A 1,153,433-nucleotide genomic window follows, 5' to 3' on the forward strand; every position below is an offset into this window, starting at 1 on the left:
TCCTTGTTTTTCTTCATTGTTGTTTTGAGCCAGAACTTTGAATTAACCAGTGAGAAGTGGGTTAAACCACTGAACTGTTGAACATGCTAACCAAAAGGTTGCAAGTTCAAATCTGGGCAGCAGCGTGAGCTCCCATTGTTAGCCCCAGCTTCCGCCAACCTAGCAGTTTGGAAACATGCAAATGTGAGTAGATCAATAGGTACCACTCCCGTGGGAAGGTAACAGCACTCCATGCAGACATGCTAGCCACATGACCTTGGAGGTGTCTACGGACAACACCAGCTCTTTGGCTTAGAAATGGAGATGAGCACCAACCTGCAGAGTCAGATGCAACTGGACTTAATGTCAGGGGGAAACCTGTATGTAATAGTTATTTGATTTACACAATAATTAAGGTAGAAATAATAATAATAATAAAAATAAAATAATAATAAGAATAAGAATAAGAATAATCTTTTATTTATACCTCGCTACCCTCTTCCCAAAAGGCCTCAGGGCGGCTCACAAAAGCACTAATTAGTGCGAACTCACAAATACAACAAGTGCATAAACAATGGCACAATAGCAATAACAAATGACATAGCATCATTAATCAACTATATCAAAACTAACTTTTCATAATCAGTAAGTTTCATGATCATTAAAGTCCAAGTCACACTGTAATTTTAAGTCAGCATATGATAATGTCTTCTCCTTTGTAATGCACCTATAATTTGTGTAGGTAAGGCAATCCAGCCTCATTAAATGATAGTGAAGCAGAATCACACAGTTCATGCTGAAGGAGGACTATTCCATGACACAAGGTCTGTTTTGTGTGATGTGTTATGCTACTGCTTAATGGCTTGTTTGAGCTATTAAGATAACATCAAGGTAGATGTTGTTGTTGTTCATTCGTTCAGTCGTCTCCGACTCTTCGTGACCTCATGGACCAGCCCACGCCAGAGCTCCCTGTCGGCCGTTACCACCCCCAGCTCCCTCAAGGTCAGTCCAGTCACTTCAAGGATGCCATCCATCCATCTTGCCCTTGGTCGGCCCCTCTTCCTTTTGCCTTCCACTTTCCCCAGCATAATTGTCTTCTCCAGGCTTTGCTGTCTCCTCATGATGTGGCCAAAGTACTTCAACTTTGTCTCTAGTATCTTTCCCTCCAGTGAGCAGTCGGGCTTTATTTCCTGGAGGATGGACTGGTTGGATCTTCTCGCAGTCCAAGTCACTCTCAGCACTTTCCTCCAACACCACAGCTCAAAAGCATCGATCTTCCTTCGCTCAGCCTTCCCTAAGGTCCAGCTCTCACATCCGTAGGTGACTACAAGGTAGATGCAATGGCAGTATTTTTCATAACAGAACTCCAATTTTTTTTACTAATTGAAAATACTTATTTTCATACATTCAAAAATAGGAAATAAAAAGCTGAGCCAGCATGCTGTACTAGTTTGAGTGCTGGACTACAGCTCTGGAGGCTAGTGTTCAAATCCCTGATTAACCATGGAAATTCTCTGGGTGAATTTGGTAAATCACAGTCTCTCAGCCTTAAAAGGAGGTGAAAGGAAATGACTTGAAAGTGAACAAAACTAACAAATCTCCTCCAGCTAGGGATGATATTACACTACTAGCACAACAGTTGTCAGGACATAGACGCCTTAAAGGGCCAGACTCAGAATTAGTTTCAAAGTAAAGTTTATTAAACAAAGAAAAAGGGCTCAGAGACACTTAACTCGGTGTCCCTGGCCAAACTCAAAGCAGAAACCAGTCCTGGTTCAAAAGAGATAACTGAAGCAATAATCCAGATTATCCAGAGAAAAGAAGCAGATTTAAACAAAGTGCTCTGAGAGTCCCCCAAAATAGCACAGCAAGTAAACAATTAATAAACAAAAGGGCCGCAGGGAAGAAAGCGTAGTCAAACGAAGTCCGAGGTCAAAGCAAGCCAAATTCAAAGTAGCGAAGTTCCAAAGTCCACGTAGTCAGCATTGTAGTCAAACCGGTCTAAAGTCAGGAAGGGGGAAATCCGCACTCACAGGAATCCAAGCCGAGTCGAAAACACACACGAATGGAAGCAGTAACCTGCAGATCCAGGACCTAATGCGAACACAAAATAGGCAGCGACAAGAACCCAATGCACGAACCAACGCCTTGCCTTCTGCAAAGATTCCCCATTTCAGAGCCTCCTTTTATCTTACACATCATCATCAGAAGATGAGCTGACCTCCACCCTGTCATTATCCCTTGCAGCTGTTCTTGATTCCACACTTGAACTCCTACTCCCATCCCTCCAACTTCTTCATCTTCTGTCAAGACTTAGGTCCCCCCCCCCCAAAGATTCAGCCATATTCCCCAATTGCCAATCCTCATTACCAGAGAACCCTACAAATGTATCACTGGACATTGGCTCTGCACATACAGCTTGTACCTCTTTTACCTTAGTCCAGTCCAATGTGTCATCTCCATCTTCATCACTCTCTAACCCATCACCCCCAGAGAAACCCAAGAATGACTCCTCATCTGTGGGTGCATTAAGTATATCCCAGATCCTCTTCCTTTGTTGCTCCTCATCAGACTCCTGCTCCTGAGTAACCCGTTTTCCCCTTCTAGTGTCCAAACTACTGTTAGCATCATTACTCGCAGGCTCCACTACAACAACAGTAGTCTATAACAAAGGTAGTGTTAAATAATTATTGAAACTCTTAGATCAATGTATGCAGAGTTTGCTCACCTCAAAACTGGTCATTTTGATCCATCAAGGTGATGGTCTAAGCTGATGTTTCTCAACCTGTGGGTCCCCAGGAGTTTTGGCCTACAATTCCCAGAAATCCCAGGCAGTTTACCACCTGCTAGGCCAAAACATCCGGGGACCCACAGGTTGAGAACCACTGGTCTAAGCTAAGGCCCCCAACATTTCACAGACAACATGTTGGACACTAAGGACATTATCTCACAGGTGAGAGAAAAGCAGTGGGAAATGGGGAAAGCATTTAGTACAGTGGGGACCCAGCAAGGTCCATATTTAGGGAACCCATGTCCTTTCCCCATATTCTTCCTTTTTTCCCCTGCTTCTCCCCTCTTTCTTCCATCAGGGGTCAGGTAACACTGAAAACTGAGCCTTCACTGCATTTTCGCACACTGCCAAGATGGCAAGTTGCCTTGATGTTGTGATGTTTTACTATCCTTATGGGAGGCTTCTCTCATGCCCCCACATGGGGAGCTGGAGGTGACAGAGGGAGCTCTTCCACACTCTCCCCAGATTTGAAGCTTTAATCTTCAGTACTGCCGGCAATTTACTAAAAGTAAAACATAGAAATGCAAAGCAAATAAGCAATCTCACAATTCAGGTTGCAGGATATGACTGATGAGAGGCACTAGAGTTCTGTGGTGGGGAATTCTAAGTACTCCTCAGAAATTGCAAATGCCAAGATTCTATAGGATGCTACTAGGGCAGTAAAAGGGGCATATAGTTATATAATTATGCAATGTAAAGAAACCCTTGTACTGCATACTGTAGGTAAGTAGTAGTTACCAGATTTCCAGCTGAATTGAATTCACTAGACCTTACTTTTGAGTGTCTACATTCAACTTGTAACATCTATTAAGCTGTAACAAAAGATCTGCAGATGGGTGAAATACAACCTTTAGCTGTTAATTAGAAATACAAGCACTCTTGAAAAGAAGTGTCACCATTTAAACTACTGGCCTGAAGTATAAACCCCATTACAGGAAACCAAAGTAGGAGCCAGCTCTTCCTCATTTGTTTTCCACATTCACTGATTCCTTCTTTATCAATCTGCTGCAAATAATAGTGGCACTTCAAAGCCTCACTCAATTCCTCAAAGTGAATGCATTTCCTAATATTCCAGTCAAATGTATGATCGCCCCTTTTCAGAGGTGGGAATGGGGGATCCCATAGTGTCGTTCCCTTGGTTCTTCCTTAACGATATTACTGATAGATTTGATAAATTAATCATCTTAGTTTTACAGAATGAAAGCCACCCCCCATCCCACCCCAAGACTCCAAAGTCACTTTTATATTTAGCATTAGTATGCAAACTCTTAGGACTTTTTGTACAATTCTAGCCATGCAGGTCTTTAATTGTCCTAAACATAAAAGAACAACTGTTTAACATTATTTCCCAGTTCTTTTTTATTCCTTACCAGCTACTAAATGTGACTGTGAAAACCACAGAAACAAAAAAAATATCTTCAGTGTCTGTATAAGTGTATTTTAAAGTATGTGGTTAAATTAGAAGATTCAATTTCCTTTTTCAAAAAATATGGTAACATGATGCCAATAATCCTGAACCCAAATTTGCATAATCTAAGTATAATGCTGTTGAAAAGGGCTTTAAATCAAAGGATGGTACAAAGCAAACAGGCCAAATAGGCAGCAGTATGGTACAATCAATTGCCCTTTAATACGCTCCAGAGAAACTGACATGTCAAAGTGTGGCCAGTTTGATTTGTTGTGACTGGGGCTGCTTTGTCAGAAATCCAAAGCAGAAAAGAAGCTGAGAAACCAAACAAACAGTTACACTTCAGAGAACAGGCATAGCAGGAAACCGGATTATACCCAGCAGATTTCCTACCATGTGCTCAGTCAGTTCCCTTGGCATTAACACTGTCGTTTGCACTTTGCTGTCTTCCACTGTTTTTTGTGAGTTTGTTTTTGAGCTAGACATAAGAAAGCTAAAGAATTGAATGTTTTATCATGTCACTTTAATTTGTTTTGAGTTCTGGCGTGTTCTGCAGCCAAACACTTCTTTGTACAAATTCCATTCCTTACTTCTTCCTTGGGATTCAAACGTGTTCAGATTTTCCTCCATTCTTGTTGTGAAATGTGTATTTCACTTGTCTCAAAAAGAATATTAGATGGTTAGATTGACAGCTCATTTTCTTTCCCCAACTCATCCTCATTTGGACCACCAGAATCAGAAATGTGCTGTGTCCACATTTAAGGCATTCTTAGTGCACAATAATACATTGAGAAGTGTGTGGTATTTGAAGTTGCCACATGCTGTATTAGACCATTGGCCCAAATGTGTCTAAACTGACTGATGAGATCCTTTGAAGTAATAATGCCAAAGATTGAACCTGGAAACCTCTTTCAGATAAGGATCTGTTTCAACACAAGATCACCTTCCTCAGCATATTAGAGTCAAGGATAGAGATATGGCTTTAATTTGGACTTTTACAGGAGAAAATAAGAGAAAGATGCCCCTCCCCCCCTCCCGGCCTGTGTCATAATATTAGAACCTGTGTTACCTGAAGACGCTAGGCAATGAAACTGAGTCATAAGTCAACAAGTGACATCAAGGCACATATACACACACAAAAACAGAAAAAAGCATAAATGTCAAGGTTTTTGCAAATTCTTATACCAATTGTTTCCACCAGGGGGACTCAAAGTGATTCACAAAATGAAAATCTTAAAAGAACAAGATCATCAGCCCAAAAGATATATATCTGGGAAAAATAAATAGAAAATGTCTCATAAAATACACATAGATGAAATAATATCTATATCAGAGGAACATATAGGGAAATAGTATTTAAGAAACACCTTCATGAGCATCACATTTTATTCAGTCATTTCTATTAATACAATGTTGGGATGTGATGAAAGGATGTTCCTCAAGTCTAGAATCATAATGGAAAAGATACTTGTCCTAGTAGCAGCCCACCATCCAACCAACTAAGGAATATGAAACAGATCTTAGATTTTGATCCAACATCTGGGGAAGAACCTTTGAAAGACTGAAGCCTAATTTCATACAAGAATGAAATATGAAGCAAAAATCAACAGTAATGAACTGCCATAAACTCTAGCAAAGAATCCTGAAAGCTGAACACCAAAAATTACTAGACAGATGCCATTTTAGCACTTTGCCAGGTTTATATCAACCAGTGTAGAAGTGGGCATGATAAGAATTCTCTCTCCTATTAGGGATGTGTCAGGGGGCAAACAAAATCCAAAGGTTTCCTCAGTCCACAACTCAGCATGATTCCACAATGTCTTGAGTGAGGAGCAAGGAGGATAGTGGAAATCTCTATAGGTGTGTGTAGACCTCTTTCTCTGGCTAGCTTCCTGATGGTGCAATACACAGGTATAATGGCAAAGGATTATGTGTCTATGTGTACTTTTCAGATCTAAAGAAGATAATAGGTATCCCAGTATTTCTTTCATTGTGATGTGACCTTCTTATAGTAACACCAGAGGCACTCCAAGTGGCCAGCTACTGGTCAAAGGACATTTCATCAACTACCAAGCTTGCAAACTTTGTGTTTTGTTTGTTTGTTTGTTAAAAATGCAATACAACTATTTGGCTTACTCCTGACACGATAAATAAATCCTGAAAGCTGAACACCAAAAATTACTAGTAATTACTATTACTAGTTTGGCTTACTCCTGACACAATAAATAAATTTCATTGTGATCCCCACTCCGGTGTGCAACAACATATCAAGGGCCAAGAAGTGTAGCTCTATCTCCCTAGCCATGCATCAACTATAGGGGTAGGCTCAGGATCAATTTATGAGCTCTGGAGAACCAAGGGAAATTTTTCTTCAGTCCATCCTCTTTGGCATCAGAATGAGCCCAGACATATCATAAGAGTCAATGAGTGTCTGGGCCAAAGAATTATGTCTGAAGAGATCAAAGGGTGATGTCTAAAATTATCCTTTGCCCCTGGAATACCCTCTTAGATACTGCAGGACCGCGGTATCTCAGAGTTTTTGTTTTATTGAATTTTAAGGGTAAGTAGCCAAGGAAAATGGAACAGAGACAATGTATTTCCATATTGCTCTGTGGTTTCACATATGGGTTGCAATGCATTCTCCAGTTACCTGGTTGAGAAGCTCTGGTTTATTCAAAACAAGATAATTAGGGTTTCTTGGTGTGCTTTTATGAGCTGATACTTCTAGGATTGTAATGAACATCACAACGGGGAGCACTCTTCAAGCAGTCATCTTCATTGGGATATCTGTGTCTTATCTACCAGAGTATAAGATAAAATAAAAGTCAAGCAAATATCTGCAGTGGAGTCCTTTTGATTTCATAATGGTACTCAAATGCCAAAAGTGTGTTTTCATTTGAAAGTTGTTATTGGCAAGGGAAAAAAATAAGCAATAAACAATGAAAGCAGTATTTTTATGTCATTGTAAGTTAACTGCTGCTTCAGAAAATAAAACATAATGTGAATGAAAGACATAATGCAAAAAGCTGTAACAAAAACAAATGTAGCCAGCAATTTCACTTTTCCCGCCTCTTTTGAGAAGAAAACAGCTATTCCACAGATTTCACAGATATAATTTTGGAATAAAACAGCAAAGTAGCCTTATCCAGCAGTCTGCGTAGCCATGTACTTTCTGTCATCTGATCAGTTGAACATGGACAGTATTTTAACACATACACTCCTCCAAAGGGGAAATGTATTGTTGTAGGGAAAGCATTCTAAGTAACTTTTTTGTTTCATAGATGCTTATAAAATGAAACCTGCCACATGATTGATACACTATATCATCTGAAAATTGGGAAACATAGACAGGTTAGAATCCTTTAAACAAAACACTTGGAATCAGAAGTGTTCTGTATTTTAATGTTTTAAAATTTTGGAATACTTGCATATATGTAGTGAAATACCTTGGAGATGGGACCCAACAAAATTAATCAATATTTGACATACACATTAAACATATAGCTTAGACATAGCCTGGATGCCTCAGGGTGTTCATCAGAGTGGCATATCTTCTTCTTACCCTGACTTCTTACATCACTCTCCATCAACTGTGACAGTAAAATGTAAAATCAACTGCTGTACAGTGTGGTGCAGTCTAACAAGCCAAGGCCAGAGTATCCACTAGAGTGAAAGACCATACCTTAAGTATTTATACTACACATAGATGATTTTGGCACTGTATGCTGGTATTTCACTGTATGCTCTAAAACAGTGATTCTCAGCCTATGGGTTATGACCCATATGAGGGTAAAAGACCATTTCACAGGGGGTCACCGCTTTGGCTCCTTTGGGGCTGCTCCTCCTCCTCCTCTTCCTCTAACAGTGCAGAGTAGAGAGGATTCACAAAGAGCTGCTTGGAGGTAGAGGTGCGCATGTGTGGGAGGAGGTGGGCCCTCATGCTCTCCCTCTCTCTTTTTCACCCTTTTCTTCTTTCTCTTTCTCTTGTCCCCCTCTTTATCTTTCTTTCCCCTTCTCTTTTCTATCCCTTTCCTTTCTTTCCATCTTCCTCCCACCTCCTTTATCTTCCTTTTTTTCTACCCCTTCTCTCCTTCCCTTGTTGTCTCTTCTCTCTCTCCCCTCACTTTTCTATTGATAATTCTCTTTTAGAGGTGAGCGGGTCCCTCTAGGAGGCGCCCTGTGCACTGCGGGGTAGAAGCAGGTGCAGGGAGAAGTAGAGAGAGGGAGCTGCTGCTGGATGGTAGAGTATTGCCTTTGTTCACCCAGGTAGAATTCATTTGGAGGGGAGACCTTTGGAAGGTCTCTTTTACTCAGAGGAGGGGAGGGGAGGAGAACCATACTGAAATAGTTGAAAGGATGTCACATTGAGGAGGTGAGGGGGCTTGCTTTGTGCTGCTCTGGAGACTAGAATGGGTTTTGAGGTTCTGCCCAAAATTAGGAAGAATGTCCTGATCCAAAGTGAAAACAGAGCGCTGTCATTTGTCTAGTCATTCCAAGAGTTTCAGACAGCTTGCCTAGGGCCTTTGGGTGTGAAGATATATGACCAATCAGTGGCTGGTGGGGACCCAGCTCCTCAAGTCAATGGGGTTGCCACTACTAAGGAAGGAGCACTAGTTGTCTGTCCACCTACAATGATAATTCTCTTATCCTTCTCTTTCTTTTTCCTCCTCTATTTCCCTCACCTTCTCACCTCCCTTTCTTTCTATCCATCCCTTTTTCTCTTGCTTTCTCTCATCCTCACTTTTCCCCTCACCTTCTCTCTCCCTTTTTTCCCCCTCTTTCTCTCCCCTCCCCCATCTTTCCTATCTTCCTTTCTCAGCCTCAGAGGAAGGCAATAATGACAATGCAATCTGCCAAGAAAACCCTTATAGTTTTGGCCTACGATTTCCGAAAGCCACGTTTGGTTTGAAGTCACATCAGAGCAGCCTCTCCCTAAAAAAGAGACCTTCTCATCCACATTCCTTAAGGGACCTGACCTCTTGCAGAGATTCTGGGCACCCATGGGGAAGAAGCTAAGACACATACATAAGGAGCCTTGGATACTGAGGGAACTCAATGACCTAGGTAGAAGGCAACCCACGGGAAGCAAAAAGGTCCACAAAGGCCCCATGGATACAAGGGTCCCAAACGGGTTTCGGTGTCCACAGAGGTAAGATTTGATGTGGATTATGGAACTGTGAATGACATGCATGCAAAGGAATTGTGGGGAGGAGAGTGTATAGGCAAAAAGGAAAAAGTAAAGATTGGCAGATATTGAGGCTTCCAGGAGAACCAGTGCACTATGGAGGAGGGAGCTGGGTGAAGGGGTTCAGTGCTCAAAGAGGAAGCATAGGGCATTGATTCATGGATACCAAGGGAGAAATGACAGATCTTGGTATCTGTGGGGAAGGTTTGCACAGATTCTGGGTTAGTGGGACAAAGGTTAGATCAATTGAGCACGAGCAAAATGGGAGGGGGAGGTAAAAGGGAAAAATAAAGGGAAATGTGTTTTTGGAGTGCATTGGGGCTTTTATGGAAGCTGGATGGGGGTGAAGGGGTCCTGAAAGACTGGTGGGGGTTAGTTTTGAAAAGAGGCAAAAGTTGTGTCGCATTGTGAGGGCTGTGGAGGGTCATGGAGGACCCAGGCTACTGCTGGCCCTGTCAGGAAATGCAGAAGTGAGAGAAAAAGGACTCAGAGAGGCAAAAGAAGATACATCGGAGGACAAGTTAAGGATAACTTAGTTTATTAAAGGAATTAATGTAAAAAGGGGAAATTGAGGTAAAAGTATCCTGAATGCTGTTAGCTGCTGCTGAGCTCCTCTGAGCCTCCAGACATTTGCACAATTCATTGGTATAAAAATAAAAAGGTGCAGTTACCTGTGGAACGCTCCGCCACAGTTCTGACTTTATCAATTTAATAATTAGACCTGGGGAGGGGGGGGGGGATCTGTGCTTAATGTTCTGGCAATGGCAATGTTCACAAATCTAAAACAATAACAACAATGAAAATGAAAAAGAAAAAAGAATAACTAAAACCAAAACTTTTCCAAAAAAATTAACCAGGTTAAATCTGTATAAAAAAATAAGAGTTACCAATAGAATGCAAACAGGAAAGATATTTAAAAATCAAAAGTTAAATGTTTATTTGAAGACGAATGCCTTAATCTGGCATCAATATGCTATAGATAAGGGTATCTGATATTGCAGTGTGTACCTCTATGTTAACTTAAATGTTTTGCTGCTTCCTGTGTTTCCTGTGCATTTTCTTAAGTTATAAAATTTCTGACTCATTGGGTTGCTGTGAGTTTTCCAGGCTGTATGGTCATGTTCCAGAAGCATTGTCTCCTGTCTTTTCATCCACATTTATGGCAAGCATCCTCAGAAGTTGTCAGATCAGGACAGAATGCTTCTGAAATATGGTCATACAGCCCGGAAAAACCACAGCAACCCAGTGATTCCAGCCATGAAAGCCTTCAACAACACATTTTGACTCATATTATTTCAATAGATGTGACAATCTTTTCAATTCAGTGTTTTCAGGTGGTGCCAAAAAAAGGGTCTGTGTGTGTGTGTGGGGGGGGGGGGGGGGTGTTAAATTTAATTCACTAAACTCCTAGAAAGCCAGTAGAGTTGATCTTCAAATATGCTATAATATAATGTATCGGGGTGGGGTGGGGGCAGCATAACATATAAACAAGTATAATAAATCTATGAAATAATTTGTTGTTCAGATTGAGACTAGAGTCTAAATTTAGGAACAGCAATATAAGAGAGGTTTCAATTTATCAGTTTTATCAATTGCTTATTTAATAGATTTATTATATGTTTTAATAATTGTTATACTCTCTTTTCTACTTAGCTATAGATAAATATATTGTAGATATATCAACTTATTGTTTGCTTGTTAAAAATGGTTTGATTTATTGATATTCTTAATTGCAATTTCACTCTTGTAAATACATATCTCAATGCATATTCAAATGCAATTTTTTCTGCAATCCCCAAAGAATGAAGGAATAGGTGGATGTAGCATAAAACAGACAAGTGCATGGTTATGAATTGCCCAGAAATGGCACAGAGAAGAAAAAGTCTGATTAATCCTCTGCCCCCATGAAAATTAGCAAGATTTCTCAATGAAGGAAGCAGCAATCCCATCAAAAGAAAGATAATTTATTTTTTTCCTAATTTTAAGAAAGCTATTTCATTTGCTTAAAACATTTATACTCCTATATTTAATCAATCACTCCAATTGGCTCACAACATAATTAAAACGATTTATTACATGCAGTGCAAACCTGGGATCTGCAGTTAAAAAAAGGGACCATATACAGTTTTTAAAATCTGTCTTTCCCATCTAAATAACTGTCAAGACTTCAGACTCCAAAAGAAGCAGATCTGCTTCTGACCCATTCCACCAGGCAGTCGACCTTTGTTGTCATGGAAATTCTTAATGTATTGGGGGGGGGGGGGGGTGATATTTTCTCAGCCTTTGCTCATCTAAGAAGAGAAGAAGAATCTAAATGTCTTTTTAAATGGATTTTGCATAGAAATGACAATGTTTACTTGTTGAAAAAAAATGGGAGTGATGTGTATGTGTAAAACCTTTATTTTCTAGTTGACCAACTCTCCAGCTCAGCAGAGCATGTAGTCCATCAGTAGAATATTATTTTTCCCCATACTCTTAGAAAATCTCTAGAAAAACAACTGTTTGAAATCACAACATAGATTGTTAACTCAGAGACAACGTTTATAGAGCAACTACTATGGATACAAGAGTACATTTTCACCCCTGCAGATGCCCACAGTTTGATGCACTATGTTGCTGCAATTGAAGGTTACCCATGGCTGGGACTTTAGGTTTCATTGAGCTGTTCCTGGATCTGGAAGCTTCAAAGCTAAACCAAAACTCATAAATGCTTCTAGGACTGCCAATAATAATATGTAGAAAAATACTTTCTCTGTTTTTGTTTTCTCCTTACAAAGTACATAGTATGTTCTGTATAGAAAAACCATTTCTATACAGAATACAGTTTCCTGCACAGAAAACAACATTTTTGCACAGCAAACAAGTTTCCTACACAGAAACAGATGTTCTCTTAGAAAAACACCAAAACCTTTTTTGCACATGCACACACATCACATTACATTTTTACTACGGTATAAGTTTGGCAATAGCTATATCCATTGATTTTGGCTTGAACAAGTAAGTGAAGATTTAATTACAGGTTTTCCTTGACTTGGCTTATTTTACTATCAAAAGTTTCAAATGGTGTAATTAGAATAGGATATGAAGATATGCATCACTACTTCCCTGTTCCAGTCTTAATTCACTAGCAGCGGCCTAGAGTTTTTCCTGCAAAATCCTGCATATGTTCACTTATTTCATAAGACATGCTCCTGTAAATACAGAACTTAACAGACCATGATGAAATATTTCATGTTAAAACTGAAGGGCTTTAGCGCAACAGGTTAACCACCAGCTGCAGCAAATCTTGACAATCGAAAGGTTGACAGTTCGAAGCCCGGGTCGGGGTGAGCTCCTGGCTTTAAGCCCAGCTTCAGCCTACCTAGCAGTTCTTTAGCAGGGAAGATGGAGCGACAGCCAACCCCCATGTGGCTGGAAACAAGCACAGCCTCCAAGATGCCAAAGATCAGAAAAACCTATATACATATACCTCTATCTCTGTACAATTCTCTGTCCTGTCAGTGTATAACAGCATTGAATGTTTGTCGTACATGTGTTCTGTGAACCACCCTGCACCCAACAATGGAAATTTACTATCTCTATGTTTCTCTCTACAGCTGAGTTTCAGTACCAGGTTGCTGATGGTGGGATAATGTTTGAGATAGAGGCCATGGGAATTGCAGTGGCTGGTGCAAGGATGAGTTTATTTTCTTTATTTGTACATCCCTTTTAGACCACACCTGTTTTTTATGCATTTGAGACATATCTAGACTTAAACAAACAAATCTATTTCAGCTACATCTAGGTTTTTTTCCTGGAGGATGATGGGGGTAGGGGGCGGGGGGGGGGAAGCTGTAAGACTATATTTGTTGTTATTTCTTTGCTTAATTCCCAATTACATTTTTCATTGCAAAAATATTTGCATAGCCTATTTTGCCTTTGCCTTAAAAAAATTCATTTGTGATTAGACTAGTTGGAACAGTGCCCTGCTTGTGTTCTTCAGTGAAAGGGTCTGGTTTGGAATTCTTATCATTTCATTCATGGTTATTTGTTCTTGCATTTTGTACACATCCCATCTGTGTGCTGTTCAGCTTCCTAATGAGAACATTATAAATGCCTGCAGGCTCATTAACTACTTAGCTTTTCCCCCCTCTGGGTTGTGGGGGAGAATTGAATATGAGCCACATTTTAAATATTTAATGTTTCTCATTCATCTGGAGGAAGAACCAAATGTTTTCTGACTCTCATAGAATAGAAAACATTTCTGATGTACTCAGAGCCTTCTGTCCCATTAGTTAGTTGTCTCATGAAACCAATTTTTCAGGTGGTAATTGGTTTGGGATGGTGGATTATATCCCCTCCACAATTCATTGCCAGATGGGCTGTCCGTTGCCACCACATCTGCATATATTTCCCAGTTAGGTTCTCCAAAACACTTCCTTAATGGCTCACTCTAAGAGAGAGCCTTTCAGGGTACATCTACACTGTTGAATGAATGAAGTTTGCCATCTTTAACTACTATGGCTCAATGCTTAACTACTGTAGTGAAGCTCCAGCAGTCTTTGGAAAGGAAGGCTAAAGGCTACAAGTCCCATGACTCTATAGCATTGAGCCATGGCAGTTAAAATGACATCAAATTTCATTAATTCTACAGTGTAGATGCACCCTAAGAGTGGAATACTGGGTGGTTCAATTGGAGATTCTATGGGAGTTGTTGTTTTCCTTCTAAAGAGAAGAACCTCTCTGAGCAAAATATCTCATGGTGACTTTTCTGACTACACATGCCATAACAGGAAATGGACTGTGATGGTCTCAAGGATTTTTTTTTTAACCAGTGATCTGCTTCAGAGTATCCTTCCTCAGAGGAAGACATTGTGAGCAAGGTCAGAAAATCTCTGAAGCCCACCAGGCTTAGTGTCTTGCTTAGAAGGAAGACCTTTTCATAGTATAACATTCAATGATTCCTTTTGCAAACCTCAGGTTGCTAGGTCCAGAATGAAATATATATATAAAGTCGCCCAAGTTGTTGCCTGTGCCACAGTGATACAAGGTAGAGCAGACAAACCTTGCCTACAACAATTTCTTCTGAAGATGAATCCTCCAAAGTAAGATATTGGATGGATAGGATCACTAGTCCTGTCACTAGAATAGGTGAATAAGCAACCAAAGTACAACACCTTCTCTCAGATGGAAAAATAGCTTGCACTATGCCTGTTTGAATTCCAGTAACATTTCTGCAAGCAGAGTGTCCTACTTAAATCTTAGGTAGCATTCCCCAAAGGATATATTATATACATAATATATATTTATAACGATATACGTAATATAAATTTATCTATAAATTCTCTTCTGTGTATTCCTTCTGTGTATTCCTCCCTAACCCCGACTTGCTTCATCTTGCCAATGTCATAGGGTATTGTGGGAGTCATTAGGCATTTTTCCTTATCCAGTAAATGCTACCAGGGTTCAAATTTAGCACCAATGATATTGCATGATGTGGTGGTTGAGTACTGAATATTAACCTAGGATTGGGGAAACCAGAGTTCAAATTTCACTCATGCCCTTTCCACAGAGCAGAATAAAATCCCACATTTTCTCCTTTGAACTGGAATATATGGCAGTGTGGACCCAGATAAACTAGTTCAAAGCAGATACTGTGGGATTTTCTGCCTTGATATTCTCAGTTATATGGCTGTGTGGAAGGGCCTTCAGAGGAAGCGAGTGGCAGTGAATCTCTGTCTATTTAACCATGTCAATGTTAAATTCATCTTGCTACCTGGAGTCTCCTCATCTTTATACTATTGTACAAGGCTGGCAATAGCTATATCTATCAATTTTAGCTTGAGCAAATGAGTGAAAATTTAGGCCCCTTCTACATGGTCATATAAACTCCAGATGATCTGCATTGAACTGGATTATATGGAAGTGTAGACTCAGAGAATTCAGTTCAAAACAGATAATGTGGATTATCTGGTTTGATAATCTGGATTATATGGCAGTATAGAGTGAACCTCAGGTTCACATTTAGCTTTATTTGATTTGGCTTGTCAAAATTTCAAATTGTGTAATTAAAATAGGAAAAGGGAAATGTATGCATTTTCCTATCACTTGTTGCAAATTGGTATGTTTTAATTGTTCCAGAAAGCTATTCACTTGCATTCTTATAATATAAGTAAGTCACTGGCTGAAATTGTTTGTCTAGAGCCCATTCTACACTGCCATATCATCCAAATCATCAAAACAGATAATCTGTATTTTATATGGCAAATGTATAAGGGGCTTAGGGGCCTTCCACACAGCCATATAACCCAGAATATCAAGCTAGATAATCCACAATATCTGCTTTGAATGGGGTTATCTGAGTCCACACTGCTAAATAATTTAGTTCAATGTGGATTTTATATAGCTGTGTGGAATGGACCTCAGAAAGCCAAACGATGGTTTAAATTACTGTCCATTTTTAAAAGTTGGTTTGGGCCTCTGATTTCAAATGTATTAATGTACTAATTTTATAATTAATCTTATTAGATGTGTGTACTGGTTTTTAAATATTATATTTAATGTAATTTTTCTATTCTAACACTTTCTTAATAGTTTTTATTTTTGATTTAAAAAACTGTATGCACTGCTTCAAGGTATCATTTAGTATGGAAATCAGTATGGATTCATGAGATGATGATGATGACGGAGGTGGTGACGAAGTAAATGCAGAGTAGATTAAAACAAAAAAGGTACAGCCTGGTCCTAGGTATGCATGAGGTCTCTTAAAACAAAAATGTTCATAAACATAGACTGCATTGGCTGTGTCTGTTATTTTATGTGTTTGGTGAGGGTACTGTTTCACACCAACCCTTAATGTCCAGATGTAGTTTCTGACACATTGACATTCCATTTGTTTGAAGGTCATTTATGTCTACTCAGAAGTTTCACTTGGCATTATACTGGGGCAATGAGAGGCTTGCTTGGGTGGCCAACAAAACTGGACCTTGCCAGCCAAGCTACATCTGTTCTACCAGATGAACACCTCTGATCATTTGATATGGCAGTTCAACCACCACAAGCTTCTGTTTTCTATCACATCTGCTGACACCATCAGCCAAAATTCAAATATATCTCAAAGTGGGGGGGGGGGGGCATGCTTAATATTTTTGTATGACTATCACTGCTTTTTGGAACTATGCTGTGATTATTTTATTAACATTGACAGAAACAGTGTAATTCAAAACAGAAATGATGAAAAGGCAAAAATGTAAATAAAAAGTACAAAGAAACTCTGTATACTAGATATGCATGTGTGTATAATTAAGGCTAAAACTAAGCTAAATTAAACTAGAACTAATACAGACTACCAAATCCCTAATTTAACTAACCTAAAACACCAAACCGAAAGCAACACACTAAAGGACTTTGAACTCCCAATCCAAACTGTAATGAAAAAAAGGAAAAATCAAAAGAAAATGTGCCCTAGTTGTACCATTAAGCATCCAACTAAAAAATCTAATGGCCACACCATAGCCACAAATTATTACATTGTTAGATTTCTTATTGCTGAAGATCCCCCCCCCCCCCAGGAAGACAGTGGCGCAAGTTGGGAGGAATAATTCTGATGTGGTAATTCTGATGTCCATTAGATAAGGAAAGGAAACAAATGTGGGAGATGGAGTGAGAAGGCACCCAGTCCTCATCTAGCATTTTAAAACAATGGTTGCCTATTTAAAAATGTGTTTTCTGAGGTGTGTGCAATAAGATCCTTAATGAAGAATGACATCCATACTCACATCACTTCCGGTTTCATTTTTGTATGCCATGGGTAAGGGGAATTTGAGAAGTGTGAGGATTGTGACAGTAAAACCATCGTTTTTGGCTGCAGGTTTGAATTGCTGTAATATAATGAATCATGAAAAATAGATTCAGAATTTCTTTGGGCTATGAAGACTTTGGAAGGCTCACAAAAAGGTGTTATTGTAGTGTGAATCTTTTAGTGCCTACTCAGACATCAGGCTCATTGTGGTAAATGTGCTCCACATTTCTACTCTAAAGATTCCATTTTGTCATGGTGTATTTTGGCAGCCTTTAGATTTCAAAAGAAATCTCAAATATCAGAATTTTTCACTTTTTGTACCAACTGGGAAAACGGCTTACATAGGAAATGTTGAAGGGGAAGACTTGGATGGATCAAAACAAAACTGTAAACTACAAAAATGGAAACAGTTCCATAGACTCTTGAAGATCACTTTACGCATATTTGTTTATGCCTTGATTCTACAAACTCGAGCGATGATTTATAGGTTTGAAAGAAATACCACAGATAAACAATCTTAGGCAGAGTTTTCATATCACTTGACACTACCTGAAACATGATGATTTTCAACCGAGGCCATTATTGTCAGCCCTGACAAATGACTACCTAATATTGTCATGTCATGTCCTACATAAAGCAAATACAGTACACAATATATTATTTTCAATTTTCTCCTTTTCTTTCTGTGTGCATCCTATCATGGAAGGATAGTAGATGAATATTGCTCATTACAGGCAGTGTGTCGCATTTATTTACAGATTGCTGGGGTGAAATATTCACATCAGGAAATATCCAACAAATGCATGATATCAGGCAATAGTATTTGTTTTTGTTTGCGAATGCAATTGAGTAATACTACAAACACTAAAGGAAATATTCAAGGTACTGAACCACATCCAGAGAAAATGTTCATCAGCATGCATAGCAGATTTAAGGTTGTAGTAAAACAGAACAAATCAAATGTCCCACTGGAATGAAGGTCACCTGATGTCACTAAGCTCAGGTTGAACGAGCATAGCTAACCATTTCGAATAACAGTGACTAGAGATGTCCAACATTTTTTTAAAAAAAATGGGTTCATTCTTTCAGATTTAGAAGTATATGAATCGATGGAAACTAGATAAAAAATAATGAAATTACTAGACAGATTCAGTTTTAAAAAACTCAACTTTCCCCCATCAAATTTATGAAAAAGATTTATAAAATGTGTGATACGCAGTTAAGAAGAGACAAAATAGAGCAAGTCAAGAGGAATACAGCCAGGTCCGCAAATCACCAATGTGAAACAGTTGAAGGAACTGAGTGGCTTAAGCAACCCTCTGGAATCTGATGAATCTGACACAAAAGGATTGGATTACAAGTAGTTTCTGATTTCAGTTGATGTCTGCCTATCTAAATCTGAGCAGCTTGTGTCTGAAGTGGCTGAGGGTCTCTTACCTTAGCAGGATGTGGTAAATGTTCAAGAGACATCCGTGTACTTTGAATTTTAGCAAAGGACCCATCTACATGGATCATTTAATGCAGTTCAAATCTAGCTTCAGATTGCAGTAGCAAGACAGCAAACTCTCACAAAAGCACATGAAAGAAAGCAGTTAATGTGCATCATTGTTCTGTGGCTTGTGTAATCACCATCTAGGCTGGGATTTCCTATGTAATCACCTGCACAGTTAAACTACTTTCTTCAATACCAGTTTAAAATTGATTAAATGGGCAGTTTAGATGAGGTCAAAGAGAGAGCAATGTGTTTAGATGAGATCAAAGGTAGTAAGCCAGAAATGTAGATACAACAAATCAATAGAAAAAGCAGTTCAATACACAGTAACGTTATGTAGTAATTACTGTATTTACAAATTTAGCACTAAAACATCACAATGTATTGAAACGGATGGCAGCCAGATTGCTAACAGGAGCAGTGCTCAGGGAGCACACAACTCCTCTGTTGCGCCAGCTCCACTGGCTGCCAGTCTGCTACCAGGCACAATTCAAAGTGCTGGCTTTTGCCTATAAAACTCTAAACGATTCTGGCCCAACTTAGCTGTCTGAACGCATCTCCTCCTATGAACCAGCTAGGACATTGATATCGTCTGGGGAGGCCCTGCTCTCAATCCCACCTTTGCCACAAGTACATTTGGCAGGGATGAGAGACAGGGCCTTCTGAGTGGTGGCCCCTCAACTATGGAACGCCCTCTCTAGAGATATTAGATCAGCACCTTCCCTTTTATCATTCCGAAAGAAAGCCAAAACTTGGCTCTTTGAGCAGGCATTTGCAGATGCAATATAACAGACATAGAAAAAAAAGAAATGGAATGACTGGATGACGCTATTGAATAATGCTTTTAATTATGAGACTCAAACTAATATATGTTTGTTTATTTATTTATTTATTTACAGTATTTATATTCTGCCCTTCTCACCCCGCAGGGGACTCACGGTGGATTACAATGTACACATACATGGCAAACATTCAATGCCATAGCCACACAACACATATAGACAGACAGTCAGAGGCTATTTAACATTCCAATTTCCTGGCCACCAGGGGAGGTGTCGCTTCACCATCCATCTGCGACACTGATGAAGTACTTTCCACATTCCCTGCGTGCTTTTGCTGGAGATTTTTTATGGCCTCGTAAATTTGTTAAATTAGCCTCCCCACACGTAGGTGGTACGTAAATTTCCTACTTGACAGATGCAACTGTCTTTCAGGTTGCAAAGATTGACAACAAGCTACTAGGGCTGGGCGGTTTTGTTTCGTTAATTCGTAATTCGTTAAAAATTCGTTATTTTTTTTGTTAACGAAGCAATAACGAACCATTCTGGAGCAACTTAAAAACGAAACGAATTTTTCAATTCGTTTCGTAAATGCTTCGTATTTCGTTATGTATTCGTTTCGTTATTGGTTTGAGGTCGTTTCGTTATTATTTCCGCATGTCTGGGGCAAGTTTTATAGTTGTTTTTCGTTTAATTAGTGAAAAAAAATTATAATATCACACCAACAGTCAACAACAGACGGAGAGGGAAACTTTAGAAATTTTTTTAGCGTATTACGCGATCGCGGCCGCCATTAACAAATCGATTCGTTATTGTTTCGTTATTGTTTTGTAATTTTTTTTACCATTTACGAAATTTCGTAAATATTGAACTTTTTTTAAGGAAAATTTCGGAATTCTTTTAAATATCGAAATGCAAAAAACCCCAAAAAACGAATCGATTTTAGAAACAAATTTTCCATTGTTACCCAGGCCTACAAGCTACACATATTGGCCAGAAGCTCACTCCAACCCGGGCTGGCTTCGAACTCATGACCTTTCAGTCAATAGTGATCTTAATGCAGCTGGCACTAGCCAGCTGCGCCACAATCCCGGTTTTTATTGATAATGATTGTTTTATCTGGTTTTATATTTGAATTAACTGTTTTAATTGTATTTTATGTTTTTGGTGTTGACTGTAATCTGCCCTGAGTAGCCTGCAGGCTGAGAATGGTGGTATAAAATATAGCAAACAAATACATAACTAAATATATAAACAACTGTGGATCCGGGCAGGAGACAGGCTGCATTAGATAATACAAAACGTAGGATGAGTGAAGGTTGGATAAGCAAGATCCTACTGTAAAACAAGCTCTTGGTGTCCAGAAGCAGGCATCTATATAAATCCCCCAACAGGTTCTGGGAGATTGCCTAGCTTAAAGCCATTCCACCACTTTCAGTATTCTGGGTATTCATGTGTTTGCTTAAATATTTGACTTCTGGACTATGTTTAATAAATTCTTTTCTTATCCCTTCTCTTTGTTTATCTGGACTACTAGCTCTGAGAAACCACTTTTAGACTGTCCAAGACCTTGTCCTATAGCTCCTTTCAACTTTTTGGATTGCCTGGTTCAACTTTTCTGTAACCCCTTCCCTTCAAATAAGCTGTCTTTTTGGACACTAGCTGCCCATAGACAAAGGATACTGGATATAGTTATCTTGGAGGAGATTATGATGCCATCTTTAAATATCTGAATGGAAATCACATAGAAGATGGATTAACTTTTTATCTTGTCCAGAGGATATGATTTTGTAAACCGCCATGAGTCGCCCTCGGGCTGAGAATAGCGGTATAGAAGCATAGTAAATAAATAAATAAATTTAAACCAATGGATTTAAATTCCAGGAAAGGTTATTTTAACTAAATATTATAGATTTCCTAAATGAAAGAACTGCTTGATAGTAGAATTGACTACCTGAGAGGATGGTAAAATCTTCTTTATTGGTTGTTTTTCAACAGATGCTAAATGACAACCTTTCAAGGCTGATTTAGCAGTAGATTCCTAGATTCATAGTGACAAGACTATATACACCCCCTCCAAAGGTATGGTTCTAAGAGTTACTCAGTCATTTGTTCATTCCAAATGAAGCAAATGAAATTGTGCTCGTGGACACTAAAAGAGAGCTATGATCAGTGAAATGAAGAACTACTTTTTAAAGTCAAAGAGAATGATTGGTGTTTTGTCTAGAAGAGCAAATGCTTCTTTGACAGCTGCATTGGTGCCTTGAGCCTTGTATGTGGATCCCACCAGTGTATGCCATAAAGAAATGTCTGAACTAATATGCTAACAGAAGATAAAGAGGAGTCACACATTTACCCCTAGAGTGTATTCATTCCCCTCTGGATTGCTCATTCTATGCCATTCCTCCTTTATTATTCCTCCAGTCACTTCCCATGTGCTGTTTCTGTCGACTTTGTCAAGATTCATCCAACTTCCTAGCCTCCTATGACAAAAGTAGTTTGCTGGTGTTGGAGAAAATGATTGCTCTTGGCATTTCTCTTCCTTTCTCTGTCTTTCCCATTGTCATATTTATCTTACTGATCTTCTTCACATTATAGAATTTCTGCACCATCATTTTCAGTACTGGTAGGCTTTAGATTTCACCCACTAGACTATCAGGTGAAAGCAATGCTTAGATAGTAGGCTCGTTTGATCAAAAAAATGGTTCAAAACTCATTTCACGTGTAGGGGGCGCTGGAGTTCGGATCTAAAGTCAATTCCAATTTTCACAGAAAAAAAGTTCAAAACTTCTCAAAACTTCAGAGACTTCCAAATCCTTCATTAATGGTTTCAAAGTGTTATTTCCTGTTTCATTGGGTGGTCTTTACTTTGAAAGTAGTTGTTTTACTCCAGAAAGGGGGGGGGGGAAGGGAAGAAATTCATCCACTCTGGTTAAAATTGACACCGGAAAGAAAGGAGAGAAAAGAAACTGATGCAGATCCATCCCATCCACAGTGGTTTAAACTGACGTGGGAGAGGAAAGAGAGGAAAGGAATCCATCCACACTGGTTTAAACTGATGCCGATCCATCCCATCCACATTAGTTTAAACTGACATGGGAGAGAAAGGAGAGGAAAAGAATCCATCCACACTAGTTTAAACTGATGCAGATCCATCCCATCCACACTGGTTTAAACTGACATGGGAGGGAAAGGAAAGAAATCCATCCACACTGGTTTAAACTGTTGTTTTTCCTGCTGTTTCTCTCCCTTCCCTTCTCCTCTTTCCTTATCTCTCTTCCTTTCCCCTTTCCTTTTCTCCTCCAAATCCCTGCCCATTCAGGAAAACACAGAATTTTCTCTCCCAGAAAACTCAAGTTGCCAAGTGAGTTTCCAAAGACACTGTACTTCTCTTCCCCCCCCCCCTTTTTTTAATATACAGGGGGGATTTACACTGTATGTCCTACAAAACTCACTCGGCCACATCGCCTTCATTTCAGTTGATTTTGTCAGTTTCCAGAAAAAAAAGGATGCCACTTTAAACATACCTGGGGAAGCTAGTAAAATGCCCCCCCCCCCCTCACTGTTTTCCTGAAAGGGCTGGATTAGTGGATTTGGAAGAGAAAAGGAAAGGGGAAAGGAAGAGAGATAAGGAAGGAGGAATAACAGACAGGCAAGAACAGTGCATGATCCATCGAAGTGTATGATTTTCCTTTCTGCTTTTTCTTGGAGAAATGGAGATGCGCGGCTGCAGGGAAGCTTCACTAGATTAGGAAATTTCTAGTTTCCAAAAGAACAACGTGTAACCCCAAGGTATAGAAAGGAGGGCTGCAAACTTTTATGGTCTGGTTCCCCAAGGAAAGTAGTTGTTCTCAAACCTGTTGTTCCCTTGCTAAGCAGTGGCGTGGCACCTTTCCCACCCAAGCAGCCTGCCCTAGTCCTTTTTGCTTCATGTCCTGGCTCGAGCCTTGCCGAAACCCTGCCCCTCCCCACATGGTTTCCCCTCATTGGCTGGAGGCAAGCATCCCAGCATGCAGCTGGGTCTTTTCCAAATCACTTCCTGAGTCATGGCGACAGTGGCTTCGAAATAGCAAGGATACTTCTGGGTACCAAAATCACTTCACAATCGCTTCAAAAAGGAATTTGATCCAAATTTAATCCGAATTACAAAGATTCAGGCTGGACCTAACTATCTCTACTAGATAGCACTATTTGTCCACAGGCATTTTTTTCCCTGTAGCTATTGTAGTTTGCCAATTAATATAACTTTCTTCAAAATAGAGAGAGGAAGAGAATACCATTATAATATTCATTCACTAGATAATCCAGGATAACTTCAGCCAATTCTCATAATTGGTTTATTCTTGTATGCACTTCACTTTTTTGATTGCTGTATGCAAGATGATAGATAACCTAATGTGCAAACTTTCTCTAACAAAAGCAAAGAAGCCAGTCATGCATTTTCCATCATTGGTTCTGCTACAAAAGACCATTTTCTGTCCACAGTAGAGAGAGGAACAACATTTGATCTTAACTTTTTATCACAGGTGCTGTCATAGAAACTGACAACAGCAAAGGAAATGAGCAACAGAACCCTTCATGTTTGCATCAGAAATTACCATGCGTATGATGACAAATGATCTCTTATGTAAAGAATAAGTGCAAATTATCTTGCCCTCAAATAGACACCACATCAAGAAAATGATGAAACGTTTTCAGCATCTCAGGAGGTTTTCTCATTAAAGGAGTTGTGTACAAAATGTATGAGCTGGCATCCTCTTCAGTAATTACAGTGTTGTATACCCCTGACTACCAGCATCATAATTACACAAATTCACTTTTAAAGTCATTGCTCTATAACATGGTTGAAGATCCCCTCCCCATTTATATTTTAACCTGTGCAGTTCCTGGATTGAGGAAGATCTGAAGTTTTAGAGAGTTGTTGTTGTTGTTGTTGTTTCTGACTTACAACAGCCCTAAGGTGAACCTAAGGTTTCTAGGATGGTGAGTGTGTGACTCAGCTAGGACCACACATTAGGTTTTCATAGGAGAGCAGGGAACTGAAACTCGGTTGTCACAGTCAAAACCCAGTGCTCATACCACTACATTGGATCTAACATTGGATCATATCTTATTTTGGAAAATTCTGGATGACATACCAGCAATGAATACCTGATGCTTTAGGCTATATTTCAGAGGAAGGAACTGGCAAAACTACCTCCAAGTTGTCCTTGCGTAAGAAAATTTCATGACATTCACAAGGTCACCATAAGTTGACAGGTGACTTGAAGGCACATACAAATAGAGACAGAATGTGGTGCTGCAATAGACCTCGTAACAGGATGCTGCAGAAGTTCCAATTGCTTCTTTTTGCAGCACACTTCAATGCCAGGAGAAGGATGGAGAGGTCATCACTTACTGTCCATTCTCCAGCATCTGTTGGGTATAGGTGAATGCCTTAGGATCTCTTCACATGGCCCTTTTGGACCATGCCATTGCACTGGGGGTGGCTCATGGCACCTGGCATGCCCTCCCTCCTCCCTTCATCACACCGAGAGTGGGAGAGGGTGTTTTGGCACCCATAGGAGCTACTTGAACAATACTTTCATCCCTGTGGTGGAGGACACAGCACCTTTCAGTGATTCACCTCTACTTTGGGAGGAAAGTGGGCAGGGCCTGCCATGCATCATATGATGGCAAACAGCAGGCCCCATTCAAACCATGAAATAAAGCAGCAAAACAGGGCATTTTTGCCCCATGTGAAGAGGTCCTTAAAGTAGGAATACGTTAGGACTGGTAGAGTTAGTTATGACTTTGTAGCTACTTCATTGTACCATGTCTTTGTGTGTGGGTATACATATAATTTATATTCCATTTTTCCAAAGAAGCTTACTCTAAACAGTAAAACAATACAGCAAAAACAGTGTGGAATACAAAAATTAAATAAAGCATTAAACACAACCCTCTTAAAAGCATTTAAAGTTAACAGTGTGTCAGTTTGTGGTAATCTAGAGAGTTGTGTTCACATAGACTGGTCATTAGATCTTTTTAGCAAGGCGGATTCTATAAGGGTATCCTGTTAAAGGGTTGGGATTTTTTAAAAATATCTTCGCTCTTATTTTAGTGTCTGTGATGCAGAGCATCTTCCCCCCCAAGTATTTGTAGTTCGCCAAGGGCCGGACAATGGATTCTCTGGCTTGTGCACTGGACCCTGGCCCCTGATCGGGGAAATGTAGTTTCCCAAAGGACATTGCCCCACTCTCCACCATTTGTGAATTCCTTGCGGACCTCTTTGCCCTCACTGATTGACTTGATGCCCTATCGTCATGAACTTCCTCCACGGACTCTGAACCAGGCCTCTTGGGGAGGATGGCCCCCGTCTGTGTGTGTGCCCTTGCCAAGAAGATCATACCTCAGGGACTCTGATGGATTTCTTTTATCAATTGTTGTTACTTCTAATAAACTTTGCTGGGATGGGGATGAGATGGGGACCCCTTTATGAAATCTATGAGTTTATGAAAGTCTATGAAGAATATATATATGAAATATATGAGATGAAATGAGTTTATGATGTACCCTCACCCTCTTTCCTTACTTTTCCCCTTTTGAACTTTACCCTACTAAAGTATGTGACCTGGGGATTACAGCTAAGGAATCCAATTTCCTTAGAAGAAACTCCATTCATATTGACATTTGCATGGATCAGGGCTGGCAATATCTTAAGGCTTTGTTTTCAGAGTCAGACAAACAGGGCCAAAGATTTGTCAGCCGAAACCCCGGAAAACGGACTGATTAAATCAATCATGGCATTTGTGTACGCTCCTTTGTGCTGAGGGACCCCCTTTGTCCACAAGGTTGAGATCCAAATGCCACCCATAGCCCTCCCTTTATGCCTATACACATCTGTTATCGGAACTCAGGAAATCCTTTGTTTCTCCTGTCTGCCACCCTGCCGTGTACAAACAAAAGGCTCTCAATCAGCTGGCGGACGCCTCCCAGGCGTTCCGCCCCTCTGAGCTGTCAAACCACGTCCCGCCTCCTGGCTGCTGATTGGACAATCTTCGGAGGCGCTCCAAGGACTCGGATTGGCCCCCTGGAAGCAACAGCGCCCTGCGATTGGAGGGGAGGCGGGACAAGCGGCCAAACCTCCTCCCAGCTGTTCCAGAGCCAGCCAATCAGAGCGAAGGGAACTGACAGAAGGCGGGCGGGAGATTCAAACTGGGTTTTCTTTGTTTTTCCTGTATAAATATGCCTGAAAATCACTGTACTGTATGCTTATGGAGGAAAGATCCCTGTAACGCATCCTTTTCAGCTGAATCGCAGAATAAACGCTTCGGTCGCATACCTCTTCAGCCTGGTGAGATTGATTTTTAATATTTTTGCGTCTTTTTGGATTGGCGTTCGCTGGCTGCTCACCAAGGCCAAGGACTCCATTTGCGGTCCTTAGGGATCTCCCCCGCTGGGAAGACCCTCCCAAAAGAGCTCGATATCATCTGGTTCTTTCAAGCTTGTAATTTGTTAGATCTGATGTCTGATTCCATATTGTAGTCTTGGTTCCCTTTCTGTGCCTGGCTACTTCCTGGCTATAACTAGGGAGATGCAGTTTCTATTTGGACAGTCTCATTTCCTGCTCTCTACTGCTCACCTGCTACTGAAGAAAATGAAGATAATGGCTCCATCAGATAGCAGGGGAAAGAAGGATGGATAACAAGATGAGAAAAGTACTGTGGAATGAGCACCCATAGTGGCATCAAGTTTTGCAGTTGCTGAAACCTAGCAAGATTAGCAGGGAATGTTCCAACCCCCATAAATAACATGAGTAATATTTTTAGTTGTATCACATCACTTTTGTGACCATCATAAATGAGGCAAGCAATGCTGAAGAGAACCTTTTCTTGCTGAAGATAAAATTAGCAATATTATTTTTTTGAATTGATTTGCATGCATGATGAAATTCATCGGCAAGTAACCATATCCTACAGTGGCATGCCTTTAAAATTAATTTATGGATTTTCTAATATGAACATGTTATTAGATATTCTCTGCTTTGCAAGCATCAAATGAGCTCACTGTGGTAAGGAAAACTAAAGAAATATCCCATTGTGATTTTCTTTACAAATCCTGTAAAATATCTGATTGACATATATTTTGAAATCTATTAATTGGAATTATTTAAAATGAAATTGTATTGTTTGTTTTAATTACCTTCTTGATCCTTAAAAGCACGGCTAAATATTAATTGAACAATGTAACTGGGGAAGGGGGGAGAGAGATTTTCCCCTCCCAAATTTTCTAATCATCTATGCTTGAAAATAAAAGTTTATAACAAGGCATCTTGAATTTAGCACTGCCTGCTGTAGTTTACCTAAACTGGTGTTCCCCACCAGCTACAAACAGTAATCCAAGTAGTTTTTTCTTGTCCACACAGGTGTCCTTCTAGACCCCCTACTAAAGCCACCATGTTTGTAAAATTTGCCTCAAAACCACCTCTGAAAGTGCTACATGGCCTGAAGACACTTCTTAAGGGTTACGCAAATTCCAGAGCATAAGAACACAACAAATAAAAACATCCAAGTAATATTCAACTCTGTTTTCAGAGTTTATTTTGGGAAGGAGAGTAGCTTACTGTAAAGAGGCAAAGGGGCAAATAAACATACCAGAGTTTTGCAGTCATTTAGGCCAAATCCTGAATTCAGATCAGGTCTAACTGATTTCTAGAATGGGTTGTCCTGGTCTGAAGCTATCTGGCATGTCTCGGTGTTTTGAAAGCTAAGGCATTAAAATGAGAGAGGAAAATGCCCAAACATTGTGTTTCCAATGTGACTTTATTCAGGAATGCCAGAGTTGTATGACTGGGAGGGGACGGAGAGGACTGTACTTAGGTAATTGACAGCTCTAGTTGGAACAAGTACTGCGCCGGCATGTGGTTGAGGTCACTTATGTTTTCTATTCCATTCTCTTTTGCTATTTCTCATTCTTTCCTTAGGGTCAGCTCTAATAGCGGTACTAGCCTCTGATCGTTACAGCTAGTAGATGTTAGAGCTGAACATTTCTGAAAGGTGGTGAACATTGATATGATTTGATGTGCCGCTCTCTGTTAGACTCAGAGCCTTAGTCTGTGTTTCCTTTTGCCTGTTAACCTAGGACAGGTGGGTTTTTTTTTTGTATAATTGTTGATTTCATTATTTAGTTTATTATTCAACCCACATCTCGTAGCATAAACCTATTTTTTGGGAGGGGCATCATTTTAAAAATAAAACATTTTAATTTACGACTGTGTATACAGTACACACAGTTGATTTTATCAAACAACTTTTGATTTTAACAACTTCCTATTAGCCCTAGTATGTTGGTGTTCATTGCTTTTTTAAAAAAAGAAAAAGAAACAAGTTTTTGCCCCTTTATCTTTCTGTATTTATCAGTACAATATGATTCTGTGTCTAATAGTAATACAGTTTGTGGTGAGATTAAATAAATACTAATAAGCTGAAAGTATATGACTAATTGTACACCCATGGATTTTTATGGGTGTGTTTATTTAATAATGTAATATAATCAGGAGGTTCTGGCTATTGCCATGGTTTTCTCTGTGTGTGCGAACACAGCCATTTACATTTTTCTTCACTTAAACAGTCAATATTTATGTTGTTGTTGGTGGTGGTGATGCTGCTGTTGTTGACGCTGATGCCACTGCATTTATTATGAAGTTAAAGCATTACTCTTTTATTGGCCTCTTGATTCTTATGTTTCAGTTGAGAAGACACGCCATTTATTTCCTTTTTGCCTCTTTATTAGTTAAATTTGTTATTATTAACTACTCCTCTTCCTCTTACTCTGAACCATTAATTTAATTAAGCTATGATGCATCATCTCAGCATTACTACTTGTATTTATACCCCATGAGGTTCTACTAGAGTCAGAAAGAGCAAACCAGTTTTTCTTCTTTATCCTCATGGGGCCCAACAGTATTCTGGTATGAATATTTATTTGTCGTGTCAGGGCAACCAGTCAATTATATTACATTTCTGACAGAACAAAGCAAACAAACAGACAAAATACAAAATTTGTGAGTTTGGTAGTTGATTAAATGTCCTTTGACCAGTAGCTGGCCACTTGGAGTGCTTCTGGTGTTGCTGCAAGAAGATCCTCCATTGTGCATGTGGCAGGGCTCAGGTTGCATTGCAGCAAGTGGTCAGTGGTTTGCTCCTCTCCACACTCACATGTCATGGATTCCACTTTGTAGCCCCATTTCTTGAGGTTGGCTCTGCATCTTATGGTGGAGCGCAGTCTGTTCAGCGCCTTCCAAGTTGCCCAGCTTTCTGTGTGCCCAGGGGGGAGTCTCTCATTTGATATCAGCCATTGGTTGAGGTTCTGGGTTTGAGTCTGCCACTTTTGGACTCTCGCTTGCTGAGGTGTTCCAGCGAGTGTCTCTGTAGATCTTAGAAAACTATTTCTAGATTTAAGTCGTTGACGTGCTGGCTGATACCCAAACAGGGGATGAGCTGGAGATGTCTCTGCCTTGATCCTTTCACTACTGGCTGCTACTTCCCAGTGGATGTCAGGTGGTGCAATACCGGCTAAGCAGTGTAATTTCTTCAGTGGTGTGGGGCACAGACACCCCGTGATAATGCCGCATGTCTCATTAAGAGCCACATCCACTGTTTTAGTGTGGTGAGATGTGTTCCACACTGGGCATGCGTACTCAGCAGCAGAGTAGCACAGCGCAAGGGCAGATGTCTTCACTGTGTCTGGTTGTGATCCCCAGTTTGTTCCAGTCAGCTTTCGTATGATATTGTTTCTAGCACCCACTTTTTGCTTGATGTTCAGGCAGTGCTTCTTGTAGGTAAGAGCATGGTCCAGAGTGACTCCCAGGTATTTGGGTGCACTGCATTGCTCCAGTGGGATTCCTTCCCAGGTAATCCTCAGAGCTCAGGATGCTTGTCTGTTCTTAAGGTGAAAGACACATGTCTGTGTTTTAGATGGGTTGGGGATCAGCTGGTTTTCCCTGTAATAGGCAGTAAGAGCACCTAGAGCTTCGGAGAGCTTCTGTTCTACCATCTCAAAGCTCCCTGCTTGGGCGGTGATGGCATGATCATCAGCATAGATGAAACTCTCTGTCCCTTCTGGCAGTGGCTGGTCATTTGTGTAGATGTTGAACATGGATGGAGCAAGCACGCTCCCCTGAGGTAGGTCTTTCTTCTGTTTTCGCCATCTGCTTCTCTGGCCCTGGAACTCAACAAAAAAGCTCCTGTTTTGTAGCAGGTTTCCTATGAGAGGGGTGAGGTGGTAGTCCTTTGTGATATACATTTTTCTCAGGAGGGAGGCAGTGGCTCACAGTATCATAGGCTGCTGACAGGTCTATGAAGAAAGCTCCTGTGATCTGCTGCCTTTCAAAGCCATCTTCTATGTGCTGAGTCAGGTTCAACACTTGTGATGTGCAGCTTTTGCCTTTCCTGAAGCCAGCTTGCTGTGGAATCAGACAGGGGTCTTTTTCCCCATAATTCTATGCAAAATAAGTCTCTCCAGAACTTTGTAAAGGTGGCACAACAGGGAGATTGGTCTGTAGCTTTTTGGATCATTACGGTCTTTGCCTGGCTTCAAGATGGCGATGACTCTTGCTTTCCTCCAGATTTTGGGGATCTGACAGGATGCAGTGCAGTTGTTCTGGTATGAATGAACTGACCCAGGATGGTGGGGGGTCATCTTATCCCATATGATCTCCATGTATTATATGGCAAACCATGTTGGTCTTTAAAGGTAGAGCCCAACACTTTGTTCTTAGCCCAGAAACAAATTGACAACCAGTGGGGTGATTTTAGTACAGGTGAAACATGCTTACTCCTAGATGTGCATGTAACTGATCTGGCAGCCATGTTTTGAATGAAATGACATTTCCAAACCTGGTACAGAGGTACAGCACAATGGAGAATTCCAACCTTGAGATTACTAACACGTGCACTACTATCTTTAGGTTTTCTGATTCTAGGAAAGGGCACAACTGGTAGTTAGCACCTCTGACCTTCCCAACTGTTTGGACTGACATTTGGGAAGACAAATCTGGGAACATTCTCAAGCTGCAAACACAATATTTCGGGGGGAGTATGCCCCAAAGTTTCTATTTCTTTAAGTCCATGCATTAAAGGAGAAGCTATCACTATTTAGCTAAGATGTCTATGCTATTTATGCAATTTACATTTTATGCAGTTAGTACCATTTGCACAGCAATCATTCATTCACATGTACAAACTCACAGCAAATCTAGCAGAAAATATCTTGCTCTCTATCAGTTTAAGAGAATATTCTTCTTGTTTGATATTCTTGTATGTAAGAACATGATGGAAGAGCATTAACACTTGCTATTGGCAAATCCTAACTAAAATGTATGGGCATTATCTAACCATATCAATTTGCATGCATTGGACATTTTGATTTAAATGGAAAGGTATTAAGAAGGTACTTATACCTGCCATTGAAATTGTTACAGATTTGAAGTTCATGACTCTTCTTGGATCATGTCCAATGAGATAGAATATAAAAGCTCAGAACTATGTGGAGACATGGCTTAGTGGCCTTTGAAGTCACCACTGAGGAATTCAGAATCACTATAATATTTAGACTTCTAGACATTGTGCTCCTATTAAATGCTACACCTATGCTACTGAGCAAAGAATACATCTCAAACCAAACACTATGCACCAATTTTCTATCAAATGAATACATTTCAAATGATAATACATTAAAAGAAGCTATATACGGGGGGGGGGGGGGGGTTACAATATTAGTAAGGTCTGAGTGATGGGGACCAATGGATATGCCTGGGAATTCAGTTTCAAATGCTGCTGAATGTCACAAAAGGGGTCTTTATTAATGCAGGTGCCTCTTACTTACTCCTTAGTCTGCAACACCTTAATTCATTACTAGAAAGTTATTGAGTGACCAAATCATCAAGACCTCGGAGGACTAACTGAGAGGGTAATTCTAAGGATTACTCAGAGCTCTGCAAAAAGACAGAAGGAAAAGAAGGACATTTCGTTAATGCATTCTTCTAGCAAACAATATTAACCCAACAGTGCAAATGGTAAAGTCCGCTTACCCTTTGCTATCTACATTCAAGATTTTTCTAGTCTTTATAGTTGAGATACTGACTCAATAATAATAGCTGGGTCTTTATCAAGATTGTTCAGAATAATCAGGACAGGATCAGAAATCAAAATGACCTTGATGGATTAGATTAGAGAACTGGATCAAAACTAACAAAATGAATTTCAACAAGGAAAAATGTAAGATATTTCACTCAGGCAGAAAAAATGAAATGCACAGATACAGAATGGATGACACCTGGCTCAACAACAGTCCATGTGAAAAGTATCCTGTAATCTTAGTGAACAACAAGTTGAACATGAGTCAACAATGTGATGCAGCAGCTTTAAAATCCAATGCAATTTTGGGCTAAATCAAAAGTGGTATAGTGTCTAGATCAAGGGAAGTAATGGTGCCTGGCCTCTATTCTGCTTTGGTCAGACCTCACCTGGAATACCATGTCAAATTCTGAGCACCATAGCTTAGACATTGACAAGCTGGAACATATCCAAAGGAGGGTGACTCAAATGATCAAAGTTTGGAGATCATACCCTATGAGGAGCATCTTAACAGCAGGGTATATTTAGCCTGCAGAAGAGAAGGCTGAGAGGAGACATGATAGCCATGTTTAAATATTTGAAAGGACGTCATAAAGAAGAGGGAGTAGGCTTGTTTTATGTTGCCCTGGGGACTAGTGATCTCATCATCTGGGGTAAAATCAGTGTCCTAGGATGCTTTTACCCTATCTGGGGGATGGAGGGCAACGTTGGACATCACACAACATCATGTGACTTCTGGCGTTGGCCGCACTCCCAATATCACTGTACACTTTCATCCCAACACGGGAGGCTTCCCATATTATGCTGGCTCCAATAGTACCAGCGTGGGGCCTCCCCACAAGGGTGACACTTTCCCCATGTGATGGGGAAAGCATGGCAAGAGGGAGCAGCACATGGGGCAGAATATTTGCTCATCTCCCCCCTCTTTCCTCTCCAGAAGTCAGCTGAAGCTGGACACTTCACCTGGCTTTTCTGATAAGATTGTAGGAGCAATGGGTTCAAATTCAGGAAAGCAGATTCCACCTGAACATTAGGAAGAACTTCTTAACTTTAAGAGCTCTTCAGAAGTGGAGCTCTCTGCCTTGAAGTGTGGTGGCACTCCTTCCTTGAATGCTTTTAAACAAAGGCTGGATGGCCACCTGTCAGAGTTGCTTTGATTGTGATTTTCCTTCAAAGCAGGGGGTTGAACTAGATGGCCCATTTGGTATCGTTCAACTCTATGATTCTATAATTCTCTGAATCAGATGTTTCCTCAACCACAATGAGATAAGGGTTTCTTTCATACTGCATTGCTCTAGCACTTTGAAACCACTTTGTCTTGACTCCCTCCTATGTAATCCTAGGATTTTCAGCATCATGATATATTTATAATTATCTCCATGAGGAGACACATGCACATCATTACATTATTATTGTGGGTATACACCCCAAGTGTTTTTTAATCACTTAAACACGATTTTTGTGGGTTTCCCCCCCACATTGCTCTATCATTATGATTAGCAATATTCATGGGTGGAATGATTAATGAACCTTTTTCTCATCTCTCTTGTACAGGTGACTACAGTCTGTGTTTTTAGGTTGGTATTCTGCCTTCAGTTGTATTATCTGATAATTATTTTTAGTGCACTCCCTTCTATTTGTTTCAGGGTGTTTTGGTAGGCAAGTGCAGTTAGTTTAAATGTACAAAGGACAAAAAGGAAGCAAAATAGTGTTTTCCTGAATGGGCAGGGATTTGGAGGAGAAAAGGAAAGGGAAAGGAATAGTTTGAAATCATGTTTGAAAATGTAAATTTTCTACAAATTTCACTCCACTGAAGGTTTTTTTTGTCTAGCCTGCACAAATGCATTTTGATACATTATTTTTCACAGAAATATTTGTGGGGTGTTTTGGGTGCAAAAACTATGGGTTTTGTAAAAAAAAAAGCACAAAAACAACACCCTCACATTTTTTCACACTTAGGCCTCACAGTGAGCCTTCTGCAAAATTACTATTTAATGCAAAATTTGTGGATTTTACCCAAAAAGTCACCCATTTGAGCAAAAGAGTGTTTCTTAAAACTGTATTTCTTTGTGCAAAAATTTCAAAAAGCTTTGCAACCCCCTTCCCCAATTTGCAATATATTTTGTTCAAAACTGGCCCAAAATGCATGCTTATATGTTATTCTTTCTGATCCCAATTGTCCTAAGTGACAGCAAACCCATTTTCACCTGGAAATGAGTAGAAACAGTTTTTAATTTTATCCCTTGTGGAAACTTGCTGATAGGGCTCAAGATTCACTATCTTAATATTGTGAGAGTCAATTCAGATTAGCTATTTTCTGTTCTCTTTCATTACATTTTAGTTTTATGTCTTGTCTCAAACATTTTTTTCAATATTGAAATAAATGTTGTGTACAGCATTTTTTAAAAGAGTGGAGTGTAGCATTTTTGTTATTCTTATCACTTTTCTTACATTCAAGAAAACTCCTTGTTGTGGTTGTTTTTGAAGGAGATTAACCTTAAACCTAAACTAGATATTTGTGACAATCAATTCTTCCCTACACTGGAGAATGTTTTCCAGTTTAACCCTTCTTCACAACTGACTACTGGATTGTCTCAAGGGAAATAAGGCAACTGTAAAATATAACTGCAAATGTGTTTCCCAAGTGTACATATATGCAAGGCCAGAAATCCATGTCTCTAGTACAAAAAGGAAAAGTTTATATTTCAAGTCTTCTTTTCAAATGCATTACAATGCCAGGGAGGCACGCCTTTGCTGCTTCCTCAGATATATTCCAATCGCTCTCCAACCTTTCCCTGAACTCAGAGCCTCTCTACTACCATCTTTCCTCCAGCTTGCCAAAATCCCATTGTACTGTTTAAAACTGACAATGGTTTTTCAGCCTCTACCTTCATTCCACCCCAATTTCTCAATTTTTTTATATGATCTTACAGCTTGAACTCAGAAGAGGAAAGACTTCTGTCCATCCAAAACTGTTATAGATCTGGAAAGGGAAGACAAGCTCTGAGCCAGTTCATTACTTGAGGAAATAATGTGATATGAATAGAAGAGCATAGTTGAATACCCTGTCCAGTTCGGATGGGATTTGAATCTTACTATTATATGAATTCCCTCCTCAAATGAATGGCAGGCTTGCACAATCAGGTTGCCCCAGCAGTCTCTCTGCTATAGCTGAGATTATAGCTTCTGCTGTTTGTTAATTTGCAGAGACAGGGCTGAATTTTTCTTCTTCCCTCACTCATTAGCTTCAGACATAATGCATAAGAGTGATCTGTGGCAAACAGAAAATGCCTTGGACCATGGCAACCGAAAATAAGCATGTAAATAACGAACAAAGAGTACATTGTTCCTTTTCCATATTCAGAAATTTTGAATTGGACTATATCAATGTGTAGGCTGCCAATTAAGGATTGGATAATAATAACAATAACAATAATAATAATAATAGACAAAGTAAATGTCATAATGCTAATTATTTTGAGAGATATAAAAAGCTATAGCACTGAATGCATGTGTGTGTATAAACATCAAAAATTTAAACAAGGCTCATAGAAATATTCCATTTGAACACAACAGGGGGCAAAGATAGTTGGTGAACATTATCTTTTCTTTTTCACATAGGTATATTAATGTTTGGACATGATCAGAACTGATCAGACCAGGAGGAAATGAGAACATAAGAGGGGTTTCAGTGGACACTTGTCTCAAATCATAAGGACTGAACTTGGGATTATATAATAGAGAGGAAAAAAACATAGGTTCCTAAATTGTTCTTGGTTGTGTTGGACCACATGTTCCAGTTTAAATAATGGAACAGAAGACAACACAGAGAATTTCAGGGATCCTTAACATGGAAGTATGCCTTTTGAATAAAAACAGAAAGCACTTTATTTTTTGATGTTATTAATTTTAGCTCTGTGGATAATTTCCCTATCAGTGTCTAAGTGGAAAAGCAGAAACAGAAGGCATTCATTATTTTAGACATGTATCAGTTGCACAACATTTTGTACTTAGCAGTTTATCCATCAACATTGCACTTTCATTTTAAAACGGCCTTCAAATGCTTGAATATGAGTTTCAGACCAACTGAGAAGGGCAAAATGGTGGTGGTGGTAAGGCTTTACTCCCACATTATTTCTTTCCCTTTTATTATTTTTTACTCTTGCTTTTCTTCCCCTATCCTCCCTGTGATTTGATTTGATGAACTGAGTCTTTACAATATAAGGGAAAACTAAAAGAGCAAGAGGAATTTTTTTAACTTCAAGGACATCGAAGACAGAAGACACCAGGGAACTGTGAATGAGAAGGAATGAGTAGGAGGATTTTACACACAAAGGTTAGAAAAAACATAAATGCCAGCTGTTGTTTGTGGTCTGATAATTTAAAACCTTAACAAGGAAGGCTGAATAAGAAAATAAGATAAGACATGGTACTGAATAGAAAGTGCTATAAAATTCTCAGTCTTAACCCTCTGCAATGAATCTGCCTTTAAAGAAAGATAGAGTTGAAATACAATTTACTCAGTTTTATACAAGCAGGAAGTGTGAAAAGGTGATTGAGGCACTGCACATACTACCATGAAATGAGACCTTGACCTTAAAGTGTTTCTCTGTATTTATGATGACAATCATAAAGAATGTATCATCTGGAGCTGGACCTACGCTGCCATATAATGCAGTTTGAAACTTCATTAGTCAGTGTAGACCCATATAAAGCAAATCAATACAGTTAAACTGAATTATATGGTTCTGCCATATGATGCAATTTCAAACTGCATTATATAGCTGTGTAGATCCAGCCTGAGTTGTCTCTTCCAGATCTCAGCACCTCAGAGGTATACCCAATCTAGCCAAATGGAGAACCTACTGTTAAGACAAGGTTATGTCACGACTAGACAGGAGGCCTGATTTTTTTTTGGGGGGGGGGCTTTTTGAAGCCTGCGCAATGCAGACCAGTCCTGTGTCTCATCATGCTGGTGTGAGTCCAGCCTCCACTTGCATGAGGGGCATGGCTCAAGCTACGTAAAGCAGCCAGCCCCTTACCATAGCCTCAAGATGTAAAATTTGGCATTCATTCTTTTTGGATCAGTGCTGCCTCCATACCTCTCACCATGGGATTTGGGCCTCATGACATGTACCACATAGGGAGATGGTGATCTCAAACCTTATTTTCCGTTATTTTCACCATTTATCTCCATATGGGACACTTATTAACACATCTCTTTTAGCTACCCTAGGTAGGCCCCCTGTTGTGAGGCAGAGGGTCCTGATTTCTGGCCATAGTATGATCTACTTGACTGCAAGGCACATTCACCTGGACCACATGGGCACTCATCTTGACTTAAGCCACATTTCTATCATCATTAAGTAGACCTGAAGGGGTCTACATTGGTGAGGAATCTTGCCCCTACTTCCTGATAGCTGCAGAGCCACTGCCCCAAAATTCTTATTATCCATTTGGAGGTAATGATCTAGGTTTACTGAAAGGAAAAGCATTGTGTTCACAGGCCACAGGTGATTTGCGTTACGTCCAAGCCTGATGGCCTGGGTTTATTATACCTTGGTTCCATATTTTACCAAGATAGATCCAGAAGGCAAGACTGACTCTCTTTATTGATCAGGTACAGAGCAAAGTCAGATGTGTCATGAGGAAGGCCATGGTATCCATGTGAGGTCATTACACTGCACACCCAATATAGTTTTCACACAGCTGGAGCTTTACAGTCCCAATGATGTTCATTTATCCAAGGAAGGCAATTCCATCTTCCCAGATGACCTACAGTGAGGTCTGGGGACCATCTTGACTGATTCTGTGGGGAAAAGATACTACATGTATTTTCATTGGCTGCCTCAAGTCGGTGGAATAGAATCATAGAACCATAGAGTTGGAAGAGACCACATGAGCCATCCGGTCCCACCCTCTGCTATGCAGAAAAAGCACAAAGTACCCCCAACAGATGGCCATTCAGTCACAGTTTAAAACCCCCCAAAGAAGAAGCTTGCACCACACTTCAAAGCAGAGAGTTCCACTGCTGAACTGCTCTTATGGTCAATACGTTCTTCCTAATGTTCAAGTAGAATCTCCTTTCCTGTCATTTGAATACATTGCTCCAAATCCTAGTGTCCAGGGCAGCAGAAAACAATCCTGCTCCCTCTTCCTTATGGCATCCTTTCAAATACTGGCATATCTTCTCTCAACCTTCTCTTTAAGCCAAGCCTCATAAGATATGGTATTCAGATCTTTGATCATTTCATCATACTCCTCTGAACATGTTCCAGTCTGTTAATATCTTGAATTGTGGTTCCCAGAATTGGACACAGCATTCCAGGTGAGGTCTGGCCAAAGCAGACCATTATTTTCCTTAATATAGATACTATACTCCTTTTGATGTAGCCCAAAGTCCCATTGCCTTTTTAGCTGTTGCATCACATTGTTGATTCATGTTCAACTTGTCATTTACTAAGACTCCAAGGACTTTCCCACATGTACTCTTCTCAAGCCAGATGTCATCCTGTATCTGTGTGTTTCATTTTTTTTCCTGTCTGGGTGTAGTACCCTACATTTCCCTTGTTGAAATAAATTTTGTTAGTTTTGGCCAAGCTCTCTAAACTGTTAAAGTCATTTTGAATGACATACTAGAAGAGATTAACATTTAAACCAGTAACATTTTGGCTCCTGCTTCACATCAAGGGAGGGACCCTAGAAAGGTCCCACGTGATTGTATGTTCTGGGAGCTGGAAAAGTGGCTATTAACCTTGGGGCTTGAATGAGTGGTTGGCTCCCTCTTCTAAACTTGTACAGGCTAGGGGAGGTAAACTCCCAGAGGGGCCTTCAGGCATGATCATGCAAAAGTTTACAACCCATATAAGTAATTAACCAAAGAAGATGTTCATAGGGTTGAGTTTTTATTTTTTTTTAAAGTTCCCAACTTTATCTAGAATGATTTTCCTGAAATGCCTTCCCAAACTCAACTTCCCCATGCTTCCACCTTTTATGTCATTGCCACCATCACCTCCCACTGATGCCTCAGACACAGATAATTTCTCTCTTTCTCTCTCTACATATCCTGCTTACTGGCATTGGAAGCAGAGGCCAGTGGTGAGAGAGATGAAGGGAACAATGGGGAGCTGCTATTGACTTACACTTCTTAGAGGTAGATTTTTCTCACTTCATGTTGTCTCACTCCCATCATAAATATGAGTAATTTGTAAGTCAGATGTTTGTAACTCTGGGACTGTCTGTAGTAAGCTTCAGCCATTTAAAGTAGGGCTTAACTGCATTGTATCTACAGTGTTGATGCACCCAGACTGACAGTAAGAGTAAACTTTAGATGCTTCGTGGTCTTCATGGACTTAAACACTGGCATTGGCCTAGCTTATTCCATTCTTGAAACTTCAATCACTGAAAAAGCCAGTCTTTTTCCAGTCACCCATTTCTCCACAGCCACCCTGGATCACCAGGTGAATTTCTCAGTTTAATGTAAGTATATTCAGAATTCCAGTTGTAGTGGACTGAGAGCAAACATATCTATCAGACTGAGGATAAATAGCAAGTGTCAAAAGAGAGAAACACAAAAATATATTTGAGTTTATTCATTTCATATTATTTGCTTAAGTCCTGTGAAAATGAAGCATCCACAGTGATGTTCTTTGTAATCTTTCTCCTTGCTTGAATTTATGGGCTGCCACTGCAGCTGTAAGTGAGCTGTCATTGTTCTTTTGTTGATCAGTTTGATTAAGCTGAGTAGCATATACTGCACAGCTGAATTAAAACCAGGGCATTGAGTGATCATTAACAGAAGGCCTCAAGGAGACTGCCTGTATCATTACAGGCTCTCCCTGTGTTATGAACAAGATAGGTTCTGTAAGTTTGTTCTTAAATTCAATTTGTATGTAAGTTGGAACAGGTAGATTTTTAAGTGTAACTCCAGTTATTTTTTAAAAAGTTTTGGATAGCATAGGGAAGGGATAGCCCCCTTGTAACACTTGTTTTGTTGTTTGTGCATGTTCAGAAGATTTCATTTTACTTTATGTTTCTCTGAAAATTGGGTTTTGAAATTTTTGGGTTGTCGTGGAAACAAGAATTTGTCATAAAGCTTCAGTAGATGCCTTTTCCACATGATAACTCCTACAATGGTGAATTTCCTTTCCAAGGAGTGGGTTTCCTCTCTCTGCATTTGTGCCTTTTTGTAGCTAGGAGTCATATTTAAGTTGAATGTTTGTAACTTGGGGACTGTACTTGGCTTTTGTTCTTACCTCCATTTGAAATCAAATGCATTTTCAGTTTGTTCCTACAAAATTACTGTACCCGTTGCATTCCTGTAATCTTGATGTAGATGTCATTTCAAGAAGAAAAAAAAACCTTAATGGCCATACAGACCATCATCATCAATGGCAATGTCTGAGTATGATTGCCTTCCAAGTGTAGAGTCTTGAAGGTGGGTCCGCAGGTGACTGTAGAGTATTCTTCATTCTTCTTCAGCTAGTCCCTTCCAGAAGAAGGTGTTGCCTCCTTTTTCTTCCCACAGCTGTCCTTCTCCTGCTCTCCGGGTTTCTTGAAGTGCTACTATGTCACTATTAAAGTGTCTCAGCTCCCTTGCAATTATAGCACTCCTGCATTCAGGGCATTCACTGTCTGTATTGTCCAACAATGTCCATACATTCCATGTTCCAAAGTTCATCTTACTTTTTGGCTATGAGGTGGTGACCCCTCTAGGTGCGACAGTCTAGTCAGCGATAAGGGAGGCAGACTATGTTTAGGGTACCTTTTCTACACCCCCTACCCATATGGGGTGAGCAGAGTGAATCCTAAAAAGAGGTGCTCAATGCATTGAAGAACTGGATTTCATGTGCCAGTCTGTGACTAGAGCTTCCAGATTTCACAGTTCTGCCCCTGTTGCTACTTGCTGATTGCCATGGTACTTTTTTGGTTCTATTTTTCTTGGAAGTTGTCTATGCATGAATTTGATTTATGTGTGGAGGACAGTGCACAGTCAATCAATACACAGTCTTCACAGAATGAGGGTCCCATCCAATGGCATGATAAACACAATGATGGTGGCTTCTCATCTGTTGCAGCCTTCCTCCTCCTTTATAGCCATTGTAACATGTGCCATGTTATTGTTGCCTGCTCCTCTGTTGAGTACTTCAGATTGTGCTTGGTCTGATTCTTCTCCTATGGCTCTTCTGCCCAGGGTAACCCTTCTGGTTCATTGGGATAGGCAATCCCCCTCACCATGATAAGGCTACAATCCATTGATGGGCCATATAGATCAAAGTTAAGCTGAACTAAATCCTATTTTCCTTTGTTTGTACACAAATGGAGCACAATTTAGAACCACTTAATGCGCCCAAAGAGCCTTTGACCTAAGATATCAAAAGTTGTGTATGAAATGAAAATGGGAGATTAGTTAACAGGGCAACCCCCCACCCCACCCCAAGACATGTCCATGTATGAATAATGTAATAGCAGCCTCAATTCTGTATCTATTTTACATAGGCTTGCAGTCTTAATAGCTCCTTTGTATCAATCCGCTAGTTCCCTAGTTCTTCAAATACCTAGCACTGACATTACTTATAAATGCAATTGGACCACGATTTTAGTTAGGAGATGTATTGGATTGTGATTTTGTGTAATATTGTGTATTATGTTTTTTATGGTTTTAATTGTATACTGTGCACTGTATATTTTGTTGTAAACCGCGTTGAGTCGCCAATTAGGCTGAGAAACGGCGGTATACAAGGACAGTAAATAAAATAAATAAATAAATAAATAAATGATATTATTCACCCATTTACACTTTCTTTTTTCTTACCCAACCAGTTCAGGTGCTTGGATTTCTGTCACAATCCCATGAATACAGAAAGCTGCTTTATACCAAAACAAACTACTTGTTTACCATTTCAGTACTGCTGATACTGACTAGTAGCACCTCTTCAGATTTGGGGCTAGAATTTTTCCAGCACACTCTGGAGATGTCAGGATGTGAACCAGGACTTTTTCCATGCAAGATATGCACTGCACTTCTGAGACATAGCAGTTGAAGATGGAATTCAATCTCAGACCATCACATTTTTCAGGGAACTTGAGATGGAATATGCAGTTACACATATTTTCAGCTTGTATAGACATAATGTTGGTTTTAGTTAAACATTTTTATTCTCTTACATTATTAATTTGGGTTCAGAGAGTGTTTAAAACCTCTAACTTAAAACACAGCCTTTAAAATAGATTTTCGCAAGATTAACAAATGCTAGTGGTTCCATAAAACTAAAGCGAACTAAAGGGAAAGGTAACTGAGAATGATGGGGAAAGAAAACTAGGCTGACTTAAAACTGGGCTTAGAAAACTAAAGTATTTCTTTCAAAGTTCTGAAAACAACTTCAATGAAGTCCAACTGGACCCCAATGAGTTTTTCAATTATGTCATTTATGATATGATGTGTGTAGCAAATCTTCTTTTACATTCAAGAATTAGCTTCCAAATGCCTTTCCTTCCTCTTCCATGTCAGAAATCCATTTGGTTCTTTATTTTCAGCCCCTTTATTCATGAGACATGCTGCTCTTTTAGACTATGTATTAGGATAAAAGAGTGAGAAAGGCTGCATCTACAGCGCTATGTAATCCTGATTATCAAATCAGATAATCCACATTATCTAATTTGAACTGGATAATATGAATCTACACTGCCATATAATCCACTTCAAAGAAGATAATCTGGATTTTATACGGCAGTGTAGATCCAACCTTAGGCTCATTCTGGTTAGTAGATTCAGATAAACCAATTCAAAGCAGATAATATGGATTTTCTGCTTTGATAATCTGGATTATATGGCAATGTAGAAGAGGCCAGAGTTTCCATCTTGTTTCTTCCCTTCAACACAGCCCTATGTCCCAGAATATTAAGGCGGAACATCCTACAACATCTGCTTTGAACTAGAATATATGGCAGTGTGGGGTTTTCTGCTTTCATATATTGGGTTATAAGGCTGTGTGGAAGGGCCCACAGAATGCTGTTGTGTCTGCAAGCTAATGGCCACAGTTGTTGTGAAATGTATTTCTCCATATACTACCAATTGATGCAAAAACCTCGAGGACATTTGTGGCTTTAATGGCTACTTTATACTGGAAAATAATTCTACAGTAACTTTCATATTACCAAAGCAGTTAGAGTTGGACATTTTGCTAGTTGGTAGTCAAGTATCCCAAAAGCACTACTTGCCTCTCTGCAGCATAAGACACCCTGTTAAGAACACACATTTTGCAACAACCTAAAACCAAAATCCTCTGTATAGTACTTTATATTAATTCCTGAAATTACATTGGCAAATCAGGTACAACTTTAGTAAATCTGATGGATTAGAAACTCAGAATGAATTCCAACAAATCCTAGGAGAAACAGAAGTTTTGGTAAAACTAAAAAAAGCACAGAGAACGTACATCCCTTGAGACTTAATGGCTTTTTAAAATTCATTTCTTACCTATCCTAGGGAGATGTTAATATTAATAATGATTATTAAATGCTCTGAACTGAGTACTGGTACAAATTTTCATTGATTGACAAATTGCAGAGAGGTTATTATTGGAAGCAACACCGCCAAATGAGAAGAACCTTCTTTCCCACTGGGATTTGTAGTTACAATAGCGCACCAAGCTAGGACAGACATTCTTCCATGTTAAATAATAGGTTGGTTGTATCACATTTTGTGAGAAATCATGGAACTAGAAAGCTGTCAGCTCTATTGGAATGTTAAGTGAAAGCTGATTAAAATATATGTAGGTACAAAAAGACCATAATGATCCCTTGCTGGTCCAAGTCTGATTATCCACATGCCAAGCTTGTCTGAGTAAGGGCTTGACATCTTAAGGAGTGGGAACAATCAAAACTCCAAACTCTGTGCAGAGCTAAATAGGCTTTCACCGAATGGTGCCAGAGTTTACAATGCATTAATGAGAAAAGTCAAGTTCCTTGTCCCAATGCCTGGTTGTTATTATTCCCCCAAACCTTCCAGGTACACAAGGAATCTAGAAGCGATGTGTCTTAAGCTTAGTTGCATCATTATCCAAATCAGAACTGACTTGCTTAAAGAAATATATAACCCTATGCTTGTTTTCTTATTTTTAAGCACTCTGTTAAGATTTAGTACAATCTTATCCAGGAATATTCAGAGCTATATTCAACCCTCCTCCCCTCCAACAATGTACTTTATTTGGGCTGCACTATGTATGTGGGTTTTTTTTTTTCACCACTTAAATGATGAGGGTCAGGCTAGGCTGCCAGATAATAACCTCCCAAGATGATAGCTACATTATTCTTTTAGCCTTTGATATTTCTATTTGTGGAAATGGGCTACTTTTTCCCTGGTGAAATCTAGCTACAAACCTATGCTCCTGCAGTGACAAAATCAAAATCACAAATAACAACATTAAAAAAGAGTAAACACTGCTACTGAGAGAAATGAGTTTGTAGCCTAAGCTTTCACAGACATTTTTTTCATAGGCATCTCCATTGAGTTCCTGGCAGCTATATCCTCATCCACCAGCCACTTGACTATCAATACTCTCATATTAACAGTGGGTGGAAAGGACTGATTATCTACTGGCAATAGCACAATATGATAACTTAACTTATATTCACAATGCACAAGCATGATCCCATCTTGATTAGATTATGTCACATTCTCCATCCATATCCCAATAGCTAAGGCTGCACATACATTCTTCTCTGGAGAAAAATTTGAAACATGTTGCTATACCACCATACCAAATATTATTCATTGTGTTATGTGCCCTTTGAGGTTTGTCTCATTCATGTTCACCTGCTCACTTGTCTATATCCACTGATTTATTTTTCTTGTAGCTTTCATTATGTGTCGTATCTCTTGGCAGCAATGCAGCTTCGTTTATCATGCCAGAAGTAATTACAACAATTACAATAGCATTGAATTACTGGAACATAGCTACTGCCTTTGGTGGTAGAAACCTATAAACCTATTGACTCTGATAGGTACATATAATATCAAATTCAAAATTCAGTGGTTAGCTGGGTCACCTGCTGCCCAATCCTGGTTACTTTTAGTTAGAAGCCGCTTTTCTTCATTCAAAGGTGATTGTTCACAGAGCTGCTGTAGTCTTTTACTCATGAATGTCTTTGAACAATAACCAAAAAAAAGAAAAGAAAAAGGTTCTCCCCCAGGAGAACCTTTGATTAGACTCCATGGGACTGTGGAGTGTCCTATTTTTTATTTATTTATTTTATTTTTTGTATCTTTTTTGCCTTCCTAGTCCCACCCTTCCCTCTCCCCAATCCCCACTTTCATTTCCAACTTTTCTATTTCCTTCACAATATTCCCCCACTTTCCATGTAATCACACTATATTTCAATAAAAATGATTTTTTTTAAAAAAAGAATGTCTTTGAACAAATATAGCTGTGTTAGTCAAGATTAATATGCAAAAAAGACCTCTGAGACTGACAATCTCACCAGATGGGTTTTTTTCCCTGTCCTAGTGTGCCCATCGTCTGACGCAGGGCTACTTCCAGCGGGGCTCCATTGGGCTCCATCCTGCCTGCCAGAAGTACACTAAGAGGAGCTGTGAGGATATGGGTGGTTACCTGGATCCTCATTGAAGAAGCTGGAGACAGCAGAGGTGGAAGTCAGGAACAGCCAGAAAACATCATGGGATGGCAACCATGGATGCTCAATCATGAAAAGGGGACTAAATTGGGCACTGCCTCATAGTTTCCTCCACTGTTGCCAGGCTTCTGGACTTCCATGTGATGAGGTCCTGAGAGAAAAAGGTTCGTAGCATAACCTTTTATAGACTAATCTGCTTCATCAGATGCATGGAAGACTAATGTCTGAAAAGATATTCATACCAAGAATGAGCAGGTAAATGTGTGAATAGGAATGGTAATGCAAAACCTCATCACCATACCCCAAAGTTTTTGCATTTCCATTCCCCTGGTGGAACAGTAGGTTAAGGCACTGAGCTGCTGAACTTGTTGATGAAAAGTTTGCAAGTTCAAATCTGAGGAGTGGTGTAAGTTCTCACTGTCAGCCCCAACTTCTGGCAACCTAGCAGTTCAAAAACATGCAAATGTGAGTAGATCAATAGGTATCACTCCAGTGGGAAGGTTACGGTGATCTATGTAGTCATACCAGCCACATGACCTTGGAGGTGTCTACGGACAATGCCGGTTCTTCGGCTTAGAAATGGAGATGAGCACCAACCCGCAGAGTCGGATGCAACTGGACTTAATGTCAGAGGGAAACCTTTATGTAATAGTTAATTGATATGATAATAATTAAGGTAGAACAAATATAATAATAATAATAATAATAATAATAATAATCTTTTATTTATACCTGGCTACCATCTTCCCAAAAGGCCTCGGGGCAGCTCACAAAAGCACTCATTAGTGCGAACATGACTGGACTTAATGTCAGGGGAAAACTTTTACCTTTACCTATTACTATTCATACAACCCCTTGCTCATACATGGCTATAAGTATCTGCCATTACATCTGTAATCACTTCATGCATCTGATGAAGTAGACTGAAACCCCATTTATACTGACCATTTAATGCAGATTCAAGCTGACTTGAAACTGTGGCATCTATAAAATGCATGCCATCAATGCATGCTGCAACAACAATTAAGACTAGTAATCAACATTAAGCAAAGTCACAGGAAAGTCTGAATTAAGCCCCTTAATGCACACCAACGAGCTCAAAATGTAAACTACATCCCAAGGTGAAATGGGAATATTGTGAACATTGTAGAAACCTGCCCCTGCTGGAGCGCATCATGCAATCCAGAACAGGGACTTCTGCAAACTGTCCCAAGGGCATGGATGGCTAACAGGGAGCTAATTGTACCCCTGGGAGAGGTACAAGAGTACATTTACTCCTACTTTTCACTTTCACTTTTTCCTCACCTTTTATGACTCCAGAGCACTAGTGTGAATCTCTCCCAGACATGGGGGGGGGGGGGCTGCAAAGCAGTTTGAGGCCATGTTCTGTGTTTAATGCAATTGTTTTCCTGGCCTCAAACCAGTTCCAGGCAAGGCAATCTAATCATTATTATCATTATTATTAGGACCACCCTACCTGCGTGACCGCATCACAGTCTACGAACCCACACGCTCACTCCGGTCATCAGGAGAGGCCCTGCTCGTGATCCCGCCCGCGTCGCAGGCGCGTTTGGTGGGTACGCGGGACAGGGCCTTCTCTGTGGTGGTCCCCCGCCTCTGGAATGCCCTCCCGAAAGATCTCAGACAGGCCCCTACTTTGGCGGTTTTCAGAAAGAACCTGAAAACCTGGCTGTTCCAACGTGCCTTCTCAGATTAGGAACCCCACTACCAAAGCCCAGAAGCACTTTAGTAGAGTCAAGATCACCCTTACCGCACACTGCACTTATATTTTAATCCTATATCCCTCCGACACTTCAGCACTTTTTAATCCTGTACCCTACTCCGGCCGGCTCAGTTTTTAATAATGTCCTGTTGTACTGCTTTGTTATTGTTTTCTGCTTTAACTGTTTATTTGCTATGTATTGTATTGTTGTATTGTGTTGGGCTCCGGCCTGTTGTAAGCCACATCGAATCCCTTGGGAGATGCTAGCGGGGTACAAATAAAGTTATAATAATAATAATAATAATAATAATAATAATAATAATAATAATAATCTAATCATCTGCACTGTGAAATTGGTTTATCCCAAACCATTTACAAGCTGGCTTAAATTGTTAAGGTAGAAGTGCCCTTGGTGTACAAAGACTTAGGCTACCATCATTGAACTTGGTTGTGCTTACTTTTGAGAAGATTTATATACACTTGGGACCCTACATCACAATTGCCCTAATATGGTGTAGTGGTTTGAGCGCTGGACTATGGCTCTGGGGACCTGCATTCAGTTTCTGACTTGGCCATGGAAACCTAATGGATGACCTTGGGCAAGTCAAGCACTCAGTCCTAGAAAACTCTCAAAGTTGGAAATGATTTAAAGGCACACAACAGCAGTAGCAACAACAACAACAACAACAACTTACCAACTGCCTACTCTGTGGGACTTACTTCTAAATAGCCATGTACATAATTGTAGTGTTAATCCTACAGAATTATCCCACCAACTAAATTTATTTTTCCTCTACATTTTCTTCTGCAATCTAACTTCCTCTCAATCAACATATAATCAATTCAAAGCAGAAAGCTTTAATGACATTCTAATCAGAGATGTTTGATGAGGAAATTAGACTACTCACTTTATTATTCTTGATTAGCAGCAAATTATTCCTGCTCACTCTTGCCATTCACTTTCTTTATTAGGAAATGATTAGAAACAAATAACTATTAAAACAGCAAGGTTTTAATAATAGTTTTATTTGTACCTATAATTACGTGTATAGTATATCTTCAATCAGGTAATAAACCTCCTTCACCTGCTTCCATTTTACACAGTTCCAATTAAACAAACAAAGTAATTCCATGAAACACTACAGTAATTCAAGAAATGAAATTAAACCGACTTTCAAATTTCATCTTGGAATTAATTTGTCCTTGTGTATTTATTAAAATATGTATACCTCACTCTAAATCAAACAATCTCAGGGGGAAGCTCCATAAACAAACTGAAACAATTCAAAATGGTAAAATATAATTTAAATGGTTTCAAACCAGATTAAACAATACGACACTCAAAATAAATTCAAACATTGGAAAAAAACGTGTATTGTCAAACTGGATAAAATTATTAGAAATTCTGACTCTCTAGCTTTTAATCAATATTTTTATTTACATTGATGGTGCCTATCAAGCATCCAAGGAAAGATAATTCACAGCAGAAAAGTCCATCTCTCCCATGTTCTTACTATGTATTACTCTCTCTGGTGGAAAGCTGAGGAAAACCTCTCCAGTGCACCTCGGTTTATACAGTTTGAAAAATCATGTTTGCATCCAGGTTACCTTACAGCAGTGTTCTCAACCTATGGGTCCCCAAGTGTTTTGGCCTACAGTTTATCAGCTGCTAGGATCTCTGGGAGTAGAAGGCCAAAACACCTGGGGATCCACAGGTTGAGGACCACTGCCCCACAACATCACCTTCTCCCATATAATCTATCCCATATTCTCAGATCCTCTGGGAGACACTAGCTTCAGTCAGCCAATGGTAAAGTGACTGCTACCCAGAGGACTTTTTTTCATCACCTCCAGCCTGTGGAATGACCTGCCAGAAAAGAAAATTGCCAGCTCAATAGATTATCTGAGTTTAATACAGCAGTAATGACCAGTCTCTTCTGACAGGTATATCCAGATTATTTTTAAATTATTTTTTTAAAAGTTTTTAATGAGGTGTTTTCATATATATTGGTTGTATTTGATCTTTTAACTGATGTGTTATGTTATTTGTTGAAGCTCCCACTGCTTCATCCTTTCTAATTAATATTTGTATGGGCTGAAAGAAATCAAATATTAGTTAAATGTCATCACATTCGGGCTAACAGGATATCTTAATTTTCCTGGAATCTATTATGATTTCAGCAAGATGAAATATTGATCTGAAAATCAAGCATCACACTAAACAGACTTTGTAATATTCCTAATTACAAATGCCAGAGTGATATAAAGTCAGAGCACACTTATTTTCTCTTCCTAAGCTAAGAAGATGGATATTGGTCTATTATGATGGTCTATGATACATTGAAGGATTAAAATATAAGTGGATCTCTGGCTTCCTGGGTGATGTTATTAGCTCTTGTAATGCCACTGCCAGAGTAGATGTAGGATAGAGTTGACATCTAATTTGTGGCAGGGTCTTGTCCCTGTATTGACATTTCTATTAAGTATCCTCTGGTACTTGATTAGATGTTTAAAGCTGGGAGGTTGTCTAAAAGGCCAATAAAGGTCTTCCACCCAGAAAGTCTATTTTTTCAAAATCTCTTATGTTTCTGTTGGGGCATGAGTTCTGGGTAATATGAGAGTTTTAGTGAATCTCTCTAGCAGAGCACTTGATTCAGTAAATGGGCACTTGAACAGTCCACCAGCCCACCACATCCACCATACACAGTATCTAGCAGAGAAAGCAATCAAAGCTCAGTTTCCTTCTTATAGTATATAAAAGTAGTTTTATTTACTATACTTATGCATAATCAACACAAGTTAAAAAATTTTCCAGAAAAGGCACAAAAAAGAGTACTACACGGAATTAGGAAACGAACAGTATGTCAGCCAGAGAAGCTGCTACCACAACTGCATCATGAAGGCAAGCAGGAATAAAAAGGATGACAAGTCATGGACAACAAGTTAAACATGAGCCAACAATATGATGTGGCGGCAAAAAAAGCCAATGGGATTTTGGCCTGCATCAATAGGAGCATAGTGTCTAGATCTAAGGAAGTAATGCTACCCCTCTATTCTGCTTTGGTTAGACCACATCTGGAATATTGTGTCCAATTCTGGGCACCACAATTCAAGAGAGATATTGACAAGCTGGAATGTGTCCAGAGGAGGGCGACTAAAATGATTAAGGGTCTGGAGAACAAGCCCTATGAGGAGCGGCTTAGGGAACTGGGCATGTTTAGCCTGAAGAAGAGAAGGCTGAGAGGAGATATGATAGCCATGTATAAATATGTGAGAGGAAGCCACAGGGAGGAGGGAGCAAGCTTGTTTTCTGCTTCCTTGGAGACTAGGAAGCGGAACAATGGCTTCAAACTACAAGAGAGGAGATTCCATCTGAACATTAGGAAGAACTTCCTGACTGTGAGAGCCGTTCAGCAGTGGACCTCTCTGCCCCGGAGTGTGGTGGAGGCTCCTTCTTTGGAAGCTTTTAAGCAGAGGCTGGATGGCCATCTGTCAGGGGTGATTTGAATGCAATATTCCTGCTTCTTGGCAGGGGGTTGGACTGGATGGCCCATGAGGTCTCTTCCAACTCTTTGATTCTATGATTCTATTGATTCTATGTGACTCCAGGAGAACAGAGAAATACATGAAGAGAAGAGCCAAAAACCCTTTAGAGTAGAATCTTCTATTGTGGTATACAACCAGATATAATTATGCAAAACAATTGTTTCAGTTGTTAGACTGAATAACCTGTTAGGAATTACTGATCTGTTAGGAAAACAGAGATTTGCCAGTGCATAAAAACAGCAGAGCTTTAGAAATGTTTTTTTCAGTGCCACACACACACACACACACACACAATCCCTTAAAACAACTTGTTTTATATCATGCACCCAAGAGACAAAAATGAAGTAGAGTTTGATTTAAAAAATAACATATTTGTTTTACTCACAACCTTCATGTGTTTAGCTTACACAGGTACAAAATTTACCAGTCCAGTTTCCAATAAGTTTGAGATAATTCTCTGTGCCATCCAGCTGGGGCATCTCTCCTGTAACAAAATAGCTATCAACAGGTCACATAAGCAAAAGGAGAGAGAGAGCATGTGATCTGCAACTTATAACTTCTATGGAACCTTTGAGTAAAGGAAGCTGCATAGCAGAACATACATGCAGAAAACAGTAAGCAACAGGATCATAGATCAGTGATTCCCAAACTTTGGTCCTCCAGGTGTTTTGGACTTCAGCTCCCACAATTCCAGTTGCTAAGATGACTGGGATTTCTGGGAGTTGAAGTCCAAAACACCTGGAGGACCAAAGGTTGGGAACCACTGTCATAGATAAATATTATTAGAGAAGGCTTGAAGAAGGTTGTTATTTCCAACAGTGCAAGCACTCAATTTGTGGGTTATTGAATGCTTTTGCTATCAACAAAAGGCTGTACTGCTAACAGCAACCTTCTATCTTCTCAATCTTACTATATTACCCTTTCCATTGTAGCCCCCGGTGGTACAATGGGTTTAACCCTCGTGCCAGAAGGACTGCTAACTGACAGGTCAGCGGTTCAGATCTGGGGAGAGCAGATTGAGCTTCCTCTGTCAGCTCCAGTTCCCCATGGGAGAAACCTCCTACAAAGATGGTAAAACATCAAACATCTGGCCATCTCCTGGACAACATCCTTGCAGCCAGCCAATTCTCTGATACCAGAAGCAACTTGCAGTTTCTCGAGTGGCTCCTGACACACACACAAAAAAACTCTTTCCGGTTGCTTCAGTGGGTGAAAAAAAGACATGTTTCTGCAGCATCAGCTTTTCTTGCTGAAGTTTGTGCAGTCAAGAAGTTTAAAAAAGCTGCACTAGAGTTGAAAGGTGTAAATATTTAAGCTATTAGAGTCTCAGAAATCTGTGGAATATATCAGACATTTAGGACAGGTGGCTTTTGTGCCAAAGGGTCAGCACTATTTATTTCTTTAAGAGACTTCTGGCTCCATTAGACACCAGTAACTACTAATCAGTTGATTCAAGTGGCCATGACAGCTTGCTGCTAAATGAAGATAAAATGTGGCAGAATTTTAAATTCTCCAAAAGCTAAATGAATACCACTTCCCACATTCAGGTGTAGATAAACAAGTGGTCAACAAACTTTTAAGATCAAATTTCTCTATCCATTGCTGGGCATCTACTATCCCTCATTTTGTGAATGCAACAGGAAAAAGAAGTACATTTAGTGTTATTTATTTATCGTGTCTGAAGTGAGTTGAGGGTACAGTTATTTCATGACTACTCATGAAATAAAAAGACCGGAATATAGAAGTGTGGTAAAACAGGGGCAACTTTATCTGACCTACTGCCTATTTGTGCCTATTTGTGCCTAGAATTGAGCAGTTGGCAGGGAGGGCAGGCAACTGATGTAGTTCTAGCTCAGTGGTTCTCAACCTGTGGGTCCCCAGATGTTTTGGCCTTCAACTCCCAGAAATCCTGACAGCTGGTAAACTGGCTAGGATTTCTGGGAGTTGTAGGCCAAAACACCTGGAGACCCACACGTTGAGAACCACTATTCTAGCTGAAGCTAGGTGTCACGGAAGCAGATCCTCAGCCTTTCCTTGGGAGAAACACATCACCCTCAAGGGCAATCATCTGTTGTTCACTTTAGCTAAAAGGCAAGCCCAGGGCTTTCCCTCTCAAATCCCAAACTTCCAGATTAGCCCCAAGGACAAATTCTTTCACAACTCTCTCAGTCTCAAGACCTAAAGAGGTTGTTCCAGACTACATTCCCCCTTCATGAAAAGGAGGTGACAAGGTGTACACCAAACTTTAATGTTCTTCCCCTGATACCTGCCAATTTCCTGCCATTTTTGGGGGGGGGGGGGACGGACTAGCATCACATGTCATATTAAACTCTGAAACAAAAAAAATATCAAAAGGTAGGGAGGATGAATCCTGATGATTCCACCCCATCCTGATAGCAACAACCTGGCTAAGCAACAAGTGCCATAGCCTGAAAAAATAGCCATGTGCAGTGAGAGCAAGCCCCCCCCCAAAAAAGGGGGGGGCTCAACAATGCAGGCAGTTCAACATTCAGTCAAATTTCCTCACATATTAAAAAAACAAGCGGGTTTCTACAAGTAAGACTGTCCTTAAATAATCTTCAACTCTACCCTCTGTGCATGCCAAAATGTGAAGTGTCATGGAAAACAGTACTTTACTTCTGGTCTCCATCCACAGAGGCCATCAAATAGCCCCCTCATTCACAGCACAGTTCATTGCATGTTCTCAGGAAAGTAATATCCACAGATGCTGATTATTGATGTAATTTATTTCTATCTGTTACAGACACAAGAAGCACTGAATAAAGTAACCCAGTGCTCTGGCTTTCTTTTTCTTTTCATCTTTCAAATTCTGGCCATTTCCAGTGACAAGCAATGTGATCACAGGCAAACGGATGAAAGAAAGCTTCAGGTCACTTTGAGTGTACTAAACAGCTGGAGTCAGAGTTCTTAGACATATATACAGCTACTGGAGAGTCACTTCTGTTTAGTTCATTTACTTTTGAGAAAACATGATAGGAGGTGCACTGTTTAGAAGAAAATTCCACTATCTTTGCTGGAATGTAGTTCTAAAAATGTCTAAGACTATTCTGTTTCTTTATAACCTGGAACTTAAATAAAAAGGGTAAAATCTGGTGGATTTTTTTTAAAAAGGAAGATAAATATGTGAATAATACAGCATCCTCCAGTCAATCTGCTCATGCTATATGGGATGGACTGGGCTGTGCTTCTGTCATAACAGGGTTGTCAGCCTCCTCCAGCTGAGACTTCCCTACTCCATCTTTATCTAAGGAGGCCTCCTTCATGGCAACTTAGGGCCATTCCAACTGCCCCTTTATCCCAGAATCTGACCCCAGATTATCCGTTTATCTCAATTATCTGGCAGTTGGGACTCATATATTCCAGTTTAAAGCAGATAATCTGGGATCAGATCCTGAGATAAAGGGCAGTGTGGAAGGGCGTTAGGTAAGCATAAGATGGCTTTTCATTGTGACAAGTCTTACAACTCAAGAGGATCATCTGATGAGCCTCTTGGAGCAGTTGAAATGTGAAAGGTTGGATAGTCAGCCAATTTTCCATTATCAGCCATTTAGAGAACATGTGGAAAAGGAGCAGATCTGGGACCACGTGTGCTTAGATTACAGATCTAACAAAAAGTCTATTGTTGAAAAAGAGAGCTTCCTCAACTCACATTTAAGCTAAAAAAGATTAAATTGTCTTAATGTATTCCATTGCACATTAAGAAACACATGTTTGTATCAATTTAACACTTTGGTACTTGTTGTAAGTCCTTGTTATCAATAAATATGTGACCCATAAATATATGGTGTGCCTTCATTCAGAGGGAGTAAAGGAGATGATATGTATATTCCACAATCCTAATATATTATATGAAAATAATAATAATAATAATAATAATAACAATAATAATAATAATAATCCTTTATTTGTACCCTGCTACCATCTCCCGAAGGACTCGGTGCGGCTTACAAGAGACCGATCCCAAATACAACAATAAAAACAGCAGCAACAACAACACCTTGCGATGCAGGTGGGATCGTGAGCAGGTCCTCTCCAGATGAACGAAGTAAGAATTACTTCATAGGACTGCGACATTATTGAGATAATGTATAAAGCTAATTTATTCTTATCTTTTTCCTGATATTCAATAATTAATTAATAGTATGTAGATATTTGAATGTTGTAATTATGTTACGTATATACATAAAGTGATGGCAAGCGGATAAGCTATAGCTAGGGGCTGCAGGACAATTCTTGTTTAAAATGTCTTCTTGAACAAGATCTACTCATATTTTATCTTAGACCTTCAATAATGCTGTCATTCAGAGACAAAATGAATGATTATGGACCCTACAAAGCTATTCTTTCCTTTAGTCAGAATAAGGTTGATGCAGAGTGAGTTGCAAGCTTATGAAAATGTGAACTATATGTGAGATGGCAGACTGTTATGCACTGCCTGCTGTCATGTGCTGCATTGGGCTTTTACTGGAAGCCACTGGACCTCTACATGTGTTAAAGTTAAATTCAATAGTAATTTGAGAAGATAGTACCATCATGCAAAATGATTCAGGTAGAAAAATATATCTGGTGCCTGTCCTGTTTCCAAGTATTGCATTTAACTTCATTTTGAAATATTTTGTTTTTCTACTTCTGCACTCACATGTTATTTTTTATGCATTCCCACTCCAAGTTTTGATGAAGTGGTTACATCTCTTTCTTAGTTGTTTGTGTCATCAAATCACCTGAAAACATATGGCATCTCCATAAGTTCCATAGGACTTCTTTAGGAAAGAAATATTTAGAGTGTGATTTTGCCATATTCTTCCCTACAGTTTTTGGTGCTTCTTGTTAGTCTTCCATCCAAGTACTCGCCAAAGCTTACCCTGCTTAACTTCCAAGATAATTACCCAGTCACGAAAACTGTAATTTCAATGGCTTCTCTGTGTAGTCTGACATGGTGGTTGTGGACCACTCCAACAACCACCATGTCAGACTACACAGAGAAGCCATTGAAATCCACAAGCATTTGGACAATTTCAACAGAAAGGAGGAGACCATGAAAATGAACAAAATCTGGGTACCAGCATTAAAAAACTCTAAAATTACAACAGCAAAACAGCAGAGAGGAAACAACCAGGCACATCTTAACACCTCTCAACAGAACATTTTCCCAGGCTCAGCCAGGCCTTCAAATGCTAATGAAGGTGGTCAGCTGAAACATCCACACCTAGCTTCAGCAGAGAGCTCTTTGCCCCACCCCAGTCATTCCACAGATATATAAACCCATTTTCCTATTTCCAACAGACCTCACTACCTCTGAGGATGCTTGCCATAGATGCAGGCGAAACATCAGGAGAAATGCCTCTAGAACATGGCCTTATAGCCCGAAAAAACCTACAAGAACCTAACTTTACATTTTATTTATATAGATATGAGAGAGAGAGATGTGAAGAAAATATATTGGGAAACTTCTTTTTTGTCTCTCATACTATGACACCTGATCATATACCAAAGCTAAATAAGTAGGACTCTTAAAAAGATAAAGGAAGTACTTCTTCCCATAGTGTATTTTACAGATAAACTATATTCTATAACAGTACGTGGGGAAGGCCATCAATTTTGATGGCTTTACAAGTAAATTACATCAACTTGAATGTAGTTGAGCATTAACAGTTACTGGTCAAGGTGGCAGTACATCTCATGCCCTATAAAGGTAATGTGTTTCTCTAAATAGGTTTTTAGGGGAATGTGGGAGAAAGAATGCAGTTGCAGTCAGTCTTGATAGTATGCCCATCCACCCACAGGCAAATGTTTGGTACTGTATGAAGAAAATCCAACACCTGTTATAAAAGTCACTGATAGAAATGGCTGAAAATGCAGATCACTTGCCATCCTGGAAGAAGGAGAGATTATCAAAAGTGTCATGAAACTAAGCAAACACAACACAGAGGAGGGAGAGACAGATTGATATGGTATAAAATCCAACTTCCCCTCTCCTTCCTTTTTTTCACTGTTGTTCAGAGAGAGAAGGGACACTGAGTAGGAGGAGCTGAGGAGGCCATATTTTGTGGCTAGTTTTCAATGACTTGTAGCTCGCTCCTTTTAGTTTTAGATCTGGTGGTGTGTGTGTGAAATTTTCAGGTTAAAAAAACCTTGGTTTTCTCATGAATTTTAACTGGTTAACCAAATCCCCATGCTGCTAAGTCTATGAGAAGCAAAAATTAAACAAGTGCCTCCAGAACTGCAAGCACTATTGCAAGTAAATGTTGACAATTTATTCAGTCATTACTTGCAGCAATAGCTTATATAGTGAAAGCAACCAAGTTGGGCCACCCGCAACTGGCAGACAAAGCCGAAGGCATGGGAGGGATTTGAAGCCCCCCCATGAAGGAGATGAGAAAATTGATTTAATTAAGTCTACATTAAATAAAGAATGAAGCATACTATTTACATTTTGTGTTATGGAACTACTCATGATTCGCTAAAAAAAAAAAATCACCCCCCCCCCCCCATTTTTTTCTGTCTACAGACCTGGTGGATAATTTAGATAAAAATACAGCACACGTAAACAATTAAAACCCTGTAATCATTGATGTCTGTTTAAATGAATAGGTCTTCACCTGCTGGCAGAAAGGAAGCCAACAAGTGCATCTAAGCTTCCCATGAGATGGGAGCTCCAAAGCCTAGGAGAAGTCACTGAAAAGGCCTTCTTATATGTTCTTACAAGATGTCCTGTGATAGATGTGTGACCTTGAAAAAGCCCTTTCCTGTGATTTTGAAATCTTGGCTCATACAGGGAGATTTAAACTGAAACCCTATTGAAAATCCCTACTGCATCAGATCTGTTGAATCTATTAAGTTTGCCTACATATTGGTTCAAAATTCAACAACTGAATCATTGGATCTACTGTAGCTGAAACTAACCAACAGGCAATGTCATTCAGATAATCTTAATCTATATAAGCTTTTATAGTGTTGTGGCTGAGGTTTATCACTCAGAGTAGGCTGTATGTCTTTCAGGGATTGTGGGTGTGACAATGGCATTTGTCCGCCAACCCACGAAGTGACACACACAAAATAAAGACATAACACCAATGCTTGGATTCAAATTGGGCAACTTTTATTTAACGTAACCTATTTAAGTTCTTAACCTAACTCAAGGGTGCAAGGAACTGGTGTAACCTAACCCAGGTAGTATCTCTACCCGATAACAACAATTTCCGGGCGAAACACCTGGGTTACGGTAATCAAACCGTATCACCCTCAAGGGAAAGGAATAAGGAGTCTCTTCCAGAGCTCTTGTATCGAGACTCCTTCCAATTAAAGGCCATTTAACTACACCTCCCCCTTTGAACTGGAGGTGAGTGTTTAACTTAACGGCCTTTCACCCCTTAAAGGGGTGCCCTAGGTGCACACCGACTAGAGGAATTTTTCTATTTACGCCTGGCCTATTTAAGAATAGCCGACCTACTCCATCTAGCCCCTAAACAGTATAGGGTAGGCAAAAAACCTCCCCAATGAAACAGGAAGAGGAAAAAATTCCTACCCGGTTCCACAGGCAACCGTGAGATATACTGTTACTGGGCGGGAGTGGTGGGCCAGCTTCCAGGCGCGAATGAGCCTGGGAGGGCATGGCCTGTGCTCACAGGCCACGCCCCCAGATGTTCTGGAGGGTTCCTTGCGAACTCCTCCCTGCCTCGTGTGAGGCAGACAAATGTTTTTTCTCTCCCCATTTCATGGGGAGAGGAAAACTATTGTCCGCCAACCCACGAAGTGACACACACAAAATAAAGACATAACACCAATGCTTGGATTCAAATTGGGCAACTTTTATTTAACGTAACCTATTTAAGTTCTTAACCTAACTCAAGGGTGCAAGGAACTGGTGTAACCTAACCCAGGTAGTATCTCTACCCGATAACAACAATTTCCGGGCGAAACACCTGGGTTACGGTAATCAAACCGTATCACCCTCAAGGGAAAGGAATAAGGAGTCTCTTCCAGAGCTCTTGTATCGAGACTCCTTCCAATTAAAGGCCATTTAACTACACCTCCCCCTTTGAACTGGAGGTGAGTGTTTAACTTAACGGCCTTTCACCCCTTAAAGGGGTGCCCTAGGTGCACACCGACTAGAGGAATTTTTCTATCTATTGACGCCACGGATTAGGGGCAAATGTCCATTTTGCCCCTATCCCCCACCAATTCCTCTAACACCCTCCTAATACCTTCCTGTAAATTTAGCAAAAATCGTTGGTTGCCCAATTCCGACAGGTGCACACCATCACCACGATATAGCCTCTCGTCATCTCGTGTGATATTTGGATGCGCAATGTAATGACCCCTCTGATGGACCATAAACACCCGCATGGCCCGGTTCCCCCTTTTTTCCTGGCTTTTTCGAGCCTTCCCACGTCGCCTCCTCCGAGCCACCTGCGACGAGGTATGATAGCGGACCAAACGACGTGCACCCCGGGTCATGTCCACCAAATTTTCCGGATGTCTGCCCGTGCTTGTAAAAAGAGGGCTTTGCCTGTTAACAGGCCCAAATCGTTACCACCGAGGTGGATAACCAACACATCGGGAGGCAGAACACTCCCGGCATTAAACAACAAGGGGCACAAACCGTCCCAACGCAGGCCTCTCCTTCCTCTCCATTCCACCGCTGCCGTGGAAGCGAGACCCAAATGCTGACCATAGGCAGTCCTGTGGGCCTCTCTCCCTGCCCAAAAGACATAACTGTGTCCGCAGACCAGGACCCGTCTTCTATGTGCCAGCCCGGAGAGACCTGCAACGATAACAACATCTAGGATGAAACTGACCGTACGTAACCTCTGAACGCGCCGGACCTCCACCTGCCTATGGCTTTTATCTCATCATTGTCATATCCCATTGCTGATGCTGCCGTGGCAGCACCAATCCTAAAGGAGTGGGTCCCAAATTTAAGGTGTCCCACTCCCAGCAGGTCCAGCGCCTTAGCTGTGATGGTCCAGAATTGGTACCTGGTCAGCGGCCTTCCATCTTGATGGGAAAAGAGGTAACCTTTCTCCGTGCCCCTGAGTGCCGTAAACTGCGTCATGGCCACAACGGGGCAAAGGTCCTCTTCGCTGCACTTTAGCAGCCTGATCACCTGACCCTTAGACTCCTGGTCAGTTTTGGAAGCTCTAACTCTGATTTCCATGCTGTCCTGAAAAACCTTAATGTCGGAAGACAGCAATGCACGGTGTGAGGTATCGCTCTTGGATAATGCCACCAATTCACTCACCCGAAGAGCTCCAAAAAATGCAGTCAAAGCCGCAGCATGGTATAAAACCTGTTCGTAATATGAAGTGCACAATCTGGGCCATAGTTGCTTGAGACCTCGCATAATTGCGGGCGTCATTGGCTGCCGGTCATCCCTGGGATGCCCACGCTGCCTGGACCATCCCGTTAAGAATTTATGTATTCTAAAGTCATCAGTGGGGTCGCTAAGGCCCTGGGCCTTGAACCAATACGCAAGCGCTGACAACTTCGATCTAATGGACTGGGGTGCTAAGCCTTTCCTCCTGAGGAATACACAAAACTGCGCAAGTTGCTCGTAAGGCACCGGCGTAGCTTCGGGCAGGTTATATTGCTGTCTAAAATCCAGAAATTCTTGTACCGCCCTAGTGTATGATTTTCTGGAGCTGGGTGCAAGAGCCAGACTCATACCTAGCGCCGTCTCGTCACTCCAGCCTTCCAGAGATGGTCCGGCATGCGCTCTGGATCTACCTCCGCATCGGGTGCCAGCTGCCTGAATCGCTCCATCTGGAAACGAGACAAAGCGTCAGCCAAGGCATTGTCGAGACCCGCGACGTGGAATGCCCGAAACAATATATTGAATTTTAAACAGTGTAAGACAAATTGTCGGATGGCGCCCATAACCCTGCGTGATTTAGATGTCAGTGCATTAATGACCTGAACTGTGGCCATATTATCGCACCAGAAATGAACCATGGAATTGGCAAACCTGTCAGCCCAGAGGGTGACTGCCACCAAGATAGGAAAAAATTCCAAAAAGGTTAAGTCAGCAGTTATTCCCAATGTATGCCAGTGGTCTGGCCACCTTTCTGCGCACCAGTGTCCTTTAAAGTATACTCCAAATCCAACTGACCCCGAAGCGTCCGAAGACACTTGTAATGCATTTTTAACCATCAATTCCTGCCGCCAAAACGAGATTCCGTTAAACTGGCGCAGGAATTGTAGCCAAACGAACAAATCTGCCCTAATCTCACTTGTCAACCTAATGTGATAGTGTGGCAAACTTACTCCAGTGACAGCGTCACACAATCTGCGCAAAAAGGCTCGTCCGGGCGCTATAACCTTACATGCGAAATTTAGATGACCAATTATTTGCTGGAATTCCCTTAAGGTCGCCTTACGCCGAGGCAAGAATTGACTTATCCTATCAATCAGGGCCACGACCTTTTCTTCCGGTAGCCTCGAATATTGGTTGACTGTGTCCAACTCTATCCCTAAGAATGTCAAAACAGTGAGGGGGCCCTCCGTTTTTTCCTCAGCTAAAGGCACCCCTAAGCACCCCACTAGCTGCTGAAAAGCGCCTAGCAGGGCACCACAGTCCCCTGATCCGCTCCTACCTACAAAAAGAAAGTCATCGAGATAATGCGCGACTCCTCCGAGGCCTGATTCTTCTTTTATCGCCCATTCAAGGAATGTGCTAAAAGTCTCAAAAGCGGCGCAAGAAACTGCGCATCCCATGGGCAAAGCCCGATCGCAATAAAAAAAGGCCCTGAAACTGGAATCCCAATAACTCAAAATCAGCCGGATGCACCGGGAGCAGCCTGAAGGCAGATTTAATATCGCACTTCGCCAGCTCTGCTCCCAACCCATACCGCCGCACTAACCTTACCGCTGCGTCAAATGATGTGTAGCTGACTGAACATTGCTCGTCGGGAATGGCGTCATTCACCGATCCCCCTCTCAGGTAGGACAGATGATGAATGAGGCGATATTCACCGATGGCTTTTTTGGGCACTATTCCTAAAGGGGAAACCCTAAACTGAGGCGTGGGAGGTGCGACAAATGGACCCAAAACCCTGCCTTCTTTAACCTCTTTGTTTATCTTTTGTTGAACTATGTTCTCAAGGCCTTTAACCGATTTTAAATTGGGAGCTAGACAAGGGGAACGTGGCCCGAGGGCCGGGATCCGAAAGCCCTCTCTAAAGCCGCCGAGCAGATATTCTGCTGCCGCTCTGTCAGGGTATCTTTCTAGCCAATGACTAAGCGGGCCCACCCTGATTGGGCTGGGACCCTTTTGAAACATTTCCTTGACCTGGGTTCTTTCTGTTGAACTGCATGGCCCTTGGCCCAGTCCTTCCTGGCTTTGCCTTGTAACAGCTCTTGGTTGAGTGGTTACCTTGGCATATCGCACAGGCATGCTGGTATTTGCAATCTTTGCGTGCACAAACTCCGTGAGCCGCGTATTCCCAGCACATCCCTTTTTGTCTTTGCGGCTGCTGTGCTGGGTTTCCCTGTCGAAAGGGCTGAATCCCTTTTGCGTTCTGTATAGTGTGACCACTATCAGCTTTCTCACCAGAGACTGCTCTGGTTGTATTCATCACCTCCATCCACAATTGACTGTCGATGAGGTCCCATCTCTTATTGGGCTTTGTGGCGGCTTCAGACCGAAAGCGGCTATCATAAACCAGCCACGCCTGGCCCGTGTAGTTTACATATGCCCCATAAATAATGTTTTGATACTTAAATAGGGACTTGGCCCTATACGGGTGAGCTTCCACTAGCAGGGATGCATATATCGTATAGCACGCTATCCAATTTTTCCAATTCTGCTCAACTTGCCTTTTCTTCAGTTTCTCTTTTCGTTCTTCATCCATATCCTCTTTTTCCTTCTTTTCTAACTCCCTGAAATATAATGAAAACATATCTATATACTCGTTCCTGAGTATCTTGTCTATGGTTTTCTGCGATAAATGCGCCCCCAAAGAGGCTGAGGCTGCAGTGGCCACTATCGGCAAAACCCATTTATCAGTACCCCAATACTGATTGTCATCTCCTGATCTAGCCATTTCCAAGGTTATAGGGGCAACTGTTGGCACTTGAGGACCAGCCTTAATGACTGAAGGTCCTGCTACCATTAGAGTCGAACTTTGAGGTGTGAGTGTAGTGCTTTGCGCCTGGCTCGGGCCCCAAGGCCAGACCAGTGTATTGTTATTACCTGTGGATGTCGACGGCCCATCTATAACACTGGCTTGCGCGACAGACTGCCCCACCGCTGCCGGCTCTGGCACAACCGGTGTCGCCGAAGGAGATGCTCTGACCGGACAGGCCAGGGCGGCTGCCGATGGTACTGCCACTATCGCAGGCTGAACTTCTGTTGATTTCGACAGAATTGTTGATGCTGCTTGAGGTTGATCAACAGCCGGGGCAGGGGAACCTTGCTCATTCGGGCTGAGCTCCGCTTGGCCGGGCCCCTCTCCATCCTGCGTCGCAGTTGCACGGCTGGCCTCTAAAGCAGACATGCGAGAGAGAAGGTTTTTAAAAATCAGCTTTCTGCTGGCCCGCCGCGCCGGGCGCGGCCCCAACTCCCTTGATGACAACCCTCTCTCTCTTTCAAATCTCTCCATCCTGGCCATCAGGGCATTCAAATCTTCGGCCGAAACGTCCTCCTCCTCCGATGATGATTCGTTGGGAGGGAGGGGACGTTTCGCCGACGTCTTCTTGGCAGGTCCCTTTCCTTTGGGACCGCCCACATTCTTCTTTGGCGCCATCCTGAAAGAAAATCAACGGTAAATGTGTCACTAAATATATAACACCAATAAAACGGCTTGAACTTCAGGCGTCCTTTAGTGGTGGCAGGGCCCCCGTGAACGCGTGTTCACTCTGGCCAGTGGTATTGATCTACTCCCATTCGCCTGTCATCTAATTAACAGGACCACCTGAGATGCTACTTAATATGGTGGAGTTAAATGGGAACTCACCCTTTATACAAGGCCCAAACTGGTGGCTGGGCTCATTTACTCTTGTCTCCCCGTATGATTAACTCAAACTGTAGCCTACCACCAGCTCACATCTCGCTGGGAGGCTATCACCAGTTGGAGCTGACACTGGGAGCTCTCCCTCACCCAAGTAATCAGAGCCTATCGTCAAGCCTATTGACCTATTCACATTTGCATTGAAACTTCAAGTGGAGCTATAACAAGTTGAGGCTGACATCAGGAGCTCTCCTGTATCAAGCAGCGAGAACCTGTCGTTGAGCCTATTGATCTGTTCACATTTGCATTAATCGCTTGATGCGAGGCCATCACATGGTGAGGCTCTATCAGTCTACATATATATATATATATATATATATATATATATATATATATTCCTTTTTTTTTATACTTTTAAATGGCGGCCCCACCTAGCCAAGATGGCGCCGCGTTTGCGCCATAGCGCCGCGTTCGCGCCAAAAACGGCAAAATTAGCGGCCGCTAATATCAGGGCCCAGTGCCCGATTAAAAAGGAAAAAACCCGGCTGGGTATATAAGCCCGCAATCCCTTTGGCTTTTATTTCCCATTTGTCTGTAGCCAACCATATTTCTATAAGATATTTTAATACTATTAACCCTTCTTATATCAAATGTGGCGATCCCTTTCAAAAGATGGCGCCCGCATCCGCCCAAACTTGCTACTCCTACAGGGCCCCGCCCTAGGCCAAGCACGCCGAAAAACAGCGGCATCGAAGCTAGGCCCCGCGCCAGGCCCCGCGAGCAGTACCACAAAAGACCTCCACCAAGAGACCACATTGTACTGTATCAGAGCCATAACCTCTAATCATCGCCACAATAGTAAGGGATTTTCGGGCCGTAGCCCGCCCCCACCGCCGCCACGAGCGTGTGCGCGCGCAGGCCGACGGCAAGCGGCGCCGCTGCCGCCATGTGGCGAGGGGAGAGGGGGGGAATGTCCGCAAAAAGGGAAAGCACCCCAGTGCGAACGGCCCCCAGTCCCGCCGCAGCGCACGCGGCAGCGCCCGCCCGCACGCTCCAGCAAGGAATACCAGGCTCGACCGGGACGCAGGCGCGAACTAAAAAGCGCACACCGGGGGGGGGGGCGCGGCGCAAAAGAACCAGGCCCTCCCCCCGTAAACAGCGGCATCACCCCGTTCCACTCCGGGCAAAGGTGGCAAGTGCGCGGGGCCAACTCATAAACAAGGGGGGGGGGAGGGAAAAAACCAGCGAGGGCGCCTGTCCATCGTCCCCGGTGTGTTTCCCCACAGGAAGAAAAACGGGGGGGGGGAGGAGTGCAGGCCTCCCAAACCCCAGGGCCCTCTTAACAGACCTGACGCTGCTTTCCAAGCCCGTCTCCCTCAGTTCTGTAGTCTTCCTTCTTCAGCCTTTGTTCTTCTTATCTTCCTCCCTCTTCTCTTTCTTCAACTCTCAGGTTCGTCCCTCTTCGCTCCTGGCGTGCGTCCTTCTTCCCCAGCTTCCAGGCGCGAATGAGCCTGGGAGGGCATGGCCTGTGCTCACAGGCCACGCCCCCGGATGTTCTGGAGGGTTCCTTGCGAACTCCTCCCTGCCTCGTGTGAGGCAGACAAATGTTTTTTCTCTCCCCATTTCATGGGGAGAGGAAAACTATTCAGGTTTTACATGTGTGGAAAGGGGTACACGAATTCAGTTAACAATAGAAAATAGTTTGGCAAACCCGAGTGTCAGCTAAGACCCACTTGAGCAACTGGGAATGTTTTAACAAGCTCATAGGCTGATAGGACAAAAAGCCTCATAATTATAACAGCCAGTAAGCTATGTTTCCTCAATTGAGTAATTAGTACTAATTGACCTAATCATTAGAAAATAGGCTCATTCCAGGGTGCCATTTATTAAGACATTGACCCAGATACTTAGCCTTTAAAAATAATCCTTAATACCCCACAAGGTTTTCCCTCACTAATTCCCTCCTGGATTGAGCATAACAATATTTGCATCTTGCTTTAGTCGGTAGCAAACTCATTTCTTCTGAGAAAAAATTATTTCAACCTTTTAATCCCAAAGTCCAAATGTCACTGTTATCATCTCAGAGAATAATCGCTTTGAGTACTCATTTATTAAAGTTTCAGAGGAATTGGTTTTTAAAAGAATAGTGTGAGAGCAGAAAGAGGGAAAATGATGGGAGTGTTGTGAAGGAAGCAATACATGGCCTTTATTTTGCACTTCATTATCTGGCTGAACCTTCTCAGCTACTTAACTTCATGATATTTTATGCATGTACAATTTTGGGTTCCTACATAAATTGAGAGATTAATTTAAGTGATTATCCAAGGCCTCTAAAAAGGTTTTCAGTATGTATGTAAATGCAGATGGATAATGTGACTCTGCCCATTTGTTACATGCTTTGCTCCACATTTTATATTAAGTGGGAAAGAGCTAGCAGTACAATAGGTAAATTTCCATCACACAATAGTAGTATTTGGAATAAAGATGGGATCCTCCATATCAATTCATAATGCAGCATTTTTGTATGCACAGAGAAAGGCTGCAGATAGAGCTGTTTGGGCTACACTTTCCAAAACATTAAAGCAATAAGACAATGCTTTCACTGCTTACCTTATATTATTGTGACAAAACAAATTATTCTGTAGGGTTTGGGCTGCATTTCATGACAACAGATGAGAAGGATAGACCCTTTAACCATCCAAGCAAAGTATAAAAAGTGAAATAAATAGACCGAGTACACTAGGACCTTCAGTGGTTCATGTGGACACATCTACATGGATCACTTAATGTGGAGTGAAGACAGAAAAAGTGGGACGATTTACAAGGTGAGTCAGCATAACTTCCTTTTTTAAAATGTGCGCCATTCAGTCAGTTGAAGACGTAGCGGAGCGCAAGTGGTCTTGTTCGAGAGGCGGGAGTATAAAGTTTTGTCCTGACATATTCAGACATCATCATGCATTGGAAGAGTGAGGAGCATGCTTTTGCCGTTGAGGCCTACTTTTCGAGCAGATTTGGAGTGGCCGACCCATTCCCCAGATTTGGCCCTTTGTGATTTTTTTCTATGGGCTTTTTTGAAATCCCGTGTTTATGTGAACTGTCCAAGAAGCCTACAAAATTTGAAGACCAACATCCAGGAAGAAATTGCCAACATAACGCCTGCTGTGCTGGCAAGAGTCATGACAAACGCATAGATAGAGGAGCCCCAGAAAAAAATGGTGGTCAGTGAAGCACCATCCGCCTCGACATCCCTGCCCAGTAAATCAGGCAGGGCATTTGCTATGTACATTTGCACTAGATGTCAATTAAACACTGCATTTTCAAGTTGTGTTCAATCTAGTGGTCAATGTAGAGGTGCCCACTGAGTCTTCCACTCCATTTGTATATATGTATGTACTTATTTATTTATTTCTTGCCTTTCTCTCAGCACAAGATCCAAGTCAGCATAAAGCCTTTCAAAAACATATCTAGACTCCTGTATCCACAATTTAACTAAGAATACAAAGTAAGTGGTTGATACCAAATTATGTTCATCGTGTATATTTACTTTAAGAATAATTCAAATACATAGCCATATTAATCTAGAATATGAATATTCAAAGAGATTTTGCAGCACCTTAAAAGAGAAGGAAATTGATAGTCTATGTTTTTGTACACTGATAAAGATGGGGGAGGAGATCTGATCTATAAGTGCTTATACTATCAACTTAATTCCCTCAGTTAGTTTTTAAGATGCTACAAAATCCCTTTGCATACTGAAGATGTATACACTGTAGCTCCAATGCAGTTTGACACCATTGTGATTAGAAGATAAAACTGCTAATCACAACATTCCTTTCCTTCACTTTTAGATTTTCTAACAAGTATTTTTGCAGCTCAGTATATTTGTTTCTGTATTCTTCTAAATCGCTATTTGATCTTGCAGGATGTTACCAGAAGGCCTACTCTGTTCTGAATCAGGATATGTCCTGGCCGGGTGATCTTTACAACATTATAGGTCCCTTAGGGCAAAAGCAGTGCACTGGGCCCTAGCTACACAACCACACACAGTGGCCACTACTGTGATTATAGTTGAGTTCTCACTGGCGGCCTCCCCTTTTACTCTGGGCACTGTTTCCTGCCACCTACTGAGTCAAGTAATATTAAAAAGAAGTTGTGTTCCTCTGAGAAAGAAAGAAAGAAAGAAAGAAAGAAAGGGAGGGAGGGAGGGAGGGAGGGAGGGATGAGACAAACCAATGAGATGAACACAGACATGTCAACTCTCTGCTAAAATTCATATTGTTTTCTCCTACTGAGTTGAACATTGAGGGAGTGGATGGAAAAAATAGTTTAAAATTTTGGTCTGTGCATAGATTAGCATGAGGGTCTCTACAGGCACCTACGGACCCACTGCCAAGACCTTACACTTGGAAGGCAATACTTGGCCATGAGGGATTGCCTATGATGATGATGATGATGATGTGAATTAATTTTGAAGTCTAAGTTTATCTGAATCCAAAGGTTGAAGCAAACCTTTGAGTTCCCATTCTATTTTGTAAGCACCTAGATCTGTGTGTGTATGTATGTTTTTCAACACTTTCTTGTAATGTAAGGAAATATCACTTTGGTAGACATCTTGGAGGGAAAGCAATGGAGCCCACTTTATTTCAAAAGTTGTAGGATGCAGTGCATCAGCCAATTAAGGACTTGGCTTCACTATCCTGCTAGCTGAAAAGAAAACAGACAACTTGCCCCAAATTAACTTATTTTTAAGGGGAAAGTTAGTTTTGCTGTTGTGCCTGTGCTTCTAATGTGTAAGAAATAAATAAAATCAAATCATGAGTAGGCCTATGCTGACCCTGGCCTTCCAGTGAATCTTTGGCTTTGTTGTTGTTCCTTTCTGTTTTTGCTGTGACAGTTAGCATAACCAAAATAAATTGTGAATAATCCTGATCATGGCAATGATTTCACATTTCCCTTTGGTCTCATCTTTGGTAAGTGGTGTGTGACTATTAATGAGCCTAAATGCAGGCTAGGACAAGATTCAGGGAAGGATAATAGGTAGCTTTAGTGTGAAGATTATACCTTGCTTTTCCATGATATTACGAAAGCCTTAATTGCTCATCAGTTCTGAGGACTGTTTGGAAAAGAGAGCCTTTTGAGATGAGGATTTTGTTTAAAAAATGTATAGCTGCCTGCAAGAACTTTTGGAAGATGAAACATCACAGTTTCAAAGCACAGCATGGGAACTTGCCTATGTAGTTGTATTTAAAGACATATGTACAATGATCCATTTGAATTTTATAAAATCCACTTACATTTTAAGGTTCAGTGTGGAAGCATCCATTTGGGGGGCCTTCCCCCACAGTGGTAGCCCTCATAGCTGCATTTTGTGCCTGTCTGGCATGACTACGTGGATAGTGGCAATCCCAATAGGTCCAATTCTTCTGACTGTGTCCCTGTAATATTCACACAGATTTCCCAATCTCATTGAAGATTGAAGTTCTTATTTATGTTTTTATTATCTATGTCCCTTAAGAAATATGTTAATACTTCATAAATACTACCTCATCAGACAGTCTGATTTGCCCATTATACGCTACTTCCTTTCCACTTTCAGCACAGAACCCATTCAATCAGTGGTTCTCAACCTGTTTTATTTATTTATTGACAATATTTCTACCCCATCTTTCTCAAACTGGAAGGAGACTCAAGGTGGCTTACAACCAAGCAGCCATTTGATGCATTAACAATATATAATTTAAACCCACAGGGTGAGAACCACTGCAGTGGATGATGCACAGGCACCAAGACAGGCTCTGTGCTGAAAGAGGAGAGGAAGCGACACATGCCACCACCGTGGCAACATAGGAGCCTTCCCATGTTGCCTTACCAGAAATGGGAGGAGGGTGATGAAGATTTTTTTAAAAAAATTATGTATAAGCTGAATAGTGCTATACGTGAAAGCTGGAGTCTGTGACATTGGGTGATACACGAGTAGTGGAAATAATAGTAAATAAGATGGAACAAAAGCTTTAATGAAGGGAGAGTACAAAAATTAATATTTCAGTACTGATACGTTTCTGCTTGCTTAAAAAACTTGATGATTGTCATAAAACAGTCTTGTGTGATAAAGTCCTATATATCGGTTACCCTCTTCTGATTATGTTTGTGTTCACTGCTCTTACTTCAGGGAAGCCTTTATTTAGAGTTAGCTAGAGGAAGAGAAATTAACCAATGCTAAATGAAATAAATGTCCCTTGACAAGCTAATTACTATTTGTATACAATCAAGTCAAAGTAAAGTCAAGTAAAAGATACAGTCATAGCAAATGGGAAAGGATCAACATTGAAAGCATGGAGGAGCCCGTGTTTGCCTTTTAGTATATTGTTAACATTTTTAAAAACTTTGAATTAGTGGAGACTATATTATTGAATAAAATACAAAGCCACTCCAGCTCAGTACTTTTAATATAGTGTCCCACTATAAATAAAAGTGATTTCTTTTAATAATCTGATGGGGTTGAGTATGTGTATTTTAAGTTGGAAGTGTAGAACCACCTTTGTCAGTTGGCTGTAAAGCAGCAGAACTCCAACAATTTTAGAGGATTTTAAAGAGTTTTTAAGAATTTAATTTGTTGAAAATGTATGAATGTCTTGTGTCATATTTTTTGCTATTTTTATAATTTATAATTTTTATTGAGTTTGTTCTTGATTTGTTATATGTTATTCTTGGCATTGAATGTTTCCCATTGTGTTTTATTTTGTTATTAGCCACTCTGAGTTCCTCCGGGGAGATAGGGCAGGCTATAAATAAAGCATTGATGTTGTTGTTGCTGTTGCTGTTGTTGTTGCTGTGGTCTTCTTCATTTGTTGCACTAAAGAACCTCAATATTCATGCAGACACTTCTCTGTCAAGAACACTCAAGAGTTAATGCCCTTCATGACAACCATGGAACTATTCCAAATATTACCACTCATATCTTAGGACATATTTTGGGTATAGTTTTCTGACCAGCATAGCATGGTTAGTTACCTGGGCGTAGAGGAGCTTTCCATAGTTCTGTTATCACGGGCAGTTCACTCCCTGATGAGGTTTGGACTCACTGGGGCTTGAATCCTCTGTAGGGGTAGGGAAGCTAGACAAGATGGTCCAACCCTCTAGAGATCTGAATCTAGATGGATTCCTGATGATTGGTGAGTTTTCTTTTGCTTTGTTTGGTAATTCTGTTGATACCTTGGCTGACCTCTGGAATGGAGAAATGACCAGAACATGGACATAATCACTGTTATGCATGCCTTTCTTTAAATCACACACATTTATTTCACTGTATTGTTTTAAAATTAATTTGTTTCAATGTGCCTTTTTTCAAAACCAAGAGGAACTCAAGATAAGCTTTTAAAAAGTCTCACAAAGAGCAGAAAATACGAATAACTGATCAAATATAAACAAAAATCACAAATGGATGAATATTGATCAAAATGCTTCCAAAATTGAAAAATGCAAATTAACCTCTGGCTTTCTGTTAGTTTGTTGGGGGTTTTCCCCCCTCTGGGAAGTTAGAATACAGGGAAATGTTTTTGCCAAGACTGGTCCAATTTGAGGAAGGATTATTACCAATTTCTAGTAAGGACTAAAGAACCCTATTTTTTCAATAGTTTCCCTGCCAGACCATCTTCTCTTTATTAATATTTATTTATTTGCTACATTTATATACTGCCCCTCTCATCCCGCAAGCGACTCAGGGCAGTTAATAGCCTCTTTTAGCTCTATTCCCTATATGAAACATTTCACAAATATTAATTCTCCTTGACTTCTTTCTTCAACTACATACTTCCACTATGTAGCCTTTATTATTCTTTTCATGTTATCTCCTGTCACCCAGTATGGGCCACTTCTGTTTTCTAGTTATCTTCCCCAGCACACTTTCCATCTAGCAGGGACCATAGACTGCACAAATCTCCTTAAAAGATAGATGCTTATTGGCTCCAATCCCTGTCTGTTTTGATTTTTTATTCTATTTTTTTTCTCCTAAACCTCAAATCCCGTATGTATATCTTCTATATACACTTTTCTTTCACCAGTCTCCCACCTCTGTTTTTTAGATTCCTTTCATCTCAGGAACTATTCTCAGTCTTAATTTTACCCTGATAACCGAGTTCTTACACTCTGTCTGAGGTTTTCAATCCAAAGTCACAACTTTTTCTGTATTCCTGAAATAGCTGGAATATTGTGGACATTTAACTTTATCGTTGTCAAATGACAATGTCTTCGCTGATGTAAATTCTTTTGTTCAATGTGTTATTGTTATTTATGTGTGGAAGACAATATGTCTTTCATATATTTTTTCCATCCTTACAATGATGTAATCCATTAAATTACAGCAGTGCTTATCTTGCCTAATGTGAAGTAAGACATTTCCCAGTCAATGTACAGGAAGAGTAGAGTATATGTTGCATGAAGAAATGTTTCTTTTTTGTTCATCGTACTTTGAAATCCTGCAAGCAGCTGAAAGAGATATAGCAGTTTCCCACAATGACCGATGGGGATATGGCACTGTAATTTATGCAGAATTAGTTATCTAGAGGATAATGAAACATTTTGTTAACTGATGGCAAAGAGTTCTGTATTATTCTTTCTTTCACAGCCTAGTAAATCAAAATGAATCAAAATCAGTATCTATGAATGCATCTGATTTATCTCATGGTTACTGCCTACATCATTTTTCCATGTGTTCTGAAGCTTGCTAGAGAATAATTTGATAAAATAGGACCAGTTTGTCCAGGATTTTCTTACTATGAAGAATAGGTGGCTTTATACTATTAGTTATGCCAGGATAGGCATGACATGAGTCTTGTGTTAATGTTTGATCAGGTAATCACTGTGTGATTCATCACTTTTGTACAATACAAAAGAATTCTTCCAGTATAACCCAAAAATCAAGATCTCAGATTTGCCATATCCTGAAAATCCATTGAAGGAAGGTACTAAAGAAAGGATAGTAAATTTCAGACTACACAACAATGGTGCATTCAAACTTTGAGATCAATCATCACATGGTGATGATTCTCATGAAAGCTAAACATTTTAGTTGGTCATGCTGGCCAAAGCAAAAATTGTAGTTGTTAGTTTTCCTCTTTCTAGGCAATACCTCTTCATGATCTTTCCCAACAGAATGGTTAAGGGGAGCATCAAGGCATCCTATCCAAGCAATAAATTCTATTCTCTTACTCCAAAGGCAGGACCAGTGAGATAATATTTGGTTGGATCCCTTTTCCTTGAAGAGCTTTGAGAAGCAACATTCAAAATGCCCTCCTCATGTGTTATGCTCCAAAACTGCAAATGTAAGTTGTGAAGGTGAATGGGATAAAAGTTTTCCAGAAGATTTCACCTCACTTTCTGTCCCTATGATAATTGGCTTGTTGTGGAAACAAGGGTTGGTGAGAAAGCTTCAGTGGAGACACCTTTCCCAAGATAACATTTTCAGGACTGAATTTCCCTTCCTAGGGGTCGATTTCTCTCTTAACTATGAGTCATTTGTAAGTTGGATGTTTGTAACTAGGGACTGCTTGTATTGACTTATTGAATTCTCATTAATCCACCAGGTCCACTCTAGTTAAAACAGTTGGATGTAAAGCTATAGTTTTCAGTTATTTAAATCTGGAACTCATACTGAAACCCAAAGATTTTCACTATATGTCACTACATTCTTCATTTCCCCTCACCATCCAACATATTTCTCCTTGTCCCCTCCCATGCTTTGCACTCCCATTTTGTTTTATCCTGTTTCCTTCCCATTCTGCTGGTGGAGGGGGTCACTTAAAAAAAAAAGAAAGTGGTGATTCTGCCCCAGATATGAAATATCTTATAGAGCCTCCCGCTCCACTGAAAATTTTGCTTTAGTTGTACTGAACCCTGTGTGCAATTTTAAAACAAAATAAAATCCATCGGATGGTTTTTGTTGCATTTAAATCTTGATCATGATGTTTAGTTTATGAAATACATTGTTTAATGTACAACCAAATGTATATGTATTCATGTCGCATAAATAATGCATCTGTGATTCATGTTTTAGTGCCATTGTATATATAGCAGAAACCCTTGGAGTCAGGGGAAAAAAACTAGCGCTATTTATTTTCTGTTGGTAGACCTACATGATAAGTTCTTCATTTTTTATTTTACTTTGCTCAAGGGCCTTACAAATCTCCAGCTTCAAAAATTGTTGCTGCAGTCTAGGTTTGAGGAATACCCATTCAGTCCTGCTCTGAGGACTTGCAAAATCAAGCACAGCGAAGACTAACTTCAGCTCTATATTCTCACTAACTCACTGTTGCAATACCACCATGGAAAGGGAGCAAGAAGATACCTCTGGGAAACTAAACAATATTTCTTACCCAGTGCTCTTGAAGTCCATTTAACACTAAGCTTTTAGGAATAGACCTGACTAGTGTTTAGTCTTTATGAATTTTTTTTTATCCATGGGCCAAATGTTTTCTATAAGATTTCTGTCTATCCTGAAATCTCTCTTATTCTGGTCTACTTATTACCATTTTCTCCTGTGTCTTTAACTTGTAACTTTCTCCTGCTACAGAGGAGTACAGCCATGATAGCATTAGAGAGACATAAACCAGAATCCTATTGCTGAACTTTGTTAATGACTGCATTTTTTTTTCTGAGCCATGCAGGAAAATGAAGAGAAGGCAAACAATATCCAAGCAGCTTATTTCTTCAGTGCCTTCCTTTCCTTGACTGCTGCATTCATAGTACACTTTCTACCAATTCTATAGCTACACCAGCATAGTGTGAAAACTGTTGTATCTTTTGTTGGTCTCACTTGAGCTGCTTTCAAGCAGAAAATTTTGGTTTGTTGAACTCAATTCTGAATTATGTGAAAGGCAGTTGGTCATTGCTAATATCATGTCACAGAGCAAGGAAATCCCTTTGTTGGGGATTTCTGAAAATTTCTGCCAGAATAGATTGCTATTATGAGAGTATATGGTTTTATTCTAGAAGGGTCAACTCCATTTGAGGCAACTCTTTCAATCCTTCCACATTAGGATTCGATTATAAGCTACCATCTGTCATATCCTCTGGATGTTGAAAACACTTCACAATAACTCCAGTATTGTAATCTCAAAATGATGTGCTGTGGCTATTGATTTACAAAGAAATAACACAACTTCAATTTCTGTTGGATACAATGTGTATGCAGTTAAGAGGGGGAGAGCCAAGTAGCCTGTGGTGAAAAAAATACTTAGGATAAATGAGAGGAAAACTACCTAATAGCACTTATCTCTTAAAACGTTCTTCTTCACTCCATAAATTTAACAACAATACAGAGGAAGGAATTACAATGCCTTCTTCAGCATTTGAGATCAAATTTAACAACGTTTTGGAAATGGAAGTGTGTGGGGATAAATCTAGTGCCCAGTCACTATCAATTTAATTTTGTTGCAACTAATTAAATAAAACTCAATTAAACATCTTTGTACCATAACCTTGGCACTCTTTTTGATGCTGTTATTATTTTACAAGGAAATACAATTGTCCTCCTTTTAATATCCTGTCAGACCCTTCAGTTTTATTGGATTCTATATTTATGCATTGCTGAAACTGGATTTATCTTTGTCTACACAGAGGGTAATTGTAGAAACCAAATTCAGGGCACATTGCATATTAATTATGCATCAAATGTGTTAAAATGGCAATTAAAACAATTAACTCTCACATTGATTTTGTCTTCTCTTACATTTTGCCCTGTTGCTTCTGCATCTTGTCCAAATTGGCAAGGCTGGCTGTCATTTTGTTTGTAATTGCGAACCCAATGCTCTAAACACATGCAGTTCTGCTCTTTGCCCTATCATGGACACCCACAAAATGAAGAGATGTTGAATTTGGAGCATATGGCTGCTTAGTTGGATCCCTGCGTAGACAAAGATTTATTTTCACTTGTCATCAGCAGCTGCAAAATATGCTAAAGCAGTTGGCAAACAGCAAGTCTCAAGTTTACTTACAAGCTCCATTAAGCCTGTCTTGGCCTGTTTTGGAAATGATAAGGTAAAAAACCGAGAGTTTCTCATGCTTTTAAAATTGCCGTGCTGATACTTATCACTACACAACAGCCTTGAATCCTCATTAGGAAATGTTTCTACCTTGGGAGGGAGAGGCATCCCATTTTATTAGTTAACATTGCAATTAGCTGGGAAAATCTTAACTTTAAATGGTTTCCTATTAAAAGATAATTAATTGATAGCATGTTAATTGTGGAAAAACTAAATTCAGCTTCCAGTATAAAAGGAATAAAATGAATATCCCTGAAAATAGAAAGAACATTCTTACACCAGAAGCCTATATATTAGGCATAAGGGTTTTTCAGCCTGGGAGTCAATGTAGCTCTAGGCAAGTTATGATCTGTCAACACTGAGTGGGGTGAACCGCCTGAACCCAAAGTGGGCTGGCTCATTTTGCTGGTATACAATCCATAAATATGTTTGCTTGGTTACATTTCTCTCACGCAAACACACTTCTTAATGCATGTGAATCAACACACATACACACACACACACACACACACTGACTTGATATCTTCATTTGGCATTCACTTTTCCCAACAGAAATGGTGAAGTAGATTAAAAAGTATACTAAAGTACCACCATAAGGAATGTGCCCTCAAGCCTTAGTAGTAATGGGAGAAACCTTGCTTCATCCCAGTAATATTTGTAAAAGCACAAGCTAGTGGTAGTTGGAAGAAATAAGCTCTCTTTTTCGTTAGAAGGGCTCTATTTGAGTCTGATAACTACAAGCATTTATAAAAGATTTAAAACATTTCACAATGATATTGAAGGCATGCAATTTAAGAAAATGGGCAGCAGGACAGAAAATGTAGAATATTGTCTGATAGTATCTTAAAGTAGGAATGGATCCCAAAAATTATACATGTCTTTACTGTAGTCAGAAAATCATTCGAGGTAAATTATGAAGGTGTTACAGCACCAGAAGTCTGCATTTTAAGAAGTACAAAGTGCTTGTCCTCAGAACAAAGGCATAAAAGTCCCAACAGCCAGGCAGTGGAGCAAGACGGATAGAACAAAGACTCCTGGAACCATCTCCTCTTCACTAAGGTCCCTTCTGTACTGCCAGATAATCCAGGCTATCCAAACAGAAAATCCACATTATCCAATTTGAACTGGACAGCAAATGAAAACTTTGGCTGAAAACTTTGCTGAAGCACTGCCATGGGACTGCTTTCAGTCCAACATACTTACAGTACTAGTCAAGATAGTTACAGTTTATTTTAAGCAACAGCTGTAATATTTGGGAGGGTTTCACTCATTTACTTTTGTGGCATGTCTATTCTGCAGTAGTAAGCCCTCAGATCTTACTCAGAATTTAATGCCCTCTTCAGTACAACCAGAGCAAAGTCTGGATTTTTGGAAAGCTGAAACCCCTATTATCATAATATTTATTTATTTATTTATTTATTTGCTTTACTTCTATACCGCCTTTCTCAGCCGAAATGGTGACTCAAGGCGGTTTACATAGTAAAGGATTAACACAGCAACATCAAAAGGCAGTTAAAAACACATTATACAAAACATATAAAGTCAAAAAACAATCATTATCAAAGACGTGCACCTCAACAAACAAATCAGAATCAGAATCCGCAATCATAATCCGTTATACCAGTTCCTATGTTCAGTTGTACCATCTTACTGTGTTTCATTGCACTATTTAGCCAAACGCTTGTTCGTAAAGCCAAGTCTTGACCTTCCTCCGAAATGCCAGCAGTGAAGGGGCCTGTCTGATGTCCACAGGTAGGGCGTTCCACAGCCGAGGGGCCACCACCGAGAAGGCCCTGTCTCTCGTCCCCGCCAGCCGTGCCTGAGATGCGGGCGGGGCCGAGAGCAGGGCCTCCCCAGACGATCTTAACGTCCTAGTGTAAGTAAATTGAGATAATAGTGTAAGTAAATTGAGATAATAAGACTGTAGAATTTTTGCATGATACCAATAAATATCAAGTCCAGCCCAGAAGTCTCTTACTTCATTATATAAGCATTGGAAAACATTGTGAAGGAACATTATCATGTTGATACCCTGACAACTGGGTGATTTGAATTATTTATTTATTTATTATTTATTTATTTATTTGCTTTATTTGTATACCGCTCTTCTCAGCCCTTAGGCGACTCAGAACGGTTTACAACAATTTAGGTATACACAATACAAAATCATTAAGCATTTAAAAGCAATAGCATCACAAATCATTAAACATCACTACTTATTTATGTATTGTATTTATACCCCGCCCTTCTCAACCCTGTAGGGGCCTCATACTAACAGCAAGAAAAGATAACTTGTTGGTGAGACTATACTTCATCACTGATATCCATTTGGGCTGCTTAGAATAAAGCAACACTATGCTTTCCTCCAGGCCTATAGCAAGGGGGTGGTTTTTAGGGGTTCAACCCCCCCCCTGAAATGTTTCACATTTTTTTAAAAAAAACCTGCTTTACTCATGAATTTTAACTGGTTAACCAAATCCCCATGCTAAGTCTATGAGATGCAAAAAACTAAGAGTCCCTCCAGAACTGCAAGCACTATCTCAAGCAAATATTGACAATTTATTCACACTGTCATTACTTGCAGCAATAGCAGATGTAGCGAAGCAACCAAGTTGGGGGGAGGGTGTTGAATGCTCTCATTAAGGAGGCCAGACTTGGTGGAGGTGGTTGACAGGGGTGGAGCTGCAGGCTATTGAAGGTTGCTCTGCCCCCTGCTGTGCTCTTTGCTTCAGCGTGAGCTAGGAGGCAGGCTTCAAGCCCCCACCCCCACCCCCACCCCCCCGCACGAAATTTTCACCTTCCTCCGAAAATTTCAACCCCTCCCGAAAAATTTTTCTGGCTACGGCCCTGCTTTCCTCATTTCAGCTGTCTTTTCATTATGATTGTGATTACGTGTGCGATTTTGATATAATTATCTGGCTGAAAATCTTGCCATTCTGACACATATAGTGTCTGAAGATGGAAGCTCTTCTCTTGATCTACCAGTCTGCCTACATGTCTGTTCCTTTGGAGTTCTGGTGTCTTCATGCCTGATGTCTTCATGCCTGAATAGGGACTGTCATTGCCCTTAATGGATGCAGGTCTTCAAGAATAGAGACTGAAGGACTTTTACGTGCTGAAGGAATGTTACAAGCTAAATCAGATGCTACCAGGACAAAAGCAACATGGCTGAGTTGTTAACGGCATTTTAAAAAGTGTCTTTATTTATTTTGTTGGGAGGTCTGCTAACTGATTGGAGCCCCCAGTGGCAAAGTGGGTTAAACTGCTGAGCTGCTGAACCTGCTTACCGAAAAGCTGCATGTTCAAATCCAGGGAGCGGGGTGAGCTCCCACTGTTAGCCTCAGCTTCTGCTAACCTAGCAGTTCAAAAATATGCAAATGTGAGTCGATGATTCACTACTGCTCTGGTTGGAAGGTAACGGCACTCCATGCAGTCATGCTGGCCACATGTCCTTCGAGGAGTCTATGGACAATGCTGGCTCTTCGGCTTAGAAATGGAGATGAGCACAAGTGGACTTAATGTCAGGGGAAACCTTTACCTTACTACTAACTGAATGGGTGCCTAAAACACATGTGGCTGTGCCGATGCCTTCTTTATGATCTTTCATGTTTTCAAATATCATGTAGATGGATGACTATTTAGTTGTTTCAATATGATTGACCCAATTTCAAAAGAGTGTATGCTTCAAATTGGATCCATATTTTTGAAACACCCCATGTGTGTCTCTCTGTATCTGTGTCTGGGATAACATACATAGTCCTAATTTCAAGACATGGCAACTTTGGCATCATAATCATGTTCACTCGAGGAATGTTCATTGAGATCATCTAATTATTGCCAGCAACATGTTTTGAGGACAGAGATGGCTAGATTGATTTTATTTTGTCCTCTAATCAATTGTTGTTTAAAATGTCAGGTTCTTTTCATGAAAAAAATGTGACAATTTTCATAAGATTTTAAAGGACACATTGACAGACTCCTAAAAATGACATTGTAGCAGATTCCTAGTTATGAGACAATTAGTTAACGACTCATCAGTGTGGAGGAAGCGAACTATAATAGAAGTGTGAATTATATGACCACTTGGCACCAAATTAGAGTTCAGGCACATATTCTCTCCCACACATTTTAACCCCTGCAATCCTCCAGAACTTCCAGTTTGGTGCTAAAAGATCTGGAGAAAGCACACTTGCCATGCCATGCCTATCTGTGTTATGTAAACCATGATGCTGAAATGCAAAATGAACTATCATAACTGATTTCGACATTTATAAATTTGACATTCAGAATTCATCTCTCTCACACCAGAACCTTATGCTCTGGCTTTGATGCCAATATAAATGGTTTCTGTGGCCCTGGAAGATTCTTTAGTGTTTTGTGAATATGGATCAGCTCAACAAATGCATTCTGAAGCTGGGCCTTTCAATCTTTTCCTTTCGTGTCTCATCCTGTGGGCATTTTCATTGTATCATCAGCTAATTAGCACTGTGGGGAATAGGTTCTGCCATTAATTAACCTCAAGATCCTCTTCAGTGAGGTCAGCAGAGGAAATACACTGGCCAGGGTAAATTGGCACCACCAAACCTTCTATCACTGATGAAGAGAACTACTGCATTCTTAATCTCATCTCATTATCTAAGATAAAAAAGTTACCACATGGCAGGAAGTCCCCTGCTGTAATACATGCACAGCTTTTATCAGAAGCTAATCCTATTATGCTAACAATCCCTGGTCTTGCTGCTGGTGCTCAGATCACACTGGATAATACTTTTATCTAGATTATTAATTTAACAGCTTTCCCATATGATGGGAAATATGATGGGGATGCACTGGGAAGCGGGGAGATTATTCCACAATTTAACAGTTCTGCTACTTCCATCAGATGAACAACCCTATTGTATATCAGTTTATCAACTGTCCCATTTGTTGTTATTGTCATTGTTTCACATCTATACTTTCCATTGAATCCAATTACTTGTTTAACACACTATTTTGAAATATTGAGGAATCAAACTAGAACCTAGTGTCAAGTCCTTTGACTAGTTGTAACTATTCAATTGTTAATCGGTGCTGTTTAGGGAAAAGTGCTTGCAAAATAGTCCCAATTTCAAAATCATAGAATTATAGAGTTGGAAGAGACGTTGTGGGCCATCCTGCCAAGAATCCGGAAATTGCATTCAAAGCACCCCCAACAGATGGCCATCCAACCTCTGTTTAAAAGCTTCCAAAGAAGGAGCCTCCACTACACTCTGGGGCAGAGAGTTCCACTGCTGAACAGCTCCCACAGTCAGGAAGTTGCTCAATAATCCACAAAAGTCCAAGTTCTTCCTAATGTTCAAGTGGAATCTCCTTTGCTGTAGTTTGAAGCCATTGTTCCACATTAGCCTCCAGGGCAGCAGAAAACAAGCTTGCTCCCTCCTCCCTATGACTTCCTCTCACAGATTTATACATGGCCATCATGTCTCCTCTCAGCCTTCTCTTCTAAAGGCTAAACATGCCCAGCTCTTTAAGCCGCTCCTCATAGGGCTTGTTCTCCAGACCCTTGATCATTTCAGTTGCCCTCCTCTGGATACATTCCAGTTTGTCAACATCTCCCTTCAATTGTGGTACCCAGAATTGGACACAGTATTCCAGATGTGGTCTGGCCAAGACAGAATAGAGGGGTAGCATGACTTCCCTGGATCTAGACACTATACTCCTATTTATGCAGGCCAAAATACCATTGGCTTTTTTGGCCACCACATGACATTGTTGGCTCATGATTAACTTGTTGTTCACGAGGACTCCAAAATCTTTTGCACATGTACTGTTGTTGAGACAGACATCCCCCATTCTGTATCTTTGCATTTCATTTTTTTGCCTAAGTGGAGTATCTTGCATTTGTCACTGTCAAACTTCATTTTGTTAGTTTTGGCCAATCTCTCTAATCTGTTCAGATCATCTTGAATTCTGCTCCTGTCTTCTGGAGTATTGGCTATCCCTCCCAATTTGGTGTCATCTGCAAACTGTACTGAGCAGGTGCAATACAGGCCTTATTTGTCACACTCTGTCTGGACCCTATTTGTTGTAATTTCTAAAATGACAGAGAACTTTTCCTTGATTTGAGTCCACTGGAAGGAGGTTGGTAACCATGCAGAGGATGGCTTTCACCATGTTCAACCTTATTTCTCTTGTAATTGGCAGCAACCAGAGTCTATCAACAGGTGTAGGTTTAAGACATCCTGTGATTATTCTGCATGTCTCATTCAGTGCTATATTCACCTGTTGAGTCAGCCACAATATATGTTGGACTAACCATATGAGTCTTTCTCAGAACTTGCAGCTGTGTTTTCAATCTATTTGATGGGGTCATTTTTCACAGACTCCAGCTATGTGAGACTGGCTAATAAATAAATGTGTCCTACCAACTGCTGCCATTGAAATCAATTGAACTTTCATATTTGGGTGGCTAATTGAAATAACTATGCAGACCTTACTTTGTCCAATTGTCCAATCCTTCTCATCTAAATATCCTTTTCTCAAATTCTTCTTTTAGGTCTTTCCTATTCCCATCATTCTGAACTATCAACCTTTTCCATCTCTTCTCCTAGGACCCTCCATATTTTGATGCTGTTTAATGCAACTGGGTTCATGCTCACTCCTTTATTGACAGATTCTTCTGCCTTCCCTAGATTCTTGTGTAATGTCTCTTTCAGGCTGATCTCCTTTCATCACGCCTGAAGTGTATTTAATGGGCTGAGGGTCCTTTATTAGTTAGAGCACTCATTTGCTGTTGCTGGAGTTTGTTGTGCCTCCTAAACAATTTCATCCCTAAATTTCTGGGCTATTGGAGTAATTGATGGTAGTCATCACTTGAAGCTTTATCACCATTCGCATCAGTACCAACAAATCCTGTTTCTTTTAGTGTTGATGGTGCTTACAAGCTCAGCCTTTATGGGAGAAAGTTGTCTAGAAAACACTATGTATCCATCTGCACTTATGTCCCCACAGGCATCTCTGTTCCTTGCATTACTTTCTTCTCCATCTTGAAATTTTGCTTGCGGAAATGAGAATTGTAAGAAACTCCTATAATAGTGGGTTTATATAGCAGTGAATTACAATCTGCAGACTGCCTTGTGCAGCACATCCCATATTGAGTTCTCATTTAGTCTGCAGGCAGGAAAGTCAACACAAGCTGAGAATTTTTATTTTATTTTATCTTTTGCTGGGACAAATTCTTCTCCTAGTTAGAGTTCAGTATAATCAGAGCAGAAATATCACCTTGGGAACAGGAGGGAGGACCCTCTGCACCCCTAATGAGAAGGTCTAATAGGAAAAAAGTTGGGAAAAGCTGAGAAGACGTGGGCAGCAGTTCAGTTTCAGAGAGCATATGCTTCATTAGTTCCCCTGTTTTGTTACACAACCGATCTATAAACTGCATTTTCAGCAAACATTGAATATGCCTGCTTCCTGGATACTGATATCTCACAAAAACAAGCAAAGAGGCATGCAAAGCTACCTGCAAATCTGCCCTTAATGATCGCTTCAGTGGAGAGAATCTGCACTATATTTTGCTGCAACCCAGTTTAGTTAACCTTTTGCTCAGCTGGAGTGTAAGACATTTTTCCTATAGCCACAAATCAACATACTGTTTTTCTACTCTCTTTAGTAATTTATCAATCTAAAGAAGGTTAAATGAAGATGGAAGGGTGATTTGTCTATAATATTTCCAAACAAGTCCTAGCATGGAAGTATCACTTTTTTGACCCCAACAAGGCTAATATTGTATTGTCGAAGGCTTTCATGGCTGGAATCACTAGGTTCTTGTGGGTTTTTTCGGGCTATAGAGCCATGTTCTAGAGGCATTTCTCCTGACGTTTCGCCTGCATCTATGGCAAGCATCCTCAGAGGTGTGAGGTCTGTTGGAAGTAGGAAAAATGGGTTTATATATCTGTGGAATGGCTGGGGTGGGGCAAGGAGCTCTTCCCTGCTGCAGTTAGGTGTGAATGTTTAGCTGATCACCTTCATTAGTATTTGAAGGCCTGCCTGAGCCTGGGAAAATCTGTTGCTGGGAGGTGTTAATCTGTGCCTGGTTTTTTCCTCTCTGTTGTTTAGCTGTTATAATTTTAGAGTTTTTTAATACTGGTAGCCAGATTTTGTTCATTTTCATGGTCTCTTCCTTTCTGTTGAAATCCACAAGCATGTGGACAATTTCAACAGAAAGGAAGAGACCATGAAAATGAACAAAATCTGGCTACCAGTATTAAAAAACTCTAAAATTATAACAGCTAAACAACAGAGAGGAAAAATAACAGGCACAGATTAACACTTCCCAGGCAGGCCTTCAAATGCTAATGAAGGTGATCAGCTAAACATTCACACCTAACTGCAGCAGGGAAGAGCTCCTTGCCCCACCCCAGCCATTCCACAGATATATAAACCCATTTTTCCTACTTCCAACAGACCTCACACCTCTGAGGATGCTTGCCATAGATGCAGGCGAAACGTCAGGAGAAATGCCTCTAGAACATGGCTCTATAGCCCGAAAAAACCCACAAGAACCTAAGGCTAATATTATTCAATGAAAATGAGTCTGGTTTATATAGTCATGAGAGTGCAGAGATCCCCAGTAGACTACCAAGCAAATGATAGTTAATCTAATCACCTGTTGAGGCGAAAATCCAAAGAGTAATTCTCCCCATTCTAGTCCTTACACCACCCTTAACCAGCGGTCCTGCTGCAAGTTTGGAAGTTTAGGGATAAGAAAATCTTGGCTTGGGTCGCAATGCCTTCTTTATCTGTTGAAATAATGATAATCAATATGAGTATTGTAGTTCTGAGACAAATGTGAAAAGAAATTAGTGAGGCTCCAGTAGGCAGTTGTTTGAATATAATCAAATTATCCCAGGATGTGCTGAATGAATATGCATCATCAGTAGAGATATGTTTTAAATAGAGAGCTAGCAAGGGGTAGTGGTTTGAGTATTGGACTCTGGAGACCAAAGTTCAAATTCTCACTTAGCCATGGAAACCCCTGGCCAGAAAAAAAGGACATGACAAAACCATTCAGAGGGCCCTTCCAGACAGACCCTATATCCCAGGATTGAATCATGTTTCTGTTTATCCCTGATTATCTGGCAGTGCAGACTCGTATAATCCAATTTAAAGCAGAAAACCTGGAATCAGATCCTGGGATATAGGGCCTATCTGAAAGGGCCCTGAATGCATATTGCCAAGAAAACCCATGATAGGTTTGCTTTAAGGTTGCCAGAAATAGGTAGTGACTTTAAGACACATAGCAACAATGTTTTAAATGTAAAAACCTAAATACCTTGAAGTCATGAAAACCTGTCTGATTTTGGAGGAAAAGCAGGATCTAAACTGGTTGGTACTTAGATGGGGGACTACTATGGAGATCTAGATGTTGTAAATTATATTTCAGAGGAAAGCAATGGGTTGGCAAATGTTGACAGACAATTATTATGGGTTGTTATAGGTTTTTTTCGGGCTATATGGCCATGTTCTAGAGGCATTCTCTCCTGACGTTTTGCCTGCATCTATGGCAAGCATCCTCAGAGGTAGTGAGGTCTGTTTGAATTAGGAAAATAGGTTTATATATCTGTGAAATGACCAGGGTGGGCCAGACTATTATTATTATTATTATTATTATTATTATTATTATTATTATGCAAGTCACTTCTGGACATCTGGTCACTTCTGGTGTGAAAGAATCAGCCATCTACAAACACATTGCCCCCAGGGGACACCCGGATGTGTTGTAATCGTGCAGGGAGGCTTCTCTCATGCACAATGGAGGACCTTCTTATAGCAACACCAGAGGCACTCCAAGTGGCCAGCTACTGGTCATAGGGCATTTAATACAATCTCAGGTTTTTAAACTTTGTGTTTTCTCAAATACATTGGTTCGCTCCTAATACGATAAATAAATAAAGTATCATCATCATCATCATTTTTGGGTTGCTGTGAATTTTTCAGGCTGTATGGCCATATTCTAATCGCATGCTGTCCTGACTTGTGTTATGTTGGCAGTGAAGCAGGTGGAGTGTAGAGATATCTGTGGAATGTCCAGGGTGGGAGTCATCTCACTTGGATGGAAATGCTACAACCGAGGGAAAAATTTAATGGTTAGAATATCCACTGCAATTGCGTTTCTTGCAAATTCTGAGGTAAATTCTTCAAGGATCAGCTTTGAAAAAAAAAGCATGTTGAGCTTGATGCACTATATATTTCCTGTTTATTTATTTCGTATCAAAAGCATTGCATAAATTAGTATAAAGCTGATAAAAATTGAAGGAGCGCAGGCGGCTAAATATCTTTTGACCAAAAACAGGCAACAGTCTGTATCCTCCAACATTTCTTTCTCTGTACATGAGGCAGGGCATAGTGGACAAGCCTACAGATGCAAAGTTTGTTCTGCTCCATAGTCACACAAGTGTGGGATTCTTTTATTCCTGTTATGAACATTATTGTTTGTTCTGCAGGTGCTTGCAGGAAGGAGGATCAGTAGGTTCCCACCGTCTTTGTTTCCAATTTCATGCATATGGAGTTACAATCCCTCCACCTCCTCCCCACACCTTTTACAGCTATTTAGCAAAACATCATTGTGTAATAAAGCTGCCGGTAATTGCAATTATTTAGCAAGTATTATGAATAGGCAGAAAGATTTGCAAAAGTCAATTGGGATACAATTCGTCTATAAATGCATGGATTAGGAAGCCTAATGAAATCTAGCTTGCATTAGAAACTCGCCCTCTTGTTTTCTCATCAAAGTCTTTTGTAGCAGTGCAGATCTTGATAAATTATCCCTGTCTGTGGCAACATGAAAACAAAAGGAGCACTGTACCATACCTAACAACATGGCAGTGACTACAGAGAATGTCTGTAACAATGCTTCTGGAAAGGGTAGAGAGGGATTATTTCCCTGAATCTTTCATATTCCAGAGAACTGAATTTAAACACTTCGGGTTTCCTTTTAGTTATCTTATGAAAGAGATGGGGCCTTTCTGTTGAAAGTGACAAGCCTATATGACAAGGTTCAGTAACAAAGAGCTTTGATACTGTTCAAAAAATTCACCTGGGAGATTATTACAGTAGTGGTAGGGGATTGTTTCTGAATGATAATGAGTTTGAGACCAAGAAGAGTGAGTGGTCCTAATAAGAAATGTAACATGGTGATCATAAGAGGGCTTTCAAAACCATTAAACTAATATTTTTTAAAGTGGTATATGCCTCTTATAGTGCTTCTGAGCTTTTTTTAAGCATGTGTGGAAAAAAGACTTTCAATATCCATTTATAGCCTCTTTCCTAAATGTGAATTTAAAATTGTAGTTCAGCTTCCCACTATTTAATGTGCTCTAGATTGCTCTCCCTTTAGAAATCCAATTGGTGGAATAATGAGACCAGACACAAAGATTGGGTTGAACAACGTTCAGCTAATTTGCCTGTTGTTGTTTATTTGTTCAGTCGCTTCCGACTCTTCGTGACCTCATAGACCAGCCCATATCAGTGCTCCCTGTCGGCCGTGGCCACCCCCAGCTCCTTCAAAGTCAAGCCAGTCACTTCAAGGTTACCATCCATCCATCTTGCCCTTGGTTAGCCCCTTTTCCTTTTTCCTTCCATTTCCCCCAGCATAATTGTCATCTCCAAGTTTTCCTGTCTCCTCATTATGTGACCAAAGTACTTCATCTTTGCCTCTAATATCCTTCCCTCCAGTGAACAGTCGGGCTTTATTTCCTGAAGTATGGACTGGTTGGATCTTCTGGTGGTCCAAGGCACTCTCAGAACTTTCCTCCAACACCACAGTTAAAAAGCATCTGTCTTCCTTCGCTCAGCCTTCCCTATGGTCCAGCTCTCACATCCGTAGGTTACTATGGGGAATACCATTGCTTTAACTATGTGGATCTTCGTTGCCAGTGTGATGTCTCTACTCTTCACTATTTTATCTTACTTAAAGATATCTTACTTATCTTAACTTACTCCTCCCTATATTAAGGTATATACTGAAGTCAGTGTATTCTCAACCTGTGGGTCCTTAGATGCTTTGGCATTCAATTCCCAGAAATCTTAACAGTTGGTAAGCTGGCTGGGATTTCTAGGAGTTGTAGGCCAAAACACCTGGGAACTCACAGGTTGAGAACTACTTCTCTACAGCCTTCCCTTGGGTGAATCACCTAAGCCATGAAGGCAATTCAAATATTTAGGTTGCTTCCCAGATACTTGAGTAGTCTCTCTGGATTCTCCAAGCAAGAGATAAATCCCAAGGCTTCCCTTACGGGTCTCCTTCTCAAATCCCCCATGCTACATGGCCTGCAAAGGCTGTTCCAAAGCCATACCCTACACCACAATGTGTCCCAAGGTAAACACCAAAATCTTATATTCTCCTACCATTACCTGCCAGATGAGCTATTTTATGCTGAGTATAAGCATTTTTACAACAAGAAGTAACCTGGAATAAACCTCCAGTTGTCTTCATACCATAAAGAAGTTCTACCCTGTGACTAAAATTCTTCTTAGATAGTATTTTCTATGGCATTTCAGGTCAAAACTGATATGAATTGCTCTTTTTAAGAATTTGAGTTAGAGTGCACAGAAATGGCCCTGGAAGAACATTTCACCTTTGCTCCATGGAAAGGACCATCAACTTCTATTGATCAAACCCTACAATGACATATGAACTGACTATCTTCTACTGTTATAACATGATGGAATCCTAGCAGCCCACCTTTTCACAGAAATATACTATTTTCACTTCAAATGTCATTTTAGGAGATTTTCGACATTAAAATGAGATATGCATTTGCTGAACTTTTTTATAGTTCAAGTAAAAGGACTTGCTCCACACTACCAACATTTTACTCTTTAGTAGAGGTTTGGTATTGTAGTGGTAAATTCAACAGCGAGTCCACAACAACTAGAGGAGGCTTCCGGAACATGTAAGGTTTCATATTGCCTACTTTTACACTAAGTAAATTTCCCTTTCTCCAAAAAAGAAACCCTATTCTCATAAGAGGGTACCTTTCTCAATTTTCAGTTCATATGATAAATTCCTGTACCAGCCATCCTCTGCCTCTGAGCTCTGCAGTATGCCAACAGCTAACTGAGCCACAAGGGAAAACAGCAGAAAAATGAGCAAGTCATTATTTCTTTGTTTGCCCAAGGTATTTAGGGAGCTGGTGACATATCTCAGTGCAAAACATTATTTCAGCTGGTGACAGTGCAGCAGCTGAGGCTGTAATCTAAAGTGATGTAATTTGAGCTGGAAGCAAAACTAAACAAGAAACACAAGAAGCTTCTTGAGACAAGAAGAGAGAAGGTGAAGAGAAGGAAGTGCGGAGAAGAGTGAGAAAACAGGATTTAGTCTGTGCTTACCAAAGGCAAATGTTACTAAAGGTGAGCTTAATGTAAAAGCATTTTATAAGGAGCTCTGTTCCACGTACTGCCCTGAAGGTCCTACATTATTTCTCCTACAAAATTGTGTGCTGAAGTTACATTGCTTATCCATACCAGACAAGGAATGAACAAATGAAGTTTTATAAGTAGGCTTTTAAAAATCTGAGTCAGTCTTTTCCAACTGAATTGTTACTCCCACATACACATGCACTTAGTTCGACTATAATTACAGTAAAGGAAATGAACTTTACTTTTAGAATTTAAAAGAATAAACCCTGTGGATACAAAAGCCATTGGGTACATATCAGACATGAATAAATATAGGTTAGAAATCAAAAGAAATCTTTTATAGGATCATACTTCCTCATTTCACTCTAGCAAGCCATGACAGAACCCCAAATCTGATTAAATGTGCAATTTTTGTTATGTTCAGAAACACCATCACCAGTTTTGTGATGGCTTATTGCATTCATTTTTTGTTACCTCTATGTCTGATCTGAGTATCCCCAATCTGTTGGTCAAAGTTTCCTCAGGTTGGATTTAAGAGGTTTTTCTGCAGGATTGCCAAAAGTTGACACTCTTTATACATTAGAAGCATCTGTGGTAATTTCAGCAGCCAGCCCACCGCACCCCCAAATCTGATGAGGCACACGTGCAGCCTAGGATTGCAACTCTCATCACCCATACCAGTGAACCTATCACACAGTCATTTATTATTATTCCATCTCTTATCCAAATTTGACATTCTTTGCATACTGGGGCCTTTGGGTCCTATTACATGATGCAAGATCCATTTCATAGGTAATCCATGCATACCCATAGGGAAAATATATGCTGCACAGACCATTTTTAAAATGGAAAACAATTTACTTCAATCGTTCTTTATTTTTCCATGTGCCTCAGAGGCACATTTTTGATGTGTGATGGTACCCATTGACTAAGCACTTTGCTTCTGAAACATAAAAAACTTTTTTTGGTACTTGGCATCTCTGAAAGCTTAAGAAGCTGCAGTCATCTGCTAGGCAATTTTGGACATCACACTTCATACAAATCTTACTTGAGGAGCCTGTCAACAGTCCCCCCCCCCCCCCAGCGTCCTCCCAAGGGAAAACCTGGGGTTTTGGTTGGGGACAAAATCTCAGGAGGAATTGGGTTAAAATAACCCAGTTCCCCCTGAAAATTTTGGCAGTGTAGAAGGGTCCTAAGGGGAATAGATGAACAGTTAATTATTGCTTCATTGAGTAGTGTAGGGGCACTCTGGTAGCTTCCCAATACGTAGTGATTTCTTTGCCTATATATATATATATATATAGTAGAGCCCCTTCCACAAAGCTGCATAAATTCCACATTGAATTGTGTGTTGGAGGCCCAAACAACTGGAGGGCTACAGTTTGAGGATGTCTGATGTAGAAGAAAGAGATTTAAAAACAAACAAAACAAAACAGAAGTTTTTGTATTCTAGGTCAGTCAACTCTCTTTCTATGGAGAGTCAGTTGATGGACTTTAAAACTCCAAATGATAACTTATGTAATGCTGAAAGGAAAGAGTACTGAGGAAAAACAATATGAAAAAATAACAGATTCCAATATCAAATCACCTCAGAGAGAGAATGAGAGAGAGAACTCATCCCAGGTTTATTTAAAGACATTTGATTTCTGTGGATTCTGGGATTTCTGATTATTGCCAATGTATGTGCATGTATAATACATTTGAGTGAATTGAAATGCACTTCCATTTGCCGCCAAGTGAAGGAAAATGTTAAACAGAAGCCCATTGCCTTGCATGTGGGAAAGAAAGGAGAAAAGAAAATCAGTGCTGCTAGCTATGGGGCAATATGTGTTGCTCAAGATGCTCTTTTTGTATATAAATGTCTGTTTAAAGTAGTGCTATAGAGACTTCCAGCTGGGTTTTGGAAAGAACTATTATAAAATGCAAAGTATTGCAGCACAGTTGTGCAGGCTCCATGGACCTAATCGTAGCTTTGAATATGAAACTCAGGTAATGCCCATTTATAACCATGCTATTCAAGATTTCAGATGATGACTCAATGTCCATAGTTTATAGTTCATACCATGATATTTTTATGCTAAATTTTCTGAATGTTGCTTAATATATATATATATATATATATATATATATATATATATTAGGGCTGGGCGGTTTCGTTTCGTTAATTCGTAATTCGTTAAAAAATTCATTAATTTTTCAATTACAAAACGATAACAAACCAGTCTGGAGCAATTTTTTTTAAAAAACGAATTTTTAAATCGTTTCGTAAATGTTTTGTATTTCGTTATTGTATTCGTTTCGTTATCGTTTTGAGGTCGTTTCGTTATTATTTCCGCATGTCTGGGGCAAGTTTTATAGTTGTTTTTGGTTTTCTAAGGGTTTTTATAGTTGTTTTTGGTTTAATTAAGCTTCAGAAGTTCCCCCTGTCCCATTTGGAGGTTTTTTTAGCGTATTGCGCGGTCGCGTCCGCCATTAACGAATCGATTCGTTATTGTTTCGGAAATTGATTCATTATTGTTTTGTAATTTTTTCACATTTACGAAATTTCGTAAATATCGAACTTTTTTAAAGGAAAATTTTGTAATTATTTTAAATAACGAAACGCAAAAACCCCCAAAAAACGAATCGATTTTAGAAACAAATTTTTCCGTTGTTACCCAGGCCTAATATATATATATATATATATATATATATATATATATTGATGATAGGAAATTATCAGTGATTGTTAACAGTCTTAAAAACTTGATGCACTATTACAGTGAGCCACCACCATGTAGTGGCTTGTGTCTTAGGCCCCATTGACACTGTCATATAATGGTCATATAATGAAGTTTGAAACTACATTATATGGTCAATGTAGACTTATATAGTGCAATTTGAACTAGACTGAATTGCATTATATGAGTCCGTACTGACCATATTATGCAATTCAACCTGCAGATTCAGCCTTAGATTAGGAGGATAGGAGAGCAGGGTTAAAATCACCGTTTGGCTATGGAAACCTACTGGATGACCTTCAAGAAATCACACACTGAGTTTTAAGAGGAAAACAATGGTAAACTTTCTCTGAACAAATGAAAGGCTTGAATTCACAACAACAACAACAACAACAACAACCTTTTGACACTAGAAGTATTTTTTTCTTTAACTTCATGACCAAACTTCTGAGTATTGATCCATTAATTGCACTATCCTCTTGTTTTGTTTTTGTTTTTGCTAAATTAAGTCTCTCAATTTCACAGAGTATTGCCATGCTCTATAGCAGCCATTCTCAAAGTGTACTCCGCAAAGCGTACAAGTGGTTCTCTCCTCTTCTGCCAAACTTCCCTCTTTCCAGCTCCTCACCATCCCCAAAAGCCCCTTTTCCTCATTTTCCTTGCCACCCAGATCCTTTCCCCTTCATCTTGCTCGCTTCCAAACAACTATTTTCTTCCTGTCACTCAGGGGGTGCTTTGATTGTCCTTTTTCTGCATGGCAGAAGGAAGTTAAATTGGATGGCCTCTGAAAATTCTATGATGATGATGATGATGATGATGATTGCAAAGGCTGGGCTGTCCATCTATTGGTGGTGCTTGATTGTGCTTTTCCTGTATAGCGGAAGGGGGTATAGAGCAGGTGTATAGCAGGTTTGGGAGGGACAATAGCTTTATAAACAAGCACCTTGGTATCCCTATGGATGGCCCTGTCCTCAAACACTCTCTGCTTCATTCGGAAGAATGCTGCACTCGCAGATCTCAGGCGGTGTTGTATTTCAGTGTCAATTTTGACTTTTGTGGAGAGGTGGCTGCCAAGGGAGTGGAAATGGTCAACACTTTCTAATGTTATACAATTACAGCTTAATTCAGTTGGCTATAGTCGAGACAATAAGTGATAAACTTTACTCCTTGGCTGTATTTTCATTTCACATTACTAAAAATGACACATTGCTATTAAAGATTTCTGATACAAACCTTATGCCTTTATTTGTTGTATTGCAAGCGGGAACAAATAAGAGAATATTTTACCAGGGACAATAAATGATGAGGAGAACCATTATCTTCTCATCTTTGTTCCTTGTGCAGATTTTACGGAATCTTTTTTTTTTGTCAAAACCTAGTTATTGTTAATGATGCATGTACGTATGAGCTTGTGTACATGGAAAGGCAAGAAGTGCATAGACCCTTAGCCACTGAGGTGGAAGCTACTAAAACTATCTAATGGCTGTAGAATAATTTCCTTGAAAAGAAAGGCCAACATCTTTATTTGCAAGAAAAAAATATAGCCAACAGAAAATTATGTGAAGATGAAAAACAGCATTTTTCCTTCCATACAACTCATGTCTACAGTCATATACTCAACCCAGTGTTACAATCACATTAAAACACTGGAACAGGGAAAGCAAAATCCATTGAGATCAGCTTAACCAGTATAATCTTTATGCTAACAGTTATCATATGTATGTTTCAAAGATAGAAGCACAATAGGAAAGAGAAAGGAAAACATCGGTTTGAGGTAACTGTAGTTTTCAGAAGAAAAAAAACTTGGAGCACTATGAAAGAAGAATAAAAGACATGTAGTTTAAAGGGAAAGGGGTTTTCATGTTTTACTTTACCGAGGTTGTTAGAACAGATGAGGCTTCAGTTAGCAAGGCATATATTAGAGATTGTATTTTATCCTTTCCACTTCCATTGTTGTTCATGAGATCATGATGAAATTGCTCTTCGTATCTGTTTTAAAAAATAGTCCATTCTTTACAATTTTGGTCTGGGCAAAATCTCACAGGAAGGACCCATCATCTCATTATACCACAAACACGTGAAACTGTGGCTAAAGTCTGTGATTCTACCCCACTTAAAGCATTGTTAACCATAGTTTAAAACTGGGTATCCTCATAAATAAATGGAGAGGTCAAATTATTGTACTATGAATACATATATTAGAATTTTATTATTCATGCTGAAGAATAAGTGGTAGGTGGTCACATATTTAAAAAGATATACTGTACACAAAACACTTGCATATATGTACATAATGATGTAACGGCACTCCATGCAGTCAGGCCAGCCACATGACCTTGGAGGTGTCTATGGACAACACTGGCTCTTTGACTTATAAATGAAGATGAGCACCATTCCCCAGAGTTGAACATGACAAGACTTAATGTCAAGGGGAAACCTTTACTTTTACATTACATAATGATGTATCTTGGAGATGGGGCCCAAGTCTAAGTACAAAATTCATGTATGGTTAATACCCTGGTGGTGCAATGGGTTAAACCCTTGTGCCAGTTAGGACTGCTCAGTGGTTTAAATCCGGGAGAGCGGGTTGAGTCTGTCAGCTCCAGCTCCCCATGTGGCTGCATGAGAGAAGCCTCCCATAAGAACACACTTGATCTTAGCCAAAAGGCCGAGAAGCTATATTATCGTGCCTCCCATAAGGATGGTAGAACATCAAACATCTGTGTGTCCCCTGGGCAACATCCTTGCAGACGGACAATTTTCTCACACCAGAAGCAGCTTGCAGTTTCTCAAGTCACTCCTGACATGAAAAAAATATCGATTATATATATATATGTGTGTGTGTGTGTTTGTGTGTAAATATAGCCTGATTATTTATATATATATATATATATATATATATATATATATATATATCGATGCTTTTGAGCTGTGGTGTTGGAGGAAAGTTCTGAGAGTGCCTTGGACTGTGAGAAGATCCAACCAGTCCATCCTCCAGGAAATAAAGCCCGACTGCTCACTGGAGGGAAAGATACTAGAGACAAAGTTGAAGTACTTTGGCCACATCATGAGGAGACAGGAAAGCCTAGAGAAGACAATTATGCTGGGGAAAGTGGAAGGCAAAAGGAAGAGGGGCCGACCAAGGGCAAGATGGATGGATGGCATCCTTGAAGTGACTGGACTGACCTTGAAGGAGCTAGGGGTGGTGACGGCCGACAGGGAGCTCTGGCGTGGGCTGGTCCATGAGGTCACAAAGAGTCGGAGACGACTGAACGAATGAACAACAACATATAATATTGTATAGGAAACAAAATTAGTGTGCACCAAATCATAGTCACCTATGAGGACAATTATGGATTTTGGAATGTTTTGGATTTTGAAATTCTGGATAAGGTGTTGAGTCTTTGCATGTAAAGAAATCTCCTTAGAAAAGGTTCTGACTCCAAGGAAATTGACTTTTAGCCAGCAGATTTATTACTTTCATTTGTGAATAGCCAGCCATTTGAAAGACTTTCAACATCTTACAAGAATTTTTGAAGATCTTTGTTCAGGATCACAATTTATATCTTTCTGTATTCTATTTCATTCTATTCCACACTCATAATAGTGTAAATGTGCCTAAATTACTGTGCTTTAATGGCACTCCACCAGTGCATTCGAAGAAATGGGCTAAAATCTACAGAAGCTCATGCTAAAAAGTATTGATACACTTTCAAGACAGGTCACCATTTCAGGAAGCATTTTTTCATTAGGGATCATTCCTGATGAAAAATGTTATCTCTCAATTCAGCCTGTCCAAAAAAGTGCCCTAATGCAAAGTTTTCACTTTTGTGTGAGCGTGAAAAACAAGTACTTTTCTTGGTCAGAAGCAGCAGTAGTCCTTGCAGCCACTGTGATATTTTCCAAAAATTATGTATTTTACCTGCATTGTATATTTACAAGCTATTGTATATACAAGCTATTGTATATTTTTGTACAAGAAACTATATTTGTACAAAAACATCACACTTTTCAAATTTTAAAATATTTACTTTTTTGTTCAAATGGAACAATCTTTGAGAAAAATGTGCAGAAATCCCAAGTTCAACATATCACAGAGGTTTCTTGGCAAAATTTGTTCAAAGGGGCTTGGCATTGCCTTCCTCTGAGGCTGAGAGAGTGTGAATAACCCAAGGTCTCCCAGTGGGTTCTATGATTAAGCAGGGATTCAAACCCTGATCTCCAGAGTCATAGTCCAATGCTCCAACCACTACACCATGTTGACTATACATTGATCTAGTATAAGAGAAAAAATTCTGCACTATATCAGTTGCTGGGCTCTTTAACAGCTGGGTGTTACTACCTTCATATCCAGCCTGTGATTGGCCACAATGTGAACAAAATGCTGGGCTAAATAAGCCTTTCATCATAGCTCTTCTTATGGTAATAAATGCCTATGTCAAATCTTTTATTATCAAGAGTTAGCGGAACCGGTTTAGCCTGCCCAAAATATTCTGATATCTTGTAAAGGTGTGAAAAAGCAGGGCCTTTGTGTGAATGTTTTAATGTTAGCCTGCCAACTAATGCACACCTTCCTGGATACCACTCTGCATTGTGATAATCCATTTAGCAAGGGATTTCATGCAACTTTCAGACATTGATAAGAGAAGTATCTCTAGCTCTTTTGCTAGCTTATGTCGGCAGAACACCTTGTTAAAGACACGCGATTACCAATAAGCAAGGTGTAATTCCATCGCTCTTTCAAATCCCTCAAGGGATGTTACATGGCAAGGCAGGATTTTCATTTCACCTTGCTCCTTTTTGTGTGTGAAAGCAATCTTGTTTCTTATGCAAATCTCATTTTCTTCCCTTTGAAATTCTTTCTTGAATTAGAAACTGTTTCGCTATCAGTTTCTGAAAAAAGAAGATGACCTGGAATCTTGCTGAAATAATAGATTCCCGGCATAGTTACTATAAAAGGTGTACATTTCATGAAATGGAGTGTAAAAATAATCCAGGAAATATCCTTGGCAGCTACTATACAGTGACTTCTTGCAACTGCACATATGTATTTTTCATGACACTAATGGTAAAACAGCAGTAGCTGTCAGCCTCCTGCCACTCTCATTCTCTCACAAACCACAGGTAATACACTAAACACCCCTTAGGCCACTAAACTACCATATTTCCACATTTTCAACACCCCTTCTCCCAACCCAAATGCATCCCTACCATTATAATTTGGTGTATTGTTACAAAATGGGCATGAAAACTACCATTGGAGATGAAAGATTTCTTTTCCTCCACTGAAAGAAGACAATTTTATCCATTTCTTAGAAGCAAACCCATGGTTGCCACTGTTTCTACAGTGAAAAAGAGACTATAGACAACCCTGTGGGTAGGTGCATAAATGATAAAATCTTGTATATGAAATCTCTCCTCCCCCTTTCCCTAATGATCCTTGTTCATTGAAAATGAATATCTCAGGAAGAAAGCTGCATCAAAGCCCTTCTCCCTAGCATTTTAAAAGATAAATTCCTTTTCTAAACGTTTGTCTAAGATAAAAGGCTTACTCTAAGAATATTCATAAAAACTGCCCAAATCATATCAGCTACTCATATGATCTGATAGCATTAGTATGACTATTCATATCAACGGTATAATGACTTCAGATTCATGTCCTATTAATATGATTGATATATTAGGAAATAAAAACAACCAAACACCAGAATACTGGCAACGTGCCTATACCAGTGTTTCTCAATCAGGAGATTGGGACCCCTGGGAGGGACACAAGAAGCTTTCAAAGGGGTCACCAAAGACTATCAGAAAACATATTTCTGATGGTCTTAGCAACCCTTTTGGCAGAGAAGACTGAAGATCTCTCTGCCTATCATTCTCTTCCTTTTTGAAACAGAGGGTAAATCCTCCCATCAAAAAAGCCCTTCTCCTGCTGTGATTGGCTGGCCTCTCAGCTGGCCTCTCAGCTAGCCAAGGGGAGGGCTATTTCTGAGACTCCAAGTGGGGAGGGGAGAGCAGGTGTGCTCTCCCTTAAATCATTGTCATTTCCTCCCAAATCCCTCCAGTATTTTCTGCTGGTCATGGGTGTTCTGTGTGGGAAGTTTGGCCCAATTCTATCATTGGTGGGGTTCAAGGGGCTCTTTGATTTTATAAATCCCAGCAACTACAACTCTCAGATGTCAAAATCTATTTTCCCCAAACTCCACCAGTGTTCATATTAGGGCATATTGGGTTTTTGTGCCAAGTGTGGTCCAGATCCATCACTGTTTAAGTTCATAGTGCTCTCTAGATGTAGGTGAACCACAACTTCAAAACTCAAGATCAATGCCCATCACACCTTTCCAGTAATTGTTGTTGGTCATGGGAGTTCTGTGTGCCAAGTTTGGTTCAATTCCATCATTGATGGAGTTCAGAATGCTCCAAGATGACAAAAACAATCCCCCACAACCCCACCAAGTATTCAGATTTAGGTGTATCAGATATTTGTGCCAAATTTGGTCCAGTGAATAAAAATACATCCTGCATATCAGATATCTACATTACGATTCATAACAGTAGCAAAATTACAGTTATGAAGTAGCAATGAAAATAATTTTATGGTTGGTGGTCACCACAACATGAAGAACTGTGTTAAGGAGTTGTGGCATTAGGAAGGTTGAGAACCACTGATCTAGACTGGCTAGAGGATTTAGTGCATTATAATTAAAAGAAAGTAATATTTTGAAGCTCCAAAACTCTGGCTTATTTAGAAAGTCTTTTGATTGTGTGCTGCTAGAGTCCTGAAGTGACTCTAACTCACGAACAAGGACACTTTCCCACTAAAAAGGTACAGAGCTATGATTCTAGTAACTGTCATGGCAGTACTTTATGGAATTCTGAAATTTATAGTTTGGGAGAACACTAGTGTACTCTTGATGAAAATTGTAATATCCCTTCTTTAACGTCCAATCCTAGAATTCCACAGGATGGAACCACAGCTTTTAAATGGAACCACTGTGTTGTTTAGAGACCTAGATTGCAAATTGCTGTTCTTTCTCCTTTGATAATGCCATTTGTATATCTAAAATGACAGCATCCTTCTCTGACTCCTACTTGACTAAGAAGGATGACTGCCCAGACTGTGATCTCTCAGTGAAGTTTGAAAATAGGATATTGTGTGCTCCAAAAATGTTCAAAAATTATCTTAATCTGAGATTTCACTGTGCCTCTTTCAAAGTGTAACTCATAGCATAGTCTCTGAAGTCGGTATATTTGTTCACTATGTGCAAAAGACTGGAAACTGACACAGTCCTCTCAGCACAATGTTCATTAACACAATCACAGTCTCAAATCCCATTCTGCTGGTGGCTGCCTAAACATAAAAACAAAATGTATTTTTTATGATTGTATGTTCAGTACAGGTCACTAGGGGCTAAGCTGTGATGGCATGCAATCTGACAAGCCATTCCTGTTCCAGAATGTATTTCAGAGTACAGTCTGGAAAGAAAAGCAAATCTACTTTAAACATTTAGACCTCTTCGGGTTCTGATCAGACACCCAAGTTTCTGAGGTGGGTTTTTTTTTTCAGCATCAGCAGCGGACTGGGCCAAACTGTCAAGGCATGCACTAGTTAAATCTTCAGACAATAGCTGATCAAGTTGTTTTGACACCTGTGGCCACACAGATTTATTTCACTGCCTAGCAGTAAAGCTACACTAGTAACCAATAAGCGACCTCATCAAATGGTCAAAATTGTCTTTCCCACCTGCTTCCACCCATTTTCAGCCATAGAGCCCACTGGCTCTCATTGCACAACATAGATCAACTTCCATTGGGGCTCCGTGGCACAAATGGAGAGGAACCGGTGTACGCTGATGCTGTGGCAACAGCTTCCCATGTTGAATAGAGGTCTCTGTTGTGGGTCCTGCTTCTCCCCCCAAAGGTCTGGTTTTGCCTGGCTGGATGGCTGGGCAAGGAAGAAGCCCTTCTGGCACATGGCTGTTCCAGAGAGAGACAAGCAAAGACCATCACATTGAGACTTTAACATGAGAAGCGAGCAGAATTCTGGGAAATGTAGTTTAGGGTGGGGTTTTTGTTTTCTCCTCTACAGGGGTACTTGCTTTCCCAAACTACATTTCCCAGAATTCCGCTTACCTCCTTGTGCCTCCTCCTCCTCCCTGAAAGTTTTAGTGCTTATTCTCTAAAGCGGTTTTGAGAAAAAGGGTAATTGTTGGGAGCTGAATCAACCCTGTGAGGTAGGCAAAGTTGAGAGGCAATAACTCCAAAGTTTACCTAGTAGGCTTCCTGTTGTTGTTGTTGTTGTTGTTGTTGTTGTTGTTGTTGTTATTTTAAAGGCTGGATGAGCATCTGTTGGGGTTGCTTTGACTCTGCTTTTCTTGCCTGGCAGTAGGGGGTTGGACTGAGTAAAATAATACTGTTAAGTTTATGTCAGTTTAAATCCCTAAACATCAGTGGATGTGCATTTTTTTCTGAAACTTGGGGAAAATGATGACTAGGTTATGTTGTATCATTGAAAATAGAAATTCAAGGAGGTAGCTCTTGTAGTTTTTTAAAAAATAAATGCTGCTCATAAAAACTTTTTAAAATTCCCAAAAATCAGTGGATGTGTGAAAAATTTTGAAACTTGGGGGAGGGGTCACAGTGTTAAATGTATTCTACCATTGTAGCAAGTGTCATCCCAATAGCTCTAAAATGAGGGAGAAGGGAGCTCTGGAAGTTTCTCCACTTGTGCAATTACATAACGAAAAGCAAACAATTTTTTGTTATATTGTTATAGTTACGACACGGACCCCTTATGATATTTTATAAAGACTTTAGAAATCCCCCCCCCCCCAAATTTAGTAATGAGTATTGAAACATTTTTTTTCATTGATAACACAGGCCTATTATCTATACTATAGGAAATCCCAATGAGTTCAATGGGGCATATTCCCAGGTTGCTTTATGAAGCATTGGAGACTAATATGTGTGAGGGCTCTTCTACACAGGCAACAAAATTCAATTCCTAGCTGGCTCAAAATTGGGATGGCCGCAAAACATACATCCCCAGTGCACACCCAGCCTTACACTGTGTGTTACAAAACCTTATTGGAAATTCTAGTTCAAGTCATAAAATCCCATGCAGAGCATACAATGCACAGTGAAAGGGGCTTGGCTTCCCCTCGTTTCTTGTATATCGCTCAATGCCGTATTATATAAGTTGGATACACGTCTAATTATTGTATTATATAAGCTGCAAAAAAACATTTGCCTTTGTGATTTATGTACAACAGCTTGTAGTGGATTTGTGGGGTGTGGGGGGGGGGGGTGGGGGGGTTGTAATGTTAAGCCCTTACCACTTTGCCAACTCCAATTGCAACCTTCATCCAAACTCTTAATGCATTGGAATTCCTTTTGAAATAAAAAACAAGCAAACAAATTTCACTGTAATGCCTAATCTGGATAATGAATACAACTGGGAGATGAAGTGTTCTGTTGATAGTAAGAGAAAGTTGTCTTGTACTGTCTGCTACATATTTCTTACTGTTATCTTGCAGCAGACTGAATCAATCTGTCTTTAAATGCAGGCTTCCATCATCAGACATACCACTGCAAAAATGAAAAGAAAATAATGGTACTGGTGATGTATTCTACGGTGCCACTATCCCTCTCTTGTCTCTGCTACATTCTGTCTGGTGCACTCATAAAGATGTTCAGGCAAGCCAGGTTTATTTCTTCACACAGGAAGCTGGCAAGGGAACTATGAAGTCAGGGGAGATGGCAACCTTCTGTTTTTAATTGGACTGCCACTGGAGAGGTTCCTAAATCCCACATGACAAGCCATGGTAGAAATTAATTCATATTGAGCTGCAGGGATACTGTTATATTGTATTTGAGACGTATGTGGGACTCTCTTATATTAGGTATTTGTACAGCTCCAGTTAGAAAAAAATACATAGCTGCCAGCTTTTTGTGAAGAAAAATATGTGTTCCACTCCTCTTTTGAATATGGTAGTGGCATTTCCCCTCACTATTATTTTTAGAGAATAACACTAGCTAGGAATAAACAAACAAGGTATTTAGTAGTAAAATATTTTTACTACAATGCCAAGGCTTCCACAATTGATTAGACCAGGGGTCCCCAAACTAAGGCCTGGGGGCCGGATGCGGCCCCCCGAGGGCATTTATCCGGCCCGCGGGGTGTGGAGAAGGGGTGGGGAGGCGGCGGGCGAAGCAGCTTCGGGGCCGCTTCCTCCTCCTCTTCCCTGGGCCCAGCCGGCTCTTCTCCTGCCTTCAGGAAGGGGCCTGGCCTCATCCCGACGGCAGGAGAAGGGGGGGGAGGTGGCGGGCAAAGCAGCTTTGGGGCTGCTTCGTCCTCTGCCTCCCTAGGCCCAGCCGGCTCTTCTGCCTTCGGGAAGGGGCCACGAGCTGCATGCTTCCGCAGAGCAGAGCCAGGCAGAGCAGCAGCAGCATCCCAGACATGGTGCGCCTCCCGAGCCTCTGCCTGTCAGGGCGGGGATTCCATGGGCTTCCCTGCAAGGCAAGGTGCAGAGGGAGGGGGGTCAGTGCGGAGGGAGAGAGGGAGGGGTCTCCTTCCACCAGGAAAGCACCCGCCAAGACCCTCCTCCTCCTCCTCCTCCTCTGCTGGGCAAGAACCCCCTCCCTTCACACACACACACACAGGCATCATCTGGGTTGTAGATTTTGGGCTGTATGGCTGTGTTCCAGAAGCATTCTCTCCTGATGTTCTCTCTTTGGTTCCATCCTTCCTTGTCTCTTTCCTTCCTCCCCTCCCTCTTTCTCTTTTTCGTTCCCTCTTCTTCTTTCCCTCTTTCACTTTTTTATTTCCTTCTCTCCTTCCTTCTCTACCTTTCTTTCTTTCCTTTTCTCCTCCCCTCCTTCTTTCCCTCTTTCTCTCCCTCCTTCCCTCCTTCCTTCTGTCTCTACCCTTCTTTCTTTCTTTCTTTCTTTCTTTCTTTCTTTCTTTCCTTCTTTCTCTCCTTCCCTCTTCCCCCTTCTTCTTTCCCTTTCTTTCTCTCTTTCTCTCCCTCCTTCTCTCCTTCCTTCCTTCCTTCTCTACCCTTCTTTCTTTCCTTCTTTCTCCCCTTCCCTCCTTCTTTCCCTTCTTCTTTCCATCTTTCTTTCTCTCTTTCCCTCCTTCTCTCCTTCCTTCATTCTCTACTCTTCTTTCTTTCCTTCCCTTCTTCTTTCCCTCTTTCTTTCTCTCCTTCCTTCCTTCTCTGCCCTTCTTTCTTTCCTTCCCCCTTCTTTCTTTTCCTCTTTCCCTTTTTCTTTCTCTCTTTCTCTCCCCCTTCTCTCCTTCCTTCATTCTCTACCCTTCTTTTTTTCCTTCCCTCCTTCTTTCCCTCTTTATTTCTCTCCTTCCTTCCTTCTCTACCCATCTTTCTTTCCTTCTTTCTCTCCTTCCCTCCTTCTTTGCCTCCTTCTCTCCCTCCTTCTCTCTTTCCTTCCTTCTTTCCCCCTTTTTGTGTATGTGTTTTGTGTGTGTATATACATAGATGTGTGTGTTTGTGTATATATATGTGTGTGGTTTTGTGCATGCATTGTAATGTATTTGGGGGGGGGTTGCTTTTTAAGTCTCTTCCACTGTGTTTTTCAGTGTTTTTGGGAGTGATGTTCACTCGTTGGCCTGATAGATATATTTTGTCCAAATTTGGTGTCAATTCATCCAGTGGTTTTTGAGTTATGTTAATCCCACAAACGAACATTACATTTTTATTTATATAGATTTTCCAAATTATAATCCGGCCCTCCAACAGTTTGAGGGACTGTGACCTGGCCCTCTGTTTAAAAAGTTTGAGGACCCTGGATTAGACCAATAACTAGGCTAGTTGTGGGATTCCTTCATAAGTAGTTTAAAAACTCCTGAGTCCTATCCCAAAAGAAAGACAAGCTAATCATTAATTATATATAAAAATACAAAAAGCATGCTCTCTCAAGTTCACTTTATTTACTCTAAGGTAATGAGGGATCAGCCAATGTTTGGGGGTGGTAGTATGTTTAGTCCACATACCTCAAGATGAAGTTTAAAATATATATATATTTCAACCAAAAAGGAACAGTGGCCTTCTGCGCCCCACTTGCTTAAATTAAAAGGCTTAAAACTGTCTGGGTAACTAGAATTATAGTTTCTATCATAGAGTTGAATGAGACCACAAAGACCACCCAGTTTCAATCTGGTGAAATTTCAAATTCTGGATTTCCTTATGGAGAATAGAATAAATCAGGTAACATAAGAGCAGAGTGTACATCACTGACATGAACCCATTTATCATGCATTTCTAGCTGTCTTGCTGCTACCTCCTCTATCAAACAGTGCTCTCAGTTTGATAGAGGAGGTAGTGATGTGTAGTGTATTTTGTACCCTCTCTACAAAGTGAGACTGAAACACCAAGACCAGGTGTAATTAGTGGATGGATGTATAGCTCCTTCTTTCTGTGTAATCTAAGATAACCAGCCATTCTTTTTTCTCATCGGAGACTCCTTTATTTGAAAAGCTATCAAGACATTGTCTCTTCAAAGAACTGTCTTGTCAAAAAATTTCAGTGGTGGATGATTAGAAGAGGGGGAAGGTGTTCACATCCATAGTTCTCATCCATAGTGAACTTTTTTCCAAAATGGAACCACTTATAGGTTCATTTAAAAAAGGACTTACTGGGATTCTCAGAAGAAGGCGCAGGAATACTGAACCTAAGTGATCCGGAGGAGGAGGAAGAAAGCATAGAAGAAGAGGAAGAAACAGGAGAAGAAGAAGAAATAGAAGAAGGACAAGTGGAAGGAGAAGGGAGAGAACAGACTACAAGAGAAGTAGAAGAAGAAAAAGAAATATGCTGAAGAATCTAAGAATTTACTCGAATAATGTGAATGGGATGAACTCCCCAAATAAAAGAAATAAAATATTTAATGGATTAAAGAAAAAGAATTATCATGTTATTGCGTTGCAAGAAACACACATCATGGGCAGGCACACAAAACATCTAGAAAACAAAAAACTGGGACAAACATTTCACGCATCGATACAAGAAAAAAAAAGAGGCTTAGTGACATATATAGATAAGAATATAACAGCCAACTTAGCATTTAAGGATGAAGAAGGAAGACTTCTAGGGGTGTCAATTTGGCTGCAAAATAAAAAAATACTCATATGTAACATTTATGCGCCGAATCATGCCAAGACAAAATTTGTGGAAAGGTTGAAGAAAAATATAGAAGAACAAGAATTCGAGCAGATAATAATGTTAGGAGATTTTAATGGGGTATTAAATAGAGAATTGGACAGAAGTGGGACAAAAAGAAAGGTAGGAAAGAAGGAAGAAGAGAAGGGAGATTTACCAAAATCATTGACAAAAATGATGCAAGAATTATGCTTGGTAGATATCTGGAGAGTGAGGAATGAAAGGAAAAGAGATTACACATATTATTCGGCAAGACACAAAAAATGGTCAAGAATAGATATGATGTGGATAACAGCATCTCTACAAATAAATGTATCAAAAGTACTAATTTTGCCCAGGATAAATTCAGACCATTGTGCAATGGAATTGGAAATAAGATTGATGGAAAAAATGAGAAGATGGAGATTGGACGAAAACCTACTGAAAAGGGAAGAGGACATAGAACGGAATAGGAAATTATTAAAAGAATATTTCGAAATGAATGAAGATCCAGAAACACAAATATTTACATTATGGGAGGCGAGTAAGGCCGTTATGAGAGGTAATTTCATACAACAAAAGAGCAGAAAGAATAAAGAAAAGAGGGAAAAAACGAAGAAGATATGGGAAGGAATTGAAGAAGAGGAAGGAAGGTTGAAAATAAACCCATTAAATAAGGAAGCAAAGAAAAATCTAGAACATCTACATAAACAAAGAGAACTGCTAGAAACGGAAGAAAGGGAAAAGGAATTAAAATATATTAAACAGAATCATTTTATGAATGCGAATAAACCTGGCCGCTGGTTGGCAAACAAAATAAGGAAGAAAAAGGAGGCAACAGTCATTACCAAATTAATGGATAAGGAAAAAAGCATAATTAAAGAAGAAGAGATTCGGAAACAATTTTATGAATTCTACAAGAAACTGTATCAGGAGGAGAACATAGAAGAAGAGGAGATATATCAATATTTATCCAAACATAAAATCCAAAGAATCTCGGATGGACAAAGAGAAAATCTGAATAAAGAAATATCAGAGAAAGAAATCAAAGAAGCAATAAATAAATTGAAACCGAATAAGACCCCAGGCCCAGATGGGATATCAGCAATATATTATAAAACACTACAGCAGGAGCTGATGCCATACTTAAAGGTAATGCTGAATAGAATAAGAATTTATAAAGAGATCCCAGAGTCTTGGAAGCAAGCAAATATCTGCCTGATACATAAAGAAAATTCGGACAAAGAACAAGTTAAAAATTACAGGCCAATTTCGTTATTGAATGTTGATTACAAAATTTTTAGTTTGATAATGGCAGAAAGACTAAAACAATTGTTGGATGAATATATAAAAGAAGATCAGGCCGGCTTTCTGCCTAACAGATACCAAAGTGAAAATGTAAGGACGATCATAGATCTAATAGAATATTATGAAAATAAACATCAAAATAAAGTAATGTTTCTAGCTTTAGATGCGGAAAAAGCATTCGACAATGTAAATTGGAAGTTTTTCAAAATTATAATGAGAGAGATGGATTTGGGATTTTATTTTCAGAATGCAATCGAGGCGATTTATGAGAAACAGGAGGCAAAAGTATTAGTAAATGGCAGAGAGACAGAAAATATTGGAATTAGAAAAGGAACAAGGCAGGGATGTCCTCTATCGCCATTAATCTTTATTCTTACATTAGAAGTGTTGCTAAATAAAATAAGAGAGGAAAAAAAATTGGCAGGCGCAAAGATACAAGGACAAGAATACAAGATTCGAGCATATGCAGATGACGTGATTTGTGTTATCGAAGACCCGAAAAATAACTTAGAGGAATGGATAAAAACAATAAAGGACTTCGGGAAGGTCTCAGGTTTCAAAATTAATATGGAAAAAACAAAGGCAATAACTAAAAACATCGAGAAAAAAGAACAAGAAGAAATAAGAAACAGGTGGAGCATCCAGATAGTTAAGAAGTTGAAATATCTGGGAATAATACTAACATCAAAAAACCTACAGTTATTACAAAACAATTATATAGAAAAATGGAAAGAGATAAGAAAAGATCTGGAAAGATGGAAAAATTTAAACTTATCATTACTAGGGCGAATCGCAATAGTGAAGATGAATATTTTGCCAAAACTCTTATTTTTATTTCAAAACATACCAATTATTCGGAATAAAAAAATATTAAAAGATTGGAATAAGGACATTAAAAAATTTATTTGGAAAAATAAAAAACCGAGAATTGGCTATGACAACATGACAGAAAGAAAAGAAAAAGGTGGTTTTGCAGTGCCAGACCTGGAACTCTATTTAGAAACAATTGCACTGCTTTGGGCTAAAGACTGGGCGAAATTGGAAAAGAAAAAAATATTAATATTAGAAGGTGCAGATCTAAGAGAAGGATGGCACACCTATATATGGTATAAAGGGAAAAAAAATGAGAAGAATTTTGGAAACCATTTCATAAGGTCAACTGTATTAAACGTATGGGAAAAATACAAGCATAAATTATATAATACAACCCCCATGTGGGTCTCCCCCCTGGAGGCAGGGCAGAGGCGATGCACAGGATGGCATGAATGGATGAAATATAAAGATCTATTAAAAAAAGAAGGAGAGGATGTAATACTAAAGTCGCAGGAAGAATTGAACACAGTGAATAAAAAAGTCTCATGGCTAGAATACTGGACTATAAAAGAGAAGTACAAAAACGATAAAAAGATTGGATTTAATCAGGAAAAAAACTTTTGGGACAACATAATGGATTCAAGAAAGAAATTAATAACAAAGGTGTATAAAAAATTATTGGAGTGGAAATTGGAAAATAAAGAAGAAAAAAATTATAAAAAGAGATGGAATGAAAATATTAGAAGGAACATTAAACAAGAAGAATGGGAAAAAATTTGGAAAGAAAAATTAAAATACTGTTACGCTACTGATTTAAAAGAAAATTGGTTAAAGATAGCCCATCGTTGGTATATAACACCGAAAAAATTGGGGAATTGTAGCAGAAACTATAACACGGCATGCTGGAAATGCAAGGAAGAAGAGGGGTCATATTTCCATCTCTGGTGGACATGCAAGAAGGCAAAACAATACTGGAGAGAGGTACAAAAAGAATTACAAGATATACTAAAAATCAAAATTCCATGGAAAGCAGAATTTTTTCTATTGGGGATGCACGATTTAAAGATTGATAGAAATATAGACAAGATCCTCTTTTTGATGACAACAGCAGCAAGAATCTGCTACGCCAGGAGATGGAAAAAGATGGAAATTCCAGATGAAGATGAAAGACTAACCAAAATCTTAGAAATTCAAAATATGGACAGACTTACCTTTTTAATCGCAAAGAGTAAAGGGATAAACATGAAAGAAACGAACTGGCAAGTAGTGATGGACTATTTCAGACATAAAAACAAGAAGATTCTAATTTAACTGACAAAAAGAAGGATGTAAGAAGGAAAATGAAGTTGAAGAGAAATAAGTGAGATAAGAAAAGGAAGAAAGAAAGGAGAACAGACCTCGGGAGGACCCTAGGAAGTCAATAACATCTATCACTCTATCTTTCTTTTAACTAGGCTTTGGGCTATGCTATACCTCTACTCTCTTTCTTTCCCTTTACTATGATCTTATCTCTCGGCTCACTATTAGAGCTATCTATCTCTTATCTTGGCATCTGGCCAACACAATTTTTTCTTTTCGGGCTTTTCACTATATATTGGATCACAACTATTTTAATATAGGAGTTTAAACTCTTTAAACTCTTTATATTTTAAATGTTAACTTGAAAACTTAATAAAGATTAAAAAAAAAAGGACTTACTGGGCTTAATAGCTCAAAAGGAGGACTCAATTTGTGTCAAGATAAAGAGAACGAAGGATCAGTTCTGAGAAGGGAGTGGGCTTGTTTTCTGCTGCTCTGGGATGTGGAACAATGGCTACAAACTACAGGAAAAAAGATTCCACCTGAACATTAGGAAGAACTTCCTAATTGTGAGAGCTGTTCAGAGTGGAACTCTCTGCCCCGGAGTGTGGTGGAGGCTCCTTCTTTGGAGGCTTTTAAACAGAGGCTGGCCATCTGTCAGGGGGTGCTTTGAATGTGATTTTTCTGCTTCTTGGCAGGGGGTTGGACTGGTTGGTCCACAAGGGGGGTTGGTCCACAAGGTCTCTTCCAACTCTATAATTGTATAACAAGTTACAGGTTGCTTTTATTCCTGCCAACTCAACTATAAGCTGCTAGCTACTCAAGAGAAGGTTCAGCATTCAGTTGAAAGGGAAGGATGGGAGCAACTATTTTAACAGTTTTCCACTTTGTGACATGTTAGCTATACAATCAGGATGATATTCCAGCATAAGAGAGCACAATACTAAACTACATATGGAACTGAAATTATCTGAAATGCCTCTGTAAGGCATCTCGGCCCATTTCAGTTTTGTGGATTCTAATCAGAGTAAAACATTATTTAATTGATTATTACACTTATCAAAACAAGCTGTACATTTGAAACTGATGATATAATGACTCCCCTCTTCTAAAATCAGTATAAAAAAGGGATTCCTTTAACTGTTCAAGTTAATGGAACTTTGCAAATTGACAGTCATTGTAATGAAAAGATTTCTTAAATTAAGAATGGTAAAATATCCCCATTTTTAAAATACTTCATTATGAATGCAACAAAGCAAGATTCATAATTTGCCCAGAAATGAGAGTGAGTTTTAATTTGGCTTGGCACACACAAGCATGGATACCCTTCCAAATAATAATGGATATAACGAAGAGATTTACAGTGCGTGTAAACAATCAAGGGAACTTTGGCTGTCATCCACAGTTCTCAAAATGTTTATTATTCTTTTCTCACAGGCACTGACTTGTCTGAACACAGACACACTGCAGGACAAATGAGCAAAAAAGAAACCTACAACACTTCAACATCTTCACTCCCCCGCCTACATGATGGTGTCTAGCTGACCACATTTGATGCTTCTCAACTCATGTGGTGTCTGATATAGCTGTAGCCTGAGGGTAGATGGTTTTCTCTTTGATAGTTTTCTAATGCCAGACATAAATATTTTACTGCAATCTATTAAATTATATGGAGATTCCTAATACTTTTGTAATAACTAAACTCATGCATGAAAAGAGGCCTCTAAAATCCTTTTTAACAATACATACCTCTCATTAATCAGCTTTATGACAGCATGTTTAAAGTGTTACCTGTTGAAGAATATTAGGCTTTTTATGATGCAACTGTTACATAGTAAAACATTATAGAAATGATGGCATTTTGTGCTCTTATTTGAAAAGCTGGAATTTGAAGAATACTGGCTGGTGTTGTGATGCTAAGGCACAGCCCTAATAGATTGCCTTAAGAAAAACACTGTACCACAAGCAGAGAGGATGATAGATTAAACTGTCCTGCAGCTCAAGTTTTGTAGGTAACCAATAACCTTAATTAAACAATTCTTGCTACTATACTAGAAGAAAACTGCAACGAGATGTCTTTCAGGCAGTAGGGATGGGTAGGAAATTCATTGGGTTCATGATGTAATGTAAGACTATCTAATTCAGTGGTCTTTAAACTTGTTTTCAAGTTTCAATTAAAATCCATATTTTGCAAGCTTGTGGCATAATTCACAAAATCTACAAAATGTGCTTTCTTTTGCAAAAAAAAAACTCCTACATTTGGTTTAGTCAACAGAGAGAAAACGTTCAAATAATGTGTTCTGTTTATTCTGGTCTTCTTGCTTGGAACTTGTGCACCCTTAACTTTATTTACATCCTGACTTTCAATCCCTAACCCCAGCAGCAAACCAGGGGACCATTCATGGCATTTAGTAAAATCAACATTTCTACACATTAAAGAAGTGTCTACTGACAGAGCTCATCACATGATGCAAACTCATACAGTGGGTTCTATGTATTTAGCCATTTCTAAAGTATGGCTTTTCTTATGCTTTCTAAGTTGATTGGCAATTAACTTCTTTTTCCATTCCCCATGTAGATATGTGTAAAATGCCCAATTTTGATGTGTGATGGGAATTCCCCCTTGCCCACTTGTAAACATAATGATGACATCATGGAGGGAGGTTCCAAGATGGGCAGTATTGATTCCTTTCTTCCACTATTACCATTTTGGGACCATTTAATTTCAAAATGGGGCTTTGCGAAGCTTAAGAGAAAAACAACAATCCCAAGCATTTTACTTATTCCATGAGTTGACGTCTTTAAGAAATTCAATGATCTGGAGTTTGGAGAAGGGCATTTAGTATTCTCAGTCAAGAAGCTCTAGTGCTGCAGCAAGCCACAACCCCCTGGATTTCAGAGAATATTGCCATGATAACTAAAGTGCAATAGATTAGTACAGTGGTGCAGTGTGAATGGTACTCGTGTAACCCCTTCTGCAAGTTTTCCAAGTTTATTGTGAGCTGATAGGGTTTGACACTGGCAGAACGCCTGCTCTATTATTATTATTATTATTATTATTATTATTATTATTATCTTTATTTATAGCCCGCAAAATCTCCCGTAGGACTCAATGCGGCTTACAAAGGCCAAGGCCGCCAACAATCAACAACATACAATACACAATAAACTCAAAAGCAAATAATAAACATCAAGCAAAACAATAAAACAGTGAAACAATGACACCGTGACATAATTAAAACCAAAGGTCGGGCCAAATGTAATGGACAAAAATTAAAATGCTGAACTTGACAGGTAATATGTAGAAGTATATGGAGGTAGGTGCAATGTGCAGATAATCCTGAGTCTCAAGCAAAGTGCAATTGGGACTTGAAACCAGGAGTTTCCAATTCTGGAAAGGCACACTGGAACAGCCAGGTCTTCAGGCTCTTCCTAAAGACAGCCAGTGTTGGGGCTTGTCTGATGTCCTTGGGGAGAGAGTTCCAGAGTTGGGGGGCCACCACAGAGAAGGCCCTATCCCTCGTCACCACCAAACGTGCCTGCGATACAGGTGGGATCAAGAGCAGGGCCTCTCTATGCAAAAGCCATTGTGTAATGACCAGAAATAAAATTCAAAGTGAATTGGTTACCTTGTAGCAACAGATGTACTTGCTGCCCCTGTTACTTAGGCAAGAAGGGCTGTAGTACAAATGTGTGGGTCGACATCTTAGGAGCACTATTAGATGAAATAGGCAAAAGAAATGCATTTGTAATAAAATTAAAACTAAGGACATATTTTACTGAATCTAAAGCACAGCACATATCTAAACATCTCTCTTGCCCTAACTTGCACACAATCACTTTCTTTTTCACACAAGCATACCCATAACCTGACTCAGAAAGCAGTAAAATTAGAACAAAGGTGTGTGGGATTGATGGTGGAAGGGAGGGAACATCAGATGTTACCAGTCAGATTGTTGGGGAGTCTATCATCAAGGTTTAGCCTCTTAAGAAGAACCCATTTTTATCCCTTTCTACCTGAAGATCACTCATCTCCAGACCTGGTTCTCTTACACTGCCAAGTTTCAGATCTATGTATTGAGCCATTTTCTGAGCATAAGCATAAAATGAACCCCTCAATTATATTGGTCTAATTATAACGGCAGAACTCAGTTCCTCTGACTCACCCTTAATATAGGCCTGCATACCAAACCCTATAATAACTAAAATCACATGCAAATTTATTCCTGCTATTAAATAGAAGACAGATCTTCAAAAAGTTTTCCTTTGAGCAATGTACTCCTCAATGCTATAAAAGTTGTTATCTCCCAATGTCTTCTTTTACAATGTTCCTTCGTGAAACACTACATGCTATAAACTAAAGATTGGAAAGCTATGTGTCTGTAAAAATGTTTTTGAATTTCAGTTTTTTTTAGCCCCAGCTGGCACAGTCTAAGATATGTTCTCCTGTAGTACAAAAATATGTGGACTGGCAGTCCATTTTTGCTAAAACCATGCAACAGGAACATCCTACACATATCTACTCAGAAATAAATTCCACTGACTTAAATCTTCCTTTAAGTTGAGCATCATGGAAGATTTTCCTGATGCTTAACTGGACCTAGATTATTAGAGAGTTGTCACCGTGCATAGAGAAATTAACCCTACCACAACACCCAGTTTGCCACAGTCCTCATATTATATGGCTGTGAACAGGAATGATTGGTTGATCAACCTCTGCAGAGGAGACAAATTCACTATTTACTTTATTACCACTCTTCCTGAAGCTGCTTTGAGTTATTTGGGAGCTCCTGTGGTAATTGAACCAGCTTTAGGAGAAGCAACACATGTACACATATACATCAACTGTGTATCCATCACCTATCAAGCTGAGAAAGAAAAGGAAGTATTTTTCTGAAGTAGATCTCTGTATGATTGTATTGTTAATATAAACTGAATATTTCTCTTACTCAGAAAAAAAACTTTCTCAACTAAGCAAACAGTAATATTCCCATTGTGTTGGACTTATAGGTAAAATATCCTTTCTTGTGACACTGTATATTCATGTGTACCTAAACACACATATGCATACACACACATTCAAATAGGATTAATAAATCAAAAGGAAGAGGTGGGGAAAGCCTTTAAATTGCAGGTTTGTGCATATCACAAAAAGAAACAAAAATCAGAAAGGAAGGAAGGACCACTTCCTTGCAGTGTTCATCCCTTGCATGGGAAATCTATAATCCTTTAAGTAAAGAGGAAATTTGTATATCTGTGAGATAAAGCCTTCATTCTGATGATACAAAGTGTCTTTTCTAAATGAAAGTACAGTAAAGTCTTGCTTGCCCAACCTTCACTCATCCAACGTTTTGTATTATCCAACTCAGTCTGTCTCCCGCCCAGAATAATGTCCAGGGTGAGAGAAAGAAAGAACCCTTGTCTGTTTTGGTGCTAAGTTCATAAATACAATAATTACTACATAATGTTACTGTGTATTGAACTGCTTTTTCTATCAATTTGTTGTAAAACATGATGTTTTGGTGCTTAATTTGTAAAAATCATAACATAATTTGACATTTAATAGGCTATTTCTTAATCCCCATCATTCAACATTTTTGCTTATCCAACATTCTGTTTATGTTGGATAAGCGAGACTCTACTGTATATTCTAATAATCACAGCTCCAAACCTTCCTGTGGTTTGTACGATTTGTGTATGTTCTTTCGGCTTGTCATAAAAAGATGCTTGTGGTCACATAACAGCAGTTTCTTTTTCCTGGTTTACCTCTCTCTGTTTGTGATCCTGCTTTTATCTTTGTCTGCTCTCTCTCTTTTCTATGTCTGCCTACTCACTCCTTCCTGGCTCCTTCTAATCCTTCTCTCCTGCCCATTCCGACTCCCTTGGGTCCTCAATTAATTAGAGCATTATATGCAATGCTTTTACAGGGGAAAACGAGGTTGGGTAACTATTCTTCAAAAACTATACTCCTATTTTTCATTCTGCCCCTCAACATGTGGTAGGATCAATTTACTCCTTTCTGTATGTATTTTTCACATCTTTGTACCATAACAAGCATTGCCACCCAACTTTGAAAAACAACCGGTTAGAGGCATAAATCTATTTAAATGCAAACTACAAAATTGGCTCTGTATTAAAACCAGTGCCACCTTCATAATAATGCAGGAGCCATGGAATAAACATGGTACTTTTCACTTTTATTTCATTTAGTTTCATTTAAAACAAAGTTTGTTGAAAAGAAGCCAATGCTATAAGCACACACCTTTGTCTAGGTAGGAAATGCAATACGCAACCATGAAACCCAGATAAAGGTATTATTTTAAAAGTTAATAGTACACAGTAAAAGAAAATGTCTCCTGTCCTTATTTAAACTGCCTTGTTGGAACCCATTGCCCTGTCTCAGCTTCCCAAAGCTATGAGTAAAGACAGAAGCAACCTTGCCATCTAATCATTGTCCTCTCCCAGATCCCATCACAGCAGTTGAAATCAACAGCTTATTGTCAGGCATCAAGATTAAAGGGATCTGACATTTGATTTGTTTGGCTTGTTATGAATCCCCTGATGTGAAAGTGTCACCAATTTAAGCAGTAAACACAGTGCTGGAAAGAAGCAAAGTGAACCAGCACTACCCCCTCACCCCCCTTGCGATCTGTTTCATAGCCATCATAGCTCCTTGGAATGATTCGATTTGACATCAATTAGTCAGCATTCACAGGGGGAAAGTCCTTTTTTTCAGCAAGCCCATACCTATCAATGTCATTTTCCTCTTAAAACATGACAAAAAGCAGAAGGGATATCTTTAAATACAGTACTGCAGGCCTGAAGCAGGAGTCAGGGAGAGAGAAGATGCTGAAAATATTTTAGATTTACAAATGTTGACTGAAGTTTTTTTTTAAAAAAAAAAAAAAGCATAGAAAACGGTGCTTCAATTTCTCTGTGGAAATAAAATGTCAATTTTTATTCACTTACAATTTTGCTTGACCTTTAGTGACATTGTACGAATTTAGCATCATCACTTTCAGGATAACTGACTTTTTTTTTCAAAAAACGAAGAAAGGATAGATAATAAAAATAGAACATTGCATTGAGTGAATTGGTGAAGAACTGTGTTATCCAGCCCAGAGAATATGGATGTAAATTTTGACTTTATGTAATTCTAATACAACAAAGGAATTATTTTAAACAATTAATGATATTTTTGCAAGTCATTTTACACATAGCAACGTTGTCTCCCCCCCCCCCCCAAGCCAAAATTTAGTGCAGAAAACCTTATTCTAAAATATATATATATGTTTTTCCTCAAACATGGCCTGAAATAGAAAAAAAAGTCTGGTGATATTTATTTATTTATTTATTTACAATATGTATATACCTTTTTTCCACCCCTGGAGGGACTCAAAGTGATTTACACATAAATAGTGGCAGAATTCAATGCCTTACAAACGTACACCAAATTACAATCAACACCATAACAAAGTATAAAATCAATGGGACAACTCACCATAAGATACAATAAAAAGACATTTAAAACATGAAATATAAAAATTAAACTACCTACTAAAAAGATTAAAATCACGTGATCAAGTACGTAGACTGGGCCATTCCAAATGTCGACTGCACATATTCCATATTTGCTTCTTGTAATGTGTTACTTCACTATATGACCTTTTCCTTGAGAAGAGGTCTTAATCTCTTAAAATACTTCAAGCACCCTTGTCAAGAATAAGAAAATACTCTTATCAAAAGCAAGAAAAGAATTAAAGTAGCCATGGAGGAATAGCACTAGCATTCAAAGCACTAAAATAATTCAAAGTGAAGGAAGTTCAAATAACATATAATAACCCCATGCTTGTTGGGGTTTGGAATCAACATAAATTCAGCTAGTTTAACTTTGGTTCAGATGGCCCTAAGGCCATCTTGGATAGCTAACTGTGCACAGTCATCAATGCATATGATAGTACTGTAGCTAGCTGTGATTGAAATGAGTCCTAAGAGTGAATATATAAAAAATTAAAAAATATATAAAAATCAAAAAGGGAAAAAATGACTTCCCTTTCATCTTCTTGGTTAATATCTTTGTAATATCAAAAAAAAAGTTAAGTTAAAAATTGTCTTCTATTTTTTTCAAATCTTCCAGATAGCTGTGGAGAGGGTCCCAATTTGTTCTTTTAAAGGTATTACCAGTATTTTTCTTAAACAAAAAAGTCAATTCATCCATGTCCTTTATTTCCCTGATTTTATCTAACCACCCTTCTATGGGTGGATTTAATTCTTGTTTTCATTCTCTTGCGAAAATAATTCTGGCGGCAGTCGTAATAAATGTAAAAAGTTTATCTTCTTGTTCATTTAATTTTAGATATAAGTCTGTAAATCCTAGTAGGTAATATTCTGGGTTTTTTTGCAAAGTTTATTTTTACAATCTTTTGTGTTTCTTCGTGTATTTCCGTCCAATACTTGGATGCTACTCTACATGTCCACCACATATGATAAAAGGAGCCAAGCTGATCATGGCATTTCCAACACTTGTCCAAAACAGTTTTATACATTTTGGCTAATTGCTTAGGTGTAGTATACCACCTGTGGAACATTTTTATCCAATTTTCTTTTAAGTCCATTGCATACGTATATTTTATTTTTTTATTCCACATTTGCTCCCATTCTCTCATTTGAATTGGTCTTCTTAAATTTTGGACCCATTTTATCATACAACTTTTAACCTGTTCCTTTTCAGTTTACCAGGTAAGTAATATATTATAAATATTTGATATTTCTTTTTCAGCTTTAAAATCCTGTCCCAGGCCACTTCTTCCCAATTGAAGCCCAACTTTTTATCTTGGTTATAATAATTTTTAATCTGCATATAATGTAGCCATGTAATATTAGAGAATATCTGTTTTAACTCCTCATAAGATTTAATATCTTTTGTATTTTTATTTAACAAATCTCTATAGGTTGGCCATCTTCGCCATCCCAAAAGTCTTCTTTGATGTGCTTCCATTGGAGAGACCCATAGAGGTGTTTTACAATAAAGATATCTTTTATATTTCTGCCAGACTCTCAATAGAGATGCTCTGACAAAATGATTTCCAAAATTCTTTTCCTTCATTTCTCTCTCATACCACAAGTAAGTATGCCAGCCTACTCTTAAATCATTCCCTTCTCTAAGTTTAAGAAGCCTTCTTTATTCAATAATATCCAATCCTTAATCCATAGCAAAGCGCATGCATCATGATAAGCTTTAAAGTCAGGAAGTCCCAGACCGCCTCTGGTTTTCTTATCAATTAAGTTACCATATTTTATTATTGGTCTCTTCCCGGCCCATATAAATTTTAGTATCTCTTTCTTCCATTTCAAAAAAAAATGTTTGGCTACTAATTACTGGTAGGCTTTGAAAGAAGAACATTAGTTTTGGTAATATTTTGGCACCCAGTGAAATAAAATTTGTTGCAAAGGAGTTCCTGAATATGTGTTAACCCCAATGAGGATCCATTGATGTATGGGTCAAGGTTGCATGTAGGCTGTCTTAATTCTTATACACTTATATTTCCTGTCTCTATTGCAAATTCCAGCATCCATTGGATCATGCTCTCTTAAAAAAGTAAGTATTTTTCCCAATTTTTCCCAATTTGTCACATTGCCTGAAGCAAACACAGTACCTTAATGGCCAAAAGTAATAAATTTGTTGTCATTTTTTCCAGATGTTTTTGAATTGAATACTGGAATAATATCTGGAGAAATATTTTCCAGCTGTTCAGCTGACAAAGCCCAAAAATTTCTATGTTATCGATCTAGTGCAAATTTTGCACAGAATAAATACCAAAGTGTTAATATCTTCAAAACCTGGATTCCATTCCCATAATGACAAACACTTTTCAATTGATCAATCGGCATACAGTGCATTGTATGTAAGGATATACCTCCCATATGTCTACAAGAGCTAAATAAAACATGCTCATCTCAAACTTGCTGCAAGCAGTCCACATGATGTCCAGTTTTGCATCAGAGGTGCTTCTTCCAGCCTTTAATTCATTGCTCCAGAATTTCCATCCCTTATATATTTGATGTATGGACAACTGGGTTGAGCAATCCATTATCTACACATTTAAAAGACCCATTTTATTTCATTGGTCAGAATTCTTGCTGGTGACATAACTTCTGCTTATCACACAGCTGGGCAACATATTGTGGCCTCACCAAATGTGTCATCACCATCAGGAATCTGACAGAAAGCTGATTCTATCTGGCAAAGCATTGATAGCAGCCCGTAAGAGAACAGGACACCAGTGCTAATGTATTGTCAGCTTGACCAGCCATATGGACTGCAAACTGGCTTCAGGGTGCTACCGCATCAGTATGTGTGGACATCCCATCTGGGGCAGTTCCTGTAGAGTAGATGCAGCCTTCCTAAATGATAGATAATAGTGAAATGCTTGGTTTCAAGTGCATTTTCTAAAGTTGATTCCTTGTATGGCACTTAAGCAAGACCTAGACATTGCTATCTAAAGACTTCAATGAAACATTTCATTTGCTTCAACATCTGTCTCACCACAACTTATAAAACCCATCCTACTTATTGTGTCTGTTATTTATTTTTTTCCTTTTTACAGACAAGCAATGAAATTTGCCTTCCGGATTCCTCAGCCAATTGTTGCTAATTTCTAGTCTTGATACACCGAAATAATTCCTTAATCCTTGCTTAATTGCTTCATTCATGTTTCCTGGGTTCCCACCAGATGTACTGGAAATTTGGAGAACAGCATTTTCACTTGTAAAATAAAGCAAGGATCAAGATAACTATAACTACAGGGGGAATTGCTCACGCAGATTTATGTATGTGGGAGTGATAGTGTCTTCCCATCTGTCCGTCCCTCTTTCTCCATCTCCTTCTCTTCTGCACGCAACTGCTTACAGAAAAGTTACATAGAGATGCATCATTCCAAGTACATTTGCCCTAGGGATGTAATGATGTGCCTGTGAGTGAAGAAATAGAGAAAGATGGAACATGAGAAATGTAGCAGCCATGAAATACATTCTACGTATGCTGTACTTTTGCAGCTATAATAATCTTCTCTTCATATTCATGATTTACCAGTTCTCCACTTTGGGGAAAAAGCCAAACTTTTTCATTAAAATATATTCAAATAAGTGCTTTCACTCCTTTTATCCCCTGTTTCCCCCTGTTGGATCACATAATTTTTCAACACTTTTTGTATTGTTTTGCCATGCCACTCAGGTTTTTATCTTTGCTTTCTATTCTGATAACTATATCATCTCCAGGTAAGCAACTCAGCAGTATCATGTCAAATATTAGTAGATATAGCCCCAAGTGAGCAGGGACATCTTCACTGCAGATTTCCAGCTTCCAACATACTTCCCTGCAGACATACTTCAAACAGGAGCTTTTTTGTTGAGTTCCAGGGCCAGAGAAGCAGATGGCGGAAACAGAAGAATGGCCTGCTTCAGGGGAGCGTGCTTGCTCCATCTACACAAATGACCAGCCACTGACAGAAGGGACAGAGAGTTTCATCTATGCTGATGATCGTGCCATTACTGTTCAAGCAGGGAGCTTTGAGACGGTAGAACAGAAGCTCTCCGAAGCTCTAGGTGCTCTTACTGCCTACTACAGGGAAAACCAGCTGATCCCTAACCCATCTAAAACACAGACATGTGCATATCATCTCAAGAACAGAGAAGCATCCCGAGCTCTGAAGATCACCTGGGAAGGAATCCCACTGGAGCATTGCAGTGCACCCAAATACCTGGGAGTCACTCTGGACTGTGCTCTTACCTACAAGAAGCACTGCCTGAATATCAAGCAAAAAGTGGGTGCCAGAAACAATATAATACAAAAGCTGACTGGCACAACCTGGGGATCACAACCAGATACAGTGAAGACATCTGCCCTTGTGCTGTGCTACTCTGCTGCTGAGTATGCATGCCCAGTGTTGAACACATCTCACCACACTAAAACAGTGGATGTGGCTCTGAATGAGACATGCCGCATTATCATGGGGTGTCTGCACCCTACACCACTGGAGAAATTACACTGCTTAGCCGGTATTGCACCACCTGACATCCGCCGGGAAGTAGCAGCCAATAGTGAAAGGACTAAGGCAGAGACATCTCTAGCTCATCCCCTGTTTGGGTATCAGCCAGCACGTCAACAACTTAAATCTAGAAATAGTTTTCTAAGATCTACAGAGACACTCGCTGGAACACCTCAGCAAGTGAGAGTCCAAAAGTGGCAGGCTCAAACCCAGCACCTCAACCAATGGCTGATACCAAATGAGAGACTCCCTTCTGGGCACACAGAAGACTGGGCGACTTGGAAGGCACTGAACAGACTGCGCTCTGGCACCACGAGATGCAGAGCCAACCTTCAGAAATGGGGCTACAAAGTGGAATCCTCGACATGCGAGTGTGGAGAAGAGCAAACCACTAACCACCTGCTGCAATGCAACCTGAGCCCTGCTACATGCACAATGGAGGACCTACTTTCAGCAACACCGGAAGCACTCCAAGTGGCCAGATACTGGTCAAAGGACATTTAACCAACTACCAAACTCACAAGTCTTGTATTTGTCTGTTCGTTTGCTTTGTTCTGTTAGAAATGTAATATAATGGACTGGTTGCTCTGACACGACAAATAAATTTTGTTATTGGTTGTTGGTTGATCATTGGTTTATATTTTGTTATAATGTTGTTGTTCTTATTTTGTTTTATTTTACATTTATTTTACATTTTAATGTGTTATGTTTTAACTGTATTATTGGACCAGGCCCCATGTAAGCTGCCCCTTCAGGGAGATGGAGGCAGGGTATAAAATTATTATTATTATTATTATTATTATTATTATTATTATTATTAATATATACGCTCATGCACACGCACATACAGTACATACACACTGCATTAGCTCATACACAACCCATTCTTTTTTCCATTTCTCTTATACACAAAGCACAATACCTAAAAGGTAGCACAATACAGAGAAATTATTGTCTTCTTTTATAGATAGTATTCACCTTTCTGTGCTACACAATACGCATTTGCTTTTGTCACTGTTGACTATGGAAAAACATCAGGAAATGAGGAGTAGTATAGAGGAGATGTGACCTGGGCAATGACTTTCACAATGTATCTAAGTATCCCTATGTTAGTACTAAATCATAGTACTAAAATAACACCCTAATACATATAGATGAAGCACATTTCCTGAAATCACTCCCTATTGATCAATATTTATACCCTGTCTTCCCTTTTCTAAAGTGAAAACTTCAACTCCTGAGCTTCCAAGTATCCAGACAAAGCAATATCACAAGGAAAATTAGTATTCTGGAAGCTGTTGTGGTCTGTATAATGCAGTCTGTATCTCTGTGTGTATGTATATGTGTGTGTGTGTGTGTGTGCACAGGTTAGGTCCAGGCTATTTGGCTGACCACATCCCCCTGTACAAGCCTGCCTGGGCCTTGAGATCTTCAGGACAGATCCTTCTACCAATCCCATCACCATGTCAAGCCCTGTGGGTGAGAACGAGAAAGTGAGCCTTCCTTCTCGGTGGCTGCCCCTCGACGCTGGAATTCCCTGCCCAGGGAAATCAGAATGGCTCCCTCCCTGCTGTCCTTTAGTGGCAGGCTAAATCTTTTTTATTCAAGCAGGCTTTTAACGAAGAAGGTTTTTAAGATCAGTTCAGGAAGTGCTGTGGTTTTTAATTCAGGGGGTGCTTTGGGTGGGATAAAATACTGTATTTTATTTTTATTTTTGCCACCCTTAATACTATGTAATTGCTTTTTAATTAACCCAGTTGTGGAACTCCCACCAAAGAGAAGCCATCACTTTTGGGTATCTTATCTAACAGGCAATCAAGATGGTACTGTTTTCCATGATTTTTGGTCCATGATTTTTCTAGTGTTTTAAATATGTGACTTAAATTACTATAAAGGAGCATTTATAGTGTCCTTTACAATTTGGGTTGTTTTCAGTTACAAGAGGATAGACTTTGATTGAATATGAAAAGGAATGTCTTAATAATGATAGTGGTTTGGCCTGACATCTTCAAAATGATGAAGCTCTAGCTGGAGATCTTGCATGGAGTAGAGTGTTGAACTTGGTGATTCATAGGTATTGGAGATCAACCACATTCTGCAAAGTTCATAGCCCTCATCAAGGAAATAGAGAGGCAGAAAACAGGTTCGTATAGGAAAGCTCTTTCCCTATTATCACCTCTGAATGATTGTTGTCTTTCTCTTCCTGTCTGTTTCTCTATTCTGTCCTCCCATCTCATTATGATGTCTCAGGATGCCTTTGTGTTAAGTTCCCCCTACCTTGTGGCCAGTCTACTATGACTTAGCCCAGTATGTGAGAGTTGAATGCAGAATGCAGGGTTTTTATTTTATTTTTTGTTTGGTCTTAAATAGAAGTGGAGATCATATCAATTTTCAACATAGAATTACTTAGATAGTTTAGTCCCTGACTTTCCTGTCTAGAAGATGTAATTCTTTTAATAAACATTTTAAATGTTAAGGTTGACTCTGCTGCTCATTGTTTATTATCAATGTTACTTCCACACATGGATGCCTCCTGCTGTGCATGAGTAATCTGCTGTCTTTGTCTTTTTAGATGCTTTTGATGTCCTTAACAATAGGACCCCTCCCATCTGCCCTCTATGATTTTAAGATATTGAATACTTCCTTCCACAGCATCCTTCAAATGTAATATGTAAGCCCAGATTATGCCAGTATATGTTACAAACAAGATTCCAACAAAGAAAAACAGGACCAATTCCCTTTTGTATATGATTTATTTCAAGTTACAAACTTTTAGATAGGCACAGTCCGTTGATGTTTTTCAGCTCTCAACTGTACACACGCTTTAATAAATAACTAATCTGTGATGGGGAAGGATATTTCAACAAAGACTAAACTGCAAACAGCCCACAAGTCACTTTTTGTGTAGGCTGACAAGGGTGGAAGTGATGTAGTATCCTAAAAGAAGACATGGCTGACTGGAAACCTGTGATGGAGCACTTAGCATCGTAGCATTCTTAATGACTACATCAGCTGCATTAAAGTTAACCATTTTAGCATATTAATCCCATCCACAAAAATAGCAACACTGAGATTGAAAAAATAATAATTCACCAAGATTTGTGTTGACATTCAAATGGAAAAGAAGGAATAATTGTTTCATTCAATTATCAAATCTGAATAAAGCATACCCATTAAGCACGACTTGATCCTTCCATTTGCTCTCCTGTTATTTGAATTGTGGTGCAAAGGGAGGGGAAGATGGAAAGGAGGTGAAAGAGAGAAAGAAGAAGAAACATTGCAATCTTGATTCAAGTACGCTCATGTCCTGCAAATAATTTGGAGTACCAGGAAATAGAATAGCTCTGTTCCTTTTTTGAATATTTGCATTTTATAATTGTTTCTCTAAAGAGCAGGCTGGACTGAACTGAGCTAGAGTGGCTGCCTCCTCCCTTTGGCTGGCTCAGAGGAAGGCCACAGAATGTTAACAAGCTCCATGTTGTGCCATAGCAGCAGCTCCATTTGCACATTAGCTCCTTATCTATATATATTCTGACAAAACTGCTTATTTGCATGTAGAAGTTCAACAGTTGCAGGGAACATAGTTAGATTTCCAAAATCAAAAGGGAAATCAGAGGAACCTGTTATAGGAGATCTCTACCTACTCCAAGTTTAGATTGCACACTGACAGGGAGAGCCTGACAGGCAGCTGGAAGGTGACAACAGTAGATTGCATTTGCAACTATTCCACATTCTGAGATTTCAGAGCCAAAATATGAGATCGATGAGGTCCTAGATCTCATAGGGCTTCTTTGTCGAATTTGGGGGCAGTGGGGCAATCTCCATGCCCATGTGGGTAAGCATTGCCATGCAGCTTCCCATAGGACTAGCCTCGTTGTTTCATATGGAACACAGAGACTACTGTGTTGGTAGCATGGAGCACAACCAGAAGTGAGACTATGTCGTGTGATGGACATTGTGGGGCTCTGTGAGTCAACTGGGGCAAAAGCATCCTAGGACACTGAATTTCCATCGTGTGATGTGATCTCTAGAAATAGCACCTTGTGATGTCAAAAAATGTGGAACTTCATTATGTAAACATCAAGGATCCTCATTTGATAGGCAAAGTCTTGATTAATCCTCTTTTGTACCCCCTCCCTTTCAGTTGCTTTTCACAGAATCATAGAATCATATAATTGGAAGAGGCATTGTGGGCCATCCACTCCAACCCCCTGTCAATACGCAGTATAATCATGCTCAAAGCACCCCCAACAGATGGCCATCCAGCTTCTGTTTAAAAGTTTCCATAGAAGGAGCCTCCACTACAATTTGGAGTAGAGAGTTCCACTGCTGAACAGCTCTCGCAGTTAGGAAGTTCTTCCTAATGTTCAGGTGGACTCTCCTTTCCTCCACGCCCTAGTCTCCAGGGCAGCAGAAAACAAGCTTGCCCCCTCCTCCCTATGACTTATACTCACATATTTATACATGACTAGCATGTCTCTCCTCAGTCTTCTCTTCTGCAGGCTAAACATGCCCAGCTCTCTAAGCATTCCTCATAGGGCTTATTCTCCAGACCCTTGATCATTTTAGTCACCCTCCTCTGGACACATTCCAGCTTGTCAATATCTCTCTTCAATTGTGGTGCCCAGAATTGGACACAGTATTCCAGGTGTGGTCTAACCAAAGCAGAATAGAGGGGTAGTATGACTTCCCTGGATCAAGACACTATACTACTATTTATGCAAGCCAAAATCCCATTGGCTTTTTCAGCTGCAGCATCACATTGTTGGCTCATGTTTAATTTGTTGTCCACAAGGACTCAAAGATCTTTTTCACATGTGTGAGCCAGGAATACCTCATTCTGTATCTTTGCATTTCATTTTTTTCCTGTCTAAGTGGAGTATCTTGCATATCTTTTAAAGTGTTCAGATTTCTCTGTCTTCCATCTACATTTCCTCAACTGCACTTTGCAGTGGATGAGGAGGAGAAGAGAAATTTTGTCCTTTCCAGTAGGTTCAGGCAATAGCAAACTGCTGTAACCTCACCCAGCTTGCGTGTTCTTCCACATTAATAACATTTGTCATATTGACCACACTCTAATTGGCCACATACATCTCAGTTTTCCTTTGTGAAAAGTTGAAGGGAATGTGCTAATGGCCTTAAGTTTGATACATTCAGTATCACCCACAGCTCCTCTGTTTTTTGTTTTGGGAATTTGTAAATCACCATACAGAACACTAGTGAGGGTAGATTTAACTCTAAAGAAACTATGAGTTTGAAGCTGAGTAAATTCCTTGATAATAGAAACTGTTGATGCTGGGGAAAATAGCACAAGGGTGGAGACTGAATGTGTGACCAAAAGCATGAAGGTGAATCCCATTAGGTGTGATGCTTACATCTATTACAAAACTGTCCTCAGATCATCTACCAGTCACTTCTGAAAGCTCTTCTGCTGCCTTAAAACTTGCAGAAGTGAAATTACAGAATATATTACTTTTTTAATATTAAGTTTCCACCTCCATCTGTGTGTCTGTGAAACGTGTTATCTTCCATTTTCTATTGAATTTTTCCACATTCCCTTATTTTTTATCTGTTTCCATCCCTATATATGAGAAATTCATTTATGACAATTTCTGAAAAGAAGTCACTGAAATGTGTACATTCTTTCATGTTCACGAAGAAAAGCATTTGGTATATTTTGGGTTTTACTATGTTTTATTTTAATCATGTGTTTTGTTTTAATGGATTGTTTTGCTTTGATGTTTTGTGGACATTTTGTCCCATGTGTAAACCACCCTGAGTCCCTTCAGTAAGATGGAGGTTGGGTATAAAAAGTAAGTTAATTTTTAACAATAAAATTATATGAATTTATCCCAGTTTAGTTCTTTGGGTGCTTCCATTTTGGGTTTCCTACCCACTATATTCAACTGTGGGACAAACTGCGGGAAATATACATTTAGCATATTCTTTGTACTAGCATCTCTGGTGCTGAAAGACATCTGTTTTTTCATAGAACATTACTTTCCTCATTGATGTGTTTTGCACTGAGTATGCTTTATTTTGTGACCGGTCATTGGAAAGTAGATAATGGCTCAATTTCCAAAGCTGATTGCTGAGCCACATATTTCTGGAGAAATTTAGCAGTGGGAGAGAAAAATGTTTTAATTACAAATTGTGTGTACAGGGTGAAACTACTCCACCACCTGAAATAAACCACACACAGAGAGATTATCTATCTATCTATCTATCTATCTATCTATCTATCTATCTACCTATCTATGAACAACAAAAGGCCACAATACACAACACCTGGATCTCAGCATTAACCAATCTGCTGGTGGGATGATAAGCCTGATGCTCCAGACTGAAGCTGAAGTTCATGTGATGACTTAGGGAGCATTCTACATGTGCATTCTGCCTGGTTGGCCTTTTCCCCTGCCACTAGGATGTGCCATAAGGGAATCCATCCTGCTACTGAAATGACAAGCCTTCCTTTAAATATATTCCTGGCCTTGTTTCCCAATTAAGATTAGGAATGAAGAAATTATAAACATAGAAACTTTATTTCTGCAAAAGCAAAATCCCCGGTTGGCTCTGTAATGCTAGGATGCCACACCCTGAGCTTACAAAATTGATCCTCTCTTGTACAAGTTTCTCTTGGTCACACATTGCACACTAACATTGCTCACTCCATCCCATGCTTCTCTCAGCCCCACCTCTTGTCCACCCCCAGCTCCACCCAGTTCCATCTCTTGCTCTTGTCCCTCCTTCAGCCCCACTTCCTTTTTGTTCATACTCTGTACATATTCATGTTTATGAATAGAGAAATTGTTTTCCAGTTCCCACTATCTTATCTCCTGGGTTGGTGCCTGGAGTCTTGAGGGTCAGCATGTTGCCAGTTGCTATGGAAAACCCAGTCTGCTCTTAGCAAACTTCCCACTCCCATCTCTGCTGTTCTACTGAACCAACATTTCAAAATGACGATTTAATTCAGAAATTATTATTCTAACAATTATTAAAATTATATTTCAGTCAGATGTGTCTTTACTACTAGTTAGAACCTACCTCAACAGCACAGTATCCTAGTCCCTGTAAGGGACCTCTTTTCCTGTGATCAATGTTGCGTGGCACTTATCCTCTGAATCATAGATAGAAGGCCCATATCAGCTCACTGCTCCCTCTCCCATGTTGTTATAAGGGTAAAGCAACAGAACACATTTAAACAGAATACTGCCTTAGAGAGTGGGTGGCCCAACTAGCCTATGAGAAGGACCCATTAGCATTACTTGGCATCTTCCAGGATGGAGCATGTTGAGAGAGGGAGAGTCCAACCACCAGAAAGAAATGTCAATCCCATACTCCCATGTTTTATGAAAGATTTATGTCTATTTCCTCTCACCTGTCAGATATGGGTCATTTCACACATCATGCAGAGATAGTCAGATGTATAGGTTGGACAAGTTGCATCAGTCATTCTCATCAAGAATGAGCATCTTTACAGTACATATTTTTCAGATATAAGCTTGTTGCAGTCTTGCTCTTGACTTTATATGCATTAGGTTTAGTAAAAAAAAGTGTAATAATAATAAGTAAAACATAAAGGTTTTTCCTGGTATTAAGTCCAGTCGTGTCTGGCTCTAGGGGTTGGTGCTCATCTCCATTTCTAAGCCGAAGAGCCAGCGTTGTCCATAGACACCTCCAAGGTCATGTGGCCGGCATGACTGCATGGGGCGCAATTACCTTCCCACCAGGGCTGTATCTATTTATCTACTCACATTTGCATGGTTTCAAACTGCTAGGTTGGCTGAAGCTGGGGCTGACAGTGGAAGCTCATGCCACTCCCCGGAATCAAACTTGTGACCTTTTGGTCAACAAGCTCAGCAGCTCAGTGGTTTAACCCACTGCACCACCAGGGGCTCCGTAATAATAATTAACTTTATTTCTATACTGCCCTGTCCCTCAAAAGGGACAGGGTGGTGAACAATTAAAAAATGGCAAACATTCAATGCTTGAGAAACATGACATAAAACAAGTTCAAATAATAAACAAATTTGCATATTATTTCTGTGAATTCTCATCCACCTGATCAAAAACTAGGTAGAAACTTGTCAAAGCTCATATTGTTTCCAAGGCATTTTCTGGTAGGAAGCACAGCAGTAAACATGACAAAAATTTTCCAGTTGATCAACTTTGGAAGCATCTCTTCTACAAAATACAAAAACTTCCATTTCACCTTTTGGTCTGTAATTTGGCAATCATCGTCCATTGAAATTTTGTCCAGTGGTATCAGTCCCATAATTATGGTTCAGTCTGAAATATGCAGAACAATAAGAAGAGATTAATTCCACATTTGACTAACATACAGATGAGTAACTATCCAAGAAATCCACAGTCATTGCCTAGAAAACTAATTGGAAAGGAGATTACCAGCTTACTGGCAAGAGAAGCCAACTGTATGATCTTGATTCATTTGAAGCCATCAGGACAGATATTACTCTGTCATTCAGATCTGTGCTTCTGACATCAGCTGTGCTGCTGACAAATAACTTTAATGACAGTGTAAATGTTCCTACAGCAGTGAAGGTCAAAGAATGCTTTAAAAAATGTCAAAGAAGATATTATAAAACCTGGAATAACTGAAATTCCTTTTTTTAAAAAAAAAAACTGGGAGAAACTAAAATTGACTTGGCATACATGAGAAAACAGGAGTATGATAAAATAGCCAGCATGAACAGAAATAATAGAAAAGCACAGACTAGGGTTGTGGAGGCCTAGGAAAAGACCTTTTCATTTTTTTTCTCTGAAAACCCCTTCTTCTTTTTTAGAAAAGGAAAATATGAAAATATGAATTATTGTTTTTTATAAAATGGTAAATCACATGTTTGGAGCAAGATGTTTTCTCTCCGCCAAAAATATATTTAAATTATGTGTATGATTTTGTGCAGGATCAGATCACTCCAACTTCTGGTCTTATTTCTTTTTCTCAGAATTGCACCAAACATACAATGCAGTTTTAAACTGCAATATATTAAATTTTAGATGGAGCCTCAGCAGACATGGTCATTCTCTTATTTTCATTGATTGCCAAGGTGGTTCATTAACACTAGGAGTCAAGATCTAATTAGAAGAGAATGAATTATTTTCAGCCCTTGGAAAAAAAATTGGCCATATTTGGAGAGCTGGGAAGTCAGAAGTTTGGGCCAGGCACTTTAATTCCTCTTTCTCTCTTTCTCTTGACATCTTTGTGTGAAGTATTCTGGAGTCAGCCATTCTAGATCTAATGAAGATACATGTCACCATGTCTGCGGTCTTTTCAGGAACAGACATCATTAATGTGCAAACATAGGCTGAATAAAATACGCAATTCCTAATTATAGTTTCTACTGCCTTTAGTTATGAACTGATTGGAAAATGTCATCACTATAATCTTGTAGGCAACAAGATTGAGTTATAACCTAGTGTCATGAATCCATAACTACTACATATTCCTTTATATTTTTTATGCACAATCATGATACTGTTGCCCTGTAAATGACCCCTGAGTTCCACTTTAACTTCCAGGGAGTTGGTCTGAGTCTTGCACATGGGTTCCTCTGGTGACTAGGGTGCAACAAGATGACTTTTCCAGCCCCTTCCTGCCAGCAAGCAAGTCTGTGACAACCAGAAGCAAGACCTCTGTAGCAATTCCTTATTGGAGGGATAACTAGGAGGTGGGAGCTAGAAACATCTTTTTGCTGCAACCTGATCACCAGCAGACTGAACCTCAATTATACAAAGCTTTTAACATAGATTTAGTATCAAGTCAGTTGATGATACTTAGTTATGTGTTCATAACTAACTGGGCAATGTAGTGTCCCATCCAACATAAAATGTGTGGGAATCAGATAACTCTCCAGATATTCAATTCCCAAAATTCTTCACCATTGACTACACTACCTAGGACTCTTGGAATGTATATTGTCCATGTCCGCATCTTATCTCATCCCTCGGGTGGAAGCATTTGCCACTTGCCTTCCCCCGTTGATCTCTATGCAACACAGGAAGCCGCCTGCATTGCCGCTGTGGCAGCATACACCGGTTCCGCTTCCCTTTTTTTTCATGAATCCCCACTGGAATAGCTGTGCATCATGGTACGGAAGCCAGCAGGCTCCTAGGCAAAAGGGAAGGGGAACCAGGGTACATTGCCAAATTCAGCCTTGTGTGATGTGGTTGGGCTATGGACTTAAATCCAGTGTTCTGAATCACCTGAGACTTAAACATTTCAGTGTGTATATTAAATTTCAGCTCATTGACTGGATTGGAAGAAGCTCTGAATGCTGGCAAATCAAAGACAAGAATTTAAGCTAATTCCAAAATCTTAAAGCAAATGCGTTATCTGCATTTCTCATTCTAATCTGCTAAGCAGGTTCAAATAATTTACCACTGCACTTGTCTGAGAGATTTCTGTGCTCTCATTCATCTTTTTTTAAATAAGTGTGATATATGTTTAGTCAAAAAGCTGCTAACTTGTCATTATAGTAGAAAACATTGCCAAATATTCCACTAATATTCTTACTGGAAACAATTTGCAAGGTGTAAATTGATTTCCTTGTAGCTTACCTTTACTACTTGCTTAATGTCAATTTATTTTTATAGAAAAAAAATATTATTCCCATAATATCACATATTCTATTTCATCCACATTCTACAGATGCTGAGCCAAAGCATTGTATGAACTGATTTAAAGTTACCAGAAGCAAGATACTTGTGTGCTGAGCCAGCACTTTCTTTTATGTAGTTATGTTACTTAAACATAATATCAGCCTGTTCTGGATTAAAAGTGGTCCCCTTTGGGGAAAAAAACCTATTTAAAACATGTACAATGTGTTGCTTGTACAGGGCAACAACCCACATCCCCTAACAAAAACAAGCCACACAGGAAAGTTTTTGGGATAACAAGGTCACACCTTATTTATTGGTAAAAGTAGTAAATAGGGTTGGAAGCCACACCGGGATCCTGGATCACAGCATCAGAAAACCCACCGGCTAGTTTGACACTATCACAGAAAGGGGTGTGGCCCAGGTGCCTATCCAATGCCTCTCCTGGCTCCCTTACTGCCATGCCTCCGAAACACCAAAGACCAGTGCCTGATCCAGGACCCATGCCACCCTCCCCAAGTTGTGACAGAAAACATAACAACAGACAAAGCTGAGGGTGGGTGGGAGGAGAGAGTTCAAAGACAACTGAATAATAATAAAACTTTAATTCCACCCTCCCCAATGGGGACTCAACTGAAGGCGGAGGAGCAGTCATGTCCAGATAAATACCCTTAGTTTCACCCTTGCTGGCCAATCAGAGAGAGTCACATAGCCCACTCCAATTAGCTAGCTGGCCTCAGCGTGCACCAGGGGTCATGTGTAGCCCAGAGCATCCTGGAAGCAAAAAGACTGGGCAGAAGATGACGGGCAGAGAGAGCACCCACTGCCACAACTACCCTACCCATTCAGTCAGGGGACTTATATAGAAAACTAGGAAAGTAACTTGGTCTTGTCTGAGATTGCATAGCTAATACCCTTAAATGGAGAGCAAAGAAGCAAAAGTCTAAAATGATATATCTGAAATTATATTTCATCAACAAATATCTAAAACTGAAACTTCAATTTTGCTTTGTAAAGTACCTGCATGGAACCATCAAAGAAGTGCTTGACCATAGGCCAAAACAAGTTGTAGTCACATAATAGTTGATCAAATGAGTGAGTCTCATCCTCAATGAATATGAACTGGAGCTTCTGATAAAGCTCAGTTCTCCACTACTTTATCCTAAGATAATGAAACTAAATTATACCCCCATGGAATTGATTTTGAGAGTTCTCAGAAGTCAAGACAACCAATAGCAGAATCACTGAGAAAAATGTTGTATGAAGATTTATTAGCATCTTTTAACTTTAGGGACGTGCACTACAATGCACTTCAATATCATTGTCATCTATCCCTCTATTTTCCAACACAGTGAATGTCCAGGAATGTTGGGGTCACATGCTTGTAACTTCTAATAAAAGAATGAATGAGGAAATGATTGACAGCAGGGGACTGTGGTAGAATGGTGGGTGGAGGTATAGTAAGAGGCAGATGTAGAAAGTTCTTCTGATCTTAACAATATCTATCAGAAATAAATACAGAGGCAAGTGGTAGAAGCCTAAATTATTGTCCATCATGGATTAAAATCCAACTTTGACAAGAAACATCAATTACCCCTTTCATTCAAAGCACTCAAATAGTTTTCTCTGCAATATGATGCTACATATTGGTTGTTTCCAAAGTCAGACAAACTCCTTCCTGATTTATAGGGGGATGGCATGGCTCATTTTCAAGTGAAGCTGATTGGAGTTGTTGCTCATCTTTAATTTTATCATTCTCAGTTATTAAATGTTGATAATTTATCCTATATGCCTATATATTTGAAAAATTTCATTCAACAATCAAACCAAAAACTCAGGTCAACTTATTATAGGTCAATGTAAGTATTGTACTTTAGCTCTTATTTTAAAAAAAGATTTTTAAATTCCCCATATCTGAGTAGAGTAGTCCCCTGCTGTCAATCACTACTCTACTCAGATATGGGGAATTTAAAAATCTTTTTTGTTTAGTTTGTCCTAGGGAAGTCTCAATGATGGACGAACCCTCTTTTCTCTCAACTACAGCGGCACCTTAGGCCTTCTTGAATGCCTAAGTGGGGAAATGGTGATGGCGAACAGAGGCTGCTGGTCCCAACACAATGCTAGTGCTTTCCCCTCTACATACAACAATACTCAACTTATTCACAGATCATATCAAAATCTATAATTTTGTCCTCCAAACCTGCTCTCTCACTTTTATATGAGCTCTACTTAGACATGAGTATATATGTTATCCCCCCCCCACCACCACCACATACACACATAGATTTATCTGCTACTTCAGTTCATCCTGCTATTTCACTTAAATTTGTTAAAGTCATTTTAGTCATTGTTCCTTGTTTCCAAGTTAAGTATTGTATTTCTGGTTTTGCATGTTGCCATTTCCCTTATTTTTATCCTAAATGCAAATATGCTTATCTTTCTGTACGAATGAATTTCTTTTCATTCACAACCTTTTTGTATTCCTCTTCAATTTTAGATTCTTTACTTTCAGATGGTTTCATTCTTACCACCAGCTCATTCCCTATCTCCGATTTTACTTGCACAGTCTCTTCCTCGGCTTTTGTATTCTTCTGTTTCTTTGTTACTTGTTAAATCATATATCTTTTTCACATCTTCATGTGTTTTTCTTTATAAAACTCTTTATCAGCAGATATTCATTTCATTCAATCTCATGCCCTGCTTTAAAAATTGACTTAAAACTCATTAATTTCAACTATGCCATGTGTAATTGTTTTGTTGGGGGGGGGGGGGTTGTTGCACAGGTTTTATCTACTAATGTTATTTCTGTCTAAACTAGAGCACAAACACACTGGTGACTGTTTTTATTATTTTGCTTACCAGCTATTTTTTGATATGCTTCACATTCAATAAAAGCTATTATTGCTTATGACTTATAGCTCTGAGCCAAGCTACATCTCCTTTTATAAAATGTTCCATTTGGAAAAGACTGTCACTAGAAGCAAATAAAACTTTCATTCCAATATGCATCACTTTTGTTCTTCCTCCAATGTCCTCTTTCCTTTTCTGTATAGAAAAGATTGCAAGATTCAGATTGCATTTTCTCTGCTTTTGAAGTTGACTTTTCAAGCATAAAGTCACTTCTAACCTTGGCTTCAAAATCTGGTTTGATGTTCACCATGGTCAGTATTAAAATCAGGACAGAGATAATACATCATCTGTGACGACCTACAGGAAAGTATCAAAATTGACTCTGAAATACAATCTTTGAAGTTAGCATTCACCTCTATTAAACACATATGTGGAAGGCAACATTCAGAGAAGGATCTGTAACTATCAAAGAATGAATTTTCTTTTTATATATAGTCTTAATAGAGAAACCTAAAGAAAGCCCTCATTTTTTGACCAGATACATTTATGGAGGAAATGATCATTTTGCTTATCAATGCTCTTTTGACTTTTGTCCCATAGCAAAATGTGTTCTATATAACCTTTAATTTAGGACACAGAATCACATACAAGCTAATTGCAGATCCTCCATAGGCCTGTGTTCATGGAAAATATGTCCCCTGTTTTTACAGGAAAATGCATTGATTGCGGATATCTGCAAATGTCTTGTCACAGAAGCTAGAAACTTTGAGCTGCTTACAATTTGATCACAGCCCTTATTTCTAAGCTATTGATTTCTGATAACTGAAAATCACTTTCACAAAGGTAAGGTGAAATATGTGAGGAGGAACTAAGAAGCTATGCATGGTTTTTTTGAAATATTTATGAACATATAACCTTAGGTAGTGATGTTATATTTAACTTCTTACATTGCTGTGTATATCTACTTTTTCAAGTTTGTAATTATGGCTTCATCAAGCCATAATTACAAATAAGGATCCCTTAATTTTTATTTTATTTCTGTGAAGCTTTCTGTGTTAAGTCATTTTAATTGCAAAATTCAGTCTATAGTCCTTGACATTGGTTACACATTACCATCATCTCCCGCCTGAACAATTGATTTCTAAAAGTACACATTTAAAATCAGATTAGATTACCAATTTAACAGAGAACAAATACTAAAATTGTCAGTTTGTGGATTTGTAAATGTGATGCTTACTAACATCATCTGATAGTGGTCTCCCCCTCGATGGACTGTCACCTTGTCGTGGTGAGGGGGCTTGCGCGTTCCAATGAACCTGTAGGCACAACAACTGGAGTCGTGAACTCCCAGGAGTGGCCGCGGGGGAGGTTCCAGAGCAAGCACAGTCCGAAGACCCAAAGACCTCAACGGCGGAGCAGGCGGAGGATAACATGGCACATGTTACAACGGCTGCGAAGGCAGAAGAAGGCTGCAACAGACTGAGAAGCCACAGTCATTGTGTTAAACTACATCACCAGTGGAACCTCACTCTGTGAAGTCTGTGTGTTGATCAGTTGTGCACTGACCTCCACACATTAAAAAATCCCACGCACAGGCATCTTCCAAAGAAAACAAAAACCAAGCAACCAAAGTCCCATGGCGATCAGCGAGTGGCGACGGGGGCAGGACTGTGAAATCTGGAAGCCCCTAGTCACAGACTGGCACATGGGCGGTGGGTACGGACTCAGTCGTTCTACTTCAAGGTCCAAGGCAGTTGAGTAGTTCGGCAGCTGTATCCGCAACTGAGCAGCCCTATTGAGGACCCACTCTGCTCACCCCACATGGGGAGGGGGCTAGAAAAGGTGCCCTAAACATAGCCTGCCTCACTTATCCCTGACTGGACTGCCGCGTCCAGTGGGGTCACCACCCTGCGGCCAAGCCCTTCAGGAGCCCTCCAGACGAGCCCATCTCCAAACAGCACTCAAGGACCATCTACCCACAGTACACCCCGAAAATGTCGAGGAACATTGGAACAAACTGAAGACCTCCATCATCCAAGCCTGCGAAGAAACTATTGGATACCAAGCCAAGAAACATCGACTGGTTTGATGAAAATGACATCGAGATCCAACAGCTAATTGACAAGAAAAGGAAAGCCTTCCAAGCATGGCAGAGAGACATCAACTGTGTTGCTAAGAAAAAGATCTATGCCAGTGCAAAAGCTGAGGTCCAAAGAAGGACAAGAGAACTCAAGAACATCTGGTGGACAAAGAAGGCTGAAGAAATCCAACACCTGGCAGATACCCATGATGCTCAGGGATTCTTCAAAGCCACAAAGGTCATCTATGGACCAAGAAACCATGGGATACAGCCTCTACGCTCATCAGACGGAACCAAACTCTTGAAGGACCAAAACTCAATTGCACTATGTTGGAAAGAACACTACCAAAGCCTCCTGAACCGCAGCTCCAATGTGGCCGAAGAGGTCCTCTCACAAATCCCGCAACAACAAACCAGGGACGAGCTTGCAGCACTGCCTAGTTTGGAAGAAGTCAGCAATGCCATCAGCCAACAGAAGAATAACAAAGCCAGTGGACCAGATGAGATCCCTGCTGAAATCTTTAAAGAGGGAGGACCTGAGCTGACACACCAACTCCACCAGCTCATAGAAAAAGTGTGGGTGACCAAGAAAATCCCAGCAGATTTCAAGGACGCCACCATCATCACCCTCTTCAAAAAAGGGGGAAGAACAGACTGCGGAAACTATCGAGGTATCTCCCTTCTAACCTCCGCTGGGAAAATCCTCGCAAGAATCCTTGCAAACCGCCTTCTGCCCCTCTCAGAAGACACCCTCCCAGAATCCCAGAATGGCATCCGCCCCTCCAGAGGAACAGTGGACATGATCTTCACTGCAAAACAGCTCCAAGAAAAATGCAGAGAACAAAACCAACCTCTGTACATGGCATTCATCGACCTTGCAAAGGCATTCGACACAGTGAATCGCAGCGCTCTCTGGACCATCCTCCACAAAATCGGGTGCCCAAACAAATTTGTGAACATCCTGCGGCTCCTCCACGATGACATGATGGCAACAGTCTTGAACAGCAGTGGCTCCCAAAGTGACCCATTTAAGGTGGAATCAGGTGTCAAACAGGGATGTGTTATTGCCCCAACTCTATTCTCCATCTTCATCGCTATGATACTTCACCTTGTTGATGGGAAGCTTCCCACCGGAGTGGAAATAATCTATCGGACAGATGGCAAGCTATTCAACCTCACCAGCCTGAAAGCCAAAACCAAGGTTACAACAACAGCTGTTATAGAACTCCAGTATGCTGATGACAATGTCGTCTGTGTGCATTCAGAAGAAGATCTACAAGCCACTCTAAACACCTTCGCAGAAGCATATGAGAAGCTCGGTCTGTCACTGAACATTGAGAAAACTAAGGTGCTGTTCCAGCAGTCGCCAGCCAATCCCTCTCCAATGCCAGTAATACAGCTTAATGGTGTCACATTAGAAAATGTGGACCATTTCCGCTACCTTGGCGGCCACCTCTCCACCAAAGTCAACATCGACGCCGAAATACAACACCGCCTGAGCTCTGCAAGTGCAGCATTTTCCAGAATGAAGCAGAGAGTGTTTGAGGACCGGGACATCCGTAGGGATACCAAGGTGCTTGTTTATAAAGCTATTGTCCTCCCAACCCTGCTATATGCCTGTGAGACGTGGACTGTCTACAGACGTCACATGCAGCTCCTGGAACGTTTCCATCAGCGCTGTTTCCGGAAATCTCCTGGGAAGACAAGCGGACAAACGTCAGTGTGCTGGAAGAAGCAAAGACCACCAGCATTGAAGCAATGGTCCCCCAACATCAACTCCGCTGGGCCGGCCACATTGTCCGGATGCCTGACCACCGTCTCCCAAAGCAGTTGCTCTACTCCGAACTTAAGAATGGAAAACGGAACTTTGGTGGACAGGAAAAGAGATTTAAAGATGGGCTCAAAGCCAACCTTAAAAACTCTGGCATAGACACTGAGAACTGGGAAGCCCTGGCCCTTGAGCGCTCCAGCTGGAGGACAGCTGTGACCAGCAGTGCTGCAGAATTTGAGGAGGCACGAGTGGAGGGTGAAAGAGAGAAACGTGCCAGGAGGAAGGCGCGTCAAGCCAACCCCGACCGGGACCGCCTTCCACCTGGAAACCAATGCCCCCACTGCGGAAGAAGATGCAGAGCAAGAATAGGGCTCCACAGCCACATACGGACCCACAAGGAAATCCATAATGGAAGACCATCTTACTCGTCCAACGAGGGATCGCCTAAGGTGATAGTGGTCTACAATTAAAAAGTAATCTTTCTTTTAATAACAGTATTCAGGTTTATGAATGCTTCTTCCACTTCACTCATGATCCTTTTTTAAAAAATAGCTTAAACTTCAAGGGTAACTATTTATACCTGACCTAAACCTGGAAGTAACAATGGATTGCAAAACACCATTACTTCGAGTAGATAATGAGGGTGCAAAGAAAAGAACTCATCACATGAAGTTTTGTCTCTGTCCTAGGACACTTCCAGGATGAAGCCAGAATGAAGTCCGCCAGAGCCCATCACATGACACAGGGCTACTTCCATCACGGCTCTATCCTGGCTGCATCCTAGTATGGGTCCAGAGAACACAGGAAGCTTCATGTGTTCTCATTAGGTAAGCTGGGGAAAGCACGGGGGAAGCCCAGCAGCGATGGTTTCCCCCATGGGATGGGGAAGAGGGCAATGCGGGGCACTGGATGATGGTTCCCCCCCCCCACCCGCCCTCCCTCCCTCCCTCCCTCCCTCCCTCCCTCTCTCTGGATTTGCCCCACTGCCCCATGGATGCCCTCACTGTTTCCTGGCTTGAGAACCTCAATCTGATAAGGTCCAAAGTCTCATTACAAAAGTAACATTAAGACTAAGAGTAAACTTCACTGGTTTAAGAGCTAACTGTTTCTTGTTACTGCACTTTCAAATGATACTTTCTAAGAACATTTGAGAGATACATTGATAGGACTCATTCAAATGTTATTGGACTCTTTTTTCAATTATAAAGTGTCGGAATCATAGATGCCTTAAAGGGCCAGACTCAGAGTTAGTTCCAAAACAGAGTTTATTGAAGTAAAGGAAAAAGACTCAGATACACTTAACTCAATGCCTCTGGTCAAAACTCAAAGGTAAAACCAGTCCTGGTTCAGAAAGGTAAACAAAAGGATAATCCGGATTAGCCAGATAAAAGAACCGAATGAAACACAGTTCTCCGAAATCACACAAAGAGAACACAGCATGCAACTGGTAAACAAAAGCAGAGAAGCCGCAGGGAGAGAAGCGTAGTCAAGTGAAGTCCAGGGTCGTAGCAAGAGAAATCCGAAGTAATGGAGTTCCAAAGTCCACAGAAGCAGCATCGTAGTCAGGCCGGTCCAAGGTCAAGGAAGGGGGAAATCCACACTCACGAGAATCCAATCTGAGTCGAAAGCACACACGAACAGGAGCAGCAACCTGCAGATCCCAAACCCAATGCCAAACACGAAACAGGCAGCAACAAGTCCAGACAGTACTCAATGCACAAACATATATCAACACCTGCCCTTCTGCAAAGATCCCCCATTCATGAACTCACTTTTATTACACATCATCATCATCATAAGATGAACTGACCACCGCCCCATGATTTTCCCTTGCAGCTGCTCTCAACTCTGCACGTGAAGCCCTACGCCCATCCCTCCATCTTCTCCATCTCCTGTCAAGAATTAGATCCCCCCAAGCAGGCATGTAGCCAGGGGAGGGGGGCTTGAGGGGCTTCAGCCCCCCCCCCCGAAATTCTCATGGTGGTTCATGAAAAGGCCTTACTGGTGCATTATTTAAACTGTTATGTTTATTCATATCATGATCTGATCACCATACTCAATATATCCCATATGCATGGGGGTATTGGGGTAATGATACAAAAGGTTTGCTAGGCTAGACCCTCTTTCACTCAGACTCAGCCCCCCCCCGAAACTCAGCCCCCTGAAACACAGCCCCCCAAAAAACCCCTGAAAAAATTCAGCCCCCCCCCCCCGAAACGAAATCCTGGCTACGGGCCTGCCCCCAAGACTCAGTTGTATTCCCCAATTGCCAGTCTTCACTTCCAGAGAATCCCATAAATGTATCACTAGATGTTGGCTCTGCACAAATAGCTTGCACTTCCTTTACCTTAGTCCAATCCACAGTGTCATCCCCATTTCCCCCACTCTGTGACCCTTCATCCCCAGAGAACCCCTCAAATGAGTCCTCATCTGTAGGTGCCATAGGTATATCCCGAATCCTTTTCCTCTGTTGTTCTTCATCTGACTCCTGCTCACGAGTAACCCATTTCCCCCTTCTAGCACCCATAGTACTGCTTGCAACGTTACTTACAAGCTCTACTACAACATAAAGTTTACTTCTTTCAAAAAAAGTAACAGAAAATAATGGAAAAGTAACAAGGAGGTAGTAAGCAACATGCTATAAACTGTCATGAGACATAGTTTTCCAAAACTTTAAGAATTGTACTAAATTATTTTTCAAAAACTATAGCAAGGAATGAAAATTAAATACTTTTCAAATACAACTTTCCAAACTCTGTCCAACAGATACAAACAGGCCTCCCCCTCCCTTATAGATTACTTGTTGAAGCATGATTTAAAAGAAATAATCTAAAAAGTGTAGACACTGTGTTGCCCTCAGGAGGGAAATTACACATCCCCATCCACATGTCAAAGCAACTATTCTTACATAAGGTTAGCATTTGTTTCAAAAATATAGATAGATTTCAAATGCACAGCTAATCTTGTCCTGAGCATATATTGATCAGAATTCTAGCAAACCAGTATTAATCAACACCTATAACACCTTTTCTCCCAATTCATGCAAACATCTGCACTTGGTTTTTTGTTTTATTCTGTTTTGCAAGAACTTTGCCATTTCTCCCCTATTCTTTGTATTCTAAAAAGAAAAAAACTATTCTTATGATAATAATATGTGCTGTACATGTCATCACCTTTAAATTAGCAAAATTTAAAGGTATGGTTTAAGAGGAGGGAAATGAAGAAATAAGAGACATAAAAAATTAATGTGGCCTTTTCAGTATGAAAACATGGCATTTGTTGCAGAAAGTATTGATTGCTTTTACTCCTTGGCTCTTCTGCCCACTTACATTCTCCATTTCAGTGGTGCTAGGAAAGAGGTAGGATTGATGCCCAGCAAAATAGTGATGCATATTTCCACTACTAATCTTATTATACAGCCATTCCGCAAGCCTTGCTACACCCCAGTGAAGGATGGGAGGGGCTTAAGTGCTAATGGAATCTTCAAGTTATAAGTTATGCTCAATGAAAATGAATTGCAAGGAGGCTTTGATGAATTGGGCAGGGATTTGCCTTTTGCCAGAGTTTGTATGCACTGGAAGAGACATGCTGGAATGGTAAGGTTGTGAGAGCCAGGATCCCTGTCCATCTTGGAGCAGTCATGCATGTTTTGAAATTTCCCTTCAAAACCCACTCTCACTGGTAAGGAAATGACCTCATTGATATGCTTAAAAATGGAGATCCTGCCAAACTGGTACATGCTCTGTTGTAAAGTATTGGGTAGCTTCCAAAGATGTTGAACCATCTTATTTGATTTTGAAAGAGGGCATATGCTTAAACTTGGCTGGCTTTATACTGTGCATGCAACATTGGTTTCATCTCCTCATATTCTAAAAGCCATTATCAGTGCCCAGGGAGTGACAAGCAAATATTACATTCACATCTATCACATGCACACAGATCAAAACCTTTGTACATGAAGTGTAGCTTTGCACTTAACACTTTAAGAATAAAAGGGGTCATTTTTAAAATAATAATTGTCTATAGAATAACTGAGATAATGTTTCACCCCACCCACTCCAAGTGGTTTCCTTCACTCCAAGTGAAACCCCCCATTAGGAAAGGATTAAATATAGGCAAAAGGGTGAAACTATTGAGAGTCACAAGAGAGAGAAAGAGAGACAGAAAGAGACTCTCCAAAAATCTCCTTCATTTTGACATCTCCACGGTCGCCTTCAACCTGAGCTTCATCTTACGCATTTAAGGATTTTTTGAGATTTGTGACTTCAAAACCCTTGAAAGGGTGTATGCTAGGTTGCCTGCTATGCTGGGTTGTGATTCCTGAACTTTGTGGATCTTCTTGGGACTTTGCTACTGCTTTGGCTTGGACCTTGGATCGCTTCCGGACATCGCTTTTGCTCTCTTGCTCTGACCGTGGATTGGACGTTTGACGCTGCTGCTGTATCTTGTTTGCTGTGGATGACCCCTGGACTGGCTTGACTGCGACTTTGCTACACCCTGGAATGTGCTCGCTGAAACGATAGCGGGTGTCTTTTCCTTTGCCGTGTATTTTGGTTGGTGGGTTGGGATTTTTAGGACTGTGGTAATCGCTGTTTTGCCTCCTTTTTGACTGGTTGGTCTGTGTTTTGTTTTGGAACATTATTTTGCTGCTGTTAAGCATTTTTGATTCTTTTGAGCGGTGCCTTCAATAAACTGTTCATGGTGGATCATGGTTTAGCCGAATTGCAAAAGCCCAGTCCATATCCATATATATATATATATCACAATAAATCTAAAAGAAGATTAAAAGGAAGCTTAGACAGAATAGTTTACATATTAACAATTTCTATTAGAAGTTTAAAAGAATCAAAAATGTAAAAGTAAACAAAAAATAAATCCACGGGTCTGTTGAAATTTGGATAACAGAAACAGATCATGGTTCCTTTTAATCTTCATATATATATATATATGGACTCGGCTTTTGCAATTCAGCTAAACCATTATCTGTTTCTGTTATCCAAATTTCAGCAGACCCGTGGATTCATTTTTTTGTGAAACTCCTAAAAACAGCCAACAACCAAAAAGCTGTTTTTGATCAGCAGCTGAAAAAGGCAGCAAGATCCGGTCCATTGGTAGCAGTGGGGGAGGGGGGGTTTACTGGCTCCCCTTCCTATCATTTTTAGGGATATTGAGATAACAGTGGCCACACTTGGAGGACACATCTACCCCTGTTAGCCCACCAGTTTAAGAAACTCGGGGTTAAAGCCCTGTGTGGAACCGTCTTGTATAGGAGTTATTCTGTGAAGAATAACACATGCTTTTGTGGCACATGGATTTTAGTAATTGTTGTTCAGTCATTTAGACTCCATTGCTATCCAACTCAGAAAGGGAATTTTGAGAGTTTGCTTGAATTGCCCTGTCCAGTTCAACTGTCTTAAAGCAACTATTCATATAGACATCAGTCCTAATTGACCAGGACTCTTCACACTGATGGGATTACATGTTGCTGGAATTATATCGCTGGCACATTGGAATGGTGGTGGAGGCTAACTTCTCAAATTCAGTGCCCAAAAATATTGAATGACTGAAAGGGGAACAGGAATTGATCTAGACATATAACTATCTGATGCTATAGTTTCTCTTGGTAGCAATATATAGAACACAGATATCTATTACTAAGGTACACAATATTATGTTATTGTTGTTGAAACAACATAGTAGTTTCTCTTGGACCTGGGTTTTATTTCCATTTTTCCTACAACTCTACTCTATTAAAATCAGTTTCTCCCCTTCTATCAATTTGCCCTCCCTGTGACTTTTTGCACATTACAGAAACTACTTATTCTGTTTTCCTCCAATGTGTCTCATTTTGCTTCTCCAAACCTCTGCTGAACCTCCTGGGCCTTGCTTGTCTTGATGCCTGTTTTCTTCACCTTTATGCTCCATTGACTTTGGTCTGCCTTTCAAACTACTATCCTCATTCAACCCTTGCATTTGGATTTATTAGCTTAACACCTTCACTATCTCCTGTTTCCCCAGCATGTGACCATTTGTGGATGAATCTTTAAGAAGCTACATAGCCTGTTCTCTGTATCCTGCCTTTTATCTTCTGCTTCAATTGCCTTCAGTTGGAACACTCCCAAGTGTACTCATTTGTGGATCAGGATGTAAAGAACCTACCCCTACTGCAACTGTGTCAAAGTTACTTTTTTGTCGGCTTTGCTCACAGTTCATTTTCTGCAGCTCCTTCTTACTTCCTTTGTAATTTCCAGATGTTCACATTGGGGGAAGCTGATGCTTCCCTCAATGTGCCCAATATATAGGTTTACTAGGGAAAGAATGCTTCTTGAAATTTACTGTGTGGAAAGTTATAGGAATGGGGAAAAGTAGGCTGGGAAATGGTTAAGTATCTCTTTGCACCGATATATCTTCTCTACCCAAACCTACCTGCTTTCCAAACCTGAATATCTTGCCAGCTTGTGAGCCATTAATTGTCTCAGTTAGTAATCAAACTGTAAGGGATCTGAATAATTATCTTGTGTCACATTAAGTCTATCCTTGATCTAACATTCTCATTCAAAGAGGAGAAGTGAAAACCATGCTGGCTCATCTTCTCCATACCTGTATACCTGTATTGGGCAGACTTTAGTATCCATGAAGACCTCCCATGTAATTTTAAAATCTTGATGTTCTATAGTTCTAAATCTCATCTCTTGATTTAGCATAATTTTGATCTCTCTGTCTGCTGATACAATTGTTTAATGACCACTAAATGGGGCATTGCCAATATCTCAGTTACGTTTGTGGCAGATTGATAGAAAAAGGATTCTCAAGCCACTCCAAGAAAGTCCACTTCCTGAAAAGAGTGAGTCATTAAGCAGTTTATCATCATTTTTTGCACAATTTATGCAAAATTGTCTCTAGTGATTTCTTCCTTCGTGAACCTAAAAGGGGGGGTGGGGCTGAGAAAGACAGAATAAGCAAAAATGAACAAGGCTCATTGCCCATGAGAGGTTTTTTTAGTAGTCTATGCAAGCAAAATTATCATAATTTAAAATATGACAGATTTAAAGAAACAAAAATTGGTTTTAAAATGCAAGCTCTCCTTGAGATTGACAAAAATAATACTGCTCTCTTGTAATAATAACATTTCTTTTGCTTTCTTAATAGTGTGCAGTGAGAGATCAGATCAAGATGTTAGAACATTTAGCTAGCCACAATTTTTAGACTACAACTCCCATAAACTTTCACAATTGACCAGGGAAGCTGAATTTTTGGGTTGTTCAAAACATCTGAAGATGGAAATATTCCCTACATCTTCCATAGAAGAATATGTTTTTGTATGGTGGAATGTACATCTGTGCTATTATTCTAGTAATAGACATAGTCTGCATTTATTTGACTTTTAGATCAACCTTATGCATGTTTACACTTCAGAATCCATTGAGACATAGGTAAGTAGAGCATAGCAAGGTTTAGGCTATCTCTATTTCTTCAGAATACAATGTTGTGCCTTTTATTTAGTTGGACTATAGTTCTTACACAAACTCAATGTTGTCTGACAAATGTTGACATTTTGGGTCAAACATGTCTGGAGAAAATGAAGTTACCTATCTCTTTGCTAATCCGCCATGATTCATACCGATCAAAACAAAGTACTCCAGTAAATCCTTTGGCTAAACCAGATGTTGCCTAAGTAGAGGACTCTTTGGTTATTCAGTTTTTATTGCATACTGTTTCTTAAGGCACTTCCAGACATGGGAAAAAACCCACTTCGGTATGGGCTTTTGTCCCCATGAGCACCCCAAAAAATGCTCCCAGTAATTTCTGGGAGGACATGGAGCCACCCAATCCCCCCCCCCCAAAAAAAGCCTTAAAATTAAGTGAAAACTTACTAGGCCGCCATGATGCTTCTCTGGAGGCCTCCTGGCATGTAGAAATAGCATGCCAGGAGATGGGGGGGGGGGGATGAAACAGGAGTACTTTGGCCACCAGGGAGGCATTATAGCAGCCCAGTAAGTTTTCTTTTAATTTAAAGTTTTGGAGAGTTGGGAAGGGGGTGAGTCCCCTCCTCGGTTCTCGAGGATCATGGGGCCCAAAAAACTGAGGTGGGCTGTGGGGACTGACGCCTGGGTAATTGTGAGATGACCCAGAAGACAGTCCGCACAGAACCCATACCCTTTAGACCCAGACCTTTCAGGAAGGCCTGGTTCTAATGGGGCATCAAATCAGGGTTTACCCCTTTTGGGTTGCTGTGAGTTTTCTTGGCTGTATGTCCATGTTCCAGAAGTATTATCTCCTGACGTTTCGCCCATATCTATGGCAGGCATCCTTAAAAGTTGTGAAGCCTGTTGGAGACTAAGCAGGGAGGTTTATATACATGGAATGTCCAGGGTGGGAGAAAGAACTCTTGACTGTTTGAGGCAAGTGTGAATGTTGCAATTGGCAACCTTGATTAGCAGTGAATGGCACTGCAGCTTCAAAGCCTGGTTGCTTCCTACCCGGGGGGTCCTTTGTTGGGAGCTGTTAGCTGACTCTGATCATCCAAGCATGTGGACAATTTTAAAAGAACGGAGCAAACCAAGGAAATGAACAAAATTTGGCGATCAGTATTAAAATTTCTAATATCAAGACAGTGAACAAAGAACAACACTCAAAAAACAGGAGAATTCCAGACAGGAAACAATCAGGGCCAGCTCACAGTTCCCAACAAAAGATTCCTCCCAGGCAGTAAGCAGGAAGACTTTGAAGCTGCAAGGCTATTCATTGTTAATCAAGATGGTCAATTGCAACATTCGCACCATTCACAGACAAGAGTTCTTTCTCCCACCCTGGACATTTTATATATATATAAACCTCACTTGTCTAGTTTCCAGCAGACCTTACAACCTCTGAGGATGTCTGCTATAGATGTGGGTGAAATTTCAGGAATGAACGCTTCTGGAACATGGCCATACAGCCTGGAAAACTCATTGCAACCCATTGATTCCGGCCATGGAAGCATTTGATAATCCTCTTTCACTTGAGGCATCATTTGGACACCACAGGTAAAATGCGAGCCCTTTCTGGAAGGGCCCTCAGACATCTCCTTCTGTCTCTTTCACTCACATTCTATCTTCTATAGCTCATTTCAAATCTTTTAAATGCTACAAATGAGAGAATCTATTCCACTATCTCTTGCTGCTTTCAGTTCAAGTAATTTCTATGGAAGTTTCTTGATTATTATTTTTTAAATCTGCCTCAGCTCATTCTAAGCCATGCTCCATCATTCTAATTATGTTCAATTACTATACTGGTTTATCATTTTGATCCTTTACTTAAAGTGCCAACCATTGCCATGCAAGACCTATCTGTATTTATGGATGAAATTAATGAGTCACTTTATTACAGACAGTGATCAAATGAAAAGGTGGAAAAGAAATATGAGTTAGCTGTGGAAGGAAAGAGACAAAAGCAAATAAATTGGGTGCCAACTAGAAATGTGTCTTAATGTGTCTGAATACTTTCATTAAATGAATTGGTTTGCTTTAATTTAAGAGTTTTTTATTCTACAAAGGGTCAGATTTTCAAATGTGTGGCTTTCTTGATTTATTGTGTGTGTGTGTTTTAGAGAAAGGGACTCTTGCGTGTGTCTAATGAACTGTCTTGTGGTCAGAACGTCTAAATGTTCAGTAAAGAACATGCTGCCTTTTGATAATTTAGCTTTGATGCTGAGCAATAAATTATGCTGAATATCATAACTAAAAGGCATAAAATCATGCTGGGGTGGGTTGGAAAATGCCAGCTTAGATTTCTGGAATCATCATTGATCAAAAATACCTGCACTCTTATATTTACACAGCATAGGGCCCTCTTAGCAACATTCCAGCATGGCACTCTAGTCCTTATTTTGAAGTAGCTGCTGGTGAGAAAACAAACACCTTGATTATTTGATATGCACTCAGAAAACTCCCACATAGAAAAAGATATGCCAATATTCACCTTAATTAATGGAGAAGTTTAGCTGCTTCAGGTATTCATCTCAATTCTTCAGTCAGCTGTTTATTTTAAACAATTTTTAACATTTCTTAATACAACGGCACTCTGTGCAGTCATGCTGGCCACATGACTTTGGAGGTGTCTATGGACAGCGCTGACTCTTCGGCTTAGAAATTGAGATGAGCACCAACCCCCAGAGTCGGACACAACTGGACTTAATGTCATGGGAAAACCTTTACCTTTACCTAATACAAAGAACAAATTCCAAAGTACCTTCACCATGGAATGTCATTAGCAATACAATGTATCAAAACCCATAAAAAGATAAGACTTTGTATACTCAAAGATGGCTTTGCAAGAGGGTGAATTTCTGATTATCAGTGTTGTCATACTAATTATTCCAATTGTTTTTTTAATAACCGAGGAAAAATTAAGTGCCACCACAGAAAAGTCCTGTTTCCCTTTGGCCATTTCAAACTTCCCACAGATGGTGTCAAAATCTGCACATAAACCCCTCTCTCTTAAGGTCTAAATGATCTTTGTCTAGTGGCACAATGAGTTAAACTCTTGTGCCGACAGGACTGCTGACCAATAGGTCAGCGGTTTAAATCCAAGGACAGCAGCTTGAGCTCCCTCTGTTAGCTCCAGCTCCCCATGCGGAACATGAGAGGAACCACCCACAAGGATGATAAAACATCCAACATCCGTGCATCCCATGGGCAATGTCCTTGCAGACTGTCAATTCTCTCACACCAAAAGTGACTTGCAGTTTCTCAAGTCGCTCCTGACACACACAAACAAAATGATCAACAGATTCTGGACAGAGGAAAATGGGTCTTTGATTAACCTGGGCCTTGTGGTTTAGGAAATATTAGCAACATATAGTTCATTGACTTCATGCACTCCCAGCTGTTTTTATGGTTTTGGAGTCCTTCACTTTCAAATCCATAAGTTTGGGTCCAAAATCTGCTATCAATTATTTCTATGGTAGACCTATATATCAGTATATACTGTTGCATAGCTCTCTGAACTTCTATAATAACAGGCTTGGTTCTAAGAGTCATATCTTTACCAGGCTAAAATGGGTCAAGAAAATTATTTGTTTCTAAGATTATCTGTAGTTTCAAGTAATGCCACTTACTACAACAGCTTTTCCTGAAAGATAAATAATAGTTATTGAAGGAGCCCCCAGTGGCACAGTGGGTTAAACTACTGAGCTGCTGAACTTGCTGACTGAAGGTCACCAGTTCGAATCCAGGGCATGGGGTGAACTCCCACTGTTAGCCCCACCTTCTGCCAAACTAGCAGTTCACAAACATGCAAATGTGAGTAGATCAATAGGTACCACTCTGGTGGAATGGTAACAGTACTACATCCAGTCATTCTGGCCATATGGCCTTGGAGGTGTCTATGGAAAATGCCAGCTCTTCAGCTTAGAAATGGAGATGAGCACCAACCCCCAGAGTTGGATATGACTAGACTTCATGTCAGGGGAAAACCTTTACGTTTCCTTAATAGTTATTGTAAACCTTTCAGTCCAAGGGGGCATGTTGAAAACAAAAAAAGATGCTGCTTGATCAAAACTATTGGGTACAATTTAGGGCTGGGCGGTTTCGTTCGTTAATTTCGTAATTCGTTATTAATTCGGGTTTTTTTATAATGAAGCGATATTGAACCATTTGTTTTGTAATTGTTTCGAAATTGTTTCTTTATTATTTCGTTATTATTTCCGTATGTCTGGTGCAAGTTTTATAGTCGTTGTTTGTTTTATCAGTGATAAAAAAAATTATCACACCAACAGTCAACAACAGAGGGAGAGGGAAGCTTCAGAAGTTCCCCCTGTCCCATTTGGAGGGTTTTTTAGCGTATTGCGCAATCGCGTCCGCCATTAACGAATCAATTCGTTATTGTTTCGTAATTTCCGAAATTTCGTAAATGTCGAACTTTTTAAAAGAAAAATTTCGGAATTCTTTTAAATAACGAAACGCAAAAAACCCCTAAAAATGAATCAAATTTAGAAACATTTTTTTCCGTGGTTGGACAGCCCTAGTACAATTCCATTATGTCAAAATGTATTCCCTGAGCCAAACAAGTTAACGATTGTACTGTGATCTAACCTGAATTCCTATATTACATCATTATTCATATATGTATGTTAAACTGAGATGATCCTGTTCCTGTTTAATTGCTCTGTTTCCATGATATCTCCTGTGCCATTTATGTTTCTATCCGACTTATTGAACTACTTACCTTTTAATCGATTCGTATGTTGGCCTCCTTCCCCCCTCCAAAATTGGGTTGCTGTTGCTTGATGCTTGTTTATTACTGTTATGCTGTTTTGTGTCTTTTAAATTTGTAACTTGCTGTTGTTTTGCTTTTAATTGTATGTTGCCTGGGCTTGGCCCCATGTAAGCCGCCCCGAGTCCCCTTGGGGAGATGGAGGCAGGGTAGAAAAATAAACTTCTTCTTCTTCTTCTTCTTCTTCTTCTTCTTCTTCTTGCCAATTGACTAGGCCACAAAATTAACATAGAACATATATTATGAATACCTGCAAGCATCTTGCTCTCATCTTTATTCCACAAAAAGTTAAAGCTAGTGCCAAATAACAGGATGCAACCATGTAATGTACATCTCATGTGGCACAGACTGTACTAACAGCAGAATTTAAGTCAGCAGAGAGGTGAGTGATTTTATCTTCAAAGTACCTTGCAAAATTGTCACAGCTGGCCTCCTAGAGCTTTAACATAACATTCACCCAGGCAGATGTCAACACACACTGCACCACTCAGAATACCTCTGCTTGATGTTTGCTTGAGAAAATGATAAAATAGATCTTTGTTGTTCTCATCACCATGCAATAGGCAAAATTACGTATTCCAGTACATGTCTGGCTTGACTTCACACATGTTTTAAGTTACTTGTACTCTAGTCATCTTCTGCCTTCTTTCATTTCTCAAAACTCTCTACAAAACCAGGGAACACTTCAAACTCTGCAAAATCAAAGAGGTCAATAGTCTGTTGTATTCATAGTGAGGCTAGGGCCTTTTCAAAGTCGCAAGCTCTAACTACTGAAAAATCCAAGCAGGTATTACTTGTACAAAACTGTTCCCTCTTCTAAGTGAATGATTTAATCCATAGAGAAAGAGGAGTTCCATTTAGGATTTCATTTTTCATTCTATTTTTCATAATTATCTTAACCCACATTTAAGGCTTTTGAATAGAAAGGATCATCTAATAAAATCATAGAGTTAGTTGGAAGAGACACCAAGGACCACCTAGTCAAACCCTTTGCAATGCAGGAATATATAATCAGAGCATTCCAGTCTTGAGAGCTGGCTAGGCATTTGTTTTTGTTTTTTTTACTAAGGTCCCTTCCAGACAGGGTGCATGTCCTGGACCCTGTTGGATTTTTACCTGAGTCATCCAAACATTGCCTCAGGTAAAAGCAAAGTAATTCAAAAGCAGATAAATCTTGTATTGTTGCAAATTATGTAGATACTCTATTAAATCCCTGTGGGGACTCAGTCCCGGATAATCCTGGGACTACCCAGGGGTCCATCCCCACAGCCCACCTCTGTTCTTCAGGCTTCCAAAAACCTGGAGAACTAAGGAGGGCACTCCCAAACCTTCTCCCCAAAAGCCTTTAAAATAAGGGAAAACTTACAGGGTTGCTATTAGACCTCTCTGCAGGCTTCCTGGAGCATACCAATGATGCACCAGAAAGGGGGGGGGGGATCACTTCTCCCCATCCTGAAAGTTTGTGGGATGGCATGGGGATGGCCTACAGGCAAAGCCCATGGGGGGGGGGGGGCTGAATTCCAGACTATACTTAAACCCAAAGCGGGTTTACGTATAGTTTGGAAGAGCCCTGTGATTTGGTGAAGGAACAAGAGACCCTTTAAAATCAGGTAAAATCACTTCCATGAAAGGAGTACTTCCACCATAAGAAGATTCATCTTAATCCTTAACCCAAATCTTTATCATGCAGCATGTCACAACCTACTACTGTACATAGGGTCTTTACACTCATATACAGATGAGAATTAAACTGGGGAGAAAGATGCCTATTGAGATTCTGTCAGAGACAAAAAAAAATGAAATAATACATTCCTGATCAGAGGTGGCCTAATATATTTTTTTCTGTTTGAAACAATGAATCAGTAGACTAACTTCCTTATTTCACATAAAGGTTATAGAGATGACAATCTTCCTACATTACATTTACAGAGCCAAGTATAAATATAATGTTATCACTTTTCTCCTTGCTGCATAAATGTTTTCAAAGACTGTCTGCAGTTCAAGATTTATTCTGTGGTGAGTTTTTTTCTCAGAGCATTATCTATGTACACACCCATGACTTCTGGGCAAAAAAAAAATTCTGCACAACCTGTAACATTCCTCTACAGAAAACTGCATTTTTTTTGTGTGCAGGGGTTTTCTTTTTAGTATTTGAAGTACTGCTTTCTGCACATAAAATGTGTCGATTCCTCCCTCCCACACACACATACACATACACAATAGACATCTAAGTGTGAAGATTCTCATCAAGTATCTTTCTGGAAAACTCAAGAAACACATTTTTCAGCTATTTTTACAATATTTTTGAATATTGAAGGAAGATGAAGAAGCACCTGAGTCTTATTTCAACGCAAACGAGAGAAGAGTATTAAGTGCTATTCTTTGCAAAATACAAAAAAAGAGCCTATGGCAACCTGACCTCTACTTACTCCAGTAGTGGGAAACCATGAGAAAACTTGGAGAGAATGGCTGCTTTGGGAAATAAGCTGTTATTTAGTAGTAGTAGTAGTAGTAGTAGTAGTAGTAGTAATTGTGTTTCTTATTCACCTTTCCTGGTGGCACGAGGCAGATTACATCAACTTGTAACTTGTAATCTAACTTGTAACTTTTTGAGGAGCTTGCTTAACTTTCCCTAATAGCAGGTTACAATGTGAAAGTTACAAGTCATAATTAACATTGCTGCCTGCCATGATTTATTGGTGTTGATTCTAACAAGCTACTTTGAAACGTCTTCTAAGTACTTTGAAGTGTTATTGTTGAAGAACCATTTTAGTGGCCTTTTGGGAGCAATTTTCAAAATATGATGTTGATCCTAAGGGTTCTCCCAACCCACTCAAAAAAGTAACCAAAGGTAATGGAAAAATATTGAGAAGTACAATCGGCAATATATCAAGTTCACTCTTTCTACCATTATGATAAATAATAGGAATGGGTTATTTTTAGAGACTGTAAGAAGTAATGGAATAAATTACCTTTGAAAACTAATTTTCAAAGATCTGTAGTAGATGTAATCATTTTCTTGGTTCAGTCATAGCTCAATCTTTTAGCCACAATATTCAACAGAAGATGTAACTGTGATTCCACATGAATGCAGCATGTCAGAGAGGATGGAGGCAAATCAGGAATCTCTCAAACACCTGTAGTGCTTTGTTTGCTAGTGACATTTTTTGAAAATCTCAGGGGGCATAACAATATGTGAACAGATAAATGTCAGGGTATAGAACTGAGAGCCAATAATTATGCCAGACAGGTCCCCCTGATAAGCAGATGATCAAAATGCACAATGCAACACAGTGAACTAGAATTATTACATCTGTCAGATGCAAAATAAAAGTTCAGTTTCCTCCTGAACCAACTCTGAACTGTTTTCCAAATACAGAAGGTTGGAATATTTCATGATTTCATCTGCCTCTGAAATGATGAAAAGCCTTGCCTGCACTTCTGTTATTTAAATGGCATTAAGTCTAGGGACCTTGTTACGGGCGTGCATTTCTCTCTGCAATACTGGCACTTAAACATAATTGTAAAAAATTTATTATTTATACAGCTCTGAGGGTGTGTGAAGCATGAAATATTTTGTTCAATTGCATCAGATCTAAAAAGGTCACTTGAAATTTCTGTGTTTAATAAATGATGGTAGCTTTTCTTCCTTACTATTTTTCACAACTGAATCATAGATGCATGAAACAAACATATTTTCATTCTGCTGCTTTAGTATTTCCTCCAAAGTCCAAACAGACAGACAGGATTTTTCCAAACCACACTCTGCTGTATTCTCTGGAATGAAAACATGATTATCAAAAAGAGCTACTTTAGAAGAAGAGCAGGTTTCTGTATTACACTTGTTCAAAACATCTCTGGATATGTCTGTAGACAATTTCTCTGTCTTAAGAGAAAATAAACCATTGCAGACTAGGGGATTTTAGTTCAAATTGGTTGGTGCACTAAGGGAATTCCTATATTTACTACTATGAATCCTGTATTTGTTTTATTGGAGAATAGTTGCTGTTAGTCTTATAAAACAAAGTATTTGGAAATATTGAAGAATATATTTCACTTCAGTCAAAAAAAAAAAAAAGGACTGGGACATTAATGGGTATGGAGGCATGCAGAGAGACTGTGAACATGAAGCAAGGCTCATAAGTCCCTATTAAACATAATGGCAAGCAGAAATGAATATGATAGCATGCCCCAGGTCCCAGATATGCCTCATTCTTTGGGGTCCCCAATCTCCAAGGTTCATGGAAGTAACTAGTTAGGAGAATTAGAAGGAAAATGTCTGGTGGCATGCATGGCAGATGGGCCTTTCCACTAGTTACAATGCTACCCACCACCAGTTTTAAGCTTGTGATTGATTGATTGATTGATTGCATCTGCAGGGGCCTTGAAACCAATCACTCATGGATACCAAGACCTCTCTACACATTTTAAAATATATTAAAATTTAAATGTGAAATGAATTTTAAAGCAAAATGGTTCTAGAAATAGGAAATGTTTTCTGGCTCAACAATGAAACCCACAATAGGCATATAGTATTGCCTTTGATGTTGAAACACACACACGCACACACACACAAATTAAATTACCAGTTTTGTACCCAGGTATTGGTATTGCTGTAATGTATTGATACCAATTTGCTAAGCTTACACAAGTGTGGTATAGTGGCCTAAGTGTTGCCACAAGGTTCTGGGAGACCTAGGTTCATATCCACTTGACCATGGATGCCCACTGAGTGACCTCAGGCGAATAGAAGGCAATGATCATCCCCCACTAAACAAGTATTGCCAAGAAAACCGACTTACAGGTAAATCATAGGGCCACATAAGTCACAAATGACTTGAAGGCACACAACAATTCTAAGCTCAAGATGCCTTCACTATTTGTCATATGAGCTGAGTATAAGCAGAGAGATATTAATGTTAGCAGAGATACTTGAATTCCAAGAAAAAAGTTTAAACTTCACATTTGCTTATTGTTCTTGATGTTGTGTGCCTTCATGTTATTTCCAGCGTATGGCACTCATAATATGAACCTATCACATTTTTTTCTCAGAATGATTTGTTTGTAGGACTGCTTTTGTATCTTTCTGAGTCTACAAGAGTGTGAGTTGTCTACATTTGTTTCTATGGCTGAGTCGGATTTCAAACCCTGGTCTCCAGTCATAGTCCATTGCTGAAAGCACTACATCACACTGACTCCTAATATTTACACTCCATTAAATTCTGAGCCAGATTTTGAACACATACTTTTCTACAGCATTGATTTTATATTTGAAACGATACTTGGCTGTAGGGTTTGACCAGGAAATTGCTGGTATGTTGACTCCTCTTCATTTTTTGGTTCATTTTCATATTCATTGATGATGTGTTTCCCTTTTCCTCTCCCTCTTTCTAATATCTATCTCATTCACAGCTTTTTTTTAAAAAAAAGGAGAAAATGCCCCATCACATTGTTCTCAGAATTCATTATTTTTCCTATCAAAAAGGCATTATTCGCAAGAAGGTGTTATTTACCATGCAAAACTGTAGCTCTCACATGGCATTTCCTCCTCCTGCTAGTTACAAGTATCAGGAATTATGTATATTCACACTGTCAAACACTTCTTTATGATAAGCATGCAGCATATGTCCTCTCATCCCTTCAGTAATTCGAACACTAACCTTTCAATGCTGTCAGTTTGTTCCCTTCAGCAAACTGGCAGTACCTTCTTCCACGTCCTCTGACCTTTCCTCGACGTCTCTTTGTTTGCTGCTTTTGTCCTTTTTAAAAAGCTCCTTATTGATGTTTTAATGTAATGGGAGAACATAAACAAGTAATAAAGAAAGGTTAACAATACTAAATCGATGCCATGGGGGAAGGGATCAAAAGGCAAAGCAGGAAGTGCAAGGAAAACGCAAAGGCCAAATTTAATCAGCGCCCTATTGACAATCTAATTGGGTTTATACACTTTTTTTTCCTTTTTAAGAAATACCTAATAAAAGGTCTGCCTGATGCCCTGCTGCTCCAGCTACTAAAATAAATCTTCACACATGAGAGGAAACAGCCTAAATGATGCCCTTTTTTGGTTCTCATGTATTGATTTCTACTGCAAAATAAATAAAATTAGATCTTCCACATTTTCCTATGGTTAGCTACAGGCTGAGGGTGCCTGTTAACATTACCGCAGATGAATGGGAATAGCAGGAGACTTTCTCATTATTTTCTTATTGGAGACTCAGTATAAGTAGGATTGAAGCACTCTTTTGCAAGACATTTTTTATTCAAACCTGGATTTTTAGAGCAATATTTTTCAGCTGTCTACTGTGGGGGACTGGCAGAGTTTTTCCTATCTCAGAAACCAGCACCACATTTGTTTGGCTACCATTGTTTCTTTCCTGTAAATTTTCCAGGGATTGTTTTGTTGACACTGATTCATGGACCACTACTTTGAGTTGCACTGTTTTGGAGCAAAAGGCCACAGGAATTTGTGGAAGAACCAAAGCCTAGTAGCAGAGCACATTCTTTGTTTACAGGAAGTCCCTGATAACAATGGGAAAATTTGTCAATTTATTCTCCCTCACATTTCAAACTTTGCATGATTTATAAATTTGATAAAATCACATTGAATTAAAATACCCACCCATCCAAAGGGACTAGGAAAATCAATCAGGTTTGCTTTATACAACATTCTCAAAAGTTTTGCTTCCATCCTTCTTATGAAAAAATGTAAAATTTTGATGAGTTCCTTACCAATATGACTTGAACAAAATTCTCATCCATGTGAGCCAATCAAATAAATCAGATTCAGTTATCCTGGCCATGGGAGATCAATGTATTACTTGCCTACTATTTAACTATTAAGGATTCCACACAAAAATGTCAATCCTAAATCAGCATTAGAAGCAGAATCAATACATATGGATTCAATACCAACCCTTTAAGAGCTAACGCCTCATAGGGCGGGTGGATTAAATTCTCAATTTTGCTTCCTCTGATACAGCACAGCACCTTTGCACACAGATTCAATATCCATGGTTTAATTTACTTGTGCTTCAGAAAATATCCCTCCTCCTTGAAAGGTTTGTGAGACTTTGTGCCCTCCAATGTGATTTTATGGTATACGTCTAGCCCAAGTATAGTCAAAATATAAGGTCTGCTATTATCCATAGTTTCAAGTATCCTCTGTGGCATCTGGGACATATCCCCTGTGAAAACAGCCATTGTAAAGTATTTGAATTTTCTTTCCTACTAGTTTATGAAGAAATGTGTGGTGCTCAAGAAGTGCTATTCTATCAGAATTGAATTTTTTTCACAGCTGGAGGGGGTCATCTTTTTTGTAACTTAGCCTTACTTAACACATTTCCTCTTCCTTCTCAATTTAGGAGATGCCAACCATAACATAGCTCATGAAAACTCAATTCTATTTTCAGTAAGATCCATACCAGAGTCAAGACAATTATTGTTGTGATGGGACTTAATATCTTGGCAAGTCTTGTTTGCTTGACTCGGGAAGAGCATGGCTGTGAAGAAAGTTTGACTGGAGTATTTGCTGGGTATTTGATTGTATTTCTTCCCTGCTAGAAACATATACAATTTTGCAAAAATCTACTGGAAACTTCATAAATCTTCAAATTTCCAGCATTCATTCTATTTAGCATTGAATTGGAGAAACGCAATCCTCTCTCACTAGTGGTAGTCACTATGCTTTTCTATGCCAATAAAAATGAAAAAGGATCAGAAAAACAAACAGTAGAGTGCTTATATAGCCCAGGCCTCCTTTTGTTGCCATTGTTCTACATTTGTTAATAATTTATTTTCCCTTTCACACTTCCACTTAATGTGCTTATAACATGAAAAAGAAAATCCATCTGGCCATATTTCTCTGATACTTGTGTGATGTTGTGATTTGCACTGAAATAAGGAACATAAAACATTGATCCAATTTGGTTCTTCATATATTTTTAATCTATTCTTTCCTGTCACAGCATTTATAAATGCACCGTGTTTGAGCTCTTTGCGTGTGCATGGGTGATACACCTCCCTCCAGTTAACCAAAGCTGAAGCAGGCCCAGTGCCTGCTGGAGGCCTCAGGCAGCCTTAAGTAGGCTGCCCGGGCAGAAGAGAGGGCCGGCCGCAGCCAGGCCCAAGACGGGATGGTGCCAGCCCATCCATTGGCTAGCTGGCCCCAACTGGCGGGAAAACTTCCCACCACCCGTGACTTCCAGGGGGCTTCTGGGAAGGAGAAGCCCCCAGGTAAGATGGCGGCAAGGACACCCTGCACCGCAACCTGCTCGGCCCAGTAAGTCAGGCCAAGCCTTTAATATATGAGAAGTGGTCATGTATATTTTTATAAGTAGAATGCATGGGAAAACAATGGAATAATTAAAAGCACTTGAATGAATTCAGAATGAATGAATGATATATGTTTTATTGCTGCCATGTTCCCTGGCATGTTAACAAGCAAGTGATCTCTAATAACATTGCAATTAGTTTGCAAAAGGTCTAGAGGACTTTGGTGGAATAATTTCCTGTGTTGCTACTATATACTGAAATCTATACCCTTCAAAATTTCTGCACCTGAGCAATGGCAGCTGGAGATTCCCATACTAGTAGAAGAATGGATCCATTTAAGATTTTGGCTAGTTTTTATGGAGCCATTCAGTAATAGTTTAAAATACAGTATGAACCCCTTATATTTAGATTCAATATATACAGTTTTACTTATACTCTAAAACAGTGTTTCTCAACCTGGGGGTCGGGACCCCTGTGGGGGTCGCGAGGGGGTGTCGGAGGGGTCACCACAGATCATCAGAAAGCATAGTATTTTCTGTTGGTCATGGGTTCTGTGTGGGAAGTTTGGTCCAATTCTATCGTTGGTGCGGTTCAGAATGTTATTTCGTTATAGGTGAACTATAAATCCCAGCAACTACAACTCCAAAATGTTAAGGTCTATTTTTCTCAAACTCCTCCAGTGTTCACATTTCAGCATATTGAGTATTTGTGCCAAGTTTGGTCCAGATCCATCATTGTTTGAGTCCACAGTGCTCTCTGGATGTAGGTGAACTACAACTCCAAAAATTCAAGGTCAATGTCCACCAGATCCTCCCAGTATTTTCTCTTGGTCAAGGGAGTCCTGTGTACCAAGTTTGGTTCAATTTCACCATTGGTGGTGTTCAGAATGCTCTTTGATTGTAGGTGAACTATAAATCCCAGCAACTACAGCTCCCAAATGACAAAATCAATCCCCCAACCCCACCAGTATTCAAATTTGGGCATATTGGGTATTTGGGAATTGAAAATACATCCTGCATATCAGATATTTACATTACAATTCACAACAGTAGCAAAATTACAGTTACGAAGTAGCAATGCAAATGTTATGGTTGGGGGTCACCACAACGTGAGGAACTGTACTAAGGGGTCGCGGCATTAGGAAGGTTGAGAACCACTGCTCTAAAAGATACACATAGACACCAATTGCATTTGCAGGCCTATTTAGATTTTCCAATGCACTTCTATGGTATGCTTCCAGCCTTAGTATAGTAGAAAAAGTAGTTTGCTAGTATCCAATTTTTCAGGCATTCATAGTCTCTCTGTGTGTCCTGAGATGTATCCTGTGTGGCTACAGGGATTGTGCTGTATGCGTTAAAATGTGGATTGCATTAACATTCTCATTGCACACAAATATTTATTACAAACCAATTTATGGGGCATAACCAATATTTTGTTCCTATGCCAAAAAGTAAGGGAGGGAAGTAAGGTTGTGGGTTTGCTTTGTATATTGCATGTGACTTAAGATATTAATGCCTCTTTTGTGCTTTAATAATGTTCTAGGGCTATTTTTTCAGTGCTCAGTTTATTTATTTTTTAATTTGTTGATTTTTGCCAGTAAGCAACCAGTTAATTTTTGGTTTTGTAATGACAACAGGCTGCGAGCTGCTGGAAAAGTGATGGTGAAACCCCTGGTCCTGGTGTAAATATCTATGTTTTTGTCAAAAAAAATGTAGTAAAATGCAAAGACAAACACATCAGCTCTGTAAACTCTGAAAGCACCGACTTTGTGAAATAGGAAGATATGCTTTCACACTTTTCCTGAATGCAAAAAAAAAAGCATGAAGAATTTCTGAAAAATCCTCATGCATAAAGTACTTGAATATACTTGTTTATTTAAATGTGAGAAGGACATTAATTTTTGTTAAACAATCTTTTGCATCCTGTTCTCAGGGCGGATATGAAAACAAATTTCCTTTCAACAAACTAGTGTAACAGTGTAAAAGGTAAGAGGCAAGTTAAAATGATAAAGGGATCAAATAAAATATAATCCCCTGGAAAGCATCTGTTAGGATGATTGCAATGTGTTGTTGAATCTGATTTTACAGTGTTTACTTCATGCTGTATTTTGATTTTCCAAGTTTCAGCTGAAAGACAAAACTTTTCTTTAGGAGTGAAAGCCACAAGCTGTAAACATTTAGCTTTGTTTCAGCAAACCTCCTCCATCATCCTTACATTTTGGCTGTTAAGCTTTCATTTTATATTGCAAGCAAAAGAAGCCTATCATTTTGAACTTGCGGATGCTGCAATGAAATTTAATTTAGGATCCCTGTTATGATGGAGATAAGAAGTGCCAAGCCTGAATATGTGGGTACAGTTTTTTGGCTTGAAACCAGTATCTACTGTACCTGCACAACCTGTGCTCCTAGAGTTCCTGATCATTGGGCAAGCTGGCTATGGCTTCTGGGAGTCCCAAAAACCTGGAGAGCAGCAGGTTATGCCAGCCTGACCTAGATCAATGATCCATGTCAATTTGGGGTTTGGTGGTCATGTGAGATAATGTCTGTATCAGCATTGACAAGTTGTGAAGGGACTGATTAAAGCCTGAAGGAAGAATGGAACTCCATCCCTAGGGATCGGCCCCCTCCCTCCTGACTTTCTGGGGGGGGGGGGAACTGGCTCTTCAAACAAGTTTTTGGAAATGCAGCATAACAGATAAACATGGAACTATGAAAGAGTGAACATGGAACGGCTAGACGATACTACTGGAAAAATGAGTTTAACAAGAAGTCACTGGTGATTATATGTTTTTAATGGTATTTTGGTATGGATTTTTACAATGTTGTGCTAAATGTTTTTAATTGTATTTTATGACTGTTGTGGCATCAATTGCTGCCAATTTGTAAGCTGCCTAGAGACACCTTTGGGCTGAGATAGAAATACCATAAGTAAGTAAGTAAGTAAGTAAGTAAATGGTGTTTCTTCATATCTCAAGGTATCCAACAAATCTCAGTGTGAGTGGCACTAGAAGAGGGAAAATGGGTATTTTTATATAAGTTGTATTTTAAACCTGGGGACTATATAGTGAAAAGTTGTTTGTATGTGTGCACTAAAGACACTGAAGAAAAGGGAACCAAGGAGAGAAACAGTTGGTGCACATATAACCCCTATGCACAATGTTCCCAAGGGTGACACCTAAGAAGGCATGTTCCCCCATCCTCCAAAATTCACTTCCCCATGATTGTTTTTCTTCATCCCTCAAATTCCTAGCACTGTAGTCCATCATTTAACAAAGACAGCTTAGGGGCATACAACGAAAGTGGGGAAGCATAATCATCAATTGAATGGACACACAATAATATGAATGTGTTTTGCTGTCTCAATTTATACAGTGTTAGGGATTTGGAAACACAAGACAAATGTCCCTGGTTGACAAAAAAAAATCATTTGTGAGGGAACATTTCATTTTGCCCCTCTCCCAGCAAAATCCATCGGGCAATACTTGTTCATTAACCACTTCACCACATTAGTTAAAATCCATTGAATTCTACAGTTAAAATCCAGGCATCCACTGGGGCTACTACATTAGTTTTGGTCAAAGTGTGGTTTTTCAGTCTTTTAAATGTAGGGGGCAGCAGTCTCTTTCAATGTCTCAGGAAGAGGTGAGGAAATTGATTTTTTTTTCAATTCTCTGTGGGTTTTTTGCCAGATTTCGAATGAAGTAGCATTTGTTGGTCCCAGTTGAAAAAAAAACAGAGAGAGAAGAGGAGAGATGAAAAGAGGAGAGGAGTTGAGTTGTGTTTTCCAAGGATATGATTTAAGCATAAGAAGTGAGATGTTCAAAATCAATGGAATGGTAAATAACTCCGCAGACAAGCATGGTCTTACAATAGAGTGCTGTTTTCTAGGCCAAGTCCAAGAAACCTGTATTAAATTTTAAAATCCTAAAGAGTCGGAGTCAAAACTTTTAAGAGAATGGAATGTCAGACTTAGATTAGGGAGGCCTGTGTTGTTCCACTACCAAACTGCTCTTATCATCAGGAAGTTATTTAATGTTTAGATAAAATCTATTTTCCTGCAATTTGAATTCATTCTTCCATGTCCTAATCTCCTCCAGAGCAGCAAAACACACACACACAAAGAAAGAAGGAAAGAAAGAAAGAAAGAAAGAAAGACAAGCTCCCCTCTCCTTAAAATGAAGAATTTGTCAAAACTCTTATAATCTTAACCAGCAATGCCTACACATGAAACCAAAAGAAATGGAATGTACATTCTCTGCTAGAGCGTTCTACTGTATAGTATTGAACTAGGGCACTAGAGCATTTGATCAGAAAGGTGTAAGTACTTCACCAAATAATTCCCATGATTCAAAAGAAAGGGAGTATGATAAGTGAACTGAAATCATATTGCAAAGGGATCTTACAGCACCTTTGAGACAGAGAGAAAGAAATTGGTAGCATATGTCTACTTCATCAGACAATTGCATTGAATGGTACCATACTGTGTGGTGTAGATAGTAGATAGTAGATAGGCCTGGGTAACAACGGAAAAATTTGTTTCTAAAATCGATTCGTTTTTGGGGTTTTTTGTGTTTCGATATTTAAAAGAATTCCGAAATTTTTCTTTTAAAAAGTTCGATATTTACGAAATTTCATAAATGTTAAAAAAATTACAAAACATTAGCGAAACAAATACGAAACAATAACGAATCGATTCGTTAATGGCGGATGCAACCGCGCAATACGCTAAAAAACCTCCAAATGGGACAGGGGGAACTTCTGAAGCTTCCCTCTCCCTCTGTTGTTGACTGTTGGTGTGATATTATATATTTTTTTCACTAATTAAACAAAAAACAACTATAAAACTTGCCCCAGACATGCAGAAATAATAACGAAATGACCTCAAACCGATAACGTAACGAATACATAACGAATCCGAAGCATTTATGAAACGAATTTAAAAATTCGTTTCGTTTTTAAGTTGCTCCAGAATGGTTCGTTATCGCTTCGTTATCAAAAAAATAACGAATTTTTAACGAATTACAAATTAACGAAACGAAACCGCCCAGCCCTAGTAGATACATTCTTGTTATTAACTAGTTTTTTATTTCTTTCAGATGATCCTAAAATTATCTGATCAAAAAGAATAATCAAATTGTCTTCAAATAGACTTTTAAAATGAATATTTACAGAATATAGGCATGATTCATAGTTCCAATGGAAAGGGTTCTGTGCTTGGGGAAGCTACTGCAAGAAAATTGGGAAGTCACTTTTACTTAATTCCTTTTCCTCTTGTGCCTACCTCTCGTGATAAGAAAGGGATCCCCTAAACCTACATATAGTTTTTGGGGAAAGGCATAAAGATCAAAAGGTGATATCTACATACAGACCAAAATTTGGTGTAGGTAAAGATGGTTTTTCCTATGTGCTTGAATCAATGCAGAAAAGGAGTTGGAACAGGATTATGAAGGAAGACATATCAAAGTGCCCGATATCATAAACAGCCTGGGTTGCTCATACCTAAATTCAGACTTTTGGCAATGTGTTGGCATGTTAAAATTGTCTGCATAAATATGTAGCAATAGTATAGATCATGGTTCTGTTGGACTTTGAAAATCTTAGTTGCCCTTCAGTTTATACATTCTTTTAATAATGTATATTTTATTAACAACTTGTATAGTATAATAGTAAATTATACAATGGAACAGTTCTTGGCAAAGAGCTGGAGGTACTTGTCAGGCAATGAAGGATTGAAAATGCTGAGGGGAAGGGTTGAGATGGAGATGGGAGGGAAGAGAGGAGAAGAGGGCTAGTCAGGCAACTTTGACACAAATATAATTCAGAGGAAGGAACTAGCATAATTACTTCTGAGTATACTTTGCCTATGAAAACCCTTTGAATTTCATGGTTGACAGGCAACTTGAAGGAGTATAGCCACATACATAGACATTGTTCAAACTTTGCTCATTTTTAATATATCTGTTTATGTTTTTCACATAATTGATCTTCCATGTTCATGGATTCTGCAACCATGGCTTCAACTATCCATGGCTTCAAGTATTTCTTCCCTCTCCCAAAAATGAAAATTAAAAAAAATCTTGATTTTACCACTTTACATAAGGGGCAGCATTTTTACTGTGCCATTGTATATCATTAAACTTGAAAATACACAGAATTTGGCATCCACAAAGTGGGGTGTGGGAGCTGGGACCAAACCATTGCAAATACAAAGGTCCCATTGTGTTCAGAAAAAAGACCATTATCTAATGTATAGTGTGTGCACACACATGCTCAATCATGTGTATCTATGTGTTTATGTGTGTATATCATAAGAGTGTAAGTGTGTGTTACATAACATTCATATCTGTTGCGTTTGCTCACTTCCATGGGAAAAATCATCACTAAATATTGTAGCCATCAAATGATTCACAACACACTTGTGAGAACCACTTTTTAAGAAATCCCACAGCTGACAGGTCGATTCAGAGCAGTCTAACATGTTCATAGCCAAGGAGATTGCTAGTGGTCTTACATGTAAGCATCTGGATAGTGAAGTGATATGCAAAAGGAGATAACGGAGGTAGTCAGGCATGATGATTTTCCCTTTGATCCTTTTCAAAAGGGAAATGCTCGTCTTTCAAGTCAGGCATCATCCTTCACCACCTTGCATCTCTATGACATGGCAGATTTATGCAACTCCTTGAAATATTTATCACTATAATTCATGTCATAAAGATGCATTATTACTTTTTAACCAACATTAAAGATTAAAAGCAGAATAAAAGTTCTGCTTTGCTGCCAGGAGAAATTGTCCTTCAAAGAGAGAGAGAGGGAGAGACAAAATGACTAGCTCTACTGCCCTCCACCAAACTAGAATTCTCAGGATACTGCAACAGTTGTGTAGTGTAGATAATGGAAACATACTGTACTGTGTTGAGCATCTTCAATATCACACCTTCTTCATCGGTGCAAGTAAGCTGTTTCACTCATCTGTGTTCTCATGATCAGTCTTCCAAACATTCTCCCTAACTCCCTAATTCCCTTGTGGTTCATTTGATTTTTTAAAAATGTTTTTAGCACAACTTCACAAATTTTTTACATTGAAAAAAAGGTAATCAAAGATATATATTTTTAAAAAGCAAAGTAACCATCTTAGGAATAGTGAGGAGGAGAATTCTGACCACTTATGTCATATAATAATAATAATAATAATAATAATAATAATAACAACAACAACAACAACAACAACAACAACAACACCAACAAAACTTTATTTATATTCTGTCCTATCTTCCTGGAGGTACTCAGGGTGGATTCCAAACATAAAAGGCAAGCATTCAATACCCAAATACAACAACAATACATCCATAATAACAACATTTAGCAACCCTACAGATAAACACAAACTATGACTTAACAACTAAAATTAAATAATCATTTGACTCACATGCTGACACAAAAGTGGAAGGGACAATTGTAGTAAGGTAGGTAGTAAAATGTTGTGGGATAGGGAGCTGATGATAGGTTTGACCATGAGGAGAGGGGAGGCAAAATGGTAGGATGATCATGTTATCATGTTATAGCTACAGGCACCAAAGAAGATGGTCTACTCTACCTGCAATACCAGTTTGCCTTCCTAGTGTGATTAAGTCCAAAGGGTATGAAAGTGTTTAAAGACTGTGAACCTATAGCCAGGACAAGGGGTGTTGGGCAAGGCGATATCGAATACCTCCTTCCACAATGCTTCCAAAAGTACATAGGCTAGCATAACTGTGGGCTACAGTATTATATGTCACCTACACCTATCTAGCCTATTTATCAGGCATGGGCAAACTTCAGTCTTCCAGGTGTCTCGGACTTCAACTACCAGAAATCCCAGCCAGCTTACGAGCTGTTCGTAATTGTGGGAAAGCCAAAATACCCAGAGGGCTGAAGTTTGCCCATGCCTGCCAAATATGTTTTTATGTCTTTTGTGCCCTTTCATGTTAGCAGTATTGATAAGTATTTGATTTCTGGGGTATGGGGCAGAGGTCTACAATGTGAAGCCACAGAATGATATTCACCGATGAAAAAGTCTATTATAAACACAGCGTATGATGCATGACAGCTCTTCTTTGGGAGAGAGAAAAAGCCGATTCCATCCAATTAAAGAGGTCAGGTTTCATCACATGAATCAACTGAATGGCAAATTCTAATTTGAAAACTCTATGTGCAAAAGCCAATACAGTATTTATTAATTGCTATGACTAAATATCGTTGAAAAAGTTGCTAAATATTGTAGGAGAGAGTGTTTCTTGGCTACCTCAAGGAGACATTCTTAAAGAATAATGTTGAGTTTATTTTTAGAAAGGAGCAGAAAGACAGTATCCATACATTACACCATTACCATATAAATGGAGATGTTAATAGCCATATACATAAAAGACAAGACCATTGGGGAAGATGATCAGGAAGCAAAACGTGCTTCATTACCATGGATTTTCACATGTATTGAATATTTCCTAATGTATGTTTCCAGTGATGCTCTTTCCCATGTTCTTATTCATACTGATTTTCAGACATATCAACAGTTAACAAAGTCTCTGAGGGGAAAAAAAACCCCTTCTTTTTAAAGTCTTTTAACAGCTGCTTCTTTTCCTCTAGCATTTGTAAACATTGTCAGTATTAAGAGGATGGTGAAGGAAGACTTCCAAAAACACAAGTTTTTGCTGTTGGATTACAGGCACATATCTGTAATAATTCAATACAAACTGAGTGAGCAAAAGGAAGGATTCTACTTTAGCTGAGAACTATAGGCACGTATGCCTGCTTACAATGGGCAAGGTAAGCAGGAACTGTCTTTGCATTTGTGTACATCCAAATAGAAAAGGAGAGAGCAGATAAATCTTATCAACTCCCCCCCCCCCCCCCCACACACACACACAACCAGACACCTCAGAATGTTAAAAACGCATAGATCTATAGTTTCGGTGACAAATGAAAATAATTAGTAAATGGATACAGATAAAAGAAAGAAATTATCCCTAAGTGCATTTTGTAAAAAAACAAACAAACCAACAACAACTTTGAAGTGGTCTCTAAAAAATTCTGAGTGCTATTGTTTATTCATATGAGGCTTCCCTGACCTTGTTGCTTCCTTCCACATGTGCGTATTTTTAGTTCTAAATAAAAGGTTTGCTCAAAAATGTTCAGGTTGCTTTTCTCTTTTGTAGTGTAAGAGTTCTTCCAATGTTATTTCTATCTCTGGTGCCAAAGATTCTGCTAAAGAAGTAATGCAGATGTGTGTGTGTGTGTGTGTGTGTGTGGCACATTTTAGCCATAACAGATTAACAAGACAGTTTACATAATTTAAAAAAACATGTTTTGTTTTGTTTTTTAAAAAAGAAAAACAATATATTAAAAGAGAGTAAAAAAAATCATAAGTAGTAATATGGTCAGAGTAATCTTGCCAGAACATTTTTCATGTGGAGAGGGGAGAAACTACAGCACTTCCAATGTTCCATTACTTACTACATCCTAGACTGAAGGATGGGAGTTCTCTGCACAAAAAACTGTTGCTCTTGAAATTAGCTATGGGCATATCTACAGTGACTTATTATCTCGAAGGTGTGTGTGAACCAGCTCTGTGCTGACTGCACAACACATGGAGCTGATTCAGATTAATGCTAGCAAAATAATAATAATAATAATAATAATAATAATAATAATAGGATTCTTGATTATTATCTGGATTATTGATGTCGCCATACCAGGTGACAGCCACATTGAGGAAAAACAACAGGAAAAACTCAGCCGCTATCAAGATGTCAAAATCTGCAAAGGCTCTGGCATAAACCAGTACAGGTGGTCCCAGTGGTCGTTGGCGCACTGGGTGCTGTGCCAAAAGATTTCAGGTGACATTTGGAAACAATAAACATCAACAAAATTATGATCTGTCAACTGAAAAAGGCCACCTTACTTGGATCTGTGTGCATCATTTGAAAATACATCACACAGTTCTAGACGCTTTGAAAGTGTTCGACTTTTTTGATATGAAATCCAGCAGATAGATCTTGTTTGCTGTGACATACTGTGTTTTTGTGTCAGAATAATAATAATAATAATAATAATAATAATAATAATAATAATAATAATAATCACTCTATTTATATTCCATCCTATCACCCCGAAGGGACTTAGGACAGCTTCCAACAAAAAATGGCAAACATTCAGTGCCCTAATACATTAAACAAATACAAAATAAACAACCCCTCCTAGTCCTAAAAGTAAAGTAAACTAAAATTAATTTTTTTAAAATAATAACATAACCGGACAACCACAACCGTTAATTGCATTAACAAAAACTTGCTGATTGCACTGAAGTATCTCCAACAATCTAGTTCAAACTACAACTTCTGGCCTGTGTCAATTGACAATTTTCAGAGCCATCCCATATTCCCCAGGCTCAGGTAGCCGAGAGACATGGTACACCATTCACAGTCCCCTTCCCATTTTCACTGTTTTGGTGGGTAGTAGGCATGACATAGCTAGTGTCTATCACTCATCGCCTGGGTTGAAATCAGCCAGGGTTCCAGGTCGGTCGCAGAAGAGAAGGAAAAAAGAGAGGGTGATTCCTCCTCTCTCCTTCTCATCTCTTGTGTTCCTCTGGCACCCTGGCCAATACCATTCCAGGAAATGATTAACAGACACTACCATATCCCTGCTGCTGGCCATCACTATGATGAGAATGAGAGGGAGACATTAAAAATATCCCTTCCATTGTCATCATAGAACATTTAAGCCCAGAGACTGACTAAAGACCATTCAGTATTCAGAGTCATGTATCATTGGGGGATCTTCTATGAGACATTAAGCCCTGAGGAACTCTCCACTGATTTGCTGGTGACTTCTCTGGGGTGCTAAGTGCCACACTGCTGATAAAGCATCTCTACAAAGAGATCAACTCTTTCACTGTATATAAACTTGAGAACGTCCATTTTCTGTTTTTTAAAAAAATACTTTGATTTAACTTTACTAAGTTGTAACAGTACAATTGTAAATTATACATGTTCTTGTTTTTCTTTAATAGACTTAGAAGTTCATTACATTGTCAATCTACAGCAATTATCGATTCTTCTAGATTTTGTTTGTTTGTTTGTTTGTTTTTGTCGTGTCAGGAGCAACCGCTCCTGTTGTGAGAGAATTGGCCGTCTGCAAGGACGTTGCCCAGGGGACGCTTGGATGATTTTTGATCTTTTATCATCCTTCTGGGAGGCTTCTCTCATGTCCCCACATGAGGAGCTGGAGCTAATAGAGGGAGCTCATCCGCCTCTCCCCGGATTTGAACCTGTGACCTGTCGGTCTTCAGTCCTGCTGGCACAGTGCTTTAACCCACTGCGCCACCGGGGGCTCCATAATTCTTCTAGATTTTGTAGTAGTATTCCACAAGCCCACATCCATCTCCTAGAATGCCCTAGATACCATGGCCAACATCCTACAGCTCATTATAAGCCAGACAGACTATGGGAATATACTATGTTTTTTTATCATTATTTAATGATCTTTTAAACTGGTTTTCAGGATAAATTATCCTCTTCAGGCAGTTTATAGTACTCCATAAAACAACATAATAATACCATACAAAAGTATTAAAATATACTTAGCAAAGAAAAATGACAGTAACATATACTGTATTTAGTATGGGTACATTTTCACAACATCCTCTCCAGCTTTGATTTTTGAACTGAGAAGCGTCCTTTCTAAGTGGTAGAAATATTCCTCTCATGGACACAAGTTTGAAACCCAATATACTTGAAACATCTGAGTAAATGAATAGAGTTGTCTCCATGATGAAAATAGACATTCTTAGCAACGATCAACGTGTAAGGGAAGGAAATTCATGGAGTACAACTGACAAAATCCTGTCTCATCGTCCACAACATTTCAGAAGATGGCAGGGATCAGAGGAAGGGCTTAGTGGTCAATATCAATAGCCAGGAAGATTCATGTAAGGGCATATAATAACGTTTCCCTTTGAATTTTATTCTGTTTGCCACCATTGCTTCCACATCTGCTATTCTTTCAGCACTATTTTTATTGTTGCTTTTAATCATTATGACTTTTCTTCTTCTTCTTTTGGAGCAATCCAACACAAAAGGGAAACAGAATGTCCTCCTTCTACTATATAGCCCATCTTATTTGCTATATAATGCCATTGCTAAAGACAAATAATTCAATTCAGAGGAAAGATCATTTTCTTAGAGTGGACAAACATTCTGCACTAGAGTTAAACAACAAGATGCTTTGGACTATAACTCCCTCATCATTCAGTGTGATTGGTAGGATTGATGGGATTTAGAGTCAATGGCATCTGGATGTTAGATGGGTAATGGTAAAGAGGCCAGGAAGTATTTTTCCACCCTGGAACATTCTGGCAAGCCATATCAGCATATTTCAGCATTTGGTGAACTTGGGGGCTGATTTCTCTCCTTTTTTGAAGAGCTTTGGTGGGTGACTTGTGCATTAGTTGAAGCAAACATTCTGCTTTTGGCACATTTTGATCAATTGTGGGCAAAACAATTCTTGAAAATAGCCTCCTCCCATTTAAAAACATTTTGACAGACCAGGAGGCTTTGGGGAGCTTCTAAGGAACTTAAAGAGTCATTTTTAGGACCCCAAGGGCTGAATACAGCTAGAGGTCTCATTTTGCCCAAACTTGCTCTACACAGTTTGAGTCACAGCTTCCCAGAAGTATCTGGAAGAGAACGTATATTTCAGTGTTACCCCATATTCTCATGTATACACATACACAATTGTGTATAATCAATTAATGGGCATTGATGACTGGAGAAAGTGTTTGCTCCCCTATTTTTTCTTGTGAAATGACTTTAGCCAATTGAAAAGTAATTGCGTCTCTACTCCCTTGGCACATACATACACACTTTTATCATCAGTATGAATGCAAGTTCATCTACTAGCTCTTCCTATGCATTTAACTATCATATAGAGTCATGTATTTTATATAATGTTCAGAGTGTGGGGGAAAATTAGAAAAAGTGCAATCATATCAGTAAGCAAGGAAGACGAGCACAATGTCCATTCTTCCCAAGCTCAAACAAATGCATTGTCTCATCTTTCTTGCTAAATGTTGGAATTTTGATGCATATTTCTGTGATTTCTAGTTTGCATTGCTGCTGTCATTAAAATTCAAAAGAAATGTCATATGGGTAATTTTATGTTTCTTTTTACTATTATTTAACAGCAGAGTCTAGTAAAAGATTGGATGTTATTGTATTTTCAGTTTAGGATGTGCTAATGCATGGACATTATAAATGTTTTATGACCTTTTTACTTCTGAATGCAGATGAAGCCTTTCAAGCTGCTCTGGCTTTAATGAAGTTCTAAATCCTCCCTTAATTCAAAAGGGAACAAAGTTGATTTACCTCATAAAACTGGTGAGGATCTTGATGTGAATGTGGTGTTTTCTCAACCAGCACACCCTTAGAGAGAGAGAAATATAACAGCATATAACTACACAGGGTGAAAAATTCTTTGGGATATCATTTTGAGCAGGGAGGCACCCTTCTTAATCTACTGCAGTTAGTAAAAATAGAAAACAAAAAACAAAACCTGAAACAAAGATCTCTGTGGCACATTAAAGACTAGGATGTTGTATTAAGAACAACCTTTCAGTGGGCTTTTCTAGAAGTTGCTTGTGGAAATCCAAACAATGCCCAGAGACTTGTGCCTCTTAACACAAAGTAAAACTGGAGTGAATTGGTTTAGCACTGAAAAAATTCCAGAATAATCTTGAACTTTGGGCACAGACCTTCTCCAATATAAATCAGTCTGCTGTCCACAGGGGCTGGTGCTGCCATTTTTTTCCCTGAGCTTACCGCCCCGCCCCCCTTTCTCACTGGTCATGTGAACACTTTGCTGAAGTAGGTAGGTGTATATAAGCCCATACACTCGTCCTTTTTGTGCATGATAAAGAATATTAGAGTCCAAGTCCACAAAAACTTAATGCAAGTCAAACCAGTGAGTGTTTCAGGCGCCACAAGGGCCCTTGTTGTTTTGGAAGAATATAAAACAATATGTGGGGAGGGAAATATATTTTGGATAATAAATTAACTAGCTCTACTTAAACTTTGTGACATGGATATTTGAAATTAACTCAGTGCATCAATCATGTGGGGAAGAATTTCATTGGATCGTCTGCATTTAGAAGAACTAATGTTGGAAAAAGGTAGCCAGATGCTATGCATAGGGAATGATGCGTACAATATTCTTTCTGTGAGACACACATTTTCAACATGAACTCATGCATCTTCACCAAGAAATTAAAATAGATTTTGCTGTTTAAATCTATGCATTTCTGAAGCTTTTTAAAAAATGAATTTCCAAGCTCTGCTCTTTTAGATCAATTTATTGGAACTGAACGTGTCTCTACTTAATGTTTACCTGGAGATCTTGTGAGAGCTGGTTCATGTGTGTCTGTTTGCCAATCCGCAACAGGTCCCTCAATCCCCAACCTAGCCACACATATTACAAGAAATGTGTCTGTTAATTCCTCTCCAAATTCACAGGTAAGGTAAGGACACATTAAATTCTACATTAGGGACATGGGTGTAAGATGGCTGACTGCACTGTGTGACAATTAAGTAATTTAATAAAAACTAAAGGGAATGCCATTTATGAACTTAGTCTAACACGATTTAAGTGTAGTGAAAAGCTGTCTTTTTGTTTTTACTTCAAATACACTGATGTGTAAGGTCAACATTGATTCAAGAACACAAAATCAAACATGGTCTTTTCATCATTTAATTAAATTTCAAGCTATTAATAAAAAGTAAACATTTTATACTGACGTTAAACATTTCAAGGAGTATGCAGTTAAGCATTTTCAAAAATGAGACTGAGGATAATGGTTATCTTAGATTTAAAGTCCATGCATGAGTCATCAGAATAGATAATACAGTACATAAGAAAATAACTTTCTTGTGCAGGAAACAGAATTTTCTGCTCAGAAAATGACATTTCTGAACAAGAAAAGAAGTCTCCTATCCAAAAATGATGTTTTCTGCATATAAGATGCTATACACAAAATTACATTGCATTTGCTTGCATATAATAAGTCCTGAACTATAAACAGCCTTCTAAATCTGTGCAGTTTTCCTCAAATTCCTTATAAGTAGAATTTTAAAATGGCAACATTATTTGTTCATCTGCAAGAATAACATTTTCAAAGGTTTAAATCTCTAATTAAGACATGATGTTATTTACAGTTTCAAAGGTTGAAGACATTTCAAATGTTACTGTTTCAGAGGTCGAAGTGATTACTGCAATTTAAATTGAAACATGGTATATTTTATCACACTGACCATAGTGATCAAAAGAGGTGATAAATCTGCAGTCAAGGATTTAAGATTGGTAAACATGTCCCAAGTTCCCAATCTTTTAAAAATGGCATTTTGTACATAAAGGAATCTTGGACTAAGTAGCCTTTCAATCTGAGGACACTTTCAAAACAGACTATTATCTTCTGTGAAGTTTGACACGTGGTCACTCTACTTTCTAATAATATTAGCTGAAGTAGGACATCTGGAAGTCACATATGGGAAGATCCATAAGTCATTTTAAAATGTAACCCATGAGGCTCATTACATTTTGCAGCAGAAAGAAGGGCCAGAAGAAGAAGAAGAAGAAGAAGAAGAAAACAGACTCACATGCTTTTCATTTTCCAACTTCCAGAATTTAATGCTTGGTAATGATAATGATTAATAAGCATAGAAATACAGAATCATAAAATCTTAGTGCTGAAAAGGAGAAGATAGTCAATCTAGTTTAACCCCTGCCATGCAGGAATACATACATAACTGAAGCACTCCTGAAAAACAACCATCCAACCTCTGTTTAAAGACCTTCAAAGATGGAAATGCCACCACCCACTAAGACAATCTGTTATGCCGCAGACAAATAATACAGTAAAAAGGTTATTCCTAATTTTTTGGCGGAAACCCTTTTCTTTTAATTTGAATGAATTAATCCATGTTCTAGAACAGGGGTCCTCAAACTTTTTAAACAGAGGGCCAGGTCACAGTTCGTCAAACTATTGGAGGGCCGGATTATAATTTTAAAAAAATATGAATGAATTCCTATGCACACTGCACATATCTTATTTGTATTGCAAAAAACACTTAAAACAAAACGCTTTTTGAACAATTTTAACAAATATAAACTTATTAGCATTTCAATGGGAAGTGTGGGCCTTCTTTTGGCTGATGAGATAGGACTGTTGTTGTTGTGTGCTTTCAAGTCGTTTCAAACTTAGGTTGACCATGAGCAAGGGCTGGGTAAATTACCTTGGAGGGCCGCATCTGGCCCCTGGGCCTTAGTTTGAGGACCCCTGTTCTAGAACAACAAAATACATACTTGTTTCATCATTTGCATGACATCCCTTCTAATATTTAAAGATAGCTATCAAATCAGCTCTCAGTTTTATCCTCTCTAAGTTAAACATATTCAGTTACCTAAGTTGGTCTTCATAACACTTGGTTTCCAGATCTTTAATCATTTACTTTCTAAGAACGTTCCAGCTTATTGATATCCTTTTGGAAGTGTGGTGACCAGAAATGAACATAGCATTTCATGTAAGTTCCAATCAAAGCAGAATAAAGTAGCACTATTACTTCCCTCCATCTGGACTATTGAGATTATAAGATTGGCATTAATCAGGTGACATAGAATCCTGAATGACATAATTATAACTCAGTTGTATGTCACAAGCTAGATTAATTTAGACTTTGTCATAGAACAGACCCATTAGAATTAGTTGAACATGTTCGCTGAGACTCACTGAAATTTCTGTGATTTCAATGAGTGTTCTAAGCATGAGTAAATTAACTTATATTTATTCATACTTCTGCATTCAAGTTAAGGTTGTCTGCAGATACAAAAGAACTATGTATTTGTGATCTGGAAAAATGTTGATACAGCTAAACAAAACTAAATCATCTTGCCATTTGCTCACCTCTACAATATCCTTGTGTATCCAGAAGGCAAAAATCAACCCATTATTTTTAACAAAGAAGCTAGCCATCATTACTGAAAAAGTTCTTATTCAGAAAATGTTATCAGAAAGAACTTCCTCAATCTTAACAAGCAAAAAGTTCAATAAATGTTGACTTTCAACCGAAAAGAGAATGTCTATAGATTGCTTCTGCTAATAGCATGGTATTGAGAGCAATTTCCTACTGATCTATTTTAAATTCCCAAAAGATATGGAAAGGAGAAAGGAGTCTCTCAAATTCTAAGGCCTTCATGTGTGAAGCTCTTCCGTTATGGTTAATAATGAAACTCATCCCATGAACATGCTTTCTATAACAGAAGCTGATGGAGTGGCCAGAATGCAAACCACTAAGAATTCATAAATAAGGCCTGTAGTCTTAGACCAGGAATCAGTTGGTCTTATGAATCAGAGCTTGCCTGATTTGATACTTGAAAGAAAAAATGTCTTGTATCCAGAAGGTAAATAAACTAACAATAGATGCGGGGATATTGCATTGGAAAATGTATGTTTTTCAGTAGTAATTTACTTTTAACTCTTTATAGAGATCCAGTGTGATTTAGTGGTCTGAGTTCTGTATTAGGATCAAATGAGAGACCAGAGTTCAAATCCTGGCTTATCCATGAAAATGTGTTCGGTTACCGTGAGCATTGCATACCCAACCTCAGAGGAAGGAAATGTCAAGACTCCTCTGAACAAATTTTGCCCAGGCAACACCTCAGAGGAGGTTCATTTTAGAACCACCACATGTTGGAAACATCTTGAAGGATTACAGCAATGAAGAGCTGTACCAAAAAACACTAACCTGAGTCAGATATATACATTTCATTATTTTATTGCTACATTACACTTTGACATAAGAAATAGTATAGAGGCAATATGGTGTTAGCAATCTGATACCAAGGATAGTGAGTTGTTTTCTTCCTGTCATTTCATAATGTATTTAAAACATATGATTCAGAAATGATTCTAATATTTCCTGTTCACTGAATCCCTTCCACAAAACTAGTACTGACCGTTGAAAAGATAAAAGGATATGAAAAATGGCTTCAATAAAACATGGCAAACCTTTGAAAAATGATCAGAAATATGTTTCCCTTAAAATGTAGGAACAGAAAAGCACAAAATGGTTAGGCATAAAACTTTTTATTGGTGGGTTAGCATTATGAATGAGCTAATAAATAGTAAACAGAACACACATGAGTAAATGAAGTTTACATTACTTGCAGTTGAATACAACAGTTTGGCTGGACAGGAAGGCACAAACTTTTATATCTGATTGGATAAATACTCATAGTAAAGGTGGGGTTGGATATCATCTGCAAAAAAAAAAAATCTTAAGGAGGAATTGGAACAACAATGAGTGCAGTATTGGCCTGGGATCTGCATACAGAGTTCCCTGGGGTTTTTAATTGTCCAAAATAGTGCTCTGCAATTATGGAAATATGCCAGAGATTGCATCTTTTTAGGTCCAGGAAAGTACCATGCATACTCATGTATAAGCAGTCCCGTAGCTAGAAAAAAATTGGGGGGGATTTTAATATTTTTAGCAAATCATGAAGAGTAAGTCTGTAGCACAAATTTATCTTTATATAGACTTAATTAAATCAAATTTCTATTTTAGATACAAAGTTCCAAATTTTAAAACCCCCTGAAAATGACTCTTAATTGGTTGTTTAGTGGTTACAAAAGCATACTACAGTGCCTGTTGGAAACACTTGAAAATTGTTTGAATACACTTTGACAGAAATCAGGCTCCATCAATAAACCTCAGTGGACACTCAAGAGTGCAAGTCCAGTCAGCCTTTCTTGCCCTATTAGACTTCTTCTGTATGTTTTCAAATGTATAAGAGTTGAAAATGATCTTTCATTTGTAGTGTTGACACTGGCAATGTTGCAGAAATCTGAAGAAATTTCTTCACATTTGGAAAAAAAACTGTCTTTCACAGACAATATATGTTTCCAGTGCATTTGATAGTTTTTTTTTTCCTGCAGGTGCAATCTTTTTCTATTTTCTACATCACAGGTCAAATTCTTCCATCAGTGTGTCAGTATTCATTGTAAAGTTCTGTTCTTTTAGTTCTTCAAGTGTTCTCACCATCACACTGTACAGTTCAACAAAATGTAAAATGCATCATGTCGCTCACCCCAATGGCCACAGGCTGTCTATTTGTGATTCAGAGAAACAGTCTTTTATATTTTCCAACAGTCTCAGTCTGATGGATAATGCTCTGAAAAAATTGTATCCAGACAATTTTGTTCCTTGAAAGTTTCTGACAGGTGGGATACTAAGGAATACTATACTTATCCTAAGGCTAGAATGAGCACTGCAGTGAATGTAGACAGTCATTTGATACTTCTGTGATATAATTGCCCATGCAGCACTAATATGGCCACTCATATTAGCAGCTCCATTATAACCTTGTCCACACAAGTATTGCAAGTTCAGCCAAATTTTTCCCAATATTTTTAAAATAATGCCTCAAGTCCTGCACTTGTCATATCACTTATCTTCACACACTTATTCCTGCACCTTCAATATTAACATACCTTACCAAGAGCTATAACTGTTTGAAGTACTCACATCCAACATTTCATCTACCAAAACAGACAAACACAGATCTCATCTGGCATGAGATCTCAACAAGGCTCTGAAATTTCCATCATTGAGCAAAGGTTCTTCACAGGCAATAGACCCCGAATCATTGCTCCCTCTAAAAGCCAGATCTTATTGGAGACAAGGACAATAGTTTCCACAATTGGCAGAAGTTTCTTTCTGTTTTTTTCTGCTTTTTTTCCTATTTTCTTTATCATGACAACAAATCACATCAAGACATTTGTCACTGTGAATTAGCAAGAAGTTTTCAGGCAAGCAGAAGTTGTTCTGATGGTATTTTTTTTGTGTGTTCATTGAAGACTTGTATTGCATCTTTTCATCACACAAATGGTTTAGCAACCAATGCACCAAGCTTCTAATGACCACCTTTATCCCCAATTTCTCCTCCAAATACTACACAGTATTTACAGAGTGCACCTTGTATATGAAATGAATAGACTAATCAGGGAAATCTGTTGAATCATTTGGCTGAAAATTTATCTTCTTATCCACAGGGAATACATATCCTGGCAATGAAGTCCATGGGTTTTGCATTCATAGAGCTTCCACTTGGCCATCAGAAACAGTCTTGTTTATATAAAGTCTAACAATCACACAGATTCTTGTATTTACTTCTGGTCTATGGTTTCTTTGGCATGGCTTGGATTAGATGAACTAGTGGTAGACACCTCAATTTCCACAGTTTCCTCAGTGTTCACCTGCAACAAGGTGTGCATGTTTTGAGGTCTTCGTGAGTACCAGCTTCTGCAATGGTTCTAAATGTGCTGCCTTCTTGGTCTTCGATATTTGCCTTTTTCTTTTCCCTCCCATGAATTCAAAAATGTTCAGTTGCTTTGATAGATCTTTAGGCATCTTCTGGAGACAAGAGGATGAAAAGAAACACTAAAAGAAACTATCATGGCTTTAAGTCTCAGAATGGCAACTCAAGTTTGCAGACAATTGCATAGTAAGATAGCTCTGTTCAGTGGGAGGAGCAAGAAGGTGGATATATGGGAATGCTCTGAAAGGGGGAAGAGTAAGAGAACAGTGACACGACTACTTTCAGGTATTCTTTATAATATTTTAAAAACTATTAAAGATAATTACATGGGATAAAAGCGAAATGGAACTACATAATAAAATCTACAATTGTGTTCAAATTTCACAAAAATGTTAATTAGAATCAGAGATACAGCATTTTGAAAAAATATATACATATATATTCATTTTAAATTGGAATATCTAAAATCAAGATCTATGACCTACACATACTATTAGATTTTTAGAACCTACATAAAATATCTTTAATCTGGTACCTAGTTATTAAAAATACTCGATAGTTTAGGAGAAATTAAAGTATAAACTTTTAAAGCAAGCAGAAATTATCATAGTTTTTCTATACCTGGTAACATCATAAATTGTATTTAAACATAAGTTTTTCTTATGGAGTCTGATTCTGATGTCAGTGGATTATGTCGTCTTCACATTGAAAATGGGATTAAACATCTGTGATGTCAAAACTTGATTGCTTCCATTACGTCAGCTATTGTTGCTGTTGCAATGTAAATTGGCAGAAAGATAGGTAATGAAAGTGTGAATAGATTATCTAAATTTGGTTGAGATAGTGCATGCAGTTCTGGAGGAACTCTGAGTTTTGCTTTTCATGGACTTAGCTTGGATTTGGTTAACCAGTTAAAATGTATGAGTTAAAAGGTTTTTTAAAAACCTGAAAATTTTCAGATGTGGGAGTGTTAAACTCATAACACACACAACCCCCATTGTCTATGGGTTTGCTTGAAAGCTGGGAAGTAGAACATGTGGGCAATTGCTTTCTTCTGCTATTCATTCTCAATCACTTTTATTCAAGCTATGAGCCTTCTGATCCAGAAAGTCCCATATAACTATTGTGAAAAGGGAGCTCGTTAAACTATTGTTATGGTTTTGGAAATTTGGATGAAAACAATTGTGTTTGTTACAACCTATAATGGATCCTCCAATTCTTACCTTGAACATGAACCAAAATCTGAAGTGCTTTTTTGTGTGCATTATCTTGCATTTCCATGAAGGTTTTTCCCCCCTTTGTGAAGTAAGCATAAATATTGAACAAGCAGAAAAGGACAGGTTGATTGATCACAAAAACATAAGTACCCCATCCAGCACTACTGCTTTTATTAATCCATGCAACAAAGTGACAGTTGTCATTTTTCCAGTTTTCACAATTCAGAGAAATGTATCATATTTATCCAAAACTGACAATAAATAAATAAGTTTCCCAGAAAGACTGTTTTACATTGCCTCCTTTACTATGCATTTATACACCAGGCGAGGATTTACATTCATACCTGGTGCATGTAAGTCAATCTCAGGTCTAAATTGAGGGCAGGTTTAACAGCCAAAAATATGGATTTTTGTATAGTTCATGGATAAGTTTAGGATCATTCTGGAGAATGCATCAATGCCTCTTCATGAGCTAGCCACTCCAGGACTCCACTGCCATTTTCCCACTCAGGCATTTTAAAAGGTCAGTAGTAGCATCATGGCAGAGAAAGCAGGTGTTGATATTACTTTCAGGTTCTCATGGGAAGGACCAAGCTCTTGTCTTTCATCACTCTACTCAGAGAATGTGATGGTTTATTTCTTTTTTAGAGATAATAGTAGTCACATTGATCCATACATAAGTTTATCCAGGTTTTTTGGGCTGGTTTTTTGAGGAAGATTTTTAGACTTATATATGTCAGCGTGGGTTGGCTTCATCAGAAGTTACCCACAACCCCGTAAGATAGGCCAGTAATTTACAACTCCCAAATTCCTGCCTCCTCAATGCTGCTCTTGAACAGAATGCTCAAGGCAAGCGAAAATATCCAGCCTGATTCCAACACAGTCCTTATCTGAAACTTTGCATATTATAAGCAGAGTGGTAAAAATAACAGTTTGGCTCCTTGAACCTTATCTCCATTAAATAGACTCTGGAACTTTGAGATTCATTCAGATAACTTGACAGTTTTATTTACTGACTTGTTCCTTATGTACATTTCATTATACAACCACAATCTTACTCACAATCCCATCATGGTGACAGAGTGGAGATCACAATGTGTTTCTCATTTTCTTTCTCAGCCAATCGGAAGCCTGGTTGATTGTGTCCATCCATTCTCCTCCCCTCTTATTTTATTTATTTATTTACTTTACTTGTATACCGCAGTTTCTCAGCCTAACAGGTGACTCAACGCGGTTTACAACAAAGGTACAACAGTCAACAATATACAATTTAAAACCATAAAAGCATAATACACAATATTGACACAACAATAACAACCCAATGCTTCTCATGACTAAAATCGTGATCCAGTTTCGTCGTCCATATTACCATTCCTGTAATCATCACATTCATTGCACCGATTAACCAAATGCCTGTTCGAACATCCAGGTTTTTAATCTTCTTCGGAACACCATCAGCGAGGGGGCTGATCTTACCTCCATGGGAAGGGTGTTCCATAGCCGAGGGGCCACCACAGAAAAGGCCCTGTCTCTCGTCCCCGCCAGCTGCACCTGTGAAACAGGCGGGATAGAGAGCAGGGCCTCCTCAGAAGATCTTAGGGTCCTGGTGGGCTGATAGGCCGAGATACGTTCGGATAGGTAGGTTGGGCCAGAACCGTTTAGGGCGTTAAAGGCCAACGCCAGCACTTTGAATTGAGCCCGGTAGCAAATCGGCAACCAGTGGAGCTGGTGCAGCAGAGGAGTTGTATGCTCCCTGCGCTCCGCTCCTGTTAGTATCATGGCTGCCGAACGTTGTGGCATGCACTTGGGACTCCCAATTCCCAGAACACCCCATTGTGATTTTTTTTTAAAAAAAATGTTATGATAAAAACTTTCGAAATTCTGAAACACTAGTGGACTGGTGAAAGATTCCAAAACTTGGCAAGCTTGCAGTAGAAAATCTGAACTATAAGTGAGGTGAGTTTCATTCTGATAAACATAAAATTTACAGAGAAATTAGCCTCTAAATGTTACCTGTTGGCACCAATGAACAAATCTTTCCTGCATAAAAACAGAAACTCCTCCTGAATTTGCAAAGTTCCCTAAAAATGGAGCAGGAGGGCAGCCAAAAACCAGCCACTGAAAATGGCATGGGTTTTGGCTGAATTGCCCACCCCTAATAGATATATAGCAAAGTATAGCATAATGTAGTATAAAATATATACTACATACACATACAAATTTATTGTTGAACTATAATTTTAGTTAAACTAAAATTTCCCTTTCTAGTGTGTCCCTGAAATATGCTCTTTCTATATATTTGCACGCATGCATACACACACACACATTTTGATTCAGCAAAAAGCAATGAAATCAAAACTTTGTATATTGCCTCACTTTTGGTTTATAACAATATAGTCCAGGAACCAATATAAAAAAACAATAAAGTGAATACAGATATTATTTAGGATGTAGTGTGAGAGGTTAAGTTTAAAGGGAATAGTTGGTTGCAAATGGAACTTCTCATATTGTTATATAGATAATCAATAGAGAAAAACACATTTTCAAGACAGCTAGGTTTTCTGGAAAAAAGAAAGAAAGCAACCCACACAATCTGATATATTATACATGTAACAGTTATGCTGCTGAAGCTTTATTAACTAGTGTTGTCAGTGTTAATACCAGTTTAATGGGAGAATTGTAATTTCTGTGTGAGAGACTTATTAAGAAAATAAATGCCGGGACTCAAGATGCAATTTTTATTGCACATCTAACACTGCATGGCTGCCATAATTGTTCAAGGCTACAATAAAAATACATTTATGGAAAACAAAGTAAAACTGCCTGAGATATGAGGGATAGTTTTTGTTTTTAGTAACATGGGGGGGGGGGGGGTCAAGGTTTAGCCAAACAGCCAATCATTATGGCTTCAGTAGAAGACGTAGGAAGAATAAATAATAAAGGAAATAAAAACAATTGTGAGTGTATGATGTAATGATAGATTTTGAAGCTTTCAGAGAAGCAAAAAAGAGAGGTGAAGGGAAGAAAACCAGGCATCAAGGCAAATCCAGTTTAGATTCAAAAGTCTCATAATTAAATTCTAGTTTTTAGAAGGAAAAATGTGAGTCAACAGAAATCTACATTGTAAAAAATGGCTTATTTAATTCTGCTTTCATTGTATCATTTTGAAGACATGACCCATAGATTCAATTGCTTCGCAAAATTATAGGCATTCTGCCTTCATCAAACAGATGTAAAACATTAAGCACATTCATAATTGTAAGTGAATGAATGGCCTGTAAGTCATTTGTTACTTCTTTGAAGGTCTCTTTAAGTTTTAGTGAATTATCACCAAATCACTGCTACATATGTGTATGGCAGCTGTTATCCAGCTGCACTAACTGGTTTTGTCAAATGGAGATATGGATGCTCAATTCTTCCCTAGTTGAATGCACCAAAGTATAATGCACCAAAGATCAGGGCCTTTCAAGTCATCTGAACTTTAAAACATTCTATCTCTTCTAGTGAAATAAATGAGAAGTCCTCCATTTATGTGAGAATTTTAAGGCTGTAATCTTATTTATAATATATCTAAGGAAAAACTCCATAGAAATGCATGAAATACACCACTTTTACTATCTTCCAGAAGAGAACTTTTAAAATATTGAGTTCATTTCATCTTGAATATAAAGAAATTTATGAAGAAATTGCTTACTGATTTCTTTCCATAATTGATTATATATTTGCATTATATTATTTAATTTTTCGGGATGTAAACTCCCAAGTATGTAAGCTTCTTTCCCCCCAGTCTTATCCCCAAGATTGTTTAATTTCTTTTAACTCTTGCCAGGAAAGGGGTTCTATACAATTGGTTATATATTATATAGTATAAATTTATGAATATAAAGAAATTTATGCATACATCAGACAGGCGCCCTCCCTCATGTCCTTTCGAAAAGGCCTTAAGACATGGCTGTTCGAGAGGGCATTTAATTAAGTGCTAAACAACAAAACAATACGGTAATGAGAACTGGAATGGAACAAGGAATATGAGACTGGCTATGATTCTACTAAGAGACGAAGCGGATTTTTAGTGTAGTTTGTAATTTGTTGTATTGTTTATATGTTGTTGAAACTGGCTTTTGTAATTGTCTTTTATGTGTACTGTACACCGCCATGAGTCACCCTTATGGGCTGAGAATGGCGGTTAATAAGTGCATCAAATAAATAAATAAATAAATAAATAAATAGCTGAATCAAATTAACTTTGTGCACTTGAAAATGTGACTTCCCCTTTGTGAAGTCATATTTTGCGTTTGATTCCAAACACACCAAATTTGATTCCAAACATAACATTCACATATGTTTCATATATACACACATCATACACATAGCTGGAAGGTAATTTTATACAGCATACTGTGCCTGAAACAATGCATGTTGTGCATGAAATGAAAAGTGTGCCTACACTGTATAATTAATGCACTGTAGAACTGGCCATACTTTAATTGTCATCGTTTATTTGGGACAAACAAGTATAGTATCTAGGCATGTGCAATCAATTAAAAAAACTCCTCAGATTTTGTGAGGTCTGTTGGAAACGAGGCAAGTGGGGTTTATACATCTGTGGAATGTCCAAGGTGGGATAAAGAACTGTTTGCTAGAGGCAGGTGTGAATGTTGCAATTGGCAACCTTGATTAGTACTGAAAGGCCTTGCAGCCTCAAAGCCTGGCTGATTCCTACCTGGGGAATCCTTTGTTGGGAGGTATTAGCTGGCTCTGATTGTTTCATGTCTGGAATTCCTGTTTTCAGTGTGTTGTTCTTTATTTACTGTCCTGATTTTAAAGGTTTTTTTTTTCAAATACTGGTAGCCAGATTTTGTTAGTTTTCATGGTTCCAGACAGGAAACAATTAGGGTAAGTGAACACTTCCCAAACTACATTTCCCAGAGTTCTGTACTTTCTTTCACATTGAACTCTGCTTTCTCGACCATTAATTTACCGAAGAATGGGAGCCTTTTTGACTGCTTGCCATGAATATAAAAATGAGTTTTGGAAATTTCTGAGCATTACAAAATTAAAATGAAAAAGGATTGGGTAAGTTTTAATTCTTTTAGGCACAGTTCATGCCCATATGTTGGATATCACTTTGGAAGTACAGATTTAACTAATTTTGATATGACTTACAAAACTTCTGAAATTTTTTGTTCAAGCCTAATGACCACTTTACTTCATGAGGAAGTTTAGAAGATAATATAGGTAATTTTAACAGAACATATATTTTAACAATTTAACAAACATTTAACAAACATTTTTGTATATCACATTTTTATGTTATTTCCATCCCAGGGCAACCGTAGCTTGGGCTGCAGATAGCATATATTTAGTCATTTTGCTCTAATCTTTACTGCTGCTTTTCCCTTCCAGTTTCAGAGTAAAAAAACCTGTTTCTTATTCTACCCCATTTTTGCTCTAATAATTCCTCCATTTGTTCCTTTATTTTTCTATAGAATTCTTGCATTTTGGCACAGTCCCATGTCATATGGAGAATTCTTCCAATTTTCCCACATTCATATCAAGAGATTTTAGATGTTCTTTTTGTAATATGAGTTATTTGCTGGGGGGGGGGGGGGGGGTTCTATACAATTGGTTATATATTAATTTGTTATATATTATTCCTTTCCCTTTCTCAGTTTTCCAAATGTACTAATCCTTTTAAATGACATAATGATACACAAAATAATCCCTGAAACATGGAAAAGATTAGAAATAACAACAATATTAATACCAAATAAGGAGCCAGATAACCCCAAATCATACAAACTAATTACCTTGTGCAATATAGATTTTTTAAAAAATCACAAAAATATGAGCTAAATTTGAAAGAGATTATTCTAAAATTAATTGGAGAAGGTCAATATGGATTAATTTTTAAAAGATGCTGGCTGACCCAATTAGGAACATAATAAATGTAATCAACCAAGTAACATTAAAGAAAGAGAAATTATTGATATTAAAATTGGATGTCTATGAGGCCTTCAACTCTGTTAATCATCAGTATTTATCCTAAGTCTGTGAAAACTTCAAATTGGGAAATAGATTTTGTGAGTTAATAACAAAATTATATAAAAATAATCAGACAGAAATAATTGTCTATGGATCCAATGAAGAACTATCAAGACCAAAAGTGGAACAAAACAAAGTTGTCCTCTCTCCCCTAGTTTATTTGCCATGTCAATAGAACCTTGCTAATTTAATTAGAAAATAAAAAGAATGAAATGATTTAAATTATGCAGGGAAGAAATCAAAGTTAATTTATTTGCTGATGACACCATGATAATATTAGAGTCATCAGGGGAATCTGTAAGATAAGTTGTAAATATTATTTTAAAAAATTGAAAAATTATCAGGTTTTGCAATAAATCTTCAAAAATCAGAGATTATACTTTAAAAAAAACCCCTTTCCTGGCAAGAGTTAAAAGAAATTAAACAATCTTGGGGATAAGACTGGGGGGAAAGAAGCTTACATACTTGGGAGTTTACATCCCAAAAATTAAATAATATAATGCAAATATATAATCAATTATGGAAAGAAATCAGTAAGCAAATTTGAAATTGGAATAAATGGAATTGGGACCTAACAAATTGGATCAAAATAGTCAAGATGATAATTCTTCCAAATTTTTTATTTTGCTTCAAGATGTTACCATTCATTATACCAAATCAATTAATAAAAAATGGGTAATCTCAATAAAAACCTGGGTGGTAGGAGCCAATAAAAGTAGAATATCCTTTAATTGTCTTGGCTCAATAATATGGAATCCGGAATTTGTAGTTTGTGAGGAATCAAGTTAAAGATGTGTAAGCCCTTCTGGTAAACCATGGCAAAAATGGTGTCAAATTAAATAAACTCTACAATGCAGTATAAACCCAAAGTTTGTGATTCTACTATCAGAAAGCAAAAGTGTCACTATCTCAGCCACACATTTAGATTTTGGGATATCTTGGATTTTAGATGCTCAACCTGTAGTTGGAACTAGCATTGTTGTTCCCCACAGTTCTCCTTGAATTCATCAAATGTCTGGTGTCCTTGATGTGTCATAGCTGTGCCTTGGTAAAAATTTCTGCTGCCCATTTTCTCATCACTTGCAAGTTGCCGAAGATTGATGGACAACTTGGCTATGATCATCAAACATTCTGCACACTATTGAGTGAAAGCTAGAGTGATGTGTGACCCAGGTGGCTGTTCTTAAGCTCATGACACAAAAGCTCTTAGGAGGGGTTATTAATGAAGCTTCTGGGGAAACCAGCATGTGAGAGAAATTGCCTCCAAGCGCTTGATTTCACTGAAAGAAAAATAATAGTATTTATCCATTAAACTTTTATATTCAGGGAACAAAACTTCTATTTTTATATAGATTCTTTTCTTAACAGGATGAAAAATCAAGTGTAGATGTATCATTTTGAAAAACCAGGACAGGTTAGAACTGCTAGAAATGTAGCTCTTTGCAATTATATTTAAAACAAAGCAGTTGAATAGATAATATGCTGAAATACATATGGATAAATGGTAGGCCTGTTTGATCAAGAAAAAATTTGTTTCTAAAATCGATTTGTAATTGGGGTGTTTTTTTGTTTCGATATTTAAAATATTTACAAAACTTTCCAAAAAAATGTTTTGTTATTTACGAAATTTCGTAAATATTTACAAAACATTTTAGAAACAAATTTTTTCTTGATCAAACAGGCCTAATAGATAAACTGAAACTCCATTTGCCTAGTTTCCAACAGACCTCTGAGGATGCCTGCCATAGATGTGGGCAAAATGTCAGGAGAGAATGCTTCTGGAACATGGCTAGCCGGCTGCTCCGAGCGCTGCTTGCCCCTCAGCAGCGCCGCCGACCGCCGCGACGCCCCCGACTCCCAACACAGCCCCTCAGACCGGCCGCCATCTTAGCCATTCCCTCCCCCGTCCCCCGCCCCTCCCTCCAGAGAATTGTTGGAGCGGTGCCTTGTGGGAAACGTAGTTCCAAGGGGCACGGGGAGGCTAAAAAGGCAGCTCCGAGGCACCAGAGACAACCCAGCCTCTTTTCCACTGAGCTACTCAAGCGGTGCCCTAAAGCATCATGGGAGACGTAGTTCTAAGGCGCTGTTTGGGTTGCTAGGGAGGAAAGGGAGTGAGAGGAATTATTGGGAAGTGGAAGCTAATGGTGCAGTAGCAGATAAACTGAAACTCCATTTGCCTAGTTTCCAACAGACCTCTGAGGATGCCTGCCATAGATGTGGGCAAAATGTCAGGAGAGAATGCTTCTGGAACATGGTCATACATACAGCCCTGAAAACTCACAGCAAAAGAAGAGCCTGAAAACTCACAGCAAGAGCGCCATCCGATCGGTTCCGGCTGCTGCGCCCTCCTCCTCCTCCTCCTCCTCCTGGCACTTCCTGCAACACAGCTGGGAGGAGGAGGAGGAGGAGGGCGCAGCAGCCGGAGCCGATCGGATGGCGCGCGCGCTCCTGCGCCCTCCTCCTCCTCCTCCTCCTCCTCCTGGCACTTCCTGCAACACAGCTGGGAGGAGGAGGAGGAGGAGGAGGGCGCAGGAGCGCGCGCGCCATCCGATCGGCTCCGGCTGCTGCGCCCTCCTCCTCCTCCTCCTCCTCCTCCCAGCTGTGTTGCTCGCGCCGCCCCTTCGCGCCGCCCGCCCCATTTACTGCTGGGGTGCTTGGGAGCGCCGGATTGGCTCCCAGGCACCAGCAGCACAACAGCCTCCATCCCATTAACGAGACGAGCTGAAGCTCGTAAAAAAAATGGGGCTGCTGTTTCGATATTTTTAAACCCTTCCGGGTTTGAAAATATGTTTTGAAATCGCGTCGGATATGCTAAAAATAACGAATAAATTACGAAAAAACGAATTAACGAACTAAAACCGACAGGCCTAATAAATGGACTTAAACCTCATTTCAGATCCTGTAGCATTCTTGACTGAAATACTTTCCATCTGCTAATACAGTAGTAATAAATAATAAAAACTTTATTTATAGACCACCCTTTCTCCCCAAAGGGATTCAAGGCGGTTTCCAATGAATATGGTAACCATTCAATGCTAAAATGAAAACCACACAAACAGTTTACATCAAAACAAAGCACATTAGACAATATAGAATAACCTAACTGTAACTTAATAAACAAAAAGGCAGAAAATAAAGTGTGAATTCAACCAAACTTACACTGAAGCATTGAGGCTCTTATATCTTTAGCCTTCAGGATAACATGATTTTTGATTGACCTATGCATTTTTTATCAGACAGGATACTGCTGCAGATCTGAAATACAAAACTGAAGCCTTCCCATACAGACAGTTTACAGTATCCCTCCTCTTTCATGGTTTTCACACTCATGGTTTGGCTTATTCGTGAGGTTGTACCATTGCTTTCATCTTCAGGAGGAGGCATAGCCCATACTGCACTCAGCTTCCAAATACAGGGCTACCATGTAAATGTTCACAAGGCTACTCTGTCTTCAGGAAATAAGTGGAAAGAGCTGTTCAAGAGGCAGATCTGCTACTTTTTTCCATTTTCCTTAGAATCTCCCTTCTCGTGCTCAGGGAAAACAGTCATTTGCAGCATGAAGGAAGAGAAGAGTCAGCCCACATGTTATTTCACTTACCCCATGGATCTAACTCCTGCAGATTTGACTTTCCCCTTCTTGTCTGCTACAAATGTCTGCTTTGCTCTAGCAAAGAAAGGGGGCTACTGGGAGGAAGAAAAACAACTGGTAGACATGTTAAGAGGAGCCAAAACCCCAGGATAGGTGATATTGCGGGTACATTCTTGTCTGGTTCCTTCTCCTCTTTTGGTTTGCCGCATGTTTCGGATTCCCCAAGGAACTGCTCCCTTTCTTTTCCTAGGTCAGTGTTTCTCAAACTCTGCTTCTCTAGGTGTTTTGGACTTCAGTTCCCAGAAACCCAGCCAGTTTACCAGCTTTGTGTGTGTGTGTGTGTGTGTGTGTTAGGAGTGTCTTGAGAAGCTGCAAGTCGCTTCCAATGTGAGAGAATTGTCTCCAAGGACATTACCCAGCGTATGCCCAGATGACTGATGTTTTACCATCCTTGTGGGAGACTGACAGAGGAAGCCCAATCCACTCTCCCCAGATTTGAACCACTGACCTTTTGGTCAGCAGTCCTGCTGGCACAAGAGTTTAACCCATTGTGCCACCAGGGGCTACTAGAAATTGTGGGAGCTGAAGTCCAAAATACCTGGAGGAGCAGAGTTTGAGAAACACTGCCCTAGGTCAAGAGACACCCAGAGCATGCAAAGAAAGGAAAATAAACTAGTTAAGAATAGTGAAGTGGAATACACTAGGAACATGACCCAGAAAGCAGTGGTGGTGTTCAATTTGTCTGAGATATTCATGTTTTTCCACTTTGGGGGAGAGGATGCATGTCTCACCAAATAAACAGAGGTATAACTGTAGTACCATTTCAACTTTACAGGTGTCTGCCTTCTGCCTCAAAATGTCCCTGTGTCCCTAACTCTTTTTAGCAAATGTGCACATTATTTTTAGCTGAAAGAAACATAGCAGTTTTTTGTTTAAATGGAGATACTTTACTCCTATGCTTTCCAAACAGTACTGTGTGAATATATACTCCACAAGCACCTATTTCAAACTTTATTTGTCCTTTATTTTTATTGGGATAGGGTGTGTGAAATTATGCTCTATGGGTGTATCCGCACTGTTGAGTTATAGCTGTTCAAAATCCCTTGAATTGCCATGCATCCTTCTTATGGAATCCTGAGGTCTCCATTTTGATGCAGGATTAGAATCTTGCAATAGTGAGTTCTAAATACTTCAGAAAACTACACACCCCAAGATACAAATTAAAGTGCTGTTAGGCTACTATATTTGTATAGTGTAGATACAAACAATGTAGTTTATGAAGTGATTCTACACTACACACTTAACAGCTGTTGACAGTTACAGTGATTTGCTACCACTGTAACTGTTGTGGTGTGATCTTACAAACATTGAGACTCATCGAAAGAAGTACTCAGAATTCTGTGCTGAAAAGCATTGCTACGTAGAAGCACTCGAGTTATGTAGCAGAAACATCTAAATAACTTATAAAACTAATAAGGACCTAATCAGATGGGGCAAATTTAGTTTCCTAGGATGCTTTCACCCCATCTAATGGCTGGAGCCCCAGCCATCACATGATATTGTGTGACTTCTGGTGGCGACCTCACCCCCAACCAGTGTGAAAGTGTTGCCAGACACTTTCCCCATAGCACGAGAGGGCCAATAGAGCCAGCACTGCCTTGCCAGGTGGGTGATGCTTCCCCCATGTGATGGGGAAAGTATCACTGAGAGTGAGTTGCACTTGAGGCAACAGGATGTTTTGCCTGATGTTAGTGATGAGCCCCTAAGTCCAGGATTCAAAAGGATAGAGCTATGACAGTTACAGTAGAGGGTAGATATACACATAATCCTTAATTTTAAACAACTTTAGTCCACACACTTCAGATGAATTAATCTGGAAGCAAGTCACTCATTTTTAAACAACCCTTGCCCAGAGTTTGCCTTTTTTGCCTCTGTTGTATGTGCTCTTAGGAACATGTCCTCTCACCTATGCAAGGGGCCTAGCTAGGAGAACTTTCTGGCCTGGGGCAGAAAGAAAGGCTGTTGAGAATTTAGTGCTGAAAACAGTCTCTGAAATCTCATGGGTAATGTTCTTGGATGACAAAGCTACTCTCTTTTTAAGCAAAGGTCTTTTATCAAATGATATAGCACTGCATTTTCAATCATCTTCGTAGCACAATGAAGAGACAAACCCTGTTAGCATTGTTCTCTGGGGGGGAAACCATAAAATTCACTGACTCGGTACACCTAGGGACTAACCCTGGCTTTGAGCTCCCATGTATTTTAGCAGCAGCAAGAGAAATATAATTCAATCTTTTTCAACTTGGGTGATATGTATTCATGTCAGTGGCTTTAAGATAAGGAAAAGACTTTAGCTGAAGAATGAAACTTTTGATGAATAACCCAGAATGCAATGAATAATGTACAAATATTTCTTTCCTCTCAGTCAAAATGATTCTAGATCCTTTTTCATTTTAATCCTTGTCCTCTTCTGCAGATTCTTTATGGTTTAAAAAGAGAAGAATTGAAAAAGAACACTTGGGGAGAAAAAAAAAGGTTTGGCTTCTATAGAAATGCACCCAGCACTCAAGTATGTTACCATGTTTTCTTCTCTATTATATATATTTAAAATGTTTAAAGTTGTGTCACAGAGTTGGAAGGGTCATCTACTTCGACCTACAACTATTGTAGGAAATCTGTTGTGACAACACTAGGTCTTATTTCAAAGCCTCTAACAAAGGATTAAATCATGTTTCGCATAAAAACAGATTCTAGCTGGTACCTGTAAATAGCATATATGAACTCATTCAATATTAACCTTGCTTATTTTTTTCCCTTTTGTCATTCTGATCAGGTTTAGACTTGCTGCAGCCTTGAAGCTCTGCAAGGGTGGGGGACCCATTAAGATAGTCCATCCCAGAAGACTTATGGATCCAGATGGATTCCTGACATCTCTTGGGGAGTTTCCTGTCATGGCGGAAGATGATCCTGTTGAAGCTCTGATCAACCTCTGGAATATGGAGGCATCTAGGGCAGTGGACACAATAACTGCTGAATGTCCCCTCTTGTGCAGTAGAGCCAACTCAAATCCTTGGTTTACCAGTGTGCTAACAGTGGTGAAGCAAGCAATGTCAAGAGTACATCAGGCGGGAATCTCGAGACGAATCCAACCAAACATGGGCTAGATCCTCACTTAGGGCCTACTCTGCAGCAATGAGGGCAGCCAGGGTGTTCTCAACTGCCCACATTGCATCTGCAACAAATAGACCAGCTGTGTTGTTCTGAACCTGATACATCTGTCTGCTCTATTTTGTGGAGTTGTGAGAGCAACCACTTGTGCTCTAGATCCTTGCCCTTCCTGACTTATCAAACTTGCCAGCGGGGGATTGACTGAGTGGTTTACAAGGATCATCAATGCATCTTTGGAGCAGGGATAAATACCATCTAGCTTGAAAAAAGCAATTGTAAAACCAATTCTGAATAAGTCGTCCCTGGACTCCTTTATATTAAACAACTACCAGCCTATTTTAAATCTCCCTTTTCTGGGCAAGGTTCTAGAGTGGGTGTTGGCTTCTCAACTTCAGGGATTCTTGGATGAAAACAATTATCTTGATCCCTCATGGCCTGGTTTTAGGCCTGGTCACAGAACAGAGACAGCTTGGGTCACCTTGGTGAATGACCTCCACAGAGAGCTAGACAGGAGGAGTGTGTCCCTGCTGGTTCTCTTGGACATTTCAATGACTTTTGATACCATTGATCATGGTATCCTTCTGGGTCAGCTCTTCAGAATAGATTTTGGGGGCACTATTTTGCAATGACTCTGCTCCTTCCTGGAGGATTGTACCCAGATAGTGATGCTGGGGCACACCTTCTCAGATCTCTGGTCATTGTCCTGTTGGTCCTGCAAGGTTCTATTCTTTCCCACTTGCTTTGCAACATCAACATGAAACCACTGATTGAGATCATCCAGAGTTTTGGAGTTAGGTGCTATCTCTATGCAGATGACACACAACTCTACTACTCTTTTCCACCTCATTCCATGGAAGTTCCCCGGATCGTGGACTGGAGCCTAGCAGCTGTGATGGACTGGATAAGGGCCAACAAACAGAGGCTTAATCCAGACAAGGCAAAGGTCCTCCTGATCAATCATGAGGCTAATCGGAGTATAGGGTGGCAACCTGTGCTTGATAGGATTACACTCCCCCTGAGGACACAGGTCCGTAGTCTGGGGGTTCTCCTGGATTCATCGCTGACGTTTGAAGCTCAGGTGTTGGCAGTTACTGTTAGGAGCTTTGCACAGTTAAAACTTGTGCACCAGCTGCAACCATGCCTAAAAAAGCATGACTTGACCATGGTGGTCTACACCTTAGTTACATCCAGAATGGACTATTGAAATGCACTCCATGTGGGGCTGCCTTTGAAGACGGCTCAGAAACTGCAGTTAATGCAAAAGGTCAGCAGCCAGATTATTCATCATCATTTATTTATTTACGATATTTCTTTCCCACCTTTCTTGAACCCGAAGGTGACTCAGGGCAGCTTACAACCAGGCAGTAATTTGATGCCTAACAATATGCAATTAACAGAATTAAAATACATAAAACCTTTACAAACATATAAAACCAATGCCTTCATTGTTTGTCTCATTGTCCATAAATCATTGCCTGAGCTGTTCCAGTGTTCACTTTCGTCTAATACCTTATTTGACTGCTGCATTAGATTCTAAAGGCTTCTGATAGATTACTATCTGGGGCTAATTATAGGGAACATACCACGCCCCATTAAGACAGCTCCACTGGCTTCTGGCAAATTTCAAAGTGCAGGTTATCACTTATAAAGCCCTATATGCTTTGGGGCCAACCTATCTTGGAGACCGCATCTCATCCTATGAACCAGCACAGACTCTGAGATCTGCCGGGGAAGCCCTTCCCTTGGTCCCACTACTGTTCCAAGTATAGTTGGCGGGGATGAGAGAGGGGGCTTTCTCTGGAATGTCCTCCCTAGAGAAATTAGGTTAGTCCCCACTCTCTAAACCTTTCAGTTTAGCCTAAAAACATGGCTTTTAAAATGGTTCTTTGACTTTGAGTAGACTTCAGTGGTTTGAGTCTGCTGGAAACTAGCCAAGTGAGATTTATATATCTGTGGAATGTTGTGAAGAACCCTTACCTTTAGCAGCCAAAATGTGGGCCTAGCAAAGCCTGTCGGCCTGAACAGTTAGAATATGGGCCTAGCAAAGCCCTGGCGGCCATTTTAGATTAGGGAAATAGGGAGACGCCATCTTAGGTCAGGTTTTCTTAGAGGGGGCATGTCCTAGTCCAATAAGCAAAGAGTAGGTGGCCAGGATTGGTTAGGAATAGGGGGTGGAGCCTAATATTCAAATAGAGGAAACAAGTGTACTTTTTGAATTTGAGGCTTGAGTTTTGGCAGTTGGGATTTGTCAGTTGGGAGTTAGGTAGTCGGTTGGTGTTCACAGTTGGATAGTGCTAGATAGGAGAATTGGGTTAATATTTTGTAGTATTCAAGGGCTAGAGGAATTAGCCAGGAATACTGACAGTAGGAACAGGACCTTATGGTTTGTTTCTTTTATTCCTGAGGAAGGCTAGGCCAAGGTTGTTTGGCTAAATTCCAGAAAGTGGAAATTTTGTTTGGAATTATTATCAGCAATTAATTTCCTGAGATAATTTTCATTCTTAGGTTTAAAATGTCATTACTTAATTGGTTCTATTGTAAAAACATGGAGAAGTTTATTAAACTGCAAAAACTTTGTTTTTGCAGGACGTCCTGCAGCACATTTTGCTATAGTTTTTTCAATGATTATCTCTCACTAAGTCTCAACCAATTCAACAAGTTTGTGGTAGCCACTTTCAAAGTAAGTACCATGGAATTAAACTGGAATGACATTTTCAAACCAGGAACAGATTTTGTTTTCTTTCAAATTTGGGGGTGTTGTGTGGGTCCTCTGTAGATGCCAGCCACAGATGCAGGCAAAACATCAGGTGAAACATCAGTAGAAAAAGTTGCTAGAACACGACCATGCAGCTCGGAAACCATACAACACCCCAATGGTTCCTGTCATGAAAGCTTTAGACAATACATTTTCAAACTTTGTTACATTGTGTTATCAGGTGCAGATCCTTCTCTGTTTGTGTTCCAAGAGTTAGAGGAAGTGTAAGAAAGTGAAGTGAGGAAAAAGTACTTGTAGACTTATTATGTCATACCTGCCAGAGTTTGTTTAATACTCTGGTAATCTTAGATGGTGAATTGAAGCCTAGCAAGGCCTAGCAACCATATGTACAGTGCTGATTCACAATGCAACCAGAGGTGATTCTGGGGGAAGGAATAAAAAGGAAACCATGAAAATGAACAAAATCTGGCTACCACTATAAAAAAACTTGAAAATCAGAGCAGTAAATAAAGAGGAACACTCAATCAACAGGGGAATTCCTGACATGAAACAATCAGGGCCAGCTAACACCTTCCAAAAAAGGATTCTCCCAGGGTGGAAGCAGCCAGACCTTGAAAACTGCTAGACCATAAATGCTAATCAGGATAGCCAATTGCTACATCCACACCTACCTCAAACAGACAAGAGATCTTTCTCCCACCGTGGACATTTATAAAGATAATCCCAAGAAGGATCACACCGCACTGTCACTCATTATAAGGTATATCACACTAAAGGAGGATGGAAGGTTGAGTAGTAGAGAAGATTTTAAATAATTTGAATTTATCAGACAGGGAAAGATATAACTGTGTATAGCTATATTTGAATGACGGCTGAACTGAGAGGTTTTGTAACTGTTTCTTCAATTGGGGTACGCTGCCACCTTTTCTTAGTATTCAGGCTGAGTTATATGTGTGGAGAGGATACTTAGTAACACCCTTCTGTGTTACTATGGTGTTTATTTTCCTCAGAGGGTTTAAACACCAATGACGTTCACACACAGGCTGTTGTAATGTGTTAACTATAACAAAACATTTATTTAACAGGCTTAAACTCTTCTGGAACAAATGCATAATGGTTTCTGTAAGTGAATGGCACAAAAGCTTTTGGTTACATTTGATGTACAATTCTTAGATGGGTACTGGGTTCAAATCTAGAGTTAACAAACAGGAGATTATGCTACATTGTGTAATCAAAATACACACTGTCAGCAATTGTTGTCTCCAACCATTAATTTCCTTTCGTTTGAACCATTACAATAGTCTGCTTCCATAACATTGCAAACAATTAAACTGGTAAAAATATTCCGGAAATGCAGACAGGACCTCTCCAGTACAAGTCATAGTTTTTTTTTCCTTCTCCCAAGTTAGTGGGATATTTGAATGTTGAGGCGGGTGATCAGAAAGTTTGTGTTAAATTCTGTTCTGTGTATAGATTAGCATGGGACCTCTACATTCTTGGGGCTCCTTGGCTCCATGCATTAAGTTGGTACTGTGGTGTCCCTGTCGATATCAGAGCCCTTGTTCTTGCTGGTCATATGCGTGTCCTATTCTGATATCAGCAAATGTGTCTGCGTTGACCAGGAGCTCAAGTGGAAATCCAGGAGCTAGTGGTGGTGGCAACAAGGAATGAGTTACAGGGTGATAGTACTGTGCCTTTCTGGACAGCAAATTGGACCAAATTAGAACCAATTCAGCTGTCCTGATTACTGTCAGTCCCAGGATGCTCCAGAGATTTCAGCAAGTTTTTGAATATCCTCCAAATTTACCTCCAGTTTAGTAAAGTCGGAGTATATCAAGAAAACCCACACTGTACACTGGAAGTTGACAGCCAGCCAGCAGTAGATTTGAGGTGAGTCCTCTTTTTTTTGCCAATGTAAAGTCACCCCTACTACCTCGTCAGATGGGCTGATTTGCCTGCCATATGCCACTTGCTTTCCACTTTTGACACAGAGCCCATTACACAACACACAACAACTTCCGGCCAGGCTCCATGCTAAAAGGGGAGAGCAAGCAGTGTATGCCGCCACGGCAGCAACATGAGAGGCTTCCCATGTTGCCTTTGGATCAATGGGCTTAATACAGGTGATGACGCTCCCCCCTGTAGGATGGGGGTTGATTTAAGTCAGCTGATGCAGGCCATGGAGTGACGGGTTCTCCAGACTCCCCACTGGGATCTCACTGCCATTTGTGATGAGGACCCTAGACTCTCATAATCATTATGATAAGAATCTGGTGTCATTCAAGCTACCTCTTGTCATCAAGAATATACTCTTATATGGCATAAGAAATATTGTCTCCTATTTCTAAATATCATAATTGACTATGCTAGTTGAAAGTTTTGGCAACTGAGTCTAAAAAAACAACTTTTTCCAGGCTCTTCATTTTTTCCTGCTTGAAAACCATCCTGTTTCTTCAAAAGCTATTCAGGTTTTTCTCTCACACTGGTACAACGTGTAGTTTGATCCTATATTCTCACTTACAAAGGCGTCAGTCGGCCTCTTGGTGTGATTGAGCCTTTCATAACAAACAGATGGAGAGAAATTAATCAATCTCTGTCAGTTTACACCGCTTCACCCTGCATGGGTCCTCATTTCCAGCCTGTCAAATTCATCTGCTTTGCAAAGGTGGGGGAAAGTAATGGCTTTGTGTTCAGTGGTTCATTGTGTTGCACTTCATGAGATGGCTAACTTTGTTATGCTCTGAGATTTCTAATTAGAGATTTCATAAAGCTCAGGAAACCTGTATTGAGTAAAACATAGATAAAAGTGCTGTACCTTTAAGTGCTTAAATATAAGTGCTTAATGTTCTTTCAATGACTTTGCATGCTTTCAGAAGCTTCCTAAGTGCAGCCAGAACTTAAGTAAGTGCAGAAATAGCCTTGTTGGTTTATATGGTTTGAAAAGATTGGTGTCATTAGACTCCATTTGCAGAGATAGTATCCTTTAGTGTTCTATGATAAATAAACTATAGAAAATGCTTGGGTATAAAACATATCATTAGATTCCAAAATAAGATGAAGAGCAGTGGACAGATCTACTGTAGTCAAATACAGTATCAGGCTATCATTATGTTAGTAGTGATTGTGGATACAAAACAATTACCTAGCTTTACTCATCAGTAACTGTTTCATATTCACAATGTGTACTTAGTTGTTATTGTGACACCATTGCCATGACAAAAACTATCCCTACAATTTTACTGGGCATTGAGTGCATGGGGAGAAGGAGAGTCCGTCTACCAGTGACTGGAATGTGAGTGAATGAATTATCTGCTTTGTGGAGGTCAGACCTGGAGATGCTACTTAGGTGAGTACAGGGTGTAGTAGTAAATGCCTGTTATGTCGGGGTCCATCATCTCCCAAAGAAGATCTCTTTAGACACAGAGATTTATGAAAACAACCACCCAATTGCATATATTCCTTCTTTCTTTTTTGGGGTAAGATGCTTAAGCATGTGGTAGCTAGGCAACTTCAGGTGTTCTTGCAGGAAACAAGTCACGTGGACCTGTTTAAACCTGGTTTCAGGTCAAGGTACAGCACTGAAGTGCCCTTAGTGTCATTGACAATTTACTCTGATGGAGGGACAGGGGAGTTGCTATGTTGTAGATCTCCCTGAATGTCTTACCAGTTTGAAATGCCATTTAAATACAAGGAATAGAACTGTGGCAAGAAATAGATCTGTGGTATTGTTCAGCCATGGGTCCTATCCTATACTCCAGTCAACAAGTGACCCCGTAACCAGGAGGCTTTGCACAGCTTCGGTTTGGTCAGTTTCCTTTGGCCAATCAGGCTTGTTCATCTTGATCAGATGGCCATAACAGTAAGGGCTCAACCATCATGTTTTTCAACTGTAACGGGGCCATGTGGCAGCCAATTGCAGTTCCTCCTCCCCTATTCAGCACCATGTGTGCACAGAGAGGCTGCTGCGTGCTGCTCACATGAGGTTTCCCTATGAGCCCTGCCTGTTGGACCAATCAGAATAGAAGAATGCTTTGACATGTCTTACACACTGCTTCCTTAACCCCAGTGCTCAAATCCAGACTTGCTTGAAAGGAAGAAAGAAAAGGTTCCCAGGAAGGATGCTTCCTTAACCCCATTCTTCAAACCCAGACTCCTTTGAAAGGAAGATAGGAAAAGGTCCCAGGAGGGGTGCTTCCTTAACCCCATTCTTCAAACGCAGGCTCCCTTGAAAGGAAGAAAGAAAAGGTTCCCAGGAAGGATGCTTCCTTAACCTCATTGCTCAAACCCAGACTTCTCTGAAAGGAAAGGATCCCAGGAATGGAAAGGGGAGCCTTGTAAGTTCCCCATTCTCAACAATGGGCCAGAACTTCTTACATCTTTTGGCTGCCTAGCAAAAAACAGACTTTTCCATTAGTTGATTTTTGGGAGATTCCCAAAAATGGATCTGGGTACCCATCAAAATTTGAATACCAAACACGGATTGTCTCCCAGCACAAGCCTAGTAATTGGCAAGGTGTTGTCAAGGAGTTAATTCAGTCTATATCACTCACAGGGTATCCAGATAATGGGAAGAAAAGCAACAAAGTGGTCATAAGCTAGTGCAGGAATCTTTTAGCAAGTCAGTACTCCAGAACGAATTCAGGAAGAAGTAAAACAGAGTCACAAACGTAGTCAGTTATAGGTCAGAAAAAGAACTGTCAGGGGGAGAAAAGGTGATTTAGCCCTATATCAGTTTCTCAATACTTTGTTGTTGTTGTTGTTCATTCGTTCAGTCGTCTCCGACTGTTCGTGACCTCATGGACCAGTCCACACCAGAGCTCCCTGTCGGCCGTCACCACCCCCAGCTCCTTCAAGGTCAGTCCAGTCACTTCAAGGATGCCATCCATCCATCTTGCCCTTGGTCGGCCCCTCTTCCTTTTGCCTTCCACTTTCCCCAGCATAATTGTCTTCTCTAGGCTTTGCTGTCTCCTCATGATGTGGCCAAAGTACTTCAACTTTGTCTCTAGTATCCTTCCCTCCAATGAGCAGTCGGGCTTTATTTCCTGGAGGATGGACTGGTTGGATCTTCTCACAGTCCAAGGCACTCTCAGAACTTTCCTCCAACACCACAGCTCAAAAGCATCGATCTTCCTTCGCTCAGCCTTCCCTAAGGTCCAGCTCTCACATCCGTAGGTTACTACAGGGAATACCATGGCTTTGACTAGGCGGATCTTTGTTGCTAGTCTGATGTCTCTACTCTTTATTATTTTATCGAGATTGGACATTGCTCTCCTCCCAAGGAGTAAGCGTCTTCTGATTTCCTGGCCACAGTCTGCATCTGCAGTAATCTCAATACTTACCAAATAATATTAGTGCAGTTATATGCAAAAACCAAGATGAGGTCAAAAGAATCCATGAGCAGGACCTTTCTCTCTCTCTCTCTCTCTCTCTCTCTCTCTCTCTCTCTCTCACACACACACACACACACACACCCTCCCCACATGGTCACATAATGGTTTTGTAGTCCATGACTTTCAGCCAGGGACTGTAATGTGGCCTCCTAAGAGATTTGGTCTAAACTAGCACTGTGACTTGATTTGTTCTAGGCAAGATCTTCATGTATAAAGATATTTCTGAATAGCAAAGTCAAGAATCTCTGTGTCATCATATTTCCACTTGCAGAAAACAGTTGTGAAAGCTGGAAAATAAAGGAAGCTGATAGGAGGAAAATCAACTAATTAAAAGCATGGTGTTGAAGGAGAGCTCTGCAGATAGCATGGATTCCCCAAAAGACAAATGGATTTTAGAGCAAATCAAGTCAGGACTCTCCTTCAAAACCAATATGACTAAACTGAGACTGTTGTACTTTTGACATATAATGAAAAGACATGATTCATTTAAAAAATGACAATAGTACTTAATGACTTTGAAGGTGGTAGTTAAAGTAGGAGACCACATTACAGGTGGAAAGACTAAATCGAGGAAGCCAAAGCCCATAATCTGCTGCTGATAACAGGGTGACTTGGAAGTCTCTCTCACTCATTGGGTCATCTTCAAAGTTGATGAACAACATTTTCCAGGAACAAACTCATGCCAGATACTGGTGTTGAATTAAAATCAAAATGATAATATTTGAGGGATAAAGCTGATTAAAATTACAAGTGAAGTCCCTTTCCATAGCAATCCACCTTAAACTTTAAAGATTTGCTGGAAAATGTCCCTGCCTCCTTATAGTAACATAACAAAGTCAAAGTGGATAAGAGCTTAATTGCATGCGGGTGCATGTGTTTTAGTTTTAATTTAAGAGACAAAAGCCAGTAGCATGAAAATGAGGCAATCATGTTGCTAAATTTCAAAATGGCTGTAATTAAAACAGTTGAAACCAAGATTCAGAATTTATTCATAGGGCTATCGATAGATTAAATGGTTTTGAGTCTATTAAGCACCTTGCTTTTCAGCTGAGTAATTGATTCATTAAGCAATTAAATAATTATAGTGTTTTTCATCACATACAAGCCATTGATTGTGTTTTATAACAGTAACTGTCCCTCATCCAAGGAAAGAAAATGGGTGAGAAAATTATCTTCAGTTTCTCGATGCTTCCCTTCCTATCAGCTCCACTGATGAACTAATATATGGATATATTTTGGTTCCTCCACTACAGCTGTAACTGCAATCCACACATAATTTATTGCAGGGTTATGCCACCTTCTGAGGTGTAGGGATAGTGTTAGTGATGTCATGGATGCAGATCATAGAATCATAGAATCAAAGAGTTGGAAGAGACCTCGTGGGCCATCCAATCCAACCCCCTGCCAAGAAGTAGGAATATTGCATTCAAATCACCCCTGACAGATGGCCATCCAGCCTCTGTTTAAAAGCTTCCAAAGAAGGAGCCTCCACCAAACTCTGGGGCAGAGAGTTCCACTGCTGAACAGCTCTCACAGTCAGGAAGTTCTTCCTCATGTTCAGATGGAATCTCCTTTCTTGTAGTTTGAAGCCATTGTTTCGCGTCCTAGTCTTCAGGGAAGCAGAAAACAAGCTTGCTCCCTCCTCCCTGTGGCTTCCTCTCACATTTATACATGGCTATCATATCTCCTCTCAGCCTTCTCTTCTTCAGGCTAAACATGCCCAGCTCATTAAGCCGCTCCTCATAGGGCTTGTTCTCCAGACCCTTGATCATTTTAGTCGCTCTCCTCTGGACACATCCCAGCTTGTCAATATCTCTCTTGAATTGTGGTGCCCAGAATTGGACACAATATTCCAGGTGTGGTCTAACCAAAGCAGAATAGAGGGGTAGCATTACTTCCCTAGATCTAGACACTATGCTCCTATTGATGCAGGCCAAAATCCCATTGGCTTTTTTTGCCGCCACATCATATTGTTGGCTCATGTTTAACTTGTTGTCCACGAGGACTCCAAGATCTTTTTCACACGTACTGCTCTCGAGCAAGGCATCCCCCATTTTGTATCTTTGCATTTTGTTTTTCCTGCCAAAGTGGAGTATCTTGCATTTGTCACTGTTGAACTTCATTTTGTTAGTTTTGGCCCATCTCTCTAATCTGTCAAGATCGTTTTGAATTCTGCTCCTGTTCTCTGGAGTATTGGCTATCCCTCCAAATTTGGTGTCATCTGCAAACTTGATGATCATGCCTTCTAACCCTTCATCTAAGTAATTAATAAAGATGTTGATCAGGACCGGGCCCAGGACGGAACCCTGCGGCACTCCACTTGTCACTTCTTTCCAAGATGATGAGGAAGCATTGGTGAGCACCCTCTGGGTTCGTCCATTTAACCAATTACTGATCCACCTCACCGTAGTTTTGCCTAACCCACATTGGACTAGTTTGTTTGCCAGAAGGTCGTGGGGCATATTATTCCTGTGAATAATATGCCATTCATAGGGCCCTTCCACATAGCCCTATATTCCAGAATATCAAGGCAGAAAATCGCACAATATCTGATAATGTGGGATTTTCTGCCTTGATATCCTGGAATATAGGGCTGTGTGGAAGGGCCCTGAGAGGCATTGACTGACCTAAAGTTTTATGGGAAATCTTCCATGTCCCATATGTTTTCATCAGTACACTACATTTTCACAAACTATAAAAACTGCTGCAAATTCTGGCTGAAACAGTGGGTTTTGTTTTTGTCCCCTTTTCTTCTTTAAAGGTGGTACACGTAGTGATCTGGGCTATTTTCTCTCTATTCCCTTCTTCTTTGTCTCCTCTTCAATCTCCTACAAATGAAGGTGAAAGTATGTACCCATGTTACCAAGAGAAGGTTCAAGTAGTCGCCTTTGGTAAGCTATCCTGCCGCATGTGCATAGCAGGAAAGAGGAGGAGGGTTAGGGGAGTGTACTTGCTCCTTTCTTTTCTCCTCTGCGAAAACTGGACCTATGAAAGTGCAGTGTTTTTTTTTTTTGATAACAATAACAATAATTGCCACCATTTTATATTTTAATGTGCATATTACAATGACTATGAGTCATGAACGTGTATGCAATGCCATCTAGGTTAAATGTGCCCTGTGTTAAAATGTTTGGAATGAGAATAACAGAGAATAACAGTGTATAATGAATAAGATAAATAAAGATTTGCCTTCTGTCAGTAACTAAAGACTTCATCACATGCAACCCTCCCCTTTCCTAAACATTTAAAAAACAGTTCCCTGACAAAGCATCACAGAGCCCATAAAATGATGCAAACAGCTTCCACTTGTCATCCATGATGCTTCGTCAGGTAACTATTTTAGATGTGTTAAGAAATGGGGAGAGAGGAGCAGAAGATGGAGATAAATCATCTTCTGAGTTCATGATTCATGTGGAAATGGGAGAAAGTGGGAGAAAACACACGGGGTGGAATTTGTCAAATTTGCCCATGTTGAATCACTTCCGTGAGTAATGGGTGGTCTCCTACCAAACATTGACATTTTTCTCCCAAAATCCAATTTCATAAGTTTGGTATGGTCATTTATTTTAAATAAATTACACATTAGGAATTACACATTGTTTTTCCTGTCATTTCTCCTACATAATCTTGAGTTTTGAAATTGTACAAGTGCTAGCTTTTAAAATTTGTTTCCCTTTTTTTTACCAACTACAGTAAGTTCTCATGCATAGTAGGTTTTGGATTTTCACAACTGAAAATGAGATTGAGAGGGGAAGGACAAGAGCCCAGAGAAGGGGTGTCTGCTTTAAGAATCAGACCTTCTGTCTCCTCTAAGCAGATGGCTGAGCTGGGAGGATCCTATGTGAAAAAGGTAAGACAAAATGCCATGCAAAGAATACAATTCCAGACACAAACAAGATGATTTCCCCCACTTTCCCATTTTCCCCAACTCTGTTTGATGAATAGTGACATAACTGTAAGTCTCATTTATTTAATTTTTGAGTTCATTACAGAGGATAAAATTCATCACCTTTTTTTACTATTGTTATTAACTGCCTTCAAGTCAACTGTGACTTATGGTGATCTCATGAATTAGAGACATCCAAGTCACCCTATCATCAGGAGCCCTGCCTCATGCCCTTGACTGAATCGATCCATGTGCAAGGCGGACTTCCTCTATTCCATTCTACCTTTTACTTTACCAGGAAGAACTTCCTGACTGTGAGAGCCATTCAGCAGTGGAACTCTCTGCCCCGGAGTGTGGTGGAGGCTCCTTCTTTCGAAGCTTTTAAGCAGAGGCTGGATGGCCATTTGTCAGGGGTGATTTGAATGCAATATTCCTGCTTCTTGGCAGGGGGTTGGACTGGATGGCCCATGAGGTCTCTTCCAACTCTTTGATTCTATGATTCTATGATTCTATACCAAGCATTATTGTCTTTTTTTGACATAGCCAAAATACAGGTGCTTCAGCTTAGTCGTCTTGGTCCAAATCCCAGTAAGGATCACCTTTATCCTGCAGAGATCTGTACCCATTGCCACTTACTTGCAAGTGGGAACCAGGGGTGTTTGATAAGCTTCTGGCTATGTCCCTATAACTAGATGTAAAATGAAAATACTATCCTCCAGATTAACCCTTATAAGGATATTCCAAAAATCATGGAGTTACTGTTGTTGCTGTGCACATGAGTTTGCAAGGAGTTTCTCCAATACCCCACACTCTAAATGGGGGGTGGGGGGAGGCTTCAAGAGGATAGGAATTGCAGTTCAATTGCAGTTAAAATGTATTACTTTTTAATAATTCTCCCAGTACGGGATCTCATCCAAAGGAAAGACATATCCCTGAATACCTGACATATACATATTTTACAATAGCTTGGAATCATGTAAAGGGCTAGTGTGTTAGAATTAGCTATTACTCTCTTATAGTTCACTAGCTTTAATATAAGCAATGGGTTTGGGGCAAAATACTAAATTAGCATTATTTTATTTTGTTTCATTTTTCAACATCTCGCCTCCCACAAATTTACAAGTAGAAAAATGAACAAAATAGCAAGGGAAAAAAACCAGTAACACCAAATACACTCTCAAAATAGCATTTGAGTAATAATTATTAATTATTCATTCACCTATCACTACCACAGTAGCGTTAGCAAAAGAAAAACATGAATGTCATTGTCATTTATTACTCTAAAAACAATATTACAGAAAATGTCAGCTAACAACCTGTTAGTGAATTACAGTGTCTTAAGTTGGATATTTATGGTCACTCACTTTTATGGTTGTTGCATAGTTTGGAATTCTATTCCAACCATACAATAACTAACCCTTTTCTCTAAAATACTCCAAAAAATGTCCACAACTGTCTCCATGTTCTCTGAGACCAAAGGGATCAAGTGGAGATGCAACCAGCTCTTTTCTTGTATGTGGACATGTTCTGACATACACCTTCGGGGACTTCTGCAGGGTCTTGCAACCATTCTTCAAACATTTCAATTGTAGCATGTCCAACTGCAAGAAAATGTATCTCAACTCATCTCTTGCTCTCTGTTAACATGGAAATGGATTATATTTAGGGGTGGGGGTGGGATTCCAATGGGAAACATAACTCCTTCCAATGGGGGACACCAATGGGAAACATAACTATGGAGAAGTAGCTACTTGTATCAAAAATATTTTCCAATGCAGAATCTCAGGCATTGTTTCTTGTCATGTTCTGAATTTAGACTTGAACTGTTTTCCATATGGAAATTTAGGAAAGGTAATTAGTCTGTTTTCTTCCACCAGACAGTTGGTGAAAAGTAACAGATTTTGTTGTCACTGTCGACTTTCACTTCTTGATGTTTATTATAGGGCTGATGTTTTCCTTCCTTGTAGCTTTTCCTCTATTATACTGTAAACATCCTTATGCAGTATTGTGATTGAAAGATGAGTTAGACATTTGAAAGCACACAAAATAAAAATGAAGTCATAGAAAATGATGACTGCAGAAAGTTCCACAACCTGGGTATAAAATTAGGGTCAATAAGTTTCTAATATATTCTAGACATCTGGCTAAAATTTCTACAGCCTGATTCTCACCTTTAAATTTTAATTCTAAATGGACAATCCCTTAAAATATTTCCACTTTTCACTGTTTTCAAACAAACATCTGGGCTCTAGATTTGGCTGTTTTATTCTTTCTTAGCCTTTCCTCTACTTCTAGATTATAGGAACACTATTGTACTAGAAAATTGCAGTGCATTCAACTTCATAGCTTCTTTATCTTTAAGTCACTAGCAAAGCAAGTACATTTCTTTTCACCTTTTACTTCCCACAGGATTCTTCATACAATGTACCAGGTGAAAAAAAGAATAGCACTTCCATTTTCTACCAAACATTTGACTTCTGTATCAATAGCAAACCTCCATTTATCCTTTTGAGAGAGCTGATAACCAGTGTTCTGAATTCAAAAGCTCTGAGGTTATCATTTCATGGACTACAAATAAAAACACTAAATTTGAACTGGTGTAGTGTGGAATCCATTAGGTCATATCAGCTGCACTGTTACTGATCTTACCAAGGTCAAGTAGGCATTTACAAGAAAGAAAATATTAAAGATCACTGTGTTGTCTGGCTATATTCTTTTTCACTGACCACTTTGTTCACTGAAATCTTCAGTGATTTAACAAATTGCAGTAGTAAAGACATTTGTATCTGTGTAGACTGCCATATGTGTTAGGAATATTTCATAGGATTTCCTCCAAACTCAACTTTCATATTTAATTTAGTTGGTTTCTGAATGAGTTCTGAGAAAATATTAACCTGAATCCTGTTGGTGAGCCCCAAATAGAAAATAGACCCAATGAATCAACTATAAATCAGTACATAGGCAAATCCCACTTATTCAGTAGTACTACTCTAGTTGGGATTAATAGGAAGATGCAAGCGATATATTCAAGTGATAGCCACCAGCCAAAACAATGGGGTACACTGAGCTGACTTCCCATGTTTCTCTGCAAAAACTAGAGGGAAGAGTGTTGGAGGCAGACAAAATCTGCTTCAATATTATTGAAACATGAGACTGCTGGCATAATATATGGGTTTGTGTTGATAGTTACCGCTCACATCAGAGAGGTCTCTGATCCAATTAGCAACTGATGATTGCATGATGCTGGCTAAAGCAATACTGCTTCATGGAATTCCGTACCTTAAAGAATAAATTCTCCTATTGTTAGTGGTTTTAAACATTATGGCCTATATTCTCCATTGTGTACTTAGTGACAAACACATAATTAAGTATTTGTAGGGGTCCTGGCATGACCCCTACAAATCTACTTTATATAGAATTGTGACAAGGATCCTACTTCTGATAGGCCCAGCCTCATTCACTGGTGGGAAGGGATGAAAATGTCTTCCTTCTTTATCCCGATTGCCAATTGCTACAATGGTGCCACAACAGTGTTAGTAAATGTAGAGTACTTATACATCTGTAATGTATCTCTCCCTGTGGACCATTTAGGAGTTTAAGATCATCTGGGGAGGTCTTGCTCTCTGTCCTGCCTTTCTTTGCAGGTGCAACCGGTGGGGACGAAAGACAGGGCCTTCTCAGTGGTGGCCCCTCAGCTGTGGAACTCGCCCCCTAGGAATATTAGATTAGCCCCTTCCCTTCTGACCTTCTGCAGAAAAGTGAAAACATGGCTTTTTGAACAATGCTTTGGAAACTTAGTGCAATAGATAAACACAAAACTATGTGAATTCAAATACTGGAATCACTTAAATAATGTTTTTGGATGACGAGGCTAATAGTGAAGGTAGTGGTTTTGTATGTTTTAAAAGGTTTTAATGTATGTATTTTATAATTCTGTTTTAAATATTTATTGTAATTTTTTCATTGTTTTAATGGCATCGAATAGCTGCCTATGTTGTAAAGCCACCTTGAGTCATCTTCGGATTCGAGAAAGGCGGGGTAGAAATATCATAAATGAATAAATGAATAAATAAATAAATAATGCTAGATGACAAATCTGTAAATTCAATACAGAATTCCAGCCAGGTATATCTCATCTGTACTTGAAACTCAGAAATGTTAAATTATGTTCTTTATCCTTTCTATGTCACCGAGACCAACACATTTTTTTCTTGATAAGATGGTGTCACTTTCTCCTATCCATGTAGTGAAGCTGATTGAACACTAAGCAGAATCCTACTTTTTCTGTTAATAGCTTTATTTACAACTGTTAACAGAACTATTGTTTCTTCCAGAGCAATGAACCATAGGGTAATACACATAATCAGGTGAAGCAGCAAGTGCTTACACATCAGTGGACATGCCTACTGCTATAGCAACCCATAAGCTTGGATTGGATCTCCATTCTGCTGCAAGGAGCCTTCTTTTCTTGTGTTACTGCCATGTAAAACCAAGATCTAAAAATGTTGTAGAACATATATCCATGGGCTATAAGGGATTACTGTTGTTCTCATCTCTTGACGTTCCTCATAATGTTAACATCCACCCACCCCTCACCCCACCCCTGAGAAAGCCAGTATTGTAAAATGTCAAACTGAGCAGACTTGTTTCCACACCTTATGCTTCCTGTCAGCCATCAGTCAGGGGATGTAATACCAAGATACAGAGAATAGCATTTGGCTGATGTATTGCAATAATATGTCGGCAGTGCAGTGGTGCTTTGATAATGCTTAATCGTTGTACTACTGCACTGGGGAGAATGCCAAGAAAAATAATGAGAGAACAGGAGTTAGCTTGTGTATAATCCTTGTATCGTATCTGAATTTCACAGGATTTTCTACCTGGTGGTCTTTGGACATAACACCTTGTAGCAGGAGATTAAATGGGGTAACCAACCAGCAGGTTTTCCAATATGCCCATATTGAGACATTATAAGGTTCAGAAGGGTATAACTTTTTACAAGTGAAGGAAATTGTTAGAACATTGCTGTTTGTTTTCAAGAAAGAAAAAATTTAAAACCTCTTTTCAAAACATTTGTATATTCAAATTATTTTTATTGTAAAAAGACCTTTGCAGAATCTGCATTTGAATGTGCTGGATTTTTGTAAATACAGAATTACCCATTACGTTTGACTGAGAAATTCAGAGGTGAGCTGAGTTCCACTCACAGAATGGATCACTTTAGGTTCATGCAAATGAAAAGAAAGGATAATATTTTGCCACTTACCTCCCCACAAGCACTTCCAATCCCAATGGGCATTGGAAGTAAGGAACCATCCTAAACATGAAAGAAGATGGCACTGGACCATTCAAGGGAAATCAGCAAAAACCAAGTTATACAGAAGTCCAAATGGAGAAGCCCAAATTCATGGAATATCCAGCTTTTTAGTATAACCATTTTCTGACATAGTAGGGATGTTGCATGCTGAGTGCTGACTTTAATTGTATTGTGCATGTTTAAGCCCATGAAACTTGAATAGCAATGCATTAAGACAGTTTGTTAAGTGCATCAGGAATGTTAGTGAAACACCCAAGGTTTAGGCACTGATCAATTCCAGGCAGACAACCTAACTGTGAACAAGTTGATAAAAAGAGGAATGTTCTGAAAGAAAATTTAATTAAATGATTGACTTGAAATGCACTCAAGGGTTACTAGAGTCACATGGCCGATATAAGCAGGTGAAAAGCAGACACGACACACTGCTGTGTGATATGAAGTAAGTCCAGTAAGATATTTCATCTAATTGGAGGAGAATAATTATTTGTATAAATGGATTAACTTTGTTTAAATTAATGAAAGTTAGTCAGGATCTGCAATTGAATGGATAGTGAGTGAAGCTACTATAAAACCAGTTTTGGAGAAACAAATTTGTGGGTTTCTGTTGCAATTCTATTGCACCATTGCTTTCTGGTGGGCCGTAACTGGTCATGTCATGTTTTGGTACCCCAATCACCAGCAATGCAGATCTCCATCACTAGGGACAGGCACCTGGCTTTTAATGTGGGTTTCAGGGTTCAGCTCTGATACATTGTGTCTATCATTTGTTTGAGTTGATAAGATTATTTTTGTGGTCCTGTCTGCTAGTGAGAATTTTCTGTTTTCATTTCCTTTTGAGGTGCATGGTTCACAGTTCCTTGGGATCCTGGAAATGTAGCATTGCTTCGGTTTGAACATATTTGGTGCCATGATTGGCTGCTGTTTCATATTTAACTTGACGCCTTTCCTAGCAATACCTAGATTAGTGAATTGATACTGGTTCATTCAAATTTAATGCATAACCCAACTTAAATTCTATATAAGTGAGCCTACTAGGCCTTTCTAAAAGCATGTGAATTAAGAAGGATCTGCTTCCTGGTTTATAACTAAATTTGTCATTACACATGAACAGGTGTATGAAATTTATTAAGTCTCAAAATCTTCTTGGCTATGAACTTGGGGGTGATTCAGTACATCCTGTACACTATGGCACTACATAAAATAACAGAAACATCTACTCTTCAAGGTAAACTACATACCTTGCAATTGTCATGATTTGGTAGTGACAGACTTCATTATTTTTCTGACACCCTACCTTTTCAGCTGCTTTTAAAATGTCCCACTTTTTCTCTTCACCCACTTTTCTCTTCTTCCTTGGTTTGTTTCCATTGGAGCAAATCAAATGCAAAAGTAACTTGCACTCAATTCAGTCAGCAGTGTGAGACAGGAGATTTGGGGTGTGTGCGTGTGTGTGATTTTGCATTTCCCTGTTGATTTAGCAAAAGTAAACTTTATAACCACAGTCTGATGGTCCTGGACTACTTGTGCCCCCATTTTTGCACCCCACCATTGAAATAATGAGACCACACAACCATATGGGATAACTATGGGCAACTTTATTAATGTTACCTATTTAACTTTCTTATGACCTGAAAACCAAAATTTAAAGGGTGTGAACTTGGTGTGGAAGAAGCAGAGGCAGTGGCCATCTAAGAGCTCCGCAGCTAACTTGGGCAAGACACCTGGGTCCCCTATGTGCAACCTTACCTGAGCAGCTTCCAGGGCAATCTCTTAGGGAAGCTGCAGAAAAAAATATGGACCCCAAGTCATGAGCCCCAAATTCCCGCCACTCCAAGGCCTTCACCAAAATGGGTGCCTTAGGTGCACACCGAGATGTAAAACCCATCCCAGTTTCCTGCATGACCACCTATTTAAGATATACCAAAACCAATTAGCCTCTAAAGAAACAGTGTAGAGGAGGCGACCCGCCCCCATTTTTGAGGGGAGGGAATTCTTACCTGGCCCCAAAGCAACAACTAAGTATACTGCTCAAGGGCCGGAGAGCAGGTCTGTGCTTGCCCAGAAGTGAAATACAGAGCCAGGGCTGCAAGGTTAAAAGACTGTCCCACCCACAAAAGTAATCCTAGTCGAGACTGTTTAACAATTGATCTCACTGGGTAATAATGGGGGATATAAAACCATTGCCACCTGTAAGGAGGCACCACAAATAATGCACAGTGGCAGCTTTGATGTACAAAAATACATTTATTTTCAACAATTTCAAAACCACTGCCTTTTTTTAAAGTAGAAATATTCAAATGGAACAATAAAACCAAGAACAGTATATAGGTACTTTTATGTATATATATGATTCATGCATTTGTCATACTTCATTTAAAATAAGTATCACAGTTGTCTGTCTTATTTAAGCTTAATACAAATAAAAGCAAAATATGCCACTTTGCCAGTTTGCAAAAGTAATCCATTTGGATTTCTGCTCTCTCAGTCAAAAGAAGTTGTACTCAGTGGAGACTATGGGGCCAATATCCAGGGCTCCTAAGACAAGCACAGCCCAGAAGACAATCCAGAGATCAGCAGATGATGGGGGCAGCACCACAGAGGGTTAGAGCACTTTGGTCCTGATCAATACCAGCTGATGTACTATCTTTTTATCCTTTCAATCTATCCTAGTTAAGGTACAGCAGCCCATCAGGCATCATGATTATAGAGACTTCATTGCTTTTGAAATGTATTATCCCCTTATAGATAATGCTTATTTACAGGTAAAAGAAACAGGAAGTCAAAGTGAGTAGGTTTATTGGAAAATTGAGGTGGTAGTTGTTTTTTTAATTTGGGTTGTTGATGCACTGTTTGTTTTCTGGTCTAGCATGTTTTTATTTTGGGGTGGGGTTTGTTTTGGCTTTAATTAGAGTTGCTGAACCAAAAACTGGAGAGGGCTTCCGTATCTTTAATATTTCAGCTGGTGTTGCTTTCTCATGTTAACCACGTAACAAACAACATTTGTGGAAGTATTTTCTTCTATACAACCATTAAAGCTATGAGAGCCCTCTTGTAACAGAAATCCTATCCATAATTCTCTAAAGGGGGAAGCATGGGTCTTTAGTCTGAAAGCTCCCAGTCTAGCAAAGCTAGGAATGAGAGTCTGATGAACTGGGTTGGTATTGTATAGGAAACCATGTTGAAAAGTTACTTTTTGAACTGCATAGCAGTGGATTCAAAGAGTTGTAGTCTAAGGTAATATTTTCCCTCCTAGGGCTGAATTTAATATTTTGACATTTTTGCCATAATTACAGTTCAAGTTCAAGAAATAGAAACAGCTGTTGATTTAATCTGCTAGAACATATGACCTCTGTTAGAGAAGAAAAATCTTGTTGATTATGTCTTCAGTATCTGATTCTAATGAGACCTTTGTACTTTACAGTCTTTTTCCCTTCCATGTGAGGCTCTTTTAATGTCTTGGAAGCCGTATCATCATTATTCTCTCAAAAATATCTTGATGGAACACTTAACTGTAATGGCAATTTCCTATAAAGTAGTGTTATTGACTTGAAGCAAATCAGGTGTTTGGGGATGGGCTGAATATTTCTGAATTGTTTCTGTTCTTTCCACTTATATTTGAGCTATTTGATCTATGGTGTTGGAGACTTCCTGGGAGTGAAATTGCTGTAGGGCATTTGCTTTATTATACTGCTGGTAACAATCATGAACTCATATCTGTCCATGGCTTAAATTCAGTATGGATACTTCCACTGTGCACACATGAATTCAAATAATCCAGTAATAAAACATGCTATTGTTCAGCTAACAGCTTCACCATCAATGAAATGGCAGAGCTGAAATCCCTCATCTACATTTCCTAGTTAGTTTATCCCATTATTTCTCATGACCGGTCAGATTTCTTTACTGTTGTGAGAATAACACCATGCTGGTTTGTAACATCTGGTGTTTCTGATCTCAGATAATCTTCACTGGAGAGCTGCTCAGCACCACAAAGCCTGAGCACAAAGACAATCACACAGAGACATCAGCATGCCCACTTGCATCTTCATCTTCATCATCATCATCATCATCATCATCATCATCATCATCTGCTGAATTTGAAAATCAGAAGTACTGTGAAGCTACTACACAGTGCGCTAAAGGTGACTATGACTAGGTAGAACAAATTGTGAATGATTCATAGGTTTAAGGACTGAACATGGCAGAGAAGGAACAATTCAATTTGTTGTGGTAGCCGATAGCTTAGGTTAAAAATTAAAAACTATTGATGCCTCAGATTCATTATTCTCTTGCTTTCTTGATCAAGCATATTTTCCTGTCCAACCCTCTGATTCAAATGAGTAATTCATGAATTGAATGGAATGTTTTTGAGACTTCATCATATTAATTAAAGATGTGGCTCAGGGCCTTTTCCCATACACTCAGACTGACCATATCCATCGATTCTGGTATCCACAAGGTGTTCTGGGACCAATGTCAGTGGATGCTGAACACCCACTGTTTCCAAAGAAGATCAAATACCTTAGGTGTGTTTTTAATTCCCAAAGTATCCATTACCCAATATCTTAAAATCACTGAAATGTATTTCCTTCTTTATCTTATTTCCCTTTGCAACATTGATTAAGAGTTAAATATGACAGGCAACCGATACGTATTTAGACCCCACATGTGATTCAGCTGCTCACTGCAGGATCTCGGTGAACTGTTTTGCTTCTTATGTAGGTGTGAAGGGGGTGTGCATGTGTGTGGTTTGATCATTTTAAATTTATCTTTTACTAAACATTAAATTATTTCTCAGGAAATAAAAAGATATTTACATGGTCATTATCTACAGTTTGCCATCAGTATCTTCAGTATTAACATGCACCAGGGAGGGCCTCATTCATAAACTTGGTCAGGCTTGTTAGTGGCCATTTTGTGCATCCTGCCCACCCTCATGAGAACCCAGACAGTTAACCATGGAAGGCTTATTTCCCCATTTTTAAGATATACAATATAATATATATATACTCAGTGGACTGGATCCAATAGGCTGCTAAGTGGGGGGAGAACCCTATACTCTATAAGAACAAGCCTGGATCTGAACAATCCAATTGTCTTCTGAATCCGCCACTAGCAAAGTAGGCCAATTATTTTTGTTACACAAGAAAATAGAAAATGTACCCCAAAATGTAAGTTCAGGGTCTTACTCCTGCTTTCCATGAAGCTTGTATTTTTCTATGATACAGTTTTTCAAATATTAAATTTATGAATGTGGCCCCAGGGAAGAAAACTTTTTTAAAAACCAGAACTTAAAAAAATCCCATACCCTGCACCCAATAATAATAATAATGATAATAATAATTATAATAATGACATAGAATTTTCCCTTTGTAATAATAATATTATTAATTAAAAATAAAAACTCAGAAATGTCACTGTCAGAGTTGATTCCTGGTATCAAACACTAGTGCAGTTGGGTATTTCTTTTGTGCTTTCACTGTTGGAGATCGTTGAAATACTTCCTAGGGAAAAGGAGAAAGACAGTCAGTGGAATGGCCTGTTGTGAGTCTGACCTCATTGTAGGTAAGATATTGTTCATGTATCAACCACTGAAAAATATATACTATATATTTCCTTTCCAGCTTTAGTGAAGGGTTGGGGAACTTGCGACCATAACAATATGATTGGACTCTAATTCCCATTAACCAACCTGACCCAGGGTGAGGGATAATACAAGTATCCCTCAGTAACATCTGCAGGGCCACTAGTTCTCAAGTTCTGTATTGCTTTTATAGATAATGAAGTTTCTTTATCTAGTCTTGTGGTGTTCACTGGTCTGACTACTGTTGACGGATATTTTTAACAGCCAAGATATTAAGTATTGATCATAAAACAGAAGTGATACTGTCCCTGCTCAGAAAGCAGAGGATGGAAACAGACATCAAGGAGTAATGGGAATACAGAATGGATAATACGGATTGTAAGTGAGGAAGAGATAGCCTGAGACTTGGGAAATTGAGTTGAATGCAAAAAAAAAAAAAAAAAACCTTGATGCTTACAGTACACTCTCCTTCAATGACTCTTTGTGTTTCCTCCTACTAGTAGTAAAAATATTATACTACCTTGAGATTAGAGTTTTGAAAAAGATTTGGAAGAACTATATGTAAAATGTTGGTAGGCAAGGCTGCTATGGGATTCTTGGAGATGTATCCCAAAAAGGTTCTAAGCTTTGTTTAAGGTACAAAGCATCATAGTCCAAGAAATCATTCTAACATTCTATCAGTTTCTCAGTGACTTCTCCAAGGCTCTGGAACTCTTTTTACATTTGTCTAGATTTTGAAAACTCAAGAGTTTTAAAGGGTTTTAGGGAGGGTACTATTCCATTCTTACTGTTTTAACGTCATAATTTTCTAAGTCAATGTTCTTGGTATTAACTATGTTTTAAATTGTTTTTAAATGTTGTTGGTAGTTTAATGTTGTTGTGGGAGGTTTTTTCTCATTATGTTTTAATTGTGTTGCATGTTATTAGCAAACTGTCTAGAGTGAGGTCAGGGCATAGATAGTTCAACAACATCCTTCATAGAGCTGGATAAAGCTGTTCAATTATTTGTCCACAAATGTTTCTCATCTCTGAAATGATACACCAATAAGATCTCTAGGAAGAGTAACATTTTGACATTGGTCCATGAATTAAGCTATTTCTCATAACGGAAATCCCACTGTTGTCAGCATTATGCATACAATCAGGGAAGCAGAATATATTCATTTTGTCCATGATATACTGAGAAGACTTGAATAGGAATGCAAATTGTTGCTTACCTCATTCTCATGCATGAGAATGGAAAATTAAAAATACTTATCTTCACTGGATGAGACAGTGAACTATTTTTGTGCATTTTCAAATACAGTGTTTGCCTTTCTGACACTTTCTTTTTGCACATATTATGCCAATGACTTTATGTAAGCTGCTACCTTGTTGCATGAACTTTTAAAAAATAGAATTACTGGACAGAAGCTGGTTTTGCTGAGGGGCTTTCTTTGAAAATAACAGAAACTTCAAAGGATTAAAACTGCACTTAATGTTTCACTCTTGTGCAGACAGCTCCTGAAGTGGCTCTTAAGGTTTCAATAAGGAATTTCAACATGGGGAAAATCAGAAATTTGGTGACTATTCCTTACATCCCCTATTTAGGTGAATTGTAGTCCTGCCATGTACCTATAACTCGTGTGTCCAGCTCTTTGTCCATGAGTTCTTCAGGGTCTGTGAATTCACTCAGAGAGATTTTGGGAGCATTTTCACTTTGGCTGACGGAACCAATCATTTCTTGTTCCTTGTCATGCTGGACCTGAGCATATATATTAATCCAAGGGATTTTCCTGTGTTAAGAAGAAGAAGAAAAGAAACCTTCCATTAGTTGTTTGGCCTCTCTGAGCTTCAGAGTAGCAGTTGTCTCATCAGCAGTGATAACAATTTATAATTTATCTATATTAAATTACAAAAAGAAGAAAAAGCATGAAAGAAGTATAATGGTAAAAAAAAAACAATGACAATATCATTTCTATTGAATATACATGCAGTGGAATCAATTTAACACACAAAAGAGAACATATACATCATAGTCAGATCTGGTAAGCTACAAGCTTAAGCTTTTGTTCCACCAGTCCTAATACGTTTCCCATTTAGAAGATGTTAATCCATTTGTTGAATCTTACAGTAATAAAAATCCAACCCCACTTAATATGTTTACAATGAAAAACAGACAGAGGTAGACAGAGGATAGATAAGCCAAGATATTGCATCACGAGATATAACGCTGCTGCTGCTTCTGTTTCTTTATGTCCCACTTTTTCTCTATGCAATAAGACTATTTCTGTATTTCTAGGGTGAAAAAGGATGAACAAGGATACATCTAGATATTTTTCTTCAGCTAGATGCTCTGCAACAGGCAGATACAGGGCCATACCCTATCTGTTGAAGCACATCCAGCTACAGGAGCTGGACGTATCACCCTGCTCTCTATCAACACAAAAACACATTGTATTGGGATACAGTTAAAAGGTAGGTTGGAGAAAATCCTCACAAGAATCCTTGCAAACCACCTTCTACCCCTCTCAGAAGACATCCTCCCAGAATCCCAGAATGGCTTCCGCCCCTCCAGAGGAACAGTGGACATGATCTTCACTGCACGACAGCTCCAAAAAAAATGCAGGGAACAAAATCAACTTCTTTACATGGCATTCATTGACCTTGCAAAGGCATTCGACACAATGAATCACAGTGCTCCCTGGACCATCCTCCAAAGAATTGGGTGCCCTAACAAATTTGTGAACATCCTGCGGCTCCTCCATGATGACATGATGGCAACAGTCTTGAACAGCAATGGCTCCCAAAGTGACCCATTTAAGGTGGAATCAGGTGTCAAACAGGGATGTGTTATTGCCCCAACCTTATTCTCCATCTTCATCGCTATGATATTTCATCTTGTTGATGAGAAGCTTCCCACCAAAAAGAGATTTAAAGATGGAGTCAAAGCCAACCTTTAAAACTCTGGCATAGACACTGAGAACTGGGAAGCCCTGGCCCTTGAGCGCTCCAGCTGGAGGTCAGCTGTGACCAGCAGTGCTGCAGAATTTGAAGAGGCATGAATGGAAAGTGAAAGAGAGAAACGTGCCAAGAGGAAGGCACATCAAGCCAACCTCGACAGAGACTGCCTTCCACCTGGAAACCAATGCCCTCACTGTGGGAGAAGATGCAAATCAAGAATAGGGCTCCACAGTCACCTACGGACCCACCAGAATACTGATCCTGGAAGACCATCCAACCTGCACAGTGGCCATAAAAGTTATTTTTCCCGGCATGAGTCAGACTTAAATTCATGAAAAGGATGCCAGTTGAAACACCAGGAAGGTTAATTCTACACACAGATATAATAATATCATATAGAAGACTTAAAACCAATAATTGAATCCTTAAACCCCTGGGTTGGTATCTGGTGAGCAACAGGATATATCATCTCCCCATCTGAGAGTAGAGAGACAAGTCTACTTTTGGAGGAGAGGCATCCTTAAGAGTTATGTAACTCTTACCTCTTCAATCCTCTAAGCCCAAATGAGAGAGGGATAGAAAAAAAAAAAAAGGATTGCTGGAACAGTATTGGAATATCAAAGGAGGCTTTGAACCTGCAGGAACAAAAACCTTCCCATTCCCTAGTTCCAGGGAGAAAATGTTGCAGCAACATCTATACCATTGAAGGAGATATAAAGAATTTGTCTCACACTGCTTGCAATGGAAAATAAATTGTTCTGTTTTTGGGGAGAAAGGAAGGATAAAAGCAAACACTCCTCTCACTGTACCATCAGAAACCAAGTAGGTGTTAGATAAGTCAGAGACTCCAGTCTTCGAGTATTCTGATTTTAGAGGTAGACTTGTTTCAGTTCAAGCACTTTAATCACATCACTTCTCTTTTCCATGGTTCACATCTCTGCTTAGTTTATCAGCCTGGAATTCGATTTGAAATAAGATTTTGCTCACTGATTCCAGTGACTGAAGGTGACACTGCAGGATCACAGAAATAAAGAGAAGCAAGAGGTGATGGAATCAATCCACACCTTCAAAATACTTTAAAGAGACATTTTTCCACTTTGTGAGAAGAGAGGAGATCCACAATCATTTATGGCAATTTATTAAACTATCTATATTAATAGACAAAAGCCAAGGAACAAATAAAGCCAAAAACAATGGAGGTGAAGTTAGAGTTGAATGTAAAAAATGACACGATTAAGCAGAAACAGAGGTCAGTGAAATGGAAAGGCAATGGATAGTGTTTTATTATAATATGAAATGAAACATAAAATATTCAATCCTCTGGTCATGGGGTAGATTGGTTACATTTCATATGGTCAACAGGAAAAGAACTTTGAAAAGCGAATACAACTGGCAGCTCAAGTGGGATAGCTGGTTCTCCAAGATTGTAACTTGGTCTCTGCTTACTTAATGTCTGAAGGAAACAGCAAGTTGAAATGTTAATACTGAATTAAAACTCCCAGAAATCACCAGGAAGATTCTGGGAGTTGTAATCTTAAAAAAATATATAGTTTTCAAGCTCTGCTATGACTCCACCTTTATTCTGAGCGGACAGCAAAAGGTCACTTCTTCTGGCACCCCTTCTGCCCCATCTTACCTGTTCAAATGAACCACCTCAGAGATTAAAATTGTCTGGGGAGGCCCTGCTCTAGATCCTATCTTCTTCGCAGGCACGACTGGTGGGGATGAGAGACAGGGCCTTCTCAGTGGTAGCCCTTCGGCTGTGGAACTCCCTCCCCAGTGACATTAGATCAGCTCCCTCCCTCCTGGCCTTCAGAAGGAAAGTGAAAATGTAGCTTTGTGATCAGGCTTTTGGTCAGTAAAGGGAGCAGTGCAATTTTTTGTGTGTGTCAGGAGTGACTTGAGAAACTTCAAGTTGTTTCTGCTTTAAGAGAATTAGCTGTCTGCAAGGATGTTGCCCAGGGGACACCCAGATGTTCTGATGTTTTGCCATCCTTGTGGGAGGCTTCTCTCATGTGCTTGCATGGGGAGCTGGAGCTGACACCGGGAGATTGTCTACATTCTCCCTGGATTCAAACGTCTTGCCTGTCGGTCTTCACTCCTGCCAGCACAAGGGTTTAACCCATTGTGCCACTGGGGGCTCCAATTTCCCCTGTGCAATAAGAGACTATGAATTAACATTGATGGCTTGGATTGGCCCTGGATGATGACTTGAATCATGTGATTTTAAATTGTTGCTTAATGTGATGTTTTTAATTGGTTGGTTTTTTATGTATTAAAGTGTTGTTTATTTATCGATATGTGAACACATGCATTGAATTGTTGCCTTTGTAAGGCTGCCCTGAGTCCCCTTCGGGGTTGAGAAGAGCAGGATATAAGTGTGGCAAATAAATAAATAAATTTCAAGAAGAATACTCAACATTCCTACTTTTATCTTAATTGGGGCAAATATATCTGTTGGCTTTGATTTTTCTGCATTATTTTAAGCCCTTTAACATTCTCTCAGGGCTCTTGGATACTGATGGCCAAGCTTGTTTAGTTTTGGTATGTGCTTGCCTGGTTTTCTACATCTCAATTAGGTCAGTAATAGCTCACATAATGTGTCATCATTGGAGCTTGGAGTGCTTGTCTGGGTTCTCCTTTGTTTCTTCTCTCACCTTCTGTTTTGACTTCTATCCTTTTTGAATTTACATAGAATTCACAGGCAGCATCTTTCTTTGCTGCGCTGAAAAAGCCAGATAAAAGGAGATCCATTTCAGAATGAAGCTCTGAGATCCTAGTTTAGACTTTGATCAATGCAACATCCAGTGATACTTCAGCAGGCACCTTTTCAACCCAATGCATGGAAAAAAGGTGCATGTCCAGTGCCTGTTAGAGGTACTTGAATGTATGTGATTCCCTCCTGCGAGTAGACTATATGAGCCTACCCACATATATTGTTCCCCTTTCATATCTAATAAAGGACCTCATGAAATTCATGGTGAGCTATCCGAATGAAATAAAACCCCACTGTACCATTCTCTGTGCATGACAGAGGAGAATGGGATCAAAAGGAGATTCTGCAATAGTTGCATCTGACATTGATTTCATTATTGCTCAATAAATGAGCATAAATTTTGGATGAAATAAAACACTGCACTCCATTAAAATTTTATGTTTTCTGCTTCCATTTAACATATACCTGTGCCTTAGACCAACTGTGAAGAATTCATGATTTCTAAGATACCCCTCTTCCATTTTAATAGTTATTTACTAATAGGTGAACTAGGAACCTTCCACGAGCTTCATATTTTTAGAAAGTTCAAAAGCTTTAGAAATTGATTCAGACATGATGTGAGATATCTTCACAATGAAAATACAGTTGAATCCAGAGCTATCCTTACTGGAAATAATCAAACCAAAGGGCTGAACTATATCTGTGGATATATATATAGTGTCTGTCATCATCCCAAAATACCCTGTTTTGTTTGAGATCAGTTTCTTTCCTTAGCTCAATGGATTAGAAACATAAAATGCAATCAATGTGTCTCCTTATGCCGTTATCTGTTCACAGCAAGATACTTTAAAAAAAACTTTTAAATAATTTTTCTCCTTGCACATATGTGGCTCACACAGCTAAGCATAAAGAACTTGAAGAATAGTGGTATAGTACAATATAGTAATATATAATACTAATATTGTGCTATGCTATGCTAATAATATAATATATTATATGTATATATAATTTGTAAGCTGCTTCGGGGTGAGAGGGGTGGGATATAAATGTCAATAAATAATTAAATAAATAAATAAATAAATGTTTGTAACATAAATGCCTAATAAGGCACCTGAACACTTTCCTTCATTCACCTCACTAATAAACAGTGTGTGCATTTGTGTTTTTTCCAGAAGAGTGTCAATTGCAGCAATCTACAAAATAAAAAATTCATGAAGGCATATGTTTTGCCTACCTTAGCTAAGCTGAAATTCAGTATTCCAGCTGGCATTCCACCTAATTGCAAAAATACACATTGCTAATGGAATTAGCCTAAGCTATGACTATAAAGCAAAATGTTCTCTTCAGTCCCTGCAGGGGTTATAAACTGTAAGTCTCATTGTTACTGACTATTGGTCATGTTGGCTGAAACAGATAGGAGTTGTGGTTGAAAGGGCACCAGATTGACAAATGCTGCTATGAATCAGGGGTGGGCAGTGTTCGGGCAAATTTTAAAAAGGGGAAAGCATTTAAAAATATAAATCATCAGCAGCAATTTAGCAGATCAGAATCTTCTTCAGTATAGCCAACCAGGATCTTTAGTATATAAGGCTAAGGTTGCCCCCATGCTCTTATATGGAGCTGAAGTTTGAGGCCTAAACCAGGTACCTTTATTAGAACAATTGCAATGCCTGTGAAGTTTTCTGGGAGAGGACAAAAGGATCCCAGCTGCTACAGTAGGAACAGAACTGGGAGTCTATACAATTGATGGCTTTTTCAAGATTAGGGCTACTGGGTACAATTGAACGCCGTAGCAAATGATAGACTACCAAAACTGTGCCTATTAGAGCAGACAATTTTTTTAAAAAAAAATCAGACCTCTTGGATAGTTCAACTGACAAAACACATAAGGAGTTGTGAACTTCCGATTCTGTATCCAAATCTCTTAGAAGAACTAGATCCAAAAATGGTTGCACTATAGATACTGGCTATAGAACCTCAGGAAGACATTTCCATCCTCAGGAAAGCTGGTTCATTGAAATTGCTAAGTTGTTTTAAACATATTTCTCAAACAGCCCAATATCTAAAGACAGAAATGCCTAAACACCTCAGGAGGTATGTACCAGAACTAAATTTGAACAGCTGGATACAATGATCAAACATGGAAAGTTTAACCAGGTTTCATATAATGAACAATTTTGTGTTTGTGGAGCGTCAGAGATAGAAGATATCGTACATGTACTGTTTAGTTGTTACTTGTACAAGGCAGAGACAAACCAATGCCTTGGGCCATACATTATACAAAAAACACACTGGGATCCATATATTACAACTACATTTCATTGGCTGGCCAAAGGCTAAAATAACATATAAAATTGCCCTTTTTTATTTAAAGCAACACAGCTGAGAACTGCATATTTAGAGTCGATTGGGGTAAACTATAGAGTTGATGCAGACATTTGATCTGCTTTGGGACCTTGTCAACAGCTTGCTTATTTTAACTTATGTTGTACTGTGAGTTGTATGCTGTATGTGTGTGTGTGTATGACAAATGTTTTTGATATGGTATGGCCAATAGGCTAATTAATAAAATGCACGACTACTTCTTGAGTACAGCAGTAAAGCAAATGACCTTCAGCAATCCAGGAGCAGAGTCAAGCATTAAAAGTTATAAAAGAAATTATTCCAAGAACTACATTACTAAATAGGAAAGCAAAGGGACTAGCTATCTAACACCCTGAAGCAGACATCTTGTCTCTCTCCATGCTCACAGAAGAACAAAAATGGAGGACTCAGGGGCTTGCCATGTGGCTGAAACACTTTATATAGAAAGAGGAGTGTCTCTGAGAAGTATCAGTCTAACAAGCAGGGGATAGAAACAGAGGACAAAGTAACAGGCAGACAAAGAGAGAGAAAAAAAGGGGGGGGGCTTTCCCTGCCAGCTAACTCATCTATTTCCTTGATGAGAACTATAAACATATGCAGAATGTGGTTGAGTTCCAGTAGGCTGAAGGCCTACAAGAGTTTCTGATTTCTTCTTCTATTTGGAAAATTGTAAAACAAGAACAAAATTTTTCTAATCTGTAAATTAAGCTGTTGAATTTAAGAAAACTGTCATGGTGGGTAAAGAACCTGTAATCCAGTTTTGTATGAAATGAAACTATGAAGTCAGTTCTGATAAAGGTCTAATTTTAACCACATGCTTTCATTCTACCAAGTGAAATTAGAGTTTATACATTGTTTCATGTCTCCTTTTAGCTGGTGGAATCCAGGGTTCAGTGAGAAAAGGTAGCAGAGAATCCTTATGTCTATCCACTCATTGCTCCTGCTGTGGATTATTGTTGCTTGATCCCTACTTCTCTGAATGGTGACAAGCTGGTGAGAGCATAAGAAAAATGGCTTTCTTTGTAACATTTGCCTGATTTGCTAAAATACTGAAGGAGCTAGCCAAGGCGCTGAAGCATTGCATACTGTATTTTAAAGTTTGGACTAAAACCCAGAGTATATTTACTGACACCAGAAACCCCAATGACTATTATTTGCCACTAGGCATGTGGAGCATACAGCTAGCATGGTGTAGCGATTTGAGTACTGCACTAGAATTCCAGGAAACCAGGCTTCAAAGTCCCACTTGGGCAAGTTGCACTTTCTTGTTCTAAAAGGAAGGCAATACAAAACCCTCTCTGAACAAATCTTGCAACAAAATCCATGGGATGGCATGCCTTAAATTAGAAAGAATTTGAAGGCACTCAACAAGTGAAACATAAGCAGGAAGAAATTGAAAGCTTGCCTATAAAATAGCAAATCTGTACCCCTACATCGGATTCTCAGGAAGGAAGGGAGGGAGGAAGGAAAGGGCCTTCATCTTAAGGTACCTTCACCAAACTTATACCTGTTCCTCTCTTCCACGTGGACACATACTTGAGCCTTTCCCTTAACTGAAGGAAGGCAAAGGAAATTCATTGTAAAATGACATTTATAGATCCTCTACCCCTGAGTATAAACAGGCAAGGTGGGTCAGCACATGCAGAAATGTTGAGCATTGTAGCTCATTTACATGTTTTCATCCCAATTGTCTTTTAACTTGGACATATGCAGGATATTTGAGAAAAAAAGAGAATAAGGCTCTTTGAGAAACACACACTTATAGCTAAGTACCAAAGGGATGGAACAACTATTGGTAAAATTCAAGCAATTGTCCAAGGTGAAAGATGTTGCAAGGTGGCAGAAATATTTTGGAACAAAGAACTTTGTGCTACATAACCTGCACTGTGTCCCCTTTTAAGAACTCTGATATCTAATGTTGTCCTTTTACTAATTATATACAGATTGTCAGAATTAGCAGACTAGTCAGCCTGTGATGTAATTCACCTCAATCTTTGGCCTAGCTAACCAAAGATTGGCTTGTAGCTGTAACACTATTCATGTTACTCGTTTCAATCCATGGCCTAAATATGATAGTCTCATATGTATTTATTTATTTATTTATTTATTTGCTATACTTGTATACCGCCGTTTCTCAGCTTAGCCGGCGACTCAACGCGGTTTACAACAACTTATAACAAACAACAGTATACAGTTTAAAAACATAAAAACACAATCCACAATACATATATCAATAAACAATCCAATTCATCTCTTGACTAAAATCGCGATCCAGTTTCGTCGTCCAAATTGCCAGTCCTTCAATCATTACACTTATTGCACTGAGTTAACCGAACGCCTGCTCGAACATCCAGGTTTTTAGTCTTTTCCGGAACACCATCAATGAGGGGGCTGATCTTACCTCCATGGGGAGGGCGTTCCATAGCCCCGGGGCCACCACAGAAAAGGCCCTGTCTCTCGTCCCCGCCAGCCGCACCTGTGAAGCAGGCGGGATAGAGAGCAGGGCCCCCCCCCCCAGAAGATCTTAGGGTCCTGGTGGGCTGATAGGCCGAGATACGTTCGGATAGGTAAGTTGGGCCAGAACCATTTAGGGCTTTAAAGGCCAACGCCAGCACTTTGAATTGAGCCCGGTAGCAGATCGGCAGCCAGTGGAGCTGGTGCAGCAGAGGAGTTGTATGCTCCCTGCGCTACGCTCCAGTTAGTATCATGGCTGCCGAGCGTTGGACTAATTGGAGCTTCCGGGCTGTCTTCAAAGGCAACCCCACGTAGAGAGCGTTGCAGTAGTCTAAACGGGATGTAACCAGAGCGTGGACTACCGTGGCCAAGTCAGACTTCCCAAGGTACGGGCGCAGTTGGCGCACGAGTTTTAACTGTGTGAATGCTCCCCTGGTCACCGCTGAAACCTGGGGTTCCAGGCTCAACTATGAGTCCAGGATCACACCCAAACTGCGAACCTGTGTCTTCAGGGGGAGTGCGACCCCATCCAACACAGGCTGTAACCCTATACCCTGTTCGGCCTTACGACTGACCAGGAGTACATCTGTCTTGTCTGGATTCAATTTCAATTTGTTCGCCCCCATCCAGACCGTTACAGCGGCCAAGCACCAGTTCAGGACCTCAACAGCCTCCTTAGTAGCAGGTGGAAAGGAGTGACAGAGTTGGACATCATCCGCGTACAGATGACATCGCACTCCAAAACTCCGGATGATCTCACCCAGCGGCTTCATGTAGATGTTAAACAACATGGGAGACAGTATTGGGATTGCACCGGGATTGTGGCGCAGCTGGCTGAGTGTCAGCTGCATTAAGATCACTCTGACCAAAAGGTCATGAGTTCGAAGCCAGCCCGGGCTGGAGTGGGTGTCCAGCCATTGTGTAGCCCGTTGTCGACCTTTGCAACCCGAAAGACAGTTGCATCTGTCAAGTAGGAAAATAAGGCACCACCTTGTGTGGGAGGCTAAATTTAACTAATTTATGAGGCCATAAAGAAAGAAGACTCCGGGGAATGTGGAATGCGGAAGAACTTCATCGGTGTCGTTGATGGACGATGAAAAGCAGCAGCTCCCCTGGCGGCCAGAAAAAAAAGTTAAATAGCCTTTGTCTGTTAAATGTTGTTTGTCAAACTGGCATTGAATGTTTGCCATATATGTGTTTACTGTAATCCGTCCTGAGTCCCCTGCGGGGTGAGAAGGGCGGAATATAAGAACTTTAAATAAATAAATAAATAAATAAATAAATATTGAACCCTGAGGAACCCCACAAGACAAAGGTTGTGGGGTTGAACAGGAGTCTCCCAGTAACACCTTCTGAGACCGGCCCTCGAGGAATGAGCGGAGCCACTGTAAAACAGTCCCTCCGAGACCCATTACCACGAGGCGTCCCAGAAGGATACCGTGGTCGATGGTATCGAAGGCCGCTGAGAAGTCCAGCAGCACCAACAGGGACACACTCCCCCTGTCGAGCTCCCGGCGCAGATCATCCACTAAGGCGACCAAGGCTGTCTCGGTACCATGCCCTGGCCTAAAGCCAGACTGTGCCGGATCCAGATAATCCGTGTCTACCAAGAATGCCTGGAGTTGTGAGGCCACCACACGTTCCAAGACTTTGCCCAAAAAGGGGAGATTGGAAACAGGCCGAAAGTTGACGAATTGAGTGGGGTCCAGTGATGGTTTTTTCAACAGCGGTTTTATTACAGCTTGCTTTAAGCTGGCTGGAATTTTGCCTTCCCGGAGGGAGGCATTAACCACCACCTTCACCCACTCGGCCAATCCCCCTCTGGCCTCTTTCAGAAGCCAGGATGGGCAGGGGTCTAGGATGCATGTGGTAGCTCTCATTCCTCCAAGCACCTTGTCCACATCCTCGGATTGAACCAATTGAAATGAATCCATCAAAACCGGACAAGCGGATGCTCGTGTTACATCCTCAGAGACTGCAGTTAATATGGTGTCCAGACCAGAGCGGATCAAAGCGACTTTGTCTGCAAAGAACTGAGCAAAGGCTTCACAGTGAACTGCCGAGTCATCAGGGCACCCATCCTGGATGGTGGGTTTTAAAAGGCCTCTGACAACTCGGAACAGTTCTGCCGGACGGTTCTTTGCAGATGCAATAGTAGCCGCAAAGAAAGTCTTCTTTGCGGCTTTTATTGCCGCGGCATATGCCCTTAAAAAGGACACAAACCGAATTCAGAAAATAAAGGTGCCATCTCAGGGCAGGAAGAAGGACAATGGACTGCAATATTAAGTTCTCATCCTCCAAGATTTGATTCATCTCAAAAGCTGCATAGTTTTTATAACAAAGTGACTATAATGGGGGTCATTTCTCTTTCTTTGGGGCTTGTTTGCAAACTTAAAGGGTGGGAGGGACAACTACTGCTATATATCTACTGCTTGCTGTAATATGTGTATGCAATGAGAGAAAATTGAGTCACATATATTTCAGGGCACATCTTACTTTCCTTTGATGGAGTAACAAATCAACCATACACATCTAACTCATCCCTTTTGCCTCTGTCTGAATTCTGATCTTGAATGATAGATTATGGCTCTACCATGAAGTTTGGTTAGGCAGTCACTTCAGATATGGCAAATGCACATCACATCCCCTCTAGACAGCAGGAGGGTCATGTTATTATGATATGCTGCTATTATGGGCATCTCTCCAAGTTGATTAGGCATCGATGAAACTGACAACTGATGCCACAGCCTTCACCTCATCCCATCTCTTCTGCTCTATGTTCATCATATGGCTTAAGGGTCAAGAGTGGTTTTTTTAGTGTTTTGATACTCACAAACATGAATGCATCAAAAGCTCATAACACAAAAGTCAGCCCAATTTTTGTTTTTAAAATTTTCTTTAAATGGTCAGAACTATATAGCTTTAAAAACCTCTTTCAAGTTTTTACCTTGAAAGCTGCAAGAAAGTTTTCAAAAGAGCAACACATGAAAAACAACAGAAACCTATCGGAATTCAAAGGGATTGTGTTCTCTTATATTGCAAGTCCTTGAAGCATCCTGGCCATTAAAACTTCCTGGCCAAATTGGATAATCTAAACTAGCTATAAGATATACACTGCTGACAAATTGAATTTAAAACCTTCTAATGGCAGCTGTTCCATCTTCATCCACTACACCCAGTTCCATGCGTAGATGTCTGTTGCCCCATGATGTAGCATGGAATTCTACCAGCCTTGGTCCACATTAGCCTAATAGACAATAATAGATAGATACATTCTTCTATCCAACTTCCCCATCACATTTTACAAGCTTGCCTTGTCTCCCTCTGTGAGTACCTCCTATATGCTGTAAGCGGTGGGATTTTGTCCTGTGTACCAGCAGCTGTAAAATGTGGTTGAGGTAAAGATGTGATAAATGGGTGCAAGAGAGACATTTTGTGAATGTGCTGCCTTTGGAGGCCATAAAAGTTAACAGAGCTCTACTGGGTTTGTACATGGCTTCTAGGGCTGTGCAAAACTTGGTTTGGATTTCATTTTTCGGATCTAATTCAATAGATTCATACATACAAAGTGATATTAAGAAACAGGAGGAGTGGCCACACAAAAAACTTAAGATTCAAAACACTGACCTACGATTTTCAAATGTCATGGGTGCTGATTTTCCCCCAAAAGTGCTGGGTTTGGTTCCCACAAAGGGCCCTGAGGAGGCTGGTGAGGCTGGAATGGAGGAAAAAGCTCTGTTTTCCCCCGAAAGTGGGCAGTGGGGGGGGGGGATGCCTGATTGGATGGCTGGGCAAGGAAGAAGCCCTTCCACACATGGCTGGCTCAGAGAGATGCAGAGACCACACTCACACTGAGGCTTTAACATGGGAAGTGAGCAGAATTCTGTGAAATGTAGTCTACGGCACAGCCTTTTGAATTCTCTGGTGCTGCTGATCTGGAGGCAATGCAGCACCTCTGTTTGAAAAGTAACTTCTCCAACTTGGAGATGGAAAAGCTAGGCACTTTAATGTGGGAAGCACTGAAAACCACTAGTTTTAGGAATTGGAAAAAATCTTACAAAGTACTCACAGACACACACAGACTTTCAAACATATGCTAAAATCTCCCAACTCCACCACATTTTGTAGTAGAAACCTACCAAGTGACATGAAAAATGACAAAAAGCCCAGTGTCAATACTTCATTCAACATGGAAATATGGGGGTGCACTAAAGTCAGTGTGGCTCATTGCAGCATCCTTTCATCTTCTTTTTTAAAAAATAGTCAGAGTCAGATGTTTGTTTTATAACAACTGTAAAGGAAAGAATGGCAGATGTGGGGGAGATGATCATGAGCATCAAAAGTAATGCAGCATAGCCATCTAAAGGAGGGCTTCTGTATGGCAATTGTTTCCAGGACCTAGCTACACCCTTGTATGCTATCAACATTCTCTAAATGTCAGAAATGTTCTGAAATATGACCTTTGAGAAATTATATCTATATCTTTGTCTTGTGATCTACAGAACATCATGTTGAAATGATACAAGGGCAGAACTTAGGAAAAGTTACATTCTTGGACCACTATGACCAGAATCTCCCAGCAATAAAATGTTCAATTCTTTAAAAGACAAAGCTTTCTAACTCAAAGATTTGAATTGCTTACATTGTAGAGCATCCATTGAATTAAAAAGTTCAGAATTAGTTCAGAATTGGAGAAAATTCTAATGATTTACTTTCAAGACTTGCTGACAGAATTTAAAAAGTGTTACTAAGCAAATGTATAAAATGCTATCTGATCCTGGTATAAAACCAAATAGTCCCCACATAATACACAGGGAGTATGGAAGACTCTCTTATTATCTTCTTTGTTGAGGCCTCTTGTTTATGACATTAATCAGAATAATCAAGATAAGAAATTGTAACTGGGTCTATGATGAGTAACCTCATTCCTTCAAATAGGCAGAATCTTGTGGAGTTGTATGCTTGAGAAGCTGCCAGGTTTTGACAGAGTTATTCCATGTTTGCATTTTTCAAGGAAATAGTTGCTCTTATGCATCAGTGTCTTTGGAAGTATTGAAAAGATAAACCTTTCATGCATAGGGATACTGGGATTTGGAATAATTATATGCTTCATTTACTGTGGAAAAAAAACAACAACATAGAGCCACTGAACAGGGGGAAAGACAAGTATATTCAAGAATCAATACCAAAATGGCAGTCTACGTAAATTTGCCAATACATACAAAATAGTGCTGGGCTCAATGTGTTTCCACTATTGGTAGGTATCAGATTTGCAAGTGCAATGATTACCTTCTGTGAAGGCACAAAGAACTCATCACTTATCTGAATGAATAATTAACTTGTGGATTCTCTTTGCACAATCTGCAATATTTTGGTTCTTGGAATAACACGCCTGAAATAATTCAACCATTTCTTCAGAAAGCCAAAATGGTATATCTTTAAATACTGCAGAGAACTGAGTGATCCCCATGATGCACATCTCAATGGAGAAAATAGCACACTGCATTGACCCTAGTATCACTTCAGAAGAAGGCCATAGAATGCAGACAGATATAACTAATATCATTGATGGGACTATAAGAGGATACGTGTTCTTACAATCACTGGGCTGGAACCAACTATCTGACATACTGGATATAAATACATCTTGCCAGGCACTCTAGATGACAACTTGACATGAATGGAAATCCTGGAGGATTAGAAGGGTAGGTGGCAACTGAGGAAAAATTCTACTGTACAAATCCCCATGTTTGTTGACAGAGTTTTTAAACTTGTGTGAAACCAGAATTATTATTATTGAAGGTCTTTCTTTAGATGTGATTTATCAATTGCTTTGGGTACTTGCTCAATAAAAATTTCACAGTCCTTTATTTTCATTTTTTTAATGGATGTAACGTAAATAATAAGGATTTATTGTCAGCCTAAGGAATGGCTGTTCTGCTTATTCAGAAATCCAGTTGGGAAGAATAATGGAGCACTGTGGACTTAGCACAACGTGTTGTAAAGGAATTACCTGCAGAAAAGCCCCCCACCTCTTTGTGCACAAACCTTGTATGTTTTTACTCTGAATACTTGGGATTCTGGAGAGTTATGCATGTAAAGCATATCTAAAGCAGACATTTCCTTCCCTACTTGGAGAAGTATTCTATCCTCTCCTTCTCTTCTATTCCTTTCCACTATACTCTGAAAACAAAATCTATATGAAAACAAAATTCATTTCTAACTTTTTGGCCATATTTTCTTTGAAACAGAGAGAAGTAGCAACATACCTTTTAAACTTGTAGATTAAAAAAACAGCCAAGCCGACAAAGACCACGGACAACAGCATCAACATTGCTGAACTACTGTGCCCAGCACCTGAGTCCACAAGAGGTGCTAGAAGATAGAAGAACATCACGTTAGACTAGGAAGTCATTAACAGCAGGGGTGGATGGGGAACTGAAAAGAAGCTTGCTCATTTTCTTTGGAGTCTCCAGTTTATTATCACTGACATGTAACTTGTGCTGTCTTAAAAAAAAGGCATCTCACATGGAAAAAAAATTGATCCCCCTCTTTCTTTGAACTCAAGGCTGCAATTTTTAGACAGCATCATAATGAAAAGGAAGCTGTGGAGAATGTAAAGACAAACTGTGTGCAGGAACAGCCCACCTTGGTCTGCTTTGGTCAGTTTTTGATTCAATCTTTTTTCTGAGCCTGAGTACAGAGGCTTTGTTTAATGGGGAAACAGCAAAAGCAAGGGAGGAAAAGAGTGCCTTTTCTTGTGCTTTTTGATGTTTAATCAGGATAAAGATAAGGTAAAGTTCAATTTTTTTTCATAGCCCTTTTATGTAACTCTTAAGTCACCTGAAATTGGTCCTAAATGGATGACATCTTCCTCCTTGCCTACTGAAGCTTTTACTCTCCATTCCTCATTCTGAGTTTAATGACACAGCTTGTCTTTAACCCTTAATGTTTACTAAAAATTTCACTGAAGTAATTTCAATGTATTCTATAAGGGTTGGTATTATCGGCCTGCCATTTTCCATATACAACATTAATAATATTAATATTAATAATAATAATAATAATAATCTTTATTTATACCCCACTTTATTTATATCCCACTGACATAACCCAGAGGGACTCGGGGCAGCTTACAAAGTACTCAAAGCTGCAAATACATAAAACACAAAAATTGCAGAAACAATAACAGAAACAATAACAACCAACATAAATAACTCACTGCACAAACCCTCCCGGTTAAAATCAGTCAAACACAGCAATAGCTGCAGGTATAAAACAGCAATAATAAATCTCAGGCATGTAAAATGCTAGGTGAAGTCTATGGGTCCTCGTGTATATTCATTAAAAGAATCGAAATATGGCCAAAGGCTTGTAAAAAAACATGTCTTCAATTGTGTACAGAAGGCTTGAAGAATGCTTTCATTCTTTATAACTCAGATGAAACTTTTGATTTTACTTGGCTAGAATGGGAAAGAATATTCAAGTTTTTCTGTTATTTTACCACTTCCATAATAAAATACAACCTTCAGCACTCTTCTGTGTGAGAGAAACAAAAACTCCCAAATGAGGTTAGCAATTGCCAGACTATTGAGATACAGAGATTGGACTTTGGTTTAGGAAGGAATTTTGAATGTAAGAGGAAAATCTTCTTACCTGATTATTCACAATCTTATAAAACTCAATTATTTTTCTGGTATTAAGTCATCATTTTAAGAGCTTAATAGTTTTTATTCCCTCCTTATGGGATCCAGCCATTAATAATTTCAGCAGCTTTTTCCTATAAACTTTTTCATTTTTACAGGATTTTTTTTAAAAAAAATAAGCCACTCATATGATCTACAAATTATTAACGACCACTACATAAAAAATCGGTCATTCAGCCTTTTGGGTCTTCCCATCTGTGATAACGTAATTCTAGATAATTGACATTTTTCAGTGCCAGAAAGAGGGAGCAGATTACATTGGGGAAAGATGAGCAGTATTGCTGGCCAACCAAGCCACAGATGAAGAGAAAAGAAAATTAAGAATAAGGAAAACAAAACCCTCCAATTAGAAAGTCACTTTGGCTGGAGAAGAAGAAAGAATTTCAGACTCCAAATAAAGTCAATTGAAATTATGAACAAGGTTCACCTCTTAAATACCAATTATCATGATATTCATAAAGCACTGAATGTTACACATGATTGGCATATATTCATGAATGACAGTGTTAAATTTGCTCATAACCTGATTTGGAATGTAAATGTAGGGCTGAGTTGGCCAAGTACAATGTCCACGGATCAAAAATGAACATTTACAATGGTACTTATCTTTTGCTTTCTTCTCTGAAGATATTACTTTAACTATAGACATATTTGAATCCATTAGGTTAACTGTAAAATTATATTACATTTCATAGGCCTTTTTTCTCTGTAAGCTTACCTAATGTCAATTGAGTGACATACACTATGACTTCCACGCCAGGCTTCAATTCAAACTGGACCAGGTTCTGATTCAATGCATTGAAGAGGATTTCAACAGTCTGGAAAAAAAATATGTCTAAATAGTAGCACTTGGGAAGAATATTAACTGATATCTCAGACATAGTAACAGCAACATAGTCTCATATTCTCAGGTTGAAGAACCCCAAGATTTACAGAGGTATAAAACAAGACTTCTTAAACTTTCCCACTTGTGACCCCTTTTGGCCAGAGAAATTTTTGCATGACCCTGAGTATAGTGTTATATAAAGTAAGTATAAAAATGAAACATTTGCTTATAATAAATGAGCATTTGCAATGCTTGCTAAATAGGCTGATTTTCTTTTTTTATGAAGACACTCATTGGAGGGAAGGATATTAGAGGCAAAGATGAAGTACTTTGGCCACATCATGAGAAGACAGGAAAGCTTAGAAAAGACAATGATGCTGGGGAAAATGGAAGGAAAAGGGAAGAGGGGCCGACCAAGGGATGGATGATATCCTTGAAGTGACTGGCCTGACTCTGAAGGTGCTGAGGGTGGTGACGGCTGACAGGGAGCTCTGGCGTGGGCAGGTCAAATAAACAACAAACAGCTGAAGCATCTTCTACAGAGTCTACTGTAAACACCGCACAACAGATTTGTGTAAATGTTTAAAACAGTCATTAAGTGACATTCAGAAACCTTTACTGCTGCCAAATCTTTGCAACTTCAACATTGAGCTAAGGCATGCATGCACAAATTTTGGCCCTTCAGGTGTTTTGGACTTCAACTCTCACAATCCCTAACAACCTACTGGCTGTTAGGAATTGTGGGAATTGAAGTCCAAAACATCTAGGGGGCTGAAGTTTGTTCATGGCTGAGCTAAGGGGACCCAATTTCAGGCCAGAACCCACAGTTTAAGAAACAGTTGCATGAAACAAAGTTCAGTACAAAACCTCTCCTTTTCAGATCTACTGTACCAAGTGCAAATAATGTTCTTGGTCTGTTATAAGAACATATCTCTGTGTGATGGGGATAATTGGTCAAAAACATAGTAGAAGGAGGCAGAGGCAAAGCATATTGATTTAAATGACTTTCTGAACTTCTGAATAAAGTTACTATGTTGTGTTAAAATGGAAAACTAGTGAAAGAGGAAAAAGAAGCAGAGTAGCTGGAATCATGAACTAGCTATTTACAACATTTTGCTATAGCACCCATTTGTTTGCAAATTACAGATCCTATTCTTCCCGAAATTATTCCCACCACACAGAGATATGTTCTTATAACAGACCAAGAACATTATTTGCATTTGGTACAGCCAAATGTGGAGGCACATCCAAACAAAACTGGTATACAATATTTAGGTTGACCTTATTTTTTTTCTTATTTTTGTTTAGGTTTTGGATCAAATATGCCAACAAGCAACTGAAGAGTTCAGTGTCACTCAAAACCTTTGTATCCCTTATAGATTCCCTCATGATATATTTTTCCATCTGCTGTAAGGCAAATCCCCCTTCTAACTGCAGCTCTCACACCATATCTAACTTTGACCAGGAAGATTTCCCAAATCCCCCAGACAGATTTGGAAGTTCTGCAAGAGGAAGAAAGGGACAAAAAGCCCTGCTGTGGTTATCACAATTTCAGCCAGCCTTCTTATTCTTTAATGTTTACAACATACATACATCAAGAAAAAATCTGCTTGTTGAAGCCTACTTCCACATTCAGAGCACTAATGTTGGTCTGAGAAAAAGAAACTAATCTCTCCACTACCTACCTGTTTCAAGTCTAAATCTACATCTAGAAGGAACATAAATATCCTTTTTTAACCTTCAAAGCTAAACTTCTAATGATTCTGCACCCAAAATATCTAAATAAGCATGCATTACAAGTGTAACTGTGGCACACATTTTACAAAGTGGATGATTTCACAACAAGCAGCTAGCTCCATCTTGGGGTATTAAATCATTTTTCACATTCCCGTGTTCTTTAATTACTTGTCCTCTGGAATCAAGATACTCTGATTTGTTTTCAAAAATCATGTTAGTGCAGTGGCTAAAAGTGAACTATCCCTAGTTCATATGTCACTTGCATGACGAACTTCATTAGGCAAACAACATACACTATATGGTTATTGTAATGATGACTAAGCTACTGTTGAAAAATAATGCACACTCTCCACCACAATTTGCTATGTGCTTTTCAAATGAAGTGATAGGAAGTTGTTTTGGTGAAACTACATCCTACATCCTACATTAAGCAATTGGAACTTATGACTTTGCCCACTTCTTCAATTGATGCAGCTGCTGGGCTTCTAAGAAAGGAACATTTGAGATTAATGATGCCATGAATACCAAAACTTCAGCTTACAATATCAAAAATAAATACCAAACAGATGCTAGCCATCTTCTTTTGTTATGTGGCATTGCATAATTTTTGTCTCTGCAAGAAGCACCCCCCATCTCATTTTTCTATATAATAACTCCCCCATAACATTTCAGAACATTTTAATAATGGGGAATACTGCAGATGAATATTCATTTTCCTCTGAATATGACTAGAACTACCTTAATTATTAATATAATCAATAATTGCATCATTATGTTATGTTACAATTGTATAATACAATTATGTAATTAATTAAATTGTAATATAAATGCTCAAAGATTTAAATCAGTAGGGGAGGCAATTCAGAAACTAAATAGACAGCTAGTTACTGCTCAAGCGTGGGGGAAGAAACAATGGTGCACCCACAGATGGAGCGCACCCTCCCTTTACTTTTCCTGGGAGACTGGAATAGCTGTAACTTTATCTTCTGAATTGTCTTTCTCTCCTTCCCTTTCCTACATGTAAGCAGCCTAGTCCTTTCTGCGGCTTCTAAAGAAGGGATATTCTGGATGGGGTCAAAGAAGAACATAATAGTTCACTGTGAAAAAAAGAGACATATATGACATAGTTACACATGTGTATGACACTAAGAGATTACTTTCCATTAACTACTATTTCCCTGATAATCCATATCTATACCCCCTCTCAAAGCAACATAATATTGACCTTAAAATATTATGGTCTATATGTGGGATAGTCTAGAGTGTTTTCATCTTGTGGGTCCCCAGATGTTTTGGCCTTCAACTTTCAGAAATCATAATAGGTGGTAAACTGGCTGGGATTTTTGGGAGTTATAGGCCAAAACACCTGTAGACCCACAGGTTGAGAACCTCTGATGTAGAGAAAAGGGAAGAAGAGCTCATATCAATTGGCTACCTTCTACACCAGGCTTGGGCAAACTTGTTTTGGACTTTAACTTCCACAATTCCTAACAGCTGGTAAGAGTTGAAGTCCAAAACACCTGGAGGGACCAAGTTTGCCCATGCCTGGTCTACACTGTCATTGCTGCCTTTAGTGATGGAAATGCTATAGTTACAATTTTTTTAAAAAATGGCTTCACTTCTCTGAAATCACCTCTTTTCATTTCACCCCCTTCTTGTGCACGAAGCCCTAAACGGTTTGGGACCATCCTACCTGCGTGAACGCATCCCCGTTTATGAACCCACACGCTCACTTCGTTCATCCGGAGAGGCCCTGCTCGTGATTCCGCCTGCGTTGCAGGCGCGGTTGGTGGGGACACGAGACAGGGCCTTTTCTGTGGTGTCTCCCCGACTCTGGAACACCCTTCCAAAAGATCTTAGACAGGCCCCTACATTGACAGTCTTTAGAAAGAACTTGAAGACCTGGCTGTTCCGATGTGCCTTTCCAGAATAGGAAACTCCAGTAACAAGTCCCAGAAGCACTTTATTAAGATTGCTGCACACTGCACACTGCACTTACCCTATAATCCTTACATATCACCTGTCACATCAGCACTTTTAATCCTGTACCCATTACTCTGGCCCGGCCCAGTTTTATAGTGTCTTGATGTATTGTGAATTGCTTGTTGTTTAATATTGCTTTAACTTTTTTTAATTTGCTTTAGGTTTTGTATTGTTATGTTGTGTTTTGAGGCCTCGGCCTTTGTAAGCTGCATCGAGTCCTTCGGGAGATGCTAGCGGGGTACAAATAAAGTTAATAATAATAATAATAATAATAATAATACCAAGTTTTCCCTTCAGAACATTTAGCTCTTCACCAAAGAGAACATCTGTGAGCATTTTAAAAGACTACAAAAATGTCAATGGTTGTTATAGATTATCAATCTGAAATTTATTCCTATATGGCAAGCCATCGACAATAGTAACTAAATCTGCTGGAAAGTCTTGTGATACTTCTTGCTCTTCACAAAGTTCCCAATAGAGATTTGGCTGATTTATTCACTAGTTATTTTTGCAGACACATTTTAGGAAGCTTATGCTTTTGTTCATGACTCTAATCTCACCTCGGTATAACAGTATTCATCACTGTAATTACCTATTTATTTAAGTAAATGGGCACGGCAAGTTCCAAATGCAGTTTGTTCTCTGTATCTTAACTGGTTTTACAAATGGGACATTATAGGGAGCTGCAGCCAATTATTTTTCTTTAAGGAGAGCACACTGAATCACAGAATTGTCAGACTGGAAGATACTGCAAAGGCCATCTAGTTTAGCTGCCTAAGAAGGCAGGGATATAGCCAAAGCATACCTGCTGCCACCCAACTTTTGTTTAAAAAACTCCAAGAAGACCATCACCTTCCTAGGTATTTTATTGTCTTGCAGTCAGAAAGTTCTAACATTTAGTCATTTAAGGTCTTAACCTGGAACAACAGAAAACAAGAATGTACCATCTTCCTCATGACAACCCTTCAGATATTAAATGATGGTTGTAATACAAACTATTTCCTTTACTTTTAGTTACTTCTATGGTAATACCAGAATGGTGCAAGCTGCTGGTCTACAATACAGAATGTACCTGTGTAGCTAGACCAAATTATAACCCATATCAGTGACAGCAACTAGTTCAAAAGGAGTGAAAGTTGATCTGACATTAGACCAACTATAGCAGCACTAAATTGACTCCTCTCCATTTTAGGAGTATTGAAAATTACAAAAATACTGCTGTTTGGGGCTAAGTTTGTGCCAACAAAGTTGCCATCTAGAATAATTTAGCTCCTTTCTAAACCTATTTCTTCTCTACAACTTTTTAAAGCCATTTTTTCTGGCCTATTCTTGCCACAAAATTTATCTTGCAAGAAATCTCTGAGAATAGAAGAAGAATGCTCTCTTGTAACTGAAAATAATATGCAAGTGACATTTTATTTGTGACTAGCTGTACCTGCCACACGTTGCTGTGGCCAACCTTCCCTCCCTCTTTGTCTCTTTTCTTTGGGGGGGGAGATATAGTGCATGCACACACACACACACACACATATACATATGGGTGTGGATAATATGGCAATGTCTATGTTGAAAGGAAGTTGTGGAGAATACCTACATGGATGTTAGTTTTACTATATTTCCTCAACTCTCCCCTCATATACACACAGTCACGTGGGAAATAAGTGGCTCTGCTGGAGTGCATGTCTTGAGGGGTTATTGTGGGGATGATCTTGCATGTGCATTAATTCCACTATATTTTCACAACTCCACACACCCATACACACACACTGTTGCTCTGCCAACATGTGTATGTTGCCAAGTTGTAAAAGATAGATAGAATGATTTTCAATTCATATAGCAGTTCAAAAACATGCAAATGTGAGTAGAGCAATAGGTACCACTCTGGCAGGAAGGTAAGGGCACTCCATGCAGTCATACCAGTGGCCACATGACTTTGGAGGTGTCTATGGACAATGCCGGCTCTCTCTCTCTACCTCTCTACCTCTCTCTCTACCTCTCTCTCTGCCTCTCTCTCTCTCTAGCTCTCTCTTTCTCCAGCTCTCTCTCTCTCTAGCTCTCTCTTTCTCCAGCTCTCTCTCTCTCTAGCTCTCTCGCTCTCTACCTCTCTCTCACTCTCTCTCTACCTCTCTACCTCCCTCTCTCTCTCTCTCTACCTCTCTCTCCCTCTACCTCTCTCTCTCTCTACCTCTCTCTACCTCTCTACCTCTCTCTACCTCTCTCTACCTCTCTCTTTACCTCTCTCTCTCTCTCTACCTCCTCGGGCTGTGCAAGGCGTGCTCTCCCCTCTTTCCCATGCTTCCTTCTTTCTTTCCTCCCTTCTTCCTTTCTCCCTTTCCTCCGTTGCCACAGCATGCATGGAGGAAGGTGAAGAGGAAGGGGTCATGGCACCATGGAGATTGCCTGGGAAGTTCAATGGGAAGGAGCGAGGGAGAGAAGGAAAGAGGCAGGAGGAGGAATGAGAAGGAGAGGAAGCGGCCCGAAGGGAGAAAGGAGGAGGGCTTGCAAGCCTTGCGGGGAGATTCCTTCCCCCCTCTCTCTCATTCACACACAATCGTCAGGGTGAAATGCCTCTTTTTTGCCTGCTTGCCTCACCTTTAAAAGAGAAAGCAAAGGGCAAGGGGAAGGAGAAGTTGTGTGTGTGTGTGTGCGGGATAGGCTCCCGAGTATGCTGCCGTGAGGGAGGGAGCTCAGTGCCACTCACTGTGTCAGTTCTGTTTGTATGGCCGTGCGTGCGCACGTGCTTGGCTCTCAATGCTGTAACGGTAGCTTTTCCCTTGTGTGGGTTTTTGGGGTTTCTGCTGTTTCTTTGTGGGTTTTTTGAATGGAGAACATACATTGGGTTGTTAGGTGTCTTGTGTCCAAATTTGGTGTCAATTGGTCCAGCGGTTTTTGAGTTCTGATGGTATCACAAACGAACATTACATTTTTATTTATATAGACAAGGGATGGAAGGAATATTTGAAAATATTCAAAACAGCATGTTTCTTGAGCCTTGGGAATTCCTGATAAGGAGAATCCTGGGCAGTTCATGAAACTTGCATTACATGGCCGTGTAGATGACGTCTTGGGCCATCCCACATTTCCCAAATTTCTCTCCAGGAAGTAGCATTTTCTTCACAATGTGCAGAATAAATTTGAATGGCAAAGATTCTCCAGTCCACATTCTTCAGAGTGCCACCAAACTTGAGAAAAAAACACTCTTTTGATCCTTTACTTTAACATGTTTAATATCCTTCCTATCCTTTTTCATAAGATATTAAAATCTTGATAAATATGCATTGTGACAAGTGATTTATTTATTTTACTTATTTACTGTAGCTTTACTCTGCTCTATCTCAACCCCAAAGGGACTCAGAGGGGCTTCCAAATTGGCAATAATCCAATGCCACAATAAACATACCAACACAATATGCATTATACATTGATCCTTCTTTGTCCAACAAGTGATCCTTCTTTAGTTCAACACACAAGGGCTTTAAAAGTCACAACCAGAACTGAATTAACTTCAATAGAAGCTGATAGAATCATAGAATAATAATGATAGTGAATGAAACTGCCCGATCCTCAGTATGATTCTGTCACACTATTTAAAATAACCTGAAAGACAGATGGATGTATTGGAATAAAGGTGATCAAATGCAAAAGAGAGCAAATGAATTTTAAAATATATATTTAAAAGTTCAAGAAAAGAGGCTTTTTTGACAGATGTCAGCTAAGATGATCATGTAGATATATTCAAAAAACTGCACATAGTGAAAACCCCTGTTGTATACATCTGTTAAAAATACAATGTCCCTGAATTAAATATGGTCATTCTAATTATAGTAATAGCCTGGAACTGAAAGAGAATATTGATATAATGGCTATGTCTGAAATGTGTTGGAACAGTGAAAATCAATGGGGTACAGTTACCCTTGAATATGCAATCTATAACAGGGACATATGAGGTCATACTTGGGAGGCAGAGGCATTGTATCTTTCAGAGAAAGAACAGAGGCAAAAATGGATGATACTCGATGGTGGCAGAGAGGAAAATTCAGGAAGGCAGCTAAAGTAACTTCAGCTACACTCAACTTGTAATCAATAAACATCAAAGTTGGGCTTGCCTTAGTAACAAATACCAAGAATAAAGGAAACACATTATTTCATTGTAGATGGGGGTCAACATTTATTGTTGATGACGTGAAAGGCAATTCTTACACTTTGGATGGCTGCTTAGAAAAAGGATTTTCATCAGACATAGCTGAGATGAGAAACTAGTGATGGATGGCGGGGTCTAATTCTGTTTTGTGTCACTTTTGCACATGTGTTCACTATAAAGTCCATTCTGTACCATTTTAAGGCTATGATGAAGTGATTCAAGGCCTTTTAGAATCTTTTCTTGTTTCCTTTAATATTAAATAATATTAATGTCAAACAGACTGAATGCGTCTAGCTGCTAAAAGGACTCTGGTTAAAAATCAAGCTTGAGATACCCTAGGGCTAATAAAGTGTGACAACATAGGTGCCCTTCCAGGGTTATTGCATAGGAAGTGAGTGATTTCTACATATGACTAGCCTTTCTTGACTTTCACATAGGACTTTCACATGACTTGACATAGGAAGCATGTTATCATATCCTGTTTTGACCAGTGTCACCCGAAGTCCCATTTTCAGCTCATGTTTAACAACTACAAATGTCTTGGTTCTGTTTTTAGTGATTTTCTCTTAACCCCATCAGCAGTTTCTCTGAACCACATAACAAGACTTTGTGTTTTCTTCCTGCACTGAAATGTCTTTGCATTTGAATGCATTATTCCTGATATATGAGTCCTTATTTATGTAATTCACCCAATTTTACTCTACTTTCCCCCACTGACTAAATAGTCAGTGTTTATTATTTTTGTAATTATGCACATTTTGGCGCTCACATTTTAAACGTGGGCATTCATTTCAGCATACCTTACTCAAGACATGCCATGTAAACCTCATAAATGCTTAAGGCATTCCCATAGCAAGTTTTGAGAAATACGCAAATATTATTTTTGGATTGGCTGTTGAGTTTAGTCAATTCCTTTCTAATCCTAGTAAAAATCATGTCAATTGATATAGGGTGGCATTATTTTTTTTTAAGCAGCAGAAGACTATAACATTGCCAAAGGTATTACCAATAGCTAAGGTGTTGACCCTAAATCTCAGGGCCTTGGAGAAGAACAACGCTATCCCTAATTTACAGTAAAACTGAAATCTTTGTTTACAATCTGGAAACCATCGTGTCAAATTAACCTACCTGTATTTACCCGGGTTAATGTGCCATCGAACCTAATATTGTGTAATATACAATATTATACAAATCTAATGCACACTCTCATTTTGGGAAAGTAATTTATTGAATAAAAGGTGAGCATTAGAATTGACTAAATACAGTACTTTTAATGCTATTATACAGTTGAGAGATTATAGCTCCAAGGCTGGGCACACCTACAAAGAAGTGTCTTGTTTATCTGATCTTCTGTGCTGTGTTTAATTACATGAGAGTATATTCACATGGCAAAGATTTTACTTACCTGCTCCAGGTCACTTTCGCTGCCTTTCCTTCTGTCTGATATGTTTTGATGGGGCAAGATGAAGAGTTCAGCAGATGTGGGCAAACCAGGGAATAATGCCACCAGAACCTGTTCTTCAGGAATGCCAGTAACCTGAAACAGAGGACAAGTAGGGGAATGGGTAGCATTCATAATTGCATTTGGATCAGTTATTCAGTATCTTGTAGGAGCTTTAATATGCAAAAAGTACTAGGTTTAATCACACACTCAGAAAAGTCCTTAAAATGACAGAGAAAGTTGAACTAGCATCCTACTACACAAGCGAGTGGATCTGCATGAAGTCTACATTCTACAACATCCAAATCATGTGTGTGTGTGTGTGTGTTATCAACTTTGACCATGAACAACACTGGCCAATGAATATTTTAGTGCCTCAAATGTAAGCCCTGTTTTGAGTATATTTCACCTGCTGATTCTAAAATTGGCACCAATTTTCCCCTATCAGCTCTAGTTTTTGACTATAAGTCAACTACGTTGCTATCTCCTCATCCATAGAAAACCATGAAAACCATACCTGGTGCTGCAGCTATACTGCCATATAATCCAGTTTCAGAATGTGCATTGACAACTTTGAACTGGATCATATAAGTCTAAACTATATGAAATAGTTCAACAGAGTTAATCGAAATTCAGAAACTAGATTATACAGCAATGTATATGGGGCATAAGAAATGAGAGCTGATACAGTGTATCCAATGCAATTTTCTGTATCAGGGCCCGAAATAACCCTAACAGCAAGCTAAAATCAAGACACCAAGAACTTGTTTTGGTGGGCCTATGAATAGAATCATAGAGTTGGAATAGACCACAAGGACCATCAAGTCCAACCCCCTGCCATGCAGGGCACCAAGGCCCATGTCATTAAATTTACTTAACTCCTTTTAACTTATCTCTCAGCTTATTACTCATTTATATAGATGAGGATGTGGGCTTGCTATATCATTGTCACTAATGAGCTCTCATTAGACAAATTGTATTTAGATGACCTGCAAAGGAACAATTAATGGCAGTTTGGTGTCAAAACTGAAAGACACTCTGAATGGCAGTGCGCTCTCTATTGAGAGACAATACATTTGTGCTTTATAGAAATATTATGTTGCTCTTTGCCTCTATTTATACTCATCATGTATATTTGTAAATAAAACCAATGCTATTACAAAAATGCCTGCTCATGACTCCAAAACAAAGCAACAGGTGTTACCTGGGAGTCACTCATCCTAGAATCTGATTCACCAGGAGGTTGCTTCTGGCAACCTTTGCAGCATGCAAGTGAATTTGTTGCACAAGGTAATATTGCGCACTCTGCTCTACAATTATCAGAAAGCTACATACACTGGCATAATGGGAGGCTAGGCCTGGATATGTCACCCACACAATTCCCAACATTTTGTGCATTTTTGAAACTCGTTTTTGCTATGATTTGTTATTGTTTTCTTCAAAATGGGGCAGGGAGTTCTGAAAATTGTTTTCTTGTTGCATAGACTTGTAAAAATACTGTACTGGATGAGTTGCGTACATCTTTGTGATTTATCAGCCTGTCCTTTGGGACTTGCTGTTTTTGTCTGTCTGTGCTTTCCTGAGAAAAAGAGAGAGAGAAATGACACTAGTTTTGCAAAAAGACTTTTTATGCAAAATGCAAAAAAAAAATGACCTCCCTCTTTTAAAAAGTCACTTGGCATCTTTCTCTCATGCTGGAAGACAATACTCTCATGGGAGCAAAAGAATTCTTGACAAGCTGTCTCAACATCCCAGCAATTTAACACTTACTTTGGGATGCCAGCATAAATATACTTATTTGAGGATGCCAGCTCTTCGCATGTGGAAAAAGAGGGTGTAATCAGGCTAGAGCAGACCAGATGTTGTTTTCAACAGGTGTGTTTCAACAGTATGCTATTTGATTCTCAGGATGCTAAAAATCCAGTCTCTGCCCATGTATTTATATACTCATGAGAAGATGGAATGCAATTGGTCAAAGAGAACAAAGTTAGAATTAAATCATGCCAAGGAATTATTTTTCCTCAGTGGAGATAACAAGTAGACAAAACTGCCAATCTTCACTGAGGGCAAGAATTCAGTACATCAAGAAAATCTCAAAAGGAAGCATGGACAAAGAGAGCTGCAATAAAAAAAACTACAAAGAATAATAAATTATTGTATGTATGTGTATATACTTTCAATTTGAGTCTTGGTTTATGGTGACTGCAGGAATTTCACAGGATTTTCTCAGGCGAGAAATACTCAGAAGTGGTTCACCATTGCTTCCCTTTGAAATGTAGCACCTGGTATTATTTGGTATTCATTCTTTCAAGTACTAGTCAAGCTTGACTCTGCTTAGCTTTCAAGCAAATATGGGATCTAATGCCTTTAGTGTACAAAACCAAATAGGTCAGAATAGATCATTATATTCCACTCTAGCTTATTTCTCCCTATTTTGCAGCTCTATGCTTATATATCAAAGCAGCATCAATTTAACAAGGAGGAAGCAACCAGCAGACTTGGATGATAGGAAGAAACCCCCCTCCTTGCCCATGCGTGCAGATTATCCTTCATTTTGGTAAATGGAAGCAAGAAGGCACATTTGCATTGGGAATTTAATGTTGTTTCAAATTGGTATTGAAGAAAATGGTTTTGCTGTGCAAATGATTACACAGGAAATCCTGAAACCAGTTTGAGGCCTAAATGGTGATTAAAGAACCACAGAGAACTGATGTGAATTAAGGGCTTTCTTTTGCACACATTTGTGGGAAGTTACTATCTGGCCACCAGAATTTGATCAGTGTGGATGGAATCAGAGAAGAAAAAGAATAGATTTGTGCAAAGTTTTTAAGAACTCATCACATGGAAGTCCCAAATGCAAGTGACAGTGAGAAAATTTTCTGGGCAGCGGGGAAAACCATCACCCCATGTCCCACATTGCTGCTTTTCCCATCACACGGGTAAAGGCATTGCTACCCGGCTTCTCCCCCATGCTGGCCCCATTCTAAGCAATCAGAACACAGGAAGCCTCTGGTATTCTCTGGGCTCCATCTTAGGATGCTTTCAGGACAGAGCCAGAATGGAGCCCCGCCAGAAGGAGCCCTGTGTCATGTGAAAGGCTCCAGTGGTCTCCATCCTGGCTCAGTCTTGGAAGTGCACTAGGACAAAGCCAGAAGACAATGTGATCAAATCCTAAGTGTTAAATTTCCGTTGTCTACTTTTTCCACACAAAAAGGTCACCAATTTGTTTAAAATCCTCTCATTTGCATTCACTTCAGATCACACTTGGAATAATTGTTGATATAGAAACTGTGCATGCCATGCCTTTCCCCTCAAACTCCTTTCTTCCTTCATTTCATAATTCATCCAAGTGCACAAAATCTGAGGTGAGTAAGTGGAAATAACAAAATGGACAAATGGTAACAGAAAGTATGTAAATCTTGGCCGAGTTCATGTTTTTACACATTCTGATTTTTTTTCCACATTTTAAGCCTTTGTGGCAAACATTTTGCACAAAAGAGTGTTTTATACAGTAAAAGCTGAACACAAAAATGTAGTTTCCCACAAAGACATTTTGTGGGGGAAATGGTTTTGACAACACTATGTAAAAATCTTTGCAAAATTCTCCAAATGCACTTTTGTGAAACCTTGATATGTGTCAAATCACACTTCTGCATTGAGGATAAGAACATTCAGAAATATTATTTATGTTCCTATGTTTCAGTTGCCTGATGTGGAACTTTCACTCACAGTTTAACCTCAGTGTCCATTCCCATGATAATACTGGATGCAATGCAGAGAATACAGTTCTCCCTGTAGGAGTCTACCCAGGGCCTAAGATTGTCAGGAGAGGCTCTGACACAGTCTTACTAGCATAATGGGCAAGGTTGGTAGAAACACAAAAAAGAGCCTTCTCAGTGTCTGCCTCTAGACCTGGCATGGGCAAACTCTGGCCCTCTAGGTGTTTCAACTCCCACAATTCATAACAGCCAGTAAACTGGCTGGGATTTCTAGGAGTTGAAGTCCAAAACACTTGGAAGGCCAAAATTTGCCCATGCCTGCTCTAGACTCTGATACTCCCTTCCAAGGAAGTCTTCTCCTTGCTGTCCTCTAAATTCAACAGACACACAAAAAAGTAATGCCTTGGGGCCTCTTTAACTTGGTATAGCTTTGGGCAAAGGTAGGTAACTGAGGTCTTCTAGAAATTTTTGTCCAATAATTCCTGTAAGCGTTCTACACTGATTATGCTGACAAGGCACTCACGTTAATATGACCTGAAGTCCAATGTTTACAGAGCTATTGTTGTCCATCCCTGTCTTAGGAGCTCATCATATGGATAGGGGGGAAAGCAGAGATATAGAGGAAACCATCTTACCCTATTTTCTCCCATCTTTCCCTGTCTTTTGGGGTGGTCAGCCATCCAATGTGCTTACTAGGCTTGGGTAACTATGGAAAAATTTGGTTCTAAACTCATTTCGTTTTTAGGGGGGGCATTGTGTTTCGTTTTTTTAAAGAATTCCAAAATTTTCCTTTTAAAAAGTTTGAAATATACGAAATTTCGTAAAATTACGAATTGATTCGTTAATGGCGGACGCGATTGCGCAATATGCTAAAAAACCCTCCAAATGGGACAGGGGGAACTTCTGAAGCTTCCCTCTCCCTCTGTTGTTGACTGTTGGTGTGATAATTTATTTTTTATCACTGATAAAACAAACAACAACTATAAAATGTGCACCAGACATACGGAAATAATTACAAAACAATTACGAAACGATTACGAAACAATTTTGAACCAATTATGAAACAATTACGAAACAATACGAAATAAATTGGAAAAATTGTTTCGATTTTTAATTACTCCTCACAGTAGTCCTGCATGGCTCAATACTGGATCGTAAGCTAATTTAGATACGAATTAATAACGAATTACGAAATTAACGAATGAAACCGCCCAAGCCTAGTGCTTACCACACCTTTCCCCATCTTTGCCTCACATTCTGCTGCTTAGTCAGGTAACACCCAACTCTGATGATGGTATTTGGGCTCCATTTCTATGCGCTTAGGAAATGGAGCACCACAGAGTCCCACTAGAAGTGCCCTTACATCATGTGATGGCCTCAGATGGGACCCAGTTTCTTAACCACAAGGATATGGAGCCCGAAGATCATCTGATGAGGTCCTTAGTCTCAAGGCATGCGTTACTTCTATTTCCAGGAGTTAGAGGGATAGTTACATGATTGCAAATGAAGACTCACACAGTACCATGTTGTGACTAATTGTGAACTATCTACTTCCTTCCCTAAACTGTCCTCCATCATCCTCATTAGTCATGGATATTTACCTGTACCAGGGCTCTCTTGATGACCCTGCCGATATCTTCTCTCCACTCAGGGATGTCTGGATTGTGATAATCCAAATTTGGGGAGAATGATAACAACTGAGATTGGAAATATTCTGCAAAGACAGAGATAATTTACCATCAAAATACACTTTAAATTATTCAGCCCATTTTAGTTTACCAGTTTCTCTATGTAGCTTCAGACAGATCAAAAGCAAATATGCTTAGAAATGCAAAATCCCCCACACATCAGGTATATCAAAATCATTTTTCATTTTGCTAATTCACATGGGAACAATTCCAAGTTATTACTCCCCTCACAAAAAAACCCCAAATAAATGAATTTAACAATGGATTTTTTTTCAGATGTTGAAAATAATAGTTTTAGAGGAACTGTAATACAACAAGTTTAAAATATCATCTTTCCTAAATCTGTCTAATGAAAATGTATCTAGTACGTACAACTAAAGTCCTATTGTATATTGGAAATTGAATAAATTATTTTATAAAAGCCCTCCATATTTGCAGGGTTAACTTTTGCAGATTTCAGTAATTTCTCTGACTTGATTAATATGGTTTCTTTAGGACTCTCTGGGTTCAGCTAGTGCAACTCTATGGTCAACTTTCATCAGGTGCTGACCACAGAGTTGTGCTAGAGTACCCAGAGATTATGAGGAAAAAAAAACCTTTTATGTTCCACTTTTGGCAGGAGTTGACACTGGAGGACTTAGAGTTTCTTGGAGTTTTTACTCTCTCAAGTTAAAAAAAAATAGCAGTTTTGTTGGAGGTTGCCCCACCAACTACAGTAATTGTGAAGGACTGACTGTATAGTTTGATGCAGTTCTATCTAGTAAAAGAATACGTGAAACTTGAGACCACACCTTTCAGATTCAATTCCAAAACCCACACAAAGAATGTCCATAAAAAGATCTTTTCCTGAGAGAAAACCTGTCCATGGAAGTTTAATACCTAGGAGCAGCCACCAAGAGTCCTCTCTTATCTGCAGTTAACACTTCATATTATGGATTATGAACCCACAGATTCAACCATTCATGGCTTGAAAATATTCCAATTTTTCCCCCAAAGCAAATCTTGATTTTGACATTTTATATAAGGAACACAATTTCATTACAACTTTACATATAATAAGATTCAAGCATCCACAGGTTTTGGCATCCATGAGAGATCCAGAAACTAAACCCCAGGGTTTATACTTGGTGGTAAGACCAAAAGAAAATCTACACATCATATGAGGAAAGACAGTCTTTCAGACAGCCTGTGCTCAAGCAATACAGGGCTTTTAAAATCAAAACAGAACTTTGCAAAAGGTACCAGTCAATTTTTTACTGGCTTTTAAGGTACATAACCCCATAGGCTTTTGCTTAAAATCCCACTGAATCCAATGTTGCATGTAAGTGTATTCATGATTGCAGCCTAAATCCTAGGTGAAGTCTGAGATGAGCCCAATTGAAAAAGGCAGGGAAGAAAAGAAGCAGTATAACATATTGTGTGAGACAAGCAAGGAGACAGAAGACTAGATTGCTTTTTATAAAGTAATTTTTATCCCATCCTAAAGCATTTTGTATAAGAAAGTAAAATGAAGGAAGACAGAAAGAGAAAGTGAAAACAGGAAGCATGCCAGATGAGCCTATAAATCTTCCTTCTTGGTGTGAGATCTGTAGCTTGCTTGGCAGTCTGACCTTAGACCCTCCTGCATTCAGCAGAGGTGTCCAGCAATCAAACCTTGCCAACAAGGAAATGGGAGCCAATGTTCCTAAAGTGGTTTGTTTTTCTGTTGCACTTGGCATGCTTTGCGCTCCACTGAGCAAATCCTCACTGTAAGTAATCTGTTTTCCAAAAGCACGAATTATCTGTTTGCTAGTCCTATGTGCAGCCATGAGTAGTTAATGCATAACAAATCAGATACCATTCGTGCTAATGACAAGCGAATCAGGGTATTGCAATTCATGAGGCACTAAGAAATTACTTTCTAATTAACAGACTGCGGGAGAGCAAGGCTAATTTTCATGGCAACCAAGTTTATGAGTGCACAGAGCTAGACCTGTTCTCTAACCCATTCCAGAGTCTGCCTGTTACAGATCTGGAGCCCCCCCCCCCCCCTTTATCACAAGCTGCACAGAAAACGGAGTCCCAATTCTTCTTTTCTGATGCTCTCCTCTCCATTTTTCTCACCCTTGCATTACCTCCTTTGAGTGATGTGCTTTTCAGGGCAAGCCTAAGATATTTTGCTGCCTGAGGCAACGGTGCAGGAGGTGGTCCCTAGTGTTCTACATTAAAGTGACTGCCAGTGAACTCTTTCTTCAAGACAGACAATAGGATAGCAACTTTCATTGTGTCTGAAGTCACCAGTCTAGCTCAGGAAACACATAGGAAACTGAAAGGCATATAGCTCCCATTCTCTTTGAATATTTTTGGTTTTCCATCCACAACATCTCCCTAGCATCACCCCTGCACTGTGGGCTGCAGGAGACCGCATTAGACACCAGGAAACTTTTGACAGAGCCCTGCACCTTCTGTAAAGAATTGTCCCCAAGTAGCCTCTAAAGGGTGTCAAGAGCATTTTCACCTTATGGGCCATTTTAGACCAAGAGAAGACTTTATTTTAATCAAAGGGACCTCACCCCCAATCAGATGAAGATGACCCAAAGGACACTGAAGACAAAACAATTGTTTACAAAAGAATTTTTTTCATTTTTTATAATTCATTAGGAGTTCACCATGTCTACCCCTGCCCGAAAGGTATGGATGGTCTGATCTCAATCTATGACAATTATCTTGACTCTATTAGGTCACCTAAGCACATACAAGAAGTTCTGAAGTAGGAAAATAATTGCCCTTTATGATTGATTATACCTATAGAACTATAACACTACTCATATACACAACCCTTAAGTAGATGATTAGATTAGATGATGATGATGATGATGATGATGATTATATTTGTATACCTCTTTATCTCTGTGATTGAGACGCAATGTGGCTCAATACTGTAATCTGATAAAAATATAGCAGTGCACCATTTAAGAAAGTATACTACATTTCTTCCAATAAACTATGTAAAATTATATATATATGTGCATTTTATTGATGTCATTGGCAAGATACGCAGAAAACTCAGGGAATCTGCAGAACTCAGCCCAACAATGCTGACCACTTATGGAGAAGATGACTCAATCTTAATTACAAGGTCCTCAAGCATTTTTATTAAAGTAGACTCTTCTATATTTGCCCAGAAAGATGGAGAAAAGAAATTATTATGTCATAAAAGCTGGTCAATGAAGTCTGCTTTTAGACATTGTGTTCTAGCCATTTTTGACACCTGATTACCTGAATATCTGATTTTACACCTTCTAGTTTTCTGCACATTGACAATGTCCAACTTTCTGGAGTGGTTTGGCAGAATAAAAACAGTGAAATATAAATTTTGCATGACACCCAGTACATGTATGCATTGACATGGAGTAAAAACAAGTCTGGGTCACAACAAACAAGTCCCAGAAGAGATTTGAAGAAGAGAAATGTGCTATTCTTCTAGTCCATCGGCTAGGACAAACATTCTTTCTACCACATCCCCTCCATACCCTTTTTCCACCCCAGATCCCGTACATTCCCTCCCCTATCTTTTACAACCCCCTTGTAGTCAACACCCCCTTTCCTCCCTCCCAACTCACCTATTCCCGACCCTTTCCCTACCCTCAATCCCAATATTTCCAACCCCCAACTTTTGCCTATATATCTGTAAGAATACATCTCAATAAAAATTATATATATAAAAAATTCTTTCTACACATGATGAATAATGAAGGATGTGATTTTTAGCAAGGTCCATAATTAAAAGAAATTAAGTGGAAGACCTTAAGCAAGTGGATAGTTTGTGTAATTTTAGCTAGGACTAGCCTTATTATGCAGCAAAATGAAGCAACTTAATCAAGCAACTAAGCAGGACGTGTGTGTTCACGAGAGAAGCAAAATGAGGCATTGCAAAGAGTGATAGATGGAAACGTACACATCTCTAACACAACTATATTGGCATTGTTCACATTCACTTGATAACTTTATTTGTCCCTTTTCTTTGAATGCTGAAGCTAAATACTCAACTGAAGTTATAAGTGAACTGCAGTGTTAGAAATTTGGAAACCAAAGGAAAATTTCCTGGAAGTTCACAGAATTCTAACCAGAGAAGGGAATGTCCTCCTTCCCTCCTCCATCATAGCTGCATCCCTTCTACTTAGGCTGCCCCAGATGATATAAAGTGAATATGAGGTGATAATTCAAGACCCAAAGAGCATTGTGCAGTCCGCCAGATATTTAATATAATGCCCTCAATGCATAGTCATATCACCTCTTTGTTTTGGCAACTTTTTTCTGTTTGATGCCAGATTAATTTTGCATCACTTAGCCTTGGACCACTCTAAACTATGCATTCATACATTAATAGCCAAAACATGTGCATGGTCTTTGCAGATTGGAATGTCATTGCTTTTAGTCCCAAACTGTGTTTGGATTCCAGATATACAAGCATACATAATAGGACAAAGACAATAATAAAAAATATGTAAATATGTCAATTTGTAGGCTGCTAAGATTTAACACCAAGTTAAAGATTTTATAAAAGAATAAAATTAATATTGGCTTATCCGCAATACCAAAATACAAATATGGTAGAAGAGGCAAGTGGAAAAGACCTAATAATTTTTTTCTGATCTTTAAGAATACTCAGACCAATATTGTATCACTGCAATTGTATGATAACACGCCCACACTGCCTACATTAATATATCAAATACCAATTAGTCAATAACTATTTTATCTTTACCTACCATGCTTAAAAACCACAATTAATATAGCCACACATTCAAGTTCTGATTCACCAAATGCTTTACTACTTATTCCTGTGATATGACTAATTGAAATTGTAGTAAATCAAGGAAAACAATTACTGATATTGATCTATAAATTGGACAAGCTACAGTATGATTGAGTACTGACACTATATTATTTGTCCATTCAAATTCTTCCTTCTTAAAAGAAACATTCAAATATTATAGTCTTTATACACACACAAAAACCCACCAGCCACCAAAACAAAGTTTAGGATTAATATTCTCATTATGTCTTAATAATTATATTGTGGTTTATTCAATGATGTCTGAAGTAACAAACTGTGGTTACTTCAAGAATAGAAACAGGTTGTGCCTATTGCTCATGAGCATTCATTCACAGTTTGAAGGAGTGGGAATGTGATATCTGAATATGACCAATGTTACTGTGATTGCTAAGAATACATACAGAGACATTACAGAGGCTCTTTAATGACTATGTTTGCTTACCATGAACAGCAATATCCTTTGTGTCCTGGATGAGAATACTGCCAGCTGAGACTTGTACTGTGATGGTATTCATTCCTTCAGAAGTGAAAGTATAAGAAATGCTGCTGTCCAGGGTTATGAATGGCTGCAAAAGTCACATGAAATCAATATCTGATTATTCACTAACCATAATTTCAGGTTTTGATAACATTTCAAATGTAGACAAGTCATTCATACTAGTTTTACACATAAATACATCAGATTTATCTGTGCATTTGAGGTTCAGAAATAAGTCTATGAAATCAGTTTCTAGTAATCTTTAGAAGCTGTGCAGGCTACCTTCAATCTCGCATTTATTTCATAAGAGGACACAGAAGTGGAAAGTAAGTAGTAAAGTTCATTTGAGAAGCAACAGGCATAATCATCGCAAGAAGCAAATACAGACTACTGTCCTAAAGAAGCCAGGCACACCTTATAGATTTCTCTTGCTCTCAAATATATGTGGCTTGCTTTAGAAAGAATACCTCATGTTCTACCAGTATACCACATTTTCTACCAGTATTAAAAGCAAATAGTATAATAGCATGGTGAATATCTATTGCTTCTTCCATGTCAGCTTGGTGTATTCTGCTGATGAATTGTTTCCTATGCTGTGTGATGGAAAGACATGGAGAAGATCTGACACTACAGAAACTTGTATCAAATTTTGATGGATTTATCCACTTTGCACTAGGAATAGAATAGGTATTTGACAATTTCCTGATGTGTCTGGAATTTGGTGTGCCTGACCACTTCAGATACACTGGCGGAAAGAAAATCAGTATTTGGAAAGTCCCTACACTGTGCAGGAGCTTTGTTTGGTTTGGTTTTTTGTTTTTGGCTTTAGCACAATAAAAGAGTGCAACTTTGTCAACTATGCATAACTTGAAAAGCTGTACAGCTGGAATATAGAACAATTCTCCAAGGAAAGTTGCACACTTATACTAATTAAAACCATGCAATTTTTATAACTATTGAATGCTACAATACTGAAAAGAGGGCAAAGGAGTAGAACATTAATTGAATATTAAGCCCTAAAGTTGTGCACCTGAGCTGTGGAAACTATGACTATTTTGTCCTCTAATTTCATTTATCTCCACCAAGGGTAAGGGTGTTCTTCTCCCATGAACATCTCATAATTCTTTTTCATTTGTTGTTGTTGTTACTGCTGCTGCTGCTGTTTATGCAGCTTGCTTCCTAAATAATCTAGGCTCTGAGTCTGCATTCCCCTTCTTTCTTGGCCTGCATGACTACTCCAATTCTGTAGTCATGCAGGACAGGATCAGCCTTTGTGAGAATGAAATCAGCAGAGATGCGAAGGAATTGGAGAATCAGAATAGACAAACAGGCAGATCAAGAAAAAAGAGGACTGTAGACTTATTGCCAAGAGAATCCACTGTTTGGGGTTCCTTAGGCAAGAGACTGAAAGGGCATTGGTGGCGATTTTACTTGCACACCTAGAAAACCAGACCCAAAATTGCAATATACACTACACTTCATTTATTAATTCCTGGTACCATTTCTATGTAATGTTGTCTCTTTTGCTCAAAGGCAGTATTAGAACTACAACTACATAATTGCTTTAAGAAAGTTGCCCAATTCCAAACAAAACTGCAGTCCTTGAAAAATGTGTTGGTTTTAAACACTGTGCTGAGTTTTTGGTTCTCTGTGGGAAATAAACATCCCTATTGTTTCGACACGACAGGAAGAAATAAAGATTCCCTTTGCTCAACATCTGTTGAGAAGTGGGAAAATTATGAATTTCCATTCTTAATTCACATCTTCTATCTGAATCAGGAAAATTTGCATTCCAAAATTTGTAAAAAAAAATTCTATGAAATTTGTCTCAGGGGAAATGCACACAAGAGTGTGCATGGCAAAGGAAATTACACAGAAATGTGTGTATAAAAATGAGCACTAAAATGAATGCTATTATTGTAATGTGATTAGGGAAAGGTGTGCATTAAAAATATGCTTACAGAAAGGCATACCCATGCGCGCACAGAAAACCCCACCCTCCACCAAAACAAAGTTTAGGATTAATGTATTATAGTTATTGATGTTACTACTAGCATGTTAAGTGGGGGGGGGGGGGGAGAGTCCCTTTTCTCAATAATGTAACAACTAGTTAGGTTCTTTTCCTTTGTCATTATTAATGTGTAATTTTCTTGCCACTTCTCTTCTTATCAAATTTCTATCATTTTGGTGGAACATTTGAGTGGATTTCCTACCAATATTTTGCTTTCTTGATGGGTGCCTCCAAAAGCAATAGAAATTTAACAGACAAAGGGGCATGTTACCAAATTATAACAAGATTTTACTTAGGAAGCTTTATTATGAGTTATATGCCAATTACTTCTGAGAACCGTTTATTCCTATGAAACAAGAAAACATGAGCTTCTTCTTGAAAATGTGGCAATATTGGGAAAACTCACAGATGCATCTATTATTAATCATTTCAAAGTTAGATTTCTTTATGCATATTTGAACGAAATTATAGACTGTAGCCTTGCATTCTAATTTTTACTCCAAGTTTTGGTCCAACTTAGCTATCCAAAGTATCCTTCCCTATGAATCTGTTAGAGCATTAAGATCCTCTGGAGAGGTCCTGCTCTTGGTCCTATCTTCTTCTTAGGCACAATTGGTGGGAACGAGAGACAGGGCCTTCTCAGTGGTGACCCCTCAGCTGTGGAACTCCTTCCTCAATGAGATTAGTTTGGGCCCCTCCCTCCTGGTGTTAGGAAAAAAGGTGAAAACTTGGCTATGCAATCAGCCATTTGGGTAGTGCAATACGGATTTGGCATAATATAGCAACACAAATGACGGCTGCAGGACTAGCCATCATGTTTTAAAGTTCTGATATTATATGTTTTTATCTGTTTTATTGTTTATTAATGTATTGTTTTGTATATCGCTGAATTGTGGCATCAAATTAAGTCAAATTATGTAAGTCACTCTGAGTCCCCTTCAGGATAGAAATGTAATAAATAATAAGTAAATAAATAAATTCTCTTAGAGGAAAGATATAAAGTTGGGGAAGAGGGACATAAGTCTTGAAGTATTTTGATGGTATTTCTGGTAACAGCAAGTGAAATGAGAAATTATTTGCCATCTCTGTTCAATATCTAAACATTTATTTGGTGTTATTTAAGACAAATACATATCACAATATTTGTTACTCAGTGCCAGTCTTTTTTAGACATAGTTGTTCTTCTTTTGTGTTTTTCTCAACCTTCCAATAATTTCTAGCTTATAAAAATCCTAAAAAGAAAACCCGTCATATGGTTTTCTGGGCAAGATATTTCAAAGGGAGTTTGCTATTGCCTTTTTATGAGATTAAGACATGTCACTTGCCCAAGGTTTCATAGGCTGATCTTCCAGAATCATACTCCAGTACTAAAACCACTGAACAGACTTGGCTATTTGGATATCATTGCATGCTTCTGGGCTACTCGCATGCGGTTTCACTTTGCTATTTTGTATCCTGATACATTTTGTGTATGTGTGGGAATGAGGTGATAATTTCTTCTCAAATTCTACTTACAACCTTTGCAGAGGGAACCCATGTTGGGGACTGAAGTACTCCTCCGAAGCCAATGGAGGCTAGAGAGTACAAATTTGCTTTAAAAATTGCCTGCTTTTTTGATGGATGTTCCTTAGATATGGCTGGTTTCATTTCCATCACAGAGTTTTAACATCCCAGCAGTTTCTTAGATTTAATTCAAGCATTGAGATCTGGGAAACTAACTCTAAATTAAATCAAGGAGTTTAAGGTTCATTTGCTCAAAATCTATTAGACAGCTAGACACATTTATTAAACTAGACCTGTGTTAATCCAAGCAAATTGGCCTTTTGGTATATGGCTAAAGCAGTGGACCAGCACTTAACTACAATGGCTCTATCTAAAAAAGGAAATTAGAGCCTTATTTGGGATGTGTATAAAATGATGTTGTATACTGCAGTAGTACACCTCAAGAAGAAAAATGTAATAGCTGTGAGATTCAATGAAGTCTAAACATTTATTGCTGCCTAACTCATTCCTGTCATGGAGTTCACTACTTCAGAAGATGGCTGATTCAAACAAACAAAAATCAATTTCTACTGCACAGTCTGTTTAACAACTAGCAGGGAAATGAATATGGAAATAAATTGCATTCTTACAGATGATAAAAAATAAACATTTTCTCAATGGTCAGTGATATTACAGAAGTTTTTGCATGCTTCATTTTTTTGGTAATGTAGAATGTTTTGAGACAATTTTATGGTGGCTGTTTTTGTACAGGAAACGTGTTGTCTTATACCAAACATCATGGAAAATAAGCAACTTTATCCCAAAATATGGGCTTTTTTGCATGAAGTATTGTGAGAAATGAAAATTTTTGCATAAAACCATGGCCAAGATCCTACATCAGATATATAATTATGAATATATAACAAATATATCTTCTCCTGATCCACTCCGAAGCAATGGGGATCAGCTCTGTTAGTAGTCAAGGAGCAACATTTCCATTCAACTCTGACTGACATGTTTACAACAATTTACAATTGTGACAGCTTCTGATTTGTTGCACTAAAACTTGAAGGAAGGAGGGAACTGGAAACACTATCTTGCTGCACTCCAAATTGACAGCAGAAAAGACTTCAGGTTTGTCTACACCAGTGGTTCTCAATCTGTGAGTCTCAGGGTGCTTTAGCCCACAACTCCCAGAAATCCCAGCCAGTTTACCAGCTGTTAGGATTTCTGGGAGTTGAAGGCTAAAACATCTGGGGACCCACAGGTTGAGAAATACTGCTCTACATAAAAAAAATAGATTCATCTGGCTATCTTCACTTCTAGGGAGTTTTCTGCCCTTAATTCAATTTGCTTCAGTTTAGGCAAAGCAGGGGAATACTGGACCACTCTCACAACCACCATGTCAGACTACACAGAGAAGCCATTGAAATCCACAAGCATGTGGACAATTTCAACAGAAAGGAGGAAACCATGAAAATGAACAAAATCTGGCTACCAGTATTTAAAAACTCTAAAATTACAACAGCACAACAAGAGAGAGGAAACAAACAAGGACATCTAATCACCTCTTAACAAAAGTTTGCTCCAGGCACTGTCAGGCCATAATCAAGGTGGTTAGTTGAAACATTCACACCTAGCTCCAGCAGACAAGAGTCCTTTGTCCCACCCTGGTCATTCCACAGATATATAAACCCTTTTTCCTAGTTCCAACAGACTTCACTACCTCTGAGGATGCTTGCCATAGATACAGGTGAAACGTCAGGAGAGAATGCCTCTAGACCATGGCCATATAGCCCGAAAAACCCTACAACAACCAGGGGAATACTCCTGAGTATGCAGGAACTCTGAAGTATCCACAGGTTTCACAGACATGTGAACAGTTGGACTGGTCCATTTTTGGCCCAGTCCACCATTCAGATGGACACTAATTCTTCACCCCTTTCTCCAGTTGGCCATCCTCTGGGCAACATTTCTCATAAACGGCTAATTTTTCCAACCCAAAAGCATTGCTTTACAACATTCCATGCAATGCTTTTGACATGGAATAAATAAAAACTCTTTCCCTGTCCTGATCAATGCAGAGAAAGGGGGTGACTCATCCCTCTCACTTTTTGCTGGTTACAGAGATCCCTTCAAGTGCCTGGCTGCCTTGGCCACATGGCTAGCAAGAAGGAGAGAGTTGATCTATCCCCCTCCTTGCTGATCATGTGGAATTCTGACATCCTTGCGGATGTCAGAATTCAACAGGTGATTGCCAGATATAAGGACAGATTGGGCTGCCTGGACACTGCCCTGGATCTAGCAGGTATGTGATGGATCTGGAGTTGCTCCAGGTCAGAAATACCCAGGAGTAACCTGCCTGATGTAAACACAGCCTTCCTACATTCCATATGGCTGCTGGCTGATAAAGTAGGCCTTTTAGAAGGTGAAATTCTGACAATAGTGCCATTAATACCATGAGCAAGAATACCATACAAATGAGCAAGTCTAGCATTCACATCACGACTGCTCAATAGGAGGCCACCAAATGTATTTTACATGCAATCAAAGGTGTTTTTTCAAAGCCCTGCTTTCTTTGCTTATATATGGGGTGAGGGAATCTTATAGTGGCAGATATTTTCCATGGGAAGCCTCAACCTGTCAATATACCCATCTCACTAATCATGAGGAAATTTGGAGATCGATTTTGAATCTCTATCAGTAGAGCACTGTGGCATTTTCCTCCAATCCATTAATGCTCTGTTTGTTTAGTGTGTAAATGTTGCTTGGAAAGTAGAAAAAGAAGGAAGGGGGGGGGAGAATAAAAAGATAAACCTAGCATCACCTTTTTAACGGATTTTTATTTTAGCATGTGCTTACATGGATATCAAACTATTTCTTCAGATATTATGCAGAGTGATATTAAAGCCTCTGATTATAAAGCATTTTTATTCAGTTTGGCAAGTAGGGTAGAGAGAATTCAGAAAGGTGCAAATGGTAACTATCATCCTAATTGTTCAAGAGGATGTAAAGACTAGAAAGAAAAAAGCTGAATTGAATTGTATTTTCAAATTCCAACCCATTAGCAGATGTATGAAAAAAGATAATGGTGTCATGGCATGCTATATATGTGAATATATGAATCCTCACTACTTACACTTCAATATAAAAAGGAATCTTTTGAAAAAATTGACCTCAAGGGAACCGACTTTTCATTAGCATATTCATTGTTTTAACACATCAATAGTAACTGAGTACAGTAAAGAATTGAAAGATCTATATCATCTTAGATAGCCTTTGCAGATTTAGGGTGAAGATCACATTTTGCATCTTTATAATTGTATTCCATTCTGTCCCATTTCCACAACTGTACAAATATGTTGAATAACACAAGGCTTTTGAAATAACCATGTTAAAACAAGAATCAATCTTAAAGGTGTTGCCAGATTTCCCTTTCTTTCCTCCTTCACTTTCTCCTGTTTATGCTGCAACAGACTAACATGGCAATTTCTCTGAAAACTATTTAAAATGTGTTAGTTATTATGCACTGAGAAATCCACCTGGCTATGCAAGAAAAGAGTCTGACAACATGCTGACCACATGGTAATATGAATTTAGCTTGCTGTTGGGACCTAGTTGATTTTCTCACATGTGAGTTGGCCCTTTATGCAGAATTTGATGGAATATGAGTTGCTGTGCATTTTTCGGGCTGCATGGCCATGTTCCAGAACCTGACATTTCGTCCACATCTATGGCAGGCATCCTCAGAGATTGAGGGTTCTGTTGGAAACTAACTAAGTGATGTTTATATATCTGTGGAATGTCCAGGGTGGGAGAAAGAACTCTTGTCTACAAGGCCATGTTAATCAAGGTGACAAATTGCAACATTCACACTTGTCTGAAGCAGACAAGAGTTCTTTCTCCCACCCTGGACTTCCCACAGATAAATAAACCTCACTTACTTAGTTTCCAACAGACCTTTCAACCTCTGAGGATGCCTGCTACAGATGTGGTTGAAGCAGGAGAAAATGCTTCTGGAACATGGCCATACAGTCTGAAAAACACATAGCAACCCAGTGATTCCGGACATGAAAGCCTTCAACCACACTTTGATGAACTAGTTCTCACAATCTTCCATGACAGTGGGTAAAATAGGAGATTGCTTTGCTGGCCATGCATAGCCACCTTTACATCCCACAATCGATCAGTCTTTTCTGCTCAAAACAGAAATGCAGTGTTTTGGCAGTACTAATAGCAAAATCGACAAACTCAACAGGTTCATGCATATTTTAAAGCTATATGAGCAGCACTACGTTTCCTGAGGTTTTCAGATCATGATTTATTGGGTTCAGTTTGGATTTGCAGAATGCAGTGCTTGATTAGTTGCATTACTATGGGGCTTCATCTACAAAGTTCTCGAGTCTGGCAATCAAGCTTTCTAAACTGCATATTTATGGAAGAACAGATTTAAAAGGTATGCATTGCATGACGATGTTGAGGAGGGAGAGACTGCAGATAGTGTATGGGATTTCCACCCTTTTTACTTTTGTTCATTAAAGGATTTGGAAAGCTTTAGTGCAGATTTTTAGACTTTATGCTTGCTTACAAATCAGTGCACGTATAAAGAGTTCTAGGATTGCTCCTCAAGCCACATGGACTCATACTGTTCAAGGAAATGATTCCTAGAGTTCTTTGCTTTTGGAGAGGACATAAATTGAGTTCAGAGAATAATAGCTGCTTTGACCTCTAGTGCAGCCTTCAGGAGACAATGGAGGCAGAGATCCTGAATGAACAGTGGTTCTTCAGTAGCTGTTTCAGCTACTGTTGCAATTCTATGGAATTTGTCAGAAAATCCTCAAGCAAGCTGTCAGAATGGCAGAATTACTTAGCATTCAGTTCCATCATCTCATGATTACTATCATCTTGCAAAGCCAGTTTTAACCTGTCCTCTATTCTGGTGCCACTTAGCCTTGCAGTTTGAAGAATTCATATTATGGTTATTGTACCCAAGATTCAGAAGTATAGAGAAGATCTTAATTGGTGGGACAAAACTGTAACTGCAATTACTCTAATTTGAAAAGTGTATAAAGAAAAATCTTTGCATGCTTGAAGCTGTCATCCTATGGAAATACCTATCTTAGGTTCAAGCAAATTTCAAAATCAGGTCTAAGATCCAATATTAAGCAAGGAACTTCCATATTCATCCTTCCTCTTCCTCAGGTTATTATGTGTTCATAGCACTATGATTATAACACTATGCCTCCTAAGAAATGTGTGTCATGGAAAATACTAAACTAAAATGTATAGATAGCTTTCCTATGCCCCTGGGGCCTGTACTGTGGGCACTATAAGAGAATAATTTATTATCTGATTCTCACAAAAGGAGTAGAGATGCAAAAGAGGTTCCAAACAACATTTAAAGGACTTTTCAAGTACTCTGCTCTCATAAGTTAGAAAAAAAATATGCTCAACTGCAATTCCAAATAGTTCTTATTTCTTTCTTTCTGAACCACTAGTGCACAGCTTGTAGGTAGAATATAATTGCTCATTTATGGATTAGCCAAATTGTCCAAGTTATATAATGCAACTGCCAAAAATGAAGAAGGGACATACATAGTTTGGTAACACAGCACTAATGCAGAAGCTTAGCCAAAAAGAAAGTATCATAGCTAGAAAAAAAATCTTGTCTGCTTCCCTAGAGAGCTGTTAGTCAGCATAAACAGCATTGAGCAAATGGACCAATGGTTTGTCTCAGTATAAGGAAGCTTCTATAAGTTGCTAGTCACAATTATACTATAATGGCATCGTTTTCAGGCTTTCTAGCTTGAGGGGATCCTTTCTGCATTGATCTATCTGTAAAGGAAGTATTGATTATCTGTCATGGGAGGCCTGCATGTCTCAGATGATTCAGGGTAGTGCTCTAGGGCTCAAATTCATTCTGTACTGAGCATTGACCAAATTTATAGGATTTTAGTCTTAGTACATATAAATTCAGAGTATGTCCTAGAATATATACAATATCTCCAGAGTGGTTGCTCATTGTAAGGGAAAATATGTGAGTTGAAATATACTGTATTTTATGAAAATTTATTGACTAAGTCATATTTTCTCACTTGGAGCATCAGATAGGCATCTGAGGAAATTCAGCACACTGTTTAAACAACATGAGTTCTGACCTCATCTTAAATAAGAGACCTACTTAAATTGCCCTATATACTCATATGGACCCTCTGGTGGCACAGCAAATTAAATCACTGAGCTGGGGAACTTGCTGACTGAAAGATTGGCATTTTGAATCTGGGGAGAAAGGTGAGCTCCTGCTCTTAGGTCCAGCTTCTGCCAACCTAGCAGTTCGAAAACATGCAAATATGAGTAGATCAATAGGTACCACTTATGCGGAAAAGTAACAGTGCTCCATGCAGTCATGCTGGCCACATGGCCTTGGACAACATTGGCTCTTTGGCTTAGAAACAGAGATGAGCACCACCCCCCGGATTTGGACACAATTAGACTTAATGTTAGGGGGAAACTTTACCTTTACTCATGTATACATCCAGAAACTTCAATTTTTAAAAAGGGAAATCCAAAAAATGTGGTTCATCTTATCTATGGGTCAATGTGAGTACTAACACTAACTGTTATCAAGAAAGAATGATCCCCATCTCTGAATACAATGGCAAAGGCAAGAACTTAGTCCATCTTGGGAGAAAGACTTCTGGCCTTTAATACTGCCCCGAGTAACAAAACAACATTGAAGCCAGGAATGGATGGCCTCCTGAGGCAGAACTGGTGCTTTCCCCTCTTTGTAGAATGATCCTCAGTTTATCCATGAGTCCTAACAAAATACATTATTTTGACCCCCAAATCTGCACTTAATGTATACATGAAGTTGACTTATACAGGAGTACATATGGTAAGTAATAGCTGAAACTTTCTTTTAGAAGAAGAAGAAGTCCATAGTATCAGGAAAAAAAATGTTATCAGGAGTCTAAAGAATGGGTGACTTAATGTTGTTGAACATTCAACAACAGTTTTGCTTGTATTTCTCTGATAAATTCCCCAAAGGCAGGGACAAGAAGCACAGAAAGACAAGGAAGGGGCTGTTTGTGATCTTCTTGAATTCACAGATGTCAGAAGTTATTTGGTCCCTCGTGAATTCAGAAAGCTGCAATGTTGGATTCTAACATTCTAAGGGCTGGAACTCATATTGGGAATACTGTTTATAAATGCTATTACTCAGTAAAAGTGTGTAATTTTGAATTCCAGTAAATAACATTGGTTTCAAAACACAACATTTCAATTATAACCAACTACATACTGTAAGGAGTACAGCAAATAACAAATGCCAGGAGGGAAAAAAAGAAAGAAAGGTAGAGAGGTATAATGTCTAGAAATTAAAGAAACTCTTAGGGCAGCAAACGAAAATTACACCATATTTATTGAATTTCAGTATAAGACTGTTTGCTCTGAATCCAACTGAATCAAGTGAACTTGGAAATTCAATAATGATGTGGAATTGGTTGATTCAGTGGGTCTTTGGGTGCATCTCCAATCAAGAATTAATGCAGTTTGGCACTTCATTAATTGCAATGATTCCATGCTATAGAATGCTTGGTTTTATGGTTTGGTATGCATCAGTGGCCTCTGGCAGAGAAGGCTGTTGGTGCACAATTCCTAGGATTAAATGATAGGATTGAATCATGGCAGTTAAAGTGGTGTCAAACTGTATTAATTCTGCAGTGTAGATGAACCCTTATTCTAGTTTGAACTGCTAGCAGGATTCAGGTGTTAATGTGGACTAAATAAAACAAATGTCATGTTGCAATATGTTATAGTATCAAACCTTTGTATTGTTTCCAAACCACCAGAAGTAGGTGAGGGTTCCCGATTGGCTGGGCCAAACCACAGCAGTGAGATTGACTTCCTTATTTCTGATGGCCACAAATGGGACTCTCAAATCAACACGTTCTACTGGACCTGTGGGGAGACAATGGTTGGTGTCATTTACAGATTTCTTCCATAACAAAAAGATATAAAGCAATTGTGAAGCACCTTTGAGATTGGAAATAAAATTTCTAGCAAAAGCTTTTATGTACTGCTGTCCACTTTGCTGCATTGTGCTCCATTGACAGATGCATACTCCAAGGGGTGGATACCATGAATTGCACAAGAAATGCAAAATGTTTCTTTGAAAACTACTTTTAAGTAATGTGCTGTTAACAAGGAATACTTGTAGCAACTTAAAATAGATACACAACATGAAGAACGCAACTAATTTCCCCTGTTTAATAGAGGCGCAAAATGTACTATGCCATATGATCTGCCTCCTAATTTTCCCTATTTTTAGAAAGCTAAAAGTAGACTGCAATTTTGCAAAGTTCTCATAATATGATCAAGATTCTCAGATAATGATGTAGTTAGTGTGCAATTCATTTATCACTGTTTAGTTTAGCTCCCAACTATTCCCACAGTTATGGTCTGTGATAGCAATTTCAACCAAACATTTTACACAGTAATATTTGTAATCAAGAGGTATGAAATATGAGTCATTATAAAATAGAACTTCAGTCATTTTGCTGAAATATCCAGCACACTAGTAACAAGATTGTTGCCCACTTCCAGAGTGTTTAAGGCTCATTTAACTCATAAATTAATAGGCAAACTGTATGACACCTTAATCCTATTAGCAGTTCGAACTAGAATAAGGGTGCATCTGCACTGCAGAATTAATATAGTTTGACATGAGGAAGGACAACGACTAGAGCACAGATGGTAGAAAACCCGACTTTTGTGTGACAAGACATGGTAAAGAAGACACCTTTGCTCCTATAAGATGGCAATACGTGCAGCAAAGAAAGCTTTCCTGTCTGCAAGCTTTGTGTCTGAGGATTTACATCCAGCTGAGTTGTTCAAAGTGGTGAGAGACTTAACCTAAGTGCCCTTCCCTCTGAACCCATTGCTAGATCCTTCAGTAGCTCACTGTGATGCTTTTAACAACCATTTTGCAGATAAAATCTCTCACATAAGAGCTGACTTAGATACAGTCATTGGAGGCTAACAATAAGGTATCCAGCAACTCTGTAAGGGGGGTTACACTGGATCAGTTTCAATTGGTGAATACTGTTGATGTGGACAAGCTGTTGGGACAAGTAAGGAGGACAACCTGCCTTCTTGATCCCTGTCCATCATGGCTTGTTGTCCAGGGAGGAGATTCAATCTCTAATACAACAAATTCTAATGCATCTTTCAGGGAGGGGAATTTTTCATCCTGTTTAAAAGAAGTAGGAGTTAGACCACTGCTGAAAGAGCTCTCCTTGGTTCCCCTGGACCTAAATAATTACAGACCAGTGCCTAACCTTCATTTTTTGGGCAAGATGATTGAGAATGCCATTGCCCCCCAACTCCAGACAGTTTTGGATGACACATACTACCTTGACCCATTTCAAACCAGCTTCAGAGTAGAGACTGCTATGTATGGTGGATGATCTCTGTCTCAACATTGACAGGGGGAGTGTGTCCCTGTTGGTACCTCTAGACTGCTCAGTGGCTGTTAATACCATCGGCCATGGTATCCTTCTGGAACGCTTGGAGGGGCTGAGAATCAGAGGCACAGTGCTGCAGTGGCTCTGGTAATACCTTTCAGGCAGGTTCCAGATGGTGGTGCTGGGGGATAGCTGCTCCTTTTATGTAGTGTCCCACAAGGTGCCATTCTATCCCCAATGCTCTTTAATATTTACATGAAGCCACTGGGAGAGATTACCTGTAGGCATGGAGAAGGGTGTTATCAGTATGCTGATGACACACAAATATATTTCTCCATGCCTTCCAAAACAGCTTCAGCTAAGGATAGTGTGTCTCCTCTGAATGAATGCCTGGAGGAGGTAATTAGCTCATTACCTTCTCCAGGCATTCATTCAGGGGAGACAGATGAGAGAAAACAAATTGAAACTGAATCCAGGCAAAACAGAGGTCTTTTCCATCAAGAGTCCTAATTTGGGAATGGAAGTGTGTCAGCTACTCCTGGATGAGGTTACCCCCCCCCCCCACACACACACACAGAAAGACAGTGTACGCAGCTTGGGAGTACTTCTGGATCTGTCTTTACAAATGTCAGCCAAGTTGGATGTGATAGTCAGGACTGCTTACTATCACCTTTGGCAGATCTGCCAACTGTACCCCTTCCTAGATTTGGAGGACCCGAAAATGATAGTGCACACAATGGTAACCTCAAGGTTGGACTTCTGCAATGCACTTTACATTGGTCTAACCTTGTACCAAGTTCGGAAACTCCAAATGGTTCAAAATATGACAGCCAGATTGGTTACAGTAACATCTAGGAGTGAGCATATTACACCTATCCTAAAGTCACTCCACTAGTTACCAATTAGTTTCTAGGCAAAGTACGAAGTGTTGATTTTGACCTTTAAAGCCCTATATGATTTGGGTCCAGGTTACCTAAAGGATTTCATTCTCCCATACATTTCACCCTGAACGCTGAGGTTCTCAGAGGGGCAGCTACTCCAACCAGCCAGAACCCGACTGGCAACCACCACCCAGAGGACCTTTTTATTGACTGTGGAATGACCTGCCACAACAACTCTGACAGCTAAATGAGCTGTCAGTATTTTAAAACCATGTAAAGACCTATCTCTTCTAGCGGGCCTATCAAGACAGTCATTAAGCATGAATTTTAAATGTGTGCCCTTTGCTTAATCTTTGTGAATTATAATATGCATTTGGTGTGATTCATGTTTTGGTGTGTAGCTTTTATATAGGTACACTTTATTATGTGTATTTGAGGGGTTTTTTTGCAGTACTTTTGTATTTTAATTGTTCTGTAACCTGCCTTGAGCCATGAGGAGGTGGGCAAGAAAGAAAATTATTATTATTATTTTACTGACACAAAAACACAGTATGTCACAGCAAACGAGATCTATATGCTGGATTTCCTATCACAAAATCACAAGTCGAACACTTCCCAAGCGTCTAGGACTCTGTGATGTATTTTCAAATAATGCATGCAGATCCAAGTAAGGTGGCCTTTTGACAAATTGTGATTTGTCAATGTTTATTGTTTCCAAATGCTGGCTGAGATCTTTTGGCATGGCACCCAGTGCGCCAATGACCACTGGGACCACCTGTACTGGTTTATGCCAGAGTCTTTGCAGGTCAATTTTGAGGTCTTGATAACAGCTGAGTTTTTCCTGTTGTTTTTCCTCAATAATAATAATAATAATAATAATAATAATAATAATAATAATAATATCATCATCATCGTCGTCATCATCGCCATCATTGTAAAATCACAGTTATAAAATATCAGCACCATAAAGTGAATTTCTCTGTCTTTTCCGGAATTTTTTTTTAAGTCAAAGATATTTTGGGGGGAGGAAAAGACACATTTCCTGGCAAGGCAAGAAAAGCCTGACTTATAGACAAGCAATGTACTCCAGTGACCTCAGAGTAAGGTGGCAGATGGCTAGGGATGCTTTCATATCAAGAAATCAGGCAGTTAGTTTGTCACTAAGAGGGGACAAAAAAGAGAGAGGAAAGAATGAAAACAGATGGAAAAATCCAAAGTTTTAAACTGAAACCTCGGCTTTCTTTCCATCTGTTATTCCCTCCATTGTTTTTGTTAATGCAATGTGTGGAACTGAATTTTAATTTGTCATTGTTGTGCAGGGAGCATATTTAGAATAACTGATTATTTCTTGCAGTTGCTCAAATATTACAATCAGGTAAATTTCTCTAATTGCAAGCAGGTGGGAGAGCATTCACTCATTCTTACTGTCTGGACCAGTTTCTAATACCATATTTTGCATTCCTAAGGTGACTTTCAGAATTATTCTTCAGTGCATACACATTATAAACAATACATCTGCAAGTACAAACTGAGCTAGAAAAGAGATCTCTACTGCAAGAAAAAATATTTGTGTTCTTAAGGTCCCAAGATGTTCTGTTTGTCTGACTTTGAGAACTTCTGTAAAACATTTTACAACCACCACCATCACTACTGCCAATAACATTAATGTATTTGACTGAAAGTGGCATTATCTGAGGAAAAATGTAGTTATTGTGTATGGAATATTTGCACTTATTTACTATATATTTACAAACTACCCAGATGAGTAAGTTCACAAAGTAGATTAAAATACAATCCATCAGCCATGTTAAAAAAAAAAAACTAACTACAGTTCATACAGAAAATACAGTTGAGCAAACCATATATGGTATGCTGTAGGTGTGGACTTATTCTATGCAAAATTTGTATGTAGCTATTTTTTCATGCAGTAGAAAGGATAGGAAAATTATATTTTCTATGCAGAAAATGATCTAAAATAGTATTTGAAAAGTTTTGAAATATTTATACCAGCAGGAACAACATAACTAAATGTACTGGGAACTTCATTTGAAAAGACAATTATTGAAATATTCTTTCCCTGAATTTTTTGGTGGGGGGTGATTTGTATTTTCTGATGACTATAAAATGGTGTAACTCTTCACTCCAACCCCTCCCCACCTTTTAGCTGCTACAAACTCTCCTGGTCATTTACTGGCCCCTCCGGGGCTGACCCTGAGGTTATGCCACAATATGGGTGCCTCTGTGCATCCATTTAGGGCAACGTGGCTGAATGTTTCTTTCCAAGCCACCTTCCCACTGGGCAGAAAGCAGTCATGTTGTCAGAAGGCAGAGGGGTAAGGGGAGATATTCAATTTTCCTGCTATTGTAAACTTCATCTGAATGCTTCTCTTTGTGCGAACAGGAGAAAATTACAAGATGGGTGGACTGTGGGTGGTAATGGTATATTTGGTCCTTTAATCTCCTTTCCCAGATCAAGTGTTGGTGTTATCATCAATCATCAGAATGATGGGCATCTGGTGGAACTCTATAGTAGACATAGTACAGAGTTTGTAGAAACTTTGTAGAATTTTCAAATATACTGTCCACCTGAAATTCTAGCTGACACTCTAGACAAAACAAAAAAAATGACCTGTCACATTTGCTCACTCTGATATCAAGGATGAACAGAATGCAAAATACCATATGTAATTATATTAAAAGTTAATCATAACTGGGTAACTTCATAGCATAAATCATAGATACTGTCAAATATTCCAACAATATGAAAACAGAAACCACATTATGATTCACCAATTCTTTAAAAGGCCATAGATGCGATGGAGACAATTAAGGCAACAATACACAAACCAGGAAATGCTGAAGTTTATGCATCTGTAAAGAACACTGATCAAGCTACTGTATTTCAATATGAAGTCAGTCTACCATTTCTTTGGTATATGCTTTAATCATGAAGCTGCAAGAATCCCAGACAAACTATAAATGCTTACAAACCAGTTATAAAAAGTACAAGATGTCCCAGTGACTATAAAAGGTACATGCTATACAAAAGTCATAGCTAAATTTCTATTTCCAGTGACAGTTTATGTTCTTGGAAAATATTAGACAGTGTTTAATTTGATAATTAAAATGTTTCACATGGGTTGAAGGGGAGAGACATTTTTCTGAACATATGTTGTTTCTATTTAACATGATACAAAAGTGGGAGGTTTTTGGAAATAAAAAACAAATCTGACACAAAACAAAATGAAACTAAAATGTTTGAAGAAATAAAAGTAATGTAAATGAATCAGGGAAAACAACCCACGTTTTTCAAATATATAATATAATATAATTCAGCTATATTGTAACAGTCAACACAATCAATTAATCGCTTTGATTACATAGTAGGATATGGCTATTGACTCCAGCTTAGAATCATACTTTATCTTGGATTTATTTTTACAAGGACACCAAAATTTGTTGCACATTAATGCAACCAATGAATGTAGGCTCCCAGTCCCTTTTGTAATAGCTAAGGAACAGTTTTAGCAAAATATAATTATTTACTACCCATAAAGCATTGTCTAGCAAAACGTTTTCAGTCCCTAAGACAAAATAAAATGCAATGCTATAAATATTTCAGTGCTTTGTGAAAAGGTAGGTATATTGTTTTTTTTATCTGTATATAAAACAGATAGGCAGAAAACAGAATTTCATGCACAGTCCATTGAATTAGACTCCCCAGGTAAATGTAAAAACAGATCACTGGATTAGGTTGGGTGTAAATTAAAAACATTTAGATCCCACATATATCAATGTAAAAAGTTAGTCATGATACTTCAATCCCATACGTACTTACTTGGGAACTAGCTTCATTTAACTCAGTGGAATGATCGAAGAAAACACCAATTGATTTCATTGGGAATAGAGTTTGGCTAACTTAATAAAGAACCAGGATCCAGCCCACTGCCTTTCAGTCTTTCATTACCATGCATTACCATGCATAAACCACCTATGCAGGGTCTGATCTGGAGCACCACATTCTGAATCAGTCCCAGGTAAATCTGCACAGCCAGCCTCCAAGTTGACCCGGCAGTCAGAAGTTGTCTTCAGAGCACAGCACAAGGCTACTCCGATATTGGGAGGGAGTTCACATGGTCCAAATGTTGCCAAATCCAGTCTGGTGCTCCTAAACAGCCACCCTTACCATCACCATTCTGCCCCTGCCACAGCAATGATTCAGAGTGTAAAAGGAGAAAAGAGGGATCCTCCTCCTCCTTCCCTCCCCTTTCCAATAACTCTGGCACTTCAACAAACATCAGCACTTGCGATGAGTGGTGACCACCAACAATTTTATGCTCCATCATTCCCACTACAATGGGGATAGGTAATAAAGTAAAGATAAAGGTTTCCCCTTGACATGAAGTCTAGTCATGTCCGACTCTGCGGGGTAGTGCTCATCTTCATTTCTAAGCCAAAGAGCCAGCATTGTCCGTAGATGCCTCGAAGGTCATTTGACCAGCATGATTGCATGGAGTGTTGGTACCTTCTTGCCAGAGCGGTACCTATTGATCTACTCACATTTACAAGTTTTTGAACTGCTAGGTTGGCAGAAGCTGGGGCTAACATCAAGAGCTCACCAGATCCCATGGATTTGAACTGCCGACCTTCTGGTCAGCAAGTTCTGTAGCTTAGCGGTTTAACCTGCTGAGACACTGTGACCCCAATGGGGTGGGACATGATGGTAAGTGCTATGGTCTGTACTCAGGTCACTCAAGCCTAGGAAAAGTGAATGACCATGTAGTGGTCAGTTCAGAATTAAACACTGGCACAACTGTTTACATATTCCCAAAGTGCAGGTGAACTCCAGTGCATCCTCTGACTTTTGCTAACTCAGGGAATAGCCACATGAAGTGGCCTTGTTAGACATGTAGGGCAAATCAGTTCCAAGTGCCACATGGACACCATGGAGTCCATTCACTTCCATCCTGCCTCATGTAGACTGAGAGCTGTGGTGCTATAAGAAGCTACAATTCCTAAGATTCTGTAAATTGGAGCTATGGTAGTTAAAAGGGTGTTAATATGTTCTAATTCTGGAATGTGTCTGGGAAGTGAGGTACCTAAGCCAAACAAAGTAAACCTGGCCTCTGAGGAGGAATGCAGGAGAATATTTTCATTTTTTCTGATCTCACTGAAAATACAGACAAATACCACATTTTTACTTTTTCAGAACCGCCCCCCCCCCCCAAAAAAAGTGTGTACACTAAATATGCAGGGTAATAGTTTTTGTCCAGAAAGGTATTTGTTGTGTAGAAAACAATTCAAAATACATTATTTTGTACAAAAAACAATTCTGTGCAATTTTTATGGAAAAAAGTGTCTGTATGTGGGGAAAAAAATCAAAATCTGTGCAAAGTAGTTTGTAAGCCTATCTGGGCAAGGGGGGAGGAATTTATTCATATGCATGCAGGTGTGAACTAAACAAAGCTTACACTGCACCTGAACCAGAAAATCCCATAAGCACCTCCTTCGCATCTTCTATGTACAGTATAAATACAAGAATAAATCAGTAAGTAACAATTTCCTGGCTATCTATCTATCTATCTATCTATCTATCTATCTATCTATCACATACATCTGTTGCCTGAAATCACTGCTTTACTTTTTCTGATACCAAGGTTAAACAGTGACTATGCATGCCAACAATTGAGGGAACATTCAGAGTTAACTTTGATATTTACTTACAGACCACATGCAAAAAGAGTGCTGCCAGATCAGAACCCAAGTTGTTTTCAGCATAGGCAGTCACTTGGAATATCCCGGTGCTCTTATAAATGTGTCGGATGCCATCTTCTATAGGACTGAAATTAGCATAGGACACAGCAGTGCCATCTCCAAAATCTAGCTGGATATTTGTCCTTTGGAGATCACCCTGTAGGAGGCAACACTATTGTTTAGGAATACAGCTGATAAGGGATGATTTATGTTATACTGTGCATTGCCACCTAAAACAAACTCATTAGCATGAACGTTACTGAAGTGCTCTGCAGTCCTTTATGCTACATTCCAAGGTGTGCCGGTCTTCACGAAAAACAAAGTCAAGGTAGACTGACTTAATTTAAATATTGCACCAATATGGTTTCAGTATGTTTCATATTTTTTCATATATGTAAGTCCATTGGTGAATGACTTGGATCTAGATGTGGGTCTTTATATTAGGGGCCAGAATCTGTACACACAATTGAATGATGTGGCTGAAATCTATATGCACATGATAGGCGAATAATTATTAATTTTAACAATAATGATGATGGTAAATCATAACAATATGGTAAATTATAACAACACATTTCCAACTATAACTTTTACATTCAGTAAAATTCCCTTGCAAAAATTATGTGTATGAGGGGTTTTTGTATGAAAATAGTTGGGACTTCTGCTACATTTATCACTCAAAAAGCCTATTTCCAGAAATCAGCATATTTTTAATACAAAATTGGCCCCAAACTAAACCTTACAGGTTTCTGAACACAGGACTCTTTGTTTGCATTTAAATTCTGGAATTTATACCCAATTCTCCCATTATGTTTTGGCTGAAAATATACAGAATAATTTCCCCAAAGACTTTAGAATATGCAAACATCAAGTAAAATTTTTACAAACTCATTGTCTGTGTTATTCTTCCCTACTGGTTTTCCCCAGGTGCCAGGAAACCTATTTTTTTAAATCACAGAACAGTGAGTATTCTTTCTATTTTACTCATTACACAAGTAACACAATTTTTCTATTATGAAACACTTTGTGATGTGTGAATATCTATGAAAACTGCAGAGAAATATCAATTTTCTCCCACAGAAGTGAGAAAACTAATGAAATTATTTGCTCACAGATGTGGGAGCAAATTATTAGACAAATTAGCCAAATATTTATATCTCTACTAATGCATAATAATTCATCATTACTCTTAAATGTTACTTTCAAAGGATGTGTTTATGTGCATTTTGACGGAAATGTTTCCATTCAAGGTTTTTCCCCTTAAAAACAAAACAAAAAAGTAAAGTTCTAGCAATAAGCAGCACAAGAAATGTAATGAGGCATTTGTTTTTCCACTGCGATGAGAAGAGGTTACGCCTAAAGCAATGAAGACTGAGTTCCTTTTTGAAAATTTATCTGTTTCTTCAGTATTTCCCTTTGGCCAAGGTATATGGCTTGAAAGTGGACTCTGCAGCATGCAATAGGAAAAATTTGATTTGTGAAAAAGTCAAGCCTCCAATTCTAATTTAAGGAACCTTACTAAATGTTGGGGTGAAAGTGGAAGGAATGAACACTTTCACCCCAACAGAAGCAATACATGGACTTCTCTAACAAGACAGGCAGTGGGTGAATCAATGAGTGTGTCTCCATATTGCTCTTCCTATGATTCTGCTCATGTCAAAATTGAAATTGCAATCCAAAGAGGGAAAATAGATCTAATGATATCTAGAAAATGCAATGTTGTAGATAGACTGGCCCATAAATTGGATATAAAATTTACAAGTCTTAGGGACAAGTTAAACTTAAGTGTTCAAGGTCCCTTCCACACAGCTCAATAAAATATCACATTATCTGCTTTGAACTAGAATATATAGCATTGTGGACTCAGATAATCCAGTTCAAAGCAGATATTGTGGGATTTTCTTTTGCCTTGATACTCTGGGTTATATGGCTGTGTGGAAGGGCCCTTGGGGTAAACAAATGAGACTCATCGATTTTGATGTATTATAGTTAATCCAAATTGTCAGATTAGCTGAAAGGATCAAAGTCTCTGCATGTGGTCCTTTTAAAGGTCCCCCTTTCTTTAAAATTGTCTTTACAAGTCCTTAAACAAAATGATGCTTCAGTGCTGGAAGTTTGCCATCATGCATCCTTCAAGAAGGAAATAGAGCAGTGAACAAGATAGTAATGTTATAAATGTTGCAAGACTAGAAAGGCCCAAGTTCAACATTTGATAGGAGTACAGAGTAAGTACTTTCACAGTAGGTTACCATAGTGCTGGCTCACAGTCATCTGTTGAGAGAAAGAATGTCCAGTGGAGCCAATCCAGGCACCTCCTTTTATTGACTAATAGACTATTGGAGTTCTGGGGGAAATCCAAGTTTTAGAAAAGGGTCTAATCAGTGCTGTGTGATAGAATAAAAAAGGTAATTGAGCTTTTCCTCATAGTTGTTTCCTACATCTAGACTGACCACTGCACTTTTGGGGACAGTAAATGTCCCAGAGTAAAGCATAAATGATACATTTTCTCGGAACAGGAGGCAGACTTTAGGCACTTAGAGCTGAGTACAATAGGCAAGATGAAAAATGTCACAAAACTACATTTTAGTATGCACACTGTGAGAGGTAAAGAAATAATATTGTGTTAGCACTATTTATTTTAAAATCCAGACCCCCTCTCCAAATAGCGTGTAGCTCACTAGGGGAGCATCTACACTATGGAATTAACACAGTTTGACATGACATTAACTGCCATGGCTCGGTGCTATGGAATTACAGGAGTTGTAGTTTTGCAAGGTCTTTAGCCTTCTCTGCCAAATTAAACCACAATTACCTGGATTCCATAGCATTGAGCCCTGGCAGTTAACTTGGTATCAAAATGTATTTATTTTGCAGTGTATGCACCCTAGATGTTTGTGAATAACATCTCCCATCATTCACCAATGGAGAGCTGTGACTAAAAGGAACTTGAATCTAACATATGAATGCAGAGAATTTCCCTAGCCATTTTAAAGAAAAATCAAATGAATCTCTTCTTTTTCAGTCCCAGTCTGCTTCTCTATTTTGAGTGCCCTAGCCAGTATAGCGAGATGTTGAAAACTGTAGCACAACAACATCGTAAGGGCTATACATTTATCATCCTCTCAAAGCAACCTGCCTCTTTCTGGCTTCAATTAAAAGAAAATACTGAGGTAGTCACCATTTTTCAAATTAGCTTTGGAGCCTAGTCCAGCATTACAACAGAGACATCATTTATAAGAGCTGTACTTTGAGAGGGCTATAGCTTCTTGGTTCATAAGGAGTTTTGCTAGATTAATTCACTATTCAGCATGCTAATGTTCTGGCCACAATTTCATATCCATCCTCATCGTTCTTTATTTGTTGTGTCGAGAAGAAAGGGGAGAGAGTTCTCATACCAAAACAGCCGCAAATCCTATTTCCAGTCTTTTAGTAGCTTGCTCTGCATTGCAGCGATTTGCTAATCCCTTCCCTTTAACTATGTTCCCAGTGTATGAAATAGTGAAAGGTGTATCATCTGCCACACATGCAATGTCAGCTATCCCCTAGTTTATGAATATAAATTAAAGTGGAAATGAAGTGGAGGCATTTCGAACGGATAACAATCATGGTTCTCTGGATATATTCAAGAGGCACTTTTTATAGTGCGAGTCCTGTAAAGAATCAAATGGAAATGTGATAATGGTGTGCTGTAAAGCTCACAAGTCTGTAAACTTCGAGTGCAGTTGACAAGTGATGGGAACTGGGTGAGAAAGTTAAGTTATTTATAAGGCACCTTGGAAAGCCCTGTGAATGGCAGCTTTTGTAAATAGCACATGGGTATTTCCGAGTTTAACTACAAGCAGGAAGTCAGTAGTATACCTCAAAACAACAGGCATTCTCTATAAGGGCCAGTATTTTTAAATAATTGCATAGTCGCCTAATTAGGCTGAAAAACGCGGTATAGAAATAAAGCAAATAAACTAACAAGCAACTCATAATATTGAAAATGAGAGTGATTTATGTGTCAGATTGAAAAAGCCATTATTCTGATACATTCAGAGAAGTATTCCAAGTAGAATAGAACATATTTTCAATAGCAAGTTCTGCATTTAAACATTCGAGAGATTATGTAAATAGCAGAAATGTATATTTTGAAATCTATTTATTTCCAACAATACAAACACTAAAGTCAGACTTTGCATGAAGCTTTGCAGTTTCAATCACATTGAATCTGACTGGGTGGATGATGGAGATCAGTGTGGGGAACTGGCCCAGACATTTTAGGACCATGGGTCAAAGGTTTATTATACTTGATGTTGAAAATGGTGTGATTAATAAAATATCAAAATTTGTTGCATTGCTTCTCACAACCCAATTCTGATAACCAAATCTTCTCTCCTCTGACCTCAATCATATCAACTGGATGTGGTACATTGTTTTTGCTGGATAATTTTAGCTGGATGTGGCACTAATGCACATAAAGTGTAGTGTCCCAATATTTTTAGCTGGATGTGGCATAGACACACATAAAGCACAGTGTTCCTTACTTGTGTCAGGAATTGTGGGACTAGTATTACCCTATTTTATGCAGCTTCTAAAGCTCTCTGCCAATTTACTAGGGGTGTGCAATTCGGTTAAACTCTGTTCTGTTTTCCGTATCAGGATTTCAGTGGACCCCCAGATCCATTTTTTTGGGATCTCCCAAATTTGGTTGGGAAAAAACCCCTTTTTAAATCCAACAACCAAAAGATCAGGGAAGATCCAGACTATTTGTGGCAACCGGGAACTTACAAGGTTCCCCTTTCTGTCATTTTTGGGCCATCAGTCTTAAGAAACCATCCTTTCTTGGGACTGTTTCTCCTTATATCCTGCAATGACCTGGAATAAAGGCATCAGACTTAAGAAATCACCCTTTTAGGGATTGTTTCTCCTTGGGCCCATCCAGGCAGTACCTTTATTGCGGTAACTCCTGCAATAAACAAGGGGCTGTCCAGACAACGTTCTGGACAGTCCCAAATTAATTTGCTACAAACCAGGAAAATCCTGATTTGTAGCATATAAATTAGATAGTGGATTTATTCTGTGCCTTCTTGGAAGGCACGGGATAAACCCACTATTTCCGGTGTCTGGACTGTAGTCCAGACATCATTCCCACAGTTTTCCAGACTAAATTACTCCAGAAAACTATGGAAATATCCACCCCTCCCCCAAAGCCCCCAAACCCCTTTGAAGTGTCAAGAAACTTACCTTGTCTCCAGTACACTCTCAGAGCAGTTCTCTTGGCATGTAGAAATGACACGCCAGGAGAGTGGGGGGAAGGAGGAAAATCACTCCCCCCACCCCTCCGCTCTCCTTGTGTGTAATTTCTAAGCACCAGGAGAGCTGCTCATTTTTAAAACATAGATTCTCCTGGGATAAAGGCCTGTCTGGATCCACCACACTCCTCTAATAAGACCTGGGTTAAAAGCATCATGCTTAGGACACCTTATTAAATCTTTCAAAAATCAAGACAAGCCATGAAGAACTGCGAGCAGCACTGAGAATTTAGAGCACGGATCCGTCTCTCTCAGAAGCGTGCTTGCAACAGAAAAATGGAAGCCCAGCTTGCCTAAAAGACAACTCATGGCTTTCTTCTGTTCTGATTGACTATATATGGGCTTGTATGCTTCATATACCTCTTACATACATAGGCTGAATATACACTATTATACACTATTATTAATTATTTTGTGTGTGAAACACTGAGCCATCAGAAAGGAAAAGTATCGCTATCTCAGCTACTCATGTGGACAATTCTGAATTTTAGAGTATGTAGATCTTCTTGGCAAGATTTATTATCCTCCTGCCATGCAGGGAAGTGCATTCAAATTACTCCCAACAGATGGGAATTCAGCCTCTGCTTAAAACCCTACAAAGAAGAGGTTTGTTATATGCTTTCATGTTGACTCTGACATGGCAGCTCTATTAGAAGTTGGGGTAAGAGGGAGGCAATCAGGACTAGGGACTTTATCACATGGGGGACTGCAAGCATCATAGGACAGAGCCCCACCAGACGTTAGTATGTGACATGTATTGGGCAGCATAGGGCTCTGTGTGTCAACTGGGGTGCAAGCATCCTAAGACACTTGCAGTCCTCCATGTGATAAAGTCCCTAGTCCTGATTGCCTCCCTCCTGTCCAAACCCAACCAGCATGGTTCCTATATTGGAAGGATAAAAACAATCACACAAAACCAAACAATACACTTGATGCAATATGTTGTTTGTGCCCCTAAAGTTGAAACTGATTACCGATGAAGTGAGTAGGACAGAATTCACTGTTGTTTTAAAATCAATATGAATTTGTCATGTTCAGTGGAGCTTTGTGGTGGTCTCTAACAATCACTGGGTTTGCTCTTATAAAACATTAAAAAGCCTATTTCCAAAAATAAAAAGCTAACAAAATAAAAGAGACTGTACAGTTACAATGTGATCAATACAGCACAGAGAAAAAGCAGAGGTAGGAATAAAATTGAAGGGATGTACAGAAGATAGGAAGAGACATTAATATAGTTGTGAGGGTTGTTCATGGCACGGCACGCCATAGTGGAAGTCAATATTCCTGCCCCCAATTTCGAAACCTTAATCCCACAGAGCTTCTTTTCCCCATGAAACCTCTCAGTCCCTTCGCTTTCTGCTCAAGAAGCTGCCTCTTCAATTTACCTCACCTACTATGTTATTGCCTCTTGTGTATTGTGCTTCATGTGAGGAAATTCTGCTCAGGTTCTGTAATAAATTGTTACTGGCTTCCTAATTTTTAGTTTATGACTGTTGTTTCCTCCCACACACAACTTTCTGCACAGTGCTCTGCATCATGTTGAGTAGTAATAGAAAGGGGACTCTCCAAGGTAAAAAAGAAACACAGTGTTCAACAATATGGGAGACATTTGTTCTCTTCATTGATAAAAATGCTGCTGAAATCTGAACCAAGGACTAAAATTAGACACAGAGAGGTAGAAGATGAAGCTGGATATTGGGCAGGGGGATCAATGTATTAGAAGGCAGAGCTGTGTATGGCATGTGGGCTGATCATTGCCACTTTGGCTGGACTGTGACATCTGTAGGGAAACCAAGGTGCTTGTTTATAAAGCTATTGTCCTCCCAACACTGCTATATGCCTTTGAAACATGGACTGTCTATAGACTTCACACTCAACTCCTGGAACTATTCCATCCACGTTGCCTTCGAAAAATCCTGCAAATCTCTTGGGAAGACAGATGGGCAAATGTCAGCATGCTGGATGAAGCAAAGGCCACCAGTATTGAAGCAATGCTCCTACACCATCAACTCCGCTGGTCTAGCCATGTTGTCCAAATGCCCGATCATCATCTCCCAAAGCAATTACTATACTCGGAACTCAAGAATGGGAAACATAATGCTGGTGGACAGGAAAAGGGATTTAAAGATGGGCTTAAAACCAACCTTTAAAACTGTGGCATAGACACCGAAAACTGGAAAGCCCTGGTCCTTGAGTGTTCTAACTGGAAGTCAGCTGTGACCAGTAGTTCTGCAGAATTCAAAGAGGCATGAATGTAAGGTGAAAGGGAGAAACGTGCCAAGAGGAAGGCAAGTCAAGCCAACCCTGACCGGGGAAACCTTCCACCTGGAAACCGATGTCCTCATTGCAGGAGAACATGTGGATCAAGAATAGGACTCCACAATCACCTACAGACCCACCACCAAGACACTACACTTGGAGAACCGTCATCCTCAGGCTATGAGGGATCGCCTAAGTAAAGGCTGGACTGCAACCTTCATATGAAGATGAAGATGTCTCATATCTGGTATTAAACCAAGAATCAATTGTGTCATTATCGTTCATGCACAGAATGAAAGAAGCATCATTTCATCCTTACTGCAGGCCACAAAAAGTCATGTTAAATCCATGTTGAATCTGATTTCTTTCTTGGTTTTTCAAGATTCAAAAATTTTGTTGAAAGTTTAGCAGAAATTGGATTAATACGTTTAGTTAATCAGCAAGGAACTAATTCAATCAGATTCATGCTAAAATTGAGGATGTGCTGTTTTTAACTATTCATTCCAGCAAGGGAAGACTGCAAATTTCATGACACCCCCCCCCCCCCCCCCCGCAATGCCCGATGACTTGTCAGGGGGCAGGCAAGGAATAGCAGGCAATACACTTGGCAAATTTTCTCCTGCCTCTGGGCAAAATCAGAAGAGCTGCACAGGTAAGGATTAACAGGTCCCAGCCATAAACATGGCAGCAAATAGGTGAGGGTCAGTAGTGGAATGGGATTAAAAATATTGGTTGTTAGGAGACAAAGGAGACCCATCCATAAAAGATTGAAGTGTATATAATGTATGTGTTGGCCCCACATAACCTGAATCAGAATTATTTTTTTCTGGGTTATTTATTATATTCTTAAATATAAAGCATTCTCAAAATGTTTTTATTATTATTTATCAAAATAGTAATGTGAGGTAAGTTTTAGCTGCATGCATTAATAGTATTGAAACTTCTATCATATTGTCAAGCTACTAAAAGATCATTAATATGTTTAACATATTGTCTGATGTTTATGGAGGTCCACTTCTCATCAAGGATCCACTTACCGTTGGGCAAGCTGACACCCTGGCCAGTCCACCACTGGTAAACATGAGGTGGAGTGGGGGCTGTATTCATTTCTTAGGCTTGCCAAGGGCTGAAGGGGCAACTGAGAAAGTTACTTGATGAGAACTATCTTTTTCAGGGTTTTCAGACACTAAAACCCCCCTTTCTCAGTTTGTCCCTTGAATATTCAAATATTCTTTCCATCTCAAGCTAAAATGCGGGGAAATAATCATTATTTTTCTGCTTAATTTCCATTTAAGTTTTAAATTAAAAGTCTCTTTTAGAAGTGGGTTGCTGTGAGTTTTCAGGGCTGTATGGACATGTTCCAGAAGCATTATCTCCTGACATTTCGCCCACATCTCTGGCAGGCATCCTCAGAGACTGAGAGGTCTGTTGGAAACTAAACAAGTGAGATTTATATGTCTGTGGAATGTCCAGAGTGTAAGAAAGAACTCTCGCCCGCTTGAGGCAAGTGTGAATGTTGCAAATGGCCACCTTGATTAGCATTTAATTGTCTTGCAGCTTCAAAGCTTGGCTCTTTGCTGTTTGGGGGAATCCTTTGTTTGGGACATGTTAGCTGGCCCTGATTGATTCTTGTCTGGAATTTCTTTCCTTTTTGAACGTTGCTCTTTATTTACTGTCCTGATTTTAGAGTTTTTTAAAAAATACCAATAGCCAGATTTTGTTCATTTTCATGGTTTCCTCCTTTCTGTTGAAATTGTCCACATGCTTGTGGATTTCAGAGGTTTCTCTGTATAGTCTGACATGGTGGTTGTTAGTGTGGTCCAGCATTTTTGTGTTCTCAAATAATATGCTTGTCCAGGTTGGTTCATCAGGTGCTCTGCTATGGATGACCTTCTCAGGTTGAAATAATCTGCAGTGCCTTTAATGCCCTTTGACTCATGTTTGGACAATGCTGCATGGTATACGGTAGACTCCTGCAGAGGTGAGAGAATACCTTGACAGACCCACCAAGAAAATCCAACAAATCCCTCTAGCATTTGTTGGATTTTCTTGGTGGGTCTGTCAATAGTTTTTAGGTTGTGTTGCTTCAACAGCTTCCTTATGCAATCCGTTGTTCCCCTTGATGTATGGTAAGAACACTTTTCCTCTGGGTGGATCTTTGTCTTTACTCTTGTGTCTTGTTCTTGGACTTGCAGATCTTTTGATGTTTGTGGCGGAGTATCCATTGGTCTGTAGAGCCCAGTTTAGGTGCTCCTGTTCACCTTGGACGAGGTGGAGTTTGCAGATTCTTTTTGCACAATGCATCAGTGCCCCTTTTTTGACTTGTGTGATAGTTGGATTTTTATGTAAGTATCTATCTGTGTGTGTGTGTGTAGGTTTTTTTGTAAACTGTGTGGCATGATTCTCTTTCAGAGGCCTTGCCAGAATGAAACAAATGCCATTGAAGAACCACTTTACTAGAGACTTAAGATTGTCCACACATTGTACTTACCCAAAAATCCTTATATTTCAACTGTCATAATCAGCACTTTTAATCTGTACCCATTTACACTTGGCCTGGCCTTAGTTTTATTGTGCTATGGTGTACTGTTTTTATTGTTTACTGTTATTGCTTTAATGTTTTGATTTGCTTTATGGTTTATGTGTATTGTTGTATTGTTGTTTTATTGAGGCCTTGGCCTTTGTAAGCCACATCGAGTCCTTTGGGAGTTGTTAGCGGGGTACAAATAAAGTTAATAATAATAATAATAATCGAGGATCTTACCCTAACTCCCTAATCTCCATAATCTTTTTAATGGAGAGAGAAGAAAATGGCTACATTATGTTTGGTAAACACTCTTTTTTACACACTCCATTAAAAGTCCTTTTTCTTTCATTTTCTCGTTTCCTTACCATCTTAGCTGGAACTCAACACATACAATTAGCTATCTACTGTGTGTTTCACCTTTGCTGTCAATATGCTTATGTTAGTGAATAAAACATCAGAAAAATGGGAGAGGGGGTTGTATCTTGAGACACCTGCATTCTGAAACTGCATGATGAATCTTTCTATACAAACTGTATGGAGATGTTTTTTTTGCAATTATATATTTCTAAACATTAAAAACACCACATAAACAGAGTTTTAGGAAGATTGCTATGTGTAATGCTTTATCAATCTGAGCATTGAGTATATGGATCAATAACACTGCACTAAAAGACTTTGGGGACAATCATAAATACAATTGTGTCTAGCTTGTATTTTTCCTCATTGTTTTATACCATACTGTTGTGGATTTTTAATAGATCGGTGGTAAGGTATGCCAATGGCTGAAAGGACACTTAAAGCTGAGGCAAACTCTGTCTATCTGATTCTTAAATTGCTTTTAAACAGTTTTCCTAGTTAAACCAAACCTCAGGAGAATGGAATCCAGGGCGAAACAATCCAGAGAAATAATAACAGAAGACAACAATGGACATTTTCCAGTCCCCAAGGCAGTGGAGACTTTAAAGCATTTATAGGAAGATTTAAAGAAGTTCCATATTTTGTCTGTCTTTATTGAAACACCTGGAGGGACATTTAAAAGGCATATATTTCAGTCCAAGCTGTACTTTCAATGGTATGGAACTGCCTGGTTTGCTTTTTGCATAACACTTATGGTTGCAGAATATCTCACATCCTCATAAGATGAAGACAAAATTTATTGTTTCCATTCACCAACCAGAGAACAAGCTAAAAAAAAGGTTCCACAAAATACATGCTTTGCATTCACAAGTCCTATCTTCAGTTCCCAGCAACTCAGTTAAAGTATTTTAGCCAGTAGGGCTCAGGACAGAAACCCAACTTATAAAAATTTGAGACAATAAGACAATGAAGCAGAATACCACGTGAGCTTTTTATTTATTGATCTGCCCTTCTTCCAATTTGCTTGCCAAAAATCATAGAAAACATTCCCAGGTGGACCACTTAGGCAGCTGAAAAGAATGGCTCTTGAACAAAGTTATGGAACCTCTTGAACATCTTTTATTATACATATCTTGATTATGATTTTTGGGAAGGGGGTATTTTTAAAAATCCACCTGCTTGAAGCAAGAAACAAACTCCTGGTAAAAATCATTTTTAAACTCTGGGATGTTGGGGAATTTAAAGTGAACATCACTAAAGAATACCAAAAAAATCTTAACAATTTGAGATCTGATATTTATCTACAGTACTAACTTCATATCCATAGGGAATACACTCCAAGACTCCAGTGGTTATTTTGATTTTACTTCTCAACATATTGCTGTTGTTCATATTTCTGTTTGTGTTGCACTGGAGGATCTAGAGAGGCCTTCAAATACTTCCAGGGTGATTCTTTTTGGGAGCCTGAGTAAGTGAAATCATGGAGAAAGGACCCGTCCATGGATAAAGGGTTGTGATATACTTTAATCATCTGTAATGATTAAAGCGAATCAAGTATAAAGCCACAAGGCAAGAAGAAATATGGGAAGAAATATTTGTAAAGCAAATGGAAATATTGCATGAGATGATGTCTCACTTATCACTGTATGTCTGAGACAGAATTAGTGCATGGTATGAGAAGTCTAAATGCATAATGGAAGTGCTTGTTCAATGGCTCCCACAACTGCTTGAAGATGTGGGGTCATAATTTACTGCCACAGTTAGAAGATCACAGCTTGATTGAGTCAGAATTGATGTTTTTATATGTGTATGTATTTTATTTTATTGTATTCTACATTGTGTTCACTTTTATGTTTGTTTTTAGCCACTTTGTGCAGAGATGGTGGTGGGATATAATAATAAAGTTATTATTATTAATTATTATTATTATTATTATTATTATTATTATTATTAGATTTGATATTTGCAAACAGTTGAAGTTTTGCAGCTATGATGCTACTGATTACAACTCATTGTGTTATTAACATTGATATTAAGGTGGTGACCTTACCTCCTCCATGCGTATTATGAAAGTAGTGTTGTATCCTTGTTCTGCTACCAATTTCCCAGTTGATGTAAGGATATGCAGACCCCGAGGAGCTTTGCCCGGACATTGTTCAGATCTGGCTGCATATTTTTCCTGCAGCCCATCTGTGCAATTATTAGAAACAATCCTACGATACCTGTAAAATAACATAGGTCATGTTAGGTTGAGTTGGTAATTTCAGATGTTCTGTTTCAAGCATGAAACCACATTTGGTGTCATACACATTCTGACTGCAAAAAGGAAACAGAAGCAAATAAACCCAAGAGTTTGTAATTTGCAAGAACCTTCTGCCAAGAACCTTAGGAAATGTCAACACATTGCTAAACTGAAGAATATAGAGGAAAATCCTTCTGTGATTTTTTTGTCTACTTCCATGCCCCTTACTATAGTGAAATTTGGCATACACCCTTGACTTTGCATCATTGTGCCTAAAAAAGATAGACATACTATATGACATTGCCTCACTAGTTTACAAAAATAATTTATATTTCTTTATAATTTGAGCACTTTTGGGGTCAAATGTTGGAGGCAGTAATGTTATTAAGCCTTAGTTTGAGTGTGTGTGCACGCGTGTGCGTGTGTTTTAACTTTCAAGTAATTTTAAAACCCATTCAGCGTTTCTAAAATAAACAGCTGACCTATGGAGATAAATATTTCTTTGAGTCTCAGGCATCATCTACACTGCCATATAATGCAGTGTGAGGCTGCATTATATGATCCATGTAGAATTGTATAGTGCAGTTTAACCACCTTAAACTGCATAATATGAGTCTACACTGACCATATAATGCAGCTCCATCTGTTCCACTCCTGTTTCAATATTATATTTATGAGTTAGAAGAAACAGTAAATTTTTAAATATTTCATTGAGATAAGGTTTATGCACATGCAAGTTGTGTTTGCTCTGTGCCTTCAAGTTGATTTATGGCAATTCTATCACAGGGTTTTCTTAAAGGGGAGATTTATTGTTGCCTTCCTCTAAGGACTTTACCACATTAAGCTTTTTGACCATCCTAGGACAGTGCTAAGACTCAACCTGCCAGAGCCCATCACATGACACAGGGCTACTTCTGGCAAGGCTCTGCATGCTGCATCTCAGCAACATGCTAAGAGGCAGCCCTTAGGACACAAGTGAGTTCCCATATTCTCATAGACCAGTGGTTCTCAAGCTGTGGGTCCCCACATGTTTTGGCCTACAACTCCCAGAAATTCCAACCAGTTTAATAGGTGTTAGGATCTGGAGACCCACAGGTTGGGAACCACTGTCATAGAGTAAGCCAGGGACAGCACAGGACCAAGTCGAGGACAGACAGGAAATTGCATGGGATGGCAAGGGAGTGACTTAATGATTTTAAGTCAAAGTTAAATGTAGTAGTTAGTTATTATGATTTATTTGTGTTACTATACGTTGGCATTGAATTTTTGCCATTAATATCTTGTAAACTGCCTTGGGTCCCTCCCAGGGGTGAGAAATGTGGTATATAAATACAGTATATAATAATAAAATGTGAGATGCTGCCCAATGGTTTCCCATGCTGCCCCATGGATTTGCCCCCTTGCCTGACAGAGTCCTCAGAACATGGACCTCCATGTGATAAGGCCTTTAGGCCCCATCTACACTGCTACTTAATCCAGTTTTTGAATCCAGATTATCTGCTTTGAACTGGATTATATAGCAGTGCAGATCTATATAATCCAGTTTAAAGCAGATAATCCAGGTTCAGAAACTGTGTAGGTCCACCCTGAGAGAATATGATTTATCTCAGACTTTAACACCCATCACCTCTAAATATGATAGCCAGTGGTAAATAATTATGAAAGCACTAGTAGAATAATATCTCGGGAATCACAAATTCCCCATCCCATTTTTAAAACAAACAGAGCTCATTTTAAATGCTCTGCAAACAGACTATTCTTGCCTCTATTTTAATTTGGTCAGCAAAGCTGGTTGTCTGGGGAGCATTTATCCCTATATACAAGTACAGTCCCTAGGTATCATTTATGTTAACGATTTCCTAAGAATCATTTCTAGCTAGAATGTTACAAAAGCAAGGCTGAAACCTCCAGCTAATGGCTTAGCCTTGGAACAAGACAGAGATAACCGAGGATCTCTGAGGAATCCACTCCAGTTGGCTTTTTGTGCAAACTTTGCTTAGTCTGCACTCCATGAACTATCTCTGCATCAAGTACAATTTGCCCTCTGAAATTCAGATGTTCAGAGAGAGTTGTAGATATGTGGGAAAAATATGTATTTTAAATATAAATGTGGAAAATTTATATACTTGAATGCACTAAAATTCTGCTTGATGATATCTTAGGGGGTACATTCAAGTAGTGAGAACAATTTAAAACATATATGCACATTAAATTAGCAAAGGAGCATTAGATTTCATCACATGAAAAAAGAAACAATGGTCGCTTGTAAAGAAGTGGTAAAGAGAGGGAGTCCATGGATAATCTCATTATAGGTAAGATCATTCCTAGATTTGAAAAAGTGACATTACAAAGTAGGTTGACTTACCCTGTGCTGTTCAAGTAGCTCTGTCCAAGGCTGCATTCTTTCAACTGGGAAGATGGGTTGAACCAGAAAGCTGGGATGCATTGATTATTGCTGTGCCTTTCATAACCATAGTCACTAGAGGAATTTTGAAAATTAAGCCATTTGCATTAATACATAGAGTAGTACTGATTACATTTTTATCATAACATTCTTCTCAGCAAATCAGAGTAGATTTAATTCTCTGAATAAGCCTATATTATAAATTTGGTAGAGAGATATTGGTCTACTGAAGGGTACACAGTGACTTTCATTTTTACTTGATGTTTCTTGTGAGATCTCACTGGTCCAAGTTTAGTCTTTTTTTAATGTCTGTGTATCAGATGTTCAAGAAATAGGAAGCCAAGAGAGGAAGGCAGAAAAGGATAGAAGTTCCACCAGCTTATATCCTATTACCTCTCATTTATACATTGGCTACACAAGTCATCTTGTCTCTGTTTCCTAATGGTTAGAGTTTCTGGCAGGGGACTGGAAGGGAAATTGAGCCATCAAAGTACTTCCAAGGAAATCTAGCCATGAAAATCATCAGCTCTCCAGAACTGCTTTTTTTTCTTTTTCTTTTTTTGACAGAAGTCCTTCCCAGGCTGTGGTATTTGCTATCACTTTAACAATTAGCAAGAAAGTCATTCTTTTTGTAACTAAGTGAAACTTAGTGCCTCTTTGCAATATGCCAAAGCAAGCCAAAAGCCAAAGAGCAGAAAAATGCTCATTTAAGAAAGCAAGGATAATGAGCCATGGCACATCTTTTCTGCAAGACAGCAAATTTTAGTGGAGTAAATATAATGTTTTGCACGATTTTTAAAATCTTTTCCTTATGAACTGGTTGCATACTGTATGCATTCGGATGCGTACTCTCCCCATCATACTCAGTTACTATGATTTGAAAATACGGTGCTTTGACTTCTCATACAACAGAAGGCCTCTCTATGTCACTATATATCTATATCTATTCTAATATTGTGCAGTGACATAGCCTCGAAGTCTCAAACTACTGTTCTTGCCAGATTTTAGCATTCTGATTTTATGAACACACATAAAAAAGCACCTCAGCACCATATTCAATTGTGGTAAATCCAAAAACACAATTTGAATCCCATGTGCAATTACTCCATTTCTGCAATGTTTTGCAGATTGAATCTGAAATAATACTAATGGAAAGAGACAAACATCATGTGATAAGACCTATTCAGAATCAGGTTCAAAGAGTCTCAGAAACAAAGTATATCCCAATGTGACAATGCCCTCAGTGCTGATGAAGGATCAGGAGCTGTGTGGGATCAGAAGGAGAAAACATCTGACTAGTGCAGAAGGTAGTGCTAGCATCTAGTGTTGTCTCATGAGGTGCTGGAGCTTAGGCACTTGGCCTCATACTCAAATTCTTCTCAACGATGAGAAATTGAAGATAATGGCGTACCCAAATTGGACTAGAATACTTCAGCATGATTTAATCCATTGCTTTTAGATTATATTCATTATCATGCATTGAAGCTATTGCAAAAGGGTCAGGGGGTTAATATCTAAACAAACAAACAAATCCCAGGAAATACAGTAGTGTAAAATCAGGTTGAATTTGAAGTTTGTAACATGGATTCAACACTGCTACTGAAAAGAGCATGAATCTTAATTAGAGGTATTATGTGTAGTCTATACTCTTTATAGGCATTTTATTTATGTAAATAAAAATAAATATTTCAAAATCTCAGCAAAATATAAAATGACAAAAGTACTCCCCAAATAAATCATATAGCAATAAATTACCGGTACCTGATTAAATAGTACATCAATAGCCCTATTCAGGTGTTCAAAGGGGATGCATCAATAAGGCTAATAGGTTTGTGAGTGCAAGGACATCTAGAAAGCTGCAAATGGTTTTATTGAAGCATATTTAGAATTTCATTAGTGGAGAAAGGGACTACTGGAGTTGTGTCTTACATGTACAAATATGAGTGTGTGTACACATGTCTAAATAGTTATCACAACATTTTCATATGTTCAAAATCCCAATGGCTCAATGCAAATGGAGGAGGAGCAGTGGCTCTTTTGTGGTTTCTTTTCTCCTTCTTGTATTTTCACACTCATTGACATATGTAAAATTCCCAGGTTTTTTACTTCAGAACGTAACCATGAAAGGTCAAGTTCTTGGGCATGTCAGGGAATCAAGAGACTTTTCAACTAAGAGGATTCAAGACCACCCTAGGCTTGGCCTGTTTGAGCACCTATATCAGAAGTATACCTAGAATACTTTTACTAAGGGCCCATCTAAACAGCAACCAAAATCTTCAGGGAAGCTCTGAAGGATTCCCCAACTTCTGCTAACATAGGGTAAAATCTGGTTGATCGGTTTTACCCTCTGTTAGATGCCAGAAGTCCGTGGATGTTGTCTGGATACCCAGGAGTGACATCTAGCCTGGTTCAAGGTATGTGGCCAGTGCAGACAGGTCCTCACTCTAGGACCCTCTGGGATGGAAGTACCATCTCGTTGACCACACTGTTCTTCAATGACTGAGCAGAGGCTCTTTTTCCATGTGTTCACTCCTGCTGCCACATCTAGTCTTAAATACAATATTAGAATTATTCCATAAATCATCCTTCTAAGGTGAAAACTTGGAACTCCCTCCCTATGGAGGCTAGGATGTCTCCTTCTTTGTTGTCCTACTCTGGTTACACTTTGGAAATGTATTTTGATACGTAAATGCATCTTATCATGTTTTAATGTAAGATTTCAAATGGTTTAAATTATGATGTTAATGCTGTTTTAGTCTTAATTCTATACGTTTTTAATACATGTTTTTATTGTGCTTTTCCATCTTGTAAGCTTTGAGTCCTATCTACACTGACCCAGTTTTCAAGCTTGATCTGGATGGCAGATCAGCTGATAGGAGTCTGAACAGACTCTTCAGGCTTCTCCAAAGGTAAGTTAGAGGAGTCTCCACTACCCAATGGAACCTAACACAGTTCATTACCATGTGGTGGTCATCCTAAATTTCCCTCCACTGCTTCCCTCCCCCCCCCCATGCCATGTCACATCCCTGGCAGCAACATGGCACCAATCTTCTCCCTATCATTTGCCCTGGCACCAGCCAAAGTGATGGAAGACCAAAGGAGGAAGAGGAAGAAATCCCCCCTCCTGTCCCCATCCTGTCCCCCTCCCTTCCCAGCACTCACTGTCATTCATTGATATCAAAGCAAGCAATGTGGGGAAAATAAGGGTCATGTTGTGGCTGAGGACCAATGTGATATGGGGGGAGGGCAGGGGACTGCCATCCCATGTCATCAGACCACCCAAGTGTGAGGAACATAGGATGGTGGCCAGTGTTTACACATTCTCATGTGAATTGTTTACACATCCACAACTGCCACCACTTCTGTGATTTTAGCTGCCCCTTTTCAAGACCTCATTTTTACAGGTTTAGCCATAGCCAAGAAAGAGGTCCACATTGTTTCTTACAAAACTGCATAATGAAAATATTGTGTGAAATGGCTGTAGGAAGAAATAGTTTCTATGAATGAATAGTTTTCCAAAGATCCCTGAATTACACTAATATAAATCTAGCATCCAATTAGACAAGATGTTTGGACATGGCTGAAGTCATTGCTGCACTTTGTGGCTGCCGAGTCATTACTGCAAATATAATGTTAGGAAGAGTTTTCCTTCATTTAATTTATGTTGAAGGCAACTGGAAATAATAAGGGCTCCTGGAGTCACTCACATAGCAATGTCAGACATGATGTCATGACAGTGAATATAACAAAGCCTACTGACTATTGTTTATAGGCTTTCTAGGTCTCCAGAGGATTAAGAAGAGTGGCATAATTTGTGTGTCCCATGATCCTGCATGAATCCCCTTATTCTATAGAGACTAAACATTTTTGAACTGCTTAAAGCAGATCAAAGATTCCCTAATGCTTTTTGTCTTCATGCTCAAATTTAATCATGCTCAGCAGGGCAACCCTGCATATTTAAAATATGCCTGCTAGTGGTTGGTAATTAAAAATGTTCAGGAGGAGCCACATGTTGCCTGAAAGAAAGAAAGCGCTGCATTAATATTAAATAATATTAAAGACAACATTGCTGTGTGCCCCAAAGGCCACAGCCTCGTTCATTAACTTCTGGTAAATGTATATTAAAAATACACATGCTGCCCACCTTCCAATTCAAAAGCCCTAGGGTTTGTATGTTAGAAAAATTACCAAGTCCAGCTGCTGCTCTAGCTTGCTTGGAAAAAACTTACTTGACAAGGGTAAATAAAGAACAAAGGCATAGAAACTTCAAGCAAACATTTTAATGAGATTATTTTCTGCTAGCCTATTATTACATGTCCATTCTGTTCTTAGGAGTTGTCTGGGTTTTAGTCCGTGTACCAAAATTTGGGGAAAAAATGGATTAGACAGAATGGCTGTAATCTACAGATTTGCAGTTCCACTTTTCCCTGAAGGTCAACCCTCATCCAGTAGCTACAAGCACTTGCAAGTTTGTGTCCACAAAAGACAAAGGAAGTAGAGATGAAGAACTAGCAACTTTTGTAGCTACTAGAGGGGGTTTAATGAAGACATTAGCTCCTTATATAGAGTCTGCCTCACAAAATGATTTTTTTTCTTCAAGCCCAAATTCTATCTTTGCAGACTTTGACTTGAGTATCGCTCATTCCTAGAATTTCTCCTTTGAGTTCATATTCCTTTAGTAGTTTTGCCTGCCTATTTTTTTCTGAATGATTACACTGTGTTTCTAAATGCTAAAACAACATTCTAAATTACTGCAATGCTAGAAATTTGAAAACTTGAGCAAAATTTCTTTGGGGGGGGGGGGGTGGTATTTTGACTTCTCCCTCAAATAGCTACATCCATGACTTGGAATGGTGAACATTATTTTTTCCAAATACACATGTAATTACTTTAATATAAATGTCTAATCTGTAAATAATTTATTTGCACACCTGTTCATATACCTATATACCCAAAATGTCTTGGGTAAACTGAGGTCACACATGGAAAAAGTTTAAGAAGCCCTGATCTAGACAGCATCATAGAAAGTGTAAGAAGTGGAGTCAGTAACAGTGGTGCAAATCAATACCATTCACTTGGGGAAATGTAGCTGTACAGGCCTGAGAAACAAATTTAGTTTGTCAGATAAGTGGCTGATTGCCAAAATTTCCAATATAGCTACTTCGCATGTAGGATGAACTAGGGAGAAGAGTCTCAATATGTGATGAAAGAAAGTGGTGGATTGGGGGTAGATTTGTTAAGTGTTAAAGACAATTTCGGAACAAGTCTATAAACAGAAATGGCTTCTCCGGGACCCAGAATGCAGCCAACCTACTTGCACTTAAAAGTTAATAGCATTCAAAATCACCCTCAAGGAAACCTGAAATGAACTGTGAAGCACCCTGTTGGAGATCAATCATCTGCAAGGGATGAAGGTAAAAATATGTTCATTTGACAAGGGGAATGTTAAAAATATAAGCATAAAGAATATGACAGTCAGTCAATGATGAAAGGACTACAGCAGGGAAGGCACACAAAAGGAACACTTGTAGAGAAACATCATGTATAAATGTTTTGTGCATATTTTTAAAAGTTCTGGAACAAAGATGAGAAGTGAGGCAACCACCTTTACTGTATTATTCAAATTATTCAGGGTGCAAAAACAAGTGTGGATAGTCCAGAGGTCTAAATATATACTTTCACACGAGATGAAATGGATTGAAAATGGAAAACACAGTCCAGTGTAAATAACTCTAAATCAATTGACATGAAGACAAAAGATGTGTATTTCACGCATTTAGTGATGGCTGAGAAGTAGAGGGGGCTTAGGGCTGCAGTGACTGCTCAGTGGGTGGGGGGGGGGGGGGGAGAATCAGCCCGGTGTGCAACTAGGATGAAAAGTCTGGGATGCAATAGGCAATGTATGAAGTCATCCTCACATTCCATATTGGTGAGCATTAGGGTAGGAGGTGAAAATAAAACAGCCCCCTTAAACACACGAATGAGGCAATCACATGAAATACTGTGTGCACCTTTGATCATTGCAACTTTAAAATAAGAACTAGAAAAAGATCAGAAAAGGGAAAACAAAATGAACAAGCTGCTAAAACACTTCCTTCTCCCCAGCAGGAAATATGTGATTCTTTTTAGTTCAGAAAAAAAGGCTCACTGAGGCATATAAAATTATACATGATATGGAGAAAGTGGATATGAAGGGTTTTGTTTCCTTCCTCTTACATACCAAGAGGAAGATTCATGTAGTGAAGTAGTACAGTAGGGAATTCAGGAAAGACAGTGTCTTACACACAATAGAAAGCAGAATTCACATCCATAAGTCTGTGCTGAGGTAATGTTTTGAAAGATAGTCAGATATAGTGGCAAAAAGAAATAACTGATTAATATTCATGATTATTATATTCTGTTCCTAGTAACAAGCAACATAACTCTGGAATCAAGTTAATAAAGACTACCAGCAAAAGGGTGCTTTTGCACTCATGACCTGTGTTTGTGGCAATTCAATAGACCAGCAGTTCTCAAAGCGTGTTCCACAGAGCCCTTGAAGCCTCACAAAACATACTGAGGGGCTCCGCAGTTCCCTCCTCCTCCCTCCTCCACCTCCCTCTCCAAGCTTTCCTTCCTCTTTCCAGGTCCTCCCCCTCTGCCATCTCTTTCCGTGCAAAAAGCTTTTCAACCTGCTTGCTTGTTGCCAAAAGCCTTTTTTTCCCTCACCTTCCTCGCTTCCCAGATCCTTTTCCTCTCACCTTGCTTGCTTTCAAAATCATATTTCCCTCCTACCACTCAGGGGTGCTTTGTTTGTGCTTTTTCTACATGGCAGAAGGGAGTTGAACCGGATGGCCCCTGGGGTTTCTATTATTATTACTAGCTTCAGTATCTGGCCTTGCCCAGGTTAAATTTTAATTGTACAAAATTCATAAGTTTGTGGGTGAACTACAACTCACATCATGCCAGGTTAACCTTAAAAATCCCCAACAGCACTTAAATTGTGTTATGTTGGGCAAGTCTGCTCTAGATGCATCATCAGTGGGGTTCAGTGTGCTCTCTGGCTGTAGGGTAAACTTCAACTCCCACTATGGTGAATCAGTCCCCTCAAAACCCTCCAGTGGGTTGAGTTAGTCATGGGGGTTCTGTGTGCCATGTTTGGTCCAGGTCCATCATCGGTGGAGATCACAGCTTCTCTGGTTATGGGTGAATTACAACTTCCAGAAAAGAAGGTCAGTTCCTCTCAAGCCCCCCCCCCCCCCCCCCCCCCCGTAATCACCTTTTGGCATATCAGGTATGTGTGCCATATGCTCCTATTGATGCAGGCCAAAATCCCATTGGCTTTTTTTGCCGCCACATCACATTATTGGCTCATGTTTAACTTGTTGTCCACAAGGACTCCAAGATCTTTTTCACACGTACTGCTCTTGAGCCAGGCGTCCCCCATTCTGTATCTTTGCATTTCGTTTTTCCTGCCTAAGTGGAGTATCTTGCATTTGTCCCCGTTGAACTTCATTTTGTTAGTTTTGGCCCATCTCTCTAATCTGTCAAAATCATTTTGAATTCTGCTCCTGTCCTCTGGAGTATTGGCTATCCCTCCCAATTTGGTGTCGTCTGCAAACTTGATGATCATGCCTTCTAGCCCTTCATCTAAGTCATTAATAAAGATGTTGAGCAGGACCGGGCCCAGGACAGAACCCTGCAGCACTCCGCTCGTCACTTCTTTCCAAGATGAAGAGGAAGCATTGGTGAGCACCCTCTGGGTTCGTCCATTTAACCAATTACAAATCAATACATACATTCTGCATTTTAAAATAAAAAAATCAGTCAAATATATGTATATAGTGCAGAGTCAAGCCAGGTAAATGTTTGAATATATAGTGAATCTGTATTATTAAAGAGGTATTGTGTGGAGAGAATCTGTCCATCACTCTCACTGCATAATACTTTGATGGTAGAATGGTAAATAGGGTACAACAACAACATGTTATTATGTGTCAGCTTTGGAACTGAGTGCACAAAGCACAAAAAGAATTCTCAGAAAATGCTGCAAAGGACAACTTGACTTACCATTCAAAGTCCCATTCAGCGCAGATGCAGGGTTCGGAAACAACTGTTCTTGAATACTCTCTAGTCAGTGAGCACCATGCCCCTGCCTTTCGCTTCTTATAGATTTTCCTTTCTCCCATGACACAAGGTTCACCCTTTGATGCAGAAGAAGGATGAGCCAGAGTGAAGAAGTGAAAACCAATGAACTCTGTACACCTCTCTTTGTAAGAGAGGTGCAGGGTGTTAATCTCTACAGATAACCTTACTATGAGATCAATTAAAAAGTAAGGACTCTATCATTATATTCCTTTTGATCATTTATTTGTAGGAAAAAAGTGGCAACAAAACACAAGCAGAAAAGCTAGAATAAAACATTTGAAGTTCTAAATAGCATTTCTAAACCTTTATGGGCAAAACAAAATAAATAAATTATAAAGTCTACATATACTACGGAAAAAGACATTCTGTATATTTTCTGATTCAATCTTTTTTTCAAGACACCTTGAAGGAATGAAGAAAAACAACCCCAGGAAATCCTCAGTGACAGATTTTGCAGCCTGATATGGACTTTTAAACTTCAGCTTCTGTGTTTAAACACCACACCTTCACTCAGATTAAAACATATCTCTGTGCCTTAATTATAACAAATTTCCAATCATTAATTAAGTCATAGGTAGCCATACTGTGGTTAATTAAAATTAGTCTTTATACAAATGGTGACTGCAAATATTTCTAGAATTCTTTCTTCTTTAGCTCCTTCTTGTTCAACCTTAACAGAGCTGCATTTAACTCTCTGTCACTTAACTTTTCTCCTCAGAACAACATCATGGCAATCTTGAAGATTAAAGTTCTGCTTCTCTTTCAATATTGCTGTGCTTAGTACCTGTCTGTATTTTTTTTATTAGTGTTTGTTTACAGTTCCTTCTCTTCAGATTTTCCTACAACCCATCTTTCAGTGTGATTAAATCAAATGATTAACAACACTCAGACTAGAAACGTAGATGTAATTTAACCATTATTTTGGAATAAAGTCAATTGTACAATCAGCCAAAAGGAAGCAACTGCTTTAGGTTACAAATGCTAAGGGGTAGTACAGGCAGTCTCATGGTTTTCACAGTTAGAGAAAATAGCTGAGTACACAAAATTAGGCTTGGGCCTGGGTCAGTTTTACAAAAAGTTATTTGTAATATTCGGTGGTTCACTTCATTCAATCCCCAAAAACAGAACAGGGAGGAGGGAACTTGAAAGCTGGACAAAAGTGATCACGAGAGCCAGATTTATTGGCTACTGGAGAGGATGGAGTTAAGTCTGCAATATACCGGAGGCAGGGGTCTGCTGCGCAGGCTCCTAGATAAGATGTGATTAACTGTAGCATCTTTTCTCCCTCCCTGGCAGCGGAAAAGTTCCCAAGGCTCCTCCTCCAGAGAGGGCTCTGCTGGGAACTCGCTATTCCAACAGCACTTGCATGGGGCAGGCATTGAAAAGTCTCTGAGTTTTTTCTTCTCTCTCTGTTTCTCAGCCAAGAAAAGGCCTGGCTGTGTCCATGCTGGAAGCCACTCTGAATCCTCTTCGGGGTAAGATACAGTGGGAGAAAAAATATAGTAAATAAAAAAAATAAATGCTCTGATTGGCTGAGAATGGACACAACCAGCGACTACAATTCCTAGAACCCTCTCTTATGGTTTGTCTTATTTTAAAAAACATTATGCTAAACACTATGGAGCCCCCGGTGGCGCAGTGGGTTAAACCCCTGTGCCAGCAGGACTGAAGACCGACAGGTCGCAGATTCGAATCCAGGGAGAGGCGGATGAGCTCCCTCTATCAGCTCCAGCTCCTCATGTGGGGACATGAGAGAAGCCTCCCACAAGGATGATAAAAACATCAAATCATCCAGGTGTCCCCTGGGCAAAGTCCTCGCAGACGGCCAATTCTCACACAGGAAGCGACTTGCAGTTTCTCAAGTCACTCTTGACACGACAAAAAAAAATGGTAGACACTTAAAATAATTCTACAAAATGAATATTGGTGAATTGTTCTGAACTTGGCAGGCCAGCAGTTATAAATGGGGTCTAAAAATGAGGTAGGTTTCATGCAGAAAGGCCTTAAAATGGCTGAGGGTTGAGCCTTTAAAGTTTCCCATTGTAGCCAAGGGGTCAAATCTTTGCCAATTGAAAAAGGCAACACTCCTCCTGATTCAGGTAACTTCTCGGTAAACAGAATAAGGGGCTAGCCAAAAAAGACCCTGAAACAGCATGCCTTTAGGCTGAATTGCATAAGTCTACACAAAACAATGTCCTTGCTTCTCTAAACTGCCTCTGGTGTGGTTGAAGACTGTTCTCCATTTGCCAGAGTTGTCAGCTATCATGACAATCAGCTTTTGTGTGACAATTGGGCTGGAATTCAAGGTCTGGTCCTGATGGGGAAGAAGAATGAAAAAAAACAACATTCCACTCAGTAATACCTGGTTGTGAAGATGCCATGTCTGGAAGTCATCCTTGGTACACCTCCGGCTAAAGATGGATTTATAATCCACTTTTATGAGTTGCCACTCAGAACGGAGACTGAGATGGCCAAAGATCCTGAACATGGATGGGGAAAAGGGGAATAAGGGAGGGAGAGAGGAGAGGGAGAGAGCTGCAATTAATCTGTCTGGAAAATATTCCTTTTAGACTACATGTATAGGAATCATCTGGTCCCAAAAACCATGAAAGGAAATTGCATTGCTTCTCAGCACCTCCACACCTTGAAAAAGAAAAGAGGTAAGCTTTCCCAACATAAGTTTGCTTTGTCATTATTGCTGAGAACCTTGATACTTGATTTCTCCAACATTGTAATGCTCAAGTGGCTGACATTTTTTAAAAGGTATTTATTTATTATTTATTTATTTAGACCATTTCTACCCCGCCCTTCTCACCCCGAGGGGGGACTCAGGGCGGCTAACACAGGCAACAATTCAATGCCAACAGTATCAAAACAATATAAAACAGCAATATAAAATCCATTACATAACAATTAAACAGTGATATTAAACCAATGACAACTAAAAACATGATGGTTGGATTCTAAGACAAGTTTCAGAAGTTTCTGGAAGTAATGTTGCTCATTAATTCTTCCACCCTGAAGCAATCTATGCCTGTGCTCCAAAAGCTATCAACAGGGTCAGGGCTCCTTCCTGAGCAGGAACTGGACATATGGAGTTGCAGGGGGAAGAAGGGGTTCCTTTTATAAATAGCCACATGAAACATTTTTGATTTGAAGTGTGATTTGAAAGATTTCTTTCCCTTTCTCAGTACCAACATACAGTCTATACAGTTCAAAGGAGTCACAAAGACTGCTGACAGACTTTTAGAGTGGTACAGGTGGTGCTAGGAGAGAAAACAAATCTTTCCATTAAATCTCTTTGGGTAATTATCATTTCAAGTGACATCTTAAGATCCATGCCATTAGAAATGAATTATAAAAACCACAGACTCCAAATTCTAATTACACATTCAAAATGTAGTATTTTTCAGTACACAAACCCTGCAACTAAGAATTCTTCACAATTTTCATTTCATTATTTTTCCAAATATGAGCATATCATATTCTTTGCAACTTATATTCTTTCACAGATTCTGTCAAAGCTTTGGGTTGTCTGGATTTCATGACTGCATAAGGTATCCCTTGGCTGGATCTTGAAAGTACAGATTGGGGAAATCTATAACATGAATATGTGAATACACACATAAAGAGGCACACTTCTCAGAATGAATTTCTTACCCATCCCTAAATCCCTCAGACATTCTCAGAAATTTCAGGACATAGAGGAGTATCTCAGAGGCCTCCTTGTGTCTGGGAGACTCAAATCTGAGAAGGCAGTTTCATGTATTCAATAGTACATTTGGGTCATGATTTAGTTTAGGAACAGACTAGTAACTAAAGAGACAGAATAGTGGCCAATGTAGCAGTCTAGTTAAAGCTTTTTGAACTTGCTACAATAAACAAGTTTTACTATGCTTTTCAAAGGCAGGTAAACACAGATTATACTGTACTGCTTCAAATGACAGAAAAATATGATATATGTCCCCATGTTTTCAAGACAGGGATATAACACAGTGGGCCCTTGGTATCAGTTGGGATTTGGTTCCAGGGCTCCATATGGATACTGAAATCTGTGAATGCTCAAATCCCATTATATATAAGGTTCCTTATATAAAATGGTTTGCTTTTGGGATTTAAAAAATATTTTCAGGCCATGGATAGTTGAGTCCTTGGATGCACTGGGATTGTGGCGCAGCTGGCTGGGAGTCAACGACATTAAGATCACTACTGACTGAAAGATCATGAGTTCGAAGCCAGTCCAGGTCGAAGTGAGCTTCCAGCCAATTTGTGTAGCTTGTTGTCGACCTTTGCAGCCCGAAAGAGAGTTGCATCTGTCAAATAGGAAAATTAGGTATCACTTATGTGGGGAGGCTAATTTAACTAATTTACGAGGCCATAAAAATCTCCAGCAAGCACGCGGGAATGAGGAAGTACTTCATTAGTGTCGCAGATGGGCAGTGAAGTGACAGCTCCCCTGGTGGCCAGAAAAAGTTGGAATGTTAGATAGACTCTGACTGTTTGTCTATATGTGTCGTGTGTCTATGGCATTGAATGAGAATACATTTGCCATAATGTAATAGATATTTTTCTAATTTAAAGTCTTCAGTCCTATGGTCTAAACCTGGGCTTTCAGGTAGAACTGAATCCACACTCTTGATAATCCAGTGCAGAAGTACACTTTGGCTGATGGTTATATGGCTGACAGTAAAATTCTCAGAATGAATAGTGTTGCCTGTCAGAAAATGCCTGAATGAGGTTCTGGGTTTTTAACAAATTCCTAAGATAAGAAGAAACCCTTTCAGATATACATTTTTCAGAAGGTACCCAAGGTAGAATATGGAGAACATAAAGTGGAAGGGGAACAAAGCAATTTTTTTTTTGTTATTGTTGTTATTTTGCTAACATTCCCTTCCTTGCCTTTTTGATATATACTTCTATAGTGGATTTGAACCTCAAAAAGAATTCAGAACAAGGGAACATGCAGTAAAATTTAAAGTACACAAATACAAACTGGTGCTTATCTGCTCAGAAGTGAGTTCACCAGGTTCAAAGGTGCACTGCTGCCTGAAGCATTTGTGTGACTTTAAAAATCTCACTGGACAAAAAGCAGAAGCCTTTGAAAAAGAAGGGGGGATACAACAAAAATCTTTTAATTAATAAATATCCGCAGGCATCCAGAGAAAAAATTCCGTTCATTGGTCTATCTGTGGGGGGTCTGTTTTTGATCAAGAAACTGTCCTTTGTACAACATATTGGTAGTGTTTTCTCAGTAAGGAAGAGTTCTTCAATCAGCTAGAACCCCGATTCCAAAGGAGTTGGTGGCAGGAACAGATGATGACACCAGTGGACATTTTAGTATGTAAGCAAAGCTTGACTATCTCTCCTAATTTTTGTCACTGCTAGTCACTGTGCAGGAGACTATTCTGGAGCTGACAATCTCAGTTGAGAAGATATCAATAAGATAGGTTAAAATAGCTTTTTGAGGAAGTGTGTTCATTTTTTAATGTCAAACTAGCCAAGTAAAGAACCCTACAGTGTGATATTTATTTGTTCGTTGGGAAGAAAAAGAGGATCATTATTTTTTCCCTGTGTGTTAAATCATGTGGTCAGCTAAAAAAAGCTCATTTTCTTCATGTTGTTTTTAAAGGAAGAAGAAGTAGAAAATGAAACATTTGCACTGCCACATAGGCATTAATTTATACCAGCATGCTATAGTATGCCTTCACTGTGAAATCATGGTAGGACCATAATCACACAACACAATCAAATTATACAACTGCTAGTCAATTTTTGTGATAGAGAGGAAGGCAATTTATGGTGATCTCAGGCACTGCTGACTAAAAACTCCATCTGTTTAACAGTAGCCATTGTTGCTAATGGTGGGGCATGATAGAAGCTGCAAATGCAGAGCACTAAAAATGTATCATCTTTGATGTATCACACATGAAATCTGTCCTATGTTTCAGGAATCATGTGATTAGGATACAAGAACAACTGGCCAGTCACTGTGCTGAAGGCTGAAACAGGACCGTGCTTGTCAGCTGGTCCAAGAGTTGTCATAAGTCAGTAGATACAAGAAAACTAGCAAATGAGTAAATGAAACTATTAAAGTATAGCCAGTCAACAGTGAAGAAAAGTTGAATGCCAAAGAGTACTGACAGATAAGGTGGTTGTGAGTAACAGGGAAGATGGGGAGCTGCTGGGAGATAAATAGCCAGATATCTCCAAAACACCAGGTGCCTTATTATTCAGCATCTCCCATTTAAATGTCCACTGGGTTTGCCATGAACTCTCTCTTTCTCTTCATCATTCAAAAATAATGGTGACTTGTCTTCAATGCTCTCAGTATGCACCACATATGAACAGCCTTACACACTCCTGCCCCCACTGTCTCTGTCACCAGCTTCCTGGACTTAAAGAAACCACTATCACATTCCTGGACATCCAATTCTCACCATAGCTGAATTGCCAGATTCCAAAGAGTGAGTTACAATACTAATGTTGGTTCTGAGAACAGATCTCCCCCTCTATTACTCACTATATGAAGCAGCTACTTCAGTGTGGACTTCTTCACATAGTATCATAGAATCACAGAATAGGAAGAGACCACAAGGGCCATCCAAGTACAACTCCTGCCATACAGGAATATGCAATCACAGAACTACAAAGAGATGGCCATCCAGCTTCTATTTAAAAACCTCCAGAGAAGGAGACTTCATAACATTCTGAGGCATGGATGAGCAACTCTTATCATTAGGAAGTTCTTTGAAATCTTTAGGTGGAATTTCTTTTGTTGCTTAAATCTACTGCTTCATTGCCTAGTCTCTGTAGCAACAGAAAATAAGTTTGCTCAATTTTTAGTAAAGCCACATGTACATCAACCACACTTTTGGAGAAAGAGTAGATCTCTCTCCCCCCCCCCCCCCCCAAATACATACCAACATCCTTATTGTAGATTTTCAGCATTGAAAACTATTGCTTGCACATTTACCCATGACCAAATTTGTCATTTAAAAATCCCAATGTTTTCAAAATATATCAGAGATCGGGGGACGGGGGGAACAGAGACTGATAATCTTAGGTAGATTGCGGGTGGAAAAAAGTTGTCTGAGGAAAAGTGAATACATTAGCATTCAAAAAGGCACAAAGTGCTAGCTACTCTTTAATTAAATGATTTCAAAGAGGACTTGTGTATTTAATTACTATAATTTAGATAGAAACAATAGTATAATAAATGTAATTAGAACAGCGGGAGTTGCAAAGGATGTTTTCTTTCTAGCTACAGAAATAGTTCTAGGTCAAATTGCTTGTATAATAAGAGGCCAGTCTTCTCTCTCTCTCTCTCTCTCGCTGTAAAATTAGAGGTAATGCAAATTTCCAGTTTTAATTCTGGAATTTAGATTTCATGTAGAGCAGGAGTCTCCAATCTGCAGCCCATGGATTATATGCAGCCCAGGATGCCTATGAATGTGACCCCACAGAAAAACATGAACTTACTTTAAAATTAAGATTTTTTTTTTGGTAATTTGATTGCATGGTTCTTGAGTGCAAACTTTGTAGATGACAATTAAATGGAATAATCAGAGTATGTTACATCCACCATGGATCCCACCTCCTTCACAGGTGTAACTGGTAGAGACGAGAGACAAAACCTTCTCAGTGGTGGTCCCTCAGCTATAGAACTCCCTCCCCAGTGAAATTAGATCAGCTCCCTCCCTCATGACCTTCAGAAATAAAGTGAAGATGTGGATGTGGGACCAAGCCTTTGGACAGTAATTCTCAGTGCCATAAATGGTACTAGTGCAATTTATAAATGGAATAGCTCCTGGACTATACCTTTGGATTGCATGGTTTACATTAATTGCTTTTAAGATTTAGATGTTTTAACTTTCTGGGAAGTGAGTTCCAGAGTCGGGGGACCACCACCGAGAAGGCCCTCTCCCTCATCCCCATCAATCATGCCTGCGAGGGCGGCGGGAGTGAGAGCAAGTCCTCTCCAGATGAACAAAGAGACCACATGGGTTTATACACGGAAATGCGGTCACACAGGTAGGCAGGTCCCAAATCGTTCAGGGCTTTGTAGGTAAGAACCTGCACCTTGAATTGGGAACGGAAAATGAATGGCAGCCAGTGTAGCTCCTTAAACAGGGGGGTTTACTGGGATTCTATGTGCCACTTTCAACAGATGTTGACCATACAGTCATGTGAGAAAATTAGAAATTCCTAGAGATGATTTCTCTCAGTAAAGAAAATAGCCGTTTATTTATTTTCAGTTTTTCTACAACTCCAAATGGTCAAGGTCTATTTTCCCCAGACTCCACCAGTGTTCACATTTGGGCATATTGAGTATTCGTGCCAAGTTTGGTCCAGATCCATCATTGCATGAATCCACAGCACTCCTCTGGATATAGGTAAACTACAACTCCCAATCTCAAGGTCAATGCCCACAAAACCCTTCCAATGTTTTCTAATCATCGTGGGAGTTCTGTGTGCCAAGTTTGGTTTAAATCCATCGCTGGTGGAGTTCAGAATGCTCTTTGATTATAGGTGAACTATAAATCCCAGCAACTACAACTCCCAAATTACAAAATCAATCCTCCCCCAACCCCACTAGCATTCACATTTGGACATATTTGGTATTTGTGCTCAATTTAGTCCAGTGAATGAAAAAACATCCTGCATATCGGATATTTACATTACGATTTATAAAGTAGTAAAACAACAGGTATCAAGCAGCAACAAAAACAATATTATGGTTGGGGGTCACCATAGCATATGGAACTGCATTAAGGGGTCACGGCATTAGCAAGGTTGATAACCACTGAGTTAAGTGTTCAGGTAAAGATTTGAACAAGTTGAGGAATTTTTCATGGATTCCATATGTATGTTCAAAAGCCATGGTTAATGGTTTGCTGCCCCTCTTGCCTTCCCTATGAATCCTACACTCACACTACCATCTCTATGTAAAAATCACAGACAAACAAACAAAAAGTAGCTTGGGAAAAGGAAGAAGTTAAAATGCAAATGGCACAGAGATCACTTCCAGACAAGATCACTTAGCAGCTATAGTGACTGGACCAGCAAACTGACTAGATTTTCATCCAAACTTAAACCACCAGCCACCACTGCTTAGCTTGAAACAACATATCAAGGATCACATGTTCTTTGTTGGAGACAATTATAGAGCTAATGAAAGAAATAGACTGCTAAAAACCTGTTTCCTTATAAACTGGTCTACAATGGATCACATCATTAATCCTGTGTGTCTATCAAGAAAATGACTACCTAACCAGTGTTAACAGAAATTACAACCATTTTTGTCATTACATGAGGCATGGTTACCACATCAGGGAAAAGATGCTATGGGTCACTGTGGACATGTTAGTCTTCCCTATGCTCCTAAAACCCAGATCAGCTCAATGCATTGTGGAGCCAACATGGAGCTAATTCGCCTACCCTTTGGAATAAGTGATCATTGTAGATGTGTCCTTTGATTACATGAGCTTAATTGTAGCTTGTCAAAATAGACTAGATTAAGACACTCCTGCGACCATGTCTTTTGTGAATATAATCAAACACAGGTAAGATATGACATCACAACACAATTTCATTGGAATACTAAGTGGAATGTTTACATTTGGCCTGAAGTTAGCAGTGTAATAGGCAATCATTATCTTAACGCATGTCACTGAAATTCTTGTATTAACTAATAGTATTCATTGGAATACTAATAGGAATGTTTACATTTGGCCTGAAGTTAGCAGTGTAGTAGGCAATCATTATCTTAACGCATGTCACTGAAATTCTTGTATTAACTGGATCAGAAACATTCATGACTCCAGAAAATGCATTTACCAGTGACTTGCTAAAATGCTGCAGTATGTTTCCTCAATTGTGCAGGCACTTCCCCCAAGATCTGAGTGCCAACTTATAAGGGCTTTTCTGTCATTGATGAAAGAATGCAGCCACATTTTCAAGCCAGTAGTCTGAAAAGTCAATAGGAGAAGTCTCTACTCAATTTCTCATCTGAGCAGGAGTGAATTGGAAACCATTGAGAAACAATAAATATGGAAGCCTAGATGGCATTTGGGACAGAGTCACCTTCCAGAAATGTGTACTTTTAGCAAATATTCCCCACTCTGGGCCGTAAAACAATATTTTACAGCACAAGAAGCTGCCAGTTTTTACATTCCTCAAACGAAACTGTTAAACCCCATGAGCATCTCAAATAAATTATGAGAACTTCTCAGTCACCTCAGCAGAAAGTCTAAACTTTCAGGCTTTTACAAAAATGAGTCAAGGGTGCATGCCATTAATTTATGAGCAATTTTTAAAACACAAACCTGGGAAAGTATGTTGAATCGTCTGTGGATTTATGAGAGAGCAATTTCAGAAAGGTCAGTGGCACCACTGCTATAATTAAATCTTTCATTAATGTTTAAAATACACAATAACTTATAAATGCAATATAAAATTTGACCAGAAGACCCTGTTGGGAATTATTTAGTGTGTGGTATTAGCTACTACTATAATCGAATCGTTATTGAGAAATGCCTTTTTCCTTCTTTTTTATTTCCTATTTGGAAAAGGGTTTTGTTTTTGTTTTTGTTTTTTAAAAAAGTTAATTAATCACAGATTAACTAAAAAGCTTGAATAGACAGTTATTTGTGAATTGTTACATTAAATTAATTTCACACAAAAATACTCAATGTCAAACCACTGGTTTTAACTGAAACTGGTTTTCATCCAAGACATTTTCAAACAAAAGGCATTCTGTAACATTTCCAAGCTATTTACTTCATTCCAATGAATAAAACTACAGAATTTTGTGAAGAACACACATCCCTCCCACAAACAAATAATAAAATATTCATTTCATATTATCATTTATGGAAACCCTTCATTTATGTTAACATAGGCCAGCCAAGGTTATCATTAGACTGGGTAAGACTGTTTGACTCAGATTCTGTATTTTTGTGGTAATACTAAATGGCATCAAATTGTCACTTTTTGTATTATTAATGTATATGTCCTATTAGGATTTTCTGCTTCAGGCATTGCAGCTACAACATGAGCTTTTAAAAAGTTAGTAAAATGTCTAATTTTAGGAAAGTCATTTATCATGTATAGATAGACAGAAATATCACCTTTGGGGAAAATGTTAAATATAGTTTTTCTCATTTTTCCATAGTCATTTCAAATCAATTAAATATTTGATCATCAACATGGAATCTATGGCTGATATCCAATTCCAAGTCCCAATGATACCCAGGATTAATATTCATCATTACATGAAAGAGGATTTCCTGTTTGGGATAAGCAGTTGGATTTTCAGCAATAAACGCAATTAAATGTCACTGCTGATAATTGTATTTCCTTTACCTATTATCATCTAAGTAGAGTAAAAGCCATAATCAAAGAAGTTACATTCCAAGACTGGAAATGAATACCTGAAACCATGGATAATAATGAGCCCTATACAGTGTGAGGCAGCATAACTTCCTTTTTTCAAATGTAGCTGCAGGCATTGTCTCCTACATGTAGGAGACAATGTAGGCGCATACCTAAAGTTTTGTTTTACGTGGTTTTGAAGATCAAATTAGGTAGGTGACGTCCCTCATTCTCCATACACTGAGTAAACTGATTTCTGGCGTTTGTCATTACTCTTGCCAGCAAAGCAGGCATTATTTTGGCAATTTCTTCCTGGATGTTGGTCTTCAAATCTTGTAGGGTCCTTGGACAGTTCACATAAACACTGGATTTTAAAAAAACCCCATAGAAAAAAATCACACGGGGCTAAATCTGGAAGTAGGCCTCAGCGGAAAAGCACACTCCTCACTGTTCAGAACAAAACTTTATACTCCCACCTCTCGAACGAGACCACTAGTGCTCTGCTATGTCCTCAACCAACTGAATGGCGCACATTTTAAAAAAGGAAGTTATGCTGCCTCACCCGGTATTTTTACTATACTTGCATGGCATAAAATTGCACTGGAGGATCTTCCAAAGGGGAGCATTTTTGTATCATGTACTGTATATGTGAAACCATGAAAACTGAACCTGTGGATAAAGGGGCCATACAGCAATGTTTGAAGCATTAGTATCAATTAAACTGGATTACATTTTCAGAGTATAGTGAGATGTAGTATAATAAGTCTAGATTGTGAATACAATGAATATGTTGATGGTTGATGCATTTCTATATAGAGGAATGGCTATATAATATTTATTAAGTTAAGCATATATAGACCATATTTCATGTATACCACCTGTAAGACTTTTAACAACTTCAACAAAAATACAGCTGCTTTCCCCAACTCAGTGTCCTCCATATTTTTGGTTTATAGCTTTTATCAGCCCCACCTACACAGACAGTGAACAGGAATGACAGCAGTCACGATCCAAAGCAATCGGACCACAACAGTTTGGGAAAGGCTATCTTAAAGGAACCATACAAATTAATAAAACTAAATAAAGTAAGATATTTTAAAACATCTGCTATTCTAGTCTCACAGTTTATTAGATACTACTGGCTGGAGTTTGTGGGGTTTGCAAGACACCAGCCCTTTGGATGATTCATCCAGGATCCCTGGAACAACAGATATCCAAACATTTCTGGTCCAACTTTTACTTTGTTGGGCAAGTGCACGCAAATAAGTAGGACAAGATCAACTGGCAGCACATGCAATTGACACTGTATTTGAAATGGGAGTTTGCAACCTGAAATAAATTTCCCAGTTTCATCTGTAGACACAGTAGGAGCTAAGTAATCCCAGCAGGAATTAAATGGCTCAATCTCCAAACAGATGTAATCCTGGTTTATGAGATCATTAACCACCTGGAATACAAATTATAGAAGTAATGGCAACAAAAGAAACAAATTTCTTTCTTGCTGCCATTGACTGGCAGAATATATTTTAAAAAAATGCTTTGTGATGCAATCCATCAGCTTTTTTGAAAGCCATACACCATCTGTGTTCTAGTCATCTCCATGCCAAGTTGAATCAATGGTGCTGACAAAGCAGTAGGAGACAATGCCTGAAGCTACTCTGTAGAAGGACAGTTAGCCTTTTATTTTATGAATCTACAAGGCCATCAGTCTAGTAATCACTAAGTTCAATGGGAAATTCCTAAGAATTTGAACAGAGAAGATAAACGCTGGTGTAGCATTGTCAAAGAAAGAGATGAGGGATAAATTATTTCTCTCTAAACTGCGACATTTCTAAATCACTGGAGTTACAGTACCATTGGCACTTTTTCTTGGGTGAATATAAGTGTTACTATTCTTGTACCAAATTACAAAGCACAATATATAGAACCCAATAACACAGTTATTAACAATACTGAATAATATTTTGAATCTGCATGTGGCTATCTTACCAATGCATACTTAACTCCTATAATTTCAGCAGAAGGATAAAGATCAATCTTCGCCTAACAAGAAGTTAAATGCAACTACTGAGACCAAATGAAATACATCTTTTAAATCAAATGAAATACAATTTTAAACCAATAAGGTTTTATATGTTTTATGTAAGAGTTGTGTAAATTTATATTGTTATTGTTTTATATGCTTATGTATTTCATGTGTCAACACACATGAGTGCTTTTGTGAGCTGCCCCAAGTCCCTTCGGGGATATAAATAATTTTTTATTATTTATTATCTCTAACTAGAAAGTGGAATCTATCGATACACAAAGTGTCAGTTCTTTAGGAAGTAGGTGATGTCTAACAGTACAGAGTAAGAACAGACATGTGAGATACAATTATTCAGGGCATAGCCCTACATAGCCCCCTGTGTTTGCATTTTTGTTATGTTGTTTTGCACTGCTTATTTTACTTGAATTTTTTTTTATTCCACTGTGATGTTATTTCTTGTTGATCTGTATTTTATTTTGCTGTAATTTATCGTCAGGCTTGGCCTCATGTAAGCCCCTCCAAATCCTCTTTGGGGGAGATGGTGGCGGGGTATAAATAAAGATGATGATGATGATGATGGTGATGATGGTGATTATTACATGGCCACCATAGTTCCAGTTTCATCTGCTATGTATAAATCTAGGATAAATTATAGCAATGCAAACTAATTCAGAATGGTAAACAAGAAACAAATCCTGGACCATATAAATCCCGGTTGAATATTAAGAAGCTAGGTCTGGTTAAAAATTATTCACACAAATTTGGACTTGACCAAAGAACACCTCAGCAATATATTAAGCAAATGTCACCATGTACAGAAAATATCCTATGTTATTTGGGAAGGGGAGGAGGGCAGCTGCATTTTGTTTCTTGAAACTTCTAGCATCTGGTCTAGTGAAAGTATTGAGTACTCTCTAATCTAGCGAAGCAAAGTTTATTTCATTCTCAGATATGAGAGCAAAGAAATTTGGAAAAATATTCCCATACTAGGTAAGCATTTTTTGTACTTTCCACATTTAGAATTTTCTGCACAAAACACACCATGTGTTGCCTATAAAACAATGCATTGCATAGAAAATGTATTTTGTGTTCAGTACCTTTTTTTTACATCATATCACATCAAAACATTTCAGATCAGTGTGCAAGACAAATTAAACTATAAATGTAACATTTTAAAGCAATAAAATAATTTGAGCAGTTTGAAAACACATTAAGCCATATAAAGCAAGTAAAGCCATGTAAAAACAGAACAGCTACAAGAAACCATTCAAGGCTACAATAAAAAACATCAGCTGGAATGCACAACAGCAGTTATGAATATGCAACTTAGAGTTATGTATTCCTAACTTGTCCTCAAAAATTCATAATATCAACAATAGTGTAAAGATTAGACAGGGAAGATTAAAGTCTATTCAGTCTAGGAGACACTGTAAGTTGGGTATCCCTTTTCTGAAATGTATAAGACCAGAAGTGATTTAGATTTTATTTTTTTAGAAATACACGTATTTGATTATACATACATAATGAGATATCCTGAAAATGCGACCCAACTCTAAACACAGAATTCATTTATGCCTCATATACACCTTATACATATACCATTAAAATAATTTAATGAAGAGTGTTAATTTTATGACAAGGCCACTGTGGAATAGCATCAACCCCTGGGCAGCCACACAGTGCATGTAGCTAATTTGTCTGAACCTTGGGAAAGCCATTTATTAGAGCTTTCACCTCAGGTTCAACTAACTCAGGACCCTTATACACATGCACGAAAACTTGGAAAAATGGGATTTAAAGGGTGGGGGGCTAAATGACATTTCATGAAAGTGCAGGCTGAATTGAGTTAACAGTTGAAAAGTGTGTGTTTAAAAGGTGCACTTAAAACCCAGTTCTGTCCAAAATATGCACATTTGAATGACTGTCAATCCCTGTAGTCATGGAAAACATGTAACTTCCCTCCTATACCCTGGTGTGGAATGCTCCAGCACATGTACATGTTTTAAAAGCCCGAAACAGCTGATCAGGGCTGTTAAAAAATGGCGCCACAGACACTCAGATGGCTAAACATAAGCAATTGAAAGCAATTTACAATTAGAACTCTCTGCATTCCTTTGTTCTGATCTTTATGGTATTAAATAGAGCTGGAATTTATAGTTTGGTGAGGAGAGAGATAAGAAATCTGCTTGTGTGTACATTGAGATATTCATATGAGTGGATATAAGATTCAGCACATCTTGGAAAGAATAAAAAAACTTCCACTGGAAGTCTCTTGTTCATTGTATGGACTTGTAAAATCCACCATAAAGGAAGGTGTCAGGATGATGGGGGACCATTTCACAGGACTGACAAGTCTGTGACTAGACTTGCTATCAGGTCCCATGATTTTTAAACCCACTTATTTAATCCAAATTTTGACACTATCTAGAAGTGCCCTAAGAGGAAAACCTGACTCCTGAAGCAGGGGTTTGCTTCTCCTCCAAGTTAGGGAGGAACTATACAGAACTGGCTACAGTTGTCTCAAAGGCCATCCTCTGCTCTCTGGGGTCAGGTGGTCTGGGGACATGAGATGGACCTCCACCATATTACCCTGCCTACAGCAGTGACACAACCATATACCTGATACTGGTGGGATTTTTCTTCCTACTATGGGATCATGTTAACTGCAATGGAGAATGGGTCATATTATCCCATTGTAGGAAGAACAGCCCGCATTATCAGATTGGTGTGCAGATTGGTAGCCAGTAGTGACATGGGGGGAAGGTCGATGTTAAGTGGCTAGGCAGTGATGACTCCCTGATGCCACCGAGGTAGCTAAGCAAGTCTCTGAAAGCAGGCTGGAATTAGTGTCTTGGGTGCTGTTTCTAATCCATTTTACTTTTCAGTGTAGAGCCATCTTAAGTAATTGATACAAGAATCTTGACTGCATATTTATTAAATGCCAGAGTCAAGTCATCATGTATGACATCTGAGTAGGGCATTCCACAATACATCTTTTTGTGCTAAAAACAATCTTTTCTATACCCAAATGTAAGCATCTGGACATATGGCATCATTCAAAGAAAAGAAAAATACTGGTTTGCGAAGTGTATTAAAAGAAGAAACTCATGATGGAAACAATTTTTCAGTGGCTACATCAAGACTCACTTTGTCAATGAGAACATTTGCAAATGTTCTTTATATGCTTATTCTAATCATAGTGCTTGGGGAAGGCAGGAATGGTGTGAAGTCACTGAACTCTATATATTCAATTATTTTTTACAGGATTATACTTCTTGGTAGATTTAACAGGAAGTAGCAATTATTTAGAAGAGAGCAGCAGTTATTGCCTGCCTGTCAGCCTGTCCAACTCTGCCAGGTTTTAACATTGCTTGTCCACCCAGTGGCCATAGCACTAGTTTTTTGTGCAGCTCTCTAAGTTTGTCTACTGCTTCTGATCTTTTGATGCACTCTTCTCTGCAGTCACGCCTGAATTCTGATGACTGGAAATACTCTTAGGGGATCTAGCATGATCCCCTAATACTATGGGAATGTGGTCACTTGGAAAGTACATATTTATTTTTAAAACAACCAGTCCACAATTAGAAGGGATCATCTGCCTAGAAAAGCCTACTTTTTCAAATTTTATGCACTTGTGTAAAAAGAAAACAAAAAAATGTATGGCTAATTCAGTTTTGTAATTTCTGGTTTCTGGGTCTCAATCAATTTAACAGTGGTAGTGCCAGTGTCAAGTTCTGGCATCACAGTGCAGCAGGTGAACCTCCCAAGATGGTCCTAAAATGGCTTAGTGTAAGGCATTCTCGTTGCTACAGTATGGACCTCCTGGGTGACATTTGAGATCTTATCATGTATATTTACATTATGATATCACTTTCTCATTGTGTTTTCTATCTTTTTCTATATAATGCCAGAGGGCTCACCCACCCCCTTTTATGATTAGAGTGGGGCCATGAGGCTGTAAGGAGAGAGATGAAGTTAAGAACAAAACCATGAAGAGGCCCTGTTTTTCTGTCTGATTGAAGGCAGCAGCATCAGTAGTGGTTCTCAACCTTTGGTTTTCCAAGTAATTTAGTGGAGATGAAGGTCACACTTGAGGATGATTTATTGGTTGCACAAGTCAACTCTCCTAATTTAGAAATTATTTTGGTGATTATGAAGAGTTCTCAAGCCATACTGGCCAAGGCATGGGAAACCTATTGTACACAAAGTCCTTTCCAGCATTATAGAAGATGTTTATAGCATTTAATGATTTCCCTTTTCAATGCAAGAAAGAACAAAACAGCACAACCCATGGTGCTTCCAGACAGCATCAAAATGTGAGTTTTAAAAGTGGGGCAAAAAATCCCAGGATCCGACAGCAAGTCCACACACAGACCTGCCAGTCCTAGGGAAATTGTGCCTCACCATTCTCATGCCTTCCTTTGAAGTGGATCAAGGCAGAGGGCATATGGACCTCATATGCACACATGCAGAGATCGAAATGTACACACAAGCAGACTTCTTATCTCTCTCTACACCCAACTGTTATTATAAAAAATAAAGGAGGGGTTGCAAAGAGTTATAACTGTTTCCAACTGTGCTTCCCCATGGCTCCATTTTTGAGAGCCCAATCAGCTGTTTGAGGCTTTTAAGATGTACATGTGCGCTGGACCAGTTCACACAGGAGGATGGGAAGGAAGTGATGTGTTTTGCATGCCTACAGGGATATATAATCATGTGAAGGTGAACATTTTTTGGGTGGAATTGGGTTTTAAGCACGGGTGGATTGGTGGGGAAACCAAGGGTCCAAAAGTTTCCAGGTCAAAGCGCCCTGTTCTCGATTGAGCTTTCAGGAGCCAGTACCGTTTCTCAAGATCAATGATATCAGATTCTTCCAGGTGTGTGATGCCAGCAAGCATTTGATAGAAGGTGGGGGTGTCGCTGTCATCCGTGAGGGTAACATACACCCCGCTGGACAGCAACCAGCGGGAAAACGTGAAGGCCTCTTTGTTGCACAACAGCCAGCTTCAGAACTTCTTGTGGTTTACCTTTTCGCCCTCAGAGAAACATTTCTTGAGAGACTCTGGGACCCCCTCGTCAACCATAAGGAGCATACTCTCCATCTCTTCGTAGACAACATAGCCCCCAGATTCATTGGAGAACAAGCTGAAAATTTATTTTGCTTTCTCTTCATCTCGACCCCTTGTCAGGAAGACTAAGCCCACAATCAAGTTATTGAAGTGTAGGCCTTTGGACATGCCGCCAAAAGAGCAGTAGATGACCTCTGCCACTTTTGGAGGAACTCCATCTCCAAGTACATCACGAATGAAGCACTGCTGGCTCATGTAGCAGGAGAGGCCGCAGGTCCTCTTGAAAGCATCTTTCAGCCATTTCAATTCTAGGTCCGTCACCCTTCGCAAGGCCTCGTTGTAACTGAGGAAGCTGATGTGGGACTCCTTGTTGCCCATGGCACCGCTCCCCTCAGTCCATGGCCAGCCGGCGGGCAGGCCTTGTCTTTGGCGTCCCTCTTCCAGCCTCTGCTTAAGGCCGCTCCACTTGTTGCCGCCGCGGCCGAGCTCGGCTCCTCAGGAGGAAGAAGGGGCCCTTTGCCTCAGCTGCCTCCATGCCGTGTCATGTGATGCCCCTCGGGTTTTAAGTGCACCTTTTAAACACGTGCTTTTCAGCTGTTAGCCATTTCCACTTGCACTTTCTCCAAATGTTGTTTAGCCACCCCACTTTTATCCTGGTTATTTCCAGGTTTTACTGCATGTGTAGAAGGTCCCACGGGGAGGGGGGGAGGGGACACAAGAACAAGATTTTCGGCTGGCCAGTGACCTGTGCAAAGTGAGTACTGTAGGTGCCGCTATGAACTAAACAAAGTCTTTGATACTATCCAGATTCATCTCCTTATTCTGAAAATGAACAAAGAGCTTCTGATAACAGTTCCTGCCCTGCTGATAAATCACCCTTGGAAAGAATAATTAATCAGCATGCCTTTACCAGATCCAGATATTCCTGGTGGTAGCTCTACATAAAAAGGAAAAAAAATCTCTTTGAGACACAAAATAAGAAAATTCAAAGTCATGTGGCCAGTCACCCCTGAATAACATACTATAAGACATTAGTATCCATGGTTTTCATACTTCTACTTTCATACATGTGCTAAGATGTTTCACAAGAATGGCAGACATGCATAGGTATTATCTCTTTGCTTTGAACTATTTATTTGGGTTGTATTTTCATGGTTGATTCCAGGTTGCACTTAATATGAAACAGCTGAACACATTGCAAGAGGGTACAACAACAACAACAACAACAACAACAACACTTTATTAATATCCCATCATCTCCCCAAGGGGACTCAGGGTGGCTAAAAATTATAACAAAGCAAAAAATACAATATACAATAATACATCAACAAAAATATAATAAAATATAACAAAAAGAAAAAATGCAAAATAAACACAGGAAATGATATAAAATAACAGAAAAATTGAACAGAGTGAGCAGAGATGCTGATAGTAACTAACAAAAAAGCACAAGCACATTTACTTTAGTCAGTAAACCTAGATCTATGAATGGCGTGTGAAAACTAGAGCATGAATAAAACATGAATTACAATTTTTCAGTGAGTCTAATGGGCTGTGTAACCTCTTGATTGTTTCTTATTAGAGTTTAGATGGAATTAGTGTTTAGAGGGGTCACTGGTTACAAAGAAATTTGGTGGCAAGGAAGTGAGTCAAAGAGCCAAGCCCTAATTGAGGTAGACAGAGATCGCGAATTGGAGAGAATGAAAAAGGAGCTGGACTAAAATTATCTAATCATTGGCAAGATGATGCACGGGGAAGGGGAGGATGGAAACAAAGGGGAGATAACAGCTGAAAATGACAGTTTAAACAAAGATCTGCTAAACAACCAGTCCATAATTCTTTTTCCAAACAATGAACAGAGGGTTGGAAGAGCTACTTGGAGGCTTTTCAAGTAATTTCATGCAGTCTATCTGTGGTCTAGAGACTGAGATTATAGAACAATGCTTTGTAACTGCCTATTAGGCATGGTTAGGTTCGGTCAGAATCTTCGTAATTTGGAATAAATTCAGAAAGATTTGCTTTTTGAAGCGATTTTAAGTTTTTAAGGAAACCGGAAGTCCCTTTGCCCTTCCAAAGCTCCCCCCCCCCCATTTCTGTTATGAAGCTGTAAGTGAAATGAGTCAGAAATGATTCAATTCAAGGTTTCTCCGCTTCTCTTCCCTGGCCTCGGCACAAGCCTGGGAAGCCATGTTAAAAAAGCAGCCTGAGCGAATGTCCCCCCTTCTTTTCCCCTGGAAAGCCGTGTTAAAGAAGCAGCCTGGGTGAATGTTCCCCTTTCCTTTCCCCTGGAAAGCTGCTTTAAAGAAGCAGCCTTGGCGAATGTCCCCCCTTTTTTTCCCCTGGAAAGCCATGTTAAAGAAGCAGTCTGGGCGAATGTCCTTCTTCCTACTCTTTTCCTCCTCTTCTTCCCCTTAAGCGGCTGAGGGGGGAAAGGAAAGGTCCTGAGGATGTTAGGAATGGTGGGAGTTGAAGTCCAAAACACCTGGAAGGAATACCTGATTTGCTCTCAGGCCCCATATACATTGCCATGTAATGCATCTTGAAACTGCATTATGTATATACTCAGTGATGTAGACTTCTATCATGCAGTTTAGTTACTTTCTATGAGTCTCTATAATGCATAATGTAATAGGTCCGCAGTTTGAATCCGGTTTTGCAGTTTGAATCCGGTTTTGCAGTTTGAGGCACCAGTGGGAAGGTAATGGCACTTCATACAGTTATGCTGGTGACATGACCTTGGAGGTGTCTATGGACGTGTCTCTTTGGCTTAGAAATGGAGATGAGCATCACTCCCCAGAGTAAGACAGGACTAGACTGAATGTCAAGGGGAAACCTTTACTTCTACTTTGATAATCTGAATTATGTGACAGGAGGAGGAGGATTGCCTCCTCCTCCTCCTCTGCACTGACAGCCAAGGCAGGCCTGGAGTGTAAGAGCCCCTCGGTTAGGTGTGGAAGAGCCCCTGAAGTTTTCCCAGTGCCAGTGCTGTTTTCTTCCCACTGTGCATGTGTGTCTGCCATTAACGAAGCTGTTTCAGAAGTCTCTGAAGTTTCAAAAAGTTTTGAATATTTTTTTCTATGAAAATTAGAATTGATTTCCAAATCGAACCAGCACCCCCTACATCAGAAATGAGTTTTGAACCATTTTTTTTTATCAAACATGCCTACTGCCTATATAACACTGATATAGGTTACAGAGCTGATTCCACCCCCACCCCCCTTGTTTTGGCTGAAATACATAGGATGATACATGGATATATTCAGATAAGTAAACTGTAGACCCAAGATTCCATGAGAGTTAAAAATGTGAGAAACTGCATTCATTCTACAATGAAGATACACCTATAGTTATATCCAATTTAAAGGAAATGAGTGTTATATGGTTATATGCATACCTGCAAAAATGTGGGATGGTACCTCACCACTCTAGAACTGAATGTGCGTGTGCATGTGTGTGTGTGTGTGGGGGGGGGGGCAGGGACCATTCACTGGCCCTAAGGCTGGATCTACACTGCCATGTAATCCAATGTATTAATCCAGATTATTTGCCTTGAACTTGATTATATGAGTCTACACTGCCATATAGTCAGAAACTGGATTCAGAAACTGGATTATATGACAGTTTAGATGGGGCCATAGTTGAAGGAAATCCCAAATTCTGTTTCAGGATTTCCTCTAATTTAAGTCTAGAAAAAGCCCAAATCCTGAACCAGAATTCAGGTGTTCCTTTGGCTTAGGGTGCACTGTGCAGTTCACTGTCTTCACTGCTATCCTGCATTCCATGCATTCAAGCAACCCAGGAAGATGAGAAGGCAATCCCCTGTCATTGTCCTCCCCATGTTTCAGCCTTCCCCAGCCACAGCATGCCATCTACCTTTTCCTCAGTGTTCTTCTTGTCATCAGACAGAGCACCGGTGCATGAGGACTGATGAGAGATGAGAGAAGGAAGCGTGCCTACTCCCTTAGTATGATGACACTCTGACTGATTGCAAGAAGAGCACCAAGAAGAAGAGAGTGCTGTGTCACAGGTGTGGATAGTTGCAACATGAGGGGAAGACTCCTAGGGTTTTTGCTCTGTTGCACCAAACTGTGTTCGGCATGGTTAGACAGTACAGACTCCCTGCCACCTCTGACACAGCTGAGGAAGTCTATATAAGAACACTGCGCAGGCCCAATATGGTACCCAGGATTCCAGAACAGGCCCATTTTGAGGTCAGTGTAGAAGGGCCCATGCATACTGTGGTCTCTTTGGTTGCTTGAATAATATGTCTGTGGTGAGCAAACTCTTGGCCTTACAAAATTCAATCATTTCTCTGCTTCATTTCTTGATTGTAAACCATTTTTTCCTACAATCTTTTATGTTGCTCTGTTTTCTACTTTTACATTCCAAGTGCTTATGATTAACAAGTTCTGCTTGGGTGTGTGATCAATTTCCTCCTGAATTCCAGCACAGAATCTTTCAATTTCTTCTTCCTCTGTAGTTGGAGCATAAATTTCAGTTATGGTTATATAGATGCGTTTTCCTTGAAGTCATATTGATATTATTCAGTCAGACCTTGCATTATATGCTTTCATGCCTATGCTAGTTCTCTCCTCATCATTAATGCCATTTCCTTTATTTTCATTTCCATTTCCTGAATAAAACATGGTGTAATTATCTGACTCAAAATGTCCCATTCCTGTCCACTTTAGCTCACTCACCTGAAGTGTTAGAATGTTCAGTATTCCAGTTCTTATATTACTATATCTAACTTCCCTTTAGTTCATGTTTCTTTCATTCCATGTCTTTGTATTATCTATTGTGCAGCTTCATATTTTTCATCCCTCAGTATGTCAACAACTGGGATATCCCTTTGGCCTGAGTCCAGTTGCATTATTAGTCACAATGCTACTTTTAGTTGTCCTCTGCTGTATTCCAGTAGTTGGATGAATGCCTTCTGACTTTGTAGTGTCCTCTTATGGCACTATTTCTTGTTTCATTTTGGATTGTGTCATCAAAAGGTTTTATTCTGTCTCCTTTTGCACAGTACTAACAAATGATAGCTATGATGCCACTGCTCTTGACTCTGAGAGGTCCTCTGCCAGTGCCATCCTCCATTACTGCTGTTGTGCAATTTGTCACATTTAGTCTTGCTCCTCAGCAAAAGCCTATCTGACATGGGAGACCCTACCAGCAGCGATGATGCCATCAGCATAGCCTCTTGCCTCACAGAAACAGTGAATCCTACCACCATGAACAAGTGGTTCCACAGTAGGTGGAGATGCTGCAAAGACTATTCGGTTAAATAGCATCAATGTCCAAAACAATTTCAGTAATTTTCAGCCATACCAGGGAAAACAACAGGTAAACCATATACTAAATGCTTATCTACACTGGCAAAAAACAACCACAACCACCACCACAACAACAACAGCAACAACAGCAGCCCTGGACTCATCCTGAGTAGATCACTGGCTGTCCCCAAGACACACTGCTGCTTGCAATGAGTATTATGGGAGCTTTTTGGTTTAAACCACCTATAATCTGATTTGGACAGAGTTGGGAGATACTTTCTGGAAATTCAGGGGTATCCCACATATTTGGGGCAGTATGGGCAGTGGGATTGGATACAATTCAGCATGACTCACTGTCTAGAGTAGACATCAATATTATTTCCCTGTGCCCATGTTGCCACCACCAGAGTGGATGTCCCTCTCCATCTTACTGGTTGCATATTTATTTATTCTTTCCAGTATTTCTACCCCGTCCTTCTCAACCCCCGAAGGGGGACTCAGGATGGCTTACATTTGGCCATTAAATATAACAAAGCAATATAGCAACAATTAAAACAATAAATAGAACATTAATTAAAACAATAAAAAACAGCATTAACTGCCGTATCACCATTCCAGTCAAATTCCATATCCAAAGCACTATTTATACCTGCTGTCCAAAAGCCTGGTCCCAGAATCATGACTTCAATTTCTTCCTAAAAAAACAGGAGGGATGAAGCCAGTCTTACCTCGTTGGGAAGCGAGTTCGGCTACAGCCGAGAAGGCCCTGTCTCTCGTCCCTGCCAGACTTATTTACAACGCTGGCGGGAGCAAGAGCAGGGTCTCCCCGGATGATCTTAGACTGCAAGGCGGGACGTAGAGAGAGATGCATTGAGACAGGTAAGCTGGGTCAGAGCTTTATAGAGCTTTATAGGTCAAAACCAGCACTTTGAATTGAGTTCGGAAGTGGATTAGCAGCCAGTAGAGTTGACACAAGGGGGTGGTGTGCTCCCTGTATGTTGCTCCAGTTAGTAATCTGGCTGCAGCCCGTTGGACTAGTTGAAGTTTCTGAACAGTCTTCAAAGGCAGCCCCATGTAAAGTGCATTGCAGCAATCTATTTGGGATGTAACAAGAGTGTGGACCACTGTTGCCAGATCAGACTTCCCAAGGTACGGGTGCAGCTGGCACACAAGCTTTAACTGTGCAAAATCTCCCCTGGCCACTGCCGAAACCTGGGGTTCCAGGCTCAGCAATGAATCCAGGATTACTCCCAAGCTGCGAACCTGCGTCTTCAGGGAGAGTGTAATCCCATCCAACACAGGCTGTAACCCTATGCCCTGTTCGGCTTTTCAACTGACCAGGAGGACCTCTGTCTCGTCTGGATTCAATTTCAATTTGTTCGCCCTCATCCAGTCTGACACAGTGACCAAAAACTGGTTCAAGGTCTGAACAGCCTCTTTAGTAACGGGTGGGAAGGAGTGACAGATTTAGACATCATGTGCATACAGATAACATTGCACTCCTAAATTCCGGATGATCTCCCTCAGCGGCTTCATGTAGATGTTAAACAACATCGGGGACAGTACTGAACCCTGAGGAACTCCACAAGACAATGGTTGTGGATTCGAACAGGTGTCACCCAATAACACTTTCAGGGACCATACATAGGCATCAGCAGAGATGTTTGTACCAGCAGCAGCACAGATGGAGATGTATGGCTGGCTAGGAATGGCAAATTGGTGACATGGAGGAAGTGAGAGATGTGCCACCCCAGTACATGCACTCCTATGCTGTCTCGACAATGGTTCCAGATTCAGGATGGATATGCTGAATCAAGGCCTGCTCTGGGGCAGATTTATACTGGGCTAAACTGCCTGGGGAGATAAGTCCTGAGACACGATCTAATAAATGTGTATCATAGAGAGAAAGAATCACATGAAAACCCCCAATGAAAATACATCTTTGGTTATGCGACAGTGTGATAGAATGTTAAGGGCAAATGTGACAGGAGGAAATCTTGGACCTGGCACATATATATTGTATATAGACATAATTAAGAAATTCCCTTGTCAACTGTCTCAATGAAATACCTACAAATGCAGAAAAAGTCTTACTCAACAACGGCTGTGGCCTCTTAGAATTAAGCAGCAAAAACTGAATGGATAGGAGAATACCAACCACTGAACGCTTATCACTTTAAGTAGCTACAAAGAGACGCTTAATATCTCCTCCGTCTGGCAGTTATAATAGGCGCTGGAGACCTTTTAGAAAATGGTCAGTTCAATTGCTTGACAATACAGCATGCACTTTCTTTAAAGGGCTGGCAGCACTGTGCCAAAGCAGCAAATGACATGCCAAGGAACAATCTCCAAGCTACCAAATGACGCCAAGAGCAATTAGTGAAGTAATCTGCTGAACATATAATTATGCAGGGAGTTCTATTCAGGGCGGATTTACAGATTAGTCAGTTGGTTACCCCTTGAAGAAGAAGGGAAGAGACATTAATGGGATATCAAAATATGCGTTCTCTGAATGACAAATCAAGGCTTTAGAAATCTGGTTCTTTAAGGGGGGTAGTATTTTTGATGTTTCCAAATAGCTTTGTGTGACATTTGCTTCAAAGAATTCCTGGTTACATGAAAAATAGCTCTGAACAAGTGGAAGGAGGAAGAAACTGTGGATTAATATTTAATAGCATTTTCCCCAAAGCATTTTTCCTTTTTTTATACTTATTCTTGTTCATGAAAGACTGACAGACTCTCAGCCTTGAGAAGGGAAGTTTTCATTTTGATCAAAACCAGGTATGGTGCTGATAGTTGAACAAAATATCCCTGAACACTTAACAACATGTTATTATGTCTGCTTGCGTAAAGTTTTTGTTTCTGTCTCAAGGCCAGAACCAGACTCCATGGTAGGATATACAAAGAGGACATGGGAAAGTATTTAGGAGTTTAATAAAGTTTCTGAATTCCAGGTCAAGTATTGGTTCTATGAGTCCAACCTCTTATTCCTTAAAACCTAACTGTAAACTGAAACTAAAGCTTCTCAATCACTCAGTTTCTAGACTTTTACCAGCAATTTACATTCTAGCCTCTAACATTTGAGGCTGAATATGTTTTCATCCTCAAATAGCTTGTCATCAGAACGACAGACACCCCCTTTAAGACTGTTTTTCAGCTTGGAGACTAAGCATTTGGAGCAGAGCTAGCCAAGTTGATTGTTCTACATCGTTAGTAAGAAACTCAAGATAATTAGGCATTGAAAGAAATAATTGGGTAATTACATGAGCAATTAATTGTATGATTGGCTGCCTAATTATCTATCTACATATATTTGGGTTTAAAAGAAGCTATAATGGTTTGACATGTTTTAATATTTCATTGCACTGTCTTGAATGCCATTGCGTAGGAGGATCATATTATTTATAAAAAAGAAATAAATAAATCTGGGGTGTCAATCCATAAAGGGGTGAGCTATAATTAGCACTTGCTGCTATCTCCTTATAGCACTTGTATGTGCGATTCTAAAGGGTAAGTCATAATGCCATTGATAAAAACAGCAACTCGCTTTATTAAGAGAACTGGAAAAAAGGCAAACTTGATTACAAACATGGCAGGTCAGCATTTTAATGATTCCCTCTGTGGAGCATTCCATAATTCAGGGTTACTATAAAAATGTTTATTCTCTTGTTAGCACCCTCTGAGCATATCTTGAAAGCTCTTAGATGCCAATCTTAAGATCAAGATGTGGGAGAGGTGGTCTTTGAGATATCCTTAGCTGTGCAACACTTTGAAGGTTAATGCCAGCAGTTTCAATTTGATTTAGAAACACGTTAGTAGCCAATACAGAGACGTTAATGCTGGGATTATGTTTTTGGACTGCTTTGGTGGTTGCATTAGGCACTGGAGGCAATGGAACCATCTTCAAAGACTGCTCAACATATAACTGCCTGCAATAATTTACAACCTCATCAGACATGCTCCTTTCACTGTCGTACACCACTTCCTTTCCTATTTCCCAGTGCCCATTACACAATGCAAACCAACTTCTGGCAGGGCTCTGTTGCGAACAACAGAGGTTTCCCATGTTACCTTCAGGACAATGGGGGGGGGGGTCAGGCGGTGACGCTCCCACCCCATGGGATAGGGTTCCTGGTAAGTCATGTGATGTGGGGCATGCAGTGACAGGTTCTCCACACACCCCACCAGAACCCCCATGGATTCACCACAATGTTTGGCAAATCCATGGACATTTGTGATAAGGTCCATAGACTACAAATTATCACACAGACCATAAAATACAGACTATGTATTTCCACATATGTTTGCAGTTTGCCCATGCTGGTGCAAGGTGATCCATGCCATAGGGGCCACTTTTACTTCCAGTAACAATGACAAATACAATAATATATCCATGTGGGAAACCTGCCACATCACATGAAGTGTGATGTCTCCAATTAGAAATGATTACACTCTATAACTTCAAGTACAATAAGTGGATCTCTGACGGTGCTTTGGTTTTCTGACCATTGTTTAATCTATCATTGAGTTTAGGAATTAATTCTCCACATGTATGATCATACCACTCCGAATGATCCCATTCAGTGTTTTTTAAAAAATAAATAAATGTGGGGATGTTGCAGAACTTCAAATGGGAGACTCAGTGAGTCCATAAGATAACTCTGACTCATCACACTCTGGGCCCAGCTTTCCACAGAAAGATTGTGTTCCTCATTCTCAGCTCAGAGGCAAAGCTGAAGTCAGTACAAAAACCAGAATCTCAGATGAATACTCTAAAGCCACCAAATCTTTTCTGATTTTGGAAGCTAAATAAAGTCAGCCCTGGTTTAGATGGGATACTGCCAATGAATACTGGGTGCTGTAAGCTATATTTCTTGACTAAAAAACCCCTATAAAATTCATGTATTTGCCTTAAGTTACAGATGACTTGGAGGCACATGAACAGAAAAGTTAGTCTCATTCAAAAGTTCCCGCGGCTTTGGTCCACGTTCATGGGGAACATTCTGCCACATTCAGGAGTAACAATAACTTGTGGAGATTCTGTTCATTTCCTACTTTTAAAAAGGTTAGATCTACTTAAATTGCTAAAAAATATTAGATGAATAGTCTCAAGCCTTCTGGACAATTAAAAAAGAAGGATTTGGCAATTTTTTTGAAGTCAAATAGAATCTTCTTTTAATAGGCACTGACTTTCTCTAAAATATGCTGTAGTGTATAATTTCATATTTTGCTGTTCCATGTGCCTTCACTTTTCCCCTGGTTTACAGAAACCCTTAAAGTAGTGGTTCTCAACCTGTGGGCCCCTGGGTGATGTGACCTATAACTCCCAGAAATCCTAACCAGTTTATCAGCTGTTAAGATTTCTGGGAGTATGAAGACCAAAATATCTGGGGACCCACAGGTTGAGAACCACAGCCTTAAGGTAAACCTATCACCCATCTTGGCAAGATTTATTCAAACAAGGTTTCCTTTTTCCTTTTTCTAAGACTGAGAAAGGGTTCAGATCCCAGTTCTGCAGAATCTAGACCACCCTCACTAGTACACCATACAGGCTCCTTGGACTACATATTTCTTGCTTTTTTAAAAGATATTAAGTTGTTGTTGTTCATTCGTTCAGTCGTCTCCGACTCTTCGTGACCTCATGGACCAGCCCACGCCAGAGCTCCCTGTCGGCCGTTACCACCCTCAGCTCCCTCAAGGTCAGTCCAGTCACTTCAAGGATGCCATCCATCCATCTTGCCCTTGGTCGGCCCCTCTTCCTTTTGCCTTCCACTTTCCCCAGCATAATTGTCTTCTCTAGGCTTTCCTGTCTCCTCATGATGTGGCCAAAGTACTTCAACTTTGTCTCTAGTATCTTTCCCTCCAGTGAGCAGTCGGGCTTTATTTCCTGGAGGATGGACTGGTTGGATCTTCTCGCAGTCCAAGGCACTCTCAGCACTTTCCTCCAACACCACAGCTCAAAAGCATCGATCTTCCTTCGCTCAGCCTTCCCTAAGGTCCAGCTCTCACATCCGTAGGTTACTACAGGGAATACCATGGCTTTGACTAGGCGGATCTTTGTTGCCAGTCTGATGTCTCTACTCTTCACTATTTTATCGAGACTGGACATTGCTCTCCTCCCAAGAAGTAAGCGTCTTCTGATTTCCTGGCTACAGTCTGCATCTGCAGTAATCTTTGCACCTAGAAATACAAAGTCTGTCACGGCCTCCAAGGTTTCTCCCTCTATTTTCCAGTTGTCTATCATTCTTGTTGCCATAATCTTGGTTTTTTTGACATTTAGCTGCAACCCGGCTTTTGCGCTTTCTTCTTTCACCTTGATTAGAAGGCTCCTCAGCTCCTCCTCGCTTTCGGCCATCAGAGTGGTGTCATCTGCATATCTGAGGTTGTTAATGTTTCTTCCAGCAATTTTCACCCCAGCTTTGCATTCATCCAGCCCCGCACATCGCATGATGTGTTCTGCATACACGTTAAAAAGGTTGGGTGAGAGGATGCAGCCTTGCCGTACGCCTTTCCCAATCTTGAACCAGTCTGTTGTTCCGTGGTCAGTTCTGACTGTTGCTACTTGGTCCTTGTACAGATTCCTTAGGAGAGAGACAAGGTGGCTTGGGATGCCCATCCCACCAAGAACTTGCCACAATTTATTATGATCCACACAGTCAAAGGCTTTAGAATAGTCAATGAAGCAGAAGTAGATGTTTTTCTGAAACTCCCTGCCTTTCTCCATTATCCAGCGGATATTGGCAATCTGGTCTCTGGTTCCTCTGCCTTTTCTAAACCCAGCTTGAACATCTGGCAACTCTCGCTCCATGTATTGCTGGAGTCTTCCTTGCAGGATCTTGAGCATTACCTTACTGGCATGAGAAATAAGGGCCACTGTACGGAAGTTTGAGCAGTCTTTCGCATTTCCCTTTTTTGGTATGGGGATATAAGTTGATTTTTTCCAGTCTGATGGCCATTCTTGTGTTTTCCATATTTGCTGGCATATGGCATGCATCACCTTGACAGTATCGTCTTTTAAGATTTTAAACAGTTCAGCTGGGATCCCGTCGTCTCCTGCTGCCTTGTTGTTAGCAATGCTTCTTAAGGCCCATTCAACCTCACTCCTCAGGATGTCTGGTTCTAATTCATTCACCACACCGTTAAAACTATCCTCAATATTATTATCCTTTCTATACAGATCTTCTGTATAGTCTCGCCACCTTCTCTTGATCTCTTCAGCTTCTGTTAGGTCCCTGCCATCTTTGTTTCTTATCATACCAATTTTTGCCTGAAATTTACCTCCAATGTTTCTAATTATTAAGTACAAATCATTTTTAAACGTTATGTACAAAACCAAGTCTATACTACTGCTACATGATTAGGGTTGCCAGATTTCAGATTCTGACTCCATGTCTCTAGTTTTGGTGGAGATGCAAATCTCCAGCTCAGCTAAATAGAAAAGCAGCTTGCTATAAGCTGCAAAGATCATTTCCTGCTGCAACGTGCAAAGGTTCTCTGGGAGCCTATTTTCCATAAATTTGTCTAATCTTATTTTAAAGCTATTGACTGCTAATTCCTATGGCTTTGTGTGTGCCTTAAATTCCATGTTTCCTAAAGGTGTGTGTGTATGTGTATGTGTGTGTTGCCTGAATTGACTACTTCCAGTTAAAAAAAATCAGAGACTGGATCTCTTTTTTAATTTAATTCTAAATACTCAATTTCAGTGCTGATAACTAGCACAATATATGTACATTCAGGAACTTTTATTTGTTTCCACTGGACCTAATTCTAAACTCTGGAGGTGCCATTCTAAAGCAATAGAATGAATACTTCTACCCTTAGAGACTCCATCAGAAGGAGGTCTTTTATCCTTTCATTCTTTTGTTAGCACAATATGAGTCTAACCAGGTGTAAGAAGATCAGCTTAGTAAAAATTCCATGGAGAGAAATACAAGCTCCATAGTAACCACTTATAGACGCTATAAAAGTGTGGAACTTATTCTTTAGCTCCTGTGAAAATGCATGTAAATCTTGCCATTAAAAATCCTTTCTCAGCAAAGACTGCCCTTAAAAACGTATTATTGTTTTTGTGAATCCCCCCCCTTTTTTTTAAAAAAGGATAATAAATTCTTCATACCTATAGCCTTGAATTCCTCATAAAAATTCTAGAACCTAAGCACATTGCTTAAGTAGTAAAACAGAACACATAACAACCTATTAAATGAAATCTTCTGATTTCTTACTGTCTCATAAGACAGAGCAATTGTGCCATTCTCTGCTTAAGGTGAGTATTGACTTCAATATATAATCACACTGAGGTCTCATTACAGCAATACATAAGATAGCATCTGTCTCACGTCTCCTTCTCTTTCTCTCACTCACTCTCTTTCACACACACTTGCCCCCCCCCTTACAAGCACACACAGAGTGAAACATTACATTCATCAGCAAGAAGTAACAACAACAACAACAACAACACCAACAACATTATTTTTGTACCCTGTCTCCATTTCCTGAAGGGAATCAAGTTGGCTTATATTGGGATGAGCTTGATCAACATGGTTAAAATATAGCACATTAAAATATCTAAACAACAACAGAAAACAGAAGAACAACATTATAACAAGATATAAAACAAAACATCAGATCGGATGGATAAAGTGCATAGGTCATATGACAAAATAGGGATAGAGGGCAGCATAAAATAGAGCATTATAACTTTGGGTACAGAGCAATAGTAAAGTACAAGGATAAGATTTTGGGTCCTAGTTGCAATACTCAACTTAAAAGCATGTCCATCTGTGCATATCTTTATTGTAAAGGAAGTATGCAATAAAAATGTGATATGTCCAATGTATTACTAATTTTATTTCTCTCAAGCACTGCTCATGTGAAGGACTGGTTTATTACATGAGTAAATGGAGAAGTGTATGTTCCTGAATTTTCATTCCGAATAAGACATGTTTGCTGCCTAGTTGTTTTTGTATTGTCAATTTCTTTTGAAACCATTTTCATTACATAGTTATACCTACTGTCATCCACATGCTAACATTGTAATCTGAAGTATCTGTCTGAGTAGCTACTCATATGTTGGCTTCCACATAACACTAGTGTGATCATGTGTCCAAATAGCATGGAAGTCTACATGCAATTAGATGTTCATGTGAACTAGTTTCCACTCAAGGTCAACATTTACAGCCAGGTTCAGGTAATATTCTGGATATTAGGAGGGGTGAGTCCAAAAGTCTTGGGTCCATTTTACACTGCAATCTAATCCAGATTAACTAAGCAGATAATCCACATTATCTGCTTTGAACTGGATTATATGAGTCTTCACTGTCATAAACTCCAGTTCAAATAATATAATCTGGATTTTATATGGCAGTGTAGAAAGGGGCCTTGGTCTTCTTAAAGTACTCACATGATTTCCCTTTCATGCTAGCATCACACAAAAGAGGTACAATTGAGGCTACATGGTTGCTTGTGTCTTTCAGTACTGATGACATATTTGAAAAATACTTCCAAGTGTATGTTTGGAAAGGAGAATTAGGCAAAAAGTTTGAATATTCTTGCCATGGGGCCATTAACCTAATACCACCACTACAACCATACTTTCTAATGTTAGTATGATCAAAATCAACAGCCAGTTCGACACATGCATCATAGCACTTCCCATGACATGATGATTTCTCATATTTGCTGTTTGCAAATTCAGAATACATTAAGAAACTATCCATGCACATTACCCTAATTCTTACATTTGATAGCTAGCCAGACTTACCTGCCGTGTTTTACACTTCCTTAATATCAGCTTTCATTTGGTGTCTTCTTAACAAAAAAGTTTTATAAGTGCCAAATCAAACTCCCATCCACTCCATGTTGTCACAAACAAAACACGTGCTTATGTTTCTAATGTAGCTTCAATGGAGAAGAAAATCCTGACATTTTTCCAGAATGATGCTTAGAACTCTTGCTTTAATAAATAAAAAATCCTTCCATCACATTGTGAAACCATAGCTCTGCTTCCCACTGATACATCATTATCCAGTGGACAAAACTATAAGACACTGTTGCTTACAGCATAATGAGAAATCTATCCTCACTGCATTCTTTGTTGTCATAAAGCAACCAAACCGAGATGAAGCTTAATGGGTTGTCACATTAAAATAAATTGTTTGCTTTTACAAAACGTAATAGGAGATATTTTTATTTTCCATTTGAGAGAAAATTGCTAAGTAGTAGGGTACTTGTAAGGAAAGTAAATGCTTCCACAGTTTCCATGTGATGCCAGAGAAGTTTTGAAGGGGAAATTGATATTTCTCAATCTGTGCATGACGTACAACCAGGTTAGTATCATAAAACCTCCAGATGAACTTCAGATTCCCATTGTAAATAACTGGTAAAAAATCAGCAAGAGATGTATCTTTATCTTCTGTGACTTGAACAGGAATGAAGATATTTATATCTATATGTACAAACCAGCGTATCTGTACAAGGAAGGGTATATTGCCATTCAACTACTGCTTATTAATTAGATTAAAGGATCTAGTGGCTCCTTAAAGAATATCCAATGTCATTTGATATAGTTTTTCATGGACCAGAGCCCACTTCATCAAATACAATGAAATGGCCTGTGAAAGGGTATGCTAAATAATATTTGACAGTTTTTAAGGTACTAAAACAGTAACATGACTATTCCCCTGGAATTTTCGATGCTCCACCTTCTCACTAGAGATACAGATTTGGATACAGGTTTGCTTTCACCAATTTTCATGAAAGTAGTAATAAATGACTATTATACTGGACAGGAAAGAGGCTTTGAAAAAACATGTAGCAGTTGCAACTGCAAACTAATAAAATTATTTACAAAGGAAACCTGGTAAATGTTATCTAGAAGTTGATTGTAGTTCCAGGGAAGCAGGAGGCTTAATGGCAAATACCATAACTGATATTCAGATGCAGGAATGAGATGTTTGGGAGCAGGAATGGGGATGAAGGGGATGTGTTGCATTTATAACAGATCTTACATTTCAAACGCAATATCAATCTATGAGCAAATTTATTCAGTTCAAAAGGGACTCCACTGTGACTCCATTTGCAGACATTCTACCATAATTCCACCTGCAAATGAATGCCTGTACTTCCTGGCCTAGAGATGGAAAGAATACTCAAAACATAGTTGCAAAAGCGAATCTTGGATCTGCAAGAAGCTTTGTAGCTTGTGACTGTGCAAACCTCACACATGGATGCTTTATGCAGAAAACAAGATTTTCCTTTCAATAAGGACCTATTATTTCCTGTCCAGCAAATTTTGTTTTCTGTGCATAAAATGCTTTAAGTGGGGATTTGTTCTATGAAAAATTTTCACAGCCATATTTGCACAGAACATACATTTTTTGTGGTAGGAACAGTATCGTGTGTGAACACGATGTTTACTACATCAAAACTGCTGGTTCAGCACAAAACCATTCAATGTGAATTTTGCACAGAATAATTGCTAAATTGTGGATAGACTTCAAAACCTACACAGGTTTTGTAAACTTTCTGGCAATTGGGAGAAAATTATCAAAATTACTTGTTGCTTCCCTCAAAAAGAAATTTAATGAAGAATTACATCCCTAGTGTGGCCACAAATGAAATCTCAAATCCTCCACCCATGTACATGATGCCCCATTTCATTTATTCAAGCAAAAGGTTGCATTTGTAGCCCAGTCAACTTACCAAGGTAGCTGTAAAAATGGTATTGTATTCCTAAAATTGTTCAGAATTGCTCAAATTTGCCACTGCTTGAAAAGTAGCACATACTTAGCCCACCATATTCTGATTAGAATAAATATTTTAGAATGCACACACACACACACACAATTAACTTCAATTGTATCTCCAAATAGATATACCCAGTTCACAATTCTCTTTTAACATTTAGCCATATAGCTACATGGACAAGGTAACATGGACAAACTTAGCAATGCAGGCTTCCTTGTGTATGTTTAAATTAACAATACATTTTAACAAACATCTTCTAAACTATTTATGTATTAAAAATGTTTGTGAGGGGGGGGCAAAGCTTTTATTTCATTCCTGATGTTTCCTTACCCTCCTCATTGCTATGATTGGCAATAGAGGAACAAGAGACAGCTGAGCAAGCAGCTGAGAAAAGAGAACTATCAATGGCCATTGTAGTCAGTGTCAGATTGGCCTTCTCCACCTAACCCTGCCCCTCTAGTGGGCATGGCTATGCAGTTGACAGGGTAGTAGTGGGCAGAGGACAGTCCCTCCCACTGACCACTATATAGCTATCTTGTTGAGAAAGGACAGGGAATGACTAAGAGTATTCACCTATCGTGAGCTGTTATAATTTTTGCTAGGTGACTTTCCTCACCATCTTGTTCTCTCACTTATCTCACAACATGACTGTGCTGATGGGAGGAACTGGGAAGATAACTGTGCAAGGCTAACCTGTCAATGATAGTGGCAGATAAGCCTTGTGCAGTTATGTTCCCAATTCCTCCCATGAGCACAGTCATGTTGTGAGATAAGTGAGAGAACAGGATGGTGAGGAAAGTCACCTAGCAAAAATTATTACAGCTCATGATAGGTGAATACTCTTAGTCATTCCCTGTCTTTTCTCAACAAGATAGCTATATTGTGGTCAGTAGGAGGGATAGGTGACAACTTAACAATGGTATCATTACTGGTAACATGAGTCAAAGTTGGATGTCCTCCCTCCATTCCTTTCATTAAAATGACAATGTTATACCCAGTGGGAGGAGATGGGAGCAAGCAAGTGAACAGCCATGCAATGAGAATCATTTATTCACAGTTATAATAGTTTGAACATGATGAGGTATACATATTCTGGGACCTAACAGGGTAGAGGTCTTGGAGGATGACATCATAAATTTGTGCTTGGAAGTTAGTGGTGATCCCCCTTGCTCATCTGCCCCCACCCTCTTGGCATTCTCCACATTGGCATGTATAGGGAATATTGTGATCTGGCTTGTGGGTGTGTAGTCTTCAAGTATATTTCATGATCTGGGGGAGCGGTGGGGGGGGGGGATGGAATTTTAGCAGGACTCCAATCAGAAGTTTCTTATTCTAAAGGCCATTTGTCATCCTCCCTCATAATCATTTAATCTTCTTTCCACCCCAGTGCAACCTCATTAGATCTGTATATGTGGTGGTTTAACCATAGAATTGGTACCATTGCTATTTCTCAGTTCTGCAGATATTTGTATTATGTATTATTGTTATGTACATTTAAATAAAGCAGCCATAGAAATGCTGTATTGCATAGACACTACTATACCAGCAGACTTGTGAAAATGCAGCTGCTGAATAAGCAAAGAGCCTTCCTGCAAACCTCCTGACTCCAGAGGGCAACACAGACATCCTGGAACAAATGTGACATTCATTTTGATGGATGGCTAACATGGCACATCTCCACTGACTCCCAAGACAGCTTGATTAACTTGGCAACTTACGTCATTATCTGTGTTTCGATGCCTGGCTCCACTAGGGAGCCATCCACAAAGAGCGGTGCTGATGTGAAACCATATTTATTCCAGGTTCTTCCTTCATCGAAACTCACCCTGTGATGGAAACAGATGAGATAAATACACATAAAAGGGTTTCAGTGGAACCATTTCGAAAGTAATTAAGCACCTCCTTAGGCTGGTGAGTGACAGTAGCTGGATTTATAAACAGGCATCAATCTTTTCAATTGTGTCTTGTTATTAATTAATGCTCTGCTTCGCAGTGCTCTGGAGAAGTAATGCACCATGAACAGTTATCAAAGTCAATGAGGGGCAGCATTGCCTGCATCAAACTACAGCTTAGCTCTGATTGGGGGACACTGAAGCATCTGGCAAAAGAAGGATTCACTTCAGCCGGTGCAGTGAACTCTTCTCCCTTATTTTGCTGAGAGGGTGAAGAAATTTCTTCAATCAAGAGAGTTGCAAAAATCTTCACAAGATTGTAGTTATTTTGAATCCAATCTATACATTTCTTCTTATGTCAACCAAGTAATTAATTAAACATAAGGAATCATGTTGAGTGTTACAGTTGTGGAATCAGCCGGTTATGGAACCAGTGTAGCCGCTTTGAGTCTCCTTGTGGAGAGAATAATCAGGGTACAAATAAACAACAATGTAAACAAAACAAGAATGAGTAGTTAGACTTTTTTTACCAGCTGATGGAAAGAGGCACCTGAGAACTTTTTAAAGAGAACTGTTTGCCTGGGTTGCTCCACATTTTATTGCATTGCTTGGATGGCTACTTGAGTTCTCCCTAAAATCCCTCAGCATAGCATGGCTACAAAAACAGGGTCTCAGCTAATATTAAACCAAACATTTTAAATACAGGAAGAACATGTTGCAATTCTACCATAAAGTAAGCACATTATTTTGTAAATGTATGCAAGGAAGTGACTTATTTAATCAAATGATCACATACAATCAGTCATCCACATCCATGGATTCTGCACCTGTGATTTCCACTATTCATGGCTTCAAAATATCCCACTTCCCTCCATCCCACCCCAACCTCAATAAAGAAAACCTTGGGTTTGCCATTTTGCAGAAGTGACATCATTTTACTATGCCATTGAATATAATGGAACTTGAGCATCCATGATACCCACGAGGGGTGGTGGAACCAAACCCTCTGTATTTGTTAGTTGCAGTCCACATAATTTCGAGATGAATTTGAATTTTGTTATTTCCAATGGGAGGCAAATTTAATTTGAATTTCTCTCACTAATGTGCAAATTGAACTATTGCTAATTTTGCTTAGGTTTTAATATTTCACAAAAATAAATGACAAAGTATGTATTTGTGAGATACATGCCTGTAAGTATACATAGTTTGACAGAAAATACTTTCAAAATAGATGTTTATATTTTTATACCTATATCTCCGTTAGCTTTTAAATATTCCACAAAGAATGACTGATAAAACATGCATTTTGTAGATATGTATATTTAGGAATGCATCATTTGAGAGAAAATCATTTAAAATAAATGTTTATTTTTCTTAAAATGGAGATGAATACAGATATTTGATACACAAAGTGGGAAATATTATTTGAGATAGACCAATTCATGGACCCCTGCAGTGAACTTAATATTATTAAATCTTCCTCAAACATTTAAAGTAGCTGCATTATTTTTAGAAGCCCCCCAGTCTTTCCTTGTTAGGCTGTGAAAATGCTAGAAAATCACTTTAGTCCTCTTTCATCAATTTTATTTTAAAACTGTATTTGGTCTGCAACACACAAGGATTTTCCTACAGAAATTAAGAAAATGTTGATTTTTTACAAAACACTAACTTTTTGCCAACATATCCACTGTGGAATATTTAATTCTGCTGCATTTGCCAATTTTGAATCACACCACAGTTTCCCATCTCAATTACTCCATGAATTTTGGACTTCTGAGTGACCCCGTCTTGTCTGTGAATCACATTAATAATTCTTTGTTTGCTTAGAATGGAGAATTCTTAATGTGATTCACTAGCATTTCAGAGGTCCAACTTTGGGGCAGAATCTGGAGTATTGTTGTGGTTCAGCCAGGTGAAGATGAGGGATTTGGGGGTTCAGGGCATGATAATTCTCTAGCTGAGCAAACAGAGGGGGGTTAAGAGCAGGATGGTTCTTCAGCTGAGAGAATGGAGGGGGATTTGGAGCAAGATGCTGTTGCTGAGACCAAGTGTGAGATTGAAACTGTTTTGGAAGCCAACAGGCAGGGGAGGATACATTAGCTCATCTGAAGAAGCAGCTCTCTTAGACAGAGATACCAGGCTGCTTCTGAGAAGATAGAGATTCAGATGCAAGAAAACCCATGAGAAAGAGAGACTGAAGCAGGCCTCCCAAGGTCAAAGGAATGAGTTCATGTTTTGCAGTCCTTAATTAGGGAGAGAGCTTTTAGGATTTTAGATCAAGCAACATCACTACTGGAGTGTGGAACTCCTGTCTCGTTCCTGGTTCATGCCTTAGTTCAAGACCCAAAATTCATGGTCAAGTTTTACTCCTGGTTTTATGGATTTAACTTTGGATTCATGCTCATTTTCTGCTTCTTGTTTCCTGGATTAATGTTCATGTTTTAATCATTGTTTTCTGGATTTATCTATTGCTTTTGGGACTTGCTTCCTTTATTAACTCTTGGATTTTTACTCTTCTATTTGCTTAAGGTGCCTTTGGCCCTTTTTATATAAGTTGTATCAATAAACTGTTTATTATCACATTTGTTTTTTTGGTGAGTGCTGTGAGCAAGGTGAACTGCTGATGTGCAACAAGTATATATATATACTAATAAAATAGAACATTATAACCCAAGTGATTGAACCTTCTTCCCTTCTTACATTCCCACCACAGATATATCCACATGTTTTGACATTCTGTTCTGCAGGCTTTCTCATCCACCTGAACCCAATTTCTATACTGTAGAATGGTCTGCAGAGGAGAGAAGAGAATAGATTCCCCGTGATAGAAGGAAATCTCCTTGAGTCCTCTCCGGGATGCGAGAGGTGGGGTATAAATAAAGCAAATAAATAATAAATAAATATAGATTTGGGCAGCACAAATATAGTAGATTCTTATCAAAATGTTAACTAAAAAAATCCCCATCTTGCACAGAGTTCAAGAGCAAAGGTGCACATCAAAAATCATATTGCAAAATTATATTATTAAAGATGACCCTTCTGCCATTCCTAATCAATCATGCATGCCAATAACATACAAGAGAATAGAGTACATTGAAAATTTAGGTATCTACTTTAATTCAAAAATTATATTTTAAGGTGTCCTAGCTCATAGAAGGACTGATAGAAAGTACAGAACAAACCCACAGGAGGGGAAATACTGGTTGTTTTTTTTTTTCTTGTGTGTTGTCAAGTTGACAAATCTCACTTATAGCAACTCTGGCTTATGGAAAAAGTATGGTATCCTTTGAAAGATTTATTCAGAAGATATTTGCCATTGCTTTCCTCTAAGCCTGACTTGTCCAAGGCTTCCCAATGGGTTTCCATGGCTGATGAAGGATTTGAATCCCGGTCTGCCAGAGTCCTAGTTTAACAAAATTTGCAGAACAGAGAAGAAATAAAAATGGGAAATATGCTAATTTCTCTATTGTGGACTTTAAGAAAAATCCACAGAATAGTCACTATTGTGGAGTGAAACATGGACAGTAGAGTTTAGTATTGGTTTATCAATAGTGTCATTAATGAGTTGGGTATACCTCTGGAAGTACTAACCTCAGCAATACAAAGACCTTTATTGCTTACAAGGCTCATGGAAGAACAAGGTCTCTAACTGACTCTTCTAGGTAGGACTAATCTATACCTTATTTCATATTTATGACAAAACTATACAAAAAACACATAATTAAGTATACATTTTATACCAAGTATAGGTCCAGAGTCCATAATTCAGACAGGAAGATGAGTGCAAAAGAAAAACACAGCTCAACACACACACTTTTGTATGGACACTTTTTATAAGGGAAACTGAAGCAGAGGGGTTAAAGGTCCTTTGCTCTCCACAACTATCTTTTCCCCCAGATTGTTGTCTTCACAACTTCATTAGATCAAAAAGGAAACACACATGATTGTTGTCTTTAATATTGCCATCATTCACACGTTTTACTCCATTTATTCTACTGGAGATACCTTTTGAATCAGACTTTTCAACAGAACATGCCATAGTGATTACTAGTTTTAGAAAGGAAACAACTATAAAGTCTACATTACGCAATGTAATCACAGAAGAGCTTTAGTCAAAGCCTGAAACTCTTCACAATAGTTTCATGGCACCTGGGGCTGGGAAGATATAGCAGTTTACATTCTGTGGCCTAAATCCAATTGCTCCAGAAAGCATAGTTGAATAAGTAGGATTTACATAAGTGTCGATTTATCGCTCAACAGTTGATTCAATGAGTCTACTTGAGTTGCTAGCAGTAATTGGATTTTGATCTGTTTTTCTTTGTGAACATACTGGTAAATAAAGAGGTCAGAAAAAGTGAATTGGATGAAATGGGGCCACTTTCATTTAAGAAAACAGCAAGAATTGATTGTGTAGGAACCTAACTATTTCATGGTCATGCAGGGCAAGCAACTAAACTGAATTATTTGTGCAAGCCAAAGTTTAGTAGGAGTGGAAATTATAAACAGACATATTTTTCAATTTTTCCAAATATAAATGTATGTTTTGATTAGTGATGATTTGTCTCATTCCCATTAGTGGAAGGAGAAACGTTAACAATTTTCTCTTCATCTGCATGAAAGCAAGGTATTTTTTGGCACTCTAAAGAAGAGTGTTCACATTTTCGAGAATGATTTCTTTGTCATGAATTAAAAGAGCAATTTCTGCAGAACCTATGGTAGTTACTGCCTGGCTACATGTACTTTTAAAATCAGTAATTCTGTATGTGTGTGTGTGTGTGTATTCCTTTATTCAGACTATTCTTTTGTGTGTTTGTGTGAGTTGCTTTGAAAAGAAAAGATAGATGATTTTTACAGATATTGTGGGTGCCAATTACAGAAACATTCACAGAAAAAGATTTTCCCTGCCTTGTAATCTCACTGTTTGAGGGAAAAATCCAAATATTTGTCACATTTTACTATGGGTAGTCCCTGGGATATGAACAAGATAAGTTCTGTAGTTTTTTTTCTTAAGTTGAATTTGTATGTAAGTCAGTACATGAACATTTTTAAATGTAACTCCAGTCATCAACTCCCTCCCCCCCCCCCCTTATATATATATATAGAGAGAGATTTGGACAGCATAGGGATTAACGCCCCTGTAACATTTGTACTGTTGTTTGTGCCAACAATTGGATTTTGAAAATTTTGGATAGGAAACAAGGATTGTTATAATGCTTCAGTGGAGACAACCTTTTTCCACAATAACTTACAGGAGTGAATTTCCCTTCCTAGGGGTACATTTCCTCTCACTTCCTGTTGTCTCACCTCGTTTGCTACTAGAACTTGGACATTGGTAACTTAGGAACTGCTTGTATGCCTCTTTTATTCCAAAGAATTTCTTTGTAAGAGAAATTCCTTGTACCGTGTGTGTGTGTGTGAAAAACATGTTTTGTGCACAAGCAGAATTTCTTTTTAGAACAATTATCCCAAACTTTTGTATAGGGTTGAGACATGTCAGTATATAATTTCATATAAGCATATGAAATTTTGCAACAAAAAAAATTACAGCAATGTCACAAAATTGCCCCTACTTCACCGTGTAAGGGAAAGTGCTTTTAAATATTTTGTTGCCTTTAAATCTTTAAGAGGAGATTTGTCGCCAAACAAATTTTTGGTTTAGTGGAACCTTCCCTAAATTTCCCAAGAGGTTGGGTTGCTTCGCCAGTTCTCTCCTGACAGTTTGGTCAATAGTTTTATTGGTGAGATACAATGATGACAGCTGTATTTGAACACCTTGGGAAGACCAACTATATTAAGAGAAAGCCACTTTAATGAAATAACCTTTTAATTAGGGATGTCTGACTCTATCAACTTTGTGCATTTCTAATCCATAATCCCATTCTATTTTTAATCAATATGTATTTTTCCACAAAGTACTTATTCAAATGCATATATGAATATGTGACAAGCATTGAATATCAAAATACATGCTAAGAACCAGAAAACTGCATTAATTCTTACTGGGGAAATAATTTTGTAGTTGGGTGAAGGAGCACCTTGTTTTTTGATTTCATTAATTTATTGTCAGAACCATCACAAGGTTCCTGCAGTTGGGAATGTGCCTGGAAAGGGGCAACCAATGACAGTTTGCCTGATTGTCTGGGGGGGGGGGGGCTTGAGCAGTACTGGGGGAAGATTTCACTCTGGTCCACTCCTCAGATCTAAAGCAAGTTATTCTATGCTCCCCAAACCAGTAGGTTTTTTTTTTCTTTTTGCATGGAATCCACATTTATTTGGGGAATAACAGGCAGGTCCTGTCATAGGCAGTTGGAAGTCTTTGAACACAAAGAATAAAGTCTTGTCCAATTTGATGGCAATTGACTTTTCACTATTCCCCAGATGATAGGGGAGCCATATGGAGACATCTGCCAACCTGGCCATCCAATTTATGTCCTGGGCTGGGCATGTGTGTGTTACCATCAGTTGACAATTATTATCTGATGTGTGAGTCTCATGCTGAGATCAAGCGTAAGAAGCTATAATCAATAAAAGTTGTGGCCTTATTTATTCCAATTATTATCATATTTTGAGTTATTTTGGGGCAAGCCCTTTCCATTCACTGCTGAATCCCCAATTGAAAATTGAGTAGATAAGTCTCAACTGCATATTAGTTTGAGAGATGCAGCTTAGATCTATTCGTATAGGAATTTGCAAACACAAAATTGTATCTCCAGCAATAATGAGTATCCCACTGGGACAGGCTGTAGATGTTGAGAAATGATACCTGTTACATCTTGAATATGTGAAATTGCCTCTGAATGTTACTATGTGAAAGGAGAAGTTTCTGGTTTCACTTTATTAGCATCTAATTCCAATTATTAAGTACAGGAGATAGTTGTGGATTATAACAACTGTTGAACTCTGTTATTATCTGACTGAAAACCATAGTGGCTCACATTATATAGAAAGTCACAAGTGTCCATCTGCAAAATTATTTTGTTTCACGTGCACAGGGTGTTTCTGGATGTCAGCTCCTGAAAGCTGTTTCCCTGTTATTTTTGCCATTAACAGTTCCAGAAGCTACAATAGGTCAACCCATTAAAAGAAACTCAACACCCAATCCATTTACAGGGCTAACTAATAAATGCCAGTGGAAATTCCAGTTTTTGAATTATTTTGCATGAAATTAAGTAAAGAGAAAAGGCAGAACTACACAAATAAAAGGCAGCCACGTTGTTTTTTTTTTGAACCAGTCCATGCTTTGAGACCTGCTTGAGAATCAATTCTCTCTTTCCTGCCACAGGTATATCTGGTGGGAAAACAGGAGAGGGCCTTCTCAATAGTTGTCACCTGATTCTGCAACTCTCTTCTCAAATAAGTTTATTGGCACTCTCTGGTTTTTTCCTCTAAAATAAAGATATTTCTTTTTTGAAGGGCAATAAATGATTAAGTGGATAATTCCCTTCCCAGCTAAACAGTGTGCTAGATTTTCCTAATTACTGTGCTAGTGTGAAGGAATGCATATGATGTGTGTTTTAATCTTATATATATATATATATATAGAGAGAGAGAGAGAGAGAGAGAGAGAGAGTTTAACTTCTTTTTAACTTTTGCATTTTGCAAAATTTAGAGTTTAGGCAGCATTGCTGATATGGCAAGTTAGGGACTCGACCATTGCCAAAAATAAAATCAGTTGAAAACTACAACCCATATTTAAAATTTTCCAAATGTAAGATGAAACATTAGATGAAGCCAAGTTGATTGAGAGAAAACAAATCAGTGTGCAAAAATACCCAGTGTTTAAAAGTCCAGAAAATGGCTAAATTTTAGATATGTCGAAAAAGCAGAACTAAAAATGAGTTGTTGAATAGAAAATACCTATATGTGGTAGGTATGTGTGTATGTTCAAGCTTTGAGTTCCATATTGGAGGAAAGGTGGGAAACAACTAACATAAAAACAACAATAATAAATACCAGGTAGAATACTTGGTCCATTTAGATCATTAGTGTCTACTCCAGTTGGCAGCACTTCTGCAGGAAATGTTCTCCAGGTTTTAGGAAAATTGAAGGGAGATGTTAACAAGCTGGAATGTGTCCAGAGGAGGGTGACTAAAATGATCAAGGGTCTGAAGAACAAGCCCTATGAGGAGCAGCCTAAAGAGCTGGGCATGTTTAGCCCGCAGAAGAGAAGGCTGAGAGGGGACACGATGGCCATGTATGAATATGTGAGGGTAAGTCATAGGAAGGAGGGATAAACTTGTTTTCTGCTGCCCTGGAGACTAGGATGGAGAACAAAGGCTTCAAACTACAGGAAAAGAGATTCCACCTGAACATTAGGAAGAACTTCCTGTGAGAGCTGTTCAGCACTGGAACTCTCTGCCCCAGAGTATGGTGGAGGCTCCTTCTTTGGAGGCTTTTAAACAGAGGCTGGATGGCCATCTGTCAGGGGTGTTTTTAATGCAATATTCCTGCTCCTTGGCAGGAGGTTGGATTGGATGATCCACAAGATCTCATCCAATTCTGTGATTCTAGGGCATTCTAGAGTCCAGGGACCTTCCATAATGCAAAGTGATATATAGAATGTGCCACTGCTTATCTGAGCATGGAAAGATTACTTTTTGAACAACTATTCTCAGCATATTCAAGCTAAAGACTTATTGGGGGTGCAATATGTCCAGGCAACATATGTATTGCTATTTCTGTTTGAATTTTTGGTTCCCTGGAATATTTGCAAGCTGCCCTGGGGAGTCTGTTGAAGAGTGAATGCAAATCTAATAAATGAATTCAGAGCACAGGAACTTGCTGCATGTTGTTCTTTTTTTGGTTACATTATGTTTTGGTTGTTTTAGCATGCATTTGGATTTCAGCTCTGCTAGAAGGCTTGCAGGTCCTTATTGTTTCAAAATGTTCAATGTAAATATTGTAATAGTAGAAAAAAGATAATAAGATAGCCTTAAGCAAGTCAGCATCATTTTTTCCCAGATTGGTTTTTTTTTCCAGGCATTTGCCAGGAAAAGAATGTCTTTTACATATTGCGTTTGTAAGACTTTAGAATGAGGTATGCATTCTCTAAATCAGAAGATAACAATTCTCAATTATCAAGGCACAGACACACAAGCTTACATATTTCAGGAAGAATTGTTCACCTGTACATTGTGAAAATAGCAAGATGCCAATGAAATCAGGAAGGTGACCGTGAAAGGATTTTTTTTCCTGTTGTGGCACCACACTTATGGAATCTGCTCCCAGGAAAGCTTGCCTGGCATATACTGTGATATCTCTCAGGCACTGGGTGAAAATATTCTTATTTATACTTTCTAGTCTTTCATGTGAGCTTGTTTCAATGACAACTTCAGCAACATACCTGAATTTTACTGCTGTAAAGATTCTCTTTGGCAGTGGTAGGCTTTAAATGTGCCTTGAAATATATGCTAGTGCTTATCACTTTTACTGAATATTGACCTTGGAATATTTTCCAAAAGGACAGTGTATAAAATGAACAAATGATTGTTTTCTTTAAAAAATTGATTAAGATAAAATAAGGACTTTCTTTTTCAATTTGCGTATTCATTTCCAGATGTCCTCTCATAGACTTGATCTGGATTGTGTTGATGATGTCTGAAATTTTTTAGCTGGAACAGCTATACAAGTGCAAAACACACACTGCTATAGAACCTGCATATATTGTCTGAATATAATAATCTGCAAAAGAGAACCATGCAAGTTTAAGTCTGCCAACAGAAGAAGCAAGGATTGGAAATGTTACTTTTTTTGCACACATCTCCCAAAATACCTCAGACACAGCATGGACAAGGCAGGAAAATTCTGGGATTTGCAATCCATAAAGGCAATTTGTTTTGGATTTGTAAAGGAGCAACTTATCCCCTTAAAGAAGGCTTCCTTACCACACATGACGAATGGGCATTGATGTGTGTTTCATGGCTACAAGTGCTCCACCCCAGTCAAGGAACCATACACTGTATTCTTCTTCGAAGATCTGCAGACATGAAAGAGACGGCATGACTTGTACACTACTCCAAAGATTCATGAAGCATGTGATAACTGTTTTGAGAAAACTCAAGTGTTTCTTGAACTTGTTGGTTCTACAAGACTTACCTGTCTCCAAGAATTTCCAGCATCAGAAGAAACAAACATTCCAACTTCAGTATATGATAATTCTGGACCTACATTGCCTGAAAAATAACAAGACACAAAATAAACACCTGTACAGTTGAAGAGGAATTACAGGTTCATATATGCAAAGTCAACTCTTGAAAACTATTCACTGAGTATTCAGTGTAGAGAAAATTGAAGGCTAGTATGGGCTGATGAAAGGACTGAGTGAAGAAAACCTTCAAATATATGTAATTAATAACTGAAACACATGAATTAATGAATTTGTGTTTACATGAAGTCATGCTGTGATTTATGTGCAATACACCAATATATAAAAGGGCACAGATTCCTGCTTAAGCCATCCATTCAATTAGGGTTATTTCCTTTTGGTGTTTGTTAACATTTAATTGTTAGGACACCATACAAAGTCATAAATAGCATGCACATGAACCAGACTTTAATGCTTTTAAATAAAAACCCAACTTGCCACTTGAACCAATTAATTTGCATTTCTGGTATGTGAGCAGAGCTCAAGTAATTGAAATAGTTGGATGCTGAAAAATTAATTATTCCCTGTTTCCCATTTTATATTTTTACACAAATTCAAAAGGTTAGAACAATGAACACAAACCAAACCAATAACCCCCCCCCCCCAAACTCATTTGAAAAACAGATTATTAATTCCCTTTAGGGCACATCTAATTCTGTACCATGTTTCTCCAGGTCTTAGAAACATTTGTTTCTAAAAGAAAACCTTCCTTTTAGGCAAAGTAAGGCAGCTGCTTCAAGCAGAAGATTTGGCTGCTGTTAAATTATTATTATTGTATTCTTTGATTGTCAGGGAGATGGAGACATGCTTGTGAAACTTGCTGCCTCGTATGTCACAGTAATTTGCCAAAATAACTTCCAGTACTATTCAACCTGACATGAATGAGTCATAGAACTGTAGACAGAAAGAACCTGAGGTTATTTCCCCCCCAATCCCCTATCAATGTAGGAAACACATAACTATACAGAGTCCATGACATAATGGCTATCTAGAAAGAGCCCATCTGTCTGTTGCAGGCAAATTGTCTTGAATCAGCTCCCTATAAACCACATAATACCCAATCTCATGTCCCTGGTTCAAGATTCCTTCTGTTTCTCAACTATTGCAACCACATCCTAAATTTGTGTTAAAATCTCAATGTGACTAGCATGGAAGCAACTGTGTCCTGTGTTTTATATCTTCTAGGTACTCTAAGGACATGCTAGTCACATTGAAATATAGACTAGGAAATCTACATTTCAATCCACTGCTTAATCTCGAAATGATTATGACTGTAGAAAATAGAAGTATAGCTATCCCGCATCCTTGATTTGGTTAGCAGATATTAGTGAATCTGGCATGAAAATTCAGTGCTGGCACCAGTTAAAGTACTATCCCTCTTTTCTTTTCTTTTTTCCTTTTGGAAATTGTATTAATTTTTTTTATATATTTGGAGGCAAATCTCATTTTAGCAGCAGTGGATATGCCTGTGAGACCTGCTGCAACATGACAAGAAAAAACATTATGTCAATATTCCACTGGCGCTGATTAAAATTTCAAGATAAAACTTTAAAGGCTGAGAAGCCACTTTGATTTTGTTGGCTATTACTGAGTCATTTGTCATGAAGTTTGCCAAGAGGAAAAGAGCTAAAAGTTGGCTTTGTGGACTATCACCTGTTTGCCCATAGGTGAACTTCAATAAGCCACATTGTCCCATAACTGCCAAAATACATTCGGAAGGCAGTTTTATCAATTTTGTTTAGGGCATATCTAATTTGAAAGCTTTAGAACTAGCAATGATTTAAGCTGGATCTATGTTGTCAAATAATGAAGTTTGAACTGTATTACATGGTCACTGTAGAGACCTATAATGCAGTTTGAACTGCACTCAACTGCATTATATGGGAGTGCTTCTACTCTGTCACAAAATATGTCTCAAATCAGCATTAAAATGCCAGCTCAGAGCAACATTGTGGTCACACGTGCCTACCAAATGCTGCCCCAGTGGTGGATCAGCCACACAGCTCTGCTGTGCCAACACTGGTTTGGCATGGCTGGGCATGAATAGTGCCTCCCGGGGCCCCAATTCCTAGCAAAATGATGAGAAATCATCCTTATCATAACTACAGGCTGATCTCTTCCTAGGACTGTCTCACTAAGGATGCAATGAAGTTTTGGAGTCAGAAGTCCCCCTCCCTGCTCCAAACCTCCGTCACATCCCAAATAATGCAGATCCAGGAAGAGAATGACCTGCACCAATGTCAAGGGCAATCCCCCATAACTTTTGTGGGGAATCGGGGTGCAGGGAGGTTTGGGGAGACTGCCATGGAATGACATTTGGGATTGTGCGGGGCAAATCCAGGTGACAGTATCCACTGTCACAGCACCCACAAAGATTAAGATTTTCCTGGAAGATCCAGATTTTTGCTGGGTGTTTTTTTTTTTTCTTTGCCTGGGATAAAATATGGATTAAAAGGCTTACCCTGGATTAAAACACATTTTTGGATTCTTACACTGAATTATCTGCCAGTGCCGATGGGCCCTGTGTCTACACTGATAATATAATGCAGTTCAAAGTCCATTAACTGGCCATGTTGAATTGACAGCCCCTGAAATAACTGATTCCATGTCTATAGTTTTCTAACTTATATGCCCTACAAGCATATCGACTACTGGAACAGACATTTATTTCATCCTGTAAAACTTGATGTGTTTCATTTTACTTTTTAAAATGTAACACAATACATTTTACATTTGAAAAATATCAGGATAGGAAGAATCAGTCCTAAACTTCTGTAGCTTTGAGAGGAACAAAATAAATACACGCTAATGAAAATGTTAATTGAACTCCTGACATTTAATATTTGAAAATGAAAAATTAGAGCCCAGATGCAACTTGACACATTCCTACCACTGAGTAAAACATGCAGCTTGTGAACTTCTAATGGTGTTTATGTTGCTGAAAATAAAACCAGAGGCTAAAGGGATTGTGATTTATATAAAGCAACACATGTGAGGTTTCCTCAACACTGCTGGAGTTATAGGAATATTATACTGCTTAAGATGGCATCCAAGAGCAATTTCAGGGATTACAGTCATGTCACAAAATGTAGGAAGCTGCTTTATATTGAATAGAATCAGTAATTCATCTAGGTCAGTATTTAACCATGACTGGTTTTCAGGCAACATTCTCCATTGCCTTACCTGGAAATATCAAGGATAGCAACTATGACATCCTCTACATGGAGTAAGCATTTATCCCAGTGGCAATGAATGGCTTTGATGTCAGTAGGAGTAGTAATCCCATTTTTATGCTTCAGTATAAACTTCAACAGAACAATCCAATATACTGAACATTATTTCATAAAGAGTTTTAGTACCTTCCATGACTCCACAAAAGTTGAGGCTGATCCAGAGTTGATATAGCATCCCATAGGCTACAGGCCCGTCCACTTAGACTAGCTGTATCATTGAGTTAAAGGCTCTCCTGCTTTTTCTGTAACTACAGTCTCTTGCTTGAGCAATATCCTCAAGGAAACCAATTTTCAACTAAATATTAGGAAGAACTTCCTGATGGTAAGAGCTGTTCAGCAGTGGAACATGCTGCCTTGGAATATGATAGTGTTTCCTTTGGAGATTTATAAATAAAGTCTGGAGTGCTTTGATTGTGTCTGCCTGCATGGCAGAGGGTTGGACTGGATGACACTTGTCTCTTCCAACTCTATGATTCTGAGATGTCAGCACAGACTAAAATAGAGCTGCTTACCCACTTCTTTGTTCCACTTGGTCCCCCTCTATGCTACAAAGACACGAGACCACTACAAACAGTAGAACATCAATTACAGTAGTAATAGTTTTTTACAACTTATATGCTATAATAATTGACTTATACAGTGAACGTAAAACTGTTGTACACACAGAGTCTTACAACAATGATTCCCTTCTGGAGAGGAGTGTAAGATCATTCAATAAGAGTCCCAAGTTAGTAACCATATATCCTTTGCAAGAAGACTTCTCCTTGAGGGTGTACAATCCTTATTTTCTTGTAAGTTGAAGTTTGTAAATCCAAAAATCTATAAACAGGTAGATGGAGCTTCCACTTCCTAGTAGAGGATTTCCATGTAGAGGATTACCAATTCCCAAACCGGTTTCGACTATATTATTAATTGTTCCTCAAGTGGAAAAATATGAAATTCACAGAATGCAATGGAAATCAAGTTCTCCAAAGTTAAATATTCCTCAGGTGGAAAAGTATGAAATAACAACAATGAAGTAGATCTACAGGGAATATACACAAGTGGTCTCATGTCTTTGTACTTTAGGGAATTCATTTTCAGTTTAGTTATCCCCCTCTATGCCACCCTACACCTAGCTTTCAGCCTATCGTATTGTCTCCTTGAGTAATCCCAGGTTTTTTTCTTGAATTTTGGATCAGCACCCGAGTAACTGGAGGAAATCACAATAATCTTCTGTGATCAGGAATATGCCAGCATCCTGGCATAATTACAGAATACCCTCCTTGTTACGCATACACATTATCCACAGTGACAACCACTCAACAAGCTTTTTTGTTATATTGGACAACTCCCACCAGGCTAAGCACTGTGGGAGCTGTTTATAAGACTGGGTGAAGATGGCCATCCTGATGAGGGAACCTACTGTGAGCAAGAAGCTGCAGACATAAAGGGGCTGTGATGGCTGTCAGATTAATTACCAGGGTCTGGGCATCGCTGGCATGTAACATTGTAACAGGCTGTCATTAGAATCCTACAATCTGCTAAAGACAGGTTTCACCAACAAGCAGAGAACATCAATGCGCTGAGAGCAAAGTGTTCTCGAGGTTTTTTTTTCTTCTTCTTATGGGATAAACAGCCCATAAATTATGAGTCTTAGTGATTCCCACTACTGTTGTATATGCCTCTACAACTAATTCTTTGGCAGCAACTCCATGAAAGTCTAAAGCCCAGAAATGACCCATGAGCATTATACCCCCCCCCCCCATTAAAGAGTTGCTGCCAGTTGCTAAAAGGGTGTCCTGAATTAGCATTAAAAATTCCCAGCAGCAAACAACTACACTGGAAAGCTTCAAGGAACTAATGCTTAAGGATAGGGACACATTATTCCATAGCAACCAACTTTAGATTCAGCAGAGCATAAAATGGCAATGCTTCAAAGGAACTGTGTCACTGTATGCCAGCTAGAGATCCAATTGTGAAAGTGTTTTCTTCCCACATTTTATAATTTCACAGGTATTAAGGAAGCAGGATTGATTGCCTCTTATAGCCACCATGACAATCCAGAGGATGGTCAAATTTGTAACAGTCTTTTTAAAGTATTCCCAGTTTAATAAATAATGTCATTCCGGGTACACACATACTAAGTTTGTTTTCTGTGTCTTATAACTGAGACCTACCCAACTCTTTCCCAAGATTCTACCTCTCTGTTTTAATATGAGTCTGGAATTCAGTATGCTTTTGAAGAGAGGAGGTTCATGGGCCAATAGGCTAACCCGCCAGCAAATAAGTATCTACAATTGGGTGAAGGTTTCACTGTGAGGCAGAGCAGCATGGATCAATGCTATTTCACAGACAATTGCCTCTGACACTAGAAACAGCACAGTGACGGCATGCAAAGACCTCACATATGCCAAGCATGGATAGAAAGATGGTGAAGCAGAAAGAAAAGGGGGGAAAGGATGGAGGAAATGTCTCTTTGAACTGAAATTTTATGAGAGCCATTTACAATCAATGTTGTAAGGAAAGCCTAACAAGGAAAATGTCACTCTCAAATTTCAGAGATTGACAGCTTTCATAAGCTTAATTTCCTTTGATCATTTTGAGAGGTGCTGAATGAACTGAATGGGGGGGGGGGGGGAGAGAATGCAGACCCGTAATGGTGTTCTTTTCTTTATGTAATTTCACATTATTGTTTGCATAACAATATCTCCACATTATACAACAAGCCTTGCTTTTGCTTAAAGATGGAAGGAACTTCTGCACATAAGCAGTAATCCCAATGCAAGAATAATGGCTGATGAAGATCCGTGAAAAAACAAAAATTGACAAATGTATGAAGATAATTAAGAAGCAATCTTTGGTCGACTTTAAGAAAAATTGGTACCTATTCACAATGATGTACAGGGACCTTTATCAACTTTCGGTATTCATGAATTAGTAGGGTTAGGTGTGGTTGCATCATTGTTTTAAAAAGTGGTTCCCAACCTTTTTTTTTTTTTTTACCAGGGAGCACTTTGACCACTTACCACTCTCCAACATTAGTACCAAAAGGGTTACGAATCGGTTTTTGGTCAACGTTAGATTTGGTTTGGTTATTTGAGGTGCTGATTCAGAAAACTGCATTGGATAGGCCACATCAGCTCTAGTTTCTGATACATAACATATGCCATCTAGTAGTTTCTATCTGCTCACCCAAATAAAATTATATTTAATAATCTAGAGCTGGCATGGTCTATCCAAGGGGTCGGGGCTGATCAGCAACAGGGAAGGAGTGGCAGGTTGCATGAAAGGAGAAGAAATAAAAGAAAATAAAATAAAGAGGGAGGAGGCTCTCAGACCAGATTTTCATCCTTGTGGTCCACTGGTAGTCTACAGCCTACAGGTTAAGAACCACTGGTTTAAAGGGAGGAAAATGTAATGTATAGTTGTGTCATTGTGTAGTTTTACATATTTTAAATTTCTGTCTGTGTTTTTTTTCTTGAATAGAATATTTATTTAAAGCCTAGAAGGTTATGACTGCATAATATAAACTAAATTTCTCTTATAGCTCAGTTTAGCTTGAATTTCTGTTTGTTGATGAGTGAAGCTACATTATTATTTCCAACATAATTACATCTAACCCTATGTGCCTAACATATTGTACTAAACAATTATAGATAAATTCCAGCTACAAGTTTTGTATTAGGATGAACCACTTGAACAGTTTATTTTTTACCTTCTCCACACTGCAGTTTGCTATACATGTTAAACAGAAACATTTCCAAATATGGCTTCTTTATGTATTAATGTAAATCACATATGAAATTGGCACAATGTTATCATTTTGACCTTTTGTTTAAAAATACAGATTCTTTTATTTATCACTTTGTTTACTTTAAACATTTGTATACCATCCTTCATTCATTAGATTCCACAGCAGTGAACAGAACATTGTATCATAGTACATTAACATTGCAGAAGAAATGAAAAATGAGGCAGCAACTAAAAATATACTGGAGACCTTTCTCAAATTAAACTGCCAGGAAAAACAAAAATATCATTTAAGTTAGTAAAGAAAGGGAAATGCAAGCCAACATTTTCTCATTAAGAGAGGGCATTCCTGAAAGAGGGGAGGGGTGGAAGGGACATTAGCACAAATTTTGCTGCTTATGTTGTAGTATAGTATAATTTTGATAAACAAGGCATTTGGAGAAGAGATTCAGGAGAAGATCACAGTCAGTCTGGTATGGAAAGATGTATCCTTGCATATACTTGGGTCTAGGGCCATCTAGAAGCAAATAGACCCTTCTTTTAAAGTTTGCATAATGTGAACAGGCCTGGTTGTACCAATTACACTTCTGTCAACTGCATTTTTCTGTAGCTGAAGCTTCTAAGACATTTTCAAAGGCAGCATCATGAATAACGCATAAATTCACACTATCTAATCAGGAACCAGGATTTGGGCGGGAGGGGGGGATTGCATTATGAGGCAAAGAACAAGATGGAATCATCTCCTATTCCATATACAATAACTGAATGCAAGGGATGTTGAATGTCTTTCCCACTCTGGCAATGGTCCAGCATCCTCCATTGCAACTGAAAGTAACAAGCTATCTTAGGAGGTGGAGGAGAGGCTGTACAATTGTACTCCCATGTATTTTTACCATATTCCTGGTACTAAAAGGGGCAATATCAATCTGCCTAATGGCACACCAGCTGTAACTGGGTAAAGTTGCAACTAGTATACCAATAAAAGCTGCCAAAAAGGCACTTCATGCCCTGAGGTCAAATCTAAAGCCACAAGTCTACTCTTGTGCAGCAGATTGAAACCCAGAAACAAACCACACATAGCTTAACTATCTTGTTGTAATTTGGCTTTAGTTTGTTGTGTATCATAGACTTGCTTACCAAATTCAGGCACAAGGCCAGCTTCTGCAAAGATTTTCCTGACCCTCATGGCAAAGATAAATCAGCATAACTCCTCACTCAAAAACCTTGGATGACTCTGTCCTTTACTTCATACAGAAGTTTTAAAATGTGGTAGATTGGATGGATCTCAAGTTACAAATATTATCAGATCAGACAGAAATTTCCAATTGTCATCTTTTGAAATGACTCTAAAAGAATATTTCCCACATCTACTGTCTGACAATTCAACAATTCACTTGAAAGCCATAAGTATGTCATAAAGCCAAACAAAATCATCCAGAAAGGTGTTGTGGACAGCTTGGAAAACAAGGATGAGAAGATGCTGGTGCTCAGCAATTGAGCTGGAGTCCAGCCATGCCCAGCAACTCCCTCAACCAAACTTTAAAACAGCACACATGGAAGGAGCTATTACATCTCAGCCTGCAGAACAAATGCAAGCAAGTTCCTCTGAGCAGGCTGAAGATGAGTTAGTTGTTCCAGGTTACAGGTCCTTGAGCTTAGCTGAGAAGAGAGCCAGCAATGGGTAACATCTGTAAATTTAGGAGTTCGTGGGTGGCACCTTGTTGCTGGTGCAATGTCAGCTCCAGAAGCTACGACTTTAGAATATTCCTATCTTATGAGCCCTGGACTTACCTTGAACCTCAGCTTATGGATTCTAATTCAGCCTTGCACTCTGGGCATTCTGGTATTCGGCTTACAACAACAACCACCACAACAATAATCTTTATTTATATCCTGCACCCATCTCCCTGAAAGGACTCAGGACGGACATTTGACTTCTATATTTGTGTTATCCTGTGAACGTTGCCACCTCTGTTGGACTATTGGTTTGACTTGGACTATTGATGAACATTGTGCTAGTTTTTGGCATTGAGGCTTCTGACAAAAGGGCAGTCTCCTTTCTATCTATTCTATATATTTTTCTATTGGTCCAATACATGCACTGTCAAAGACCCACTGCCTCGGAAGTTGGCAAACAATGCATGACAGTTTTAAGTATGGACAACCCAAGCTCTTCTAACTGGGCTGATCTTCTCTTCATTGCCTTCATATGACAAGATCCGTAACAACAGCATCTTGTGAATCATCAGCAAAACACCTAAAATATCGGAGGCTAGGTTTTAAGTCTCAGAATAAAATGTAAAGCTTAAGAAGATGTTTTTTACAGAACGCTCTCAAAACAATCAATCTCCCAGCTCCAGAGGGCACGTTTCCCAAAATGCATGCCCTTCACACACTTTGTTTAACTTACAAATGATAATCTGAACTGTAATACAGTAATATGAACACCCTAGATCTATGCATTTTTTTTTTGCCCCAGGAAAATGAGTAAGAAAAGTAAGAAATCAGTAAGAATAACTGGAGAGACCAATTTTTACCTGTAGCAACAAGTAATCCAGGAACTGTTTCTTTGCTTGAGATACTGCCTGATGTGTAAGGATTTTCAGAGATTTGAAGGTGCAAGTGCAAAGAACAGAAGGGCTAAAAGGAATGAGAAATAATGTAAACACAAATTGATACAAGAATGTTGAATTTATAAAATAATCTCATCTCTAGGTATCATAGTTCACTTTTTTTAGTTTGTAGAGACCATGGAATGAGCTTCATAAAAGGAACCAATGTCACCATCAACACCATGCCACCAAAATCACATTCTTCCCTACTTTTCCTGCAATTGTGGAATCTATCTTTGCTGGAAATTAGATAAAAGTCAGAGTCTGAGCATTTTCTGAAGCCCTGTAAGGGTTTTTTCAGTCTGAATGACAGCTATAGTTATGTTTTTTCACACAGTATGGTATCATCCATTTCAATTATTATTGTTTTTTTCTGTTATTTATATGTATATTAAGGCCTTTAGATATCTTTATAGCCACACTACACCGCCTGGAATGTCTAGGATATAAATATGCAAATCAATAATATTGATCCCAAGCTATCAATCTGCAGAACATTTCAAATTGGGCACAATTCTATAGTCAACATTTTCATTTCCATAATGATTCCTTCCGGCCTGAAAAGTCTGTGACACCAGATGTTGATAAGTTATTCACTTGTCAAACAAAAGATGAAATAACTGATGCAAATTAAGGGACTAACTATGGTCTTAGGGAGGCAACCCATGGATTTCAATTGAATTCCTTTTCTATTAGCGAATGAAAACCCACTAAATATAGCTTAGAAAATTTCACCACTGACCAGCAGACAATGTATGGGGTCTCCTCTCAAATCTGAATCTGGAGCCTGTAGCAAGCGCCAGTCTCTCCCTTTGTTGTAGGTAATGAACGTCTTAATTTGGTCCTCCACTTTCTTGTTAGCCAGGAATATGCCTTTGATCCCTGCTACCTAGGAAAAATGATGAGAGATGAAAAACCTCATCGGGCACCCAGGCATGCGCAAGGCACAGTCAATAGAGCACACATGCAGCTAAATATGCTGAAAATTGGCAGCTACTATTAAGTTGTTTACACCAAAACCAATAACACAGTAGGAACCAAGTTATGCCTCTCTGTTTTCTTTCTTTCATGGTCACTTTTAGCTCTTCACATTGCATAAGACCAGTAGCACCAAAGGATTCAAAATGTTATGAAAACAGAGGTCCTTTGTCATGATAGCTAAAAATGAATACAGTTTCTCAATAATTTAAGTGGCTGCAATTTCTTTGTCCACCAGTTTTGACACCAATGATATCAATTCCATCACCAGATAGTCCAATCGCAAATGTCTAAGTATGACATGAAAGGTTTCAGATAATTTGAAGCCTTAAGTATGCAAATTACTCATTACAGAGTTAGTGTAGAAACTACAATCCTTTTAAAAAAGGACTAGATGGGAAGTAAGATTTTACAAATCAAGGTATTTCACATGCACACTTGTATTGTTAGTTTTCGATGAAAAGTGTGTTGTTGGACTACTCTTTTTTGGCAGTGCAGGAACCATATTCCTATTCTTTCAATGTTATTTTTGCCTCTGGTACAAAACTTGATGTTAGTGAAGTAGTGTCCCGAAACATATATTTCATTAACTCAGTGTTTCTCAACCTAGGGGTCAGGATCCCGGGGGGGGGGGGGGTGCAGAGGGATCGCCAAAGACCACCAGAAAGCACAATATTTTCTGTTGGTCATGGGGGTTCTGTGTGGGAAGTGTTGTCCAATTCTATCGTTGGTGGGGTTCAGAATGCTCTTTGATTATAGGTGAACGATAAATCCCAGCAACTACAACTCCCAAATGTCAAGTCTATTTTCTCTAAACTCCACCAGTATTCACATTTGGGAATATTCAGTATTTGTGCCAAGTTTGATCCAGATCCATCATTGTTTGAGTCCACAGTGCTCTCTGGATGTAGGTGAACTACAACTCCAAAACTCAAAGTCAATGCCCACCAAACCCTTCTAGTATTTTATCTTGATCATGGGAGTTCTGTGCATCAGGTTTGGTTGAATGCCATCGCTGGTGGAGTTCAGAATGCTTTTTAATTGTTGGGTATTTGTGCCAAATTTGGTCCAGTGAATGAATATACATCCTGCACATTACGTTTCATAACAGTAGCAAAAATACAGTTATGGATTATGAAAATAATTTTATGCACACACATATTAATTTACTTTTGGTGCTTGATAACATAGTGATTCATTTACAACTTCTACTTTACTTACAACTTCTACTTTACTCAACACACTCCCCAATGTATTTCCTTCTCCTTTCAAATGACAGCATCTTCTCCCAAGACTGTCATTCTTTGTGATTGCAGGCAAGCTATCAAGCTGGGATTGGAATAACACTATAACATCTTCAAGAGTCATGCTCACTAATCTCTTTGATTTTCTCACCTATTCTCAGTGAGTGACCTTACTCTTAAGGAAAGGAACTTTCTCACTACATTGCATGATTTCTTTTTAACAGGCAAATAGCCATGCATATGGCACTCTGTATAAATACACCAAATAGCCACCACAACCTAGTGTCTTTCAACCTTCATATTTCTTTTTATATTTTATTATACTTTTAAATGTATCTCATGGTTGATTAGGTTGCCAAAGATACTCTGCTAGCAAAAAGTATAGAAAGACTGTTCTCCACCATCCTTTCTCTGTTACAAAACTCACATAGGTGCTCAACTCGTGTGGGTATGTTTTGACACTGGTTTAGGACAGTTCATCATTAGCAACTTCTTGTACTCAGGTTAACATGCATGTTCTCAATTCTGTGGCTTTGCCATCCCCTGCAAAGTTACAATGGGTATAAGAATGTTTCCTTGAATTAATTCAGAAAAGCATTCTTATTTTATGAAATGGCTTAAAATTGACTAGGGCCTGGATCTTGCTGTTAAAACACTTAACACAAAAGGTGAAAGGCCATCTCTGTGCCTGCTATTCTGATTCTTTTTTCTAAAGCCTGCACCAGCTTGATTTGTTGCACAGCATAGAAATATAAGTTATACCATAATCATCTTGCTGAATTACTTATCAACTGGCTCTCTTTACCAGCAGAAAAAAAGCAAAGGCATCTCAGAGAAAGGTAGAGGAAAAATGAGTGTAATTTCAAATACAGAAAGAATTTCTTACAAAGGCTTCTGACACTGCCCAAGCAAAGATAGAGACCTATTTTTGAAATCCACAGGGGAAGTGAGCACAAAATATCCTATCAAAAAACAAATTGCTTCTTAAGAACGCAGTAAGAGGACTTTAATCTCATCTCCAGAGGAATTCCTCTTTGGCAGCAGAACTCCTCAAACTATTGCTTTTGCCATTTTCTGCATAATAGCAACTTAGCAGGCCACATTCTGGTTTTCTTTATTCATAGACATTACTCACTTGTGCTTCAGCTCTGATTCTGAACTGTGCTCCTGCATAGAAAGGAAGTGGGGGGCATAACTATCCACGCCAAACACTGGAAAGCTAGATTAGGCCACAGTACACATGCACACACACACATACACACACACACACTTTTGTGTACTTCAACAATTAGTGAAAATATTTCCTTTAAAATGAAATATAACAATCCACTGGGTTGCTGACAAAATTGTGTTATTGTTTTTTTATTCCTTTTTAGCACTCTCTCTTTCTACACTTTCCTTTATGTTGCTGCACTCCAAGAAACATGGTATATGGATGACCAGAACCTGCCTACTAATCAACTTCTTAGAAAGAGGAACACAAAATGTGCAAATACATAGGTGATTAATACAAAAATCACGGCACTCAAATCAAATGGTTTGGGATAGTTGGTCTATCCCAGGGTTTCTCAAACCTTTTCAACTGCAGAGTCGTTTTTTAATTTTTGTGGAGCCCCAAGAAATATTATATTATCATCTATCTATCTATCTATCTATCTATCTATCTATCTATCTATCACAGTTATGGTCCAGGTCAATTTGCGTGTTTGTGAAATAATTACACAGTGTAAAAATAAAATGAAGAACACTTTTTACCAACATAAACTTAACAGTATTTCAGTGGAAGACCCCAGGGGCCATCCAATCCAACCCCCTTCTGTCATGCAGGAAAAACACAATGAAACCATCCCAAGTGATGTAAGGGAAATAGGGTTTTGGAAGCAAAGAAATGGGGGGGGGGGTCTGGATGGAGAGAAAATGAGTGTGGACAGTGAGGGAGGCAAGAGAGAAAGGGTCTGTGCCCTGAGAGGATGCTGCTGTTTCCAGCAACTGAAAACTTTAATTTACCTGCATTTCTCAGGAAGAGGAAAGAGGAGGCAGGGAGCAGCATGAGGCTGCAGAGCCCCTCACTATCACTTCTGCTTGTGTTTCATTTCATTTTGGTTTTGTTGTTTTTCCCAGGGGTGAAAAACATATTAGGAGAACTTAATAGCTAACCTCTAGTGAATTGTTATTGAGACAGATAATGGATTTACTAACAGTTAACTAAAGTCTTAACTCCTTCCTACCAACTTTCCCATCTCTGATTTCATTTTAATAGAACTCAGGTCTGTGAACCAGGTGCACAACTTTCACTTGGAATAAAACAGTTTTGAGCCCTGGAATTTCTTTTGGTTGTCAAAACTGAATGTTCAGATTCCTCCATTCAAAATCTAGTCTGGGATGCTTTCTTCATTTCAGCTTAAGGGAATTTGTGGGGTTGGGGGGGATAATTGATGGCATTTCTAGAATATCATGACTCAGAAATCATTGCCTATTGCAAATTAACAAGATCAACAAAATTAACAAAATTAACAAGATCAGTAGTTTCTGTTCTACCTTCTGCTCATCGCTATGACTGTTAACCCAACTGGCCAGTGATATTTATCCCTTCAAAAGGAAGAGTTCACTTCAAGGTGACTTTGGATGCATACCTCATACAGATCAATAATGACATTCCCCTCAAGTCCTCGGTTGCTCTTGACATTCTCCAAGGCTAAGGTGAAGTAGACCCCTCGGGTATCGGAGATGTAAAGGTTGTATGTGTCATTCTGGTTCCATTCCTGAACTGCTGCAAACACCTGATTCTCATCTGTGCTGATAATATGCATGTCCTGTTAGGGAAGATAAAAGACTTATTATCTTCAGTCTTTATATTTTTTGCCCTTTGGGACATAAAGCAATTACCATGACTTATGTCACAGCAGAGAAGGGCCATGAGATATGAGTTATGTTAAACAATTTTCTATTAGACCAAGCTAATAAATTACCATATTCATGCTTCTCTTATTTGTGTGTGTGTGGTGTTTAATTTTAAAATGGCTACAGGGTAGATTAAAGGAAAGGAGGATCCCAGAGTCATTGAAGGAGCTTCAATCTTTCCCATTTTTATTTATACATTCTCACAAGCTATTGCTCCTCCAAGATTCAATACCTCAGAACCTAAAGGGTTTTCTTCTGCACCCAGAAGATAAAGACAACATAGCTGTCAAGATAATCAGGAACACAGAGCTTTCAATAAGGAAAACTCAGCACCAGCAATAGGGAAAAGGCAGAAGTGTCCAACCATCCCATTATTACATTCAGAATAACTGCTAAATGAAAAAAGTAGCGCTCATTCCACAGCAATATCTGTCTTCCTGATCTTGGACCTATTTTGTTCTTAGAAAACAAGAGCAATGTATTCATTAAACTTCTATTCTGGCACTATCTGATGTTCATCAGCACAACAGCTTGAGGTTATGAGCCTGCTGTTTAGCACCTGCTACCTGGCAAAATGAAATGAAAAGAATTTTTTCAGTTACCCTATCTTTCAATAAACCAGCTGTATTCTTTTTTTTTCACCAGATGAAAGCTGAAAGGGTCTCTAGCAGGCTTAAGTATAAAGTGAGACAGTAGAATATATTATGCTCCAAGCTAAACACTGCTCACCAACCAAGAATGCGATCTCCCAATAAGAGCTTCCTATCTTTCTTCATTCTATTCCCTGGAACACAGGGGGTGGCAAGGATATTCCCAAGCATTGTACTCATATGGCTGGTGGGTTGTATTTCGTTTTTGGGTCATAAGGACTTTGAAAAATAAGAGTCATGCTCAATTTTGGATTTGGTCCCTACAACTTATGGGAATATTACAACTTGCACATGATGCAATAGCAGCCTCCACAGGATGTGCCCCAACAACTGAAAATACAAGCATGCTGCTTCTTGAAATAGAGGGAATATATTCACATTATCAAGTCTCATGACTAGTTACAAGCTTTGTGGGCATAAAGCAAGTATATTATTAGACAAAAATATAATACGGAAAGGTATTTCTACATGAACAGAAATATAAGGAACAAACTCAAATCCCCTCTTTTTTAATCAAAATCTTTCTAGTTATCCAGATTACGTGCACATTTACCTTTGGCAGTGAGTACTTGGGCAATTTTATCTGCATGAAGGGTTCCCTTTTGTAGGACACATAGTAATTTGCTCTTCCGCCATCAGTCACCTATAGAAATACCAAAGAAAGGTGCAGTGAATGTCTATTAATCACATAACATTCTATTACTCCCTGGCAAATCTGAATGAATCATATAATTGATGATCATGGCTGAAAGAAGTCAGCCAAACCTAAAATTAAACTTTGCAGGCTTGAGACAGTCAAAATATAATCTACAATCACATTATTCAAAATTTTATCTCACTTTCTGTTACTTGTTGAATTCATAACCACGTGCTACAATTTTAACATGATTTTTCTACTGCTTTTCAAGAAAAGGGCTGCAACTTAGGGTCACTTGTTCTGAAGCATGCTTTTCACTCGACAAACAACCCTTTCTTTTCTCTTTGAGGTCTTCCCGGACAGATTGGTATATAATTTGTTTTAACAATTTCCTGAGCATCAAAGCCAGGCTAACCTGGGGAACTATAGTCTCATTAGTCTGACTTCAACACATGGAAAATTGTTAGAACAAATTGTAAGGCAATCAATTTATAACCTTGGAAATTGCTAGCTGCCTGCATGGATTTCTTAAGAACAAGGCAGGTTAAACCAATCTAATCTCTCCTTTTGAGAAAAGTTGGTTTCGTGGACAAAGAAAGTATAGTTGGCATAACCCTACTCTACTTCCAAAACAGTATTAGAGGATAGAGTCAGAATAGATCCAAGGAACACTGTCAAAGGTGAATTTAAAAGGGAAAATAATCCATTCAACATGTTCCATAAGGGGACACTTCATAGCCAGTTATTTCTCTTGTTGACTACCGATTACAAGTGGTAATTGAAAAAACATTTTCTTCACTTTATGCAGACAACTGTATTTAAATTAAATATGCCAAGGCAGAAATGGAAAACAAGAGAGGAAAAGTGAGTAGATAATTGTTCTCTTTTTCATACTGAAGCACCCTGACTGTTTTCATTCTGTATATCAAATAGATGTATAACAATGTAAATTATTAATTGTGAAGTATGAACAAAGACATTGACAAACAACAAATTGAAATTTAATGAAGAAACTGTCACCCTGAGAAAATATAGCTGCACAATTAATTCATGAAATCCAAAATACAAAACAATTTCCAACAGAAAGTTTAAATACAAGACATCTCCTGATTTCTGATTTTCTTTGGATTTCTGATTTTCTTAGAAGCTCCACATAAAAAACATTAACTATTTATTGATGATTTTTTTTAAAAAAAAAAACCTTATTGGCGAAGATTAAAATGCAACATATTAAGTAAGCATTCTCTCTCTCTCTCTCTCTCTCTCTCTCTCTCTATATATATATATATATATATATATATATATATATATATATAGTATGCAGTCCCCTTTTGAAAGGTTTCTGGAAGCTATACTGATCCAGGAAAGGGAAGTGATTGAGGAAGACAGGAAGACAAAAAAGCTCATTGCAATCATAGAATATATGTAAAACCTTGATATCGTACCTCATGCCACTTTCTGTGCTGCTTTTAAAAGGTCATCATTTCTTTCTCCTCCCATCTTCCCCCATTTGCCTTTTGTTTATTTCAATAACTTCAAATTGAACCCAAACTGAAAAACTGTTTGCTTTAGAGGATGGGAGAAGAGATGAGAGGAAGGGTAGACTCAGGAAAAGCAAACTTCTGCAACTTCTTCTAGCTTATATGTTATTTGCCATTAATAACCCTTGCCATTGTGACCATATTCTGTTATCTCTTGACCACATGTGTCATTTATGAAAAATTGGAGGATATAACACCATATCAAAATTTTCAATTTTGATAATATGAGCAACATGACAGCATAGAATCTTTATTTCTATCCATGAGGTACACTGTTGATAGACAGACAGATAATTAGAGAAATAGATAATATACTTTTTTAAAAGAAAAAAGGATATCACAAAATGTAAAGGTATAAATGAAATAAACAGAGCACGGACATCCACTCTGTTTGACCTGAAGATATTTTAATGCACTCATTTAACCTCTCTGAACTTCACCAGTAAGTCCAATAGATATTTCTTCCTGCATATGAACTTCATAAATTCACCCAGATCTTCCCTTGCCTGAAATTCATTAGCAACATGCAAATGTTGAAAACTCCTTTAAGAAATATAATTAGACTTGTGGCAACTGCTCTGAGTTAGTGGTACTGCTGGGAAAGCTGAGAGATGAACTTTGATTTGTGTCCAGATCTCAGCACTGCCTCAAAATATGTTTCCTGCTTGCTCCACAGTTATTTAGATCATACTGCTCTCTGTTCCCAGCAAAAAGAAAACTCTTATTTGAGAAATAAGAGTGGCAATAGGCAGCAGTAAGGGCTCATGTCACTAGATCAGTGGTTCTCAACCTGTGGGTCCCCAGATTTTTTGGCCTTCAACTCCCAGAAATCTCAACAGCTGGTAAACTGGCTGGGATTTCTGGGAGTTGTAGGCCAAAACACCTGGGGACCCACATGTTGAGAACCACTGATAGTGACTTGAGCCCTTACTGCTGTCTATTGTTACTCGTATTCCTCAAAGAAGAGTTGAGACACTGCACTAGATACAGGAGAGGCCTTTCGGTTGTCTCCATAGATATAAACAATAGCATGTGTTGGGGATGAGTTGCATCCACATGATAAACCCATAGACTAGACAGACACTCAGGAATGGGAAGCTCAGAGACAACCGGCTCTCTGGATGCCTGACCCTTGTCTAAATACAGTACCAACCAACCAGAATGAAGCCTGCACATCCGGGACACTCTGGCCATGGTCTGGGAAGCCATCTGTTAATGAGGGCCAAGCAGGTTTGCATTTATTCATCCAGAGCACATTCCTGAGCTGAGAGCTGTTCGAGAAAAAGATGGAGCAGGGGGTGGCTACTTATTATTTATTTATTTATTTCACAGTTTTGTATACCGAGCTTCTCAACCTCGTTGAGGGACTCAGCCCGGTTTACAGCCATAAAAACATATACATTCATTAAAATATCATATATCAAAAATTACACATCAACTTTAAAATACACTAAATATAAAACTACAGTGGTCAGTCGTCCTATTAAGATGGATCTATATCCACTTCCACCCAGAGTCCTATGGTGTTGTCTCATTCCTCGAAGGCCTGACTCCACAGCCACGTCTTCACCCGTTTCCTAAATGTTAGGATGGATGGGGCGGTTCTGGCCTCCAGAGGGAGAGAGTTCCAGAGTTGCGGGGCCACCACCGAGAAGGCCCTGTCCCTTGTCCCCACCAGGCGCGCTTGCGAGGCTGGTGGGACCGAGAGCAGGGCCTCTCCAGATGATCTTAGTAATCTTGATGGTTCGTAGGGGAGAATACGTTCGGAGAGGTAAACAGGGCCGGAGTCGTTTAGGGCTTTATAAGTCAACACCAGCACTTTGAATTGTGCTCGGAAGCTAATTGGCAGCCAGTGGAGCTGTCGTAACAGTGGAGTGGTGTGCTCCCTGTACCCAGCCCCCGTTAGTAATCTGGCTGCCGCGCGTTGGACTTGCTGCAGCTTCCGGGCAGTCTTCAGAGGCAACCCCACGTAGAGAGCGTTGCAGTAATCTAAGCGGGATGTAACCAAAGCGTGTACTACTGTGGCCAAGTCAGCCCTCCCAAGGTACGGCCATAGCTGGCGCACAAGTTTTAATTGTGCGAAAGCTCCCCTGACCACCGCTGAGACCTGGGGTTCCAGGCTCAGCGATGAATCCAGGAGAACTCCCAGACTGCGTACCTGAGCTTTTAGGGGGAGTGTGACCCCGTCTAGCACAGGCTGTAACCAGCCAGGAAGGGCAGGGGTCTAGGATGCATGTGGTAGGTCTTGCCTCTCCCAGAACCCTGATGACCTCATCGAGTTGAACAGATTGAAACGAATCCAACAAAACTGGACAAGCAGATGCTTGAGTTACATCCTCAGAGACCGCAGTTAATGTGGTGTCAAAGCCCACGCGGATCAAAGCGACTTTGTCCGCAAAGTACTGACAAATGCTTCACAGCGCACTGCCGAGTCGTCAGGGGACCCACTCGAGGTGGGGTTCAACAACCCTCTGACTACTCGAAACAGTTCTGCTGGACAGTTCCTTGCGGACGCAATATTGGCCGAATAGAAAGCATTTTGCACGGCCTCTATTGCCGCACCATACGCCCTTAGATAAAGGTGTAGATGTGTTCGGTTTGGCTCGCTGGGCTCTTTCCTCCACACGCTCTCTAGCCATCTCTTTGTTCGCTTTAGCTCCACCAGCTCCTCATTGAACCAAGGGGCAGGTTTCGCTCGGCGACTTAAGAGAGGGCGCTCCGGAGCAATCGTGTTTATTGCCCTAGTCAGCTCCCTATTCCAGTGAGCGACCAGGGCATCGACAGAATCACCATCCAAGGCAGCGGAAACATCCCCAAGAGCCATCAGGAATCCTTCTGGATCCATAAGCCTCCTGGGGCGGACCATCTTAATGGGTCCACCACCCCTGCGGAGGTTAGATGTTGCAACAAGTCTAAACCTGATCAGATGGTGGTCGGTCCATGGCAAAGGAGAGATTGACAGCTCCTCCACACCGCCACCTTCTTCCCAGCCCTGACAGAAGACCAGGTCAAGTGTGTGTCCAGCACCATGGGTAGGGCCAGATACTAGTTGGGACAGCCCCATAGTTGCCATGGTGGCCAAGAAGTCCTGAGCCGCTCCTGAAAGAGTGGACTCTGCATGTACATTGAAGTCCCCCAGCACCACAAGCCGCTGGGACTCCAATGTCAGGCCTGAGACCAACTCTGCAAGCTCAGGTAGGGCTGTTGAGGTGCAGCGGGGTGGTCGGTACACCAACAACAGCCCTATTCTGTCCCGGTCCCCTAGCCTCAGGTGGACACATTCAAACAAGGTCGACTGTAAGGCTGGGCCTCTGATCAAGGAGATGGAATCTTTACAGACTATTGCAACTCAGCCTCCCTGCCCCCCGGATCTCGGTTGGTGTTGCACAGCATAACCTGGTGGGCAAAGCTGGCTGAGATTTACCCCTCCAGCCTCGTCCAACCAGGTCTCCGTGATGCACGCCAGATCTGCCTTTTCCTCCAGTATCAAATCCTGGATAGTTGATGTTTTCCCATTGACAGATCTGGCATTCAACAGCACCACCTTCAATCCCGGAGGACCGTCTACCTTGGAACCCATGTTTACCAAGTCAGGAGCACATTTTGGAATTTTCCTCAGCGTTTGTTCACGAATTGGCCAAATTAGTTTTTTATCTCCCCCTTTCCCGTATCTCCCCCTCCCCATCATAACTTTTATGGGGTCCCCCCGAGGACTGGAACTCTCCCCCTCCCCACCTCCCCCTTTCTACTGTGGCTCCTATCCTATTCTGCCACAATCCCCTACTATCTGGTAAAGCTGGGCATCATGTTTTTCCTGAGTAAGCCTTGTGGGAACTAAAGATGCAATTTACCTGTCTTCCAGTTCAACTTGGGAAGCAGAGCAAAAAAAGATGCTATTCAAAGAGTCTAGCATGGCATCTATTGCTTAGTCTCTTCCCTACTTAAAAACAAATGAACATACACTGGAAATGAGAAAACCTGTTAGGTTAGGTGGTAATTATTTCACTAATGAAGATTTCCTTCTTTTACCATTCCCCACTAGAGGATTTTCAAGAAATGCTAGAAAAAGTAGGTCAGAAAAGTTGCTTTTGCTGTTTAACTTGAAACCACTGAGATGTTCTGTCAAAGCTGGAAATGTCACATTTGGCTAAAAAAATTATTTAGGAGAAATCTAATGGTCATTTTTTTTGTCTTAAGAATCAGGAGTTGATTGCCTGATCTTTCACCATGCATTCATGTTCCAAATATAAAACATGGTATTTGAATAGCAGTTGTCCTGAAATATGGCAAGATGTATGCAAAGAAACAAGGATAATGTGATTACAAAGTTTACAAACTAATTCATGGCTCATGTATAATATTCATAATCTGCAATACTTTTGTCATATCCTGGTAATGACAAAATTCTGCAGTATTTATGGCAACCATGCAAGTTTGAAATAACAGCTAAAAAATATAAATAACGCCTAAATAATACCCAAAACATCTTTATTATATAGAATATATCATGGCTTTTAAGATTTCCAATACAACACAGAAAACTCCCTTTGTAGATACAGTTTTTTGTTACCTACTTTGAAATTACAGCATGTTATATTATTTGACTCCCCCAGCAATCATGCCATCTCAAGATAGTGACATATTTATTCTGGTGAATCTGTCATTCAAAGATGGCACTCAGACTGGCATATGCACTGAGATTTTGTATCTGATCCTCTCTAGAAGGTCTGCCTTTGACAGAGAAGGAGAAAAAAAGAGTCCTGTTCTTACAGCAACAGAATATTTTCAGAATACAATTCTATTCTGAATGTAGGCTGTTATCATTAATTCTTCAGTACCTCATTCTTAAGTCAGGCATGCGAGGCTGAAATCATTTTCTCTGGAGTTGGTAAGAGCACTGAAAGAAGTCCAATTGTAGGACTTATTCGCAGACACTTCACTTGATGCACAACTAAATCTTTTTCAGCACAGTGTTACAAAACATGACATTGCTTCCATTTCAAGGACTCGAGGAATGACAGTAACTGGCACTTATTGGGCACACTCACTAGAATGCATTTAATACAGTTGCAATGCTGGGGTTCATATCTTTTAGAATATCAGAAGAATTGGCAATCCAAAATTCTACTTAATCCAGCATATTGGACCCCTATACAATAACTATTTGCAGACCATAAGGAAAATGCATATGACAACACCATCCAGTACTAAGGTAATAACTATAGGCAGTCCCCGAGTTACAACCATCTGACTTACAAATGAATGAGGGTGAGACAACATGAAGTGAGAGAAATCTGCCCCTCAGAAGAGAGATTCACTCCTGAAAGAGGTATCACAGGGAAAGGGAGTCTCCACTGAAGTTTGATCTCCAATCCTTGTTTCCACAGAAAGACTCATTTTTCAAAACCAATTATCACAAGGGGGGGGGGGAGGCGCGACACCTTCCCTATTCTGTCCAAAGCTTGCATATCTATATCTACACACACACACAGCTGGAGTTACACTGAAAAATGTATGTGTTTCGACTTACAAACAAATTCAGCTTAAGTACAAACTAACAGACCTATCCTGTTTGTAACTTGGAAACTGCCTATACTCACAATTTTGCATCCATGATGAGAGATCCTATGGTCAACAATGATTTGACTTGATATTTTTTGAAATATTTGTTTACAATATTTATCTGAGGAAAACTGTATTTTGCATAAATGGTATTGATACAAAATACACTGTTTCCTGGGGAAAATGTTTAAGCAAAAAACAATGCTTTACATATGAAAGCTTCTTTTTCTTTACAAACCTAGTCTCAAAATGTGAAAAAAAGAAATATGGATGGAAACACAAGTGGGGAGAAAGTTTCTGAAAGCATTTGGAAGAATGAAATAAAGTAAGATTTATACCCTGCTTTTGCTCTCTATTTGCCCAATGACATATTGTAAAGACAACTATATACGTGTCCACAAATGCAGGTTCTTTTTCTTCTATATATATATATATATATATATAAAATCTTCAAGTGGTGAAATTAATTAAAAAAGAGAACAAAATCTTATATTGGTTCCAGATTCCAAATAGAAACAATCTCACACAATGATTATGAAAACCAACATTTACTTTAATCATGCCATATCTTAAAAACCCATGCCATTCAAACTTTAGATCAAATCCTTCTAACTGCAGTAATCTATTTTCCTTCCAAACTCTCCAGTCTTTTATCCAAACTAGGCAGTATGCTGAAAAGTATCATTTCAATTCTGGTAATCCCAGTTCACCTCTTGGTTTTGGCATACTATACAAGTTTAAATTTAATTCTATGTTCCTTCACTTGATACATATAATTTTAAAGATCTTTTTGCCATTATTTAAAAGGTGCATTATTAGTCAAGACTGCAAAAGTTTAAAACAGAAACAATCTCTTTGACAAAACATTCATTTTCATGGCTAAGATAAACCTGGCCTTTTTATGCACTTTACCCACTTCCCCGGCCCTTATGTTCACCTGTTGGCCAGGCCCTCTTGTGCTTACACAGCAGACCTTGGAATTAAATAGTGCCAGGTCCCACCCTGACTATCAGACAGGCAATGCTTGCACTTTACCCACCCCGGGTCCTAGTCTACCTCATCGTACAGCCCAGTCCTCTCATAGTTGTCGAGGTCCACTTTGGAATCTTGGCCACTGGAAACTGAGCTGCCTGATATAATTAGTACCGAACCATTCTTTTTAATTTTTTAATATGTATGACTGTTATAGAGTAGTATGTTTATACTTTTATGATGATTTTTTGTATGTTCTTATGTCGGTAATTGCAATGCTTTACCATGCTGGAAACTGTCCTGAGTCCCCTTGGGGAGATAGAGTGGTATACAAATAAAGGTTGTTGTTGTTGTTGTTGTTGTTGTTGTTATTCATAAGGGTAAGACATAAATTAAAAAAATCTTATTTAATATTATTCTAATTTTACATAGTTATTCTGAAATAATTTAGAATGTCTATTTATCAAATTAATACCTAAGTATTTTCTCTTTTCACATTATTAAACCCAGTCTTTTCAGATAATAATGTCCTGTATTCCTTTCTAATATTTTAGCCAATATCACCATTTTATCCTTGTTGATTTTAAAACCCACGAAACCTCCATAGTCTCTTAACACAATCAAGAGTTCAATAATTGCCAAGGGATATTCCAATATAATCACCAAGTCATCTGTAAAAGTCTTAATTTAAACATTTCCCTCTAATATTCAATCCCTTAATTCCCTTTCATTTCTTATAACTGTTTTAAGAACCTCCAGAGCTAATATAAAAAGTAGAGGAGATAGAGGGCAACCTTTTCTTGATTCTCTTTTATCATTTTCCCATTAATTAACATCTGTGCTTTTTGGACATGATATATCGCTTTAATCCACATAATAAATTCTTTCCCAAAATCTTTTTTCCAAAACTTGAAACAGGAAATACCAGTTCAAATTAACAAGACCTAGAAAAATTGCATTTCTTCTTTTATTATTTCCTGCACAGCAAAATGAGTGTTCAGTGATCATAGAATGATAGAGTTGGCTGTCCTGTCCAGCCCCTTGTAGTGCAGGAAAACACAAAGCACTCCTGACAGATGGCCGTTTGGCCTCTGTTTAAACACCTCCAGAGAAAGAAACTCCCACCACACTCTGAGACAGCATATTCCACTGCTGAACAGCTCTTACCATCAGGAAGTTCTTCCTTACATTAAATTGAATCTTTTGTCCTGCAATCTGAATCCATTGCTCCTTGTCCTTGTCTCCAGAGCAGCAGAAATCAAACTTACCCTCTTTCAAATATTTAAACATAACTACCATAGTCTTCTTTTCTCCCAAGTCTCTAGCTGTTTCTTATAAGAGTGGCTTCCAAACCTTTGATCATTTCTCTGGATACAGTCTAGCTTGCCAAACACATTATTCCAAATTCTTAATAGAAACCAGATCAGATCAGGGGGTTTTTCTGTGCAGAAAATAATATTTCCATGCAGAAAATGCAATTTTCTTTGCAAAACAACTATATGGTAATGTAGTGCAAAATAAGTCCTGAGCTGCAAATATTCCAGTCACTCCAGGATTTATCAAGGTCTTTCAATACTCAAAAATGTTTTTCATCATTTCTTGAATAACTAAAAATACTGGTTCCACCCATATTCAGGTTTTAAAGAAACTATGCTAATTAGATAATAGTGCAACAGAAATGTAGTATTTATTCTGGCAAACAGGGTTGGGATGGGTGGGGTGGGATGGGGATACAATACTTTGAGGAGCACTTTCTTTAACTGTCCAAATGGTTTTGGAAAGTATGGGGGAAAGTCCTGCTCCTCCTGTTTCAAGAGATGGTGATCTCTACTGTCCTCAGAAACCACTACCTCCCCTCCCATTTAGGAACAGTAGCTACCATATGCAGATGGTAGCTACTGTCCCTAAATTATTATTATATGATGGAGTGGACAACTACCCAGGATTGGGATCCTGCAGTGTGTCCCATAAAAACCCTGGGTTTTGACTCTAATTCCAATTCTCATACACATGAGAAAACACTAAGGTTCAAACATTTTTTACCTTTACAGGATGTTTTCACAAACTACTAAGAGATCACATTGGAATGAACTTTTTACCACTTTTACAGTCATTTGGGGAGGGGGGGGGGCATTCACCTAATCATATACATTGATATTTTAAAACTTAGTTGTTTATGTTTCTAGATTTACCAAGGCATGCCTTTGATAGTGCCAAGACGAACCACTGGATTATTAGGATCCACAATATGTGAAAAGTCAGTTGACACAGAGGGATCCATAAAATTAGGGTCAAGATGACAAGTATCCATGGATTCCCTATCCGTGGAGCCATCCATTCACTCTTTGAATATAGTGTTTATAACAATAAACAAAAAGCAAACATTTATTTTGTCATTTTATACAACATGCACAATTTTTTTTATGCCACTGTATCGAACTTGAGCATCCATGGATTTTGATATCCACAGGGACTCTGATACCAAACCCCAGTAGATACCAAGGCCCAACTGTATTTCACCATACCTTCAGAATATTCAAGTAGAATGTCTTCATTTTACAGCTGACTTGTATTTTTAATTTACATTTCTCAGGGCCATTTACATTATAGAGCAAAACTTTCATTACTGGAAGAGTGCAAGTATTATCACAAAGATAAAGAAATAGATTATCTCAGCTATTTACTGAATTGGCAGCAGTTCCTCTGAGGGAATGAACGGAAACTTTCAGTTGCTAAGACCAAAGTTATGCTTACCTCAACAGGGATGTGGCCTTTCCATGATTTACACCTAGAGTAATAAAACTTGTACGCGGTTATCACACGTTTATTACCATTTGTGAAATTCTCTAGTCAGAAATGAAGTTCAGCAGTCCCTTTTCATTTATTTTGGTGAACTTTTCCTATAAGCAAACTTGCGTACATTGAATCCCAGAGATTATTACAGCTCCCCCCTTCCTGACTTCACCTTTTATTTCATATTTGATTAATGTCATCCAATTATTTCTCCTACACTCATCCATCATGCTTAGAATTAGCTGGATTTGTCTTTTTCTCCTCCTCCTTTGCTTAATGATAGGTTTGTTAATCTGTGAGGCATTTTGGCTTTCCATTTTATGAGTCTAATTGGGAAGCTGGCCAATGGAAATTATTCCTTCAGACAAATGTGTTTGTCATGAAACACATCTGTCTTTCCTGATCTCAAGCCTGACTTCCATCTCCAAGATTTGGCTCCACCTCCTTCCATTATTTCATATTTAAACACTACTTGCCAAAGTCTTTTGAAACCATGCATTGGGTAATAAATGAATGCATCTCTATATCAAATTAATCTAACACAATGCCCATTTTTCATTTTTCAAAAAGTATGCTCCTTGGACAGGACACAGGGAAACTCAACTGGCCATTAATTAAGAATCTAGTATGTGAACACCTAAGGGACAATCTACGCAGGCCAAATGAATTGGCTTGGGACATGATGCACAGTGTCAATGAAAAAAAACGGAGGATGGACTAGTGTAAACAGTGGACTAGCCATCACCACTCCACTTTACAGGGATTCAGGCAGCCCAGAGACAGAGGTTATCACTTACCTTTCCCCTGTCAATTTGGCCTTAGTGGCAACCACCAGACACCAAACTGGCCATGATATTAGCCAGACTCACAAAACAATTGAAAAAGGGAGGGAAAAAGAAAGGAGTAATTTCCTTTCCCTCTCCTTGCTCTCGTATTACTTTGTTGCTCCATTTAGCATTACTACCAGTTTTGTGCCAATGGATCTAAGGCCCTATTGGCAGGGGAAGGGTAAGAGTGCTGCTTCAGTGACACAAATCCAGTCCTAATGCTGCTGGGCTATGTAGATGGCATCCAGTCGCCAGGGTAGTTAAGTGCCACACAGAATGGGCACCAACCAGTCCCCAAGCTTGGCTCTGTGGCTGGCTGTGCAGATTTCAGAGACGCTGATCTGGAGGAACCTCTATCAGTTTGGCATAGCCATTTAGGGACCATGTACATGGTCTCTAAAAGAACCTGGACAATTTACAACATTTCTACTATGATCCAAAGCATAGGAAGTGGATCGAAGAGACAATTTCTATTTTTATTTGCAGTGATTCTCATTTGATTTGACTGTATAGATTTTATTGATAGACTAAAGAGATTTTAGGCTGAGAGAGGAGAAAATCCTGTTTGAGACAATTGAAAGTCACTGCTGACCAACATTTGACTGTACTAGACTAGATACATTACTGAAAATATTTCATTCCAAATACAACTTTTCAACTCCAGGCGTTTCTGGATGGGATAGATTATCTAGATCAATTTCTATTTGACTTCAGGGCCGGTGATGAAACAAAGAACTTGAGTTGCCACTCTATTTAAGATAATCTCTAATAGTAGACCATAGTCAACAATTGCAGTTCACATACTTTCAAAATATGTTGGCAGGATTGGCACCATCAAGCACAGATCCTCAAATCTGTGAGGTCTGCAGGCCCTAGAAGTGTTCCTTAGGACCTTTGCCACCTGTTTCTTGCATTCTTAGAAAGGAGCATCAATAATCCAGGTTTGGTCCCCTTCTCTCTTAGGTGATAATGGCTCAGTAAGATACAGAAGTAAAGCTAATCATAGTTTTTACAAATGGAAAAAGGAGAGGCCTTAAAACCTTAAGTTGTACTAGTTTTGGAGCAATAGTTTGCAGCAGGTTCACATTCCCAGGACAGAACTGAAAAGGGAATGAGAGAATATTTAACTATGTATATCTGCCCAAGGAGCTCTCCTCTGAGTCCCACCAACAGGGATAATTCATGTGGGAGAATGTGGCAGTGGGTCTTTGCTGCAGCACTCCCACTCAAAGTCCTGATGTGGTAACAACAGTGTTATTATGGCATCAAGTGAAAACAAGATGGACAGTTGATTTCATCCAAATTTCAAATATATGCATGGTTTTAAATTGTCTTAAGATGTTTTAACCAATTTCTTTTAAATCTGTCAGACTGATTAATAAGTCCTTAGTGTATTTAAATTATTAAATTATTAGTGTATTTAAATGATCTCTCAACATAGAACACAGTTAAAATTTAATCAGCCTTCCACATCCATGGGCTCTTCATCCATTGATTCAACCCAGCCATGGCTCAAAAATATTCAGAAAACACAATCCAAAAAGCAAACCTTGATTTGCCATGCACCAAGCACTGCCTCTTTGTAACCTCCTGACAGTTGACAAATATTTGGGCCCTCTCTAGCAGCCACTGGTTTGTTTTTTTTAAAAAAACAAAACAAACAAACAACATTTTATATAAGGGATGCTCTTTTACTATGTCATTGTATATAATACAGTTTGAGCTGTCATAGATGTTGGTATCCACAGGATAAAAGTAACATCACAAAACATACAGAATAAAACAACATAACCATAAGATTAAGAAAACAATATAAGCATAAAAATTGTCACCATAACACACGTATATTAAAAGTAATCTTGCCTGTTCACAGCAGTATGAAAAAAGCAACAAACTTTGTTGTCTCTGATTATAAATCAGGTTTTTCAGATTTTTCTTTTTAAAAATCCAGAAAGCAATTGGAGTTTTTTTCAAAATTGACACAATTGTTTCTTTAAAGTCTACCCAGGGCTAGGCTTTAGCACAGCTGGTAAATCACCAGAAATGATAAGATCTACCAACCAAAAGATTGCCAGTTCAAAGGCCCAGGTTGGTGTGAGCTCCCAACTGTCAGCCCAGCTCACTGTTTACCTAAGCAGTTTGAAAACAGCTTGAGCTGTAAGTGGAGAAATTAGGTACTACTAAAACAACTGGGGGAGGTAAGTTAAGTCACCATAAAGAAAAAGATCTGAAAATGCCCGGCGATCAAAAGGAAGGAAGAAGTCCTGATGGCTCTTTGTCATAGAAAATGGCGCTACATTACCCCCATTCTGGATTCGAGCACAACCTCCAAGGTGCCAAAAAAGAAAGAAAGAAAGAAAGAAAGAAAGAAAGAAAGCTAGACGTCAACACAACATACCTACTTTCTGTTCTGTCTGTCTCTGTCCTGTCTGTCTAAAATGAATGTTTGCCATGTATTAGTACTGTGATCCACCCTGAGTCCCCTTGGGGAGATAGGGCAAAATATAAATAAAGTGTTGTTGCTGTTGTTGTTGTCATTATGTTGCACTGAAATCTTTAAATTTCTGTTATTTGTGTTGTGAGACAGAGTAAAGCAAAATGACACATATAGCTGTGCAAAACGTCTTAAACAACAATAATCACTAGTCCATGATTTGTGAGATTTGATTTTTCTGTAACTATGACACCCAGCATAGATCTGTTTCCTTTTCAGTGAAGATGCTTATGATCCCTCCTCCCTGCCATGGCAAGAACTGCCCAAACCAGTTGTACACAACCATATATAGACTTTGGAAATGAAGCATCCTCAAACAACATATTTTTCTCTTCACATGAAGTTTTTTTGATGCACACAGCTGCTTATATTTAATCATCTTTATAGGGAACCAGGAGAAAAACAGTTAAGGCTGTTTAGGTGAGTCTTATATCCTCTTGTGCAGATGTTTTTCATACATCAGACAAAACAGGACACGAGGCAAGAGAGAAAAAAGTGACAGATTAAAAGGATTGACGGAATAAAAAAGCCCCTGGAAACAAAAGAAGGAGAGTAATGTTAATCAGTTCTTGCCAGCAGATGTTTTGCTTCAAGTTCCAAATCCAATAATAGTGTTGATGAAAGAATGACAGAAATTCGAGAGTGCAAACACAGGCAAGAAAACGCTTGATTGATTATTGTTCATATATCTTTTTAGTGGTGTTATTCTTTTTTTTTTAAAAAAAACTTTGGTTAGTATGGTTTTACTTTCTAGCCTTCTTGGATTTTCTTTTGGCAATAGAACATTTCTTCATCCTTTCCTTTTTATACCTTGGTTTTTTGTTTGTTTTTTTAAAAAAAGGATATTAAAGAAGTCAACAGTGTCAGTCGCCATTCAACAACAAAACAGCTGCAGTCATGTTCATCCCAGAAATGTTTTCATCCTATTAGTTTTATAATAAGCTTGTAATGATTGGTTCAATAGAAGCCACAAGGCGCTGACCCCTGCAGTCTTGCCAAAAGCTTTCTTGTCACCATTGATCAGAAAGATAAAAATCAATTGGAGCTAAAGAGGGAGAAGTTAAAAATAAATTGTGCAGATCAATTTTTGTTAAAACCAAATAGATCCCAGTTAAGAGGTGGAGGGGAAAATATGTTTATATTTCATCCCTTCCATGAATAAATTTATTAGAGCTGAACATCATGGCCCTGGTCAAAACATTTTAACCACCTTTAAAACAGGTGGGTGGCTTCACAGAAGAAGGACAGTTACATTTCCTGTCTAAATATTTGTTAATGTGATTCAATATGTGCATTAGAACTACGGAGAATTGGATATAAACAATAACATTTACATCTAAAATGTTTCAGGAGATTTGTGACCTTTCCCCTCTTATTTCTAAGTATACCATAATGAATTGTTTTTGATAGTACCCATCACTATAAACTGTTATTAATTATCAATAAGTAATAACAGTCCATGTCAGTTGGCATTTACAATTTGTTGGCAGTAAAATTAGCAAGTATTATTAGATGGTCAAATATGAGGAAAACAATATGTTATGTGTGAGAAGAATATACCATCTCAGTGGGTGCAGATTCCAGATACACACTACCTGATTTCATTGAAGCCTTAAATTATACGGAAAGAGAATCCAATTTTCTATTTCACCTCTGCAAAGGATGTAGCAAAGGTCCAGATAAGAGAGATATAACTGCTATTGTTGAAAGAAATCTAATTTACCCTTTATAAAAATTGCTGGACTACTCCAGAAACACTAGAGGCACCTTTAAAAATCAGGAGGCATCAGTGTCACTGCTTGAAGAACAATTATGGTATCATTGCCTGGTCTCTAATATTAGCAAGAAGTACAGAACCCAACCGTGTAATCTCTTTCATCAAGCTCAAATTCCCATAGCCACACCCTTCACCAGATGAAATCAAAAGGTCTCCTTCTAGCATTATCCAAATTCCCTCTTAGTATCATCAGCAATAAGAGCAGGCATTAAGATTACAATCTGCTAATATTGATGTAGCTGGGATCCTTCATTATCAGTACAGACTGATTTAAGGAAGCTGCTGATGAGAAGGGGATGCCTTTGGCTGTCACACTATTTGGCAAAATGAGATCAGATGAGAAAGGCTTCCCAATATTTGAGTAGGCAGAAAATTGGATAACAAATGAAAGTGAAACACAGGAAAAACCAAGATGTGAGGAGCAAATGCAGAGCAGATAGAGAGAGAGAGAGACACTATGTAAATAACCAACACAGCACAGACTTCACTCCATGGCCCTTATTTGCATTTCTTCTTGTGTACTTCAGGAGTCTGAGCAAATATCTTGTATAAGGCAAAGACAAAGGACATGTTTGTGGCCCATGTCCCTGGATAATATAGTGCCTCCTCATTACATCTCTCTTTGGTTAATGGTGCAATGATCTCCTAATTTAAAACAAAAATGGAATGCATCCAGTTGCAAAGGCAAAACCAAGCTCCAATTGAGAATAGGGGCAGCTATTACTAACTAACACAGATTCATATTGCTCCAGGGTAAAAACTAGTTTATAACATGTAAGTCATCTAGAAATGTTAAAGGCTCAATTGGGGGAAAGGATTCAAGAGCACAGCAAAAGCTAGTGTGGTGTACTATGCTGGACTGGGACTTGGGAGATTAATGACTCATATACATCTGGCAGGATAGCATGGTATCAATATGCTTCAGACCCGTGTTATATCAATTATGTTCATGTCAAAGCCAGGACCATTGCTCAGATCAGTGGTTCTTAATCTGTGGGTCCCCAGGTGTTTTGGCCTACAACTCCCAGAAATCCCAGCCAGTTTACCAGCTGTTAGGATTTCTGGGAGTTGTGGGGCAAAACATCTGGGGACCACATGTTGAGAACCACTGGCTCAGATGATCTGGGAACACATCATTTTTATGGGGCAGCTACATTTCACCTCCTCCTTGTTGCTGCTGCCACCACTCTTAGCATAAGTTGCCTCTGTTAATCAGAATGTGACAGCCACATGAACAGGAAGAAAGAAGGAGTGATTTCTCTTCTTTCTGGGAACGTCTGCTGATATCAGAACAGTCAAATTGACACTTTTGATAATGTCAGATTGGGCTCCTTGACTAACTAGGAATGATGGCAGTGTCATAGGCAAAATTCATTTTCCTGCACTTATGAGTGCAGTGGAAAGGTGCTGGTGTCCAATCTGTGCAATTGATTAGTCCTAACAGGATGCATATCTGATGTTCAGGCTGCCCCAAAGCTGTGGGGTATTCCAAAATTACCAGCAAACTCTGGAGTAAGTAAGGTAATACAAGTTTTAGTTATAGTATGCTGGTCAGACAAGTTAGGAATGGCTTAGATCCCTTGCCTACAAGGCCAAAGAGCTTCCCACTGTTGCGTTCTATGCCATTAGCTCATTAACTGCTCATAGCTCCTTTGAGACTTTACAGTGAACCTTTGGGAGCTTTTGCCTAGCTCTTTTTTGAACTATAATTAGTGTGCAAGTCTTTGAAGAAAAAATAAATGAATTTTTGAGAGGCCTTTGAATATACAGAAGGGAAAAAAATCTCATTTTACATTCTAAGTCATGAAAAAATTTTCTGGAAATAACTGATTCAAAATATATCCCATTAACAAGAACCACCACCATTCATCAGTGTGGGCATTATAAACTTGGGGAAAACATATTCTAACTGAGATAACTCCAAATATTGACAATGTCGCTACCTCCAACTGAGGTTTTAACTTTCTGTACAATATCCTGGGACTAATCCTCATTTGGGACTTACCTCCAATTAATCATGCCTAGGATTTCAATTTAATTATGCCAACTCCCCAACTTTTTTAAAAAATTCTAGGGCCTTTCTGTAGAAGAGCATGCCAGCTTTTGCCGGGTTGAACAAATCAATGAGTAGTCATTTACCTTAACCGTCCCATATTTTCAACTTCTTCCCTCCACAAGAACATAGGAAGACACCTTACTTTGAGGAAAATATTTGTCAATCTAGCACACTGCTGTCAATTCGGATTGTGGACATTACGTCTAGAATCTTAACTTTCCCTATTGGCATATCCCCAGTATTCCATGATAGTCTCTAAATCTTATAAAATTTCAATCTTATTTAGCTTCCAAATTAAAATAATATTAGGTGTGTTCTGGGTGGGTTGGAGTTGTTTAGAAAATATTCCGAAACTGCAATAGGTGCTTGTAAAACCCCATGCACCCATCAATTTCACTTGATACCAGGGCTGTAGCCAAGGGGGGGGGGAGGTTAGGGGTTCAACTCCCCCTCTGAAATTATTCAGGTTAAAAAAACTGGTTTACTCATGAATTTTAACTGGTTAACCAAATTCCCCTGCTAAGTCTATGAGAAGCAAAAATTAGACAAGTCCCTCCAGAACTGCAAGCGCTATCTCAAGCAAATTTTGACAATTTATTCACAGTCATTACTTGCAGCAATAGCTGATATAGTGGAAGCAACCAAGTTTGCCCACGCACAACTGGTAGGCAAAGCTTAAGGCATGGGAAGGATTCGAAGCCCCCCATGAAGGAGATGAGAAAATTGATTTAATGAAGTTTGTAAAAAATATAGAATGAATTTAAATTATCTATTTAAATTATCTTGTGTTATGGAAATACTTATCATGATTCACTAAAAAAAAAATTAACCCCCCCCCCCCCTCCTACTTGATACACTTGTAGAATTTTGACTGATACTTTGACTGGATACTTGGAAAATATCTCATTCTTGACCCAAAAAAGTGCAGCAGAAAACTGAGATACTACTTGAACTACCCCCCACCACACACACAGAGAGAGATCTTGTGACTTCTATGCAGAAAAAAATCACTTGCACAAAAACATTGTTTTATGCAAAACCTGTAAAACTAACAATTTAATGCAAAAACACTTATGAGAATGTCAAGATGGAGTAGACTGCTTTGTTTCAGGCAGCTGAAGTAGTCAGCATTTCATGAATCATTCATACAATCATGTTATGGCGATATTTGAGTTTTTACTTTAGTTTGCACTTTGTATATAGAGATAAAAAAGACACAATGATTTTTTATTTGTTACTCCAGACCAATGCTACTCAAAGTGAATCCAAACATGCTATTTGCCCCTGGCACATTAGGAAGATGGTTTTCCTACAATTCAGAAGTGTGGACAGCTATAGGGACAAGTTTGTTCCAGTGAACTTCTCTATCACAGAAGATTCCATCTGCTATAGCTTTTGAGAGTGCAATATGCTCTTCTTTCCTTTTTTTTTTTTAACATTCAAAATAGGAACCATGAAAAATGGATATTTGCCATTAATTTGAAATGAATGGCAGAAGAAAATAAAAATACATCAGACACCTCATTTGCAGTGTTGATTTTTAAAAACCCAGATAAATTAGCAACAATTAATTCCAGTCCCAAGTGTTCTTTTTCCAGTAGATGCCAACTGAAGGCAGATGACTGATCACCCTGCAAGGAACATTTCATCAGTCGTGTAAACAGACTGACATTCTTTGATTGGTTTCAGATTTAAATATCTAGAAGCCCTTTTTAAACATGAATGGGGCCCATAGCTGAAAGGGGAAGCTCTGTTTTTTCTTCCACCAACTTATATCATTCACTTGTAACATAGGTTTGGCATTTCCTAAGAAATGTAATGTGTAAATCAGATGATGGTTGTAGATAAAATAACAACAGATGTAATGGGGAGACAAAAAACTATGGTGCATACACATTTGTCCCATTATGAAACATATCAGCTCCAGGGTAGTTACAATTTCTGGGTCTCAACATAGAAAATATGTCTGTTATTCCAAAAGTAGAGTGCTCGTACTTTCTCACTCACATGCATGCTGTAACATCAGCAGCTATCAAGATGGAAAATCAAATTCTTCTATAGAAACAATATCTACTTCAAATAAGAGAAGTGACTCCCTCCCAGCTATACTTCACCTGCTGTCACAGCATTCTCAGTTTTCAAGCAACAGATCAGCTTTGCTTTCACATCTAACTCTTTAACTCATTACTTCCACCACATGCTACTTCTCCAGCTCTTTGGTTTTTTATTGTTCTGTCCTACTTCTTTCCACTCCATTGACTCTCAGTCAGGCTCCCATCTACCCTGCACTCTTCATGCTCATGCATACATATACAAGCAAACAGATTCACCTCCTTTACAAAATGTGGTAATTTGGACTACAATTTCTTTTCTTAATCTTTTCTGAGACAGAATAACAGATGCACACAAAAATGAAGATGAAGAGTTATTAGTTACATGGTAATAATCAAAGATTGCAGCAAAGAAGTAATGAATATAAAAAGGATCTGAACCCTATATTCTTAATGGAATAAAGGTATACAACAAGCTGCATATCAAAGGGGCAGTCAAATTAATAACTCAATTTCCTTAGATTGTTTTCTCTAGAAGTTTAAAAAAACTCACAATAGAAAATGAATGTGATTATAATCAACACACAATGCTTGTATCAGTTTATAGTACTGATAGCACTAAAACCTTTCCCTCAAAGGCTAAATTGTTTGTTGGAGGTGACAGGTCAGCAGTTAATAGGAAAAAAATCTTGTGAGGACAGATGTATATGTGGACTAAAAGTCTCCAATGATGTCCATCTCCAAGGCCTATACAAATAATGAAGTCGGTCAGATAATGCAATACAATATGACCCACATATCCATAGGGGATACATTCTCAGAGTATGTATTTGCCATTTTATACAAGGGGCACCATTTTACTACACTATTCTAGACAATGTGACTTGAGTATCCATGGAATTAGATATGCTCAGACAAGCCTGGTATCAAACTCTGCTCCTCCAGATGTTTTGGACTTCAGCTCCCACAATTCCTAACAGCTGGTAAGCTGGCAGGGATTTCTGGGAGCTGAAGTCACATTTATTTATTTATTTCAAAGTTTTATATACCGAGCTTCTCACCTCATAAGAGGGACTCAGCCCGGTTTCCAACCATAAAAACACATACAATCGGTAAAATATCAAAATACACATTACAAAACATTAAAAAGCACATATATTTATATTCAAAAACACCTGGAGAAGCAGAACTTGAGAAACACTGCTCTAGTGATTACCCAGGGCCTAATATACTACAAATATATTAAATGTATGATGCTATATATATATATATATATATATATATATATATATATAGCTAGCCCTTCATATTTGCAAGTTTGCAGATTGGATTATTCACTTAATTATTACAGGGATTAAATAGTCGTGGTCAATGTATTCTCTCTAGGAATCTCTAAATACTCCAGTTTGATTTTATGGTCATCTTCACACCAGAGGACCTAAAATTCTAGAGGAAACACTTGTCTAGGAGTTCCCAGGCCCTTCAGTTTGTTTCTATGATCAGCTTCTAGTGGAGCTTGACCATAAAGTCATGTGGGAAGACTTAAACATTCATAGAGGGGTGTAGTCTTAGGCAAATTATAGCTTTTTAAAATTCAGGTGTTTTTGGTTTTTTTTTTTTTTACTTTTGTGGGAGTTCTGTACGCCTAACCCCAGTGAATGTGGAGAGCTGGCTGTACTAAAATTTTACTACAAAAACAGTAATCTCCCTCATTGGATTTATATCTTTTATATACATATTTCAAGGCTATTGTCCTTATCATAGGGGAAACATATTTGGTGTTGTTTTGACGCAGATATGATGAGGTCAATAATGAAATATGATGACAACCCTGAATAGACCAAATTTTGAACCTTAAATAACACAACAAAAATTTAAATTGTTCATGCTAGTAAGCTTCTGTCTCATCTGCAAACAGCTCCTTGAGTTATGCATTGCTTTCTGATTGGTGCACATGGGATGCAAATATAGCAAAAGAAGACTACATGTCACCATACCAAACATTGCTATCAACATACCTGAATGAAAATATACTCATCCTGGACGACAAGTGAGCTAACGTCAATATAGTGCAAAAAAGGTCCATTTCTGGTTGTTTCTGAACATTCTTGAATCCTACAGGTTATATAATGGGCACCTAAAAATGTGAATAGAAACAGTATATGAAAAAAATATTAGCAAATAGTTTTTTTGTAAGTTAAGGTAAACAATTTGTCAGAACAGGGATGGTGCCTCATCTTTTGTACTGTCCAACTGTGAGTCCAGAAACCTGTGTTCACAGCTGAAGCGCTGCCTGCTGACTTGCAAGCACTGCTCAGGGAAACTAAGGCCCTTTCACACCACACGATTATAGGACTGCAATTCTACTTTAACAGTTCCATGGAATAATAGATATTTTAGTTTGATGAGGCACTAGAGTTCTCTGGGTTAAACACCACTCCCTAAAGTGAAAAAAACAATATTTCATTGAATGCCACCAGGCAATTAAAAGTGAAAGCATGGTGCTATCACTTGCAGGGGTAGGGAACCTTCGGCCCTCCAGGTGTGGTGGACTTCAACTCCCACAATTCCTTGAGGCTCGGCATTCGCCCCAAAGGCTTACACGAGCCTCAAGGAATTGTGGGAGTTGAAGTCCACCACACCTGGAGGGCCGAAGGTTCCCTACCCCTGCTTTAGGGTGTGAAACCCCTTTGGGTTTAATCCCCCTGGATATCCACCCCCTTTCTTCTCCTAGATTGATATAAGCTATGTATCTCCTTTCATGTCCCTTATTTCCTACTTCTTGCAACCTATGTTTATGGTGTTTGTCAACCCAGTTCCAGCTTTAACTTATGAAGCCTTTCCCATATCAGACATTTAGATCTCCTTCCCAGCCAATATGGATGTTGACCCTGCCTGTAAATGCCAAAAGATCAGAAAATACCATGATTTTCAGTGATAAAAGGCTACAACTTTATTTGATTACAGTTCCCCAGGGTTGGCACCCCCTCATGCTTGTAGATCCCATCCCATTCAGCCTGATCTGCCATTGCTACCTGGGGGGAAAAAAACTTGCAGTGCTGCCCCAGCCATCATCAGTCTCAAGCCCTGAAGTTGCAAGTATGGTATATCTCTGTCCCCCTCCTAATCTGGACCACTCCCACCCACATTCCAGGACAGGGTTTTCCCCTAAGAAATCTTACATTTGCCAATGTCTGATTGCACTGGCCCCATTTCCCAGATCCAAGATCCATGCCATCTGTCAGTGACCAAACTTGTGACAGACTAGACATAAAACTCTAGGGAGGGGGCGGTGAACTAGAATACCAGGGAGGAAAGGCTGGCTTCACCCCCGGGCAGCAATCTATCTTTTTCCTGGCCCATCAAGCAGGCTAATGGAAGACCAGCAGGTGCTGAACTTTTTCAAATCCATAAACATTTGTGAACCCACATGAGGACACTTCACATAAAAATAGTTCACATGATGACAGTTTCCAAATGACACTTCATTGGAAGCAGCATCATTTGCAATATATTTTCCAATTAATGATACAAGCATGGCTTTTGGGGATTTAGGACTCTAAATGTTCAAGGGGCCAGGAACCCTTGCCTACATGGTTAATAAACATTAGAATTCATCTCCAGGACAGATCTAAATGTCTTAACTACAAAGGGTCCGAGTAATGGAGGTAATTTTCTATAGTTCCACCTAAGAAACTATAGACAGGGAGTTTCTGGATTTTCACAAATCTTCAAGTCCAGGGGAGATTGCCTACAGCAGGAATGGGAATCATGCAACCCATCAGATGTCTGAATTCAAGTCATGGCAATCAGTCAGCATTGCCAATGGTGACAAAATATGTGAGTTATCTAAAGATTTTCAGTGTAAGCCCTCAGTCAGTTCTCTTGGCAAAGTAACCGAAGAATCATGGAATCACAGAGCTAACCAGGGCATTGTGTGGCTCATAGGCCACCTGTGGTGGGATTCCAGTTTAGCTATTTAGTCTCTTTACTGACCTCTCAAGTTCCCTGTATTTCCAAGATTTATTGATAAGTCCAGAAACAACATAAACATTCAGGATAAAAGTCTTAGAATGTAAACTAAAGTGATTGGACTAGATATAATGCTGGTTTCATTAGATACATTCTTTATAACAACATCAAATGATGGCAAAACTCTGTGGTATATTAATTCCATAAGGGAACTGAAGGCTTGTCGACACCAGCCCTAAAACCTGAAGTGGACTAGAAATCATTCCCGAATGTCCAGACAAGCCCATGGACTTCTGGCTCTTAATGCAATATAAACCATCCTGAGTCAATCTAACCTCACACTAAAAAAGTTGAGCAATGCACCAAAGTTTCATCAAACTCTGGAGAAGCTTCATGCTTTGGGTAAAGTATGAACAAGAAACCAGCTCCAATGTGAATCCACGTGGGACAGCACAACCACACAATTTTCCCTGCACTCAGCTGTGCAAAGATGCCCACTACCAACAGGAGTTTTTCAGAGTTCTCTCACTATCTGCTACAGTGAAGACACAAAATGTAAGGGTGTCCAGCTGGACAGATTAAACAGTATTCACTCTGCTCCTACTTTTAAAACAAGAAAAGAAAGGGGAGATTTTTGTGTGTTTGTTTGCTTTTTGCTGATATTTGCTGACAAAATATAAGGTGATAAAACTAGAGCAGTTCATGAATTTAGATACAGCCATGAATTCAATCTTGGTTCATTTTCATGCCACAAGTTTGACAAAATATAGGTTTGTGCGCGTGTGTGTATGTGTGTGTGTATATATCTCAAAAAGGAAGGAATAAAAGTGATATCTAATACAATGACTACATTTACTGCAAAAGTGAGAGAACTCTCTTACCCGAGGGAGTTTTTTAAATTGCAAAGGAGTGCACATAAAGAGTTTAGCCACCTAAAATCAAACTAATGAGCTGCAACAACCAGGCATGTAGCTGGGGGGGGGGGGGGAGCTTGAGGGGCTTCAGCCCTCCCCCCCGAAATTCTCATGGTGGTCCGCAAGAAGGCCTTACTGGTACATTATTTAAACTGTTATGTTTATTCATATCATGATCTGATCACCATGCTCAATATATCCCATATGCATGGGGGTATTGGGGTAACAATACAAAAGGTTTGCTAGGGTAGACCCTCTTTCACTCAGACTCAGCCCCCCCCCCCGAATCAAACTCAGCTCCCCCCAAATCAAAATCCCGGCTACGGGCCTGGCAACAACATAAATGGAATCCAAAGGGCAAAGTTTATTCCATTCAGTTAACTCAGCCTGTGGCAGAGAGAGTAGATGGAATCTTGCCCTTTACAGTACCCATTACTCTGGCCCGGCCCAGTTTTATTGTGTCTTGGTGTATTGTTTTATTGCTTGTTGTTTAATATTGCTTTAACTGTTTTTAATTTGCTTTAGGTTGTGTGTTGTTATGTTGTGTTTTGAGGCCTTGGCCTTTGTAAGCCGCATCGAGTCCTTCGGGAGATGCTAGCGGGGTACAAATAAAGATAATAATAATAATAATAATAATAATAATAATAATAATAATAATACAGTATATTCAGAAAACTGCTATAGCCACTCCTAGGTCATACAACAGTCTTCTTTTATAATTGCTTGCCACCTTGACCACACTCTGATATTGTTTGTCTACAAGGTGGGTCCCAAGGTGCACCTACATTGTAGAAGTAATGCAGTTTAACACCACTTTAACTGCTGTGGCTCAATGCTATGGAATCATGGGCATTGTCATTTGGTAAAGCATTAGCACTCTTAGCAGAAAAGGCTGAAGACCTTGTGAAACTACAACTCCCATGTTTCTACAGCATTGAATAATGGAATGAAAGTGGTATCAAACTTGTAGATGTACTCCCTGTTTTCATTCAGGAAATGTTTGTCTGATATTCTATTGATCATGCAGACATGGTGATGAGGGCTAAGTTAGGATTTGTACCGATAACAGATCAAAATCTGTGATTATATTTAATGGTTTCAAGGCAGGGCAGATTAGGTTTGATTCTATCCAGTCTCAACAAGCAGGGGGAAGTATTTAAATGAGAATCATGTAGCACTGTCACACGTAAACTAGAATACTGTTTAAAAACGACCGCAATACTAAAATTAATAACCTGCTTCTACAGGTTTATGCATTTTCTTTCCTTTGGATGAAAAATTACAAGTTAATTGACCACTGTCACTGTAATATTAAAGATTTCCAAAGACAGGTATGCCCTAAGTTCCTGATAATATAACAAGGATTTCCCCAAATTCGTGAAGTGGTAAATACCGTACCATTTCCTAAGCTAACTACACATGACATTTGCAGTAGCTATCAGTGTTTAAGCAGGGATTTCCACTTAAGATGGATAAGCAGGCTATTGCTTGTTCAGAAAATGAATCTAGCCCTTCAAGAATTCCATTCACTTACCTCAACCCCTTTAGGGAGTATTTGAGAATACTACTAGAATCAATTTTCAGCAGAGAATACAGAAGATTTGGCTAACCTTTATTGTCTCAAGTGGGAAGTAATGCAGCCAATGCCACTAGCTTGAGCTCTACAATGGGAGAAATGACTGGCTTAGATTTTCCATATTTCACAAAGCCTGCTACGTACAAGAGGGGTGGGGGGGGTGGCCACTAGGGTCAAAACATGTGGTGGGGAGGAGACTGGTAGTGCAATGGGTTAAACCCTTGTGTTGGCAGGACTGCTGACCAAAAGGTTGGTGGTTCAAATCGAGGGAGTGAGGTGAGCTCCCATCTGTCAGCTCCAGCTTCTCATACGGGGACATGAGAAAAGTCTCCCACAGGATGGTAATACATCTGGGCATCTCCTGGGCAACATCCTTGCAGGTGGCCAATTCTCTCACACCAGAAGCGACTTGCAGTTTCTCAAGTCACTCCTGATATGAAAAAAATATATGACACAGATTACATTTTACCAGGGTAATAATCAATATGTCAAAATATGGCAAAGAAAAAAAGTTTTTTTAAAAAAATGGCACCAGTACGTTCATATGACATGCAGAATTAGTCCTTTAGGACAGGAAGTAAACTATTCCAGATAACACATTTCCTTTAAAAGTTACTGAAAGAGTTTTATCTAGATATGCCTTTCCTTTGCGGTTACAGCAGAAGAAATGAAAGGGAGGAAGATTTATTGGTGCAACATTGTCCTGCAAAACCAGCCTCAGATGTCTTTAAGTTGGTTACATCTGAATCCCTAGCTAGCAGTAGCCTAGATGGAAGGTGTATGGGACAAATCACAGTAGGGATTCGGGAAGCATGAGATTTGGCTCCCTATATATGGAAGCAAAAACAGACTTGCAATTACCCAAAACACAGGTTTTCCGTCCTGGCTGACTAGCTCCTGACTGAAATCGGGTCTTTTTCTTCACTAGAAATGAAAGTTCTACTATTGACTCCCCTTGGAATCTGGGATAGGAGCACTCAGTGAATTGTGCCTGGTGACCTACATTTCCCCTCTCAATTAAAATGCAAATCAAGAAACCAAAACAAGCCAAATGAACTACAATCTCTTCTTCTCTGACTTTATAGGCTTAGTGCTGAGCCACTCACGTCCATCTGTCCTCCGAGCCTCCATGTGTACAAGGTCAGGCTCCTTGTCCAAGCCCGTGACAGACCTGAGAGAAAAGAAGAAGAGAAGGAAATCAATCTGTGAGGTAGAATGGTGTAGTAGCAAGCAAAGGTCAAGGTGGATGAGAAATGGGAAAAGATAGAAAGCCAGCTGGCTTCTTCTCATTTTAAGTAAGCTACCCTGAGACTGGAATGGATTTAGTGCATGAAGAAGCTTCACAAAAACCAAGGAGCTCAGATTTAATGAAGAGACTAGTTCAAAAAGCACAGAGAACTACTATTGTGTGCCCTTGTGAGAGACTCTTATATAGAACTAATGCTATGTTTCCCTTCAAAAACAGGCTTTGCCATATTTGTATAAGCCCTAAATCAGGACTTGAGGACCATGAAGTCCTTCAGCACAATTGGACATACCAGTGACATTTGGAGGGCCACTTCATTCCTCTTCCTGCCCTATATTATCATAGTTGAATAGAATAATGAAGGGTGTAGCCTTCATCTTTGAAAAAAGTTGCATGCAGAAGTATTAATATGTAAGAGATTTGGGAAAGAGCAGCATGCCACACCATTCTCAACATAAACATGTTATTTTCTGTTTCCACACTCCCATAGGGTTTTATAGCACCAATAATATTTTGACATATAATTTGCTGTCATAAGGATTTAACAGAAATGACTGGCAGATCAGTTGCTACAGGTCGGGAAATCCATTTTTGATTTTACAACCACTTCTTGTGCAGCTCTTCTGAACTAAGTAGGAGCAATTTAGGTGCCATAACCTCTAAAGCAGTGGTTCTCAATCTGTGGGTCGTCTGGTGTTTTGGTCTTTAACTTCCAGAAATCCTAACAGCTGCTAAACTGTTGGGAATTCTGGGAGTTGTAGGCCATAACACCTGAGAACCCACAGGTTGAGAACCACTACTCTGAAGGGATGGGGGAGAACACTGGAAGAGCATCCATCCGGTATGAAACAGCTGGAGTGGAAAAGCAGGAGATTCAAAGTGTGTAGTGGTGGATCCACTACCCATCTCTGCTACTGGATGCTTAGATTATGAACAGTCTCCAAGAATCTGGTTTAAAGGAACATCATGGGTAAAACTAGAATTGTGAATAATTATTTCAAATTACTTGACTAAAGGTCCTTTCACAGTACCCAGTCATAGCACCATGGCTTCCTTTTAAATGCAATAAATTCTATATTCTATAGAATCTTGAAGGATTCGTAATTTGGTGAGGCACAAGAGCTCTCTGGTAGAGTATTCTAAATATTACTCCCTAAATGGCAGATCTGACGATTCCACAGGATGCAACCATAACAGTTATGGTGGAATCATAATTGCATGATTTGATAGTATGAAAGGGTCTCGGGACTAGTGCTGCACATTTCCAGTTACAAAGGCAGTGGGCTCTGTGTCTTTTTATTCACTGCAAGGAAATGTAATTACAGGCATACCTCAATATAAATAGGGGGCAACAAAGAGGCACGTTTTACAAAGTTGTTTTTTCACTGGAGACCCACCCTAACTCATTTTTATGACGTGTATTGAGGTGGAAATGTTTTTGCAACATTGGCATTGGAAGGATGATGGACAGAACAACACAGACTTTCAATGTTAGGTTCTAACAGTGTGTCTGCAGTAAACACTGCAATAAACTTGATGTGAGAAAGACTTGGATTTTACTCTACGAGATCCTACTGTAGCTGTATATGTTTACTTGTAGCAGGCAAGCTAAACATCTGTATCCAGAATCTATGTTGGGGATGTTTGAAGAGCAAAAGAAAAAGAAAATGGGAAAGCCAATTAACCACCCTTTTCAGCTGTATTGAAAAAGCATGGATTTATAAATGTCTCAACTCAAATGGAAATACTGTGGATACTGTCGAAAAAGTGGGAGAGCTTTCAAGTGGTATGTAATATTCAAAATGTTTCTGTTTTGGAATACAAGAATTACCTAATCAGGTTGTTTCATTTCCCATGGGCATAATTCTAAAACCTGTTAATAAACTCTTCTTTTTGTGGTATATCAACCTATCCCTATTCTTTCCATTTTATTTCTATCTGTGGTTCTAAACCTTTCATTAAATAAGTAATGCCAAGAACACATTTACTTCAATAACTATGGTATACTTGTATATGAATACAGATCTTATCAACATGAGGGCACAAAATGTTTTTCAAATTTTCCACATTAAAAGGATCTCTCAGTACATGTAAACCCAATTACTGCTGAGGAATCTCACATACATTCTATCCCCATGGACACTGGTCAAATCCACGGGGTCTGTTCCCAGCATAAACCAATATTATTCCATATTACATGAAAAGGTATAGATTGGGAAAATGTTTGTATATAAAAGGTGTTGCAGTTTGTTGAGTGCGTGCAGGTCCAGAAGATTAGTCCCTTTATTTATTCAAAGGTGAGCAACCAAAATAGAAGAATACAAAACTCAAATTTACTCTTGTATAAGTAGAATTCAAGAAAATAGTGACTTCAAAACAAACCAATAATACAGTCACAGTTTTTCTGAGTATTACACTAACATATGGTCCATGCATTTGACTCATGCAATTCTTCCAGTAGAAAATATGTCTCTTCTCATTTTCCTTCCTTAGATGTGGAGACAAGCAGAGAAGACAAACTTCCCAGCATCAAATGAGCTGCAAGTAAGGAGCAAGGACTCAGCAAGCCGAGGAGTAAACGTTCAGTAAGCCCACATCATAGAACAACACTCGCCAGAGTGGTTCAACCTGATTGACCTTAATTACTCAGCCTGTGGCTTGCAATTAATCAGGGCGAGTCTTTTCCTCTCACAGTAAATTAACCATGTACCTTAATAAAAGGCACATATTGGCAAGACTTACATGTGATTTAACTTTTGTTTGCATATGAATTCTATATGGGCTTTCAAAAATATCAACAAATTGATGTAGTATTGGGATGGGATCAAATAGTACCAAAAAAATGGTTATAGAAGGTGAAATACAGTAGAGTCTCGCTTATCCAACCTTCACTCATCCAACGTTTTGTATTATCCAACACAGTCTACCTATGCCTGGATCCACAGCTGTTTCAATACATTGTGATGTTTTGGTGCTAAATTCATAAATACAGTAATTACTACATAATATTACCATGTATTGAATTGGGTTTTTTTTGTCAATTTGTTGTAAAATATTATGTTTTGGTGTTTAATTTGTAAAATCAAAATGTAATTTGACCTTGAATAGGCTTTTCTTTAATCCCTCCTTATTATCCAACATTTTCGCTTATCCAACATTTTGCTGGCCCAATTATGCTGGAGCTACTGTAGATTCGGCCTTACATAAAAGGAAAGCAAACATCTTTAAAGCATTTTTCTCTTTTTCTTGCCTTTCAAAAGATGACTGCCATGTTTAGTTCAAGGTGGAATGTTCTTCTAATTAATATGCAGTTTCCCAGAACACTTTGCAATTTTCATTGCATTTTTTTTCTAGATGACATGCTTTTAGGTTATGCATCGCTTCCTCTAATTCCTTATATTTTTTTAGAAATTATATTATTTGGCTGCCATGAATGTATGCAATTAACCTTAGTAATTTTCCATCCATTGAAAAAAATGTCAATGAAAGCATGCAATTCACATGTGGGTGGTATAATGCCATCACCATGCTGCTTTGAGACAGAGAACAATGTTTGCTTCTCAAATGATGACAGTTGGTTTTGCCTGTTTTGTAGTAGGCATGTAAATGAGTCTCTTCTCCTTTGATCGGTCTTATTTTGGAGAAGAAAAGTAAGAATTATTTTTATTTCTTAGTTGATCTAGTGAGGCAGCATATATATGAAGCATATATGTGTGTGTTAAGATACAAAGACTATTTTAATAAAAACTGGAGAAAGGGGGGGGGGGGGGCAATCCATATTAGAACAATAGGAAACCTGGAGAAATTGTAGAGTTGGTTAGCAGGAAGAGATTTTTAGAAGCGTTTGCACATTGCTTCTAATACACCCACAAGCAATCATTATGTCTGGCCTCCTATTGCTCCAAATGTGACTTTCCACAAAAAGACTCAAGGTGAAGCTGCTTTTGTAAAATGATCCAGGGACAGGTATTGTGCATTGCTTTGTACAAATTTGAGGAAAAAGGAGGTTACCATGGTGAAACCTTAGCAGTAGATGAAGGATTAATGCCAACATTTTGCAAACGAAAACAAGGATCCATGTGGCCAAATAACATCACCCCGTTGTCAACATGGCAAAATTTATTAATTTGCCAAAACACACAAACTAGGAGAGGCCACAGAGGTTTACTTTGGCCAGAACTTACAAGAAAGGGCAAGATCACATCCCCATCCCCTCCTCTTCCCTCTGCTAAAATAACTGAGTTGGAACTACTTTTACAGTTCACACTCAGTTTGCAGCCACTGAAGTAAGCTGAAAAGGAAGGAAAGAGGAAGATAGAAAAGAAATACTGGGATGTTTACTAATGGAATTTATGTACCCCAACATACAGTGTTTGTAAAGCATAATACAAAAAAAGCTTTATTAAAGCACAATTAACATAAATTCCTGTTTTAAAAACACAAGTTAAAAACAGATGTAAATGACACTTAAAAACATATAAAATACTCCCTTTTCCATTAAAGTCCACAATACATTAGGTAAAGGTAAAGGTTTTCCCTTGACATTAAGTCTAGTCGTGTCCAACTCTGGGGGTTGGTGCTCATCTCCATTTCTAAGCCAAATAGCCAGCGTTGTCCGCAGACACCTCCAAGGTCATGTGGCTGGCATGACTGTATGGAGTGCCGTTACCTTCCTGCTGGAGCGGTACCTATTGATCTAATCCTATTTGCATGTTTTTGAATTGCTAGGTTGGCAGAAGCTGGGGCTAACAGTAGGAGCTCACGGCGCTCCCTGGATTTGAACCTGCGACTTTTGGATCAACAAGTTTAGCAGTTTAACCCACTGCGTCACCAGGGGCTCCTAGACATTACAATACATTAAAAGTCAATAAAAGACAGCAGAAAGGAGAACAAATGGACCACCCAAGAAAGAGAATTCCACACCAGGCATGGCTGGGATAGTCTTGGGACTAGCAGAAAACCTTCCTCTGGAGACCTTAGGATATTAGCAGCCTCATATACGAACATACAGTTTTTTTAAATAATTTGAACCAAAGTCATTTAAAGTTTTAAAAGTCATAGTCAATAGTTTGTATTCTGCATGCAACTATTTGGCAGATATTTGAAAAGCAGTCAAAACGATCCGACGACTGAGACTTCATTAGGCCTGCTCTTGCTGAAACCAGGACAGTTGGAGAGTATGTTAATTCCATACTCAGGGACAATGTGGGAAGGAAAGAAGGCAGGAGTAAATGCTGTTGCAGAAAGAAAGCCTGACAGGAGACCTTTCTGCAATCATGTTGCAAAGTCAGAAATTGAAACACAACCCTTAAAACCTGGCCACTGGAATGACCTTCTTCAAACTGACATGTTTGAAAGAGTTACTGAAGTGGAGATCACCTCTCCTCTGACAAGAAAAAGATTCAATTTCAAATTCCCAATCCATACCAGTCCAGGTCCCAGATGTGAAACTACATCTGGACAAAATATTTTCAGTAAGTTCCTCCCTGCCCATCTTCTTCCCTGCTGTTTTTCATTCCTAAAAGGAGAAACAAAGCAATCAAAGGTTGCTGCTCCTTATTTATTTCACTATTTGAGAAGGAATGTGACAACATAGCAGTAGCAAGGACAGGATCAGCAGAGGATTGGCAGTCATAATCATATCATAGGCTATCACTTGCAGCCGAGTATGATTGTCTTCCAAGAATAGAGTCTTGGTGGCGGGTCTGTAAGTGAAAATACATATCAAACAGATGGCAAGTTCTATAACCTCAGCAAAATGGGTAATAGGAGGCATGGATAGAGTAAGGATAGAAATAATATTTTAAAACCAGATGAGAAGAATCCTAGGTGAAATGAGACTCTTTGCAGTTCAAGGTCTATCTTGTGCAGAAAAATGCTTTTCCCCTGACAGAGAATGCTGTATTCCGTGCAAAAGTGCAATTTTTTTAACCTATATGGTTTTCAACAACTTTCTACCAACATGGAGAAAAATAATGATTTGGATTTGTGGACTCACAACTTGGTTGTGTTAATATTTTAAGGGCCAATGTTTTAAATGTATTTTATTGCTTTTTTAATGTTTTCAAAACATTAAACTGTTGACCTGTTTATGTTAATTGTTGTGCTCTAACTGTTTCTTTGTCAGCATCTAATGACTGCCAACTGTAAGCAGTCCTGAGTACCCCTTCGGGGGTTGAGAAGGACGGGATACAAATGCTCTACATACATAAATAAATAAATAAATAATTCACTGTTGTTTGAGAGAACAATTTTTTTACAAAGATTTACACCCCCAATTATTAAACTTTGACACTGGATCTCAGTGTGCCTTGGTGGAAAAATCTGTTAAATGCCTTTCCTTAATCCACTATGTAAATTGATACTCACCATCATTTCAAAGATGTAAACATGGGCATAAGCCCTCTTCATGCAGAGATTTCTCAATGGTTGCTTCAAGTCTTTGGAACTCTGCCCAGGAAGCCTACTCCCACCACTTTTTCTCCAGTGAAAATAGCAAGCCAAGGACTTTTTCTTTAATTCAGACAAGCCCTTGGCATCTAAATTGATTTGTTGCTAACTGTGAATAGTTGGAGACTGTTGTTCACAAATACAATAAACCAAAAGTCACCTCTTCTAATTCTACTGCCTCAGTTACAAAGCACTGGAGATTTTTTTCCAAAACAGATTTCTCCCTTGCTTTGTTTTTACTGGCCTTGGTGGGGTTTTTTAACTTTCACTGCAGTAATCTAATTGAGATGAAATATTTTAGTAAAGTGACTCTAACAATTTCCCTTCTGGTGATGTCCTGTCATTATGGTTCCTCAACCTGGGCCTTTGTTGGACTAAAACTTCCAGAGGTCTTAGCCAGCATTCTGGGATTCTGCAGTGAGAATCCTATAACGTCTAGAAGTAGACATTTTATACCATAAGCAGACCGACACAATGTACTAAAAAGCAAATATTTCATCAAGAAATTAATGACCCATAATGTCCCATCCATGACCTATAATATCACATCCAAGGTCATGTTTGTTAGGGCTGACAGTGGTTGATTTCAACAACACATAGAGGGCAATACATCTCCCAAACCTATTTCAACATGAGGCAGGGCCACAACTCCTCAGAATCCTGCCCCTGGAACCCACACTATAGGGAGAAAGTTTAGCTTCTAGCTTTGCCTCTGTTGCTGATATGTAAAAAATGTAATTGAAATAGCTATTCTCCTTTGAAATCCCACTGCAGTATCTCAACTTCTTTATTTTGGTGGGTTAGGAGCAATGTGCTTAGTTATACTTTTTAGAGTTTTAAATGCAGGCAACAACATTAGATTTGGCATCTGGATAAGCACTTATGAGATAAAAACGGAAAACAACCTTATGCATTCAAAAAAGTTTGGAAATAAAAAAATCTCACAACATCTGAGGATGCCTGCCATAGATGCAGGTGAAATGACAGGAGAGAATGCTTCTAGAACATGGCCATATAGCCTGAAAAACCTACAACAACCCACTAAAAGAAATCTGTAAACCAGTAAATATGATCTATCTGAGCAGTTGTTTCCAACCTTTGGTACTTAAATTGTTTTGGACATCAACTCCCAGAAATCCCAGCCACCTTACCAGCTGTTAGGAATTGTGGAAGGTGAAATCCATAACAGCTGGAGGACCAAAGGTTGGGAGCCACTGGTCTAGTGCCATTGAGGACAGTTGTATGTAAACTCCAAGGTCTAGAATTAGGATAAACTGGCTTACTACTTCATACCCTGTTAACACTGTGTAATCTTACCAAAAGAAAATTCCACTGACCAAACAACAACAAAACTATTTACAAATAAATGTTATCATTATAAACACTCATGTAGATCAGTGATTCTCCAACCTGTGGATCCACAGATGTTTTGGCCTTCAACTCCCAGAAATCTTAACAGCTAGTAAACTGGCTGGGATTTCTGGGAATTGTAGGCCAAAACACCTGGGGACCCACATGTTGAGAACCACTGATGTAGATGAATATTCAGCAACATGCCTAGCAGTGTGTGTGTGTGGGGGGGGGGGGGGGGGTTCATAGATGTCTCTGGGAGTTGTGAGGTGATTTTTTCAAGGGGTTAGATTGAAACCTGATTTTTCTCAGTGGTCCCTCCCACATTTAATATGGTGTGAGTTGAATTCAATACAGTGAATATTAGATACTTTTATAACAAATCAGCCCTTTCCATCTTGAGCTGCCCTGATCTTCAAAGCATTAGCAACCAAAGGATTCCAAAGGCAAATATTGAATATGTATTATATAAGAATTTTTCTCCACAGCTCCTTCCTCTCCAGGACTTGGTTGAAGGAATGTTTATCAAATATGTAGATGACAGCAAATTAGGAGAGGTAGCTAAGACCCCAGAGGAAGAGATCATAATTCAAAATGACCATAACAAATTAGAGAGCTGGCTGAAATTAACGTAATGAGTTGTGTTTCAAGAAGGTGCTGTGCTTGTCCATATCTCCTGGCACAGAAATACCATTCAGGATGCATGATGTGACAGAAGGGGATTTTTTGAGTAATCTTGGGCAACTGTGGCATACCAAAAAGCCAGACTTAACTTACTGGGTTGGAAGAAACTCAGTGAGTGCATGTATTTAGAGCCAGCAAACAGTTGTCAGATATCAGTTTCTGGCTTTCAGTCTCCAATTGTTGTGGACCATCTACAATTGGGAAATAATGCAAATTTCCAGTTTTGAGGGTGTGATGTTAGAAATCTGTGCAGTTTCCTACAAAAGAGAAACCAAAACCAGGGGAAAGTAAAAGGAATGATTTGGAGAAGAAAACTTTTTATACCAGACGCCTGGTCCTAAATATAATGAAGAATTAACTGCATACATTAAAAAAAAAACAACCAAATCTCAAATAGCAGTCCATATATCCTAGCAATATTTCAATATCAGTACCTAAATGAATCCAAAGACTATTGACCATGACATTAGGGAGAGATACTAGTCCAAAATATTTTTTTCCCTGATGCATTCCTTAGCTAAAAGGAGCCAAATTGTTTTGGCACTTGGGGTAGAAATTCTCACAAGTGCCTCTTCTACACTAATAAGAAATTTAAAAGCTAAGGATTTGCTTTCCTTTAATTACATCCCAAATCTTCTGCTTGAGGATGCTGCCTCACCTTTTCTAGGGTAGGACAAGCTTTGTTCAAGGGATTAAGTGTTACAAATACAAAAAGAAAGAGTAACCAATAAATATGGAATTTAATTTTCTCTTTAACTGAATACTATTTTGGGAGAGAAGATGGCAGATCAAAACAAATAATTCCATAGCCAGTTAGACCTGACAGTCTCTAGAGTCAGTAGTTTGAGAGAGTGCAGTGCTAAACTAGTTTCTTCAACTATTAAGGTACTTAAAGCAAAAGGCTGGATGTAGCCGCTGGGTAAAATCCACTGAGATTTTATTCTCCATTAGCTCAAGTGAAAACAAATGAGGATTTGTAAGCTTTGTTCCTATCCCAAATGGATAGAAAAATAACTGCTTTTGGGCTACATAAGTTTGGACAACCTGCCTCCTCCAAACTTCTCCTGGAATTAAAGTTTTGTGGTCCTCTCAAGATGAAGACTGGATTTAAAAAGAACAATTTTACTCCATAATCCAAATGTACACATGTTAATGTTTGAAGAATAACTGCTCATTGGTTGCTGTGAGTTTTTCAGACTATATGGCCATGTTTCAGTAGCATTCTCCACTGATGTTTTGCCTTCATTTCTGAATTACTCATGTTTAAGGCTACATACTGTCTGGAAAGGCCCTCTGTAATCGAACAACACCCCAGGAACACATGGTCCAAGTAAACACTGATATCACAAAAAAAAACTTTTTCAAACAAAAAATTATAAACATCATTAAGATTTTTTCTCCTTTAAATGGAAATTTTGTGGCCTCTGTATTACATTGACCTGAAAAAGGGGGGGGGGGGGATGTTGAATGCAGTCACCTCCGAGAACATTGCTTTCATGGAAAGACGTTTTTCAGTAGATCTGCTTCCTACTCCATCTTACAGATAAAGTGTTATCACTCTACCATTCCTAAGAAATGCATATTTTTAAATTTTTATTTGAAAGGGAGAACACTTCAGTATTATGGATCATTTCACACTACACAATTATAGTAATACAATTCTACATTGCAGAATGGCTGCTTCTAGCAGGGTTTGTAGTATGTGTGGACACTAGTATTCTCTTCTTGAGAATCCCAAGTACTCCTTCCTTGACTGTAGAACTCAAAATGCTATAAGATTGTGCCATGGCAGCTGAAATGGAATTGTAACATAACTGTACAAGACCCCATGACTGAAGAATCGACAAATGAAATGGAGGATCCAATTAATATCTAAGAGATAAGATTTTACACACATACACACAAAAGTCCATGGTGGAAAATATCATGTGGTTGATAATGGTTTTTCAGGAGTGCATGGGATTTTCTTTTTGAAGTTGAGAAAAGTTGCAAACATTCTCTACACTGGGTTTCTGTGAGTTTTCTGGGCTGTATGGCCATGTTCCAGAAGCATTCTCTTCTAATGTTTCAGAAGCATTCTCTCCTGAGGAGAGAATGCTTCTGGAATATGGCCATACAGGCTGGAAAACTCCCAGCAACCCGGTGATTCCAGCCAAGAAAGCCTTCAACAACACATTCTATACATTTCTAGATATGTGGAATTTTCTCAGGGGGTCCCTCTGCCTTTGCAGAAAAGCTCTTCTGAAGAAACAAGTGCCTGCAAGAAGGAAGACAAGACTGGAAACTTCCATTAACTTTCTTAAGTTAACATAGCAACACCTAAAACTGTGACTGCCTGTCAGCTACTTTGGTGAAGACAAAGAGCATACTGAGATAGATAGATAGATAGATAGATAGATAATAGATAATTAGATAGATAGATAGATAGATAGATAGATAGATAGATAGAGATAGACAGATCATATCTCTGTTGGATTCAGACAACAAAAAATCTTAAGCATGGTGTTTTGAAGTATACATTTTATAAGAAACAAGGCTGGAATCAATCTCTTCTACATCAAAGGACAGCCAAGAATGCTCAGTGTCTCCAGTTGTAACCTTGGCAAAACTCCACCAACCAATTAATAACTGAAAATGGCACCATGAGCATTGAAAGGGTGTTATATTTCTGTTTTGCTAAATGAATCTTATTGTATAGCATATGTTGAGCATTGGTCCATCTGGCAGGGGTTTTGCTTTTTTTTGTATGTGTATGAAAACTGTTTTTTTTAAAAAAAACATATCAGTCAACTGTTTGGTTTCAGATACCAGGAGAGATATAGAAAGCACATCATTTGTCATATCCACTCATTCTTACTATCTGAGAAATAGTCTAATACAGGAGATGTTGCATTTTATTAACTCAGTCATTTCTGAGTTAATGGCAACTCTAAGATGAATTTACCACATGGATTTCTGAGGGCTGGAACTGCATGATGTGCCCAAGGTCACCCAGTGGGTTTCCATGGCTGGACAGGGATTCAAACCCTAGACTACAGAGTCATAGTAGAAAGTTCAAGCCACTATATCATGGTGGCTCCTTTAGAGGGGAATGTTTTCTATGTACTTGCTTCAGTGTTAGCAACAACTTTACAAAAATCACCAAACTCCATGTAAAGCATCAATAATCACTGAAATGAATGAAAGGAACTTGTGTGCATATGGAGTTCCTGCAGAGTTCCAAATTAGGATGATTGTCTTCTATAGTGAGAGAAATCTGTGCTCACTTTCCTTAAGGCAGGAAGCAGAAGTGACAGTTGGTATGCTCCTAGTACGAAGAGTTTCTTCATGCATATAACTCTGCAATGGCAGATTATGAATCCATTGCCCCTTGTTTTTACCTCTATACAGTATAATAGAATGCGTCTTGTGTTTTGGATAAATTGATATATCCCTTCTACAAGTTGATGTAAATCACTCGTTTGACTGACACGAAATACAGAAATTAGGGTTTTTTATTTCATTATAATTGGAAACAAGTACTGGTGGTCTCATTGGCCTCACCTGCCAAAATAACATGTCTGACTTTGGGTTCTAGGCAAAGTCAGACTTGAGTGAGCATGACGATGTCTCATGGAACAACGGGTTTGGGTCGATACTGTGAACAGCTATGCCTCAGAAAAGTCCTAATGATGGCTTAATTCTATTTGGCAGTGGCACCTTTTACAATCTTACATATGGACCTGAATCTTGCCTGTAATCCTAGCTAATGTAGGCCCGTTGCATCTATGTGTTGACTCACCATTCACCAATTGCTTCAATTGATCTGCTCTAACTAGGCCTAATCTACAGTATCAAGGCCCTATAGTATATATTTGGCTAAAAATAGGAGTTTTCATCTTACACATTTAGGAATAGATCTGTATCATCACAAAAAGTGGCAAACGAATTTAGCAATCAGCTTCTTAACAGCTTGACACCTAAATTCTGAACAGTATAGCTAATAAGTAAATATGTTTTCTTGATTAAACTCAGAAATTTTTCTACTCCCAATAATTCCAATGAGTTTCAACTAATTACAGTCCTCACTTTATTTCTATGCATAGAAGTCAGTATTGCTGGAACACAATATGTTGCAATATTAATATATTGATACCCACTACCAATAATGATCATTGTTGTATGTCCTTAAATCTGGGAAGAAAATGTATGAGATCTAGAGCCAAGATGTAAATCAGCATATTTTAATGGTAAGCTGAACTGCAGTGAACTTCTTTTTATATAATAACAGCAGCACAAATTGGCAGGTCTGATTAAAATGTGTGGTTTAAATTCAAACTCTGCTTGATGCTTTAAATCAATCCAGTTTTGACGTCGGGGTAGAAATATCTTTTGGTGATTCAGTGTGTTTTGCTGGTATATTCTCAAATAGATGAGATGATTTTTATTTACACCAACAAACTGGTAGCATTAGGACTCAAAAAGAGACTTGAAAAGCCCTATACGCAGTTTGGCAAACTGGAGATAAATGAGCAGATGATTTAGAATGCAGATCATGTGAGCAGAATGCATTTGAAACATGTCGATCTTCTCTACTTTTGCTATTGTCTGTGATCTGGCTCTTTTCCTAATTTGTTTTGACAGAAATGACAGGTCTATTCATAACAAAAAGGGAGAGAAGAGACAATAGATATAGGTCCTCAGTTGTGCCGCCTTCCCTTTACTGCTATATTTCAAAATATAAAATATGCACAAAGGACCATCTTTCAGCCTGAGTATGTGTCTAAGAGGATTTAAGTAATTTAGTAATGCAGAGATCCTTTGAGAGATGGAGATGTGCTGGGCTTGTACTTACTACTCTAATATAATGGCCATGAAACCATCTATAATTAGAATGTTGATAATCACAGTTGTTATTGTTGTTGTTTCAGTCTTAATGTATTTCTTGCCCACATAGTTACAGTAATACCTTTGAAGTTACGAAAACTGACACACAGGAAGATAAACCAGAAGACAAATGCTACAAACTGTCCAAACTAATGTCAGCCTTCTTATTTTTGAAAAGAAAAACAGAACTAATGAGCTAGTGCTTGATCCATGTCTCTACATGGAAAACAAATATCAAAGTTATAAAAACTGGTCTCTCTCTAGCTGATGTAATTGACATTTTTGAGAATAGGAAATGACTTCATGTACAAGCTGCATGCTTTTTTCCAGCTTTTGGTGAACACTTTCATGACATTGGCAGCAGAAGAGTGGCAGAAATTAAGAACGCTGCACTACTACGCAATTGTTTAGAACTACCAATAGAGCTCCAAAGTCAATGAGATGACAAATATTCTCAACATTTTAATCCAGAGGAAACTGGTGGCTCCCTATCTCGTGAATCGAATCCAAGGTCTGAACTCTAAGCCCTCAATAGGTTCAGCACATCAGATAACTCCTTTGAATCTGTCTAAACATATAAGTGGATTTTACTCCTTTCGATGCAGGAGCAACCAACTGCCACTGCTTTAATCTGAACTCTAAACTATCCAAGAAGCCAAAGGTACTCATCTTGTTCAGGACCTTGCATAGTCTGGAAAGGTCCTGAGGATATTTGCACTAGCCACCACTGGCAACGCATAAGCAAATTTATTAATGCTCTCCCCCACCCCACTTCCCACATACTATATCTGAATGCCAGTATGCCTGGGAAAAGATCTATTTAATTCAATGGGATTTATGTCTAATTAATCATATATGGGATTGTGATGTAAGACTGTAATGCTATTCACAGCCTCTGGATACATTACAAATAGATTACTGCAATGAACTCTGCATGGGGTTGCCTTTGAAGACTGTTCAGAAGCTCCAAATGGTCCAACGGGCAGCAGCCAGATTGCTCCTTGGCGCGGCATACAGGGAGCATACAACCCCTCTGTTATGTCAGCTCCACTGGCTGCCTTATTGCTACTGAGCACAATTCAAAGTGCTGGCTTTAGCCTATAAAGCCCTAAATGGTTCCAGCCCAGCTTACCTGTCCGAACAGATCTCCCTCTATGAACCATCTCAGAAATGAAGGTTATCTGGGGAGGCCCTGCTCTCGGTCCCACCTCTTTCGCAGTTATGACTGGTGGGAATGAGAAACAGGGCTTCTCAGTGGTGGCCCCTCGGCTGCGAAACTCCCTTCCCAGTGGTTAGATTAGCCCCTCCCTCCTGACCTTCAGAAAAAGAATGAAAATGTGGTTCTGGGATTAAACCTTCAGAGAAAAACTATAGTGCAATAGATTAACTGGAATTATGTACAATGACTACTGGAATGACCTGGATTATTATTGCGGATTGTGTGGTTTTACAGTGATAGTAATGTTTTATAATGTTTTAATGTACTTAATGTTTATTTTAATTTAATTTAAATCTATTTTAACTGTATATTATTGTTAAGGTATTAAATTATTACCTATCTGTAAGCTGCCTTGAGTCCCCTCTGGGGTAGAGAAAGGCAGGATATAAATATAGTAAATAAATAAATAAATTCACATTCATTTGGGAGTAAATTACACTGAACTGGATGGGACCTATTTATGTGTAAATTTGCGTAGGACTGTGCTTTATAATAGTAAAAAAAAACTTGAAAGCATAAATATATTTATCTCAATTGCATTAAGAATGCTACAGTTTACATCAAAATTTTCACACATAATTAGTGAAAACTTTACATTTATGGAAATGAAATAGCTTTAGTAAATACTTTGGAGTAAAAGCAACAAGAACACCAAGAGCATATAATAACTATCTTTTAAATTACTCATATTTTTATTTCATTTCTTTAATTTGTCTGCAAAACTGTCAGATAATCTGTTATAGCACCCAGCAGGTCTGGACCACACCAAATGTCTAACTATTTATAAAACTCTAACTAAGGAAATAGGTTGGGTAGCTTGCCGCTTATCCATGTGTATCAATTCATCATTTGTGTGAGATCAGGGCACTTATTTCATGTCATCCTATGTGAGTTAGCATATACATTTTGAAGCCATCAAACAACTTTAAAATAATGAATGGGTGGTCTCTGTTGTGTTCTGGTATTATTCGAAATTATCCCTCCCTTTCATGCAATATACATTTCCCCTGGCCTTCTGTAGTGATTGAATGATTAAATCTGAAGACAATTATGAGTGGCAAATGGTTATGGCTCTTTAAATGAGCCCGTTTTGAAACCAGAATCTAAGTGACAGCCATATTTGGAAATGAAAAGATATATCTGCCTGATGCTCCCAAAGGTTATTTGCCATCACTTATATCACTTAGCTTGGCAGCTAGAATTGTTACTCTATAGACACCTTCCATAGTACATCTGTGTTATGAACAATATTTCATGAACTGCATAGAGCAGTGGTTCTCAACCTGTGGGTCCCCAGGTGTTTTGGCCCACAATTCCCAAAAATCCCAGCTAGTTTACCAGCTGTTAGGATTTCTGGGAGTTGAAGGCCAAAACATCTGGGGACCCACAGGTTGAGAATCACTGGCATAGAGGGAACTCAATGGAAACTAGTAGCAGAATGTCCCTGATTTGGGACAATAGTTTGCACTAGTTTGGCCTACACAGATTGTTGGCCTATATCTACTTCCCAGATATATATTGTCTTACTTATCGGAAAAGCAAACAATAACATCTAGATCGGACCTGTAGCCAGGATTTTGTTTCAGGGGGAGCTGAGTTTGATTCGGGGGGGGGGGGGCTGAGCCTGAGTGAAAGAGGGTCTACCCTAGCAAACCTTTTATATCGTTACCCCAATACTCCCATGCATATGGGATATATTGAGCATGGTGATCAGATAATGATATGAATAAACATAACAGTTTAAATAATATACCAGTAAGGCCTTCTCGGGGACCACCATGAGAATTGGGGGGGGGGGGCTGAAGCCCCCCAAGCCCCCCCCCCCCCCAGCTACATGCCTGATCTAGATGGGATTCTCAGTCTAATCCTGTATGAGTTGTATCAAACTCAGAGGCTGAACTGTGCATCTCATGCTGAGAATAACTGAACCTGAGAAAGGGATTGTGGAAAATTGTGGTGTGAGTTGAGAACAGAGTCAATGTCACTTGTTCATTATGACTTCTTTTGCCTTTTATTACAACTTTCCCAACAAAATGTTCTTTCTGTGTTTTTAGTCATAGCTCCCATTATTCCCAGGTGGTATGGCATTGGATGGGCATAGTGGGATTTATGGCATAAACAAGAAGAAGACAGCCCTATTCAATAACATCTTTCCAGAGTTCAGATATACAGTAACAACTTTGAAGGAACATAGCTAACTGTAACAAATTATTTGGGTTTGACAATGACATAATGTAGGTACATTTCAAACCAATGTAATATGTAAGAACAAGGTTACATTATTGATTCAACAACTAACACTTTGCAGATATTATAGAAGTGATTTCTAAATGTCATTTTGAAGTATTTTCCTGCATTTATGTTACTCTCATCTATTTTTTTAAAGCAGTGAAAAGCAATGGCCAGTGCAATGATGAAACAGGGTCATATGTAATGATAATGGATTACTCTTCAGTTGCTATGTTAAGTAACAAAAACAGATTTTCAAACATTGTGCATTTTTTCCAACAATCTTCCTAATGGATCGTGAGTCTAAATATGCAATTACACTGCAAAATACATGCTGTCTGACAACACTTCAATGCTATGGAATCCTATGATTTGTAGTTTGATGAGGCATCAGTACTCTTTGGCAGAGAAGGCTAAAGACTTCGTAAAACTACAACTTCCAGGATTCCATTTCATTGAGCCATGACAGTTGAAATTGTGTCAAACTACATTAACCCTACAGTGTAGATGAAAGCTACAACGCATAAACATACTGGATAAAAATGGAGGAAGACATCAGTATATTTATATTTCACCATTCTGCTATGATATAGAAGGCAACACAATGCCCTCCCTCTCATTATCCCAGATTGCCTCTCTTTTTATCACTGCTCATATCAAATCAAGTCAGCAGATGATGATGCAGCCAGGAGGGACAGTAAAGGTCACATTTTTGCTGATATGTCCCTTGACTGCTGCTGATGCAGCCTTCAGAACAAGAAGCCTGCAGCTACATGTGCAACTGGTTCAAGATTATTAGACAATTAATAACTCAACGGATTCAAAATCCCATTAGGAGGAAAGAAGCTCTCATTGCTTTTTATTTCTCCTTTTTTACTTTGACAGCTCTTGGCCTCTTGGAGACTTTACTCTCGTGCAATTTCTTCTTCCTATCGAATTAAGTGTTCGTGAAGGTTGAAGGGCTGGTACCTGTGAAAACTGCATTTCTTCTGACTTTAGGGCAGAGTTCTTTGCTTGGCTGCACATTTATTAGGAGATTTTGCCAAATATGGCATCTCTGACCTAAAGAAACTGAGCTTTCACCAATAGTGGGGGGGGGGGGGATACTTGATTTATGGATATCTTCCTTTATTCAGCAATCTGCAGAATACATCCACTTGAATAGATCCATATAGCCAAAAAGAAATTAGAATACTGTAAAAGGTAGTGTTTGAGGATCACAATTCAAGTTAACAAGGTGTTAACAAAACTATAAAGGATTGAATATTCTTCTCTCCAACATGAAACTAGAGTTTTATTTTGTGATTTTAATAGGTTTTTAAAAATAAGACAAAAGCTGGTTTATAATCCTTTTGCCATACACATGCCACATTAAAAAACTGTTCTATCATACCATTTTATCCAAGCTTGCAAGTAGAAGTGATGGAAAATGGGGCAACAAAAACCTATCACAAAGTTGTTCCATGACTTGGCCTCACCATTCAAATCATAGCTTCAGCAGCTACCTTTAATCACATGCCATCTCTGAACAATATTGTGGAGTAACATGGTTGTTACATCTGAGATTAGAGGTATAACACAACCAAAAAATGTTCACCCTGTTGTCAGAATGGAGCAGAGATGCAAACAAAACACAATTTTTGGACCTGAAGAGAACTCAAAATTTTATTTTGGTCAATAACCAGACTCTTTGACAGGTTTCTTCACACTTGAAAAAAAAATTGGACAGGTTTCTGAAAATATTAGAAATAACTAAATATATGAATGTCCAAGCAACTTCACACTCACATGCAGACGTAATTACAGCAAATATCTAGAAAATGCTTTGCCAAATGATGAATGCATATCTTATAACATAAAACACATAGATGCAAATGTGTGTGGCACATGTCTGTATCTTTCATAGGATTATTAGAGATTTACAAACACTGACAAGGATTCAGGGAGTTATGAAGGGATGGCTATCTCTGCAGACAGGGGACTTGGAGATTTCACTCCTACACAAAGGCAGTTCAGCTTCAGAGTTTAACAGGGGGCTTGAATGATTGAACTTGCTTAGAGATGTCAAGATGAAATGTTCAACTTCCAACAGGATCCTGCTTGAGAGTAAGTATGTCCTTAGGAGTAGAAAAGGCCAGAATGTCAGAGCCACTGAGCTCTGTTTGCAGTCCTAGTACCGCAGTAATTTTTGCTTCACTCTTGAGGGAGTGAAACTGTTTGAAACAATGCTGGGTTCCTGGCCTGCTAACTGAAACCTTTCTCTGATTATCGGTTGGCACCTCACCCAAAATGTTTGTTTTGCCTCCCATTCTTTTCACTTCAGACACCCCCTCCCATGGTTAGTTTTTTATTCTAGAAATGACAAAGTAGTACAAGTTTAGCGCCTATTATCTGGAATTCCCAAATCCAAAATAGTCCAAAATCCAGTATTGTCCACATTGGTGGTCAAGCACATAGGTAGCAAAACATTGGCTTTTTATTGTTCAGTGTACCAAAACTGTGTTACATGTCTAAAATTACCTTCAGGCTGTATGTATAAAGTGTATATGAAACATGCTTAAATTTCATGCTTAGACTTGGGTTTTATCTCCATGATATTTCATCATTTATGTATATGCAAATATAGGCAATCCAAAATCTGAAATAATCTAAAATAGTAAATACTTCTAGTCCCAAGGATTTCTGATAAGAGATACCAAACCTATATACTCTTCATACTCAATTGTTTGGAGTAGCTAGATACACAAAAACCTACAGTATCACAACTAGTTTTTCAATGGCATTGCCCAAAATAATGGTGTACATTTGAAAAACAAAACAATTTCAGAAACATAATTTCTACAGAAATCAAGATGCAGAAAGTCACTTTCTTAAGTGGTGAGGAAAAAATGCAATTTTTCATTATGCTAGGAAGTCAGTGTAAAAATTCATTTCAAAGAAGGGTAAGTAGAGCAAAAATGGTCTTAGGAAAGAAAATCCCAAGAAAAAGCAAGATATATCTTGATCAAAGGCTACCATAAATGGTTGTGTGCTTGACTGAAAGTGTGGTGGTAGGCTAGTGGCCTAAACTACATGGGAAAATGGTGGTGAAAAATCAATTGTAAAAACCCTGAAATCTACAACAGATGGAATAGTAGTAGGAATTTTCATTTCTTTGAATTTGATTTTAAAAAGTCAAGGGCCTACAATTAACAATAACCAGGTTATGTCCATCACTCAGTGGTAGCTCTGGTTCAGTTTCTGGCATCTTGAAGTACAGATGTAACAGGCCTCTGTGTGAAATCCTGGACAGCCAGTGCCAGCCAAAACAAATAATACTACAGGGGTGCTAAAAAGTGATAGTAGTTATTTGGGTTCCATTGCACTTGAAGCAGTGACAAGCATTAATTCATTTGCATAGTATTGCATTTCTAGAAAATGTAAATTGTGGCAACTCCATATTCATCATAACTGTCTCATTTGTCTGATATATCTATGGATATTACTACAAAACTTGCAAGCAAGAATGTAAGCAAGAATAATATAAATTATTTTCTCCCGTCTGCAAGAAGTAGTATGGCTCTACTGAGGAGAGGGATATGTGCTCAAATCTGGAGATCTACTTGTTTACCTCTTTGCTGCTACCTCTCATCCTGGTTTCTGTGAGCACATGGTTGACTCTTGCACTACTTGAAGACCCTAAGTGAATCAAGGGGAGTACAATGACAAGAGACATCTACCATCAGCAACTAGATGACCAGTCCAGTTGGAGATTTTGCTGGCTTCATCCATCCTACCACTGTCACCATGGGAGCTTTACCTAACCAGATACCCCTAGGCATGGTAAGTCCAAAAGGGCACAATTTGTATTCAACAGAACCATGGGGGAAGATGTTTTTTCCTCTGGAGTCTACATTTATGGTGGATGAAAAATCTCACTAATGACCTCATCACAAAGGGCTAAATTTGGAGGGCCCAGGTCACCCACGAAATCTACCAGCTCCCATCATATTATGCTGGCACAGCTCTGTGGGTGAAGGAGGGCTTAGCTGGTGCATGCTGCTGCCACAACAATACAGAAGGCTTCCCATGTTGCCACTGGAATCCATGGGGGGGGGAGCTTTATGAGTTCTCTTTATGAGTTCAGCAATGTGGGGCATGGGGTGCCGGGTTCCCCCCACCCTCCTGATGAATTGGAGTGACTTCGGTGGCTGTGTGACAAGGTCAATATCTACACATCAATAACAGAAAATTCCCAACAATTCAGAGCCACCCTTTTTACCAAAGTTCACAAATATTCTTAATATCCCCAGACTACAAATTCATTAACTTGGAAAGCCATTATATATAAATTACAAGCCTTCGCCAACCAAATGTATTCAATTAACAAAACAATATGCCTTAAATTTTCAACTAAATGTTGGGTCAAAATATTCCCATGATACAAAATTACTGGAAAACAAACACAGTAGGCAATATGGGCATGGTTTTGGATCACATGTTAGGGTTAATTCCAACTTCTACCATAACCCCAAAATTGGATTGTTTGCTGGAATAAATGTGTAAAGTCTACACAATTGCAGCTATCATGCAAGTAAAGTACACATTCCATTGTTATAATACAACCTGCAGTTATACCATGCACATAAGACTATATTTGAAAGAACTATCCATGTGTTTGAGCAAAACTGTCTTCATCTGCACTGATCAATTATTGAAACAGGCAAAGCTGTTTATAATCAATATGATACCAATTGTAAGGAAGATTTTAAAGTCAAGTTCCTCAGAGAAGAAGGCATAGATGAGAATTTTAAAAAGAAAGAAAGTAGCTTTCTGGTTCAGAAGTTTAAAAAACACATGTAAGATATAGACAATACCTATATTAGGACACTAAAATGACACAAAGTGGCACAAATAGATGTAAAACATTTAATTTCTCTTGAATGCTTGGTCAAACAATATGGTATAAAAATAGGGATGTAAGAATTCTGGCTCAGTATATTGGATAGTCTGTGTCTCTACAACTGGGAAGTTTGACTTGGCTACGGTGGTCCACGCTCTGGTTACATCCTGTATAGACTACTGCAACACTCTCTACGTGGGGTTGCCTCTGAAGACTGCCCGGAAGCTACAACTAGTCCAACGTGCGGCAGCCAGATTACTAACAGGAGCGGAGTACAGCGAGCATACTACTCCTCTGTTGCGCCAGCTCCACTGGCTGCCAATTGGCTTCCGAGCACAATTCAAAGTGCTGGTGTTGACCTATAAAGCCCTAAACGACTCCGGCCCAGTTTACCTGTCCGAACGGATTCTCCCCTATGAACCATCAAGGTTGTTAAGATCTTCTGGAGGGGCCCTGCTCTCAGTCCCACCACCTTCGCAATTGCATCTGGTGGGGACGAGAGACAGGGCCCCTCGGCTGTGGAACTCTCTCCCGATAGAGATCAGATCTGCCCCCTCCCTCCTGACTTTCAGAAAGATGGTAAAATCTTGGCCCTGGAACTTAGCATTCTCAGATTCATGATCGAATCAATAACTGTTGACCACAACGCAGATGGTGGTGAATTTGTGATTTACCTTGATGAATTGGCTTTATGTAATTATGCTTTAGTTTATTTGTATATTGATTCTCTGTTGTTAGCCGGCCTGAGTCCCTCGGAGGTGGAGAAGACTGGGTTATAAAAGCTATAAATAAATAAATAATACAACTGCATAATGGAAACTATTTAGGCGAGTGATATTGGAAAGTCCATAATCTATTGGAAATTCCAGTGCACCATAACCTTATTGCAAAGGTAAAATGATGTCACCTCTGTTTGGCAAATGTGAATCTCTATGAACATAGAGACCACTTGAAAACCACAAGTCAAGAATGATGTGATCTTGTTAGAAGTCAGCTATTAAGACAAGTGATCTCCGTAAAGTATTAATGCAATAGCACCACAGGTAGCTCAGCTCTTAAACTGAGGAACCATGTCTTTAAACAGCCAAGGATAAAAACAGACACTACAAAAATATATCTAGTTAGCAGAGAATGGTTGTTTGAAGCAGAATTTGCAGTTGCCCAGATATACACTCCCTTAAAATATTCACTCAAGAGGCAATACAAAGTAGTCTTCTTTGAAAAATAACATATCTTGTTTACTAACAAACTTGTATATATTCACCATACAGGCACATAGTCCTGAAATGTCTTTAGGTATATCTGTACTCACTCAAGTCCATGAGCACACACATCCACCTACATTGAAGTCCATGAGTAAACATTTAACTCACTGAAGTCCAAAAGCATACTGAACACAAAATGGAGTCTCGAGTTTGCACTTGCTCAGTACAATCACATCTATAACTCCTCCCACATCAAAGGGATAAGCCAAACTGACAAATCAACATACACATAGAATGCAGGGTAACAATTGTGTATACATTAACAGTCAGTGGAGGCTTGGAAGGTTGCTATTCGAACAAGAGAAGAGGCATTGAGGTATCCATTTACAGTCTCCATGATGCACATTTTTAATATCCCTCAATCAGAAATCTCACTGCCACACAACTGTATGTTTTTGGAAGTTTATATGTTTTGTGATCACATATCAAGCACACTAGTTTACAACAGAATAATTAAAAGATTACCTCCTGCAATATGGATCTGTCTGCAATCTGAAATCCAAGAAACTAGGATAGATATGGCATCCCTTTCTCTGAAGTGACATCCAAGCAAAGCTAGGCTGGCCCTATACCCATTACAAACAAGGAACTAAGAATGTATTATTTCATATGGCCTTTAGTCCTTCAAACTAGAAATGATTGCTTTGGATGTTCTAATAGTCTGTGTGATTGCTTTTTTAAAAAAACTATTTTAAAGCAATCGTTTTAGTCTGTTTCTAAATAATGTTTCATGTTTGCATTTAATATTTTTGAATGTTTGTCTGTTGTATAATGCCCTAGGGATTCCAAGAGATTATAAATACATACATACATACATACACTCTCACACATAAAAAAAACAAAACATAGTATAAGTAATTTCACAAGTGAAATGAGTTGTTATAGGACTTAATATGCAAATGAAGAAACATTTTGCTTATAGTCATGTAGATTTGTTTTGCTTACTTGCTAGTATTTTTCCCAAAGGGAATTATTGCTCTATTAAAGTGTTTGTTGGTGGGGTTTTTTTTACATAAGTCATTGAATTAGTTATATTTGCTGGTAAAGAGAAATCTTAAAGAAGATTAAAGTGGTTTTAATTAACATCTTCAGTGGGTTTTTTAGGCATTACTATTTGATTTATCCTTGAATTTGGTAATAATTACTTTAAAAGCAGCATGATGATGAATAATGTGCATATAATTTGTAATCAGCTGGATATATTGACTATCAGAATTGCTACCACAAAGAAGGAGAATATAGTCATTTAGTCCCAATTTACTAATCCTGGAATCTCACCCAGGTAGTTTGAGACATGGTGAATACAGACACATTATATTTGAATCAGGAACACTGACTGGCATCCCAATGAGCTAAGTGATTTCAGCCTAGTTAAATAATCTAAAAGAAATCACATTACTGAGAGTCATGTCATTGGAGCCAGTTAAGTAAACTGAGTCTGCTCATGAACAAACATGTTTAATGAGGGGAATCAAAGTTCTTCCCAACTGAAATTCAACTCCAGCTATTTCAACTATCATTGGAAACCTTTAGAAAACTGCCACAAAATAAACACATTACAGTGATGAATAAATCATTTATAATGTAGGAAGATTACGACATTCACACTAGCCTCCAACAGACAAGAGTTCTTTCTCCCACCCTGGACATTCCACAGATTCCACATTTTCCTAGTTTCCAACAAACCTCACAACCTCTGAGGCCACCCGCCATAGATGCAGGTGAAACGTCAGGAGAGAATGCTTCTGGAACATGGCTACACAGCCCGGAAAACTCACAACGTAGGAAGCTAGTGTTTCAAAGTTTGAGGATTCTGGTAAATACTGTATATTGATGCCATTTTATAGCTAATATTGTGGTCAGCATCCTACATTGTGCAAACAAAGTGCAATGCTACAGCTTCTAAGTTTTGTCTTCCTCTTGCCCTCACAGGGAAACTTTTAAACTGCCATGACCACATAATAGTTGGGGGAAAGGAGGTTCTATGGGAAAGACATCATCCTTCAAGATTACTTGAGATCTGGAAGGGCAACATATCCCCATTCAGAATTAATAGTCCAAATGGCAGTGCTTAAAAGTTATTGTGTGGTGGATGTTGGGTGAAAATACATTGAATACTTGTTAACAATATCAGGAAAATAAGATATTTGTACCAACAAAAAATGATTGACCAAGTTGATTTTTTATTATTATTTATAAAATGAAGGAGAGGGAACAAGATTGACAGCTGACACTTGTCTATCTGCTATTGAAGGTTGAAGAGGTGCACTTTTTACATTGTCAATGTCTTCCCACTGGTGAAATGGATTGCATCCCTATATAAATTATACTTATAATGTCTGCATTTGCATATCAATTAGCATATAATTCAATATAAAGCTTTACCTTCCTTTGCAGTCTTTTTGATTATCTGTGAGTAACCATCCAACACATAGTGTGAAAACCAAGAAAAGAACCAAGGCTTTTGTGCATTAGACTTCAGAAGTGTTGGATAAGGAGACCTTAATAGTCACATGATAAGATACTTCATAAGATACTGGAATCATTTTTTACTTCTCAATTCTTCCATTAGATCAGCAACTTGTCTTATAAAATTTCTAAGTCCTTGTAAAGCACACTTAAGTTTCAGTTCAGCTTTTTCTTTAGTGCCTTGTTATACCTACTCCTAAGAAGCTTTAAACAAATGGGACGTTTTTCTTTTCATTTTGTTGGCTTTGCTGTGAAATAAGGAAATTAGCTGAGTACAAGACAGTTGGCAACTTTCTGCCTTATCTTGCAGATTAACTGTCCTCTTTATGGCTTTTGCAAACGTACCAGAAATCTAGAGTAACAGAAGTTAAAACTGCAAAAGATGTTAATTCAATCCTTGGGGAGTAGCCTAGGGCAGTTCTTCGGAGCATGTTCCAAAGCTTCTCTAGTCACAGCCTATTCTGAAATGTACTAAACCATAGAACTACTATAGCTCTCTAGGGAAATACTCTATCGTAGTTGTACATCAGTAAACGATGTCTTCTGAATCCAATACTCAGCCTAAATTATTAATGCTTTGCTTTATTTGCCATGTCTGCCGTTACTTTTAATTGTACATGTAGAAGCATGTATACATCACTCAGAACCAGTGTCATATTGTGTAAAGCATATAAAACGTTTCAGTCTTTTTCAGTGCATCCTTTTTAAGGCCTGCTGCCTACATCCTAAGTATCGCCAACCAAGGACTGAAAGAACTGACAAAAGATATTATTAAGCAGTTGCTTTGAAAGGGAAAAGTCAGTAGGAAAAATAGGGATGATGGCAACAGTAAACAAAACAAAAGGAATAAGGAAGAGAGCTAAAAAAGATGCTTGAAAAGATTGCATTGTGTGTGTGTGTGACCCTCTTTAGGGCTGCTTAGCATGACTCCCAGGATGGAGGAATTAGTCTGAAGAGATTAGTAGATTATTCTTAGGAAATCTGGAGGGCCAAATGACATTTAGAGTGACATTTTGATGGTATGAGTCTAACCACTCTGATTCATGCTTACAGTTGTTGTGCAGGTTGGAATATGGGAGCTGTAGTTCACCTGCATTTTCTAATGAGAGAATTAATAAAAACAAAAGGAAAGAATGGTTTTTTTTCATATAAATAACATTATACATGAGGCCCTGCCATTGTCACTGTGATTGTAATGTTATATTGCTAATGTATTTATATTTTTTTCTTTTACTATTATGTAATTATGATGTTGTTGCTTGTGCTTTTGGTTTTATGTGTCCAAAATGGAAGAGAGGGGCAGGAGGAGAGATCTTCAGCCTTCTCTGCCCTCAAGAGTTCTTAAGACCATCTGAAAGCCCTTGTGACCCACCCAGGGGTCCCAACACCCAGGTTGAGAAACACTGCTTTAAGTCATCAGTCCTATGAACAATTGTTGGTACAATCTAAGGCTCCTCATTTGAATATCAGCAACTTCCATAATAATAATAATAATAATAATCATCATCATCATCATCATCTTTATACCCTGCCACCATCGCCCCAAGGGGACTTGGGGCAGCTAACATGAGGCCAAGCCCAAGAATTACAATAAAGCGAATTAAAATACATGCAACAGATAATAACATCAATCAAATGCAAACAATAACAAAATAATACAGTAAAATATTTATTCTCTAAATTGTGCAACTACAGATTATATGACTTCACTTTTTCTTTGCCACCTCTCTTTTATATCAAACAAAAGAAATCAGTAAAATATAGACACCTTATTTTAAGCAATATGTAGAATTGGGACAAACACTTGACAGAATGAATCTACTAAAACCAGAAGATTAAAAAAACCCAAAAGACTACTACATGGAATACTTTCTGCTTGGAATGTTTGAATTTTACATCCTTTATCTAAGGGCACATCTACATTGACCAAGTAGGTTGCAAAGGGCCAAATGCCATGTGAAGATGATTCAGGGCAACACAGAGCAAGGCTATCTTGCTTTTAAACATTATCTTGCTCTGTATTAAGCAATGTTGAGAGATAGTCCAAATTCTGGCATCATGAAGAATAGGAGGAGACAATAAGTGTGGCTATCCAGTAATATCTCTTTAAACAGACTTGGATTATAAGCTTTCCTTAGGGCAGAAGCAGAAATAATGTGGCTAACCAATTGCTACTGCACTGCCCATAATTTCTCACTGTTGACTGCTGTTAGGCCTGCTGATTGTTGTAATCCAACAAAGTCTGGAGGACTATATGATTCCCACCCCTAATTTAGATCATACTACTCATACATATGAGGGCACAATAGGTTTTAACTAGGAGGCTAGGGTAAATGTAAGAGTTTTTGTCAAGGCTAATTGTTGCTAATTTTATGTTCTTCAAGCCAAGTGTGTTAAGGCCAATTCATAATTTACTTCACATTTTACTTTATACATGCAATCATGTACTCAGTTCTTCACTAATGTAATGATCCTTATATTTTGTTCATTTCTATGCACAATGCTTTTATTTTCATTTTTCCTATTCCAACTTTATCATAGAGTCACTGCTCTGTTTCTATGCTGGCATTCAAATAAACCTTTCAATGGAAGTATTTTAGTAAGATTGATGGTTTTAACATGTTTAATTCTTTTATTCCAGCAAGAGCAACTTTTTTGATGTTGTTATGTTATGTTCTTATATGTTTTCAGTAATTACAATGGTTCTATTTTAAGTTATGTTAATTTGACCTATGTACCTATGTTTTTTGTATTGTCTTTACTGTTACTTGCTGTCAGCTGCCCTGAGTCCCTTCTGGGAGAAGGGGCAAGATATAAATAAAACTTCTTCTTTTTCTTCTTCTTCTTCTTCTTCTTCTTCTTCTTCTTCTTCTTCTTCTTATTATTATTATTATTCAAATTTGTTACACTTTATAAATAGTCTTGAGTCATTTCTGATTACGTACCCATCCATGTAATTTCATATATGCCTTATTAACATTGTGTCAGCAAGAATCAGGCAGGTAAGGCATGCAATTAGAGATCTGAATAGCTGAATTACTATACGACTAAAACTCTTATGTTTTACAAGCTCTTGTAAAGCCAAGAGTTAGCTCCTCATTCAAGTTATTCTCTTTCCAGTATTGGAAAGTGGATTACTACATGTAGATCAAGGGTGAGAATCACGTGGGAATCATGCAGTTCTCCAGATGTGGTTGGACTACAACTCAGAGCATCCCTTATCATTGGCTATATTAAGACTGTTAGGAATTACAGTTCAAGGATAACTGGAAGACTACAAAATTCCCACCCCTGTTCTAGGACAAAAAGAAAGGATACTTTATATATATTTGGAGAACCTGGTGGAGTTAATCTTCTTCCACACATGTCTTTTTCACCTTGAACCATTCTTTTTAGTTTTCATGGTCTTATTGAGGTTGACGGAATTTAATATCCACAAATCACCAGGGATTTTTTAAGATTAATACATGAAAAATGTCTAGGTACATTACAGCATACTATCTTGACTATTTCATTTCAATTGTGCATTCACATAGAACTTTTCCTCTGACATGCCTACTAGGCTTGTGCACAGATTTGTTTTGAATGTTTGCCTCTGACTTGTTTGGCTTGATCAGCTTCTTCGGACACCAGTAACGGCAAGGGCTCCGCAGCCATGTTTTTTTCGACTGAGACTGACCACATGGCTACCTTCTGTTCTACTCGGGATCACACGGTGTGCGGAAAGGCTACTGCATGCTCACACTGGGGTTTCTCTGTGAGCCCTGCCTGTAGGGCCAATCAGAATAGAAGGAAGTCATGACGTGTCTTAAGCAAGCTGTGTCTACGCAAGGTGAGTGCCTCCATTACTCAGTTGTGTCCTGGCTCTAGAGAGAGGTGCTTCAATTGCTGCAATCAGATTGCCTTGCTGCTCGCTCGCTTGCTTGCAACTTTAGCTTTTGGCTTAGTTCATTGAATCTAATTTTATTTTTATTTATTTTTTCCTAGATTTTTCTTTATTTTCTTGATTTTTTATTTAGGGACTGAGAGTTGGAAAGTTCTGGTGAGTGGATGTGCACCACCAACCAAATTTCTACCAGCCTTCTTCGACCAATCCTATGCAATCTCTCTGCCTTCTTAATTTCATTTAATAATAACAATTTGGCCAAACCCAGCCAAAGCCAGCAGCCCCAGTCCCCATCTTCTCCAGTTGCCATCCACCAGCCTGCTTGACCTGAAGTCATCCTTCTCCCCTTGTCTCTGAGCCACTCCATTGCCCTTTTTTGGGGGGGCTGCCACCACCTTGCCTTTCTGGATCATGACCTGCTTTAAACAGCTAAGATGTAAAACAAGATAATATGCTCCAAAAACATTGTTTTTTCCAAACATGGCTAGATTTCCCACAATACATTTTGACCCCCCCCCCCCCCCCCCTGGATCATACAGGAGTGTTTTTTAATAAGGCGACATGCTGCTTGCTTGCATGCTTACTTGTGGATGGTGAGATGCTGGCCTCTTCCAATATGTTGTGAGAACAAGAAATGCAAATGCTTTGGAAGAAGTTGCTGTTATTTTTTATTATTAGTAGTAAAGAAAGTGTAATAGTAGGCTGTGTGGTATGGAAGTGCATCTTTGACATTTGACAGGAAGGAATTGTGCCCTGCTGCTCCTTCTGGAGCAGGTAAAAGGTGGGGTCAGCAGGGATACCTATTTTATTTTTTAGAAAGAACAGAGATTTTATTTCTAGAAAGAAAAGAAATTCCTAAATATCAGGGGTTGACCCAAATATTATGAAATTTGGTGGGCTAACATTTGTAGATGTGTCCTCCAAGTGTGACTATTTTCATCCCGATAGCCCTAAAAATGGCAGGGAGAGGAGCCCAGGAAACCCCCCATTGCTGCCAATGGGCCGGGTCTTGCCACAATTTTTCGGTTGCAGACTGAATATGGCTTTTCAGGCATATTCTGATAGGTCTGCAAAAATGGATCCGTGGGCCCACCAAAATTCGGATAGCAGACACTCATCACTGTTCAGATGAAATGCACAAGCCTAATGCCTACAGATTTTGCCGTCCTTCTCTTCCTCTTTATGTGATGTGTTACAAATTATCATTCTGCCTGCGCTAGCAATATCATTGACATGTATGTCCTGTACACACACACATATAGAAAGAGAAAGAGAGGCAAGAAAGTGAGGCAGAAAAAAAGAGAGAGAGTTTTAAAATATACTGAACCTAGCTACACAGAAATAATACCAATTTGTCATTGTTTGGATGGAATAGTGGGAAAATTGCTTTTCTTCTTTTGTAGTCCTTCTTGGATAGGACTGAAACCTTGAATAAGTTAACTTTCAGGGTTACAATTTCCAGACTCCCCTAGTCAGCACAACCAACTGTGATTTAAAAAATTATGCAAGGCAATGGTTTCAGCTGTTAGACTGTATAACCTGTTATCTCTGATCTGTTAGGAAAACAGAGATTTGTCAAGTGCATAAAAATAGCAGAGCTTTAAAAGTGTTTTTCAGTGCCATATATATATATATATATATATATATATATATATATATACACACACACACACACACACACACACACACACACCCATAAAACAACTTGTTTAATATCATGTTCTCAAGAGACAAAAATGAAGTATACTTTGATAAAATAACATATTTGGTTTACTCACAACCTTCATGTGTTGAGCATACACAGGTACAAAACTTATCAGTCCAGTTTCAGATATGTTTGAGACAATTCTCTGTGCCATCCGGCTAGGGTATCTCTCTTATTAAAACAGCTATCAACAGGTCAGATAGTCAAAAGGAGAGAGAAGAAAGAGCATATAGTCAGCAGCCCCTTTCATAACTTCTCGGGAATCATAGAGTAAAGGAAGCTGCATACTAGAACATACATAAGGAAACAGCAAGCAACAGGATCATAGATAAACATTATTAGAGAAGACTTGAAAAAGGTTGTCATTTCCAACAAAAACAACTGTACTGCTGTATCTTTGCCAAAATGCTACAGCACAATATGAGGCAGGTGTAAGGGGCACCTAAACAATGAAATAATACTTTTCCAGTCTTTTGTGAGGCCAAACCCTTGCCACCATAAAAGTAATACAAAAAAATTTGTAAATGGACATTGCAAATGGAGTGGTTCCATCCTTTATTATCTTATTACCATTATGTTTTTTATTCCAATTACCGAGGAAAGAAATGAAGTGCAAGCAACTAGTTGTTTTAATTAGTCACACACAGTGTTTTGTGCATAATAGAGAACAGCAGTTTATAATATTCTTTTACAATTCATTGAATTGTCTTTGAAAATAGATGAACCTGAGCGAATAAATTTTTCCATATTGCCTAGTCTAAAGCATGCCATTGGTACAGAGATACTATGCAGAAATTTTATAAAGATAAAGTAAGTTTATGCAGAAATCCAAAATATGAAATGTTCCAAAATCAAAAACTGTCCTCATGAGTGGCTGAGATAGTGCCATCTTTGCTTTCTGAAACTTAATGTACACAAACTTTGTATCACATGCAATATTATTCAAAACATTCTATCTAAAATGAATTCCAGGCAATGTATATGGGGTATACATTGAAAAGTATGAAAAGTAAGTAGTAAGTAAGTAAGTAAGTAAGTAATGGGGTATTTATGAAACACATGGTTTTTTTCGTTAGACTTGAGTCTCATATCTTCAAGATACCTCATTACATATATGTACATATTCCAAAATCTTTTTTTAAAAAAATCCAAAACCCAAAGCATTTCTAGTCATATTTTTTTCTGACAAGTAATACCACTCTGTATAACAAATCAGTTGATGTTCAATAAACCAAATTGTGTTCAAACTATTAAATTGGGAAGACTCCTCTTAATCAAAATATTAACAACTAACTGAAATGGTAGAGAATACAGAATCAGTCCTCCAAACACTGATTCACTGTTCTGTGGCCTTATTCAAATATAAGCAGGAAAAAACAGAAAGAAATCAAAATACTAAGTAGAAAAAATATTTTCACTCTAGGCTACACCTGAAGCTCCAATCTAAAACTTTCATAAATTATTGGGCCTCCATTTAAAAATGAATAATCTCTTCCACCTTAAAATGTTCAATTAAGATTTTTAGAGGATTTTAAACCCTAAGGGTTAACACATTTCTTTTCTCTTAATTAAATAACACTAAAAAACTAAGAGCCATGCACATTGGTTGGTTGCTTATTTGCTTCTTCACAATATTCACAGTCCAATGTTCTTTAGGCAATTCACACAATATTAAAATGAAATAAAAAGTCCACACAATAATATCCATTGTAAAAAATCAATCCACTATTTATTTATTTTTGCGGATGCGACTTTAAGCCATCAGGTTTTATGGAAACCTCATAAATTTTCCATAGGGGTTTCTTAGACAAGGAACACAGAGGCTGGTACTACACAGGGAACAAGTCTGCATCAACCCAGGTTTTAAAAACCTGAGTTGGATTGGCCCTTTGTCCCCACACCAGGCTGCAAAGCCCAGACACCCTAACTCCCTCAACTAAAACCCTTTACAAACTCTTAAAAATAAAATAACTTCCCCAGCCGCCATTAATGTGCTGTCGGAGTCCTCCTGGTGCATAGAAATGATGTGCCAGGAGGAGTGGTAATAGCAATTTTCCTTTTCACCCCCCCCCCTTCTCCTGGCACATCATTTCTATGCACCGGGAAGAGTCCAGCATCATGTTCATAGCGACCGAGTAGACTATTTTATTTTTTAAGGAATTTAAAGAGTTTTTAGGGAGGAGGTTACAACCCCCTGATTCAGCCCGGAAAACCTAAGAGTGCTGTGTGGACTGCCCCCTTGGTAGTCCCAAGACTACTGAGTGGGCAGTCCCCACAGAGCCCATACTGAATTAGATCCAAGCATATCAGAAAAACTCTGGTCTAATCCAGTACCTATTTAATTTGGGACAAAGCAGGGTTTCCCTGCTTTGTCCTGAATTAATTCGATTTTACCAGAGACGTCATTTGGACGTCTCTGGTAAAACCGGGAGAGCTTCCGCATTATGGCACCAGAGATGTGGTTTTGCCAGTTCCTTCTTCTGAAATATTGCCTACAGCACCTGGTATTCATTGGCAGTCTCCCATTCGGGTACGAATCAGGACTTACCCTGCTTAGCTGCCAAGATGAGATAAGAACTGTAGCCTAATACTAATACGACGACGACTACTACTACTACTACTACTACTAATAATAATAACAATAATAATAATAATAAACTTTACATAATATTTAGGCACTTCCATCTACTATATGAACTGCAAAAGCCTGTCCTGATTTTCATTTTATATTTTATCCATGTAGAGCTTCTTTTTTTGTTTTGTTTTGTTTTGGCATAGATTTTATGTGCAAAAAATCTAGTGTCCACTAGATTATCTCACTGATACGCCATCAAACTTTTGGAATTAATTTTGTGGGTCAACAAATGTTGACTTTTATGTGAGATGTTTTGCAAATAAGATGGTCAGACACAAATGTCCAATCGACTCAAAAGTGGGATAGCTTTTGTAGTATAGTCAGAGTGACTAGCAAGTATAATCCCAATTTCTACCGCACTTTGTAAGAATGATGGCACTAGTACTACTTTATAATGCTTAGTTCTTACTCTCTGCCATGATACTCATCCATTTGATGAATTTGCTATATGCAGTTGTGATCTATGATTTTTATACAATCTGAAAACCAGATCTATGATTTTTGTATTAAAAAGACTTATGCTAGAAGTCCTTGATTCCTCAGCATTTTTGAAAGAGTATTACAGCAATGAAATTGAATGGTAAATGAGCATATTTTTACTGTAACCTTTATTTCAAATAAGAGGTACAAGCCCTGTATGGACATTTTCCTCTAAAGGAAAACCTTCAGACAACTTTTTTTCAACAGGCCACCAAATTAACATAAATCAAAAGAGGGAAAAGATTACACATAGAGGCCATGTCAAATTTGCAAGGAAGCTTTGTATTTGAGTTTGTGATATATCTATCTCCACTTCAGCCAATACGTTACTTTTATCTCATTGCAGAAGCATATTTTGGAAATTGTAACTTATTGCATAGTGATCTTTCTGGATTAATTTGGCAATACCTTCAGTATGATACATTATCTTTAAAACATTGTACTAGAAAAAAAACTTGAACTGTCTACAGATGCTCAGTTTTCCTTGCGTGTTTCCTTCTTTTCATTTGCATGCACATTTATGATTGTGAATACAACATGCCTGATATGCTATGGTTCAGTGATCCAGCTATTTCTGGACTGTGAGGCAGAGAGACAAGCTTCAGGAAATAGAGAGAGAAAAGGGGGGTCAAGCTTGGAATAGAGCTTCATTTGATAAATTAGTGCAGTAGCAGAGGGTTTAAAAAGGAGCCAAAGTTTAAAAACTGCTCAAAGGAGATGCCAGGACAGCACTTGGCACAAATGCCAATGGCAAAACGCATCTGCAAAACATCCATCATCCACAGGCCCAGGAACCTAAGTACTGTTTCCCTTGATCGCAACAATGATTTTGTAAGGAGATTTTGCTAGATATGTTCAAGTTAGGCACATTCAATCTTAATTAAGGAAGTGTAACATCTCTGCTGGAGGCAATCACAAGGAGCCATCCTAGGACACTATTAGCACACTAAATTTATGCAATCCGTCCACAAAGCCAAGACTTTTTATTTCAGCTGCATGAAAAATTCACTTGTATTTCATTATCACATTAGCAGACAAAAATAGGCTTATAGGGCATGTTGGCAATTTTAGTTGAGACATTGTGTAGTAGTGGTGGTAGTAATACCTAAAATCATAGATTTGTTTGTCATACTTTCTTTCAGACCAACTGGTGTTGGAGTTTTTTACAGTGATTTTAACTTCCAGAGTTGTTAGTTGGTATCTAAGCAGTTTCTTTATGTTTCCACTGCTCTAGGGAAATGCTTCTTAAACCTTTTTCAACCACACACCTTTTCACTTGAGAGATTGTATGTGACCATGGGTATATAGGTATTTAAAATAGGTATACAGATCAAGCATTTATGGATAACAAATAATAAATATCTATATTATGAACCAATTATTTGATAAGCATAACATTTTACAATTTCTTAATGTTCAAAACAAATTTGTATACTAATGGATGAACATTGTTTACTTTTACATAAAGAATGAAATTGTGGCTGGATAATTGACACGCAGGACAGGACTCAATATTTGGTTTGTTGGATCTTCTTTTTTTCCCTGCATTATTGTAAACATCTAAATTAGCCACTAGGTGGCAAGATACACACATTTTTGTGACCCCCAGATTCAGTTAGGGGACCACAAATGGGGTTGTGACCCACACTTACTGGACAACAGCTGCTGCAATAAAGGAAGTCTGTTCTACTATCAGTAGGAAAATAGCTGACTGTCTTTCTCATCAACCCCCTCACACAAGCAATCTACAACACAAGGGAGAAGGGCAATAGGGAATCTGCTACTGCAGTTGCAAGGGAGATCCCTTAGGAGAAAAACCAGAAGCATCAGTGAGCATAAAGGGAACAGATTCCTGTTAATTGTAGTGGGCGCTGCAAGTAAATTTGTTTCACTGTTTTAATGCTATTGCACACTGCTCTTGATTATAGGGCGGGGTATAAATATTGTAATTAATAAATAAAATTAGTGAAGACTGGGGGACTGGGCAGGAGACATTATTTAGCTATATAATAATTGTTGTTCATTCGTTCAGTCGTCTCCGACTCTTCGTGACCTCATGGACCAGCCTACGCCAGAGCTCCCTGTCGGCCGTTACCACCCCCAGCTCCCTCAAGGTCAGTCCAGTCACTTCAAGGATGCCATCCATCCATCTTGCCCTTGGTCGGCCCCTCTTCCTTTTGCCTTCCACTTTCCCCAGCATAATTGTCTTCTCTAGGCTTTCCTGTCTCCTCATGATGTGGCCAAAGTACTTCAACTTTGTCTCTAGTATCTTTCCCTCCAGTGAGCAGTCGGGCTTTATTTCCTGGAGGATGGACTGGTTGGATCTTCTCGCAGTCCAAGGCACTCTCAGAACTTTCCTCCAACACCACAGCTCAAAAGCATCGATCTTCCTTCGCTCAGCCTTCCCGAAGGTCCAGCTCTCACATCCGTAGGTTACTACAGGGAATACCATGGCTTTGACTAGGCGGATCTTTGTTGCCAGTCTGATGTCTCTACTCTTCACTATTTTATCGAGACTGGACATTGCTCTCCTCCCAAGAAGTAAGCGTCTTCTGATTTCCTGGCTACAGTCTGCATCTGCAGTAATCTTTGCACCTAGAAATACAAAGTCTGTCACGGCCTCCACGGTTTCTCCCTCTATTTTCCAGTTGTCAATCATTCTTGTTGCCATAATCTTGGTTTTTTTGACGTTTAGCTGCAACCCGGCTTTTGCGCTTTCTTCTTTCACCTTGATTAGAAGGCTCCTCAGGTCCTCCTCGCTTTCGGCCATCAGAGTGGTGTCATCTGCATATCTGAGGTTGTTAATGTTTCTTCCAGCAATTTTCACCCCAGCTTTGCATTCATCCAGCCCCGCACATCGCATGATGTGTTCTGCATACAAGTTAAAAAGGTTGGGTGAGAGTATGCAGCCTTGCCGTACGCCTTTCCCAATCTTGAACCAGTCTGTTGTTCCGTGGTCAGTTCTGACTGTTGCGACTTGGTCCTTGTACAGATTCCTCAGGAGAGAGACAAGGTGGCTTGGTATGCCCATCCCACCAAGAACTTGCCACAATTTATTATGATCCACACAGTCAAAGGCTTTAGAATAGTCAATGAAGCAGAAGTAGATGTTTTTCTGAAACTCCCTGCCTTTCTCCATTATCCAGCGGATATTGGCAATCTGGTCTCTCGTTCCTCTGCCTTTTCTAAACCCAGCTTGAACATCTGGCAACTCTCGCTCCATGTATTGCTGGAGTCTTCCTTGCAGGATCTTGAGCATTACCTTACTGGCATGAGAAATAAGGGCCACTGTACGGAAGTTGGAGCAGTCTTTCGCATTTCCCTTTTTTGGTATGGGGATATAAGTTGATTTTTTCCAGTCTGATGGCCATTCTTGTGTTTTCCATATTTGCTGGCAAATGGCATGCATCACCTTGACAGCATCATCTTTTAAGATTTTAAACAGTTCAGCTGGGATCTCGTCGTCTCCTGCTGCCTTGTTGTTAGCAATGCTTCTTAAGGCCCATTCAACCTCACTCCTCAGGATGTCTGGTTCTAATTCATTCACCACACCGTCAAAGCTATCCTCGATATTGTTATCCTTCCTATACAGATCTTCTGTATAGTCTCGCCACCTTCTCTTGATCTCTTCAGCTTCTGTTAGGTCCCTGCCATCTTTGTTTCTTATCATACCAATTTTTGCCTGAAATTTACCTCCAATGTTTCTAATTTTCTGGAAGAGGTCTCTTGTCCTTCCTATTCTGTTGTCTTCTTCCACTTCCATGCATTGCTTATTTAAAAATAGTTCCTTATCTCTTCTGGCTAACCTCTGGAAGAGCTATATAGTAGGGCTCTGTGGTCGATGACAAAATGTTTCAAAACTAATTACAAAATTAGGGGGTGTCAGCATTTTGTTTGTAAAGTATTACTAAAGTTAGTGAAAATTTTGTTACTATGATGAGAGTAATGAGATTTTATTACTTTTTTGTTATATTTTTGTTGAATTTTCCCAAGTGGGGAAAATTCAGGGGCTCCTATCACCTTCATTTTTATAGCTATTGGGGTGAAACTTGCTACAATGATAGAGCACATTTACCTCTGTTAGCCCACCAAGTTTCTGAATGTTTCACTTATCCATGGAATTTTGGAGAATTTTAAAAATGTTTATAAATAACATTTTTAAAAGGCTACAGCAGTTATCTCCTTGGATTTTCCATACACTGACAAAATATAACTGGGGATCACCCCTCCCCCTCAAGTTTCAGAAATATTCAAACATCTACTGAATTTAGCTATTTTTAAAAAGTGTTGACATTTAATAGAACTTCAATTTAGGAATTTCTTCCCAGCCCAGCACAGAAATTTCCTTACTAGAACTATCGATCAGTCCTACTCTTTAAAGATTCAACAATTTATTGGAACTCTGGCTGGCTGCTGCTATGGAGAGACAAATCACTCCCCCGATTAGGGCTTTCTGGGAAATGTAGTTTAGGGCAGGTTCTTTTGAATTCTCTGGCATAGGGCTCCTCACCTTCCCAAACTATATTTCCCTGAATTCTGTTCTTTCTCAGCCAACTCAGCTTTTTCCTGTTGCTTCCCTCTCCTGATGGTGAGAGGTCATCAATTTAAAGAGGAAACTCAGCCTTTTTGGTTTTGCTTTGCCTCCTTGTGCTGAAAATGAAACTGACTTTGACTTCTGAGATTTGTGAAATGTAAATGAAAAAGTATTGGGTAAATTTTGGTTTTTAAGTTTTTGAGTTTTGGGCGAGGGATATGCCTGTGCATCAGATATCACAATGTAAGTACAAATTTAACCAATTTGATACAACTTGTGATGACTAACGAAAAAAATTGCATACCTCTACTACAGGGTGCAGCAGCATAACTTCCTTTTTTCAAAACTTAATAAAACCCATTGTATGAATCAGAATTTTTTTATAATGTAGGTGCATACCTAAAGTTTTGTTTTACATAGTTTTGAAGATCAAATTAGATAGGTGGCGTCCCCCATTCTCCATACACTGAGTAAACCAATTTCTGGTGTTTGTCATGACTCTTGCCAGCATAGCAGACGTTATGTTGGCAATTTCTTCCTGGATGTTGGTATTCAAATCTTGTAGGGTCCTTGGACAGTTCATATAAACACAGGATTTCAAAAAACCCCTAGAAAGAAATCACAAGGGGCCAAATCTGGAGAGCAGGTCGGCCACTCCAAATCCTCGCTAATTGAGATGAGGCACTCTGGGAAGTGTTCCCTCAAAACAGCCAATGATGCTCTTGACATGTGTGCAGTTGCACCATCTTGTTGGAACCAAGTGTCCCCTAAGTCCAACCCATCTAGCTGTGGGGGGAAAAATCCTGTAACATGTTTACATACCGGTCCTAATTCACTGTCACTGCGACTTCATTTTCCTCAAAGAACCAGGGATCAATAATTCCAGCTGAGGAAACTGCATACCACACAGTGATTTTAGGTGAATGCAAAGGCCTTTGATTCGCTTCTTGAGGATTGTTGTCAGCCCATTAGTGCATGTTTTGTTTGTTGACGGATCCACACAAATGAAAATGGGCTTCATCATTAAAAAAAAAACAATAGCATCCTCAGGAACGACTTCAAGAAGAACCTCACACACGTTCCTCCAAGAATCGAAGTCACGTTCAGAAAGTTCCTGAACAATCGCCATCTTGTAAGGATGGAAATGAAGATCATCATGAAGAATTCTCCTCCTAGAACAATCGGAAAATCCAAGGGCAGACTCATGTTTGTGCGCAGAACACCGTGATGATCACAACATTGAAGCTCTCACTGCCTCAATATTCTCAGGTGATCTAATAGGCCGAGGGATTCCAGTTCTTCTTCTTGTCACACTTGCAGTTTGTCTGAATGAGGTGACCCACATCACAATTGATTTCCGGTCCGGGACAGGGGCCAATGGGACTAAATTAAAACGAATCCGAAAGGTGTGCTGGATTGCAATCACAGAACATCCACTCGAAAAGTAGGCCTCAATGGCAAAAGCACGCTCCTCACTGTTCCAATGCATGATGGCGACTGAACTGTGTCAGGACAAAACTTTATACTCCCACCTCTCAAATGAGACCACTAGCGCTCTGCTACGTCTTCAATCGACTGAATGGCATGCATTTTAAAAAAGGAAGTTATGCTGCTGCACCCTGTATATAGCTATGTAATTTTTTTTCTAATTCTCTTACATGTTTAATGTTTATGAATGTGGTTCCTGATTTCCTGCATAAAATCTATCTATTTTCTAAAATCCATTCTGGAGAAAAATGCAGTGCAAATCAAGACATATAAGAGGCATGATATAATAAAGAACAGAACTGCAGAAATCCAGCTATCCCTAGGTGCTTTCTCCCGTCTGGGAGTAAAATGCCAACCTGCAGGAAACAAATGAAGTCTGAGCTAGCAGCCAATGAAGAGAAACATATAATATGATCTTTCTTCTAGATGAAATAAGAAGACATAAAAACAGCAATGTTTTTGTCTTTCCTTATATCATACCCATTTAACAAACTGGGGCCTGCATAGGTTCATGCCAAATTAGATGTTAATTTGCCTTGACAGCCCTGAGAAAAAACATAAAGCAGCATGACACATAAAGAAGACCAGCAGTGGCAAAGGGAATTACAAGAATAGATCTTTTTTAAGAGCATGATAGCCACTTTTGAGGATATGAAGAATTCTATAGATAGTGATTGTGGTTAAACTGTGGCAAGAACCCCACCCTTCAAACAGTTGACAATGTGGACTGATCTCAACAGGAAATGTTCTCCATCCCATCCTCAAACTCTCTCCATAGCCTCTCAATAGAAGTAACTGGAATGTTTCACACCTAGCTCCAGCAGAGAAGAGCTCTTGGCCTCACCCCAGTCATTCCACAGATATATAAACCCATTGTCCTATTTCCAACAGACCTCACTACCTCTGAGGATGCTTGCCATAGATGCAGGTGAAATGTCAGGAGAAAATGCCTCTAGAACATGGCCATATAGCCCGAAAAAAACCCACAAGAACTTATTGATTCCAGCCATGAAAGCCTTCGACAATACATTAATCTGATTAGTTGATTCTGATTTTTTGTAAAACTTGGATAACAACATGACATATCCCAGAGCCAGTGGGGAAAGATGTGATTTTGGTATTCCAGTGTGTATTTTTCCAGTAGCTTCAGCAGTTGCTGATATGTTTCCCATCCCATATGGCCATTATCAATAGCACAAGGGGAAGGGAGTTTTCCAAGCCTCATATTGTTTCTGGGGCTTGAAAAAGGCCCAAACAGTATTTTCTTCTCTCTCTCAGACCATGTGCTGCTGCTGCCAGAACTTTTATATGAAGAAGCTTCATAAGTCATGATGCTGGCACTTCCTTTCCCTACTTTGTTCTCAGTGCCAATCCTAAGAGACTTGGTAGACCTATCTTGTAATAGAGCATCTCTACTGTAAGAATAGCACCAACAAAGAAAAATAATTGAAGGAAGCAGCCCCTGAAAACTTCAACATGAGTTAAGACAAAGGGGTACCTATTTGAGAGTAGGGACATGCTGCGGTTAAAACGAGTAGACCAGGCTTTTGTTTTTCTTCAGAACATTAGAGCAGGAATCTTTTGCTGGAGCAATTTCTAAAGCTTCTGCGATGTACTCTCTGTGTGCACTGTATATTTTTTGAACATTGGACTTTTGCAAATACACTGAGCTCTTCCAGTATTTCTATTCCATATGGCAGTAATTGGCTTCGTTGTTGGAATGAAGAACTTACTCAGAAAAATAATTTGGATTTCCCACCAAGGGGACAAGGAATTAAAACTTTTGAGAAAGAAAGAGAACTTCTCCTAGGAAGTTTACTTCACTTAGAAAATTTAGAAGCAGAAATGTCAAGAACTTCTTCAACAGCACCCACACTAAATGTCAACAGTATGAGGGTGTTGCAGCTCTTTTCATAAGCACTTAAAGGAAAGGTCAGACATGAAGCCAAAGGCCATCATAGAAACTAGTTGTCTTCTCTTTTCAATGGAGTCAACTGTGACTGAATTGGTGAAATGTTTCTGTATAGTGCTGCTTAACAATATATATATGAAGCCAACTATGAAGGCAGTTGAGAAATAAAAAGGCTGAAAACAACACAGTATATAATGAACGAATCCAAAGAAGCATATATTTTAGAAGATTCATGCTCTTGCAACATTATTTTCTGTGTCACCTAAATCTCTGTTCAGTTGGCTAGTCTTACTACAGGCATTTGCAGAGAAGTGTGTGTTTATATGGCTTTTTACTCTTGATTCCACAAAATTGCTTACCAAGAATGTAAAACTGTTACTGACCACATCATAAATCTAACAACAAAACAATCTGAAAACACTCAGACATCTAATCAGAGACAGGAGCCTCTGGTGGTGCAATGGATGCCGGCAGGACTGAAGACTGAGAGGTCACAAGTTTGAATCCGGGGAGAGCGCAGATGAGCTCCCTCTGTTAGCTCCAGCTCCCCATGCGAGGACATGAGAGAAGCCTCCCATAAGGATAGTAAAACATCAAAACCTTTGGGCGTCCCCTGGGCAACATCCTTGCAGACAGTCAATTCTCTCACACCAGAAGTGACTTGCAGTTTCTCAAGTCGCTCCTGACATGGGAAAAAAATCTAATCAGAGCAGCAGCAATCAATGTAGTATTCCTCAATTGACATCAAAAGCCTTCCTAAAAATTAAAATTGTCCTGCCCCATTATCTTCAGAGAAGAAGCAAAATGATCTCAATCGCCTACGGATCAGTATTCTTAATGAAATTGTCATTATCTACAACAGTGGTTCCCAATCTTTTTTTGACCAGGGCTCACTTTGACCAGGGCCCAGTTGACCAGAGACCAATTGACCGGGGACCACTTTGACCAGGGACCACTCTCCAACATTAGGACCAAAAGGGGTGGGGCTGGTCAGCTCTGCAGAAAGGAGCAGAAATAGAATAGAATAAAATAAAATAAAATAAAGAAGAAGGAGGTTCACAGACCAGATTTTCATTCTCACGGCTCACTGCTGGGCTGCGGCCCACAGGCTGAGAACCATTGATCTACAAAATCAGTGTCGCAATCATCCTCTGTCATTCATAAATTTCCTATTCCTGATCCTTTCATACATAAATCATCTTCTGTACTGTGTGTTGAGGGCTGTAGTTTTCATGAAGTACTGCATATGTGTGGGTGCATACAGAATACATTTCTTTAGGTGAGTAGTACACTTTGCTTCAGGGAAAAATCTATTCTCATTAGAAGAAACCCTGACAGAGCAAATTGTTGACTGGAAAAAAGCCCCTGCTAAATGTTTAGATAGCTGTTTAATGCTTAGCTAACACCTCTTCCTCAGGCCTTTGAAACACCTGCTGAATAAGAAGTCTATGATCTAGGAAAATGATAGAAAGAAAACTTCCAACAGCTGAATGTCACCTCTTTCACATTCAGGACAAAAGAGTTCCACTGAAGTGAATCCTTGCCATGTATGTTTGTAAAATATTCTAAACATCTCATATTCCCGATTCTGAGGTCCTCTCTAAATCAGCACTTATTCTGATAATTATAACAGAGATAAAAGTCCCCACTGACAAATCAGCTCAACCTAATGCAAAATTTACTATTTCCACCATGACAAAAAGAAGAACTACCCAGGAAAGGTCAGAAACATATCTCCTTCTCTGCCAAATCAGACCAAGCGGTTAAAAAATAACTTTTCCAGCACCAAGAATGTTCACCCATAGTTCCTCAAACTACTCTAGATTGGATAGTCATGCTGCCTAATCAGCCCAACGCACTGTACAAAATAGGAGTAAGCCTTCTATATTTCCATATTCTAAATTATATGATCTCACCTGAGTCCAGCTCCTGAATGTCATGACAGTTCAAGGGAGACTCCAAAAGAACTCTATATTGATTATACCTGCCTAGTGAAATCAACACAGAGTTGCCATATTCTACTCCCTCAAATCTGAGCATCTATTTTTCATTGAGTAAAATATTGAAATTATAGAAGCTATTTACCATCTCACTTCACACCTTCACAACACATCCTTCTTTTGTTTCTTGCACTCTGCTAGCACCGATTATGCTCCCTTACCTTCTACTCCTCCCCTCTCATCCTCACAGTGCACCTTCTCATTTCTTCTTTCATTTTCCTACTTCCACAGCTTGCTGCCCTATCCTTCCATTCCCTTGCTCACATCACTTTGCTTCCTTACACCTAAAAGGCAGGGGAAAGCTTATTGCTTGATGAACAATTTAATCAAGAAATGCCTACATGTTTTATGCTGTATCAGTACCTCCAAGAGCTAGAAGTTTAAAAATGAAAGCTTGGAATTCAAGCCAGATGATGGTCCAAATGGGGTGGCACACCTAGATTATAGGTCAAATAAAGCTATGTATGTGGAAAGGCAACCCTAGACTTACAAAGCATTATTGTCCAATCCACTACTCTATTATCTTTCTGACCTCCAAGCTACACCATGAGGGGAAGAGAAAGTACCCTGGTAAATTTAAACTTATATCATCATTAGGTCTTGCATTTCCCCATATTTCTGTCCATGTGAATGTTCACAGCAGAATGAACAGGGCTGGAAGATGAATTTGTATTTATGGAGTTTGTGTACCAGATTCCTTGCCAGGAGAGGGCAAGGAATCCCTTGCCCTGTTGTTATCTACTCTTGGTTTATGGCTCATTCTCCTCTTTGTCCTGAACCGGGTTCAGGATCTATATAGCGTAATATCAAAATCCTCTTCTCAGCAAAAGATCCACCTACCAGCCAAGTTCTGGCCCTAATAACCCTGGAAAATGGAAAAGCCATTCCTTTGTTTGTATGCTTGCTTATCTGTTTGTCTGATGTGTTCTATCAAGTCTCAAATTTGGGACTTCCTTCCTCTTCTCTGCCCCACTCCTTCTCCCCCCCCCCCCAATAAAAAGCAACTCTAGAGGCACTAATTACCTAATTGGGTGCTTTGTGAACTATCTGATTTTTCCCCAACGTGTAAGGAGCAGAAGTATATTTGTAGTCATACCTGTTTCTTTGCTTTCTGGAAACTTACTACAGCCAGTCAACACTTTAAAAACCAATGCTGATTCAGAAACCACCACTTTGAATAGAACTGACCTAAATGATTCCTTAGATATTGTTTATGCCTTTTTGTATGTTCCTGTCATGCTGCAACGGTCTTTAAAAATTTCAGCAACATTCCTAAAAGTTCATCTTCATGACCAAACAATAAGGCACACAGAATATCCTTGATACTGGCAACTGTCATCCAGGGGCTTGTTATACACTCCTGTTGCCATCTAAACAAATGGAACTGCTATCAACTAGTCCAATTATTCTTATGCACAGCAATAAAGGACAACGATTTTTCTACACTGCTGTCAAAACTCACTATGGGGAAAAAACGAGTTGCTGGAAACTCACATAACCTACTTTACTTAAAAGAACTGTGGTGTATCCTAGTTTCTGTGTCTGAAGTTCTTATGGAGCCTCATGTTCCCTCTGTTTAATGATGGCAAAATTAAACTAAGCTCCTTGTAAAGAGGAGGCTCTGGGGAATACCAGGAAACAAAAGGACAGGAGCTTCAATTCTCTCTTCTTGCTGAGAATGGATTCTGCCTCATATAGCTGCTGATGTATAGTCATCTTTAAAGAGTTTGTTAATTTCCAGTGGGGAGAAAGGCATAAAAGGAGAATCTCCTTATCTTTAATGGAATGTTACTGAGCTATACAAAATGGCTCACATTCAAAACAAGCGGGGAAGTGTCTTGTCTGTTTTGCCATGATAAGAGACTGTGTTTAGTACACAGCAGGCATCCCACTCAATCTGCTAAATGTGAGAGTGGTTTAAACTTAATGACAGAGAAGGTTCCAAATGTCTTGCAGCATCACTTTCTAAAAAAAGAAGAAAGAAATTAATCAGGCTATCACATCAGACATCTGAGAATAAAAAGCCTTCTGCACAAGCAGTGCCAGATTTTTAACTTTCAAAACCAGGAATCATAGTAATTCTGGAAATAAGTGAAAAATCATCAGATTTCAAAACATTTTACAGACAAGCTGCATTTGAATGTAATGTGCAAATCTAGTCTGTAATTACATGCACAAGCCATGGATTTATTTATTCTAACAGCCAGAAGGACAAGATAGAAAGCATCTGTTTCTGATTTCAGCTAATCACTGTTTAGTGTATAGAGAAATGAAGAGAAATTATAGTTAATATTAACTATGGTTTATCAAGTCAAATTCAAAGCCTAGATAAAGATTGGCTTGTTTTAGAAAACAATATTTAATTCTCTTTGCAATTCCTTGTTTAAACATTAAAAAACCATGTTGAAAGACAATCTGAAATGCAATGTTCATTCAGTTTGAGTCACTATTGTAGAATATTCACTTCTAAAAGACTGACAGAACACTTTCCAAAACGAAAATCATGTAATCATAGAGTTGGAAGAGACCAGGAGGGCTATCCTGTTCAATGCCCTGACTTGCAGTAAAAGCAAAATCAATGCACTCCTGACATGGATATCCAACCTCTGCTTTAAAAACCCAGAGAAGGAGAATCCACCATGCTCTGAGACAGTATATTATATTGCCGAAAAGCTCTTACAATCAGGAAGTTCTTCCTAATGTTTAGGTGGAATCCCCTTTCCTGCAATTTGAATCCATTGCCCTAGGTCTATGGACTTCATCAGATGCATTCTTAGCAAAGCACCCTTCCATTTTGAAAGATATTGTTTCATTTTAAAAATCCCATCAGGCGCTATATGTTCTCCAGTCTTCTCCCATTCTGACCCGCATTCTGAGCCATCACATCAGCAAGTGTAGTCCCCGCCCACTCTGCATTCTTTTTATAAATTATTTTATAAAAAAAACAGTGATGTTATAAACCACTTTGGCACAATTCCCTCCTCCTATGTTTCCTTCCCTTCATTTGACCAGTTTTATTATAAACCACTTTGCTATGATCTCCTCTTCCCAGGCATTCCTTCCCTCATTAGACCACTGTTATTCCCTCTTTCTAAGCTTCCCTTCCCTCCATTAAACCAGTGTTATTATAAACCACTTTGCCAGGATCCCCTCCTACCATGCCTTCCTTCCCTCCATTTGACACCTTTTGATATCAAAAAAGCTAGCAAGTGCACAATTTCCACATCACTGAAATAATTGATGGGGTGGGAGGAGGGGGAGATACACAGCACTCGCAAGAGTGTTCTTGCCAGTGCTGTGTTTCTCCCCCACTTATCTTAATTCTGGGAAAGGCACGCCACCTACCCAAGACTCAGTGAAGGAGAAACACAGAGCTGGTGAGAATGCTCCTGCTCCTCCTCCTCTTTTTTCCAGCGCTGTGTTTCTCCCCCGGTTCTCCTCTGAGTCCGGGGAAGGCAACCCATCTTCCCAAGGTTCAGAGGAGAGGGAGAAACATGGTTCTGGAGAGAGCTCTCACCACTGCCATGTTTCTCCCCTTGATTCTCCTCTGAGTCTAGCGAAGGTGGCTCACCTTCCCAAAGCTCAGAGGAGAAAGGATAACATGGCACTGGTGATAGCCATGGGGAAAAGCAGCACACCTTCCCAAGGCTCAGAAAAGAAGGAGAAACATGGCACTGGAGAGAATGCCATGTTTCTCCCCCTCCTTCTTATCTGAGTCCGGGGAAGGTGTCCCACCTTCCCAAGGCTAAGAGGAGAAGGAGAAACAGCATCGTGTCCCTGCCTCAGCCCTCCTTTCAGCCTGGGGACACAGCAGACTGTAACTCAGAGGACACAGCAGGCTGCATGCTCAGAGGAGAGCTGGAGAAGATGGGGGTCAGAGAGATGAGGCCAAAGAGCCGCATCCAGCCTGCAGGACTGGGTTTGCCTATATCTGTCTTAGACCATCTACTTTCAATTTCAGAAGCACAATATGTTCTGAAAATTGGCCTCATCTCGATAGCTCTCAGATGGTACCTTCACTGTGCTGGCACAGCTGTAAGAAGCATTGACTTCATGGCACAAATCTGAGTCAAAATTTTCATGAGGTTTATCTTGCATAGTGCTGACACTCTGGGGATTAAAATAAGATCTTTAGTTTTGATTTTTGTTTTTGTTTTTTTGTTTTGTTTTTGTTTTGTTTTTTGTGGGTTTTTTTGTTTTTTAAAAAAAGCATAACTACCCTTGGGGGGAGGGGGGGGGTTTACTGCAAAACTAGGATTCCCATGACATGAGAATCCTATTAAGATCCATTCAATCCCTGCCAGCTCCCAGAGGAGATTCTCTTTAAAGGAGAACAGAAGCAGTGGTTTGTGGGCCTGATGGGATGTCTTGAGAGGTGTGCTATCTCCTTGAGGTAAAAATCCTTGCTGTAACAGAAAAGCTGAAAGTCCACTCACCATTATCCTTTCCTTTTACTCCACATGGGAGCAATGACAATGCAAGGCAAAGCCTTCAAGTTATCACAAGGGATTACAGGGCTTTAAAAGACCATGATGGACAGGTTGTCATTTAGTTTTTCTTCCCAGTTGAAGGGCACAGCTCATGAAGGGAAAGAAGAATGGTGAAGATGAACAACTAGTTCCACAGATAGAACCACAGAAAAGATTTGGCTTCTTGAACCATAGTCTGTGGTTTCATAAAGATGACTTTCTGGAAAGTGATGAGTTGCACCTCACAACACTTGACAGGAAGGTTTTTGCTAAAAGGTTCAAAACCTGATCAATAATGTTTTATGAATTATGAGGGAGAGAGAGGCTGTACAACAGTCCTGCTTATTATATAAGTTCACTGAATACAGTTCATTTATATGAAGTGTTTTGAACACCACTGGATCATTTTGGGAAACTTAGAAAATGCCCAGAGAAGTGTTCTCTCTAGACCTCCAGCATGACTCTATAGTCAAATTCTGCCAGATATTCCACTAGTTGGGGTTGATGGCAGTTGTGATCAGGAACATCTGGACAACCCAAGGTTCCCCATACCTGCTTTAAATACAAAAGATTGCAACAAGGAACAATTAACAGCATGGGAAGAAATGTTTCTCTGATTGGTTTTTTTTTCTTATGTCAACCTGCTTAAATCTAGTCATCTCAAAATAATATCTTCTTTTGATTTACAGCACTAGTTGTACCAGAAGTAAAGGATTGTTTATCTATCATCTTGTAACAGAAACATGTCATGGAGTCTCTTGGGGGGAAATGCACTACCAAGTCTTAGAGTCCTATATGGGTTCCAATTATTAATTTATTCAAGTATCTAATGCACAGCAAGTAACTTGGGTGTAATTGTATGACTGAGCCACTATGGTGGTTCACATTCAGTTTGAGCATTGAATTGTGACTCTGGGGGAATCTTGCTTTGGCCATGGAATATCACTAGGTAACTTCTTGAGAAAGTCACATTTTCTCATCCTCAGAGGAATAAAAATGCAAACTACATTCGAACAAATCTTTCTAAGAAACCCCTTTGATACCTTTATCTCAGAGTCACCATAAGTCAGACAACTTGAAAATTCACAGCAACAATCATATGATCACACAAGTATCTTCTTCCATGTTCTTATTCAATGCAGACATATATGTTCATGTATGGCAATAATTAGAGCTTCAGAAGTTACTTTTAAAAAGTAAGCTATGCACTTTATATTTTTATAGTGGTGGAAAAGTCATTCAGTGACCTACTTGTTTGAAAGATGAAAAAGTTCATTGAATTAGCTTAGGGAAGGGGAGCATGTGATCTTCCAGATCTTGTAGGACTGCAACTTCTAGCAGCCCTACCCAATGCTAAAGTATACACTAGAACTTGCAGTTCTACAACAACATCTGGAGGGTCATATTGTTTCTGGATTAGTTTGTTTATATGACAGAAACAGAGAAGGCTGGATGAAACTCAACTTTGAAATCAGCTGGATTCATTTGTTAATCTGATAAAAGCGGAAGAGATTGGATGCAACACAATCTCTTTGTTGGATCTGTTTATTAATATGACAAAACCAGAAGGGGATGCAACCAGTCTCTGCTTAAAGACATCCAGAGGTAGCATCATATTCCATTGCCAAATATATATCTTCCACATTGCTATCTCTACCCCTCCAATACTTTCCTTAATAAATGAGGCTAACCTTTATTACTGGAAATTCATACTCAGCTTGCCAATATTTTTCATTAGCCCTTTGCCTTTAACAACAAAAATGGATATTTTATAATGTAATGTTTTAATTAATGCTTAACTTGTGTTATATTGTTATGGTATGTGTGTTGGCATCAAATTGTTGTTACTTGTAAGCCACCCTAAGTCCCCCCTCAAGGGTTTGGAAGGACGGTGTACAAATGTTTGAAATAATAAATAAATAAATAAATAAATAAATAAATAAACACAATTTTGAAATCAGCCATTGAAGATTCCTGAACATTGTATGTATATTTATTTATATCCCACCTTTTTGTCTGTTAATGACTTGGTACAACATTTTGCATGCAACTTTTTACATACCTACAAAATAATATTAATCACATCATTGATTAAACTAGCAAAAATATAAAATAAATTAAAACAACAGCAACAGCAACAGCATCCAGCACATTATGTAAGGCCTGAAAAATCAATTCTCAAAAGTCTGCTGGAAAAAAGGTTTTTTTTCTTGCTTACAGAAAGATATTCCTTTTTTTCAAATGTATATATCCCACCTTTCTCCTTACATAAGTTTCATATGTCTTGAATATGTGTAACATATACTTTTCTAGTAGCAAATTCAGATAGTTCTTTCACAGCTTGTGTTTTTTAAAGGAGGCATGTGTTTTTGATACAGAGAAAACCACGTGCATGAATAAACTCTCTTTACAGAATGGATATGACATGAAAAAGAATAATAGAGGCAATTATGCACTGAAGGGGAAAACAGAAAGAGACACTGTTATAAACTAGACTGTCCCGTAACCTCTTCACTTGAGCTTTTGGGCGCTCATTTTCTCCTTTTTAACATCACCCCATGGGAATCGGCAAGGAGAGTATGTCACTAACAGAATTAGGAGAATGGTTTGACTGATGCATTTGGAAATGCAGAGTTTCCCTTCCCGACTGAGTAGAGGACATTTTCACTTGGTTGCGAATTTAATAAGATGCTGGAAAATGACAGACAGCATAAACCATGAGCTAACTATAGACTCAAGGGAGTTATAGAAAAGAAAGAATCTTTTTTTAACTCAGCTACCAGATATTATCCCAATGCAACACTATGGATTTGTGCAGATTGCCCTTCCAAAAAAAAAGAAAAAGATATGCACGCAAAGAAAATACTATTGAACAAATTAGGAAAGCTGCTTCTCATTCAAATTTCTCCAAGAGCTATTCTGGAAAAAAATGTGCTGTTGCCCCCCGCCACCCCCCAAATCCAATTCATGAAGCACATGACGCCTATATCATTCTGTTCTGCTGAAGGCTATTTCTGTTTTTATATCTGGGATTTCTTCAAACCAGCTAGATGAACTTTTCATTGTTTGCTTTTTCTTTTTGCATTTCTATGCAGCATGTATTTGGGTGCACAATAACAGTGCTTTACTCTGTAATATTTCAGTGGGACTGGCTTCATCCTTCAAAACCAATTTCACAAAAGGATGAGGGGAATACTGCTGGGTAGGTTGTGGGTGGGATTCTGGGAGTGAGGGGGTTGAGAGTATTTATTATTATTATTATTATTATTATTATTATTATTATTATTATTATTACCTGCCACCATCTGCTCAAATGGATTCGGAGCAGGTAACAAAGCACTCTAAAGTACCGAACATAAAATAAAAGTAATTGCATAGGCATCAAAAAAATAAAAACATAAGCAAACATCCATAAAATATCACATAATAAAATTAAAAGTCCAAATTCATAAAACACAGTCATAGCTATTGTATTCAATTAACAAACCCAGTGTCAGAGTGTTACTGCCAAGTCCTCAGACTAACCCTTAAAATCTACTTAAGAGCAAAGGCTTGTTTAAAAAGCCATGTTTTTAGACTGTATCAGAAAGTTTAAAGAGAGGTTGCTAACTTACTCTCTCTAGAGAGAGCATTCCAGAGCCAGGAGGCCACCACAGAGAAGGCCCTCTCTCACGTGCCCACCAACCATACTTAGGAAGGTGGTGGGACTAAGAGAAGGGCCATGCCGGCAGATCTTAGAGCCCATTATTTATTTATTTATTTATTTACCTTACTTATATACCGCTGTTCTCAGCCCGAAGGCGACTCACAGCGGTTCACAACAAATATGAACAGCAAAAATTCAGTGCTACAGTATAAAAACAGTTAACAACCTAACACATTACACAATTAATAAACAGTTACTACAATACCCATTCACTGTCGTCTCATCATCAAAAACCCTATGAACCCATGTTGGTTCATAGAAGAGTTTTTAATTCTTGTATTTGCCATTTTTAATTTTTTGGGTTGTGTCATGTAATTGTGAGCCACCTTGAGTCCCCATGAGGAGAAAAGCAGTGTAGATGGTACAACGAGTCAATACTAATCAGCAAATCCTTGGATGAAATTTCAAATGTTTATCCTTCTTCAGTACATTACAATCTTTATTGATGATGGTAATGATAGCAAAACAGACAGAAACTCACCAATAAAATCGGTTGGGTGTAATCCGCTCATGCATGATCTGCCACCTTCTCCCAAAATCCATTGAACTGTAGAGCTAAAAGAAAGAGTGGCAAATAAATGTCATATTAGACATACTAGCTCCCTAAAATCTGTCACTGAATCAGATGCTCTTGCAAAAGTAAATCAGATATTGTCTGAACATTTGAATTTTTGGTCTTATAAAATACATAGAATATTTCAAAATATAATATTTCTTTGGAAAGCATTCATTTTTACATGTAGCAGATTCTCATAAAGAATGAAGCCAACATTCACAACAAAGAGAACTGTATTCAATATCTAGTAATTTATTATTGATGCTCAGTATCATTAAATGACATTCTGTTGGTGCTCAGAATTGCATATTCCAATACTAGGCTGGTCACAGACTGATATTTAACAAAGGATCTTCCATTTTTACAGGCCAAGGAGAGGTGACAGGAACAACCATCTGAAGAAGTTTTAAGGTAAGGTTAACCATAAAAGGAAGTTTCAGTGGCTGCTTTATCTCTGGATAGAAGTACCTCTTTTGATTTCTGGATGTCTTTGTTCTTCAAGTGCCTCCCACATGGAACTGGACTTTATGAAATCCTTTATTTTGTGTTCAAGTAAGAAGTTGTGTCTGTTGTTTTAAATCATAGTAGTACCAGCAACTTCAGAGAAAATGCTTGAAGAATTTAATCTGTGTGTACACATGTACTTGTGTTTATCATTTCCTGCTTATTTACATACACTTGGACTGAACGAGCATAATGCATTTAAGCAGAACTATCCTACACAACAATTATACCAGCACTGGAGAGATTCCAGCATAGTGCTGGCAAAATACACACAGCCGGTGAGGGAAGGGACAATCATGGAAGTAGTAATGAAAGTAAAATGATGGGGAAGATCTCAGCATCCCATTCATGATCTTTGTTTAACTCTGATTATATCAACCCCTTGGCACCAAGAAAAGTAATACAACTTTATGATTAAACTAAAGGTGTTCACCCATTATTACTGGAATAATTCGTGACTGGTAGAAAGAAAAAGTCACACAAATGGCAGGAAGGAGTAATATACATAACACACTGCCCATGCAGCTGTCTTGTTCAGAATCAAAATAGGGAAGATTTTTGTTGTTGTTGTTGTTGTTCAAATAGTTGGTGAGGGAACAAAGGGACCCACACACTCATGCACTTCAAAAGCCATCCCAAAGCTAAATGGATCCAAGTCCTACTTAGGTATAGGAAAGGAACATCATCTTTCACTCTCTACTTTTAAAAAAAGAAGCAACACACATCATAACAAAAGTCTTTATTGGACAGTATGCAGGATGGAGAAGATATTGAAAAGTCTATTTGGTTCACTCAAAATGAGCTTTTGTATTTCAGCAGACAGCAGTGCAGTAGATGTAAGGGACCCTTATGGCATCAGCTCAGTGGTAGAAACACATGTGGATATCTGTCTACTATGGAACCTGCCAATGATGCTACACGACCCTGCATATTGTCAAAACTACCCAAAAGCCATCAGGAGTATCTTAGTAACTACATTTGTTAATCAGAGGGCCTCCCTTCTGGTTTGTAAGGAGTAGAAATGGGAAGAATATTCTCCTTGTGGGAAGGTGATCTGCAAAAGGAATGGAGAGAATAAAGAGCAATAATAAGTAGATGGCCACTATTTAGTTGAGAGAAGAAATAATTAGTAGTGACACCTAACTGTCCCATCAGGACACTACTCCAGTCTTCCATGCACTTATTGAGCCAGGAGACAGCTGTCACTGTATGCATTCCTTCTTCTTTCTAGTGAAGCACTCTGTATGCAGTGGTTGTTTGTTCTTCTCCATTCAGCTGGCCTAAGGTCCTACAAGAAAGGAGTGTTCATTAGCACTCACCCTGTCAAGGACTTTGACAACATAAAACGTAAGTGCATGCAGGGATAAGTGCTTTCCATGTCTGTGGAAGATACTGCTCCCCACTGTTACTGCGAGATGAGAAAAGACAATGTAGTTCAACTAAGACACCCTATTCATATGAAACAAGCAATGGATGGGAGGCACAGCAAATCGTTATTACTGCACATTGTCTCCTTTCCTTGCTTACCTGTTTGTGACTTTTTCCTTAACATCTGCAGTTATTTGGATGGAGTTGGATGGTGCATGGTTGTAGTTGGACGCTCAGTCGAAGTACCTGTTAGGGTTCTAAGCAGAAAACTGTTATAAATGTTCTTGTGAAAGCATAAAGTTAGGTTGATCAATTTTTCATGTGTCCAAAGAGTCTTTCCCTCATGTTGTTGTTGTTGTTGTTGTTGTTGTTGTTGTTGTTGTTGTTATACCCCGCTTTTATACAGGAGACTCAAAGTGGCTTAACATAAAACATCAGCATACAGTTTAAAATATATAAATATACAAATATTAAAGCATTAAACATTATTAGTTTTAAAACACATGAAATTAAATCCATAAAAATATATACAACCACAGTAGCCCCTCACATGATCTTAAAAACTTTCTTCTTTAAAAACCCTGCCTGAAAAAAGGTCTTAGACTGCTGCCAGAAGGACAGCAGGGAGGGGGGCATTCTGGCTTCCCTGGGCAAGGAGTTCCAGAGTTGAGGGGCCATCACCAAGAATGCCCGCTCTCTCGTTACCACCAAACAAGCTTGAGATGGAGGTGAGACTGAGAAAAGGACTTCTCCTGAAGATCTCAGGGTCCGGGAAGGTTTGTACAAGAGAATGTGGTCAGCCAAACAGCCTGGACCTGAACTGTCAAAGACTTTAAAGGTAACCAGCACTTTGAATTGTGCCCAGAAACAGACTGGCAGCCAGTGGAACTGCTGCAACAGAGGAGTTGTCCGCTCCCTGTAGCCATCCCCAGTTAGCAACCTGGATGCAGCTCTTTGAACCAACTGAAGTTTCTGAGTACTCTACAGAGGCAGTCCCACATACAATAATCCAGATGAGATGTAACTAAGGCATATACTACTGAAACCAGATCTGGCTTCGCAAGGAAGGGGCACAGTTGGTGCACAACTTTTAATTGTGCAAAGACCCTCTGGGCCACAGCTGACACCTGGGCCACTAAGTCCAGGAGGATCCCAAAGTGTGGACCTGTGTCTTCACGGGGAGTGTGACCCCATCCTGCACAGGCTGAATCCCTATTTCCTGATCTGCCTTTCCAGGAGTACCTCTATCTTACTTGGATTAAACTTCAATTTGTTTGCCTTCATGCAGTCCATTACAGATGACAGGCACTAGTTTAGGATCAGGACAGCTTCCTTGGCATTAGGTGGAAAGGGTTAGTAGAGTTGGGTGTCATCCCCATATAGGTGGCACCATACTCCAAAACCTCTCCCAGCAATTTCATGTATATGTTAAAAAGCATGGGGGATCAAAGTGACCAAAGCTGTCTCTGTTCCATAGCCAGGCCTGAAACCAGATTGGAATGCATCTAGATAATCCATTTCATCCAGAAGTTCCTGGAGTTGTGAGGCCACCACACAATCCAAAACTTTGCGCAGAAAAGCAAGGCTGGACACTGGCCAATATTTGTCCGATAAATATAGGCCTCACAACTGCCTCCTCTAGACAAGCTGGAAAAGCTGAAATTTTGCCTTGTTCCGAGGAGGCATGACCACCCCTTTACCCACTCTGCCAGTCGCCCTCTAGCCTGTTTGATCAGCCAAGAAGGGCAAGGATCTAGGATACATGTGGCAGCTCTCATCTCTCCAAGCATCCTGTCCATGTCCTCAGGCTGCACAAATTGAAAGGTATCCATCTACACTGGACAAGCAGAAGGTAAAGTTACATCCATTGGAACTGTATCCATAACAGCATCCAAGTCGAAATGAATCTGAGTGACTTTATCTGCAAAGTGCCTTGAAATTCTTTACAGCAGGCTGCTGAATGGTTGGGGGTTTCTCCTTGAACCAGTATATAATAGCCCTCTCACCACTCAAAACAGCTCATCTGGATAGTTCCTTGCAGATGCAGTGGTAGTAGCAAGGAACAATTTCTCTTTTTCCCATTCCCACAATTTTTAAATGTGAGTAAGTAGGACCAGAGAGTTATAGCTCACATGAAATATAAGTTCTCATCCAAATTGCTGTTTTCCTTGTATACGATCATAGATTAAGGCTATGAGTTCTGAGATTTACTGATATGGAATGATTATCTATGCAAGGACCACCTCTCTCTCTCTCTCTCTCTCTCTCTCTCTCTCTCACACACACACACACACACACAAGTTAATGGGAAGCAGATTCCTGGTGACGGGTGTGGGTTTGATGCACCACTGGCAGGGATATGGCCACTGAGTGAAGGATTCTAGCTTAAATGTGCTTGTTCTTCTACAATTTAAGCATGTCTTTGCCAATGGAGCAGCTCTGCTAGTCAAGCATTCCACTACTGTATCTGGGACATTCTATCACTGTGTGATTGGTGGGAGTGATGCATTTAATGTTCTACAGGAACAGGAAACATCTGCTGAATCCTTAAGTCCTTTAGAGAAATCATCTATCCTGGATTGTGCTCATTACATGCTTGAATTTCCATTGAGATTGAAGGAACTCTCGATATTTCTCAAGCCTTGTATCAAAGAACCAACTTTTCACAGATCTGATGTTTTACACATTTCATTGGAATAGTTTTTAAGGATGCGTGGGAAGAATTAAAGGAAATCTCTGGTGAGTGTTGTTTTCTCACTTGAACAGCCTAATTTTTGAGACACATTTTGCTTAAAATATTAAGGTGAACAGAGGATTCATACCAGATTACTTCTAGGAAAATATATGTGATTCCATCATTCATAAATTCTAGATTATATTGCTGAAAGTTAAAAAAAATGAACTAGTTTTTGCAAAATTGAAGAAGAGGGGGGAATATTAGACCACAGATATGATTTTGTTACTTAAACCAAACTTAAATTTATATCAAAATAAAACAAAATGTGATGGTCTTATCTGTAACAAATATGCTGAATAAGGATGGCTTGAATTCTAAAATAAGGTAATTAAAACATTATATATTTAGTTAGTCCAAAGATCAACAGCCGGACTGCTAACTGGGGCTGACTACAGGGAGCGTACAAATCCTCTGTTGCGAGAGCTCCGCTGGCTGCCAAAATATTTCCGCACACAATTCAAAGTGCTAGTTTTGACCTACAAAGCCCTATAGAGCTCTGGTCCAGGTTATCTGAAGGACCTTGCCTCTTCCTATGAACGTGGGAAACATCTACGATCTACTGAGCAGGACCTTCTCCCTGTCTCACCACCTGCTCAAGTGTGCTTGGTGGGAATGCCCTATAAAGCCCTAAATGGTTCCGGTCCGGCTTACCTATCCAAATGTATCTCTCCTTATGAACCATCGAGGACTTTAAGATCATCTGGGGAGGCCCTGCTCTCGATCCCACCTTCCTCACAGATGCGTTTGGCGGGGACGAGAGACAGGGCCTTCTCAGTGGTGGCCCCTCGGCTATGGAACACCCTCTCCAAGGATATAAGATTGGTTCCCTCACTTCTAACATTTCACAAAATGGTTAAAACCTGGCTCTTCAAGCAAGCTTTTTCTACTGGAGCATAATTAGACATAAACAAATATATGGAATGACTGACGATGCAACTGGAGACGTCAAGGATCTTGTTTTTACAGATATATTTGCTTTTTATATTACATTTTAAATGTAATTGGATTATGAGATTGGATTATGTTTTATCGAGGAGACAAAATGATTGTTTTTATTATTGTCATTGTTTTAATTGATGTGTTAATGCTTTTTAATGTTTTAATGTTTTTATGATGTTGTTGGCATTGAATTGTTGCCTTGTGAACTGCCTCAAGTTGCCTGCGGGCTGAGAGGAGCGGTATACAAAAGTAGCAAATAAATAAATAAATAAATAATGAGTAACGTGCATACACTTTTAGTGCATCAGCATACGTTATTCATTTTGTTCTTATTTCCTAAGTAGGGAAAACTGGAAAATGAAAACTAAATTTCTACCTTAAGCCCAAAAGCCCTGGCAAACAAAACAATAGTTTTTGAATAGCCAGAAGGGAAAGAAATGAGTAAACATCCAAGGTTAGAAATGCCCTGTCCTACTGATTTGATCTCTGTAGGTTGAGCTTTAAAGCATGGCCAGGTTCTTATAGGTAGGGATAACCTTTATGCTATTCTTCATCTAGCCCATTTTATTATTTCAAAGGTCAAACCAACACTCTGATTTGGGTGACAATATAATAAATTCAGGAAAGAAATGTTATCAGTATGATATGGTAAAAACTATATTTGGAATCAAACAAGTGTCTCAACCCCATGCTGACCTGCTTTTGCAACACTGGAGACAAACCACAGCATTTGTGACATGCGAATGCTGAGAGTTAAATGGCCAGATTATGTATCGCTTGGCAGTAAATGTGTGATCACATCCAAACACAGTGGCTACTATTTGGATTCAGAGATTTTCATTTGACTCACATAAGTACTTTTTTAAAAAAGGAAAGAAAAGAATGGTTTCTTATAACAGCTGTAGATATGGCCAACTCTGGTGCATTAAGCCCCTTTCATTGCAGTTAGTTATGTGCCCTATGGTTACTCGCTCAATAGCATCCTTCTGCCTATCATCACAGAAGTCAGACCAGCTGCTGAGCTGCTTTTTTCTTCTTCCGATTAGATCTTAGACTGACTGATGGTGGAAGGATTAAATTGAACTTGTAGCCTTTAGGCAGGTTTAGATAAAGAGATAAGAAATAGGCTTTTCATTTGATAGGGCTGGGCTTTTCTTCTCTCTTTCATTTCTTCGCAGAAACACTCTTTGAATTTCCACTGAAATTAGATGATCAAGAAAAGCAGTTGTTACACCATGGATCTATTAAGGGCTGGGGGTGGGGGATTAAGGTCCCTTTAGCCCCACTTTGTTTCATCACAGCTTGTCTGGCATTAATCATGTATGCAAATATAAAGGTCAATTACACATTACTAAAAGAAAGCCAATAAACTAAAGGCTTCTGCAAGCATAAAAGCTGAGTGCACACTGTACCTCCTGTTCACCTTGCTTTCTGGGCCCAGAGGAGATGTCAAATGCAGCCAAGAGAAATATAGATGGCATTAGTAAGCCATTTGCTGTCATTGGTATGCAGAGTGAAGGAACAAAAGCAGTTTGTTGTAAAGCTGCTTGTATGAAAATTTATTTTTAGGCTGCTTCAAGAAGACATTGTTCATAACTCAATTTATCAAGTACTGAACATACCCGTCTTAATACATGTAGTGGTTAGGGTTGTGGACATCTTTGACCAAAAGATGTTGACCCTTTTCCACCTCCCTTCACCTTTGTTGCTGTGTTCTAATAAAGAAACTCATTGGCTAGCATTATGTAGTAACATACACAGATGTGGGGTGTGTTCTTTTCCATAACGCAACAGGTACATTCTGCTAACAGTGGCAGAAGGAGGGTTGTACATATAGTAATAGTGTTCATCATGTGCACATTTCACAACATTGCCTAGTCACTGCCATATGTTGTGAAATGTTGCCATTCTAGATGGAGATTATCCATGGCTAGTGTAGCATATCTCTGCATGTGCATATTTACAAGGCCTGTATGATCAATGCAAAAAAAAAAATGTCAACACTCATTGCAAAATTGGGGAAGGGGGTTAACACTTTTTGAGGGTGTTTCGGGAATTACAACTGAAGACATATCTCTTCTGGGAGGACGATCTCCTTTTATACTGTGAGTTTTAATCTGCATGTTATTGGTATTGGTCTTTGTTGTGTGTATTTTGATATGTGCATTTTAATGGTCTTGTATTTAATGGTGTTGCATTTGTCTGTCTGTTTTAACTATTGAAGACTGTCTGGAAGCTCCAAATGGTCCAACGAGCAGCAGCCAGGTTGCTAACAGGAGCGACACTCAGGGAGCACATGACTTCTCTGTTGTGCCAGTTCCACTGGCTGCCAGTCTGCTACTGGGCACAATTCAAAGTGTTGGCTTTAGCCTATAAAGTCCTAAACAGTTCTGGTCCGGCTTACCTATCCGAACGTATCTCTCCTTATGAACCATCTAGAACCTTAAGATCCCCTGGGGAGGCCCTGCTCTCAATCCCGCCTTCCTCGCAGATGCTTTTGACAGGAATGAGAGACAGGGCCTTCTCAGTGGTGGCCCCTCAGCTATGGAACACCCTTCCCAGGAATATAAGATCGGCTCCCTCCCTTCTGATATTCTGCTAAAAGGTTAAGACCTGGCTCTTTGAGTAAGCTTTTACTACTGGAGCATAATTAGACAAAAATGAATATATGGAATGGCCGATGATGCAATTGGACAATGATTTTAATAAGGAGATGCCGACAATTTTGTTTTTACAGGCTGTATTGTTTTTTATATCACATTTTAAATGTTTTGATTGTTTTTAATAACTGTTTTAACTGTATTTTTACAATTGCTATGGCATCGAATCACTGCCGACTCTGAACCACCTTGAGTCGCCTCCAGCTGAGAAAGGCAGTATACAAATGCAGTAATTAATTAAATAAATATATTGTACCCTGCCTCTAGCCACAGGGAGAGACATATAATAAATATTTGTTGTTGCTGTTGTTGTTGTTATAAATCACTGTACTTCTAAAGCTACCTAGAATCAGGTGTGATATAACGTATCAACTTGGAGGGTTACCTCCGGTCAGCCTCTACTTCATTTACATTTCTGAACCAAACATCTGGCAGTTTCCTCAAACTGAAACCTAAACAAGCTTTTTCTTTTTGTTACAAGACAGAATGTCGGCAGACACTGTCACATATCTTATGCTCTATATTCTACAGTCTATAGGTCATACTGGGTTACATGCCCTTTTTAAATGTTATATAAGCAGGCTGAAAAGCTGCCAACTGAAATATGTCTGATGTGTAACTGACATATTTCTGTATAGTTTTGTGCACATGTTTAAAACTCCATGTATTATTAGTCCACATTTTAATTGATTAAAAACACTATTTTGCACACATCTGATATATATGGAGTTTGACAGATATGTGCACAGCCATCCATCTGTGTTCAGTTTCTACAGTTTGACTCGCTGGCATTTGGATGGTACCGAAAGTGCAAACTGGATAAAACCTGCACACATACACATGCACACACACCCAGTTTAATATCATGTGAAGTTACTAAAATGGTTTCTTCCATCACAAGCCCACCTTCCTTTAGACTACACTATGCCGGCCTAGCCCCTCTGCAAAATTGTGTGTTTAGCTTACTGCAGTTGTAAGGATGCAACTTCTCCCAATCCGTGTACTCCCTGTCTTTATAATGCCCCCCTTTTATTTTGTTTTGCTTTTCTGTAAGAATTATGGAACTCCAAGAGCTCAAAATCTCATGAGACTGGCCTTTTGCTCTCTTAAAGATTTGTAACTGTGCACCTCTGTACTTCTGAGTTTTCTAAGTACCAAAGCACTGTCCCTACAAGCATGTAAAATATTAATTAAGACATAAATAAGGCTTTTGCAATTAAAAGGCTTTTCCTGTTATGTTTATTTTGCAAGGGGGAGTTATCATTTTGACTTTGAAACCATATTTAGTGACTCAACACCATGCATGAGTGGGAAGTTCTGCAAAACAATCTTGTCTTGCAAGAAAAGGAAATGTTAATTAAGAGAGGAAGTTCATATTGATGGCTTGGTGCAGCTATGAAGCTGTGAATTTACTTGATTTAAATGTATTTTTAAAGGAAATAGAATAGGAAAAAAGAAGAAACTTTTGGTTTTGCAACTAGACTTGTCTGCTTACTTGAAGTGGCAATGGAAGCAGATTGGGAATAGATAACTGCAGCAGCTAGAAGAAATACCCACAACACTCCCACAATACACATCTTTAGTCCCAAAGTCACTGCAGAAGCAGCTTAACATTACTGCATGTTTGAAATAAATTTGTACAACGTTGAATGTTTGTTCAACAGGCCTGCAGTTTTCAAAGACAACTACTCCAATGTGTCTTGAAGGTTGGCTTTCAGTAGGTTGTCAACAACATCATACAATGGTAAGGTTTCTCATTTGTGGCTAGGGAATGCATGGCTTATAGGTCTCATGCAAGAATCCCCTTTGACAGAGCAATGTTCTTGAACTTATTTGTGAATTGATCATGGCAATGTTGTTAAAACAACATCTCGTAACTTTCAAAGTAATTTTTTAAAAAAGTTTAATTTTTCCCTCCCTACTTGCATTGGTATGAAGAGAACATTTAAACCTGGCTTTTCACCTTTGAATTTGAATTTCTGTAATGAAGAGGGGGAAGATAGGGGTATTTTGGGATGTATAACAGGTATAATGCAGAATAAAGATGTGCTAAATGGGATAATGAGATCATTTCAGAACTCAATTGAGATGATGGATCGGCACAGAGTCTCATACTTTCAGTATCTTCAGACTGCACTTATCATAAATGGTTTGATTAGGAAATATGGAGCTTCAAGAAATTGCACAGGACTTGAATATATGATTTTTATAATCAGAAAAGAAGATAATTTAAGTGATTTTTTTATAAAATTCTTGCAGAATGGAATAGATATCAGAACTCATTTCAATTTAGACAATATCATTCTTGATAAAGCCAACCTGATGGTGTCATTTAAGAACTGGACTAGAAAACTGGGAGATTGGGGTTTGAATCCCCTCTCAGCCATGGAAATTCTGTAACCTTAGGCAAGCCACACTCTCCCAGGCTCAGAGAAATGCAAGGACAATCCTCTTCTGAATTAAATCTGCCATGAAAACTGCATGATATAATAGGTTCATCTTAGTGTCACCATGTGTCAAAAATGACTTCAAGACAAACAACAACAACAGCAACAACAGCAACAACAACAACAATTCTCGATGATATTATGGGCCGAACTTCAGGAAAAAATGGAGCCAGGATCTATAGCAGTAGTTCCCAACCTTTTTTTTTGTTTGTTTTTACTGGGGGCCACTTAACCAGGGACCACTTCGGCCAGGGATCACTCTCTGACATTAGTACCAAAAGGGTTATGAATCAGGTTTTGGTCATCTTCCGTTTGGTTATTTGATTCAGAAAATTGTATTGGATAGACCACATCAGCTCTAGTTTTTTATACAGAACATATTCCATCCTGTAGTCACCATCTGCTTGCCCACAGAAAACCCCATTTAATAAGCCTTTGTACTATAAGAGGGTTTAATAAGACCAGTCACTCATTGCAACGGAGTAGTATCCGTGAGGCTGCAGACTATGTTTTAGTTCTTGCGGACTACTGGTGGTCCACAGACCACAGGTTGGGAACCACTGCTCTATTAGGAATAGAAAAATGGAATTATAAAAGACAAGACTGGCTATGACTAGCCTTTTGATGTACAGGGTTAGTCAAAATGCATAGGCCAATAAGCCATTCAATTGAATGGCTTATTGGCCTATGCATTTTGACTAACCCTGTATTTGTCATATTGTTCTGCAAAATAGAATTTATCAAATTAGAAGAGGCTACAGAAATGAACATTCCTTCCTTGTCTATGATGGAGATTCCTCTCATCAGTAATTGGAAGCAACTGCATGTATATTGTGTAATGGAACGGATGACAAAAATGTGTGAATTGATATGCATTGCTGGGTTGACAAATATTCTAAGATTTAGGAAAGAATGACAAAGATATATTAATCTCACCCCACCCCGAAATTTGGTCATTTAAAAGATGTAAACATAGCCATTAGCACAAAATAAGTGTCGGACTGTGAATATTCCCATACTCCTTAATTCCTCTCAGCAGAAAAGTTGATGCACAGGGGAAACTAATGAAAAAGTATTTGTCATGGTGCTTACATGGGGGAAAGATAGGAAATAAAATAAATAAATTGACAAACAAATATTTGCTAAAATATCAATTTTTTTACATTCTTTTATCAGATTGTTTATAGTCTTAAGGTCTGAAATGTGTACATAGGTGCAATGCCAAACTGAGTAGTTTGTGCCAATTATACTACATTGGGATATACTTCTGTTACTATCATCTCCGATATAAGAGGGTTTTTTTCTTTATCCCACGCACACGTTTGGTCCCTTCCAATGTACAGAAACTAGTGAACCATTCTGATAATGATGCATGATAGATAAGAAAGATTTCTCTGTTTTGTCTTTTAGGTTCTACATAGCTGAACAGCGTTTACTTGCCATAGATTATGTGATGGCTTGCTCTCTCCTTCCCTCTCTCTCCCCAGCCCCCAGTCCTCAACCCCTTCATTCTGTCAGTATATAAGTGAGTCATTTTCCAGTTTGCAACAGAGACTCTTGTCAGAGTATAAACCTTAATCCACATCACTGCAACATTATGTTCATGCAGCATGTCAGTCATCTAGCTGTATTGTTAGGATGTTGTACGTGTTGTGAAATAGCTATGTTCCATACCAGTTAATGCATCCCTAGCTAAACCAGTTGGCTATGAATGACAAAAAGTGAATTCATATATATTTGCCAAACAGGTACTTACCATTGAATCAAACTACATGGAGTGACAAGCATAATTGCTGATCACAGCAGTAGAACAGATTTAGATTATGAAGTTACAGCTGTAGTCATTATATGAATAATATCACTCTGAATTTATTCTTAGGTTATCATTTTTCAGCTCTTTTAGAAGTAGTGTTTCTTAAATAACATATTATAGAATGACAAAGTGATACACCACCAATCTTGTAAAAATAGGTAAAGAAGGTTTCCAGTTTCATAGTACTATTCAAATAAAACTATCAATGCTAAACATGAATGTGTGTGTCATAGAAGATTGCTATGAAGCCTTGCTCAATTTCTTTTTAAACTAACAGGGTCTCAAATGAATTTTCTTTTAGTAGACATTTTTAAACTGAATAGCCATATTAGGCATCCTGTAACAGCAGGCTTGGACTCATGACTTTTGAGGTATCCTCCAGCAATATTATTTAATTTGGTCAAATTCTATTTATTATTTCCTGCCATCAACAAGGTTACTTATATTGTGTTTTACAGTAAAGAAAAGACACACATTTTGTTTTTCACATTATTCTCTCCAGATCATCCATTCTTCTCTCTCCCTCCACTTTATATCAGCTTGGATTTGGATTCCAAGTTTTCTAAAGAAATTCAGCTCCCAAACTGGGGTGGTGTGAGCTTAACTTTCTATCATCCACCATGAATTTGGAGGGAAGTCAAATTACATGGGTGATAAATGGGTTCTTACTTCAAATGTCCCTTGCCCAGCTGTTTGCACATGTTTTGAACTGATAAGTACGCTCTGTGAGATCTGATTATGCACTAGATTGGCAGTGGGACAGAAAATGTTTTCAGTAGATACTCTCCAGATATTTCCATCAGCCATTTCAGATTCTTTTGATTATAGGCAAGAAATATATCAAGTTTAGGATAAAATTACTGCAACTCTTTTTACTCCAGACCCCCTCTTCCCCTTGCCATCTCATAATGGAAAACTGTACACCAGCAAATTCTTCAGGCATGCATTCTATTTTAAGTCCTGGGCAGAATGTTTACAGCACAATATATAGTGTGGAGTTTTCATCTTTTTGTGACATTTCTAGGCAATCAGCTTTTATCTTTTTGTAACATTTCTAGACAATGTGGTCTCCAGTGATAAGTACTTCTGTATTACCAACCTTTATTTAAATTTCATTTAATTTAATCATAGAGTGGGGCTGCATCTAAGATCGTCATCTCAATCCTCTTCCAGTATGAGAATCCACAACTAAAGAATCCCTCATAAGTGTCCATTAAACTGTTTGGAATGATTCAAACTCCATTACTTTTGGAGGTAAACACTGTTCTTTCTAATGTTAAACCAATAAGTTCTTGCTAATGTATAATCAGAACCAATTTTCTTGGAATTTGAATCCATTCATTTGGACCCTATTCTCTGGAGCAACAACAACACATCTCTGAAGCTGCTCTATCTTCCACATCACAGAACTTCAGTCATTTTAATATGGCTATCACACATCTTTGGATCTTTTCTTTTCTATGGTAAACATATCCTAATTTCTAAACCATTTCTTATAGGTTACATTTCTCTAGTTATGTTCCATTTTATCAAAATCTTTCTTAAACTGTGGTGCCAAGAAGTGAACACAACACTTTAGGCAAGATCTGATCAAACCAGAATAAGGTAGTGCCATTATTTGTTTGCTGTTCATGGTTTGTTTGTTTGTTTTTAGTTAGTTATTAGGTGTTACCTATATCTATGCCCCTAACTTTCTCCCTTTGAACTCAAGGAATGCAGAATCTCTCCTCATCCCCAATTTTATCTTCAAAATAATCCCGTGAGCAAGATCAGGCTGACAGACTATGACTGACCCAAGATCTTGAATCTGGATCTCACAATCTTTATCCAACACCACACTGAATTTCAATAAAAGAAAAGAAAACAATATTTAAAAAATGAAGGTTAATAGCACAGTCTCTTAGAATCCTTGCAAGTTCCTGGATCACAGGATAACAGACATAATAGTTCATAGAAAAATATATAACCAAGGTTGAGGAAAGACTTATGACCTCATCACACTGAGGCCAAGAAGTGTCTGCTCCTCACTTCTCCGTGCAACAAGCATGCTGCTGGCACAGAGTCCCCCAGAGCCCATCATATGACACAGGGCTACTTCCAGCAGGGCTTCATGATTGCAGTGTGTCAGCAGTACAGAGAAATGGAGCCCAGAAGAGTTGAGTGTACACCCAACCCCTTATAAGACAAAACTGGAGGAGGCAAAGAGGAAGCAATGATAGTGGGAAAACATTATTGGAAGGGATACAACAATCCACAATGACCCATGACGGGTAGAGAATGTAGCATGATGCTGCCCCACCATTTCCCCTGCTGTCCTTGTGCTTTGTAAGGGTCATCTGATGAGATCCTTTAAAAGTGCTGACTCACACTGGCAGCATGGAGATGTTTCATTCTTACAGCAAAATACCAGAACACAGGGACGTGCCTCCATACTTTCTAAGCATTTGTGCAATTTTATCATAACAAGTTCGTGGAAAAACTGGGAGATATGCTTGGCTGCCTGGACAATGTGAGAATGCTTTCCTATTTAGAGGGCATGCTATAAAGCTACAATGGCGAAACAGAATATATATCACTTATATTCACATGTTCACAGATATAGTTCACATGCTGCATAGAAAATGCAAGAGCCAGTCACTCTCCTCATCTCTATTAAAGTGTGTATTGAGCTCATCTTTTCATTTTCCTTTACATTCATCAAACAAACCCTACTTTCTAGTTCCCTATGTTAGTTCCAGGTTTATCACATTATTATAGCCTCTAAACCAGAGGTAGACAACTGCACAGGAGCCAATTTTCCTCCAGATACACATCTAGAAGTCTCACACACTCAGAAGAAACCTCAGTTTTAATCTACCATTCCTCTCAAAATTGTGATAGGAAGTGAAATGTATTGTTTAATGCTGCAATTTTTTTAAAAAATACAGAATAAAATAGAAGCATTTGGCAATAGCATTAGTTTTGAGATTTTATTTTGTTTACATGTTTTCATATGTTTGGAGTATTGCCTGTATATTTTTGGAACCCCCCCCCCCTCCTTCCCCGCTGCCCCAATTGCCCACTGGAGGTTTCAGGGTCCACAGAAGTGCAGTCACATGGAGCTGACAAGCCTTATGCCACCCTAGTTTAAACCATGGTGTTCAAGAATTTTGTTTCATCTGTCTTTTTCAGTAAATCTATTTTTCACTTCCCAAAAGAATTTGTGGAGAGGGGCTCTGTTAACCTTCAGTTTCCCTGCTTCTTTAAATCATGTCATATGTTTTCAGATTAGAAGGGTCTTAATAATGGACATTTTAGGATAACATGTAAAATGATTCACATTTTAGGAGAAAATACTTCAAATATATATTCTTTGTAATAATGCATTTCATTTTAACTATAATTTTGTGTATTTTTAAAGGGCTGATCAGTGGAAAAACAAGAAAGTACAGGCTTATGAATGAACACATATTGCAATGGCAGAGACTAGAAATAAGCTGATCCATCCATCCATACTTCTGAATAACAGATGCTGGACATATCCAATAAGGGAGGGTTATAGGCCTCACGCCATGATTTGTCTGCTTCCTAGAGGCATCCAAGTTGCCACAATGGGAAACTATCTGCACATTTTCAAGCCTTTATCCACTAACCTACAGGCATTTCTTAATCTTATGCTTGGATTGTATAATGAAAAAGATAGGTTCCATGCTGCACAAGACAATCATTATCACTGACATGAACATTTCCTGATCCCCTGTCAATACATGTTTAATTCATTTCTCCTCTCAGCCTAATCAGCACATGGGAAGACTGAAATAAGTATGCAAGTGACTAAGCATTTGATCTTCTTCTCCACATGACTCTGTCTCTTCCCCAACTATTTCCTTCCCAGTTAAAAACACCATATGGCCATGTCTGCCACAGGCAGCACTGGTGATTTTAATCATTTCCATCAGCTCTCTGAGCATGTTTGATGGGGCAAAGCTGTTATGAACGAGCATGCCAAAAATTACATTCCTTCCATCTAATAGTAGAAAGACCAATATTCCCCTTGGGGCACTCAAAGACTGTCCTTCATTTGCCTTGTTCCAACTGCTCCTAAAGTGGTTAAATATAAAACTTCAGCATCAACAAAAATGAATTAGAATTCCTAGGCTGCTATCTGCAGAGCGACAACAATGCTGTTTTCCTTTCAAGTGCTTTATTGTGTGATGCAGTCTTTTAAATTACACAGTATTGTAAAATCCTTCATCTTTATTTTGCTGAAGACCAAGAGTTTAACTGTATATGCTACCGAGAGCAAGAAAATTGTGATGCTGTTAAACCAGGTTATCATCTTCAACATAGCAAGGAGAACTCTGACACATAGTAACTTTTAAAAACTATTTCAAGAAATTTGGTGGAACTGTGCTCTTTCCCTGCTCTCAAGAACACCAAATATCAAGACCTGCCAGAAAGTAGTAAGCCATTTTAATAGAATGCTGGGATGCTGCACAGAGGTTATAGAAAAGTCCAATATGATTGGTATTATACAAATGTAATGGCTGAATAATCCTGATGGTATAACATGTATTAGCGGTCTCTTGTAATGGTAATGATTAAAGGGGCATTGAATTATTTTAAGGATGGAACAGATCTACGACCTCATTACTTTCAAAAGTAATTTGTTACAGATACCACTGCTCCTTGTTATGCTATGCTATCTGTAACTTCTAAATGATGATCCATACTCTAAGTATCACCTTGTTTTTAACATCCAATTTGAGTTAGTTCAGTGAAGCAAATCTCCTTATGAAGACTAAACAATATGTAGAATATGTCCAATGACTTATCATCTGTGACCAAGCCAATGGCATCATGCTAAACAAATGCATGAATAACACTGTATTTGCATGAATTAGTATTATCTAGCTGGATCAACCCAGATTTGTGAAGGGTGCAGTTAGCAAGCTTGATTTGCAAGTGTTTGAGTGGGATCCCTCCATTAGCATGTGAGTAACTGAGGGCTCTTCTACACATGCTGTAAAACCCAGACGTAACTGGTTTAAAAGGGGATGGGGTGGTGAAATAACATTTATCAAAACTGCAAGAGGGATCGGGTTAAGGGCTTAAAAGTGCATATTAAAAATGTGTGTTTAAAATCCGATTCAGCCTGAAAAAGGTGCACCTTTGCATGACTGTATATCCCTATAGTCATGCAAAACTCGTGCTTTCCTTCCTTCACCCCTGTGTAAATAGCTCCAGCACAAATGCACTTTTTAAAAGCCCGAAAAAGTTGACCAGCTGATCAGGCTGTCAAACAGACACAGAGGTGGTTCAAGGGAAGCACAAATGGAAAGCAATTAGAACTCCCTGAAACTCTTTATTTTACACTTTATAATCTTACACAGAGGTGTGTGGTCAACTCTGTGGCCAGTCTAGAGCAGAGCTTCTTAAGCTTTTTGGATCATGACCCCTTTTTACCAGGGAAATATTTACACAACCCTAAGTATATAGGAGGGAGAAAGAAGGGGGGAGACACACACACGTGTGTGTATGTGCATGTGTGAGAGAGAGAGGAGAGAGAAAGGATGGCAGAGAGACGCACACAGGAAGGAGGAGAGAAAAGGGAAAGCAGAGAGATATGTGCAGAGGGTGAGATACAGAAAAGAGGAAGCAGTGAAATGTGCAGCAGAGGAGGCAACACAGAGAGATGTGTGCATGGGAAAGAGATAGAATCATAGAATCATAGAATCAAAGAGTTGGAAGAGACCTCATGGGCCATCCAGTCCAACCCCCTGCCAAGAAGCAGGAATATTGCATTCAAATCACCCCTGACAAATGGCCATCCAGCCTCTGCTTAAAAGCTTCCAAAGAAGGAGCCTCCACCACACTCCGGGGCAGAGAGTTCCACTGCTGAATGGCTCTCACAGTCAGGAAGTTCTTCCTAATGTTCAGATGGAATCTCCTCTCTTGTAGTTTGAAGCCATTGTTCCGCGTCCTAGTCTCCAAGGAAGCAGAAAACAAGCTTGCTCCCTCCTCCCTGTGGCTTCCTCTCACATATTTATACATGGCTATCATATCCCCTCTCAGCCTTCTCTCCTTCAGACTAAACATGCCCAGTTCCCTAAGCCGCTCCTCATAGGGCTTGTTCTCCAGACCCTTGATCATTTTAGTCGCCCTCCTCTGGACACATTCCAGCTTGTCAATATCTCTCTTGAATTGTGGTGCCCAGAATTGGACACAATATTCCAGATGTGGTCTAACCAAAGCAGAATAGAGGGGTAGCATTACTTCCTTAGATCTAAACACTATGCTCCTATTGATGCAGGCCAAAATCCCATTGGCTTTTTTTGCCGCCACATCACATTGTTGGCTCATGTTTAACTTGTTGTCCACGAGGACTCCAAGATCTTTTTCACACGTACTGCTCTCAAGCCAGGCGTCCCCCATTCTGTATCTTTGCATTTCATTTTTTCTGCCAAAGTGGAGTAGCTTGCATTTGTCACTGTTGAACTTCATTTTGTTAGTTTTGGCCCATCTCTCTAATCTGTCAAGATCGTTTTGAATTCTGCTCCTGTCCTCTGGACTATTGGCTATCCCTCCCAATTTGGTGTCATCTGCAAACTTGATCATGCCTTCTAGCCCTTCGTCTAAGTCATTAATAAAGATGTTGAACAGGACCGGGCCCAGGACGGAACCCTGCGGCACTCCGCTCGTCACTTCTTTCCAAGATGAAGAGGAAGCATTAGTGAGCACTCTCTGTGTTCGTCCACTTAACCAATTACAGATCCACCTCACCGTAGTTTTGCCTAGCCCACATTGGACTAGATGAAGAGAGAAGGAAAAGCAGAGAGATGCACATGCGGAGGCACAAGGGAGAAAGTAAGGCAAACCCAATATACAATTTTGGGTTGCGACTCATACTTTAAGAAGCTCTGGTCTAGAGGATTTCTGGATTTACTGGCCAGTATAGGCTCACCCTATGACAATCCCTAGCTAGGTATCTGGGCTCAATGGTGGTCCAAATAGGCCATAAAAGGCATACCTAAAATATGTTATATTTGGCTAACTTGGTGGAATGACAACCTGCCTATAAGTCTTCATGGAGGAATTCCTGTAGGAAACAGGTGTCTTTACTTAAAGACTCCAACACAACCACTATTACGCATGACTAAAACGCTTTCTGTAGCAGATTAGAACTTCCAACACAATATTTCCATGAAGTTAGGGTCTTCTTTTCAGTAAAAGCTTGTCAAACTTTAAGTAAGCAGACTTTTCACAAGTGAACTGAATGAATGTAACTCTAAAAATGCCAGATTCTGTCAGGAAGAATTTGGCTTGACAGCTACACAACAATTGCTACATTATTGTAGAATCTTTGCCAGAGAAAATCATAAATTGGGAAGCTAGCATGGCAAGGATTCCCTCAAGTGATCTCAAAGTGCACTTTATATTGTCATCTTGGATTTATCCTCAAATAACCTCTACGTTAACCAAACAGTAAACTGAATCATGAGGAAACTGTGTTGTGTAATTATTGTTGGATTCTTTGATCTCACACCAGTTCCCTCTGTGCATCTATTCTGTATGCTCAAGCAGAAGGCCTAAAGCAACAGTTTTATTCAGGAAAAGAATGGTGTTGGACAATGTAGAAATAATTCAGTCCTCAAAATGTTGTCGGACTGTCCCAAGCAACATAGCAAATGGTGGTACATGCAAGGAAATATAGTCCAACAACATCTGGAAGGCCATGTGTTACCCAATCAAATGGAGGACTAGGATGGAAGACTCTTCTGATCATGGAAGGAATCATATCATTGAAATTGCATAGAAAATCTGGCATCAGTATTGATAAGTGAATTTACATACACATTTTCCTATATCTATTATTAATTATAAAATTATGCACTCCTCTTCCCACAAACAACTAACATAATACATTTCTCCTTCATTTCATGCCTTTTGGGGAGTACTTTTTCTTAATATAACATTTTTGTATACTTTATGTAATTTTGAAATTCTAAAAAAATGCAATTTTCAGTGCACATATCCATTACGGTGGTTCACTAATTCTGAATTTGATAATTTTGCACAAAACTTTGGATGTTACAATTTTTTAAGTGTCTCATCATTTCAGAAGGACAACCTCTTGCAAGCAAATCATGCCATCTTCTGGTCATCCATAGGATGACCAGAATTTGTTCTGGTATCTGGTTAGGGGTTCCAGTCACCCTACAATCAACCAACAGAAGAAATGAAACATCTGTAGAACACCAAAAAACTTTGGATATGATGTAACCATAACTGGTATTTTATGTAGTGGATGCCAACCGTTTTCAGGTTTTCTGTATGTCTCAGAAGGTCAGTAGTAACCATTTTAAATATTATGTCCATGGGCTGGAATAGCTGGCATGGTAGGCTATTATATGTATTTTCTATGTACAAACTAGATATATAAAACCAACAGTCCTGAAAGTTCAGAAGCTAAAAGTGACTGCATTTTTTTCTAGAGATCTAGCATGGTATAGTGATTTGAGTGCTGGGCCACAAGTCTGGAGGCCAGGATTTGAATCCCTGCTCAGCTATGGAAGCCTACTGGGTGATCTTAGACAAGTCACACTTTCTTAGCCAGAGTAAGACAAAGGAAAAACCATTATAAGTTTGCCTTAGGACAGTGTTTCTCAACCTGGGGATCAGGACCTTCTGGAGGGGTTATGGGGGGTGTTCAAAGGGGTCACCAAAGACCAACAGAAAACATATTTATGATGGTTTTAGGAACCCCTTTGGCAGAGAAGGTTGAAGATCTCTCTACCTGTCCTTCTCTTCCTTTTTGGAAACAGGTGGTGAATACTCCCACCAAAAGCCCTCCTCCACTGCTCTCCCCTCCATTTGAGGAGGAGAGAGCAGGCGTGCTTGGCACATGGCAGTGTGGTGCACACGTGCGAGCAAGGGAGAGCATGCAAGCGAGTCACTTCAAGGCATGGGGGTTCTGTATAGGAAATTTTGATCCAGTTCTATCGTTGGTGGGATTCAGAATGCTCTTTGATTGTAGGTGAGCTATAAATCCCAGCCAGATACAACTACAACTCCCAAATGTCAAGGTCTATTTTCCCCAAAGTCTACCAGTGTCAACATTTGGACATATTGAATACTCGTGCCAAGTTTGGTCCAGATTTATCATTGTTTGAGTCCACAGTGCTCTCTAGATGTAGGTGAACTACAACTCCAAACCCTTCCAGTATTTTCTATTGGTCATGGGAGTGCTGGGTGCTAAGTTTGGTTCAATTCCATCGTTGATGGTTCAGAATGCTCTTTGATTGTAGATGAACTATAAATCCCAGCAACTACAACTCCCAAATGACAAAATCAACCCTCCGTCCAATCCCACCAGTATTCAAATTTGGGCATATCAAGTAATTGTGCCAAATTTGGTCCAGTGAAGGAAAATATATCCTGCATATCAAATACTTACATGACGATTCATAACAGTAGAAGATTAGAGTTGTGAAGTAGCAACAAAAATAATATTTATGGTTGGGGGATCACCACAACATGAGGAACTGTATTAAGGGCTCATGGCATTAGGAAGGTTGAGAAGCACTGTCTTAGGATCTTCATAAGGCAGAAACAACTAGAAGCACACAGCTTTTCCCAAGCAGTCCTGCTAGTTATAAAATCTCAGAAGTTAAGATCATCCAGGAAGGCCATGCTCTCAGTCCCACCCCCCTCGCAGGGCCTTCCCAGTGGTGGCTCCTCAACTATGGAACTCTTTCCCCAACAAAATTAGATCAGCTCCTTCACTCCTCGCCTTCAGGAAAAAGTAAAAACTTGGCTATGGGAGCAAGCCTTTGGGCAGTAAGCAATATAAGGAATGATCGTGGATTATGTGCAATTGATATTTGATATTTGGAATGGTCTTGGACTATGATTTTTGGATTATGTGATTTTAACATTTATATTACATAATTTATATTTCAACACACATTCTAATGTTTAAATGTTGTTACATTTTTAATTATCTAATCAATATTTATATGTTATTGTTGTTTTATGCTTGGTTTCACATGCATGTGAGGCATTAAATTTTGCCATAAATATGTTGGAAACCATTTTGAGTACCCTGCTGCCCCCAAATGGGAAAAGCGGTATACAAGTGAAGTACATAAATAAATAAATAAATAAATAAATAAATAAATAATTGTCAGCAACTTGAAATGAGAAGAGGGAAAACATTTCAGATTGTTGGGGTGCTGGATTTCAGCAGCAACTGAAGTGGCGATAATATCTGAGAGAGTAAAGTTGGCCTTCAAACACACAAATTTGTCTGTCCCAGTGAAACTAATAAACTGAGATATTTGAGCTGGTCATTGCCTATTGAAATATACAGGTGTCAGCTCAATATTAGAACAATGTATTTTGGATTTTTTTCCCCCAACAGGAACCTATGTAGGTCTCCCTGCTAAAAATAAATGTATCTCAATGCCATTAATGCTTGGGGAGGAGTCCATTTGCATTTATTAAACAACCTCACTCTCTCCTATCACATCTCCCCTGGAGGATTATTAGCTTCCATGATTAATCTTGCCCTTCTTGGTTACATGAGACTCCAAAGGGAATTGATCAGCAGATCTTAGCATGAAGTCACGTTGATGCCTAGAGCAAGGGTAATAGCTAGCCAATCTGATCACAGTCAGAAACAAAGACAAAGGCCAGCAAAGTCAGCAGCTGAGTTGAGCAGATGCTGAAGGTGACAGAAGCAGAAATGTCACAAAATAAATTTGGATTCTAGAGTGCTCTCAAGCTAAATTAATGTAGAATCCTGAACATGAGAAAGATGCCCCCACCAAAATACATGATGTTGAAGGGTGGATAAACTAGTAAATAAATTCTCAATTTGTTCATTGTTTAAACTGTTTCATTAAAATTATGCTCATTTTTTCAGTGGAATCAAGTAGAAGAGTCTGCTGATAACAGAAGATGCTGAAAATTATTAACTGCACCCAAGCATTAGCATCTTATTCCTGTCCCTGAAACAGTCTTCCCTAGCCAAAGCAGAACCTTAAGGAACTAGAGAATGCAGAAAGAGATTAAATAATTTTGCTAACTGGGAATCAGATAGACATTATGACAATACTACCTGATCCCAGGTTAGATCTGAAATGTCCATGGCCTACTCCACACAAAATTTATATAGAACAAGTGCACAAAGTGATTAGGGAAGAGCTAGACTTAATTACATTTATAGATTATCATAATTTTAGATCTATCTGGAAAAAAACACAAAAATGTTTCATCCGATTATAAGTACTGTGTAAGACTGTCCTTTTATAGTTATGGCTTCTCATCTAAACCTTTCCACTATAAAAATATACCCTAAACTGTCAGTACAAAATACAAGTGGCTTCTGATCCATCCTTAGCTCTCCATTACTTCTGGCAGGGTTATGCAGATTAATGTGCTTCTGTTCTCCATCATGTATTTATGTGTTCACCCCAATGTTTATCCCATATTTAAATACTATTTGAACAATTTAAAGAATATCAACAACAGTGAAAATAGTCAAACATGATTGTTTGTGAAGATTTTTTAAAAATAATAATACTATTTAAATGTGTTTTGCTATCCATTTTCTCTCGAAACATGTATTCTAAACTGTATACTAAAACTGTATACTAAAGACAGCATAGTATAGGGGTTTGAGTGTTGGACTATGGTCCAGGAAACCAGCGTTTGAGCCCAAGTGCTATTAGAACTAGATGATACTTCCTAAAGTTGGAAGATCCTCTCAGGTAGCTTCTGGTACTGATATGTTTCATAAAGTTTTGACTTCTGGTAGTGTCATGTGTCAGTGGCACTGAGAGGTTATGTTTTTCCATGTACAGTGTAGACATATCTCACAGCCGTTGACCATTTCCTCAACAAGATGCGCTAATGTGCCTAAACTTTTGATGATTCTATGCTTCCTTGCTGTTTACACAGCTGTCTCGGGCATTCAAAAGTGAATTTAAAAGCATAACTAGAGAAAAGCTAATATGAGTTGATGGGAATTGAGGCAGAGAATCCACGCTCACTGTGATAAGAGGCATAGGACCTGCTGAAAGTGAAGAAATATGAATAAAATAAATGCCATTTTTTACTTGAGAGACCTGTTATTGTGAAGCGCCCGTTCTCACAAATCCTTGCTTCAACTGAAGCCACAAAATCATCTGTAATCAAGGGCGACTGGAGCGGTCCTCATCATGGACGTTGTCACAGCTATCTTTGAATTGTCGTACCCACTTACGCACTTTGCTTTCACTCATAACAGTATCACCATACACTTCACAAATCTGTCGATGAATTTCTGCAGCAGGCAGGTTCCTTGCTGACAAAAACCGTATCACTGAGCAAACCTCACATGCGGAGGATGAGTTGATAGTCTTAAACATTTTTAAAGCACAGAACAGAACCGTACAGGTTAGCTACAGAGTGGAAACTGAGCACAGTTGTTCCTGAGGCATGCCGGTACACGACGCACGTGCTCGTTGCAGTATGTGCGCGAACTACTAGTGTTTACAACAAAACGGACCTTACTTTTAAAATGCCCCTTGTATTAACAGAAGAACATTTAAATCAAATCCACAAATGACTGAATCTGCAAAAGAAAAACCCACAAATGTGGAGGGTCATAATAAGGGATTCAGTCGCAGACTTGACTCATACTACTCAAGAAATCATTTTTTCCAGGATAATGAAAACAGGTAAGGATTTGCTACCATGTTAAAAGAAATCATTAATCTTATTCAAGTTGCATAGTCAGTTCCTTTTGTTTGCAATGGGAAATCATACGTCCAGAGTTCAGTGCTTTGCTAGGACAGAATGCATTCTGGTGCATCTCAAAATAATCGAGTTGCTAGCTGTATAATTAAATTCCTCATCCTTCTTTAAAACTTCCAGCATTAACATAATCGCAGTGATAAATGCAAAGTCATACCTCTGCTTGCCAACCTTAATACCTTCCATATTTCAGATGGAAACAATTGTGACATCTGACTTCATAAAAATTACCTGGAGTAGCAATTCCACTTAATTAAAGCATTTAAAAAGATGTTTTTGTTACATTTAGTGAGTGATGTATTGCACTGCAATGGAATGTGTGGTAATACAAATATTTTACAGTGCTACCAATTAAGGGTTATTCCACTTGCAGTGGTTGACAACACAAGAGCCCTACACTTGATGCAGTCAGTGTCTGCACTAAAAGGGAACCAGTTGTGGAAAAGGGTGCTCCTTTGCTAATGAGTTTGGTAATCAAGGCATCTATTTTCATTTCAAATTGGCTAAATTGGAGAAAATTGCAAGACTAAATGACTAGAGCTAATTAGGGCTATAAAAATATTCATCATGCAGAAGAATTAACACTGGGTCTTGATTTCCTGGTATTTGCATACGGCTGCTCTTTAAGGAAGTGTGTGTGGGGGGGGGGGGGAGGGAAATGGGAGTGATAAACTGTCTTCTCTTTAATGAATTGAGCAAACACTATTTCTGTTTTAGTTATCCTTTCATTTAAAGGCACTGTTGCATATTCATGATTTGTAAATGAAGCTAAGTGATTCTGATTCCTTGCATGATTACCATATTCACTGCTACCCTAAGTTGCTGTTAAATACTCTTGAACTTGGAATTTGCTTTTTTAACAGTAACTTTTCTAGCAGATTGACTCTGTTATGAAATATATGGTGGTAAGTCCAGCCAGAGTGAAAGCTATAGCATGCAATGGGGTGAGGCTCCAGTCCTATGTACTAGAAGTAAGACCCGCTGAATTCAATAGAACAAATTTCTGCATACACAGATATAGGACTGTACTGTAAAACTAAGATCAAATACAAACATATAGCAAAATGTGTTTAAAACAAAAATAAAACAGATTGAGTATCTTTTACATGGAATTCTGAAATTCAAAACACTCCAAACTCATCTACATGGATGTCTGAGACAGTGATTTTCAATGATTCGATGTAAACTTCCAATGGCTTGATGGGAAACTTTGTTTCATACACAACATTTTAAAACTGTGTATAAAATTATACGGTGTATATAAAAATACATGGTTTTTGTGTTTAGACTTGGGTCCCATCTCCAAGAGATCACATTATGCATATGTAAGTATTTCAACATCTGAAAAAAAATTGAAAATACACAATACTTCAGATCCCAAACATTTCAGATACTCAACCTGTAATGACTATCAAGTAGAAGTTGGGAAAAGTTACTTTTTGAGCTATGAAATCCCAAATTCTCTGGTCTGAATCCTAATCATCCAAAAAAAGATTTTTTTTCAAAGTCTGAGATTCAGGAATTTATCAGATGGTCCATTGTAAAGTGGGGGACAATAGGGGAAATCACGAGGCAGTGTAGGGAGCCATCTCACTGTGTTCCCTACTGCTAAGGTCTGTGACTTTCCTTCCCACAATGTTTCCCTGTGGTCCCCTACTTAGATGGATAGATAAATTTTATTTTGGTCCAGAGACCCTTATTACACTGTAGCATACAAGTGATACAGGTAATGAGATTAAGAACATCCGGTGGATAAAATTGCAAATAGTAAAAGCTGCTTAAAATACATGTTGGCTAAAAACAAGGATAAAAAGCTGTAAGAGGTGCCGGTGTGTTTCAGCCTCAAGGTATACAGGCAACGAGAATTAAGAACAACCAGTTGCTTAGGCACACAGATAGGTAAAATAAACAACAGTTAAAAATTGCTTAAAACACAAGTTGGCTAAAAACATAGGTAAAAGACTATCAGCCTGTGTCTAAAATTGGGAATTGCCTAATCCTGGCTACCTCAGAAAGAAATTTGGGGGGGTTGATTATGTCTGCTTGGGCCTGTTCATAGAAACTGCACGACAGTAGAATGTAGTAGATGTACTCTACTTCCTGTCTGTTACATGGGCAGAGTCTTTCATTGTATGGAGTACCTGCAAATCTCCCACACAGCAATTCAGATGGGAGCACATTGCACCTAGCTTTGGAAAATAGTCCCCTACTTCCTCTTTGGCTCCTCCGCTGCACAGGGACCTGCTGGAAATGGCCCTGCATCATATGATGAGCTCCAAGGGACTTTGTGCTGGCAGAGGAGAGACGCAGAGAGAAGGCACTTCTCTCCTTGCATGTGATAAGGTGGAAAGTAAACTTTGATTCTTAGAAACCTACAGACACATTTTTGCCTGGATTTTTGTTTCTCCTACATCAGCGGTTCTCAACCTTTCTAATTTTGTGACCCCTTAATACAGTTCCTCATGTTGTGGTGACCCCCGACCATAAAATTATTTTTTTATACTTCATGTCCGTAATTTTGCCACTGTAATGAATCGTAATGTAAATATCTGATATGCAGGATGTATTTTCATTGTTATAAATTAAACACAAATAAAACATAGTGATTAATCACAAAAACAATATGTTTGGGGGATTATGAACAATGGATGATGGGATTTACAGTACCTTTAAACGATTCAGCTCTGACTTCCACAGACCACTAAGACCCCCATGAATGACGGATCTGGATCAAGCTTGGCACACAGACTCTCCATGACCAACAGAAAACACTAGAGGGGTTTGGAAAAAGTTCACAGTAATAGGATCCTAGAGTTGCAGGAGACCTCCAAGGACCTCCTTCTGCCATAAGGGAAAAGCACAATCAAAGCACTCATGACAGATGGTCATTCAGACTCTCAATAATAATAATAATAATAATAATAATAATAATAATAATAATAACAATAATAATAATAGAATCCTATGGTTGCAAGAGACCTCCAAGGGCCATCCAGTCCAACCTCCTTCTGCCATAAGGGAAAGTACAACCAAAACACTCATGACAGATGGTCATTCAGACTCTCAATAATAATAATAATAATAATAATAGTAGTAGTAGTAGTAGTAGAAGAAGAAGTTCACCTAGATCTGGCAAGCACTGTAACCCCAAATGACGATGGATCTGAACCAAACTGGGCACACATAACCAATGTGGAGAACTGTGAATACAGGAGGGAGTTGGGGGTGACTGACCTTTGTACATGGGAGTTGTATTTCACCCGCATCCAGAGAGAACTGAACACAGCTTATGAGGGAAAGAACCAGCACCAGGCGAGCGGTCACCACTGGAGCTGCCCACCTGCTGGTACAACACTGGGCTCAGCAGGGCTGGAGGCATCAAGGCCCACCCGCCCTCCCCCTGCCCTCCCCCTGCTTGCCCGGTCTCGCCTTCCCTTGCCTAGGCATCATGGGGAAGGGAGTCTTGCAGACCTCAGTCTTGCTGGGCCCGGTGCGGGGTGGTAATCAAGGTGGGCCTCAGTGGTGGCCCCTTCTTTTTTCTTTTTCTTTTTCTCTTCTTCCGCCTCCTTTTTTCTCTCCTTTTTATATTTCTTTGTTTTCTTTTTTCCTTCCTATCTCTCCATTTTTATTTTTTCACCAGGAGAGGGGAGAAAAGGAGAGAAATGGCAAGAGGGAAAAAGGAAAGGGGGGCTTTTTCCTCGTGCATACGAGCATGCTTCTGCTTCCAAGCACCTCTCCCTGACACCTCGCTACTGGAGGAGGAGCCTGACCGAGAGGTGGAAAGATGGGGAAAGAGGAGAAGCAGCGTGGGTGCTGGCTGCCAGAAGTTGCCCGGCAGACAAAGGGGGAGGGGCTAAATGAGGTAGTACCACGAACCCTCTGAAACTGCCAATCAACCCCTCTGGGGATTGCAACCCCCAGGTTGAGAACCACTGCCCTACATGGTTGACATTTTGTCGCAACTTAGTGATTACGACTAGAAGAGACAGTACAATTTTATTACTATTTCCTTTGAGATAGTTTGCAGAGACAGTATAGAAGATTTAGGAGTAAATACTTCTGAATTGAAATAGTGAGAATGTTACTTTCTATTTTCAGTCTCTTTTTCAATTTTTGCTACAAAAACAAAAACAATCATAATCCAATCAAAAGATAATTTACAACACCAACTTTGTTATTAATTATATTCTAGTACATGTGTTACATTCACAAGATTAAACTCATTTAAAACATTGTGAGGGATGCATAAGAACTCATCTTTTACAATTCATATTACTTTCATCAGGTTATTTTTCCATGCACTATCTCTATTTGATTAACTATTAAAATACACATTATTTATATTTCAGGGGTTTAGCTATAGTGTCTTATGTACAATATACCTAGCATACAAATGAGATTCAAATATCTGAGACAGTTTTGCAAGGCTATGAGAATCTTTTAGCAAACATATACAACTTATAGTAATGCACTGAATAGTGGTTCCTAGGTATCCACTAAGATTTGCTTCCAGGACTTCTTACGAATACCAAAGATTGGCATATATAATGGTGTCTCTTAGATAAAATGGCAAGATTTATTCATGGATGCAGAATTTAGGGCCAACTGTTGATACTAACTTTGACATCTGAGTTATTTGTGTGCCATCTCTCTAAAAAAAAAAAAAAAAGCCTGGGAAAATTGCTACAGGCAGGTTTCCAGAACATGCAATAAAGAATGGCAACCTTCTACCTCCAGAGAGAGGGGAAAATGACACCCCCTTCCCAAAAATATAGGCAAAGACTAAGTTCTTGTCTCTTCCTTTTCATTCAAAGGAAACATTTCTCCTATGAATAAGAGGGTTACAAAAAGACCAGTGCCCTTAAAGGGCTCTAGAGGACTCAGTTCTAGTAAAGGAAAAAGTTTTTTTAAAAAAGCAAAATACAGAATATGGGAAGCATATTTGACCCCAGGAACTCTTGAAACAATATGCTTTTTTACTTACAATGCAAGAGTTCCTGGATTTAAATGCAATAGTAGCAATGCTTCAACAAGGAAGACTTATTGTACATTGTAAGAGGAAGGGTGAAGAATACATGTTTTGCACTCAGAACTTACCAGCACAGAAGGATCTCATCTGAAATCTTGGCGATCTTCTGCCAATCTGTGCCAACAGCGGGTATCTGATGGGCCAGTGGTCTGACTCATAAAGTCAACATTCTGAGTCACATTGTTCTAAATTTGCTGCAAGGTAACACCATTGTATTTTCATGATTGATTTGGGGTGTCGTTCCTACTAATAAGGATAAAATTTTTGAGTAAAATGGCTTTCTGCTGATTGAGATTGCCATTACTTTCTTTCATTCCATTTTCTAAAAAACTTTCTCTATGAAACAGGGTTGGCAGAGAGATCACCAAATTAGAATTCTGCCCTCCCACCCAAATGACATTGCCAGAAATAAGAGTTGGATGAAATAACTCTATTATCTATGACACAATAGCAAATGGGACAAGTGGGGACAAATTTACTAGCAGAAATCCAGTTACACTGGTTCTCCCATTCAGAGATTTTTGGACTTGAAACTGACCCTGTGATTTGTCCTTACATGATACCATTAAATGATCAGAGAGTCCCCAAGGGATTCCCTGAGTGGAAATGAATGGCGCTCTTTCCAGAGAAAGTCACCTTGGGAAAAAACACACACCAAAAAAGTCCCTTCAACTTAGCAATGACAGAAAAAAATGCTAGATTTATTTCATTACATGGTGTCATGAAGAGAGTTCAAAGAGAATCACCTGACACTAACTATTCGCAGTCAACCAGGTGTAACATAAAACTAATGCTTAACCAATTAGCTAAATAAAAATCTGTAGATTACGGGACCAAACATTATATAGCATGAAGTAGGTGGAAAAAAAGATGTCAGCAACCAGTTGTGGCACAATTAAAAAATCCTACTCAGTTTCAAAAAGTCAACTAGAAATTCCCATACTATGTGAAAGCAGCCAGTGAGAAGAAACAATTGATGATACAATGTGCTTCATTATGTCAGGAGCTCCCCTCCATTGAAAATAAAGATCAATTATACCAACATCCCCCACCCACCCAGCAGCACTAATGGGGAAGGGAGGTTGTTAAATCTTCAAAGAAATTCACAAAAATGTTTGCAGTGCAAAAGGTAATTGGAAAAAAAATCACAAAAACTTTCAGCACACTCACCGAGTGGATAAAAATTTCATCCTCAAATGTAATAAGGAAGTAGGCCAAGATTTAAATCCCTATAATTTAAAGGAAATACCTTTTCACTGTCCTGCTCATTGCAAAGAAATACAGGAAAGCTTCCCACTGATTTTCACTTCAGGACAGGGCAAGTAAAACTATACTCTAATTTTGATTAATTTAGTCATGAACGTAGGTATTTCAATGCTGAAATCTACGCAGTTTATTGTAACTTGAAAAAGTGATTAACACCCAGCAATTGCATAATAGAGGCCTATGGACCTGTCAAGTAGAAGATGGAACAAGCTCAATTTTGCTGCTCTTGAGACCAAAACATGAACTGATGAATTCCAATTACCAGAATGGTAATTCCACTTGAACGTTTGGATGAACGTCTTTACAATAAGAGATGTTTGACAGTGCAATGAACTGTTTCAAAGGATGGTAGACTCTCTCTCTCTCTTTCTCTCTCTCTGGAGGTCTTTAAACAGAGGTTGGATGGCCATCTTTAAATAGAGCTTTAGTTGTAGATACCTTAATGTCAGGGATTTCACTAGATTACTCTTGTGATTCCCCTCCAACTCTAAGATTCTATAGTTCTGTTATAGCTCTTTAAATTCTTTAGGAGATTCTTGGATAGAGATATTGAAAACATTAAGTTAAAAAATCTGAGTTGCTGAGTTTCATAATTCTTTGGCTGAAAATTGTGCCAATATGTAGACCGCTCTGAGTCGCCTGCGGGGTGATATGGGTGGGATATAAGCGATGTAAATAAATACATAAATAAATAAATAAATAAATAAAATGTAGGGTACAGTGAGTAAAATGTAGAGCACATACCAGAATTGAGACAAATATGATAAAAAAAACCCTCTTTTTCTCATGCTAACTTTAATAAATTGAAAAAAAGGGGAAGGAAAGAAGGCACAGGCTAGCAAAATATATACAATGCTAATAGAGGCTGATGGATGTATAATACAGGACTTGAAAACTATGTGGGAAACAGAGTTAAAAATCTCGGAACAAGAAATGAGAAATGTGGTAGAGACAATAGGGATGGAAAGGAATACCAAAGTATGAGAAATGAGGAGGAAATTATTGCACAAATGTATCGTATGCCCTGCCAAATAGCATACTACTATAAAAAGGGGAGTAGTCAGTGCTGGCATGGATGCCACAAGAAAGAGCACTTTATGCACATGATGTGGGAATGTGAATATGTACAAGATTTTTGGCAGACTATACAAAATGAGTCAAATCAAATATTAGGAAATGAGTGGGTCATAACAAAGGAAACGGTGGAATTAGAGAAAAGAGAGGAAACAGGAAATAAAAGGGAAATAAAAGAAGCAATAATAGAATGTGCACAAGCAGTAATAGTATTAGGGTGGAAAGATAAATCAAAATGGACAATAAATAAATGGTACCAATATATGGTGGAGCAAATGGAATTTGAAATTATGAATGTGAAATTAAATGATTTAAAAATCAATGAAAATAGAATGGGAGAAATGGAAGATAGATGGACAAGGGTAAAGAACTATATTATGAATCATTCCGGAGATCAAGCCATAAGAAATAACATACAAATGTTATACAGCATACAGGATGGAAATGTATAAAGATAAAGATATAATGATTGTCTCAAAAAGAAATGAATATGTGAAAGAAAATAATCCTCGTTGGTGTTGGGAATTGTAAATGTTTTGTGTGTGCACGGTATGTATTTTTTTGTATTGTAAAAATAAAAATTTGTTAAAGAAAAAGAATACAGTTCCTATCAGTTACCCACTTCTTTTCAACTTCCTTTGCCTCCCACCATTTCCAGTCACCTACTCCACTCACTTCACTTGTTCAAGCTCCAACTCTAGTAATGGAGAAGTCCATGTTTCTATAAATAAATATTTTCTATAAATATATTTTAGCACTAAGAAGGTCATGAGATTCAAGAGGCAACTCAGGAAAATATCAGACCATGTCATATATTAGTGGCGTGACAGGATCCAATTTAACTAATGTTGACCTAAATCATATTCTAAATCCCAGGTGAAGTAGAAACATTGACCCAATGAAACTAAACCTACCTGCTGGCTTGCATTCCAAAATTGAGTCAATGGAACTACACTAATGGGGATTAACTAATTCAGGATTCCAGCTATTGATTTAGAATAAGAAAAGGTATTTCCTGTTTTGGGAATGAAATAGCTCAACATCATACTCTGTGTTAAACATGTTTAAAGAGATTTTGCAAGAGGAAAAGAAGAAGGTGATGGTGATAGAAGAGGGGAAAGGAAGCCATCTCAGCACCTACATAATCATCTCTCTTTTGAAACAATTTAACACAGAATTATCACTATTACCACTGGTCCAGAGAGGCAAGCAATTCCACAAATTAAGGCTCATGTCTTCATTCATTGTAAAAATAGACAGATTTTTGTGAAAAAATAAAATTGCAATGTTATGAAGACTTTTCTTAATTTTTCTTTGCACATAGAACCCATTTTGCTGCAAATATTATACAGTCTAGCAAACCATGACAACTACATCATGGAATTAGACTTTCAAATTATGGTGCTGTGATTACTGGAAAGACCTTGCTGGGATGGAGATTGACTACCAGGTGTGTTGAAATGGCACACTGCCATATTATCTCAAACATCTAATTCAGCAACTCATAGGTGATTTTTTTATGAAGATTAATGAAGAATCTTGATGATGAATATGCTTAATGGAAGATGAGAACTTTGATTGCCAAGCTCGTTCATTTTAGAACTTCTTTGATTAGCAACATTGTGGCAGGTGCTTTGGTGATAACTATTTATTAGACTTTTTTGGCTTCTTATCTATACATTACTATGTGCATTCTAATTATGGTATTCAAAGTTCTATACATTTTAATTAGTGATGGCAAAATAATATGGACTCTTATACCACAGAAACATCTCAGCTTTCATTGTACAAAAGCAAAACACGGTCAGTGCCATTCAAGAGTAAAAAATAAATAAATAAACCTCTTATCCATGGATTTGATATCCAGAGCTTCACTTGTCTGTGCTCAAAAAAAAAAATCCACCCCAGAGGTGTTTGTGGACCTGTCTAGGTCATCCAGTGCAATTTTACGGTATGTTTCTGGTCCAAGCATAGACAAAATATAGGGTTAGCTACGATCTCAGGTATCCTCAAGAGAGTCTTGGGATGTATCCCCTGTGGATAAGTATATTATGGCACACAAAACCATCCTATCATGGATTATCACCAAACACACCTTCCAATTCATTGTTTGTCAGTTTATTAAGGTGTTTGTAATGAAATTACAGATATAGTAAGAACTTTCTTCCCAGTTTAAAAGCTGTATAAACCACTTATTGACATCAAATGGATATACTGGATCTTTTAACCTGCAGTGCAGAGCTCCTAGACTGCACATTTAAGCTTGCAAAAGAATTGGCATTTGACGATGTCCTTTCATACTGAAACTACCTGGCACAAAAAAGAGCTTCCCATTTACAGTGGCACAGCACCTGCAAATGTCACCATGGCATCATCAGTGAAATAGCAATATGCACCCGAAGCCTTCTGTTAACAAGGTGAAGACTATATTAAGGTTATTATCTATGGTTACAATGGTAGTAGATAACAGAACACTTTAATATATTTTGAAGTATGTTAAATTACTTAGGTCAGGCAGCAGAAAGAATTGGGTACTATGGTATATTGTAGCACAGGAGACTGACACACATTGTTCAATTGACCACTAATGAAGGATAGTGCCCTTCATAAATTAGAAGTTAGACAGGCGCCCTCTTTGATGGCCTTTCGTAGGGGCCTGAAAACATGGCTCTTCGAGCAGGCCTTCAACTGAGTGTATCTTGAACGACTCTGGAATGGACTAGGACTATGAATTTGGCTATGACCCCAGGACTTGACGAAGCGGATTTTTAGCATAAGTACATGTTTGTTTGTATTGTCCGGTCTGTATTGTCTTGACTTATTGTACACTGTTCTTTTTGTTGTTGTTCACCGCCCCGAGTCGCCCTCGGGCTGAGAGGGGCGGTCAATAAATGCAAATAATAAATAAATAAATAATAATAATAAATGTACTTGCTGAACCAAACATTCCTCCTATTCCTTGTGAGTGCTTCGGTATGCACACAGAAACCCAAAGAGCAATTGCACGTAGAATAATGTGCAATAAAACATAAAGAGGTCTTCTACTCATGTTCCTGTTTCCATGCATAGCCCTCATTTGCTGCACAGAAAAACGGACACATCAAAGATAGCAATACAGATAATGAGAACATTATCAAGGGATATATCTAACACTGCAATCCTTCATGTGAAAAGCCTTCTGAATCAGTTCCCTTGAAAGCCCAGGAATCATTAATCTCACACTGAATTTTCATATTGTAATAGTATCCCGTGGAAGTGGTCAGGAACTCAAGACACGGCATATGAAGCAGAAAAAAGCAGTTGCTGCCATCACCTGCCTCTCTCCTTTCCCCATCTTGAGTTTCTATCAGATGTCCATGAAGAGCGAGGATGGTACATTATCACCAGCTAAGAAGTACAGCAGAGTCTCACTTATCCAACATAAATAGGCCGGCAGAATGTTGGATAATAAGGAGGGATGAAGGAAAAGCCTATTATGCTATGATTTTACCAATTAAGCAGTGAAACATCATGTTTGAAATCCAAAACATCTGGAAGACCAGAGTTGGGAACACACTCATATACTGTAGATTAACTGTCTTTAGAATCCCATATTGAGCATAGAGGAATGGCAACACTGGAAAACCAAAGAGAAGGAAGAAGAAGAGAGAGCACGTGGGGGGTGGGGGGGGGGGAAGGAAGGGAGAAGAGAGAGACAGAGAGGATTTGGAGCAAAGTGTGTGTGTGTGTGTGTGTGTGTGTGTGCAGAAATAAAGGGGGATCCTCTGCCCACAAAGGCAACAAGGCTTCTCTCTCCCCTTTCCTTCCTTCCTTCCAGCCATGAGCCCTTTCCCTCCCTCCATCTGGAAACAAGGCTGGGTTGGAGATAAGTCTCCAAAGCAGGAGAGCAAAGCTCTGTGTGCACCAAGAACACACACAGAGAGAGAGAGAGAGATCGTGTTTCCTTTCCCCCTCCTCCCTCTGGAGTTTGCACGGGCCAGAGTTCACCTCTAAAACTTGACATACAACATATTTACTACTCACTTAGTCTGTCTGAAGATGAACGGCAACAGAAGACATACAGATCATTATTTTGTGGGTTACACTGTAAATTGCCAGGCAAATTTAATGAAGCATTTGTTTTGTTCTTATCATAGTTTCAGAACTACATCTTGCAATGGTCCTCACATCCAGCAAAAGATTTCTGTGTGTAATTTCTGTCTTAATAAAAACCAGTGATGTCCACTTTACAAAGAAATATTACTTTAGGCACTCTGTTCCAACATATACCAGATGGAATTAACAGTAGTAGACACAGTGATGACAGCTGTCCAGATTGAATATGATGGAAGAGATTCAATTTGTTCAAGAGATACCACTGGGGCAGGAATTGGGGTTGGTGGTTATGAGTTTCCTGTATTGTTTGCTTCAGTAGACCCTGATTCTCCCTCTTGGCTTGCTGAACATTTTAAGTTGCATAGATTAAAAGTCATCTGACAAAATGGGAAATATATGTGTGAAGGGGATGTTATAAAGTCAAAAGATGTTGCAGATGAGGATTCTCCATAGGGAATTAGTCATGTATTTCAAAGCTGGATGTACCTGCTGCATGTGAATATGGTAACACTGAAAGAAGCCTTCTTTCCCCTTTGAAGCAATCTGTTAAGTTCCTTCTACAGTTGATCCATGTAACATAAATTTTCTCTGTGTGTACCACTGCCACAGTTGGTTTTTATTCATTTTATTTTCACCTTGGCAAAACTTTATTCACTAGACAGAGTTTTTGAACCTTACATTGTTTTGGAAACAACAAATTGGAATTTCAAGTACAGATATCAAGAAATTTGCTGGTGAGTTTTACCCACTTGTACCATGGAAAAATTGAAGTAGAGGAATTGCTTGTTCACAGTAAACTAGGATAACACAAATATGTATATATGGATGCCCCAAACAATGGGGAATTTTGTTTCAGGTGTGCTCAGAGAGGTTGTGTATGCACCTAAAGGTCACAACAGTTAGTTTTAATGTTACATCGGAAATTGGCATACCTAGATGAGAGAAAGACAAAAAGCAAATATGATAGGCAGATAAGAAAGGGACAGACAGACAGATAGATAGCAGTGTACCTTTTGGTCGATACTATATGCTAGAATCCAGTCTTCTTGTTTAGGGTGGAAGAGGAGACTTTGGATGTAGAAGCTGAGTCGATATTTTTGGTAGGTGGCACCTTCATCATTACTAATCAATATGCTGCTTTCAACTTCAGGATCGCTTAACAGCATTATCTACATAAGAAAAAAGAAAACCCAGGGTAAAGGACTGTATAAGTTTAAGAATCCATCACATATTATCCCAAGATTATTGTTATATACCTTGACCAAGAAGAACTCCTAGAAGAGGGTAGTGTCAAACTACAACACTATGCAAAGACCATGAACATGGATTATCTTCAGTAAAGAAAATGTAACTGAATGCACACACATCATTTAAGATTTTATACTAATGGGAAAATTTTCATCAAATGTAAACCAAGAGAATTTGAGTACAGAAGCCAGGTCTTGCATATTTTGTACATATTTTGTAAGGATGAAGATTTATAATTAGTGTTCATGGGATGTTTCATTTTCTATTGCAAGAAATTGCATTTTCCATTTGTGTAGGCAATAATTTATTTGATGCTTTTGTGCAGAGTTTCAAGTTATCAAGCAGACTCAGCAAGAAAACCTAAACATTTTTTTTTGTTCTGGCTCTTTATATTGGCTTGGACTATGTGTCAACTCTTCCTTTCCTTCCTTCTGTACCCCCTCAGAGGCTCCAAACCCCCTAACGAATGCTAACGGTCTGCTAAACTATATGAGTTGGAAACAAGGATCTCCTGCAAGAAGGGAGAATTGGAAATCTGACAGAGATTAAATATTAAATTAAGTAAATCCATGCTAAGCAAGTTTCACATATTTTCCTCAAGAATCCTTCTATGGGAGGGAGGAAAATAAGGGAAATCACCCCGCACGATAAGAACTGTGCCCCCTTATGAGAGTTTCCTTTAATTATCAGGGGTTTTTTAGTATTGTGAAGAGTGAAACATTAAAAAAAGAACTCCTGTTTCTGAAGCATTGAAATTATCTTCACTGACTTAAAATGTGCAAGTCTTGGCTTTTATATTCTGATTCTGTGAGGATAGGTCAAAAAGATTAGCCTCCTGTGTCATAAAAAACATTATGAATGAACATATAATAGCAGAAGTTGCTACAGATCATAGCCTGAACTATCCTCTCCAAAACTGACTGTTCAACATAGTCACCATCAATTTGTACACATCTGCACCATCGTTTAACCCAGGCATCAAAACCATTTTGGAAAAATTCAGGGTTTTGCTTCGTGTTTTAACATCATTCAAGTCATTGAACCTGAAACCACGTTGGTTGTCTTTCAGAGGTCGCACATTGCTGATGTCCATTACAGCGTCCCCATAAGCATTCTTCAAGTGATTATGGATTTTCTTAGGTGCACAACCTTCTTTTGTCAGAATGTAAGAGTCAATAATGACTCTTTCTTTTAGCTTCAGATTCATGGTTCTAATCAGTCGATTGGAAAAAGAAAAGACTATATCAATAGAGTAAGGTTACCTCTATCATATCATGCATAGATAATTTGTCCCATTTTGCTCCTATCAGTAAGTAAGTATTCTACGACTTCTCCCCTGTATTCCCCTAATTGTGTTCCATATTTACAGGAGACTAATCTGACCTATGTCTGAACACAGATGCTATTGAGTAGATGGGAAACTCTCCTTTCATGAATTTCCTATACTTAAAAGCCAAATCATTATTTAAAAACAGATACTGCATAGAATCAAAAGCAAATAGAATTTGATTGAGTAAACCAGGGATCCTTCTCCAGATGAATGCTAACTAGCAAGTTATTGATGGAGAGCTGATTCTAATAAAAACTAAGTGGCTTTTCTGTGTTAAATAAAACTAGCAATCAGTTTCAATATCACTTTGCACAGTATTTTTATGCCTGCAATATGTCCCATTAAGTGTTGAAGAGATACATAAAAAAGATAGACAGCATAACAGCAAACCTCTACTTCTTCCTTAAACACAGCCCCAAAGCATGGTAAATGACTATTGAGTCTTAATTAGGGATTCTTAAACTCATAAAATGCAGTTAGGATGACTATATCATCTAGTTCTTTATGGAAATAACCACAAAATGGTTCATTAGGTTTGGTAAATCAGAGGACTATGGATTCATAACATTTCTGAAACTGCAAGAAATATACATGCTTCAAACTTTAAATGTTTTAACAATTATTAAGACATTATAATCCAGTTCAAAATCAACCTTTTGGTCATAATCCTACATCAGGAGTAGTAGCAAGATTAGCTACAATAGACTCCCATATAACCATTATCCCAAAATCAATTTCTGTGTAACAGATCTCCAAACCAAAGCATTTACTGGTTGATATAGAATAGGGGAAGTAGCAAATAAGCATTCACCTGCTTTCCTATTAGCTGGATGGCACATTGACAGATATTTACATGGTGTCCTTCAGAGGTGTATAGATAATGTCATTGCTATATATAGCTATAGGAAAACAGTTGAATGTTTGTCTGTTGCTCCCCCTGTTCTGCAGATGACAAAAGGTGGGTTGCAGTATGGATGTTGAAAGTTGTGTCCTTGGTTGAGAACAGCAGCCTCTACAATGACCAAAAAAGTGAGTTGCAGTGGTACAATGGTCCAACTTATATCAACTTACATCAACAGCCCTTAACTCTCTTTTCAATGCCAAATCAAAGTGACTCAAATGCTGAACTGCATGGATTATACATAAATGTATGTGTTCCCTTGTGTATATCAATACATACTTGCTTCATTTTTTACTAGTACACAACACTTTGTAAGTTTTGGTTACTCATAGATTGGCCAAAGTAAGCAAAGAGAGTATGCATTTTGCCTAGGAATCCACCATTTACTGAATTCTTGAAGAAAAGGCTGAGATATCCCCATAGGCTGGTATTGGACAGCTTTAGTTTTCAAAGATGTGTGTGTTACCTTTAATACAAAATCTGAATAAGAAAACATGAATTCTATGCCCTGTATAAATTTCATAAATTATTATTTATAGGGTAATACTTACCTTTTGCATAATTTATTATAGCTTTAATAATCATGGGAAGACATAAGGACCTATGCAAGTAATAAAAGTTCCACCTCTTATCTCATTGAGCAGCTCCTCTGAGACTTCTGCAAATTCAGCAGGCTCTCTCAACCCATACATTCAAACAGTAAGAACTCTCCATTAAACATAAGACCAGTTTTCAAGCATATATTTGTAGAGCAGGCATAAAGGCTAAAACCTAACCTTTTCTTTAACTGAATGCTGAGATTTGTAGAAAGCTGAATTCAGTGCCCCACTGACAGATTCTCTTTCTCTCCCTAAGCTCAAGTAGAATCCATGGCATAAATGCTGCCTGCATACAGAATATTCTGAAGCTGTGATCAGACAGATAGGCCAAGACAGGCCTAGGTAGAGTGAAAAAGATGCCTAAATCTTCAGATGCTCATGAGAAAGAAAATGTGGTAAAGTCTTGGGGTACAATGAGCTGTGTGACACATGCAGCCAGCCCCGCATTCCCAAAGCTAGTTATATCCCTTGTATAGTGGATAACACTGGACTTCATCACGAGGAGACAAACCAGCATTGAGGCAGGACCATCATCTTTGGACCATCTCTTACACAATGTCACACCCATCCTGTGGACAACTTGTCCTCTGTTATTGACCCATCAATAATTATAGATCATAGCATGTTCCTATCACCTACTTAGTGATAGGACCATTCTATTTCCAAGAAATACTTGATTTTAATTTGTTTTTTTTTTGTTTTTGTTTTTTTTTTGAAGAGGGGTGGAACCTTAGCTGGAATTGTGAAAATGCTTTTTTAAAAATATGGAGTAGTGGAAGTGTAAAAAGGTGAAGTTTGAGGTTATATGGAAGTACAACCACTGGATCTTTGAATCATCAAATTGGCATGGTTGTGCAAATACAGACATGCCTGATACTGAGCATGCTTATCCTTGTATGTTGCCTCTATCGATGATCATGCAACCTTTGATATCGTAGACCACGGTATCCTTCTGGGATGCCTCATGGGAATGGGTTTTGGAGGTACTGTTTTACAGTGGATCGGTCCTTCCTGGAGGGTGGTTCCCAGAAGATGTTGTTGGGGGACACCTGCTCAGCCATTGTCCTATGGGGTCTCACAGGACTCAATATTGTCCCCCATGTTGTTTAACATCTACATGAAGCTGTTGGAAGGGATCATCCAGAGTTTTGGAGTTTGATGTCACCTGTACACAGATGACATCCAACTCTATCACTCCTTTCCACCTGCTACTAATAAACTGAAATTGAAATTAAATCCAGATGAGACAGAGGTGGTCCTAGTCAGTCATAAGGCCAAACAGGATATAGAGTTACAGCCTGTGATGGACAGGGTTACACTCCCCCTGAAGACAAATGTTCGTTGCTTGGGAGTTCTTCTGGATTCATCACTGAGCATGAAGCCCCGGGTTTCAGTGGCACCGAGGGAAGCATTTGCACAATTAAAACTTGTGCACCAGTTGCACCTGTACCTTGGAAAGTCAGACTTGGCTACGGTACTCCATGCTCTGGTTACATCTTAAATAGACTACTACAACATGTTTTAAGTGGGGCTGCCTTTGAAGACTGTTTGGAAGCTACAAATGGTGGCAGCCAGGTTGCTCAGCAGAGCGGCGTAAAGGGAGCATACAACACCCATGTTATGTCAGCTCCACTGGCTGCCAATCTGCTACCGAGCACAATTCAAAGTGCTCGCTTTAGCCTGTAAAGCTCTAAATGGTTTTGGCCCAGCATATATGACTGAATGTATCTCTATGAACCACTGCAGAGTTTAGGGTCATCTGAGGAGGCCCTGCTCTCATTCCCACCTGCCTTGTAGGGGCAATTGGTGGAGACGAGAGACAGGGTTCTCTCAGTGGTGGTCCCTTGGCTGTGGAACTCCCTCCCCAGTGATGTTAGATCAGCCCCCTCCCTTCTGAACTTCTGCAAGAGTATGAAAAGGTGGCTTTGTGATCAAGCCTTTAGAGAACTTGTGCAATAGATAGATTTGGAACAATGTGCAATGACCATTGGAACGGCCCGGATTATGCTCATAGATTACATGCTTAACTCTGAATGTATTGTTATTAATTGTTTTAATGTACCTTTAAATTCTATTTTAATATTTATTTAAGTGTACATTGTGTTTTAGGGCATCAAATTTGTTGCCTGTATGTAAAATTGCCTTGAATCCCCTCCAGGGTGAGAAAAGCAGGGTAGAAATGTCATAAATAAATAACTGCCATGGAATAGGAGGTTCATGCAATAAAGTTCACTGTTCTCACTTGAGTGATAGACTCATATTCTATTGTCAGTGTAGCTCCTTTCTATGCAATACACACAAAGAAAAATGTAACCATGTCCAGCACTTCAAGCATCAAAATGTCTTGGGCCAACCCGTAGGACTGAGAAAGCTTAAGCATTTAGAGAGAATTTGTAGCATCTCAGGGACTAAAAGAGAAAACAAAGTTGGTAGTCTAAGCTTTAGTAGACAACATCTACCTCCTCAGATGCATGGAATGAAGTTTAAGGTCAATTTAAAAAACATTTTGAAGCTCTCAAAGCCTCATTTCAGCAAAACACAGTTCAATAGGAATTATCCCCTTTTCATGCTCTCTAGGGCTGACATGACAAAAACTCAGTATACCGTGGAAATACAAACCTGATCTTCTATTTCTTGTTGCTTCCCAAAGGGCTTTCATTTTGCACTATACAAGAAAGGGGTTTTCACCTCTAATCAATATTTGAAAAATCAAATCAACTTTTCAGAATGCAAGCTAGCTTCCATTTGGGACTTGTTTTGTTTCCTGATCTATTTACATTTGGGGAATAAGAGAGTCATCTGTATCACATGTGTAACATTTACTTACATCTGCAGAGTAGATGAGACAATCAAAGATTGCTATAAAGTAAAACATCCCAAAAGGGCACTACTTTTAAAAAGAGTCTTTGGGAGTACACAGTTTTTCCATTAAAATGCCACTAAAGGTTATCAAATAAATAAAGCTTTAAAGATTTCCTCACAGACTTTTGCTCTGAAGTCACAAGAAAGTAAGAACCTCTGTAGCTCCAGTCAATGATTTCACATTCTAATATTATCAAAAGGAGAAATGTTTATCTACTTTCTTCACACCATGTAAAGTTATATAAATTTCTATAATCTCCCCTTACTTTTTTTGTCAAATAAGAAGTTCCAAACATTGCAATCTTGTATCATAAGATATGCACTTCAGTTATGTAAAACTAGCTGAAAAGTTTGCACATTTCTCAGCTCTGCAGTATTTTTCTGCAGACCCAGTGATCAAAAATGTACACAATATGTTCAGTAATATACCCCAGACTTATATAAGTTATGTTAGTATAGTGGTAGATATATTTTCAGTTTTTTTTCTGATTAACTTCTACACTAAATTGGGGGGGGGGGGTGGTTTTCTTTTAAAGCAACCGGGTACCAGATCACACATTAATTTAGCAATCTACCATGTCAACATCCTTCTTTAGCTAGTCAGATTCCATTGCTGCACATAGGAAGGTCTCATAATTTTTAATGCTAAAATGTAGTAGGCAGGAATCCACATTTTTCAATGTTTCACTGCTTACTCCTCCAACTGTTGCATATTTCCAGTGTGGCACGATGTCTGGAACAATCAAAATGTGGATCACAGAAAACAGGCATCCAGATGTTATCACATATTTCTACCTTTCTCCAGGTTGAGAAACACTGCTCTAGAAGGTCCTCTCTGATGAAATCTCGCAAGCTACAACCAATTGCTCAACTCAAAAAACAATTCAAATAGTTCCAATAGACTTCACTACCTCTGAGGATGCTTGCCATAGATGCATGTGAAACGTCACGAGAGAATGCCTCTAGTACATGGCCATATAGCCCGAAAAAACCTACAACAACCCAATTCAAATAATATTTGAATAGTATGTTTTTGTAGTGACTCCTTGGTTGTGGAAGACCTTTCTGTACCAGTCTTTGGTATCTAATGATTTTGTCCATGTATATATACACACACACAAACGCACACACACACAAACTTTTTATATAGTATTTTAACTTGATAAATTGTTAAAAATACAGGCCCAGCATCCCTTATCCTGAATTGTGAAATATGAAATTCTTAAACATCCAACATTGTCCACAATGGGCGGCTGAGATAGTGACACCTTTGCTTTCTCATGATTCAGTACACACAAAATTTGTTTCATGCACAAAGGTATTCAGAATAGTGCATAAAATTACCTTCAGGTTATAAGGTGTACATGAAAAATAAATGAATTTAATGTTTAGGCACACAAGATATCTCCAAGATATGCCTTTATGTACATTAATGCATATACTATACAGACATTCTAGAAAAAATCCCAAACCCAAAACACATCTGGTTACAAATGTTTTGGATAAGAGATATTCGGCCTGTATTCTTGGCCTTTGGATTATATTTCCTGCTGAACATTTCAAATGGTTCTAAATTATTTAAATTTGATTTTATTATACGCATATTTGAAATTTTATGATATAAATATTTTAACAAAAAATAAAGTAAATCCTATTTGTTCTATGCATCTTGGGACTAACAACTCAATTTTGTTCTACAGTTCTAGGGGCCTCCATTTCCCTTTCCTCCCATTTCTACCACAAAAGAAAACCCCAGCAAAATCCAAAAACTATAACCTTTCTTGCGTGCGAAAAAATGTCTTACAAAGGGCCAATCTGCCTCTTCTCATTATGTGTCTTCTGTAAAAGATCCACCCCAACTGTGATTTAGATTAATCACTTTTCATTAAAAGCCAATAAACAAACACTAGCAAGAATGTGCTTCTTGCCAATGTCCAGCTCTACCATTTGTAAATGCCATAAAAAACACCAGAGTGTTGTCAAATGTAATGTATAGGCTTTTAAGATCTAATCATTTTCTAAAATATTGGACTAAATGGTAGTATTTTATTAAATGGAAAATGATGGCTCACCTTGCCACTTTCTAGAACATTTGATTACATATTGTTTTTCTCTGCAGATTAAAGAAGGTAAAGAGTGCATTGGTGTTAAGGAATTCATGGAAAATGAATCTGTATGGAATAAGACTTTTGTTCTTGTACAGTTTTCAGGTTGTAGGAATTGTCATAGATGAATGATTAACAGGGGCATAACAGGGGCATAATATAGACAGGATACCTAGATGCAGATACAATTAAAGGAAATGGGTCCTGCTGAAAAGGAAATAGAAAAGGCACAAATTCCCATACATTTTATGAGAATAATTGTGAGGTCCTGCACTTTGCTGGCAAGTATGTCACCATTCTAAATCTCTATATATTGTATTGTTTTTAGTATTAGACAAACCACTGTGGATCTCTTTTTAAAGAGACAAAGTGGGATAACAACAACAACAACCATTTATTCTTGCACTTTCCATTGTTTCTTCTTGTTGTGAAGAAAAAAATCTTTCTATGTGGTTCCAGCAGTGTTATGGGAAATTATTATGTGCAGAAATATGTGTAGAGGTTTGAATTAGAGCAGTGGGTTTCTAAACAGTTACATTTTTTTGCACAAGACAACAAGACTGAGGTTTTTCTATGCAACCCTCTCCCCCAGCAATCTTACATTAAAAATTGACACAAAAATAACATTTTTTGCAAGATTTCTGTTTCATGAAACAGAAGAAAAACTGTATTGCCGAAGGCTTTCATGGTTGGAATCACTGGGTTGTTGTAGGTTTTTTCAGGCTGTATGGCCATGTTCTAGAGGCATTCTCTCCTGATCTTTTGCCTGCATCTATGGCAAGCATCCTCAGAGGTTGTGAGGTCTGTTGGAACTGTTCCAACAGACCTCACAACCTCTGAGGATACTTGCCATAGATGCAGGCAAAACGTCAGGAGAGAACATAGCCATACAGCCCAAAAAACCCTACAACAACCCAGAAGAAAAACTGTAGTTAAATATATTGGGGTTTCTTTGTTCAGAAAATGGGAATCTTACATTTAATAAGTAGCTGTTTCTCTCTCTCTCTCTGTCTGTCTGTGTGTGTGTGTGTGCATGTGTATGTGACAAGGCTGTGAGGATTTTTTTTGTTAAATATGATAGCCCTGTGTGTGTTTTGTGTAATTAATAATTGTGATGCAAAATCACCAACTTCACACATACACAAAATATGGCATACACAAAAACACAGAGCTCTTTTGTGTGCAAAAAATTATTTTGTATGAAAAAATAAATACAGGATGTCCATACAGATTCCGGACATGAAAGCCTTCAACAACACACAGCCAATACTGTTTTAAAATAGCATTTTTCTACAAAAAAACGGACTTTTGCCAGCATATTCAAACCCCATTAACATGCAAACAACCAACATGTGTTCCTGGATAGAGTAATTTCCTGAAAGATTCCATTACATTAGTTAAAAAAAATCTGTTATGCCAGAGACTGAATTTTTGGATTTAGTAAAACAGTGGTATCTTTTATTACACATCCACCAATGCTCCTCTCCTCATTCAGTTAACTGAACGTGAAGTACTTTTTGCATTTTGAACTCACTTTGTAGCAATTGTGGACTATGGGAGAAAATGGAGGAGGAAGGACACACTGGAATACTTTAGGAATAGCTTAAAAAATGAGAAAGTAGAAGAATAATATAAACAAAGCCAAAACAAGACAGGTGGAGGCTATGCTATTGTACAGAATGTTCTGAACCTTTTGTACAACTACTTTGGCCAAATGTATACAGTGGAACAACTTTATTAAAAGAAAATTAAAATAGAATCATTAGAATACATCTTGTTGCAGTGTCGCTAATACTCAGCTCAAGGAGGCCAACTCTTACACCCAGTCCTGACCCGATTGTCTGACCGCTCCCCGCAAGGGAAGGTCAGACATCTTATGGAGGACAAGCACCATGGGGTGACCCTTACGGTGGCAAAGTTTTTTGCAGTGGCGGCAAGCTGAAAAAGTGCCTAGTCTCTGATCAGGGTATTACCTGACACTATGTAGTATCTGCCTGTATAGCATATTTCCCCGGTTACGAGTGATCTGTTAACTCCTATATGTTATCTATTTAACAGGTGTGGGTCAATGGACCATAATAAAGTTTATATTACTATTACTATTAAAATAATTGTATTCCCTCCACCAATATTAAATATTTTTTTATTTTCAACATAGCCCTTTGAAATGCATTCTCCTATATCAGTGTTTCTCAACCTGTAGGTGGCCAGGTGTTTTGGCCTACAACTCCCAGAAACCTCACAGGTTTACCTAAACTTACCTGGGGACCCACAGCTTGAGAACCACTGTCCTAGATCATATGGTTATTCTGCAAAATTTCTAGAAATGTAAATGGGATACTACATTCTACATGCACTGCTTTAAACACTTGAAAGCATTATACTGAACCACTCTTTGTTTTTATTATTACACCTAATTTTCATAACAAGGTTCCTGCTATTACACTCACACCTGCCATTATTACATACTGCTTAAGGCTTTGTTCTGTTGCTGGGTTTATTTCATCTGCAGCAATCCTATCTTTTTCAGATAAAAGCCAAAAAGTTTTCTTTTGTTGCTGCTACAATATAAAACAGAATGTTTAATTATCCGGCCGTATAGTATCAGAACTTCAAACTATTTTACAGTTGGATTGCATGAAGTACATTACATAGTATTTTAGGACTTCATCACATGGGAGTGGCAAAATGGCTTTGAAATAGAACCATCATTTTATTGTTGGTTCCTATAGCACAATATTGTGTGATACCCTTTGCTAGGCCACCCTTCTGCATAAAAAATCTGTCCCCTGCTACCTATGGTCAAAACCTGTCAACAGCCTCTGATCGTGTCATGGTCCTGGACCTGACCTGTGTTATGATCTCCTGCAAGTTATTTAAGTAAGCTTCACAAAACTACAAAGTTCCTTTAAAAAACTAATTATAAACTTAAGGAGTTACAGAACTACAGGAGGGGCAGAGTTCCCCCTTCCACAGGAAATCTTGGCCAAAGAACAATGAAGTAGTGAAACATCTTAGTTATGGCCTTAAGCAATTCATGTTAAGCTTTGCCTGTGTACCAAAAATGTTACAAAGACATACAAAGGACACCAGAACTTAATGCTAACTAAACCACAGTTTAATGTTATGAGGAAAAGTCACAGCAAGGCTAAATCTTGAACACTTCTCCTTCTCTACTACGACAAAGATAATCTTAACAATGGCTTGCCAAATGGTAAAAAGTCCTTAAATTATGGTTTGATGTTGCTGGATTATTTTAATAAACTATAGTGAAGTCTAATCACAATTTATTGCATCTAGATGACCTAGCAAACTACTGCTAATATAAAAGTGAGGCAAAGCTGTTTAAATATCTCCATTTAGCAGTACCAGTGAATATCTGAGCTCTAGTATTTTTTTCATATCATTGACCTCTAGTTTAATTTTATGTCCAGACCAATCCATTGATTTATTAATGTGGCCAAAGTAGAAAACAATAGCTGACTCTAATAAATATAGGAACGGAATACGTTTTATATATATTCATTTGGTTATGCAAGTAAATTATAACATTGTCATAGTCACCATTACAAAACAAATCCCATATTTTCTCATACCACTCTAGCAATTCCTGTTTTCCTATCCTTTACATTTATATACGTATCTACTACTTACACATATCCAATTTTCCCCCTTTCCTCTTTCTTCTTCCCCCTTTACTCCAGGAACAGTTGCATCTCTGTTCTTTCTATTATTTTATTTGTTCAATTATAAAGATTGTCTGACAATTCCTTATAATTTCCTTTCTCTTTTACTCTGACTATTAGACGTTTCCATTTTGACACCCAGAGTATATGTACATAAATGTATTCTCGATGTCTGTATACCTGGGATCTCTTGAGGACCTGATCAAAACTAACCCAAGGTAATTTGCTGTTGGGACAGAACAACAAATGATATACTTGAAGTTGCCTGCTTAAGTTAAGGTACATGCTATCTAAAGCAGTGGTTCTCAACCTGTGGGTCCCCAGATGCTTTGGCCTACAACTCCCAGAAATCCCAGCCAGTTTACCAGCTGTTGAAGGACAAAACATCTGGAAACCCACAGGTTGAGAACCACTGATCTAAAGTCAACTGATATTTTGTTAATTTAGGTTTAAACAATCCTGTAAGGACCTTTGCTCTGTCTAGCAGCAAAGTACAGTGATAACCAATTAGGTAACAAAATGTTTTCTGTCTTGCTTAATCAAAATCTTTTGTCAAATTACCATGCCTAATAGAGAGCCAACTCTCATCCTTGTACATCACAACAACCCAACTGAAGTGAAATAATTTTGACTACCCTGCCTTCCATCTCAGAGGCTGCCCCTCGACTCTGGATATCCCTGCCCAGGGAAGCCAGAAAGGCCTCCTCCCTGTTGTCCTTCCGGCGGCAGGCTAAATACTTTTTATTCAGATAGACTGCTGTGGTTTTATATGTTTTAATTGATTTAAATGGATTTGTTTCAATACATGATGTTTAATGCTGTTTAAATATTTGTATTAATAATGTATTTTTGAGATATAATGAGGACTATGTCTATAGGCATGCTAGCTATCCTATTTCATTCTCTTTGTGCACAATCTACACACTTTAGAAAGCCTGAACATGGGGCATATTAGTTCCAGAGTAGAGCTGATCACTCTGTAGGATGGACAACCCAAAAATGCAAGTACGTTATGGGTTAAAGCTGAGTTATTTATTTATATAGATTCTGGTTTGGGACCCAAGACAAATTAAAACAAAATTTTGTGAAAGCATTATCTAATACAAACATTTTAAAGCAATTAAACAGGCAAAACAATTATAAGTCTAATGCCAGTAGAACCACTGAATCAATGGAAATTGCATAACTGTCAAGTTCCCATTGATTCAATAGGTTGAGTTGAGAGTTATCTGATTCTCTGAATACTCACCAGCATAAAAACTACTTCCACTGTGGAAAGTTGGCATATCCATGGACAAAAAAACTCTGAGTCAGCCATCAATCCAACTGAGAGCTAACAACAGGCGGGGGCTATGCTTGAGACAATTTACATTGAAGGTTATTTACAGAAGTCTTGTTTTAACCATGATTCAAACACTAGAGTTCCATAGATTGTCAAAAACTTGCTAATATATCCATTTGTTAAACCCCAGTATGGTTGTCCAAACTCTCCCAATCAGTGAAGAGCAGTCTAAGGTTCAACTCTATGCAAGATAAGGTGTGGCCATTCAGTTCCAGAAATGTGTTTCTATAGAAATGATGGAAGCACTTTGAATTTGGACAACTTATCAACCCTGTCTCTCCCCACTCCTTCTTAGTAAAATTAAATACATCAATTTTTTCTGTTTAAAATTCAAATTCCCACAGTTATTTCATTGTAACCTTAATTCACAAGAATACTTCAAATCACGTAACAAATATAATACATTTATATACATTCATAAATGAGGCCAGTTTAGATTTCAGTGAACAATACTCCTCACTTGGAGGCTGGATATTTTTCAAACAAAGCTGAGTATTGTTTTTCTTCAAGTTCTGTTTTACTCATTTTTTCCTGTTGTTTCATTCCATCTTAATTAACAACCAGAGTCAATAAAGAATCCAGTCTTGAACATTATTTGAATACTATATATCAACTCAGATTTCTCCTATGTACTGTATATACTCAAGTATAAGCCTAGTTTTCAGTCCTTTTTTTAGGCTGAAAAAGTCCCCCTCTGCTTATACTCGAGTCAAGGTTATTTATTATTTTACTCTGTTATTATTATAGTTTTCACCTTGACTGACTTGTGCCAAAGTCTTTGCAGTTCAATCTTTAAATCCTCCTATCGTGTCAGCTTTTCTAGTTGTTGCTCTTCAATCCTGTGGTCACCTCAGATTGCAACATCTACGATCCATACTTTGTTGTTGTTGTTATTGTTGTTGTTGTTATTATTATTATTATTATTATTATTATTATTATTTTACATTGTTATTGTTGTTATTAAATTTATTATTTTACTATTATTTCTGTTATTATTACATTTTCATTATTTCCATTATTATTATTATTATTATTATTATTATTATTATTATTATTACTAGGCCTGGGTAACAATGCAAAAATTTGTTTCTAAAATCGATTTGTAATTGGGGGTTTTTTTTGTTTCGATATTTAAAATAATTACAAAATTTTCCAAAAAAAAAAGTTCAGTATTTACGAAATTTCGTAAATATTTACAAAACATTTTGTAAAGATGGCGCCCTTTTTTTTCAATATTTTTTAAATATTTTTTAAATTTAATTATTAATTTAGTAGAATAGGGAGGAGAAATTAAAATTATTATTAAGGAGGGAAGGCAGGCACTCACTCTGGCGGGCCCTCTTGCTCGCCGCTCGCTCGCCGCTCGCTCGCCCCGCTCGCTCGCCCCTCTCGCTCGCTCGCCCCTTTCGCTCGCCCTCTCGCTCGCTTGCTCAGCCGGCGCCGAGAGAGGAGAGCTCCCAGCAAGCATCGGCAGGCGGCCATCTTACGCATTTCCGAAATGGACGGAAATACAAAATTTTTTGGCGCCTGCCGTTTCGATATTTAAAAACACTTCCAGGTTAAAAAAAAGTTTTGTAATCGTTCGTAATTCAAAAATTAACGAATTTTTTAACGAATTACGAATTAACGAAATGAATTGACCAGCCCTAATTATTACATGTATTATTTTACTCTCTTTATTACTATTGGAAGGATACATTGGCACATTTACATTGAAGAAGGTTAGAATAATGGTTTAATCAAATTTGGGCAGTCTTATCTTAAATTACAGTTTTATATAAATATTCAAAAACATTTAACCTACTGATGCCTCAATTAATGTAATTGTATTGGGTGTGTGTGTGTGTATGTATGTATGTATGTATGTATATGTGTATGCATATATACATTTACCAGTAGCTGCTGCATTTCCCACCCTTGGCTTATACTTGAGTCAATCTGTTTTCCAGTTTATTGTGGTAAAATTAGATGCCTCAGCTTATATTCGGGTCATCTTATACTCGAGTGTATGCAATATTTTGTTACTAAGGAAGAATTAAAACCTTGAGAACAGAAGAATTCTAGTGGTCATAAGGATGAATGAAGTCAATGAGGGATTCGTTTTTAAATCAAGCAATTTTCAGACTGCTTGCAAGAGTCCACAATTCTGATACTTTTTTTTGGTGAAATACCTCACCCCTGTAGATCTGCAGATATATATCTCCAATTTCCCAGGACTACTTAACATTCAAAAATTGCATTGAGTGATATTACAATGAATGATACTTCATTCTGTAATGTTGTTCTAGTTTGATTCCACAAATCCCCAAGTTCTAACTCCTAAAGCATCAATCCTTCTTCATTGAATATCTGGGATTTTCTGTCCCCAAAACCTAAATGCCAGTTCCATGTAATATCACGTTATATTACTTAGAAATTAACATTCATAACATATTTAATTAGCAGATATGGGTTTATATTCTGGAACATAATGATGTAATCTTTCAGGATGAAATGCACTGCATTACTTTACATGGGTTTATGAACCATGTGCTATAAAAGTATCTCAGCCATACGTCTTTTACACCTTGGCACTCATTTCAAGACAATCTCATAAAATCCATGCAAATCCTAAAGTGTTAAAGGTGACTTTCACTACAGTAATGAAAGAACAAGAAACTCAGTGGGACTTTCAAAATAAAGCACAATGCAATCAGTTATCACATAGTACAGTCCAGTATAAAAATACTAATGCTGATTTTAAGGCAACAATAATAAAACAGCACTCCTTCGAAAGCTTCAGAAGAGATCTCTTGCCCAAATTTGGATTTCTCTATCATAGTTTCTAAATCAAAAATGATGAATATAGAAACTCTCCAACAAATGAACAAATCCAGGGGAACTGTAATAAAAATAAGCTGAGTAAATCAGACACAGGTTATATGTGTAACATCCTACTAGAAGTTTTCTCTCTTGGTCAAACTCCAGAAATCATGCTTTTAAAAATGAGGAAAGTTTAGTGTTTGTTTTCTCTTTCCCAGGCCTTGATAAGAAACAACCGTCTCAATACTTACTGAAACAGCCTCCTTGGAACAAAAAGGACATAAGAACTTGAGAAAAGCAAGTTAAGAAGAAGAATTCTGCAGCCAAGCCAAATTGCTTCTTTGAGATGGAACATGTTTCAAATTCTGAGAAGTATGGGTGAAAATAATCCCTCTAAAGCAGTAGAGGGCAAAATGTGACCTACAGAATACTGTTATGCTGCAACGTGACCTAGCCAGCATGGACAGCAGGAATGAATGCTAAGAGATGCAACTCAACAGCATATGGGAAAACACAATGGAAATCCACTTCTGGTCTTGAAAGAAAATTGCACAGTGCACCTTATTTAAACGTTGAACTGCCATTCTGGGGACCTTTGATACTACATAATTATAGCATTATGATTTTACTTTAAATGCCGTGGCTGCAACCCATGGAGTCTTGGCGTTTGTGGTTTGTTGTAACACAAGTGCACTCTGGCTGAGAATTATTAATATCCATCCTAGTCTCAGGATTTCATAGAATGAGTCCTTGGCAGCTGCAGTGGAATCATAATGCTATCATTCTGTGGTGTGAAATGGTCCCTGGAGATGATTTCTCCTCTCCCTTTTGCCTGAAAAAGGACACTATGGAGAGTCTGGAGGGGTAAATAGACTTTAAAATAGTTGGGTGTATGCACATAAAGCCACACTCTTCCTACCCCCAGTGCTGGATATTTCCCTCCATGAATAAAAATGTTGACTCCAAATGCAGAAAGGAGTACCAGCACTTCCAGGTTTCAGGCCTTTATTCAACTACAAAATAATGACTCAATCACTTCCATTAGAAACAGAGCATTGAAACTTGTGGGGGTGGACAATTTAAGCTCAGCACTAAAATGTCCTCCATTCTGATTTCCCTCAAACATCATCATGTCCTTAACTTTGAGACACATATGAGTATCTGTAATGGCACAGAAGAAACCAGCACCTTATTGTTTCAGTTTTGTGTCAAAGAAAGCACAAGCTCAGCTTTTTATTGCCTTGTAAAGTTCAGTTTTCCTGATCAAAAATTGCACAGTAAGCAGCATACTACTTAAGTAACTCATCCCCTTTTAGTTTCTGAACTAAAGAAACTACCCTAAGGCTGCAGGCTAGGAGCAAAGTGTAGCCACTGTCTGTTCTGCTCTCTCCTTCCCTTCCCCTTGTTTCTCCTCTCTCTTTGGAAAGAAAACCCTTTGGGAGGGAGGCACTCACCTGTATGATGAAAAACATGGGGAACATAACTCTCCTACAGCTATAACTATAATTTCAAAGACTTTATTACTGAGAGATGCTCATGTAACTCTCCAGAACAGCAGGTTATGTTGCTCTTTGTTCTCACTGTGTGAGTGAGATACAAAGACTGATAACTGCATTCCAAGCATTAATTATCAGAATTTGGGTAGCAAAAGTTTACAACATGGAAACTGACACTGATTAGAACTTCAGGTGCACACCTCAATTCAACTCAAGTGAGATTATGCTTAGGTCAGCAGGTGGGCTCAGACTATCACCGTCCAGCTATTTTCCCTGTAAAATCATGGAGGTCACTCATAAACTAACCTACTTACACATCAGTTTCAGATGGAAAACACAGTGCTATGTTTTGCATTGCTTTCCACAGCCATATGATTCTTCTGTCTTCTCCTTCAGGACAAAACATCTCCCTAACTGTGATGCCTAGCAATGACATACTGAGAACATAAACTGGATGCAATGTTGAAAAAGCAGTTAGCAGAGGACCTCACAGGTTAGATAATAATACTATTAGAAGAAAACACCAAAATGATTATAACAGTTCTGCTGGGCAAGTCTAAATCTTTGTCTTTTCCAGCATTGTGTTTCACACAGAGACCACCCAAATGCCTTCAAGCACTTTAAGCCACTGGAGTATACGCCCTCGTAATGGGAAGTTAAATTTCACAACTTTCTTTGTTTTTATGAGCTCCATGCAAATAACCTGCTCCTATTTTTATCTCATTAGAGTATTTTAATTGTTTTATCCTGTACATGTGGCCCGCCCACTGTTATCGTGACTGTGTTTATTGGAATGTTTTTTTTCTCTTCTATGTAATTTTGATGATGTTGTTTGCTATCTATGTGTTTGGTTTTATTCTGCTGTAATATGCTGTCCGGGCTTGGCCCCATGTAAGCTGCCCCGAGTCCCCACTGGGGAGATGGTGGCTGGGTATAAATAAAGATGATGATGATGATTATTATTATTATTAAGCACTACTTTTCAAAGTGTTATGCTCCAATAATGTATACTCAGAAAAATGTTGCATTTGTTTCCAGAGATTGCATGTGGCCATAAATCTTATTAGTCACTGACAACCTTATTCCCCATGAATTTGTCTAGCCCCCTTTTAAGCCAGCCAAGATGGAAAACATCATTATAGTTTGTGGCAATGACCACAGACATCTTTCTACCTATCTTGAACCTCTAATGATTAAGCTTAACCAGATGACTAATGGTTCTAGTACAGTGGGTTTGGATCTAAGACCTCCCATTGACACCAAAATCTGTGGATAGTCAAGTCCCATGACAAACAATGACATAATATAATGACACTCCTTATACAAAATGGCAAGCAACTCAAATGAGCGCCGAAGAGAGGTGGAGGAGCTAAAAAATGTGTGAGGGAGCTACAGTAGGGTATGTGAATGCATCAACATGCTGCTCGGTGCATAGCAAAATCAAGCTTTGTATTTTCAAGATATGGTTGGTTGAATCTGTGAATACAGTACCCAGAAGGCCAACTGTATTATATATAGGGAGTTGGGTAGATATGACTAGAAAAAAGTTGAATTTATTTTGTCTGTACAGTTCATTAGTGTCAAAACCTGGAATGAGTAAAAAGACAGTGACAACTTTAAAACTCAGTATTTACAACACAACAACTGTCAGTATATTTTGTATGATCAGAAGTCCATTCAGAAATGAACCATGGCCCCTTTCCATGTGAATCTTCATCCAGAAAAAATAAACACTAATAAAACTTAAACCAAGTAGCTCATTCATTGAGTCACAAACCTTTTCAAAAATGCCACCAGTGTTGGGGTTGGTTTTGTTTTTAAAATGTGCTGTTTGAAAATAAAATCCTGTTATGTTATGAAAGCAAGACAGATATCCCTGTAGACAAGGCAAACTGGATTTTGAAACTATTTCAGTTGTTCTACATCAAAGTACAATAACTACATTTTGAAACTGCAATAATTATATTTTGAAAATTCAGTTATTGTATTGTAAAAATGTAAGACAGTAATTGTATTGTGAAATGCAATAATTGGATGTTGAAAGCAAGATGGGAAAGTGGGTAGAAATGAGGAAAGATTTTTTTATTTTCAATGAAAGAAACCTTCTGCGGCTTTTGAAAGTTGTGGGAAATCAAAATCCATGTTGCCTCAAGAATTTACATGTTTGCAAAGCTTACGTGCTTTTGTATATATCTATGCCTTTTAAATGTGGGCAGCTAAAAATATACACAATTTAAAATTTAAATAAGCTAGGCCAACACAGGAAAATCAAAATACACAAATAGGTGTGTACGTTAAAGGAGGACAAGCAAAAATATACATGAAATTCCAGGTGGGGAAAATACTAGGCCTGGGTAACAACGGAAAAATTTGTTTCTAAAATCGATTCGTTTTTTGGGGGTTTTTGCGTTTCGATATTTAAAATAATTACAAAATTTTCCTTTTAAAAAGTTCGATATTTACGAAATTTCGTAAATGGTAAAAAAAAATAACGAATCGATTTCCGAAACAATAACGAATCGATTCGTTAATGGCGGACGCGACCGCGAAATACGCTAAAAAACCTCCAAAAACTTCTGAAGCTTCCCTCTCCCTCTGTTGTTGACTGTTGGTGTGATATTATAATTTTTTTTCACTAATTAAACCATAAAACTGGCCCAGACATGCGGAAATAATAACAAAACGACCTCGGAACAATAACGAAAAGAATACAATAACAAAATACGAAGCATTTACAAAACGTCTTTAAAAATTCGTTTTTTAAAAAAATTGCTCCAGAATGGTTCGTTATCGCTTCGTAATCAACAAAATTAACGAATTATTAATGAATTACGAATTAACGAAACGAAACCGCCCAGCCCTAGAAAATACCACAAATTCTAGCAACCCCAGAAAAATCAAGGTTGGGAAAAACATGTATCCTCACTTTGGAACACAAAAAATCCTATTCTCACTGAACTTGTCAAGTTCAAAACTCTGTTTGAAGGGTCCTCTTCTGTAGGTGTCTATCATGAAATCCTGGTGGAGATCAGACAGTGACCAAGGAAAGGAGTTTCACATTGATGCTCCCTTGTTTGTGAAATCCCATCCTGGAACGGATCTATAAATTATTGGCATCAACATGTTTTAAAAGGCAAAATTTAAAACTCCCTTTCTTCTCCAGCACTTTTATTTTTAGTTAATTTTGGATTATGAATTGTTAAGTATTAGATTTGAAAGAGAACCACGAGAATTTGAAAAGGAATTCTGTACTAACAAAGAACACTTTATCGGAAAGAGATATAAAGTATTACTGAAAAGGAAAATGGAACTAGAATTGATAAAGTAATCTATGGTTAAATAGCCACAAAATACTGGACACAACACAGAATTAGATAAATAGGGAAAGAAATGTGTATTACTAGCTAAAAGAAAATCTTGTGTTATGACCTTGGAGAAAATGTTTAGCAGAACAGGTGGTACCAGATCCCCGAAAAAAACTTGCTAAAACGAATAATGAAAAAAAAATAAGTGTTGAAAATGGAAGGAACAAGAAGGAATTTTTTATCAATTGTAGTGGTCTTGTAAAAAAGCAAGGGAATTCTGAGGCAAGGTACAAAAACCAATGCAGGACATTTTTAAAATCAAAGATACAATTGTGGAGTTTGTTTGCAAAAGGTACCAAATCCATCTGAGCAAATTCTACAGCAACTGGAAAAAACATGGTGAGGGTGTGCATTCTTTTGCTATAAAATACAATTTCCCAAACACTATACTGAAGTGATCTGATACATGTAGATAGTTTTGATCTGTGCACAATATTCTACTGCTAGCCAACAATGTGCTACCACCTATAGTTCTTTTTAATTTTCTTTTCTTTGGATTTGGTACCTTTTAGAAACATACTCCACAATTAGAACCTGAATTATTTTTATTGGGAATGCCAAACAAACAAACAAAATCACTATAAAATTACAATAAAGTGCCTCACTACATGATAATTGTAGCACAGGTGCTATATGCATAACATTGGAAAAGTCGGATCTTCCAACAATAGAAGACTGGATACTAAAAGTTTTAGAATAGCAGAAATGGACAAACTGGCTATGATTAATAAAGAATAAAACACAAAAATCTTTACAAAAGACTGGAAACCATTTCTACATTTCATTTTTAAAGAGAGAAAAGTTTTGGCAGAAGGCTTCGTAATTTAATCTGTTACAACTTTTATATGGGATTTTAAAATAATAATGTTATTCTAAAAGGAAGAATGGAAAAATATTTTATTAGGAAGGTCATAACTATACATGACAGTTTTCCACCCAAAGAATGGGAAATGACTACAATGATACAGATGGGAGGAGGGAACGACATAGCTAGGAACAATTATTGTATAGATGTTAGGAAATATTGCTCCAAAAAGCATTTGTTTATGTATATATAGGAATATAGATTTTTATTGTTTATGTATATACAGGTATATAGATTTTTATTGTTGTTCTTTTCAATAATTATTATGCAAATTTAAAATTAAATAATATTGAAAGTGTTGTCTCTCCTCATTCTGGTCATGCCCATATTGATCTGTAAAAGTTAGTTTTTTAGACTACAACTCTCAAAATCTTCCCAATAGCCATGATCACTGGCTACAAGGTTTTGAGTGTTGCAGTTCAAAAGGAACATTTCCAAGCTCTGAATAGATTAGTTTGTTTAACTGGACTGGTTTTTGGCTTTACAGAATTGACTTTACAGAACATTTCCAAAATGTAATAACAAAAGAAACTTAATCAGTAAATAAGGAATAAATGCTAGTAGAAACAGAGAACACTTTAATATATATTATTTGTGGTTATATAATGCAATTTCATAATGGGTGAATGCCTTGTAAATTGCTACTGTTTAAAGATCTCTTCACGCTCTGGTTACCTCCTGTTTAGATTATTATGATGAGTCATAACATGGAATTGGCTTTGAAAACAATCTAGAAATTCAGTTATTCCAAAAAGGGGCACAAAGACTCCTAACTAGAACTGATCGATATAAGCCAATACTTTTCTTTCTATACTGACTGACAGCTCATTTCTGAGTCCAATTCAAAATGCCAGGCTTTACCTTTAAAGCATATAATCGATCCAAACTACTTGAAGGATACATACCTAGTCAAACCTAAGGGCATTACCCATGGCTTGCCCCAGAAATACATCTTCTAGCATTCTTAGAATACAATAGCATCTGGGTGTCATTTACACAACATAATTAATGTAATTTAGTACCACATTGACCGCTATGGATCAATAATGTGAAATCCTGGGAGTTATAGTTTGTGGGGTTGTATGATGAGGTCCCTTGTAAAATGATAACTCTCATCAGGCCCATAGCCAGGATTTTGATTCGGGGGGGGGGGGGGGGGGGACTGAGTTTGATTTGGGGAGGGCTGAGTCTGAGTGAAAGAGGGTCTACCTTAGCAAACCTTTTGTATCATTACCCCAATACCCCCATGCAAATGAGATATATTGAGCATGGTGATCAGATCATGATATGAATAAACATAACAGTTTAAATAATGTACCAGTAAGGCCTTTTCGCTGACCACCATGAGAATTTGGGGGGGGGGGGCTGAAGCCCCCAAAGCCCCCCCCCCCCCCCGGCTACATGCCTGACCCCCATGATTTCATAGCATTGAGTCATGGCACTTTTTTCTACAGTGTAGATGCACTCATGGACATTTGGAGGTTCATAGGTTCACTTTTTCTTATTTCCCATTATGGCTGATCTAAGTGAATATCAACAAGCTATCTGTTTTCTGTTGCTAGTAACAGAATGCTGGATTAGATTTTCCTTTAAAGTGATTCTTTGGGATAGTTCTTAGAAAAAGAAATTCTATCTCTATTTTTCTTCCTGGCAAGAGGAGGCATATTTCCTTCCTTTTCACAGGTCAAGATGATAAATTCAAGTATATTGTTGATTTAGCAGCAACTTGTTATGTTCAATATTTTGAATTATTATTATTGTTATTATTTCCATAAAAATCAGGTTTCGTTTAGCTTACAAACTGAAAGTACATCATAGTTAAAACATATAAAAAGCAGCATTAAGATGGAATGAATTATTAACAACACTGAAACAGTTTAGACTTAAAATGTTAATAAGCAGTTTAAAACAGTACAGTTAAAACAACATAGTCTTAAAACCTACTTCTTTAAAAGTCTTATCTTCTCAAAAACATCTTAGAAGTTTTTTCCCCAAAAAGAAGTATTTGCCTGCCTACAAACAGAAGGACAATAAGGGATTTCTACTAGCTTTTATTGTAGCCTGCTCAGATTCTGATTGCTCAGAAGATGAAAAGGGGAATGCTGGGATAGATTCAAAGAACGCAGAGGAGGATAGAAGTGGTCTAGAGAGTGTTGTTTTGGAATATCTTGGCAGTTCCCATGAGACTGGAGAAAGCGATATCAGTTCTCATGAAAATCTGCCGGAAGTGCGGGCTGAGAGAAATGTGGGAAATGTATGTTTGTCCAGGTCAAGGCATATGGAACTTCAGAGGCAGAACATACAACAGAAACAGGCTCACTTTTCCCAACAGTTTAGAGATAAGGAGACCAAAAGCAAGTGTGTGCGGAATGATATCGTGGGAGGGTTTGAGGCCTTTTAAGTGTTTTTCTGCTGATACAATGCTTTGTGAGAGCAACGTTGTATTCAGGTGAACAGCTCTCGGTTCCTGCTCCTACGTTTTTGAATTCATGTATTCAAGTCTCTAAGTTTGTTCCTGTTTCTAGTTTCATGTGTGGCATAGGTGGCCTGCCTTGGGTTCATGCTCTCATGTTTATAGATATCTGTGAATTGACTCTTGAGACTGTATTTGAAAGGATTTTAGAATCTTGGCTATCTTGGAAATCACTTTTTGAACTTTAACTCTCCTTTTTAGATTTGCTTATTTTTATATATTCTTCTCTTAATAAATATTTACTTACTGGATTATCTGGACAGAGTGTGGCTTGAACTGAAAAGGTGTTTCAGGGCTCTAGTACAATAGCTTTCTTCCACAGCTACTAAGAAGACATCTTATTAATTATGAAGTCCTTCTTTAAAAATGAGAGAACACGGAGGGAGGGCTTTGCCCAATTAATCTTAAACTATTGTATTACTATAGGATAGGTCATAACAAAAAAAAACATCTATGGAAATAAAAACTATAAGAAGGGTATTATTCGAGAGGAATACAAATAAACTAGGCACATTTAGCTTTGCAGGTCAAGAAGATATGGAAGAATATAATACATATTTCGGTCGCACATATAATTTAATAGAGCTATTAGTACAAGTGAGGTTATTTGTGCTCTATTGGTAGCTGCACGATTAGGAACTCCATCTGCAAAAGGTACTATTATAAAACCAGAATTTTCAATGTATTTCTCTGTTGGGAATTCTAGCACACACAGGAGACAATCTGCCAGCATTATAATGCTGTAACTATTTCTCCTTACAGATCAGAGTTATTTTAACAAGCAAAATGGCTTTTGAGGTCCATGGGGAGGCAGGGAAATATACTTTGCTTTCAGCTCAAATAATGTAGATTGAAATAGTAAGTGCTACCTATTTTCTTACCACTATTGATTGGGAAGCAAAGATAAACTGCCTGCTTTGAGAGAAAATTGATGGTTAATGTGGTAGACATGTGATTGTGTAGCATGAGATGGATTTTACAGATTATTTTGAGCTGGACTTTACAGATAAGAATGCAAAATAGGAATGTTAGAAGAACTGTGTCTTTCTGAATTCTATCTACACATGACATAACACATGAGTAGCATGCAGATCTGTTGCCTGTGTCCTTTCCCAGAGGTTCCAGAGCATATCCAGCCTCAAAAATTTTAACCAAATTGGTTCAAATGCAGGCTTTAAAAAAACCGATTTAAAATAGGTTTAGAGGTTTATATATGAGAGGAAAGCAAATATGCAATCTGAAAATTAATAACAGGAAAAATAGAAGAATCTTATGAAGAAAGATATGCAAAAGAGACATAGACTTGAGATATATTGATATTTTAATTGAGAATGCAAGATTCACTGATGAGTAGCAATTCTTATGAAACCCAACAGAAAGGAATTTACTACTGGTTGGTCGCATTCACCTTTTTCTAGCTCTTATCAAGCTTCTTTCATGAAATCAGTATCTTCTGATCAGCATTTCCCTATCTGATACTTTCAAGATATATTGGGCTATAACTAATTTCACAGCCCAATAAGAAGCTAGCTGCTATGGAATTATGGGAGTTGTGCTTCAATACATTTGGAGAGTATCAGTCTCAGGATCATGTTCACTGCTTTGCAGTAACTTATAGTGTCTTTTTTTTGTTAATAACCAAGATTACATATAGAGTAAGATCTATTTGGTACCAAGTTACAGGCGAACAAACACCACAGATGGATTGCATGGCATTTGGCAATGGTTTACATGGGATGGATTACATGGAATGTTAGATGGCAGACATAACAGTCCGCTTTGATTTCCAGTCTTTGTCACTTTCATATGCATTTACACTGTTAAATCTATTTTCATCCTGTTTCCACATGAAATCATTTGTTACATCTATATCCACCTATTCTCCACATGAAATCATTGGTTTAAAATAATCTCCACAAAATATTGCATATACATATGTTGATCAATTGATTGGATTTTTGCCCTCACCTCCCCCCCCCCCCAAAAAAAAATAGAACACTTAGTAGTGTACAACAAAATGAATATAGCACTTACAGGTGAAAAGCAAAATACATGAGTTAAAACATCAACCACACCCACAAACCCCACAAATCATTTTTATTCCATAGAATTATAGAATCATAGAATCACTGAGTTGGAAGAGACTTCACGGGCCATCTAGTCCAACCCCCTGCCAAGAAGCAGAAAGATTGCATTCAAAGCAATCCCAACAAATGGCCATGCAGCCTCTGTTTAAAAGCCTCTAAAGAAGGAGCCGCTACCATTCTCTGAGGCAGAGAGTTCCACTGCTGAATAGCTTTCAAAGTTAGGAAGTTCTTCCTACTGTTCAGGTGGAATCTCCTTTCCTACAGGTTGAAGCCATTGTGTCCTAGTCTCCAAGGCAGCAGAAAACTTCTCACATATTTATATATGGCCATGAAGTCTCCTCTCAGCCTTCTCTTCTGCAGGCTATACATGTCCAGCTCTTTAACTCACTCCCCATAGGGCTTATTCTCCAGACCCTTGATTGATTTAGTCGCCCTCCTTTGGACACGTTCCAGCTTGTCAACATCTCCCTTCAATTCCAGTGCTCAGAATTGGACACTTTTTAAAAAGATAGAACATAATTGGATGAAAAAACCCTTTGACTGCAATCCTTTTTAACTAGTAAGCCCAACTGAATGAAAAGTTCTTTGTCTGCTCATAGAAGTCTATAAAGAGAGGCCAAATCTTGCCTCCTTTTATAGGAAGTCAGTGATGATCCATAGCTACCATGTCAATTGATTGGTATATCTACTCCTAGAGCTGCCCAAGATGGTGAACTGTACCCTCAAAATAGAGTCAGTACCCTGGATTGCTCCTTTCATATTCAAAATCAGGACTTGTCTAGGCTTGCAAAAACAACAACAGCAACAACAACAATAACAACAACCCTGGACTAATGCCAAATGGAAGGCAGGATTTCCCCATGACACACTGTGACTTTCTGTGAGTATCCTGTTTTTGTTTGTTTTTGCTTTAAACCAATTTACCCCACTTTAGCAGCTTCAGAGCAGTCAATACAATGGGATCAGGTCTGACTGGGTCCAATCTGCTGTCCAGACTGGACAATGGGGCCATATCCCTTTCCCTGTGTTCATCAGCACAGGGAAGGAGAATGGATCATGCTCATGTCACCAGCGCTGCTTTTTCAAGCCAGCCACTGAGCTCCCTCAGAGCTTCCGGCCATTATGGGTGCTTCTCCTAATGTCATAAAAGGGCATCCACATGATAAGGAACAAGGAGGAGGAGAGGGTGGTCAAATGTGGGTCAACTCAACAAAGTGGATGCGCCCCAGCCTGACTGAACAACAGCTCCAGGTTTGACATGAATATGTCAGCTCTGGGCATATTCGCTCTGGGGCATATTTACACTGAATTAACCTATATGGTGTAGATGAACCCTAAGACATGAAGCACACTCACAATTAAATGGAAGCCATCAATGATCACTATAGGAAGTTTCATAGAATTTAGCAATGCACATTTTCCAAACAGTTTCAGTTGGATGCATGATTCTTTCATTACATGTGTTAGAACATTGGATTCCAGTCACAGATTCCAACATCAGTTCTATAAGGTAACTGGTATATCTCTCAATAGTTAATTTACTCAAGGCATTTTCCCCTTATATATTCAATCCAAATTTAGGTCAAAAATTAAGACGAATATGCTTACCAAATGAATCATATCAATTGACAGCCAAATGAAAGATTACTTAATAAAGTGAAATAAACTCTGGATTAAATGTTTAGCTCTAGCTGTAGAATCTTCTGTGCGGAAAGCTTGAATTCCAGATAGATTGTGACCGTGAATAATTCTATATATAGTGTGGAAACAAAGACTCATTGTTTCCACATATTGTACAATTCAATTGTCATTTCTAAAAAGTATTAAATTGCCATAGTTAAATGCAACTGTGGAATATAATAAGGGGGAAATAAAACAGGTTACATGCACAACTATTACAGGATATCTCTAACTTTAAAGATTTTCATGCTGTCCAGCTCAAAGGATTATACACATGTAATTCAGTTATAGATTTATTGTATGATTGCCTGAAAATTCCAAATGAAATGACCTCACAACCTCTGAGGATGCTTGCCATAGATGCAGGCGAAACGTCAAGAGAGAGTGCTTCTACAACATGACTGCATAGCCCAAAATAACCTACTAAAATACAGTGATTCCAGCCATGAAAACCTTCGACAATACGTTGAACATCTACACTCTTTCTTGGACTGCAGATTTGTGATGTTGATCTAGGGCTGAGAATGCAACAAGGTGCTTAACAATAATAATTTGCTGCTTACCTTCCCATTACATTTTTCTTCATGTCCTCCTTCCCCTCCACCTTCTAATTTATCAGCAAGTTTCTTAACAAGCAAAATCCACAGTGTGGCTGTGAATAATGTACTCCCCATTAAAAACATTCAGAGTCTGCTAGTAAAGTGAGGAAATCAAAAAGACTGGTTAATAAGGGGTGGCTATAAATAAAGCTGTGGGAATATTGTTGTTGAAAATGCAGCTACACTCAGTACTTTATAAAATGTCTCAGAGCAGCAGTTATAGGGTTAAGTAACTTTCAATGACCTAAAGCCTCCACATCTCTTATCTCTCCTACCCTCATTGACACTAACCTTAACCTTGATCTTGCATATCCTTATTTTTCAGTCACTGCAGAGATTGGCAACCTCATCACAAGGATATTCCCTCACGTTTCCTCTTTTTTTGCACCCTGGTGAAATGTAGCCTCACGGAGGCCATCCCATGACACACAGCCACTTCCAGTGGCTGTCCATGGTACTGTGTCTTGCCAGCATGATACAAGGGACAGAAGACTCCCTTTGCAGGAGTCAGGAAAGTGAAAGATCATGGGATGGCTGGCCATCTCCGAAGACAAGACCTGCTAGGAGAGTTACCTCATTCTCTTTCCCCACTCTTCCCAATGCTTTCCCCCCCCCCCCCCCTTCCCCTTGTTTCCCTCCTACCTATCTTTTCCTTGATCCCTTTCCTCCCTTTGCAAAGACCAAATCCCTGCCAAAAACACCTACCAAGGATTCAGTGAAGCCTATCCTAAAACAACACCTTAATGGACAGTGAGAGAGCCCACAAAAAGATTTGGCTATATTGCTGTAGCCAGAAGTGAAATGATTAGCTACAAATGCTGGAAGACCTCAATGGATTTCAGTGGATGAAGTAAACAATTGTATCTGATTACTGGAACATATTAGTCAGATGATTCTGTAATAGTTCTGCATGTAGAACTGTTACACCAAACCAAGCCATGAAGGAGTGTAGCCATAATATCCTGGTTATGCAGCTCAGAAACTATATATTGCAGTGCTAGTCAAAGATATTTTGTGACAAAGTATTAATTTTTTCTTTCTATTCCACATAGAGAATCTGACTAGAGTGATTCCTGAATCTTGATTCAATGCTTCCAGTGAGACAGTGTTTTTTACCATATATGCAGACAGCTTTGCTCACTTAAGGTCAGGGTGCTTCACACTCACAGATATGCCATCCAATACCTCCTTTTTAATTGCCCAGTATGTGCCACCTGATAGCATTCTACGCTATTAAGGAGTGCTGTAGGAAGGAAGAGCAGACAACCAGTCATCCACTCAGCCAGCATACCTTGCAACTCTCCTGTATAGGGTCAGGTGAAAGCACACCCACTCAGTCTCTCCAGATTGTATGCTCTTTCTCATGGATAACTCTGGCCTTGACCACACCCTGACGGTGCTTGCCCACAAATGCCCCAAGATTTCATCTGTGAAATGTTGAAGATTATACAACCATTCCGGAGGGTGTCAGATCTCGCCATGGTAAACACATGACTCAATTACAAGCTGTTTGGTTTATGACAACACACTGTATGTGGGGCTGCATTTGGAAAAAAATTGGGATGGTCAATGGTTCCAAAATGCTGTGCAAAAGCCATTCACACTCACTTAATTCAGCATGGGAGAAAAGAGAGGAGAGCCAGAATCATGCCTTGCTTTGCAGACTCAAGGCAAATCAAATTGCTTTAGCATCTTCTGGTTGTATGTTCTTCCTCACTAATTACTTTTACCATCTTGATCACATTCTATTGATGCTTGTTCACACTTATCTCAGTTTTCATGTGTGCAATGCATAAGGATATGATGGAGGAAACAGCCAGTGAGAGGCAGAGGAAGAAACTGGGAATTTTTTTAAAAAGCTGCAAAAATAGAATGACAGTGGGAATCCCTGCTGAACCATGAAACCTACTGAGTGATCTTGGGCAAGTCACACACTCTCAGCCACCACCACCTCTGAAGAAATCTTGCAAAAAAAAACCCTTGTGGTTCACCATAAGATTGCAATGACTTGAAGGCACACAACAGTGACAAAATGAGGAAAGAAGGGTGAGAGGGAGGCAAGGAGGGAGGAAGTAGAATCTTAATAAGAAAATTCTTATCTGTATATTATAGTCTCTAGATGGAAATATTGCCTTATCATTACATCATTCTTTCAAGAAATATAAAATGCCACTAATTAACAGCAAGCAGGGCTGTGAGCAGTTCTTTTTTTTAAAGAGAGAGAGATTTTAAAATCAGCCACGTGCCCCTCCTTGCCAGGTCAAATGTGCAGTTCTTGGATGGCTTCCATCCCCACTGGCACCTGAAATTTAACAAGCAAATCCTTCTTATGCTTGCTGTGCCTTCTAATTAAAAGTGAAAAGTACACGTGTCAGGTGCCAAAAATACAAGAGAAGACAGCAAGACACAACATTACAGTTTGCCTAGCAGTAATGCTACATGGAAAAGCCCCAGTTTAAGGAACGCCTGGCTTAACTGCTTTTTCCCATGCTCTCTTCGTTTAGCTCAGATTTCATGCTGTGCTGAATTTGGTGGCTATCAAAGGTCACAAAAGGGTAAGAATCTATCTTGACTCTGACCAGGAATTAGGTATAAAAATGTGCACCTTCTTAACAGACCTCTGCATACTTTTATTATTTTTACTGCCTATTTTAGAATAGCCATTCATATATCACAAAAAGAAATGGAATAAAATGGCAAATTAGACCATAGATTTGCATTAAATGTGTATTTATTAGGTTCATATTTAAGGATTCAAATTTTGACATCATAATAATTTATAACACTAAGGGGATATATTCTGACCAAGAGTCTGCTTATTCTGCTGCCGATATGCCTACTGTTGATGGGGAACTTCAAAGCCCCATTATGGTTCTTTATCTTTAAGCTAGGCTTAGGTAAACAACTCTTCAAATCAATTCATAGCCTCTGTGAAACAAGATCATCCATTTCCCTTTGAAATGAGATCTAGAAAAAGTCATAGGACAGACCATTGCTAAACTGTGGCCGAAAGTTCAAACAATAAAGGACACATTCCCATATCACAATAGAAGGTTATTTGGACTTTTACTGTACAAATGCCCATCACTATCCTAAAATGCCCTGATGAAACCAAACCTGTTGTCAAGCTTTTCTACTGACTCCACCTGGAATTATTATGCAAGCATTTTATATACATTAGTTGTACATGGTGTTTTGATAAACTCTGGAATTAATTCTACATTCAGCTGCACTACTTTAATGGATTCACAGATGAAATGGCCTAACATGATACACAAACTGCTATATGATTTAAAATAATAAAAGTACCAATGGAAAACGAAATGTTCTGGGAGGAAAGTGCTGAAAAGACAGAAGAAGAATACCCTTGGGTAATTGTATTCCACAATTGGGACACCAGAATGACGGCATTAATGAAATGTTAAGATGCTTCAGGTTCAGACATCCCCAAAGAAAAATACAGGTAATGGAGGTCATATTTTCCTGCAGGGGTGTTATAAACTTTAAACATGTGTACAATGCTTGAATCATAACTTTTCCCTGCTCTCAAGGAACTCTCCATATTTCCTGTTTGATAAAGAAAAAAAAGAGGTGTACTTTTAACTGAGAGATAACTGAGTTCCTTTAGGTTAAGGACAGGGACAGAGACATAAAGATTTGGTCCTTGGTGTGTCAATTCTGGCCTCCAGAGGTCCTCAAGGCATCTCTGGTAATGCTGCCAAAGAAATTAAACCCTCCCTCATTCTTCTCCCTGAGCGGCTCTCCACCCATTCTATTATTTTCTTCCTCCTTTTTTAATATCAGAACATGCTGACTCGTTATTATTGATTGATTATTCTGCTGACTGCAAAGCACTGTTCCCTTCCTCATTAATGCAAAACTACCTCATTTTTCATACTTCATAAATTAATATATTACTCTTGCTGAAACAGTAGAGGAGAAAGTTATATTTCTGGGAAAGGGTATGGATATTTTTTCCCAGAAAACACAATGTTCACATATGCCTGACCTCACCGTCTGACCAAGTAACCAAATCCAGCTTAAAATTTACAAGTCAAATGTACACACCTTCCATTCTCATGCAAGACGGCTCTATGATTGTGTCTGTACAACAAGATATCCATCCTTTAGCATGCTCTACTAACCCCATGGAGTTTGTAATTAGCAGGTTTTTAATTTCCACATCCAGTTTCTATGGTACTTCAATCATGGCTACTGGCTTCCATGAAAGAAGGAGACTGAATTTCCCCAAGTCTTAATACTTAAATGATCTATCCAACATGTATCCTTATCCCTAAAATGGTTCAATACCTTATATAACCCCTTTAAAATTCAGAATAAAAATCAGAACAAACATATTACTCCACTTGCATTAGAGTTGCTAACAACCCCAGATCAGTACTTTCCTCCATTTAAAGTAGATATTAGATAACTTTCTCAAACATATTGGAACCTCAGTATTTGCAAAAAATAAAATAAATACAAACGTGGAACTCGCCTGTTGTTTAGCATGGCCTTGTCCCACATTTTTAAAGGTTGCAGAATGCTCTGGAATTCTTCCACAATTTGTAGCATTCTGAACAACTGGGTTGCTTCCTATTAGGAAGTAGTTATGCCTATTCACATGACCATACCATTTCCTCCAGGCTCAGCCATCCCAGGGACACGGGTGGCACTTACCTTCTCCCTCCCATCCTCTGTTTAGTGATGACCACTAGTCATATCCAATGATGCTGGCCAGTGCAACAAAGCAATTGGAGAAAGGGAGGAAAAAGAGTGAACTATTCCCCCTTTCCCTCTTTTCCTTCTCTGACCTCATTCCATTGCTCTGACCAGCATGAGTTGATGTGATTAATGATAACCACTCATACCGTCATGCACTCTAATCACTGCTAAGTCAAGTAAAAGAGGGAGAAAGTAAGGTTAGAGTCTAGCAGCACCAAACCAGTTTTGGCATCACTGGGCCATGCAGACTCCAGCCAGTCACTTGGGCTCACTTGGTGTTCTGCAGCACAGAGATTCACAAACCACTGAGTTGGCTCGGTGGCTGGCCATGTGGATTCCTGTGGTGCAGAGCTAGACTACCTCGTTGTAGATGGACCCTACATTGACTAACAGTATGTCTTTGGGATTTCCCCAACATGATCTGAAAATGCCAGGAACTAAGCCCATACTGTTTTTGTATGCAAAATGTTTGTTCCACCATTGAACTATAACACTCTGCCTGATGGTAGCCAGTTAGGTTAGAAAGACTACTTCTCTAACAACCACTGAAACTAATAATTGAAAACATCTATGTGAGTTGTCTGACCAAAGATTACAGATCATAGTAATCTTTCATATACAGTATGACCCCCTTATCTATGAAGTCAATATCCATGATTTCACCAGTGTAGGAAATACAGATATTTCAGGTGTTCTTTTTCATAGCAAAATATGTAGAAAGTTGGCCTATACCATTCAATATTATTGAAGCACAATGCTGTTTCCAGGAAGATGAGTTTCAGATTTACTTAGATTAGCCTTTTGCAAGAAATAGGGCCATACAACCCCATAGTTCTATATTGAAACTAAAGGAGACATACAACTAAATTACATCTTAGAGAGCCATGCAGTTTAGAATTAAATGTGTGCTCAAATCTCTGATACACATGACAAAAATTAATAAAACCAAGATTTTTTTCAATTATAAATGCAACATGATACTCTGCATTTTTATTAATTATTTACCACTTATTCACATATTGCATCCAGGTGTTTTACTGATATTAACAAATTTAATCTCTGAGGCTTAATTTTAAAAATTAATTCAAGCATTCATTACAAAAAATAATATGATACTAAAATAAAAGAAGCATCGATATTCTTAAAATTAAAGTTTGAATAATTTACTGGTAATTGGGCTGCATGGAACTGTCAATGCAAGAAACTCTCATCTTTTTCAAAGATCAGCTCAGGAAGTAGCATTACATCAATAGCCTCATCCCATTGTGTGGCGTCCACTTAGGAAAGATAGTAGAAAGCAGATACCCAGTAGTAAGAGGGCAAAGCAAAACATGCGAATTTGGTATCTGTCAATATCACTGTTCTTTATGTCCTACCACATTTTCCTCTATATCTTCATCTTTAACCATGGACACAATTTTCTTAATCTTTGTACAATATCTATATTGGCTTCACCACTTTCTATCCATTCCATATGAGTCATCCATTTCTCTTTAACTTCTTCTGTTTTATCCTCCTGTGTATCCTCTTGAACTATACATATTATAATGTCTGATTGGATTTGATCAAACAGGTAACTGTTCCAATTTTTCAAATTCGTTATTTTATCTCTCCATCCCATACTACTATTACCTTTTCTGCTAAAATCATTGCTCTGAATAAATCTTGTTTTTTTTTTTACATCAATTTTATTATTCTATAGTATTCCCATTAACATGAAGTCCACATTTACCTGAATTGGTATTTTAAAGAGTTTCTCAATTTCCTTTACTATCTTTTCCCAGAAAATTATTAATTTTGGGCATTCCCACCACTTGTGGGCCTGGCAACCTTTATATGCTCCACATTGCCAGCATGTTGATGATGTCCAATTCTGTCACTCCTTCCCACCTGCTACTAAGGAGGCTGTTCAAGTCCTGAACCAGTGCTTGGCTGCTGTAATGGACTGGGTGAGGGCGAACAAATTGAAACTAAATCCAGACAAGACAGAGGTACTCCTCGTAAGTCGTAAGGCCAAACAGGGTATAGGGTTACAGCCTGTGCAGCTTGGGAGTGATCCTGGACTCATCGTTGAGCCTGGAACCCCAGGTCTCAGCGGTGGCTGGGAGAGCTTTTGCACAGTTAAAACTTGTGCACCAGCTGTGCCCGTACCTTGGGAAGTCTGACTTGGCCATGGTGGCCCACACTCTTGTTACATCCTGTATAGATTACTGTAACGCTCTCTACGTGGGATTGCCTCTGAAGACTGCCTGGAAGCTGCAATTAGTCCAGCATTTGGCAGTTGGGCTACTGATGGGAGCTGGGTACAGGGAGCACACAACTCCCTTGCTGCACCAGCTGCACTGGCTGCCAATTAGCTTCTGAGCACAATTCAAAGTGCTGGTTTTAACCTATAAATCCCTATACGGTTCTGGCCCAGTTTACCTGTCCAAACGTATTCTCCTCTATGAACCATTAAGGACATTAAGATCTTTCGGAGAGGCCCTGCTCTTGGTCCCACCACCTTTGCAAGCGCATTTTGTGGCGACGAGAGACAGGGCCTTCTCTGTGGTGGCCCCTCGGCTATGGAACTCTCTCCCGAGCAAGATTAGATCTGCCCCCTCCCTATTGTCCTTCAGGAGACTAGTGAAATCCTGGTTATGAAACGAAGCATTCCCAGAATAATGGCTGAGACTGATTACAGACTAAAGTGAGTGACCACATATGCAGATTGAGTTGAACATGATTTTACCTTGGCAATTTGGTATATATGTATTTTATCTATATGTATTTTAATCTTGTATTGTTGTATGATGTTTTAACTTGTATTAGTAGCACTGAATCCTTGCTGTAAGCTGGTCTGAGTCCCTCTACAGAGGTGAGAAGATCGGGATATAAAAGTTTTAAATAAATAAATAAATAAATAAATCTTCTCTTGGCCCCACAAGCTTCTGAGAGAAATTCTTTTGAGGGTGCCAGAAAAGACTTTCGCAGTGGTTCCAGGGCACTCTAACTAGAAACACCAACCTGCCTCCCTTTCTATTGTCCTTCTGCTTGCAAGCATAAACCATTTTATTCAGGACACTTTTGACAAATGACTTCACTGCCAGCCAAGAAGGCTTTTAAATGATTTACTGTTGCATTTTTTATATAAATGGTTCTAAAAATTACATTTTAATTACTCAGATTTTTATTTATTTTATGTTTGTATTATGAATCCCATTCTTTTGAGATGTAAATTGGATGCTACAATAATGTAGTATTCTTTTTGATCTAATAATGTTTGCTTAAGCTGTTTATCTGACCTATGATGCACACTGAAAAAATGGCATGGCTACATTCAGAGTTAACTCCGCTTCTTCTGAAATTACCAGATGGTGGGTATGGAATGTGCTTCAACAAACAAGTGATGTATTTATTGGTCGCCGCTTTTCGGACAAGTACATTCTGAATCAGATACTTCCAATTGCCAACATCCAGATAACACACAAATTCAAGAGAATGGAATGCATATGAAAAAAGAGTAGTACATAACATTACAGCAGATTTCAAGTGTATACTGAAATCAAGCATGTGCACATATACTTTCTATAGATGGACTGCAAAGTCTAGTTCTAACATCAAGATGCAAACATGCTGGCCAATTTTGGATGAGAATTATTTGGTCAAAGTTGAATAAACAGATGGTATATTCAGGCTGTTAGTGCTAATCACCTGTTAAGTATGGACCAGAAAGTTGAAATTCTTTTCCCCTAAGATTAATCTAGTGATCAGAGGCGGCCCTAGGTAATTTTCAATGGTAAGCAAACAGTATCCCACCCCCACCCCCCAACCAATCACTGATATATATTTTCTGTTCATCGTGGGAGTTCTGTGTGCCATATTTGGTTCAATTCCATCATTGGTGGAGTTCAGAATGCTCTTTGATTGTAGGTGAACTATACATCCCAGTAACTACAACTCGCATATGTCAAGGTCTATTTCCCCCCAAGAGTGCCTCAGGAGCGCCCCTGGGCAAAATCAACTATACTGCAAATGCTAACTTTGCGTAATGGGTTGAGCCGCCCCTGCCAGTGATAGATCAGTGTTTACTCTGTGGTTGCATGTCTGCACAGTAGCGCATACATAGTTTCTGTTTCTCTCAGAGGTCTTTCAACCAGAATCATGATGTTTACTCCTTAATGCTGTGAATTACTTTGTTGTCAAGCCCTGGATATTCTTGGTTTCCTTTGGGAGCGACAGTCCCTGTCTCCTGATTGTTAAGAGCACTGTGGCTGTCACTCTCCATTTATTCTTTGTCAGGAGAGTAAGGAAGGAGTAGCAAAAAGAGGAGAACGGTGTTATACCTATCTTTTCCTAATTGATTTACTAGACAGGAGGATAATACTTCCCCGCTATCTTACAGAACTGCAGTGGGAATTTCATATAAAGATCCTCTGAAACCCTCAAATGTTCAGCTGTTAAATAAAAATTATGCAACCATTGGAATGCCAGTTACATAAGTCTCATGTTCCTGGGTCAAAAAGGAAAAGCCCAGAGCTCAATTAGAGCACAAGGCACAAGCATTTCAGCTCTTAATTTTTTTCACAAAAATGTTTCCTTAGTCATCCTTTCCCCTTAATGATGCAGAATCTTTTTCTTTTGTCCCTTATAAACTTTCCTTTAAAGAGAAACTAAAATGAGTCACTGTTTACATGCCATACAGTTCTTACAATCAGGGCAAAATACAAGATTAGGTGAATCATTCTTTTTTGCTAATTGAAACCCTTCTTAACATCTTCCACCAGGCAAAATGAACAGTGATTTAATGTTCTTTTTTTTTAAAAAAATGCAAGCCATACATTTTGTGGTTTTCCTTTTTTAGTCTTCATCATGAAAACCATCAAGTTATGTGACAGCTGAATAAAGTAAATGATCAGTTCCCTCTAATAACAATTATATGAAATGACCTACTCCTTTTGCTTATATATTGCTGTTTAAGTTCCTTCAACAACATACAGGCAGATAGTTTTGTTAAGTGTATACAGTGGGTTGTCCCAATCCAGATCAAGGATTTATAGTGATCTCATATCATTAGGGCTCATGTTAGCAAATGGCAGTGACATGAACACAGACACATAGAAGCATGTGCCATTTAAACACCACATGACCATCCAGGTTTTTTCATATCCATGCTGTGTCCTGGAACTAAACCCACACAGATATGTTGATCTACTTTACATTCTCCAATGAACTAACCTGGGGAACATCTACGCTGACAATTTAATGCAGTTTGAAAGCAGTTTGAAAGCATGATGGTTGAATAATGCATGCCAAAAATGTTCTCTGCAATGCACTTTAAGACCTTTAAATTGGGATAAGCAAAGTCAGGGACAAATAGAGCCCTTAGCACAGAGCAGTGCACTCCAGCGTAAATCACACAAGGCAGTGAAATCCACTGCGCAGAATGTGAATTGCTGTGCAGACACATGAAGTACTCTGTTGATCCTGATATTTGCATTCCAGCAGGGAGTATGTATGTATGTATGTATTTATTTATTTATTTCTCACACTTCTACCCCGCCCTTCTCAACCCCCGAGAGGGGACTCAGGGCGGAGTACAAAAGGCACAATTCGATGCCAACACAACAATAAGATAAAAATAAACATATATAAACAGTACTTAAAACAATTAAAACAATCAATTATACATCATAATCAATAAAAAACCAATCTAGTGCTCAACGTTTGCCAGCTCAGAGTCCATAAATTTATTCCATATTGTCAAATCCATCAATTCTAGTCATCGCTTGTCCTTTGTCTATCTGCCAGATTACCCAAAGGCCTGGTCCCATATCCATGTTTTTAATTTCCTTCTAAAAGAGAGGAGGTATGTCGATGACCTAATTTCCCCGGGGAGTAAATTCCACAGGCAAGGGGCCACCACCGAGAAGGCCCTGCTTCTCGTCCCCACCAACCTCACTTGTGATAGAGGTGGGGCCAAGAGCAGGGCTTCCCCAGAAGATCTTAAACTCTGAGGCGGGATGTAGAAGGAGATGCATTCGGACAGATACGCTGGGCCGGAACCATATAGGGTTTTGTAAGTCAAAACCAGCATTTGAATTGTGCTCGGAACTGGATTGGCAGCCAATGGAGCTGACATAACAGAGGGGTGGTATGCTCCATGTATGACGCTCCTGTGAGTAATCTGGCTGCCGCCCGCTGAACTAATTGAAGTTTCCAAACAGTCTTCAAAGGCAACCCCACGTAGAGTGCGTTGCAGTAATCTATTCGGGATGTAACAAGAGCGTGGACCACTGTGGCCAGATCAGATTTCCCAAGGTACGGGTGCAACTGGCGCACAAGTTTTAATTGTGCAAAAGCTCTCCCAGCCACTGCTGAGACCTGGGGTTCCAGGCTCAGCGATGAGTCCAGGATCACTCCCAAGCTGCAAACCTGCGTCTTCAGGGGGAGTGTAACCCCATCTAACACAGGCTGTAACCCTATGCCCTGTTCAGCTTTACGACTGACCAGTAGGACCTCTGTCTTGTCTGGATTCAATTTCAATTTGTTAGCTCTCATCCAGTCCGACATAGCTGCCAAGCTCCGGTTCAAGGTTTGGACAGCCTCCTTGGTGACAGGTGAAATGAACCTGTATTCATGGCTGTCAAGTCATGGAAGAATAAAGGTTACTAGAACCAGTTGAAGGCCAGCTTCTGAAATATGTGTAACCAGCATCTGGACTCCAAACTGGTTCCTGGTCTTGCAATGTAATCATACACACAGTGAAACTATTTCCTGCCAGTTTCACCCCAGATTAAGTGGTCAATGTAGATGTGCACTTGATAAAGGAAAAAGAAAATAATCACATGTATAGTCTTTTGTAGCATTTCAAATACATATTGCCAGGAAAAAGAATGTGCATTTGTGTTCTTTGAATAATAGTTAGCACCCAGTGTTTTAAATCACTGCTTCTTAAACTGTGGGTCTTGACCCCAAATGACCCCATGTTGAAGCCATGAAATTTTGGCAACAGCCAAGCGTTTCTAAATGCAACCCATTTGCACAAATGTATGAGCAACAACATGCAATGTTTACAGTGGGTTCTGCAGAAAATCCTCCCCTTGTACTCCACAAAAAGGAAAATCAGTCTGCTTAGCAAGCCTTGCAAATGTTGATTTGTTATCAGTAAAAGTTTGATTTTATACCTATTTTATACACTCACATAACCAGGTCACATAAACATTTCTCAGACAAAAAGGGGTTGCAAGTGGAAAATGTTTAAGAAGCCCGGCTTTAGATGATAAAAAATAAACCAATGAACTGTGTGATGAGTGGGGAATTCAGATAAATTTAGTACTGATTCTTAGGTTGCATAAGGGAAAAACACAATTTCATAGCACCTCTTTTCTACTTTAAAGACTTATGCTTACAAGTTTGCCAAAGAAATAAAAGACAGAAAATAGCAAAAAAATTGTTCAAAATTTATCTGTAACTAACATTTACCATTTCAATGTCATTAGTTCTACTATCTATTTTCCCACCCATATCAGCATCCACTGATGTGTAATGGGAAATCACATAAAATAATAATAACTTCAGGATATGAGCTATATGGAACTATATCCTCTTATATAAAATGGCAAAATCAAGGTTTGATTATTGAACTAAAATATATATTTTAAAGCTGTAGACAGTGGAATTCATGGATGCAGAATCAGCGGATATGGAAGTCTGGTGGTACCACTGTCTCTTTTGTTGAAGTTAAAGGGAGAAAAAAATACATCTAGCCATATACCTACTAGTGCAGAATTAGAGCTACATAATTCCAGTCAATAAGACCACACTAGACCATGGATGTCTCAGAGAGTGAGATTGGATTGTGCCTCTACAACTCACAACTCTCGACCACATTCTCCTAATTTGATGCAGACAGAACCAGCTCTAGAGCAACTAAACTCATTTAGCATTTCTAGATTTGTGACAGTTACTCATATGATGATTTCAGAAGTCCCTGTGTGTATGTAATTGTGATAGGCTTTCAGCTTTTATATTCTAAAATCCCATCGAGTTTCTCCTTCATGGATCATGTGATGTAGACCATTTTTTAACTTCAGAGAATCTGTGTTTAATTATTTCAGAGCACCTATAGCAGCTTTCTGGTGCATGAAAACTGCCACGTGGCTAGAGGATTCTGGCACAAATTATCATTTCCATTTAAAACAAGGTGACAGCATCTTATTCTGAGATTTCCCCACCTTAGTTAAGGGGCACTAATCAAGAAAGCATATTCCAAGTCATGTTTTTCATTTCACAAACATACTGCTGGCTAGTAATTTGCATGAGAAACCAAGCAAAGCTGCATCTGGTATAACACTGTCACATGTGAGTTATTGTAGCTTGATTGACACCACAGGATGGACTGATATTCAGGGATCTGTAACAAAGCTCAGAAGGAGAGGCATCTATAGTAACAGGACTTTCCCTGGACAATGAATAATAAATTATTCTGGAAAAAGCATCCATGTCTGCTACTGCCTGCAGATGGGACCCCCAAAGCATAAGTGATAAACATTATAGTAGAAGCCAAGCTAACACCAAAGACTACATATTCATCATTTTTGCTTAATTAAGATAATGGGCAGACATCAGAAGGTTTCTGAAAGCCAGTGGAGTTTAGGGTAAGTATATTACATTCCTCATATTACTCTTGTGTGCTTTCAAGTCATTTCTGACTTACAGAGATGCTGGCCCCATCATGGAATTTTCTTTGAAATTTTTTTTTTTGGAGGGAGAGGGGTGTATTAGCTTTCCCCTGATCTCTATAATTATATGACCTCATCACATTGATGAGGATGCGTGGGGTGAATCAGCAAGGCAATCCTAGCACTCCAACTTGCCTGCAGTGATGCTTCCCTATCACATTTAGAGAAGCACTGCCACACGGCTTCCCCTCACGCTGGCCCTATTGTTCCTTAGTTCTTGGTGCATCATAGGATGATTGTGTCCCAGGTAATTGACAGAGCCCCACCAGAAGTCAGCGTGCATCATGTGATTGGTGACATGGGGCTCCATGGATCAACTGGGACATCAGCATTCTACAACAGCCCCCCCCCCCCCCCACACACACACACACACATGATGAAGTTCATAGTCCAGTGCTCAAATCACTCTCAGACATCCCTCCTACCTTGTCATTTTTAGCCATATACAGATTAGCTGCTTTATATGGGTGGGCACATTAGCCTACATTGTGATTGCTTTGCAAACGAGCGCACTCAGAAGGCATACTGAACCTTCACAATCCCCAAATACTGATTTTCAGTGTACAGTGGTCCTTTGCCCATTTTAATCAAAACAGATTAAAACTGAACCCATATAGGCTGCAAAGAACAGGTTGAGTTCCTGTATCATTGTGGATGTTCCTAGGGTCAAGGATGATGATGATGATGATGATGATGATGATGATTATTGGCTTATTCTTCCAATGCTTTGTTTTCTAGTTGTATACTATACTGTGAAGCAAGGAGCATTCCGACAGGCATCAGAGATTTGAACCTATCCTCCAAGAGTTACATATGAACAGCAGGAATATCATGGATATGAGCTTTATTTACTAAAAATCTTGTCCTGTCTCTTCTTGATTCTAGAGCATGGTCTATTTTTTTCTTCCATTTAAACTCATTTCAGCTAAAATACACTTGCAATTTTTTTACGTGATTCAGCTGGACAATCTGACGAGGCTTCCATTTTCTAGGACCACTTCAGTTGGCACTTACTAATGCCAAGTAGGATAAACTGCCATCTACCAGTGCCATGTCTGTTTGCTCTGTATAATTTGTTTAACATCTTAATATTGCATTCCCAGCAAGTGTGGTGTGGATAGCAGTGGACAGACCACTAGAGTGTCCTAGATGCATTTAAAAGATGGAAAGTTTCTGTAGAATCTTTTCATCTTTATCACATTGGCATTCCTTTGAACAGAGCATGTTACAAACTGACATACATTATTCTGATCGAGAAGATAGTGTATTTATTACAAGGAAAAAATATTCCAGTTCAAGCTGAATCACAGCCAAAGGGAAATAACCGAACTGTTTTTCTCCTGCCTTTTATTTCTAATCTTTTCCTTAGGCTCAACAAAATGCATTTACTGCTGAGCGGTTAACTCCTCCGCTCGCACTAAAGGGAGGCTATATAAGCTGAGCTTCAAATTGAATTGAAGCCTCCTCAATTTTGTTCAGAACTCATTAGTCTGTTTGGGACATGCCTTGAAGCTGTACTGTGCTCTTGGGTGGGGAATGATATTTAAGCAGGTCATCTTACTTCTGTCGGGAAGAATTCACAGGGAATGATACTGAACATCTAAATCTGTTAATCAAAGAGGATTAAAGTATAAATGTTCAAACTTCTCTCTGCAAACAAAACCTAATACGTGTGATTGATGTGTGTAATCCATATTGTACCCATTTGCATATTTTTGCTACATTTGAATTCCTCTGGTCACAAGTTGAACATTTTAATTAAGGAAAGGCAGAATATGCAGTGGAGCTAGAATGAGTCATTGTCCAAAGGCTTCCTTGGTGGTTTTCCTTCCAATCCGAACCAGGCCTGACCCTCTCAGATTCCAATATCAGCCATTAAGATATTTAGTCCATAACCCAGTACTATATTTGATTATTCCGATGACTTTTTAAGTATGTCAATGTTGTAGATGTTCCTCTGTTTTAGAGTCAGCATGGTACCAAATGAGCATCTCTTATATTACGTCATACAGGTCTAAAATGGAAAAGCATCTACTTTTCATTGTAAAGAGTTCTTTGTGAATGAAGAGGCCAGAACTGAATTATTGAGGGCAAGAATCCAATTATTGCTACTCTACACGGAGTAGTAAAATTAAATAGAACTTTTCAGCAAATCCAGAATTTGGAAACGTTACTTTCTATATTTGATGTCCATGTTGGTTAGGATATTCTGTGAGTTGTAGTTCCAAATGGAAATGTCCCAAAGTCTGTGTAAATGTCAAAGAAAGGAATTCTGGTGAAAGTGGAATAGAGGAGTTGAATATATGAGCCTTTCATCCTCTGTCTCTTCTGGTGTCTAAAAATCTGCTATGGACAAAACTATTATGGAATGGCTAGAACTGTCAATAAAATTAAAGGCTCAGCCATTGTTGTAATCTAAGCCACTTTTTCAGACTACTTAAAGAAAAAATATAATTGACACCCAAAATCTGGATAACTGCACTTGTTATTCAACCTACTTATTCAGCTTCTGTTTAACACAGACAAATTAATTTTCAGTCACTTATTTTCTCCAACAAGTATGCCATTTCCCCCCTGAGGTGGATAAGTTTTGGCTCCATTAACTGGTCTGACCATTGCCAGGAAGACTCCAGTAATTCAACACCTAAACCACAGCATGACTGTAGACAAATTAACTTTTATGAGAAATGGGTTGTGATGTATCCACTTCCATTTAATGAAAGGGGAAGAAAATCAGATTAACCTTCACCAAAACAAAAATAGGGCAGCTGATATCCCCTATCTCAATAGCAATAATATGGAACACTGTAGTTTTATGTTTATATGATCATAAAGAACCATTTCAATTGGAGTATCATAACCACAAATCCTGTAAAGTACTAAAAAAAGAGTAAGATGGAGTTTCTGTTATCATGTATAAGCAGTCTCTGAGTTACAAACATCTGACTTACAGACTACTCATAGTGGAACTCTCTGCCCCCAGAGTGGCTTCTTCTTTGGAGGCTTTTAAACAGAGGCTGGATGGCCATCTGTCAGGGGTGCTTTGAATGTGATTTTCCTGCTTCCTGACAGGGGGTTGGACTGCATGGCCCATGAGGTCTCTTCCAACTCTATGATTCTATGATTGAGAATGAAGGTGAGACAACAGGAAATAAGACAAATCTACCCCTAGGAAGGGAAAATCAGTCCTGAAAGAGTTATCGTGGGATAAAGCTTCTCTACTGAAGCTTTATCGCCATTCCTTGTTTCTACAACAAGCCATTTTTTTTCAAAATCAAATAATCAAAGGGACAGAAAGTGAGCCGAAATTGTCTGAACAGGGGCACAGACTGCAAAACACACAGCACGGGGTTCACTCTTCCCTAAGCTATCCAAAATTATAAATATATGCATTTGGCTGAGAACTGATACATACTTTAAAAATGTATCAGTTCTGATTTACATACAAATTCCACTTAAGAGCAAAGCTACAGAACCTCTCTTGTTTGTAATTTTGAGACTGCCTATACAGAAAAGTCAAATTATGTATGTCTGCTCGTCTGTTTGTATTACAAATGCTGTTGCTAGGTGAAGTGACCCTTTGTGATGCCACTGAATTGTCTGTTGGTAGGTGAAGTGACCCTCTGTGATGTCACTGCCTGTATTCAGAAAAAGCCATCTGCATAAGCCAGCAACAGGAGATTGTCAATGAAGTTCTCACTGGCCAAAATTCAGTTCAGATATAGTTTGGACCACTAAACCGAAATAAAATGACTCATATTTTCAGAAGCTAGCAATATGATTTTCAGGGGGGAAAGCACTAGGGTTCTTTGTTTTATATGTAGTTACCATTTTAGATTTCTTCTAATTTTTGAGTGACATGTGGAATGTGAACTGCAAAATGTTTTAAGGGAAGATCAAAGGATGAACAAGAACTTCACATCTTAGCATTTCTTCGATTCCTTTTATATTCTAGTAAAAATCATGCTGTGAATCTATCACTGTACATCTACAAGATATTTTAAATTCTGCACTATTCTTTTCACATTTCCTCTGATGGTTTTTTGTATCTTTACACCTACATGATCTTACTTCTATAAGAGTTTATCAAAATGCAGCAACAGCAATTGTAGAATTGATGTTGCCTCTTCAACTCCAGAATTGTTAAATCTAATCTGAAATACTTTTTCTTACCTACTTCAAATGTCATCATCACAAAATCCAATCTCTTCAAGTATCCATATATTTTAGATAGAAATCCCTTCTGTGACTACAAAGAATTGGAACTTCAAATCTAGTTAGAACCTTAACAAGTTCTGAATACCTTCTGCATTTTAAACAACCAACTTGATATCTAAATATTAGAAAAGATTTCCACAGTTCAGGTAAAAAATACTCATCATGTATAATTTACTTTTTATTCTAAGTCATTTCCATAAAAATACCCCCATCACAGTTAGGAATAGGCAACTGTTATGGATGACAGCATCCCATTGGCCCTGTTGTGGATTACAGCATCTCATTGACCAACCAAAGAATGTTGGTGTATCACAGTGCTTAGAAAACATACAAGACATTTCAACATGTTTTGGCATTTTTCAATATGAAGTGACCTGAACATTCACCTGAATATGCTGCAAGTCATAGCATATTCAGATGAATGTTCATGTCACTTCCTATTAAAAAATGGAAGGCATTGAACAGGCTGCACTCTGGCACCACAAGATGCAAAGCTAACCTTAAGAAATGGGGCTACAAAGTGGAGTCCAGGACATGCAAAGGCGGAGAAGAGCAAACCACAGACCACCTACTACAATGCATCCTCAGCCCTGCCACACGTACAATGGAGGACCTTCTCACAGTGACACCAGAGGCACTCCAAGTGGCCAGCTTCTGGTCAAAGGGCATTTAGCATAATGCCAAGTTCTTTTTTTAAAAAAAAACCTTTGTGTTTTTAAATGCATTTTAACTGTACCCTCAAATCACTTCTGACATGATAAATAAATAATCTGAATATGGCTAAGCACCACTTTGGGCAGTGCTAATTTAATGTTCTGTTGAAAGGATGAAGCTGGAAAAAAAGAAACAATACTAAGACACCAAGTAATAAAGGAATAGAGTTTCTATTGTCAGAACAGATGTGACTTGCTGAAATAAATTCTAAAGCATGTCAGACTTTCTTAGATACTCACAGATGAACAGGTACCTGGAATTTCTGCTTGAATGTCTCTTATAATTTATATACAATTTAATAAGGCCAGAAGAGCTGGTAACTTCAAGAGATCAGCATATGTCTTGTGTTAACAACTTTATCAAAGAGGAATTCCCAATGGTATCTAGTTCACTAAGCAGAAAGAAAAAGAGATTCCAATACCCAGGCTCTTCAGAATAGCAATTTAAATATTCCTGCAAATTTTCTGATATGCCCACTACTTTAAAATGAAAATTGATGAATCCTTTCAAGGGCTGCCACCAATGGTTTTGCCTGATGAGTTACAGGAAAGGAGGTCCTAGGGTAGCTCGTTCTACATCAAACCATTATAACTTCAAGAGGCTAGATTTTGGAAGTGTTATGTCGCATGTAGACTTGTTATTTTCAGAACTAGGAGAGGTTTATTTCCAAATCAGAACAGACTGAGTGAACTGGCTTCCAATTTGTTTGCAGGCTCAATGAAAGGTGTTGGTTTTTACCTAAAAAGTGCTATCCATCACAGGACTTGGGAATATGAAAGGCCTCCTCCTGATCTGAGATTTTTGATGCATCCCACCACCACCTGCGTGACCGCATTTCTGTGTACAAACCCACATGGTCCCTTCATTCATCTGGAGAGGCCTTGCTCTCACTCCCACCTCACTCGCACGCCTGATTGGTGGGGACGAGGGAGAGGGCCTTCTCTGTGGTGGCCCCCCGACTCTGGAACTCACTTCCCAGGGATATCAGGCTCCTCTTTAGGGGAGCCTGAAAACATGGCTGTTCCAGTGTGCCTTCCCGGAATAAGGAAATAATTCCCAGCAAAATGTCCTCAAATGCACTTTAACAATACGCTTGGATTGTGCTCCCCTCACTTCTTTAAAACCCTCCTATTAGATATATCCTACCTTGTTCATGCCCAGTGTTTATTTTTTAACTTTTAACTACTACATTTGGCCCGGCCATAGGTTTTTAAATCCTTGCATGTTAATGTTTATATGTGATTTATTTAAATGTATTGTTTTCATTTTTTGTTTACTGCTTTCTTGTTATTGATGTGTTGTTGGGCTTGGCCTCATGTAAGCCGCTCCAAGTCCCTTGGGGAGATGAAGGTGGGGTATAAATAAAGTTTTTTGTTATTATTATTATTAAGAGGAAAGATTTGGATTGTACCCAGAGTTAGGAGGTGTTAGGACTTGTTCCTAACTAGAACTAGCCACCGCTGTCTTGACTGCCATCCAGCAGTCCCCAGGTTCAGGTGACCCAGGGACATGGGATAGCAGTCCCCTCTTGCTCCCTCCCCCTGTGCTGTGGCTGTCCACAACTGTGATACAACACCTACCTTTTATTTGGGTGTCTGGCTGCTCTTAATCAGAACGTGGCTTCACTAGGGAAACTGAGTGGGTGGAAAGGTGAGGAAATTCCCCTCCTTCCCTGCTGCCTCAGCTAATGTGCCCCAAGACTGAGGTAGGTGGGGGTCTCAGGGAGTGAACAGTGGTCAGCATAGCTGGACATTGGGGACTCCCTGCCACCTGTCAGGCCACCAAGCATTCTCAATCTGGAGTTCAGGGTCTATTTGTTTGGTCACTGTAAAAGGGCCCATTGGGTATCAACACTACAGAGTCATAGCAGTTTCGCACCACTTTTAATGCTGCCACTATATTCAATGGAATCTTGGGATGTGGACTTTTGCAAGGTTTTTAACCTTCTCTGTGAATCGGTGCTGATGCCACACCAAACACCAAAACCCCAGAATTCTATAGTATGATGTCAGGCTGCAATGATCCGTGTGTAGATGCATCCGGTTGCCTCTTCTCTGATGTTCTCTTGCTGAAAGGCAAACAATCCTTTATCTTTTATCTGTTTTGGACAGAAGGATGTTGAAGGGTCTGTTTTGGATGAATTTTTAAATTAATTTTTTAACTGGATAGGCTGTTTTAGCTATTTTAGTATAATGTATATTGTACGCCAAATTGGGTCCCATATTGGGAGATAGCCAGAGCATAAATTATCTTCTAATTATCTTCCAAGTTTATGGACCTTGAACAAAAGAAAATCCTGAAAATTACATGGATGTAAAAGATACTCTTTTGAAGGGTATTCTACTCTCTATGATATGAAATAGATACAGTTGTGATCTGATTCCAGAACACTGACCCACTGAAGATGATGGAGGAGAATTCAGCATAAGATATTTAGAAAGGAAAAAAGAGAGTCCTCATAGACGTAATGGTGTGAATTGCAGCCATGTCAATGTCCCTGTCTAAAGATCCCTGGCAGAAAATAAACACCAGTCCTGAACTTGGTGACCTGGCAAGAAATGGAAAAATAATAGCAAAAATACTAACAGCACAATATTCCTTCAAACAGCAATAGCAAAAACCAAATGGCATTTTGAAAATGATCAAGTATAATAGTTCCCAAGTATACAACACTACTGCTCCCACTTAGTCATCTACAACAGAAATCTGTCTCTGACAACATAAGATAGATAAAAGCATCTGTTCCCTACCAATGACTTGAATCAACACAATTACTTTAAGGTTTTTTAAAGGAACAAGTGACCCCAGATTCTCCCCTGGTAAGTCAGTAATAGCTCAGTGTATGTCACATTGGAAGAGAGAAAGCAAGAACATCAATTTCCTTCCTACACATTCTAGGCACACACTTGCCTCTCTCTATTTGCCTCATACTCCATACATATTCTTATTTATGACTTTGAACTCTTGACTTTTTGCATTTGGGTAAAATGTCAGGTGACAACACTGAATTTTTAAGTCTAAATTCCAGCATAACATACAGAACCAAGAGATAGGATGATCCCAAAGAGGAAACAGATGCCAAATTTAGGACATTAAAATTGTATTCCTGTCCTTATTGCAGTCAAAATGGTTTTAAAATACATGATGTCTTGCTAAGAGCAGGTACCACCATACATCAGTAGAAAAACTAAGGATTTGTTGTTCTTATTAGCATTATTTTTGAAGTAGCTACATGAAATAAAAACATAATGACACAAATTATTTCTAGGCTATACTATATGTGAAACTTACATTGGTTCGGGCTTATGATGGTCTTTACTATGTTATAATTTGAAATCAACATTGCATGTAATACACAGTTGATTTATCTTCCACATGCTGTTATGCAATTCCATGAAGAACACTCTCACAAGGGACATACAGTATAAAGTTGGCATGGCTCTTCTATTTGGGCATACTTCCTATCCACAACGATCAGGCAAGGAAATGTTTGTATATGATGAGTCCCCTTTTCCCCTGCTTTGCTCTCAGCTACTTTTGGGTATCAGAAATGTTCTGAATAGGTTTTTTCTTTGTCTTTACTCATATGCCATTATGACGGTTCTTTTCCCAGTGCTGTGACTTCTGAGTATGTGCAAATGGCATATGTGCTCAGAACATTTCCAGTTGTGGAAACAAAGGACCCATGACACTACAGCATGGCTTCAAGATGATTCAAAACCACGATGGCTATAAAACACACACCACCAATGCATATGTCCAGGCATCAAAAAGAGAAAAGGGGAAGGTGGTGAAAGAAAACATCTCTCATAGCTTCCTTTTTCAAAATAAGCCTTTAATTGGACTCTAAAAAGTTCTAAAAAATCATTTTGCTTATGCAAGGTTTAACTAACCTGGTCATTTTATTTCGCATCTGCATATTATTCCTTTTGAATAAAAAATTTCTGAAACATGTTCTAATGTTATTTTGAGTGAAAGGATGGGGATGGAAGAATTAAACTGTTACAATATACCTATAATGAACTTTCTTAAATCTGGTTTGTACCAATCCTATATAGCATGATTCAAAGAACATTACATTGAGTTCAACAAGGCTTACATCCCAACTGGTCTTGATACTTGTTAAGTTAACTTTAAAAAAAACGTTCTTACCTTCCGCTTATTAGTAGGACTGACATAAAGGTAGCTCAGAACTGTTTTCAACCCCACCTTGTCATTTAGCTTTTCATAAGTAGTACCATAATCTGTGGACCTGAAATAAAAAGAAAATATAGTTAGCTACTGTTTAGGACTTATTACCAATTTATCTCAAAGCTTTTGTATGCTTTCATGTGTGCAAAAAAGATAGAATCATGAGCTTTTATAGTATTTTAGACAATGCTTAAGAAAATGTAACAGGATCCATTTGAAGCATTGGATTGGATCCTCTATTAATCATGGAGCTACCATGTAGACATCTTCTGTGAAAGAAATAGAATAAATTATTTTTTGTGGATTCTCCCATTTTCCTGCAGTCCTATGTATCTTCTTGAATAGTTCTCCAATACTAGGGACTAATGTGGGAAACATGAATTGGCAAAAAAGATCAGCCTTCCCTCTTTTCCTACTATAGACACCTTTGCAGACCTTATGTTCATCATAGATCACTCAGCCACCCACTGTGAAGAGTTCGCTGATAAAATCCCTTGGCTCCTTTCCAATTTGGATGCCATAGTTATACATGTTCAGTGGATGTAAAGCTTGTCCCAGGTTGCATCTACATGTAGAATTAATGCAGTTTCACAGGACTTCAACTGATGCTGATGGCCTAACAACAAAAACAAAAGACTCTGAAACAGTTGAAAACCAATTTACTAATGCCCAGCTATTACAAAAACAACCACATGAAGCCTAATCCTGCTAAGTGTGTGTTTTCCACCTACAAAACCATGAAGCCAAGAGAGAACTGAAAGTCACCTGGGAAGGCCAAGAGCTTGAACATTGTTCCCATCCTAAATATCTTGGCATCACCTTAGATCAAACACTAACATTTAGGAAACACTGTAAGAACACCAAGAAAAAAAAATAGCCACATGCAATAACAACCTGCGGAAACTTACTGGTAGTGCAAGGGCTGCAGATCCAAAATTAATAAGAGCATCAGCCCTGGCCTTCTGAGTATGCCTACCTTGTTTGGCACAAGTCCACCCACTTGAAGCAGGTGAATATAGCACTGAACTAAACATGTAGGATAATAACAGAATGTCTCAGACCTACACCTGTTGATAGACTTATAAGCTAGCTGGCATTACCCCCCCCCCCCCCCCAATGTGCAACAGGAAGTTTCTGCCAACTGTAGAAAAATAAGGTTGAACACTGTAAAAGCCATCTACTGCATGGTTAAAAGCCTCCCCCCAATAGACTCAAATCAAGAAAAAGTTTCATGAGAACCATCACTCCTCTTAATGTCCTGCAACAGCAAGAATATACCTCTAGGCAGAAAAATCAGGCAATTACAACTGGATAGCACCCCATGAGTGTCTGCCTCTGGGGGCAAACCAAGAATGGGCAACTCGGAAGTCCCTGAACAGACTCAGAAGTGGTGCTGGCAGATCAAAAGACAACCTGGCAAAGTGGCTCAACCTAGAAGAACCTTCCACCTTGTGCAACTGTGGAGCAGGACAAACAATTCAGCACCTGTTGTTTGCCCACAATGCCCTGCCTTATACACAGAGGAAGAAGTGCTTCATGCTACGGACAATGCAGTCTCTGTTGCCCTGTTTAGGTCTTGCTTGCATTCCCTCTATTTCATCAGTTTTATACTAATTTATTTATGCAATGTTTTGACATGAAATAAATAAATAAAACAGCACTTTGCCATGACTCAATGCTATAGAACCACAGGAGATGCAGTTTGACAAGGTCTTTGTCCTTCTCTGTCAGTGTGCTGGTGTCTCACCAAACTACAACTTTCAAGATTTCATAGTATGGCGCCAAGGCAATTAAAGTGGTGTCAAACTGCAATAATTCTACAGTTTAATTACTCCCAGTTTTAATTAATTCTGTCCTGCCTAAAAGATGCTTTTGTGGGGCCCCTACTAAAACAGAATATCTTGTTACTTACATAGACACTTCAGATAGTATAGTTATAACAGGTAAGGTCTTAGCGTGTCAAACACATATAGGAGATAGATCTATATGAAAGTCATGAAGGACCAGAAGGAATGACAAAGGCAAATAATCAGGAATAAAAATGAAATTCAAAATGGTGGGAAATGATATCATCCCTGGAGAGAAGCCAAACTGTCATCCTCATTTGCGAAGATTAAAATAGCTACCTCTATGCCATATATTACTTCTCTAAGAAGATAATTGTTTATTCTTATGGAAGCATGTATTTTATACCCTATCTTTTCCCTTGAACTGTTATGCAAGGTGGCTTACAAGATTTAAAAAAGGTTGATATGATTGAAAACAAGTACTCATTACATTGTTAAAATAAAATTAAAGTCACTAAAAATTAAGACCCTTATGAATAAAAACAATTTCAAACACACTCATTCAAGGCACAGAAATAAAAGCAGGACATGGTCTCTGGATGCCTATTGGAATGAAATAATGCCTTTGTTTGTCAGTAGAAGGGGCAACAGAGAAGGGACAACCCTATTTCCTTTGGAAAGAGCTTCTGAGCCTGAAGGAGATAACAGATGATCTGGAGGCGGTGTTTACTGTTTGCCCCTGGCAGGAAGTTCAATTCTGTTTTCAATGACTTTTCTTCTACAAGTTTCCTCCTTTTCTCACACTTTATCTCTTGTGAACACAACAAGAACTGTGTTCTTCTTTTTAAAAAAAAGCTGTAACACTTCCCATTGCTAGTCAGAGGCACACATAAAGGGTGACCTTGTCCCAATAGTATGTATTCAGTATGTCAGAAAACAAGAATAATGATTAACTCCTCCAGAATTGCCAAGATATCAAAGACAGACACTGCTATACAATAAATGGTTGGTAGCCATGTGCAAGAATTGTCCACTTTACACATTAGTCATAATCCAGCATCAAGAGAAAGGTGAGACGTGACTATAATAGCCTCTCATCCCATCTCTCTCACACACATCAAAAATAATCTTTCATCAGCCACAGCTTCCTAAACCTGGCCATTTTCTAGTTTGAGGGCAGTGGACTAATAAGAAACAAGTACACCTCCAGCTATATTTTTTTTAGATGGAGGTGCTGTGGTGGCCTCCAGATGAATCTCCAGGAGTTCTCCTGAGGCCCTTGTAGATGATGTAATTACTCTGCATCTTGCTACAGGAAAACAGCTTGATGCTTGTGAGCTGTTCTCCTCTCTCTCTACACCAGTGGTTCCCAACCTGTGGGCCATGGACCAGCAGTGGACTGTGAGAATGAAAATCCAGTCCATAAACCTCCTTCCTCTTTGTGTATTTTATTTTATTTCTGCCCCTTTCCACAGAGCTGACCAGCCCCACCCCTTTTGGTATTAATGTTGGAGAGTGGTCCCTGGTCAAGTAATGTCTGTCCAAGTAGACCTTGGTCAAAGTGGACCATGGTCAAGTGGGCCCTGGTCAAAACAAGGCTGGGAACCACTGCTCTACACAGAGTAAGACATGGCTGAGTGTGGGTGGCTGCTGAGGAGCAAAGGTTGGTTTGAAGTGTTGGACGATTTTGTGCATTGTGGAGGCAGTAGTGTAAGAGAGTGTGTAAGAAAGACTCTTTATATGTGATTGGGAGTTGGCATTGTACCGGGTGTTTCAAAAATATGGACCCAATTTGAAATTACTCTATCTCTGCAACCAGAAACCTCCTATTACGACATGAAAAAATGGGACACAAATTTTCAAATGATGCCCTTTCTCCAAAGAACCCATGAGAGCATATTTGACTTCCCTTTTAAACAACTCTGTGGAGTAGGTCCGGCTGAGAGCATGAGACTATCTCAATGCCACCCAGTTTCAGTGCAAGTTTTAAAATGAATCATCCAAGTGCCTAACTATGTGTGTTATGTGTGTATTTGCACATGCATATGTGCATATAATTTAGGATCATATCTTACTATAATCTCTAGTTGTTTCTTGCTCCTTTAACCAGTTCCCAGCTGACTCCATATTTCTTTCACCAATCTTGCTGCATCGTAGCAAACTGTGATCATTTATGCTAAATACCTTTTGCATTCAACGCATATAATTTAGATGCATATTGCTTGTTCAGGAAAATGGAACAGTTCCACCCACCTATTTGGAGACAGATTACAAGGTCAATTGATTGTGGAATCCATAAAATGGGAGGTATAAATCAATACTACTGGCCACCTTTGTGTCCTTTGCCAATTGGCTTTTAATCTTGAAATGGGCCAAGACAACTTCAGAAACCACCCATTTAAGAGCAGTTGGTCAGGATCCAAATGCAGTACCCATCTATCTTGGTATTGTGAGAAGGCTTATTGCTGACAAGTGACCTCTTCTTGAAAAAGAGTTTGGAATTAAGAGTTCCCTCATGTACAAAGCTGGATACTGGTAATTTGGGAGCAATTAAATCCACAGCAGGAGACATGCGGTAGTTGCAGATTCATAGGGTCAGACAGCACTTAATAGATGAATATGCCTAAATGCTTTGTAATGGAAATCACATGAGCGCTAACACAGTTCTTCGACCTAACCCCTCTAGTCAGGCTAATACTCTGAAGAAGCCAGATTCATCCTATTCAAGAAAAAGAATATGTAGAATCATTTAGATGTAGAGGGGGCAAAGAGGAAACAATGGGAGTGATGTTTGACCGGATTAAAATACAATATTTAAGAGCTCACTCTCTGTTCTTTTTTTGCTAGTAAAATATCTTTTTGTTTGAACTGCCATATGGCAATTAAGTACCCATGCAAAAAAAAACAAAACTTTAATGGGAAATATGTGCACTTCATTTTGTTATTTCATGGCTTTTTTAAAAAAAAAAAAGTACTGATGCTTTAATGTAGTCATTTATTTCGTTGCTTTTTATTCTTTTCTATAATAAGATTTCATTCGTATATCTTATTTTAAAAGGGACCCAGAGTATATCTCATGCTCTGGGACCCATTTAGGGAAAAGACGTGATATAAATGAAATAAAAAACAAACAAACATTAATTAAATACCTATCTAAATGCAAATTGTGTGAGGGAAAGCGATAGTTTTGAAAATCCTCAGATCAATGTGCAGCTGAAATAGAATGGCCTCAGTGTTGAGTATGTGCAAAATTCACAGTGATGATGCAGCCATCACTACTACAAAGGTGCCCAATTTTAATAAGAAAAGGTATTATACTGCCAGTCCTGCCACTCAGCAGGGTTGAGCAGGCTGCAGACATATCAGGAGTGGAGAGGGGAGGTGCTTGCAGAATTTCTGCAGGCCAAACAAAATAAATGGTGGTTGCATTTGGGTACCCAACATTTTAATTGAGTGCAAAGAGATTGGGAGGGCATAAATTGGCAGGTGCCTTGTGTGAAAGGAAAGGGTCATCATTGGATTCCGATACTGCTGAGCCACTTGTCTGCCTAACAAGTCATCTCAGTTACGAGACTTCAGTGGTTCCCAGCCTGATAATGCCTCATCCCTTTCACCAAGCCAACCTCCTTCAATCATCTTATCCCTGTCATTTTTAACCAAGCCCACTCATAGTTTCATCTAACACAAAGCACCTAGGATGGGAAAAAATAAACTTGTCAGACATTTTCAGACACCAAAATCAATAAGGAAGCCAAACTTGAGAAGTCAATCTGTCTCCAGTCAGTCCCCAAACAGGCAGCTTCAAGTCTGTAACTGTAATAATGGAATGACAGATTAAAGGAAATGACAGTCTCTTGGCTATTAGGGAATTCAAAGCAGGGTCTGACACTATACAGTTATGACTATCCCTACAGGGTGCCAAAAAATGAGGTGGTGCAGGCAGCAAATGGTGGGAATGCCATAATATGTCCTTTCCACACTATAAAACATAGTTTGGGCAGTGCAAGGCATCAAGATAATGTAGGGTAGGACAAAATGAAATATGTAGGCCTGATGGGGCCCTCTAGGACATTTGTGTGCTCACCCTATTAAAAAAGTAATAAAAATAATTGTCATCACTAAATGTCTTCTAAAATGTGCGGGAAGCATTATCACTACATTTGGGGGGGGGGGGAGTTGTCCCAGGCCATTTTACTTTCAGGAAACATCTTTAAAAAAACTTAAATATGTAAACTATAAACAGGAGGATAAGCTGGGGGAGAGAATGAGAGCTCCACTAAAACTCTGAGTAAAATAAAAGATCAAACACTATTTTAAATGTCTACACATCAATGCACAGAGTTTGGGAAACAAACAAGAAGATCTTGAAGTCATGGTACAGGAAAGTAAATACAATTTTAAAGCTATAGAGGCTTAGTGTGATGACTCCCATGATTGAAATATAGCAATGGAGGAATGTAATCTGTTAAAAAAGAATGGATAGAGAAGGCAAGAGAGTAGTATTATGAGGATATGTTGGATTACAGTCTATGACTATAACCATGTAACATTGGAGCAATTACACAGATAATCTTGACTCTTGTAACATTGGACAATAACACTCTAATCATGAAGAGTTCTGAGGATACTATGGACTGTCAAAATTCCAAATAGGTGGGTCCTAGAGAGTTCAAATGTGAATTCTCTCTAGAAGCCAAAATTATGAAACTGATCTATTGTACTTTGGTTATATCATGAGACAACACGATTCACTGGAAAAGATTGTAATACTTGACAATGTGAGAAGATGCAGGAAAAGCAGAAGACTGCATTACTATTTATTTATTTACTTTACTTGTATACCGCACTCTCTCAGCCCGTAGGCGGTTTACAGCCAGGACAATATACAAAGTGCACACATTAGCATTTAAAACAGTACTAAAGCAACTACATCGATATAGCAATACAACAATACATCAATATAACATCTATACATCTATACATCTATATTACAGCTCATTACAGCTCATTATATTCAATCAAGGAACCATGCCTTGTGTTTACAGCAACCAAAGAGAACTGTTGATGACACTCTGTCTTGGAAGTCTCTCATTCTCGGGTTGCCATAACCTGAAGCCAACTTGTCAGCAATTAATACCAAACAGTTCAGCATTATATGGAAGACTTTGTGATTCCAGATCCTGACACAGACGTTAACACCATTCTGTGGATTTCACTGATGAATAGTGGTCCCCTAGTGCACCATGGCACTTCTTATCTCACACTGCCATCTGAATATGGTATGTGTAAAATTATCTGTGAGTTGCATATGGATGGAATAAATCTTGCCTTAGTGTACAATGTTGTATATTGCCCTTCTTAACCAATGCACCATGGTTAATTTGTAGTAAGCCATATGCTTGTGATTCTAACATAAGACAGCTGCATGTTAATGTGTAGCAACAATTGATCAGTCTATCTGTAAGATTTAACTGCAGTGCAAGGAGAATAAGAGATTAAGCAAGGAAAGCAATATTATTGCTTCCCAACATCTGTATGTACTGCACAGCTACACAACATCAAGCAATATGTTTGTGATAATCAGTGTAGCATAGTAAAGCAGGGACGATCTATATAACTCAACAGTAATGTATGTTGAAGAGGGTTCTCCAAAAGAATGATGTTTCCCTTCAGCTTTATGCATGAAGTGATAATGGAGACAGAGGAAATGAACAATGATTGGGGAATTTTGCTGCAAGTTATTATCTTGCAAAGACAGGGTGCATAATGCTTTCAAGAATTTGTATGCATGAATCCCTCTTCCTCACAAAGACCAATAAAATGTGTTGTTTTTATAATGCTCTTTGTGATTACACCTAGTGGCACTCTACTGCAGAGGGAAACAGATGAAACAGGATCCAGGTTTTAATGACACCATCAATAATTGTGCTCCCAACTAATAACCATGTTACATCCCAGCAATTGAACTTTAGGGACTGAAATCTGTGCAATGCAATATGGCCTCCAGACAGTCTCTAAATAGATTTGTGTCACATACTCATAAATGCTGGCTGAATGGTCTGTCACGGGGGATGAATGAAAGCTGGTCAGAGAACTGTAGGCTGGGATTCCCCTTTGACCAACCCTGTTGAAGAGCAGCTGGTACAGAAGCAAGAACAAAGATACTAAGAGATGAATGACTTCTGAAGCTATGTAGGCCTTTGGTGTGTTTTGGAAGGACAATCCATATTGCTGCTTCTGTGCAACATAACATTCAAGCTGCTGCCTTCCCTTGATTCATCCTTCAAAAGCTCTTTCATTTCCTTTTATTTATGACATTTGTAGGACACCCTGTAACATAAAATTCTCCGGGCAGCTTACAATAAATGAATATAAAAGCAATTTAAACACAAAATAAAACCTAAGAGTATAAAATGAAAAAGACCATTAATGCAAACGGGGAAAAATCCTCCAAACTCACTGCAACTCCATAATGAGGGCTCATATTTTAAAATGGAGGAGCTTAAAAGATTAACATTTTAACCAGAACCTGGGAAAAGAGTGGGAGACATGGCATGGCAATAGACAAAAGACAGCCATAATATGAGCAGTTCCGATTAGCTAAAAACTCACTCTAATTTAGACCAATCACAGTTTTTCAAAGAAAGAAACTGGAAAGGACCATAACATGGGTGATTGTGACCAGTACCGGATTTAGTATGAATGAGGTCCTGTGCTAGTTACGTTATGAGGCTCCTTACTTGGCCCAGAAGGGAGGCCCACACTGCCTGCTTTATGGCACACTCCCATCAACTTTATCTTTATGTCTGGAATTGCTCTGAAATTTAGAATGGCACTACATTAACAAAATCTATTGTAAAAAGATTTTGGCAGAAAGACCCCCCCGCCCAGCCAATGCAGCCCTATGCTTAAGCACCCTAAGCACAATGGTAAATCCGGTGCTGATTGCAGCTAAGTTATCTCTATCCAAGTATGGTAATCAAAGTAGGTTCCTTGGGCATGACTGCTATTTCTGGATCAATAGGAGCCCCCAGTGGCACTGTAGGTTAAACTGCTGAGCTGCTGAACTTGCTGACCAAAAAGTCAGCAGTTTGAATCCAGGGAGTGGGGTGAGCTCCCACTGTTAGCTCTAGTTTCTGCCAACCTAGCAGTTCAAAAACATGCAATTGTAAGTAGATCTATAGGTACCACTCCAACGGAAAGGTAACAGCACTCTATGCAGTCATACCAGCCATGTGACCTTGGATCCAAAGAGCCCACACTGGCTCTTTGAGTTAGAAATGGAGATGAGCACCACCCCCCAGAGTCGGACATGATTAGACTTAATGTCAAGGGGAAAACTTTACCTTTGCCTAAGGACCCTGAAATTACTGATGCAAACTTTTAGGGCAAGGGTAGGAATCCTGTAGATGATACCTGATTTGGCAAGGACAAACTGCATTCATCTCCTATTCTCTCACTTTTCCAGCTTCTTTTAAAAGGTCCCTGTTTCTCTTCCCTTCTCCCATTTTGTCTGTGGCTTACATTAATTGCTACAAACTGATTTCAGACTGCAAAAGTCATTTACATTCACTTAACTCAGCGTGGAGAAAAGCAGCAAGGAGGGCTGGAATCTTTCTTTTCCCGTAGATTCAAGAAAAAGCCACAATTTTTATTTATAAAATGTTGGGAGGGTATGGTTGTCCTCGGCTGTTCTTTCAACTTCCTAGTCCCTCACAGACTTTTTGTCCCACACAGATGGTAAAAATGTACAAGAAATCGAGAATTGCCTTTCCTAGAAGCTTCCTGAATGACTGCCACTTTAAAATAGGTTGTAACTCCCCTGCCTGTAAAAGTTCCTTTAACTCTCCCCCCAATCTTGATGAGCATTGTGATTTACAGTTTGAGATTTTCTGTTCCTGGGTCTGTTTGTCTGTCCATCTGTCAGTGTGGACTATGTGTCCTGGGAAGTGGGAACTTCCCAACAGTACATCTATCTTGTATGAACCGAGTTTCCATCTGCTGTCCAATAGCCTTTTCATTGTTTCCTCTATGTACCACAAAGCAGGCTGGGCTTTCTTCACCCATTCCCAACCAACACAAACTACCCCTCATTAATAAATCTATAGTGCCTTATTATTGTATCTCTGTGTAATTAATGACATTTTTTCAAATATTTATATGTTGTACCAGCCCTATTGTTGATGCTGACTCAATTTCAAGGCAGGCCAACAAAGTCAAGGTTTATATTCCCGTATGAAAAGAAGTAGCAGAACTGTGTCCTTGCCTGCTGTAGTCCAATCAAGAAGGGTATCTGCTCAGAGCAGAATGATACAGACAGCAACAAGCAAATGCTAAATGATGGTGACCACAATAAACAGGTACAAGAGCAAAGGGATTATATGGGGAGGGATTAGATGTCGAGTCTTGGTACCTAAACTAAATGAGAAATGAAGTTTTGGCCTAACTTACAAAATGAATTAACACTGACAGAGTGTCTACAACAAACTGAGCACTTAAATAAAAAGGAGATTGGGGGAATCCATTCCTTCTTGTGGCAGCTAACAAAGTAAGTAGTAAAGAAATACAAATAAGAAGCAGGGAAGGAAAACAAGATGTGCAAAACAAGTATGTACAAGTGTAGCTCAGAAATTACTATTTATAATTCCAAGGACTAAAAGGAAGTTGATGAATCTAATAGTTACAACAATATTTACAAATGACAAAATAGTTTTAATAAAGGTAGTTCTTCAGTTTCCTACTTAAGAACATTAAAAGTAGTCTTTTCTAACACTGGACCATAAGGAAGGCTGAGCGAAAGAAAATAGACGCTTTTGAACTGTGGTGTTGGAGGAAAATTCTGAAAGTCCCTTGGACCGCAAGAAGATCAAACCAGTCTATATTCCTGGAAATAATGCCTGGCTGCTCACTGGAGGGAAGGATATTAGAGGCAAAGATGAAGTACTTTGGCCATATAATGAGAAGACAGGAAAGCTTGCAGAAAATAATGATGCTGGGGAAAATGCAAGAAAAAAGGAAGAGGGGCCAATTAAAGACAAGATGGGTGGATAGAATCCTTGAAGTGATTGGCTTGACCTTGAAGGAGCTGGGGGTGGCCACAGCCAACAGGGAGCTCTGAATGAATAAACAACAAAAAGGTTTGGCAAAAGGTCTGAATTATTATATTACTATTTGGTAAAAATTGTCCAGATTTTTATAAGATCCCATTAAAACAATAGGATTCATGGTTACAATTCTAGTAGACCTATTCTAAACTTAGTTGATTATGACAGTAGACTGTTAAAGAATTGGTATCCCTCCAGTTGAATCCTGGAATTTGTAGTTTAGGGAGGGGCCTTTAAAATTCTTAACCAGAGAGGTCCTGGGCCTCTCTAAACTACAAACCCCAGAATTCCGCAGAAGGCAGCCACATAATTTAAAGTGGGATGCCTGCTCTTTAAAGTTTAGACACAATGCAATATGGGCAACCTTGCTTGGCTTAAAACTCTTAGTTTGTTTAAGAATCTCAATCAATATATTTAAATGTTTGGATTTGGGAGAATAATTTACTCCGAGCATTGGCCAAGTTTTGATTCAAACAGCAAATATGGTAAGGAGCAGAATATCCGAATGCCTGATAAGCATAACAGAATTTCATCCATATTAATAAGATCCTCTTGCCTTTACATAGGCAGGGCAAAGCTTCTTGCACTGTTATCCTCACCACGGCTGTGAATTTCTAATGCAAATCAACTGTCGAGCAATATTTATATTACAATAATAACATGGAAGAACTTGTTTAATATCTGAAGACTTAGTGGAGCAGATGAATAGCTTCAACCTGATATCCATGGGATAGAAATTCAATTAAAAACTGCAAGTGGCACCAGAGTGGTAGTTATTGTTCAACATGCACCAGAGGGCCTTTCCTGAAATACAGCTATTAGCGACACTGGTTGAGAAATTCTGTTTTCCTTTATGGCAATCTGTTAGCTTGTATAAAAGTCAAATTAATAAAAGGGGGGCGGGATAAGATACAGCAGCATCCAAGAGAACATCTAAGAAGCCAAAAGGGAAGGGTTTTTTTTATGTAATAGTGGGTTAAATGCATTATGATGAGGAAATTAAGAAGGTGCCACAATAATTGTAGAAATCAGGAATCAGTCCTCTATAAAATGTGGCTATTACTCATGCTTCCTAAAGTATCTTCCATATATTCTTCCTTTTTGTGGTTTAATGGTAAATTTCTTTCAAGAGTCAATTTTGATCAAGAACTACTGTGTAAATACAATCAATAAATGTGCATGAGGCACTCATAATGGATGTCCCACGTATATTCGGATTGTACATAATTCAGAGTCACAAATGCTGTAAATCAATTCTATTGCTTTTAATAGTGCTTATTCTCGGATGTGGAAATCCAGTCTGAATCAGCTCGATATAACACAAAAACATTAGAACTGAATTTTTCAGTTTCATTCCATAGTTTCTGTATATATTGAAGAAAAGGTGGGATAAAAAAGGAATCTCTTAAAAGAGCTCAAACATACAGCTTGGTCAAAATATCTACTGCATTTGCATGAATTAAGGTGCAACCTTTCTGCTTAAATGGCCATGCCAAAATTGGGCTGTGCATTACATTTGTGTAATATGGTAAAGTGTGAGTGGGCAAGCACATGCACAGGAAAGACAGCAGGAGTGAACTCCAGCCTCCTTGCCAGTGCCAAGTCCCTTCCATAACAGTCCAAAACAATTATCCCTTGGATAAGATTATAGCCCATTGCCACAAATGCAACCACATGCTCAGGTTAAAAGCAAGCTGTTGACTAAGCAGTAAAGGGAGCCAGGTTGGGCAAAGTCCAGGGCCTAGTAGCCCATGGTGAGCATCAAGTGGTAAATTATTCAGAATTCATTCTACACATTTGATTAGAAAATTTCACAAATTTCTCATAAAAAGGAGTGTAAAGAACTTGAGTCAGTTGGAGAATGCTGAAAGAATAAAAAAAAGTCCAAGTTTCATAACAAGTGGAAGGCATTCACACATACTCTAGGAGAAGATTCATGCCAGTAGTCCCTTTTGAAATATTCTATGACTAAAATCTACACATTGAGTACATACCTCTGAAAAGGCACTCTCACTTATAGAGGCTTCTCTTCAGATATCTACATTCAATGCATACAATGTGGACCTGGTGCTATTGTCCCTCTCCATATGATTGCATGTAACATACAAAGCTAAATGTACACAGTCTGATATGAGATTTATTGCTTTATGTCAAAATTCTAATTTTGTATCAAACATGAGTCCTCAGTTAGAAAGAATACTGAATAACATCCTCAATATTTGTATGACAGAGCAAGTGTGTTGACTCTCTCTCTCTCTCTCTTTTCATTTCTATTCAGAAGCTGAAGATCAAGAGTCTCTCAGGTAAACTTCTAAATTGCCACAGTCACAGTACTTATTGGTTATTTATTAGCACCTTCGCTAAAGTTATTAACTGAAAGGGCTTTGCTTTAGTTCAGTGACTTAAAAAACAAATGAACCCCAAGCTATAAATTTAAATGAGTGAAACAGAATATCAGCGGGGAGTTTAATTGGAATTAAACTGTTTGTAACCATTCTTAACCAATGCTCCCTGCAATAACTATATATTATATTCAGCAAGTAGAATTTTTCTGGCCTGTCGGCTGGAACAAGCAGCCCTAGATCTCAATTCTGAACTTTAAAGTTGATCTGCAAGAATTAACTGAGCATAATAATAGATATAAACTTGTGAGTATTTAAAGGAGTGTCTGAAATGAAGATTTGATACCATATACAAGAAATACAGGTGGCCTATGTCATTTTAGTAGTTTCTCTGCATTCTCATACAGTAGGAATTTCTTTTTCAAAATTGGTGCCTCCTATATGCACAGCTCATCGAAAAATTATGTTTTGCTCCAGAACTGTTATGTTCACTCGTTTAGACATGTGTGCAAATTTAGTCAACTGATTAAACAACTGACTAAAATGTTTTGAATTAGAAAGAAGATTTACTTCAAAGAAACGAATATTCTACTAACAAAACATTTTAATGGTATTTTGTTGTTTGGGATCACTCACCCACCTCTGACAAGCATGCCTTTGCACAGTATCCCATATCAGCCAAGTTATTTAGGAATGTGAGGAAGGAAATCCCTCAAGTAATATCTCCCAATCCCTGGTCATAAAAATACAATCACAAAAAGTGAATACGTAACCATTTGCTGCCACCAAAATTCTGTCTGTGTTGGCCCAATGATAGGGCTAAACTTGCCATAAATCATGACATAAAGAATGTGCTATGTACAAAAACACAATCTCATTCTTAAAGTTGCAGAATGTGGTACAAGTGATGGCTCCATTCATTTTTCCCTGCTGATCCAAAAGCCATTAGGAGTTTTAGCTGTGTTGTACGTTTACCCCCTAGAAAGTGTTGCATGTTTTCCCCTTATGAGTCCATAGCATTGAGCCATTAAAAAGGCGTCAAAATGCATCAACTCTACAGCGTAGATCCACCCAATAATGGGTATTTAGGAAAAATAGAGTTAATGCATTTGACACCATGTTAACAGCCATGGCCCAATGCTATGAAATCACAGGAATTATAGTTTTACAAGGTATTTAGAAATCAAAATGGGTGTCTAAGAAACTTTAAATTAAGCTAAGATTTAAAAGGAACATGTATAAAAAATGGGAAAATGAAGAAACACTGACCATTTAGGTCAATTTGGAAGCAATATGACAAAAATTAGTTTAACTGTGCAGATGATTAGACTGAGTTCTATGGAGTAGGTTTGAGACAGGAAGGTGAATACATTAACTATAGAATCTTGCCTCGTACCACTATGAGTTTCCCCCTCCCCTCCATTTTGGAGGCAAGTTTGCCAGTGCTTCAGAGGCATAGGAGGTTTTTTTAAAAAAAGGAAAAGTGACAGATAGGTTTGGAAATAATCCATTACCCCTCCTAGGGGGTCGGTTAGCCCCCTGGTAGCCAACCATGCCCTTGGTGTAATTTTTGGCATCCTCCTTGCCTTGCATTCCAAATTCTACTTTTTTCATGTCAGGAGCAACTTAAGAAAATGCAAGTTGCTTCTGGTGTGAGAGAATTGGCTGTCTGCAAAGATGTTGCCCAGGGAACACGCAGATGTTTTCATGTTTTTTACCATCCTTGTGGGAAGCTTCTCTTATATCCCCACATGGGGAGCAGGAGCTCACAGAGGAAGCTCATCTGCTCTCTCCCCAGATTCAAACCTTCAACCTGTTGGTCTTCAGTCCTGCCAGCACAAGGGTTTAACCCATTGTGCTACTGAGGGCTCCCAAATTCTATTGAGTGCTTTAGTGAACATGAACACTTTGCATTCTGTGGAGCCAATTTTACCTTGCATTTGGGATATATTGGATTCTGCTGCAGTGCATTAAATGGCTTATCTTGGACTTTCCAGCAACTCTAATGTAACTCCTTTAATCCAAGCTGCAGTATGCATTGGCAGTGTGGTTTTGTAGCCACCACAGTTTCAAGTTGGCCTGACATGGCATGAGATGGTTAGTGAAGATGGAGCTCTAGTCTGTCAGACATGGATAAATGAAACTGAGAATATTAGTCCTTTGGATAGAGAGGTTATGCAGTGTAACTATGAAAAGCTTTTAAAAAGCAACTCTCCCAGCTCTACCAAGAAAGATTGCTGCTATTTCTAACTCTATTGCTATGTCAAGAAAATGCTTGTACAGTTGAAGCTAAAATTGGTTTTATGTTCTGGCATATGGATAGGAGACATGGAGGCACAAATGGCAACAGGAGGGCATGCTAATGTTTTAGGTGCATTTAAGCAGATTTCTTTTAAACCTATTTATTTCTTATTAGGAGACACTCAATGGCAGTCTATGGCACCATGATGTCTAGACATTATCATTAGCAACACAACTTGAGAAAAATGTAGTAACATTGGCTTTATCTCTTTTTCCACAACCCCTCTCCACAGGATGCCAGCTTCACAACATCCTAACAAAGAAAGTGAAACCACAAATCTCTGTGTTTCTCTATGTGTGCCTTGATTCTTCAACCCCTAAACATTGACAGAAGGGCTTACAGAAAAGAACTGCTAAACTAAAATGGATCTAGGATTCAAAACTAATTACCAAAGCATAATCTTGCTCATATGGACATGCTAAGAATAATTACAATGGCAAGATGAATGAGTATTCTAGACACATTACAGGATACTATGTAATTAAATATAGCAACCAATTCTCATTTATCTCCCAAGAAAAGTACGGCTAAAAGTTCACCTGCACAGGTTGCCAAGATGCTATGTTTGTGCAAGTTTGTAGCTATTTCAAGCTGGAGAAACACAAAAACAGAACACAAAAAGGAGAACTTGTCTCCAGCAAACAGATATAACTAAATGATTCCCAGTGTACTTCATATCCTTTAAAATATGATTTCTCTCTTCAGTGACAGGTCCTATTTGGTCTGAAAGAGGACTAGTTTGAAGAACAAAAACCAAACAGATGTATAGATACAAAAATCAATATTACAGGTCCAGATACATAAATATGCTTGATTTAAAAAATAATTTTAATGTTTTATTTGATGCTGTAAATGTATTATAAAATGAATGGATCACATTAAGCTAGTACACCACTAAATGTGTTTTGGATATTTTTTCCCCACAATCTTTGTAAGTTTGAATGAATAGTCATTTTTGTGTGCGTGCATTAATTCCTACAAATGAGAAAAACCATTCTTCAAAGAGTTGGTATCAATGCCCACGGGACCTAGCACTTTCAGCGAAAATAACACACGCAGAGACAAATGACAACAAGTCACATAGAGACTAGGGTGGTAAAGAATATTCAAAAATATTCCAACACTGATCAAAATCATGCATTTCTACTGTTGGGAAATCCCATTAAGCGAAACCCTGGACTGATGTTTGTGACTTATTCCGCACTGTGGTTTTTGAAAACCTTCTTTTAGAAAGAATATTACTAAAATTACTTTTTGTCTCTCTTCAGAAGAAACTTTGTGAAGAATTACTTCCCTTACAAAGACTTGGGGTGCATCCACACTGAAGAAATAATGCAGTTTGACACCATATGAACTGTCTTGGCTCAATGCTATAGAATCCTGAGATTTGTAGTTTGGTTTGACAGAGAACACTAAAAGACCCTGTAAAACTACACCTGCTGTGATTCCATAGCATTGAGCCATGGCAGTTAAAGTGGTGTCAGAATGCATTAATTCTACAGTGTAGATGAACCCTCATATTTAAATTCAGATCCACTTACAGAAACATTGTTCATATACCACTCTTGTATTCAATGCTACAGAAATTGTGAAATAGAACACTTTCATTTTCTTCCTCCACCACATGGTTATATCTAGAGAAATGCAATTGTCAACAACAAATGTGAAATAAGCATCCTCGCTTGTCTTCAGAAAGAAGGGAAAATTGCCATATAACCTTGCAATCATTTCCTTCCTATTGTGTTCCACTGTTTTGTAATGTATTTACAACTTCAGTTTTTTAAAAAAGTTTCTAAAAGTATGTCTGTTTAATGGATCAAGATATAAAAATCATTCAGTCTTTATATGGCATTTTGTATTTCGCAAATCACAACTGCATTTTTATCCCTGCTTTGTTTTGTACTGAGTTACAAGTCTTGGGGTTTTATTTCTGCTTTAAACTTCATATAGATTTTTTGTCATTAATAGAAATGTGAACTTTTCAGATTTCAACACAGTCTGAACAAGGATTATGAACAAGGATTATGGATTAGTGGAATCAAGCACTTTATATGTTTCAATCTGTTTTATTGTTCTATGTGTTTTATTTCCTCATGTATTTTAATTATTTAAATAGTTTGATGGAGTGTGTTTTTATTGTTATGTAAGGAGCCCCCGGTGGGCAATGGGTTAAACCCTTGTGCTGGCAGGACAGAAGACTGACAGGTCACTGGTTCGAATCTGGAGAGAGCGGGGATGAGCTCCCTCTGTCAGCTCCAGCTCGCCATGCTGGGACATGAGAGAAGCCTCCCATAAGGATGGTAAAACATCAAAAATTGTTATTTTCATATGCAGCATTGGATCTTGCTGGAGTTTGTAAGCCATCTTCAGTCCCCTGCTGGATGAGAAAGGCGGGGTATAAATGAAGTAAATAATGCATAATAAATAATACTTAATTAAGAACTTATCTCATGTATAGCCTAAGGCACAGATCCTGTCTGATCTTGGAAGCTAAGTAGGCCCAGTCCTGGTTGGTATTTAAATGGGAGATAGGCAATGTGTGCTATACGGTATATTTCAAAGGAAGAAACTGACAAAACTACTTCTCATTATTTCTTATCTATGAAAACCCTATGAAATTAATGGGATCACCATGAGTTGACACGCGGCTTGAAGGCACGTGGATACATGTATTTTTCACCGTCAGCTCACTATTCTTTTAGACCAGTGGTTCTCAACCTGTGAGTCCCCAGATGTTTTGACTTTCAACTTCCAGAAATCCTAACAGCTGGTAAACTGGCTGGGATTTCTGGTAGTTGTAGGCCAAAACACTTGGGGACCCACAGGTTGAGAATCACTGTTTTAGAGTTTCACAGTTAAAATGCATGAACTGTTTTGTACATGTTTTATTCCTCCAAATGCCCTGTAAAGTTCACATTCTTGTTTTGGGAATGCATTTCTTCTCATATTGAGTCTTATAGCCAAGTTACACTGCAGAATTATAACAGGTTGATATCATTTTAACTCATGTCAATGGAATACTGGGATTTGTAATTTGCCGTGGTTCCAGAGCTTTCTGACAGGGAAGAGCAACTATCTCAAAGACTACAAATCCCAGATTTTCAGAGCATTGAGCCAGGGCAGCTATGTAGTGCAATAATTCTCATGTATAGATACCATTTTTAAAACATTGCCAAGTGTAAAAAACAAAAAGTCAAACTACCTTTTTCAGGATTGTCAAATCCAATGAAATTTATTTCCATCCCTTAAGGGTGTACTGAGGAAGCTGCTTCTTGAAGCATAGTACTTCTTTGTCATGTATGATCTCCTTCACTGCTTTGCTGTGCTTTTATTTATTCAATGAATTATTGCTAGGATCTGAAGAAGGCACTAATTCTCTTCAACCTCTGGCATGTTTATCGAAGGTTTACATGCTGAAGTATGCTTACATGCTGAAGGGAAAATAAGTCAGAGTGAGTTGACAACAACCCTTTGGGTTTGAATAGTTTTCATCAGGTATTTATGTAAACACAATGCTTCTGTCAATTATCTCCTGATGTCAGTGGGAAGTATTGTTCAGAATATAGGGCAAGCAGGTCCATAATTTCAGGATATGCCTACAAACTGTGACAAAGCCACTTCCAAGTTAAATGTTCCACTGTATTTTGTTTACACTATATTTACAACATTTCCATTAGTCAAACCGTAGCTCATAAAAAGAACATTCAATTTAAAACAGTAATGAAAGGACATTAATTCAGCTCAACCACAGCCCTGCTGAGTATTAATCACAAGCAGGATAGATGAACAAGAATATGATCATGGGTTATGTATGCCATCTCCCGATCACTGTACATACCAGCATCCCTCATGCCATGCTCAGGAACAATGCTTTATCTACTACACAGCTGTGTCATGAAATTTATTTTGAACATTTATCACTTCTTTGTGTGCCTTCAAGTTACCTATTGATTATGAAGACCACGTGGATTTGATAGATTTTATTTAATCAAGAAATACCCAGAGATGGTTTGCCATTGTTTTCCTCTAAATATAGTCCACTGCACCTTCCAATCTCCCTTCCAAGTATCAAACTAGGCATGACCCTACTTAACTTCAGATATCAGGTGCCTTCAAGATATGTATGAACATCTGTTAGTGCTAATGCTAGTGAATTATAGCATTTAGAATGAAATTTAATTTTTGCTGAGCAGAGTGAACAGAAAGTTTACAAGTGTTGGTGTTGTAAGGTTCATACAGAATATTTTCCAACTGGTGATTCTAAATTATATATGAGAGTAGGCATTTGACTGGCCTTGATATTTTTCATGAATTGTGTCTGCCATTGCTTAGAAGTAAATGTTAGAAGTTTCTGTAATTTCATACAGGCACCCAAAATATTAAGAATTACAAGCAAAAGTCAACATATAATGAGATTATACACACACACATTAGAGTCTCACTTATTCAACCGAAATGGGCTGGCAGAACGTTGGATAAGCAAAAATGTTGGATGATAAGGAAGAATTAAGGAAAAGTCTACTAAACGTCAGATTATGTTATATATTTTTTACAAATTAAGCACCAAAACATAGTGTTTTACAACAAATCAACAGAAAAAGAGTTCAATGCACGATAATGTTATGTAGTAATTATAGTATTTATGAATTTAGTACCAAAACATCACAATGTGTTGAAACAGCTGTGGATCCGGGTGGGCGGCAGACTGCATTGGATAACACAGAATGTTGGATGAGCAAAGGTTGGATAAGCGAGACTCTACTGTATAAACATACACACACACGTATATAGTTATAACGTATCTATTATAAAATTATAGCTGTGCAATCCAAGTAGAAATGTGGGATGTGGCAATGTTGAATTCTAGGAGACTATGACTGGAATCCCTACTCAGCCATGGAAATCCACAAGGTGACCTTGGGCAAGTCGCACTCTTTCAGTCTAACCAGAAAGTAAGTAAAACCTAGCCAAGAAACCCCTGTGAGAAGAATGCAATGAGATGCAGTCGATTTGAAGGCAATATCAACAGCAACATGCAGGGCTGTCATATGTAATCTTTAAATTATAATTTTTCTCTGTCTCTCATGTTCTACCAATTTCTAATCAAAACCAAATTGACCACAGTGAAGAAGTAAATCTTTCACTGGCTCTGAACTAGTATATGGAACCAAGAAGTTTACTACATTATATCTAGTTTTACTGAATGCTTGTCCAAGAATTGTCTATTAATCCTTCAAAGATTTACACCCTCCCTCATCCCTCTTTCACCCATTTGAAGCTAAATGCTTCACTGCTTCTAGGGGAAAGGAGAACTCTCAAGTGAAGCAGAGAGAAATTGCCTTGATGATGGATGTGTTTGCACAATCTAGAAAGCAAGGTAAGAAATCCAATTCCCATGGTGCCCATCTTTTACAAGGTAGGGGACATCCTTCAACTTTTAACTGACTATGCCCAGACTTAGAATAAAGCCAAAGATGGAGAGAATTGGAGTTCATTTCCACAATTCTTAAACTAATCACTTAAACAAGCCCATGTGGTACCATAACTCATGTGGCCAATCTGCTTGCTGTCATGTCCTTTTGGGTCGTGTTGAGGCTCCTCTTTAGATAGCAGTAGATACAGCCATGCCTCATGTATGCATCTTTAGGCAATGGCTAGCAGAGAAATAAAATAAATTGTGTAGCAAAATCACAACAGCTCCAGCTGTTTTTACTCCATCTTCAGCCTGTGTTGATAAAGTAGGCTACACAGACAATAAGGTCAACAGTAGAAGCAATACCAGACACAATTCATGGAAAATATATCTTCCAGCTCTAATACTCTGGTCTTGATTCTTTTGACTTCTGGCAGTGACTTTTTCAGACTAGAGCTGCACTAAGAACAGAAAGATTATGTAGGTCTGCCTTCCAGTATATGGTTGCCTTGGGGCTCAACTGTTTCTCTTAGGTTGAAGGCCAAAGAACTACTCAAGAGATGATACCTGTCCCAGCTGATTCTATATTAGGTCCCATCTTGCTCCTTTTCAAGTTCAATACAGTTTAGATAGATTAAATAAAACCCCTTATTCAATCCAGGCTTCTGTGTCCAGTCTTGTTATTCCATAGTTGATTAACAAAAGCTAGAGAAGAGATGTGTGGAATGTAAATGATATTCATTCTATCCTGGATGTGAGCTATCAGTTGCTTTCAAAGCACAGAAAAAAACATATCAATTAAGAACTAAGAATTTTGCTAGCTGGTACCAGATAAACTGCTTTAACTAGGCAAAAATAGTCTAATCTGTCAGACTTCCCTTAGTAATTAGACTACTCTGGTACAAAGGAAAATGGTGTCACCCTGGCTGTGAGGTGTTCTCCACAGTGAGGCTATGCATTATGTTTATATGTTTCCAGACTTTCTAATTATTTTTCCAGGCTAATGAATACCTTGTACTTTGCTTTCGCAGCAATATCTGTTTTTAATTCTGATTACCACTTTTATACTGTTCTTTTGTATTGTGGGTTTGCTTTATCTTAACTTTTATTCTAAGCTCTGATTATCTGAAAACTATTATGAGAACCTGTTGAAAGGTGATGTAGAAATAAAAGTTTTAAAAAACAGTTGTATTTCCAAAATTGAATGAAGGCAAGTAAGAGAATGAGGTGTCTTGCACTCTAAATGATTCATTGCTATGAGGGTCCATCACTCTCATTCTTCAGGTGTAAACACAAATCACAAGACCAGTGGTTTAACATTTCCTAAGTATGTCATGGCATTAAATATATATGCTATATTATATGTATGATGTTCCTTAACATAAACTATCTAGTATGATTTACTCCAACCATCACAAGCATTGTTGAAACAACTGCAAAAGCTTTGTTGAAACAACTGCAAATGTAAGAGAAAGAATAGTCACACCTGTGCACCACCCAAAGCTACTGTTACAGCAAGCATCCCATTGTTACCTGTTATATACATACAATGACTGTTGAGTGTATATAATAACTGTTGACAGCATGTCAAAAGAACACAAACTATAAAATCTAATCGATGAAACAAAATCGGGGTCATAGTGTCTATAAATTTACAGGTGAAAATCAACAGCTAACAGAAATGGAAATTTAATTATGTGTTCGAGTACTTCTGACTGAATTCATTTATTTATCTCATTTCTGAGTTACTTAATAGCTAACATTTCTTATGGTAATATAGTATAATGAATAAAACTAAAGTAATAGCAAAATTATATTTAAAAAATCAGAAATAGGCTGGAAAATTTAAAGTACTCTTTGTTCATCCAGAATGTCTTCTGAGTGTTAAGAACCTTGAGGAGGAGAATACTGAATGAGAATGTTCACTGGTTGTTTTGCTCAAGAACCATAGTTTTCCCCATTGACAAATTTTCTGTGCAGAATATAACATTTTCTGCACAGGAATGAACAATTTTATGTTTGAAATCTTATTTTTTCCATGGAGAAAATTTTGTTTCCTGCATAGACAATTTTGTTTTCTGTACAAGACAACCACATGTGAATTTTGAATAGAATTGCTCAAGAATTGTAAAAAACCTTCAAATATTGCATAGTTTCTTAACACGAGGGGGGGGGGGACTAAAATTGCCTGCTTCCTTTGAGACAAAGCTTAGTGAATAATTACATTCCTATCATCAGATTCACAAATCTTCTCTGCAGTGCATCTTCTCTCCAATTTCAATTTATTGTTGTACATTTCTAGATACTATTTAGAATTAATATGGTAATCAACCATAAGAAGAAATATGCCAAGCTTGTGGAAAAATCAATTGTTTGTGGTGCCTCAGAGAACAAACAGAAAATACCAAAATACTGGATTCTTCAGGACAAACACTATCTTTTCAGGGTTCCACATGCTAAACTTCTATAATCAAAAAAATCTAAAAATACCTAATTTTAATGTCAGGTGTACAACATGTACACAATATGAGGGTTTCCAATTGCGGAATATTTCTAAATGTGTGTACAAGTCCCCGTTCAGATGTTCATGCTCTAACAGAAGCAAGGATATTGGAGTTATTTGGGGATGAGACTGAATGCTGCTTGTACTCTAATAGAATTGAGTAATAATATGCTTTCCTGCATTTTTTCAACCCATCCATCATAATCTTTGTTTATGGACAATGATCAAGTGGGAGAGCCTAGAAAGAAACCGAACAACAATAGTTTATTTATTAGAATTATAAGAACTGTGGAGAATTATTGCTGGCATTACTGTTTTCAATGGAATAATATGTTTTCTGGAAGTACTTCATTTTTGTGAATATCTACCTGTGTTTATTAATAAGAATGACCTACATAAGAGACTTACAAAAGTACTGCTTCCCTTTCAAATGAAATTTTGGCAAAGACCACCTTCCTCTCATCCTTGCTTCCTGACTTCCATCAATATTTTATGACAATGTAAATTGGAAACATTTAAGGGAGGTTATGCACCTTGGGAGATCTCTGGTTCCTCTACTTTAACTTGACAGGCCAACATCTTACACAAAATCCTTAAAAGCAGTTTTTCATTAATATTTTATAAAGCTTTTTTTCCTGGAAATTCTGGCTGTTATCTATGAAAAGTCTTTCCAAGTGGATGCTAAAAATTTGCTTCATAAGAATGTGTAGCTGACTAGACTTTGAGGTAACTTCATACCTTCCAACATTTTGCACATGAAAACTGGAACATGTATGGCAACACCGTATTAAGAGTGTGGTAATAATGGCAGAGATTAAACAGTTTGTTTCTTCTTAAGTCTACGGGGAAGGGCAGGATTCTCTCCTCCTCTCTGCTGAATTGAGACCAAATTACTTTTGTATTTTGAATTCAGTCTGCAGCAATTTAAGTATGCTGGGGCAAAGAGGGAAGTTGGAAGTAGGTTGAGAGGGAAACCGGTACATTTTAAAAGCAGATTACAATGGTATCCCAATGTATACTTTATCTCCTGCCAATTGAACTACTTTTCCAGAGTGAATTAGAAATGCTTAAATAATAGCGTTATGTGAAAGTATGGCATACAACAATGGGTACTTTTGAAAAACAGACATACTTCAGCCTTAAGTGGTATGCAGACTGGACATTAAAATGGGCTATCTCATTTATAGTGTGATAATGTACTACTACAGATGAAAAGTAGGACTGTCACTTCAGTTTACCCTTGTGGTGAAACCATAAGGGCCCTGTGGCCAATATGTCCTTTCCCATTCAATGGTGAAGTCCAGTAAGTCAAGTGTTCTACTAAAAGTTCCCAGAAAAACATTTCACAAAGCCTCTGGCTGCAAGGAAAAGTCCCAGATACTGCGCGGAGGCTAGTACTTCTGATATCATTTTGCACCAAGCACTTGTTTTTTCCAGCATACTCAGACATTCCTAGATGATAACTTAAGTTATAAGGATAGTATTTGATAATCTTAATTTCTTCTCTCTCTTTAAGGCAACATTTCCAATAGCTGACATTTGATTACTCTTTAAAGATAATTAGTTTGCCTCTAGATTCCTCTTTTTAGACAGTATAGTAAAGCCCCTGTATCCATGGAGGATACAACACAGATATGACTGAACACCACTGAAGTACCTCACTTCCACAAGGTTGCACTGAAATACCTAGAGATGCTTTCTGGGTATGCTTTCTAAAAACTTGCTAGGTCCTCCAAGGTAAGAGTTAGAAAGATCATTTTCTCCCCAAGTGTAGATAAGAGAAGCTGTAAATATGGGTTCCACATTATGCGGATTTTACTGTATATGTAGGACCTCATCCCGTGAATTGCGGAAAGCGGGGGGGGGGGATCTTCTTACCATAGCATATTGTCCCCTTTGCATTTAAAATGAAATCATATCATCTTTCAAAACCCATCACACACTCTTTCATCTGTGTTCTGAGCCATCACATGAATGGCTATAATCCATGCCCACTCATAATTCTTCTTTTTATTATTATTAAACAGGTAAAATATTATATTAAAATAATATAATTTTTAAAAAGGAATTACATTATCAGTCTTAAATTTTTAAGTTATGGTACCAATGGGATATGGCAACTTATAAAACTTTGCTTAATTTAAGGTATAATTAGGTTATTATAAATTGTTCCAAGGCTTTCTATAAGCCAGGCGGTACTTCCTATAATTCGGGATGGTGGGGGGGGGGGGTTAAAGGAAAAGTAAATTAACAAACTAGCAATAGCACAGTTTCAAAAGCCAAGGAGTCAATGAAGGAGAAAATACAGCAACAGCAATGTAGATATCTCACAATTGTGTTATTCCTAATGATTAAAATCAATCAACGAAAATTACCATTAAAAGGTCATGCAGCAGGATTTTTGCTAAGAAGTGGAGTATCAATGCTTAGTAGGAGACCACCCATAGGAACACCAATTTCACTAAAAGATCCAATCCCTCATGTAAAATCCCACCTTCTACTGTCTTCGTGTGAATCAGGAGCTCAGAAGACAATTTATCCTTGGCTCTAGTGTACCCCCCCCCCCCTCCCAGTGTTTCTCCACAGTTCAGACACAAAGTACAATGGATGATAGATGTAGTTTTGCATCATATGAAGGGCTCTGTGGGACTCCATCTGTGAACTGTTTTGTAAGTGTACAGAAATGAGAGGAGGGGAGAATGTGCCTGATGAGTGATGAAGGCCTTACACACATACAATACAGACCAAATATTCTTCAGCTTCTAAGTGACCACATGCATGCTGGCAAAGCAGGAGGACAAGACAGCTAGGCAAAAGTACAGTTAATGGTATATTCACAGGCAAATTGAGATTTTCATGGACCTGAATGGCACACACACTGATTTAAAGTGTGCTTTCCTTTTGGGATGCTGTTTGCCTTCCTACCTCTACTCCTGAGAAGAACTTTCCAGTCAGAATTTGACAAAATGACTGCATCAGAGGTCACTGTAAATGATGGTGTATACATGTGCTTCTCATGCTTAGTCCAAAGGATACTAAGGTGATAGCACATTACTTTTTGCCCAGCAGCATCTAGAACAATGGTTAAGAACTGCTCTCTACCAGGTAAAACTCCAGATCATAGAGTGCAGTCGCTACAGTTCTTGGGTTGAAGAGTAGCAGACATTATATATTTTTCCATCATACACAGAAAATGTATCCCTGAGGTTGAAATGGCATGGCCCTCTAGATTTTTTTTGTAATCATCTTTATTGTGAGAATTTTTACAATAATAAAAGGTATTTTTAATGGGTAGTTGGGGGAGTGGAGAGAGAGGAAGTGGTTTTATGGGTAGGAGCAGGGAGGGGGATGAGGGGAGAAGGAAGAAAAAAAATAAAAACATTGAAAAAATGTGGAATAAAAAGTAGAATGGTGGGCAGACTTCCAGTCCATTCCACAGGGAAGTTTATCAGTTCTTATATCTTTATGTTCTATTTGGTTTTTTGGCAACTGGTAAGAAGCTATCTAAAAGAAAAGAAGATAACACAGCTGATTTAAAAGGATAAAAGAGAGAGAAACAGAGGAAAGAAGGCGAGAGATAGATAGATAGACAGACAGACAGACAGACAGACAGACAGACAGACAGAGGAGGGTTCTGAGAGTGCCTTGGACTGCGATAATATCCATCCAGTCCATAATTCAGGAAATAAAACCCAACTGTTCATTGGAGGGAAAGCTAGTAGAGGCAAAGATGAAGTACTTTGACCACATAATGAGAAGAAAGGAAAGCTTAGAGAAGACAATGATGCTGGGGAAAATGGAAGGAAAAAGGAAGAGGGCCCGACTAAGGGCAAGATGGATAGATGGTATCCTTGAAGTGACTGGCTTGACTCTGAAGGATTTGGGGGAGGTGATGGCCAACAGGGAACTCTGGTGTGGTATGGTCCATGAGGTCAGGCATGTAGCCGGGAGGGGCTTGGGGGGGCTTGGGGGGCCCCAGCCCCCCCCCCGAAATTCTCATGGTGGTTTGCGAAAAGGCCTTACTGGTGCATTATTTAAACTGTTATGTTTATTTATATCATGATCTGATCACCCTACTCAATATATCCCATATGCATGGGGGTATTGGGGTAACGATACAAAAGGTTTGCTAGGGTAGACCCTCTTTCATTCAGACTCAGCCCCCCCCCCCCCTTGAATCGAAATCCTGGCTACGGGCCTGCATGAGGTCATGAAGAGTCGGAAGCAACTGAACGAATGAACAACTATACACACATACACACACACACACACACACACATATATAGTGTCCTCTAGATATTGTTGAATCCCTGGTCAGAACAATAGTTGCAGATAGTTTCTACACTTTCATGGCAGGAATGGGCACTGTGGTTGACTTTTGAGCTACAACTCATTGCAACCCCACCCCACCCTAATTCTACCTACCAACGTCATGTTTTGACCTACCTCATGTAATTCTAGGCACAAGAGAGCCCTTTTTTCAAAGCAAGAAGTGACTGAGATTCACTTCTGGGTTACTTCTGGTTTGAAACTTTTTGTTTTGAAACATGTCCAGATTACTTCTGTTATGATTTTAGGCAATTCCTTTTTTTAACAACTTTATCTTTCCCAGGGCCACAAAAACAGCCTTAGGGTCACATCTACCCAATTGATCATACTTTACCCACACTGCTTTAAGGCATGTGTAGAAGAAGGTGTTTGAGTAGCTGTTGTTTGTTACATAGTTGTTTGACAAATGGAAACTGACGAAATCCCTTCTTCTAAACCACCATGAAAGATACAACCATTAAAAGTATTCTGGAAACTGTAATCCTGTCGTTTCTCATATTTGTTTGGCTAGGAGTTTCAGTCCAATAACATCTGGAAGAACAACCATTCTCACCCCAATCTTTCCCATCCAGAGCTAGGATCTGACCCTGCAAAAGCAAGTGTTTAAAAATAACGTGATTAAGAATGCACACATGAAACAGGCAATTCAGACTTGCATTTCATATTTCACCCCATTTTCACAGATGTAGCCTATTTTTCCAGGCCTTGTATGAGGCTCTCTTCTGCCTAAATTGCTATAATTTGCCATCTCTATGAGAACATAAGAAACATAATATATATGCTTTGGCTTAGGGTTTTCCACCGGGAACTCTCTCTCCCATCACACTAATTGGGATTCAATGAAGCTATTAAATACCTCCACCAGCTTCCCGAAGTTAGTGTCAGATTTAAACATCTAGCCAAAAGCATGAAGCCTCAAGGAAACTTATTGTTAGATGAATTAGAGTTGGACATCTGGGAGAAACTATTCATTTTTATCAGCCTTATAGTATAAAGGGCACAGAAAAGGCTTCAGGCGAAACATCCTATGCTGGCAATAAGTTGTGAATTGCTTTTCCCTTACTCCTCTCCATCTATTGTCATGGGGAGCTGGACATTCTTGCTTAGCATGGCCACTGGTGAGCTGTCAAACTTGCAAAGGCACCTTAGTATTTGCAAACTTTGAAGGAAGCACTTTCTGAGATCAATGATAATTGACTGATTAAGTATGCCTAATGCCGTTAGAATGTGAACTGATTGTGTAATGGTGCTAATTAGTAACTGCCAGAACTTATTCCAATTATTAACCTTTATGAAAGTCATGTGTAAAGATAACAGCCCCTATCTCAGCCAGCAGTAGCATTTGTAATGGCCTCTGATGGGCTGGCCTAGAGATAACAAGTATTCCCCAAGAGAAAGGGAATTTTGGTCTGACTCTTTCAAGAAGTGGCTTTGCTACAATGATTCATGCCAGTGAGAAGGGCCTGTGGACTCTAAACCATCCAAGTTTCAAGGAAGAAAAAGTGCATTTATTAATTATATTTTAGGTTAATATTTCATACTCCAAAGACCTGGCATGCTATAGTAGTTTGAGTCTTGGACTAGGACTCTAAGGCACCAAAGTTAATATGCTAGCTCACCCATGAATGACATTGAACAAGTCAGTCACAGCTTTTGAGGAAGGCTATGACAAACTTCCTCTGAAAATATCTTACCAAGAAAACCATATGTTAGGATCGCCATATGTTAGAGTCAACTTGAAGGTACATAAGAACCATTTTATGCTCCATGTTTCTACACATTTATCTTCAAGGTGATTCACAAATTCTGTGAAGATAATGGTATTATAAAAACAGCAGTGAAACAACTAAAAATAATCTAAACAGATCAATCAGATTAAAAACCCAACTAGCACTAAAAGAGGAGATAAAAGTTTAAGATGGCCATTTACACACATCCATGTGAGATTTTAAAAAATATGTATAGCCAAAATGGCAGTTGAAAGAGGTCACAGATCTGCAAAAATGCATATGCAAATAGATGCAAATTTGGAAATAACAACTACAATTTCAATCAAGGGGTGAGGAATGCATAACACATGGTCTTAGGACTCATTTTTGTTTGGAAAACGTCTCCAAAACAACCATACTACCTCAAAGACTCTTAACTCGTACCGTCAGTCACAAAGCCAAAAAAAATATGAAAAGCTGGCCATTGTAAGGATTATGCTAGGAGGTAGTGATGGGGTAGTGATGGTTGGGGGAGGGGGGAGATGGCTGTTGACCCTTCACCATTTCTGTTGTAAGCAGGGATACAAGACATGTTAGTATAATAAGGAAGACTATGAGCAGATGATGTGCATGTTTCCAGAAGCTGGGTGCTGACATGCAAATTCAAAGTATCTGCTCTGCCTTGTTCTGGATCATAATCTTAAAAGCAAACACTGAGGGATGTCTTCAAAAAGAGGTCTGTCTTCTTCACTTATGCAGAAAAAAATGAAATGCAAAGATACAGAATGGGGGACGTGTGTCTTGAGAGCAGTACATGTGAAAAAGATCTTGGGGTCCTCATGGACAACAAGTTAAACATGAGCCATCAATGTGATGCGGCGGCAAAAAAAGCCAATGGGATTTTGACCTGCATCAATAGGAGTATAGTGTCTAGATCCAGGGAAGTCATGCTACCCCTCTATTCTGCCTTGGCCAGACCACACCTGGAATACTATGTCCAATTCTGGGCACCACAATTGAAGGGAGATGTTGACAAGCTGGAATGTGTCCAGAGGAGGGCAACTAAAATGATCAAGGTTCTGGACAACAAGCCCAATGAGGAGCATCTTAAAGAGCCGGGCATGTTTAGCCTGAAGAAGAGAAGGCTGAGAGGAGACATGATAGCCATATATAAATACATGAGAGGAAGTCATAGGGAGGAGGGAGCAAGCTTGTTTTCTGCTGCCCTGGAGACTATGATGTAGAACAATGGTTTCAAACTACAAGAAAGGAGATTCCTTCTGAACATTAGGAAGAACTTCCTGATTCAGCAGTGGAACTCTCTGCCCCAGAGTGTGGTGGAGGCTCCTTCTTTGGAAGCTTTTAAAGAGAGACTGTGTTCTGTCGCGCGCTGGGCCTGTAAAGAATTTCCTTTAAGACAGGATGTGCAACATTTGCGCAGCGGGAAGCCAGGGGGCCCAAGGAGTTCTCAGAGGTTTTCCACCACAAATGACTTTTAGATTACTACAGAGTGAAGCCTTTTGGATCTTCACCCTGAAGACTACACATCCCAAGGGTCTGAATGATACCATCTCATATCAGTGTTTCTTATAAATCAGAGTCCAAAAATTTCCAGTGTTTCTTATAAATCAGATATCCAAAAATTTTCTAAAGCAAGGGATCCTATGCCCTGAAGAGAAGTTGGTTTTACACCAAGAAAGACTCTTTACAGTACGCTTACTCTAAAGCAAGGGATCTTATGCCCTGAAGACAAGTTGTCTTTACACCAAAAGACTCTTTATGTTATGTATGTGTAATCTTTGTAAACAACTGGTTGTTGTTCATTATATACTGGGTTATACTGGGTTATACTGGGTTATGCCTATACCATTTAATGTTGCTGTTTGTTGAATATTGTAATATACAAACTGTTAGGCAATATCGATCATTGTGATTTATGTACCACAACTTTTAGTGGATTTGTGGTTTTTTGTATTGGTGGGAATCCATTGTCTTCTTGTGACTTCCTAATCTTGCCCATGAAGGACAGGCAACTGTCTTCAATAACTTCAGAGTACCACTATACTTCCTCCGTTTTGACATCTATGTACCAGATGGTTAGCAACCTAAAGCCAGCTCTATCTCCCAATCAATGCCCAGCAATATGATACATCCTACCTTTGAGCAGTCTGCTTTCCAAATGTATTAGATTGCAATTTTCATGAGGTGCAGTCAACATAGGGGTGATGGGAGCTGTAGTCTAGCCCACCTGGAAAGCACCAGTGAGGAAAAGGCTGATCAATAGTTATGGCTACCAGGCAAAGCAACAGCCATGCAGTATACAGCCATTCCTATGGTAGAATTTGGGACATGTTAATCAAAATCAAAGCCAACTGGATACAATTTCAGTAACACCAGATGCTCCAATAAGAATTCTTTCCTCTCAGCAAACAGGGAGAGAGTAAGGAGAGAGAGAGCTTACTGTCTGAAAATTTTCAGAACTGCCAAACTAAATCTTTGTTTTTAGATGCCAGTTGAAATGGTTTTCTGGCTTGTTGAAATAGACATTCATTGTTCCAAAAATGATGCTTCAGAAGAAAAAGCACATTGTTTCAAGATGCACTTTGGCTACGGAGTTTGTTTCGAGGCCACGTATTCACCTTAAAACAGTTTGTGGGGCAATATATGGCCCATCAACCTGTTCTAGTTTAGAACTGTTATCCATTTTTCTATAAAATGCTCTAGATTAAGTGATGAACCTGGTAAAGAGAGAAAATACATACATGTTTCAAAAATTAAAAAGCTATTGTATAGATAGCTATTCGCCCTCTTTCTAGTTCTTATCACATTATTGCCCATAACTGTATGTGTCACCTGTGTGTCCCTATTTAGTCCCAATGTTGAAGTTATTGATCATTATAAAACAATGCTCCCATTTCATCTGTGTTCTGTCTTTTGGGAAGTTGTTTGGGCATTACTTGCCATTCTCTCCTGAACATAGAGCAAGGCCCCATGTCATTCATTACTTTCTTCATATAGACACATCCAATGATAAAGGCATAGACATGTAAGTCTGGAATACCAGTATGTAAAGGGAACTTTTAGCACCTTAGCGCAGTGGTTCTCAACCTGTGGGTCCCCAGATGTTTTGGCCTTCAACTCCCAGAAATCCTAACAGCTGCTAAACTGGCTGGGATTTCTGGGAGTTGTAGGTCAAAACACCTGGAGACCTACAGGTTGAGAACCACTGCCTTAGAGTCTAAGAGAACAAAGTGGTTAGGTTAAGCTTTTTTTGACTATATTACCAACTTAATTCTTTCAACTACTCTCTAAGTGCTACATGAGCCCTTTGCATGCACCTTCATATGATCATGTGAGCAAGATCTCTGGAATATAAAGAATATTTCTTACATGGAAAGGCTCTATTCAGATAAAGAATATTTCTTACATGGAAAGGCTCTATTTAGGTAATTTACTTTCCATGTGAGCAAAGTGATGGTTAGGAAGGGAGAAAAAGATTCTTTAGGAGCTCAGAAATTCTAGAAGGCGCAATAAATAGTTTCAGAGACTATTCCTTCTTTTTCCATTGTGGTATGACTGCATGCACTTATGATGTAAGAGGCTATGCTAAAAGTATCCAAAATCAGAAAGATATTTGCTAAGGAGTTACACTAAATGTGCCAAACAGCTATTGGGTGGCAGCAGTAGTGGGTACATTTGAAAGAAAAATCTCAAAAATAACAGTTGCATTCAGCTACCTCCAAAGAAGTTAGTACTGTACAAAAGAAGGCAATGATAAGCCACTCCTGAAAGTCTTTGCCTTGAAAACCTTGTGAAGAGACAATCCAAGAAGAGATTTCTATACTTAATCCCCTTCCAAAAAATGGTTGCACTATCCCCTCCTTGACGTTTTTCTGTTGGCAGTCAAAGGTCTTTTACTCAAGTAGATTTTTGTCAACGGAGTGGTTACTGAAGAAATAGTTTTAACGTGGGGCTGTTGAACTTTTTCAGTGTATTCCTTGATGACTTTTAAAGATGTTGTTTTTAATTTAATAATTGTTTTAATATGATTTCTCAATATTACTAATATTACAAATATTTGTGGTTTTAATTGTATCTCTTTGTTATCCACACTGTGAACCAGTTTGGATTCTGGTATTGTGTTTTGTGCCACTGTTCAATGTTTATGCTATTTTGTGTATGAGATTTATTTTAATTGCTTTGTATTAGTATTTGTATTTTGTTTTGTTTTGTAATTGCTATTGCTTGTATTGATGTATTGTGGTCTCGGCCTCATGTAAGCCGCACCAAGTCCCTTGGGAGATGGTAGCGGGGTATAAGGCATGTTAAAATTAAAATTGCCTACCCAAATAGCTGGAATAGAAATAATATTCAAAAATATTTGTGAAATAGTCAAAAGACACATTTTTCATGTGCTGATAAAAGACTGACAGAAAGAATTCTGAACTCATGATAGTCCTCACATTCTGGAATTTAGGCTATATCTTCACCATAGAACTATTGCAGTTTGACATTACTTTCATTGACATGGCTTAATGCTATGGAGTTATGAAATTGTAGATTTACATTTTTAGACTTCTTTCATGGCGCCTATCAAAAATATAAACTCCAAGATTCCATAGCACAGCTTTGGTCTCCTTGATGGATTACCTGCAAAGATAGCTAGACAGGGGGAGTGTGTCCCTGTTGGTTCTCCTCTCAGTGCCTTTCAATGCCATTGTCCATGGTATCCATCTGGGTCATCTCATTGGGATGGAACTGGGAGGATTTAGATTGATTGGGATGGGACTGGGAGGATTTAGATTGAGGGCTGTACCCAGAAGGTGGTGCTAAGGGACTCTTGTTTGAACCCCTGGCCATTGATCGGTTTTAATGGTTGTATATTTGTATATTTTAAATTGTATACTAATGCTTTTATGTGAAGCCACTTTGAGTTCCCTTGAGTTCCCAGGAAAATATATATTCTGCACATAAAATAATAAATCTGTGAAGAAGTATTGACCAGAATACTTTATCACAGTTACAAATATGTAACCTCCACTCAGGCATGTAGCCGGGGGGGGGGGGGCTCGAGGGGCTCGGGGGGCTTCAGCCCCCCCCCCCCCCGAAATTCTCATGATGGTTTGCGAAAAGGCCTTACTGGTGCATTATTTAAACTGTTATGTTTATTCATATCATGATTTGATAACCATACTCAATATATCCCATATGCATGAGGGTATTGGGGTAATGATACAAAAGGTTTGCTAGGCTAGACCCTCTTTCACTCAGACTCAGCCCCCCCCCCCGAAACTCAGCCCCCCTGAACCCCCCCTGAAAAAAATCACACACCCCCCCCCAAAACGAAATTCTGGTTACGGGCCTGCCTCCACTTATACCCTCATGACTGTTACATAGTCACAATCCCTACACCGGGACCATGGAAGTTCCCTATATGCACATCCTTTCCCATCACTCTATTTACCAGGCAGAAGTTACTGTGATCCATGGGGGTCTGTTCACTTTCTGCTCAGGAACCAGGTGTCTGCCATTCCTACCCTCTCCTGTGCAAGGGAGAGTTGCAACAAAGGTCCTGTTTCTGTCTCCTGATTTGAAGATTGCTCATGGAAAGGAGTGGAAACCACAGCCATCAACTCCCTGAACGACAGGAAATGAACTACCATGTATCACAGTTGTGGCTGCCTGATAGATGGAGTTAAGATATAGGTGGGATTGATTTAATAGTGGAATAGTTACAAATGTGAGTAGATCAATAGGTACCGCTTCTGCAGGAAGGTAATGGCACTCCATGAATTCATGCTCGCCACATGACCTTGGAGGTGTCTATGGACAACATCAGCTCTTCGGCTTAGAAATGGAGACCCCCCAGAGTCAGACACAACGAGACTTAATGTCAAAGGGAAACCTTTACCTTTATAGTTACAGTGCTGCATACTATGCACATGTTATACATGCTTCTGTCTATTATGTTCTCCATCAAATAGGTGCTTCCTGCACAGATATTACTATTTTGTCTACAAATCAACAACATGCACATTTTAAACCCCAGATTCTCAATAGACTGAACACTTATGCAGATTTTGAAGACTTTCTCACAGTTGGAAGAAAATTGCTAAAGCTACACTTGCTTCTTTCATGTAGAACATTAGGGAAGAATTACATCTCTCCCAGATATTAGATATTTCTTAATATGGTTTGAATTGCAGCTATTGTTTAATAACTACAATGAATTTGCTTTTATTTGTTCATGCACAGAAATCATGCAGCTCTCCAGATGTTGTTGAACTGTAACTCCCAGTGTTCCTCAACATTGCTAGGTTAAGTAGAGCTGCTGGGAGTTTCACTGCAACTCAGGAAGACAACATGATATCTACCACATGTTAAATTTGTGTTGCCAATGTATACTATACATATAAGCAGAATATGAGCCCTCACTGCCCCATTTTTAACCACATTTGCAATTTTTTTGCAATCCAAATGATGATGCTTGAAACCTTTTTCCTCTCTCACAGTTTCTTAAAAATAACAATTAAAGAACTGAAGCATTCTCACAAGTAAATCTGCAGGCTTTAACATTATCCACAGGGGAAAGCATGTATCAGAAACGTAGCCCAGGAGCAAAACATTTAGATGTACAGAACTTACTCTGCTTATTGGAAATGAATGCATTTTGCCAAGCTCTAAACTAATTGGTCCTGTCCCACTCCTATGATGTGCCAAAAGCAAGCCACTCCAATTTTGCATGATACATTCCTTGAAACATCAGGGACACTTAGGTGGGATTAGCTATTAACATTTACAGCTGCTACACTACAAAGTAACTGTGCATCAAACAGAAAGAACAAAACCATACCAAAAATGGCAGATCTAATCATTACAGTTTTGTTGCAGGAGCCATAATCTTGGGGGTCAAGACTGTGTAAGCGTTTTAGTAACTCAGCACTTCAAGGGAATGTTTGTTTTATTCATTTTGGCTCTTATCACAATCCAAATTTCAACCCAGCCATAGTTACACACTGAACATCTGGCCATCAAATGAATCAGGAGCTAACTTCCAGGTTGAGGAGGGAGAAAGCTTCTGATAAATGTCTGGAAAATTAAACCTTTCATGGTGCTGGCAAGTGATAGGAAAGAACAACTTGATTCAATGGCTTGACATCTTTAATTAACTGTTTATTAGTTATTTCATTTATATGTGGCCTTTCTCTCAGAGTAGGAATCAAAGGAAAATGTTCATAATATAATTTGAAAGCTATTAAAATCACCACATAAAACAATATAAAATCATTTTTAAACAAATTTTAAAAGAGAAATAAAACAGGTTGGTAATAAGGCTTCCAGGAGCCACTGGCAGCTCAGTGGGTTAAACTGCTGAGCTGCTGAACTGGCTTACCAAAAGGCCACAGGTTTGAATCCAGGGAGCGGCATGAGCTCCTGCTGTTAGCCCCAGCTTCTGGCAACCTAACAGTTCAAAAACATGCAAATGCGAGTATATCAATATGTACTGCTCTGGCTGGAAGGTAATGGCACTCCATGCAGTTATGCTGGTCACATAGCCTTGGAGATGTCTACAGACAACGCTGGCTCTTCAGCTTAGAAATAGAGATGAGCACCAACGCCCAGAATCGGACACAAATTGACTTAATGTCAGGGGAAAAACCTTTCACTTTACCTAATAAGGCTCCCTCCAAGAAAGTTCCTATGTCTGGTGGATCTCTATCACAGTAGTATCAGACTGCTATCGGAAACTATGGGAAACAACAATATCAGACAACCAGTGTTCATTAGAATGCTAGGAAAGGGGAGGAGAAGGGAGTCTGCAGCTTTTGTTCTGTTATTCATCATTGTCTTTACTTTCGTGGCTTGTTCTTGGTCTTGCAGCTCTTCTGATGTCTGAGGTGGAGTATCCATTGGCCTGGAGAGCCCAGTTGAGGTAGTTCAGTTCATCTTAGAGGAGGTGGGGTTCGCAGATACTTTTTGCACGGTCTGCCAAGGCTTTAATGGTGCTTCTTTTTTTACTTGGGTGATGGTTGGAGTTTTTATGTAGATATCTATCTGTGTGTGTGGGTTTTCTGTAGATGGTGTGACCCAATTGTTGATCTGGTTTGCGGATGACTAGGACATCTAGAAAAGGCAGTCTTCCTTCATTTTCCTTTTCCATTGTGAATTGGATTTTTGGGTGGATGGTGTTAGATGGTCCAGGAACCTGTTGAGTTCTTCTTGAGATCCCATCTCGAAGTTTAAGATCTTCTGGGGGGGGGGGGCTGCTCTCGACTGGCGTTTAGGAAAAAACTGAAGACCTGGGTGTGGGACCAAGCCTTTGGTCATTCTGACAACTAACTTAAGGATCTGACGATAGTCAAGGACAAATGGAATGGAATGGATATATGGACTCTGAACCCTGAGCATGAGATTGTTTTATTATTTTATTATGTATTGATGTTTTAATTTAACTGTTGAATTGTTTTGTATTTTGTATTGCTTGTCAATTGATTTGGGCATCTAATTGTGCCTCCTCTGTAAGCCGCCCTGAGTCCCCCCCGGGGTGAGAAGGGCAGGGTAAAAGTAAGTGAAATAAATAAAATAAGTGAAATAAATAAATGCTAATGAAGGTGGTCAGTTGAAACATTCACACCTAGCTCCAGCAGAGAAAAGCTCTTTGCCCCACCCCAGCCATTCCACAGATATATAAACCCATTGTCCTAATTCCAACAGACCTCACTACCTCTGAGGATGCTTGCCATAGATGCAGGCGAAACGTCAGGAGAAATGCCTCTAGAACATGACTCTATAGCCCGAAAAAACCCACAAGAACCTTATGATGTTAATGTTTTCATTTTTAAATACCATGTGGGGGCAATGTGCCCTAAAAGGCACATTAGAAATCAAAATCAATTCATAAACTTATTTTTTCACACATCATTACAATTCTTGCAGATCAAGTTTAAAATGAAGCTTAGCAAGACTTTATTCTAGCCTGGGCTGGATTCAGAACGTGAGTGATCTGTATATCAAACTTCCCACACTCCTGCAAACTACTAAGTTGGTTTATCAGAGTGATATTGTTGCATCTTTAAAGACAGCCTATTTCACTGTTTTTAAAAGATGCAACACTGTGCACTGAGTTGAAGAAGGTATTGTATATAACACCCCCAACTTGTTGATTCAGTAAAAAGTTTTCAAAAGATTTGGCCTGGTAGTGAGAGATGTATTACATAATTGGGATTGCACAAATGAGTAACATGACCGTTGTTCATTGGGTTGGGAAAATGAGGCTAGCATCACACCTGGTTTTTGAAAACACTTGCATGCAACAGAAGCCATCTGGGCTGAAAAATAAGTAACTAAGCATACTGATCTAATCAACTTCTTTTGTAGAGTTTAGATTTCTAACAAGTGGGAAGAGCACACAACAGAATGATATATATCACTTTTCTAATGAGCGTTCTCACCAATATATGTAGACACTTCTCAGTGTGAAAAGATAGAAACAAGTGGATCAGAAAAAAATGTTCAAACATGATCATGGGAATGCCAAGGGAAAGCAATTGTAACAATATATTGGAAGTGGTCACCAACACTAAAGTTAATTTACCTTCAGACTTGACTGTTTGCAGAAACCTTTCTGCATTTTACTGGGGGTACAATTTTGTCAGGCAGAAGAAGCTTCCCAAGAGTGAAATGCTTTATAATGACAGCAATGGAATTAGTGCCACAAATAAGAGCAGATGGAATGTATTGGACCTGCTAACAGATGCACCTTTGCTGAGAGAGCAACAGTAGAACACCCAAAGGGGCTGCACTAGCAAATTCTTGGCTTCAAAGCCAATATTGGATTTAATCTATCTACTTTTTATAAACAAAGGAGACACATTTCTAGAAGGAATGTGTTTCTTACTTCCTGGATGTATACCTGTCATTTATATATGTGTATGTGTATGTATGTATACAAAAACCTACACTCATACTTTCAGTTGTTGTACTCAGGCAAAGTGAAATCTAAATCTCCAGAATTCCCATCTTTTTTATTTCCTAGCGTACTGCATATATTTATACATAAGTTGACCTTGAGGGCAGGTTTTAGGGTCAAAATTATGAGTTTTGACATAACAACTGGAAAAATGGCGGGTGATTCTGTATAGAGCGGAAAGCACCAATGCCATCTCAGGGGTTGGCTGCCACTGGCTGCTACTGCCATTTCCTCACCCAAGCATTCAAAAAAGCCAAAAGTAGTGTCATAAAGTAGAGGGAGTCAATGCTTCCTTTAGGTCCCCCTACTGTAGCCTAAGCTCTCTCCTTTTGCCAGTCTACTCAGAAAGGGGTATGGTTCCTTTTAGGAAAAGAGCTAAGTACGACAGTCATACACTCATCAATAGGTCAGCTGAAGATTCTTGGGCTGATTTTTGTGACTAAATGGTAGATATATCACTAAATGGTAGATATATTATCTAGAGCTCTGCCAAGGAAACAGAGCTCTGTAAATAAATCAGATGAGTTATCTCATATTTGAGGCCTGAACTTAGCAGTAAAGTTCAACAGATAACATTTGATTTATTAACAAAACTCCCAAAATATGCACCCACATCCAGGAGTTATTGTTCCTCCACATGGGAAGACACTCTTCAAACATCTTCACTCACTTGCATTAATTTTCAAGCTCTCGGTAGATTCACTTAGCCCATCTCCTTCCCAGTGATTAATAAAGTAACTGGTAATTATCTAGGGTCTAAGAAATACAGTGGAATAGTCCATCCCAGCCATCTATCAGAACGTTCAAGGTGTTTTAGGGATTCAGAGAGATTCATGACTCAAGAAGACACATATGAGAGGTTTACAGTGTGAGAGGAGGGTGAGAAGATACTGCTAGTGTCTTGATATCAAGGGAACCTTGATAAAAGTTATTATTTATATTCCCAGTTAGATGCAACTAAGATATCCATTACAAAATATCAGCACTATCAAGAGACATAAGGAGAAGGCACCATCGACACCCACTAGATAGACACTTGATATATCTTCAGTGGTTAATTACTCAAATTATCTCATCAGAGCCTAACTGGAAGACCACCTCTAGTGTTATGCTCTGAATAATACTAAATGGTATTTAGCATAATGCTAAAGAAGCATATTATAATCTGTAGTGATTCTGTATGAAGTCCCTGCACATCTAATAGACATAGGTTTCCAGAACTGTCTTCTTTCTTCTGGTGTATTAAGCATAATGGGAAGATGAGGATACCATAGTTAGTAAGGATGGAACTCAAGACCATTTTCTTTTCATATTAAAAGGTATACCACATCCTATCAAATCATGGCTTGGAAAGTTCCTTTGCAAAAGTAAGCCAAGTCATTCTGGTTCCAACATTCCAGTTTCCTATCACTACAGTTGTAATGTTGCTTTTTAGTTAGCAGATATGGAAAAGTAAAAGGCATGCTTGCAAGCTACAATTTTATAAAACACATGGGAATGCTTCAAATCACTACCACTATGGTATAAAATGGATGTAAACAGTGAAAGCCATGTGTACTCTCTAACTTTAAAAATAAAACCTGTTGTAACTGATCCACTAAAAGGGAATGTTATGCCTCTTTATTTTAAAAAAATGTGATACCATGGCCCTTTGGTTTGTGATGTGGTTTAGTTCCATAATATCTTGTAGATACCAACCTAAGTCCTTTGGGTGCTCATGTACTTTATAGACAAAGGTGTAGCAAAATGGGGTTTCTTATTTTAAATGGAAAATATATAGACAATATATTTTTGAAATTTTCAAAAATATTTTTCAAGCTATGGGAGGTTGAATCCATAGATACAAAATCCAGAGGGCCAACCGTATGCATTTACTATGTGATACTTTTTGCAAAAAGAATTAAAAGTAGTGCATTAATTCTGTCCAGTCATTTCCAAGGTATCTATCCAAGACAGGGAATTGTGTCTATGTAACTCTGCTATGCTATAGCTACCACAAAAAAGAAAAACTAAGAAGTAATTATCATATATACTAGAGTAAAAACCTACCCAAATATAAGCCAAGGAATCTAATTTTACCACACAAAACTGAGAAAATGGATTGACCAGAATATAAGCTGAGAGTGGGAAAAGCAGCAGCTACTGGTAAACTTCAAAATAAAAATAGATACCAATACAATTACATTAATCGAGGCACCAGTAGGTTAATTGTTTTTGAATATTTACATAAAACTGTAATTTAAGATAAATCTGCCCAACTCTGATTAAACCATTTTTCTAACCATTATCAATGTAAATGTGTTCATGCACCCTTCCAATAATAATAAAGTAAAATAAATGTAATAATAACAATAAAAAGAATAAAATAATAAATATAATAACAACAACAATAATAATAAAGTAAAATAATAAATGTAACAATAATAGAGAAAAATGATAAATGTAATAATAATAATAATAATAATAATAATAATAATAACAGAGTAAAATAATAAATAACCTTGAATTAATTATAAGCCAAAGGGACTTTTTCAGCCCCGCAAAAGGGCAGAAAAACCAGGCTTATACTCAAGTATATATAGTAATTGTTAGCATTTGGTTATTTCCTTGATCTGTATCAAGAATGAGCTTTGATGGCAGGAAGTTATCACTGCCAATTTTTCTTTTTGTTCCATAGCTTTTTATACCTCAAAATTGGGGGCAGAGATGGACCTTTTTTTTAATGCATTTTAAAATAAAAATGTTGTAAAATAAAAATGAGTCCCCCAGGGGAGATAGGACAGGTTATAAATAAAGTATTATTATTATTATGAAGGAAGGATGGAGAAATTGGCAGGAGAGTGTGTTTGCAACTGCAACAGGGATTCAGATAGCAGAACGCTAAAAGATTTTAAAGATTCCTGATTTTCAAAATAATACATCTAAATGGACTCCTGGGTCCAAAACCTAGATTATTAGACTAGACAGGCCATTAACTTCACTTAACATAAGAGTACTCCCTATCATTTTATGAAGTGAAGACAAAGGACCAGTTCTGTTTCAAGCTTCTCAAAGATGAGCATCAATCTTGTGACCATGAACTGCACATGTACAACTGGACAATGGCATGCAACATTACACATCTAATGATAGAAACAATCCATGCAAATTAATCTTATTCAGACAAAAGAACAATTTCAATTCTGTGTTTTGGATATGGAAGAAAAATCTCACTAAACACAGCCATTATGACGGAGACCCTGATGAAGAATCTGCCTTGGCAATTCATGCTTGCCTGGTTTTAAGAGAATACTGGATTTGAAGGGAGGGGTAGAGAGAAGAAAGAATAGAAAAAAGAGTGAATAGGGGCAAAAGCTTTTAATTAACAGCCAAGCTAAAACACCATTACAATCTGCAGTTTTGTTTTTATTAATTCACTTGGATTCAGCAGGAATTCCACCAAGGAATAGAGATGAGCAGATGCAAGAGAAGTGCATTAATAAATCATGAGTGTCATTAAAATTTGTAAACTAATATCTTCTGGGAAGCCTCAGCAATTAGTCTCAGAGCTTTCTTGGCAAAACAAAAAAAATTAATAAAGCCAAAAGGATATATGTTTTATAAAGTTGTCGTCCCCAGGAAAAGCCATTGATAGAGTAATTAGGCAACAAAGCAAATGAACCACCTGGGAATTTGACTTTTTAAACCCCAAAGATTTTTATGTGGCTTGACAGAAAAGGTATTTTTCTAAAGGGCAGAGGTCAGTAATGAAGGCCAGAGCCATAAAACTTTTTAAGATGCAAAAGGAAATTGCTTTTTTTTCTTAATTGCTGCATTTCTAGGGTCACCATTCAGGATGTGATGTGATGGAGGGACTGTATGCCTGTATTACTGGAGGCAACCTCCATAGAGCTGCATCCATAATGCCACTATAATTTTGCAAGAATGGTGAATTTGTACCAAGATACAGAAACCTACCCCAGAACAAATATTTTAAGGGACAAAAATGTTGAAACATGCTGTATGCTATGTACTCATATAAAAGTCTAGATATATTTGAGTAAAAAAAAATCCACTCAAAAAACCCAGGCTGACTTATCTATGGGTCAATGAAAGTACTGTAATTTAACTCTTACCAGAAACTATCCCTCCCCTTCTCTGAGTAGAGGGGTGAAAGGTGAGAGCTTAGTCCTTCATGGGAAAACCTAAAAGGAGCTCTACCCTCCTCTATCCAAGGGGGAAAATGGTGGCAGTAGTAGCCAGGGATGTTTTCTTGGCATGTTGGTGCTTACTCCTCTCTTATCTACAGGTTGCATAAAAATTCATAATTTTGGCCCCAAATCTGCCCACAACTTATATATGAGGTCAACTTCTATATACATGTCTATGGTCATTGGATGGCATTGCTTGCTTGGGTTCTACCAAGTAGTTTCTGTCCTTTCTAGGATTTCTATGTTTCCTTAAGGTATTATTTTTGTTGGCTATAGCAAAAGATAACAATGATGGCTTGCATACTCCATTGCAGTTATGAATTCATAACTATAGATTTGTATGTTAGGAGAAAGACAAGCCACATGCCAGGTTTCACAGTAACTAGGAACAGGCAAAGTACAATTCTGGGAATCCTAGCAGTCCCTCCTCCAGACTGTTTTTAAAGCTTTTAATACCTTCAAACCACCTTTTCTAGCAAGGGCGTGTGGGGAAAAATCACTATGAGTGGTAATTTGCTTTTTAAGCAGGCCAGAGGATTCTGCTGTATTATTTAACGTGAGATTACACTGTTTTCAAAATCAGAAGTGGGCTTCCAAATTTCAGTCCCCAATGGCTTTCGATGGTTTCTAGGGGAGAAAAATGTTCCCCTGGATCCACTAAAGTTGTCCATATTTATGGCACACAAACTATGGACAGATAATTTGCAATTTCTTCAGCAGCACTGATTAGTCACCATGCATTCATGTTAAACCAAAACCTACAGAATTTTGGTTTTATAGTGACAAGCAATCCAACCTGTTTACAGTGTCTCTGATTAACTTTCCAACTATGTCCTTCAGATATTTTTTTTTAAAAAAAAACCTCTAGCTGCTGAGCAAGCAGCTTCCAATGGTACCTTCTCCCAGTAGTATTATTTAGGTGCTATGGAAAGTATTTCTTTCTGATTAACTTCAATGCTCTTCCACAAAAATGTCACTGGGTTGTGATAAATTATCCTCCAAGTCATAACGAATGTTTGCAATTCTTCTGCATGTTGCTCTTTTGAAACGAAACACCAAGATCATGATTCTGCATGAAGTCCCAAGTCTCAGTGAGACTAGCATACCACAAAACTGATGGAGAATATACTTTTTCAGTGGCTAGCAGTTCTGAATAAGGAATAGAGATACCAATGGGTAAAGAAATAAACTATAGTATATACACATGTATAAGTTATGTATAAGTCGTGAATAAATTGAGGGCATGTTTGGGGGCCAAAATTATTTTTAATAAGCCATAGATAAGTCAAGAGTTATTCCACAGAGTGGTAGGGAACCTCCAGTTCCACTACAGGGGTCCAGCCACCTCTGGCTGCCATCACCATTTCCTCACCCAGGCAGTGCTGAATTTACCATTATGCTTAGGTTTTCTTAATCACAGTGACCCACTGGCCGGGAGGAGGGGGGCATCCTCCTGCCCCCCAAAAAATTACTATAGATTTTGCTTATGCAAGGCAATTCTAAATTTGAATGCATTCAGTTTTGGAGCAATTCCAGACATAATGATAGAGTTGATAGTCTGTGGGAGTGTGTCACAAAGCAGGAAGGGCTTACAATCTTCAGGGTCCACGTAAGGGCGTCATAACTTAACTAGCACAGGGCCTCATTTGTCCTAAATCTGCACTGGATCCAGGCATTTAAAAAAGGCCAGAATTGGTCAATATTGCTTTTAGGTTCTCCTATGATGGACTAAACTCTCGCCTTTCATCCCACTACTCAAATAATTTGATGTTTACTTTTTGATAAGGTTAAGGTACAATACTTACATTGGCATGTAGATAAGAAGATCAAGTTTTTTGGAGAATTCTTTGACTAAAAATTCTGGAGTTATACATGAGTATATATAGTACATTATTATTGTAAGAACTCTACTAAAGATATGACAGCTTTCTAAGGGTGCTAAGCTGACAATGACCTAAGCTAGCTTCAGTTTTGGTTGAAGTGAGAGAATAAGGTGGTAGAAAGAAAAAAGATGGAAAGATTCCTAAGAGTATCTTGTTTACATCTCAGAGAGGTTAGAATAGGTGGATAAGAGTCATGAAGACTTGGAAAAGTATTTAATTCCATCGCTGCCATTTTCACTCAGAAATATTTAACTCCTTAAGTCTTGAGTGTTGGAGTTCCAACAGAAACAACCTGCAACTTTTATAATAATTTCAAAATATAAATCTCTCTCTCTTTTTAAAGATCAGCATTACTGAAGAAGTCCAATATGTGAATGCCAGTACCTACAAGACTTGTATATGTTTTTCACATTGGATGCCTGATACAATCCAATTGATAAAGCTGGACATATAGTGCTTTCTGTTAAGGAGGAGAGAAAGCTGAGGGAGGGGGACTGTGTAAGTTTATTTTGCTTTATGTGAACGTTTTGCTATTTGCAAACCTTTGAACCAATTATCAAAATAAAAATTAATCCATCAAATATTACAATGAAATAGCAATTCCTAGTTTGGAGGCAGCCTGGTTATTTTGGATACATATATCTACTGAAGTAGAATTTCTCTTGCATGTGCAAGAAAATTTCATCATAATATCCATTGTTATCTTAATAATAATAGTACTGTAGAATGTAATCTTGTCATGACTGCAGTCTGAATGTTTTTTGTCAATATAGGAAAGCAAGGTAAGCTTCATTGTTGCATTTAAAAATATGAATAAATCTGAAAGTTAGCTTCTTCTAAAACTGAGTCTGCCATAGAATTTGGCAACACTGAAATGAAGGGATATTATTTATTTATTATTTATTTATTATTTGCACTTGTTAACCGCCACTCTCAGCCCGGAGGCGACTCGTGGCGGTGTACATAACACAGAAAAGACAACAATTTACAGTAGCATAAGACCTCAACACAACATATAAAAATCCGCTTCGTCTAGTTTGGGGTCATAGCCAGTCTCATAGTCATAGTCCATTCCGGTGGTCATTCCAAAAAACATAGCACTAGCTGAAGGCCTTTTCAAAGAGCCAGGTTTTCAGGCCCTTGCGGAAGGCCATGAGGGAAGGCGCCTGTCTGATTTCAGCAGGGAGGGAGTTCCATAGCCGGGGGGCCACCACCGAGAAGGCCCGCTCTCTCGTCCCCGCCAGGCGTGCCTGTGAGGCAGGCGGGACCGAGAGAAGGGCCTCCCCAGATGATCTTAAGGTCCTCGTGGGCTCGTAGGCCGAGATGCGGTTCACAAGGTATTTTGGGCCGGAACCGTTTAGGGCTTTGTAGGATAACACCAGCACCTTAAATTGGGCCCGGTAGCAAATCGGCAGCCAGTGGAGCTGGGACAGCAAGGGCGTTGTGTGCTCCCTGCGTCCCGCTCCAGTTAACAACATGGCTGCCGCGCGCTGGACTAGCTGGAGCTTCCGGGCCGTCTTCAAGGGCAGCCCCACGTAGAGAGCATTGCAGTAGTCAAGGCGGGATGTGACCAAAGCGTGTACCACCGTGGCCAAGTCAGACTTCCCAAGATACGGGCGCAGCTGGCGCACGAGCCGAAGCTGTGCAAATGCTCCCCTGGTCACCGCTGAAACCTGGGGATCCAGGCTCAATGATGAGTCCAGGGTCACACCCAAGCTGCGAACCTGCGCCTTCAAGGGGAGTGCGACCCCGTCCAGCACAGGCTGTAACCCTATACCCTGCTCGGCCTTGCGACTGACCAGGAGTACCTCTGTCTTGTCTGGATTTAATTTCAGTTTGTTCGCCCTCATCCAGACCGTTACAGCGGCCAGGCACCGGTTCAGGACTTCGACGGCCTCCTTAGTAGCAGGTGGGAAGGAGTGACAGAGTTGGACGTCATCTGCGTACAGGTGACACCGCACCCCGAAACTCCGGATGATCTCACCCAGCGGCTTCATGTAGATGTTAAACAGCATGGGGGACAGAATGGAGCCCTGAGGAACACCACAGGTCAAAGGCTGCGGTGTTGAACAGGAGTCCCCCAACAACACCTTCTGGGTACGACCCTCCAGAATATCATTGAATTTAGAGGTGAGAAAGCAGGAAGTTATAATAGTATAAAATCATGATGTGGGGGTAAATGAGCTCATCCCAGCACAAAAGTCAATTAGAAATAAAAGAATTAAGTTCACAAATCAGAACATTCTATGTCCTTTGTAAATTTATTTGGATTATCCCCAAGGATATTAATTGAAACCTACAACAAGAAAGGGAGCTTTTCTGCACACAGATTAGGGAATATTGAAGACTTGTTACAAGCAGAAAGGGCAAGACAACAGTCACTCTCGTGCATAAGAACATTTAGGCATCATGTTAATTGCTTTCTTCTAGTCTGATAGTAAATTGTTTTTTTAAAAATTATAGACTGTTAACAAACCGGCAGAAATGCAGTGGAAATATTTCAGTTTATACTGTCTATACATGTTTATTGATCTTCCTGCCTATACAGTCTGCTCTTGGAATTAGTCTCGTCTATTTTTTCTATGTAACTATCAATTTTAGAAGTTTCTCTACTGTGTCTAAAGTTATATCAGAACATTTATGTGAATGAATTACTGTAATGTCAGGTCTGGAATCACTTAATATAGTATCCCACCATCTTCTAAATGGGAGGTTCCTAGCTTTTGGGTCTCCAGATATTGTTGGGCTGCCACTTTCAGAAATCCTGACTACTAGTCATGCTGTCTGGGATTTCAGAAAGTTGAAGTCCAATGACATATGTAGATCCAGAGTTGAGAGCCCTAAGATTGGGAACATTTGCTCTAAATGAACGATTCAGGCCAGAAACTCTGCAAGGTTTTCCAGAACTAGTACTCAGTACAGATGATTTGTTTAATAGAATTGATGTTATGGCCAAAAAGAACATGACTTGCAAATAATTGAATACCAGAGAAGGATGCAATCACACCATAAGAATACAGTAATTGGGGGACGTACATGCCTACCTTCTTCTACTTAGTGTATGTGTGTGGATGTGCCTTCAAGTCACTTGTTGATCAATGGCTACCCCATGGGTATTCTTAGGCAAGAAAAATGCAGACGGGATTTTGCCAGTTCCTTCCTCTGAAATACTGTCTATACGATAGTACCTGGTATTCATTTATAGTCTCCAATCCAAGCACTAACCAGGGCTGATTCTCCTTAGTTTCCAAGTTCAGATGAGATCTGGTGCCTTTAGGATATTTAGGCCATTCGTCTTCTGCTACACTAAAATAATTTGTTAATTTGGTCACGTGTGGCATCCACACCATTACTTTTGCTACTGGCACAGACACAGCAGGTAAAGCCAACTCATAACCATAACATAAAGCTGCCCAGGTCCAGGGCTTCATGAAAGCAATATTCCAGTTTAAACTTCTACAGAATTTAGGCTGTTTCAATGGTGCCTAGGATAAGAGGCATTGTATTGACAATGTGTGAGAACCGTGAATTACAACAGCAATGGAGAAGAACAACATATACCAATTTAAAAACAAATTGATAAGAAACAAGTCAACCCTGCAACAAAAGGTGTATTATTTGGAAGTACAAGCAATTAACCATGCCTTATTTCCATGGAGTTCCATTACTATATTGGTGTCGTAAAATAGCACTCCTTATATAAAATGGTAAAAGCAAAGTTTGCTTTTTGGATTTCTTTTTTAAAAAAGAGTCATACTTGGTTGAAATCATGAATGCAGAATTCATGGATACAGAACACCCAGTGTACTTACACAGTTTGTATCAGAAGGAAAAATGGTGAATCAACACTTAGGTAAATCCAGCTGTTTCAATAGTATTAGTCTTGTTGGTGTTAATAATATTTAAGTCACTTCCTCTCTGTACAACATTCAAAAAAGTAGTTAGGCTGGCAGATTTGGGAATGCAGTGTCACCATTATATATTTTCTCTATTTACTTCGCCATTTAATTCTAGTCAAGGTGCTTGGGTTCTAAATTAGTTTCTGGTGTGAGTAAAAGACTGAGTGAAGATAAACAAAATGGAACCTAATCTTAATACAAGCACTCCTGATCAGTTGAAGACAGATCAAGAACTAGGGTTTCAGTTTGCTATAATATCTCTGAAATCTCATATTCACAGTTTGGGTGCATTTCTGAACTCAGCAGTGAGCTGGATACCAGGTTGCTATAAGTGTATTTCCATAGCTAAAACTAGTATACAAGCTGCATATATTCCTAGGTATGTCAGATCTAGCTATGGTGATACATGTGTTGATTATCTCCTAATTGGATTACTATAATACTCAGATACTAGTACATTGGGAGATTGCAGGAGCTCCAAAATGCTGCATCTCGAATACTATGTGAAGTTGTTTACAAAAAAAACATAACTTTTCTGTTTCACTGGCCACCAGTCAATTCCTGGCAGAATTTAAAGTACCTGTCATGACATATAAAGCTCTGCATTAAGAAAAATCATACCCAAATTTTAAGATGTTCTTACATGAGTCAAGGTTTAAGGGAAAACACTCAGTCTCTCTACAAGTACATATACAACCCCATTAGACAGTATGATAATATCATCCTAGGACGCTTTCACCCCATCTGGGGGATGGAGGCCACTGCTGGACATCACACAACATTGTGTGACTTCTACCATAGACCCCAGACCCAACCAAGATGAAAGCATCCTCAATTGCTTTCATCCCAACACAGTAGGCTTCCTGTGTTGTACTGGCTTCAATACAGCTAGCATGGGTCCTCCCCATGAGGGTGATGTTTTCCCCATTTGATGGGGAAAGCATTGCAAAAGGGAGCTGCACATAGAGCAAAATATTCACCCTACTGCTCCCTCTTTTGTCACTAGAAGCAAGGCAAAGTGGAATGCTTTCCCTGGCCTTTCTGATAAGGTCATTAGTGGGATATAGGAGAGAGCTTTCTCAATTGCTGCTCTCAGGTTGTAGAATTTGCTTCTATGGCAGATTTAGTTGATCCCTTCCTCAGTACTCTTTTTACTATCAGGCAAATATCTTTTTACTTTGGCTTTTACATGATCGTGGCATATGTATCTTTGAATGAAGTGTGTTGTGGCTTTGTTACTTTTCCTGCAACAAGTTTTAAATTAGATTTCACTAGGATCACTTTTTTAAAAAATTGAAAGCAATTTAATTATAGGTTTCTTTACTTTAATCTGTTTTGTACTCCTATGCCAGGACAAAGCTGGGATATAAACAAATTAAGCCCAAATTGCAGTAGAACAAATGATCAAGAGAATTCTAGCCAATGTTGACGTAGTTCCTAACACCTGGAACTGAGGCTTTTAAATGGCAGCCACCAGAACCATATCCAAGGTTCAGCTGTAGTCTCTCAGAGGCCTCTTGCTTATGAATATCACAAAAGGTCAGGAAATGGTCAATTATACTCTTTTGATCTAAGAGAGAGCCACACTCTCTTAGGTCTGTTGAATTTTTCAAAGGGGGGGGGGGACACATTGTGACACATTTAAAACCAACAGACCTTTTTAAGGATAATCTTTTGAATTGCAATCCACTTGCTCAGATACGTTTATGAAGGACAATACTGAAGCTTTTTGTATACTTATGATATATGATCAGAGTGAAATATGATTTTAAAAATGACAGTTGTAACACTGGTCATAAATTTAAAAGGGCTGGTTTAGCCAAACTGTCCTGGCATCCACAAGCCAATGTATAGGTCTGTTGAGCTATTTATTGTTTCTGAAATACTAAAACAATACATTCTGCTTTTAGGAAAGATAGTTCTGCTATAGACAGAATAATTTTTTGAAGAATAAGCAGAAACAATGGGTTTTAACCTCAATTTTTCAGATTTTAACACCACTGATGGAGTGAGGTGCTTGTGAAACTTTCTGCTTAATGACCCAAAGTGACTTAGAAGGGTTTGGACACTATGCACCTTGAGCTGAGCCAATGTGAACACACCTTATGTGTGTTCCACCTCAGTAAAAATGTCTTTTGCCAGGAATTCATAAATTCTCTGTATCTCAGTGACCTCTGTCATAGAGAACAAAGAAAGGCTAATTTCAAAATCACAAAGGGGTGGTTTTTAGTATGTGCATATTCAGTATACCTTTAAGACTAAAGCTTACTAAAAATTGGGGCTGGGAGTTCTCATTTTGAATGCAGTGTTTTCCATGTCTCTGAAAAGCTGAGGGTTTAACACTGCTGTACCCTTTCCACCCCTTTTTTTACCCAACTGAAGGACTGTAGCCATTTCTTGGTATTAGTAGAGGAATTCTGTTGGTTCATTATATTATTTATGCAGAGCCAGGCTATATGGTAATTATGCCTACACTATAATCACTGTGTCATTTACACATGTTAGGTATAAGGGGAGAAAAGTTTCTTTCCAGGCTTAAATACTCTGAAAAGTCTGCAGTAAGTGGAAATGACTATGCTCCCTCCTATTAGTCTCAGGGTTATTAATACCTCTGCGGATTAGCACGGTACAGTGCAATTAGGCTTTAGAGGTGTCATGCAAATCGGAAAGTTTCAAGAGCTCTTAGGAACAATTAACCCCTACCACATTAGCATCTTTTGCTTGCAAAGCTGTTTTTCTCTTGGTTATATTCCAGAAAGAATTCCCAAAAAGTTAGATTCCACCAAACAGTTAAGACAGAAATATGGGGAAAGAGGGATCAGTAGGTGAAGTGTAGTTTTAATGTTCCATATGAAGCTCAAACATAGGTCAAGAGGCAACTTAACCCATTCACCAAGGATGTTTTAACAGGGGACAACATTCCTCTGCCGTTAGGGCTAATTAACATTTCAAATCCTATCTGCTTAATTTTTCTGGGTTTTAAAATGGAAATGTGGATATATATATGCAGTGCTGCTTTAGAATTGAAGTTGGAAAACTACAGCCTATGTTCAAATTGAAGAAGGTTTTCAGTCTTTCTCCTGGACTCACAAAGTTACGTTCTTGGCCTTAATGGGGACAAAATCTTTTTTTTTATCTCACATTATGTATTAAATCAGTTCTTCAGTATCACCATCACCCATATTGTATCTTATTCGTCACTTGTTTTCTGTAGAGATGATTATCTCTAATTGCCAACATCTACACAAAGTAAATTGGTATGCACAAAGTGAAACAGGGGTTATGTTATATCACTCTTCTCATGAATGCTGAAATTCCCATCGTTCTGGGTACCCAGATTACCTCAAAGGTTGTGATCTTTAAAGCTTTATACAGTGTATGCCCAGACTATTGGAAATATTACAGCTACTTTTTTTAGCCTGCCCATGTTTCAAGGTATTTAGAAGAGAGCTTTCACTTGGTTCCACCATCATTACAGGCACTGTTGGTGAAGAGAGATTTCAAAGTTGCTGCTTTCAGGTTGTGAAATTTCCTCCTATAGGTGGTTCTGTTAGCCAAAACATCTTTTTATTTAACAACCTTTGGCTCTACGAGTACATCAATATGGGCAAAGTGATGCTGTTTGACAGCACTTTAACTACCATGGTTCAATACTATGGAATCATGGGAATTGCAGATTTACAAGGTCTTAGCCTTCTCTGATAAATTATGCCGATGCCTCACCCAACTACAACTCTCAGTGTTCCATAGAATTGAGACATAACAGTTAAAGTAGTGTCAAACTGCATTAATTCTACAATATAGATGCATCTTAATTCTTATGGTAGAATGGTCTTTCAATGAGACACAACGTGCTTTTATCGAATTTATTTTAAATGATTTAAAATTTGTGTTTTTAATAAACATGTTTGTTTACTTATAACTGTGGTGTCTGTATAGTTTTGAGCTGTAATAATAATTCATTGTAAGTTGCTTTGGCTTCTGTGCTGGGAAAAAGGTATGATATTAATGAATTAAATGAATGAATAAATAAATAAAATCAGTGGCATCACTAGGGTTGGTGTCATGCAGTGTAGAAACTCATGGTGTCACCCCCGTAGCCTACACAGTCCTCTTGGGACCCATCTACACTGCCATTATAATGCAGATTGAATGGCATTATGTGGTCAGTGTAGACTTATATAATGCAGTTTACCTGCATTGAACTGCATTATATCACCATACAATGTAGTTCAATCTGCATTATAATGGACTTCCTGAAAATCCAGCCGTCATCTCTTAGTTTAGCCTCCTCCACCTGACCAACTGAGTTTGTGTCACATCTGCTGCTATTGAGGCTGATGCCATTGGTCCGGTGGCTATCTGGCCTCCCATCCTTTCCCACCATATTCCCAGTGGTCAGTGGAGGCACATGCCTTCCTTGGTTGCATGCCAATGTGCATCTACAGTACTGAAGATTCCTGACTGCTGGTGCAGGCAGCAGAGCTTGCTCCATTTTTGAGAGAGGAAGCTGCAGAGTGCATGGGAGGAAAGAACCTACCAACGTATCTTTTGCCTCGTGCAATAAGTTGTTTCAGACTGAATTTTGGCAAAGGAGGTGATGCCTCTTTGGAGCTTTTCTTCCTTTTTCTGTCATCCCCATAAACCCACATCAGCATTTCATGCAACACACAGCTAACCTCTACCCAAGAAATACCATGTGGTCTATAATCCGCTTACCTCCAGAGTGAGCTTTCAGTAACACTTCCCAAGTTGAAATCATGAAGCTTTGTAAGAATGAGAATCACCTGAAAAAAGGAGAGAGGGAGAGAGGGGAAAAATAAATAGTTTTCCTTTTACTTTCTGAAATTATACATACATATAATATATAAACACATATTTCAAATCACCCAAAGGAGAATTCAGCACTTATCTATTCACATTAGGGTATTATAGGATCAAGAAAGAAGCTGGGGAAAGGCTAAGAAGAGGGAATCAATTGCTTAATGTATTCTCATAGCTAGCATTTTTTCATTTCAGGTTCAAAATATCTTGCTGAATAAAATAAAATACTCACCAGGATTAACCTTGCACACTTTTCAACTCCATCTGGGCTTACTTCATTAACAGTGTAAACCTATTCTTGTTTACTTGGGAGTAAGCCCTGCTGGGTTTCATTGAACTCACAAGACAATGTGCATGTGATTAGAGCTTAAACAATAGAATAGAGACCACTCTGCTGATCAGTGCCTTTGACAAAGCAGATCATTCAAACTGTGTAAAGCCTTCCCACAATGAATCTGGTACGACTCCAGACTCTGCTATAACATACATATACATGTGCAATATCTCTGTGTCCTTCCAGAATCACACATATAATGCACAGGATTACGCCAGGGCTAAGAATGAATGAATGAATGAATGAATGAATGAATTCAATGAATTTACATTTCCATACTGAAGAATGAATGCCAATATGAAGTTTTATCTAATTCAGTACTCTGACTGGTTATACTGGCTCTCATCTAGCAAATCAATACTAATCAAAAGACCAATATTTTAGAACAGAGGTGGGAATATACAGCCCATAGGCTGTACATCCCACATGCCCTTGGGATGCCCTTAATGTCCACACAGACATCTTGACTGGAAATCACTGGAAACACAATCATTCAGGGCATATTGGGCAATTTCAAGATTTTTGGATGTCCCAAACATCCTTAAATGACTTTAAAACCGTGGTCAAAAGTAACCAAAGTTCACTTCTGGTCTGTCAAAGTCATAGTCAGAGGAGTACTGTGGATCTCCAGGGGAATGCAAATAATGGCATGTAGTTCCCTAGGCTTCATTGCATCATCAGAGACAGAAAAAGATTCCTTCGGTGTCTTTCACTTTCTCAGCTTTGGAAAGCCAGCAATTTAGGGAAAGGGAGTTGGTCTTAACTGTGATGCATTTATTTCCAGCAGATAAGGAACTAACATCCTGTAAATTGGGACTTGCATGTGTGGTTGCACCTCCCATTCATGTCTAGTAACCAGGGAAAGGAAAGACTTACTGGTGTTTCTACATGAAAAGAGAAATCCCTGGGAGGTCTGTAAGTATAAATCAAAAAGAGGGGGAGAGGGACTCCAAATGAAGAGAGTAAAAGGGACAAATCTTTAATACCCCATTAAGAGGAAATATAACTATTAACAACATTTCTTCATTTGATGGTGAGTCTATAAATATAGTGAACAGTAAATGATAAACTACACCATTTATCAAACCTAGAGATCCCCCATAGGGGGGGCAGAACATACCTTTCAGTACTACAACACCATCACCTATGGGGTAGGAGGATGTTAGTCTTTTAACTGACTGAAATAAATTGATCACAGGTAAGACCAACATTCTTCTGGCTGAGAAGGGAGTAAATCCTACTAGTTGGGACTTGCCAAAGCTTTGCTAATTTAGGATGACTGTATTGGTGGACCACTGTTCTAAATTTCAACCACCAGTTGTAAGATCCTCCTGCCAAAGGTGGCTTCCACTGAAGTTATCAAGATTAGAATACCTGAAAGGGTGGAGAGAGACTAACTGGCTGCTCTATAAACCTACCAAGGGGTGTGGGTGGCAAATACTGCTGACATGGTTACAGATCTGGTGAAATGTGAAAACACGCCCTTTGGTGGGTAATGTTCAGTCTGATAACAGCCCATAATTCAGGACAATCTACTTGTTCAAAGTGGTGGATATACTTTTCCTATAGTAACTGCTGAAATGATATTAAAAGTGTATCTGAGGCCTGGAAGCTTTTCATCCTCTTCAGGTAGATGCAGACTGCCAAGTGCACATCCAGCGTGTGGCAGGTCTTTCCCAGCTCTTTGAATGGATGTGGACAGGAGGAGCAGAAAACCATTTCCTAAACTCTATGGAATGCTGAATTCATCTTTGGGTCAAATCAGAGAACCATGGAGTTGACTCTGATGATGCAGACCTCCTGACAGTATTTATCATATTGGGCCTAAGGTTATGGTCAATGTCATTGTATATGGACTCTAGCAGGAGAAACAGATAAAATCCATGTCCTGCAGACTTGCAAAATGCTCCGAAGGTGTACTTGGATATTCTGTTGGTAAATGCCCACCTGGGAGGTTAGGATGGTGCCACAACCTTGCCAGGTAGCCACAAATGCTCAGAATATTCAGTTCAACAACCCAGCATGGAAGTGTAGCCATACTTGGTCTGCCCCTGTGAAAGGAGATCTTGGCAAACTGGAAGAGGCAGGCAACCCAATATCATGTGGATACTTTCAGAGAAACTAGCCTTTCTGGCCCAGGCTTGTGCCACCAGAATGGCTGTGGTTGTCTCTCTCCAAATCTTCCCCATTAGCCTGAGTAGCTGTCCTGGGCCAGGATGCCGACTCAGAATCTGAAGAGCCCTAAAGCTATCCCTGCTGAATAATAGCCTCAGGAGGCATAAAGCTAGGATCCACTGGCATCTGACCTGTTAGAGGAATGAGCTGAGGAAATGGCACAGTCTCCATGTCCATGTACCAGGTAAGTGGAAAAGAGGACAGAACAGAGACAGTTAATGAGGCTTCTTGCCAGGTAGCATAACAAACATTCCTGATTAGAAACAGCTGGTTACAGCCCATGTGAGAGCCAACTCTGGGTAGTGCCAGTTGCTGGAATCATATTCCATCAGATTGGTGACCATGGTGGGATTTATTCAATAGATATAACCCTGATCCTTCAGAGTGGTGTTCATGACTTCTGTGATTCTGACCCCTGTACTAGACCCCAGATTGCTCATGACAGTACTTTTTTTAAACCTTGACCAGTGTGACTATACTACTGCCAGACATGAATGATTCATTGATATATTGCCCTTGTCTGAGCTATCTCTAAACTCTAAATTATTGGCTTTCTCCCTCCCTTAGTCTATGAGTATGTGGTAGCTGAGTCTGGATAGTAGTGCTGGTATAGGGGGCAGCATACAGCAGTACCAGCAGCCAGGGAAGGGTGAGAGTGTGACCCATCCCTTCCAACTGGTGTCTCTATATGAACTTTGACAGCTTGGTAATTGTTGGGGAGATAAGCAAGTCTAATTCTGGTTGTTATAGCATGGTTGTGACCAGTCTGGACACCTTCAGGAGAAATCAGTCCATCTTCAATTTCAGGATGCACTGCTAGGAGCTCAATTTCCAGAAGCAGCATATTTTCCCTCTGTTGAACTCAGTAGCTTCTGCAACTCTGCATCAGAAAATGCAATCTTGTTCTTCCTTCATGTTACACAATGGGCTTCCCATTCTCTCAGGCTAACATCTGTGGTTATCTGGATCTTCTTGGGCTCCAGATGACATACACCCTGCTCACTGCTGGTGAGGTGAACCACTTAAGGGAGCTGATACCTTTCTTATGTAAGTGATGGATTGCTGATTTCTTGAAACTATGGTGAAATTGTGTTGGAAGAATAAGGCATTAGAGAGGTTTAGCATGGAAGTGTGCCATGGGGAGACACTCTACATTAAAAATCATAAACCCTGTAGGTACAGTAGAGGGACTAGTCTTGATGCTGCTCATCTTTATATGGTGAGCATGACAATCTTATGATTTTGATCTAATGGAAAATAAATTGTTTCTAATGTGGTGTTGATCACAGCTCCCAGGTGTTTGATCTGCTGTTCCATATCAAGGGAACACTTCTTAATGTTCACAAGGAAACCATGCTGACTCAGGGATGAGGCCTCTCTGGATATGCATCAGGCACTCTGAACACCAAAGGCTAGTGGTTCCTCTTCTTTTTTATACATGTCTCAGCAGGGGTAATAAAAAAAGGATTTCTGAATGGGGTTTCATTATCTTCATAGTAGCTGTCCATTAGGATATGATCTCCATTTTCCACTTAATGGAGAAATATCTAGAAAATGTCTGAACTGGCTTGTACTGTTTGTTATATTTGTTACATCCTTTATCACCTGAAAAGCTTACAAAAGCATCAGGATTCACCTAAGTTCCCCCATTATATGTCCAACATTGCTAAAGTGTAAGCCTAGAGTAATGTCCTGGCCTTTAGCAAAAAATATTATAGCTGCACTCAAGTTATCAAATAATAATTCTGCCCTCCTGCTTGGAGATGACTTGGAAATGCAATGAAAAAAGAAAGAGAGATGACAAACTATCCCTTTGGACCATGACTTCATGCAAGGTTCTCGCAAATAACAAGACTGCCCGAGGCATTTGTGATGTACAATGTGGCCAAAATGTTCAGTGTATCACCAGTATAAATTATATATTTCCATGCTGAGTAGACAAGCCCAAACTGCAATCTTAAAACACTAGATCTTATAAAAAGAGAGAAAGAGAATGCTCTATATTTCTTCCTGTTTTCTAGCTAGAAAATATGGAGATGGTAGATCCAGTCTCCCAGAAATATAGAAGTACTGCTATTCTTCCTTCAACACCATCTTTTGTGACACAGTTCAGGAAAAACTATTACAATAGAAACAGCAATTTCACTTTTAACTTCTTTGTGGGCTCAGGCAAGATAGGTGAGAGATATAATGAATATTTGCAAATTTTGTCAACTTCAACAAGAAAGGTTGTCATGGCATGTCAAAATAAAATTGTCAACTGCCATGACAGGTGATCCTTAAGCAAGAGCAAAAAGACCAGAGTTTTTCTCCTGCTTTTGTCAGCAGTAGCAATTGCAAAAATACTCCTTTTTTTTCAAAGGAATATATCTGGTGTGTGCATATTCGTCTATTGTTGTTACTGTTGTGTGCCTTCAAGCCATTTCTGCAAACTTGTCATGGCAAGATTTGTTCAAAGCTGGTTTGTCTTTGCCTTTCTCAGTGGCTGAGAGGATGAGTTTTCCGTGGCCCAGTAGAGATTCAAAACCTGGCGACCAGAGTTGTTATCCAATGCTCAAACTGCTACACCATGCTGGGTTTCATGTCTGTGTTTGTGCATGTGTGTATCGCCAAATGCAAAACACAAAATAAAATAAAAATCCAATAACCCTTCTCAGAAGTAATTTCTAGTGAATTGCACATTTGTTCAGTATTATATCTACTGAGTCACATGTCACCATTTAATACATTTCATTTAATCTCGGTTTTTGTCCAAGGAAATCAGGTTGGCAGGAATTAATCTCCCACCACTTATCTGACAGGGCAGTTATGTTGAGAGATCTTCATGTCAAAGATCACTCTGGATTACCATGGTTTAACAGAGATTTACACTTCAAGCATTGTAGAGATGATGCCACATGGATCACATGGTGAGAACTGTTTAGCTCCCCATTTGCTTCTACAAATGCCCAAGATCACATCTGTGAATCGGCTCTTATATTGGCATGCCCTTCAACGGTTCCAGTTTAGCATGGGAAGTTCAACCCATTGTTGTTCCAGCTTTTCCACTGCTTTTATTGAATAGCCCAGTTCCTCTCTTCTCCATCCTCATGGTACTTCAGCTGTTTCAAACTGAGACTCCTTCTATACAGCTGAATAAAATCCCACATTATCTATTTTGAACTGGAATATAAGGCAATGTAGACTCAGATAATCCAGTTCAAAGCAGATATTGTGGGATTTTCTGCCTTGATATTCTAGGTTATATGGCTGTATGGAAGGGCCATGAGTTCAAACAACAAAAAGTTAACTCAGTAGGGGGCAGGAGAAGGAAAGAGGGGAATATTGCCCTCCCCAGTAGGCTTGGGCAAAAAGAAACTACTGCTGCTCCTCCTACCTTATGTGCTCTTCTCCTTAATAACCTTCATCCTCTTGAACACACTCCATTGTCACTTAGCTGCACATATCCTGGTTTTCATTTATGAAATATCGAAGGGAAAGGAATGGCCTATGAGAAACCCCTCCTCTCACATGGTAACTTCTACATAATTTCCATCCTGTTTTTATTAAACGAAACCTTGCCTGTTTGTGAGATATAATTAAGATGAATTTCATTTCCTAATGGATGATGGTAAATTAAGCATAGTCTATTTCTGTCATTTTGGATTCATGTTGATTGCTGTGGTATAGTACAACTTAAACAAAAATGGCCAAAAAAAAGAGGAAAACGAAGGGAGGAGGGATGAAAAGGGAGAGAGATCTAATGGTTCATGCCTTCCACACTCAACCAAGTCCAGTATTTTGTAAGCAGCATTATATGAGTCTACACTGACCATATACTGCAATTTCAAACTACATTATATGGCAAAGTAGATGGGGCCTAAGTCTTTGGAGCAATCTATCAGATCCTGATATTGCTCTAAATACACTGAATTCCAGTAAAGGATACACAACAAATATTGGTTGGCCTTCTGTTCCTGACTTAAATCTCTATCTATTGTAAGCAGATATAGCAATCTAGCATCACTTCCATAGTCTCATCTCCATCCTATAAAGCCCTGGGAATTTTAGTTTGATGAGGTACTATGAATTCTGTGGTAGAAAGCTCTATTACAATTCTATTAACTATAGGTAAGCCAAGGAAAGGGATAGAGCATTTAATTAGGCTTCACTCAGAGACTGGGGTTTACAGGGTATCTTAGGAATTTGTACACTTTAGACTAGATTTTTAGTTTTGAGTGTTTTTTTTATCCACCTCCAAATGATTTTTCATAATAAAGCATTGCCATGGCTGAATAAAATATCTAATTTTTTACATTTTTTCCCTGTATCAACCCTAATATGAATAGTACATGTTCCCCTCCCTTTGTTAATGCAAAGTATGACTCTTACTCACTCTGGCTTGTATCACAGTCCATTTTTCCCCACAGTTACATGTCTCTAGAAGACTTTAAAAACAATAACTGCCCCCTTCTCTCCTGGCAGCATGAAAGCAGGGCCTGATAGAACTGTCACTGCCACCATTGTTTTCTTTTCCTACTCCTTCCTTGGCAGGGAGGTTGCAGAAAAGTGTTGTGCATATATCTCTGGAGGATATCAGCACTTTTTAAAAGACAGCTGCCATTCCTGGAATGATAGGAGGAGCAGAGGAGTGATGGCCATCCCATCAAAATTCAAAGGGTCATTGATTTTAAATTGGTTCATACTCTACTGTCTGAAGAAACAGAAAACAATGTATTCCCATCATATATATGGCAGTCCTTCAGATATCTGAAGACAGTTAATACTATCACCCATGTCCAAACTGGGTTTAGAAAAGTAATAAGTACTAATGATCATATCACAAATATGTCAGATAATGGAATGCACCAAAGAATTTCAGAAGAATATCAGCCTGTGCTTTATTGATCACAACAAAGCATTTGACTATGTATATTATAAGAAATTAATTTTTCTTGTAAAAAGAGAACAACTGATTGTCTTGACGCATAACATATACAGTACTTTGGACAAGAATCCCAATATCAGAACACAATGTGGAGAAACAAACTGGTTTCCCATTTTCATCTTTCATCTACCTATGTGTTTAATTTACATGCAAAACATACATTAAAAGAAGGATTAGATTTATATGAAAATTTTGTGAAAATATACATTAAAAGAAGGATTAGATTTATCTGAAAATTTTGTTAAGGGATATGAACTATTTAAGATATGCAGATGGCACCATATCACTTGCAGGAAACAGCAGAAACAACAGGGGTGCTGTGGCTCAACTGGGCAGAAGCGTCCTAGGATACTGCACTACCAAACCTGGAGCCACCTTGTGTTTCATTTGGAACAATGGGGTTACCATGAGTGGAAGCCGTGCACTGATGATTCCCCACATGTGATGGGAAGTGTTTGGCTGCTGGCGAGTCAGAACGCAGGGTGTCATGATTGCCCCACTACTCCTTGATTTACCAGGGAGGCTGGCAAACCAATTTGGAGGACCTCATCAATGTGATGAGGTCTTTAGAGTCTGTTGTAGGGTCACCATAAGTCAATGATGACATGATGGCAAATAACAATAACAGACAATCGTTCTCTGGGCTAAACATATTCAACTCCACAGGACATGATGATATATCATTTAATACCAAAATCAGAATCATGTACAGGAAGACCCCAAGTTACAAACATCCAACTTACAAACAACTTGTAGTTACAAACAGGGGTGGAACAACAGGGAGTGGGGGAAAATTACCCCTAGGAAGGGAAATTCACTCCTGAAAGAGTTATCATGGGGAAAAAGTATCTCCACTGAAGCTTTATCTCCAATCCTTGTTTCCACAACAAGCCAAATTTTCCACAATCCCATTCTCGCGGGAACAGGAAGTGAGATGAAATTTTCTGAACAGGGGCACAGACAGCCAAACAAACACCGCAGTGATATTAACCCTTTCTTATGCTATCCAAAGCTTAAAAATAGATTTTATGCTAGAGTTATAGGAAGAAAATCAATTTATTTGAAATATAGTGCTGAAGAAAAGTTACAGATACCATGGCCTGCTGAAAAAAACCTATTACAGTCAATGTAGTCTGGACTCTCACGAGAAGTAATGATGACTAAAATGAACCTATCTTACTTTAGTTACATAAGACTATATGATTCACTGGAAAAGACAATAATGCTTGGTAACATTGGGGGGCAGTAGGAAAAGAGGAAGACCATACTACAGGTGAATTCATTTAATCAGGGAATTCACAAACTTGAGTTTGTAAATATTGAGCAGGGATTTTGTTGAAGCGTCACCATAAATCAGTGGTGACTTGATGGCAAATAACAACAACAGATATCTGTTCTCTGGGCTAAACATATTCAGCTCCATAGGACTTAGTCTGCTATTTTTGTTGCTATACACCAGGCACATTTTAGCTTGTCAGCATCCATTATCCAATTCAACAAACCTCATGTTTATTGCTATCCTGAGGCACCCAGAGGTGACTCTAAGTGAAATCTGACCAAAGTAGAATAGAGTGGAACTATTTTTTCTTGTGATTTGGGCATTTCACTTGTATTGATTCTATATAAAATTGAATATACTTTTTAACCTGCCACAGTGCACTGCAATGTTGATGTATGTTGTTGTCTACTTTACTTATATTGCTTTAAAGCCAGGTCTCACCCATCCTGTATGTGTGCAACTAATTTTTCCTATTTAAATATAGAACTTCATATCTTTATAACTTGAAATGTATTTTTGTTGGTTGGTTCTGCCACAGAATCTTCAATTTTTTTCTGTCTTTTATGGTTTTAGAAGAAAATTTGATGAGCATTCCCTTGACCCCTTCTCAGAAGCCATATGTAAAGAACTTTACAATATTGAGCACAGAGCTTAATGTTCTGGCATCCCATTTGTTTTATTATGATGACACCATATGGTGTTTGTGAGGCTGCCCTGAGTCCCCCCTCAGGGATGAGAAGGGCAGGGTATAAATATAGGAATTAAAATAAATAAATAAATAAATAAATAGCACCATCTAACTAACAGTTATCATTTTATCAACCAGCACCCCAATAAAAGCCTTCATGAAATCAAGATATTCTACATCACAACATTACCCTGATCTACAAACTCTGTAAAAGGGGATTAGAGTGAGATTAACCAGGCATGAATTGGTTTTGTGCCTATATTTGGAGCTACCATAATAGCAACTTCAAGGAGTTGTTTAGATTACTAAGAAAGAAAGGAGAGTAGAGTTAAATGCTATCTTTCTCAACTACTCTGCTCCAATAAACCTAGAATCATTTCAGCTCCTTTATTTAAAAAAGTATTTCTCTGTTTTAGTAGGCAAAGTGTTCTTGATGTTATAGAACTGATGTTCTTCTGCAGCTCAATAATCATCCCGTATGCACTGATGCTAGAAAAGCATTACAGGCTGTAAAAGGAATGGACACTGAACAGACAGGGAAAAACCACATTAGTAAAGAATGGGCGGGTGGGGAGGGGGGTACAGATCATTTTAAAATAACTTGTTTTCAGGGATTCACATGGAGCTCCCTCCATGGAGACAAATAATCGTATAGAGATCTGGTGACAAGAAGTCCATCTCTATAGAAAAGGATAATATTTTGGTCAGGCTGCACAAGTTCCTGCATCTCAGGTTTGCAGTACCATTTTCAAGTTCTTCCTCGCTTTTCCTACATTCACAGTCCCCAACTCTATCTGATTTGTATCCTATTCAGTCAAAAAGGATGACCATATGTTCAGTTTTACAGTTCACAGTCCCATTATCCCTATTTAGATGTGTGTGTTCTTAATGAATTATAAGAAAGGAAAGCAGTGACCCTAAAATTACCAATCAGTAGTTAGCACTAGACCCAGAAAACTGGATCACAATATAAATTGCAGTATTATACTGTTTAAATTGCAGCATATATAGAGAGAGATTTCACATGTGTGTGTGTATGTGTATGTATATATCAGCACTGTGCCCTCTTTTTGATGATGCATAATTGTTCATTCTTCTTCTGAGCCAACAGTCTGTGTTCGCATTGCATACTTATAGCTCTTCGGCCCTATTTAAGCACCACAATTCTATCTTATGGAATTCTGGGATGTGATGACTGGTAAAGGATTCAGAAGTTTATAGTGCACTGTTCTAAACTATTGCAACAGAGCTCTTTGGCAAGGTAATCTAAGTACCTCAAAAACTACATATCTCACTATTTCAGATTGACCTATGGCAGTTAAAATTGATCTGACTGCTATAATTGTGTAATATGGATACCCTTCTGGACAATCAACATGACAGTTATTTGAAAAATATCCATATAAGTCCTTGGGGTATTACTTTCAGTCAAAATAGACAATACTGGACAAATATTATCATCTGTTATAAGCCAGTATCCATCATTTCTATAAAGATTCACGTTGATTTCAGCTTCAGTTGAGTAAGCCCTTTCCCCAAGCACAAGTAGCAAGCTTTAAAAGTAATCAGCTTTTGAATGGTTGGTGCAAATTATACAATCAGAAACTGGAAGTCAGTGCATTTAGAGTAACTTTCATTTTGTGATTACTGAAAATTATCACAGGAGTAAACAGCAACTATGTCAAGATAATAGCATGTTGGGATAGTACTTATTACATTGATTATCTAGCTGCTTTGAATTTCAGCCATTAGTAGAGCACCTCTTTTCATTGACAGAACAACCTGCCAATGGCTCTCAGAATCACTGCTGTTCCAAAACTTCATCTGGTGTAAGTTCAAAATATTATGGCAATCAGTCACGTGAAATGAGTCGGTGTGATTTTTTTTCCTCTGCATCCACCATTACTATTCCCAATCAAAGTGAGGAATTTGACCGGATTGTCCTTGTCAAAGTAATACAGACTCTAGAAAGGTGTGTGTGTAATGTGTGTGTATTGTTGGCCTTCCATGTTCACCCATTTATCTGCTTCACCATCCACCTCCCCTCAATCTCCTATCCTTCCAGCAGTGCCAACAATATTTTAAACTCCTTTCAGCTAACTGATGCCAATTTCCTCGTTCCAACAGCATGAGGCAAATTTTAAACCCCTTCCAGCCCATAAATTTCAACCTCCTGTCCCTTCCAACACAACCATCCAGATTTTAAACACCTGACTTCCTCACCTCACGTGTCTTTCTTTCAATCCACTTCCCCTCAACTGCCTTGTTTTTTTAACAGTACCAGCCAGATTCAGATTCGGAAACAAGGAATTACACATCATGCAGACCATAGACTATGCAAATATGTTCCATCTACCCTGACTGCTGTCAAATTTGGCTGTCACCTGAAGGTCCTGAATGCCTTTCTTTCCATTAAGTGCTTTTAATATATTAACTGTTAGTGCCACTCTGTTGTCAATGCACATGAAATGTAATGATCAGGTTTAATCTTTGCATTTTAGCAGAATTGGCAGTTGAGGACTGCTGTTTAAAGGTGTTTCCAGATGGGGAGCTCCTCTTGCATAACATTGAAAGGGATTCCAGAGATATCCTACCTTTGTCGCCTTACTGTATATTCTATACTAAGAAAGAAAGGAAAGAAGATAGGTGCAATGGGAAAACACAAGCAAGCTACAATTTGAGAAAAAAGTAGAGGATGTCTGATCCACTAGTAAGATGCTTAAATGAAGCAGTGCAATTCTACAGTAAAAGCCTAATCTTGAAGCACCTTTGGAACTAAGATAGATTTTATTTATTTCATGTCAAAAGCACTGCATAAATAAATTAGTATAAAACTGATAAAATAGAGGAAACAAGTGACTAAATAACATTTAGACCAAAAGCAGGCAACTGTTACTGCATTGTCTGTAGCTTTAAACAGTTCTTCCTCTGTGCACAAGGCAGGGCATTATGGGCAAACATACAGATGTGGAGTTGTTTTTTCTGCTCCACAATCACACAAGGTGGAGGATTCTTCTAGGTAGTGCCATTTTGCGAGGTTGTCTTTTGATCTGCCCGCTCCACTTCTGAGTCTGTTCAGGGACTTCGACGTTGCCCATTTTTGGTTTGCCCCTGGAGACAGACTCTCATGTGGGGCCATCCAGTTGCGATTTCCTGGTTTAACTGCCCAGAGGGATATTAACACTGTTGCTGGGGGAAGATTTAAAAGAGTGATGGTTCTCATGAAACTTTTCTTGATTTGAGTCTACTGGGAGGAGGCTGATAGCCAGTGTTCAATCTTATTTCTCTCACAGTTGGCAGCAACTTCCCATTGCACATCAGAGGGGGAAATGCTAGCAAGCTTATAGAGTCTATCTACAGGCGTGGGTTTGAGACATCCTGTGATTATTCTACATGTCTCATTCAGTGCTGTATTCACCTACTTCATGTGGGCAGACTTGTGCCAAACAGGGCATGCGTACTCAGCAGCTGAATAAGACAAGGCCTGGGCTGATGTTCTTATTAATTTTGGGTCTGCACCCCATGCGCTACCAGTAAGTTTCTGCAGGATGTTATTGCATGCAGCTACTTTGTGCTTGGTGTTCATACAGTGTTTCCCAAATGTTCAATCTAAGGTGACTAAGGTAGATAAAGCTTTACCTTCATTCTGTTGTAACTAATAAGATATTCAAAGAGAAGGAGGAGTAAAGAAAATCGAGATTCACCCTCCTTCTTTCAGTCCCAGCCCTTCCCTTCCTCCCCACTTTCTTTTCTTCCATGCCTCCATGCCTTCTTGTTTCTGGGAACTATGATGCATGTTGTAGTTTTAAGAAAAATGAAACAACAACAGCAAGGGAGATAAATTTTCCCAAGGCTTTGAGGGTGGTATCTTAGTAAAAAGAACAACTGGAAGATATGATCCAGTGTGGGTTGCTGAATCAATAAAAATAAATTATGGTGGCTTTTTTGCTGCAGAGTCCTATAATGCATGATAGAGCACTCTTAAATCATATCACAGGCAGCTAGTAGAGATCGTATTTATTTTTAACTGGCTTACACAGAGATAAAGCTCAGGCTTTTGTTATTTTAAGCAAGCGAGATGTCTTCTCTGGGGGAATTCCTGTTTACTTTCAGCCCAGCCATCTAGCAGTGCTGGCAAAGATACTGTGGGGAACAATTGGAACCTAGCAGAGGAAACGATTAGATAACATAATAGGTCTTTTTCAGATTCTAACTTCTGTGCTTTGGGTTACTTGCGAGCTGTTTTCTTCCTTGCTGTGTTTATTTCTAATATCTTGGGATTTTACCTCAATGTCCCATGTGCTTTCTTGTGAGCTTTTAAAGGCTGACTAATATTGTATACATCTCCTCATAGATTATCTCACCATAACTTATGTCTGATAATTATAAATAATATCAAACCTTTGTAAGAAGGTATTTTTTTATCTATATTCTCAGCCAACCCTCCCTGGAACTTGGTAAATGTGCCAGCATCCTGAACAATTGCCAAGCATGCCAAAAAGCTCTATTTGAATTAATGAAATACTAGATTTCAGTAAGAGGTCAGAGAAAATAAAAATAATAAGTTGGCATTTAAAAAAATCAAGCTCACTGACTCTCTGAAATCTTTCCACAGGCCCTCAATGGCTTCGTGGAACTCTAGTTAAGAACCCCTATGTTAAAAGTGAAATCCTATTTAATACTGGTTTGCACAGAACCCCACCGGTATACTTATAGAGAAGTCCAGGAAAGTGGTGGAAACCAACTGATGTTTGTCCATTATACATTTTGAGCCATTAGAGTTAGAGATGGAGCTACATGTGGCATGACCTAGTAGCCATGGAAAAATGTTACACAGGGCAGCATTGATACCTAAATTAAGAGTAATGTTGGTGTAAGGGATTACAATATGTCACTACCGCCACCACCTGATGACTTCCTAGAAAATGGCATGTTAAAATCTAAGTTAAAATACGTACCATGCCTGGTGGAACTGTGCTTTCAGGTATGGATTTTTTTTATAAATGCACTTATATAAAAACCACACTGTTGCAAGTATGTTTCAAAAACAGGCTGCAAATTAGATCATATTGAAATTAGTTTTACAAAATAAATGTGTGGCTGCACTTCTAAGATGTCATATGATTGACCAACTAGACATAATATCAAAGACAAAAGCTGGGGGAAATCCAAAGCAATCCAAAAAAGAAAAAGGAAACATATCTCAGAATGATTGCAAATGGATAAAAAGTATGGCATGTGATAGCTTATGGAGGCTTTGCAGCCTGAAAAAGAAGAAACACATTCATAAACTGAAATGAGTCTGTGCTTTTTAGCTCATAAACACTATGATTTTATACCTTTCTTGCTAATAAAGATTATCTTCTAGCATCCAGAAATGTTTCTTTTGTCAATTGCAGAGAATCCCTTACCTGTTCCACATCTATATTTCAGGAAGATATTGGTAGGTGAAGGGGAGCACAAGTTTGCAAATAATTATCCTGAATATGGAACAGTAACCCAAAGGGAGGCAGAAATATTCATGGAAATTATAGAGAATGAATTTTCATATTTTATTAGTAAGAAAAGCTGAATGTTCATCAAGGTCTGAGTGAGACCCTTAATGCTCAGTATGGATCTCAAATTGAGATTCTATGAATATTGATGATATTAAGGTTAGTCATCTCAAGGTACGATATAATAGTCGCAGCAGGTTAAATGCATACCCTCCAACAATTCACAGCTGGAAACTGGGATAAAATAACTCCTTATTAACTCCCTCTTGCACACACTGCTTCTGCCTCCAAGCTACAGAACTATCCCAGGTGCACTAATAAGCTGGGCATGCCCCTCACTGCACTGCTTTTGCATGTATTTCAAGTCAGCAGCAAAGCACTGACTATGGAAGATACAGGCAAAGTGCTGGCTGGATCCAACACAGAAGGGGTCCAGGGTTGATCTAGTCACAAAGAGGGGGAGGAAGTGAGAAGAAGGAAGAGAAAGGGATACAATTATAATTGCAATTGCCACTGTAGAGATGGAAAGAGATGCAGAAGAGGAAGAGAAGCTGCCTCTGGATTTCTTGTGGTCACTACCCATAGAGTGAAAGTGGCTCTAGCAGTGTCTGGAGGAATAGTTGAATGACTGGGCTTTGTAAATGCAAACTTGACTGGACAGAACTGGTTTATTTCATTCACTCACACTGATTCTGATGTCAGTCTCAGATTGTTTGGCAGAATTACAACAATGCTCTGCATCCAGCTCTGCTCCTTATTTTCCTCTCAGCCATCTCTTCTCCTGATCCTTGAGTTATGAGTCAGCTTGAAAACTGATGGATTGCTTGTATGGAGTACATACCAGGATTAAGGGGAGAAGGATAAACCAACAGTGCATATACATACAGAGACTTGGTAAACTAGGACTAACTGCACAGCAATAAACAGTAGAAAAGCTTGGAACCTGGAGCAGATGATAAGGAAGAGAAAAGGCACTGAGAGAGTATGGCCACTCTGCCTAATGTAAATAATTAAGGGTATTTCAATGGGCCTAAAAAGGCTAGGAGAGATTGCTCTGTATCCTGCATAAAAGAAAAATTGTGACTTCAAAGCTTAATAGGTTTGGTTCCCTTGACCCTTCTCAACCAAACGCAGTTTGTGGGAAATGACTTCCCTTTCATTCACATGATGCTGACATTGACCCAGTTAAGCTAGACAAATGTGATTTCATAAAGTATGAGCCCTAAAGCTAAGAAACGAATGATTTCTTTAAAAACTAGGGTATGATGGGACTCACAACATAATACTTTTTTGTAGATCATTCCCCATCAAAGGAAAAATATTTCAAATCCAAATTGGATGTCACAGTCTTTCACATGGAGAACACTCCACTTCAATGCCAAAAACTGCCATATGAATACAGTTGTGTAAATCGTTCCCAATATCATGTGACTAATATTTTGGGTGGCTCTAGTATACTTTATTGGAAAAACTGGAATTCTTCCTTGAAAGTATATTTTCACAAGGATCTAAAGACTTGAATGTTCCACTGTGCATTTGACTAAAGAATTCCCTTGACAATTGGCCCTAGCTAGGACTCAAAATTTTTGGCCACACACTTTATTACTGTTATATTCAAAGTTAGAATGTTCTTTCTTCTATTGCACTTATCCTTAATTGTTACCATACTATTTATGCACTTTACTTATTAGCCCTATCCTCTGAATTGTATGTACTAGCCCGCCCATCCATATTGAGACTTGAATTATGCTATTGATGTTAGTTTTGATACTTGTGTTATTTTGTTATAATTGTTGTTTTATATTATTTCAATTGATGTTATGCATTTTAATGTACTATGTGTTTAACTCTGTTGATTGGGCTTAGTCCCATGTAAGCCACCCTGAGTCCCTTTGGGGAAATGGAGGCAGGGTATAAAATAAAGTTGTTGTTGTTGCTGTTGTTATTTCAAGAATTGTGAAAGCTGAGAATACAAGTCAAGGCTTCCTTCAATGTTTTAGAAAGCAAAATTGATTCTGATGGATCATTCTGTAAAAATAATAATTTTCTAAGGATTTTTAGTCATCATGCTATGCAAATATTTATGTGCATGTAATATGGAACCCTTTCAGAATACCTCCGTGAATCAATATTTGCAACTACCGATATTGTTTCCATTATTCGGATGGCCTTCCTGAACAAAACATGTATCCTAGGAAACATTTCTGGCCACAGAGAATCATACTCAGAATCCTGAACATCCAAAGAGAAGAGAACACCTGATTTTCATGTAAATGTTGTTGCACTGTCCAATCACTCACATTTACATGAGTTAGGGATTCGGCACTCCACAACAATGGAAAAACTATGAATATCATAACACACAAACATCCCAAAAAATATGCATGGTGCAAACTCCTTTCCCACCAACAGCCCCAGCTGTCACTCCCTTTGTCACTTTCCTACCACAAACCTCAGGCAGATTTTAAACTCTCATCCCAACCACCCACCTCCATGATGTAAACTTTCCAATGCCAGAGATGATGATGATGATGATGATGATTATTATTATTATTATTATTACCTACCTCTTCCTAAAGCCCAGATTGGGGCACAACAGAGTTAAAACACCTTACCATAAAATACATATATTAAAACACATGATACAAGGATTAAAATACAATAGTAGTAGAATGTAAATTTAAAATTCATAGTTTAAAATCAACCAGTTAAGCCTTTCTGAAGAGATGGCTCTTTAGTTGTATTTGAAATTCTGACAGCTCATTTAGCTGTCAGATCTCTTCCAGCAGGCCATTCCGCAGTCCAAAGACAGTTGATGAAAAGGTCCTCTGGGTGGCAATTGACGACTGGTCCAGGCTATTTGGAGAAAATGTCCCCCAAATATCCCAGATTATATGAAAGAAGGCCATACTGTATGTCACCTGGACCCAAACCATATAGGGCTTTAAGGGTTATTATAACCAACACTTTATCCTTTGCCCAGAAACAAATTAGAAAATAGTTTATAGTATTGATCTGCGACCTCCAGCAAGCCTGGCCAATATAGCCCAATGAGTAAACATTCTTGGCATTGAAATTCAACAACATCTGATAGGAACACAATTCCTACTTTGAACTATTTAAAAATTATGCTTGGTCAGATTCAAGATTGTCCTGAACTGAAAATACAAGAATTCACTTTTAAAATACTCGTGGTAGCAATTTTTTTGAAGCATAGTAATAGTATGACTTTAATATTCCTACACTAAAATAATGACTAGTAAAATACTTGGGAGTAAGGGCCCTTCCAGATAGGCCCTATACCCCAGGATCTGATCCCAGGTTTTCTGTTTATCCCAGATTATCTGGCAGTGCGGACCCATATAATCCAGTTTAAAGCAGAAAACCTGGGATACCTGGGATGTAGGGCCTGTCTGGAAGGCCCAAAGATTGATAAAATATAGTAAACAATTACATTGATTAAGCAAGGGAAACAACTGGAGACCTGATTTAGAATCATGTAGTCCTTTATTGGTTTTATGAAACACCTACATTAATTTGGATAATGATCAATGCAAGCTTTGCATCTGTGCAGACATTGGTATAGAGAATGTTCACTGGTTTGCATATTTATAATGTCAACAAATCAAGGAGTAAGTTTATGTACCCAGTTCAGAATGCTGGAAGGATATGTTTGTTTCGCTTTCTTTTCTTTCAGCATTTTTATTTTTTCCCCAGACACTGCCTGGCAAACCGTTGTGTTACTCTTCTTTCCCTCTCCCCGGTCCCCTTATTAATTATACTTTGTAAATATGTGGACAGGCCTCTGGATGAGCTATGCTAATCTCTGTGCTGATAAAGCAGGATTTCTGAGAACAGAGAGGACTCCAATGCATCGGATCAGCAGCGACAGCCTCTCAGTAGTCTATCCACAGTGATCAAACATCTCTCCTCTAATAGCCATGTCTCCTTGATACACGAGACTAACTGCCTTTGACTTGACACTTCTTAGTTGTCTCTGAAGTTCTCCATCATGTCTGAGAACGAGTTGAATACATTTATACTCTAATTTGTTAGAAACAAAGAACCATCTATCTGAGTGCAGTGGTATATGCAAAGCATTCCGCCAATTTAAAGTTGGCAGGCACACAAGGAAAGTTTAATGAACTAAAGTAATTTTCTTTCCTTGTAAAATTTTATGGTCATGAAAGGTCTGCGTTACTACTGAATATGCTCACAGGCTCTCAAGCTTCCTGATAATTTACAGATTTGTGGATCACCAGATTTTTTTCTATATAGCAGCTGGCCCTTTGGACTCTATGCTTCCTTTAAGAACAAAAGAGAAGAAATCACAGCAAACTCAACAACAAATCTAATTTCTCATTATTTCCACTGAGATTTGAGATACTGTGTTGCAGGCATCTAGTCCTCAAGATCTAGTAATTCCTTTCAGTCCTCACATATGGAAGAGGAAATATGAGTAACTGACTCCTAATCCTAAAGGCATGGTAACGTCTCTGCTTTAAAATTTTATCTGTTGTATTCAATTTATTGTTGTCCATCTTGACATATTTTTTGTTAATCCCATTCTCAAAGGAAGCAGTGTGTAACACTTGAAATTTTCTTGCTGCTATGAGAAAGTCTTCAAAAACTGCACTTTTGGAAGAGTATTAATTTATTATCTGCAAAATTCACAAACAGACCTTTGTCATTTGCTGCACGGGAAATGATGATGTTGGGACTTATTTTGTATAAAATATGCACTATTTACAGAGAAAGTAAAATTTTCTACATAGGAAAAAATACTGTATAGAAAACAGTTCTGCACACACAAAATGTGCTGATTTTGCACAAAATAATTCCCAAACTGCAAAGATTCCCCTCAATACAGGAATTTCTTTGTTGGGGTTTCCTTCAATGTTATAAAAAGCACTTAAAATATAATAGAAAATCCTTTAAAATGAAACCATATTATTTTCACTTTTCTCTCTTTATTAGTACACTTTGTGAGTTTCCCAGGTGACAAGAGAGGTATGCAGATGAGGAACGTAGCCTCTTGGTATAGGTTCAAGGGAGATTCTGTGCCAAAATTAGCTAGCCATCTTCCAAAATTACCTGTCTTTTAAATCTGAATATTTGCCAAAAATGGGTTGGAGACTTTCAAAAGCTATTTGTAAATTTGACCTTGTGGTAGAGATGGGTATTTCATAATGGGTATTTCTAAAGAAAATGTATAAAACTTCCATTGTGTGAAGAGACTCTGAAGGGAAACATTCTGATTTTTTGTGATAAAATTAAAGTATTTGGTTCTCATCCATAGTGACGGTGTGGGTGTGAATGTGTGTATGCTGTTAGAATAAAGCCACACTCATCTGTTTTCAAGCCAAATAAATAAGATAAATACATATGTCTCCATTTTTATATAAAAAAAAATGTGTTAGTCATGTTGACTGTGGGAGATGTGAAATAGCACCACTTCTGCTGTCATGGGTAATTTTTCTTACCCACTTAAGTGCTTTGTTGTTGACTTTTTTTAAAAGAGAGAAAGAAAAGAAGCAAACAAAGGATGCTTTATTCAAATCAATGTGAATGCAGCATTGAGGATGAACATTTAAATTCTAAGTAAGGTAAAAGCAGTAAAACTGTGAATTCAGGCCCATCCTATGATTTATTTAAACATATAAGCAGTGACATTCTGTGATAGCTTACTGTGAATCAGGGAAATGAGGATTAAAATCCTATGTCTGACTTTGAATCCTGTACTTCACCCTGATCTACCTTTCCAACTATTACTCAGAAAATGTGCAGTCTGTACAAATATCACATCTCTACATTGACACTCTTATGAGGAAGTCTTGCAGTGATATAGGGAGTAAGTCTGTCACAAAGTCTGTAATGACGTAGGAGATGACCCTGTTTGGATACTGACACCAACACAACATGTAGCTGAGGCCCTTAGTTATATCCTGGAGTAACCTTTTGATCCTATATACTTAGGGCCCTTCCAAACAGCAGCCTAAGCCAGCGTAATAAAGGGAAATTTCACACATGTATCCATTTGTACTGAGAAATGGTCCCATGACATCCATAAAAATCTGGTTAATTCAGACTGAACAGAACCATAAGAACTATGGTGGGACATCTGCCAGAAGCTTTCCTTTCCTTTTCCCTCAAATGACTCTCTGAGATGCAGCACTGATGCGGATATAACAATGGGCGCACAAGCAGATTTTCTGTCATCGCCTCTCCTTATCCTCACTCCTGGTACCTCCAGGTTTACCCTCTTGAACTCCATTTCCCTTTGTGGTCACTTGCCTGCAAAATACTGGTGTCCTCCGTGTAATTTCAAGTTCCATTTCCTTGCAGGAAATGAGAAGAAAGGAATGGCTGGAGAGAGTTCTCATAGGAATTGCTTTCCTCTCATGCTTCCATGTAGCCACCCATGTGTCCATGAGCTGTTTTGAATCCATTTTTCCTTTAACCAATTTTCTGCCAACCCCTTTAACCAATTCCCTGCCTCTTCATGTTGTACTTTGGAGGCCCTGCAATTTTACACAGCAACTAAATGTTAAAACATTGAGATACTCTCAGAACACAACAGGGAGTTTGAGGGATTGAAAATACAGGTCCTAATTCAGTATGTTTGAGAGCATAGGAGATGCATTCTGTATGGGCTAAACAGCAGTTGCCAAAACAAATGGGAGGAAGCAAACAAGGAAACAAAACCTATAAGTAATAGAGTCCAACTGAAATGCTGACACAGTAACATCTGACACATTTCTGAAAGACAAAGCCAAGCAAATTTCACAGAAAGAAAAGACAGGATGTGTGAGGGAGGGAGATAACATTAAGAAGAAAATGCTTCTCTATTCCAATAATGCTGATCTCCAACTTTAAAAAAATATGGAACGAATCTTTGGAAAAAGCAACAGCTGCCTCAGCTTGTATTACTGGAAAAAATACAATCCAGAAGATGACATGTCTAAGGACTACTTCTTCTCTGGAAGAAATGATAACTTTACAAATCAAGAACTATCTCACTGAATATATTCAGGTTAACAATAATTTCCCAGAAAATACATCATCCTTTGCCTTCTTTATTAGGCTACACCAGCCAGTAGTATCCTTCACCATTCACCCTACACCGTAGTGATTTGCATATTGAGATTTCAGAGTTGATTGCCTCAAAATTGAATTATTAGCTGAGCCAATTTCTGACCTGCCTTCTTGAAAATATGGAGAAAGGAGTCAATGTATTCAGGACTGATGACATGACAATAAAAGCTGCTGGTGATACAACTTTCTGAAGACCTTTTGCATGGACCTCTTTGGTACACTCACGCGTCCTAATGCAACTACAGATGTAAGCCACAGCATAACACATGAAGACAGGGGAGCATCATTTTTACTACCTTGGCAGGAAGGAAGAAGTTGTAGAAACAGCCCAGAAGGTTAGAGTTTTTACATCTACCTTCTGGGCCACAGTATAAGAACTTCTGCTTTGGACCATCTTAGCCAGCAAACTGGACATGATGCATTTATAACTTCTGCCGGAACAACTCAGCCTTCAGCTCCCAGTTGAAGAGAGCAGGTGATAAAAAAGGAGACTACAGAAGTTTACAAGAGCCTGTTCTGCTTTGTTGCTGAAACAGTTCAGAAGGTTAGAGTTTTTACACCGGGTTGCTCACTGGGGCTAGCTACAGTGAACGGACAATCCCCTTGTTGCAGCAGCTCTACTGGCTGCCAGTCTGTTTCCATGCACAATTCAAAGTGCTGCTTATGACTTCTAAAGCCCTAGATGGCTCAAGTTGAGGCTATTTGCATGGTATCTCCTTGTACGAACCTACCCAGGCCCTGAGATCTTCAAGAGACCATTATCTCGGTCCCACCTCCATCTCAAGCTCAGTTGGTGGGAACGAGAGAGCGGGCATTCTTGGTGGCTGCCCCTCGACTCTAGAACTCCCTGCCAAGAGAAGCCAGAATGGGCTCCTCCCTGCTGTCCTTCTGGCAGCAGGTTAAAACCTTTTTTATTCAGGCAGGCTTTTAAAGAAGGTTTTTAAGATTATGCCTGGGGTTGCTGTGGTTTACATGTTTTTATGGATTTAATCTGAATTGTTTTAATACTAACAATGTTTAATACTATTTTGATATTTTATATTGTAATGCTTTTAATGTTAGCTGCTTTGAATCTCTTTATGGGGACAGATAGCGGGATATAATTTATTTTATTTATTTACAGTATTTATATACCACCTTTCTCGCCCCTAGAGGGCCTCAAAGCAGTTTACTCATAAATAATGGCAAGATTCAATGCCTTACATTGGGCACCGATACGATGCTAATAAAAACAATTATAATAGTAAAACCACAATTAAACATAAATCACAATTAAAACAAAACATCAACAAGCATTAAAACAATAAAATAGTCTCATCAGTCGAATCGCCGTTCCAGTCAATGTCCCTCTAAAATGCTACATACATCTACTGTCCGAAGGCCTGGTCCCAGAACCATGATTTTAATTTTTTTTCTAAAAGCCAGGAGAGAGGGAGCAGATCTTACCCCATTTGGGAGTGTGTTTTCTAGGAGGGGCCACAGCCGAGAAGGCCCTGTCTCTCGTCCCCACCAGACGCATTTGTGCTGTTGACAGAAGCGAGAGCAGGGCCTCCCCGGATGATCTTAGATTATGAGGTGGGACGTAGGGGTGGATGCGTTCGGACAAGTAAGCTTATAAATCATCATCACTACAATACTGCTTCACTCAAAACAACTGGCTACAGATTGCTATCTGACCAAAGTTCTTAATGGGAAAAAACACACAAATTAGTAAGGGCTACACCAGTTTGTTTTTGCATGAGTCTGCTGGGAAAGGAAAGAGTATCACATATTGCAGTAGTTCTCAACCTGTGGATCCCCAAATGTTTTAGCCTTCAAGTCCTAGAAATCCTAACAGCTGGTAAACGGGCTGAGATTTCTGGCCAAAATACCCGAGGACTCACAGGTTGAGAACCACTGACATATTGAATTAACTGGGTGCAAACTATTTTTGCACATTGAACATGGTTTGCAGCAACTGAAGCTGAGAAAAAAGGAAAAGTGGGAGAAGGGAAAAGAACCTGGTCATTATAAAAAAAAATAGCTGAGAAAGTGGGAAAGAGGAGTAACTGGGACTATCCTGCCAAATTGGGACCCTTGGAGGGAAAGGAACATCAATAAATCAATCAAGAACTAGCAGGACCATAAGAACAAGATATGTGGTGGAGTCTCTCTCTAGTATGTCAAAAGGTGTCCCCTCAAATACTATTGATCCACAAGCCATCACAGATGTTTGGACAAGAACATACTGTCATGTTCTTGTTTTATTTGATGTATTAATTTATGATCAAACCATACAAGGCAGCATCAGGTCATCAGGTCTTGGAAAACAGACTTAGATCAAGTAAGTTATAAGATTACCCAGGGAGCTCTTAAACACCTACATCCTGTTATTTATAACAAATACTGAATTTACAGTGAAATGAAAAATCATTAAGAGAGCAACTGAAGCGGAAAGAGCTATGAGACTTGACAAACATTTTTTATTTTTAGCTTGACAACATAGCATTTGCTGTAGCTGAGGAGCTCCTGATTAAATAAGCGATCCAAATGCACATAATAAACCTGTAATTTTATTGGCTGAAAGCTACTGAGCAATTTAGAATACATGAATTGCTGTGTTAAGCAAACTACAGCCCATGTACAACACTCATGAATTACAGGACCTGGCAAAGAGCTGACCAGTTGCCAAGCACAGCCTTTTATAATAAGAAAGCCGATAACCAACATAGCAAAACAGAAATTGTGGATGTGAAAAGCCTGTTATCTCAACATATCATCTTCTTGTAAAAGTATGATTATTCCCCAAAAGATATTGTACTGTCCGTTCTACCTTTTGAATGTCCCAAGCAATTTGCATTTCTCTCATTTTACATTTGTTTAATTTTTCTGTTCAGTCAATAGAAAGATTCAGTAGATATTCATGTGGTAGTTCCCAAATGTGAATCCTCAGACGTTGTTGGTTTTTACTTTTGTTAAACCTTAGCTAAAGTAAAAGATAACCTCTGACTCTTCGTATTTAGGTACTACTAGATTAGAATACTTGGCCAAGGGCTCTGAATGCTTTAAAGGCACTCCGTCTTGTCTGATCTTGCAAGCAAAGCAGAGTCAGGCCTGGTTAGTATTTGGATAGGAGAATGCCAGTGAATACCAGGTCCCATAGGCTATATTCCAGATGAAGGAAGTGGGAAAACAACCTCTAAGCATATGAAATGCAGGGATTAACCATAAGTCAACAGGTGATTTAAAAGGCCATACAAACACATCATTCCTAGCCTGCAATGAGATTGCATGACCGCGTCTCCCCTATGAGCCTGCCTAGTGTCTGAGGTCCACTGGGGAGACCCTCCTCTTGATCCCACCTTTGCCACAAGTGTGGCTGGTGGGGATGAGGGAGAGGGCCTTCTCGGTGGTGGCTCCCCGGTTCTGAAATGCCCTCCCCAAGGAGATTAGACTGGTCCCCACTTTAGGAAGCAGTTGAAAACACGACTTTGGAAGTAGGCATTTGAAAATGGCTAATTGTAAACCAAGAGATGGAAGTTTTTTGATGAGATTCATTTTAATTGGGTTTATTGCTTTTACCAACAAGAGCAGGTTCTGTGATGCTTTTAGGGGTACTATATGTCTCAATTGTTGTAAAGTTTTATATTTATATGGGTGATGTTTATAAGTTATAATTAATATGTTTATTGGGATTTATTTTCTTCTATGTATTATGATTTGTCTTTTTTAGTTTATTTGTTTTGATTTAACCTGTTTTGGATTGTGTGACTGATATTATGTACGTTATTTCCTTTTGTTGTAAGCCGCCCCGAGTCCCAAGAGGGTGTGGGATATAAATAAAGCTTTATTATAGTTTATTATTATTATAATCAGATATGATGGGAGCCATGAGTCAACAATATCTGTGGACCAAAGTTTGAAATGCCTAGATCTAGCACAGTGGTTCCCAACCTTTGGTCCTCCAGGTGTTTTGGACTTCAACTCCCAGAAATCCCAGCCAGCTTACCAGATGTTAGAAATCATGGGTTCTCCAAAACACATGGAGAACCAAAGATTGGGAACCACTGATCTAGAAGAATATGTTCATGAATGTAATGTAAAGTTTTGTAGAGTTAGTATGCTAACAGACTGGCCAATTTCTGTCTATTTCCACCAGTTTCAACCACTGTCAGCTCCTCTGACAGTGAAATGATGAATGTGTCCTGGGTTTTGGTCTAACTGAGCTGCTATAGGTGGTAAAGTCCTGGTTCCAGTATTGTGAAAGTAAAAAAAAAAAAGGTCTCTTATCTATTTTCTCCCCACCATGCATAGTTCTAGAAATCAATACAATTTCTTTGCTTCCTGTTCCCCAAAAATGCAGGCTTCAGAGCTATGGGAGGTGTTTGGACCTTTAATTTCCATCATTTCCATCAACACAATGGTGATGTATGGGGGGTTGCTCAATGCTGTTCTAAACATAAAAACCCAAATATTGCAACATTTTTGCAAAGGAACCCTAAAAGAACTTTGTACTAGCCTCCTGCCCATCTTGATTGCTTATACCACTTGTCAAACCATTCACATATTATCAATTCACACTTGATAAATACTAGACTGGTGTGCATGTTCCCCTTTCCCCTCTCTTATTACAATACATTAAAATGACTAATATAGGTATATGTATAGACAAAAGAGCATAGTCTTAACTGCCAAACTGTGTCAAATAAGAACAATGCTCAGGAATGTCTTTGTCTATATACTTCTATCCTGCAGGATTGTTCCAGGAGTTCATTCTTCTTCTGCTGAGTGTTTTTGATGCTGAGGATAAGCAGGAACACTTTGTTCTACTGGCAGAATTAATTTCTTTACAGAAAATAGACCACCTGAAATGAAGGACAGCATTCTTTGGCTGAGGCTTCAGGAAAAGACATTAGAAGTGGCAACCACCATGTCAAAAGCACAACACTACAGGGGGAGAGAAGATATGGCCAGATAATGAAATTACAGAACATTGAAAATGTCAAAGAATGGCAGCAGACGGACATCATTCATGGATTATATGAGGCATTAACATGCTGATATCCCATTCAAGTGACAAAGATGGCAACAGCCATTGCAAATAGTCCAGAATGAATCCGTGCCTGAGACTAGAAGTTTAATGAAACCAGGGGAGCTGGCAGAAAATTAATCCCACTCTCTCTGTGCAGTCTTGAAGCAGTAAACTGTAGACCCTTTCTAAAGAGAAGTAATTGCTCTGCTTCTATTTTTGTGAGACTTTCTTCCATGATACCCCACCGTTTATGCACTTTAATTGCAAAAGGAAATCATGCACTGCCAAACCACTTCAAGCTGAGCCATCATCCTGTAATCTCATAAACACCAAGTACATTTTCCCAACTATTAGGAATATTCAGAAATAACTGAGCTAACAGTAATGCTTCAGAAGGCAAAGCAAGAAGGCTCTGCATACCCTAATAGCTATTTTCCTATAATCCACTGAGTAAACTTTGAGATTTCTGGAGCCCATATATTTTTTAAAAAACTACTTTTGTGGTTCATACTCTCAAATCCAGCCATTATATTTCAAATGACCACATCCCACTGGGAAGCTTAAATGCGGGAGTATATGTCCATGGACACTGGGAATTCATTCAACTGTTATGCAGAGTATCTACCAATAAATCTAAACTTTATTCAATTATTTCGTTTTTTCAATGCTGCATGGCATTTCCACTACTTGTATTGACCACATGCCCTCCTTCCTGCTAGTCATCTGGGTTCCCCTCTCTGACATCAGCAGAGGCACCCTTGATGGTGGAGCTCAATGCCTGACTAGGAGCAGTGCTGGTTAGATATGGATGATGGGTGAAGAGAGGAGGGGATGGGAGGTTTTTAACAGCAAAAAATAATAAAATGTCATTAAGAAAAAGACTGTATAAAAGGATAAGGCGCAGTCAAAAGAATTGTAAACATCTTCAGTATATATATGTTATACCAATATTCAAGAACATGGACATGAGATACTTATGTGTGTATATAAAGTTTAAATAATATGATGAAAAGCACTCTCTCTCTCTCTCTCTCTCTCTCTCTCTCTATATATATATATATATATATATCCACATACACACACACAGGCCTAAAACAAACCTTCACATGAAGGATATCTCTCAAACTACAAAGATTCTCATGTCAATTTTTCGCATTAGCTTAGCGGTACTTGAGAAACTCATTATAGGAGCGAGGGATTAAACATATTTTGGAACATTGTTTCAATCACTAGTCCATGGGCCACCTCTCTTCAGACCAGGCCCATGCCACTTCCCAAACACTGTGTTTTTATTTTAAAGTCACTGGAGGTTTTACCCCCTCAAAACAGTGTCCCTTGTTTACAAGTAGATTTGCACTTCTCAGAGCCTTCTGGGAACATTAATCTCCTTGGAAACAAGGTTGTATTAAAGGTTAAAAATAAACTTCTGATAGAAAACACTGTTTTTGTTTCTATATCTACCAGGTATACCATTATATACCTGGTAGGTATATAATGTTATTGGGCTAAGAAAAATTCTTGGGGTTATTGGGGTGAATAAAATTAGGCCACTCAGTCAAGTACTGCAAAGTTTATACAATATAGTTCTTGTTATATTATGTCTAGTTTCCCCTGATTTATTCATCCCCCATTCCATGTTTCTAGAATATGTGCTGTGCTGCTTTGGACTTTCCTTTTCACCTCTAAGCACATCAACAGCTGAACATTCTTTCAACTTGGTTCTAGTTGCATCATTAGCCACAGTGCTACTTGAAGCTGTCTTATATTGCACCCCAATAGCTTTTGGGGTTTGTTGCAACCTAGAAATTTCACCTTCTGGAACTATCTCTTGTTTTACTATGGAGGATATCATCATAGAATTTTTAGTATAAAAGACATTCATAAACAGTTTACTTTTCCTCTTTCTGCATAGCACTAAGAAGAGTTAACTATAGTGTCACTATCATTGTCTCTAAGGGCCCTTCTACACATGCTTAAAAAACTGGAAATAACCAGGTTAAAAGAGGGTAGGAGCTTAACAATGTTTAGCCAAAGGGTGGGAGGGATCAGGTTAAGATCTTAAAAGCATGTGCTTAAAAAGTGTGCTTAAATCCCAATTCAACCCGAAAAATGCTCACCTTTACATGACTATATATCCCTGCTTTCCTTCCTCCCTCTGTAGACTGCTCCAGCACACATGCATTTTTTTAAAATGCCTGAAACAGCTGGTGAGCTATCAAATGGACATACAGGTAGTTCAAAGGAAGCACAAATAGAAAGCAATTAGAACTCTCTGAAACTTTGTTTTACACTTTATTATCTTAAACAAAGATTGAATTAACAATTAGGGGAAGAAAAAGATCCTACAGAAGTTTTTTTTTAAAAAAAAATCCCTTCATGCACTGAACCTCATATGCAAAATCTGAATCTGCTTGTGTTTATATTAAGATATTCACTTGTTTGCACATACAGTCCAGCACACAATGAAAGGACCTTTTAAAAAAAACCTTCCACTGAATGTCCCCCATCCATCCATTCGAAAGAAGATATGAGGATGGTGGGAACCATATCCTGGCACCGATAGGTCTATATGTGGACCTGCTGTCAGGTCTCAGGATTTTTTGACTCAGGACATCATCAGACTGGGGAAGGGGGTGTGTGTTAGGGGAAATAACACTGGGCTCAGCGTGGGCCCGAGAAATTTTGTCATCATGGGCAGTGATCATGATATTGGTAAGCTTTGCACTTTTTTCTTTTTAGCGCAATGTTGGTGCTACCCCCATCTGATAAGGGGAAGCAAAAGTGTACCATGCACCCCATAGCAATTGCTTTACCCTTACCTACTTATCACATGGGAAGGTGGAGGGTGGACACGCGGTCCTCCTCTCCCTGCCATAACGTTAGGGAGGGAACATCTGATAATGTCATCAGTTATAAAAAAGGGGATTTTGCCGCTGTCTGGAAGCGCCCTAAGAGACAGTTTCACCTACCACTATTGCTACTACTCACTAACTGTTTGGCCCATTTAATCTGGCTCCAAAGCAAAAGCCTGCATGACTACATAATCAGCATGCATGAGGCATATCTGCATTCACAATGAACAGTGGCACTGCATGAGCAATTGCAATACACATGCAACTCTCTTTGCATAAACTTCAACTGAATATAGCTGTTCCATTTCAGTTAAAAATGTCCCCATGCTTCTCTAGAGGATTTTACATATGCATAAGTCACTGATGGAATGCTAGCCTACAACAACTAAAGTCAGAAGGGAACTAGAATGAGTTATGGTTCTCAGTGGATGAAAATCAGAGTTTCAATAGCAAAGAAAACAGATGTTAAGGATTGTGAATGGTAACTCATTTCAGTCTTGGCATCCGGTTTACCCCTCTCCGGACACAAAACAAGTATAGAGTGTTAGGTATGTGTTGTCATTTTTTTCCAAAGTTCGCTTTGATTCCACAGTGCCAAAATGATGGATGGATGGTCCAAAGTTAACACTCCCATCCCTAATTAAGTCCAGAGTACTTTCTCAGTCAATGCTAGAAGGTGGCTGAAGTAGCACTTGGGACCAGTTCATGTCTGGAAATAGCATACAATCTCTTACTTGACACTACAATACACTTAATTTCTCAATATGTCATCTCTCAACCACAACAACACTTGAAGACTCCATAAGCAGAACAAAATGTGTATTTCCTCCTGTCTGCCCAAAAAACCTTATATCCTGTGGAATATCCATAAAATGTGTTTATACAGTATTTTTTTTGTGTGCTTGCTAGCTAAAAAACACAATAAGCATAGTTATCTTTCCAGATTTTAAGGGCCCTTTCACACAGCCATATCATCCAGTATATCAAGGCATATAATTCACAATATCTGCTTTGAAATGGATTCGCTGAGTCCACACTGTCATATAACCCAGTTCAATGTAGACTATATTCAGCTGTGTGGAAGGTCCCTTAGTTTGTGTATTTTGAGCCAATATTTCACATACACATGCTCAGTCTACTCAAAGCATTTCCACTAGAAATTCATGATAACAAAAGAGAATAGATGCACATCTGTGGTAGTCTTATCAGAACTAGCTGTCTTAAAATTAAAATTCTTAGCTGTAATCCAAATGGTACTGCCTCATTGAAAAACTGAGGATTTCCAGGAAAAAAAGTCAAATGACTGGGGAGGTGATCAATTCCCAACCTCCCCTTATACCTTTGATAGAAACTTGGTGGGCAGCAACCACGGTGAGTTGTAGCATGCTGTTGGTTTGGTTGGTGTCATGTTGTGATAAATTGACTCCAAACTATTGCAATCCTGTTATAAAGTAGTCCTGGCACTGTTGATTCTGAAGAGGTTGGCCACTGCTTTCCTATAGGCCCCATCTACATTGCCATATAATCTAGTTTCTGAATCCACATTATCTGCTTTGAACTGGATTATATTAATTTACACTGCCATATAATCCAATTCAAAGCAGATAATCTGGATAACTAGATTATATGGCAGTGTAGATCCAGCCTAAGGCAGACAGACTGAGACCCCATCTATTCTGCCATCATAATACAAATTGAACTGCATTATATGGTCAATGTAGACTCAAATAATACAGGTTAAATGTATTGTCGAAGGCTTTCATGGCCGGAATCACTGGGTTAACTGAATTGAACTGCATTATATGAGCAGTGTAGATGGGGCCTGAGAGATAGAAATACTACTGAAAAATATCTGTAATATGGTCAAAAGCATAGTTTTTTTTATGTTGAGTGACAAGACAAAAACGTGTGTGACAAAATTAACACACTTTTTTGTACAGGCAATAGGATTTTCTGTACAGAAAACAATAATTTCTGTGCGGGATTTTTTCTGTATCGACATGGTATTTTCTATGAAATATATGCTGTTTTCTGTCCAGAAAATATTGTTTCATTGCAGAAAACAGCTATTTGTGAATTTTGCACTTGATAAATCATGAATTGTAAATAGCAGTTGAAAATTACTGGGTTTTGAAGACTTCTTTGTAACTGGAGGAAAATTGCTGAAATTCTTCATTATATACCCTAAAGACACCAGATGAGATTGGTAGCTACGCAGGGTCAGTCCTGGTTAGGACATGGATGGGTGATTGCCAATGAACACTAAATGCAGTAGGCTATATTTCAAAGGAAGGAACTGACAAAACCATTACTGAGTGGCTTGAGATTGTGTAATAACTGGTCTATTTTAACCTTCATTTTAACCTTCGTTTTTAATTTTTGTGGTATGAAATTTTATCTTGACATTTTAATGATGATATTTTTAGTTATCTTTTAACCTAATCAGGTTTGAATGTGTGTTGGTTCGCTGTTGTGGGGTCTTGGGATGGTGATTGTTGTCTGTTTGTGCATGTTCCCATTTTTGTTTTTAATGTTGATGCGGTCAATAGACTATTCAATAAACGTTACTGAGTATTCCTTGCCTTTTAAAAAACCACTATAAAATTAATGAGGTCTCCATAAGTTGTGGAGCTGCCTGGACCTGTGTAGATAGACTAAAGATTGAAATCTTTGCTTATTTAATGCTCACACATCAGAACAACAACAACAACAAAATTACTTGATGAGTAAGTTTTGTAAGCATTTTGCTATGATAGTCTGCATATGAGCAGAAATTCTCTTGCAAAAGTAATGTCATTATTTCAAAATTGAAAATCCATTTTCCATCCATTTTTAGTTCAACAAAAGACAGAAGCTAAAATGTAGGTATAATGGGAGCTCTCAGTACATGGATCAATTACATAAAGTTTGTCAAATTAACCAGAGCTACATGGCATGCTTCACACGTTTGATGTTCTGCTGTTAACTGAAATATTTTCTGAAGTCTGTCATGCAATCTAAACTTTAGATGGGCTTTTATTTGTTTTAGCAGAGGTGGGAAATGGGTAGCCCACAAGGAACTTGTCATCTTAACGAGGCCCAATGCAACTCTTGCCACTCTCAGACACTGATCAATCTACCCAAATTCCAAGCTATTCTGGAAAAATAGCCCTATAAATTCCGCATTTAGGGGAAACCTCCCTTCTAACAAATTCAATTTAATATTGCTGTTAGGGGGTATCACACAAAGGTGAATGTGAAACCATGCATTGGCACAGGAGCCAGGTGAAACTAACTATAGATAAGGAAGAAGCTATAGCACATGAGTACAATGTGTACAAATGCAACTGGTAGGGGAAGAGAGAGAGAAATAAAAGCCGAGATGTACAAGTGGTAGTCTGCAAGAAAAAAGGGAGAGATGCATGTTGGAAAGTGTGAGGTAAGGCAAGAAAATGAAGAGAAGAGAGAGAATAAGATGTGTTGTGGGAACAACAAACAAGAGCGAGGGATAAATGATGGAAGGTACAAGCAATGAAGGCACAAGGCGAGATATGGAGGGAGATGAGGCTGGTAGATACAAATGTAGAGTGCCAAAACAAGAGAGGGGAGTCCAGCAGAGATGTAAACCTGGTGGTGAGGGAAGGGAGGGAGGCACTGTAAACAGAAAAAGTGAGGCAGCAGAGAGCAAAGGAAGGAATATAGTATGAGAGGTGCAATGCCAAATTGTATCTACTGTTAAATAACTGTATCCAGGTTACAATTGTTAGCATACGTGCAATTCCTTCCACTTTTCAGTTCCCTGATTACATTGAATAAAAGATATTGTCTCTTCTCAAATAATACACTACTATTTAATCTGCATTTTTACTAAGCTATCATGAGCCCATTTCCCTTTTATTCTTCAGAGAAAAGAAAGGGTGGGAAGTAATTGTGACCTCAATGGAACACATCAGAAATTTCCTTGTCACAGAAAGTAAAGTCAAATACTAATATTTGTTTAAATCGTTCTACTCTAGAGCTTCCTATTGTGAAAAAAAAAGGTTTTGGGCTTTCATGGAAGGAGAAAAATCACACCTACAAATATGTATGGCTTCAGGAAAGTGGCTGCAGTTTTTTTTTTAAGCTGTGAAACGGATACCAGCTCTTATCCCCTGAAATTATATACAGCATCTGCCTCCAAAGCCTACATGCATTTGTGCAAGAAATAAGTTACACATGACCCTGAAGACTCCTGTTATTTTATGAAGCGTGAAGGGAATGATTGAAGGAATCACAAATTGAGCAGCCATGCAGAAAGCCACAGTTGTGAAGCTACTGGCCTATTGGGAGGAACACCTGGATGTTGTCCTTTGCTTTCCTAACAGCCTTCATTTGATTTCAGGATATTCATCTCAGAAGTGATTATTTTGAAATGAACCCCCAATCCATTGTGTATGTGTCAAAGGATAGGAGAAGAGCTCCAAAGACACTACTAAAAGAAGGAGCGTGACAAAGTGGGCAGGAGAACAAAATTATGTGTGAAGTGTGAACTACTTTTTCAGGAAGGTGAACAAAAGGTTTCAGAATAAGAGCATATGGCAGAAATCAGCTTTGGAAACATGGGTTGCATTTTATGAAATTGATCTCAGAATTAGAGTGTGACACTGAGAGAAAAACAACACAAAGGTGAATTCATATTATGTAATTTATTGATCTAAAAGATTTTTATTTTAGCATTTAACCAATTTAGTCTCTCTGCTGTATTATGAATATTTATGAATCCTTATGAAATATTTCTGAACTCTTTATGAACCCTTAGGAAGTGCCTCATAGACATGGGAGGCAGCCATATCATCATAACAAGTGATAAACAGCAAAATTTGTTAGCCCCTAACCCCCCCCCCCCCCCCCACACACACACACACAAACAACATTTTGCAATACAATCATCCCACATTCTATCTAGCAAGGCTCATAGACTCAGGCAGGATCAGAGTCTATCCAAGACCTTTGAGAAAAATTGCATGTGCTACATACCAATTGATTTCAATGTCTCAATAATGCACATTAAACAACTGCTAGGATCCCATCATTCTACTATGGTTTTCACCTTGCGCCTATGTGATACTTTTAGATGCTATCTATGTTCACATATGGAAAACTTGTTGTCTCATCCAATACATGTCCTTCCTAGGGTACTTTTACTCACAGAGATCCTATTTTTAATTCAAGAGGAATGGAAAGTCCTGCCAATTTTCAATTCCTCTTGAATGTAGGGTTATCCAGAGCAGAGCTATTGTTATATGCTTTCTAGTGGGCTAATGTATGGTGATCCTATCATAGAGATTTCTAAGTAAGCTTTATTTAGGAGTTTACCATTGTTTTCTGCTAAAGCTGAGAGAATGTGAATTGTCTAGTAGGTTTCCATGACTGAGCAGAACCTAGGCCCATCAATACAGGCCCAAAAGCAGTCAGAAAAAAATAGAGCAACAGGGTTCATCTATGGTATATTGTAGAATTAGTGCAATTAGGACACCACTTTATCTGCTGTGGCTTTGGAATCATGGCAGTTGTAGTTTGGTGAGGAGGCAGAGAAGACTAAAGAAATTGTAAAGCTTAAATCCCAATGACTCCATAACATTAAGACATGACAGAAAGTGGTGTCAAAATGCATTAATGCTACATGCTAGATGCAGCCTAAGACTAAAATAGTCTTAGAGTAATCCATGTTAAAGTACAGAGAAATGAAGTGAGATAACAATGGCGGTGGAGTGGGGATAAAAAACAAATCAGCTAGAAAATCTTTACATTTTAGTGTGGGAATCTTGATTCTTTAACTAAATACCGCATGAATTCTGCAAACAGACAAACGATTGTTTATTTATTTATTTACGGCATTTCTACCCCGCCTATTTCTCTACCCCAGAGGGGACTCAAGGCAGGGACTTGACAGCACACATTCTGTGACAGATGCATGAAAAACATTAGTTTTATCTTTCTGACTATTCAGCTGCATATTTTTTTTCTTCTGTGTAGCATTTCATTAATTGAACAGTTAAGTTAATTACTAAATGAGTGGTTCTCAACCTGTGGGTCCCCAGGTGTTTTGGCCCACAACTCCCAGAAATCCCAGCCAGTCTACCAGCTGTTAGGATTTCTTGGAGTTGGAGGCCAAAACATCTAGGGAGCCACAGGTTGAGAACCAATACGCTAAACTGTAGCCCCCAAATCAGTGAGATTCCATCTTAAAGTTGCAAACTATACATATACAGCGTGAACCAGAGAGGAGAACAAGCTGGATTCTGGGGGCCAACACAATAGAAGAAGTGAACTGAGTTGGCGTCTTCATGTGCAGTTAGCTAAGGCAAGAAAAGTTAACAGTAACTATATTTAAATCTTTTTAAAAATAAGTTTGTCATGTTGTTTCAACAATATCTATAAATACAAGCATCATTCAATTGGTTTTAAAAACACATCCCCCTTTTCATTTTTTTTTCCTGCAGTGATATTATTTCTTCTAAATAAACGAGCAGAACTCAGTTTTACCATAAAATAAATAAAACACTGGACTATACAACAGAAATTGGAAAGTTAAATTTTATGGGCCTCAAGTCCTCCCTAAGGTTCTCCAAGACCACCCATCCTTAACCCCCCCCCCCCCACACACACACACACAAATTAACAGAAATTGGAATGCATGACCATATCCAAATGGCATTAAAGAAGCAGAACTGCACTTTTGGAGCAAAGGTTTTCTTTTATTTATTTTCCAAAATGCCTAGCTACCTCCACCCCAAAACAACAGCCATGATCATGGAAAGCAGAAATCTCAACTGGATGTTATGATTTTAATAGTGTTGCCCACTGTATGGGGAAAAAGTAAACTCCATGCACCCACTGTAGCTGCCCATACCTACTATAAAAAAACTGAGAAAACAGAGAGAGAGAGATAGAATTGTCATCAAATGTGGATGAAGAACGTTACTGTTTTTCTTGGGCTGAACACAAAAGGGCTTACTTCTTGGTAGATATTGCTCTGCCCACATGTTAGCAGACACTTGTCACATGAAGGTTAAGAGAGGACATGATAACCATGCCTAAATATTTGAAAAGAGGCCATGTTAAAGATGGAACAAAATTGTCTTGGTGATAAAAGAACAGATTCCAAACATTTGGAAGGACTTCCTGATGGTAAGAGTTGTTTGGCAGTGGAATAGGTTGCCTCAAGGTATAATAGAGTCCCTTATTTGGATTGCATGACAAAAAGTTGGACAGGATGGCCCTTGTAGCCTCTTCCAACTCTAGCCACAAAACCAGCAACAAAAAGTGAAACTAAACCTAGGATTCTAAGGTGCTGTGCTCTATGTGCAGCATAAAGCAACATGTTACAGTACATTCAAGCTTTATGCTGTTTCACTATTTATGTGAACGGAGACTGAAATGCTGAAACCACTATTTCTTGGGAAATTGTAATGTTCCTCTCAACTGCAAAGTGAATATCCTATTCCTGGATTACTGTTCTGGCATATAAATGGAGTCACAATGTCATCTAAAGTTTCTTCTCTCAACCATACATCAAACAATTCTTCAATTCACTTATTCCACCATACAACTTACTTTGTGCTACTTCAGAAAGAAATGGAACAGCAAAATAAAGTAAAGGTGTTTCCATTGTTCATGGCACATGGTTGTGGTATGGAATGTGCAGTGTGAAAGCAAATTTAGGAAATGTGGTTCTACAATGCCAACACACCGAACACCATGGCTTGTGAAAAAAGCAAAATCTCCTTCCCTAAACTTCCTCCCTTTCTGTCACTGTGCTGGCCAATGTTGGAACAGGACAAGAGTGGGTGCACCTATGCCTGGAGGATCAAAATGCGTTTTAGGAGCTAGTTAGGTTGGGACGGGATAGCAGTTCTATTCACATCCCTGATCATGAATGCAAGTGGGTCTAAAGTTATTGGTTTCTGGTGAGGATATATATTATCTGTTCCACTGCTGGAAATAATTCAGGGCCCTTCCACACAGCCATATAACCCAGTATATCAAGGCAGATAATCCTTGATATTCTGCTTTGGACTGGTTTATCTGAGTCCACACTGCTATATAATCCAGTTCAATGTGGATTTTATAATAATGTGTGGAAGAGGCCTCAACCAAGTCAATCAGAGCCAGAACATGAGCCAGTCTTTCTTTCTGATGGGCCTGATGATCCAAAGATCCTATTCTGTTTTGAAGGAATGGAACGAATACACTTCCAGTATTTGTATACAATATTGCTTGACAGTAGAATGTGCTGCCTTGGTGGTGGAGTCTTCTTCTCAGGACACTTTTTAAGAGAGCGGGTTGTCATTTGTTGAGACTGCTTTGCTTGTTGGGGTGTATTTCTGCATGACAGGTGGCTGAATTGGAAGCCTTTCTGGTCTCTTCCAGCTATGATTCTATGATTGCACAATTCATGTTTCCGGACATGCCAGCTCTATCTGCTTAATTCCTCATTGCCTGGTTCTGTGAGGCTTGGGAAATTGTCTGTGCTTTTGTGCTAGGCAATTTTCCAAGCCACCCCTTCCACATTGCCTTAGCTCCAAAGATATGAGAGAGCCAGACATTGTGGGAGGAAATTGGCACAGATATCGCTGCCCTGTGTCAAGAGGTATGTGCTGGTGCTGGCATACAAGTTCAGCAGGTGGCCAGGGCCACTTGTCATTATCCTTTGCTGCTGTCATTTGTTGCTGCTTTTCTGCTCACACAGCAAGGCAGTCCTCTGATATTTCCCTGCAAAAGTGGCAAGAGAAGCAAGCTACTTGTGGATAAGTTCATTCTGTGAGTGGTTTGATTCTAGGTTCCTGGTCTAAGAAGGCAAAGGGTCAAGCTACACTCGGTCTAGAGTTTACTGAGCTGTGCATTCTTGTCTGCCAAATCTCTTCTCAAGCAATTGTGTCATTAGCAAAGAAGTCAGTGCTGTCTGATATACAACCCTTCACAAATTGCTGCAATATAAATGCAATTTATGTGTATTGTAATATAGTCAATTCATCCCATAAAGAAAAGTAAAATCATAACTCACTAGACATGCTTCGGTTCTTAGTGTCAGCTGCAATGATAAATTAACAATATAGCAAAAATCCTGTACATGGCTTTTCATTTCAAAGCTAATGTGAACCTACATTGGCAAAAACCACTGTGAAATAGCCCCTTGCCCATCCCATCTAGAAACTACACTTCACCAGAAAGATAACTACTTTTTCATTTTTCCCCTATATGATGGAAGTAAATCGTGCTTAAGGAAAGCCCCACCAACTCATTGCTGTTCATGTAAATGCCCCCACATTCTCCATGCTACCTCTGATGCATTATGTTACAAGAATAAATCCAGTAGCTGGAAGGGTGGGAAGGAAATTTAGAACAGTGCTATTCCAAGTAATGATCAGTGGATTAGTGCTGGCCACTAAGCCATTGGCCACCAGTCCCTGGTAAATTTCCAGGAAAGAAATAACTATAGCCAATAGATATAAAATTGTATTAGTTCCTATCATATTGAGGGGGCGGGAATGGTGATCACCCATATCAAACGGTTTGTTGTGAACTGATCTAGAAGAGCAATGTTCCTGAGGGCCTTCTTTCAGTTCCCCAGATATGTTCCAACTTGCATCTTGCTACTAGAATCTGAGGAAATCCCTCTGTCAACGAGAGCTTGGTGGTTGGCTCTTAAATACTGGCTCAAAGTAAGTGTTTTTAGTTTGGGTCTAATTTACCATCTATCCCAGGAGCCGGCTTAGGCTGACTTCAAAAAAAGCCTCCTCTATCAGCCTACTGCATCCCTTTTAAGTCACCTATGTTTTGATTTGACACTTACATCTATCAAATGAAGACTGTAGGATATTGCCTTCTGTGAGCTGCACTCCTGCTCACATGTTTCTTGTTACCCTAGCGTGTTGTGTATGCACTATACTGGACCGCTCCATAGAGCCAATTATCTAAAGAATTTTACTATTGTCAAATACCACTGCCTACTTTCAAGGCATGATGTAATGCGTTTCCCTCAAAAATGTTTTGAGGAAGATTTGCAGATGTTCCATATAATGGAAGACTTTGCCCGTGGAGTAACCAGGAAATGGAATGTATGAAACATATTATTGTCCTGCAGCTTTTACAAACAGGCTAGACAACATATTATTAACCCATGAATGCAATACCAATCAGCTAAATTCTATGTCATGTTTTTACTGGAAGATAACATAGCATTATTTTTTTTCTTGGGTTATAAATGTCATTTCCTAATCAGTTTTATCATTTTTTTTCATGTCAGGGACAACTTGAGAAACTGCAAGTCATTTCTGATATGAAAGAATTGGCCATCTGCAAGGTCATTGTCCAGGGGCACCTATATGTTTGATATTTTTACCATCCTTGTGGGAGGCTTCTCTCATGTCCCCACATGGGGAGCTGGAGCTCCCTGAATTCAAACCACTGACTTCTCGGTCAGCAGTCCTGCCAGCACAAGGGTTTAACCCATTTAGCAAACTATATGCTTCACAATTACATTATGAATAGGAAAACTAAATATACTATTGGATATCCCAGAAGGAAATGGGAAGGGAAATGAGAAGAACTGATAGCCAAGGTAAAGGGCAACAGAAAATACAGGGAATTGAACCAGACTATCCTTATGATCAAACAAGTAGAATGAATGATAAAGAAAATGTATGACTGTGCCTGGAGGGAGCGGGTGAAAGGGAGAGGGAAGGAGTGGGGGGGGGGGGGGGGACTGAAAAACGGATGGATATAAATAGAAGACAAGAGCGGAATTAACAAGATGTAGACAACACGCAACACTGGAAGGGGAAAAATATATATGAGTCTTCTCTCTCTCTCTCTCTCTCTCTCTCTCTCTCTCTCTATATATATATATATATATATATAATAAGTCGCCTTTGTTGTTTTCTAAACATTCTCGTAAGGAAATGTGGATATGTTATATTCTATTTGTACGTTTCAATTTTTTTAAAAAGAGAATTTACATCACCCCTGGAAGATGCATACATTATTTCACTCCTGTGGTTTGTAATGGGATGGAAATAGCACACTCTCACAGCAAAAGGAGATGGAGGGACACAACGCCAATCTTTCTCTTCAGCCTGCTTAGTGATAGATATAGGGCTTTGGACACAGGAACTCCCTGGAGCATGTAGTAAGATCATCCTGTTAATTAGGTTGGTTTTTAAAAGCTCAAATAACAATTAACAGGAAATGAAAATAACCTATGCTTTCTATGTTCCTTTTTATTGTAGGCCTTCTTCTATTGCTTCTTTTATTGTTATAAACAAATTGAAAGCTACCTCAGGATTGAACTGTAGGGCAGCTTATGGATGGATAACCAACAGAGAATGAAGTTAAAAACAAGTCTGGAGTGTAAACTGAGTATCAGCAACAGGTTCAAGAAGTTGAATTATATGTTATTTCCTTCCAAATCAAAGTACATATTCTTCCAAATAGAAGTACAACATCGAAAAGTGTCAGAGCACCAGCTTATCACAGAGGGGAAGTCTAATATGGTTGCTGTAAATTTGCAGAAAGAACTTTTGTCTTAGCTGTCTTGGCTGATGAGGAGGAAAAGGATGGTAATAGAAAGAGAGCTCATCTGATTCCTGCTTGGTTTATGAGCATTTTTGCCTCTCTTTATAGAAAGTAGTAAATCACTGTGACTTTAAGGATCAAAACCTCAGGGATAGCTTCTGGCTTTTGATGGAGGACAACGGTTTTCAAACTGCGCTGACAAGATTGGAGCAGAAGAGGCAAAGAGGCAGAAATATGGGAGCTTTGCTACTCCAAGAAGAGAGCACCCACATTAAATTAGAGAAATAATAACGAAGCTGGGGTTTTTTTCTTACTAGACAAAATTCCAAGGATAGGAAATAGTAAGGACAAACTGGCTGGAAAGTGCATCGAATTGGGAAAGGAAGAAGAAATATGAGTAATAATAGGAATGAATTATTAGAAACATCACTTTTAGATTATTATGAGCCATCCCCTGCCAAACATTGATGTTGCCCAGTCTGTGTATATGTACTTTGTGTGTGTATGTGTGTGTGTATATATATTTGTGTATATGTGTATACACACACACACACACACACACACACACATGGTTTTGTGCATACATTGTAATGTTGGGTTTTTTCTTTTTTGCTTTTTAAGTCCCTTCTGCTTTGTTTTTCAGTGTTTTTATGAATGATGGTCACTCGTTGGTCTGATAGGTGTATTGTGTCCAAATTTGGTGTCCATTCATCTAGTGGTTTTTGAGTTATGTTAATCCCACAAATGAACATTACATTTTTATTTATATAGATGGAACACATCCCTAAATATTGACTTGATAGCAACTGGAAGGGGCATTCATAGAAATTAGAATATTATGCTAATCATCTCTGAAAGATAATGTCAAGTACATTAAATTTTGCATAGAACAAAGAGCATATATAAATGTTTGTTTGAAAGGCTAAGGCCAAGCTTACCAGTAAATCCACAGCCAATGTGGACCAGAAATGCTCCAAACTGGCCACAGAGGTGGCCACACATGCCCAACACCTTCCGTGTCACCATGGCTGCTCCCAGCCAACCGGAAAACGCTATATGAGCTTCTAGCCATTGCAAGCACTACACTCTATCAGCTGAAGTCCCCACATGATGAGGGAGAAGGAGAAGGTCAATCTCCCCACATTATTTCTGGTCACTTGGGTGCTCCTGTTGATATCAGCATGGGATTCAAATAATGCACAGAAGCTCACACAGAGCTTTGTGGCCAAATGAGAGAGGCAGTGCTAGCAATATGGTATGATCCATCACCTTTTCTCTGTGACAAATCACACCCAAGCCAACTGCCCACACTATCCTGAAGCCACGGAAAACTCAGTTTCAGCAAGCCGCAGAGGGCAAAGCCAGTTCAACCCAGGATATCCAGCAATACTCACTAGAAGAACAGGGACATCATGGGTCAATTTAGGGTGAGCAGGATTTCATACCCATGTAGATTGACTTTAAGTATTCAAAAGATCACATGGACATAGATAACTATACTATTTTATAATTGAAAGAGAAGAACATTTGACTACATATTCACTAAATATTCTTGTGTGGATTCATATTGGCGATATAGAATAATAGAGTAACAGAATAATAGAGTTGGAAGAGACCACACAGGCCATATAGTCTAACCTCCTGCCATGCAGAAAAAGCACAATCAAAGTATCCAGCTTCTGTTTAAAAGTTTCCAAGGCTAATGCTTCCACCACATTCCAAGGCAGAGAGTTCCTTTGTTGAACAGCTCATATGGTCAGCAAGTTCTTCCTAATGTTCAGGTGGAATCTCCTTTACTGTAATTAGAACCCATTGTTCCAAGTTCTAGTTTCAAGGCAGCAGAAAACAAACCTGTTCCTTCTTCATTATGACACCCCTTCACATATTTATATATTGCTGTCACGTCTCCTCTCAGCCTTCTCGTCTGCAGGCTAATGATACCCAGTTCTTTAAGATGCTATTCATAGGGCCTGGTCTCCAGACCTTTGACCATTTTCGTTACTGTCCTCTGGACACCTTCCAGCTTGTCAATATCTCCTTTGAACTGTGGTGCCCAGAACTGAGACACAGCTGGTGAGGTCGAACCAAAGCAGAATACAAAGGCACAATTACTTCCCTTGATCTAGAAAATTTACTCCTTTGGCTTTTTTGCTGCTGCATCACACTGTTGGCACATGGTAAACTTGTTATTATTTATTTATTTTATTTCGGTTGCTTCTACCCCGCCCTTCTCACCCCAGGGGGGACTCAGGGCGGCTTACACAAGCAAGTGTTGTCCACAAGGACTCCCAAAATCTTTCTCACATGGACTGTAGCTGAGCCAGGCACCACCCATTCTGTATCTTTGCATTTCTTTTTTTCTGCCTAAGTGCAGTAGCTTACATTTGTCCTGGTTGAAATTCATTTTGTTAGTTTTGGCCCAGCTCTCTAATCTGTTAAGGTCATTTTGAATCTGATCCGGTCCTCTGGCATATTAGCTATCCCTCCTAATTTGGTGTCATCTTCAAACTTGATAAGCATGTATATGTTTGTAACTTAGAGTTACACACCTGTATGTCTTGATTTTTCAGTCCCTGAACAAGGAGCTGTGCAGTAGCTTCTCACACAATGTTCACCACACAGTTTATCAGCATGCAGAGTGGACAGGGGAAAAGGTGATTAATGTGACCAGGCAGCACCCATCTCGGCTACAGTTCTGCAACTGGGAAAATTAAAATGAAGTTGCTGCCTTGGATCTCTGACATCTCTTAGCCTAAGTGGTTTCTGTTAGACTTGTCTGTCTCTTCTTTGGTGCAGATATATCTAAGGCCCCTTTTACACTGCCATATAAAATCCAGATGATCTGCTTTGAACTGGATTAAATGGTAGTGTTGACTCATATAAACCAGTTCCAAGCAGATAATGTGGATTATCTGCTTTGATAAATCTGGATTATATGGCAGTGGAGAAGGGGCCTAATTTGCCTCACGTTGCCATTGGAGCCCTTCAGCAAAAGAGTATCTTGTACTAGTTGAAGATGCCCTGGGTACCTTCACAGCTCTAATAATAATAATAATAAAAGAGTTCATTAGAATATTCTCTTGTATGAGCTTCTTTTCTTGACTGGAGAGATGAAAGGATAAATCATAATGAAAACTAGAATCGTTTAAGAATCACAGTCCCTTAGAAAATCTCCTAGCTTTAGATAGTGAGAGGATTGGAAAAGTGCTAGCTGCCTTGGGCTGTCAGGGAGAAAGAAGCAGAAATATGAAAAAGGTCTCTGTGTCAAGAGTAGAAAGAGCAGCTTAAATTGAAGGAATAAATAAAACCAGTTTCTCTATACTGCCTGAAACTCATTTTCCCTTAAGTCTCCTCATTGGAGAAGTAATCTGTAAGGAAGAGAGCTTGAAACACGCCATTGTTCTCAGAAAGAAATGTGTCTGCTTCTATCTTCTGTGTTTCAGGCAAAATTGTCTGGGAACACAAGGACCTGATCTTTTTGCCCAGTATTGTCTATTCTGACAGACCAAACTTTCAAGAAAGGGCCATTCCTATTGCTTGCTACCTGATCCATTTTAAACTGGGAGTCTGAAACTGAAGCAAACAAAGCTGGTGTTCCCCTAAGCTACATTCTCATTTGTTTTTCATATTCCGTGTCCAAGACATAGTTCACAGACTTCATAGATAAGTCTGACATATATATCAACTTCCCGCTATGAATATCCAGAGTAAAAGAGGCATTTTCTCACTATTCAACCCTTATTAGGGACCTAAATACCTTAAAGATTTTGTCTGATTTTGGAGGCTAAGCAGGATTAGTATTTGGATGGGAGACCACAAGCAACACAAGGTGTTGTAGGCTATAATTCAGAAAAAGGAATTTGCAAAACTGTATCTTGAGTCTTCCAAGCCTAAGAAAACTCTATGTAATTCATGGAGTCACCATAAAACCACAGACAACTTGAGTGTCCATGCACACTCTCTGGCAAAATTTGACCTTGGGTCACATGCATGCCTCCTGCTGCTCCAAAATGGCTTTACATTCTTCAGTCCTTTCAGAGTCCCTGGACCTTTTCTGGCTTAAAAGAAGTGTTTTTTTCCATAAACCTCCAAGAGTAGTAAATTTCCTTTACCACTGTTTTTCAACCTGGGGGTCAAGATCTCAGGGGAGTCACCAAAGATCATCAGGAAACATATTTCTGATGGTCTCAGGAACCCCTTTGGCAGAGAAGGCTGAAGATCTCTCCACCTGTCCTTCTCTTCCTTTTTGGAAACAGACCGCAAATCCTCCCACCAAAAGCCCTCCTTCGCTGTGATTGATCAGCCTCTCAGCCAAGGGAAGGGCTGTTTCTGAGACTCCAAGTGGGGAGGGGAGAGCAGGCATGCTCGGTGCATGGCAGCATGGTGTACATCTGCGGGCAAGGGAGAGCATGCGAGGTGGGAGGGAGGCTTGCACCAGTCAGTCCCTTCAAGGCATAGGGGTTCTGTGTAGGAAGTTTGGTCCAGTTCTAGTATTGGTGTGGTTCAGAATGCTCTTTGATTGCACATGAACTATAAATCCCAGCAAATACAATTCTCAAATGCCAAGGTCCATTTTCCCCCAAACTCCACCAGTGTTCAAATTGGGGCATAGTGAGTATTTGTGCCAAGTTTGATCCACATCCATCATTGTTTGAATCCACAGTGCACTCTGAACATAAGTGAACTACAACTCCAAAACTCAAGGTCAATGCCCACCAAACTCTTCCAATATTTTCTGTTGGTCATGAGTCCAGTGAATGAAAATACACCCTGCATATCAGATATTTACATTACAATTTATAACAGTAGCAAATTACAGTTATGAAGTAGCAACAAAATAATTTTATGGTTGGGGGTCACCGCAACATGAAGAACTGTATTAAGGGGTCGCGGCATTAGGAAGGTTGAGAAACACTGTCGTAGACTGTCATATTTATCACTTCAAGGAAGAATTTTTAAAACCACAAGTGAATTTCTAGTCACTATAGGATTTTTATTTGATTGATGTTATTTTTTAAGCATTCCTTATCATCTCAGAGATACTCAGATGATCCCAAGGGAAGAAAAAAAAACTCCCCAAGGACACCTTCTATTCCCCTTCCATACACAAATACATACTGTATGAACATTATTTTTTCAAAGGAATATTAATCTGGAAAACTACTCTCAGCTCAGAGGTGATTATAAAAAAAACTCTTCAGAGGTGAATTTTGGCTTTCCGGGGTATAAGATTCAGCAAAATCAGCTGTTGTCATTGCTGTTATTACTTCATCATATGGAACAATTTTAATAATATGCAATGCTGCTTATTTATTCAACATGGAGTATAAAAACACAATTTCTGATTAATGAAATAGGTAATATTTGGATATTGCACTTATTTAAAGTTATTTTAATAACAGTAGAATATGACACCTCATATTTGAATAGAGTGGGCATTAAAATTAGTGATGGTAATAAAAACATGAACCTTTTACCTTATTTTTGAACTGGGACAAGGGGATAGAAAAAGAACTCTCAATTTAGAAAATGAGCACTTATTACAATGTGTCACAAAGTTCCGATATAATATCCTAAAGGCATCTGATCTTTTCAGATCTTGAAAGCTAAACATGGTCAGGCCTGGTTAGTACTTGGATGTAAGAACACAATTGAATACCAGGAAGTATAGGCTATATTTTAGAGGAAGGAACTGCCAAAACCATTGTTGAGTATTCCTTGCCTAAGAAAAATCTATGAAATTTATGGGGTCACTATAATTTGACAGGTGATTTGAAGGTGACTTCAAATTGTGAGTATGCATAATACATACAATTCCTAACTCACACCTAACATTACTATTTCTGAAATGTCTTTCATACAGAATCATGAACCTGAAAGAAGGAAACAAGTAATGGGCATTACGTGTTGTATTGAAGAAGATATTATTACAACCCTGATTTCCACTAGCTGGCCAGGGTATGAGAAGAGGTTTTGCCAAAAAATTACAAAAGTGTAATCATGGAGTATATAAACAGAGTTCTTAGGTAGGAACCAGAGCAAATCAATGCTGCAATGTTCACATGTTAAAGGCAATGCCACCATAAACAAGATGAACAATACCTATTTATTATTGTCCCTCCCCCCCCCCCAAAAAAAAGTGCACCCTATAAGGTTCCAGCCCAGCTTACCTGTCCGAACGTATCTCCCTCTATGTCCCGCCTCGCAATTTAAGATCATCCAGGGAGGCCCTGCTCTCGGTCCCGCCAGCTTCGCAAACGCATTTGGCAGGGACGAGGGACAGGGTGGTGGCCCCCTGTCTGTGGAACTCGCTCCCCAGTGAAATTAGGTCAGCTTCATCCCTCCTTTCGTTTAGGAAGAAACTTAAATCATGGTTTTGGGAGCAGGTTTTTAGACAGCAGGCAAGGCAGCACTTTGGATGTTAAATCGGACTGGAAATGGCTATATGGTTTGAAAATGATGTTTTAATTTGTTTTAACTTAATGTTTTATCTGTTGTTTTAAATTGTTGTTATAATTATTATATTTGTTTGTATGTTGTGGCATCAAATTGTTGCCGGTTGTAAGCCACCTGAGTCCCCCCTCGGGGGTTGAGAAGGACAAGGTAGAAATGTTGGAAAAGTTAGAAATAAATAAATTCAGCAGTAAAAATTCACATAACCATTATGTTGTATGATTATGATTCCAAGACAAATATATGAAATGAAATCTTTGGTTTCAACTAAGACTTGATGACTAGTATTTCTTCCCTTGAAATCCACATTTAGTGTCAAAATCATTGGATAATCACTGTAATCCCATCCAGAAACAACCCCCCCCCCCCTCAATTCTCATCTAATACCATTCAAATTCAAAATTTAATATCAGAGTTTGCATTCTGAAATTCTGAGAAAGGAAATAATAAAATGACACCAAAAATATATAGGTTTCATAGTAGCAGAAAAGCAAAGCGAAGCCTTCTCTATCAAGTAATTTAATAATATAATATTGGTTTAAAAGCAAACAAACATGTGCCTGTCTGTATGTGATATATTGCTCTTTTCCTAAACCAAAGATTGTGTATTAGGGTGGAGACTTTCTTTCTTTCCCTACTGCTGCTTACACTCACATCAGTAACCTTTCTTTAAGTTTTTAACATAGGATAGCCATCTCATCTACCAAAGAGACAGATCTGAGATTCTGAGAGGGTTGGTTTCTTTGACATCTGATTCTCGGGTCAGTAGTTTCAAATCTGCCCTGAATAAAGAAAGATTTTTCTCTTTTGACTCTGCAGAGTCTAGAGGGCTTACACTTCTTTCTAATTTCCCTGCTCGCAACCGTCAGCTGTAGATTCTTTCCATTTTCTATTCATTTCTCTTGTATTCCATTTTCTCCTTTTTATATCCAGAGTGTTCAGCAGCTCAACACTGTTTCTAGAAGTCAAAATAACCTGTCAGAGTCTATGGAAAAGCTGTAACTATCTGTCGTTCATAGACTGAGATTTACTGCCGGCAGAAAAAAGAAGTCATCAAGGTGACCTCACACAGCCATTGTGAAGTAAAGCCCTGTCCATATAAACTATGGCCAAAATGGCAAGACGTATCTGTGCCAGGGGAGATTAAGTTCCCAATGGAAACCATTTACATTACTGAAAATGAAGCAACTCTCTTAATTGAATATTAAAGTTAATAGCACAATCAAGTCAAATGGTCTTAAAGTGTCACTTATTTTACAATGGCTCTCCATTTTTTGATTATGGAAGATATTGATATGGAATTCAGCTGTCCCATGTGCATTATGGCACACAGGACAGCCTGAAAGTTGCAGGTTATCTCAAGGATGATCTTTTCAATGAATCATGTTTCTCTTTGTATGATATGAATCTGGGACAGTTGTGTGCACTTTATAAGATGTAAGAAGGTTTCATGCTACTAGCCATTTTTTTAAAAAAGCCTGGGGTGGAACCATGCTAGACTACAATATATACTTCAGCTAAAAGTTAAGAGCAGGTTTTGGGGCCAAAATTATGAACTTTGATGTGATGCATGGATACGTCAAGGGTTATTCCATGGAGAGGGGTAGATTTCTCTCACTTCCTATTGTCTCAGCCCCATTGTTAACTATGAATCATTTGTAAGTCAGATTGTGTATCTCGGGGACCTCTTGTATATAGGAAGTGTTGAAAAATTTACTAAACCAAAACAACATCACAAAGAAATAGAGAGGATGATATGACACCATAAACAACAATTTCATTTTCAAAGGCTGTGGCAATGTATTTATCCCTTTAAGAAATCATTGCATATCATCCTGTGTGCCATTTTGGTCAGGTAGAATATCACATAAAGAAGAGTGGATAAAACAGAATATTAAAATATGCAGTCAGTCACTGATGTTCACAGTAGAAAGACATGGATTTAGTTAGGAAAGCCTATCATTCAAAAACATCCTGATCCTGCGTAAGAGTCAGCAAGTTAATGTTCCAGAAGATCAGAGCTGGAGATCAGCATTCAGATAGCAAGAAAGAGCTGTCCTTACTTCTAAACTGAGAACATTTATTAGGGAAAATGAAGGCTCTACTTTCCCATGGCACTCGTTTAGACATTCCAGTTGTAGTGAGACTAATGCTTGCGCTTGCAAGTTTAATCAGAAAGAAAGCCAAAAGAAAGGCAAATACAAAACCAGAAAGATTGAACACGTCAAATGGCTATTTATTTAATCTCATATTGATCCTTCCATCCTTTTTCCCACCCTTCAGCAGTCATAGTTTAATTCAAAGAGCTATATCTGTTCCAAGCATGTCACAAAACTGAATAGGGACATAATCAGGGAGGAGCATCTTCTGGGAGAGGCCATTCAGAGTTTTGGGATAAGGTGTCACCGATAAACAGATGACAACTAATTCTGTTTATCTATATCTCACCATATGAACTGGTCTACATTCTAAGATCTTAGAGAGCAGGGTTTCTTTACTTATTTCTTTCTTATTTTTTTCAACATCTCTAGTTTGAGATTTTCAGTTTTCTTATCAAAAAATAAATGAGTTCACCACAGTTATCATAGCTAAACACTCATATACCACAGTAAATATCTAATACCAATGGTTCAGTTATATATTGATACGCAGTGATGGTAAAATAATACCATAGATGTGAAGTGACAGAAAATAAACTTAGGTGAGAGGAGAGCAGAAAAAGAGAGGTTAGAATAATATAGTTGACAAACAGAGCAGGGAACACCTATGTCAAGGAGAGAAGGTATACATAGCTTGTTCAATCTGACATGAACTACTGAATAGTAATAAGCTTTACTACCTTTGGCCCCACTATACTCTGCAGACTGTCTGAATAAAGTGAAGTGGACAGACATGATGCATAGACAATGCTGAGTTTCAAGAGAAGTTCATCTCTCTTCCCTTGACATTTCAGGGTGAATATGCTCTAGACGAAGTTTATTATTTTTATCACAATGTCCCTCCTTCACAGTCGGCAAATGAGGGATTCAGTAGAATAATTTGCCTGTAAAAGCTTTCTTTTAAAAAAGATGAATTGCCCACCATTTTCACAGTAACTCTCACTTTGAAACAGTCATTCCATAACTGAACCACACATCTTGGAGGATGAGAATTAGTGAGAGTGCTGGAACTTTCCATGACAGCGGCTCTGTATTTATTATAGTCATAAACAGTGCATTAAAATCCCAGTCAGTTTGCATATGGATAAAAGAAGGAGTTTTAAGCTAGTCATCACAGAAGGAGCAAAAGAATTGATTTATCATCTCTCCCTCCTGTTTCTTTCCTGTCTTCTTCTTCTACCTTCTGTTCATCTCAAGAAAGCATGAAAATCAGACCATTAAAAGAACCATTTCAAAAACACTTAACACTAAACACAAATCATGAAATAATATAAGGGCTACCTTTCTGAGCATGAGAAGCATGTCTTATTGTAGATAGGACTTTGTATAAACATGGCTAAGGACTTTATTGCACAAGGAAAGCACATTGCCATTGAAGCATGGTAGTATGCATCCTGCTGCCGGTCTGCTTCCTCCACATGATTAACCCTTTCCTCACTATTGGAAGGCAACCCCCAATAATAGCTACAAATTTCTTACTGTTCCCATCATTAATTTGTGCAATGGATCCTTTCCACTTCTGTACCAACAAACCCACCTTGAAGTGAGGTCAGAGGTCAAGAGTCTAATCCTCTCCAAGTCTGCTCCCTTCCCCTCACTATTCCCAAGCAATGTATTTTATTATTTACAGTAATATATGTCTTTTAATTACCCCTTGCTGGAATTATGATTTTTTTTAAAAAAAAAATTATAGAGCAGTAGAAACGAAGGAAGACGGGTTTGTTTACAAGGCTTGGCAGAAGTACAATCATGGGAGTACAGATTAGCAGATCATTGCAATTGCACGAATGGAGAAAAGTGTGACAATGAGGGTCCTTGTGCTAATATTATCCAGTATTGGTGATCACATGGCTGCCATAGAATAGCAGCTTTGGCAGGAACACATATAGCTGGTTTATGTTGGTAATCAACAGAACGATGGTATAATGTAGTCACAGCATAATTATGTGAGTGCAGATTTATGCTATGAAAGCACAATATACCTTTACCTATGTGCTGATTTGTCAGCCTCTGTGAAAAATCAGTGGGGTAGCAACGCAAATCTGTCGTCCCATGCCCCACCCGGCCAGCAGCAATGCTTCCTCATTGAACATGGGGAAGTGTCACCATGTGGCTTGTCCCCACGGTAGCCCTGTTGTTCCAAATGGAACATGGGGAGGTTCTCGTGTTGGTTGATGATGTCCTGAGTCTTTAAATAGTTTTGTTTCCAGGTCCTTAATAAAATAATGTAAAGTTGGTTTCCCCAACATGATGTTCTCTAAATATGTTTAAATACAATTCCCATAACACCCTGCTGGCTGAGGACACTAGGTATTCTAGTAATATATTCGTACAGGTTGGGGATATGGAAAGAATTCATGAAGAGATGAAAGCCATAATATGTATGCTAGACCTTTTTGGCTCATTAAAAAGTCCAAAGAGATAATGGCCAAATAGTTCTAAGGAATAGTTAATGCATCAATAAAACAAGACAGGGTTCTAAGATACCTAAAATGGTATTTATGAGAACAAAGCCCTCCCAGCATGCCACCGATCTAGACAGCAACCAGTCTGGGTGTAATACAGAAGCATGTGGTGGTCTCCGAGTTCAAGGAGATCCTGGATGATGTGGCTTATCTACATCAATTTCAATTTGGTCTCAGGGCTGGCTGTGGAAAGATATCGTTTTGGTTGCCTTTGTGAGTGACCTGCACTGGTTGGGACAGTATGCCCCTTGTTATTGTGTTTGATGCCATCGACCTTGGTATCCTGAGCCACCTAACTATGATTGGATATGGAAACAATGTTAAATAACAGTGTCATCACACAGAAAGGACAAAATCCAAAATAATAAATTAGATAGTGGCAGAAGCTCCATTTTAGTCACTTTTTACAGATGCATAAACAAACATGCTACTTATTGCTGTAGTCCAGGGGGCAAAACTAACAATTACTTTGAAATAAAGCAACATAGTTAAGCCCTAAGTAGCCATGCATGAAGTGAAAAGAAGGGGCAAATCAAACTGCAGCATTTTTTTAAAAAAAAAATTAAGAGTAAATGCATCATGTTGCCACAATCAACATCAGCCTGGCAGGCTAAAGGGCATAAAGCTTGCAAGCTTTACAAGCAGTTGTTCCTGCACTCAGCAAACTTGGCGGTCTTGGATCTTCAACATACCCGAGGCTTACAAAATGGTTTCTTGTCTGGATTTATTACACAAGTTATTACAAAGGAGAGTTTGAGACTGTTTACTATGGTAAAGGCACGAGTGGTGGGGGTCGAATATCAAACCATCTAAGTGTTCAGAGAACAGTGTTGCTGATTGGATGTGGCAGGAGGGTCAGACAGGTCAACAGAGCAAGAGAAGCTATTTTGGCAGGAGTTGTGCCCTGCAATAAGATTTGTCTCTGAAATAGCTCCTCAGGGAGACAGATACATTTCACCAGCCCAAGTACATCCCTCCCTCTCCCGCCCGACACACACCACTTCCACAGCCAAACCCTTTTCTATCATTCATCTTTACGATAACACAGCATTTCAGGCTGAATTTCTGTGTCTTGATAAAGTGATTAACAGTCTCCTCCAGAATATTGTATGACACTGTCCTCCAGTACAAAGGAAGCCAGTCATGACTTATTTCATTTTCATCCAGTCCTTGGACCCTGCAATTCATTTATTACTATGAAGCCAGATTCAGAGATGTTCCATTTGTGGTGAAGGGTAAAATCTATCAATCTTTGACAAATTAGAAACCAAAGAGTCAGATCCTGTGAAAGCTTGCATGCAGGCCCGACCCGACTATGAAACAGAGTGAGGATGCCAGCTCATTATACACTTTTTGAATCTCATGAAAGGCAACCTATTTTTTATTCAGTCTATTATTTTTTACTGCCATAGAAATATAGAGTTGGAAGAGACCACAAGGGCCATCCAGTCAAAGAGACCACTTTAAGGTTTCTTCCAGAATGAATCTAGGGATGTTTTTTATTATTTTGATGAGCTCTGCTTTTTATTATTTTTATTTTGGTGGCCAAATATATAGAACCACATTTTTGTTTTTTTAAAAATGCTGTCAACAGCTGGTGAAGCAGGCTTACCGGCTTTCCCCTTTTCTCTCAGTTTTGCTGTACCATAATACTTATTGAGGGATTCTATGGGCAGCTGTTCTTTGCCCTGCCTGCAGAGTGCAGGTACACACAACTATGGTAAGAATTGGCTAGAACAGAATCCCAATTTTTCCCAGCTCAAAATGTATTTCACTATTTACTGCAGGCATGCCACTGCAACTCAACATCAAAGATCCTCCAGCTTTTCTTCATCATTCTGCCTAAACAGAGGAACTGAAGAAAAAGGATACCTGGGTGAGAGTAAAACTACTGTAAAAAAAAAAGCTTCTTTTTCTGAAACTTTGCTAACTGAGGGCATGTTTGTACTAAAACAAAGCAAGCAGCACTACCATTCTCTTCTTTGAGGATCCCATAATACTGACATCAAGGGGCATTCTCTATTGCAGAGGTTTCCATTTTTTTAAGCCAACAGCCAGTTCACAATCCCTCAGCCTGTTGAGGGGCCAGATTATAGTTTGGAGAAAAAAACCGAATGCATTACTTATTTATAGTGCAAAAAGCCCCATGAAAGAACAATACAGCATATAACACAAAGAAAAAATTTGACCAACATAAACATACCAGTCTTTCAATGGGAAGTGTGGGCTGCTTTTGGCTGATGGGAAAGTGAAATTAATTAGGATTGTTGTTGTTGTGTGCCTTCAAGTCATTTCAGACAGTGGCATATGCTCAGAGTCTGGTGGAGTCTCCTTCTCTTGAGGTTTTTCAGCAGAGATGGCATGGCCATTGATTGTGGCAGGACAGGCTTATAGTTGCCACCTGGCTCTCCCCTTTTCTTCCCACAGGAGGAGCTACAGTGACGGGCACCTTTTTTGGAAGGAAAGAAGTGACGGACGGAGGGAGGGAGGGAGGGAGGGAGGGAGGGAGAGGCTGGTAGAAAATTGAACAGGGGCCACAATTGGCCCCAGGTTGGACTTTGGACATACCTGTTCTCTTGGCTACTTCCCAGTTAGAAACTGGAAGATCTCACAGTAGCCAAATATAAGCATTTGTCCTTTTACCATACAGACATACAAAGGCATACACTTAATTGGGTGTAACAGTGAGGTTTGATTATTAGTTTTAATCATAACTCTTCGTATCACCACTGGGGATGAAGAGGGGACTCAAATATATTTACAATAAACAAATAGACTTTATAATTGCCAACATTTCACAAATGAAAACTATGACATGTTTGGCCAAGGAAAAACAGGATGGGGTCAAGATGGTAAAACAGGGGGAAACTGATAAGTTAGGAAGGATGCAGTTATTTGCTTTTGCCTGAACCTACTGGGAAAGATATGATTTCATCTCCTCTCCTCTATCCCCTGCTGCTTGAATTGAGGAAAACTATTTTTGCACTTTCAATTTCAGTTTGCAACCACTGAAGTAAATTGAAGACAAAGATGAAAGGGGAAAAGGAGAGAGAAACTGAGACAATGTTGCACTTGAAAATGTGGGATGAGCAGGGATTAATCAGGATTGTTCCTGCTAAATCAAGGCAGTTGGAATACATGAAACACTACAATTCAGTTTGTATGCCAGAAAGAGGTGAGATGTTAATGACCATAAGGCAATATACTTTTAGGAAAGAAAACCACAGCTGCATTGAAAAGTAGCTAAAGCAGAGGTGAAAAGTTACTCCCTAAATTCCCCAGACAGTTGGAAAGAAGACTTTGGGACCTGTATCACCAAGTAATTTTTTCCATGCACTGAGCTCTCCTAACAATATTTCTGCCAACAACAAAATGATTTATTTCATATGCACACTGTAAACCAAGTCTATGGCTTTTGCTCTTGCAACAATTTGAAAGAAAACCAGATCAACAGTTCAACAAGTGAACAAAAAATGTGACATGTTCTTATCTACATAAGCTAATACACAATGGATACAACTCTTCCAAGAAAAGAAGAGGTGTGGGATCTAAGTATCACTAGCCGCACGGACAAGTAGGCAAGCTGTTCAGCCATCTGTTTTATACAATTACTATCATCCCTGGTGCAAACAGCTTCCACTCTGCAATGACCCAGACCCGTTCAATCCCGAACTATATATTTCTCATGAATCTGTAGGTCACAGTAGTTAAGTGCTGCGGTCTGGTGTGTATATTCTGTACCAAAGATAGCACAAATCGGATGACTTATTCACTTAATGTGCAACAAGCAAACAGATGAACACATTTCGGCTTTTGGGTAAAGGTGGCTTTTAAAAGGTCAGACTAAACAGTAAAGCAATAACAATTACCTCATTAAAAATTAAATATGATAATTACACTTTAGTAAATAGCACTGCTGTATTTGAAAACTTACAGTAGGCTATCTCACTGCATGTAGTCCAAAACCACTTTAGATACCTCTTGATAAGAGGTAATTATACCTATCTTGTATTTATAAAGTACAAAAAGTACCTTATCGTTCTACACTTAGTGGCAAGGTTTGACTTAAATGTTCTTCGATAAATCTGACAATTATAGTGCAATGAAACAACCAATTCAATGACCACAATTCAATTAAAGAATGGATATAAAAACTTGAACAGCTGCTTTTTAACTGGAGTGAGTACTCATGCTGGTAAGCAGTCTATATAAAGATGTTTGCCTCTGAAAAGATCCTTCCAAGAAAGACATTTTAGTTTTATGCATGATCCAGTCAAGAGAAACATTCTTCATCATTAAATATGGCTCTTAGGGGACATCTGCACTGTAGAATTAATGCGGTTTGACACCACTTTAAGTTCCATGTCTTAAGACAAAATATTTTTAGTTTTCTCTGCAAAAGAATTGCTGGTGTCTCACCAAAACCACAAATCCCAGGATTCAATAACATTGAGCCATGACAGTTAAAGTGGTGTCAAACTGCATTTAAATATTCAATGCAGATGTAGCCTTAATAATTCACAACACTCCCTTCCACACTGCACAATTATAGCAACATGGCTCCACTTCAACTGCTCTCCTGCATCCTATAGAAGCCCAGGATTTGCAGTTTAGTAAAAGGAATTTAGGATGAGCTTAAAACTGCCTCTACTACCTCACTAAATAACAAAACTCAACAGCCATGGAAGGTAAACTGGAACCATCTATATAAATAAAAATGTAATGTTTGTTTGTGTGATTAAGATAACTCAAAAACCACTGGACGAATTGACACCAAATTTGGACACCACACCCCTAACAGATCAGTGAATGACCATCACTCATAAACCCCCCCCCTCCAAAAAAAACCCCAGGGGAAAGAACTTAAACACCCAAAAAAGCTAAATGATGATACAGCACCTGCGCAAAAACTTCCTTCCTGCCACATGAGCACCCCAATCCCCTCCATTCTGACTACCTCCCTTTTAAATCCATTAATTGTTTTGAGTTTTGATATACTCTTGTCTTGATGTTCTGACAGTGATGCACTTGCTTTAAAGTTTTCAAGTTTTCAAGTTTTAAATCTCTCAACCCTTAGACCTGATGTGTTTGTGCGGGACTGTGTCCCTCTTCTCATGAGCTGTGGTCATTGACCGTAATAAAGTGAACTTGACTCTCTTCCACCCCACCCCATCCCCCACCCCCAGCGCAAGGGAAAAGTAAACAAACAGCTGCCCCAGTACTCCTTTGCCCATGCCTGAAGGAAAGGGAGACAGAAGGAAGGAAAGAAGGAGAGAAAGAGGGATGGAAGGAAGGAAAAAGAGAAAGAAGAATGGAACCAAAGAGCAAAGGAAGGAAGGAGAGAAAGAGAGAAAGAAAGAAGTAGAGAAAGGGGGAGGAAAGGTTGACCACAGCAATGTGTGGCAGGTACAGCTAGTAGCAGTATAAATGAGTTGTATGACAGTGCCCAATGTTACCTCTATTGTTATCATGTAATACAAATAGGTAAGAAGCAAAATCTTTCCATCAGATGGAGCTTTTATTGTTGGCTCTAAAATTAGAAAAACACAAAGAAATATGATGCATAAACATACGTCACTACTGAATGATCCTCAAACTTTTTGAATGGTTTTGTACATAAACTCACTGAGTAGAATTTAAAGAATTACACACCCTTTGTTTTGAAAGGTCTCTTTGTTCAGTTTAATCTAGATTAAACCGATTGAGTGATTGAGTTGGTGAAGTACGGAAGACACTGCACTTCTCCAGAGTATGAATAATTATTGCTTTTTGGGGAAAAAACTCAAGCAAGTCCATATTGACAAATGTTTGAAGTGGAACTGAATAGAAATATACAAATCCATCCTCAATTTTTCTAACCAGAACTACACTTTCAAATGTCAGAACAACATGATCTTTCCACACAAAAAAACAAAAACAAAAAACCCCACACCTTATCTGGAGGGAAACAACATAACTGGTAAAATTAAAATATTAAATAAAGGTTCACTTTCACTGAGTCATGACAACATTGAGGTTGCTCAGCTACTAAATACCTCGATCCATGACTGATAGCAAATGAGAGACTCCCTCCTGGGCACACAGAGGACTGGGTGACTTGGAAGGCACTGAAGAGACTCTGGCACTATGAGATGCAGAGCCAATCTCAAGAAATGGGGCTACAAAGTAGAGTCCATGACATGCGAGTGTGGAGAAGAGCAAACCATAGACCACTTACTATAATGCAGTCTGAGCCCTGCCACATGCACAATGGAGGACCTTCTTACAGCGACATCTGAGGCACTCCAAGTGGCCAGCTTCTGGTCAAAGGAAATTTGGTATAATGCCAAGTTTTTAACTTTGTTTGTGACATGATAAATAAAAATAAATAAATAGCCACTGAATGTTTCAAGCAGACTCTGAAAATGATTCAGACCTACACATCTTCCTGTTATGAGAACAGTAAGGACTCTCATAGTCTAAACTTTGTGTTAATGTGATGCTGCCATCGTGAAGTGTCCTTAAGGCACTATAACTAAATTTTCTAACAGAAGGTAGATGTGTGTGTTTTTTTGTTCTGAAAGGAAATGAAACATATGAAGTGTACTTCTCCCACAATTTAGAATCCAAAACAATGAGTGTTTGTACTGGTGGCATCCTTAATTTTGAAGTACAGGTGTACATTGCTACAGCTGATATAACCTCAAGGACAACAAAATCCAAAACCTACAAAAGAGCAATATCTTCACTGGCCCTTGGCCAACCACAATGCACACAGACTGGCAGGCACACAGAAGGTTATGAGATATAGGAATTTAAGCATCTCCTACTTCATCTGTGGAGGAGAGGATTCAACAAAAGTAAATGGCAAGAGCAATACAGGGAAAGAAGGTAGAGGGATGACAGTGTGTCCTAGCCAGCCTGTAGGAGCCTGCGTGGTGTCATGGTCTGACTTTGGAGACCAATGTTTCAATTGCACTGGGTGACTTTGGGCAAGTCATACTCGCTCAGCATCAGAGAAGGGCAATGGCAAACCTCTTCTGAACAAAACTTGCCAAGAAAACATTGTGATAGAGTCACGCTAGAGTCATCCTCAATCAGAAACTACTTTGAGGCACACAACAGTTACAGCTACAACTACAACTAATACAACAACCAGCCTGTCCTACACATCCACATGCAAATACCAGCTTGATCTCTAACTATCAATGCTTCTCCTCCTCTCTGCACTATAGCAGTGAGCAAATGGAGCTGAAAGACACAGCCCCTGTAAACGTGTTGCCAGGACTGATCCTGTCATTAGGCAGAATGAGGGCATTGTACCAAGCAGAGGATTTGTGGTTTCTGGAAATGCCTATAAACTGCTACTTACATAATTTCTTATTATTGTACTTTTACTGGCAGGAATATCAGAGTTTTCTACTTTAGGGCCAAAATAAGTTGGCTGGCTTTAAGTTCTGGGCACCCAGTATCAGGTGAGACATTTGCTGTTCTTCCTTTAGCTGCAAAATATTTTGAGGTAGCAAACTGAGTGCAGCAGCCTCTGCCATCTCTCTCTCTCTCTCTCTCTCTCTCTCTCTCTCTCTCTCTCTCTCTCTCCTATTCCAAATCTGATAGCCATCCCTGGATCCAAGAACTGGACATTGTGAGTAGAGTATTAGACTCCTTGATCCCTATGGCCCCTTCCAACAACAAAAGTCTTTCCAAACTCCTCATCTGCTACAGAAGAAAATCAACCTCATGTTCAACTTGTTCAATCTGTTTTGCCAATATTCCATCCTCTTTTCCACTGTCAGGACCACCTATTTCATATTTGCCACCAACAAGGAGTTTTTTTGGGGTTTTTTTTTTTTTGGTCATGTCAGGAGCAACCGCTCCTGTTGCCCAGGGGATGCCTGGATGATTTTTGATGTTTTATCATCCTTGTGGGAGGCTTCTCTCATGTCCCTGCATGAGGAGCTTGCGCTAATAGGGGGAGCTCATCTGCCTCTCCCCGGATTCGAACCTTGCGACGTGTCGGTCTTCAGTCCTGCCGGCACAGTGCTTTAACCCACTGCGCCACTGGGGGCTCCAACAAGGAGATGAAACAGGATCAAATAAACATTGTTCAAGCATCCAAGGGATCCCACCATCTAGCAATCCAACCCTTTCTTGTCAGGTTGTTCTTCCATACAAACAACCATGTACTGTTGAGTGTCTTTTTCAATACTGTAATGTTGAACTTTTAAAACAGTGTCCTTCTAGAATTAATTTTGATTGCTAATAATTGTTTATTATTTCAGTCACAGTAGCGCCTAGGTAAAAGTAAAGGGTTCCTCTTGACATTAAGTCTATAAAAGTCCACCTCTGGGGTGGTGGTGCTCATCTCCATTTCTAAGCTGAAGAGCCGGCATTGTCCGTAGACACCTCCAAGGACATGTGACCAGCATGACTGCATGGAGCATCATTACCTTCCCATCGGAGTGGTACTTATTGATCTACTCACATTTGCATGTTTCTGAACTGCTAAGCTGGCAGAAGCTTGGGCTTATCATGGGAGCTCACCCTACTCAGCGGATTCGAACCACCAACCTTTCAGTCAACAAGTTCTACAGCTCAGGGTTTAACCCACTGTGCCACCATGGCCCCATAGTTCACCTAGCTCAGGCTATTTATTTCCACATTTATAAATCACAGTTAACTGCTCTTAGATTGCTCAGGCAGTTCACAACAAAAGAAGAATATATATTCAGAAACTGGTCCAACATGCCACTCCACTTGAGTAGACTGTTTTCCTCTTTAATATAATATTTTTCTCTGTTCCTTTTTCAAAGATTCCCCACTTTTATTATTTCTTTTTTTCTAGCATTCAATTTCCTATATGTAGGACAAGGAGTTAAAGGGATCAGCGCCTTCCCATCACATCCTTCTTCAAAATGGCCTTTTCTCACAAAGATCATTCTAAATTACTGTAGTTTTCTGTGATCAGTTAACTTCCAGTGACCCAATTCTTGCTACAGCTCAGGCACCAGATGCTGAGGGGTGATGATAACAATGGGAAGTAGACTAGTAGTAGAAAGATTTGTGTATGTGTGTCAGGAGCAACTTGAGAAACTTCAAGTTGCATCAGGTATAAGAGAATTGGCTATCTGCAAGGACATTGCCCAGGGGGCGCACAAATGTTTTGATGTTTTACTATCCTTATGGGTGGGTTCTCTCATGTCTCCACATGATTCAAGCCCTTATTAGATACAGGAATCCACCGGGTGACTTGTCAACTGCAAAGGAAGGCAATGACAAACCCTCTGGACACATCTTGTCAGGAAAACCTTGTGATAAGTTACCTTAGGATTGCCATACTTTGGAAACAACTTGAAGGCATCTGACAACAGCAAGTACAGTGGCAATCAGGAAAATATTACACTCATGAAATCTTTCATTTATGACTAGACAGACTGCCCCAATGATGATAAAGTTAACATTTCCTAGATTTCATTGAAATCAATGAGGAAATGTAGTCACAAAGAAGTTCACGCTGACTGACTTGGTAGACTTGGAACATGCCAGAAATTCTGTTTCTCGCCATCAGGTGGAAACTTGTGTTTTTTTATATCCACTACCTTTGATATCATCCTTCTGTTCATTTCTGCATACAATGCTCTTCTATCCATTTTCTTACATGATATATTTATATTATGTTCAAGTAACACTCTTCTATCAAAACTTCTGTCAAAATCTCTGCCTACATATGTGTCATTCATGAACAAATATTTAAACATAGGGCTCAAAATAACACATCCCATTTTATATTTTTGTGTGTGTGAAGACCACTGCCTCTTAAATCCCTCCAAACTTAATAAAATCTTCAGAGCCCGAGAATGAGCCTGATGTTGCTCCATCTTTCCCACTAGCCTTAATTGAGATCAGTAAACATTCTCCGCAGAGAAAGTAACAGGAAGAAAAGTGCTGGCTACGTAAGCAACTCAATTGAGTCTACACTCTTTCTGCTGAGAAGCACTAGATCCAGAAAAGTAGCTGCAAGGGATTCACAGAAACTTTAATTTTCTTTCAATTCCCTTTTGGATATTAAATTGGAAGACTCTTCGGTACTGTGGCTCTTTTTATTATTCTTTTCTCTTCATCATCTATTTTATGAACTCAAAATGGAATAAATGAAAGGCCCTGTGCTGTACTTCTGTGGAATATTAGGATTATGTTTTTTTCCAGAGTGGCTTTATTAGTTCTCATAATGCTATCAGAGTTAAATTGTTTTCCTGGAAGTTTTTAAAAAATGGATTTGGGATGCTGTTTTACTCCTAGAATTAAACATCATTAATACCATTTACAGTTTTTTGGGGCCTCAAAACTGTGGAATCACTATGAAAATTATGACAAGGCAGACACAAAATATATGAGAGAACATACCTTCCTTTTGTAGAAAAACTAAATCTTTTATAGGTCTATTCAAATCTCATTGGAGGGTAGGAGTCATGAGGTCCTCCAGGTGTTGTTGGATGCCCAAGGAGAAAGGGTGGGGTACAAATAAATTATGATTATGATTATGATTATGATGGTTATTATTATTATTATTGCCACAACGCAAACATAAAATAGGAAAAACCAAAAAGGAGGAAGTGGAACGGGAACATGGTACAGCACTCTTAGGGACATGACCAAGGATGTTATCCCATCTGGGGGATCATATATCCATGGTGTTGTGTTAGAAAGCAAACCGTATAGTTTCTCAGGGTGCTTCCAGACAGCACTAAATCACGGGTTTTAATCAGGGGCAAAAAAATCCCGGGACTTCAGAAGAGGTCCACATACAGACCTGTTGGTCCCGAGATTTCTGCCTCCATTGTTCAGACTTGATGCTTTGTTGTGAGATTTAGAGGCTCCCAAGATGGCCGCCATGGGACTTCTGTCGGAAACTTCGGCGTTTTTTTTTTAAAAAAAACCCTCAAGATGAGTATATGCAGAGGATCACTGCAAAAGTACTGTTCTTTGATCTGGCCAGAGAAACTGTGCCCTCCAGGCATTTCATGCCCTCCAGGCATTTGCCACACAAACAAAGTTTACTGGGTAAGCCCAAGTCATCACTGCACAATCAAACAGGAACACACACTTTCAAGCCAGGAACAGAACTTTGTCATTATTGACACTTTTTAGAGCCTGGCTGCCTGGCCATCTGTCCAGATAGATTACTTGTGGCATCAAACAACAGGGTACCGTTCCTGGTTATACATGGCTGTTCCTGGTTGCTCTTCTTGTGAAAAGATATACAACATTGACTAGGGGGCCATAGCTTTGTCCTGGCCAGAAAAATTGTGCCCTCCACATGTGTCATGAAGTTTCTGGCACACAAAGTTTTTGCCTTCTACTCAAGTGTCACCTTCTTTTAGGAACTGACCAACCAGGAACAAACATCTAGAACTTGGGAATAAACCCAGATTTAAAAAATCTGGTGATTTCCTATTGCAGGGATATACAGACATGTGAAGATCCGCATATTCAGCTCAAAACCGCAATTTTCCTGCACTTGGAAATCTTGTGTTTTTTGCCTTTTGCACCTATTGTTTCTGTGTTTACAGGCAGTCATGTCTGGCTACTCTCCTATTTGCTGGAGAAGTTCCTGCGATAAAGGTACTGTCTGGACAGGCCCTCAGAACTCATTACGTCTTATTCTTTCTTGCCTTTTCTCCCAAAATCATGCATTTTTAGATTTATCACATGAGCGAGTGCAGTTCCCACCCACTCATTCCCCATCCCCCAAAAAACCCTTGGGGAAAGAATACTACACTTTTTTTTCCAATCCTGCTACTCCCGAGGATACAGGAGGTATTGATCTGAGAAGATAGATATCACTTTGGGGATACAGATTTTTCCTTCCAATCCTGCTACATGGAAGAGCCATTTCTCTTCCATGTTTACAACTTCATAGCATGCACAGCAGAGAAATGGTGTTTACATTTAATTCCATCTTTTTTTCTCTCTGGTTAACCTGATTTTTGTCCCGCCGAAGGTCAAATTTTGTTTTCATAGCCATTCTCCAAAGCTCACTCAGAATTACCCAATGGCACTTCAAACATGTTTTTGATGGCTTTTTAAAATTGGACTAGCTATCTGCTATCAACACGAACACCAAAGGGTCTTGAATGCCACTGCAGCACCAAGCCTCAATTCCCTTGGAATAGCTAATCAAGCAGCCGTTTTCCCTTTAAACTCATCCTTCTAGTAGAACCAGGGGAAGAGGAATGAAGCAATTAGTTCAGTCCTTTAAAATATTATTTTATAAATGGGGAAATGTCATAGCGTGTCTGTAAACAAACATTTTTAGCTAGATGAAGAGCTCTTGATCATACACTCTAAAACTATCCTCAATGGCCGAGTGTGCCCTAAATCCCAAAAGCTAAATTATGTTAATGATAGCCACCACAGTTCCGCAACCTCTGGGCTCTTTTGTATGGTGATAGGTGTATACATTCCTGGAAATTAGCTTTTGAATATAGGAAACTGAAGTACATACTAGGTGCTTTTAAACTTAAACAGTTAATTATTATAATATAGTGAAGTACAGACTATAATAAACAACTGTTTAAGTTTGAGGGTATCCATTATGTACTCTATGCTTATTCAAACAGTTTTAAAACAAAAAGCTTTAAATTCTATTTAAATCATTTTAAATGGTGTTGTGTAACTTTTAAAAGTTTTATAGATTATGTGTATGTTTTGTGTATCTCTTTTTAATATGGTTAATAGTTTAATGTGTTTTTATAATGACATTGCATAGTAATATTTTTAATGTGTAAGCTATCCTGCGTCCCAGGTTTCAGGGAACAGCAGGATATAAATAAAGTGAAATCAACAATAATAACAATAATATTTAAATATCCCATATTCAAAACAAATTTTAACCTACTGAAGTGCAGAGACAGCCAACATTGGACTATTATTTTGAATCCACACTTGGCAATGGAAATCCATGGTGTAACCTTTGGTAAGACACACTAGCTCAGACTCAAAAGAAGTCAATGGCAGAAGATTTCTGATCACATTTCACTAAGAAACTTGCACAATAGGTTTACCTTTGGGCCACTTTAAAACACACAACTGAAATGTAAAGATCTTTGACTTTTTAATTAAAAGAATTATCAAGTTAAATTAGCTAATGGAGCCCCCGGTGGCACAATATGTTAAACCCTTGTGCTAGCAGGACTGCTAACAGAAAAGTTGGTGGTTCGAATCTGGGGAGCAGGGTGAGCTCCTGTCTGTCAGCTCCAGCTTATCATTTGGGGACATGAAAGAAACCTCCCACAAGGATGGAAAAGCATCCAGGCATCCCGTGGGCAACGTCCTTGCAGACAGCCAATTCTCTCACACTAGAAACAACTTGCAGTTTCTCAAGTCACTCCTGACACGAAAAAAAACCTTAGCTAATTTTATTATTAGTGCTGTCACAAAGGATCAGGATTATTCTGCCTACTGAAAAGGCATAGCAATGGCACTTCACTGGCACTTACTGACTTTTGCCTCAAAGTGCCTGTTTTATTTTTCTCCCTTCTCTTCTTTACATGTGGCCTGAATCATTGAGGTGACATTGGCTTGCCCAGCAGTTGCTTTCCCCATAGCACAGCTCATGCAGTAGAATAAAACCTTGATCTATAAATTAACTGCAAAGTGAGAATCCTACAGCACCCACATTATAAGGTAGCTGTATATGAGTGTGCATACATATGCCTTCAAGTCTTTCTAAAGCAGAGGTTCTCAACCTGTGGATCCACAGATATTTTGGCCTTCAACTCCCAGAAAACCTAACAGCTAGTAAACTGGCTGGGATTTCTGGGAGTTGTAGGACAAAACACCTGGGAACCCACAGGTTGAGAAACACTGTTCTAAAGCAAGGGCTAAGAGATAGGTAGGCTGGGCCGGAACCGTTTAGGGCTTTATAGGCTAAAGCCAGCACTTTGAATTGAGCCCGGTAGCAAACTGGCAGTCAGTGGAGCTGATGCAGCAGAGGAGTTGTGTGCTCCCTGAGCACCGCTCCTGTTAGCAACCTGGCTGCCGCACACTGGACCATTTGAAGCTTCCGGGCCATCTTCAAAGGCAACCCCACAAAGAGCGCGTTGCAGTAATCTATGCGGGATGTAACCAGAGTGTGGACTACCGTGGCCAAATCAGACTTCCCAAGGTACGGGCGCAGCTGATGCACAAGTTTTAGTTGTGCAAATGCTCCCCTGGTCACCGCCGAAACCTGGGGGTCCAGGTTCAGCGATAAATCCAGGATCACACCCAAGCTGCGAACCTGCATCTTCAGGGGGAGTGTAACCCCATCTAACACAGGCTGTAACCCTATGCCCTGTTCAGCCTTTCAACTGACCAGGAGTGCCTCTGTCTTGTCTGGATTCAATTTCAATTTGTTCGCCCTCATCCAGTCCGATACAGCGGCCAAGCACCGGTTCAGGACCTGAACAGCCTCCTTAGTAGAAGGTGGGAAGGAGTGACAGAGTTGGACATCATCTGCGTACAGATAACACCACACCCCGAAACTCCGGATGATCTCCCCCAGTAGCTTCATGTAGATGTTAACCAACATGGGGGACAGTATAGAACCCTGCGGGACCCGACAAGACAATGGTTGTGAGGTCGAGCAGTTGTCCCCCAGCAACACCTTCTGGGTACGATCCTGTAGGAAGGACCTGAGCCACTGCAAAACAGTGCCACCAAGGCCCATTCCCGTGAGGCATCCCAGAAGGATACCATGGTCGACGGTATTGAAGGCCACTGAGAGGTCCAGCAGAACCAACAGGGACACACTCCCCCTGTCTAGCTCCCGGCGAAGATCATCAACTAAGGCGATCAAGGCTGTCTCGGTACCATGTCCTGGCCTAAAGCCAGACTGTGCCAAATCCAGATAATCTGTGTCTTCAAAGAATACCTGGAGTTGTGAGGCCACCACACATTCCAGGACGGGAGATTGGAAACAGGCCGATAGTTGATGAATTGAGTGGGGTCCAGTGACGGTTTTTTCAACAGCGGTTTTATTACAGCTTGTTTTAAGCTCGTTGGAATATTGCCTTCCCGAAGGGAGGCATTAACCACCACCTTCACCCACTTGGCCAAACCCCCTCTGGCCTCCTTTAGAAGCCAGGATGGGCAGGGGTCTAGGATGCATGTGGTAAGCCTCATTCCTCCAAGTATCTTGTCCACATCCTCGGGTTTCACCAATTGAAATGAATCGATCAAAATCGGACAAGCAGGTGCTCGTGTTACATCCTCAGAGACTGCCGTTAACATGGTGTCCAGGCCAGAAGGGATCAAAGCGACTTTGTCCGCAAAGAACTGAGCAAATGCTTCACAATTCAGTGGTGGGGAAGAATATACCATTCACTGTTTTCTCCTGGTAATAGGAAACCAAAAGCTACACTAATGTTTCCATGAATATTCTCACAGTGAAAAAATCAGAGAGATTTAAACAAATTCTTTGGTTCATCTACATTGTAGAATTAATACAATTTGACATGACTTTATCTTCCATGGCTCAAAGCTATGGAATCCTGAGATTTGTAGTTTCGGGAGGCTAAAGACTTTGTAAAACTACATTGCTCATGATTCTATAGCACTGGGCCATAGCAGGTAAAGTGGTGTCAAATTGCATTAATTTTACAGTGTACGTGCACCCCCTTTTTCATCTCTAACCAAGCCAGGTGCACTAGAAGTGTGCATTCTGGCCAAAAGGCATCCCATTTTGGGGTCCATTGTCACCTGGCCCCTCATTCTGTTTACAGGGAAGTTATTCGAAAGGAAAGCAGTGTTGCCGTTTTCATTCAGCAAAGATTCGGCCCATTGGCTAAAGTCGGAAATTTTAAAGGCTCAATTCTCGGTCAATTTAAGGTCTATCTGCATGAAACCTACCTCAGTTTTAAACCCCAATTACAACTGCAAGCATGCCAAGTTTCAAAACAATTCACCAATCTATTTTAAGTTTTAACCATAACATTTTAAAATATGCAAGGGAAGGTTCTAGGAATTGTAGTCACTGGTTGTGTCCATCCTCAGCCATTCAGAGCACGAACACAACCAGACTTTTTATTGCTTGAGAAACAGAGAAAGGGAGAAACTTCAACTCCCATCATGCTCTGAGATGAGACTTTTCAATGCTCACCCTATGCAAGTGCTGCTGAAGAAGTGAGTTCTCAGTAGGGCCCTCTTTGGAGGAAGAGCATAGGAAACTTTCCAAAAAGAAATATATGGACATTGCTGCTGCCGGGAAGGGAGAAAAGACGCGGCAGATCCCTTGCCTCAGGTATAATGCCAGGCATTTCAGCTCCCTCCTCCCCATTCTGCTTTTGGAGATTATATAAAACGGACCACCAAATATTACAAATCATTTTCATTCAAACGGATTTGGGCCCAAGCCTAATGTGCACTGCACTGTGAAAACAGAAGAACTAGAACTGCTGTTTCTCAAATTCCAACAGGAAAACAACAGCCCAGGCTCCAAAAGTTCAGGGCACACTAAACCTACATGCTATATTTCAGTATACTTTTTAATCCAACACACTCTAATTCACCACTTAACTTATTAATTTCTTCCCCAGTTAGAACATTTTTGTTCCTTGAGCAAAAGCATCTCACTTTAAGGTTGGTTGATCAAGTATAATTAAAAGCATTTCTGTGAGACAAAAACCCCTATCTTCTGTCCTCTCAAATTAGCTCAGGAACCATGATTCATCCCCAGTCAAAGTTCCAACTATACTGCTATAGTTGGCAAAATGTAATTGCGGCATTCTCTTCTTGAGTCTGAACAACATTTTTAGTGATTATTATTAAATTGCTATAAAGCACAATGGAGAAGAGGTTTTGCACGTAGCCATTCACTCAGAAAAGAGAGGTGCATGGAAAATAGTTTCTCATTTGGGGAAGCTAGTTTTCTTTGGGTATATAAAGCATTTTCATTTTTTCCCCTTCTTCTCACTGACAAATAATATCTTGACACACTGAGACACCTCATAAAAACTATCAATTCAACCGCATTTTTTCTACTGTTGTGAAAATTTCATGAAACATTTTCTTCCCCATAATATCACAGGGGCTTTCAATGAAAAATCAATTGTATTTTCACATAAAATATAACTTTTTTAAACTGTGGTTTTATTGTTTTATCCCACCCCCACCCTCCCCTCCTTGTACATGCAATTTATAAAGCAAACTACAGAAGTTACATTTGAAATATCAATCTCAATTTTAATGTTTCCACTCCACATTGTAGCACATTTTCTACATAATCTCTAACTGATTCCCACATCGACTTAATTATTGTAACCTTTTCAATTTTATCTATATTGTTCCATTCGCAATTTGTTACTTCCACTTTTAACATATTAACAATGTTGTTCATTCATTGAGTCATCTCCAACTCTTCGTGACCTCATGGACCAGCCCACGCCAGAGCTCCCTGTCAGCCGGCACCACCCCCAGCTCCTTCAAGGTCAGTCCAGTCACTTCAAGGATGCCATCCATCCATCTTGCCCTTGGTTGGCCCCTCTTCCTTTTACCTTCCACTTTCCCCAGCATAATTGTCTTCTCTAGGCTTTGCTGTCTCCTCATGATGTGGCCAAAGTACTTCAACTTTGTCTCTAGTATCCTTCCCTCCAGTGAGCAGTCGGGCTTTATTTCCTGGAGGATGGACTGGTTGGATCTTCTCGCAGTCCAAGGCACTCTCAGCACTTTCCTCCAACACCACAGTTCAAAAGCATCTGTCTTCCTTCGCTCAGCCTTCCCTAAGGTCCAGCTCTCACATCCGTAGGTTACTACAGGGAATACAATTGCTTTGACTAGGCGGATCTTTCTTGCCAGTGTGATGTCTCTATTCTTTACTATTTTATCGAGATTGGACATTGCTCTCCTCCCAAGAAGTAAGCGTCTTCTGATTTCCTGGCCACAGTCTGCATCTGCAGTAATTAACTATATACTTATAGTTAGTATAAGTATATGTATTAACTATATACTTATACCAATTCATCATCGTCCATTTTGTTTTATCTTTCCAAACCCTCATTAAAACAATTTGTGCACACACTCTTAATTTGTCAGCCATTTTTTTTCTTTTTGTATATTCTTCACTCCTGTTATCCTTGCATATAGTACAAAGGGGTGTTTAATCACATGTTATGGCAATGTGATCGAGTGCAAGAATACTGGAGAATGGTTGAAGGAGAAATTAACAGAATGTTAAATTTATAAATAATAATAGTTAATAGAAATGTACTGCACAAAAATATAACCTGTTTTTAATTATTTCTGTCATTTAGGGATTTAATGGGGGTTTTTTCAAAGCATATCTTGATTTCATTATTGTGCCAAAAAGTCACAATGTTTTGCTCAACAGCAGCTACTGCTACTACTTTTGAAAAAATATCACAACCCACCCCTTCCCAAAAAAAAAAAAAAAAAACAGAATTCATTTGGGGGGAGAAAGCACAAATACTCCAATTTTGTCCATTGGAGAGAAATACTTTTGCCATTCAACTCATGCCCATGAGAGGAAAACAAACAAGGAATTTGAAGCTTCTGAACAGTCTTCAAAGGCAACCCCACATAGAGAGCGTTGCAATAGTCTATACAGAATGTAACCAAAGCATGTACTATGGTGGCCAAGTCAGACTTCCCAAGGTAAGGTTTGCTTCTCTATGTGAAATAAGTGTAGATGGGCACCACTTTTTGCTTAGCAGCAAAATGGCCTGGCCATTTTTCATGTCACTTGATGTGGTAGTCCATCTGAATTGAAACACTGAATACATCCTTAGTTGTAGTTTGTTTCTGCATCTGCACCCGAATCTTTCCTTCGGCATTGGGCAGTCAGTGGATTTCTCTAGATTATTTCCCAGCATAGCAGTGGTAGCTGTTAACTTCCATATCATAGGGTGCTGATCTCAGTCCTCAAAATGGATTCATTGCTTTGGCTAGGCCCTTTAAATTTCTGACTAAAACTCACTTTGCATTCATCTCCAAGAGCATGGAAGCCGCCAACTGCCACTGTTAATAAAGGTAATAAGAGGTGCAAGGCGGTCCAGTTCTTTCTCATATATATATAGAGAGAGAGAGAGCAATAAAGACAATTCCAAAGAACTCAGTGGATTTAGAATTCATGTGTAGCAGGACAGCTTCCAGAGGGAGATATCTGCAGGAATATAGATTGGCATTAAAACTGCCTTGAGATGATCTATTATTGCAATACCCTTTTCCCCTGCAGTTCATTACTTCTCTTGATAAATTAATGATCAGTCAGATCTTTTGACAAAGAAGCAACACTGGCTTATCTCAGTTGTTTTTGACACAGTCTGCTCTCTGTCTCAGTTGATTACTGCTATACATGTTTGTGCTCGACATGTGGCTAGCTGAGTATTTTTAACATATTGTTCTGTCTGTCTCTGTGAAATACTGCATAATAGTAGCATGCCTGCAGCACAAGATCCACTCAAACCAATGACCAAGAACAAATAAAATAACCAAAGCTGTCAGGGACTAATAATAGATTCATGTTGCTTGGTAAGGTTGTTGTTTTGTTGCTTCATCTGCCTCAATTCTTGCCTCTTATCCCATCACTAATTTTCTTCTCTTGCTGCCCTCACTCGCCACTTGCTTTCAACCTTCTCAACACTCCTATCACATTTTCTCTCTCATAACATTACTAAGCTTTCCCACACTTTCTGCTTCCATTTCCAATGCCTCCATATATCCACATCATCACTAAAGCTAACTTTCCCAAAATATCTCTATTAAGAATTACCATCTCCTTGACTGTTGCACTGGCATGCCCGTGATAGAACTGAACGGGATAAAGTTACCAACCTCTGGTCTTGAAATAGATGCCCGTATACTTTATAACTTTGTGGCAGAGAAATATTTGGCCAAAACTTCTTTTCTGATTTCCAGAATTGTCCTCCCAAAGAAGAGGACCATATTTTCCATTCAAGAAAGTCATGGGACCTAGCTTTATCGCCTTTGCTTCCTACCACAGCTCCGTGAGATAGATAAGGATGTCAGACTGTGACTTACTTTCAAGGTTGCCTATTACTGATTCACAGCTGGACAGTTATTTTAAACTGGGCATCACATAACACTCCAATTCTAAGACTTAATTAACAGCATCATTGTCAGGGATAGCATTCATTAGGAAACTCTACAACTTCAAATCTTCTCCATTCCCCTACATCTTACAAGGTTAATCTTTTTCTACCATTTTTCAAATTGAAGCAGAGAATCTGGACAAGCTTCGGGACTAACATGTCAATTTCTATTACTTTGGCATGGAGGAGAGGGACATGCCAATCCTGCTTAACCAATTATTTCCATTCCGCTATAAGAAAAGATACAGACTCCAAAAGTAATGTTCTTTATACTTGATAGAATGGGATAGAAAGGAAGGGGTCAAGGTGCTTTTGATTCTGTTAAAATCATTTGTGGTTCTTGGCTAAGGATTGAGAATGGTGGATGCTGTAGTCTCATAATACAATAGGGGGTGGGGCTTATGCTTACCACCCCTGTACTGAAGGTTTTCATAGATCTTGAAAAAGGGGGAAAGCTGAAATCAAGGTACTGACTTTAGAAAATACAGGTGGTATGGGAATACAAAGTCACCTTGTCTGTCTCCTGAGGAATCTGTGTAATGACCAAGTAGCAACAGTACAAATAGACCACAGAACAACAGGCTGGTCCAAGATTGAGAAAGGAGTATGGTAGGGATGTATACTCTCACCCTACCTATTCAACCTGCATGCAGAACACATTATGTGACATACAGGGATTGATTAATCCAAGACTGGAGTTAAAATTGCTGGAAGAAACATTAACAACCTTATATATGCAGATGATACCACTTTGTTTGCTGAAAGCAAGGAGGAGATGAGGAGCCTTCTAACCAAGGTGAAAGAAAAAAGTCCAAAAGCTGGGTTGCAGTTAAACATAAAAAAACAAGATTCTGGCAACCAGACTGATTGATAACTGGCAAAGAGAGGGAAGAAATGTGGAGGCCTAACAGACTTTGTATTTCTAGGAGCAAAGATTACTGTAGATGCAGACTGCAGCCAGGAAATCAGAAGACATTTACTTCTTGGGAGGAGAGCAATGACCAATCACAATAAAATACTTAAGATTAGAGAATTCACACTGGCAATGAAAATCTGCATAGTTAAAGCAATTATATTCCCCATAGTAACCTATGGATACGAGAGCTAGACCATAAGGAAGGCTGAGCGAAGGAAGATAGATGCTTTTGAACTGTGGTGCTAAAGGAAAATTCTGAGAGTGCGTTGGATTGCGAGAAGATCAAACCAGTCCATACCCTAGGAAATAAAGCCTGACTGCTCACTGGAGGGAAGGATATTAGAGGCAAAGATGAAGTACTTTGGCCAAATAATGAGAAAGCAGGAAAGCTTTGAGAAGATAATGATGCTGGGGAAAAGGAAGGAAAAAGGAAGAGGGACCGACCAAGAGGAAAGTGGATGGATGTTATCCTTGAAGTGACTGGTTTGACCTTGAAGGAGCTGGGGGTGGTGACAGCCAACAGGGAGACTGGCGTGGGCTGGTCCATGAGGTCACAAAGAGTTGGAAGCGGCTGAATGAATCAACAACAACAATGGCAAGGATGGACATCTTGACAACTATAAATGAGTAACTGTGAACATTTTTTTAAAAACACCTTCATATTTCCTAAAGTTTCAATAAATGTTATGAAGACAAACTGTTTCAGGGTAATGCAGGGAATAAAGAAGCATTGAGAAAGTTTTTATTCAGAGAGAAGAAGAAAACTCAGAAATCTCTAGATGGAGTCAGCGAAAAATGAGGTGGCTAGAACATGGATATTTTTCTCTTTGGGATGTATATTTCTTGTGCTGATAGAGTGTGTTTGCCTGCAAAATGATCTGCTTGTATACCTGTAAATACAGCAAACATTATAAAGGTATTTTACAACCCAAAGAAAATTGAAGCTTATAGAGGAACTCAGGGAAGTAGACAGCCTTTAGTGTTATTTTTCTCCTGAATTCCTATAACAAAACATTAATTACACTTTCTGTCAGCACTAATGGGCTTACAAGAGTATGGAAAAACCATTAACCATGAAATACTTCACTCGGAACACATGACACAGAGATTGTTGGAGCTCTCACCTAGTAGCTGATATTCTCTTTTTGCATTCTTAATCACAATGGTGTCAGTTGCTGCCTGACAAAAGAGACTACTGATTCTTCAGGTAGAACCACAGAAAAGCAAGTCTCGGTCTCTTTTTCGTGCTTGCTGTTGACAATCAACAGTTTCACTTTGCAACATGACTTACAGCACGCAGAGCATGCAGCCATTATAGATTGGAGCAAGTAATCTTGTTGGAGGATTAATGACGCCTGTCTGGGTGATCAAATTCTATAACAACAAAAAAGCAGAGTTGTTGATCCAAGAAGAATGGCCACTATCCAAGGGTCATGCAAGAAACCAATATATTTCTGTTCCCTCACATTTATAAAGAGCTGGACTAGTTGCAGACTGAGGAAAATAACAGAAAGCGAAAAAGAAATAATGCTGGGAAATGGTGAATCCTCTCAGTTACTGTAACCTATTTATAAATCCAGATTAACTTGTCTCACATTGGAAAGGAGGAAAGATAGTTGCTGCTGTCTGGATCAGTTGAATGATGGACCAGAGATGACTGCTCTTTCTTCATTCATATCCTACATATATTTCTGGAAGAAAATATGATTTCAGTGAAAACTATATCCCAATAGATGTGCTAAAGATTTTAGACATTCTAAATTTAAGGTATTCTTCCTATTTCATCATCATCATCATCATCATCATCATCATCATCATCATCTTTAATTACTTATTAATCACCCTCCATCCGAGATGCTCCAGGCAATTTACATAGCAGAAATTATACAGGATAAAACACATACATACAAATATTAATATTAGCATGGGTCAAATGCTCTAGTAAAAAGCCAGGTCTTAAGTGCTAGGATAAAATGCCCTATTTCAACTATTATAAAGCATTTAAGCTGCACTCTTGTGATGTGCACTATTAGAACAATATGAGCAGCAGATGAGAGGCGCACATTCCATCAATTCAATCTTACATGCTTTCAAATCCTTGCAAACCTCCAAATGTACGGTGGGACCTTGGTATCCACTGTGGTTTTGTTCCACTGTGGATACCTAAATTCCTGAGTGCTCAAGTTCCATTATATATAATGGCATAGTAAAATAATGTCCTTTATATAAAATGGCAAAATTAAGATTTGCTTTTTGGGATTTTTGTAGTGAATAGTTTAAATCCATGTATGATTGAATCTGTGGGGACAAAATCCATACATACATAGGGCCAACTGTAAGGCTTAAGTCTTGCACATTGCATCTCAAGCATATTTCCCCACCATGTAGAAGGAAGTTTTATACAAGAAACATCCAAATGAGTGTGGCTTAGATATATTTTTCTTTAAGATTCTATTTATTATCATTCACTGCAGAACCATTATTGTTCATCTGTTATCCCAAGGCTGGCCTACAATATTTTGCTGTTTGTGGCAGAGCAATGAATGGCACCTAACCAAGGTGCATAGTATCCAAAGTCAACCAAAACATATTTTTTAAAAAGTAAGCATATTAACAAATTAAAACAGCAACCTGCTGGCCTTTCATGGCCTCTTCCCCACCTTTCCCGTCAATGCCTGTTACACATGAACTCTCACTAAATGGTACGTCAGTGTTATCCTTGACACCTGCTTTCCATATGTTTACAGAGAAGCAGAGGAGAGCTTTCATATGCAACTCAGCATTGTGTTCATGCTGAATGGCTATGTTGCCAAAAAAGCTAGCTGTTCGTAAACAACCTTTCTCACTCAGTTCTACAAAATGTCAACTCTGTAGCAGGCATGGCATTAGAACAAGAAAGGCCAGGGTGAGGCAGGGACACCTCTACAGAGCAGACACACAAAAAGAGACATGGAATCAATCATAGTGGCAGAGATTAATGACAGAGATAGTACGATATTGTGCCAGAAATGCTGAGCATGTGTATACAGATGGTGCCATTCCTGCAATTCCAGAAACAGGTATACAACCTTAGTAGAAGTAAAGTCAAAATGAAAGCTTCTTACACTGTCTCGTATTGTCTGTCCCTCTGTATTACACAAGAAAAAGGGGTAACAAGGAGGAGAACCCAACCTTAGATAGCTGTGCCAAAAGAATATATCATTGGCAACTTCTCATTTTAGGAATATTTCCAGGCATACTTCAATTTACAAATTTTCTGGGAGATAAGCTTCTTTTTATTAGGGATTTTGAGTATGGCTAACATGGGCTTGTTCCCACTTAGTAGAAATGAAAGACCTCCCAGTGGTACAAGCATCTCACTTATTAGGCTTGTGCATGGATCCATTTTTAACCATTCTTTCGGCCAAACTAGCTTCTCCGTTTTGTTTGGGAGCCTGAAATGGAAAGGGCCCAGCTATTACGGATTGCCATCGAAAACGGGGCCATGTGGCTCCTCCTTCCCTAATTGGAATCACAGTTGAATCTTTTTGATTTTCCTTTATTTTCCTGATTCTTTTTATTTAGTGAGACTGACTGGCAGTTGGGGATGGGGAGCGCGTGCGCAGTTGGAGTCTTGGTAGAGTCACACTTTTAGCTTCTTTTTATCCTTCCTCTCTTTCAGAAAATACATCTAAAAGATAATAATAATTAATAATAGTAATCCCAGCAAACAAAAAGAGAAGCCTACCTCTCCTCTAGAGTCAAAAGTAGAAACAGCTTTAAAGAAGCACTAAACGGGAGCTGAATATTCCAGGCAGTAGAGCAAACAGAGGGGATTTTAAGATGGTCCAGGGAAGATACAGAATAGCTCAAGGGCATTGCTCTTTCATCCCTGGGCCTCCTTAAAAATTCCTTGGAAAGCTGTGTGGCATGGTCCTGGTACTGGGAGAAAAAGGCTGCCTCTCCTCTAGAGTAGAAACAGATTTAAGAAGCATTAAACCTGGTCTCCCCTACAAGCAGAAGGGAAAGGATCCAGAAAGAGTGGTAATGTGGTATCTTAACTGTGATGCTTCTTTAAATTCAGGTCTTAATGCAGGATATGGAAGAGGAGCCTGTGGGAAGTCCTTCCCACCCCCAACCCATAATGGGCTGGAGGTAGCCTCTTCCAGAACAAGAAATGCAAAAACTTTGGAAGAAGTTTCTTGCTGTAGTTTTTTAATTAGTAAATAAAGTATAATAGTGGGCTGTGTGTGGTATGGAAGTGCATCTTTGACATTTTGCTGCTGCTCCTGGAGAGGTTAGAAGGCGGGTCCAGTGGGAGGATTTTTTAAAAGAAAAGTTTATTTCTAGAAAAATCCTAAAATTCAGGGCACGACCCAAACATTTTGAAACTTGGACTAATAGTGACAGATGTGCCCTCCAAGTGTGGTGATTTTCATCCTGCTAGCCCTAAAACTGAGGGGAAGAAGAGCCTGAGAAACCTTCCAATTGCCACGAATAGATTAAAAAAAAGACGGTTTTTTGGAGGTGGTACAAAAATGCCCTTTTGAGAATGCACCCATTTTTGGGAGAAACACAAAAACAGATTGGGGGGGGGGGGGCTTCTGATATCTGGGAAGCAGAAATAGCAATTCACCCAAAATGCACAAGCCTATCACTTATCAGTTGTGAATTAGCTATTTATGTCTAGCAATAGATCAGACAGGAGACTTAATTCTTTAGGTTGCTAACCAAGATTTACTGGAATTAACAAAATATGTAGCTGCAGTGAATACTATATGCCTCCCTCCTTGCATGGCCAAGCAAGCAACGTGCAGCTAGATGTGTCTACCCTTCTCCCAATTTAGTAAGCTACAGTTCAACACTTTGTGTGGAGATTTTCAGTTAATCGTGATTCCATGAACCTTGGAGGGCTAAGCTCATATAGACTACTACAGTGAGATGCTCCATGAAAAAAGAATTATGGAAGAATTCTCAACTGGTCTAAAGAAGGTTCAAAATGCTTTTGAACGGCTTATCTCACCAGGTTGCTTCATTTCACGCAATAAAATTATTGATTTTTAATAAAATGTTTAATGAAATTTATTGAATTGCTCTTTTTAAATATATGTGTGTTTAAAGAATATTTGTAGTATACATGTTTTTTTGACTTTGCTATGACCCATCTTGAGCCATGGGAAGAGGCAAGTAAGAAATAAAATGATTATTATTATCAGTGGTAATGTTGATGAATACATCTACTTAGTTAACTCAACTATTCTTATTGGTTGATCAATTAATTTATATTCTATCCTTCCTCATAAAAGTTTTACAATAAATGCTGACGTATGGTGTGCTTAAGACCTAAGCAAATTTAGGCCATTTTTGTATATCTCTCTGTTTTATTTTTTCTATAGTACATACAACAGAAATAAAGAGAAAAGATTAATGGCTTTGGATTAGGCAGCAAACTAAAACTTGCATCATAATATGACATGTCTCACCTAGTCACATGCCACTGTTTTTCTCAAAGAACATGAGGTACTAAAACCTTTCATTAAAGACTATCTCTGAAGAAGAGAAGTAGAGATGAAAAGGGGGATAAAGGGCTGAAGAAAAAATCTTTTTCAAGATGTAATTTTAATACTAAAAAACTAGATGATGAAGGATAAAGTGAGAAGTTATGTAGTATTTTGTGGTTGATGAAAATATCCACATGGAATCTGAAAGTCAAAGTGGTCTACTGTTATCAGTAACAAAACAATAAGAAGTCTTCAGGCAATGTATCACTGGTGTGATTCTCTCTCTGAAGTTAACAATGGATGCTTACACAGCAGAGCATGCTTGACAGAAGTTCTACACACTTGTCTTACTGTTTTAATGTTGGTATTGTCTTGGATACTAGAGGTTCACTGGCTTATTGAAACTATGAGTCTTATCAAATGAGACATCAGAAGAGGCAGGTATTTTTGTAGAAAAACATTATTATCATTATTAAAATTATCATCATCATCATCAATCACTCTGCCACAGGTCCTACTTGTGGTTGCTCATCACACTTCAAATGGGACTGTCATAGGTATAAGTTTAAGTATAAGACTGCCATAAACTCAGATCTACTTTTTGCCCTATTTCCTTTCTAAATGAAGAACATAAAGGCAAATGTGTTTATATTTACCATTTTATATTATAATTTTAGTTGAAGAAAAGTATCGATGTGAAACATTTCCATCTAAAAAAGGATAGAGCAAACTCCCTTGATAAAGCGGACTGGAAGGAATATTTAGTGGGTCTTAGTAAAAAAAAATACATGCTAGAATTCAACATAGTACCTACATCTTCAGAAGTGGACTTATGTGTATGGGAAATACAACTGAACAGTTATGCAATGGCCATGTTCACTTTGGAGATGTTATGACATTACTACATATGGAAATCTGTTGTGCAATGATGGTGTGACTCATGTAAGATGGCCCAATGTACAATGGGCGCCAATGTGCATTAGAGCCTTCCTCAAAGTATATCAAAACACTAACTTTGAGATGTTGGAGCACAACATGAGTGCCCAATACTTATCCAAACAGACATCAGAAATGCCTGATGCACACTGAGCCACTTTTCAAAGTGTTCTGATATGCATATTTACAATTCAGGTACAGGGTTTCATTGTGCCTCTGCAGTGTAGCTAAGGATTTGTAAAAATTATACAAAGTAGACTATGGAGTAGAATTTCTGCTATGGTCTTTTTACATAGTGTTTGAAGTGAGGAGATCATCACCTGATATGCATACATCCTCACTGGTGCATTTTTGGAGGATAAGGATAGCTTGCTCACAAGTTTCACTCTGAGTTGCTGCATTAGAAAAACAGAAAGATTGTATTCAGTGGCACTCTTAGATCTATACATATTGGCTGCCGAACAAGATAAAATGCAGACTATAAACACAAGATTATAACTAGATAGCATTTTTAAGAGATTAAAGAAATGAGGAAACATCTTGTTTATTTCTACTGAAGAAAAGGTCACAAGCAGCCCCTCAGGCATAGCTCCAGGTACTATTTCCATATGCTTCATGTTGTCTGAACTTCCAACTTTGGATGCTTTCAACCTTTTGTAGAAGAAAAGATGAGCCATGAATATTTCATGCAGTACCATCATTCACTCGTAAATACCTTGGAAACTATTAAAGTGTAAGCATAACAATATTGTTGTTAGAGACAAGAAGAAGATGAAAGGTTGTGTGTAGAATCATGGTTATTTTCCTTGGCATTTCTCAAATAGGAGCAAAATAGGTGATCTTTTCATTCTAAAGGTGGGTTTTTAAACAATATTACAGCTACAGATGTAAAAGAGAGCTAAAAATCTGGTTGCCAATTGGATCTGAGAGAAAAGGTGTTATTTTTAACATTACAGAGCTTTTCTTCAATTGTTGGAAGGACAATAACTAAATAAAACAAGCCAATTATTATTTTGAAAACTGGGGGATCTAAAATCTGTTTAAATTTATTAATATACTCAATTTTAAAGACATGTTATACAACTTTACACACTGTACTCAATCTGGCTGTAACAATTTTGACCTAGACTGTAAATAAACAAAAGCAACTTCAGATATGAAAATGATGCGGGATGAACAGATAGTACAAGGTCTACTGTTTTTCTTGGAAAAGCACAGTTGAAAAAAGATCATCACAGGAAGAAATATGACTGACTGGCAAGGAAATCTGAAAGGCTTTGTTAAATGATAATTCAGAACCATATTAAATATTCAAATGTTTACATTTCTATTTTTCCATCTGTATATCCATCTGTATATCCACCCAACAATACTGCATATATCCAACAATACAGTCACCTTTCCACATTTGTGGAGGTTAGGGGCAGAGAATACCTGTCAATGTGGAAAAATATGAATAACTTCAGGGGCGGGATAAAGCCAGCAGCTGGAGAATGTTGCTCTGCTTTCCCCAAGCCACACAGAGTGGAGGTTGATGAACCAGTGGTGATTTATAGTCACCATCCACCCTCCACCAAAGTTTGCTGGTTCACAGACTAAAGTGGTTGGTGACTTAAATCATCACTACCCCACTCCCTGAAGTCAAAGCAGTCATTTCAGTCACTCCCCCCCCCCTCTCTTTCTGTATGATGTCCACTGATTTGCAGACTTCAGTGGAGCAGTTTTCATGCATCTGCAAAACAGGAGACATCAGTGTGGGGTAGATTCTCACTGAAATTTGTAAGGCTTCAGGGAATGGTGGTGTGGTGAGTTTAGTTACCATCCACCATGACCCCCCCCCCCACCACCACCACCACCACATACACCAAAGCCTACTGATTTGTAGATTGGAGAGGTAGAAACTAAGACTGTCACTGCCCTGCTCCCTGGAGCTGCCAGTGATCTCAGTCATCAACCAACCCCCCAAGTCTATGAATGAGCCAAACCCATGAATGTATACAAACAAAAAGTAGAATTTCTGGAGGTGGGGGGAGGCCAGAACAAGGGAACTTTTCTGAAAGAGTAATGTAAATACTTTTTCTACTATGTTTCCCTGAAAATGAGACACGGTCTTATATTTCTTTTACTTCAAGAAGACACACTATGGCTTATTTTCAGGGGATGTCTTATTTTTATTAAGTATGGTACAACATTCTGCATTTATGGGATGATCTCTCTGGGCTCAGTAGCAGACTGCTTGCTGAGGCTTTTCCCCTGTCCCCTGGTGTTTATGTAGGGTGAGAGAGAACCACAGAATGTTGCTGGTCACTGCTGGGAAGCAGCAGCTTTGCTGGTGTTTGTGGGGGGTGAGAGAGATGCACAGACTGTTGCTGGTTGGTGCTGGGCACTGAGGAGACCCACAGTGTTGAGTAAAAAGACAGCCACAGCTTTACTTCTTCCCCCTTGAGGACACACAACACCTGAAGAAGAGCATCTTGCTCCTCACTTCACTGAGGAGACCTTTACATTGACTTTCTATGTCTCCCTCTGTGCCTCAGCTTGCAATGTGCACAGAATGACCAGGACCTGAAGGGGAAGCCGAACTTGTATTCTGCATAGCCACTCTGATCACTATGCCTTATTTTCATGCAAATGCTTATAAACCCTACTACAGCTTAATTTATGTCTTATTTTTGGTGAAGCAGGGTATTCCACATACAAACACAAAGAGTGACTTTTAAAAGAATGCTGTATCATTCTCAACTACAGGAAGTATATATCTGTGTATGGTTTTATCCGGCATTAAATTGAATGTATCCCATACTTTCAGTTCACAAAGAACAAATGGTGAAACCAAGGAAACTTGGCTAACAACTCATATGAACATGGAGTGTCCCAGAGATCTGTAGCAAATGTGCAGATTCCTGGATCTGATGGATGATCAGATGGAAATTTATTATGACGCATGACCACTGCAGCAAGATTATGGTATTGTGTGCCTAGAAGTGGAAAAATACAGCAATCCGAATGAGTGAGGACTAGATGCTGAAATTGATGAATTTAGCAAAAAATTGACAAATTAACAACACTGATCACAGAAAATTAATAGCAACAGTTTTGAAAGATCATGAACCTTGAATTGGCTTTTTTTTTCAAAGAAAGGAGAATGACACATTATCTGTAGGCTTTGATAATTAGTAGATTTAATGAAGGAAGAGAAGTATTTAATTGGTAATCATAATCAGAGAAGTTATTTTATAGTGCTATGTGTAATCATCATTAGGAAAATTGGAAATCAGATGTAATATCCTTTTTCATTATTCTTGTTCATTCTTGTTCTTTACTATCTTTTCTTTTTCCTTATTTGTTCTTGTGTCTGTGTGATCTTTTATTGTATTGGAAAATGCTTAGTAATTAAAATTAAATAGATTTATCTCTGTTCAATTACATTCAAAATGAAATCATTTCATCTTCTGATTATAAATCATAAGTCAAAGACCGTTCAGACATGGCACAGAATACCTATCTTTGGCTGAAAAGGGGACTGTTCAAAATGGGTAGACTACAAATTCTCTGGTTCACTTTTCTAGATGACAATGCTAAATTAATCTGGGACAGCAACTGACTCTAATCTCATCAGTGAGATGGAACTTTACTGCAAAGCTTTTTATAATTTAATTGGTCTCTGACAATATTTCTCAGATGCCCCTCCACCTGGATCATTATTTCAGAGATCAGGGTAAACAAAGTCTTAGCTCACAGCCCATGGTCCAGGGAATTTCATGTTCTCAACATCTGTCATTTAAATGGTGAGAAATAAACTTTATTGATGGTAATAAACATGATGCCAACTCTTGTCAGTCAAGTTACTGTAGGTGTTTTGACATCTGAGGATAAGATAGATTCATTACTTTGCAAATACCCAGTGCAGTATGAAAACCTCCAAGCATTCGGTTTACTTAATGTGCGGCAGTCATGCTGCTGAAAAACAGTAACAGGCACTTGCAAATTCTCCATCATGATCTCTAGTGGCACATAGAATTAAAGAGGATTCTAACTTTTTTAAAAGCTATATTTCTTTTTGATATTATTATGCCTTGAAACCAAGAACAAGTAGGCAAAGCTGGTGTTACTGAAACTATTCTGCACTGAAGTTCTAATTCAACACATCTGGGCCAGGTTGAGTATCCCTGCTCTTAATAGATGAATAGTGAAAATCTAAAACGCCATACTGTGTGTCTGGGTGTGTTTCTAAATATGGTGCATCACTCCACTAGTAAAGAACAGTGTCTACAATGTAGTTATAAACACCAATGCAAAGATGACTTCTTGCTATAATTCCAAAACACTAACTGTCTGTACTATTTCCATATCAGTAAAACACTATTCAGTCTAGATTGTAAATATGCTTGAGGCATATAGGCTTCCATAGCTTAAACCGTATGACCTGGATTTTCCCAAAATAATCAACAGGGCTTAAACCGCACTCACTTATTTTTAAAAAAAGCACCACAGAATGCAATGTAGATTATTTCTTAGATATATATGAGGTACATTTATGTGACAAGGAAATGAATCCCAAGTTGTCACTGTAATGAACCAGGCCTTAGGAACCAGGCAGGTGATTTTTACAGTCCTTGTTAGAATCATGGCTAAATAAAAACAATTATATAGTGTATAGAGTGCCCTTGCTAAATAGCCATGGAGCCCTCAGTGGTGCAATGGGTGAAATCCTTGTGCCAGCAGGACTGAAGACCGGGGAGAACACAGATGAGCTCTCTCTGTCAACTCCAACTCCCCATGTGGGGACATGAGAGAAGCCTCCCACAAGGATGGTAAATCCGGACGTCCCCTGGGCAATGTCCTTGCAGACAGCCAATTATCTCACACAGAAGTGACCTGCAGTTTTTCAAGTCACTTCTGACACACAAAAAAAGCTTGGCAATTAATTGCTAAGAAGAGTAAAGGTTAGACATGGAGTAGAAAAATTAAACTTTCCTAACCCACTTGAACACTTCTCATAGATATTGGGATGAAAGATGAGTTATTCCTGGATGTTGTAATGTCTCTGTTTTCTTTTGCACTATACAAACCCTGGGAGCATATCTCCCATTGACCTCAGTGAACAAGAAGGATGCACCTCAGCTCTAGGATCCCATTAGTCAGCCATGAGAGAATGGATGTCAGTCATATGATATGAGTAGAATTAGTAGTCCAATTGTACAACTTGCTCTGAGAGTTCTCAGTTAAAAGGCTAGAATTTTCTACTACAGATGCCATCTCAATGCATAAGTTACATTGATGAAGCTTATCTTACAGCAGTGACAACTGTGTCAATTTTTGGTACCAAAGAAGTTCTTGAGAAGACTTTGAATGACAACCATTTCCAGCCCAAACTGGTTAACAATGTGCTGTTGCATGCTGCTCAATTGCCCCTAGTTGTAAACAAACACAGAGTTTTATAATGTTGGTTTATAATGTCCCTTGGCAGAAGGCTATTTCATTTCTCTGGCTTATTTTCCTCCAATAAATCAGAGAAAAGGATATCCAGAACAAAGTTTGGATTCTTTCTCTGGTTTGCGGGAAAGAACAAAATAGAGAAAATATTTTGCTTGTTGAGCACTGTGTAAAAGAAACTGTGGAGCATAGCCATTCTCACTACATGCCAGAAGAACTGAGCAGTGTTCACAAGTACTTTGCTTTCTTTTACTACCTTGTCACATGCACCACTGGAATTGTCTAGTCTTGCCACATCCCAGCGGCACCTACGCAGAGGCTGTGGGGACCTGGCACCATGTGCGCCACACTGTTGTGGCTTCCCCCTGCCTCTTTGCTGATGGAGCTTCTGATGGAGCTTCCCATTGACTTCCAGTGGCTTATTTTTTGTGGTGGCAGGTTTTTTTTTTCCAGTTTGGTCATGGAGCTGCCCTGGAAGTAGTTGTACTGGGTTCTGTGGTTGAATTTTAAAAACCCACCCCACCACCAAAAAAAAAAAAAAGAATGGGTAAAGAGGTCCTAAGCAAGTCAGATTTTCCATGAATTTCTAGTTTGTCATTTTGTGTGAAGATGGGATTCTGCTGTGAACCTCCTAATGCTGGGAGACTGCGGTTCGGGACCAGATGAAGTATGACTTCAGTCTTGAGATGTCACTCTACATGTTATACTCATGTATAAGTCAAAATATATTTGCCAAAAATTGACCCTGAAAGCCAAGTAGGACTAGATGGCCCATGCAGTCTCTTCCAACTCTGTTACTCTATTATTGTAATCAATGGATCAATGCTGGCACTATGCCATTTACTGAATAAGTCTTCCAAAGATAGGCAGTCTTTCTGGAAGCCTCATGAGACTTGAAGAGAGAGTAAGCCCCTATTAAAAATGGCTAGAGCTGCTCCATTCCACCTCAAGTAACCAAAATGTCAGGGAACACATAGCTTATACAGTAAGCCCTTATGAAAAATGGATGTCACCACTCCACTCCACCTTAAGTGCCCAAAATGGAAGGTTCTCCCACATCACTACCGAACACAGCTCAAGCCAAAAAAGAGGGTGAGGAAAAGGGAAAAGCTGTCTTTTTTCTCTAGTTTGGGCAAGGGAGGGGTGCTTCCACACTTCACCATGTCAAGAATGGTTTCTTGCTTCTGTCTCTTGTCACTGTCCTTGAACCAGGTCCCTAACAGAGGCAGGTTGCTTTCCTTGCTCTCCCCCTCTTTTTTAGACCATATTCTCATTCTGTTCTCTCACGTATATTCTTTTCCCTGTTTGTATTTGCATATATGTAGACATTTTGAGATCAGCAATGCAGTTTATACACACATGCACATACCATTGCTATCCCTCAAATAAATAGATCCTCTCCTTTGTTTAGCTCCTCCTGTAAGTTCATGCTATATATTTTCAAAAACAGAGGACATATGTTATTTTCTACTAAATGTTAACTTATCCGCAGATCATACCAAAATTAATAATGTTGGCCCCACAACTAATATTCATCTCATACATGAGTATGTGTGTGTGTGTGTGTGTGTGTGTGTGTGTGTGTGTGTATATATATATATATATATATATATATATGGATGTATCAAAAAATTGTTGACTATGGAACATAACAAAAAAAGAGAATATGTTTCAAAAGTTTCTATTATAGACATATATGTTATGTGGAATATAGACTATTGTTTTGTGTTACAGAACTATCAGATTGACAGAACACAGATCAAGACTGTTCCTTAATGTATTCAATTGAAAACTGAAGGGTACTTTAAAAAACTGAAATAGAACTAACATTCTGAAATAGTTTCCTTCTGACAGAAATAAAACCCCATGCCCCCTAAATAGTATTTGGGGACAAAAATTGTGTTTATTTTATTTTGCAGAGGAGATGCAATGTTTACTAGAAAACCTATGTGCCCACCAAGCCTGTTGCAATTGCCCATCCCTCTTCTTAATCATGGTTCAGCTAAAATCAGCACTTCATCACTATAAAAAAGAGATGTACATCACAAAAAGGTAATAAAAGACACATAAATTGCATATTTTTTTCTACACATTAAATAAAAATAAATATATGTGTCTATATAATACATAATTCTATGGATAAGAGAAACAATATCTATATAGAATGGATCAGGTGTCCCTGTGTGCCTCTCATTTAGTCTGTTGTCCAGATGTTAACTAGTGGTGACCATCTACAAGTCCTCTGCTCTTCCTTCATGAAGTTCTTTTTTGTTAAATAGACTTGGACCAGACAGACTTTCAGAGGACTAACACAGTGGTACCCAGACCTTAGTTCTCTGGGTGTTTTGAAGTTCAGTTCTAGAAGCCCCAACCAGCCTGGCCAACAGTCAGGAGATGAAGTTCAAAATATCTGGAGAAACAAAGATTGAGAAACACCGATCTAACAGCTTTTCAGAGGATAATAATGTGGGTAGCCTTATTAAGTATTTGATATGGACTCCTGAGATTTCATGATAAAATGAAAAAGGTTATCTGTTACAGAAGCAATCTCTCCTGCCTGACCTAAATGAAGGCTAGATGAGTAAACAAGATATGTCCAGGTGCTGAATATAATTAGAACTACTTTGTCGATAGATAGCAGATAGGATCACGTACAAACAGCTAATTACTGTAGAGAGTTTAATGAACTCAAAAGACCAAAGCCTTTGTTGCCATTAATTAAGAAATGAGTTTGTTACTTGCTTATTTTATTCAGCTACAAAAACTGCTGACAAAGCTATATTTGGTATCAGAATAATCAGTGATAGTGCATCAAAATAATGAAAATGAAAGGAAAAAATACTGCTTATCGTTTGGATCAGCAGAACTGTTTCTGTAAATGAAGGTGCATCACTTACATTAAGATAGTTTTAAGGCAAATTGTTATTAATAAATCAGTTAAGATCCAGTCATATGATGCTGGTTTAAAATAAAATACCCAACTGAATTTCAAGGCTACATGCAACATGTGACCTTACATTGAAGCCTTTACTATTATTAGAGTAGTAAAGTTCAATTATGGTAATTCAACGAAAAGGAAATAAATTGTGTACCTAATCCTAAGGTTCACCTGAAGGCACACCTTACAATCATTCACTAAATCAAAGCAAGCTTGAATCTTATGAATGCCTTGTTGAGAAAAGAAGTTCAAAGTGAATGAACGAGGGTTATCTAGAAAGTAAGGTTACAAGGCACGTAGCGCTCACGGGGAATTTTCTCAGGCGAAGTTGGTATCACTGCCATATAGTGGGAAGCCAGCGGAAGCGAACGAGCAGTGTCAGCCATCAATAGCTCATCGACTGGCATTGTGATGAAGGTTAGAGATGAACACCCTCATTGCATTTCCCTCCAAATGCAAAGTTTGTGCTATAATACTCTACCTAAATGCTAAGGGCATGAACGCTGCTGTGATTCATCATGAAATCATTTTAGTTTATGGACCGGACATATTGTCAAGACAGCATGTGACAAAATGGGTTATGGAATATATTGTAAGATCATGAAGAAACTTCACAGAGTCATCCAAAACAAACGTTGTGGGATGCTGACAGCAGGAGTCTGTCTACTTCATGACAATGTGTGTCTACACACCGCTCATGCAACACAAGAATTGTTAACTTCATTTGGTTGGGATGTTTTAAGCCACCCCTCTCACAGCCCCGATGTCACACCCAGTGACTATCATCTGTTCACTAAATTGAAGGAACACCTTGGTGGAAAATACTTTTCCAATGACACTGCCTGAAAAAAGCTGGAGGGAAACTTCTATGACATAGGCATCAAAAACCCGTCCCGTGGATGACAAAATGTGTTGAACTGAATGGTGATTATGTGGAAAAAAATGTAATACCTATGCTACAATCCATGTAAGTTTTATTAAAATATATTCATTCTTGGTATTTTAAAAAAAATATTGTAACTTTACTTTTTGGATAAGCCTCATGCAATGTATTAAGTTGTAAATGCAAGAAAAGAGTTGTATAAATGTACAAAATAAATATTCAAATATACTATTCTTTATTCCATGGCTCAACTCTGGCATTAAACACTGGTTCTGTGGCTCAGTCCTAATAATCCCTATTTCTAATAATGCAATAGCTTTTACACAAATAAAGTTGAATAAACCTGCAGGATTCATTTATAAGGTGACATCACTTCACAGGCTTCTTCTTTGAATTGTATCAAAGCTGAATTAATAAATGTCATTCTATACATCAGCTGGGCCTGATTATATAATGCTCAAGTAAAAGATAAAATAGATCATTAAGAACTTGAACATTATAAAGAAGAGTTACCTCTTGACTACATCATGCAGCAGGACTGTGGTTGATGTGTTTGTCTTCCTTCTAGATAATGAGAATGATTTGAATTCTGTGACCATGAGCACAGTGGATAGTGCCAAGCCACAACTGTGGGATCCATTCCACTTCTTATGTGAAATGGATCTTTAGTTTGAATATAAACAAAACTATCACTTGGACTACTTTCCTTTAGTTGCGATCCTAATTAGCATGCAAGGTACCATGGTAAGTTATTTTTTCCAGAGTATTTGTTATATCCAAAGGCCAAGGCCAGTGCAAGGAAGCAATTCCTTCAACAGGCTTTACTTTCCTTCCTGGCCTTTGTGGGATTATAAACGTGCCACCAAATAATCACAAAGGGGAGGGGGGTGAAACAGTAGGATTCTACCTGTTGTTGATGTAGTTTTTTAAGCAAAACTTTAGGTCTTCCAGTCTCACTGTATAAGCAGCTACGATATATCATAAGCCAAATAAAAAGTATTCATCTCTGTATTGTGCAAGATCATCTGTTTTTGTACCATTGCTTCAGTTGACGATACTGTCTTAAGTCACTCATCCAGCCAATCCAGTCCCGTATGACCAATTTCATGACAGTACATAAGAACACATGACATCTCCATACATCTCAAATTAAGCCACTTTAGTTATCACAATTCAAAAAATGCATAATTAAGATGTCATTGAAAGTGATGATATGACAATAGACAGACACTATTCATACAGCAGATTAAAATGTATATATATTGCAAAAAGTTCAACATATGTCAGAAAAACTTTTTTTTACAAAATTTAAAAATGAAATAACCAAGACAGAAGAGAGGGGTAGCATGACTTCCCTGGATCTAGACACTATACTCCTATTGATGCAGGCCAAACTCCCATTTGCTTTTTTTGCTGCTGCATGACATTTTTAGCTCGTGTTTAACGTGTTGCCCACAAGGACTCCAATATCTTTTTCACACGTACTGCTGTCGAACCACACACACACCCATTCTGTATCTTTGCATTTCATTTTTTTCTGCCTAAGTGGAGTATCTTGCATTTGACCTTGTTGAACTTCATTTTGTTAGTTTTAGTCCAACTCTCTAATCTGTTCAGATGTTTTTGAATTCTGCTCTTGTCTTTAGGGGTATTACCTATCCCTCCCAATTTGGTGTCACCTGCAAACTCAATGATCATGCCTTCTAATCCTTCATCTAAGTCATTAATAAAGATGTTGAACAGGACCAGGTCCAGTATGAAACCCTGCAGCATTCCACACATCACTTCTTTCCAGAATGAAGAGGAAGCATCGCTGAGCACTCTCTGGGTTCGTCCGCTTAACCAATTACAGATCCACCTATGCATAGTTTTGCCTAGCCCACATTTGACTAGTTTGTTTTCCAGAAGGTCATATGTTTGTCTATTGCTAAGAAGATTAATCTGAGTTATCTGTTTGGAAAGACAGGAGGAAAGAATTATGAAGAAAACCCATGTCAAAGCATTGAGTTTATAGGGCAGCAGAACAGCAAAGTTTTCGAGGGGAAAAAACACTAGCAGAGGAAGTTAATTAATATGAAAGGCTGGAAAAGAAGAAAAGTGGAGCCTTCCAAATGAATAGTGATATGGAGGAGTGGCTTTTTGCTTGGAAGAAAAATCAAGTCCTCAAGCAGCCAGAAGCCTTTCAAAATTACATTTTCCTCAGTCCTGCTATGAAATAATACTGTTTGGCATTCTTCAAGGGGGAGGGTGCACTGTGACTCTCTTCAATAGCTTCTCTACTAGTGATTATATCCCCGATAGATTTCAATGTGATATTGTGGTATTATACATAATTATTATATAGTATTATTTGGGATTAACTGCAATGAGCCCCTTTGTAGTACTCTAGTATATTGCTCAAACAGTGGTAATCATTTATGAGAAAGAACATTTCAACACGCTCATCGTTCTTTTCTCTCTCATTCAGAATGGGAGGACTTTTAAGTTCTTAGGGAAACATTGTTATTTAGAATCTGAAATTTTCTCCTGGGAAGTTTTGTAAACATCAGTCTAATGTTTACTACTAAACTTTAGGTAATGGGCACTTACTTGTGTCCTGGTGTTGGCAACAGAAGCTGATAAAAAGTGCAAAACAACATTTTAGAAATAAAAACAATGAAGAAACAAAATTAAATTTGGTTAAATATGATGACGCTTAAACTGGGAAAGAAACATTATTTTCACCCCCCATTGGTCCATTATAAAAAGTTAGACAAAATTAAAGGCAATAAAAATGCTACTGATAAAGTCCACAAGTGCCTTAAATTAGGTTTCCTGCACCAGCTATATCAACTAAAGTACAAATTGCTAGGCTCAGTGTCCTACCAAACCTCCAGAACAGCATATTTATTTTATGATTAAAGCAACTTTTCAAGCAGTCTTGTTCAAAAGAGGTACTGGCCAGTCTTTGTTGCTCTGGCCAACACTGATAAAAGGATTGATGCCCAATCCTTTCTGCAACAAGATTCTAATCACAACAGATGTTTCATTTTGTCCAGAGACTGTTTTGAATGGCTCCAAATATTTGTCACTCTGAGAAACATGTTGCCTGCCACTGTAACAAGCAGATGACTCTGTATTAAATCTTTATAAAAGTTTATGCCCACTTGTTTGTCATTTAGTTGTAGGATGGCTCTCAGGGAATAATTCTTTATTTGAAGGCATTCAAAATGTTGTCTAGTCTAACTTTGGGATATAAATAATGCTCACAAATTTTACTGTCCTTGAAAAATATTGTTTTGACACACCAAGGACATTATCATACGTGAGCCACTCTCATACAGTGTTCCCACAACACAGGTTGGTGGCCACTTATTGCCATGGCATCAGCAACCGTACTTCCAGGTGAGCCATGTAAGTTGGTCCTTCTACTGTGCCACTCCGCCCCGCCCCCCAAACACATACACCTTTTTAAAACAAATTAGAGACACTTGGCAACTGAGAAGGAGAGGATTCCACCACAGCAGCCCAGACCTCATTACATTAGGCAAGTCCGGGGACTATGGTGCAATCAGGAGGTATTGGTGGGTTTTATACGAGTTTACACTGACCACTGAACTGCATTATATGAGTCTACACCGACAATATGACAGTGTATATGGGACCTAATTCAAGTTTTGAGGAATTATGAGTTCACAGATACCCAAGTACAATGTCTGAAGGAGGAGAAGAGAGCTTTTAAAATATGAAACTAATGTTATACAACTGGGGTCTAAATCTTCAGCAAAGGAAAGATAAACAATGCTTTGCACTGTAAAAAAAAAAAAAGATTAATCTAGCAACAAAACTCTGTAGCTCAGAGAAACAGATTCTTCAGTCAACATTATGAGCCACAAATCAACAATACAGATGACTACCCAACCATGTGGAAAATGTGAAGAAGCCTTACATCAACTTGTTAAAATCCTTACCCAATACCATAAATTACCCAAATGACTGATGTTCTGAAGGGGAGTGTAAGTGCTCTTGGATGTAGTGCAACACTTAGAAGGAATTAAGATTTGCTGGCCTAAATCCTATTGTTAAGTCTTGATTAGTGTAGACCCCATTGAATCATTGGAATTAACCTACACATTGACTCATCACTGAAGAAAAAATAGTTAATGGGACTATTTTCTTTGAGGCTGTTTGGAAACAGAGTAGCAGGGCTGAAGCCTACAAGTTCCTGTATCCTCTCTTCTCCTGCAACCAAAGCAGCTTTGATCTATAGCTCTGGGAAGATTAGGAGAAGCCCAGGAAAAAATTACACCACCTAGGAAGTGTTGGAATGAGGATGAATCACAAGTTGGAGTGGTGGGGATGACTTGCTGCTTAATCCTACTTTCTTTCCTAGCCCTTGCAGTCCACGTTGAGCCACAGAAGGTCATAAAGCTACTTACTGTCTGCACACTGCACCAAGCTGGTCAATTAAGTGTAGCTCTTAAAGGTACACATGTGTTACAAATGGTTGAATTGTTTGAACATTAGAAGGAATGTCTTAATCATGAGAGCAGTTCAGCAATGGAACCAATTGCCTAAGGCAGTGGTTCCCAACATGTGGGTCCCCAGGTGTTTTGGCCTACAACTCCCAGAAATCCCAGCCGGTTTACCAGCTATTAGGATTTCTGGGAGTTGAAGGCCAAAACATCTGGGGACCCACAGGTTGAGAACCACTGGCCTAAGGTGTCACAAGATCTATTTCTTTGGATGTCTTCACAAAAAGGTTGAACAACTCCCCTTCCAGTTGAATTTTCCATGATTTGAGTTATCTGGAAATACCTTCTTGTGCTCTGCCGCTAGTTTCAGTGTGGGAAGGTTGGTTGTTGTTTTGTTTAAGGAGGACATACCTCACCTGGCCTTGTCTACTGCCTGGAATAGGGTTTAATTGTTTGAAACTTCAGAAATCACCAACATATCTGGCAGCTCATTTACAAAATACCTTTTCAGAGAGTTTCACTTAACACTTACACATTCTGTATTTTTGATGTCTAGTGAAGACATGTTTCCTTCACTACTCCTAATCATTATTATTTTAATCCCCTTACTGCTATAAAGATATTTTGATGTTTTTGGCACTTAAGGTCTGTGCAACTCCAAATACTGTAAGGGGTTCATTATATTTGTTTTATTGTCCACTGCATTTTTGAGATATATTGTCATGTTTATGGTTTTGTATTTTATATATCAGTTTCTTATATTCCAAGCCACAGCAAGAGCCTTTGTTGGTCAGCAGTATATACATGTCATAAATGAAAATGTATGCAGAAGAGAAAAGGGAAAAATCTCATTTCTTGTGCATTAATATAAATGATCAAGCAACCATATACAGAAAAGTGTATCACACAGAAACATGGCCATTTTATTCATCCATAATCCTAGCCCTGTCTTTTAAAGTTCACAAAAGCAATGGGGAAAGATAAAGCTTTTTTGCTATATGGTTGACACAGGAATATGAAACTGCATTCTAAGGATCTTTTTTTATGCCACTGAACAGCACTGTTGTGACTGCTGATTCAGAGGTTTGGACTGAAAAGTTTAGGATTAGTTTAGAGAGGTTTAGTTTATGCAGGGAAGCAAAGAGGTATAAAGGTTACAGTTTATTATTTTATGTCTGAATCATCATACTACCGTGCTTGTAAAGGCAAAAGAGTTACCATGATCCATATAAAGAAAAGCAGAAGGCAGGAACATTCCACTCACATCCACTGAATGGAATAACCAGTATGAAACTCATTTTCTGAAACTGTTTTATAGAATGAGACCTTCAGATCTCCTTCTGTCAGAGAGCGGATGGTCATTTCTTCAATTACAGAAAAACACTTTTGATTTCTCATTGAAAGGCAATCATTTTAGTTCAGCGCGACTATCTCCAAGATATGTTTGTACAGGATATTTCAAAAGTTCCAGATTTTTAAAAGCAAATCACTTTATTGCAAGCTTTGTGGCTACTTCAAAACAAGTAAAATCTTTTTATATATAACGAAACAGACATTGTGTCAAAGTTTGATCCATGTTGGTCCTAAAGGGTCGAGATGTTTTGGAAAATAATTGAACACTGTTTTAGCTTTTGAGACACTTCTTTAAAATCCACTAAATAAAATATTTTTTTACTATCCCTTCCGTTCACTAATCCTACTGGCTCTGTTCCATTTATGATTCCAAATGTCAGCACCTGAAAAAGCTGTTATCAGGACATTTCACCAGCAAATGACAGAGGACTACAGCCTTCTCAACTACACACTTCAATTGAGGTATCTATTACTGACCAGAGAAAAGAATCTATACTTATGGGTGAAAAGGAGGTGAAATGGAGAATGAAGCATCTAAAGGTGAAAATGTTGGAATAATGGGTAGGTTTAACTACATTCTTATTGACTGGCTAAATGTGTGTTCTAGTCATAACAAACCAATAACATTTCTCCTTAAATGGCTACCCTAGAGCAACTTGGCATGGAATTGATGAGAAGAGAAGTGACCCTGCACTTAAACCCAAGTTATTCTGCCTGCAGGATTTGTGCTTGATTGAACCAACTGGAAACACTGACCATAATGCTATCAGATGTAATTAATGTGTGGGTAGGAAACTACCAGGAATTATTCTTACTTGACTTCAAAAGAAGCAGCTTCTCAAAACAAAGGAATGGATAAGAACAAAGCTGATAGAATAGGTTAAAGGGTCAAATCATGATGCTTAGGGATAGCTCAAAACCACATTAAGGGTAGCTCAGTGAAGATGCTTACAACAGGCCAAGAAGTGAATTATTAAGTCCACAAGGTTACCAGAATAGCTAACAAGCAATGTAAAGGAACATATTAAAGATAAGATTCTTACTTCAGAAACTACGAGTCTTATCCAAACAAGTCTAATCTAAAATAGCACAAATGTTGTGCAGAAGAAATTCAAACAGAATATTAGTTAAGCAAAAAAGAATTCTTTGAACCGTATCATTAACAGGATCAAGGTCATGCCCAAAATTTATTTATGTGCATCAGAAACTTTAAAATAGTGAGGTAAACAATTTGATTTTTCAACAAAAATAACATTAAATGCGTTCTGAAGCAGAATAGAGATACTGTACAGAAACTGAATGAATTATTTTGATCGGTCTTTAATACTGAAGACATAATGGAAATACCCAAGTTTGAACTAATGTTTCCAGATGGAGAGAGTGAGAATCTGTAGCTAACAATTACAATAAAAGAACAAGAGAGAAAGTTTAAGACCTCTTTGACAAAATGCAAACAAACAAATCAGCAGTTCCAGATGGCATCCACCTGAGACATCTTAAAGAACTTAAAAGTGAAATTGCTGCTCTTCTAATTAAAATATGTAGCACCTACAATCAACCTCTCTAGCAGAGAGCTGGAGAATGGCCAATGCAACTCCAATTTTAAAAAATGAATCTAGGGGAGAGCCAAGAAACTATAGGCCAGGTAGCTAAACCAGTGCCAAGTAAATTGGTGGAAAATGTTCTTAAAAGTCGTTATGGGGATTAATTTCCAAAATGCTACTTTTGAAGCAAAGAGTGAATTTGGGAAAGATTCTACTCAGCCTACAATGTATTGGGTATGGCTCAATATTATCATTATGATTAAGAAATATTGTGTCCAATTCTGGGCACCACAATTCATGAGAGATATTGACAAGCTGGAATGTGTCCAGAGGAGAGTGACTAAAATGATAAAGGGTCTGGAGAACAAGCCCTATGAGGAGCAGCTTAAGGAGCTGGGCATGTTTAGCCTGAAGAAGAGAAGGCTGAGAGGAGACATGATAGCCATGTATAAATATGTGAGAGGAAGCCACAGGGAGGAGCAAGCTTGTTTTCTGCTTCCCTGGAGACTAGGACGCGGAACAATGGCTTCAAACTACAAGAGAGGAGATTCCATCTGAACATGAGGAAGAACTTCCTGACTGTGAGAGCCGTTCAGCAGTGGAACTCTCTGCCCTGGAATGTGGTGGAGGCTCCTTCTTTGGAAGCTTTTAAACAGAGGCTGGATGGACATCTGTCAGGGGTGATTTGAATGCAATATTCCTGCTTCTTGGCAGGGGGTTGGACTGGATGGCCCATGAGGTCTCTTCCAACTCTTTGATTCTATGATTCTATGAAATGGCTGAGAATCAACCTGTTATAGCAGATGTAGTGACATATTAATTCAAATGCATAATCTTGAATTGCAAGATACCAAGTTCAAGTTCACTGTAAAAGCCACCTAGTGGACTAATGCCAATCTCTATCTCTCAATCTAACCAGTTTCACAGTGTTGTCATAAGGAGGAGAGAGATCTTTGTGCCATCTTGACCAACATGGAAGAAAGGAAGGATATAAATTTAATGCACAATATCTGGGTAGTGGGGGCAGCGGCCTCACTTTCAATCAAGATCAGTTGGGGAAAATGTAAAAGTAGAAAAGAATTGGGCATCCTTATTTACAGATGAGCAAGTTGAATCACTGAACCCTTTTAATTCATTTCATTTTTTTTCATTTTTGTCTATAAGCAGTCCCCAAGTTACAAAAAAAGAGTTTCTGGAGGTTTGTTCTTAAGTTACATTTATTTGCAAGTCAGAAGCCCCCGGTGGCATAGTGGGTTAAAGCGCTGAGCTGCTGAATTTGTTGACTGAAAGGTCGCAGGTTCGAATCCGAGGAATGAGGTGAGATCCCACTGTTAGCCCCAGCTTCTGCCAACCTAGCAGTTCAAAAACATGCAAATGTAAGTAGATCAATAGGTACCGTTCCAGCGGGAAAGTAACGGCACTCCATGCAGTCATGCCAACCACATGACCTTTGACTTAGAAATGGAGATGAGCACCAACCCCCAGAGTCGGACACGATTCGACTTAACTTCAGGGGAAAATCTTGCCTTCCCTTAAGTTGGAACAGGTATATTTTTAAGTATAACTCCAGATATAATGATAGATATCTTTGGATAGCATGGGGAAGGGTTAACACCCCTGGGGTGTTTGATTTGCTTTCTATGTCCCTGTTCAGAAGATTTCACCTCACTTTCTGTCCATGTGATATCTAGATTTGGGGGGGGGGGGGAATGGCTTGTTGTGGAAATAAGAATTGGTTATAAAGCTTCACTGGAGATACTTTTTTCCCCATAAGAATTCTTCCAGGAATGAATTTCCCTTCCTAGCGGCAGATTTTTCTCACTTCCTGTTGTCTCACTCCCATTTGTAACTATAACATATTTGCAAGTTGGATGTTTGTAACCCTGTGACTGCCTGTACTTTAGGAATTGTTACCTCAACAATACAAGAAGATGGATAGCTCTGCCTGTGACTGGATTTATTTTTTTTACAAAACTTGGCTTCATCCAGAAGATAAGTTTTCTAAGAGCAATATTCACTAGGAGGCAATGTTTTTGAGCTGAAATATTCAAAGGGCCCCTGCTAATGACAAGAGTTTCAATGCACAATGAGTTGGCACAAATTAATGATCTGTTTTAAGCCTGCTGACTGCTTGCTCAACTTCATTACAGGAATGTCTGGCCACTGTACAGCATCTCTTAATTAAAGAGGTATTTGGGATTGGCACAATATGCAGAACCATAAAAGCAAGGAATTAAATTAAGACCCTGTCCTGAATAGTTTAGGATATCAAGGCACTGAGAATATCTGGTAGGCCAGTTAATTTCATCTTCCAGTTCATACAAACAAAACACCAGGAGCCACATCTCCTATAAATTATGCAGGCTTGTCTCTCTATATTTTTTAATAGCTGTGAAGCTTTTAAATAAAATAGGCATGCCAAAGGACTGCTGGGGCAGCCAAAATTTCACCTTCTTCCATGCTCATTTACTCTATTGCTACATAAAGAGCAAAGGATTACAGTCTTCCTTTCATAAAGACAATCCTTTAATAGGGTACGCAAGAAGCCAACTACACGTCACACAGAAAGACATGGGACAGCACTGCCACCTTTTTAAAAAAAGAGGGACTTCAGAATGGAGAAATATGTGGATGGGAGGAGATACTTAAGCCTCCTTATTGCCATCATTGCTTTCTCCTTCAGTAAAGCCTATACCTGTTTTGTCCCAGGGTCTAATTCTTTTTGGAAATTCCTTATGACTGCTTCATCTTACCATCAGCATTATTGTTGCTAGGCAATGAAACAGAAGCTATATCTGCCCTTTAACAGTGGTAGCAAAAGGAAGCATGCTTCTTCAAGAAAGGAAGAAAGAGAAAAAAGAGGATTCATTCAAGGATCTTGGTGATGAGCTATAAGGAAGGGAAAAGAGGAGTTTGAATAAAAAATAAAGCAACCCAACAACTTGACCATCTTCTGAAAGAACCTGTGTGGCTCCCTTTACCCACATTGGTAAAGCTTGTGTCAAAATTCCTCTTTTCTACTATCTTCTGGGTCTTTTCCCATAATCCATGTGCATATTGGTTTGAATCTGCTAGATTTTGAGTCCATAGATACCCAATGGGTCACTTGGACCAGCTACACTCTCTCAGAGAGAAGGGAAATGGAAAACGTCCTCCAGGAAAATCTTGGCAAGAAAAGTCCACAACAGCTTTCCCTTTGGGTTTCCAGATGTCAGACATAACTTGAAGGACCAAGTGGCTCATTTCACAATTATAGTAGCATGATTCCTTTTAATTGTCATGGCAATATCCTACAAAATCCTGGATTTTGTACTTTGCTGGTTCACCAGAAGAGTTCCCCAGCCTTGAATTCTAAATGCTCTCCCCTCAATTGAAAATCCCAGAGTACTCTATGTGGAATCATAGTGCTCTAATTGCATAGTGAACAAAGGCGCATACAAGAGTGGAATATTTATTGCTATCCATGTGATTTCAAAGGTTGCTCACAGTTGCAACACATCCCATTACTATATAGCAAGGCTACTTACTGAAATCTCCTTTCTTTCATTGCAACATGAGTAGGTAGGCTAAAGCCTTCTAAATGTTATTAGCCGGCAACTGTCATAAGACATAGTCAGCAAAGCTAATGGTGGGAATGCTGTGAGATGCTGTCCAACAACATCTGAACTGTTGTTTGACCTTGTGCTTTAGAAAGGAGAGTACTTTGCCTGGAGTAACTGACATGTGCGAGAAATGTAGAAGCCCAAGTAAAACTTTGTGCTCTGAACAAACAGAGGAAGGGGCACAAATTAAGTGTCAAAAGTAATGAATTAGCAGATTACTAATCAATACTGCCTGTTTTTTTTTTTGTTTGCAGAAATTATACCAGGCTAGAAACAACAACACTGGACTAAAAAGTTACATAAAACTGAAAAGAAGCATAAAAGCCTCAGAAGATTAACAGATGTCTGAGTCCCCTCAGGAAGAGAGGGCAGAATATATTCAGGGGCAAATCTAACTTTTCATCCTTGGTCCTCCTAGCAGACTTGATAGGCTCCTGGGGAACATAAATAAAAGCAACTATAAACTTTTTGCAGAAAAACGTATGAAAAAATAGAGCAAGAAGATACATTATTACTGAACCAAATATCCACTAATTTCAATATTACATTCAGAACTACCTTTATTCCACACTAACAATGAAATGCCTTTAAAATAAAGGCTTGTTGTATTGTTGTTAAAAAAAGAAATGCCTTTACAAATGTGAACTGTTTCAGTGTTTTCATGTCTTAACCCGTAATGCTTATTTCCTCCTCTTCTTTTCATTTGCCTTCACTATCCTCTGCCTCTTTTGCCCTCAATGTCATTTAATGCGATTAGCTTCAGCCACCTGATTTGCTTTTTTATGATGATGTCACATTGCCCTACTGATGTAATGATGTAAAGGACATTCACAAACAAAATCACTGAATTGTCACAGCTAATCATGTTGCGGCTGAATATGAGTAAATGACACCCAAGGATGTAGAAGGCAAAAAATTAAAAATGATACAAAATATGCAGCAAGCAGTGAAAGGAAGGGTATACAGTACTGAAAATATCTGAAGTTCACATTGAGTGTTCAAAAACTATTTTTGCAATATTCATGAAAACAGATGTAGAATTAAGAAAGCAGTTGTGCCTTGATACTATAAAAATAATAACCATTGCAACTGATTATTATAATAATGTATTGCCCATAACTAAGGTACAGTATAGAGGGGAAAATCTGAAATTGGATCAGAGTAAAATCTTACAAATATCCCTTTTAGAGCAAGGTGCTTGAGCAGGTAGCACTAGTTCAATGGCAGACACTCTTGGAATAAACAGTTTATCGAGTCCCATTTCAATCCATATTGAGTTCAATTTTGATACTGAAATCATGTTCCCTGATGGTGCTTATTCTGTTGAATGAGAAATGGGGATTGTAACTCTTTGTTCTCCCATATGTCTCAGCAACTTTTTAAAATAATTTTTATTTAGGGTATTTTTCTGTGTGGAGGCTGTAGTAGATGCTAAATAAGGGGAGCATGACCATAGGAATGTTCTACTTCTATTTATATATTTCGTTTTAGGAGGTGACATTGGAGCCTCCTTGTGTTCTGGGCCCCCACGGTTTTGCTCTTATCCTAGCATTCTGTGCTTTAGAAGATGCTGATCATGTCCAAGCTGGCCTTGTGGTGCTATCAATATGCTGATGACACATAGGTCTGTTTCTTTCTTGCAGTGTGATTTAAATAAACCTAAAAAGTTTCTGAACCATTGTCTGGCTGATGGCCTACAAACTGAAGCTGGATCCTGACAAGACAGAAGCACTATGAGTAAATGCTTGTCCAGTCGAGAGGACTGCTATTTTTTTTATATTGTTGCACTGATTCTGAAATAGATTCACAGTCTAGAATCCTCTCTGCCACTACAGACCTTCATAGCACATAACATCTTTCACCACCATCAGCTAGTCATTTGTGGACAGAGAGTCTCGTAAGGATGACCTGTGCTTCTGCAGTTTACATAAAAGGATGCCTTTGAAGATGACTCTGAAACTTTGATTGGTACAGAATATGACTATCATATTCAGACTAGTAAAGTGAGGTATATCTACTGTGTCAATTTTAAAAGTCCTTTAATGACTGCGTTTGCTTCCAGGCCTAATTCAAGACACCGGTACAGTTGGTCCTCTATATTCAAAGATCCTGCATCCACAGATTCAACTATCTATGACTTGAAAATCTTAAAAAGAAAAAGGAAATTCAAAAAAAAAAAGAAAACATTGATTTTGCAATTTTATGTAAAGGACACTATTTTATTACATCATTATATATAATGTAACATGAGCATTCATAGATTTTGGTATCCACACAGAGACCTGGAATCAAACCGCACAAGATTCCAAGGTTCCACTGTATTTGAGTTTAAAGCCCTAAATCATCTAGAACCAAAACATTTGAATTACCATCTCTTCATTTGACACTCTTTTCCAGATATCTCATTTACTATAGATTTTTTGTTCCACAAAAAGGAAATGATACCAACATTCCAGAAAAGCTTGCAGAATCCCCTCAACAAGGCTCTCTACTGGTTATTTGCAACATTTCTGGTGCTATTCCATGTATGTGCCAACACTGGGGATATACTGGGAGAGACATTCTCATTGGGTTGTTGTAGGTTTTTTCGGGCTATATGGCCCGAAACAACCCAGTGATTCCGGCCTACAACAACCCAGTGATTCCAGCCATGAAAGCCTTCGACAATACATTGACATTCTCATTGTACATGTGTGCACACACTAAGGAAACTCTTCTATGCAACATTTCCTAGTATCCCCTTCAAAATTATCAGAAGACCCTGAGCATTATGACACAGGTAATAGAACGTATCCTCTTAAAGAAAGTTTGGTATGGCATCAATGTTTCTCAAACTCTGCTCCTCCAGGTGTTTTGGATTTCAGCTTACCAAATGTTCAGAATTATGGGAGCTGAAGTCCAAAACACCTGGAGGAGCAGAGTTGGGGAAACACTGTCCTGCATAAACTTGGTTAACAGGTGTTTCCTTAATAGATCTTCTACTTTCTATTCACAACCATCCTTGTCTTGGTGGCAAAGAAACACAATTATATTTTATTTGCAGTATCCATTAGATATTTTAAGATTGTTATTAAATGCACTCTTAATCCTCTTTTCTTCAAACTAATTATAGCACATTCCATTTGATTTTCCTCTTGCAGCACACTACTCAGTCCTTTTTCACCACCTGTGTTGATCTTCTCCAGATTCCCTTCAATTTGTGCACATTCTTCTTTGCGAATTTTCTTTCAAACAGAATACTCCTGCCGTGCTATACAATCTTGGATATTATGTTTCTAATAAAGCAACGTAGGACAGTACATAGGTACTTGTTTGCTTTTTTATTTATTTTGCAAGAGCATCACATTGATTATGTGACTACTCAGTTTCTGTACCAATTTGGACCTAGGACTCTTCAAATAAAAGACAGAACTCTATAAGAATCTGCAATGTTACCAGGGAGATAAGAGCTCCTCCTTGATTCCTATCACCTATATATATATATATATATAGAGAGAGAGAGAGAGAGAGTATGTATTTACAGTGAAAGAAACCAGAATTGTAATGTACTCCCTTCCAGTTTCAGCACAATGAAGAATGTGAGCATACTCCTTGACTCATCCACTTCTTTTGGCATTGCCATTCAGTTTCCCTACAAAGTGGCTTGCATCTGTTTTGTTTTGCTTTCTTTTAGAAAGGCTCAACAGACACTTCGACAACACTGCCTCTTACCCTTAGAAAAAGTTAGAAGATAAAGTTTAAAAAAGTAAACTAGGCCCCTCTTCCACACAAATTAATAAAATCCCACATTTTCTGCTTTGAACTTGAATATATAGCAGTGCGGACTCAGATAACCCAGTCCAAAGCAGATAATGTGGGATTTCTGTCTTTGTATTCTGGGTTATATGGCTATGTGGAAGGGCCCTCAGGATCTGTGATGGCAAAATCTCAGAAACTTCATAAACTAAAGAAATCTTTGTTGGGAAAATTCATAGAAGATTCATAAATTACCAGAAATCTTTGTTGGGAAACCATCACCATTAATCCATTTTAAATAAAAAAATCTTATAGTATAAAGACACACTGGAGGTTCTGCCTAAGGCCCCACCACACAGCTCTATATCCCAGAATATCAAGGCAGAAACTTCCACAATAAAAAGGTGGCTGTCCAGATGACATTCTGGACAACCCTGGTTTGTGGCAAATTAATTAGATAGTGGGTTTATTCTGTGCCTTCTTGGAAGATGTGGGATAAACCCACTACTTCCAGTATCTGGACTGCAGTCCAGAAAGCATTCCCACAGTTGTCCAGACTAAATTAGTCTGGAAAACTGTGAGAATCCCAACCCCTCCCCCCCCCCCCCACAAAGCCCTGAAACCCCCTTTAAAAGTAAGGAAAACTTACCCAGCCTTCCAGTAGAGTGTTGCTGGAGCTCTCCCGGCATGTGGAAATGACGTGCTGGGAGAATGGGGTGGGGTGGGGTGGGGTGGGGGAAAGGAAAATCGCTTCCCCCCCCCCCCCACTTTCCTGCCATGTCATTGCTACATGCCGGGAGAGCTCTGGAAACACTCTACTGGAGACTGGGTAAGTTTTTCTTACTTTTAAAAGGGATTTTGGGTTTTGAGGGAGAGGGGTTGAGTCTCCAGGTGTTATCCCGGCTACTCCCTGAAGAACATCTGGATGTCTACCCCAGAATACCAGTCTTTTCTGGGATGTGTATGGATAGGGGATCAGGAACATCCGCATATTTTAAATGCAGATGCTCCTGGGATAAAGAACTTTGTGGAAGCACCCTGAGTCCATATTCAGATAATGTGGGATTTTCTGCCTTGATATTCTGGAATATAAGGCTGTGTAGAAGGGCCCTAAGAAGCCATCTTTCACACATCTGAATGTGTTCAGTTCTGCCCTTAGCAGCATTTAGCTATCATATCTGCTGAACACTCCCAGTATTATTTGACTTTTTAGAAGCTGAGCATGGTCAGGCCAAGTCAATTTTTGGACAGAAGACCACCAAAGAATACCAGGGATTTCTAGACACCTTTAGTAAAGATTCTGTCCGAAACCCTGGAGAGCTGCTGCCAAAGTTGATAACCCTGGACTATATGGATCAATGGTGAGATTCAGTATGAAAGCTTTCTAAATTCTGTTTCTTTGGGAGCCATCAGCTTCCCTAAAGCAGTGAATTATCAGAACTGAGAAATGATTTTCCTGTGTAGTGAAATAGGGCTCATCTAAAGGGATATTAAAACCTGGACTCACCCTGATTTGGGTCCTAACTGTCCTCACAATGTTTTTCTATTTCCAATGAGTAACACTGGTTAAACTGTGTGAATCTGATTTTGCCTGTTTTATAAAAGTCAGAGGATGTTTTAGTATTTGCTTGAAACACTGGAGTATCCTGCATCTTTGGAACAGTATGGAAAACTGGATTGGGTTTGATTCAGACTGATCCATTGTCCACATAAAACACTGCCATCATGACCACGCTATCACCATCGCTACTCCCATCAGAATTCTATATTGCAGGCACTCCATTCCAACATCAACAAAGGGACATGCATGACTAGAAGATGGTGAGGAAATAATCTCGCACTTTGGGTTGATGTCACTGCTGATGTCAAAACCAAGTGCCCATGATGGCCAGGAGCTTACACAAGAGCTCTGTGGTCAGCTGAAAGCAGCAAAGCAGAAGATGAGGTGATGGTCAAGAGGAGTCAATGTGGTCTCAGCTCAGCTGGACCATTTAGATTCCAACCTTTCACTGTGGTGGGTTCAGGAGGGTGCGTATGGCTACTTCCAGAACCAGCCCTGAACATTTCTGCTGTGTATTGATCTTGATGTATCAGCCAATGTAGATACAACCATATTCTCAAACTTTATGATGACTCTATATTGATTTGTCCTAAAAGGGAGAGTTTTAGACAGATTTTGCCTTTTTAGCTGAGAAATTGCCTGTATGACACATATATTTCTTGATTTAGATTTGTTTAGGCTCAAACTCGGCATTCTCTCTTAGTTTGGGCCCAGCTCCATTCCTTAGCATTGACTTTCCAACCTTATAGACCCAGCCCAGGTACTTGGGCATAACTCCTGACTCCAGTGCAACAGTATGTAGGTGCCTACATGATAGGCATACATATCTCACTACCTTGACATTTGTATATCAAACTGGGACTGCTGAGTGTAGCATGAAGCTGTTGCTGTGCTTGAATCAATGCATAGATATTTTGATGAGATGCTCATCATAGATAAGTGCATATTTGAAATCCTCCATATTAGAATACTAGTGTTTACATTCTGCATGTTCTTTTCTCTGCAAATCCACCATTCATTGTCAGTTCTTGAGCTTTGCTTCAACATTTTCTTGTTCATCCATTGTATTTTACAAGTTCCCTGGGAAGAAACCTTGTCAATTCTGCGCTCCATAGAGTACCTATCATATCACTGGCCCTGAATAAAGGTTACATGTGTAGCATGGCAGTTATTGCATTTCTGTAATAAATAATAGCTTCACTTTACCTCATGAGGCTTAATGAGAAGAAATGCATTTGAGATAGTGGGGAACTGATGCGATAAAGGCTAGAAGCATTTTATAAATGCAGGGTGGGGGATGAGAGAACAGTATAAAAATGAATTCAAATGTTCACTGCTTTGTCACAGTTTAATATAGCCATTAATGCATAGAGTCCTTGCGAATTTAACAAGCTATTAGTAATCGATGTCTAGATGTTCAACCATTATGTGCAAATACCTTCCATAATTAGAAGAGCCATTATCTTCAGTAAGCCCATAATGTTCCCCCCACAAACTGGCATCCGTACTACATGCTATAAGCAAAATGTATTCCTAATTACTAGCAGATACAGTAGTATGCAAGGTGAATTCTAGTATGTGAGAGAAGTAGGTATCACAACAACCCATGGCAATTATCAGTCTTTCTTGATCACCACATACTTATTTTAAGCAGAAGATAGCATGAAACAAGTATTTACTGCTACTTTCCGATGAATGTCAGGTGGTGCAATACTGGCTAAACAGGATAATTTCTCCAGTGGTATGAGGCGTAGACATCATGTGATAATGTGGCATGTCTCATTAAGAGCCACATCCACTGTTTTAATGGGGTGTGATGTATTCCACATTGAGCATGCATATTCAGCAGAAGGATAGCAAAGCACAAGGGCAGATGCCTACACTGTATCTGGATGTGATTCCTAGACTGTTCCAGTCAGCTTTCATATGATATTAGTTTTAGCATCCACTTTTGACGATATTCAAGCAGTGCTTCTTATAAATCAGAGCATGGTTCAGAGTGACTCCTAGGTATTTTGGTGTGCTGCAAAGCTCCAATGGGATTCCTTCTCAGGTAATACCGAGAGCTCAAGATGCTTGTCTGTTCTTAAGATGAAGGGCTAGAAGGCATGATCATCAAGTTTGCAGACGACACCAAATTGGGAGGGATAGCCAATACTCCAGAGAATAGGAGCAGGATTCAAAACGATCTTGACAGATTAGAGAGATGGGCCAAAACTAACAAAATGAAGTTCAACGGGGACAAATGCAAGATACTCCACTTAGGCAGGAAAAACAAAATGCAAAGATACAGAATGGGGGACGCCTGGCTCGAGAGCAGTACGTGTGAAAAAGATCTTGGAGTCCTCGTGGACAGCAAGTTGAACATGAGCCAGCAATGTGATGTGGCGGCAAAAAAAGCCAATGGGATTTTGGCCTGCATCAATAGGAGCATAGTGTCTAGATCTAGGGAAGTAATGCTACCCCTCTATTCTGCTTTGGTTAGACCACACCTGGAATATTGTGTCCAATTCTGGGCACGACAATTCAAGAGAGATATTGACAAGCTGGAATGTGTCCAGAGGAGGGCGACTAAAATGATCTGGAGAACAAGCCCTATGAGGAGCAGCTTAAGGAGCTGGGCATGTTTAGCCTGAAGAAGAGAAGGCTGAGAGGAGATATGATATGTAACAAAGAGTTTTTGTCAGTGGTTTTACGGCAGTTTTTTACTCTCAAAAATTATTTTAAATTTGATCAAAAATATTATTTTCAAGTACAAGGGCAGCCCTGTCACGCCTTCCATAGCAAATTTATTCATGGACAGTTTGGAGAACAATACAATTCTGAACCATATGAATAATCCTGTAGCACACAGTATCATTAAATACTGTAGATTTATCGATGACATCTTCATTATTGTTAACACAGGAGATATGATAGCCATGTATAAATATGTGAGAGGAAGTCATAGGGAGGAGGGAGCAAGCTTGTTTTCTGCTTCCCTGGAGACTAAGACATGGAACAATGGCTTCAAACTACAAGAAAGGAGATTCCATCTGAACATGAGGAAGAACTTCCTGACTTTGAGAACCGTTCAGCAGTGGAACTCTCTGTCCCAGAGAGGTGGAGGCTCCTTCTTTGGAAGCTTTTAAAAAGAGGCTGGATGGCAATCTGTCAGGGGTGATTTAAATGCAATATTCCTGCTTCTTGGCAGGGGGTTGGACTGGATGGCCCATGAGGTCTCTTCCAACTCTTTGATCCTATGATTCTATGATTCTATGAAAAGCACATGTCTGCATTTTAGATCGATTAGGAATCAGCTGGTTTTCCCTGTAATAGGCAGTAAGAGCACCTAAAGCATTTGAGAGCATCTGTTCAACCATTTCAAAGCTCCCTGCTTGAGTGATGATGGCACAATCATCAGCGTAGATGAAACTCTCTGTCCCTTCTGGTGGTAGGTCATTTGTATAAATGTTAAACAGTGATGGCGCAAGCACATTCACCTGAGGCAGGCCATTCTTCTGTTTCTGCCATCTGCTACTCTGGTCAACAAAAAAGCTTCTGTTTTGCAGCAGATTTCCTATGAAGTGGGTGAGGTGGTAGTCCTTTGTGATATTTTAATTTTTTTATCAGGAGAAGTCAATGATTTACAAGTATTATATGCCATTATTATTATTATTATTATTATTATTATTAATTAAAACTTTTATATCCCGATCTTCTCTACCTTTGCAGAGGGACTCAGATCGGCTAACAGCAAAGATTTAATGCTAACACTGAAAATCTAAAACATAATACACAACATTAAGTTACCAATTATATTACATAAATTACATAAAATTACATAAAAGCTGTTTGCAATGATAAAATCATGTCCAACTCAGTCCATATGTCCAATCCATATATTGTGATCAGTACCATTAGTCGATTGCCAATCTCAGACATCGTTCCGCAAAAGCTTTGTTGCACAGTCAGGTATTCACTAGCTTCCTAAAGGTCAGGAGGAAGGGGGCAGATCTAATTTCATTTGGGAGGGAATTCTATAGCCGAGGGGCCACCACAGAAAAGGCCCTGTCTCTCGTCCCCACCAGACGCGCCTGTGAAGATGGACGGACCGAGAGCAGGGCCTCTTCAGACCATCTTAACACTCTTGATGGTTCATAGGGAAAAATATGTTCGGACAGGTAAACTGGGCCAGAACCGTATAGGGTTTCATAGGTTAAAACCAGCACTTTGAATTGTGCTTGGAAACTAACTGGCAGCCAGTGGAGCTGGCGCAACAAGGGAGTTGTACACTCCTTGTAGCCCGCCCCTGTTAGTAAACTGGCTGCCAAGCATTGGGCTCATTGCAGCTTCCAGGCAGTCTTCATAGGCAACCCTACGAAGAGAGTGTTGCAGTAGTCTACACGGGATGTAACCAGAGGAGGACTACCGTGGCCAAGTCTGACTTCCTAAGGTACGGGCGAAGCTGGCGCACATGCTTTAACTGTGCAAAAGCTCTCCTGGCCACCGCCGAGACCTGGGGTTCCAGGCTCAGCGATGAATCCAGGATCACTCCCAAGCTGAGAACCTGTGCCTTCAGGGGAAGTGTAACCCTGTCCAGCACAGGCTGTAACCCTATGCCCTGTTCGGCCTTATGACTGACCAGGAGTACCTCTGTCTTGTCTGGATTTAGTTTCAATTTGTTCGCCCTCATCCAGTCCATTACAACGACCAAGCACTGGTTCAGGACTTGAACAGCCTCCTTAGCAGTAGGTGGGAAGGAGTGACAGAGTTGGACATCATCTGCGTACAGGTGACACCGTACCCCGAAACTCCGGATGATCTCCCCCAACGACTTCATGTATATGTTTAATAACATAGGAGACAGTACTGAGCCCTGCAGGACCCCACAGTACAATGGCCGTGGGGCCGAGCAGGATTCCCCTAACAACACCTTCTGGGAGCAACCCTCGAGGAAGGACTGGAGCCACTGTAAAGCAGTACCTCCAAGACCCATTCCTGCAAGGCATCTCAGAAGGATACCATGGTCGACGGTATCAAAGGCTGACGGGAGGTCCAGCAGAACCAACAGGGACACACTCCCCCTGTCGAGCTCCCGGCAAAGATCATCAACTAAGGCGACCAAGGCTGTCTCAGTACCATGTCCCGGCCCAAAGCACGACTGCACCGGATCCAGATAATCAGTGTCTACCAAGAATTGCTGGGATTGCGAGGCCATCACACATTCCAGGACTTTGTCCACATCGGGGAGATTGGAAACTGGCCAATAGTTGACAAATTGAGTGGGGTCCAGTGATGGTTTTTTCAACAGCGGTTTTATGACAGCTTGTTTTAAGCTGACTGAAATGTTGCCTTCCCGAAGGGAGGCATTAACCACCACCTTTACCCACTCTGCCAAACCCCCTCTGGCTTCCTTTACAAGCCAGGATGGGCAGGGGTCTAGGATGCACGTGGTAGGTCTCGCCTCTCCAAGAATCTTGTCCACATCCAGATTGAAATGAATCCATCAAAACTGGACAAGCAGGTGCTCATTGACAGGTCTATGAAGACAGCTCCTGTAATCTACTGTCTTTCAAAACCATCTTCTATGTGCTGAGCCAGGTTCAGCACTTCTGATATGCAGCTTTTGCCTTTCCTGAAACCAGCTTGTTGTGGAATCATACATGGGTCTATTTTTTCCATACTTCTATGCAAAATAAGTCTCTCAGAACTTTATAAAGATGCCACAATAAGGAGACTGTCTATAGTTTTTTTGAATAATTGCGGTTTTTGCCTGGTTTCAAACTGACTATGATTCTTGCTTTCCTCCAGATTTTAGGGATCTGACAGGATGCAATTCAATTGTTCATCAGCTTCAGCAGCCACAACCTTGCTTTTGGGCCTAAGTTCTTAATTTGTTCCATCTGTAGATCATCCAGGCCACCTGCTTTGCCATGAGTGCCTAAGATGATGAGAATATATATATGTTTTTCATTTATTTCTTATTTATTTGCTACTTATTAAAAGTTGGGGTTTGAATATTGAGCACTTTAATCAGATCTCTTTATTACACAGGTTACAGGCAGATAGCTTCTGGTCATCCCTTAACCATTTTCTATCAGTCTAACATTTTTCATGTGTCAATGAAATCAATTTAAATCTATACATCCATTCACATTCAACGTAATATTGATATCTTCATCAATAAATTTTGCCTTAGGGATATTTGTGCACATGTAGGATTCCTTATTCCTAAACTTAAAAATCAATGTCTAGAGAAACAATGGCCAGGAAAAAGAAAGTCTTTTTGGGTTCCGTTTGTAACACTACCTTGTTTAACGAAGGATTTTAAGAAAAACAGAAAAAGGGAGCGCCATATATGAATCCCAAGACTTTCGGCAATATCACACAGCAAGGAGGAAGAGGTAAAGTATTTTAAGACATTGGTGCATTTAGGGCAGCTGAAAATTGTTGGACTGGAGGAGCAAATGACCAAAGGTCAATTTCAGAAGATGGAAAAAACTTGTTTCCTGATCCTCCAGAGACTAGGACATGAACCAATGGATTCAAATTACAGGAAATGGCCTGCTAACAAGTTCAGCTTGATAAAAAATATAATGTACTGTTATCTATTTGATGGAACATTGATGGTCCAGCAATTCTGCCTATGTATTGTTCATATTGAGAAAATGACTCTAGCATCTAGATGACTAGCCCATGCTAAGACATAAAAAATGTCCTGAAATAATCAATATGATGACTAATTCAAATTGAAAATTAGTCTAGAACAAGGGACACATTAATTGGATTCAACCAACAATCACGTTGGTATACTGATAATACAGGTTGAGTATCCCTAACTCTGCTAATTATGCTGGGGAAAGTGGAAGGCAAAAGGAAGAGGGGCCGACCAAGGGCAAGATGGATGGATGGCATCCTTGAAGTGACTGGACTGACCTTGAAGGAGTTGGGGGTGGTAACGGCCGACAGGGAGCTCTGGCGTAGGCTGGTCCATGAGGTCACGAAGAGTCGGAGACGACTGAACGAATGAACAACAACAATCCCTAACTCTAAATGCTTGGAACCAAAAGTGTTTGCATTTTTTTTTTTTTGGATTTTGGAATATATTTATTTTCATATATGACCATTACAACATAGCTTGAAGATGGGATCCAAGTCTAAATATGAAATTATTTTCTGCTTCACATAGTCTCAAGATAATTTTATACACAATTTATACACAATGCTTAATAACTTTGCATGACAAAAAGTTTGTGAACCATCAAAACAAGGGTGTCCCTACCTCAGCCACTCATATGTACAGTTTTTGATTTTAGAAAAGGGGTGCTCAACCTGTTGAAGAAACTCATAAGGAGTTTCTTTATAAGGAAACTAGTACTGTATTGAAGAAAGTCCCATTGCATAGATACCATAAGGGAGACATCATAGAACAAACCCCAGGACATGATCAATGAACAAGTGGATAATCTATTGTATACTGTACATAGGGTCATTCCTAAGCAATAACTAGACAAAACATAACCATAGTTCAGGAGAAATGGACCAGCTGTCTTGCCAACTCAGGGCTCATCTATACAAACAAAATGACTCAGCTGTGATTCAGATTATTCAGATCTAGAGTTGCCCTAGATTAACTTTGTCAGCATCACACCTACCTAATATACCACATCGAAACAGTATTGCTGTCTATGTCCCAAATTTGAGTCACCACCATTTTTATTTTCCATCTCCCACAAAGTCATTTGCCTGTTGCTGCCTTCCTGGCCAAACAGCTTCCCAGCAAAACTCTGCTGGGAATGTCACTTGCTTAGATATGCGATCAATAGCAAGGAGGCAAACTGATCAATCCTGGGCATCTCATTCTGAGCAAGTGACTTCTCCAGTAAAACTCTACCAGGAAGACATTTGTCCACCAGTGGCAAAGCAGAGCAGAAAGGAAGAGTTGAAGAATTGAGCCCCCCAACCCATCCCACCTGGCAACTTTCCAGTACACAAAGATTTCTGCACTGTGAAGCAGAAGAAGTAAGGAGAAAAGGTTCCTGACTCCTCCTTTCCACTTAGAGGAAGCAATTTGTCATTACTTTCCATTTTGTCCCAGTATTTTTAACATCAGAAAGTATGTCCAGCAAGCAGCACTAGAGAAAGATAGAGAGATAAAGAGAGAGACATACAGAGTTTAAAAATGGCAATGCTTGCTACCCAGCAATGGGTTTCATCACCACCCAATCTCCAATTGCACCCTGATCAAGATTGTACACATGTAGTAAAACACACCAACAAGCCGGCTGTTCCTGGAAACTGCAGAGCTAGGAGTGAGTTGTATTATATTAAAGTCTAAAAGCATGTTACATTTAATGTTACATTAAAGCCTAAAAGAAGTGCTTTCACTGCTAAAGGGGTCAAACATCATGTGTCAAGATCAAGGCAATTATCAGGTGAATATATTCTGTTTTTGTCCGTGTAGACAGGTCCTTTGCCATATCCCACCTGCATCTATCATTCTGAAATGATGAACTACCAACTAAATGACCCCAGAAAAATATTGTTTTTTACACTGAAATGTGTACTATGCTAGCGGAATTGCTGAATTATTGTAATGTATCTGAAATAGTGAAATGCATTACAACAGATCTTATAAAAATGAAATGTCTTTTATAATGGTGCACTGAGCTGAAACATGATGAAATGTCTCTTATGCTATAAAACATCTATGGAATGTTTTATTTTCTATATATAGGGGATAAATATAAAGCTACATGAAGCTCTCTTAAATATACAAGAAGTCTAAATGCCCTGACATTTCCCATATATAAAGTAAAGGTAAGTAGGGGGTGCATTTGTTGACTTTTCTATTAGGATAGTAATGCAATCTACAGTTGTGAAAGCTCCAGTGATCACTAAGATAGGTCAAGAAGGGGCCTTGAGTAGATACAAATGAACAAATCCACAGCAACAGCCCTCAGTCTTCATATCAGTAATACAGGGGAAGACATAAAATCAAGTTTCAACTACCCCTCTGCTTTTTATTTACTTTGGAGCTACTATTTTGGAGTAAATAAAAAGTAAAAGGAAGCTGCATAATGTATAGTTTGACCTTCAGGGATATAATAGCCACAGTGTCCTTTAAAGATAAGGGAAATGAATTTGTGCTTAAATCGGAAGAAAACAGAACAGCAGTGGGATTATGATTCCATAAAAAGCTTGACTTGTCAGTCCAAAACTTGAAAACAGGATAGGAAATTGTTATTGGACATGTTTGGGTCAGACTCAAAAATGCTGTACACGGAGCCTGAAGGTGCTCTGACTACAATTCTGAGGTGAATCTACACCAGTATAAATGGCATCACCCAAGCACTTGTATTTTATTGTGTTGTGTAAGTATAATAGCCTACTCAGGATTGTGCAAGCACTGTGTTTCAATGTAAACCATTGCGCTTTGGAGACATGGTAAGACATTCCCATAACCACAGTCCTGGGAAGCTGGATGGACAATTCCAGAATAGGAGAGGGCATTACTGTAAAGCAATCAAGAACCACAGGCTTTACACTGGTGTAAATTTAGGCTACAGAACTCTACACTCTAATAGCCAGGAATGTATGTTGATCTCTTGCAACCCAAACCATTCTTCTTGCTTCAAAAACACTGCTAATTGTTTGAGGTCAGTTAAGATGTCTGAATGCTTTCTTTTTTAAAAAATAACATGCCAATCAGGACAAGTTACCATTATGTATTAATCTATTTTCGAATACTTATGCATTCAGTCCAGAAACTATGCTAAATATCACAGAGATCATTTGATGTGCTAATATTAATACTGAACTTTACAAAAAACAAACTGTAACCAATCATAACTGAGGTTAATCACTCACTGATTTCACTGGCATTCATTGTAATGATGCTAATTACAATAAACACATTTAAAATTAATGTGCATGTCATATGCATATATCAATTCCATTCTAATTTACCATTGATTAATGTCCACACAGTGAACGTGTTTACCATAATGAAATAGACCCATGGGGAAGGCAGGGTGGAAGGGAGGGGAAAATGACACAGAGTTATTGAAAGTAGAATGCGGGAAGGAGGCGAGAGAAGGAGAGAAGAAAAGGCCATCAAATCATCACTCTGAAATTAAACCTGCAATTACTCTCAAAAGGCAAGGCAGCATCCCATCCATAAGGCCAATGAAGCCATTGTTTCAGATAATTGTTCAGCAAGTACAGGAGAGGATGAAAACGTGAGCACAGTAGGTGCCGAGTAGTCATGTGTGTAGTAACCGTTTCTGCCATTTAATTCATGTTTTCATACAATTTATTTCATTTGGATGGCACGATATAAAAAACCCCTCTCTGGTACGAAAATAACCACGAAATGAAAGGAAAGTTGGAACGGTAACCATCTGTGCACCTGCTTTTTGTGAGCACATTTTAATCTTTTTTTATTCATCCCCCAGCAAACAAAAAGCAAACCCTCATTTACTCTCCTCTTCCAGAAGGTCATCACTCTTCCTTATCTGGAAGTGGAAAGCCTCCTTAAAATGCCTTTGGAGAGTGTATGCATGGCTCCTCTTCTTCCGTGCTTGGATGAGGAGCATAACCTTGGGTTGTTGCTTGCTGCTGCTGTCTCTGTCCCTCATGCAAGGATGGTGCCTCCAGCCCCCTCCTCTTCCTCCTTCACACCTCTTACTCTAGAGTAAGCCAGGCAGCAGCAACGATTCAAGGCTCCTCCTCCAAGAGCTGAGGAGGGGAGGGTAAGAGGGTAAGAGGTGCAAAGGAGGAAGAGGAGAAGGGCTAGAGATGCCTTCCTTGAATAAGAGATGGGGGAGAAGGAGGAGGGCAGCCATCACAGAAGCAGCAGCAAGCAAGGACCCAAGGTGGTAGCTCTCCAAGACAAACCATGCCAATGCCAAAAATGATGGGAAGGGGAGGGGGATTCCCTCCCCCATTGCCGCAAGTTCAAGAAGAAGTGAGTGGGACTGGGCACTGGGCTATGTGTGTGGAACATCTTTTGGAAGGAAGAAATGATGCCCTCCCTGCCCTGCCTCCCTCCTGCTGCTGCTCCTGGATAACTTGGAGGGCAGAGCCAGAAGGGGAAAAGAGAGAATGTTTTAAGGAGACTTTATTGGGAAAAAAACTCCTAATAATTTGAGGATGGCCCAAACGTTATAAAACTTGGTGGGCTAAGAGTGGTAGATGCACCTTCGATGTGTGGTGATTTTCTCACCTCTAGCCCTAAAACTGAGCTGAAGGGTAGCCTGGGAAGGCTGCCCATGTTGGCCAATGGTCTGAAATTTTTTGTTCTTTTGGACCCAGAACAAAAAAGCTTATTTGGAAAGGCGCCTGTTTGCGGGAGAGTGATAAAAAATGAAAGCAGGGCCTTACGAATGAAACAAACAGAAATAGATAGTGATTCTATACAAATGCACAAGACTAGTGTTGAGTTTGGAAATTATTAGTTAGAATGATTAGTTTGAAGTATCTAGTTGCCTGTAACAAGCTAATTTTGAGGTATAAAAAGGTGCAACCAAGTTACATTTCAAAAGGAGCCAGACTACATTGAAAAACTAAAGTTTTCTATTTACTTTTAAGGGCATTTTAAGGGGAAATTTCAAGTTCTATGTCATTCTGATATCAGTTTAATAACTTTGGTGTCCCATCTTGCAAAAAAATCAATAAAGCACTAAATATTATCATGATTATGGGTGCATCTACATTGTAAAATTAATGCACTATGACACCACTTTAACTGCCTTGGTTCCATGCTATGGAATCAGGGGATTTATAGTTTCATAAGAAACCAGCACTCTTTAGTTTACAACTCCCATGATTCTGTAGCACTGAGCCATAGCAGTTAAAATGGTCTCAAACTGCACTAATTCTACAGTGCAGATGCACTTTTATTTAATGAATTAAAATATGTACCATCAAATGTAAAAAAAAAAAGTCTGGAGAGGCAGTGCAGGGAATTACAGAATTAATTACCTTTTAAAAGTCATTTCCCAAGGTTTAATCTGGCAAATGTGTCAGCCAGTCCCTGAAAATCACACATATTCAAAACTCATACAGAGATAGGAGAAGCATAGAAAAGAATTGATGCATTTCAACTTCTATTATAGATTGTGAATCCCCGAGGAGAAATATCTTTTCCTAAAAACCCAGAAAATTTGCAGGCTGCTGCTGATATCTTCAGAGGTATACATGAAATGCCTGACAACCTGAACCAGGCTATGAAGAAGGGGATGAACTGTGACTGCTATCAATCGATCTCGGATGATACCCCAGAGCATTAAAATGGCAATCAGGGACTCCCTTTTTGGCATGACATCTGTCATATGGGTCTAAGTACTAATGGTGGCTTCCCTTCATTAACGTTTCTACTTCAGTGGAAAGAGAGATCAGCCCTTGGGGTGCACACAGCGCAGGGATCTCTGCAAAGAGGTGCCAGCTCAGAGAGACTGCACATTCAGTCTAAAGGCCAAAAGAAGCCAAGGGGAAAACAGGGGTAGCTGGTGGTTCTGATGTCAGTGGAGCCATGAATAGCCTCTGGGTTTAAGTCTGAACATCAACAAATCTCTACAAGTCACTGAGCTCTATTCCCAGCATCTTGGTTAAGCAAAAGGCACAGACTTTTGTAACATTTTTATATAAGCTAAGTGGTATGTACACATGCAAATTTAGAAATAATGGCCTGTGGTTTGAGTGTTGGACTATGACTTTGAAGACCTTAGTTTGATTACCTTGCTTGTACATGGAAAAGCACTGGGTGATCATGGCTGCCCCAGAGCCTCGTGATAGGGTCACCACATGAAAGGACTTGAAGGCACATAACAACAACATTCTATATCATCTACTTAACTGAGTACACATAACTAGAATGACTAATGTGTATCTCTTCCACATTCACAATTGTTGTTTAATCATAATTGGGGCATTATTACCTTGATCATAAGATACACACACACAATTTACCCATCATCTGTCTTATGATCAAGGCAATACTGTCCCATGGGAATGGATTGAAATCTAAATTGACATCGTTCTTTGGGGGATTCTCAAATTCATCCAGGAAGATGACAGGTTTACAAAGCTGTGGCTACCGATCCAAGGTAGGAAAGTTGATTGATTGATTGATTGGTTTACTTTCTTACTCTATGGGGACTCAAGGCAGCTAACAACCACACACTTTGGTCACGATATAAAACAAGCAAATACAAAAATAATAAATAAATAAATAATACAGTGTGGATTTGAGATAAAATACAGATTAAAATACAACAAATACATTTACAATAGTATTAAAAGCTCACAATTCTCCCCACTGACTCCCACCCACAATTCTCTAGCAGCATGTCCATTATCCTTCCCCAAATGCCTGCTGGTGGAGAAAAGTCTTTCCTTGCAGGGATGTGGCCATCCTGGTCTCTCTTAGGAGGGAGTTTTACAGTCTCGAAGCAAAACGGAACCCTACGGCCTGTGGCCAAAGAATCGAACAGGTCAACCAAGGCCTCATAACTCTAACTCTAGAGTTAGAGTTAGAGTTAGCCACTTCATCAGATAGGGTGATTTTAGTATCCTAGGATGCCTCCACCCTGTCTGGAGGACCGACAGGCTTGGTACCCAGCAGATAATGCAAGGGAGCTTCCTATGGAAACACCACACCCGACCGGGGTGAAAGGGTTGCCAGATGCTTCCCTGGCAGAAACAGGACTCTTCACAATGGTGATGCTTTCCCCATGTGATGGGAGGGAGCTGCATGTGGGGCAACAGATGCAGCTCCCTCCCATCCCAGAAGCCTGGCAAAGTGGGATGCTTCACCAGAGCTTTGTGATGAAGTTGTAACTCTAACTCAATCTCTCTCTCTCTCTCTCTCTTTCTCTCCCTCCCTCCTTCTCTCTCTCTTCATTATATCACCATAATGAAGAAAACTGATACAGGGGCAAGTATTTGCTCCCCATGTGCTTAGTGTTGTTGGGCAACTTCTGAGCCTTCATTGTCCCATTATAGAGTTATTTATACTTAATGCACATTTCACCTTGACTGCTATTTAAATAAAAGATTCCTTCATATAACCTCCCCCGAGGATAGAAGTGTGAAATGACTGGTCATCACCTCTAAAAGAGATTGCGAGAAAGAGCTAAGCTTTTTCAATAAATTAAAAGGAACCTCAGGAATGAATATACCTGTATCAAGTGTTGAGCATTGCCATTTAGTTTTACAGGGCAGAGGAGGAAATGCTGGGCCGATTCAAATTGAAAACTGGGCGGCCAGAAAATAATAGAGTGGAAGGGGGTACCTAGCTAGCAAAGTCTGATAATGTACAGAAAGCAGCATGACCTTCTTTCCATTAACATGAACCAGAATGTATGCACATATTTGCTTTTCCTGGGAGGTTAGTCATGATAAATTTCAGCAGCTTTTTCATCCACTGTCAAGAAAATAGCCAAAGTAAAATGTGTATGTTTAAAGATTAGCTGAGGTTGCACTATGCACTCTATGTTGCAGAAAGAACAGAGAAATAAAGCTGTTCTTACATTCACTTTTTGATACGCCAGTAATGACCTGTGTCTCCTCTACCATTAATCTCTGCCATATTCTCCACACTTTCACGCAAAAGTGTTCACTATTAGATTTTGAATCACATATGAAGTTGTACAACGAGGAGCCTCGTTCTGGCATCTTCAAAAATAAGATTAATTGTGGCATTAGCTTTTGTGGACTAGTCAATACTTCATCAGTTGTTCTTGCTTACATAGGATGTCATGCTCACAGGGAGCGTACAAGTACGGAAGGTGGTAAGTGAACAGTATAGCTAAAAGGTGAAACTCAAAAGGCCTCTTAGGCCTTGATCTTTCATTGTTGAGGATTACATTTCTGTACCTACTCTGACACTGTGTGTGTAAATACTGAGGCAAGTTATGGGGTGGCAAAAAAAAGCCAATGGGATTTTGGCCCGCATAAATAGGAATATAGTGTCTAGATCCAGGGAAGTCATGCTACCCATCTATTCTGCTTTGGTCAGACCACACCTGGAATACTAAGTCCAATTCTGGGCACCACAATTGAAGGAAGATGTTGACAAGCTGAATTTGTCCAGAGGAGAATGACTAAAATGATCAAGAGTCTAGAGAAGAAGCCTTTAAAGAGCAGGGCATGTTTAGCCTTCAGAAGGGAAGGCTAAGAGAAGTGATGACCGTGTATAAATATGTGAAGTCGTAGGGAGGAGGGAGCAAGCTTGTTTTCTGCTGCCCTGGAGACCAGGACACTGAACAGTTGTGTCAAACTACAGGAAAGGATATTCCACCTAAATATTAGGAAGAACATTCTGACTGTAAAAGCTGTTCAGCAGTGGAACTCTCTGCCCCTGTGTGTAGTGGAGGCTCTTTCTTTGGAGGCTTTTAAGCAGAGGCTGGATGGCCATCTGTTGGGGGTGCTATGAATGTGATTTTCCTGCTTCTTGGAAGGGGGTCAGACTGCATGGCCCACAAGGTCTCTTCCAACTCTATGATCCTATGATTCTAAGTATGGGAGACATCATAGGAATGAAAAAAGTGTGCTGTAGTCCACTGCTTTACTTGTTATTTACTCTATTTTTAAATTGCTTAAATTTTAATATGGCATAGCAACATACAATAATGAAACACTTCATTGAGCATAGAATCTACAGGGGAAGTTTTGACACAATGGGTGGACTATTGAGGAAGAAAGCACTGTCTCAGATATTGTTTAGTTCAGCATGTTCAGGTTTTTGTATACCAATAGCTTCACCAAAGGTATACTGTGCTGTTAGAAGGTCATCCCAATTAGAAACTTTTCTAGAGCATTCTGCGTCACGTGCAGCTTCTGGACCATCCTAGAGGGCAACCCAACATAGAGACAGTTGCATCTATGCAAAGCTATGCTGAGGTCTATAGGAGCAAACCACTCATTAAAAGGTCCTATCACCAATCCCCAACTCTTCCTTACCTTGCCGCTCTTCTTATTCCCTCATTCAGACTCTGTCTTTTGGTGCAGCTGCTACCTGGTAAGGGAGCTTAGGGAGCATTTACAACTGTGTAAATAACACTAGTTTTGTGTCTACATAGCATTAGAGAATACAGAACAATTTACAGATTTTGCAGCTCTCAATTGGAAATCTGAAGCTGCAATAGAGAGTGCCAGCCATAGTGCAGGACTTTTTCCAGTGCTGTAACAATAACAAATTACTTGATAGACACATGCAAGCAATGCAAAGAAATAGGTTGCTTTTAAAAGTTTTCCAGACTCTGGAAACAGAAAGACAGTTTATAAATCAGTTGTTAGCACAGATGTTTTATGATGCGTTTACCAGCCTACTAACTTTTAAAAATGAAAACTGTTGTTGAAGTAAGTAAATGGGATCTCAAGTAAAGGAGAAAACAAGTGTCATCTTGACTGGGATTTTTTTTCCTGTTTTCTTTCTTATATCACCCATTCAAAGAACACACTGCTATTACAGTGGAATAGAATGCACTTTAAATGCAAGTATTTGAATTCAGCTGTGTCGGGGAACTAAACTGTTTATCTTTAAGTCTATCACTTGTTATATTCCCAGGCATTTTCACCATCAGAACCACTGTCAGTGCTGAGATCCAAACCACAGAACTGAGTTTGAGTTGAATCCTGCCACTAGAGGGGGCTAGCTGTCAGGAAACTGAAACATTTGACAAGCCTTGACTGACTGACAACTGATTTGTATGGTAATAAATTCAGTTTAAATTTGTCAGGGTTCGGGGTCAGTGGAATAGCCTTGCTATAATATCTTCTGCTCCAAAAGCACTCTGTTCCTACACATGCTTAGTTATAAATAGAAGTAGACATGTACTAAAAAGTCTACTAAGGTACAGACAAAAGAATTGCTACTTAGTTCTTGTGGGTTTTTTCGGGCTATATGGCCATGTTCTAGAGGCATTTCTCCTGATGTTTCACCTGCATCTATGGCAAGCATCCTCAGAGGTGAGGACCTCACCTCTGAGGATGCTTGCCATAGATGCAGGCGAAACGTCAGGAGAAATGCCTCTAGAACATGGCCATATAGCCCAAAAAAAACCACAAGAACTGAGTGATTCCAGCCATGAAAGCCTTCGACAATACAATTGCTACTTAGTTTTACCAAGTTGTGTGACTTGATAATTTTGGGAAAGGGAGCCAGCATGGTGTAGTGGTTTGAACTGGTTCAGAGATCAGCAGCCAGATTACTAACAGGAGCTCCGTACAGGGAGATAACTACTCCCATGTTGCAGCAGTTCCACTGGCTGCCAGTCTGCTTCTGGGCTAAATGCAAAGTGCTGGTTAGTATCTTTAAAGACCTAAACAGTTTGGAACCAGGCTATTTGACTAATCATATCTCTTCCTAAAAACCAAGCTGGACACTGCAGTCAGTGGAGGAGGCCCTGCTCTTGGTTCCACTCCCATTCCAAGCATGTCTAGTGGGAAAGAGAGAGAGGGCCTTCTCCATGGCTGTCCCCACTTCTGGAACTCCCTCCCTTAAAAAATGAAGCCAGCCCTTTCCATCCTCTCCTTCAAAACAACAACTGAAAACTTACCTTTGTCATTTGCATATGAAGAGGAGGAGGATTAGATGATAATATACTGCTCCTATACCTCCTATACCTCCGTCATTGTACTCAGGCTCTGTAGACCCTATTAGCCCAGTTAACAACACTGGCCACATAATCAACTTACATATTTTAGTGAACCATCGCTGGTTCCTGTAAATCGATGCTGATGTTTGGTGCTTATGTTTTATGTTAGACGTAATTGATTTGATAGGTTACATTTTAGTTAACTTTAGCTGTTACGTTATAATTTGCCTTTATATCTTGGGTTATTTTGTGCTATTATGTTTTATTTGTTGTTTTATTGAGGCATTGAATGTTTGCTTTTTAATTTGTTGGAATCCGCCCTGAATCCCCTCAGGGAGATAGGGCAGAATATTATCATCATCATCATCATCATCATCATCATCATCATTGTTATTATGACTTTAGAGATCAGGGTTCAAATCCCCACTCAGCCAAGGAAATCCACTGGGCAACTGCTGATTGCGAACAACTTCAAAACTAATATATATAGCCTCATAATAAATTGAAGAAATACAATGTAAAACGCTTCATTTCCCATATGTAGCATGTGCCAGTGAAGAAAGTGCACAGAGCAAGAGAGAGCTCACAGGATTCTCAGATGCATGGTAATGTGTTTCTGCAAATTGATAGTTGCTAAAATCACAGTAGTGAGTTAGCAGTTTAGCTAAATCTCTACATTGCAAAAAAAAAAGTAGTGTGTACCCTGTTGGATTTAAAAACACTAATGCTTCAACTCTTTTCCTATACTATACAACAACAGGGTTTGGTAATGTTTGTTCTTACAGTTGTGACCACCTACATTCCCATAAACTCCAAACAGAATGGCCTGTAAAATAATATGAGTTGACTAAGATAGCTATCGCCATAGATTGCCAACAATGTTATTTGCATGAGTAAAAAAGTGGGTAAACTATCGCTTATTTATTTTCTCATTCATTTCCTAATATTCCTGCATTTTAACTTTGCATCCTGACTTCCTTCAAAGAAGCTCACAATGGTATGTATGACTCCATATTTTATCCTCAAAACAACCTCCTGATGTGATTTAGGTTAAGGGTATGGATCATGTAGACAATGGATATGAGAAACCTTAGAGAAGGATGTAGATTGAATGTCTGAATTTGCAACCCAGCAACCTTCCTCTTCTCTGATTCACTGTAAATTTCCCATGCAGTTTAACTGGGCACCATATGTAGTCGCTTGGAGTACTTGTCATCATTACCAATATTGATAGTCAACACACAATTCAATAGACGCTGGACCAACAACAATATAGCATAAATTCTGGTTCCTGTTTAAGGACAATTCAGAACTCCATGGTGTGTTTTAAGTTTCTTATAATGACGTTCAAATTATCTATGAACCAATTTTCACAAGTGTCAAATGATTCAGCTAAACACCTGTTCCAATACGATACAGCAAAGTGGGTTTTGCTGGAGAAACCCCAACACTGCCACCAGGCATTTGTCAGGCTTCTACAAATAGAAAGCCATGGGGGAGTGTATGATTTTTGCTATTGCTTTAGTTTCCAGAAGCTCAGCCCATTTTGGATTTGCCTATTGTTGACTCAATAAACAGTCAAACAATTGCTGCATTTGCTTTTGAACAGGAATGCTTAAAAGCTTTCTGGGGTTCCTCTCTGTGGGAACTGGCATGAGTCACAGTGTTTCAGGAATTGTTGCATAGGATGATGAATCACATCAAACTGTCAGTGTGGTTTGGAAACTGGAAAAAGCAGAATTGGTACTTAGATCCCCAAATATGAACAGAATAACATAATCAGAATTCAAATATATGCTTATATTAAATACAAACAATACACATATGTACCTATATTAACTCAATAAATTACAGCACCACTCCTAAATTAGTCAAATTAATTCACTCATTCATTGAAAGCTGGGTAGAGAGCTGAATACAACAGTTGGTTATTTTTGTATGCCTTCAAGTCATTTGTAATTTATAACAACTTTCAGATGAACCCCTTGTGATGTTTTCTTGGCAAGATTTGTTCAGATAAGGAAAACTCACAGCAGCCTACAGTTCAGATAAGGTTTTCCTTTGCTTTCCACTCTAGCTGTGAAGGTGTGACTTCCCTCGGGTGACTGAGTGGGCTTTAAAGGCTAAGCAGGAATTCAAATTCTGGTCTCTGGAATTGTAGTCCAATGCTCAATCAAGTACATCACATTGACTCTCTGGCTTGCAGCACTATGTTGTTGTCATATGCATTTGCGTCATGTCTAATTCATGGTGATGCTAAGATGAACCTGTCACAAAGTTTTCTAGGGCTGAGAGCCTGTGAGTCATGCAAGGTCACTCAGTGGTTTTTCATGGGCAAGCAGGTATCCATAGTACTCTCATTCACAGAAGAGAAGGGAAGAAGATGTGCATTTGTATAAAAGAAAGTGAAACCACAGTCATCATAAGGATAGGTCTGACAGAGCAGAAGCAACAGTGCTTGGATAAAAGGAGATAAGGGGGGAGTGGAGGGAGAGGGAAAGAGAGAGAGAACACATTCAGATCATTAGTTTTGTTTGAGTTGCAAGGAGAAAGAAAAAGAAGAAGAGAGAAAATTTAGTTGACATTGCAAAGCACACAACATTTGCAAGCACCAAAGAGAAGCAGAGGGTGGGAGAGGTCAGCAAATGACAGCCAACCATCCAGCCTGTCTTTCTACCAGTCTGCTAAACACTCTCTCTTTTTCTCCTGAAGCTGCTATAACCATGGCACACTGAGCTTTATAGTATTTTTAGCCCATTCTCAATACTGATTGCAGAGAAGTGTGAATAGTACATCTTTTGGTAAGCTCTGCGCCTCCACTCCCATTCGTCGTTCTCCTCTAATCAAGTTCCATAGGATGTACTCCCAAGCAGTCAGATATAGGATTGCAGTCTAAGTTTCCTAATAGTATCTGTGCTGTGAAGATATTTCTTCAACCAACCTCACTGTCAATGTAACATCTCAAGAGATGAAACAGAAAAAGCTCTAGATGATTGGCTTTTATTTTTAAGATATTAATGGAACCCTAAGGAAGCAGAGGCAATTATGGTCCTCAAAAACCAGAGGCAAAATGTGATCCAGATGTTAGTATTGTGCTTCAAGGCTGATTTATGCATCCATGTGCATGACTTGATGACTCAAAGCTAAGGGTGTGACTTGCGTGAAAGTTATTTAGTTGGATCTTTGTTTAGGCATGTGCAACTGGGCACATCCTCCAATGCCCCTTGAAAATGCCTCACAGAAGGTCAGAAAGCCTTGTGGTATGGGGTGAGCTGTGTTATGAGGAAGATCTTTCAAAATTAGGCTGAGACAGTTTCCATGAGCATGTCACATATCTATTGAAGGCAGATCCTAGATATCATCCACTGTGATTGAAGGAAAATGTCAGAGTGATAAGAACGTTTTTCCTCTAAAGTTTGATCTGTGAGCTTATGTGACCTTTTGTTACTCCTTACTCTCACAAACTGCATGAGTTTGCCTGTTAGGCTTGTATATGTCATTTTAATCAGTGTGCAAGTCCATTTCCACCACTATCAATAGAATATGTTCATTGCACAATGGTGACCTTTTGGTTTGAGGTGATTTACACATGCATCTGTTCCTAACTGGATGCCAGTCATAGCCACACATTAAGCATTTAGTAGAGCATGTAGTTGCCCCATTCAAAAGCATTGTAGTTTAACCATATCAAGTGTTTTTTTGTTCCTAGGGTCTATTGTAAAGTATGTACTTCTATCAAAATACAAAACACATAGACTGGTGTAAGCAGTGCCTGAAAAACATTATTCTGAATTATAATACCCTGAACCCCCAGATATTCCCCATAAACCTGGGAGTTGTTGAAATTGTAGACCAAAAGATACTTTTTCCAAGTTTTGGAAAATTGAACATATATCCAGATAAAAGACATTTGATTGGCAGCCTTTGCACTTTACTGGATATTTTCCTGAAGTTTATTAGAGAAGCATTGTCTACTCTGCTTTGTGTCAACCGCATGCTAACCAAAGTGATGAAAACTGTCTTCATGACGTAAGTTGATGAGCTGCACCCCACTGACTCACACTCCTTTTTAGCAGCAGCTGTAAGTGCTGAAGGAATTGCTCACCATAGGATGACAGATCCTTTTTTTAAAAAAATCAGAGAAAAACAGAGACCTGAAACAAGGTCTATTCATTTTGTTATAATGGCTGCTTGAGACAGAAGTTCACCTAGCAGGGGGGCAATGTTACACAAAAGACACAAGATTGTACACATATTTAAGGAGAGAGATGATGTCCCAAGCTTGTCTATGCAGTTCCCATTCCAGGTCAGTGAAGAACTTGGTGCATATGTAATTAAGATGTTAACATTTTCAGCGGGAGTTTCTCATAATGGGTCCTCCAAGTACCATGGAGAGTACCTTACATGATTACATTCTCAACTGCTGCTTTCTGGGGCATGCACATTACTTTTACAGTTGTCTCCACTCCATTTCTAATAGGAAAAGTTTGTGTAGACCTCTTTATCTTGTTTACTCTTTTTAAAAAAAAAAAAAAAAAAACCTTTTCCTCTCCAGTGACGTGCCTAAGCAGAGCCCAGTCTCATATGTCAACAACGCAATCAAGCAAAAGTGGACATAGATGGCTATATGTTTTGTTGTGTATTTTAAATATACTTTGAAAACAACCAGGACATGTACAGAAGCTGATGGGTGCATTTTATCCACTGATTTAATTTTTCCATGAATCACAAGTCACGGAAAGAAACTAAAGTGGGCATAACTACCTTTTCTAAAGTGCAGTGATTTAGTACATGTAACTGAGTGCATCTGGGCATTCTCATTTTCTTGAATCAATCCTTGCGAAATAGGATGATTTAGTTCTGACCTCTTTTCTCAAGAATATAATTCAACTGTGTAAATTAAGAGCTTGGTATAATGAAAGAGCATCCATTCTAGTCACTCTCTTGGCAAGTGTCTGACAAGCCTTCTGGAAAAGGGCACTATGGATGAGCACAATTTGCTACGGACCCAAAGTAGGGATTGCAAATTGGAGGCTCCCAGGCTGCTGGTTGGATAATCAGCCAGGAGAATAATCTGCTACCAATGGACAGGCAAGAGACAGAAATGGGGAAGAAGCAGCAGCGGCAGCACCAAAACATGCTCTATCAATGGGCCGAGCAATCTATTTCTGGCCTGAGTTTTGCATGTGTACAGCCATAAGCCTGTTCCATCCTATTTGCACGGCTGTCCATGCTATTCATCTGAGAAGGACAAGTAAGGTTGGCTCCTTTTAAAAGCAGACTAAACAAAATGCTGAAGTAACCCTGCATGCTGGTAGGGCTCTGTGGAAGATATGTGAAGAAAAGTTAATATGTGGATTATAGCTCCTAGAATCCCCCAGGCATTATGACTATGATCCACACTGGCCCAGGGATTGAGGGGTTCTACTGAGACTACTGAGTGGACTACTGAGACGAGAACAAGGTATCATGAAAGTTGTTAGTTCAGGGCCATTCCATGCCCTGAGATTTGAGGGCCAAAACCTGATATTTAGATATTATCCTTTGTGGTATCAAAGAGGTCAGCCCCTGGTGACATCATTAAGCATTATCTACTATGTATATAAATATTTCTTTAAGTTATGCTCTAGTCCTGAGATTGTTTCCCCTTGCCCTGAGAACAGAAAAGAGGGTCCAGGCCCTAGGACTTTATTCAGCCCCCTGATCTGAGAACCTTAAATATCACATGGCACAACTACTTCCAATATGAGGTGTGCAGTGGCAAAGTAAGAAAAGTACAAGAATGTAGCAGTTCCAGTGCTGAAGGCATTTCTGTGCCTGAGATGGAAAATGAAAATATTCCCACATCTATCTTGACAAAAATTAGTAAACTGAACAAATAATAATCGTATGCCCCTCAAAGCTACCTCAAAACATGTGAAAAGTTACACCACTCTATTATACAGCAGATAAGATTAATTGAATAAATAAAAAGCTACAGCTGTATCTGATACATTCAAAAATATAACTAGCGAAGTCCACTCCTCTGGCTGACATGGCCTCTTTTATTGGCCAGAGAAAACTCTATTTCCAAAAGCATTCAATCATGCTGAAATGCTAGATATGTTAAAACTAGTGACTTGGCTATGGTGGTCCATGCCTCAGGTATATCCAGAATGGACTACTGTAATGTACTGTACATGGGGCTGCCTTTGAAGATGACTCAGAAACTGCAGCTAGTGCAAAGAGAAGCATCCAGATTATTAACTTAGATGAGCTTTAGGAAGCATACCACCACCACCCCTTTTAAACCCAGCTCCACTGGCTTCCAATAAGCTTCTGGGCCCAATTCAAAGTGCAGGCGATTACCTATAAAGCCCTGTATGCTTCAGGTCCAACCTATCTTTGAGACCACATCTCCCTTTATGAACCAGCGCAGGCATTAAGATCTGCTGGGGAGGCCCTTCTTTTGGTCCCACCACCGTATCAAGCACAGTTGGTGGGAGCGAGAGAGAAGACCTTCTCGGTGGTAGCTCCCTACCTCTTTTTTATTATTAAACTTTATTTGTACCCCGCTAGCATCTCCTGAAGGACTCGATGTGGCTTACAAAGGCCAAGGCCTCAAACACATAATATAACAATACAAAACCTAAGCAAATTAAAACAATTAAAGCATAATAAACAACAGGCAATAAACAATACACTAAAACACAATAAAATAAACCCTCCGTAACGAAATTAGATTATCCCCCTCTCTTCAGGCCTTCCAGGTGAGTCTAAAAACAAAGTAATCCATGGCCAACATGATGAATCATTGATAGTACTGGCCCACACTTTGATTGTTTTGACAGATAGCTGGCCCACAGGTTCCACTGCATTTTAGGAATTTTATAATTTTCATATTTTTATCATTTTCTCATTGAGATTTTATGCATTGTTGATTATACTTATGTCATTGTACTTATATTTATGTATTGTTGTCTGCATGTGGCACCTGGAGTGTTTCTGTGAGTGCTTCCCTGAATCCCTTTAGGGAGATGGCGGTGGGGTACAAATAAAGAATTATTATTATTATTATTATTATTATTATTATTATTATGCAGTGAATTCCGTACATCCTTGAAGGAGGATGGCAGGAATTTTTTCCAGAGAGAATAGCTCTTGGGTTTCAGTCTCAAGGAAGAGTCTCAGGGCTCTGATTCTGTCCTGCTAAATACAAATACACTTCTGTTCATGAAGTAGATATGTTCTCATGGCATCTGAAATACCATGGAATGCATAGAACCACACACACAAATGAAGAGTTTAACATTTTCCGGAAAACTGTTAATTCAAAACTAGCAATATACATATGTGAAATGGAGAAAAAAACAGATCTGCATAAATAAACTAAAGTCAACTGGAAAGATTATTTTAGAATACATCCAGATTTTTTTTCTTTCACCAGACATTTCTTTTCTAATGACGTCCACTTTGATGGCCAAAGTATAGCAAAGTCTATATATCAAGCTGGAAAGGAGGGCTTATCTATTCTCCCTTTTTCTCTCTGCTTTGTGGTTCATGCATGTTCAGCTAGGGATTCTGAAGGCAACTGCTGTCTACCTTGCCTGCTATACACAGACATACGCAGCTATAGTAAAATTAGGTAGAAAGAAATCCCATTCTTTCCCAGCTCAAGTTTTGTTGACTGCATTAGTTATTGCTTATATACTATCTGCAAATATACATGAAGGTCCGTGTTTCTAAGCCCTCTTTTCCCATACTTTTATAACCTTCCAGTTAAGCAAAGGGTAAGAATAGAAAAGAAGCTCAGTTAACAAAAAAGGATTATTTTTCCCATCAGATGCTTCATTTACTGAAGTACACTTGTCCAAATTTTAAAAGTAATTTTGGTATTCACTGTCTCTGCTTAAATCAGCCTTTTAATAATTTTGGCTGGAGAAATGAGCCCCAGTGTCCTTCATTGTAGCTTTGAAAAATCACATCCAAGTAGTAATTGTATAAGTTTGAACAGTGCAGCACAGAGGTGAGTTCTTCAACTCAGAAGGTATAGGGACTTTGCTCGCTTGGCGTGAGAAGGGAAGCTGAGTCTGACTCTATGGAACCCCAGGCAATCTATATGGTTCACATAAAATCAAGCTTCTCATTATGCTGTAACAAATTGCTAATTCCATTGAATGATGAGGTTAACGAGGTTCCTGTCAATAACAGCAGTTCAGCAAACAGGAGCTCAATATTCTCAACAAATCTACTTTAATCAGCATTTTAAGTGGGGCAGGGGGTGGAGAGGAATGAACTGGGCCTAACAGGGGAAATGCTTGCCCTCTTTTTCCTTTCCAGTCTCTGGGTAAAACGTAAGAAAAGTTGCTCTGTTCATAGATGATTATGAAGGTACCGGATTGTTAATCCAGAAGTCAGCAGGAAATGCTAGTCTTCAAATATGTAGGACATTATAGTGACAGATAGAAAAATAATCATTCTTCTGTTGGGCTACCTGCTCTATGCCCTGGGGCTGTTTCAGAGTACACAATTATAGCACAGTGGCTCTACTTTCGCTGCCATGGGCTGAATGACACCTATCTGGAAGAAATTTCTAAATTCCTCTCTAAGCTACAAACCACAAATTTCCATGGGATGCCATACTCATTGAAATTCAGGCAGTCCCCAAGTTACAAACATCTAACTTACAAATGACTCATAGGTAAGAATGGTAGTGAGACAATAGGCAGTGAGAGAAATCTACTCACTCCTGAAAGAGTTGTAACCTGCCTCAAGCCATGAGGAAAGATAGGTAAGTAATGAAATTATTATAATATTATTATTATTATTATTATTATTATTATTATTATTATTATTATTAGATACACAACAAGATGAGTACACAGCAAATAAGACCACTATGCTGGCTTTTGTATCCGGTCACACACTGGACACTTCCCAGATGTGATGTATATGCAGATCCGAATAGGGTAGCCTTTTGCAGCTGACAGATGGTAACTTTGTCGGCGCTGATGGTGTTGAAGTGCAGGCCAAGGTCTTTAGTTACTGCACCCAGTGTGCTGATCACCACTGGGACCATCTTTACTGGCTTGTGCCAGAGTCTTTGCTGTCCACTTTTAAATCCTCATATCGTGTAAGCTTTTCCAGTTGCTTCTCATCAATTCTGCTGTCACTTGGGATTGCAACATCGATGATCCATACTTTGTTTTTGTTTTTTCCACAATCGTGAGATCAGGAGTATTGTGCTCCAAAACTCTATCAGTGTGAATTCATAAGTCCCAGAATAGCTTGACATGTTCATTTTCTGTAACCTTTTCAGGCTTGTGATCCTACTAGTTTTTTGTCCAGGCAGATGGTATTTTTATATTATTATTATTATTATTATTATTATTATTATTATTATTATTCGGACACAAAAACAGAGTACTACACAGCAAATGAGATTATATATGCTGGATTTCATAGCACAAAATCACAAGTTGAACAGTTCCAAGCATTTAGGACTGTGTGATCTATTATTATTATTATTAATAATAATAATAATAAGAAGAAGAAGAAGAAGAAGAAGAAGAAGAAGAAGAAGAATATTTGAAATACAACAAGATGAGTCCACAGTAGACAAAATCACTCTGCTGGCTGTTGTATTCAATCACACGTTGAACACTTCTCAAGTGTCTAGGACAGTGTGATGTATTGGCGAATGATGTGTGCAGATCCCATTATTATTATTATTATTATTATTATTAGGAAAAAGTGTCTCCACTGAAGCTTTATCAACAATCCTTGTTTCCAAATTTTTGAAAATCCATTGATACAGAAGCAGAAAGTGTGTGGAATCTTCTGAACTGGGGCACAGACAGCAAAACAAACGCCACAAGGTGTTAACCCTTCCCTGTGTTATCCAAAGATAGATAGATAGATAGATAGATAGATAGAACGAGAGTTAAAAATGCACCAGTTCTAGCTTACAAACAAAATCAATTTAAGAACAAACCTATAGAACCTATCTTGTTTGTAACTTGGGAACTGCCTGTAGATTCATAGAGCTATCCCTGTATACGTGTGAAACTGCCTCTGAGGGGGGTTCTAGGTCTTGGCCTTACTCACAGATGTTTCTTGTGAGACGCGACATAGCCATTCATCCAGGGGTGTCAAACCCATTTTCACAGAGTGCTGAATCAGCCTTATGGTTGCTGTTTGTAATTGTAAGACTGTATAAATATAACTATGTTGCCCTGTCATTGAAAGCCTCACGGGTCACATAAAATTATGTGTCAGGCCAGATTCAGTCCACAAGCCCTGCATTTGACAAATTTGTCCTAGCTAGTTGATATGTATTCTTAAAAATGTTCATTCTCTGGACTATTCATGTGAAGTCTTGGCTCTGCCTTGTGCTCTCCTCTGCTTTAGTTCCCCCTGTTTATAGGCTTTCCCAATAGTGTAGTTACCTTCCTCTGTATTAGTTTTTGGATGGAGCTTAAACACCCCTCAGAGGCCAGTCTTAGTTGGTCTATACCTTTTCCCTGCACAGAGCTTTTTGCTGGACTCTTCCTTTTTTCTACAGCAGAGCTACTGTGACTTAGGCTTGGAATTGTCTGGTAATCCTGGGCCCAAGCAATTCAAACAGGCATTCTTAGCTGCTGCATTTAGCAGTATTTTTATACTACCAGTCCAAAGAACAACAGAAGTTTTTGGCCAACTTAAGCTTCACAGGAGAGAAGATTATGATAGTTTGTAAACAATTTATAATCCATCACTTTACACGAGAGGCAAAAGACTTTCAAAGATTTCAAAATGATGACTGCAACCAGCAAGATCTCCTTTTGTAATGTATTGATTTAAGTAACCTTATGATAGTCCCGGGTGGAGTTAACCCTTTATTCATCTTGTTTCAGTAAACTCATTTGGTTATCTTTGCATCTTGCCTCAAAGTGCCTCTGTCTGCTAAGGGTCTTAATCTTAACAGAAGGTATACAGATAGCCCCCCAAGTAAAGCCAGACAATATAGTTTTCCCAAAGACTTGGCCATGTCATCACAATTCTCACTACACAATTATAGGATTATGATTCCACCTTTACTACCATGACTACAACATAAGGAATCTCAGGGTTTGGTAATTATGTGAGAGACCAGAGCTCTATGACAGGAGAGGTCTAAATACCCTTCCCTAAAGTGCCAGTCTCGGATTCCAAAGGGCAGAACCAGAGCCTCTAAAGTATAATCATAGTGTTATAACTGCGTGGTGCAGAAAAGACCCAGATCTTAAGTTCAGATCACTGTCAGTCTCAGTGGTGACTCTAGGCAGCAGCAAGGCAATGCAGCCCACCTCTTGAGATATTGGCTGTGACTCTTTTTTATCTGCAAGCTTTCAGTCACAGCACGTTTGTATCTATATGGCCACCAAAATCCTTTTTTGTCATCCTCTTTGCTCTCTCACAGCTTTGTATTCTTTTTTCTTTTCTGGAAGAGCTGAAAACAGGTAGTGATTAGAAGATGTGTTAGATAGAGCCATGGCTGGGCTGTTTTCTAACTGTGTAATAGGCTGTGCCCCGATAATTAGGCATCCTCCATTGAAAACCACAGTAGGCCTGGCAGCAAAATAAAATAATCCAGATACAGCCCCAGCACCTTCATGCTGACACAGAAGTGCATCCCACTGAGTTCAATTGGACTCATTCCCAGATAAGTCTACATACGGTTATAGACTCAGTAATCTTTTGCTGTGCAACCTCATTTTTGAAGTTATTGTGTATTTATTTTGATCCAATGTATTACTGCCGGTGAACTAAATCCAACATTTGTTCTACCTTGAGAAGACTCATTCAACAAGAAGCAGTAACCATCAAGACCTGTTGATTCCAATGGGACTGTTCTCAGTAAGGTAGATTGAGCCCATTGTGTGCTAAATAAAGTGAGAGAGATAACCCTTTTATCTTCCCTCATTCCAAAGAAAATTCAAAGAAATGAAAATATGAAATTATTTCCAGGTTTCTTTTCTTCTCCTTTCTTTGTTGAGGTTCTGACTAACTTGAGAGAAGCGTTGTAAAAAGTACCGTGAGGATGGGGAGACAATTCTGAAGCAGCAACAGAACTGCTCATGATAAAGAAACGTTTTCCCTGAGGCACCAGTAACACTGGTAGATAATATAGTCTGATTTTATTTTAAGATTCCAAACCATTTGTCTCTCCAGGTAAAAGCAAATTTATTCTTTGGTAGTTTTAATTGTGAACTTATTTAGTATAATGGCCTCCGGGAACTGAAGTTTCAGCAAGCTGATCGTTTATCTGTCACACTTCAGAGGGAAGGATATTATATTTTATAAAAGAGTGCAGAATGAGGGGAGATTATTTCATTCATTAAATGAACGTCCCTCCTTTCTCCCAATATGGGATTCAAGGCATCTTACGATAATTCAAGGAGCCCCTGGTGGCACAGTGGGCTAAACCGCTGAGCTGCTGAACTGGCTGACCAAAAGGTCGGCGGTTCAAATCCGGTGAGTGGGTTGAGCTCTTGCTGTTAGCCCTAGCTTCTGCCAATCTAGCAGTTTGAAAACATGCAAATGTGATAGATGAATAGGTACCGGTCCAGCAGAAACGTAAATGCGCTCCATGCAATCATGCCGGCCACATGACCTTGGAGGTGTCTACAGCTCTTTGGCTTAGAAATGGAGATGAGCACCAACCCCCCGAGTTGGACACAACTGGACTTAATGTCAGGGGAAAACCTTTACCCCAGCCTATGATAAGTCTTTTAAAAATCCAGCTAAAACATTAATTTACCCAAAAAAAACCCAATGTTATTGAAACATACTTAAAACATTTAAAACATATTTAAATATAGTTTCAAAAAAAATTAAGTACAGCACATCAAACACAGCACTGCTCCATAATAAAAATCCAAAGGCCTGTCTGAATAAAAATGAAAGAAAACAGAGACGAAGCCAAAAATATCTCCCATGGAAAGGAGTTCCACAGCCTGGGAATAGCTATGGAGAAGGATCTATCCCCAGTTGATAGCAAAGCTCACACTGGCAAACTTGGGCCCTCCAATTCTCTCATATGAGAAGCAACTTGCAGTTTCTCAGGTCACTTCTGACATGATAAAAAAGAAAACAGGTCCAAAATGCTATGGCAAGGCTGTTGACTAAGGTTGGGTACAGGGTCCAATTTCTAGCAACCTCAGCTTGCCTAAAACTGCTAGAAATTGTGGGAGTTGAAGTCCAAAACATCTTGAGTGCCCAAGTTTGCCCATACCTGGACTAGACCCATGACATGTAGAGCTTTAAAGATCAAAACCTGGAAATACACCTGGAAATAGACCAAGAGCCAACAGAGCCTGCTTCAGCAGGAGAGTCACATGGACCCTGTGCCCAACCTTAGTCAACAGCCTTGCCATAGCACTTTGGACCTGTTTTCTTTTTTATCGTGTGAGAAGCGACCTGAGAAACTGCAAGTCGCTTTTCATATGAGAGAATTGGCTGTCTGCAGAGACATTGCCCAGGGGACACGCGGATCTGTTAGCATTCTGTGGGAGGCTTCTCTCATGCCCCCGCATGGGAAGCTGGAGCTGACAGACAGGAGCTCATCTCATCTCACAGATTCAAACCGCCAACCTTCAGGTCAGCAGTTCAGCCAGCACAAGGGTTTAACCCATTATGCCACCATAGCTCCCTTGGACCTGCTGAAGTCTCTAAACAATTTCCAGAAACAGCTCCATGTACAGCATATTATACTACTCCAAATGGGATGTTATCAAACTATTCATCACCATAGCTGGGTCAGACTTCTTTTTTTTTTTCTTTTTTTTCTCTTTTTTTTTTCTTTTCTTTTCTTTCTTTTTTTCCTTTTTTTGTTTTTTTTTTTGTTTTTTGACTTTTCAAGGAAAGTTTTAACCATGCAAATGCACTCCTGACTACAGCTAAACTCTGAGCATTCAGGCTAATATCCAGGTCCAGGAATACATTCCAGCTGCGAACCTGATATTTCAGGACATTGTAACCCCATCCAGTACAGCCTGAATCCCTGTTCCTCAATCTGTCTTCCAAGTGGCCAGGAGCACCTCTACCTCTCAGTTTGTTCACCTTCATCCAGCCCATTACTGATAGCAAATGCTGGCTTGGTGTCTGGAATCGGAAAGAGATCAAATTATGTCATCAGATGCCCAAATTCTGGATAAACATCATAGAGAGCAGAACTGGACCCTGAAGAACACTATAATGCAGCAAAAAAAAAAACCCTTCAAACTTGTTTGCTCAGTGAGGGGAATTGTTGGGGTTTTTCTATATAAAAACCATCTATCTACAGTATCAGAAATAACAGAAGACCAGAATTCATAAGTGGATTAACATCTGTGGTAAAAGAATTGAGTGGGTACACAATATCCGTATTCAGTAAGAGACCATTATGACACTATTACCTAGAGGAGACAGAAAAAGGTATCAATGCGTAATGGTACCAATGCATGCACAATAGAACCTAACTTCAACTAAACCAACGCACAATAGGATCTATGCACAATGAATTACTTCACATTGGGGGTACTGGCTAAAAAATACCAATGCACATTGCTAGAGCCTGATGTAGATAAGAACATTCTTGCTAGTGCCCTGTCATGAATCTTCACAATCCACAAGGGGCAGATCTGCACTGACCCATTAAGCCAGAGCTGATTCAGCGTGGTGTGTGTAGGATCGGCCCTGGCATAGGGGTAAGAGAGCCCCTCCCAGGCTGCTGAAGAGACAGCAGGGAGTGCTGATCACCCAGTAGTGCCTAACATGGTACAATGTTGCTGGGTGGCCACCCTTCACAATGCAGAGCCATCTCTGCATTGTGATGGTCTCAAGCTACATCATGGGTCTTACCTATTAAGCCGTTTGTTTGGAGAGGCCATTTGGAATTGCACATGGTTACATGTCCTGAGCAGACATGCAACAATTGGAGTTTAATCATTAATTATAACTATACAAAACAGCTACAATTACACAATGGCAGCCAAGTGTCGGTCCCCATGTGGAGGAAGCCTTCGTTATTATAGTTGACACTTTGATGTTATGACTTGGTTTCTGAAACCATTAGCATCACTGAGCATTTGAAGGGGGTCATCTTATAAAAGCCTGCACGTCTATGAACAACTTCTAAGATTATTTGACTGTATTTAATATGGCTAATAATGACATTTAAATGATACACTACTCCTTTTTTTCTCTTCCATGCTCCTTGGACAGATATAAAGAGTTATGAAAGGCTAGGCCTTAAGCCAGGAATGACAAATCATATTCAAGGGCAAGCTAGTTTGTAATCATTAATGACTGCTCCAAGTTCAAAGTACCAATCACAAAAAAGGCTGCCCATTTTATACCTCCATGATTCATTGTGTTGGTTTTGTGTTCATTCAGTCAAACAGCATATCAGTAACGCATGTAAATAAGTAAAGTATAATTATGGTCAAGGGCCAGTGCATTAACTATACAATGCAGTGCTAATACAATCACTATGATCCCTTGAGCCATTGACAGACCATGTACACTGCAGAATTATAGCAGTTCAACATGACTTTAGCTGCCAGCTCCATCCTATGGAATCCTGGGATGTGTAGTATGTTGTGGCACCTCTGACAGAAAAGTAAATATATCACCATACTACAAATCCAAGAATTCCAAATTATCAAGTCATAGCAGTTACTGTGGTGTCAAACTGCTACAGTTCATACTGTAGATACAGCCTAAGTTATCTACCTATCATTTATTTATTATGTCGGAAGCAAGTTGAGGGTACAGTTCAAATGCATTTATTTATTTTTTAAATAATTTTTTATTTGAAAAAAATATACAGTTATATAGATATGTACTATATACATTTCCCTCTCTTTTGTTTACATTCACCCCTGTGATCCACTTTTTTTCTTTTAAAGTCCCACCAAAAGTTCAATTCTTCTTTTGGAGGTAAATTCCCATCTTCTTTTTCCAATACTTTTTCTAGAAATTTTCTCCAAATACTTTCAAAATCATTTTTTTACATAATCTTTTCTTTACTTTTAAGTTTGATGATAGCTTATCATTCAGTGCAATTTTCCAGACTTCTTTATACCATTCATTAATCTGTATTTGGCTGGGGCTGCAGTCCTGAGGCCCAACAGCAACTACACCTTAAGTTGCTGTTGTGTGCCTTCAATTCATTTGCCATTTATGGTGACCCAAGGATGGGGTTTTCTTGGCAAGATTTTCTCTGAGACTGGGGCTGTGATTTGCCCAACATCATCCAATGGATTGCCATGGACAAGCGAGGATTCGAACCCTGGTCTCAGAGTCATAGTCCAATGGGCAGAATACTACACCATGCTGGCTCTCACCCCTCAACCACAAGTAGATGAGTTTAATAAGAAGACATTAATGATGATATGTTTTTAATTTTATGCATGGTTTTTATATTATGTCCTAAATGTTTTTAAACTGTGTTTGTTGTGGCATCAAATTGCTGCCAACTTGTAGGCTGCCTAGAGTCACATTCAGGCTGAGAAAGGCAGGATATAAATACAGTAAATAAATAAATAAATAAATAAATAAATAAATAGATTTTTATTCCCACAGAGGCTAGAAAACAATATTTTATTTGCTAGGACTGAAGCACTCCTTTCATACATGATGATACACAGAGTGCATCTACATTGTGGAATTAATGCAATTTGGCGTCACTTTAACTGCCATAGCTCAATGCTATGGAATTGTGAGAGTTGTAGTTTTACAAAGTCTGCCAGAGTGCAAACCTCACCAAACTACAATTCTCATTATTCAGTAGCATTGAGCCATGACAGTTAAAGGGGCGTCAAACTGCATTCATTCTACAGTATCAATGTATCCATAGTGTCCTGCACCTATTACCTGTTTTGCAAACATTGTCTTAACCTAAAATGCATCTACAATGCAGTTTGACACCACTTTAATTGTCATGGCTCAGTGTCATGGAACATTAGCATGTAGATAGGGGAGACATCAGTACTCTCTGGCAGAGAAAGCCATGGAACTTGTAAAACCACATTTCCCATGATTCCATATCATTGAGCCATGCCAGTTTAAGGAGTATCAAAATGCATTAATTCTACAGTGTAGATGCACCTCTAGGGTCATATATGATTTCATTTAGTTTATTGCATTTCAAAACTGCAAATTTGTTAGGAGATGTCAGAGGAAGAATGGAAAACTGTCTTCATGAATTAATTGCTAGTTTTCTGTTTTTTTTAATTCTGGCTTTCAGACAATTGCTGTCTTCCAAAGTAGCTCACATCAATAAAATCTTAGCCACAGAGCTGCTCCTGGTTTCTATGGCAGGGGCAGATGAAAATTTTTCTTCACTACCTTTTCACACATGTATATGCAATTCCTGGTTGGCAGGTTGGTACTTATATGCAATGCTGACTTAACTACTCTGGTACTTAGGACAATGTAGCATTCACAAATTTGCTAGTGATGCATGGAAGATGGATGCTTATAAGTCCACTGAATTTATTCTCTCTAAAGGTCTGTAAATACTTTGGGAATTGATATATCTCAGTGTGGGGAACGTTTATGAGCTTTTCTCTGCCAGAATTTCTCCCACACCTCCTACAAAAGTGTCCATTAGCCATATTGTGACTTATTTTTCTCCTAACATAGCAGGAGTCTTCACCTTCACTTTATGACTCATGACGATGAGCTGGATGGGACATGGAGGTCGTGAGAGTGAGCAGCTGCTGTTTCCCTTGGCTAGCCTTTTTATATTGATATATTTTTTTAAAAAAACCCACAGACACATGTAGTAGAATAGAAGGTCATCCAAAAAGCAGGCCAATGAGAAACTGCCAAGCTGGGACTGATCTCTGTGCCACATTAATCACTTGGCTTGGACCCTATTTTGCCTCGAGAACAGGTTCAGCAACATTTCATCTATCCATAAAAATAAACATTAAAGAGTTGCAACAAAATTAATTTGCTTATCACAAGGGAAATTAAGATGCTTGTTGAACTAAACTCATACCTGCGGCTGTGCTCTAGATGGGCGACATAACAGATGTTAGCAGGAGAAGGGTGGGGCAGAGAGTGCATTTCATACACAATTAGGGATTTTTGTCAGAGATGCTAGCCGCATAGGGTCTTTTTTTGGTTGTTTTTGCTGTTTTTGGAGGAAAAGGCATTGCATTATTAGTATTTTTAAAGGGCAATGAATTCCACTTTAACTCCTGAAGCATTAAGACCTCTGGACAAGGTCCATCCAATGTTGTTTTGCTGGTGGAAATATTTTCATTAGGAAAACCAGAAGCAAAACCCTCAAAATCTGCTTTGGGGGATGGGAAACTCCTAACTTTCTATCATAGAAGCAAGCATCTACTAGTACTTTAGATTTAGGCTTATGTTTTTCTTCTAAATTTTAGGGAATAATATTACAAAAACATCAGAAATAACCATGCTTTACATCAGTTGTTCTTAACATTTCGGCCGCGGACATTTGGGCCACAAGGACAAAAATCTGGTCCACAAACCTCCTTCCTCTTTATTTATGTTATTTATTTTATTTTATTTTATTTCAATTCATTCCCTGTCTCTGACCATGGCATATGTTCTGTATCAGAAACTAGAGCTGATGGAGTCTATCCAGTTTCAGGGACTTAATGCAGAGAGCACTAAGAGGGAGCAAAGAGAGTACCAACCCCTGTGGTGTCTGGAAAAGGACATCTACATGTGTTTGGGGGCTAGGCTACACTAGGTTTTTTCCTCAAAGTGGAACAAAAGCCAAACCTGGATGTCCAGAAAATTTCCATGGACTTCTAATCCTTAACACAGGGTAAACCAGGATGAGCCAGTTTAACCTCATGTTAAGCAATGTTGTAGAATGTTGTAGAATGTACTTCAAGAATAGTGTGGCTAGTAGGCCGACTCCAAAGCAAACCAGTCTGGCATCCACATGGACCATCTACATTGATTCCTTTTCCCTGAATTCTGCTTTCTCTTTTCCCTGGTTGTGAGGGCACCTCTGCTATGTCAGCAAGGATGTCCAATGATGGCCAGGACCTCTCTAGAGCTCTCCAGCTGGGTGCCTCAGAAATGCAAACAACAAGACAAGTAAAAGTGACAACTGGGCCAGATCAGTTTCAGATTGGCTGGATCATGTGGACTCCACCCCACTGGTTCCACAACTTTCAGATTGAGCTTCTGAACAGCTCCATGATGCCCAGGACTCGTCTGGAGAATTTCTGGTCCTGACTGACCCTGGATTTTGGTGTAGGTGTAGACAAGCCCAAGGACACTTAATAGTATTCTGACCATTGTAAAGAAATGCCTCACACATACATTTGTGCTGATTCTCTATTCTAAAAGTGAATTTCTGCATTTCACCTATTCATCCATCAGTGAATACACTGCACTACTGACACCTTAGATATGGTTCATGGCTTGTTAACCCCACACTGTAGTCAGTAAAGTGGAATTAATCAGAAGGTACCTCATTTTCAAGGGAGGATGTCAGGGAGATGTGCTGATGCCAGAGATTTAGATCTTTTGTCATCTTTCAATGAAGCAGCAATTTTTCATCCCTCGAAATAACTTTAATATCTCTGTAATGTTGTCATCTCTACAGAGTTGTGGGTTACAACTTAATTGGAAAAAAATAAGAAAAAGTAACCTATCAGATTCTACCTACAGATACAGTTATATGAGCCCAGCACTTTGCAATTATTTCGTTGCAAGATGATTAACAGAGCAATCCAGTCTCCCAATTATACCTGCAGGGCTGGATCAAATCATGAAGGTTTTTTTTAAAAGAAAATATGCTGTGTGGGTAATTCACAACACAATGAGAATATAGTAATATTCTCATTGAAGTAGCAGACTAATATAGGAGGCAACAACCAGCAGAATACCAAAGTGAGGGCAAAAAGAGATAGTAGATATGAGGTTTGTAGAAGAGGTATACTTCTTTCCTCTAGTGTTCCCATACATTCTCCTTTTCCTGGACACATTCCTCAGTTTAGAAGTAAAATTTCTTCCCACAAATAAATTTTTAAATGCCTGGGGATTTTTTAAATGTCTGCAGTTGCTTTGCCCCCATCCACAAATACCACCTTCTTATCACTGTCTCATTGACTCCATCAAACCCTTCACTAGGATTGGAGATAGAAGCAATTCATGAGAGAGGGAGGGACAGGGAGAGGGAGAGAAACTAGGAAGAAATGGAAGACAGAGACAGAGATGAAAGGGAAGCAAACCAAATGAGGCGGCTGAGGGTGCCACCAGCCAAGCAACATAAATATAACAGGGTGGAATAACAACAACAACAAAAAAACACTAATAATGGGTGTAAGAGGCAGGCAAGGGGGAAGGGAAGACAAAATTATTATTATTTAAATTCACTGACATTTAGCAATTATCACCTCTTATATAGCAAATGCTTTTCAAGTGTGAGTCATCATATAAATGAGTGGTTTGAAGTAATCAATCTGTAAGTGTGTCTTGTATTTACCATTTCAAAATATTGTAACCTTATTTTCTTTCTGTGTTATTCATTCATTCAGTCATTCGTTTTATTTGTTAATATTGGTCTGAATCTGGTTGGGCATTTAGACGTATGTAACCTACTGTTACACGTTTGTACCTGCTATGGAGTCACAATACCCACATAGTCCCTGGTTTAGTTTAGAGCAGTGGTTCTCAACCTGTGGGTCCCCAGGTGTTTTGGCCTACAACTCCCCAAAATCCCAGCCAGTTTACCATCTGTTAGGATTTCTGGGAGTTGAAGGCCAAAACATCTGAGGACCCACAGGTTGAGAACCACTGGTTTAGAGGAACTTTCACAGTCCCTGATATTTCTTAAATCGGTGCTAGATAGGAACCATAGGTATCTGTGAAATCCCACTTATCAATAAGCAGAATCCGGTATAGATGGGGATCTATACCAGATGCAGCACACCCTTACACAAGCAATATCTGGTGCAAAGAGGATTTGTGACAAGAGCCCTTTTTCTGTCTATATCATGAGAGATCATTCACAGGATGAAGTAGGAATGGCAGCCAACCAGGCTCTTCTTGATTGGCAGAGAAATAGACCCTATTCAACCGCAGTGGCAGCCTACTGGAAGTGGTTTTAGTAGACTGGCCAGAATCCACTACATGGCATCATAGATACAGTGCTATGTAGTATGTAATGGCTATACATGATTCTGCCAAGTACATTAAATCCACTGAGGGGAGAGAAAATTGCTAACAGAACAGATTGGAAAGGATGAATTACCCAAAACAGCAGCCAAAGCCAGATTCTTGGTAATGCTGGCGTCTCTAGGAGGCAAGGGATAGAAGGGAAGAAAGATTTGTTGCATTGGTTGCAATGATGCCAGCACTACAATGGGCTAAGGGCTATATCTCCTTTTCCATGTATATTACCTGATAAAATATGTAATCCAAAAGTAATAACAAAGTAAATATAATATGCAAAAAATCTGTGGAAACACTACGACAAATTAAAAATACACCTATTATGTCACACTTGAATTAGAGGTAGCATAAGCTACCCACCCATTTCAGAAAGCAATAGATAGCCTCAAATAATTGCACCTCACCTATTAATTTTGAAATAAGTTCTGCAGCTGAAAAACACCATTCCAAGTTCATGGGAAACCCAAGAACTTAGATTTACCAAGTCCAGATAGGCAGCCTATCATATGTCCTCATGCTACACATCCCCATATCTATAGGACTAGAATGTAGGTACTTAGACCCCGTCTACACTGCCATATAATCCAGGTTATCACTGCTGTATAATCCAGTTCAAAGCAGATAATCTGGATTTTATAGGGCAGTGTAGAAGGGCCCTTAGTGAAAGGAAACTTTGTACAAACAGCAAACAACCAAGGCTCACAACAAAATATCAAAAAGATACTACTAAGTCGTCTCAGTCTTTTTCGGGAATTCATACGCTGCATCTGTGAAAGAGCTGCATGATTGTGAATGCTATCCTTGCCTCTTCCACCAGAGTGCAAAGGTCTGAAGTTAGGCTGTAATCATGGTCATCAGGCTGCAGTTGCACTTCTCATTTCAGTAGGAAACTATACAATTGGGAGCCTTGATTGTAGGGAGGACTCTAACAGTATTCAATTCAACATGCTCACAATTTCCTTTCAGGCCTTCCTGCTTCATGGGGGAAATTGGGAGTGGCGTGAAGCAGATGTATCTCCAACGATAGCACTATACAACCCCCATATCTGCAGAACATGCATCTGCAGTTTCATGCAGCCCTTTCCAGCTCTCTTAAGTATTTTAGCTCCTCAAGTGCAACTCTATTATGTTGTTTGTCAAGAAGTCCTTCCTTTTGATAGGGTTCAATATTACCTACAATGTTCAATATCCATGCAAAGTATGGGGTAACTGCGGATTGCATGGTTTATAGTGACAGTAACATTTTATTTTATTTATTATTCTATTTATTTATTTATTTATTTATTTATTTATGGTTTTTATTGAGGTTTTTGAATTAAGTATACATTGAGAAGGTGTCAATCATCGACATAACTTCTAGTTAAAAGAAGACCGAACCCAAAAAGGAGGTGGGTTGGTAGATTTTGGGATAGAAGAAAAGAGAAAAGAGAAGAAAAAGAAAAAGAAAAAAAAGGAAATGGGAAGTAGTGATGTGCAAATGGAGAGAAGTGTGATAGTTGGAGAGTGCGAAGGGGGGAGTTAGTACTCTTATTTACTGATTTTACCACCAAGAGGTATTGTTAGTATTAGTGATTTCTTCTTGTCTTGTTTCTCATCTGTCTATGTCAGCTTGATATTGAAGTATTTTTGACAGTAACATTTTATAATGTTTTAATGTATTTAATTTTGATTTTTTAAAAATTTAAATGTCTTTTAATTGTATACTGTGGTTAAGGCATTGAATTTTTGCCTATCTGTAAGCCACGTTGAGTCCCCTTCGGGGTAGAGAAAGACGAGATATAAATATTGCAAATATAAAATAAAATATTTAAATAAATGAATAAATAAAATATCCCCCACAGATATGAGGGTCTTACTATATTTGTGTATGCATATACAGGGATTCATACAAACCAAGTAAGCTTACAGTGAGTGAAAACAATGAAGAATACAGTCACTGAGTACAGTATTCCAGCTCATGGTCTTTCCAGCCAGACATTCATGACACCCGTGTTGTGGGCACGATGATGGGATTACGCTGTCAGTCCAGGAAAGAGCTTGTGAAATTAGCATAACTATTCCCTCAGAACCTGTCAGTGACTGAATGTCTGGCTCTTACTGTCTCAGTTCCAATAAACTGTCTGAAAGAAATTTCATATCACGGGCAAAAACTCTGCAGCATTAAATGAAAAGGGGAGACACCAAAGAAAAGGGTGGAGAGGCATAAAAGTTAAAAGCATTTGGTCTGTTCCTTTTAACTATGAGCTGGGCTTTGAGTCAATCAGACAAATCCAAATTCTAATTTTGAAATTGAAAAGGACAGTCTACCAAATCAGCTTTTATCCAACGTTATGCAATATCTGTCAGTTCTTCCTGCAATAAAATATATCTTCCTGCTCCATCATAGTTGTGCATATGCAATGAGAACTGAAGTGGAGAAATTAAGTTTCTACCAGGGGTTCCATGGTGACCACTCCACCCTATATTCCCAATTCTCTATTTACACACAAAATCAAGGGGTTTCCCCCAAAAAGTAGCAAAATTCTATGTGCATTCAAATGAATTGTTTCAGATATATTAGAAAACCACAGTTATTGAGACATTTAGGCTAGGCTTACTAAACTCTTGGGCTATTAACTGGTTTTTACAGAAGTGTTATCCGTAGATGCCTCCAAGGTCATGTGGCCAGCATGACTGCATAGAGCACCATTATCTCCCCACCGGAGCGCTACCTATTGATGTACTGACATTTGTATGTTTTCGAATTGCTAGGTTGGCAGAAGCTGGGGTTTACAGCAAAAGCTCCCCCTGCTCCCTGGATTTGAACCACTGACTTTTCAGTCAGCAAGTTCAGCAGCTCAGTGGTTTAACCTACTGTGCCACCAGGAGCTAGGTTAAAAGCAATATTATTTAATATATTATTTAACTTTTATTATTTAATAAATGTTAATCAAATAAATTAATTTATAATGTGTTTTTTTCATTAAATGTGTCAATATTTTGTCTGGGTTTTAGCCACACAGTAATACTTTCATATCATTGTGGGATACATTTCTTGATGGACTGCAGTTGAAAATATGACCAAATTCAGTTAAATTACATAACTTCTGACTTGTCCTGGAGAATAAATTCTTAGAAATATATCCTCTCTAGGTCCTTTAACAAGATGCAATGGTAACTTCGAGGGGACGACTACCATAAAATTGCCTGGGTGAGCCTAGTAACTTCCTAGGAAGAACTTTTTTTTTCAGTCATAAATAGCCTTGGATATGGATTCTGTATTTATGGGGGACTTACTACTTTAAAAAAAATATTCTTTGTGACCTGGCTTGAGCTCCCATTTTGAGGAAAAGGCAAGATATACTTTATGTAAACAAACCAACAGAGTTTCATTGTGTGCCCACATCTTGTCAATACTTTGTCTACTTGGGTTGCGGATAAACTCACAGAACAGCAGTCAAACAACGCAAAAAAAGAACACAGCAAATTGCACATAAAATCACACTGGGGAAAATCTTTCAGATTTTTTCTTAAATACTCCCTCTTGCCCTACATTATCTTGTATGTATGCTTTCATATATTTCTTCAGTAAAGTGTTATCCATTCAATTTGCCAAAGATAGAACACTTTCCATCACTCTGGGACTAGTTTGCTGAAAGCAAACAAAATGCTTCAAGCTGTTTCTCTTTCATTACAACCCTTGCACCCATCCCTCTGAAATATTTGCAAGGAACTAAAGGGTGTGTCATCTTTATGCAAATTTATCCCAGAACAAAAATGGCAGGAAAGAAAATATTTTAAAACTTTCCCTTAAATAAACTCCCCACAACTTTTTGATTACGTATATATATTTACTCCCATTTCTTTTAAAAGTACATACTAATAACAAATACCAGGTGCTTCAAACTATTTCAGAGGAAGGATTTGGCAAAATCACATTTCAGTCTTCCTCCTAAAGAAACCTTATAAGTCAGGGGATCACTTGAAAGCATGTAAGCCACCCGAGTCCCCTTTGGGGTATAAATAAAGATGATGATGATGATGATGATTATTATTATTATTATTATATACAGGACCGACATCTACTTTGCTTTTAAATCTCCCTGAAATTTAAAGATACTTAGGACATCATTTTCTACATCTATCTGGACTAAATTATCATCTCAAAAAGACTTAACTATTCTACTAAACCTCCCGCATATGCTGCAACTGTTGAAATGTTGTAGCAATCGTGGTTGTTCTCTTTGGTCAACCACGGTGCCAGAGCACTCTCTTTCTCCTCGATCTCTGCTGGCAAATAATCTCTGCTGGAAATGATAGAGGAAAAAGGCTGCTTCTGCACTAGTGACAGCACCAATGACCTCAGTTTCATGTGAGTGGGCATACAAAAATAGCTAGGAGTGTGTATTCTGCCCCTACCATCCCCATGTTAAAGGTATGCTTTCACAAATTCTGAAACAATATCTATATGTCCAGGACAACTCCACAGTGGAGTTGCACATCTGCACTCCATGCACATCTGGGGAGAACATTGGATAAGGCCTTCGTGGAGAATCCTCTGGCTCTTGGACTCTTTTTCTATAAAGCAGGGGCAGGCAACCATATGGGGTCCAGGAGTCAATTTCCTCCCCAACTCAAATAACTTCAGATTTCTTCTGCAGCCACTCTTAAAACAGATAAAAGAACAGATACAGTGTTGTTCCCCTCATGCCCTTGTTATACTTCCATAAGCAGGTGAAAACTTCTTTGTTTTGGCAGGTCTTTGAAGAATGATGGCTCAAAGGGAAAGGATCTTTAATAATGTGCTGTGTTGTGTTAATATTTGTCTTGTATTTCTGCAGCTATGCTTGTTTATTTTTTCTTTTTAATGAATTTAATTGCTTTTAATGCTATTGACAGATTAATTACATTTTATGGTTTGTATAATGTTTGCCTTTAGCTGTTTCTAATTTCTGCCAGACACCTTAGAGTTCCAAGGATAAATAAATAGGAAACTAACATGGTATAGAAGCTTCAATGTTAAATTAGGACTCTGGAGACCAGAGTTGGAATATCCCCCAGGTCATAGGAGCCCAGTGGTGACTCTGGACATTCTCTCAGGAACACAATGGCAACCCTCCTCTAAACACATTTTGCCATGAAAACACTGTGTTACGTTCACCTTAGGTTGAAAAAAAACTGAAGGCACGCCGCAGGAACAACAACAAAGTCAAAGAGGATGGAGAAGAGAGGAGGGGGGGGGGGAGAAAGTGGAAGAAGCAGCCACTGGCTTGGGTCTAATGCAACTCAAAATCACCATTAAGCCCTAATCATGTATCTATAATATTAGGGATGGACAGTAATACTAGCCAATATATTACGTAGTTAGAAAAGGGGGCTGTATGAAAAACTAAGCATTATAAAATGCAGCCAAAAGAGCAGGTGCAGAGCAGTACACTGTGGCACATGTCATTTCCATCAGAAGTTGAGGTTCAAGGTACTATGTAAAAACATGAAAGCAAAACCCAGGCAGAAGGAGAGCCAAGGATAAGAGCCAAAACACAGGAGGGAGGAACAAAGGTTGGACATCAACAAAGACTGCTAAGCATCCAAGCACACAGCTCAAAATCTGTTGCTTAGGGATGGCCAAGTAACATCCCAGAAAATATGTCTGCAGGATACACTTGTGGATTTAAAAAAAAAAAAAGGGGGGGGGGGAGACTTAACCACTATCTATCAACTAGAGATAAGATTTCCTGTTTCACTTTTTCCTCTTCACAATGAAACAGATACCTATAGGAAAAAGGGGGGTGGGGAGGAGGGAGGGAGTCCAGAACTACTAGCACAGCTGTGATTGAGAACCAATGTGAGAGGAATGAGCCTCCTGAATTTTCACATAAACTATAACTTGCCAGCCAATGCTATCAAAATTGAGATGATTGCAAAAGACACAGAGAAGCACAACTTAGATCAGCAAGGATAAAGTGTGGCTATTAGGCTACAAGTGGCTCTTAAGGCTATTTTTGTGCCTCCATACAAGGGCCCTTAGTAGCGCAGCAGGTTAAACCACTGACCAAAACTACTATACATGCTGACCAAAAGGGTGGCAGTTGTTAGACCCTGCTTCTGCCAACCTAGCAAATATGAGTAGATCAATAGGTACCGCTTCTGCAGGAAGGTAACAATGCTCCATGCAGTCATGCTGGCAACATGACCGTGGAGGTGTCTACAGAGAACGCCAGCTCTTCGGCTTAGAAATGGAGATGAGCACTACCCCCCAGAGTCAGACACGACTAAACTTAATGTCAGGGGAAACCTTTGCCTTTTTACAGATTCCCAAGGGATGAAATAAAGTGCCTTTTTAACTTTAGGTAACTGTGGGGCAATTTTGCACTGTTTTATGATCTCCTGAACAGCTTTAGACACAGGAGAACCCTTCCCTTTAAAAGACGACATGAGCCAGCAATTACTTTCCAGTCAATCACCTCCTGTTATTATAAAAAGATCTCACTCTATACTCAACGTAAAGTGGTCCAGAGAGAGAGAAACTGGGAGAAATGCACACTGGAGACATTTGGGGTTAAAAACTGATTTTTTTTTCAGGGCATGAAGCGGGTACAGTGGGTTGCAGTCGCTCACTCATCCCTTGGAGACACACAAACAAACTGCTGCACATATATTCCAATGTTTTGTTGATAAAAAATCGCAGTGTTCCTGCCAAGATTAGCTATTTCCAAGCTTTTTAATTACAGCACAGATATTTTATGAGGGAGACAAGAAGGCCAAAAATAAAAAATAAGGAAAAGTCTACCACAACATCCAAAACAAAATTCCTTGCACAACTCCACTACTAAGCCAGAACCAGCGTAGATACTTAGAAGTATTTTTAAAATGACATCAGGGAACTCGACTCCAGTTCTTTTTTCACACTTTGGTATTAGAGTATAAATCCTAGATGACTGTCCAGGCTTCTCCCAGTGCCACTGCTATTATAGTGCTGCCTGTCACATTTCTAAGCTCTGCTGATTTCTAGGGCCATGTTTTTTTTTCCATAAAGGCAATTTGGGATTTGGGCCCTATGGGGTGACCAATCAGTGACCAGCTGGCCCATGCCATGGATTGAAGAGCCTGGCTGGCTGACAGCATCCATATAAGATGAGGTTCAGCAGTTTCCAGAGAGACAAGTGACAGATATAAAAATGGAACAGAGGTCCTAAGTGTAAACACACAGTAGGGGCTGGAAAATAGAGCAACCAGGTGCACTAGACGTTGAAGCATTGACAAGGGTTGTGGGGGGCAGCGCTTTATAGAGCAACAGAAGCTGTGAGTGTTCTTGGCACCAGAATACACATTTCTCTGGTAAACACAAACACAGAATGAAGCATGATGTGAAGTGAGTGGACTTGCTAATTTAAGCCTAGAGACAGCACCAGCCAATTTTTTTTATTTGCGGAATTTCATGAAGAAAACGGAAATATTGGTGTGCTTTTTGCAGCTTTTTATCACTGGAAGTGGATCATATGCTTCATTTGTTTGGTTCCATTGTTTTATTGTGGGATATCACAGCACCAAAATCTTTCCATGTCCATTCAGCTGATGCTTTTATTGTGGGAACACAGTGCCAAAATACGTCACTTTGCAAGTGTGAATTACACAGACCTGAAAACTTGCAGGTCTGTGTCACAGTCTGCTGTGAATGCAACCCAGAGAGTTTTATAAGGGTCTATTGACCTATTTTCCATTAGTTTGGCATAGCTGATAAAACAACATATCACAACAGTTATTTATTCATAATTTTCCCAACCATTCTTTGATGGACAAGCTATGTACATCCCAACAGTGATAGCATTATTTTCACAGGACTCAGGCTGTCATCCCCTTCTTGTCCAATTTTGCAGACTTGCAGAACTGTCATCATAGCAATAACATTAATGCTTGGCTAGAGGGATGGTAACATTTAAAATAAGGTTGAGAACCATATGGCCCATCATATGTTGTTGGACATAAAAGTGAAATATGCTCTAGAAAGGTTCAGTATCATCTGAAAAGCAACATGATTCCCATCCCTCATTGAGAAGAAGTGTTCCACAAGATACACACATTCCACACTTTTAAGATTGTGGATTCTAGCATCTCTCTCTTTCTATATGTGTGTGTGTGTGTGTGTGTGTGTGTGCAATAGTGTCTCGCTTATCCAACCTTTGCTCATCCAACATTCTGTAATATTCAATGCAGTCTGCCTCCCACCCAGATCCACAGCTGTTTCAATACATTGTGAGGTTTTGGTGCTAAATTTGTAAATACAGTAATTACTACTTAATGCTGCCGTCTATTGAATTGCTTTTTCTGTCAATTTGTTATAAAACATGATGTTTTGGTGCTTAATTTGTAAAATCTTAATGTAATTTGATATTTAATAGGCTTTTCCTTAATCCCTCCTTATTATCCAACATTTTAGCTTATCCAATGTTCTGCTGGCCTATTTATGTAGGATAAACAAGACTCTGCTGTATGTGTGTGTGTATACATGCGTGCACACACACACACACACACATATGAATAAATACCATCAGATCTATGGTTCTCCAGTTGTTCTTGAACTACAACTTGTATTGGCAATAGAACATCTGTAGGACCAGACTTTCCCATTACAGTGTTAGTTTATTATATAAATTAGAATAGTTTAGGATTTCCATTACTATGGAACTTATATCCACAATTTTACTTACCTTCTCACAGGGGAAAATGGTCTCTTTAGAAATTTGCTAGGTCATTCAAGCAATTTTATGGTATGCTTCTCTGGGTTGCCCTGGAGGACCTAGGCAATTCCTAGAGATTATACCTCCCTATGAGCTCCCGGTGGCACAATGGGTTAAACTGCTGAGCTGCTGAACTTGCTGACTGGAAGGTTGGTGGTTCAAATCCGGGGAAGACCAGGATTCTGCCAATCTAGCAGTTCAAAAACATGCAAATGTGAATATATCAATAGGTATTGCTTGGGCAGGAAGGTAATGGCGCTCCATGCAGTCATGCCAGCTACATGAAAACCTTTACTTTTTTATGAATTTCCAGGTCCTCCAAGGTGATTATATGGTGTATTAGGATCGAATTTCATATAATTTAATGAAAATTCTATCATATCTTCAGTTTCAGATAACCATGGTCCAGTTGGGAAAATATCCCCCACAGGGGTAATACTATACAGACAGAGACAAATGAATGTATCTGAACCATATTGACTCAAGTTTCCAATGATTCCACAGGGGTGAGAAGACAGAAAGAAAGAGAGAGAGAGAGAGAGAGAGAGAGAGAGAGAGACTAGCACATTTTCCAAAACATTTCTGTCCTTCAGAGGAAAATCCCTAAGATTACATGACTCTTAAACTAAAGGTAGATATTTGTTAAATTACTGCAAACCTTTTTCCAAAGATAGAAACTGCTACAAAGTTCCTTCCAATTTCCACAGGAATTTCCCCACATTGTCTACACAAATGCCATGCACCTGTGTGCAGACAGTCAGGATATTTTTCTTTAGCTTTACTCATACTGAGAGATTTCCAACAAACTTCCCTCCTGCACAGCTATTTTTACCCATTTCTGATCAATGCATTTTTAAACATCCACAAGCCTCGAGAGAAGCCGGGAGATAACAGATTCATTTCAGATAGTGCTTGCCTTGCATACTTACAGTCAACTCCTTGGAATAATAGAATTTAAAGGGCATTTTAAGGCTACAGTCCTATGCACACTTATTGGCAGTGTACCTACCATGTTGAATTTAGTGGGACTTGTTTCTGAGTACTTATGCTTCATATTTAGCTGAAGAGATTTGTAACAAATGCCCCCCACAAAACAGAGGTGAAAGTCCTATATATATATATATATCTGTGGTGCAAGCATTTGGCAAGCATGTGTACTACACAAGTGGAGGAGCACATTAGTTACTTATTACATCACTTCCCTCATAAGGGAACAATGTTTTGGTAGAGAAGACCCTACTTTTGGTGACATTCATTGCTGTTGGGATGTTCCATCATCTTAACTTCATCCTGTGGCAACTCAATCTTAAGTACTTGGAAGTATTTACTCAGAGGTGTTTGCCATTATCTTTTGTCCAAGGTTGAGTGAAAATTACTACCCAAGGACACCTGGTGAGATTTAGTGGCTGAGCAGAAATTAGAATTCTAGTTCCCTGGAGCTACCATTTAAACATGAAGACAGCATACAAAGGTTACTAGAAAGCATTTATCTATGCAAGTGCTCTGTGTGGCCATTACAACATTTAAAAATTCCTGCCTATCAACCTGAAGCATCTCCACTGCAGTGATATCCTTCATGGAAGGCAAACATACTCTATGGGCTGGCAGATGGCCCACATGCTCTTTCAGGGGACATAAATCATGAACTGATATTTTCTACAATATCACTAGGACTCCTACTACTGATAATTATAGTTCCCCTCTGATAAGAGGATAAGAGTACTTTAACAGTACTTTCATTTCTGTTGTTGCCTTCTATGGAATCCTGGGATTTGTAGTTTGATGACACACTATAGCTCTCTAGCAGAGACTTCTAAATACTTCAAGAAAATAATTATCCTAATATAGAACCATTCAGTAGTATGAAAGAGACCTAGGGTGAGACAGGGAAGGATAATCAAAATGGTAATAAGTCTGAATGTCAAGTCTTATAAGGAACATCTTAGGAAGCTTGGTATGTTTAGGCTTAAGAAGAAAAGCTTAAGAGATGAAATCATCTTTTGAAATATTTAAACATGGCTATATCATATTGAGGAGGGAACAAGAGTATTATCTGCTGCTCTAGACACATTGTGCAACATATTCAAACACGAAAAAAGATGTTATGAAAAACATCTTGATGGTAAGAGCTATTTGACAGTGGAATATGCTGCTTCGGAGTATGGTAGAGTATGTATACGATTTTATGATCATATACACATTTCAGTATAGGACTGTGATGGCTTAGACTATAGAAATATTCACACTTGTGTTGTCTGATGCTCTTCCACTTATGTTTCCATAAACACTGCTTAGACTGACTGGATCCTCTGGTGGATGTAGCCTAAGAACATTTGGCAACTCAAATTTCAGAACCACTGGACTAGTAGATAGACTTGCTGACATGTCTAAAATCCATACTGATCCATAATTGTGAAATAAAAAATACAATAAGACTTGAATATCCATATTTTCATTTATCCATCCCTGAGGGAGAATGATCTCTCTAGCAGCTTGCTGGGTCCTTGAAATAATTCTATAGTATGCATCATGAACTTACAATGGAAGACCTAGCAAATCCCTGAAAGGAATATTCTCTCTATTAGGGGTCCCCAAAACTAAGATTCTCTCTATCAGGGGTCCCCAAACTAAGTGCCGTAGGCTCTATGTGGCCTTCCAAGGTCATTTACCCAGCTCCCACTCTAAACTTTAGACTTAAGGTTGCCCTAAGTTTAAAACAACTTGAAAGCACACAACAACAATCCTAATCAGAATTTCAATGGCCCATACTTCCCATTGAAATACTGATAGGTTTATGTTGGCTAAAATTGTCCTTCATTTTGAATATTGAATTGTTTTTTCATGGTTTGTTGCACTAAAATAAGATATGTGTAGTGGGCATAGGAATTCATGGGGTTTTTTTTTTCAAACTACAGTGTGTCCCCCACCCCAACCTCCAACAGTTTGAGGGACTGTGAATTGGCTCTCTGCTTAAAATGTTTAAAGACCCATGCTCTACATCCTTCTCCTCAACTCTATGGTATACTGGAACCAAAAATAAGCTAATTTAATGGCACTTCACTAACCACAATCCAGCTGGGAGTATATTCCCTCAAGTTAAAGGGATCTTAATGTATTGCCATACTACACTGCTTTTCAGTTTTGGAAAAGCTGTATTTGCTTTCTGTTATCCTACAGTATGTGGTATTGCCCACATGCATAAGCCATATATAAGTTTATCAGCTTCATGCTAACAAAATTATTGTGGCATAAAATTTCATGGGTGAGAGACCAGTTCATAATAAATATTACACTCTTACTAGTGCCGGAAACCCTCTTTTATGTTTACTGCAGTAAACCCACGGCTGTTTTTCTGGAGATTCACCCTGTTCTGTATCACCTAGGATTTTCTGATGTTGTAAGCTTTGCTTATTATATCTGTCTGCTTTGAGGTAATGTGATCAACAAGATAAGAATCAAACAGGTTACATTTGAGTATGTCAGATCTTGTCTCAAAGAAGGAATTTGGAATCAACAACCTTATGTGCATTCAATTTCTCTGCATTTATGATTCTACAAATAGACTCTGCTTAATTTAAATGCTGGCATGGTGCAAAAGATGAAAGGAGCATTACCCAGTAAGCCCAGCTTTATTTTTATTTTTTTACTAATTTTACTGTTTATGCATTTGGAGCCTAGTCCTTAATTAATGGATTCCATTAACTGTTTCCCAAGTTATATGCATATAATAAATAGGCCGCCTTTGGAAATGCAAGTGAGCCAGATGAGAGATGCTTGCTTTTCAAATGTGCAGATAAAATCCCTCTGGCATGTACTGAAGCTATGATGGAAATGCAGAAGAGATACCAGTCAGCTTTATTTATATTTTCAATAAACAGGGCTTGCAACAAGCCCTCAGATGGTTTCGGTTACAGCAGAGTCTCTTGCGCTGATAAGAGCAAGCCATATTCCAGAAATTGGAAGCAGTGTGCTGGTATCTGATTCCAAGAAATAATATATGAACAACAGGAGGCAGATAAGGGCCACAGAATGCACCGTGGAAGTTATGAAGAAGAAGTTGAATAAAAACAATTAGAAGTGATTATGGAAGATATGATTGATCTATGGATCTCCAGCAGGAATTTTATCTTAATGGAAGAAGAGATGTTGTCCAACTAGTTTTTAAATGCACCTTAATTTTTTATTTTTATTTTTTGCTTTAAAGCATCCTTCCTCTCTTTCAGAAGTTTCCAGTAACACCTGGACTCTCTTCTCCATTGTTTCAGTAGCTTGTCTTTATGAGTAACACTGGGGAAATCCCTATCCCCCTTGCTCTTTTCTCATTATGTCCCCAGGGCCATCTCTCTCTCTCTCTCTCTATATATATATATATATGTGTGTGTGTGTATATATATATATATACACACACACACACACACACACATAGTCTTTTAGAAGCCCAGCATCCTTATACAAAATGACGCAATGACGTTAAGACAGAATGCTGGGAAATGTCAATATGAAAATAGTATACATCGAATGTAACATATGAATAATTTGAGGCTGACATTCTGAAGCATATTTTTAGACAAGACGTGTTGATTTGAAGCAAAACACTTTGCTCTGTCTCAGCATTTTGATTTATTAAATGTCATTGTGTGTCAGTGTCACCACTCGCACGAAAAAAATACACACGGTTTATTTTTTTTAGTTAGAAATTACTGTGTATATACAGCACAGATCAACAGGTTCTGTGCTAGACTGTACTTAGAATAGATATGCCCGTACTAGTCCCATCCCTGCAAAAGGCCCTGAGTTCCATCTACTTATCCAACTCATTCCCAGTGTGGAACTATTTTACACTTCCCTATTGACTTTCACTTTTACATGAAGGGTTCATATTACTGAAAGGTCCAATGGCTGTCAGTCTGCTACCAAGCACAATGCAAAGTGCTGGCTTTAGCCTGTAAAGCCCTAAGTGGTTCTGTCCAATTTGCCTGTCTGAACACATCTCCCTCTATGAGCCTTGGAGGTTAAGATCTTCTGGGGAGGCCCTGCTCTTGGTCCTGCCTTCTTCACAGGTGCAACTGGTGGGGAAAAGAGACAGGACCTTCTCAGTGGTGAACCTTCAGCTCTGGACCTCCCTCCCCAGTGAAATTAGATCAGCACCAGGGTTGAGTGGGGGGGGGGGGGGGGAGGGGGGCTTAAAAGTTCAACTTCACCCTGAAATGTGTCAGAAACCTGGTTTACTCATAAATTGGTTAACAAGTTAAAATTCATGAGTAAATCAAGCTGAACCCTTTTAAGGGGGGTTGAACCCTTAATCCCCCCCCCCTCAGCTACAGCCCTGGTCAGCGCCCTCCCTTCTGGCCTTCAAAAAGAACATAAAAATATAGCTATGGAACCAAGTCTTCGGGCAATAAAGTAATGCAGTAGAAGAAATGAATAGGAAATAAATGCAATTGACAATTGGAATGGCTTTGGATTATGATTTTACATTATGTGATTTTAATGTTAATATTAAGATGTTTTTGATTATATGTTTTAATTGTCTAAATATTTGTTCATTTTTTGTGTTTAATATGATTTTAATGGTTTTAATTTATAGCTATATGTCATCATTTTAGTTATTATGCTTTGGTTTTGTATGATGTTGCCATTGAATCTTGTCCTTACTTGATGTACACCACTTCGAGTCCCTTCAAGGCTGAGAAAAGTGGTATATAAATGCAGTAAGTAAATAAATAAATAAATGGCAACTAGGGACATCCATGTCAATTGGGCAGTAAAAACACTTTAGTCTGATCTTTAAAGCTGCAACATAAGGTGTTGAACCCTATCCCCAAATCTGGTTCAATATCTTGGAAACACAATTCAAGATTACACCAAAACAACACAGATTTCTTGCTCAACTAGCTTGGATGCCAATCAGTCACCACAACCCTTAATACTGTTGATGTACTAATGCACATTTTTTTATCTAGAATATTTCTACAGCTGCTCCTTTAATAGAACGAGCCCTCTAATAATTCTGATCATTGGTTTTAATTGTGATGTTTTCCCCCTCTATTGCCTATTCAAGGCAGAGACATTCGAGAACTCACAATAAAAAGGCAAGAATCTACCATAGGCTGAGGTTAGTCAGTACCATGGATAGCTCACTGCAGCAGCTGGATCAAAGGACAAACTAGATTTCCTAGAAAGGTAAAAAATGGATCATTTGGAATATAGCTCCTTGAAACCAAGGCCCCTTCCACACAACTGAATAAAATCCCACATTTTCTGCTTTGAACTGGAATATATGGCAGTGTGGACTCAGATAACCCAGTTCAAAACAGATATTGTGGGATTTTCTGTCTTGATATTCTGGGTTATATGGCCTTATGGAACTGCCCCAAGGCAGGAGCTCGTTGAACAACTTAACTGTGAGTAAAATGCAGAGGATTACACCATGGATACACGGGTGTCTCGACATTCCAATGAGTACAAGAAGACCGATGTTCTTTCTGAACGTATTTGCCTCAGAGGGCTTGGAAGTATTTGGTTGCCCATGGTGTTGTGGGATAGCAAATCCAGGGCCTTCTTACATGCCTTGTAATTAGAGGGCATATAACCCAGAATATCAAGGCAGAAAAGCTCACAATATCTGCTTTGAAGTGGGTTATCTGAGTCCACACTGCCATATGTTCTAGTTCAAAGCAGAAAATATGAAATTTTAGTTAACTGTGTGGCAGGGGCCAGAGATGAGCCTTCTAAATCAAAAGAAATCATTTATGATGAAGCTACAGTAGAGTCTCACTTATCCAGCCTTCACTCATCCAATGTTCTGTATTATCCAATGCAGTCTGCCTTCTGCCCGGATCCACAGCTGGTTCAATACATTGCAATGTTTTGGTGCTAAATTCATAAATATAGTAATTACTACAGGACATTACATGCTTTTTCTGTCAATTTGTTGTAAAATCTGATTTTTTTGGTGCTTAATTTGTAAAATCATAACGTAATTTGACATTTAATAGACTTTTCCTTAAACCCTCCTTATTATCCAACATTTTTGCTTATGCAACATTCCGCCAGTCTGTTTATGTTGGATAAGCAACATTCTACTATAACTGTTAATTGGTTTAAATGGAGAGGATGTTTTTATAGTTTCATTGTTGATTTTACCAGTATTGAATTCTTGCTGGAGTTGTAAGCCACCTTGAGTCCCCTGAGGGGTGAGAAAGGTGGGGTAGAAATGAAGTGTGTGTATATATATGTATATATGTGTATATATGTGTGTGTATATATATATATATATATACACACACACACACACACATACATACATACACACACACACACACACACTGGGGATGGAAGTCGGCATGACAAAGCTGACCAATTACGTCCCCTGCATCTAGTATCTCTGAGCCAGCCTTGAAAGTAATTTGCATTTTTCTACTTCTGTGTTTCCATGTGCAAGTAAAATATTGTTTGTGCATAAATATAAATGTTAAGCCTACAGCCATAGATATAGCCATACATGCAATGAGATGTGGGTGTATGTATGGTGATGTCACCAACTTAGCACCATTTTAAAAAAATCAAAGGAATGTTAGCTGTTGATCTTCTGCAACTCTATCAGATATACCTCCTCAAATTGGGAGAATTCTGGTTATTTCAGTCATTTCTTTAATTTAACTGTTAAAATTAGAAAATAGGATTTTCATCAACTTCCTCTTGTGGTGTCACTTCTGTGAGAGGACTGTGGGGGTTAAAGGATAATCATTTTCTATTAGAACTAGCAATTTTAGGTTCAGGCAACAGAAATGATTTAATTCAATCTCCCAAAGTTTAAAATGGAAATCCCTTCTTCATTAATGAATCTCAACCTCGATACTCCTGCTTACTAAGTGTTCATATACTTCTTGCAATTTTAAATCTATTCCTTGTTTTAGTCATTAGGTTTATTTCTTCACAGCCACCTGGATTCATTCCTTTTTAGTTAATGTTGTCCAGCCTTTTGCTATAAGAAACTAGCCTACTTTTCATTGACAGAATGAAGCTTTGAAACCTCTTTATCAATTCTGCATTAATTGTAGTCTGTTTTTAAAGTAATAATGTACTGGGAAGGTGATTAATAGCTGAATGCCAGAAAGCACAGAACTTTTCAGAAGCAAAAAGTGCTTCTTCCATGCCAGATATATCATTCAAGACCACTAGAAGTGGCCATCAAATGTAACATGAATGATAAAAGCCTGAAGTCTGTTGAATTTCTAAAGCAATTCAACATCAGACTATATGTTACACAGCACTCCATATTGGACATACAAAACCTGCATTTCAACTTGTGTTTTTCAAACCGTACTTTGATTTAACTATGTTTTCACTTATACTAAGAGTTTTTCAGAATTTTTTTTGTTTTTTTAAAAAGTTGTACACCACATTGAATCTCTTGAAGAAAAGGTGAGATATAAATTAAATAGAGACACAGACAGACAGATGTAAAGGGTGAGTGAAAAGAAAGAAGAACAGACTTTAGACAGTAGAGTACAATAGGGGGGGAAATGCCTCTGAACCATCTCAGAACCTTTTGTGAGCCCATCCAATTTCAGACATTAAACTATTTTCCTTTTGTGCCTCCTCAACAATCGGAAGCCTCTCAAAACTGAAGTCAAAAGGTTAAACATGAGATTGGATCTCTAACAGAAAATGTTGGTTAGCCGAACGGATATCGTTTTCTTTTCTTCTCCCTTTACTTACTTTAACTTTTCTTACTTTCATACTTTCTTCCAATGGTTTCTCATCATCAAAAAAAATATCGAAGGAGAGAAGATGACAATTAAGGTCCTCCAAAGGTTAAAATGAATGCCTGGTCAGCTGTCTTATTTTCACCATATATCTCTGCGTTCATGACTTCCCTACTAGTCTTATCCAGTTCCATTTCAAACTCTGTAGGAACTCTGTTGCTGTTCCATTACTCGTGATTTGGCAATAGTGCTGTTGCCATGCTGATCAGATTAAGACCCCCAATACAGATTTGCTAACTTAATAGGAATTCCTCATCTACAGAACAAAAATCCACGACTAACTATAGTACAATAAAGATTTGTTGAAGCAATAACATGTTTGCTTCCTTCATGAAAGGATATCCTAGTAATGCCTAATTCCTCCTCTAACCATAGACACAAGAGATTGTCTTTTGAGATGTAGGAGAGAAATATGTTCTCCAGCTGAGGATGTCAAGATATCCTACCCAATCTGAACTTCATTTGCTGTAAAATGAGAGCACCTGCATATTAATACCCCAGTTGCTGTTTTCCAGTATTGATTGTGTCTATATTGCACTTCTGCAATTGGAGAACAGATAGTAGCCCTTCATATGCAGGGACACAGACCATAGAAACATTCAGATCTTCTTTAAGTATCTCCTTTTTCCCCTTGACATGACTTATAGCACTGAAATATCAACAGGTTCATATGGCCCATTACTTTTATGATCCACATCTAAAAAAGCCAATATCCCATCTTCTGAAAGTGTTGACATTATAAATAAAATTATAAGATTGTTCTTAAAGACAGAGCAGAGTAATAGCTTTCAAACTGTATCCCAGGAAACCCTAAGGCATGTTAGAAATCTCAAGGTGAATAACAGTAATAACAAGAAAGCTTCCATAGAGAAGGTTTGTAATGTACTCGCTCTTCAGTTTATTTGGAACATTGTTTTAAAAAGCCATTTGTTAGTGCTTATTCATTTTTAAAGCCTTCCTGACATTTCTCATCATTCATTACTTGAAGAGTTCCATGTTAATAGCACACCATTAAATAATCTGAAGGCTCCAGATTTCATCTGATCTTATAGACTAGGCGGAGTCAGGCCTGGTTAGTGCTTGCATGGGCCCTGCCATGGAATATAAGTTACTATAGCAGTGGTTCCTAAACTGTGATCCATGGACCACCAGTGGTTCACAAGAACAAAAATATGGTTCGCGGTCTCACCATTACTACAGTATTGCCTGAAACCACACAGTAGTGAGAGTGACTAGTCTCAAAAAACCCTCTTAAAGTGCCGAGGCAACGAGAATGTTGAAGGGAGAGGCTGACTACCCATAAAATACTACCACCACATCAGCACTAGATTATTAAAAATTGTTTTCTGTGGGCAAGCAGATGGCGACTACTGGATGTCATATGTTCTGTATCAGAAACTAGAGCTGATGTGGTCTATCCAATGCAATTTTCTGAATCAGCACCCCAAATAACCCAACCGAATCAAAATCTGATTAGTAACCCTTTTGGTCCTAATGTTGGAGAGTGGTCCCTGGTCAAGTGGTCCTTGGTTAAAAAAAAGGTTGGGAACCACTGTACTATAGACTGTATTTCAGAGGAAGGCAATGAAAAAACACCTCTGAGGTTTTTTTGGCTTGAGACCACCCTGTGAAATTCTCAAAGCTGCCATAAGTCAACAGACAACTTGAAGACATAGAGAGACAATACATTACTTTTAAAGCTATTTTTATTGTATAATAATAATAATAATACACTTTATTTATATTCCGCCCTTCTCCCGTAGGTGAATCAGAGTGGATTACAGCATTTACAGCAGACGTACGCAAACATTCAATGCCTTTGTATGCCTTACACATACAAAGAGACACACAAACATGGACAAGACAAAGGCTTCTCTTTTTTCATTTACAACTTCTGGAAGCGGTCCTCAGCTCTGGCTCTGAGGAAGGTATTCTTCTACATTTTCAAGCCAAGGAGTCTGCATTGTTACCTCCTGGTTGTGTGGCCGGCAAGACTATTTGGAGGGTATTTTGCCTTTTTCCCCACCGAAGCAGTACCTATTTATCTACTCACATTTGCATGCTTTTGTACTGTTAGGTTGACAGGAGCTAAGGCTAACAGTGGGAGCTGACCCCACCCCATGGATTTGAACTGCTGACCTTCAGCAGTTCAAAAAACCCAGAAATCTCTACAAATGAATCTCCTGAAGTACTATTTTGGAAATTATAAATAAAGCACAACTCTATGTCACAAAATTTGAAAATAATCCTGCTTCTGGTTTGAAAGTATTATAAATGTTTAATTGTTTGGCACTTGCAGTGAAAGTTGTTGTTATACCCCAGAAACTTTGTTTTTGAGGCTGTTACAAACTATGTTGAATTGGTTGAGACTCGATAAGATATTAGTTGAAAAACTATATCCAAATGTGCTGCAGATGTCCCTAAAAATTAAGATTTTGCAGTTTAATAAACATGTTCTTGTTTCTATGATAGAACCAATTAAGAAATGGCATTTATAACCCAGGAAGAAAAATGTGTTACATTTATTTATTTATTTATTTATTTATTTATTTCAGTTGCTTCTACCCCGCCCTTCTCACCCTGAAGGGGACTCAGGGCGGCTTACAAAAGCAAGGCACAATTTGATGCCCGCATCACATAACAACAATAAGACAAAATAACATCAATTGACAGAAAACGGCAATGCTAGCAATAACATCAATTAACAGAAACAACAATTCTTGCAAGGCGAAAACAACCATAAAACCAGTAAAAGCAATAAAACCAATACAAACCATTTCTCCTCATTGACGGTCAGCGTTTCGCAATCTCATAGTTCAAATTCCAATTCCACAATTGTCAGTCCTGTCAGTCCTATCCATCTGGTTGTCCACATCTAGTTGTCAGATTGCCCGAAGGCCTGGTCCCACAACCACGTCTTTACCTTCCTCCTGAAGGAGAGGAGGGATGTTGATGCCCTAATTTCCCCTGGGAGTGAGTTCCACAGGTGAAGGTCCACCACTGAGAAGGCCCTGCTCCTCGGCCCCACCAACCTCACTTGTGATAGCGGTGGGGTTGAGAGCAGGGCCTCCCCAGATGATCTCAAATTCCGGGGTAGGACGTAGAGGGAGATACGTTCGGACAGATACACTGGACCGGAACCGTACAGGGTTTTGTAGGTCAAAACCAGCACCTTGAATTGTGCTCGGAACTGAACCGGCAGTCAGTGGAGCTGACACAGCAGGGGGGTGGTGTGCTCCCTGTATGTCGCTCCGGTGAGCAATCTGGCTGCCGCTCGCTGGACCAGTTGAAGTTTCCAAACAGTCTTCAAGGGCAACCCCACATAGAGTGCGTTGCAGTAGTCTATTCGGGATGTTACAAGAGCGTGGACCACTGTGGCCAGATCAGACTTCCCAAGGTACGGGCGCCACTGGTGCACAAGTTTTAGTTGTGCAAAAGCTCTACCGGCCACCGCTGAAACTTGAGATTCCAGGCTCAGCGATAAGTCCAGGATCACTCCCAAGCTGCGAACCTGAGTCTTCAGGGGGAGTGTAACCCCGTCCAGCACAGGCTATAACCTTATGCCCTGTTTGGCCTTGCGACTGACCAGTAGGACCTCTGTCTTGTCTGGATTCAATTTCAATTTGTTAGCTCTCATCCAGTCCGACACAGCAGCTAGACACCGATTCAAGGTCTGGACAGCCTCCTTGGTGACAGGTGAGAAGGAGTGACAGATCTGGACATCATCTGCATAGAGATAACACCTCAGTCCGAAACTATGAATGAACTCCCCCAGCGGCTTCATGGTGTAAGCATCATCTACTCGGCTGTGGAACGCCCTTCCCATGGACATTAGATCAGCCCCTTCGTTAATGGTGTTTCGAAGAAAACCAAAAACCTGGCTGTTTGAACAGGTGTTCGGATAAATAGTGCAATGAACGATGAATATAGGAACGGAATTATGGATGACGAATTGGATCACGATTTTAGTTACGAGACGTGGATGTGTTGTTATTGATGTGTCATTATTTTGTATATTTGCTGTTAATGGTTTTAAATACTGTATGTTGTTCGATTGACTTTTGCTCTTGTTGTGAACCGCGTTGAGTCGCCTACGGGCTGAGAAACTGCGATATACAAGCAAAGTAAATAAATAAATAAATCTAAGTGTGATGATAATATTAATTATTTTTATTAAAATATATTGCTACAGTCCTATTGCTCCCTTTTGATAAGTAATGCCATTATTAGTTTACAGTATGTGTAAAATTCATAAAATAACAGAACACTTGTCACAATTTTCTGTAGCATAACTGCTGCATAGGGCCAGCACCTACACTTGATAGCTTGTCCTAATGTCCTGGCAGGATTACAGGTAGCCCTGTAAGAGATTTAAAGGCAAAAGTCAGAAGAGACATTTCCTTAGACCCTGTCTTTCTGTGTCAAATGTAAATAAAAGCTGAGAATAAAAAAGACAATAGTTGGCATTAATGAACATACACATTTATCCTTTCCATACCAGTTGCCTGGCAACACACAGAAGGCATTCCAGTGAGTAAAAAGTAGATAGTCTGACAAGTGAATTAATTGGATATTGCCTTAGTAGAAGCTTCAGGTGGCAAACAATGAAAATTGCAGACCAGGTTAACTCACCCAATGTTATAATCCTATGAACGGGGGAGACAGTGAAAAAAAATGGCAATGTGTCTGGAAACAATCCAAGGAAGTAAATTCTTTTAAAAGTACTCTTTACTTTGATTCTTCAGATTTTGTTCATGAAAGAGCCCTGCACAGGCATCAGGCAGTTCATCCATGGAAATGATTTGAATAAAGGAGCCATCCATGGTTTTAAAGAAAAGGTTACTGGTAAACTGAGGTCCCATCCACACTGACCATATAATGCAGTTCAAAGCAAGCATCAAACTGCAGTTTGTTTTGTAAAAAAGTGTAGTTTCTCTATCCAGCATTTTCAGAGCAGAAGACCACATTTCTATACATAAAACAAGTTCAATAAATTCAAATTTCTTCACAAAGAAACAAAGGTGCCTTCTTCATTCAGAGTACTTGCTAAATTGTGAAGCTTCTTACACACTTAGCATTCCTCTCATTTGGGTTTCTCAACACTCTAATGAGACAATCTGCATTATCATAGGATGTCTACGCCCTACACCACTGGAGAAATTATACTGTTTAGCTACTTTTACACCACCTGACACCCATCATGAAGTAGCAACCAATAATGAAAGGACCAAGGCAGTGACATCTCCGGCCCATCCCTGTTTGGGTGTAGCCAGCACACCAATGCCTTAAATCAAGAAATAGTTTTCTAAATCTACAGAGACACTCGCTGGAACACCTCAGCAAACAAGAGTCCAAAAGTGGCAGGCAAAAACTTGGACCCTCAATCAGCAGCTGATACTAGATGAGAGACTCCCCCCTGGGCACACAGAAGACTGGTGACTTGGAAGGTGCTGAACAGACTGTGGTCTGGCACCACGAGATGCAGGATCAACCTTAAGACATGGGACCACAAAGTGGAGTCCACAATATGCAAGTGTGGAGAAGAGCAAACCACAGACTACCTATTACAATGCAGTCAGCCATGTCACTTGCACAAACGAGGACCTTCTTATAGCAACACCAGGAGCACTCCAAGTGGCCAGCTTCTAATCAAAGGACATTTAGTATAATGCCAAGTTTTTAAACTTGTGTTTAAAATACATTACAATTGTATTCTCGGTTCACTTCTGATACAATAAATAAATAACACTCTAGAAATATTTTAAATCATTTTTCAAATATTTTAAATATTCATTATTATTGTTGTTGTTTATTTATGCCTCACTTTCTCCCTCCACAAGGAGACTCAAAGTGGCTTACACTAAAAGCATTTCCGTATGATTTAAAATGTACAAATATATAAACATTGAAACAGAATTAAATATAACTGGCATTAAAAATTCAGTTAAAATCAATACATACATATTCTTTTCATATCTAATTATAAGAATATTTAGCATTAAGCTGTGTGTCACATTTTTCTTGATTATATTAGTACACTACACACAATGACTCCTTGTATTTTTCTTCCTTTCTTCCTTGTGTTGGAATAGAGTCTAGAGACAAGGACTTATCTGTAGCTTAGCATCTGAGTATAGAAAAGAACAGCTGTTTGTATATGTAAACAGCATTTCCTTATCACCTGACTCATACAATTGCCTGGAGCGTCAAAAGCCAAAGACAAGAAAACATCCTTCTGAAGTTGGTTGCCAGTTGCTTGTTGGCAAGTCTTTATTAGCTGTCAATGCTTCATTCATAATTTACATGGCTTGTCACCCTTTCCGTGTTTTATCTTCCACACTGAGGAAGGGCTCCTCTTTTATGCTCTTGCTGACTGTCAACCTCATCGAATGAGGAAATATCAATGTCCTAGGATGCAGCCCCAGTTGAGCCATGGAGCCCCACACCACCCATCACACAATGTAGCCGCACTTTCAGCAGGGCTTTGGGGCTCAACTGAAACAGCAGTATCCTATGACACTGCGACACCAACACAGGAGCCTCCTTGTGTTCCATTAGGAACAATGGGGCTACTGCAGGGGAAGCCATGCAGCAATGCTTCCCCATGTGTGATGGGTAAGCATCAATTGCCAGCAAGGCGCCCTGCGTCAGGGTTGCTCAGCTGCCAAAGAGGCTGGTGAATCAATTCAGAGGACCTCATCAATGTGGCAAAAGTTCTAGCCAGTTATTTCAGTACAAGCTATGAAATTCGGCTTCCCATCAAATATTGGTTTTAAAAGTTTGTGTACAGAGATGATTAAACAAATAATACATTTTCCTAGTATATATCATTATAGCATTTTTGCCAGCGGTTTCTGACACATATCTCTAGCAAAATGTAACCTGAGATTAAGGAAGAGGCAAAGAGGCAGAAGCTATGAGAATATACCCAGAGTTATGAATAATGGGATGCAATTTTATTATCTGATTATTTTAATCTAACTAAAATCTTTCAAAAACTATGAAAAAACAATGCAATGACCCACAAACAAAACAATGCCCCAATGGAAATGCTTAATATACATTCCTGTCCCCAACCAAGAAGACACCAAGGATTGCAGTAGCCATAGGATTACTACATTAATTTCCAATGCAAGCAAGATGATGCCCCAAATTGTCCAATAAAGACATATATGGAGTGACAAAGGCTGTCCAAGACAGGTTTAGGAAAGGAAGAGACACTAAGGGTCATACTACAACTATACATTGCATGATAGAGCTCACCAAATATTTTTTTTAAAAAACAGCCTGTGCTTTTTAAATTATTAACACATTGTATAGTTCATAAAAAGCTATTGTCTGCTCTTTTACAAAATATGTGTGCCATAATATCTGATTGTTCTGATGTATAACCTGTAATCAAGACATGAAGCTACCATCAGGACAGAATAGGGAGACCTGGAGTTGGTAAGGAGGATTTGATCACCCTCTTTGTAAAACAGGATAAGACTAGAGGAAGGAGGTGTCAAAACTGGAGGAAGGAATGCCAAAAAGGTAAAATATGTAGATGTTACCATACTATAAGTAGAACATAGCAAAGACTTGGACAAATTACTGAATGAAGTCAATGGAGAAATTGCACAAGCAGGTTCACAACTGAACGTTAAGAAAACAAAAATTATGAGCACAGATGATTTACATAACTTTTAAGAAGACAATGAAGATCTTGTTCAAGATCTCACATACCTTGGTGCAGTCTTTAATCAAAATTGAGAATGCAGCCAAAAAATCAGAAGACAATTTTGACTGGGAAGGGAAATTATGAAGAAATTAGACAAGTTCCTGAAGTACCATAGTATATAACTGAGTACTAAAGTTAGGATTGTCCATGTCATCGTATTTTCAGTTTCCACATGTGGATAATGAAGGAAATGAATCAGAAGACAATGAACTCATTTGAAATGTGGTTCTGGAGAAGACTTCTGCAGATAGCATAGACTGCAAATAAATAAATGGGTCCTAGAGCAAATCAAGCCTGAACTCTGCCTAGCAGCCAAGATGGCTATGCTGATACAAATGTATTTTGTCCATATTATGAGAAAACATGACTTACTACAAAAGAAAATAATGCTTAGCAGGAGTGAAGACAACATGAAAAGGCAGTGTCTGCAAGACCTGAGCAGAGTGACTTAGAGGTCTCTCATTCATGGGGTCACCTTAAGGCAAAGCTGACTTGATGGCAGCAACAACAACAATAATAACATTTCTAAGAGATGCATGATGCAGGCAACACAACCTACATACACATGTATTCTTGTATGAAAAAGTCCAGGGAGCAAAAGCAACAAAGAAAACTACTAACCATAGCAATGCCCTTCCCACACAAAAAGAGCAGTTTTCAAAATCTGTGTTCCATAGGTAGTCTCCTAGGCCCAGTACTTATTAATAATTCATCAAAAATATTAGAGTAATTACCATATTTTGCAATATCACAACAGCACACTTCAGCATAAACCTTCTCCAAATATCGTTGCTAGTGCCATTAATAAATAAAATGCAATTCGCCATATTAAATTTGTTGTTTAAGGGCTAAATATTTCATCACCGCTAATTCATTTTCAATAATCAGCCAAGTTTCCCCTTGGATCTCCAGACTGGCACTGAATTATAAAGTCAATGCATAGCTTATTACATCCCAGTACTCTATGGACAGACCAGGAAGCAACAGGAATGGCTAAAGCCCTTTACAATGTGGCTTTTTTGTGTGTGCTCAGTGATCCATGACAGTTCAGATACATAGGGCACAATCTGCTTTTAATGGAAATGTAGACAGTGCATATTTGCAAATTGTTCATATTTAGAGAGAAGCTGTTTCTACTGATCCAAGATTTTAAGGCTCTTTCTGAACTACTCTTCCATTGGATGTGTGTCAAATTATTTATTTATTTATTTATTTATTTGCTATACTTGCACCCTGTCCTTTTCTACCTCTACGCGGGGACTCAAGGTGGCTTACAATCGCAAAAACGCTGTGCCTCAACAACAATTACCTAAACATTCCCATAATTGCAAACATATTAAAGGGAGTTAAAACAGACCTAAAATTTAAAAACTTAGAAAACACGTCATCCAAAGTTCATGGTCTGAGTCTGTTCCAGGTCAAATTGCACAAGGTTTTGATTCAGAATACTGCATTGCCCTAATTTCCAAAAGCCTGTTCACAGAGCCAGGTTTTGACTCTTTTCCTAAAGGCTAATAGGGAGGGAGCTGCTCTGATGTCACTAGAGAGGGAGTTCCACAGCCAAGGGGCCACCACTGAGAAGGCACTGTTTCTCGTCCCCGCCAGCCGTACTTGTAAAGCCGGCGAGAATGAGAGCAGGGCCTCCCCAGAAGATCTTAATCTACGTGCTGTTTCATAGGGGACAATACGTTCGCACAGGTAGCCTGAGCCGGAACCATTTAGGGCTTTTTAGGCTAAAGCCAGCACTTTGAATTTTGCTCGGCAGCAGACTGGCAGCCAGTGGAGCTGGCACAACGGGGGGGGGGGGGGTTATATGCAGTTGGCTCTCCATATCCATGTATTCCACATTCAGAGACTCAACCAGTCACAGCTTGAACATATTGTTTTTGAAATCTAGTTGTAAAACGTTGATTTTGAAACTTTATACAAGGTGTATCATTTTACTAGGCCATTGCACATAATAGGACTTGAGCATCCGCTAATTTTGGTATTCACAGGGGACCCTGGAACAAAACCACAGCAGATACCAAGGGCCCACTGCAACATTATTTTCCTCATATAGAAAAAAGACCAAATACATAGTAGGTCACTGCCATCAAAGGTTAAGATGTATAGCATGTGGCACACTGTGTATATTGATTCTTTTAAAGGTCAAAATTACACATTAGCATTGGCCTTCACCTTTTCAACAAGTGCTGACACTTCGATTCTGAGTCTTCCCATGCTGGGATGTGATGATATGGAGAATGTGCAAATTTTGACTCCAAAAAGCTGCATCAGTGTTAACTGCATGTGGGAAAGGGAGAGTGACATTTATTCTCTCTGTGCCAGGGGAAAGTATTACTAGATGACAAGATGACAACTAGCTCAAAAATGTATTCCATAGATCCACACTTATTGACATGTGTGCACATATGTCTCTTTGGGGATGAGAGAGGTAACCAGTAGGGGAGCTCCATCTGACAGCTGATGGTCCAGAAAGAGGACATGAACCATTTGAACTCAACTTTACACTCGATGTGCTTGATTTGGGATCTAAGTACCTGTGAGTTAGGGATGGTGCACCAGACAAGTATATTCTCTAGGCTTTTGAAATCTATACCAAACTTCCTCCTCTGGTAGCTGTCAATTCAGAAGGAGGAACCATTGTTGCCACTTCCTTGTGAGAAGAGGAAGGAAGAGACAATGCAGGGAGTAAGAGGAAGGGGAAGAAGGATGTGTTCCATCTGTAAGCAATATATAAACATGTTCTTGCTTTTTCACTTTTCCAAACTGAGACCAGCCACTTCTGGATCTCTTAATTTTCTCTGCACTCCAACAGTAACCAGTAGGGGAGCTCCATCTGACAGCTGATGGTCCAGAAAGAGGACATGAACCATTTGAACTCAACTTTACACTCGATGTGCTTGATTTGGGATCTAAGTACCTGTGAGTTAGGGATGGTGCACCAGACAAGTATATTTTCACAAACTTCTCTAAAATATGGAGTCTACAGCTGGTTGGTGCAGAAGGGAAGACTTGGGCATTAATTTTGAAAGGAAAGGTCTCCCTGGTTTTTAAGTTTTAAAATGTGTGGGATTTTATGCACATTTTCAAAATTTGCACATTGTTTGCACACATTCGCTTACTGACTATATATTTATCTGAAAGATCACCTCTGTTAGAGTCTCTAGGCCCTCTGATATGATTCTATAATCACCTTCTAGTGGAAGTTGACCATAGAGTTGTGCTGGAAGACCTAGAGATGTGTTCTCTCCGGTTTAAAAAAACAATGTCTTTTTTTGTTATTATTATTTTCAATTTCACAAGAGATACTTTCATTGTATGAATAACATTGGTACAGTGATTATACTAATTGGAATGCAACACAGAATAGTTTCACCACATCTCTGTCACAGCTACCCTTAATTGGCTGGGTCCTCACTTCTTAAAAAATGGAAGGCCTTCTTAGCATACAGTGGAGAGGACTTCCTAATCCAACTTAGTGATTGGCGTATAAACAGGGGCATGCAAAGGACAGTCTTGCAGCCTTCACAGGCATTTCTTCACAACATTGGAGGGGAAGGCAAATGAGAACATGATTCTGATTTGATTCAGAACTTTAAAAGCCACCTGCCACACAACAGGAATTCAGAAGTAGCAAGCAGAACTTATAGAGTTTAGGCATCCAGATTTAAATGGATTGTATGGAACTGTTTATTAGGTGTACATGAATCTTTGGTAAATTTAGGTGAGTGTTTTAATGACAAGTATATATATTTGTAATGTTAGTTTGTGGGATGCACAAAAACCACTGGATGAATTAACATGAAATTTGGACACAATACACCTATTAAAATGACAAGTGATAATCACTCATAAAAACACAAAGAACAGTGGAAATGACTTTAAAACCCCACAAAATCTAAAAGACAATATAGCACATGCGTGAAAACAACTCCCCTCCTCCTGTGCAAGGGGGGGGGAACAAAAAGCTGCAGAGAGCGTGGAAGGCTCCGGTGGGCTGGTCAGGCAGACCCTCAACTCCCCAGGCCCCCGATTTGGGGGTCTCCCCACTTTCTCTCCAACCCACTACCCTCATGGGTCCCCTTCCTTTTTTCCTTCCTTCCTTCCCTTTAGACCTGCCCTCCTCCCTTCTTTACATGCCTGCAGACACACACACACACATATATACATACACAAACACACACACATATATATACACAGCTACATGTGTATTTATTTATTTATTTGTGATATTTATATACTGCCCTTCTCAACCTCGAAGGGGACTCAGGGCAGTTCACGGTGTTGGCAACAATTCAATGCCATTGATAAAAATACATACCTGGAGAAATTCTATATAAAAAATGTACTGTCCGTTTGTGGGGACCTCATATTTACCAAACCTTGAGAAACTACAAGTTGCTTCTAGAATGAGAGAATAGGCCATCTCCAAGAATGTTCCCAAAGGGATGCCCAGATGTTTTACCATCCTGTGAGAGGCTTCTCTTTAAAAATATGTGAAAGGTCCAGGGTGGGAAAAAGAACTCTTTTCTACTTGAGCCAGGTGTGAATGTTGCAATTGCCTACCTTGATTACTTTTGAAGCCTTGCAGCTTAAAAGCCTGGCTTCCTCCCGCCAGCAAGAAATCTTTGTGGGGAGGTGTTCCCTAGCCCAAATTATGTTATGCCTAGAATTCCTCTGTTTTCTGAGGGCCACAACAACGCGTGGTACAGCTAGTACATATATGTGTGTGCACGCGTGCGCGTGTGTGCGTGTGTGTGTGTGTCCCTATTTTTAATCTTACAATTGCCCACTGCTTGCAATCTCCTAGATCTGGATGGTGGATAACAATAGATATCTGAATATCTGGTATCAGTTAACAATTTCAGCTCAAGGCCAAGCAATAAATGTTCTTGAGAGAAATGATACACTGTGGCAAACTTCATCCTTTTTTAATGGCACCTCAATATAGCATTCAGATTTCCCATTAGCTGCTTTGAGAGCAAGAAAGGAGCCACATTGAAAATCTATTGTTGCCTAGCAGACCTTGAAAGCACTCTTAGTGAAAAAGAAGAAATTCTGACAGTTTCTACACAGAGGTATGACCTATGCAGTGGCATTTAGGTAGCTGGAGGCAGAACATATAGATTTTGCTTTGGAAAATAGTTTTACACAACCAAGTAGCTGCACAAATTTCCCAAGCAAAAAAAGCCAACATTGGTCAACATCTTGGAAGTTCGCAAACTGCTAAGCATGAACCATCTTTCATTGCGAGGTGACCTTATTGCTCTACTGAAAAATGTCATACTTGTTGGCTATCATTGTTTATTTCACATGGAAAAAATCAAATAGAAAAGATAAACAAAAAAAGGCAAGTTTGACATGCTGAGTTCCATATTGATCAATAGGTAAAGGTAAAGGTTTTCCCTTGACATGAAGTCTAGTCATGTCCAACTCTGAGGGTTGGTGCTCATCTCCATTTCTAAGCTGAAGAACCATCATTGTCCGTAGATTCCTCAAAGGTCATGTGGCCAGCATGACTGCATAGAGCACCGTTACCTTCCTGCCAAAGCAGTACCTATTGATCTACTCACATTTGCATGTTTTCAAACTGTTAGGTAGGCAGAAGCTGGGGTTAACAGTGGGAGCTCACCCCACTGGCCGGATTTGAACCACTGACAACAAGTTCAGCAGCTCAGTAGTTTAACCCGATGCATCAATAGGACCCCCCCCCCCAAAAAAAGGCAACTTAAAAAAAATTAAAACAAATACAATTACATTGGATACATGCATAACAGAATTTTCCAGAGGAACAACGAGTGCTCCTGAAATCACCTAGAAGTGGGAAGCAAAGCCAATTTATGTATCCACATGTTTTGGCAGAAGATATTTCACATTTTCCATGAGGCAGATTTAATGGCATCCTGCAATTAAATCCTGAATATGCTTTTGTAAGAGGTTGCCACCACTCTGGCAGTAGTGAATTTATCATACAATATTAACAAGGGTATAATTTACTATTTGGCATTCATGAATTCATAATCCACTATTCATTAATTCAAAATCTGAGATCAGTCCATTTCTCTAGATCTGTCCCTATAGAAAACTTCGCTCTTTCGCATTCCTTTTGCAAACTCTAGAGAGAGAGGAGAAAAGCTCATCCTGTGCTGCCCCAAAATAATCTCCCACAACCAGGGAGACAGTAGCAAAAAGGTTATTCCTTGCCACAATGAAATATTATGCTTACCCCCTCAGAAATATGTCTTACCAAATTCAAGCAGGTTAACTCCCAGGTAAGTGGGAACATGACGGCAGCCTAGTTTGTTAATTATATGTGACTCTAAGCAGCTGTGATATGCGATATCAATAGCTGTGATACTCATTATGTTATTTCAGAAATGCATTTTAATTCTTAATTAAAACCAGTGATTTATTAAAGCTGCTTTACCACTTACAATTATATGCTATTTACTTTGACTTTCACAATTATAGTTGAGGTTTTGTCATTATTTTCGACTTGAACCATTAAAGTCTGCTGTTCCATCTATCATTTGTTCAATTTTTTGGAAAGTCATTGCTTTCACATGTGCTTTATTAGTACTCCACCAATTAAAGCAAGCAATTCCAGTTGAGACAAAGTCTAAATTGGCCAAACATTTGTCTTAACAGCAAACTAACAGGCCTCCTCTGATATTAGTAATAATTCTAGCATGTTGGCAGCTTCTTGTTTCTTATGTGACAGCCAAACAATGAATTGGTGTTATTAGAAACAGAATAATACAGAATGACCATTCCAGTTTGTTTTCCAATTCTACTTACTATTTTATTGTTTCTTTTAATCCATTTTATTAAAATAATTCTATCCTGCCCTGTATGAAAATATTTCTGTCCTACGCTGCACAAAAAGATCTCAGGGAAGTTGTGGGGTAAAATCAATACCAAGGTGTCAAAACAATAAAAAGCAATAAAGAAGATACCTTGAGACAAAAGACAGCAAAAAAATTTAGCTCCATTAGCAGCAGTTGTCTCGATCCCCATACGGCTAAGAAGGGATTGGCCTCTGCCTGCATTAAGATGCCTCCAGACCAAGTGGACTACAACAGAGAGAACATCCGATACAAAATGTAGGCTTGTGACTCCAACCTTGATGCCCCTGCCCCCACCCCTTTCTCTTGTATAGTTATTTGACAACTTTCCCTGATGAAGAAACCAGTAGAGCTTAAAAAAAAACCCTGGATGATGTATTTTATGCACTTTGGTTGGCTAATGAACATATTGTTCTCTAGTGGGTTTTGTTTCATTTTGTTCATCAAAGGAATCTGCCCTTGGATTAGAATTCCCAGGAAAACTGTTGCCCTCATTCCAAATGGCTCCATTTGCACCATCACATTTTCCTTCTATAGCTATATCCAATGCTATAGAATGAAAAAATAATTTTCGCCCATTACTGATCGCAGCCAGAGGGAAAAGCCAGAGAAACAATACAAAAAACAAAGACTTTGAGGAGTTGTTTACATCCAGGGAAAAGGTATGATTAGTGGGTGTAAATGGATGGATGGATGGCATCCTTGAAGTGACTGGACTGACCTTGAGGGAGCTGGGGGTGGTAACGGCCAACAGGGAGCTCTGGCGTGGGCTGGTCCATGAGGTCACGAGAAGTCGGAGACGACTGAACGAATGAACAACAACAACAGTGGGTGTAAAAGGATGAACGAGGAAATTATAGGCGATAAGGGAGAACGGTGTGTGTGAAATGGTAGATTTGCTGCCACCACCCCAAATTACAGTTTGAGGAATTGTCTTGTTGTTGTATGTGAGGTAAAATGTCCCTATGTTCTTCCTTTTGGCTACTTTTCTGGTGACTGAACTGTAGAGATGTGGAGGCATACTGGATCTAACTTTATATGATGAAACAAGGCTGAGGCAGATTAACAGTAAACTAGAGAACAGGTTTATTGAAATATTTGAAGCAAACAACTGACTACTGAGAGGTACATATGCGTAGTTTGTTTCTGAAGCACAGACTTATTAAGTAAATGGTTTCTTTAGAAGGAGTAACTTATCCTTAACATGAGCTACTTCCTCACACTATCCTGTAATATGTAACAGGGCGTTTCTTTGACTGGCCGCCCCTGGCTGCCTTCCAGAGTATCTATGTTTCCCCTGGACTACTCTGAACTTTAGGGAAATAAACCCACTTGTATTCTGTCCTAATACAAGTAAACAAGCCTTCACTTTGACTGCCCTAGTCAAACTATACAGAAGCACTTGCTCTTTAATTATTCCCTAACAGGCTAATTCCTAGCTCACTAAGAAACTCTCTTCTCCCTGTCTGAAATCCTAATCCTTTCTCTGCTAGATCAAATCCTTCTCTCTCCCTTCTGTCAGAAATGACAGCCTATTTACACTCTCGTTCAACCCCTCCCCTTGGGGTCTGAACCAATCAAGAGTTAGCTGACTCCTCCCCTTGCCTCTCTGCCTATACCATCATGTCTGCCATCCTGAGCTGCCTTCCCAACATGGGAGGCCAGCTCACTGACTTCCAGGCTGCGGCCTACGAAGAAAAGGTATGATTTCATTACAGTGGGCTATTTGCTTTATTCGTTTGGATTATTCTAAATTCTGCAGGAGGCAGAAACAGGACTTTAAGTGGATTTTTTTTCATCACACTAAAGAAAAAAATCCACCTTTTTTCATCCCACTAGAGAAAAAATCCACTTAAAATCCAGTCTTCTGCAGAATTCTGGGGTTTGTAGTTTATTGAGGCTGTTAAAGGCCACCCTCTAAACTACAAACCCCAGAATGCTGCAGGAGCCAAAAACTGGATTTTAAGTGGATTTTTTTTCTTTAATGTGATGAGGCCAAACTGTGCTGTCACGGCAGTGCCAGGAGATTTGAATTTCTTTTTCTTGCACTGCTAGTTTGTATGAATTTATTTAAGCCATGCTTTTTGCAATCAGGTAGCTTCCCCAAGTTGCAGTCATAGGGCCAGCAACCTGGCAATCATCGTTAGAGTCTTTAGACCCACCCCTTTCCCCAGGGTTTTGGAGGCAAAGGAGGACTTTTGTTCAGTCTCACGGTTTGAAGCCTAACAGCAGGACGTGTGGGTTTCTCTATCCCACCTGCACAAAGGTTTCACTTCTCACAGCTCTGCTGGGAGAGTAAAGGGATAGTCCCACAGCTTTTGCTGGGGGAATACATCCAGCCTTTGCTGGGGCAACAGGACAGTTCCTACAGCCTTCGTGGAGTGAAACTAAAGGACACCTTTCGGCTTGGCAGATCGACAGCAACCTTGTCTGGTAAGCGACCACTCAGGCTATCCATAAAGTAGCTTGGAGCCGGGAGTAGGGGCCTCACGCCAGCAAGGTAAAGAAAGATTGCCCAGGGAGGGGTCAGAGATTTCCCTAAGGAAGAAAGGAACAGTTTACCACCAGTTGCCTGCCCTTGACAGCAGATTGAGGAAGCTACTGGTTTTCCAAAGTTATAAAGCATTTAATTCATTTGTTTGAAGATTTAAGCCCAAATAAAGAACTTTGTTGAACTTATTTTGAACCTCAATGGAACTTTGTGTTGGGAAATCTAAGGGGCCCTTCAGCTGAAGCACCCTGGCGTCCCGTTGGGCATACAGAAGGAATATCCTGTAAACAGATATTATTTCAGGCCCAGCATGCAACAGCACACAAACACAAAAGGGATCTCTGAATTATATCTACATTGACCATTTAATGCCATTTCGAACTGATATTGAAGAAAGTGGCTTCACTCTGCAGACGATTACATAGAAAATCCTGGAACCAGTTTGGGGCCTGAATGGTGATTGCACAAACCACAGAGTCTGATGCACTTTTATGGGAGTTTGACTGACCACCGTAGTTTGAAGCTAGCTTTGGACTGCATTAAATGGTCATTGTAGATGATGCCTCAGTTACACAATTTTATAAATTATGCAATTAATTAAAAGCAAGAGTTGAAATATAGTGAATAATCTAAGGAGCAATCCAAGGGATCCATCAATTTATTCAAAAACAAAGTACCGTAGAAAGTGCTTGCTTATCTTTATCCGATCTTCACAGGTTCAACCCTGACACTAACACCATTTTCTTGCCTTACACTAAGAATAGTAGAAGGGAATTCATTAAATTAGTCTTGGGTCTAATCTATTTTTCCTATGTTGGGGGCATGGTTGAGATGAGAGAGTGCATTGAAACCAATGAATCTATATCCACTTCATCTGTCTGTGGAGCCTGACATACTTCACACCCCTTTCTAAGGCCACAGATCTAACCTGATGGAAGAACCCATAATAGAAAACCTTGCAGAGCTTTGTCAAAGAATTCCAAGAGGGGTGGTTCACTGAGATGAGATACTGTCCCAGTGAAAAAGATCGTGTGTGTGGGCAATGCATGTGCCTTCAAGTTGCTTGTTGACTTATAGCAACCCCATCAATTCCATAGGCTTTTCTTAGGCAAGAAATATGGAGAGGTGGTTCTGCCAGTTCCTGGCTCTGAAATCTGGCCTACAGCTCCTGGTATTTGTTGGTGGTCTTCCATCCAATCAGGGATGACCCTGCTTAGCTTCCAAAATGAGGTAGAATCTGGTGCCTTTAGGAGATTTTACACAACCTTAATAACTAATAAAAAAATAACAGAGCTGGAACAAAATAAAATGAAATATTAAAATAAGTCACACTGAAAAGATTTGCCTCAAGGCACTCCTATGGGTGAGTCAGTAAGATTAAATGCATCTTCATGGCTCTTCTGAAGAATATCAAAACCAATGCCGGACATCCCTCAATGGATACCGAGTTCATTTAATATAGTGCTGCCACCAAAAAAAAAGCCGTAAGGGGGAAATTAAGAGAGTTTGGCCATTTTCTGACTCCTTAAATCATTCATTAAATCACTGGGGCAAAGCATGAACTGGGAAAACATTTAGCTCAGGGCTAGATTTTTTTCATTGATTAACTTGTATTTCCTTGGGTTGCCCAGAATATTTTAATGGATTTATATTATAAATCTGTTTCATCCCCACTGAAACCAAGGAACATTACATTCTCTGTCCTTTTTTTAATGCAGTCCTTTTGTGTATACTTTATAAAACTATGCCAGGTATTGGCCCAAACATACCCCCTAAGGTGTGATTCCATGACTGCAATCAAAAATAACCCCCAAAGTATATACATGCTTCAAGCATTATATGTTTAATATGCATAGTGGCAGACTATCCATCTGCTCTTACCACACATATGAGGGATGCATTGAACATATACAACTGCACAGGTATCCAATTCATTTGCAGGGGAGTTATACAGTGACAATTTGGCATATTTACTCAGCACCCATGTACCCTGCACGATCTTTTGCATGCATGATATATGCCAATGTCTCTTGTTCTACAACATAATGAAAGAATCCACATTTTCTGGAGTCAACTCAGAAAGTGCTTTTTGTTCCAAGGTTGTCCACTGGCTTAGACAAATAACTAGACTGACTCAGCGCTGAAATTTGTATTCATCATTGCAACATCTTGATAAAGAAAAGAAGTTACATCACCAGGGTTAATAGAATTGAATATTCCGATATGCAGAAACACTTGTGGTAGATTCACATATCATTTCTTCCATTCAATGAACACAATAATATACTTCTGTGAATGATATATCATAGACTGAAACATCTACTACAAAGGAAAAATCTATACTGCATTAGAACCCAATGCATTCAGTGGAGTTAGTTGAACCCTCCAGCTGTGGGTTCCTAATAGATGAGTGATCAAGTGATGTACATGAAGCAATAATCCAGCCTTCTGTCTCCATAATTACACAGTGCTACAGTGGCACCAGTTTTAAGTCCCAATCTAGCACAGAACCTAGATGCACAATATCCATGAGACAATTAAGAATCTAATTTGCATTAATTGACTCTCATGGGATTTAAATCAATCTCATACATTATAGAACTACTCTCTAGCTTATGGCCCTAGACCAGAGGTTCCCAAACAGAGGCACACGGGCTGAATATGGCCCTCCAAGGACATTGACCCGGCTCCCTGAACTAAACTTTAGACTTAGGGAGACCCTAGGTCTGAAATGACTTGAAGGCATGCAACAATCCTAATTAACTGGACTATCTCATCAGTTAAAAGCAGGACCACATTTCCCGTTGAAATACTGGGAAGTTTATGTTGGTTAAAATTGTTCTTCATTGTAAATATTGTATTGCTCTTTATTTATTTTTTGCATGACAAATAAGATATGTTCAGTGTATACAGGAATTCATTTGGGGGGTTGTTTTTTTTTTCAAACTATAGTCCTTCAAAAGTCTGAAGGACAGTGAACCAGCCCTTGGCTTAAAAGGTTTGAGGACCTCTGTCCTAGACTGTGTACACTTGACAAGACTGAAATCTAAATTCAAACCAAAATGTGCCAATGCAAAATGTCTGCATCCCATAGTCAAGCCCCTAAGCCTTCATTGGTTCCACAATAGCTCTTAAAACAAGTTCTCAATCTGTGGGTCCCCAGGTGTTTTGGCCTACAACTCCCAGAAATCCCAGCCAGTTTGCCAGCTGTTAGGATGTCTGGGAGTTGAAGTCCAAAACATCTGGGGACCCACAGGTTGAGAACCACTGCTTTACACTATTACAGAATTGTTTTGCCAGCTCATTTCTCTCCTGCCTTCAGTTTCTGACAGGATGGATGACTTAAGCAATCCTTGAAAGCGCTAGGTCTCCTGACACAAATTTATGAGCTCTGGCAGGTAGGGATGACCTGTTCAACTCTGTTGACCTGCATAAGCCAAGTGGAATCCACCCAGCAATATTGCTGCTTCTGAGATGCCCTTCCCAAGTTCCCCCAAGCATGTCTCCAACTTGACAGGATTCCAAACGGCAGCAATGCTGACAACACACAGCCAGAGAGATCCCTCTCTACTCCCTTGCCTTCCACTTTCTTGTCTTTCAGCAGTTTGTGCTGAAGGCTGGAAAGCTCTGCTGCACAATGTTATCCAAGAAACTTGAGTCAGATGCACTCCACTGGATCTGACAGCTGCACCTTGCTAATTTCTCTGATTATTTTTTTAAAAAATCTCTGTTGTTATCTCAATGGATTCTTTCTGAGAACAGGCAAATTAGAGTCACCAGTCTAACAAGAATCTCACACTGCAAGATGAAACATCAATCTGAGTAAGTAGCAAAGCCCCAGCTAGTTTCCAGCTGCTATGGGTCATTGCAAATTCCCCTAAACACAAAAAAATGCCATGCTCTGTGATCGCTGAAGAAAAATGATAACATTGGGTGCCTTTCTGATATAAAGCATGAAGTCTTTTACACACCCTCTCTCTCCCTCTGTTTATGCAACATGGGAAAAATGTAAATGCTCGACCCAATCAAATATACTTTACAATTCAAATACATGTGCCTTTTGGGTTTTAACATTAATTGGGAAACAGGATATTCAGTTTGGACAGTATACATTCTTTTAAATCTACACTGTGTGCCAAGTAAAGCCCAGCTCAAGAACTAAAATTAAACGAACACACATTTATCACTGACACACCAGTTGAAGTGTTCTGTGATGCTCTTTGAAGCATTTTCATCAACCTAAGATGACAATACTTCAAGAACACTAAGAACATTAAGCTACCTAAGAATATTAAAATCAATCACGTTCAGAAACTTGGCACATATTGAATGTTAGCTTCCTTCTGTTTTCACCTATGTTGCAATGGTCATGCTTTCAACTGCTTTTAATTCTGTTGTGAGTTTAATTATATTTTAACTTTTGTGTGATGTGGGTTTTTTTAAGCTGCTATCCATTTTAATCTTTGTAAGCCACCTTGGTTTGAAAGCCACTTTGAGAATCAGCATGAAGTATTGGTTTAAGCAATGGATTGTAGACCAGAGTTCAATTCCCCACATGGCCATAGAACCCCACTGAGCCACCTTGGGTGAGTCATACACTCTCGGTCCCAGAAAACCATGTGATGGAATCACTGTAGGAAGCACCATAATTCAGAAATGAGTTGAAGTCACATTTCAACAACAACACATTGAATGCTGCACTGCAGGTAAGAAATGGGAGGAGGAGGAGGAGGAGGAGGAGGAGGAGGAGGAGGAGGAGGAGGAGGAGGAGGAGGAGGAGGAATCTCTCATGATTTCTGTGTACTTTTAATGAAAAAAATGGACCTTATGCTCCACATTTGTTCATACATGAACTTCCATCTTGACAGCCCATATGCCAAATTCCTGAACAGCCACCTTCAGGTAAAGGAAAACAGCTGAAATCCAAACAAGGGAATTTGCTGGCACTTCTCTCAAAGCCTTTATTTACACTTTGATCTCCTTCTTTATTTCTCCCTCCCTACACCCTGGGCCATGTAAAATTTAATTAAGAAGTTTATTGTTTGGGCCTCCCAGCCTCTGGAAAAAAGAGAAACGAAGCCAATTGCTTGCAGAAGAAAGCTGAGAAATGTCACCTGAAAATAAAGCTCTGGCTGTTTGTAATCAAACAAGTGAAGAAGAAGTGATGAGGGCAATCTTAAATTAATTAAAGTGGCTCACCATAAAACTGAAGCATGGAACAAAAGACCCCAGTGACACTGGGATGAAAAATGTGACATGGCTGACAATGGTATCTTCTGTTTTCTGTTTGTTTGTTTTTTAGAGAGGGACCTTTTCCAAGCAATGCAGAAAATATGACATGACTGGAGGTATTTGACTGTAGAAGACAACATCCCAACTGGGTCTGAAACATGTGACACCATCTACAGAGAATTCAGAGCCATGTGGCTTGCCTGAACCGTCTGGGCAAATGTTAATTACCCATTCTTCCAGTGTACTTTTTGTGCAGCCTTCAAAATCTTGTCCAGGTAATGAGCGCTCCACCTTTCATTTCATATGCACACAGGATAAAACAGCTTTCTATGGCTCACATTTCCAGAGATAAATCTAGGACTGTGATGACACTGATTCAGGCTCAAAAAGGCAAGTTAAAGCAGAACACCTCAATAGTCTTGAATCCACATTCAAATAACACTATGTAAACACATGGGAAAAGTTTATTAAACTGCAAAAACTTTGTTTCTGCGGGACATCCAACAGCACATTTTGCTATAGTTTTTCAACTGATATCTCACTGAGTCCCAAGCAATTCAACATAGTTTGTGGCAGCCACAAAATCGAAGTTGCTGGAATATAGCAACCAACCACACAATTAAACAGGAATAACACTTTCAAACCAGGAACAGAAAAAATTTCAAATCTTGTTACATGGTGTAATCAACCTCTTCTCCTACAGGATGCCTATTCCTTACAGGCTATTGTCCACAGGTAGGAGCAGTAAACTAAAAGTGAGATTCTTGATCCTAAAACACTGCTTCTGTTTCTGTCACCCTCTTCTCTGTTAGGGGTATCATGCCTATAATCAGTAGCTGCCTGCTTGCATGTTTCTCTAAGAGGATAGGTATAGCATATATCTTTGTCATTTCCTGTTGTTTCTCTTAGGTATACTCTTTCTCATCTTTCATTAATTCGTGTGTTGTTAATCTGAGGTGTAACATTCATCATTTTGCACTCTGTAGTGTGTAAAAGAAGTGGTGATACTCTCCACCCACCAAACTGTCCCACCCTCCTCACCCAAAGCCAGCAGCCCAATAGAGATTATACACAAGTGAAAAAACATAGTGCCAGGTCAGGTTTTCCTGGAAAAAGCAGAGCAAAAAGTTTTAGTATACTGCATTATAGTATACGTGGAGGCCGTGACAGACTTTGTATTTCTAGGTGCAAAGATTACTGCAGATGCAGACTGTAGCCAGGAAATCAGAAGACGCTTACTTCTTGGGAGGAGAGCAATGTTCAGTCTCGATAAAATAGTGAAGAGTAGAGACATCAGACTGGCAACAAAGATCCGCCTAGTCAAAGCCATGGTATTCCCTGTAGTAACCTACGGATGTGAGAGCTGGACCTTAGGGAAGGCTGAGCGAAGGAAGATCGATGCTTTTGAGCTGTGGTGTTGGAGGAAAGTGCTGAGAGTCCCTTGGACTGCGAGAAGATCCAACCAGTCCATCCTCCAGGAAATAAAGCCCGACTGCTCACTGGAGGGAAAGATACTAGAGACAAAGTTGAAGTACTTTGGCCACATCATGAGGAGACAGGAAAGCCTAGAGAAGACAATGATGCTGGGGAAAGTGGAAGGCAAAAGGAAGAGGGGCCGACCAAGGGCAAGATGGATGGATGGCATCCTTGAAGTGACTGGACTGACCTTGAGGGAGCTGGGGGTGGTAACGGCCGACAGGGAGATCTGGCGTAGGCTGGTCCATGAGGTCACGAAGAGTCGGAGACGACTGAACGAATGAACAACAACAACAACATACTGCATTAAAGCCTAAAAGAAGCACTTTTCACTGCTTTCAATGTAGCTACAAAATGAGTACAATTTGTATTATCCTTGTAGAGAGACTTTCGGGATCATGGAAGCAGCTGGACAGTGGCTGCTGTGATCAGCAGGAATCTGTTCCTCTGTTGATCAGAAAGCAGCTGTCTGCTGTTCCAAATCCCCACGCTCCTCACATGACTCATCTCTGAGGTGGGGAAGAACTGTGACAGGACCCTGTTTCTCCAACCCAACCAATAAACTTATGTAATGGTTGGGAAAGGCAGAGAGCTGTTCCTGGGTGACAGGAGAAGAAATTCCCAATGACTGCAGCAGCTGCCACCTGGTAAATGGGGATGGAAGGTACACTGGAATTCACTGCTGTGCTTGTATAAAAACTTAATGGGATTATGGCCAAATATATTTCAGAGAACTGCTATATAACCTAAAAACATGAACTCCTTTTGTAAGCTCAGCAGTCTGTAAATGATAATGTCTTAAAAGTAATTACTCAACTATTTCTTTCCCAAGTAACTAACTTGATAAGGATTTAATATCTCTCTTTTATGACTTGGTTTCTAATGGGTTCCATTTCAGTGGATACACATGATTTTAGTGTCAATGTGGTAGTCAATGAGCTCAAGATACCAGTCTGTGTTTTACAGGAAGTATCCAAGCTGCTGAACATATTGGGTTGGGTTCAATTTCTTAGATAGCTCCTTTGAAATGGAGACTAAAATTCAGAGTACACTCATCATTCCACTGACATCGGAAAAGTTGCTACTTGTGGAAGGCAAACAGTACAAGCTCAGAATCTTCTGTCAGCCAATGGCAGAAAAAATAAGTTTATTTGCCTCCAGTACTGTGAGAGAGTTCACTGTCCAGTGACATCCATCAGCAACAGAGACACCAAGACAATCTCACAAGCAAAGGACTGAGCAGAGATTAAATATTTCATTTTCAAAGAAACACAGAGACGACAATAATACATCCATGCTCCAGCCTAAAATCACACAAATATTTTCCAGCAATAAAAGGGGAAGCCAGGGGATAAAACACCACACAGCCAAACAGAGACAATGGCAGCTTGTGTGATCCCCCCACTACACAAGATGTCCAGAATACATCCCAGACGAGGAGACCTCTTGATTTCATGCTTAAGCTGTTATGTGCCAACTTCTCTCCCTGAGAAGAAAGGCTTTAATAGGAACAATTTCACCTACAAGAGAAATTCCAATACTTATATTTCAGCAGTATCTATCTTTCGTAATATACTTTAAAGCTCTCAATTTCATCTCCTGCTGTCATTTTTATATTTTATTAAATGTCCACACTCCCTCTAGTGTTAGCCTTCATGTTTCCCAAATGCTTTTTCTGGCTGTGTTTGGGATCTCTCTCTCTCTTTTTCCACTCTTTGTTCCAGTATTATTATTTTTTGCCCCAGGGCTGCTGAGATCAAGAGGAGAACAATGGCAGGAGGTCAGAAGTACTAATTAAGAGTGATGCTATTTTGAGTTGCAGGGTTACCAATCTGTCCAGCAAAAATGCTGGTACTTCCTACTGCGTATGTCTCTAAAAGAGACAGTAAAAGCATTCTTCATTTATAAAAGAATAAAATTATGGTGGTTTCGAGTAAGCTATTCTTCCTATTGAGACTGAACACAAGTATCTTATGTATACACAGAACTATAATTACAGATTTCCTTTTCTATACAATCAGGCAAAGTAGCTACAAACAGTATACAGTATAGTAATCAGAATGCATCCCTAGCATTTGGAATTCTAATGTGTTGCATGCACTTAAACAGCAAATATCTGAAGTAGGGAAGCAAATGGCATTATTTATTTTGATATTTGAAAAACATTTCTCTTTGAAAAACAAAATTCCTACCAAAAATTGTCCAAAGTAGATTACTATACAGGAAGAGAAAGCAAATAAGAGATTGCTGGACACACTTGGCCCATAACTACTTTTTGGCAGTCTGGCAGACCCCTGACAAATCCCCAAAGCCCCCCCCCCACACACACACACACACTGTCTGGGACTAATAATCACCCCAAAGCAGTAAGTCCTGAAAACAGCATTTGAAATGTATCCCAGAATCATATTGGCTTTTGGGTTGCAATGTAGCACCTAGAACAGTGGTTCTCAACCTGTGGGTCCCCAGGTGTTTTGGCCTACAATTCCTAGAAATTCCAGCCAGTTTACCAGCTGTTAGGAATTCTGGGAGTTGAAGGTCAAAACATCTGGGGACCCACAGGTTGAGAACCACTGACCTAGAAGGTGACAGGTTCCTCAATATAAGGGAAAGCTGTTTCTGCATAAGTAAAAAAAAATCTTTCTCAACTGGCAATTATGTGTGAAGAAAAATGTTCCACATGCAGTTTTCATATAGGTATACACTTTCATGAGATTGAAAAGCAAAAAAAAAAAAAAAAAAAAAAAGCATGAGTTCACATCTCCTATATCAGTGGTTCTCAACCTGTGGGTCCCCAAGTGTTTTGGCCTACAACTTCCAGAAATCCCAGTCATTTTACCAGCTGTTAGGATTTCTGGAGTTGAAGGCCAAAACATCTGGGACCCACAGATTGAGAACCACTGCCTTAGATAATGTTTGCATGGATATGTATGTACAGTAGATTTGGTTCCAGGACCTCCCATAGATAACAAAATCCATGAGTGCTTGTCTCATTATATACAATGATATGGTATAATAGTGTCCATTATATAAAATATTTGTTTTGGGGGATTTAAAAAATATATTTTCAAGTTGTGTATAGTTGAATGCACGGATGCAAAATCTGTGGGTATGGAAGTCTGACTGTACATATTTATTTATTTCAGTTTAACTGCCCTAAAACCAAAATTTTCTGAAATATACACAGACTAATATCCTGTTGAACAGACCAGAGTGAACAGCCCACTGATGTAATAATGCCAAAACACCTCTGCCTAATATTGCATGTATGCCAATTGGCACAGAGACCAGCAAACATCTGCTTGTACTGCACAAATGCTGAGGAATTCAAAGTGCCTGTGCACAAGGACTGACACAAAAAGACCCTCGTCCTAAAATACTAACAATTAGTCTAACAAAAACAGTGAAAATAAAAACAAAAGCAGAAAATAAAAATAAAACCAGCAGCAAACATGAAAGCATTATGACCTAAAGTGGAGCTGTGGTGCCAGTTCGCCCAACCTTGGACTCCAATTCCACGAAACATAGCAAATGTATCTTAATTACTAATAACATTACAACATGCAATGAGTTCAAATTACAGAAAAAGAGATCTGACCTAAATATCAGGGAAAAGCTGATTGACAGCGGGACTTAATCGTATGTTCCTGTATGAAAGGAGGTTAGACTGGATGGTCTTTGTGATATCTTCCAACTCTTTGATTCTACAATTCTATCACATTTACTATAGCAAAATGGCTGCATAAAGAATCATCACACGAATCTTCAGGCTACTTGTACTGAGAGAATAGAAAATATATTTATTTGATTAAATACATACAAATATGAAATGATGTATTTATTTACCATGTATTGGTATGATAAATTTTCACGTTGAAGTCAGAATTGGGAGTCAGTATATTTCTGCTGACTGACTTTGCTGTTCTTGCTGTTGTGCGCTTTCAAGTCATTTCCAACCTATGGTGGCCCTAATGCAAACTTATCTTGGGTTTTCTCTGCAAGATTTGTTCAGAAGGAGCTTGCCATTGCCTTCCTCTGCACGTTGACTCCACCCAAAACTGCTTCTGACTTCACAACCCCACCTGAAAGCACTAGATAAAATTATTTAAATGCCTGGAGGAATAAAAAGGTCTTCACTTTGCAATATCTGAGACCATGAAACAAGCACCAGCTGAGTCTAACTAGGGAGGGCCTATGGGAGCCGCTAGTGTAATCACCTTCTCTGTTTTAACCATCTGTCTCACCTCATTGGGTGGAGAAAATCACTGAAAGACTAAATCTCAGCTAACATAGTATCTCTGGTCTATTTCCCCTGCATACTCTTGTCTACTTTCCCCCCACTTACTGGAAGGCACAGCTGGAGTCCTATTTACCACAGAGGCTGAGGGAAAGGAACACTCAGAGAACAAGGCGAAAAGCATTGAAAAAACCCAACACCCTTTTATCTACTGATGTGTTGGATGGTTTAAAGATACTGGTTGCAGCCTGGCAGTTTCATCCCGGAATGAGCTGCAGATATATCCCAAAGGAACAGCTGGTGCAAACAGCCTGCACAAACGTAAATGCACATCTTGTGAGCTGTATTGCAGACATTGGGTACCAACAGTTTGCCAGACACTGTCATGAAAATAAACATGATTCCACAGACATATCACCCACAATATATGTCAGATTAACCAACAAGACAGCTGCTGAGGAAGGGGGCGGGGAAAGAAGTGAAGGATTGAAATGGGAAGTTATGAGTCGGATGGGGGAAACTCCTGTAGTACTATGGTGCAAAAAGGCAAGGCAATATGATTGAGAAGAATTTTTGAAGTGCATAAACCAAGAGAGAAAGAAATGTTTGAAAAAGAGGGGAGGCAATTCTAAATGTAAGGAGCAACACAGCTGAAGGTGCAAAAATGTAGAGTTGGAAAGTGAGGAGGTGGGTTGTACATGAGTTTCTATGGTTCAAAAGAGGAGGGAAATGAGAAAGGTGACAGAAACAAAGGAAATGACAAGGAGAGCTTGAAATGTAACTACTTTAGGATCTTGATGCAGATGGAAAAAGGGTGTGATTGTTCTGATGGAATCAAGTCATTAGGTGGCAGAGTACCAAGACATGACAGTCCCCCTTAAAATATTTGCAAGCTTTTCATTAAAAGGAGATAAAAAGGAGAGGATAAAGCAGACCCATGTTGGCTAAAGGCAGCAGGCCTAGTACAACAAAGCAGATGTACACGCTAATCCTATGATCCCATTACTACATCAAGTTTCCTTATGAGAACTAATGGTAGCATAGCATAATCACGATCCTGTGCATTCCCTGGCAGCTAAGTCATTAGATTTAAAACAACCTTCGGTGCCAGTAATCGACATTGGTCACTGGTTTGCTTCTGAGCTCCATTGAAGGGGTCGACTTTAATTTGAAAACCCTTCATAGTTTTACAGTCTGGATAGGTGCTACTAAAGATTATCATCTTTCATATCAACCAGCCACATGCTAAGAACTTCAACAATGTGTGCTATTGTGCCCACAGAGATTTCATCAGTGACTTCCTTAACCAAAACATAGCTTGTTGCTCTTTTTATTATATCTTGTAGGTATCAAGTTAAAATGTTTTTAAGTTCTTGAGCAGTTTAAGGAATTGAATTAAACATTAGAGAGAAATATTTTAAATGCTTGGAATGAAACTTTTCACTCTCAGTCAAAGTACTAATTGTCTGTTTTATCTTATTTTATTATATTTTAGGTTTTGTGTCATTTAAAAATCATCTAATAAAAGGCCTAAGATTGGGGGGGGGGGGTTCTCAAAATGCTTCCTGAGCATTTATTCCCCAAACAGAATTTGGAAAAGTAAAATGGAAATCTTAATTGCTGCAAGGAAGTGTAATGATGTTTTAAGTTGCCATGTTATTATATGAAAGGCCATCATTTTGGACTCCTCAACATATTACAACTGTTGCTTAACATTCAGTATAGGAGTTACAGATTCATAATCTATAGTTATGAATCCATAACTGTCTGAATCTTGGAAATCTATATAGTTTCAAAGTAAAGCTATGAAAATGCTGCTCCCAACTGACCTTAAGACCAATAGCTAAATTGAGTGAAGGAGGTTAACTCAGCTGTTGGTAGACAGAAGATGACATTTCCAACTCCCTCCCACCAGCAAAGGAAGCTGCAATGATCAGAAAGAGAACCCCTGCTGCAAGGCCTTGTCGCAAACTCACTCCCTAACAGAAGGGATTGGAAATGTCACCTTCCTTGCACCTTACTCAACAGCTGAACAGACCAGACTGCCTGAGATCAGGCTGTTCTCTCTTAAGGTGGGCTGTGGAAGGATCATCCCAATAAACATTGCTGCTTACTTGCAGTGAAATACACAGAAAATTCAGTGGGATTTAGTAGCAGACATAACTAAGGGCATATCTTCATGAATTAAAAATGTGGACGCACCTCAAAACCAACACTAACTTTCTCTAATGCATGGCAACTTCCAATGAGTATCCTGAGTTTTTTTCCTTTCGCCCAACTTTATCCTGACCTAGACAAAGCCAAGGGACATTCCTGCGTTTTCTGGGATCTCTGACGTATCCATAGGCTTTACAAAAATCTGGACAGGTACACTGTGTTTATTTCAGCCTGATCCACAGTTTAAACAGATACTCCCAACATCATCCTTTCTCTACACTCATCAGCACAGAGGAAAGGAATAGACTGTCACCACTGCTGCTCCCTGGTGGCCACAGAGCTCTATGTGAACATCTGGCCATAGTCATATTGCTGATGTCAGAATGGGGCACCACATGTTCCGCAAGATAGAGAGGGTCACTTGACCCCCCTCCTTGCTAGTCACATGGGTAACCTATTTTGACCTGCTGTGTTCAGGCACTCACATGGAGCTCCATGGCTAGTGGGGAATAGTGGTGGTGGCATGGAGGTTTAGGTGACATCCCAACAGGGCTGATGTGGTCTCAACCAGCTGGACTAACTGGTGCCAACATGACAGCTTGATGCATCTGACCAGCATCATGGTCACTCCAGGGCCATGTAGACATGGCCTAAGTAGCTAATATAACATATCAGCAAATATTATTACGTTATACTTCCATCATGTTATTGCTATTAAACTCCAATGAGAGCAACACGTGAACAATGAAAACAATGATATTTAACAGATACTGAGAAGTCTTTAAAATAGTATCTATAGTGAAACCTAAGTGTGGGTGAGGGAACTCTCTATTTCCCTGATGATAGAGGGATTCGTTGTTAGTGGCTATCTTCCTATCTAATGTCATGGCAGACAACGTAAGACTACAATCCTATACGTGCTTCTCTGGGAGTAAACTCCACTGAATTTATATTTGAGCTACCTATAGGTCTGCATTGTAAATTAGCAGTCTCCTGTACCACAGTGTTGAAATGTTCTCATTCTTATCTCAGGTAAGATTCTCTGAAGAACTATTTCATTAAGAGAAAAAATTGCTTTGCTACATCCTATACTGTTGATGCTTTAATTTAAAAAAGCACCTGCCACATATTAGTCTCTAGCAGGCTCTCAACCTGCAAATCACCAAAGTGTGAGGTAAATAACAGAATTTGATTGACAATTGTACATTAGCAACCTAGCGATCTCATCAGAACGCCGCCAACGGCAGTCCTAATAATTACTGCTAAGAAGGAACAAGAAGAGAAATGTGTGCTTCCACACCTTTTTGTTCAATAAAGACATTTCTAGTTCTTTGAGCAGAAGGTATCAGATGAACAAGGAAAAAAGAGCAATCAATTACAGCTTAGAGTTCTTACAAACACCTCTAGGTGCATGCACATCCTTAATTACTCATACGCATAGATAATTCTTTGCATGAATTTTTTTATGATGTATTATTAACACAGAGAACAGAAAAAAACCTAATTTAAACCACATTGTGTAGAAATCACAATGGTTCACCTCTTGCACAGAAAAGCTGACTTCATAGCATTTTCTAAAAGCAAAAAATTTCAGGCTACTGGCTAATGAATCCTAGTTCCAGTTTACACGGGAAAATCCACTGGCTTTTCCCTTGGGGTTTCTTCCAATTAAGTATAATAAAATTTCAAAAAAAGTCATACCAGGAGCAGTGGGTAGGCTACCTTTACACAACCCATAGTCGTGCCCCTGGAAAGAGTCCACAAGCTATATCTATCCATATTTATTTCTCATTTTTCTCTCATTCTCAAAATTACTCTGGTTACAAATTGCATCACATAATACAGAGTTACTAACAAATAAGCAAAAAAAAAACCTATTAAAATAGTACAACACAGTAACTTCCACCCCATGCTAGCTCCCTGTAGATATTTGAATTTCCCAATCCAGGATCTCAGCCATCACCTATGTAGTCACCTAAGTGCTCAGCCTTCCTTTTAATTATCTTGTTTAAAAATGTATTTTTACACTGTATTGCCTGCCTTTCCTCAACTGCACTCGAGGTGGAATGCATGGCATTCTTCTGTCGCTGCTATGCTTAGATCCACCATGCAAGATAAGTCTGCCTAAGAAAGTGTCGCAATGGTAATTCCATGGTTCAGTGGGGAATGGAACCTGCATCTCCTAATTCCCAGTTCAACACAGTAATCTCTACCTCATGCTAGTTCCCTATGGATATCTGAACTAGTCCACATGATGGAAAAGGGTTCAGCACAACACAAGTGAAACAGCGTGGATGAGCAAGTATCATGTCATTTTTGGTCTATAATTCCCAGAAACTTCTATCTAGCACTGCCTTGATTCTGATAAACACAGTTCAAAAAGTTGTAGCATTTATTTATTTCTATATTTCTACCCCACTCTATCTCACCTCGTGGAGGACTCCGAGTGGCTTCCAATTTTGCCAGTTATTCAATGCCACAATTACACAAAAACAACAATACATATAACTGTTAAAATCAGATAACATATAAATACAATTAAAACATGTTAAGACATAGCACCAATCATGTAGTCATCATTCAATTGCTTCTTATGTCGGTACCATGAGAGTATATTGCACTATAATTCTGCTATTCCCCAAATGCCTGGTGCCATAGCCAGGTTTTAAGTTTTTTTCTAAAGCCTATGAGGGAGGATGCTGATCTAATATCACTGGGGAGGGAATTCCACAGCCGAGGGGCTACCACTGAGAATGCCTTGTCTCTTATCCCCACCAATTCCACCTGCTAAGGAGGTGGGACCAAGAGCAGGGCCTCTCTGGCTGATCTTAATGCCCGAACTGGTTCATACAGGTAAACTGGGCTGGAACTATTTAGCATATACTCACAACCACATAGGCTGAAATCATGTTGCAGTTATATCTTAATCAGTATATAGAAGTTAGATTTGAGCAGTTCCACAATGTCTGTATCCACAGTAAAGAGCTCCTGTTATGAGTTCGTACATTATTACATAGGGAGCCAGTGAAGTTATCAGTGTGTATTGGGACTGATATCCTGTTGTGAATCTTTTCTATTGCACACGAGTCCTGTTGTGTATGGGATACCAGCTGGGGGCTGCCAATGTGCAACAGTATCCTCTAACACATCTTTGTTAGCAGTTATTCTTAGTACTCATGCAATGTAACTAAGTATATGTAAAGCAACAAAACATACAGTGTAATAGATCATTCCAATCATAGAGAATGTAATAAGGAGCAATTGAAGAAATCTACCAACCTTTGTCATGGTGACCAATGCTCAGTTACTACAGCTGCAGGAATTGTTAATGCATCATTGTGGCCATATGCAATCATGTATACAAATATTTATATGACACCTTGTATCATAAAATCTCAAGACAGCATGCAATAAAATAAGTTCAATCAATGTAGTTTAAAAAAACAATCTAAAAGCATATTTCAAAAATTAACAAGCAGTTGAAATAGTTTGAAACCATGCACTTGTACAGATTTGTACAAAACCCTTATTCCATAAAGTCTTTAACAAAAAGCTATGTTTTTACTTTGGCACCAAAATGAAGAGAGTGTCAGCCTTCATTGAGCCTCCAACTGGAGTATGTTCCACATATAATTCCTCATATCTTCCCAGAGTGTACCATTAGATTCTAGATTTGGTGTGAGAAGGGGAGTCCCTCCAGCAGGCGTGGGTCTTTGAATATGCATATATACGGAGAGGCAGTCTTTCAAATATTGAAGTCCAAAGCTGTTTAGGAAACATTACCTTGAGTTCAGACCAGAAACATATCTGCACCTAGTACATTTTTTGAGATTATTGGTGATATGATGCTGCAAAGTTCTATGGACACCATGGATTTCTAAAAAGACAAATATGGTTCTTAGAGCAAATCAATCTGAACTCCCCCTAGAAGTCATGATGATTAAACTGAGGGTGTCATACATAAGAAGACAATAGGTTTAGTAAGAGATGCTTGGTAAGGTAGAAGGCAGCAGGGAAAAAGAGATAAACCATACTTCAGATGGAGAGACTCAGATCAAGTAAAACATAGCTTTGAGTTTACAAAACCTGAGCAAGGTAGTTGATGATCAGCAAACCTGGATGTCTCTCATTCAGAAGATCACCAGGAGTTGAAGCTTATTTGATGGTAGTTAATAACAACATTTCATCTGAAACAATGTCATGTGGTTTCTTTCAGTTACTCCCATTAGCAGTTTAGCAGCTCTATATTGCATTAGCTACAGACTCCATGTTATGTTCAAGCGTCATCCCACAGAGAATGTATTGCAGTAGTCTACTTAGGCAAGTTAACAATGCATGAACTACTGTGGCCAGGTCATCTTTGCCCATGAAAAGCCATAACCGGAAGATCAGTCAAAGTTGGGTCCAAGCATTAGAATCCAGAGTTCATTTGAGTATTTAGTGATGGAGTTAGATTCAGAAGTGCTCCCTTCACCCATGGTAGGGCATTACTCAATGTATAGGCTTGCAAACCAGCTGAGACTGAGCCTTCATCTTGTCAGCATCTAGCTTCACTTTATTACCTCTTACCCAGCACATTGTGGGATCTAGACACTAATCTAGTATCTATACACTTTGAGTTGATCCCAACACAAAGTAGTAGATGAGTGTTATCAGTCTACTGGTGGCACCAACATTCTAAATTCCTAGTGACAGCAGCTTCAGATAGATATTGAACAGCATAGATGAGGAGATGGATCTCTGTGACGATGGGGCAAAACAGGAATCCCTTGAAGACAGGAACAGAATCACTGTAACACAGAGAGTCCTGTTCCCATTTCACAGTAAGATATCACAGATAGGCAATATCTGATTATTTCTTCCATTTCCGTCCCATTCTTCTTCCAAAGAATTTGACTGGCCCACTTGGTTTTTCCACCACACATTCTTAATTAATAAGAATCCTATGAAATAGATTAGGCTGACAGATAGTGATCATCTCAAGTTGTTCCAGTAAGCTTTGTGAGTGAACAAAATTTTGAACAACCAGGCTGCTACTGAACTCTGGCTTTCTTTGTGTTCTCTATAAGATAATGATTACAATGATGAACATTCATACAACCACATGTGACTTTCATTACACTGTGAAGAACCAACTGTGCAGATTCTGTGCAGCTAATTGCTAGTTGCATACAATTAAGTCACAGCTTGAGAAAGTGGCTTTTCTGGGGAATTCCAGATTTGGTGGCAACTGGTGGCTTCCATATCAAAGGGGCAGTGAATGTGTTGTGGGTCTGACCTTTTGAAGAATTGTGCAAAAATAATAATAATTTTTAAAAACTTTATTTATACCCTGCCACCATCTCCCAAAAGGAGTTTGGGGCAGCAAGATGTTGAATCTATTTGAGGTATAGGATTCAGCACCCTGAATGATAAAACAAGCACAGTAACGCATATATGGAGCTCCTGCTGGTGCAGTGAATAAACTGCTGAGCTGATGAACTTGCTGACCAAAACGTTGGTGGTTCAAAGCCTCTGAAAGCCACACTTTGGACCTTATTATAAAAACTCGCTATTCCACTGCAGTTGCACTATCACTGATAACAGATACATACCAACGAGCACCTACAACATCACACCTCTCTTCACACAGTTGTATTGATTTTGTTGGGGAATCTGAGCTGTTAAGCTCAAAAATAACCACTGAGCTGCTGAACTTGCTGACCAAAAGGTCACAGGTTTGAATTTGGGGAGCGGGATGAGTTCCCGCTGTTAGCTCCAGCTTCTGCTAACCTAGCAGTTCGAAAACATGCAAAATGTGAGTAGATCAATAGGTACTGCTTCTGTGGGAAGGTAATGGCACTCTATGAAGTCATGCTGGCCACATTACCTTGGAGGCATCTACAGACAATGCCGGCTTTTCGGCTTTGAAATGGAAATGAGCACCACTCCCCAGAGTCGGACACAACTAGACTTAATGTCAAGGAGAAACTTTTACCTTTACCTTAAAGCATATCTGCCACTTCACTAACATTAAAAAGGTCAAACACAATTGCCTAGCACACCTCCCCACCCCCCACAAATATCCCAGTATGATCATGCTGGTTGAGGGACTCTCGGATGTATAAAAGTAACTTTTGCCAATATCTTCATAACAGTGCATAATTTCCATTTGCCCTCTAAAAATTGTTGATATTTGTGCAAAGCATTTTCTGTTCCCCTCTGAGTAATCAAACCAAAACTCTATTCAACTGTGATTAGGTAGAATGACTCCCAAGGCTAAAGATATGAATTCTCAGTCTGCTTCAACTTCAGCACTTTTTAAATAATAGTTTTTTTCTTTCCCATCTGGGGCGTCCTTCTAAATATTTGTAGATATTTTATTTTTAAAACCTTATTCCACCATCCCCCCAAGGAATGGCTTCAAGGTAACTTAAGAAATGAAAGGCCATAGAATATGTAAAAGCAGATTCAACAGACAGCATTGCTAAAAACATCAGCCATAAGAGAATTGCAATATCATACCAGGCCACCAAAGTAATAAAAATATGTTGCTGGTTTCCTAAAATAATGTGCCAATATTTGACAGATCTTACTCAACAGAACATAGACGATGGGTGCCATTACAGAAATGGCCCTAAACATAGACTCATGGAGTTGGAAGGAACCCCAGTGAGGTAAGCCGTTGAGTCTGGCCTCACTACAGCAAGTCCAGTAAGAACATATCAACAACATATCAACAGGAGGCTGTTCAAACTCTTTTTGAAAGACAGAGACCCTATCACATCTCTAAGTCATAGGTTCTACTTATGAACCTTCTGACTATCAAGAAGTTCCTTCTAATGTAAAAAATCTGTACTCCTGTTACTTAAAACTGCTTTGAGTCTTTTTTTAGAGAGAGAAAAGGGTAAAGTTAAAAGTTTCCCTGACATTAAGTCCAGTTGTGTCTGACTCTGGGGGTTGGTGCTCATCTCCATTTCTAAGCCAAAGAGCTGATGTTGTCCGTAGACACCTCCAAGGTCATGTGGCCAGCATGACTGCATGGAATGCCATTAACTTCCTGCAGAATTGGTACCTATTGATCTACTCACATTTGAGGCCTTGGCCTTTGTAAGCAGTATCGAGTCCTTTGGGAGATGCTAGCGGGGTACAAATAAAGATGATAATAATAATAATAATAATAATAATAATAATAATAATAATTTGAATGTTTTTGAACTGCTAGGTTGGCAGAATTTGGGGCTAACAGCAGAAGCCCACCCCGCTCCCTGGATTTGAACCAATAACCTTTCAGTCAGCAAGTTCAGTAGCTCAGCGGTTTAACCCACTGCGGCACCAGGGGCTCCCTTGAGAGAGAGAAACAGAATAATAATAAGGTGGGACCAGGCTTTAACCACTTACAGGAGTGAGTTAATATCATCTGTTGTTGTTGTTATTGTTGTTATTATTGTTATTATTATTCAGAGAGAGAAAAACAGAATAATAATAATAATAATAATAATAATAATAATAAGTAATATTCATTCCTGTAAGTTAAAGCCTGGTCCCATCTTCTTGGGCATCAGAGAACAAATCTGCACCCTCCTGTCTGTGAAGAATTAAACCTTTCAGTCTTCTCTTCACAAGGCAGGGAATGCCCAACTCCTGCAACCTTTCACATACATTTTGTAATTCATATCTCTTGTATTTCTATTGTTTTTTTCTGAATCTGCTCTAATTTGTCTATATCCTTCTTAAAATGAAGTACCAAAACCAAGTTCAGTGCTCTTAATGAAGCCTAACTAGCACAAAATATGGTGACAATATTACCTCCTTTAACTTGGAAGCATACCCAGCACATGAGCCTTGTCCTCACTTTTAGTCCACCACCTGTATCAGTCAACAACTTCTATCATCCACAATCAGATTACTCTGCCTAGGGATGATGCCAGTGTCAAAACAATATAATAAAGTGAATGGTGTGTATCTTCTGATCTGTATCTTCAGCCCTAGCCTGTCCCTAGCCACTGCTGTCATTGTTAAACATGTGCATGCATGTACAAGGAATGTGGCTTGAGGAATACAAGAACAGAAGGACATGTTTCTGATCCCACTCTACAACCCAGAAAGAAACGCATTAAAAACAAAGTAGAAGTTCTGTTTGCAAGAGAAAGAGTTCCCATCCTCTCTACATCTGCCACATGATCTTCATCAATATATCCTGTGTCTATTAACCTATAAGGAAGGAAAAGGCCATATTTAGATAAATGTTTAAAGAGAGAACCCCAAGTGCATTTTCCCTATTGCCCCAATGTTTTCAAGTTTGGGAATATTTATTGTTGCCACATCACAGGTGGCATGTGTGTTGTGATGGGGTAGCATTCCAGTTACAGGATGGTAACTTCCATTAGCCACAGCCAGCGCCAACAGCAATGACAAATACTAGGAGTTTCAATCCACCACCTTGCAGAAGGCCACAGGTAGCCCTCTATGCCGTCGTGCCTGAGGGCTATAGTTCTTAGTGAAAGAAACATGGACGTGGCATCTTTTTCCCAGGGGATTGCTTCTTGCCCTCCTTTAGAGAACTGGAACTTTCAAGGATCAAGACAATATAGATAACTCGAAATAGTCTTTATTGTTCACAATGAGTTATCTTCCTTAGGCATGAACTTGATATTCAAAGGGGGTAAAGAAAACATACGTTACAGTCTCTGGAGTCTTGGGTCCAAGGAGTTTTACAGCTGAGAAGCTTTCCAAGTTCCCTCTTTCTCAATGGCTGTGAAAGTCTGAACATTCACAACCCCAGTCCAATGACCTATATTGAAGGCCAAAGTCTTCCTCTCGATGCCAAAGGACTGGTTTGAAGGTGCTTAAGATTCCGCAACGTCGTCCAGGGTGCACTGGGCATGAAGAATGAATCTTAAGAGTACAAACTTAAAAATTGGTGATAAGAGATGACTTGACTGAGGGCTTCAGAGCCAAGCCTTTTTCACGTCCATCTGCTGAGTTGTTTGATGGTGGAATGAAAAGAAAGCACTGCCCTCTTCCCCAGGAAGGGGCGGAGCCAAACAATTGGGCTGGGGGAGCAATTCAACCAGTGTAAAACAACATGGATAGACAGCTGTAGATAACCAAACAATTTAGCTATACATTCACACACAAGTGGGGCCAGATGTGCCATCACACCCTCCACTATTCCGTGAAGAAGATGGAGTGATAGGTAAAGTTATAAATCTCAGCTGCACTGAATGATGTTGCTATCTTACGATTGTTTTATCTCCTTTTTCAGCCAAAGTTTACTTTTCTAATCAAAGTGTCCAGCAGTAATACATAGAAATCAACTGCAGTTATTGGGGGAGGGGAAACCCTATAAAACACCCTCATCCAAGTTAATGGAGTATTCCCTCTCGAATCTTAGGGCCCTTCCACACAGCCACATAATCCAGAATATCAAGGCACACAATCCCACAATATTTGCTTTGAACTGGGTTATCTGATTCTACACTGCCATATATTCCAGTTCAATGCAGATAATATTGTATTTTATTCAGCTGCGTAAGAGGGGCCTTAGAATATTAACTCCATGGCTGTTTCACATGAAGGATAACAGAGTACATATCTGGTTGAGGTAAATGGAAAATACCTGAGGTGTAAAAATATGACACTGATTTTTAAAAAAAAATCATGCCAAGTCTCTTCTCTATTTATTGGGTATCCAGAGAAGAAAATATGGGCCACTACCATCCTGTGGCCCAAAGATTTATGGCCAAAACTGTTGTAAAAAAATTGACATTACAAGAAGCAAGATGAGAATCTGGTCTTTCACTGACTAACACAACATACATACATACATACATACATACATACATACATACCACAAGTGTCTTTCTTTTTACCATCTTCCAAAGCCACATTTAAGGAATACACATATGGAGAAAGACTGTGTAAACCTCCAACACACCACAAAATGATTCTACTGAAGCTGTATCTCATGGAAGCAATGCCTGAAGTAATAAGCAGGAGTGAATTCTTCTCCATAAACTCCCACTGTGAACAGTAATCTCTTTTAATGTACAAAAAGGAAAGTGGTGTGGATAGAAAACCAATTTACCTAATCTGATATTACTTTATACATATTATTATACGCAAATATGCATGAACATAAAGTCCATCCCTAGCTGGACCACAGTCATCCAAACATACAGCTTCATTTTCATATGTCTTCTTATGTGGCACACAACAAATTCTTTAGCAAGTATGAACAATGGCCCCTCCTTGATGTTTTTGCACTTGATTTTAATTAACCCGCATTGTATATAATTGTTCCTTCTCTCTCAACAGCATGCAGCTTGCATTCTCAATAGGCATTTTTAACTATGTTCATTCTTTTTTTCTTCCTATAAGGCAGATTTTTAAAGAGCCTCAGGAGAGATCATTTTTTTGACTTAAACTGTGTGCATTATAACCACTTTTTAGAGTTTCTGAGGCCCCTTCCACACAGCTGAATAAAAACCCCAATTTTCTGCTTTGAACTGGAACTCAGGGCCCTTCTACACAGGCCTTTAACCTAGAATATAAAGGCATAAAATCCCACAATATCTGCTTTGAACTGGGTTATCTGAGTCCACACTGCCATATATTCCAGTTCAAATCAGAAAATGTGGGTTTTTATTCAGCTGTGTGGAAGGGGCCTCAGATAACCCGATTCAAAGCAGATATTGTAGGATTTTCTGACTTGATATTCTGGGTTATATAGCTGTGTAGAAGAGCCCTGAGGCCTACCAAAAGCAAGAGGGAGGATTTGACAAGTAATGTTTTTATAAACAGAAGAAGTGCAGATGTGACCCATATGGGCTCATCGGGTTAGTGCAGTCATGAGCAAAGGAAGGAAAGTGGGAAGGGAGGGAGGAAAGAGAGAAGGAAGGAAGGAAAGACAAAAGGAAAGGAAGGAAGGAGAAAGAGAGGGAAGAGGGAAGGAAGGAGGGAAGGATAAAAGGGAAGGAAGGAGGGAGTGAGGAAGAAAGAGGGAGGGAGGGAGGATAGGATGGTGAGAAAGAGAGAGAGGGCCTGAGAAAAGAGCCCAAGGGGCCACATCCAGCCCCCAAGCCTGGGTTTCCCCATACCTGGGTTAGTAAGTTCAGAACTGAAGGCTGAGCTGCTCCAGAGAGCACTACACAATGGCACAGTAGAGATGAGCTTCTGTATTCCCTATTTCCCTCTCTTATCCTTTACATTGAGGGAATATATGACATTAAGCAGTAATAAAGTCTTGTGGTCAGATATATAATGGCTTTGAGCTCTAGTCTTAGCCAAATCACTATTTCACTGTGCCCCTTTAAGCCAATTGCTTGACCTTCTTATGCCACAATCAAGCCCATTGTCAAATCGGGTAAAAGCAAAGCTACAGCAGAAGGGATAAAAGAGTCAGCTAATCTCAGACTGCATTTCCCACCCACCCTTAACACACAAGAGCAGCATGTTTCAGAGTAAAGTTGAACACCGAGCTTTCCCTGTAGGTTCACAACAGCAATGGCTTTTAAAAACCAAGCTAATTAATCACGAGTGAGAATGCATGCTTTCTCCCAGAAACGAGGAAGAAAAAAGTCTCCAGGTACCTGGCGACTAATTATAGGAATCACAGAAGAATATCACTTATTTATTAACACGCTGGCTTATTTCCCTTCCCATGCACACGTCGCAGCAGTCCATTCCAGCAGCAAAACACTGCCTGTTTGCAGCCAAATACTTCCACCTGAAACACCAGGGAAAACCAAATGCTACTGCAATGTGCTAGACTGCCAAAAGCAAATGAGTCCTTAGTTTTATTGCCCAGTGATCTCAGACCTTTTGAGACAGAACAACATTTTAACATACACAATAAGGAGGATGATTCCCCTCAAATGTATCTTTCAGAGAATAAAAACCTCCATTTCCCCAAAGTGTCAGAAGCATTTTGCAACAGGCAGTCAAAGGGAATATAGGAAATCCTTACCATTGATTAGCTCTTTTGGTGGAACACTAAGCACTGAATGCTTCAGACAAGAAAACAATGATAACCGATTTCATCCTATTGATCCAAGGTGTTTTTTAAAAAAGAAAAGGAAAGTCTGCAGTGCTTAGACATGGCACACCTGTTAAGACACTTCAGTATTGCTTCGGGGGGGGGGGGGGGGAGGACAGGTGTCCACAGCTTGGCCCAATTCAAGATGGCACACATCCAAGTGTACTAACTAATGATGGTCAAGTTGAGATAAAGTTTGCACCTCATAAAGAAGATTAAAATGTGTCAAGCATTATTGTGGTTTATCAAAACAGAGAGGGATAAACACCAAAGGTCAAGCCCATGAATGAATGGAAAGATCAGATAATACAAATCAATAGGTGGGATAGGAAATGCTGATGTTCCACTTTGTTTTTAATTGTTCAGCACATGCAAATCTATACACATAATAAAAGTGAAAAAATGTGTATATGTGTATGTGGTGGAGGGGTCCACTTACACAGACAGACTCCCGTTTTCACAAAGAGCTATAACTTCCACCATTCAGGCAATACCAACAACCCTCCCTCCAAGGTACATTACAGGTTACAATGAACACAACATCCCAGGGTTCCTTTCTCCCTCTATTGGTGTGGAATTTGCATGACCCTGCCCATTGCCTCTCGCTTAACACTTTCCTACCATTTCCTATGGCAGACAGCAAACAGAGGAATTGATCAGCAACTGAACAGGGGTTTGGGGGACTGACTCAACAAGATGGAAGTTGTAGTTCGCCATGCATCAAGACACAGGACTGTGGCCCTGACCCACAATGGGCCTGGACCACATTTGGCATACAGAACCCCCATGACCAATTGAACATACTGCGGGGGTCTGTGGCAATTGACCTTGGTTTTGGGAGTTGTAGTTCAACTGCATCCAGAGAGCACTGAACCCAGCCAAATGACAGATCTGGACCAAACTTGGCACACAGACCCAACATGGCCAACTGTAAATACTGGCAGGGATTGGGGGTGATTGTCCCTGGCACATGGGAGTTGTAGTTCACCCTTATCCAGAGAGCACTGAACCCAGCCAGCATCGGATCTGGTCCAAACTTGGCGCACAGACCCAACATGGCCAACTGTAAATAGTGGCAGGGTTTAGGGGGAGAGGTGATTGTCCCTGGCATAAGGGAGTTGTAGTTCACCCTTATCCAGAGAGGACTGAACCCAGCCAATGACAGATCTGGACCAAACTTGGCACACATACCCAACTGTAAATAGTGGCAGGGTTTGGGCGGGGGGGGGGGGGGGGAGTGGTGATTGTCCCTGGCATAAGGGAGTTGTATTTCACCCTTATCCAGAGAGCACTGAACCCAGCCAATGACAGATCTGGACCAAACTTGGCACACATACCCAACATGGCCAGCTGTGCATACAGATCTGGTTAGTGGGGGATTGACCCATGATTCTGGAAATTGTAGTTCACCTACATCATTATGTGTTTTCTAATGGGAGCATTCATAAATAACAGAATGAAAGACTGGCTTTTTTCTAATAGTGTTACTAATTAACTAAATGATATTACCTAACACCTCAAAACAAACAATGCCTTTTTCAAACAACCCAGGCACCGAAGGGTACCCAAGCTAGTAAACAATAAAGGATAATGAGAATACTGTCATGAATAGGCTGTTCACAAACCTCCAAACAGAACTTTCCTTTCTTATATGAGGTGGAAATAACATTGCAGATCCTTCTGATGGCTGCCTATTGAGCATTATGAAGTAAGATGCATCTAGCTAAGTGTTCCTAACCTAACAATGTCGCTTTCATTGCTCTATCCAGCCGACACATTGCATGTAGTAACAGCTACATCCTCCAACGGTCAGAATAAGACTTCAAGGGCGCCACCTTTTGATGAGACTGAGTCCAAGGAAGAGGGGGGAACCCAGCCATGCCTCCAATGCACAAACATTCAGGGATGTCTCCACTCTCTGTTCCAAAGGAGGGGATCCTTTAATTGCCTCTGAATTGCCTGAAGAGGCATGATAAACGCAGCTTTCTCTCCTCTCCACCCACATGACCAGAGGAGGAAGGGGTGTGCGTGTATTTCGTGTCTTCTATAAACTAAATCAAACCGCAGGTTCTAAATGGCATGGGCAGCCAGGGTCCCTCCTACATGTTCACCCCACATTAATCACTCCAAGTGCAGACCCACTGACTCATTTGCAGGTGCGCATGTGTGAACACAGGGAGGGTGAGGCGGAAAAAACAACAATGTGGCTGCATCATAAGCCAGGCAACAAGGAGCATTATAAAAAAAAGAAGGAAGAAATGCTTCCTTCCCAGCAGAGAGAGAAAAAAAGAAACCAACTTTCCTCCAGCAACTCATAGCCGATTCTTTTTTCTCCTGGCTTGGAATGGAAAGCCTTGAAAGGGAACTCATCCTCAAACAAAAACTTTTGTTGTCCAAGGCTTTTATGGCTGGAATCACTGAGTTGCTGTGAGTTTTCCAGGCTGTATGGCCATGCTCCAGAAGCATTCTCTCCTGATGTTTCACCCACATCTAGAGCAGGCATCCTCAGAGATTGTGAGGTCTGTTGGAAACTAATCAAGAAGGGGTCATATATCTGTGGAAGGTCCAGGGTGGGGAAGCTGATGAAGAAACACAACCTACAAACTATCTCCAAACTCACTAAGAACATCCAACAAATGCTACGTTCAGCAAAGGACAAGAGGAATCCTCTCTCCATTGCAGGAATCTACCGTATACTATGCAGCTGCAGAAAAGTCTACATAGGGATCACCAAACGCAGCTTTTCCCAAACAGGAATCAAGCAACATGAAAGGCACTGCAGACTACTTCAAGCAGAGAAGTCAGCCAGAGCAGAGCACCTGATGAACCAACCTGGACGCAGCCTATTATTTCAGAACACAGAAATGCTGGATCACTCTAACAACTACCGTGTCAGGCTAAACAGGGCAGCCATTGGAATCCACAAGCATGTGGACAATTTCAACAAAATGGAAGAAACCATGAAAATGAACAAAATCTGGCTACCAGTATTTAAAAAAACTCCAAAATTACGACAGTCAATAAAGAGCAACACTCTGAAAACAGGGGAATTCCAGACTTGGAACAATCAGGGCCAGCTAACACTTCAGGCAGGAATCAGCCAGGCCTTGATTAATTACAACATACACACTTGCCTCCAACAGGCAAGAGTTCTTTATCCCACCCTGGAACTTCCACTGATATCTAAACCTCCCTTGTCTAGTTTCCAACAGATCCCTCAATCGCTGAGGATGCCTACTATAGATGTGGGCGAAACGTCAGGAGAGAATGCTTCCAGAACATGGCCATACAACCCGGAAAACTCACAGCAACCCAGTGATTCAGGCCATGAAAGCCTTCGACAACACAATGTCGAAAATGGCCATCTTGATTAGCATTTAATGGCCTTGCAGCTTCAAACCAGCCAGCCAGGCTTTGAAGCTGCAAGGCCATTCAATGCTAATCAAGGTGGCCAATTCAACATTCAGGCAGACAAGAGTTCTTTCTCCCACCCTGGACATTCCACAGATATATATAAACCCCATTTTTCTAGTTTCCAATAGACCTCACAACCTCTAAAGATGCCTGACATAGATGTGGGCGAAACGTCAGGAGAGAATGCTTCTGGAATTTGGAAAAGTCAGTCACGGCAACCTAAAAAACTTTTCTTTTCTTGGAGAGCTGAGCAAGGGTCTGCTCAACGCCTTGAACTTGCCATCAAGGCTCTCTTAGGTGGGAGGGGGTGTTTAGCCCCCGCCTTTCTGACCCCCAAATCCTTCCCTCCTCCTCCTCCTCGACTTACGCTGCTGTTGTAGCCGGACCAGTGCACCATGGCTTGGTTATGGGCCGAGTCTCCGTTGAGCGCAAAGGTAGTGCTAGTCAGCCTCAACTCCTCGCTGCCTCCTGCTGCTCCTCCTGCGCGCAGTTTGCCCATCCGCCCTTCCTCTCGGGAGCCTTTGCCTTGAACCCGGGCGGATCTTTGGCCCTGGGTGAAAGAGGACCCCCCATTCAAGCCCTCGTGGGCCCTTTCCTCCCCGAAAGCGTCCGGCGCAGAAGGCTGCTCGCTGTCCCTCCGCGCCCGGCTCCTCTTCTTCCCAAGTGGGGTGTTCCCTTTACCCACCAAATCCCTCCTTTCCCTTCCTGGGATGCTTTCACCCCGAACTTGACCAGCTGGGCTCAGGAGAGACGCTTTGCCGAGGCTTTGGGCGGCTCCCAATGCTGCCATCGTTCCAAGCCGCGCTTCTCCGACATCCTTTTGGTTCTGAGGCGCGCTTTGGGGTGCTGCTCCTCGGTGCTGCGCTTCTCCAACAGCGAGCGGCTTTTGGGGAGCCTCCCGAGCCTGCCATCCTTCAAAGCTAGCTTTCCCTTGCAGGGTTTCCCCTTCTTGCTCCAAACTGCTCTTTCTCGGCCCAAGCGACACTCCCCGAGGAAGCTCCAAAGGCGGCGGAGGCGAAGGCTGTTGCTGAGTCCGCTTCCCCCGGAAAGGCGACAAAGAAGCAGCCCAAGAAGCCCGGCAAGTGATCTCAGCCTCGGTGAAGGACCCGGAGCCGAGCAAAAGCCATGCCCAGGCGAGCCAAGCCAAGGAGCAGCGAGCCTCTCTCTCCATGCCTTGCAAGAGAGAGAAAGGAAGGAAGGAAGCGAGGAAGGAAGAGAGTTGAGTGCGGAGCAGAGAGGCGCGCAAGGCGAGCGGAGGGGAGGAGGGTCTCTTCTTGTTTAAAAGGAGGGAGGGAAGAGGGGGCTCCTTTGCCAACCCCAAGGTCTCCTCTCTCAGCCTAGGAGAGAGAGAGAGACGGTGCGATCCCACGCGAAACACAAATCCCTGCGAAAAACTCCGGGAGTTTGGATCCGGTGCCTTTTCCCCCCCGGATGGTGGGTTTCCCCTCTTTCTTTCTTTCGTCCTTTCTCTCTCCCTCCCCAAAAAAGTGCTTTTCAGTGAAACTGTTCACGTCCGAGGATTTGATGGAGTCAGAAGAGGGGAGGAGCCGCCGAGAAGGAGCCAAAGGAGGGGGAAAAAAGGTTGGAAATCCACCAGCAAGTCGCCAAGCGGGGAAGCCGGCGCTCTCTCTCTATATATATATATATATTTCTCCCGATCTCTCTCTCTCTTTCTCAGTCTCTCTCTCTCTCTTCCCGTGTGGCTCGCTCTGGCCCGCCTCTGTGGGGACGCAAACGGCGGCGAGGAACGACACTCGGGCGTGTTGCGTGGGCATGAAAACAACAACAGCGAGGGAGAAGCCAAGAGGAGGAGGAAGAGGAAGAGAGGAGGAGGCGGGTGGCAATCCTTCTGCCCGAAAACACGGGAGCTTTGGCCAAAGTGGAGAGAAAGGTTGGGCACGAAAGGATGGAGGCAGATGGTCTTGGGGGAGATTCCCAACCCTCCGAGGAGCATCTCCTCTGTCTCTGCTGCTTCCACAAGAAGACACTGCGTCTACACTGTGGAATGAATGCAGATCGACAGTGGCACCACTTTCGATGATACGGAGGCATGGAAGGGGCAGTTTTACAACGCCTTTTCTCTCCCTTTGCCAAGAAGTGCTGGTGCTGAGGCTGGTCACTCGCCAAACTGGGAATCTCAGGATTCCAGACTCGAGCCAAGGCAGTGCCAAGTGGCGCCAAACCGCAGCCATTCCACACTAGAGAATGAATCCACTTTAAATCCGGTTTCCTATGGAAACAGAGACAGGAGAATCTCCTCGGGGTGGATTGCTGTGAGTTTTCCGCCTGTATAGCGACGTTCCCAGAAGCATTCTCTCCTGACGTTTCGCCCACATCTATGGCAGGCATCCACAGAGGTTGTGAGGTTTGTTGGAAGCAAGGCAAGTGGGGGTTATATATCTGTGGAAAGTCCAGGGTGGGAGAAAGAACTCTTGGCTGTTGGAGGCAAGGGTGAGAGCTGCAATTGATCACCTTGATTAGCATTGAATGGCTTTGCAGTTTCAAGGCTTGGCTGCTTCCTGCCTGGGGGAATCCTTTGTTAGGAGGGTCTATTTGAGGCAAGTGTCCGTGCTGCAAATGACCACTTTGATTAGCATTGAATTGCTTTGCAGTTTCAAGGCTTGGCTGCTTCCTGCCTGGGGGAATCCTTTGTTAGGTGGTGATTAGCTGGCCTTGATGGAATGTTATGGATGGGAGAAAGAACTCTTATTTGCTTGAGGCAAGTGTGAAGGCTGCAATTGATCACCTTGATTAGCATTGAATGGCTTTGCAGTTTCAAGGCTCGGCTGCTTCCTGCCTGGGGGAATCCTTTGTTAGATGATGATTAGCTGGCCCTGATGGAATGTTAAGGGTGAGAGAAAGATCTCTTGTGTCTGAGGCAAATGTCAGTGCTGCAAATGTCCACTTTGATTAGCATTGAATTGCCTTGCAGTTTCAAGGGTTGGCCACTTCCTGCCTGGGGGAATCCTTTGTTGGGAGGTAATTAGCTGGCCCTAGTTGTTTCTTGTCTGGAGTTCCCTTTTTTTTAGTGTTGCTCTCAAGCATGTGGACAATTTCAACAGAAAAGAGGAACCATGAAAATGAATAAAATCAGGCTACCAGTGGGTTTTTTTTATAAAAAAACCTCTAAAATCAGGACAGTAAAGAAAGAACAACACTCAAAAACAGGGGAATTCCGGACAAGACACAACCAGGGTCAGCTAATCATAGAATCATAGAGTTGGAAGAGATCTCATGGGCCATCTAGTCCAAGAAGCAGGAAAATCACATTCAAAGCACCTCCCAACAAAGGATTCCCCCAGGCAGGAAGCATCCAAGTCTTGAAGCTGCAAGGCCATTCAATGTTAATCAAGGCAATCAATTGCAGCATTCACACTTCCCTCAAACAGGCAAGAGTTCTTTCTCCCACCCTGGACATTCCACAGATATATAAACCTCCCTTGCTTAGTTTCCAATATAACTCACAACTTCTGAGGATGCCTGCCGTAGATGTGGGCGAAACGTCAGGAGAGAATGCTTCTGGAACATTACCATATAGTTTGGAAAACTCACAGCAACCCAGTGATTCCGGCCATGAAAGCCTTCAACATCTCAGTGTGTTGGGAAATCCCCAGGACCTTTCTCTCCATCTTAGGTTTGTGTGTGAGAGGGAGAGAATAGCAACAAGGGATGTCCACACTGTTGAATGAATGCAGTTTGGCACCACTGCCAAAGCTCACAGCTATGGAATCCTGGGAGTTGTGGCATGACAACTTCTTTAGCATTCTGCTGCCACCCCAAACTATACACCCTGTGATTTCATTGCAGTGAGGAAACTGCATTCATTCGGCAGTGTAGATGCACCCAGGGAAAAGCTCGGGACCTGATGGATTCCACGCTGGTGTTCACGCGTGCTTTCCTTCCCGCGCATATAGGAGCGCGGATCTGCGGTCCTTGCTCCTTCCGAGTGCGGCTGTGGAAGGCGAAGCTGGTAGAGGCGAGTGGGACTGGGCGCCCCGCACACGCGTGGGACGCCACACCGGTTGCAACGCTGCGGATGCGCAGCGTTGCAACCGGTGTGGCGTCCCACGCGTGTGCGGGGCACATGCTCTGCTGACTCCTCCAAAACCTGGACAGATGCTCTGCTGACTCCTCCAAAACCTTCCCTTTCCACGCAGAACCTGAGAAATCCAGAGCTGTCCATCCAACGCCTTGTTACCTGAGTGCCAATCCTCCTTGCGGCTACTTCAACATTAAAGGCGGTTCCCAGCTCAGCACCCAAAAGCTCTCTCTCTCTCTCTCTCTCTCTCTCTCTCCCTCTCCCTCTCCCTCCCTCCCCCCTCTTATCTCCGGGATTTCTTTTCTCAAGGCAGAATCCCAAGTAGCAAATGAGAGACACCCTTCTTTCTGTATATAGAGAAGTGCAGCAAGGAGGGAAGGCTAAAGGAATCCAGTTACCTTAAATGTTTGATAGCAACAGGCAGTAGTTGAGGATTTCTCTTTCCTTGAATCATAAGATTGGAAGAGACCTGGTGGGTCATCTAGTCCAACCCCCTGCCAAGAAGCAGGAAAATCACATTCAAAGCACACCTGACAGAAGGCCATCCAACCTCTCTTTACAAGCCTCCAAAGAAGGAGCATCCACCACACTTCACAGCAGACAGTTCCACTGCTGAACAGCTCTCACAGTCAGGAAGTGCTTCCTCATGTTCAGGTGGAATCTCCTTTCCTGTCGTTTGATGCCATTGTTCTGCGTCCTAGTCTCCAAGGCAGCAGAAAACAAGTAATAGAAATATAAACAGTAGACTTTGGAATCATCAAATCATTGAGTTGGAAGAGATCTCGTGGGCCATCCAGTCTAACCCCCTGCCAAGAAGCAGGAAAATTGCATTCAAAGCACCCCTGGCAGATAGACATCCAGCCTCTGCTTAAAAGCCTCCAAAGAAGGAGCCTCCACCACACTCTGGGCCAGAGAGTTCCACTGTTGAACAGCTCTCTCAGGAAGTTCTTCCTAATGTTCAGGTGGAATCTCCTTTTCTGTAGTTTGAAGCCATTTTTCTGTGTCCTAGTCTCCAGGGCAGCAGAAAACAAGCCTGCTCCCTCCTCCCTCTGATTTCTCCTCACATATTTATACATGGTCCTCATCATGTCTCCTCTCAGCCTTCTCTTCTTCAGGCTAAACATGTCCAGCTCTTTAAGACACTCCTCATAGGGCTTGTTCTCCGGTATCTGCTGGGGTTTGGTTCCAGGACCCCTGTGGCTACTGAAATCCGTGGATGCTGGAGTCCTATTATATGCAATGGTGTAGCAAAATATCAAAAGGCAAAATCAATGCCTGCTTTTGGGGATTGAGGGTCTGAGATAGTTTCCAGTCATAGAGGGTTCAATCTATTGAGAGCCAAGGTACACACTGCATGGCAGTGGATGTAAAATGCTAGAGGCACCTTAGGAGGAGCACATCCTTATCCGGCTTATCCAAGTATGAGAGCAATCAGTTGGTGGAGTGATCCGTAGTCTCCATAAGGAACCAGAAGACAAATACTGACTTGCTGAACATCATCATCATGAATGTCACATTCCCTCCCTGAGGAAAAGCCATAGTAGATGCCTGGCTGGGATTAATAGACTGGTTAGCCTGGATTCCCAATACATCTCAACAATGTATTTTATGTATTGTCGAAGGCTTTCATGGCCAGAATCACTGCGTTGTGGTAGGTTTTTTGGTCTGCAAGTGAAACATCAGGAGAGAATGCTTCTAAAATATGGCCATATTTTAGAAGCATTCTCTCCTGATGTTTCACTTGCATCTATGGCAGGTATCCTCAGAGGTTGTGAGGTTTATGACTTCACAACCTCTGAGGATGCCTGCCATAGATGCAAGCAAAATGTCAGGAGAGAATGCTTCTAGAATATGGCCATACAGCCCAAAAAACCTACCACAATCCAATGTCTTTTATGATGATTTATTTCCTCTGCCTTCAACACCAGGCTCTCTGGGCTCTTTGGCTGAGGACATCTTTCAAGGCCAAGAATGCCTCCACACCAGGTATGGGCAAACTTGAGACCTCCAGGTGTTTTGGACTTAAGTGGCTGAGGGGGAAAAGGAACGGGCCTGAGGCTGTTAGGAATTGTGGCAGCTGTAGTCCAAAACACTTGGAGGACCCAAGTTTATCCAAGCCTGCTCTACACTGAGGAATGTAATGCAGTTTGACATGATTCAATGCTATGGGGATCATGGGAGTTGTGGTTTTACAAAGTGTTTGTCCATCTCTGCCAAAGTTTGCTGGTACCTTCCCAAACTACAACTCCCAGGATTCCATAGCATCCATATGTCAGTTCAAGTGGTGTTAAACTGCATTCTTTCAGAGCCAACCCAAAGGTGGAGAAGAAAGTATTCCAGAAATGCCCTGGGGCTACTTTGCCAGCTGCAGGGGAGAGGAACTATTGTGAGTCTTAATTTTGCAGGAGGTGTCCAAGGCTCTTCATTTATTTGGGGAAGAGCAATGTCAGCAATTTACATGGAATTTTAAAAAAAAAAAGTTGCAGTGTGTTGCAGTGAGTTTTCTGGTCTATATGGCTATGTTCCAGAAGCATTATCTCCTGACGTTTCACCCACAGAAGACTGTAAGGTGCTGAACAGACTGTGCTCTGGCACCACAAGTTGCAGAGCCAACCTTAAGAAATGGGGCCACAAAGTGGAGTCCACGACATGCAAGTGTGGAGAAGAGCAAACCACAGACCACCTATTACAATGCAGTCTGAGCCCTACCACACGCACAATGGAGGACCTTCTCTCAGCAACATCAGAGGCACTCAAAGTGGCCAGCTACTGGTCAAGGGACATTTTGCATCATGACAAGTTTTTAAACTCTGTGGTTTGAAAACTTTTTTAAACTCTGTAGTTTTAAAAAATACATTACAACTGTACCCTCGGTTTGCTTATGATATGGAAATAAATGAATACCAACATCTGTGACAGGCATCCTCAGAGGCTGTGAGGTCTGTTGGAAACTAGACAAGTGAGGTTTATATATCTGTGGAATTCATGACCACCTAATATGAAAAGGGAGTTTTTTTAAAAAAAAAATGTATATATCAAACCTATTCAATTTATATCCTGCATTTTTTTTTTGTCCAAAGAGACCCAAGGCAGTTCACACAGGCGTAAAAAGAAGGAACATATCCCACCCCATCCCAACATGGCTGCCATCAGACTAGACCTAAACTGAACATCTTCCAAAGCCAAGAGCTCTGGAAAATGCTAGGAAAAAATACTTTTCGACTTCCAACTCTCTCACCCATGCAGCTTATATATTTAGGGATCTGTAGTCCTAAAAAAAAGTAACCTTGCCAAGCTCTGCCTCTTGATATGGGAGGGTGAGGAACCCTGTTATTATTCCAGAGATATTTGTGAGAAGAAGCAGAAGAAGCCATAGCATGTACCTAAGGTGGGAGTGTAAAACAGGAAGCGATAGAGTTTGAACCATCCCTTTAAAACAGTGGTTCTCAACCTGTGGGTCCCCAGGTGCTTTGGCCTACAACTCCCAGAAATCCCAGCTAGTTTGCCAGTTGTTAGACTTTCTGGGAGCTGAAGTCCAAAACATCTGGGGACCCACAGGTTGAGAACCACTACTTTAAAACAACTGTGCCTTTCCTATCCTGGGGTTGTTGACATTAGCCTGAAATATACAGGATCTATCCAAGGCACTGGAGGTAGGTTTCCTGGTCTTTTGCAGCTCCTTTAACATTCAAACTAAATCTTAGAGTAGATTCAATGTCTCTCTGACAGAGAAGGCAACAAGTGCCATTTCTCTTTAAAACATTTGCATGTAATATACCTTGGCTTCAAAACATCTAAGTGGTAAGGCTGTGCACTACTTAAACTCAAACAGTTTCCATTTTACCTGAGGTGTGCAATTCTCGCTCATAGTTTTAGAATCGTAATGTGACTAAGATATGTCTTAGTCACTGCAAAAAAGGAATCGATAGCAAGTAATTCCTTGTTTGTAGATTAGTTATTTCCAAGTGCTGTGCCAGGACTAAAGTGGCAGTGAGCCCAACTCTTGTAATTTCCACATTCAGTCCTTGGACCAACATCTACAACCTTGCCATTGGTTGGTCTAAAGTTGGATGAATTGCTTCTTCCCTGTCAGTCAGCCACACACTACTCAATATGATTCCCATCACACAGCTGTTTTTATGACAGGAACATATGCTTGGTTCAGCGCTGACGGAAATCATGAATGATTTGGAGCTGGGGCCTTGCGTTGGAGCAAAAAAGCCATTTTCATAAGGCCATAGTTCATGCTTAGAGAACTGGTGCAGCTTTTCGTCAGTTCTTGCAGTGATGGATATTCAGTAAGAACTCAATTCCTTTGATCTCAGGTTATATTTGAATTTCTTATTAGCCACATGCTAATGTAGCCTCTATGCAAAACAGTATTTTTGTTTATCTGAATGCCCAATTATCCAAATGTGTTGGCTGCCCTCCTTGGCGTTACATCCACAAGACTGCAAAACAGATCGATTCCCAAGGGAGAAGCCTCATTTGTGAAAATAGTTGTGTAAATATTTATTCCTATCTGGGAAATCTTTTCTTTTACCATGAAATATATACCATGATTATGGTGATTAGCACATATTCAAAGAAATTCTACCATCCACATCATTGCTTACTGTAGCACAAAAACTTGAGACATCAAAATGCAATTGTGTGAAACACAATAATCGTATTCATTGCAAGAGGCAAAAATTGTACAGGCTGCACTGATCCTGAGGTTTTGCCATCCAGTCATGTCAGTGGTTGTGGAAGTGGATGAAGGGCATTTAGAAGAGCATTAAAATATTGTTCATCTCTCCAAATCAGAGAAATCTGCAAGAGAGTGCATTCAATCTTCAGAAGCTACAACTATAGAAGGGCCTAAATATCCTAAAGCAATGGTTCCCAACCTTTTTTGACCAGTACCATTTGACCAGGGACCAGTCTCCAACATTAGTACCAATGGGGTTACAAATCAGTTTTTGGTCAACTTGAGATTCAGTTTGGGGTGCTGATTCAGAAAAATGCATTGGATAGACTGCATCAGCCTTAGCTTCTGATAAAGAACCAATGCCATCCAGTTGTCACCATCTGCTCACCCACAGAAAGCTATATTTAATAATCTAGAGATGATGTGGTAGCAGTAACCTTTCGTGGGTAGTCAGCCTCTCCCCTCCCAACATCCCCTTGCCTCGGCATTATAAGAGTCATGATGCGTACAAGCCGTAGGAATCACCTACTATACACCATTCATAGAAATACATATTTTTGGCTTTGAATCACTGAAGTCAACTTCATAAATTACTGACAGATGCACAGCTATTTATTTCTCATAATTATTCATGGTAAAGTAGCTTTCCTATATTTTGAAATTAGGTCTTGAGATTCCATATATCACAAATGTTCATGTCTATTACATAAAGGGATGAATGGAACACAATTACAAAATGTGTTCTAACAAGGAATCAGGACTTTGTATATTGTAGTTGCAGAGTGATTTTCCCTTAGTAGGACAACTGGTACCAATATTCACTTCTTTCAATCAACAAATTAAAACCTGGCTTTTCATAAAAAGCTTCTGGAGCCTAATGTTGTAAGTCAACCTGAGGCTGATGGTTTAACTGATGATTTAGAGGATTGTGAGCTTTCCTATGGCACAAAGGGATGGGCTCTCAAGTCTGGAAAATTCAAGTCTGGGAAGTAATAATTCTCTGAGAAAACTGGTTTGGAAAGTGCAGGGCCTCAAGGGCATTCAGGGGAGTCAGAAGTAGGAACAGCAGATAAGGAATTGAGTGAAGAGCTGAGCGATATGGAGGGTTCCCATGAGAGCCCACCTGTAGCTACGGAGATCAACAAAAATCTTTGTTTACAAATCAGAGCTGAAAATAGATTAAGTCATTCAGAGAGATTACGTGGGAAAGCTATGAAGGAAATTCACAGGAAATGAAATGATTTCATGGGTGTCTATTAGACAACAAGTTGTTTATCTTAAGGTCAGTTCAGGCAACACTGCATTAGAGTGAGAAGTTAATGTTGAGTTCTCTTCTTGATGGTTCAAGTCAAGCTTTGATTTTGGATTTAGTATATCCTGGAAGTTTTCTATGTTCCTGTTCGTGTACTCCTGTTCAAATTTTACTAGTTATACCTTCTGGATTGTGGAGTTATGATATATCTGTGATTTCTGGCTATTCCTGGACTTTGTGTCACCTCTGGAACTTTATGAGACATTTTGATTATTGTCTGGGTTTCACCTGTTGTTTTTTTTTGATTATATATCTTCTTTTCTTATTCCTGATTTTATATGCTTTTAATGTGTTTTTACAACAAACTGTTTGCTTATTTCCCTGGACTCGTGTGTGATGCAGTGGTCATAGGTGTTTCCAGGCCTGGAGTACAACATCTAATGGTCTAATGTGTGCCTGTGTGGTATTGTATTGTTTTAACTTTTAGCTTTTTGAATTATTCAACCTTTTCACGTGTTTAGAATGCTTAATTTGTTTTTATTTAAATTTATATTGTTTTACCTTTTACATTTTTTCAAATAATTTTTAGTGTAAATTGCCCAGACACCTTATTATATGAGTAGTGGATGAGAGAATAACAATATTTTAAAAAATACTTCTGTCTAAATAGGAAAATAATGACTACTGTGGAGCTCTCAAGATGGGTCCTTGAGTTATCTCTATGTATAGATCAGTTCTGAATAAGTCTCAGTTAAGTGCCATTTCCTCTATAACAACAACATGAGAACTGTGAAGATAACATGATGTCGCATGTACCATGACTGATAACCCAATTAATGCAAGAAACCATGTTCTGCTTATCTCATGGAAGCAGGACTTTTCCATCATCGATAAGATTAGTATCTTGGGGTCCAAGATTGCCAAGAAAGAATACAATCATTATCACAGGTCTGGTGTACAGTGGGAGCACAGTGAATCTACAGTAATTCCCTACTTCCTTTTGTGATCATTGACTGGAACAGAGCAAACAATACCCCTTGCTGTATCTCCCATCCTTCACAGTGCTGAACTCTGTCTTAGGCCTGGGACAAATAATGGTAGTCATCCAATGTGTCATGAACCCTCATCACTATATCAGCTAGAGAAGCTTAGAGTTGTAAACCCAAAACATATGGGGAGCCACAGTTGCCCATTCCTATTTGGGTTGATTCAACAATTGTACTAAATGAGGAGGCACTGTGTCATCTTGGAGAGCTTTTGGAAGGAGTGCCATATGGTTTTGTTTATTTATTTATTTATTGCCTGACCCTCTATCATGAGATCTCAGGTGGTGCCCAACTAAAACAACCAAGTCAAGTTAAATAACTTCCACTCTTAAAACAATAATATAATTTAAACAAGATAAAAGGATATCATATAGGTTAATGATATTTTAAAGAAAGCAGCTGAAAAGGCTAAAGGAGTTTTGAAAACTGTATTCATGTATATTTAAAATAAATGAAGCCCCAAAGGCTTAAATGAAAAGCCATCATCAAAGTGGATTGGATCTCCAAAGGGAGGGCATTTTTACAAATGGGGTATCGCAGCCTTGTGCCATTCGACATTTTATAAACAGTTTCAATGCAAACATAGAGAGGGCTCATATTACAACTGCAGGTGTCATGAATACATTTTGGGAGCACAGGATACACCAAGATATTTAGAAACAGCAAAACTCTATGCTTATCCTCAGCAAGGATGCAATTGGCTTTGTCTTAATTATAATCATGACTATTCTTCTATTCCTTCTCTCTGTTTCCCCATCCCTTCCCTCTGCTTTTTCTATGCTTTTCAGTTACTCAACCATTTCTCTACTTGTGCAACGGGAAGATGATGTATTGTACTTTATATGTATTATGATGCTTCAACTAAAAATAATAGGATTTTAATCAAGATTCAAAATAATGTTTACAAGTCAAAACACAACCTGAATATGGATTAGTAGTACAACGCAGGTGCTAAAAGGCACCAATGCAGGCTTTAACGCAGGTAGAGTATGAGATGGCAATGCAGTTACAGTATTTTTTTGGCTTTTGCAGATTTCATTTTTCAGATTTGATTAAAACTGAGGTCCTGAATGATGGAGGCATTTGAGTAAAGGCTGATTGGCCATCTAGCAAGGATACAATAGCTTGCTGTAATTGTAGAACTCACCAGCACTTTCTTACTCTAAGGGCCCTTCCAGACAGGCCCTATATCCCAGGATCCAATCCCAGGTTTTCGGCTTTAAACTGAGTCCGCAGTGCCAGAAAATCTGGGATAAATAGAACACTTGGGATCAGACCCTGGGATATAGGGCCTGACTGGAAGAGACCTAAGAGGCTATACAGACAGTCCCCAAGTTGCAAACAAGATAGATTCTGGGTTGTTGTAGGTTTTTTCGGGCTATATGGCCATGTTCCAGGAAAAAAAACCTACAACAACCCAGTGATTCCAGGAAAAAAAACCTACAACAACCCAGTGATTCTGGCCATGAAAGCCCCCGACAACACAAGATAGATTCTGTAGGTTTGTTCTTAAGTTGAATTTATATGTAAGCCAGAACTGATAAATTTTCTAATTGTAACTCCAGCCATAGATAGATAGAGATAGATATAGATAGCTTTGAATAACATAGGGAAGAGTTAACGCCCCTGTAATATTTGGGGTTTTTTTTGTCTGTGTCCCTGTACAGAAGATTTCACCTCGCTTTTTGTCCCTGTAATAACTGGATTTTGAAACAGAGATTGGAGATAAAGCCTCAGTTGAGACACCTTTTTCCCATGATAACACTTTCAAAAATGGGTTTCTCTTCCTAGGGGTAGATTTCTCTCATTTCTTCTTGTCTCACCACCGTTCTTAACTATGAGCTGTTCGTAAGTTGGATGTTTATAACTCAGGGACTATCTGTACTTAGCTGATTGTATTGGACTGAAGGCTCAAATACACTAAAGTGTGATCCTGGAAGATAAGCGGGATCAGCTCCAATTAGTAATTGGATTGGAGACCACCAATTAAGAAATGGTACTTTAGGCTATATTTCAGATGAAGGAATTGGAAAAACCACCGCTGAGTAATCCTAACCTTTTAAAAAAACTTTGTGAAGTTCATGAACTGCCATAAATAGATAGGGAACTCAAAGGCAGTACACACACAATCACACTATAATGAAAAGCAAAAACACTGCAAATTTATCTTAGCAGAAGTGGGAAGCATGAGACCCTTCAGATGTGGCTAAAGTCCCAGAAACATTTCCCAGCATTACCAATGCTGATGAATGCTAGAAATTGCAAACCTACACCTGATTCCCACTTTGCCTTACAGGTCAGTAGGCAACAGGCAAACAAGCACATGATAGCGTTGAATTTAGAAACTTATTAAACAGTATTGGAAAGGGTGGTTATGGCAGAACAGATGAGGTGACCATGATCCCACAAATATGTATTTCTTTATTTGAAAGATTTACACAAATGTGTATAATTGCACCTTCATTTTTTTCTAAGGAATTGGTTCATTCTACATACTTTATATTGAGATGTGACACACATACATCTATATCAGTATATGAAGCATTGTATTTAGTCTATCTAAACACAAAGGCATCTTACTAAAATTGTGTATATGTTGGCCATTATTTGTACATATATAATATTCCTCTATTCCTCCCTATTTGAAGAGTTTAACAACATAAAATATATAGTACATCCTAAATGTATGCCTAAAGGCAGCAGGCGCAGGAGTATCATGAAATTATTTGATGGTCAGGGATTTCTAAGAATATGTATCCGAAAATAGAAATTGATTAATCCTACACAATATCCATTACAACCAACCCTAATCCTTGCTATGAACCTTGGCATAATCTAGTTTAATCCCTCGCAGGCTGTGAATATCCACTGCTGGTGCTACGTGTCTTAGTGAATCGGGTTGATTTTCCATTGATCTTCCTATTGAAGCAAAGCTTACACATGTAGAGGTATCATCGGATGCCAGTATAGATCTTCACAGGATCTAAGATTACATGATTCTATAGATCAAAAGAGTCACAAATCCAAGAGGGGAAAGCAAGCAGCAGTAAGGAAATGGGGGGAAAGAAAGCAAAATGTAATTAATAGGGAACTTTTGACACATTTAAAAATATTTCTGTATTTTTGTAACAAGGGCTATGGCATGTTTACTGACATACCCTTGCGTCTTTAAAAGGGTGAAACAGTTCTTCTCCAAGAAAGGAAACATGAGGTATGTTTGGATCTTAAGGGGAGATTGATCTCACCAGTTTCTCTGGGTTAAATTCACACCACACCTTCTTCTTTTCTTTTACCCAAGGGTTCAAGGAGAAATGTGATCCAGGATATAACAGAATGGGTCTAAGAAATGGTTTTCTATTGAAAGCATGAAACTGATGGCATGCTAAGTAAACTAAGAATTTAAGACCTCACAACCTCTGAGGATGCCTGCCATGTAAGACCCCACAACCTCTGAGGATGCCTGCCATAGATGCAAGTGAAACATCAGGAGAGAATGCTTATAGAACATGGCCATACAGCCTGAAAAAAACCTACAACAACCCAGTGATTCCAGCCATGAAACCTTCGACAATAAACTAAGAATGCTCATGAGAGTGATAGTAAAATATATTTTTCCATCACAGCTTAAGTAGGGAGGCAGGATGTATCACATAGTTGGCTATTTTAGCATGAACAAATATTATGGAAGGAATGTAATAATAGAATCATAGAGTTGGAAAAGACCTCATGGGCTATCCAATCCAACCTCTTGCCAAGAAGCAGGAAAATCACATTCAAAGCACCCTGACAGATGGCCATTTAGCCTCTGTTTAAAAGCCTCCAGAGAAGGAGCCTCTGTCACACTCTGGGCAGGGAGTTCCACTGCTGAACAACTCTCACAGTTAGGACGTTGTTCTCAATATTCAGGTGGAATTTCCTAATGTAAATGCAGAAGCAAGGTAAAGCAAATAAGTAATCCAATGACAGTGTGTTGTTATTTCTATTTGCTCTCAACACGATTTTGACATATGTTGACCTTATGAATGAGAGCATACAACCCAAAATCTGCGGTCATTAACTGCCCTTCTTAGATATTGCGAACACAAGACCATGCCTTCTTTGGTGGAGCTAATCCATCTGTAATGCAGCCCTCTTTTCCTACTGCCTTCAACTTCACCAAGCATTATCATCTTTTTCAATCAGTCACATTGTCTCATGGTATGTTCAAAGTAGGATAGCATCAATGTAGTCATTTTCACTTCTAGTAAAAGCTCAACCTTAATTTGTTCTAAGACCCATGCATTTGTCTTTTTAAGAGTTCATGCTATCCATAGAATTCATCTACAGCACCACTTTTCAAAAGAATTGATTTTTTTCCCTGTCAGCTTTTTTCACTGTCCAACTTTCACAAGTATGCATAGAAATACCAAGGTTTAGATGATTCTGATTTTCCCTCATGCTGCCTTTCCAAGTGAGTCTAAATTGGCCAGCAAATCCGAGGCAGCCCAGGAAAGAAATTCTCCAGGCTACAGTCTTCTCTATGTTAGCTCCAGGCTCGCATGGCACTTTATGACCCCATCTACACTGCCATTTTAATGCAGATTGAACTCCATTATATTATCAGTATGGATAGACTTTTAAAGTGTATCTCCAACCAAAAATATGTATTTTTTTAGCTTTGGATAGCATAGGGAAGAGTTAACTTTGGCTTGTTGTGGAAACAAAGTTAGATGATAAACTTTCATGGAGACACCTTTCTCCCATGATAACTCTTTCAGGAGTGAATTTCCCTTCCTGGGACTAGATTTTTCTCACTTCCTGTTGTCTCAAGCTCGTTTGTAACTATGAGTTATTTGTAAGTCTGATGTTTGTATCTCAGGGACTGTCTGTATATGTTTACAATATGATTTCTAGTACCCTTTCCTTTTCTGAATCCTGTTTTGAGATCTGGCATTTCTCACTCAATATTTTTTTATAATTAACCTCTTCCTTGCAAAATCTTGTGCATCGCTTTGCTTGCATTGGAGATCAGTGTAATCGTTTGATACAATCCCCAGTGTTCTTCTTCTTAGTAACGCCAATGAACTGGTATATTGAATATTTCCAGTCTGCCTGCCTATTTTGATTTCCATTTTTGTTGGCAATTTTTTTTTTAGAATTTGAATAGATACTGTCTCTATCCTATTGGTATTCTATCCGTTCCTCATGATTTATTTGTTTCAAGTGTTTTGAAAGCCCTTTCTGCTTTACATTCTAAAATTATGAGTTCAACTTCAAATTGTTGTTCCTTGAAGAAACCTGTCATTATTTCATCTCTCTTATACAACTCCTCAGTGTATTGCATCACGAATCTTTTCATTTTGTTTTGATTACATATGACCTCTGTTGATCACATATTATCTCTATTCTCAGTCTGATTTCCCCTTTAATTTCTCAGACTTTATAGAAAAGGACAAGACAGGAGGTTAACCCTGTGCACAAGAGGTTATTGTGGTTATCTAACTCAGTGGTAGAAACACAGTGGTCCTTTCCCATCTATAATCTTCAGACAGGGATTCAAAATGGATGAACTTGTCATTTAGCAACCCTAAATCTCATCTATAATACCACACTGAAAATATCATTATCCAAAAAACATGCACACAACCGTAACTAGCAAAATCTGTTCATATCCTGTCTCCACAACCATGGGGGGTCAATTGGTAACCAATGTTCCTCTCAATTCTGGAAATCTCAAGGACTTTTGCAATGTCCAGATCATGACAGCAACCTTAGTGGAACTTTTATAAGTCCAGATCTAACTCGTCATTGCCCAGCTGCAAGACCACTAGGGAAACCTACCTATTCTGTCACTACCTTCAGCACAGAAGAAAAGCAGAATAGAATGTAAATGTAACTAATAACAATATATGAAATAGTACAAAATACTGACAATATTGCACATGGGTTACTCTAGTTCATATATGTATGGGAAGTAGCAGCCAATAATGAAAGGACCAAGGCAGTTACATCTCCGGGCCATCCTCTGTTCGGATATCAGCCAGCTCGCCAATGTCTCAAATCAAGGAATAGTTATCTAAGATCTACAGAGATACTCGTAGGAACACCTTAGCAAGTGAGAGTCCAAAGGTGGCAGGCTAAAACCCGAAACCTCAATCCATGGCTGATACTGAATGAGAGACTTCCTCCTGGGCACACAGGAGATTGGGCAACTTGTAAGGTGCTGAACAGACTGTGCTCTGGCACCATTAGGTGCAAAGCCAACCTTAAGAAATGGGGCTACAAAGTGGAGTCCACGACATGCAACCGTGGAGAAGAGCAAACCACAGACCATCTATTACAATGTAGTTTGAGCCCTGCCACATGCACAATGGGGGACCTTCTTATAGCAACACCAGAAGCACTCCATGTGGCCAGCTACTGTTCAAAGGACAGTTAGTAGGTAAACGTAAAGGTTTTCTCTGACATTAAGCCCAGTTGTGTCTGACTCTGGGAGTTGGTGCTCATCTCCATTTCTAAGCTGAAGAGCTGGCATTGTCTGTAGACACCTCCAAGGTCATGTGGCCGGCATGACTGCATGGAGTGCCATTTCCGCCAGAGCGGTACCCATTGATGGGAGTAGTCCCATTTGCATGTTTTCAAACTGCTAGGTTGGCAGATGCTGGGGCAGATGCAGTGGGAGCTCATGCCACTCCCTGGATTCGAACCTGCAACTTTTTTATCAGAAAGTTCAGCAGATCAGTGGTTTAACCCACTGTGCCACCGGGGGCTCCAAACAGTTAGCATAATGCCAAGTTTGTAACTTTGTGTTTTAAATACGTTATAACTGTACTCTCAATTCACTTCTGGCATGACAAATATATAGTAAATATATCTATGGGAATAAGGATAAGATGTGTTCGGTGATGGAATCTGCTAGAAGTTTGGACAAGTCTCTGGTTTCTATGCTTCACATACCTGCTGAATTTCAATCATTTTTTCTTCTTCACAAATTTGCAGTCTAGAAACTGCAAGAAAAGGAGGGGAAGAAACCAAGTTGATAGAATTATCAGAGTTAAACTAGATTTTATCTCAGAAAACCCACATACCAACCCAGCACTTGCTGAAATAATGGAACTGCAAGAGCAAAGGTCACTTAATCTCTTCCATGCCTAGTAATATAAGATCCCAGACAAAGATAATTACATACCTGAAACTATTTTTCTCCATATATGTTCAATTCTAATTTCAAAGTCCACATAGAGGGTGCAATGGTTTAAAAAAGCCCTCCAGTTAGCACAGGGAGAATGGCTGTGTAGGGGATGTTTCAGTATTCCTTTATCTCCATATCACCTACTTATATATGTATATTTGATGAGAACATAGAAGAGAGCCTTCCTACTAATTGCTCCCAGGATGTGGATCTCTTTGCCACAAGACAACAGACTAGCTCTGTCTCTGCAATTCTTCTGCAAGCATATAAATGCCTTTCTATTTGAACAGGCACTTGTTGACCAGTTCACTACACCAACATTTTTAATGATGTTTGTGTGCTTAAATAAGTTTCTATGTATGATGGATTCTCTCTCCGGTCACCTATCCAGTGCTGATTTAGTGCTTTCCAGTTGTCTATCATATTATGGTGACCCCATGAATTTCATAAAGTTTTCTTCAAAATAGAGTGTACTCAGAGGTGGTTTTGCCAGTTCCTCCCTCTGAAATATAGCCATCAATACCTGGTATACTTTGATGGTCTCTCATCCGAGTACTAATCAGGACTGACCCTGCTAAGCTTCCAAGATCTGACACAATCTGGTGCTTTTTACAGTGTTTAGGCCATTCGGTTCTATACCTTACATTAATTCATGTCCCACTGAGAATAAAAACAGATTGTAAATTAGATAGATAGATAGATAGATAGATAGATACTGTTTTGTAACAAACCCCAAAATAGTGTTACAAAGGAAGAATAGTGTTTCCCTTTCTCGCAGAAGAGCTAGTTCTGCAACACAACCATCAGATTCTGCAAGTCAAACTGGGCCTGAAATCCACTGCGAAATGGCATATATTATTTCTAAGCACCCAACACATTTTTCATCTCTTGCTCCAAAGCTCTGAACTCCACCCTATCCCTTAACCTATCAACTATGACCAAACTCTGACTTGATCCAAGAAACAAGTTCATCTAAACCTGTTGTGTAAGTTCCAAGGACCGGGAGGTCAGCCAATATGCCAGAGATAATAATGTGCCGAGGCATAAGCATGGCTTTAAAATGCATAATACCCAGGAACATGAGCTGTGTAATACATTTCTCTGAGAAAGTGATAGAAGGGCACTCTTGCTTACATCACAGACACAAGCCTGTTTAAATTAACTTGGTTGATTGTTCACAGAAGCAACAAATTCAGGAATACATGCATCCTTCCTGCTGAAAGAGATAATTTTCAGGTTCTAACTAAAAAGTGAATGTTGCACTCTTTTCAGAGCAGAAATGCACACAGGAGCAGCAGGGATTTAATATGGATTTTCATTTAGAGCAAGAAGTTCTGTGCTTGCTGTAGCATTTATGCTGTGTGTGTCATTTTATGGATAATTTAATGTGAGGAGGAGCAGAACACAGATGGGATCTATGCATCATAAGCCAAAAGCCCACTCATGGGTTTAGCGAGACTGGTTCAGGCAAACAAGTCATCGCATCATCATTATTCAATCGCTTAAAAAAAAAATTTCCCTCATTGCTTAGGGCCACAGTGTGAAATGATGCCAAAATAAGTTTTGTTTTTCTTCATGGGTGTTACATTTCTATATCCATGTGAATTTTGTACTTTTTTACATCTGAGTAGACAAATGTAGGACGACACAGTTCATTTGCTTCTGGTACTTTATTTACTCACTTATTTGTTGGCTTAATGTTGAGTGAGAAGTAGAGTTTGATGCTAGGTAAAATCATAACCATAATACATTGGAGTGAATATGAAATATCATGATGGAAAAAGTCCTTATAGTTCAATGGAAAACTGATTTTGATGAATCAGTAGTTCTTCTGTTCCATTGGATCACAAGTTGTGTCTTCCAGATTTTGCACTGAACTCACGTGTAAGTCGAGGGCAGGTTGGTTGGGAGTCAAAATTATGGGTTTTGATATGGCCAATGGAGAAATCAAGAGTTAACTTTAGGAACAGGTAAGGATGTAAAGGATGAAGCAAAGGGAAACAATGAGAAAGAATTGACCTGCCATTCTCACTCAGCCATTCAAAAAGGTCAGAAACAAACCATGATGGAGAAAGTAGGGGGGTTTGGTGCTTCTATAGCTTTCTCCACAGAGGGACCAAGCTCTCAACTTTTGTCATCCTCCTCAAAGAAAGGGATAAGTTAACCCAGGTTTTTGGAGTAGAGTTTTTGACTGAAATTTCTAGATTTATAAATGAGTATATAGAGTAATTCCAATATTATTTATTTATTATTTATTGGATTTGTATCATGCAGCTTCAGTTAAACTCCTCTCCAGGTACCTCACTGCACTCCTGTTCATATATTCACAAGCTTTATCCCCCACATCTGATTGGACATATCCATTACAGAACCCAATAACATCATTACAAAGTCCCATGATTAATTCACTTGCTCCTCTTCTAATGTGATTAATTGCCAGGGATGTCCTATTTCATTATCCATAGGATAAACACAAGCTACAATAATCCAAGACAGTGAGGAAAACTGAAAGGGAACAGTATTCCTTCTGTGGTATAGCAAAACATTGCTTTATTCTAAAACAGATGAATTTCATTGGCATCACAAGTAGTGTAACGAGTACCTGTAGTGGCCCTTGAACAAGGACTTGATAAAACAAGATTAGGGGCCCTTCCACATAGCCCTATATCCCAGAATATAAGAACAGAAAATCCCACAATACCTGCTTTGAATTGGATTATCTGAGTCCACACTGCCATATATTCCAGTTCAAAGCAGATTTTCTGCCTTGATATTCTGGGGTATAGGGCTGTGTGGAAAAGCCCTAGGGAGAGAAAGAGCTGAATTGAATTGTATTCAGAAAATTCAGTCTATTAGCAGTGGAATGAACAAGAACAATGGCTCCATGAAGTACTGCATATATTAATATGAGAGACCTTACTATTGCACATGTCACAAAATATATCTTCTCAAAGAGAGGTTTGAACCCAGGGAAACTACTTTTGGTAAGCAGATTTATTGCTTCCACAAACTAACTGATCAGTGCAAAATCTGAATGATCTAAATCTTTTTGACCTGCTTTTTGAAGATCTGGGGCAAGGTATATAATTTGCATCTTTCTGGATCCTATTTCCATTCTATCCTCCTACAACTGCATAAATATGATTTATACACGAGGCCTTAATATCACTTGGTACTGTACCTGAAGAAGTGGGTTTATATTCATGAAAGCTCAAGCAAAAATAAAAACCAGGTTAGCCTTCAAGGTGCTACTACATTCCTTCTGTGCCCCCCTTCCTCTTTTTTATCCTACAAGTGAGTAGCACAACTACTTCTTTGAAACGTACCACTAGCACAGCAGTAATTCATGTATGTTAATTGGTTGTTTCCGTATTAGTTCATTTTCGATGAACTAATGAGTTGATAAGCCAATCTCTTAGCCGTAGAAATCCTTGTTTCTACACTTCTGCAAAACTTTCTGTTCATCACTCCATAAGTTATTTGAATTCTCCAGAGAAGGAGGTAGAATTCAGATATTCAGACATTTTATCCCAGGGATGGGCAAACTTTGGCCCCCAACTCCCACAATTCCTAACAAAGTTTGCCCGTACCTGTTTTATCCTCAAACAATCCCTATGGAAATTGGAGCAATATGAACCCATACTTACACTCACCACCTGTTTAAGAAACCTCCTCCTCCTTTTCCTCCCCCGACCCCCATCTCCCTCCAGCTATTGTCTGGACTGATTTGAAGCTACAAATATCTGAAATATAGTTAGGATAGATTTGCTTATATTTATGTCAGACCAGGGGCACATGGTACCCTTGATAGGATCAGTGTAAATAAAAAAATACCGTAGAAGATGAAAAACATACAGAGATAAATATGCTGGCAAAGAAAGGTAGTTCCCAAAGGTTTGCATTTTACAGCCTACTTTATACTTTACGACCTACTTTCTGGATAGACAGCTGGTTCTTAGTGGGTAGAGGTGTCTTGAGATGTTGTGAATCATCAAACAAGCCAAAACAATTGGGCAAAATTCATTTTAATATTGACCTTAATCAGGATTCACAATCCCAAATCTTTTTCCATAGTAAAATATGGGGTTTTTGGGGGGGGGAGGGGGGTTCACCACTGTAAAATATCTACTATGCACTTAGAAGAGAGTGGTCTTGTTTCCTATTCTCTGGTGCTGCTAAATTAAAGGAAACTTTCCCTCTGAAATTGGAATTTCTTAGCAGGTGAGGAGGCTTTAAGTCCAAGATGATTTCTCCCAGCTTTGAAAGGAAAGTTTGCCAGAAGATATCTCATTCTTCCACCACTGCGTGTTGTTTGGTCTCATATCATAAACACCGCCTTTTAAAGATTTCTACCTCAGGCTATTCCTTTTCTCACTGCTAAGAAGGGTCTCCTAGATAAGAAAATCACAGCAGGTGCTCTGTGAGCCAGGGCGGAGGATGTACAACTCAGGTGAGAAAAGAGGGAGAAATTGAATGTTTAAAAATTAAAGGAATACGACAGTACCTGATGGTAAGATCTGGTAGCCCTGAGTAAAAAGCTATTCCAGTTGTATGGCTATTTCACTCTTCACCTGAGGTCTGCAGCCATAATTCTGGCTGATAAATAATTACACACAGTGCAACAGAACACAGCCATCAATGAATAGATCATGAGATAATTTCCTAACTCTGGCTGTCTCTCTCATCCATCTTTTATTCTCTATCTTTTACTATTCTAACCCCAATTTCACTCTATGCCTTCATTCTCCCATAAGCACCACAATCCCCCATAAATTACAGCTTCCTGCTAGATCTCAGAATTATCCAAACTGGCCTCCTCATGCTACTGCTCATGAATTGATAGCTTCACATCTATATTTGCGCTCAGGCTGTGTCTACCCACAGTGAAATAAATCAGCATCGTCTGCTCTGGAGCTGCCCCAGATACTCCAAAGGGAGTCCATCCTGTAATGTGGTATCCCAAAGCTGTATTGCAGCCTACATGGCTGGCTAGGCCAATAGTTCATCAGTGCCTGTGCCTTGTCTTCTTGAGGGCCACCACCCTATTGCTGTGTTGCCAGCCAGAAGCACCTCCCGAGAAGATCCTTGCTAGGAAAACGTCTGGTGAGGTCACAACAGGGCATCCATCCATGTGATTACCAGCAGCAATGTTGCCAGCAAAGCTCACGGGAATCTGCATCTGAGCAACAAAACAGTAGTGAGTCTTTTGGATGTGTGGCCACTAGATCACCCCGGATCCAGCCTCATCCAGTTCTTTTCTGGGAGCTCTTGAGTAATGAGCTGTTCTTCTTGTGGTAGATTAAAGGCTGGAAGCCGTTGGAAATAGCAACCTTCCAAGCCTCCACTAACTGTTTGTAAATGTTAACCTATATTGTATGTACATTTTGGTTTTCCAGTTTGACTGTACCTCTTTGGTATGGGAGGGGCTTCGGACACAGGATTCCATTTTGTGTTTAGTATGCTTTTAGACCTCAATGGAAGTGGATGCAGTTTGTCTCCTGTCAGACTTTGGTGAGTATAGTTATACAGTTTGGACTATATTCATATGCTTAAAGACATTGGACCATGGACTAGTATGCTGAATAGATACCAAGAAGTTTGTTAGTAAACCTGAGGTGTTATTTTTTTAAAGAAGATTACTTTGTTTTGTCTCATGAGTGCATATTTTAACTAAGAGTTTTCAAGGGAGTGTATATCTTTTGGGCAACCGCAACTTCAAAGAAAAAAACATTCTCTGCAAAAAATATATAATTTTGTAGTGGCATGTCTTTATCCTTGGCAGTTTCAAGACATGGTTCTTCAGTTTAACAGCTGAGTTACATGTGTGCCATTACATGAATGCTCATGAATATCACTTGTTCAAAGGGTTTACTTCTAACTTCTTGTCTAGTGGATTTCAAAAGGTGGTCTCCACATATTCATGGAGATTCACATTTGCCAAATGGATGTGACATCATTTTTACCTTTTCAAAAAGGTCATGGTGCACTTATTTCCAATAGGTTATGGAATTTCCAATAGAAGCAGCACTTCTGTTGAAGAACTGGCTGTATATCATCTGCTCTGCTCGTGGTGGGTTCAAGGTGAGAGTCTTTTCCTTGGCCTATGTAGACATGGGGTCAGTCCCAAAAGTCACTTTTCACACTCTTCTCCTGCCCTCTTTCTTCTTCTTCTACCCACTGTGCTCTACTAGGCATTTCCACATTAACCCTTTTCTCAAGAATAGACATTATTTTATTGATCAGTCGATTGGCCTTATCGAAACAGACAATGTAAACACAACATACATCTTGTCCGAGTAAAATTATAAATATACAAGTACAGAAAGAAAAAGTGGGGATGGCCAACTTATAACCAAATGTACCTTAATCTTAGGTATATACACATGATGTCCTCGTCCCCTTACACTGTATACCAATCTGATCGATATAATTCCCCAGAATGAGGATTTCTGCTAAATTCCCAAATTCAATATGTTGTCAACTACTATTCAAGTCAAAAGCTGAAGAAAAAGAGTCACCACTTTAGCTGTTAAATTTTTCATAGCAAGTACTTTATTGTTAGCTGAAATTGATAATTGCAATCATCAAGAAAAGACTGAAAATGCTATGCCATCACGGTTATTTTACCAATGTATTGTTATAGTCTGCATCATATTCCATGGACTTTTCATTCTTTCCTTCCACTTTTTAAAAATAGCTCTTCTGTCACCTGTCAGGGCCACAAATACTGTCAGGCCCTTAAGGTGAGTAAGATGGATGCATTTTAGATGGAGGAAGATGAGCTCTGTTTCTTCAGCTATGTTACTAAACTGGATTTTCATTGTCTCTCTCCTGCCATTGTTTATCAACCTGCTGTCACTTGTTACAGGTCAAAAATATTCAAAAAGTATGAATGTCAAAGTGTAACTATGTTTTGGTTTGTGGATGATTTTGGAAAAGCTAGATTTGATCTATCTAAAGATATTAACTCGAAAAACTTTTTTTCCCACTACCCCTTGCCCAGTTCACAGAAACGGGTCAAGTGTTTCAAAAAGTAACTGTTAAATTTAAAATAAACAATTATTCTCCACCTCATGTACTATAGGCTTAGCCTGTCTGAATTCACATCACTACTGTACCTCCTAAGAGTGCCTGTTTGCAGGCACTTCATGGGATTCACCAGTTATTAACTTAATATGTGAATCTATGTTTCAGAGGAGGAAGAGGAGGAGGAGAAGGTTGTTTATTTGTATCTCACCCTATCTCTCCAAGGGGACTCAGGGAGGATTCCAGCATATACAGAGACACAAGGCAAACATTCAATGCCTTGAAACAATGAAACATAGACACACAGATTATTTATTTATTTACAGTATTTATATTCCACCCTTCTCATCCCAAATGGGACTCAGGGCAGATCACAGAACACATATATGGCAAACATTCAATGCCGTTATACACTGACAGGACAGACACAGTACCCAGATAGAGGTATACAGGCTTTTCCCATCTTTGGCATCATGGAGGTTGTGTTTGATTCCATCCACAGGGGGCGTGTGCTGTCACATCATCCTCCATGTTGAAGAGCCCTATTCACAGACTTCCTCCTTTTGATCGAATTGCCAGTATTTTTCTGGTATTTCCTTTATGGTGCCATTAAAATACCTCCCCTCCTAAGCATATACCTCCCCTCCTAATGGCTCCTTTATGGTGCCATTAAAATACCTCCCCTCCTAAGCCTTCTCCCCTGGGGAAGGCAATGGCAAACCACTCCAGTATCCTTGCCAAGAAAACTAAATGGACCAGTACAACCAGAGATATGTCGATATGCCATTGGAAGATGGGACTCCCAGGTCGGAAGATGGCCAAAATGCTACTGGGGAGGAGCAGAGGATAAGTTCAACTAGCCCCAGATGTGATGACGCAGCTAGCTCAAAGCCGAAAGGAAGGCTAGCGGCCAACGGTACTGGAGGTGAACGACGAATCCGATGCTCTAAAGATCAACACACCATAGGAACCTGGAATGTAAGATCTATGAGCCAGGGCAAATTGGATGTTGTTATTGGTGAGATGTCAAGACTAAAGATAGACATTCTGGGGATCAGCGAACTGAAATGGACTGGAATGGGCCACTTCACATCAGATGACCACCAGATCTACTACTGCGGACAAGAGGAACATCGAAGAAATGGAGTAGCCTTCATAATTAATAAGAAATTCGCTAAAGCGGTGCTTGGATACAACCCAAAAAATGACAGAATGATCTCAATTCAAGTGCAAGGAAAGCCTTTCAACATCACAGTGATCCAAATATACGCCCCAACCACAGCTGCTGAAGAAGCAGAAGTAGATCAGTTCTATGAGGATCTGCAGGACCTACTGGATAATACACCAAAAAGAGACATTATTTTCATTACAGGAGACTGGAATGCCAAGGTGGGAAGTCAAATGACAACTGGGATCACGGGCAAGCATGGTCTGGGAGAACAAAATGAAGCGGGACGCAGGCTGATAGAATTTTACCAGGAAAACTCACTGTGTATAACAAACACTCTCTTCCAACAACCTAAAAGACGGCTTTACACATGGACTTCACCAGATGGTCAGCACCGAAATCAGATTGACTACATCCTTTGCAGCCAAAGGTGGCGGACATCCATCCAGTCGGTGAAAACAAGACCTGGGGCTGACTGTAGCTCAGATCACGAACTTCTTATTGCTCAATTTAAAATAAAACTAAAGAGATCAGGGAAAATACACAGACCAGTTAGATATGATCTCACTAACATTCCTAGCGAATATACAGTGGAAGTGAAGAACAGATTTGAAGGACTAGATTTAGTAAACAGAGTCCCAGAAGAACTATGGACAGAAGTCCGCAACATTGTTCAGGAGACGGCAACAAAGTACGTTCCAAAGAAAAAGAAAACCAAGAAGGCAAAATGGTTGTCTGCTGAGACACTGGAAGTAGCCCAAGAAAGGAGGAAAGCAAAAGGAAACAGTGATAGTAAGGGGAGATATGCCCAGTTAAATGCGCAATTCCAGAGGTTAGCTAGAAGAGATAAGGAACTATTTTTAAATAAGCAATGCATGGAAGTGGAAGAAGACAACAGAATAGGAAGGACAAGAGACCTCTTCCAGAAAATTAGAAACATTGGAGGTAAATTTCAGGCAAAAATTGGTATGATAAGAAACAAAGATGGCAGGGACCTAACAGAAGCTGAAGAGATCAAGAGAAGGTGGCGAGACTATACAGAAGATCTGTATAGGAAGGATAATAATATTGAGGATAGTTATGATGGTGTGGTGAATGAATTAGAACCAGACATCCTGAGGAGTGAGGTTGAATGGGCCTTAAGAAGCATTGCTAACAACAAGGCAGCAGGAGACGACGGGATCCCAGCTGAACTGTTTAAAATCTTAAAAGATGATGCTGTCAAGGTGATGCATGCCATTTGCCAGCAAATATGGAAAACACAAGAATGGCCATCAGACTGGAAAAAATCAACTTATATCCCCATACCAAAAAAGGGAAATGCGAAGGACTGCTCCAACTTCCGTACAGTGGCCCTTATTTCTCATGCCAGTAAGGTAATGCTCAAGATCCTGCAAGGAAGACTCCAGCAATACATGGAGCGAGAGTTGCCAGATGTTCAAGCTGGGTTTAGAAAAGGCAGAGGAACGAGAGACCAGATTGCCAATATCCGCTGGATAATGGAGAAAGGCAGGGAGTTTCAGAAAAACATCTACTTCTGCTTCATTGACTATTCTAAAGCCTTTGACTGTGTGGATCATAATAAATTGTGGCAAGTTCTTGGTGGTATGGGGATACCAAGTCACCTTGTCTCTCTCCTGAGGAATCTGTACAAGGACCAAGTAGCAACAGTCAGAACTGACCACGGAACAACAGACTGGTTCAAGATTGGGAAAGGCGTACGGCAAGGCTGCATCCTCTCACCCAACCTTTTTAACTTGTATGCAGAACACATCATGCGATGTGCGGGGCTTGATGAATGCAAAGCTGAGGTGAAAATTGCTGGAAGAAACATTAACAACCTCAGATATGCAGATGACACCACCCTGATGGCCGAAAGCGAGGAGGAGCTGAGGAACCTTCTAATCAAGGTGAAAGAAGAAAGTGCAAAAGCCGGGTTGCAGCTAAACGTCAAAAAAACCAAGATTATGGCAACAAGAATGATTGACAACTGGAAAATAGAGGGAGAAACCGTGGAGGCTGTGACAGACTTTGTATTTCTAGGTGCAAAGATTACTGCAGATGCAGACTGTGGCCAGGAAATCAGAAGACGCTTACTTCTTGGGAGGAGAGCAATGTCCAGTCTCGATAAAATAGTGAAGAGTAGAGACATCAGACTGGCAACAAAGATCCGCCTAGTCAAAGCCATGGTATTCCCTGTAGTCACCTACGGATGTGAGAGCTGGACCTTAGGGAAGGCTGAGCGAAGGAAGATCGATGCTTTTGAGCTGTGGTGTTGGAGGAAAGTGCTGAGAGTGCCTTGGACTGCGAGAAGATCCAACCAGTCCATCCTCCAGGAAATAAAGCCTGATTGCTCACTGGAGGGAAAGATACTAGAGACAAAGTTGAAGTACTTTGGCCACATCATGAGGAGACAGGAAAGCCTAGAGAAGACAATTATGCTGGGGAAAGTGGAAGGCAAAAGGAAGAGGGGCCGACCAAGGGCAAGATGGATGGATGGCATCCTTGAAGTGACTGGACTGACCTTGAGGGAGCTGGGGGTGGTAACAGCCGACAGGGAGCTCTGGCGTGGGCTGGTCCATGAGGTCACGAAGAGTCGGAGACGACTGAACGAATGAACAACAACAACCTAAGCAGTACCTATTTATCTACTCACAGCTGTTACAAGGCAATCAGTGAGCTGGGCTGACCCGGGCTTTGAACTGCCAGCCTTTCGATTGGCAAGATTTATTGCAGCTTGTGGTTAATCTTCTGTGCTAATGGTAAAGGCTTCCCCTTTCATCTCCGGCTCTTTGGGGTGGTCCTCCTCTCTGGCTCTGGGGATGGTGCTCATCTCCATTTCTAAGGTGAAGAGCTTGCATTGTCCATCGACACCTTTTGGTCATGTGGCTGGCATTTTTTTTCCTGTCAGGAGCAACCTGAGAAACTGCAAGCCACTTCTGGTGTGAGAGAATTGGCCGTCTGCAAGGACATTGCCCAGGGGATACCTGGATGTTTGATGTTCTTATGGGATACTCCTTTCATGTCCCTGCATGAGGAGCAGGAGCTGACAGAGGGAGCTCAACCCACTCTACTTGGATTCAAACCGCTGACTTATTGGTCAGCAGTCCTGCCGGCACAAGGGTTTAACCCATTGCACCACCGGGGGCTCTATGTGGCTGGCATGACTCAATGGAGTGCCATTTACCTTCCTGCCAAGACAGCACCTATTGATCTACTCACATTTGCTAGGTTGACAAGAACTGGGGCTAACAGAGGGAACTCACCCCATCCCACAGATTCAAACTGCCAACCTTCTGGTCAACAAGTTCAGCAGCTAAACGGTTTAACTCGTTGTGCCACCGCAGCTCCTAAAGTCTTCAAAAAGGAAGCAACTCCTTCAAAGTTGATGTTAAAATCAACAACAGATGTGTTGAGCCCTGAAATTTAAGCCACCACTGTTTGACAACAGAATATGGCTTATTGGAGCTCAGGAAACATGCTATCAAACCATCTAGTCCATATCTTACTTGCTGGACTCACTTGTACAAGTCAAGCAAAGCAAATCAACAAAATGTGAAGGTGAGGAAGGGTGAAGCAGAGATATTTTTAGAAAATTAAGGTTTTCTGCAATCTCTTATTTATTTATTTTTTACCAAAAAAAAAAAAAAGCCAAAGCACACTTTGCACAGCTACTGCAGTATTACAGCCTAATACAGTTTGCATTGATTTATTGCAAGGGGCACATATAACATTGGCAAGCTAATGGAATCTTTGAGAGGATCATTCCTGGATAGGCTGCAATTGCTTAATTATCCCCAGGAACTAATGTGGAGATTTAATAGCATGTTGAGGGAAAACAACATGGGGTAGGGCTGACCTCCATTTCCTTTGCTTAGGTGAAGTAAATTGTTACACAGCGGCACTACACTTGGGCACTGTTGTTAATTATCCTTGGCTGAATGCCCCAAGGTTCAGAGGTGTCACTGTTTTACAGCACCCCTAGCAGAGCCCTCTGTTAATAAGGGATTATCCTGATGATCCATCAATGTGTGTGCCACCCGCATTTGCCATGAGTGCAGTTGTACTCCTGCAAAACCTTTCATAATGTGATATTCAGCCCACACACTATGGAGTAGGAATACCTTTTGCCGTGAGAAGACAGACACACTCCTACACATATGCACACACTCTCACACGTCACTGGCAGGAGTGGGGAGATAATCTTATTTGTGGTAGGTCTGTTTACCTTCTCTTTCTTGTCACAGCCAAGAAAGGAGAGACACCACACACTGTGGTTTCACACCTTGGAGATATGGACATATGCTCCAGCTAGAACTGTAAAACAAGGGGATACTTATCCTATGAAAGTGTTCAGAGCAAAACAAGTCAAACTTCTACAAAATGAGACTATGGTGGAGGGACCTTCATCTCTGGTATATTACTAATGCCAGAAATGCTGCTTCTCATAGATACATTTTGCTTCTTATTGAACCAACTTACTTTTTCATGTTAGGAGCAACTTGAGAAACTGCAAGTCGCTCCTGGTGTGAGAGAATTGGCTGTCTCCAATGACATTATTTATTTTATTTATCATGTCAGGAGCGAACCAAAACAATTGTACTGCATTAAAAACAAATAATTTTGTTTGCAAGGACAAAGCCCAGTGGACACCCAGATGCTTTGATATTTTACCATCCTTGTGTGAGGCTTCTCTCATGTCCCCACATGGGGACCTGGAGCTGATAGAGGGAGTTCATCCATGCTTTCCCTGGATTCGAACCTCCGACCTGTCGGTCCTCAGTCCTGCCGGCACAAGGGTTAACCCATTGTGCCGCTGGGGGCTCCTAACCAACTTACTGATAGCAATCAAATCCATTACTAGCTTCAGAGACAATAGACATTAAGCAATGCAGCACACACACACACACACCGAAACACTTCTAAAACAGTTGAAAAATGAAATTAACATTGACATTTATCTTCCAAAATCCTGCTTCATGAGCCTAGCATGGTATTTTTAAAAAATAATTTAATCATTAGAAATACTGAAATTTGATACCTAACACTTCAAAAACTTTCAAAATTCTATCAAAACACTAAAGATAAATGTTGGAAATGCAAAGAGAGTACTGGGACATTTTACCATATGTGGTGATCATGTAAGAAAGCAAAAAATATTGAAAAGAAATATATGCAAAAATTTTAAAAAATTGGGTATCAATTTTAAATTTAAACCCGAATATATTTTTTGTGGTATTACAAACTTCGAAACAGAGAGGAATGATGATAAATTACATAACTATCTATCAATGGTGGCTAGAATAATATAAGTCCAAAATGGAAATCAAAAGAACTACCAACAATGGACCAATGGATATTGAAAGTGACAGAAATAATGAAAATGGACATACCAACACAGGCAATTACTTATGATCAGCATTAATATGCTTTATGAAACAGGAAAAAATGCACTGGATGGAAGAGATCACTTATTGAAAAAAATGTGTTCCTCAGAGGAAGAGAAATGAAGAGGGAATAGAGGCATAACAATTGGAAAAGATGACAACAAACATCAATGGAGTAGATTAGAAGTCATTTCTACTTTTTTATTTTCTTCTCCTTTTTATTTTTTTCTCTTCTCCTTTTTTTTCTCATACTTTTTCCAGCCTTACTGTTCCATTTTTGGAGTATTTCCAACCCTTTTCTCATTCCCAATTTTAATATCATTTAGAATACTATCTCATTTCTTCAATTTAAAAAACAAAATTAAAAATTAAAAGAAAACAGCCAGTTTGGAAATAGCAAAGAGGAAGGGATAGAGCAGGAGAATCCCATCCCCTGATGTCACTTTACTGCCAACATGCCAGCACAGAAGCAGAATGGGCCCATTGCATCTAGGTAGGTGATGGGAATGTGAGATTACATGCTACAGATGGCATTTGCCTCATCAAAAGTGAAGAATGGGATAATCATGGAGAAGAGGCAGACCAGCAGCAGAATGTGCATGTCGTGGTGCTGTCACTATATCTTTTTTATCAGCTGTAATGCTGGTTTGCCTGCCTCATGTGATGAAGTCTTTAGTCCACCCTGATCTACAAACTTGGGACAGAATTTAATTTTGTCACCTTGTGGCTGTGAAAATACAAGAAACTGTGTCCTGCCCAATCAGTTTTTTTGTCCATCAACCTAGTATTATCTTCCTTGATCAGCAGAAGCTGTCTGGAGTTTCAGGCTATCTATCTTTCCCATTACTTGCTTCACCTAACTTGAGATGTCAGGGCTGCATCTAAGATATCCTTTATGCATAGTGTAGGTGCTGATCCTGAAATATGTGTACCCTTCCCTGGATTTCTGCAATAGCACATGGAAAATTAATCAAACTGACATATGTATTAGTCCCAGTCAAGTTTGACAAAATCCCAAGGTTAATCATGTGGTATTTGAGAAGGCCTGCTTTGCTTGCTCCTGTTTTGAAGTTTAGTGCCAAACTAAATTTTAAAGAGCAATCTCTCTGCTCTGTGAACTGGATCTTGAAAAGTTAGGGAGTTTTTTGGACTATACTGTAGCTCTCAGAATCAAACATGTAGCTTTTCCAAATTCTGTTATGATGGTGTGGTGTGAATAGCCTCATAGTTATAGCTAATCTTGATATTACAAACATCTACATAAAACAAAAAAGGTGGTTTTTATATAGGTAATCATGAATGGAGAAAGAAGTGGAGATCTTTAATCTTTCACTACCTGGCCCTTTCACACAAATATTACACTATTTTATTTGTTGTGGTTCAATTCTTGGAAATCCTGGGATATGTAGTGTATGGAGGGATCCTTTTTTTTTTTTTTTTTTTTTTTTTTTTTTTGCTAAAGAGCTCTAGGGCCCTTCCACACAGCCCTATATCCCAGAATATCAAGGCAGGAAATCCCACAATATCTGCTTTGAACTGGTTTATCTGAATTCACACTCAAATAATGTGGGATTTTCTGTCTTAATATTCTGGGATATAGGGCTGTGTGGAAGGGCCCCTAATGTCTTGCCAAACCTCAGACCCAAGATGATATAGGATGATGCGATAGCAATTAGAAGGGAATTACAGTGTTCTATGACAAGCTTGTTTTGGGGGAGTGATTTGAGCCATGTCAACCATTCCCATCCCATCTGCTTCTTCATTTCAAATCATCCCCTGGAAGTAGGAGCCCTCGGTGCCACAATGGATTACACTCTTGTGCCGGCAGAACTGAAGACCAACAGGTCGGGGGTTCAAATCTGAGGTTAGCATGGATGAGCTCCCTCAGTCAGCTCCAGCTCCCCATGCAGGGAGATGAGAGAAGCCTTCACAAGGATGGTAAAACATCAAAACTTCCGGGCATCCCCTGGGCAATGTCCTTGCAGACGGCCAATTATCTCACACCAGAAGCAACTTGCAGTTTCTCAGATTGCTCCTGACACACACACAAAAAATTCCCTGGAAGTGATTCTATGTTATTTTAAAATAATGAATGGGATCAGACTGCACACATCTGAATTAAAATATTCAGTATGGTTTTGTTACTGCACCTTGGTTTGTACAAGCAATGTGCTCTGTCTGTCATATTGTCCCCATCTGCCCTTTGGACTGAGAATCGACCTGCATGTTGCATTGGAAGAATCCGGGCTCCAGGGAGATAAATGAACAGATGTGATCCCTGAAGAAAGTACCATGCAGATGTTTGCTGGGATTTAAAATCAGCTGCCAGTTAAAACTCAATTATTTCTGTGACAAAACACACCATTCTTTAACTACAATGATATATCTGTAAGCAATTTGGTACTATTTCTTTAGTACTTTATTGTGCACAGTTTACTTGCTCCACAGTTTTTTGACAGCCTGAAACTTTTCTGGATGAAAACAGTGATATGCCAAGTGTCAATTAAGGTTGATGACAAAATGTGGTATCTTTAATTAACATTGCATTAATCCATGTCTTCTCTTGATCAATACATTTGAATAAGATCCAAGATAAAATTAACTTTAAAAATTAATTTCTTGGAGACAGATCTGAATGGACTGTAAATTTCTAGGACAAACGTATGTCCCACAGACGGCCCTAATTAATTGTAATGGGGATTTCACTCTACATATCTCTTCTCCCTACATTAATTTTCACTGGACACAACATGCATGTCAATGTGGCTATTGGAAGCTCTGTGGCTTGCTTCCTGCCAAAGAGTAGCAGTGGCTGGTGACTCCCATGTCAGTGAGCTGGTGGATCTATTCCGAGATTTTGCTAGCCTTAAGGAGCTTTCCAAAGTGTTTCCCCCACCTCACCACCATCACTTCTGAACCTTGCTCCCCTTTGCTATCCAGCCATTGTTTTACCAGGATGTTGATTACCTGTTTAGCAGTTAGGATTATGTTTGCTTTTCTCCAACAATACTAGGCCACCCTGCTTAAATTTTCAGGGCTTTTCTTTCCCCATTTTAAGGCAATGTAGCAGCTGTGACATGACCTATTTAAATCCCTTTCTCCCATTTTCTTGCCACATTTCAATTTTCCTGATACTACTCGGTGGCAGCCTTTTCTTTGTACACTACGAACTGTTCTTCTGGCACCTGCAGAATTCTGAGAAATGTAGTTTAGGGTGGGGCCTTTTGAATACTCAGCTAGATAGGTCCTCGCCTTCCCAAACTAGAATTCTGCAAGTGCCAGAACAACGGGGCTGCGGACATAAAGCCCCAGTGTGATAAGAACACATGCAGCAATTATCTACATATTGGTTTGTTGTAGGTTTTTCAGGCTGTACGGCCATGTTCTGGAAGCATTCTCTCCTGATGTTTGGCCTGCATCTATGGCAGGCATCCTCAGAGTTTGTGAGGTCCATAGATGTAGGTAAAATATCAGGATAGAATGCTTCTAGAACATTGCCATACAGTACTAGTAAAGGTAAAGGTTTTCCCCTGATATTAAGTCCAGTCATGTCCAACTCTGTGGGTTAGTGCTCTTCTCCATTTTTAAGCCAAAGAGCCGGCATTGTCCATAGACATCTCCAAGTTCATGTGGCTGGCATGACTGAATGGAGCACCGTTGCCTTCCCACCTGAGGAGTACCTATCTATCTACTCACATTTGCATGTTTTTGAACTGCTAGATTGGCAGAAGCTGGGGTTGACAGCAGGTGCTCACGCTGCTGCCTGGATTCAAACCTGTGACCTTTGGGTCAACAAGTTTAGCAGCTCAGCGGTTTAACCCACTGCGCCACCGGGCGCTCCCATATTAGTACTACTTTTTAGTTTTCAGCAGCAATTGTTTTGACTGAGGACAGGGAAACTAGACCATTGTGACTATGGGTTCTGTTTGTAGTTCAAATGTTGTAGGAGTCTGTTTTGAAGATGTTGGGAGCTTGTTTATTTATTTATTTACTGCATTTATATCCCGGCCTTCTCACCCTGAAGGAGACTCAGGGCGGCTCACGAAAAAAGGCACAGTTTGATGACTCATATACATACATAGGATAAAACCAAATATTTAAAACACATCAATCTTAAAACAAGTTAATTAAAACCATGTAATCCAAAGACATATACGAGGGGCAATTCCAGTCATAAATTGCACTATTCCATAGTCACTTATTGCACTGAGAATTACTGTCCAAAGGCTTGGTACCACATCCATGTCTTTCTTTCTGAAGCTCAGGAGGGAGGGAACTGATCTACTTTCACTGGGGAGGGAGTTCCATAGCCAAGGGGCCACCACTGAGAAGGCTCTGTCTCTCGTCCCTACTAGTCATGCCTGTGAAGGAGGTGGGATTGAGAGCAGGGCCTCCCTGGATGATCTCAACCTCCGAGATGGTTCATAGAAAGAGATACGTTCAGATAGGTAAGCTGGGCTGGAACTGTCTAGGGCTTTATAGACTAAAGCCAGCACTTTGAATTGTGCTCGGTAGCAGACTGGCAGCCAGTGGAGCTGGCACAATGAGGAGTTGTATATTCCCTGTGCTCTGCTCCAGTAAGGAACCTGGCTGTTGCCCGTTGGACTTCTTGAAGCTTCTGAACGACCATTCAAAGGCAACCCCACCTAGAGTGTGTTGCAGTAATCTATTTGGGATATAACAACTCTGTGGATACTGTGGCCAAATCTGACTTCCCAAGGTATGGGTGCAATTGGCGCACAAGTTTTTATTTTGCAAAAGCTCCCATGACTACAGTCGAGCTTGGGTAAAAATTGTAGTGGGTTTAGATCTCTTGGAGAGTTACTTTAGATTCTCTGTTCGGTCCCTCTTGTTTCCATCTCTTTCCACTTACAAAAATGTGTGCTTTCTGCTTTGTTGTATTAGTTAGGGACTGTTGGATTTTGCAGTCCAATAACACCTAGAGAACCAGGTGATTCCTTTCTCCCTTGTTTAAAATACCTTCACCCAGACAGCATCCACTTTATTTTAATATTTTTCTTGTCCTGCGTATTAGGTTTACAGTTGGTCCCTTGAAGTAAAATTAAAAGTTGTCTTCTTGAGTAGTGAATCCTGTAATTATATGAAGATTTTTGTTTTCTGCCTGCACATTATGGTGGATCGATTCTCAATATTCCATTGCTTATGATATTTTCCAGGGAAACAATATCCTACACTCCGTTGGGAAATTATATCCTGGATTAATCAAGTTGGTGGGTGGGCAAGCCAGAGCCAAGAAAAGCCAGCCATTCTCCAAATGATACTTAAACTATTTATAATAGATTGAGATGCTGAGCCGCTAAAATGTGCAAACCACAAAGAATTAGAAATAGATGCATAGGATTTAAGTCTCTTTAATTACTCTAAAATCTGTTTAATACTGAATTGGCTTCAATGACTTGTGGACAGGACTTAATAAATTGAGTGAGAAAAATATGGTGTGAGGTAATGTTTTCATTGCTAAGTGCAGAAAAGAAATGCAAATGGAATGCATTCTATTTCTTTTTAAAGGAATTAACAGCACAATAAATATTATAACAGCTTTGTTGAGGTAAAATGTATTCCTAGAATCAGCTAGTGTTAAAAGGTTATTCTGACACATTAAAAGGTAGGTTCACAAGAGGTAATGCTTTCCATGAAGTTTAAATTATGGGCTGACTATATACTTCTTTTCCACTATGTGACTTCTTTATGTTTATGTGCCTTATGAACTGAGCATAAATTCCCATAGCATGCAAATCTGTTTAGAAGACTTAAAACATAAAACCTTCATTTTATATCCTCAGAACTAAAGGATTGTGATGACATGCTGAACCCAAAGTACTATGATTTATGTGCAAAATGTCATTGGATAGAAGGAACACGTCATCCTTCTCAGTTGCAGATACACATATTTTTTAGGTACAATTCTTCAATGGGCCATGAATAATCATAAACTGAAGCCTACTGGGGAAAGAGAGGATCAAGCTTTATAAAGTCACCTGACTGAAGCCATTCTTCCCTAATGCCACATGGCAGAAGACCAAGGGCTAGTCTACACAGACTGAAAAAATGTACTCATCTTGTAGGCATTCTGATCATAACATACGACATCCATTGACAATTCATTTGCAATGCATTTTTTAGTCCATTCCAACAGACCTTGCCTTATACCTTGAGTTCTTACAGAAAATCCAGACTTTTAGGTATGTTGTATTGTTGAAGGCTTTCAAGGCCGGGATCACTGGGTTGTTGTAGGTTTTTTCAGGCTATATGACCATGGTCTAGAGGCATTCTCTCCTGATGTTTCACCTGCATCTATGGCAAGCATCCTCAGAGGTAGTGAAGTGTGTTATTTTATTTGTAGGCATGTTATTTTATTTTTAAAGGAAGGTTTGTGGGTATGGATACAAGCATATCCGGATATCACCATGAGAATGCCTGGCTGCTGTGATGATATGGATGAGGGAGAACATAATGAAATTGAATCCAGACAAGTCAGAGGCACTCCTGGACAGCTGGAAAGCCGGACAGGGTATAGGGTTACAGCCTGTGCTGTATGGGGTTGCACTCCTCCTAAAGTCGCAGGTTCGCAGCTTGGGAGTTGTCTTGGATTCATCGCTGATCTGGAAATCCAGGTTTCAGTGGTGGCCAGGGAAGCATTTGCGCAATTAAAACTTGTGCACCAGTTGTGCCTGTACCTTGAAACATCAGACTTGGCCACGGTAGTCCACACTCTTGTTATATCCCAAATAGATTACTGCAATGCACTCTACATGGGGTTGCCTTTGAAGACTGTTCAGAAGCTTCTATTGTCCAACGGGCAGCAGCCAGATTTCTCACCGGAGCAATGTGCAGGGAGCATACAACCCCCGTTACGTCAGCTCTACTTGCTGCTGGTCTGCTACTGAGCACAACTTAAAGTGCTGGCTTTAGCCTATAAAGCCCTAAATGGTACCAGTCCAGCTTAACTATCTGAAGGCCTCTCCTTCTATGAACCATCTTGAAAGTTAAGATCTTCTGGTCTCGGTCCCACCTCCTTCACAGGTGTGGTTAGTGGAGATGAGAGACAGGGCCTTCTCCGTGGTGGCCCCTCAGCTGTGGAACTGCCTCCCTAGTGACATCAGATTAGCCCCATCCCTCCTGACCTTTAGGAAAAAATTGAAAACTTGGATGCAGGATCAAGTGTTTGGATAATTGATTAGTGCATTAAGTGAACATGGAATGGTGCAATGATAACTGGAATGGCCTGGGCTACAATACTGGATTTTCAAGTAATATGCTGTGTCCAGGTTGGTTCATCAGGGGCTCTGCTATGACTGACTTCTCTGGTTGAAGTAGTCTCCAGTGCCTTTCATGTTCCTTGATTCATGTTTAACCAGAGAAGTCAGCCATAGCAGAGCACTTGATGAACCAACCTGGACACAGCATATTATTTGAGAACACAGAAATGCTGGACCACTATAACAAGTACCAGGTCAGACTACACAGAGAAGCCATTGAAACCCACAAGCATGTGGACAATTTTAACAGAAAGGAAGAAAACATGAACATGAAAAATGAAAAAATCTAGAGTATTAAAAAAAACCCACTAAAATCATAAGTGTAAATAAAGAACAACACTAAAAAACAGGGGAATTCCAGACAAGAAACAATCAGGGCCAGCTAATCACCTCCCAACAAAGGATTCCCCAGGCAGTAAGAGGCCAGACCTTGAAACTGCTAGGTCATTAAATGCTAATCAGGGTAGCCAATTGAAATATTCACACCTATCTCAAACAGACAAGAGTCCTTTCTCCCACCCTAGGCATTCCACAGATATATAAACCCTATTTTCCTAGTTTCCAACAGACAACCTCTGAGGATGCCAGCCATAGATGTAGGTGAAACATTAGGAGAGAATGCTTCTGGAACATGGCCATACAGCCCGGAAAACTCACAACAACCCAGAATTAAACATTCTGCCTTTTTATTTAAAATGTGTGCCTGAACTTAAATTAGTGCACTCCTTGTTTGCAATCCGAATCCTCTAGAATATGTTGGCATTGTGTTTTTCGGAGTATATAAAAGGTGCATATTTTAACGTGTTTTGTTTTTAGATGTGTGTGTTTCATACCTGCCTCCATTTAGTCATTTGCAGATTCCAGGCAGCAAACTAGAAGTAGCTGCCCGAGCATTACAGAACAGGGATGGTGTGCCCGAGGAGGCTGCCAGAGCTGATTCCTTACTCTTCCCTAGAAAAAAAAAGAAAAGAAACAATACTTATTATTCACACTGCTTAATCTTTACAGACTGTCCTTGCAAAGCAAGTGAAGACAACAACCTTGCTTAATCTATTTCACAAATAGTGACTCTGTTTGATGTTGATTTCATTGAGTTTGTGTGTATCATAAAGAAACATAGAGACTGTATATCTAATCTATTTGTTGCATCTGTTCTTTCCAGTTCTTAGTATTTACTATCTATTTTAGCCCTATTCAGAAATCATGTTGGCTTTCTAGCATAACCATGTGCACCTTTCTTGCCAGACACACAATTTCAGCATGGATTATCAAGCCGTCTCCATTGTGACATACACTGTAAATTGTTCAGTAGGATCCAGCAATATATAAACACTGGACATCGCCCTTTCAAAGCTAAATTATTTGTTCACTTGGGCCAAATCATGCTCATAACAACCTGAACAAATACAGTGGATCAGGCATGTAGCCGGGGGGGGGGGGGAGGGGGCCTCGGGGGGCTTAAGCCCCCCCCCCCCGAAATTCTCATGGTGGTTCGCGAAAAGGCCTTACTGGTGCATTACTTAAACTGTTATGTTTATTCATATCATGATCTGATCACCATACTCAATATAGCCCATATGCATGGGGGTATTGGGGTAATGATACAAAAGGTTTGCTAGGGTAGACCCTCTTTCACTCAGACTCAGCCCCCCCCCAAAAAACTCAGCCCCCCCGAAACCCCCCCTGAAAAAAAATCACCTCCCCCCCCCCCCCCGAAACAAAATCCTGGCTACGGGCCTGCAGTGGATGGTTCACCAACAACTGCTTCATCACACAAGAGGAAAAATCCATTTAAAATCTGGTTTTGCCTCCTGCGGAATTTTGGGGTTTGTAGTTTAGTGAGACTGTTAAAAGCTTCTCCCTAAACTACAAACCCCAGAATTCTGCAGGAGGCAGAAACCGGATTTTAAGTGGATTTTTGCTTTAGTTTGATGCAGGATGTCTTTTTGCGATAGCAGTTCCCAGAATCCCCAGCTGAACTGGGGATGCTGATGACTTCGATCTAAAAACAAAAACCCACACATTTCTTCTAAGATGTGGTGATTGGGGCTAACCAATGCATATCTTTCAGTGAAGTCCAAGCCCACAAAGGCCAAATTTCAGATAACACTTCACCTAGACCTCAGTTAACTACACTGGCACTTTGTAGTGTGTAAAAATAATCCATACATATAAACCAACAGTCATCCTCATCAACAAATTGGTGTATTCTGGTAATACAGACAGGAGAGCAAGTACTTTTTACATAGTCTTCATTGTACCATCAGAGTGATAGAAATGGCCCTATGTTGAAATTCCACAGTCTTTTAATAGAACATGCAGTTGAATTACTCAGCATGCTTCTATTCTTCTCTGGCGTACTACTAACCCATCAGTACCTGTCATTACAAGGCATGTCACTTTAAATCAGTTCCTACTTCTCTTAACATCAGCATCAAATTAAGAGCATATGTGCCTACAGCTGCTGTTATATTTTAATAGGTCATTGGGGGACACGCATAACTGGTCAAGATCTCAGCGTTTGGGAAACGAAAGGTGAAAGGGCTTTTGCATCATATTTGCTGGCCTGGAAAAATGTTGGGGTGGTGTGAAGAGACAGCGTGTGCGTCTCTTGTGCCTCCATATGAAAGAAACATGGCCTGTAAATTCATTTTTATTTAATTCCTTGAAACATTAACTGAACCATTTGTGATGCATGAATAAATCAATCACATTCTATGTCACAACAGTCCCAAGAAGCAAAGGACGTGCGTATGACTGATTAAGCATTAGCAGACTTTTTCCAACTCATTTAAAACATTTAAAAGTACCCTAAAACACATGAATCACACTGATTATGACTCTTATAAAACAATGACAACTTTTAGATCCATCAGATCTATTAAATATGAGCTCATCAGGCTAGCATTTAATACTAATTTCCTTAATTTCATAAATCAGTGGAAAAATGGGGTCTGCACGATTAAAATATTGTGGTTGGCTTGGGATATTTCTTTGAAAACTGAAAAAAAGGCCACAAATGTAGATCAATGGCTAGATTCAGCACAGACTGTAATCTCTGCTTCATAAATAAAGCTTGTTTCAGAGCAAACTACATCTGACATGGTCACATGAGAGAGCATGCCAACATGCACACACACATGCTTCATAAAAATTTATGGCACAAGCTTTAGAAGATATATGGGATGAAGCCATTCATCGCTTACAAAAAATAAGGCCCACTTTTCATGCTCTTTCACAGTTATGGTGTCACGATATGTTCCAATTACCAGCTTGAGCTGCATGAATCTGCTGGCAGATTGGAACAGCAAATCGTTTGCTTTGAACATCGGATAGGCACGGCATGATGGATGGCATCAAATTACACATTATAACAATACATCTCTAAAATGTACTTAAGCAATGAAAACTGAGACTCTTAGTCTTTCATGCAATCTAATGACTTGCTTGGAATTTAACATGCTTTCTCTGGAATCCAATATACCTAGTGGCACAGTATGCTTTTCTTTAGACGCCCCTAAGACGTGAGTGACAAAATTTATGGATACTGTTAACAAATTCTTAGTTATGATTGGTGCTGTTATTTATCTGGTGTCATCCAAAATTGTATTCTGTGCATTTCTCTTTTACTGCGCACAGATAATACAGAAAGTTGCTTATACCAGACAAAAGTCAATAGTTATGGGTGACGACAGCAATGGTGAAAGCTAGTTTACATGCCATTCATCATTTGTAGTAACCAAATAAGTGCCCCAAATGTTTTACAAAGAAATGGCCTACTGGCAAGGGATGGGGTGCATCTCACACAAGTAGGCAAACACTTTTTTGCTCACAGACTCGCAAACCTCATTAGACGCACTTTAAACTAGGTCCACCGGGGGAGGGGGACAACAGCCTTGCGAACACTACTTTACCCATAATGTCTGGGAATCGCCAGAAGGCTAAACGGAGGGCTGCACAAACACAACAAGGACCACGTACCAAAAGCACAATAATCCCAATTAAACAGCTCAAGGGAAGATCCCAGGGGCTCACATGTCTTTACACTAATGCACAGAGCATGGGAAATAAACAAGACGAACTCCAACTTCTAGCACAACACCACAAATATGATATCATAGCCATCACTGAAACCTGGTGGGATGACTCCTATCGCTGGAATGTAGATATCGAGGGGTATAACCTCTTTCACAGAAACCGAACAAAGGGGAGAGGAGGCGGAGTAGCCTTATATGTCAAAAACTCTTATGCTGCAGAAGAAATTCAAGACAGCAATCTGGGAAACCAGCTTGAAATCATCTGGATAAGAATCAAGGGAACTGGGACTCAAAAAGATGTCGTTGTAGGCGTCTACTACAGACCCCCAAGCCAGGAGGAAGATCTTGATGAAGTCTTCTGCCAACAGTTGACCAAGCAGGCACAGAAAAGAGATGTAGTAGTCATGGGCGATTTCAACTATCCCGATATTTGCTGGAAAACAAACTCGGCCAAGAGTACAAGGTCCAACAAATTCCTCGCTTGCCTCGCAGACAATTTCATGGTCCAGAAGGTAGAAGAGGCAACAAGGGGATTGGCTACTCTTGATCTCATCCTAACAAATGCGGAGGACCTGATCGATGCGGTCGAAGTGGTAGGATCCTTAGGGGCAAGTGACCATGTGCTCCTGCAATTTGAGGTACAAAGGAAGGCCGAAACTAAGACAAGTCAAACCCGCATTTTGGACTTTAGGAGAGCTGATTTCCAAAAAATGAAGGAAACACTGAGCAGCATTCCGTGGACACAGATACTAAAAGACAAGGGAGCTACGGATGGATGGGAATTTCTCAAGAGTGAAATACTCAAGGCTCAATTGCAAACCGTGCCAACAAAGAGAAAAAATAGGACAAGTGCAAAGAAGCCAGAATGGATGTCCAAAGAACTTCTAACTGTGCTAAGACACAAAAGAGACATGCACAAGAAGTGGAAAAAGGGAGAAATCACCAAAGAAGAATTCAAACAAATAGCCAACACCTGTAGGGAAAAGGTCCGCAAAGCTAAAGCAAAAAACGAGCTCAGACTTGCCAGGGACATTAAAAACAATAAAAAGGGCTTCTATTCTTATGTCAGTAGAAAAAGGAAAAACAAGGAGGCGATAGGACCTCTTCGAGGAGAAGATGGGGCAATGCTGACAGGGGATAGGGAAAAGGCAGAACTACTTAATGCCTTCTTTGCCTCGGTCTTCTCACAAAAAGAGAGTCTTCAACCTCAGCAAGATGGAGTGGATGAGGGATTGGAGGACATCCAACCCCAAATTGGGAAAGAAGTCGTCCAGGAATACCTGGCCGCTCTTAATGAGTTCAAGTCCCCAGGGCCAGATCAACTACACCCAAGAGTATTGAAGGAACTAGCGGAAGTCATTTCGGAACCATTGGCAACCATCTTTGAGAGTTCTTGGAGAACGGGAGAAGTTCCAGCAGATTGGAGGAGGGCCAATGTGGTCCCAATCTTCAAGAAGGGAAAAAAGGATGACCCAAACAACTACCGTCCGGTCAGCCTCACGTCGATACCGGGCAAGATTCTGGAAAAGATTGTTAAGGAAGTGGTCTGCAAACACTTAGAAACAAATGCAGTCATCGCTAATAGTCAACATGGATTTATCAAAAACAAGTCATGCCAGACTAATCTGATCTCTTTCTTCGATAGAGCTACAAGCTGGGTAGATGCGGGGAATGCCGTGGATGTAGCGTACCTGGATTTCAGTAAGGCCTTCGACAAGGTCCCCCATGACCTTCTGGCAAGGAAACTAGTCCAATGTGGGCTAGGCAAAACTACGGTGAGGTGGATCTGTAATTGGTTAAGTGGACGAACACAGAGAGTGCTCGCTAATGCTTCCTCTTCATCTTGGAAAGAAGTGACAAGTGGAGTGCCGCAGGGTTCCGTCCTGGGCCCGGTCCTGTTCAACATCTTTATTAATGACTTAGATGAAGGGCTAGAAGGCATGATCATCAAGTTTGCAGATGACACCAAATTGGGAGGGATAGCCAATAGTCCAGAGGACAGGAGCAGAATTCAAAACGATCTTGACAGATTAGAGAGATGGGCCAAAACTAACAAAATGAAGTTCAACAGTGACAAATGCAAGATACTCCACTTTGGCAGAAAAAATGAAATGCAAAGATACAGAATGGGTGACGCTTGGCTCGAGAGCAGTACGTGTGAAAAAGATCTTGGAGTCCTCGTGGACAACAAGTTAAACATGAGCCAACAATGTGATGTGGCGGCAAAAAAAGCCAATGGGATTTTGGCCTGCATCAATAGAAGCATAGTGTCTAGATCTAAGGAAGTAATGCTACCCCTCTATTCTGCTTTGGTTAGACCACATCTGGAATATTGTGTCCAATTCTGGGCACCACAATTCAAGAGAGATATTGACAAGCTGGAAAGTGTCCAGAGGAGGGCGACTAAAATGATCAAGGGTCTGGAGAACAAGCCCTATGAGGAGCGGCTTAGGGAACTGGGCATGTTTAGCCTGAAGAAGAGAAGGCTGAGAGGAGATATGATAGCCATGTATAAATATGTGAGAGGAAGCCACAGGGAGGAGGGAGCAAGCTTGTTTTCTGCTTCCTTGGAGACTAGGACGCGGAACAATGGCTTCAAACTACAAGAGAGGAGATTCCATCTGAACATTAGGAAGAACTTCCTGACTGTGAGAGCCGTTCAGCAGTGGAACTCTCTGCCCCGGAGTGTGGTGGAGGCTCCTTCTTTGGAAGCTTTTAAGCAGAGGCTGGATGGCCATTTGTCAGGGGTGATTTGAATGCAATATTCCTGCTTCTTGGCAGGGGGTTGGACTGGATGGCCCATGAGGTCTCTTCCAACTCTATGATTCTATGATTCTATGAAATGTTCATGGCATAGAGCCACAACTGAAATACTCTGTCACACTGAACCAATCTCATATCCAAACTATGCAGCAAAAAAGTGCAGTTCCTGGCAGAGTCGGTAGAATAATAAAGAGATTATTATTATTATTAGAGTCCAATCACTTTTCCTGGAAAAAAAGAATTAAATGAAAGTTCTGGATGAAGAAGAAACAAGGTCTACAAGCTGAGTGGCAGCAAGAATGTTCCCCTTCAGTTTACAGAAGCCGTGTTCTTGTTCCTCTGCTCTTGTAAATTGCAGGGGGAAGAAAGGCACTCACTACTACCCCTCTTCCCTGCTTTCCACACTGGTTTAATACCCAGCATAGCAGCCTTATGGAGTTCGTTGGACTGTTCAGCAGTAACACCTTAGAAATGAGAAGTGCCTAATTCCCACAACACCTTAGAAAAGAACAGGTAAAAGTAAAGATACACACAACAACAGCTAGCAATATCTAGGAGTAACTAAGGAGCTATATTGTAAGCGCTCTCAGTTCTTTGATTGTAGGTGAACTATCAATCTCAGCAACTACTACTCATAAATGTCAAGGTCTATTTCCCCCAAACTCCACTAGTGTTCACATTTGGGCATATTGAGTATTCGTGACAAGTTTTGTCCAGATCCATCTTTGTTGGAGTCCACAGTGCTCTCTAGATGTAGGTGAACAATTCCAAAACTCAAGGTCAATGCTCACCAAACCCTTCCGGTATTTTCTGTTGCTTGTGGGAGTTTTGTGTACCAAGTTTGTTTCAATTCCATCATTGGTGGAGTTCAGAATGCCCTTTGATTGTAGGTTAACTATAAATCCCAGCAATTACAACTCCCAAATGAAAAAAATCAATATCCCTCTCCCCAATGATCCCCAACAATATTCAAATTTGGGCATATCGGGTATTTGTGCCAAATTTGGTCCAGTGAATGAAAATATATCCTGCATATTTACATGATGATTACAATTATGAAGTAGCAATGAAAATATTTTTATGGTTGGGAGTCACCACAACATGAGAAACTGTATTGATGGGTCACAGAATTAGAAAAGTTGAGAAACACTGCTCTACATAACATTTGTGGGTTCCTTATTCTACCTTACAGCTGAAATGTAGAGAAACGTACTAGTCGACCTGGAGTAAGCCACAGAAAATAGATATGTATACTGCTGAATAGTACAGTGATCCCTTGACTTAAGATTTTAATTTTTTTCTGTGACCAAGCTCTTAACTCAAAATGTTGTAATCTGAAAGTGAATTTTTCCATTGAAATGCTATTAATCCGTTACAGTCCCCGAACCCTCCCTCTTTTTGTTCCTTGTTTTTAAATAAGAAAATGTACTATATAAATAACAAATGATGCATAAATGCACATTCACATGGAAAAATAAAAAAAGTTCAACTTTAAAATGGTAGAAGCACAAAGTTGTGGCAAGGAAGCACAAAGCACAAAGTGAAGAGGTGGAAACATAATTTGCTTCATACTGTACTTGTTACAGCCACTCTTCCTTGCGCTCTCTCTCCCTCTCTCTTTTCATGAAGCCAAACACACCAGGAATAAAAGCCACACAAGATTAACTAAGCTAAAGTTCCTCAAAGCAAGCAAGAGCAAAGCAGATAGCAATCTACCAAAGTGGACAAGAGCATGCGGCACAGAAGCTGCTAACTTGAAGCCCTAAAGCCGTACTCTCATGCTAGCCCTCCCTCTGGTACTAGCTCTTAATGCAAAATGCTGTTCAGATGTCAAAGCTGAGCTGAGTGATGGCTGTTAACTCAAAATGCTCTTAAGCAGGCCCGTAGCCAGGATTTCATTTCGGAGCGGGGTGTGTGAATTTTTTTCAGGGGGGGTTTCGGGGGGCGGCTGAGTTTCGGGTGGGGGCTGAGTCTGAGTGAAAGAAGGTCTAGCCTAGCAAACCTTTTGTATCATTACCCCAATACCCCCATGCATATGGGATATATTGAATATGGTGATCAGATCATGATATGAATAAACATAACAGTTTAAATAATGCACCAGTAAGGCCTTTTCGTGAACCACCATGAGAATTTCGGGGGGGGGGGGGCTGAAGCCCCTCAAGCCCCCCCCCCCCCCCCCCGGCTACATGCCTGCTCTTAAGTTGGAATGCGCTTAAGTTGAGGTTCCACTGTAGTTTTTAAAATGCATTCTCATGAATTATCTCCAAACAAAGTCAGTGCAAGCTCCTATACTCTTATTATTCTATGTATCTTTACATGCATTCCTTATAAGATACATAATTCAGAAATTAATTTAAGGAATCTATCTCCAGAAAACCATACATGGATTCTTCTGCAAAGGAATAAAATATTCCATATCAGGACTGTTGTGGAGATGGCAGAAATCACATAGAGTGTGCATCTTCGCTAATTCTGAATCCAGAAACAGCCCAAGGCAAAGTTATAAACCAGTATAAACTGCCAGCAAGAAGGGAAAACAAATCTCCAAGTAGGAATAGATAGCAGTTGCTGCAGCAAAAAAAGAACACCTGGGAACAACTTACAGGAGAAAGCAGTAGAGCTAGATCCTTGAATATATGAAATATAATTCTACTGAACAATTCTACCTGATGCAAACAGGAGGGACTATAGGTTGCTGTTGGAATCTGTCTGTCATTCTTCATAGGCAGCATTGAATTGACAATGAGGGATCACATCTCCAACCTGCCAGGTTACATGCCAAGTTACAGTTGTGCCCTGTAGTAATGACCAGAGCTGAATAGCTGAACAGCAAAACAGAAAACTCCCCTAATGAGCTGCATCATTTGTACGATGCTGCTGCATGTTGGTGTTGACTAGTGGGCGAGAGAGGTGACTGGGTGAATAAATGCCATAGATAAAAGCCCTTGCGTGTACTACTGACTCCCCATTAGCTTAGTTTGCCTGCTTGCAAATATCTAACATGCTTAATGAGCTGTGCATACTTTCCTGAGATTCAATTGCCTCCATCAAAAAGACCTGGAATAGTTTAGTTTCCAGAAAGAAAGCAAAATTCCTGATTTTGTATTCTTGGAAAGGGCAACTACAGCACGGTCTAGGATCCTCGAGGGTTTGCACTTACTGCCATGAATTGCAATGCATAATAAAATTAAGCCAGATGTAGCTATAACCCATTCTACCTCCACCAATACAGAATAGTGCAGTATCAATCCTTGAAGCACATCCCAGGAAAAAGGCAGGGCAATATATACAGCTGGCTCTTCACTTTTGTGGGTTGGATTTTTGCAGATTGGATTATATACTAGAAGTTCACCATAGAGTCACATTAAGGACTTAGAGATTCTTAGAGAGAACGCTTCTCTAGGAATCTCTAGGTCCTTCAGTACAATTCTTTGGTCAAGTTGACCATAATGTCATGTTAGAGAAACCAAAGATTCTTAGAAAATCTTGGGCAGGGCTATTATGTCTATATTCTCAGGTTTTAAATATATAGTGTTTTTTATTTGTGGTTTTTCACTTTCCTGGGGGTCATGTGCCCCTAACTGCAACAAATGTGGAGGTCTGACTGTATTTAAAAAGTTAAGCACCTCTCCTAGTGCTTACTCACACTGCAGCACTACGATTTCACTTTAACTACAGTGGCATTATCCTATGAAATTTTGAGGTTTGTTCTTTAGTGAGGCATTAGAGCTCTTCGGTTGAATGTTCTGCATATTATTATTATCTGCATATTGTTTGATGTTATATATTTAAGTTTTATGTTAGATATAACTTTCTAAATAGTTTATGTTTCATTTAATTTATACATGCCCCCTGGTGGCACAATGGGTTAAACCACTGAGCTGCTGAACTTGTTGACCGAAAGGTTGGCAGTTCGAATCCAGGAAGCGGGGTTTGCTCCCGCTGTTAGGCCCAGCTTCTGCCAACCTAGCAGTTTGAAAACATGCAAGTGTGGGTAGATCAATAGTTACCACTTCTGTGGGAAGGTAACGGTGTTCCATGCACTTATGCTGGCCACATGACCTTGGAGGTGTCTACGGACAATGCTGGCTTTTCAGTTTAGAAATGGAGTACCACCACCCCCCGTCAAGAGTTGGACATGACTAAACTTAAAGTCAGGGGAAACCTTTACCTTTACCTTATACAAGTCATGTTATATGTTATTTTCACATGTGGGGTTATTCTGGGATATTATGCTTATATTTGTTATTGTACTGAGGCATTGAATGTTTGCCTTTTTTGCTTGTTGGAATCTGCCCTGAGTCCCCTCGGGGAGATAGGGCAGAATATAAATAAAGATGATGATGATGATTATGCCCCGTTTTATCTCCCCAAAAAGGATTCAAAGTGGCTACCTCCAAACTGCAAATTGAGAATTGCATAGGGTATTGCCATAATGATAATATGACAACATTCAGCCATTGCACTGTGGAGTCCCGCAGGGTTCAGTACTGTCCCCTATGTTGTTTAACATATACATGAAGACGTTGGGAGAGATCATCCGGAGTTTTGGGGTGCGGTGTCATCTGTGCGCAGATGATGTCCAACTCTATCACTCCTTTCCATCTGCTACTAAGGAGGCTGTCCAGGTCCTGAACCGGTGCTTGGCCACTGTAACGGACTGGATGAGGGACAACAGATTGAAACTAAATCCAGACAAGACAGAGGTACTCCTGGTCAGTCGTAAGGCCGAACAGGGTACGGGGTTACAGCCTGTGCTGGACGGGGTCACACTCCCCCTAAAGGCGCAGGTTCGCAGTCTGGGAGTTCTCCTGGACTCATCGCTGAGCCTGGAGCCCCAGGTCTCAGCGGTGGTCAGGGGAGCGTTTGCCCAACTAAAACTTGTGCGCCAGCTGCGCCCGTACCTTGGGAAGTCTGACTTGGCCACAGTTGTCCACGCTTTGGTTACATCCCGCTTAGATTACTGCAACGCTCTCTACGTGGGGTTGCCTCTGAAGACTGCCCGGAAGCTGCAGCAAGTCCAATGCTTGGCAGCCAGATTACTAACGGGTGCTGGGTACAGGGAGCACACCACTCCGCTGTTACACCAGCTCCACTGGCTGTCAATTAGCTTCCGAGCACAATTCAAAGTGCTGGTGTTAACCTATAAAGCCCTAAACGACTCCAGCCATGTTTACCTCTCCGAACGTATTCTCCCCTATGTACCATCAAGATTACTAAGATCGTCTGGAGAGGCCCTGCTCTCGGTCCCACCGGCCTCACAAGTGCGCCTGGTGGGGATGAGGGACAGGGCCTTCTCGGTGGTGGCCCCGCGACTCTGGAACTCTCTCCCATCGGAGGTCAGAACCACCCCATCTATCCTGACATTCAGGAAACGGGTGAAGACGTGGTTGTGGAGACAGGCTTTCGATGAATGAGACAGCACCCTAGCATTGTGGATGGAAGATGAGGCATACTTGTTTTTAATATGACGACTGACCACCGTAGTTTTAAATATAGTTGTTATTTTAAATGTGTTATTGTAATTATGAACTATGATATTTTACTGATTGTATGTTTTTATGGTTGTAAACCGGGCTGAGTCCCTCTAAGAGGTGAGAAGCTCGGTATAGAAAACTTTGAAATAAATAATTAATTAATAAATAAACATGAGAATGTCCCTGGAGGATTCCAGGAAGACAATTCAGAAATCAGAAGGGACCAAGTGCTGCAAAAACAGCTTTGTATGGCTAAATGCAGTCCCAGTATCATAATTGCCCCAGCCAACTCTACTCAGTACTAAAACTCATTATAGATTGAGTATCCATTACCCAAAATTCTTGAGACCAGAAGTGTTTTAGATTTTGGAATTTCCCCCCAGATTTTGGAATACCTGTGTTTGCATGTAGGTAGATAATGGGATATCTTGGAGATGTGACACAAGTCTAAACACAACATTCATTTATGGTTCATATACAACTCATATAAATAGCCTGAAGGTATATGAGTTGTATATAAAGAAAAAGTTTCATTATCTCAGTCACCCATGTGGATAATGTCAAATTTTGGAGTATTTGATTTTCAGAATTCCCAGCTAAAGGATACTCAACCTGTACACTTGTATATAGCACCATAAAGACCTACAAAAGAAAGGAAGCTCCCTCCTTGACAAATGCTGATCTCACTAAAGCAATCAGGTATCTATTCCGCATACTGTGTGAGAATTCAGATCCTCTGTCTCAATTATACCACTATAAATGAGAAGTAATTACATGGAACTTGAACATAAATAACACTACTTGCAATGACTCGTCTGTCACGGAGTGGTTTTCCAGTAAAGGACTAGAAAAGGAAGATCAGAAAGGTGTATCACTCCTGTGTTGTTCTAGGGTATTTGATTATTTTTAACATTTTAAAGTGTTTTGAGGGTTTTTATTTGAGTGGTTAATTCTATTTTAATATTTGCATGTTGTGGACTGTTTTTAATGCTGTGAATAGCTTTGCATCTCAATCTAGAGTGGGATAGTCGTAGTAGTAATAGTATTAGTAGTAGTAGTAGTAGTAGTAGTAGTAATAACATTAATATTTTAACTATGGTGACATGCATATACATTGTAATTAAACATTTTGAACTGAAACTTCATTAAGTATGGATAATCAATTTTCAAACTGTGGGAGAATGCATGGAGAATAGGTGTGTGCAATTTGGCAAAAAAACCCATGCCATTTTTGGTGCCCCATTTTTGACTGCCCCCCGTTCCATTTTTAGGGACATTTTCAAATTTGGGAGTGGTTTTTATTTTCATATCAGAAAGATTCTGTCCATTGGTGCCAATGGGGAAACTTTAGAGGGTAATTTCTCTGTCATTTTTAGGTCTATCAGCATGAAACTCACCTCACATGTAGGCCACATTTACTCCTGCAAGCCTGCCAAGTTTCAGAGCGTTTCACTAATCTACTTTTTTTTTTGAAATTTTAAACATTTTTACCATAATTTTAAAATAACATAAGAGGGGGTTCTGGGAATTGAAGTCTCAAGCCCATGCCACAAGAAGGGAGGAGAACAGACAGAGTCAACCAGGCTTCTGATTGGCTAATAAAGAGAAACACAAGGAGAAAAAACTTCAACTCCCATCAAGCCCAGGGAGGTAGCACAAGACTCCTTCAATGCTTACACTGCACAAAGTGCTGCTGGGAAAGTGAGTTCCCATTTGCCTCAAGAAAATGTGGGGTTTCAGGAAGGGATGGAGAAGGCTGTTAGGGAAGAAGGAGGCTGCAAAGGAGGAGAGTCAGCTTTCCTGATTTGTGAGGCTGCTCTCACAAATTAGGTAGAGCCAAAAAGATTCAGTTGCTGTGATCTGTACCAGCTAAGGCTTCAGCTCCCTTGCACCAGGCTTGTTTTCATGGATTCAGCAACCAAATCCACAGAATCCTCTGAATCCGGTACATCAAACCAAAATCATACACACCCCTAATGGAGAGTTCGCAATGCACTGTGACTTCTAGTATTTGTTTTTAGGAGGTATTCTAGAGTTTGCAGGAAATTCCACAATATCCCCAACCTTCATGGCAGTCTGAACAGCTGGATTGGGTTCCATTTGACCCAATCCACTATTTACAACCTTGTCACATTAAGGCAGAGAAGTGTCTTCTCCCCGCTTCTCTACACTGCTAGCACAGAGTTCCCCAGAGCCCATCATATGACGCAGGCCTACTTCTGGCAGGGCTCCATGCCAGCAGCATGCGCTCAAGCCAACAATGAAGAGGGGGTAGTGGGGAAATGTTGTGGCATAAAGAGGAAGTACCCCGTGTGTAGCAAACACAGCCCTACTGTCTCTACACTGTGCCATGATGTCCCTCACTGTCTCCACTTTATAAAGGGCCATCTGATGAAGTCCTAGGACAGACACCACCATCCTTTCCCTGCATTGATAATCACAGATCAGATTACTTGTATCCATGTTAGCACTGCTGCTCCCTGCTAGCTACAAAGTTTGCTTCAAGTGCCTAACCTTAGCAGATACATCTGCTGATGTCAAAACTATGCACACAACCTGCAAAAAGAAAGGGGTCACTCTACATCTTCCTTGCCAGTCATACAGGCACCATGTTCTGACATCAGCAGATGCTACAGAAAATATCCAGATACTCACATCAAGCTCTGTGGCCATTGGAGAGCAGTGACATTGACACAGAGGACAAGGTAGTATCTGATGAAGGCTGATGTGGTCATTGCCCACCTGGACCAGCTGGACACCAACCCTACAGCAGATTCAGCCACCATCATAACCACTCCAGGGCCAGTGTAGATGTGACCATAGTGCAAGTCACTAATGCTTATCTCCTTCCACAATTTCAATTCCACCATCATGTTAACATAAAGTCTTTCAGATTTTTTTCTTGATTCATACTCATTTTAGGGCTTGGGAAAGTTGCTTTTTTGCTCTATCCAGAATAGGATATTGACAAGCTAGAATGAGCCCAGAGAAAGGTAACCAAAATAATAAAGGTCCTGGAAGCCAAGCCCTATGAGGAACAGCCTTATTCCTTGGTCAACTGGAGATAGCATTTTCAGGCAGCTTTTACACTGTGTGAGCCAATAGTTAAGTGAGCACCCCCTCCCCCGGCTGTTTTTTCCAGGCAAATTTTTCCATCTGCCTGAACCTTGTTGAGCTGTATGGTATGACAAATGATGCCAGATGGGAAATCCTCCACAGACAAGTCACTCTTCGTGGGTGACACTAGACACACACATGCAAAAATAAGAGAATGAACTACCTGCAGTTTGATAGAGCTAAATAACCGATCTTGGCAACATCTGTTTTTTCCTTCCAGGTGTTTGCATCTGATTCTGATGAGTTAAGCTGCTTGGGCACTTAGAAAATTACAGCCACTTAATTTCTGAATTCACAGCAGGGAGGGAATTGGGAGGAGAAAGAATATAAACCGATTCTATTTGTCATCTTTGCAAACCTTGCCATGCAGAAAACAGCCACCTAAGCAAATAGCTCTGCAGTCACTTGGCTTCTAGTTATCCTCACTTTAAAACCATGCATAGCAATGTAATGATGTGTTATGGCTGCTGGCTGACTATTCCTTTGTTAGGATAATTGCTCATGTGGTTGTTGATGTTTTATCAATGGGAGCTAATAGTTAGGAAATCTCCTGACAGTTGGGGGCCCTCTCTTTCATTGGATGAGATTCTTCCTGCCGGTCTATTCCCTCTGACTTTGCTATTTACAGTTCTACCCTGCCCCAGCTCCCAAAGCATTTGTGTGTGTGTGTGTGTGTGTGTGTGTGTACGTGTATGTGTGTACACACACACATACATAGACTGCCAAACTGAAATCAAGACTTCATGCATCTGGTGGACAGTATTATTCTTGAAAGCATATGCCATTATGTATGTGATGATCTTTAATATCAAACATCCTTTTAAAAAGGTAAGATCACCTTCAGTTAAGAATAAGGGGGCATGTCTATGTTTATGTGTGAATAAGCTCCTACTCTACACCTTGAGGGTGGAATTGAAGTTGAATTTGGACTATGGACTGCAGCTAAGGAAGGTCCTGCCTGGTAAGCATTTATGCTAACACCCAACATTTCAGATTAAGGAACACACTCAGCAGAGAGGAAGACAAGTAACAGAGGTTTTTAATTATGATCTGGCCAGAAAAAGATGCATGTAAGTCTAACACCAAAATACAAGCATAAGCATACAGAGAAATACATGATACCTTATACATTTCTGGTAGCCATTCAGACTTCCTGCCCCCTCCCCTGATTGGCCAGAAATGAGGCTAGCTAGGATCCATACCAGGATGGGACAGCAGGGGAGAAGGACAGCTGGGAATTGGTCAGAGTGCAGGACCAGTCAGCTGAAGAGCTGCCCCCCCCCACCTCATAAGGGCACAGTCTGGGAGACACAAAGCAGACATATGTTGATGGCTTTTGATGGGCTCAGGTGTCCAGTTCCATGTTAAACAAACGTATGAGACAGGGATATTGATCTTGGGTACTCAAGGACATAGCCATCAACAAAAAAAGTTTGACACATATGGACAAACAAACACTAGACAAACAGCTTTGGGTTTGGCTGGAGATTATCTATCTCTGCATATGTATGTGCACAATGGGTCTGGAGGTTTGCTCATGCTTCCTGTCCAGGAAATCTCTCTACAGAGAGGTGAATGTCTCTGGGCCTATCTGGTTATATTTTTAAAAAGAAGTTTATACATTTTATAAATCTATGAAATAGATATAGTACACAGACCGATACAAATTTTATAGAAAGTTAATGTGAGGAGGTGGGGTTGATTTTGATTTAAAAAAACTATCAGAGGAAATAGCAATGGCATATGAGCTATCTTTGAAGGAACTACTACTGTGCAGAAAGAAATATGGCAGCCCACTTGTTATCTGCCATCAAGTTGCCTTGGACTTATAGTGAGTGTATGAATGAGAAACCCTCAAAAGCCAAGGCTGTCAACTTCTCTGCTTAGGTCATGCAAACTCATGGCAAGTATGGCTTCCTTTATTGAGTCAATCTATTTGCAATATGGTGTTTTCCTTTTCTTTCTGCCTTCCACTTTGCTAAGAATTGTTGTCTTTTGTAATGTATTACATCATCTCATGTTATGTCCAAAGTACAAACAAACCTATCTTTATTACGGTCATAGCCAGCATATATGTCCAATGTACGACAGCCTCAGTTGAATCATCTGCATTTCTAATGAGGTTTCATGCTTGGTTTGTACTAATCCTCATTCATTTGTCCATGGTATCCATACAATTCTTCCTAGCATTTTAATTTTCTTCATATTAACTTTCTTCACAGTCCAGTTTTCACTACATGTCTTCCCACTTGACAATATTATCTAGTTCTGTTATTTTTACCTGCCCAGTCCTTAGTCTTCTTCTGGTTTCTTGACTACAACCTCCATTTTGAATAATGACTGAGCCAAGGTATAGGAAAATCTATTTCAATGTCCTCGTTAACTACTTAAAATTAAATAAATCAATTTAAGTTATTTTGTTATCTGAATATTGAACTGCATATTGAGCTGCAGCCCTTAACTTGTCATTTCAAACCTTTGCATTTTTTCTAGAAGCAATATGGTATCTTCTGCCTGTCTTAAAATGATATCGAATGTAGTGTTCATCCCGACTACCACTAAGTCTAATAATGGTAAAACCTTTACCTTTACTATATATGTTCTGCATATAAATTGAAGAAATATGGTGATAAAATGCAGCATTGTCAGAGTCCTTTGACTTTGGGAACATTTTGTTTCTCCATTTTGTGACCTGAGATGATAAGATATTGTGGCACTTTCATTTCTTTTAGGGTGTCTTTCATTGTCTCATTATCTACACAGATTTATCTGCAGTTACCAAAGTCAAATAATCTGTGCTACAGTGTTCCTGATTTCTATGTATGGGCATGACAGCTAGACAGAGAAGAAAGCTAGCATGGAGAAAATGCAGTTGAAATTTAGAAAATGCTATGAATAACATGGTGCGCCTATTTAAACAGACAAATAAAGGGGTTCTAGGCATACTATGCCTGAACTCTCACTAAAAGCCAAGATGGCTAAACTAAGGCTGTCATCCTTCTAATATGAGACACATTAGAAAAGAAAATAATGCCAGGAACCATGAAGGACAATAAGAAAAGAGGAAGAATATTTTATAGATTGATTCAGAAGCCACAGCTACACTGGGTTTGCAAGAACTGAGCAGAGCAGTTGATGTAAACACTGTCTAAGCTACTTTATCATATGCACCACTGGAATCTGCCAGTGTTGCTACATCCTGACAACACGAGTGCAGGGGGCATGGGGGACTGATCACCAATGTGGCTTCCCCCCGCCTCATCACATGGAAGGAAGCCTCCTAAATCTGGCTCGACCCATCCTTCCTAATGGAAAGACAGGGAACCTCCCGACGGCTACCAATGGGTTATTTTCAGCGTAGCCAGGGTTTTTTCCAGTTTGGACATGGAGCCACCTCAGAAGTAGTTGTACTGGTTATGATGGAGGCTGTCAGGCTCCTGTTACTACTGCCAAAAAGAAGCCCGTGTGAAGAGATCCCTACTAATTGGCCTTGCGACCACTAGGAACAAAGAGCCATAATAAAAAGGTAAAGGTTTCCCTGACATTAAATCTAGTCATGCCCGACTTGGGGAGTGGTGCTCATCTCCATATCTAGGCTAAGAGCCAGCATTGTCCATAGACACCTCCATGGTCATGTGGCCAACATGCTGGGGTCATACTTTATGTAGGAAGTCCCCATACATCCAACTTAACAAATGACTCATAGTTATGAAAGGAGGTGAGACAATAGAAAGTGAGAGAAATCTGCCCCTTCAAAGGGAAATTCAACTCTGAAAGAGTTATCATGGGGAAAAAGTGTCTCCACTGAAGCTTTATCACTCGGTCGTGTTTCCATAACAATTCAATTGTTTCAAAATCCAATTATCACAGAGACTGAAAGTGAGGTAAAATTTTCTGAACAAGGGCACTGACAGCAAAACAAACACCACAGCAGTGCTAACCGTTCCCTATGCTATCCAAAGCTAATGCTTATAAAAACTAAGATTTCCTCTGACATTAAGTCTAGTTGTGTCCAACTCTGGGGGAGGGGGGTGCTCATCTCCATTTCTAAGTCGAAGAGCCAGCGTTGCCTGTAGATACCTCCAAGGTCATGTGGCCAGCATGACTGCATGGAGCACCATTACCTTCCCACCAAGGCGATACCTATTACTCTACTCACATTTGCATATTTTCGAACTGCTAGGTTGGTAGAAGCTGGGGTTAACAGTGGGAGCTTACCCCATTCTCCAGATTTAAACCGGTGACCTTTCAGTCAGCAAGTTCAGCAGCTCAGCGGTTTAACCTGCTGCATCACCAGGGGGCCCTTAGAGCCATAATAGACATGTAATAAAATGTCAACTTGCATTGGCAATAGAAAAGTAACTTTTTTCAAGATCCAGATCTCCCTGTTTTGTGCAAAGCTAACTGCTCCTTTCTTGAAGTAGACCTCAATGGTAAAATTAATGCAGTTTGACACTACTTGAACTATACTGACTTAACAATATGGAATCATGGGATTTATAATTTGGTGAGGCATCAGCACTCTTTGGTAGAGACAGCTAAAATCTTAAATTACAAATACCAGGATTTCATAGCATTGTGTCATGACAATTAAAATTAATTCTACTTTGCAGATAAATGGCTTGGCCTGACTTACGGGGCCAAGTGTGTTGCGGCTCTGTTGTCCTCACTGCCATCTTGGCACAGGGGGCTTCTTCTTCCCAGAAGCCCCCTGGGGTGGCGGGAAAGTTTCCTGCCACTAAGGTCAGCTGGCCAGTTGGTGGGCAGGCTCCGCCCCGTTGCTAGCCTTGCTGGGGCCAGCCCTCTCTTCTGCCCTGGCAACCTACTTAAGGCTGCCCATGGCTTTCAGCAGGCACTGGTTTTCCATCCCACCCACCCTACATGCTGGTTGTTTTGGGGTAGTGTGTCAACCTGTCTGGTTGCTCATTCTTGTTAGTTTGTAGTTAACTTATCACAACTCTGTGTTTGGTGTGTGGCATGGACTCTGGATCTGGTTAGTTTATCACCCCTTGGTGGAAGGGGGGATAACACCTGTGGTCCCTGGGGTGCCAAGTTTACGGTACCGGTATTGTGCCGGTGGCACCCAGGTGTGTAAGCAACGTCAGACAGCAGTGGGCTGACAGATTCCTGATCCAGGACCTATGCATGACTGCCAATCCTTGTTCCTGTAATCAATAAATGAGTTCTGGCCATTTTTTATTCCATTCAACTTGTGTACGTGTCTCCTTGGTTAACTGGAGGGAGGTGTATCACCCATGCACACGCAACACCCTTGGGCAGAGAACATAGAATTTTTCAACAAGTTTCTGTACTATTACATCTAGGAAAAATTAGGTGTTGTATAGGTAAAACTTGTCAAATTGTAGTCCCAAATTATAGTCCAATAAAACAGTTTTACCTTTGTTGGAGATTAAAAAAACTCTCAAACTCGTTTTCTTCCTCCGGCAAAGATAAAACTCCTTCATTGGGCTACAATTTTGCAAGGGAGTTGCAAAGGATTAAATCATGGATGGGATTTTTCATCTTCATCATGGTAAGCTTTTAAGTGTACTAATGTACAGTAAATTTAGGTGTCAAGTTAGAATTAATATAAGTTTGATAAATGTCCTCTTTTCAAAGTAAATGTAATTAATACACTCTTTTTGGCTTCCTTGTGTAAAGATAATATAGTGGTACCTTTTCACTAACTTTTCCATCTCATGTGCCTCAAGAAAGTATGGTGATAATATATAGTAATCAAATGTTCCAGACTGGAATGATAGAGTGCAGTATATTGTAGTTGGCTTATTGTAGTTTAGATTTATAGCCAAAGCTGTTCAGTTTCCACTCTGGAAACTGAGATCCTTTGGCTCTAAATCTAGATTCATCATCATGGCTTTTTTTTCCTTCCAAAATTGGATTTGTCTGTAAAATATCCTCCCCTTCTAGTCCTCCCACACCTCATTTTTTTTACTCTTCTTGTCTTCCCCCAGCTCTCCTTTTCTCCCACTTGTTATTCCTCATTTCTGCTGCTTTTACTCTAAAGAGATGTCAGCATTTGTGGATGACACATCCAAGCCCAGAGTTAAAGTGACTGACTCATATCACAGCAGTGAGTGAGATGGAATGACTTAGAACAGCCTGATCTTTATTTGGAGCCGGCACCATGTGTAATGCTGTTCTATAGAAAGGAACAGGTGGGAGGGAAGGGTCGAGAAAGAGGTGTTCACACAATAAAAATGACACAATGATTATGAATTTGCTTAATCTGAAAATGCTGATTGGGGACAGGGAGCGGGAGCCCACACCTGGAGTGTGAAGAATGTCAGTTTGGGGGAGGGAAGAAGATCCAAGGATAAGCCCACATTAATCACGGTTGCAAAAAGATTTTACAAAAAGGGAAGTCCAAATTTAGTAATGCTAAAGCAGGTCCTGATTGCAAGAAACAAACAGTCCTCAGAAAGCATCAGTAATCTATAGATAATGTAACAGATCAATGGGCCATCAGAGAGACAGCATTTCAAGAATGGAAAGCAGAGAACCTTGTTTTTGAAATACGTGGGATAATTTAATCAACAATTTGTGGCATAATGAAGAGGGACCACCATAAGCTTCACTGTCTACATGGCTGACTTTACCCTGTTTTAGTAATTGTTACCACGTACATTACAACAAAAAGGAAGACTTTACGCACTTCTGCTACTACAGGAAGAAAGGACTTTTTCACACAGTGCAAATGTGTGATTCTTCTTGCTGTGCTTTCCAGTATTTTGAATCTATGATCCTTTAATCTCAGAACATTGTTTCCATCCTAAAGATCTTGGTGTCATCTTAGATCAAAAAACTAACATATAGGAAACACTGCATGAACACCAAGCACAAAGTAGGTGCACACAATAACATCCTGCGGAAACTTTCTGGCAGCACATGAGTCCCCTTCAGGGTTGAGAAGGGTGGTATACAAATATCATAAAGAAAGAAAGAAAGAAAGAAAGAAAGAAAGAAAGAAAGAAAGAAAGAAAGAAAGAAATCACATGGGGTGCAGACCCAAAATTATTAAGAACAGCAGGCCCAAAATTACTCAACTGCCGAGAATGCCTGCCCTGTTTGGCAAGAGCCTGCCCTGAACAGACTCAGAAGTGGAGTGGGCAGATCAAAAGATAACCTGGCAAAATGGCACTACCTGAAAGAATCCTCCACCTTGTGCAACTGTGGAGCAGTACAGAGGAAAATTGTTTGAGCTACAGACAATGTGGTTGTTATTGTCCATTTTTGGTCAAAAGATATTTAGCCACTTGTTCCTCTTCTATTTTTGTCAGTTTTATACTAATTTATGCAATGTGTTTGATATGAAATAAATAAATCTAAGACCCTGACGTGATGTTTTCCTTGTCCTCATAGCTTTCCTGGAAATTCTGAACAGTAGCCACAACTTTTATTACCCCACCTCACAGAGTTGTTTCTCTCTCTCATCCTAGTCACAGCCTGAGTTTGCAAGACCTGAGCAGGGCTTTTGATAATGACTTAGAGGTATTTTATTCATGGAATCTCCATAAGTAAAAGTGACACTGACAATGATAAACAAGAAAATACGTCCCAATGGATGCTATATATATGCCTGCAATCCCAACAATGAGGTTCACAATCATGAGTTGAGAGTGGGTGTTGGCTTTTCCCAAACATCCACCACTGTACTTCCTCCCACCACCACCACCACCACACCCCTGTATGATGTCTAATCACATATCTTAATTTTTCTATCCTGCCTCCATCTCCCCGAAGGGACTCGGGTCGGCTTACATATTGCCAAGCCCAAGGCAACATATAATTAAAAACAGGACAATAACATATTAAAACAGCATAAAATAGCATTAAAATAGCAGGGTAAGAGGGCTAAAATGACTTTGTGCAATGACTAATTTCCTCCTAATGTCCCAGTTATTATCAATCAACAGTTCCTCAACTTTGGCCCTCTAGATGTTTTAGATGTCAGATCCTACAATTCTTGACTGTTGGCCAAATCAGCTAGGGCTTCTGAGAATTGAAGTCCATAACGCCTGGAGAATTGAAATCCGGGAATTACTGTGTTGTATAGTTTTCATTGTATGCCCCTTTAAGAGTTATGTGGGATACTGATTCCCCCAAATAGGAAAAAGAAGAATGAGAGAGAGAGACAGAGGGAAAGGTAGCTCAGACTGACAAATGAGCCATGCATTTTCCAAAGAGGAGACTATTTGTTCTTTCTCTCTCCCACTCGGCACTGCTGCATATTATCTGTCTGCACACCTATCAGTGACTCGCTCATTTTTGTGATCCTCATTTTAGCACCGAGTTTATCAGAAGACTTCAGGGCAACAACAAAAATTGGCCAAAGTTTTTAACTTCCCTGCCTTTTCCTTTACCTTTTCTAGTCTTGAATGCCACTTAGCTTGATGAGGAGTTCTGGAGAATACAAAACTCTGCAGTTTTACTTTGCTCCACTAAAGAAACTGAAGGCTTGTGGATTTTATTTTTATTTTTTTTCCTCTCATGGATCAGTTGAACTATTTTACTTACACTTTGTTGTTATAGAAATTAACATGGAAATTAAGGAGGAAAGTGCAAAAGTAGAGTTACATTTGAGTACTAGGAAAATAAAAATATTGGCCGTAGATGGTTTATATAACTTTAAGGAGAGCAGTGAGGACACCAAAATAGCTAAGAGTTTATATAACAAGGGCCAATCATTGTGCAAAATGGAGATTTTAGTCAAGAGCTCAGGAGACTAAGACTTGGATGAACACCTATGACAGAACTAAATAGGTTTGAAAACAAATCAGGTCTGAAATCTCACTAGAAGTCAGAATGAACTGAGACTATTGTACTTTGGGCATATCTGAGACAATGTGACTCACTGAAAATAACAATAATTCTTGCTAAAGTGGAATACACTAAGAGGGAGACAGCAATATAGATTAATGGATCCTATTAAAGAAACCATGCCTCAGAGTTCACATAATATGAGCAGGAAACTGCTCAAGAAAGAAAAATATATTCTATAGCTTCTAGTGCTCCTTTTTGCAACAGCCACCTTGCTATTAGATGATTTTACTATAACTCTTCAACCTAAGAAGCCTTAGATCAGAGGTTCTCAAACTTTTTAAGTGGGGGGCCGGTTCACGGTTTCTCAGGCTTTTGGGGAGTGAACTATAGTTTGGGGAAAAAATGAACTGATTCCTATACACACTGCACATATCTTATCTGTAATGGGGGGGGGGGGAACACCCCCAAAAAACAAAAACAAAAAATGAAAGACAAAACAATATTTGAAATGAAGAACAATTTTCACCAACATAAACTTACTCATCTTTCAATGGGAAGTGTGGGCCTACTTTTGGATGATGAAATAGTCAAGTTAATTAGGATTGTTGTTGTGTGCCTTCAAGTAATTTCAGAGTTAGAATCATAGAATCATAGAGTTGGAAGAGACCTCATGGGCCATCCGGTCCAACCCCCTGCCTAGAAGCAGGAAAATTGCATTCAATGCACCCCCAACAGATTGCCATCCAGCCTCTGTTTAAAAGCTTCCAAAGAAGGAGCCTCCACCACACTCCGGGGCAGAGAGTTCCACTGCTGAACGGCACTTACAGTCAAGAGGTTCTTCTTAATGTTCAGATGGAATCTCCTTTCTTGTAGTTTGAAGCCGTTGTTCCGTGTCTTAGTCTCCAGGGAAGCAGAAAACAAGCTTGCTCCCTCCTCCCTGTGACTTCCTTTCACATATTTATACATTGCTATCATATCTCCTCTCAGCCTTCTCTTCTTCAGGCTAAACATGCCCAGCTCTTCATAGGGCTTGTTCTCCAGACCCTTGATCATTTTAGTCGCCCTCCTCTGAACACATTCCAGACTTAGGGCAAACCTAAGTCTAAAGTTTAGGGCAGGGGCCAGATAAATGAACTTGGAGGGTCACATCCAGCCCACGGGCCTTAGTTTTGAGGGCTCCTGTCTTAGATATTGCTCCAAATGTCCTGATTCTATATCTGCAAAGATAACGTATTGGTTTGGTTAATATATTGGGTCCAAATAATGTCCATGTTCTTAATGTGTCAAGACAGTATCTATCTAGTTTGAAATAATGTCATCTGCTGCCTTATTTGGACACCCAGATCCCCAGTGGAGGTACACTGGGAAAGCATCAGGCAAGTAACCATTAGTTTTCTGAATATTGTGATTCAATACACAATAATCAGATGTAACTAAGATCTCATTCTAGGGAAGGTCTGCTTCTTGCTCTCTTCAAAAGGGCTGATGTTTTTTACGAGAGGACTTTAAAAGGATAATCACCTCATATCCATGCATATTTTTATCAATCCTGAGAGTGAGTCGTTTCATTTTATAAACAGCAACCAAAGAGTGGTGGTCTGAGTGCTGTACTAAAAATCTAAGAGATCACAATCCAAATCCTTACTTAGTTACAGAAACCAGCTTGTTGACCTTGGGCAGCCCTAACCACTCTAAAAGAAGGCAATGTCAAGGCTCTGAATAAATTCTTCCAAGGAAAAAACCTTGGAGTCATCATGAGTCAAAAATGACTTGAAGGCACAATGCATTCATTTTACACAGCCAAATAAGTCGCGGAAAATAAAAGCAAGTTATTCCAACATTTGTGTTCTTTTAGCACGATACAAGGTGCTTTCCACCCTTAGAACAACTTTTTCCATATTAGCAGCTTCCCAGGGTTAAGACTCCAAGCCTCATTATCGAAAACTGGCATCATAAAACTCCATATTCTGCTAGATCCAAAGAAACACACTAAATCCATACATTTAAAATTAAACCAGAGAGAGAAGAACACCCAACACAGTTAAGGATATACAGGCAGTCCCCAAGTTACAAACAAGATAGATTCTGTAGGTTTGTTCTTAAACTGAATTTATTTGTAAGTCAAAACAGGTAATTTTTTAAATTGTCACTTCAATGCTCATTCTCTCTCTCATTCTCTCTCTCTCTCTCTCTCTCTCTATATATATATATATATATATAGCATAAGGTTTGGATAGCCTAAGGAAGGGTCAACTTAACTGTGGTGTTTGTTTTGCTGTCTGTGCCCCATTCAGAAATTTTCACCTCACTTTCTGTCCTTCTGAAAATTGGGTTTTGAAACATTTGGATTGTTATGCAAATAAAACTTAGTGATAAAGCTTCAGACACTCTTTCCCATGATAATTCATTCAAGGGTGAATTTCCCTTCCAAGGGACAGATTTCTCACACTTCCTATTGTCTCACCCCATTCGTAACTATGAGTCATTTGTAAGTTGGATTTTTATAACTCGGGGACTTCCTATATAAAGTGTGACACCAGCATTCATGGGACTGGTAGGTACAACTTCATCTATCCACATTTGACAAAATATGTCCTTTCCATGCATTTCCAGGTCCTTCTGCATGATTCTATGGCAATCCTGGATCAGAAGTTCTTCATTTCAGTAGCATTCAAGTTCCATCATAGATATAGGAATCATACTGTACTAGATATAAAGCTGAAGAGATCACCATTCTACACAAAGCAATATGGTGCTGTCCATAATTAATCTACAAACACTGGCTAGCAACCACGTCAACGACTTAAATCAGGAAATAGTTTCCTAAGATCTACAGAGACACTCGCTGGAACACCCCAGCAAGCGAGAGTCCAAAAGTGGCAGGCTCAAACCCAGAACCTCAATCAATGGCTGATACCAAATGAGAGACTCCCTCCTGGGCACACAGAAAACTGGGCGACTTGGAAGGCGCTGAACAGACTGCGCTCTAGCACCATGAGATGCAGAGCTACAAAGTGGAATCCACGACATGCGAGTGTGGAGAAGAGCAAACCACTGACCACCTGCTGCAATGCAACCTGAGCCCTGCTACATGCACAATGGAGGACCTCCTTGCGGCAACACCAGAGGCACTCCAAGTGGCCAGATACTGGTCAAAGGACATTTAATCAACTACCAAGCTTGCAAATTCTGTGTTTTGTCTGCTTGTTTGTTTGTTTTTGTTAAAATGTAATACAAATGTCTGGTTGCTGATGACACGATAAACTTATAACAACCTGTTACCAGCTCTACTGGGTACTCTTCGTAGTCCCTTCCTTATCTCTCCATTATCTCACTGCTCCTGGTGGTGCAATGGGTTAAACCCTTGTGCTGGCAGGATTGCTGACCAACAAGTCGGCAGTTCAAATCTGGGGAGAGCAGGTTGAGCTCCTTCTGTCAGCTCCAGCTCCCCATATGGGGACGTGAGAGAAAACTCCCACAAGGATGGTAAAACATCCAGGTGTCCCCTGGGCAACGTTCTTGCTGACGGCCAATTATCTCACACCAGAAGTGACTTGCAGTTTCTCAAGTTGCTCCTGTCATGGAAAAAAAGTATCTCTCACTTGGGAAGGTAAGGCGTACCAGTCCTCCTTCCAACTCCACGTGTATTCCCACTTAGCAGCACTCCCTGAGCTGACATTAAATTTGACATTAAATTTATTTATATCATTAAAGTATTTTAATGCTATGAGCAAATAGATGAGGACTAAAAAGTACTGGGATCATCATACTAAAAAAGAGAATAGAGGCTAACCCAACCCATTTTGTTTTGTTCCTTTGGAAAATCTGTCCTCTGAGGGTGCTATTGCATTTAGACAAAATCAACAGGGGATTTCCTGCCAATGTAAGTTCCAGATTCCGAAAAGAGTTTTCCCTTGATAATTACCTCTAGACACACACGATGAGACAGAAATAGATGAAAGATATTTGCATTTCTAAAACAAATCTAGGTACATCATTCCCATGGTTTCTGCATTCATGGATTCAAACACCAACAGCTTCAAAATATTTTCTAAAAAGCCAGAAATCAAAGCTAGAGTTTGCCATTTTATATAAGGAAAGCCATTTAACTACACCATTATATATAATGGGACTTGAGCACCCACAAATTTTAGTGTGAACAGGGCTTTCTTGGAACCAAACCCTAGGAGATACTGAGGATGCACTATGCCAAGTTTAACCTCTAAACCAGAGTTTGGAAAGCTTACTTTGGGAACTAAAACTCCCAGAATCCCAAGACAAAAGTTATGTGAGCTAAGGGATTCTGGGAGTTGTAACCTATAATGTATCAATTTCCATGCTCTGCTCTTCAAGGCATTGCTTGCATAGACTTGTTTTTTAAAGGAACACTCCTTGGAGGGGAGAAGCAAAACAAATGAATATGATTTAATTGTAATTCTGTCCATTATGAAGGGGAAAGGAGGATAACACATGGAGATCAGTGTGAGTGAGTTCTGTATAGTTTTGTAGCAAATGCAAACATAAAATCAGGACAAAGCCTCCTGATGGGAAGCAACCCTGTAGATCCTGCTTGTTATCAATCCCTTCTCACATATGCACGGTGACTTCTTAATATATATACCCTCCCCTGTGTTGATTGTAAAGAGTATATAGATATATAGGATTTGTCTGCAAAGTTCTTTGAAACCTTAGGAAACTCTCTGGTGCTCCCTTGTGTTCATGTCTAGTTAGCAAAGAGAGTTAAGGAAGAAGATGGAATCCCTGCACGTCTTGGATCAAATGAGGCTTCAGGAATTGGCTCAGCAGGGAAGGCTCTCAGCACTTTAAATCTCTGAAAGTGCTTTAACACTACTGGATGTTCACATTTCTTTCTTTTTTTTAATGCTTTAAGCCTCAATGACTGCTGTGAAGGGAGGACTTCATATAAAGCACAATAAGCACAATGCAGTTTTAAGAAAGGAGTGGGAAATGTCAGATCTTGAGGTCAAATTCAGTCCTCCTAGAGTTTCAGTCTGACCCTCTGGGTTTCCCCAAAGATTCATATGGTTTTGCTCATGATGCCCTCACTTGGTGGTTTCTCAGCTCATGCACAGCTATGTTTTCTGCATTTGAAAATGTTGAAATCACTGTTCAAAAGCTCAGTTCCTGGCAAGAAGAGCTTCAAGTTGAATTTGTTCCTCTCCAACGCCTTCAAGTTGTTTCCAAGTAATGGCAACCTTAAGGTGAACCTATCCTAGAGTTTTTAAAGGGAGTGTGTCTTTGCCTTCCTCCAGGCTGATAGCACATGAATCACCCAAGGTCACCCAGTAGGTTTCCAAAGATGAGCAAGGTTTCAAACCCTGGTCTCCAGAGTCATATATATAGTCCAATAATCAAACTACTATACCACACTTGTTCTGTTTAACCTGAAATATGCTGAATTGTGTTGGCATCTTGATCATATTCTTTTGACTTTCACCCCATGAACTCCTAGAATGTGACCCTGAATGTAGGGCTACATTTTTTTGGCTGAAGGGAATTATCTTTCTCTGTTTTAAAAGGATATTCTAAAGCAAGGTTTAGGTTCATGGGATCTCCTTTAGTTTTTAATTTTATCTATAAGATTTTTAATGTAGATCACAGATTTACCCATACATGGCAAGCTACCTTCGGCTCAGCTCACCCCAGGAAAATATTTTTGGACTACAGCTTCTAGAATCCCCTAGTCAGCATGAGATTGCATTACAGTCCAGAAAAGCAACTTCTTCAAATTCTCATACCTAAAAATTATTGCAGGTGAAGATTCAGACATAGGCAACAGAGGCCAGGCTACCTCTATGCAGATACCCTCACTGATTGACTTTGCAGCTTCAGGTCTACTCAATGCTTTTCAAGATCACTAATTGCAACATTCACACTTGTGCTTTAAATGGGAAAGGGTTCTTTCTCCCAACCTGAACATTCCACAGACGTATATGCACTCCACTTGCTTCACTGCCAACAGAACCTCTGAAGATGCCAGCCACAGATGCAGGTGAAACATCAGGAGAGAATGCTACTGGAATGTGGCCATACAGCCTGAAAAACCCAAGCAACCAAAACTGAGTTGTGTTTTTGATCACCTTGTTTTAACAAACAGGAAAAAAATCTATCAATTAATTTAGTTCACTGTTCTTCTGTCATTCTTCCTTAGGTGATAATGTCCTTCCCCTGCACCAGATAAGAGGATCCAGAGCCACTCCAAAGTATGCAAGGGTTTGCAGAGAAGCATAGACCTTTCTATTGCATAAGCAGAAGTCTTCTGCCATGATGCTGGATTTCATTTGGGTTTTTTTTTCCTATTGTAGAGTTACACACTTTTAAACTGTCACTGCACTATGTATTGTCGAAGGCTTTCATGGCTGGAATCACTCAGTTCTTGTGGGTTTTTGTGGGCTATATGGCCATGTTCTAGAGGCATTTCTCCTGATGTTTTGCCTGCGTCTATGGCAAGCATCCTCAGAGGTGAGGTCTGCTGGAACTGGGAAAAAGGGGGTATGCTAATCAAGGTGGTCAGTTGAAAGATTCACACCTAGCGCAACTTACAAAAGCCCTTTGTCTCACCCTGGTCATTCCACAGATATATAAACCCCTTTTTCCCCAGTTCCAGCAGACCTCACCTCTGAGGATGCTTGCCATAGATGCAGGCGAAACGTCAGGAGAAATGCCTCTAGAACATGGCCATATAGCCCGCAAAAACCCACAAGAACTGAGTGTCACTGCACTTTTAATAATAACATAATTAAATGATTCTTATCATTTTATCTGCATGAAAATAACACATCACTAGTTATGTGTTTGTGCGCAATGCTGTGTGTATACAGCCAAGTCCAACAGGAAGGAAAGAAGTAGCCACTTTCCTCTTCTAGCCTGGCTCTCTTTTCCTTTTGGCCCATGGCAATGATCCAAGACATTTAGAGCCAAATTGTAGTTTAGTGCTATTATTCCAACCTCCAGACTTTGGTCCATTTTTAGATGAATGGCTTCACACTTATCATTCTCTCCAAAAACTACACATGTTTCCCAGACCGTTAGTCTAGGTATGGATGGTTGGCTTTATAACTGAAATTGTAAAGATTTGTGTTGTGTGGTTTCAAAATCCCTAATATGGCACTTTGTGGCTCTGTGTGTGTGCGACAAAATTTGTACAGATACAAACTACAAATCTCTGAACTGGTTGTGCTGCTATGTACAATGAGATTTATTTATTTATTTATTAAAAACATTTGTATTCCACCCTTCACACCCCAAAGGAGACTCAGGGTAAAACATAACATAAATATGGCAAACATTCAATGCCGGAACATAAAATAAACTATAAATATACATAAACACTAAAATCAATTATCTGAACTTTAAAAAAATTGTTTAAAACCATCTCACATCAGCCATACTGGATCCTATTGTTGCCTTATTGCACTGTCCCAAAGGCTTGGTCCCACAGCCAAGTTTTTACTATCTTTCTGAAGGACAGGACGGAGGGGGCTGATCTAATCTCGCCAGGGAGGGAGTTCCAAGGGGTGATCACTGAGAAGGCCCTCTCTCTTATCCCCACCAATTGCACCTGTGACAGTGGCGGGACTGAGAGAAGGGCCTCCCCAGAAGATCTTAATCTCCGTGGTGTTTCATGGAGGGAGATGCACTGTCAACAGAACCTCTAAAGATGCCAGCCAGATGCAGGAGAAACGTCAGACGAGAATGCTACTGGAGCATGGCCATGTAGCCCCCCAGTGGTGCAGTGGGTTAAACCCTTGTGCCGGCAGGACTGAAGACCAACAGGTCAGAGGTTCAAATCCGGGGAAAGCACAGATGAGCTCCCTCTGTCAGCTTCAGCTCCCCATGCAGGGACATAAGCAAAGCTTCCCACAAGGATGGTAAAACATCAAAAACATCCGGGCATCCCCTGGGCAATGTCCTTGTAGACGTCCAGTTCTTTCACACCAGAAGTGACTTGCAGTTTCTCAAGTCATTTGGGACATGCAAGAAAAATGGCCATATAGCCCGAAAAATTCACAACAACCCAGCGATTCTGGCCATGAAGGCCTTCCACAACTCAAATGCAATTTGTTTACAGAAAACATATGAAACCCTGTGGTGAGCTCCACCTAGAGCAGTGTTTCTCAACCTTCCTAATGCCGCGACCCCTTAATACAGTTCCTCATGCTGTGGTGACCCCCCCCCCCCACCATAAAATTATTATTTTTGTTGCTATTTCATAACTGTAATTTTGCTACCGTTATGAATCGTAATGTAAATATTTGATCTGCAGGATGTATTTTCATTCACTGGACAAACACCCGATACACCCAAATTTGAATACTGGTGGGGGTTGGGGGGGGGGTGATTTTGTCATTTGGGAGTTGTAGTTGCTGGGATTTATAGTTCACCTACAATCAAAGAGCATTCTGAACTCCGCCAACAATAAAATTGAACCAGACTTGGCACATAGAATTCCCATGAAAATGCTAGAACGGTTTGATGGGTATTGATCTTGAGTTTGGGAGTTGTAGTTCACCTACATCCAGAGAGCACTGTGGACTCAAACAATGATCAATCTGGACCAAACTTGGCATGAACACTCAATATGTTCAAATGTGAACTCTGGTGGAGTTTGGGGGGAAATAACCTTGACATGTGGGAGTTGTAGTTGCTGGGATTTATAGTTCACCTACAATCAAAGAGCATTCTGAACCCCATCAATGATAGAATTGGGCCAAACTTCCCCCACAGAACCCCCATGACCAACAGAAAACATTGTATATTCTGATGGTCTTCGGTGACCCCTCTGACACTCCCTCATGACCCCCCCAGGGGTCCTGACCCCCAGGTTGAGAAACACTGACCTAGAGGCATTTTTCTCCTGTCATAATAGCACTTTATTAGCCCTATGTAATTAAGTACTTCATGGGGTTTTTAATTCAAATGTACTGTTCACAGCAATGGTTGACATGTCCTGTGTCATGCTGAATGGTTTTACCATAGACTGCTTAGTGAAATGTTACCCTTTGAATACCACCAGCACCCATCTCCTATCCCATACTAAGACACCATGCCTAGCTCTTATGTTTTGGCACAGGAAACTCAAAGCCTCAGATAATCCTAACATAGCAACCCTAGTCTGCCCCAAAACATGCTCTAGAAAATTATCCCAGCCCTTCAAATCAGATTTCCAGGATAAGTGGGAGAACAGGAAATGTTCCTCTTAAGGGTGAAGTCCATTTTGTTGCTTAAAAAGAGACACTACTCCATATCTTGTCCTGGTTGGTTTGTTAAGAAATCCACAAAATATTAAAAACAAATCACCTGCACATTCCCTCCCACCTGAATTCTCCAAGGACTGATCAGATACTCACAGACTAAAAGAGTAGCTAGTCATCCCCTTGAATTCAAAACTTCACTCAAGATGTTGCCAGAGCAGCATCAACAAAGGCTTAATCCACAGTGATTCACACATTGTTTGGCTTCCTTTCTCTATAAATAATAGGAAGTGGAGCAATAAATCACATCACTGTTTGTTGCACTCTAACTCCTTCTTCTCTGCCAAACAAGCACAATCCTGATTTCTGGGACCACCTGTTGGCTGTGAACTGCAAACTGCCTCCTTAATAAAAGCTAAGTGAAGGAGGAAAAGATAGAAATTCAGTGTGCGGTTTTCTTCCAAGGCCTCAACAGGACCATCAGAAAAAGTGCATCAAAGTCACAGTCATGAGACACATTGGCAATGCTAAGTAATTTGTTGTTCTTTTCTAGTTCTGAATCAGATTTTTGCTCCCATTATTTCTCAATTGGATTATACATCCTTATCCAATCATGTCTAAATGTTTGTCATTTTTGACTTTGCTATCATTCTATATTTCACTCTCATTGTTATACCCACCCACATGTGGATGTGCTAGCCAAGCTTCATGTTATGTCCCTTCCTTTGAGGCTGTTTAATATTGCAGATCCTGACAACAGTCTGTCCAATGACTCTCCAATAAACTACTCCGTCAAGCTGAAATTGTCTTACTCCAACCTGTATTCGCTGCTGCCCCAATCATTCTTATGCATATGCCTTCTGCTATCAGTTCCAGAATTCACAATCATAATTCAAAGGTGCATCCCTTGCCCCATAGCCTTGCTGATGGCAATGCCTGAAGCTCACAGCATCATCTTTTATGCCTCAAGAGCTATTTCAGTTTATGTGGAAATGATGAGAGACAAAGAAAGAATGGCTCATGTATCCTCTTTCCATACTTCTATAGTCATATGTCAGCTGAACTTACACATCTTTCCTATTGAAAAACATATGTATTTTTGATCAGGGTACAATTATATTCATCCTTTCTTATGGGACTCCAGGCAGGGCTGGTTTAATAGGCCTGGAGCAGAGCAGCAAATGACCCCTCTCCTCTCCCCTCCAAGTCATAGTATTCAAGATCAACCAACTTATTCTGGCACCAAAAGCAGAACGTCCTACAAAGGGTTGCTGTGAGATTTCCAGGCTGCATGGCTATGTTCCAGAAGCATTCTCTCCTGATGTTTCACCTACATCTATAGCAGGCATTATTAGAGGTTGTGAGGTTTTTTTGGAAACTAGGAAAATGGAGTTTATATATCTGTGGAATGTCCAGTATGGGAGAAAGAACTTTTGTTTGTTTGTGGCAAATGTGGCTGTTGCAATTGATCACCTTGATTAGCACTGAATAGCCTTGCAGCTTCAAAGCTTGGCTGCTTCCTGCCTGGGGGAATACTTTGTTGAGAGGTGATTAGCTAGCCCTGATTGTTTCTTCAAACTGGTTCATGCAGTGCTCTGCTAAGGCTGACTTCTCTGGTTTAATTAGACTACCATGTCAGACTACACAGAGAAGCCATTGAAATACATAAGCATATGGAGAATTTCAAGAGAAAGGAAATAACCATGAAAATGAACAAAATCTGGCTACCAGTATTTAAAAACTCTAAAATCAGGACAGTAAATAAAGAGGGACACTTAAAAGCAGGGGAATTCCAGACAAGAAACAATCAGGGACAGCTAATCACCTCCCAACAAAGGATTCCTCTAGGCAGTAAGAAGCCAGACTTTGAAACTGCTAGGCCATTAAATGCTAATTAAGGTGGCCAATTGAAACATCCACATCTACCTCAAACAGACAAGAGTTCTTTCTCCCACTCTGGACATTCCACATTTTCCTAGTTTCCAACAGACCTCACAGTCCCTGAGGATGCCTGCCATAAATGTGGGCAAGATGTCAGGAGAAAATGCTTCTGGAACATGGCCATACAGAACAGAAAACTCACAGCAACCCGGTGAGTCCAGCCATGAAAGCCTTCAACATCCTACAAAGCTTTCCTTTCTATCTGTGATAGTACAAATCCAACAATACTAAACTAACAAATCACAATTAGCTCCCCCTATACTGTAAATATGTTGTTTGAGTTGGTTGCAACATTAGCTATAGGTTTCTGAGCTAGTGAGCAGTGAGTTTCAAAGGAACTATCCAGGGTCCTGAATCCTATTCCTCAAATGGATCCGCAAATTGGATAGTATCTTCAAAATTCAAATAAAAACCCAGATCAGATTTATTACCCAAATAATATGGAAGCCACCAACCACCACTGGGTGATGGCTCTAGGGCCAGAGATATGCAAAGGAAAGGCATTTCAGCCCCAAAGTCAGAAGCAGGTATGTAAAGAAAACAGTCTTACTACATACTGCTTCCTTGTGGGATGTGAAGCCTCCCCTAAGTTACTGACTGAGCATAATGATATGTTACCTAAAGGATTTGGTCTCTGCTCAATATACTAATGTTTGTGTGATTCATGAGATGGTGCTGCATTGGATTCACTGAGGTGAATTCACACATGCAGATGCACCACACTTGAAACTTCTCCAAACTAAATTACCTTCAAACATCTTTAGTGCATAATTTGTATATACCAACCATGAATATTTTACCAGGTCATGTTTAATTTTGAATCTGCTGTTCCATTCAATTTTTCATGCACAAGCGCAATTGTTTCTATCTCTAATACTCTAGACACAAATTTAAATATTTAAAATCCAAACAATAAAAGTCCTGCTTCCATACAACTCAGATCTGATAGTTCTGCTCACATTTTGCAGTTTGAAAGCTTCTACAGTTTGTATGGGGGGTGTTTGCACTATTTTCAAGAAGCAGTAAGCCAAGGTGTTAGGTACCTATTTTATTTTATGTGGGTTACAGAAGGAAATCATCTCCTCCCCTTCTCAATGACACTCAAGACAGGTAACTTCCATATGTCACATTGCTATTGCCAACATCACCCCTATCTATCTAAGTAATGGGGAAAAACCATTGAGTATAACATCATTTTCCCTTCATGATACTCTACTATTAACAGTGTTGTTTTTAGGTGTTTCCAACATATCACTGTCATACTTCTAATATGAGAGTTGTGTTTTCTGATGTCAAGCTCATTAAATTTCCTGGAGGAAGAACAGAATTCATTAGACTGGGCACACCTTCTGGTGAGGCAGTCTTTCCTAATTAAATCCCACATTTCTGTCTAATTGGCAGTCATGAGGTACGACAATGGACCATCATGAGGAGAGAAAAGTGTATGGTGTTTAGACATGTCAAGTAGATAAAATGACCCTGCATAAATTCGGTTGTCTATTTCAAGTTTACACAATAAGTAAACTAAATGCAGAACAAGAAATGTTTAAGTATGTTTAAGAGATGACTGATCGATACATTGACTGATTGAGCACAACATTTTGCATTCATAAAACGAGTACTGAGTAAACTATGGCCTAAATTCCATTGAATCAATGATATTTACAATATTTATCAATGATATTTATAATGGTTGGCATACCAAGTTTCCATTGATTCAGTGGGTCACTTCAGAATCAACAGTTGTGTATTCTTAGTTTGTGAAAGATAGGTGGACCTAAAATCAATTGTTACTCCTAGACAGCCGCAGCTTTTATAATGGGGAACCCCATTGTACCCACTGCTATTCAGTGTCTACTAGGATTTAGAAATCCATTTCTTATTCATTCATGCTTTTATTTACTTATTTATTACATTTAAATCTCACATTTTCTTTGGTGATCTCATGGAAGTGTTCAGCACTCTTCTTGTCTCCATTTTATCCAACACTGTGAGGCTGTTCCAGAGGCACCCAATAAGTTTCACAACTCAAAGAAGTTTGGAACATGGATAATTGGCTACCCCAAGACTGTGGAATGACCTGCCAAAATATATTAGAGAGCTAAAGCCCTATATGATTTTGGTCCAGTTTACCTACAGAATCGCCTTCTCCCATACAATCCACCCCTCACAATTAGGTCCTCTAGAGACAGCTACTCCAACCAGCCAGAACCCAACTGGCAACCGTCATCCAGAGGATCTTTTCATTGGACACCAAAGACTTTGGAATAACCTGTCAGAAGAACTCCAACAGCTAAATCAGTTATTGAAATTTAAAAATTATCTAAAGACCTATCTCTTTTGACAGCCCTACCCAGCCAGTTTTAAGCATGAATTTTAAACTTGTATCTTGTGTTTAATCTTTGTTCTGTGTATTTTAGTATGTATTTTATAGAAATATGTTTTAATATGTATCTTTTATAGAAATATATTTGATATATTTCTATAAAAGAATTAGAATGTTTACACTGTTTATGTATTTGAATTATGTTGTAACCCACCTCAAGCCATGAGGAGAGGCGGGTAAGAAATAGAATTATTATTTACTGACACAGAAACACACTATGAAACAGCAAATGAGATATATATGCTGGATTTTGTATCACAAAATCACAAGTTGAACATTTCCCAAGCATTTAGGACTGTGTGATGTATATTATTATTATTATTATCCTTTATTTTAACCTGCCTTCTCTCTCTGAAGGTACTCAGGATGGCTTCCAAAAACAAGAAGGCAAACATTCAATGGTGTATACAATCATAAATTAAACATTTACACATACAGATTAAATAACTTTGGCTAAAAAGATATAAATCGATCAATCAAGCATCATAGGTGGTACAATTAAATATTTAAAATCTGTATAACAATATAGCTCTTTGATAAGTTACATGATCATCGTTAACTTCATCCACCAGGATGGAATCAGTGATATTATTCATCATCCTCTCCATAAGCAAGTGAACAGAAATAGGTTTTCAATTGTTTCTTAAAGGAGAGTGAGGGGGAGAGGAGTTCCAGAGAGAAAGACAACCACAGAGGCCTTCTCTCTCATTCCCACAAGCCACATTTGAGACAAGGGGTGGGACCGAGAGGAGGACCCTCTCTGAAGACTGCAGAGTCTGAATGGGTTTGTAAACGGGGATGTGGGTTGTCAAATAGACTGGGCCAAAACCATTTAGGGCTTTAAAGGTAATGACCAGCACTTTGTATTTTGCCCGGAAGCAGACTGACAGCAGTAGAGCTGCCACAACATGGGAGTTGTCCGTTAGTTAGTAATATGGCTGCTGATCTCTGAACCAGTTGAAGCTTTTGTACTATCTTCAAAGGCAGCCCCATGTAGAGAGTGTTACAATAATCCAGGTGGTATGTGACTAAAGCATGTACAACCATGGCCAGACCTGGTGTCTCAAGGTACAGACACAGCTGGTGCACAAGTTTTAATTGTGCAAAGACACTCCTGGCCACTGCTGACACCTGGGGTTCCAGGGTCAATGATGAGTCCATGAGGACCCCCAGACTGCAAACCTGCATCTTCAGGGGGAGTGTGACCCCATCCAACACAGGCAGTAATCCTACACCCTGATCCACCTTTCGACTGACCAGGAGTACCTTTGTCTTGTCTAGATTTTATTTCAACTTGTTAGCCCTCATCAAGTCCACTACTGATGACAAGCACCGGTTCAGGATCAGGATGGCATCTTTGGCATTTGGTGGAAAGGAGCAATAGAGAAAGGAGTAAAAGACGTAACATTAAATCAGCTGTCAGAATTTAAAATATTTATCAATTTTATTTACAGCATTTTTACCCCGCCCTTCTCAACCCCCCGGGGGGGGGGGGAGGGATCAGAGCGGCTAACAAAGGCAGCAGTTCGATGCCACAAATCAATAACACAAATACAACTGAAAACCTATCTATTCCAGCAGGCCTACTCAGTCAGTTTTAATTATGAATTTCAAATTTACATTCTATGTCTATTGTATTTTAATCTTTGTTTCATATATTTTAATATTTGTATTTTATAGAAATATGTTTTAATATATACTTTTTATCGAATGTACTTTATTAATGGTGATGAATTTTAACTGTGTTGTGTCCCACCTCAAGTCATAAAAAGAGGCAGGTAATAAATCAATAACAATAATAATAATAACCACAACAACATTGATCTCCCTGGCCCAACAATACTGCACTGTTACATTGACATTGGCCCTTTCAAGGATTGTATTGCTAACATTTCAAAAAAATCTATATTTCTTCATTTTCCCGCTTTTTATATTATCCTTTCACATATGATAAGAACAGGATAAAAAAAAACACCTGTGTTTCTAAGAATGTGTAGTTTAAGGAGGCAATTGAACTCTCAGACAGAATTCAAGATACCCCAAGAAACCATGAATCACAGGATTCTGCAAAGCAGTCTCATGACAAAGTTGGGACACAAAATGAAATAAAAAGTCTTTACTTTATGTTCCAACCTTGCAGCTTGTTCTCTTTTAAATCTAACCAGGGGTCAACTTACTTGATGCTTTTTCTTGAACAAGTGTACATTCCTCTAAGTTAAATGGGTTTTACCTTTCTAGAACTGTATTTAGCAGTGCAACTGAAATGTTATCAAAATGCATTTCTTTTTACCCAATTATAAATATCACTGTAATAATGTGAATTTGTTTTATCTTTTTTTTCCTTAAGAAGGAAAGCCAGCATCTACAGAAAGGCCTCTCTGCGTCCTCCATGGAGGGTAGCAAGAAGCAGTGGTTCAAAATATGGACAGAGAAATCTGAGTTAAACAAACTACAATATTCTGATACATTTCCTAATCATAAGAGAAATCCACTACTTTAGGAAGCTGCACAATCCCATCCCTTGAAGATTAGTTTGGAGATTAACTTTCTTGGATTAATTTAGAGACAAGCCCATTCTGCAGTCTGTCCAGAATGTTTTGAATATAAGGTAACCAAACAAGGAAAAATTAGATGATGGATTGGGTGGCTTCCAATTTTGTTTCTCCATCATCCATGACTTTGGAAAATGTATTTGCCATAGTAGACAATTATGAACTGAGGCTCAGGACCAATGTTTTCTGAAGGACAATCCAATAAAGCCCTAAGGGACTCTAGTAAGCTAGATAGGCTTTGCAAAAGCAGTGACAAAATTATAGAATTGCAGGACTGGAAAGAAACAAGGCTAGCAGAATTGGATTTCTTTGCATTGTGGCCTTTTAAGACTATAAGAAAAGAGGAAGGGAAAGCAGATGTTGGACGTACTGAGCAAAGGAGAAATTGGTTTTATTTATCCTATTTGCTCTCACTCAATGAAAGTGTGGGAGATTCACTATAACTGGGGGTGTAGAGAACTGGCAAATAGCAGCTGGCAGGCACTCACATAACACTCAGCAGCCGGGAAGAGTAGAACCTAACAAGGGAAATGCTTTGAGCTGTTTAGCTTCTACTAATAGCAACTATCTCAAGAGGCACTAGGAAATGTTTCTTGGTTCAAAATTTGCAAACATGTTTACACAGAGCTTTTAGCATTCCACATTAATTAATCAGAATTTCATATGAGTCACATTTATTGGTAATCAGTTGTGTAGAAACTGGCCACCACTCACCACAAAGATGTTCACTGAAATTGTTGGGAAATAGCCACACACATCTGTAGTGTAAAGGGCAGCTAAACCCATTGGCTGGCACTATCCTCTGAGAGTTCAGTTACAGAATGCTATTAATGTTAATGGCATTGGAATTTCTGAATAGCTTTGGAAGAATGAGACATGGTAAGAGTGGGTTTTCTTATTTAGCCATAGTGTTAACTCTCCAGGAGCTGCTATTCACATGCCAAAAAAATTCTTATTGTCAAGTCTGTCTTAAGTATATATATACTAAGTTTCACATGTAGAAAATGTATGTTCATAAACAATATGCATGGTTGTTATTGTTCTGTGCATTCAAGTCATTTCTGACTTATGGTGACACTATATTGACCTAATAATAATAATAATAATAATAATAATAATAATAATAATACTTTGTTTATATTCCACTCTATCTCCCCAAAGGGACTTAGGGCAGATTCCAAACATAAAAGGCAAACATTCAATGCCCGAATACAACAACAATACACCCATACTAACAAAATTTAAACAACCCAACATATAAGCATAAATTATGACTTAACAACTAAAATTTAATAAAAAAAACACAGACATAAGACAAAACAGTCATAAGACAAAACATCAGACATCAAATTGAAACAATAATTTTCCAGTTCCTTGGGGCAAATCGATTAATCATTGCTCAAAATATCTATTGCGCTGGTGGGGTGAGCAGGGCACAGATTTGGATGGCAACTATTAATCAGAAGTATAATGGTAGTATTACCATCTATTATTCCTCCTCATGAGGTTTTCTTGATGGAATTTCCTCAGACAGGCTTTGCCCTTGCTTTCCTCTGAAGTGGAGGGAATATAACTTGCCCATAGCCACTCACTATGTTTCCATGCCTGAACCTGGTCTCCTAGTATCCTACTCCAGCAGTCAAATCACTACAGCAGGCTGGCTGCACTAAATACTGTGCATCTTGCCATTTTACAGGCTTCGGCTATTAATATATATTTTGAATTGTAGATAAAATACAATGAATAAATTATGGCACATTCTCATGGCATATCACCCTCTCGGCAGCAATCAATAGGCTGTGTAAGAGCAAGTGAATAAAGCAGGCACAACACAATGAAATCACTGAATCATAATAGTGGATCAAAAGGTGTCTAGGAAGAAGAGAAGTTCAGTGGAGTAAGGTAAAACAGAGAGTTCTTCATCTAAGGGAGAAGGGCTTTGAAGGAAATTATAAAGGGGGATTAAGAATATCTACTTCAGATAAAATCAACAATACTTGGAAATTGAAGGGAGAGGGACAAGAAGAAAGCAGAAAGGAAGAGCTAAGAGAGAAAAGGCATAGACTGGTGTAAATATAAAGGACAGCAGGATGAAAGAAGCTGTCTGCTGGAAGGTAGAACCCTGTTTCTAGCTCAGTGGTTCCCAACCTTTTTCTGACCAGGGACCACTTTGACCAGGGACTACTCTCCAATATTAGAACCAAAAGGGACACAAATCAGTTTTTGGTCAACTTTAGATTTGGTTTGGTTATTTGGGGTGCTGATTCAGAAAATTGCATTGGATAGACCACATCAGCTCTAGTTTCTGATACAGAATGTATGTCATCCAGTAGTCGCCATCTGCTCACCCACAGAAAACCATATTTAGTAATCTAGAGCTGATGTGGTAGTAGTAATTTTTCGTGGGTAGTAAGCCTCTCCCCTCCCGACATCCCCGTTGCCTCAGCACTATAAGAGGGTTTTATGAGGCCAGTTACTCTCATTGCTGTGTGGTTTCGAGGCAACAGTGTAGTACTGCTGAGGCCTCAGACCATATTTTCATTCTTGTGTACCACTGGTTGGGAACCACTGCACTAGCTTTTTTAGTACCCTTGCAATTTCAAATAAATGCCTGAACAGTCTAGGTTTTCCTGAACTATGGAGTCAATTCAACTATTTTGTTGTGAACTGCCACCAAGGCAACTTCAACATATGTTGACTCTATGAATGTGAAACCTCCAAGTCTCATCAACACTTCTTCTTAGGCCTTGCAGACTGTGGCGTCATTGATTGAGTGTATCCTTTTGTTATGTGGTTTACTCTTTTTCTACCTTCCCAAGCATTACTGCATTCTCTATTGAACCATATCTTCTCATAGTATAGCCATAGTAAAACAGTCTTAATTTAGTCTTCTTACTTTCTTACTTACTTAATTTTCTCTAGGACTTATTTATTCTGGGTTTTTTAAAGCAGTCCATGGTGTCCATAGAACTCTTCCCATTTCACATGAGTTGATTTTCTTCCTATCAGCTTTCTTTACTGTCCAGTTCTCATAATCATACATGCACATTGGAAATACGATGGCATGGACAATCTTAAATGCAGGATTCAACTATATATCTTGATACTTCAGAATCTTGTCTGTATTCTTCACAGTTGTTCAAAGTCATAGACTTTTGCTTTCTTGACTGCAGTCACCATTCTGATCAATGGCTGAGCCAAGGTATGGAAAATCTTGAACTATATCAATTTCTTCATCATATACTTTGACGTTATACAAATCATCTATGGTCATTATTTTTGTTTTCTTAAAGTTCAACTGTAAACCAGCATTTACTATCTTCTGCTACTAATATGGTCTCATCTGCATATCTTAAATTTTTGATGTCCTTTCCTCAAATTTTCATGCTTCCTGTTTTCAACTCTAATCCTGTTTACATATGACAATTCAGTGTACAAGTTAAGCAGATTGAGTGATACAATGATACTTTTCCTGACCCCATTGTCAACTGAAAACCATTCTGTGTCTCCGTGTTCTGTCTTGATGGCATCCTTCTGCCATGAGTATAGGTTAATGCATCTGGACCATCAAATATAAAAGGAGTAAGATCATCATGTTAATATCATGCTCGAACCCTGCTGCTTCCGCCCAGTAGCTGTTTGTCACATTTAGTCCGGATCCTCAGCAAAAGCCTATCTGATATGAAAGACTCTACAAGTAGCACTGCTGCCACCAGCATAACACCTTTACTCACAGGAGCCCTGAATTTCACCACTGTGAAAAGGCAGTGCCATTGTGGGCAATACAAATATGCTAAATAACTGAGTGTGATGACTATGCTCATATGAACTTTCCCATTGGTTCTCAAAATACATTTGGATTTTAAAGCCAAATCTAACTTAAAACCAGGGGAAATCCAGACAAGAAACAATCAGGGCCAGCTAATCCGCTAATAATCTTCCAACAAAGGATTCCCTTGGGCAGCCAGACCTTGAAACTGCTAGGCCATTAAATGTTAATCAAGGTGGCCAATTGAAACATTCACACCAACTCAAACAGACAATAGTTCTTTCTCCCACCCTGGACATTACACAGATATATAAACTCCATTTTCCTAGTTTCCAACAGAACTCACAACCTCTGAGGATGCCTGCCATAAATGCAGGCAAAACATCAGGAGAGAATGCTTCTGAGAAATGGCCCTACAGCCCAGAAAACTCACAACAACCCAAATCTAACTTTCTTTTTGGGGCCTTAAATATCAACCTTACTGTATTTCATTTTTTTAAATGCAATACTTACTAATTTTGCACTATTTATTTCAAATGGACTTTTGTTGGATATGGGTGTGTAAAATCCAACACACTTTTGCAACCCTTCTGAAGTTGGTTGGGTTCCTTGTAATTGGAATTCAGTTCATTTTTTTCACTCCTCTGAGTTTGATTAAAGGTACTTTTCTGCTGAGCTCTCCATTGTATGCAGCTTGTAAAATGCACTAAAGAAAAATAATGGTGTGGCAGACATTTTTATGCAAGATAATAAGACGGGGGCATGATGCATAAATAGATCTTGTTATTTAAATGTAACAAGCAGTCAAGCAGTACTGCCAGCAAAGAGCAGGCATGGCCAAGGGATGGGAATAAGGGGCACCTCACACAGAAAAGTTATGCCCCTGCTTGAAGTGTGGTACTAAATATTCCATCATATCATTTCAGCTTGGGCTCCTGAACTAAGTGCTTCTGGGTTGTTTCAGGCAGAAAGCTAGCTGGTAGCTGTGAAAAGAATGTGTGTGCCAAGAAAAATGACCTAGGTAACAAATGCCTCTGCAGTAGCAAAAAGAAATCATGTCACTTTGCTTCTGCCTGACCAGATCCATATGGCATGTCTTCCTTTAAAAACAAACTGCATAGCTAAAAAATAAATAAAACTTAAGCTTGTGTTTTTCCAAACCAGGCAAATGTGTTGGTAGATTGTGGTATTTGCTGCTTTTTAAAAAATTCCAGGTCATATCGAAACAAAAAAGTACCATACTCTTGCCTGCCTTCCTGCCTTCCCCCACCTTCCTCCAAGTTATAGTGCTATAGTTCATCAGTTTTGCACTATGGGATTATGTGCTCTTAAAAACATGGGGTCATCTCAAAAAACCATTTCCCTGGTTTTGCAAACTAAAAAAAGATACAAAAACCAGATACACATACACACAGACATCCAAAATGAAAAAAGGAAATGGAAAAGCAATAACAACCCGCAAATGCTCAGGAGCAATTTCACAACAACTCATGCTCAAGGCTGCAGCTCTGGGGGGAGATAGAATGAGGTCATTGCCATCCCATAAGAATTCTGCCACCCAAGTCAAGTTTTCATTCTGTGCCCACATTTCTGGAATTGCGGTAATTTAAAACTTTGGTTGACCTGTTAGAAATACAGTTCTGGCATCCAAAGGAAAGTTAGCAATACAATGTGAGCACAACAAATATAAGATTTCTAAATGTGAAGGATTTTTCTGAAAATGTGAAAAACTGGTGATCTACACTGTCAATTCTGTTTAGTAAATCTATATCTATTCTTGTACGACAATCACTCCCATTTTAATTACTTTTATGCACCCTGTATAAAAGAATCCAGTTTTTGACTCAGTTTCAGAAGTTTCTTTAAATGCCTACTAACCAGACTTATGGCATCAGCATGTGCATGAAAGTAGTCCTCAGATTAAGCTTGGCATTCAAATCAACCCCAATTCTTAATTCAATATGAGACCTAAGAAGAGACGAGTTTAGAAGACTTCATTTACTTTAAAAATAAAATGAATAAACATATCACTACCTACCTAAGCAAACCATTCTTCTAGGAATAACTAAGCAACTTAGATTTTTAAGAAAAGGCTATCCCTGTGCCTTTCAGACCGAGCTTAGAAAAGTTACTTTTTAAAAAATATATTAGAAAAGTTAAGATATTAGTTGTCATTGTTATTGTTCAAGCCAGTTCTGACTTATGGTGTCCCTAAGGCGAGCATAATGTGTTTTCTGTGTAGAATTGGTTTTTCAGTCATATTTAGCAGCACCATGAATGAGACAGGTTATGGATGTCCACTTTCTGCTTTAGCCTCACTCCCAATGTGCTCTGATATATCATTCTGAATTCAGGCAGTTGATTGTCACATAAACTCTAGGGAAAGCTCTTGGAAAAGATAGCATAACTTCAGAGGTTTATGAATCAAATGTTCATTGGTAGCTTCCCATTCTTGTTTGTCATCTCACTGAAATCAATAATACTTGTTTTATCCCTGCAATTTAGAAAGAAAATATAATTTACCCAATTTACAAAAAGAGCAATAGGCAGAAGTGCTAAGCATCACCCAGTCAGTTTATTGGACATAGCCACAAAGCTATACATTCACCATCTATTGTACACATTTGATGACTGGGCAGAACTGATAAGCTCTTCTATCCTGAACAAGCAGGCTTCCATAATGATCATAGTACAATTGATCACTGCTTTACTTCGAAGTAATAGGATTGAAAAATATATTAATAGTTTTGGTAAAAAAAATTGTATGTCGGGTTTGTTGTCCTCACTTCAGCATTTGATTCTATTGACAGACAGTGAATGACAGAAACGTTAGAAAAATGTATATTGTATATGTATAAAATGTATAAAATATATATGTATATCTAGATTGGACTATTGCAAGGCACTCTACATGGGGCTACCCTTGAAGACAGCCCGGAAACTTCAATTGGTCCAACATTCAGCAGCCAGACTCCTAACTGGAGCGAATTACAGTGAGCTGTCTACCCCCTTGTTTAAGGAGCTCCATTGGTTGCCATTCATCTTCCAGTCTCAATTCAAAATGCAGGTTATTACCTACAAAACCCTGAATGGTTTGGGACCCGCCTATCTTCGTGACCGCATCTCCTTCCATAAACCTGCACGATCTCTTCTATCCTCTGGGAAGGCCCTCCTTTCACCCCCACCTTTATCACAAGTACGACTTGTGGGGACGAGGGAGAGAGCCTTCTCCGTTATGGCACCTTGGCTTTGGGACTTGCTACCTATTGAGATTAGACAAGCCTCTACCCTGGCTGCTTCCAATGTGCCTTTGGCGAGTGAACATATATTCCATGTTGGAGTACCTTCAATCCATGTAAGAGCTCACTTGAAAGTATTAAATTTTTTTAGGAAACTGTATATCATTTCATCAGTATTTTCTTATTACATTTCTTTGATTTTAAATGTTTCAGAGAACCCAAATTCAGACAGACCAATTACATTATGTAATGTAGATTTTGCAAAAATGTTAGCTAACAGATGAGCTGAATGGCCCTGTTGCTGGGAGAATGGCCCCAGGGAGTCAGGTGGTGGCAAGCAGCCTTCCGGATGGCTCTCAGCTGCTGCCTGTCTTGCTCTCTTCCTGGCACAAGGACAGAGTGAGTGGCCCCATTCTCATGCCTGGGGGATGCCCCCAGGAAGGCAGATGGTGGCAGAGAGCCCTTTGGAGCACTCTTAACTACTGCCTGTCTCACCCTTCTCCTGGCATCCTTATACCGGAAGGACGGCCCAAGGATCAGGGTGGTGGATCAGGGGAGGATTGGGGATGAGGATTGGGGCAGTTGCCATGTGTCTCACTGCCCTCCTGACATGAGAATGGGGTGAGCATCCTTAGGATGACTCAACCCCGGCCCGTCTGAGGATGAACTGCCCCTGCCCTGCTCCCTCACGGGCCTGGCCCACCCAGTGCATGCCCACTCACCCACACTCCTGGCCGGGCTCACAATGTGGCTCCAAGGCCTGAGCTAGAAGGAAGGTGGAAAATGATACCAGTATTTATCTAGCTCTCCAGCAAAGGATCACCGCCTTGTCGTGGCGCTGGAGCTTGAGCACCTCAATGATGTCATGAGCGAAACCGTGAAGGGCCACCCAAGACGGGACGGTCGTGGCAGAGAGGTCAGACCAAGCATGATCTCTGGGGAAGTTTAATTCAATTCCATTGTTGAAGTTCAGAATGCTCTTTGATTGTAGTTGAACTATAAATTCCAACAACTGGGGTGAAAATTGTTGGAAGAAACATTAACAACCTCAGATATGCAGATGACACCACTCTGATGGCCAAAAGCGAGGAGGAGCTGAGGAGCCTTCTAATCAAGGTGAAAGAAGAAAGCGCAAAAGCTGGGTTGCAGCTAAACATTAAAAAAAACAAGATTATGGCAACAAGAATGATTGACAACTGGAAAATAGAGGGAGAAAATGTGGAGGCCGTGACGGACTTTGTATTTCTAGGTGCAAAGATTACTGCAGATGCAGACTATGGCCAGGATATCAGAAGACACTTACTTCTTGGGAGGAGAGCAATGTCCAATCTCGATAAAATAGCAAAGAGTAGAGACATCGCACTGGCAATGAAGATCCGCATAGTCAAAGCCATGGTATTCCCTGTAGTAACCTACGGATGTGAGAGCTGTACCTTAGGGAAGGCTGAGCGAAGGAAGATAGATGCTTTTGAACTGTGGTGTTGGAGGAAAGTTCTGAGAGTGCCTTGGACTGTGAGAAGATCCAACCAGTCCATCCTCCAAGAAATAAAGCTTGACTGCTCATTGGAGGGAAGGATACTAGAGACAAAGTTGAAATACTTTGGCCACATCATAGGGAGACAGCAAAGCCTAGAGAAGACAATTATGCTGGGGAAAATGGAAGGTAAAAGGAAGAGGGGCCGACCAAGGGCAAGATGGATGGATGGCATCCTTGAAGTGACTGGACTGACCTTGAAGGAGCTGGGGGTGGTGACGGCCAACAGGGAGCTTTGGCGTGGGCTGGTCCATGAGGTCACGAAGAGTCGGAGATGACTGAACGAATGAACAACAACAATTTATCTAGCTAGTCCTCTTTCAGGCAGTCTCAACTACCTGCACATCAAAGTAAGCATTATCTTAGAGGAATGCTTTCAATGTGCACTTCCCATTTCCCACTGGATGGAAAGTGGGACTTCATATGCTGGAAAATACAAGCAGTGTTAGATTTAGGGCACAGTTGACTGGGGGGCATATTCCTGCCCAAAAATATATTTAACTCTGGATTTTGCTTATGTGGTAAAATTCTAAATTTGAAGGCATTTTGTTTCAGAGTGATAATGATAGAGCTGATAGTCTATGGAAGTGTGTCACAAAGCAGACAGTGTAGGCACAATGAATCAACTGTACTCCCCACCCCCCACCCCCCAGCAAACTGTGGAGATGCTTCTGTTACCATTTATGGAACATTCACCTGAATGTATAAGGTGGTCTTCTTACTTAGCAAGCTGCTTTTTAATGTGAGGTGCTTATTTGTAAATGAATGGCTTCATTATAAGCAAGCAAAAGCTTCTGAACATCAATGTAACTGTTCTTGTTTCTCATATACTTTTTCTGGCACTAGTATTCATAGACACAAAAACATATTGTTATTCTTGTCTCATTTTTTCCAGGCACTGATTGATTCCTGGGGTATAGTCCTTTCTTTGGTCAGAGGTCAAGGAAGCGAATTGTGTGTTGTAATATTGGACTTACTGACAAATAAATAACCTTACATAAATTAAGTTAGACTAGACACACAGCTCTATTCAAATTAAATAATTCAACAACCAGGCACAAGCTATTTCTCTTTAGTGAAGCCCTCAGGGCTAGAACTTAGAAAAGTTACATCTTCCAGTGATGACTCTCAGAATCCTCCAAACTAGTAGCCATGTACCTGGGAGATTTTGGAAGCCCAAAAACAAACCTTACCAACCTCAAATCAGGACAGTGGAGCAGACATGAAATTTCCTGCACACAATAAGCAAGAGGACCCATAAATACAGTGAATCTGCTTACTGCCTTTTGAAGAAAGTAAAGGAATTCTCACTCTAAAGTAAGGGTACGAATTAAACAGCCCTCCAGATGTTGAACTGCAACTTCCAGCAGCCCTAGAATTGCAGTCCAATAACATCTGGAGGGCTACATGATATCTCCACAACTGTTTATTATTAGATCCATGGCAATTAAAATGAAATGAAACTGCTATCATTGTGTAGTGCTGTACATATTGTAGCCAATTGTCTTGCTTCATTGGTTGAGAACACCTAGAAAAGAACCTTAGATAAGTTAGTTTCAGACATGGAAGTACAATATGGCCCATAGTAATCTAAATCAATCAATTTAGCGATTTAAAAGTTAAACCCAGAACTTTTAATTTGGAAAAAGCATAACTGTCAAAAATCCATTGTTCCTTGGTATTGAGCGGCAGACAGCAGCCTGTCCAAATGGCGTGGAAGAACTACACCAGATTCCAGCAACATTCCAAATTCAGATTTACCGTTTTCAATGGAAAAGGGCGAGAAACCTCAGCATGAAGCTGAATCAAATGATTTTCAAATGGTTTTCATGTGAGCAGTGATTAGTATCCAAAATCCTCAAGTTCCATTATATATAACAGCACAGTGAAATCAAGATCGGCCTTTTAGATTTGTTTGTTTGTTTTTTAATATTTTCAAGCCATGGATGGTTGCATTTGTGGGTACAGAATCTATGAATATAGAAGGGTGACTATATTGACAAAATATGGTACTGTTAACTGGTCTCAGTCACCAGTGTGGTTACCCTCTTTTGGATCAACTTGAATTTCCAGACTATTTTCAAAGACAACCTTAAGTGTGACATATTACAATGATTTGTTATATTCTGAGCAAAGAAGAAGGTAGTTCTTTTTTAATATAACAGTTAAAATACAGTATTGTACATAAGTCTATCATGTTTTGGGGGGGGGGTGGACTTTTTGAATAAAATTTCAAGACTTATACATGAGTATCAATACTCATTCAAAACCATCTTGACAGATTAGAGAGATGGGCCAAAACTAACAAAATGAAGTTCAACAGTGACAAATGCAAGATACTCCACTTTGGCAGAAAAAATGAAATGCAAAGATACAGAATGGGGGACGCCTGGCTCGAGAGCAGTACGTGTGAAAAAGATCTTGGAGTCCTCGTGGACAACAAGTTAAACATGAGCCAACAATGTGATGTGGCGGCAAAAAAAGCCAATGGGATTTTGGCCTGCATCAATAGGAGCATAGTGTCTAGATCTAAGGAAGTAATGCTACCCCTCTATTCTGCTTTGGTTAGACCACATCTGGAATATTGTGTCCAGTTCTGGGCATCACAATTCAAGAGAGATATTGACAAGCTGGAATGTGTCCAGAGGAGGGCGACTAAAATGATCAAGGGTCTGGAGAACAAGCCCTATGAGGAGCGGCTTAGGGAACTGGGCATGTTTAGCCTGAAGAAGAGAAGGCTGAGAGGAGATATGATAGCCATGTATAAATATGTGAGAGGAAGCCACAGGGAGGAGGGAGCAAGCTTGTTTTCTGCTTCCTTGGAGACTAGGACGCGGAACAATGGCTTCAAACTACAAGAGAGGAGATTCCATCTGAACATTAGGAAGAACTTCCTGACTGTGAGAGCCGTTCAGCAGTGGAACTCTCTGCCCCGGAGTGTGGTGGAGGCTCCTTCTTTGGAAGCTTTTAAGCAGAGGCTGGATGGCCATTTGTCAGGGGGGATTTGAATGCAATATTCCTGCTTCTTGGCAGGGGGTTGGATTGGATGGCCCATGAGGTCTCTTCCAACTCTTTGATTCTATGATTCTATGATTCTAATACCCAAAAGTTGGAAGAAGAGGGAGCATGATTTCAACCTCCTCCCCTATTTCAGATGTTAATTCTCTCTTGAATTAACTAGCTCATTTTAAGACACCTATCAAATTAGAGGCATACTTCATTCCTTGTACTAGAAATGCTACAATGCTTTGATACATGACTCTACCTAGCACAAATGAAGTAGACAGGAAATTAAGTTTGGGACTAGTACCAAGAAGCTTTCCAGTCACATAAGAAAAATCTGAAGAGTTATATCTTAGTCTCACATAAAAAGCAGAGAGAGCATTCTGCCACATTGGTCGTTATTGAATAATTGGAAAATACTTAGACTCCAAGTCCCACAGATGTATGAGATGATAAATGGCCAACGTTATCACCACATTGATATATAGAAAAATTCTTGATGTGGAAATCAAAATCTGTCAATACACTTGTATGATAATAATCAATGCAGACCATCTGGGAATGCTGTAAGAATTGCTAAAAAGGTCCAGTACACACACTCACTCACTATCAGGTAGTACTAATGACTAAAAACTATCTTGGGAGTATTAATGCTTCACTATAACCTAGCAGTGTGAAACCAATGATGAAATAAAAAGGTAGTAGTCATTTGTTAATGTATTTAGCAAAGTAATGAAACTGAGCTACGAAACAGAAGTTCTTGTGTTCTTTTTAACATCAGATAGGACTCTGATACCAAACACCGTAATTTCTATGGACCTCTTCACAGGGGCTTTTTTTTTTGGTCGTGGTTTTTCATTTTTGTTCATGGAGTTTGACGGCTCTCGCCACATCCATTACAAGTACTTCTGGGGTGGCTCCATGGCCAAACTGGGGGAAAAAACCCTGCTGCCACCAATAAGAAGCTCACAGAACATGAAGGGAGGCTTCCCATCTTTCCATAAGGAAATATGGGTTGAGGCAGCTTACTGAGGCTTCCCCCCCCCCCCCATCCAATGGAGTAGAGGGAAGCCAGGAAGGTGTGGGTTACGGTTAGAGTTAGGGTCTCCCTTCATACAGGAGCACTGGATCTGAAGACTAGAGGGCCATTTACCAGCCCTTGCATTGTCCCATGGTCTTGGCTCACCTCACTGCACTGTGTGTGTGTGTGTGTGTGTGTGTGTGTGTGTGTGTGGTGAAAGGTGCTCTCTTTCACTGAGGACCAGAGACCACCATCCACATGGAGTTCCGTGGCCAGCCATTCATGCATTGGAGTGTGAGGCAGGACACAAGGCATAGTGAGGCACTTCCCTGGCTCTTCTTACTTCTCTCCAATTGATGAGGGGAAGCTAGGATGGAGCGGGGCACGGAGTGACAGATCCCCACTCCTCCTGGGTGGGCACCAGCAACACACAGTGAAACTGGCCAATTCTGGTGGCTCATGTGACAAGGTGGTAGGCCAACACAAAGAATAAGAGTCTCAAAATTAGGAGCTCTTCAGAGGCTCAGAACTAAAAACATAGCACATCTGTTACATGCATTGGAGCTGCGGTTATCTTGAGTAAAGAAGAGCCTGTACATTGTGAAATTAGTTTGGAGAAGAATGTTGAGAGACAGGGGTAAAATGTTGGGAAATGTGAAATATAGCACTGGATCTCTCAAACAAACTAATTATATTGATGAGGCAAAAGCTAACCAAGACTCACTCCCATGTCCATACATACACAAAAAGAGGATCCAGTAGAGATAGAAAAAGAAACCTTAGTGTTCTTTTGAAACATACAAAAAGTACCACATTTTTCCACAATCAAATACATGTTCTTCTGATGGAGGAAAGAGAGGGAAAAAGGAAATTGTTGTATGTTAGAATAATGCATGAAAATAATTGGTGTGGTACAGTAACAGCATAGGAAAATTGTCACCAAATTAACAGCTAGTGAGTAAAGGTATGCAAAAGTTGCTAAATCTAACATACAGGTATAGCAGCAGGAAAATGTTTCCAAATAACTCTTGTTAAGGGCCAGTCTGGTCATGAAACCACATGAAGCAATAACCTTGGAAACAGATTTCAGAAAAAGCTCTAAATAAGAAATTATAGCCTTCAAACAAAAGCATAAACATTAAAAAGACTTGTCCTGTCTGAATGTTAATATAGTATGCATTTCAGTGTCATCCCAGAACATTTTACTGTCTGAATTTGACTGCATTCTCAAATGACATTGTAGTACCAACACATAATATGCTTGATTTTGAAACAGATATTCATTATTGTTCATATCTATCATGGTAGCATCTGCATAGATAGTCCTGGTAGTACATTTTCTTTGAGGGCAGTTTCTTTTAGAACTGACTAGTGGAAGATGAAGGATTAAAAGGTAAAGGTTTTCCCCTGACATTAAATCCAGTTGTGTCAGACTCTCGGGGTTGGTGCTCATCTCCATTTCTAAGCTGAAGAGCCAGCGTTGTTCATAGACATCTCCAAGGTCATATAGCTGGCATGACTTCATGGAGCACCGTTACCTTTCTGCCAGAGTGATACCTATTGATTTACTCACATTTGCATGTTTTTCGAACTGCTAGGTTGGCAGACGCTGGGGCTAACAGCAGGAGCTCACGCAACTCCCTGGATTTAAACCTGTGACCTTTCAGTCAGCAAGCTCAGCAGCTCAGCGCTTTAACCCACTGCACCACTGGTGGCTCCGGAGGAAAAATACATGTCCACTTTTACAGAGATCAGTCCTCTAACTGAAAGCCTGTCTTTTTGAAGGTGCCCTTTGTTTGAAGGGTATCCTGAAGCTGTTCATCTACCATTAGTACCTGGACAATAAGCATTGTTTCAACACATGTTACTTGGTCAGCTTCTTCCCAATTTGAGTAAGATAATAATTTTATTGACAACCTCTTTTCTAATTTTGTATTATCGTGTATAAATGAGTACAGTAATATTCCCTCAACTATAAAACCAATATGTGCAGTTTCACTTATGGGGGGAAATGGTCTCTTTAAGAATTTGCTAGGACCTTCAGGTGATTCTATGTTATAATCCTCTTGGAAATTGCCATGGAATTGCCTTGGAGGACATAGCAAATTCCTAGAGAGTATATCACTAGAACACAACTCTATGGTATGCCAGGACTGGAAGTCACCTTATTTAATGGTGTTCTGTCATATGTACATTTCCAAGCAACTGCACTTTAGCCAGGAATCTATCCCACATGGAAACAAGGCTCTTGCAACCTCATCACATGAGGAAATTTCAACATCCTAGGACACTTCTGCCCCAGTTGAGTAACGGAGCCCTCCACCACCAATCAAATGTTGTAGCTTCACTTTTGGCAGGGCTCTATGGCTCAACTGGGATGGCAGCATCTTATGACGCTGCGCCACCAACACAAGAGCCTCCACATGTTCCATTAGAAACAACGAGGCTACTGTGGAGGGAAGCCGCATGGAAACACTTCCCCATGTGAGATGGGAAAGCGTCAGCTCCTGGCAAGGCAGGGTACGGGGCACCGGGATTGCCTCACTGCCCCTCCCCCAATTCATCATGGAGGCTGGCGAATTGATCTGGAGGACCTCATCAATGTGATGAGGTCCTTACTGCACATGTTGTTTTATACAAATCAGTGCCTTCCCTTGTTTTCTTCTCTTTTTTGTGATGTCTAAATGACCACCTTTTGGGAGGGGCAAAAGACATGCTTCTGGGATCAAAATGTCACATTTTGAGGTACCGTCATATGCATGAGCTGCTTTATACAAAAGAAGATCAGTAGTCCACTCATTGCAGCTCTCCTGTTGTCTGGAGCAGTGCCAAAATGTGGTTAAAAGAGGAAATTGCTACCAAACCCTCCCACATATTACTAAAACATCACTTACCCCTCCACAAAGTCTCCCAAAATAGCCTCAACACACATCCCTGCATATGCACACTCACACATACATTAAAACATAAATGTAATAGCCTTCAAAAGGCAAAATTATACCAACTATGCTAAATCACTTGCTTACTCTGAGAGAGAAAAAGAGAGAACGAGAATGAGAATCTGGGTTGTTGTAGGTTTTTCGGGCTATATGGCCATGTTCTAGAAGCAGTCTCTCCTGACGTTTCACCTGCATCTATAGCAAGCATCCTCAGAGGTTGTGAGGAGAGAATGAGAATCAACTCTTGTTAATCCCCTGCTTCTGATGTTTTCTTGAAACACAGTTCTCTACTCTATCCCGGATCATGAGAAACCTGTGGGCTAATTTCCAAGGTGGAGCCCCCAGTGGTGCAGTGGGTGAACCATAACTTAGATAGTTCCTTAAAGTTTGCATTAAAACTCAGTGAAATGGAACTCACCCATTCCAGTGCTTCCACATGAAGACCACAGACAAGAAGACAGAATGCAAAGCTACTAAGAGGAACAGGCTACCTACCTTCTGTTATCAAGTATAACCTGCAGAACCAAAGTAAGATTCCACCAATGGAGCTCTTAAATAAAAAGTTTGAAACTGCTGCTCTACTTTAACCACTGTCAAGAAGCTCAACAAATTGCCTAGAACATCTGGCTTGACAGCTGCCATATTTTGAGGCCATTTTAAAAAAAACAACAACAATATCACAAGGCTGGAAGGGTTCACCTGCAATTTTGAGAATACAATTGAAGGTGAAAACCCAGTGACACCTGTCACCGAGGAGGCATCTGGGCAGTAAAATACTGTTTGTGCTCATGTATTATTCCTTTTTGGCACAACTGCAGACTGAAACTTCTGCCCTAATTAGGGGCTTAGAGACCAGGCCAGATCCCTCTTGGATGTACTCCCATGATACTCTGGACTTCAAATATGCATGGAATTTAGAAGATATTGGTTATCTGAGCTATATGTGGAGAATACCTTAAATCTATGATTCCTTGAAGCTCCTTTCATACTGCTGAAGTTATGAGACTGAACAGAATTATTTACTTCTGCATACACTGAAAATATACTATTCTTTCTGTTAAAGACATGAGCTACAAAAATTGTGCCTTTATGTTTCTGGATCAGAAACATAAACTCAAAGGATTGGCATACCTATCAGATGTATCATGTTAATCAATGAACCAATGAACATCTCATGAAACATAGCTTCAACTTGAAGCCCCCAAACCTCATTGGACTATTTATTGGTCAATCCTTTTACTTACATAGAGAAAACCAGTAGTTAAGAGGAAAAATTATAAATGAAGAATCACTTAACTACATAGTAAGAAAGAAGCAGACGAGAAATTGACTCTGTAAGGAAATGTGTTAGACTTCCTTGACTCGGCCATAAAGATCCAGATGACAACCAAACAACGCAATGGCCTGTTCCAATATGGTTTTAAGGTGAAGTCTTCAAAAATAAAACAAATACCTAGCCAAAGTAAATGAGAAGTGGATGCAATACTTTCACAGGTCCATCTATCACAATGTTGCACTCAGGGGCTCATGACCTATAGGTCATCATATCAGAGATACTGACAGTAACTCCTGAGGCAGTGGTTCTCAACCTGTGTGTCCCTAGGTGTTTTGACCTACAACTCCCAGAAATCCCAGCCAGTTTACCAGCTGTTAGGATTTCTGGGAGTTGAAGGCCAAAACATCTGGGGACCCACAGGTTGAGAACCACTGTCCTGAGGCAACAAAGGAGACTAAGCAGGGTGAGTGGGAAGCCACTCACCCCCAATCCAACCCTCCGGACTCCAAACCCTTAGGAAGAGCTGAGCCTAGCAGCAGCGCATGCATCCTCTTAATTGTGCTGCCAGAGACCGAATGCAGTGGGGAGGGGCTAAATGAAGGATGCTTCCTTAAGACCCTCCCTGCTACAGGCTGGCAGCAATGCCAGTCGATAGGAGACCAGCTTCCCTCCAGCCATATGGTTGGCCTTTCTGGCTAGAGGTGAGTGTTATGCTTTGAATGAAGCAGTGAGACAGAAAGTTGAATTTAGCATATGAATATCTAAGGAGTCGATGGTTTTTCAAATTTTCTATTTAATTTTCAACAGTGGGGAGTACAATTTATTTACAGACCTTGTCATGAGGTTTGTTGGTTCCTCCTATTTATTGACGCAGAGCCTTCACAGCAGTGGCACCATCACTCTGGAATACTCTGCCACCTGAAGTCCGTGCCTTGCAGGATTTATCAGCTTTCCGCAGGGCATGTAAGACATATCTATTTCAACAGGCCTTTGATCTCTGATTGTTTTTAAATTGTTTTAAATTGTTTTAAATTGTGTTCGATTTGAGCCTGTTCTTGTAAGCCGCTCCGAGCCCCAGGGGAGTGGCGGCATATAAGTTCAAATAATAAATAAATACATAAATAAATAAATAAAATTGATTCACTTGGGTGAATCTCCTTTATTTGAAGAAATGTTTTTATTATTATTATTATTATTATTATTATTATTATTATTATTATTATCCCACTTTATCTCCCCCAGAGGGGACTCAAAGCAGCTTAGCTACACTGCAATTATCCATTCAAGGAAAACAAGGACATGTCACCGTAGTAATAGATGTCGCTAAAATTCTGATTACAATTTTCTGAGAGTATCCCATAAAACACAGTGGGACTTCTTCTGAGTAAACATGTCTGGCACTGGGCTGTCAGTTTACTACTTTCTTAAGCAAACTGCAAGAAATCAGGAAGCTGGTTCCTTATGGCTTTAGTTCTAACTGTATAATTTAATATCAGGATTCTTGGCAGCTTTTATGATAACAAAACTCTGTCTATACTCTACTGGGAACGATGTATTATTCAATGCATCCCCACAAGAAATAAATAGAAACACTGTGAAAACGGAGGAGAAGACAAGCTATCAACTTGACTAAAGAAGAAGGAGAGGGAAGGAAAGCTTTATTTTTTATTTACTTTCCAAATAAAAGATTCAGAGTTACGTTTGCTGGACACGAGTGCCCTAATGCAGAGAACTTGCCAATACAAAAGGCACAGAAATATCAAAGCAAAGAGAATAAAAGAAATACAAAATACTCATAAAAGCAATCCAGTCAAATCCTGAATTTCTCAGATATAAAATTGAAAAATGAAACAAGTGCATTCTTTTCTTGGCATGATGGAGTTTGACTCAAACTGGCATGACAATCTTTGCTGAAAATGTGACACAAACAACCCCCCTCCCCCCTCTCTCTATATATATATGAGGGAGTGGGGTTAAAAAAATTAAAAGTAAAGTGACTGTCTTGGAGAGTTTTGATACAGGTAACTGATTTTTATTTTTAGTCAAAAAGTGGAGAACTCAGAAAAGTCTAGACCTGTTAAGTTCCACAAAAATGGAGACCACATAATTTGCTCATCTGTGTCTTCACTGATTTCCCCTCCCAACCCACCATTCCTCTATAGCAATGGTTCTCAACCTGTGGGTCCCCAGATGTTTTGGCCTTCAATTCCTGGAAATTCTAACAGCTGGTAAACTGGCTGGGATTCTGAGAGTTGTAGGCCAAAACACCTGGGGATCCACAGGTTGAGAACCACTGCTCTATAAGAAGGTAGAAATTTAGTGACATGTAGCAACTATTGGGAGAACATCCCACTTAGGTACAAACGTATATGCAACTCAGGGAAAAAATAACAGTAGCAAAATCTGAGTGATAGAACAGCTTTGGAACAGGCTTTTCCACACTTCAGTGCAAGTGAAAGTTTATCATATTCTACCATTTCAAACCCAAGAATGTTATGCAAAGTTACATATACAAAATCCCATGCATATTTTAACATCACAGTGGCTACACAGTGACAAATACCTACTTGCTGTTTATCAATTACATTTTTGCTGTTTTTCCCATTAGGCACAAAATGAAACTTCTTTATGTATCAGCCTACATTTGGCCCATTTCAGTTTTATTTCAATTCAGAAATATGAGTGTTCTGCTCAATTTCCACAACATTCTGCAAATTCTGGAATTTTTAACTGATGATGGAGAAGATCCTTGGCTTGATCCCTCAGCATATGGTCCGCAAAACTTGGAAACAGAAGTATTTCCACAAGGGGAGCCTGGTGTGGGATGAAAACACCTCCGACGGGAGATACGTCCAAGAAAATGAAATTCTCCCTAACATATATGCCTTTTGGTGTGCTTCCCCCTCTGTGTATATATCAGGCATGGGCAAACTTTCTAACTTGTGGGCTGCATGGCAGGCCAGAATGGCCAGGAACAAGGTGGTTCTCCCCAAGTCCCCTCCTCTTCTCTTTCAGAAGCAGAAAGTGAATTAAATATGGGAAATATTTGAATCCCAAATGGGTTGGCCTTGGTCAGGATGAGATGGTGGACAGGAAAGAAAAAGTGTATTCATTAGACTCCATATTGCCTACTCCTGATATAGAATCCTAGAGCTGTGAGAGACCCCCAAGGGCCATCCAGTCCAACTCCCTGCCATGCAAGAAGGCACAATCAAAGCACTCCCAATAGACAGCCTCTGTGGAAAAACTTCTAGAGAAGGAGATTCCACCAAACTCCCAGGCAGCCTATGCCACTCTCCAACAGCTCTTACTCTCAGGAAGTTCTTCCTAATCTTTTCAGTCAAATCCCTTTCCCTGTCATTTGAAACTATTGCTCCCCTGTGCCCTGGTCTCTAGAGCAACAGAAAGTCAGATTTCCCCTCCTCCTCTATGGGACACCCTTTTAAATCTTGGAACATGGTGTTCTCCCAGCTAAACATCCCCCAGGAGGAAAGGAGGGAGGTAAAAGAGATTTAAGGAAGGGAAGAAGAGAAGGATGGAAGGAAGGGTGGAAGAAAATGGAGGGAGGAAAGGAGAGAGGGAAGAGAGAAGGAAGGAAATACGAAAGGGATGGATGGATGGATGGATGGAAGGAAGGAAGGAAGGAAGGAAGGAAGGAAAAAGAGGGAGAAGAAATGAGGGAGGAAAGAAGGGAGGAAGGAAGGAAGGAAGGAAGGAAGGAAGGAAGGAAGGAAAAAGAGGGAGAAGAAATGAGGGAGGAAAGAAGGAAGCAAGGAAGGACAAGAGGGTGGAAGGGTAGGAAGGAGGGAGAAAGAGAAAGAGGGAAGGAGGGAGGAAAGGGAAGGAAGGGAAGGTAGAAAGAGGGAAGGCAGGAAGGAGGGAGGGAGGGAGGGAAGTAGAAAGGAAAGAGAGAAGGAAGGATAGGATGGTGAGAGAGAGGAGGGCCTGAGGAAAGAGCCCAAGGGGCCACATCTGGCCCTCAGGACTGGGTTTGCCAATACTCGTATATATGCATCTTCAAATGCATTTTCCCATAAATTGTGTGGTTTTATATATACATTTCCTTAACATATAGATTTTCTGTATGTCAGAAATACATCACAAAAATTAGAGAAGAGAGAAATTCCAAGGTAGCTTGAGAAAGATGATTAGGTCATTTATTTTCTAATACGAATAAAAAAAAATCTACAGTGTCCCTAATTGTGTGACATGTTCATGGCTAGGTTATGATGTCACTGTTCCTCAAGGCTGGTACAAAAAGCTAATAGCAGAGCCCCTGAGAGCCACTTCTCTCAAAGAAAATATGCTATGGAGATAAGTTGAAACAAAGCATCATCATGAAACAGAGAAACTTCAACCTTTCCCCACCATCTGTTTTCCATAAGGAAAAAAGCAGCCATAAGGGGAAAAGTAGCAGCAAAGCCAAGAAGAGCAGAAGATTTAAGTCCTCTTCTCTTGCCTTACTTACCAGCCCTAAATCACACCTCTTCTGAAATAGCCCTCTGTGTTTTCTTGCACAGAATTGTATGTAATGATTTGTTTTACTCTACGGGAGAACAAAGCTACATCAAGCTACAATTGGGCATGAGACTGGGTCAGGGAGGCTGCGGTTGAAGCTATATGATTCCCCTGCTGAAAATATCACCCTTCTCAGGAGTGGCCATATAATCTCCTGAAGGGGCAATTCAACTTCAGTAAGGCCTTAGTGAAGAAAGCTTTACTACAATTCTTACAGCAAGTAATTAGAAGAGAATTGGGTGGAAAAACAGATCAGACTTCAAAGAAATGTTTGGTTTCTTGTTCCCTGTGTATCCTCCAGCCTTTCAAATGTCAACAGAAACACACTGTGTGATTACAGGAAAGACAAGCCCCCACACTGTTATTAATTGATTAAATCAATAGCCAGGACGGTACACAGAGAAATCCAATGCGTGTAAACAGCTGGCAGGAATCCAACCCAAAGAAGAACTTTGACTGCCCTCTATGTTACACCCCCAAAATAAATCAGGCACCTGGAAAGAAAGGCTGTAACATATTTTGACTTCATTTCTGTATATTCACAGCACCTTGGAAAAATAGAAAATACACTAGCCAAGTGGGCAATGGAAAGCACTGAATGTCAAGTTCTCTATCTAAGGCTTAGGCTACAATTTTATGCTCATTTTCCACAGTGGAAAGCTCACACAGCACAAGAATACTTGCTTCTGAAAAAGTATTCACGTGATTATTCGATGTTGCTCATATGGCCGGGCTTTAGCACAATTGGTAAATCACCAGCAAAGATCTACCAACTGAAAGGAAGCCCCCGGTTGGCATGAGCACCTGATGGCTAGCCCAGTTCACTGTTTACCTAAGCAGTTTGAAAACAGCTTGAGCTGTAAGTATAGACATTAGATACTGCTAAAACAAGTGGGGGAGGTATTTTACTACACCATAAAGAAAAAGGTCAGAAAATGCCCTGTGAACAAAAGGAAGGAGGAAGTCCTGATGGTTCTTTGTTATACAGGAGGGAGCAACAGCAACCCCCTGTGGCTGGATTTGAGCACAACCGCCAAGATGCCAAAAAGCTGGACGTCAACACAACTTATCTCCTCTCCGTTTTGTCTGTCCAACATTGCATTGAATGTTTGCCATGTATGTGTACTGTGATCTGCCCTGAGTCCCCTTGGGGAGATAGGGTGGAATATAAATAAAATGTTATTATATGGCATGCCTCTAGATCAGGAGTGTCAAACTCATTTTCACCAAGGTCCACATCAGCGTTATGGTTGCCTTCGAACAGACATTTAATACTGTATAAATCTATAACTATGTTGCCTTGGCATTGAACGCCTTGCAGGCCCATTAGATGATGTGGCAGCCAGAATTTGTTGTAGTGGAGGGTTAGATGGAGCAAGGATTAAATACTCTATTTTCCGTTCTTATACTTAAAAACTGCATCAAGTACTGTTTGAATAGATGCATGCCTGTTTTATGTCCACTTCACTCCCCAGTCATTCTTCACTGCCTGTTTCAGGATTGAAATTGACACAAAGCCAAGGTGAAACTATCACTTCAGAAGGGTTACAGACATGAGTCTTAAGAGTTGTTCAGCAGCTCAAAAAGTCAAAAGGGTTTTTCAAAAAGAAGATGGAAATGGCTGGCACATACTAAGCTGCTCTGTTAGTGGCTTTGTTTATGTATATCACAAGCTACTGCCATGCCGGTGTAGCAGGAGCAGAGGGCACAGCGAATTTTATGTGTCATCTAAAACAACATGTAGAACAGTGTCCCCCTTTTCAGCCATACAGAATCCTTATAAGATATACTTGTGGAGTGTCTGCCATACTCCACTTCCTACAACCTCTTCTCCCTATAGGCTTTGAAACCATGACTTCCTAAACACTCCAAAATTATGGATAGTTTCTCCAGAGAGTCATATAGAATGAGGCTGGGGAATGTCTTTTGGTTCAAATACCAAATTCAGAGGCAAAAGTGGGAGCAACAAAAAAAATGCCAGCCTATTTTAGCTAAAAGTTTTTGTGCCAACATCTGGGCCTTACACTAAAAATTATACTTACAGAATGGAAAATCATATTTTTAAAATGTGTGGAACCACCCAAAAGTGGTGTTATGGGAAAATACAATGGATACGTGTGGAAGCCCAGAGAGCCAGATTTCACCCCAGGTGTCTAACTTCCCTACTCCAATATAGCAGCTTACTTCTGTATAGACAGTATCAGAGGAAGGACTGTGTTGTGCCTGATTTCTCTTTGCCTGGATTCCTCACCAGGGAAGAAACTCCAAGGGATATAAATGTGTAATTTACCAAGACGGGATGTTGGTTTATCTAACCCAGTGGTTCTCAAAGTGTGCTCCATGGAGCCCTTGGGGCTTTGCAAAGCATCTTGAGAGGTTCTGCGGTTCCCTCCACTTCTTTCCTCCTCCTCTTCCTCCTCCTCCTCCTCCAACCTTTCCCTCTTCTTTCCTGCTCCTCCTCTTCTCCCTGCCTCTTTCACCCCCAAAAGCCCTTTTCCTCAGCTCCCCCACCCCCAAATCCTTCTTTCCTTGCCAACAGATGGCCCCTGGAGTTGCTCCTATTACTATTATTACAAAGGCTATATGGTCATCTGTTGGGAGTGCTTTGGTTGTACGTTTCCTGCATGACAGAATGGGATTGGACTGGATGGCCCCTGGGGACTTCCACTGAAATACTGCTACGTTTATGTTAGTTAAAATTGTTCTTCATTTAAAATATTGTATTGTTCTTTCTTTCTTTTTTTGCACTACATACGAGATATATTTTGTGTGCATAGGAATTTGTTCATGTTTTCTTTTCCAATTAGTTCACACAAACACTCTCCATCCATCTGCCACTAGCCCAGCCAGTCTGTCAATTTTTTAAAAGTTTACTCATGCCAGATAGATAGTTTTAGATATAATATTTCTTGGGGCTCCACAAGAAACATTTGCTTCAAAAAGGCCTCTGTGGCTGAAAGCGTTTAAGAACCCCTGATCTAAACCCTGCCCTTTGTACTGTCCTTGTATCTACAGAGGATCAGGCAGAGAGGGATCTATTTCCAGCCATGGTGCTCAAAAACTTTCAGATAAAGTTCCACATATGAAACCCGTGACCCACAGAGTCACCTTATGTGCCTCTTCTGAAACAAACAGTGCAAGTCTAAGTTCCTCCATCAGATAAAACCAGGGTACAGATGAGCATGCCAATAGGTCTGCTTGCATTCTGAAAGGATTGAGCGGCAAAGAACCAGCCTGGAAAACTGCTGTGACAGCAAGAGTGGAGTTTCCAGTTTTGATGCATGATACGCAATCTATAAACCAGCTCTGTGCCCTCCTCGGGAGAATTGCATGCCAAGATTCATATTCCCCAACTGAAGGCTTCAGATTAAAATTAATCTAATACCTTGGAGCAAGCTGCTCTTTCTACTCATGGGGCCTAGTTTTTAAACCTGCTCTGGCTTGGCCTGACAGGAAATCATTCTGGGTTTCAAGCTTCACAGGTGATCTTTCACTTTGCTTTTGCACTTAGTTCCCCCAGCTGTGAGCAAAACCAGAAGGAAATGAGGAGTGTTGGAGAGCACCAGGACTTTGTGGAGAATTAAGTGTAGTACATTGGCAGCTAAAGTCTATCCTTCTGTGTTGGTGAATAAACTGCACACACAGAATAAAAAGGAAGCTCATCCAGCATAAGAAGAAAACAGAGGTACACAAATAGCTGTGTGCATGTAAACCTGTGAGATCAGAACTTGAGGCAGGCAAGCAATAGCTCTGTTCTCATTTTGCCAGGTATCTCTAGGGCCCTTCCAGAAATGCCCTATATCCCAGGATTTGATCCCAGGTTTTCTGTTTTAAACTGGATTAGATGAGTCCACACTGCCAGATAATCTGGATAAACAGAAAATCTGGGATCTGATCCTGGGATATAGGGCCTGTCTGGAAGGTCCCCTAATAAAGGAACTTTACTTTGCTCCTACTGTTCAATTTTATAGAAAGGGACATTCCCTTAAAAAGCATAATATTATAAACTGAACATACGTTTTTAAACACTATTATAATTTACTTAAACAAATGTTAAATCTAACATATATAATGTGCTTTCTTGGTTACAGAGCCAGGGTTTTTTTTTGGGGGGGGGGGGTTCATGTCAGTCGCTTCTGGTGTGAGAGAATTGGTCATCTGCAAGAACGTTGCCCAAGGGACGCCCAGATGTTTTGATGTCTTACCATCTTTGTGGGAGGCTTCTCTCATGTCCCTGCATGGGGAGCTGGAGCTGACAGAGGAAGCTCATCCATGCTCTCCCTGTATTCGAACCTCCGACCTGTCGGGTCTTCAGTCTTGCTGGCACAAGAGTTTAACCCATTGAACCACCAGGGACTTCACATCTAGAGTCATATGTCCAAATACAAAGGAGATAGTAAGGGTCGAGATTCCCTAAAGGCACAAGATTCAATCTGCTCTTGGAAACTAAGTAAAACCAGCCTTGTTTAATACATTTACGGGAGACCACCAATGAATACAAGGTGCTACACACTATATTTCAGAGGCAGAAAATGGGGGGAAACTCTCTGAATGTTCCTTGCCTAAGGAAACCCTATGAAAAATTAATGGGGTCAACTTAAGTTAACATGCGACTTGAAGGCAAATACACACACAAAGTGGTAGTTGGTGAATCTTATAAGACATTTTGTATTATTGCCTTCTGAACACTAGTTCAACAAAGCTGCTAGGACCATGCACATTTACACGCAAATTGAGAAGCCAGCTAATTTCTTTATAATAGACTGTATCCCCATTTTTACAATAGTCTTGCTAGAGGGACTTAAAAAAAATTCTAACCAGAGTATTAACAGCACGATTATAAGTGAGTCTCCTCTATGACTTAATTGGACACAATTCAAAAGTCGTGGGCGGTTTTGCAATAAAACTTCACTCAGTATCTCTCTTCGGGTATCAATGAACCTGCCTCAAATTTTAAACATTTTATATGGTAATGATGTATATGAAGCAAGACCGAGCCTGGCTAGAGAGAGTGGGCTCTCTTTCTCCTTCTGTTCCTCATTATTCCAAAAGGGAAGCAAAAAACCTGAGGATAAAAGGTGCTGGTGAACAATGCCTTGTTTTACATACAAAAAAATAGTCCAGGCAATGTGGGAAGAGAAGATTGAATTTTATTTCACTTCCTTTTATAGACTGTTGAGGTTGCCTACTGGGTAGCGCATAATGCTCACAGCCATGCCTGATCACCCTCTGATCACTTTGTACAAGAGCTAAGTAGGTTCAGAAAGGTGTGCAATGTTCAGTTTTTGCTGATCATTTAATAAGAGGCAGATTTTTGTTTCTGAACTAATCGTCAGTTTTATAGCATAGGGACGTCACAATGTGGCTTAAAGGTTGGATCCTTTGAAAGGCACACCGTCGCCTGCTTCACTGTGGTTTATCTTGTATCTTGAACATTCTTTACTTAACCGATTGTATTCATCATAAATCGAGAAGCCTAGGTGCAATCAGCATATGTTATCTTCAAGGAAGCAAGACACTGTGTTAGAGATGTCTTCTGCCAGATATGTTTAAATGCTGGCTTTCCAATTGAATCCCCATGAGTCAACATCAAACTTGAAGACAGGCGTGCACGCACACACACACACACACACAAAACTATGATGGTAAAACCAAAGGAAAGATGGATTTCCCCAAATGTATAATAGGATCCCAGCAGCTGTAGACCAAGCCAAAATATATATATTTCTACAGTTGAGCAGGTAAGCTGGAAGAGTTCACTTCTGCCAGTCTGAAACCAAAAGAACATTCCTTTAATAAAGAGAAAATCGTGAACAAGATTGTCAAAGTAGTCAATGGCAGAGCAATCTTTTTTGTTGGTTTAAACAGCCATATTTGCCATGGCCTTCCTGAATGTAGATTACTTTACTTACTTAAGTGTAAGCCCAAGGATGATGGTCCTCCAAGTGTAGTGTCTTGGAGGTGGGTCTGTAGGTGGCTGTAGAGCCCTATTATTGATCTGCATGTTCTCCCGCAGTAAGGATATCGGTTTCCAGATGGAAGGTGGTCCCAGTCGGGGTTGGCTTGATGCACCTTCCTCTTGGCACATTTCTCTCTTTTGCCCTCCATTCATGCCTCTTTGGATTCTGCAGCACTGCTGGTCACAGCTGACCTCCAGTTGGAGCACACAAAGGCCAGGGCTTCCCACTTCTCAGTGTCTATGGCACAGTTTTTAAGGTTAGCTTTAAGCCCAGCTTTAAATCCCTTTTCCTGTCCACCAATATTATGTTTCACATTCTTGAGTTGGGAGTATAGTAATGGTGATCAGGCATTCGGACAACATAGCCAGTCCAGTAGAGTTGATGGGGTAGGAGCATCACTTCAATGCTAGTGGTCTTTGCTTCTTCCAGCACACTGACATTTGTCCACCTGTCTTCCCATGAGATTTGCAGGATTTTTTGGAGGCAACACTGATGGAATCATTCTGGGAGTTGAGTATGACGAAATGGCTAAACAAATGTCTGAGTCAGCCATCACAGATTAACTGACACACAGAGAAAAGCTCCAATAAGGGATGATACCAACATTCTCTCCAAAATTTCAGATACAAAAACCAGGACATGGGTAGTCAGGCAATATCAGTGTGTTGTCAAGATGGCAAACACACTTTTTAAATTTTTAAATTTATTTTTATTAAAATTTACAAACATAATAAATACAGTTCACATATCTCATACATCACACATAATACCACATGTAAGATAATCCGCTTGCCCACATCCAACACAAAGTTGATCCCTATCCCACTCACCCATGCACCCACCACCTTGACTTCCATCCCTGCTCACTGAGATGCTTACAAGAACTCTTATTTACCCTTCTAATGTGCTTAACCATAAATTCCTCTTGGGGCTGTTTACAATTCATTTCTTTGATTCTCCTTCCAGATAAAGATGGCAAAACATATTAATAGGGAAGAAAAATAACAAGCTATGAGAAGCTGCAGAAATATGATTTTGCTGGAGCTTACTGTGAAGGGTGAGATTGTCTATTCCTTTCCTATTTTAACTGAATTGAGTGTAAATTCCTTCTGCACTTTGAACTCAGTTTGTAATAATTAAAGTTATCTACAGACAAAGGGGGAAATTGATAGTAAGATAGAGAAATTGGGACATTGTAAAAGCAGCTGAAAAAGGTGGGAAAACTGAAGATTATATTGAACTGGCCTTACCAAATCAGGACAGTTGCAGGGTATACAATACTTTCAACAACCATGTGAACAAAGGTAGTTCACATGATTGAATAGAGATAGAGGGTCCAACTATATAAGGTACTTAATCCAAGACTGGTATGGAGTAGCAATATTCCTGACTGGCCCAGGGGATGATTACACTGGCTGTCACCATCCTGCAGTGATGGCAGGGCAGAGCCCAGACCATTCAATGGGATTGAAACCTATTCAGCACTGCTGAACAGTTATCTTACTTAAAATGTCCCCTGTTACTACTGCCACACTGCCATGGAGTTCCAGAGAGCTCTTGACCAACATTGGATCCCATTGCTGGCATCAGCAAAGGTGCCTGGGCAACCTGGGAGAAGGAAACTAGGACTCGGCACAGTGGGTTCAAATCACAAGAAAGGATATTCCACTGGAACATTAGGAAGAACTTATTGACTGTAAGAGCTGTTCAGCAGTGGAACTCTCTGCCTTGGAGTGTGGTAGAAACTCTCTGCCTTGGAGTGTGGTAGAAACTCCTTTCTTGGAAGCTTTTAAACAAAGGTTGGATTGCCATCTGTCAGAGGTGCTTTGATTGTGCTTTTTCTCGACTAGATGGCCCATGTGATTTCTTCCAATTCTATTATTCTATGTTTCTATGATTCAGTGATCTCAGCAAAAGTCACCAAGATGGCCAAGAAGTTTCAAAAACTCAGTTACTGTCTGCTTTTACAAAGGGAAGATGACATGTGCCTGATCCATCCATTTTTTTCTGCACTGCACAGCAAATAGGATGGTGGCACCAGCCCATGTGGACTATGGACCACTTCAGATTTTTGCCAGTTTACCAGGCTACGCTAACCCTGAAGTGTAGGGTGTGGACAGCTAAAACATTCCCCTACTCCTCCAAACATAGGATAAAACCAGATTATCCAGTTTCCCCCACAATATGAACCTAAAATCTCTGGATATCACCTAGAGAGCAATTTCTGGTCCAATGCTGGGTATAGAGTCAATGTAGACAAGCCTAGAAACAGCAAAGAATGAGCACTTTAGTATGAGTTTATGTTGGAATAGTAGCAGAGCTGCAAACGGGTTCCAGGGGCCATCTAGTCTCGGGGTGTAATTGAATAAACAAATACTATGAGGAATAAAAATGGCACTAGCCTTACATTTTCAGCGAGAAGAAACAGAAAATGCATACTATAGATCCATGTCTCTCTGCCAAATAGTTTTACAAAAACAATCTGCACCAGAAGGATCTTCATGTGTTTCTTTTTCAAAAGTTTAAATATTCCATTATATTTTTGGCTCTCATATCTGCATTACTGTGCTTTGACATTTGAGGAAACAGCCCTGCTCTTTATTTGGCGGCTGGTAATTACAGAATTCTCTCTTGATCCCTCTGTTTAATGCAAGACCTTCCTTTTCTTCTTGAACAAACAAGGCAACAACCCAGGAGGTTAAGGATACTGAATTATGAGTTATTATCTTGTTGAACACAAAAGGCTAACCGAGTGTTTACCACAAGCAGGGACATTGAGAGTTATAGTGGCTTAACTAGAAGTGGGCAAAACAAGAAAGAACGCTGTTACCCATGGAGAATTGTCACATTAGTATGTTTAGAGTACTGCTCTCAGCTCCTGTACATTCATTTTCTAGTTGTGATGGTGATGAGTAAACAGATAAAATGAAACCAAGAATACCATATTTATGTATGAGTGGACCTAAGCTTTATTCATTTGAAAACAAACAACTGGCATTTCAGTTCCCCGACATACCCAGCTAGTCCCCTGTTTCTCCCACTAGGTCAGTTTATCTCATTACCACTTTTAGTAAGCTAGAGCTGCACTCTCAAGACTTACTGTTATCCCTACCCATGGATGTTTTGGTCCATCATGATAATTCTGGGACTGGGTGAACAAATTTGGACATTCAAATGTCCTTAAGCTCCTGTTTCCATCAGCCATATCCAGCATCGCCAATGGGATGGCACCATGATGGTGCAGTGGGTAAAACCACTGAGATGCTGAACTTGCTGACCGAAAGACTGGCGGTTCAAATCTGAGGGGAAAGGTGAGCTCCCACTGTTAGCCCCAGCGTCTGCCTCCCTGTTGTTGTTTGTTGTTCATTCGTTCAGTTGTTTCCGACTCTTCGTGACCTCATGGACCAGTCCACGCCAGAGCTCCCTGTCGCCCGTTATCACTCCCTGCTCCTTCAAGGTCAATCCAGTCACTTTAAGGATGCCATCCATCCATCTTGCCCTTGGTTGGCCCCTCTTCCTTTTTTCTTACATTTCCCCCTGCATCATTGTCTTCTCTAAGCTTTCCTTTCATCTCATGATGTGGCCAAAGTACTTCACCTTTGCCGCTACTATCCTTCCCTCCAATGAGCAGTCGGGCTTTATTTCCTGAAGTATGGACTGGTTGGATCTTCTGGCAGTCCAAGGCACTCTCAGAACTTTCCTCCAACACCACAATTCAAAACCATCTATCTTCTTGCCACCCTAGCAGTTTGAAAACATGCAAAAATGTGAGTAGATCAATAGGTATTGCTTCTGCTGGAAGGTAACAGCGCTCCATGCAGTTATGCCAGCAACATGACCTTGGAGGCATCTACGGACAATGCTGGCTCTTCGGCTTAGAAATGGAGATGAGCACCACCACTCAGAGTCAGACATGACTAGACTTAATGTCAGGGGAAACCTTTACCTTTTAACTATAGGTCCACAAGTTACCCATTGCTGTTCTAACATTTTTTAATTAATGATCAGAAAATGCCTCTGTCCATTAGCAAATATGGTACAGTTTCCACAGATTTGTACACAACACAAATGACATGATACATTGCCAGGATGACTGCATTCCTGAAATATTTTTTGATACACCCAACTGTGTGTATTTCCGGGTAGTTTGAATGTTTTCATGCCAAAATATTTGCTATGAATGATGTGAGAGTACCAAATTGTTGTATCTTCATGCAATTTCAAGCTTCCCAAGCCAAACCCATTAATCATCATTGTGAACTAAACATGCATGTGTGAAAATGATAAATAAGTAGCCCTCACACTGCCAGTTGCTTTGAAAGTCATTTTTCTGGCCATTTCCAACCACCACTGTCCCAGGTACTCTGGCACCACAGGCTGCTTGTCCGTGTTATGTACCCAGGAGGTTGGACCGGATGGCTTGTGTGATCTCTTCCAACTCTCTGATTCTGTCATTCTAAGTTGCCTACCAACTTATGGCAACCCCATGAATTTCATAGCGGTTTCATAGGCAAAGAATAAGGAGAGGTGGGGTGGATTTACAACTCCCTTCTTCTGAAATATAGCCAACAATACCTGGCAAACAGTCAAACTATGTTGGAAGTTGGTTATCCTTTACTGTCCACCAACATGGTGAGTAGAAACACAATTGATATGTGCCAACAGGATGATGGCCAGTGGTCCTTTTTTCTGGGAATTTTAGCAGGTGATGTTTTCTTCTTCCCTGCATAGAAGGCTATACCTTCGGAGAAAGAAGGGATAGGTCTAATCAGGATTTAAAAGAAGGAAATAGAGATGCAACCCTTCCTCTCATACTCTTTTGAACCACTTTAAGATGCCACTTCCTACAAAAGCCCCTATGTGCATGGTTGAAAGAACTCATGGTGATGTTTGAACTCTTAAGTAATATTCAACTGGGTGATGATCCTCTGTCTTCCCGATTAACCCAGCTTCTGTATTTTCACCTAGACCAGTGTTTCTCAACCTTACTAATGCTGTGACCCCTTAATATAGTTCTTCATGTTGTGGTGATCCCCACACAACCCTAAAATTATTTTCATTGTTACTTTTATGAATTGTAATGTAAATATCTGATATACAGGAAGTATTTTCATTCAATGGACCAAATTTGGCACAAATACCCAACATGCCCAAATTTGAATATTGGTGGAATTTGGGGGGGGGGGGTGATTTTATCATTTGATAGTTGTAGTTGCTGGGATTTATAGTCAACTTACAATCAAAGAGCCTTCTGAACAACACCGATAGAATTGGGCCAAACTTCCCACACAGAACCTCCATGCTTGGATGGGACGAGCTGGTATGAGCCTCCCTTCAGCCTCACATGCTCTCCCTTGCCCATGCATGCACACCACACTGCCATGCGCTGAGCATACTTGATCTCCCCTTCCCGTTTGGAGTCTTAGAAACAGCTCTGAGTCGCCTGAGGGCTGAGAAAAGTGGTATATAAATAAAGTAAATAAATAAACAGCTCTCCCTTTTGCTGAGAGGCCAACCAATCACAGCGGAGGTGGGAGGATTCACCATCTGTTTCCAAAAAGTAAGAGAAGGATATGCGAAGAGATCTTCACCCTTCTCTGCCAAATGAGTTCCTAAGACCATCAGAAATATATGTTTTCTTATGGTCTCTGGCGACCCCTCTGAAACACCCTCGTGACCCCCTCCCCACAGGGGTCCCAACCCCCAGGTTGAGAAACACTGACCTAGAATGACACATACTTTGGTACGGGTTTTTTTATACTCACATGCTGAGCCAATCATTCAAGGCCAGCTAATCATTTGCTGGAAGGAAGTTTCATTAGTTCTCTTCTCTTTAGATTGCTTTCTATGGCATCAGGAAAGAGAAGGCAGCAGGAAAAAGAGAATTGGTGAAATCTTGGATTCCAACATGTTTCAGGGCAAGCAGCTATCTTTCATAGGGCTACAGTCAGAACAGAGGAACGAAACTGCATACTAAATCAATTCCCAAGTGCAGTGCATGTGACTGTGGGTGGAAAGTGAGGGTTAAGGAGCATTCAAGCAACCGCAGTAATAGGCCTGTGATAAAAAGTTTACCAGCTTTTACATTGGCTCCCAACAATTAGGAGATGTTTCAGCTGCTCAAAGCTCTTTGAGATGAGAAAAGCAATTTCCCGAAGCAAGTGTAAAGAGGTTGTTCTATCTTCTATTGCTTACGTGGCTTGTAATTCCAGATTCTATTATTTAAAAATAATACAGTTAAGATAAAAGTTATTTGTTATGCTACATATATGGCCACCCATATTGCCCACCCCCAGAGAGATACCCAAAGCATCACCATGTATTGAAACAGCAATCTTCTTCCTTGATTATAAAAACGACAGGTTATAAAAATCTTATTCACTTTATACCATTAGGGAGGTTTATTAAGAGGTAAAGATGAGTAGAGAACAGTGATGTGAATATAATTCAGATGCTCATGCATTTCCAATGATAACTTAAATTCTGGGGGCTATTCCAAACTTTGATGAACTGATTAAAAATGTGGAAATTATTATTTCATTTGATTAGTTCTCATATAGAGTTGGCCCTCTGTTTCCATGGGTTCTGTCTCCATGGATTCAACCAACCGCAACTTGAAAATATTCTGGGGGGGAAATCCAAAAAGCAAGCCTTGATTCTGCCACATGTGAAGCACTACACTGATGTGGAAGCATACTCTGCAGTGGTCTCCCATCACTCCACAGATCCTCAGGCTCTCTCTGGCAGTTGCTTGCATTCATCACCATTTTTAGCTAAAGAATGCTATTTTATGTTGCCATTGTATGTAATGGAATTTGAGTATCCATGGCTTTTGATATCCACAGGGTACCTGGAATGAAACCACACCAGATTTAGCTAATTTGGGTTTTCTGTTAATGCAGTGAAAAGCCTAGATCCAGCTGTTAGTCTTAACTGGAGAGGGTCCATTGAATCAATGGAACTTATGCTATCGTTGATTCAATGACCCTGCTGTAATTGAGACTATCAATTAGATTTATGCTAGTCTGCCTAACTCACAAATAAATTAATAATTGGGTGCCAAGAATTATCAACTATCCAGTATTTATCAGAAAGGAAAAGAAGGCACCCAACACCATTTATTTATTTATTTACCACATTTGTATACCGCTTTTCTCAGCCCGGAAAGTGACTCAAGGCGGTTCACAGTCAGCAGCAATTTGATGCCTTAGCATTTATAAAAATACAGTTAAAACAATTATAAAAACAATTAAAACATTTAAAATGTGATGTAAAAAACAATACAACCTGTAAAAAACAAAATCATCAGCAACTCCTTACTAAAATCGTTGTCCAACTGCATCGTCAGTTGTTCCATATTTTCATTTTTGCCTAATTATGCTACATTAGTGAAAGCTTGCTCGAAGAGCCAAGTCTTGACCTTTTTGCGGAATGTCAGAAGGGAGGGGGCTGATCTTATATCCCTGGGAAGGGCATTCCACAGCCAAGGGGCCACCATTGAGAAGGCCCTGTCTCTTGTCTCTAGGTAGCACATATGTTCTTCAACATGCAACATATCACTGTTTCAGTGTGCAGCATCTTGTGGTAAAAAGTTGTTAGATGGAGAAACCCTCAGTGAAGCATCTGAAGAGCTACAGCCAGTCAGAGCAAACAATATAGAGGGTTCACATGGGCCAATAGTTTGTATATAGAGGGCCCCTGGTATCCACTTGATTTCAGGACCTCTGTCAATACCAAAATCTATGGATGATCAAGTTTCATTATATACAGTGGTGTAGTAAAATGGCAAAATCAAGGTTTTCTTTTGACACTCCCCCCCCCCCCTTTGGAAAATGTTCAAGCCATCGAAGGCTGCATCTATGAATAAGGAGGGCTGACTCATGCTGTGGTTCTGAAACCACAAAAGTGAACACCAAAAATAACTATGTAGTCAAACAACAGATTCACATGGTCTTTCTTGTTGATCCTAAGCTCTCAGGAAAAAGATCTTGCTGTTTCTATGGGTGATGCTGCTAACTCATCTGCCTTTTCGTTCCTCAAACTACTGTCCATGCCATTCCTGATAATCAGTTAGGACTCCTGAGCTGTAATCCTGCTCATCCGTTGCATAGTGTAAATTTATGCCAGCACAACTACATTAGAGTTGCTGGAATGCACCATTGTACAATCAATTACACAGTACTGGTAGGACTTTGCAATCTCCCACCACACATAAGTACCACACCTAAGCATGATATAAACTGACATAAAGTCTTATTGCAGTGTCACAGGGATTGTAAAACAATGAATAGGATACCATCCTTTCACAACTTCCAAGGAAGTGCAACCACTTGTGCAATAACATTTACACCAGCACAAAATCACAAAAAGAATCTGGCCTTGTTTTGTAAACCTGGCAAGTTTAGTAATGCTTGAATATGACAGAAGAGTGAAAAACTAGCAAAGTCAAAGACGACCTCAAGAAGACTTGGGCATAGTACAGTTCTTGCTCTTTCTTTATCTCTCTTTTGTACAAAGTGACCCCCACAGCAGTGCTTTCTCGTGAAAGGAAATTATAGCTCGGCATCTATTTTTTTTTCCACTGTTAGAATTAGATTGCTCATCTTATTATACCTTATAAAATTGCTCAATGCCTGCAAGGAGAGAATTGATTTTCAATACTGTCTTCTTTTTTTAATGGCCACTTTTAAGCTCATGAGATGTGCACTGCCAACTCCAAACAATACTATAATTCCTATGTCACCCACTCAGCTACTATATGAGCACCAGACCAAGAGACATAGGCTGCAATTCTGTTCCATTTACTGGTAGTAAGCCCCATTGAATGTAATGGAACTTTTTTCTAACTAGATATGTATAAAACTGCATTGTTAAATGTTCTTCCCTATGTTTCAGAACTGGAAAATATGCTTTTAGTTTATACTGGCCAACAAAATGGAAGGATCTTCCAAGTTTATAGAGTTCAATAAGAGTTCTGTAGGGCCATCCTAAAAGGAGTGTTTAATCTAAAGCCCTTTTCCCCATAGAAGACAACTAGACTTCTGTGAGAAGCCTATAAGACAGGCCCTGGCACTGCTGGCACTGCTGGTTAGGAGTCTGCTGCATTAAATAACTACTGACTGAAAGGTCATGAGTTTGAAGCCAGCCTGGGTCAGAGTAAGCTCCCGACCATTAATCTAGCTTGCTGTCGACCTTTGCAGCCCGAAAGACAGTTGCATTTGTCAAGTAAGAAATTTAGATACCGCTTTATATGGGGAGGCTAATTTAACTAATTTATGATGCCATAAAAAATCTCCAGCAGTGTGCAAAAGAATGAGGAAGTACTCCATCAGTGTCACAAGTGGATGGTAAAGTGACAGCTCCCCCAGTGGCTGTGATTTGAGCATACCTTCATGAAGCTGGAATGTTAAATAGCCTCTGTGTGTCTGTCTATATATGTTGTGTCTATGGCATTGAATGTTTGCCATGTATATGTGCATTGTAATCCGCCCTGAGTCCCCTGTGGCATGAGAAGGGCAAAATATAAATACTGTAAATATTTATTTATTATTATTTATTTATTTTTTGCATTTATTGACCGCCCCTCTCAGCCCGAAGGCGACTGCAAGACAGAACAGCACAGCAACAAGCAAGACAGAACAAGCAGAACAACAACAGAACAAGCAAGACAGAACAGCACAGCACATGTTCTCTGGTAACTGGCACTGAGAATGACATTGTTTTGATCATGGAGGAAACATATATGGTAGAGTCTCGCTTATTCAACATAAATGGCCTGGCAGAATGTCAGATAAATGAAAATGTCTAATAATACGAAGTCTCTTACTGTTACCCATCCAACATGGCAATAGACACCTAGAATACTAACAACAGGAACTCAAAAGGTGAAGGCGAGGCAAGGCCTTGGGGCTAGAGCAGCCAGCAGAAAGTGTCCGAATGCAGAAGAGGAGCATAGAAATCACAGAGGGAAGGAGGAAGGACACTTCCACTTCCGGTCCTCCCTCTTTCCCCCCTTTCCTCCTCCCTCCTCCTCCTCCTTGTCTTACCTTTTTCACTTATTGGGAATGGAGAGAGAGTTGGGAAGTACTCCTTTAATTGAAGGGGGAAAGGGGGTTGTCATATAAGAGCATCGGATAAGACAGAATGTCAGATAAGAGAAGGTTGGACAAGCAAGACTCTACTGTGTAGTCATGGTTATTATTGCTTTTTGAATCATTTCTATGATTATAGATGATAATTTCAAGTAACTGCACCATTTAAGAACTACTTTGCCAACACAGTCCTTTAGGTCAACTAGTTCACTGAGAGAGACTGGCAATTTGTCAGGGTATATATGTGTGCAATTCTAAGTTATATATATGAATAAGTTCTTTTGGACAGGGTTCAGGGGTCTGTTCTCTAGCAGACAGACCTGAGGGAGACTACTGCTGTTGCTGCTTACTGACACAGGAGGGACAAGATAACTCTGAGAAGGAAGAAGCAGCTAGTCTCTCGTGTAAAGAGAAGGGAAATAGACACAGTTTATCTTGGAGAGTATCCTCATTTCCCTTACACTTGCAATGAAGACAACACGACACTTCTTCCTTCTCTGGGGAGATTATCACACGAGACTTGTAGCGTGTGTTTCAAGCTTCCTAGCCATGAACGGGAGGCACTCATGATCACACAATGTCATTGTCAAAACACTTCAAAGCAATCTTTATTTTCAGCATCCTATGGAGAGCATCCTCTGACAGACTTTTGTCTTTTGCAATGGAACTCCCACTGTTTTATTTAGTATGTAAAGCACTGGGATGAAATTCCATGTATCATTCTAGATTCAATTTTTTTTTTCATTGAGAAACTGCAAGTCACTTCTGGTGTGAGAGAATTGGCTGTCTGCAAGGACATTGCCCAGGGGATGCCCAGATGTTTTGATGTTTTACCATCCTTGTGGGAGGCTTCTCTCATATCCCTGCATGGGGAGCTGGAGCTGACAGAGGAAGCTTATCCGTGCTCTCCCCAGATTAGAATCTGCAACCTGTTAGTTATTAATGTATTTGTTACCTGCATGTCTTGTGGCTCTTGTGGTGTCATCCTCTCCTCTTCCCTCGTGGTAAGAAATGGCAACGTAACTACAAAGTAAAGAAAAAAAGAAAAAAACCTGGAAGAGAAGCAGCACAGTGGGAAGGCAGAGTTGTGCCACTCACACCTAGACTCATGAAACATTTCAGCAAATTCAGCCAAGCCTTTTTAATTATTGTTCAGGAATTACAGTCAAAGTGCTTTAGCAGTATTACACTAGTTAAGCCTTGGGATCATTTCCTTTTATTACTAGCATTCCTCTTTCCCTCACTTGATTTTTTTTTATCTGTTGTTCTGGGAAAAGCCACTTGGTGGTGGCCATCATAGACCCCTTGCACACAGATGAATAAAATCCCATATTTTCTGCTTTGAACTGGGATGTATGGAAGTGTGGACTCAGATATCCCAGTTCAAATAGATATTGTGGTATTTTCTGGGATATAGGGCTGTGTGGAAGGGCTCTTAGCTAGAAGCCAATAGGAGGCTTGTGTAGAAGGAGCCTGAGATTCTTGTGACCATTTTGGGGAGATTACATTAACATTATAAAAATCTATTTAAATAAAAGTGAAAATATGTATGCATGTATGCTTGGACTTCAAAGGCTCCTGCATGGTTTGATAGATCTAGACCAAACTTGGTACATATATTTTTCACTATCCAAATTAAAATACTAGTGAGATTAGGATAATAAAAAGCATGTCTGCCAAGTTTGATCCAGATGTATCAAATCATGTAGGAACCTTTGGGGGAAAAACTACCACTTTTGTTTGTTGCTTTTTTATTTTGTCTTCTGTAAAAAAATGACCTACACTGGAAGCCCATGAGTTTCACACTGCAGCACTCAGATGCAATCACAAGAGGGCTCTATATAGATGCTATAGAAAGATTAACTCAGAGGGAGAGGTGACAAATGGAAAAGGGCTAAAGGACCAGCAGAAAAACACTCTAATTCAGGGCTGTGGGCCAGATGTGGCCTTCCAAGGTCATTTACTCAACCTCCACCCTAAATATTGCCCTCCATGAATAAAGTAGCTTGACAGGATGTTTCGGGGGGAGGGGGGAGATGTAGGTTATGTAAGGTCACTCCATTCCCTCATGAATTCTTTAATTTCTCATAGGCCCCATCTAAACTAGCATATAAAATCCAGATTATCTCAATGGAACTGGATTTTATGACAGTGTAGATCCAGCCTTACAAAAAACTGGGTCCTGGGAGATAGTGCCCTCATTTTGTCTTCTAATAAATGACCAGCTGGGGTGAGCATCCCATAGCATTGGATTGCCCTTGGGGCCAGCTGTTTCACCCAAGGGAAGGCTTAGAAGGTTTACACCTGGCCTTGGAGGGAAGCTTAGTCGGAAGCTTCCACTCTGGTTGTGGATGGGGCCTCCTCCAAAAGTCCAGAGACGTTGTGTGATGGACTGCGTGTCCATCCATCAGTAGACTGGCAGGGAAGAATGTGTAATTCATTGACAAATTGGAGAGAGTTAGAATTTAAGGGTAGAAAATAGTTAGATGTCATCTTCCTTTTTTGTCTTTTTTCCTTTTCTTTTGTTCTTTATTAGTACATGAGTAGGTGTGACAGGTTTTGTGTTTATCTTTTGCATTATGAAGTTGGTAATTTGTAATTTGTCTCTGCTATATGTGTTATTCAATTTGTATTTTATGTAGCTCTTAACAAAAAAAGAATAGCAAGAAAACCCCACTGAAATAAATTGTTTCACCCGGGGAATGTAGGAAGCCCAATCAAATGCATATACTCAACAATCATTGCCAACAGTTGATTTGTTTTATGAATTGTGTTATATTTATGTAATGATTTGCTTTGGCTTTCCTGTCCTGATGAATTTGTTTGTAGTTGTACCACAAAAAGCTTCAATATATATATGTAAAACAGCTGAAGAAAATCAAATGAACAGTACTGTTTTCAAGTAAAAACCAGCATCCCAGAGGGAAATTCTACAACTGAAGTGGATAGAGAGAGAAAGATCTAAAAAACACCAAAGCATGTCCTTACAAAAAATTCATTACATCTTTCCACAAAATTCAGTTTGGGGGACATAAACTGAGACTACTCAACTGGAGACCAGCTTAAGCTAGAGGACGTTTTTAAAAACCTGGAGAATGTTATTAAAAAGCACAAAAAAGAGAAGAGCACAGAGCATGGATAATTTAAGCACTGCATGTTGAGTTCTACGGACTATTATCTATTAGCAGCACAAAGTAAAGAGAATTACATGTCACTCTGGTGTGTGAAGCATTTAAAAATGGTAGGAGTTCCATAGGTAGAGGTCCACAAAGTCCCATAAACCCTGAAGGACATTTATATGCCACAGTTGTTCCACAGAAGGTCAGCCCAGGGGTATTGCTACAAAAATAAGGGAAATGAATTCCCAAAAAGACTTCTCCCTGATACCCGTCACATTTTTCTTCTGTATCTCAATGTCTATTACTGCAGTAACTTAACACTACAGTTAAACATTTGGAAGTAATGTTAGGGGAACAAAGGAAAGAAGCAAAGATATCAAGGGACTATGAACACAGCAAATATAAGAGTCATAGGGATGAACAATTTTCAATCCGTCAAACTCTGCAATGCTAGAAATTTAAGGAATGAAAGAAAATTTCATTTGCAGGGGCAGAATTCTTATCTGAGGGAACAAAGTCTGCATTTTGCCGTGGTCCATAGCTGCACCCCTGGGTCGCCTACTTTTCAAGTGTGCAACAAGGTTGCTATCTGTATCGTTCATATGAATTTTACAGAAGCACAGCAGTGCTAACTACATATCAGAACATGATGGTCCTTTTTGACAATTCTACTGGGTATGACTTTTGTTCACCCTGTTCCACATACATACACACGCACACACATGCTACCTTTGGCAAAACCTTGGCCCCTCTGATCTTCGTTGGATCTTTCATCCTCGCCTTCTAGTTTCCTGGCTCCATCTCCTTCATTATTTCTTCAACTTGACTCTGAACTCCCTTCAATTTGTCGATATGTTCTGTCACTCTGCTTTACATGAAAGGAAAACACTGGTTTGGGGCACTGATCTACCAAAAGCAAAGAAATAAAAGTGACATGACAGACTTGTGAACGAGACAAATTACTCTGGCATTTTCCCTCTGGGATGAATTCAGGCTTGCCCTTTCTGAAGCGGCTTTCAAAAATGTATTTTTACAACAGCTGAGTCGTTCTGCAAATACAGTTTTACTGAATAACCAGCGAGATGGCGAATGGAACAGCCCCAAATAAACAGAAAGAGGGAAATGACTACATGTTGCTGATTACTGTTCTGCAGAGCAAAAAAGAAAACAGCTCCATACAGAATTTAACCAAGCAAAAGATTCCTTTTCCTAGGAAATTTAATGTACTCAATAATGTTGAAAACGTTCAGGTTATCCACCCATATTTAAGACAGTCAATTGGTCACCAAATTATGCCATGTTCCAAACACTACATATATCATGAAATGCCATGATTTTCCAGAAGTCCGAAATATGCCCTGTGCTGTTAACCTTGTAGAAATGAAATGAGATACCAAAGTACTGATCAGGACAGAAGAAAGGGTGAAAGTTCCTTAATTTAATTTCACTATTGCCATGTGATTTTGAGATTGTTGTGTATTGCTTCCGAACACAAATCAAAGTCCTGGCCTTAACCTATAAATCTCTAAATGGTTCTGGTCCAGCTTATCTGTTCAAACATATCTCCCTTTAGGATCTGGTGCGATTGTTAAGATCTTTGGGGAAGACCCTGCTCTCAGTCACTCTTCCATCGCATGCATGGTTGGTGGTGACGAGAAACAGGGTTTTTTCAGTGGTTTCCCCACAATTGTTGAACTCCCTCCCCAATGACATCAGAACAACCCCCTCACTCTTAAGCTTCAGGAAAAATCTTAAGACCTGACTATTCAAGCAAGCCTTTGGGGATTAATGTGACCCATAAGTATGATGGAATCTGTATAAGAAAGAGGAAGCAATTGGTTTAATGTTTACAAAGCTTAGTTGGTGATAGAGCTTTGATATGTTTCAATCATTTGAAAGATTGTTTATAGCTGATTTGTATATGTTTTACAATTTTAATATTGTGCTTTATTGTTACTGCCTGAATCTGGCATTGAATTATTGCCATAGTTTGTAAGCTGCCCTGAGAGTGAAGAGGGTGCGGTATAAGTACAGTAAATAAATAAATAAAATGTCCAGTTTCCAAAATCTAATGAATTAAATTATCCTGGAAACTTAAATAGATGGGTTATAAACTATATGAACTAAGCTATACATTCAGATTTCTAACACAGGGAAAATAGAATACATACATGATGGGAGACTGAGGAAAGGATTTGAAAATGCTTCGTTTCAGTCATCAAATGTCATTGGGAAAACTACAGTTTAGAAAGTGCACCCAAAGCTTGGTAGGGAAGGTAATTTTTTCAAAGAAATATATTTGGTGATACTCCCCCCCCCCCCCAAAAGGGTCACATCCATTACTTCTCTGTACTTTGCATGTTGCGTCATTTTTCAATTTCTTTTAAAATATCATTTACAGAAACACACCTTAAAAATAGAAAGCTGGCCAAAAACTGCTCCCAGCAATCCCAATTAACAAATCAAATTTACTTTGCCTTTAAAAACAAAACAAGTTCACTAGTATGCTATTTTGAAAAAGGAACAGTATTATGGCATCTTCCTCATTCCTGTCAAAAAATAACATGGGGCTGGTCTGGAGATCATAAACTGAATCGGAAAAAGCTGATACAAAAGAAGAACTAGAGTGCTATGTTCTCAAATGTGAATACCAGAAACCACTCTGCCCACTGCATTTTGCACCCATTACAGGTTTCAAACAATCTTTGAGTGCAATCCTAGACAGAGAGCAACTGCTGCAACCCAAATTAGTGGTTTATATCACCATAGGCTTTCTTCTTATAAGACAGAGTAAGACAGAATTGGGTATCATCAGCTTATTGATGACTTTCAATTGCAAAACAAAACCCCAAAGAAGCAACTACCCTCTAGCACAGTGGTTCTCAACCTGGGGGTTGGGACCCCTTGGGGGGTTGCGAGAAGGTATCAAAGAGGTCGCCAAAGATCATCAGAAAACACAGTATTTTCTGTTGGTCATGGAGGTTCTGTGTGAAAAGTCTGGCCCAGTTCTATCGTTGGGGGGATTCAGAATACTCTTTGACTGTAGAAGAGCTATAAATCCCAAATGTCAAGATCTATTTCCCCCAAACTCCACCAGTGTTCACATATGGGCATATTGAGTATTCGTGCCAAGTTTGATCCATATTCATCATTGTTTGAGTCCACAGTGCACTGTGGATGTAGGTGAACTAAAACTCCAACACTAAAGGTCAATATCCACCAAACCCTTCCAGTATTTTCTGTTGGTCATGAGTGTTCTGTGTGCCAAGTTTGGTTCAATTCCATCGTTGGTGAAGTTCAGAATGCTCTTTGATTGTAGGTGAACTATAAATCCCAGCAACTACAACTCCCAAATGACAAAAGCAATCCCTCCCCAACCCCACCAGTGTTCAGTATTTGTGCCAAATTTGCTCCAGTGAATGAAAATACATCCTGCACATCAGATCATAGAATCATAGAATCATAGAATCAAAGAGTTGGAAGAGACCTCATGGGCCATCCAGTCCAACCCCCTGCCAAGAAGCAGGAATATTGCATTCAAATCACCCCTGACAAATGGCCATCCAGCCTCTGCTTAAAAGCTTCCAAAGAAGGAGCCTCCACCACACTTCGGGGCAGAGAGTTCCACTGCTGAACGGCTCTCACAGTCAGGAAGTTCTTCCTAATGTTCAGATGGAATCTCCTCTCTTGTAGTTTGAAGCCATTGTTCCGCGTCCTAGTCTCCAAGGAAGCAGAAAACAAGCTTGCTCCCTCCTCCATGTGGCTTCCTCTCAGATATTTACATGACGATTCAAAACAGTAGCAAAATTACAGTTATGAAGTAGCAAAGTAAATAATTTTATGGTTGGGGATCACCACAACATGAGGTATTAAGAGGCCATGGCAATAGGAAGGCTGAGAACCACTGCGGAGTCTAGCACCAATTTCTGAAACCAGAGGGGGGGGGGGAACAGTGTCCCCAAGTTAGTAACCGCAACACTCCAGAGAAACAGCTTGCACGCCATTATATTGTGCAAGGTATTTCTTTGCTGATATGTTACTACTCATGCTCATGATACATATTCTTGGATTTTCACTACCCAGTCATCAATATCAGGTGGAGAGTAGGACTTCCAAGCCCATAAAACCCGTTGCTTAGCAACTCAGGCAGCACATTGACTCCAAGCCTCATACATCTTCTTTAGGGCCCATTGGACTGGAATGTATCCAAGCACCAAGTAAACAAAAGTGAATTCACAGGCTGTGCCTGGTGACAAGTTAATTCTTTCCTTGACATCTTTCCAGAAGCCACACGTTATCTTATAGCTGCTCTGATACATGAGTGTAGGACTAGCCTCTAGCTCGACACATCTCCCATAAGCAGAGCTCTCAGAAGGCTTTTGCTTGACCAATAAAAGAAGACAACTAATAGATTTGCCATAGTACTTTAGGTTGACTTTAAGATCAACTGTGGAAGAAGTGACTGAATCAAGAGCCTGTTTTTCTAGCATCCTTGTATCTTAAAGAAAGGGAAACTTCATTAACACCTCTTTCACACACTGCAGCATTGTTGTTGTTCTACTTTTTCAACTCCTTTTCCCTACAGCAAACACCTTGAGGAATCAAACTTTTGTTAACATGCATGATAAAATATAGCTTGGAGATGATTATTCATACACAAGCCGCTAATCTAATGAGTGATAGCCACATTCTCTTCACAGTTTAATCTTCACTTACAGTGTCAGAATATATTTGTTCTTCTCCATTGCACTGCCTGATCCCTGTTGTGTGCTTTCCCCAGGACTCGTGGATGCTATACACAAAGGGCACTGCCATAGATCCCAGCCTGATTAATTTTGACTTTATTCAGTCAACTTTACAAAGAGAAGCTAAAGTAACGGATTAGTTTGGGAGAGGAACTCTCCAATCTCAAACTAGTAGGAAATACATATCAGCTGGCAGAGTTGGTGTTTCATAAAGCAAATTGAGTTATTGTATGACAATGTGAGAAATCTTGCACATATAATAAAAGTGAGAGCTATCACTCTCCAGACGTTGTTGGACTTCTTTATATATTTTTATTGTTTTATTTTGGACTAGCCGTCCCCTGCCACACATTGCTGTGGCCCAGTATGTATATATAGAATCACAGAATAATAGAGTTGGAAGAGACCTCGTGGGCCATCCAGTCCAACCCCCTGCCAAGAAGCAGGAATATTGTTTTCAAAGCACCCCTGACAGATGGCCATCCAGCCTTTGTTTAAAAGCTTCCAAATAAGGAGCCTCCACCACACTTCGGGGCAGAGAGTTCCATTGCTGAATGGCTCTCACAGTCAGGAAGTTCTTCCTAATGTTCGCATGGAATCTCCTTTCTTGTAGTTTGAAGCCATTGTTCCATGTCCTAGTCTCCAGGGCAGCAGAAAACAAGCTTGCTCCCTCCTCCCTGTGACTTCCTCTCACATTATACATATATGTGTTTTGTATATATTTGTATATATGTGTATATATGTGTGTTTCTGTATATGTGTGTGTGTTTTTTGTACATGCGTTATTTTGTTTTTTGGGTTTTAAAGTCCCTTCTGCTGTGTTTTCCACTGTTTTTATGAGTGATGGTCACTCGTTGGCCTGATAAGTGTATTGTGTCCAAATTTGTTGTCAGTTCATCCAGTGGTATTTGAGTTATGTTAATCCCTACTATTTGTCAGTCTGGCCTTTCAGATATAATCTAATAATTTGTCTCTCCATTCTTTAATAGTTGGTTCTTTTTCCCCCTTCCATGTTTTGGCTGTTATTAGTTTTTCTGCAACAAGGCAGTATTGACAAGTTTATTCATCTCCTGCCCTAATAAGGTAAAGGTAATGTTTTCCCCTGACATTAAGTCTAGTCGTGTCCAATTCTGGGGGGGGGGGGGGGGTGTTGCTCATCTCCATTTCTAAACCGAAGAGTCGGCGTTGTCCGTAGACACTTCCAAGGTCATGTGGCCAGCATGACTGCATGGAGAACTGTTACCTTTCCACAGAAGCTGTACCCAGGCATGTAGCCCCCCCAAAATTCTCATGGTGGTTCGCGAAAAGGCCTTACTGGTGCATTATTTAAACTGTTATGTTTATTCATATCATGATCTGATCACCATACTCAATATATCCCATATGTATGGGCGTATTGGGGTAATGATACAAAAGGTTTGCTCTTTCACTCAGACTCAGCCCCCCCCGAAACTCACCCCCCCCCCCCCAAAAAAAAAACCCTGAAAAAAATTAACACCCCCCCCCCCCCCCCCGAAATGAAATCCTGGCTACGGGCCTGGCTGTACCTATTGATCTTTTCACATTTGCATGTGAGAAGGTTGGCAGAAGCCTAGCCTAACAGTGGGAGCTCATCCTGCTCCCTGGATTTGAACCACCAACCTTTCTGTCAGCAAGTTCAGGAGCTCAGCAGTTTAACCCACTGTGCCACCGAGGCCCCAGGAAATGTACTTATAAAAAATATTGCTGTCTAATTAGGCTATAATAATAGAAAAAATATGTGGAAAAGCCACAACACCATATAATCTAAACCCTACTGTTTAAGAGAAACAGCAAGCAGCCTAAACCAAATAAGTGTTAAATTGCTGCATAAAAATGAATGTAAACTGATCCTTAAAAAGCTATTTAGAAATGCAGAACCAATAGTCTGTGGCAAAGAACTCCACAGCTGTGCAGACCCATATTGTAGGGGTATAGGATACTTCTTAAATTCCTGGCATTAAGCAATTTAAGGTTCAAATTCACTGTTGTGTGCTTCATATTACCTCATTCTTCTAAGCCACCAGTGTAGCTTTGTTTCTTTTGTACTATACAGACCACTGTAATTACAGAAATCTAGTCGCTATGTCTAGATTAGTGCATAGATAACTTTGACAAAAACTGCCTTTTCGGGAATATAGTTTCAGAATGTATAAATCTGATTTATTTTATTTATTTTATTCATTTTTAACCTTCATATAGTGGTTCGTCAGTGAACATAGCATCTCTTCTTCCTATTTTATCCTTACAGTTTACCTAGGAGGCATCTTATACTGAGAGAGAATGCTTGACCCACAGCCACTCAGGGTGCAGCCATAATTCATAGCTCAACTGCCGTAGAATTTAAGAAAGGATCCTGAATTCTCTCCCGTCTTGGAAGCTAAATTGGATCAGTCCTGCTTAGTACATGGATGGGAGACCACCAATGAATACTGGATGTTGTAGGGCATATTTAAGAGCAGTGTTCTCAACCTGGGGGTTGGGACCCTAGGGTGGTGTCACGAGGGGGTGTCAGAGGGGTTGCCAAAGACCATCAGAAAACCAGTATTTTCTGTTGGTCATAGGGGTTCACTAACCTTTCGGTCAGCAAGTTCTACATCTCAGCGGTTTATCTGTTGCGCCACCAGGGTGCCCTCCTACACTAATACTCTTTCTAAATAAGCCTAATAGAAACATTTTGGCTTTTTCTAATCCTTTTTGGAGATAATGTTGTTTGTTTGTTTCACCACCTTCTTCCAGAATTTTTGAACTACTTTACAGGTCCAACATACATGGAAAAAAAAGATCCTTTCAGCCTCCTACACCTCCAGCAAACCCCTCATCCTGTTTTCTCTATTTTGGCCAATAATTCTGAAGTCATATAACTTCTATAAAATATTTTAAATATATATTCCCTAATTGAACTATCCATTTAAAATTTAAACCCCTTTTTCCAAAGGTGTTCCAAGTCCTCCAAATCAATATTTATTCTTAAGTCCTTGGCAACAAAATCGTAACAGTTATTCGGTTGTCTTCTAAATTATATTTTAAAATATATTTCTAAAGCCTGGAGATTAATACTTTGTTACCCTTCTCAAAGATCCATTCTAACTCTGATTTGTAGGAAGAAAATCCTACCCTTGCATCTTTCATAAATCTGTCATATAATTGGAATTTCGGGACTTCACCAGAAAAGTGAATGATCATGGGGAATGAGATGATATCTGGAAGACTTCACATTCACCCATGATAGAAGCCTTTTTAAAAAATATATATGCAGATTAATAATAGAGAATCCCACTTTGGGGAAAAGGTGAGATATACATTCAATAAATAAAATAAATTAAAAACAGGGAAGGGAGGGGCCATTTAATCTGATTGCCTCTCCCACCAGTTCCATTATTCCTTTGTGAACATGCCTTACATGCATTCAAGATTTATATACCCTGACAGCAAGTGCAAAAATGATGATTCTTCACTTGCACAGAAAAAAAGAGTACAAAGTGTATGTGTGTACAAGCTCAGCTGTCTGCTTTCAAAGTAACAAGGGTGGTTAGGGATGGAGAGAATAGGGAAAATATTGCCAGATCTTCAATATGTTCTCACTAAATTTGGAGTGAGGAACATGTGACCCAGGAGATGTTGTTCTATTTCTACTCCCCCACATCTTAGATAGCATTGCTAATGGCAGGGCTCATGGTAGTCAAAGTTCAACATTTGCTGGACCATACAATTTCCCACGCCTACTCCGTGTGCCTCCACAACCTATGGAAGCCTTGTATCTCCAAGGAAGAAGAGTTGGTGAAGTATGGCCTTAGCCTTAGGGAAACACGTAAACTTCGGTCCCTTTTGTATCCCCTCTTTTTTTGTCCTCTTCCCAAAAATATATATGAATTCCCTCTCTAAGAAGCCTCCATGATTTATAATTCATATTTTAAGTAGATTGCTGGGGGGAGGGAAACTGGAAGTTGTCTTCAGACTGTTTCTGGTTTCTCTGTTTTTTCATTACTGATCTCTTTGGCAGTTAGCATGGTCCATGGAGGCTCCCAGAGGCTGATAGCAGTACTATTAGGGATCAGTATCCAGGCATGTCTTGAATGATATACCAACTCCCTTTCCTGAAGTGAACCAGGATATCACTCCAGATCTAGGATTCCCGCCTACCCTTGCCGTCTTGAAAAATACATGGTTACATGTCTAGGGCTATTCATCACATATTTGAAGCCATACGTTCTGCTAAAAGGAGAAAAACTGGTCCACCCTCAACATAAAGAAAATATGACAGCCAGGAAATACCCACCTTATCAGGTTTTTTTATTGAATGGTAGAAGGAGAACTATTTTTCACTACACTGGAGAAGCTATAAGAAACAGCTAAAAATGAGTGTAGGCTCAGAGCCGAAATGATAGCGACTGAAGATCAATTGCAAGATCAAATTTGTGATACACTTCCTTAACCGTGAACTTGTATAATTCTCGATTTCCTTGATGCCCATTGGTAACCTGATACACTTTAAGTTAGAGATGAACCTGGACATCACTGCATATTTAGTAATTACCATTTTTCTCTATCACAGTATCTGCCACACTGTACCTTTCACCATTGAAATTGGGTTGCTGTGAATTTTCCAGGCTGTATGGCCATGTTCCAAAAGCATTCTTTCCTGATGTTTTGCCTGCATCTATGGCACGCATCCTCAGAGGTTGTGTGGTTGTGAGACCTCACAACCTCTGAAGATGCCTGCCATAGATGCAGGAGAAACATCAGGAATTCTTTGCAACATGACTTTTGCATGGCCATACAACCCGGAAAACTCACAATAACCCAGTGATTCTGGCCATGAAAGCCTTCGACAACCATGTGATTCTTTTTCCCTTCCTGTTTGAGCCCCTAATAGTTATTTACACATCTTTCCACTTGTATCAACAGGATTCTAATTATTCCTGCTATGTAAGTGGTTTAGCTATTAGATCAGGTTTAACGGACAGTGAAAATAAGCATCTTCGGAGAAGTGATTTACAAAGCTTGTCCCTGTCGATCAGAAAAATGATTTAATCAACAATGATTTCATCTACCAAAGCAGCTTGGGCCCAAACAGGTATCATGAAACATGCCAAAAACAGCAATGCAAAAGGTGAGAGGCTTCAGAAATGGAAAAACAGAGACAAATTGGCTTGCCATTACAATTTGGGTGGTTAGTTACTAACTGGAGGGTTGAAGTAGGTCATGCAATACTTTTTTCCCAAAATATCTATTTCTTTTTTGCTCTCTTCCCCTTTGCCCTGCATTTGCAGCATTCTGCACCTGCTATCCTTGGCAGAGCCAGTTGAAGCAGAAACAGGTTGCAGCCTTTTGAACACCTGCGCCTGTATCTTTTGCTTCTCTTCTTTGTCACAAGAGTCATTTGATTTTTACAACCTGTAGGAAGTGGCAGGCAGCCAGGAGCTCCCTGGTCTTTTATAATAGGAATGCAGTGCTACTGAAAAATGCTGCACTGCCAGGGAGCTGCTAAGCCTGTATATCCACACAGGATGCTGGAATTTAGCTCCATTGAGTCCCTAAGCTCTGTGAGATCAAAGTCATTTGACTGGGTTGGATCCAACCTTGCAAATGGCATTCACCTTTGTACCCTTATAGCAGGACTGTCACCTATTGGCATATTTTTGCAATTGCATGTTATTTCAGTTCAATGCCAAAAATGTATTGCAACAGGAAAATCGTAGGAGCGCTGGCCAAAGACACCAGGCTGCTTAAAAGAGAGAATAAGGTGATGTTTTCCCCATACACAAATGCCTGTCATACAAATGGTATGTATGGTTTGTTGGAGTATGCAAGGAATCAGTGTGAACTGTAAAACAAGTTGATTGGTCAGGCAGTGCCCGGAGAGCAAGCTGAGCCTGGGACTTTTGGTTACTGTTACATTTTGGTTCAGGCTTAAGCTGTGCAGGTGCAGAGAGAGATTTTAGAATGTGCTCTCGCTTCATGAGCTGCTGAAGAAGTTTCCTCTACATGGACAAAGAAAAACCATTTTAAATCTCTCATAGAAGGACATTATGTGAGTTGATACAACTGATCACATTGTACACATGTTGTTCTGAACTACGAAGAATAAACTACTTGAGCTTTACTGTTTACCTCCGTGGCATATTTTCTTTCTCTGGCAAGGCAGTGTGTGGGCTGATCAAATGTGAACTACATGTGGTTTATTTTACATTATGCCACATGGTTGGTATAGCATCCCCCACTATTCTTTATGGCATAAGGTTAACTTTCGGTACAAAGGGCAAACATACAGTCTTCTGCCTCTTTCCAGGACCAACTACTCAAGGCCTAATGCAAGGACTGATCCTGAATTCTCTAATGTCCAAGATGGAGGTCCCTTGAGATAAGAGGACTGGGAACCTTACTGGTTAGCCTGCCAATAAGGTACTGTAGCTAAAGAGTCTGAGCAAGTGGTAAATGAAGGTGATGTAAATGCCAGTAAGCGAAAGGGATAGAAGTTAAGCAAGTGCAGGTAGACAGGATAAAAGTCAGTATATGGATTGATTCACAGTCCAAACTAAGGGAACTTCTCACCCTGAAATACTTATCTACTCCCTTGCCATGATAGGAAAGATCAGTAATGCCAGCACTCTCAATATGTTCCTGTTTAAAATGAAACCTTGACTTTTTCCTTCCTTTTCTTCATCTGTTTTCCTAATTCTGAGTTGTTAAACTGGCTCTACATGGGGTGGTACTTAAAACAATTGATTCCTGAGTAAGCAGTAAAACATCCAGATATAAAACTGAGTAGATAAATATATCCTATTTTTTACCTTTAGTCAATGTTGTTTCAGCACAACTGACTGCTTCAATCCAGCAGTGCAGTAGTATGAAACCCGAGGGCAAAATCTATACTGCTGAGAGTTTATGTATCATTTAACATGCAGCTAAATGCTGGAAATGTAATGCATATGATGCAGCTCCTATCACCCCAGTGGAGCAACTGAATTCGCCATTATAAAGCCCGCATTCTCCTTATTTGCTCAGTCGGTAAACCAAGATGCAAGCTATATATTTCTCCACCCTGCCCACTCGGGATTTAGGGAAACTCCAATGAAGGACTGCTGTGACTCACTGGGTACATATAAAATCCCCACACAGTGCTCATTCACATCCATGGCCCTCTCTACACAGCCATATAAAATCCAGATTATTTGCTTTGAATTGGATTATATGGCAGTGTAGACTCACATGATCCAGTTCAAAGATGATAATGTGGATTAACTGCTTTGATAATCTGGAATGTATGGCAGTGTAGAAGGAGCCCATATGATGATGTAGCAATATTGGGTTATCTTGTAATCCAATATTGCTCGCAGCATTGCACTGATACTCACAGGAACATCTCAGCAAGCGAGAGTTCAAAAGTGGCAGGCTAAAACCCAGCACCTCAATCCACGGCTGATACCAAATGAGTGACTCCCTCCTGGGCACACAAAAGACTGGGCAATTTGGAAGGCGCTGAACAGACTGCGCTCTGGCACCACAAGATGCAGAGCCAACCTTAAGAAATGGGGCTACAGAGTGGAGTTCACGACTTGCAAGTGTGGAGAAGAGCAAACCACAGACCACCTACTACAATGCAGCCTGAGCCCTGCCACATGTCCAATGAAGGACCTTCAAATAGCAACACCAGAGGCACTCCAAGTGGTAAGGTACTGGTCAAAAGACATTTAATAGAATGCCAAGTTTTTAAATTTTGTGTTTTCTCAAATACATCTCAACTGTACCCTTGGTTCACTCCTGACACAATAAATATATTGTAACCAGTGTGAACATGCAAATAAGCTCCAAGTGATCAAACTTGTATCAAATGTTCCAAAACCAAATATTTGATTCCCAGCTACCCGCTTCCACTAACAGAGTCAGCGTGAGCAAAGTTGCACCAATTTGGCTCGAAGTGTTGCAGATCAATGTGCTTGACTCCAGGGTGCATGAAAACCCTCTGCTTTTAGAGCTACCTCCTGGTTAATTACATTTAGAAATTTAAAATAAGTGGAATAGATCTTCAGTTGGCATATATAGGCATTGATTCTAAGGCAGTCTAAAGGGTTGCATTGATCCACACCAAGTGACCTAGTAACTTGAGCTAAGAAAACTATAAAAGTAGACATACACAGCAAATGCCGCCATAATTTCTGCCAGACGTAGGAGGCATACTTGTGCGAAATGTCCTTGTGCTCAGGCCTAGAGGACTAATATGAAAATGTTATGAAGGAGAACATTAAGAAAGGAAATTTAGGAAGCAATCTTTCAAGGACTTTATTGCACAAAACAGGCAAACCAGTGTTGCAATTAAACTGGCACTTTTGATGATAACCCTTATCACATGGCACTAAGTGAACCCCACTAATGTTCTGCCTTTTACTTGTGATTCCCCCATCAATACTCTCTCACAATGTTTCTGTGACGTGTTGGTGCCATGATTCCCTTCTGCTTCTGCACAGGCATGCTGGCAGTAAAGTTATGTCAAAGGGAGAGTTTTCCCAAGCTGACACTTCTCCTTTTATTTTGTATTTTATGGTTATATTTTCCTTTTTTATGTTTCATTTTTAAATGCTAAAATTGCACAATCGTGTTAAAAACAAAAATTAAAAAATTAAGGAACAGCTGGAGTGTGGGAAGGCACTGTTATAACAGCAATTGAGTGACCATGAACTGGTGAATTGCTGCAATTTTACTATTGTAGAAAAGTACAATATTGAAATTGCTCGATCTAGTTGTCAATGATAAGGCAACTGAGGTGGAATAGCATGTCCATGGGATAAAATTCCAGGAAGGACAATAACAAGTTGAGGGATATACTACTATCAGCTCAGTATTCATCAGCTCCAAGTTTGTCAGAAACTACTGCTACATATTAGGTTTGTGTGTGGAATTCATTTCTTGCATTTCTTCCATTTCCGTCGGTGCTTTGGGAACCCGTAATGGTAAAGGAAAAGGGTCCTGGGTGGCACAGTGGGTTTAACCCTGAGATGCTAAACTTGCTGACGAAAAGGTTGGCGGTTCGAATCCAGGGAGCAGCTCCTGTTGTTAGACCCAGCTTCTGCAAACCTAGCAGTTTGAAAACATTCAAATGTGCATAGATCAATAGATACTGCTTCAGCGGTAACGCAATGGTGCTCCATACAGTCATGCTGGCCACATGACCTTGGAGGTTTCTACAGACAATGCCAGCTCTTTGGCTTAGAAATTGAGATGAGCACTACCACCCAGAGTCACACATGACTAGACTTAATGTCAGAGGAAATATTTACTTTTACTAACAGTAAGGGGCCTCCTGGTACAAATACCCACCCGCAGCAAAAGCAAGCTCTGCTTTTCGACATCACAGTTTAATCTTTTTTATTAATCCCCCAGCAAACAAAAAAGAAAACCCTCATTCCCTGAAAACTACTACCAGTTCCTCTCCGCTAGAGTAGAGAGTATAAACAGCTGTAAGGAAGCATTAAAACCAAAGCAGAATGGAGATTGAAGCATGCCAGGAAAAAAGAGGTGTTTTTTAAAGAAGCCCAGGGATAGTTCCAGGAGGTCAACAGTCTTCCTTTCTGGGAAGTGGGAAACCTCCTTAAAATGCCTTGGAAAGAGTGTATGGCTACTGGTGTGGTGCAGGCACAGGAAAGTGTGCATGCCTGCCCCCTGCAGCACCTCTCCTGAACAAGAAGCCCCCTTTAATGGCACACGCCTGGCTGCAGCCAAGCACCTCTCCTCTAGAGTAGAAACAGGTAAGAGAAGCTTCCTTAAAGCACATGTGCCTGCCTGCAGCCAAGTACCTATTCTCTAGAGCAGGGGTCCACAAACTAAGGCCCGGGGGCCAAATATGGCCCTCCAAGGTCATTTACCTGGCCCTCACTGAGGGTCAACCTAAGTCTGAAATGACACAACAACAAAAACAACAACAAAAACCTATCTCATCAGCCAAAAGCAGGACCACACTTCCCATTGAAATACTAATAAGTTTATATTTGTTAAAATTGTTCTTCATTTTAATTATTGTATTGCTTTAAGTGTTTTTTGCACTACAAATAAGACATGTGCAGTGTGCATAGGAATTCATTCATGTGTTTTTCAAATTATAATCTGACCCTCCAACGGTTTGAGGGACTGTGTTCTGGCCCTCTGTTTAAAAAGTTTGTGGACCCCTGTTCTAGAGTATAAACAGCTTTAAGAAAACCTTGCTTTCGTTAAATGCCTTGGAAAGAGTGTATCTGGCGTACAGGCCTGGGAGAGAAAGCGTGCCTGCCTGCATGCAGCATCTCTCCTCTAGAGTAGAAACAGCTTAAATACTTAAAAGCCTAGGAAGCCCCCCCCCCCCCAAATAGGTTGATAGAAAACAGATTTTTTTGGCACCTCAGAGCGAAAACAGATTTCTACCCTCTCAAATTTGGGAGACTCCCCAACAGGCCCGTAGCCAGGATTTCAATTCGGGGGGGGGGGGGGGCTGAGTTTGGTTCGGGGGGGCTGAGTCTGAGTGAAAGAGGGTCTACCCTAGCAAACCTTTTGTATCGTTACCCCAATACCCTCATGCATAAGGGATATATTGAGTATAGTGATCAGATCATGATATGAATAAACATAGCAGTTTAAATAATGCACCAGTAAGGCCTTTTTGCGAACCACCATGAGAATTTCAGGGGGGGCTGAAGCCCCTCAAGCCCCCCCCCCCCCCAGCTACATGCCTGCTCCCCAAAGATACAGATTGGGTCCCCACTGAAAGCTGGGACACTGAAACAGATCAAATTTTATCCAGATTGCACAAGCCTAATACATGTGGTGAGTTAAACTGAAACTCCCCACTAAAATATCTGGAGCTGCTAAGCATTTTCCCTTGCGGTGATCCTGTGAGTACTGCTCTCATGGACAAATCTTTTGGTTGGCTTCCTCTTGGGCTGGTATTTGGCTCTTCATAAGCAGGACTCTGCTTAAGCTTAAGCAAAATGCATACATCTCCCAGCATTTCAGAGATGAAAACTGAAACACATTTAGCCAAGTAACATTAAAGGGTCATCAAGATTACAGATGTTAATGAGGACAAATACATAAGCCAGGAGAGGCTGCTGTTGTTTGCTTTTGCCTGAATCTACTGGAAAGGGAACATTCCACCCTTCTTCTCTATGTTCACTGAGAGCGCAGCTACACTAGAATTAATGTGGTTTGACACCACTTTAACTGCCATGACAGTGCTAAGGAATCATGGGAGCTGTATTTTTACAAAGTATTTCACCTTCTCTATTAAATACTGCTTGTGCCTTACCAAACTACAACTCCTATGATTGCTTAGCATTGAGCCATGGCAGTTAAAATAGTATTCTTGAAGGCTTTCATGGCCGGAATCACTGAGTTGTTTTAGATTTTTTGGGCTGTATGGCCATGTTCTAGAAGCATTCTCTCCTGACGTTTCACCTGCATCTGTGGCAGGCATCCTCAGAGGTTGTGAGGTCTGTTGGAAACAATGTATTAATGTCAAAATGTATTAATTTTACAGTGTAGGTGCATTCTGAGTTAACAGGGTGCAAACTACTTTTGAACTTTTAATTCATTTTCTAGCAAGTGCAGTGAGTTGAGGACAAAGGATAGTGGAAGAGGCAAAAAAAAAAAAACCTGTGACATTTTCAAAACAGATGAAGAAGTGGGATGAGAAAGGATTACTTGGGCTATTCCTGCCAAATCAGTACAGTTGGAGGGTGTGAAAATGAACTGCAAAAACAAGAAATAAATCCTGGTGCATTATACAAAGCTGGGAAATGTCTAGTGAACAAAATTCAACTGTAAAGATATATAACATAAACCACTGAAGGAAAAGAAAGAAAGGACATCCTCAGCTAAAATACTAGTACATGTACAAGATCAAACACATTTTGACATAAAGCAGTCTTCAGTGGATGTTGTACTATAGATATTAAACAAGTGAAAATAAAATGAAACCAATGCTCGAGTAAAAGCAATAATAGTTCTCCAGGGATTCAAACTGTTCAGTCACACATATCTCAAAATGGCAAAGTTGGCCTGTCATATAGTCATCTCTGTTTTTTTCATACCAATGGTGATACGGAGGAACCGGTATCTAAACAGTGTTTTCAATTTTCATTTTATCTTTGGGATTTTAAAAATAATTGTACAGTAGTACCACAATCCCTGAAACCAACTCTGGATAGAATGTTGATGTACCTATACCCTTCAACATTTCACATTTTTGCTTACATTCATCCTTCAACTAAGATGAATATAAGCAAAAAAAAAGTGATCAAGTTGACAAAGGTTATTAATGAGGAAGGACACACAAGCTCAGAGGCTGCACCAGTTTACTTTCAGCTGATCCTACTGGGAATCACAAGATTCCAATCCCTCTACTTCTCTCTGCTCCCCTCTTCTCACTTAATCAAGTAAATACTACTTTTGTGCTGTAGCTTGGATTCAGTTACTGGTATACTAGTATACGGGAAACTAGGACACTTTTAAAGCAGCTGGAAAAGTGGGACAACAGAGGATTAATCAGGATGGTTCCTAACTAATTGGGATGGGTGGAGGATATGATATAAGTTGAAGCTGTATTTCATTTTGGATAGGGTACAATGGGCTTTTCACTAATTTAAACTCCACCCAAAATCTTGTCTTTATAGCTGTCTGATCCAAGAAGGCAATGCTACTGCCATTAAACACTGAGACTGTTCAGCAGGAAGTACCTTCCATTCCCATGGCACTTCTGTAGAGAAGCAGAACGAATGACTATTTTCACAATATTTATTTGTTTGTTCATTGGGTTTTTCATTCTCCAACATTTAGAGCACTATAATTCCACTTTAATTGTCATGGTTGCATCCTATGGATCCTTGTGGTCTATGGCATTAGAGCTTTCTGGAGGTGCTGTAGATGGGACTAGGGGAAGTGTGAGTTTTAAATGCCATTTTAGTATATCTACTGTATTTTGTATACCTAAAGACCATGTAGGATACTGACCTATCATCAGTATTTTAATTTTGTTTTACCACATTGCTACTATTTAATAGCCTTTGAACATTTATGTATTACACCTTTTAAACTTGCCTAGTGTGGAATATTAGCCACCTTGAGTCCCCATGGGGAGAAAGAAGGGGGATAAATAAAGATTTTTTAAAAAATAAAAAGTACTATTACCCCTCCCTAAATGAGCACAATTCAAAGTGCTGGTCTTGACCTATAAAACCCTATACGGCCCCGGCCCAGCGTACCTGTCCAAACGTATCTCCTTCTACGTCCCACCTAGGAATTTAAGATCTTCTGAGGAGGCCCTGCTCTCGGCCCCACCTTTATCACAAGTGAGGCTGGTGGGGACATGGGACAGGGCCTTCTTGGTGGTGGGCCCCCGCCTGTGGAATTCACTCCCCGGGGAAAGTAGATCATCGTCATCCCTCCTCTCTTTCAGAAGGAAGTTAAAAAAATGGATACGGGACCAGGCCTTTGGGTAATCTGGCAGACTGACAAGGGCAATGACAACTAGAGCTTTGGAAAGGATTATGATAATGCTGAATGGATTTACGGATTACAGAACTCAGTGAACGTTGGCCACCAGATTGGCTTTTCTTTTTATTCGTTGTTATTGAATTAATTGAATATTTTTAACTATTTATAATTGTTGCTGTTATATATTTTACTATGTTGAATTGTTGGCATCGAGTTGTGCTGGTTGTAAGCCGCCCTGAGTCCCTCCTAGGGGGTTGAGAAGGGCGTGGTAGAAATGCTCGAAATAAATAAATAAATAAACTGCAAATCCCAGAATTTCAAAGGACAGGATCATGGCATTAGGGATAACCATATCCCAGTTTTTGTGGGTCATCTCTAGCTAAGAGACAAAACTACAAATTTTCCAGTGTTGGTAGGTTAAAGTCAGGCAAGGGGAAAGGACTGTATGCAAATCTCTAGTTCAGCTAAGAGAGCAAAATGTATTTGATTTGTTAATACAAGTTGCAAAGACACTCCAGAGGGTTTATGTGGTGATGGTGACGCTGAGGCTGATGATGATGATAGGTCAGTATCCTACATGGTCTTTAGGTATATATAAGTACTGTAGTTACAGCAATGCACAATAAATTCCAGTTCATCTGCTCCATCCCCAATTACTACGGGAAGCATTGAGACTGACAGGTCTTTTTCTGTATCACTCAGGAAGCGGTTCACTGCTGTTTCCACTGCATCATGAGAGGTCTCTGGTATAACAGACAGAAGAAGGACCCCATCACAATTCCTCCTTTCACCAGTGAGTGCTTTTGCAAGGGAAGTAGGAATGGCAGCTAGCTGTACCCCAAGCAACAGAAATCAGAGCTCCATCAAGTCCTCCCTGTAAGTGGAGATTGGGGGTCTTTTACAATCACTACACAGCCCCTTACCTAAAGTCTATGTACTGATTGTGACTACCAAATAGTCGAAACTGCAATATTCCAAATTACTTGTTCATATCTGCATTACAGGATTCTGGCCATTATCATTACATTATTTATATCCTGATTTTTCCCAGGTCAGAATCTAGGCAGCCTATAAGAGATAAAATGCATAGTTCAAATACACATCACTTAAAAAAATGACTAAACTATGAAAAGAGAGCAAGTGTGGTGTAGAGGTCTGACCATGGGACTATGACTCTGGAGATTAGCATTCAATCCCCTGCTCTGCCATTGAAACTCCCTGGCAAATCACTCACTTCCAGCTCCATGATTTGCTCAAATGGGGCTCATGCTGTACTTTGAGTTGTGTGATGTACAGGCAGTAGAATTGTTGCAATAAGGAATTTTGTTCTCCTCTCAACCCTATTTATGTACCTTCTTTCAGCTCCATTGCTGTGGCACCGTGACTTTTCTTTCAGTCCACTCTGATTCCACCTTTTGGCTGTAAGTGAGCAGGGTGGATTAAATGTTCCTTATCTCATCTCCCTAAGTAACTGAGAAGGAATAATCCTCTCATTCCACATTTTATCTGGGAACAGCCCCTTTAGCTATTTTTTGTCTTAATTTCCAACAGGAAATGTTTTTAGAGTTATTTTAAAGGCTGTTTTTAAAACTGTTTTGCGAGCTATTTTAAAAAATGTGGATATCTTAATTACTTTTTAGTTATTTATTTAATGTTTTAAATAGGGTTGTCAGGCGGAAACTTTTACAGGGAGTGTAAAAGTGGGGATTTCAGCAGGTGTTGCTTCTTACCTGGTTTCATGATAAACACCTGCCAAAATTCCCTGTTTGACTTAACTGTTTAAGATACAGGAGCACTCTTCAGTTATGTTGTAAATCCTAGTTTTAAAGATGGTTTTATCTATTGCAGTGTTACTCAATCTGGGGGTCATGAGGGGGTGTCGGGGGGAGGGGTCACCAAAGACCAGCAGAAAACATGGTATTTTCTGTTGATCATGGGGATTATGTATTGGAAGTTTGGCCAGTTCTCTTGTTAGTAGGGTTTAGAATGCTATTTGTAGGTGAACTATAAATCCCAGCAACTACAACTCCCTAATGCCAAGGCCTATTTTCCCTAAAATCCAGCAGTGTTCATATTTGGGCATATTGAGTATTCGAGCCAAGTTTGGTCCAGTTCCATCATTGTTTGAGCCCACAGTGCTCTGTGGTTGTAGGTGAACTACAACTCCCAAACTCAAAGTCAATGCCCACCAGACTCTTCCAATATTTTCTGTTGCTCATGGGAGTTCTGTGTGCCAAGTTTGATTTAATTCCATTGTTGGTGGAGTTCAGAATACTCAATATCCCTTCCCCCAAACCCGCCAGTATTCAAATTTGTGCATATCAGGTATTTGTGCCAAATTTGGTCCAGTGAATGAAAATACATCCTGCATATCAGATATTTACATTATGATTTATAACAGTAGCAAAATTACAGTTATGAAATAGCAATGAACATAATGTTATAACTGAGGGTCACCACAACTGTATTATGGGGTTGCAGCATTAGGAAGGTTGAGAACCACTGATCTGTTGTGTGCTGACCTGGGAGTTTTGGGAAGAGGTGATTAATTAATAGCAGTACTTAAATATGTAATTAGTGCTTTTGAGAGCCACAGTAAGGACAAAGGAACTGTCCTCAATGTTTCTCCCTACATTCTACCCTCCTGGTGCAGGAATGTGGCTTCGGTGTCAAAACATGTTTGGTTTTGTACAAATATTGATATTTTAGCTGGGGCTGTAGTCTTCCTTTATTAGCATATATTGCATGTTTTTATGTGCTGTAACAACCTTTATTTTCATTGCTGTAAAACAGGTGCTATATTTCACTAACAAAACCACCCCTGAGTATTCCTTGCCTAAGAAAACCCTACGGAATTCATGAATCAATAGGCAATTTGAAAGCATCCACAGATATGTTCAAATAGTTTTATTGTTCTCCCCTATCTGCTGTGACATTGTGTTCTGGTTGGCAAGTAACAGCAACTTCACCTATTCCTGTGTTGTTGGAACTTTGATTTAAATGTGATGAAATATTGTTTGTAGTTTAAACTCTATGTGCGGTGTAGAAATGCAATGCAGTGTGAGTTAAATACACAGAGCTGTGATTGATGCCTAGAACGTAACTTTGGAGAGTTTTTCTTACATCATGCATTCCAGAGAAGATGAGATAAGCACATGTGTTCTCTTCCAACGATGTACGGCTAGGAGGAAAGATGTATCTTTTGCTACTCCTGTATATAGTTTTGCAGTTTTGGGATTTGCATTAAAGTAAGCCACTCCAGGCTTGGAGTTGATCTACAGTAGTATAGTGTGTTTATTTTTCCATGTGCTCTCCGTGTAGACGTTAGAGAGTCAAGAAGTATTGAGATAAGAGAGAGATCATTTATCTATATAAATTTGACATAATTTGTGGCATAATTTGCTCTAATAAGAATTTAAAAGATATTTTACCATTGCTTCCTACAAATTAATCCACTGGTTGTCAAGCAGAACCCAAATGAATTCCCTTTAATTCATCTGAAGGATAAATATTCAGGTTTGCCCTCTTTTTTCCCCAGTCTTTGAAGAGCTCAGAGAGAGGGTTGAAATCCTAGGACCAACTAAACCAAAACAGAGTTAGTTTCACATTATGGTTCAATTTGATGACATATGTGAAAATGGAGATCTGGAGTAGACATGGCTCTATTCCATGTATCCCGCCTTTTCCTATCGCCAAAGGGACTCAAGGCAGCTTTACATATGGCAACTATCCAATACCTTTGAACCACTATCAGTTAAAATACATTAAGTTAAAGATTTAAAATTAAAATTAAATACACATTAAAAACATATAAAACATTACAATCACTATTTAAAATCATGCCATCCACAATCTTAATCCGGGGCTGTTCCAAAAGTCATTGCAAATAATTCTGTAGCTATTATTGCACTGTCGTTAATCTCTAAAGACTTGACCCCAGAGCCAGGTTTTCACTTTCCTTCTGAAGGTCAGGAAGGAGGGAGCTGCTCCAATAAGAGGGAGTTCCACAGCCGAGGAGCCACCACTAAGAAGGCCCTGTCTCTCATTCCCACCAGATACAGCTGCAAAGGAGGCGGGGCTTAGAGCAGGACCTCCCCAGATGATCTTAATCTCCGAAGTGGTACATAGAAGGAGAAATGTTCAGACAGGTAAGCTTGTCCAGAACTGTTTAGGGCTTTATAGGGTAAAGCCAGTACTTTGAATTGTGTCCAGTAACAGAAAAAATACCAGAAAAGGCCCTCAACAGTGGCAAGATGGCAACGAATAGTAGCACGCAGCATACTTCTGCATCTACAACTCACTTCTTGTATCTACAACCCAATGATTATCTAATTATAAGACTACATCTTGGCCAACAGATGCACAATATGAAATAGCTACCTTCCACCCCACCTTCCTTCAGTGCCAATTAAGGTCTGATTAAAGACTTGTAAAAGCTCATTTTGGTTCTACCATGGATGTGGTTTACAAAATTAATCAAATTCTCTTTCATAACAAATATGAGAGGAGAAAATATTTGCTCAGAGATGCCTTTCTATGGTATCTGCAGATGTTCCTTTTCCCATATGGCCATCCATATGGCTCAGCTGTCCTAGTTTCTTTTAGGAACTCTTCTCCTTAGACAGCAAACCTAGTCCCTCCTGAATAGGAAGTGATTGATTGATTAGGAAACAGGTAATTCTGCAAGTCACTTTGTCATTTCTGATAGAAGTGCTGAGCAGCCGGAGCTAAATTACAGCTATCAATCTCCAAGGCTATGTATAGATGCATTAATTATTTCTTTCTTTCTCCATAGAGATGGTGATTTAACAGTTTTCTCAGCCCCGGCTGTGTTTGGATTGCTAAGCAAGGCCAGCTTCTTAGATGGTTTTAATGTCTTTATTGCACAGATGACATCTTTCAACATCTGATATAACATCCACAGGGAAGCAATAATGATATCAACATTTAATGCTTAGAGACCAAGGGCTTTCCTACACAGCTGAGAAATATCTTTTATGCTTAGCATTACAGCAGTGCTAATGCCAGTCCAACACCAGTGAGATGTATCATTTATATGTAATTGAGAGGATCTTAGTTTTTTCTGGCGTTTGAGAAATGTATAGCCCACGTTCAGCCACAAACTGTTGTTGTTCAGGCCTGTGCAGGTGCTGTTGATAGGGAAATCTATTAATCTGAACAGAGGAATGAAATCTGTGTTAGATGGGATCAGATTTACAGGTCAGGAGTGCTCCTGTGTTCTCTTGAAAGCAAGTGCTAAATGAGGAGGTGACATTGGCGATGTAGAGTGCCTTTTCAAGTATGATGGGAGAATTGGGAAATGGCTCCAAAGCAGCCATTATGCTAACTGAGAATGTACCTGTACTTCTCAATTAAAGCAGTTTGATTTATAGCGCTTTGGCCACTATGGCTCCATCTTATGAAATCCTGGGCTCCTTTCCCACTATATAGTTAAAGCACAATGATTCCAGTTTACCTGCCATGGTGGCATCTTATGGACTCCTGGAGTTTGTAGTTTGGTGAGACACTAGGGCTCTCTGGCGAGGAATTCTAAATATGTGTGTTCAACTCAGCAGTTGACCTGTGATTTTTGTATGGATTTCTTTGGCAAGGATTACTCAGAGGTGGTATGCCATTTCCTCCCTCAAAAACAGTGGTTCTCAACCTTCGTAATGCCACAACCCCTTAATATAGTTCCTCATGTTGTGGTGACCTCCAACCATAACATTATTTTTGTTGCTACTTCATAACTGTAATTTTACTACTGTTATGAATTGTAATGTAAAGATCTGATTTGCAAGACATATCTTCATATACTGGACCAAATTTGGCACAAATACCCGATACACCCATATTTGAAAACTAGTGGGGTTGATGGGGGTTGATTTTGTCATTTGGGAGTTGTAATTGCTGGGATTTATAATTAATCTACAGTCAAAGAGCATTCTGAACTTAATCAATGATGGAACTGAACCAAACTTGGCACACAGAACTCCCAGAACAGAAAATACTGGAAGGGTCTGGTGGGCATTGAACTTGAGTTTGGGAGTTGTAGTTCACCTACACCCAGAGAGCACTGTGAACTCAAACAATGGTGGATCTGGACCAAACTTGGCGCAAATACTCAATATGCCCAAATATGAACACTGGAGGAGTTTGGGGAAAATAGATCTTTGGTAGTTGTGGCTGCTGGGATTTATAATTCACCTACAATCAAATAGCATTCTGAACCCAACCAACAAGAGAGTTGGGCCAAACTTCCCACACAAACCCCATAACCAACAGAAAATACTGTGTTTTCTGATGGTCTTTGGTGACCCTGCTGACACCCCCCTCCCTAGGGTCCAGACTCCCAGGTTGAGAAATACTGCTCTAAAATGTGGCCTACAGCACCCAGTATTCATTGGCTGTCTCCCATCCATGTATTAAGCAGGAACAATCCAATTTAGCTTCCAAGATTAGAGAGAATTCAGGCTGCCTCACTGAGTGGCTGTGGGTGAAGCATTCTCACAGGTATAACATGCCTCCTAGAGATAGTGTAAGGGTAAAATAGGAAGAAGAAACACTATGTTCACTGAGAAACCAGTATATAAAGGTTAAAAATGAATTAAATAAACCAGAATGTAAGACTTCTACATTCTGAAACGACAGTGAATGGGTATTGTAGTAACTGTTTATTAATTGTGTAATGTGTGAGGTTGTTAACTGTTTCTATACTGTAGCACTGAATTTTTGCTGTTCGTATTTGTTGTGAACCGCTGTGAGTTGCCTTCGGGCTGAGAACAGCGGTATATAAGTAAGGTAAATAAATAAATAATAAATAATATTTCCGAAAAGGCAGTTTTTGCCAAAATTATCTATGCACTAATCTAGACTAGACTAGATTTCTGTAATGTGGTCTGTATAGTACAAAAGAAACAAAGTTACACTGGTGGCTTGGGAGAGTGAGGCAATAGAAGCATATAACTATGAATTTGTACCTTAAATTGCTTGATGCCAGGAATTTAAGAAGTATCCTATACCCATACAATATGGGTCTGCACAGCTGTGGAGTTCTTTGCCACAGGCTATTGGTTCTGCGTTTTCAAATAGCTTTTTAAGGATCAGTTTACATTCATTTTTATGCAACAATTTAACACTTATTTGGTTCAGGCTGCTTGCTGTTTCTCTTAAACAGTAGGGTTTAGATTATATGGTTTTGTGGCTTTTCTACAGATTTTTGTATTATTATGGCCTAGTTAGACAGTAATATTTTATTGTAAGTACATTTCCTGGGCCCTTGGTGGCAATGTGGGTTAAACCACTGAGGTGCTGAACTTGCTGACAGAAAGGTTGGGGGTTCGAATCTGGGGAGTGGGGTGAGCTCCCGCTGTTAGCCCCAGCTTCTGCCAACCTAGCAGTTCGAAAACATGAAAATGTGAGTAGATCAATAGGCATCACTTCTGCGGGAAGGTAATGGTGCTCCATACAGTCATGGTGGCCACATGACCTTGGAGGTGTCTACAGACAACGGCAGCACTTACACTTCGAAATGGAGGTGAGCACCACCCCCCAGAGTCGGACACAACTGGACTTAATGTCAGGGGAAAACCTTACCTTTACCTTTTTATATTTCCTTATAATTTTAAAGTTTCTTTAGCAGAGCTGTGTGGCCATTAAAAGTGCTATATGTAAATAATAGAAATAAATCAATTAAATGTCCCAGTAACATAGAATCCGTATCACTCACATGTTGGGATATAAATTACTCATGGTTTATGGCTTAAGGATTTAGGACAGCCGCAGGTTGCATCAGTACAGCAATTACTCCATGTACAATGTTTCATCCACAATACTGAAGCAGATAGATCAAGATGAGTGATAGTAGCAACGGAGTTGAAATCGGAAAAGAGCAAGCTCAGTTTACCCATCTCATGAGGGTCTCCTGTGTTCAGAAAATATTTTCTTGTCCCTGATAATGATATCTATTAAATCAATAATATTGCCAGCATTAAACCTTGCAATTACAACATTATCATATTTCTTTCTTTTATTGGGTATGAAAAAACATTAAAATGTTACACTGGGGCTAAGTTTTGAATGTATAGTGGGCCCTTAGTATTTCTTGGGATTTGGTTCTAGGACCTCACATACATATTAAAATGTGTTAATATTGAAGTCCCATCATAATAAATGGTTGAATCCATGGATATAGAACCCATGAATATGAAGGGCTGACTGTACATACCACAAATTCCAAATTCCACAGAACAGTGATGCCTTTATTGACCAACCAAATAAAATAAAATACACAACACAGGATTTTGAAGCTAGTGAAGATGGTGTTGGTTTGTCAATAAAGGTATCACTCTTTTGTAGATTTTGAATTTAATTCTATAGTGGAATAATAGTGAGGAAAGGACATTGAGCAGTTGCTTGCCCCTTGTTTCTGGCAGTTATATCAGAAGGGTTATGATTCCTTGTGACAGTGAGCAGCAAAGGGCACCTTGATGGTGAAATATGCTTCTTTACTCTACCATTATTAAATCAAAGGTTAATAATGTTTGCTTCCCAACCCATGGACTCATGGCTTGGGCAGCAAGCATTATTAACCTTTAGATCCCTGGGCAGCAAGCAAACCAGCCTAAGACAGCTCCTGCCTTTAATCCTGGGATCTGAAGGAATGTATGGTGTCAGAAGTCATTTTAATAGGAGATAGACAACCAGTGGCAAGTTGTGATTTATGGCTTACCTCTAGGGACATGAATGTCTGCCCCATGGCATGGTTGAGGTTCAGGTAGACTCAGTTTAAGACCTCACTGTTTGATTATTCCACAGACAGTCATAAGTAGTAGTAGTAGTAGTAGTAGTAGTAGTTTATTTATTGCTTAGTCCATAGGTCATTCACATATCCATAAGTAGTAAGTGTGACCCTAGTTTACCCAACTATTGTCTTGGCTTTTCCTGATACATAAGAGCCAGCAGAGTGAAATGGTTTGAGCACTGAACTATGACTGTGTAAACCAGAGTTTAAATCCCTGTTTGGCTTGGAAACTCATTGGGTGACCTTGGACAGGTAGATCATGCCAAGAAAACTTGTGATGTGGTTCCTTTAGGGTTGCGATAAGTCAGAAACAAAGCAAATCCTCTTTTTCAAAGCCTTTCCAGTAACTTTCTACACTATTGGTAAAAAATGTAGGAAACCTCTCATCTGTTTCATCAGGTCACAGATCTATAACTCACCTTCAAGATTGCCCTGATATTCTGACATATATTCTCTCTTTTCAGCATTGCCGCCCCCTCTTTTTTCCCAGAGTAGAGAACTAACAGGCAGTTTACTATAACATTTTTCTTTATGTTTCAGTTCCACTTCATTAGACCAATAAGATACTCGATCTCCAGAGTGCACTTCTTGGGCTATTAAAACCACAAGTCTTCGACCTTGTGCCTTATCAACACCACCCAAGACACACTATAACCGCCAAGAAATGCACCACCTGTCATTCCTTATTACTTAATAAACTTGCCAGCAGGCCTGCTGCAACAAAATTATGAAGCCAGATGATTGCATTGGGCTTAGTAAATCTAGAGACAAAGCTGGCTTTGGGAGGAAAATATCTAATTGAAGAAACTGAAGGTGTGATTAAAGGACTCTGTCGGTTCAGCTAGAGTTCCAGGAACATGTTGCTTAGAAAGTATCTGGGGAGTGAGATTCTTGTGTCACAAAGAGGTCCAAAGGTTTTGTAATGGGGGGGGGGGCATTTGCTTGCTAATTCGGAGTGTTAATAGTATAAGTACCTATACTTGGACACATATATGAAGAGTGGTGACTGGTAGTTAATGCATCAGAGGGGCAATTGGAACCTGGGTTCTAGTCCATACGTTAAAGAAGCTATCCAGAGTGATGAATCTTACCCACCCATCCCCCATTCACATAGGTTCAGCATCTTGGATATCTATTTTTACAGTTCAAACTAAAAGTGCATCTACACCATAAAATTAATGTAGTTTAAGACTACTATAACTGCCATGGCTCAATGCTGTGGAATCGAGTTTTACAAGGTCTGTAACCTTTGCCGAAGAGTTCTGGGGTCTTACAAAACTCCAGTTCCCATGATTCTATGGTATCAAGCCATGGCAATTAAAATGGTGTCAAACTACATTAATCCTACTGTGTAGATCAGTAGCCTTTTTCTTTGACCAGGGACCACTTTGACCAGGGACCACTTGAACAGGAACCACTTGCACAGGGACCACTTTGACCAGGGACCACTCTCCAACATTTGTACCAAAAGGGTTAGGAAATGGAATCAGTTTTTGGGCAACTTTAGATTCGGTTAGGTTATTTGGGGTGCTGATTCAGAAAAATGGCATTGGATAGACCACACCAGCTCTAATTTCTGATACAAACATATGTCATCCAGTAGTCGCCATCTGCTCGCCCATAGAAAACCATATTTAATAATCTAGAGCTGATGAGGTAATAATAATGTTTCATGGGTAGACAGCTTCTCCCCTCCTGACACCCCCGTTGCCTCGACACTATAACAGGATTTCACAAGACCAGTCACTCTCGTTGCTGCATGGTTTTGAGGCAACAGTATAGTAATGGTGAGGCCACGGACCATATTTTCATTCTTGTCAACCACTGGTGGTCCAGTGAACACAGGTTGGAAACCACTGGTGTACTTAAAAACTTTTCTCCATGCTAAAAATTACATTCCCAACACTACAGATTAGCCCATGCATCCTAAAAAAAAGATACGAAAAGAAAGATTAAAAAGAACAATGACCATAGAGAAGAAAGAAGAAAAGAGAAAGGATAATTGGTAAACATGGCTTCCAATCTTCTCCACAGCTGCTATAGCCAAAGGCTAATTGAGCCTCCTCCATCTTAAAAATAAACAAAGATACACTTCTTTCTATAATCTATCGATTTCATTAATGAACATATAAATATCTTGCAACACTGAAAAGTTATCCTGCAGAAAGTTAACAAATTGCTAGCTCTTCAACATTAATAATAATTGATTATAATAATTACTTCTCTTTGAGAAAAACAATAATCCATTCTGCAAAACTCATATAATCCTTTAATTTGATATTTAAACATTAAAATTAACAATTTAAAACATCTATTAAGGCCTATCAGAGTAATGGTATCAGAATAATGGACCTTTAGTTTAATCAGCCATGGCTTTTTGAATGTTTTTATGTAAACATGCTGGGGGGGGGGGGGGGGAGAGAGATTTAGAGCTGTGAAAATTTACTATTTAAACTAAAACTCCCAACATCATAGTTCCACTATAACTGCTGTGCCATCTAGGGGATTCTGGAAATTGTAGTCCAGAAAGTAACTTTTTTCTCCAGTTGTGCTGAAATAGGAGTAGGGATCTTATTGTATACCCTCAACCCTAGACAATGGTGAAGAATTCCGGGATCTGCAGTCCAACAATATTAGAATGCCCCATGATTTACATCCATGAATGCAAACTAAGGGCAATGCCTTCCTTGATAGACTCTATCCATCTGGAATAGATCTTCTCCATTATCTACTTCCTTCTACTTGCAAAGTATCATTGTCTTTTTTAATAAGCCATGTCTTCTCATGATACATCCAAAGTTCAACAGTCTCAACTTAGTGAACTTGGCTTCTGTTCTGTTCCGACTGATTTGTTCTAAGAACCATTGACTAGTTGTTGATTTTTGGCAATCCATAGTATTCCTGTCCAACACCATGTTTCAAATTACTTGGTTCCTTTGCTATCAGCTTCCTCCATGGTCCAGCTTTCATAATCATACACAGAAACTGGAAGTTCAGGGCCTTGGTCAAACCTGACTTTGATATTCAGGTATATCAGTGGTTTTCAACCTGTGGTCCATAGACCACCAGTAGTCTGCAAGAATTAAAATATCTCACCGTTACTACACTGTTGCAATGAGAGCGACTAGTCTCAAGAAACCCTCTTATAGTGCTGAGGTTTATTAAATATGGTTTTTTGTGGGTGAGCAGAAGGTGACTACTGAATGGCATATGTTCTTTATTAGAAACTAGAGTTGATGTGGTCTATCCAATGCAATTTTCTGAATCAAAACCCCAAATAATCAAACTGAATCTAAACTGAATCTAAACTGATTCGTAACCCTTTTATTACTAATGTTGGAGAGTGGTCCCTGGGCAAAGTGGTCCCTGGTCACGTAGTTCTTGGTCTAGTCGTGCCTGGTCAAAAAAAGGTTGGTAACCACCGAGATAGATTTTATTACACTTGAGGATATTGTCCAGTTCCTTCATAAGTTGCCCTTCCACATTCTAGATCTCTTCCCATTTTTTGACTGCAGTCTCAACTTTGAGAAATTATTCACTGCTTTGATGCTTTCATCATCTACTTGAAGTTAAGACAAATCACCTGTAGTCATTATACAGCCCAACAAAAATATTCTTGGTATCTTAATTTTAGGCCTGTTACTGGGGTAATAGTATTTGGGATGCTGATTCAGAAAATGGTATTTTGATAGACTGCATTCACTCTAGTTTCTTTGATATGGTTATCATGGTTTTCTCAAGGTGAGCAGATGGTAACTGGTTGATGCATATGTTCTGTATCTCAAAAACTAGAACTGATAGGGGGGAAACGGGTGCCATTTTTGGAATCAGCAGGTCAAATATACCAGAAACAGGGATAACATTTCAGGCACCAAAATGTGTGTTGGCCGGTGTAAACGAGAACAAAAGGCGAGGTGTCTCTAATTGCACCTGTGTGACAGGAATTTGCGTGAGGGAATGACTAATGATGTAAGAGACCGATAATACTGGTAGATTTTTGCCGCCACCACCTCAATTTTATTGTTTGAGGAAACAAAGGTATGAATGTATTTGAGGTAATATGCACCTAAGTTGCTGGTTCTTCTTTTTTGGGCTTTTTTGCTTGCTGACTGGACTATAAAGAGATTTAAGTTGACTTGGTTTCACTAAGTATGACAGACCGAGGCAGACACCAGTTAACGATGAACTAATAACAGGTTTATTGAACTTCAAGAAGATGACAACTCATAAAATGAGAGGTACACACGCGTATCTTTGTTACTGAGGGTTAGGCTTACTAGACATAAGATTTCTACAGACGGAGTAGCTTTTATTTGAAGTGAGATATCTTCTTCACACTATTCAACTCTTTGAAACAGTGTGTTTCTAAGAACAGTCCCCCTGACTGTCTTACAGAGTAACCAGACTTTCTCCCATCTACTCTCCACTATAGGGCAATAAGCTCACTTGTACTCTCTATTAATACAAGTTGACAAGTCTTCTCACTGACTCTCCTAGTACAGTAATACTGAAGCCCTTGTACCTTTCTTATTCCCTAACAGCTTCACTCACTCAAAAGCTTCCTTCTCCCTGTCTAAATCCTCCTTCACTGTTAAAATCCTTCTCCCTGCTCTGTTAGAATCTTTCCCTCTGTTCGTTAGAACCCTTCTCTCCCTCCTGTCAGAAGTGACAGCCTTTTTCACTCTCACCCAACTCCTCCCCTTGATGCTTAAACCAATCAGGAGTTGGCTGACTCCTCCCCTGCCTCCTTGCCTCTCCCAAGATGTCAGCTATTTCTAAGCTTCCCTACCAAGATGGAGACCCAGCCCACTGACTCTCAGGCTTCGGCCTAGCCGGCAAACGTTAGAATCTATTACAGCCGGTGATATATTTGTTTTGTTTTTTTATATATCCAGCTGTAAACATTCCTTTGCATTTCCCTTGACTGTCTTCAATAATCACTTCAATTCTGCTAATAGTATGATGTCATCTGAATATGTTAAATTGTGTTGTTACCTTCTCCAGTATTCAGGTCTCCTTCTTCTCCATCTAATCCAGCTTTCCTTATGATATATTCAGTATATAAAGTTTTTTTCTTCATGTCAGGAGCGACTTGAGAAACTGCAAATTGCTTCTGGTGTGAAAGAATTGGCCATCTGCAAGGACGTTGTCCAGGGGACACACAGATGTTTGATGTTTTACCATCCTTGTGGGAGACTTCTTTCATATCCCTGTATGGGGAGCTGGAGCTGACAGAATGAGCTTAACCCACTCTCCCTGGATTAGGACCGTGGACCTGTTGATCTTCAGTCCTGCCCACACAAGGGTTTAACCCATTGCGCCACTGTGGGCTCCAGCATATAAGTTTGGGTTTTGTTTTTGTTTTTTCGTGTCAGGAGTTACTTGAGAAATTGCAAGTCATTTCTGTTGTGATAGAATTGGCCATCTGCAAGGATGTTGCCCAGGGAGCAACCTTGTGGAAGGTTTATTTCATGTCCCCGCATGGAGAGCTGGAGCTGACAGAGGGAGCATATAAGTGACAGGTAGGGTGATAAAAGCAGTGCTGCCTCACCCTTTTGCTTATTGGAAATCATTCCTTTTCCCCATATTCTGACTTGGCGGCAAGTACATCATGACAATCAAATGTAAAAACAAGGAGTAGACCATCATGCTTTTAGAACTTCAAGACAGGGAAGTTATTAGAAAGGGAAATCCCAGCGTTCATATGTAAAAATTGAGAGACCAGTTAGAATTAGGTCTGCAGTGCGACAAAGGCTATGTTTATGGAGCACTTCATTCGTTTGTCTTCACTTAAGAAGAATAAAGACTGAAAGCGAAAGGTGATATATTGAAAGAATCATAAGAGAGAATAAGATCTTAAAGGCAGAAGAAACATTATAGACAGCAGTTTAAGAGATATATATTGAATATTTTTAGAAGCTCATCTAGTAAAAAACTCATTTTCAAACAAAAATAATCCTGAAAAGGAAATATACCTTTTATAAACCTAATGAAATGCTAAGGCCTTCCAATTGTTAAAGAGACAATTTCAAAAGGGAAAACGCTCAAAATAATCCCTAGTTTGGATGGACTTCAGGCACAATTTTATAACTTCTAATAGTTAATCATTTTTAATATTGAGTTTTCTACACTGCAAATTCTAACAAAATGTATTTAAAAAATACTCAATCAGTATTTGTGAATCTGATCATAAAATAGTTGCCTTCTTCAATGGAGCACTTACAAATTCCAAAATAAAGTCATTTGATTTGTAATTTCAAAAAAAAAAACCCCTGAAATATTAGTTTCTATAGTATCATGCATAATAGAATTTCAAAATACTGATTGCTGCTTTAGTTACCAGAAAATATATGTCACATTACATTTTCCAAGAATATTGCAATAGAAGATTATGTTAAGAGTTGGAAGCAAATAATGGGGAATGGCTCTACCATTGTTTATAACACTTTTTAATGCTTTATTTCTATGCATAGAAAACAACAATATTTGCTTGCTGTTTGGGAGGAATTTAATATGGAAGGGTCTCATAACTATTCTATTGAACTTCAGAGACCAAACTGAGCCCTTGAGAATAAAACCATAAAACACTTCTTTTGGCACTAGATTCATAAGTTCATGCATTCAAGAAGTATGTTGAATCACAAGGAGAAGAATGCACAAAGCAAAGAAAGTGCTAGCCCTACCTCCCAGCTGACTCCCCCTTGGATGTATCTACACTGTAGAATTAATGCAGTTTGACTCCACTTCATCTGCCATGGCTCGGTGCTATGGAATCATGGGAAATGTACTGTTACAAGTGTTTAGCTTTCTCTGCCAAAAAGTGCTGGTGCCACACAACAAACCCCAGGATTCTATCATTTTTAGCTATGGCTGTTAAAGTGGAATAAAACTGCATTAATTCTACAGTGCAGATGCACCCCTGGGCTTCTTTTGTCACATGAAGAGGGTTCCCCCTGGCAATTCAAGAAAATAATAATAATTATTATTATTATTATTATTATTATTATTATTATTATTTTACTGACACAAAACACAGTATGACACAGCAAATGAGATCTATATGCTGGATTTTGTATCACAAAATCACAAGTTGAACACTTCCCAAGCATTTAGTACTATGTGATATATTTTCGAATGATGTGCACAGATCCAAGTCAAGTGGCCTTTTGCAGTTGACAGATCATAATTTTGTCAATGTTTATTGTTTTCAAATATTAGCTAAGGTCTTTTAGCATGGCACTCAGTGTGCCGATTACCACCGGGACCACCTCAGGTGGTTTACGCCAGAACCTTTGCAGATCAATTTTAAGGTCTTGATAATGGCTGCGTTTTTCCTGTTGTTTTTTGTCAATTTGTCACCTGGTATGGCGACATCAATAAGCAAAACTTTTTTCTTTTCCACAATTGTTATATCTGGCTTATTGTGTTCAAAAACTTTGTCAGTTTGCATTCGAAAGTCCCACAGTATCTTTGCATGCTCATTTTCCACTATCTTTCCAGGTTTATGATCCCACCAGTTCTTTACTACTGGCAGGTGGTACTTGTGACATATGTTCCAATTAATCATTTGGGCCACATAGTTGTGCCGCTGTTTGTAGTCTGTCTGTGTGATTTTCTCGCAGCAGCTGAGGATATGATCAATGCTTTCATCAGCTTCCTTGCACAGTTTACATTTTGGGTCATCAGATGATTTTTCGATCTCGGCCTTAATTGCATTTGTTCTGATGGCTTGCTCCTGGGCTGCAAAAATCAAGCCTTCTGTCTCCTTCTTCAATGTTCCATTTGTGACCCATAACCAGGTCTTTTCCTTGTCAACTTTTCCTTCAAATTTGTCAAGGAACTTCCCATGCAATGCTTTGTTGTGCCAGCTGTCAGTTCTGGTTTGCTGTGCACTTTTCTTGTACTGATTCTTTATCTGCTGTGCTTTGAGAAATTTCCGATTATCAACTTCAATCAAAGCAGGTTCTTTGCTTTCCTTTACATATCTGCCAAGGCATGTTTTTCTTCTTCGACTGCTTGTTTTACTTGTAAAAGTCAAGTCCTCTGCCATTATTATTATTATTATTATTATTATTATTATTATTATTATTTGAAACACAACAAGATGAGTCCACAGCAGACACTCTGCTGGCTGTTGTATTGGATCACACTTCCCAAGTGTCTACGACTGTGTGATGTATCGGCGAATAATGCATGCAGATCCCGGTAAGGTGGCCTTTTGCAGCTGGCAGATGGTAATTTTGTCAGCGCCAATTGTGTTTAAGTGCAGGCAAAGGTCTTTAGGCATTGCACCCAGTGTGCCAATAACCACTGGGACCACCTTTACTGGTTTGTGTCTGAGTTGTTATTATTATTATTATTATTATTATTATTATTATTATTATTATTATTTGCTACCCACCTTTCCTAAAGGCTTGAGGTAGGGTACAACAGAGTAAAAACATATGAACATAAAATACATATAATAAAATAAATGGATAAAACACATCATTATAAAAACCAAACACAGGGTACAGAATCAACATATAATGGTAACAGAATGTAAATTCAAAACTCAGGATTTAGAGTTGACTGGGTAGGCCTGTCAGAAGAGACTGGTCTTTAATTCTGTTTTAAATTCCGACAGCTCATTGAGCTGTCAGATCACGTCCAGCAGATCATTCTACAGTCATGGGATAGCTGATAAAAAGGTCCTCTGGGTGATGGTTACCGGTTGGGTTTTTGCTGGTAAGAGTAAGCCTCCCCCAGAGGGTCTCAGTGTCCTGGGGGGCATGGATTGTGTGAGAGAAGGTGATCTTTTGTGAATTGTCAATAGAAAGTCTCCATATAAGGAGAAAACCTTCCTATGCTGACTCAAAGCTCTTCGTGTGAGGAGTACATGAGATTTTGAGATGAAGAGAGCTTGTCTACTTTATCAGACATGCCTGAAATTGTCCAGTCTGACCAACAATGAAACACGTTAAGCTTTATGGTGCCTCAAAATGCCTTCTTTCTATCTCTTCATACTGGCCACCAGAATCACCACAGATCATGGTGAATCCAGTGACTGTTGTCAGGGGGTTTGGGAAACCCATGGTGCAATCCCATGAGGAGAAGTGTCAATCTTCTGGCTTCCCCTGATTGATCCAAGACTCCCGTGTTATCTTGGTGCTGGCATGCTCCATTTCATTGCCCTCTTAAACACAGAGCCCCACTGGAAATAATTGTGTGTCATATAATGGGAGCTGGCGGCCTCTGTGCTTAAAGGGGCTGCAAAGTGGAACATGCCACTGAATCTTCCCCCATCTGATGAGATTGTGGGTTTGTTATCAACAACATGGCTACTCCTCCTCAAAAACAATAAAAACAGCAAAATTCCCAAGAGTTATCATTACCCCCAATGGAGCCATGCAAGGATGACTTTTATCACCTCTTTCTTTTTTCCACCTCTTTCTTTTTACCATAGCTATAGAACCAATTGTGAATGCTGGAAATGAAATGAATGCAGTAAAAAAGAGCCAAAGTGGGGGCATTAATTTAAAGAATCATTATGTGGCCAATCTATATGATAAATTTAAAGAAATCTTTGTCAGCATGCTGGAAACTTATCATTGTATTTAGAGAAGTCTTGGGATATGAATTTAAATCAAATTGAGTAGAAACAGAGTTAGCAATGTTAACAGATGGATTTAAAAGAAGGATCAAAAGGTTAGATTATACCCATTTGAATTCAACCGGTATGATATGCAGAGGTAAAAATTCGAATGAACAAGAGGGATTTGTTCCTAATCGATTATTTGCAGCTAAAGAAGATTTTAAAGGTAAACATTCTTTAAGGTTTCCTCAAAGCCTTTGATGGTTATTCTTAGAGATTTTCTGACTAGGTAAAATATCTTTGATCAAAATAAATGAGCTGCCAAAAGCTGTGTTCTTTTAAATCTTTCCCTTGTGTAATTCTATAGACTAAACCGAAAGAGGGAGATGACTGAATAATAGCTATTATTGGGTTGAATAAACATCCAAGACTACTGGATGGGTTATCCAAAGACCTATCAAGGAGCTATCATTCTTGCCACTTAGAGATGTCATGGTGTGGTTGTGGAAGAGATGAACAACAAGTGCATTCTGAACAGAGATATTTTTAAAATGGTACTGATGTGGGTACCATAGACCTCAGATATGTGCAACCTGGATTATGATAAATATAACCCTTATTTCCTGCATATATTTATTAACATATCTGAAGTCTATGGTACATACATCAGTAGGATCTAACCCTTATTTCCTGCATGGAGCTCCCAGTGGCCCAGTTAATTAAACTGCTGAGCTGCTGAAGTTGCTGACCAAAAGGTTGGTGGTTTAAATCCAGGGAGTGGGATCAGCTCCCACTTTTAGGCCCAGCTTCTGCCAACTTAGCAGTTCGAAAATATGCAAATATGGGTAGATCAAAAGGTACCACTTTGGCAGGAAGTTAATGGTGCACCATGCAGTCATGCTGGCCACATGACCTTAGAGGCGTCTACAGACAATGCTGGCTCTGCAGCTTAGAAATGGAGATGAGCACCACCCCCCACAGATGGACATGACTAGACTTGATGTCAGGGGAGACCTTTACCTTCCTACATATGAAAAACAATTAGAATAAATTCACATCAATGATAAACTACTACATTTGTACTCCTCCAATGACTGTAATTCAGGCAACGTTATGGGTGTCACTCCCCATTGGACTTGGTCTGTCAAAGATTAGGAGCCATTTAAAAATGACAGCTAATTATAACAAAATAAAACCAAATAAAAATGGCAAGCTGTTCAAAACATTGTCAGTATCAAATTGCATTACATACAGTCTGGAAGAAAGATTCTGAGTTACACACAAGACTAGAAAAGGAATTAAAAGCTTTAAAGTCTTCACTACTTCATCTTTAAAGTCATGATATGAAACATCTTTCCCAACCCAATGAGGTCTATATCGTGGAATGGCCTCCGTAGACTCTGTTTTGCCAGGGCCTAAAAACAGAGAAGAGATGCAGAGAAGACTGCATCTAATAAGATCATAAGTCTTTCTTTCTTCCCTAAAGCTGATGCCCTGTCAATGTAATAGACTGCAGCTATAATTATCTCCAGCCAATACAGCCTTTGCCCAAGTCAGTTGGGAATGTGGGGAGACTTAATACAACACATCTGAAGGATGCCAACATGGAGAAAGCTGCATTGACAAAGTACATTCCACAGGAACCAGATAATTTTTTAGAAATCACATGCAAAGCAAATTCGGCATGCCTTACCCAGTTCATGTTATTTTTCTAGTCATTATCTCTGATTCTTTTTTCATTGAAGAAGAGACCACAGATCTGGATGCTCATGTAAGTTTTGGAGATATTTATTTTCTGATGCATTTCTTTCTCTCACTCAGACACACCATTTAGTTTTAGTCCAAAATGATTTTTGGTTATTGAGGAGATCAGAATTCACCCATCTTTGACACAATGTTTTTTTTTAAATTAAAGCCCATATACAGTAGAGTGTCACTTATCCAACCTCCACTCATCCAACATTATGTATTATCCAACGCAGTCTGCCTCCTGCCCAGATCCACAGCTGTTTCAATACATTGCGATGTTTTGGTGCTAAATGTTATTGCATAATGTTACCATGTATTTTTATAGAAATAAAAAATGGGGAAAACCCACTCAATACATACCTAACACACACAACACTACACAACACAAATAATAATCTAAAAGGGAGGAATACCAATGACTTCCTTTCCCATAACAATTGACCATTGCTAACTCAAATAACAAAACTTTTCATAGATAATCCCAATGTACTTTTACTTACTACCCAACTCTACTATTCAAATTAAAAAGTTGATACATTGCTCCCTCTCTGTAGAATTCACTCACCACTCTGCAAACCCAGCCACCCCCAGCCATTTCCATAACACTGGAAACTTAAGTGAAGGGATCAGCAAAGGTATTTTTCTGTACCTGTCGACACTACAAGGATATCTGTTATCTACAGGAACTTCCTTTGGGCCATTGGAGGTCTCTGAAAATGCCCTTACATTGCTTTCAAAGTGGATTTGGAAGAGGAGGTCCCTTATAAATGGATCTGAGGGGCTACTACCAGAAACATGGCTACAGATACGTGATCTAGTTTTTATCTCTTTATAGTTATTTTCCAATAAGCTTTCAATCAGGAAAGTGCTCTTTAAAAGTGAATAATAAAGTTGTTTCTTCTGCTATTTTTGACCAATATTTATTTATTGTATCAGAACCAAACCGAGGGTACAGTTGTAATGTATTTTAAAAAACACAAAGTTTAAGAACTTGGCATTATACTAAATGTCCTTTGACCAATAGCTGGCCACTTGAAGTGCCTCTGGTGTTCCTATAAGAAGGTCCTCCATGGTGCAGGTAGCAGGACTCAGACTGTATTGTAATAGGTGATCTTTGGTTTAATCTTCTCCACATTTGCATGTCATGCACTTCACTTTGTGGCCCCATTTCTTAAGGTTAGCTGTGCATTTTGGGGTGCCAGAGCACAGCCTGTTCAGTGCCTTCCAAGTCGCCCAGTCTCTTGTGTGCCCAGGAGGGAGTCTCTCATTTGGTATCAGCCATGGCTTGAGGTTCTGGGTTTGACTAATAATAATAACAATAACAATATCATCTCCTAAGTACTGTTGTTAGTCCAAAATAGACACAATGAAATCCGTATATGTGTTATTTTATCCAGTTCCCATTGATTCATTGGATCAACAACTGGATTTATGCCCCTCTTAAGAATTCTCATTCTCTCCCTACCACAATTTGACATAATATTTTATTTTCCTCCTAAAGCCCTTTTTTCTTTGTTTCAGAAAACAGAAACTTCACTTTCTCCCATTTTCCTCCTTTTGGTGTGTTACAAGAGGGAATGTTAGCTGTGTTAACAAGAGGACTGTGGATACAGACCTCATTCATTCAAGTACATAGGGGGAAATGAAGGCATCGCAAAGTGTGCAAAGCTCTACTTTCTCATCTTCCTCAGGCAGCTGTAATCAGATAAGTGGGTACATGAAGGGGAAAATTGCCTCTCAAACAGCAGGGGGAAACACAAGGGCTGATCAGTAGAAAGTACAACTTATTTGTGGTTTTTGTTTGTTTGTTTTAAATTTGGTAGTTCTAAGTCAGGCTCTTTCAGAAAAAGAATAGTTTTTCCCCCCAATGAAAGCCATCTATTTCCAGCTATACTGAATGAGTCATCGCCATTTATATCACCCTCTTCAGGCTATGGCCAAACCTTCTCTATCCTCTCACCCCACCACTGCCTAAAAATATGATGCTGCGGAAATCTTATACATCTGGCTGATTCACTTCTGAATATGTAAAACCATAACCATGGATGTGAGCATTCCAAAAGGTTATAAAATGTCTTCATTGATGTTGAAATATGTCAGTTCTAATTCTAGTGCCTCTTAAATTAACCAGCAACCTTAAATTACACCCTAGTTACTCCCAATAAATTGGAATTATTATTAAAAGGGATGATTTTATTCTGGGAACAAGGTATATATCATAAGCATATTAAAACCCTCCCCACTTTTCTTGAGTGGCAAGGAATTCACAAGGAGTTAATGTCCTTGGGTGAGGAGCTATGAGAATGTAGATTTCACAATGTTTGATTTTCTCTCTTTCATGCTCCTGACCATAAATTCATCTCAGCCCATTTCTATATCAATTTCCAGATCAAGCCAAAAATGCTTTGTAGTCTATTTCTCATAGCAGAGAATGGCACTATATGTGCAGATTCCTGGATGCCATACAAAGAAGACATAGGAGATACAATGGAATCAAAGGACTGAAACTATATAGCATGAAAGGGCCACTCATCTGAACTATCTATCTATACACATAATCAAAGTGAAAATATGTATGTGTGTCCTTGGCTGGGGTGTCCACTTACACAGACAAGCTCCTGCCTCCACAAACAGCTATAGCTCCCACTACTCAGGAGACATGAAAGCCCCCCCCCCCCCAATGATATTGCATGTTATAGTAAGCACCATGAACATATACAAGAGCCCTGTCAATAAACTCCACAAACACCATACTGTCCACTACCCAAGTGAAGGCTTTCATGCGGGGGCAATTTCATCCTAGATTTTCTGTGTTTCCTCCACACAGACATCCCAGTGTTTCTTACTCTCTCCATTGGTGTGGAATTTACATTATCCCATGCACTAGCCCTCCCTTAATCTTTCCTATACTTTTCTATGACAGCAAACAGGAATTTCTCAGCAACTGAACCTACTAGAGAGGTTTGGGGAGAATCCTCCATGATTTACAGGAGTTGGAGGTACTGGAATTTATAGTTCACCTGCAATTGAAGATCACTCTGAACTCCACCAATGATGGACCTGGAACTAACTTGGTACACAGAGCTCCCATGACCAACAAAACATACTGGAGGTCTTTGGAGGGATTTATAGGACTTGTAGTTCACCTACATCCAGAGAGCACTATGAACCCAATCAACAATGGATGTTCCCAAATTTTAATACTGGGGAGTTTTGAGGGGAATTGTCCTGGACATTTTGGAGTTGTAGGTCCTGAGATTTATAGTTCACCTGCAAACTGTGTGCACCTGCAATCATTGAGTATTCCACCAAAGATAGAATTGGACCAAACTTGGCACACCGAGCCCCCATGACCAGCAAAACAGACTGGAGGTCTTTGGTGGAAATTCACCTTGACTTGGGGGAGTTGTAGTTCACCTACATCCAGAGAGCACTGTGAACCCAAACATTGATGGATCTGGACCAAACTTGGCACACATACCTGATATGCCAAAATTTGATTACTGGAGGGGTTTGGGAGAATTGACGTTCCTTTCTGGGAGTTGTAATACCCCCACAACCAGAGAAACTGTGACCTCCACCATTGATGGACATGAACCAAACTTGGCACACAGGATCCCCAAGACTAACTCAACTACTGGAGGGGTTTGAGGGGACTGACTCACCATAGTGAAAGTTTATTTATTTATTTATTTACTATGCTTCTATACCACCATTCTCAGCCACAACAGTACAAAAATAATTTAAACATTAAAAACATTTAACACAGGTAAAAATTCATTACAATTAACATCAATAACACAATAAAAACCATAAGTCCTCCGCATTTCATTACCAGTCATTATCCAGTCACGTTGTCCAACCATTCTGAGATCAGAGTTTAATAGCTACACTGCGTTTGGGAAGGCCTGCTCATATAGCCAGGTTTAAACTTTTTTGCAAAACGTTAAGAGGGTGGGGGCTGATCTAATGTCCCTGGGGAAGGCATTCCACAACCGAGGGGCCACCGCTGAGAAGGCCCTATCCCTTGTCCCTGCCAATCGAACCTGTAAAGATGGCAGGGCTGAGAGCAGGGCCTCCCCAGAAGAGGGTTCGTAAGGAGAGATACATTCGGACAGGTAAAGTTGTAGTTTACCCTACAGCCAGAGAGCACACTGAACCCCGCCAATGATGCATCTACAGCAAACTTGCTCAACATAACAAACTTTAAGTCCTGATGGAGTTTTTCAGGGTTAACCTGGCATGATGTGAGTTGTAATACATCCAAAACCTTATGCATTTTGTACAATTAAAAATGACTTTTTCAAATAACCTGGGCAACGCTGGGTACCCATGCTAGTGGATGTAGTGGTAACAGTACTTGATCGTGTCCAACTTGATCCCTTCATCTGTCTACTATTCCACTGTCTCATTTCTTCTTTAATCCAACATGGAAAATGCTCCCTGTTCCCTTCTATTCACACATATGCTCCACTTAGTCATCCATCTGTCTTCTACTTCTAAGAGACGTAGGATGCATCTGCACTGTAGAATTAATGCCGTTTGACACTGCTTTGACTGCCATGGCTCCATGCTATGGAATCCTGTGAGTTGCAGTTTGGTGAGGGATCTTCATTATTTGGCAGTGAAAGCTCAAGATCTTGTAAAACTATAACTCCAATAATTCCATAGCATGGAGTCATGACAATTAAAGTGGTATCTAACTGTATTCATTCTACAGTATATATGCACCATGAGATTGAGATAACCTTTGCATGGTATAGATAGAAGGTGTGCTGGTGCAATTGCTCTCAAGCAAGGAAAAACCGTTTTTCCATAAATGAATGGGGCTTGCTGGGAGCACATGCTCACTCGTGAATGTGGTCCATTGCTGTTAATGTTTTGTGGGGAGACAAAAGCCACATCTGTGAAACAACTGTTATGTAATCAAACAAGAGTAATGTCAACATGAGGATCAATTGAAAGAGAAACTAAAGGGAAGTGGGGGGTGAATGGAAGAGAGCTTAGGGTCGGGCATTTGAGGGCTAGCGGTGTTTTGTGTTTCCTCACACGTGGGACGTGAGTGGTGGTGTGCCCATTCAGTTTCCTTATTCTCTGATTCATGCAGTCCTTACAATCCTGTTAAATCAAAGCACAGCTGCACAGTGAAAATGTGACAGCATTTTCAGAACAGCAAAGTCTTGTGCTTGAAAATAATAGTACAAGACTTTAAACAGTAGACTGAAAATAATGATAGCACTATGGTTGTAGACCCAGGTCACAAGACCCGGGTCTATGATTCTATGTGATCAATTGGAGTTTTGCTTGTTTGATTGTTTAAGAATTTTTCTGAGTTTATGATTACTACTGAAAATAAATGTGTTAGACAGAGGAAGATTTTATTTTTAAAAAAACAATCTGCTGTCTCTCGGCATTTTCTATCTTTCTGGGTATATTTGATCTGTTGATTAAAAAAAATGGCACCAGTTTTCTTCTCTCAGCTCTAGTTTTCGAGATACAGAATCTATTCCATATACCAGTTGTCATCCGCTCACTCATAGAAAACCATGATAACCATGTCTAAGAAACTAGAACTGATGTGGTCTAGCCAATGCAATTTTCTGAATCAACATTGCAAATAACCTCAAGAATAGGCCTACAAAATCAAAACACAAAGATTTCTTTTATTGGGCCAGAAATTCTTTATTCAGTAGAGATTGCTATTGTCCACAGTTTCATCTATCCATGCAAAGTCAGATAACGTATCCTCCACAGATACAGAGGTGGTACTGTTTCATAGTGTCCAAAATGATAATATCATATTACCGTTCTGTGTATCAGTTCCTATTTCTGAGGAAACTGGTTTGGGTAAATATTTAAGAAACGTTCATTGTGGTGCCACATTTGTAGGCAGCTAGTGCTTCTCTTGGGAATAGCTAAGCTATTTGGAACAATTTCCATTTTATAAAGAATTATTTTAAAATTTTATGATAAAGAGAAGCAGGAGAATGTAAAATGCAGGTTCAAAGCTACAATAGCAGAAAGCAAAGAAAAATAAAACATATGGAGAAGATAGTTTTGTGGGAAAGTGATGTTGTATTTAGTTCACTGTTAAGAAGCTTAAAATGTGTAGTTCCATTTCATTTACATTGAATAGGAAAAACAATTATTGTGCTTATGTTAAATGTCTATACTACCAGAAGACTTATCAGAATCTCATCCATTATTTTGCTCCCTCTCTCACACACTCACTCCTAAATGTTTTGATTTTGAGAGAGAGAGAAAAAGTTGAATTGGTGTTTGAAAAACCCCTCTCATCTATCCCACCAAAACCTCTTCTCTTGTTTCTTCTTTTTCTTCGTATCCCTACCCTCACACTTTCTTTAGCTTTCTGATTCCCATATGGATCGGAGCATTAAGTCCCAAGACTAAAAACTTCAAAATATCATTTCCTGAGACAGAAGTCCACCATTCTATATAACTCTGCTACAGAAAAAAGGATCTATTTACAGATGACAACAAAGAATACTAGCCAGCAAACTGTTTTTTCCATGAAACAGATCGCTAGGGGAGGGATATAGCAAAGGAATTGTTTCCTCTACTTCTTTCTGATTCTATATGGCCTGGGTAAGGACATTGCATTTCATTGCATGTGTCTCCTCTTTTCTGGACTATAGGTTGTTACCATTTCTCTACAGTTGGCATAAAAAGCAAGTAGATAGAAAGCAGAAGTGTTGTCAAACACAGGATCCCCCACCCCAAAAATGACCTAGGAGGAGTCCATGGACAATGCCGGTTCTTCAGCTTATAATTGGAGATAAGCACCTCCCCCCAGAATCAGACACGACTAGACTTAACTTCATGGGAAATCTTTATCTTTACTTTATACCATAGGGGAAAGTCTTAATTCTGCTGCTAGATTGGACTTTCTCCTGTACATTTTGAATCCATGGTACAGAAGCATTAAATGGCTCACCCCAGGTTAACTTACATCAGCCTGCAGTCATTGTGTGGATGTCTATACCATCTTAAATTGCCTGTGTAGAAATACCCTTAGTGTCTTTCAGTCTGGAGTACTTTCCAGTATGTTTTATCCAATATAATTGATCAAAACAAAGATATGACGGTCTACAACAAAAGAAATCACCTTAAATGTTCATCTTAAATTTCTACTCCTTGAATACATGACTTCTAACACATGATATAAGAATCAGCAGAGGCAATGAAAGAAAAGACCAACTCTCATGGGAAAATGGGATAATGTTTTTCTTTTTTTAAAAAAAAACTATGTCTATCTCACCTGTTAATAATGATGACATAAAATCTTCTATATAGTGATGAGAAAGGAAAACAAGAATTAAATAGAGTCATGATACATACAAGTATATGGAGAAGATGTTGGTTAAAGAAATAACAGTCCACTTCAAATGGAATGCATTTCTTCCCAGATGATATAAAAAAACTGTGTGAAGTTTCAAACAGAAATGTTAATCTGCCATCCTGAATGGCCAGTGGCTTGAATAGTTCATTTCTTTCTTTCATACAAATATCAGTGAAAGTGAAGTCCGAAACAGCTGTTAATGTTCTGTGTCAAATGCACACTTTCAAGGAGTTCTTTGTTGGGTGGGATTGTGGCCGGTTCCACATATACATTAAACCCACTTTAGGATGAGTGGGTTAAGAAACCCACGCCAAAGGAGGTTTAAATCCACACAGGCAGGGGAAAATACGAACTTTGTCCATTGTCTGTCTGCATGACATCTCGAATACTTCCGAGATGACATCTGGCCATCTAACACCCCACTCCCAAAAGAACTTTAAAATAAAAAGGAAAGTCACCAGGAGCCATTTGGCTTCTCTTCCTGCCTGAAGGAACATATCAGTGCCTATTGTACTCCAGAGCAGAATCACCTCTGACTTTAAACACCACACCAGCTGGGTAAAATCAGCAAGCTGCTTATTTAAAATTATAAAAAGACAAAGCAGTAAAAAGCAATCCACAGTAAAAAGTAATCCAATTGATATAAGAGGAAACAGGAACAAAAAGTCCAAAGAAATCCATGAAACCAGGCACTTGAATTCCTGAGCAAAGCAGAAGCATAGGCACTTGTATCCATGAACAAAACATAAGCATATTCCATAGAATAGACATGAGTTAGATAGACCTTGATGCTGGGAACTTAACGTTAATCTGATGTTGTGTCAACTTCTGTTGGAGTCTAGCCAAGCGTCTTAATTGCTGTCTGGACTGTTTCTGATTACTGAAACATCTTTTCCTATTCAAGGTCTCATTGACTCCTGCACCTGGGATCTTGAAATCAACTTCATTCTCAGATATCTGATAAGAGAACTGCGGCACAAAGTCTTTCCCAAGCTTGAGGTCTTCAGAATCCTCCTCCAGCAACTCAGGCCTCTGTGACCTGTCTTTTAAACTCCAGTTGGGCTCTTGCAGCAACTCAGGCCTCTCTGGCCTCTCATCCCTAGACCCTGGCCCAGAAGCCAAATCAACATCCCCATTCTCTTCAGGAACATGAACATGAACATAATCCCCATTCCCATCATGCAAATCAACATGATCATCAAACACAATCACAGGCTGAACAGGCTGACATACAACATTGATGTCCAAAAATATAGGAGGGGCCCAGGAGCAACCCCCCCCCCCCATTCATTTCAGTTATCATTGGTATGTTCCATCAGACAGGAGGAGAAGCCAAATGGCTCCCAGTGAGTTTCCCTTTTTTATTTTTAAGGGTTTTGTGGGGGATGGGGAGGGTTTTGGTTCCCATTGCAGTATGGACTGCCCCTTCAAAAGTCCAAAACTTCTGAGGGAGCAGTCTAGATAGCAGAAATAGTTGGTTCGACCCACGACTTTCAAGAAGATGCAGATCAAACCCACTATCAAATTTATTCACTATAAAGCAGGGCTTTCCTGCTTTGTGGCCAATGCAATTGCTTTTCTGTGGGATGTCATCTGGATGCCCCACTTGAAGAAGCAGGAGCTTCCACTTTTAAAGGGCTGTTTGGATGTGCTCTCTGATGCCTAGACTACTAAGCCATCATGTTGGTTGTTCTGGGATTTGTAGTCCAAAAAATAACTTTTCCATCCTCCGGAACACTGACTCAGAGAAGAGGATTCATCTCAAAAGAAAGAAAGTTAGGTCTAGATGATAAAGACTGGAGCTGAAAATTAAGATGGCTGGGCAGCTTGTTCTATAATTGAAATAACTAAGGGCATCTGATCATTTCCCTCGCATCAGTAGTACAGCTGGCTCCCTCTGCTTAAAATATCAGGCACCTTCCTAGGAAAACAGAATGAACATGTTCTTTGCCCTGTCACCTTGTATAATCTGCCTGGGTCATAATGAGCTTGAACTGCCAGCTTTTGTTACCTCCCGCTATGCTTAAAATCAGAGGAAAAGGGAACAGCCAATGCAGAGAATTGTAATTAAGAAGATGCACAAAATATAATGGTCATTGGACTCTTTGCAAATGTACTTGTTGTTTATATTTCAGGCATAGTTATGTTCCAGTAGAGCGTTTACTGTAGAGTAATATTGTTGCCTGCGGCACTGTCTGCAATTAAACGGAACTGCCAAACTCACTTGTTATCCACAGTACCAAACCTGATTATTTGCCTTTGGCACTGCAGGGTTGCTCGCATTTCTCACTGCTAAGCCACGAAAGAGGCAAAATTGCTGCTCCTTTCTCTTTGGTTTCCTGCATTTCATTGCATGTCTTCAGGCTTGGTTCTCTTCATACACTTATGTAAATATGAAAAATGCCCAGCTAGAGAGACAACATCCTTTAAAGAGAAAATATTGTAAGGGACATACTTTCCTGTAGAGCATGCATTGCCTTTTTGGTTCAGACAGGTTTTTTGAGGTCCTACAAAATCTTGTTTATTACATTTAATACACCATGTTTCCTCCAATGATCTCATGGAGGTATACATGACTCCCCCTTTTTTCTTACAACAGCTCTGTCATATTGGTCAGATGGAGATAAAATGTTTGGGTCAAGGTCACAAACTGTGTTTCACAGTGCTGGTGGGGACGTAGATCCTCAAATATATCATACACACAAAAATGACAAACAATAACAGCAGTTTTGTTAGTGCTACAGAAGCAAACAAACATTTGTCCACCCTTGTTCAAAGGTCCCAGAGTACTGCAGAAGAATTATTTTGTTTTCTGCAGAATAATTCTCCTAGATTTCAAAACCAGGAGAAAATTATGCAAAATTCACTGGATTGTTGTTTTACCAATATGGTTTTTCAATGGTTGAGAAACACATTTTTAAATATGGGAACAGATAATTCTGGTCATGCCCATTTTAGTAATTCTGGTCATTGGTTTTTGTTGAACATTATCTGATGGAGCTTCAATGCTGCTGTTTTATTCTTTTGTGTTTAACTGTGTTTTATCTGAATTGTTTTATTTTACGGTGCTCTTATTTTAGTGGTGTTTTTATTCAAATGGATTGTTTTGCTTTTTTGTCTGTTGGACTTTCTGTCCCATGTGTAAGCCACTCCGAGTCCCTTCGGGGAGATGGTAGCAGGGTATAAGAATAAAGTTATTATTATTATTATTATTATTATTATTATTATTGATACATAACAAGATTAGTACACAGCAGATGTACTTCATCACACATCAGACACTTCCCAAGTGTCTAGGACTGTGTGATGTATCGGCAAATCATGCATGCCGATCTGAGTAGGATGGCCTTTTGCAGCTGACAAATGAGTTTTCTGGGCTGTATGGCCATGTTCCAGAAGCATTCTCTCCTGAATGCTTCTGGGCGAAACGTCAAGAGAGAATCTTCTGGAACATGGCCATACAGCCTGGAGAACTCACAGCAACCCAGTACACAACCATTTAGGGTGCATCTACACAGACACTATAATCCATTTACAGGTTGATCAGATTGTCATTCTGGAGACCAGAAAGGTGATTTCATTTACTATGGAACCCAGCCCCAAACCGCTTTGCAGCGGGGAGGGGGAATCCTTTTCTGGAGAGATGTGCATCTGTGCACCAGAGGCATACAGTTGGAAAAAAGGGAAAGTGACAGGAGCAGAGGTAATAAATTACCCCTCCCAGGGATGTCTATTAGCCCCCTGCTGCCCAGCCCTTGGGACATTTTTGACAGCCCCAATTTGGTGTCTTCTACATCTGCAGAAGTGGATATCAATAATATGCTCTGCATTTTGCAGAACTGATTTTGCCATGAACCTTGGATGCTCATCTGGGACTCCTTTTTTAAAGTGCTGTATCACTCCTGATTTGTGTTGCAGTGAGCATTTGTGATGTGCATTTTGTGCCCACTACAGCCCCAAGTTGGCTTCAAACAGCATTCTAGTGTCAGTGTAAAAGGGCCCTTACTCCTGGATGTAAGGAAACAAAATGTATATGAGAGATGAGAAATCCCATTAGCTTGATAAATTTCAATGAATTATACACATTGCTTTCTACATCTTTTTTTAAACTGTAATTGCTATAAATTTTCTCTTTTTAACTATTTTCAACTGAGCACTTTCCCCCTCCCTCTTTCTTTTGCTAGCAAAAATGTTATGGGTTTGCTTTTATGGAACTCTGTCATTGCTATGAACATGAATTATTCTTACACCAAATTCTAAGACATTTGGTCAATTGATCATAACTATCTCATCTTATGTGCTACTTTACTTTGTAAAAGAATTGGCTCAAAAAGTGCCAGACACTTACTGGAAGCAGACAATGTTTGCAAAAGCTAGTGGCAACAAACTACAAAAATAGGGATCCAAATTCACCTGAAGGACCCAGGGCAATACATCTTTGCTTTGTGGTCTTGGTTGTTTTTTCTTCATGCTTGGTAGACTTCCTCAAACACTTGGTAGGCTACCCTGGAGCCCACATAGCAAAAACCAGGCCACTAGCAGGTGAATTGCCACAAAACTCACTCATTATTTATTTATTATTTATTTAAAACATGTATATTTCACCATTCTCACCCTGAAGAGGATTCGGGGCAGAGTACAACATACAAATGTCAAACATTCAATGCCAGGTCATGAATTCATTATATGCATATATAAACATTAAAAACATTTGTCTCAATATTAAAATACACTGTTTAAAACCGTCTTGATCATCTGTGTCCAATTTAATTGGCCTGGTAAAGTTTCCTGTCGCTGCTTTATTGCACTGTCTCGAAAGCTTGGTCCCACTCAAATACATCCAGAGTATTTAATTCCCTCCCCAACACTTTGAGCCTTCTCTTTAGATATGGACTTTCAGATTTAACACTCTTGATGCAAGCATATTTGCTTTGTCACCTGTTTGATGGGGAGCATGAGTTCAGATCCACTTTGTGGAGAAACAGGGTCTCCCGGGCTGACAGTCTTCCCGTTTGGGGGCTTCTCTTAAGGGACATTGATATATTGGCCTAACAGGACCAATCCCTACTGGGGGACTGAATGGGTGCCTCAATGACAGGTGGTAAGGAAACCATGCTGAATTCTGCCCCATTGTAGATTACATATTGGTCACTCCACAGTTGTCCCTCAGCAGCTAAGTAAGGCAACTGGGTCTCCATCTGACTCTGTGACCCATGCTAAGCCAGCCTTATTATTATGTAAATAATAAAAGTGCAGCTTCATTGTTTTCCAAACTAGTTGTGCATATTTCATTTTTTTTCCCTGCACAGGTGTCTCCCCACCACAACCATGGCTAGTCCTACCCAAGAACTTCTTCATTCTCATACAGAAGCAGAAGAATCTAGAATCTAGAGATAAACTTTCGGGGATTGACAATCCCACATTTATTTTTATTTTTATTTTTTACAATATTTGTATACCGCCCTTCTCAATCCCAAAGGGGACTCCGGGCACAATATAAATTCAAAAATATAAAAATGTTAGAACTATACTGATTTTGATGATCTTTTAATAAATCAGTCAATACATGATAGCCAGTGTTGAATCTCCAGGAAGTTGTGGTTTATCCTAGCAGTTTTTAGTTTTTTTAGCAGGCAAGTAAAAACCAAAAAGCTGTTAGACATTATCCCAAATTGGCCAGCAGCAGGTCTATTTCCTAGCTCTAAAATGCACATTTAATTTAACTTCACAGTTAAACACTTTCTGCTCTATCATTCTGGGTTGATGGTACTACTTTCCAGTCGGATAGTTATAATTTAGAATGGTAGCATTTTGACAACTCAGGCAGGCAAATTTGAAATTGAAAATGGAAAAAAGTGAAGAAATACCATGAGTAATACTGAAGGGTAAGAATTCTAAAGTATGATATAGTGGTTTGTGTGCTGGAATATGACTCTGGAACCTAGGGTTCAAATCACCTGGTTGACCTTGGACAAGTCATTTTCCTGCAATTTCAGAGGAAGTCAAAGGCAACCCTCCTCTGATCAAATCTTACCAGAAAAAACCCATGATAGGGTTGTCTCAAGAGACTCCGTTGTTTGGAAATGAAGGCACAAAATAACAACAATGCTTTCTTGGTAGCTTTTTAAATGAAAAGCAGAGTTTTAAAAACATTAATGAAGATATCAACATATCTTCACAACTTCTGAAAAGTAGAGATCTTCTCCTGGAACCCATTCACACTACACAATTAAAGTAATATGATTCCAATTTAATACATCCTATGGATTGGGGGTGGAGGTTTGGAGAGGCACGGGCATTATCACCTTCTACATGGCAGATTACAAGATTCCATAGGATACTATGGCAATTAAAATGGCATTACAGTGTGTTTTTGAATTCCTCTGTGGTTGAATATTTCTTTCTTTCTAAATACTCTTAAACATTGTTCTTATCAACTCTGTTTTACTGCTCCTATCTCTTTGGCACTGTCAGGGAAATACAAAGGGACAGGACCGCAAGGAAACCACATTGAAATTGATCACTTGCCAACAGAAGAAGAATGGCTCTTAACAGCGGGCACAATACTGTCCATAGTTGAAAGGAAAGAGATGATAGGACACAGCTGAGCAAGGATAAGAAAGGTCTCAGCAGAAATGGAGACACACTCTGTGCATATCCTGATGAATAGTCTTGTCTAGAAATCACTAAAGCAGTTTTAACAGTGTAGCTAGAGTTATGCATTCATGATTGCTTCATGTTTGCTATCTCTACATATTCTCTATTTTAGGGAATACAAAGGGATGAAGTTGCCCAATACCCCTTAGTGGGTAGCAGCCACTGCAAACCATGAGGGTCTGTTTCTCTGTCAATGGGGAAGCAGCTGACTGAAATTCAGATACCTCGTACAAGTGATCTGAAGTGTGAATTTTGATGTGAATCTTGATTATGTTTGTTGTTCAGAAGTTTGCTCACAGGAAAGGTTGGGAACATGATTTAGCTGCTTCCAGACAACAAACCTCCATAGCTTGTAGCAACTGCTATCTGGTAAGTGTAGATTGCAGGAGATCAAGACACTACTTAGCTACATCATTAGATGGTTACATAGGTAAGTGAATGATAGTAGAAGTCTCATGTTTATTTTCATAGTTCAGTGGATTGATTGTCCTTTTTTCTGAGTCTTATCAAAATCATCCACTGAAAAATTGTCTTATGCACATTTTCTCTGCCCTTATGAATTTCTTCTATATATTTTTTTCAAAATGAGGTGGGATGAAGGCAAGGGTAAAAGAAAACCCCTTGGCCCGTAGCGGGATCATATCCATGACCTTAGTGGTACTAGAACTATACTCTATCCAACTGAACTGCTAAACCAGAAGTAGGCACCTTCTCTTATTGATGCTGTTGCTAGGCAATACAGTTTCTTAGGACATTGTCATATCTGGGGATTTTAGCATCCTGGGATGCTTGGAGGATGCTGAGAGAACAGAGCCTGCTGGGTGCCATTAGACAACACACAGTTACTTCCAGCAAGGCTCCGTCCTTCCAGCATCCTCCAAGCATCCTAGGACACTTTCCTTGTTCTCATGGGGCTAGGGGGGGGGGGGGCAAGCAGTGATGCTTCTCACTGAAGGATGGGTAAGCGGGCAATGTGGGGTGACAGGTTCCCCCACTGCCTGCCGGATTCGCCATGATGTATGGTAAATCCCCCCTCTATCAGTGTGATGAGATCCTTAGTAAGTATGTACACAAAGAACCTTATCACCAAACACAGGCTAATACAGGCAAAAGGGGGGCATATTTAGTAAAAATGGTAAATGTGCTATTTTTCAGCCAAAGTACAGAGCAGACATTCCTCCTGACTCAATGCACAGACATGTATATATAGCGTTTTCTAAAAGACACAATACAAATGGAGAGTTGAACTGGTTAATGTCAAATACCATCAAATCTTATGAGCACCACAAAAAAATAACCCACAACACCTAACCCAAATGCTCTGTAACATTGAGACTCACTTGACCAGTGAGTCCAAACCTTTTTTTGACCAGGGACCACTTGATAAGGAACCACTTGACCAGTGCCAACTTTGACCAGGAACCATTAGTACCAACATTAGTACCAAAAGGATTACAAATCGGTTTTTGGTCAACTTTAGATTTGGTTTGGTTATTTGGGATGCTGATTCAGAAAACTGCATTGGATAGACCACATGCACTCTAGTTTCTGATACAGAACATATGCCATCCAGTAGCCGCCATCTGTTCGCCCACAGAAAACCATATTTAATAATCTAGATCTGATGTGGTAGTAGTTTGTGGGTAGTCAGCCTCTCCCCTCCTGACGTCCACATTACCTCAGCACTATAAGAGGGTTTTACAAGACCAGTTCCTCTAGTTCTGCATGGTTTCAAGGCAGCGGTGTAGTAATGGTGAGGCCACAGACCATATCTTCATTCTTGTGGACCACTGGTGGTCCATGAACCACAGTTTAAGAATCACTGCACTTGACAAGCTTAAACCTATGAAATCAAGACATTTCTCACCTTGTACCTTGTACTCACCTAGGCACCATCTTCAGGTATATTCCTTCAAGTTTTGAATCAATTGGTTGAACCATTTTCAATGTGTAAATCTACTTATACTAAGTGTCTCTATCTCAAGGAATGTATGGGGAAATGTGATTAATCTCCCCCTTTAAATAAGATTGCAACTCTGGACCTGTAATACTTGTAATCTCTTTAGGGCTTAAATACCCTAAAGGTAAATTTGGTAGAAAATTGAATATCTCATACAAGTATTTTCATATATTTCCAAAACACTTAATTCAGCTTAGCTATAATTACCATTTCAGAGAGTATTTCTGTTCCAATAGGATGCCTGATGTTGTCTGTGAATTGATCCCCTCACCCTCAAAAAAAATCTCAAGAGAATTTATGGAATGATGGATGTGGCAGCAAGCTGCTGAAGCCAAAAAAGTTCAAACTTTCACAAAAAAATATGCCAAAAGAATGCAGTTTATTCCCATTGTTCTGAAGCACCTGGTTGTATATTGTGCATACACTCTCTCACACACCCCTGCTTAACTTCTCAATCAATTCCTATCTACAAACTATGTCTGTTTATCTGAATTTGGAGGACATTTATTTCTTTAAAAACATTGGTCCCCCCTTTTTAAAAAAATGTAATATTACTCATTACTTGTTAGTTTGCAAGTGATGTATTAGTACATATGGTAAATAGAAACTTGGTGCCAAACAGCCAAGTGTCTCCCAAAACAATGGCCCTGAAACATTTTGGAATTAATAGATAAACAATATCCTTTAAAAAGTCTGCTAGTATTGTTATTTGTATTTTTTTTCTCCAAATTCTGTGTTTAATATGACTTCATTCCAAGCTATTTTAAGGACCATATTTTACCTATCTCATTTTTTAAATACCATGGGGAAGCTTTTTTTTAATCTGTGCCACCCTCAGGGGCATCTTTGGCCAGGGCAAGAGAAAGAGCCTTAGGGGTCACTCCCAATCTGATGGACTCCTAATCCACAGTAAATTTCTCAGTAGCTGTTTCCAATCTCCTGTTTATCCTGGTAAAGTGGTAACCGCACAGCTTCTTTGCTTTGAAGTTAAAGGAGTGCACCCATGTGTCTGTTCAGTTGAGCATAAGTTCTGGCTTTGGGTAAGTTAACATTAGCGGTTACATAATGGATTCCACAAAGTGAGCACTTGGCAAACCAGATCTGACACTGCATGTCTGGAAAGGCAATGAGACAAAATGCTGTCAAATCACTGCCAGATTTGTCCATTCATTCCCATGAGTCCCTGTCACTTAATCACTTAAAAGAAAGAAAGGCATGGCATCAATTGTAATTGGGAGATTCAGGGGCAAACCAAGATAATCGGCTTAGTACATGGGTGAACTCACTCCAGAGCCTGGAGAGCTGCTTCAGGCAATTTTATACTCTACTTGAGTCCAGAATGGCTGCAGTTGTACCATCAGAGCCACTGTTGTAGCAAATTGAAGTGACACCACATTATTCTCAGTCACCTTTTGGCCTATGAGGGTCTTGTTGTATCTGAGTGGTAGTCCACAGAAAACAACATATTTTACAGTTTTGAATCCTATTAGAGTTGTCATCCCTCCAAAAAACAGTGGATGGTTAGTGAAAATTTGTGATGGTCAGAGGGAATCTCAAGGACCATAGTAGAACTTGTGGGATCGGGCTATGGTGCAATTGGCTAGGAGTCAGTTGCATTAAACCACCACTAACTGAAAGGTCATCTCTGGACACATTCCAGCTTGTCAATATCCTCCTTGATTGTGACATCCAGAACTGGATAGAGTATTCTAGGTGAGGTGTGGCCTAAGCAGAATAGAGTGGTACTATGATTTCCTTCCATCTATACACTATACTCCTACTGACAGAGTATTCCCATACTGCATCAACAAGTGACAAGTGATACCAGAAGAGGCATTCCTTTCTGTGTGAAAAAGAATATGCTTTTCCCAACATGGTATCTCCAAGAGCTGGTGATGACTCACCAAAATGACACACTGCCAACTTGTTTCCATTCCAGTATGCTTTCTTCCATTCCTGTCTAGTGTGACATTGAGAATCATAGAATCATAAAGTTGGAAGAGACCTTGTGGACCATCCAGTCTAACCCCTTGCCAAGAAGCAGGAAAATCGCATTCAAAGCACCCCCGACAGATGGCCATCCAGCTTTTGTTTAAAAGCCTCCATAGAAGGAGCCTCCACCATACTTCAGGCTAGAGAGTTCAATTTCTGAACAGCTCTCACAGAAAGTTCTTCCTAATGTTCAGGTGGAATCTCCTTTCCTGTAGTTTGAAGCCATTGCTCTGCATCCTAGTCTCCAGGGCAGCAGAAGACAAGATTGTTCCCTTCTCCCTTTGACTTAGCCTCATAGGAAATAGGAAGATGCATGCTAGCAGTCTTACTAGACTCAGTGCACCAGTGGAGCACAGGTGGGTGTACCTGTCATTATTTGCATCCTGCAGATCTGAAGTTGAAAAGTCTGAAATATTAACTATATGCTGCAGTATAATAGTCAGCCCTCCACATTTGTGGGTTAAGCATTTGCAGACATAGTTATACACAGGTTTTTGTATTTGCTGCTGTCTCCACTTCTGGCCTATGCCAGAGATTTCAAAAACACTGGTGTTGATGAGATGACATAACACTGTAGTAGTGGCTGGGCTCAGCCACACATGCATTACCTTTTTCACTCAAGTGGGGAGGGGATGGGCCAAGATGAAAGTGTGCATTCATGTTCACTCACTCATGTGAGTGGGCAGGAGAAGGGGATGAAATAGGTATTGTGTTTCTCCCTTATCTTGCCTTTGTCTCACCCCCTTCCCAGGAGTGATTAAACAAGCAAGCAAGGGAACATATCCATGGCTGCATCCCGCCACCCCAACAGTACAGGTCCAGGAGGATCCAGGATATATTTGCAGTTTTCTCACTTTCGTGGCAGTCTTATGCCCCTTACCCCCATGAAAGTGAAGGGCCAATTGCATTCATATTGCATTAAAGGTTGACAGTTTTAAAAAAACAAAAACAAAAAACAAAATAGATTGCCCCATTAAAAGCTACTGTTTATTAATATGCAAATTTAATCAATTACAATTGCTATGATTAATTGACTAAGATTGTGTTAATTGGGTAGCAGCCCAAGTTATCAAGCACCAAGCAGGCCTGCTTTATCTGAATGTTTGAGATCCTCAAGACAAGGGCAGAAATGAGTGTGAGATGAATAATGGAGTCCATTTTCCAGGTGACTTTCCAAAGGGAAACTTCAACATAATTCCCATCTCTAGTGACATTTTACCCCCTGTTTTTGGACTTCAGCAAGTTAGACGCAATCAGGTCTATGGGTATATTGAAGCAGATGGACTTAGGTCCATGAAAGCGTGAATCCTGCAACATAACTTCATGTTTAAGGTGCTGCAAGACTGTGTTATTCCTCTGACCTTGTATCTCGGCAATCTGCACAACAAGATCTTGCCTCATCAGAAGACACAGCAGGTTATGCACAACAGACTGAACTTGGGCTCATGCCACCTAGGCTCATGTTTCAATATCTGTCATAAATGTGTCACATGCAGTCACTTGCCTTCTCTTTCCCTCAATTAACAACATCTCAAATTAGGATAATACCTCACCGGGTAGCAGCGGGGCGTAATTAATGAATTGTTCCAAAGCACACGAGAGTTCCTTGCTTGAGAGGAACTCATAGGACACTTCACTTGCTCTCAAGTTTGACATCAGCTCTGCAACGGAGGGCAGGTGGTCTGGAAGTCATCAAGTACCAGGAGGACTTGCAATGGACAGATGGCCATGTTTTCTTTTTCTAGGTACCCTCCCTCTATTTGGGAAGCTATTTGACCATTGCTAATCAGGAACCGGCTGGTCTACAACTAAAAGCTTATTTTGTCAATGCAAAGAGATAATCCTGCCGCATAATATAAATTAAGCAATTATACTGTTGCTACAACCTATTCCCTTTTATGTGCATATCTAAATGATTATTGCTTCCCTCTGCATAATGGTTTTTGCTACACAGGATGCCTCATTTGTTTATTTTCTTGGCTAGCACACTTGTCCAGGGAGGAAAAGGGGAAGAGATGGGATGGAAAGCTTTAGGCACTTATTATTGTCACCAATGCAATTTTCATGGAGAAAAAGCTTCTGTAGCTGAAAAAGACAGGCATTTGAATGACAAAAATATGCAGAGAATCCCTCCCCCCCTTCTCTATTTATTCCCCTACGGATGGAGAGGGGGAAAATACAAGAAAAGAATGTGTCAGTGAAACGTAATTTTAAATAGCTGATAATACTGATAAAAGAAACACATTAGTATGTGACAACAAAAAAACACATTCTATGGTTTCTGGCAAGGAAATTAAATGAGACAATTTAATGAAGCATAAAAAGTTATTTTGGAAAATGCATCTTTCTGTAAATAAAAATTACACAGTAAAGATCTGAACTAAGCTGTAAATAAATTTATTTAGCTGTTTAAGTAATGGGACCTTGAAGATTTAAATGTGCTAGATGGGACATAGGTACTTAGGCAAATTTGACTTAGGTATGGCCTCTAAGAAATGTTTTTAAATGTCCCTGTTCTAGCATACTGTACACACTTAAGACCTCTGACAAAACATTGCTTGGAGGAGGGGGGGGGGGAGAAGAAGAAGAAGAAGAAGAAGAAGAAGAAGAAGAAGAAGAAGAAGAAGAAGAAGGGACTACTGCAACCACAACCTGTAATTATCCAGCCAAATCTGGTGTAGAAAGTTTTTTTTAAGAGAGAGAAAAAGGATACTGGAGTGATTAGTACAGGTAAAGGTTTTCCCCTGACATTAAGTCCAGTTGTGTCTGACTCTGTGGGTTGGTGCTCATCTCCATTTCTAAGCCAAAGAGCCAGCATTGTCCGTTACCATCCCGCCGGAGCGGTACCTATTGATCTACTCACATTTTCATGTTTTCGAACTGCTAGGTTGGAAAAAACTGGGGACAACAGCAGAAACCTATGCCACTCCCCAGATTCAAACTTTCTACCTTTTCGTCAGTAAGTTCAGCAGTTCAGCGGTTTAACCCGCTGTGCCACAGGGGGCTCCTCTGAAGTGATTATTCCAACCTATAGATTGATACCAAGCTTGTTTGCCATCTTCAGCTTTCTAAACAGTCATGGAAGTGGGGGTCAACTACAAGGTCCTTGGGATCTGCTCTAAGATCTTACTGTAGCCACACCATTTGTCTTTTTTATGAGAATCAGAGAAACCTGGTAGATTCCATGTAACTAGGGCAGTAAACCCACTCCATCATTCGACTTCAGTTTCAAAGCAGCTACTTCAATAATAGGGTTGAACCAGTTAAGTAGCTCCTTTAAAGTTCACACTAAAACACAGAGTGGATTTGCCCCAACACTGACAGCAGTAGCACCCACTGCCACCAGTGTGAATGGTGTATGCTACCAAAAATATAGTCTGAGTCTTGTCCTGAACTGGAAAGGACACTGGATCAAACAAATAGTCTGTATACTCCAGAAGTCCAGCAGATGCCAATAAGAAGGCCGTATGTAGGACTGGAATGTAGGAAAACCTCCTCACTTGTGTTTCCCAGCCTTTGAGAATCTGCCTCTGATATCAGAGGGCATTAATGTCAATCTTATAATTAGAATTTTATTAATTTTTATATAGATTACAACAAAAGAGTGAGAACAATAAAGTATAGGAAAGTGAGGAAATAAAGAGAAAAAAGAGAAAAAAGAAGAAACACAAAAATTCACTAAAGTCCCAAATAACCCCTTAAAAAATTCTAGAAAAATACACAAAAAACATAAAAAAAGAAAAAAATTAACTTCCATTCCATCTTCCTGGATCATATCTTCTTATTATTCAAAAATATAAAATAAGTTCAAAAAGAAATTGTCTCTCTTGTTTCTTATTTTCCCAAATTGTCCAGATATTCATGGAGATTATCCCAATTCGTTCTTCTTAGTATCATACCTGTATTTTTCTTCAACAAAAAAGTCAATTCATCCATGTCCTTTATTTCTCTGATTTTTTCCACCCATTCCTGTACGGGTGGTACTGAGTCTTTCTTCCATTCTCTAGCAAAAACAATTCTAGCGGCAGTCGTCATATATGTAAAAAGTTTATCCTCTTGTTCCGTCAATTGTAGATCTAAATCTGTAAAACCTAACAAATAATACTCCGGTTTTCTTATAAATGTTCTTTTTAAAAACTTTTGTGTCTCTTCATGAATTACCCTCCAAAACTTTACTGCTTCTTTGCAAGTCCACCACATATGGTAGAAGGAGCCAACCTGTTCCAGGCATTTCCAACACTTATCAGAAACTGTTTTATACATTTTAGCCAATTGTTTCGGTGTGGTATACCATCTGTGGAACATTTTAATCCAATTTTCTTTTAAATCCATTGCGTATGTATATTTTAATTTTTTGTTCCACATCTGTTCCCACTCGCTCATTTGAATTGGTCTTCTTAAATTTTGAGCCCACTTTATCATACAATTTTTAATCTGTTCTTTTTCAGTCAGCCAGGTAAGTAATATGTTATAAATATTCGATATTACTTTCTTTTCTAATTTTAAAATTTTATCCCATGCTGTTTCCTCCCAAGAGAAGCCAAGTTTTTTATCTTGATTGTAATATTCTTTAATTTGCATATAATGTAACCAAGTAATATTAGAAAATTTTTGTTTTAATTCCTCATAAGTCTTAACATTGTTTGTATCTTTATTTAACAAATCTTTGTAGGTTGGCCATTTTCTCCATCCTAAAAGTCTTCGCTGATTTGCCTCCATAGTTGAGACCCATAAAGGTGTTTTAGAATAAAAATGTCTTTTATATTTTTGCCATACTCTTAATAGGGATGCTCTCACAAAGTGGTTACCAAAACTCTTTTCTTTCTTTTCCCTTTCGTACCATAAATAAGCATGCCATCCTACTCTTAAGTCATTTCCTTCTATATTTAAAATGTCTTCTTTGTTCAACAATATCCAATCCTTTATCCATATCAACGCACATGCGTCATGATATGCTTTAAAATCTGGGAGGTCCAGACCTCCTCTATTCTTCTTATCAATCAAATTATCATACTTTATTCTTGGTCTTCCTCCGGCCCATATAAATTTCAATATTTCTTTTTTCCATTTTATAAAAAGTGTTTGGCTTCTAATTATCGGGAGGTTTTGAAAAAGGAACATCAATTTCGGTAGTACATTCATCTTAATCAAAGATATACGGCCTAAAAGTGACAACTTCAGATGTATCCACTTTTGTAAGTCCTTTTGTATTTGGCATTAATGTCAATCTTGATAAGTATAGTGTCATATTCTTTACAATCCAGTTGGCAGCCATCACTAGTTCTTGTAGTAATCATAGTTACTGATCTCTAATTTGATCAGAGATTTGTCGAGTGACATCCGCAGAAATAAGTTACCAGGCTTGTGCACAGATTAGGTTTGGTCAGTTCCCTTCAGTCAATCTGGCTTATTCAGCTTGTTCGGCTGGCCATAATGTTAAGGGCTCAGCCACCATGTTTTTTTTTCAGCTGGTCACACCTCCTTTCCATGGCTGCCATTGCTTGCACAGGGTTTCCCTGCAAGCCCTGCCTGTTGTGACAATCAGAATAGAAGAACGCCGTGACTTGTCTTACGCAAGCTGTGTCTGTTTAATGGGTCATCAATAGAGCAGAGGAGAGGTACTCAAAGTGTACCTAAAAGCCTTATTGTCCTCTTTGCTGTCACAAGCATTTCTACATACCCCTCCTTCAACTCCCTCAATGTTCAACTATTATTGTGCATGCTCGTCTTCCTTGTGGTGGGAGTATTCTTGTCAATCTTGCATTGCCTGCCCCACACAGACCACCACCTTCTTCCTTGTTTGATCTGCTGCTAGGCTTAGAATGGGTGTGATGGCCAGCCAACCACTCCTCCCTTGACCCCTGGGTGTCTTGGGGGTCTCCTCCTTCCCCCTCCTCCCCTTTCCTTCTTTGGGGGATTGTCTCTTTGTGGGGCAGGGTGGCCAGTCAACCACTACACCCCTGACCTGAAGTCACCCTTCTCCCCTTGTCCCTGAGCCCCTCTAGTGCCCTCTTTTTAGGGCTGCCACAACCAGCTTGCCTTTCTGAATCAGTGAAGCTGAACCACTAATACTTAAAATAATATGCTCCAAAAACACGGGTTTCCCCCAAACATGGCTAGATTTCCCACAATACATATGGATTTTTTCCCACAGTGAATCATACAGGAGTGTTTTTTCTAACAAGAGGACAATGCTTGCTTGCTGCTGCTTGCCTCTTCCAGTATGTTTTGTGAGAACAAGAAATGCAAAAGCTTTGGAAGAAGTTGCTTGCTGTTTTGTTTTTTTATTAGAACAAGAAATGCAAAAGCTTTGGAAGAAGTTGCTTGCTGCTGCTGCTGTTGTTATTTTTTATTAGTAAAGAAGAAAGTGTAATAGTGGGGCACTGGGCTGTGTGATATGGAAGTGCATCTTTGACATTTGGCAGGAAGGAACGGTGCTCTGCTGCGGCTCCTGGAGAAGTTACAGGGCCGGGCCCGTGGGGATACCTTTTGGGAATTTTTTAAAGGAGAATTTATTTCTACAAAGAAAAGAAATTCCTAAAAAAATCAGGGGATGACCCAAACGTTATGAAACTTAGTGTGCTAACATTGGTAGATGCATCTTCCAAGTGTGGTCATTTTCATCCCAATAGCATTTAAAAAAATGGGAAAGGGAGCCGGATCTAGCTGCATTTTTCAGCTGCGGACTGAAAATGACTATTTGGCTACCCGTCCGTTTTCGGGAGGTGTGCAAAAACGGATCCAGGGGTCTCCTGAAATTCAGCCAGCAGAAACAGATCAGGGTTCAGCCAAAATGCACAAGCCTAAAAGTTACTGTATAGCACTTTTTGTAACATGTACACATAGTCCAAAAAGGACGTACATTTCTCTTATAGTTATGGAGTGTCCGTAAATTGTGCCTTATTTCACAATGTACGAAGCAACACAGACATAATTTCTGCCAAAGCCGTCTTCCTCCAGTTTCTCATTGGATCTGTTTCTTTTCCTGCTTTGTTGTCAAGGACTTGGAAGTTCAGACATTTCAAAACAGTGTGCCTCCTGCATTTCGCATAAGTGCTGAAGATTTTGCAATGTCAAGAAAGGCTGTCAGAGATAAGAAACGAGCAACCAAGCTGTCAGTCAAAGTCTTTGCCCACTTAATCAAAAAGCAATAGAACTACAGCTAATCCCTCTTGCTGTTTTGTAGGAAGTTCCTGAAGCTATAATTAAGACTTGGATGAAAAGACAGCAGTAGGCTGCTGGCTTCCATGTCAGTGGTCTCGTGAAAACCCTCCAGGTTTGATTTCAAAATTTAAAGAGCTATCCAAACTACTGAACCATGTCCTCCCTCATACGTTCAGCACCTTGGATAGTTTAAAGTTAAGTCTAGATCCAAGACTGGATTCACTACTTCATTGAAATTAGAGTCATCAACCATCACTCTAAAAGAGGCATTGGCAAACTTTGGCCCTCCAGGTGTTTTGGACTTCCTTAGGAATTGTGGGAGCTGCAGTCCAAAACACCTGGGGGGCTGAAGTTTGCCCATGCCTGCTCTAAAATATAGAAAAGAAAGGTCAAGATTGATTGATACTTCTCTGCCATTTTCTTAAGCATGTACTAGCTTGGATCATGTAACAAGTAGAGCCTGATTTTTCAGTCAAGCTGGTTTATTGAGTTGCTTTAACATCAAAAAGCCATTAAGGAAAGAATTCCTTACATTCTCCAGAAGCATGATTTAACTTACTTGGATCAGCAGAAAGCCAATATCCTAGCTGTCTGTTGGCAGTTGCATGCATGCAAAAAAGCTAATGTGGGTCTTGACTACATATATGTAATTGGCTTATATAATTCATTCTGTTTTCATGGATGAATCCATAATTTACATTGCCAACTTTTTGCCTGGCTCAGTTCCTATGCCTTCAGTAGCTGTGTGAAGAATGGAAGTCCATACTGATTTCCCAAGCTTTGGTTTGGTTTTTTTTCTGGAGGATGCTTGTCATGCTTCAACAGCACATAAACGTGGAGTCCCCATGAGAGAGAAAAAACACTGGCAACAGCACACATAGTACTTGAAACACTAGAGCAAGTAATCTGGTGCCAGAGAACTAAAAGGCAAAAACTATGCACAGGGATGGGAGAGGGAATGCTGGGAGCCAATGGGATAAAAATATGGGAAGGCAGAGAAGTGTGAAGTTACAAAAATGCCTGAATTTTAGCCAAATTTACTTGCATATGTCCATTTAAAGAAACACAAATCCTGTTTGGGGTGTTGTGTGGTTTCCGGGCTGTATGGCTGTGTTCTAGCAGCATATTCTCCTGACGTTTCACCTGCAGCTGTGGCTGCCATCTTCCGAGGGTTGTCATGCACTGCAGTAATTCATGTTGTCACTCTCATGGACCTGCTTCTGTACCAGTCTATGACACAATATTGTAGTTAAAATATTAGAGAATTTGACAAATAATAGTTATAATGGGTGATATGAAAGCTCTGAACATCTATAATATAAATCTGTAAGGGGCGTCGTACGGAGCCGTATAACTCCACAACCCCCCAACGAAACTGAACCAGAATTGCCATGCCCCTAGGACAACCCACTCGGTACAAACTAATGTACTCCAAATTAAAAAAAAACACCACAACAACGACAAAAACACCGCTAAACAACTGAACATGCGCACTGGCGCAAACTCCCCGGCACGCGCGCACGCACGGCCCCTCCCCCCCTCCCCCCGCGCGGCACACACACACGTGCGCGGTGCAAACTCCCCGCCACGCGCGCACGCGCCGCCCCTCACCCCCCCCCCCCGCGTGGCACACACAAAGGGGTGGGGTGAAGGGAGGGGGCGTGTCTAACTGGAGAGGGAGGGAGGAGGGAAGGAGTGAGTCACGGAGGAAAAGGGTGGGGCGAAGGGAGGAGGCGTGTCTTCAAATTCGCCCCCTCCCTTCTCCCCACCCCTTCCCTCCCTGAGTCACTCCTTCCCTCCTCCAACCCCCTCCGGAAAGACACGCCCCCTCCCTTCGCCCCACCCCTTCCCTCCCTGAGTCACTCCTTCCCTCCTCCCATCCCCTCCGGAAAGACACGCCCCCTCCCTTCGCCCCACCCCTTTCCTTCCAGGAGTCAATCAGGAAGAGAAGAGGTGGGGCGAAGGGAGGGGGCGTGTCTTTCCGGAGGGGGGGGAGGAGGGAAGGAGTGACTCAGGGAGGGAAGGGGTGGGGAGAAGGGAGGGGGCGACTTGGAAGACAACAATGATGGATCCGGACCAAAGCATTCAATACGCCCTAATATCCACACAGATGGAGTTTGAGGGAAATAGACCTTGACATTTGGGAGTTGTAGTCACTGGGATTCAGAGTTTACCAAGACTCAAAGAGCATCCTGAACCCCACCAACGACAGAATTGGGGCAAACATGCCACACTGAACCCCCATGACCAACAGAAGATACTCAAGTTTACACACAAGCATAAAGAAGGGGGAGGACGGAGGGATGCCAGAGAGAGAGAGAGGGGGAGAGAGAGAGAGAGAGAGAAAGAGGGGAAAGGAAGGAGTGTGAGAGAGAGAAAGAGGGAAAGAGGGCGAGTGAAGGAAGGAAGAGAGGCCAGGCACAGACTTCAAAACTCTTACTAAAAGCCACAGCAACGCGTGGCAGGGCACAGCTAGTTCAGTATATAATAAGATGATGAAGATGATGATGATGATGATGATGATGATGATGATGATGAACGCCAAACTCCTCTGGGACGGTTGAAACCAGTATCCTAACCTCTTTGACTGCCCACCTAAATAAGTGGCCTTGGTAGATGATCAATATTTTTTTTCAAAAGTAGGCCTCCCAATGTAGTTCATTCCTTCAGAGAGGGAGGGAAAATTAAATGATGAAAAAGTCTTAATGCCATTCAAAGTTATTTTTAACCTGATATTTCTCTGATGCTGTCGTTGGCTAATTGATGACACTGTCTTGTAATATTATGTCTGCCTTCAGTATTTATAGCTTCCCAATTATCTGGGCACTACTAATGAGCTGCTAACTGATGAAGAGGGACTTCCAAGATCCAGATCTTTCTTCGGAATGAATCAGTACATTTCTGGCAGTTTTTTGGATGGCTGTTCAAAGAGCTGGCCCCAAGTTCTCGTTCTTCTCAAATAGCAGCCTTGATTTAGCATTCCCTCTATGTAGTGTAAAGATTCGCATGCAGACCTCACACCTACACCGACCCATGTACTACCTCCCTAACTAACGTTAAAGCCCCCTCATACTGCTTGCTCACTGATCCTGGTTGCTCACTATTTCATTGTGAGCAAGCAGGATCAGACGAGGTCTGGCTACTCTTCCCCACAGTCAGACATACAATGATGACATCATTGTTGAGATCCATGGGTCCTCCTTGTGTCTCAGGGTGAATCTTTGTTGTTGTTGTTTATTCATTCAGTCACTTCCGACTCTTCATGACCTCATGGACCAGCCCACACCAGAGCTCCCTGTCGGCCATCGCCACCCCCAGCTCCTTCAAAGTCAAGCCAGTCACTTCAAGGATACCATCCATCCATCTTGTCCTTGGTCTGCCCCTCTTCCTTTTTCCTTCCATTTTCCCCAGCATCATTATCTTCCCCAAGCTTTCCTGTATTCTCATTATGTGGCCAAAGTACTTCATTCTTGCTTCTAATATCTTTCCCTCCAAAGAGCAATCAGGCTTTATTTTCTGGAATATGGACTGGTTTGATCTTCTTGTGGTCCAAGGCACTCTCAGAATTTTCCTCCAACATCACAGTTCAAAAGCGTCTATGTTCCTTCGCTCAGCCTTTCTTATGGTCCAACTCTCACACATCCATAGGTTAATATGAGGAATAACATCTTTGTTACCAGTGTGATATCTCTACTCTTAATTATTTTATCGAGATTGGACATTGCTCTCCTCCCAAGAAGTAAATGTCTTCTGATTTTTCTGGCTGCAGTCTGCGTCTGCAGTAATCTCTGCGCCTAGAAATACAAAGTCTGTCACTGCCTCCACGTTTTCTCCCTCTATTTGCCAATTATCAATCAGTCTGGTTGCCATAATCTTGGGTTTTTTTAATGTTTAAGTGCAACCAGCCTTTGCACTTTCTTATTTCACCTTGGTTAGAAGGCTCCTCAGCTCTACTCGCTTTTAGCCATCAAAGTGGTATTATCTGTGTATCTAAGGTTGTTAATGTTTCTTCCAGGAATTTTAACTCCAGCCTTGGATTTGTGAAGCCCTGCACGTCGCATTATGTGTTCTGCATACAAGTGTGCATCTACGCTGTAGAATTAATACAGTTTGACACCACTTTAAATGCCATGGTTCAATCATACGGAATCCTAGAAGTTGGTGAAGTACTAGTACTAGCTAAATCCAAATGTAGAGTAAACCAGTAGAAGCACTGTGGTGGGTATGCATGTTGACTTCATACCACTGTCGTTGTGATCTTTAAAATACTTTCCCTCAAAACTGGAATACAAGGCAACTTAACAAAACATATTGATGCAATGGTGGTTCTCTAATAGGATAAATGATGAAGTCCATGAAATCAGCTACATTCTTCGCACAACTTCCATTTTAAAAAGAAGAAAATCATGAAATGTCGGTTGCTCTCTGTCGAAATAGACAAATGAAACCAATATGGCCTTACAGATGAAAGGGCTTGTACCAGAAGCAGAAGTGACCCAAGAGGCAGGCTTGTTTATGCATCACCTTAAGTGCTCTGAACCTTCTCTGTTTCTGCTTTGATCTATTTCAGGGATAAGATTATATCTATTTCATGTAAAAGTTTTGCTACCTGCCTTGAGGATTTGACCTGCTCTATGAATCATGACAACCCCTTTGTTAGGTAGCAAGATAGTGTCTTTTTAAAATACCATTTCCCACCACCGGATTTGCCTAAAGAGTTCCAGTTTTCTGCATGTATTTTTAAAAAATGTCAATTGATGGTAAACATCCTGCATACCCAGGTGCTTCAGCTCTGCCTTTAGTTGTGCGAACACAAGGAAGAAATGTGAGCTGTGGCAAGCACTTGATCACTTTAACAAATCTAAAAACTGTTACTCATTGAATAGCAAAATGCCAGACCATTTAGATTAGCCATGCTCAGATTCCTGTTGCGATTGGAGTGTAATTGTCCACAAGCAAAGAACAATCACTCAACATTACTGCTTGTCACTGAGCTCCACGTAGCCTCCAGCAGCCCTTGCAAATGTTCTTCGCTCCTGACCCAAATCAAAGGAAAGCTTCTCTCCATTTCCCTTCTCCCAGAAGAAACTAATGCTGGCCTTCCATGACAATGTTCCTTAATGGCAACCAGAGAACCAACCAGACTGAAAAATCTAAACCCATTCATAGACCCAAACCTATACATATCTGATCTTGCAAACTCTCGTATTGAGCATACATTTAACATGTCATTCCTTAGCAGCACACTTTCAGAATTTTTAAAGGCAAGACTTAAAAGATATTAGTTCCAGCAGGATTAATACATCGGAGAAATGAAATAAAAACATGCTTCCACTGTTCATCCCCACCCACTTCCATGCATCCCCCACCCATATTTCATGGACTGCTGAACCTTCAAATTTAAAACCAGCCAATGCCATAACAGGCTGGTCTATGCTTGCAAGAAAGCTTTTGCCCATTTGCCATGATGTTCCGAGTAATGGCATGGTTGCACATATCAGTTGGAGCAAAGTCATGTAAGTACCGTATATACTTGAGTATAAGCCGACCTGAATATAAGCCAAGGCACCTAATTTTACAACAGAAAACTGGGAAAACATATTGATTTGAGTATAAGTTTAAGGTGGGAAATGCAGCAGCTACTGGTAAATTTCATAATAAAAATAGATACCAATAAAATTATATTAATTGAGGCATCAGTAGGTTAAATGTTTTTGAATATTTACATAAAACAGTAATTTAAGAAAAGACTATCCAACTCTGATTAAACCATTATTCTAACCTTCTTCAGTGCAAATGTGCTCATGAATCCTTCCAATAATTTTAGAGAAAAATAATTAAAAAATTCAAAAGAAAAAGAAAAAATAATAAATGTAATTATAATAGTAATTATAATAGTAATAATAATAATAGAGTAAAATAATAAATGTAATAATGACAATAATAAATAGAACAAAATAATAACTTTAATAATAATAATAAATAGAGTAAAATAATAAAAGTAATAATATAATAATAAATAGAGTAAAATAATAATAATAACAGAGCAAATTAATAAATAACTTTTATTCGAGTATAAGCCAAAGGGGGCTTTTTCAGCCTTAATAAAGGGCTGAAAACCTCGGCTTATACTCGAGTATACTCAGTAAGTGGAAGAAATAATGCTGTTGTAGTACTGAGTAAAGTACATATTGTGAATTTATTATTTATTTCATTTATATTCCAGCTTTTTCATAATATGGAATCCAGGTCGCTCACAATGTTAGCTAAAGCAAAATGCATTTGAAACATTGGATAATACAAATATTATAAAAATGAAAGGATCACATTTTTAAAACATTAAAAACCAATTTAAAGGCAGCTAGAACATGATAATGGAGACGATAAAACATACATCACACACCAATTGAAAGGTCTTCTGCAGCAGTTAGTAGGCAGAATGCTAAATAAAAAGAAAGTGCCTCACCTGCCTGGAGAAAGAGAGCAGAGAGAGGGTCAATTGGGCCTTCTGGGAAAGGAAATTCTGAAATGTCCTTTGGCAGCCCTAAAATGGCCACTAAATGTCAGTAATAGTTGAAGGGACACTAAAAGGCACAAAACAGGGGCAGAGGTTTGAAAATCGATCATTTTTATGAATGGGGTTTTAAAGCCCTTTAATGCACATGGGCACACACTAGTAAGCTTCAAAGAGGGGCTTCTAATATGTCTTACTGTGAAGCTATGTATACAGTACAATTCTGCTGGTATGTACTGAGAACTAAATTGCAGTGAATTCAATGGAATTTATTTTTAGGAAAGCATGCATAGGATTTCAGTCTTCCACACTTTTTATAAGATGTGCATCTTTTCACAGCAAGGGATTTTTAAAAGCATATTGCAAACCACAGCTAGAAATGTGGCTAAAAGACCCATCAGGTCACAGCAATGGATTTGAAAAGACAAGTTTAGTGGATCTCCTTCCAGGCAAGCAACAACAAAACGGGGGCAACAGCTATCAGAAGCATTGCTCAGTCTCTGGGGATAGGGCTCGATGTTTCCAATAATCTCCTTAGCTATAGTCTTGGGAAAGTAGTGGAGCGGGAGGAAATAATATGGCTCACACTGGGAAAAACCAAGGTCAAAGCAAATAGAAGTTACTAAGAATCCATCACCCACCTATATTCCTAACATGACTGTGAATATACAGAAAAAAGGAGAAATTTTTAGTTATGAGGCTGGTTGAAGATATTTTCATTTCCTTTCTATTGGTTTATTTTGCATCAAACATCACCAACACTCAGATATAAAGATACTAGAGTTGTGCGTGGATCTGTTTCTCTTCGTTACATCCATTCTTTTGTTACTTTTGTTACCTTCGGGAACACATAACAGGAAGCCCCTTGTACAAAAATCAGCTCGACATGAAGGCAAGCAGGAGCCAATCATCAGCTACTCCTCTTCTTTCATGAAAACGTGGCACTCCATGCCTCCTTGCCTTGGAAAGAGAGAGTGTGTGTATGGCGTGCAGGACCAGCACGCATGCCTGCCTGCAGCTGAGCATCTCTTCTAGAGTAAGAAAGTCAGAACTTGTCTCCTTGCCTTAGAAAGAGTGTGTGTGTGGCATGCAGGCCCAGCATGTGGGCCTGCCTGCAACCAAGTGCCTCCTCTAGAGTAAGAAAGTCGGAACTTGCTTCCTTGCCTTGGAACGAGAGAGAGAGAGAGTGTGGCATGCAGACCCAGCACACGTGCCTGCTTGCAACCAAATGCCTCCTCTAGAGTAAGAAAGTCAGAACTTGCCTCCTTGCCTTGGAAAGAGTGTGTGGCATGCAGGCCCAGCGCACATGCCTGCCTGCAACCAAGTGCCTCCTCTAGAGTAAGAAAATCAGAACTTGCCTCCTTGCCTTGGAAAGTGTATGTGTGTGTGTGTGTGGCTGCAGACCCAGAAAGTGTGTGCGCTTGCTTTTACCTGGCCTCTTTAGAATGTTACTTTTTGGTTGATAATAAAGCTTCATTTGTCACTGAGTTGTGTCCTTGACTATAACTGTGCACTGAATTGTTCCTGTTTTATGCAATCATAGTTAATTATGTCTGATATGCTTTTGTGTCTTGTTACTGAAATTATATAAGACCTATTCAGATACTCACATTTTTTTAACCTGTAGATGAAACTCAGAGATGAATATGTTCCCTCTGTTCCTTTTGAATACAAGGGGCTTGTAGTCCGGGGAGGCATATCTCACTCTCAGCATTTCAGACCACAGGAAACTTCTGATTCCACTGCTGTCTTTCATTGCAAAGGCAGCTCTTTGGTCAAATATAGCTGCAATTCCTCATGCAACTGGAAGTTCTGGCTCCCAATAGTTCTCAATGGTGAGGAAGATTATATCCATGGAAGCCAAATGCCATCACACTCAGCCTTCAAACCTTCCCACTCGGTATGAAAAAGGCACGGAAAGAGAAAAGAGGGGTGATGCATACATCCTTCCATGGATGCAATTTATAAATAGGCCTACATAATAGCTGAGATTTTTCTGGAACAGACCCAGGGATGCTATAGATATTTCTGTTTCCAGTACTCGATCTACCCATTATCTTTAGTTCTTTCTTTGTAGTCCCTGGTAAAAAAATTAAGCTGACTTGTTAAAATTTCAGAACATTTTAATGGTCTTTATTTAATGCTTACCCTGCCTTTCTTTTAATATAGAACCCATTGGAAAAGTCTTTATCGGTTCACAGCAAACAATTTATCATTAACTTTCCTTACTGCAAAACCAACATTTCCCGATGGAAGTCCGTAAAAGACTTGGTATGCACTCGATCTGTAACATCAAGGTGCAATTAGATCAGACAATTCAGAGTTTTACTTCATTGGGGGCTTCTCAGATATTTTCTTTTTAAAAAATTACAGTCTTTGCAACAAGCCAATATCTCTTCTTTTATGGGAACTAGTATAGCTAAGTGGTTAGGCTCTTAAAAAGCAACAAATCTTTCAGCTCTTTGTCATGATTTCCATGATTTGAAGATGTATCTGTGTCACCTCATCAGAAACAAGAAATGAAATGCACACGTACACAGAATATAAACATTCGTTTTAAAATGAATTCTAAGGAACATAATATGCCATAAAGACAGTCAAGGATTTGTCTTTTTCTTTCCATATGTCTTCATGCGATAATGTCAGTAAAACTTTGTCATGCTGAGAAAATACATTCTCTTCGAGGGTTGCAGAAAGCTTATTATTAGATCTGAAACAACCTATATATCTCAGTTCGGCCTAATTATTTCAGTCTTGACCTTATCCATTTGTTTTATTCAATTGTACATCTTTTAAAGAGCTTTAACCTCACATCGAGAAATCACTGATCTCGTGGAAGGTCAAGTCAAGATAGACCACTTTATCAGAATGAACTAGGGATTATCCAATAGACTTGGAATCAATAAGACAGCCTAACAGAGAAGCTGTCCAGCAGGGAGCACAGTGTAAGGTGTTGCCTCACCGTACTATCGAAACCTAGTTAAACAGCTTCTTGATATACCATCAGAACTTTGCCCTTGAGGATGGCTTCATCTCTCATCAGGGTTCATCACTGTTGTCATAACACAAGGACTCTGATCCTCTGGTTCTGGGTTTTCACTTGGATATGTCACTCCCTTTTGGAATGGAATCACTTGACAACAGAATTTGGACAACGTTTTTAACTAGGAGACGCTGATGATAATTGATGTGGTTTTCTTGTTTCTATTGTGGTTTTATATTGTGTTAATGCTTAATCTGTATTTTGCTATTATGTGTACTGACTTGTAAACCGCTTGAGTCGCTGATAGGCTGAGAAAGGCACTATACAAGTATACCAGTAGTAATAAATAAATAATAAATTTTGCTTCAAGAGCTTATCTAAAACAGCAGAGGTACATTGGTTCTTGTAAGCCTAAATCTGTTGTTGTTTATTCATTCAGTTGCTTCCGACTCTTTGTGACCTCGTGGACCAGCCCACACCAGAGTTCCCTGTCAGCCATCGCCACCCCCAGCTCCTTCAGAGTCAAGTCAGTCACTTCAAGCATACCACCCATCCACCTTGCCCTTGGTTGGCCCCTCTTCCTTTTTCCTTCCTTTTCCCCCAACATTATGGTCTTCTCTAAGCTTTCCTGTCTTTTCATGATGTGGCCAAAGTACTTCATCTTTGCCTCTAATATCCTTCTCTCCAGTGACCAGTCGGGCTTTATTTCCTGAAGTATGGACTGATTGGATCTTCTTGCGGTCCAAGGCACACTCAAAATTTTCCTCCAACACCACAGTTCAAAAGCATCTATCTTCCTTCACTCAGCCTTCCTTATGGTCCAGCTCTCACATCCATAGGCTACATATAAGCCTAAATCTACTTGAGCTCAAAACTTCCAGGATATATCTTAAAACTGTTATCATCTGTATCAACTGTTCTTGAATCCTGCAAATGTTAAGGCCAACAAGAGAGTCTTCATCTTATTTTACATCCACATACTCTTATTCTCCAAGTTCTCATTCTTATTGGTTTGTGTCAGCCTAACCATCTTATCACAATGAAAAATTTCCCAGTCGTAGGACATTTCAGCCGCTTTTCAAGCATAGAGAGGCACTGAGCTCATCACATGAATCATAGAATCATAGAGTCGGAAGAGACCTCATGGGCCATCCAGTCCAATCCCCTGCCAAGAAGAAGGAAAATCACATTCATGCATAGCCCTCTGAAGTGTCCTGAAAGGAGGGAACTCTGGCAATATGACCTTGACACATTGAGAAATTTCCCCCTCATAGGACACTTCAACCTCTTTTCAAGCATGGAGAGGCATGGACATGTTCCAGGGTTGAAAAGAAGCAGAAATGTCCCAAAAGGAGGGAACTTTGAACACGGGCCAGCAATTGTGTTCAAAGCTCCTATCTCTTATCACACTTTACTCTCATCTTTACAACTGAAAAACAGTTGTGATGAGATCCATCACAGCTTCCCACACTGTTTCATTGCCCAACCACCAGCAGTTGTTTTTACCTGACTCGCTGTCACTTTTATCCTATGGGCTTTGATGCAGAACCATAGGATCCCATGGAAAGACATGGTTTTAAACTGGTGTTTGTCTTCCTTAATGTAAGGGATTTTGGACAGGGATCTCTTGGTTTTTGAATAGTGTTGTTTCTCCTGATTAAAAACAAAAAAAAATAATAATACTGACCTTGTGATGAATGTAAGATGAATGTATTGCCAGCTCTTAAGTTTCCAAAGCAAAATGTGAAACAGGCTGCTGACACAGAAACAGGCTGCTGACGATATAAGAGGAGCAATTCTCTATTCTTAAAGGGATGGTTACCCATGCTTTCTGCTCAGTGTCATGAGGTGGTAAATCTACTTCAACTCGATAACTTCCAAGATGGGTCTTGAAATGATTATCATCTGTATCAACTGGTTCTCCTTTTATCCCGCTAATGTTGAGGTCAGATTCCCCTTCAGTAATAGTCTGGTCTTGGCAAGTCTTAAGAAATAATACTGTAGGCATCCTGTCTGTCTAAAGATGTATCTCCTCTCCCACTCACAGGCTTCTGTTTCATGTGCAATTCTGAGGAAGGGGAGGTGGTATTCTGACTGCCATTATGTCTAGGGGAAGTAGAAAACATTTCAAGTCCATCAGAGCTGGCTCTTTCCTAAATATGACACAAACCTTTGTAGAACCATAACTTGCTTTGGCAATTGCCATTATGGCAACTGGAGGTGATGCCAGATCACTCAAATGCAACTTTTGGATTCTTGGATATTATCCAACAATATTGTAACTTTTCCACTCTCTTTAAAATTTTGTCAAGAAGTTACTTTTTACAGGCAATTTTAGTGGTATGGGGTATTTAGTGAGTCGGTGAAGGTCCCAAGGGCTATATGATTGCCACACTTCCAATGTTTGTAATTGCAGGTGGTTTCAGATTATTGCTAGAGCAGCATTTTAAGAGCTCTGCTTGTCAACATTCCCTATTGCCATATTGACCAGGTAACTAGCCATACAGTAAATTGTTTATGGTATGCAGGTATCTCTAATTCTAGAGACACAGGTCTGGATCAGTAGCCTCAACTAGTGTCATCCCACTGCAGCAATGGGATTTACACCATTCAGTAGCTGGCACAATGTGTCTACTTTAATCAGGACTACCAGTAGGTTTTGGGTCAAAATCATACTGAAAACAGTTGTACACGTCTTTCTCAGCAATTGCTTTTGATCAAAAGTAGATCATAAATTTTGAATGGATGCATAAGAACATGTAAAATGAAACTGCTGTTAGTTAGTATTGGCTCCAACAATCTACTGGGTGCCATTTGAGCAAAAAGCAAAACAAAACACAAACAATTCAACACATAATATGCAGTGTCAATATTCTTTTTAAAATATGATAGAAACTTAATAGTTAGGTCTGCATAGAATATGTATACAGAACTAAAATCCTGAGCATTTACTTTTGAATATCAGCATAAGTGGGGTGACTTCAGATACAGTAAAACAGACATACAAACAGACTATAGCATTCCTTGGAGACTTAGTGCCTATGCTGATGATACCATTATTTTCACTATCTAGTATTTTATTTACCTAAAAAGGTTCTAAAACCTTGAAAAATACAACCATCCTATTTAATTTAGTAGTAAACTATTGATACAAGAACACTGGCTGGAGACAAGAGTATAATAAAAAGAACCACACTGGTTAGCAAATCTGCCACTGGAGCCAGAGGTGGGAGAAATCATTAAACAACAGACAGTGAGATTGCCATAGATGACTTTAATGATGACGCAATTTAACCTAGAAGAGAAAAATAAGTGCCTTTTAAGTGAAGTGCTTTATGGGATTGGAAACAGCATCGCTCTGAGTTTCAACATTTGCTGAGCTGCCTGGTCCTCCATTTTGTACTTTAGTTGTTCTGGTTTCCTTGAAAACCAATGTGCTTAAAATAAATGTATTCATGAGACTTGTAGGAAGACTGTGGTGAGTAATTAGTCTAGTGAAGACATCCCTTCCTTACACTGCAAAGAAAGATTTTCTTTAAAGACTGGGGGATCAGCAAAACCCAAAATTTGGTCAGATTTTTAAAAAGAAAATCAGGGTCCCCAAAAGGAGCAATTAATTAAAAATGTTCCATTACAAAAGAGTCACAAAAACAATGGGAGTTACCAATACTGAACAACTCCTATATCCAGCAGACTGTAAGTAATAGCAAACCTGGTTTCATTTATCCTCACCTAATATATTATAATGTCATAGAAGACATCCCTAAAAGACTTGGGATCTCTCTAAATAAATATGTCTGAGGAGTGCTGAAGGAGTGTTCAACAAGTGAGAATAATGGAAGCAGGAGGAACCTATTTGCTGTGGCATCCTAGTTTGAAGCACCTTTTCCAGAGAGACTCCAATGGCAATGATGTTCCTCTCATTCTGGTGCCAGGTAAACAATACATCTCTTTCTTCAAACCTAATTGATTTCATCCTAATCTACTTGTGTGTATGGCTTTAAAATTATCATATACTATGTTCAGCAGTTTAAAATTATCTTTATTTTTTAAACCATCCTGTCTGTTTTTTTAAAATAAAAAACAGATATTTTATTTGAAATTAGTTAAAGTGCTTCATTAAAGAGATTCATAAAGGAGCCCCTGGTGCCGCAGTGGGTTAAACCCCTGTGCCAGCAGGACTGAAAACTGACAGGTCGCAGGTTCAGATCCGGGGAGAGTGTAGATGAGCTCCTTCTATCAGATCCAGTTCCTCATGTGGGGACATGAGAGAAGCATCCCACAAAAAACATCCAGGTGTCCACTGGGTAACGTCCTTGCAGATGCCCAATTCTCTCACACTAGAAGCTAGTTGCAGTTTCTCAAGTCGCTCCTGACACGACAAAAAAAATTAAAGAGATTCCATGATATAGGATAAGCTGTACAATTTCAGACAAATAAGAAGATATCAAGAGAATGACATCAGTTTCGAGGATTACTTTCCATTCATGATAAAAGAAGAAGCTAGGATGAAATCGGTCAAGAACATAACACTCTCCTTGGAAGGTGAATAGTACCTCAGCCTCGGTGTTACATAGATACGGAGGTATATTCAAACATCCCCAATTAGGCATGGGGAAATTATGTCCCTCCAGATTTTGCTGGAATGCAATTCTCATTTCACCTCAAATTGATTATGTTCTCCAAGTCCAATTGGAACTACATTCCAAGGAAATCCATAGAGCCATGCATTTCCCTTCTTTATCTATAGCCTGGTGAGGAATATTTGCAGGTAAACGACGAACTTAGAATTTTCTCAGGAGACTAGCCCTGTGGATAATATATTCTTCACTAGCAAAGAATGCAGAACAATATAGGTGAAAATTTGAGATATATATGACCTCAATTATAAATCTGGAAGTCAGAGTAGAAATTGTCCATATGTGCATAATATCAAAAGAATAAAGGACTTCAGGTACACATTTCTGATTCAAGATCCATCCATAATCTATAGCATGCTTCTCTTCTATCGCAAATAGGACATATTAGGATAGGCCCATACACAAGGCCCTTTCCTGTAGTTCTGAACTGTTTGGTTTCTTCTACATTACCCTTCTCGGCGGTGACACTTCAGTATTCATAGAACATTCATATTTATGTTCTTGAGAGCTTCTTCTTCACACATAGGACTTATGATAGATAATCCCTGCATAGGAGTGTTGTTGGTCATGTTTTGCCATATCATGGAGAGAAGAGGCTCAGCACCCACCAACCTAGTCTTAACGGACTCATGCCCCCACCCACTCCCTTTCTCAGGTCTGTGTCTGTCTTAATCTGATGAGATCAGAGGAAAACAAAATATATGTACTACAGACAAAAGTGAAAGCTCTCCATGCTTCTAAAGAGAAGGAATAAACTTGTGTCATTCTCATTAAGCAAACACAAAATCATTTTGTTTGTTTGTTTCAAATACTGTTTATAAAGCAGACACAACCAGGTATGCTAAAGACAACATTGCTTTTTGAGTTGCATGCACCAGCTTCAAAATAGTGGTTGGTGCTAAGATTGGTACTTTAGGGCAGCTCACAAATTAATATAACTTCAATACAGTTAAGAAGACTATTATTTATTTATTTATTTATTTATTTATTTTCAACATTTATATTCCGCCCTTCTCGCCCTGAAGGGGACTCAGGGTGGATCACAGAATACATACATGGCGAACATTCAATGATTTAAAACAGACAGGACAGACAACAGACAGAGGTATTATGTTGGAATTTTTCCCAACTTTGGAATTTTTGAGGTTGTGCTCCATTCCAGCCACAGGGGGTGCTGTTGCTCCATCCTCTATGACAGTGGTTCTCAACCTGGGGTCCCCAGATGTTTTTGGCTTACAACTCCTGGAAATCCCAGCTAGTTTACCAGCTGTTAGGATTTCTGGGGGTTGTAGGCCAAAAACATCTGGGGACCCCAGGTTGAGAACCACTGCTCTATGAGCCTTGGTCACAGACTTCTTCCTTCCTTTGATTGCTGGCAATTTCTAGTATTTCTTTTCTAGTGCCATAAAATACCATCCCACTGAAGCGTCACCTAATATCTCTATTCACAGCTCACAGCTGTTTTCAAACTGCTTAGGTGGACAGTAAGCTGGGCTAAAGGTTGGGTGCTCACCCCGACCTAGGGTTCAAACTGCCCACCTTTTAATTGGTAAGATGTATTGCTGCTGGTGATTAACCAGTTGTGCTAAAACCAGGCCTAAAAAATATTTTAAAAATCAACATTAAAATACCATTAAACTGTCGACAGTACAGTATGACATTCTTTTCACAATTTATGGGGGTTGTTCCAGGACACCTGAAAATTTAGATGATATTAACAAATCCTACATTTAAACACACCTGGACAGGAAGCATACCATAGAATTACACTAGAAGGACCTGTACTAGAGAATCCCACAAACAATTCTGGGAGGGAATAATTTTTGGAGCATGATTAAGTGAAACTGTGGGTATTGAGTCCGTAGATAAGGGAGTTATACTGTATTAATACAATATAAAACCTAAACTTACAATGATAAAAAAAAATCAGTTAAAACTATACAGTTGAGAATATGGCATGCTGTTCAAGTCCTTTCCTTAAATACCTTTGATTTTACAAGCCTATTCTTCTGTGGACTAAAAGCTATTCAGATTTTTTTTTTGTTCAAAGAAATAGCCGCTATGGTCCAACATCTCCCAACACAAATCATATGCCACTGCACCAGTAACTTCACTGCACTAAAGATGCATTGATTCAAAGCATCTGCTAAGCGATTAGCAGTGCTGGGAACGGGGGGGGGGGGGGGGGGGGAGAAAGGCTCCTGGATCCAAACTACTTAGTACGCCACAGTGAGCATCCCAAGATCTCAGAAATAGTCTTCCAACCAGGAGGATTGTGAAGTAGCATGAAGAGTAGTCTGCTAAAGCTCAAGTTGAAAGAGGGGGAGGGAAGCGAACAAGGCCTGCAAGGGCTGCGATAAAACAGGCCAGCTGGTATAATTTAATTAAGGCTTCTCTGGTGCTCATAAAAAATAAAGAGAAAGCGAATGACTCTCCACTTGCTAGGAAGAGATGTCCCAGAACATATCTTCTCACCATCTACTCCTCTTTCCCGGCTTAACCCCCACCATGCTCAGCTAAAAGCTAATTTTTGGGTTAACAGCATGATTTGCATGTACAAAGAGAGAGAGAGAGAGAAGTGTTGCCAGGGCAAGATGACCCTGACACCCAAAACATTGAAACCATAAACTAAAAGAGCTCTTGAAATTTAAAAAGAGCAGTTTGCATACTTGATAAATTCACTTTGCTTTGGTTCAACCTTCTTCAAATTGGCCCTCCAGATGCACTGACCTAGATAGTAATCTTCCTCAGCCTAAGAAGAAAAAATTCAATTGGCACAATGGGTGGCAGCCAGGTTACTAACTGGTGCTTCTTACAGAGAGCAGTCAACCCTCCTGTTTAAGGGGCTCCACTGGCTGCCGTTCATTTTCTAGTCCCAATTCAAGGTGCAGGTTCTTACCTACAAAGCCCTGAACGGTTTGGGACCTGCCTACCTGCGTAACCGCATTTCTGTGTACGAACCCACATGATCTCTTCGATCATCTGGAGAGGCCCTGCTCTCGCTCCCACCTCCTTCGCAGGTGTGATTGGTGGGGACGAGGGAGAGGGCCTTCTCGGTGGTGGCCCCCTGACTCTGGAACTCACTTCCCAAGGATATCAGACATGCCCCAACTTTGGCAGTCTTTAGGAGGAGCCTGAAAACATGCTTGTTCCAATGTGCCTTCCCAGAATAAGAAAAACTCTCAGCAATATGCCCTCAAAATGCACTTTACCACTGATTTAGGATTGCCTGTGTTCCTTCATCTCTCTTTGAAAACCCCATCCCAGTTATATCCTACCTTGTTCATGCCCAGCATTATTTTTTAAATTTTAAATTATTTCATTTGGCCCAGCCATAGGTTTTTTAAATACTTGTGTGTTACTGTTATTGTTTATTTTTTATTTTTTGTTTATGAGATTTATATTAACTGTTTTGTATTGATTGTTTTTGTTATTGCCTTTGGTTACTGATGTACTGTGGGTTTGGCCTCATGTAAGCCTCACCAAGTCCCTTGGGGAGATGGTAGCGGGGTATAAATTTATTATTATTATTATTATTATTATTATTATTATTATTATATCTGAAGGGAACCAAGGTGGCCAAGCCTGCTTTATTCTGTCAGGTTACTTCTACACTGCCATATAAAATCCAGATTATCTGCTCTGAACTAGATTTTATGGCAGTGTAGACTCATATACTCCAGTTCAAAGAATGTGGGTTATCTGCTTTGCCAATCTGGATTATATGGCAGTGTAGAAGGTACTTCAGTGAGCAATGCACATAATTATGCACAATGAATGTATTTTGTAAAATTTATTCTCCCTGTGGTGCAGTGGGTTAAACCACTGAGCTGCTAAACTTATTAAGCAAAAGGTTGGCAGGTTGAATCTGGGGAGCTGGGTGAGCCCCAACTTCTGCCAACTTAGCAATTCAAAAACATGCAAACGTGAGATCAATAGGTACCACTTCGGCGGGAAGGTAACGGTGCTCCATGCAGTCATGCTGGTCATGTGACCTTGGAGGTATCTATGGACATCGCTGGCTCTTCGGCTTAGAAATGGAGATGAGCACCAACCCCCAGAATTGGACACAACTAGATTTAATGACGGGGAAAACCTTTACCTTTTAAATCTGTACAAGATAGCCTTAGTTACTCCTAGGAGGGCTCAAGTACAACTATCTTAATATTTTTGTGCATGATCTTTTAGTACACTGCTGATTAAGTATTCCTACATATATGTTTTTAATGGTCCAAGTTTGCCTAATTATCTTGTGAGAGGGGGAATCAACTCCTCAAGGCTATTTTAATGGGGCTTGACACCACTACACTCACATTCTGGCATAGTGGCACAGATTGAATAAACCAGCACAATCTAATAAATGCCGTAGCCTTGCATTTGCACCCCCAGTTTATAACTCCAAGAATCCTTGACCATTGGCCATGATGTAAATTGAAATCCAATCTTTACATGAAAATATTGAGGCAATGGTCAAAGCAGGAGACCACAAACTCCTACATATATACACAGAAACCAGGCTAAAGAAAGACTTGGTTGGCAAGAGTAATGAATTTGAAAAATGGCTACCATCTGCCTCCCATGACAAGTTTGCTATATTCGAGAGTTTTAAAAAAGATAAGAGCTGTCTTTCTGAGCCTAGAATTTCTGAACCATCTGTAATTAATTCCGAAAGGACATCCTTTTTGTTAGGCACCAGTTGAATCCCATATTTTAAATCCCTTTCAATATACATGGCATAATTAATGCCCATGTTTTTTTTACACATTGTTGATGTTTCTGTTCGGCCTATTGGAAACTAAACCTGTTCTCCTTTTAATGGACAGAGATATAAATTTGAAAAGCCAATGAGAAGTAAATGCCGGAAAAACAAGAGAATCCTCATGGCTGAGGATAGTTGAATCATCAGGGGTGGTTGAATGGAAAGGAATACAAGAATAATTCATGGGACTGCAGGCGTAGTACAAAGATATTCATTGGGGCCTACTTCCGAATAAGTATACATAGGATTTTGTCTTTAATGATCCTCAAAATCTTTTCCTGTTCTGTGAGTCTGTACATTCATTCAGAATATCAAATCAGAAGCACAAAGGCTTTGGTATAATTACTTCTCTTCACACAGGCTTGGGATGCTTTACAGGGCTAGCATACTTATGGTTCATACTCATTGTTCAACCATGTTGAGTAAAAGATTTCTGGCCTTGTTTTATAAAATGTCTGTTCCTACAGCAAATTTAAAGTCATAGAATCAACAGTTGTAAAGGATGGTCATGAACATTGCTCTCCATTGCTCTCTTTTTTATTTTCCTTTGGGATGTACTCCTCATTGCCTTCCTAGAAGTTAAGCCTACAAATGGAGGTGCTGAATATGATGGAAAAGTATTAAAGCAGCAATGAAAAGAGGACAAATATCAAAAGAAAAAAATATGGAAATATGTTAAAAAATTAAAAAGTGACATTGCCACACCAAGAAAAGTCAAGATGGTGTGAAGGTGCAACATCAGCCTTCCCAGCAATTTTGCCTTCATGCCTTGAGTTGATGTGCTGTCCTTGGGTCAGATGGAAGATAACTATTATACCATCAGTGTTAAAATGTCAACTGGAAGTCCAGCTGGATTTGTAAAGGGAATGGCGTGGGAGGGACATCTTGTCCTTCACCTCTAGAAGCCAAATGGCTGGTTACAGAGGGACTTAGGCTACCATTATATACCCCTCAACATTTCACAGATGATAACCAGGACTCAATGACCTGGCAACATCAGAATATTTTCAAGATGGCAAACATTATTGATGAAGAAGCACACACAACCAAAAAGAGGCTGCAGCAGTTTGCTTTTACCAGAGCCTAGTGCAGTGGTTCCCAACCTGTGGGCCACGGCCCACCCGTGGCCCATGAGACCTAAAATAAGTTTCTGTGTTTCTAGATTATTACATATGGTTTTCTATGGGAGAGCAGATGGCGACTACTGGATGGCATATGTTCTGTATCAGAAACTAGAGCTGATTTGGTCTATCCAATGCAATTTTCTGAATCAGCACCCAAAATAACCAAACTGAATCTGAAGTTGACCAAAACTTGATTAGTAACTCATTTGGTACTAATGTTGGAGAGTGGTCCCTGGTCAAGTGATCCCTGGTCAAAAAAGGTTGGGAACCGCTGGCCTAGTAGGAAGGACAAGATCCTCCCTGCCCCCTGAACTGCTAATTGATTGCAAACTACTTTCGCACTTCGAAGCCACTTTGAACATGCTAAGGACAAGGGGGGGGGGGGGAGTGTAAAAAGCGGAACAACATCAAGACTATCCCTGCCAAATCAAGACAGCTGGAGGATATGGGAACCACCACTGTGGGTAGCACTGACCTAGAGCTTTCAACGCACTTGTTAGCACATTAGCTAGAAGGTAAGTGTGAGTTGTAGGGGGATTTATTGAGAAAAATTACCTCTCTTCCTTATCTCAATTCTTCTTGGCACCCCAGCATCTGCTCAGAAGCACAAGAAAAATAAACACACCATACTACTGTAGATCAACTCCAAAGCCTGGAGTGGCTTACTTTAATGCAAAAACTAAAAGCTACAAACTATTTACAGGAGCAGAGTAAAATACGTCTGTTTGCTTAGCTGTACATAGTTGGAAGCAGAAAACCACATGGTTATCTGATTTCTGTTGAATGCAAATACGTCCCCAGAACACTCCAAAGTTACACTCTAGGACTCAATCACAACTCTGCATTTAACTCTTACACTGCATTGCTACACTACACAGTTTAATCTATAACATTATTTCATTACATTTAAAACCATGTTCTGACATTATTGCCAAGTGTAATTGGATTGCAGCTGTACAAGGGAATAAGTTTTGAACTCAACAGGACTTACTTTTGAGAAACCTTCCATAGAATTCCTTTGTTGGTGTTTTTTGGTCACTTGATAGGAACAGTAAAATACTGGCTAGTTGGCAATACTAGGTGTGTGATTGTATGTCTGTGATTGTATGTTTTTTAAAATAAGAGTTTTGATTTTGTCAGAAATGCTGTGCTTTGTTTTGAGAGCATTATTAAGTTTACTTATTGAGCTCTGTCTGTCATATATGCACAGTGACGTGTCAATATCATGTTTCATTAAGTAACTTCAAATAAAGCAAATCACATCTCTTGAAGACTGTTAATCTTGTAATCATGATCAGAAAGAAAAATTACTGTATATTGGAAGAATGATGATGCTGACAATTATTTAAGGTTAAATTCAACCATAGCAACAGTACATTTAAATCCAGTTGCTACAGCAGGGGTGTCAAAATCAATTTCATTGAGGTCCACGTCAACCTTACGGTTGCCTTCAAAGAGCTGTGGAATCCATGGATAGAGAATTCATGGATGCAGAGGGCCAACTATTATTTAGTTACATAATAGTTGGTGCTCTTTAGTTTTTACCCAGTTTGTGTCCCCAGATATTATTGAATGGCAACCCCAATCCCTTTTGATTATCTTCAATGCAGACTGGGGATAACGAGACTCACAATCCAACAGCAATTGTGGCTCTGTGGTTGGAAAAAGGTTAAAGAACATTATAATGTCAAACATTATATTCACAAGCTTCCTATCTAAATTCAAATCCCATTTTTCTGACTGAACAGAACAAACTGCAGTCTTCAGATGTTACTGTACCACAACTCCCATCCACTCTAGTCATGATGTCGGATGATGATACCACAGTCGTAATCCAGCATCTGGAGGGCCACATAAAATGACATGATGGGCCAGATTCATCTTACAGGTCTTGAGTTTGACACATGTGTGCTAGATCCATGTACAGTAGACCCAGCAAACCAATGAAACTTATATAAATGTTAACAGACTTCCATTGATTCAATGGGTATGGTCTGATTGGGACTAACTGTTGGGTTTAGCCCGTAACATTTTTTCCAGATTCCATTTGATCACATTGCATTATCATGCCTTTTAAGGCATACATTTTTGTTAATATTTCTTTCTTTATTTAATTTGTATCTCACCTTTCCCACTATACATGATCCAAGGCAGTATTAAAATTTTAGAATGTCACATACTTTATGTGTATGTTTGTATATGTATTATAGTATAAACAGCAAAAAAAGGCCCTGTAGCACACAAATAGGTTTCCCTTATTATCTGACTGCAGTTCATGGTGTAATTTGATTTTTTTTCTGAGAACTACAAGAAACAGCAGAAGCATTGCAATACAAGATGATCACAGTGGTGATGGATGCACAAGAAAGAGATGTGTTGCACATAATAGAGAAAAATAAAATAATAAAACAATGATTTGTCTGGTTCTGCAAGAAGGTAAACAAATGGCAATATGAAAATTTCATCGTGCATTGATTCTGGGCTTATTCAACTAACAGTTTTGGTCTGGTAATGAGATCTTCAGGCCATTTTGGGAAGGTTTTTCCTATAGTGAAATAATAGCTCTACATACAGCTGATTACTCATACTTTGCTCCAAAATGTACTGAATTTTTAATAGTTGCTCCCCAATGGAATAGTTTGTGATATTCCAATGAGAATAGAGGCAGATAACAAATTTTATGTGACTGCTGGGTTTCCAATCTTTAAATGTCCTGCTTTTACTCTATCTTTAACTGCTATGACTAATACCCAGTGATTAGCAGGTAAAGCTTTTTATGATAGTGAAATGAATGTTTGCACCAAGCAATGAAAAAGTTACTGCTGAGATCATAGCTATTGATACTTACATCCTCACATTTTATGAGTGCCACACAAACATCTAAACCGTTTCACATTTTTTTAGAGGGACAGATTAAAAACCCTTAAAATAGTTCAAAACATTTCAAAATAATTTAATATTCAATTTTGGATTATTCATTCATGCACCAAAAGGTTTAGTACATAACTACATTTTTGACTTGACACCACAAAAATAGCAGGGTCAGTACCAACTGAGTCTCTAGCGCAGTGCTTCTCAACCTGGGGTCCCCAAATGTTTTTCCCTCCTCCTTTTTCAGCCAGTTTGTCACTTCAATTTTCACCTCCTCATTGTCGGAAAAGTGTTTCCCACCAAGGTGGATATTCAATTTAGTGAACAGATTATAGTCACTGGGTGCAAGATTGGGGCTGTGAGAGAGGTGGCTTAAAACATCCCAACCAAATGAAGTCAACAACTCTTGTGTTGCATGAGCTGTGTACAGACCCACATTGTGATGAAAGAGACAGACCCCCCCCCCCCCCCCCGTCAGCATCCCATGATGTTTGTTTTGGATGGCTCTGCGAAGTTTCTTCATGGTCTCACAATATATTCTGTACCCATTTTGTCACATGCTGTTTTAACATTACATCCTCTCCATAGGTAGCGTATTACAGCGTGAACTTCGGACTTGGGGAGGAAACGGAATGATGAGGCTCATCTCTAACATTCACACAATGCCAGCTGATGAGCTACTGACGACTGGCACTGCTCGTTTGCTTCTGCTGGCTTCCCGCTACATGGCAGTGATACCAACTTCCCCTGAGAAAATTCGTGCCTTGTAACCTTACTTTCCAGATAACCCTCGTATTAGCAACATTTGCATTTCTCCTCCCCTTGATTTTCTTCTGTTCAACTAGTCATTATAAGAACTTTAGAACTTAATGACGGAGTTTGCTTTCTTCACCACCAAATTCCCTTTGTTTCTGCTGTGTCTTTTATGTTGCCACCTAAAGGCAGAGGGTGTATTATTCATCTTTGTAAAATGAGCTGGGAGTCTTTTTTCCTGGCAAAAGAGGCTATAATTCCTTACTGTCCTCACAATTGTGGCTGCTTCATTTTTCAACCTCCTTCTCCTCTTTTTCTCACATTTTTCCTTTTTATGCCATCTTGTTTGATGAGCTGACTACACTATTGAACTATTTATACATTCATTTTTATACCTACCTTTCCTCATATCATTCAGGATGGTACAGAATCCCACAACAAAATATACTTTATACACATTTTAAAAATCACAAAAGCAAAAAAACAAAACAAGAGTTTCAAGTTCCATCACAATAAATCATGATGCAATTCATGCTCTTCTCCTTCCAATAGCTGGCTAGTATTGATTTGTTCATTATTTATTTCAGTAGATAGGTCATCCTTTCCATCTTCACAGAACCTCCCTTCTCAGCACATCCGGTCCCTTTCATTACCCTGATTTGTCATGTCTTTGACCAGTGTTTTCCAAAACATCACTTGATCCATCTTCCTCTCTAGCTACCGCCCTTCTCCAAAACTTAAGAGCATGTTGCTTATACCTGCTATTGTCACCTTTTTTTGAAATACTGTTCTCACACATGCATGTGCACTACAACGTGGTCCTGTCCCCCGTATTCCATTGAAACTGACTAAAGTCATATCAGTTATTATTAACGATGTGCACAGCTATAAAGCCTGTATCCTTTCCTCACTGTCATGACCAAAGCTCTTCATTTTCAAATGTGCACTTCTTGCAATGTGGACTGCTTCAATGTACAGCCTCTTTGACTATACAGCTTCGGTCCAGGTTATTTGAGGGACTGTATATCTCTTTACCAACCTGTTAGAAATTTACAATCACCTGGGAAGGGGCTTCTCTCTGTTCCAGCATCAGCTCAAACACGTTTGGTGGGAAGAAAGGAGAGGTCCTTTTTGGTGGCTGCTCCCAGACTTTGGAACTCCCCCCCCCCCCACAAGAATGGCCCCTTCCCTGCTTGTCTTTCACAAGTAGGTAAAGATATGTCTTTGCCATCAGGCATTTGTGAGAGGATTGGAAGCAAGCTGCTTGGGGAGGTTGTCGGTGGGATTTGGGGGGGATGGTAGGCTTTGAATGTAATTTTAATGATATTTCTGGTATTTTAATTGTATTGTATATCCAACCACAAATGTTTAATTGGTTTTTTAAAATAATGTATCTGCCTTATTTTAGATTAGAAGCCTACCGTGAACACACTTTGAGTCGCTATGGGGAAAAAGGCAGGATAGAAATGCTGATGATGATGATGATGATGATGATGACAATGTATAGTTTGAGCACATTTGAAATATCTCTATTTTTCTTTGCATACTTTTCACCTGTGCATAGCTTTTCCCCTATATGGACATATCTGCAGCCATCCACAAATGAACAGATTCTGGTGTGCAAATTGGGTCTGGCCCAAACCATTTTTGGAAGTGCAGATCTGGCAAAATGTCTTCTATAGCAGGTTCCTTAAACATCCCTTACTCACACTTAAACATAAATGTTTCTATTCAGTCCCCATTTTTCATCTTATATGATAAGAATAAATAAGGCATTCACAGTTTTCATCAGCATTGTGAAATAAGATGTAAATGCCACCCCCCAAAAAGTGCCCAAAAGCTGCACAAATGGAAGAGGTAACAAAGAAATATGCGACTTATCCTGGTTAGCTGTGAATAAGCGAAAGTGGAAGCCCAAATTTGTATTTTAGGCAAACAAAGGCATTATATCTCTGTAGTACAGATTCAGTAATTTCAACATATTATAACAGCAGGTTTCTAAAGACCAATTACACAATGGTGAGAAAACTCTATTGTCCCTTTCAGAACTTATGAGACCAAAACTAGAAATAATCATTGACTTATAATGTTTAAGACTCAAGTTTTGTTTCCTGAGGAATGAAAATAAATAAATCATTGCACAATAGGGAAACAACCCAATTTACAGTAAGATTCAGTCAAATACTGCCTGACTAAATGTACCTTTCAAATTTAACATAACTTTATCTTAGTTCATACATATAAATCTAATATTGGGTCTGAACTCTGAAAGTCATGAATCTTTCTTATGAAACAGCACAGACATTCATAATTTATTACATCTTGAAACAAAAACATAGGGAGCCTTGTCTGTGCATGATTTCTCCACTAAGGAATCAGTGGAATAATATTTGCACGTGATACAATATTTGCTCTTTTAACTCTGTTATGCTGGTATACATCCTGAGACTATAACGATAAAGTAAAAATACCTATGGCTAAGATTTTGATGTATTTGCTATCTCTAAATTGAGACTGACTTCAAGGTATGTTGAAAGTCAGCTGAGCTAGTCATAATAATCAGTAAATGGCAAAAAGGTATTCCAGGGATTCTATCATGTTCTCCTTGTCTCCAGGAAAAATCTAATAATCCTCTCCCTACATGAAAAATAGCTGAAATGCATGGTCGCTTGCAATGACTAAATCCTTCATCTCTGGATTAGATTCAACAGAACTCAGCTTCAGAGCTAAATCTCCCACTAGTTAATCAGAATCAATAACCAATAATGAGCCCAACTTCTATTGTTTGAGGGGATGTAATCCTGAGGTTCTTTTATCGAGTCTGGCAGCAAATATGTGGGGAGTTTCACAGAAGAAATGCACAAACAGACACTATTTGGGATACAAAAGTCCACAGCATTATTGGTCACAGCTGTAGAGGTTTGGCTCTCATGGGATTAGATCTGATTATCATCTGCCTACCTTCTTGATGATATCTGGTAGCCCAGACCAAATACTGGGAACAACCTGTAGTGATAGAAGTGGGATACTACATGGCTGAAGCCCCACTGTGTGGAATTTGCTATCTGGGGTGAAATGAGAGTCCAAGTTGGGTATGCCCATATCTCTTCCAGCTCCAAAGTTCCATCAAGGCACTCTCCACTTGGCTTTAATAGCTCCAAATACAGTAACTATCCCTGATACACACAATTTTCATAATTTCATAGTTTTAGAAACAGGTACACAATGGCTCCTAGACTATCAGTTGAAAAACACGGAGTTTTATTGTTCTACAAGATGTATAGGTTCCTTTTTTAGATCACAGTGACCAGAACTATCCACAATATTCCAGATGTGATTGCATTATAGGTTTGTGTAAGGGCAGTGTGACATTGGCATTTTGAATTCCTTTTCTAATTTTGTTGTCACAAAGTAGTGGATGGTAGTTATGAAACATTTATCTTTGCCACTTAGTTAAAGTGCAAGAAAGGGTTGGACTGAGCACTGTACTCTTGTGGAAGCACAATGAAGATGGGAACAATTAAAATCTAAACTTACACACATAATTAAATACATTACATGCATGTGAGCCTTAATTTCTTTCATCAAATCATAGAGTTGGAAGGCTTTACTGGGGTCATCTAGTGTGACTATGTGCCATGCAGGGATATATAACTAAAGCACTCCTGAAAGATGTTCATCAAGTCTCCATTTAAAGTTCAACAAAGAGAGCACCTAATAGTTCTTATAAAAAAGAACTTCCTTCTAATGCTAACAAAGTTTTAAGGAAATAATCAATTGCAGCCAATGAGCATGAATATGGTGTTGGTCTTGGCACATTTTTCCCACTACTGTATTTGTAATAGTACAAAAAATGACAATGGAGTCTTTAAAAAAAAGACCCACTGCCAAAGCAAAGTATGAAATACCAAATCTTTCATCAAATTTAATCTAACACCATCACAAATTGCCAGTGTGTGCTTTTTTGCCGGCCTCCCTTTCCCTATTTTGAGAAAAGAGAGCTTTTAATTTACCACTATGCCCTGCTCCCAAACTAAGCTTGTTGTCCGAAATCTGGAGACAGTTGCCTATATGAAATCACTGTTATCAGGCAGCTTCCATAGCAGTGAGACAGTGAATCTGAACTGAGAGCTATCCAACGTACTGAAACATATTTTTAAATTAGTTTCAACACTGTTCCCTTTACATTTTTTGACAAATCTTTGTTGTATTTTATATGTTTATCCTGCACTTTGTTGCTTTGTAAGTAGCCTCGAGTCCCTTTAGGAATATGATGGCAAGATATAAATAAAGCTATTATTATTATTATTATTATTATTATTATTATTATTATTATTTGAAACACAACAAGATGAGTCCACAGCAGACACTCTGCTGGCTGTTGTATTGAATCACACGTCGGACACTTCCCAAGTGTCTAGGACTATGTGATGTATAACCAAATAATGCATGCAGATCCCAGTAAGGTGGCCTTCTCAGCTGGCAGATGGTAATTTTGTGTTTAAGTGCAGGCCAAGGTCTTTAGGCACTGCACCCAGTATGCCGATCACTACTGGGGCCACCTTTACTGGCTTGTGCCAGAGTCTTTGCAGTTCGATTTTTAAATCCTCATATCGTGTCAGCTTTTCCAGTTGTTTCTCTTCAATCCTGCTGTTACCTGGGATTGTGACATCGACAATCCATACTTTGTTTTTTAACACGATCGTGAGGCCAGGAGTATTGTGCTCCAAAACTCTGTCTGAATTCAGAAGTCCCAGAGTAGCTTTTTCCAGCTTTTGATCCCACCAGTTCTTTGTTGCAGGCAGATGGTATTTGTGGCACAAGTTCCAATGAATCATCTGAGCAACGGTGTTATGCCTCTGCTTGTAGCCTGTCTGCGCAATCTTCTTGCATCAGTTGAGGATGTGATCTCTTGTTTCATCTGCTTCCTTGCAGAGTCTACATTTTGTATCTGTCATCAACTTTTCAATTCTGACTTTGATGGCATTGGTTCTAATGGCTTGTTCTTGAGCTGCCAGAATCAGGCCCTCCATCTCCTTTTTCAAAGTTCTATTTGTGAGCCACATCCATGTTTTTTCTTTGTCAATTTGGCTCTCAATTTTTCCCAGGAACTTTATTATTATTATTATTGGTTTAGGGCCCCCTGAGCTGCTGAACTTGCTGACCGAAAAGTTCAAATCCGGAGAGCAGAGTGAGCTCCCCTGTTAGCCCCAACTTCTGCCAACCTAGCAGTTTGAAAACATGCAAATGAGATATCAATAGGTACCACTTCTGTAGGAACGTGATGGCGCTCCATGCAGTCATGCTGGCCACATGACGTTGGAGGTGTTTACAGACAACACCAACTCTTCAGCTTAGAAATGGAGATGAGCATCACCTCGCAGAGTTGCACATGACTAGACTTAATGTCAGGGGAAACCTTTACCTTTACCATTTTATGGTTCAGAAAAAGGGAAGTTTACAGGGGACCTTTGCTGGAAAATGGGAACACTCCAGCTCTGTCCAGCCCACAGGTAAGATGAAAAAGCAGTGTCTCCAGTTTTGGGTACTTGAGCATCTAAAATAATAATAATCATCATCATCATCATCATAATTTTATTTCTTGCCCACCTCTCCTCACAGCTCGAGGCGGGTTACAGCATTACTAATAACCACATACCTGCTTCAACCCAATGAAATTACTCTCTGCCTATATGGTTCCTCATGTACATACCTTCTCTAGGCTGTAACTGAAACTCTGACCTGTGAGAAATTTCTTTTCTTACAGCCTGCAAAAATGTGCAATGATTTATGCATCACTGACAACTGGAACCGGGAGTTTGTTTGTTTGTTTCCTGTCCAAATTGTGACTTCTCCCATGTTTCCTTATTACCTTGTGCAAAAGTTATTTTCTATAAAGGAGCACATTCCCATACAGAAAATCTGAAGTAGAATTTCAAACACATTGCCCATGTGTGCACAGTCATCTTCATTCAAATTATCCTGACGCTTGGTTGCAGTTCATTACAGATTTCTAACTCAAGGCCAGCACTTCAGTTCCTGGGAGCTAGCTTCCTATTGCACACCAGTGCTTTCTTTTCCCAGGCCTGCTGAGAATCAGGACTAAGTTAGGTAGCAGCTATGGGTGACCTTGGCACGCACCACTGAATCAGTGGCAAAGACAGATTCTGCAGAAGGCCATATGCACATCACAGCCCCACTAGACCCAACCAGCTGATCCCGTTGCTGTGCTAGACTGACCCTGATGTTAATGAACTGTGGAAATTCTAATCAAATTAACACTGCATGAAAGAGCAAGGAAGCTATTGTTATATCAGGGGTTGAAGAGCCTGTAGATAGGAAAATCCTTGGAATTTACTGCAGAACAGATAAACTAAGATGATGCAGACTTTTCTGCAGGAGCTCCCAGATGTCTACACATCTCTGCTTAGAACTTTTCCTTGGGCTATCTCTCCTCACAGTTTTAAATCACATAAAGTGGATCCATGCTCTAGTGTGATGAGGTCCATAATCTAATGTTTGAAAATGGATACACTGATCTAACAAGAGCAATGGAATCTGCTCCCTGCCTCCATGGTATTATCTAAACAAGCTATGAAGATGTGATACTGAGAATTAATCTGCTAGATCCAGCATGTTTCTATCTGTGTTAGCTTGTCTCCCGTTAGTGGCTGTAGTTAGCTGGATATCTCATAACAGGGCATGATAGGCATTAGGGCTGTGCAAAATTTTGTTCATGCCTCGTTTGTTGTATCTATTTTGTAAGATTCATATTAAGAAATGGGAGGCGTGCCCATGCAAAAATCTTAACATTCAAAACACTGACCTATGACTTTCGGAAGAGTTATGCAAGTCTCGTAAATAGCTCCAGGTCTCCTTCGTGAACATCGCTTCTCTCTCAAGAGGGCTTGGTTTGGTTCCCCCAAAGGGCCCTGAGGAGGATGGTAATGCCAAAGTGGAGGGGGAAGCCCTAATCCTTCCCCAAAGTGAGCAACGAAGGGGGCCCAGGGAGGGATGCCTGGCTCGATGGCCAGGCAAGGAAGAAGCCCCTCCGGCACATGGCTGGCCCAGAGAGAGTGAGAGACAGAGACCACAGTCACATTGAGGCTTTAATGAGGGAAGCTAGCAGAATTCTGGGAAATGTAGTTTAGGGCAGGGCCTTTGAATTATCTGCCTCAGGGGTTCTTATCTTACTAAACTACATTTCCCATAATTCTTCTTACAGCCTTGTGCCGCCTTCTCCTCCTCCTCCTCCCTGAAACTTTTGGAGGGGGGAAAACCTGTGTTCATTCTCTAAAGGGATTTCGAGATAAAGGGGGATTGTTGGGAGTTCACTCAACCATGTTACATAAGCAAAGTTGAGGAGCAGTAATTACATAATGAAAAGTAACAAAAACGTTATATCATTATAGTTACAATATGTACCCCTTACTCTAATTTAGAAACCATCTGCTGCAGCCCTCCCTCCAATTTAGTAATGTGTATTGATACTCTTTTTTTTTCAGTGATCACACAGGCCTAGTAGGCATACCTTCACCTCTTTGGTTTCAGATTTTAAGTGGAACCATGGCAGATAAATTGCATGTGAAGTTCAACACCACCCAATGACTTAAAATGTCCTATTTCACCATGGTTCCTTTTCTCCCTGAATGGAATGCACCAAAAAGTGTGAGGGCCCTTCTACACAGCTGAATAAAATTCCACATTTTCTGATTTGAACTGGAATATATGGCAGTGTGGACTCAAATAACCCAGTTCAAAACAGACACTGCGGGATTTTCTGCCATGATATTCTGGGTTATATGGCTGTGTGGAAGGGCCCTGAGTTTCCAGACAAGGCAAAGACATCTCAGGAAGTAAACCTATTTGATAGTCTCCATAGTCAGAGACTAGATGGCTTTGCAGAAACTGAGTGCCAAAACACTACATGTGATGAGGGTGGTATCTGCATGCTACTTAAGGCCTAACTGCCCGACTCTTGCCTCTTAAGTTTCTGAACATCACTTACCCTTCCACCCTCAGCGCAGTGTGAACTTCTCTGATTACTCTAGGGATGGGTAGGAAGTGGCTTCAAGTTGTCTGACTTAAATCTCCTTGATTCCCAGTTGCAATCTATAGCTAGGAATTTTACTCAGTACTAAGCCCAATAAAAAAGGAGTCAGGTTAGAAAAGATACTGTCATTAAATCAGCTCCCTCTTTCTGTGAAAAATAAACACAATTTAAATTTTAAAAAAACATATGAACTGTTATTCATAGGTTATTTACATTCCTGTCTGGGTGGAATTCTTGAATAAATGAACAGCTTTGTCATTTATAAAAGAAAAAAGACCCAATCAAGCATAACTTTTCTGAAAAGCAAGGGAAACCACAGTAGCATCATGTCACCCCATATCTGTGAGTTAATGTGATTGTATGGTCACACTGGGCTTCATTATATGGTAGAAACAATGGGCTGCCATCTTGTTACATGGTTGTAGTTCCCACATTGTTGCTCTCAGGTCAGTCCCACCATAATCCCAGTCAGGTGAGAACATGAGAGAAAGTCTTCTCGGTGGCTGCTCCCAAGTTAAGGAAAACTCCCTCCCTCAAGCAATTCAATTGGTCCCATTCTCCTTTCATCACTTGGCAAAGCTATTTAAGCAGGCCTTTGGCTTATAATTTATGCAACAAAACAAGCTTTTAATGTGTGCCATGTTTTCATCTTTTAAAAAATATTTTAAACTAGCCGCCCCCTGCCACGCATTGCTGTGGCCCAGTCTGTGTATATGTGTTTTGTGTGTATATATATGCATATATGTGTGTGTGTATTTGTGTATATGTGTATATATGTGTGTTTGGGTATATATGTGGTTTTGTGCATATGTTGTAGCGTATTTTTTGTTTTTTGGCTTTTAAAGTCTCTTTTGTTGTGTTTTCCAGTGTCTTTATGAGTGATGGTCACTCACTGGCCTGATAGGTATATTGTGTCCAAATTTGGTGTCAATTTGTCCAGTGGTTTTTGAGTTATGTTCATCCCACAAATGAACATTACATTTTTATTTACATAAGATTACCAGCCATCCCTTGCCACGTGTTTCTGTGGCCCAGTTTTGTATATCTGTTTTGTGTGTGTATGTGTGTGTGTGTGTGTGTATGTGTGTGTGTATGTGTATATGTGTGTGTTTTTGTGTATATATATGTGGTTTTGAACATGTGTTGTAATTGGGGTTTTTTTTTTTTTTTTTTTTTTGCTTTTAAGTCTCTTTTATGAGTGATGGTCACTTGTTGGCCGGAGAGATGTAATGTGTCCAAATTTGGTGTCAATTCGTCCAGTGGTTACTGAGTTAAGCCCACAAACGAACATTACATTTTTATTTATATAGATATTCATTCAAAAGTACTTTGGTTTTTCAATCTCTTGAAGCCACTCTGCAACCTGAACAAAAGAAAGGAAGGATACTAAATAAATTCATTTTAAAAGAGCCTTGCATGCATTTTGAAAACTCTGCACCAAGGAAAATGTGTCACAAGGTTTGGATGTTAATCCACAATCTATAACTATACCAGTAAATTCTTGATCTTAAAAGATCAGTCTTTCTGTGACCTCCTTTATCTATCCGCTTTGTATTTGGACTCTAATGTGCAATTTCTAGGCCTAACATTGTCATTGGGAGATTATTATGTATACCATTTTGTGGAATTTTTCTCTTTGAATCCTAAAAACTTCCTAAAGTGGGAATTGTTCTTTTATAACACATTCAGCATACTATTTGTATTGTGACATTCACATTCTGAACTGCCTTTCATACCATACTATTTTAAATATGATTTGAGAGAAATTATAGGGGAGTAACGCTCCATCTGTCTCTGGAAATAGTGTCTGCTTTTGCAAAATTTGCTAGTGATGCTTCATTCCCACCTCTCCTATTTTATCTGTTGCTGGCTAGATGATTGAAGGAGGAGCTGCAATGTGTTTATCAAGGAACTTGTTAAATGCATTTAAATCCCTTAAGCACCCACCATCTGGAAGCTACTGGACCTTGAGCCTCATTATTAACATGCTACACAGTACGAGAAAATACTATAGCAGTCAGATTTTAATGTGATTATATCACAGGATATTATGGAACGTGCTTCCCAGTTTGCTTTCAAAGAAATCTTAAGGACAGCTTAAGCTGTTATTCATTATAAGTAACACACTATACAGGTTTTAAGGTATTTCTGTATACATTCTCTGCTGTTGTTTCTCTCTGGCAAGTCCAGCTTATCATTCATCAATACTGAGTCCTGCTGGGACACAGAAAGCATTACAACAATATTAACATTTGCTTGCCATGGAACAAGGGTCAGCTGCTGTGGATCTCCAGATATTGCTGGACTCCCATTCCATAATCTCTCCTTAAATCTGGTTTCCATTTTTTCTAAATCAGTTAAAGTAGAAGCAACACCAGCAATACAGCAATGAATATAGGTTATGCCTTCATTACAACATTCTGAGAAGGGCAAAGCCCCAAAGGGAATTGTGTTCCAATCCATTTACACAAGTATATTGGGTTGGTTCCCCTACAAATATGGGCCATGCAAAGGACTCAAGAATCTCCATCCTTGGCTTAGAGAGCTTCCTTTGGGGCGAGTACTAAGGGTGCTTTGGGGTTGCCTTCATCAACTATCTTTTGTTTCTTGTGATAACTGTTGTTAAATAGCACTGACAGAAGGTGTTAACTAATTTGTCATATTGGTAACATTTAAGTATGGAGTTTTCTTGGCAAGAGTTATTCACAAAAAGTTTGTGGTTGACTTCTTCTAGAGCTAAAATGGGATTTCTTCCCCAGTGTCATCCAGTAGGTTTCTGTAGTGGGGTGGGGATTCAATTCCCGGACCACCAAGTGATGGTCCAACCTTCAACCCAATACATATCATGGTCTCTCTCTCATAAAGCAGCATATAAATGTCCATTTATCTGATAGTCCATATATCTATCATCTAAATATATAGCTATGGCTATAGATCTAGTACTGATAATCTTTTTCAATTTACTTCGGTAGCAAAAATGTAGCACCTTAAATTTAAGGACAAAAAGGTTCTTTTCTGTTTATCTTAGAGGTTCTATAGCATATGAAGGGTTTTCTAAAAGTCAACTACTATCTAGACTGAGCATTAGACATCACTGTGGTCCAATATTAGTTCCTTGGTTGGTATTCCAATGGTATAAACCATTTTGAGTTTGTATGAGGATGCTAGGTTTTTGTCAGGCTCGTCTTTCTAAAAACCATATTGAACTAAATAGCATCATAAAAGACCCAGTGTAAAAAAAAATAATTGGTTTGTGGGATATTTGTATAAAAATAATGAGATGCTTTAGGCAGCTTTCTGGCATCAATTATCTTTGTGCTCCCAATAGCTGGTAGGAATTCAGAGTTAGAATTTTACTTTACAGGTATGCTGATGAAATTCTAGATGGTATCCTACAAATGTGACCCCTTCAGCTGACACAGGGGAAAGAACAATAATGAGATTTTTTTTTCAAATGATGAACAATGCACATGCAAACAGTGACAGGCAGTCCCTGAGTTACAAACATCTGACTTACAAATAACTCACAGTTAAGAACAGGGGTGCTCTAACAGGAAGTGAGATAAATCAACCCCTAGGAAGGGAAATTCACTTATGAAAGAGTTATCATGGGTAAAAGGTGTCTCAACTGAAGCTTTCTCACCAATCCTTGTTTCCACAACAAGCCCAAATTTTCAAAATCCAATTATCACGGGGACAGAAAGTGAGGTGAAATCTTCTGATCAGAAACATAGGCTGCAAAATACAATGTAAATTTACCTAAAAGTAAATGGGTTATTGATTTGTATACTCCACATTTCAATATATGTAAATGTTAATGGATAGTGTTTCAAATAAGTATACAGTTGGCCACCCATATTCATGGGTTTCACACTCACGGTTTTGATTATTTGTAAGCTTATATGCTGTCCATGCCTCCGGAAATTGGGGCCACTGTGTGAACATTCACAAGGAAACCTGGTCTTCGGGAGGTACAAGGAGACAAGGGATCACTACCTCCCGTGATCCTAGATCTGTGTATCTGGCTATTTGTAACATACAACTCTTTATTTCTCTTTGACTCTCCTGCTCCTTCTTCAAATACCCAAGTGCAAAACAGGAAAAACATCGTAATATATTTTACAAACTGAAAAGTGGCATAATCCATGCACAAATAGAAGATGCCAACACAGTAGCCATATCAGTAAATTATAGCAAAATAATTGAGTTTTCAATGTGTCCTTTTACATTTAGTGTAACACGAGCTTTCGTCTTAACTAACACATATCCTGCCAAGATAAATTTGTAAGTCATTAAGAAGCCATAGGATATTTGTTATCTATTTCAAAGCTGAGGAATCTAATCACAGAACTGAATTGTATTTGCCCCAGATCTCAGCAGATTCATCCAACACTTTAGAACATTTTTCACCATGTACTAATAAACTGTGAGTAAGGCAAATAAAGTTAAACTGTGGAAGAAAATAAGGATTGGGGTCTGGGTCTGGCTTTGATTTCAGAAACCTAGAAACATACACAGCTCAGAGCCATACTGGCTGTTTGCAGATGTTAAAGGCAGATGGAAAATCACTTACCCTGAAACTCTAAAGTAAATTATGAGACAGATCCCTTCAGAAGGCTAGAAGTGAAGCTCTTGAACAGAGAAGCATATTCCTCACCTTGAATTTTTAATCTTGCAAAAAGCAGTGGATTGACAGCCCCAGCAACATGCATCAGTTGGTTTATAAAAGAGGTCGGCGGGCAACCTGAAGGCACATTGAGATGGTGGCAATTACGAGCTCCCACATGACTCCCAAACAACAGTACACCATGGCAGCTCCATTTTGCCTTAAACCTTTACCAACAACAAATTCCTACTTCACGTAGCATTTGACTTCCATTGTATTTTAAACAATTATCTGTACAAATGAGGGGCTTGAGTTTCCTGAACAAAAACATCTTTGTAACCATTTCTGAAAGATCTGAGAGCAACACACTTGCTTCTTTTTGTTAAAAAAAACCTAACATTTTTTTCACAGTAAGTTGAAAGGCTTCATGTTTTATATGTGTTCATTGCAGAAAAATGAACCATTTGACCCATGAAAAAGATCTGAACCTAGTTCTTCTTAGTCACTCCAGTGGCCTCCAGCAACACAAGTCACTTTCTCTTTCTATAGATAAGTGAATACCAATTTCAAAAATCTCAGTGTATTATCTGGCTGAAATGAAACACTGGAATTTAGTTCCTCCAAAGTGCATCTTCTCCATTCATAGCAATCTACTGAGTTGGGCATGTGATCACGTCTCAAATCATCAGGAATTAAATGTGGTTTAGCTGGATCATGTTGAAAATATGTGGGCCAATGACTGAAGCATCATGGAGCCCCGGGTAGCACAATGGGTTAAACCCTTGTGCTGGTAGGGCTGCTGACCAAAAGATTGGCAGTTCGAATCCCATCAGCTCCAGCTTCTTGTGCCAGGACATGAGAGAAACCTCCCACAGGATGGTAAAACAACTGGGCGTCCCCTGAGCAATGTCCTTGCAGACAGCCAATTCTCTCACACCAGAAACTACTTGCAGTTTCTCACGTCGCTACTGACATGAAAAAAAATGTGAAGCATCATTGGAAAATCTGAGCTCATCAAAAACCTGAAATGATTATATCTCAATTTTATTTTTGCTATTTTTATAAGCAGAATAGTTAAGATGTGAAAGAGAGAGGAAGGAATGATTCCGCTGAAATCAGCAAATGTGCCCTTTTTCTAAGAGAATCCACCTGTCTACACATGAGCCTGCCAGATTACCTGCTGATATAAATAAACTTAGTTTTGTTGACACTGGTGGCATTCTGCCAGTGTAAAGCACACACGCCTTCAGAAACAGAACAAAGTTCATTTCAAACACAACAAATGCATGTAAAAATAGCATTTTTTAAGAATTTGTGAGGGCAGTTTTAAAAATGTTTAGAGCTGCTGTAAGCCAACAAGGAACCCCGAAACAGGAGGGCCAATGCATATTTCCATAATGCATTCAGTTACTAGTCCAGTGGAGAAAGATCAGATGCTTCAACATACATTAGTCTCTAACTGACCATACAAGCTGATCATGGCTGTAACTACATGAGCAGGCTGGGAAACTGGATAGATGCATTTCATTTCCTTCATAAAATATGCCACTTTTAAAACTTTTAAAAATCTCTATTATTATAATTTTAGAATAGCCTCCTCACATGAAGAAAGAATGCTTCTACAACATGGCTGTATAGCCCTGAAAACTCATAGCAACCCAGCCTCCTCACTGTTAGACATAGGAACACAACACAAATTCCACAAGCACAATTTGTATTGTTTATTAAAAGGGCACACAAGAATGAGGCTCCTAGCAATATGAACAATGTTGAGGAGAAAGCCTCATAGCTGATATCATATTTGGTCACCTCATTTCGAGCAAGCAACTTTTCCAATTAGGCACTGTTGCAAAATTGCTTAATTGGGAAGGCAGTGGTGATAGCCCACACAAACAGAAAGGAAAAGTTGGGGATCTTCCACCCGCCCTGTTGCTTTCCTGGATAAAAATACAAGAGAAAGGAAGCCAGTGATAGACCCTTTCAGAAGAAGTGATTTGCCATTGCCTCTTTCCACCTACTCCATCTCTTTCCAACACAAAATGAGAGATCTTTAACCCCAGCAAACAGCACTAGTCATGTAAAAAATGGCAATGCCACCACCCTGATCTAGATAGGACACACACTGCTATAGACAGTGACAGACCAGATTTTCCTGGAAATGGAGTAATAAATAAATAAAACTTTATTTGTACCCCGCTACCATCTCCCCAACGCGGTGCGGCTTACATGAGGCCAAGCCCACAGTACATCATTATTTTATTTGTCGTGTCAGAGCAACCAGCCCATTATATTACATTTCTAACAGAACAAAGCAAACAAACAGACAAATACAAAACTTGTGAGTTTGGTAGTTGGTTAAATGTCCTTTGACCAGTATCTGGCCACTTGGAGTGCTTCTGGTGTTGCTGCAAGAAGGTCCTCCATTGTGCATGTGGCAGGGCTCAGGTTGCATTGCAGCAGGTGGTCAGTAGTTTGCTCTTCTCCACACTCGCATATCAAGGATTCCACTTTGTAGCCCCAGCACATCATAAACAAAGGCAATAACAAATAATCAATACAAACAGTTAAAATAAAACTCAAAACCAAAAATACACAATAAGCAATAAACAATAACAATAACAATAACATACAGCATTTAAAAACCTATGGCCGGGCCAAATGTAATAAGTAAGTTTTGGTACATTGCATTAAAGCCTAAAAGAAACACTTTCACTGCTAAAGGGTTGTACTTCATGTGCCAGGATCAAGACAACTACCAAGTGGATACAATTTATTAACTTTGTCTGTATGAGCAGGCCCTGGATCTGGGCAGAATTCTGCTGGCACTGTCTGGGAGTTAGCATTTGCTGCCTTGTTTTGGTTCTGCATGCTGAGTATCTCTTAAGAATGTCAGAAAGAAAAACATTTGTTAGTGTTATATTAGTATAAAAATATTTTTATAAACTAGTAAAAGGGTACAATAGTAAAATTGTAAAATTACCAAAATACTAAAAAAAAAAACCCCTCTATATATTTACACTATAAAACATTCAGAAACTTCAGAGATAAAACAAGTCCAAGAGTCTTACTGTATCAACTAATGCCCAAAGATTTATAGAGCACGTCCAGTCTTTGATGAAATAATGTCTCTAATAGCCTTTTGCGTCAATAAACATCTTCAGGCTGGATTGAGTTATGAACATCCACAATACACAGATGCAGGAAGTTCAGGAAAACAGTTCATATAAAGATATAAGAAGATTCCAGATTGCCTGCACGACCGTATCCTTACAGATACAGAACAGAGGTAAGGTGAAAGAAGGTCCAGTCAGGAGGAAAACAGGTGTACTTCTTGATACCTTTTATTAATATTTGGACATATGAAAATAAGGAAACAAAAAGAATATCCAGGATACATTTAAAAACAGAAGCATAAAGTGCTACAAACTATGCTGTACATAGTTCTACATTTTAATTTAAATGTCTGTTTATGTTCTATGTTTAATATGATTTTAAGGTTTAATTTATAGTTAATGGTATATGTTATCATTTTAGTTATTATGCTTTGGTTTCGTATATATGTTGGCATTGAATCTTGCCATTACTTGTTGTACACCGCTTTCAGTCCCCTCAGGGGTGAGAAAAGCAGTATATAAATGCAGTAAATAATGAATAAGCAAATAATACAGCCCTCCACATCCACTGCAATTAAGGGCACAGGACCCGTGAAAGTGAAAAATACTGATTTTTTTTAAAACCTATGATCAAATTCCACATAATGTTGATCATAGAATCACACTGCAGGACCTTGAGCTCCCTAGAGCAGTGTTCTCCCTCAGAATCTCTAGGTCTTCCTGGAAGACTTCCTTATTCTTGGAGAGGACATGAATAATCAAATCCGTAAGAGCCAAATCCAAAAATGCAGAGGACCATTGTATATATTATTAATATGCAACAGCGCATGGGAATTTAAGAGCTTCAATCAATATTGCTGCTTCTTTGTATTAGGTAGAATGTATATAACAATAACAGCATGAGGAAAATATAAATTAAATGTGTATATGTGCTGTATGAGGGTGCATATCTAGCCGGTTCAATTTTTAGTTCTGCAACAGGTTTCCTTTGTCTTCTTCAGAAGTTTCCCTAAAGATTAACTGATAGAACACACCCCTGTATTAGACTCCAGATCTCTCCACAACTATCAAAGGGAGAAATGATCAATTTCAAGCAGAAAAGCAGTGGGTAGAAGAAGCATACTGATTCTCAGTTAAGTTTTAAACAGACATGACCAGAGAACCACCCACACTTTTAAATAGAAAGGAATCATTCCTAAACTTAATCTTTTGGCTCTGCTGTTGGTGTATCTTCAAATCATTATGACTTATGAAGAGCCCAAAGCAAACCTATCATAAGGTTTTCCTGGCAAGTTTTATTCAGGGAAATTTACCTATCGGGCTCAGAAAGTATAACTTGCCCAAGTCCATCCAGTGGGCTTCCAGGCCAAGTAGGGATTCAAACCATAATCTTCAGAGTCATAGTCCAATGCTTGCACCATTACACCATACTATCTATCATTATATTTAGCTCTATATTTACCCTCTTAGCCTAATTTCTCCTTGCTGAGCAGTGTGTAGTAACCTCCACTTACAGAAATACAAGTGGAAGAAGGAGGCTGTAGAAATATAGGTGGAGAAAGGTTCAGAACTTTCTTCTCATTCAGACACGAAGCTCATCTCACTATGGTGGATACTTTTGTTGTTGTTGTTCATTTGTTCAGTCATTTCCGACTCTTCGTGACCTCATGGACCAGTCCACGCCAGAGCTCCCTGTTGGCCATCATCACCCTCAGCTCCTTCAAGGTCAATCCAGTCACTTCAAGGATGCCATCCATCCATCTTGCCCTTGGTTGCCCCCTCTTCCTTTTTCCTTCCATTTTCCCCAGCATGGATACTTAGCACTTTGTAAAAAGACATATGAGCCTTGTTGTAATGTTATTTATAAACTACTGAATAGAAATCTGAAATCCAATAGTAGATGTGATAGTATGGCCCATTTGAGCTATTTCCACAATGGAAAATTAAGCATTCTGTAATTGTTCTACTGATTCACTTACATTTTTCTCTGAAGACTATTCTGCTAATCCTTTTTTTATTAATAGCAAGTAGACTGTAGAAATTGTAAGAATATAAGACATATGATACAGAAACTCTGATAAGAAGGATTGTTGATTCAGAAACCGCAAAATAATATAATACTTAATACAACATTGGTCCCCGATGTAAGGGCAAAATGTTCCATATCATATTTTACTTGATTTATGTTAATTAAACACTTAAATTAATGGGTTTTCATAGCTTTAATAAACAACTTCTCATTATATCAAAGTGATGATCAATATCTTTCCAAGTGTTCCTAAATTAAAAATCAGAAATTTCCTTGAAGTTATTTTTACATCCCAAAAATGAAAATAAGCATTCCACATAAAAACAGATTTTATAAAGTTTATTTTAAGTTCCCACCACCTACAGCAACTCAGACAGTGTGTCTCTCATATGGCTTCTTAATGTATGATAACCCGATTTCTTAGAGGTTGAAAAAGGTTTTTCATTGTGGAGAAACATGTAAGGCTTCATATGTAAACAAAGGTTAAATGTTGCAAAAGTAACTCAATGCCCTCATTTTAATAAGTCTAAACTGAAAATAAGAAAATCTAAATAGAGTTAAAGATGTTCCAATCTGACCTGGTATCTAAAATAAAAAAGAAATGTATTCACTAGAGTCAGCTCAAGATTACCTTTCTGTTCTCTTGAACACAGAAATAGTCAATCTGGTGTCCTGCAGATATTTTAGGCGATGACTCCCATAAGTCCTAGCCAGGATTGCTCATTACATAAGGCAAAACATCTGGAAGGCTCCAAATTACCTACCTCTGTCATAATGAACTTTGCAATTGTATAACACATGACCTTACACCTTCATACATAAATGTTCCATTAAGATAATTTTTAGCTCATTTTGATGGAGAATAATAACATTCTTGTTTTTTTCAATGTAGTTTCAAGGGATATATTTAGAAAGAGATGGATTGAAGCAATATAATATGCATCAAGTTGATTACCAATTTACCATCAATCCTCAGTGTATTTTCTTGGAAATGACCAGAACTTACAACCAATGATAAGTTCCCATTGGCATAAGATTGCTTTTAAAAAGGAGAAGTGACTCCACTGATAACTACAGAATGCAGAGTGGCATCCTTGTAGCAAACATTATTGTCAAACTTTCCTTCTTATCAGTGATCTCAAGGTAGTATTTTAGTGCACGTTACTATAAAAGCACCATATATTATTATGCAAAATATTTCCAAAAAGAAAAATGTTTAGTTCAGAAGGTGCCAAAACAGTTGACACGGTGCACTGATCCAATGATTCAGACCACAATTTTGGGAGGTGGGTTGCTAAGTGGATAACCGCCACCAGTAAAGCGTGAAACTCTGGTCCTCGGCACCGAGAAGTCATGTTCCATGGTATTCAAGACTCTTTCCTTCTCCCTTGTGGTGGAAAAAAACAAGAAAAAGAAAGGAAAATTATGTGGCACATTATATACTTTCTCCCTTGGTATAATTTTCAAAAGTTCTGAAAGTTTTCTCAGTTGCAACTGTTATATTGGGGATCATTAAAAATATGTTGATGAAAGCCTGTTAAGCTAAACAGCCACAATTAGATGTCTGTTTGGATCTAATTAAATGACTGCTGATGGTATGCAGAATTATTAAAAATTAGAACTAAATGAGCTCTCCTAATGTTACCCCCTTAAAAGGGTCAACGTTTCTCATTAGAAGTAGACTAAGTTTTGTCACTCGTATTTTCTAATCTCAGTGGTGTTCTTCCAAATAATAATTTGTTTTCAAATGAAAGGCTGAAATCAAAGGCAGAAAGAGTATATCTTCTTCCTTGGCTGGATTTTAATGAATAAATCGTGTTAACCATTTTCACATTTAATAGACTTATAGTGATAATTATCCAGTGTGTTCTTTTTAAGCAAAACCAACTCTGTCTACATAATTTTGAACCACAATCAGTTCTAGGTTTTACACCACAGAATGAATAGTCTCAGTTTGCATTTATCAGCCTTAAGAGAAAAGAAGACAGTTTAACTAGTTCACTCAGTTATCTAATGAGGGAAGAGAAGAGCCCCCTTCCAGAGTAGCACAAAGCTGCATTTTCCCAGCCTAAGATGTACAATTACATAAATGCCGAAAAATATCTCAATAATTTCACCAGACCATTATAAAGTTATAGTACAATGTGGCTCTTTTCATGCGCTATAATAAACCATGGCTAGTATAGGTTTGGCTTTACTAATATAAGACTCAGGCTTACATTCTTTTTCTCAGGTACGGCTATGAAAAATTATGTTCCAGATTGACCAGAGCTGGCTATTTCAAATTAATGCAAACAAAGTTTGTTCAATATCAACTATGGCTGGGGGCAGGGGGGCTGCCATTGATAACTATGGCTTATGATCATTTGTTTCAAGAAACCACCAGTTAAAAGTTCCAATGTAAACTAAACAACATCAATAAAAAACAGTGAAAACTTCTGATTCCATGGCCCTTCAGAATAAAAAGAGGGCAGAAGCATATGACACCCCTGCCCTGGGTCCACAAGCATGGCCAAGTACATTTTATTTTTTATTAACACAATTCTTAACACCTCTTTTATTTTGCAGCAAGATTCCACAAAGTCAAATGTCTCTTCTTGGGATGGGTGTTGTTTTAAATTTGTTTTCTAGTACAGTAGAGTCTCGCTTATCCAACATGAATGGGCCAGCAGAATGTTGGATAAGCAAAAATGTTGGATAATAAAGAGAGATTAAGGAAAAGCCTGTTAATTGTCAAATTACATTATGATTTTACAAATTAAGCACCAAAACATCATGTTTTACAACAAATCAATAGAAAAACAATCCAATACATTGTAACATTATGTAGTAATTACTGTATTTACTAATTTAACACATAAACATCACCATATATTGAAACAGCTATGGCTCCGGGCAGGAGGCAGACTACACTGGATAATACAGAATGCTGGATGAGCAAAAGTTGGATAAGTAAGACTCTACTCTGCTATATATCTTATCCAAAATAACCAACTCCTGCTGCTAGCAGGACTAATATGAAGTCTGGTGTGCTGGAAGGGTAGATTGCTACAGTTATATTGGTATAGGAACTCATATCACTGAACAATTATTTGTCCTTTTAAATCAGATAAGAAGTTGGCTCCATTGGTTGTTTCTGGTAGAGAGTAAGTTTCCTCAATCGGCACCACTCAGTAATGAGTGTACACTGGACGCAGCTTGCATTTTATACCTGCACATTTCACCTTTTAAAAAATATATACTATAGGATAGATGTTGTTTTTCTACATGAAACCAACATGGGTTGAACTGGAACCAAAAAAAACCAAGAAAGTTCAGATCATCAATCCTTCTGCAGACTTCCTCACAGAAAACTAGATCCAGACTTTCAAAGTCAGATTCAAATTTTAAGCCATAATTTACATGCAGTTTGAGGTTTATTATAACTTGCAGTCTAAGGACTTCATCCCACGGCTTTAGTGCTTTGTTTCCATGCACCTCAGAAATTGAGCCTCACAGAGGCCATCACATGACTTAAGGGCACTTCTGGTGGGACTCCATGGGGATTGTTTCCAAAGTACATGGATATGGAGCCCTAAAGCTGTCTTAAGGAAATGGGTGTTGCCCGACTTCAAACAGGGAAAAAGTGGAAGAAAGTGGGGGGAAAGACAGAGCTTGTTGTGGAAGGGATGTGGAATAGCTGGCAATCCCAGAAGACAAGGAAAGCCAGGAGGGAACAGAGTAGGATGGTTCCCTCTACTCCCTCCACCACTCTGTTGGTGAGGTGAGCTCCAAAGTGTGGTTAAAAATGAGCAAGTCTCCTTATGGAAATACCTTGGCAAAGGATATGACTTAAGTAGGATGGATGCAATGGAAAAAGTCTAGACTGAGACATGTAATTTCATGACTCATCTTACATAATAGAATTTTTGTAACAATGCAGGGTAAAGCACTCACACACACAACCCTGTTCGTTATAGATGTCCTTGATTCACATATAATATATACTCTCTGTTACCTTTTAAAATGTAATTGCAACAGAGATAAAATTCTAGAGATAGAAAGGCGAACTTATTCCCCTTTAATGCTGAAATGGAAAAGTGAAACCCAGAGTTCAAATTCTAAAGATTATAGCTGTTTTCAAAAGGACACTTAGCTGCTGGAAATGGATTGCTAGACGTTATAGCAGCATTGTGTATTGATCATAAACCTCCAGGAAGGCCATTAGCCATGAACAATTGTTGCTAATTCCAAACATCAAGGCAGCATTATGCCATTTGCAGTTAGGCAGAGGTCACTTTTGATCGCTGACTGTTTTGCTAATTCAGTCATCAGAAATATTTGCTATCTTAAAACATGATAAAGGAAGAGAAAGGGGTTTCAATGGAAATTAATTATTCTGAATAGGGTACTAATACAGTTTCTTGGGGAAGTGATTGGGGAAAGAAAAAATGCATTATTTTAAATGCTTTCAATCCATGTATTGGGAAAAATCGTTACAAAAATCGAGCCAAAAAACTGCTGAACACTATCAGGATAGTTAAATACTCAATGATGTATATACAGGCAAACAGCTAGTAAGTGTGATTCTATCGATTATGTGGCAGTTTTTACATGTATGTTTTTTTCTCTACAGGAATACCCTGTAGTCCTATTTAATCAAGGCAATCATATAATGCTGTTCAATTGATAATGTGGAGAATCACTATACACAGGGATGCTCCAACATCTTATAAACACAGATTGAGTTAGGAAGAAAGGAATTATAAGAAAGGAAATGCAGTTTTTGCTAAGTCTCAGAAATCTGAACAGGAGAGTTTTAAACTGAGGCTCCCATCTACACTGCCATATAATCCAGTTTCTGAATGCAGATTAATTGCATTCTGAAACTGGATTCTATGGCAGTTTAGATCCAGCTTGAGTTATTTGGGGCTGAGAGACCATAGTATAGTGAACGTGTTCCTTGGATGCTGCAGATAATAACTTGACTGTTACAGAGACAACTAGGCAAATAGTATAAGAAATCAACAGTGGGATGAAAAAGTCTTAAATAAGCAGCTAGGAGAATAGACCCATGGTCTAAAATGTTTCTACATTAATTCACATAGCATAGATGAACTTGAATTCTTAATACAGCAAAACAAATATTATATAAGTATTTATTTATTTATTTATTACTGTGCTTGTATACCGCCGTTTCTCAGCCTAAATTGGCGACTCAACGCGGTTTACAACAGTACAACAAACAACAATATTCAGTTTAAAACCATAAAAAACAGCATACACAATACACAATATACAATATTGGCCCGTCAGTATCACTGAAAACTGTCAGAGTGAGTCTCATGATTTGAATGTAGTAACAGGAGTTATAACCTATCTCAAAGAAACAGAGAAAACTGGAAAGAAGGAGTAGCATAGTATGTCATAAATTTTTACATGTGTGAAGAGATCCATGACTAAAATCCTGGAAACCAGGTTGAAAGCATCTAGGTAAAAAATAATGGGGGAAAGAAACAATTGGGATATCATTGGCATCAATATCACAAAATATTTTAGGGGAGATAATTAAACAGTCTACAGGCACTTAGAAAGGAATGCTGTGACCACTAAAAGTCAACACGTTTCTCAAAATCAAGTCTTGCCAGACTAATCATATATCTCATTTGTTAATAAAAATTACACCCTCAGTAGATGAAGGGAATGCTGTGAATGCAGCATATCTTGATTTCAGATAACACCTTTAATAAGGTCCTCCATGAATTTATTCTTACAAAACAGCTCCTAAAATGTGAGACAGACATTTGCACCCAAGAGCTCCTCTGCATCCTGAAGTAAAGTGACTAATGACTAATAATGTATCACAAAATATAATCCTAGGCCCAGTGCTCATCAACTTTATCAATGACTTAGATAAGGGTCTTCAAACTTTTTAAACAGAGGGCCAGGTCACAGTCCCTCAAACTGTTGGAGGGCCGGATTATAATTAAGAAACATGAATGAATTCCTATGCACACTGCACATATCTTATTTGTAGTTCAAAAAACACTTAAAACAATACAATGATTAAAATGAAGAACCATTTTAACAAATACAAACTTATTAGTATTTCAATGGGAAGTGTGGGCCTGCTTTTGGTTGTTGAGATAGGATTGTTGTTGTTGTGTGCTTTCAAGTCGTTTCAGACCTAGGTTGATCCTGAGCGAGGGCTGGGTCAATGACCTTGGAGGACCGTATCCGGCCCCCAGGCCATAGTTTGAGGACCCCTGACTTAAATGATGGAAGAAAGAGTATGCTTATCAAATTTTCAGATGAGACCAAAGTAGGAGTGATACCTAATGTCCCAAAGAGTGGTACTAGAATTTTGACAGAGAGAAATGTAAGTTACTACATTTAAACAGAAAAAAATGAAATCTACTGATATAGGATAGGTAGCACCTGGCTTGACAACTGTATATGAGAAAGAGATAATCATGTTTAAATGTGTGAAAGGATGTTATATTTAAAATGAAGCAGCTTTCTGCTGGTTCTGAGACTAGGCCAAAGAGCAATGGATTCAAACTACAGAAAAAGAAATTCCACCTAAACATTAGGAAGAACTTCCTGATGATAAGACCTGTGTGTGACAGTGGGATACACTGCTTCGGTATGTGGCAAAATCTCCTTTTTTGGAGGGGTTTAAATGGAAGCTGGATGACTTTCAATCAGGGGTGGTTTGATTATATATTCCTGCATGGCAGGGGGTTAGGCTGAGCATTCTTTGTGGTCTCTTCCAGTTGTATGATTCTATGGCTATCTGTAAGATCTTTTACACTGAGAAAAACAATTATCCATAATATACTAGTCTTGTGGGGCCTTCTGTCGATGAGGGAAGAATTGGGAGATTATTAAGCTCTTAGCCGCCCCAAGTCCCTTCAGGGAGAGGGGGCAGGATATAAATAAAGTTTAATAATAATAATAATAATAATAATAATAATAATATAGTTCATTTATATGTAAATAACAAAGCCTACATTTCCAATCCCAGGGTGTTAGTGAACAAGCAGGTAAAAACAAAAAAGAAATGCAGCTGAAAAAATATCATCCTGTATTGATACCAAGAGATGGAAAAAGATAGGTAGCAGAAATGAATGAGATAAAAATATGGCTTTGTGAAAGCTTCCAGGCTATTTGTTCCCAAGGTATGTGCATTCTTCATTGATGTAGATTCTCTATTCACATAAAAGATTCAATTGAAAAAAGATTATCTGAGGTCATTCTCATACAAGACACTTACAGCATAGTATGTTCTATTTTACTAGTCTCACCATGGGAACAAGTACATACACAAATACACACACATGACCTTACAGTTGAACAATAATTTAGTACTAAATACTGTTGCTACTACTGTCATTATTCCTAGCATTGCCTCTTACTTGTTTTCCTGTTCCTTGCGTCTTTGAGTAAGGTATTTCTTTTTCACATTCAGAAGCTCATTGGCAAGTCTTTCGATTTCATATTTGTATTCTTGACTCTGTGATTCATACATGTTGAGTTCTGAAGACAAAACCTGTATAAGCCAAAACAAAACCAATTAGAAATTATTAAAATAAACACAATGGGTGATTTGAATTCTTCATGTCTGGCTGAACAAATTGTGTTGAAGGCTATGCTTTAGAAACATATTTATGCTGGGCAAATTCCAAGCGTCACAGGTAACTGTCTGCATAGCACACTGATATAAAGAGTTTTTACCTATATTGCATATGCAGATAATTTTAGGGTCATACAGGGTAACTATACACTGGTTTTGGAATTCATCTCAGTATGGCAGTAAAAGTGGAAATTTTGAACAACTTGCTCCAAAGCTTTATACACCACTGAGCCCTTTTTTAAATACCAGCTTGACAGAAAGCCTCATTCTCTAGAGCAGGACTTAAAGTCTTTCTGCTCATGACCACTTTCCACCCAGAATTTTTTACATGACGCTAGGAGTATAGATATATAAAACAGTATAAAAAAATCAAACATTTACTGATAATAAAGCAGCATTTACAAGGCTTCATATATAGGCTGATTTTCCATTTTGTGGATTACAACTGAAGCATTTTCTTCAGAATTCACTGTAAATACTGCATGTTGTTGCTAAGAGATTTGTATAAATGGGTGGTGATTGTTGTTGTTGTTGTTGTTGTTGTTTAAAGCATTTATATTTCACCCATCTCACTCAAAGGGGGCTCAAAGAACACAGAACACATATACGACAAACATTCGATGCCGTTAGACAAATAGCAGTATATGTCGGCATTTTTCCCCAACTTCAGCGTCCTAGAGATTGTGCCCGATTCAGGCCTCGAGGGGGTGCTGTCACTCCATCCTCTATTACAAAGAGCCCTGTGACAAAGATCCTTCCTTTGATCGCTGGCATTTTCCGGTATTTCCTTTTTATGATTCCGCAAAATACCTCCCTGCTTAAACGATGCCTGATTTCTCTACTCACAGCTCACAGCTCTTTTCAAACTGCTTAGGTGGACAGTGAGCTGGGCTGAAGGTCAGGTACTCACGCTGACCCGGGCTTCAAACAGCCTTGAGTCAGCTTCATTACATTATATTATCTATGTAGAAGGGCCCTCTATGTACCTTATCACTTTAACACTGGGATTCACCACATATCACCCCATATCCCACATTGCCTGACTTACCTTTGGCCTCATCTCACAAGGGGAAGCATCCGCCACTCAGCCTTCCCCCCACTGTTGTTGTGGCAACACAGGAAGCGTCCCGTGTTGCCGTAGTGGCAGCACACGCTTCTTCCTGTCCCCTTTTGCCACGGAGCCCCACTGAAAGTAGGTGTATGTCGTGCAATGGGCTCTGTGGCAAAAGCAGAGAAGAAGCAGCATATGACAAGCAAATTAGCTCCTATGATGAGGTCATATGTCATTTCTATCTATTTCTTTATAGTGTGTTGTTGAACGCTTTATAGTGTTTTTGCTTTTTTTTTCTTTGTTGCATTATTTGTAACTTTTATTGTATGTAAAAAATCTTAATAAAAATTGTAACATACATATACATATATCAGTAATAACTTGTCTCGTTACACATTGGTCTTTCCTTATAGGAAGATGTTTGCATTAAACAAAAGGTTTTAAAGCAAAATATTTGCTGGTATCAAAATAATGTCATTCCCTTATACAAATGACATTCATGAACCTCTACTTCCCAAGCATGTAAAGAAGATTTCTGATGTAGCATTCAGTTGTAGAATCCTTTGCACAACCAGCTACAACAGGGACTACAAAAACAAATGTATTACCCCACACACAAGTGGGGGGAAAAACAAAAACTCATTAGTGCAGTGTTTTCCACTACTAACATTGCATTGAAATTAGGTCTTTAATTGCAAAAACCCAACAAATGAATATTGTGCATATTTAGACTCTCTTTGAACATTTTCAGAGGGGAGCATCCTCATTAGGAACACATAGGTAAGCTAAACAAAAGAACTTGTAAACAAAATGTGAAACTTCTATGCTAAATATTTAGTTAATAGGTAGAGATAGAAGTGAAAAGATAATGAGCCAGTAGAATCTGGGTGATTTTATTCACTTAGTTTCAACAATATTAATATTAATGAAGCAATTGCCATAAACAGGCTATTTTATTAACATATTAAACACTCATCCACACTACACTTCTTGTCTGACAGTGCAACAATGTGAAAAAAATGCAAATAGTCATGAAACAGCTTAGAAATCATGAGGTGAAGAAACAAATAGATCTTTCATTTTGTTCTCAGGCTTTAACATATACTACTATTTTATTTTCCTATTTCCTTTATGCCTATAAGAGCTAGAAACTTTAAAAATGCACAATTGCCCTGTGTTATTATCTGCCTATATAATATGTCTGGCTAGAACACAAAAAAACCCCTTGAAGGCCATCTATCCTATGTGTAAGCTTGAGCCCACACTATTGCTATATTTAGCTACTGACTTTTCCCCTTACTATTGTCTTTAGCGTGCATGCAAAGAAAAAAGCAAACAACAATGACAACAAAAACGAGCACTAGTGGATTCGGTTGTATTTCCATACCAATGAAAATGAGGGGGGAAATGGCATGTTACACAGCAGCCAAAAATGCTACTTAACATGGTGCTTCAAGCAGTTCCAGAAGGCATAAACAAGCTTTTCTCACCAAAGAAATCCTGCTTTACGGTGACAAGGGGTTAAGAGAGATTACTCTTGTCAGCCCTTTAATAAGATGCGAGACTAATATACAAGGACATACTGTTAGAGAAAGATGAAGGATTTAGCAATGTTTTCTCAATCCATTTCCGCTAGCTTGTTAAAGACAGAAGGAAAACGGTTTTGACTGGCACATTAGAAAATCTCACTCATTTGAAAAGGAAATTAAGCCTCATACAAAATTCTGGCAGTGTCTCCACAGGCCCAAGTGGGATGCACATTTATAGTAATAGCTTGTAAATTAATACTCTAATTAGATTTTCGTTTCTTAATTTTATAAACAAACATTATACTACAAAACCCTACCCTCAACATGGTTAGGGAATTTACACACTAGCCTTCCTCAGTAAAGCATGTATAATAAAATCATGGACCTTTCCATAAAACCATGCTTCACTGCTACTGTCCAAAAGAAAATGTGCTTTTCATGTAAGAGGGTTTGTGTTCACCTTAGATGTCTAAAAATGTAAGAACTCTGCTACACCAGATCACAAGTTCATTGAGAGCAGAGCTTTCCAAACATCTCATGTTGGTGACACCCTTTTTAGACACGCATCATTTTCCGACATATTAATTCAGTTTTATTAGTAAACTAGAGGTTAAATCTACCCCTTTTAAGATATATGGACACATACATAAATTGTAATAATGAAATGTGTGGGGACACAATATATCTCATGAAGTACCTTTCATTTATATTTAAAAAAATATATGTTTTATAGCTTATTTCACATGAACCCAGAGGCTTCTTGTTATATTCTTGTGATACACCTACACACTTAAGCTGATACACTAAGACATTGTGACACACCGTTTTGAAAGGTCTGATCTAGACCACCATTCAGTCTTCAGATATGGCAATCTAGACAGTTCCAGAAATCCACAAAGCAGGGCATCAAGGTAATAATCTGAGTTGTTCATATCAGCATGTTTTTTAACAATACCATTCTACACATACTTATTTGGAATAGGCCCCACCAAATTCTACAAAACCTACTTGTGAATAAATATGCAGAAAATGTCATTGTGTCCTATTGTAATGCAGGATTACTGGCCCAAATATAAGCTGTTGCACCTAATTTTACCACAGAAAACTGGGAAAACTTATTGACTTGAGTATAAGCTGAGGGTGGGAAATGTAGAAGCTACTGGTAAATCTCAAAATAAAAATAGACACCAATATAATTACATTAATTGAGGGGTTAGCAAGTTAAATGTTTTGGAATATTTACATAAAACTGTAATTTAAGATAAGACTGTCCAACTCTGATTAAATCATTATTCTAACCTTCTTCAATGTAAATGTGCTTACATATCCTTCCAAGAATCACCATAGTTTATTTTAACCCCAGTCTACAGTGTGAAGGGAGTTGTGAAAAGCTGGGGAAATTGGGGTGGGAAAGAGGGGCAGCTGGAAAAGACTGGGACGGGGAAAGGAAGATTCCAAATTGAGTAAGACTGAGTAAGATCCAAACTGAGTAAGACTGAGTAAGATTCCAAACTGAGTAAGTACAAAAGGGGGCTGGAAAGGTGGAAAGATTGGAGAGGGAAGAGAGCAAGTGGAGAAATGGGAAATATTGAGGTGGGAAAGGGGGTTGAGAAAGTGGGAAAGACTGGGGTGAGAAATAGGGGCTGGGAAAGTGGCAAACTGTAGTGGGAAAAGGGGGCAAGACTGAAATGGGAAAGAGTGGCTGGAATTTGGGAAAGGCTGGGATGGAAAGGGAGCTGGAGGGAGAGGGGCTGGGCGTAATAAAGACAGGTAGGAAGGGCTGGTACATGAGGTCACGAAGAGTTGGAAATGACTGAACAAATGAACAACAACAAAGGAAGCAGAAAGCTAGAAAAAAGACTGGAAAAGGAAAGGGGTGCTGGAAAAGTGGGGAAAACTGAGGTGGGAAGGGAGGACGTGGGCTGAGGAGAGGAAGTGTGTGACCTCCCTTCCCTTCTCAACACAGTAAGAGGAGAGGAAGGCACAAAAGAGAGGACAGGAAGGTGTGCAGCCTCTCCTCCTCTCTCGGCACAGCGACCAATTGAGTTGCTGTGCGGAGAGGTGAGGGGCCTGGCAGGGAGGAGTGGGGCTCAAAGAAGGACCCTCAGTCAAGTATAAGCCAAGGAGGGCTTTTTCAGCCTAAAAAAAAGGGCCAAAAAACTAGGTTTATACTCGGGTATATACAGTATGCTTCCTCTGAACACAAAGATTCCATGTGTCTATCATATCTAATACCTATTGATGTGATACAAGAAAGAAATATGAACTATAAATCACAACCTTACCATAGGCCGAATTAAGCTGCTAGTCCAGTCAGCAGACACTGGGCCAGCACATTGTTTCTTACTTCATTATTATTGCATTTTTACTGGAAGGACCCAGACACGTCCTTGTGTTATTATTTTTTTTTGGTCTGAAATGCCTGTTTCTTAGCTGTTGGGGGAGAACAACTACACTTTAGATTTATTTTTTATCATATATTTCTGGGGAAAAAACTCTTACTTTAAGTTGCTTGGTTTTCTCCCGTAAGGTATACCGATACAACTGCAATTGCTCAGCTGCTTCTGGTCCGGGTTGACGGGCTAAGATGTGCTTCAGTTCCACATACAGCTTCTCCTTTTCCTAGGAGACAGAGTGGGATGAAACCAACTTACAAGTTACATTTGCACATTTCTCATTTAAAATATATGGAAGGAGAGGTAATATAAGCATGTGAAAACAGAAAGATAAGCTCTAGCCACATCATTGAGACATTTATAAGCTAAGTTTTTTGTTTGAATTGCAGTACTTCATTTCTTTTCAAACCAAAAATAATTTCCGTTATCATTATGCAGTAGGGAGATATAAAATGGCTGTATCTGTAAAATTCCTTCAAAAGTGATTCCACCTGTCTCTTACACCGAAAACTCTACTGCATAACCAAATGATGACAATGCAAACATACAGCAACAAAAAGTTGTGTAGTGTTTTTACATAAAATACTTCACTGGTAAGTACGCCAGGAAACCAATCTTTCATAATTTCATGTATTAGGGCTTTAAAAAACAAAAACAGCCCCTCCTGTTCAGAACTGATTTACGAAGAACTTACTTTATTTAACAGTGTTTACTATGGCACTCAGTTTTGAAGCTCTTAAGCTGATTTACAGAGAAGAAAAACATAAATAAACATCTGCCAGAAAGCAGCATTCCAAAATCCCAAGACAACCAAAAAAGTATTAAAACAGAACAATCTCAATTTAACAGTAGCAGTACAAATGCCTAAATAGCAAATATATGGATTATTTATGGGCCAAACATAGGGAGCAGCAAAATGCTGCCGAACAGAGTTTAATGTTTTATGTAACCTGTTTTCTACCTCTTAAGGATGGTCCATCCTATAGAATTAATGCAGTTTAACACCACTTTAACTGCCATGGTTCAATGCTATGGACTTGTGTAAGTTGTAGTTTTAAAAGGCCTTTAGCCTTCTCTGCCAAAGAGCACCAGTTCCTCACCAAACTGTGGCGTAATGGAAAATCACACGTAGTTCATGTTTGATCAGTCCACACACTGCCTTGCCAGAGAAAGAAAATATGCTATGCAGATTATCAATAAAGAACAAGTGGTTTACTCTTCGTAGTACAGAACAACATATGTACAATCATGTGAACAGTTGCATTAACTCACATAATGTCCTTTTAGAGGGATTTAAAATGGTCTTTCAATGTCCATGTGGAAAATCTCCTTCCAGCAGCTCATGAAGCAAGAATACTCTCTGAACTGTCTCTCTCTCTGTGTCTCTGCTAGCACTTTCACAGCTCAAGTCTGAAAATGTAACAGTAACCAAAACTCCCAGGCTCAGCTAGTCCCCCACACGTGGCCCAGCCAATCAGCTTTGTGCTTTGCATTTTTTTTTACAGTTAACACACACCAAGCTGATTTCTTACATGCCCTAACACAAACTTCAACTCCGAGGACTCCATAGCATAACACCATGGCTGTTGAAGTTGTGACAACTGCATTAATTCTACAGTGTAGATGCACCCTAAGTTAGCCAGATATAGTGGAGGATGCTATCTAAGTTCCACTGTTAAAAAAAAAGTCTGTTCAGTTGGCTTCAGTCTATGGAAGGCAGTAAAATATCTTAGTGCTGATTCTGGATAATGTACTAATGTCCATCCATGTCACATCTTCACATCACACATTATGTTTCCAATAGGCATTTCCACATCTATTACACATAAGCACACACAAGTATTTCTTACACAGTTATTATAATCTAGGCAATGGTAATACTCTGCTAAAATTACATCATTTTTCAAATTTGCATAGGTGTACCAAGGACACTGATTTGTTTTTCCCAAACAAAAAGCTGATACTCCTTTGTTCACTGTTAATTTGGCCTTCCCACAAGGACTCAATGCAATGTTATTTAATCCTTGCAAGTGAAGCTGAACTGTGAGAGAAACCACAGTCATCAGCAGGTTTTCTATATAAAAACAGTATTCTGCTTTTAATGTTGAAATACAACAATAAATGACAACACAAGTTCATACTGAGGAATTATCTTTTTTCATCTGTCTGTATTTCCCTGGACTTAATATGCAGACAAATTAGTCTGTATTTACTGCACTTAATATTACTGCATATGTTATTTCAGGCTTGTTATTTGCTGCCTATCCCTTTAAAGGGAAATTATAGGGGGTTTTTTTCTCACTTGTGGCTTTAGGTGGATTCTCTTGGACATGCTTCACATTCCTTGAATGCCCCCATCCCCTTCCATAGTTCCAATGTTTTATGGTCGCCCTTCTGTTTCAAACTCCGGGGTCCATCTGGCAGGACAGGTGGCCAATTACTATCTCAGTTTCGTCCCCTTTGAAATGATTTCTGTGGTCTCGTTCCATCCAAATCTCATTTAACCTTTCCTTCTAATCCTCGTTATAACCTCCTAAAAGCCCAAATCCCTTTCTAGCACAACTTCTATCCATTCCTAGTCCCTTCTCGTCTCATTTTCCAGTCCATCTTGGATACAACTTCTCCTTTTCTCCCCTCCAGATTTTCTATTTCGCGCTGCTCCCTTCTTTCACTTCTTCTTCACACTATCCTAGCTATCCAGTCACATGTCCCAGTGGTGATATAAATGTTTCTGCCTCTGTTCTGGTCAATTTTTAAAGGTACACTTTTCCAAAATAGCACATTGCATCCATGTGATTTTTGGGAAAGACTACAAATGTGGGGGTTTCCCACTTACTATCCATCTTGCATGACTTTTCCTCCAATTCCACATCTTCTGATGAGAAATGGTACTTAGATCCAAACAAATTTGTTCCAAATGACTCTATAATGAACCCCATAACTTTTTTATCCCAGATTAATATGCAAGAATTAGTAGATTCACTTTTGCATTCAAAGAACATCATAGAGAGAGAATTCTGCAGGCACTCAAGGGCAAAAATATTACCACAAATATACAAGCACCTCACTTCTTTTCTTTTTAAGCAAGTCTATAGCATAATATATTTATTTTACAGGAGATGCGAAAGATTCACCTCAACTATTTGTTACTATCCTTTCTTGGATCACAGAACTATGTGGTTACCAATAACCTGCTCGCTCATCTAGGACCACAAAGATGTGAATTGAGAACATATGATTTATTAGCATTTCCTTGACAGTATATTACAGTGCAAGTGTACATTGCAATATGAGGTGAAGTCTATGCAATATACTGTAAGATTTATCTGTAGTTGTGATAGGAAATACTAAATAAGTATTTAATATCAAATACTATAAAAGACAGGTAAAGAGAGAAACAATATAAAGTTTTCCTTTACTTTCGCCAAAGCCTATCTGAAAGTGTTGCAATAGCAGCTGGAGAGTCTATTAATTTAAAAAAACCTGTAAATAGAATTAAGTATTCTTATATGCATGCATCTAACAATCAAGCCACCAGATTTACTTCCAATTTGCATAAATCAGTGATTCCCAACATTTTTTTTGACCAGGAACAACTTGAACAGAGACCACTTTGACCAGGGACCACTTTCCAACATTAATACCAGAAGGGTTACGAATCGGTTTTTGGCCAATTTTAGATTTGGTTTGGTTATTTAGGGTCCTGTTTCAGAAAATTGCATTGGACAGACCACATCAGCTCTAGTTTCTGATACAGAACATATGCCATCCAGTAGTCGCCATCTACTCACCCACAGAAAACCATATTTAATCATCTAGAGCTGATGTGGTAGTAGTAATCTTTTGTGGGTAGTCAGCCTCTCTCCTCCTGACCTCTCTGTTGCCTCGGCTCTACAAGAGGGTTTTGTGAGACCAGTTGCTCTTGTTGCCACATAGTTTTGAGGCAACAATGTAGTAATGGTGAGGCCACAGACCATATTTTTGGTCTTGCAGACCACTGCTGTTCCACGGACCACAGGTTGGAAACCACTGGTGTAGGTAATAGTCAATGTAAGTAGTCACTAGAGGGGAAACAATTTAGAAGTTTTACACTGAAGGAAATATTTATTTGATTGTAAAGTTGCAGTTGTTCCACCGAAGCCAATAAATCACTTCCTAACATTGATTTGTACCAATCAAAAAAGAAAAATCCTGGAAATTAATTAAGAAATCAAAAGACTGAAGACTAAAAGCAAAGCAGCATGTAGCACTATCCTTAAGTAAGAAAAAATAGATTGCAGGCTATCTGTAGGACAAAAAAGAACACTGAATAAACTTCTTGGAAAGATCTGTGTATCTTAGTCTTACATGACATGGGTTCTTTTTCATCATCCAAACTCTGGCTTCATTCAAAATGAGATACATTTCAGAGGAAAAGATTGAAAGAACACAATTTGAAATTAGAGGGCTAGAGTTAGAGCAAAGTTTCTCATACCTACCATGTACATGTCCATACATATTTCTAAAAGAACTGATTTTTCTGTAGCAATAAAGAATTCCCTCCCACCAACCAATCAAAAAAGTCTCATAAAATCTGATCCACACCATTCCCACTTTGGTTTTATGCCACATATCCAATCCAAACAGGAAGCATATGCTAAAAGATAACAAGTAGTACATTGCTATATAACTGCATGTCTTCTTTCAAAATCCCTCATACTTATTTTGAACCATCTCCCAGTCTCAGGGCCCTTCCACACAGCCATATATCCCTGAATATCAAGGCAGGAAATCCCACATTACCTTAGTGTGGACTCAGATAATCCAGTTCAAAGCAGATATTGTGAGATTTTCTGCCTTGATATTATGGGATATACGGCTGTGTGGAAGGGCCCTCAGTACGCACACACTGTCATTGTGCTTACATCCACATCTGTGCTACCAAAGCTTGAAAATGTCACATGACAAATTAATCATTCAAGATAACCTTTGTAAATTCAGTAGCTGTAAAATGAGAGAGAAGTTTTTTGTTAGTTATTTTTGCATTTTCTTTTTAATTATTGCAAAATTATAATTGGTAGGAACCAAATTGACAGTAATGGTGACAAGGAATTATTTAGGAGTTGTAGTAAAAAAACAAAATGATAGTGCATCAAGAGTGTGGCTGAATGCAACAAAAGGCTAATGCTATATCACATTGTATGAAGATATTTTGATATCCAGGACTAAAGACAGTACTCCTCTGTTTTCCACAAACATTGTGTATTTATTTTGCAGTCAAACAATTCAAGGATACTGACAAGTCAGAAACAATAGAAATGCCACATATTACTTTGAAAATGCCTCATTTTTTGATGATGGAGGAGAGGTATGGGTACAAATGTATATGCTGACCTTTCTGATATACAAACATATCAATTAAAAAACAACTGCTCAATGTTTTCTGTAGCACAGGATGCAAAGACATGGGACTGAAACAGTGGAATATAGCTTTAGAATAAATATCATAGGAATACCACTAAGTATTGTTGAAGGCTTTCATGGCCGGAATCACTGGGTTGTTGTAGGTTTTTCCTAGAAATTCGTAGAAATTTTCCTAGTTCCAACAGACCTCACTACCTCTGAAGATGCTTGCCATAGATGCAGGTGAAACGTCAGGAGAGAATGCCTCTAGAACATGGCCATATAGCCCGAAAAAACCTACAACAACCCAATACCCCAAGGATGGGGATAAAATTAATCTGCATATATGCTTCCTTAATTAATATGTAAAGCAGGATATAGTTCTCTCCAAATGCTAACTAGATAAAGGGAGGAAATGAAGAGAAACTAAAATGGATTTATTTCTCCATCCCCAAGTTAGTATTTGGATGGAAAACTGGCAATCAATTGTTACAGGTGATTCTTCAGAAGAAAAGAAATGACAAAAGCCCCTCAGAGTATTCTTTGCCTTCAAACACACTATGGAGTTGTGTTGTGGAAGGCTTTCATGGCTGGAATCACTGGGTTACTATGAGCTTTTTGGGCTGTATGGCTGTATGGTTCACAGAAACTCTGAAGTCGACAGCCACAGATGCAGGCGGAACATCTGGAGAGAATGCTACTGAAACATGGCCATACAGACCAAAAAATTCATAGCAACCCACTATGAAATTCATGGGGTTACAATAAGAACATCTCAGAAATAACATGGCTAGAGAAGTTGTGAAATATTCTTGCCTTGAAACTTTTCGGAAGAGACTGGGCAATTGTCCATTAGGAATTCTCTTGGCAAATGTCATCCCGTCTTAGAGGACACATGGGATTCCTTCCAGTTCTATAAATCTGTGATTCTAAAATGTTATTATAACCTGGGAAAATATTTGACTGGTCCTTGAAAGGTTTATCTAGAAGGATAATTTTAGATGAAACACCAGACCTATCAAATGAAGTTCTGATCAGTTTTTTGAAGCCTGCAGAGGACACACAACTGATAAGCCTTTATATTAATTCATCAAAAAACCCAAAGATTCATATAGAATGAAGTAGCAAAGATCCTATAGTGGGACTGTCTAAGTTTAGCACAGGTAAGAAATGGTATGGATACTAGAGAACAAAGAAGCGGGAAGTGTCAGTGGCTTTGAAACTTGGCTTTCTGCCATCCATAATGTCCTCATGAAGTTGAAATGCCTGAAGAAAGAAATCAGTCCCTGAAGTTAATCTGCCAGAACCAAAAGCTCTCTTTTATGACAGATGGGACATCATCTGCTCCAACTTCTATACTAGATGAGATCAGTGGTCTATCCAGTCCAATGCCCTTTCTTGAATACTGGCCAATGCCAGCTTATTCGGTAAATGGGCAATGTGGTATACTTGGGAAGCCATCTGCAAATTCTTCTTCTTAAAGTGGATTGGTAACATAGGTGGACACACAAATAGTCGAGGTTATAGTTGCTTTGAGTCCCTATATTGAAAGGAAAGCAGGATTAAAAATAAAATAATTAATTTCTCCTTATGGCTAAATTTAGAGTTCTACCTTAGTGATATAGAGCTAAATGAAATAAACCTAGGTATATGACATAGAATTACACAAAAAAGGAATATAGGTTCAAAGAGAAATCACTAATCAGGGGTGGGTTTTTTTTTAGTCTCACTTGATGTATGTAAATGGTAATGAGTTCAAATATCTGCACGTCTGCAGTGTGTTAATATCTGGGGGAAAAAGGAAAGAGATGTAGGAAGACAACTGGAATGATATAGATATTTTATTTCACATTTAAGCTGGCTCTTTTGATCATTCTCTTTGTCTCCTTTCCTTGCTACCAGGTAACAACATAACTCTTCCTGTCAGGATTCTGGGTGTGGATAAAGAAATGAACAAAAATGTGTAACTGCTGTACACAGACTTATATTTAATCACTCAACTTCATGGAACTCTGCCAAGCTTTTATAAAAGCAATTCAAAATTTTTAGGCCTGGAGCCAGAAAGACTGCACTTGCTATGATTAGAAGTTACAAAGTCTAAAATTAGGTAATCAGGAACAGAGACACTTAAACAAAAGAAAACTGAAAGCTATTGATACTATTTATCTGTGAAGTTTCTTTTCACCATACAAATACGTAATTGTCATACAGATCAGGATTCCTTCATTTTCTTCTCAAGTGAATTTTGGTACATCATTCAAATAGAATCATACCTTTCCATTCTGTTTATTTTCCTGTAATAAATGTTTTTAACAACCAACCTGGCCAGTAGTTTTTTCCCAGCCTTAGATGTTGCATAGTTTTGTATTTTGAGAGCAGGCCTAGTAATGTGGGCGAAGTTGATGGACTGCAACTCTTATTTTCAATTGGTTTCCAATTTATTTTCTCCTATCCCTTAAAAAGGGCCAACCAAATCCTTTGAACACTGTGCAATGGAGTGTAAAATAACCCTATTTAGAGACAACACATGCATTTCTATTAGAAAGAGAATCTATCTTTATGCAGCAGAACTGGTTACCTGTCCAATATATATTACTTCCATAATCTAGCAGCTGTAGAAAGGCTACTCTTGTATTTTATTCACTGTCCTCCTCCACTAAACATGGTCTTCTACTTCTAAATCTTTTCAATTAATTTGTCATCGGGTTTAGAGCACTGTATGTCAAGAGACCATAAGGGGAGAAACCAGGATACTTCATTCTTTTCTTATTAACAAAACATGTTAGCACCGTGCCACTTCCATATACAGGCAGTCCCAGAGTTAAAACATCCGACTTACAAATGACTCTTAGTTAAGAACTAGGGTGAAACAACAAGAAGTGAGAGAAATCCACCTCTAGGAAGTAAAGCTTACTCCTGAAAGAATTTTCATGGGGTAAAGGTGTCTCCACTGAAGCTTTATCAACAATCTTTGTTTCTATAAAAAGCCCAATTTTCACCATTAAAATGTCAGAGGGACAAAAAATGAGGTGAAACCCCTTGAACAGGGGCACAGACAGCAAAACAAACATCACAGGGGTGTTAACCCTTCCCTATGCCAGACAAAGTTCTCTCTCTACACACACACACACACACATACAGTGATAACTTAAGAGTTAAATTAATTCCATCACCAAGTTCTTAACACAAATCACTCTTATCTCAAAGTAAATTTCCCATTGAAATGTATTGAAATGCTATTAATCCGTTCCAGCCCCCCTCCAAAATCCCCCCACCCATTTTGTGTTACTTGTTTTTAAATAAGAAATGGTACTTTATAAATAACAACTAATGCATAAATGCACATTCACATGAAACAATAAAAAATCAACTTTAAAATGGTAGAAGCACAAAGCTGCAGTAAGGAAGCACATTTAAGGCAACAAAATGTGTGCTGGCCAGTGTAACAGCAAGACAAAACCTGTGCATTCACATGGAGCAATAAAAAAGAAAGGTCAACTTTAAAATCGTAGACGCACAAAGTTGTGGCAAGGAAGCACAAATCACAAAGTGAAAAAGGCAGAAACATCATTTTCTTCATAATGTACTCATTCCAGACTCCCTCTCTCTCTTGCTCTCTCCCCCTCTGTCAAATATACCAGAAATAAAGATCACATAACATATACTAACCCAAAGTTCCTCAAAGTGGACAAAAGCAAAGTGGATAGCCATCTCCCAAAGTGGACAAGAGCATGAGGCATGGAGGCACAAGGCACAGAAACTACTTTCTTGAAGCCCAAAAGACCTGTACTCTCATGCTAGAGCTCCCTCTAGTGCTGCTTGTATGTCAAAGTGCTGCTTGTATGTCAAAGTGAAATCTGGACTGAGTGATGGCTCTTAACTCAAAATGTTCTTAAGTTGGGTTCACTTAAGTTGCTGTTTCACTGTATTTTGCTGGAGTTACACTTAAAAATATGCCTGTACTGACTTATGAACAAATTCAACTTAAGAACAAACCTACAATTTGTAACTTGGGGACTGCCTGTACATCATAAAAAGGAAGACAAAGATTTGTTCATTTATGAATACAAACACAAATTTAGAAATACAGAAACGTAATGGGAGATCACTAGAGAGGAAATTCCTATGACACAAAGGCTTTTTATACCAAATTGTTAAAGTGAGATAATTCCACTTTACGACCATGGTTCCATTCAAATGAATTATGGGATTATACTTCAGTGAGGAATATTTACAATTCTCATTCAAAGAGCTCCAGAAGGTACTCTGGCTTCCTCAGCCAGAATAGCTGCTTGCTAAAGAAGCAGGGAGGGAGGAGGCAGAAAAGCCCCTCTAAGATCCCATCCAGTGAATGGGCATCCTGGTTGACATTGGCCAGAGTGCCTACAAAAAGGTAAGTGGGATGTCACAGATAGCAACAGCCACAACACAAGGGGAGAGGATGATAGACTGTCACTCCATGTCCCCGGGCCACCTGAACCCAGAGATGTGAGATGGCTGTCAAAACAGCTGCTGACAGTTCCAGTTTGGAACAGGTCCAGCTGTTTTCACTGCCTCTAACATGGAGAACCCGGATCTTGATTCAGGCTTTTTCTTGAGTTATGGGGCAAGGATTACGGTGGTCTTTCCATGAGTTTAACCAGATCCCCTGTGTGCATATAGTCTCTATGGGGCTAATTTACACTCACCCCAAACTAAATGGTCAATATAGATGTACCCTGAAATATCTTTGTGCCACTGAGTTATTTCTAACTAACACTCATGAGGAAAAAAATACACACCTACACAGACATACATTCTTCTAAGGCCCCTTCCACAAAGCTGAATAAAATCCCACTTTTTTTTTTTTTTTGCTTTGAACTAGAATATATGGCAGTGTGGACTCAGGTAACCCAGTTCAAAGCAGATATTGTGGGATTTTTGTCTTGATATTCTAGGTTATGTGACTGTGTGGAAGGGCCCTAACTGAAGTGCTTACTAATACATATGGTAAAAGGGATATTCAAAAATATTCAATAAAAGGCCAAAAACCTTGGTTTTTGAGCCTTGAGAAACTCTTAATTCCTTGACTAAAACATCATTTTCTGTGTGAAAATATTTTCTGTACATAAAATGTTGGTATATGCACAGAAAATGCTGTTTCCTGCACAGAAAATGTTGTTTCCTACACAGTAAATGTCCTCTCAGCAGAAACAACCTGTCACAATTTTTGCCCAAAATAAATCCTGAACAGCAAATATTCTTTAAAAACCAGTAGTATTTAAAGACTTTCTTGCAACAGGGAGATAATTGCTAAAATTGCTCATTTCTTCCTCTAATAAGAAAATTTACTTTAAAAATTACATTATTAACACATACACAAACCTCCCACAAGTCATAAACCGGTTTGCCCCAATTTAATTTAGCTCACCACTAAAATTTGCTGTTTACTGCAGTTAATAAAGGTTATAGATTACAGGCAGAACAATGTGCACCATATAAGAAATAAATTAAAATAAAACAATGTTCTTACTTCAGAGCTTCATATATAAAATACAATAAAATACAATACCACAGTGTTCAGGTTTTATGTATTTGTTTCTGTCCTTCACTTTTGAAATGGGGTGGGATTTATGTTCAATTGAGTAAATAAATAATGAGATCATATAAAAGAGAAAGTAATAAATACAAGTCCTTAAAATACACCCGTAGAAACAAGTTTTGAGACTAGGGACAGAACAAAGATAAATGATGAAGAGAGAAAGTATACATGATGAAGAGAGAGGCAGTAAGAGTATGACACAACAAATGCCTTGTTTATTCACCAGCCTTCTGCTCCTTTCTAAATATTGCATACAAGTATTGCTCATCAAAAAGGGAATTCAGGATCAAGGTGTTCCTGCCAGTTCCTGCCTTGTATATAATTTATATAAATAAAGTTCAAGTTTATTTTGTGGAGCGGGGAAGTTCCATCAACTTGTGAGATCTCTTTTTCCAATTGTTCTCAAGTCCATAGGTCTGGCTATAGGTTGAAGTAAATCACGATAATGTATTTCTGCTATTCAATTTATGTGCTGCACAAACATTCTATTTAGCCACTTTATTTTCTCTTCCCACATCAGTTTGGTTTTCACCAACATCTTAAGCTTTTTAGTTTACATACCTTTAGTCCCTTTTCTATAGGAAACTGCTGTTCAAAGAAACAACTTTGCAGTAGCTAACAATTTTGAACACAGTTCAATGTTCATTTGAATGGTGTTCTTGCTCTTTTTGGTATTGCAGGATGGTTAAACATGTCTAGAAAATGACACAAGGCCAATTCTATTATCAAGAGTCCAACATTACCATTTTTAACCAGGGATGGACAATGATTGAACTCTTAATGAAGATGTATTCACTATAAAAGTGAACATTACAGTCCAAATACTACAGCAGAATTGGCTTACATATTTCAGAATACTATCCTTCTTGTACGTGAAGAACCCTCTCAAATCACGTTTTAAATCTCTGTTATATCGTTCTTCTCTGCCTTGAATGCACAAATATGTATAGCACAATATATTTCAATGAGAAAAAATATTCTTAAACATCTACAGTCCTCTGTCAATTAAAGTAATATTGTATGTTTGTCTTTCTTACTGAGTCAGATAATCAAGAATATGTCTATAGGGTTTATAGCATCTATAAGAAAATCTAAATATTAAGAAATGTATGTGTTGGCCAATTACTATTAGTTTTAGCAGACATATTAGAAGCTTGTTGCCACAAGTCCTATTGAAAAAATTAACTAAGCATGAATGTAGCAATGGTGTATAGCAATGGTTCCCAACCTTTTTTGACTAGGGCCCACTTCGACCAGGGTCCACTTTGACCAGGGTCCACTTTCCAACATTAGTACAAAAGGGGCAGGGCTGGTCAGCTCTGCGGAAAGGAGTGGAAATAAAATAACTAAAATAAATAAAGAGGAAGGAGGTTCATGAACCAGATTTTCATTCTCATGGCCTACTGCTGGGCCGCGGTCCAGCAGTAGGCCATGAGAATGAAAATCTGGTTCATGAACCTCCTTCCTCTTTATTTATTTTAGTTATTTTATTTCATTTATTTTATTTCATTTATTTCATTCTCATGGCCTACTGCTGGGCCGCGGTCCACAGGTTGGGAATCACTGGTATAAAGACTGGTTTCACACATATATTTCTTTTCAGTACCAGCATTGAGAGCAGTACGTGTGAAAACGATCTTGGAGACCTTGTGGACAACAAGTTAAACATGAGCCAACAAAAAAAAGCAAAAAAAGCCAATGGGATTTTGGCCTGCATCAATAGGAGCATAGTGTCTAGGTCCAGGGAAGTAATGCTACCCCTCTATTCTGCTTTAGTTAGACCACACCTGGAATATTGTTTCCAATTCTGGGCACCACAATTCAAGAGAGATATTGACAAGCTGGAATGTGTCCAGAGGAGGGAGACTAAAATGATCTGGAGAACAAGCCCTATGAGGAGCGGCTTAAGGAGCTGGGCATGTTTAGCCTGAAGAAGAGAAGGCTGAGAGGAGGTATGATAGCCATGTATAAATATGTGAGAGGAAGCCACAGGGAGGAGGGAGCAAGCTTGTTTTCTGCTTCCTTGGAGACTAGGACGCGGAACAATGGCTTCAAACTACAAGAGAGGAGATTCCATCTGAACATGAGGAAGAACTTCCTCACTGTGAGAGTCATTCAGCAGTGGAACTCTCTGCCCCGGAGTGTGGTGGAGGCTCCTTCTTTGGAAGCTTTTAAACAGAGGCTGGATGGACATCTGTCAGGGGTGATTTGAATGCAATATTCCTGCTTCTTGGCAGGGGGTTGGACTGGATGGCCCATGAGGTCTCTTCCAACTCTTTGATTCTATGATTCTATGATTTAGTGGGAGGCCACAAAGAGCAGTATATGCATCCAAGCACCTTTCAGATATTCACGCTATATGCCCAACACAATAGAAGATGAACATATAATCAGATGAACATTAATCTATCCTGAAATCTCTCCAACATTTAGAACACATTAGTAATGAAAACTGAGTCTCATTTTCTCTCTCTGTTATTACCAAGACAACCTCTGGCCAAAACTTCCACATATTCCACTTGGTGGGAACCTATTACTTCTACAGTAGTTCTGGGTGTCCCAGGAAATTGTCATTTGGGTTCCATCTATACTGCCATATAATCCAGTTTCTCATCCTAGATTATCTGATTTGAACTGGGTCATATGGCAGTGCAGATCCAGCCTTGGACATCAGCAAACGGAAATACTCCAAAGTGTTATTAATAGGCAGTGTGGTGTCCTAATCAAAATTCTAAGGAAAAACTCAATGTTAGAAGTCAAGTTTGAACAGTTTAATTTGAAATATTTTTAGAAGTGATTGTCACTGTTATAATAGCAGCTCAGAAACAAAGGCCAAAAGGACAAAGTATTTATTGGAGGAAGGGAGAAACACTGGCAGATCCAGTCATGCTTGCAGTTTGACACAGCATTGCTAAAGAAAACAAGAGCCAGTTAATCTGTTTTGCGGGTTTCCTTTTCATTGGCATTACAAGTAAATTGTCAGCAACAGTGAACCGTTTTCTTTATCATATCACGAAGCAGGGAGGTTTCCAAGGGGACAAAGAACACTTTTGCAAGATGTTATGCTGGTGGCTGGTATCTAGATTAATGCAACAGTACATACTCCCTTCCATTTTCCTTCCATAAGCACAGTGAAGATGGGTTTTTCCTTTTCAGGATTTTGCATAATAAAATAATTTTCAGCTCAGGATGTCTATAATGAAATGTTTTATGAGGCATATGAGAAATTAGCATACAGTAACCTTCACTTTTTTCTTGCAACAATGAGAAAAAAGTTGCCTCAAGCTCTCCAAGTTATCTGCAATATGAATGTTCTTAATAAACTATTCTCAAAAGGTCTTACTCTTGTGCTAAAATTTCATGTATGTCAGCAAACGCCTCTAAAAGCTGCCGCTTCTTAAAACAGTTCACTTACATATAAATCAGGAAGGCTATGTGCCCAACTCCCTGTGGTGTGCATATTATATCTGCTTTATGTTGAAAAACTATCCTATCTTCCTTCACCAACAATGCAAAGTTTCATACAGAAGGAGGAGGAGGACACTATGACAAACTTTACATTCTCTAAGGGAATGATATTGAACATGGCTCTGCTCCTGACAACTCAGACATGGGAACTTGCGGTCAGCTTTGGTTTATTTTCAAGGTGCTATCTTTTCTAGGGAAAACAGTACTTGTTACCATCATCATGCTTTTCCAACTTCTGGATTAAGCTAATATCTAGTGCTTTACACAGGGCTTCTCCCAAACACCAATTATAACTGTAGTTGATTTGGTTTGATTATTAGCCGGGAGTGTTTACATAACCCATACGACACCTCTACATGCTTACCATGAAACCTTAAATCCTTTTATGATCTAGGTCAGGGGTCCTCAAACTTTTTAAACAGAGGGCCCATTCACAGTCCCTCAAACTGTTGGAGGGCCGGATTATAATTTTAAAAAATGAATAAATTCCTATGCACACTGCACATACCTTATTTGTAGCACAAAAACCCACTTAAAAACAATACAATAATTAAAATGAAGTACAATTATAACAAATATAAACTTATTAGTATTTCAATGGGAAGTTAGCAGTTTTCAGAAGGAATTTGAAAACTTGGCTGTTCCGTTGTGCCTTCTCGGATTAGGAATCCCCATCCCAAATCCTAGTAGCACTTTAGCACAATTAACACTGCTGCACACCGTACTTTAATTCCTACGCCCCTCCTGCCATTTCAGCACTTTAACCCTGTACCCCTTTCACCGGCCGAACCAGTTTTTAATATGTCTTGATGTATTGTTATTGCTGTTTTGCTTAATCGTTGATTTGCTTTGTTACTGCTTGTTATGTTTTCTATTGTATTGTGTTTTGTGGCTCCGGCCTCTGTAAGCCGCATCGAGTCCTTCGGGAGATGCTCGTGGGGTACAAATAAAGTTAATAATAATAATAATAATAATAATAATAATAATAAGTGTGGGCCTGTTTTTGGCTGACGAGAAAGTGTTGTTGTTGTGTGTTTCAAGTCGTTTCAGACTTAGGTTAACCCTGAACGAGGGCTGGGTAAATGACCTTGGAGGGCTGTATCCAGCCCGCGGGCCTTAGTTTGAGGACCCCTGATCTAGGTCTTGAAGGGCTTCTCTTACCTACATGGACCCCACCAGGTGGCAAGGCATACAAATAATTTTATATATGTGAAATCATCTTTTTCAAGATCCTGTTTAGACAAATCTTGATAATAACTTTTAGTTAATGTAAAGATTTGCTAGCATTTTACTATTTTTCTGCACATTTCTGTTCTTTAAATCTTTTTATCCATCTTTGTGAGTGATATTGTACCTCTACAGACGCATAACTAAACAAAATGAATCAGACTTCAAACCTTGGGGTGACATGGCTCTTAAAGTGCTTTTGAGGAGTAAATTTGTTCCCTGCAGTATGGAGCAGATTGCACTAAAATGACTAACATTTTCAAAACAACTTAATAAGAGCAGATACCTTGCAGCCTCTTACAAGATGTTCACTCTCATCCTGCCTTCCAAGGACATGAGTGGAACATATTATCACTATACTCAGCAGGTCTTCTATAGAACAAAGTAGAAGCAGTTCTTACAATACAGCAATCCTTTATTGCATTTTTGATGGCTTACCTTCTTCTTTGGTTATGAGAAAATAGTTTATTATTTACTAAGAGCCCTTCCACGCAGGCTCAAAATCCATGATGGGTTTCAGATTAACCTGAGGTGTCCAAACAGTGCCTCAGGATTTTCTGATTCACTCTGGATTTAAAAACACCTGAAAAGATCCTGACTTTATTGCAAAGTCTGGATCTTTTCAGGGGTGAGGTCCATGGGTCAATCTTCATTGCTATCCTGGTTCTCGGAGCTCTAAGAGCCCGAAAGAATGGGATGGCACCCCCACCCTCCCCTCCCAGTTTCCAATTTCCCCTCTAAACTTACCAGGGAGGCCTGGCGGCATACTCAGACCCCTCTGAGAAAGCTTCTGATGCATCAAAATGATGCATCAGGGGCTTTAGAGAGGAAAGGAGGGAAATTCCTTTTGGCGTGTCAGAAGCTTTCTCCAAGGGTCTGAGGACACAGCCAGGCCCCTTCAGTAAGTTTAGAGGGGAAATGAGGGGCTAGCCAGACTTCTGATCGACCTGGGAGGACATGTCGCCGCCCCCTCTGCAAAATCCCAGGGTTTGGGGCTTCTGTGTGGCCTAAATCCCAAGAGGAACAGGGATTTAAAATCCCAGTTCCTCTTGGGATTTTGGCCTGTCTGGAAGGGCTCTAAGATAGATCCAGTGCCCCTTTGGAAGATATAAACATTGTCATTCTGTATACTCTTACAATGGTACATATTCCTCTGAACACACTGCATCTTGCTTTCAAGTATACATGCACAGGATGAATACAAAGTTTAGTGTCCTTGGAGAAAACACAATTGATACAACAACAGTACTGTACAATTATACTAAACAAGAGGAGAGCAAAAATAACATTGTGGCATTTTACAGTCTATTGTGGCATGGCTTTCGTAAACAACACACACACACTGGAGCATCTATTATGTTAAGAAATCAGAATTCAGGGCAGGTAAGTATAGTTCCTAAGGTAAAGGAATCAATGAAGACTTGCTACTGAAAACACATACTTAGATTTGGAAGATAAAAGTAGATATTACTAACTAGAATTTCTTCTAATATTATGTCTCACACTTTTTTCTCCAAAAAGCCATAATAGTTGGGAAGGCTTAAATTCTTCTGCAGAACACATATGCTATGCTACCAGTGAACTGCTGCTCTCTTCAAACATTGTCTCAGCACTTGTTAGAAGGTCCACTCAAATATTTGGATCCACACAAAATGTGGTAGAGTTTATAATATTATCAATTCAAATTTTCGAACTCATCCTACAAAAGATAAGACTTGATTTACACCTCATTAACTTCCAGACTATCTTTGAAGAAAAATAAAGAAAACCCAGAAGTCACACATCCCAAGCAATGAATTTACTTGTAATATGTTACTTTTGAATGATGTTTCTTTTGTAAAGCATGTAATTACTTATTAACATTTTTGTTTCTCCATAATGAGTAATGATTTTACTTTTTATATCTTCTTCTTACTTTTGAAGGGCTACACTTTGAAGGGTTCTCCCCCATCCAAAATTTTGAGGCGGTGTCTTATTTTATAATTGATTTCTTTAAAAAAACAAAAAACAAACAAGAATTAAAAATGAGAAATGAAAATGTAGCAAAAATAAGTAAGTAACAAGAAGCTTAGTCAAAAACACTTCAAAACAACAAGAACAGCAACAAGTCTTCCCAGTGGTGGCCCTTTGGCTATGGAACTCTCTCCCCAGTGAAATCAGGTCAGCCCCCTCCCTCTTGACTTTTAGAGAAAAACTGAAGAAATGGCTCTGGGACCAGGCTTTTGGGTAGAAATGCAGTGCTATAAGAGAAGTGGGAATACGTGTAATCATGACTGGAACAGCCTTGACTACGATTACTGATTGTGTGGTTTTAATATTGGCTTTAATATTTATATTGTTTTTTAATTTTATGTTTTTAATGTGTATGTTCATTTTATTATTTCTTGCTTGATAAGGCATTGAATTGTTGCCTATTGTAAGGCCGCTCTGCATCCTATTTGAGGTGAGATGGGCAGGGTACAAATATGGTAAATAAATACACAAATAAGTCACCTTTAGTGAAGTAACCTATGTATGTGAGAGTTGGACCATAAGGAAGGCTGAGCGAAGGAAAATAGGTGTTTTTGAATGGTGGTGTTGGAGGAATATTCTGAGAGTGCCTTGGACCAAAAGAAGATCAAACCAGTAAATAATGCCTGACTGCTCACTGGAAGGAAGGATATTAGAGGCAAAGATGAAGTACTGTGGCCACATAATGAGAAGACAGGAAAGCTTGGAGAAAATAATGATGATGGGGAAAATGGAAGAAAAAAGGAAGAGAGGATGACCAAGGGCAAGATGGATGGATGCTATTCTTGAAGTGACTGGCTTGACCTCTAAGGAGCTGAGGGTGGTCACGGCTGACAGAGAGCTTTGGCTTGGACTGGTCCATGAGGTCACGAAGAGTCGGAAGCGACTGAATGGAAGTTTTGTGAAGTTTTGGAAATAGTTACATACTGAATTGCTGCTTAGCAGTAGCTTTCCAAGTTTTGGGAAGAGCTCTAACAATATCAGACTTAGAAGAAGAAGAAACTGACTACAGAGATCATCCTCTAGAATTCTATGGGCCACAGGCACCATTGTCCTGCCAAATATGTTGCTACATTTTCGCATTTCTACAATGCAATAACAGAGATGGAGAAAACCTGGCAGTTTCATTTTTTTCAAAATTCAGTGAGAAGCTACTTGAAGCAAACCTGTGGTTTAGAAGAAGACAAATGCTTAGTTTTCAATGGAAATGGCAAGTTTTTAAGTTGCAAATTTGGCAAAAGATGCAAGGTAGGTCCCATAGTAAATTGGGAAGAGTAGCCCAATGTTGCTCCATTCTCTTAGGAAGCTGTCCATCCCAATACACACGCGTAAATCCAACTGCTGTTTATATTGTCATCCACCAAGTTGAAGACATCTTTGTAAGCCCATGTTTCAGCTCTATAATAAAATCCACTTATAGGGAGTACATCTATTAAAACTGAGAAAAAAAGCATCTATCAAAGAGAAGTTGGATGAAATTAAACAAATCCCCTGCGATGCAAAGGGAACAATTTTATGACCCGGTAGCATCACATTTTAGCTCTAAGGGATCCTATACTTCCACTTAAAAGGAATTAAAATTCATGGAGCTTTCCTAACAACAATCTCAAGCTAATTTCAGTTTCTTTCTCCTTTTTATAACTGGCACATTCAGTCTGAAAATATCTCAAACTGAGATCAATATAGATTTTAAAAGGCAGGGATTCCCCAAGGATGTAATTTTGTATAATTCTTCTGTCAAATTTGCATCTTGCTGTTGTCCAGAAGACCATTTATCAAAAAGGAAACTCATCTTTCTTTTTGCACATATAAAATAAGTTTACTAAGATTCTGTAAGAGGTGTATTGAGCTATTCTTATTTGGGTGCTAAGTTATCTGCTTTATTTTCTTTGCCCCGATGTTACATTACCACAACTGGCTTTTATTGGAAAACAATTTTCTTTTGGTTAAATGCATCTGATTACCTTCACCCAATACAGTTAAAGTGATCATTACCATCCTTGGCTTTTGTTGTTGTTGCTGTTGCTGCTGCTGTTGCTGCTGCTGCTGTTTTGGTTTTGGAGGGGCAGGTGTTAGGTTCAAAACTGTTTCTCTACTTCCTTCTGAAGGTTTTGGTCTGATATGTCTAACAGGGAGTAGGGGAAAAATAAACATGGGATTGTATCCTGCATTGCACTACACAAGCCCAGTAATACCATGAGACTTTTCCTTTGCTAATCTGAGAATCTGCTCTAAAGGAGTTATAAACTTTGGTGGGGGAGGGGATGGAGAGAGAAATGCCACACTCTCAGTTCCAATGTGAGAAGCAGTTCAGTCAATGGAAGGACACTACAGCTCATTACAATTTCTTTCCTAATTCAACATGACTTCAAAGTAGGAAATTCTAAAATAAATATGTTTTTTTTATGACTGCCTCTCTAGGGAACTGCATTTGTGCCCCACTTTGTGCTGGTCATGAACCGAAATAAAGTTTTGTTGCTGTTGTGTCAAGTACAGCAGTATCCATGCCAACGCACAAGGGCATGGCAGCCACAGATGAGGCTTGATACTGTGGCAACACCGGCTGGACTGCACGCTGCAAGGGATGCATGCCTGACAGTCAAGCACAACAGCTTCCATGCCAACGCACAAGGTCATGGCAGGCGCAGATGGATCTTGTTGCCACAGTAGTGCCGGCTGGGTTGGATCTTGAAAGCCAGAAGAGGACACCAGTGTCACTGATTCTCTTTATGCCCTTTTGCTCCATTTTGAGGGCTTTTGGCATTGCACACCACCCCTAGATCCCAAGGGGGATGGGTGCACCTCCTTCGGCATGGGACGAGCCACTGTGCGGTGGCTCCAACACAGCCGGTTTCTTTGGCCAGGAAGGCAAGGCCATAAGAACCTGTGCATAGAGGAGCATTTTAAGATGCGCTTCTCAATTCTTCCGTGCTTGGAGGGTGAAAGTTTGTCAAGATCTTCGCCACATGAGACTCCCCTAAGCAGAGCAAAGCAGACACATTGAGTGACTACCATTGTCTGAAAGCCTTCTTCCACATGCCACATATTCCTTTAAAAAGGTAGACACTGTGACAGAAAGCAGGTGAGTAAGAGAAGTACAGGGAAGAAGTAAGTCCTCAACTTAGTGTACTCACAGTAGAAGTCAGTGCAAGTCAAGCAGGAATAACTGAAGAGAAGTCAAACAACCAAAGATCAATATGAAAAGAAAACTGCAGTAGGCAGGAGAATCAAACATTTAATAAGGTAACATATCTAAGAGAAAGCCCTTACTGCTGCTAACACTGTGGACAAAAAGGAACTGAGATGCCAGTCCCACCTGACAGCTATACCCTGCAGGGCAGGGTGGACAGGGCGACCACCAACAGTTTCTTAAAGCTATAGAGAATTATGAGCTGTCTTGTATCTGCACACAAGACCCATATGTGCAATTTTACAGAGACCACAAATAAGAAACATAGCAACACCTTTAAGACAAACTGGTTTTTACTTTAGCATGCTCTTTCATAGATATAAATCCACTTCTTCTAATGCAGTACCAAAGATCCAGAAATCTGGAAATCCTGTTACATTCTTTCACACACACCTATTGCATATATATGCTTTATACCTGAGGCCTTAATAACATTTGGTACTGCATCTGAAGATGTTGATTTAGATCCATGAAAGCTCCAGCAGTTAGTCTTGAAGGTGCTGCTACATTTCTATTTTTCTCCCCTTTATTTCCTCCTTAATAGTTGTGTAATCAATCAGAAATGTATTAAGCATTCCAAAATTGGTGTCCATTGTTACGTACTCTATGAAATATTACTTCCTTTCACCTATTCTGATATTTCCAGCATTCATTAATGACCCTGGACTCTTAATATTGCGTGGGCAGATGAAAAATAAAGAATATTTGGTAATAAGTTTGGAAAAGTTGGTTTGTGACATCTGGGGAAATTTAAAACCACACCACTATCACAGCACCATATGTACACAGCTGTTATAAATTCTGGAAGAAGATGTAGCAAGACATAGGTAGATTCTATTTATATAATAAGGCATAAATAGGCTCTATTCCATCATGAAGGTTGAACACTGGAGGTCTCAAAGTGGGATGATGTTAGGGAACTTTAGAATGAAAGCAACAAAAAAAGGTCAGTAGGCTGCAGAACAAACCTAACAGAATCAGAAAGAGATGTGTTTGACAAATTAAAGCGTACTACACAGAAATACTATAGCATGACAAGGGCATAGGAAAAAAACACCCTTTAAACCAGGTAGCAAAATGCAAAAGGCTCTGAACAACATCCCATTTTGGGAGCCAAGTTGCCAAGTACAAAGAGAGCGGTTTCTTTTTTTAAAAAAAGATTGTCTTGAATAGAAGAGACACTGAGAAAACACTCTTGGAGGACACTGTAAAACACAGAAGTGCCTAAATCTTTTAATGTATCGTCGAAGGCTTTCATGGCTAAAATCACTGGGTTGTTGTAGGTTTTTCAGGCTGTATGGCCATGCTCTAGCATTCTTTCCTGACATTTCGCCTGCATCTGTGGCAGGCTTCCTTAGAGGTTGTAAGATCTGTTGGAAACTAGGAAAATTGGGTTTATATATCTGTGGAATGTCCAGGGTGGGAGAAAGAACTCCTGTCTGTTGGAGATAGGTGTGAACGTTTCAATTGGCCACCTTGGTTAGCATTTGATGGCTTAAAAGTTTTTTTTAAGTGTACCCTTTTACCGCCTGGGGGAATTCTTTGTTGAGAGGTGATTAACTGATCTTGATTGTTTCTTCTCTGGAGTTCCCCTGTGTTTCCCCTGTGAAAGGTCAGGAGAGAAAGCTTCTAGAACATGGACATACAGCCCAAAAAACCTACAACAACCCACTATATCTTTTATTTTATATATTACACAAGAGGCTTTGGACTAGGCCACATCCAAAGCAACTTGAAATGAATAGCAGTGTTCACTCTGAAAATAGCTATGCATCAAAACTATTAGGCTGTATTGGATGTTTACGTTTCTGTTTTATCTTGTTTTGTTTTGGGTTTTTTTATTTCAAGAACAGTTGCAAGGGCACACAATCCATCTCTACAGCCTCCTCTAGATTGGCCCAAAGCCTTGGTAACTCTATTCACCAGGATTTTTTCTTCCTGACATCCATATGATCCTCTTTCAGCTGCCTTGAATCCCATCTTAGGAGAAATGCGGGATATAAATTCAATAAATAAATCTGTCTATAAATTCTTCCTGTACTGGAAGAACATTATATGAATATCAGGGGGGAAAATAAAGCACAAAAGGAGATGATGGATATGGGGAAAGAGTCAAACATTAACTTCCCAGTGTACACCTCTTCTCCAGCAGCTTTCAACAATGAAATGAAAAGAAACAGCCAGGACCAGATTTTCTGGCATTACAGGTTCTTTACAATAGTGGAATCAATTGGTATCAAGGTCACTGACCTCACACTGAATTAACAAACTGAAAAGTAACGTCCATTTCTTCTCTTTCTTTTTTTTTGTCTCTGCCTCTAAACATCACTTTTTTTTTCAAAGTGAGGAAAGGATTAGATCCACTCTTGTTATGAAGAAAATGAATTTGGCAGAGAGATACAACACAGAGCAGAGACAGAGGGTCACATAGATTGGACAACAGAGACCATTTGGCAGCTATAGAGCAGGAGTCTGCCCTTCTAGACTGAAGCATGATGGAGCTGTGTCTGTCTCTTGTTCTCTCCATTTGAGACCAGGACAGTAGCAACTGGAATGAAAGGATATATGCCGCGGCAATATATGCCGTGGCAATAAAGGTCACAAAGAAACCTTTCTTTGCAGCCAATATTGCGTCCGCTAAGAACCGTCCGGCGGAGCGGTTTCGAGTTGTCAGAGGCCTATTAAATCCCACCACTCAGGATGGGAGTACTGACAACTCAGCAGCCCGCTGTGAAGCATCCGCGGACAAAGTCGCTTTGATCCGTTCTGGTCTGGACACCATGTTAATGGCAGTCTCTGTCTGGTTTTGATGGATTCATTTCAATTGGTGAAACCTGAGGATGTGGACAAGATACTTGGAGGAATAAGAGCGACCACGTTCATCCTAGACCCCTGCCCATCCTGGCTTCTAAAGGAGGCCAGAGGAGGATTGGCCGAGTGGGTAAAGGTGGTGGTTAATGCCTCCCTCCGGGAAGGCAACATTCCAGTGAGCTTAAAACAAGCTGTAATAAATCCACTGTTGAAAAAACCATCACTGGACCCCACTCAATTCTTCAAATATTGGCCTGTTTCCAGTCTCCCCATTTTGGGCAAAGCCCTGGAACATGTGATGGCCTCACAACTCCAGGTATTCTTGGAAGACACAGATTATCTGGATCCGGCACAGTCTGGCTTTAGACCGAGACATGGAACCGAGACAGCCTTGGTCGCCTTAGTTGATGAGCTAGACAGGGGGAGTGTGTCCCTGTTGGTTCTGCTGGACCTCTCTGTGGCCTTTGATACCGTCGACCATGGTAACCTTCTGGAACGCCTCGCCGGAATGGGCCTGGGGGGCACTCCGGTCCTTTCTGGAAGGTTGCAACTAGAAGGTGTTGTTGGGAGACACCTGTTCAACCCCACATCCTTTGTCTTGTGGGGTTCCTCGGGGCTCAATACTGTATCCCATGTTGTTCAACATATACATGAAGCCGCTGGGGGAAATCATCTGGAGTTTTGGGGTGTGGTGTCATCTGTACGCAGATGATGTCCAACTCTGTAACTCCTTCCCACCCGGTACTAAGGTCCTGAACCGGTGCTTGGCCGCTGTGACAGTCTGGATGAGGGCGAACAAATTGAAATTGAATCCAGACAAGACAGAGGAACTACTGGTCAGTCACAAGGCCAAACAGGGCATAGGGTTACAGCCTGTGTTGGATGGGGTTACACTCCCCCTGAAGATGCAGGTTCGCAGCTTGGGTGTGATCCTGGACTCATCGCTGAGCCTGGAACCCCAAGTTTCAGCGGTGACCAGGGGAGCATTTGCATAGTTAAAACTTGTGCACCAGCTACGCCAGTACCTTGGGAAGTCTGACTTGGCCACAGTAGTCCACACTCTGGTTACATCCCGTATAGACTACTGCAACACTCTCTACGTGGGGTTGCCTTTGAAGACAGTCCGGAAGCTTCAACTAGTCCAATGAATGGCAGTCAGGTTGTTAACAGGAGCGGCACTCAGGGAGCATACAATTGTTGCACCAGCTCCACTGGCTGCCAGTTTGCTACCGGGCCCAATTCAAAGTGCTGGCTTTGACCTATAAAGCCCTAAACGGTTCTGGCCCAATTTACCGAACGTATCTCCCCTTATGAACCTCTGAGGACTTTAAGATCATCTGGGGAGGCCCTGCTCTCGGTCCCGCCTTCATCACAAGCACGTTTGGCAGGGACAAGAGACAGGGCCTTTTCAGTGGTGGCCCCTCGGCTATGGAATGCCCTCCCTAGGGAGGTCAGATCTGCTCCCTCCCTCTTGACGTTTCGGAGGCAAGTTAAAACGTGGCTATTCGAGCAAGTGTTTACAAATACAAAGTAGCTAATATAGGAAATCGAATGACCTGACAATGGAATTGGACAATGCTTGAGAATAATGAGACGCTGATAGTGTTGTTTTTATTGCTTTTGTGATGTCTTATACTGTTTAATGTTTTATCTATAGTAAGTTTTATGTATATTGATTTGTTGGAAACCGCCTTGAGTCACCAATTGGCTAAGAAAGGCAGTATACAAATACCGTAAGCAAATAAATAAATAAATAAATAAAGGATAGCTTTCATCTGCATCTGGACCTAGGCATGATGGAGCTATGCCTGACTCTTATCCTTTCCCTCCAAGTCAAGGGCACTGGCAATTGAGATGGAAAGAGAGCCTTGCATCTGCTTCTGCACTTATTGATCAATTAATTAATTTACAGCATTTATATTCCGTTCTTCTCACCCTGAAGGGGACTCAGAAAACACAGAAAACATTCAATGTTGTTAAACAGACAGGACAGAAAATAGTTATTGTGCCAGCACTTCGGTGTCCTGGAGGTTGTGCCTGATTTCAGCCACCGGGGGGGGGGGGGGTGCTGTTGCTCCATTCTCTATGGTGAAGAGCCTTGATCACAGACTTCCTCCTTCCTTTGATTGCCAGCATTTTTTTCTGGTATTTCTTTTATGGTGCCATAAAATACCTCCTCGCTTAAGTGGTGCCTAATTTCTCTACTCACAGCTCACAGCTGTTTTCGAACTGCTTAGGTGGACAGTAAACTGGGCTGGAGGTCGGGTGCTCACCCTGACCCGGGCTTCGAACTGCCAACTCTTCGATTGGTAAGATGTAATACTGCTGGTAATTAACAAGCTGTGCTAAAGGTGGTGGATGGAGCTGTGGAGCTAAAGCTGATGGAGCTGTGTTTGTCTTTTCCTCTCTCCCTCTGAGGTCTGGGAAATAGCAACTAGGATAAAGGGATGGTCTTTCATCTGCATCTGGACCTAGGCATGATGGAGCTATGTCTGCTTCTTTTTTTTTCCTTCCAAGGCCACGGGAGAGGCAGTGGAGAGATGGCCTGACATTTGGATCTGGAGCTAGGCATGATAGTCTTGCCTCTTCTTTTCTCCCTGACTGACAGTTGTCTTACTAGCTTCATGGGCAACACTGCACTCCTGGCTACTGCTAAAACCTGGGAATTTTCTCTTAAGAGCTGATTCCAGAAGTATGTGTACTTCAATTAACTACATAACAATCTTCTTTCAGGATTTCCAATGCTAAAAAGTACTCCTACCACGCATATCTTAGAGTTTTGAATATGTCAAGGATTTCACATTCTATTCTTGAATAGAATGCTCTTTTAGCAATCCTTTTTCATTTTTTTCTTTATCTGCCTTCCTTAAGTTCATGACAAGTCTTTAAAGAAAATAACTGACAACTAGCAGGTAATATGATGTCATTGCACTGTTATCTAGTCTCAGTGTGCAGGTAAGTAAACCACACTTTTAGTCAATTAGATGGAAAATGAAGTTTAAAAAAAGAAAGCTGTCTTGATGGAACACTGACAGATTTTTTTGGAAGTGTGATTCAGTTTAAATTTGACAGTTTCTTAAAAGTATGCTAAATATACTCACCCAGTAATTACTTTCACCTCATTCATTATTTGTTATTTGCTCACTTACTAAATTTATATGAGTAGACAAATTAACTCACACTCCAAATGCCAGTTTACAAGTTACTCTATGCCACTGTCTGCCATAGAAATATATTCCATGTTACAGTGTAAAATGGGTTGCATTTTATTTGTTAAAAGTAAAACTCAAGGCATCTACTTTGATGAAATTTAGTAAAAAAGTATGGAAGTGCAGTCTTAATGTGTTTTATAAAAATATTATGCCTTTTCAGGATAAAAAAAACCTAAAAATTTGACCAACACTTTTCTTTAATTAAAACAATTACTATTAGATATAACATGAGGGTTAAAAAGGAAAAGGCAAATCGTTACAATAAGAATAATCCTCATTACCATTCAAAGCTTGGCTGAATTGAATGTACTTTGTCTGGAATTCAAAGGTTACAAAGAATGGTACCCAATGAACATGCCTAGAATGGCAATACTTGGAATGGCTTTCATTGTCATTCAGAGACAAAAATAGATATGATTTTCCTTTTGTTGCCAACAGGATTTAGATCTGAGAATACACTAAAATATTATCAGGTAAAACCGAGAAAGTTCATATCAAGTGTTGTGGATAGATGGCCTTGACAACAGCTTGACTGGTCAGTGGTTTTGGTTTAAGTCTGCTATCACATCACATTTCTATTTATATGTTTTTCGTGTGGCCGGAATCACTGTGTTGCTGTGAGTTTTCCGGGCAGTATGGCCATGTTCCAGAAGTATTCTCTCCTAACGTTTCGTCCACATCTATGGCAGGCATTCTCAGAGGTTTCCTTCTTCAACTTCAAGTCCAGAATAATATTAACTGTTACAGTTTCTATTAGCTTAATTTTAAGATTCAGATTCATAGATTGAAGTTTCATTACACAGTTAACATTCTCTCAAATTGTGATAAATGGTTGTCATACAACTTCCAGAATAACTTTAGACTGATTCCCTTTCTAGAGTCATTTTTGTTAATATATTATTTCTCAGAGCACATCTAATAAGTTGAATCCTAATTGAGGGAAATTATTTTTCTTTAAAGTATTTTACAGTCAGAATCTAAGTACTGTAATTCAAGTAGTCACTCAGAGATCTCCTGCGATGCTTTGACATATCCTTTTTTCCTGACCCAGACCCCTCATATTACCATAGCAACAAAGGAGTCATTGATGCAATGCTTCGTCCTGCACTAATGAAGAATCACGACACTGTGAAGATCATATGCTAGAGATCTATCTGTACTATAAGTCCTCCCTGTGTAAACTCAAAACTATCAGGAAACCGCCTTGATATTGTCACACAGACAACACACCATGGATTTCTTTGCTCCGATACCAGGTTTCTCAAATTACCCAGCAGAGTGGGAAGGAGTATATTGCTATGACACCTATTGCCATTCAAATAATGTAAGAATCAAGACTTAAACTTGTGTATGGTGAAATTCTCTGTCAATTTCGTCACAGTTTCTACTGCAGATTTATGCTTATTGGCAAACCTCTCCTATTCACAGCAATCCAAATTTCTTCCTCTTCTTAGGACATATGCTGAACAAGTTGAACTCAACACCGGAAGGATCTCAAGAAAGACTTAAAAGAAGCTTAAATGGAGTGGGAAGTGTCTGGCACTAGTCAGTGGTTATCTGGGGAAAGGTATGAAATTGTCAATAGCAGACTGAAATTCACATCTGAGCATTTTGTCATAAAGGATAGTTCTTGCTTCAACACTACTCAGACTTCAGTGCAAAAATACAGCATATCTACATAGTAAACAACTGTTCTAAGTGTAGATAGGAAGAGACAGGAATGTAAAAAAACCAGCACAAATTCAGAGTTGCATTCCAATTTTTTCTCATGGTCTTCTGTTTCCTGTTTTTTCAACATACAATGGAGCATGATGGTGGATTAAAAATCTCTTCTTGAAGTGTTTAAAGTCTTTGCCTTAGGCAGACACGAAGCTTTCTTCTTCTGGCTGGCCTGGAGGGGGTGCTCTTACTTGGACCCCATCTTTTGATATCCATCTGGAAAGTATCCTTGTGCATAAGCCATAACAAATATATTGCTAAGAGGCTAGTAACCTTTACTTCATTGTCAACATTTAAAAGACATCTGTCATCTACATCCAACAAAAAGACAGCATACCAGCCATTTAGTTGACAATATTTTTTCCTAGTCTCTTACTAAATGGGCAGGCAAAATAGTGTGTTTTTGTCTCACATAGCCAGAACAAAATGCAAATGGACTGATAGATAAGATATGGAAAAAGCTGTTTATCTTCCAACAATAATTTACTTAGCTGACTGAAATCCTTGTAAGTCACTTATGCCTAACAGGCAAGTGGAGAGATTCAAAGCTGCTGTAGTATAAGTGACCTCAGTTATAGAAATACTTTTCAAGGTGTCCTGAGAATGAATCTGGCTCATCAAAGAAGGTAGCATCTTACTGTTCAAAATGGAATGAGCTTACAATCCAGTATCTTGGAACAAATAGGTGTAACATGTTATTTGCTGAAAATCAATATAGCCAGAACAAACTCTTTTATACTTAAGGTCTCAATTTCTGCTTGTCTGTTTATTAATGCTGCACTAGTGAAGCCCTTCCAAAGATCAGAACATCCCAGAGGATGTATGTCACTGAAACAAGACAGAATGTCTAATTCAAGTGTTGTTGGCTTTTTGTTGCAAGCGGCATAATTTTTAAATACACCACTGTGCCATCAAGAAGCATTAGTCTGCTTTCATGATCTTTCAGGGGAAAGAAAGCAAATGGAGACACCTCTCAACTTTTATTTCATACCTCCCTCTCCAACAAATCTACTAAAGAAATCAGGTGAACTACAGTACTAGAAAAGGAAGGGGGAAAAACAATGTTTATCAGATATTGGCCTGCATCCTACTGAATCCCAACTACAATAGAGCCACTGATTCAACTGATGACTAGTAAGGCAACATTTATGTAAATCTCATTGATTTAATATTTCCCCTTTAGTTGAGACTAAGGCCACCGGAAGCGCTGATGTATCTCCATTAGCCATTAGAAGTGCAACAAAGTATCCCATTCTGGTTGTGCTCGAGGCACAAAAGGCATTTTTCTGAGAGCACAGTGTGGCTCATTCTAGGATCCACACCCAAAGAACAATAACCCAGCAAAAAAGTTAAATCTGAAAATATGAAGTAAATCAAACATTTATTTGTGGAGATGGATGAAATAAACAGAAATTAAAAGACACAGATGCTCTATCAATTATAAAGCTTTTTTAATTTCCTATTCAAATATTTTGCTGTTGGAATGCAAATTCAGCACAGTCAATATTACACACACTTTGCATTTCAACATAACCAGCAGAACAGACATAAGGGGGCTCTCTTTAGAGTCATTTTATTATTAATAATGTCAAATCATCGAAGTCTACTTAGCACTACATCTAATCACATATGAAAAGTATACAGGATGCCCTAACAACAGAGAAAGATGGTTGTTTATTTTAAATTTCTTAATTAACCGTTATTCCCCTTTGTTTAAAAAATGTAATAACAACTGCACAACAAACATTGTTTGTCCCATCAAACTACTGCAGTCTCAAATTTAGTATAGTTGAAATGCCATGCTGGGAAGAATCTTGTTACCCAGCTTCCCTGGCTTTGGAAACCAAACTGACCTGAATTCATTGAAAGACCCATAAAAATGCATCTCCTTTTGGAAGTGGCAAATGTTCTTGTAGCATTTACAGCTGTGGTCCACAGAGATCCATTTATTTCCAGGTTATCACCTTCCACCCACAGCAGCATAAAAGAAAGGCTCAGAGAGTGACAGGAATCAACAAAATACCTCATTTCTTCGGGTAATGGCAGAGGAGCTCCTGGGACAGCCCAGCAATTTGGAATAGTAGCTAACAGTGGAGAAATGTCAACTATCTTAGACAGAGAGACCTCTGTCCAGCTTATTTACATAAAATTCATAGTAGAAGATTTCAGGCTAGTATATGAAGCATATACTGTCAGCCCTCTGCATCCACTCAACCATCCACTGGTCAAATGAATACAGTGTTCCCTCGCTACTTTGCGGTTTGCTTTTCGCAGACTTGCTGTTTCGCAGGTTTTTGCCTCCCAGTTTATGAGCCTCCCGGCCAAGATCTAGTGTGGAAGGGGGTTTCACCCTCCCCCCTGGGAGGGAGGCAACCAATCAGGAGAGATTGCAAAGCAAAGCAGAGATATCTAGCAAAAAAAGTGCACAGTGCTTTTAAATCTCTCCTCACTATATACATACATATATACATATACATATATACACACACACACAAAACACATATACACAGACTGGGCCACAGCAACATGAGGCAGGGGATGGCTTGTGTGTGTGTGTACACACACACACACATATATCCAAAAAATAATCCACAATTTTGCCATTTTATATGTACCATTTTCCCTACACCATTATACATAATGGGACTTGAGAATCCATGGATTTGAGTTTCCAGGAGCAGAGTGGAACTAAGCCCAAATGGATATCAGGGGCTCACAATATTACATTAACCAGTATACACAGCATATACTGACCTAACAGCAAGGACTACAATAAAAACGGCTATCATGGTTGGGAACAGGTTTAACAAACATCCACACTTAGTCTGGACAATACTTGTCCAAAATATTAAATGCCCTTAATTAATAAAATATAATATCAAATATTCTTTGTCATGATTTATATGGGAATTTAGACAGTTCTCTTTTTCAATCAAAAATCCAGTTAGTAAGAAAGCAGGTATTGTTGTTTATTTTCTGAATTATACAATTAATTTCATGACTGAAGGAAAAATGTTTAGAAAAGGAACCTTGGAGAACATGGCATGAAGGTTCATTTGTGCCAAAGGGAAGGAGATATCCCCAAAGGTGAGGCAAAGGATCCCATGTTAATAGTTGAAAAGTTTCTGATTGTTTCGGTGATCCAACCTCTGGTTTAAATGGAAGGATTGTGCCAAGTTGCAGCATGATTTCTTTTGGGGTGTACTTGTAAAGAGGCTGACAAAAGAGGGGAAGAGGGCAGTTAGTCCTTGAGACGGGTAATCCAAACCATTTATGAAGATACATGCCAAAATCTACTTATTAAGGTAGAGGAAGGGACATTATTTTGAATTAGAAGCACAAGAAGAAAATGTAGAGGATGTCTGACCTTCTGAAAGGATTGATCCACTGAATCAAGACTTTCATAGGGTTTATTGGCAAAATTTCTTCAAAGGAGGTTTGCTATCATTGCCTCCTTAAACTTTTATTTTTTCATGTCAGGAGCAACTTGAGAAACTGCAAGTTGCTTCTGGCGTGAGAGAATTGGCCATCTGCAAGAACATTGCCCAAGGGATGCCCAGATGCTTTTCCATCCTGTGGGGGGCTTTTTCTCATGTCCCCACTTGAGAAGCTGGAGGTGACAGACGGGAGCTCATTCCACTCCCTGGATTCGTACTGCCAACCTTTTGGTCAACAGTTCTGTCGGCCCAAGGGTTTAACCCATTGCACCACGGGGGGGGGGGGTCCTCCTTAAACAGAAAAACAATGGCTTGCTCATGGTTACCAGTGGGTTTCCATGGCTGAGCAAGGACTCAAAGCCTGGTCCCCCAGGGTCCTTGTCCCAACACCTAAAGCACTCTGCTATGCAGATTCTTGCATTTGACTGATACTAGTGAAACAAACCTACAAAACAGAAAAACAACTCATATTCTGCTTAAAAGTTAATACTGCTGAATCATGAAGATATGCAAACTTTTACATTCACGCCAAGAGAATATTACCTAAGGAAGATTATGAAGACTTAAAAAAAGTAAATACCCAAACAAACAATATGAAGAATAGTTTTTCCCTCCTCAAACTATTTGTACACTCTTGCTTGAAGTTCTAGGCCCATATTGTATGATTAATTGAATATCTTTGATTCCAACTTGGTGAAAATAGCTTTAGAATAATTTGAAACAGAACTGCAGTGGCAAAAGAGGTTTTTTGCTACAATCCTCTCATCAAAACTGCAGGCTCCCAGTCACATTTTGGAGATTCACTGCATCCATTTTGTACATAATATCCACCTTTCTTCTATAGGGAAATATGTATAAAATGTCAGAATAGAAGCTTTAGTCAGAAGTCATAATAATGTGGTTTGTAATATTCAGAAGGTTTGTGTCCTGGAACTTCTCCTTCACAACCATTGTCAATTTGACTCTAGTCTCCTGCTTTTCAATAAGGAGAAGGTACATTTAAAGAATTATTACAATGTACCACAACTTGTAACTACACATTATTTGGATTAAATGTGGGTCTAGACTGATTAATATGCCATACACACAGATAAAGCAGCTGTAAAGTACAAGTACAAGAAACGAATTACTAACTATTCTTTTCATATCCCAGCCAATGTCAAACATAAACTTATAAGCCATTAACATACATCTCAGAATTGAGGGAATTGGTACAAGAAGAGTGAGAATGAATGAAGAGATATTCCATCATCACTGACCTCCAGAAGAAAGGAGCAAGGTTTACTGCATGTATTAATCCATTAAAACACCAATATGCTTAAATGGTTCTCAAAACTGAAACTTCCGTGCAAACAGAGCTCATCAGGCACCCTGTTAAATCTATCTCACATTGACCTATGTTAAAGTAGAAGCAGAGAGCAACTCAAAGGTGCCAAAGCAAACCCCAAGAACAAGCTCCAAGATGAAATTAAAAGGAGCCAGAAAGGGGTTACATTTTAGAAGAAATTATATGCCATTTCACTTCTCTGATGCTAAACTAATTGCTATATAGTTTCCTTAAAACTCAATGTTTCAATTTCTAAGGAAATAAGTGAAATAACTCTCTTCAAAGCTGTGCTGAAACAAGGACTTCCTTCCAGTGACAAAACATTCAGTAGGAAAAATCTAATTTACATGTAGCTTGCTCCTAGCTTGTATTTTCCTCATCTATAGGCTTTTGAAATAGTTTAAATAGAGCCTACATTTTGTAATATTTTAATTGCTAAATCATACCACAAAGTAGAAATCCTGCTTTAAAAAAAGAAAAGAATCCCACTAGCTGTTCATTCAATGTTCTCTCCTATTAATTGGTTTATTTAAATTATTCTGGCAATGCAGATCTCCAATTTACATTATGCAGTTATGTTCTTTGTGCAGATACCTAAAATCACAGGAGGCAGAATATTTTACTTACAGAAAAACACATACCATGAATTCAAGCATCAAATCGTCATCCCACACTACATTTTAAATAATTTTTCTTGTAGAGTTTTGGCTACTGAACACAATAATATACTAAATTGAGAATGAATGAAAACATGTACAGATGTGTTCAGGGGGTATGCCCTAATAATATGCAACCTTCTTTTTTAAATTTAGTGACAATCCTACTGCTATCAATATGCATCGCACTGAATAGATTAATTGAATTTGATGTCACTTACAGACCAGGACAAAATAGAGTACAACACAAATAATATGTGAAAGAGAATTACTTAAGGGTTTGCTGTAAGCAAAGACAGTGATGTTGAAAGACACTGTGTAAAATAAAATGTCTACCCATACAAATCCCGGAAATCTTTTGCTATAAACCATTAGAAGAAGAAAGGAAATGGAAGGAATCAATTCAACAGGCCTTATTCTCTACTAACCTGAAAACTATTTGAACAATCAAGATGATTTAGAAAGGTCTGACTAAAAAAAAAGATGCAGCTTTTAAAACTGTGTAATTTGCTTGTTTGTTTGTTGAAAGTGGAAGTAGAAGAGAGGACTATTCCCGATATTTTTCTACCTAGAAATTGTGGCTTGCAAAGGGAGAATTCTCTATATGTGAATTAGTGCTGCCATCTAAAGTCAGTGAAAGGATATGCAGATTGTTTAATTTCACATAACAACATAATACCATAATATCTCAATGATTTTCAACATTTTTCTTTATCATCTATCAGAGCTAATACACCTCTGAAAGACATCACTTATCTTTGAAATGCCTTCATTCAATGTATGTCTAGGGGAAGGGCATGAGCAAAATAACCTGTCTGTAGGGCAACATTTAAACAAAAAGCCAATACAGCAGGATGCCTAAGGTTAGGCAAAGAAACATTCAAATGTCTTATTAATGTAATAAGTTTTAAATATATGTAGTTGGCAAGCCACACTGAGCCCCACCCACCGCCTCACCCGGGGGGGGGGGGGAGTGAGAAGGACAGGGTACAAATACGTGAAATAAATAAATAAATAAACCCACAAAGCAGTAGTGGGCACTAATAGTAATATTCATAATAATAATAACTTTATTTATATCCCACCGCCATCTCCCAGAAGGAGATGTTCTTATGGCACTGTTATGTGCTGTTCTATAAGCTGACTCAGGGCGGCTTATAGAACAGCACATAAGAGCGCCATAAGAACACATAAAATACAAGTAAAATACATCAAAATTTATAACAATAACAATATCAATTTACATAAAACAACACTTACAAAAGATAAAAAGCCCAACTCAATTTGAATAAAATACTCAATAAAACGCAGCAATACCTACAAATTAAAATGGGCAGTACAACTGTGTTGAACATCCCAGCCACAGTTGGGCCAATTCCAAATCAGAACCCTCCTGTTCATATGGTCACCTTGCATTCCAAATTATTACTCCCTCCTTTCTCTCCTTCCCAATGCCCCTCAGCAGCCTTGAATCAGCAGTGGCATCCAATGACAACCAGGAACTCTTGAGAACTCCATGGACACAGTAGACACTGTAACAATTAAGAGAAGGCCCACTAGAGGGTCAGGAATTCACCCCACTGCCACCATGGGATAGAGCAGTGGTTGTCAACCTGTGGATCCCCGGGTGTCCTGGTCCACAACTCCCACTAACTCCCTTCATGATAAGTTGGAGAACCTGCTTTGGATATTAAATCAATCCAAGATGATGAACCATGGCCCCAAAATAGGTTCTGCACCTTGGATAGCCACTCCAAAGTCTGGATTAAACTCTGGGGTGGATTAGCCACCCACTGATATGAAATCACAGATTCTTCCTTAATTTCTCAGAAGACACCCACTGATTCTCCTCCCGCTTCCCCCAGCCTGTCTTCTTGCAGTTTACCACCTCGCTCTTCATAGCCAACTCTCAAATCTGCCCTCATCTGTTTGAGAAATTCCTTTCCTCTCCAGGTTACAATTTCTGTAAGAATACTCTGGAAATAGGCGTCACTGAATTCAGTAGATCTCCACGGGACTGAGTTATAAAGTTGGTTTAGCTATTCTAAAGAAGTTCAGCATTTGGAAAGTCTCTGAGGGCCCTTCCATACAGACCTATATCCCAGAATATCAAGGCAGGAAATCCCACATTATCTGACTGTGGACTCAGATAACCAAATTCAAAGCAGATATTGTGGGGTTTTCTACCCTGATATTCTGGGATATAGGGCTGTGTGGAAGGGTCCTAAATCAAATTCTGCAGAGTAATAATCCATCTCTTGTCAACAGGTTTTGGGAGTGGATGGGGAGAAATCCCTTTTGATAGTATGATGAACTACAAAAATGTAGTTACATTAGTAAGACCCCTCATGTTCTGTAGGACTTCTCCCAAGTGAATGGACTACAGAATTCCACAATGGGTCAGACAGTGTAAAAAGCCACTAGAACACATTTGTCATCACCACTAATCTATTTTTACATTCCGGTTGGTGATCGCATGATGGAGGACGTGCTCTGAGAACCGGCAGATCGGATCCCGGAACAACCAGCTCTTGGACGTTATTTTGGGGGGTAAACCCTCACCCGTGGGTGGTCTGAGACCACGGGACAACCCTGGTGCTATCGGCCGACGGCTTCTGAGTGGCTCCCCCCTCAAGGGGGTGTCCGAGACGCCCGGCAACGAAGCACAAAAGGAGAACGCTACAGCTGGTCGGAGGCATCGAGCCCCCATCCCTCCGAGATCACCAACACACCGATTCAAGAAACGGACCCTGAACGACACCATCAACGCGTGCAATCTTTTAGGGAATCTTTACAGCCGACGAGATATAAATAGACGGTGAAAACATCTACCAATATACGGACAGAGGATCCAGGAAAAGGAGGAAAAGTAAGAAAAGCAAAGAGAAAACGGAGAGTACTTGGGAAAGGAACAACACACGGCGACTGAAACTGCTCTCAAACTCCCAAATCACCAATACCAGACGGTAAGAGGGGTTTGACCATTAAGCGGGAAAAGAAAGAAAGAAAGAAATATAAGAGGACTGCCGCGGCTGGGTAGAGCAGAAGCTCCCTCCCCCGGCAAAAGGGGACAGCAGAGCCGAGTGCCCATTCGAATCCCAAAAGGCGAGCCCCAAAGGGCTCCTGAGAAGAGGAAGGTGAGGGCCGGAGGCATAGCGGGCGGCGGCAGACTTAGGGACGAAAGGTACGAGGGGAAATAATAAAAGAAGGAACTAAAATAATAACTATCGCTACCGACCCGGCGATGAAGCCACAACTAGACTTCTCCCCCAAGTAACCTTGAAAACGCTCTGGAAGAGCGCGAGCAGGAGAGGAGGAGGCGGAGATCCATTCTTATCGGAGATCCACTCTTATCGGCAAACGACTCGAGGCTGACCTTGAGGACGAGCCGTGCCTGCCAGCTACCTCCTACGCGTACTGACGCGTCACGGTCCACACGACGACGTGGCAAACTCTCGCGCAAAGACGGAGGCTGCGCAAACTAGCGCGAGACCCCGGAAATAACGCGAGATCTCAGAAAGAATCTCATCCCGCGAGAGGGGGAAGAGTAAACCAGGAAATGCATACAAAATAATCTCCTGGGAGAAAAGGAGAGCTGAGAATAACAGGAAACGGGTAGCGGGGAAAAGGAAGAATCTCAGCAGAGAAGCGACGCAGAAGCCAGCCGCCTCCCTCAGAATCAAAGCAGGGGAACGAGGCTAGAGAAGGAGGCTAAAACATTGACAGAAGAAGAATCTTGATAGAAGAATCTAGACCCCGCAAGAAGAAAGGTAAGAAGGAAAGCCCGGGAAAAGGTAAGAAAGAGACCATCTTTACCAAATATAACACACTCTAAGGTCCGGAAAGCGCTACCCTAATATACTTAAGTATGGCAACGCAAAACACAAAGGGGAAGAACCCACAAACATATAAAGGCCAATCAAGAAGAGACTCACTATGCAAAGCGGACCCCCCCCCCGGAGGGCCAACCTAAGAAGGACAACCCAACGGACGATTCGGTGTTAAGCAATATATTAGCGGAAATTAAAAAACTTTCTGTAAAACATGAGGAACAGCACAAGGAACTGAAATCAGAAATACATACCATGAAAGAAGAACTGAAAGAGGAGATTAGTAAAATTAAAGAAGACATGGACAAGATGAAAACAGAAAACCGGAAACTAATGAAAAATCAAGGAAAAATAGAAACTAAAGTGAACAAAATGGAAATGACATCGCTAAAAATACAACAGCAAGTCGATAGACTGGAATTCAGGGAGGCTGAATTCCAGTTACGTATCCGAAATCTGAAGGAGACTAAAGATGAAAACGTCAAACAATGTTTGATTGAATTGCTAGCCGAGCTGTTAGATGTCAGCACAGAAACTGTAGGCCAAGACGTTGATAGGGCATACAGGGTCCCGACAGGTTATGCGAAAAAGCATAAAACACCCCAAGATGTGGTGGTCAGTTTCTGCCGTAAAAGTACCCGAGACGAGATTCTAAAGGAAAACTCAAAGAAATCAATCTTTTTTAAAGACCAGAAAGTAACTATAATGAAAGAAATTCCCCCACAAATTTTGGCGAAACGCAGAAAATTCTCATTCCTCACAGAACAGCTCATAAAGAAAAAAATTAAATTCAGATGGGAAAAAACTGATGGTATAACGGTCACACTCAAGGGGAAAAAATACTGGTTAAACTCAGAAGATAGCGCACGGGCCTTCTATGACCTTCATATCAAAGAGAAGACACCAGATCCTAGCCAAAGAAAATTTCACAACAACATCAAGGAGAAAAGTACAGATGAAGAAAGAATCGACCAAAGAGTGGAAGATGAAACGGCCAACAATGAAGACAAAAACGGCAGAAATGTTTACAAATGGATAAGAGAACCAACAGAAGATGAAGAGGCAAGAGAACAAAAAAGACTGAGAGAGTTCTCTCCGGAGAACTACCAGCTGGTGGTTCCCCAGGAGATGATACAGTGGGAGATGCCAGATAACAACGATGAATAGAAGGACTATCAAATTATACTCGAACAACATCAATGGGTTAAATTCTCCGAGCAAAAGAAAGAAACTCTTCAACTACTTAAAACAGAAAAATACAGATCTCATACTCTTGCAAGAAACACACATAGCGGACAGACATACAAAACACTTGACACAAGATAAATTAGGGAGATCGTTCTGTGCCTCCTTTAGCGGGAAAAAAAGAGGAGTGGTGACCTATGCAAAAGAATGGTTAGACCCAACACTAAACTTCAAAGATACAGAAGGAAGATATTTAGGAATTACAATCAAAATAAAATCTCAAAAAATCCTAGTGTGCAATATCTATTGCCCAAACGGGCCAAAAATCAAATTTATGAATGAACTAATAAAAGAAATAAATAAAGTTGATTATGACGAACTAATGCTAATAGGAGACTTTAATGGGGTCATTCCCGATATTTTTCTACCTAGAAATTGTGGCTTGCAAAGGGAGAATTCTCTATATGTGAATTAGTGCTGCCATCTAAAGTCAGTGAAAGGATATGCAGATTGTTTAATTTCACATAACAACATAATACCATAATATCTCAATGATTTTCAACATTTTTCTTTATCATCTATCAGAGCTAATACACCTCTGAAAGACATCACTTATCTTTGAAATGCCTTCATTCAATGTATGTCTAGGGGAAGGGCATGAGCAAAATAACCTGTCTGTAGGGCAACATTTAAACAAAAAGCCAATACAGCAGGATGCCTAAGGTTAGGCAAAGAAACATTCAAATGTCTTATTAATGTAATAAGTTTTAAATATATGTAGTTGGCAAGCCACACTGAGCCCCACCCACCGCCTCACCCGGGGGGGGGGGGGGGAGTGAGAAGGACAGGGTACAAATACGTGAAATAAATAAATAAATAAACCCACAAAGCAGTAGTGGGCACTAATAGTAATATTCATAATAATAATAACTTTATTTATATCCCACCGCCATCTCCCAGAAGGAGATGTTCTTATGGCACTGTTATGTGCTGTTCTATAAGCTGACTCAGGGCGGCTTATAGAACAGCACATAAGAGCGCCATAAGAACACATAAAATACAAGTAAAATACATCAAAATTTATAACAATAACAATATCAATTTACATAAAACAACACTTACAAAAGATAAAAAGCCCAACTCAATTTGAATAAAATACTCAATAAAACGCAGCAATACCTACAAATTAAAATGGGCAGTACAACTGTGTTGAACATCCCAGCCACAGTTGGGCCAATTCCAAATCAGAACCCTCCTGTTCATATGGTCACCTTGCATTCCAAATTATTACTCCCTCCTTTCTCTCCTTCCCAATGCCCCTCAGCAGCCTTGAATCAGCAGTGGCATCCAATGACAACCAGGAACTCTTGAGAACTCCATGGACACAGTAGACACTGTAACAATTAAGAGAAGGCCCACTAGAGGGTCAGGAATTCACCCCACTGCCACCATGGGATAGAGCAGTGGTTGTCAACCTGTGGATCCCCGGGTGTCCTGGTCCACAACTCCCACTAACTCCCTTCATGATAAGTTGGAGAACCTGCTTTGGATATTAAATCAATCCAAGATGATGAACCATGGCCCCAAAATAGGTTCTGCACCTTGGATAGCCACTCCAAAGTCTGGATTAAACTCTGGGGTGGATTAGCCACCCACTGATATGAAATCACAGATTCTTCCTTAATTTCTCAGAAGACACCCACTGATTCTCCTCCCGCTTCCCCCAGCCTGTCTTCTTGCAGTTTACCACCTCGCTCTTCATAGCCAACTCTCAAATCTGCCCTCATCTGTTTGAGAAATTCCTTTCCTCTCCAGGTTACAATTTCTGTAAGAATACTCTGGAAATAGGCGTCACTGAATTCAGTAGATCTCCACGGGACTGAGTTATAAAGTTGGTTTAGCTATTCTAAAGAAGTTCAGCATTTGGAAAGTCTCTGAGGGCCCTTCCATACAGACCTATATCCCAGAATATCAAGGCAGGAAATCCCACATTATCTGACTGTGGACTCAGATAACCAAATTCAAAGCAGATATTGTGGGGTTTTCTACCCTGATATTCTGGGATATAGGGCTGTGTGGAAGGGTCCTAAATCAAATTCTGCAGAGTAATAATCCATCTCTTGTCAACAGGTTTTGGGAGTGGATGGGGAGAAATCCCTTTTGATAGTATGATGAACTACAAAAATGTAGTTACATTAGTAAGACCCCTCATGTTCTGTAGGACTTCTCCCAAGTGAATGGACTACAGAATTCCACAATGGGTCAGACAGTGTAAAAAGCCACTAGAACACATTTGTCATCACCACTAATCTATTTTTACATTCATGTAATCTATTTATATCTTAGAGCTAACAGATCTTTCTTATTATTCCCATTTAAGTTGTCTAGCAGACACTAACCTTTCTACCCTCACAACAATTCTGCAAGGTAGGTTAATAATTATTTCCAGTACAAAAAAGTTGCCCAATTGTTACCATGGTAAAGTAACAGAATATTCTACAACTCACATTTAATTCTGTGATTAGGTCAAAGGGTACAAAAATTAAGCAAACTTTTGAGATCTTCATTAGGTAGTCTAGGAGAGAAAGCTCTGTACTTTTTAAAGAGGGTATATTCATTTTTGAAAGCACTGAGGTGAATCCAAGCACAAGACAAGACTCCACTGGTAGAGAATAAACAGGCATGCTAGCTTGACATTACAAAATCACTGATGTGTTTGCTCATATCAAAATAAGAAAACATTTCTTAATTGAGTTGAAAAAAGTTCATAACTGATCAGAGAATAAGTAGTTGGATAATGACACATATACATAACTATTTCTATATTTACATCTATATATCCATATTGGAAACTCTGCCAATCTGATTTTCTACAAGGGCTCACAAGACACACCCTGCCTAAGAAACTCATAAGAAACTGAACAAAATATACCCAACATGCCAATTGTACCTGCAGGAGCAACTCTTTTTCCACCACTTCTTCTGTCTTGCTTATAAGCCGTTTCTGTAGTGCATGTATCTTCTGTATCAGTTCATAGGTACTTGGATCACTGGCCTGCATGAAAGAAATATTTTTTTTCTAATTGCCATCTCTGCATTTTACAATATGTACCTAACTGAATACAGCTGAAAGCAGTATTTTTCCATAACAAAGAGGACCAACCATCTTACAGAATTATCTCAGTGAAGCTACTGACTTAAAAATGACAAAAGAATGTAAAAGTGAAAACCAATATTGTTATAATATTTCTGACAGTTAAAGTGTTGCTCTATGAGGGAAATGAGGGAGATGTCCCATTATTTGTTCTGAACATGTTTCAGTATCAAAGAAACTGTCACAAATTATTGCATATGGGTTTTGCTACATATGGACTACCTTTGCCAAAAACCATCTAATGAGCTAGAATACAAAAATATCATTTTCTTTTATCATATTTACAATGCTGTCCTAACTACTCCAGAGGTAACACTCACCGAGTTCCATGTAACTATCTCCCCAGTAAAAGCACTGCAACATTTTCAGATACTAGCAGAATTCCCATTGTCTTAACATATGGGGCAGTCTGGGGGAAAAAACCTTCTGTCGGAGCTCCCCAGATGTTTTGGCCTTCAACTCCCAGAAATCCTAACTGGTTGGGATTTCTGGAAGTTGTAGGCCAAAACAACTGGGGACCCAAAGGTTGAGAACCAATGATCTAGGGGCAGATAGCAAGCATTCATTTCCAAGAGACCCAAATGTTCAAGTCTGGGGATAGGTATTGCTTCAACTATGTCTACAGTGTTGCATTTCTATTTCAGACTGAAACAATTTATACAGAGTTTGCATAATGTCAGTGGTCACCCATAAGAAAAAAATGTGTATTTTGTGCAATGGACCCATTGACAATTCTACTTTTTGTTCACACTGAATATAAGAGAAGATTGAACGCCAAAATTAATTTAATTTAGGCATTGGATTTCAACATATGTGATTTAGATATATTGCTTACCATGTTTCATGGACTCAAGGCAATCATGCAAATTATTTATTCTATACAAACAATTGCTAAGCATTTTAATCAAATCCTCTTGGCTCTAGATTTTCACCCAAAACAATGTTATAATATAATTTACTGTCCTACAGTCAATCTGCTTCCAAACAGGAAAACCCAAAATACTTTGTCGCTTAAAATGAAGCATCAAAATATCAGAATTGGCAGCCAAAACATTCAGCTGGACTTCTTTGTGAAGTTGAACAATACCACTTTTGGCACTGCATGAAGGAGAAGGCTATATGCAAACAGAAATCTAAACTGGCATGAAAATGTTTATAAGTGCCATGTTTGCTCATACATTTGGCCCATACTTAATGGATTTTTATGTATTTAGATTTCAGCATGACAGCTAAAGAAATCTATGTGCTTAAATGACAAAATAAACAATGCTATTTTAGAGTTCTCTCGTATCCCTCCACCTAAAAGTAAGTAAGCCAACCTGTTTAATGAACTATTCTTTTCCATTTTCTGTATCCTCTCTAACCTAGCCAACATTTCACATTAAACAACAGAAAGGTTATTCCTTTTCAAAGATGGGATGCCCTTTAAACTGTTAAATACTCCATCCCTTTACCCTAGTTAATGAGCTATTACTCTTTTAATCTTCAGACTATTTTATTCTCCTGGTTTTGATCAGTTCTCATTTTATAATGATTTCTCATTGTATATTATGGATGCAACAGAAAAATAACCTCAAATGCTTTGTGCATATAAAACCTGTCTGTCATTAATCACCACAAAATACGGTATGTAAATTTTAGCCTTTCTGCTCTTTTGATGTCAATCTGCATGACATTAAAAGTAAATATGCATTGTGCAGCACTACTTATTTGTAAATCTCAGCTTTGCGGGATGTGACATGGTACCTCTAATTTCCTCCATCTGTGAACATTCATTGGGTTCTCTAGTTCTTCCTCCAATGCTCTACAACGAGTGCGTTCCTTCAGCAGTTCTTTCTGCATATGATAAACTTCCTGCCTTCAAAAAGAGAGCCACACAAACATCATGACTTCTGCAATCAAGTCAATTGTGCAATCACGTCATGGTGAGGCAATGCTGTTTTCAGAAATCCCGTTTGCCAAAAGCAATGCTACATCTTCCCATTAATTCAAGGCAGTTATAAAGATATATTTATATTATTCAAAGTATGAAAGGCCTTTTCATTTATGTGATTGGAAACTGGAATTTTGGACCAGAAGTGAACATACAGTTAAAAATTACTCAAGCCCACTGAAGTCAATGGACTTAAGCATGCCTAAAGCAGTGTTATATTTAGAATATGGATTATACCCATAACATATTGCAAAAGAATAATAATAATGCACTTTATTTATATTCCGCTCTATTTCCCCAAGGAGGCTCAGAGTGGATTACAGTATACATATATATAGGCAAACAATCAATGCCTTCTTTAAAGTGAATAATGACATCTCCGGTGTCTGGAGGCAATGTTCAACTCTTGCCACGGGGAGGGGCTCTTGTTCCATTTTTCCATGCCGAGGAGCCTGATGTCCATAGACCTTCCTGGTCGTGTTTTGCCGGCATGGCTGCATGGGTGCCTTTTACCTTCTTGCCAAAGTGGTACCTATTAATCTACTCACATTACATGTTTTTGAACTACTAGGTTGGAGGGAACTCACCCTAATCCGTGGCTTCCAACTGCTGACCATTCGGTCAGCAAGTTTTTCTGCAGCGAGCAGTTTAATCTGCTGTGCTACTGCATGTTCAGAAGATATTACCTAAAATATTACCACTTAAGTGGTCAATGAGGGCAAAATATCAATTAAACTATCCACATTTGATACTTAGCATATAATGTACTTTATAAAAAGACAATTTCTATGGAACAAGAGATATCTATAAAAGATTTTAATGTATACCTAAAATTGAAATGCAATCTCTCCACATAAAATAATATGTGTTTTCTCACATGTAAATAAATAAACATGTTAACATACAATACAGAAGAAAGTTCAATCTGGCAATGATTTCATAGAAGGAAGCAACACCAGCACACTAAATAATTATTAGAAGCAGTCACTCTCGAGAGTTGTATTAAACATTATATTATCTTCAAAAAATTGGTATCAATTTAAATTTTAGTTTCCTTTCCTGGTATTATAAAACCCTATAATTAAAGTATTGCTTTGCACAAAAGACAAAAAATCAATTTCTGATGTGTGAAGTTATCCTTAGCTGGTAAAATAAAAGAACTAACAGAAGTACTAGTTAAAGCTACTTAGCACTGCAAATGGGAAAACATGACTCTTTTGGCAATTCTAGCAATGGTTTGAGAGTTCATTAAAAACAATGACTTGCTTGTGCCATTAATATAAACTAATCTTGCCACAGTGGCATATACTGCATTTCCATATGGTAATCACACATCGTGCCTAACAAGCTTAAACTGCATACCTAAACTTTCCATTAATTAAAGACAATGAGCATATGCCACATCACTTATGCACCATGAGAGGCCACCTCCACATAGAATCATAGGACACTAGAGTTTGAGTGAATTAGAAATCATCTCATCCAATGTCTGCACTGGGACACAACCAGATTATAGACCGCAGACAATGTGGCACAGAACAAAGTCTCTCTTTCATCCCCAATACCGTTATCAGTCCTTCAAGCCAACCAAAGATTTGCTCTCTAATTTAAGTAGTCAAACATCCACAGCCTGATGTCTATCTTTGCTTTAATAAAAGAGCAGATACAAAATTGTTTCATTATCGCTATAGTCAACTGCCAAATATTAATTTGAATTTAGACACAGAATATCTTACAGTGACATCTTATGGACCTTTCCTATGGAACAAATTCCACTAAATTCAACACAGTTTTGCAAGCTCTTTAGCTACTCAAATAGGTCCAATAAAACTGTGCTTTAACTATATTACCATTCTTATTTTTTAAGGATCAGACCTTAGAAAAGTTACTTTTTTGCCACAACTCTCACAATCCCCCAGTCAACCTGATTAGCTACTGAAGCAAAGAAAGAACCTCTTTTACCAAACTAGCAGCAAACCTAAAGTGCGGTCCTTTTCCCCCCAAGTCTAGTTTTGTACAAGCCCACAGCAACTGTGTAACTATATTTTTCCAAAACAACAAAATATGTCTCACACATAGTTAAGTATTTTTCTTTTCTCTTTTAAAAGTACCAGCCCAAAGAGAAGGAATATAAATCCAGCAAGGCCATGAAATTGTGCTCTGAGGTAAATACAATTTCCCGTGGAAATTTAAGCAAATCTTTCTACTCGATCTGCCACCTGATAAATCTGAAGGATAAAAAACTGAGAACATATAATGGGTTGTTATAAATATGTCAGATGTTCTGTTTCTGCAATGAATTGCCTAATAAAAACCGCTCCATTAATGTAGGTGCTGCGAACCACTAGGTAGTTCACTGAACTGTGAACACCTTTCCCACAGCTGTCTATCAAGTATATGTTGCTAGTAACTCAAACAACAAGGTGAGATATGAAACTGTGGTAGTTTGATACCAGCTACTTTTTCCTTAAAAGAGTACTCTTTTTCCTCACTGCTATTTAAGTTTAGTATGTGTATGAGGTCAGCTGAATAAAATCCTTCTCTGAAATAATTTGCATGTCAACACAATTATGTGTCATGCATGAAAACAAGTGCTCCCTGGGGTCTCAAAAGCAGTGTCGTGGCCACAGCCCTAAGCAAATGTGATTCACTAATGTCTTTCTACCTGAGTTCCTCCACATTAGCCACACTCTTGCTAAGTATTGCCTTCTCCCGACGAAGTTTTTTGATCTCCAACTTGAGCAGTCGGATGTCTTCAACTCTTTGCCGGTACTGCATTTCTCCCTTATTCAGAATTGATTGCTGGATTTTGATCTTCTCATATAGAAGAGCCAATTCATCATTGCGGCGAACCAGCTGGCTCCCCAGGATGTCTCTTTCACTAATAACCTGGAAATGAAGCAGACCAAGTCAAGACTCCACAAATGGGCTGAAAGTATAACTGTCAGAAAGCACAGGGGAGAAGAAACTTCATCAGTACAAAGTATGGCATCAATAAGGTTACGTATCATCAATATATAAAACATTATTGGTGAGGGGTTTCAGCTGCTTGGACAGAGTGCCAGATTTTTCACTAAAATAACTGGCATCTTTTTTTTTACAATACATACTTTTAATGGTTTTTGTCAAGTATTCCAGCTATATTTTATTAGACACTACTGCCCACCTGGTCCAGTTCTTTCTTTTGCTTCATTCTCTCTGCATCTGCTTCAGAAATGATTTTCAAGAGTTTTCTTTCTTCCTCCTCTTGTTTTTCAATAAAATGTTTAGTCTCCAGAGCTTGTTGCCTCATTTTAAGCAGCTCGGTCTGAAAGAAATACAGCAAAAGAGGGAAAGAAATAGGCTTTATTAACACTTTTTCCACTTCATAAACCTGAAGAATTTAAAATGATTAAGATTTGGAAATAAGCATATATTATTCTTTAGTGTCTCATATTTTGTTCAATTTAACTGGTTTTCAGAAGCAGATTAGAAATACTACACAAATATACACTAAAATAAGACTATACACCGTGTGCCGAACATCATGCATTGATGTTTGGGATTAATTGCTATCGAGTCAACTTTGACTTAGGGAGAACCAATGGAGGAGAGATCTTCAATTCGCCCTATCATCAACAGTCCTGCTTAAGTCTTGCATATTCAGGGATGTGGCTTCCTTGGTTGAGTCTGAAATGGGGTCTTTTCTACTGCTTTCTATTTTACCAAGCCCCATTGCCTATTCTGTGAGTCATTTTTCTTATGAGTTGATTTTCTTTACATCAGCTTTCTTCATCATCTGGTTTTCACAACCACACATAGAAATTGGAAAGACAGTGACATGACTATCCAAACTTTGCTATTCAGTTATCTTGACATTTCAACTAGATCTTGTCTAGTTCCTTCATAGGTGCACTTCCAAGTTCTAGTTTTCTGTTGTCTCCATTCTGATAGTGATTGAGCCAAAAAAATGGGGGAGGGGTCAATTATTTTCGTGACTCCATCATCTACATTAAAGTTATCCCAGTGAGAAATGTCCCTGTGATGGTAGCTCAGTTTATAATACCCAAGCATTTGTTAAGCTACGGGGGGGGGGGGGGGGAGCACAGTATTCAGATTTATGAAAACTGGATTGAAATGACGACAATATTTGCAGCCATTATTATAAATATTACTCGACTAAATTGACTGAAATTTGCTGCTGGACAAGTATACAGATGATATGGCTGTATGATCTGTATGAAACAGAGCTGGTGAAGACAATAAAAAACATTGCTGTCCACATAACAGCATCACCTGTGCAGAGGATACATAGGATATTTTTTGAGACAAACCCTACAAAAAAGGCAGCAATTCAAGTCACCTTAATGCATGCTAACTTTTTTCAAGAAGTACTTAGATCAGTGGTTCCCCACATATTTTGGCCTTCAATTCCCAGAAATCCTAACGGCTGGTAAACTGGATGGGATTTCTGGGAGTTGTAGGCCAAAAACCTGGGGACCCACAGGTTGAGAACCACTGACTTTGAACATGGAAACTCAAGGCATGGGTCACCAATAAAAGCAGGAGGGAGCAACTGTGGAATGCTGGGAGCAAGGGCATGTTAACCCCTATGGAGATCTTGAGGAGTTGCACTCCCAATGCACCTGCTTTCATACACACAAAAATCAAAAGACGTTCTTATTTGCTCTTCAAGGGACACAGGGTCATTTTACCATGTTTTGGGGACTTCCCAGGTGCTCAGAGGGTATTTTGTGACAAGAATGATGAATTCAGCAAGGGAGAAGACACACAGTCACTCTCTGTCCTTAACTTGCAAACCTTTGATGGTGGTGGGACTAGGAGTAAACCCTTCCCTGCAGATCTTAAAACTCTGGCAGGTTCATATCATATTCATTGTGTGAGGGAGTCCTTCAAACAACTTTGGCTGCACTATAGTTTGAAATCTCTTTGGCTTTGTTTACTGATCTGCTGCTTGGTTTTTCATGGATAAGCATCCACACTGATGACTATTCTAAGCATACGACTCTTTAACATCCATGGCTCAGTGCCATGGAATCATAGGAGTGGGACTTTTACAAGATCTTTAACCTTCTCTGCCAAAGAGTATTGGTGCCCTGCCAAACTACAACTTACAAGATTCCATATAATTGAACCAGGACAGTGATGTTAAACTCCATTAATTCAACAGTGTAGATGGACCCTTAGGCACTATTTCAGTGGTGATAGATAACTATTATTTTCAAATATCAACTCAGGCCATTACAGGAGCAAAATAAACTCTTTGTCGTGTTCTTATAATATCAACAACTTCTTTGAAAAAACAGGCAAATGTTTTGCTAATGCCCTTCAAAGGCAGGGACAAATTCTTTTTAAAAGAAGGCCTCTGTTGAAACATAATGTTTTCCCAGGACACAGTATTCCTCAATGTCAAAGACATTTGATCTTGCTCTGGTACAATAGATTTTGAAAAGGACTTGATATCAATAAGCAGGTATGTCTTGTTTTATCATACTAATAAAAAATATTCCACTACTAGTTTTTAAAACAAAATGTTTATTTTCCTGTATGTACAATATTTGTATCTTAGCTACTTAATTTTTGAGGCTGATCCAATGTCATGAAATGAACAACAATCAGTGTTGCCTGGTACTAGCATGTACTCAACATTGTGTTAAAGTAACTAAGTGTAAAATGTGTTCATCAGTTCAGCACTGCAGAATCATTTATTATATCAAAATGTAGTCACAGTACAAGCACACGGCAAACACAATGTAGCTTTTAGATTTTGGTTGAATCCACTAATAGAAACAATTTCTCTGGTTTAAATGCATGGAAATTTAAGCTGCTTCTCAATATAAAATGTCCAGGTTTGCATAACATATTTTTTTAAAGGACACTGGATTATTAAAATATTTTGAGAAAACCTGTGACTCTGTTCAGAAGATTTCACATCACTTTATGTCCCTGTGATAATCGGATTTTGAAAAAATCTGGTTTCTCATGGAAATAAGGACTGGTGACAAAGCTTCAGTGGAGACACCTTTTTCCCATGGTTACTCTTTTAGGAGTGAATTTCCCTTCCTATGGACAAATTTCTCTCACCCGTTTGTAACTATGAATCATTTGTAAGTCAGATGTTTGTAACTCAAGGATTGCCTGTATACTCATGCACAAGTCAAGGGCTTGTTTGGTGGCCTAAACTATTAATTTTGATATGACCTGTGAATAAGGTCAAGGTAATTCCATGGAGAGGGGAAAACAGTCTCAGAAGTTCAGGCACCAATTTTTGTGCCCAGACACACAAAAAGACCAGAAGTGGCATTGTGGCGGAGAGAGTAGAGTGGGTAGTTTTTCTTTCAGCTTCTCTCATGACAGGTTATGCTTTCATCCTTTGCAACTCTACACAGAAAAGATAATGGTTCTTTTTTGAATAAGAGTTATTTACAGTATTATTGACCTGTGGATAAATTAATCCATGTTTTTTGCAGACTTTTTAAATTTATACATGAATATATAAGTAGTTCTTCAACCAAGTGTGGTAAAGATGTCAATGAGCCTTGTGTAGAGGGCCTAAGGTAGTGATGGGGAAATGCATTTCTGGTGTTCAGGATGCTCACGATTATGGGGGATATGAATTATTATTGGAAAGCCAGCATGTTGGTTATACATAGCCGCAGTGAGAGAAAAAGAGATCAATTTGGGTTTTGGAAAAGAGAAGAAGTGTTTCTACCCTCAAGTAATGCCTGTTCAAAGTAGTAGGACTTATTTCCAGGCTAGGTAGGAATCAGCTTCTAATCCTCCCTACTCAGAAGTAAAGTACATGGAGTCTTGCTGCAACTAACAATGCAATTCTAAGTAGGTCTACACAGAGATAGGTCTTTAGTTCCACACACTTATTCCTCTAAGTCTGCCGAATTCTCAGTGTAGACCTGTGGCCTTAAAATGGGACTGATTTCTCTAGCCAAATGTGGACAAGACTGCAATCCTCCCTGTGTGCAGACAGGACACTCCAGACTAGTGTGTTTGAAGAATAAAAAAATACAGCAACCCAATAAAAATTAATTGTAAAACAACATCTTGCTTGTTGTGAATTCTCAAAGGGATTACTGATTAAGCTTTAAACCAAAAGGATTTTGTTGTAGTTTATATAGAAGCAGAACGAATGGCACCCTTGTTGTTAAATGCTTGATCGAATACTCTATCTGAATGGCTGAAGAACTGTTTAAGCAAAAAAAAAAAAAAAAAAAGTCCTGCACACTGAATTTTCCACTAAAGTGCCTGCCCCATTATTTCATTTGCAAATGAAATATTCTTACAACTGATGGCTGCAAGTGGCAATTTCAGAGGTCAAAACCCAAAAATACCATGTGCTTTGCAAACAGCAACAACTTTTTATCACATCCCTAATGGGAAACCACATATATTTTTGCCACTATATAATGGAGCAGGTAAAAGAACATAGCAATGATTCTGCTGACAAGTTTACATTACAGACTAGTTACAGCAGGTTTTGCACGAGAAGTGAGGTTCTGAATCCCTTCTCCATAGCTGATATAACAACTCTGATACACATCAAGAACCAAAATTCACCACCTTTTTACAGAGATCTATTGACATCTTGTCATAACATTAATGTGCTGACAATGGCTAGAAACCTACAGAGTCACTGAAGAATAGTACAAAATTGACAAAAGAAAAGCAAAGCAAAAAGAGTCGAAGAGGAGACACCTCCCTCAAGTGAAAATAATAATGAGCTGCTATGGATGCTGTTTCTTTCAGTTTTTGCAGGAGAAAATAAGACTGAATTCAGAAAAGCTACATATCATGGAGCCAGTCTGGATGACATTCAGTGCCTTTAAATAAAAGAAATACCAAAAGTAATTTCCTGCTTCTCTTTTGACTTAACATAGATGAATGGCTTTCTGAGCACAAAAAAAACCCTCTCCCTTTTTACTATATGTGTTTTTGTCTTTATTTATAAAAAGGCAACTACAATCAGAAGTGTTGCGCAGCATTTTCAAGGTTAATATTCTGTCTAGAATTTTCTAGGTCCTTCAGTGTGACTTTACGATTAAACACCTCCATGCTGGAAAATGGAGACTTCAAGACAGAACACCTCTATGTATCTCTAGGTCCTCAATTGTAATTCCTTGTTCATCTTCCAGCGGACATTTACCATAGAGCCATGCTGGAAAAACTAGACATCCATGGAGAAGAGTTATCTCAAGTAAACATATATCAATGTATTCATTTGTGATTTTCACTTTTCAGGGGATCTGATGCCACCAATCCCAGTGAATGTGGAGAGCTTGTCATCAAAACCAATCATATTTTTTCAGATCATGAATATATGTATGATGAGGAACTTCCCTTATTTGTAATTTCAGACTCATAGATCTCTCATCTTCATCCTTCCTGCTTTCTCATCTAATGCCAAAAAATAGCACCACCCTCTGAGTGGCATCCCGGAGGTGTAGACTTAAGGCTTACTTATGCCTGGCAACTCCTGTGGCTGCGTCTCATTCTGCAGACCTCTCAGTCTTCAATACTAACTGTCTCAGTCTGTTTCCTCCTGCTCAGCTCTCTGATCTTTGAGTGCAGTCACTCTGCAGAATTCCTAGCATACCATCTAATGCCTAACACAATGTTCCAATTTAATGGTAGGAAAATTTTCTCTGCCTCAAAAAAGTATGACTGGTTTTATAGGTGTCTACTTGCCTCAAAGGCTTTCTCTGTAAGTGTCTCCTTTCACCAATTGTCTCTTTGTTTGCCTGTCTGCCTAGCTATTTGTTCATTTGGTGGTGGTAGTAATCATCATCATATTTTAATTTGTTACCCACCTCTCCACAAAGCTCGAAACACAACACAATTAAAATACATAGATAAAATACTATCTGGGTCAGGGGTCCTCAAACTTTTTAAACAGAGGGCCAGGTCATAGTCCCTCAAACTGTTGTAGGACCAGATTATAATTTGAAAAAAAAATGAATGAATTCCTATGCACATATCTTATTTGTAGTGCAAAAAAACACTTGAAAACAATACAATAATTAAAATGAAGAACAATTTTAACAAATATAAACTTATTAGTATTTCAATGGGAAGTGTGGGCCTGCTTTTGGCTGATGAGATAGGATAGTTGTTGTTGTGTGCTTTCAAGTCGTTTCAGATTTAGGTTGACCCTGAGCAAGGGTTGGGTATATGACCTTGAAGGGCCGTATCTGGCCCCTGGGCCTTAGTTTGAGGACCCCTGATCTGGGTAATAGTTGCCAACCAAGTTCCAGCTGGTTCAAGTAAATGTCCCCCAGAAAACTTAAATATATGGGGTGAATTATATAAGGCAATTCTGTAGGTAACCTGGACCCAAACTATGCAGATGAAGTACTTTGGCCACATAATGAGAAGACAGGAAAGCTTGGAAAAGACAATTATGCAGGGAAAAATGGAAGGAAAAAGGAAGAGTGGCTGATAAAAGGCAAGATTGGTGGATAGTATCCTTGAAGTGACTGGCTTGACCTTGAATGAGCTGGGGGTGGCGACAGCCGACAGGAAACTCTGGTGTGGACTGGTCCATGAGGTCATGAAGATTCGGAAGTGACTGAATGAATAAACAACAACAACAAACCTAATAACACTTGGTACTTTGCCTGGAAACTAATTGCCAGCCAGTGGAATGACTTCAGTATAGGTGTTATATGCTCATTTCTAGACGTACCTGTAACCAATCTGGCTACCACATTTTTAATTAACTGGACTTTCCCAGTTTGATACAAAGGTAGCCCAATGTGCAGTGTGTCACAGAATTCTGGCCTTCAGAATATCAGCATGTGCACTACTATGTCTTCCAATTCTAGGAAGGAGTGCAGCTGGCACACCAGACAAAACAGATAATGTAGTCATCCTGCTAATTACTCTTTTGCCACATGAATTAAGGACTTCTGCTTGCCATCAGTGAAACTGTGGCATCTTGGAAGGATGATGCTTAGCACTAGCGACCACCTGCCTCCGTCTCTGTGATGCCTGCTTCTTCCATTGACTAAATTCTGTCTACCAACCACAACATTGTGAATTTTTCTGTTGTTCTTAGCTATACCTTTTGCCACCACCAGTTTCATACTGCTTTTGCCAGGCTTTTTTAAATGGGCCCTGGCTCAAATAATTGTACTATATTGCCTTGGAGTCTAACTAAAATGGATCTTTAAAAACAAAGTAGAAATGCTTGTTACCACTTCTCCCCTTACAAACCTGATGTCATATTACATGTTCTGCTGAGCAACATGACAGTTAGTGGCATATCAAATACAAATAAGATGAGAAGGAACAAGGATGGGGCTAAGGGATGGTCATCCTTCCAATGTCACTGTGCATCACTATTTCAAAAACCTTAAACTGGTTTTCGACCAGCATATTTCCCAAGATCCTGCATCTATCCTTCTCCAGCTGTCTTTCTATAGGTTTGGTGTATCATTTTCATATCATTCGCTGGGGTAGCATGAGGAAAGTAAATCCCTAAGCGCAAATTCAAGAATGTTCTATCTACATAAACTTTTACACCAAAACATCTGAAATTGTCAATGTCTGTTAGGATCATCTGGCCTTTTTCAGAATAATGATGCCCAAGGACTCTGGAGAATACTTGTCAGCAATTTGACAGCAGAGCCTTCTCCTTCAGAGTTATTATACCTACAAATTGTATCTAAATTTGTGAATAAGAAAAAAGAATGTCCCATGGTAGTCCCTGAGATGCACACATTCTTTCAATTCAGCTTGAGTTTGAAAATTAAGTGAAATAAGATTAGTTTCACATAAATGCAGCCAAAGCAGGTAATTTTTCCAACAGCATTCATCAGAATTGAAGCCAGACCCTGTGACTAGTTCATGTCTCAAAATGCAAGATAAGCAGAAATCTAATTAGTGATCATTTTTCATCACTACATTTCCATTTTAGGAAAAGTTTGTTTAAATTCTGACAGCTTATTTAGCTGTTGAATCTCTTCTGGCAGGTCATTCCACACTCCAAGAGCGACCAAAAGAAAGATCTTCTGGAAGACAGTTGCCAGTCAAGTTCTGTCTGGCTGGAATAGCCGGAATAGCCAGAAGGCCTCAGTATCCAAAAGGACAGATCATATGGGAGAAGGCGATCCTGCAGCTAACCTGAAACCAAACCATGTAGGGCTTTAAATCTAATAATGAACACTTTGTACTTTGCCCAGAAACTAATTGGCAACTAGTGGAGTGATTTTAGTATAGGTGTAATATGTTCACTCCTAGATCTTCCTGTAATTAATCTAGCTGACATGTTTTGAACTAATTGGAGTTTCCAAACTTAGTACAGAGGTAGCTCAAAGTAAAGCACATCGCAGAAGTCCAACCTTGAGGTTACCAGCATCTTCACTACTATCTTTAGATCTTCCAGTTCTAAGAAAGGGCACAACTAACATATTGGCCAAGGAGGCAAGATAACAGTCAGAATGGGGCAACCACCAGGAGCTCACATGGAGCTCTGTGGCTAGCTGGGAACACAGTTATAGAAATGGAATATGAGGTCACGGTCCAGTGGGACTAATGCAGTTTCAGCACAGCTGGACCATATGGGCGCCAACCCAGCACTGCAGTGAATTCACCAGGGTGCATGTGGGCACAGATTTAGTAACCAGTGTAAATGCACCCTTAAGAGCAGTAATTAAAGATTTCATGAGCCCGTTGTCCTTCAAGTAGGAGACACTAGACTGTGAAGAACATTAGAAGAATAGATTGTAAGTGTCTGCTCTCCATTCACTCACATGATCTTTCCTTATTCATAACACCAACTTTATAGTGCTCTCTAATTTTGTGCTTAATTGTAACATGCTCTTATCAAAGAATCCACACAAATATGCTCACCACTACCATTAGCAGGGTCAAGACATCTTCAAACACACTTTTTAATTCTGAATATATTACTAACTTTGACCTGTAACAGGGATGAAAAAGCATGAAAAACAGTAACCTGGTTTTATCCCCAAAGACAAAACCACAGCCATTGAGAATAACCTGTAGCACAGAAGAAAGAGGAAGCCTCCGTCAAGCACTGGGTCATCCAGCACCAACATAGTCACCACTGGCTAATATCCAAGAGGGTAGGACTTTTCCTATTCAGGCACCAGAACTAGAGACTCCCAACCCTCCCTGCATTCCATGGCAATGGCTGGTTAAAGTACCTCGAGCTATCTTATACCATGAATTTGCTCAAGCAGCCCTAGGAGAAAAGCTATCACCATTAATATTGAAGGACTATTTCATTCCCCTTCAGGAACTTTCTGCAAAAAGTAGAAGTCCCTTATGACTAATAGAAAAAAATTGATAAGAACACACAGCTGCAGACAATCAAGAAGTTCAGCAAATTCAAGCACTCAAGTCAACATGATTCATTTAGCCCTGAGATATCTTGGTATTCTTTTATTAATGGAATGCCTTACCTTTAAGGCTTCTTTTTCTTTTTCTATCCGTTGATGGTCCAGGTGCACTTTTACAAGAGCTGCCTCTTTAGCATTGATCTCTTCTTTCAGCTGGTCTACCTGGTGTGTCATAATCTTCAGTTTTTTCCTCATTTCATTGATCTCATCCTAACAGAAAATAATTAAGTACATTGTGGGTAAAGGTACTGTTGTAAGCAGTGGTACATAAAACTCAACTATTTTTCACCATGGCCATGGCCATGTCTTCACTAAACCCCAGAACTCATTAATGGGGAATATGTTCAATGTGCAAACCCTTTCCTTAAAAGCATTGATTATAAGTGATAAATTTCCATTCACTGTCACCCTTGATAAATTGCTTTCCTGTTATTAGGCCAAACCACAGTAGCAGACTATCTCTCAGAAAACTCTATTCAGGAGTCTGACCTTTCTTAAGATTTGCTTATGGAGCATACAAAAGTGAAAGTCAAAGTGCTGGTCAGTTTCTGCACAACAATTGGGGGACACCTATGTAACTAGACAAGACATTGGCAAATTACAACCAAGTGTTTCAATCGGTATATGCAATTTGTGGGAAATAGACACACACATCTATGCTTTTCCAATCTTTTATATTGCCTATGAAATCTCCATTATTAGTCCCATTCCACAAAAGGCAGGAATCCAGGACACAAACCTATCATGCTAGCATCTGTACTTTCTACCTGTTCTTTAAAATTTGTTCCTTCCACTGCTAACAAGGAGATAAAAAGCAACTGAGATGAAATAGTTATTATTACCCTTGAGATGCTTACATTTTTGGAAGCTTGGAGTCAGAGTTAAGAAATACTATTATCATCTCTCTACACTTCATCAATGTGGAAGTAATTACTATCAAAAATAATGTACTGGGCTGGAATCCAACTGGTTTTCCCAGATGTCTCTTTAGAGTACACCAAGTCCAATAAGACATTAGAAATAACGAACAAAACTCAAAAATGGTAGGTAGCTATGACATGACCATAACATCTGGGTGGTATTGAGCAATGCCTTGTCAGACAACAATGCAAAAAAACTTCTGGCAACTTATATCGGGAGCCCTGTGATCTATCCATAGAGCCCCAAGCTGTGGAATCCCAGCCCAGGTGTGGGAATATAATTTTAGATCTAGCTTTACAGATACCATCTGTCTTAATCTAGATCCAGAATTGGATCAGGATGCTAATTTTCATGCCTTGTCTGTGTGGGATCCAATTTCTGTTAACACCATAATCAACCTAATTTGTCAGCTTATGAACAAAAAAGCACCAGGCTTCGACTATGTTCCCACTGAACTCATTAAAACCAATCAACACTGTTGGACACCCGTACCCGTATTTAGAGTCAGACTTTTCTTCCAGAAGTCCTCCTACTTTGAAATTCTATTAGAAGCCTAAGATATGGGGAAAGCCCAATTTCTTGATGCTTAAGAATCATACAGAAAATGCTGAAATACAAAATCTAATCCAGGCAGCAAGATTGAATTATGACTATGCAGTCATCAGCTGGATGTTTACTTGTCATGCTGCTGTTTAAGATATGGGAACACATCAAGGGAAACATTCTAAATAATATTCAAGTAATATCAACGTACAGAACAGCTATAAAGTTAGATCTTTGTTTTTCACTTAGATGCATTACACAAAGAAGACATTTGAAACTAGAGATTGATCTGCTGATATAGACACAATAACTCACACCAACAGAAAAAGGAGAAAACTGAGTGTAAACCTTAAAGGTTTACAAATATATACTGATGAAAGAAGCTATTTTTAAAAGGATTTTGCACATGTTCGGAAATATACTTCTTTGAAAGCAGAAGCATGAGTTTTGCAAAGGTTCTGAAATATAGTAATTTGAAGGCAGAGGTACGAGTTTTGCAAAGACTGAGGTTATACTCAATTACATTAACAAGCAACAGTTCCCAGGACCAGAATGATTCAAAATATGAAAGACCTTAGCAAATACTGTAACACAGCCACCTTATCAAACATTTTTACTGTTTCTTATCAAATATTTTTATTTTTTCTGAGCTTATGATACCTTGGAGATCAGGAAAAAAGCATATACAGGGCTAGTCAACAGGGAACCTGCCCTTTTTAAATAATATAAAAATGACTTCCAAGAGCTTTGTTCTCTCAAACAATCCTGCGTGCCGTTAATTTACATTTGAAAAAGTGATATTAGTTTTCAGACAATTTTTCATTCCCATGGCTGGCTAGTCTGTTACTGAACTATGACTGTTTTATTACTATAGTATAGCTTTAACTCCAAATGACTTCTCACACTCTTTACCCTTGCAATTAATTCAAACTGTAAACAAAACAATCCACTATAATTCAAAGACAAAAGGTCACATCCTCTACATGACCCCACAAGGTCAATTCATTTGCACATAACATCCTAACATGTATAACATCTTCATAATGGTATTAGCTAGGCATGGCAACAATTTTCAGGCTTAAACTCAGGACTGATAAAACTGCTGCAAACATCTCATGAAATTATAACTGGAATACTATAATGAGCCTTAATATTGTTTACGGCCTGCTGTTAGTACTCATTTTGGGAAATGGACTGGTGTTTGGGGTCCATTCAAGAGACCATATAGCATCAGTCTTACAAGACCTAAGCTGGCTTCCAGTTCAAGATTATAATGACCTATAAAGTCGTAAAAAGATATCTGATGGACTGCTCCACTTCCAGTCTGTCCAAAATCTGATTATTTTTTTCTTGAAGCTCCATTGTGTGTCCCAATATTTCATGGGGCTGATGTGTATATGTTACAAGCTGATGTGTATAGGTTATAAGTAACACCCCGAATGTGGAAATCCCTGCCAAAGGAAGTTAGGCTGACTTTATCTCTTTTGAAATTCTGCTGAACGGCTAAACAGTGCTATTCTGCAGGACTTTTGTGTTTGAAACCACTGATTATTTTGATTTAAAAAATATTTCTAAGGATCATTATTAGTTTTTAAAGGTTCTTAAGCAGTATTTTGATTTGTTTTCATAGCTTTGTCTCTATATGATTGGCCCTCCGCATTTGCTGGTGTTGGGGGCACAATAATTGCAAATTTAAAATCTCAAAGTTCTCCATCACGACTCTTTGGTCAACTTATACCAAAATGACCTAGGTCATCCTCTTGCAGAAGTTGATCTAGAATTGCACTGGAGGACCTAGAGATCCCTATAGACAGCATGTCAATCAAATCCTAGAATAATCAAATCTGCAAAAGTCAAACCCACAAATGTGGAGGGCCAACTGTACGCTTTTAAATGTTTTTAACTATTGTACATTTAATTCTATGGTTCCTTGATGGGCTGGGATACAATATATAAATACTTCTTTTAAAATAAGTTTTTTCATGTCAGAAATGACTTGAGAAACTGCAAGTTGATTCTGGTGTGAGAGACCTTGCCCAGGAGACACTCGGATGTTTTACCATCCTGTGGGAGGCTTCTCTCATGTCCCCACATGAGAAGCTGGAGCTGACAGCTGAGAGCTCACCTCGCTCCCGGATTCAAACCACCAGCCTTTGGATCAGCAGTCCTGCCGGCACAAGGGTTTAACCCACTGCGCCACTAAGAGCTCCACTTTAAAAACTAATTTCTATCATAATGTCAAGAAGGCAAGATTAAAATAGTGACATCATGCATTATTAGGTTAACTCACTGCTTCACATTCCCCACCCCACCCCCCACCCCACCTAGTGCCATGTTAATCACTCTTCTAAACAAATGATAGACACTCCACTGGGTGCATCTTTGTGCTACAAATCTATGTCAAATTTAGATAAGCAGTCCTTTGAAACTAATTTTATGAATTTGAGAAATCACCTTTATTGAGAAAAAACAGTGAAAAAACCCATTTCACACAGTGAGTTTTGTCCTGCTTTTATCACAACCTCCTAACACTAAACAAAAAATTGTTGCATACTATTGAATCAATATTTGTATTTATACTCAGTTCAAACACAATTGAAAACAGAGCTGATCCTTAATTATTTGAATGCGTTTAGCTCCTGGTTTTATTGCACGTGTTTTGGCTTGAAATGTTTTGAGATTTTAAGGTTTTTATACAGAAATGTTCTGAAATTAAATATTTTCTCATAAATCTGGATTTCTGGTGTACATTCTTAAGTGATCTTTGGAGGATGTCAAATACAGCCAGTGCTTTTTAAAAACCACAATCACTTGAGACTTTCTTACTTCCCTAATGCCTTGTCGTTTCATTTACTTGCTCCCTTCTTAACTCTCTTCCTTTCAAATACATACTTGAAGACACTGTCATCTGAAAGCATTCTAGATAGTGCCTTTTTGCAAAGATATCCTGTTAATATCTATGACACCCACAGGTTGCTGAGAGACCAAAATGCTTTAAACACCTTGATGGAATTGGCCTTCATTATTTCTCCATTCCATGTATTATGTGAGAATGGCTGGTTGAAACAAAATGGGAAAACAAATTTAAGAACAGAATTGCTTTATGGTACCTGGGCTTCAATCAGATTTTTACTATAGAGGTTTCTGTCTGATCTCACAGCTTCATAGAGATTTTGTTGTTGTTTTAATTTTGTTTCATACTCTGCTATCATCTTTTTGTAATCAAAGATCTGCATTTCCCGCACTTTAATGTCTTCCATATGATGAAGGACCTGTCAGAGAAAAACATAACATCAGTAACAATGAGTCTTCTATGGTGACTGGCAAAGATATAAAACACAGAGTCTAGGCACAGAAGTAATGGAAGGTATAATTATGTCTTTCCAACCAATTGTAGAATATATCCTTATGCAAACATTTCTGTCTTACAACAAGCTTCAGAGATTGTAATCTGAAAAAGTTCTTGGGGGGACAAATTCATAACACTTTCTCCACACATTATTTCCTTACTGAAAATTAACCTTGTTCCAGTTGCCATGACCCAACATAGGAACACTTTTCCCCAACAGACATAAAAGCAATCTATTGCAGTCAATTTTGCAATTCTCAAAAACAATTAATTATGCATGTATATGTTATTTATTTATGGTAAGTGAGGTTATTTGAACTCTGATTATGGCAAAACTGAAACTCCTTGCTGAATAATTATAATAAGCATAAATCAATACGGTACCTTATTCTCAAACTGTGGAATAGGTGTCTTAAGAAATCTCAATTAGTTTCAATGGGAAAACAAAAATAATTAAAAGAATGTATTTATTTTTTATCAAAAGCATTGCATAAATTAGGATAAAACTGATAAAAATAGAAGGAGCACAAGCAGCTAAGTATCTCTGATCAAAAATGGGCAAAAGAGACCCCATTGTCTGTAGCCTCAAATAATTCTTCCTCTCTACATGAGGCAGGACATTGCGGACAAGCATACAGATGTGGAGCTATCTGTTCTGCTCCAGTCGCACAAGGTGGAGGATTCTTTTAGGTAGTGCCATTTTGCCAGACTGTCTTTTGATTTGCCCACTCTACTTCTGAGTCTGTTGTTTTATTGTTTTGTATTACTGTTGTTGTTTTTTGCTGATGTATTGTGGGCTCGGCCTCATGTAAGCCGTGCCGAGTCCCTTGGGGAGAGGGTAGCGGGTACAAATAAAGTTTTATTATAATATTATTACTATTCTGCATTTTTTGCTCAATGTATGCTCACCTGCTTCACGTGGGCAGACTTGTGCCAAACATTAAAAAGAATAAAATGTAGCATCCATGTGGGTTAATTTACCCAATTTATATTCTTTATAACTGAAAAATTCACAACATTCCAAGAGACTTTTGCATTTTAATTTCATATGCAAAGAATTCCCATGATCCGAAACACTGTGCTTTCCCCTGTACCCCTTTGTCACTCTGCTTTATCAAAACTGTCAGCAACTATCCTATTGTACTGCACACTTCATTGCAAGGATGAAAGCAATCAAGGTTACCTGCTTAATCATGTCACCATTCACTCTTTTGCTTTTTAAAAAAAAGCTCTTCTGATAGAGAGAGAAAATGGAACCAAAGAGCAGAAGCAAATGACACTACACAGCAAAAAACATAATCCTGGGAATCCTGCATCTATATTAATGAATCTTCAAAGGAAGAGAAATTATTAATGTTCAGAACACCCGCTCTGTGACAGCAGAGCTTGCGTTTAGCACAGCCAGTCTCAGTAAAAGATAAACCTTGTGGTGTACACTTGGTATGCTTTAGAGTAAAAGCTGAATTATCAGGATTTTCTGACCGGCGTCAGAAACAAAGAATGTCTAAATATGGAAGTTTTATATCAGTAGTGGTGACAGTACTCCAGCTTATTTGTCGCTGACTGCAGTGTTGCCTAAAATTTGCCTACACGTTAAAATAAAAGCAGAAACCCAGTTTACTATGCAACTCCCACCTTCTTCCTTTCCCCATTAAAAACAAGTTGCCAATAGTAATAAAGTGAGACTAAAATCAATAACATGTATTCACATCTGAAGTCTAGTTCAGTTTATATGAATGGGAGTAAAGCCAGAAGACCGATCATTCAGCTTGTTACAATGCAATTTTGGAGCTGATGAACAAAAATACAATAAATGACTTGACTACGGTTGGTATTCAATTAAAACCTCCTGCTAGCAGAATTGTTTCAGTCAGAGAAATAGGAAAAAGGACAATTTTTCCTTTGGAGCAGTTTTAGGAGATCTAGAGGGTGCAAGGAGAGAGAAAATTAACTTACAGAACATTGCAAATGTATTCCTACTTGCCATTTGTGGTTCTGAGTCTGACTGTGTTTTTACAAGAATTTTTAAAACTGCTAGTGGAAACAATACTTCTTCCTGTGTCTAAGCTGTCAAATGGAACTGGATAAATGCATGAGAATTATTTATAAAGGATTTCAATCCATAGTCTCAAGGGAGAAAGTGCAAAGGCAGATTTACAACTGAACTTTTTTTAAAAAAATCAAAATTAAGAGATTTACATAACTTTACAATAGATTATGAAGACAACGAAGAACTTCAAGATATACCATATTTTGGCTCAGACATTTATCAGAATGGAGACTACAGTGAAGAAATCAGAAAACAAGAGTTTGAAAGGGAAGCTATGAAGGAATTAGCTAAGATCCTGAAACGTAAAGATATAATACTGAATACTAAAGTAAGGATGGCCCATGCCATCATATTTCCCACTTCTATGTATTGTTGTGAAAGCTTCAAAATGAAGAACGCTGATATGAAGAAAATAAGAGATGTGGGGCTGGACTCTTTAAAAAGATAAAAAAATGGGTCCTCAAACAATTCAAGCCTGAACTCTCCCTAGAGGTCAAGGTGACTAAAATGAGTTTGTCCTCCTTTGGTCATATCATGAGAAGACATGATTCAATAGAAAAACAACAATACTTTGCAAAATAGAAAGCAACAAGAAAAGAGGAAGACCAAGATTTCTAGTAATTTGAAACATGAAACCCATGAAGTTTTTGGAAGAAACTGGAAGTTGGCTATAGCATATCTGTCGGAAGAATTTAAGAAGTAATAACAAGAGGCATTTCTTTACTTAGAAGTATAAAGGAGTAAATAAAATGAATATAAACTCTGTGTGGACTAGTGACAGAAGCCAAGGTGGTATGTTGCACTGTGGCTGGGATGAGGGGTTACTGCAATGTGGGTGACGGGTTGTCTATGTTTGTGTATGTGTACTTGTTTGTAATGTGTATTGTGGGTGTTTCATAATTTAAAAAAATAAAAAAGTAAAAGAGTAAGACCAAATTCCATATGGTTAGACTCAATCGAGGAATCCATGTTTCTGAGCTTACAAGACTTGATTAAGGCTGTTGGAGATATAGTGACTTGGAGATCTGTCATTCACAGAGTTATAATAATTCAAAGTTGGTATGAAGGTAGTTAACAACAACAAAGACAAAGTAAAAAAGTTTTAACTAAGTGTTGCAAACATACGTCTAACATTGTATTCAATGTCCAATTAACTGATATAAATGAAATATAGCACCATACACATTGCCAAATACATGATGGAGCAGAATTTTCCAGACTAGTGGGAAAGGAAGATTTCCGAAGTACAAATCCCAATGAAATGCAGAAAGTGGAAGATGCTATTTTGATGTATATAACAATTAACAGATGACAAAGATTGTTCTATACTGCATTTTCAAAACATAAACACACAAACAAGAAAGAAACATTCAAAAAGTAATCCTCTACCACCTTTGAAAGTATTCCATTTCACTCTATTATATCACCTTATCTCTATCCCAACTCAATCTGCTTCATGTGTACATGAGATGAAAAGGTGCAGAGGAAGTACAGATTGGAGAAGCTGTTGGACAGGAAACTTCATTTGTCTGCACTTTCATCTCTTTTGCCTAAGGCAGTGCTACTTCAAGTGGTGACATAATGAACAGGAGCTGATCCATAGGGCATTAGCTACTGATCCATGGGTAGTTTCCAGAATATAAATTACATACAATCATAATATGGTACTGTCTTCCGTACACTGAAAAAACCTTGCTACTCTAGCTCATCTGATAGTTTGCAGAATTTTGACTAAAAAAATAGAGACCTGGAGTGATAGTGCATCTTCAGTTGTTACACAGCAGGTTGGGAATGCCCATAAAGTATTAATTACACTCCCATTACTTTGAAGGAAGAAAGCATGATTTTGGTTTGTTATGCTTCTTGCACCAGTCCTACCATGTGTTGGCATGATTTCAGCATTTATACTAATATGTAAGATAATGTGTTTGACCACGCCTTGAAAGGAAACACTTAACAGAGTTAGTTTTAAAACTATCTTTACATAAAACCAAACATGTGTCTTAAAACTATATGTATACATATATCACTTTTTATTTCTAGGATGTAACTCTACAGAGATAGAGATTGTAAAATGGGGCTAACATATCACAATTCTTTCCCTGCTTACTCAACAAATCAAGCCTTTTATGACAATGTTAACCTCTCTCTCCCAAATCGCTCCCTACCACAATGATAAATGTATTGCTGAAGATAAAGGTTAACCACCATAAACATACACAAGCGCACACACAACAAAAACAAATCTCACTTAAATAGGATATTACTATAAACAAGTTATATATGTTGCCATACATCAAATCAACTGATTTCCATTATGCTAGATGAAGCCGCTAACACTAAACATAAACAATGAAGGCAAAAATGATGAGTAAAAACAGACTGAAAGCCAGAATGCCAGTCAGTGATGAAGTTTTATGAAGAACTCTTCATCAGGTTTTGAAAGAACTAGTGGAGCATTTTATAGGTCAAGCAAGCAAAAAAAAAATCTGCCCGCAAAGAGTGAATGCACAAAACAGACAGGAGGCAACACCCATCTCTGCAGACCTTCATGTACTGCAAATCAGCTGCACCAAAGTTTTGAAACTCCCTTCCAAAGTATAACAGGAAAGTATTTATTTATTTATTGCATTTCTATACTCCTCTTTTCACCCCTGGAGGGACTCAGAGCGGTGTACAATATATTGAAATGGGGGGGGGGGAATCAACAGGGGAACATATACATATGGGAACATACATATAAAAACAGTACATAACATAACTAAAGCAATCTATATATATATAAATGCTCTGTGCATAATGGGTACCTTAAAAACAAGAACCAATGAACGAAATCACACCAAATTTGGCGACAAAAGTCTCATAACACAAGGAATGACCATCACTCAAAAATTATGATTTTGTCATTTGGGAGTTATAGTTGCTGGGATTTATAGTTCACCTACAATCAAAGAGCATTCTGAACTCAATCAACAATGGAATTAAACCAAACTTGGCACAAAGAACTCCCTGGACCAACAGAAAATACTGGAAGGGTTTGGTGGGCATTGGCCTTGAGTTTGGGAGTTGTAGTTCACCTTCATTCAGAGAGCACTGTGGCCTCAAACAATGATGGATCTGGACCACACTTGGCACAAGCACTCAATACACCCAAAAATGAATACAGATGGAGTTTGGGGGAAATAGACATTGACATTTGGAAGTTGTAGTCACTGGGATTCACCTACAATGAAAGAGCATTCTGAACCCCACAAATGACAGAATCGGGGCAAACTTCCCACACAGAACCCCCATGACCAACAGAAAATACTTAAGGCCATCCAATCCAACTCCCTTTATCAGGGCAAGAAAACGTAGTCAAAGTCCTCCTGACAAAGAGCCATCCAGCCATAGATATACATATAGATATAGATAGAGGGATAGCTATTGTCCTCCCAACCCTGCTGTATGCCTGTGAGACGTGGACTGTCTACAGACGTCACATGCAACTCCTGGAATGATTCCATCAGCACTGCCTTCAGAAAATCCTGCAAATCTCCTGGGAAGACAATCGGACAAATGTCAGTGTGCTGGAAGGAGCAAAGACCACCAGCATTGAAGCGATGTTCCTCCAACATCAACTCCGCTGGGCCGGCCACATTGTCCGGATGCCTGACCACCGTCTCCCAAAGCAGTTGCTCTACTTTGAACTTAAGAATGGAAAACAGAATGTTGGTGGACAGGAAAAGAGATTTAAAGATGGCCTCAAACCAACCTTAAAAACTCTGGCATAGACACTGAGAACTGGGAAGCCCTGGCCCTTGAGCGCTCCAGCTGGAGGTCAGCTGTGACCAGCAGTGCTGCAGAATTCGAGGAGGCACGAGTGGAGGGTGAAAGAGAGAAACGTGCCAGGAGGAAAGTACGTCAAGCCAACCCCGACCGGGACTGCCTTCCACCTGGAAACCAATGCCCTCACTGCGGAAGAAGATGCAGAGCAAGAATAGGGCTCCACAGCCACATACGGACCCACAAGGAAACCCATAATGGAAGACCATCTTACTCGTCCAACGAGGGATCGCCTAAGTAAGTAAGTAAGAGAGATAGAGAGATACATAGGGAGTTGTAGTTGCTAGGATTTATAGTTCACCTACAATCAAATAGCATGAAAGAATTGAACCAACCGGGTTATACAGAACTTCCATGACCAACAGAAAACACTAGAAGGGTTTGGTGAGCATTGACCTTGAGTTTGGGAGTTCACCTACATCCAGGGACTACCATGGACTCAAACAATGATGGATCTGGACCAAACTTGGCACGAATATTCCATATGCCCAAATATGAACATAGATGGAGTTTGGGAGAAATAGACCTTGACATTTGAGAGTTGTAGTTACTGGAATTTATAGTTCACCTATAATCAAAGAATGTTCTGAACTCCACCAATGGGGTTCAGAACAGAATGGGGCCAAACTTCCCACACAGAACCCCCATGACCAACAGAAAATACTCAAGGCCATCTAGTCCAACTCCCCTCACCAGGGCAAGAAAACGTAATCAAAGCCCTCCTGACAAAGAGCCATCCAGCCATAGATATAGATAGATATGATTCACACACAGATATAGTATCATAGATTTGAAAGGGACCCCTAAAGCAGGACAATTATATGTTGCATGTTCCAGAGTAGGCAAATCAGACACTCTCCACATCAACACTGACAAAGAAACAGCAAGAAATACTGTTTACCCACAAGCATAAAGAAATTACATATATTAGAAACCAACACTTTCTCATTACTTTATTTTCCACTGGGCCACAGCAACGCGTGGCAGGGGACAGCTAGTAACATATAAATATGAATTTAAACCATTAAAAACTATACAAAGACACCTCATAGCATGAACATAAAACATATAAAACATTGCACCAGTCCCACAGATATCATTTAGCTGCTTCCGTAATACTATCACTTGCCGAATGCCTGCTTGCATTGCCAAGTTTTAAGTTGCTTCCTGAACACCAGAAGGGAGGGGCCAATCTAATTCCACTGGGGAGGGAGTTCCACAGCCGAGGGGCACCCCTGAGAAGGCCCTATCTCTCGTCCCCACCAATCGCACCTGCAAAGGTGGCAGGACCAAGAGCAGGACATCCCTGGCTGATCTTATCAGTCGAACTGGCTCATAAAGTGAGATACGTTCAGACAGGTAAGCTGGAACGGAACCATTTAGGGATTTATAGGCTCAAGCCAGCACTTTGAAATGTGATCAGTAGCAGGCTGGTGGGTATCTGGTTTGTGATATGCTCTTTTAAAATTTTACATTTTAATGCTTTCAAAAGAGTATTTCAACTAAATGTATTTTCTGGGCTTTTAAAAAAGTTTGGACTTCATATGCTCTGATTTAAGTTATGTTGCTCTGAATCCCATGTGGGAGAAAAGCAGGACCTACATTAGATAAATAAATAATACTTTTGTTGTTTCAGCACGTTAATCTTCTGCCACTATTACATTGCTTTGGTGGTTTTGTTATAAAGTGTAAAGGATGCTTTACACTGTTAATTTATGAAAGGCTTGTTTTTGGCTGGCTTGAACTCTTAAAAAGGAAAGGTAGGACACAATGATCTACCATCAAGCAAATAAATAATTTTGCACACCACAAAACAACAGTTTTGGGAGATGCATGTGAATCTGCCAAAGTATAAATCTCAGAATTTGAAGCAGGTACTATTTTATATATGTTCGAGCACTGTTTTTTAAAAAGCTGAGGTTTCTCTGAAAACTAACTGCAGATACTTGAATATGTCCTAAAATGGAATCTTTCAGAAGCAGAATCCAAGCAGATGACTAGGCATAACTCATAGGAGCAGTTTTAATCCTCACATATGTTGCATAGCCATAGTGCCGGATTTAGGACAGATGGGGCCGTGTGCTAGTTAAGTTATGAGGTTCCTTATTTGGGCCCTGAAGGAGGTGGGTCCGGTAGGCCTACACTGCCTGCTTTGTGGCACTCTCTCATAGATGATCAACTTTAGTATTATGTCTGGATCGCTTCTAAACACAACACCTTCAAACTAAGAATTGCGCCACATAAGCAAAATCCATCATTAAAAAACCTGGTTGGAAGAAGCATACATAAGCACAATAGTAAATCAGACAATGGATGGTGGTTTCTATGGGCTCTTCCACACAGCCATATAATCCAGAATATCAAGTCACAAATTCCCACAATATCTACTTTGAACTGGGTTATCTGAGTCTACACTGCCATATATTCCAACTCAAAACAGAAAATGTGGGGGGGGGGGGGGGAGGGTCAGCTGTTTGGAAGGGGACTTTGTCAATTGGGTTTCAGTCTGAATGTGACGGGAATTACCAGAGATGATGAATCCATTTTGCAGGAACAATTCAGTACCTTAGATCACTTCTTCTTAAACTTTAGATCCTGACCCCCCAATGGGGTCTCCTTAGCTCAATGTTGTGGTCATGAAAAATTTGGCAACAGTAAAAGGTTTCTGAGTCCACCAACGTACACAAATCAGTTAGCAACAACGTGAAAGTTTACAGTGGACTCCGCAGAAAAAAGTTGAGCTGTAGTCCACAAAAAGAAAAATCATCCTGTTTAGCAAGTGTTGCAAATGCTGATTTATCAGCAAATGTTTGATTTTTATATCTATTTTTATACCTATATACCTGGAATGACATAAAAATTTCTCTGGCAGAAAGGGGTCATGAGTGAAAAAGTTAATAATCCCTCCCTTAGATAACTTCTTTATAACTCTAGACTGAAACCCACAGCAGATTCACTACCTACTGAAATGATAACCAGAAATCCATCTCAAAATATCAAGACCTGAAAAGAGACATCTTGTCAGCTCTAAGAGAAAAAAGCACTGTCTCTTCAACAAGCTCTCCCTTACCTTCTGTGTGAGATCACTGGCTTCATTGATATAGCGGTCTCTCTCCTTCTCCAGCTGAAAAATAATCTTCCTCTGTTTAAAAGCCTCATCCTTATAATTCTGAATTTCTTCTTCTAGGTTCTTTTTTGACTGTTCATGGAGCTTAACAAGGTTCATCTGCTTCTGAGTGACACTGGCAGCCTTGAGCAAGTTCTACAAAAAGAAGATTTTGATTAGTACTCTTGTAAAACGAGTTAACAGTATATGGGAAACCTGTGTCCATTTCAACAAATGAAAAGCAGCCATGGGAGGCTGCAGATGGAAACAGAAGAGCAGTGGAGGAGAAGGGGTGTTTTATTCTTTTGCCTCCGGCTGCTTTTCCACTCAAAATCTTCCCAGCTGCTTTTCTATTAAATCCCATATACCCATACCAGTCCTCCACTCTCAACTACAGCTTCTTACAGCTATAGTTATGAAAGGAGCCTACACATAAGAAATCTTGAGAGATTATGTAATATTCGACTCTCACTCCATCCAGTAGAGATTCTCTAAAAGATGGGGGAAAGAAAACAGATTGATATACAGTCTGAGTACTCTTTGAGTAGATAAACAAGAATGTCTAACTTTCAAGAGTTTAATAATAGGAAAAGCAAAATAACTTCAGTAAGCTAAATATGGGAAATTATGGTCCATTCTGCTCATTTCTGGAAATAAAAAATATATTTCAGAAATGTGTGATTTTTTTTTTTTTTGCAAATGTCTGCTTGGTGGCTCTTAAGAAGTCTACCAACCTGTTTACCACAAACAGTGATTTGCAAATAACAGAAGTAATAACCATCTGTAAAACAGCTGTGTTGCCACTTTCAGATGGCCTTTACATTTTCTCACCTGCCCCATGGCATTGAACACTGGTTTTTCCTCTCTTCCACCCTAGTTTGAAGAATTTGAAGCCCATGGAGTCACTAATTGTAATTCAAGAGAAAGACCAATGGAAACATAATCCCTTCTATTATTATTTTGTGCCTTCAAATAATTTCCAACTTAAGGAAAACCTATGGTGAACTTATGACAAAATTTCCTCTGATTTGTTCAGAGCGGAGCTGGCTTTTCCTTCCTCTGAAGATGAAAGAGTGTGACCTGCCCAAGATCATAAAGTAGGTTTCTGTGGCCAAGAAGGACTTTGAATCCTCATCTCCAGAATGGTAGTCGACACTTCTCAAATTAAACTGTGAATGTTTGGGGAAATAATGCAGACTTTGGAAAACTAAAATAAAATCGACATCCACTATGTCCCAAAATGATGCTCTTTTGGACCAAATAAGATCTCTAATTAATACCACCCACATCATTTTTAAAACAGCTGTAAATCTCTTTCTTTCAAGTTAATGTTGACTTTTTTAAAGCTTGTACTTTCATTGAGGAGATCTCTTTTATACTAAATTGTATACAACAATTTCATTTATATAAGAGACATTAATAGAGAATACAAGTTCCATTAACTACAATGGGCCTTCTGGATCAGCAAACTCTGAATCTGCAATTTCCACCTACGACATATTGTTGCATTCTATATATAAAATAGCAATCTACAGAATACAGATATGCTGAAGCATCCACATGTGCATTGCTGTCATTTAATAATATAGGATCAATTCATCCACTTTTTGGCATCCACAGGGTGTTCCAGAACCAAATTCCAGCAGATCCAGAAGGCCCGCTGTTACAGCCACTCAGGAGGCCTCTTGTAAGGAGATATAATGTTATTGTTTCATTTCATGAATAAGAACATCTGCATATTCTAAGGATCTATTTGATCATTTATCAATTCTACAGACAAGCTTCAACCACAAAAATCAATGAAACCTTTCTCATCATAGGAAAACAACTATTCTTTTGCTGAACTGGTAGAAGACTGGATATTTTTAGATGAAATACATTTTTTCATGTAGCTAAACTAGTAACTAAAGGCCAAGCTGCTGCTTCTAGCTTAACTGTTCTTCTTAGGATCCTAGAGTGTTTATATAATTAAATGAAAAACAAAAGACCGCAAGTAGTTTTGGATGAAAACTGCTGAAATATCAATTCTCCAGAGACAGATGTATATCCTTACCTTGTTCAATATGTCCCTTTCTCTCACAAGTTCATCTATAGCTTTCTTATCAATCTCTGCTTGCTTTTTGGCAGCTTCCAGCTCTAAAAAGTACAGAGAAAGATTTTAGCCTTAGTTTCAAGTGTAGGACTTGAAGAAAGCAAGCTATTAGGGAACGGTTTTAAAAATCTCAATTCACTTCCAAAACTCATCGTCCCACATGAAAACTTTAATAAAAAGAACTTGCATTGAAGTATTACAGTGTTTTGGTGCCCACTTTCAAGATTCAATTTCTCTATGTACCTGATCTTACATTTTATTCATCTCTAGCAGTCAAGCACCCCATGGCCACTGGAAATGTGCAGTCCTCACTGGAATTTTTTTATCTCCAGGTGAGAGGGCTTCCCTGAGATATTTTTCTCAATCCTTTTTGTGCTTCTGCAATCCTTGAGATTCCCTAAAACCAAAGCCTCCCTCTTGCACCATTCTGGCTACCTCAATAAGAATTATGACTTAGACATTCTATTAATATTCCTAAAAAGAGGACACATAACACTGATGGGGAGATAGGAACACACAACACCATCTGAGCTCTCCGAGTGCAGCATTTTTCCGAATGAAGCACAGTGTGTTTGAGGACTGCGACATCCGTAGGGATACCAAGGTACTTGTTTATAAAGCTATTGTCCTCCCAACCCTGCTGTATGCCTGTGAAACGTGGACTATCTACAGACGTCACATGCAATTCCTGGAACGATTCCATCAACGTTGCCTCCGAAAAATCCTGCAAATCTCTTGGGAAGACAGGCAGACAAATGTCAACATGCTGGAAGAAGCAAAGACCACCAGCATTGAAGCGTTGGTCCTCCACCACCAACTCCGCTGGACCAGCCACATTGTCCAAATGCCCGATCACCACCTCCTAAAGCAGCTGCTCTACTCCGAACTCAAGAACAGAAAATGGAATGTTGGAGGACAGGAAAAGAGATTTAAAGATGGGCTCAAAGCCAATCTTAAAAACTCTGGCATAGACACTGAGAACTGGGAAGCCCTGGCCCTTGACCGCTCCAGCTGGAGGTCAGCTGTGACCGGCAGTGCTGTAGAATTTGAAGGGGCACGAATGGAGGGTGAAAGAGAGAAATGTGCCAAGAGGAAGGCGCGTCAAGCCAACTCCGATCGGGACCACCTTCCACTTGGAAACTGATGCCCTCACTGCAGATGAACATGCAGGTCAAGAATAGGACTCCACAGTCACCTACATACCCACTGCCAGGATACCAAACTTGGAGGACAATCTTACTTAGATAACGAGGGATCGCCTAAGTAAGTAAGTAAGGTACAAGACATTGCCAAAGGTGATAGCTCTACCCGCACATCTATTCAGGAAGTGTCATCACAGGACATAATCACATCATCCACAATATTAGAGGTACTTTCACTTGATCATCCTCTGATGTGATATATGCCATCCTCTGTCAACAATACTCCTCAGCAGTCTACATTGAGCAAATAGTCCGGTCTGTGTGACAGAGGATAAATGAACATACATCAGACAGTAGGAATGGGAATATATAGATAGATCAACAGACAGACTGTCAGATAGGCAGATCTACCTTTCTCTAACCCAGAGATATGGTTTTTAAGAAGTTCCCTTTCATGTTCAGCATGTATTTTTTGCTCTTCTACAGCACGTAATTTTCGTTGCATAATCTCTCTCGTTTTGGTAAGCTTTCCAATCTCTTGACGCATCTGAGACAGCTCATCTTCTCTTGACTAGGGAAAACAAAAGAATAGGAATGAGAACACAACAAAAATATATCAACATTTTTCCTCACTCGGATTCTTATATACCATCTTAGCTAAAACACATTAATAATAACTATGGTCATCTCTAATGAAAGATACAGCTCCAAACATATACAGAAGCTGTGGGGTTTGGCAGAGCATCCGTTTCATTATCTATCCTCTTTGACCCTCCAGTGTAAGAACACAGTTTTCCTGTAATTGTGTTTTTCAAGTGATCATCGGCGCCACCAACAAAAGAGTTTTGCACCCACAGAGATATCACTTGAGTAGCTTGGTGAGAACCCCTTCCTATTTCTTGCATATACAAGCTACCATTACCTCCATTTCAAGGCCTGATTCTAATACTCAGGGAACTGGAAAGGAGGGGAATGGTAGGACAGGTATATGTGAAGGCACAGATGATCACTTGAAGAACTGCAATCACAGGTAAACAACCTGTTCTCTCTTTTTTTTGTCATCTTTGAACCTCACACAAATGGCTGAATGTAGAGCTTACCAAGATAAATGAGTGAAGAATGGAGAGCCTGTCCAAAGTGAGCATATTGCTCTTAGTGTCCAGCTTGTAGTGATTTGACAATTGTGATCACATAGCAGTCTTACAGAGGTTTGCTGACAATTGTGTGTTATGGGTCCTATAGGTACTTTGCTAAATTAAAGCACAGTCTGATCAGTTCCACAATCCATTTGGGTAAGAGAGTATGATTTGCCCAGGTCACACAGAGGATTTCCATGACCAGACAAAGATCCAAATAATGATCTGTGCACATATGTGTTTGTGTTTAAGGAAATAAAAGAGATAAAATATATTCCTGGAAAAGCCTGAATTATTGAGAGGAGAATTGCTTCCCTTCCCACCCTAAGTTGGATGGAAGATATACTGGGATGGTGGTGGGACAGAATGAGACAACAAAATAAGTGAATAAAAAGAGAGAGATTCAGCCAGTTAGCAGCACAGGTTCAGTATCCCTAATCTAAAAATCGGAAATGCAAAATCCAAAACACTCATGGATGAGGCAGTAAAATCTTTGTTTCATGATACTTCAGTGCACACAAACTTTGTTTCATGCACAAAATTATTTTAAAACTTAATATTTAACTTCAGACTATGTGCATAACAATATACACGAATAATCCTATCTTTTATTGCCAAAATTTATGCCACAATTAATATTTTAACTTTCTGTACTAATTTGTTTGTAGATCTCAAGTAAGGTAACATATTTTCACAAGAACTTGAACCTCTGTACAGCACTTTATCAGATCCAGATAAACCTTTTCATATAACTCCAGTAAATCATTTCCATTGTTTTAACCAAAAGAGGCACTTGAAATGCAATACCTCATCAGCAAATGATTTCCTCTATTTAACAGAATGAGCTTTATTTCACTTAAACTCAATAAACTATTGGTTTCCAGTCTTCTTCTTTAATATAAGCCATTATGTAATTCAATATATGCTTTTGAACAGAGGAGATTAAATGAAACAGACGAACAATGGCAATACCTTTACACAGTGACTTTCATCTCAAGGATAAATTGACCTACCTTTTAAAGGAAAGCACATCAAGGATGTCACAAAGGTAGTGGAAAACAACAAAGAGTTAGGGAACAGAAAGAATAGGAGTTTTTTACTGGATGAATCCATTATTTGTGTGGAAAATACTACATATGAAAAAGTGATCCTATCACTTTCCATGGGTACCATCAGGCATGTAGCCGGGGGGGGGGGGAGACTTGGGGGGCTTCAGCCCCCCCCCCCCAAAATTCTCATGGTGGTTCGCGAAAAGGCCTTACTAGTGCATTATTTAAACTGTTATGTTTATTCATATCATTATCTGATCATCCTACTCAATATATCCCATATGCATGGGGGTATTGGAGTAACGATACAAAAGGTTTGCTAGGGTAGACCCTCTTTCACTCGGACTCAGCCTCCCCCCCCCCCCCCCCGAAACAAACTCAGCCTCCCCCCCCCCCCCCCGAATTGAAATCCTGGCTACAGGCCTGGGTACCATATATTTCAATCATTTGAAACACTAGAGTTCTATATATAAAACAATCATTATACACAATACTGCTTCTGAACTTAGATTGTATTATATGTCATTTTCAACTTACTCTTAGCTCCAGGGTTTTCTGTTGATTCTCCTGTGACAGTTGCTCAACCACCAAAATGTGCTGGTCATTGTCTTGCTGGAGTTTGGCGTTTTTAATTTGGCATTGATCTAGGTCTTTCTGGAATCTTTCATTCTGGATCTATGGGATTGTTACAAAAATCATTTAAGTTGTTTTTAATCAGACTACTGAACCTACACAGAAAACTCAGTAACCTCTCAAGGTTTACCACATTTTCTTCACATTTCGTTCTGATTATCACATAAACATCATATTTCAATTATATTTCTATTTGTGATTTGACAGTTACAATACACAGCAATGCTTCCTGTAATCATTGCAAATTAGCAGGAGAGTCAAGTGGCTTTAATCAGGAGCACTAAAAGGTGCTATGAATTCTGGTAAACAAAGTTTACATTCATATTGAGAAATTCACAAAGTAATTGCTCAGTGGAAGGAAGCTCTGGGGTTTATTCCCCAGCATATTTGACTAAAGTAGTGGAGAATTTACTATCACAAGGTATGGTGATGGTTATTGATAGAGATGGCTGAAAAGGGGTATGCATACAAGGCTATCAATGTCCTGTAACATGCTTCTGAACACAAATGTTTAGGAAGGAAAAACATACTTGGACTGAATTTTATATCCTGTTTGTGAGGTTTGCAAAGAAAGCTAACCCATCAACTCGAATAGCAAATTGTGCCCCCCCCCCCCCCCACAAACCTGGAGAAAGCAATACAGGGAATCTCCTATCAGTGTGCTTGAATCTCAAGGAAGAACCCTGCAGAGTCCAGTGTTTATGAAGGCATTTGTCCTTGGGTATTTGTCAGTTCTACTTTCTACAGAAGTTAAGGACCATAAAGATGGAGAAAGTCAAGCAAGGTGAGTTCCGAAGAGCGAAGGGGAGGAAGAGAGGGACAGAGTGAAGTGAGGGAGAAGAGGCAGGAGGCTAGTGAAAGCAGAGGAGAGAGGGAGAAATGTTTATGGACAGATAAGGCCTCAAGCAGGAGGAAAACTCATACCACTGCTAACCCAAAGGTATCTGGTTGACCCAGGTGGAAATCAAGATCCTATACATTAATAGGCATTTGACCTGATTACATGTTGCTCTAGGGAGAGCAACATGTAATAGGCCAAATGCCTATTATGCTGGGGAAAGTAGAAGGTAAAAGGAAGAGGGGCTGACCAAGGGCAAGATGGATGGATGACATCCTTGAAGTGACCGGACTGACCTTGAAGGAGCTGGGGGTGGTGACTGCTGACAGGGAGCTCTGGCGTGGGCTGGTCCATGAGGTCACGAAGAGTCGGAGACGACTGAACGAATGAACAACAAACATGTTGCTCTTAAATATGTTTTCTACCTATAAAGATATTGGTAATTATTCCATCTCTAATCAATCTGCAGTTAAAAAAATAAGAAACACAGTATTGGAATTGTAATCTCTGTTATTACTACAAGATATACATGGCTGTTCACTCACATTCCCTGGACAGTTTTCAAAATAAAAACTCTAAATTAAATTGGAAATATTTTGAAAAACATTAAAATACAGAATAAAACTTGTTTCTATGAGAGAAAAATCAAATCACTTAGGAGCTCAACTGATAAAACACAGAACACATTAGAAGACTGAATTATTTTAAAGGGCTGATTTTCACCTGACGATAGAAAGATAAAGAAGGCAGCATACAAACCTTTTATTTTATTTTTTGTTTTGCCTAAAATATCTTCAATGGAAGAAGTTATCATTCACATACAGGGGGGAATTGGGGTATTTAGCTATCCTTCTCTGATAAAATTAATATGCATAGAACATTTTGGAAGCAAAACAACACGTAAGTGCAGCCAAATTAGCAGCATTCCAAGAGTACAAACAACCACATTAGAAATGGCTCTCAGCTACCATCTAGAATGTGTAAGCTGATCCTCATACCCATCAAAAAGGCTACATCGGGCTGAATGATCTTCATCAAAGTCACCAAGTTTTCCATTTAAATGTGCGAGTGCACTGAACTTATGATTGATTGTGCTGAAGGCTTCTACAAAAATAACTACAGTCACAGTCTTCTACCTGCATCATTCAGGGATTGGTGGGAATAACCTAGTCTAAATTTGCATAATATATGCACCCCCTTTTCTCCCCCCTCCCTTGATATCTTCTGTCAACTTAGCAGTTCAAATGCAAATGTGAGTAGATCAATAGGTACTGCTCCAGCTGGAAGGTAACGGCGCTTCATGCAGTCATGCAGGCCACATGACCTTGGAGGTGTCTACAGACAACACCGGCTCTTCAGCTTAGAAATGGAGATGAGAACCAATCCCCAGGAGTCATACATGACTGGACTTAAATGTCAGGGGAAAAATTTTACCTTTACCTTATAGGAAGGATTGCTGTACAATTACCAAAGCTCTTCTGTTGTTCAGTAAACTTGTCTGTTGAATCTTGTTTTATTCTCAGCCATCGCAGACACTTAAATAAAGGTATTAATTCTTCCATTTCAAGTAATGTTTTCCACTTTTCTTGTCTAATATCTATTTATTTTTATATTTTCTAGAGAAAGAGTGTTGCTACATCTAGACAGATAGGCAGCAGAATTAAAACTGACAGAGAAGGGGCAAAGAGTCCTAACAGATTTAGCAGGAAGGAATGTTGACTTCTGCCAGTCAAACAGAAGCCATCAGTTGTGGATTGCTCCTCGTGACATCCCGAGAATGAGAAGTGGCTTGTGACAAATTACTTGAAGGACCTACAATAATACCTTTTGTTCTTTGAGCTGCTGTTCAAGTTTCGCGAGATCCTCTTTGGTCTTATTCATATTCTGCTGCATTGTCTTCATATCAGTTAATTTGTTGTCCAATTCTGCCTGAAGCTGTCTCAGTTCCTTCTCCATTTTGTCTTTCTTTCTAGAGTCCCGGGAAGCTTCATTCTGACGCATCTGGATTTCCTGTTGGAGCTGCATTAGCCACAAAGCAAAAAGTAACAATATTCCATCAGTCTGCTGAGACAGAGCATTGGTAGCTATATACTCACCTATATATGACTTCAATATTAGTTTACATGGAGTCATTTATATGTTGCATTCACCTCTAACCAACCAATTAAGATTTTAATCAAACTTATTATTAAATAAGATCAATCCTATGATTAAAACATTTTTCTTAAAGTATAGAATAAAAGGCCACAATGCTGGCTTCAGGACCTACAAGCAAAGAGAGGAATGAAGGGGTTAGAAAAGTGAAGTTAAGGTTTCAGACATGAAAGTGACAATCGCTTGACAGAGAATACAAGTCTAGACTCATTCAAGAACTGTATCTGATATGTTTTGCTTAATGAAGGCAAAGAAGTGATGGGAGAAAACAGTACTGTTCCAGGAATGGAGAAGGAACAATAACACTAGTTATGCTGAAAGTGCTGAAAATCATCCTGTGAAGGGAAGAGCCGGGCAAGCCTGGCTAAATGCAGTCAATCACAGCTCAGGATATGCTGTGAAGAGGATTGTGGGTAAAAATAATCTTGTAAAAACAGAAATGTGTCTTTATAACAGACCAGACAGGGTTTGGATTTGATAGAGACAAAGGAAAATGAAAAAGAGTTGGGGCTTGCATTTGAGAAAGATAAGGAATAGATGGTATACAAATAGGATAGTCAGAGGGATTGGAGAATTGATTGTGGGTTTTAGGGAGTTGTGATTGATTGAGATTTGAAGGGCTAATGTATTGTTTCAATAAAGTTCCACTTGTTTGTTTTTCCACTATCTCTTTATTAAGTTTTATGGAGACTGGTCATGCTAACCATAGCAAGTCCACTACAACAACACAGACGCAGCTCCACCTGTAAGGGGTCACTCTGAGACTCAAATACTCAATCCAGGAAGGGACTGATTGGTGAACAAGGACTGGATAAGTGACAGGATCCCAAGGGTTTAACTCCTGTTAGCTAGACATTCTATTACTTGTCTTACAAATCTGGGGAGAGGTCATGAGTACTTTGAAAACACTTAAACAAAATGGCCACAAAGCTCCAACTTCTCATGCGGAGACATGAGAGAAGCCTCCCACAGGATGGCAAAAAATCCTGGCGTCCCCTGGGTAATGTCCTTGCAAATGGCCAATTCTCTCACATCAGAAGCAACTTGCAGTTTCTCAAGTTGCTTCTGACACACAAAAAAGCCTTTCTAAATTACAATAAATTAGAATGAGTATCAAAAGGAATAGACATACTGCTTATCTTTTTACCAGTCAAGGGGGATCATTCTGGAGTTCTCCATTGCCTACTATCTCTGCCTTGCTAAGTATTCCCCCTCAAGAAGACTACCAGAGAGAACAATGGTGAAGCAGAAATCCCAGTTTATACACCAGCCTCATGTTGTCTTACTTTGACTATTCAAATGGGGATGCTTCTATATGCCTTTATTTCAAATAATGATCCCAACTTTAAAAGGGACCAATTTAATAACAGAGGGTGAGAAAGACATGGAGACAAAATGGTAGATATAGGAACTGCTAGGCAGAAGTGGCCACCATGCAATCATTAAACCATTGCTAGTAAAAACTGTTATCCAGTGTTGGTGTACAAGCTTTTGGCTGGCAGTCTGTGGCAAATTTCCATAAAAGAAAAAAAACAGCTATAGTCACTGAGCAAAATTAAGGTAACAGTTTCTGACACATTGCGAAAAAGCCCAGCTAAATCCCACATTTCAGATAGCATAATAATTGCTCCATGACCGCATATTTTCATATACTGTATAAGTATAGAATCTTTACTCAAAAATTGTCCCAAAAAACCTGGGACAAGTCAATGTAAGTACTGCACCCAAATTCTTATTTAAAAAGGAAACATCCCCTTCTCTGAGTGGTAAAAGTGAGAGTTTAGTTCACACTGGAATAATTTAAAAGAAGCAGAAACTCACTCACCCCTGTACTCTCTTTGCCACAATGCTGCTTCTGGGCAGGAAAATGGCAACAGTGGCATCCAGAGGCAGTGGGCAACCAGGGGCAGTGCCAGCACTTTCCCCTCTATGCAGAATGGCCCTCAATAGATCCAAAAGGTCATATAAAAACCCATAATTTTATCTCCCAAACCTGCCTTCGATTTACACATGAGATTACATTATATACACAAGCAAGTGCAGTACTTAGCTGCTCATGGAAAACCACTCATGTGAAAATAATTGGTAGGATTGGTAGGATGAGAGAGACGGAGAGAGAAGAAGCGTAAAAATGAAGCAGTGGGAATCTAAACAGTATGGAATCACATATATAGATAGATGGAAATGAAATGAATTAAAGTTTTAAAAAATCCAAAGCAGAATAGACAATCTGGTGCATGCAAAGTGGAGAAGGGTCCTAAAGAAGTAACCATTCATCTACACATATAGATCCACAATGTTACTTTGTGACTGTGTAAGACAGAGAAAAGAAGAACTCAATGGAAGACATTAACTGTTTTTGTTTTTTGTGTTAGATTGACTTGAGAAATTGCAAGTTGCTTATGGTGTGAGAGAATTGGACGTCTGTAAGGATGTTGTCCAGTGTACGCCCAGATGTTTTACCATCCTGTGGGAGGCTTCTCTCATGTCCCCACATGGGAAGCTGGAGCTGACAGATGGGAGCTCACCCTGCTCTCCAGATTCAAACCACCAACCTTTCGGTCAGCAGTCCTGCTGGCACAAGTGTTTAACCCATTGCGCCACCGGAGTCTCCTATGTTTTTCTTGTTGATGCCATGTCATTAACAACCTCTCAATAAGAAGGATGGGGGGGAAGTTTGGAAACAACAGCAAGTGACAGTTTAGAGATTATCAGAAAGAGCAAGCAATAGAACAATCTAGAGGGTTTCACAGACCTGAGCAATAGTGGAGTCTGTCTCAACTTTTGTCTTTTCTGCCTCTTGCTGCTGATCTGACATATTGGCTACATTTTCACGTAACTTTACAACCTCTGCTAACAATTGGTCCCGTTCTTTTGTTACTTCCTCTTTAAACTTCAGCAATTCCCGCATGCTGAAAGAAAGGAAGAAAAGATCCCAGTCAACAGTGTTCTCAGCATGAAGCACTTTATAGAAAACAGCAGTTAAACACAACTGGTTTGCAAGTCACTCCCTCTATTAGCCTGCAGAAACTTTCAATTAAATAATATATCTATTGAAGTTATAAAAAAAACACCCACATTGTGGTAGAAATATATGCACTTAATAGTATAAATAACACCCTTGAATATTTTATTCTTTTATTCAGTTTCTGATTTAAATTGAGATTCCCCAAAATTATTATAATTTTAACCATTGTGCTCTAAAGTATGCTAACTGAACATATTATATACCACTATATCACTCAAAATATATCTGGTCTTGTTGGAATTTAGAATTTAGAAACAAAGTGGGACCAAGTCTAGCTAAGACGTAAATGAAAAGTTATCATAGAATATAAGAAATTTCCAGGTATTACTAGAAAAGAATTTTGCCTGAAACTCTGGAGAGCAGCCTGGGTTGACAATACTGAAGAGAAGGACCAAGGATCAGACTCAATATAAGACACTTTACTATCTGTCTACATAATTGTCTCTTTATTACTTTCTCATGGTACCTTAAGTCAAGTCCCTTTCAATTTAGTAGACTTGCACAAGTAACCTATGGCATAGGGGTATTATACAGTATACAAACTACAGTTCAGAATCCAAGGAAGAATTCTGTATATCAGTGATTCCCAACCTTTTTTTGATCAGGGGCCACATGACCACGGACCGCTTTGACCAGGGAGCGCTCTCCAACATTAGTATCAAAAGGGTTACGAATCAGTTTTTGGTCAACTTTAGATTCAGTTTGGTTATTTGGAGTGCTGATTCAGAAAATTGCATTGGATAGACCACATCAGCTCTAGTTTCTGATGCAGAACATATGCTGTCCAGTAGTCGCCATCTGCTCACCCACAGAAAATCATATTTAATAAGCTAGAGCTGATGTAGTAATAGTAATCTTTGGTGGGTAGTAAGCTTCTCCCTCCTGACATCTCTGTTGCCTTGGCACTATAAGAGGGTTTCGCGACAACAGTTGCTCTTGTTGCTGCGTGGTTTCGAGGTAATGGTGTAGTAATGGTGAGGCCGTGGACCATATTTTCATTCTTGCAGACCACTAGTGGTCCACAGACCACAGGCTGAGAATCACTGCTCTATATGAACAAAACTGGTATGTGAGTTCTAGTATAGCTTCTTTATAAAAGGAAAAAATGTACATGGAAGAGATATTGCATTATGTTAACCTACAGTCCCTACCTACCTACAGCCTACAAAGATGTTCATCACCTCAGATATACTGGTGAAATAGATTGCAATGTGTATCATCTACTCTAAAAGTGGCCAGACCTACCTGTTTAGACATTAACCCAAGAGAGATTTTATTGCACATGATATTTTCTAAGATCTATTTTAAAACATCTTAAATGAGGGTGAAGTAACAATTTCTCACAAACCCATCCAGTTCCCACTCACCTATGCTCTTGACCCAGTGATAACCCAGATCCTTGCTCCACTAATTTAGTCAAGCTCAAGATTTCTTCTTTAAGAGTCAAGATTGTTTCCTTTGCTTTCTGCTCTTTCTCATAAGCTGCATCTACCATTTTCCAGGCTTTTTCAATTTCCTATAAATGAGAGAAGATACATGATTTTAATCAGTTTTCCTTAGGTCTATAATTTCATCATTCTTCTATCCCAGTAGGCATTTCTGTTTGGTTAGCAAGCAGCCCTACTCTTAAATCACCTAACTGTTGTTGTTGTGATCCTTCAAATCATCTCTGATTTAGGGTGACCCTAAAGCATTTCTGAGGAAGTTGTGTTGCTCAGAAAAGCAAAAAGAAAAATGTTCATCAGAAAAGCAAGTTCCCACATAATATTATAAAGTTTCCTTATAATAATCTGCTTTACTCTTTAAATGATGCATTGATATTGTTCTGACTACAAGATATTTACATTCAAAAGAGATTAGACATGAAAGAAACAGGTATTTCCTCCCTTCAATTATTAGAAAATCTGCCCAAATTAACGATATTTTTGATGCTTCAATTCTTGTTGCTGTATGCCTTCAAGTCATTTCCAACTTGGTGAAGCTTTCACAGGGTTTTATTGGTAAGATTTGTTCAGAGAAAGTTTGCTTTCAGCTTTCTCTGAGGCTGAGAGTGTGTTTCCATGATATAGAAATTCAAAGTCTGGTCTCCAGAGTCATAATCCAAAATGCAAAATCACTAGACCACACTGGCCCTCTTTTATTCTTTCTTGTCTATTCTTAGATAGCCCTTATAAGGATAATAAGCCAACAGCCTTTTAAGAGCTCCAAATAAGGATTTCCTGAGCAGGGAGAAGCCCTTCAGAAGGGATGGAGCCAGAGGAGAGCATAGCAAAGGTTTGCCTCATGTAGTGGCTGAAAGAAGGGCAATTATGCTCTCACTAAGTGGGTGAGCAGAATCACCACCACTCCAGATGAGTCTGACAATCTTGTGATCTTGACATTATCATTCCCTTTGAGAGAACCATAATTACACGGCTCTCCACGTTGACAGGTGAAAATTGTTAATTGAGGGGTCGGCAATTTCGGGCAAATGCATACCTTTCTGCTGAACTACCTGGTCACTAACGTAATACAGAGATATATTATCATGGCATGCTGGCTGAATCAACTTTATAACACGTAACCACTAATATCCTGCTAGCCAGTCTGCTAGCCAGCCTTGAACTACAGGTGGTGGGGAGCCCTGGCTTTGCATGCAAATGTATCCAGACTAATAATAGTGGTAGCAATATTCATATTTCACTATAGAGAGTGAGATTCAGAATTTGATTTTAAGTAACATTTATCACTTGTATTAAGGATCAGCATTGCTCAGAAAAATAGATAATTAATAAGCTATTTCAAAGAAATCGGAAATAACGGAATATCCTTGAACACTATAGTTCTAAAGCAAGCTATACCAACATGTTCCATAAAGCAGTTCCAAAGAATCCCCTTTCTTTTTAAATTTGGCAACCTAATGAAATGATGTTGAAATACATTGACAAAGATTATTGTAAGTCTTTTCATCTGCCTAATCAAAGGGTCAAATCAGTTAGCCTCAAAATTACAATACTGCTTGGATGTTTATTCCCAAAGACATCCTAATGGCACCACTGGAATACTTTGTACACAATGATTGCTTAGCTCAGCTCCAAAGAGCTCCCTTTCTCATTGACACAGTTAATGGAATCTGTACATTCAGATGAAGGACAACATATTAATACCCAAATGGCATTCTGTTTTTGTCACTGACTTTGGCTAGAGCGTGACAATGCACAATGTTATTAAAGTGTCCTGTTGTTTGTTCCATTTCAGATTTTTTTTTAAAAAAAAAAAAAACACCATTAGGCTGCTTTTTTTAAAACATAAAAGGACAAAGGATTATTAGCACCATACATGTTATTTAAAACCAATCCACAAGTGATTAATTAGAGGTACTAAACAAAGATGGCAAAACATGTTCGATAATTACAAAAGCTCTGAACACTTAAACTTGTGATATGTCCTTGATTAAATATCTAGTTAGCCTATACTTTTGCTAACTTCATAGCCACTTTAACATGATAAAACTGCCATACTGTGAATACTACCTGAGTAGCTCTGTGTAGTTAGACATACAGTGGCTATGCAACTATTTGTTGTTGTTCATTCGTTCAGTCGTCTCCGACTCTTCGTGACCTCATGGACCAGCCCACGCCAGAGCTCCCTGTCGGCCGTTACCACCCCCAGCTCCCTCAAGGTCAGTCCAGTCACTTCAAGGATGCCATCCATCCATCTTGCCCTTGGTCGGCCCCTCTTCCTTTTGCCTTCCACTTTCCCCAGCATAATTGTCTTCTCTAGGCTTTCCTGTCTCCTCATGATGTGGCCAAAGTACTTCAACTTTGTCTCTAGTATCTTTCCCTCCAGTGAGCAGTCGGGCTTTATTTCCTGGAGGATGGACTGGTTGGATCTTCTCGCAGTCCAAGGCACTCTCAGCACTTTCCTCCAACACCACAGCTCAAAAGCATCGATCTTCCTTCGCTCAGCCTTCCCTAAAGTCCAGCTCTCACATCCGTAGGTGACTACAGGGAATACCATGGCTTTGACTAGGCGGATCTTTGTTGCCAGTCTGATGTCTCTACTCTTCACTATTTTATCGAGACTGGACATTGCTCTCCTCCCAAGAAGTAAGCGTCTTCTGATTTCCTGGCTACAATCTGCATCTGCAGTAATCTTTGCCCCTAGAAATACAAAGTCTGTCACGGCCTCCGTGGTTTCTCCTTCTATTTTCCAGTTGTCAATCATTCTTGTTGCCATAATCTTGGTTTTTTTGACGTTTAGCTGCAACCCGGCTTTTGCGCTTTCTTCTTTCACCTTGATTAGAAGGCTCCTCAGCTCCTCCTCGCTTTCGGCCATCAGGGTGGTGTCATCTGCATATCTGAGGTTGTTAATGTTTCTTCCAGCAATTTTCACCCCAGCTTTGCATTCATCCAGCCCCGCACCTCGCATGATGTGTTCTGCATACAAGTTAAAAAGGTTGGGTGAGAGGATGCAGCCTTGCCGTACGCCTTTCCCAATCTTGAACCAGTCTGTTGTTCCGTGGTCAGTTCTGACTGTTGCTACTTGGTCCTTGTACAGATTCCTCAGGAGAGAGACAAGGTGGCTTGGGATGCCCATCCCACTAAGAACTTGCCACAATTTATTATGATCCACACAGTCAAAGGCTTTAGAATAGTCAATGAAGCAGAAGTAGATGTTTTTCTGAAACTCCCTGCCTTTCTCCATTATCCAGCGGATATTGGCAATCTGGTCTCTCGTTCCTCTGCCTTTTCTGAACCCAGCTTGAACATCTGGCAACTCTCGCTCCATGTATTGCTGGATTCTTCCTTGAAGGATCTTGAGCATTACCTTACTGGCATGAGAAATAAGGGCCACTGTACGGAAGTTTGAGCAGTCTTTCGCATTTCCCTTTTTTGGTATGAGAATATAAGTTGATTTTTTCCAGTCTGATAGCCATTCTTGTGTTTTCCATATTTGCTGGCAAATGGCATGCATCACCTTGACAGCATCATCTTTTAAGATTTTAAACAGTTCAGCTGGGATCCCGTCGTCTCCTGCTGCCTTGTTGTTAGCAATGCTTCTTAAGGCCCATTCAACCTCACTCCTCAGGATGTCTGGTTCTAATTCATTCACCACACCGTCAAAACTATCCTCAATATTATTATCCTTCCTATACAGATCTTCTGTATAGTCTTGCCACCTTCTCTTGATCTCTTCAGCTTCTGTTAGGTCCCGGCCATCGTTGTTTCTTATCATACCAATTTTTGCCTGAAATTTACCTCCAATGTTTCTAATTTTCTGGAAGAGGTCTCTTGTCCTTCCTATTCTGTTGTCTTCTTCCACTTCCATGCATTGCTTATTTAAAAATAGTTCCTTATCTCTTCTGGCTAACCTCTGGAATTGCGCATTTAACTGGGCATATCTCCCCTTATCCCTGTTTCCTTTTGCTTTCCTCCTTTCTTGGGCTACTTCCAGTGTCTCAGCAGACAACCATTTTGCCTTCTTGTTTTTCTTATTCTTTGGGACGTACTTTGTTGCCGCCTCCTGAACAATGTCGCGGACTTCTGTCCATAGTTCTTCTGGGACTCTGTTTACTAAATCTAGTCCTTCAAATCTGTTCTTCACTTCCACTGTATATTCGCTAGGAATGTTAGTGAGATCATATCTAACTGGTCTGTGTATTTTCCCTGATCTCTTTAGTTTTATTCTAAATTGGGCAATAAGAAGTTCGTGATCTGAGCTACAGTCAGCCCCAGGTCTTGTTTTCACCGACTGGATGGATGTCCGCCACCTTTGGCTACAAAGGATGTAGTCAATCTGATTTCGGTGTTGACCATCTGGTGAAGTCCATGTGTAAAGCCGTCTTTTAGGTTGTTGGAAGAGAGTATTCGTTATACACAGCGAGTTTTCCTGGCAAAATTCTATCAGCCTGCGTCCTGCTTCATTTTGTTCTCCCAAACCATGCTTGCCTGTGATCCCAGTTGTCATTTGACTTCCCACCTTGGCATTCCAGTCTCCTGTAATGAAAATAATGTCTCTTTTTGGTGTATTATCCAGTAGGTCCTGCAGATCCTCATAGAACTGATCTACTTCTGCTTCTTCAGCAGCTGTGGTTGGGGCATATATTTGGATCACTGTAATGTTGAAAGGCTTTCCTTGCACTCGAATTGAGATCATTCTGTGATTTTTTGGGTTGTATCCAAGCACCGCTTTAGCGAATTTCTTATTAATTATGAAGGCTACTCCATTTCTTCGATGTTCCTCTTGTCCGCAGTAGTAGATCTGGTGGTCATCTGATGTGAAGTGGCCCATTCCAGTCCATTTCAGTTCGCTGACCCCCAGAATGTCTATCTTTAGTCTTGACATCTCACCAATAACAACGTTCAATTTGCCCTGGCTCATAGATCTTACATTCCAGGTTCCTATGGTGTGTTGATCTTTAGAGCATCGGATTCGTCGTTCACCTCCAGTACCGTCGGCCGCTAGCCTTCCTTTCGGCTTTGAGCTAGCTGCGTCATCACATCTGGGGCTAGTTGAACTTATCCTCTGCTCCTCCCCAGTAGCATTTTGGCCATCTTCCGACCTGGGAGTCCCATCTTCCAATGGCATACTGACATATCTCTGGTTGTACTGGTCCATTTAGTTTTCTTGGCAAGGATACCGGAGTGGTTTGCCATTGCCTTCCCCAGGGATCACGCTTGGTCTGACCTCTCTGCCACAACCATCCCGTCTTGGGTGGCCCTTCACGGTTTCGCTCATGACATCATTGAGGTGCTCAAGCTCCAGCGCCCCGACAAGGCGGTGATCCTTTGCTGGAGATGCAACTATTTACCATATACCTAAGTTCCAACTCCAGCCATATTTCCTATGCAATATTTCAACTCACTGTCAGGACATTTGCTGTAAATAAACCACACTATACATATGCCCAAATTCTATAGTTTGATACAAGAACATAGTAAAGTAACTACACCACTACTTTACCAAATACTGCTACAGTGCAATTGACCCACATTTTGAAAATTCTCATTTGGTTATTATTATTATTATTATTATTATTATCTTTATGTGTACCCCGCTAGCATCTCCCAAAGGACTCGATGCGGCTTACAAAGGCCAAGGCCTCAAAACACAACATAACAATACAACACCTAAAGCAAATTAAAAACAGTTAAAGCAATATTAAACAACAAGCAATAAACAATACATCAAGACACTATAAAACTGGGCCGGGCCAGAGTAATGGGTACAAGGTTAAAAGTGCTGATGTGACAGGTGATATGTAAGGATGATAGGGTAAGTGCAGTGTGCAGTGATCATAGTTCTAATAAAGTGCTTCTGGGACTTGTTATTGGAGATTCCTATTCTGGAAAGGCACATCGGAACAGCCAGGTCTTCACGTTCTTTCTAAAGACTGCCAATGTAGGGGCCTGTCTAAGATCTTTGGGGAGGGTGTTCCAGAGTCGGGGGGCCACCACAGAAAAAACTGACCTCATTTAAAATATTTTTTAGAAAAAAAATGGAATAAGTTAAAATATTTCAACAGTAATTCTGCTATGTCTTTCGTGAGTTCATTTATTATGTGGTGATTCAGTTCCATAATATGCCTCACTTACAGACCCATAAGAACGATTATCAAACAGTTAAGGAATTTCAAAACATCATTTCTGTGAAGCAAAAATAATAAGACAACATATGTGAGATCTAAAGCCTCTATAAGCAGATACCCATATATAACATGAGATTACCTCTCTAACCCAAGTTATGTGGCAGATGAACAATGTCCAACTATTATTACTAGTATTACTATTATTTATTCATTTATTTATTTATATGTCACTTTGTTCTCTCTTAAAAGAGACTCAAAGCAGCTAAAAGTAAATTAGATATATAGAAGGGCCCTACGCTATGCCGTACAACCATCTGAGCTGTGGTCAAATGATACACAGGACATGGACTTCTCCAGTATGATAGGTAAGATTTGAAGTTCCAGCAGATTAAATCTAATACTGGTTGTATACACCTTCAGTTATCACCTCATTTTTATTTTATTCAATCTTCCCAATAATCTCCTCCTGTTTTCTGTTGATTATAACTTTTGTTTGCTGGCTTTAGTGGAAGATGGGAACTTAATGTTTACTACATTATCATTAGCTATTTGTTTGTTTCATTTAGACAATGGGATTCAAACACCACCATGGTTCACAATGCCTCTTATTACATGAGCATCATCATGGTGATGATAATGACAACAATAATTATCTGAAACATTCAGAGCTCATCTTCTAGCTTTGTCACAAAATTTCAAGGGCATTTCACTGTCCAAATTAAACAATCAGTGATATCTAGGTAATCCTAAATGGGAGCAGGAAAAAGGGGAGAACTAGCCACCCCTTCCAAAGCCAACTCATGCTAGCCTGACAACAGGTTTAAGGATGAGAGCAGGTTCACCCTATCTTGGTACTTTAATTTTCCATTATTCTTTCCCCGACCTATATTCATTCCATTTGGTGTTGATACCAGCCTCTGAACAACTAGGATATCTATGCCCAAAGAGCTTTTTAAAGGCATAACCAAATATCTGGTATGTATGGCACCCAATGGCATTACACTATTAACTAATATATTTTATTGCTATAAAGGGAAAGAGGCATTTGTTGAATTCCTTGTCTCAAATATAAAAATAACTGGACTAGATATAAAAGTTGGGCTTCTTGTCTTGCGAGGCTGTCACCATCAGCCTCAAACAGCAACATATTAGGCATCAAGGAATGATATATCAGTAAAAGAACAACACTGTGCCATTATGGAAGATGTGAGGTTCTTCAAGCTTGCACTGGAGCCAGTGAAGTTATTCCCGAAGAATTGAAATGCAGATGTAATGATGGAAACAGATGTAATATGAATTACAAGTTCCACATCACAATGAGAATGTTCACTACCAGAGATTCAGATGCATTTTCCAATACGACCCATCTAGTATGGAGGTGCTATTTCCTTCTTACATATGGGGCTGCATATTTGGCATAAAGATAATCCTAACTTCTAATATCAGTGAAGGTATTAGATAGATCCCCTACATTTATTATATTCTCAGTTATACATTTTCTTTTCAAGAGACATGTTTTCCTCCATTTACCCTTTTCAGTGATGCGATGGTTGTCTGATCATCCTGGGAAAGCTTCAGAGCAGTGGCCACTTTAGCTGAATTCACCACAATTTCTGCATTCAATTCCCTGCATTTTGCCATAAGACGCTTTTCATTCTCATAGGACTTTTTCAGTACTGCATGAAGCTTCTCATATTCTATACGGAATTTTTCCAAGCTTTGATCTCCTGTAAGCTCATTGATGACTTCTTGGAAGTCTTTTTCCAAGGCTTCAAAGACATTTTCTTCTATTGCAGGCTTGTCATACCTTTCCTGGATAAAAGGAAAGGGATACTTTATCAGACAGTCACCAACGGCATCTTGACAAAGGTAATGACTTATACCAAGATATCGGCACAATAGCTCCCAGGTAACCATCTTTGATTAAAACTTCTATGATGGTACAACTCTGCCCCTACCATATGACACTTAAATCCCATTTGACATGAAAAGCACTGTCCTTTTAGACTAACAGATTCTCTTGAATATAACATCAGTCATAAAGCCTTATGAATAAGACAAATATCCAATTGCTAAACAGAATCACAATTTTTATATCACCAGTCCCAATGTGTATATCACAACCAACAAGCTTTTATTAACCAGAATGTGTATTTTTGAAGGCACCTTTCTAAAGTTAATTATTCTTCCTCACAAGAATGATTACTTTGAAATAAAGGCAAAAGCATTACTAACACCCTAGACTTCAAAACTACCAGCACCTTGAAATTTGTAGTCCTTAGAGTACAGTTGTAAACAATATTCAAAAAAATTTAAAGTTTGAAAATTGTGTTTTGGAGTGTTGAGAGACCCTGAAATAAATTAGATTGAACTGCTGAGACGTGGGGTTTTGTGTATAAAAATAGCATTTCCTGTATAGACAATAATATTTCAATGCAGAGATATTAATTCTTGCACAGAAAATGCTGTTTTCTATCCAGAAAGGGAGATTTGTTCTGTGTAAAATTCCAAAATGGTTAATTTGCATATAAAATAGCATTTCCTGCAAATAATATATTTGCTTGCAGGCTTAAATTCTTAAGGTTTTTTTTTTCCTCAAGGAGCTCATTTATAGGAGTATTTTCTATAAATAATTCCATGGTAGGAAACTCTAGTTAAACAAATGGGACATAGTTTTAAAGGCTAACAAATAAGGTTGGACAGTCTTTAACATCTTGGCATGACCATTTCAACAGATGTTTAGGGAAAACATCTCTGGGCTTCTTCTGGAAGTCTAGTAATATTTTCATAAAAGCCTAAAAATTTGTAAATTTCCTCAATTGACAGTGCAGGAAAAAAAAACCTTAAAATCAACCATATGATTATATGGTGTACAAAAGACTCAGAAGCCAGTACTGGTAATTCCATATAACCAGAAATATCTCATTAACTATGCATCTTCAGACTTCTTATGGAATATATTCAGGTAAGTATATATGTGAGCAAATATTTTTCACTTATTAATATTGGCAAGTATAAATTAGGATCTTAAATGGACATCTTCAAAACATTCAATCATTCTTAATTATCATAATGCACAAACCTATATCTGACATCTCTACCACATGTGTACTTGTGTAAGCTATTATTATTTAATTATAAAATATAATTGTTCTATGAACCAGTTTGGAGTAGGTACATGATCTTCTGAAAGGGTATGTGACTAGAATATAGGGAAAACATATCCAGAGGACACTGTGTACATACTCTAAAAACCAGTCTAATAGTGGATACCTTTCCAATGTGCAAACTTCTCCTGCAATATTTTCAAAAAATTCTTAAACTGTAACATAGTAGCAATCTATTTTAAGTATAATTAGTTTTATCATCCAAAACAATTACTTTTTTTAAAAAAAAGTTTGGCAGAACTAAAGGATTGAATGGCTTTTAATAAGCCATACTGATCACTAATCATCAGCTCAATTTCCTCCAAGTTGTTAAAAAACATGGTTTCCTCATTTAACAAATACATTTCTAGGTAAAGAAAATGTATGCTACCATTGAATGAGAACCTGTATGATCACCTCTGAGTTTATGACCCACAATATAGTTTATATCTCACTATAAAATTACTGCTATTCATAATGCTTATTTTTATAACGGTGTTCTCAACTCATGATAAATTGCTACAGAAAAATATGAGTAAAGTTACAGTGATGTAAATATGTTTTGTGGACTAAGCATAGTAGCAAGGCTCTGTTTATTCAGCCAATACAGCTTACTTTATTGTCCCCGGGTTTGCCCAGTGTATCTAGAAACACATCTAGAACATGCCAATTAAAGGACAAAACCATAAGGAAGCTATATGAAATAATAAGAAACCTGTTTGCAACAACATGAAAAGGACAGATATATTAGAAGATACAAGAATAGGGGCTCCCCTAAAGATTCCCCTTCAGGAAAACTAGGAACCCACAAGAAAACTACAAAAATTAAGAGACAGAGATAGAGTGAAATAATGAAAACATTAATAGACTCTGAAATTTGTCAGAGTAACACTGTTAGTTATTCAATGTATTATTAGTGTATTTTAATGAAGGGTGGGCTCTTGCAAAATATCCTTTATAAAATACTTTTTTTCAAGAAACAAAATAAAACACACAAGCAAGATTTTAGATATTTTAAAAAGCTACAGATTTGCCATATATTACCACTTATTAATCTACTATTTTCAAAAGTGACTGTAATGGCATTTCTTCTTTTAACAATACTCTACTAATTCCACATTTGATCAATGCCTTCATCGTTGTTTTGAAGAGTGATGAACAGTGATATTATTCAAAGACTTCTCAATCAGCACAAAGCTCTTGTGGAATAGCCTGACTCAGATGCTATATAAAAACATGTATTACACATCTTGGAATCTGGTGGGTGCTGAAAACCATTTGAAATTATAATATTGGGTATGGGACAGCGCAGAAGAATGAAAGGAGCCAGGCTAAACCATTGTGCTGCAGAAAAATCCTGCTGATCAAAAGGCTAGCAGTTCAATGTGAACAAATACGTATCACTTTTAGTAGGGAGGTAAGGATATCAATTGGAGGAAAGCTTCTTGGCATGGAAGATGGAGCAATGGTGCCCCCCCTCCCCATGGCCGGAGTCAAGCACAGCCTCCAAGATGCTGGAAATTAGATGGGAACAACTGCCTTTACCTCTATTTGTGTTTGTTGTCCTTGTTAAGTGTATAATCAGCATTTAATGTTTGCCGTATGTGTGTGCTCTGTAAGCTGCTCTGAGTTCCCTTTGGGGTGAGAATGGTGGGGTATAAATATTGTAAATAATAAATAAATTGGAGACGTAAGAAACACCTTTAAGTTCTTAAGTCTCCAATTGCTGCTCTCCCTTGCCTTCTGCTCTGTCTTTTTGTTTCTCCCCTTGGGAACTTAAGAGAATCAGAAACAGTGAGAATATTATAGGAAGGGACAAAGAGAGAAAGTGAGTAGGTTTCGTTGGATTAGCTTAGGTTCATCAGTTCAAAAGATGTTGTCCTAGCATTAGGGCTGGATGAGGGGGTGCTTTTTCTCTTTCTGATCCGGCACCCCATATTGTTTTGTATGGCTGAGCACAATTCAGTCATGATCTGGACTCTTTGGAATCAGTTTTCAAGCCTTTCACAAAAACAGGCGTGAGCACTTCTAACATTTTCTTTAACTGTAAAAAAAAATGGCAGGGGGAAGGAAGAGAAAAAAGAAAACTAGAATGAATGAAGGCATTAGGAGAGAGGAAGGGAAAAAAAAGAAAGAAAACCAAGGAAGCAGAAAAGTAACTTCATTTAAAATAACTGAAGACCTTGTAACCAAGCTAATCCTGCTACACTTAAATAAACCAAAATAAACAGGCACTTGTTAGTTTCCTGGGTTTTTATCATTCCCAAGACCTTTGGCAACAATTGCAGTTATGAATCCTTTTAAACTATCAACTTTGTACATTTTCATATTGTTTTGAGAAAAGCTGCTCTTGTGCTGTCAAGTTGCATGGGAGCCGCGAGGATACAACCGTTTTCAATCTTTGCCTCATGTTCTTAATTTGACTAATGTCTGCACTTAAAATAAAAGATTCTAAGACAGTTATAATTTCAAAATATAATCCTTGATTTGGTCATTTTGACATGGGGGCACCACTTTATTACACCATTGTATATCATGGGATTTGAGCATCCACGGATAATGGGATTCTGAAACCAAACTCCAGCACATACAAAGGGCCCAACATGGCAATTCAAAAGGAGAAAGTGAAAGTTAAACCACAATATTAATTTGTTAAGGTAAAGGTAAAAGGTAAAGGTAAAGGTTTTCTCTTGACATTAAGTCTAGTCGAATCTGACTCTGGGGGGTGGTGCTCATCTCCATTTGTATGCTGAAGAGTCAGCATTCATATGAACGGTATGACTACATGGAGCGCCGTTACCTTCCCACCAATGCTGTACCTATTGATCTACTTACATTTGAATGTTTTCTAAGGGCTAACATTTGACAAAATGTTTTCAAATTGCTTGTTTGTTGTTCATTCATTCAGTCACTTCCGACTCTTCGTGACCTCATGGACCAGCCCACGGCAGAGCTCCCTGTCAGCTGTCACCACACCCAGCTCCTTCAGAGTCAAACCAGAGTCAAGGATACCATCTATCCATCTTGCCCATTTTCCCTAGCATCTCTAAGATTTCCTTTCTTCTCATTATGTGGCCAAAGTACTTCATCTTTGCCTCTAATATCCTTCCCTCCAGTGAGAAGTCGGGCTTTATTTCCTGAAGTATCGACTAGTTTGATCTTCTTGCGGTCCAAGGCACTCTCAGAATTTTCCTCCAACACCACAGTTCAAAAGCGCCTATCTTCCTTCGCTCAGCCTTCCTTATGGTCCAGCTCTCACATCCATAGGTGACTATGGGGAATACCATTGCTTTAACTATGCTGATCTTTTTTGCCAATGTGATGTCTCTACTCTTCACTATTTTATCAAGATTGGTCATTGCTCTCCTCCCAAGAAGTAAGTGTCTTCTGATTTCCTGGCTGCAGTCTGCGTCTGCAGTAATCTTTGCACCTAGAAATGCGAAGTCTGTCACGGTCTCCATGTCTTCTCCCTCTATTTGCCTGTTATCAATCAGTCTGGTTGCCATAATCCAAGCTTTTGCTCTTTCAAACTGCTACATTTGACAAAATGAAAGTGTTCAGACTGTCTTTAATTCCAAGGAGGCAGTGGCCAGTATTGCAAAAAAGAAAAATGGGAAATACCTTGCCTAGTGCTCTTCTTTTCTTTTTGGGAAGACCCCAGGCCCAACAGACTTTGAAGCTGCAAGGCTATTCAATGCTAATCAAGGCGCTCAATTGCAGCATTCACACTTGCCTCAAATAGACAAGAGTTCTTCCTCCTACCCTGGACATTCCACAGATTTATAAACCGCACTCGCCTTGTTTCCAACAGACCTCACAACCTCTGACAATGCCTGCCATAGATGTGGGTGAAACGTCAGGAGAGAATGCTTCTGGAACATGGTCATACAGCCCAGAAAACTAACAGCAACTCTGACCATGAAAGCCTTCGACAACACAATGTGTATCTTGTTCTTCCTAAATCATTGCTCACATTTCTTCAACATCGATTGGAAGTAATGCACAGTGGAATTAGTGTGGAAGCAATGCTACGGGATGCTGGGATTTGTAGTTTTGCGAGGCACCAACACTGTGGCAGAGGAGGCTAAAGACATTGGGGAAATTACATGATTCCCAGGGAAACTTCCAAGTGGTGTCAAACTCCATCCATTCTCCAGTGTAGATGGGACCACAAAGGCATGTAGAGTCACCATAGCAACTACGTTAGATCTAGGAAGGGGGGATATATTGTATTGGAAGACAAGAGATGAGTCTGTATTGGACAATAGAGGTGAGAATGGAAAGCACTGTGATGGGGAAACTGCTGGGACGCAAAGGAATGGAGGACCTGGCTCAGGTTGAGGGGGCAGGTGGAGAGGGAGAGGCGGGAAAGGGGGCTCACCTCAGCCATTTTTGGGGCGGGGGCGGGGCGCAAGGCCCCCCCTCCCCGAAAGGCTTTTCCTCCTCGCTCGGCCTCGGCCTCGGCTGCTGCTGCGGCTACTGCTGTGTACGCGTCTCCTAGCAACCGCCGCCCGGCCCTTCCTTCCTTACTGCGGCCTGTAGGTGGCGCGGGAGCCTCGCCTCGCGTAGAAACCAACCACCAGCGCAGAGCCAAGCCAGGGAAGGAAGGAAGGCTTCCAAACTCTCCTGTGGGGGTCCTTGGGCCTCTCTTTAAGCCTTCCTCACGTGAAGCCTGATTCCCTTTGGGGTTAGAGTCAATGTGGCGTCCAGCTGCAGTATTTCTAGTGTAGACCGGGCATGGGCAAACTTCGTCCCTCCAGTTTGCCCATGCCTAGTGTAGACCAAAGCATTGGTCAAAGTTTGCATGGGCAAACTTTTTTTTTTGTCATGTCAGGAGCGACCTGAGAAACTGCAAGTCGCTTCTGGTGTGAGAGAATTGGCCATCTGCAAGGATGTTGCCCAGGGGACGCCTGGATGATATGATGTTTTATCATCCTTGTGGAAAGCATCTCTCATGTCCCCGCATGAGGAGCTGGAGCTGATAGAGGGAGCTCATCCGCCTCTCCCCGGATTTGAACCTGTGACCTGTCAGTCTTCAGTCCTGCCGGCACAGGGGTTTAACCCACTACGCCAGGGGTCCTCAAACTAAGGCCCGGGGGCCGGATGTGGCCCTCCAATGTCATTTACCTGGCCCTCGCTCAGCGTCAACCTAAGTCTGAAACAACTTGAAAGCACACAACAACAACAACAACAATCCTATCTCATCAGCCAAAAGCAGGCCCACACTTCCCATTGAAATACTAATAAGTTTATATTTGGTAAAATTGTTCTTCATTTTAATTATTGTATTGTTTTTAAGTGATTTTTGCAGTCCAAAAGGAATATGTGAGTGTGCATAGGAATTCATTCATTTTTTTCAAATTATAATCTGGCCCTCCAACAGTTTGAGGGACTGTGACCTGGCCCTCTGTTTAAAATGTTTGTGGACACCTGCACTACGCCATGATTGGGGCTCATGGGCAAACTGGAGGGTGGGAGATAACCCAGTTCAAAGCAGATATTGTGGGATTTACTGTCTCAGATGATCCAGTTCAAAGCAGACAATGTGGACTAACTGCTTTAATAATCTGGATTACATGGCAGTGTAGAAGAGACCTGAGGGGCCTTCCACACAGCCATATAACCCAAAATATCAAGGCAGAACATCCCACAATCATCAAAGTGAAATCCACATCATTCTGCAGCCTTGAGCCATGGTAAAGTGGAGTCAGACTGCATTAATTCCACAGTGTGGATGCCTTCTTAGGCCCCTTCCACATAGCTGAACAAAATCCCACATTTTCTGCTTTGAAACATATAGCATTATATTAACATAGGATCCTTCCACACAGCCCCATATCCCAAAATATCAAGGCAGAAAATCCCACAATATCTGCTTTGAACTGGATTATCTGAGTCCACACTCAGATAATGTGGGATTTTCTGCCTTGATATTCTGGGATATAGGGCTGTGTGGAAGGGCCTCCAGTTCAAAGCAGATATGGTGGGTTATCTGCCTTTATATTCTGGGTTATAATCCAGTTCAAAGCAGATATTGTGAAATTTTCTGCCTTGATATTCTGGGTTATATGGCTGTGTGAAAGGGCCCTTAGGCCTCTCCTACAGGTCCTTCCTAACAGGCCCTTTAGCCTAGGATCTGATCCCAGGTTTTATGTTTATCCCAGTTTATGTGGCAGTGCAGACTCAGGGCCCTTCCACACAGCCCTATATCCCAGAATATCAAGGCAGAAAATCCCACAATATCTGCTTTGAGCTGGGTTATGAGTCCACACTCTGATAATGTGGGATTTTCTGCCTTGATATTCTGGGATATAGTGCTGTGTGGAAGGGCCTTCATATAATCCATCTTAGAAACCTGGGATCAGATCCTGGGATATAGAGTCTGTCTGGAAGGCCCCTACACAGCCATATAAAATCCACAATATCTGCTTTGAACTGTGTTATCGGAGTCCATACTGCCATATATCCCAGTTCAAAGGCAATAATATGGGGTTTTATTCAGCTGTGTGGAAGGGGCCTGAGTTTCCACTGCCATGTAATCCAGTTCAATGTGGATTTTCTATAGCTGTGTGGAAGGGGCCTCAGATAATCCACTTCAAAGCAGATAATGTGGACTAACTGCTTTAATAATCTGGATTACATGGCAGTGTAGATGGGGCCTGTGGGGACTTCCACACAGTCATATAACCCAAAATATCAAGGCAGAACATCCCATGATATCTGCTTTGAAGTGGGTTATCTGACTCCACACTGCCATATAATCTAGTTCAGTGTAGGTTTTATACAGCTGTGTGGGAGGGGCCTCAGATAATCCAGTTCAAAGCAGATAATATGGACTATCTGCTTTTGATAATCTGGATTATATGTCAGTGTAGAAGGGGTGTGAGGGCCCTTCCACACAGCCATATAACCCAGGGTATCAAGGCAGGTAATCCACAATATCTGCTTCGAACTGTGTTATCTGAGTCCCCATTGCCATATAATCCAGTTGAATGTGGATTTTATACAGCTGTGTGGAAGAAGCCTAAATTTGGCTCAAGCTTGTCCTTGTAAGTATGATCCATTTTAGACACTTCTGTCAGAGTCTGTGCTTCTATAGCTCTCACTAGTACATCCTCTATCCAATTAGCATTGAGCGAAGACAGTTAAAGTGGTGCCAAACTTCATTGGCTCTACAATGTAGATACACCGTGAAATTTGTCAAGGTCACCCAGGGACTTTCCATGACCAATTAGGAATTCAAATCCTAATGTCTGAGGCCACTTCCACTTCCCCTTTATCCCAGGATCTGATCCCAGATCTGATCCCAGATCTGATCCCAGATCTGATCCCAGATCTGATCCCAGATCTGATCCCAGATCTGATCCCAGATCTGATCCAGATCTGATCCCAGATCTGATCCCAGATCATCTTATCCCAGATTATATGGCAGTGTAGACTCATATAATCCAGTTTAAAGCAAATAATCTGGGATCAAATCCCGGGATACTGGGCAATGTAGAAGAGGCCTGGAAAAAGAAAGGAGAAATACAAACATAAGTTTCCTTTTTCTTCCCTAAATTGGATAGAGGATGTACTGGAATGGCGGTAAGGCAGAATGAGAAAAGGAAGCAGCAAAATAAGCAAATAAAAAGAACTGGAGCTAGTTAGAAATACAAGTTGAGTATCCCTTATTCCAAAATCCAAAATTGTCCACATGAGTCAGTAACTGAAACAGTGATATCTTTGCTTTTTTGATGGTTTGGAGTACACAAACTTTGTTTCATGTACAAATTTGTAAGAAAAAATGTGTTTAAAATCACCTTCAGGCTATATCCATAAGGTCAGGCCCATAGCCAGGGGGGACTTGAGGGGCTTTACCCCCCCCCCCCACCGAAATTCTCAGGATGGTCGGCAAGAAGGCCTTACTGCTACATTATTTAAACTGTTATGTTTATTCATATCATTATCTGTTAACCATGCTCAATATATCCCATATGCATGAGGGTATTGGGATAATGATACAAAAGGTTTGCTTGGGTAGATCCTAAGCCCCCCCCCAATCAAACTCAGCCCCCCCCCTCCCCAATTCAAAATCCTGGCTACAGGCCTGCATAAGGTATCGTTGTCTACGAACCCACACGCTCACTCCGGTCATCTGGAGAGACCCTGCTCGTGATCCCACCCGCGTCACAAGCACGCTTGGTGGGGACACGAGACAGGGCCTTCTCTGTGGTGGCCCCCCGCCTCTGGAATGCCCTCCCGAAAGACCTCAGACAAGCCCCTACATTGGCAGTCTTCAGGAAGAATTTGAAAACCTGGCTGTTCCAATGTGCCTTTTCAGACTAGGAACACCAGTACCAAATCCCAGAAGCACTTTAGTTAGAACCAAGATCACCGCACACCGCACTTATACTATAATCCCATATCCCTCCGACACATCAGCACTTTTAATCCTGTACCCCTACTCTGGCTGGCTCAGTTTTAATAATGTCTTGTTGTACTGCTTTTGTTATTGTTTTTGCTTAACTGTTTTATTTGCTAGGTACTGTATTGTTGTATTGTTGTATTGTGTGGGCCTCGGCCCGTTGTAAGCCGCATCGAATCCCTTGGGAGATGCTAGCGGGGTACAAATAAAGTTATAATAATAATAATAATAATAATATAAATGAGACATAAATTAAATGTAGAGATCGCCATGGATCCCATTTCCAAGATAGGCAAGTACTCCAAAATCTGAAACCCAAAGCACTTTTCTCCCCAAGCATTTCAGATTAGGCATTTTCAATCTGTATTTTACAGTTTAATTTCTAGCAGAATAAAAGTCTCATGTGATTTGATTTTCTCGCTGCCACAGACTACTACTCTTCTGGAAATCACTTATTTATTTCAAATATCTTTATCTTACTGTTCAGGGCAAAAACCCCACCCTGAGCAATTTGCGTACATAAATAATGAAATGAAACATTGTTGAAGTAGCCATTTACGATAAAAACAGAAAGCAATTTAAAAGCATTACAAGATATCAAAACAATGTAAAACAATTAAAAGGAGGGAATTAAAACCAGCAGCAATACAAAACCACTATAATCAAATTCAGACCAAACCCTCAATTACAAGCTAATTAAAACAAATGGCTTTTGTGGTCTGAAAGGAGAGTAGCTTTGACTGCTGCCAGAAAGTCCATAATGTTTGTGCCTGGTTCACAAACCCTGCTGAGAACCTTCCACAAAGAAACTGTGGCAGTCAAAGTGGTGTCAAACGGCATTAACTAGAGTGTAGATCAGGCATGAGCAAACTTTGCCCCCCCCCCCCCCCCGGCAAACTCCCACAATTCCTAAAACCCTATTGGCTGTTAGGATTTTGTGAGTTGCAGTCCCAAACGTCTAGAGGGATGAAGCTTGTCCATGTCTGGTGTAGATGTACACTAAGGTCCCTTCCACATAGCTGTATAAAATCCACATTGAAATGGATTATATGGTAGTGTGGACTCAAATAACCCATTTCAAAGCAGATAATGTGGATTATTTGCCTTGATATTCTGGGTTATATTGTGGTGTGGAAGGGCCCTAAGAGAGGCTGGAACAATTTATTTTTGACTGGAACTAAGGGGAAAAGCCAGATTCGTCTCTATCCTTTTCAATGAGTTCGAAATGCAGAGGTATTTTGCATCAGTGTAAATAAGATATGTACTAAGGGAAAAGTGGAAGGCAGGTAAAGAAGCTGAGGTTCTTTCCACACAGCTGAATAAAATCCCATATTATCTGCCTTGAACTGGAATATATGGCACTGTGGACTCAGATAACCCAGTTCAAAGCAGATATTGTGAGATTTTATGTCTTGATATTCCGGGATATAGGGCTGTGTGGGTTATATGACGTCGTGGAAGGGCTCTGGGACAGCCTGCCTAATGGGAAGAGTTGGAGGGCAGAGTTACTAGGAAAAGAGTCTCCAATATAACCTCACTATGGGGAACCAAGCACTATTTTGTATGCCTCAGTCCCAAACTACATGCAACTTTAAAGCTAAAAGTGCCAACACCTTGTGTTGTGCTCAGAAGTACATTGTCACCGCACAGCATATTTTCAGCATTAATGAAGTATGAAAAACATTTTCAGTGGGGACCTGACACATATTTCAAATTCAAATCCTTGTTCCCTTTGTTTTTTTTATTTGTTGTTTTGTTTTGTTTTTACCCAGAGAAACAGCAGAGGTGGAAGAGTGCTATGATAAACATATAATGATGCATTTAATCTTAGAAACAATGTTGAATACCATGTTATACTATTAAATTTGAACTGTACAAATGATAATTAGTAACCTCATCTTTTATATAGAAAGGATCAATAGTTTCAGATAATGGGTCTATTACATTACTTTTGATAGCAGTGTTAGTCTGGGCCGCAGATCTAACAAGATAAACAGAAATTATTTTTGAGAACTCTGTATTACATGTACTTCTCTGTTGTGTCCTATCCAGTAGATTTGATATCTCCACTTTCAGCTTCAGTCTTCACTTTCCTCTGATTCCCTTCATCTCATGTAATAGTTCTCTGTCCTTTAATACATTGCACTGCTACTTCCATCAGCTTTACAGCCCCATCCACGTATTTCTCTTCCAAAAGCGAGTTCGTCCTGATTTTTCTGCTTGTAATTTTTTTCAGAAGCGTCACTATCCAATTGCAGCAACCAGCATTCATTTGATTACCTTGTTCTTCCAAGACAGCTCTTTTGTAGAACAGTGCAGACAGTCCAGGTGTGACAGTCTCGACAGAAATGCTCATAGTACACTGCTTTCATGTGCATCTTTCTATATATAGAACAACAAATAAAAACATTTAGCATTTGAGGTGATATCTCTCATCTTTGCAGAACCTAGGACAAAGGACTTAAGCAGTTGTTAGATTACTTTCTCTAAGAATAACCAAGATGGGATTTAAGATTGGCTGTGGAGGAATGAGAAAAGCCATTGAAGTGGGGGAGGGCTTAATTTGAGCCACGAAACAGAAAGACCACATGCCTTAATGCTAGGCTCAGCCTGGAACAAATTTAATTCAGTTTTAATAGGTTTAAATGCAAGCAGCAGAGCATAAATGGTTTATGGATCAGGCTGTAATTAACATTTATGAAGTGATTGCACGCCCTGTGATAATAAACTGTGCAACCAGAATCTTAATTTATGTTATTTTTATATATTTCTCAGAAATATTCTCTTTTAATGAACAATTTGCTTCTATTCTATTTCAGTTACATAGAAATTACATCTACGGAAGTGTATTTTATCAGAATCTGTGTGGCTCAAGAGATTATTCTATTCATAGAAACATTTGTATATTTTTTTCTTTATCTTTTCTTCTTTCAACTCTACTTTGTAGATATTATTTGCCAAATTTTATTACCTGGCACATTTCTGAAGTGATTTCAGCTAAAAACTACATTAAAATCTGTATTAATTAATATCACTGGCCTCTCTTGATTTGATGTAGATGATATGAATTCTTTCCATGACTATCAGCATCCAATCTACACGACATTAACTGAAAATACAATTACATGTGTCTTTATAATTGAATTTTATTTTTTTGCCATTTTTCTTGCATCATAGAACCCAAGATAGCTTAAAAAAGCAAAAGGGATATTTAAAAATTCAAGCTATAATTCTATGTGGAAGGGTCCTTCCACAAGCCATATAACCCCGAATATCAAGACAGATAATCCACAATATTTGCTTTGAAGTGGAATATCTCAGTCCACACTGCCATATAATCCAGTTCAATGTGGATTTTATACAGCTGCGTAAAAGGGGCTAAAAATATCAGTTGAGTACTTGAAATATGAATTGTAATTTTATGCGCAAAGAGTGGTGAAGCTAAATTAACCACCATATTGAAAACATCTGGTGGACCATTATAAGAGATTGGAATGCAAAAATAGAAAATAGTGTAGAACTAAAGGTTGTGGAGGAAATTATTTATTTACTTCATTTCTACTTCACCTTTCTTGACCCAAGAGGAGACTCAAGGTGGCTTACAACTCCGGCAAGAATTCAATGCCACACAGGTAACAATAAAACACATCTCATAAAAATATAAACAAACTAAGCATATCAACAATTAAAACTCATACTAATCTATCAAACAGATTAAAAACCACATATAAAATGCCAAGTCATGGTCTCATGTCCTATCATAGAATGTGGGCTATGATCAAGCAGGAAACCAACATATCAATTTTATGAGACCACCAGTTTATTAATTATAAGCACATTCTTCAGCAACCAAACAGACAAATCTATAAGAGGACATCACCAAGTGGCTAATACATAAATTAAATAAAAACTGGAAGCAAATGACAGAGAAGTTCCATTCCCTCTGCAAAATCTAGACATGGAACAGGAACAGAGCATGAACTATCAAAAATTAGAGTAAGGTTAATAAATCTCAGTTGCAAAATACAAGCTGAAGAATATCTATATAGAACTTAATAGCCATGTAAAGAACCAATCTTCTCTACTAACACTAATTGACAAAAAACCAGTATAGTGCTGGGCCAAAACTAGAGATATTGCGAGAAAAGAATGCAAAAAGTCATCTGTAATTAAAAAGAAATAAAAGCCTTATTCAATGATGGATGACATACCCCAAACAGTCAAAGACAGGCAGGAAGCAAAAGTAAAAAGTAGTATACATGGAGTCTGATTCATGGTGGTTACAGAAAAGGAAGAAGCACAAGGGATTATTGTTACTACTACTACTACTACTACTACTATTACTATTGTGTTTATTTATACCCAACTTTTTTTCTCCACAAAGGAGACTCAAACCAGCTTATATTAAAAGCATTTCAATATAATTTAAAATTTAAAATATACAATCATTAAAATAGAATTATTTTGAACATATGGTGGATAATAGAACACTTAAAAAACCATAACCAATCTGTGCTTTATAGTTCTTAGCAAAGCCTTTGAATCTGTAGATCGTTAGAAACTATGGTTTCCTCCTTGAGTGTGCCACGTCATCTGATTGTCAATGCATTACCTTTACTCTGAAGAAAAAATCACCATCAGGATAAAATATAGAGAAACAATAGTTTCCCATTGACCAAGGGTATTACTTTTGTATTACTTTCCCTGTTTAATTTGTATACAGAACACATCATACAGAAAGTGGGATTAGATTCAGAGGAAGATGTCATAAAATTAAATATGGAGCTGACATTATTAGCAGAAAATAGCAAACGGGGAACAAATAGTGATGAAAGCTGAGTATGGTTGCAGTTGCCTATTAAGTAAATAAAATTCATGACAGCTGATAGTTTACATAAAGTGTGTGATTAAAACATAGAAATAGTTAAAGAGACTGTAGTCGCAATCACAAAAGGACTAAATATTGGAAACGTGGCTATGAAATAAATAAGATTCTTAAATGTAAAGATACAATTAAGTATCACAGTCATAATCAAACATGCCATAATATTTGTCATTTTTCTATATTGTTGTGAAAGCTGCACAGTGAAAAAAGTTGACAAGAAAAGAATGAAGTCCTAAAGGCCAATACTATGGATTTCTGAAAACACACGTTATCTAGAGCAAATCAGATCCTATGGCAAATCAAATCCTAGGCCAAAATGAATAAACTAAGGCTATCATACACATGAGATAACATGACTCATTAGAAAGATAATAATGCTTGGTAAAACAGAAGGTAGTAAGATGAAAAGAAGACCACATTACAAGTAGATTTATTCAATAATGAAAATTACAACTCTGAATTTGCAAGACAGAGCTGTAGGTAGATTGGGGCTCATGGAGAACTCTCATTCAAAGGTCATAATAATTTGAAGCCAACATGACAGCAAATAACAACACAACAAAGGTTACCGTACTGTGCTTTATATCGACAAAATAATGTTTGTTATAGGCGTGACCCATCATGCATAACAGCTGCAATTTCCTGACATTTTGTAATTTAAATAAACATAAAAAGCTCTTAATATAATTATGTTAAACCAAATGGGTTTTTGTTAATGGAATTTGATTACATTTTGAGAAAGCTATGCCTACAGCTATCTGACCAGGCAAACTTGAAATTAAAAATTGCGGTGGGGGAGGAATGCTGTGAGTGATAAAAGAAAGAAAGCCCACATTATTTAGAAGGGGAAGATAAGAATTCACAAGCAAGGTAATCTTATGCCTCTTAAATTCCTACCACATCTTATCTGGAAAAGTCCCAAATGTTTTCTGAATGAAAAGAAGAGCAGAGGTGGGAGAATAAAATAGAGAATATTTTAATGCACCTCTCAACAGTGCAGCCAAGATAAGGACCCTATATATTAATGTGCAAGGAAACCTCAGCCCCTACCCTTCATTTTGTTCTGGTTCAAGCATTGCCTTCAGGTCCTTGTCACATCCCAGACCTGTGCCTCACAACTAGGCACTTTTCCAAGGGACAGTTTTGCCTTCTTTTCTATTCTGCTCTTATCTTGCCAGGCAGGCTGTAGTAGCATCATTGGACATTGTCACACTTCTTTCCTTATTCCATGAGTGAAAGGAAAAGGCAACTAGTTTCTCTCAGGGCCCTTCCACACAGACCTATATCCCAGAATATCAAGGCAGAAAATCCCACAATATCTGCTTTAAACTGGGTTATCTGAGTCCACGCTCAAATAATGTGGGATTTCTGCCTTGATATTCTGATATATAAGGTTGTGTGGAAGGGCCCTCAGAAGGATCTGGAGGAAGAACTGTCATTCTACCCCATATAAAACTACCTGGGGAGTGGGGGGTGTAAGTGTCCCCTATCTATGCTACATCTAAACTCCAAAATGGACCAGAAGTCACTCCTGAATGTCCAAATGACTTCCGAGACTTCCAGTCCTTAATGTGGGGAAAACTGCGCTGAAGCAGTTTACCCCATACACAGCAACGTTGGAGAATGCTCCTGAGTTTCTCTGAAGCTCCGTAGCAGCCCTACACTTCAAGCAGAGAATGATCACCAAATGGATCAAATGTCCACACAGGCCAGTGCCACCATCCCCTTTTCTTTTTGCTAGGCAGTGTAGGGGAAAGGGACGGGCTGGAGCCATGTTACCTCCATCACCACAGCTAATGTTGAGAGGCTCCTGATATAAGCACCCCTGTTAGCAGGGAAAAGAAAGGGAGATGGCCTCTGGTGCACTGACTGGAATTTCTGTAAGGATAAGGATTATAGTCCAGCTGGACTGGATTAGTTTCAGTCTGAACCAGTTGTACTCTGCCCTGCCACTGCTGCAGTTGTAGGATGGAGAGTCTGAACACTCCTCCAGAGCCAGTTCAGAGCATTTCTGCTCCAATGTGCTCCAGATTTTTGTTAGTTGCAAAGAAGCCCTAAGTTTCCTCTATGAAAGATAATAACCATCTTAAAACAAAATACAGCTGCTAATTCTAAACCCAAATATGATTTGAGGGCTACTGGTTTTCATTACAGTTAACTCCAACAGCCATTTTAAGAACTAAGAAAGATGTAGCACTGAGGAAGAAAACCATTGAGACTTCACTCATCATTTCAAAGATGTGAATAAACACATGTAATATCATTACAGTCTGAACTTGTGAGGGATGAGACATTTTGTATGTGTGCATGCACCTTGAAATCGCCTGCCAATTTATGACAACACCATACTCAGGGTTTTAGACCAAGAAAGTGTGCTTGCTCATATGTTATATTATAATGTTTAAAAGCACTAGGTGGCACTATTAAACTATAAAATCATGGTTAAATTGCTTCGCTTTCCTCCAACTTTATTTCTAAAAATACACACGCTAAAAGCACTTGAAATACATTAGCCTTTCTTGGTGTGAGTAACTCTCATATTCTTGATTATGTTCATTGTTCATCCTTATACAATTTTATCATTTTTCCTTGTTCAAATAATGAAAGACCAGAACACCTTTCTTTAAGTAGCTTTGTTGCTATTAAATTAAAAAGTATGCATCCTTTACTTTCTAAAACATAAACCATGGACTTTTATATTCTTTTGACTTCTTAAAGTGACACACACTAGCTAGTAATACTATGCATTGCAGTATGATAATTTACTTGAGACCTGATGACGATATGGTACATTTATATTAAGACATTATGGTTCTATTTTCTTCAGAATCTTTAAATCACCAATTTCAAGTTACACAGAAATCTTGAAGCAGGGACAGCCATGTTGACCATACAATTATTTTCAAAATTCATATTGTGGTAATGTCTTTATGAGGTCAAACAGAATGGCACAAACTGTTCTGTTCACACTTTTTATACTGCACATTTCTACATCAGACAAAGCTTATGAGAGAAAAGGGGAGATTACCATGGCTGGATCTGAATTGCCATATAATGCAGTTTTGACAACACCATAACTGCATTATATGGTAGTGTAGATCCAGCCAATGTTAGAGGCACATGGTCTGTAAATTGTTGGATTCAAAGTGGCTAACAACAAGTATAAATGTATAAAACATACAGGTATGTGATGCAGCAGCAAAAAAAGCCAACGAGATTTTGGCCTGCATCAACAGGAGTATAGTGTCTAGATGCAGGGAAGTCATGCTACCCCTGAATTCTGCCTTGGTTAGACCAAATCTGGAATACTGTGTTCAATTCTGGGCACCACAATTGAAGAGAGATGTTGACAAGTTGGAATGTGTCCAGAGGAGGGCAACTAAAATGATTAAGAGTCTGGAGAATATGCCCTATGATGAGCTGCTTAAAGAGCTGGGCATGTTTAGCATGAAGAAGAGAAGGCTGAGAGGAGACATGATAGCCATGTATAAGTATGTGAGAGGAAATCATAGGGAGGAGGGAGCAAGCTTGTTTTAGGCTACCCTAGAGACTAGGACATGGGACAATGGCTTCAAACTACAAGGAAGGAGATTCCATCTGAACATGAAGAAGAACTTCCTGATTGTGTGAGCTGTTCAGCAGCCCCTGCCCCGGAGTGTGGTGGAGACTACTTTGGAGACTTTTAAACAGAGGCTGGATGGTCATCTGTCAGGGGTGCTTTGAATGCGATTTTCCTGCTTCTTGGCAGAGGGTTGGACTGGATGGCCCACGAGGTCTCTTCCAGCTCTATGATTCTATGATTCTAGGTACATTAGGACAAAAAGGAAATAGACATAATCAATAATAATTAAAACATAAGAAACTTAAACCATAATTAAACACATTACAGATTAAAATACAATCAGCGGTTTTGGTATAGTTACAAATTTTCCCTAAGTTAAGGGCCTACAAACTGTCTAAGCAGGAGCATAAAACTGTACTAGTGTTCTGAGTTCACTAGGAATGTTAGTCACTCGAAACTTCTGCTATGAATATTACATGCTGCTTCCTTCCTCTTAATGCAAGCCTATAGAGGGTTTTTTTCTGAAGCAATCAAAAACAAGTGTCAGAAGTGTGTAAGATGGGTTATACTTACAGAAACAAGTCTGAACAAGACTAAGGCTGCATCTAACATAGAATTAATGCAGTTTGACACCACTTTAACTACCATGGCAGTTAAATGCATTGGATTCATGGGAATTGTAGTTTGGTGAGGCACCCAGACTTTAGCAGAGAAGGCTAAATACTTTGTAAAACTACAACTCCCAGGATTCCATAGCATTCAGCTATGACAGTTAAAGTTGTGCCCAACTGCATTAACTTACAGTATAAATGCACTCTTAATTTTGTCAAACAGCTATTGGATAGCAGGAGTCATAGGATGGGGAGGTGAAACTTTCTGTCAATCTATCAGAGTCCACAGCAGTAGCCCTTCGGCTAATTCTTGCTAGCACTGTACAGAAGGAGGGACTGGCAAAGTGCTCTTGAACATTTATTACTCTGCAAACGCTTTGATGGGACAATCTTGGAGGTCTTTCAGGTTGTCATAATTCAAAACCACCTTGATAGCAGTTAACTAAACAACAAACATGAGTTGCACATTTAATTCACTATTGCTTATAACACAACATCACTTACTACTGAACTAAAGCAGATGTGTCACTAACATTTATAGTGATTGCAGAGTCTAGAGTGTCTAGAGTGGTGCTATTCAAATGTGGTCTATGGACACAGGTGGCAGTTCGTGTGTCATTGGCTGCCAGTCCAGGATGGGTTTCCAATAAAGAAAGAAACAGGCTAATAGACACACGAGACTAACGAATTAGGGAAATAAATCTCTGCTACATCACATCGGAAAGCCAGAGAAATACTCGTGAAGAGAACATTTGTTATGTTGCTGTGAGTTTGTTGGGCTTTATGGCCAATTCAGAGATAAATTCTACTAAACCTAATGGGATTGCTGTCAAGGAACAGATCATATCCAGCCCATCAACCATCTTTTGATTCATAATCTATTAGTTGTGACATATGTGAGTCCTTTTTTAAATATAGCAGAATCAACAGACCCATTCAGCAAACGCCAGATTTGTATGAAATGTGGTTTATTTGCAAATTAAGCCATGCATTCAAAAAATTTATAGTTAGGAAGTACTGCACTACCTGAAGATTGATATTTTTCAGAGCTGGAAGCATCTGAGCTTATGAAATCCAGATTATTTTCAGTCAAAAGACATAAAGTACAGCGGAAGCTTGGGTACATGTAGGCTTGGAATTCAGGGAATTGTAGTTTGGAGAGGCACCAGCACTTTTTCGCAGAGAAGGTTAAAGACCTTGAAAAACTACAACTGCCAGGATGCCATAGCATTTAACCATAGTAGTTTGTTATGTCAAACTGCATTAATTCTACAGTGTAGATGCACTCTCTGCTGTTAACTTTTGTTTATTATTATGTTGTCATTTTATAATGGTTATTTAATGTATGTGATGCAATTTCTGAGTTTGCACATTTCATTGTTATATGCCATTTTGGATTCTTTTTGGAAAGATTAAGCAGCGTAAACATTTTTTAAAAATTAAGCTTAACATAAGTTAATGGAAGCTGCTTTTTAATATCTCCTATCTGATGAAGCAGGCACCAGTGCAGGAAAACATATGCCATTCATTAATGTGTTCATCTAATCTGATGAAATTAAGCACAGTTAAACCCTCTGTTTTAATAGCCTTAGATATGAATAATCATTATGTATTTGGGCATATTTTAATGCGACTGTTTTTCCCTTTATTGTTTTCATCTATTGTTATTTTTGCTTCCGTTTCACACATGAGAAAGCAAGACTAAGAGATCATAATGTGCTCAGAAGCCAGGTCAGTCAATAATTTCATGGCACCAAGCAGAGAAGACCCTAGGTTTCTTGGCTGAGCTACCGAACTGACATGACTTGATGTTCATTTTAGCAGTTTGCTTTATTATGTTTTTATATATTGCATGTATATTCCCCAGTGAAGTTATGTTTTTGGCATCTCTTCCCCATTTTGCCCTAAGAACAACCCTAAGAGGCTGTTGAGAGTGGATTTGGCTCGACTGGCTGCCAATTAGCTTCTGAGCACAATTCAAAGTGCTGGTTGTAACCTAAAAAATCCTATACAGCTTGGGCCTGGTTTACCTGTCCGAATGTATCTTCCCCTATAAACCACCGAGGACTTTTAAGATCTTCTGGAGAGGCCCTGCTCTCCGTCCCACCACCTTTGCAGGCGCGTTTGGTGGGGATGAGAGACAGGGTTTTCTCTGTGGTGCCCCCCCCCCCCCCCGGCTATGGAACCCTCTCCCTGGCAAGATTAGGTCTGCTCCCTCTCTCCTGTCATTCAGGATGCAGCTAAACTCCTGGTTGTGGAGTCAGGCATTAGCAGATTGACGGATGATTTGATATAGACTAACAGCTATTTGGCCACGACGTTTTGGACTGAGTTGAATGTTGTTTTAAGGTGATGAATTGTTTTTATATGTATTTTAGAACTTATTTATTGTATGTTGTTTTATGATACTATTTATTGTATAGCATAATATTGTATAGCATTGAATTTTGCTGTTAGCCATTCTGAATCCCTCTACGGAGGTAGAGAAGAATGGGATACAAAAGTTCTAAATAAATAAATAAAATCACCCAGAGAATTTCAATCTGGATCATCCAAAGGTACATCTATAGAATTAATAATTTTTTGTTAACATTAGAAGTACGAATTATTTTAGCTGTATTTTGTTGTAATGTACACTGTAAATTACCTTGAGTCCCACAGTAGGAGAAAGAAAAGATTAGATACATAAACAAGAAAGTTGTTTACAGAGATCAGAATGGGAGAAAACGTTACAAAAAAAAATCAGTTACAAAGGGGATCAACAAAAAGGAGGGAAGGAGAAAGGGAAAGCTTGGGAAGGGGGAGATCTAGATCACCAAGGCAGAAGACTATGGCCCCGTCTACACTGACATATAAAATCCAGATTATCTGCTTTGAACTGGATTATATTGCAGTGTAGATCCAACCTAAAGATACATCAATAGAATTGATACAGTTTGGCACCACTTACACTGTCATGGCTAAACACAATGGGATCATGGAAGTTGTAGTTTGGTGAGGCAACCACATTCTTTACCAGAAAAGGATCAAGAACCTGTGTAAAACTTCAGCTCCCAGGATTCTACAGAATTGAGTCATGACCTGAAAGTGGTGTCAAACTGCATTAATACTACACTGTAGATGCCCCCCTCGAACAATCTCTGTCTTATACTTTAAGTGTAACAAATGGCATCAGCTGTCAGTTTAAAAAAACTGTTTTCTGTCTGCCTTATTATTTTTATTTCCTTGTGGTAAATATTTGTGGTATTTTGGATCCACAGACTTTTGGACAGAGCAAAAAAAAAGACTTGTGTAAAGCTCTGGGGAGTTTGAGCCAATGTTTTTTAACATCCAAATACTTTGCTTTGACAACAGCAGAACTGGCCTCAGACTGAAATATGGACAGTGAGGTTTTTCTTTTTTAAAGGGGGAAAGGAGCCTTGTTCCTGGCCCTTTAAACAAGGCAGAGCAGAGAGAAATGTTTACAACAAGGAGGATTTGTGTGGGCTCTCCTACAAATGAATTTCTGTGCTAGAAAAACCCACGAGGAGCAGACTCCCAACTCCAGAAAGTTGTTGCTTTCTCCTTTCCTCGCCTAGTTGCACAACAGCCAGGTCTTAAGGGCGTCCGCCTTCAATTCTCTGTTCAGGTCGGGCCTTACTCATTGCATTTCTCTGGGCTGCTGAATGGGCACAAATTCTGCAAAGATATCACCATGGGTGCATCTACAGTTACACTGTAGAGAGAGAGAGAGAGAGAGAGAGAGAGACTTCAACTGCCATGGTTTAATGCAGGCATGGGCAAACTTGGGCCCTCCAGGTGTTTTGGATTTCAACTCCCACAATTCCTAACAGCCTCAGGCCTTAAAGCATGACAATACAGCCCAGAAAACTCACAGCAACCCAATGTTTGCAATGTTTGTGTGTTTTGACTGTGCTGTGACCCACCAGGAAGAGGGGCAGGTAAGAAATAATAATAATAATAATAATAATAATAATAACTACCACCTGTCAGCTGCAAAAGGCCACACTACTCGGATCTGAATGCATTATTCACCGATACATCACATAGTCCTAGACACTTGGGAAGTGTCCAACGTGTGCTCCAATACAACAATCAGCATAGTGATTTTGTTTGTTGTGTACTAATCTTGTTGTTTTTCAAGTAATAATAACTTGATACATAACAAGATTAGTACACAGAAAACAAAATCACTATGCTGGCCTTTGTATTCGCTCACACGTCAGACACTTCCCAAGTGTCTAGGACTGTATGATGTATCGACAAATAATGGGTGCAGATCCCAGTAGGGTGGCCTTTTGCAGCTGACAAATGGTAATTTTGTCAGCACCAATTGTTTTTAAGTGCAAGCCAAGGCCTTTAGGCACCGCACCCAGTGTGCCCATCAACACTGGGACCACCTTTGCTGGCTTGTGCCAGAGTCTTTGCAGTTCTGTCTTTAAATCCTCATATTGTGTAGTATTATTATTATTATTATTATTATTTGAAACACAACAAGATGAGTCCACAGCAGACACTCTGCTGGCTGTTGGATTGGATCAATAATAATAATAATAATAATAATAATTATTTGAAACACAACAAGATGAGTCCACAGCAGACACTCTGCTGGCTGTTGAATTGGAATTATTATTATTATTATTATTATTATTAACACAAGATGAGTCCACAGCAGACAAGATCACTCTGCTGGCTGTTGTATTGGATCACACGTCGGACACTTCCGAAGTGTCTAGGACTGTGTGATGTATCGGCGAATAACGCATGCAGATCCCAGTAAGGTGGCCTTCTGCAGCTGGCAGGTGGTAATTTTGTCAGCGCCGATTGTGTTTAAGTGCAGGTCAAGGTCTTTAGGCACTGCACCCAGTGTGCCGATCACCACTGGGACAACCATTACTTGGTTGTGCTAGAGTCTTTGTAGTTCAATCTTTAAATCCTCATATCGTGTCAGCTTTTCCAGTTGTTTATTATTCCATTATTATTATTATTATTATTATTATTATTTAAATATAATAGACTTATGCCCTTTAGAGTCTTTAGTCACTGCCTGCAATTACAGTGTAGGATTAATCCAGTTTAACTACCTTGGCCCAATGCTATGGAATCCTGGGATTTGTAGTTTGGTGAGGCAGCAGCCCATATTGGGAGAGAAAGTAGAAGATCAAGGAAAACTGCAACCCTCGGAATTCCATAGCATTCAGTTATGGCAGTTGAAATGGTGGTGTCAAACTGTATTGATTCCCCAGCGTAGAGACTCACAGTGTGCCTCCTTGAAAGTTTCTAGGCAGAAGCAAAGGAAGCCAAAAAAGAAGGACAAGGCGTTTCTCTGGGTCTTGCCACCTTAAGGCCGTCCTGGGACTCAACAGAAAGTTCAGCGCAAGGGGTGTGTTTTCTTTCTTTTCTTTTTTTTTAAGTGGGCTGGATCTCCAGGAAATGAGTAAGCTCGAAAGTCGAATTAGTAAAGCTCGCCTTTTCAGAGGAAACAGGCGTGGAGGATGCTAGAGGAAAGCAGAAGGCAACGGGGACCCCGCCTTGAGCCGCCTAACCACCCGGACCAACAAAAGCCAGGCATTTGGGCCAGAAGAAGCTGGGCGCTGTAGGTATCTCTATCCCCTTCTTCGGCTGCTTTTGCGCCTTTCTTTTGTGTCTCCAAACGAAGCAGCCACGATGGACCGGGAAAGGGGGGGGGGGGGGATCTACACTGTAAAATTAAGGCAGCTTAACACTCTTTAATTGCTATATTTCTGCATACGGGATGCGAGAGGTTCTTCCTCCCAAGGTTCTTCCTTGGGATTCAAGGGGGGGGGGGGTCTTAGTTGGGATTCACAACATCCTCTTCTCAAGAGTCACTTAAACAAGAGAGAAGTTCAGTTTTGGTTTTGCTTTGTCTGTGCCTCGCGTATTCATGCTTTCTCAGCAAAAGTTACTTGTGTTGTCTCCTCTTTCGAACAACACACAAAATGATGGTGACCATCGCTTTTGGAATTAGTTGAGGAAGTTCAGGGGAAGCAGCGGAAGAGGAAGCACTTCAAGCAAACCTTCTCTCCAAATCTGTATCTTTTCCTCAGAGAAGAGACAGGATACATTTTACTTGCTGGGTGTTGGAGCATTTCCCCTCCTGTAATTGGTGGCATTCTCAGACCTAACGGGCTGCTCTAAGACGTGCAGAATTAATGCAGTTGGACTTTGCTTCAACTGCCTTAGCTCTCCTATGCTATGGGATCCTGGGAGTTGTAGTTTGTTGAGGCTCCAGCACTCGTTTTGCTTATGTTTGTTGTTATATCATGATATTGCAGGGATTGAACTTTCATGTACTTGTATACACTCATTGAGTCAAATAATTCCAAGGACAGGATAGGTTTGCTGTTGCACTCAATTCAAATGAGTCAACAATTAAGACTTCAGTTCTCTACATCCTTATTTGGGAGGAAAGCCTCGTGTCCAGTACAGCATGACTTTAAAAGTAAGCAATGCATCCATACTATTCCAGTGTTTCAAAACAACATAGAATCATAGAGTTGGAAGAGACCTCGTGGGTTATCCAGTCCAACCTTCTGCCAAGAATCAGGAAAATCACATTCAAAGCACTCCTGACAGATGGCCATCCAGCCTCTGTTTAAAAGCGTCCAAAGAAGGAGACTTCACCATACTCCGGGGCAGAGAGTTCCACTGCTGAACAGCTCTCACAGTCAGGAAGTTCTTCCTTATGTTCTGGTGGAATCTCCTTTCCTGTAGTTTGAAGCCATTGTTCCACGTCTTAGTCTCCAGGGCAGCAGAAAACAAGCCTGCTCCCTCCTCCCTATGAATTCCCGTCATATATTTATACTTGGTCATCACGTCTCCTCTCAGCCTTCTGCAGGCTAGACATGCCCAGCTCTTTAAGCCACTCCTCATAGGGCTTGTTTTCATAATTTTAGTCCCCCTTCTCTGGACACATACTATCTTGTCAACATCTCCCTTCAATTGCAGTGCCCAGAATTGGCCACAGTATTCCAAGGCAGAATAGAAAATGTCAATGAAAATGAAAAGCTCCAAAGTTTGAAACCTTGGAGAATAACATACCTTTGCCTGAAAATGACAAGATAACAATCAGTCTCTATGGGCTATTTGTCTCTATGGCAAAAGAGTTGTTGAAAGGGATCACCATCAGAAAGTCTCTGTCCCTGTTTTTCACACCTTGCATCTAAACAGTAGGATTTTGTTAAAAGGCCTCCATCAATAATCTTCACACAGATGAAGGACATGTAAAATTCTGTACTTACATGCAAGACCCATTAGTTTCTGTTTAATTTCATTTTAAATAGTTATGCCTGGGATGACAATTCTGAAATCCAACTTTATGGCTCTTTTAAGTAAAGGGATTTTTGATTTTGTTCGCTGGAAAGGACTGCCCTCAAAGAGCAAATTATAGAATTATCCTTGAAATGATGTAGGATGTGTGTAGCCCCATCTGCTATCTAAACTAATCCGTTCAGCCTATATTCATGTCAAACCACAAAGATATTCATTAGGTATGCACTATAAGGTTTTGATCCATGAAAAACTCACCTACAATCCTGTGCTCATTTATTTGAACTTATTAACATTCAGATTAATTACAGCCATTGGACTGGAATACACATTTAATTCTAATCCTTTAGGTAATCTATTGCTATTTCCCATTAGCTGGGATGACTTAAAATGTGATTAGATAAAGTCATTAAAACTGAAGCAGTCAATGGCTATTAGTCTGTGTCCTTTGCAGATATGGCTATACATTGATATCTTTGCTAACAGAGATACATATAAGCTGTATATTATTTCAATTGACAGCAGGCCATCTTAACCACATATCTCCCAGGAATGAATACACACTATCTTTCTTCATCCTGGAATCATTATTTGTCAAGCAAGAATCAAAAACATAAAACAATCCCTTATGGCACAGTTAGTGTGTTGGCTGCAGTGTGTTGTGTGAAATAAGCAATAAAGTATATATTAAATAATACATAAATGAATACATTTAATGAGATGTGTCATGTCCTCATACATTTTGTTCTTACAATGTATGTATGATGTGTTGTTGAAGGCTTTCATGGCCAGCATCACTGGGTTGCTGTGAGTTTTCCAGTTTGTCTGGTCATGTTCCAGAAGCATTCTCTCCTGATGTTTTTCCCACATTTTTGGCAGGCATCCTCAGAGGTTGTGAGGTCTGTTGGAAACTGGGCAACTGAGGTTTATATATCTCTGAATGGCCAGATTGGGACAAAGAACTCTTGTTTGTTTGAGGCAAGTGTGAATGTTGCAGTTGGCCATCTTGATTAGCATTGAATGGCTTTGCAGCTTCAAAGCATGGCTGCCCCCTGCCTGGAGGCATCCTTTGTTGGGAGGTGTTAGTTGGCCACGTTTGCTTCCTGTCTGGAATTCCTGTCTTTTTTTTTTAGTGTTGCTCTTTATTTACTGTCCTGATTTTGGGGTTTTAAAATACTGGCAGCCAGTTTTTGTTCATTTTCATGGTTTCCCCCTTTTTGCTGAAATTGTCCACACGCTTGTGGATTTCAGTGGCTTCTCTGTGTAGTCTGACATGGTGGTTGTTAGAGTGGTCCAGCATTTCTGTGTAATCAGATAATATGCCGTGTCCAGGTTGGTTTATCAGGTGCTCTGCTATGGCTGACTTATCTGGTTGAATTAGTTTGCAGTGCCTTTCATGTTCCTTTATTCATGTTTGGATGCTGCATTTGGTAGTCCCTATATAAACTTTGCCACAGCAGCATGGTATATTGTAGGCTCCTGCAGAGGTAAGAGGATTCCTCTTCAGATTTTGTTTCAGCAAAGAACAAGAAGAGGAGATTGTCCTGCAGTGCTAGATGGCATACAGTTGCTTCTCTTGTCCACACCAAAAGGGATAGAGTAATTGCGGTGACCAAGTTCTTCAGAGAGGCATGTCTTAGTGTTTTGTATGCCAACACCAACGCTTCCTCCTTTTCTCCACTTTCAAATGAATTTTCTTTATCTAAATAAAACTGTCAGATTATGCAAAAGCATCAGCAGAGCTTCACTTTGATAGAAGTTGGAGTGTGATACTCTGAGACAAAGCATCTGGTTCCATGGCAAAAAGATTTCATCAAAACTTCAGTAAAGTGATTGGGAATGGTAGGTATTAACAGTAATCTGAAAATAGACAACCTTGTGTAGGATAATAGACTCGGTGTGGAGGATTTTGTCAAATCCAGTCAAAACAAGGCATTTCTATAATGCCACACCTGAGAGATCTTTGAGTATGTGTCGTCATGCCTACTTTATCTGATTGATGATCCTTTATCATAGCAAAATCAGTTCTGAGTCTATATCAGGTTGTTTTGTATTTGTTCTGATGTATACAACCAAGAGTTCACAACCTATGAAGGAAACATTGATTTGGACCACTGAACCATGTTTTGCTGGCTCTGAGAACCTTTATGCAGGTCGCACTGCATGAAGCAAAAGTGTGATTACACACAACACTGGAATGGAATGTGTCTTAGGTTAAAATGCATGTCAACAGCTTGAACTTGATACCCTGAATCTCTGACTTCAGAAGTGATAGGAATATAAATGCAACTTGTTAGAAAGCTATAATGGGAAACATCTCATGCCTTGGTTGTAGGCTACTCACTGGTATTTGGCCCTTTGACATCCATGGAACCAGTATTCTTTGAAGCATCTTGTCTGGTTGTCAAAGTAAAAAAGAGATTTGTAGGGTTTTTAGAATATGCGATTGTTATCTCTAACAAGTGAAACCATATTTGTTTATCTAGAGATACCAAACAGCAGAGGTTTCTTGTATATTTTCATTTACAAGCAGGCAGTGAGATGTAATATACCACGTGAAATGAACATATCCTCACTTTTTTCTTATAATGACATTTGTTAAAATAAATGTTTCAATTCTGTGTCCTGTATTAAAAGATCTCGGGGCAAGGGATAGGCACCAAAACAACTTAAAACAGTATATAACTTACAGTTTAAAGCATATATGTAAATACCTCAAAAAATCTAGGCCAGGACTTCTACATCATTTGATATGAAAATGTTTATAACAAAATCTTGACAGGTTTGCTTTTATTAGTGGAAAAGGGTTTGAGGGTGCTTAGCCATTATGCACTATGCTCCAGTTGTTTCCTTGAGCTGAACTCCTCTTTGGGTCACAGGCAAGGTTATGATGGTGCTACTTGATGCTGCTATATTTGAAAGACAGCCCCACTACATCCATAGAAACGTACTTCCAAATGTGCTAAAGTTTTAATGCTGGGTGTATTCCGACTGACCATCGGTTAGACGGTGTTCTGTGAACAAAGAGTTCTCCATTGTTTAAAACTGTCTCTTCCATTTCTTTAGTTTCTACTGAACAATAGTCAAGACTCTCCCTGATCTGTTCCTGATAGAGCTTGTCAAAGAGCTAGATAAGCAGATCAAATATCTGCGGTTACATACCTGGAAATATTTGCTTTTAGCTTTTTTGTCTGCATAGTAGAAGTTCAACAGGAGATGATTCCTATAAAATAGAAGTCATCTGTGTGTTTTCTCCAGTTGATCACCTATTAAAGAGGGAAATTGGGATAGGACAGTTTATCTTTCCCCAGAGCACTCCCTTTGGTTAAAATTGAAGCTATTATAGATCTCCCATGTCTCGGGGAGTTTAACCTGCACAGGAAAAGTGCCATAAGGTTTTCTTAGCCTTTTGACTGATATCCTTGCCCTTTGGAAAAACTCACAGGGAGAATATGTTGATTTGGCTTCCAAGCAACCTCCTTTCCTCTGAGTCTTTTCCTCAACTTTGGCCATCTGGAGAGACAAACTTCGCTTACCTGTGCAGCTTTAAATAATTAGGAAGGCTGATCTTCCATCATACTGAGTAATCAGGACAATTCGCACCATAGTAAATGTGAGGCAACTGGAATTATTGAAGCCTGGACTTGAAACAGATTTTCAATTACCCATAGTACTAACACCAGTACAGTCAGATCCTTAAAAGGCAGGCAACACTCCATTTGGAGATTTGAAGCAGTGGTCAGTGATAGGATATACGTAATGAGGAATGTTATCAGTGCAGTCTTCAATTAGCTTATGACTGTCACAAAAACATTGCAGTTGGTGCTGCTACCTTGGAAGCATCCTAACAGAAGTATTAGCAGTTGAAGTTGGAAGGAGCTGATAGCTTTGATGAAGACTGGATCACATTTTGTGCTTTATGCAAAACTTGCCTTTAAAGTTGTGTGTGAGAGAGAAAGTGCACATCACAATCTGCAATACTCACTCTTGAGTTTCTTTGGGGACCCATCCAGAAAGTTTTACAAATGGTCTAAAATTAGAAAACACCCTTCAAAATGTTCCCAAAAGAATTTTAACCCCACAAACTTTTAAGTAAAGACTTGCCAATATGCTTTTATTACCTCCAGAAATACCATGGGAAGTGTTATTGCTGATAGGCTAGCATGCTGTAAGTGACTTACAGGCATGTGTAGTCCTTTTTGGATGATTTGTGAAGGGATGTTTTCTTGTCCTTATACACCTTCCAAACTCTTCCCACATCTGGCAGCTACCCAGTCCCAAAGAGATGAGCTGCTGCTACTTCTTACCACAAAGCATTAGTGGAAGAGAGGAGGTAATTCAAACCATGAAGATCTAACTAAGCAGAAGGAAAAGGCAAGTTTGCTCCATTTGAGAATGAACCCGACTTTCTCTTCTCACTTCCATCCAGTTGAGTCTAACAGTTTCTCTCTGGTCTGGATTACCTTGCACCCTTCTCTACCAGCAAGGAAGAGCAGTAGGGTCCCCTTCCAGGCATGACATCTGCAGGATGGCAGAAGGATATAGAACTGCTACACACATGTAGGCCATGATGTGTTACTTCCAAGTCCTGGCTTTTGTGTATTACTGTCAGATATCTTCATCAAGTGAAACATATGCCTGGCATAAATCAAAGAAAGAAGTAGGTGAGCATCCCTTTCAATGAACACTCACTCTTGGAGTGTGCAAGAGTGTGTGTTTAAAACAAAGTTACAAAGTTTCTGTTCAGCTACATATTTTCCAGTTTAGGTTTTCAAAAGCTGTTCTAGAAGGTAGATATTCCAGTTTTAGGAGCTCTAGGTAAGGAGTTGGCCAAGTTTGGGTGTGGAATCGGTAGAGAAACCACTGTATTAGGATGCCAAGCCCAGAAGCTGCCAGCTCAGCTGTATAAGCTAAACTCTTTGCCCACATTTCTTTTAGCAGTGGAGCAGGATGTCACGCAAATAGGAAAGAATGGAGCATCATGCAGAGAGCAAAAAATACATCATAAAAGTCCACCTGGTTTGAGAATTGGTGTGCAGTATGAAATTAGTTGAACTGATGGGAATATCCATATTTGAGTGTGCTGTGCTCATGTGTGTCACCTTTCTGACATAAATGTTGCAATTCAAATGACAGTAACTTAATTGAGATCTAAGTACTGTATTAATCAATTTTGGAATATAATTAGAGGTGAAGATCGTTGTTGCTTTGCTGCAAAATTTCCCGTTAGTCTACGAGATCCCTTCACATACTGATGTAGGCTACCATGATTATGTCTTTGAAGTCTACCAGTTCTTCATTTAAATAGCTTTTCCAGTGTCACTTTATAAAAGTTTATGTAAAGGATTTACTGACAGATACATCTTAGGTCATGATCAAGCTGTTAGTATTGAATTCTTTGTAGTGTGTCAACAGACATCCGCCTTCTCTATCTAAAGTGGGATTTATCTTCCTTTGGACTTTACAAGTATCAGTATTGCTTTGAAAGTTCCATTTTCTTGGTGGATAATTCTTATATACATTATCTTAATTAGATGTATAAAGATAGTAGTACCATTGTTGGGCCAGAGGTGGGCATTTGTAGAAAAAGACATCTTAGAGATCAATTATTGCAGGAAGTGTACTATTTGAATTATTATTCTCAAGAGTTATGTACAGTTCGTAGGCTCCACACCTGACTATGTGGGAAAAGACAAAGTGTTCATCTTTAGTGATATTCCATACTGTTGGGGAATCTGAGCTGTTAGGTTGGGGTGATTCCACCATAAATATAGCAGAGTACCAGAAGTAAACTTACATGTGGTGAGCTGGGATAGGCTTCCATTCCATAGGATGGTTTAGGATTGCAGA

The 1,153,433-nt window shown here is 39.3% G+C and overlaps 3 protein-coding genes and 1 pseudogene across 4 annotated transcripts in view; 1 reads left to right on the forward strand and 3 right to left on the reverse strand.

Moving 5' to 3' along the window:
- Nucleotides 1-213,590: 213,590 nt before the first annotated feature.
- On the reverse strand, nucleotides 213,591-794,202 carry SORCS3 (sortilin related VPS10 domain containing receptor 3). The gene is made up of 27 exons (XM_060768351.2): nucleotides 792,796-794,202; nucleotides 585,105-585,172; nucleotides 530,916-531,015; nucleotides 479,954-480,112; nucleotides 442,157-442,230; nucleotides 389,307-389,371; nucleotides 383,757-383,875; nucleotides 361,582-361,671; nucleotides 360,111-360,290; nucleotides 355,998-356,144; nucleotides 355,181-355,283; nucleotides 345,630-345,706; nucleotides 345,419-345,510; nucleotides 335,361-335,468; nucleotides 300,516-300,633; nucleotides 298,076-298,209; nucleotides 289,988-290,101; nucleotides 287,431-287,602; nucleotides 274,914-275,100; nucleotides 266,670-266,803; nucleotides 255,316-255,439; nucleotides 249,968-250,080; nucleotides 244,612-244,743; nucleotides 235,238-235,337; nucleotides 233,083-233,188; nucleotides 217,951-218,111; nucleotides 213,591-216,256 (listed from the first exon to the last, which is right to left on the reverse strand). The coding sequence occupies exons 1-27, from the start codon at nucleotides 793,597-793,599 to the stop codon at nucleotides 216,192-216,194; spliced, it is 3,846 nt and encodes a 1,281-aa protein (XP_060624334.2). The 5' UTR covers nucleotides 793,600-794,202; the 3' UTR covers nucleotides 213,591-216,191.
- Nucleotides 316,268-317,002, reverse strand: LOC132769884 (ubiquitin carboxyl-terminal hydrolase 32-like; annotated as a pseudogene).
- Nucleotides 794,203-1,017,480: 223,278 nt separating the features above from the next.
- Nucleotides 1,017,481-1,127,306, reverse strand: CFAP58 (cilia and flagella associated protein 58). The gene is made up of 18 exons (XM_060767014.2): nucleotides 1,127,210-1,127,306; nucleotides 1,121,213-1,121,494; nucleotides 1,113,480-1,113,628; nucleotides 1,111,840-1,111,996; nucleotides 1,108,755-1,108,949; nucleotides 1,105,997-1,106,134; nucleotides 1,103,686-1,103,845; nucleotides 1,102,094-1,102,176; nucleotides 1,100,005-1,100,196; nucleotides 1,090,821-1,090,982; nucleotides 1,086,310-1,086,456; nucleotides 1,077,036-1,077,176; nucleotides 1,076,535-1,076,758; nucleotides 1,073,683-1,073,794; nucleotides 1,071,733-1,071,837; nucleotides 1,029,854-1,029,973; nucleotides 1,024,554-1,024,687; nucleotides 1,017,481-1,018,543 (listed from the first exon to the last, which is right to left on the reverse strand). Exons 1-18 carry the CDS (start codon nucleotides 1,127,216-1,127,218, stop codon nucleotides 1,018,423-1,018,425), a joined length of 2,631 nt encoding a protein of 876 aa, XP_060622997.2. The 5' UTR covers nucleotides 1,127,219-1,127,306; the 3' UTR covers nucleotides 1,017,481-1,018,422.
- Nucleotides 1,127,307-1,145,622: 18,316 nt separating this feature from the next.
- Nucleotides 1,145,623-1,153,433, forward strand: part of ITPRIP (inositol 1,4,5-trisphosphate receptor interacting protein) — a 21,912-nt gene continuing 14,101 nt past the window's right edge. The window contains exon 1 of one of the 2 annotated variants that reach the window (XM_060768350.2): nucleotides 1,145,623-1,145,893. The gene's annotated coding sequence lies outside the window, so the exon portion shown is untranslated. The remainder of the gene's footprint in view (nucleotides 1,145,894-1,153,433) is intronic. The other variant, XM_060768349.2, reaches the window with a different exon arrangement.

The sequence above is a fragment of the Anolis sagrei genome, chromosome 3 (assembly GCF_037176765.1).
Source record: "Anolis sagrei isolate rAnoSag1 chromosome 3, rAnoSag1.mat, whole genome shotgun sequence".
Classification (NCBI taxonomy): domain Eukaryota; kingdom Metazoa; phylum Chordata; class Lepidosauria; order Squamata; family Dactyloidae; genus Anolis; species Anolis sagrei.

What these genes read in the sequence shown, in the direction of transcription:
- SORCS3 (XM_060768351.2), bottom strand. Translation starts at nt 793,599, where the DNA reads ATGGAGAGAGAGGCTCGCTGCTCCTTGGCTTGGCTCGCCTGGGCATGG. An exon ending in ACTCTTTTTGCATGTGGTCT is followed by an intron (nt 266,804 to 274,913) that starts GTAAGTAAATAT and finishes GTCTCCCCACAG; the next exon opens with GTCCAGTAGAACGTGTTGAT. An exon ending in TGTCACTCAATTGACATTAG is followed by an intron (nt 233,189 to 235,237) that starts GTAAGCTTACAG and finishes TCTATCTTCTAG; the next exon opens with CACCTCTTGTGGACTCAGGT.
- CFAP58 (XM_060767014.2), bottom strand. An exon ending in AGCAGCTCAAAGAACAAAAG is followed by an intron (nt 1,106,135 to 1,108,754) that starts GTATTATTGTAG and finishes ACAATCCCATAG; the next exon opens with ATCCAGAATGAAAGATTCCA. An exon ending in AAGAAAAAGAAGCCTTAAAG is followed by an intron (nt 1,077,177 to 1,086,309) that starts GTAAGGCATTCC and finishes TATTTCTTTCAG; the next exon opens with ACCGAGCTGCTTAAAATGAG.